Here is a 949,000-nt window from a genome sequence, read left to right as displayed (position 1 = left end):
ACATAGATTCATAGAGGTTTACAGAATGGAAACAGGCCCTTCGGCCCAACTTGTCCATGCCGCCCTTTTTTTAAACCCCTAAAATAATCCCAATTGCCCGCATTTGACCCATATCCCTCTATACCCATCGTACCCATGTAACTGTCGAAATGCTTTTTAAAAGATAAAATTGTACCCGCCTCTACTACTCCCTCTGGCAGCTTGTTCCACTAGACACACGGACAATCACTAAGAAAGATAACCAAGCAGATTAACACAGCCATTGACACACAAAAGAGAAATGAACTCATTGGCAACGTAAAAAGCGTGCGAGCTCCAGAGTAAACTTCCTGAACTGGAATTCCCTGGTGTGGTGTAAGTGCGGCAATATCGTGTTAGATATTCATTGCGATGGAACACGACATTTTAACAACAGGAGCAACCAGAAATCTATTTCTCATCAATGGTGATCATTGATTGACGACTCGACGTGACCCTTTTGCAGACTAAGCAATAATGGATGTATTTATTTTTACCGCCAAACATGTTCTGGATGCGTCCGTGTCCAGAATTTATTTACTGGTGTCACAACCAGGCTTACATTAATACTGCAAGTTACTGTAAAAATCCTCTCGTCGCCACATTCCGCCGTCCGTGTATCATAGAATCATAGAAACCCTACAGTGCAGAAAGAGGCCATTTGGCCCATCGAGTCTGCACCGAACATAATCTCACCCAAGCCCTACCCCCATATCTATCCACTAATCCCGCTAACCTCCGCATCTCAGGACACTAAGGGTAATTTTAGTATGGCCAATCAACCTAACACGCATATCTTTGGACTGTGGGAGGAAACCCACGCAGACACGAGGAGAATGTGCAAACTCCACACAAACAGTGACCCAAGCCGGGAATTGAACCCAGGTCCCTGGAGCTATGAAGCAGCAGTGCTAACCACTGTGCTACTGTGTTGCCCTGTGTGAAGTCCGTGTGAACACGACAGATTCCGCATCCATTCTCGAGGTTCTCTGTTCGGATGTTCGGGACACAGGAGGACAACACAAGAAGACTGTTTCAGGTGTAGGTGATTCATTCGCGTCTGTTATATTCCACACTCTGTGTGATGTTGTGGAGTAAATGTCTTTATCTTAGATATAATTCAGAAATAATGAGGAGATGCTTCATCAGACTTAAATTCGTTTTCTAAAATCGATATGAAATCAATTGCATAAATAAATATATGTTTACATTGAAAACTATATCGCGAAGCTAAATCCAATACTTCCTGCCATTGGGTAAGGGAAAGGTTGTTAAAGCAAATTGTACATGGATTCCGCAGAAACTCCTTCTTCAAATGGGGATTTTTCAATGAATTAAAAGGGAGAAAAATCAGCTTCATGGAATGAGAGGAGGAAATTGAAATTGGAACAAAGAACAGTTCAGCACAGGAACAGGCCTTTCGACCCACCAATCCCTCAACGACATGTTAATTGTTTAGCTCCTCATAAAATAATTCGCATAGATCTGATGGATTGATGAGCCTCTCATCGTTCTGTGCCATTGTCAACCATTTTCGATCATTCTTAGATTAATGCGTCTACAGCATTCCCAATGAATGTTGCAACATTTCAAGACAGTCCCCTTGGGCTACGGAGCAGCCAACATTTTCTGTGGTGTAGTGCTGATTGCACTTGCCTCACGCACGCAACGGCCCACGTTCGAAATCGAGCAGAAGCATTAGTGAAATTTGTTCATTAAGGTTGAGGGAAGTCTGTATAATTTCAGATTGTAGCTGAACATTATCCGAAACTCGATGTTACAGCCATGTTATATTTGCGCTCACCTCGGCCTCAAAAGCTTTCAGCAAAATCAGAAACCTTGTATTTTCATGACGCAATGAGAGGAAATAGATGTTCCTTTTTTAAAACCGTGCACATATTAGCAATATTTTCAGTCCACACCAGAATTTAATAGGTTTATAAATGCAGACTAACATAATTCATCACCAACTGAAACATGTCTAATCGTATTGTGTGCTTAAAAATACAGATACAAGTGATACTGTCACTGAACGAGAGGAAATGGAGCACATTTTCCCGAAGCATCTTTTGAAAATTGTTCTTCATAATAACGAAATAGGGAAAACCTCTCAGACAGAAGAGGAAATCGAGAATCAAAGCAGACCGTCTGGATCTCCTATAGATGAACGAGATTTAGGCGCCAGAATGTTTGTCACACAGAATAAAGAGGGATCAAGTATAACTAACAGATCATTCTTGAATCTCTTCCCTTTAAAGATATTTGATTTGGTTTAAAAGCTGATCATGGTCAAACTCAAGAAAGCACCATGGGATGTGTATTACCCGTGACTCGATTTATTTTGTTGGTCAATAATATTTGCAATTCAATGTTGTATATTTCAGACATATTCAATCCGCAATGAAGACATCTGTGTTAAATAAATTGATTGATATTAAATGTTGATTACCGAACAAATACTGGATATAACTGTTTGAAGTTAATCGATGGTATATGAGAATGACGCATCAATGATGGAGCAGAAATCATTGCTCCCTTACATATTTGTCCGATGAACGCTTTTAAATTTTGAAATTCGAGACAAGTTGAGACATCACGTTGAGAGTAACAGTTGTCTTCTTGCACTGAGGTAAATGGACTCTCAGTCCTAACCATTCGAATCTGCAGCAATAGAGCGGAGTTGTACAATGCAGTCAGACCGATTGTATATTCCAGAGATATTAAATTCAGAATTTGGACATACATATTGAATAACTGTATTGATATTAAAAATTGAATGAAGATCCAAGGTGGATTGGGCATGCTAAATTACCCTTTGGTTCGATTGAATAGCCATGCGAAAGGAGTAGCGTTGCGGGGGAAACGAGGGAAATGGCCTGGTTATGATGTCCTGGCGTCGCTGCTGATTCGTTCGATCGAATACCTTTTCTGCACTGATTCTATGATTGTATGAAAAAAATACTGAGTATAATTGGTTGAAATTATTCGCAGGAAGATAAGAATGAAGCATTGATGATTGAGCACAAATCAGTGCTTTCTTAGACATTTGCCGGACGAACTCTTTTTAATTTTGAAGAACAAGATAAGTTGAGATATCAGGTTGAAAGTCAGGGATGTGCTCTTGTATTAAGTGATATGGGCCCGCAATCATACCACTCAAACCTGCAGCAACATAGTGGAGTTAAACATTGTAGTCAGGCCCATTGAGGCCCCAATCCTATCACTTGTTTCTGCAGTGGAGTGGTTATCCCGTTCGCCTAAAACACAAAAAGTTCCTGGTCCGAAACAGGGAAGCAGCATTCGTTAAGCTTTCTCATGGAAGATGAGGGAAATCCTGTATGATTTCAGTTCGTTGCTGAACATTATCCGAATCTCGACATTACAACAATATTATCTTTGCTCTGACCTCAAACTCAAATGGTTTCTGCGAATAAGAAATGCTGATTTTTTCGACGCACTGACAGGAAAGAAACGTCTCTATTTTGAGAACGTGCACATAGTATCATCTTGTTCAGTGGACAACAGAATTTAATGGGTTCATAGGTGCAAACTAAAATAGCGAATCACCATCTGAAACATGTCTAATAGGAGTGTGTGCTCAACAAGACAGACACAAGTGATACTCGAAGTGAACTAGAGGAAATGGCACACATTTCCCAGAAGAATCTTTTTTTAAAAATTGTTCTTCATAACATGGAAATCGGAAAAAACACACAGACAGATGAAGAAATGGAGACTCAGTGCGGATCAACTAGACTTTCCTATAGGTGGCCGGAATTTATACGCCTGAATGTTTCACACTTATAATAAAAAAGGCTCAAGTATACCTCACCGATAATTCTTCAATCTCTTCCATTTAATTATAGTTGACTTTGTTTAAAAGCTGATGATGGCCAATCTCAAACAAACAACCATGGGATCTGTATTACCCGGTGACTCGACTCTTTTCGTTGGCCAGTTATGTTTGCAATTCAGTGATATTCAATTTCCGAGATATTCAATTCATAATGAAGTCATATGTGTTAAACAATGTATTGATATTAAATATTGAAACAAATACTGAGTACAATTGTAAAATGAGCTTTGACAAAATGTCATCTGGACTCGAAACGTCAGCTCTTTTCTCTCCTTACAGATGCTGCCAGACCTTGTGAGATTTTCCAGCATTTTCTCCTTTGGTTTCAGATTCCATCATCTGCAGTAATTTGCTTTCATTAATGAGCACAATTGGTTGAGATTATTCGAAGGAAGATGAAAATAATGCATTAATGAATGAGTGGAATTCATTGTTGCCTTAGATATTTGACAGGCGATCGCTTTAAAATTTTGAAGTTCAAGATAAGTTGAACAATCATATTGACAGTAACGGTTATCTTCCTGAAACAAGGGACATGGGCTCTCAGTCGAACCATTTGAAACTGCAGCAACACAGCACAGTTGAACATTGCAGAGAGGCGGATTTGCTATCATTGCTGTCACCTGTTTCTGTAGTGTAGTGGTTATCACATTCACCTCACACGCGAAAGGTTCCCAGTTCAAAACCGGGCAGAAACGTTCATTAAGCTTTCTAATTTAGGGTGAGGAAATCTGTATGATTTCAATATAAAGAACAAAGAAAATTACAGCATAGCAACCAGCCCTCCACGCATGCACCGACCATGCTAGGTTGACGCTTTCCGTGCCCGCTGGGCACCGCAGTGGTTGGGGTGCATTATTGACCCCAATAATCACATTTTAATTTGATGTTTTTAAGTTTCCTTTGTACTTTGATTTCTGTTCGGGCTGTTCCCCTCCTTTTTGGGGAGCTGCCCCTTTTACTTTGTCCTGATTTAATCTGAGTTTGTTGACTTGGTTTGGTTTGACCTAAAAAGAGGGCAACATCCTGGTAAATCTTTTCTTTACCCTCTCCAAAGCCTCCACATCCTTCTGGTAGTGTGGCGACCAAATTTAAATATTATATTCCAAATGCGGCCGAACCAACGTTCTGTACATCTGCAACATCAGACTCCAACCTTATACTCTATGCCCCGCCCTATAAAGGCAAGCATGCCATATGCCTTATTCACTACCTTCTCCACCTGTGACGTCACCTTCAAGGATCTGTGGACTTGCACACCCAGGTCCCTCTGCGTATCTACACCCTTTATGGTTCTGCCATTTATCGTATAGCTATAGAATGATGCATTAATGAAAGGCTAGAAATCATTGTTCCCTTAGATATTTGCCAGAAGAACGCTTTTAAATTTTGATGTTCAAAATAAGTTGAGCAATCAGATTGAAAGCAACGGTTATCTTCCTGAATTAAGAAGCATGGGCTCTCAGTCTGACCATTGGAACCTGCAGCTGTTGAACATTGCGGACAGTCCGATTTGCTGCAGTTTGCGTCCAGCTGTTTCTCCAGTGTAGTGGTTATTATGTTCGTCTGACACGCGGAAAGGTCCTGGTTCGAAACGGAGCAGAAACATTCATTAAGCTTTCTCATGTCGCGTGAAGGAAAATTGCATGATTTCAGTTCGTTTCTCAACATTATCTGAACCTCAATATTACAGGCATATTATTGTTGCTCTGACATCGGCCTCCAATGTTTTCTGTAAAATAAGAAATGCTGACTTTTTTTTGATGCACTGACAAGAATGAAACGTTTCTAATAGTAGCGTCTGCTCCAGAAGACTGACACAAGTTATATTGTAAGTGATCTATCAGAAATGGCGTTCATTTCCCAGACGATTCTTTTAAAAAATCGTTCTTCACAACAAAGAAATAGAAAAAAAAAACACTCAAACAGATGAGAGAATCGGGACTCAGTGCAGATCTTCTGGACCTTCCTATAAATGGCCGGAATTTATGCGCCTGAATATTTCACGCCCATAATAAAAAAAGGCTCAATTGTCACGAACAGTTAATTCTTGAATCACTTCCATTTAAAACGTAGTTGACTTTGTTTAAAAGCTGGTTATGATCAATCTCAAAATTGCGATCTGTATTACCCGGTGATTCGATTCGTTCTGTTGGTCAGTTATGTTTGCAATTCAGTGATATTCAATTCCAGAGATATTCAATTCATAATGAAGACATATGTGTTAAATAATGTATTGATACTAAATATTGAATAATAAAACAAATACTGAGTACAATTGCTCAATGAGCTTTCACAAAATGTCATCTGGACTCGAAAGGTCAGCCCTTTTCTCTCCTTACAGGAGCTGTCAGACATTGCGAGATTTTCGAGCATTTTCTCTTTTGGTTTCCGATTCCAGCATCCGCAGTAATTTACTTTTATTACTGATTACAATTTGTTGAGATCATTCGAAGGAAGATGAAAATGATGCATTAATGAATGGGCAGAAATCAATGCTCACTTAGATATTTGCCAAACGAAAGCTTTTAAATTTTGATGTTCAAGATAAATTCTGAAATCAGGTTAAAAGTACCGGTTTTCTTCTTGAATTCAGTGACATGGGCTCTCAGTCTATCCATTGGAACCTGGAGCAACGCAGCGCAGTTGGACATTGCAGACAGGCCGATTAGCTAAAATATGCTGTCAGCTGTTCATGTAATGTCATGGTTATCACGTTCGCCTCACACGTGAAAGATCCCCGGATCAAAACCCGGCAGAAGCACTTTCGGACCTTCCTTATTAAGGGAGTGCGAAGCCTGCATGGTTTACCTTCCTAGAATCATGCAGTGAAGAGGGAGGCCATTCGGCCCATCGAGACTGCATCGAACACAATCCCACCCAGGCCCTATCCCCATGACCCCATGTGTTTACCTACCTCGCCCCCTGGCACTAAGGGGAAATTTAGCATGGCCTATCCACCTCGCCTGCACATCTTTGGACTGTGGGAGGAAACCAGGACCCGGGGAACACGGGTAGAACGTGCAAACTCAACACAGACAGTGACCCAAGCCTTGAGTCGAACCCAGGTGTCTGTGAGGCCGCAGTGCTTACCAATGTGTCACTGTGCCGTCCCACTGTGCCACCATCATTGCTCACCATTATGTGAATCTCGATGTTACATCAACTCAAATGCTTTTCGGAAAATCGGATCTTACATTAATTCAATTGCCTTTCGGAAAATCAGAAATGCTGTTATTTAGGATGCAATGGCAGGAAATAAATGTTTGTATTGTTTGTACATATATTCGCAACTCGTTCAGTCCGCAACAAAATTTAATGCGTTTACCGGTGCAGACAAACAGATTTAATCACCATCTGAAACATGTCTACCAGTAGTGCGGGCTCATAAAGACAGACACTAGTGAAACTGTAACTGAGCTAGAGGAAATGGCACACATTGCTTCGAAGCTTGTTTTTAAAATTGTTCTTCCGAATAAAGAAATAGGAAAAACCACTCAGACAGATGAGGAAATCGAGGATCAGTGCGGAACTGCTGGGCCTCCTGTCGATGAAAGAGATTTAAGTGCCAGAATGTTTCACACACCGAATAAAGAAGGATCACGTATAACTAACAGATCATTCTTAAATCTCTTCCCTTGAAAGATATTTGCTTTTGTTTGAAAGCTGACTGTGGTCAATTTCAAAAAGTACCATGGGATGTGTATTTCCCAGTGACTCGCGCTCTTTTGTTGATTAGCCATGCTTGCAATTCAATGTTGTCTATTTCAGAGATATTCAATTCAGAATGAGGACATTTGTGTTAAATAAATGTATTGAAGTTAAAGGTTGAATCAAAAGAACCGGGAAGATACAATGTGATGGGATGGGATTTATTTTCTCCGCCCATTTGCATATCGGCAAATATTCACTTTCTGCAAAAAGATGCCATGATTTTCGGTAAGCGATCAGAGAGCGCCCTCCGTGGACAGTACAACAGCATTGGAAACAGACGGAATACCAAGAGCCCACAAATGTACACTCAGAGACATATCCAGTGCAGCTACAACATTGGACAAGAGGAATCATCCGCTCAACATCCACACTGTTGGCACCCCTTCGCGTTTTAAAGCTTTCAGTCAATTTGCCTCTTACTCTTCTGAACTCCCGTGGATACAAACCTGGCGTCAACATCCTTTCCTCATCAGATCACCCGCTCAGAGCTGGTGATGGTTTCGTAAAACTCCTCTGAATTTTTTCTCATGCATTAACATATTTCTTAAGATAAGGAGACAAGTAGTGTGCACAATATTTGATATATATCCAATGCCCTCGCCAATGCCCAATTTTCCGATCTATCCTTGTGTCGCCAGCAGATATAACATCCATATCTTCACTGCCTTCATCACTGCAGAAATCATCCCACTTTAATGCTTTTTGACAAATTCAGCCAGAATGTATTTGTTCAGATCAAATCGTTTTTCGTCAACTTGCTTGAGTTTAATGCTGAACAACAGAGATGGTTTGTGAGGGTATTTCTCTTAATGGGCGTCCAAAGGTCATGTGATATGGTGCTACATCACAGCTTGTGAGTAAATGTGGAGATCAGAGAATAAAATGGATAGGAGCAACACGGATAGGAAATTGGCTGAGTGCCAGGAAACAACTCATAGCTGTTTTTCGGACTGGAACAAAGTTTGCAGTGAAGGTGCCAGGAACAGGTTATATGACTCTTGATCTTCCCGGCATAGTAATGGCCGAGAGCTTGGTATGGAGGTCAGACTTTCAAAATCTGTGTATAATGCAAAACATGGAAACATTGCCAACCATCAGAAGACCGAGCAGAACTTCAGAACGAAAAAAAAACTAATTTGTGGAATTGTCCTGCAATTGGGAGATTTAATTGATTGCATGTAAAGTTACATGATTAGTTTTGTTAAGCAGAATGTGAAGAGACAAAGGGAAATGATGAAAACGCTATGAATGTGGCGGTAAGACGCCGAGGGACCTGAGTGAATATGTGCATAGATCATTCATGGTGGAAGATAGTTTGAAAGAGCGGAAAAGAAAATAGTTAACAGTCTTTGTTGGGGAAAAGAATACAGAAGCAAGGAAGTTATGCTAAATTTGTAAAAAGCACTGGAAAATAGTCAACTGAAAAATTGCGTCAAATTCTGGGCACCAAACGTAAGGAGAAATGTAAAGCCAATAGGCTGGATGCAGGGGAAAAAATACGAGATTAGTTCCAGAGATCAGAAACTTCAGTTCCGAAAATATATTGGTGAGGTTCGGACTGATTTCCTTGACAGGAAGTTGCTGATGTGATCCCATTGAGGCCTTCAAAATCCTGAGGGGTCTTGACAGAGTAGATAGAGAGGAATTGTTCAATAGCAGGTGGATTTTGTAACAGAGGGCGCGGGTTGAAGTTAATTGGTGAAAGAAGCATGGAGTCATAACGAAAAACATTTTCGGACAGTGACTGATTCAGACCTGCAATCTGCTGTTTCAGAGTATGGTTCAGGGAGCGCCAATTGATGGTTTCAAAATGGGATTGGATTATTGTCTGGAATTGAACAAAATGCTGGACTGTCGGGTATAGAGTGTTATTGGATGAATTGCTCCTTTAGAGGACCAGCACATACATGATGCTTCAAAATGGCCTTCTTCTCTCCTGTAAATAGTCTACCAGTGTGGAAAATGAAGTCAGTGGCAAAGTGGTAATATCACTGGGAGAGGATTTCTAAGGGGAGGCAATTTTCTCAAGGTATATGTTCAAATCTAACTGCAAAAGAACGTGGGTTTTAAAATGCAATTGCAATTTTGAATTTAAACCTCGTTCCGTAATTGCGGCCAATACAAGTAATATAACAGATCCTCAAATGCCCAGCAGAAAAGGAAACCATCCATCATTTCCCAGTTTGGCCCATAGCTGACTCAAGGCCCACACGTGTTTGGCGTTTACATGACTTCTGTGATGATCTAGGAAACCAATGAATTCAGAGTACTCGCGATTGCCAAATTATGCTGGCCTTGCCAGCTGTGTGTACACCCCATGAAAGAATAAGAAACAGCAACGAAAATCAGCATTTCATAACATCTGCAATAGCAAAGGATGTCCAGGAGATGGCAGTGAAACCGTGCTCTTTGGCACGACGCGAAACAGAACGTCTCAGTTATTGCTGCAATAGATGCAGTCTTTATCCATCCTAAACTAGACCCAGTTTATGTGACACAAAATCATATTTCTGATTACGTGACAATAATTCTCAATTGATTCTATACTCAGCAAAATCCTAGTTGTCACTATACCGCACCAAGCCTAATTTGATATTACATTGCTGGAATCTGCAACGTATAAAGAAACCTCGACTATACCTCAATCACTGCTGCACCAGTCCACCTCCCTGTTTATACCGAATAATATCCTGTCTCTAATTATTGTTCTATTTCATGACTCGTTTATTGCTCTAATGTCCCTGTCAAACCTTTTATCAATCTGAAGCCTTAGTTTGAAATTATTGCATCAGCTTTGTCTCAGTTTATATCATACAATGCCCAGAATCAGATTGAACAGTATTTGAACCGATTGAACAGGTGGAGTTTTATTGCGCTAGCTGCTGTGTCCTTTATTAATGCGCCAAACCATACCACTGTTCATTTTACACATTATCCTCTCTCAATTATTGCTTTACTCTTCATTGCCTCACTTTTTATTCCACTGGGTCACATCTCTGTTTATATCACACTAGATTATATCCCTTTATTCTAATAGCGTCCATGTGAGATTACATTACACTAGAACCTGTCTCAGTTTAAATTATAGTACACATTGTCTCTGCTTACATTGGAATAATCCTTGACTTTGTTACAGCTGCGTAATTCATGTTTCTGTCTATGTGAGAAAATATCACGCTGGTTAGTACTACGCTATACAAATTCCGGACAAATGTGAGGTAATGCATTTTGGAAGGTCTAATACAGATAGGAAATTTACAGTAAATGGCAGAACCCTTAGGAGTATTGATAGGCCAAAGGGATCTGGGTGTACAGGTACACAGGTCACTGCAAGTGGCAAGGCGGGTGGAAAAGGTAGTCAAGAAGGCATACGGCATGCTTGCCTTCATCGGCCGGTGTATTGAGTTTAAAAATTGGCAAGTCATGTTGACGCTTTATAGAATCTTAGTGAGGCCGCACTTGGAATGTACGGTCAATTCTGGTCGCCACACTACCAGAAGGATGTGGAGGCTCTGGAGAGGGTACAGAAAAGATTTACCAGGATGTTGCCTGGTACGGAGGGCATTAGCTATGAGGAGAGGTTGGAGAAACTTGGTTTGTTCTCACTGGAGCGACGGAGGTTGAGGGGAGACCTGATAGAAGTCTACAAGATTATAAGAGGCATGGACAGAGTAGATAGTCAGAAGCTTTTTCCCAGGGTGGACGAGTCAATTACTAGGGGGCATAGGTTATGGTGCGAGGGGCAAGTTTTAAAAGAGATGTACGAGGCAGATCTTTTACACAGAGAGTTGTGGGTGCCTGGAACTCGTTGCTGGGGAGGTAGTGGAAGCCGACACGGTAGTGACTTTTAAGGGGCGCCTAGGAAAGTACATGAATGAGATGGGAATAGAGGGATATGGTCTTCGGAAGCGTAGCGTGTTTTAGTTAAGTCGGGCAGATGGTCGGTGCAGGCTTGGAGGGGAAGTGCCTGTTCCTGTGCTGTAATTTTTCTTTGTTCTATACCCGCTCTCAGTAAGCACTGAACTGGACCCAGTCTACATTCATATTAGTACAAGTGCTGTATCAATAATTGATGCACTCGACACTGTCTCTGTATCACTGCACAAAACCCGTCCTTCGTTCATAATACAACAGATCGTATTAGATGGATTGGCTATGCAAAATTGCCTGTTATTGTCCATAGGGTATGTGGATTCGCCATGGTAAATGTATGGGGCGAACGGGGACAGGGCAGAGGGGAGGGCCTGGGTGGGATGCAAACTCGGTGAGCCAGATGGTCTTTTTCTGAACTCTAGGGATTCTATGGTTCTATGTCTAAGAATTATCATATCATACCTTGCTTAGACATTCGAGTGCTTATTTCTTTTAAATATTCTTTTCTCCAATTACCCCCTTTGGAGCAATGATTTCTTTCAGCAATTTCCCTTCAGTTTTCCAAGTGATAACCTTCAGTCCATCTCTGCCTTCCATGAGTGCATGAAAACACCAGACAGTTCATGTATTTCAACTGAAGAACATTTAATATGTAACTATTTATTGACAACCATTCTGCTGTGTGCTCTTGCACACAAAACGATTTCAATCTGACTATCTTGCTCCCAGCGTTGACTTATCTGTCATTAAAAATCTGTTGGAAAATGGATAAATCACATCTCGAATGACGAGGAGATTACTGGAAATTGATCCTCTTCGTGTCTCACTAAAGTTCCTGATTTTCGACTCAATTATGTGCTGATTTGTGAAAATGATGGCGGCAGGAGATAATTACACCTGTAATTCTCAGACTTCTTATACCTATTAATGCAAATGATTGAAACATCAGCTGCTCTCCAGAGATGGAGCAATATTTCTGTTTAACCGTTACATTCGCCAATTCCATGGTAACCATCCTAAATATGTTCTACTGTGTATAATCATAGAAATCATAGAAACCCTACAGTGCAGAAGGAGGCCATTCGGCCCATCGAGTCTGCACCGACCACAATCCCACCCAGGCCCTACCCCCACATATTTTACCCGCTAATCCCTTTAACCTACACATCCCAGGACTCTAAGGGGCAATTTTCTAACCTGGCCAATCATATAGGTATAGGTTGTACAATCTCGGTAACACGATGAATCAGGATCAGGTATATTATGAGGGTGGATATAAACAGTGATATTGCCTGGTGAACATGGATAGTAGCTGTTCAAGATGGCAGCTCATCATCACTTTGTCAGGGCAATTAGAGAAGGGCAACAGATGCCAGTGATGCCCACATCCCATAAATGATTAAAAATTATGCGGTAACAACAGAGACAGAATCTAATCTAATATAGACAGATATGCTGGCGCAATGATAACATAAACTGGCCGGGAGAGTCATGTAAATGAATGTATGAGATATATAGAATATGAGAGACAGAACATGATATAACATTTAAATAAACATTTTTTTCCGTGTGATCATTCTAGGAAAAAGTAAATTGTTCAATAACAACTGGCAGGTGTCAAACGTAGCAAAACCAGATATAGGTTCCAATTCACTGTTAACTGTTAAGGATTATTGCACTTTTCCGAAACAAGTTCGATCCAATGCTAATTTGTTCAAAGTGATGGCTTGTAAATAGAATTGAATAATTGAATTTCGGAATCGTTCCTGGCAAATGTCCACCTCCAACCCTCCCATACACGAATAAAAGTGTTCAAAACACTGGCAAGGAGATAGAGAGAGAGAGAGACACCGGGAGAGTTAGGAGAAAGAAAAACGGGGTGCTGACAGATAAAAGCTGAAGAACAAAAAATAAATAGCAGATGGAGAGAAAATGATCGAACAATGCAAGATAAGAGCTATCATTTCCTTTCTTCACGAAACCTGGGAGAGCTCAGTGACTGATCCACTGACCATCCAGTTATGTCCTGGAATGGAAACTCTGAACAGATCACAACAGACTCATTTGTAAATGTCACCACAATGTGATCTGTGTGTCTCTGCCCTGGCTCTGTGGACAGATATAGGCCGCACTGACAGATGTTCTCGTCAGATTGTGGCCCCTGGATTTATTTTCTGCTCAGAAGTGAAATGTGTGGTTTGGAACTGGCAGCAAGAATCAGGAAGTTATATTACCTGAGAATGAAACAAACGGGGCCAGTTTAATGTTATCACCGTGAACAGTCTTCCTGCCTGCGAGGGTGAACTCATTCTGAAAGCTTCAAGAACAGTCACAGAATTGCTGCCGGTCGCAGCATTACATTCACTTCGATTGCCATGTTAATGAATCAAGAAAATGATCATATTTGGGGTTTAGGTAGGTTAATTGAAAGGAAGATGGATTGAAGATTATCGCTGAGAGAAAAGAGGGAAAATTAAAGCAACATTTTTCCCCGCACAGGTGTTCTAAGATAGAAAGTTTAAGTGTGTTAGGTGTTGTGTGAGTGAAATCGAGGAGAGCGTATAAAAGAGTGAACTGGTCTGTTTCCGGCGCTGAATTTTCCTCTGTTGAGATTGTTGTGCTTCATCTTTTCAGTCACAAGTTGCCTTAAGCATGAAAGTTAAACATTTTTGAACGAGTAGCCAGATCCGGCTCATGGGTACCTGTGTAAGTGAGCTAAAGGAGGTTGAGAGAGAGAAGAGAGGTTTTCCGATTTAGGTATTGTCTGAGACAGAGAAAGAGAGGAGAGAAGTTCAATGAGTCATTTGAAAGATGCAATGCCTTGGCAGTGGAATGGCCAGCTGTATATCACATTCAAGAGCGTCCAGAGCAGTTCATTTACTTTAGGCATTGACTGAGGCAAAGAATGTGCAAGTAAATACTGAACAAATTACCATAAAATGCTTAAAACTAATTGCAATTATTTACATAGGAGTTATGACTGGTACCTCACATTGTTATGGGCATAGGGTCCATTTCGGCCTTGTGTAACTGTCTGTGTGGTTTTTGCAAATTGTGTGCGTGGGTTTCCGCCAAGTTTACCACTTTCCTCCTGCAGTCCAAAGATGTGCAGGTTAGGAGGAGTGGTCATGCTGAATTGTCCCTGAGCATTTGCAGTCCAACGTGGCATACGTTTATCGTATTCCTCAATTTCTTTTGAACAAGAGGATGTTACAAGATTCATCCCAAGCTTTCAAGAAATTATTGCACACAATACGAGAGCAACTAGATAGGATGTGCAACACCGAATATTTATTAACAAGATGAAATGCATACTTCCAGCCCCTTTCATCCACACGAATACGTTTCATTTCTTCAGTTAGTATCTATTTATTCAAAGTTAATTTATTAGTCACATGTCGGCTTGCATTAGCACTGCAATGAAGCGGCTCTGAGAATCCCCCAGTCGCCACACTCTGGCAGCTGTTCGGGTACACTGAGGGAGAATTTGACATTCCCAATGCACCTAACTAGCACAGCTTTGGAATGTGGAAGGAAACCGACACAGACGCAGGGAGAACGTACAAACTCCACACATATAGTGACCAAGCCAGGAATCGAACTCGAGTCCCCAGCACTGTGAGGCAGCAGTGCTAACCACTGCTCACCACTGCGCCATCCAGCTAGCTTGGTCTTCCTCTTTTTCCATCCATCAGACGCATTTTATAGAAAATTAGTAACTGAGGCAGTGCCTGCTATTTTATTCGGACCCAATGTAATGCAACGTGAGGTACGGGTGTACTCAGTAGTGCATGGCATACAACCTACCAAAAATAATATCTGAGATGGAACCTAATGTAACATATGTGGACTATTGACTGAGCAACAACAGCTCAGAAATGATTAATTGTAGCATATATCACGGCATGTCTTCATGTAATATAAAGGAAGCGGCATGTAATGTAATGTAAACAGATACAAGGTATATTGCAATAATGATTCAAATGAATCAAATGCAGTATATGAAGAGGCATGGCCTAGTGCATTACTGTATACGACTGCACCAAATGGGTTATTGCAGCGAACATCGTCAAGTACAGTACTAACTGAGACAGGGTTAATTGTAGCCCTTATAGATCAAGGCCCAGTCCGTTAATAAATTAAACTTCAGGTTGCGTTATATAGTGCAGAAAGAAAGATAAAACGAGATATGGTGGCGTACAGACATGACTGAGACAACTCCTGTGCAATAAAAAAAATTACATGGTGAAATGCAGTAATAACAGAAGGAGGGGCAGTGTAATAAAACTAAACTCAATATATAGTGAAATTTAAGCATATACATCGTCGTACCATAGTAAGCAAGAGAACAAAAATGGCCATTAATATGTTCCTCGGAATCATAGCCTAATTCAGTAATAACGATATGTGATCTAATGCTATGAATCCTGGAGGATGAACTGCAGTGTTGACTGAGGGAGGAGAGAGAGAGAGAGAGAGAGAGAGAGACAGATGGACAAATGCACTAATATCACTCCATTTATGATGAATGATCTGCTGAATGTTTCTGGCAGTTCATTTTTCAGATCCCATGCATCCGCAGTATCTTGTTTTTGAGCAAGGAGATATTTGAACAGATTACTAAAAGGACGATCAATACAGGGACAGTTTTATGCATTGATTTAGACGAGGAAAGTGAGATAAGGAGATTTAGGGAGGGAATAACAGAGCTTAGGGCCTGGGCAGATTAACACATCCCAAACTGAAAAATAATTTTGAAGATAAGAATGGAAATTGCAGAAAATATATATATTTAAATTCTATTCAAACATAACTTGTTCTGCGGCCATTTCGTTTTATTTCTCTCTGAAACATGAACAATTAACCATTGGTTAGAAAATTGGCCTGTGGGAGCCCATCTGGCGATATTGCGAGTACAAAATTCGGTCTCATACCGCCAGTGTATCAGTTGAATGCTATTAATAAAATACGACAGGCGAAACAATCTTTATCGCTAAAACCTGCAGCAAATTGACATAGTGCAACACAATCTACAACGAATAAAATGCATCATAACAGAGATTCCTAAATATATTGCAAAGAGCACTGCACTATTGTTCATATTGACCTGTCCCTCAATGCCAGTTTATCACTGAGAAATTGTTATAACGTTCACGCTAAATATTACCCACACAATAGCAGAGTGATTAGGCGTTTCTCACAGCTACTTATAAATATTAGCAAAAAATGAACCTACTGTTTCAAACAAGAATGATTGGTATCAGACAGGCACACCCACATATATCGTGATTGATAATATCTCGACAGGCAACATATTCATGGTCGCATGTTGGATTAACAGAGACAGGCTCTGATGTAATGTAAAGAGACAAATCCTGTGTAATATAAAAAGAGATGGGATCCGACGTAATATAATCCGATCTGTGGCCCACTGTAGGACTAATTGAAAGGACCTGATGGAGCATAAATAGAGAAATGGCTGAGTGTAGCATAACGAGAAAAACGACCGAATGTAGTATAAAGAGAGACAGGGTCCGCTGCCGTATCATTAAAGACTGGGTCTGGTACAACATAAATAGAAGCATGGACCAGTGTAATGTAATCAGAGGATTGATTCAGTTAATTAATAACCAATAAAGCAGGGTCTTCTACATACTGGCCCTATTGCCAATGGATAGCGTTTTCTTCCTAATGAGCAAAACATGCTCATTCATAACTTTGAACTTCTGTACTAAATCTCCCATAAACTGCTCAGTTCTAAAGGAAAGAAACGCAGCGTGCAGCTGTTCTGATAGTGCGGCTCACGCATGATGAACGTCAAGCTCCATACGACCTTCTGCCTCGCATGTTTCCCGATGTCATTTTAGGAATTGATGGAACTTTCACATGGATTCTCAGTAATCAATGGCATCGTGTCAGACTAAGATTCAAGGCTAAGAAAAGACTTGCTTCTGACAATTAAATGCATCAGTGAAATATTGGACACAGATCTCAGAGTTTAGACACACTGAGCTCAATGTTATGTCAAAACACAAAACTGTGATCGGTTAACAGTCTTATCCCAGTGGAATCAACATCATTTTTGAGTCAAATGGTAATGTGCTCAATTCCCACAACAGATACCTGAGCTCATGATACAACCTGTGACAAAGTGCTGAATGTTCAGTTGTTCCATTATTGGATGTGATGATATTTCAGTCCAAGGTGTAGCATAGCAATATTATTATTAAGCTTGTATTCCAGAAGCTTGAAGTAATGCTCTGCGGGCAAGGGTTCAAATTCCACCCCAGCAACTGGGGAATTTCAATTCAATTAATTGATTAAGCTGAATCAAACATCGTTGTCTAATTAATAACAATCATATTTCGGCAAAGTTCATCTTCTTCTCTGATGTATTTTAGGAGAGGAAATTTTACTTCTTACTTGTAAGACATATAAAATTGCCAGAAGAAGCAACAAGCCTGAGGGTTTGGAATGTTTTAAAATTCAACAAAAGAAGACGCAATGTGCGAGGGAGGAAAGAGAGAATGAAAGTATAATGGCAGGAAGCAGAGAAACTAATTGTACAAGCTTCTCTGAATATCTGAAGAGACAAAGATTAGGTAAGACAAATTAGGTAGCTTACAGTCAGAATCCAGGGAAATTATAATGGGGAACAAACAAATGTTGGATGAATAGAACACAAAGTTTGACTCCCAGAAATGTTAGGGAACCAAGAGCTAGTTGGCATTGAAGAACACCAGCGTTAGTAGCAAAATCATGCTGGGGAAATTAATGGGGTGAAATGCTGATAAATCACTAAGGCCTGAGAATCTACATCCCAGAGTATGAATGAAAATGGCCCTGAAAATATTGGGTGCATTGGTGTCATCCTCTAAAATTCTATACACTCTGGATCAGTTCCTATAGATTGGAGGGTGACAAATGAAATCCCAATATGTACAAAGGAAGGGAGAGTAAAAATGTTGAATTACAGCCTGACTTTAGCATAAGCGAAGATGTTAGAGACTGTTATCAAAGACACGATAGCAAAATATTTGGAACGCATTAACGGAATTTGATGAAGCCAGCATCGGCTTAAGGAAGATATGTCATTCTTAACAAACCTACTTGCGTTTTCTGAGGCTGTAAGTAAGAGAATAGTGAGGGGCGGGGGCGGGGGGGGGGGGGGGGGGATGGATGGAGGGAGGGGGGAGGGAACCAGGTTACATAGAACATAGAAACATAGAAAGAAATACAGTACAAACAGGCCCTTCGGCCCACAAGTTGCGCCGGTCATGCCGCTACCTACCTCGGCTTATATATAGGCTTATCTATAACCCTCAATCCTGTTAAGTCCCATGTACTCATCCAGAAGTCTCTTAACACACCCTATCGAATTTGCCTCCACCACCACTGATGGCAGCCGATTCCACTCGCCCACCACCCTCTGAGTGAAATACCTACCCCTGACATCTCCTCTGTACCTACTCCCCAGCACCTTAAACACGTGTCCTCTCGGAGCAGCCATTTCAGCCCTGGACAAAAGCCTCCGAGAATCCACCCGATCTATACCTCTCAACATCTTGTACACCTCTTTCAGGTCACCTCTCAGCCTTCATCTCTCCAAGGAGAAAAGACCGAGCTCCCTCAGCCTATCCTCATAAGGCATGCCAACCAATCCAGGCAACAGCCTTGTAAATCTTCTCTGCACCTTTTCAATCATTTCCACATCCCTCCTGTAATGTGGCGACTAGAACTGAGCACACTACTCCAAGTGGGGTCTGACGAGTGTCTTATAAAGCTGCATTATTATCTCCTGACTTCTAAACTCAATCCCTCGATTGATGAAGGCCAGCACACCATACGCCTTCTTAACCACCCCCTCTACCTGCGAGGCCAATTTAGGAGTCCTATGGACCTGGGCCCCAAGGTCCTTCTGATCCTCTACACTGCTAAGAGCCGTACACTTGACATTATACTCCGTCATCCCATTCGACATGCCAAAATGGACAACTACACATTTATCCTGTTTGAAGTCCACTTCTCTCCCCAGTCTTGCATCCTATCAATGTCACACTACAGCTTCTGACATGCGTCCAACCTATCCACAACACCACCAACCTTCGTGTCGTCGGCAAACTTACCAACCCATCCCTCCACTTCCTCATCCAGGTCATTTATGAAAATGACAGACAGCAAGGGTCCCAGAACAGATCCCTGGGGCACTCCACTGGTGACCGACCTCCATTCAGAAAATTACCCGTCTACAACCACTCTCTGCCTTCTGCAGGCAAGCCAGTTCTGAATCCACAAGGCAACAGCCCCTTGCATCCCATGCCCTCTCACTTTCTTGAGAAGTCTTGCATGGGGTACCTTATCGAACGCCTTGCTGAAGTCCATGTAAACCACATCTACCGCTTTTCCTTCGTCAATGTGTTTAGTCACATTTTCAAAGAACTCCACCAGTCTCGTAAGGCACGATTTGCCTTTGACAAGGCCGTGCTGACTACGTTTGAGCATACGAAACTTCTCTAAATGTTCATAAATCCTGTCCCCCAGGATCTTCTCCATCAACTTACCAACAACTGAGGTTAGACTCACCGGTCGGTAATTTCCTGGGCGATCCCTATTCCCTTCCTTGAATATAGGAAACACATCCGCAATCCTCCAATCCTCCAGAACCTCTCCCATCTCCATCGAAGACGCAAAGATCATCACCAGAGGCTCTGCAATCTCTTCCCTCACCTCCCACAGTAACCTGGGGTACATCCCATCCGGTCCCGGCGACTTATATATCTTGATGCTATTCAAAATTTCCAACACATCCTCTTTCTTAATGTCCACATACTCAATCTTTTCAGCCCACCTCAGTCCTGTAGTACAACCACCCAGGTCTTTTTCCACCGTGAATACCGAGGTAAAATATTCATTAAGCACCTCTGCTATTTCTTCCGGTTCTGTACAGACTATCTCACCTTCACCTTTTATAATTCCTATTCCATCACATCTCATCCTTTTACTCTTCACATATTTATAGAACGCCTTCGGGTTCTCCTTAATCTTACCTGCCAAGGCCTTCTCGTGACCCCTTCTGGCTCTCCTAATTCCTTTCGTTCCGACAAGCCGTCTACTCATCTAGATCCCTATCATCGCCTAGCGCTCTGAAGCTTTTGTACGCTTTCCTTTTCTTTCTCACTAGGTTCAGCGCAGCTTTCGTGCACCATGGTTCCCGTAACCTACCAACACCTCCCTCTCTCATCGGAACGTTGTCATGCAGAACTCGAGGCAAACATTCCTTGAAAATCTGCCACCTTACTTCAGTACTTTTCCTCGAGAATGCCTCCTTCCAATTTACGCATCTAATCTCCTGCCTGATGGTTTCATATTTCCCCTTACTCCAGATAAACACTTTCCTAGCTTGCCTGATCCTATCTCTTTCCAATGCTTGCGTAAAGGAGATAGAGTAATGATCACTATCCCCAAGATGCTCCCCCACTGAGAGATCCGACATCTTGTACTGGCTCAATAGCCAGTACCAGGTCGAGTACAGCCTCTCCTCTTGTAGGCTTATCCACATACTGTGTCAGGCAACCCTCCTGAACACACCTAACAAACCCTTCCCCATCCAAACCCCTTACTCTATGGATATTCCAATCGATGTTTGGGAAATTAAAGTCTCCCACCACGACAACCCTGTTATTCCTACATCTCTCCAGGATCTGTTCTCTATCTGCTCCTCAACATCTCTGTTACTATTGGGCGGCCTGTACAAAACACCCAGCAAAGTTATCGACCCCTTCCCGCTCCGAACTTCCACCCACAGAGACTCCGTAGACAATCCCTCCACGGCTTCCACATTCTCTGCAGCTCTGACACTATCCCTGATCAGCAGTGCCACTCCCCACCCCCCTCTTTTGCCTCCCTGTCTGTCCTTTCTGAAACATCTGAAACCCGGCACCTGAAGTATCCAGTCCTGTCCCTGTCCCCAAGTCTCCGTAATGGCCACCACATCACACTTCCAAGCATCGATCCACACTCTAAGCTCATCCACTTTATTCACTACACACCTGGCATTAAAATAGACATATCTCAAACCTTTGGTTTGAGCTCTCCCCTTCTCCATCACCCGTCTATTCTCCCTCTTATACTGTGTACAATCCTTCTCTATTTGCGGGCTAGCCTCCTCGCTCTCAGTCACCTCATCACGATTCCCTCCCCTCAACCTTTCTAGTTTAAAGTCTCCCCAGTAGCCTTAGCCAACCTTCCTGCCAGGATATTTGTCTCCCTAGGATTCAAGTGCCACCCGTCGTTTTTGTACAGGTCACACCTTCCCCTAAAGAGGTCCCAATGACCCAGGAAACTGAATCCCTGCCCCCCGCTCCAGTCCCTCAGCCACACATTCATCCTCCACCTCACCCCATTCCTGCTCTCACTCTCCCGCGGCACAGGCAGCAATCCTGAGATGACAACGTTTGCGTTCCTCCTTCCCAACTGTCTACCTAACTCCCTATATTCTCTTTTCATTACCCCTTCCGTCTTCCTACCTATGTCAGCGTGCATGTACGTGGTGCATTTGCACTTTCAGAAGACATTTGAGACGGTTCCTCGTAAAATATTAGTAGGTCAAATTAAAGCACGTGGGATAGGGAATAATGTATTGACATTTGTGTAGAATTCGTTGACAGATAAGAAACAGAGAATGGAAATACATGGGTCTTTTTCCGAGTGGCAGTCAGCGACTGGTGGGGTACTTCAGGATCGCAACTTATATTATTTGTTAGTCACATGTAGGCTTACGGTAACACTGCAATGAAGTTACTGTGAAAAACCCCGAGTCACCACACTCCAGCGCCTGTTCGGGTGCACTGAGGGAGAGGTTAGCATGGCCAATGTCCCTGAGCTGCACGTCCTTCGGATGTTGGAGGAAACCGGGCACCCAGAAGAAATCCACGTTAGCCCGGGGAGAATGTGCAGACTCCGTACAGAAAATGACCCAAGCTGGGAATCGAACCCGGTCCCCAACGCTGTGCCACCGTGTGATTTGGATAAGGAAATCAAATGTAAAATGTCCTAAGCGGCTGGCGATGCATGACTGTGAGCTATGAGGAGGATGCAGTGACTTGTGAGCTGAGAGGAGGATGCAAGGGTGTTCAATGTGATCTGGACAAGTTGTGTGAATGGGTGAACATGTGGCAGATGCAATACAACGTGGCTAAATGTACAGTTATATGCGTGTGTAAAGCACAAAACAATATATATTTGGAAGTGTGATGTACAAATTGATCTGGGTATCCTTTTACACCAAACAATGAAATCGTAGAGGTATGTACAGCAAGCAATTAGGAGGGCCTTCGTTGCAAGAAGATTTGAGTTCGGAATTAGTGAAGTCTTACTGCAGTAATGCCTGGTCTTCATCAGACCGCATCTGGAGTAATGCGTATAGATTTGATCTCCCGACCTATGAAAGGGTCTCTGGCGAGTGCAGCTGATACACGGATTGGTGGGACTGTCCTGTAAGGCGAAATTGCTTCCACCGGGCCTGTATTCACTTGACTGACCTGATGAAGGAGCAGCGCTCGGAAAGCTCGTGATTCCAAGTAAACATCTTGGACTTTAACCTGGCGTTGCGAGACTTCTTACTGTGCACACCCGAGTGCAACGCGAGCATCTCCACCTCATGTATTCACTCGAGTTCAGAAGGATGAGAGGAGATCTGATTGAAATACGTAAAATTGTGATTGCAACATTCAAAGCATAAAAAATGAGGGCGATGCAGTGGCACAGTGGCTAGCACGGCTGCCTCACAATGCCAGGGACCTGGGTTCGATTCCCACCTTAGGTCACTGTCTGTGCAGAGACTGCACCTTCTCCCCTTATCTGCGTGGGTTTCCTTCCGGTGCTCCGTTTTCCTCCCACAGTCCGAAAGACGTGCTGATTAGGTGCATTGGCCATGCTAAATATTCCCACAGCGTACCTGAACAGGCGCTGGAGTGTGGCCATCGGGCCTTTTCACAGTAAAGTCATTGCAGTGTATGTCTACTTGTGACATTGATAATCAATGAACTTACGAATAATTAAAGGAATTCTAACAGGGCTGGGCAGGCGAGATGAAGGAAGGACGTTTTCGCTGGTTACGTAGTATGAAACCAGGGATGCAGTCTCAAGACATAGGGGAGCCAAGTTAGGACAGAAATGAGGAAATATTTCTTCACTACAGAGACTAGTGAACATACGGAGCGCTTGAGCACTCAGGCTTTGGATGTCATGCCACTGAATAGATTCAAGAAATAAATCGATTTGTGAATAGATTTTAATGGTATCGGGGGTGTGAGCAGAATCCATTAATGTGACCTTGAGATAGGAAATAATCAATGATCATGAAGACTGGTGGATCAGGCTCGAATGGCCTCCTCCGGCTCCTAATTTCTATGTAACTAATGTTCAGTCAATGTTCTGAGGACCTGAGTTCAAATCGCCAGGGCAGATGGTGGAACTTGAAATCAATAAAAACTATCTGGAATTAAGAATCTATTGATGACTATGAGACCATTGTTGATAGTTGTAAAAACCCATCTTGTTTACTAATGTCCCTTTAGGGAACGAAATCTGCCGTTCTTACCTTGTTTGACCGACATGTGACTCCAGAGTCACAGCAATGTGGTTGACTCTCAACTGCCCTCTAAGGGCAACTGGAGATGGGCAACAAATGCTGGCCAGCCAGTAATGTGCAAGTCCCACGAATCAATAAAAAAAGCTATGTTTACCCTGTCTGTCCTACATGTGACTCCAGTTCCACAGTGATGAAGCTGACCCTTACGTGCCTCTGAAATTGACAAAACAGCCATTCAGTTGTTTCAAAGCTGCTGCAGAAAGTCAAACACAAATAAAACCGACCAGAGGGCAATTATTACAAAAAGGGAGTTCGCAACCGCCTTCTCAGTATGGGCAATTAATGCTGACTTTGTCAGTGATGCCCATATCCAGAGAATGAATAGAACAGTGCAAACTACTGCGAATTCCGGAAATCTAAAAGTAAAACAACAGAAAAGGCAGGTCAGTGGGCATTAGCAGGGGGTGAAACAGATTCTCATTTCACGCCGATGACAGAATGTAAATTCGATATAACAGGACTGTTCTGCCCAGTATCCTGGCCACCCATTCTTCAACTAAAATCACAAAATTACTGTTCATTTATCACATCTCGTTTGTGGGAGCTTGCTGTGCACCAAATCCTTGTTGTATGTCCAACATTACAGCAGTGAATAACTTCAGCGAAAATATATCAGTGAGTTTTAAATGGTTTGGGACGGCCTAACGTCAGGTAAAGCGTTATGAAAATGCAAGGCCTTTCCAAATGTTAATATTAAAAAATGCAAGAATTGATATGTTAAAAGCTCTGAGATTCATGCGATTATCGTCACTCCTCTGCCTGATGTTTTAACGTGTCTAGTTTTAGTAGATTAAATCATCAATCAAATTGACATTCAGTGGAATACCAGCCTTTTCAAACATGTTTTATTTATTCTGACATCAGAACTTTCAGAACAAATTCTTGATTAGCGGATATTTTTTTATTTGAATTAAATAGCGTCTGGTCGAATGGGTATTCACGAAGTTTCTATTGATGTTGAACCTGCTGTCAATATACTTAAAATAAACCGCTATGTTGAATTGAAACTAATGAATAAATGACGGTTTATCTGGTTTTGCTGCCATGAACATCTCATTGTAACCAGTGAGGTGTTTATGTAAATAAACACAGAAATAGAAATCCCAGATTAGATTTATTGATTGACAAAAACGCAACAAATATTACCCCATCAACACAGCACAGAAATAGAGACAAACATGCAAATCAGTCATTGGATTTCAGTTGTGATTGTTTTTTGGGCATATTTTTTCATCAGTTATATGCACAAAACAAGCTATGATTATCAATGTTCAAAATTAGGAAAGATTCCCTCTAATCACAAAATATAAGGACACGGCGATTTAATGTGCTTTATCTCTCTTTGTCTTTCTCCTCTCTGATTCTGTGTCTTGTTTTGTCTCTCCACGATGGATCATTGTCTTTACTCAACAACATCAAGTCAAACTCCAGCAAATGTATTCTCTCAGGTCTATTTTCGGGCCTCGAACTAAATGGATTTAATTCAATCTATAGAGGGAGCTTTTCTCCAATATGTATCTTGATCATTCCCTGTATCGAACCCGTTCTGTCCCAGCGTCCAATTGTTTCAATGGACAGTGTAGAGAGGTTTTTACTGTTTCTAAACAGTCTTCATTTGCTGGAAATGCTTGATTGACATAGTGTGGATGGAGTTTCACTTTTTATCAATCCAGTGCTACACCTGCTTGAGAGTGTTTAATGTTGCACTGTGGAGGGAGCTTTACATTCGGAGCCGAAACACATGCTACACCTGCCCTTGGAATATTTGAAGGGGAAATAGGCCGTGTCTCTGTATTGCACTCATCTGTGACATGTCTCTAGAACATAGAACATAGAACAGTGCAGCACAGAACAGGCCCTTCGGCCCACGATGTTGTGCCAAGCTTTATCTGAAACCAAGATCAAGCTATCCCACTTCCTATCATCCTGGTGTGCTCCATGTGCCTATCCAATAACCGCTTAAATGTTCCTAAAGTGTCTGACTCCACTATCACTGCAGGCAGTCCATTCCACACCCCAACCACTCTCTGCGTAAAGAACCTACCTCTGATATCCTTCCTATATCTCCCACCACGAACCCTATAGTTATGCTCCCTTGTAATAGCTCCATCCACCCGAGGAAATAGTCTTTGAACGTTGACTCTATCTATCCCCTTCATCATTTTATAAACCTCTATCAAGTCTCCCCTCAGCCTCCTCCGCTCCAGAGAGAACAGGCCTAGCTCCCTCAACCTTTCCTCATAAGACCTACCCTCCAAACCAGGCAGCATCCTGGTAAATCTCCTCTGCACTCTTTCCAGCGCTTCCACATCCTTCTTATAGTGAGGTGACCAGAACTGCACACAATATTCCAAATGTGGTCTCACCAACGTCCTGTACATTTTCAGCATAACCCCACGGCTCTTCAACTCCAACCCCCTGTTCATAAAAGCTAACACACTATAGGCCTTCTTCACAGCACTATCCACTTGAGTAGCAACCTTTAGAGATCTGTGGATATGGACCCCAAATCTCTCTGTTCCTCCAGTCTTCAGAACCCTACCTTTGACCCTGTAATCCACATTTAAATTAGACCTACCAAAATGAATCGCCTCACATTTATCAGTGTTAAACTCCATTTGCCATTTTTCAGCACAGCTATGCATCCTATCTCTGTCTGTTTGCAGCCTACAACAGCCCTCCACCTCATCCACGACTCCACCAATCTTGGTGTCATCAGCAAATTTACTGATCCACCTTTCAGCCCCCTCCTCTAAGTCATTAATAAAAATCACAAAGAGCAGAGGACCAAGCACTGATCCCTGTGGCACTCCGCTAGCAACCTGCCTCCAATCCGAAAATTTTCCATCCACCACCACCCTCTGTCTTCGATCAGACAGCCAGTTACCTATCCAATCGGCCAACTTTCCCTCTATCCCACACCTCCTCACTTTCATCATAAGCCGACCATGGGGGACCTTATCAAACGCCTTACTAAAATCCATGTATATGACATCAACTGCCCTACCTTCATCAACACACTTAGTTACCTCCTCAAAAAATTCTATCAAATTTGTGAGGCACGACTTGCCCTTCACGAATCCGTGCTGACTATCCCGGATTAATCCGCATCTTTCTAAATGGTCGTAAATCCCATCCCTCAGGACCTTTTCCATCAATTTACCAACCACCGAAGTAAGACTAACCGGTCTATAATTACCAGGGTCATTTCTATTCCCTTTCTTAAACAGAGGAACAACTTTCGCCATTCTCCAGTCCTCTGGCACCATCCCCGTGGACAGCGAGGACCCAAAGATCAAAGCCAAAGGCTCTGCAATCTCATCCCTTGCCTCCCAAAGAATCCTAGGATATATTTCATCAGGCCCAGGGGACTTATCGACCTTCAGTTTATTCAAAACTGCCAGGACATCCTCCCTCCGAACATTTATTTCCTCCAGCCTATTAGCCTGTAACACCTTCTCTTCCTCAAAAACATGGCCCCTCTCCTTGGTGAACACTGAAGAAAAGTATTCATTCATCACCTCGCCTATCTCTACTGACTCCATACACAAGTTCCCACGACTGTCCTTGACCGGCCCTAACCTCACCCTGGTCATTCTTTTATTCCTCACATAAGAGTAAAAAGCCTTGGGGTTTTCCTTGATCCGACCCGCCAAGGACTTCTCATGTCCCCTCCTTGCTCTCCTAAGCCCCTTTTTCAGCTCGTTCCTTGCTAACTTGTAACCTTCATTCGAGCCATCTGAACCTTGTTTCCTCATCCCTACATAAGCTTCCCTCTTCCTTTTCACAAGACATTCCACCTCTTTCGTGAACCATGGTTCCCTCACTCGGCCATTTCCTCCCTGCCTGACAGGGACATAGCTATCAAGGACACCCAGTATTTGTTCCTTGAAAAAGTTCCACTTTTCATTAGTGCCTTTCCCTGACAGTTTCTGTTCCCAACTTATGCCCCCTAATTCTTGCCTAATCGCATCATAATTACCTCTCCCCCCATTGTAAACCTTGCCCTGCTAATGTTAAATTAACTAATCCCTGTTTCGGTTTATATTAAAGAAGATTTTGTCTCTATTCACATTACACTAGACGTACTTTCTGTTTATAATAAACTAGATGCTGTCTCTGTTTATATTACACGTCACCATGTCTCTGTTCATATTGAGATCGACAATGACTCTGCTTTTAGTCATGTAGATCTGTCTATGTACTAAACTGGATGCACTTGACCATGTCCATGTTCATTTTATATTGGGCACGGACTCAGTTATTACTGCACTAGACAATGCGCAATAATGTGAAAAGTGGCTATGGGAACATGATTCTCTGCATCCTCCTACAGGTACAACTCTGATGGATGGAGACTAGTCTTGGGAACTGGAAAAGAAGAAGTGATATTTGAAAGCTCACTCTACTGATGCATTGAAAATAGATATCAAACCCTGCGCAGCATACACTGTCGATCCAATATTTTCCGTTTCAAGATCCTGCTGAATACAGATGTTTATAGCCCAGCATATTTATGCATCATATTATCTCTGTACCTCACAGAACCGTGGAGTAATGTTCATGGAGCCATAGTTCAGACAGAGGAATACTATAGTGCAGTAATAACAGTGACCTGGTCTCGCGAAATATAGACAGAGTCAGGATCAAATGTCATATAAACAGGGATTGGGTCTTGTGCATCATAAACTGAGCTCTGGTCAAGCGGAGTATTAACAGAGACAGAATCTATCTTAATATAAACAGAGGCCTGATGCAGTGAAATAGAAATGAGGTCGTGCCGAGTGCCTTGTGGGAAGTTAAAGGCGAAATACTGGCCTTACCAGAGACACCCACATCCCATGAAAGAAATATTTGAAAAATATGAATGACATCAACGAATACAAGAAACACTGAGATGGTGTCTGGTGCAATTTAACCAAATGCAGTTACTTGCGCGATATAAACTGACACATAGTGTCAATTACTGATACAGGCCTGAACCGATATTAACGGAGGCAGAGCTTAGCGCATTCGCAGTAATTACTGATACAGAATCTGGACTGACATAAACTGAGACAGAGTCCAGTGTGTTAGTGGTCATTACTGATGCAGTACCTAGACTGATAAAAACTGAGACAGAATTTAGTGTGTTATTAATGATTAGAGATACGATATTTAGACTGATATAAACTCAGAAAGAGTCTAGCGCGTTGGTAATAATTATTAATATGTGATCTAGACTGGTACACACTGAGATATGGACAATGCAGCAAATTAGAGGGATCACATGATGCAACAATAACAGAGGCAGGGCACAGTGTTGAATAAACAGATACATGCACTTGTGCAGCATTAACTAAAACAGTGTCGAGTTTATTAGATCTAATGAACCATTAGAGTAATGACAGTGACCGAAACTTGTGTAACGCAAGACGGATGTTGCTCCAGTATCGGAGTCACAGATAAAGGTTCTGATGCAGTAGGAATTCAGACACAGTCTCTTCCCAGATTAAAGATTTAAAGCTTATTTATTAGTGTCATAAGTCGGCTTTCATTCACAGTGCAATGAATTTACTGTGAAGAACCCGTGTGGTCACACTCCGGTGCCTGTTTGAGTACATCGAGGGAGAATTTAGCATGGCCAAAATGCACCAAGTCACCACCTCTTTCGGGCGGTGAGTGGAAACCGGAACACCCGGAGGAAACCCACGCAGACATAAGGATAACGTGCCGACTCCACACAGACATTCACCCAAGTTGGGAATTGAACCCGGGTCCCTGGCACTGTGCCACCGTGCCGCCCAGATTAACTGAAACATATTTCAGCACAGTCATAATTCAGAAACCATCGTGTAAACAGGCTTTGGCTTCACTTATGAACAACTGATAATGAGCCGAGTAGAGGAATAACAGAGACAGGACATGCTGTTAATGAGGCTGGGACATGGCCTGTTGCAATGCAAACAGACGTGGGGGCTAGTTGAACGTTCCAGAGATATGACCTGTTCAAAATCATTTAATGAGGTTTTGCTGTCACTGGTAACGTAGGATTTGTTGCCACTTCTATTTTTTTCTTTTGAGAATGTGCGAGTGAGCCCTCTTCTTAAATCATTGCATTCCATATGAGTAAGTACACATACAGTGCTGATGGGAAGGGAGTTGCAAGATTTTCATCCATTGACACTGAAAAAATAGTGATATAGATCCCAGTCAAGACGGTGTGGAGGTTTTATGGGCATTTGCAGATAATTGTATTCTCCTGCATCTGCTGCCCTTGCCATTTTAGTGTCAGAGTTAATGTGTTTGGAAGTTGCTACCAAAGGATTATGTTGCTGCTATACAAGTTGTATATGGTTCACACGGCTAGAGTTGTACATCTGTGATGCAGAGAGTGAATGTTTAAAGTGGTTGGTGGGGTGTTCTTCCAGCCGCCTGCTTTTTGCTGGGTTGTTTCGAGCTTTTTGGGTGTTGCTTCAGTACCACACGCCAGGCAAGTGGAGAATATTCAATCACAATCCTGACTTTTGCCTTTATATGATGGATAGGGTTTGGGAAGTCAGGAGGTGAGTTACTCCACGCACAATTCCCAGCCTCTGACCTGTTTTTGTCGCAATATTATTTATATGGCTGTCCCAGTTCAATTTTCCATCAATGGCAATTCCCAGAATGATGATAGTGGGGTTTCAGCTGTAGTCATTCAATTAATGGCAAGCGGAGATGATTGCAATCTCTCTTACTTGAAAGGGTCATTGCCTGTCATCTCGGTGGCGTGAATGTCACATGCCACTTCACAGCCAAAGCCTGAATGTTTTCGAAGTCTTTCTGCTTACGGACACGGACTGCCTCAGTATCTGAGAAGTTGTAAATGTGCTGAACATCGTGCAATCATCAGTGAACATCCCACTTCTGAGCTTGTATTGAAGCGTGAATATTAGGCCGAGGGCACTATCCTGAGGAGTTCCTTCAGCAAATACCCTGTGACTGAGATGATTGGCTTTCAACAGCCACAGCCATCTTCCTCTGTGCTCGGTTTGACTGAAGCCAGTGGAATGTTTTTTTCCCCGGATCCCCATTGACTGCAGCTTTGCTCGGGCTTCTTGATGCCACAATCGGTCAAGTGCTGTGTTGATGTCGAGGGCCGGCACTCTCACCTCACCTCATTAAAGCAGCTATTTCCACTAGATTTGGACTAAGCTTAAATGATTTCTGGAACTGAGTGCCCCTAGTGGGACCCAAACAGAGCATCATTGAGCAGATTACTATTATTTGTAGTTGTAGCAGTATTGATATTATTATATTATTATTATTTTTTAGATGATCCTTCATACTTACCATTACCTTGATCGAGTGAGGACGCATTGGGCGGTAATTGGTCGGGTTGGGTTTGTCCTGCCTTCAGAAACAGGTCACGTCTGCCAATTTTCACACTGTTGTGTATGTGACCGTGATGTAGCTATACTTGAATAGATTGGCTAAGGCTCAGCTAGCTCCAGAGCACAAACCGTTATTATTATTGCTGAAATATTGTCAGGATCCATAATCTTTGCAGTATCCAATGCTTTCAGCACAAGGTTAGGCCACAGATCAATCATGATCATATTGCATGGCGGAGCGGGCTCCAGGGGCTGAATGGTCTACTCCTGTTCCTATCCTCAATGTTATAGAAACATAGAAACATAGAAAACTACAGCACAAAACAGGCCCTTCGGCCCCACAAGTTGTACCGAACATATCCCTATCTTTTAGGCCTACCTGTAACCCTCCATCCTATTAAGTCCCATGTACACATCCAGGAATCTCTTAAAAGACCCTATTGAGTTTGCCTCCACCACCACTGACGGCAGCCGATTCCAATCGCCCACCACCCTCTGTGTGAAAAACTTACCCCTAACATTTCCCCTGTACCTACCCCCCAGCACCTTAAACCTGTGTCCTCTCGTAGCATGTTGAATGAATTGACCTCCTTGGAGACTGGCATCTGTGATGTTCGGGGCATCAGGGGAAGGCAGAGGTGGAACATCTTCTGCCTGAACATAGTAACAACTGTTTCAGTCTTGTTTCTTTTCCCTTTCGTTTGAGGCTCCTGCTGCAGTTACTTGTTTAAATGTCCATCACCATTCAGGACTGCATGTGGCAGAACTGCAAAGTTAGGGTCCAGTGTAGTATTTATTGAGGCAGTGCCTTCTTCATGTAATGTAAACCATCAAGATGCCAATTCCATCTGCTGGCAAAATTCTGTAATTACAGTTACTGTAAATATATCGCTGTCAGGTATGATTTATGATAGTAACATACAAAGAATTCACATTCATAAATGTAAGACCACATCCCCTTCTGCAGAAAGTGCCCAAATTTAAGGTGCAACGAATTATAGATTAGATGTCCATTGCTGAATAATGCAGGTTAAGTTGTGTCCCGCAGGAATCTGTCTTGAGGTCTCAATTATTTACAATATTCATCATGGCTTAGATAATGCCACAAAAAGTCAAAAAATCCAAATGAAAGATCAAGGTAGTTTTTAGAAGGCACAAAATTAAATTTAGTGGATGCCCAGAGAGATTTGGGACTTCAAGTGAATAGCTTCTTAAAATGCCAAGAACTGATGCAGAAAATAGTCAAGTAGGTCAACGGAATTTTGGCCTTTGTATCTAAAGGACTGGAGTATAGCGATGCAGATGTTATGCTGCAATTATGCAAAATCCTGGTTAGAGTCCACCTGGAGTACTGTGCACAGGTTTGGGCACCACACCTTTGGAAAGATTTTGGCTTTGGAGGGAGTTGAATGCAGGTTCACAAGAATTATATCTGGCCTTCAGGGGTTACGTTGCGAGGAGAAATTAGACAAATTGGGACTTTTTCTCTCGAATTCAGAAGGTTGAGGAGTGTTCTGACAAAAGTCTACAAAATATTTACAGGGTAGGATAGGGCGGGTAATTTTTTTCCACCAGTTGAAGGCTCTAGAATAAAGGGCCATATGAAGGCTCTAGAATAAAGGGCCATAATGGAAAAAAAAACAGGGCTAAGCCGTTCAGGAGAGTTGATAGAAAGTATTTCTACACCCAGAGAGTGGTGGACTTTAGGAACTCTCTTCCGCAAAGGCCAGTGGGTGCTGGTTCAATTATTAAATTTATGTCTGAGATCGATTTTTTTATTGAACAGGGATATCAAGGGATATGGGCCAAGGGCAGGTACATAGAGTTTGGCGACAGATCAGCGATGATCTTATGAATGGGGGGCGAGTTCGAGAAGGTGAATGACCTGCGTCTGCTTTTTTAATTCATTCTTGGGACATGGGCTTCGCTGGCTGGTCAACATTTATTCCCCATACCTAGTTGCCCTTGAGAAGGTTATGGTGAGTTGCCTTCTTGAATCGCTGCAGTACATGTTCTGTGGGTAGATCCACAATGCCGTTAGGGAGGAAATTTAAGGATTTTGACTCAGCGATTGTGAAGGAACGGCGACATATTTCCAAGTCAGGATGGTGAGTGGCTTGGAGGGGAAATTCTGCTCCTCTGTTCCTATGTTGCCAGGTCAGCATCAGAGCATAATGCCTCAATCCATGGTAATGTATGTTTGTTCATTTTGGTCAGAAGGAGGAATGCTGACCAGGGCGCTGTTGGAGACAATGGGACCTTTAATGTTCAGTTCAGCAAACATGGTCTTGAGGAAAATTTATTTGTTCTTCATTTCATCTGAAAGATAGTTGGGGTAATTGTCTTCTAAACCCCCCAGGAAGCAAAGATGGAGTCTTAAATTGAAGGAAAATGTTTGTGTGTGTGTGTGTGTGTGTGTGCGTGCGTTGTCTGAAAAACGTCATATTGTTTACAAATCAATTTCACAATGATAACCGACGTCCTTCCATTTAAAATAAAAAATAGACACAGAGTAAACACATCAATTTCAGAATGGTTTCTTTTTCAAATGTCACCTTTGTTGATGACTGAGAAGGACAATTTTTGAGAGGTTGGCTCTGTTACAAATGCTGCCCATGAAGCTACCAATTGTGGTTTTATGTTGTCGTTTTCTGTGTCATGAATGAGACCGAGGAGGTTTGATGGAGAGCGACTTTTTCCCAAGCATGGTAGTCCCTGCTCTGCTACCAGTGTTGAATGTCTTGATGAGATTGACGAAGGTAAAGATAAGTACATAGGGCATATGAAGCAGATATTTTCCAGAGTCAATCTTCCATTATAAACACAACATTGTGCTTCAGGATAATCCGGATCTTCAAACAGATGAATGTTTTCAGATGTGTCACTGGCAATGATGTACACATATCTATAGTTGTTGCAGTGTCCTCTGGCGCCATTTTTCCCCCGGTAGTGTTTGTGCTTTTGAATCATGCATCTCCTGTGGCGCGCATGCTATCTTCCATTAAGAAAGAGAAGATTATAAATGTTCATAAAGTTGGTATTTATTTTCACCAATTGCCATCCATTCACAAAGTTGCATAATTTTGTTCACCAGTTATCAACCATTCATAAACATTAATATATTTACGTTTTAATTTAAGGGATGTGATCGTTGCTGGCTAGGTCAACACTTGTTGCCTATCCCTAATTGCCCTTAGTAAGATGGTGGGGAGCTACCTTCGTGAATTGCTGCGAAGCCTGGGGCGTATGTACTCACACAGTGCTGTTACAGAGGGTGTTCCAGGATTTCAATCGAGCGACAGTGAAGGAAGGGCGATATTTTTCCAAGTCAGTTATATGACTGACTTGGAGTGAAATTTACAGGTGATATTCCCAGGTAACTCCTACCCCTGTTCTTCCAAATGGTAACAGTCCTGTGGTTGGAAGGTGTTGCATAATGAGTCTTGGTGAGTTCCTGAAGTGAAACTTGGAGATGGTGTATAATGCTGCTGTTGTTTGTCGGTGGTGGGGGGAGTGAGCATTTGCAAATGCTATGCCAGTCAAGCCGCCTGCTTTGTCCTGAATGCTATAAAGCTTCTTGAATGTTGTTTGAGCTGCACTCATTCGAGCAAGTGGAGAGAACTCTATTACACTCCTGAGTTGTTGTTTGTAGCTGGTGGACAGGTTTGGGGAGTCAGGAGGTGAGTTACTCACAGCAAGCTGACCTGAGATTCCAGCCGGAGCATTTAAACATCCAGTTAATTCAGCGATTAGCCAATGGTAACCCCGACGATGTTCATAGTGGGTGATTCAGTATCGTAACATCATTGAATGACAAGGAGCAATGGGTAGATTCTCTCTTTTTGGAGTTGGTCATTGCCTGGCGCTCGTATTACTAATAATCTCCAAATCACAAAAATAAATAAATAAATATTTCACAAATTATTTTCAGCATTTTATTTGGTACAAATATAGTTGCAGTTTATTTATTGTAGTTTATTGAGATTCAAATTTATTGAGGTCACTTTGGCCTTTCTGTCACCAAAGAATCAAATCTGTCCCAGAATTCAGCGGGAAGTCGAATCAAATCACACCGAGGATAATGAGCAGCTACCCAGCAGCCTCTGCGCTTTATTGACACGTAATCACCTCATCATCACACATAAACCCCTGATATATAACTGGAGTGTGTAACCATTTTTAAAGTGACTGTAGAACTGAAAGTGCCTGTATCTAATGTTACATATAATTTATAATATCTAATATGACGTTATAGAATCTTAAGATCCAGATTAATTATTCATAGAACAAAGAATCTACAGTGCAGAATGAGACCATTGGGCCCATCGAGTCTGGAGCGACCTCAATCCTACCCAGGCCCTGTTCACGTGAACCCTCATATTAACCCCACTAATGCCCCTGACACGAGGGTTAATTCAGCATGGCCAATCAACCTGAGCTGCAGATGTTCGGACTGCAGGAGGAAACTAGAGTACCCGGAGGAAATTCACACAGACCCGGAGAGAAACTGCAAACTCCACAAATACAGTGACCCGGGGACGGAATTGAACCCGGGTCCCTGGCGTTGTGAGGCAGTAGGGCTAACCAATATGACACCATGCCGCCCTTGCACACTTACACAGTACTGGGAAGTCATTTACCATTTGAGTCTGTCCAGTGAGTTTCACAATATTTCAATTGCCTCATTATTATTTTTAGCCTGTTACCTTCACTAATTTAGGTGATGATATGTTGAGTGATTTGTTGCACTCAAAAGGGCCACATGTTCCAAATATTACAATACTCCCCCCTCAACCTAATCCCTCTTTCCATCTTGGATTTGAAGATTTTGAAGACATCGGTGAGGCTACACTTGGAATGCTGTGTACAGTTCTGGTTACCCTATTATAGAACGGATATTATTAAACTAGAAAGAGTGCAGAAAGGTTTTACTAGAATGTTACGAGGGCTTGATTGTTTGAGTTGTAGGGAGAGTCTGGATAGACTGGGACCTTTTCTCCGGAGCGAAAGAGGCTTGGGGGGATCTTATAAATGTCTATAAAATAATGAGGTGCATAGATCAGCTCGATAGTCAATATATTTTCCCAATGGTAGAGAAGTCTAAAAGATGAGAGTGGAGAGATAGAAAATGGTTCAGAGGGGATATTGTTTCACACAGACTGTGGCAAGTGTCTGGAACAGGCTGCCAGAGGGAGTGGTAGAGGCGGGTACAATTTTGTCTTTTAAAAAGGGTTTCGACAGGTACATGGGTAGGATGGTTACAGAGGGATATGGGCCAAACGCGGGAAATTGGGACAAGCTTAGTGGTTAATAAAAAGGGCGGTATGGACAAGTAGGGCCGAAATGCTTGTGTCCATGCTCTCAACCTCTAAGATTCTATGACTCTATTCGCCATCAGCAGATGGAAAAAAAGTCAGACTGCTCTTAGTTCATTTGTTCCCGATAGCTTGGGGATTGAATTCACCGAGAAAATCTGGAAGGACTGAAGTTTGCAGCACAGCATAAAGGTCAAGCACAGCACTAAAGCAAAAGTTAAAGCTTACAAAGCGGCAAAGATTAGTGGGAAGCCAGAGGATTGGGACGCATTTAAAAGCGAGCAGAGGACAACTAAAAAAGCAACAAGGGGGGTGAAGATGAAATATGAGTGTAAGCCAGCCAGTAATATAAAATAAGACAGGGAGAGTTTTTTTCAATATAAAAAAAAAATAAGAAAGACGCAAAGATTGCCATTAGACCACTGAAAAATTAGACTGGAGAAGTAATAATAGGAAATAAAGCAATGGCAGAGGAACTGAACAGTTACTTTGCATCAGTCTTCAGAGTGCAAGACACCAGTGGAATGCCAGAGCTCCAGGAGAGTCCGGGGGCACAGGTGACTGTAGTGGCCATCACTAAGGAGAAGGTTCTGGGGAAATTGAAAGGTCTGAAGGTGGATAAATCACCTGGACCGGAAGGACTACACTGCAGGGTTCTAAAAGAGATAACTGAGGAAATTGTGGCGGCATTGGTGGTGGTCTTTCAGAAATCACTGGAGGCAGGGAATGTACCAGAGGACTGGAAAGTAGCGAATGCAACACCACTGTTTAAGAAGGGAGGGAGGCAGCAGACGAGGAATTATAGGCCGGTTAGCCTGACTTCCGTCATTGGCAAGACTTTAAATTCCATTATTAAAGATGAGATCGCAGAGTACATGGAAGTGCATCATAAAGTAGGAATGAGTCAGCACAGTTTTGTCAAGGGGAGGTAATATCTGACAAATCTGTTAGAGTTCTTTGAGGAGGTAACAAGGAAGTTAGATAAATGAGAGCCAGTGGACATGATTTATTTAGATTTCCAGAAGGCCTTCGACAAGGTGCCGAAAAGGAGACTGTTAAATAAGTTAAGTGCACATAGTGGTAAGGGGACGATCCTGGCATGCACAGAGGATTGGTTGATTGGCAGAAGGCAGAGAGTGGGGATAAAGGGGTCATTCTCAGGATGGCAGCCGGTGACTAGTGGTGTGCCTCAGGGGTCAGTGCTGGGACCACAACTTTTCACAGTATACATTAACGATTTGGAGGAAGGAACTGAAGGCACTGTTGCGACGTTTGCAGATGATACAAAGATATGTAGAGGGACAGGTAGTATTGAGGAAGCAGGGGGGGGGCTGCAGAAGGGCTTGGACAGGTTAGCAGAGTCGGCAGGATGTGGCAGCTGAAAAACAATTTGGAAAAGTGTGAGGTTATGCACTTGGAAGGAGGAATGGAGGCATAGATTATTTTCTAAATGGGAAAATGCTGAGGAAATCGAAAACACGAAGGAACTTGGGAGTCATTGTTCAAGATTCCCTTAAGGTTAAAGTGCAGTTTCAGGAAGGCAAATGCAATGTTAGCATTCATGTCGAGAGGGCTAGAATACAAGAGCAGGGTTGTAATTCTGAGGCTGTATAAGGCTGTGGTCAGACCCAGTTGGAGTATTGTGAGCAGTTTTGGGCCTCATATCTAAGGAAGGATGTGCTGGCCTTGGAGAGGGTCCAGTGGAGGTTCACACGAATGTTTCCTGGAATGAAGAGCTTGCTGTATGAGGAACGGTTGAGTCCTCTGGATATGTACTCGTTGGAGTTTTGAAGGATATGGGGGGATCTGATTGAAACTTTCAGGATACTGCGAGGCCTGGAAAGAGTGGGCTTGGAGAGCATGTTTCCACTGGTAGGAAAAACTAGAACCAGAGGGCACAACCTCAGACTAAAGGGACGATCCTTTAAAACAGAGATGAGGAGGAATTTATTCAGCCAGAGTGTGGTGAATCTGTGGATCTCTTGCCGGAGAAGGCTGTGGAGGCCAGGTCATTGGGTGTTTTTAAGACAAAGATAGATGGGTTTGTGATTTATAAGAGGATCAGTGGTTATGGGGAAAAGGCAAGAGAATGGGGATGAGAAAAATATCAGCCATGATTGAATGGCGGAGCATACTCGATGGACAGAGTGGCCTAATTCTGCTCCTACGTCTTACGTCTTATGGACTTATGGTCTTATATCCTGACACACTTGGAAGAAAGGACCTGCTTCGATTTTTGAAGTAGTAAATCACAAATATGCGAATGTAGAACAGCAAACTTTAGGACCAGCTGTCGTCCCATCCATCCGTCCACTCTCTGATTTCTCAAGCAAAACATTCAGGCATCCAACTATCGTTCATCCCTGCATCAACGCAAGCATTCCTTTATTTTTGGTTAGATGGTGGCATAATCTTAATGCCAGTGTACCAGTAATCCAGAAGCCCAGGCCAATAATGTGGAGACACGAGATTAAATCCGACCCTGGCAGCTGGTGTAATTTGAATTCAATCAATAAATCTGGAATACATACTGACAGCGACCAGATAAACCTCTCTGATTCCCCAGTGAAGGAAATCTGCCATCCCTACCTGGTCTCATCAGGATGTGACTGCAGACGGACAGCAATATAACTAACTGGGCAATGCCTTCTGAGATGCCCTAGCATACCACTCAGTTCAAGAGAAATTAGGCAAAGGGAATAAATGTTGGCCATTCCAGAGATTCTCACGTCCCATGGAAGAATAAAGTGAAAGAAAACACAAGCATACATGTTTATCTCGTATAAAATATATCACCTCTCTGAATCAATCTCATAATCTGCCGGTATTTGTTTTTATATCCATCCATCAATGTTTTGTTGTGTTGGAGAGATCATCATTGTTGCTAACAAGGTGCCGGAGAAGCTGAATACTTTCTTTTCCGAAGAAATGGGAAACATTCATAGATGTTTGCAACTTAAAAATAATTAAATTGCCTCCAGTACTGTTGCTGGGTAGATTTGTTTATAAATAGGCCCCATTGACAATGCTGAGAGTTTGAAGTTGGCTTGCAGCCAAGTGTTCAGTACTGAGGAAACAGGTTTTTGATTTACTGAACAAACACCCTCAGATGCTTCCTGTAAATATTTTTGGGTATTTGGCAGCAGCCTCGACAGTTGCCAAATACTGCGTAGGACAGATTAACGTGAATCTGTAAGGATAACATGGGACTTCGTCAGTTATACAATAAATGTTTTATTCCCAAAAGGAAGGCACATTTTAAATGGTTTTTCTTCTCAGCAAATATTTTAAATGAATGCACTTTTCATTATGTGATTAAAAAGTATCGGAAACTAGCCAATTGACTTGATGCTATTTCATTTGTATAGCTTCCAAAGAAATGTCCTTCCAACAATTAAAGCCTCTTTATGAACAACTTCATGAAGTGCAGGAAAAATATGTTGATGTCCCCAATCCCTCAGTCCAATGAGGTCAGTGTAAAGGCACAAAAATGAAAATAATTAAAAGTAAAAGAAAATCATATATCTACCTTGAACAGCGGGGATTCTGGAAAATTCTCAATGTTCTGCTCCTCATTAAAAACTTATACCTGATGTACAACGTGTTCTGTTGTCCAGCATAATCTGGTTTCGATTATTTAACAGTCCCTCTCATAACTGCCAATGAGTGAAGAAATGACCAGTTCATAACCTGGTTCAGTGAAAGATAAAATATTTATTCTTGTGATATTGTGCATTATGCCTCAAAGTCCTGATGTCCTGTGTTCCCAATACCAGCTGCTCGCCAATAAAATGAACTGTCATGACTTGGATGCTGAAGGAGAACTTTCCTGATTGCCGTGTCCGTTCTCATTCATTAGCTTCTTTGTCAAAAGTCAATGTCAATTTTATGTTTCTCTGTCAACTCAATGCTTAATTCTAAGTCAAGAAGTTTTCTTTCACCGTTAATTTTCACAGGGTTAAGGAGCTGTTGGGGAAATATAAGGTGTAACATTGTATCAGATAAGGAGTTTATTTTGTTAATTTATTCGTGGGCGGCACGGTGGCATAGTGGTTACCATTGCTGCTTCACAGCATCAGGGACCGTGGTTCAATTCCCGGAATGGGTCACTGTCTGTGTGTAGTCTGCACATTCTCCAATTGTCTGCCTGTTTCCTCCCATTGTCCAAAGATATGCCAATTAGGTTGTTTGGCGATGATGAATTGTCCCATAGAATCAAGTGAATTAGCAGGGATGGGAATAGGGCCTGGGGAAGAGCGTTGTCGGTGCGGGCCCGACATGCTCCTTCTGCACTGCAGGGATTCTATGGACATGGGTGCCGCTGGCTGATCAGCATTTATTGCCCACTCATTGTCGAGGGCAGTTGAGAGCTAAACACATTGCTGTGGCTCTGTAATCACATGTAGGTTAGATGAGGTAAGGACGGCATATTTCCTGCTCTAAAGGACATTAATGAACAAGATAGGTTTTTACACAATCGACAGTGATATCATGGTCATAAGTAGATTCTTAATTCCAGATGTTTTTACTGAATTTAAATTCCATCATCTGCCGTGGCGGGATTCGAAGCCGGGTCCTGAGAACATTAGTTGAGTTTGTGGATTAATTGTCTAGCGATAATAACGCGAGGCCACTGCTTCCCTTCTTCTTATATCCAGTCCCAAATTACAGTGATAGCTATCCACACCTGAAACACAATCATCCCAGCATTAAGTTACATAAATCGATAATAATTCTTCCAATGAATTATATTTCGCTGTAATGTGTGAGAGACACAGAATTATTGCAAATCAGACTGACGTCTTTACCCTGATAAGGTAATGTCATCTGTTTATGTCCATTCCCTTGTGAAGAGGTGCAGAAATAAAGGCACTTAATTAGTACACAGTGTAAATTATTGTTTCTTGCGCACTATACAGTCAGAGCTTAACGTATATAGGGAAGGAAGGGAGAGAGTGAATAATGTAAATTTTGCAGTCATAGCTGGGGTGTAGAGAAAGATGAACTTAATGCGACGGAGGTCCATTCAAACGTCTGATTGCAGCAGGAAATAAATTGCTTTTGAGTCGGTTTCTCCGTGTCCTCAGACTTTTGTACCTTGTTCCCGATGGGAAAAGGTGAGAGAGTATGTCCGAAGTGCGTGGCGTTTTATTTTCATAGGATTTTAGATATTTTTACAAGTGTCGAATCGGAGGTTGCGTTGAGTCAGCGAGAGGCAGAAACTGGGCGCCCCTGAAACTCTTTGAGACTGACCTGCAAAGCCAACGCGTTCAATGTTGGCAGTGACTGGATGGTCTGGGTCCGACAGGTCCCTGAACAGTGTTTACAGTGTCTTCTTCAGTACGATAGTCTTGGGTCAGCCTACAATTCCTCCGCCCCAGGATACAGAATCAATTTACTCCACCCGAAGACACTTCAAACAAAGTAAAGAGAAAATGCTGGAAAATCTCAGCAAGTCTGGCAGCATCTGTAAGTAGAGAGAAGAACTTACTTTTCGATTCCAGATGACCCTTTGTCAAAACATTCGAAATGTCGGCTATTTTCTCTCCTCAGATATTGCCAGGCCTGCTGAGATTTTCCAGCATTTTCTCTTTTGGTTTCAATTCCAGAATCCGTAGTAATTTGCTTTTATACTTTAAACGACATCGTCTCTTTGGAAATAACTGAAAACAGAAGATTCCTATCTTTACCCTGTCTGTTCTGCATAGACTCCAATTCCACTATGATGAAAATGACTCTTAGCCACTACTGAAATTGCCGGTCAGGCCAGTTAGTTGTATCAAAGCTGCTATGGAAAAACAAATAATAAAATCATCCAGAGGGCAGGTTTCAACAAGGTGGTTCACAACAGCCTTCTCAGCAGGGACAACTAAATGTTGGCTTTGTCAGTGATGCTCACATCCAGAGGATCAATAACAACAGTGTAAAGTGCTGCCGATTCTGGAAATCTAAAACTAAAGCAACACAAATGCTACTGAGCAGGTCAGTGTGCATAAGCAGATAGAGAACCAGATTCACATTTAAAATCGATGCCAGGATGCAAAATCTCATTGATATAATTCTAAAGAGCAAGGCTGTTCTCCCCAATATCCTACCTTAATACTGATTCTTCAAACAAAATCACAAATTTACTGGCAATTTATCACATCTCGGTTTGTGGGAGTTTGTTGTACGTACATTACCTGGTGTATTTGCAATATGATAGCAGTGACTAAATTCAGCAAAGGTACATTAGTGAGTTTTAAGGACTTTGGGACGACATGAAGTCCGGTAAAGCGTTTTATAAATGTAAGCTCTACCAAAATGAAAGTTGTAATACGTTGGAAGTGCTGAGAGATTAATGCGAATATATTCATTCCTCTGCTGATCATAGAAGCATAGAATCATAGAATCCAGTGCAGTGCAGTAGGAGGCCATTCGGTCCATCAAGTCTGCAGCTGCTCTCCAGCAGAGCATCCTATCCAGGCCCAGCCTTCACCGTTTCCCGACAACCTCACATATTCAGAGGCTAATGTCTCTAACCTACACATCGTTGGACACTAAGGGGCAATTTAGAATCGCCAATCCACCTTGGGCCTGGGAATGATGCCCTGCTGGACAGCTGGTGCAGACTTGATGAAGCGAATGGTCTCCTTCTGCACTGTAGGGATTCTGTGATTCTCCGTTGCTCATCCTTGGACTCAAAGGAGCAATTTATCATACCAATCCACCTAGCCCGTACATCCTTGGACTCTGGAAGGAAACCGGAGCACCGGAGGAAACTCACATGGACATGGTCGAATGTGAAAAACCACACACAGTCACCCAAGTTTGGAATCGAACCCGCTTCCCTGTCACTGTGAGGCAGCAATGCTACTTGTAACCACACTGGATTTTTTATTCTCCCCTCGTGTGAGTCTGATCACTAATTATGACAGGAATATTTCACACATCAGTTCTCTTTGTTTTAACTTGTCTAGTTGAAGCAATTTAGATCATCACTCAAATTAACATTCAATGGAATACCAGCCTGTTCACAGATACTTTATTTATTGTGACATCAGAACTTTCAGAACAAATTCTTAAATAGAATGTATTTATTCATTTAATTAAATAGCATCTGGTGTAATGTATGTTAAAAAATATTTCTATTCATTTTGAACCAACTGTTAATATTCTTAAAATAACCGCTATTTTGAGTTGAAACGAATGAATAAGTGACGGTTTATCTGTTTTTGCTGCCATGAACATTTCATTGTAAACAGTGAGGTGTTTATGTAAATAAACACAGAAATAGAAATCCCAGATTAGATTGTTGACTGACGAAAACACAACAAATATTTCCCCACCAACACAGCACAGAAATAGAGACAAACATGCAAATCGATCAACGGATTCCAGAAATGATTGTTTTTATACTTTAGTTATTCATCGATTATATGAGGAAAAAAAATCATGACAATATCTATGTTCAGAATTAGGAAATAATCCATCTGATCCCGAAATGTGATAACACGGCAAATGTGTTCGTGGAAACTCCCTGTGTTTCATCTCTCTCTCTCTGTCTTTCTCCTTCTGGTTCTGTGTCTTGTCTCTTCACGATAGTTCATCGTCTTCCCTCCACAACCTGAATTCAATGTTGCCCAATGTATTCTCTCAGCCAGAGTAGTAAGGAATGCAACGCAATGAATTGGAATCCATGAGGGAGATTTAATCTAAAAGATCTCTTGAGCATTCTATGATCTTGGGATATTTTATACATTTTCCTCTGTATCTAACCTGTGTTGTACCTCGTAACAAGGATTCGATGTGGCGGTACCAAAGAAATTTTCCCTGTATTTATCCCTGCCCTTGGACTGTTTGACTGGACATTGTAGAGGAATATTTAGTCTGCATCTAAACTCACGTAACTGCCCTTTGAATGTTTGATGTTACTTGTAAAGGGAGATTTAATCCGTATCTAATCTCTGCTGTACCTGACCTGGGTGTATTTTATGGACTGTGTCGAGGGATCTTCCCCCTCTACCGAACACCAATTCAAACTTGCCTCCCGATTCTCTGAAGGAAAAATGCAGAAGTGGTTTTACCTAGAAGAGAGTCCCTGGTCTGTATGCCTTCATTGTGTTTGAGCAGACTTTGTAGAGGGAGTTCCACTCTTTTTCTGGACAGTCTCCCTTTTCCAGGAATGTTTGATTTTGATAGTGAGAGGGGGGTTCACTTTGTATCAAAATCATGCTATTCCTGACTTGGGAGTGTTAAATTTGACAATGCATGGGGGAACTTTACAGCTAACCCCATGTTACTCTTGTCCTGTGAACTTTTGATGGGGCAGTAGGCCGTCTCTCCAAATTTCATGGAGATTGAACCAGCTTCTTTATTAGACAGTAAATTTACCCTGTGTCAGCTTCTATTATATAAGTTCATGCCTCGGTTTATGTTGCACTGGACCCTATCGCTACACATATTAAACGAGATGCTTTCTCTGACTATACTAAATTAGACCTTGTCCTTGTTTATATTATGCATCAACATGTTTCAGTTTATATCAAACTAGACGCTGTATCGGTTTGTATTAATTTAGACCTGTCTGTTTGTATTAAACTAGATGGAGTCTTATTTCTGCACTTGACCCTATCCACGTTTATATTGCATTGGACCTGGTCTCAGTTTTTACTGCACTGGACAATGCCAGGAATGAGGAAAGTTTTAGGGGGACACAATTCTCTGCATCCTCTTAAACAAGGAAAAGAAGCAGTGTTATCTGAAATCTACTTCTGCTGACTGCATTGAGAATGGTTACTAAGACCTGTATAGCATGCACTGTCAACACAGATCAAAGAACAAGAAAAGTTACTGCAGAGGAACAGGCCCTTCGGCACTGGGACCCCGCACCGACCAAATACTGTCGATCCAATACTGCCTGTTTCAGAATCCTGCCAGAGACCACTGTTTTTCATCCAACATAATATCTCTTCTTCTCGTAGAACCGCGGAGAAATGCAGACATCATTCAAATAGAGGCAACGTTAAGTACAGGCATAACACTAACACAGTCTAGTGAAATATGTACAGGGTCAGGATCAAATATTACTGAACCAGCGAGTATGGCTAGTGCAATATAAACTGATTTCTAGTCTAGCAGTGTATTAACAGAGACAGACTCTAATTTAACATAAACCCTGATCCAGCAAAATAGAAATGGGTTTCTTTCCGAGTGCCATGTGGGGATGGTCAAAGGCCAAATGCTGATCTTTTCAGTGACACCCACATCCCATGAAACAAACATTACAAATATATATGACAACGTCGAGGAATATAAAACTGAGACAGTGTCTAGTGCAGTTTTACTGGACATAGGAGCTTATACATATAAACTGAGACAGAGCCCGGTAATTAATGATACAGGACCTAAATGTCTTTAGAGTGAGACGGAGTCAAGTGCATTAGTAATAATTACTAATAGATACAGGACAGTGACAGATGTAAACTGAGACAGAGTCCAGTGTATTAGTAATGATTACTGATACAGCACCTAGACTGGTGTAAACTGAGACAGAGCCCAGTTTATTTGTAATAATTACTGGTACAGGGCCTAGACTGATACACACAGAGATACGGACAATGCAGCAATTAGGAGGTATTGCAAAATGCAATTATAGCTCAGACGTGATATAGTCTGAAATAAATAAATACATGGACTGGTGCAGCATTAACGCAAACAGGATCGAGTTGATCAAAATCTAATGAACTATTAGCAAAGTAACTGTGACAGAACCATGTGTCATGCATGAAGCAGTTGCTCCAGTTTAGTATGCATTGGCAAATGTTCTGAGGCAGTAAGAATTGAGACACGGCCTCTTGTCGGATCAGCAGAAGCATGGCTCAGTACAGCCATAACTTAGAAATTATAACATAAACAGGGCCTGTGTCTCATATACGAACACCTGATATTGAGCCAAGTGCAGGAAAAAAGCTTAGACATGACCTCCTGGAATGGGATCCAGGCGCAGCCTACTGTAATATAGACAGACGCAGAGGCTAGCTGAATATAGGCAGAGATATGGTATGTTTAAAATCGTTTCATGTGATTTTGATGTCACTGGGAAAGTCAGCTTTTGTTGTCAAACCATGAATTCCTTTGAGAATATGGCGGCAGGCTTTGGGAAGCTGGTGGGTGGGGTGTTCTTCGAGGCATCTACTTTGTCTAGAATGACATTGAGCTTTTGAGTGGCACAAGTCAGGCAAGTAGAGAATATTCAATCATTTGTGTCGGCACAGACTTGGTGGGCCGAAGGGCCTGTTCCTGTGCTTGACTGTTCTGTGATATTTGTTTATACTCCAGCCTTTTGCCTTGTAGATGATGGATAGGAGTTTGGAATTCAGGAGGTGCGTTGTTCACTGCAGAACTCCGAGCGTCTGACCTGCTCCTGTGGCCACATGATTTAAACGTCTGTCTTCGTTCAGATTTTCACGAATTATAATTCCCAGGATGTTGATAATGGGCGAATTCAGCGATGGGTTATGCAATTTAATGTCATGGGGGGTGGTTTGGAATCTCCCTCATTGGAGACTGTCATTGCCTGCCACTTGTGGTGCATGAATGTTCCTTGTCATTCATTATCCAAAGACTGAATGTTTTCTAAGTCTTACTGCATATGGACACAGACTGTGTCAGTAACTGAGGAGTCGCAACTGGTGCGGAACTTTGTGCAATCACCTGTGAAAATCCCACTTCTGAACTTTGATGAAGGCTGAAGCTTGGAGCGAGGTCACTAACCTGAAGAATTCCTGCAGCAATGCGTGTGACTGGCATGATTGACCATCAACAACCATCCTCCTTTGTGCTCAGCATGACTCAGGCAGTGGACTCTGTTCCCCCTGATTCCCATTGACTGCAGTTTCGCTCGGGCTCCTTGATGCCACAAACGGTCAGACGCTGTGTCCATGTCAAGGGCAGGCACTCTCTATTCACCTTTTTAATTTATGTTTTTAAATCTATATTTGGACTCTTTCCAAATCATTTCTGGAATCGAGTGCTCCGTGCGGGACCCAATTTGAGCATCTTGGTGTGTGTGTGTGTTATGTGAATTACATCGTGTTTTATACAAATTAATTCCACAATGATCACTTGCATCCTTCCATTTACACTACATGTAGGACACACAATAAACACATCCAATTCAGATTGGCTTCCTTTACATATGTCACCTTTTCTAATGATTGAGGAGGCCAATTTTTGAAAAGTTAGTTCTGCCACAAGTGCTGCCCATTAAGCTACCATTCGTCATTGTGTGTTATCGTTTTTGTATCATGAATGGATATTAGGAGCTTTGGTGTAGAGCCAGTTATCACCAAAATCCTGTATTCCTTGCCCTGCTGACGGTGTTGAATGACTTCGCGAGATTGGCCGAAGTACGTTAAAGATATGGACACATATGGAACATGGAGAAGTTGTTGGCTGGAGTAAATGTTCCAACACAGTCACTACACTGCACATCAGGAACACCCGGTCTGCAAGCAGATGATGTATTTCAAGCGTGACCCCAGCAAAGATCTTACCCGTGATGTTATGACTGAGATATGTTGGTAGTTGTAATAGTCTCTTCCATCGGTTTACTTTGCAAAAAGTGTGATAAATTTGAATCATGCCTGTCTTATGGAATGATGGGTGCCATGGTGGCACAGTGGTTAGCTCTGTTGCCTCACAGTGCCGGGGCCACTGGTTTGGTTCCGGCTTGGGTCAGTGTCTGTGCGGAGTCTGTACTTTCTCCCCGTTTATGCGTGGATTTCTTCTGGGTGGTCCAGTTTCCTGCACAGTCCGAAAAGGCATGCTGGTAATGTGTACTGGCCAGGCTAAATTCTCCCTCAGTGTACCCGAACAGAAGCTACAGTGTGGCGACTCAGGGATTTTACAGTGACTTCATTGCAGTGTTAATGTAAGCCTACTTGTGACATTAATAAATTAACTACAAACCTTAAATCTTCCAGCAAATAAGGAGAATGTCATAAATGTTCAGAAAGATAGTAATTATTTTCACCAATGACCGTCCATTCACAATTTAATAAATGCATTCACTAATTCTCATTCATTCACAAAGTTTAGTCTATTTAAAATTACTTGATGGAAGGTGGGCGACTGTCTAAGCTATAATTTAATAGAGTCAAAGTTTCGAGTCGGGATGACCCTTTTTTTTATTTGGGGGAAATTGAAGAGGGTGATGACATTGGGAAATGATGAGGTGGAAAGGGATTAGGATATAGTTAGCGATTGAGATGTTGATTAGGTTAGTTAGCATGGAGAAGTTGATGATTTTTGGGATCGGTATGTAAATTGATGAAACTTGTGTGTAGCTCGAAATAGTGCATATAATTAAACAGTATCTATTTGAACTATTCCCATTTCACAGGAAAGTTATGCAGCTTCTCTGACACCTTGTTAGAAACAATGATGATCTCTCCAACGCATCAGGAATACTCTGCCGAAGCGTCATCCAGACTCGAAACGTTGGCTCTATTCTGTCTCCACAGATGCTGTCAGACCTGCTGAGATTTTCCAGCATTTTCTGTTTGTTTCCAGTATTTCCTTCTATACAACTTTGCTTTCAATAATTTATTGATATTAACATTTATTGACACCTTTTTGTCACCAAGGATAAAATCTGTCCCAGAATTCAGTTGGAAATTGAATGAATACAGACCGAGGATCATGAGTAGCTACCCAGCAGTCTCTGCGCTTTAAACTCCTGAATCATAACTGGTGCGATGATTTCCAAAGTAATCATACAAATTAAACTACCTGCACCAAATATGATTTTACTGAATCTTTAAATCCCGATTCATTATTACACAGTTTTGGGAAATAATGTAACACTTGTAGTTATCCAGTGAGTTTCACAATTTCTCTGTTGCCACATTATTTATTTTACAGCCTGTGACCTTCATTTATTTGGGTGAGGGCATGGTGAGTGATTTGCTGCACATGTTTCAAATATTACAAACCTCCCTCCTCAGTCAAATCATGTTCCCTCTTTCGATCTTGGATATGAATATTCAGCATCAGCAGAGAAATGAACCATCCGTGCTGCAGGAAAATCCCCTCTTCATTTTCGTGAGGATCAGCTTGCTAACTCCCGAGAAACTAGGGTTGGATTTCTCCCAGAACTTCTGGAAGTATTGACGTTATTAGACTGACAGAAATGGGATAAAGGAGCTGTTTCAATTTATGGACCAGTCAAGTACAAGTATGGGAATGTAGAACAACATCTTCCAGTACCATTTAACAATGCATCTATCAATCCATTCACTGATTCCTCAATCAAAATATTCAGGCATCCAACTGTCATTCATCCAACTATCATTCATTCAACTGTCATTCATTCCTGCATCAAGACAGTCATTCATTTATTGTTTGTGCAGATGGTGACGTAATATTAATTTAATTGGCCCAGTGATCCAGAGGCCCAGGACAATGATGTGGGGACAGGGATTTAAATCGGAGCATTGCAGCTGGTGGAATTTGAATTCAATTAATAAATATGGAATACATTCTAATGGCCATGCTAAATTGCCCCTTAGTATCCAAAGATGTTCAGATTAGGTGGATTGGTCATGGTAAATGTGTGGGGCGATGGGGCATGGGTAGGGGAAAGGGTTTGGCTCAGATACTCTGTCAGAGATTCGGTGCAGACTCGATGGGCAATTTTTGAGAGGTTGATTCAACGGCAAGTGTTGCCCATGAAGCTATTAGTTGTGGTTGTATATTGTCGTTTTCTGTGTCATGAATGAGACCGAGGAATTTTTGTTGGAGAGCCTAGTTCCCCCAAATCTTGTAGTCTCTGCTCTGATGCTAGTGTCGAATGTCTTATTTAGATTCAGGAAGGTATGGTTATGATACGTATATCTTCCAACACAAACACAACACTGTGCTTCAGGTTAATCCCGGTCTTCAAGCAGATGAGTAACAAAATTGTCATCCTATCAAAGGCCTTTCCCATGATGCTATGATTGAGATACAGCTGCAGATGTTGCTGCCTCTTCTGTCGACCTTGTCTTCGGATAGTGTGATGCTTTTGAATTATGAGTCTCCTGTGGAACGGAACCTATCTTCTGGCAGAGAAAGAGGTCATAAATGTTCAGAAAGTTGGTATTTATTTTCACCAATTGCCATCCATTCACAAAGTTACACAATTTTGTTCATAAGTTATCATCCATTCATAAACATTAATCGTTTAAGTTTTAATTTAATGGATACGTGCGTCGCTGGCTCAGTCAGTATTTGTTGCCTATACCTAATTGCCCTTAGTGAGCTGGTGGTGAGCTACCTTCTTGAATTGCTGCAGAACCGGTGGTGCTGGTACCCACACTGTGCTGTTGCAGAGGGACGTCTAGGATTTCGATCCAGCGATAGTGAAGGAAGGACGATATATTTCCAAGTCAGGTATATGACTGACTTGGAGGGGAATTTATAGGTGATATTCCCTGGTAATTGTTACCCCTGTCCTTCCAGATGGTAGGTGTCGTGTGGTTGGAAGGTGTTGCGTAAGGAGTTTCGGTGAGTTTCGGAAGTGAAACTTGTAGATGGTACTTAATGCTGCTCTCTGTGGTGGAGGGACTGAGCATTTGCAAATGCTGTGCCAGTCCAGCCGGCTGCTTTGTCCTGAATGGTATGAAGATTCTTGAATACTGTTTGAGCTGCACTTACTCAAGCAAGTGGAGAGAACCCTTTTACTCTCCTGACTTGTGTCGTGTCGGTGGTGCACAGGTTTGGGGAGTCAGGAGGTGGGTTACTCACAGCAGGGTAACCTGATATTCTAGCCGGAGCATTTATATACCTAGTTAATGCAGCGATTATAATGCAGCAGATGGAGTATAACGTTGACAAGTGTGAGGTTATCCGCTTTGGAAGGAATAATAGTAAAATGGACTATTATTTATATGGTGAAAAATTACAACATGCTACTGTGCAGAGGGACCTGGGGGTCCTTGTGCATGAATCGCAAAAACTCAGTTTGCAGGTGCAGCAGGTGATCAAGAAGGCAAATGGAATGTTGGCCTTTATTGCGAAGGGGATGGAGTATAAAAGCAGGGAGGTCTTGCTGAAATTGTACAAGGTACTAGTGAGGCCGCAACTAGAGTACTGTGTGCAATTTTGGTCCCCTTATTTGCGGAAGGATATATTGGCTTTGGAGGGAGTACAGAGAAGGTTCACCAGGTTGATACCAGAGATGAGGGGTTAGCTTATGAGGAGAGATTGTGTAGATTGGGCCTGTACTCGTTGGAGTTTAGAAGGCTGAGGGGAGATCTTATAGAGACATATAAGATAATGAAGTGGCTAGACAGGGTAGAGGCAGAGAGATTCTTTCCACTTAGAAAGGAAACAAGAACTAGAGGACAGTCTCAAAATAAGGGGGAGTCAGTTTAGAACAGAGTTGAGGGGGAACTTCTTCTCTCAGAGGGTAGTGAATCTCTGGAATTCTCTGCCCATTGAAGCAGTGGAGGCTACCTCGTGTAATATGTTGAAGTCACAGGTAGATAGATCTCTGATCAATAAGGGAATTAAGGGTTATGGGGAGCGGGCGGGTAAGTGGAACTAAACCACTATCAGATCAGCCATGGTCTTATTGAATGGCGGGGCAGGCTCGAGGGGCTAGATGGCCTACTCCTGCTCCTATTTCTTATGTTCTTATGTTCTTATTAGCCAATGGTAACCCCGCCGATGTTTATAGTGGGTGATTCAGTATCATAATATCATTGAGTGACAAGGGGCAATGGGTAGGTTCTCCCTTTTTGGAGATGATCATTGCCTGGCGCCAATATTACCAATAATCTTCAATTCACAAAAATAAATTAATATTTCACCAATTATTGTCAGTATTTTATTTGATGCAAATATAATTGCAGTGAATGAAACTGCAGATTCAAATGTATTGAGATAACATTGGCCTTTCTGTCACGAAATAAACAAATCTGCCCCAGAATTCAGCGGGAAATTGAATTAAATCAGCCAAATAGTAGCAGCTACCCAGCAGCCTCTGCGCTTTATTAACAAGTAATGACCTCATCATCACACAGAAACTCCTGATATATAACTGGAGTGTGTGACCATTTTAAAAATGACTGTAGAACTGAAAGTATCTGTATCTAATGTGAATTAATAGACGCTTAAAATCCCGATTCATTTTTACAAAGTTCTGGCAAGTAATTTAAAACTTCAAGCTGTCCAGTGAGTTTCACAATATTGTAGTTGCCACATCGTTTATTTTTTAGCGTATTATCTTCACTAATTTGGGTGATGATCTGTTGAGTGATTTTGTTGCACGAGGAAGGCCACATGTTCCAAATATTACAATCTTCCCTCATCAACCTAATCATGTTCCCTCTTTCCATCTTGCATTTGGAGATTCACCATCAGCAGGGGGGGAAATCAGACTACTCTTAGTGACGTTCAATTCATTTGTTCCGCATATCCCTGGGATGGAATTCACCCAGAAAATCTGGAAGGATTAAAGGTTGTGGACTGACACAATTGTAATAAAGGGCCATCCTCGATTTTTGAAGTAGTAAAACACAAGTGTGCGTATGTGGAACAACAAATGTCAGGACCAGCTATCATCACATCCATCAGTCCATTCACTGATTCCTCGATGAAAACATTCAGGCATCCAACTATCGTTCATCCCTGCATCAACACAAGCATTTATTTATTTCTTGTGTCGATGGTGGCGTAATATTAATGCCAGTGGAGCAGTAATCCAGAGGCCCAGGCCAGTGATGTGTGAATGCGAGATTAAATCCGACCATGGCAGCTGGTGGAATTTGATTTCAATCAATAAATCTGGATTCATATTTGCAGCGACCAGATGAACCACTCTGATTCCCCAATCAAAGAAATCTGCCATCCCTACTTAGTCTCACCAGGGTGTGACTCCAGACGGACAGCAGTATGTGTAACTGGGCAATGCCTTCTGAAATGTCCTAACACACCACTCAGTTCAAAATAAATTAAGCACAGGAAACAAATGTTGGTCTTTCCAGAGACTCCCACGTCCCGTGGAAGAAAAAAGTGAAATAAAACACAAGCATACATGTTTATGTATTATAAAATGTATCACCTCTCTGAATCAACTCTCCCAATCTGCCTGTGTTTATTTTTATCCATCGTTCACAGTATTTTGTTGTGTTGGAGAGATCATCATTGTTGCTAACAAGGTGCCAGAGAAGCTGGAAACTTTCTTTTCCAAAGAAATGGGAAGCATTCATATAGGTTTACAACTTAAACAATAATTAACTTGCCTCCAGTACTGTTGCTGGGCAGATTTGTTTATAAATAGGCCCCATTGACAATGTTGAGAGTTTGAAGTTGGCTTGCAGCCAAGCGCTCAGTGCTGAGGAAACAGATCTTTGAGTTTCTGAACAAACACCCTCAGATGCTTCCTGTAAATATCTTCGGGTATTTGGCAGCAGGTTGGACTGCTGCCAAATACTGCGTGGGACAGATTAACGTGAATCTGTAAGAATAAAATGGGATTTAGCCAGTTATATAATAAATGTTTGATTCCCAAAAGAAAGACACGTTTTAAATGGTATTCTCAGCAAATATTTTAAATGAATGCACTGTTCATTATGTGATTAAACAGTATCGGAAACTAGTAAATTGGCTAGTTGCTATTTCATTTGTATAACTTGCAAATAAATGTCGTTCCAACAATTAAATCCACTTTGTGAGCAACTTCATGAAGTGCACGAAAGAGATTTTGATGTCCCCAATCCCTCAGTCCAACGAGATCAGTGTAATGGCCCAAAATTAAAATAATTAAAAGTAAAAGAAAGTCATATAACTGCCTTGAACAGCGCGGATTCCTGGAATATTCTCAGTGTTCTCCACCTCTTTAAAAAGACAACGTCAATTATACGTGATTGGCACCATGTTCTGTTGTGCAGCATAACCTGATTTCGATTATTTAACAGTCCCTCTCATAGCTGCCAATGAGTGAAGAAATGACCAGTTCATAACCTGGTTCAGTGGAAGATAAAACATTTACTCTTGTGATATTGTGCAAAATGCCGCAAAGTCCTGATATCCTGTGTTCCCACGACGAATGAATGTTAGACAGCGGTGGCCAATAAAATGAGCTGTAATGATTGAGATGCTGAAGGAGAACTTTCCTGATCGCCGTGTTGGTTCTGATTCATTAATTTCTCTGTCAAAATCGATTTCAATTTTATGTATCTCTGTCAACTCAATTAATTATAAGTCAACCAGGTTTCTTTCACTGTTAATTTTCACAGGGTTAAGGAGCTGTTGGGGAAATATGAGGTGTAACATTGTATCATATGAGGAGTTTCTTTTTTCAATTCATTCATGGACGGCACGGTGGCATAGTTGTTAGCACTGCTGCCGCACAACGCAAGGGACCCGGATTCAATTCCCGGTTTGGATCTGCGTGGAGTCTCTGTCTGTGTGGAGTCTGCACGTCCTCCAATTGTCTGCCTATTTACTCACACGGTCCGAAGATGTGCCGCTTAGGTTGATTGGCGATGATAAATTCTTCCATGATGCCAAGGGAATTAGCAGCGAATATACGTGGGGTGATGGGGATAGGGCCTGAGTGGGAATGTTGTCGGTGCAGGCCTAATGGGCCAAATGGCCTCCTTCTGCTCTGTAGGGATTCTATGGACATGGATGCCGCTGGATGGTCAGCATTTATTGCCCACTCCTTGTCCGAGGGCAGTTGAGAGCCAACCACATTGCTGTGGCTCTGGAATCACATGTAGGCCAGCCAGGTAAGGACTGCAGATTTCCTTCTCGAAAGGACATTACTGAAGACAATCGACAACGATATCATGGTCATAAGTAGATTCCGAAGTCCAGACGTTTTTACTGAATTTAAATTCCACCATCTGCCGTGGCGGGATTCGAAGCCAGATCCTGAGAACATTAGTTGAGTTTGTGGATTAATTGTATAGCGATAATAACACGAAGCCATTGCTTCCCTTTTTGCTTATATCCAGTCCCAAATTACACGGATAGCTATCCACACCTGAAATACAATCATCCCAGCATGTAGTTACATAAATCGATAATAATTCCTTTAATGAATTATTATTTTGCTGCAATGTGTTAGAGACACAGAATTATTGCAAATCTGACTGACGTCTTTACCCTGATAAGATAATGTCACCTTGTTTATGTCTATTCCCTTGTGAAGAGGTGCAGAAATGAAGGTATTTAATTTACAATGAAATTGTTTCTTTTATATAACAGATAATCAAATGCAATTTCACCCCTTGGACTTGCAGAGACATTACAATGGATCTCAATCTTACTGCCTCAGTATTAATCTGTTTCTGGAATGTTCCAGTGTCAGCAATCAATTCACCGGGAGTAATCCTCGGTATTTTTGATAAATTTTATTTGATTTCGTTTGATTTATTATTATCACACATATTACTACACAGTGAAAGTTATTGTTTCGTGTTCACTATATAGACAGAGCATACTGTACATAGGGAAGAAAGGGAGAGAGTATAGAATGTAATGTTACAGTCATAGCTAGGGAGTAGAAAAAGATCAACTGAATGCGAGGTTGGTCCATTCAAAAGTCTGAATGCAGCAGGAAAGAAACTGTTTTTGACTCGGTTTATAAATGTCCTCAAGCTTTTGCATCATCGCGATGGAAAAAGGCGAGAGAGTATGTCCGGGGTGCGTGGCGTTGTTTTTACATGTTTTTCTTTCATATTTGTAAAAGTGTCTAATCAGACATTGTGTTGGCTCAGCCAGAGGCAGAAACCGGGCGTCCCTGAGGCTCCCTGAGACTGACCTGGAAAGCCATCGCGTGGCTTTACCCATGGCAGCAACTGGGTGTCTGGGTCAGACAGGTCCCTGGACAGTGTTTGTAGTATCTTAGGAATGTAAGAACTAGGAGCTGAAGTAGGCCAACTGGCGCCTCGATCCTGCTCCGCCATTGAATAAGATCATGGCCTACCTTTTTGTGGACTCGGCTCCACTTATCAGCCTGCACACCATAACCCTTAATTACTTTACTGTTCAGAAATGTATTTTTCCTTGCCTTAAAAACATTCAATGAGGTAGCCTCCACTGCTTCACTGGGCAGGGAATTCCACAGATTCACAATCCTTTGTGTGAAGAATTTCCTCCTCAACTGAGTGCTAAATCTGCTCCTCCTTATTTTGAGGCTATGCCCTCTAGTTCTGGTTTCACCTGCCAGTGGAAACAACTTCCCCGCTTCTATCTTATTAATTCCCTTCCTAATCTTATATGCTTCTATAAGATTCTCCCGGCACTCTTCTGAATTCCAATGACTATATGTTCAAAATCTCTGAATTTCTTCATTTCCAGTTATTACATCCCCCTTGTCATCATCTAAAGGACCAATGTTTACTTTAGCCACTCTTTTTTTTTTGCTTTATATATTTGTAGAAACATTTGATACCTGTTTTTATATTCTAAGCTAGTTTACTTTCATCATCCATCTTACTTTTCCTTATAGCTTTGTTCGTGGCTTTCTGTTGACCTTTAAAGATTTCCAAATGCTCTATTTTCCCACTAATCTTTGCCACTTTGTATCTTGTGTAATGAATGTTCAAAAAGTTTCTATTAATTTTGAATCAACTGTTAATATTCTTAAAATAAACGCTATTTTGATTTGAAACAGATCAATAAGTGACGGTTTATGGTTTTGCTGCCATGAACATTTCATTGTAAACAGTGAGGTGTTTATGTAAATAAATACAGAAATAGAAATCCCAGATTAGATTGTTGACTGACAAAAACACAACAAATATTTCCCCACCAACACAGCACAGAAATAGAGTCAAACATGCAAATCAATCAACGGATTCCAGTAACGATTGTTTTTCAATATTATTGAAAGCTATGATTTTAAATTACATGAGGAAAAACGTCATGATGATATCTATGTCCAGAATTAGGAAAACATCCCACTGATCCCGAAATATAATGACACGGCAAATGTATTCATTGAAATTTCCTGTTTCATCTCTCTGTCTTTCTCCTGTCTGTTTCAGTGTCTGATCTCCCCACAATGGTTCGTCGCCTTCACTCCACAGCATGAAGTCAATGTCTACCCAATGTGTTCTCTCAGCCAGAGTTATAGACTTCTAAAATAATTTAACTCACTGAATTGGAATCTGTGAAAGAGCTTGACTCTAAAAGATGTCTTGAGCATTCTTTGATCTTGGTATATTTGATACATTTTCCTCTGTATCTAACCTCGGCTGTACCTGGTGATAAGGATTCAATGTGGCAGTACCAAAGGATCTGTCCCCATATTTAGCCGCTGCTGTCCCTGTCTTTGGAATATTTGCTCTGCATCTAAATTCACTGTACCTTCCTTTTGAATGTTTGATATGACTTTGTCAAGGAAGATTTAATCCGTATCTCATCTCTGCTGTACCTGACCTGGGTGTGTTTTATGGCACTATGTAGACAGCTCTTTTCCCTGTACCTAACACTAATTTAAATCTGCCTCCCGAATCTCTGAAGGAAGAGTGCAGAAGAGGTTTTACGTAGAAGAGAGTTACTGCTCTTTCTGCCTTCATTTTGTTTGAGCAGACTTTGTAGAGGGAGTTTCACTCTCTTTCGAGACAGTATACTGTTCTGGGAATGTTTGATTTGGATAGTATAGAGCGAGATTCACTTTGTATGTAACTCATGCTATTCCTGCCTTGGGAGGGTTTAATTTGGCAATAAACTTTGCATTCTTCAGCTAACACCACGTTACTCCTGTCCTGTAAGCTTTTGATGGGATAGTCGGCCGTCTCTACAAATTTCATGGGGTTGAACCAGTCTCTTTATATTACAGTAAATTTACCCTCTGTCAACTTATATTATGAAGCCATGCCTTTGTTGATTTTTCACTGGACCCTAACTATTTTTATATTGCACGTACAATATTATATTGCCTGTCTCTACTCATATGAAACTGGATGTTGTATCTGTTTATACTAAATTAGACGCTGTTATACGTTATATTATACGTTACCATGTTTCTGTTCATATTAAGCGAGACGTTGTCTCTGTTTATATTAATATAGACCTATCTCTATTTGCATTAAACTAGATGCAGTCTTATTTCTGCAATTGACCCTGTCCACGTTTATATTGTATTGGACATGGTCTCAGTTTTTAACTGCACTGGGCAATGCCAGTAATGAGGGAAGTGGTTGGGGGAATACAATTCTCTGCAAACTTTATGAGGTTTTGGGCACGGGAAAAGAAGAAGCGATATCTGAAATGTACTTCTGCTGACTGCATTGAAAATGGATACCAAGCCCGGTGTAGCATGCGTTGTCAATAAAGAACAAAAAAACAAAGAAAATCACCGCACAGGGAAAGGCCTATCGGCCCTCCAAGACTGCACCAACCAAATACTGTCGATCCAATACTGCCCGTTTCTGGATCCTGCCTGATAACAGTGTTTTTATCCCAACATATTATCTCTTCTTCTCGCAGAACCATGTAGTAATACAGACATAATTCAAACAGCTATAGTTAAGTGCAGGATTAACACTGACACAGTCTAGTGAAATGTATACAGGGTCGGTATCAAATATTACGTATCCAGAGAGAATGTCTCGTGCAATATAAACTGAATTTCGATCTAGCAGAGTATTAACAGAACCAGACTGTGTTTTAATATAAACAGGGGCCAGATCCAACAAAATAGAAATGAGTTAGTGCCGAGTGCCATGTGGGGATGGTCAAATGCCAAATTCCAATGACAGCCACATCGCATGAAAGAAACATTTTTAAAATGACATTGCCAAGGAAAAGAAAACTGAGACAGTGTCTAGCGCAGTTTTACTGATATAGGAGCTTATGCGACATGAACTGAGACAGCGCCGAGTAATTAATGATACTGGACCGAGATTTATATGAACTGCGATGGAGCCAAGTGCATTAGTAATAATTAATGATACAGGACTGAGACAGGTTTAAACTGAAACAAAGTCCAGTGTGTTAGTGATAATTACTGATATAGTACCTTGACTGATATAAACTTTGACAGAGCCCACTTCATTCGTAGTAGTTGTTGATAAAGGAACTAGACTGATGCACACTGAGATTCGGACAATGCAGCAATTAGGAGGTATTGCAAAGTACAATAAAACTGAGACAAGACATAGTCTTAAATAACCAAATACATGGACTGGTGCAGCATTAACTTAAAAAGGACTTGGATTATTAAAATCTAATGAACGACTCGCAAAATAACTGTGACAGAACCATGGGTAATGCATGAAGACAGTATTTCCAGTTTAGTACACAGAGATAAATGTTCTGAGGCAGTAAGAATTAAGACACGGCCTCTTGTCAGATTAGCAGAGACATGGCTAAGTGCAACCGTAACTTAGAAATTATAATATTAACAGGGCCTGTACATGAACAGCTGATATTGAGCCGAGTGCAGCAAAAAAACGTAGATAGGACCTCTTGGAATGTGATCCAGGCAGAACCTAGTGTAACACGGACAGAGTCAGAGGTGAGTTGAATATAAGCAGAGATATGAGATTTTTAACATTACTTCATGGGATTCTGACGTCACTGACAGTCAACTTTTGTTGCCAAATCATAATTTCCTTTGAGAATATGTTGGCAAGCTTTGGGAAGCTGGTGGGTGGGGTGTTCTTCGAGACAGCTACTTTCTCCAGAATGGCATTGAGCTTTTTGAGTGGCACAAGTTAGGCAAGTAGAGAATATTCAATCATTTATGTTGGAACAGACTTGGTGGGCAGAAGGGCCTGTTCATGTGCTGTACTGTTCTTTGTTCATATTCCTGCCTTTTGCCTGGTAGATGATGGATAGGGTTTGGAAATTCAGGAGGTGAGCTGTTCGCCGAAGAACTCCTGGCATCTGACCTGCTCTTGTAGCCACATGATTTAAATGCCTGTTCCAGTTCAGATTTTCACGAAGTATAATGCCCAGGATGTTGATAGTGAGGGATTCTGCGCTAGTAATGCTACTTAGTGTCAAGGGGAGATGGTTGGAATCTCCCTTACTGGAGAGGGTCATTGCCTGCCACTTGTGTGGCATTAATGTTACTTGTCACTCAATAGCCCAAGACTGAATGTTTTCTAAGTCTTGCTTCATATGGACACAGACTGTGTCAGTACCTGAGGAGTCGGGACTGGTGCTGAACTTTGTTCAATCATCAGTGAACATCCCACATATGAACTTTGATGATGGCTGAAGCTTGGGGCTTTGTCACTAACCTGAAGAGTTCCTGCAAAGCCGTGTGACTGAGAGGACTGACCATTAAGAACCACAACCATCTTCCTTTGTGTTCCAGCCAGTGGACTGTTTCCCCCTGATTCCCATTAACTGCAGTTTCGCTCGGGCTCCTTGATGCGACAAACGGTCAAATGTTGCGTCGATGTCAAGGGCACGCAACCTCTCTTCACCTTTTAATTTAAAATTTGTGTCTATATTTGGACTCATTTTAAATCATTTCTGGAGTCGAGTGATCCTGGCGGAACAAAAATTGGGCATCTTGGTTTGCGTGTGTTTTGTGAAATATATCATGTTTGACAGAAATTAATTTCAAAATGATCACTTGCATCCTTCCATTTACACTACATGATGGACACACAATAAACACATCCAATTCAGATTGGCTTCCTTGACATATGTCACCTTTTCTGATGATTGAAGAGGACAATTTTTGAAAGGTTAGTTCTGCCACAAGTGCTGCCCATTAAGCTACCATTTGTCATTGTGTGTTATCGTTTTTGTATCATGAATGGATACTTTGGTGTAGAGCCAGTTATCACCAAAATCCTATAGTCCTTGCCGTGCTGACGGCGTTGAATGTCTTAGCGAGATTGATCAAAGTACGTTAAAGATATGGACATATGGAACATGGAGAAGTTGTTGGCTGGAGTAAATCTTCCAACACAATCACTACACTGCACATCAGGAACACCCGGTCTGCAAGTAGATTATGTATTTCAAGTGTGACCCTAGCAAAGATCTTTCCCGTGATGCCATGACTGAGATATGTCTGTAGCTGGAGCAGTCTCTTCCATTGGCTTACTTTGCAAAAAGTGTGATGAATTTGAATCATGCATCTCTTGTGGAATGGTGGGTGCCAGGATGGCACAGTGGTTAGCTCTGTTGCCTCACATCGCTAGGGCCACAGGTTTGGTTCCCGGCTTGGGTCAGTGTCTGTGCGGTATCTGCACATTCTTCCCGTGTATGCGTGGATTTCCTCTGGGTGCTCCTCCCACAGTCCGAAAATGCATGCAGGTAGGGTGCACTGGCCAGGCTAAATTCTCCCTCGGTGTACCCGAACAGACGCCGCAACGTGGCGACTCGGGGATTTTCACAGTAACTTCATTGAAGTGTTAATGTAAGCCTACTTGTGACATTAATAAATAAACGTCAAACCTTAAATCTTCCAGCAGATAAGGAGAATGTCATAAATGTTCAGAAGAATAGTAATTATTTTCACCAACGACCATCCATTCACAATTTTTAAAAATGCATTCACCAGTTCTCATTCATTCATAAAGATTAGTATATTTAACATTACTTTATGGGAGGTGGGCGACACTTTCTAGGCCAGCATTTGTTCCCCATTGCTAATTGCATTCAGTAAAGTGGTGGTGACCTGCCTTGTTGAACCGCTGCAAAACCTGCAGAGTAGGTACTCCCATAGTGCTGTTCGGGAGGGTGCTCATGGATTCCGACCCAGCGACAGTATAGGAATGGTAACTTATGTTCAAGTGGGGTTGATGAGTGTCTTGGGGAGGGGGGGGGGCGGTATTTCCAGGCGGGGTTATTCCATTTCATCAATTATCATCAAGTCATACAGATAAACAATTATTTCACCAATTATATTCAGCATTTTGATAAAAGCAAACTACTACGGATTCTGGAAACTGAAACAAAAACAATAAATTCTGGAAAATCTCAACAGGTCTGACAGCATCTGGGGAGAGAGAATAGAGCCAACATTTTGAGTCAGGATGACCAATTTTTATTTGGAGGAAATTGAAGTGGATGATGAAATTGGGAAATGATACGGTTGGATAGGGATTAGGAAGTTTTTTTTAGAATATAGTTAGTGATTGAGGCGTTGATTAGGTTAGTTAGGATGGAGAAGTTGAATATGATATTTGGGATCGATATCTGAATTGGTGTAACTTGTGTGCGGGTCGACATAGTGTATATCATTAAACAGTAACTACTTAAACTATTCCCATCTCACAGGAAAGTGATGCAGCTTCTCTGACACCTTGTTAGAAACAATGATGATCTCTCCAACGCATCAGGAATACTCTGTCGAAGCGCCATCCAGACACGAAACGTTGGCTCCATTCTGTCTCCACAGAAGCTGTCAGACCTGCTGCGATTTTCCAGCATTTTCTGTTTGTTTTCAGTATTTCATTCTATACAACATACAATTGTAATTTGCTTCGTAGGATGTATTGATATTAACATTTATTGGCATCATGTTGGCCTTTTTGTCACCAAGGAATATAATCTGTCCCAGAATTCAGTGGGGAATGAAATTAATTCAGACCGTGCATAATGAACAGCGACCCAGCAGCCTCTGTTCTTCATTGACAAGTAATCACCTCATCATCACACAGAATGTCCTGATACATAGCTAGAGTGTGTGATGATTTTCAAAGTGATGATATAAATGAAACTACCTGTACCTCATATGAAGTTACTGAATCTTTAAATCCCGATTCAGTATTACACAGTTTTGGGAAGTAATGTAACAATTGTTATTGTCCAGTGAGTCTCACAATATTTCTGTTGGTACCTTATTTACTTTTCACCCTGTTACCTTCACTAATTTAGGTGAGGGCATGTTGAGTGATTTGCTGTACGTCAAAGAACCACATGTTTCAAATATTACAATCCTCCCTCCTCAACCTAATCATGTTCACTCTTTTTATCTTGGATATGAAGATTCAGCATCAGCAGAGAAATGAACCATCCGAGCGGCAGGAATATCTCGTCCTTCTCTTCGTGAGGATTAGCTTGCTAACTCCCGATAAACTCGGGATGGATTTCACCCAGAGACTCTGGAAGAGTTGAAGGTATTAGACTGACACAAATGGAATAAAGGAGCTGATTCAATTTATGAAATAATCAAGCACAAATATGGGAATGTAGAACAGGATTTTTCAATGCCATCTCGCAACACATCCATCAATCCATTCACTGATTCCTCAATCAAAATATTCAGGCATCCAACTGTGATTCATCCAACTATCATTCATTCAACTGTCATTAATTCCTGCATCAAGACAGTCATTCATTTATTGTTTGCGCAGATGGTGACGTAATATTAATTTAATTGGCCCAGTGACCCAGAGGCCCAGGACAATGATGGGACAGGGACAGGGATTTAAATCGGAGCATTGCAGCTGGTGGAATTTGAATTCAATTAATAAATATGGAATACATTCTAATGGCGACCATAGAACCCTCTCTGATCCCCCAATGAGGGAAATCTGCCATCGCTACCTGGACTCACAAGAATGTGACTCCAGACGGACACAAAATGGCTGACTCTTCAGAAGTGGCATAGAAAACCATTCAGTTCAAGGGCATTTGGGACAGGCATAATGTGCTCGTCGTTCCACCAACTCAAACATCTCATGGAACGAGATAGGGAAAGAATACACAAACATACAAGTTCATGTATTACAACATGTATCGTCTCCCTGAGTCATCTCTCAGTCTGCCTGTAATTCTTTCGATCCATCCATGACAATATCCTGATGTGCTGGAAAAATCATCATTGTTGCTAACAGGGTGTCAGAGAAGCTGCATAAATTGTCTTTCTTGAGAGATGGGTAAAATCCATATAGACTTACAACTTAAAACATTAAATTGCCTCCAGTACTGTTGCTGGGTAGATTTCTTTATAAATAGGGCTCATTGACAATGTGAAGGGTTTGAAGTTGGCTTGCAGCCAAGCGGTCAGTACTGAGGAAGCAGATCTACTGCACAAACACCCCCAGATGCTTCCTGTCAATAACTTTGAGCATTTGACAGCAGGCTGGATTGCTGCCAAATACTGTGTGGGACAGATTAGCGTGAACCTGAATGGACAAAATGGGATTCAGCCATTTGAACAGTAAATGTTTCATTCCCACAAGAAAGACACATTTTAAATAGTAATCATTCTAATCAAATATTTTCATTCAATGTCCTGTTCATTATGTGAGTAAATAGCATCGCAAAACAGTAAAGTGACCAGATGTTTTTTCATTTGTATAACTTCCAAGTAAATGTCATTCCAATAATTAAAGTCTGTTTATTAACCACTTCATGAAATGCGAGAGAGATGTTGATGGTTCCAATTCCCCAGTCAATTGAGATCAGAGCAATGGCAAAAATGCATCGAAATAATATTAAAAGAACATCATCAAACTGACATGAACAACAGGGATTCCTGGAATATTCTGAAAGTTTTGCACCCTATTTAAACAGCAGCGTCTCTTGTACCTGATTTACACCGTGTTCTATTGTACAGTATAATCAGATATCCATTATTGAAGAGTTCCAATCATAGCTGCCAATGAGCGGAGAAATGATCAGGTCATAACCTGATTCAATGGAAGATAAAACATTTATTCTTGTGATATTGTGCAATGTGCAGCAAAGACCTGATATCTTGTGTTCCCAATACCAGAGAATGTTCGACAGCCGGTGGCCAATAGAGTGAGCTGCAATGATTTGGATGCTGAAGGAGAACTTTAATGATCTCCGTGTCCGTTCATTCATTAACTTCTCTGTCAAAAGTCGATGTTAAATTTATGATTCTCTGTCAACTCACTATTTAATTATCAGGAGGGCGGGATTCTCAGTATTTTCAAAGGGCTGTCTTCGAGATTGGGGCAGTTTGACAAATATAAGGAGAAACATTGTATTGTGTGAGAGTTTCTTCTCATCTCCAAACCCAAAATGTCCAGTGATAGCCATCCGCACTGTAAATAGAATCACTTTGTTCATACTCCGCATTCAGTTACAGAAATCGACAACAATTCTTCTGATAAATGATGCTTTATTTTTGTAATGTGACAGAGACCCGGAATTGTTGCAACACAGACTGACGGTCTCCTTATTTTCCCAAAATGTTATTTCATCATTTTTAGATTTGTGTTCTTCTTGGGGGCGTGGTAATAAAAACACCATATTTACAATGGAATTAGATTTTTAAATAAAGAAATGATGAACTGCAATATCACCATCAGCAATTATGGAGACAATACATTGAACATATTCAGCCAAACAAATATCCCGACGCTGATAAAATGTCCATTTTAATATTAATCTATTGTAAATCTGGGAGTCCATTCTGTTGGGGTGTGGAAGGTGGGACCTGGATCCAGTCGCCGCCTCCAGCAGGGAATCAACAGGCGGCGCCTGGAAAGCCGCCCCCTTCTGCCGGGTATTTAAATGCCGCTCACTGGGACCGGAATCCAACAGTCCGGGAGCTGGTTTGTTCACTGAGTTCCTGACACAACCATTTCCCCCAAATCACCAGAAAGATGAGGTCGGCGATTTCTCTCAGTTTGTTGTTGAGTTTCTTATCCGGTAAGTAGTATTTTTTATTGTCCAATTCCTCACTGTCACTGTATCAAAATGTTAGTCTGTCTCTGGAATGTTCCAGAGTCAGCAATCATGTCACCAAAATTAATCCTTTGATCTATTTTTACAGGTGTCCAGTCGGAGGTTGTGTTGACTCAGCCAGAGGCAGAGACCGGGCGTCCCGGAGGCTCCCTGACACTGACCTGTAAAACCAGCGGCTTCGATCTTGGCAGCTACTACATGTACTGGATCCGACAGGTTCCCGGGCAGGGGCTGGAGTGGTTGCTTTACTACTACTCTTCATCTAGCAACGGCTACGCCCCAGCAATTAAGGATCGATTTACTGCGTCCAAAGACACTTCACGCAACATCTTCTCTTTGGAAATGACGAGGCTGAAGACCGAAGACACCGCCATCTATTACTGTGCAAGAGACCACAGCGAGAGGAACCAGGGTTGGACCCGGACAAGAACAGCTCGAGAGGGGATTCAACAACTTCCATCATAACCTGAAGGTCAGTGCTTGTTTTAAATGTAGTATTAACGACAGTGACCAGAACCAAAACACAAACTGCTTCTGACAAACCTAACTTAGTGAAAATTAAACATTAAACCAAGAAAACACACAGACATAACGGGCTGAGCTTTTCACTCTGTTTATATTTAGTGTTAACAGTTTCTGCAATTACACACCTGGATATAACTCTCGCTTTATTATTTCTGAGACTTGGAGGAGGTGTTTCTAGATTGTGTTTTGTAAACTGCTGCATAAATTGTAAATTACATCGAAATAATGGTCTATTTGAAGTACATATTGAGCGGCAGTACTGAACAGAGAGTGAGTGCAGTTTTTGTGCGAGTGTCTGTCACTGTGATACAGCAGTGGGGGGTCACAGTGCTGAGCACAGCGACATCCTCATACAAAAACCTCATGGAAAGAGATTGCTCAAATTGGTAATCAGTATCACGGCAGGATTTTCAAAGTAAACGCGGCTTCAGTGAAATAATGTGTGGAAGTAATATTAGTTTGTGAAAAGGTATAAAAATCTTCCCATAAAATCTATATTTACCGATCCGCTAAATCTACACAGAGAGTTTAAAAGCATTCCGATCCCCTTTATAAATACAATGACCAGGACAAGCTGAAATATCTCACTCATTCGCTCGTGGATGAGGCAGAATCAGATTTTTGAGACAGCAGTGAAATTAAACAGTTAGCAGTCGGGCACAGTATTTGTCATGCTGTGTCTCACTGTGATAACTGGGGTGGCACAGCAGCTACTGTCAATACAAAAACCCCTCAGCACTAATTGACCGAGACTGGGGCAGTGCTCTGTTTTCCAATCCAGCATTATTTACAGTGCTGTATTATTTATGTCCCAGCCCTACACAAATAGCGAGAATTAATATGGAAAATTTATGATAACTATTTAATTATCAGTTGGTGTTTTCAATAACTTGATCATGTGACCCTCTATGAAATATAAAACATTCAGGTTATTTATGTAGAGCGAACGGTATCCACCAGTACAATAATAATTTCATGAAAATTTGCTTTCCCTCTGGCTTGTGAATTTTTAAAATACTGATGGATTTCTGTCTATTTTGTGCAGAGATGGTTATTGTATGACCCAGCCTAGAGAATGTGACACTGTGACGACATGGGCTACTGGGGACAAGGGACCATGGTGACGGTGACTGCAGGTAAGAACCATGCATTTATTTAGGCAGTGTTTTATTTGAGTTTTTGTTTTATACTTTTTCTCGATTTTATTAATTCATTCGTTCAATGTAATGTGGTTTGGTTGATTCTGTGCTGAAAATCTTTACAATGTTTCATGTGATCCTGCTTAAAATGGGGGTTATAGAATTCTACTGTTAATTGACAAAAGGTGATACTGAGTGATTCAGTCTCTTGTTGTGATTTGGTGTGTATCTGCTGAGGACATTGTGTGGCTGGGTTACTTTAAATGCCTTCCTTTTGTTAAGCAGTTCGGCGTTTCTTCAATGTTTAATCTCGGTGACATCTAGTGGCTGCGAGTTGCACCATCTACTGCACAAGTGTTTGAAATCTAACCCAATATTAACAAAATGTGTTAAAGTTTCTGCTTTAATGTTGCAAACATGTTCCGCTTAATCACAATCTGGTTTTGTTATCTCATTGTTGTGCTCATTTTAATTATTAGTTGCTTTGGTGATGGTTAGATTGGCTGGATTTTAAATTGAGATTTTCTGCCAATGTGAAATTTGATTCTGTTGCAACTGTTTGTAGAATTGAGCTGCTTCTGCATGAACCGGGGTTCAGTCCCTCAGTGCTGCGTGTTTCTGGTGAGGAGGTTGTCTGTCTGGGTGACTTTGAATCAGTAAAATTTGTGAAATGGTTCGGAGATTCTGCATTGTTTACACTCGGTGACACTGAGCTGTTCCACACTGTGATTGAATACAAACAGTCTGCGGGTTTTAAACTACTTGACGCGTGCCTGCAGACAGAAATCAGGCAGGCTTTATTGTATTTGTATTTTTTTAAATCGTAGCTGATAATTGCAGGTTAAACCAAACCATGGTTTATGCCACTCGTCCAAAACATAGTTTGCCACTGCATTCATAATTTGGGATACATGCCATGTTTAACCTCGGTGGCATCTGACGGCTGCAGCTTTTACCCACCCAATATTTAAATATGTTTGAAATCTGTTTGAAATATGACCCAATATGAATAGAATGTGGTAAAATTTCAATATCAATTTGTTGGACATATTCCACCTCCTCGCAATGCTATTGCTCTTATTCCAAATTTCTGTTTAGTTCAATCATTGATATACTTGGTGACGAGCTGGTTTGCTGGATTGAATATTGAGATTTCCTTGCAATCATATTTTTGATTTTGTTGAATGGATAATTGAGTTGCGTCCCCGTGAAACGGATTCATTCCCTCATTGATGTGTTTTGGTGTGTTTCTGTTGAGGAGGTTCTGTTGTTGGGTCACTAAGAAGGTTTAAAATGTGTGAAATGTTTTGGTGTTTCTGCATTGCTTAAACTCGGTGGCACTGAGCGGTTACACGTTTTCTGGTTAAATACAAATAATCTATGAGTTTGAAAATCCTTGTAGGGAGAAAATAAGCAGGTTGTGAAAGAAATAAAATAAAGGTATTACAGCATTTTTATAAATTTTAACTAACTCTTAGAAATTAAAATAAATCATGTCTTACAACGCTCAATCGGACACTAAGTAGTTGCTGCAAAAACAAACTTCTCATTAACAAGTTTGATAGTAAAATTAATATAAATCAAACTGTTATTAATCGGTAACATAACTACATATTCACAAAAGATTATTTTCTATTAATATCATTTCGCGTTAATCGGCTTTAATAGTTCTGCTGTGTTTTGCATACAATTAACATGACCAAAAAAGTTTCTCGGCTGGAAATATTTTGTGATAATTCCAGAAACTATTTCCATGATAACATGCTGTTTCCACAGCAGCGCTCAGTTCAACAAGATACTTTGCATTAATTGTTATATCCCCGATGAAGTTCGCATTCACTTAAATCTGAGTTTTGGAGAATAATTGGCAATAAAACGCTATTTGGCAATTTTTGTGCCCGATTATTACATTGTTTCTGTGCAGGCGCAGCATTCCTTCCAAGTAATTTGTAGTTGGATGCAGAGATAATTAATCACTAATCTCATCTCAAAATTTGTGAAATGGTTTGGTGTTTATCAATTGTTTCTGTATTGTTTCAACTCGGTGATCCTGAGCGGTTACACTTTTTCTAGCTAAATGAAAAAAACAAACTGCGTTTAAACATCCTTGTCAGGATAAAACAAACTGGTATCGGAAAAAATAAAACAAATATATATTTGAGCATTTTATTCATGTTAACTGATGCTTGCAGATTAAAGTAAATCATGAATTACAATTCTTACTGCGTCACTGTATCTCTGTTAGGGACATTACACTACCCTGGATCGGTTATATCTGATGTGCACATTTTCAGAAAAAAAAATATTTTTTGCCTAGTTTTCGAGATTTGAGATAGACAGGGAGAAATAGTTAAAAGTCGAAGGGAATTTTGAAATGAATATCAGTTTAATTTAAAATAAGTTATTGATTTTTGTTGTTGTAGTTTGAAAATTGATCAATTAGAATCCCACAGTTTGAATAAATGTGACAGAGTGAACACAGTTTTCTGACAGGTGGAATTCGCTCACACTAAACAATTGTTCATATAATGGTGTTTGAATTGTCGTAAGGTGTCAACAGAAACTGGCTAGAGATTTACAATTTAATACTTGAAATTCAAATAATTAATTTTTTATAATATTATAATATTTTTATATTAGTAATATTTGCTCTGCATTTAATAATAACATCCTGTCTCCCATTACTGCTGAACATAGAATAGAATTATTGGATGAATAAATGACAGAATGGAAGAATTGATTCTATTTGAGCATTATGTTTAATTAGTATTAAATGTTATACTGAAGAAAAAGTCTCGACTTATTTTGTGCATCATGTTTCAGTGTTGCAGAGGATTTGAATCAATTGTCCTCATTGTGTTTTTCATTGTTTAATTCAGAACTTCTTAATTTAAACAATATGTTCAGTAATTAAATTATATGGATGGTCCAAATTATTAAATCTAGGAAGCAGCTTCATTGACCTCAAACTGCCAGGCCGTTACAGTGTATACAAATTCAGAAACATGCATTCTTAACACGTTTGCAGGTTATAATAAGGCATTTGGAGTAAAAGTGGAAATGAAAAAACATGACAATGTTATTCGATTGAAGCAAATGAATTACAGATGTCTGAATCTTTCCATTCAGTAATTTGAAGTTTATTGTTTAAGATTTAATTGGAACCTAATTACTTCACAATGTTCGAGGCAGGGAAAGTTTTGAATGATTGAAAATTGATTTTATTAGGGAGTACAAATCAGCTAACAGGAAAAGTAACCGGCAATTAACAAAACAAAATATAATATTGGTGCTAATTAATTCAAAACAAAATACCTTGAATAATGCACGGGCGTGCAAAGTATCATCCGTTTCAGAGAATGTTTAATTGTATCGAAAATGAATTCAGAAACAAAACCTTTCTTTCATCAGCTATGCTTAGCTCGATAAGGTGTTTTACCTCGAATATTTTGTTGATTACATTTAATTAAGAAATTAGATCGAATCAGGTAATGATTTTCAATGTAAATGTTTCTTGGTTTATTTAATCCTTACTGTGTCACTGTATCTCTGTCGGGGACATTGAACTGTCCTGAATCTGTTATTTTTGATTCCTAATTTTCAGCGAAATTACATTTTTACATAGTTTTCGAGAAGTGAGACAGACAGAGAGACATAATGAAAAATCGACAGGAGTTTTGAAATGAATATCAGTTTTATTTAAAAGAGGTTATTGATTTTCTGTTGTAAATTGATCATTGATCAATTAGAATCAAACAGTTTGAATTAAATTGACTGATTGATCATCCCTACCCGCTGGAAAATCGATTGTTGCACCGTTTGTGTCTGTTCTGTTTCTGCGCGCGTGGTCACCGTGTTGGGCCAGGAAACTGCCTGACTGGTTGTAAAACTGCTGGTTCCTTCTGCTGTATTTCAGGGAGTGAAATTTGATTTATTTCTTCAATAAACTGGTATCTGTGAGAAATGTGACAGTTTGACTTGATGTTTGGCTCGGCGTCTCAGAAATGAGATCCCTAAAGCATATTGTGACCATCAGAGAGAGCAGAAACGTCAGATTGTAGAGGGAGATTTGGATGATTTTTAACCAGTCATGTACCGGCCTTGGGAATGTTCGATGAGCAAATACAAAGTGAGATTTACTATATTATGCTCCGTAGTAAAGCAGTCCATGACCTGTTTGGTATGACAGTTGAAGGTTCAAATTCATTTGCATCTTATTTTTAATCTTCTAAAGCTATTTTAGAGTCATTTGCTCGGCCAGAAGCTTTAATCATCAATAATTGTTCCTTGAGAAAGTGTTGATATGAAGCATCCTTGAATAACTGCAATCAATATGCTGCAGGCATCCGCCGTGCTGTTAGGCGGAAGTTCCAGGATTTTGACCCAGAAGGAACTGAGGTATTGTTTCAAGTCAGGATGGTGTGTGTCTTGGAGGGGAGCTTGCAGGTGGTAGTGTTCATATGTGGCTGCTGCCCTTATCCTGTTAGGATATAAAGGCAACGGGTTTGGACAGTGTTTACTATGGAGCCTTGGTGAGTTGCTGCAGTGCGTCTTGTATATAATACACACTACTGTCACTGCTTGTTAGTGATGGAGAGAGAGAATAGGGTGAATGAGGGGGCGGATAATCCTGTGGGTGGCTTTGCCCTGGATTGTGTCAAATTTCTTGAGTTTTTACAGGTTTCCCTCATTGAGGAAAGAGGAAATTATTCAATTGCGACGAATTGCGAAAGATTTAAATGTTTTTCCAACCCTTGGCCCGCGCTCCGTATTGTGCTCACTTGTCACTCCCACTTACTGTGTGAATGGGTGAGTATGTGTGGAGTGAGTGTGTTTTCCAGACTGAATCAGCCAAATAGAAACTTATACACATCACACACTCTCACACACATAAATACTCTCATATTCTCTCACACATGCACACACACACACATACATACTCACACTTACTTTCTCTCTCATACGGTCTCTCTTACACACCCATACACATTCTCTCTCTCACGTTACTCATACACTCTCTCAATACAAATACATACATCGTCTCGCTCTCTCCATCAATCTCTCACATCCCCATACACAAAAGCGCTCACATCCCCACACACACACCCATTCTCTCTTATACACAGACACACACTCTCACATAAGCACAGTCTCACACTCTCGCGCACGCACTCTCACATGCACTCTCTCTCTTCCACTCTCTGTCACACACGCTCAAGCTGTCTCACATTTCTTCACATGCTCTCTCACAATTCCTCTTGCACACGCATCTCTCGCTCTCACACACACGCACATATTTCTATTTTTCTTGCGCACACTATCTCACACCTCTACATTCTTGCTCTCACACACTGGCTCTCTCACAATCACTCTCTCACAAACATAGAACATGCACACACTCTAACACACATTCTTACACACAGACACAGTCTCTCACATAAGCACAGTCTCGCGCACACATTCTCTCTCTCACACACACACATGCACTATCCCTCTCACATTCCCTCTTCCGTACACTCTCACTTCGTCTCACACACATTCCCATGCTCTCTCTCACTCATACGAACACTTGCACACGTATTCTCTCACACAGGCACATATTTCTCTCTCTTTCACACGCTCAGTCCCTTACACATTATCTCACACATGCACAACCTTGCTCTCAAACACTGTCTCTCACAAACACCCTCTCTTTCACACGCACACAATCTCTCACACAGTCTCTCCTTCTCTTACACACGAACACACATGTATATACAATGTATCTCTCTTTAAACACTCCACCTATCACAGACACATGTTCTCTCAACAGTCAATTCACTCACACACACTCACGCATCCACTCTGTCTAAGTTTCACACTTTTTCTCGCTCACACACACTCTCCCTGCCCCTCCACACACACACACACACACACACACACACACACTCACACACACACACACACACACACACACTCACACTCACACACACACATACACTCAAACACCCCACATTGCTTCTATCTCCCACACACATTGCACATATCTTTCTCACTCACACGCCATCCCATGCACACTTTCACACACTGATGAACATATTATTTTGCTTTCCAATAGGCACTCCCTCTCACACACACTGTCTTTCACATGAACACAACACTCTCCCACACACATACCCTCCCTCTCAGGCACACACACTCTCTTTCACAGACATCGTGTATCTCAAATAGACACACTCCCTTTCACATCAACATACACACAATCACACACAGAAGTACTCTTTCACACAGACTCCCCACACACACACTCTCCCCGCCCCTCCACACACATACATTTTCAAGAAGAGACACACTGTCACACACAAAGAATAATTCTTCAAACACACATTCTGTCTCACACACACACATTATCTCACACACCCTTTCTCTCACGCACTCTCCCCTCTTGCACGCACAGCCCACTGTCTCACACACGTGCAAACGCATTCTATCATACGCAGGCATCCTCACACACACATTCTCTCTCTCTCTCTCTCTCTCTCTCTCTCTATCTCTCTCGCTCTCTTTCGCTCTCTCTCTCTCTCACACACACACACACACACACACACACAGACACACACAGACACACACACTCTCTCTCTCTCTCTCTCTCTCTCTCTCACACACACACACTTTCGATCTCACATACGTCAGAGTGTCTGTCCTTGACACCATAGAGTACAATCATAGGATGCTACAGTGCAGAAGGAGGCCATTCAGCCCATCGAGTCTGCACCAACAGCAATCCCACCAAAGCCCTATCCCCATAACCACATGTATTTACCCTAACTAGTCCCCCTGACACTAAGGGGCAATTTAGCACGGCCAATCCACCGAACCCGCACATCTTTGGACTGTGGGAGGAAACAGGAGCACCCTAAGGAAACCCAAACAGACACGGGGGGAACTTGCAAACTCCACACAGACAGTGACCCAAGTCGGGAATCCAACTCTAAGGCAGCAGCGCTAATAACTGTGCCACCGTGCCACCGCCACCGCCCCCCCCCACCCCGATACCCCCCCCCCACCCCGATAGCCCCCCCCCCCCACCCCCACCCCCACCCCGGTAGCATTTGAATGAGGGTGGGATCAAGGGGCCCGAGTAAAACTAGTCAATAAGAATCGGCGGGAAATTCTTCTCTGTTTGGAGTCATACTTAGCACAAAGCAACATGGTATTGGTGGTTGGAGGTCAAACATCTAAGTTCAGATTTCACTGCAGGATTTCGGCAGGGGACTGTTCTGGGACCAACAATCTTCTACTGCTTCAACAGTGACAATACCCTCCAACATGAGGTCAGAAGTTGGAATTTCCATGTGTTACACCGGACACAAACACCCAAAAAATAAGAAGGGAATTGGCTGAGACCAGGGCCGCCTGGCTCCCCAATACTGGTGTAAACTTGGTGTTTGATTCCTGTGCGACCCATCCTAGTTTTGCTGTCAGCTTCCCTACAGCTCCCTCAGTCTGACTATTTGTTCACTGGTACGTGTTTCTTGAAGAAAGACACCGACATTAAAGCAGCTGCCCGGTGATTTACACATCCCTGTTACAGAAAGCTGATCAATGTGGAGAATCAGGAAAAGATCGATGGAGAGGAAGAGGTGGAGGTGGCCCACTGACTCTCTCACCCTCAACCACATTTACTCACTCACCCTCAATGTTTCATCCGCACTCAAAGAACTTGACTCACTCACCCTCACTTACCCACCTTCCCTCGCTCACACACTCTCATTCATTCATCCCCACTCACAAATCCCAACTCACTCATCCCAACTCACTCATCCCAACTCACTCACCCTTGCTCACTCATCCACCCTCACACATTCAATTTCACGCACTCAATCTCATACACTCAACTTCACACACTCAATCTCACGCACTCAACCTCAGAAACTCATTGATCCTCATTCACCCTGAGTCACTCAACCTCACACCCTCACACCCTCACTCACTCAAAATCACTCACACAGATTCGCTCTCTCACTCTCACCCATCCTCACTCACTCACCCTCATTCACTCACATTCACACCCTCATTCACTCACCAGCACTCACTCACTCACTCAGACTCACTCGCCCTCGCACACCCTCACTCACTCATCCTCATTCACTCACTGTCACTCAGTCACCCACACTCACACGCTATCACTCACTCAACCTCACTCACTAACCCTCAGTCACTCACTCAGAGCCTCAGTCACTCACCAACACTCATAGTCACCTTCGTTCACTCATCCCACTAACCCACTCTCACTCACCCAGTCTCACTCACTCAGCCCACTTACCCACTCTCACTTATCCAGTCTCACTCACTCTCACTCACCCTCACTCACCGCACTTACCCACCTTCACTCATCCAGTCTCAATCACTCTCACTCACTCACCACACTTACCCTCCCTCACTCATCCAGTCTCAATCTCTCTCACTCACCCTCACTCACTCACCGCACTTACCCTCCCTCACTCACCCAGACGCACCCCCACACACTCAAGCTCAATTACCCTCTCTCTCTCACGTACGCCACCTGACCCATTCAAACTCACTGAGACTCACGCACCTACATTCACTCACACACCCTCACATATTCACCATCACTCACGTTCACCCACCCTAACTCACAGATCCTCAATCACTCATCCTCAGTCAAACACCTTTACTCACTCACCTTCACTCATCCACCCATCCGCATTCATTCTCCCTCACACACTCTCACACACCACCCTCAATAACACACCCTGACTCACTCACTCTCTCACCCTCACTTACTAAGTCACATTCACTCCTCACCCTCATTCACTCGCTCTCACTTACCCACCTTCACTAACCTTCACGCATCCTCACTCACTCACCCTCATTCATTCTCTCTTACCGACACTCACTCACCCACCTTCACTCACACATTCAGCCACCTTCACTCACCCACCCTCTCTCACACACCCTCATTTACTCACGCTCTCTCACCCTCACCCACACTCACTCACTCACCCTCAATCACTCATCCTCACTGAAAGAACTTCACTCACTCACCCTCACTTACCCACCTTCCGTCACTCACACACCATCACTCATCCACTCTCACTCCTTCAATCACTCACCCTCACGCACTCACATTCTCTCACTCACACTCGCTAAACCTGTGTGTTGAGGTCTGCAACGAGAGAGAAGAAAGATCTCAAGCGGCAGTTTGGTGTTCAAATGTGGGAGCTGCCCTGCGAATGTGGAGAGCTGGGGGGAATCCCTGGGGGCTCAGGGCCAAGGACAATGGCAAAGAGCCGGGGAGAACAGGAGGCGTGCTAAAGGGCAGAGAGCCGGGGGGGAAGGGCAGAGAGCCTGGGGAATGGGCCCACAGCCGGGCAACAAGGCTGAGAGCCGGGAAAGGGCAGAGAGTCAGGAGAAAGCGCAGAGAGCCAGAAGAAAGGGCAGAGAGCTAATAGAAAGGGCAGGGAGCCAGGGAAAGGGCAGAGAACCAGGAGAAAGGACAGAGAGACCAGGGAAAGAGGAGAGAGCCAGGATAAAGGGCATGGAGGCCGGGAAAAGGACAGAGAGCCGAGGAAAAGGACAAGAGAGCCCAGAGGAAAGGGCAGAGAGTCAAGGGGAAAGGCAGGGAGTCAGGGGGAAAGGGCAGAGAGCCAGAGGAAAGGGTAGGGAGCTGAGGGAAAGGGCAGGGAGCCGGGGGAGAGGGGACAGAGTTGGAGGGAAGTGTAGAGAGCCAGGTGGAAGTGCAGAGAGCCGGGTGAAAGGGGAAAAGAGCCAGAGGGAATAGCAGAGAGCCAGAGGAAAGCGCAGAGAGTCGGGGAAAATGGGCAGAGAGTGGGTGATCGACGGGCGGAGTGAGGATGTGCAAAATAGAGCGAGCACCACAACCAGATCATCTGCAATCTCAGTGAATAATGGAGGAGACTTCAGGGCCCGAATGGCCAACTCTTGCTATTAATGTCTGACCCTTCAATTAGTCAATGTTGCAATTATTTGAATTTGTAATCACATTGAGAGTTTCCTGGTCATTCAGTAAGTATTCATTCCGAAGGTAGTTTTGAAGCAAAGTCACTAATCTTCGTTTTGTGGAGTGAGGGGCAGTGAGTTGGAGAGAGGAAGGGGCATCAGTTAGTTTGAACACAGGCAATAGCCAAAACTACAATGTGGATATGCCGACGCTAGGTTGGGGTGGGCACAGTAAGGAGTCTCACAACACCAGGTTGAACTCCAACAGGCTTATTTGCAATCGTGAGCTTTTGGAGCTCTTTCATCAGGCGAGTGGCTGATATGAATGAAGAGACAACTTCTTCATCACAAAGTGCTGTTGTTTGAGAAATAGGTAGTGCCTGAAGTAATGGAGAAACTCTTTACACTTCTCTGTTAATCCAGTGAATGGTATGTCATTACGATGACATCAAAATGTTTTTTCTCTTTCCAATCTGATAGAGGTCGAGACAGTGATGTGAGTTTCTCCAAAGATGGCGATTCCCAAATGATAGGAGTAACAGAAGCTCAAAGGTGTATGTAGGTCTTAATCGGGAAATATTACCTTAAGTTCATAATTCTAGTCAAATTGTGACGTTCAAACATAGAAAACAGAAGCAAGAGGAGGCTCTTCGGCCCTTTGACCCTGCTCCACCATTCACTTTGATTACGGCTCATCAATATCCTGAGCCCGCCTACTACCCATATCCACTGATCCCTTTAGCCCCAAGAGTTATACCTAATATAGAAACTTACTTGTATAAATATGTTTGATTAATTAATAAACGCAGGTAAGAGTCTAACTTGTTGAATCGACTATTCTTTCCCAGCGACACCGTCTCCGCCCACTCTCTACAGCCTCGTCTCTTCCTGTCAGCAACACAACTCCGCTGGCTCCATCACCTACGGCTGTTTGGCGATGGACTACTCTCCAGATGTCTCCAAACTGACCTGGAAGAAAAATGGGCAGCTGATCGCCACTGGATTTAAGACTTATCCATCAGTGAGAAACGCGAAGGGAACCTATACCCTGAGCAGCCAGTTAACCATCACCGAGTCAGAGGGAGAGTGCAGCAAAATCAAGTGTGAGGTTCGACACAGCAGCTCGGTCAAGAGCATTGGAATGCAATGTAAGTGTTGTGGAACTTGGGCAAGACAGGAACGCTCTGATTGAACTGTATAAGGCTTTAGTTATAACTGATCTGTAGCACTCTGAAAAATTGAATTATGCAAAATCCAGGTAAGTGCCTCCTGACTGAAAAGTTGCTCAGAACCAAAGAACAACAGAAATGTTACTGTGCAGCATGAGGCCATTTAGCCCATCATGTCTGTGCTGGCCAAAAGGGAGAACAAATAAACGAGCCTGACAAAGTAAGCCTATTTTCCAGCCCTTGCTCCGTAGCATTGCAGCTTAAAGCACTTGAGATGCAGACCCAGATGCCTTTTAAATGACCTTGCTCCCTGGTAATTGAGCCCTCCACTTGGGGAATGAATTATTTTTGCCTACGTCCCTTATTTTTGTTGTGAACCACAATTATGTCACGCCTCAGCCTCCTCTTTTCCTAAAGAGAACAAACCCTCCCTATCCAATCTCGCCTCATGGCGGGAATTTTCAGTCCCTGGCAACATTCTTGTAAACCTCATCTCTCTCCAGAGTCATTACGTTATTCCTGCAACGTGGTGACCAGAACTGTACACGTGGCCTAACTAGCGTTTTATGCAGCTCCATCATTGTATCACTGTTTTTGCATTCAATATCTCACATAATAGAGGAACTAATCCGATATGCTTTCTTGATCAACTTTTCCAGCTGCCCTACCATCTACAAGGACCTGTGGACGTGCTCTCTAAGGTCTTGCATTTCCTCAATCCCTCTTAACATTCCAGTTTATTGCCTTGCTTTGTTTTCCCTCCCCAAATGCATTGTGTGGCGCTTTTGACGGTTGAATTCCATTCGCCATTTCCCTGCCAATTCAACCAAACCATGGATATGATTCTCAAATCGGCAGCTATGGTGCTCAAATAAAAGAACTAATTTTAATTGATGTCAATTGAATCTTCAAGTAACGTCTGAACATTTGTTTGTTGAAGGCCCACGCATTCTCCCCCCAACCGTTATCCTCACCGTGAGTTCCAGTGAAGAAATCACCAGCAGAAAATTTGCAACCATCGTCTGTTCAATCATCGATTTCCAGCCAAAGTTAATGACGGTGAAGTGGCTGAAGAATGGACAACCCATGGATTCAGGAATTGTCACCTCTCCCGCCTGTGAAGTGAACGGGAACTTCTCGGCCAGCAGTCGGCTGACAGTCTCCGCTCAGGAATGGTTCAGCAAAGTAGTCTATACCTGCCAGGTCACTCATCAAGGATTCACCCAGAGTCAGAACATCAGCGGATCTCTGGGTAAGAGACTCAAACCGAGGATAAAATATACCATTCCGATGTTAATCGAAATTAGGGATCTATTAAAGTTAGTACAAAGATAGAACAACTTCTAATTTGCTGTCATGTGGTTTGCTGCATTAGGACAGTGCCCCATTCAGAATTTCATCACAACAGCAATTTTTGTTATTCCTTCATGAGATGTGCATTTATTTCCCATCCCTGAGGGCACTTAAGTGTCAACCACATTGCTGTGGATCTGGAGTCACATGCATGCCAGGCCAGATAAAGACAGCAGATTTACTTTTCTAAAGGGCATTCGTGAACCAGGTGGGTTTTTACAACAATGGCTTCATGATGATCATTTGACTTTTAATTATAGATTTTTACTAAATTCAAATTTCACCACCTGCAGTGGTGAGATCCGAATCTGTGTCCCCAGAGTCGTGCCCTGGGTTACAAGACAATTGGCAACACCACCATGCCACTGTCTCCCCTTGAAATAGTGTTCCCTTCAATTTTGAAGTAACACAGTAAGCGAGGTGGTCTTGATGTCAGCTTTTTCCTGAGACAGCTGGTAAGATTTGGAGAGAGAGTCGGTGTCGGACTGTTTCACAGGTCACAGCATAGGGGTAAAATATTGGGAAGTGTATCCACCCTACTTATAAACTAACTGCCAGTACTTGGATCCTGAGTTCAGGAATGGTATATTTGTTGGGGAATACTGCAATGTTGATTCATGAGAATGAAACCGCTGCTAAAATACTTGAACAAAAAGAGAATAATTTCACAGAGCAGGCTGGTTTTCCATCCTCCATAGAGGTTGAAAGGTGATAGTTAGAGGTTGATATATCGAAGGCAACTTCGTCTCCTTCAGGCTGAAGACTGCTGTCCTGCTTCTGAAGAGGGAACTAGGGTTGATTTTCATTTTTCATTCACAGATCCTCCCCAGTGCCCTGATACCACAGTGACGATACAGCCACCACCAATAGAACAGGTCTTACTGGAGGCGACCGTGACCTTAACCTGCATCATTTCTCATGCTCCTTATGGAGTCAATGTGTCCTGGATCCGAGACAGGAAGTATTTGAAATCAGAGATTGCCGAAAAGCCAGGAGCGAATCCTGACAGCGTGGTCAGCAACTTAAACATCTCGACACAAGCCTGGCTGAGTGCGGCTGTGTTTGACTGCGTGGTGAGCCATCAGGATCTGCCGACTCCTTTAAGAAAATCCATCCACAAGGAAACAGGTGAGCTGAGAAATTGAAGCAATAAATGCGTCACTGTGTCTATTTCCAGTGTCAGTGTACTGGTCAATATTCAGTATTCAGTGCATTAATGGTGTCCCCTGAGTGGAAACTCCACTAACTAAAAACTGGGGGTTGTAGATATTTTTACGGGGAAATTTGATGTGTTGATGAATGAAAAGTGAACTGAAGGCGATGTTATTGGGTTGAGATCGAATAACGAGGGAGGAGCCTGATGTGGAGCATAAAAACCAGAAAACCAAAAATAAAGCCGATCAGTTGGGCCGAATAGCCTGATTCTGTGCTGTAAAATTTCTGAAACTTCCCAGTCCAGCCCCCTGAGTTATTTGAGAAAATAATTGTGTTCACCTCTGCTCCAAACTGGAAGTCAAAAATGGAAACATTTAAAATCGAAATGAAGCACATTTTTCTTATATCTAGCCAGCAGTTTCATTGTCTCCAGAATTCTCCAGTTTATTGACATTTATTGTACATTTTCTGCAGATCCAAATCCGCGGGAACCGTTCGTCTCTGTCCTCTTGCCCTCGGCAGAAGAAGTCTCCGCTCAGAGATTCGTCTCCCTCAGCTGCTTAGTGAGACGTTTCTCCCCTCGAGAGATCTTCGTCAAGTGGACCGTCAACGACAAGCCGGTGAATCCTGGGAACTATAAGAACACCGAGGTGGTCGCGGAGAGCGGGAATAGCTCCTTCTTCATGTACAGTCTGTTATCCATTGCAGCAGAGGAATGGTCCAGCGGCGCTTCTTACTCCTGTGTGGTGGGACATGAAGCCATCCCCTTGAAGATCATCAACAGAACAGTTGACAAATCCAGCGGTAAACCCAGTTTTGTGAACATTTCCCTTGCACTGATGGACACCGTTAATTCATGTCAATGAGAATCACTCGGTTACATTAAAAACTTCAATAAAAAGAATAAAATCTTTTTCCTCCAACGATAAATGAAATACCCAATTGCTTAATTGATTGGTTTTCAATTTTACTTCCACTATGTATCTTTGGTTTGAGTCAGGTATTTTCACGTCTCGGGCCCAAGCCTTGTTGAACCAGTGCACCCAGCTCAGATACACCCTGGGTTAGAGACAGAGTAGAGCACATTCATTACAGGATTCTGCAAAATATCTTCACCGACTTTCCTCCCACTGAGGAGAAATCTGACAATTTCAACATTTCTGACAAACAAACACAATTTAGATCTCGGTGTTCCTGCTTCTCTCATTGTCCATGCCTTTACCATTGATGTCAGCTTTAAGCTGCTGCACCACACCCACTGAGAACTGAAGTGAGGGTCACACACAAACATGGAGCAACAATCCCCCCCATCAGAGAGAGGGGAGAGTGAAATTGTGAACATACCGGATTCCTACTCACCCAACAAAGAGAGGGGAGGAGCAGCAGCTAACCCATGTACCACCACTTCCTCAATGAAAAGAGGAGGAATGTCATTATTTAATCCACTCACCTCCACCTCGTCAGTGGTTAGAACCATCAGGCACATTGCTTCACCGGGTAGAGAGAGGGAAATTATGAGCTCACTCTCCTCCCTCTTCGCAAGTAACGTGTTTGGAAGGGACCAGCTCTCTACGAGAAGAACCCAGTTGCCAACAGTACAAATTAGCTTCTGGCTTATTTGCTGCAGAGTTTGAAGTATCATTATCCTAATCAATGTGATGCATATATACTTATGCAACATAATTTTAAAATGTTTCTGCACTCTTGTTCCTGTTAATCATGTCCTGGCATTGATTTCCCATAATGCAAATTGAAACAAATGGTTGAATCCTCCCCGGTTTTTACTGTTCTGTCCCTGATGTTTCTGAGATGCATCAATGAATGATTTCATTCGTTCTCCTGATATCTCCGTGCCACTCACATAAACTACATTCATACAGCAAAACATTGAAAATATGCTCCATTATTCGTATTGTTTGGATCATTTTCAGTTAATGATTGCGGTGAAACTTGGAGCAACAGCTAAAAAATACACACACTGACAATACTCCACAAAACTGTCACAATTATAAATACACACACTCACACACATACACACACACACATCGACACAAATGCACAACTACACACACAAATACACATACTCACACATATGCACACAAATACAGAAAGACACATGTAAATATACACACACAACGCATGCATATACCCCCACACACATACATATACAGAAATAGGGACAGGCACATTCAAATACAGACACAGAAACACACAAGTACACAACAGATACACTTTCACACACCATAGGTACACTCAATACTTGCACAGACGAACACACATGCAGAGAAACAAGAATGCACACACAAATGCACTCATGGGCAAAACATGCACAAACAAAAATACACACTTACACAAATACACCCACACAAAAATACACCCAGACACAAACACATCCGTACACAAATATACATAGGGACACACCCATTCTCTCTCTCTCTTTCTCTCTCTCACACACACACACACACACACACGCACACACGCACACACACACACACATAAGAACATAAGAACATAAGAAATAGGAGCAGGAGTAGGCCATCTGGCCCTTCGAGCCTGCCCCGCCATTCAACAAGATCATGGCTGATCTGACGCGAATCAGTTCCACTTACCCGCCTGCTCCGCATATCCCCTAATTCCCTTATCGATCAGAAAACTATCTACCCGTGATTTAAGCATATTCAACGAGGAAGCCTCCACCACTTCAATGGGCAGAGAATTCCAGAGATTCACTACCCTCTGAGAGAAGAAGTTCCCCCTCAACTCTGTTCTGAACCGGCCCCCCCTTATTTTGAGGCTGTGCCCTCTAGTTCTGGTTTCCCTTCTAAGTGGAAAGAATCTCGCCACCTCTACCCTATCCAGCCCCTTCATTATCTTATATGTCTCTATAAGATCACCCCTCATCCTTCTAAACTCACATACGAACACATAGACACGCGCTCTTGTACAAACAGACACTAAAACAACAACATACACATACATAATCAAATATGTACAAACGCACACATGTACACATGAAACACACAAGTACATACACATACACATACGTGAGTAGGTACAGACCCAAACACAAACACATACATGCATAGACACAATACAGACAGATACACACGCATGCAGACCCACATAAATACACAAGCACATACTTAGACTCAAATAAATACATATATTAGCACACGTTCACGCTGATAGGAATATAGATATAAAGACACACAATGTTATACACATTCACACACATATATGGAAATACATATAAACAAATCACCAGACTGCATACAGAAGAACAGACAGCAAAACATTTACACACAAACATGTAGACGCAAACATTAACATGTTCATAGAACAGAACACCATAGCACACATTACTACACATCGATACACAAATAAACATCAACGCACCGTTATAAAGAATGTCAACACGTGTATACATACACTGACATGTTAACAGGCGTGCACACAGACACATGGAGAAACAGACGCACACAGAAAGGGAAACAGTAAGTAGTCACCTGATGATGGGGCAACGCTCCGAAAGCTCGTGCAACCAAATAAACCTGTTGGACTTTAACCTGGTGTTGTGAGACTACTTACTGTGCCGACCCCAGTCCAACGCCGGCAACTCCACAGAAAGGGAAACAAACATTACTAGAGTGACAGAAATTAACACAGAGCAATAGGCATAAACACATGTGCACGCATTAAGAATGGCATTAATATATATTCATCGACTTCACATAATAATAGAGTCATATATACACAATGACAAAAGAATAAAATATGCGCACAGATGCAGACACACAACTACACAAATCAACAATCACAGGCAAATGAACGCGCACATTAACACTCATAATCACATATTAACTCAGAGCCAAAGATTAATGCAGAGCACGAGATGCTCATGCACACGCACACAAATGCAAAATCTTCAATACAAACGGTAGGCAAATGATGAAAGTACAATTTAAACGTGACTTTTTAATGGAGATATCCACAGATTTATTATCCCAATGTACAATGAACATATAAACACGCTGAGAAACTGAATTAAGCTCACGATCTACTAAATATTTCCACCATAAAGAAGCACAGATCGGAAATTACATCCCAACTCTTAAACAACAACATTCACAGTTTACAGATCAGTAACCATCTGTGAAAACAATCATTGATCAGTGAACGTTCCTCGATATCAGTGATAATACTCTTCAATAGGTGATAGTTCCGAATTGTCAAAAAATCAACTGATTTTCAAGAAAACATCTTCAGTGCTTTCTGACATGGACTGTCCAAGGAATGTCAATAAAGATCAGGTGTGAAAATAGTTACGGAGATCGGTTACTGAGTGCCCTGAGCTTAAGAGTAGGTATACATTGAAAATTAGGTTCAAGAATAAATGAACAGTTTAAAAAGGAGAACGGGGAAAAGAAAAATAACAATAAGATTACCTGGATAAACAAAGTAATCTAATTTCATATCCTGGTCTCCGTCCCCTAGACTCCACCGACCGCATCTGGATTGAAGACAATGAGGATGATAACAGTAACATCTGGACAACGGCTTCCACATTCATTGTCCTGTTCTTCCTGAGCATTTTCTACAGCACTGCGGTCACTCTGGTGAAGGTGAGATGATTGAATGCACTCACATATCAAACTGACAGAATGGATTTGAAAAATCTCTCAATGTTCCATTAAAAACTCTAACTTTAATATCCCGCATCATAAACAACTGCTTCATTATTGTATCTTTCTTTTACAGATCAAGTGATGGGTTGAATTTTGGAAGCTGCAGATTTCCCTCAGCTGATTATTATGATCTCCGTATGACAGAAATACAATATCTACTCTTGGTGACTCTATCAGTAAAATTCTCTCAGTTTATCATTTTGAATCTGTAACTGAGACAATCATAGACGGTATTTCAGTTTTCAGAGTGAAAAGCACGAGGCATTTTTTGTTATAATGTAATTGTGGTTAACAGTTTCCCCATAGTTTAAATATCATGTATAAATAAGAAACTTTTCTCATTCCTTATCCATATTTGTTAATTCCTCTTTCTATTAAGGTCCTGTTTTCTCTTTCTGGTGTATGTAACAGATGTACAAATATTGACGGATTCCCTGTGCATGTGTTGTGTTCTCAATGTGAAGCTCGATCGTTAAATTCACTTTTCTAACTTTAAAAAATAATGTCGCTGTAAAATATTCTCTGAATTTTTAAAATAAATATTGAATGAAAATTTAACCATCTCTGGCTTGGCTTAATTCCGTTTTCCAAAGCCCATCAACTCCGCCCCATATTCCATATTATACGGTTTCCCCTCTTTCCCAGACATGTCTGTTCCCCCAGTCCTCTGTTTGAACTCAAGGCCGTTCAGTGAAAGAGTCACTGCGCCACCCAGTGGCCAATCCGTATAAAGACACCTTCATCTCTGCCTTTTTATGATAAAATCCAGAGACAGAGCGAGTGAAGAATGAGAAGAACCTCGGTGATTTCACTCATAAACTGGTCTGTCACTGACCGAGTTTCAGGTAATTCTAAAAAGCAAAGGCTCTGTTTCATCAGAGGCCGATGCAGGACAGTGTGTGGCAGAAGATAGTTTCCTTTACACTGCCCCTTAAAAAAACTATCAGTGTCGCTGCAGCGTGGGTCAACAGTGTGAATCTCTCTATATTTCGTCCGATGGAATACTTACAAGGCAGACATGCCACAAGCTAGATAGAGAACACATACAGAGCAGAGGTGCAAACCATGAGGTGAAACCAAGAGACTGAGGTGCATTTCACATAAGCACATAATAGATTACAAATTTCCAAATTAAGGCGAGTGCTATGGGATAATTTGAGATGACCAATACTGTATTTAACTACAGACAATATAAAACTCACGTGGCAGATATCTCTGTGTAAGGACGGAACATTTATTTAAAACAAAAACAGAACTATCAGCTGCTTGGAGATGACCAAAAGGGTTAAGTCGCTCTGGAACCGAGCGGCAGGATCTTTCCGATGCATCTAACGTGTACCATCAATAACAGATCAATTATAGATTTTCGTACCGATCGTTCCGACCTCATATTAGTTTCAGAATCAATTACGTTCAGTAAACATACATCAATAATAATTCCTGACAAGTTGCTCAGCCAATCGCATTTGACAACATAGCATAATGATATCTCCTTCATCCATTTAAATCGGAGGCTGACTCATCTGGAATCAGTATCTGGGAGAATCAGGAAGGTGAGATAGAGTCATAGAGTCACAGAGGTATAAGCATGCAAACAGGCCCTTCGGCCCAACATGTCAATGCCGCCCTTTTTAACGACAAAGCTCGTCCTAATTGCCCGTGTTTGGCCCATTACCCTCGATAGCCATTTAACTCTCTATGCACTTTTGAAAAGACTGTCTGGCAGCTTGTTCCAGACACTCACCACCCTCTGTGTGAAAGAATTACCCCTCTGGACCCCTTTATATCTCTCCCCTCTCACCTTAATCTTATGCCCTCTAGTTTCAGACTCCCCTACCTTTGGGAAAATATATTTACTATCTAGCTGATCTGTGCCCCTCATTATTTTATAGACCTCTGTAAGATCACCACTCAGCCTCCTACGCTCCAGAAATAAAAAGCCCCAATCTATCCAACCACTCATTATAATTTAAACCATCAAGTCCTGGTAGCATCCGAGTAAATCTTTTCTGCACTCTTTCAAGATTAATAATACCCTTCCTATAATAGGGTGACCAGAACTGCACAAAGTATTCCAACTGTGGCCTTACCAATATTTTGTATTGTCTCCAGACAGAACAACCTCTGTCTGGAGACAATACACATCTCTTTAACCTGTGTTTAATGCTCCCTCCATCCACATTGTCTGTACCTTTAAGACCTGGCTGGCTGTAGGGATTCGCATTCTAATCAGTATTCTGCAACTTGATTTTGTGTCTCTTTGCACTGTTTGAGAGCACATTTCCACTCCATCTGACGAAGGAGCAGCGCTCCGAAAGCTTATGGTATTTGCTACCAAACAAACCTGTTGGACTTTAACCTGGTGTTGTGAGACTTCTTACTGTGTTCACCCCAGTCCAACGCCGGCATCTCCACATCATGACTTTATCTGCAACACAAACAAACTGTTTTACTCACAGATGTGGGACACAGGAAGAAGGTTCAGTCGGTGTGAAGCTCAACCTCCAATGTCACAAAGCCCACCCACTGATTGGCTGGAGTATAAGTGTCCTTCCGGTCTGTTTCTGAAGCCTCTGCACCCACTTCCCCGCCTCCCTGCAGCTCCAGCATCCACATTGCGCATGGGCCAGTCCAAATCCGCAGAGCGCATGCTCCACACGGAATCAGGTACTGCGCCTGCGCAAGCGGCTGCTGTTGTGACAATACGGCACATTCTCTCTCGCTGCGAATGCTGGGTAAGAGCACCGCCATAGGAAGGAAATAATTTCAACACAAAATTGTATTTTGTCATCCAATTACGGTCAGAACTAGAGGGTTAATATATAAAATTATTAAACCAATTGATACATCTCCCAATGTGCATGGTGGGATTGTTACTGGACGAGTATTCCAGAGACCCAGGGCCCTTTTAGAGTCTACCCCACTCTGTCGTAGGTTGCAACAAGATATAGTTGGGTTGGTCACATGGGCAGAACACTGGTAGATTTCGAAATATTTCACCGTTCCTTCACAGTCACTGGGTCAAAATCCTGGAATTCCCTCCCTAACCGCATTGTAGGTAAACCCACAGCACATATACTGCAGCAATTCAAGAAGGTAGCTCACCACCACCTTCTCAAGGGCAATGAGGGATGGCCAGCGAGCAACACCCATGTCCCACAAATTAATAAAAAAATATGCTATTTAACCTTGATAAGTGTGAAGTGATGCACTTTGGAAGAAGTAACAAGACAAAGAAATAATTAATGAATGGAAGGACACGAGGTAAAATCAGAGGAGCAGATGGATCTTGGGGTATTTATTCACTTAAGGTAGCAGAGCAGATGAATAGAATAAGAAGGCATATGAGACACTTGCTTTTATCAGTCGTGGCATACAGTATAAGAACAAAGAGATAATGTTGGAGCTGTACAGAATGTTGGTTAGGCCACAGCTGGAGTACTGTGCGCAGTTCTGGTCACCTCACTATAGGAACAAAGAACAAAGAACAATACAGCACAGGAACAGGCCCTTCGGCCCTCCAAGCCCGCGCCGCTCCCCGGTCCAGGATTGAATCCTGAATCCAGGATCCCCGCCCAATTTTCCAGCCTATCTACATACCAATATCCTATCCACCGAGCTGTCCCTCACAGATACGATGCTTTGTTCATTACAACCTATTAACTCACCCCCACCCCCCCATTCCAGACCATGTGATCTCCAGGGAGAGGCGAAAACCCAGAGTGAAAAACCCCAGGGCCAATATGGGGAAAAAAAAATCTGGGAAATTCCTCTCCGACCCCCTGAGGCGATCGAAACGAGTCCAGGAGATCACAATGGCCCCGATCGGAAAATGCTTCCCAACCATAGTCATTTCCACTTCCACGAACACCATATGAATTCCCTGCCCCCGAGACAGGTTCCCAACTATCCGCAGTCTCGCTCTGTACTGGCACCAGCAAGATGATCATAGAATGAAGCCTTGAAACGAGAAACAAGGAACAATTAGCCCGCGCCGCTCCCGGGTCCAAACTAGACCACTCTTTTGTATCTCTCCATTCCCACTCCGTTCATATAGCTGCCTAGATAAGTCTTAAACGTTCCCAGTGTGTCCGCCTCCACCACCTTGCCCGGCAACACATTCCAGGCCCCCACGATCCTCTGTGTGAAATATGTCCTTCTGATATCTGTGTTAAACCTCCCCCCCACAGGATGTGATTGCACTGGAGGGGGTACAGAGGAGATTCACCAGGATGTTGCCTGGGATGGAACATTTGAGCTATAAGGAGACTGGATTGGTTTGGAGTGTTTAGAGCAGAGAAGGCTGAGGGGGACATGACTGTGGTGAATAAGATTATGAAGGATATGGACCGGGTGAGTAGAACCCTTGGTTGAGGGGTCAATCATGAGGGGATGTAGTTTTAGGGGGCCAGGCAAGAGATTCAGAGGAGAGTTGAGAAAAATCAGAGGGTGGTGGGAATCTGTAATAAACTGCCTGGGAAGGTAGTGGAGGCTGGAAACTTAACAACCTTTAAAAAGTATTTGGATGAGCACTTGAAATATTATAGCATTCAGATAAGGATATGGGACAAGTGCTGGAAAATGGGATTAGCATGGGGCTTAGTGGTAGCTATTGTTGGTGCAGACTCCATGGGTCGAAGGGTGTTTTCTGCACTGTATGACTATGACTGTAACTCTCGCTCAGTCTCTTTCACTCGAACAGCCTCTGTCTGTGTCTCTATCTATTTCCCTCTTTTGGTCTTTGTTCTATTTGCTCACTGTCTTTGTGCAACTAAATTTCACTGGACTGATTCCTGAGATGAGGCGGTTGTCCTTGGAGGACATTCAGTGGGATGAGTCTGTCCTCTCTGAAATTCAGAATCATGAGAAGTGATAGAATTGAAAAGGGAGGGAAAAGGAAGGATCAGGAAAGCAGCAAACACTTGATGTTGTTCCAGGAAAAGTGGAGTCTGGTGGTGTGGATGTCAGGTTTTACACAGCACATGGTCAGCCTGTGGATTCACCCAGGATGAAGAATCTCTGAATGATTCTACTCAAATCACCCGGAGAGGAACCTTTGAGACAAACCACCTAAGAAGGAGCAGCACATAAAGATATCCAAACACAGAGATCCAAACACACTCTCTCTCCCTGTCTCTTACACAGATATGGGCAAACATAGACACACACCCACACCCAGACAGACATCTTCATTCATAGACACACACCCACACAGATAATTCCAGCCCTATCACGTGGAGAATACAGCCCATTCTGACTAATACTGGAGATGAAATAACAGTGTCTTTACAAACCACAATGTTTGAGAAATTCAAGTAACCATTACCCGTCAGGGACAGTGAGAGTTCTGATGACCCATTTCCACTCCTTTCTCTAAACTTGAGTCTATATTGAACAACATCTGGAACAGCAGCAATGACAAATCACGAACACTGAGCTGCCTGTTGTCAGCCTGGGTGAAGAGCCCTGCTGGGGGATAGTGTAAATTACAGAACAACATCCCTGGGGAATCAGTGTCTCTTGGTTCTGGAATTACAGAAGATGCTAATTCCCCTCACATTGATGGTCCAGTTAATGAAGAGAATTCTAAGACAGGTTTCAAGCATAAAGAATATAATGTTGTTTCGACTCTGTCATCCTGGCCTCATTCATTACTGCTCCAATGTCCTGGGAAATGTGCTGCACCACCTGTTCAGATGCTTTCGCTGTGGGACTGAGTTCAGACAATCATCTCCTCTCACTGTAAACCACAGACACTGTTCATCTTTTTCAAAATGTGGATTCGAATCCGGGTCCCCAGAACATTAGCTGGGTTTCTGGATTAATAGTCTATCGATAATACCATTAGGCATCGCCTCCCCCAAATGTGTTCCCTTTAGAACAAAGAAGCTGAAATGGAGATTTCATGGATCTGTTCAAGATGATCGGGGTGGGGACGGGTGGTTTGATAGAGCAGATCGGGAGAAACTGTTCCACTGATGCGGGTCAGTAACCAGAGGACTGGGATTGAAGATAATTAAAGAAAGACAGACTGGCATCAATATCGCACATTTCCCAACCAGCAGGAATCACAATGGGATCATTGTTATAATGAAGGCTGAATGGCCGAATGCTGCTCCTACGGCTTATGGTCTATTCCTTAGTTCCCTCGAAACGGGGATAATCCCAGCCTCCCAAATGAAGATGCAGTCATTCAAAAATTAAAACAAAGTTGATTTTTTATTTTATTTTTAACCCAGAATACCAATATCTAAATCTGCACTGGATATTGTTAACATCAGACCCCAATAAATATAGTTCAGTTCTGGATGTGATTAACAGCAAACTCCAATCTGGCTGGTGTGTCAGCACGTTGGATGACTGATTGAATCCTTTCCCACACTTGAAGCAGATGAATGGTTTCTCCCCAGTGTGAACTCGCTGGTTTACAGTGAGAGGAGATGATTGTCTGAACTCAGTCCCACAGTGAAAGCATCTGAACGGACTCGAGTGTGAACCCGTTGATGGGTCATCAAGTTCCCAAAACTTTTAAAGCACTTTCCACAGTCTGGGCATTTAAAAGGTCTCTCGTCAGTGTGAATTCGTTGATGGCAGATCAGGTTAGAAGAGTTAGCGAATTCCTTCCCACATTTGGAGCAGGTGAACGGGTTATCCTCAGTGTGAATCCGCTGGTGTGTCAACAGTTCGGTTGATGTAATGAATGCCTTCTCACACTCAGAGCAGGTGAATGGTCTCTCTCCAGAGTGAATTCGCTGGTGAATCAGAAGGTGAAACGACCGGCTGAATTTCTTCCCACACTCGGAGCAGGTGAATGGTCTCTCCCCAGTGTGAACTCGCTGGTGTGTCACCAGGTGGGTTGACTGAGTGAATCCCATTTTGCACTCGGAGCAGGTGAATGGTCTCTCTCCCGTATGAACTCGCTGGTGTGACACCAGGTGGGCTGACTGAGTGAATCCCACCTTGCACTCGGAGCAGGTGAATGGTCTCTCCCCAGTGTGAACTCGCTGGTGTCTCACCAGGTGGGACAACTGAGTGAATCCTTTCCCACACTCGGAGCAGGTGAACGGTCTCTCCCCAGTGTGACTCCGTCGATGAATTTCCAGCTCTGATGGGGAACTGAATCCCTTGCCACAATACTCACATTTCCACAATTTCTCCCCACCGTGACTGCATTTATGTTTTGACAGGCCAGATAAACGGCTGAATCCTCGTCCACACACGGAACACGTGTACAGTTTCTCCCCACTGTGAGCGGTGCTTTTTCCTTCCATGTTCAAAATCCAATGATACGCATATTACGATAAATTGGGCGACTCTGTCTGATCCTGATGTGATGTTTGGTTTCAGTTTTCTGACTGCAAATCCTCACCTTTGAATATGCTGTGAAATTGATTTAAAAAAGAAAAAAGAGAGTGAGAGAGAACCCACAAAAACACAAAGGCAGGTTGTGAAATTGAGCTGAATGAATCTGGTAATTTGTGGGGCCGGCACTGGGAAAAAGAGACCAAGAAAACTGATGGATTGTCATAAAAACCCAACTGGTTCACTAATGTCCTTCAGGGAAGGGAACCTTTGAGCCAGTCTGAACCGATACAAGACCAGAGCTTCAATGTGAAGAGGCAGCGGATGGGCAGGATTAAGAGATGTGGGAGGAAAAGAGGTGAAGGAAAGGATACATCTACAGCCAGATAGAAACTCCCAAACCTTCAACCTCCACCATTTAGAAAGACCAGGTTCACAGGTGAATGTGAACATCATCACCTCAAAGTCACACAGCATCGCGACTGGACTGAGATCCTGTCCTGGATTAGGAGAAGTTTCCTCCATTTACAGAGTGAGAAACATGAAACAATTGTCTTCAGTCCGTGCTACAAACTCCACCCCGTGGACACTGACACCATCCCACTCTGGTGCTGAAGCAGGCTGTTTACAACCAGGTTCAAATATTTATTTTCTAAATCTGACTTTGCAGGGTCGACAAGGCCGTTTCCCGTGCCAAGGCCTATGCCTGGTCTGCCCATTTCCATACCTTTTTAGTAACTTTGTACTAGTTGGGTATAACTGAGAGGCTTGCTGTGCCATATCAGAGGGAATTAAGATTCAACCACATTGCAGATCTGGAGATACATGTAGGCCGGACCAGGTGAAGATGGCAGATTTGTTTTTCCCTAAACAGCACTAGTGAACCCAATGGGCTTTTATGATAATCAATAATGGTTTTTTTGCTCATCATTAGCCTTTCAAATTCAAACTTGTATTGAATGTAAATTCCACCACCTGCCATGGCAGGATTTGAACCTCGGTTCCCAGAACATTACTCGGTGTCTCACCCCCCACCCCCGATGCCCTTCCAACCACACACCTGTTCCATCTCCAAGAATGGGTTTCCATCGGTGAGGGGGCTGGGACCTCACACTGCATACTTCTTTGAAAACATGTATTGATATCCTCATAGCTATTTCTAAAATTATTAAAATGGGAGAAATAGCTGAATCTGTGTGTGTTTCTGACCCCTGAACAAATGGAGCAATCTGGGAGACACAAAGAAACTCACACCTCATTCTCCCAGAGCGACATTTTGATTCTGGATCATGTGAAACACAATTGTTCTCTGTGATCTCTGCACTGTAAATCTTTCCTTTCTCTGTCCATCTTCTATATATGAATGCATCCATCATTATGAAGTGCTTCGAAAGGTTAGTCATGGCACAAATCAGTCCGGCCTCCCAGACTGCCTGGATCCACTACAGTTCACAACCGCCGCAACAGGTCCACAGCAGACACCATCTCCCTGGCCCTGCACTCAACCCGGGAACCGCCTGAATAACAAAGCACCTATTTCAGACTCCTATTTATTGACTACAGCTCAGCCTTCAACACCATTATTCCTACGAAACACATCCCCAAATTCCGTGGCCTGGCCTTAGCTCCTCTCTCTACGACTGGGTCCAAGACTTCCTAACACTCAGATCAGTAAGAATAGGCAACAACACCTCCTCCACGATCATCCTCAAAACCGGTACCCCACAAGGCTGTGTCCTCAACCCCCTACTATACTCCTTATACACCTATGACTGTGTGGCCAAATTCCCCCCCCAACTTGATTTTCATGATTGCTGATGACACCACCGCAGTGGGTCATTTCTCAAACAGTGATGAGACAGAGAACAGGAATGAGATAGAGAATCTGGTGAACTGGTGCAGCAACAATAATCTCTCCCTCAATGTCAACAAAATGAAGGAGATTGTCATCGACTTCAGGAAGCGTAGTGGGGAACATGCCCCTGTCTACATCAACAGGGATGAGGTAGAAATGGTCGAGAGCTTCGAGTTTCTCGGCGACCAGATACCAACAACCTGTCCTGGTCCCTCCATGCCAATGCTACAACTAAGAAAGCCCACCGATGTCTCTGCTTTCTCAGGAAGCTAAGGAAATTTGGCATGTCCGTTATGATTTTCACCAACTTTTATAGATACACCACAGAAAGCATTCTTTCTGGTTGTATCACAGCTTGGCGAGGCTCCTGCTCTATCCAAGAACGCAAGAAACTACAATGGGTCATAACCGAAGCCTCGTCCATCACGCAAACCAGCCTCCCAACCATTGACTCTGTCTACACTTACCGCGACCTCGGAAAAGCAGCCAGTATAATCAATGACCCCACACATCCCAGACATTCTCTCTTCCAACTTCTTCCGTCGGGAAAAAGATACAAAAGTCTGAGGTCCCGTACCAATCGATTCAAGAACAGCTTCTTCCCTGCTGCCATCAAACTTTTGAATGGGCCTACTTTCATTAAGTTTATCTTTCTCTACACCCTAGCTCTGACTGTAACACAACATTCTGCACTCTCTCCTTTCTTCCTCTATCTATGGTATGCAAGAAACAATACTTTTCACTTCATACTATTACATGGTGACACAGTGGTTAGCACTGCTGCCTCACAGCACTGGGGACCCAGATTCGATTCCCGGCTTGGCTCACTGTCTGTGTGGAGTTTGCATGTTCTCCCTGTGTCTGCGTGGGTTTCTTCCGGATGCTCTGGTTTCCTCCCACACTCCAAAGATGTGCAGGTGAGGTTAATTGGCCATGCTAAAATTCTCCCTCTGAACAGGTGCCAGAGCTTGGCGACGAGGGGATTTTCACAGCACCTTCATCGCAGTATGAATGTAAGTCTACTTGTGACTAATAAATAAACTTTGTGAGACAATAATAAATCAAATCAAATGGTGCAACATTGAGTTACCACATTTGGAGTGTCTGTGAGTAAACTAAAGTTAATTCTCACTTAGAGTCATAGAGGTTAACAGCATGGAAACAGGCCCTTCGGCCCAACTTGTCCATGCCACCCCTTTTTTAAAACCCCTAAGCTAGTCCCAATTGCCCGCATTTGGCCCATATCCCTCTATAGCCATCTTACCCATTTCCTTCCCTAAAGGACATTAGTGAACATACATACGGATGTATGAATTACGAGCAGGAGTAAGCCTTGAAGTATTGGGTAGTATGCCACTGCTTATAAAGGAGGAATCAAATCAAAAACATCTTTCTGGTCACAGACAGATGTGAGATGAGAAATCAATGTGGAATAAGTTACCTTCCACCCCTCCTGTATATAACATATCCCACTAACATGGCTCACCCTGGCCCTGTCTTAGTATTGTTTCTGAAAATTTCATGCATTCCCTCCTGACTTGACCGGACAGCCTCATCTATTCATTACCAACATGAGTTTCGCTAAATCCCTGTCTCAGCTGATGTTTCGAGAACTTTCATTCATTCCTTTATTTTCTTTAGACTTGACTGTCAGCGTCCCTCATTTAACCCATGAAAAACTTTGGTGTATATAAACCCCTGTCCTCTGCATCAAGTCCCACACACCCATCACCATGTCCTCACCATGGGGCTGCAGTGGTTAGCACTGCTGCCTCACAGTGCCAGGGACCTGGGTTCAATTCATGGCTTGGGTGACTGTGTGTGTGGAGTCTGCACATTCTCCCCATGTCTGCATGGGTTTCCTCCCACAGTCAGAAAGGCTTGCTGGTTAGGTGCATTGACCCGAACAAGTTCCGGAGTGTGACAACTAGGGGAATTTTACAGCAACTTGCAGTGTTAATGTAGGCTAAGCCTACTTGTGACAGTAATAAATAAACTTTAAAACACTGACCCACACAGGCTCCCGGTTAAACAACTCAATTTAAAACATTGCATCTTTGTTTGCAAATCCTTCCATGACATTATTGTTCCGTATTTCCAGCCACACAGATGTTTGAATCTTTTTCTACAGACACACTTACAATCAGGTTCTGATGAATGGAGTGACTCTGGCAGGTTTTGGTCTGATGTCTGGTTTGAGTTTCCCTTCAAATTTTGTCATCAAATTTCCTGTAAAAAATAGATCATCACTGTCAGTCAAGAATAGAAATTAAGCGAGAAACATTTCTCTTGGGTTGAGTTTTCTGTGTGTAAATCCTCCCCTTCTAACTCCCTGTAAAAGGAGTTTCCAAAGTCCATCCCTGTCAGTCCAGGAGAGAAATTCACAACATTCTCTCCTCCTGCTGGCAGGGAGCAGCGCGCATGCGCACTATTGCCCATCGCCCCGGGAAAGATGGGCTCCGTCAACTCGGGGCCTCCAACTCGGCATCTGTGGTCGCGGCCCCGAATGGTAGGAACGCGGCACTGAGCAGTTATTATTCGGGTTCTCCTGTCTCCACTGGGTGCTTATGAAGCCTCTCCATCCACCCCGCCGCCTGCATTACCCTCCAGAATAAGCCGTTTCCCTGGTAACCCGGAGCCGATATAACCGCCCTCCTGCTACTGCGGGAGCAACATACATTGCGCATGCACTTTGGATCTACAGTACGCATGCGCAAAGTCTGTTGTAAGGATAGATCATATTCTGATTCACTGTGAATGCTGGGTAAGATAGCCACCATTGAAGTATGTTATTGCATTAAAAAAATTATGTTTTGTGATTCAATTACAACTGAAGCCAAAGCACCAAGGTATAAAATGAAAATAACTAATACAGCAGCTAATGTCAACAGGCACCACAGTTCTGTCCTGAGTTTAATTAATAGCGGAACAAACGTCCACACCTGAAGATGAACTCCTTGGAATGTCAGCTGGTGTAACGAACTGATTGATTTACCATCCACCCCCTCTCCACACACACACACACACACACACACACACACGGACTTGACAAGAAGAATGAACTCATGGTTGATCAATTCCTTTGAACTTTTAAAGCTTGTATGTTAATAGGAGGGGAAACTGAATAAATCCATTTGCACACATAATGTACCTGAATGGTCTCTTTCTGGTGTGACTGTGCTGCTGTCAATAGGGTAACTGACCACTTACATTCCAGAACTGACATTCTGCTGGGTCAGCACTGCCCTGTTTCCAAGACCAACATTGAGGGGCGGCAGGGTGGCTAGCACTGCTGTCTCACAGCGCCAGGGACCCGGGTTCGATTCCCAGCTTGGGTCACGATCTGTGTGGAGTCTGTACATTCTCCCCGTATCTGCATGGGTTTCCTCCCACAATCCAAAGATGTGCGGGTTAGGTGGATTGGCTATGCTAAAAATTGCCAGGGGAACTAGCTAGGGTAAATGCATGGGGTTACGGGGATAGGGTCTGGGTGGGATTGTGGTCAGTGCAGACTCGATGGGCTGAATGGGCTTCTTCTGCTCTGTAGGGTTCTATGATCCTTGAAATGCTATGAAATCAACTGCATAATTGAATAGTTTTTCTTCCAAAATTTTTGGGAGAAAATTCCCACCTGACTGTTCATGTTATTGGGTCAAGAAACTTGTTAATTTTAAAAATGTCCATGAATACTGCAGAGGCTTCTGCAACTCTTCCGATATTGTTTTTTGTTAACTCAGATTTTTCAAAAAGAGAATTGAAAGGAGAAATATGCGTGTTTTTATGAAGGGGAACAATATTGGGACTAATTGCATAATTCTTTGAAAATAAGCTGGCATTGACATGATGTGTCTCCTCATGAGCTGTTATTTCACGATTGTTAGATCAATGTCTCTACAACATTCCAAAATATCCAGTCCGAATTCTATCTCCGCAAATCAAGGTCGTGAACTACAGCATGATTACACAGTTTGAAATACTCTGCAGTCCCTTTGAGATGCTGAGTACTCTAGCTGTGATCTAGTTAGTTTTTTTAATAGTTCCAGGATAACCGCTCTCTCACCTCCCATTGATTCAGCATAATGGAAGCTGGGAATTGAAACCTGTCAGCATTTGAAAGATATTCACAAATAGTTGGAGGATTTCTTACAGTTGGGATCTTTCTCTGTTCTGTCCACTCGAGGTGTTAGATAACAGACTTTCTCTTGTGAATATCCAGCTGGAGTATTGGGCCCTGATCTGTTTCCTTGTTCATCTTGTTGACTCTAAATATTGAATCTTGTGGTTTCAGACACCAGATAATCAAGCTCCCAACAATAGATTGTCTTTTACTGACTGTATTAACTACAGTGTATAGTTACCCCATTCAGAGAACAGGGAGAATGTTGGGGTAGACTCCTCCTGGTTCGAGTGTGTCGAAACTGTCAATGATTTTATTGTTTTCTGTGGATCCTCTACTGACGGGGAGTCAGATGTGGGATCAACATGGATATCCGTAGAACTGGCAGTTTATGATGTTGTTTTATAGTGCTCGGGGCGCGGGCGGGGGGTGAACTCTGCAGCCAAACTACCTTTGGTCTTCCTCTGCTGCTGTTCCACCTCTGGTCTTGCTCTGCCACACTCCACTTCTGATCCTCCTCTGGACACCTCAGATGTTCAGAGTTTGGTGATGATGGTCCTTAAAACTGAACCAAATTTCAGTGCTGCCTCCACCTGTGCCGGTCGCCACAGTGTTTTCTCCAGAGAGGTGGTCCGCAGTGCAGAAGTTTGTAAGGATATATTTTGTGTGTCATTTGTACTGACCACTTTGATGTTGTTTGCCCTGAGACAGTCCCCCATCGGGAAACTTGAATACATTGGACTTGGTCTCTTGAAATAAGTCATGAATATGGATTGTTAATAAACTCCTATCCTGCTTCTTGTGCTGTCCCCATAATAAGAGCCTGCCGACCTGAAAATGACACATCAATCCCTTCTCTTTGTCCTTTAACAACTCCTTTACCAATGCTAATATTTCACCCCCAATGACATGAGCCCTTATCCTGTGCAACAATCTTGTGTATGGCATCTTATGAAATGGCTTTTAGAAATTCAATCATACAACATTCCCTGGTTCCCCTTTATCTAACCTTTTAGTTACATCCTCAACAAATTCTACTAGATTTGTCAAGTTCTTTCATAAACCAATGTTGACTTTGTCCAATCATGTTCTACTTTTCTAATTGCATTTTTACCACTTCCTTCATGATAGATGCCAATATTTTCCTGATGACTGATGTCAGGCTAAATAGCCTGTCATTCCCTGTTTCCTTTCTCCGGCTTTTCTTATTATTGGGATTACATTTTCCACTTTCCAATCCATTGGTACCACTGCAGAATCTAGAGAATTTTGGAAAATCACTGGCAGTGCTTCGAGTATCAGTGCAGTCACCTCTTCCCAGATCCTGGAATGCAGACCGTATGATCCAGGGGATTTGTCAGCTTTCTATCCCAGTAACAGGAGATGAATTAGTCTCCTCTCATCTTGGAGAAATCAAGGAGTTGGGATAAAATGATGGAAACAAAAGTGATTCATTGGACACCAAACCCAATGTTCAGAAACTCAGAATTCAGTCAGATTGAACATAGTTCAGTCCTGGGTCTGATTTTTAAAATTCATTCGTGGCACATGGACGTCGCTGGCTGGGCAGCATTTATTGCCCAATTCCTATTTGCCTTGAGAAGGTGGAGCTGCGCTGCCTTCTTGAATCACTGCAGTCCACATGCTATGGATTCATAGAATCATAGAATTCCTACAATACAGAAGGCGGCCATTCGGCCCATCGTGTCTGTTCCGACAGCAATCCCACCCAGGCCCTATTCCCATAACCCTGCTAATCCCCTTGACACTAAGGGGTAATTTAGCATAGCCAATCCACCTATTGTGGGTTGACCCACAATGCCGTTCGGGAGGGAATTCCAGGGTTTTGACCCAGTGACTGCGAAGGAATGGCGATTATATTTCCAAGTCAGAATGGTGAGTGACTGGGAGGGGAACTTGCAGGTGGTGGTGTTCCCATGTATCTGCTGCCCTTGTCCTTCTAGATGGAAGTAGTCGTGGGTTTTGAAGGTGCTGTCGAAGGATCTTTGGTGAATTGCTGCAGTGCATCTTGTAGATAGTAAACACTGCTGCTACTGAGCATCAGTGGTGGAGAGAGTGGATGTTGGTAGATGTGGTGCCAATCAAGCGGGCTGCTTTGTCCTGGATGGTGTTGAGCTTCTTGAGTGTTGTTGGAGCTGCACCCATCCAGGCAAGTGGGGAGTATTCCATCGCGCTCCTGACTTGTGCCTTGTAGATGGTGGACAGACTTTGGGGAGTCAGGAGGTGAGTTACTCGCTTCTGACCTGCTCTTGTAGTCATTGTGTTTATGTGGCGAGTTTCTGGTCAATGGTAACCCCAAGGATGTTGACAGTGAGGAAATCAGTGATGGTAACACCATTGAATGTCAAGGGCCGGTAGTTAGAGTGTCTCTTATTGGTGACTAACAGCAGAATCCAACCCCTGTAGTCACTTGTGAATTTGCTGATGTCTCAGCAGGTGGGATGACTGAGTGAGTCCCTTCCCACACTCGGAGCAGGAGAACGGTCTCTCCCCAGTGTGAACCCGCTGGTGTCTCTGCAGGGTGGATGAACGACTAAATTTCTTCCCACACGTGGAGCAGCTGAACGGTCTCTCCCCAGTGTGAACCTGCTGGTGTGTCAGATGCTGGGATGACGTAGTGAATCCTTTCCCACACGTGGAACAGACAAATGGTTTCTCTCCACTGTGAACACGATTGTGTTCAGCAAGGTGGGATGAACAAGTGAATCCCTTCCCACACTCAGAGCATGTGAATGGTCTCTCTCCTGGGTGCACACGGAGATGTTCAGTGAAGTTGGATGAACACCTGAATCTCTTCCCACATTCAGAACAGGTGAACGGTCTTTCCCCCGTGTGCACTCGGAGGTGTTTTGAATGTTGCGATGAAGACGCAAATCTCTTCCCACACATGGAGCAGATGAACGGTCTCTCTCCTGTGTGAAGTCCCTGATGTTGAATTAAACACCCAGAGCTCCTAAAGCTTTTCCCACAGTCAAAGCATTTGAAAGGTTTCTCCTCAGTGTGAATTCGTTGGTGTGACACAAGGCTGGATGGCTGAGTGAATCCCTTCCCACAGTTGGAGCAGATGAACGGCCTCTCCCCAGTGTGACTGCGTCGATGAGTTTCTAGGTGGGATGGACAACTAAACCCCTTCCCACAGTCCCCACATTTCCACGGTTTCTCCATGGTGCCCTGGGGTTGGATGATCAGCTGAGGCCTCATCCACACACAGAACACATGTATCGTTTCTCCTCGCTGTGAATGGTGTGATTTTTTTTCAGGCTGTGTAACTGGTTAAACTCTTTCCACAGTCAGTTCACTGGAACACTCTCACTCGGGTGTGTCTGTGTCGGTGCTTTTCCAGTCACACTGATGTTTGAAATCTTTTCCCACAGATAGAACAGAAAAACATTTCTCCATCCATATTCAAAGGCCGAAGATATTCAGGTCCTGATGAATCGAGTGACTCTGTCAGATCTCAATGTGATGTTTGGTTTGGATTTCCTGTCTGAAAATTCTCCAGTGTGAATGCCCTGTAAAAGGACATTACACAAATGATTCACTGTAAGTACAGGCATAAATCCAAAACTGACAACTCTAGTTTCTTTGGAATATTTTTTCCTCTCTTGTTCTCCAAGTTGCTGACACAACTCACAAAGTAAATCACATTCCACAAACTGTCCCTCCTCCCAATGTGATTCACTGGATTTCAGTGCAATCTCCATCATTTCCTTTCTCCTCCCAGTTTTCTCCTTTCCTTTATTCTGCCTGGGTTCAATTCTCCAGCTGCTGAGTGAAGAATGAGAATAAAATCAATGAGTGAATAATTATCTCTCCGATCACTGGGACCATGAAGTCCCACCCACTCTCTACTCCCACACCAAGAAAGTTGTGCATGCGCTCTGCCAGTCATCAAACTAGGATGGTAACTGTTAACCTGGGCCTGTCCCCATAAAGCCCCAGCGCTGTAAACTCAGGAATTTGATATTCTTATTGCAAGTTCCATACATCACCTGTTTCTGAAGCTTCCCAGCCGACCCACAGCTCCAATTCCTCCCCTGCACCAAAATCTCCTCCTACTATCTGAGCCACCTGTTCCTCCTCAGTCCACCTCCACCAACCTCACTGAGCGTGCTCAGAGCACAGTGCCATCCCAGTTTGGTGCACTAGGCTCCTGGAGTTATTGACGGTGGACCTTCAGCATGCCTTTTGTCTCATGTCTTTTTGAAATCCAAGTACACAACACCCACTGGTCGCCCTTCATCTACCCGATGAGTCACAGCCTCAAAAAACCCAAAGAACCTTATCAAGCACAATTTTTCTTTTGTAATACCATGCTACTTGTTTGATCATACTCATATTTCCTAAGTGCATACGGAATTAAGTAAAAAAGTCTTACTACAATTTTACAGTGCAATGGTAAATCCTCACCTAGAGTAGTGTGTGCAATTTTGGTCTCCTTACCCAAGGAAGGCCATACCTCTTGTCCTAGCGGAAATCCATTTTGATATATACTTTTTCAAGCTCCTCCTTCCCTCCACTACCTCCCCGCCCAAGCACCAGTCTCTAACGTCTTCGCATGTTTTGCTTTGAGAGAACATTAACCTTTATTCGTTGATGAACACAGTCTGCAAACTGACCTTTACGCCACTATTAAGACTGCCTTAGTCTTTAACACTACCATTAGCACTTCCGTTGTCTTGTGTCCATGACATATTTGTTAAATCTCTCCTGATCTACTTTCACTGACCTTCTATTTTGCTCCACCCTCTCCAACAATATAACAGCCGTGACATTTCTACCTCTCTTCAGTCCTAAAATCCACTCATGATTCTCACCTTCTACAGACAGGGTCACTGCGCATGCGCATTGCTGCCACCAAGATGGCGGCCGTGTCCCGGGTCTGTCATTAAAAAAAGTCGTAGCGTCTCTTACTGACAACGTAGAACTGATAGCTTCTTATTTGGATTGTGAATCCTCCAGAAGGTGTTTATGAAACTTCCCAGTCCACTCACCGGCTCTGTTCCTCTCCTGTCCGGAGCTCATGTCTCCTCACAAACACCACGACACCGCCTCCATTCGCCTACACAGCGTCCACTCCACGCCTGCGCAGCGGGCACCATCAGTCAGACTACGACCCCGCCCCTCCTTCACTCCGATTGGTTGGAGGACCAGCCGCTCCCGCTCGGTCATCCAGCCCCGCCCACTCTCATTGTTCTGGAATCTCACTCTGCCGCTTCCGGCTTCAGCCCAGCAGCAACTTCAACCAAAGACCCAACTGGGAAAAGGTGAATATTTCCGCATGTTTAAAATCAGTAATGAAGTCATTAAATAGAAATTGATAAAAGCAAAATACTGCGGATGCTGGAATCTGAAACAAAAACACAAAATGCTGAAAATCTCAGCAGGTCTGACAGTATCTGTGTAGAGTGGAAAGACAGTAAGAAGTCTCACACCAGGTTAAAGTCCAACAGGTTTATTTGGCAGCAAAATCCACTAGCTTTCAGAGCGCTGCTCCTTCGTCAGGTAAGTGGGAGTTCTGTTCACAAACAGGGCATATAAAGACACAAACTCAATTTACAAAATAATGGTTGGAATGCGAATCTTTATAGGTAATCAAGTCTTCAAGGCCCAGGCAAGTCGTGGGGGTTACAGATAATGTGACAAGATCCCGATTGAGGCCGTCCTCATGTGTGCGGAACTTGGATATCAGTCTCTGTTCAGCACTGATAGCCAAGTTCCGCACACATGAGGACGGCCTCAATCGGGATCTTGGGTTCATGTCACATTATCTCTAACCCCCACGACTTACCTGGGCTTGCAAAATCTCACTAACTGTCCTGTCTGGAGATAATACACATCTCTTTAACCTGTGCTTAACGCTCTCTCCACTCTCATTGTCTGTACCTTTAAGACTTGATTAACTATAAAGATTCGCATTCCAACCATTATTTTGTAAATTGAGTTTGTGTCTTTATATGCCCTGTTTGTGAACAGAACTTCCACTTACCTGACGAAGGAGCAGCGCTCCGAAAGCCAGTGGATTTTGCTACCAAATAAACCTGTTGGACTTTAACCTGGTGTTGTGAGACTTCATAGAATCATAGAAACCCTACAGTGCAGAAGGAGGCCATTCGGCCCATCGAGTCTGCACCGACCACAATCCCACCCAGGCCCTACCCCTTTTTACTGTGTTTACCCCAGTCCAACGCCAGCATCTCCACACCAGAGAGAAAAGAGCCAACGTTTTGAGTCCAGATGACCCTTCGTTAAATTGTTGTGAGCTGCATTATTTGTTAGAATGAGAGTGACGGAGTGGGATTGATCCACAGCCAGTGTCACCAGTTTGAGGACAGGAGGGGAGAGAATCTGGAGAGAAGAAAAGAATCAGGAGAAGACTAGAAACTCAATCTGGAGCAATGAGCAGAGAGCGAAAAGCGTGTGTGGGGCACAGAATTGTTAGCTCTGAATTTCTGTCCTGTACTTACACTGATAACTTCTGTAAACTCCTTTTGCAGGGAGTTCGAGGGAGAGAAGTTCCAGATGGGAAAGTCAGAACAAACATCATGTCAAAATCTGACAGTCACTTGATTCATCAGGACCTGAATATCATCGACTTCTGAATGTGGAAGGAGAAATGTTTGTTCTATCTGTGGGGAAAGATTTTAAACGTCAGTGTGACTGAAAAAGCACTGAGACACACACTCACCTGAGTGAGAGTGTTCCAGTGAACTGACTGTGGAAAGAGCTTTAACCAGTTACACAGCCTGAAAAAACATCATACCATTCACAGTGCGGAGAAATGTACATGTGTTCTGTGTGAGGCTCCAACTGATCATCCAACCTGGAGAGACAAATTAATAATTGAATCACGGAGAAAGCGTGGACATATGGTGATTGTGGGATGGGATTAATTTTCCCTTTTAAACTGGGACATGATCAATGCAGTCACACTGGGGAGGGACCTTTCACCTTCTCCATGTGTGGAGATGGATTTACTCAGTTATCCAGTCTGTTGACACGCCAGCCAGTTCATACCCAGGAGAGGCCGTTCAGATGTTCCACATGTGGGAAGGACTCATATGACCTCCTGGCTCATGAGCAAGTTCACACTGAGGAGAGCGCATTCACCAGGCCTGTGTGTGGCAACGGATTCACTCAGTCATGCCAGCTCACTGAACATCAACATGTACACAGTGATCAGAGACTTTTTAAATGTTCTGACTGCGAGAAGAGCTTGAAAAGCAAGAAGTATCTGCAAATACACCAGCGACTTCACACTGGGAAAGAGACTGTTCATCTGCTCTGAGTGTGGGAAGAGATTTGTTCAGTCATTTGACTTGCTAATGCACCAGTGACGTCACACTGGGGTGAGGCCATTCACTTGCTGTGTGTGTGAAAAGGGATTCACTCAACCCCACCAGCGAGTTCACACTGAGGAGAGGCCATTTATTTGCTGTGTGTGTGGGAAGGGATTCACTCAGACATCCCACCTTGTGACACACCAGCGAGTTCACACTGGGAACAGACCATTCATCTGCTCTGAGTGTGGGAAGGGATTCACTCAGTCATACCAGCTTCTGTTGCACCAGCGAGTTCACATTGGAGAGAGGCCATTCACCTGCTCAGTGTGTGCTAATGAATTCATTCAGTCATCAGACAGTCTGGTGCACCAACAAGTTCATACTAAGGGGAGGCCATTCACCTGCTCCGTATGTGGGAAGGGATTCACTCAGTCATCCCATCTGCTGAGGCACCAGTGAGTTCACACTGGGGAGAGGCCGTTCACCTGCTCAATGTGTGGGAAGGGATTCAATCAGTCATCACACCCTGTGACACACCAGCAAGTTCACAAATGACTGCAAGAATTAGATTCTGCTTTTAATCATATTGAAGACTAAATGTGTGGGTTAATCTTGATGTGTGTAAGAAAGCCACTCTCTTCCATGGTTTAGAGCTCCTAGATATGGAACAGAAGCTCCTTTACAACTATGTTTAGAGTCAGGAAGAATGCTGGAAACATGATGTCAAATCAGAGATTGGTGTAAAACTGGGATCTGTTCCTGACTGAAAGTAAAATGGTAAGAAGTCTCACAACACCAGGTTAAAGACCAAATAAACCTGTTGGACTTTAACCTGGTGTTGTGAGACTTCTTACCATGTTCACCCCAGTCCAACGCCGGCATCTCCACATCAAAAGTAAAACGGCAGGTTTAACTTTACAGTCTGAAAATAGTGATAGAAACTGACTGTTGAAATCTGTCAACATTAGAAAACTATTTATAAATAATTTGAGGGTTCTTTACAGTTGGGATCTTTCTCTGTTCTGTCCACTCAGGGTATTAGATAACAGACTTTCTCCTTGAATATCCAGCTGGAGTATTTGGCCCTGATGTGTTTCTTTGTTCATCTTATTGACTCTAAATATTGAGCCTTGTGGTTTCAGACACCAGGTAATCAAATTCCCAACAACAGATTGTCTTTTATTGACTTTATTAACAGCACTGCAATAATACAGACAGAGTAATTCCTCACATGGTTCCAGTACTCAGTGAAGTACTTTTTTTAAATTCATTCATGGGATGTGGATGTCACTGACTTGGCCAGCATTTATTACCCACCCTAATTACCCTTGAACTGAGTAGTTTGCTGGGCCATTGCAGAGGGCATTTAAGAGTCAACCACATTGCTGTGGATCTGGAGTCAAAGATGTGCCAGACCAGGTAAGGACGGCAGATTTCCTTCCCTAAACACATTAGTGAACCAGATGGGGTTTTTTTACAACAATCGACAACAGTTTCCTGGTCATGAGACTTTTAACTCCAGATTTTTATTGAATTCAGATTTCACCACCTGCCGTGGTGGGATTCGAACCCTGGTCCCCAAAGTATTACCTGGGACTCTTGATTACTAGTCCAGCGACAATATCACTACGCCACTGCCTGCCTTTTATATGAAATTTATATGCATCTCCGAGCCTGTAATGGTGTATTGGTCTGTAATTTTAACAATCTAATTCAATATTCCTTCTGTAATATCCTGTCTACCACTTTCCTGTTACCTGATGAATTTGTTAATTGTTATTATCACTGGATTGTCACAGTTTCCATGTGTTTAACATGATTAGTTAGTCTGTACCTGAATTTTATGATTTTTTAATGCAAGTTACACAGCAATTCAGCCTATTGGCTGTGAGCCTGTTCCTTGAATGAAATATCATTCGACTTAAAATTTACCCAGTCTGGAGAACAGAGATAATACAGTGGATTCAGAACTCTCTCCTCCCCAGCTCTGATCGAACAAGCTGCAGTTACACTGGAGATATTTATGTTTAAATTGTTCACTACAGTTGTGATCTGACCCTGTTCAAACTGTAACCAGAATGATATCTGTGCATTGTTCTGAGTGTGAGCACAAGAACGTGTCACTGTCACAAACAGATACCATTTCCTTTGTTCACACCTCCACACAAATACCAGCCCTTTACACACTCCTTTTCTACACAACCACAGCAACATGAGCAAGGATGTGAGGCTCATTACTATTCATCCACATTTCATAACAGCAAAGGCTCCACAGTACAGGAGCACACTGACCGTATAAGAGCCTCATCAGCCTGCAGGCTCCTGTTAAATACAGAGCAGTACAGGAACACACTGACAGTGTAACACAGCCTCATAAGCCTGCAGGCTCCTGTTAAATACAGAGCAGTACAGGAACACACTGACAGTGTAACACAGCCTCATAAGCCTACAGGCTCCTGTTAAATACAGAGCAGTACAGCAGTACATCAGTGACAAAAACGGTTGATGAAGGAAGGGCCGTGGATGTCGTCTATATGGATTTCAGTAAGGCATTTGACAAAGTCCCACATGGCAGGTTGGTTAAGAAGGTTAAGGCTCATGGGATACAAGGAGAAGTGGCAAGATGGGTGGAGAACTGGCTTGGCCATAGGAGACAGAGGGTAGTGGTCGAAGGGTCTTTTTCCGGCTGGAGGTCTGTGACCAGTGGTGTTCCGCAGGGCTCTGTACTGGGACCTCTGCTATTTGTGATATATATAAATGATTTGGAAGAAGGTGTAACTGGTGTAATCAGCAAGTTTGCGGATGACATAAAGATGACTGGAATTGCGGATAGCGAAGAGCATTGTCGGGCAATACAGCAGGATATAGATAGGCTGGAAAATTGGGCGGAGAGGTGGCAGATGGAGTTTAATCCGGATAAATGCGAAGTGATGCATTTTGGAAGAAATAATGTAGGGAGGAGTTATACAATAAATGGCAGAGTCATCAGGAGTATAGAAACACAGAGGGACCTAGGTGTGCAAGTCCACAAATCCTTGAAGGTGGCAACACAGGTGGAGAAGGTGGTGAAGAAGGCATATGGTATGCTTGCCTTTATAGGACGGGGTATAGAGTATAAAAGCTGGAGTCTGATGATGCAGCTGTATAGAACGCTGGTTAGGCCACATTTGGAGTACTGCGTCCAGTTCTGGTCGCCGCACTACCAGAAGGACGTGGAGGCATTGGAGAGAGTGCAGAGAAAGTTTACCAGGATGTTGCCTGGTATGGAGGGTCTAAGCTATGAGGAGAGATTGGGTAGACTGGGGTTGTTCTCCTTGGAAAGACGGAGAATGAGGGGAGATCTAATAGAGGTATACAAGATTATGAAGGGTATAGATAGGGTGAACAGTGGGAAGCTTTTTCCCAGGTCGGAGGTGACGATCACGAGGGGTCATGGGCTCAAGGTGAGAGGGGCGAGGTATCACTCAGACATCAGAGGGACATTTTTTACACAGAGGGTGGTGGGGGCCTGGAATGCGCTGCCAAGTAGGGTGGTGGAGGCAGGCACGCTGACATCGTTTAAGACTTACCTGGATAGTCACATGAGCAGCCTGGGAATGGAGGGATACAAACGATTGGTCTAGTTGGACCAAGGAGCGGCACAGGCTTGGAGGGCCGAAGGGCCTGTTTCCTGTGCTGAACTGTTCTTTGTTGTTCTAGCAGCACACTGACAGTGTAAGAGTCTCATTAGTCTGCAGGCTACTGTTAAGTACAGAGCAGTACATCAGCACACTGACAGTTAACACTGTTTCAGAGGCCTGCAGGCTCTTGTTAAAAACAGAGAAGTGCAGGAACACACTGACAGTGTAACACAGTCTCATCAGCCTGCAGGCTCCTGTTAAATAGAGCTGCACAGGAACACACTGACAATGTAACACAGTCTCATCAGCCTGCAGGCTCCTGTTAAATACAGAGCGGCACAGGAACACACTGACCGTGTGACACTGACTCATCAGCCTGCAGGCTCCTGTTAAATACAGAGCGGCACAGGAACACACTGACAGTGTAACACAGTCTCATCAGCCTGCAGGCTCCTGTTAAATACAGAGCGGCACAGGAACACACTGACAGTGTAACACAGTCTCATCAGCCTGCAGGCTCCTGTTAAATACAGAGCGGCACAGGAACACACTGACCGTGTGACACTGACTCATCAGCCTGCAGGCTCCTGTTAAATTTGCTGAGACGATTTCAATTTAAACCAGGTTTGCAGGCATCATGTTCCATTCACACATCAAAGAAGAGAGAGATGTTTTGGGACAGGGGTGAAGTCCAAGCAGACTTGTTTTTGGCTTTTTTGATCACAGGACTGTGACCGATAACTTCCCTGGATCCCAGCGCCAGGAAAGACACTCTGGAAAATATGGGAGCTTAGAATTGTCCATGAGAATAACCAAAGGCGTGAGAACTGAAATAATCTAGAGTTCGAAATGAGAAAAGGCCCCAAAATGAAGCTGGTAGCAGGACATCAAGTCTCCTCTTCCATTGGAGAAATATTAACACAGCACTGCGCATTTCCATAAAAACTGACTTAGTGACATTTATCTAGAATATCAATAACTCCTAGAACAGGGTTGGAGTTTAACATGAGCAGAAACACACAATGGAAGTGATTGACAGAATCCCACCCTTGCACAGAAACTTACTGATGTCTCAATAGGTGTGGTGACTGAATAAGTCCCTTCCCACAGACAGAGCAGGTGAGCATCCACTCTTCAACACGAATGCATTGGTGTGTCTGCAACTCACTTTTCTCTCATTCGTAATGTTTAAAAAGTAATTTTTCAGTGTGAACATGTTGATGCAAACTGAGAGTGTCTAACCGAGTGAATTCCTTCCCACACTTGGAGCAAGGGAACGGCCTCTCCCCAGTGTGAACTCGCTGATGCCTCAGCAGAGTGGATGACTGAATGAATCCTTTCCCACACACTGAGCAGGTGAACGGCCTTTTTCCTGTGTGAGTCTGCTGGTGTCTCATCAGGGTGGCTGACTGAGTGAATCCCTTCCCACACACAGAGCAGATGAATGGCCTCTCTCCAGTGTGTGTGTGTTGGTGTTGTTTCAAGTGCTTTTTGCTCTTAAAGCTCTTCTCACAGTTGGAACATTTTAAATGTCTCTTATTGGAATGAGAGCGTTGGTGTGACTGCAGGTGTTGTGACTGAACAAAACCTTTTCCACACACACAGCAGATGAACGGTCTCTCTCCTGTGTGACTGCGACGATGAGTTTCGAGATGGGAAGGATAATTGAATCCCTTCCCACATTTCCAAGGTTTCTCCATAGTGCCAGTGTCCTTGTGTCTCTCCAGGTTGGATGATCAGTTGAAGTCTTGTCCACACACAGAACATATGTACAGTTTCTCCCAGCTGTGAATGGTGTGATGTTTTTTCAGGCTGTGTAACTGGTTTAAGCTTTTTCCACAGTCAGTTCACTGGAACACTCTCACTCGGGTGTGTGTGTGTCTCAGTGCTTTTCCAGTCACACTGATGTTTGAAATCTTCTCCTCCAGGCAGAACAGACAAACATTTCTCCTTCCACATTCAAAGTCTCAGGATATTCAGGTCCTAATAAATCGATACTCAGTCTGATTTTTATGTGATGTTTCCTCACCTCACCTGTAAAAGGAGTTAACAAAAATCGTCACAGTCAATCGAGATAGAAATTCAGTCCAAAGATGTGCGGGTTAGGTTGATTGGCCATGCAAAAAAAAAAATTGCCCTTCGTGTCCTGAGATGTGTAGTTTAGAGGGATTAGTGGGTAAATATGTAGGGATTTGGGGGTAGGGCCTGGGTGGGATTGTGGTCGGTGCAGACTCAATGGGCCGAATGGCCTCTTTCTGTACTGTAGGGTTTCTATGATTTCTATGAAATTCTGAACAGACAATTCTAGTTTCTCTGGAACTTTTTTTCCTCTCTCATTCCCCCAAATCTGTAAATCCCCGTCCCACACATTCTCCCTCCTCCCTGGGCTGAAATCCAAACCCATCTCACCATTTCTTTCCTCCACTCCCAGTTTTCTCCCTCCCTCTCCTCTGTCTGGGTTCAGTTCTCCAGCTCCTGTCTGCTGACTGACAGTAAAACCAATGGGTCTTATTGGAGGTGTTGGGGCCTCCAGCGGGTGTTTGTGAATCCTCCCCGCCCACCTCCCAGGGTTTCCTTCCTTCCCAGAGATCCGAGTCCTCATTGATTTGAGGCCAAAGTGTAACCTCTTATTTATTGTCCCCCTCCCCCATCCTCTGATGTGAACCATCCTCCAGTGGCTGAGCCAGGATGGGGCCGTTAACCTGGGCCTGTTCCCGGGAGGGAGGGAGGGAGAAACCCCGCAGCTGCAAACCAGGGAGCTGACAATGATTCTGAAGGGTTTGCGGATCCACAAAGTGTTTCCAAATCCTCCCCAGTGTCCAGCCGCCGGCTCCAGCGCTCCCCCCCCCCCCTGGGCCTGTCCCCGCAGTAAAGCCGGGGCCTGCGGCCTGGGCCAGAAGTTGGTGCCGCGGTTTCCATTCCGACCCTGTGCTCGCTGTCTCCTCCCGAACCTTCCCTGGTACCATGACTGACACTGAGCATGGTCAGAGTGCACACTGCGCCTGCGCACCTGCACTCACTGATAGAGGACATTCTACAGCGCGGGGGACGCTGGGTAAACCCGCCGGCATTGATGACTCAGGTTGATGATGGACAGTTTAAACATTCGTATTCGGTTCGAATTCCCAATGGAGAAGCGCATTACAAAATCAGTATTTATATCATATGGAAACCCCTAAACCTGAACCAACTTCCCTGATGGGCACAATTCACCCTCACCCGCGCCATATTTTCTTTGGAGTCCACAACTAAATCCACAACCTGGCAGGGGTGACCTCTTTTTAGATCAAACCAAATGAACAAACTCAAATTAAGTGAGGACAAAGTAAAAGGGACAGCTCCCCAAAAGGAGGGGGAAACAGCCCGAACAAAAATCAAAGTACAAATGAAACTTAAAGGCATCAAATTAAAATGTGATTATCAGGGTCAATAACACACCCCAACCCCTGCGGTGCCAACGGGCACGGGAGGCGTCAACCGCGCCTGTGGACACTGCATGCTCCCTCTCCAGGGACCTGGCAGGGGTGAAACCATGATCAAGCAGGTGGTTTGTCCAGGACGAGGCTATCCCATTGCACTCTGGGTGTGCTGATGCCTGTGATGTGCCCAAATATTCGATATTTGATTCCAAATTTTGTGGTAGTTCACACACAAAAAAAGAAAAAAAAGTTCATAACCTCCTTGCACTGTTTGTTGGAGTTGAGGAGACAGTGAGGAAGGAGATTGCTTCAAGATGAACTAACCCGTGTTTGGGATAGTAAAAACTCACCTTACAATGTGTTTAAATACAAAGCTTATTTACTTGACTTTTACCCAGAATATTAGCATTCATAAGTGGTCTGGAGTTTATTAACTTCAGCAGAAACAGACCATGATAAGCAATAATAAAACCAGAAAAGTGCTGGAAAAAAAACAGCGGTCTGACATTATCTGTTAATATTTCAAGTCCATTTGGCTCTTCAGAGTTCACCCAGAGTTCACGTTAACTCTGTTTCTCGCTCCATGGATGCTGCCAGACCTGTTGATTTTATTTTAGCATTTTCTGGTTTTATTTCAGCTTTCCAACAACTGTAGTATTTCTGCTTTTATTTTACAATCCCAATAAGCATTGTGCGCTCCTGGATGTGATTAACAGCAGAATTCAATCATTGTAGTTTCTTGTGAACTCGCTGGTGTCTCAGCTGAGTGGATGACAGAGTGAATCCATTCCCATACATGGTACAGGTGAATGATCTCTCCTTAGTGTGTGAGTGCTGGTGCACAGTTGGTTCGTCTGATATCTGAAGCCAGTCCATAATAAGATATTAAAAAGACTCAATGCAGCATGTTTAAAGAACAAAGAATAGTACTGCACAGGAACAGACCCTTCGGCCCTCCAAGCCTGCGCCAATCACATTGTCCTATCGAGACCAACTGCTTATATCTCTCTATTCCTCATTTGTTCATATGCCTATCAAGATAAGTTCTTAAGTGTGACTAACATAACTGCCTCAACCACCTCACTTGGCAATGCATTCCAGGCCCCCAACCTCTGTGTAAAAGAGTTCCTCCGCACATCTCCACTGAATCTTTTCCCCCCTTATCTTGAACTTGTGCCCCCTTGTAATTGTCATTTCTGCCCTGGGAAAAAGCTTCCAACTATTCACTCTATCTATACCACTCATAATTTTATAAACTTCTATCAAGTCGCCCTCTGTCTTTCCAAGTAGAACAATCCCAGTTTATTCAATCTTTCCTTATAGCTAATACCCTCCATACCAGATAACATCCTGGCAAACTTTTTCTGTACTCTCTCCAAAGCCTTCACGTCCTTCTGGTAGTGTGGTGACCAGAATTGGACACAGTATTCCAAATTTTTCCAGCTTATCTATATCCTGCTGTATTTTCTGACAATCTTCATCACTATCCGCAACTCCACCAAGCTTAGTATCATCTGCTGCAAACTTGCTAATCAGAGCATTTTCTTCCAAGTCATTTATATATATTACAAACTTCATTAACATCAAGATGACTAATTTGATTATCAAAAACATTAGCCTCTGAAGTTTATCAACAGAAACTCACCCCAATGAACACAGTTCAGTCATTGAGGTCACAGAGTCACAGAGGTTTACAGCATAGCCCTTCAGCCCAACTTGTCCATGCTGCCCCCTTTTTTTGAAACCACTAAGCTAGTCCCTATTGCCCATGTTTGGCCCAAATCCCTCTGTGTCCACAGAATCATAGAGGTTGACAGCATGGAAACAGGCCATTCGGCCCAACTTGTCCATGCTGCCCTTTTTTTAAACCCCGAAGCTAGTCCCAATTGCCCGCATTTGGCCCAGATCCCTCTGTACCCATTTTACCCATGTAACTGTCTAATCGCTTTTTAAAAGACAAAATTGTACCCGCCTCTACTAATACCTCTGGCAGCTTGTTCCAGACACTCACCGCCCTCTGTGTGAAAGAAACTGCCCCTCTGTACCCTTTTGTATCCCTCCACTCTCATCTTAAACCTGTGTGCTCTACTTTTAGACTCCCCTGTCTTTGGGAAAAGATATTGACTTTCTGCCTGATCTGTGCCCCTCATTATTTTATAGACCTCTATAAGATCACCCCTCAGCCTTCTACGCTCCAGAGAAAAAAGTCCCAGTCCATCAAGCCTCTCATTAGAACTCAACCCATCAAGTCCCGGTAGCATCCTAGTAAATCTCTTCTGCAGTCTTTCTAGTTTAATAATATCCTTTCTATAATAGAGTGACCAGAACTGTACACAGCATTCCAAGTGTGGCCTTACCAATGTCTTGTACAACTTCAACAGACGTCCCAACTCCTGCATTCAATGTTCTGACCAATGAAACCAGGCATGTTGAATGCCTTTTTCACCACTCTGTCCACCTGTGACTCCACTTTCAAGGAGCTATGAACATGTACCCCGAGATCTCTATGTTCCATAACTCTCCCCAATGCCCTACCATTAACTCAGTAAATCCTGCCCTGGTTCAATCTACCAAAATGCATCACCTCGCATTTGTCTAAATTAAACTGCATCTGCCATTCGTCAGCCCACTGGCCCAATTGATAAGATCCTGTTGCAATCGGAGATAACCTTCTTCACTGTCCACTATGCCACCAATCTTGGTGTCATCCGCAAACTTACTAACCAAGCCTCCTTATTTCTAATCCAAATCATTAATGTAAATGACAAGTAACAGTGGACCCAGCACCAATCCCTAAGGCACATCGCTGGTCACAGTTCTCCAGTTTGAACAACAACTTTCTACAACTACCCTCTGGCTTCTGTCATCAAGATGTGGAGATGCCGGCGTTGGACTGGGGTAAACACAGTAAGAGGTCTCACAACACCAGGTTAAAGTCCAACAGGTTTATTTGGTAGCACAAGCCACTAAAACTTTCGGAGCGCTGCCCCTTCATCAGGTGAGTGGGAGTTCTGTTCACAAACAGGACATAAAACGACACAAACTCAATTTACAAAATAAAGATTGAAATGCGAGTCTTTACAGGTAATCAAGTCTTAAAGGTACAGATAATGTGAGTGGAGAGAGGGTTAAGCACAGGTTAAAGAGATGTGTATTGTCTCCAGCCAGGACAAGAGATGTGTATTGTCTCCAGCCAGGACAGTTAGTGAGATGCTGCAAGCCCAGTCAAGTTGTGGGGATTACAGATAGTGTGCCATGAACCCAAGATCCCGGTTGAGGCCGTCCTGCTGTCTACCTGATACACTGCAGGAAAGGATGTCCCAAGGCATGATACATTGGGGAGACCAGGAAGACGCTACGACAATGGATGAATGAACACCGCTCGACAATCACCAGGCGGGGACATCCTGGACCAGGCAGCAGGAGGAGAGAATGTTGCGAATTTCTATCCTGGACTGACAGAGTTGGATTTTGGAAATTCCTTTTACAGGGGGCGAGATGAGGAAGATTTAACAGAGAAAACTCATACCAAGAGAAAAGAATTGTCTCGTTTGAATTTTTATCTGGGACTGATGGTGATTGCTTTTGTAAACTCACGGGCTACCGGAAGCAGAGGTCAGTTTTAAGGAGTGTTTTAATGAAGGAATGTAAGAGAGTGAGGGTTAGGGAGGAAATTCCAGAATTTGTGGTCTTGGCAGCTTCAGACGAGGCCACACAACATGGAGTAAATAAAATCAGGAATACTCAGGAAGTCAGAATTAGAGGAGTGTAGATATCTCAGAGGTAACAAAGGAATGGGTCAGTGTTTCAGCAGCAGATGAGCTGAGTCTGGGGTGGAGTCAGGAAATGTTACTGAGGTGGAATTCAGTCTTGAAGATGATGCAAAAATGTGTTTGGGAGCTTGTCTTGGGGTCAGATATCACACAATGGTTTGAACAATCTGCTTCAGACTCAAACAGTTATCAGGGAGAGGGATGGAGTCAGTGGCTCAAGAGTGGAGTTTGTAGCTGGGGCTGAAGACAGTAGCATCAGTCTTCCCAATATTGAAGTAGAGGAAATTTCTGCTCATCCATTACTTACTGTCAGAACTGTGTGCGCCTTGGAGGAGAACCCGGAGGTGATAGTGTTCACATACACTTGGTAACTGCTCCTTCTCGGACATGATGGTTGAGGGTTTGCGAGATTCTGTTAAAATCCTGGTTGATTTGTACAAATAGAAAATCACTCTCTTTCTCTTCTTCTGCTTCCAATCCTCTCTCCCTCTTCTCCCCTCATAGAGGTCATAATCTTGTCTCGGCTCAGATGGGGGTCAGCTTCCCTTCCCTGAAGGTTATTAATGAACCAGTTGGGTTATTAACAATCCAGCAGTTTCCATGCTCACTTTTTCCTCGTGCCAGCCCCAAAAATTGCCATATTTATTCAGCTCAATTTCACAACCTGCCTTTGTGTTTTGTGGATTCTCTCACTTTTTTTTCTGTTTTAAATTCACTTGACAGTGACAGGGTCTTAGAAGGGGTGGTTTTGCAACAGGGAAACCGGAAACCAAACATCATATCGGGATCTGACAAAGTTGCCCAAATTATTGGAACTGAATATCATCAAATTTTGAACATGGAAAGAAACAAATCACTGTTCATACTGGTGGGAAATCGTACATGTGTTCTGTGTGTGGACAATCTTCTGGCCTGTCGAGACACAAGCGTATTCACACTGGTGAGAAACTGTGGAAATGTGGGGACTGTGAGGAGGCATTTGGTTACCCGTCTGAGCTGGAAACTCAGTGACGCATTCACCTGCTTTATATGTGGGAAGGGATTCACTCGGTCATCAAACTTGCTGACGCACCAGCAAGTTCACACTGGAGAGAAGCTGTTCACCTGCTCCGTGTGTGATTCATCCAGCTGGCTGAAACACCAGCGAGTTCATACTGGGGAGAGACCATTCACCTGTTCTGAATGTGGGAGATAAAGCTCGGCCTTTCAGATAAAGCTCGGCACAACATCGTGGGCCGAAGGGCCTGTTCTGTGCTGTACTGTTCTATGTTCTATGTTCTATGTTCTAGGATTCACCCATTTATCCACCTTGCTGAGACACCAGCGAGTTCACATTGACGAGAGACCTTATAAATACCCGGAATGTGGGAAGTGCTATAAAGGTTCCTGGGAACTTACGTCCCCTCAAAGTGTTCACACTGAAGAGAGACTGTTCAGGTGCTCTCACTATGGGACTGGGTTCAGGCAATCATCTCAACTCTCTGTACACCAGTGTATTGACACTGGGGAGAGGCCATTCACCTGCTCTGAGTGTGGGAAGGGCTTTATGCAGTCATTCACCCATCTGAGACACCAGCGGGTTCACACTAAAGACAGACTTTTCAAATGTCCGGACTGTGGGAAGTGCTATAAAGGTTCTGAGGAACTGATGTCCCACCAACATCTTCACAATGATGAGAGACCATTCAGGTGCTCTCACTGCGGGACTGGGTTCAGACGATCATCACCCCTCACTGTCCACCAGCGCACTCACATGGGGAGAAACCATTCACCTGCTCCAAGTGTGGGAAGGGATTCATTCAGAAATCTCACTTGCTGAAACACCAACGAGTTCACAAGTAACTACATTGATTGGATTTTCCTGTTAATCTCATCCACGACAACCATCTTCAGTGGAGTCTGTTTCTGTTCATGTGAATAAACTCCAGGCCTGTTACAGTTGTTAATATTGTTGATCAAAGGAAAATAAATCAGTTTTGTCTGAAGCACACAGTGCGGTAAATCTTTTAAATTTCTCATTCATGTTAATTTCTTTGGAAGGGCTCTCCCTCTCCCCTGTCTCCTTCCATCCTCACCTCCAGTAACAAGTTTGAGGAGCTCATGGAGCTTCTTTGTCACTAAGATTGAAACAGTTTGATCAACTGCCTCTGCTGCTTTCCTTCCTTCCACTAGCCCACTGAGCCAGACTGTCTATAAAATTCCTCATCCAAGTCCTAACCCCATGTTTCTCCAGTTTCTATCCTATATCTCATTTATGCCCTCGCAGAGCACATACTGTCTTCTGTTGTATTGACCCTATTCCCACTAAACCACCTTTCCGTTTTAGCTGATACTGTTTGCAGCTCTCAATCTCTTTTAATCTCTTTTAATTCTGTCCCTCCTCCCTTCAAATTCACCACCATCACCCATCCTAAAAAATCAATCTGTGACCACACGTTCTCGCCAACAACCGCTCCATCTCATATCACTTTTCTCTCCAAAGTCCCTGAACTCAGAGTCCCTCTAGGATCTATCCAAGGCCCCTCCTATCTCTCATCTACATCCTGCCACTATGTGGCATCATTCAAAAGCACCGTGTTTGTTTTCACATGAACACTGGCAATGCCCAGTTCTATCATAGAGTCCCTGCAGTGCAGAAGGAGGTCATTTGGCCCATCGAGTCTGCACCAACTCTGAGAGAGCATTTTATCAAAATTCATTGATTGTGACAAGGCAAGTTGACAAAGCTGTTTTTTTAAAAAAGCTAATGGGGTCCTCAGTTTATGAATGGAGATATGGAGTGCAAAGCAGGGAGTTATCCTGAATCTTTATAAATTACTGATTACCCAGCAGTGAGGAAAATTGCTCAGGCACACCCTGTATACAAAAAGCAGGACGAATGCTACCCGGCCAATTATTGGTGCATTCAACCTCCCTTGATCATCAGTAAAGTGATGAAAGGGGATATCTGCTGTCAAGTGGCACTTGCTTCAGAAGAAACTACTCACTGATGGTCAGTTTGGGTTCTGCAAGGGTCACTGAGTTCCTGACCTCATTACAGCCTTGGTTCAAACATGGAGAAAAGAGCTGAACTGCGTCATAGAGGTGAAAGTACCTTATTGTATCAGCTGACGTTACTACTGGAAATGTCAGATTCCAGGATGGAAGATGGCTTGATAGATCCTCACTATTATTTTGTTTAGATAGCTGGATGAACAGTCAGAGACTTTTGATAAACTTTTATTAAACAAGAAAACATTAACTAGAATTAACTCTCCTTCACCCCAGCAATACCTTGACAGATATAAACAGATTTCTACCATTACACAAGTTACAAACTTTATCTTACACTCAAATATTCTCAGTAAGTTCACAGTCCATGCAAACCAATAGGTGAAATGTGGCCAGACACCCCACACTCTGAAACCAAGTGACAGATGTCACCGAATACAACTTCTCCGGATTTCTCATCATTTCCCCAGATGGTTGTCAAACTGTGAGCCGACTGATCTCACTGAAATTCTGTCTTCCACATGAGCATTTCCAATATCACACTCTCGAAGATCACACTTTGGAATCTTCTCCAATACAATTCTTTCTGTTGGATGCCTTCACCAAGGATCCACCGCCAGGATTTCAACTTCTTTCTGTATTCGTCTGGCCTCGGTCTCCATGTGCATTCAAGCTTCCAAACAATCTCTCAGGTACCCAACCACACTAACAGAACACACTTGCTTCACAGGCTAGATTAAGGTGTCAGCAACTTTTTGATCACCTCGGATCCCAAAAGGCCAATATACAGGAACAGCAAGTAATTAGGAAAGCTAATAGAATGTTATTGTTCATAGTGAGGGGAAATGATTACAAAAGTAAGGAGGTTATGCTCCAGTTGTACACACAATTGGTGAGACCACATCTGGAGTGTTGTGCACAGTATTGGTCTCCCTACTTAAGGAAAGATGTAAATATATTGGAAGCAGTTTTGAGAAGGTTTTCTAGACTAATACCAGGAATAGACAGGTTGTCTGATGAGGAAATGTTGGACAGGGTCAGCTTGTATCCACTAGAGTTTAGAAGAGTAAGAGGTGATTAGATCAAAACCTGAGGGTCTTGACAGGGTGGATGTGGAGGGAATGTTTTCTTTTAATGGAGAATCTAGAACTGGCAGGGGTGGAGCATATGTTTACAAATAAGAGTTTGCTCATCTATGACCAAGATTACTAATGTTTTCTCAAAGAGGGCTGTGAGTCTCTGGAACTCTTCCTCAAAAGACAGTGGAAGCATTGTCTTTGAATAAGTTAAAAGCACAGTCAAATAGATTCTTGATTAATGAGGGACTGAAAAGTTATTAGGAGTAGCCAGGACTGTGGGGTTGAGGCTAAAATCAGATCAGCCATGATCTCATTGAATTATGGAGCAGGTTGGAGGGACTGAGTAGCCTACTCCCAGTTCATTTGTTCATATGTTCTTATGTCTCTTTCCCTGGAAATCTCTCTCTCTTGGGAATGTGCATTACACAACTTTTCCATTCGCACTGATGATTGAAATCTTTTTGAACAGGGCATCAGTGTTCCTCTGACATTTGATCGCTGATGATAGTTGTGTCCAAATGAACCAAGATATTTCTGACTGAAAATCCTTCCATTCTAATCCCTTGTAAATAAAAACATCTATCAAAGCAATGAATGCAAGCACAGGATAGAAATTTGAAACTGATATTCTGGTTGTCACATAACATTCTCCTACCTTTCTGGAAAGCATTCTTTCTGGCTGTACCACAACCTGATATTGCTCCTGCTCTGTCCAAGACCACAAGAAACTACAAAGGGTCATGAATGACCCAATCCATTATGCAAATCAGTCTCCTATCTCTGTCTACATTTCCCACTGTCTTAGAAAAGCAGCCAGCATAATCAAGGACCCCATGCACCCTGGACATTCTTTCTTCCACCTTCTTCCATCGGGAAAGTGATATAAAGATCTGAGGACATGTACAACCAAATCAAGAACAGCTTCTTCACTGCGGCCACCAAACTTTTGAGTGGAACTACCTCACATTAATTTGATTTTTCTCTATATCCTAGCTATGACTGTAATACTACATTCTGCACTCTCCTCTTTCCTTCTCTTTGTCAGTAAAACGTACAAGAAACAATACTTCTCACTGTCTACTAATACATGTGACAATAATAAATCAAATTTCAAACTTTAAACACCTGCCTCCTCCCTATCAATTGTAAGCCTAATTCTTTTGACCATCCTCCTTATTTTTCCCCAGTTCTCCCCCAAGGACGCTGCTGACTCTGGGGTTCAGTTTCACATTGAGCGATTCCACTCCCCAATATGTCACCCAGGTGTCTAAATTTTTACACCTGAATTTTGCTAAGGCGGCGTCGCTATCAATTCCAGTGACTACCCAGATGTACATTATATCCGGATGGGGTCACTTCGCTTCCTCCCCATCCCATCCATCGCAGTCCCAGGTGTTTGGAGACTGGGCTCCGGCTGAGTAATGGCGGCCGCAGCTCCCACAATCCCCCGCGCTGGAGAAATCGCTCTATTCGCCGGGTGGGACTGCGCATGATTAACCCAGAGAAGTGCTGCGCATGTGCGTTTCCCATTGGCCAACAACTGAGAGCGACCCGGGGTCAAAGTGTCTCCCACTCACTTCCGCTGCACCACTGTCTTCATGAGGGGTATTGACCAATGGGAGGAATTGGAGGACCGGAAGGACACTGGTCCTCCAGCCAATCAGAGTGCGGGCTTTGTGACAATGCAGATTGCATTTGAGACGGACTGAAACCTCCTCCTGTCGTCAACATCTGTCAGTAAAACACTTTGTTTTCTTCTCTCCTTTTTTTTCTCATTCTGGGGTTAAATTGGGGACTTGCAGCAACTGAAGGGAAAGGAAGTGAATTCAGGGAGCTGCAGACTCTGGAAAGGTTGGCCCAGGTATCTCTCTCCCTCTTAAAGACATTGACATCCTTTGCTTCCTCAACTTGTCACATTTATTTGTCTGGTTAAGAGGATGGTCTCTTTCCTAATGTTCACAATTTAAAGGGATGATTTCCCGAGGAAATAGCTGAAATTTAAGGGGCAGTAAATTAATATAGGACAGAGATGTGTGCAGTCTTGTAATATGGTACAAATTAGATATATTATGCATGGTCCAGTAATAAAGTTCATTTTTTATTATTTTTAGTTTTGTTAATACTGTAACTAAGTAGTTTATTTTCAGTAATCGGGTTATTGTATCACACAAAGAGTCGATTCAGCAACTCAAGTCCATGCTAACTCTCTGTAGAGCAATCCAGTCAGTCCCATTCCCCCTTAAGTTCATAAGATATAGGAGCATAATTAGGCTATTTGGCCCATCGAGTCCACTCCGCCATTCAATCATGGCTGATATGCTCCTCATCCCGTCTGTATCCCTGTTCCCCTGCCAGTCTATTTTGACTGCCCATCTAATTTCATTTTGAAATATTGAATGTATCAAAATGCACCACCCTCATAGCCAAAAAATTGATATTCAAGAACGTTCACTGTTGAAATGTTCTATCTCATAGCCTTGCTGTACTTCTAATTATTAAACTGGTCCCCTATGTTACATACATTTTACTTCGCTAAGTATATTTAGGTATTTAGACTAGCAGCCTGCATGAAGATATCTCAGTGCTGGAGAAGAAGGACTGAGCATGGATTTGTTGATCAGCATGAATCAACACCTTCAGGAGAATTGGAAGGGTGTATTATACATACAGCAGAGTGAGGATACAGGGATAGGGTGTGGGATGGAGATGTACAGATCCAGAGGAACGAGAAAGGAAGAAATGTTCCACAGAAACTAGAATTGTCTATTCTGAATTTCTGTTTGATACTGACAGTGATGACTTTTGTAAACTCATTTTACAGGAAGTTATAAGGGGAAGATTTGCTGCCAGCAATCTCAAAACATGTTAAGGCTTAATAGAGTCACTCAAATTATCAGAACCTGAATATCGTCAGACTTTGAATCGAGAAGAAGAAATATTTATCTGTTTTTTCTGTCACATCAGTGTGACTGGAAAGGCACCAAGGAACACAGACCTGAGTGAGAGTGTCCAGTACACTGACTCTCAAAAGACCAGTGACACAGACTGCAAAAATATCACATCATTTACAGCGGGGACAGACAGTACACATGCTCTCTGTGTGGATGAGGATTTAACTGATTGTTAAACCTGGAAAGACACAAGGACATCCACACCATGGAGAAACCGGGGAAAGATGAGGATTGTGGTAAGGAATTCCGTATCCCGTCTGCACTGCAAACTCATCAACATATTCGCACTGGGGAGAGACTGTTCCCCTGCTCCAAGTGTGGGGAAGGAGACTGCTCCCCATCTGCCCTGAAGATTCATCAATGCAGCCACACTGGGGAGAGGCCCTTCATCTGCTCCGAGTGTGGGAAGGGTTTTCTCCAGGCAGCCGACCTGTGGAATCACCAAGCAGTTCACAGTAGGGAGAGGCCATACACCTGCTCTGAGTGTGGGAAGGGATTCACTCAGTTATCCCACCTGCTGACACACCAGCAAATTCACACTGGGGAGAAACCGTTCAACTGCTCTGAGTGTGGGAAGCAATTCAATCATTCATCTGAACTTTTGAATCACCAACAAATCCACACCGGAGAGCGACCATTCACCTGCTCCGACTGTGGAAAGGGTTTCACTCAGTCATCTCACCTGCAGATACACCAGCGAGCCCACACTAAGGAGAGGCTTTTCAACTGCTCTGAGTGTGGGAAGTGTTTTATTCAATTATCACACCTAGTGACTCACCAGGGAGTCCACAGGAGGGAGAGGCCGTTCCCCTGCTCCGAGTGTGGGAAGCATTTTATTCAGTTATCACACCTAGTGACACACAAAGGAACACACACAAGGGAGAGGCCATTCAGCTGCCCCGAATGTGGGAAACGTTTTATCCAATCGTCACACCTAATGTCACACCAGGGGGTTCACAGCAGGGAGAGGCCATTCGTCTGCTCCGAGTGTGGGAGGCGTTTTATTCAATCATCCCACCTAGTGTCACATCAGGAGGTTCACACCAGGGAGAGGCCATTCACCTGTTCCGAGTGTGGCAGGGGATTCATTCAGTTATCCGACCTGCAGAATCACCAGCAAGTTCACACCGGGGAGAGGCCGTTCACCTGCTCTGAGTGTGGGAAGGGATTCACTCGTTCAGCTCACCTGCAGGCACACCGACGTGTTCACACCAGGGAGAGACCATTCACCTGCTCTGAGTGTGGGAAAGGATTCGCTCTTTCGTCTTATCTGCAGAGTCACCAGCAAGTTCACACTGGAGAGAGGCCGTTTATCTGCTCTGAGTGTGGAAAGGGATTCATTCAGTCATCCCACCTGCAGACACACCAGCGAGTTCACAAGGATTCACAAAGGGATTCACTCAGTCATCCCACCTGCTGAGAGACCAGTAAGTTCACAAGTGATGACAGGGGTTGGGTTCTGCTGTTATTGCTGCTGTTAATCACATCCAGGACTGAACTATGTTCATTCTGACAATTGGTGAAGTGGGAGTGTTGGAGGGTTTCTTTCTGCTGGACTGGCCGGTCTCACAACTTTGTTTTCAGTGGGCTGATGCTCTTTGAGTTTGGGAGAGCACATTTCCACTGAAATGATTCGCAAACAAAAAAGCTGATGAATGTGCCAACTCGACACAGCCACCCAAGGCCGGAATCGAACCCGGTCCCTGGGGCTGTGAGCCAACTGGTCTAACCACTGTGCCACCCAGATCATGGACCCCTAGCAAAACTGGAATCAATGGATATCAAGGGGCAAACTCTCCGCTGGCTGGACTTATACTGGCAATTAGGAAGATGGTTGTGGTTGTGGAGGGTCAGTCATCTCAGCTCCAGGACATCAATGCAGGGATCTCTCACGGTAGTGTCCGAGGCCCAACCATCTTCAGCTGCTTCATCAATGACCTTCCCTCCATCATAATATCAGAAGTGGGGATATCCGCCAATGAATACACAATGTTCAGCACCACTTGTGACTCCTCAGATACTGAAGCAGTCCATGTCCAAATACAACAATATCCAGGCTTGGGCTGACAAGTGGCAAGTAACATTCATGCCACATAAGTCCGAGGCAATGACCACCTTCAATAGAAGAGAGTTTAACCATCACCCCTTGACATTCAAGGGTATTACCATCACTGAATCCCCCTTCCATTATCAACATCCTGGGGGGTTACATTGACCAGAAACTCATAGATACTGTGGCTACCAGAGCAGGTCAGAGACTGGCAGCCCTGAGGAGAGTAACTCACTTTCTGACTCCCCCAGCCAAAGCCCGTCCACCATCTACATGACACAAGTCAGGAATGTGATGGAATACTCTCCACTTGCCTGAATGAGTGCAGCTCCCAACAACACTCAAGAAGCTCAAAAACATCCAGGACAAAGCAGCCCCACTTGATCAACACACTAACCACAAACATTCACTCCCTCTACCACCGACGGACAGGAGCAACAGTGTGTACCATCTACAAAATGCACTGCAGGAACTCACCAAGACTCCTTAGGCAGCATCTTACAGACCCAGGAACATTACCATCTAGAAGGACAAGAGCAGCAGATCCATGAGAGTGTCACCACCTGGAAGTTCCTAAGTCACTCATGTCAGGAAAACAGAGGTAGTTTTAAGTGAATTATGTTTCTATTGTTAAATATTAGAAATAAAGTATAGATTTAAGTAAGTTTGATTTAGTGTTTCTGTGTAGGAAGAGTAGAACTTTGGTTGGATTCATGTTGAACAAAGGTATTTGCATGCGTGGGGGATAGGTTTCAATTGAAATTGTATTCCTGTTGTGCTGAGAGAGTTTATGGCGTGAAAAATAAACATGAAGTTGGAGAAATAATGCATCGTTGTATAGCAACCAGCAGCACCTTTAGGGTGAGAAGGTTTTTTGAGTGTAGTTTTAGTTGAATTTATAGCAGTTGGGGTAAGGAAACGAGAGGGTGAGCAGCTCTCAGCTCTACTAGAAGCAGGAAAGCCATACAATGGAGTAATGTGTCCGAAAGCAAGCTCCAGAGGAACTAAAGGACAGTTCGTTTGAGAAACCCGGGAATGGAAGGGAAGTGTCAGGAATATTTAAGTAAAAAAGTCTTTGGAACAGGATACTATTCATGGAAGTTAAACTCAGACCTGGGAAGAAAAGAACTGATGACGTTGGTGACAGAGAAGCCACATATCTGAAATAGTGGGAAGGTTTGATGTCCTTAAATCCAGTTTTTGAAGCAATTGTATTCTGTTAGGGACTGGTGATCTGAGTTTATGTAGAATTTTGGAAGCATGTTGCAATTCAAGGCAAAGAAATTCTGAGAGTTGAAAACCTGGAGGCAGCTTCTTGCTAAAAGAGTGGAGAGAAAGCTTTGTTTGAAAGGATAATTGGAAGACCTGGAAGTGAGAAAATTAGTTTGGAAGGAGATATTAACACGTGTCTTTTTGAGAGCGGAGTTTGGAAACACTCGTGACAATCATCTGGGGGGAAATTTGAGGAGAAATCCATAGACGATCGATTGAGTTGCATCTGCCACTTGGTTTCAGAGTGGGGGTTGTCTGATCACAGCTAACCTGTGGGTTTAAAGGAACCATGTGTTTACTGAGAACATTATAGCATAAGGAATTTTAAATCTGTGTTATCCTTGAAATCTGTATACATTTGTGAAGGAAAGTGAGAGTCAAGGAGTATTTTGTTATTGTCAAACTCTTCGTGTTTAATAAATATTTATTATTAAAAGCCAATTGGCAGTCCTGTGATTCTGTTCCTTTATGTTTTCTACAGAAAGTAAAAGTTGCGGTCTTTTGAGCCAGTGTTCCATCCGGGAATCATCCTGTCCAATTATAACATCAACTGGGATCGTAACACTCACCATCTTGACTTCAAAATATATCGCTGTTCCTTCGCTGTCACTGGGTCAAAATCCTGGAGCTTCCTCCCAAACAAGTGTGGGTGTACGTACATCACAGGGAATGCTGTGGTTCTAGAAGGTAGCTCAACACCACCTTCTCAAGGCCATTTAGAAATGGGCAATAAATGCTGACCTAGCCAGTGAGGCCCACCTTTTATTATTCAGGGCAGACTGTGGGCTTTGACCTCTGTAAACGAATAAAAAATAAGGTAATACCTGTTTTTAGCCGATTGAATTGGTTTTCAATGACAGCATTGTCTTCTCCCTTGTTCTTATGTCCTGGGCCTATTACACGGTTATACTTGAAGGAATAGAGCCAGCCTGACTCCACTGTGTTACCTCTGACACCGTTATCAATCCCCAAGCTGCTACAGACAAGTTCATTAGCTCAAACAAACACATCTTTCTCACAGTATGAGGCCAGTTTCCTGCACAATTTAATTCATTTTGCAGACATTGCTAATTCCAGCAAGGCTGCGACTTGACTACATTGACCAGCATGCTTTGCACATTGAACCCACAATGCAGTTCTTCAGATATCCTCGGTCTGGGTTCTTCATATCACCCTCGATATTCCATGTTACCACCATGAGAGACTCCACACACAGCGTTACCCACAACCCGTGAACACTGATTAATACAAAATAAATAAAGTTACAAACTGACTGTACATTAAAAAGGTCCATAATACATTGGTTTCCAATAGAGCCATTGTAATAAAAGCCAATGAAGTTATGCTGAAGCTTTATAAAGCACTGTTTAAACCACAATGGGAATATTGTGTTCATATCCAGACAGCACACTTTAGGAAGGATGGGATGGTCCTTGAGAAGGTGCGGAGGTTCACCAGAATGGTTCCAGCAATGAAGGATTTTAACTCCAAGGTCAGGTTCGAGAAGTTGGAGTTGTTCTCCCTGGAATGAAGGAGGCTAAGGGAAGATCTGATAGCGGTAAACACTATTATGACAGGTTTAGATCAAGTGGATACAGAAATTGGCCAGGATTGACAGAGACTGCTGGAGGCAAGGCTATTGGTTAATATAACTTTTTATTGCACCTTCTTCTAAATATGTACAGCACAAGGCTCAGCAAACAACCATCTCTCAGCAAACTCTTATCACCTGATCTTACATCACTGGGTAGAATATTTACAAATTTAACATTAACCCTTGACACTGCACCAAGTCTTCAGTCAGCCTCCTAACATCCCCTCAGTGCCAGTTGTCTGATTTATCAATTGATGTTTCTGAGATTCACCTTGGGACACTCTCCTACATTGAAGGTCTGATGTAAACAAAAGTAATTTTAAAAATCTCATTGTAACAGACTGAGGAAGTCAGGATTAAAACAATATCTGGGTAAATGGAGTTAGGTCACAGATCAGCCATGACCTCAGTGAATGAGAGAACAGGCTTGAGGGATAAATGACCTCCTCCTGTTCCTGGTACACTTGGACTCAGATACCAGCTGATGAATGGAAAGTGATGGGAGACCTGGGGAGAAGAGACTTCATCAGAAACCAGCACTGGAGCAGAGTTAGAGAGTGGGAGAATCCTGGGGAGAAACTACACAGGAACTGGAGTAGGTTGTTCAGCCCTTCCAGTCTGCTCTGTCATTCAGTTAGACTCTGGCTGATCAATCAGATTATCAAGATTTATTTGATTCTATTCTGTAGATTAAGCTGCAGCTCAGTTTTATGGGAAATTAACATCAGCAGAAACAAACTCCAACTATCACAATGGGAACATGTGAATTAGGAGCAGGAGAAGGCCACTCGGCCCCTCGAGCCTGCTCCACTATTCAATAGGATCCTGGCTGATGTGATTATAGCTTCAACTCCAGTTTCCTTCTTACCCCTCACACCCTTTGACTCTCTTGTTAATCAAGAATCTATTAAATTCAGACTTCAGAATATTCAGTGAGCCAGCCTCCACCACTCTCTGTGGAAGAGAATTCCACACTGTAACAACCCTCTGAGAGAAAAGGTTTCTCCTCATTTCAGTCTTAAATGGGAGACCGCTTATTTTTAAACTGCCTCTAGTTCTCCTCTCTCTACAATCAACATCCACTTTGTCAAGTCCCCTCTGAATTTTATATGTTTCAATCAGATCCTCTCTCATTCCTCTAAACCCCAATAGATACAGGCCAAACGTGTCCAACTTTTCCTCGTATGATAACTCCCTCATCCCAGGAATCAGTCAAGTAAACCTTCTCCGAACTACTTCTCACACAAGTCCTCTCTGAAGTAAGGAGACCAAAACTGTACACAGTACTCTTGATGTGGTCTCACCAATACCCTGAACAAATGCAGCAAAACATCCCTGCAATAAACAACAATTCATTTACCTTTCTAATCATTTGCTGTGTCCACACACTAACGTTTCCTGATTACAGTACCAGGACACCCAGATCCCTCTGTACCTGCAATCGCTCTCTTTAAATAATCAACTGCTTTTCCATCCTTCCTGTCCAAATGGACAAGTTCACATTATCCAAAAATCTTGTTCCAGCTACCAACTTTTTACCCACTCACTCACTATGTCGCTTTGCAGGCTTGTTATGGTCATTCACATCTCACTTTCCGACCTACCCTTTGTGTTATCAGCAAATTTTGATCCTGTCATCCACGTCATGAAAATAGTTTGTCAATAGTTGAGGCCCCAGCACTGATCCCTGTGGCACTCCACAAGCTACATCTTGCCATCCCAAAAATTACTCCTTTCTCCCTCCTCTCTGTTTCCCATTAGCTAATCAATCCTCTATCCATGCTAATACAAAGAACCGATGTGGATGGGATGCTAATATGTTATGCCTTATGCTACGAATTCTTATTTTGTGTGGTAAACTTTGATGTGTCAAATGCCTGCTGGAAATCTAAATACACCACATCCACAGGTTCCACTTTATCCACATTGCTTGTAACTTCCTCAAAGAAATCCAATAAATCAATTAAAGGTGATTTCCCTTGCACAAAACCATGTTGACTCTGCCTGATTGTACAGAGATTATCTATTTGTTCCACCCTCCCAGCCTCCTTAATAACAGAATGAACATGATTCAGTCCTGCATGGGGTTAGCAGCAACAGCAGAATCCAATCCCTGCAGTGACTTGTGAACTTGCTGGTGTCTCAGCAGATTGGCTGACCGAGCAAATCTCTTCCCACATACGGAGCAGGTGAACGATCTCTCTCCTGTGTGAACCTGCTGGTGTCTCAGCAGGTGGGATGACTGAGTGAACCTTTTCCCACACATGGAGCAGGTGAATGATCTCTCCCCAGTGTGAATTTGCTGGTGTCTCAGCAGGTCCTTCGTGCTTTTAAAACTTTTCTCACAGTCAGAACACTTAAAAGGTCTCTGATCAGTGTGGACCAGTTGATGTGCAATGAGCTGGGGTGGCTGAGTGAATCGTTTCCCACATGTGGAGCAAGCGAAGGGTTTCTCCCCAGTGTGAATTCGCTCGTGTATCAGAAGGTGGGGCGAATCAGTGAATCCCTTCCCACACACAGAGCAAATAAATGTCTTCTTCCCGGTGTGAACTCGCTGGTGTCTCAGACGGCGGGATGAATGGGTGAATCCCATCCCACACACCGAGCAGGTGAACGGTTTCTCCCCAGTGTGAACTCGCTGGTGTGTCACCAAATCCTGTTTACTTTTAAAGCTCTTCTCACAGTCAGAACACTGAAACGGTCTCTTATCAGAGTGAACTTGCTGGTGTGTTTGCAGCTGGGATAAACGTCCGAATCTCCTCTCACACACGGAGCAGGTGAATGGCTTCTCCCCAGTGTGAGTGCGCTGATGGACTTGTAAATCATTTTTACTTTTAAATCTCTTCTCACAGTCAGAACATTGAAATGGTCTCTGATCAGTGTGAACAAGTTGGTGTGTCAGAAGGTGGGATGACTGAGTGAATCCCTTCCCACACACTGAGCAGGTGAACGGTCTCACCGCCATGTGAGTGCGCTGGTGTCTCAGGAGGTCCTTTGTGCTTTTAAAGCTTTTCTCACAATCAGAACACTGAAACAGTCTCTGATCGGAGTGAACCTGCCGGTGAATCAGGAGGCTTGATAAAGCATGACATCTCCTCCCACATTCGAGGCAGGTGAATGGCCTCTCACCAGTGTGAACACGCCGGTGTGTATAGAGGCTGGATGAGTAAGCAAATCCTTTCCCACACTCAGAGCAGGTGAACGGCCTCTCTCCAGTGTGAATGCGATGATGAATATCCAATTCGGACGGGTAATTGAATCCCCTCCCACAGTCCACACATTTCAGTGGTTTCTCTGTGGTGCGGGTGTCCTCATGTGACTCCAGGTTGGATGATGAGTTGAAGCCTCGTTTACACAGAATGTGTGTCGGGTCACTACTCAGTTAGAATGATGTGATTATTTTTCAGACTTGTTAAACCACTTTCCACATTCAGCACATTGGAAACTCTCAGGTGTGTTTGTGTGTCTAGGTGCTTTTTCAGTCACACTGATGTTTGAAATCTTTGCCCGCAGACAGAATGAACATTTCTCCTTCTGTAGACAAAGGCTGATGATATTCAGTTTCTGATGAATCAAATCACTGAAACAGATCTTGATGTGAAGTTTGGTTTGAGTTTCACATCTGTAAATCCTGCTTCATAATACCCTGCAAAAACAGTTTACAAATACCATCACTGTCAGTGCAGGATAGAAATTCTGAACAGACAATTCATAGTTTCTCTGGAACATATTTTCCTCTCTTGTTCCCCCAAATCTATAAATCCCCGTCCCACACACTCTACCTCCTCCCCTGGACTGAAATCCAAACCCATCTCAACATCTCCACCATTTCTTCCCTCCACTCCCAGTTTTCCCCCTCCCTCTCCTCTGTCTGGGTTCAGTTCTTGATGTGGAAATCTCACTAACTGTCCTGGCTGGAGACAGTACACATCTCTTTAACCTGTGCTTAACCCTCTCTCCACTCACATTGTCTGTACCTTTAAGACTTGATTGCCTGTAAAGACTCACATTCCAACCATTATCTTGTAAATTGAGTTTGTGTCAATATATATGCCCCGTTTATGAACACAAGTCCGACTCACCTGATGAAGGAGCAGTGATCCGAAAGCGAGTGGCTTTTGCTACCAAATAAACCTGTTGGACTTTAACCTGGTGTTGTGAGACTTCTTACTGGGTTCAGTTCTTCAGCTCCTGTCTGCAGACTGACAATAAAACCAATGGCTCTTATTGGGGGTGTTGGGGCCTCCAGCGGGTGTTTGTGAATCCTCCCCGCCCACCTCCCAGGGTTTCCTTCCTTCCCAGAGATCAGAGTCCTCATTGATTTGAGGCCAAAGTGTAACCTCTTATTTATTGTCCCCCTCCCCCATCCTCTGATGTGAACCATCCTCCAGTGGCTGAGCCAGGATGGGGCCGTTAACCTGGGCCTGTTCCCGGGAGGGAGGGAGGGAGAAGCCCCGCAGCTGCAAACCAGGGAGCTGACAATGATTCTGAAGGGTTTGCGGATCCACAAAGTGTTTCCAAATCCTCCCAGCCACCGCCTAACGCTGACTCCGCTTCTCCGGGACAAACAAGCGCCAAGGACAGCAATGACACTGCGCATGCTCCACATCACAATGCCCGGGGACTGATTGACGGCAGCTCCGGACCAATAGGAAGAGGGGGCGGGACTGGCCGACCGAGCGGGAGCGGCTGGTCCTCCAACCAATCGGAGTGAACGAGGGGCGGGACTGGAGGACCGAGCGGGAGCGGCTGGTCCTCCAATCAATCAGAGTGAATGAGGGGCGGGACCTGAAGCATGCGCAGTGCGGGTAATGGCGACGGGTAGACGGGCGGTTTTAATTTGGAGGCGAGATCAATACTAGGTAGGGGGCGGCGTGCGGGGAATGATAAATGTGGCGAGTGGGTGGAGAGACTTTGTAAACATGTTGTTCAAACCCAGACCCCGGAAATGAACTTCCCGGTCCCCCCCTTTGTACCAAATGGAGCGGCAGCTTGTAGTGTTAGACCCGGGCTGACTGCCGCCATTGAGGCTGCATGTGGGAGGCCGGCAGGGATTGTGATCGGAGAGTGAAGCCCTGACGTCACAATGGAATGGGTGAGAGTGTGAGGTCACAATGGAATGGGTGAGGGTGTGACATCACAATGGAATGGGTGAGTGTGTGACGTCACAATGGAATGTGATCGGAGAGCGAAATTTCACTCTGAAGCTCATTGGACAACTTCCGCATTGTGACGCTACGATAGAACCCTGCCTGAATCAGCCAATAGAAATCACTGCGCTCCGCGGTGATGTCTCCGGGTTCCATGGTGCAGGCCCGGGCGTGCGGACCCGGGAGCCCCGCCCCCACCCATTGTTCCCCTCCCCCTACACCACATCGAGCCAAGGTTTCCAGGCAACCGGCTGACGGCTCTGGCCAGAGCGAGAAGCCGCTCGGTGATCTCCCCCTCCCCCCGCCCGGGACTGCAAAATGTGCGAGGGAGAGGGGAAGCTGTGCATATGCGGGGGAGAACCCACCCTCTGAATGAGAGAGGAAAGAATGTTCCATAGAAATTGTCTGTTCTGAATTTCTATCCTGTACTGACACTGATGACTTTTGGAAACTCATTTTCCAGGATATTGAAAGAGGAATCACAGGCTGAAATCTCAAACGTCACGTCTAGATCTGACAGAGTCATATTCCTTGGGACCTCAATATCATCGGACTTTGAATCCAGAAGGAGAAATGATTGTCCAGTCTGTCGATTTGAAAAGATTTGAAATGTCAGTGTGAGTGAAAAAGCGTCAACACACTGCCACACTCGAGTGAGTGTGTTCCAATGCACTGACTAAAGAGCTTTCACCAGTTACACAGTCTGAATAAATATCACACCATTCACAGCAGGTGGAGACTGTAATCTTGTTCTGTGTGTGGACGAAGTTTCAACTAATTGTCCACTCAAGAGTGAGGTAAGGACACCTGCACCATGGCGAAACCATGGAAATGTGCGGACTGTGGGAAGGGATACGGAACCCCATCAGAGCTGGAAGCTCATCGGCGCAGCCACACTGGGGAGAGGCCGTTCATCTGCTCTCAATGTGGGAAGGGATTCAGTCAGTTATCCAACCTGCAGAGACACCAGCGAGTTCACACTGGGGAGAGGCCGTTCACCTGCTCTCAATGTGGGGAGGGATTCACTCAGTCATCCCACCTGCAGAGACACCAGCGAGTTCACACTGGGGAGAGGCCCTTCACCTGCTCTCAGTGTGGGAAGGGATTCACTCGGATATCCAGCCTGCAGAGACACCAGCGAGTTCACACTGGAGAGAGGCCGTTCACTTGCTCTCAGTGTGAGAAGGAATTCACTTATTTATCCAGCCTGCAGACACACCAGCGAGTTCACACTGGGGAGAGGCCATTCACCTGCTCTCAGTGTGGGGAGGGATTCACTCGGTCATCCCGCCTGCAGTCACACCAGCGAGTTCACACTGGAGAGAGGCCGTTCACCTGTTCTCAATGTGGGGAGGGATTCACTCAGTCATCCCACCTGCAGAGACACCAGCGAGTTCACACTGGAGAGAGGCCGTTCACTTGCTCTCAGTGTGAGAAGGAATTCACTCATTTATCCAGCCTGCAGATACACCAGCGAGTTCACACTGGGGAGAGGCCGTTCACCTGCTCTCAGTGTGGGGATGGATTCACTCAGTCATCCCGCCTGCAGAGACACCAGCGAGTTCACACTGGAGAGAGGCCATTTACCTGCTCTCAGTGTGGTAAGAGGTTCACTCAGTTATCCAGCCTGCAGAGACACCAGCGAGTTCACACTGGGGAGAGGCCATTCACCTGCTCTCAGTGTGGGAAGGGATTCATTCAGTTATCCGAGCTGCGGACACACCAGCGAGTTCATACAGGGGAGAGGCCATTCACTTGCTCTCAGTGTGGGGAGGGATTCACTCGGTCATCCAGCCTGCTGACACACCAGCGAATTCACACTGGGGAGAGGCCGTTCACCTGCTCTCAGTGTGGGAAGGGATTCAATCAGTTATCCAACCTGCAGGCACACCAGCGAGTTCACACTGGGGAGAGGCCGTTCACCTGCTCTCAGTGTGGGAAGGGATTCACTCGGTCATCCGACCTGCGGGCACACCAGCGAGTTCACACTGGGGAGAAGCCCCCATTCACCTGCTCTCAGTGTGCGAAGGGATTCACTCGGTCATACCACCTGCAGAGACATCAGCGAGTTCACACTGGGGAGAGACCGTTCACCTGCTCTCAATGTGAGAAGGGATTCACTCTGTCATCCCACTTGCAGACACATCAGCGAGTTCACACCGGAGAGAGACCATTCACCTGCTCTCAGTGTGCGAAGGGATTCATTCAGTTATCCAGCCTGCAGAGACACCAGCGAGTTCACACTGGAGAGAGGCCGTTCACCTGCTCTCAGTGTGGGAAGGGATTCACTCAGTTATCCAGCCTGCAGACACACCAGCGAGTTCACACTGGGGAAAGGCCGTTCACCTGCTCTCAGTGTGGGAAGGGATTCACTCGGTCAACCCATCTGCGGACACACCAGCGGGTTCACACTGGAGAGAGACCGTTCACCTGCCCTCAGTGTGGGAAGGGATTCACTCGGTTATCCAGCCTGCAGACACACCAGCGAGTTCACACTGGGGAGAGACCATTCACCTGCTCTCAGTGTGGGAAGGGATTCACTCGGTCATCCGACCTGCGGACACACCAGCGGGTTCACACAGGGGAGAAACCATTCACCTGCTCTCAGTGTGGGCAGGGATTCACTCAGTCATCCAGCCTGCGGGCACACCAGCGAGTTCACACAGGGGAGAGGCCGTTCACCTGCTCTCAGTGTGGGAAGGGATTCACTCAGCTTTCCAACCTGCAAACACACCAGCGAGTTCACACTGGGGAGAGGCCGTTCACCTGCTCTCAGTGCGGGCAAGAATTCACTCAGTTATCCAACCTGCAGACGCACGAGCGAGTTCACACTGGGGAGAGGCCGTTCACCTGCTCTGTGTGTGGGAAGGGTTTCAGCGTTTCATCCCGGCTGCTGAGGCACCAGCAAGTTCACGAGTGATTCCAGAGGTTGGATTCTGCTGTTATTGTTCCTGCTCTCAATTACATCCAGGATTGCATTTTGTTCATTCTCACAGTTGGTCAATGGGAAGGGTCAGAGGGTTTCTTTGTGCTGGACTGGCTGGTCTCAGCCTCCAGTGGGTTGATGCTCTTTGAGTCTTTTTGCAAATACCTGGTTTCAAATGTCACAAGGATCACAGAGTGACAGGGTGTTAGGAAGTTTAGAGATATTTAGTCAGAAGAAAACAGAGGTTGGCAGTGCAAAGGTACCTTTCTGAATGGAGGGCTGTGACAAGTGACATTCCGCAGGGATCAGTGCTGGGACTTTTGCTGTTTGTAATATATATAAATGATTTGGAGGAAAATGTAACTGGTTTGATTGGTAAGTTTGTGGACGACACAAAGGTTGGTGGAATTGCGGATAGCGATGGGGAACGGCAAAGGATACAGCAGGATATAGAGCAGTTGGAGAATTGGGCGGAGAGATGGCAGATGAAGTTTACATCCGGACAAATGTGAGGTAATGCATTTTGGAAGGTCTAATACAGAATGGAAATATACAGTAAATGGCAGAACCCTTAAGAGCATTCATAGGCAGAGGGATCTCGGTGTACAGGTACACAGGTCATTGAAAGTGGTAATGCAGGTGGAGAAGGTAGTCAAGAAAGCATATGGCATGCTTGCCTTCATCGGCCGGGGCATTGAGTTTAAAAATTGGCAAGTCATGTTGCAGCTTTATAGAACCTTAGTTTGACCGCACTTGGAATCTAGTGTTCAATTCTGGTCACCACACTACCCGAAAAATGTGGAGGCTTTGGAGAGGGTACGGAAAATATTTATCAGGATGTTGCCTGGTGTGGAGGGCATTAGCTATGAGGAGAGTTTGGAGAAACCTGGTCTGTTCTCACTGGAATGACGGAGGTTGAGGGGAGACCTGATAGAAGTCTCCAAGATTATGAGGGGCATGGACAGAGTGGATAGTCAGAAGCTTTTTCCCAGAGTGGAAGAGTCAGTTACTGGGGGGCATAGGTTTAAGGTGCGAGGGGCAAGGTTTAAAGGAGATGTACAAGGCAGGTTTTTTACACAGAGGGTGGTGGGTGCCTGGAACTCGTTGCCGGGGAAGGTAGTGGAAGCAGATACGATAGTGACTTTTAAGATGTGTCTTGACAAATATATGAATAGCATAGGAATAGAGGGATATGGTCCCAGAAAGGTAGGGGGTTTTAGTTCAGACGGGCAGCATGGTTGCTGCAGGCTTGGAGGGCCAAAGGGCTTGTTTCTGTGCTGTAATTTTCTTTGTTCTTCGTTCTGTTTGGAACATCCCAAATGCCCATCCAATTTCCTTTTTAATTGTTTATTGTCTCCACTTCCTCCACCCTCATAGACAGCGAGTTTCAGGTCATTACCATTCACTGCATCAGAATATTCTTCCTCACATCTCCCCCCTCAATTCCCCCCCCACCCCACTGCCCCCCCCCCCCCCCCCCCAGCCCCCCACTCCCCCCTCCCTTGCATCTCTAACCCAAAACAAGAAATCTGTGTCCCCCCTCGTCCTTGTTCCATCAGCTAATGGGAACAGCTTTTCTTTGTCCACCTTATCTAAACCTGTCAGAATCTTGTCCCCCATCTATCAAATCTCCCCTCAACCTCCTTTGCTCCAAGGAAAACAACCCCAGCCTGACATTGACAATAAAGAACAAACTAACAGAATATGTTACTGTCTGAAATCAAATGGGAATGTTTAATTTCTGTTTGAAAGATATTGTGAATGTATTGTCCTGGACAATAAAGGAATTGGAATAACACACCTTGGGTGTGGTTGAATGGAATATATCAATCTGATATTCACCTACAGTCCAGTGAAAGTCTGGAATATGTAGCTGGAAGTCCCTTCCTAACAGCAATGTGGGTGTACGTACACCTCAGGCATTGCAGCAGTTCAGGAAGGCACCCTTGGGGTTGGGGTTGACCACGGCCAAGGCAGCTCCATACAGCCACATATTCTGTTATAATTGAAGGACTGCAGATTGAATGTGAGGCATTGTGGGACTGGACTATCTTGACCACATTCCTGTGACTGCCCGGAAACTCATGTGTCTATTTTAAAGCACAAAGAACAGTACAGCACAGGAACAGGCCCTTCGGCCCTCCAAGCCTGCGCTGATCATGTGTTCCCAACTAGACCATCCATTTGTATCCCTCTATTCCTAGTCGTTCATGTGGTTATCAAGATGAGTCTTAAATGTTTCTCGCGTGTCTGCCTCAACCACCTTGCTTGGTAGTGCACTCCAGGCCCCCACCACCCTCTGTGTAAAATACGTCCCCCGCATATCTGTATTGAACCTTGCCCCCCTTACCTTGAACTTGTGACCCCTTGTGTTTGTCATTGCTGACCTGGAAAAAAGCTTCCAACTGTTCACCCTATCTATGCCCTTCGTAATTTTGTAAACTTCTATTAGGTCGCCCCTCAACCTCCGTCTTTCCAGGGAGAACAACCCGAGTTTACTCAATCTCTCCTCATAGCTAATACCCTCCATACCAGGCAACATCCTGGTAAACCTTTTCTGTACTCTCTCCAAAGTCTCCGCGTCCTTCTGGTAGTGTGGTGACCAGAACTGGACACAGTATTCCAAATGCGGCCGAACCAACGTTCCATATAACTGCAACACCATGTGCCAACTTTTAGACCATAAGACCATAAGACATAGGAGCGGAAGTAAGGCCATTCGGCCCATCGAGTCCACTCCACCATTCAATCATGGTTGATTTCAACTCCATTTACCCGCTCTCTCCCCATAGCCCTTAATTCCTCGAGAAATCAAGAATTTATCAATTTCTGTCTTGAAGACGCTCAACGTCTCGGCCTCCACAGCCCTCTGTGGCAATGAATTCCACAGACCCACCACTCTCTGGCTGAAGAAATTTCTCCTCATCTCTGTTCTAAAGTGACTCCCTTTTATTCTAAGGCTGTGCCCCCGCGTCCTAGTCTCCCCTGTTAATGGAAACAACTTCCCTACGTCCATCCTATCTAAGCCGTTCATTATCTTGTAAGTTTCTATCAGATCTCCCCTCAACCTCCTAAACTCCAATGAATATAATCCCACGATCCTCAGACGTTTTATACTCTATGCCCCAATAAAGGCAAGCATGCCATATGCCTTCTTCACCACCTTTTCCACCTGTGCTGCCACCTTTAAGGATCGTGGACTTGCACACCCAGATCCCTCTGTGTGTCTATACTCCTGATGGTTCTGCCATTTATTGTATAGCTCCCCCCTGCATTAGATCTACCAAAATGCATCACTTCACATTTATTTGGATTAAATTCCATCTGCCATTTCTCCACCCAATTTTCCAGCCTATCTATATCCTGCTGTATTCTCTGACAATGTTCATCACAATCCACAACTCCAGCAATCTTTGTGTCGTCCGCAAACTTACTGATCACACCAGCTACATCTTCCTCCAAATCATTTATATATATCACAAACAGCAGAGGTCCCAGTACAGAGCCCTGTAGAACACCGCTAGTCACAGACCTCCAATCAGAAAAAGACCCCTCCACTGCTACCCTCTGTCTTCTATGGCTAAGCCAGTTCTGTACCCATCTAGCTGGTTCACCTTTGATCCCATGAGATTTAACCTTTTGCACCAGCCTTCCATGAGGGACGTTGTCAAACGCTTTACTAAAATCCATGTCGACGACATCCACGGCCCTTCCCTCGTCAGTCATTTTTGTCACCTCCTCAAAAAACTCAACCAAATTTATGAGGCATGACCTCCCTTGTACAAAACCATGTTGTCTATCGCTAATGAGATTATTCAGTTCTAAATGTGTATAGATCCTATCTCTAAGAATCTTCTCCAACAATTTCCCTACCACGGACATCAAGTTCACTGGCCTATAATTACCCGGGTTATCCTTGCTACCCTTCTTAAATAACGGGACCACATTTGCTATCCTCCAATCCTCTGGGACCTCACCTGTGTCCAATGAAGAAACAAAGATTTTTGTGAGAGGCCCAGCAATTTCATCTCTTGTCTCTCTCAGTAACTGGAAACTTGATAAGGTGCCCCATGCAAGGCTTATTGAGAAAGTGAGGGGGCATGGGATCCAAGGGGACATTGCTTTGTGGATCCAGAACTGGCTTGCCCACAGAAGGCAAAGAGTGGTTATAGACGGGTCATATTCTGCATGGAGGTCGGTCACCAGTGGAGTGCCCCAGGGATCTGTTCTGGGACCCTTACTCTTTGTGATTTTTATAAATGACCTGGATGAACAAAGAACAGTACAGCACAGGAAACAGGCCCTTCGGCCCTCCAAGCCTGTGCTGCTCCTTGGTCCAACTAGACCAATCGTTTGTATCCCTCCATTCCCAGGCTGCTCATGTGACTATCCAGGTAAGTCTTAAACGATGTCAGCGTGCCTGCCTCCACCACCCTACTTGGCAGCGCATTCCAGGCCCCCACCACCCTCTGTGTAAAAAACGTCCCTCTGATGTCTGAGTTATACTTCGCCCCTCTCAGCTTGAGCCCATGACCCCTCGTGATCGTCACCTCCGACCTGGGAAAAAGCTTCCCACTGTTCACCCTATCTATACCCTTCATAATCTTGTACACCTCTATTAGATCTCCCCTCATTCTCTGTCTTTCCAAGGAGAACAACCCCAGTCTACCCAATCTCTCCTCATAGCTAAGACCCTCCATACCAGGCAACATCCTGGTAAACCTTCTCTGCACTCTCTCCAATGCCTCCACGTCCTTCTGGTAGTGCGGCGTCCAGAACTGGACGCAGTACTCCAAATGTGGCCTAACCAGCGTTCTATACAGCTGCATCATCAGACTCCAGCTTTTATACTCTATACCCCGTCCTATAAAGGCAAGCATACCATATGCCTTCTTCACCACCTTCTCCACCTGTGTTGCCACCTTCAAGGATTTGTGGACTTGCACACCTAGGTCCCTCTGTGTTTCTATACTCCTGATGACTCTGCCATTTATTGTATAACTCCTCCCTACATTATTTCTTCCAAAATGCATCACTTCGCATTTATCCGGATTAAATTCCATCTGCCACCTCTCCGCCCAATTTTCCAGCCTATCTATATCCTGCTGTATTGCCCGACAATGCTCTTCGCTATCCGCAATTCCATGAGGAAGTGAAAGGATGGGTTGGCAAGTTTGCTGATGACACAAAGGTTGGAGGTGTTGTGGATAGTGTGGAGAGATGTCAGAAGGTGCAGCGAGACATTGATAGGATGCAAGACTGGGTGGAGAAGTGGCAGATGGAGTTCAACCCAGATAAGTGTGAGGTGGTTCATTTGGCAGGTCAAATAGGATGGCGGAATATAATATTAATGGTAGGACTCTTGGCAGAGTGGAAGATCAGAAAGATCTTGGGGTCAGAGTTCGTAAGACGCTCAAAGCAGCTGTGCAGGTTGAGGCTGTGGTTAAGAAGGCGGATGGTGTACTGGCCTTCATCAATCGAGGAATTGAGTTTAGGAGTCGTGAGATAATGTTGCAGCTATATAAGACCCTGGTCAGACCACACTTGGGGTACTGTGCTCAGTTCTGGTCGCCTCATTACAGAAGGATGTGGAAATCATAGAAAGGGTGCAGAGGAGATTTACAAGGATGTTGCCTGGATTAGGTGACATGCCTTATGAGGATAGGTTGAGTGAGCTCAGTCTTTTCTCCTTGGAGACATGAAGGATGAGGGGTGACCTGATAGAGGTGTATGAGATGTTGAGAGGTATTGATCGAGTGGATAGTCAGAGGCTTTTTCCCAGGGCTGAAATGGTTGCCACAAGAGGACACAGGTTTAAGGTGCTGGGGAGTAGGTACAGAGGAGATGTCAGGGGTAAGTTTTTCACTCAGAGGTTGGTGGGTGCGTGGAATGGGCTGCCAGCAACGGTGGTGGAGGCGGATTCGATTGGGTCTTTTAAGAGACTTTTAGATAAGTACATGGAACTTAGTAAGATAGAGGGTTATAGGTAAGCCTAGTAATCGCTAAGGTAGGGACATGTTCGGCACAACTTTGTGGGCTGAAGGGCTGGTATTGTGCTGTAGTTTTTCTGTGTTTCGATGGAAGTCCCTTCCTAACAGCACTGTGGGTGTACGTACACCTCAGGCATTGCAGCAGTTCAAGAAGGCACCCTTGGGGTTGGGGTTGACCATGGCCAAGGCAGCTACATACAGCCACATATTCTGTTATAATAGAACATAGAACATAGAACATAGAAAGCCACAGCACAAACAGGCCCTTCGGCCCACAAGTTGCGCCGATCACATTCCCACCTCTAGGCCTATCTATAGCCCTCAATCCCATTAAATCCCATGTACTCATCCAGAAGTCTCTTAAAAGACCCCAACGAGTTTGCCTCCACCACCACCGACGTCAGCCGATTCCACTCACCCACCACCCTCTGAGTGAAAAACTTACCCCTGACATCCCCCCTGTACCTACCCCCCAGCACCTTAAACCTGTGTCCTCTCGTAGCAACCATTTCAGCCCTTGGAAATAGCCTCTGAGAGTCCACCCTATCCAGACCCCTCAACATCTTGTAAACCTCTATCAGGTCACCTCTCATCCTTCGTCTCTCCAGGGAGAAGGACTGCAGATTGAATGTGAGGCATTGTGGGACTGGACTATCTTGACCATATTCCTGAGACTGCCTGGAAACTCATGTGTCTATTTTAGTTTATAATTGAGGATTTCTGGGAATAAGTTAAATGTGGAAATATTAAGCATAGCCTGGAGGAATTTGGAATAACTGAGAATTTTATCCCCAGATAAAGAACAAAGATTTTGCCGGTGTTTGGGTGTAACGTGTTTGGGGTTTTAAATCAACAAAGATGTTATAGAACATAGAACAGTACAGCACAGAACAGACCCTATAATGGAATATACCAATCTGATATCCACCGACAGTCGAGTGAAAGTCTGGAATATGTACAAAGAACAAAACAGCACAGGAACAGGCCCTTCGGCCCTCCAAGCCTGCACTGATCATGTATTCCTAACATACCATCCGTTTGTATCCCTCTATTCCCAGTCTGTTCATGTGGTTATCTAGATAAGTCTTAAATGATCCTAGCCTGTCTGCCTCAACCACCTTGCTTGGTAGTGCATTCCAGGCCCCCACCACCCTCTGTGTAAAATACGTCCCCCGCATATCTGTATTGAACCTTGCCCCCCTTACCTTGAACTTGTGACCCCTTGTGTTTGTCATTTCTGACCTGGGAAAAAGCTTCCAACTGTTCACCCTATCTATGCCCTTCGTAATGTTATAAACTTCTATTAGGTTGCCCCCTCAACCTCTTTCCAGAGAGAACAACCCTAGTTTACTCAATCTCTCCTCCTAGCTCATACCCTCCATACCAGGCAACATCCTGGTAAACTTTTTCTGTACTCTCTCCAAAGCCTCCACGTCCTTCTGGGAGTGTGGTGACCAGAACTGGACGCAGTATTCCAAATGCGGCCTAACCAACGTTCGATATAACTGCAACATCATGTGCCAACTTTTATACTCTATGCCCCATCCAATAAAAGCAAGCATGCCATATGCCTTCACCACTTTTTCCACCTGTGTGTTTCATTTGTTTTTTGTGGATGTTTGTAGATGTGTTTTATCATTGTTTTGGGCTACATTTGTTAAGGTTTATCTTTCTGGAGAATTAACCTTATCTTGAGTCTTTAATTAAAGGCATTTTTGGAAGTTTAAAAACAGGATCACAAGAACGCTTAAGTAATTAATTTTGGTCATTGTTGTTGTAAAGCATATGCTAAGTTTCTCTGTTTGTGTATGGATGATATTTGTAGGTTGAATGCTTCAAGCTTTGAGGTTTTCTGTCTGTGATTTAAATCAAACAGATTTTTAAAAAAGGAAGTGTGATCAATAAAACTTTTTTTGTTCAGAAGTTATGAACCTGGAGCCATATTTACTGGCCAGAGACAGGATTCCAGGATATTTTACTAAACATGTGGGAATTTTAATCCGGATACAATTCACCCATGTGAGAATGAGAGTTTTAATTTGTAATGGTTCTTTAAAATTTGACACATGTGAAATGATTCTGACCAATCCTGTGTTGGATTGATCTTGGGTTAAACTTCCTGTCAGGTCCAAAGATTTATTCCTGACGCAAGTCACACAAAGGAAAGGAAAATTCTGGAATTGGATACTGAAGAAAAGAGTTTAAAAAGAGAGATTATTAAATAGAAATGTTCCCAGATCATGTGGTCATTAGATTAAAACAAAGGAAGAGTGCTGACGTCCATTTGAGAACTTTTAATCCACCCCATTTCGAACTAAGGGAGTCTATGGACAAAGAAAGCCCAAGAAAGACCCCCCCAAGGGGGGTCTGGAAAGCATCATGATGGGGGCACCTGTCCATGAGATGCTCACAAAGCCCCATAATGCCCAGATACTAATTTTATTGAACCTATAATGTATGTAATCTATCACCATTCTGATTGGATTGTGTCCAGCCGGGATGGGCTGAGTAACTGGATAAGAATTGATGATATTCTTTGTTGGGTGGAGTTGCACATGGTCAGCCCCTGTGGCTTCTCTCCGCTGGCGGAACTCAATAAACTGATGGTCGATTGAATCAGGCACAACACACTGGGAAGAGATACAAAGTGCCCTCTCCACTGGAAGCTCATCGGCACAGCCACACTGGGGAGAGGCCGTTCACCTGCTGGGTCTGTGGGAAGGGATTCACTGATTCATCCACTCTGCAGAGACACCAGCAAGTTCACACTGGTGAGAGTGCATTCACCTGCTGTCAGTGTGGGAAGGGATTTACTCAGATATGAAGCCTGCAGACACACCAGCGAGTTCACACTGGGGAGAGACCATACAGCTGCTTTCAATGTGGGAAGGGATTCAGTAAGTCATTCAACCTACAGAAACACCAGCGAGTTCACACAGGAGAGAGGCCATTCAACTGCTCTGCATGTGGGAAAAGATTCACTCAGTTATCTCATCTGCTGAGACACCAGCGAGTTCACACCGGGGAGAGACCATTCACCTGTTCTCAGTGTAGGAAGGGACATTGTAATTCATCCACCCTGCTGAGACACCAGCGAGTTCACAAGTGAATATGGGAATGAGAGTCTGCTGTTGTTGTTTCTGCTCTCAATTACATCCAGGACTGCATTTTGTTCATTCTCACAGTTGGTCAATGGGGAGGGTCGGAGGGTTTCTTTCTGCTGGACTGGTCGGTCTCACAACTTTGCCTCCAGTGGGCTGATGCTCTTTGAGTCTTGTTGCAAATACCTGATTTCAAATTTCACAAGGATCACAGAGTGACAGGATGTTAGGAAGTTCAGAGATATTTAGTCAGCATTTATTTTTGAAATGCCCCAAATGCCCATCCAATTTCCTTTGTAATTGTTTATTGTCTCCACTTCCTCCACCCTCGTAGGCAGCGAGTTCCAGGTCATTACCATTCGCTGCATCAAAATAATCCCATCATAATTCCACCTCCCCCAATTGTAAACTTTGCCCTGCCGTATGGCCCTATCCCTCTCTATTGCAATAATGAAAGACACCGAATTGTGGTCACTATCTCCAAAGTGCTCTCCCACAACAAACCGAACACTTGGTACTGGGTAATGAAACGGGCCAAGTCCAATGTGGCCCCACCTCTTGTCGGCCTATCCACATATTGTGTCAGGAAACCCTCCTGCACACACTGTACAAAAACTGCCCCATCCGAACTATTTGACCTATAAAGGTTCCAATCAATATTTGGAAAGTTAAAGTCACCCATGACAACTACCTTGTGACCTCCACACCTATCCATAATCTGCTTTGCAATTTCTTCCTCCACATCTCTATTACTATTTGGGGGCCTATAGAAAACTCCTAACAACGTGACCGCTCCTTTCCTATTTCTAACTTCAGCCCATATTACCTCAGTAGACAGATTCCCCTCGAACTGCCTTGCAGCAGCTGTTAAACTATCCTTGATTAACAATGCTACTCCTCCACCTCTTTTACCACCTTCCCTACTCTTACTGAAACATCTATACCCTGGAACGTCCAACAACCATTCCTGTCCCTGTTCTAACCATGTCTCCGTAATGGCCACAACATCGTAGTCCCAAGTACCAATCCACACTCCAAGTTCACCTGCCTTATTCCGGATGCTCCTTGCATTGAAGTAGACACACTTCAACCCACCTTCCTGTCTGCCGGTACACTCCTGCGACCTTGATACCCTCCTCAGTACCTCACAACACTCAACACTGGCTTCTGGACTACAGCCCGTTTTCCCATTCCCATTTCAAAGTTTATTTTTAGAAAGGTAAAATTATGAATAACACTGATGACTTTCACTAACTCCATTGGGTGACCACCCCAAGTGGAAATGTGAATCTTCCTCGGGGTCCTGAACCAAAGGCGATTTCCCAAAATTCTGCCCCAGGGGCACTCAGTACCTCCACAACTAGAGTCCAACCTGCAAAGCCCAAGATCACTCACAAATCCCACTGAGCATTCTGACACAGCTCTCAGCTACAATACAGGCATAAATGTTATACTGTTAGTCAGAGCACAGAACATTGTTCAAAAATTCCTATCTTGCCGATGTAGGTTACTATTAAAACTTCACCCAAAGACTTGTCTGTATTCTAGAAACTGTTTGTTCCTCAAACAAGTAAACAACCTTGCTGATATTAGAACCTTGATGTGGAGCATTTGATGAACATGTGATTTTACTCTAATGCAGGAGTGTTACATCTATCACCCCTTTTACTAAATCTATTCATTCACTCTGGCATTTCCCCCCTTTTCCTCATTGGCTTAGCCCAAGGTAGCCAACTTCCATTCCCTTTACAATCTCCTTCCCACAACTAGTTTTTAGATATAATTGAAGCGGTATAATTGGATATAAAAGCAGTGATAACAAATAATTGCTGTATAAATTGCATAGATTCAAAAAGATTCTCAAGCTGTCCCTTAACCTGCTCCATCTTGTAATAATTCTTATTCAGTATTATTTCTCCCTCGCCTTTATTTGTCCCAGTCCAAAATTCCATTGACTTTAATTTGTTCTTCCAGTCAGTTTCTCTGGAGTCTGTGTCAGTGCCTTGATCATTTCAAAATGATGACTTACTCTTCAGGTCATATTAACCATTTCATGTCACGCTGTTAGTCAAGCAGCTGAGAAAGTCCCATTTGAATCATAGAATCATTACAGTGCAGAAGGAGGCCATTTGGCCCATCGTGTCTGCACCGACCACAATCCCATCCAGGCTCTATCCCCAAAACCCCATTTATTTACCCTGCTAGTCCGCCTGACACTAAGAAGCAATTTACGATGGCCAATCAACCGAACCTGCATATCTTTGGAGTGTGGGAGGAAACCGGAGCACCTGGAGGAAACCCACGCAGATACGGAGAGATTGTGCAAACTCCACACAGACAGTCACCCGAGGCCAGAATTGAACCCGGGTCCTTGGTGCTGTGACGAAGCACTGCTAACCATTGTGCCACCGTCCCACACTTCATTCTTCAATACAGCTGCACTGTGCACTCTCGGATGTTAGTTCATTCACAACTTACAAACCAATTCTGCAATCTCACATCAGTCTTCCAATTCCTCCTTTAATTCTCTGTTGGAGTCTCACATTCATAAGCCATCTTCACACATTTCCCTCCATGTTAAATGTTGTCTCTCATGTTGTTGTTATTAACCAGACATGTACTTTGTCTTGCTTGTTGTTATCTCTCTGTCCTCTCCCACAAATCCTTGTTGTGTATTTGTGAAAGGTTTATCAGGTCTATAGCGATGGTGCTGGGTATTTTCCCAATCATCATCCTGAATTCCACTCTCTTTCAAAGGATGCACCATCCAATAATTCTGCTGGAAACTTCAAAAGAAAGTCAAAAGCCGGAGTCAAAGGGGTTTTCCATCTCAACATATTTGCTTATTTCCCCCTGTACAATCCCAATGTCTCAGATGGTGGCCAGATTATAAAATTCAGTTCTCTCAAATAGTTCATGGACAAAGAAACAAACAAGGGGTGGCACGGTGGCTCGCACTGCTGCCTCACAGCACCAGGGATCTGGGTTTGATTCCCGGCTTGGGTCACTGTCTGTGTGGAGTTTGCACATTCTCCCCTTGTCTGCGTGGGTTTCCTCCGGTTTCCCCCCAAAGACTGAAAGACGTGCTGGTTAGGAGCATTGTCCTAAACAGGCGCCAGAATGTAGTGACTCGGGGAATTTCACAGTGACGTCATTGCAGTGAGCCTTATTTGTGACACTGATAAATAAACTTTAAATATCTCCAAGAAAAAGCTGTCACCTCATTTACCTCGTCTATACTTCCCCTTTACCAGAATGTTCCGTACCCGAATGTATGCATTCCTTTAAACTACACTTTCCGGAGTTCTGGAGAATCTTTTAAAACATGAAATATACTCATAGTATCTTTAAAAAGAAACCAAACATTTCACAGTAACTTCATTGCAGTGTTAATGTAAGTCTAGTTATGACACTAATAAATAAACCTTAAAAACTTTAAGAATATTTGAAGTCAAAGTTTATTCATTCGTCACAAGTCGGCTTACATTCACACTGCAATGAAGTTACTGCGAAAATCACTCAGTCGCCATTCTCCGGCGCCTACTCTGGCACATTGCGGGAGAATTTAGCATGGCCAATGCACCTAACCAGCACGTCTTTTCGACTCTGAGAGGAAACTGGAGCACCCGGAGGAAATCCACGCAGACACAGGGAGAACGTGCAGACTCCGCCCAGACAGTGACCCAAGTCAGGAATCGAACCAGGTCCCTGGCACTGTGAGGCAGCAGTGCGAACCATTGTGCCACCGTGCCGCCCCAAATCTGTGTTTGATTCCAGGCATTATCAACTTTGTTCTTTCCCTTAAACAACAGGTGATTTCCATTTTCAATGCTTGAAATAGCAACAATATCCTAAGCAGGCTTGGTGGTTTTCTGAAAAGTAAAGTCTTTTATTCTCTGCTTTAATTCTCAAAACTGTTGACTTCACTCAGAGCTGGAAAACATCATCACCTCTTTAAAAAACACAAACAATCCATCTGGCTCTGGCCAAGATCCCAGTGAGTTAATATGTCCAATCACAGGTTACATTAAAAAACAAAGGCTGTGTGGAGATTTATAAAAATCAGCTGTCTGCTGAAAGGGTTAACTTCTCTGTGGAACCGAGAGAGGCGGGGAGTGGGCAGAGGAAACTTGGCAATTGCATCAACTTACATAATTTAAAAAACTTCTCTCATGTTATTTTCTTCAATTTTGTTCAAACTTCATCTCTTTTATCTATCCTTTTTTGAACACCAATTTCAATTTTCAATATTTTCCACTTAATCAAAGTTGAAAGAAATACTTTGTGAAATGTGTTAACCGAATCTCAACAATTTTAACTCCGATGTTTTGAAAAGTTGGAACTGGTTTGCTGCCAAACTGCAGCCTTATCTTTGTGTTTTGGGAGCAAATTGGCCTTCACAATTCTAACCTTGAACAACTTAATTTCAAACCCAAATACATTCCTTTCACATTTTAGTGCAGTCTGAATTTATTTCAAACAGAAACACACGGCAGTTCAAATTAAATTAATTTTTATTCCCTTTCCAAACTAATTCTTCGAATCGATGATGCTTTCAAACAACACCCTGCTTCAACAACTATGACTCAAATGTACAGTATTCCTTCAACTGGGCAAACCAACTTGGAGTAAGCGTTGTGGATCATGACGGTGCAAAGGTCATGGCTAACCTCACACACCTGCATTCCCTTATCAGACAGGAGAGGCAGAGGAGAGGGAGGAGTGCTTTCAGTGATTCTTTTTTTTGGAGAAAACAACGACATCTTCTCACTGGTGACTGATTTGTGTCTCAGGTTGTTTGATGTTAGCTAAACACAGGGAGTGTTCTGTCTCAGGGAGGTGTCTCTTTGTGGCTGAGTTAACTTCCTCAAAGTCCCCATGGCATTTTCTAACTCTTCACTTGATCTGATATTTTCTGACTGTAAATCAATATCTTGTTCCAGAGTTTGGCCGAACAGCAGTAGATTTTTCTGAGCTCCACTCACCCTATCATCTGCCCCCTGTTCCCAATGTAACTGATTGTCCAGGTCAGACGTGCTCTCCTGCCAGCAATCAGCTCCATTCTGCAGCTTATCCACCAGTTCCCTCAACTCTTTATATTTTGTACTCAGCTGTGAGGCAACAGGTTTCCAATGTAACTGTAAATTAATTTATTCTGGACTTTTTCCAACTATTTCCTTTCTGAATCTCTTTAGAAAACCGATCAAGGACCCGCTCGAAATCTCCGTCACATTCTTCTCCACCTCCCAGGGTATCTTTTGCTCCTGATGCCCTTGACTCTGTTGTCAAACTGTCAGTCACATTGTAGCAGATGCCAAAGCCATTGCTGTATTTGCTTTTTTGAGGCAGCAGTGCGAACCACTGTGCCACTGGATGGAATGCTGGCCCAGTGGAGAGAAACATAGAAACTAGAAGCAGGAGTCGGCCATTCGGCCCTTCGAGCCTGCTCCACCATTCATCTTGATCATGGCTGATCATCGAATTCAATTTCCTGATTCCCCCCCCCCCCCCGCCTCCCATATCCCTTGATCCCTGTAGCCCCAAGAGCTATATCTCATGTCTTCTTGAAATCAGACAATGTTTTGGCCTCAACTATCGGGTGACATGGTGGCACAGTGGTTAGCACTGCCGCCTCAAAGCGCCAGGCATTTAATTCCAGCCTTGGGTGAGTGTCTGTGTGGAGTTTGCATGTTCTCCCTGTGTCTGCGTGAGCTTCCTCCGGGTGCTCCAGTTTCCTCCCACAGACCAAAGATGCCCAGGTTCAGTGGATTTGCAATATTGAATTCCCTCTTAGTATCCCAAGCTGTGTGGGTTAGATAGGTTAGCCATGGTAACTGTGTGAGATTACAGGGATAGGGCAGGGGAGAGGGCCTGGGTAAGGTGCTCTGTTAGAGAGATGGTGCAGACTGGATGGTCTGAATGGTCCCTTCTGCACTGGAGGTATTCTATGATTCAATGAACACAGGAATGGTCAGAATTATTTCACATGTCCCAAATTTTAAATAACCGTTACAATTAAAACTCTCTCATACTCACATGTGTGAGTTTGAATCCGGATTAAAATTCCCACAAGTTTAGCAAAGTTTCCTGGAATCATGTCTCCGGCCAGTAAATGTGGCTCCAGGTTCACAACTTTTGTGAAAAAAGCTTTATTAATTACACGTCCTTTATTTAAATCTGTTTGATTTAAATCACAGACAGAAAACCTGAAAGCTTGAAGCGTTCAACAAATATCATCCACACACAAACAGAGAAACATAGCATGTGCTTTACAACAATAACTGAAATTAATTCCTTAAGCGTTCTTGTGGTTCTGTTTCTAAACTTCCAGAAATGCCTTTAATTAAAGACTCAAGATAAGGTTAATTCCCCAGAAAGATAAACCTTAACAAATGTAGCCCAAAACAATGATAAAACACATCTGCAAATATCCACATAAAACAAACAAAACACACAGGTTCTCACAGCTCGTAAATTTCAAACAATGAATCCTCAGCATTCTCTCTCGCAGCTATAGCTTCGTAAAGCGACAGAGCACCACAAACGTTTCACAATATACGTTAATGATTTGGAAGATGGAACTGAAGGCACTGTTGCTAAGTTTGCAGATGATACAAAGATATGTAGAGGGACAGGTAGTATTGAGGGAGCAGGGGGGCTGCAGAAGGACTTTGATGGGCTCGGAGAGTGGGCAAAGTGGCAGCTGGAATACAATGTGGAAAAGTGTGAGATTATGCACTTGGGGAGGAGGAATGGAGGCATAGACTATTTTCTAAATAGGGAAATGCTTCGGAAATCAGAAGCACAAAGGCACTTGGGAGTCATTGTTCAAGATTCTCTTAAAGTTAACGTGCAGGTTTAGTTGGCAGTTCGGAAGGCAGATGCAATGTTAGCATTCATGTCAAGACGGTTAGAATACAAGAGCAGCAATGTACTTCTGAGACTGTATAAGGCTCTGGTCAGACCCCATTTGGAGTATTGTGAGCAGTTTTGAGCCCCACATCTAAGGAAGGATATGCTGGTCTTGGAAAGGATCTGGAGGAGCTTCACAAGAATGATCTCTGGAATGAAGAGCTTGTTGTCGTATGAAGAATGGTTGAGGACTCCGGGCCTGCACTCATTGGAGTTTAGAAGGATGAGGGGAGATCTTATTGAAACTTAGTAGGAAAAAACTAGAACTAGAGGGCACAACCTCAGGCTAAAGGGATGATCCTTTAAAACAGAGATGAGGAGGAGTTTCTTCAGTCAGAGAGTGGTGAATCTTTGGAACTCTTTGCCGCAGAAGGCTGTGAAGGTCAGTTCATTGAGTGTCTGTAAGACAGAGATAGATAGGTTCTTGATTAATAAGGGGATCAGGGGTTATGGGGAAAAGGCAGGAGAATGGGGATGAGAAAAATATCAGCCATGATTGAATAGCGGAGAAGACTCGATGGGTCTGGTGGCCTATTTCTGCTCCGATGTCTTATGGTCTAAGCTTACAACTCCTTGATTAAAATAAGACACAAGATCCTTCATTCCCCTTCATTATAACTTAAACTTTTTTTAGCCAACTTCCAAGGCCTGATTTTATAGGAAACATCTAATCTTTGTTGATTTAAAATCCCAAACATGTTGCCAGCTGCAAAATCTTTGTTCTTTATCTGGGGTTGAGGTGATAACACGATAAAATCCTCACAGTTATTCCAAATTCCTCCAGGCTCCGCTTAAAATTTACACATTTAACTGGTTCCCATAAATCCTCAATCAAAAACTAAAATAGACACATGAGTTTCCAGGTGATTTATAAAGAAATGAACTGTCTGCTGAAAGGGTTAACTTTTCTACAGAACCTAAAGGGGTCGGGAGTGAGCAGAAAAAACTTGGCACACAATTACTTCACCTCACATATGATGGGGGTTTTTCTCGGAGGCTAAGTATTGAGCTGAACCCAGTTAATACAAAGATTTGCAAAAGACAGTATACTGGTTAAAGGCATTACTTATTGAGAAAGGCAGCTGAGCAGTCCAATTCCGTTCTAAAGTTACAATACATTGGCCGTGTAGTTATACTATTTTGAAAGTTCATTTCACCCGCCCACTCTGTCACCCTAACTGGATGCTCCAATCATGTTCGTGCACAATATTTACCTTGGCCAATAACATCCTATCTTCTGGAAGAATGGGAATTCACTGGTCTGTAGAATCTGAAAGTTCCTGCCCACTGTTACTTTGCAACATTCACTTACGGAAGTCCATAGGGTTCAAAGGTTGCTTTCTAACTGACAGCACGGGCGGCACAGTGGTTAGCACTGCTGCCTCACAGCGCCAGGGACCTGAGTTCGATTCCCAGCTTGGGTCACTGTCTGTGTGGAGTTTGCACATTCTCCCCGTGTCTGCGTGGGTTTCCTCCGGGTGCTCAGGTTTTCTCCCACAATCCAAAGATGTGCCGGTTAAGTGGATCAGACATGCTAAATTGCCCCTTAGTGTCAGGCGGACTAGCTAGGGTAAATGGGGATAGGGCCTGGGTGGGATTCTGGTTGGTGCAGACTCGATGGGCCAAATGGCCTCCTTCTGCACTGTAGGATTCTGTGACTCTGTGATAACTTCTATTACATAGCTTATAGGGTTCAAAAGTTCCTTTCCACTGTCTGCTGAGCCATCCCTCATCAGTAAAAAATGAATAATTCTATTCATTCTAATGTCTGGGAAGTGGGTATTTTCTATAAATCATACTGATAAAAACTGTGTTCTGTGGCTTCACTGTTCTGAAAGAATGTGGCCTGTCTCACTCAGCTTTTATCCCATTATGCTTTAGGGCAGTCTGCAGTTTGGCCAAGGTATACATTTTAGTACAAAAAGTATATATTTAAATCTGAAATACATGTTTAAATTCTCTACCAGTGGTTATATGTGTCTCGATGCAGACAGTACCTTTGTATAATATAAATAAGGCATATTGTGGTCCTTATTCTACGTTAGTCTAAGTCAGTCCTGTTTCAATAGCCTTTATTAGTTTTTAATCTCAAGGTATTCTGAACCCCTCTAACAAAATAACTTTAAAAAACTTAAAGTTTATAATTAATCTCAAGTAAGCTTACATTAACACTGCAATGAAGTTCCTGTGAAAAATCCCCTCTCTAACAACAAAAGAAACTTGATTTTAAACTTCATCTATTAATTGTTTTGTTATATTCCTCAACCTATTTTAATTTGATCAGTTTTTTGTTAGGGATGGGTAATTTCTGTTCTTTATAAACTGGTTCACTCATTTTGTTAATTCTACATGGGCTCGGAGAATGAGAACCCAGACTCTATCATCCATATCCTTTTTCTCCTTTTGTCACCACTTTCTCTCTGTTTTGCGGGAGGGTCGTGGGGATTCCAATCAGACCGAATCATTTATTATAAAAGTAAAACAAAAACAGAAAATGCTGGAAAATCCCAGCAGATCTGACAGCATCTGTAGGGAGAGAATAGAGCCAACGTTTCAAGTCTGGATGACCCTTCATGAGAGCTCCTATGAAGTGTCACCTCGACTCAAAATGTTGGCGCTATTCTCAAATCATTTTATCGATAAGTTCCTTGCTCTTAGTTTCCAAAAGACAGGTAAGAAGTCTGTCCAGTCCCCACTCGAGCTCTGAATTTTTCACTGGCCATGCTTGGGTTGGATTATAACCATTAGAATCCACTCTTAGAGGTCCACTTTTCAGTCCAGTGCTACTTGGAGTGTACCGTCACTTCACCGACTACGGGTCACAAGTCCCTCACAGTTCTTATCACAAATTCATGATAAAATAATTTAAACATGCCTGAAAACACTTCTTAATTTCTTGGTCAGCTACCTACCCCCGTCTGTTGATTAGTCAGACCCCTTTTTTACAGATTCCAGGTATCTCAGTCGCTGAACACCAGCCGGTCCTGCAATAATCTCATAGAATCTCTACAGTGCAGAAGGAGGCCATTCGGCCCATCAAGTCTGCACCAACCACAATCCCACCGACCCTATCCCCATGCATTTACCCTCGCAAGACCCCCTGACACTAAGGGGCAATTTAGCATGGCCAATCCACCTAACCCGCATTTCTTTGTACTGTGGGAGGAAACCGGAGCACCCGGAGGAAACCTACACAGACACGGGGAGAATGTGCAAACTCCACACAGACAGTAACCCAAGCTGGGAATCGAACCCGGGTTCCTGGCGCTGTGAGGCAGCAGTGCGAACCACTGTGCCACATGCCGCCCCAGTTTAATTCTAACTCATTCTGAGTAAATATTCTCACCAGGTCCTCTGTTGGGGCCCTGCTGAGCAGCTTTAATGGTCCGTGATTGCAGAAACTGAGCAGTCACAGGAATGTGGTCAAGATAGTCCAGTCCCATAATGCCTCACATTCAATCTGCTGTCCTTCAATTATGACAGAATATGTGGCTGTATGTAGCTGCCTCGGCCACGATCAACCCCAACACTGCCTTCTTGAACTGCTATAATGCCTGAGGTGTAGGTACACTCACAGTGCTGTTAGGGTGGGATTTCCAGCTACACATTCCAGACTTTCACTAGACTGCAGGTGGATACCAGATTGATATATTCCATTCAACCACACCCAAGATGAGTTATTCCAATTCCTTTATTGTCCAGGACAATATATTCACAATATCTTTAAATCAGAAATTAAACATTCCCATTTGATTTCAGGTATTAACATATTCTGTTAGTTTGTTCTTTATTGTGGGATGTCAGGCTGAGGTTGTTCCCCTTGGAGCAAAGGAGGTTGAGGGGAGATTTGATAGAGGTGGACAAGATTCTGACAGGTTTAGATAAGGTGGACAAAGAAAAGCTGTTCCCATTAGCTGATGGGACAAGGATGAGGGGGACACAGATTTATGGTTTTGGGTCAGAGATGCAGGGAGGTCACCCTCCGACCCTCCCCATTGACCAACTGTGAGAATGAACAAAATGCAGTCCTGGATGTAATTGAGAGCAGAAACAATAACAGCAGAATCCAACCTCTGGAGTCACTCGTGAACTCGCTGGTGTCTCAACAGGTGGGATGACTGAGCGAATCCCTTCCCACACTGAGGGCAGGTGAATGGCCTCTCCCCAGTATGAATGTGCTCATGTGCCCGCAGGTTGGATGAACAAGCGAATCCCTTCCCACACTGAGAGCAGATGAATGGCCTCTCCCCAGTGTGAACTCGCTGGTGTATCCGCAGGTCAGATGACCGAGTGAATCCCTTCCCACACTGAGAGCAAGTGAATGGCTTCTCCCCAGTGTGAACTCGCTGGTGCCTCCGCAGGCTGGATAAATGACTGAATCCCTCCCCACACTGAAAACACGTGAACAGCCTCTCCCCAGTGTGAACTTGCTGGTGTGTCAGCAGGTTGAATGACTGAATGAATCCCTTCCCACACTGAGAACACGTGAACGGTCTCTCCCCAGTGTGAACTCGCTGGTGTCTCTGCAGGTTGAATGATTGAGTGAATCCCTCCCCACACTGAGAGCACATGAATGGTCTCTCCCCAGTGTGGTTGCGCCGATGAGCTTCCAGCTCATTTGGGTATCTGTATCTCTTCCCACAGTCCACGCATTTCCATGGTTTCTCCGTGGTGCAGGTGTCCTTGCCTCTCTCTTGTGTGGACAATCAGTTGAAGCCTCGTCCACACACAGAACACGGGTACAGTCTCTCCCCGCTGTGAATGGTGTGATATTTATTCAGGCTGTGTAACTGGTTAAAGCTCTTTAGTCAGTGCACTGGAACACCCTCACTCGAGTGTGACAGTGTGTTGGTGCTTTTCCAGTCACACTGATGTTTGAAATCTTTTCAAATCAACAGACTGGACAATCATTTCTCCTTCGAGATTCAAAGTCCGATGATATTGAGCTCCCAAGGAATAAGACTCTGTCAGATCTGACATGACGTCTGAGATTTCGGGCTGTGATTCCTCTTTCAATGTCCTGTGAAATTAGTTTACAAAAGTCATCAGTGTCAGTACAGGATAGAAAGTCAGAACAGGATTCTATTTAAAAATGAAAGTGGATGGGCACTTGAAGGAAATAAACTTTCAGGAGAATGGGGATATAGAGTGGGAATGGGACTGGAATGTTATACAGAGAGTCAGCATGGACTCGAGTTACCAAATGGATTCCTTCTGTGCTGTAATGACTTTATGACTGGAAATGTATAACATCGCTACAGCATTATATTACTGCAAGAAATAATAATAAATGTATTTTATTACAGAAACATAAATAATTTATCTAATCTGGGTACCATATAATAACACTAGACATATCTCTGTCCTCTATTAATTTACTGTCCCCTTAAATGTCAGCCATCTCCTGCCCTTTAATTGTGAACATTAGGAAAGAGACCATCCTTTTAGACAGAAAGAAGATTAACGTTTCAGGGTGGGCAGAATGAATTACAGGGAATAAAAATGTATCAGATTTTGTTGGTTAATATAAGCTCAGAAGTGGAAGGGAAATGATCTCCAGTGGAAGAGAAACAGTTCCTGAACATTGTAAGACTAAGCTGGTAACTCAGCAGTGAACAGAGTTGTGAAGTGGTAAAAACCTCATCAAGACATAGCTTGCGGAAATAATAGTTAAAATACACCCATTATTAGAGGCAGAGGAAGGTAGACAATGGCAGAGAGCTGATCAGGGAGGGCAGAGGTGAAACAGAGAAATGGATCGCCGTTTAAAAATTCATAAAAAGCATGGTTAGCAAGTTTGCAGACGATACTAAATTAGGAGGTATCGCTGATAGTGAAGAAGGTTATCAAAAATTACAGGGAGATCTTGATCAGTTGATCAGTTAGAGAAGTGGGCCGCTGATTGGCAAATGGATTTCAGTACAGATAATACAGAGTACAGGGGCACAACCTCAGGTTAAAGGGACGATCCTTTAAAACAGAGATAAGGAGGAATTTCTTCAGCCAGAGAGTGGTGAATTTGTGGAACTCTTTGCCGCAGAAGGCTGTGGAGGCCGGGTCATTGACTGTCTTTAAGACAGAGATATATAAGTTCTTGATTAATAAGGGGATCGGGGAGATGGGGAAAAGACAGGAGAATGGGGATGAGAAAAATATCAGACATGACTGAATGGTGGAGCAGACTCGATGGGACAAGTGGCCTAATTCTGCTCCTATGCCTTATGGTCTTAAGTGTGAGTGTTGCATTTTGGAAAGTCAAACCAGGGTAGGACTTGTACAGTGAATGGTAAGGCCCTGGGGAGTGTTGAGGAACAGAGGGACCCAGGAGTACAAGTACATAGTTGTTGGAAGTGGCGGCACAGGTAGACAGAGTGGTGAAGAAGGCATTTAGCACACTGGCCTTCATCAGTCAGGGCACTGAGTATAGGAGTTGGGACAGAATGTAGGAGAATGTAGGAGAACGTAGGAGAACGTAGGAGAATGTAGGAGAACGTAGGAGAATGTAGGAGAACGTAGGAGAATGGAGGAGAATGTAGGAGAATGTAGGAGAATGTAGGAGAACGTAGGAGAATGTAGGAGAATGTAGGAGAATGTAGGAGAATGTAGGAGAATGTAGGAGAATGTAGGAGAATGTAAGAGAATGTAGGAGAATGTAGGAGAATGTAAGAGAATGTAGGAGAATGTAGGAGAATGTAGGAGAATGTAGGAGAATGGAGGAGAATGTAAGAGAATGTAGGAGAATGTAAGAGAATGTAGGAGAATGGAGGAGAATGGAGGAGAATGGAGGAGAATGGAGGAGAATGTAGGAGAATGGAGGAGAATGTAGGAGAATGTAGGAGAATGTAGGAGAATGTAGGAGAATGTAGGAGAATGGAGGAGAATGTAGGAGAATGTAGGAGAATGTAGGAGAATGTAGGAGAATGTAAGAGAATGTAGGAGAATGGAGGAGAATGTAAGAGAATGGAGGAGAATGTAGGAGAATGTAGGAGAATGTAGGAGAATGTAGGAGAATGTAAGAGAATGTAGGAGAATGTAGGAGAATGTAAGAGAATGGAGGAGAATGTAGGAGAATGTAAGAGAATGTAGGAGAATGGAGGAGAATGTAAGAGAATGTAGGAGAATGGAGGAGAATGTAGGAGAATGTAGGAGAATGTAGGAGAATGTAGGAGAATGGAGGAGAATGTAAGAGAATGTAGGAGAATGGAGGAGAATGTAGGAGAATGTAGGAGAATGTAGGAGAATGTAGGAGAATGGAGGAGAATGTAGGAGAATGTAGGAGAATGTAAGAGAATGTAGGAGAATGTAGGAGAATGTAGGAGAATGGAGGAGAATGTAAGAGAATGTAGGAGAATGTAGGAGAATGGAGGAGAATGTAGGAGAATGTAAGAGAATGTAGGAGAATGGAGGAGAATGGAGGAGAATGTAGGAGAATGGAGGAGAATGTAGGAGAATGTAGGAGAATGTAGGAGAATGTAGGAGAATGTAGGAGAATGTAAGAGAATGTAGGAGAATGTAGGAGAATGTAAGAGAATGTAGGAGAATGGAGGAGAATGTAAGAGAATGTAGGAGAATGTAAGAGAATGTAGGAGAATGGAGGAGAATGTAAGAGAATGTAGGAGAATGTAAGAGAATGGAGGAGAATGTAGGAGAATGTAGGAGAATGTAGGAGAATGTAGGAGAATGGAGGAGAATGTAAGAGAATGTAGGAGAATGTAAGAGAATGTAGGAGAATGGAGGAGAATGTAAGAGAATGTAGGAGAATGGAGGAGAATGTAAGAGAATGTAGGAGAATGGAGGAGAATGTAGGAGAATGTAAGAGATGTAGGAGAATGTAGGAGAATGTAGGAGAATGGAGGAGAATGTAAGAGAATGTAGGAGAATGGAGGAGAATGGAGGAGAATGTAGGAGAATGTAGGAGAATGTAGGAGAATGTAGGAGAATGTAAGAGAATGTAGGAGAATGGAGGAGAATGTAAGAGAATGTAGGAGAATGTAGGAGAATGGAGGAGAATGTAGGAGAATGTAGGGAATGTAGGAGAATGTAGGAGAATGGAGGAGAATGGAGGAGAATGTAGAGAATGTAGGAGAATGTAGGAGAATGTAGGAGAATGTAAGAGAATGTAGGAGAATGTAGGAGAATGTAGGAGAATGGAGGAGAATGTAAGAGAATGTAGGAGAATGTAGGAGAATGGAGGAGAATGTAAGAGAATGTAGGAGAATGTAGGAGAATGTAGGAGAATGGAGGAGAATGTAGGAGAATGTAAGAGAATGTAGGAGAATGTAAGAGAATGTAGGAGAATGGAGGAGAATGTAGGAGAATGTAGGAGAATGTAGGAGAATGTAGGAGAATGTAGGAGAATGTAGGAGAATGTAGGAGAATGTAGGAGAATGTAGGAGAATGTAAGAGAATGTAGGAGAATGGAGGAGAATGTAAGAGAATGTAGGAGAATGTAGGAGATAAGAATGTAGGAGAATGTAGGAGAATGTAGGAGAATGTAGGAGAATGTAGGAGAATGGAGGAGAATGTAGGAGAATGTAGGAGAATGTAAGAGAATGTAGGAGAATGGAGGAGAATGTAAGAGAATGTAGGAGAATGTAGGAGAATGTAAGAGAATGTAGGAGAATGTAGGAGAATGGAGGAGAATGTAGGAGAATGTAGGAGAATGTAGGAGAATGGAGGAGAATGTAAGAGAATGTAGGAGAATGGAGGAGAATGTAGAGAATGTAAGAGAATGTAGGAGAATGTAGGAGAATGTAGGAGAAGTAGGAGAATGTAGGAGAATGTAAGAGAATGTAGGGGAATGGAGGAGATGGGAGGAGATGTAAGAGAATGTAGGAGAATGGAGGAGAATGTAAGAGAATGTAGGGTAGGAGAATGTAGGAGAATGTAGGAGAATGGAGGAGAATGGAGGAGAATGTAGGAGAATGGAGGAGAATGTAGGAGAATGTAGGAGAATGTAGGAGAATGTAGGAGAATGTAGGAGAATGTAAGAGAATGTAGGAGAATGGAGGAGAATGTAAGAGAATGTAGGAGAATGGAGGAGAATGTAAGAGAATGTAGGAGATGTAGGAGAATGTAGGAGAATGTAGGAGAATGGAGGAGAATGGAGGAGAATGGAGGAGAATGGAGGAGAATGGAGGAGAATGGAGGAGAATGTAGGAGAATGTAGGAGAATGTAGGAGAATGTAGGAGAATGTAAGAGAATGTAGGAGAATGGAGGAGAATGTAGGAGAATGTAGGAGAATGTAGGAGAATGGAGGAGAATGTAAGAGAATGTAGGAGAATGGAGGAGAATGTAAGAGAATGTAGGAGAATGTAGGAGAATGTAGGAGAATGTAGGAGAATGGAGGAGAATGGAGGAGAATGTAGGAGAATGGTGGAGAATGGAGGAGAATGTAGGAGAATGTAGGAGAATGTAGGAGAATGTAGGAGAATGTAGGAGAATGTAGGAGAATGGAGGAGAATGGAGGAGAATGTAGGAGAATGTAGGAGAATGTAGGAGAATGTAGGAGAATGTAAGAGAATGTAGGAGAATGGAGGAGAATGTAGGAGAATGTAAGAGAATGTAGGAGAATGGAGGAGAATGTAAGAGAATGTAGGAGAATGGAGGAGAATGGAGGAGAATGTAGGAGAATGTAGGAGAATGTAGGAGAATGTAGGAGAATGTAGGAGAATGGAGGAGAATGTAGAGAATGTAGGAGAATGGAGGAGAATGTAGGAGAATGGAGGAGAATGTAAGAGAATGTAGGAGAATGGAGGAGAATGTAGGAGAATGTAGGAGAATGTAGGAGAATGAGAGAATGTAGGAGACTGGAGGAGATGTAAGAGAATGTAGGAGAATGGAGGAGAATGTAAGAGAATGTAGGAGAATGGAGGAGATGTAGGAGAATGTAGGAGAATGTAGGAGAATGTAAGAGAATGTAGGAGAATGGAGGAGAATGGAGGAGAATGTAGGAGAATGTAGGAGAATGGAGGAGAATGTAGGAGAATGTAAGAGAATGTAGGAGAATGTAGGAGAATGTAGGAGAATGTAGGAGAATGTAGGAGAATGTAAGAGAATGTAGGAGAATGGAGGAGAATGTAGGAGAATGTAAGAGAATGTAGGAGAATGTAGGAGAATGTAAGAGAATGTAGGAGAATGTAGGAGAATGTAAGAGAATGTAGGAGAATGTAGGAGAATGTAGGAGAATGGAGGAGAATGTAGGAGAATGGAGGAGAATGTAGGAGAATGTAGGAGAATGTAGGAGAATGGAGGAGAATGTAAGAGAATGTAGGAGAATGTAGGAGAATGTAAGAGAATGTAGGAGAATGTAGGAGAATGGAGGAGAATGTAGGAGTAGGAGAATGTAGAATGAGGAGAATGGAGGAGAATGTAAGAGAATGTAGGAGAATGGAGGAGAATGTAGGAGAATGTAGGAGAATGGAGGAGAATGGAGGGGAATGTAGGAGAATGGAGGAGAATGGAGGAGAATGTAGGAGAACGTAGGAGAACGTAGGAGAATGTAGGAGAATGTAGGAGAATGGAGGAGAATGTAGGAGAATGTAGGAGAATGTAGGAGAATGTAGGAGAATGTAAGAGAATGTAAGAGAATGTAGGAGAATGTAGGAGAATGTAGGAGAATGTAGGAGAATGTAGGAGAATGTAGGAGAATGTAGGAGAATGTAGGAGAATGTAGGAGAATGTAGGAGAATGGAGGAGAATGTAGGAGAATGTAAGAGAATGTAGGAGAATGGAGGAGAATGGAGGAGAATGTAGGAGAATGTAGGAGAATGTAGGAGAATGTAGGAGAATGTAGGAGAATGGAGGAGAATGTAGGAGAATGTAGGAGAATGTCAGGCTTTGTTTTCCAAGAGGGTGGCGTTACAGAGAGTAGCATTTTCTTTAAAACATTGTAAAATGCAGATACAGTTTGAGAACAATATTCTGTTACACCAGTAGTAAAAAGTGGTCTTAAAAAGTCCCCCTCCCCAAATGCTGCACATTTAGACAGAGTAGCATAAGTTTCAGAGTCCAACATTTTATACTTCATTGCTTCTTTTACTGTGCAATTGTAATGCCACCCTCTTGGAAAACAAAGCCTGACAGGTGTGTCTGAATGCTGGCTGTGTGCCTCAGAAAGTTGTATATTTTAAAGTTCAGCGGGGACCCCCCCAGGGGATGAGACGTCACACCCCCTCTCCTCCCCTCCCCCCAGGGGATGAGATGTCACACCCCCTCTCCTCCCCTCCCCCCAGGGGATGAGACGTCACACCCCCTCTCCTCCCCTCCCCTCCCCCCAGGGGATGAGACGTCACACCCCCTCTCCTCCCCTCCCCTCCCCCCAGGGGATGAGACGTCACACTCCCTCTCCTCCTCCCACCCCCTCCTGCCCTGACCAGAGGATGACCTGGGTCAGAGAGCCGTTGCAGTCTCTGACTCTTGCTCTTTGGAGGCTGCTGCGGCGAATGCAGACTTTTAGTTTGCAGGTCGGTAAAAGCGTGGACGCGGGTCGGGCCAGAAGACGGTAAAGTGGGCTTTGGTGGTAGAGTTGGGCGTGCGGTTCATTAAGTCGATTTAAATGCATGCAAATACATTTAAATTGGCGGGCTGCCCGATTCAGGCACAGGCCGGGCCTGTGCCCGAATCGGGTGGTGGTAAAGTCACGCTCTGCTCGGAATCAGGCGCAGATCGAGGTACAGGCCCGATGCCCGACTTTACCGCAATTTCGCACTCGAAAACGGGCACGAAGTTTTGGTAAAATCCGGCCCATAGTCTTTTTGCCAGGGTTGGGGAATTAAAAACTAGAGGGCATAGGTTTAAGGTGAGGGGGAAAAGATTAAAAGGGACCTGAGGGGCAACTTCTTCATGCAGAAGGTGGTGTGTACATGGAATGAGCTGCCAGAGAAAGTGGTTGAGGCAGGTTCAAACATTTAAAAACCATAAGTACATCAATTGGAAAGGATTAGAGGGATATGAGCCAAACATGGGCAATTGGGACTAGCTGGGAGTGCACCATGGTTGGCATGGATCAGTTGGGCCCAAGGGCCTGTTTCCGTGCTGTATTGCTCTATGACTCTATGTATTGGCTGCGTCAGCATCTATTGCCCATAACTCATTGCCCTTGAACTGAGTGGTTTGCATTGCTGGGGGATGTGGTAATTCCCTTCTTTAAAGGACATTATTAAATTGGATGGATTTTTACAACAATTGTCATCAATGGACTTCTAATTCTAGATTTTTACTGAATTCAAATTTCAACATTTGCCACTGTCAGATTCAAACCCAGGGTTCACAGTGCATTGCCCTGGATCCCTGTATTACTAATCCAATGACACTGTCACTGCACCATTGCCTGCCCATCCATGGTAAAGGAGTCACAGTAGCCCGAGATCCATGGAATCAGAGCATGCTCTAAATTTAAATTAATGCTCACTCACACTCACCCCAAAACAATTTCACTGTTTTCAACGTTTTAAATCCGCTGGAGTCTACGTCTGCAAAGATCTGAGAGAGATTGGTGTCTGGGAAAAATGTTGCAATCTTCAAATCTTGTCCCTGTAAATGAGGAAAGTTATCGGTGTAATTCAAGGTTAGAAATTCAGGACAGACAAACATTTCTTTTGGTCTGAGTTTGCTGTGAGTAAATCCTCCCCTTCTAATCCCCTGTAAAAGGAGTTTCCAAAATCCATCAGCATTTGTCCAGAACAGAAATTCAAAACATTCTCTCCTATTGCTTGCACAGAATTACTTTAGTGGGACAAAATTGCAGTGGAGGCAGTTCAGAGAAGATCCAGTTGGTTGATTCCTGAAATGAGGAGTTTTATCTTCCAGGTTGAGCAGCTGGGGCCTGTACTCTTTGGAGTTTAGAAGACTGAGAAGTAATCTTATTGAAGCATCTGGGAATTTCAGGGTGGCATAATGGTTCGCACTGCTGCCTCACAGCACCAGGATCCCAAGTTCAATTCCAGCGTTGGGTCACGGTCTGTGTGGAGTTTGCACATTTTCCCCTTGTCTGTGAGTTTCCTCAGGGTGCTCCAGTTTCCTCCCACAGTCCAAAGATGTATGGATTAGGTGGATGAACCATGCTAAATTGACCCAAGTGTCAGGGGGATTAGCAGGGTAAATGCAGGGGGTTGTGGGGATGGGGCTGGGTGGGATTGTGGTTGGTACAAACTTGATGGGCCGAATGGCCTCCTTCTGCACTGTTGGGATTCTATGATTCATATGATATAAGGTGCTTGACAATGTAGATGCTGAGGATGTTTCCTTTGGTGTGGGAATCAAGTAAAAATAAAGGATTTAAGATTAAGATGAAGAGAGATCTTTTCTCTCAATGGGCTATTGATCTTTGGAACTCTGTCTTCACCAGTGAGGATTGGAGGCAAGTCATTGAATATATTCAAAGCTGAGGTTCTGATCCACAAGAAAGTCATGGGTATGGACGGGGTGGGGGTAGCAAAGTCATAGATTCATAGAGATTTGCAGCATGGAAAACAACCCTTCGGCCCAACTTGTCCATGCTGCCCTTTTTTTTTAAACCCTTAAGCTCATCCCAATTGCCCACATTTGGTCCATATCCCTCTATACCCATGTAACTATCTAAATGCTATTTAAAAGACTAAATTGTACCCGCCTCTACTACTACCTCTGGCAGCTTGTTCCAAATACTCACCACCCTATCTAATTGCAACGGGATCTTGATCAATTGGGCCAGTGGGCTGACGAATGGCAGATGGAGTTTAATTTAGACAAATGCGAGGTGATGCATTTTGGTAGATTGAACCAGGGCAGGACTTATTTAGTTAATGGTAGGGTGTTGGGGAGAGTTACAGAACAAAGAGATCTCGGGGTACATGTTCATAGCTCCTTGAAAGTGGAGCCACAGGTGGACAGAGTGGTGAAGAAAGCATTCGGCATACTTGGTTTCATCGGTCAGAACATTGAATACAGGTGTTGGAATGTCTTGTTGAAGTTGTACAAAACATTGGGAAAACCACACTTGGAATACTGTGTGCAATTCTGGTCACCCTATTATAGAAAGGATATTATTAAACTAAAAAGAGTGCAGCAAAGATTTACTAGGATGCTACTGGGACTTGATGGATTGAGTTATAAGGAGAGGTTGGATAGACTGGGACTTTTTTCTCTGGAGCGTAGGAAGCTGAGGGGTGATCTTGGAGAGGTCTATAAAATAATGAGGGGCATAGATCAGCTGGATAGTCAATATCTTTTCCCAAAGGTAGGGGAGTCTAAAATTAGAGGGCATAGGTTTAAATTGAGAGGGGAGAGATACACAGAGGGTGGTGAGTGTCTGGAACAAGCTGCCAGAGGTAGGAGTCGAGGCGTGTTCAATTTTGTCTTTTAAAAAGCATTTCGATAGTTACATGGGTATGATGGGTATAGAGGGATATGGGCCAAATGCAGGCAATTGGGATTTTTACAAATGTGCGGCATGGACAAGTTGGGCCGAAGGGCCTGTTTCCATGCTGTAAACCTCTCTGACTCTATGACCCTCTGTGTGAACAAATTGCACCTCTGGACACTTTTGTATCTCTCCCCTCTCACCTTAAACCTATGCCCTCTAGTTTTAGACTCCCCTACCTTTGGGAAAATATATTTACTATCGAGCTGATCTGTGCCCCTCAGTATTTTATAGACCTCTATAAGGTCACCCCTCAGTCTCCTATGCTCCAGAGAAAAAAAGTCCCAGTCTATCCAGCCTCTCCAAAGTAGACATGATCTTATTGAATGATGCAGCAGGCTCGATGGGCCGAATGACGGGCTCCCGTTCCGAATTCTTATGTTCTTGTTCCGATGGTCTTGGATAGTTGCGCATGCGCCCTGCAACATATTGTCCCTCTGAAGATAGTGGTTCTGAACCAGCCCCCTGAAACCACGCCCATTATGACCAGCCCGAGAGCATGCGCTCTCCTTCCCCGCTGGAACAAGATGGCGGCCGAAAACCGGGGAGCTGCAAACCCGGAACCCGCATGGTCTTATTCGGGCCTTGCGACCTGGAGCGGGTATTTGTGAAGCCTCCGCTCCCTCCCCACCCCGACTCCATTCCTCCCCCCGCCACACTGACTCTCACCCGCTGAAAAAAACGTCCGCCGCCCTCGCAGGGCTCCGAGCAAAGTGGCAGTACGCATGCTCCAGATACAGCACTGCACCTGCGCAATAGGCTGCTGTGGAATGAACAGGACACTTTGACACCCGCAGGGGCACCTGGGAATTAACGGCGCCATTGTCAATCAAAGACATAATAGAAAACTATCTTGTGCAATTGAGATTAATTAATTTTTAAAAATACATTCCTCTGAATTTGTGATGAATTGGCCTGTGTACTAAGCAGATATTAAGGTTCCATTTAAAATTAAAAGAAAAGATGCTGATAAAACGCAGCAGGATTGAGAGAGAACCCACAGAGGCAAGTTATGAATAGAGTTCAGACTGAAGCAACAATAAAAAAACGCACACGGGGGGGCCAGGAACTGAGTTCTGCATCCAACAGACAGCCTGAATCATGCCAGCTCCTAACTGTGTTTCTAAACTCGAACCTATAAAACAACACAGAAACAAAACTCTGTAGAGACTGTTTCTGGGACAAAGAAAATAAATACTGGAGATATTCATCAGGCCAGGCAGCCTGTGAGAGTCACAAACAGAATTGAGGATTCAGGTTGCTGACCTGCCCTCAGTCTGCAATTAAATATTTATAGTCAGTCACTGACTAATGGCGGTCACAATTCCCACAATGCTCGGCGCCTCAGAAACCCCTCCATTCAAAAGTTGTTCGCCGGAATTCACGAATCATCGAATCCATACAGTGCAGAAAGAGGCCATTCGATCCATCGAGTCTGTACTGCAACGGCAACAATATATTCTGCACCCTACTCTTTTCCTTTCCCCCTCTGTACTCTATCAATTTATTTTTTTTCTGAATAGCACGCAAGAAATAATACTTTTCACTGTATCCCAGAACATGCGACAATAATAAATCAAATTAGACACTACATATCTTGGACACTACATATCTTGGACACCAAGGGACAAATTTACCAAACCTGCACATCTTTGGGCGATGAGAAAAAAACCGGAGCACCCAGAGGAAATGCACACAGACAGAGGGAGATTGTGCAAACTCCACACATGAGGTGGAGATGCCAGTGCTGAACTGGGGTGAGCACAGTAAGAAGCCTCACAACACAAGGTTAAAGACCAACAGGTTTATTTGGAACCACAAGCTTTCAGAGCGCTGATGAAGGAGCAGTGCTCTGAAAGCTCGTGATTCCAAATAACCAAAAGAGAGAATGCTGGAAAATCTCAGCAGGTTTGGCAACATCTGTAAGTCATGATGTGGAGATGCCGGCGTTGGACTGGGGTAAACACAGTAAGAAGTTTAACAACACCAGGTTAAAGTCCAACAGGTTTATTTGGTAGCAAAAGCCACACAAGCTTTCGAGGCTCTGAGCCCCTTCTTCAGGTGAGTGAGTGAGAAGGGGCTCAGAGCCTCGAAAGCTTGTGTGGCTTTTGCTACCAAATAAACCTGTTGGACTTTAACCTGGTGTTGTTAAACTTCTTACAACATCTGTAAGGACAGAAAAGAGCTGACATTTCGAGTCCAGATGACTCTTTGTCAAAGCTTTGACAAAGGGTCATGTGGACTCGAAGCATCAGTTCTTTGCTCTCCTTACAGATCCTGCCATATCGGCTGAGATTTTCCAGCAATTTCTCTTTTGGTTTCAAATTTCAGCATCCGCAGTAATTTGCGTTGATTCCAAATAAACTTATTGGACTTTAACTTGGTGTTATGAGACTTCTTCCTGAGCAACCTCCACACAGACAGTCACCCACCGCTGGAATCGAACCCAGACTCAGTGAGGCAGCAGTGCTAACCACTGTGTCACAGTGAAGGTAGTTTGCCGCAAATTTCGGGTGACAACAATGGGCTGGATGTTGCTCAGAATGTGGAGCACTGCAGCAAAGTACAGAGAGACAGAGACAGAGCAGCAAACTGGACTGAGAAATGGAGTCTGCAGACTGGAACTGGCAGCATGAGGAGAGGTTATTTAGTCTAACACTCACAGCAATCTACAACCCACCCCCATTACCGAGACAGTGAGACAGAGATTACAAACACTCACCAACACAGCTCCACTGAAACGTCCCAGGAAAAAGAGGGAATCTGTGGCAGTTCCTGTCCTGAAATAGCCCCAGGACTGTCACTCAAACCCCCAACCCGGCCCAGTTCACAGCTCAGCCTCTCAGCTTGCAGCTTCCTGCACCTTGAACCAACCTTGCCCAGGTGTGGGAGGGTTTGTGGAACCACAGAGTGGGGGGAGGGGTGACCTCCTGCTGTGTCCCAAATAGTTTGTCCTTCCCCTCCCCCTTGGCGCTCTAAGCTCTCAATGTGGACAGATTGCTGGACTTTGCAGAGCCTCACTGAGCTGCGCCTGTCCCTTATCCTGGGTCACCCCCTCTCCCTGGGTTTAGTGTGTGTGAAATCGCTGCTTGTTTCCCTGCTGAACCTTCAGTTAAACACAAACAGAAAATGCTGGAGAACCTCAGCATTTCTGGCAGCACCTATGATCATCCAGACTGGAAACATTAATTCTGTTCTCTCACCACAGATGCAGTCAGATCCGCTGAGATTTCCAGCATTTTCTGTTTCAGATTCCAGCACCCGCAGTATTTTGCTTTTAACTTCGTTTAAACACGCATTCTGTGATGGCCATTGCTCCTTTCCAGAGCTTCCCAACTTCTGCTATTGTCCCTGACTCCCACATTAACTCTGTCATTCCTCCCCTTTACCCCGCTCACCCTGTCTAAAGTCAGGCTCAGAGTTTTACCGCCATCTCCCCCTCCCCCAGCTCCCACATCCCAACACCCGGAATCTCTAACCCAGCGGTTCCAGTTTGTCTGGTTTGAGTTCAGATTTGCCGCAGCACCGACAGGATTTCACTTCAAACCAGCCGGAACTGACTGCTCACAAATCCCTAAATGTTTCTCCAGCAGCCCGGGCTTGTTAATGTTGTTTAAAGTCAGTTTCAGTTACTCTCTTCAGTTTAAAAAACTTCTCCATTTAATTTAAGATATTATTCACACCAGACACAAATATAAAACAGTGAACATTATCCCCCCACCCTGACCCGAGCTGGAGTGTCCCGAGGAAGAGACATCTGTTCCGGGTGTAACAATTCTTCGACATTCTCTGTGACATAAAGCAGGAAACGCTGGAAATACTCAACAAGTCAGGCAGCCTCTGTGGAGAGAGAAACAGACTGAATGTGACCTGTCATCGGAACTGGGAAATATAATATTATTTCCCGCAACTAAAAGAGACACTTTACAGCCTTCAGAACAAAACTGAGCTCAACAATTTTACACCACAATCTCTGCCCCCATTGTGTTCTGTGTTTCGTTGTTGCTTTTTTCACCTCATTTCCCTCTTGTTTTCTTTACTTTGCATTCGGACTATTGCTAACCGGCTATTTACACCTCATCCAGAACATCTTTTGTGTCTTTACTTGTCCCATTAACACTCGTTTTGGTCTTGGGCTGTGAATCATGTTATCAGTTTGCAGATTTTTCATTTTGTTCTTCTCCACCTCCCTCTCTCCCTTCTTCACGGGTCTGGCTTTCCCTGTGTGGCTCCGGAGAACGAGCGGATTTAAGACGTCTGAAAGAGAGAGAATGAGATTTTTTTTTCTCTCAGAGGGTCTTTGGTCTGTGGAATTCTCTTCCCCAGAGAGCAGTGGAGAGAGAGAGTCATTGAATATTTTTAAGGCTGATTCATTGGATTCTTGAGAGGAGAGTGGAGTTTTGGCCACAGTCAGATCAGCCGGGATCTTATCTGGAGCAGAGCAGCCCAAACGTCTACTGCTGCTCTTGATTCATATGGATGTTTAACTGTGTTTTACTCTGTTTCTGCCTCCACACAAACTGCCGGGCCTGTTGACTCTTTGTGGCGTTGACTGTTTTATTTCAGATTTTAACACTCTAACCTCACGGTAAGCTATTGCAGAAGATACGGAGGCATGGGATTGAGGGTGATTTAGCGGTTTGGATCAGGAATTGGCTAGCTGTAAGAAGATTTTAAACTCTCTGGGAACTGTGCCCAGGGACACACACACACACACACACAGTTAATCCAGTTCTCCGGGATTACTGCTCTGTAACATATCACTGTGTAATCTAACAATTAATCCAGTTCCCCTGGATTACTGCTCTGTAACATATCACTGTGTAATCCAACAATTAATCCAGTTCTCCTGGATTTCTGCTCTGTAACATATCACTGTGTAATCCAACAATTAATCCAGTTCCCCTGGATTTCTGCTCTGTTACATATCACTGTGTAATCCAACAATTAATCCAGTTCCCCTGGATTTCTGCTCTGTTACATATCACTGTGTAATCCAACAATTAATCCAGTTCCCCTGGATTGCTGCTCTGTTACATATCACTGTGTAATCCAACAATTAATCCAGTTCCCCTGGATTTCTGCTCTGTTACATATCACTGTGTAATCCAACAATTAATCCAGTTCTCCTGGATTTCTGCTCTGTTACATATCACTGTGTAATCCAACAATTAATCCAGTTCCCCTGGATTGCTGCTCTGTTACATATCACTGTGTAATCCAACAATTAATCCAGTTCCCCTGGATTGCTGCTCTGTTACATATCACTGTGTAATCCAACAATTAATCCAGTTCTCCTGGATTTCTGCTCTGTTACATATCACTGTGTAATCCAACAATTAATCCAGTTCCCCTGGATTTCTGCTCTGTTACATTTCACTGTGTAACGGAACCCGCTCCTGCTGCAGTGAACACACAAATACAGCCAGGGAGCTCCCTCTTGTGGCGATGTCAGGTAAACGGCCTCTGCCTGGGAAATCACTGAATTCTCAGATTCCTGAAGGATCTTGTTGGAGGATTGTGCTGCTGTATTTATTTTATTCCTATTATTTTTATTTGAATATATTTTAATGCAGACGAATCTATTCTCATAACTGATATCAATCTCGGAAACAAATACAGACAAACTCATAGACACACAAATACTCAGAAAAATGCAGACACATACATATGATTCCAAGAATAAATTAGATATAGCTCTTGGGGCTAAAGGTATGGGAAGAAGGGGGATCAGAATATTGAATTCGATGATCAGCCATGATCAAAATGAATGGCGGAGCAGGCTCGAAGGGCCGAATGGCCTACTCCTGCTTCTAGTTTCTATCTTTCTATAATCTCACACAAACACACACACACGCACGCACAGATACACACTCATACATACTATCTCAGACACTCTCACAAACACAAAGACAGACTGAGACCATGAAGGGTTGATGTCAGTCTCACTCCAAATAATCTGCTGGGCAAATTAAAATAACAGAAGCAAATCTGAAATTCAATGTGTGAGTTTTGTTGTGAAATGAGATAATGTATAAATATATCCCCATAGCTCAGGGCGGGAGTGGAATTGATGATTTGTCTGCTGTCTGAACAAATATTAAATTGGAGAGATTATAAAGTTTGAATTGTAATATCTAATGGTGGAAAGTATCTGGGAGCAGAGTGGGTGTGATAAAGGCTGGAATACAAACTGGGGGAATGAGGGTGAAACTGCTGTGCAGAGTGAATGGTTCTTGTTGTAGGGAGGGATGGGAGGAGGGATAGAGAGAGGGTTGGGGGAATGACCTTCCAGAATGTCTTTCCCAGCCTTGAGATCCAGGGAAGTTTTCAGCATTAAAACAGAAAATGCTGACAATAAGAATCCACACTTTTCCAAGTACCAGTTGATTGCGCCCCAGATTATTGGTTTCATTTTTCTCCACCGCTGATGTTAAGATGATTGTTCTGTAATTTTTTGAACAGGGATGTTACATTTACAATCTCTCAGCCTTTTGGCACCACAACTCTATGAGAAGGATTGGAAGGTTGCGGTCAGAGCCTCCACAAGCTCCATGTGAAGGACAGTGTGTGTCAGAGTGCAGCAGTCCCTCAATGTCAGACTGCAGTGTCAGCCCAGATAATGTGCTCAGCTTGATGAGTATTTCCTGTTGTTATTGATGTGGATCATTCAGAAACAATGGACTCTGATGATGTCATCCAGTCCTGCTGCAATGATGTCATAGAGACTATTACATCACAGCGGAGCCTTAGTGGTGAAAACAGTTTTGTTCCAGACGGCAGCAAGTCCATTACTGATAGATCAGCAACTAGAATTACTGTGTCACAGAGCACAATATTAGGATGGATGGCCAAAACCTTGTTTGGAGAGACAGACCTTAACAAACACCTTTAATCTGGACAGTTAGGGAGGGAGTTTCAGAATCTCATATCCAGGCCTTGTTACATTCACTCAAAATATTTTACAGAAATTGATAAGTTATAATGATCAGGAAGGTTTGAAAAGCATTAATCTCTTCTCTTTGGAACAATGTTGACCCATTTTCTGTCTCAATCTGTTTCTCTTTGTCTCAGTTTACGAACTTCCATCCCATTCACTCTCACTGTCTCTTTCCCCATTTACTTTGCTCCCTCTATTCACTTGCTCTCTGTCTGTAATAATCACAGTGGCTGCCGGTGATTCTCTGGCTATAATCAGATAAGAAATTAATCCGAAGTGTGCAGTCCCACCCAGCTACACAACAATGGAGAGGCACTGGAGGAAGATGGTTTGGTCAATGGTGTCAATAACTGCAGACTGGCTGAGAAGGACAGTGACAGATAACTTACCTCAGTCATATTCACACAGTAATTTGAGACTTTGGTAAGAGCTGGTTTAATACTGTGCGAAAGACAAATGTAATCGGAGGGATTCACACAGGGAACTTCAGGACATATGGGCAGAGATTTGGGAGACGACAGGGATTTTGGAAGTTGTAATGAGAGATGGGCCGGAGGGGAACAAAGACACTGGGGTCAAGGATGAACTCGTGGGAGGAAGGGAAGCAACAGAGGCAGCTTTTTAAATTTCATCTATGGGACATGGATGTTGTTGCATGGCCAGCATTTATTGCAAGTTGCCCTTGAGAAGGTGGTGGTGAGCTGCCTTCTTGAACAACTGAGTGGCTTGCTCGGCCATTTTAGAGTCAACCACATTGCTGTGGCTCTGGAGTCCCATGTAGGCCAGAGCAGGCAAGGACGGCAGATTTCCTTCCCTAAAGGACATAATTAAACCAGATGGGTTTTTACGACAATTGTTTCACGGTCATCAGTAAATTCTTAATTCCAGATATGTTTTATTGAATTCAAATTTCACCATCTGCCCTGGTGGGATTCAAACCTGGTACCCAGAACATTAGCTGAGTTTCTGGATTAACCGTCTAGTGTTAATACCACTCGGCCATCACCTCCCCTCAATCTTAGTGACTGAAGTCGGGAATGGGTTAATGAACTTTGTCACACTTTAGCATTAAGACCCAAACTCTGTGATTTTGTTGAGAAGACTGCAGAGTTCATGTTTTTGTCAGAGTTCGGTGTTTTTCATGTCTGTACCAGATAAGAGGAACAGCTATTCTTGTTATTAAGAAATGCGATTAACCCAGCTCAAAATAAGCTAAACAGTCTCCATTTTTATGTACCTTTGTTTAACACGATGGAGTTGACATGTATGCCGTCTGTCTTTGAATCACCATAGATTCATATATATATTCATCATACGTTATTCATCTTATCCTGATATAAAGTATTATACAAACTTGTATGTAGATTAGTTAACTTGTTTGTGCAAAACCTGTGATGTTGTTTCAAGGATATAAATGACGAACAATCGTGGCCTTGGAGATCGAACAAACTACGCAGAGGAAGATACTGCTAATACAACAAGAATCTCACCATGAACAATGACAGACATCTTAGAGAATTGCAATGTAATGAGGGCGGGGCCCGGGACATATATAAATTCTGTTCTTACTTGTGTTCGATGAGAAGGCTGGGGGTACACTGTTAGGAACCTCACTTCTCCCACAATTGTGAAAATAAACACTGCATTTTGAACCACTAATAGTGTCAGAGGTTTTTTACCTACAACAGTGACAAAGAAGCTCCATGCGCTCCTCACACTTGTTGTTGGAGGTGAGGATGGAGAAGACAAAGGAGAGGGAGAGCCCTTCAAAAGGATCCAAAGTGAACATAGAACATAGAAAAGCTACAGCACAAACAGGCCCTTCGGCCCACAAGTTGTGCCGAACAATTTCCTTACCTTCTAGGCTCATCTATAACCCTCTTTCTTACTAACCTCCATGAACCTATCCAAAAGTTTCTTAAAAGACTCAATTGAATCCGCTTCCACCACCACTACCGGCAGCCGATTCCACGCACCCGCCACCCTCTGAGTGAAACACTTACCCCGAACATCTCCTCTGTACCTACTCCCCAGCACCCTAAACCTGTGGCCTCTCGTGACAACCATTTCAGCCCTGGGTAAAAGCATCTGAGAATCCATTCTATCAATACCCCTCAACATCTTATACACCTCTATCAGGTCACCTCTCATCCTTCGCCTCTCCAAGGAGAAAAGACCTAGCTCTCTCAACCTATCCTCAAAAGGCATACCACTTAATCCTGGCAACATCCTCGTAAATCTCCTCTGCACCCGTCCTATGGCTTCCACATCCTTTCTGTAATGAGGCGACCAGAACTGGGCACAGTACTCCAGTTGGGGTCTGACCAGGATCCTATACAGCTGCAGCATTATCTCCCGATTTCTAAACTCAATTCCTCTATTGATGAAGGCCAGTATTCCATACGTCTTCTTAACCACAGCCTCTACCTGTGACGCTGCTTTGAGCGTCCTATGAACCCGGACCCCAAGATCCCTCTGTTCTTCCACACTGCCAAGCGTCTTACCCTTAATATTATATTCTTCCATCCTATTCGACCGACCAAAATGACCCACCACTCACTCATCTGGGTTGAAGTCCATCTGCCATTTCTCTGCCCAGTCTTGCATCTTTTTCTATGTCTCGTTGCAACTGTTGACATCCCTCTACACTATCCGTAACATCTCCAACCTTTGTGTCATCAGCAAACTTGCCAACCCATCCTTCCACTTCCTCATCCAGGTCATTTATAAAAATCACAAAGAGCAAGGGTCCCAGAACAGATCTCTGGGGCACCCCACTGGTGACCGACCTCCACTCTGAAAAAGACCCATCTAGAACCACCCTTTGCCTTCTGTGAGCAAGCCAGTTCTGAATACACAAAGCAACATCACCTTGTATCCCTTGCCCCTTCACTTTCTCCATAAGCCTTGCATGGGGCACCTTATCAAACACCTTACTGAAATCCATATAAACCACATTTACCGCTCTTCCGCCATCTAAGTGTCTAGTCACATCTTCAAAAAACTCAATCAGACTCGTAAGGAATGATCTGCCTCGGACAAAGCCATGCTGGCTACTTCTGACCATACTATTCCTTTCCAAATGTTCATAAATCCTGCCTCTCAGGATCTTCTCCATCAACTTACCTACCACTGAGGTTAGACTCACCGGTCTATAATTTCCTGGGCAATTTCTTCTCCCTTTCTTGAATAACGGAACCACATCCGCCATCCTCCAATCCTCCGGAACCTCTCCCGTCTCCATTGATGACGCAAAGATCATCGCCAGAGGATCAGCAATCTCTTCCTCACCTCCCACAGTAACCTGGGGTACATCCCATCCGGTCCCGGCGATTTATCTAACTTAAGTGAGTTAGAGACATTAAATAGATGCAACACAGTGTGTTCAATATAAAAATAGTAATATGAAACTGATTTATTTGACCTTTATCCACAATATTAGCCCAAACAACTGGCTGGAATTTATTGACATCATCCAATAGACCCCAACGAACATAATCCTGGATGTCATTGACAGCAAAATTCAATCATTGTCATTGTTTGTGAGCTTGTTGGTGTCTCATCAATACAGAAAAATAAGCAAATCCCTTCCCACATTCAGCACATGTGAATGGCCTCTCCCCAGTGTGAACTCGCTGGTGCATCAGAAGTTTGGATGAGGAAGGGAATCCCTTCCCACACTCAGAGCAGATGAATGGTCTCCCCCCAGTTTGAACACACTGGTGTGTCAGAAGGACGGATGACTGAGTAAACCCTTTGCCACACTCAGGGCAGGTGAACAGCCTCTCCCCAGTGTGAATTTGCTGGTGTACAGTGAGATGAGATGATCGCTTGAATGCAGACCCACAGTGAGAGCATCTGAACGGTCTCTCATCAGTGTGAACAGGTTGATGCTGCATCAAGTCCTGGGAACTTTTAAAGTGTTTTCCACAGTCTGGACATGTAAAAGGTCTCTCATCAGTGTGAACTCGCTGGTGTGTCTGCAGTTTGTATTGCTGAGTAAATCCTTTCCCACACATGGAACAGGTGAATGGCCTCTCATTGCTGTGAACACGTTGATGGTGCATCAGTTCCCCAGAACATTTGTAACACTTCCCACAGTCTGAGCATTTAAATGGTCTCTCCTCAGTGTGAACTCGCTGGTGATTCAACAGGGTAGATGACTGAATGAATCCCTTCCCACACACAGAACAGGTGAACGGCCTTTCCCCAGTGTGAAGTCGCTGATGTGTCAGAAGGTAGGATTGACGAGTGAATCCCTTCCCACATTTGAAGCAGGTGAACGGTTTCTCCCCAGTGTGACTGAGCCAATGACTTTCCAGGCCAGACGGGGATTTGAATCCCTTCCCACAATCCCTGCATTTCCACGGTTTCTTCCTGGATTGACTGCATTTGTGTTTCAACAGGTCAGATGATTGGCTGAAGCCTCGTCCACACACAGAACACGTGTATGGATTTTCCCCACTGTGAACGGTGCTTGTTCCTTCCATGTTCAAAATCAAATGATATTCAGGTTATGATACATTGGAAAACTCCACCAGGTTGTGATGTGATGTTTCGTTTCAATTTCCCGACTGCAAATCCTGCTCTTCTAAAACCCTGTATAACTGTTTCAAAACAAAAAAAAAGGGAGTGAGAGAGAACTCATAAAAACACAGGCAGTTTGTGAAATTGAACTGAATTAATCTGGTCATTTGTACGTCCGTCACTGGGAAAAAGTGACAATGAAAACTGCTGGATTGTTGTAAAAATGCACCTTATTCACTGATATCCTTCGGAGAAGGGAACCTGCCACACGGTCTGGGTCTACAGAAGACTGTCTCCACTAATTTCAAAACTGTTCCTGAACACCAAGGTCTGGGTCATTTGTGTACATTAGGAAGAGCAGGGTGTTAACACCAGTTCCTGAGGAACTCCCAAACATCCATTAACCAATATTTCATGAGTTTCCTGTCCCGTGGACAATTTTGTGTCAATGTTGTTACTGTCCCTTTCATTCCACGAGTCATAACTTTGTTCCTAAGTCTGTTGTGCAGCAATTTATCTAATGCCTTTTGGAAGTCCATGTTCACCATATTAATAGCATTATCCTCAACACTGGTGTCTGTAACCTCATCAAAAAACAGGTTAAGCAGGTTAGTTCCCTTCACAAATCCATGCTGGCTTTCCTTATTAACCCACATTTACTCAGGTGACTATTAAATTTGTCCTCAATTATTGTTTCAGGAATTTTCCCGATCGCCAAGATTAAACTGACTATAGTTTCTGGGATTATCTTCACACCAGTTATTGGCCACCCACCTAATCTGCACATCTTTAGACTGTGGGAGGAAATATGGGGGAGGACATGCAAACTCCACACAATCACCCGAGGCTGGAATCGAACCTGGGTCTCTGGCGTTGTGTTGCAGTAATGCTTAACCACTGTGCCACCCCAGAAATCTGAAATCGTTCCCAACAGACAGAGCAGACAAACCTTTGACCTTTCACATTCAAAAGCTGATGATATTCAGATTCTAAAGAACGGGATGGCTGCCAGATGTGATGTGATCTTCGGTTTGAATTTTCCAATTGTCGTATTCTGTAAATCAAGATTACAAAACAAAAATCACTGTTAATCCAGGACAGAAATTTAGAAGAGATAAATATTTCTCTTGGGTTGAGTTTTCTGTGTGTAAATCCTCCCCTTCTCACTCCCTGTAAAAGGAGTTTCCAAAGTCCATCCCTGTCAGTCCAGGAGAGAAATTCACAACATTCTCTCCTCCTGCTGGCAGGGAGCAGCGCGCATGCGCACTCCTGCACATCGCCCCAAAGATGGTGGCCGTTAACCCGGGTTTGTTACCGAGCGGAGCGAAGCGGCGCGGAGCAGCTGTTGCCCCAGAGATACAGATGCGGGACCGTTAGCACCTTATGCTGCTTTCAGATCCATTACGAGTGCTTATGAAGCTTCTCCATCCACCCACCAGCTCTATCTCTCCGGCCACGCCGGAAACTCACCGTCTGTGAATCGGCCAAAGCTCATCCACACTGCGCATGTACTCAATATTCTGTGATTGACGGCAGCTCCGGACCAATAGGAAGAGGGGGTAGGGCTGGAGGACCGAGCGGAAGCGGCTGGTCCTCCAACCAATCGGAGTGAATGAGGGGCGGGGCTGGAGGACTGAGCGGGAGCGGTTGGTCCTCCAACCAATCGGAGTGAATGAAAGGCGGGGCTGAGCCCGGATCTCCCTCATTGGTTGAAACTCTGCATCATTGTGAAGGCTGCTTTGTGTCAAAGTCCAGGAGAAAACTGGACCTTTCTGTTTGTGGCTTTACTCACCTGAAGAAGGGGCTTGGAGCTCCGAAAGCTTGTGTGGCTTTTGCTACCAAATAAACCTGTTGGACTTTAACCTGGTGTGTTGTTAAACTTCTTACGGTGCGGAGCAAACAGATCAACATTTGTCACTGAGATGGGTTCATTCAACACAGACAGCAGGGATTAATTCAACAATTAAGCGCAGCAATTATTTATCTTTGAACTCATCCCTTGGAGAACAGAATTTCAATTTGAATGCACAATTTGATTTATTATTGTCACATGTATTAGTACAGTAAGAAGTGCTGCATTTGTACAGGGCATTGGTGAGGCCGCAGCTGGAATACTGTGTGCAGTATTGGTCCCCTTATTTGGGGAAGGATATATTGGCCTTGGAGGGAGTGCAGGGAAGGTTCACCAGGTTGATACCAGAGATGAGGAGTGTTGATTATGAGGAGAGACCGAGCAGATTGGGTTTGTATTCATTGGAATTTAGAAGGCCGAGGGGGGAATCTTATAGAGACCTATAAGATAATGAAGGGGCTGGATAGGGTAGAGGTGGAGAGATTCTTTCCACTTAGAAAGGAAACTAGAACTAGAGGGCACAGCCTCAAAATAAAGGGGCGTCAGTTTAGGACAGAGTTGAGGAGGAACTTCTTCTCTCAGAGGGTGGTGAATCTCTGGAATTCTCTGCCCACTGAAGTGGTGGAGGCTATCTTGTTGAATATGTTTAAATCACGGATAGATGGATTCCTGATCGGTAAGGGAATTAGAGGTTATAGGGATCAGGTGGGTAAGTGGAACTGATCCACTTCAGATCAGCCACGGTCTTATTGAATGGCGGGGCAGGCTCGAGGGGCTAGATGGCCTACTCCTGCTCCTATTTCTTATGTTCTTAAGTCTCACAACACCAGGTTAAAGTCCAACAGGTTTATTTGGTAGCAAAAGCCACAAGCTTTCGGAGCGCTGCTCCTTCATCAGGTAAGTGGGAGTTCTGTTCACAAACAGGGCATATAAAGACAGAAACTCAATTTACAAAATAATGGTTGGAATGCGAGTCTTTACAGGTAATCAAGTCTTAAAGGTACAGACAATGTGAGTGGAGAGGGGGTCAAGCACAGGTTAAAGAGATGTGTATTGTCTCCATCTTGTAAATTTTGGAAATTGAATTTGTGTCTTTATATGCCCTGTTTGTGAACAGAACTCCCACTTACCTGATGAAGGAGCAGCGCTCCGAAAGCTAGTGGCTTGGGCGACCAAATAAACCTGTTGGACTTTAACCTGGGTTTGTGAGACTTCTTACAGCGTGGAGCAAACAGCTCAACATTTGTCACTGAGATGTGGGAACATCAAACAATTCACAAACAATTCAAGAGCTAAATTAAAGGAATAACCGTGCAGACAGGTTAAAACAAGGGAGAGAGTCCCTGGTTTCAATTAATGAACTGACAGGAGGTTTAGGACAGGTTAGAGCGAAGCTTAATACTGTCATCAAAGAACAAAGAACAATACAGCACAGGAGCAGGCCCTTCGGCCCTCCAAGCCTGCACCGCTCATGTGCCCACTAGACCATTCTTTTGTATCCCTCTATTCCCAGTCTGTTCATGTGGTTATCTAGATAAGTCTTAAACAATCCCAGTGTGTCTGCCTCAATCACCTTGCTTGGCAGTGCATTCCAGGCCCCCACCACCCTCTGTGTAAAATACGTCCCCCTGACATCTGTGTTGAACCTTGCCGAACCTGTGCCCCTTTGTGTTCGTCACCTCTGACCTGGGAAAAAGCTTCCCACTGTTCACTCTATGCCCTTCATAATTTTATACACAATTTTATATTATTCAGGAACGACTGATTTCAAAGACAATCTCTTTGGGTGGTGGGGGGGGGGGGGGGGGGGAGAGGGAGAAGCGGGTGGAGGGAGAAGGGGGTGTATGAATTCAAAGTGGCTAAAAGATGCAAGGTTTCTACGTTGGACAATCACATTAAAATCTAACAGATGCGGGTGTGAAATGGTGTTAGCTGGGAAGAGCATGATCAGTTTATTGCACCAGGAAGCCTTAAAATCAGATTGATTTGTGTTTCACAACTGATTTTGGACAGCACGGTGGCACAGTGGTTAGCACTGCTGCCTCACAGCACCAGGGACATGGATTCAATTCTTGGCTTGGGTCACTATCGATGTAGAGTCTGCACATTCTCCCTGTGCGGGTTTTCTCTGGATGCTCTGGTTTTCTTGTGCTGGTTTGGTGCATTGGCTATGCTAAATTCTCCTTCAGTGTACCCGAATAGGTGCCGGAGTGTGGCGACTGGGGAATTTTCACTGTAACTTCATTGCAGTGTTAATGTAAGCCTACTTGTGACACGGATAAAAAAGAACTTTAAAACTAATATTCCTGCTGGATAGTCACATGAGAAAGTCTGTTATCTAACACCTCAAGTGCACAAAACAGAGAAAGATCCCAAATGTAAGAAACTGTCCAATCATTTGTAAATATATTTTATATGTTGACATTCTAACAGTCAGCTTCCATCACATTGAAGTCAATGGAAGGGGAGAAATGGTTAAAGGTTCCATATAGAAATGTAACTTGATGTGTTCAAGATTATGAGGGGCATGGACAGGGTGCAGAGGGAGCAGCTGTTCCCCTTAGTTGAACAGTCAGTTACGAGGGGACACAAGATAAAAGTGGGGGGTTGGAGGTTGAGAGGGGATTTGAGGAAAAACTTTACCCAGAGGGTGGTGACAGTCTGGAATGCACTGCCTGAGAGGGTGGTGGAGGCGGGATGCCTCACATCCTTCAAAAAGTACCTGGATGAGTACTTGGCACCACCATAACATTCATAACATGGGCCAAGTGCTGGCAAGTGGGATTAGGTGGGCAGGTCAGGGCCTTTCATGCATCAGTGCAGACTCGATGGGCCGAAGGGTCTCTTCTGCACTGTAGTAATCTGTGATTCTGTTACCATTACCTTACACTGGTAGATTCAGAAATGTTACACTAACATTTTGAAACTTAAACCTGCCATTTTACTCAGTCAGGAACAGATCCCAGTTTTACACCAATCTCTGATTTGACAGCCCGTTTCCATTATTCACTGTTGTTCTTCCTGACTCTAAAACACATTGTAAAGGAGTTTCTGTTCCGTGTCCAGGAGCTCAGAGTCATGGAAGAGAGCGGCTGGGACACATTTCTCACGCAACTCAGGATTAACCCACAGGGGACTTTGCTGTCAGTGAAGAGAGATGAGATAAAGATAAAGGGGGGGGGGGGGTGGAATGAACAAATTAATCCCTTCCCACAGTCCCCACATTTCCATGGTTTCCCCCCAGTGTGACTGTGCTTGTGCCTTGACAGGCCAGGTGACTGGCTGGATCCTTGTCCACTCACAGAACACGTGGCTTCTCTCCACTGTTAACCGTGCTTTCCCCTTCCATGTTCAAATTACAATAATATTCAGATTACAATTATTTAGGCAATAGCGTCAGATGCTGCTGCGATGATTTGTTTGAGTTTTTTGCCTTCCACCACTGAGCTTCTGAAGTCCTGTGAAAAAAATGTCCAAAGTTAAAGATTGATCAAAGACAAATATTTTTCTTGGTTTGGGTTTACGATGTGTAAATCCTCCCCCTCTAAGTCCATTTGAAAGGAGTTTCCAAAATCCATCACAGCGAGTCCAGGATAGAAACATTCCCTCACAGGGACAGTGATGATCGTTAACTGAAAAACATAAGAACTAGGAGCAGGAGTCGGCAATTCAGCCCCTCAAGCCTGCTCCGCCATTCAATCTGATCATGGCTGATCTCACCTCTGTCTCAATTCCACTTGGGAAAGTCCACCTGATGTTCCAGATAGATTGGAAGAAACAGATTTTATAATAACTAATTGGAAATGAGGGAAGGAAGCACAATATCTGTTACCAGGGAGATCAGTGTGAGCTGTACAAATAGAAAAGGTCAGATAACTGGATGGAGAATAAACACTGTGTTTGATTTTATTCAACAGGGACAAAATGTGGATGGTCACCATGTTCCTGGACTGTGTCCAGCCTGAAGTTCTGTTCCTGCCGTACGATCCTCCCCCAGATTGTCCTTTTTGAGCCCCAGACAGGTGATGTTAAACACTCAGGTGGGAAAGATAAAAATCTAAAACAATAGGTTCAAAACAAAGCTGGTTTATTGGACATATAACCAGAATATAAAACTTCAGTTAAATTATTTTCAGCAGAAGGAAACGCTAACTGTCAGAATGAACATGGTTCAGTTCTGGATGTGATTAACAGCAGAATCTAATCCCTGCAGTCATTTGTGAAGCCGCTGGTGTCTCACCAGGTGGGGTGACTGAGTGAATCCCTTCCCACACATGGAGCAGTTGAACAACTTCTCCCCAGTGTGAACTCGCTGGTGTCTCACCAGGTGGGATGAATGGATGAATGCTTTCCCACACTCAGAGCAGGTGAACGGCTTTTCCCCCGTGTGAACTCGCTGGTGTGCCAGCAGGTGGGCTGACTGACTGAATCTCTTCCCACAGTCAGAGCAGGTGAATGGCCTCTCTCCAGTATGAACTCGCTGGTGTATCCTGAGATCGGATGATTGAATGAATGCCTTCTCACACGTGGAGCAGGTGAATGGTCTTTCCTCATTGTGAGTGGTTTGGTGTCTCAGAAGGTCGGATGACCGAGTGAATCCCTTCCCGCACATGGAGCAGAGAAACGGTCTCTCCCCAGTGTGAGTGTGTCGATGATATTCCAGCCGAGATTGGTATTTGAATCCCTTCCCACAGTCCCCACATTTCCATGGTTTCTCCATGGTGCCAGTGTCATTGTCTCTCTCCAGGTTGGATGATCAGTTGAAGCCTCAACCACACATAAACCACGTGTACAGTTTCTCCTCGCTGCGAATGGTGTGATGTTTTTTTCAGGCTGTGTAATTGGTTAAAGCTCTTTCCACAGTCAGTTCACTGGAACACTCTCACTCGGGTGTGTGTGTGTCTCGGTGCTTTTCCAGTCACACTGATGTTTGAACAGAAAAGCATTTTTCCTTCCACATTGAACAGCCAATGATATTCAGGTCCTGATGAATTGTGTCACTCTGAAGATCTTAAAAATTATTTTTTTTCCTATCTGTAAATCCTCCTCTTCGAACATCCTGTGGAAACAGTTTATATGGAATTACACAGAATATACATAACAGAAACTGGCCATTTGGCCCAGTCAGTCTCTGCTGTTGTTGATACTCCACAAGCATCTCCTTCCATTCCACCTCCCTCAGCTCAGTCTTTCACTTTCTCATTCTATTCTTTTCCCTCTTATCCACTCATTTTGTTTCATTTTGAAAGGTTTTTTGCCACAACTATTTCCTGTAGTAGCGAGTTCCACATTGTAGCTGCTCTGATCAACACATTTCTCCTTATTTCCCCTATTGGATTTAGAACATAGAACATAGAACATAGAACATTACAGCGCAGAACAGGCCCTTCGGCCCACGATGTTGCACCGACCAGTTAAAAAAAAAACTGTGACCCTCCAACCTAAACCAATTTCCTTTCGTCCATGAACCTATCTACGGATCTCTTAAACGCCCCCAAACTAGGCGCATTTACTACTGATGCTGGCAGGGCATTCCAATCCCTCACCACCCTCTGGGTAAAGAACCTACCCCTGACATCGGTTCTATAACTACCCCCCCTCAATTTAAAGCCATGCCCCCTCGTGCTGGATTTCTCCATCAGAGGAAAAAGGCTATCACTATCCACCCTATCTAAACCTCTAATCATCTTATATGTTTCAATAAGATCCCCTCTTAGCCGCCGCCTTTCCAGCGAAAACAATCCCAAATCCCTCAGCCTCTCCTCATAGGATCTCCCCTCCATACCATACCATTTGTCTGTGACTATCTTACATTTCTGGCCCCTCATTTTGGATGATTCTACTTATTTATTTACTAGTGTCACAAGTAGGCTTACATTAACACTGCAATTAAGTTACTGTGAAAATCCCCGCCTCGCCACACTCTAACCACGGTTCGGATACACTGAGGGAGAAGTTAGCATGGCCAATGCACCTAACCAGCACGTCTTTTGGACTGTGGGAGGAAACCCACGGAGAATGTGCAGACTCCGAACAGGCAGTGCCCCAAGCTGGGAATTGAACCCAGGTCTCCGACGCTGTCAGGCAGCAGTGCTAACCACTGTGCCACCCATTCTCCCACACAAGGAAACATTCTATCCACATCTACAGTGTTCCCACATGGCAGACTGGGCAGAAACATCAAATCTCAAGAGATCCATGAGCAAGTTACATTTTGGATACAAAATTGCCTCAATAGCAGGAAATGCTAAAATGAGTATTTTTTGTGATGGAAGATGGTGACACAGTGGTAATATCACAGGACTAGAATCATAGAAAGAATCATAGAAACCCTACAGTGCAGAAGGAGGCCATTCGGCCCATCGAGTCTGCACCGACCACAATCCCACCCAGGCCCTACCCCCACATATTTACCCGCTAATCCCTCTAACTACACATCTCAGGGACAATTTTTAACCTGGCCAATCAACCTAACCCGCACATCTTTGGACTGTGGGAGGAAACCGGAGCACCCGGAGGAAACCCACGCAGACACGAGGAGAATGTGCAAACTCCACACAGACAGTGACCCGAGCCGGGAATCGAACCCGGGACCCTGGAGCTGTGAAGCAGCAGTGCTAACCACTGTGCTACCGTGCTAGTAATCCAAAGGCCCAGGCTAATATTCTGGGGACCCAGAAACCATCCGAAACCTCCATGGGCTGCTGTGGTTAGGGAAGACAGATTATCATCACCTTCTCAAAAGTATTCAGCAATGATAATAGATGCCAGTGACACCTGCATACTGTAGTAAATGAAAATGAAAAGAGCTGCAGCCTGTTTCCAGTAATTCAGTTTTATTAGTGTGCTAACATGACTAAAATATATGATCTAAGTCATACACGAGGTCATACAATTACTCACTGATAGGATTCACTTGGTCAGTTCCTATGTGATTGCAGGGGTTGGTTTCTGCAGTTCTTGCCACTGCTTTGTGAACTCTTGATTCTCCACCAATTCGCACTTTCCTTCTTTCTATGGAGGATCTGTGCACTTGGATTTTCATTTTATTTGGTTCCTAACTTCATTTATTTGCCTCGCCGCCCTAATCCCCACATCATAGCAGAAAAATTAATTTGGACAGTAGATGGTGGGTACTTTCCCCAGAGTTCTCCGCGGCGGTGGATGTCCCCTATCCAGGGCAGTGCGCAAACGCAATAGCGCTCTGTATTCGGAGCATGCGCAGCAATGGCCAACGGAGTGTTTGTTGTTCGTCGTATCTCCAAACGGGTAAGAATATGGTGACCGAGAGGGAGTGATATTGCCAACCGTGGAACGGGGAATGTTTCGAAACACGTGGTGAAAGCCTCAAACCCCAAATACTGACCTGAAGGTCCCGTGTCTGCAGCTCCGTGTCTGTTTCCCGGGACAAAGCCGTAGTTAACGGCCGCCATCTTGTTCCAACGGGGAATGGCGCGCATGCGTGCCCTCCTTGGTGACGCAATAGAGGGCGGGGCTTTAGTGTCTGTTTCCAATGAGGGTCCGAGTTCCCGCAGAGTCACAGGAACCAATAGAAAGTTTCAACGTTTATTTATTAGTGTCACAAGTCGGCTTACATTAACACTGCAATGAAGTTACTGTGAAAATCCCCTAGTCGCCACACTCCGGCGCTTGTTCGGGTACACTGAGGGAGAATTTAGCATGGCCAATACACCTAACCAGCACGTCTTTCAGACTGTGGGAGGAAACAGAAGCACCCGGAGGAAACCCATGCAGACACGGGGAGAACGTGCAAACTCCACACAGACAGTGACCCAAGCTGGGAAAGCACCCAGGGTCCCTGGCGCTGTGAGGCAACAGTGCTAACCACTGTGCTGCCCAGAGGAGTTTGTGGATCATTAACGTTTAAAGTTTATTTATTAGTGCCGCAAGTAGGGTAAATTAACACTGCAATGAAGTTACTGTAAAATCCCCCAGTCGCCACACACCGGCGCCTGTTCAGGTACACTGAGGGAAATCTGGGTGACCCTTTTGGCAAGTGGTGTGCCATAGGAATCACTGCTGGGAACTGAACTGTTTACAATATATAGAAATGACTTTGATGAAGGGATTGCAGCAATGATTGCCAAATTTGATAATCACACAAGATAGACCATAGAAGCATAAACCATAGAATACATACAGTGGAGAAGGAGTCCATTTGGCCCATAAGGTCTGCCCTGACTCTCCAAAAGAGCATCTTACCCGGGCCCACCACCAGCCCTATCCCTATAATGCCACACATTTCATCATGGTTAGACTATCTAACCTACACATCTTTGGACACTAAGCATGGCCAATGTACTATAAGCAGGAAAATAAGTCGTAAAGATGACATAAGGAGACTACAAAAATATACACATAGGATAAGTGAGTGGGCAAAAAACTGGTAAATGGAGTAGAATTGGGCAACTGTGAAATGTCCACTTTGGCAGGAAGAATAAAAGATAAACTTATCTAAATGGTGAGAGATTGCAGAGCTCTGAGGTGCAGAGAGACCTTTGTGTCCCAGTGCATGAATCACAGAAGGCTCTTATACAGGCAGGGCAAGTAATTAGGAAAGCTAATAGCATGTTACCATTTATTGTGAGGGAGTTGATTGCAAAAGTAGCAAGGTTGTGCTTCAGTTGTGCAGGGCATTGGTGAGACCACATTTAGAGTATTGTGTACAGTATTGGTTACCTTATTAAAGGAAGGATGTCAATATGTTGGAAGCAGTTCAGAGAAGGTTTAACAGACTAATAGCAGCAATGGGTGTATTGTCTTGTAAGGAAAGTTTGAACAGACTTGGCTTGTATCCACTGGAGTTTAGAATACCAAGAGGAGACTTGACTAAACCATTATAAGATCCTGAGGTGTCTTGACAAGGTGGTTGTGAAGAGGCTGTTTCCTTCTGCGAGAGAACTTAGAACTAGGGGTCACTGTTTAAAATAAGGGGTCGCCCGTTTAAAACAGAGGTCAGGAGAAATTCTTTCACTCAGAGGGTTGTGACTCTTTGAAACTCTCTTTCTGAAAAAGTAGTGGAAGCAGAATCTTTGAATATTTTTAAGGCAGAGGTGGTTAGATTCTTGGTAAGCAAGGGGGCGATAGATTATCAGAGGTAAGCATCTTGCAGATTTGAGGTTACTATCAAATCAGCCACAGTCTTAATAAATGGTGGAGGGGCTGAATGGCCTACCTCAGCTCCTTGTTCATGTGTTTGTAAAAAACATTCTGGTTTAGTTAAGAACATTCCCTTTCCTTTTGTGAGGACTTTGTTGCTGATTTTAGCGTATTTTAGTTTGATTGGATCACATATTTGGAAGAACAGAGGGTGGGAATGTTGCACAGAAACTAGATATTTCTGTTCTGAATTTCTATCCTGGACTGAGTGATACTGACACCATCAATTCTTTTTACAGGGGGTCAGTAGGAGATGATCTGAAGACAGAAAAACATTTCTTTGCGATCAGTCAGAGTCACTGAATTAATCAAGAGCTAAATATCATCGACCTTTCACTGTGAAAGGAGAAATGTTTCTCTGTTCTGCCTGTGGGGAAAGATTTCAAGCATCGATGTGACTGGGAAAGCACCGAGACACACACACATACACCCGAATGACTGTTCCAGTGAACTGAGTGTGGAAAGAGCTTTAACCAGTAACACAGCCTGAAAGAAAATCACACCATTTCCAGCGGGGAGAAAGCATACACGTATTCCATGTTTGGACGAGGCTTCAACTGATCATCCAATCTGGAGAGACACAAGGATACCGGCACCATGGATAAACCATGGAAATGTGGGGACTGTGGGAAGGGATTCAGTTACCCATCCCAGCTGGAAACCCATCGACGTGCTCACACTGGAGAGAGACCGTTCATCTGCTCCACATGTGGGAAGGGATTCACAAAGTCATCCAGCCTCGGGTCACACCAGAGAGTTCACAGTGACAAGAGACCATATACATGCTTTTACTGTGGGGATTGCTTTAAAACCTCTCCAGATCTAATCAAACACCAGCTTGTTCACACTGACAAGAGACCATTCAGCTGTCCTCACTGTGAAAAGAGATTCAGACAATCATCTCATCTTATTCAACACCAGCGAGTTCACACTGGGGAAAGAATGTTCAGGTGCTCTGTGTGTGGGAAGCAGTTCACTCAATCATCCAATCTCCAGACACACCAACACACTCATAGTGGGGAGAGGCCGTTCACCTGCTCAGAGTGTGGGAAGGGATTCAATCGGTCATCCAACCTGCTGAGACACCAGCGAGTTCATGTGTAACTGCAGGGGTTGAATGCTGTTGTTAATCCTTTTTTATTTCTCCTGTAACTGGACGGGAGTTTGATGCTCTTCACAGGGCAGGTGGTGTGCCAGAACTGCAGCATGTGAGAGTTTGTGCAAACCTGGACAATCATATCTGTGGCGAGTGTCTGCAGCTGGCGGAATCTGTGCTCAGGGTTATTGAGCTGGAGTCTGAGCTGCTGTCATGGTGGGGCATCAGAGAGGGAGAAAGTCACCTGCACACTTTCCTCCCCAAGGTTCAGGAGCTATTTACAGTTAATCAATGGTCAGGATATATCAGAATATGTAAAATAAATCAGTTTTAGTGTCCGTGTCTCACAGGAGCCAGTTACAATGACACAGTTTGAGGGAGAATCAGTTACAATTAATTAGAGTTTTTCGAGCACAGCTCATTCATATTCCTTACGGCTGTACCATCAAGTCCAGGATAAAGCTCCTAACTTCTTCATCCACATCCCTAATTACGGAAGTGTTTTTAGAGCAGAGGGTATGGGGACTTAATTTTCTGCATCATTCGACAGTTTGAAAAGTGAGGAACCATCCACGAGCTGCTGACTGACAGCACGGTAAATTACTGCGGGCTGAGAGACACAGAGACAGGAATCAGAGGGAACCATGTACAAAAATGGAACAAGCTGAATGGAGAAATGTGCTGTGCAGGGAGATATGCAGAGTTCCAGTATTTTATTGAAAATAGTGTCCAGACAATGTGTTCTCAAGACAGCTCCCATTGACTCCAGTTGGAGAAGTCAGATTCCATTCAATGCCCATGTATTTTCCTGCTCTATTTAATATGTCAAGATGGCTGGACTTGCGGATAGCGAAGAGCATTGTCGGGCAATACAGCAGGATATAGATAGGTGGAAAATTGGGCGGAGAGGTGGCAGATGGAGTTTAATCCGGATAAATGCGAAGTGATGCATTTTGGAAGAAATAATGTAGGGAGGAGTTATACAATAAATGGCAGAGTCATCAGGAGTATAGAAACACAGAGGGACCTAGGTGTGCAAGTCCACAAATCCTTGAAGGTGGCAACACAGGTGGAGAAGGTGGTGAAGAAGGCATATGGTATACTTGCCTTTATAGGACGGGGTATAGAGTATAAAAGCTGGAGTCTGATGATGCAGCTGTATAGAACGCTGGTTAGGCCACATTTGGAGTACTGCATCCAGTTCTGGTCGCCGCACTACCAGAAGGACGTGGAGGCGTTAGAGAGAGTGCAGAGAAGGTTTACCAGGATGTTGCCTGGTATGGAGGGTCTTAGCTATGAGGAGAGATTGGGTAAACTGGGGTTGTTCTCCCTGGAAAGACGGAGAATGAGGGGAGATCTAATAGAGGTGTACAAGATTATGAAGGGGATAGATAGGGTGAACGGTGGGAAGCTTTTTCCCAGATCAGAAGTGACGTTCACGAGGGGTCACGGGCTCAAGCTGAGAGGGGCGAAGTATAACTCAGATATTAGAGGGATGTTTTTTACACAGAGGGTGGTGGGGGCCTGGAATGCGCTGCCAAGTAGGGTGGTGGAGGCAGGCACGCTGACATCGTTTAAGACTTACCTGGATAGTCACATGAGCAGCCTGGGAATGGAGGGATACAAACGATTGGTCTAGTTGGACCAAGGAGCGGCACAGGCTTGGAGGGCCGAAGGGCCTGTTTCCTGTGCTGTACTGTTCTTTGTTCTCTTTGTTCTTTGTCAGTAACAGGATGACAAGACAAAATCTTCTCCTTGTATGTCCTCAGTAGAAGGTTCAGCCTGATTCGTCAGAGTGAGCAAAATAAACTGAACTCTTCATTTATATTCAACACCTGTATTCTTTCCATATGACAACTTATTTCAAATTAATTGAAGATCAAACTGTCTCTCATCAATGAGATGACTGTCATTATTTCATTGGCATCACTAGGTTACATCAGTGATATTGTGATTCTAATCAACCTTGGCACAGTGGTTAGCGTTACTGCCTCACAGCGCCAGGGACCTGGGTTTGATACCCAGCTTGGGTCACTGTCTGTGCGCAGTCTGCACGTTCTCCCCGTGTCTGCGTGGGTTTCCTCCGAGTGCGCCGGTTTCCTCCCACAGTCCGATAGATGTGCTGGTTAGGTGCATTGGCTATGCTAAATTCTCCCTCAGTGCACCCGAACAGGTGCCGGACTGTGAGTACTGGGGGATTTTCACAGTAACTTCATTGCAGTGTTAATCTAAGCCGACTTGTGACTAATATAAACTTGACTTTAACTAATACATGCAAATTGTCCACCCTTCAGTTCTCATACTTGGAGGAAGCCACAATGTTATATTGTTCTGTCCGTTGTAACTTGGTTGGAAGGATCAGCCCTTCGAGGCAGAATGTAAAATACTGCAGAAATGTGAAATAAAAACAGAAAATGATGGATAACATCAGCAGGTCTGGCAGTATCTGTGGAGAAACCCAGTAACATTGAATTGGTTTTGGTTGCAGAATGAGAAGGATAATCTGGTCCTTTAGGTTTTATTGATGTTTTATACGGTGTAAGACATTTTCGTGAGGGAATTAAGGAAGCAATATTATAAATCTCTGATATTGAGTGGTGTCCATCTTTGTGCGGGTCAGAGACGCTCCATTTGGCCGGAGAGTGGATCGAGTCGGAACCGATGTGCCCCTAATAAACATGGCGGAGTTGTGGGGGCGGGGCAATGGGCGGCGTAAACAGAGCTGAGGAGGTTGGGACCGCACATGCGCATTGCAGCGGGAGTGGTTTGTTGACGGAAGCGCGCGGGTTCTTCCTCGGATCGGAATCAGATTTGAAAAGGGGGGACGGTTAACGGTCGGCGGCGTTGTCATGGCTGCAGGGGCGGGGCTTGTCAACCGCGCGCGCTGGCACAAGTGGACCCTCGAGCTCAACCTGAGCGGTAGCAGCAGGTGCGGAGGCCGCGCGGGGAGCCGGGGGCTCGAGTAGGAGGCAAGCCGGGTCAGCCCGCCTCTCCCGAGGGGAGGCCACCGCACAATGACCCGGGGATGTGGAACCAACCCAAAACTTCCCAACCCGGGTTTTTCGCGCCTCTTTTACCCCTCACCGAGCATCTCAGCACAAAGCAGCCCCTCAAATCCCCCAGAAACCACTCAGACCCCACTTGGCATCTTTTCCCCAGGTCATGACCCTGAGATGCCCTTTTGGTTTCAGCCCCTCCACCTGATCAGGTGCCAACTGCGGTGGTGGTTGGAGGAACGATTGCTCGTTTCCAGGGCCGGGAGCTGAACTGGATCTCTCTCAATATCCCGCAGTGTTTGTTTTCGAGATACAATTTGGTACATCTGGTGATTTGTCGCTTTGTCCCTCAATGGAGGGCAAGCGGATTGGCACCCTGATTATCAATTGACACTAATCCACTTCTGCATCCCTCCATTCCCCTGGCAGTTTGGTACACGCAATGGCAGTGTGTGTCTGAGGTTTGCCCAAGCTTTAGTTCATGCTGACACTGTTGCCACCACATTGGGGTCCTCAACAGAGAGACTCCCTCTTGAAAGAAGGTCTTGAAAGGGTGACCAATTTGTGTTTTCTGTTTCTCATAGGAGCTGTGATCAACAGTGTGGCCAGAGAGACTCCATGTGTCCAGTCACATATTCGGACAAACAGCTACCGGACATCTGCGTCCAAGTAACAGACCGGATCCTGGTTGAGAAAGTAAGTTGGATTTGAATGTGTCTTTAGTGTGTGACTGACAACGTCTGGTTTGTCCATGATGGTGAAGTACCTTGGTGAACCACAGCAGCCTGTGTGATAAAGGGACTTGTTGTGTTAATCATCATCCTAACTTCCAGGCCCGGGTATAAGATCAGCATATGACCTCCCCAAACCGTCTCTCTTTACTGATACCCTGCTCACTTTCTGTTTTCAGCGCTGCTGGGACATTGCCTTGGGCCCATTGAAACAGCTGCCCATGAATCTGTTCACCATGTACATGGCTGGCAACACCATCTCCATCCTCCCTATCATGATGGTGTGCATGATGGCCTGGAGACCCATACAGGCCTTGATGTCCATGTCTGCAAGTGAGTACTATATTGAATCTGCAGCTCAGAAACAGCTCTGAACCGGCATCACTTGAATGCAGCTTAGAATAGAGTTCTGGGAGTTGGGTAATTAAGGGAGTTAGAGAAGGAAGGGAAAGAGGTGCTGTTTTGCTTTCTAACTTTCTCAGCCGTCAGGAAGTGATCTTACTCTTCTACAGGAGAAGAAGCTAGATTTTTGGTGAGGATCTGCTAAGTGACGAAGGTTTATTCTATTCTTAAGGATTAAAATAATACAGCAACTGGTGGTAAGGTTAATAAAATACTTAAAAACTAAAATACTTGAAAACAAAAATAAAATATGTAATTGGGTAAAATAATTGAACAGTTTATTCGCACACATTAAAGATGGGAGGACAGGTGATGTGTCACAGCTGCAGCGTGTGGGAGCTCCTGGCTGTCAGTTTGATCCAGGGCAACCATGTCTGCAGTAAGTGAAGTTCAAGCAGCTCTGGTTCAGAGTTTATGAGCTGGAGGCTGAACTACAGACACTGCAATGCATCAGGGAGGGGGAAGGTTACCTGGATTCTTTGTATCAGGGAGCAGTCACACCTCTTGGCCCAGGGTCTGCTGATTTGGTCAGTGGTCAGGAACAGGAGAGTGAGACAGATTAGGGAACTCACAGACAGGAGCCTTTACCATTGTCCAGCCAGTTTGAGGTATTTTCAGCTTGTTTGGATGAGTGGGAGCTGCAGGGTGGATGAACCAATTACCCATGGCACTGTGGTACAGGAAACCATTCTAGTGAGGGGAGCAAAAAGGAATGCAGTGATAATGGGGGACAGTATAGTCTCTGCAGCAAAGAATGTGAATCAAGGCAGCTGTGGTGCCTGTCTGGGGCCGGGGCTCAGGACATCTGATCAGGGCTGGAGAAGAACTTTCAGTGGAGAGGGGAAGCTTCCAGTTGTCCTCGTCAATGTAGGTATGAACAACAGAGATAAAGAAGGAGGTTTTCAGTGTCGATATGAGGACCTAAGCACTAAATTAAGAAGCAGAACCTCAATGGTTATAATCTCTGAATTATTACCTGAGCCACATGCTAATAGGTATAGGACAGACCAGATCGGAGGGATGAATGCGTGACTGAAAGGCTGCATTAAAGTTTATTTATTAGTGTCACAAGTAGGCTCACGTTAACACTGCAATGAAGTTACTGTGAGAATCCCCGAGTCGCCACACTCCAGTACGTGTTCGGGTTACACTGAGGGAGAATTTAGCGTGGCCAGTGCACCTAACCAGCACATCTTTCAGACTGGGAGAAAACCGGAGCACCCGGAGAAAACCCACACAGATACGGGGTGAACGTGCAAACTCTGCACAGATAGTGACCCAAGGGGCGGTACGGTGGCACAGTGGTTAGCACTGCTGCCTCACAGCGCCAGGGACCCAGGTTCAATTCCGGCGTCGAGTGACTGTGTGTGTGGAGTTTTCATGTTCTCTGTCTATCTCCGGGTCCTCCGGTTTCCTCCCACAGTTCAAAGATGTGCGGGTTAAATTGATTGGCTATGGTAAGTTCTCCCATAGTGTCAGGGGGACTAACAGAGTAAATACTTTGTGTTACAGGGATAGGGCCTGGGTGGGATTATGGTCGGTGCAGAAGTGATGGGCTGAATGGCCTCCTTCTGAATTGTAGGGATTCTAAGCCAGTATAGAACCGAGTCCCTGGTGTTGTGAGGCAGCAGTACGTGCCACTGTGCTGCCCTAACTGGTGTGGGAGGTGGGTTCTGGTTCATGGGACACTGACAGCAGTACTGGGTAAAGTGGATCTGTACCATTGGGACAGTCTACATCTGAACTGTGCTGGGGCCGGTGTTCTTGTGAACCCCATGATGAGGAAAATAGAGACGGTTTCAAACTAAATAGTGGAAAAGGAATCAAATTTGAGGCAAGGAATGAAATTTATATGAATGACTGGATGAAGGGATGTTTGGCAAATTTGCCGATGACACACAGATATATGGGAAAGTAAGTTGTGAAGAGGACATACAGAGAGTACAGAAAGATAGAAAGGTTAAGTGAGTGGGGAAATATCTGGCAAATGGAGTAGAATGTGGGCAAATGTGAGATTGTCCATTTCGGCAGGAAGAATGAAAAATAAGCATTTTGTCTAAATTTTGAGAGATTGCAGAGCTCAGAGATTCAGAGGGATTGAGTCATAGAGGTTTACAGCATGAAAACAGGCCCTTCGGCCCAACTTGTCCATGCCGCCCTTTCTTTTTTAAAACCCCGAACCTAATCCCAATTGCCCGCATTTGGCCCATATCCCTCTAAACCCATCGTACCCATGTAACTATCTAAATGCTTTTTAAAAGACAAAATTGTACCTGCCTCTGCTACTACCTCTGGCAGCTTGTTCCAGACACTCACCACCCTCTGTGTGAAAAAACTGCCCCTCTGGACACTTTTGTATCTCTCCCCTCTCACCTTAAACCTATGCCCTCCAGTTTTAGACTCCCCTACCTTTGGGAAAAGATATTGACTATCTAGTTGATCTGTGCCCCCTCATTATTTTATAGACCTCTAGAAGATCATACCTCAGCCTCCTACGCTCCAGAGAAAAACGTCCCAGTCTATCCAGCCTCTCCTTATAACTCAATCCATCAAGTCCCGGTAGCATCCTGGTAAATCTTTTCTGCACTCTTTCTAGTTTAATAATATCCTTTCTATAATAGGAACTGTACACAGTATTGCAAGTGCGGCCTTACCAATGTCTTGTAAAACTTCAACAAGACATTCCAACTCCTGTATTCAATGTTCTGACCAATGAAACCAAGCATGCTGAATGCCATCTTCACCACTCTGTCCACCTGTGACTCCACTTTCAAGGAGCTATGAACATGTGCCCCTAGATCTCTTTGTTCTGTAACTCTCCCCAACGCCCTACCATTAACTGAGTAAGTCCTGCCCTGGTTCAATCTACCAAAATGCATCACCTCGCATTTGTCTAAATTAAACTCCATCTGCTATTCGTCAGCCCACTGGCCCAATTGATCAAGATCTGGGTGTCTGAGTGCATAAATCACAAAAGGCTAATATGCAGGTACAGCAAGTAATTAGGAAAACTAATAGAATGTTATCATTCATTGTGATGGGAATTAAATACAGAACTAGGGAGGTTATGCTTCAGTTGTACAGGTCACTAGTGAGACCACATCTGGAGTACTGTGTGCAGTATTGGTCACCTTATTTAATCATAGAAATCATAGAAACCCTACAGTGCAGAAGGAGGCCATTCGGCCCATCGAGTCTGCACCAACCATAATCCCACCCAGGCCCTACCCCCACATATTTACCCGCTAATCCCTCTAACCTACACATCTCAGGACTCTAAGGGGCAATTTTCTTTTTAACCTGGCCAATCAACCTAACCCGCACATCTTTGGACTGTGGGAGGAAACCGGAGCACCGGGAGGAAACCCACGCAGACACGAGGAGAATGTGCAAACTCCACACAGACAGTGACCCAAGCCAGGAATTGAACCCAGGTCCCTGGAGCTGTGAAGCAGCAGTGCTAACCACTGTGCTACCGTGTCGCCCCTTGTGTTAAGGAAGTGTTCAAGTATGCTGGATATCAAGTATGCTGGAGACAGTTCAGAGACGGTTTACCAGACTAATACCTAAAATGGATGGGCTGTGTTATGAGGGAAGGCTCTCACATGTTCCTGAACTTCCTGCTTTTCCATTCTCGCTCTCAGTCTTTCGGGTCCTGGGGAATTCGAATCAGCACTGGCTGCAGCGTCTCATCTACTTCATCGGCAACCTGCTGGGGTTGGCCTTGGCCATCTACAAGTGCCAGGCAATGGGGCTGCTGCCCACACATGCCTCTGACTGGCTGGCATTCATCCAGCCGCCCCAGGTGAGATCCGCACTCTGTATGTGACGGGGAGCCAGGAAAATAGGAAGAGGAAACCATTCAGGGCTGTGGAGCCTGAGAGGTTGAATAGATTGGGCCCAATTCTTTTCATTCATTCGTGGGACATGGGCATCACTGGCTGGTCAGCATTTATTGTCCATCCCTAGTTGCTCTTGAAGGGCAGTTGACAGTCAACCACAGGAAATCTGCCGCCCTTACCTGGTCTGGCCTGCATGTGACTCCAGAGCCACAGCAACGTGGTTGACTCTCAACAGCCCTCGAGCAACTAGGGATGGGCAATAAATGCTGGCCAGTCAGAGACGCCCATATCCCACAATTGAACAAAAAGAAATGAGGGATGGGGGAAGAGTGCAGGGAAAGTGGGGATATCTTTGGGAATTGAGAGATAGGAGGAAGAGTGTGGGGAAAGTGGGGATATCTTTGGGAATTGAGGGATGAGGGAAGACTGCGGGGAAAGAGGGGAAATCTTTGGGAATTGAGGGATGGGGAGGAGTGCGGGGAAAGTGGAGATGAGGTTGATGATGAATAGTGGAGCAGGCGCGACAGAAGCTATTCCCACTCTGATTCTTACCACCTTCTCCTTTCACACAGAGAGTGGAGAACACAGGCGGGGGCCTGGTCCTGTGATGGTCCCACTCTCCTCCTATCGCTCCCTGAGACACGGCCCGAGGACGATCGACACCGGACACAACCTGCCGTCTGGCTAACCTGGGACCAGGCTTTCTGTAGGTAACATGCCCTCCCATCACTGCCCCCCACGCACACACAGACAGACACTGGCCAGTGTACCTGTGACCGATGTGGAATGGCTGGAGATATTGACAGCAGGGACTGTGTATTTTTTCACTGGGTATTCAGTTGTTTATCATGTTGACCCCCTTTGCTGAGCCTTGGATGAGAGGTCTGTTGGAGTTGACGATGGGACTGGAGGTTCCTGGATCAGTCATTCCAGGCTTATCCTGGTGCCTCTCATTCTCTCTCTCACCCAGGTCAGAAGGTCACAGAATTGTGTAACCTGTTCCTGAGATTCGAGCTGCTGTAACAGGTTCTCCCAGGGGTCCCTCAAACCGTCTCTGAAATTAAGTTGCCTGGCTGTGTGTTGCATCGTGCCTTGTGGGATCTTGCTGTGCAGTCACCATCTCTTCCCACAGAACGGCAGGGACTGCGCTGAGGGAGTGACCCATCGAAAAGAGGGAATGATTTAGCTCCCGTGCTTGTTCTGGGCTGTTCCAGAGCGCTCTGAATCAACACAGCAGCTTCCTGTTTCCGAAACACAGTCACTGCTGTTCACCTGGGAAACCCGGCAGGCACTGCACACAGCAGATCCCACAAACTGTCGGATAACCACCAAATGTTAGGCTGTTTGAAGGATAAAGATCGGCCATCGGAAACCAGCGGGAGCTCTCCTTCGCTCCATCCAGTAATGGTCGTGGGATTTCACTATCCACCTGACACAGCAGTGAGTGAGGAGGGGGGGAGCTTGGTTTCACTTCCTCAGCACTGACAGCTGGAGGCAGGTGATTGACAGTGTAGTGTGTGCAGCTGTCTGTGTGCCCACCTGGGCAGCATGGTGGCACGGTGGTTACCCTCACAGCGCCAGGGCCCTGGGTTCGATCCCAGCCTTGGATAAATCATAGAATCCCGACAGTGCAGAAAGAGACCAATCGGCCCACTGAGCCAGCACCAACAACAACCCCACCCAGGCCCTATCCCCATAACCCCACGTATTTACACTGATCATATCCCCAACACTAAGGGGCAATTTAGCACGGCCAATCCACCTCAATCACATGTCTTTGGAGTGTGGGTGGAAACCGGAGCAACTGGAGGAAACTCTCACAGACACGGGGAGAATGCACAAACTTCACACAACCTGAGGCTTGATTTGAACCCAGGTCCCTGGTGCTGTGAGGCAGCAGTGCTACCCATTGTGCCGCCCCTGTGTCTGTGTGGAGTTTGTATGTTCTCCCCATGTCTGCATGGGTTCCTCCAGGGGCTCTAGTTTCCTCCCAAACTCCAAAATGTGCTGGTTAGGTGGATTGACCATGCTAAATTGCTGCTTTATGTCACAAAATATGTAGATCAGGGTGATTAGTGGGGTAAATATATGGGGTAACAGGAATAGGGCCTGGGTAAGATGCTCTGTCAGAGAGTCAGTGCAGACTCAAAGGGCTGAATGGTCTCTTCTGTACTGTAGCAATCCTACGATTTTGTCTGTGAGCATGCACGCTTGTGTCTGAGTGTGTGTCTGTGTGGGTGTACATGCATTTCAGTTCATGTGTGTGTGTGTACCTGTGTGCGAGCACATACACACACACAAAACATGTATGTCTGCTTTCGCTTTATTTAATGATTGTGTTTGAGTCGTTCCTCTGTGTGTGTTTGTGGGGGGAGGGGGGTGAGGGGAGGGGTGTGCGGGGAGGTGGTCACTAATCCTCCCCCTCCCCATTCTGAGACCACACCCGAAGCAGGAGTGAACGGAAGAGGCCGGAGGCGAATCGATAACCTCGAGGTGAGTGAGGAAACAGTCAGTGTGAGTTTGATGCTGCTGTGAAGAATGTGTCATGTCTTTTCACTGATTCTGTAACTGTGGAAATAAAGAATTTCAGCAAAATGGGATAAAAGCAAATTACTGCGGATGCTGGAATCTGAAACCAAAAGAGAAAAAGGTTTGTCAGAGGGTCATCCAGACTCGAAACTTCAGCTCTTTTCTCTCCTGACAGATGCTGCCAGACCTGCTGAGGTTTTCCAGCGTTTTCTCTGTTGCTTTCAGCAAAACGGGGCCTCCATAAAATGACAGCAGACAAAACCGAGACTCAGATTTCACTAATTTCACCAGCTTAAAACTCTCTTGTTCCACTTTAAACTCTGCAACACTCTCGCCTTTTTCTCCCACAATATTCAGGCTTCAGTAACCCGAGCTGGTGGTTAAATAACCGTTCCCTATTTGCTGACTCATTTCACCATCACTCCTGTTCTTCCAGTACAATCCCGATCCCCACTTCCACTGCTGAAGAACACTAACAGACATCCCTCCCTCCATGTTCAACTCTTCAATGTTCACCTTTTCAGTTGGGTCGGGTTTCAATTGAGAATCATAGCACATCCCATTTCCATCTCCTCGTGGTGTCTGGGCCAGATCAGGTAAATTTTCCATTAAAAGGTCTGTTTAATCTTTCTCCCCAAAGTCCAGCATCTACAAGGCACAACTCTTGTGTACCGCGTTCGATTCCCGGCTTGGGTCACTGTCTGTGTGGAGTTTGCACATTCTCCTCGTGTCTGCGTGGGTTTCCTCCGGGTGCTCCGGTTTCCTCCCACAGTCCAAAGATGTGCGGGTTAGGTTGATTGGCCAGGTTAAAAATTGCCCCTGAGAGTCCTGAGATGCGTAGGTTAGTGGGATTAGCGGGTAAATATGTGGGGGTAGGGCCTGGGTGGGATTGTGGTCGGTGCAGACTCGATGGGCCGAATGGCCTCTTTCTGCACTGTAGGGTTTCTATGATTCTATGAATTGAATAAGCTCCAATTTTCTGAATTAGTGCAGCACCAACAACTCAGGAAGCTCAACACCATCCAAGACAAAGCAGCTTGATTGGCAATCCTTCGACAAACATCTACTCCCTCCAATACTGACTCACATGGCAGCTGGAGGTGTGTACCACCTACAAGATTCACTGCAAGCACTCACCAAGGCTTCTTTGACAGCATCTTGCAAACCCGCAACCTCCAGCACCTTGGAGAAGGGCAGCAAATGCATGGGAACATCATCACCTGCACGTTCCCCTCCAAGTCACTCACCATCTATACTCAGAGATTGATCACAATGTGAAATTCACTGCCACAGGAACTAGCTGGACAACTCATCGTTTAAAAAGAAAATGTGATGAGTACATGAGGGAAAGGAGATTAGAAAGATGAGCTGAAAGGCTGAAATGAGGGAGATGGCATGGGAGGTGTCTTGTGTGAAATATAAACACCAGCACAGACTAGTTAAACCGAACAATGTCTTTCTGGTCTGGATATTCATAGAATCCCTACAGTGTAGAAGGAGGCCATTCGGCCCATTGAGTCTGCACCCACCACAATCCCACCCAGGCCCTATCCCCATAACCTCATGCATTTATCCTAGCTAGCCCCCCTGACACTCAGGGCAATTTAGCATGGCCAATCCACCTAACATCTTTGGACTGTGGGAGGAAACCGGAGCAAACCCACGCAGACACGGGGAGAATGTGCAAACTCCACACAGACATTGACCCAAGCCATGATTTGAACCCAGGACCCTGGCACTGTGAGTCAGCAGTGCAAGCCACTGTGTCACCGTGTCGCCCAAGAATGAGAGAATTCTCTGTGATTCAATGTAATCTCTGACCGGTTCTTAATCAGTAAGTTCCACCATTTGCACTGCACCGGTCAGAGTATTACCTGATGCTGAGTAATCACACTGAGATTCTGTCATGTGTAAAATTACAAATTGCAACATTGTCATTGAAATTGGTGCACAGAAATTTTCATCAATCAGATCCACTCTCAAAAATGTTCTCCCAAACAACGCACTCTCTCAGATCTTTTCAGCAAGGATCCACTTCCAGGATTTCAATCTCTCCTTTCACTATTCTTCTGCCTCAGATTATCACATGCATTCAAGCTTCCACACAATCTCTCAGGTACCCAGCCATATCAACAGAACACTACTGTTTCACAGGTGGTACCAAAGTCCCAACCTTAGGATTACTTCAGAGTCCTGCTTTTTGCCAGCCAACTTCACCAGGTGTGTTGCCTTTAACTGGAAGCCTCTCTCTACCCCTTTCTTTAATTTCAGGGAACAGTATCTTGTTCAGATTCCCTTTGACTTCAGTTTTCCTCAGACTTTTTTCATTCCCTGGTTTCTAGAACTATCTGTTCTTCAACTTCTGGGACTTTCTTTCTTGCCCTTACTCCATTGTTCTGCCTAATGGTTCTGGCAGTTTCCTCTTCAGCTAACTCAAAAATTATTTCTGACCCAAAATGGCCACTGGTTGCCAAGTCTTTCCTTACCTCGTCTTTCCTTATGTGTGTTTTCACATTGTAAACTCTCTGAATACAATACAGGCACAGTTTGAAATGAAACCAAAACCCCATACATGCAAACACCTTTATTTAACATTAATCTATGAAACTATTAACCCTTCTGTACACAGAAACACCGAATTAAACTCACTTAAATGTATATCTTATTTCTAATATCCAACAATACAAATATAGGTTACTAAATTGACTGCTTGACAGAGAGAAACTAAAGAAAGATGAGTTTAGGGTTGGGCAAATTGTTAGACACAGTTTGACCCAATGGAAGCGAGGGAAACAGCAGAGGCAGCTGATCAGACTGTCTCAATCTTAGTGACAAAGGAGCTCCATGAGCTCCTCAGACTTGTTGTTGTCGGTGTGGATGGAGGAGAGAGGGAGAACCCTTCAAAAGGAACTAAAACAGAAAATGCTGGAACGGTAGGTTTTGCCTGTATGGCGCGCAAGAAACAATACTGTTCACTGTATCCCAATCCATGCGACAATAATAAATCAAACAAAAAATCAGATCAAAATAAGATACTGCAGATACTGGAAATCGAACCTCAAAACTGAGTGAATCTCTTCCCAAACTCAGAGCAGGTGAATAGCCTCTCCCCAGTGTGAACTCGCTGGTGGACAGTGAGTTGAAATGATTCCCTGAACCCCATCTCGCAGTAAAAGCAGCTGAATGCTCTCTCATCAGTGTGAACACGTTGATGAGGCATCACTTCTCCACAGCTTTTATCGCAGTTCTCACAGTCTGGGCATTTAAAAGGTCTCTCCCCAGTGTGAAGCGGGGGTGGTTGGAGGGTAGATTATTGAGTGAGTCCCTTCCAAAAGTGTCCTGGACCAGAACCCATAAATTATGTTCGGAAGCCAGATTAGATCCAAACAAATTTTTCTATTTTGGCATAAATGTGAGGATAGGATGCTTCACTCCAGGAGTAATTCCACTGACAAATTAGGAATCTTTCATGGTAAAACAAACTTTATTTAATGATAGCTTAAATATAATTCCAAAAAATGAAGCAGCTCAACTATTAACAGTTGAACAATATTTAAAAGTGAAAGGAAACAACTTTAATTTCTAATTTAGCACAATTTCAGTTCCAAATATGCAACATTCCTCCGAGATGTAGATCCCACTTCAATTACAGTTAGAAACCATAAATATACTTGCTATAATGAGTATAGACTGTCCTGAAGTTTCAGAGAGAAGACAAGTCTTAGAGCAGCTTGTAGAAACCCTCCATCTTCAAACAGCCCCCAGTGTGCTTCCAGCTCTGACGGGTAACTGAAACTCTCCTCACAGTCTGCACATTTTCATGGTTTCTCCCTAATTTTAAATCCAATTACAATAGTTAGTTGTGAATTCGCTGGTGCGTCAGAAGATTCGACGAGGTAACGTATCCCTTCCCACACTGCAAGCAGGTGAATGGCCTCTCCCCAGTGTGAACCCGCTGATGTATTGCTAGTTTAGACGACTGATTGAATCCCTTCTCACACACAGAGCAGGTGAATGGCCTCTCCTCTGTGTGGATTCGCTGGTGTATTGCTCGGTTGGATGAGTGATTGAATCCTTTCCCACACACAGAGCAGATGAATGGTTTCTCCCCAGTGTGAACTCGCTGGTGTGTCAGCAGAGTTGATGACCGACTGAATCCTTTCCCACACACAGAGCAGGTGAATGGCCTCTCCCCAGTGTGAATTCGCTGGTGTGTGAACAAGGTGGCTGACTGAGCAAATCCCTTTCCACACTGGGAACAGGTGAATGGCCTCTCCCCAGTGTGAACTCGCTGGTGTTTCAACAAAGTAGATGAGTCAGCAAATCCCTTCCCACACTGGGAGCAAGTGAATGGCCTCTCCTGAGTGTGAGTTCGCTGGTGTATCAGCAGAGTGGATGAGTGAGAAAATCCCTTCCCACATTCAGAGCAGGTGAACGGTTTCTCCCCAGTATGAACTCGCTGGTGTGTTGCTAGATTGGATGACTGATTGAATCCCTTCCCACATTGGGAGCAGGTAAACGGCCTCTCCTCAGCATGAGTCCTCTGGTGTATATGTAAGCTGGATAACTGAGTGAATCTCTTCCCACACTGAGAGCAGATGAATGGCCTCTCACCAGTGTGACTGCGTCGATGAGTTTCCAGCAGGGATGGGTAATTGAATTCCTTCCCACAATCCTCACACTTCCATCCCATCTCCCTGTTGTGACTGCAATTATGTTCCCAAAGGTCAGATGATTGGTTGAAGTCTTGTCCACAAACAGAACACATGTACAGTTTCTCTCCACTGTGAACGGTGCTTTTTTCTTCCAATTTCAAAATACAATGATATTCAGGTTACAGTAAATTGGCCGACTCATCAGGTTCTGATATCATGTTTTGTTTCAGTTTCTCAACTGCAAATCTTCTTCTTGTAAACCCCTGTGAAATTGATTTAAAACAGAAAAAAGTGAGTGTGAAAGAACCCACAAAAACACAAAGGTGGGTTGTGAAATTGAGCTGAATGAATCTGCTAATTTGTGGGTCTGCCGTGAGGAAAGGGTAACCAAGAAAGCTGCTGGATTGTCATACAAACCCAACTGGTTCACTGATATCCTTCAGGGAATGAACCCTGCCACACAGCCTGGGTCTACATAAGACTCTTTCGGCACTTTGGGAGGAGATAGAGAGAAGTAGGAGTGGCCGGGGTGAAGGCAAGGGATTTTATACATCTACAACTTGACAAGAACTTTGACAGAATCTCACAAACCCTCAACTCCACCAACTAGAAGGACCGAGATAGCAGATGGGTATAAACACCATCACCTCCGAGTTCCCCCAACTCACACCATCCTGACTTATCTGACTTCCAGTACTAAACAAACAGAAATTTCTTTCATATAAATACTGGGAAGACTGAACCCACTGTCTTCAGTCCCCTCTCCAAACTCCACTCGCTTGCCAACAACTCTATCCCTCTTCCTGGCAACATGTCAAAGAACATGTTGTTTGTCATCTATATCAATGATCTGGATGATAATGTGGTAAATTGGATCAGCAAGTTTGCTGATGATACAAAGATTGGAGGTGTAGTGGACAGTGAGGAAGGTTTTCAAAGCTTGCAGAGGGATTTGGACCAACTAGAAAAATGGGCTGAAAAATGGCAAATGGAATTTAACGCAGACAAGTGTGAGATATTGCACTTTGGAAGGACAAACCAAAGTAGAACGTACAGGGTAAATGGTAGGACTCAGAAGAGTGCAGTTGAACAGAGGGATCTGGGAATACAGGGACAGAATTCCCTAAAAGTGACATCACAGGTGGATAGGGTCGTAAAGAGTGCCTTTGTTACATTGGCCTTTATAAATCGGAGTATCAAGTATAAAAGTTGGAGTGTTATGGTAAGGTTATATAAGGCATTGGTGAGGCCAAATTTGGAGTATTGTGTACAGTTTTGGTCACCGAGTTACAGGAAGGATATAAATAAGGTTGAAAGAGTGCAGGGAAGGTTCACAAGGATGTTGCCGGGACTTGAGAAGCTGAGTTACAGAGAGAGATTGAATAGGTTGGGACTTTATTCCCTGGAGCGTAGAAGATTGAGGGGAGATTTGATAGAGGTGTATAAGATTTTGATGGGTATAGATAGAGTGAATGCAAGCAGGCTTTTTCCACTGAGGCTAGGGGAGTAAAAGACCAGAGGGCATGGGTTAAGGATGAAAGGAGAAAAGTTTAAAGGGAATATTAGGGGGGGCTTCTTCATGCAGAGAGTGGTGGGAGTGTGGAATGAGCTGCCGGATAAAGTGGTAAATGCGGGGTCACTTTTAACATTTAAGAAAAACTTGGACGGGTTCATGGATGAGAGGGGTGTGGAGGGATATGGTCCAAGTGCAGGTCAGTGGGACGAGGCAAAAAATGGTTCGGCACAGACAAGAAGGGCCAAAAGGCTTGTTTCTGAGCTGTAATTTTCTATGGTTCTAACAAAGAACAATACAGCACAGGAACAGGCCCTTTGGCCCTCCAAGCCCGTGCCGCTCCCTGGTCCAAACTAGACCATTCTTTTGTATCCCTCCATTCCCACTCCGTTCATATGGCTATCTAGATAAGTCTTAAACGTTCCCAGTGTGTCTGCCTCCACCACCTTGCCTGGCAGCGCATTCCAGGCCCCCACCACCCTCTGTGTAAATATGTCCTTCTGATATCTGTGTTGAACCTCCCCCCTTCACCTTGAACCTATGACCCCTCGTGAACGTCACCACCGACCTGGGGAAAAGCTTCTCACCGTTCACCCTATCTATGCCTTTCATAATTTTATACACCTCTATTAAGTCTCCCCTCATCCTCCGTCTTTCCAGGGAGAACAACCCCAGTTTACCCAATCTCTCCACATAACTAAGCCCCTCCATACCAGGCAACATCCTGGTAAACCTCCTCTGTACTCTCTCCAAAGCCTCCACATCCTTCTGGTAGTGTGGCGACCAGAACTGGATGCAGTATTCCAAATGTGGCCGAAGCAACGTTCTATACATCTGCAACATCAGACCCCAACTTTTATACTCTATGCCCCGTCCTATAAAGGCAAGCATGCCATATGCCTTCTTCACCACCTTCTCCACCTGTGACGTCACCTTCAAGGATCTGTGGACTTGCACACCCAGGTCCCTCTGCGTATCTACACCCTTTATGGTTCTGCCATTTATCGTATAGCTTCTCCCTACATTATTTCTACCAAAATGCATCACTTCGCATTTATCAGGATTGAACTCCATCTGCCATTTCTTTGCCCAAATTTCCAGCCTATCTATATCCTTCTGTAGCTTCTGACAATGCTCCTCTAAGGAGCGGCATGGTAGCACAGTGGTTAGCACTGCTGCTTCACAGCTCCAGGGTCCTGGGTTTGATTCCCGGCTCGGGTCACTGTCTGTGTGGAGTTTGCACATTCTCCTCGTGTCTGCGTGGGTTTCCTCCAGGTGCTCCGGTTTCCTCCCACAGTCCAACGGTGTGCGGGTTAGGTTGATTGGCCAGGTTAAAAATTTCCCCTTAGAGTCCTGAGATGCGTAGGTTAGCGAGTAAATATGTGGGGGTAGGTCCTGGGTGGGATTGTGGTCGGTGCAGACTTGATGGGCCGAATGGCCTCCTTCTGCACTGTAGGGTTTCTATGATTCCTCACTATCTGCAAGTCCTGCCAATTTTGTGTCGTCCGCAAACTTACTGTTCACCCCAGTTACACCTTCTTCCAGATCGTTTGTATAAATCACAAACATGTCTGACCTGAAACAAGCTGTTCACAACCCTGGTGAAATATTTCACCCCAAGATGAGCTTCCAGCCACACATCCACATCATCATCACTATTTCCACCTCAGTAACATCACCCGACTCCACCCCAGTCTCAGCTCATCTGGAATTCTCATCCATTCCATTGTGATGTGAAACTCAGGGGAATGGGAGTACAGAGAGGGAATGGGACTGACTGAATTGCTCCACAGAGGGTTGGCATGGATTTGAGTTGCCAAATGGATTCCTTCTATGTTGGAATGTCTCCATCAGTGGAAATAGGCAATGTTGACACAGTGCCTTTTATATGTCAAGACAAGAAATAGGGAATCATAAATAACACAGCACGTACCATATAACTACATTAAACATATCTCTGTCCCAGTGAATTTACTGTTCATTTAAACAGTCTTCTCCGCCTTTAATTGTGAGCATTAGGTAAGAGGTTATCTTGTTAGATAAATAAATGTGACAACCTGAGGGAGCCAAAAGATGTCAATATCTGAGAGAGAGAAAGAAAAAGATACCTGGGTCTCGTCCTGCTCCTAATTCCGATGTTCGTCTGTAATAGTTCCAGTCTGCAGCCTCCCTGAATTCACTTCCTCTCCCTTCAGTTGCTGCGAGTCCCCAATTTCCCCCAGAATGAGAAAAGAAATGGAAAGAGGGAAACATTGATTTCCTCCCAGATGTTCCCAGAGGAGGAAGTTTCACTCTGAAAATCATCAACAAACTTCCGCATTGTGATGTCAATGGAGGCCTGCCTATATCAGCCAATAGGAATCAGTCTGCACCGCAGTGACATCCTCGGGTTCCAGTGCGCAGGCCCGGGCGAGCGGACACGGGAGCCCCGCCCCCACCCATTGTTCCCCTCCCTCTGCACCTCCTCGAGCCAAGGTTTCCGGGCAACCGGCTGGCGGCTCCGGCCAGAGCGAGAAGCCGCTCGGTGATCTCCCCCTCCCCCCTCTCTCTACGGCGGCTGCTGCTCCAAAAAGAGATCGAGAGCGACCGCTGGCGGCAGCCGCACTGCGCCTGCTCCGGACAGCTCGGCTGAGCAGCGCTCTGTGCGCCTGCTCCGGACAGCTCGGCTCAGCAGCGCTCTCTGCGCCTGCGTGCTGGGCTGCCAGCTTCCCATCATTTTCTTCCAAGTCCCGCAGTTTGATTTGAAACAGAACAGCTTCTGTTTGTAGCTTCACCACAGACTCCAACTTCACCACAGACTCAAACTTCACCACAGACTCAAACTTCACCACAGACTCAAACTTCACACACAGACTCAAACTTCACCACAGACTCAAACTTCACACACAGACTCAAACTTCACCACAGACTCAAACTTCACCACAGACTCAAACTTCACCACAGACTCAAACTTCACCACAGACTCAAACTTCACACACAGACTCAAACTTCACCACAGACTCAAACTTCACCACAGACTCAAACTTCACCACAGACTCAAACTTCACCACAGACTCAAACTTCACACACAGACTCAAACTTCACCACAGACTCAAACGTCACACACAGACTCAAACTTCATCCTCTGGACAACAGCTGTGAGGAAAACACTTTATTTCTCCCCCTGGGAATTACAGAGAGTTGTGGGACTCTGTAACTGGAATTAGAGCCAAATATACTGAGGGGGAAATGTTTGTGATTTTGTGAAACCTGTTTTTATTGTCTGAGCTTTTTAAAGTGTAATTTATCTTGTGCATTCAAATAGTGTTTCTCTCTTTGCATGATTTAGTGATGCTGGTTTTAGATTGATTTGTAAAGTATTTTTTAAAATGTGAAACCTTGTCCTTCAGTATTCCATTGGAACTTTCTGGAAATTTGTTTACTTTTTAGATTAGTCACAACAGAGATATAGCTTGTGTTCATATATTTGGTATATTTATGTTTCGGTAATAAGATTCATTGTTTTATTCTTGTAATTATAGCATGTAGTTATGTTATATAGTTCCAGTCAAAGAGACATTACAATTCAAAAAGATTGCTTTTAAAATCTGGAGTAAATATAGTTTTCTCAAATGTCCTTCCCATCACCTATCTAATTAAGAAATGCAGCATTGTATACCACATGTTTTTAGTCCAGTTATATTCAGAATTATCTGTTCTGAATTTCTATCCAGCTCTGACGGTGATGACTTTTGTCAACTCCTTTTACAGGATAATGGAGGGAAGGATTTACTGATTGAAATCTCAAAGGAAACATCATGTGAAGAATTAACAGAATTGTTCTATTATTGGTACCAGAATATTATCGGCATTTGAGTCCAGGAGAAATGTTTCTCTCTTTTATCTGCTTGAAAAGATTTTAAACATTGGTGTAACACACACACACACACCAACCGCAACTAATCAGCAAACCTGGAGAGATACAAGGACACTGGCACCATGGAGAAACTGTGGAAATGTGGACATTGTGGGAAGGGATTCAGATTCCCCTCGGAGCTGGAAATTCATCGGCGCAGTCACACTGGGGAGAGACCATTCACCTGCACTAAGTGTGCAAAGGGATTTACTAATTCATCCGACTTAATGACACACCAGCGGGTTCACACAGGGGAGAGGCCGTTCATCTGTTCACAGTGTGGAAAGGGATTCTCTCGCTCCTCCAACCTCCGGATACACCAGCGAATTCACAGTGGGGAGAGGCCATTTACCTGCTCCAAGTGTGTGATGAGTTTCAGTCGGTTATCTCAGTTGCAGACACACCAGCGAGTTCACACTGGGGAGAGGCCATTCACCTGCTCTGAATGTGGAAAGGGATTCTCTCTCTCCTACAACCTACAGATACACCAGCGAGTTCACACCAGGGAGAGACCGTTCACCTGCTCTGAGTGTGGGAAAGCATTCACTACTTCATCTGACCTGCTGAGACATGAACGAGTTCACACAGGGGAGAGGCCATTCAGCTGTCCAGAGTGTGAGAAGAGATTTAATCGATTATCTCACTTGCAGACACACCAGTGAGTTCACAACAGGGAGAGGCTGTTCAGCTGAGTGAGAAAGCAATCATTGATTCATCCAACCTTCTGACACACCAGTGTCTTCATGCTGGGGAGAGGCCATTCACTGGGTCTGTGCAGGATGGCATTCACTCAGTTATCCAATCTGTTCAGATACCAGCGAGTTCACAAGTGATTACAGGGACTGGATTCTGCTGTTATTCCACATCCAGAACTGAACCATGTTCACTCTGACAGTTTTATTATTCATTCGTGGGACATGGGTGTCGCTGGCTGGTCAGCGTTTATTGCCCATCCCTAGTTTCTCTCGAGAGGGTAGTTGAGTGTCAGTCACATTGCTGTGGCTCTGGAATCACATGTCGGCCAAACCAGGTAAGGACGACAAATTTCCTTCCCTGAAGAACGCTGACAATCGACAACGGTTTCATGGTCATCAGTAGATTCTTAATTCCAGATATTTTTTAGTCAAATTCCACCATCTGTCGTGGTGGGATTCGAACCCATGTTCCCAGAACATTAGCTGAGTTTCTGGATTAATAGTCTAGCAATAATACCACTAGGCCATCGCCTCCCCGAAGTGGGACGGTCGGAGGGTTTCTTTCTGCTGGACTGACCGATCTCAGGATTTAGCTTCCAGTGGGCTGATGCTCTTTGAGCTGCTCCGCCATTCAATATGATCATGGCTGTTATTAATATGTACAGAAAATTGTAATATTCTAAATAGGATATTTAGATGGTGATACATTTTCATTTCTTCCTGAGGAAGAGGTTTGTGTCTGTCTAATCATTCCTGTTTTACAAATTAACTTTGAGCTTGAGAATTAGTTTTTTTAAAATCAAAAATCTGGGTTGAGAATCTGGTAAAAATACCCGAAGGGACTTTGCAATCACAAGATGTGGCCCATGTTGATTTAAGGAGTCAAAGCTGGAAGGATAAGAACTGTAAAAGGACAGCTGGACTCTTCCTCTTTGAGTCACAGTGAGACATTTCTAATTAAATACACAGAGGGAATTCCTTCAGTTTTGACATGTTCATTCAAGAAGATTGCAAGTAATTTGATTTAGAAAAAAACAGCCACGGGATATTTGATTATTGTAGATGCTGAAAATCACATTTTCTACTGTGAAAATCAGCTGGAAGTAGCACAATTAACACAAGATTTGGGACATTTAAACTCTTATTGAGAAGAGTACAGCAGCTAATGCTATAAAAAGGGGGCTGGGCTCAGCCTCTTTTAGCAGGAGACCTGGAGACATTGGCCGGAATTTTACTGGCCCGCCCGAGGCTCGTAAGATCGTGTCCGAGGACAATGGAGAATTCCGTTCTGTGAGCCTCGTCCGCCCAAATTTAGGGCGGGTGTGCTGGTAAAATGAGGACCATTGGGTCTGACACTTATCGTCCTGCCTTTGTTACAGAGGTGAACTCATCAGGCAGACCTCAGGGTTACATGTTTGGTTTTGAAATTACAAGTTAATTAATTTAAACATCTATTGGACATCCCAATTGGTCTCTGTTACCATGGGGATAAGTGATTCAGGGTTGAGCCTTGATTGGAATTCTGGGTGTTTCTCACAGAAAGCAGGCAGTCTGCAGTTAGCTTGGAAACCGTCAGCTGTGGGACCAGGAGCTGTGAACCAGCTGTGGGACCTGGAGCCAAGAGGGTCATTAGGAATCCGGGGTGTTCCCAATGTTTAAATCCCTCAGGAAGAAGGCAGTGAAGCCCATGCTTGAACTGAGGAGGCCACAGGTTTGAGGTCTTAAAGAAAAGTTGTTTAGTCGAAAGCTAATGGAAGGATCCCCATAAAATCTTGGAGAATAGCTGGAAAAGTGAGGAGAATTAAAGTGAATCTTGGAGAGCATTGACATTCCTTTGGGATGGTTCCAGGAACAGAAGTGAATGAACCTTCAAGAAGAAATTAGATATAGCTCTTGGGTCAAAAAGGGTCAAGAGATATGGGAGGCAGGGAGGGATCAGGATATTGAATTCGATGATCAGCCATGGTCACGATAAATGGTGGAGCAGGTTCAAAGGGCCAAATGACCTACTCCTGCCTCTAGTTTCTATGTTTCTATGTTATTAAATATAAGGGAACTCTTTTGTGTGTGTGTGTGTGTGCGCGCGCAGGGAGGAGGGGGGGATAAAAAGTACAAACAAAAGCTGAAAAATACTGCAAAAACTCAGTAGGTCTGACAGCATCTGTGGTGAGTGAAAATAGGATTCATGTTTTGAGTCCACGTGACTCTTCAGAGCTAAAGAGGGGTTGAAAAGTAGAACTGAGTTTACAGCATAAATCTTCACAAAATATAATTAATCATGCTGGTTTTTAATATTTCTTTTGTTTTATATGAAGTAAAGTTTGTTTTTGTTTAAAAACCTGGAATCTTCTGATGTAATTTTTTCAGTTAATCACTGGGTGTTTAAATTTCTCTTGAAACGTTAATGTTTCCAACCTGAATTGTAACAACTCACACAACAATATTTCAAAACAAATTGTAGAAGAAAAATATGATGTTCTTTATTTTGTACAAAGTATTACATTATAAGACACCGCTCTTCTAGGATCCACAATTTCTTCGCTCGAGCAATTATTTTAGTGAAACAATTCGATAATAAATGAATAAAAATTGTGCTAATTGTCATACCTTCAAAAGCAGGAGGGCGATTGCCCGGCACAGAGGGTAATTTGGGATTTCTCCCATAGACCAATTGACAGGGATTATACCCTCCAACCATCTGAAGTGAATTCTTTCCCTGAATCGTCCAGGCCAGTGCAGTTATCAACTTGCAGTTTGGCTGATCAGCTAAGATTTTCTGCAGCATTTCATCGATCACCGTGTGATTCCTTTCACAGAGTCCATCACTGAAAGGACTTTCAGCTGCCGTGTTCATGTTTTCACACACGTCTCCAAACTCATCATTAACAAATTCCCCTCCATTATCAGTCAGAAACCTAGCTGGTGCCCCAGGTCCAGTCCCTGTCCACTTCTCAATGACTTGTTCTAGAATCATCCTTTTGTCCTTACCATGTATTATTGGAGAAAGACTAAATTGGGTCACCATATCGATAAAGTGTAGAATGAAAATAATTCTGTCTTTGTCTCATACCTTTAGATGCACAGCAACTTCTTCATGAGCCAAGGGAAGGATGTAATGGCTTTGTCCGATACTTTGTACTAATCTGTTCTGAGTCTCGTATACTCTTCACCAACCAGCCTTGCATCTTGTAGCAGGATTTTTAATCTTTGTTAGATAGGACAAGCAAATTGTTTGTGCAGCTTTAAGACAATTTGTAATTTTTTTCTGATTCTCTTCACCTGATGCCATGAATCCTTCTCAAACCCTATGATTAGAAACATCAGGTTTTGTTAAGAGGATACGATAATGTCCTGATTGAGTAAACTGCAGATCACTGACTTTCCAAATAAAACAATCATACCTTGTTCCATGTCCAGTTGCATTTGTGCCTTTTTCATGGAAGATTCACTCAACATTAAACTGAGGAGGTTCACTGTCAGACACACCAGACTACACCAGGCCTGGAGTGCTGACTCCAGCTACTTTACATGGAATCAACACTCTCTTTAGTGGCTTCAATCTATTGATATCACCAACTGGAAACCTTTCATACTCCTTAACCTTGTGTCACTCTTCACCATGAGGTGAATCTGGGTAACATCTTCGATCTGATCCACACACTGTCGAGGTGCAGTCACTGTGGAATGGGATTATGAGGCAAGGTTAGACTGGAGTTTTGAAGAGTAAGAGGCAACTTGAATCAAACATATAAGATCCAGAGGGGTTTTGACAGGAGGTGGATGTGGAGGGCATGTTTCCTCTAGTAGGAGAATCTAGAATAAGGGGTTACTGTTTAAAATAAATGATCATTCATTTACGGCAGAGATGAGGAAAGTATTTTTTTCAGAGGGTTGTGAGTTTCTGGAACTCTTCCTCAAAAGTTGCTGTAAGAATCACCTTTGAATATCTTGAAGGCAGAGCTGGATATATTCTTGATTAACAAGGGGGTGAAAGGTTATGGGGTAAGTAACAGAACAGGTGACTGAGTCTGTGACTAACACACTCATCATTGGACCAAATTCCTTATGACATTCCAATTCCTTCAGAGTGATAACCATCATCATTGTGTTCAGCCTCAGAATTCTCTGTGTTGTGTCTCACTGCGAGTGTTTATCACACGATGATATTTTCATTCAGACCTGAAACACCTGTTAATAGTTCCCCAGTCTTTGCTGGGGTTCAATCGCGTATTAGTGCTGTTCCAATCCTGTCTTTTGTTGCGATATCCAGATGCACTAAAGATGCTTTCACCCTCACACAAAACTTGTCAAAATCCAATCATGCTTCATAGGCAACCAATACATCATCTATCTTGTAAATCTCAAAATGAACCCTAATCAAAGATTCAAACCTTCAGCGTCCAACTGATGGGTTTCCAGCTGTCAAAGTACTTGGCTTCCGATTTTCCTTTTGTTAGGAAGTGACAATGCCAAGGCCAGATCTTGTTTCCTCCTTGGTAAAGATATAACCCATGTCCACATCTCCACTTCATTCTTCCACTGGTCATGTGATTCAGACTCCGAGAACATTGGCAGTTAATCAGACCCTGACAATACCATGTTATAATGCTGATAGGGAATCCTACAGTGGAGGAGGCTAGGGAGGAAATTGCAGGTCTCCGAGCAGAGATATTTGAATCATCGACAGCCATAGGTGAGGTGCCTGAAGATTGGAGGATGGCAAATGTTGTGCCTTTGTTTAAAAAGGGTTGCAAGGAAAAGCCTGGGAACTATAGGCCAGTGAGCCTCACATCTGTAGTGGGTAAGTTGTTCGAAGGTATTCTGAGAGATAGGATCTACACGCATTTAAAGGGCAAGGACTGATTAGGGACAGTCAGCATAGCTTTGTGAGTGGAAAATCATCTCTCACAAATTTGATTGAGTTTTTTGAAAGAGTAACCAAGAAGGTAGATGAGAGTAGTGCAGTTGATGTTGTCTACATGGACTTTAGCAAGGCCTTTGACAAGGTACCGCATGGTAGGTTGTTGCATGAGGTTAAATCTCACGGGATCCAGGATGAGTTAGCCAAATGGATTCAAAATTGGCTTGATGACAGAAGGTGGTTGTAGAGGGTTGTTTTTCAAACTGGAGGCCTGTGACCAGTGGTCTGCCTCAGGGATCGGTGCTGTGTTCACTGTTATTTGTCATTTATATTAATGATTTGGATGAGAATTTAGTAGGCATGGTAGTAGTAAGTTTGCAGATTACACCAAGATTGGTGGCATAGTGGACAGTAAAGAAGGTTATCTCGGATTGCAACGGGATCTTGATCAATTGTACCAGTGGGCTGACAATTGGCAGATGGAGTTTAATTTATCTAAATGCGAGGTGATGCATTTTGGTCAATTGAACCAGGGCAAGACTTACTCAGTTAATGGTAGGACATTGGGGAGAGTTACAGAACAAAGAGATCTGGGGGTTCAGGTTCATAGCTCCTTAAAAGTGGAGTCACAGGTGGTGAAGAAGGCATTCGGCATGCTTGGTTCCATTGGTCAGAACATTGAATACAGGAGTTGAGACATCTCATTGAAGTTGTACAATAAGGCGACACTTGGAATACTGTGTACAGTTCTGGTCATCCCATCATAGAAAGAATATTAAACTAGAAAGAGTGCAGAAAACATTTACTAGGATGCTACCAGGACTTGATGGTTTGAGTTATAAGGAGAGGCTGGATAGACTGGGATGTTTTTCTCTGGAGTGTAGGCGGTTTAAGGGTGACCTATTGAGGTCTAAAAAATAATGAGGCGTAGATCAGTTAGATAATCAATATCTTTTCCCAAAGGTAGGGGAGAATTAACTAGAGAGTATGGGTTTAAGGTGAGAGGGGAGAGATACAAAAGGGTCCAGAGGGGCAGTTTTTTCAGAGGGTGGTGAGTGTCTGGAACAAGCTGCCAGAGGTAGTAGTAGAGGTGGGTACAATTCTGTCCTTAAAAAGCGTTGACAGTTACATGGATAAGATGGATATAGAGGGATATGGGCCAAACAAGGGCAATTGGGACCAGCTTAGGGGTTTAAAAAAAAAGAGCGGCATGGACAAGTTGGGCCAAAGGACCTGTTTTCATGCTGTAAACCTCTGACCCTAAGGAAGAAACAGGAGTCAATCTTTTACTTGGAATAGATTTATTTACAGAGTGAAGCATTACAGGTACATACTTCCTCAATGTGACAGTGTCTCTCTTTATTTGCACTCAATCATCCAATCAATGCCCTCCATCTTTATATATTTAATCTCAAATAATTTAGTTAACACCCAGAGTCAGAGCAGATAATAGGTCTAAGCTGAGTGATTGCCATAATGTCTCAACAGGGGTTGAATTATTCTTTTACTTCCACACTTAGTGCAAATAAATGGCCTCTCCAATATGAACTCTCTGGTGTCTCCACAGACTGGATGGCTCAGAGAATCCTTTCCCAAACTCAGAGCAGGCGGACGGTCTCTCCCCGGTGTGAACTCGCTGTTTCTGCAGAGCAGATAACAGTGAATCCCTTCCCACAGTCAGCACAACTGAACAGCCTCGACCCCAGTGTGACTGCATTGATGAGTTTTCAGTGCAGATGGGTAATTGAATCCCTTCCCACAATCCTCCCATTTCCACTGTTTCTCCATGGTGCCAGAGTCCTTGTGTCTCTCCAGGTTGAAGCCTCGTCCACACACAGAAAATGTCTACTGTTTCTGCCCACTCTGCACGTTGTGATGTTTTTTCAGGCTGTGTAACCAGTCTACAAAGCGTCAAATAGACTTGAGAAACCCAATGGATTCCTTCTGTGGGGTAATGACTCTGGAAAGATACAGCATAGCTACATGTAATATAATTTAAGTTTATTTATTAATGCAACAAGTAGGCATACATTTACACAGCAATGAAGTTACTGTGAAAATCCCTGAGTTGCCACACTTCGACGCCTGTTCGGGTACTCAGAGGGAGAATTTAGCATAGCCAATGTACCCAACCAGCATGTCTTTCCAACTGTGGGAGGAAACCAGAGCACCCAGAGGAACCCCACGCAGACACAGGGAGAATGTGCAGACTCCGCACAGGCAGTGACCCAACCCAGAAATTGAACCTAGGTCCCTGGCGCTATGAGGCAACAGTGCTAACCACTGTGCCACCATGCCGTCCCATAATATATTAAACTCGTAAAAATAGAAATGTGCTGAATTTAAAAACCATAAGAAATGGTCCGCCAGGAAACTGAATCACTCAGTCTCCACATTTGCAGTTTCTCCCTAACGTGATTGTGAACAGAGCTGTTTCCTTCCATGTACAAAATTATCTGCTGTTCAGGTTGTGATAAATTAATCTGATGTTTTGTGCAAGTTTCCTGACCCCAAAATCCTACTCTTCTCAGACCAACTTGAACATCTCTTGAAGAGTATACGGGGTGTAGGAGTAGAGTTAAGAGAGAAATCAGGAGGGCAAAAAGGGGGACACGAGATTGTTTTCACAGATAAGGGAAAGGAGAATCCAAAGAGCTTCTACAAATAGATAAAGGGCAAAAGAGTAACAAGGGAGAGAGTAGGGCCTCTTAAGGATCAACAAGGTCATCTAATTGTGGATCCACAAGAGATGGGCGAGATCCGAAATGAATATTTCTCATCAGTATTTACTGTTGAGAAAAGCATGGATGTTAGGTAACTTGGGGAAATAAATAGTGAAGTCTTGAGGACTGTACATATTACAGAGAAGGAGGTGCTGGAAGTCTTAAAGCGCATCAAGATAGATACATCCCCAGGACCTGATGAAGTGTATCCCAGGACATTGTGGGAGGCTAGGGAGGAAATTGCGGGTGCTCTAGCCGAGATATTTGAATCATCGAAAGTCACGGGTGAGGTGCCTGAAGATTGGAGAATGGCAAATGTTGTGCCTTTGTTTAAAAAGGGCTGCAGGGAAAAGCCTGGGAACTACAGGCCAGTGAGCCTCACATCTGTGGTGGGTAAATTGTTGGAAGGTATTTTGAGAGACAGGATCTACAGGCATTTAGAGATGCAAGGACGGATTAGGGAGTCAGCATGGCTTTGTGAATGGAAAATCATGTCTCCCAAATTTGATTGAGTTTTTTGAAGGGATAACCAAGAAGGTAGATGAGGATAACCAAGAAGGTAGACTTCCATAGTTAATGATAGGGTGTTGGGAAAGTTATAGAACAAAGAGATCGGGGGGGTACATGTTCATAGCTCCCTGAAAGTGGAGTCACAGGTGGACAGAGTGGTGAAGAAGGCATTCGGCATGCTTGATTTCATCGGTCAGAACATTGAATACAGGAGTTGAGATGTCTTGTTGAAGTTGTAAAAGACATTGGTCAGGCCACACTTGGAATACTGTGTGCAATTCTGGGCACCCTATTGTAGAAAGGATATTAAAAACTAGAAAGAGTGCAGAAAAGATTTACTAGGATGCTACCGGGACTTGATGGATCGAGGTATAAGGAGAGGCTGGATAGACTGGGAGTTTTTTCTCTGGAGTATAGGAGGTTGAGGGGTGATCTTACAGAGGTCTATAAAATAATGAGGGGCACAGATCAGCTAGATAGTCAATATCTTTTCCCAAAGGTAGGGTAGTCTAAAACTAGAGCGCATAGGTTTAAGGTGAGAGGGGAGAGATATAAAAGTGTCCAGAGGGGCAATTTTTTCACACAGAGGGTGGTGAGTGTCTGGAACAAGCTGCCAGAGATAGTAGTAGAGGCGGGTACAATTTTGTCTTTTAAAAAGCATTTAGATAGTTACATGGGTACGATGGATATAGAGGGATATGGGCCAAATGCGGGCAATTGGGATTAGAACATAGAAAAACTACAGCACAAACAGGCCCTTCGGCCCACAAGTTGCGCCGGTCGTGTCCCTACCTACCTAGGCTTATATATAGGCTTACCTATCACCCTCAATCCTATTAAGTCCCATGTACTCATCCAGAAGTCTCTTAAAAGACCCTATTGAGTTTGCCTCCACCACCCTGACGGCAGCCGATTCCACTACCCACCACCCTCTGAGTGAAAAACTTACCCCTGACATCTCCTCTGTACCTACTCCCCAGGACCTTAAACCTGTGTCCTCTCGTAGCAGCCATTTCAGCCCTGGGAAAAAGCCTCTGAGAATCCACCCGATCTATACCTCTCAACATCTTGTAAACCTCTATCAGGTCACCTCTCATCCTTCGTCTCTCCAAGGAGAAAAGACCGAGCTCCCTCAACCTATCCTCATAAGGCATGCCACCCAATCCAGGCAACATCCTTGTAAATCTCCTCTGCACCCTTTCTATGGCTTCCACATCCTTTCTGTAATGAGGCGACCAGAACTGGGCACAGTACTCCAGGTGGGGTCTGACCAGGGTCCTATACAGCTGCATCATTACCTCCCGACTCCTAAACTCAATCCCTCGATTGATGAAGGCCAGCACACCATACGCCTTCTTAACCACCTCCTCCACCTGCGAGGCCGATTTAAGAGTCCTATGGACCCGGACCCCAAGGTCCTTCTGATCCTCTACACTGCTAAGAGTCTTACCCCTGATATTATACTCCTTCATCCTGAGGAGTACTTATTGTGAAGGGGCACATCCACCAAGGTGCTCTCTATCACCCGAGCTTTCCCTTTCCTGGACGTTACCCACTTGTCTACCTTCCGTGGCCCTGGTGTGACCACCTGCTGATAGCTCCTGTCTATCGCCTCCTCATTTTCCCTAACCAGATGAAGATCCTCGAGCTGCAGTTCCAGTTCTCTAACACGGTCCCTTAGGAACCGCAGCTCGACACACCATCACAGATATGGACGTCCGGGAGGCCAGGAGCCTCCAGGACCTCCTACATCGTACATTGGGAACAACAGACTGGCCTCACACGCATAGTTTCCCTTCTTATTTCAAGGGACACAGAGAAACGTACTTAAGAATTAAACTTACCCCGCCTCGCCCTTAGCGCCAAAGCCCTTTCAGCTCTCACTCTACTCCCTGCTCACTCGGCTGCCCGCTAACGCCACTGCCCGCTGTATAGTGTGGCCTGCTTTTTAAACCTCCCGCGCCACAAAAAAAATTCAAATACCCTTCCCACAACACCCCGCGCGCGGCCTACTTCCGGTCTAGAGTTTAAAAGTTTAGAATAAATAAATAAATACACCAAGCCCACGAAAAAGTGATTTAAAAGCCGATCTCTTACCCCAGCACACCTGCAACAAATTGCTCCTCCTTGCCTCTCTCAGGATGAACAATTAGCTTATGGGTTTCCAAAAAAAAAAGGACGGCATGGACAAGTTGGGCCGAAGGGCCTGTTTCCATGCTTGTAAACCTCTATGACTCTATAACTACATTAACACCTAAACAGAGCTGGAGTTATTTTACAATTCAGCAGAAACAGACCCAAAGGAACATGGTTCAGTCTGAATATGATCAAGAGGAAAATCACAAAATCACAATAGTTCCTTGTGAATTCGCTGGTGTCTCAGAAGAGTGGATGAGGTAACGTATCCCTTCCCACACTGGGAGCAAGTGAACGGCCTCTCCTCTTCGTGAATTCGCTGGTGTATTGCTAGGTTCGATGAGTCAATGAATCTCTTCCCACACATAGAGCAAGTAAATGGCCTCTCTCCAGTGTGAATTCGCTGGTGTACTGTTAATTTGGATGACTGATTAAATCCCTTCCCACACTGGGAGCAAGTGAATGGCCTCTCCTCTTCATGAATTCGCCGGTGTATTGCTAGGTTGGACGAGTCAGCGAATCTCTTCTCACACCGGGAGCAGGTGAATGGCTTTTCGCCAGTGTGAACTCGCTGGTGTGTCAGTAGACTGGATGACCGACTGAATCCTTTCCCACACACAGAGCAGGTGAATGGCCTCGTCCCAGTGTGAATTTGCTGGTGTCTCAGCAGAGTGGATGAGTGAGCAAATCCCTTCCCACACTGGGAACAGATGAATGGCCTCTCCCCAGTGTGACTGCGTCGATGAGTTTCCAGCAGAGATGGGTAATTGAATTCCTTTCCACAGTCCCCACATTTCCATGCCATCTCCCTGTTGTGACTGCAATTATGTTCCCAAAGGCCAGATGATTGGTTGAAGCCTTCTCCACACACACAACACATGTACAGTTTCTCTCCACTGTGAATGGTGCTTTTTTCTTCCATGTTCAAAATCTGATGATTTTAAGATTTCAATAAATTGGGCAACTCCATCAGGTTCTGATATCATTCTCTTCTTCTGAAACCCTGTGAAATTGATTTAAAACAGAAAAAAGGGAGTGAGAGAACACCCAGAAAAACACAAAGGCAGGTTGTGAAATTGAGCTGAATGAACCTGGTAATTTGTGGGTCCTGCACGAGGAATAAGTGACTATAAAAACTGCTGGATTGTCATAAAAACACAATTGCCTCAATGTCCTTCAGGGAAGAAAACCTGCACCTAGTCTGGCTCTACACAAGACACTGGGCACTGTGGGAGGAGACAGAGAGAAATAGGAGAGGCCAGGGATGGAGAAGAGGAATTTTATGCATCTACATCTCGACAAGAATTTTGACAGAATATCCCAAGTCCTCAACCTCCACCATCAAGAAGGACCAGGGTAGCAGGTAGATGTGAACACCATCAGCTCCAAGTTCCCCTCCAACTCACACACCATCCTGACTTATCTGACTTCCAGGAATAAAAGATCAGAAATTTCTTCCATATTAAATACTGGGAAGTCTGAACCCATTGTCTTCCATCTCCACTACAAACTCCATCCCTCACCAGCAACTCTATCCCTCTTCCTGGCAACTGTGAGAGGCTGAACCAGGCTGTTCACAACCATGGTGAAATATTTCACTATAAGATGAGCTTTCAGCCACATATCCACATCATCATCAAAACCATCCTATTTCCACCTCAGTGACATTACCCGACTTGACCCCAGTCTCAGCTCATCTGGAACTCTCATCAATTCCATTGTGACGTGGAAACTCTTATCCATTACTTGTTAATTTGGATTTAACTGTCCTAATACAAGGGCAGCATGGTGGCACAGTGGTTAGCACTGCTGCCTCACAGCACCAGGGATCCAGACTCGATTCCCGGCTTGGGTCATTGTCTGTGCGAAGTCTGCATGCTCTCCCGTGTCTGCGTGGCTTTCCTCTGAGTGCTCCCACAGTCTGAAAGATGTGCTGCTTATGTGCATTGGCCATGCTAAATTCTCCCTCAGTGTACCCCAACAGGCGATGAGGGGATTTTCAAGTAACTTCATTGCAGTGTTAATGCAACCCTACTTGTGACACTGAGTCAACTTAAAACGTAAGAACAATCCCTGCCGTCCTGCTGCATTCAGCCTCCCTGTAATCTTGAGATGTCAATAACGCCACTGCCTGTGTGCTTAGTCACACCAAGAGGTATTCACCCTTCACCCCCGTGCTTGCTAACCCACAAAACCCTCCAGAATATGTATTTATCTAATTCCAGCCTGCATGAATATTTCTAATAATCACTTCACTGTTGGTGACTGTTCTTTCAGTTGCCTGGGCCCCAAGCTCTGGAATTTCCTCCTTAAACCATTCCTTCTAACTCACTTTCCTCCTTTAAGATGCTCCTTAAAATCTACCTCTTTAATCAATCTTTATATCATCTGCCCTAACATCTCCTTATGTGGCACAGTGTCAAATGTTGTTTTGTAACATTTCCATGAAATGTATTGGAATGATGCATTGTATCAAAAGTGTGATCTAAACACAAATTAGTGTCATTGACTTGGACATATAACACTGGGTAAATAACCTGTAACTCCGTACCCGATAGCATTGTGGGAGCACTTTCACCACACAGACTGTAGCAGTTCAAGAAGGTCAAACATCATCTTCCCCACAGGCAACTGGCAATACATTCATTTATCTATGGAGAAAGACACAACGTTAAAATTTCGCAGTATTTTGAATGAATAACAGGAAATAAAATGCTGTAGATTTGACTATCAATATAAGCTAAGAAGCAGAAGAGAAATGGACTAATGTGCCGAAAAAAACAATCCCTGACTACGAAAGAAACAGTGGGAAGATCAGTGAGTGCAGAATAGAAATCCCCCCCATTCTCTCCTCCTGCTCCAGGGTCAGTGAAGTGAGTTAAAGATGATTCTCATTAACAAACCCATTGCTGCATTTCCTTCCTGAAGCCACATTTGTCCACTGGGGCCTGGCCCCGGGAGAAAGCGCTGCAGCTGCCGTTGTGTTGGGTGTTGAGGCGGTGCCGCTAGTTCCTTATTGGGGGTGTTGAAGCCTCCACTGGGTGTGTGGAGCCTCCCCTCCCACCCACTGCCCCTAACGCTGCCTCCGCTTATCCGCCTGAAGATCAGACAAACAAGCGCCTGTCCCTGGACATGAACTGCACTGGCTCACGTCACAATGCGCATGCTCCACGTCACAATGCCTCATGAACTGATTGACGGCAATTCCGGACCAATGGAAAGAGGGGGCGGGGCTGGAGGACCGACCGGGAGCAGCTGGTCCTCCAACCAATCGGAGTGAATGAAGGGGCGGGACCTGTGACCGAGACATGCGCATTGCGGGGAATGGCGACAGAGAGAGGCTTTCTCGGCTCCACAATTGGTAAGAGGGTATTAAAGGTTCGCAGCGAGCAATGGATCTGGCGGGTGGGTGAAGAGGTTTTGCAAACGTGTTGTACAAACGCAAACCCCTAACAAAAACGTCTCAATTCCCTCTTTTTGTACCGAGCGGGGCTGCAGCTCCTCATGTTTGGCCCAGGTTAACGATCGCCATCTTTATTGAGGGCAATGTGCAGCAGACCGCATGCGCGGCTGCCATCTTTGTAGGGGGCAATATTGTCAATGAGTGGGAGGAGCTTGCTCCCCATTGTTCAGAACGGACACAACTTGTCCATCAAACATCAGCAATCCTCTGAGTCCCAACGGAAAGAAAGGGAAACAAATCCTGCTCTCCAGATCCCACTCCCTCATGGAACCTCCTGCTCCATGTATCTATAGATCTGCGGCTCAGTTCAGTCACATGAAGACCCATGGCAGAAACTCAGCACCGAGTAGACGCCCTCCTCGAATCGAGGGACTGCTGATGATGACAAGATGCAGTGTGCAATAGGGAATTGGTGTGGACATCCTGGACCAGGGAGCAGGAGAAGAGAGTGTTGTGAATTTCTATCCTGGACTGCCAGTGATGAATTTTGTAATCTTCTTTGCAGGGTATTCGAAGTGAATTTGCAGACAGAAAACTTCCAAACATCACATCAGAATCTTGTAGAATAACTCGATTCACCAGGACCTAGATAGGATCTCCGTTTTGGAGTAAGCATTGAGTTCCAGGTCATTACCACTCACTGTTTAATATTTCATTCTCATATCTGCTCTATAGATCTTGCTCAAAACCTTAAATCTGTGTCCTGTCATTCTTTTACATTCAGCTGATAGGAACAGCTTTTCCTCACTTACCTTGTCTACACCTATTATAATCTTGTACTCAAATCTACCCTCAATCTCCTTCACTCCAAGGCGAAGAACCCCACTTTCTCCAGCATAAAATTGTAACTATAATCCCTGATCCCTGAACCATTCTGGTAAATCTCTTCTGCACCCTCCTAAGGAGCCTCACATCCTCCATAATGTGTGGTGATCACTGGTTTGCGCAGACCCAGATGTTCTGTGTTCCTGTCTGTGACTCATCACACACCCACAATTGTGCGGTGACATCACCCCCGCTTCCTGGGGATTTCCTCAACTGGGAGATTTTTCTCTGACTCCAGTGTTTCTGATATCTTTTCAGCTACAGTCTCCAGGAGGAGATTTTAAAACAGAAAACAGTGAAAGTGTTTCACAATTGAGTATTTTTGACCATTGCTCTACAGTTTAGAGTTTTTGGTGCTGTGAGAGGTGCTGGTATCTGAGAGAGGTTCCATGTCTCTGAGGCTGGTCTGACTCCTTTACTGTGGATGTGAATCCATATCCATCCATGGCTCTGTTTCACCTCTGCCCTCCCTGATCACCTAGAATCCATAGAATCCTTACAGTGCAGAAGGAGACTGCACCGACCACAATCCCACCCAGGCCCTATTCCCGTAACCTCGCATATTTTCCCTGTTAATCCCCCTGACACTGATTGAGCATGACCAATCAACCTAACCCGTACATCTTTGGACTATGGGAGGAAACTGGAGCACCTGGAGGAAACCCACGCAGACACGGGGAGAATGTGCAAACTCCACACAGACAGTGATCAGAGGCCGGAATTGAACCCGGGTCTCTGGCAGTAGTGCTAACCACTGTGCCACCATGCTGCCCACCTCTCTGCCATTGTCTGACTTCCTCTGTGTGTTGGGTGTATTTTAGCTGTGTTTCGTATTTTACTGTTAATCTGCCTACTGTGTCTGAATGAGGTTCCCATAGCTGCCCGTTCTCTGACCATGTACTGCAGGCTTAACAGCTTTATCTTTCCACAGAATCTTTCACAGTCAGGAGTTGTTTTTCCCGTGCTATTGTCCACTTCTCTTCCATTTCTGAGTGTATTTGGACCATCAAGCTCTTCACCATTTTTATTCAATTTAATTATTTCCACACATACTGAAACGTTAACTGTGTTTCTCTCTCCACAGGTACTGCCTGGCCTGCTGAGTATTTCTGACATTTTCTCTTTTTATTTTAGATTTCCAGCAGCTGTAGTATTTTGCTATTATTTTATTGCGGATGTTGCTGACGAACCAGGTCCAGAAACACAGGCGCACCAATTCAGAGCCAGTTTGTAACAAAGTGGGTGTTGGTTGTAGAAGTTAGTCCCTGGTCTCCAGTGTAGGTCTTTTTTCATTGACTTCATTGTGCCTGCGCAAGATTTCAATGAAGGAAATTACTGTTCATCCAGTACTGAATGTCAGACAAGTCAGGGCAGTGTGTGAGTTGGAGGGGAACTTGAGGTGATGGTGTTCACATCTGTCTGTTATCCTTGACCCTTTAAGTTGTTGCTGCTGGAGTAGAAAATTCTAAAGATTCACAGCTCTTGAGTGAAGAAATTCCTCGGCATCTCAGTCCCATTTGGTCAGCCACTTTTTCTGAATGTGCCCCCATCCTCAGCCAGGGGCAACCTTTACTGACCATCTACCCTGTCAGGCTCCTGAAGAATTTTAAATTTCAACCAGATCATCTCTCATTCCGTTAACCTCCATTCATTATCAGAATGAATATTTGGGATCAGAGCGTTGCTCCTTCATCAGGTACGTTCAGACCACACACAGTGTGTCCATCGACATCAAATCCAGGGGCAGAGCTCAAACCACACAGTGTCTCCAGATTCATCAAATCCAGGTACAGAGCTCAGACCACACAGTGTAACAATGGACATCAAAGCCAGGGGCAGAGCTTCGACCACACACTGGGTTTGGTTTTGCCATTTTGATTCTAAGTACTGAATCTGGGAGTGATTCAGATCCTTGTAAACCTGTTCTCTGGCGACCCCATGCACACTCTGCCTGAAAAGAAAGCAGTGATTCCGAATCACGGTCTAGGAGTCTGTGGGTGGGGCTCATCGCGCCCGAAATCCTGCAGCTCTGATCGGCGTTTCCAACTGCGCATGCGCAGAAAAATGATAGAATGCTGCTCCCCTACCACATCGCGCCCGGGCTGGAGAATACCTCCCCCTGGCCCCCACAGACATTGCCCTTCCTCCACAGCATTACTGACCCCCTTATCTCCCCACTGCCTCCCCCCCCCCGCACCGCCACTCAGACCGATCACAACCCCCTCCCCTCCTTCCCCCTCCCCCCAACAATCTCTGGCAGAGAGTCAGCGGACGCCCCCTTCCCCCTCACTGATGTCAGGCAGAGAGATCCACCCTCCCCCTTGCAGGTATCAGGCAGGGTAATTCCCCCTCACTCCCACCCCCGGATCCTCCCGCACAAAGCTGCCATCTCCTCGACTCCGATGGCTGTGTGACACCTCCCTCTCTCACCCCTGTCCCCAATCACTGAGGCTCTGATCCACCCCCTGCCCTCCTCCCTATCAGCACACCTGCAAGTACTCACTTGCCTTCCCCTCAATGCTAACAAACTGCATGGAACTTGCTGGAATGTTCTGCCAAACTGCCTGCAGCTGATCTGCCCTAACGAGGGGCAGCTCCATTAAAAACCCAAGAATGGACAGGCAGGCAGGCAGTGCAGGAAGAAGATGAGCACACGACTGCTCCCCGATTTTCTGAGGGCGACTTGGGGAGACTGCTGGTGCAGCAGAGGCAAGGTGGGACACCCTCTTCACCCCAGGAGGATGCAGACCAAGGGGGGCTGATGGAAATGCAGCCCGGGATGAAGTCGCCGCCTTGGTCAGTTCCAGGGCACTGGCCCCCCCGAAACGGGAAGCAGTGCTGCAAAAAAGACAATGACCCCATCCGTGCTGCAAGGGTGAGGGGTGAACCCCATTCTGCATCTTCCCCATATGTCCCCAGATCCTCCCATCCCCAGCACCCTGCATGATTCCAGCTCCTGACCCCCAAGCACCTCCTTCCTATCCCCCCAATGAGCCCCACTGTGTTTGCCCTCTTAGGGCCACCACCTGACACTCTGCAGGAGTCACGCCACCATTTATTTCATGACTCCTTCTGTCTCCACAGAAGGAGACTGAGCACGACACACGTGAGAGGGCGAAGACAGGGGGTGGTGAGCCAGACCTCCGGGTCCTCACCCCCTTTGAGGAGTGGGCGCTGGAGCTCTCCAGAGAAGGGGAGGTGTGGGCTGTCAGTGACAGCATGGTTCGGCTGCCATCAAGACATGAGCACCTGTCATTCCTTCAGTCACTTCGGGGCAACTTCTCGGGGGCACGAGGTTCGGATGCAAGGGGCAAGGTTCAAAGGAGATGTACAAGGCATGTTTATTTGCACAGAGGGTAGTGTGTGCCTGGAACTCGCTGCTGGGGGAGATTGTGGATGCAGATACGATAGTGACCTTTAAAGGGCATCTCAACAGCTATGTGAATGGGATGGGAATAGAGGCATATGGTCCCAGGAAGGGTAGGGGGTTACAAATCAGATGGGCACTTGGTCGCTACAGGCTTGGAGGGCCGAAGGGCCTGTTCCTGTGATGTAATTTTCTTGGTTCTTTGTTCTATGTTCAATGGAGACATGTGACTCCTGTGTTTGGCATCCCGGATTCCTCTCCCTCCCTTGCATTGAGCCTTGTGTCCTGTGCTGCAGAGACAGAACTGGATGCCCTGGGGGATTCTGGACTACAGGCCCCGGTTACAGCTCCCGCCCTTCCTGGTCCAGGCAGCTCGGATCAGTTCTCGGAGGGTGTGGGTGAAGGGACTCTGAGGGTGACACTGTTTTGGCGTCAGCTGTCACCTCACAACTCACCATCCCAGATACTGACACGTCGTTGGGTGCAGTTAGTGGTGAGGCTTCTGGGTCACTCTCTGGTGCGCATGACACATCTGATAATGTACATCGGGTGGAGGAGGGAACTTCCGAGGCCTCTGGCAAGTGGGGGCCTGCCCGCGGCAAGGACTCAGCTGGCCCCAGGCTACATGCTGGTTCTCTGAGATCACTTCTCCCTCAGCTGCTGGAGATGCAGCAACAGAGCCAGGGGATGCAGGAGAGGCTGACGGCCACACTGGACTAACTGCGAGGCTGTTGGGAGGAGTCCCAAAGCTTTCAGGTGGACCAGCTATTGCCTGTCTTGTGTGATTCCCAGGCCAACACTGCAGTGAAAAACCTGGGGCAGGGGATCCTCACCATGAGTGGCAGGCTCCAAGCGATTCTGAGTCCCAGCAGGCCACAGCTGAGGGACTGAACAGGCTTCTCGAGATTCTGCAGCCCATGGCTGAGAGACCCGAGAGCTTGCAGGAGACCCAGCGGGACAGCACTGAGACACAGCGGGCTATGGCAGCAACCCTTGAGAACGTGGCCCAGTCTCAGAGGGCCACGGCTGAGAGCTTGCAGAGTGTGGCCCAGTCTCAGAGGGCACTTGCTGCGACCATTGAGAGATGGCCGCCGACTCGAGTGGCCATCGCAGAGGGGTCGATCACCATGGGTAGGACGCAGGTGGTCCTCCAGGACTGGCAGTGCCAGGTGACACCGTAGCTTCTGGAGCTCACTGCAGAAGCACCACTGTCCCATGGAGTGACCCGGGGCCAACAGGAACTCCAAGGGAGGAGGAAGGGCTCGAGCCCATGGCGGGGCCTTACAGCCAGGAGACTGTGGCAACACCGTCTGACTCCCCCCTTCCTGACACCGGGGAACTCAGGGACAGCGGGATGAAGAGGATGTCACGGAAACATCCCAGACACCTAGAAGTAGGCCAGGGCCTTCAACGTCCAGGGCCCCCTGAGGAAGTCCGCCATGGCAGCTGGCCCCCTCCACCTCTGATGTACAGTCTGGGGAGTCACTGAGACATCGTGGTCGGCCACGTACGGTTAGGGAGTTGTAGTTGGACTGAGATTGCACGGGCGAAGGGCTGCACTAGTTAAAAAGAAATGTCAGCACCTTAACGTTTTCTGTTCACAAGTTTTTTATGTTACAACAGCTTATCTAAACACCTTTATTGTAAATAAAAGTTTTTTTGCCACCCAACTGTGACTAATTGTCTCGATTATGATTTCTGTCCCATTGATGATCACCCGACGGATCCTCATGCTGATGTCAGTTGGGGAGGCCCCTCAATGCCATGTCCCTGAGAAAAGGAAGACATTGGTTTCACAGACCCCACGGGCGATTCCTCCCATAGCCCACCCCACTCCCCCCAGGGCCCTGTATGGGGGTTTCAGATCCCTTACCCACTACACAGACGTGGGCCCAGGTGCCAGTGTGCATGTGGAGCTCAGGTAGGAGTCAGACTAGTTTGCACCAGAGCATCATCATAATGGTGTTTAGCGAGTCGTCATCACCCTCCTGCCTGCCAAAAACCCCACTAACACAGAGTACCCAGACCCACCACTCTGGTGTGACAATGTGCAGGATATATAGAAGGTATTTTTGGCAGGGGAGGTGGGGGAGGGGGTGAGAATGGAACCCACAATCACCATCCCCTAGCGACTGAACCACCTGGTTATCAGGGCCTCCCTTGTTGCCCTCACATGCTTCATCTGAGCTGTCAGCCCTCCACCACCTGGCTGGTGTTCCAAGGTGTGCTCTTCTTCCTCCTCCTCCGGCTGCTCATCCTTCATGTCCTCTTTCTCCTCCAAGAGTTCACCTCGCTGCAGAGCCAGATTGTGCAGGGCACAGCACACCACCACTATGCGGGAGGAAATCAGGGGGCTGTACTGGAGGGCCCCTCCGGATTGGTCCAGGCACCGGAATCGCGTCTTGAGGAGCCCAATGCACCTTTCCACTATCGCGCGGGTGGCTCCATGGGCCTCATTATAGTGGATCTCTGCCTCAGACACAGGCCTCTGCACAGGCGTCATCAGCCATGTCTGAAGCGGGTAACCCATATCACCCAGGAGCCACCCCCGCAGCCTGGGCTCCTCCTCGAATGCCTCTGGGATGTCTGAGCTCCTGACGATGAAGCTGTCATGAACGCTGCCTGGATGTCTGGCACAGACGTGCATGATGGTCATGTTATGGTCACACACTAGCTGAACCTTCAGGGAGTGGAACCCCTTCCGATTAACAAATCTTTGTGGATTCTGTAGCGGGGCCTTGAGGGCGACGTGCGTGCAATCGATTACCCCCTGCACGTTCGGCATCCCCGCAATGGCAGCGAACCCTGCAGCCCGGGCTTCCTGATGGGCCTGGTACAGGTTAAATTTGATGTACTGCCCAGCCCAGGCATACAGGGCTTCAGTGACCTGCCTCACACAGGTGTGCACGGACGATTGGGAGATGCCACAGACATCTCCGCTAGGGGTCTGGAAAGAACCAGTCGCATAGAAGTTCAGAGTGGCCGTCAATTTGACAGCCACTGAGAGTGGGTGCCCCCCACTGCCTCGAGGTGCCAGGTCCTGCAACAGGTTGCACAGGTGTCGCATGGTCTCCTTTCGGAGCCGGAGACGGCGGCGGCACGTGGAGTCTGACATCTGCTCGAAAGACACTCGTGCACGGAACCGCCGGGGTCTCCGCTCCTTCCTTCTCCTACACCCCCCCTCTGGGTGAATGGCGGACACCTCCTCATTCTGGTGGTCGTCTCCCTTTGGTCCTGCAAGTGGTAAGGCCCGGGCCTCCTGTGCCCACAATTCATCCTCCTGCTCCTCTTCTTCAGCTCCAGCAGCAACCAAAAGAACAGCAAGATCGATTGGTTGCATTGCAAAATCCATCTCGTCACTCTGAAGGGGGTGGGGGGGGGGGCGGGGGGGGGGAGGTTGGGAGAAGAGGAACAAATATGGAAGTTATGCAACGCTGCTTGCCCCTAGCACATCCACAATCACAGCCCCCCCGCCCCCCAATTCCCCCAGCCACATGCTCTCCACAATCACAGTTCCCCCACCTCCAAATTCACCCAGCCACATGCTCCCCACAATCACTGCCCCCCTGCCCCCCCAATTTCCCCAGCCACATGCTCCCCACAATCACAGCCCCCCAATTTCCCCAGCCACATGCTCCCCACAATCACAGCCCCCCAATTCCCCCAGCGACATGCTTCCCACACTCACAGCCCCCCCAATTCCCCCAGCCACATGCTCCCCACAAACACAGCTCCTTGCAAAGTTGAGAGGCTGCAGCAGTGCAATTTGCAAGGGCTTTGTGCACATCCTTCAGCTGGAAGTGAGCTGACTGCACTAGGACCCAGCAGCACTGCAAGACCTGAGGTCAGTGCTGAGACCTGGGTCTGTGCTGTAAGACAAATATCGAAGACCCTGCAGAGCAACAGCCCCCACACCCCCCACACACTCGCAAAGCCGCCACCGACCCGGGACAGAAAATGGCCACAATACAGGACACCCATGAGAAGCAGAGAGCCGTTGGATGCCATGTACTTACCTCCTCACTAACCCTCACTGAGGGAGCGCCCGAATCGGACTTACATTGAGCATGTCTGGTTCGTGCTGATTCGGGATTGGTGAACGCGGTGGTAAAGGGGCAAGTTCTGGTAAAGTTGGGCAGGCAGCCCATTAATTCCATTTAAATGCATGCAAATGCATTGAAATCGCCATTGCGCCAGTTTCGGGCATTGGTAAAGGGGAAGTTGGCATGGATGCGGATCGTGGTATTCGCCTCACACCCAACTTTGCCACGTTTTGCGCCTGAAAACGGGCGCAATGCAATGGTAAAATCACGCCCTCAGTCTTTTTCCCAGGGTTGGGGAATCGAGAGAGAGGGCATAGGTTTAAGTTAAGAGATGAAAGAATTAATGGGAACCTGAGGAGCAACTTTTTTTTTACACAGAGGGTGGTATGTATGTGGAATGATCTGCCAGAGGAAGCGGTTGAGGCAGCGACATTGACAACATTTAAAAGGCATTTGGACACATACATGGATTGAAAAGGTTTAGAGAGATATGGGCCAAATGCAGGTAAATGGGATTAGCTTGAATGGGCATTTTGGTCAGCGTGGACCAGTTTGCGCCAATGGGCCTGTCTCCGTGCTGTAGATTCTGTGATTGGATAACCGACTGAATCCCTTCCCACACACTCCCCAGTGTGAACTCGCTGGTGAATCACACCAGTCCCAGAGCCATGAAACCTCTCACAGATAACAGAGCACAGCACTAAAAACTCTGAACGGCGGCACGGTGGCACAGTGGTTAGCACTGCTGCCTCACAGCACCAGGGACCCGGGTTCAATTCCAATCTCGGGTCACTGTCTGTGTGGAGTTTGCACATTCTCCCCATGTCTGCATGGGTTTCCTCCGGGTGCTCCGGTTTCCTCCCACAGTCTGAAAGACGTACTGGTTCGGTGCATTGATGCGAACAGGCGCCGGACTGTGGCGACGAGGGGAATTTCACAGTAACTTCATTGCAGTGTTAATGTAAGCCTTCCTTGTGACTAACAAATAAACTTTAAACTTCACTGAATTGTAGAAGAATGTTCAATAATACTCACCTCTGGAACAATTGCACTGTTTTTCAATTTTAAAACCCCCTACTGGAGCCTGCAGCTGGAAAGATATCAGAAGTACTGGAATCAGAGAATAATTGCAGTCATCAAATCTTCTAACTCCCTGTAAAAGGAGATTACAAGAGTCATTTGTCAACTGTGGTTAGAAATTATGAGAGAAGCATTTTTCTTTGTTTGAGATTGCTGTGTAAATCCTCCCCTTGCAACCCCCTGTAAAAAGAGTTATCAAAATCCATCAGTCAGTCCAGGGTAGAAATTTGTAACTTTCTCTCCTCCTGTTTCCTGTCATAGGATTATTTAAGATTACTTACAGTCTGAGGATTTGGGGTAGGCCATTTAGGATGGAGGTGAGGAGACATTTCGTCACCCAAAGAGTGGTGAGTCTGTGGAATTCATGACCACAGGAAGTAGTTGATGCCAAAACAGTGAATGTATTCAAGAGGCAGCTGATATAGCACTTGGGGCGAATGGGATCAAAGGTTATGAGGAAAAAGCAGGATTAGGCTGTTGAGTTGGATGATCAGCCATGATCGTGATGAATGGCGGATGAGGCCTCCTCCTGCTCCTATCTTCTATGTTTCTATGTATGATCAATATGTTTAACTGGGAGCAGATCAGACAAGTTTCACTTGGCTGATTCCAAGCACAAATGTGTTTGTTTTATGAAGAAAGTTTGGGTCGGGTGCATCTGTACTCATTAAATTTTAGATAAATGAGAGATGAACTTACTGAAGCATGTAAGATTGTGTGTGGGTGCTTGACAAGGTAAGTCCCAAAAGAACGTTTCTCCTCAACGGGGAATCTAGAACTGCAGGTTAATTTAAAAATAAGGTTCGAAGACAGAGATGAGGAGAAATTGCTTCTCTGAGGACCAATAGAGTGATAGAGGTTTACAGCATGGAAACAGGCCCTTCGGCCCAACTTGTCCATACCGCCCTTTTTTTTTAAACCTCTAAACTAATCCCAATTGCCCTCATTTTGCCCATATCCCTCGATATCCATCTTATCCATGTAACTATCTAAATGCTTTTCAAAAGACAAAATTGTATCCACCTCTACTACTACCTCTGGCAGCTTGTTCCAGACACTCACCACCCTCTGTGTGAAATAATTGCTCCTCTGGACATTTTTATATCTCTCCCCTCTCACCTTAAACCTATGCCCTCTAGTTTTCGACTCCCCTACTTTTGGGAAAAGATATTGACTATCTAGCTGATCTGTGCCTCCCATTATTTTTAGACCTCTTTCAGATCAGTCCAAAGATGTGCGGGTTAGGTTGATTGGCCATGCTAAAATTGCCCCTTAGTGTACTGAGATGCGTAGGTTAGAGGGATTAGCGGGTAAATATGTAGGGATATGGGGGTAGGGCCTGGGTGGGATTGTGGTCAGTGCAGACTCGATGGGCCCAATGACCTCTTTTTACACTGTAGGGTTTCTATGACTCTATGATAGATCACTCCTCAGCCTCCTACGCTCCAGAGAAAAAAATCCCACTCAATCCAGCCTCTCCATATAATCCAAACCATCAAGTTCCAGGAGCATCCTAGTAAATCTTTTCTGCACTCTTTTTAGTTTAATAATCTCCTTTCTATAATAGGGTGACCAGAACTGAACACAGTATTCCAAGTGGGGCCTTACCAATGTCTTGTACAACTTCAACAAGATGTCCCAACTCCTGTATTCAATGTTCTGACCAATGAAACCAAGCATGCCGAATGTCTTCTTCACCACTCTGTCCATCTGTGACTCCACTTTCAAGGAACTATGAACATGTACCCTTAGATCTCTTTGTTCTGTAACTCTCTCCAACACCCTACCATTAACTGAGTAAGTCCTGCCCTGGTTCAATCTACCAAAATGCATCACCTCAAGTTTGTCCAAATTAAACTCCATCTGCCATTGGTCAGCCCACTGGCCCAATTGATGAAGATCCCTGTGGAACAACAGCCTGTGGAATTCTCTCCCCCAGTGAGCAGTCAAGGCTGCTTCATTCAGTATATTCAAGAATGCGTTCTCCACCATTTCAACTGCAAGGGAGTCATGGGTTAGGGAAGTCGGCGCTGGAGGAAAAGACAATGATCAGATGAGACATGAGTTTAATGAATGGTAGAGCTGCCTCGGTGGGTCGAACCGCCTCCTCCTGCTCCTAATTCTGATTATCTTTTTCTTCTGTTATTCGGATGGCCACACATTCGCCCTGCAGCACCTTCCCCCCTCTGAAGGGAGCATCCATTAACCCGTCAGTCATCTCCTGGTCACCGGGACCCCGGAGCTCCACCCACTGCAGATGCTGGAATCTGAAACAAAATCAGAAAATGTTGGAAAATTTCAGCAGGTCGTTCAGCATCTGTGGGGAGAGAATAGAGCCAACGTTTCCAGTCTGGGTGACCCTTCGTCAGAGCTAAGGGCAAAGAAAATCAGAAAAGATTTATACGATGGGGTGGGGGAGGGGAGCTGTAAAAGGACAAAGAGAATGTATAAGAGGATAAAGATGGCTGAGAGAGGTGCTAAAAGTGTCCATTAAGGGATCAGAATGTGTGAATAACGGTACAGATGGTCCTGCCCTGAAGGGGGATTGGGGGGAGGAGGGGGGGGGGGGCAAGAAGGAGAGCAGGAATGGAGAAGTGGAAAATGGAAGAGAGAAAGAAGGATGATAAAAATGGATAAATGAGATGAAAAGAAGAAACAAAATAAAATAAATGGAAATGGGGTGTATGTGGAGGGGAGTGTTAATGCTCTGAAGTTAATGTTCAGTCCAGAAGGCTGTAAAGTGCCCAATCGGAAGATGAGGTGCTGTTCCACCACTTTGCGTTGGCGTTCACTGAAACATTGCAAAAGGCTAAGGATGGACATGTGGACAAGAGAGCAGGGTGGTGTTGAAGTGGCAAATGACAGGAAGGTCTGGGTCCTGCTTGTGAACAGACCAAAGGTATTCAGCAAAGTGGTCACCCAGCCTACTTTGGTCTCTTCGATGTAGAGTAGACCGCATTGACAGCAGCGAATGCAATAGACCAGACTGAAGGAGGTACATGTGAAGCGCTGCTTCACCTGAAAGGGGTGTTTAGAACCTGGGATGGTGAGCAGGGAGGAGGTAAAGGGGCAGGACCTAGGCTTCCTGTCATTTGCCACTTCAAAACACCACCCTGCCTTCCTGTCCACATGTCCATCCTTGGCCTTTTGCAATGTTCAAGTGAAGAGAGTCGTACAATGTTGGTCTGAGGAATCAGATGATCTCCTACGGGGCTGCTTAGAGTCAGTGGACTGGTCAGTGTTTAAAAACTCTGCGACCAGCCTGAACGAGTACGCCACTACGGTAACCGACTTCATTAGTAAGTGTGTAGAAGACTGTGTGCCAAAGAAGCAAATCTGTGTGTTCCCCAACCGGAAAACATGGATGAACAGGGATATCCACTGCTTGCTGAAGTCCAGGTCTGAGGCGTTCAAGTCAGGCAACACTGACCTATACAAGAAAGCCAGATGCGATCTAAGGAGATTTATCAAAGATGCCAAAAGACAATATTGGACCAAGCTAGAGTCGCAGGCTAGCCACACCGACCCCCGTCGACTATGGCAAGGTCTGCAAGCCGTAACAGGCTACAAGATAAAGGCATGTAAAACCGCTGGTTCCAAGCTCAGTGCATTCTACGCCCATTTTGAGCAAGAGGTCAGCGAGAGCATGCCCTCCACCCTGGAAGCCCTGGATGAACCTGGATCTGGGGTCACTTTTGCAGATGTCAGAGCAGCTTTCTTGAAGGTCAACCACGGAAAGCAACTGGCCCGGATGGGGTACCTGGACATGCACTCAGATCCTGCGTGGACCAGCTGGCGGGGGTATTCGCAGATATCTTCAACCTCTCTTTCCAACAATCTGAGGTCCCTATCTGCTTCAAGAAGACGGCCATCATCCCGATAACTAAGAAAAATCAAGCAGCGTACCTTAATGACTATCGTCCGGTGGCTCTGACATCGATCATTATGAAGTGCCTCGAAAGGTTAGTCATGGCACAAATCAATTCCAGCCTCCCAGACTACCTGGATCCACTACAGTTTGCCTACCGCCGCAACAGGTCCACAGCAGACGCCATTTCCCAGGCCCTGCACTCAACCCTGGAACACCGAGATTACAAGGACACTATGTCAGACTCCTATTTATTGACTATAGCTCAGCCTTCAACACTATTATTCCCACAAAACTCATCTCCAAACTCCGTGGCCTGGGTCTCAACATCTCCCTCTGTGACTGGATCCTGAACTTCCTAACTCACAGACCACAATCAGTAAGGATAGGCAACAACACCTCCTCCACGATCATCCTCAACACCGGTGCCCCACAAGGCTGTGTTCTCAACCCCCTACTATACTCCTTTTACACCAATGACTGTGCGACCAAATTCCCCTCCAATTCAATTTTCAAGTTTGCCAATGACACCAGCATAGTGGGTCAGATCTCAAACAATGACAAGGCAGAGTACAGGAATGAGATAGAGAATCTGGTGAACTGGATGAGGGCGTGGAAGGATGGATTAGTAAATTTGCGGATGACACTAAAGTTGGTGGAGTTGTAGACAGTGCGGAGGGAAGTGGCAGGTTACAGAGGGACATAGATAAGCTGCAGAGCTGGGCTGAGAGGTGGCAAATGGAGTTTAATGCGGAAAAATGTGAGGTGATTCACTTTGGAAGGAGTAACAGGAATACAGAGTACTGGGCTAATGGTAAGATACTTGGTAGTGTGGATGAACAGAAGGATCTGGGTGTCCATGTGCATAGATCCCTGAAAGTTGGCACCCAGGTTGATAGGGTTGTTAAGAAGGCGTACGGTGTGTTAGCTTTTATTGGTAGAGGGATTGAGTTTCGGAGCCAGGAGGTCATGCTGCAAATGTACAAAACTCTGGTGTGGCCACATTTGGAGTATTGCATACAGTTCTGGTCGCCGTATTATAGGAAAGATGTGGAAGTGTTGGAAAGGGTGCAGAGGAGATTTACCAGGATGTTGCCTGGTATGGTGGGAAAATCGTATGAGGAAAGGCTGAGGGGCTTGAGGTTGTTTGCGTTAGAGAGAAGGTTAAGAGGTGACTTAATAGAGGCATACAAGATGATCAGATGATTAGATAGGGTGGATAGTGAGAACCTTTTTCCTCGGATGGTGTTGGTTAGCACGAGGGGACATAGCTTTAAATTGAGGGGTGAGAGATATAGGACTGATGTTAGAGGTAAGTTCTTTACTCAGAGAGTAGTAAGGCCGTGGAATGCCCTGCCTGCAGCAGTGGTGGACTCGTCAACGTTGAGAGCGTTCAACTGGTTATTGGATAAACATATGGATGATATTGGAATCGTGTAGATTAGAGGGGCTTTAGATTGGTACCACTGGTCGGCGCAACATCGAGGGCCGAACGGCCTGTACTGCGCTGTAATGTTCTATGGTGCGGCAGCAATAATCTCTCCCTCAATGTCAACAAAATGAAGGAGATTGTCATCGACCTCAGGAAGCGTAAAGAAGAACATGCCCCTGTCTACATCAATGAGGACAAAGTAGAAAGGGTCGAGAGCTTCAGGTTTTTAGATGTCCAGATCACCAACAACCTGTCCTGGTCCCCCCATGCCGACACTAGTTAAGAAAGCTCACCAATGCCTCTACTTTCTCAGAAGACTAAGGAAATTTGGCATTTCAGCTATGACTCTCACCAACTTTTACAAATGCACCATAGAAAGCATTATTTCTGGTTGTATCACAGCTTGGTATGGCTCTTGCACTGCCCAAGACCGCAAGGATCTACAAAAGGTCGTAAATGTAGCCCAATCCGTCACGCGAACCAGCCTCCCATCCATTGACTCTGTCTGCACTTTGCGCTGCCTCAGCAAAGCAGCCAGCATAATTAAGGACCCCACACACCCCGGACATTCTCTCTTCTACTTTCTTCCTTCGGGAAAAAGATACAAAAGTCTGAGGTCATGTACCAACTGACTCAAGAACAGCTTTTTCCCTGCTGCTGTCAGACTTTTGTATGGACTTACCTTGCATTAAGTTGACCTTTCTCGACACCCTAGCTATGAATGTAACACTACATTCTGCACTGTCTCATTTCCTTCTCTATGAACGGTATGTTTTGTCTGGATAGCGCGAAAGAAACAATACTTTTCACCGTATGATAATACATGTGACAATAATAAATCAAATCAAAAACCCCAAAGCAAACTGTAAGGACAGCACCTTATCTTCCAATTGGGCACCTTACAATCTTCCGGACTGAACAGTGAGTCAACAACTTCAGAGCATGAACTCTCCCCTCCACCATCACCCCATTTCCATTAGTTTTATTTAATTTTGTTTCTTCTTTTAATCTTATTCATCCATTTACATCATCCTCCTTTCTCTCCTCCATTTTTCCACTTCTCCATTCCCGCTCTCCTTCTTGACCCTCTCCCCTCCAGGCCAACTGCCTTAACCATCTAAACCTCTGCTCTGCCATTCAAAACATTCTGATCTCTTAATGGACATTTTCTGCAACTTCTCTGCCGTCTTTATCCTCATTTCCATTCCCTTTGTCCCATTCCACTCCCCCTTCTCTTAGTATGAATCTTTTCTGATTCTCTTTGTCCTTAGCTCTGATGAAGGCTCATCCAGACTGGAAACATTGGCTCGATTCTCTCCCCACAGAAGCTGCCAGACCTGCTGAGATTTTCCAGCATTGTCTGGTTTAGCTCCGCCCACTGACCGCGCATGCGCCCTGCTCCCGGCGGAACAAAGATGGCGGCCGCGGCACTGGGCCTGATCCCGGATAAAATCCCCGCAGTTGCAAACCCGGGACCCGCAGGCTCTTGTTCGGGCCTTGCGGCCTCCAGCGGGTGTTTATGAAGCCTCCGCTCCCTCCCCACCCCGACTCCGGGCTCCATTCCTCCCTCCGCCCGATCGACTCACCCGCTGAAAAAATCATCTCCCGTACTCGCAGGGCTCTAAGCAAAGTGGCATTGCGCATATTCCAGATACAGCACCGCGCCTGCGCACTGGGGTCCTGTAGAGTGTATAGGGCACTTTCACACCCGCGGCGAATGCTGGGTAATAACGGCATCATTGAAACTTCAGTTAATATAAAGTAAAATTGTTAACATTTGAGATAAATTAACAAAATATTGTGAATTGGTGATCTGCTGTACTCCATTTCTGAAAGTTCTGCTGTGGATCCCACACAGAGATATCAAAGCTTTTACAGCTCTCACTCCTCCTTTGATGGTGCTGATTCTGGCTGGGTTCAATGGAACAGTCACTGGTTCCTCTCTCTGTCCCTGATATTGAATATTCACTCTTTTATAGAATAATACAGCAGAAGTAGAAACCATTTGGCCCATTATGCCTGTGCTGGCTCTCTGGCAGATCTAAGTTTAGTTTATTTATTCATTAATCATAAGTATGGCTTACATTAACACTGCAATGCAGTTACTGTGAAAATGCACTAGTCGCCACGCTCTGGCCTGTTCTCGTCAAAGCACCTAACCAGCACGTTTTTCAGACTGTGGGAGGAAACTGGAGTACCCGGAGGAAACCCACACAGACACGGGGAGAACGTGCAGACTCCACACAGGCAGTAACCCAAGCTGGGAATCAAACGCGGGTCCCTGGTGGTGTGAGGCAGCAGTGCTAACCACTGTGCCACCATGCCACCTCATCTATCTATCCAACAAATTCCACAGCCCTGCTGGCAGAGTCAGAACAATGTATATCTGCTGTAGTAATCTGAGACCTTAACATTATCAGTAGCTGAAGGTGAATCAGAACGTCGATCCATACCTGAAGCCGTGCCTCATCTGTGTCCAAACTAATCAGATCCTGCAAAATGTATTGTCCCAATTAACACATCCCATATTATTGATCTTACAGCAGCTTGATTATACAGGGCCACTCTCCACAATAAAATGAGACTGGTATATCCTCCTAATTACAGGGATGGTTACCTGGTGGATTGAAGCTTTCCCTGTTTGTGAAAATGATGCAGATGTTAAAGTCCTGTGGGAACATGTCTTTACCAGATGAGGCTTCCTGAAATGGATAAAGAGTGAAAACTGCTCTAATTTCACAGCAGAAATAATGTAACAGCTCTGCAGTCTTTGGAAAAGAAAAAAATCCAGAAACATAATTTTGAAAAAAAGTTGATTAATTTCATATTTATCCATAAGTAAAGCCCAGTTGTTAGGATTGTCATTGCTGTCAAAAACAAAAACAAACTCTCAGAATGAACATTGTTCAGTCCAACTGGATGGCATGGTGGCATAATGGTGAGCACTGCTGCATCACAGTGCCAAGGACCCAGATTCGATTCCCATCTTGGGCCACTGTCTTTGTGGAGTCTGCATGTTCTCCCCGTGTCTGTGTGGGTTTCCTCCCATATTCAGAAAGATTTGGTTTGATTTATTATTGTCATATGTATGCACATGCAGTGAAAAGTATTGTTTCTTGCATGCTATACAGACAAAACATATCGTTCATAGAGGAGGAAACAAGAGAGTGCAGAATGTAGAGTTACAGTCATAGCTTGGGTGTAGAGAAAGATCAACTTAATGCAAGGTAGGTCCCTTCAAAAGTCTGACAGCAGCAGGGAAGAAGCTGTTTTTGAGTTGGTTGGCACATGACCTCAGACTTTTGTATCTTTTTCCTGAAGGAAGAAGGTGGAAAAGAGATTGTCCGGGGTACGTGGGGTCCTTAATTATGCTGGCTGCTTTGCTGAGGCAGCTGTAAGTGTAGACAGAGTCAATGGATGGGAGGCTGGTTTGTGTGATGGATTGGGCTACATTCACAACCTTTTGTAGTTCCTTGCGGTCTTCGGCAGAGCAGGAGTCATACCAAGCTGTGCTACAACCAGAGAGAATATTCTCTATGGTGCATCTGTAAAAGTTGGTGAGAGTCGTAGCTGACATGCCAAATTTCCTTAGATGTGCTGGTTAGGTGCATTGGCCATGCCAAGTTCTCTCAAATTCAGTGTACTCAAACAGACACCGGAGTGTGGCAACTAGGGGATTTTCACATGTAACTTCATTGCAGTCTTAATGTAACCCTGCTTGTGACACTAATAAATAAACTTAAAAAAACAGCAGTAATGACAGTAGAAGCCAACCTTCGTAGTCACTTGTGATCTCACTGGTGCCTAACCAGGTTGAATGACTGAATGAAGCTCTTCCCACACTCAAAACAACTACTCCCCTGTGTGAGCTCACTGGTGTCTCAACAGGTTGGAAGGGCAAATCCTTTCCCACAAATGGAGCAGGTGAATGACATCACCCTTTTGTGAATGAGTTGATGTTTCAGCATTTCATGTCTGCTTTTAAAATTTTTACACATTTGGAACATTTTAAAGGACTATTTTCAGTGTTAAGAAATTAAATTTCAGTGAGACAGAATGACAGAGAGCGAATCCCTTCGCACACAGGGTTAGGGAATGTAATGCACTCCCTGAATGTGCGGTGCAGGCAGATTCAATTGAAGCAATCAAAGGGGAAATTAGACATTATCAGAATAGGAAGAATGTATAAGGATACAGGGAGAAGGCGGCAGAATGGAACGAGTTGAGTTACGCATTCTTAGAGTTGGTGCAGACACAATGGGCCAAATGACACCAAAACTCTTCAGTGATTCCGAAATCTTTAAAAGCCTAAAATGCTGCAATAAAACTCAGCAGGTTTGGCAGCATCTGTGCAGAGAGAGAAACAGAGTTAACATTTCAGGTCTGTGACCTCATCAGAACTGGGAAAAGTTAGGAATGTAACAGGTTTGGAGAAAGGGGCGGGTGGGACAGGGACTAAAGGAAGGTCTGTGTGAGGGTGGAAGACAGGAGAGATTGAATGAGAGAAAAGTGAATGCCCCAGAGCCAAAGGGAATGGTGATGGAGCGAGAAAAGAAACAAAGAAACAAAAGCTGTGGCTGGAGCAGGGGGGCTGCCGACTGAAAAAAGGAAAAGTGAAACAATCAAAGAAAAAGAAACAGAACGGGCTGAGAGTTTACTCACTGAAACTGTTGGACTGAATATTGAGTCCAGGAGGCTGTAAAGTGTGGAGGGGATGGGTGAGTGGGAGGATCTTCTGGACCTGATCTGGACCCTGGTTAGAACAGTAATCCGTAGATCCAGGATGGGTGGGGCTGAAGGGAAAGGCGGGGGGTCTCTCTGGCTGCCGGATGATCTTCTGTGGTCTTTTCTGTGCCCAGGTGGCCCTGGAGAAGGAGATTCTGTTGGGACTTTGTTCCTGATTTTGGTCTTTTAGTTTGATTGAACCACAAGTTTGGGGAAACGAGAGGAAAGAATGTTCCAGAGAAACTAGAACTGTCTGTTCTGAATTTCTATCCTGCACTGATAGTGACACTGGCACTGTCAACTCCTTTTACAGGGGATTAGAAGAGAAGAGTTTACTGAAAGAACATTAAAGCCAAACATCACATCAAAATCTGACAGAGTCACTCGATCCATCCGGACCTGAATATCACAGATTCATGGTGCAGAACGATGCTATTTGGCCCATCGTGTCTGCACCAACTCTCCAAATGAGCACTGTGGTTTAATGCCATTTTCCTGCCTTTTCCCCCATACCCCTTATTGGGGAACTTCACTAGCTATCCAGCTATCAAATTCTTCACTGCTCCGAGAGGTCAGATGAAGATTTTCAGAGTTTAAAAACAGGCCTTTATTCAAGCTGTAGCAGAGGAAACCTGTTCTACACACATGGCTTACAGACTCCCAGAACAAAGGAATACAATTGCAATGAGTAATTAACAAACAGCAGGAGAAAATGTACACTTATTTGAAGGTACTCAATGTCCAATCCCAAATAATAGTTAAGATTACTTCATGTGTTTCCCACAGTAGTCTTTAACTAATTACAGCAGCACTATGCTCCCCTAATTACAATATTCAATCATCAACAAGGCACATACACAGAGCTACATTATCAATAAACAGATGTCTATGGTTCTTGACTGTCTAGCGCCCTGAGTTGTGACTTATGACTTCTATCAAAACACACTGTAGTTATAGCCTACTTGTGGTGTATCAATATTATAGCCTACTTGTGGTGTATCAAAACTCCCTTGTCGATTGCTTTTGTACCCATTCCAGGTATTAGTCGAAAGATCTTCTCTGAACTTCTTCTTACACATTTACATCCTTTCATAAACAAGGAGATCAATAATACTCCAGATGTTGTCACCAGTGATCTGTATAAGTGAAGAATACCGTATCAAATGCCTTCTGGAAATCTAAGTACATTCACCTTTAGTTCCCCTTTATCTACAGCACATGTGACTTCAAAGAACTTAATAAATGGGTTGAATATGATTTCCCTTTCTCAAAACGATGTTGACTCTCCCTTATTGCCTGAATCACTGCCCTGCTAGAACATCTTTAATAATAGCTTCTTACGTTTTTCCTATGAAATTTTAACTAGCACGTTGTTTCCAGCTTTTTTCTTCTTTTTTGAATAATGGAGTTACATTTGCTACTTTCTAATTTAAAGGAAATTTCCCCAAATTCAGGAAATTTGGGACAATTAAAAACAAAGCGTCAACTATCTCACTGGCCATTTCTATCCCGCTTTAGCTGAATAACAGACATTTGGACTTGAAACGTTAACTCAGACCTGCTGAGTCTTTCCAGCACGTTCTGTTTTTATTTCAGATTTTCAGCATCCACAGCACTTTATTTTTATCGCATGGACCACTTTTAAAACCCCCAGATGAAGTCCATCTGGACCCAGGGATTTGTGTGGACACCCGATCGGCACAGAGAACAGCCCAGAACTCCCGACCTCAAGCAATCCAACAGCCTCAGCCTCCCAGCAGCGGGATTACAGGTGCGCGCCACAGCACCCGGCCAACGCAATCCTTGATTCAGCCGCCTTCAGTTCAAACAGCAGGAGGGCTCCACTGCAGACATCACTGCCAATATAATCGGCTGCTTCACTGACTCAACTGGTAATAATTTGAGGACGCTTCAACTTTGAATGCTCAAGTTAGTCGAATTGACAACGTAAATTCATTTGTGCGAATTATTCTTTGTATCATGGAACCTGTGTGAATATGTTCACTCAGTCCAGTCCTCAGCCCAGGTATCAGTGCCGTTGAAAATAAGGAGCCGTTTTCTTTGTTGGAATGGCACGCAGCAGCTCGGCTGTCTGCCCCTGAAATACACGCGTTTACTGCGCGCATCACAGCAGAGTGGAACAGAGACCTTTCCTTTTCCAGATCTCTGAATGTGACGCAGTGTTTTGCCAAGTGGTCGCTATGATACCAGAAGACCATGAGACATAGGAGCAGAATTTTGCCACTCGGCCCATCGAGTCTGCTCCGCCATTTAATCATGGCTGATATTTTTCTCATCCTCATTCTCCTGCCTTTTCCCCAAACCCCTGATCCCCTCATTAATCAAGAACATATCTATCCCTGCCTTAATGACACTCAATGATCTGGCCTCCACACCTTTCTGCGGCCAAGAGTTCCACAGATTCACCACACTCTGGCTGAAGAAATTCCTCCTCATACCTGTTTCAAATGATTGTCCCTTTAGCCTGAGGTTGTGCCCTCTGGTCCTAGTTTTTCCTACTAGTGGAAACATCAACACTGCACTCAGCGCTGGAACACGTAGATAACAAGGACACCGATGTCAGACTCCTATTTATTGACTACAGCTCAGTCTTCAACACTATTATTCCCACGAAACACATCCCCAAACTCCGTGGCCTGGGCCTCGGCACCTCGCTCTGTGATTGGATCCTGCACTTCCTAACTCACAGACCATAATCAGTAAGGATAGGCAACAACACCTCCACCACGATCATCCTCAACACGGGTGCCCCACAAGGCTGTGTTGTCAGCCCCTTACTATACTCCTTATGATACCAATGACTGTACGGCCAAATTCCCCTCCAATTTGATTTTCAAGTTTGCTGACGACACCACTGTAGTGGGTTGGATCTCAAACAATGATGAGACAGAGTACAGGAATGAGATAGAGAATCTGGTGAAATGGTGCGGCAACAATAATCTCTCCCTCAATGTCAACAAAACGAAGGAGATTGTCATCAACTTCAGGAAGTGTAAAGGAGAACATGCCCCTGCCTACATCATGATGTGGAGATGCCGGCGTTGGACTGGGGTGAACACAGTAAGAAGCCTCACAACACCAGGTTCAAGTCCAACAGGTTTATTTGGTATTTGCTTATGGTATTTGCTACCAAATAAACCTGTTGGAATTTAACCTGGCTTTGTGAGACTTTTTGCTGCCTACATCAACAGGAATGAAATAGAAAAGGTCGTGAGCTTCAGGTTTTTAGGTGTCCAGATCACCAACAACCTGTCCTGGTCCCCCCCATGCCGACACTATTGTTCAGAAAGAGCACCAATGCCTCTACTTTCTCAGAAGACTAAGGAAATTTGGAATGTCAGCTATGACTCTCACCAACTTTTATAGATGCACCATAGCAAGCATTCTTTCTAGTTGTATCACAGCTTGGTATGGCTCCTGCTCTGCCCAAGACCGCAAGAAACTACAAAAAATCGTGAATGTAGCCCAATCCATCACGCAAACCAGCCTCCCATCATTGACTCTGTCTGCACTTCCCACTGCCTCGGCAAAGCAGCCAGCATACCTAAGGACCCCATGTACCCCGGACATTCTCTCTTCCACCTTCTTCCTTCAAGAAAAAGTGTCAAACGTTGAACCGTCCTGTACCAACCGACTCAAGAACAGCTTCTTCCCTGCTGCTGTCAGACTTTTGAATGGACTTACCTTGCATTAAGTTGAACTTTCTCTGCACCCTAGCTATGACTGTAACACTACATTCTGCACTCTCTTGTTTTCCTTCTCCATGAATGGTGTGTTTTGTCTGTATAGCGTGCAAAAAACAATACTTTTCACTGTACGTTAATAGATGTGAGAATAATAAATCAAATCAAATCAAAATCAAAACGTCCTCTTCACGTCCACTCTATCCAGGCCTCGCAGTATCCTGCAGGTTTCCCCCTCTTCCTTCTAAACTCCAACGAGTACAGAGCCAGAGTCCTCACCCGTTCCTCATAAGACAAGCTCTTCATTCTGGGGATCATTCCTGTGAACCTCCTCTGGACCCTTTCCAAGGCCAGCACATCCTTCCTTAGATACGGGGCCCAAAACTGCTCACAATACTCCAAATGGGGTATTATGCAGCCTCAGAAATACATCCCTGCTATTGTATTCTAGCCCTCTCGACATGAATGCTAGCATTGCATTTGCCTGCCTGACTGCCGACTAAATCTGCATGTTAACCTTGAGAACAAGCACTCCCAAGCCCCTTTGTGTTTCTGATTTCCTAAGCATTTCCCCAGTTAGAACATAGTCTGTGCCTCCATTTCTCCTTCCAAAGTGCATAACCTCACACTTTTCCACATTATACTCCATCTGTCACATCTTTGCCCACTCTCCTAACCTGTTCAGGTCCTTCTGAAGCCCCCTGCTTCCTCAATACTACCTGTCCCTCTGCATATCTTTGTATCATCTGCAAACTTAGCAACAGTGCCTTCAGTTCCTTCTTCCAAAACGTTAATGTATATTGTGAAAAGTTGTGGTCCCAGCACCGACCCCTGAAGCACACCGCTAGTCAACGGCTGCCATCCTGAAAAGGACCCCTTTATCCCCACACTCTGCCTCCTGCCAATCAGCCAATCCTCTATCCATGCCAGGATCTTAAGCTTAGAACTATGTGCTCCTAACAGATTGAACAGTCTCCTATGCGGCACATTGCCAAAGGCCTTCTGGGAATTGAAATAAATCACGTCCACTGGTTCTCCTTCACCGAACTTCCTTGTCATCTCCTCACAGAATGCTAAGAGATTTGTCAGACATGACCACCCCTTGACCAAGCCATGCTGACTCAGTCCTATTTTATCATGCACTTCCAAGTATTCTGCAACCTCATCTTTCATAATTGACTCTATAATCTTGCCAATGACCGAAGCCAGGCTCACTGGCCTCTAATTTCACAGTTCCTGCAGCCGTCCCTTCTTAAACAGCGGTGTTACATTCGCTACTTTCCAGTCCTCTGTGATTCCTGAAAGATCACTGCCAATGCCTCCACAATTTCCTCAGTTATCTCTCTTAGAATCCTGGCGTGTAGTCCATCCAGTCCAGGTGATTTATCCACCTTTAGACCTTTCAGTTTCCCCAGAACCTTCTCCTTAGTGATGGCCACTGCAGCCACCTGTTCCCCTTGATTCTCCTGGAGCTCTGGCATCCCCCTGGTGTCTCCCACCGTGAGGACTGATGCAAAGTAACGATTCAGTCCATCTGCCATTTCTTTGTTTCCTATTGTTACTTCTCCAGCCTCATTGTATCGTGATCCAATGTCTATTTTTGCCTCTCTCTTATCAATTATACATTGAAAAAAACTCTTCCTATCTTCTTTTGTATTAGTGGCTACCTTGCAATCATATTTCATCTTTCCACCCCTTATTGCTTCTATAGTTGTCCTCTGCTCGCATTTTTAAAAATCCCAATCCTCCAGCTTCCCACTAATCCTCGCCACTTTGTATTCTTTTTCTTTTGCTTTTATCTTGTCCTTGACTTCCCTCGTCAGCCGTGGATGCCTCGGCCTCCCCTTGACATGTTTCCTCCTCCTTAGGATAGACTCAGTAGAGGGGACATTGAACAATGAAGGTCGGTGAATTGCCAAAGTGGGTTCGCGATCAACGCTGAAATTGAAATTACAATGAACATTTTGCTGTCTTTCTCTCTCTCCCTTTCTTTCTCTCCCACTCTCTCATTTACAGCATTAGATTAAGTCATGAGCGTCGAGGCTTTCGACGTTGACAGTGGAGGAATTGTCAGGAGGGAATGAATAAAGGAGAAGGAGATATGAGAGCCGAGAGGCAGCTTGAATGCTTGGTGGATGTGCTGGGAAGTATGTGCGCGATATGAGATGTGAGGAAGAGGTGAAGAGTTTCGCGCTCTCTTGTGGCCGTGGCTGCCATGATTTTGCAAGTTGAACATTTTAAAAGTGTAGTTCCTGCCGTGAGCAGCAGGGAGCGGTAAATGTGAGGTGGATATTGAGGAGGCAAAGAATGGGCAGTGAGTGAGGCAAGTGGGAATTGCAGAATGGTACTTGTGAGCGTGCAGAGCTGGTGGAGAGTTGGTTGGTCAAAAGTGTGTGTACATGTTTTGGTTTACTTGCGTAGATTGCTGTGGTGATAGCATTGGATGTGAGAGTGAATGAAAGGGGCAGCAGAGGGAGTGAGTGTGGAGGCAGCCAGAGAGGCATCGGGTTTGTCTGGGAATGGCAAAGAAGTTTGTTGGCTGTGATTGAAGGTGTGGAGAAAAGGATGCGTCTCGCTGTATTGGACAGGCTGCACTGCTGTTTCTATTCACAGGTGCTATCCCACAACTGAAAAGCACCGGGGATTTGACCTGCTCCGTTCCCGACCTGGGCCGGTTCACCCCTCCTTAGCACACCTGGTGCTCCCAGAGTCCTCTTGGAAAACAAACGCGGATACTGATCTTAGTGTGGACACCCGATCGGCACAGAGAACAACAGCCCAGAACTCCCGACCTCAAGCAATCCAGCAGCCTCAGTCTCCCAGCAGCGGAATTAAAGGGGTGCGCTACAGCACTCGACCAGCACCATCCTTGATTCCGCTGCCTTCAGTTCAAACAGCAGGAGGGCTCCACTGCAGACATCACTGCAAATATCCTAGGCTGCTTCACTGACTCAACTGGTAATCATTTGAGGACGCTTCAACTTTGAATGCTCAAGTTAGTCGAATTGACAACATAAATTCATTTGTGCGAATTATTCTTTGTATCATGGAACCTGTGTGAATATGTTGACTCAGTCCAGTCCTCAGCCCAGGTATCAGTGCCGTTGAAAATAAGGAGCCGTTTTCTCTGTTGGAATGGCACGCAGCAGCTCGGCTGTCTGCCCCTGAAATACGCACGTTTACTGCGCGCATCACAGCAGAGTGGGACAGAGACCTTTCCTTTTCCAGATCTCTGAATTTGACGCACTTTTTGCGAAGTGAAATCTATTAAGCGCAATGCTTGGTTTCTGCGCGTTCCCTCCGGTGCAGTCACCACCCCGGGTCTTATCTTTGAGAATAGACTCGGTCGAGGGGACATCGAACAATGGGGTGTCTGTGAATTGCCAATGTGGCTTGGCGATTAAACTGGAAATTACAATGAGCATTTTCCTGTCTCTCTTTCTCTCTCTCTCTTTCTTTCTCTCCCACTCTCTTATTTACAGCATTAGATCAAGTCCAAAGCCTCGAGACTTTCGATGTTGACAGTGGAGAATTTGCCAGAAGGGAATAAATAAACGAGAAGGAGTTATGAGAGCCGAGAGACAGATTGAATGTTTGGTGGTTGTGCTGGGAAGTGTGTGCGCGATATGAGTAGTGTGGAGGAGGTGAATAGGTTCGCGCTCTCTTGTGGCCGTGGCTGACATGATTGTGCAAGTTGAAGATTTTAAAAGTTCAGTTCCTGCCGTGAGCAGCAGGGGGCGGTAGAAGTGAGGTGGATATTGAGGAGGCAAAGAATGGGGAGAGTGAGGAAAGTGGGAATTGCAGAATGGTGCGTGTGAGCGTGCAGGGCTGGTGGAGAGTTGGTTGGTCAAAAGTGTGTGTACTTGGTTTTGGTGTCCTTGCGTAGTTTGCTGTGGTGATAGCATTGGATGTGAGAGTGAATGAAAGGGGCAGCAGAGGGAGTGAGTGTGGAGGCAGGCAGAGAGGCATCCGGTTTCTCTGCATTGATGGGAACGGCAAAACAGTTTGTTTGCTGCGATTGAAGGTGTGGAGAAAAGGAAGCGTCTCGCTGTATTGGTCAGGCGGCACTGCTGCTTCTATTCACAGGTGCTATCCCACTACTGAAGAGCACAGGGGATTTGACCTGCTCCGTTCCCGACCTGGGCCGGTTCACCCCTCCTTAGCACACCTGGTGCTCCCAGAGTCCTCTTGGAACACCATGCGGATACTGATCTTAGTGCGGACACCCGATCGGCACAGAGAACAACAGCCCAGAACTCCCGACCTCAAGCAATCCAGCAGCCTCAGCCTCCCAGCAGCGGGATTACAGGTGCGCGCCACAACACCCGGCAAACGCAATCCTTGATTCAGCCGCCTTCAGTTCAAACAGCAGCAAGAGCTCGAATGCAGACATCACTGCAAATATAATCGGCTGCTTCACTGACTCAACTGACCATAATTTGAGGAAGCTTCAACTTTGTGTGCTCAAGTTAGTCTAATTGACATCTTAAAATTCATTTGTGCGAATTTTTGTTTGTATTTATGGAACCTGTGTGAATATGTTCACTCAGTCCAGTCCTCAGCCCAGGTATCAGTGCCGTTGAAAATAAGGAGCCGTTTTCTCTGTTGGAATGGCACGCAGCAGCTCGACTGTTTGCCCCTGAAATACGCGTGTTTACTGCGCGCATCACAGCAGAGTGGAACAGCAACCTTTCCTTTTCCAGATCTCTGAATGTGACGCAGTTCTTTGCCAAGTGGAAGCTATGGTAACAGAAGACCATGAGACATAGAACATAGAAAAACTACAGCACAAACAGGCCCTTCGGCCCACAAGTTGCACCGGTCATGTCCCTACCAACCTAGGCCTATATATAGGCTTACCTATAACCCTCAATCCTATTAAGTCCCATGTACTCATCCAGGAGTCTCTTAAAAGACCCCATTGAGTTTGCCTCCACCACCACTGACGGCAGCCGATTCCACTCACCCACCACCCTCCGAGTGAAAAACTTACCCCTGACATTTCCTCTGAACCTCCTCCCCAGCACCTTCAACCTGTGTCCTCTCGTAGCAGCCATTTCAGCCCTGGGAAAAAGCCTCTGAGAATCCACCCGATCTATAGCTCTCAACATCTTCTACACCTCTATCAGGTCACCTCTCATCCTTCGTCTCTCCAAGGAGAAAAGACCGAGCTCCCTCAACCTATCATCATAAGGCATGCCCCCCAATCCAGGCAACATCCTTGTAAATCTTCTCTGCACTCTTTCAATAATTTCTACATCCTTCCTGTAATGAGGTGACCAGAACGGAGCACAATACTCTACGTGGCGTCTGACGAGGGTCTTATAAAGCTGCATCATTATCTCCCGACTCCTAAACTCAATCCCTCGATTGATGAAGGCCAGCACACCATACGCCTTCTTAACCACCTCCTCTACCTGTGAGGCCGATTTAAGAGTCCTATGGACCCGGACCCCAAGGTCCTTCTGATCCTCTGCACTGCTTACCCTTGATATTATACTCCTTCATCCCATTTGACCTGCCAAAATGTACCACTACACATTTATCCGCGTTCCAAAATGTCCCACTACACATTTATCCTGGTTATCTGTGTTGTTTAAGTTTTTATGTAAACTTTTATCGTGCCTGTATAATATTTCACTACTTTGTTTGGGTTCCTTCACAATTGAATTTCATAATGGACACATCACTGTGAAGAGGTCAGTCAGAATTATCAGCAAGGATTAATCAGCACTTTCTAATTGGAGATGTTAATCAGTGGAACCCCTCATACACAGATTTGCAGAAAAGATTAATTAATTTAGGACTGAAGTAAAGTTCGTAATTTTATTGTTAACTTTATGAACAGGTTCTTGTTGAGGATTCTTGAATTAAGGAGAAAGATCACAGAAGGTGCTTTTAAAAAGGAACATTGCAGCTCTGAAAATCAGTGACATCTCCAGAATATTAAACTCCAACCACGGTGGCACAGTGGTTAGCACTGCTACCTCTTATTACCAGCGATCCGGATTCGATTCCGGGCTTGGGTCATTGTGTGGAGTTTGCATGTTCTCCCCGTGCTTTGTAGATTTCTTCCAGGTGCCCCTGTTCCCTCCCACAGTCTGAAAGATGTGCTAGTTAGGTGCATTAACCCGAACAGGCACCGGAGTTTGGTGATTAGGGGCATTTCTCAGTAAGTTCATTGCAGTGTTAATGAAGCCTTGCTTGTGACTAATAATTTTTTTTAAAAAAAACTTTAAAGTTATAGGGATGATAACATCAGCAGAAACAAACCAGATATTGTCAGACTATCAATCCAGGCTGTGATTAAAAGCAGAATCCAATCCTTGCAGTCTATTATGAATTTGCTGGTGTCTCAGCAGGCTGGAAGACCTTGTGAATGCTTTTCCACACAAGGAGCAGGTGAAAGGCCTCTCCCCAGAGTGAGTGTGTCGGTGAGTCAGAAGGTTGGATGACTGCTTGAAACTCTTTCCACAGGTACTGCAGCTGAATGGATTCTCCTGAGTGTGAGTGCGGTGGTGGGACTGGAGGGTGAATAACCGAGTGAATCCCTTCCCACACACCGAGCAGGTGAATGGTCTCTCCCCAGTGTGAAGTTAGTTGCTGATGTCTCACCAGATCAAATGACTGGGAGAATTTCTTCCCACACATGGAGCAGCTGAATGGTCTCTCCCCGGTGTGAGTGTGTTGGTGAGCAGTCAGGGTGGATGACTGTCCAAAACTCTTTCCACAGGAGGTGCAGCTGAATGGTTTCTCCTCAATGTGAATTTGCTTGTGTGTCCAAAGGCCAGATGACCGAGTGAACCTCTCACCGCACACAGAGCAGGTGAGTGGCTTCTTCCCAGTGTGAATCCGCTGGTATGTAGCGAGGCTGGATGTGCTGTTGAACCTCTTCCCACAGTGAGTGCAGCTGAAGGGCCTCTCCTCAATGTGAATTCTCTGGTGTAACATCAGGTAGGTTGTCTTGGTAAATCCCTTCCCACACACACAACAGAGGAATGGTTTCTCCCCAGTGTGAATGTGTCGATGGATTTCCAGCTGGAATGAAGATTTGAATCCTTTACCACAGGCCCCACATTTCCAAGGTTTCTCCATGGTGCCAGTGTCCTTGTGTCTCTCCAGGTTAGAGGATCAGTTGAAGTCTCGTCCACACATAGAACAGGAGGTGCAGCTGAATGGCCTCTCCCCAGTGTGAACTCGCTGATGACTCACTAGACTGGATGACTGAGTGAATCCCTGTCCACAGACTGAACAGGTGAAAGGCTTCTCCCCAGTGTGAATTCGCTGGTGTTCTTCAAGGCTGTGTGAATACCTGAACCTCTTTTCACAGGACGTGCAGGTGAACGGCTTCTCCTCAGAGTGAATTCGCTGGTGTGTCACCAGGTTGGAGGACTTTGTGAATCCCTTCCCACACGGAGCAGGTGAATGGCCTCTCCCCAGTGTGAACCCGCTGATGTTGACTGAGATCGGATGAAGACCTGAAACTTTTTCCACAGTGAGTGCAGCTGAACAACTACTCCTCAGTGTGAATGCGCTGGTGTAACATGAGGCCGGTTGGCTGAGTAAATCCCTTTCCACACACGGAACAGGTGAATGGCCGCTCGCCAGTGTGAATGCATCGGTGATTGTCCAACAGGGATGGGTAATTGAATCCTTTCCCACAATCCTCACATTTCCAAGGTTTCTCCATGGTGCCGGTGTCCTTGTGTCTCTCCAGGTTGGATGATTAGTTGAAGCCTTGTCCACACACAGAACACGTGTATGGTTTCTCCTCGCTGTGAATGCTGCAATGTTTTATTAGGCTGTGCAACTGATTGAAGCTTTCTGCAGTCCGTTCACTGGAACACTCTCGGGGGTGTGTGTGTGTGTCGGTGCTTTTCCAGTCACACTGAAGTTTAAAATCTTTCCCTCAGACGGAACAAATGAACAATTCTCATTTAATCCTCAAAGGTGATGATATTCAGGTCCTGGTGAACCAGCTGACTGTCAGATGAAATTTGGCATGAATTTTGGTTTCCCATCTGTAATCCTCTTAATATTCTGTAAAAGGAGTTCACAAAAGTCATCACTGACAGTCCATTTTGAACAGACAATTCCAGTTTCTCCTGAACATTTTTTCCTCTCTCGTTCCCCCAAATCTGTAAATCTCGTCCCACACACTCTCCCTCCTCCCCGGGCTGAAATCCAAAGTAAGAGTTTTAACAACACCAGGAAATTTCCACTCCATCTTACGAAGGAGCAGCGCTCCGAAAGCTAATGGCATTTGCCACCAAATAAACCTGTTGGATTTTAACGTGGTGTTGTTAAAACTCTTACTGTGTTTACCCCAGTCCAACGCCGGCATCTCCACATCCTGAAATCCAAACCCATCTCCCCATTTCTTTCCTCCACTCCCAGTTTTCTCCCTCCCTCTCCTCTGTCTGGGTTCAGTTCTCCAGCTCCTGTCTGCAGACTGACAATAAAACCAATGGGTCTTATTGGGGGTGTTGGGGCCTCCAGCGGGTGTTTGTGAATCCTCCCCGCCCACCTCACAATGCCCCGGGGTGATTGACGGCAGGTCCGGACCAATAAAACATGGAGCGGTTGGTCCTCCAACCAATCGGAGGGGGGGGGGGGGGGCCGGGGTGGCGGCGGGAGGCCCGAGGCTTTCTCAGTGCGCATGCTCCGGGCCGCACAGGATCCCGATGGAGGGAATCTGGGCCTGTTCTGGGGAAAAGCCCGAGCTGATTTCCCCGGTTCACAACCCGCTCCCGAGCTTTGTATTCGGGGCTTGGGGCCTGACATCCACCGGCTGGCTCCATCCCCCCCTCATTCCCCACCGGCCGGCTCCATCCCCCCCTCATTCCCCACCCGCCGGCTCCGTCCCCCCCCTCATTCCCCACCTGCCGGCTCCATCCCCCCCTCATTCCCCACCCGCCGGCTCCATCCCCCCCTCATTCCCCACCCGCCGGCTCCATCCCCCCCTCATTCCCCACCTGCCGGCTCCATCCCCCCCTCATTCCCCACCCGCCGGCTCCATCCCCCCCTCATTCCCCACCCGCCGGCTCCATCCCCCCCCTCATTCCCCACCCGCCGGCTCCATCCCCCCCCTCATTCCCCACCCGCCGGCTCCATCCCCTCCCTCATTCCCCACCCGCCGGCTCCATCCCCCCCTCATTCCCCACCCGCCGGCTCCATCCCCCCCCTCATTCCCCACCCGCCGGCTCCATCCCCCCCCTCATTCCCCACCCGCCGGCTCCATCCCCTCCCTCATTCCCCACCCGCCGGCTCCATCCCCCCCTCATTCCCCACCCGCCGGCTCCATCCCCCCCTCATTCCCCACCCGCCGGCTCCATCCCTCCCTCATTACCCACCCGCCGGCTCCATCCCTCCCTCATTCCCCACCCGCCGGCTCCATCCCCCCCTCATTCCCCACCCGCCGGCTCCATCCCCCCCTCATTCCCCACCCGCCGGCTCCATCCCTCCCTCATTCCCCACCCGCCGGCTCCATCCCCCCCTCATTCCCCACCCGCCGGCTCCATCCCCCCCTCATTCCCCACCCGCCGGCTCCATCCCCCCCTCATTCCCCACCCGCCGGCTCCATCCCCCCCTCTTCCCCCACCGCCGGCTCCATCCCCCCCTCTTCCCCCACCGCCGGCTCCATCCCACCCTCATTCCCCACCCACCGGATCCATCCAAAGAACAAAGAACAATACAGCACAGGAACAGGCCCTTTGGCCCTCCAAGCCCATGCCGCTCCCTGGTCCAAACTAGACCATTCTTTTGTATCCCTCCATTCCCACCCACCGGCTCCGTCCCTCCCTCATTCCCCACCCGCCGGCTCCATCCCCCCCTCATTCCCCACCCGCCGGTTTCTGATGCGATGAGAATTTCCACCGCCTCAATCCTGAGCTCCCAGCAGCACTGCGCATGCTCCACATCACAATGCCCGGGCAGTGATTGACGGTAACTCTGGACCAATAGGATGAGGGGGCGGAGCTGGAGGACCGAGCGGGAGCAGCTGGTCCTCCGAACAGTGGTTACCGCTGCTGCCTCATGGCGCCAGGGACCCGGGTTCAATTCTGGCCTCGGCTGTGGAGTTTGCATGTTCTCCCCGAATTTAACGTGGGTTTCCTCCGGTTTCCTCCCACAGCTCAAACATGTACGGATTTCATGGATTGACCATGATGAATATGTGGGGTTGCGGAGATAGGACAGAGGAAATGGCCTGGGTGAATGCTGGTTCGGCGAGTCGGTGCAGACCAGATGGGCTGAAGGGCCTCTTTCTCCACTGTCGGGATTCTATGGTTCAATCGGAGTGAATGAGGGAAATATCGGAGCCCAGATTGACGGAGACTCTGCATCATTTTGAAAGCTGCTTTCTTTCAAACTCCACGAGAAAAATTGACCTTTTTGTTTGTGGCTTTAAGCAGATGATGGGAAAGGAAGGGATCTGGGAAGTAGCAGACACTTTATGTTGCTTTGGGAGAGTGGGACCTGTGTAGATGTCATGTTTCACACAACACACAGTCAGCTTGTGGTTTCAGCCTGAAGACAAATCTCCTAATTGTATAATTGAAATCAGTCAATGGAATTTTCAGGAAATTGTCTGCTTGGAGAGGAAGATTTATGTTACAGTAAATGAAAAGCAGAACAGACTGACACCTAAACACAGAGATCCACAAACACTCTCTCCCTCTGTCTCACATAGAAGCATCCTTTCCTCACATACAGATACAGGCACATGCGCGCAGCTATATTCCTCAATACTCACACGCTCACGTATACACCAACTCCCACACATAAACACACAAGGGATACTTCATGTCCTTTTGGGCAGACAACACCTGCCAACCTGACTAATTTTGGAGTTAAAGTGTTCATGTAAGGGCCAAAAATTGCAAGGGAATCAAGGAAAAAATGATGCTCCAAAGATGATGTTGTTTTGACCATTCAATTCCACCTCTTTATTTGAACCTTAAATCTATACTGAACCACGCTTGGTACAGATACAACAGCAAAACATTAACATTGAGTGATCATTGCCACCTATGCAGTGTATAGACTGAGGTGATCAATCATATATTTGCTGTCAGGCATGGAAATGTTTGTCTGAAAAATGTAAAGCCAGTGTGGTGGAAATCTGAGAAGTGATACATATCTTGATATATTTGGATACATGTTTGGATTTTGATCTCTGGAAATTGGGGAGTATTTGTGCAGAATTGTCCCTCATGAAATTAAATGAGTGTGGTAGAGTCCATGATGAGATGGACATGCAGAAGAGCAGAAGAAATGGACTTGAAGTCAAATGATCATTTCTCACAACTACAAGATTTATTGCAGTGATTAGTCAAGGCTCCTCCAATTGCACCTTCCAATCTTGTGAACTCTGAACCTAAAAGATCATGGACAGCAGGTGTGTATGAACTCCACCGCCTTCACGTTCCCCTCCAAATTGCACACCATCCTGACTTGGAATTATATTGCTATTATATTGCATTGCATCATTGTCACTGCATTGAAATCGTGGATCACCTCCCAAAGAGAAGTGGGGCGTGTACTGACACCATATGGACTGCAGCTGATCAAGAAGTTGGCTCACCACCATTTTGGAGTGTGGCTTTTGCCAGCCACACCCACATATCATGAAGTAAAAATCCATGTGTGCTAATCTTAACACCTTGTGAAGTAAACCTCAAAATTTCAAAATACCCCACTCATTGAGGGAAATATGCAAAGCTAATGTGTAAAAAGTAGCTGCATCTTGCTTGTTTCTGTACAGGATTTAGATATTACTATTTCCACAGCCTTCAGTAAAATCAATGGCATAAAATCAATTTCCGAAATAATTGAGATTCTAAGGGCAGCACAGTGGTTAGCACTACTGCCTCACAGCGCCAGTGACCCAGGTTTGATTCCTGGCTTGGGGCACTGTCTTTGCAGAATATGCCTGTTCTGCCAGTGTCTGTGTGTGTTTTCCTTCTTGGTGCTCTGGTTTCCTGCCACAGTCCAAAGACGTGCTGGTTGGGTGCATTGGCCATGCTAAATTCTCCCTCAGCGTACCTGAACAGATGCTGGAGTGTGGCGATGAGGGGATTTTCAAAGGAACTTCATTGCAGTGTTAATGTAAGCCCAGTTGTGACACTAATAAATAAAATAAATTGTGTTATGAGCCCCATTTGGAGATAGTATGCAATATATAATTTAATTCTGGGATAATTGCAGTCACTAACTTTCCTCTTGTAATTTTGGCAGATCATAGATGCTAAATCCTGTCACACTAATGGCCTAGTTATTGAAGGAAATTCTGAGACAGGCTACAAGGAGACAGAGCATAAAGTTGTTGTGACACTGTGATCCAATATTCCCCTCGCATTGACCATAGCTGCTCCAATGTGTTAGAACATTGCACTTTATCTAACAGTCACCGTTCACATTGTACATCTTCATAATTAATTGCAGTATTCCTGATATTCATGTGCTACTGAGATACCAGTGAGTTCACATATGACTGTAGGAGAGGGTTTCTGTTCTTATTTCTACCTTCAGGTGACTTTCGATTTCTGAACAATTCCAATTTCCTTCTCTGAATTGAGATAATGGTCTGTGCAATCAGGTCTCTATATGATATGTATCCTAGTTTTATTATTGGCCCTTCAGCCCCAGCTTGCACGCGATAACAACAAAGAAATCACGACAAACCATTTGTTCTATTCAATGGCAGGGCGTTTACCCAGCGTCCCAAGCGACGAGGAATGCCTCCGATCCAGGCAATCACGACCGCGCAGGCGCAGTAGTGACCGTGTTCTGAGCATGCGCAGAGGGAGTGCTGTGGAGTTGAAGTTGTTGTTTCTTGTCTCCGTGGCGGGTAAGGAAGCGGCGTGTCTGAGGGAGCGATGGGCGCAAAGGGAGGGCGGTAAGGTTTCATGAACACTTCGTGAATTCAAACCTCAAACACGAAGGTCCTGGGCCAGTCCCGGGTTTGTCCAGAGCCATTCTACTTCTGCAGAGACAAGCATGGATAAACGGCCGCCATCTTTCCTGGGGCGATGCGCAGTAATGCGCATGCGCGGTGCTCCCTGTCAGCAGGAGGAGAGAATGTTGTGATTTTCACAGAATCCCAACAGCGCAGAAAGAGGCCATTCGGCCCATCGAGTCTGCACCGACCACAATCCCACCCAGGCCCCATCCCCTTAACCCCATGCATTTACCCTAGCTAGTCCCCCTGACACGAAGTGGCAATTTAACATGGTCAATCCACCTAACCTGTGGGAGGAAACAGGAGCACCCGGAGGAAACCCATACAGATGTCTAGGAGGAAAATGTACAAACTCCACGCTGACAGTGACCCACGCCGGGAATCAAATCCATGTCCCTGCTGCTGTGAGGCAGCAGTGCCACCGTGCCACTCCCTCATTTAAAGGTCAGTGTTTTGTGCAGACCCAGACTGAGTGGCAGGTTCCTTTCCCTGAAGGACATTAATGTACCGGTTGCGTTTTTACAAAAATCCAGCAGCTTTCATGGTCACTTTTTCCTTCATGCTGTCCCCATAAATTACCAGATTTATTCAGCTCAATTTCACAACCTGCCTTTGTGTTTTTGTGGGTTATCTCTCACTCCCTTGTTTCTGTTTTAAATCAATTTCACAGGTTTTAGGAGGACTTGCAGTCAGGAAATTCAAACCATACATCACATCCGGACCTGGCAGTCGCACAACTTATCACAACGTGAATATCATCGGATTTTGAACATGGAAGAAAAAAGCACCATTCACAGCGGAGAGAAACCGTACGTGTGTTCTGTGTGTGGACGAGGCTTCAACCAATCATCTGACCTGTCGAAACACAAGCGCAGTCACACCAGGAAGAAACCGTGGAAATGTGAGGATTGTGGGAAGGGATTCAGATCCCCATCTCACCTTGAAAAGCATTGCCGCTGTCACACTGGGGAGAAGCCATTCACCTGCTCTGACTGTGGGAAGGGATTCATTCAGTTAACCAACTTGCTGAGACACCAGCGAGTTCACAGTGGGGAGAGGCCATTGGCCTCCTCTGAGTGTGCAATGAAACGCCAACAAGTTCACACCGGGGAGAAGCCATTCATCTGCTCCGAGTGTGGGAAGAGATTCTCAAGGTCGTCTAACCTGCTGATGCACCAGCGAGTTCACACTGAAGAGAAACCTTTTAAATGCTCAGACTGTGGGAAGTGCTATAAAAGTTCTGGGGAACTTTTGTCCCATCAACGTGTTCACACTGATGCGAGACCATTCAGGTGCTCTCACTGCGGGAGTGGGTTCAAGACATCCTCTGCCCTAACTAAACACCAACGCACTCACACTGATGAGAAACCTTTCAGATGCTCTCAGTGTGGCACTGCATTCAGACAATTGAGTAACCTGTCTGTACACCAGCGCACTCACACTGCGGAGAGGCCATTCACTTGCTCTCAGTGTGGGAAGGGTTCGCTCATTCATGTACCCTGCAGAGACACCAGCGAGTTCACACTCACGAGAAACCTTACATCTGCTCCAAATGTGGAAGAGGATTCACTCAGTTATCGACCCTGCTGAAACACCAGCAAGTTCACACTACTGAGAGACCATTTAAATGTCCAGACTGTGGGAAGAGCTATAAAAGTTCTGGGGAACTGATGCGCCATCAACGTGTTCACACTGATGAGAGACCGTTCAGGTGTTCTCACTGTAAGACTGGGTTCAAGACATCATCTGCCCTCACTTCACACCAGCGCACTCACACTGAGGAGAGACCGTTTAAATGCCCGGACTGTGGGAAATGCTATAAAAGTTCAGGGGAACTGATACGTCATCAACGTGTTCACACTGGGGAGAGACCGTTCAGGTGCTCTGACTGTGGGACTAGGTTCAGAGAATTATCTCATCTCACTGTGCACCGGCGCACTCACACTGGGGAGAGGCCATTCACCTGCTCTGTCTGTGGGAAGGGATTTGCTTCTTCATCCAATCTGCTGACACACCAGCGAGTTCATAAATGACAACAGTGATTGGATTTTGCCATTATTTACATCCAGAAATGAAGCATGTCGATTGGGCTCTGTTTCTGCTGATGTTCATAAACTCCATCTCAGCTGAGTTAATATTCCAGATAAATGTTAAATCAATCAGATTTGTGTTGAATCTTTTTAATATCTCGAACATAGATCAATTCCTACTGAAGGTCTCTCCCTTGCCCTTGTCTCCTCCATCCTCACCTCCAGCAACAAGCGAGGAGTTCATGGAGCTTCTTTGTCATTAAGCTTGAGACAATCTGATCAGCTGTTTCTGCTGCTTCCCTCCCTTCCACAAGCCCACCGGGCCAAACTGTCTTTACCGTGGTCAATCCACCCGACCTACTCATCTTTGGACTGTGGGAAACCGGAGCACCCGAAGGAAACCCACGCAGACATGGGAGAATGGACAAATTCGACAAAGACAGTCCCCTGAGGTCGGAATTGAACCGGGGTCGCTGGTGCTGTGAGGCAGCAGTGCTAACCACTGTGCCACCGTGCTGCCTACCTCATCTACTAACACCTCAATGAGTTCATGTGTCTTCAGGAGCTGCATTCTGCAGTTATTGCTGCTGTTAATCACATTCAAGACAAAATGTGTGGGATATTCCTGAGGTGTGTAAGAAATGTATCCCAACCACTCTCTTCCATGGTTCAGAGCTTTAGTGGTTAGCACTGCTGCCTCACAGCGCCAGGGACCCGGGTTCAATTTCCAGCTTGGGTCACTGTCTGTGTGGAGTTTGCACATTTTCCCCGTGTCTACGTGGGTTTCCTCCGGGTGCTCCGGTTTCCTCCCACAGTCCAAAGATGTGAGGGTTAGGTGAATTGGCCGTGATAAATTGCCCCTTAGTGTCGGGGCACTAGCCAAGATAAATTCATGGCGTTATGGGGATAGGGCCTGGGTGGGATTGTGGTCAGTGCAGATTCGATGGACCGAATGGCCTCCTTCTGCATTGTAGGATTCTAAGACATGGAACAAAGACTCCTTTACAACTGTGTTTTAGAGTTGGGAAGAACAGCGGTGAATGCTGGCAGTGTGCTGTTAAATCAACGATTGGTTTAAATCTGGGATCTGTTCCTGAAACAGCAGGTTTAAATTTCCAGACTGAAAATGACTGGTCAACATTTTGTGAAGATTATTTTTAATTCATTGCTTGTGGCTTATCCCTAACTGCCCTTGAACTGAGTGGCTTGCTTGCTGGACCATTCCAGAGTCAACCACATTGTGTGGACCTGGAGCCACATGAAAGACTTACAGATGCTGCCAGACCTGCTGAGTTTTTCCAGCATCCTCTGGTCTTATTCTGGAGTCGTATAAATTCCTTCCCTAAAGGGCATCAGTGAACATCGGTGAACCAAATGGGTTTGAACAGCAATGGGTTCATGGTCATCGCTAGACCTTTAATTCCAGATTTTCATTGAATTCAGATTTCACCATTTGCTGTGGTGTGATTGGAAGCTGGCTCCCCAGAGCATTACCCTCGGACTCTGGGTGACTAGCCCAGTGACAATACCACCACACCATCAGATTGAGAGCATTTGTGTGACAGTCCTGAGTCTACAACTTTCAGGCCTGTGTTAATATGTTTAAAATAAACCGTTTTAAAATAAATCAATTCAAGTCTACATTACATACTAGTTGAAGGAATTCACAGGAGCCTGGGACAATTATACAACAGACATGAGGAGCTGCAGTGTGTTTGCAGGAATGCCCTCTTTTATTGATGTGTGTGTGTGTTCTGACACCAGGATAACTAAAAATACACAAACCTGGAACATTCCCTGTCTCCATTCCCAACAGTTACTCTGGGATTGCTCCTTCTGTTCAGTGAGTTCAGGGGAATGCTGGCAGAGGGAATGGAGCCGGGAGAGAGGATCCCTGGGGTGATGCTCAGTGAGTTCAGGGGGATGGAGTCAGAGGGAATGGGGCAGGGGGGAAGGATCCCTGGGGGGATGTTCAGTGAGTTCAGGGGGATGGAGTCAGAGGGAATGGAGCAGGGGGGAAGGGTCCCTGGGGTGATGCTCAGTGAGTTCAGGGGGATGGAGTCAGAGGGAATGGAGCAGGGGGGAAGGATCCCTGGGGTGATGCTCAGTGAGTTCAGGGGGATGGAGTCAGAGGGAATGGAGCAGGGGGGAAGGGTCCCTGGGGTGATGCTCAGTGAGTTCAGGGGGATGGAGTCAGAGGGAATGGAGCAGGGGGGAAGGATCCCTGGGGTGATGTTCAGGGGGATGGAGCAGGGGGGAAGGATCCCTGGGGTGATGCTCAGTGAGTTCAGGGGGATGGAGTCAGAGGGAATGGAGCAGGGAGAGAGGATCCCTGGGGTGATGCTCAGTGAGTTCAGGGGGATGGAGTCAGAGGGAATGGAGCAGGGAGAGAGGGTCCCTGGGATGATGTTCAGGGGGATGGAGCAGGGAGGAAGGATCCCTGGGGTGATGCTCTGAGTTCAGGGGGATGGAGTCAGAGGGAATGGAGCCTATTGGGAACAATGAGTAATTGTAAAAGGAGTCAGAGTGTGAATTGGTACAAAGAGTAAAGCTTGAAGCAGAGAGTCAGTGTGTGTTCACCAGAAAGTGGAGCGTGTGCATGTCTAACAGACAGGGGGGAGAGAGGATGAATGAGGATGAAGACCCTGCCAGCTTTGACAAAGGGTCATCTGGACTCGAAACATCAGCTCTTTTCTCTCCTCACAGATGCTGCCAGACCTGCTGAGATTTTCCAGCATTTTCTCTTTTGGTTTCAGATTCCAGCATCTGCAACAATTTGCTTTTTATGTATGAAGAGAGCTGGGAGAGGTGTTAAAAGTGTCCATGAAGCGATCAGAATATGTGAATGGCAGAACAGTAGTACAGATGTTTAAGGCAGTTGCCCTGAATGTGGGTGGGTGGGGGGAGGGGGAGTGGTTAGGGGGTGGACAAGGCAGAAACAGTTGCGCTGAATGGCGGGTAGGGGTGGACAAGGCAGAAAGCAAGAATGGAGAACTGGAAACATGGAAGTGAGAAAGAAGGATGATAAAATGGATGAATAAGACAAAAAGAAGAATCAGAATTAAATGAAATAAATGGAGTGTAGGTGAAGGAGAGAGTTCACGCTGTGAATGTTGAATTCAATGTTCAGTCCTGTAAATGTTCAGGCTGTAAAGTGTCCAATTGGAAGATGAGGTGCTGTTCCACCAGTTTGCATCGGGGTTCACTAGAACATTGCAAGGACCGACATGTGGACAGGAGAGTAGGGTGGTGTGTTGAACTGACAGGAAGGTCTGGGTTTTGCTTGTGGATGGTGTTCAGCAAAACAGACACCCAGTCTGCATTTGGTCTCTCCAGTGTGGAGTCGACCACATTGGGAGCAGCGAATGCAATAGACCAGATTGAAGGAGATGTCTGTGAAACGCTGCTTCACCTGAAATGGTGTTTGGGACCTGGGACAGTGAGCAGGGAGGAGGTAAAAGGGTAGGTGTTGCACCTTCAACGATTGCATGGGAAGATGGGAAGGCTCCATGGACAGGGGGTGAGATGGTGGGTGTGATGGAGGAATGGACCAGGGTGTCCCAGAGAGAACGGTCCTTGTGAGTTCTTGCTGAGGAGGGTGGAGGTGGCGGGGGGGGGGGGGGGGGGGAGAAGGGGTGAGGGGAAGGTGTGATGAGTAGTGGCATCATGCTGGAGTTGGCAGAAATGGCAGAGGATGATCCTTTGAATGCGGAGGCTGGTGGGGTGAAAAGTGAGGACATGGGGAAGCCTATTCTGGTTCTGGGAGGGAGAGGAGGGGGTAACAGCAGTGGCCTGGGGAATGGGTCGGTCATGGTCAAGTGTCCTGTCAACCACAGTAGGTGAAAAACCACAATTGGCAAAAGAAAGACATGGGCAACACTATTTTGGAAAATGGCATTATCAGGACAGATGTGGCGGAGGTGAAGGAACTGAGAGAATGAGATGGAGTCCTTTAAGGATATGGGGTGTGAAGAACTGTAGTCAAGGTAGTTGTAGGTGTCGGTGTGCTTGTAATAGATACCAGTGATATTATCACCAGAAATTGACACAGTAAAGAGTCTCAGAACACCAGGTTAAAGTCCAACAGGTTTATTTGGTATCACGAGCTTTTGGGGCACTGCTCCTTCATCAGGTGAGTCACTCAGACCTTAACCTGGTGTTGTGAGACTTCTTACTGTACCTACGCCAGTCCAACGCCGGCATCTCCACATCATGACTACCAGAAATGGAGTCAGAAATGTCAAGGAGGGGGAAGAGAAGTCTCAGAGATGGACCATGTGAAGGTCCATCTCTGACAATTCACGAGCATGAACTCTCCCCTTCACCTTCACCCATTTCACCAATTTCCATTTATTTTAAAAGCAAAATATTGTTGATGCTGTAATCTGAAACAAAAACAGAAAATGCTGGAAAATCTCAGCAGATCTGACAGCATCTGTGGGGAGAGAATAGAGCCAATGTTTCAAGTCGAGATGACCCTTCGTCAGAGCTCTGTCACATCTGAAGTGACATGGGCTCTTAGTCTCGCCATGAAAACCAGCAGCAACACAGCAAAGCTGAACATTGCAGACAGGTCGATTGTAGGCCTGGCGCTGTTGGCAGTTTTTGTAATGTTGTGATTATCCCATTTGCCTAACACACGAAGGTTCAAAACCGGGCAGAAACATTAATGAAACTTTACCCGTTAGGGTGAGGGAAGTCTGCATGATTTCAGTTATTTGCTGAACATTATCCAAATCTCGATGTTACAGACATTGACCAGTATTTTACAGCATCGCTCTCGCAAGGCTCATAAAATCCCACCCGAGGCCAACGGTAAAATTCCAGCTATTATCTTTGCTCTGATCTCGGTACAAATGCTTTCAGGAAAATCAGGAATGCGATATTTTAAAACGCAACAAGGAAATAAATGTTTGCATTTTGACACCGTGCACATATTAGCAATTTGTTCAGTCCACAACAGAATTTGTAGGTGCAGACTAACATAGTTAATTACCACCTGAAACATGTCTAATAGTATTGTGTGCTCATAAAGACAGACTCAAAGGTGATACTGTAACTGAACTAGAGGAAATGACGCACATTGCGCAGAACAATCTTTTTTTAAAAATCGGTCTTCACAATAGAGAAATAGAAAAAAACACTTGGCAGATGAGGAAATCGAGAATCAGTGCGGATCTGCTGGACTCTCCTGTAGATAAATTCATAGAATCCCTACAGTGCAGAAGGAGGCCATTCGGCCCATCGAGTCTGCACCGACCACAATCCCACCCAGGCCCTACCCCCACATATTTACCCGCTAATCCCTCTAACCTACGCATCCCAGGACTCTAAGGGGCAATTTTTAACCTGGCCAATCAACCTAACCCACACATCTTTGGACTGTGGGAGGAAACCAGAGCACCCGGAGGAAACCCACGCAGACACGAGGAGAATGTGCAAACTCCACACAGACAGTGACCCGAGCCGGGAATCGAACCTGGGACCCTGGAGCTGTGAAGCAGCAGTGCTCACCACTGTGCTACCGTGCCGCCCATGGGATTTAAGTGCCAGAATGTTTCACACCCAGAATAAAGAAGGATCAAGTATAACTAACTGATCATTTCTAAATCTCTTCCCATTAAAGATATTTGATTTTGTTTAAAGACTGACTCAATCTCAAATAAGCACCATGGGATGTGTGTTACCCAGTGACTCGATCTGTATTGTTGGTCAGTCACATTTGCAATTCAATGTGATATAGTTCAGAGATATGCAATTCAGAATGATGACATCTATGTTAAATAAATGTATTGATATTAAATGTTGAATAATGAAACAAATACCGAGTAATATAGACTGAGAATGATGAATTTGGCACAGTGGTTAGCACTGCTGCTTCATGGTGTCAGGGACCCAGGTTCGATTCCAGCCTTGGGAAGGAAATCTGTGTGGCATCTGCATATTGTCCCCGTCTCTGTGTACGTTTCCTCAAATGTGCAGGTTAGGTGGATTGGCCATGCTGAATTGCCCCTTGGTGTCATGGGATTAGCAGTGCAAATATATAGGGTTATGCGGATAGGATCTGGTTGGGATTGTTGTCGGTGCAGACTCGATGGACTGACTGGCCTCTTTCTGCACTTTAGGGATTCTATAATTGAGCAGAAATAATTGCTCCTTTAGACATTTGCCAGACGGACACTTTTAAATTTTGAAGTTCAATATAAGTTGAGACATCAGGTTGAAAGTAAAAGTTGTCTTCTTGTATTAAGTGGCATGGGCTCTCAGTCTAACTATTGGAACCTGCAGTAACATAGCAGAGTTGAACATTGCCGACAGGCCGATTGGCTGCCCTGTGCTGTCAACAGCTTCTGCAGTGTAGTGGTTATCACATTTACCTAGCATGTGAAAGGTCCCCGTTCCGAAACCAGGCTAAAACTTGAATGGCAATGTTTCCTGTTCAGTTTGAAGGACGTTTGCAGAATTTCTTGCTGAATTCTATGTGAATCTGGTACCTGATAGGGTTATTTATTCGCTGGCTCTCTTGGCTCTATTCTCTCTCCACAGATGCTGTCACACCTGCTGGGATTTTCCAGCATTTCCTGTTTTTGTTTCAGATTCCAGCATCCACAGTTTTTTGCTTTTACTTATTCGCTCTGACTTGGGCCTCAAAATTCATTCAGGACAAAATACTGGATTCTCATGTGAAGAAAAGGATGGCGTATGGGAGGAAACTGGAGCACCCAGAAGAAACCCACATAGAACGTGCAAACTCTGCACAGACAATGATCCAAGGATGGGAATCAAACCCAGGTTCTTGACGCTGTGAGGCAGCAATGCTAACGACTGTGCCACACTGAAGGATCAGCCTGGTGGCAGCTTTACTCATGATATCCAGTTACATTAGAGGCAGAATAGAAAGGAAATAAAATTAAAATACTGCGGATGTTGGAATTGTGAAATTTAAACTGAAAATGCTGGACTGGCAGCATCTGTGGAGAAACCCATTACAATAGATATTTATGATTTTGATTGCTGATTGAGGAGGCAAGGTCCTTTAGGTTTTATTGACGTTTTATACTGTGTTACACGTTTTTTGAGGCGAAAAAAGCGATGTAAATACCTCTGAGGTTAAGTGACGTCCATCTTTGTGCGGGGCAGACGTGCTCCGTTTGACAAGGTGAAGTGTCGGAGCCGATGTGCCCCTAACAAAGATGGCTGCGATGTGGGGGCGGGGCAATGGGCTGAGGAGGTTGGGACCGCACATGCGCATTGCTGCGGTTGTGGTTTGTTGACGGAAGCGCGCGGCTTCTTCTTCGGATCGGAATCAGATTTGAAAGCGGTTAACTGTCGCCGGCGTTGCCATGGCAGCAGGGGCGGGGCTTGCCAACCGCGCGCGCTGGCACAAGTGGACCCTCGAGTTTAACCTGAGCGGCAGCAGCAGCTGCGGAGGCCGCGCGGGGAGCCGGGGGCTCGAGTAAGCGGCAAGCCGGGTCAGCCCGCCTCTCCCGAGGGGACGCCACCGCACACTGACCCGGGGATGTGGAACCAACCCAAAACTTCCCAACCCCGGGTTTTTCACGCGTCTTTTACCCCTCACCGAGCCCCTCAGCACAAAGCAGCCCCTCAAATCCCCCAGAAACCACTCAGACCCCACTTGGCATCTTTTCCCAGGTCATGACCCTGAGATGCCCTTTTGGTTTCAGCCCCTCCACCTGATCAGGTGCCAACTGCGGTGGTGGTTGGAGGAACGATTGCTGGTTTCCAGGGCCGGGTGCTGAACTGGATCTCTCTCAATGTCCCGCAGTGTTTGTTTTCAAGATACAATTTGGTACATGTGGTGATTTGTCGCTTTGTTCCTCAATGGAGGGCAAGTGGATTGGCACCCTGATTGACACTAATCCACTTCTGCAGCCCTCCATTCCCCTGGCAGTTTGGTACACGCAACGGCAGTGTGTGTCTGAGGTTTGCCCAAGCTTTAGTTCATGCTGGCACTATTGTCACCACGTTGGGGTCCTCAACAGAGAGACTCCCTCTTTAAACAAGGTCTTGAAAGGGTGACCAATTTGTGTTTTCTGTTTCTCACAGGAGCCGTGATCAACAGTGTGGCCAGAGAGACTCCATGTACCCAGTCGCATATTCGGACAAACAGCTACCGGACATCCGCGTCCAAGAAACAGACCGGATCCGAGTTGAGAAGGTAAGTTAGATTTGAATGTGTCTTTAGTGTGTGGCTGACAACGCCCCTGGTTTGTCCACAGTGGTGAAGTGCCTTGGTGAACCACAGCAGCCTGTTTGATAAAGGGACTTATTGAGTTAATTGTTACTTCCAGACCTGTGTATAAGATCAGCATATGGCCTCCCCAAACCGGCCCCCTTTACTGATACCCTGCTCACTTTCTGTTTTCATCACCTTGGGCCCATTGAAACAGCTGCCCATGAATCTGTTCATCATGTACATGGCTGGCAACACCATCTCCATCCTCCCTATCATGATGGTGTGCATGATGGCCTGGAGACCCATACAGGCCTTGATGTCCATGTCTGCAAGTGAGTATTGTATTGAATCTGCAGCTCAGAAACAGCTCTGAACTGGCATCACTTGAATGCAGCTTAGAACAGTGTGCTAAGAGTTGGGTGATTAAGGGACTTAGGGAAGGAAGGGAACGAGGTACCCTTTTGCTTTCTAATATTCTCAGCCTTTGGGAAGTGATCTTCCTCTTCTACAGGAGAAAGAGCGGCGAGCTATTTGCTGAGTATCTGCAAAGTGACTAAAGTTTATTCGATGTCTAAGGATCAAAATCGTATAGCAACTGCTGGTAAGGTTAATAAAATATATAAAATCAAAAGTAAAATACATCATTGGATAAAATAATTAAATACTTTTTTCGCACACATTAAAGATGGGAGGACAGGTGATGTGTCACAGCTGCAGCGTGTGGGAGCTCCTGGGTGTCAGTTTGATCGAGGGCAAACACATCTGCAGTAAGTGTTTGAAGTTCAAGCAGCTCCGGTTAGAGTTTATGAGCTGGAGGCTGAACTACAGACACTGCGATGCATCAGGGAGGGGGAACATTACCTGGATTCTTTACACCAGGAAGCAGTCACACCTCTTAGGACAGGACCTACTGATTTGGTCAGTGATCAGGGACAGGAGGATGACTGTGAGTGAGGCAGGTAAGGGGATTCAGGTGGCAGGAGCCTCAGCCTTCACAATTGTCCAACCGGATTGCAGTTTTTTCAGCTTGTTTATGCTGCAGGGTGGATGAGCAAACTGACCTTGGCACCGTGGTACAGGAAGCCATTCAAGTTGGAGGAGAAAAAGGGAATGTAGGGGTAGTATGGGATGGTGTAATCAGAGGGATTCACACTGTTCTCTGCAGCAAAGAGCATGAGTCCAGATGGCTGTGTTGGCTTGTGCCAGGGTTCAGGACATCTGCTCAGGTCTGAAGAGGAACTTACAGTATTGTGTCGGATCTGCAGCTCAAAAACAGCTGCACGGGGGAGGACCCAGTCATTGTGGTCCATGTAGGTACCAATGACACAGGCAGGACAAAGAAGGAGGTTTTACATGGCTAGTATGAGGACCTAGGTACCAAATTAAGAAGCAGGATCTCAAAGTTCATAATCTGGATAATTACCTTAACTACTTACTAATTGTCTTAGGACAAATCAGATCAGAGAGATGAATGAGTGACTCAAAGATTGGTGTGGGAGGTGGGTTCTGGTTCATGGGGCACTGACACCAGTACTGGGGAAAGCATTTTAAAACTAAATAGTAGACAGGGAAACAAATTTGGGGCAAGGAATCAAAGATTTATAGAAATGACTGGATGAAGGGCTGGTTGGCAAATTTGCCGATGACACAAAGATAGGTGGGAAAGTAAGTTGTGACGAGGACATACGGAGGGTTCAAAAAGACAGAAAGGTTAAGTGAGTGGGAAAATATCTGGTAAATGGAGTAGAATGTGGGCAAATGTGAAATTGTCCATTTCGGCAGGAAGAATGAAAAAGAAGCATTTTGTCTAAACGGTGAGAGATTGCAGAGCTCAGAGATTCAGAGGGATCTGGGTGTTCTAGTACATAAATCACAAAAGGCTAATATGCAAGTAAATCAGTAATTAGGAACACTAATAGAATGTTATCATTCATTGTGAAGGGAATTAAATACAGAACTAGGGAGGTTATGCTTCAGTTGTACAGGTCACTAGTGAGACCACGTCTGGAGTACTATGTACAGTATTGGTCACCTTGTTTAAGGAAGGGTGTAAGTGTGCTGGAGACAGTTCAGAGAAGTTTACCAGACCAATACCTGAAATAATGCGGTGATGCCGGCGTTGGACTGGGGTGGGCACAGTAAGAAGTCTCACAACACCAGGTTAAAGACCAACAGGTTTATTTGGAATTTGGAATCCTTCCGCACCTGACGAAGGAGCAGCGCTCCGAAAGCTCGTGATTCCAAATAAACCAATTGGACTTTAACCTGGTGTTGTGAGACTTCTTACAATGCCTGAAATTGATGGGTTGTGTTACGAGGCAAGGTTGGACAGGCTAGGAGTGTATCCGCTGGAGTTCAGAAGAGTAAATGGCGACTTGTTCCTGCAAGGCCTTGACAGGATGGAGGTAGAGAGGATGTTTCCTCTTGTGGGATAATCCAGAACTAGGGGTCACCGTTTTAAAAAATAAAGCATCACCCATTTAAAGTAGAGATGAGGAGAATTTTTCTCCAAGTGTCGTGAGTCTTTGGAACTCTCTCCCTGAAAAGGTGGTGGAAGAAGAGTGTTTGAATATTTTAAGCAAAGGTGGATAGATTCTTGGTAAGAAAGGAGGTGAAAGGTTATTGGAGGTCAGCAGGATGAAGATTTGAGGTTACGATCAGGTCAGAGAGTAAAGACCAGTTCTGCTCAATCTCTCCTCATTGCACAGTCCTGTCATCCCAGGAAGCAGTCTGGTGAACGTTTGTTACTCGTCCTCTGGGGCAATTCTCTGGGTAAGGAGACCCAAACTCTGCAGTGTTCCACATGTGGTTTCACCAAAACTGGATACAATTTCAGAAAGCTTTCCTCACTCGGAAACTGCATCCCTGGGGAATAAAGGCTAACAGACCATCTGCATCTCTCCTTAGGGATGCTGCCAGACCTGCTGAGATTTTCCAGCATTTTCTCTTTTGGTTCCTCATTCAAACAGACGCAGTAATTTGCTTTTATTTGGTTAGAAGTGGGGGATTTACACACAGAAAATTCAAATCAAGGAATGGTTTGTCTCTTCTGAATTTATGTCCTGGTTTAACAGTGATGATCTTTTTGGAAACTCTATTTACAGGATACAGCAATTGGAAATTGGAACATGGAAAACGTTTTGGGGCTGCACAGTGGTTAGCACTGCTGCCACAGAGCGCCAAAGACCAGGGTTCGATTCCAGCCGCGGGCGATTGTCTGTGTGGAGTTTGCACGTTCTCCGTGTCTGCATGGATTTCTTCCCGTGGTCCAAAGATGTGCAGGTTAGGTGGATTAGTCAATAACTGCTCAAAAGATAATCCCAGAAACTACAGGTCAGTCAGTTCAATGCTAGTGATAGGGAAGATTCCTGAAACAATAATTCAGGACATATTTACTAGTCACCTGAGTAAATGTGGGTTAAGAAGGACAGTGTTCAGAGGAAATGGTGTTTATCGAACCTGGTTAAATATTTTGATGAGGTCACAGATCCCGTTGTTGAGGATAATGCTGTTAATGTGGTGAACATGGACTTCCAAAAAGCATCAGATAAATTGCTGCACAGCAGACATCGGAGCACAGGTATGACTCGTGGAATAAAAGGGACAGCAGCAGCATTGACACAAAATTGTCTGGGGGACAGGAAACACACAAAATACTGGTTAATGGATGTTTGGGAGTTCCTCAGGAGCTGGTGTTAACACCCAGCTCTTCCTAATGTATACAAATGACCCAGACCTTGGTGTTCAGGGACAGTTTAGAAATTTGTGGACAGAATCTGTGTCGACCCAGACTGGGTGGCAGGTTTCCTTCCCGAAGGACATTAGTGAACCAGTTGGGTTTTTATGAGAATCCACCAGTTTTAATGGTCACTTTTCCCTGGAGCCGGCCCCGCAAATGACCAGATTCATTCAGCTCAATTTCACAAACTGCCTTTGTGTTTTTGTGGGTTCTCTCTCACTCCATTTTTTTCTGTTTTGAAACAGTTACACAGCATTTTAGAAGAGGAGGATTTGCAGTCGGGAAACTGAAACGAAACATCACATCACAATCTGGTGGAGTTTTCCAATTTATCGTAACTTGAATATCATTTGATTTTGAACATGGAAGGAACAAGCACCATTTACAATGGGGAGAAACCGTACACGTGCTCTCTGTGTGGACGAGGCTTCAGCCAATCATCTGACCTGTTGAAACACAAATGCAGTCAATCCAGGAAGAAACCGTGGAAATGCAGGGATTGTGGGAAGGGATTCAAATCCCCGTCTGGCCTGGAAAGTCATTGGCTCAGTCACACTGGGGAGAAAAAGTTCACCTGCTTCGAGTGTGGGAAGGGATTCACTCGTCAATCCTACCTTCTGACACATCAGCGACTTCACACTGGGGAAAGGCCGTTCACCTGTTCTGTGTGTGGGAAGGGATTTATTCAGTCATCCACCCTGTTGAATCACCAGCGAGTTCACACTGAGGAGAGACCATTTAAATGCTCAGACTGTGGGAAGTGTTACAAATGTTCTGGGGAACAGATGCGCCATCAACGTGTTCACAGCAATGAGAGGCCATTCACCTGTTCCGTGTGTGGGAAAGGATTTACTCAGCAATACAAACTGCAGACACACCAGCGAGTTCACGCTGATGAGAGACCTTTTACATGTCCAGACTGTGGAAAACGCTTTAAAAGTTCCCAGGACTTGATGCAGCATCAACCTGTTCACACTGATGAGAGACCGTTCAGATGCTCTCATTGTGGGTCTGCATTCAAACGATCATCTCATCTGACTGTCCACCAGCAAATTCACACTGGGGAGAGGCTGTTCACCTGCCCTGAGTGTAGCAAAGGGTTTACTCAGTCATCCGTCCTTCTGACACACCAGTGTGTTCAAACTGGGGGGAGACCATTCATCTGCTCTGAGTGTGGGAAGGGTTTCCCTTCCTCATCCAAACTTCTGATGCACCAGCGGGTTCACACTGGGGAGAGACCGTTCACCTGCTCTGTGTGTGGGAAGGGTTTCACTCAGTCATCGAACCTGCTGACACACCAGCGAGTTCACACTGGGGAGAGGCCATTCACATGTGCTGAATGTGGGAAGGGATTTGCTTATTTTTCTGTACTGATGAGACACCAACAAGCTCACAGACAACGACAATGATTGGATTTTGCTGTCAATGACATCCAGGATTATGTTCGTTGGGGTCTATTGGATGATGTCAATAAATTCCAGCCAGTTGTTTGGGCTAATATTGTGAATAAAGGCCAAATAAATCAGTTTCATATTACTATTTTTATATTGAACACACTGTGTTGCATCTATTTAATGTCTCTAACTCACTTAAGTGAGATAAATCGCCGGGACCGGATGGGATGTACCCCAGGTTACTGTGGGAGGTGAGGAAGAGATTGCTGATCCTCTGGCGATGATCTTTGCGTCATCAATGGAGACGGGAGAGGTTCCGGAGGATTGGAGGATGGTGGATGTGGTTCCGTTATTCAAGAAAGGGAGAAGAAATTGCCCAGGAAATTATAGACCGGTGAGTCTAACCTCAGTGGTAGGTAAGTTGATGGAGAAGATCCTGAGAGGCAGGATTTATGAACATTTGGAAAGGAATAGTATGATCAGAAGTAGCCAGCACGGCTTTGTCCGAGGCAGATCATTCCTTACGAGTCTGATTTAGTTTTTTGAAGATGTGACTAGACACTTAGACGGCGGAAGAGCGGTAAATGTGGTTTATATGGATTTCAGTAAGGTGTTTGATAAGGTGCCCCATGCAAGGCTTATGGAGAAAGTGAAGGGGCAAGGGATACAAGGTGATGTTGCTTTGTGTATTCAGAACTGGCTTGCTCACAGAAGGCAAAGGGTGGAGGTCGGTCACCAGTGGGGTGCCCCAGGGATCTGTTCTGGGACCCTTGCTCTTTGTGATTTTTATAAATGACCTGGATGAGGAAGTGGAAGAATGGGTTGGCAAGTTTGCTGATGACACAAAGGTTGGAGGTGTTATGGATAGTGTAGAGGGATGTCAGCAGTTGCAAAGAGACATAGATAAGATGCAAGACTGGGCAGAGAAATGGCAGATGGACTTCAACCCAGATAAGTGAGTGGTGGTTCATTTTGGTCGGTCGAATAGGATGGAAGAATATAATATTAAGGGTAAGATGCTTGGCAGTGTGGAAGAACAGAGGGATCTTGGGGTCCGGGTTCATAGGACGCTCAAAGCAGCGTCACAGGTAGAGACTGTGGTTAAGAAGGCGTATGGAATACTGGCCTTCATCAATAGAGGAATTGAGTTTAGAAATCGGGAGATAATGCTGCAGCTGTATAGGATCCTGGTCAGACCCCAACTGGAGTACTGTGCCCAGTTCTGGTCGCCTCATTACAGAAAGGATGTGGAAGCCATAGAACGGGTGCAGAGGAGATTTACGAGGATGTTGCCAGGATTAAGTGGTATGCCTTTTGAGGATAGGTTGAGAGAGCTAGGTCTTTTCTCCTTGGAGAGGCGAAGGATGAGAGGTGACCTGATAGAGGTGTATAAGATGTTGAGGGGTATTGATAGAATGGATTCTCAGATGCTTTTACCCAGGGCTGAAATGGTTGTCACGAGAGGCCACAGGTTTAGGGTGCTGGGGAGTAGGTACAGAGGAGATGTTCGGGGTAAGTGTTTCACTCAGAGGGTGGCGGGTGCGTGGAATCGGCTGCCGGTAGTGGTGGTGGAAGCGGATTCAATTGAGTCTTTTAAGAAACTTTTGGATAGGTTCATGGAGGTTAGTAAGAAAGAGGGTTATAGATGAGCCTAGAAGGTAAGGAAATTGTTCGGCACAACTTGTGGGCCGAAGGGCCTGTTTGTGCTGTAGCTTTTCTATGTTCTATGTTCACTTTGGATCCTTTTGAAGGGCTCTCCCTCTCCTTTGTCTTCTCCATCCTTACCTCCAACAACAAGTGTGAGGAGCGCATGGAGCTTCTTTGTCACTGTTGTAGGTAAAAAACCTCTGACACTATTAGTGGTTCAAAATGCAGTGTTTATTTTCACAATTGTGGGAGAAGTGAGGTTCCTAACAGTGGACCCCCAGCCTTCTCATCGAACACAAGTAAGAACAGAGTTTATATATGTCCCGGGGCCCCGCCCTCATTACATTGCAATTCTCTAAGATGTCTGTCATTGTTCATGGTGAGATTCTTGTTGCATCAGCAGTATCTTCCTCTGCGTAGTTTGTTCGATCTCCAAGGCCACGATTGTTCGTCATTTATATCCTTGAAACAACATCACAGGTTTTGCACAAATAAGTTAACTAATCTACATACAAGTTTGTATAATACTTTATATCAGGATAAGATGAATAACGTATGATGAATATATATATGAATCTATGGTGATTCAAAGACAGACGGCATACATGTCAACTCCATCGTGTTAAACAAAGGTACATAAAAATGGAGACTGTTTAGCTTATTTTGAGCTGGGCTAATCACATTTCTTAATAACAAGAATAGCTGTTCCTCTTATCTGGTACAGACATGAAAAACACCGAACTCTGACGAAAACATGAACTCTGCAGTCTTCTCAACAAAATCACAGAGTTTGGGTCTTAATGCTTAAGTGTGACAAAGTTCATTAACCCATTCCTGACTTCAGTCACTAAGGTTGAGGGGAGGTGATGGCCTAGTGGTATTAACACTAGACGGTTAATCCAGAAACTCAGCTAATGTTCTGGGTACCAGGTTTCAATCCCGCCAGGGCAGATGGTGAAATTTGAATTCAATAAAAAAATATCTGGAATTAAGAATTTACTGATGACCGTGAAACAATTGTCGTAAAAACCCATCTGGTTTAATGATGTCCTTTAGGGAAGGAAATCTGCCGTCCTTGCCTGCTCTGGCCTACATGGGACTGCAGAGCCACAGCAGTGTGGTTGACTCTAAAATGTCCGAGCAAGCCACTCAGTTGTTCAAGAAGGCAGCTCACCACCACCTTCTCAAGGGCAACTTGCAATAAATGCTGGCCATGCAACAACATCCATGTCCCACAGATGAAATAAAAAAAGCTGCCTCTGTTGCTTCCCTTCCTCCCACGAGCCCATCCTTGACCCCAGTGTCTTTGTTCCCCTCCTGCCCATCTCTCATTACAACTTCCAAAATCCCTGTCATCTCCCAAATCTCTGCCCATATGTCCTGAAATTCCCTGTGTGAATCCCTCTGATTACATTTGTCTTTCGCACAGTATTAAACCAGCTCTTACCAAAGTCTCAAATTACTGCGTGAATATGACTGAGGTAAGCTATCTGTCACTGTCCTTCTCAGCCAGTCTGCAGTTATTGACACCATTGACCAAACCATCTTCCTCCAGTGCCTCTCCATTGTTGTCCAGCTGGGTGGGACTGCACACTTCGGATTAATTTCTTATCTGATTATAGCCAGAGAATCACCGGCAGCCACTGTGATTATTACAGACAGAGAGCAAGTGAATAGAGGGAGCAAAGTAAATGGGGAAAAGAGACAGTGAGAGTGAATGGGATGGAAGTTCGTAAACTGAGACAAAGAGAAACAGATTGAGACAGAAAATGGGGTCAACATTGTTCCTAAGAGATGAGATTAATGCTTTTCAAACCTTCCTGATCATTATAACTTATCAATTTCTGTAAAATATTTTGAGTGAATGTAACAAGGCCTGGATATGAGATTCTGAAACTCCCTCCCTAACTGTCCAGATTAAAGGTGTTTGTTAAGGTCTGTCTCTCCAAACAAGGTTTTGACCATCCATCCTAATATTGTGCTCTGTGACCCAGTAATTCTAGTTGCTGATCTATCAGGAATGGACTTGCTGCCGTCTGGAACAAAACTGTTTTCACCACTAAGGCTCCGCTGTGATGTAATAGTCTCTATGACATCATCGCAGCAGGACTGGATGACATCATCAGTGTCCATTGTTTCTGAATGATCCACATCAATAACAACAGGAAATACTCATCAAGCTGAGCACATTATCTAGGCTGACACTGCAGTCTGACACTGAGGGACTGCTGCACTCTGACACACACTGTCCTTCACATGGAGCTTGTGGAGGCTCTGACCACAATCTTCCAATCCTCCTTATCGAGTAGTGGTGCCAAAAGGCTGAGAGATTGTAAATGTTACATCCCTGTTCAAAAAATTACAGAACAATCATCTTAACATCAGCGGTGGAGAAAAATGAAACCAATAATCTGGGGCGCAATCAACTGGTACTTGGAAAAGTGTGGATTCTTATTGTCAGCATTTTCTGTTTTAATATTGAAAACTTCCCTGGATCTCAAGGCTGGGAAAGACATTCTGGAAGGTCATCCCCCCAACCCTCTCTCTATCCCTCCTCACATCCCTCCCTACAACAAGAACCATTCACTCTGCACAGCAGTTTCACCCTCATTCCCCCAGTTTGTATTCCAGCCTTTACCACATCCACTCTGCTCCCAGATACTTCACACCATTAGATATTACAATTCAAACTTTATAATCTCTCCAATGTAATATTTGTTCATACAGCAGACAAATCATCAATTCCACTCCCACCCTGAGCTATGGGGATATATTTATACATTATCTCATTTCACAATAAAACTCACACACTGAATTTCAGATTTGCTGCAGTTATTTTAATTTGCCCAGCAGATTATTTAGAGTGAGATTGACATCAACCCTTCATGGTCTCAGTCTGTCTCTGTGTTTGTGAGAGTGTCTGAGATAGTGTGTGTGTCTGAGCGTGTGTATGCATGAGTGTGTATCTGTGCGTACGTGTGTGTGTGTTTGTGTGAGATTATAGAAAGATAGAAACTAGAAGCAGGAGTAGGCCATTCGGCTCTTCGAGCCTGCTCCGCCATTCATTTTGATCATGGCTGATCATCGAATTCAACATTCTGATCCCCCTTCTTCCCATACCTTTAGCCCCAAGAGCTATATCTAATTTATTCTTGGAATCATATGTATGTGTCTGCATTTTTCTGAGTATTTGTGTGTCTATGAGTTTGTCTGTATTTGTTTCCGAGATTGATATCAGTTATGAGAATAGATTCGTCTGCATTAAAATATATTCAAATAAAAATAATAGGAATAAGAAAAATACAGCAGCACAATCCTCCAACAAGATCCTTCAGTAATCTGAGACTTCAGTGATTTCCCAGGCAGAGGCCATTTACCTCACATCGCCACAAGAGGGAGCTCCCTCGCTGTGTTTGTGTGTTCACTGCAGCAGGAGCGGGTTCCATGACACAGTGAAATGTAACAGAGCAGAAATCCAGGGGAACTGGATTAATTGTTGGATTACACAGTGATATGTCACAGAGCAGGAATCCAGGAGAACTGGATTAATTGTTAGATTACACAGTGATATGTTACAGAGCAGTAATCCAGGGGAACTGGATTAATTGTTGGATTACACAGTGACATATTACAGAGCAGTAATCCAGGAGAACTGGATTAATTGTTAGATTACACAGTGATATTTTACAGAGCAGAAATCCAGGGGAACTGGATTAATTGTTAGATTACACAGTGATATGTTACAGAGCAGTAATCCAGGAGAACTGGATTAATTGTTGGATTACACAGTGATATGTTACAGAGCAGTAATCCAGGGAACTGGATTAATTGTTAGATTACACAGTGATATGTTACAGAGCAGAAATCCAGGGGAACTGGATTAATTGTTGGATTACACAGTGATATATTACAGAGCAGAAATTCAGGAGAACTGGATTAATTGTTGGATTACACAGTGATATGTAACAGAGCAGAAATCCAGGGGAACTGGATTAATTGTTAGATTACACAGTGATATGTTACAGAGCAGTAATCCAGGAGAACTGGATTAATTGTTAGATTACACAGTGATATGTTACAGAGCAGTAATCCAGGAGAACTGGATTAATTGTTGGATTACACAGTGATATGTAACAGAGCAGAAATCCAGGAGAACTGGATTAATTGTTAGATTACACAGTGATATGTTACAGAGCAGAAATCCAGGAGAACTTGATTCATTGTTGGATTACACAGTGATATGTAACAGAGCAGAAATCCAGGAGAACTGGATTAATTGTTAGATTACACAGTGATATGTTACAGAGCAGAAATCCAGGAGAACTTGATTCATTGTTGGATTACACAGTGATATGTAACAGAGCAGAAATCCAGGAGAACTGGATTAATTGTTAGATTACACAGTGATATGTTACAGAGCAGAAATCCAGGAGAACTTGATTCATTGTTGGATTACACAGTGATATGTAACAGAGCAGAAATCCAGGAGAACTGGATTAATTGTTGGATTACACAGTGATATGTTACAGAGCAGAAATCCAGGAGAACTTGATTCATTGTTGGATTACACAGTGATATGTAACAGAGCAGAAATCCAGGGAACTGGATTAATTGTTAGATTACACAGTGATATGTTACAGAGCAGCAATCCAGGAGAACTGGATTAATTGTTAGATTACACAGTGACATATTACAGAGCAGTAATCCAGGGGAACTGGATTAATTGTTAGATTACACAGTGATATGTTACAGAGCAGTAATCCAGGGAACTGGATTAATTGTTAGATTACACAGTGATATGTTACAGAGCAGAAATCCAGGGGAACTGGATTAATTGTTAGATTACACAGTGATATGTTACAGAGCAGTAATCCAGGGAACTGGATTAATTGTTAGATTACACAGTGATATGTTACAGAGCAGAAATCCAGGAGAACTGGATTAATTGTTGGATTACACAGTGATATGTTACAGAGCAGAAATCCAGGAGAACTGGATTAATTGTGTGTGTGTGTGTGTCCCTGGGCACAGTTCCCAGAGAGTTTAAAATCTTCTTACAGCTAGCCAATTCCTGATCCAAACCGCTAAATCACCCTCAATCCCATGCCTCCGTATATTCTGCAATAGCTTAACCGTGAGGTTAGAGTGTTAAAATCTGAAATAAAACAGTCAACGCCACAAAGAGTCAACAGGCCCGGCAGTTTGTGTGGAGGCAGAAACAGAGTGAAACACACAGTTAAACATCCATATGAATCAAGAGCAGCAGTAGACCTTTGGGCTGCTCTGCTCCAGATAAGATCCCAGCTGATCTGACTGTGACCAAAACTCCACTTTCCTCTCAAGAATTCAATGAATCAGCCTTAAAAATATTCAATGACTCTCTCTCCACTGCTCTCTGGGGAAGAGAATTCCACAGACCAAAGACCCTCTGAGAGAAAAAAAAATCTCATTCTCTCTCTTTCAGACGTCTTAAATCCGCTCGTTCTCCGGAGCCACACAGGGAAAGCCAGACCCGTGAAGAAGGGAGAGAGGGAGGTGGAGAAGAACAAAATGAAAAATCTGCAAACTGATAACATGATTCGCAGCCCAAGACCAAAACGAGTGTTAATGGGACAAGTAAAGACACAAAAGATTATCTGGATGAGGTGTAAATAGCCGGTTAGCAATAGTCCGAATGCAAAGTAAAGAAAACAAGAGGGAAATGAGGTGAAAAAAGCAACAACGAAACACAGAACACACTGGGGGCAGAGATTGTGGTGTAAAATTGTTGAGCTCAGTTTTGTTCTGAAGGCTGTAAAGTGTCTCTTTTAGTTGCTGGAAATAATATATTTCCCAGTTCCGATGACAGGTCACATTCAGTCTGTTTCTCTCTCCACAGAGGCTGCCTGACTTGTTGAGTATTTCCAGCGTTTCCTGCTTTATGTCACAGAGAATGTCGAAGAATTGTTACACCCGGAACAGATGTCTCTTCCTCGGGACACTCCAGCTCGGGTCAGGGTGGGGGGATAATGTTCACTGTTTTATATTTGTGTCTGGTGCGAATAATACCTTAAATTAAATGGAGAAGTTTTTTTAAACTGAAGAGAGTAACTGAAACTGACTTTAAACAACGTTAACAAGCCAGGGCTGCTGGAGAAACATTTTGGGATTTGTGAGCAGTCAGTTCCGGCTGGTTTGAAGTGAAATCCTGTCGGTGCTGCGGCAAATCTGAACTCAAACCAGATAAACTGGAACCGCTGGGTTAGAGATTCCGGGTGTTGGGATGTGGAGGCTGGGGGAGGGGGAGATGGCGGTAAGACTCTGAGCCTGAGTTTAGACAGGGTGAGCGGGGTAAAGGGGAGGAATGACAGAGTTAATGTGGGAGTCAGGGACAATAGCAGAAGGTGGGAAGCTCTGGAAAGGAGCAACCAGGGTAAAGGCCATCAAAGAATGCTTGTTTAAATGAAGATAAAAGCAAAATACTGCGGGTGCTGGAATCTGAAACAGAAAATGCTGGAAATCTCAGCGGATCTGACTGCATCTGTGGTGAGCGAATAGAGTTAATGCTTCCAGTCTGGATGATCATAGGTGCTGCCAGAAATGCTGAGGTTCTCCAGCATTTTCTGTTTGTGTTTAACTGAAGGTTCAGCAGGGAAACAAGCAGCGATTTCACACACACTAAACCCAGGGAGAGGGGGTGACCCAGGATAAGGGACAGGCGCAGCTCAGTGAGGCTCAGCAAAGTCCAGCAATCTGTCCACATTGAGAGCTTAGAGCGCCAAGGGGGAGGGGAAGGACAAACTATTTGGGACACAGCAGGAGGTCACCCCTCCCCCCATTCTGTGGTTCCACAGACCCTCCCACACCTGGGCAAGGTTGGCTCGAGGTGCAGGAAGCTGCAAGCTGAGAGGCTGAGCTGTGAACTGGGCCGGGTTGGGGGTTTGAGTGACAGTCCTGGGGTTATATCAGGACAGGAACTGCCACAGGTTCCCCCTTTTTCCTGGGACGTTTCAGTGGAGCTGTGTTGGTGAGTGTTTGTAATCTCTGTCTCACTGTCTCGGTAATGGGGGTGGGTTGTAGATTGCTGTGAGTGTTAGACTAAATAACCTCTCCTCATGCTGCCAGTTCCAGTCTGCAGACTCCATTTCTCAGTCCAGTTTGCTGCTCTGTCTCTGTCTCTCTGTACTTTGCTGCAGTGCTCCACATTCTGAGCAACATCCAGCCCATTGTTATCACCCGAAATTTGCTGCAAACTCCCTTCACTGTGACACAGTGGTTAGCACTGCTGCCTCACAACGCCAGGGTTCGACTCCAGCCGTGGGTGTGTGACTGTCTGTGTGGAGTTTACACAGTAAGAAGTCTCACAATATCAGGTTAAATTCCAATAAATTCATTTGGAATCAATGCAAATTACTGCGGATTCTGGAATCTGAAACCAAAAGAGAAAATGCTGGAAAATCTCAGCAGGTCTGGCAGCATCTGTAAAGAGAGAAAAGAACTGACATTTTGAGTCCAGATGACCGTTTGTCAAAGTTGCTCCTTCATCAGCACTCCAAAAGCTCGTGGTTCCAGATAACCTGGTGTTGTGAGACTTCTTACTGTGCCCACCCCAGTCCAACATCTCCACCTCAGGTGTGGAGTTTGCACAATCTCCCCCTGTCTGTGTGCATTTCCTCTGGGTGCTCTGGTTTCCTCTCACTGCCCAAAGATGTGCAGGTTCGGTGAATTGACCATGTTAAATTTGTCCCTTAGTGTCCCAAGATGTGTAGGGTCTAATTTGATTTGTTATTGTTGCGTGTTCTGGGATACAGTGAAAATTATTTCTTGCGTGTTATACAGAAAAAAGTCATAACTTGGTAAAGTACACAGGGGGAAAGGAACAGAGTCGGGTACAGAATATATTGTTGCGGTTGCAGGCAGGGTGAAGAAAAAGGTCAGGATGGGGAATAGCAGAGTAAGTGCGTGGGGTTACTGGGATAGGGGGTGAGCCTGGGAAAGATGCTCTCAGAGTCAGTACAGACTCGATGGGTAAAATGGCCTCTTTCTGCACTGGAAGGATTCTATGATTAGTGATTTACGGTGAGCAACTTTTGAATAGAGGGGTTTCTGGGGCGCAGAGCATTGTGGGAAATGCGACCGCCATTAGTCAGTGCGTGACTCTAGATGTTTCATTATAGACTGAGGGCAAGTCAGCAACCGGAGCCCTCAATTCTGTTTGTAACTCTCACAGGCTGCCTAGTCTGCTGAATATCTCGACGATACTCAGTTCCTGGCCTCCTGCGTGTTTTATTTATTGTTGCTTCGGTCTGGATTCTATTCATCACCTGTCTCTATGGGTTCACTCTCAATCCCCTTTTTTCTGTTTTAAATCAGTTTCACAGGGACTAGAAGGGGACGATTTGCAGTCAGGAAACTGAAAGTAAATATCATATCAGGAACTGCCAGAGTCGTCTAATTTATCATAACTGAATATCAGTGGATTTTGAACATGGAAGGAAAAAGCACTATTCCCAGTGGGGAGAAACCGTACACAGGTTCTGTGTGTGGACGAGGCTTCAGCCGATCCTCTGGCCTGTCAAAACGTAAGTGCAATCACTCCTTGGAAAAACTGTGGAAATGTGTGAACTGTGGGAAGGAATTTAATTACCCATCCCAGCTGGAAATTCATCGGCGCAGTCACACTGGGGAGAGGCCATTCACCTGCTCTGAGTGTGGGAAGGGATTCACTCAGTCATCCAATCTACTTGCTCATCAACGAGTTCACACTGGGGAGAGACCTTTTAAATGCTCAGACTGTGGGAAGTGCTTCAAAAGTTATTGGGAACTGATGTCCCACCAACGTGTTCACACTGATGAGAGACTGTTCAGGTGCTCTCACTGTGGGATTGGGTTCAAGCATTCACATAACCTCACTGTACACCAGCGAATTCACACTGGGGAGAGGCCATTCACCTGCTTCGAGTGTGGAAAGGGATTCACTCGGTCATCCCAACTAATGACACACCAGCGTATTCACACTGGGGAGAGACCTATTAAATGCTCTGACTGAGAAGTGCTCTAAAAGTTCTGATGAACTGACTTCCCATCAACGTGTTCACACTGATGAGAGACCATTCAGGTGCTCTCACTGTGGGACTGGGTTCAGGCGATCATATGACCTCATTCTACACCAGCGCACCCACACTGGGGAAAGGCCATTCACCTGCTCTGAATGTGGGAAGGGATTCATTCAGTCCTCCAGCCTGCTGAGACACAAGCGAGCTCACACTGGGGAAACGCCATTCACCTGCTCTGAGAGTGGGAAGAGATTCACTCAGTCATCCTACCTGCTGAGACACGAAAGAATTCACTAGTAACCATGGTGATTGGAATCTGCTGTTAATCCTATCCAGGACTGTAATATGTTCATTGCGTTTGTTTTTGTTGATGTTAATAAACTCCAGCCAGTTATACTGTTTAATATTCTGAATAAAAGTCAAATAAATTATCTTTGTGTTCAGTGCTGTGAATCTTTTTAATATCATCAGCACAACTGAATTCCTTTTGAGTTGCTCTCCCTTTGTCCCTCTTCCATCTTCACCTCCCCACAAGTGCTCATTGGGAATAAAACTCACAATCTTCTTTGTCACTAAGTTTGAGACAATCCAATCAGCTGTCTCTACTGCTTCCCTCCTTCCCCTAACCCACTGGAACAAACCTCCTCTAACGCTGCCCTTTGTCTGAGCTCTGAACTCTCATCTTTCTGCAGTTTCTCTCCTGCCTCCCCTCATCTCCTCTTAGAGCTCATCTTGTCCATGAGACCCATCTCCTGATCCCTCAATCCTATTCCCACTGAGCTACTGACAGCACAACTTCTCTACATCAGCTGATATTGTCAATATCTTCCTCTCCTTCAAATCCGATATCATCACCCACTTCTCAATAAAATATCTTTGACACATGCCCTTGTAAACTACCATCCCATCTCCCTTTCCTCTCTAAAGTCCTTGAATGTTTTACCTTCCACATATTGTAACTTGTTTTCCCTTTATCATTGTGTATAGTAAAGTTTATTTTGTTTGTGCAGAATCTGTGGAATCTTTTGCCTTTATTCACTTGTTAAGTGTCTTGAATCTCCACCGTTGTCAATTTTATACAAACTCACCCAAATCTAAAAACTATTTTGTGGGAATTGGGGGAATAGAACAGAAGATGGGTTTCTGCTGCTAAGTTACAATCCCAGCTGATGTTACTTCTGGGCAGGAAGGTCCCAGAATAAAACCCCGGCTCAATTGACCGTAACCTTTACCTTTTTGTTTTAGAAATGTGGATGAACAGAGTCACTGGACGGACAATGAGCTTTTAACAAAAACATCTTTTAAACATGAAAATATTGACAATAACACAAGACTCCTTCATTCCACACAATCACAGTGAGGGAGCTCCCTCTAGTGGCGAAGTGAGGTAAATGGCTTCTACCTGGGAGATCACTGAACCCTCAGGCTACTGAAGGATCATTTTCAAACATAGAAACGTAGGAGGATTGTGCTGCTATATTTTTCTTGTTCCTATTTTTTTATATTAACGCAGACGAATTTATTTAGAGAGTTGAAACTAACCTCAGAAATAGCAACAGGCGAGTTCGAAGACAAACACATTCACAGACATACACTCTCAGACAGACACAGGCAAACTCGCACACACAGACATGCAGACAAAAAAACACTCTGACTTCCACAAATACACACACACTCACAACACAGAGACACACTGAGACCAATTTCAGTCCAAATAATCTGCTGGGCATTAAAATAATGTGAGAAGTCTCACAACACCAGGTTAAAGTCCAACAGGTTTATTTAGTAGCACAAACTACTAGCTTTCGGAGCGCTGCCCCTTCATCAGGAAAGTGGGAGTTCTGTTCACAAACAGGGCTTATAAAGACACAAACTCAATTTACAAAATAATTTACATAATCCTGTTCATAAGAACAGGATATGGCGCTCGACTCAATGATCGACAGTTCTGACGCGCCACAGCGAAAAACCGCACCGACCTCCTCAGAAGACAAACACGGGACACGGTGGACAGAGTACCCTTCGTCGTCCAGTACTTCCCCGGAGCGGAGAAGCTACGACATCGTCTCCGGAGCCTTCAACATGTCATTGATGAAGACGAACATCTCACCTAGGCCGTCCCCACACCCCCACTTCTTGCCTTCAAACAACCGCACAATCTCAAACAGACGATTGTCTGCAGCAAACTACCCAGCCTTCAGGAGAACACTGACCACGACACCAAACAACCCTGCCACAGCAACTTCTGCACGACATGCCAGATCATCGACACGGATGCCATCATCTCACGTGAGAACACCATCCACCAGGTGCACAGTACATACACTTGCAACTCGGCCAATGTTGTCTACCTGATACGCTGCAGGAAAGGATGTCCCGAGGCATGGTACATCAGGGAAACCATGCAGACACTGTGACAACGGATGAATGAACACCGCTCGACAATCACCAGGCAAGAGTGTTCTCTTCCTGTTGGGGAACACTTCAGCGGTCACGGGCATTCGGCCTCTGATGTTCGGGTAAGCGTTCTCCAAGGCGGCCTTCAAGACACACGATAGTGCAGCGTCGCTGAGCAGAGACTGATAGCCAAGTTCCGCACACATGAGGACGGCCTCAACCGGCATCTTGGGTTCATGTCACACTCTCTGTAACCCCCACAACTTGCCTGGGCTTGCAAAATCTCACAAACTGTCCTGGCTGGAGACAATACACATCTCTTTAACCTGTGCTTAACCCTCTCTCCACTCATATTGTCTGTACCTTTAAGACTTGATTAGTTGTAAAGACTCGCATTCCAACCATTATTCTGTAAATTGAGTTGTGTCTTTATATGCTCTGTTTGTGAACAGAACTCCCACTTACCTGACGAAGGAGCAGCGCTCCGAAAGCTAGTGGCTTTTGCTACCAAATAATCCTGTTGGACTTTAACCTGGTGTTGTTAGACTTCTTACTGTGTTCACCCCAGTCCAACGCCGGCATCTCCACATCATCACTAAAATAATGACAGAAGCAAATTTGAAACTCAGTGCGTGGGTTTTATTGTGAAATGAGAAAATGTATTAATATATCCTCCAGCTCGGGTTGCTTTGGAATTGATGATTTCTCTGCTGTCTATAAGGTTACCAAACAAATATTAAATTGTAGAGATTGTGAAGTTTGAGTTGTAATATCTATTGGTCTAAAATATCTGGGAGCAGAGTGGATGTGATGAAGGCTGGAATACAGACTGGAGGAATGAGGATGAAACTGCTGTGCAGAGTGAATGGTTCTTGTTATCAGGAAGGATGGATGGAGAGAGGGAGGGATGGTGAGATGGATGGAAGGAGGGGTGGATGGAGGGAGAGGGATGGATGGAGGGAGGGCGAGATGGATGGAGGAAGGGATGGATAGGTGAATGTGAGAAGCTGAAGTTTACATTTGAAGAGGTTCTCAGAGTCTTTGAGCAGCTGAACAGCGAAAGCCTTTGGGCAGAGACTGTGCTACTGCTGTTTCCCCTCCAGTCCATCAGGGTTCGCTGTAACCCTCTCGGCTGCTGCTCCCCCTGGGTGTCACCTCTTGCCCGCTCTGCCCGGCTGCTGTTCCTTGGCGGATGGGGGATCGGAGAGGAATTGGAGAAAGAGGTGGAACAGTAGGGCGCATGCGTAGCCGCCATGTTTGTTAGGGGCAATGTTTTGAAATTCTTCCCAGTGACAGAATTTGAACAACTTGTCCATCAAAGTGCTTCACTCTTTCACTTCCAATTTCTTACTGATGAGCAGAACAACAAAATCAGGGCAGCGAAGATAATTTGTATTCATACTGTGTCTTTAACAAAATAAAATAGTCCCAGACATTTCACAAAATTGTTCCAGTTCTTTGAAAAAGGGTAGCACAGTGGTTAGCACTGCTGCCTCACAGCTCCAGTGACCCAGGTTCAACTCCAGCCTCGGGTGACTGTGTCTCCCCGTGTCTGCGTGGGTTTTCATCTGGGTGCTCCTGTTTCCTCTCACAGTCCAATGACGTGCAGGCTAGGTGGATTGGCCATGCTAAATTGCCCCTTAGTGCCCCAAGATGTGTAGGTTCGGGGAAGTAACAGGATATGTGGGGCTACGGGGATAGGACCTGGGTGCAGAGTCCAGACAAGTTGGCAGGTTTCTTTCCCTGAAGGACATGAGTGAATCAATTGAATCCAGCAGTTTTCATGGTCACTTTTTCCCAGTGCCGGCCCCACAAGTGACCAGATTCATTCAGCTCAATTTCACAACCTGTCTTTGTGCTTTTGTGGGTTCTCTCTCACTCCCTTTTTTCTGTTTTAAATCAATTTCACAGGGTTTTAGAAGGGGACGATTTGCAGTTGGGAAACTGAAACCAAACATCACATTAGGGAATGATACTGTCGGCTAATTTATCGTAACCTGAATATTGTCATATTTTAAACATGGAAGAAAAAAGCACCGTTCACAGCGGAGAGAAACCCTACTCGTGTTCTGTGTGTGGACAGGGATTCAATCGATCATCTGCCCTGTCAAAACATAAATGCAGTTATGATGGGGACAAGCTGTGGAAATGTGAGGACTGTGGGAAGGGATTCAATTATCCATCCCAGCTGGAAACTCATCGGCGTGGTCACACCGGGGAGAGGCCGTTCACCTGCTCGGACTGCGGGAAAGGATTCACTAAGTCATCCACCCTGCTGACACACCAGCACACACACTGGGCAGAGGCCATTCACTTGCTGTGTGTGTGGGATGGGATTCACTCAGTCACCCACGCTGTTAACACACCAGCGAATTCACACTAGGCAGAGACCATTCACCTGCTCCGAGTGTGGGAAAGGATTCATTAATTTATCCAACCTGACAACACATCAAAGAAGTCACACTGACGAGAGACCGTTTAAATGTCTGGACTGTGGGAAGAGTTATAAAACCTCTCAGGAACTTATGTACCATCAACAAGTTCACACTGACGAGAGACCGTTCAGGTGCTCTCACTGCGGAACTGGGTTCAGGCGATGATCTCATCTCACCGTTCACCAGCGCACTCACACGGGAGATAGACCATTCACCTGCTCTCGGTGTGGGAAGAGATTCACTCAATCATCAGCACTGCTCAGACACCAGCGAGTTCACACTGGGGAGAGGCTGTTCACCTGCAATGATTGTGGGAAGAGATTCACTCGGTCATCCAACCTGCTGACACACCAGTGAGTTCACACTGGGAAGAGACCATTTACGTGTTCTGTGTGTGCGATGGGATTTACTCAGTCATCCAATCTGCTGAGACACCAGCAAATTCACAGTTAACTCCAGAGATTGGATTGTGTTGTCAATCAGATTGAGAACTGAGCTATGTCCATTAGGGTCTGTTTCTGCTGATGTTAATAAACTTCAGTTCAGTTATAGAGACTAATATTCTGGACAAAAATCAAATATGTTGTCTTTGATTTAAACATGCTGTGTCGAGCCTTTCTAATATCTCTAACACAAGTTAGTTCCTTTTGAAGGACTCTCCCTTTCTCTTGTCTCCTCCAACCTCACCTCCAACAACAAAGTGTGAGGAGCTGATGAGTTTCTGTCACTAAGATTGAGACAATCTGATCAGCTGCTTCCTTCCCTTCCACTCACCCACTGGGCCAGACTGTCTGGAAAGCTCCTCTGTGTCCAAGCTCTGAACTCACATCTTTCTCCAGTCTCTCTCCTATTTCCCATCAAACCCTCTGATTGTTCATCTTGTCCATGGGACCTGCTTTCAACTCCCTTTTCTCTGAAATCTTTAACTCTGAACCCCAGAGTCCAGTGAATTTTGGTAAATTACCACTGGTGCATTTGCTATTTCTCCCACCAGCTCTTTTAGTACCCTGGGATGCATTCCACCAGGACCAGGAGACTTGTCTACCTTTCGCCCCATTAAACTGCCCACCACTACCCCTTTCGTGAGATTGATAGTTTCTAGGTTCTCACCTTCCATAGCCTTCCTGTCATCGATTTTTGGCATGTTATTTGTGTCTTCCACTGTGAAGACCGACACAAAATACCTGTTCAATGCCACAGACATTTTCTCATTTCCAGTTATTACATCCCCCTTCTCGTCCTCTAAAGGACAAATGTTTACTTCAGCCACACTTTTTCATTTTATATCTTTGTAGATTGGGGCGGTGGGGAGCGGGACTCCCTGATGGAACATCACCCAGCGATCTGTGAGGAAATGGAAGCCCCCCCCCCCCACGCCTCCCACAGATGTCACTCGTCAATGGGCCAAAACCTAAAGGCAGCAGGAGGAAGGCCACCAGACATCTCCAGGGCGTGCCTGCAACCCCCCTCGTGCCCTGTTAGCAGCACTTACCTCCTCACGCCAGTTCAAGGCTGCCACGCCAGGTTGCAACTTTTAAATACCTATTCTGATTCGTGCCAAAATTACATCATGCCAAAGAATTGGGAGACGCAGACGTGTGCGGAGATTGCCATGTGGACTCCGATAATAGCATGCAGAAGTATATAAACTCATGCTAAACAACGGCCCGCCGATTTTCAGCGGGTTCCCGGCGGCGCCATTTTTCTCTGGCTTGGAGATGCGCGCGGGTCGAAAAGAACTGCTGGGGAACCCACTAAATGGCCGACACGCGCATCTCCCAGCCCGACCCGCCAGAAAAGTGGCGGGCCGCAATGAAGAATCGCGGCCATAATGTCGAATATTTGTAACATCAATCGCAACATTAACCACGCACAAGAATACATTACGTTAAATATAAACATCCTATTTCTGTCAATAATAGTGTGTTTCCACAGCTGCTCGTTTCATTTGTTTTAATATAACAAAGAACTGAACACTGTTGTGAGTCTGAAACTCGTCCCAACATTAAACCCAAGCAACCTCTCACTACTCTCTGGTGGCCGCAGCATTTACAAAAAAAAAACAGATTTGTTCACCTCCCGGAATCAAGATTGCTTTCAACACTTACTGATTCTCCACCGTACAACAGTTTACATTGTTTTCTCTTTGTATTTTAGACGGCACCTTGGGGTGATGGTTCTGTTTTTCATAAGTAAAACGCTGCCACAATTACTAATTGTTTGTCCACCTGTCCCAGTACCACATCTTCCCCTTGGGCCATCATCGGCTTCATCATTTAGGGCTACCTGTCTTCCACTGAATTACTGACCTGCCCCTTTTTCATTCTGCCCTCTCGTCTTTAGCTGCCACTCCAAATGCTTAAAACCTGTTGCATCAACAACATTTTCCCCAGTTCTGATAAGCATAATCGTTTAAAATGTTCGCTCTATTTCTGTCTTCAAAGCTGCAGCCAGTCCATTTGAACAATTCCAGAATTGTGCTTTGACGTTTTAGACACTATTTAGCCTCTCCTGCTGTATTCCGGTTCATGTGACCACTGGGAATGAGGGAGGTCATGCGACAAATTTTGTATGAATAATCCGGAAATGTAGTAACTTCCTTTCCCAACGTTCCTCCAGACACCTCCTTAAACTATCTCAATGTCTACTCCTCTTCCATTCCAACAGGAAACTTATTTCACACATTTCACACTTTCCAGGATATATAAGATGGATGTCTCGATATTATCCGATAATTATTTTTCATACTTTAAACCCATCTCTCGGTGTAAGTCTCAACAATTCAATTTGGATTAAAATTGCAGGATATGATTTAAGACTGCAGCATCTGATATTGTTGTAGGCGCCATTCGGTGAGTTGGATCGGGTTGTGATTGAAGGAAATGTGTAATTTCTGTAGCGGGTCACAGTGGCTGGAATTTGTCTTGTTGAGGAATTTATTTCACAGAAAGAATGAAGGGATCACAGAGCTAGAAAGTGAGAGAAGTGTAATAATTTATCACAGACTGACACTGTGTTGGACAAGAGCGCTAGTTATCGAGTCTCACACAGTTTCCCTTTGACCCGCCTGCCCTGATCTCTGCTCGTGGAGACCTTGTTGTTCCGCTTCCATCATTGCCAACGGTTGGGTCAGCAGTGCTGTGGGTGGGGATCTGTATTTGCTGTGACAGAGGAGTTCATGGTCTGCAGTTACAGACAAGGGCGGAGACATTTGTGACCACTTCTTGCTTTTCCTATGACATCTCAGTGAGTACTTTCTCCCGGCTAAAAATCTATTCTCCCCCTTGGTTGCACTAAGCGGCACACTATTGTTTGTAGAATGGAAATAATGACGGTATTTGCGGGGTAAAGATGTTGCTAATATTTCCAGTAAGTAGTCTCACAACATCAGGGTAAAGTCCAGATATATCCCAGTACAACGCCGGCAACTCCACATCATGGCTAATATTTCCAACGTGTTTTGAATCTGAGTTTTAAACTCCCGCTTGTTTTATCTTTCACCATGGTGACATGTCCTTTAGATCTAATTCGTGGAGGTTGCCACCAGCTGCTACCCTCAGCAGTTAAGACGGAAGGAGACGCGGTTACTTTAAAATGAATCTCTAACAATACAAGGAGCGACTGTTAAGCATTAGACTGCTATTGGCAAGACTCTGAAATACAGCCAGAGTTTATTCTGATAAAACACCCGAGCGGTTCAGCATTCAAGCCAAAGACCATTTTTGGAACAACTCAACATCTTGACAAGAAATTTCACTTGAACAATCTCTGAGCTGTTACTGCTCCGTGAGACTTATAGTGATAAAAACAGTTAAATCTCGGAAAGAAAATCTCGCCTCTTTGTGCAATAGAAACTCTTGCAGCTGACGTCTGTTGTAGAACAGATCAATTGTGAATAACATTGATTCGTACAATCTGTTATTTGTTTGTGTTAGTTCACGATTTTAGCTTCCTTTGTCTTTGCTTGGTGAAAATTAGCCCGAGTCATCCACCTATTCTGAATTAGTTTCAGAAACTTTACAAGCATTCGCCACCAGGCGGCAGGAGGAGATTTGTTCAGTTGTTGGTTTGATGCTCGGGATTGGTTACAGATTGAGTGTTTTTAAAACATTTAATAAAAGTGAACGTTGCTATCAAGACCAGTATTTATTACCTACCACTAATTGTCCATGGAAAGATCTTGGTGAGCTGCCTTTCGCATTCCACGTAATGTGGCGACACTCGCAGTACTGTCAGGGAGGGGTTTCCATGATTTTGAGCTTCAGTGAAATGAACACAATATGTTAGGATATCGCATTGCTTGAAGGGGAACATATCGGTGCTGATGTTCCCATGCATCATCTGGTGGAAGTGATTGCGGGTTTGGGAGGTGCTGTCAATAAAGGTTCAACCTGTTTATTTAATGATATTAAATTCGGAAATCGGTGACGATGGACGCCTGTGTTTCTGACGGTTAAGCAATAAATTACAGGGAAAACGTTATTTTTATTGTATGTGTGTTGCGAATATTTCTGATGATCAACTAATCCAAGATCACTGAGTCAATGCGTGTCTCCTCACTCCCATTCAGCTCAAATCCATTAAACAGTCGCCTCCACATACAACCCCCTGCTATATAATTCATTAAAAACATTTGGTGCTTCTATTCCATTCATTGATGTAAGTTTTTTTAAAAGTCACAAGTAAGGCTTATGAAGTAACTGCGAAATTACCCTAATCGCCGCAGTCCGGTGCCTGTTCGGGTCAATGCCGCTAACAGCACGTCTTTCAGAATGTGGGAGGAAAAGGGAGCACTGGAGAAAATCCACCCAGACACATGGAGAATGTGCAAACTCCACACACTCAGTGACCGCAGCTGAGAATCGATCTCGGTTCCGGCTGCTGTGTAGCAGCGCTGCTAATCACTGTGCTACCGTGCCGCCCGGAACCGAAAGCGGAATGTAATGTAGTCAGAGAGCAGCTCCTCCAATTGGGGAATCCGGCTTTTGGACCAGAACAACCTTCACTGTTTTCTTTCTCTGTCTCCCCCTGACAGATTGAACCTGTGAAAGGACCGATCTTGGAGTATTTCCTCAGAAAATACTCAGCTTAGATTTGAACAGAAACCCTTTGTTCTTTTCGCCCCATTCCGATGGTAGGAATTAAATATCCAAGGAATTTGATATATTTGATTGAAGAGAAGACGCTTTAAGATGATTGAATGTCAACTGATGACTCAGCCGGCAATGAACCAATCAGCAGTGTCGTGCGTGTTACTCACCCTCTAAAGTCTTGAGTGAAACAACTTCAGCTTCAGCTCATTGCTGTTAACTGTGCCGGGAGGTGTCTGGAAAATGCCTCCTGTCACTTTGTGTTCAGTCCTCACAGCGACAGCTCTGTTAATCGGTAAGTTCCCAAGTTGCACAAACCTGTTTGACATCTTTAACATTAATACATAGCTAACAATGGATTGATCACAGAACCGTAAATTAATCCTACCCACATTGTCTCCACGCAGCCTGTGACAAACACTGCAATTTAAAACTGGGGGCAGTTTTCAGTTTTCCCTTCAAATTGCAGGAAATGCGTTTGGGAAACTGATCTCGATAGACGGCGCCAAATGTGCGTTCATGAAAAGTTTGCATATTCGATCCAAACCCCTTCCAGTGACAGATCCTGAGCTGTGGAAAATATTTTTCACTTTAGCGGCATCTATTTATTTACCGGGCTTTAATTCGGGTCAAAAAGCCAATACTGCCTGATAAACGTAGTTAATTGATATTGTTGGATTTGATGTCCCTCTGGACACTTGCAGGACATTGTCGAGGAGACTCTGTTACACAGACACCGGCTGCCGTCACAGTGAGTACAGGGAAGGATGTTCAGTTGTTCTGTAACTTTACAGCTACAACCAGCGACTATCCTAACATATTGTGGTACCGTCAGCATCCCGGCGGGTCGATGGAGTTTCTGCTGCAGAGATATACATACAGCGGGAGCACAGAGAGATTCCGAGGGGACCGTTTCTCTGCGGAGTTTGATTTTGTGAAGAGCACAATGAAGATATCTAAAACTGAGCTGACAGACTCCAGGGTGTATTCCTGTGCACTGAGACCCACATAGACGCAGAGCTGCGCTGAAGCTGTCTAAATACTCTTAGAATATCACTCAGCATGTAAACTTGGGTCGTTGAGTGAATAAGAATGAACTATCTATATGGCGCCTTCCTTGATGTACCACAGAGTGTTCACCATCACTGTTACAATGAGTAGAGAAGAGACGGCAGCCAATTTGATCCCCGGTTGATCCTTCAAACAGCAACATTTTAATGGATCGCTTGTTTCAGAACGTTTATTTTGGGTAGTAATTGACTCGAGCAATTCAACTGCTCTTCTTCACAATCGTGTCCTTGTGAACTATCACCTCCCTCTGAGAGGGGAGTCGGTGCCGTCCATTTAACATCTCATTCGGCACCCCGGACAATTCACCATTCCCCTAGGGCTGCACTGCCGCATCTGAATGGGTCCTGTAAGGAGAGTCTCTGTAGAGAGAGTGGAATTCTGAAAACATCTGCTCCAGAGACGATAGAGCTAACAACTGAACCTCACCTGGGGAGCGGCGTTTGTAGATTAGCGCTTGTACTGCTAATTTTGGATATTGCACCGCTTTAACAATCAATATATAGTTTATATTTACACATGAAGGTAGATTAGTGTAAACCTTTAATCGAGGTGACCAGGATCAGAACTGAGAGATAGATAGCAAGCAGCCGTTCAGTGCTTCGGTCACTTTCCATCAACGTCACCCAAGTATCTATTCAGGTTGTTTTTCCTGAAGCACTCCTGTGGAGAGGAAAGAATCTCGGAACAGACTGGATACCTAATACTTGGAATTCCTGAAAGTGGTGACTGCTCATCAACCCAATCATGGAAAAGCTGGATCGAAATTTAAAAAACGGAAATTTAAAAAAAACATTACTGGGCCCGGTGGAAACAGCCGGACAATAAATTTAACCCCTGGAACGAACTATTACTCGACAAGAGAAAGAAGAGTTTCTACTGGTCCAGCACCCTGGACATTTGAAAGCACTTTACACACTATGGAAATTGATCTCCAGTGTTGCCGCTGTAATGTTGTTAGAAACATTATTTATACAGAAGACACGGGGTCTTATGGGTCTCTGCCAGAAAGAGTTGTCACTTTGACCGTCAGAGTGGAGTGACAAGATTTGCGGGTCCCGTTGTTTTCTGGATACTTTGAGTTTGTGAGCAATAGTAACCGAAATATTTTTTCATACGAAGAGGGACTATTCCTCCCCTCATCTACTAGCCCTATCACTGTTCACCGGGATTTCAAATTAAGGTAGAATTAGCTCTGGTGGATATGTTCACTGCATTGCAATAGTAATAATACTTTCAGGAATAATGTGACATAATAATAATATTAAACGAACAGCCTTCAGTAATTTATGAATTCTGTGATTTTCCAGGAAATGGTCATTTACCTCAGATTGCCACCGGATGGAGCTGCCTCACCAAGTTTGTATGTTTGCTGCAACGATTACGGGAGCAATAGCATTGTGGATATGCTGCTGTCTAGTATTCTAGATGAACAAGCAGCTCTCCGAAATCACGCTATTCCTTATTATGTACTAGTTACATTATGAGATATTTATATCTTCTTCTGGAATTGTTCATTCAGTTGATTATTTTCTCAGAACAATGAACTGGACAGAAGAACATCAGAGAATAGGGAACAGGAGCTGGATTGGACCATATGATGGGGAAGGAAACTGCAGGGGACGGGCACAATTGAAATGTTCAAGGAACAGCTACTGCGTGTCCTTGATAGTATGTACCTGTCAGGCAGGGAGGAAGTGGTCGAGCGAGGGAACCGTGGTTTACTAAAAAAGTTGAATCTCTTGTGAAGAGGAAGAAGGAGACTTATGTAAAGATGAGACGTGAAGGCTCAGTTAGGGCGCTTGAGAGTTACAAGTTAGCCAGGAAGGACCTAAAGAGAGAGCTAAGAAGAGTCAGGAGGGGACATGATAAGTCTTTGGCAGGTAGGATCAAGGAAAACCCTAAAGCTTTCTATGGGTATATCAGGAATAAAAGAATGACTAGGATAAGATTAGGGCCAGTCAAGGACAGTAGTGGGAATTCCGAAGAGATAGGGGGGGTGCTAAATGAATATTTTCCGTCAGTATTCACACAGGAAAAAGACAATGTTGTCGAGGAGAATACTGAGATCTAGGCTATTTGACTAGACGGGGTTGAGGTTCATAAGGAGGAGGCGTTAGCAATTCTGGAAAGTGTGAAAATAGATAAGTCCCCTGGGCCGAATGGGATTTATCCTAGGATTCTCTGGGAGGCTAGGGAGGAGATTGCAGAGCCGTTGGCTTTGATCTTTATGTCGTCATTGTCTCCAGGAATAGTGCCAGAAGACTGGAGGATAGCAAATGTTGTCCCCTTGTTCAAGAAGGGGAGTAGAGACAACCCTGGTAATTATAGACCAGTGAGCCTTACTTCTGTTGTGGGCAAAGTTTTGGAAAGGATTATAAGAGATAGGATTAATAATCATCTGGAAATTAATAATTTGATTAGGGATAGTCAGCACGATTTTGGGAAGGGTAGGTCGTGCCTCACAAACCTTACTGAGTTCTTTGAGGAGGTGACCAAAGAGGTGGATGAGGGTAAAGCAGTTGATGTGGTGTATATGGATTTCAGTAAAGCGTTTGATAAGGTACCCCACGGTAAGCTATTGCAGAAAATACGGACGCATGGGATTGAGGGTGACTTAGCGGTTTGGATCAGAAATTGGCTAGCTGTAAGAAGACAGAGGGTGGTGGTTGATGGGAAATGTTCATCCTGGAGTTCAGTTATTAGTGGTGTACCGCAAGGATCTGGTTTGGGAGTTATGGGTTTACGGATACGGCTCCCGGCTTTGAACACCTCAGCGGGAATCACAACCTGAAATAAAGCACTTTTCACTTGTCAGTGAAAGGATAGAAGGTGACAGACAGCGCCGTGTATTACTGTGCACTGAGGCCCACAGTGAATGAGGATCCCGCGGGCCTCATACAAAAACTGGCACAGGTCGAAAATCAATGATTCATTGTCAGGGCAACACATGGGGTTGAAAATTCAGAGAGCATGCAACCATAGAGAAGGTGACAATACAGTCCCGTCTGAGGGTTTTCGCTCACTGAGGTCAATGATTGTCACTGTTGGGAAGTTTGACATTTTTACTCATATTACTACCAGATCAAGTCCAATCGTTCCCATATCACATTCACACAAATCTGCAAATCTCCCAAGTGAAAAACGTCATCAAGCTGTATTTTGAATGTTCCTAATCAGTTGACTGTCTGACAGATCACACATTTCAGAAGTGATCAAATATCAAAGGCAGACTCAGAGTTGCCACATGTTGAAGTTGCTGGGTTAAAAATATTGACTGACTGAAATCCATGCCTTCCCAGTGGAAGCTCATCTCAATGTGGAGCTGGGTGATTACTTTTCCCCAGTGTTCTTAAAACGGTATCTATTAATTATCCTCATGCACTGGGCGGCACTCAAAAACTGTGCATCAGAGGGATTTCAAATTATCTGCTTCAATTTTCACCTTAATTAGGGGGAAAGATCTACCTAAAAAAATACATTGACATTGAGTTCGAAGGCAAGCGAGTTAAACGGAGAAAGAATGACTGATATTGTGACAGAGAAGGTGAGAGTGAGAAAGACACACGCAGCCGGGGCTACAATTTGATTGGAGATCGCCAGCTGTACTTCCTCCTCAACTAAGAGTGATTGGTCCAAAGCTACCAGGTCCAAAGGTGATCCTCAGGGAGACTAGCCAATCGTAGCACTAAGAAACGCCCCCCCCTTTCCTATAATTGAAGCTGTCTCTGATCTGAGTTCGCTCTGTGATATAAGACTAGAAACAGCGACAAATGTTAAGCAGTGTCGCTGTTTACTGCCAATCAGGAACCATGTGTTCCCTGTGTGCTTTACTGATAATAATGGTCACATTGCCCGGTTAGTCTGAGCTCAAATCCTCAGTGTGTGTTTCACGGGTTATATTCACTCACAGATTTCTCACACATTCTATATGTTGTTACAGGAACCAATGGCCAAGATTCAGCTTCCCAGCAGCGCCTGAATTCACGGTTCAGGAAGGACAGGAGGGAATATTGAACTGCAACTACACTACAAAAAAAGTAATGCCAACTCTCTTCTGGTACATCCAGAATCCTGGTGAAGCTCCGAGATATTTACTGAAGAGTTACGGGAAGCGGCAGGGGGATAAGTCTCCCGATTTCCCGGACCGGTATTCTGCTGATTTGGACCAAGACAAGAAAACAGTTCCGTTAAATATCACCGGGGTCCGTGTGTCTGACTCTGCTGTGTATTACTGTGCGCTGAGCCCCGCACTGTTACAGAGGCACAGTCAGCCCGCACAAAAAAACAGCAAGGGCACTCTCGCCTCCTCTCACTGAATCAGATCTGTCAACTGGATTAGGGTTTTATAGTATGACCCAAATCATATAAAGACCAATTTGCCAGAATTTTTACGTTCTGTGCTGCACAATGTGTCGTTATACATCAAAGTCCTGTTTCTATCAGCGGTAAGTATTTTATTTTTCATTTTCAGCGAGCAGCTCTCTTAATGAGAAACTCCGGCCATGATAATAGAACCATTTTAACAATTACCCATCACCTCCAACTTAAATATTGACCCTGTTAATGAAGCCATATTGAGTTTAAAGCAACTCTTATCATTCTCTACACCACAGAGCAGTGATTGTGCAGTCTTTGGGTTTATTTCGAACTGATGATGATACATTTGTGGATTTTAAGAGTAAAATGGGACTTCGGGTAGTGCATGAAGATGGTGAGAGATAGACAGGTAGATAGTAGGAGCATTTTTGCAAGGCAAAGTGGCCACTGCTGGTCTTTCATCTACCCAGCTCACTGACGTCACAAACTGCGAGTTGATTGGATGAAATGTGGGACAATGGAGCAATGAACCGATTGGTTGTCACTTGTCGCTCTGTCAGGAATAGACCAATCAGGTTGCCAGGCCGAATGTCACTGCTCATCTTCTCAACTCTTACCTAAAACTATTGAGCTTTAACTCACTGAGTTCAGATCCAGCATCAGCTCTGTGAGCATTTTGGGTGATACCCTTTATTCATTCCTCACAGCTACTGGCCTCCTAACTTGTTAACTCCCAAGTTACTCAGTTTTCAACTTGTTAACGTTACTCATAGAAAGAATCATAGAAACCCTACAGTGCAGAAGGAGGCCATTCGGCCCATCGAGGCTGCACCGACCACAATCCCACCCAGGCCCTACCCCCACATATTTTACCCACTAATCCACGCATCCCAGGACTCTAAGGGGCAATTTTCTTTTAACCTGGCCAATCAACCTAACCCGCACATCTTTGGACTGTGGGAGGAAACCAGAGCACCTGGAGGAAACCCACACAGACATGAGGAGAATATGCAAACTCCACACAGACAGTGACCCGAGCCGGGAATCGAACCCGGGAGCTGTGAAGCAGCAGTGCTAACCACTGTGCTACCATGCCGCTCACAGAGTATTTTTACTTTTAACCATGTGTTTCCTGCATTTGCAATATATTCTGTTAACTTGATAATCTTGGCTGCAATAAAATGGCAACAAAATGTTCTCTATTTCTTCATTTCTGCAGGTGTTCATGCTGCAGACTCGGTCTCACAGGAGCCGGGTTACAGCGACACAGTTCGAAGGCGACTCTGTGATAATCAATTTCAGCTATTCCACCACTGCTGCTTTCTAATTATTACACCTGTACCGTCAGGATCGGGACAAAGCTCCCAGATTCTTGATCTATATTCCTTCTGCTGGGGATATTTTCCACTCCATCTGACGAAGGAGCAGCACGCTCCGAAAGCTTATGGTGTCTGCTACCAAATAAACCTGTTGGACTTTAACCTGGTTTGTGAGACTTCTTACGATATTTTCAGACCAGAGGGTGTGGGGCCTCGATTTTCTGCATTCCTCGACAGTTCAAAAAGTGAGGGGATTTTCACCATCCCTGAGCTGCGGTTGTCTGACAGCGCGGTGTATTACTGCGGACTGAGAGACAGAGTGACAAGAACCAGAGGGAGCTAGGTGGAAAAACACTGCCGCAATGTGACAGGGTGATTGGGATAGGGCAAAATGGAGGGAATTCTGTTCTTTCTAAACGTATCAGCAGAATGTGTTGGTTTCAAATAAATGTCAATAAGTTACAAGCCGAGAGTAACAGATTTGGGGAAGGTTCCATTTATTCCATTTATATCAAATATATTTTGGGCATAATTCATAGAAACCTAGAAACGTAGAAGATAGGAGCAGGAGGAGGCCATTGGGCCCTTCGAGCCTGCTCCGCCATTCATCACGATCATGGCTGATCATCCAACTCAATCGCCCAGTCCTGCTTTCTCCCCATAACCTTTGATCCCATTCGCCCCAAGTGCTTTATCCAGCCGCCTCTTGAATGCATTCAATGTTTTGGCATCAGCTACTTCCTGTGGTAATGAATTCCACAGGCTCACCACTCTTTGGGTGAAGAAATCTCTCCTCATCTCCGTCTTAAATGGTCTACCCTGAATCCTCGGACTGTGACCTCTGGTTTTGGATTTCCACACCATCGGGAAAATCCTCTCTGCATCTACCCTGTTTAGACCTGTTAGAATTTTATAAGTCTCTTTGAGAACCACCCCCCCCCCCCCTGCTTTCGTCTGAACTCCAGTGAAAACAATCCTGACGTCGTCAATCTCTCCTCTTACATCAGTCCCGCCATCCCCGGAATCAGCCTGGTAAACTTTTGTTGCACTCCCTCGAGAGCAAGAACATCCTTCCTCAGAAAGGGAGACCAAAACTGCACACAATACTCTAACCGTGGCCTCACCAAGGCCCTGTATAGTTGCAACAACATATCCCCGCTCCTGTACTCGAAACCTCTCGCAATGAAGGCCAACATACCAATTGCCTTCTTTTCTGCCTGATGCACCTGCATACTTACCTTCAGTGACTGGTGCACAAGGACACCCAGGTCCCGCTGCACACTCCCCTGTCCCAATTTACAGCCATTCAGATCATAATCTGAATTCAAATCTAATTCAAAATGTCTTAGAGAATTTAGACAAGTTTGTAAAATTTGCGATATAAACATGAGCATGGTCTAAGACCAGTAACAACCGACAACGTCTCTAATGGATTACACGGCAAATAAAGTTGAAGGAAGGAGACAGCGCCAGTATCATGTAAACAGGCACTGGATCCAGTGAAATATGAACAGATATGTGGGATCAGTGTAGTATTAGTTGAGACACTAGTTTGTGCCCTGTGAGAAGAAATACGGTCTGGACAGTTGTTAACCATCCTGCTGTAATCGAAACAAGGAGATTGTCTCATAAATGAATACAGGAAACATAGTTTAAGGTTACAATAGGAAATATAGAGCATAGAGTAAAGTTCAGTACAGCATTTACACCGAACAACGCAATATTTACTGACAAGATATTTTGGTGTAAGCTTTTGAATTTCTTGTAAAAATAATTCCTGAACAATCATGCTCTGAATGGAACTGAACATTACAGGTAGAAATTGTGAACTCTCCCACAAGGTGGCAGCAACGCTCAGAACCTACTGATATTGTAGCGGTCCGTTCGGTTAAAATTTCCACATCTCTGTAACAGTGGGGGACAATTAACACGTTTCATTTAATTATCAACATTTTGACCTGGCGTAAGCCTGTCTCCATTGCAGACTGATATTTTAAACAGTGTTATCTTACTTTCCGTTTACCCTATTTCACTGCATCGACAGAGCTAGTTTCAGGGAACCAACTGGAGTTTGTTTTGTCAATGGTGGGCAGCCAGTTTTGCAGCCACGACGTGAATGCAATAATCAGGCAGAAAGAATGTTCGGTTTGTACCGTTTCTGATGCTGTTTCTGCTGATTGTTCTCTGGGTCTTTGTGCACAGGAATATTTTCCAGTGTCAGTGTGTGACTGGCTGTTGTAAACAGTCCTCAGCAGACAGCAGCTGTGACCCAGAAACCTGCGGCAGTTTTTGTACGAGAATTTCACTCGTTCTCATCACTGTGAGACTCTGTGCACAGTAATAGACCGTGGTGTCAGACAACCGCAGCTCCGAGATTGTCAATCGGTACAACTTGTCTGACTGCTGGACTCTATCCGAAAACCGTGTCCGAGCGAAATCGGCCTTGAATTCATAACTGTCGCTCGGGTCCCGGCGGACGGCAAACTCGGGCTGTCTGCCTGGTACTGACGGTACCAGAATAAATAATCAGCATCGTCGGTAAAGATGCAGCTTAAAGTGACATATTTTCCCTCTGGCGGTGTGAGTGAGGATTCCCGCTGAGTAACAGAATCTCCATCGCTCTGATCTGGAACACACAGTTAAAAAAGTGCAAATAATCAACTGAACTGAAATGTGACAATTAGTGGTTAGTATCACATACAAAAAGTTGGAGTACAGACCTTAGAAAAATAAACTTTCTACAAAATTGATCTGTCTGTTTTAAATCCTAGAGAGCGTAATTCGCCTTACTTCGTCTCAATCTCTCAGAATTTCCATCCATTTCTTTCTGCATCATCACTTTATTTAGCTTCCCTTGTGGTAGTGATGTACAGAGTATAAACACACGCTGGGTATGGAGGCCTGTCCACAATGCCCTTTTGCATCTCTTTGAACCGTTGCATTTATCATAATCAATGATCCAGAAGTGAAAAGAACTCTGCAGCACTAACCTATTAACCACCTTTCAATCACATTTGAAGACCTCTGTCAGGCTGTCCCTCCAACCTCGCTTTGCGAGATCAAATAATCTCAGCCAGCACAATTATTGCTGATAGTTAGCTCATGCCAATTGCGGTATCACCTTCTTACAGATTTTTCCTCATTTTCTCCTGTGCCCTGGCATTATTTCCTAACACTCCTCATGTGGTCTGACCAAGTTTCGATACAAGTGATAAATAGACTATTTACTTTTAAAATCTAATTCTCTGAAATTAATCTTCATTTAAAAGTTTTAAATTTCTCACCGACACAGAAAGCTGCCCAGAGCACAACGAGAACGTGGATCTGCATTGCTGCTGCTGTCCCAGAAAGGTGCAGAACAGATAATTGTAAAAGAGCAAATGTCATCTGCTGCAGGACAACACAGACTCAGAGCAGCCACATTTCTGATGTCACTTCCTGCAGCATATCACACGGATGGAGCTGTGGGAGTTGCCCCTCACCACTCTGATGTTTCTTAACCAGGGCTACGTGTTTATATAGGGGAACGCAAACATTAATGCCATATCCCGCTCATCAGAGAATAAGATTTCTGAGTGTAGGCAGCTGGATCTCAAAGATATATAAGCGGGAAAATCAACGCAAGATTTTTGTGAGGCGCCTGATGAAGATTTCGTTTAGGATTGAATAATTTACTGACTCTAACAAAGTTGGTACGAAACTATTGGTCGGCAGAATGGAATGAAGATTAGCGACACTTGCTACAGAGAGGCAACGTTATGTAATTTTTCAATGTTGCTTTGTTACTGAGTTCAGTTCCTTGTAGTTAAATCCTACCTGTGAAAACACTGCCCAGACTGTCCTGTGCTGTTCTCACACTGACCCTTCTCACCTGTCCTGGTTTATTGGAGAGATTGCTGCCAATTTTTTATGTTTGTCATTGTTTGGATCCGCAGTCCAATGGAGAGGGGATTTATATTTCTACCCTGACAGAGAATTTCACATATTGCGAAGATATAGGGAACAGACTGTGGAAGTATCGCAGACCACTAATTATTATATCACTTCGGATTAAGTAGATGTTTCCCAGTAAAATGAACTCTCCTTAGTGCCCCGGCCTAACCCGGCTGCCGTATCCCAAACATTTTTATTTAACAAGTGCTGATGTAGTGATAAATATTCATTACCCAGTTCAATAGAGGAGTCGGTGCCGAAAATGATGGTTGAAGAGGGGATCATTTTACCACAAATTCCATCCTGTAAACAAACCAAGTCCTTATGTGTTCGGTACAAGTAGAACATGGGCATTTCTACAGTCTGTGTTTCAGCTCTGGGGAGGGACAGCAAAGCAGAACCCCGGCTTTACACAGCAATACGCTTCTATACTTAGTAAAGCAGCAGACATTAAAGAATTAATGATATAAAAAGCTCTCATATCCGCTACCGCTATTTCTGTGCCTTAAGCCCCAAATTGCTGCCGAGATACAGCGGATTCGGTACAAAATTGCACATCGAAATTTCCAGTTAATGTCACAAATATGCGCTCCCGCACTAACAAAGCAAGAGCGATAATTCAACCACCTCCGAAAAGCCCAAAGACCTGCAAAGGTCTATGAAGCAACATAGAAGAGCTAGTAAAATGGATTATGAAATGAAACTTGCAAAGCAGATCGAGATCAATAAGGAAATATTAGTTACATAAAGGGAAAGAAGGTGATCAGGAGTAATATTGGTCCGTTAGAGACTTAAAGTGGGGATATTGTTATTGATTGTGGGAAAAAGGGGATCCCTATTTGCTCTTGAGAATGTGGCGCTGAGCTGCTGACTTGAACAGCTGCTGTCCAAGTTACACAAATAGAAATGAAATGGGGAGGGACTCGGAGATTTGAGGAAATGGCACTGTTGAAACCAAGGAGAATCAATTAAATTTGCAAAAGTAAATCAAGTAAAATATTTCCAACATATCATTGATTATGCATTTATCATATATAACTTTAAAATGAGGGCAAAACTCAGTTTGAAATCAATGCCTTCATTGGTGAACAGTTAATCCTTAACCACTTTTATAATTTACAGTTACTGCAGTAAAGTAGCGTCCTGGTTTATAGACAATTGGCCTGTTCACACGTGACCCGAAAGAGAAGCAGCAGCGGATCAACAACCCACATCCTTACACCGGACGAGCAGAAACTGATTCCAGCCCATCAAACTGCAGAGAAACCGAGTGTCTGGAACTTTATCTGTTGCATCTTACATTAGCGGAATATTGAAGATGTTGATTCACTTCGTGCCCTTCTGCTGTGAGCTGTGCCCCGTATTCCTATTGACAATGCTTTTGTATCACACGGTGCAAATGAATCTATTCCTTGTCATTCTGGTGATGCTAACTTTTAAGTGCAGGATACTTATTCTATAACTTGTGAATCTGTATATTTATACTAATTTTGCTTCATTGTCTGAATGTTTTCATAGGTCGATGTCACTCGGACCAAGTTTCACAAACTCACACAGCGAAAACAGTCCAGAGCGGGGATTCGGCACAGATAAACTGCAGCTATGGCATGTCCAGTATTTATGGAATGTATTGGTACAGACAAAAAACCCGATCAGGGACGTAAGTGGATAATAAGCAGATTCTCGGATGGCAAAGAGAAAATGACTGATTCGAGTTGAAACTTTCCACTGCGGGTAAATTGGGTCAGTTGGTTACTGAAGACACGGAGAGCGTGGATCCTGCTGTGCATTAATGCCCACACTGAGAGGAAAAACGGCAGTCATTGTAGAAAAACCTCACACCTGTTTACAGTTGCTGCAGCGATCAAACAAATAGCAGACTGCCGGCAAGACATGTCAGAACGAGAGCAGGAAATGAAGCATGAGGTTGCCCTGGGCTTTGCAATTCCTGACAGCGACTTTGCTCAGACATATTGACAGTCAGGGCATAACCTATCCGATTGAAGAAACAGTCACTCAGTGAGAGTGGGCTTTCTGGTGAGGAAATCATTCAAATTCTTCAATTTAAGGATGACATTCCACTGTCTCGAATCAGACATTTGGTCTATGCCCAAATTCAGCAAGACCTGAACAGTACTTAGGTTTGGCCTGATAAGTGCAAACAACATTCACGTCCCACAAGTTCCAGGCATTGACCATCTCTAAAAAGAGAGGATCTAACCAACTTTCCTTGACATTCAGTGGCATTGCCATCGCTGAATCCACACCCGCCCCCCCCCACGCCCCCCCTCTCCACACCCCACCCCATCAACATCCTGGGAGTTGACTGAAAACTGAACTGGACCCAAGACCGTGGCTACCAGAGCAGGTCAAAGGTTAGGAATCCTGCGATGAGTAACTCGTCTTGTGACTCCCCAAAGCCTATCCACCATCTACAAAGTACAAGTCAGGAGTGTAAATGGAATGCTCCCTACTTACGTGGATCAGTGTCGCTCCAATAACTCAATAAACTCGACACGATACTGGACAAAGCAGTCCGCTTGATTGCTCACCATTCCGTAAACATCCATTCCTGCCACCACCGACGAACAGTGGCAGCCGTGTGCACCATCTACAAGAAACACTGCAGCAACTCAGCAAACCTTTTTCAGGCAGCACAATCCAAACACACGACCACTGCCATTTAGGAGGACAGGGGCAGCAGGCACATGGGAACATCACCACCTAGACGTTCCCTTCCAAGTTATTCCACATCCTTTCTTGGAAATATATCGCTGTTCCTTCACCGTCACTGGGTCAAACCCTGGAACTCCCTCACTAACAGCACAGTGGGTGTACCTGCACCTCAGGGACCGCAGAGCTTCAGGAAGGCAGCTCACCACCACACAATACACTCGACTATCTTCGTGTTGTTGGGTGAGTTTCTGTGTCCCAGAGTTATAATAACAGTCGTGTTGCTGGGTGAGTCTCTGTGGCGGCTATTCGACATCTCATTTGTTAAATACAAAGAACAAAGAACAAAGAACAATACAGCACAGGAACAGGCCCTTCGGCCCTCCAAGCCCGCGCCGCTCCCCGGTCCAGGATTGAATCCTGAATCCAGGATCCCCGCCCAATTTTCCAGCCTATCTACATACCAATATCCTATCCACCGAGCTGTCCCTCACAGCTACGATGCTTTGTTCATTACAACCTATTAACTCACCCCCACCCCCCCCCCCCATTCCAGACCATGTGATCTCCAGGGAGAGGCGAAAACCCAGAGTGAAAAACCCCAGGGCCAATATGGGGAAAAAAAATCTGGGAAATTCCTCTCCGACCCCCTGAGGCGATCGAAACGAGTCCAGGAGATCACAATGGCCCTGATCGGAAAATGCTTCCCAACCCTAGTCATTTCCACTTCCACGAACACCATATGAGTTCCCTGCCCCCGAGACAGGTTCCCAAATACGACAGTAGATTTTTATCCGTTCTGCATTTTTTTACAGGTGTCCGTGGGCTTATTTGAGCTAACAATTCAGAAAGAACAGCCTGCAAATTTCTGCCATATTAACTCCACTTCTAAGTGCATCCCTCAGCTGGTAGCGAGATACTCATTGTTTCTGTTTGCTACATAAATCGCGGCATGGAGATTAGCATCTAGTTTTCCCAAACCGCTCCACTGCCGATCTCAATCAGGATAAAATACCCGGTAAATAGACCTGACTGCATTCGCGCAGAAGGAAACTTAGTGGAGCTGTAAATACTCGCTGAGGTTTTTGAACGGTGTTTAGCTGTAATCTAACGCTGTGCCTCACTGCGCAGTAATAGACCGCCCCGTCCTCCACACTGAGGGCGCTTATATTGAGGTAACCATTCTGCTTAGACTTATCAGCAGCCGCCAGATGTCGTCCTGAAACTTCATCATCCTTCATTGCTAATATTTTAGAAATAATCCATGTCGGTGGTTGTGCCGGTTTCTGCTGATAGCATTGCATGCTGTACATACCCTTGTCTGTATAGTTACAATCTAACTGTACCGAACCTCCTTCTGATGCGGTTATTGTCACTGGTGACTGGATCGGCGCCACGTCCGCCTGTGAAGATAGAGGAATTAAATGTCAAGAGTTAATGTAAATGTGTTTGTATCTGCGATAGTTTGAGGAACCGATTCTACGCATCACATGGATATTTCAGATTGTTAATTAAGTTGCCATCAATCTGTTTATCTGGCTTGGTGAACGTTTTCCAGTACTTACTGTGCAAGAGCGTCGCCAGTATGAGCAGAAACATGTCTGATTGGATCCCTCTCAGTGAATCGGAACGGAATGAGTCAGAGATTGAGAAAGAGAGAACCCGGGCTTGGTTCAGCTGATTGCAGTGAGTGTGTGTGTGAAAGAGAGAGAGGGCGGGGTGGGGTGGGGGGGGGGGGGGGGGAGCGGGGGGGAGGAGTCCATCGTGACCTCACGAGCCTACCATCCATACAGGTTTAAGTTGTGACGCTGGGGTTTGAATTTGGCGCCGTCTTGTCGGCAAATGCTTTTTAATTGCACGCTCAGATTTTGCTGTTGAGTGGATTCAGGGTTTATAGAACACAGAACAGTACAGCACAGTACAGGCCCTTCGGCTCTCGATGTTGTGCCGAGCTTTATGTGAAACCAAGATCAAGCTATCCCACTCCCTATCATCCTGGTGTGCTCCATGTGCCTATCCAATAACCGCTTAAATGTTCCTCAAGTGTCTGACTCCACAATCACTGCAGGCAGTCCATTCCACACCCCAACCACTCTCTGAGTAAAGAACCTCCTCGGACATCCTTCCTATATCTCCACCATGAACCCTATAGTTATGCCCCCTTGTAATAGCTCCATCCACCCGAGGAAATACTCTTTGAACGTTCACTCTATCTATCCCCTTCATCATTTTATAAACCTCTATTAAGTCTCCCCTCAACCTCCTCCGCTCCAGAGAGAACAGCCCCAGCTCCCTCAACCTTTCCTCATAAGACCTACCCTCCAAACCAGGCAGCATCTTGGTAAATCTCCTTTGCACTCCTTCCAGCGCTTCCACATCCTTCTTATAGTGAGGTGACCAGAACTGCACACAATATTCCAAATGTGGTCTCACCAAGGTCCTGTACAGTTGCAGCATAACCCCACGGCTCTTAAACCCCAACCCTCTGTTAATAAAAGCTAACACACTATAGGCCTTCTTCATAGCTCTATCCACTTGAATGGCAACCTTCAATGATCTGTGGATATGGACCACAAGATCTCTCTGTTCCTCCACAGTCTTCAGAACCCTACCTTTGACCCTGTAATCCACATTTAAATTTGTCCTACCAAAATGAATCACCTCACATTTATCAGGGTTAAACTCCATCTGCCATTTTTCAGCCCAGCTTTGTATCCAAATGTTTGAACACAAAGTTGAGTCCTGAAGAATCACAGGTGGTAGAATGCTGCACTTTGTAGTGCCACGCCGCCGCCAGCAGAGGGAAGTGTCGGTCCGAATTCCAGACTCGCAACAGCGACTAGCAACCATATTTACAGACTCAGAGAATCATAGAATCCCAACAGTACAGAAGGAGGATATTCGGCCTATCGAGTCTGTACCGGTCACAATCCCACCCAGTATTCCCGTAACCACACACATCCACCGCGCTAATACCCCTGACACTAGGGTCAATTTAGCATGGCCAATGAACCAAAAGAAAAAAATGTAATTCAAAGGGCAAATGTCGAAACAGAAATAGCATATTAGCACTGATAGTAAACGTATGTTGCTTCACGAGATATGTTATGAGTTGTCAAAGCTGTTGGAATGCTGAAAATATTCACATTCATTGAACTTGGCACTCGGCATTGTTTGTGTCCTGCAGCGGGTAATATGTGTACTTTATTCACAAAAGCTCCCAGTGCCAAACAGTCGAGTTAGCAATATTGGGCGGATGTTTTCCTGGAGCTTTCAGTCCAGAAATGCGGACGTGCTGAGCTTTTTCAACAATGTCGGCTTTTACCAGAGGTATCTAAGCTGCTTTGGATACAAACAAATGAATTTTATGTCGATGAAAGGACCCAAAGTGTAGGCTCGTTGGTCTTGGGATATGATTCTCGCTTTGGATGTCTGAGGTCAAGTGTGCGAGAAATCCCGAAAGAGCCCTATGATGTTGTTTCCTATTGCCTAATTCACAGTTTTTGCTCATTTCTTTCCGGTGCAGCCGGCGGGATTGTTTCACATAGGATTTGGTTTGAGAACCTGAGCACAAACTGCAGAGAATCCATCAGCACAGCATGCTCGCTGGAAAAATATTTTCAAAAGGGTTGACTATGTAAGCGGACATTCATTTCGTCACCATTCACCTGTTCAGGGGACCCCATGATTGTCCGTTCTGGCAGCTGGCTGGATCTTTCTTTTTATTCATTAACGAGAATGTGGGTGTCACTGGCTCGACCGGCAATTATTACCCATCAGTAATTTCCCTTGAGAAGGTGGTGGTGAGTTGCCTTCATGAACCGCTGAAGTCTATGAGTGTAGGTATATCCATTGTGCTGTTGCACGGGGTGGGGTCCGGTGGGTGGGGTGGGGGGGGGGAGTGGGGTGGGGGGTGGGGAAGGTGGTTAGTTATTCCAGGACCTTGTCCCAGAGACCGAAAAGGAACAGCGATATATTTCCAAGTCAGGATGGTGATTGGCTTGGAAGAGAACTTCCAGGTGATAGCGGTCTTGGATTTAGAAACTGCTGCCCAAGGTGCCTTTGGTGAGCTCCTGCATCATCCACGTAAGTGGGGAGTATTCACTCACACTCTTGAATTGTGCCTTGCAGATGGTGGATAGATTTTGGGGAATCAGGTGAGTTACTCGCTGCAGGATACAAGTAGAAGGCATGTAAAATCGTCGGCTCCAACGCACTGATGAGCTCAATGCATTCTACGCCCGTTTTGAGCAAGAGGTCAGCAAGAGCATGCCCTCTACCCTGGAAGCTCTCGATGAACCTGTACCTGGGGTCACCATTGCAGATGTCAGAGCAGCCTTCTCGAAGGTCAACCCTTGGAAAGCGACTGGGGTACCCGGACGAGCACACAGATCCTGCGCGGATCAGCTGACGGAGGTATTCACAGACATCTTCAACCTCTCTTTCCAGTAATCTGAGGTCCCTATCTGCTTCAAGATAACGACCATCATCTCGGTACCTAAGAAAAAACAAGCAGTGTGTCTTAACGACTATCGGCCGGTGGCTCTGACATCCATCATTATGAAGTACTTCGAAAGGTTAGTCATGGCATGAACCAATTCCAGCCTCGTGGACTACCTGGATCCACTACAGTTTGCCTTTCGCCGCAACAGGTCCACAGCAGACGCCATCTGCCTGGCCCTGCACTCAACTCTGGAACACCTAGATAACAAGGACACCTATGATACACTCCGATTTATTGACCACAGCTCAGCCTTCAACACCATCGTTCCCACGAAAATCACCTCCAAACTCCGTGGCCTGGGCCTTGACACCTCTCTCTGCGATTGCATCCTGAACTTCCTAACTCATAGATCACAATCAGTAAGAATAGGCAACAACATCTCCTCCCCGATCACCCTCAACACAGGTGTTCCACAGCGCTGTGTTCTCAGCCCCCTACTATAACTCCGTATATACCTATGACTGTGTGGCCAAATTCCCCTTCTATACGATTTTCAAGTTTGCTGCCGACTCCACCGTCGCAGGTCGGATCTCAAACAATGATGAGACAGAGTTCAGGAATAAGAACATAAGAATAAGAACATAAGAACTAGGAGCAGGAGTAGGACATCAGGCCCCTCGAGCCTGCTCCGCCATTCAATAAGATCATGGCTGATCTTTTTGTGGACTCAGCTCCACTTACCCGCCCTCTCACCATAACCCTTAATTCCTTTACTGTTCAAAAATGTATCTATCCTTGCCTTAAAAACATTCAATGAGGTAGCCTCAAATGCTTCACTGGGTAGGGAATGCCACAGATTCACAACCCTTTATGTGAAGAGGTTCCTCCTCAACTCAGTCCTAAATCTGCTTCCGCTTATTTTGAGGATATTCCCCCCAGTTCTAGTTTCACCCGCCAGTGGAAACAACTTCCCTGCTTCTATTTTGTCTATTCTCTTCATAATCTTATATGTTTCTATAAGATCTCCCCTCATTCTTCTGAATTCCAATGAGTATCGCCCCAGTCTACTGAGATAGAGAATCTGGTGAACTGATGCGGCAACAATAATCTCTCCCTCAATGTCAACAAAACGAAGGAGATTGTCATCGACTTCAGGGAGCGTAAAGGAAAACATGCCCCTGTCTACATCAACGGGGACGAAGTAGAAAGGGTAGAGATTCAAGTTTTTATGTGTCCAGATCACCAACAACCTGTCCTGGGCCCCCCCATGCCGACACTATAGTTAAGAGAGCCCAGCAACGCCTCTACTTTCTCAGAAGACTAAGGAAATTTGGCCTGTCAGCTACGACTCTCACCAACGTTAACAGATGCACCATAGAAAGCATTCTTTCTGGTTGTAGCACAGCTTGGTATGGCTCCTGCTCTGCCCAAGACCGCAAGTAACTACAAAAGGTCGTTAATGTAGTTCAATCCAGCACGCAAACCAGTTTCCCATCCATTGACTCTGTCTACATTATCCGTAGCCTCAGCAAAGCAGCCAGCATCACAAAGAACACCACGGAGCCCGGACATTCTCTCTTCCACCTTCTACAAAACTCTGAGGTGGTGTACCATACGACTCAAGAACAGCTTCTTCCCTGCTGCTATCAGACTTTTGAATGGACTTGCCTTGCATTAAGTTGATCATTCTCTACATCCTAGCTATGACTGTAACACTACATTCTGCACCATCTCTTTTCCTTCTCTATGAAGGTATTTTTTGTCTCTATAACGCGCAAGAAACAATATTTTCACTGTATGTTAATGTATGTGACAATAATCTTCTTTCGATACTTGGTATTAATCCATTTATTTAATATATATGTCTTAATTCTGGAATGTGCAGTTGGTCTGTCTGCATTGTTCAACTCAGGTCGGTTGCTGCAGGTTCTCAGGGTTAGACTGAGAGTTAGGTGGATTGAGTTCAATATAACTCAATATAATAAAACAACCGTTGCTTTCAACCTGGTGTCTCAACTAATCCAGAATTTCAAAATTGAACATGACTGACCAACAAAAGGAATCGAGTCACTGGGTAATAGACATCCCATGGTGCTTCATTGAGATTGACCATAGTCATCTTTTAAACAAAATCAAACATCCTTCAAGGAAACAGATTGAAAAATGACCTGTTAGTTATACTTGATCCCTCTTTTTTCTATGTGTGAAACATTCTGGCGCTGAAATCTCGTTCATCTACAGTAGGCCCAGCAGGTCCGCACTGATCCACGATTGCCTCATCTGCCCGAGAGGTTTTTCCTAATTCTTTATCATGAAGAACAATTTTTTAAAAATACTTATGGAAATTGTGCGCCATTTCCTCTAGTTCACTTACAGTTTTACTTGTGTCTATGTCTTAGAGCACGCAATACCATTAGACATGTTTCAGATGGCGATTACATATGTTAGTCTGCATCTATAAATCCATTAAATACTGTTGTGGACTGAACGAGTTGCGAATGTGTACAAACATTTATTTCCTGACATTGCGTCCTAAAGTACAGCATTTCTGATATTCCTGAAAGCATTTGAAATGATGTTACATCGAGATTCGTGTAATGTTGCGTAATGAAATTAAATCATACAGACTTCGCACACGCTTAATGAGAAATGTCCAACAGCGCTCCTACCCAGTTTTGAGCCACAAACATTTCCGTGACTGTAACATTGAACAACCCTCTCTTCATATCCCCTCCCAGTTTCCTGGAGCCTTTGACCGCGGCCTGCTCACAGCTTATTTAAACAGAGTACGTTCCGAATCAGAGAAAACTTATTCACATTGAACAGATTTCGCAAAGTGGTGACTGTGATCTTTAAACCAACCCCAAGTAAATTTTCCCTCGTGCCCACTGAGCTTCAGAATGTTTCCTGGAGGCTGGTGTGGTTTCTGTCAGCACTAACAATCCAGATTTTTCTGATGATAATATACAGACCAGGATTACATTCCCCGCCCACCTCTTCCATCTCCCCCAGTCTCTGAAAGTGCGGCCGTTCCCCTATCAAGACACTGACTGTAGCCAGGTTCGGACGCTTTTCTTTCCATGTCAGCACCAGATCGCCACCAAGTGGTCTCACAGAACCAGAGTCACATAGGGAAGTGAGGCATGAACATCCCCAGGGTAGAGAACGGGGATTAGAACGGGTATCTTCAAATATGACTCTGTGCTGATCTGTTTGTCGGATTGAAATCGGCAGTTTGTTTGTGTCGTTGCTCCTGGGAACAGTTTCATTCGAGGTTGGCTTGGTTTCCTTTTGCTGTACATTGTGGCTACATCTACCGCGATTTTACACAAGCCACAACAGACAGGAGCTGCATTCTGTATTAATAGGCAGTTTTTGTACAGGGCTGAGCTTGTTTTCTGTCACTGTGAGTCTGAAAGCGCAGTAATATACGGCGGCGTCAGCCAGCTTCAGACCCGAGATGGTTAAACTGCTGAATTTATTCTCCGTCTGGAGCTCAACAGAGAAACGGATTTTGGCAAAATCGGCTTTGTCTTCAGCGCCGCTAGAGTATTTCGAAAGTATAAACTGAGGCTGTGAGTCCGGGTGCTGCCGGTACCAGTATAGATAATAGTAGCTCGCTTCAGTATCATATTTACAATTTAAATTCACCGCTTCTCCTTCTGTCCTAACATCTGAGGACGGCGACTGAGTGACAGAATCTCCATGAATCAGATCTGAAAAACAAATATAAAAATATCTGACCGGCGACTGTTGAAAATTTTGTTTTACACCATGTTTCAAAAATGTAAAAAAAAAATTTGAAATGTGTTTGGTCCACATTTACCTGTCAGAAATATTGCCCACACAACCCAGATGCTGAGCAGCCGCATTGTCTCTGTCCGCTCTGTCGAAGAGGAGTTGGGGATTTTGAAGACACCCGTTCTAAACCCCGCCCTCAGTAATCTGCTGTGAGTCTCAGGATGTTTTCACTTCGCTTTCTGACGTTCCCAGTGACATTGAGAATAGGCAGGCTGGTGAGCTGGCTGCCATTGGCTGACTGCCAATGATTGGAAACGCTCAGAGCCGGGTCACAGTCAGTGCCTTATGGGAGGAATATTTCAGTTTTACACAGCAGATGGTGACATTTAAACCCGATTCTGATCATTGTGACGGTCAAACTCAGGCTTGCTCCAAGATTTGGTTCATTCAGGATCAGTCCGTTTAAGCCTTACCATCGGGGGAGTGGATCAGCCATGACTGCGAGATTTCCCTCATGAAACACTGAGGCAATTATTGAATAATTATTGCATTTTATGTCGGAGTGGCTGATGGACTCACCACATTGCCAGCGTCCCTGCCGTTCGAAGAGAAACTCCCAATTCAAGGCTAAAGCGAGGATCTGTTGGTGAAGGAAGGAGCGGTTATGCAGCCGTTCAGGGGTCAGATAATCAGTTATGGAATCCTTCCCATTATAGTTCAAAGAAAGGAACATGTGTTTGTGACGATGCTTAAAAAATATACCTGCCGCTTTGGAGAAAAGGTACTGGCTGTCACTGTACATTCCGTGGAACGATCTTGAAGTATAAACATTTCCACTATTGTACGCAGGATTTCTCTCAATGGCATCTCTGTTTAAAATTATTAACTTCAGTCGGGTTACTTATCGTATATTCAATGTGCCACGACCATCGGAGTTTGGAATTTGTTTAAGAGATAATAATGTCAGCGCTTTCAGTAACTCGACAATCATGTGTTCAAAACACGAGAGCAAAGTTCAGGCAGCCGATTTACAGTCCCCCGAAGATAAGTAAAGCTTATCCTCATTACCTATAATTCAATACCAGCCGGCTAGGAAAACCTTTCAGCATCACTTCCATTCATAAAAGAAATGGAAATGGTTGAAATGATTACAGTGTAATAATTCAGAAAGCAGCTCTCAATGTGGGTTTTCATTCATATTTTCACGTCCTTTTCCACAACAGACACACCTTCTCTCACTCGCTCTGGCCTCTGACCAATATCAGGCTCCAATCCTTCTACATGCGGATGTTTTTGTAATTATTATTGACCACTTTTATCTTCTTCAAAACATTGAGGCAAATTGGGTTCAAGCATTTAAATTATCAGTGCATACAGTGCAGAAGGAGGCTATTTGGCCCATCAAGTCTGCACGCTCCGCAATCCCACTGAGGCCCTACCCCTATAATCCCATCTATTTATCCTACTAGTCCCACTAACACTAAGGGGCAATTTAGTATGGCCAATCAACCTAACTTTGGACTGTGGGAGGAAACCGGATCACCCAGACGAGAACGTGCAAATTCCACGCAGGCAGTGACCAGAGGCTCTGGCGCTGTGAGGCAGCAGTGCCACCGGGCCGCCCACTGGTGCCTATTCGGAGAAGTGTTCCGATTGCGATGGACAGAAGGGGAGAGAATCTTTGGTTATTTATTGGCGTCGCCTGACAGTTTCCTTTTGTGGCTCAGTGGAGATTTACTGGACGGATTTGAGATGCCGCGCAGAAAATTAGGTTCTGAATCGTTAAACTAAATATTGGACGAAAGTAAAGCGGAAACTGGAGGTGGGAAGGAACAGAGTGGGAAAATAAATTGAAAGGAACAAGGACAATTAACATGTAAACAATTAAGGCTCCACAGATGTACTTGTAGAGTCTATTTTTAATATGTTGCGAATTGAAATCGTAAAGTAACATAGTTCAACGAGTGGATTTCACGATCTATTGTTGTGCATTGTATTATTTGTAGGTTGAGAAAGATCCCTCTGGCTCTCACACCGCTGAGTGAGTTATTGCTGCTGTTCACCAGTGTGAGAGCGCCCTCTGCTGCGTAGTCACTGGGATTGTCGCTGTGGGATTTTTACTGGGACCCGCGACGTCTCTGGAGCAGTGTGGGTACTCATGGCACTGAAATACACAGCTGTGTCGGAGATCAGGACTTTACTAATCGTTAACTCGGTAATCTTGGTAGTTTTACTAAACTTTGATCTCAACATTTGGGCTTGCAGTTTGTTATCCCTCCAAAGTGATAAAGCATGAGCGAGATGGATACTCAGCGAGAGCCTGGTGTCCTCGTGCGTCAGTCGCTGAAAGTAAACGTACAGTTACAGCAGGCAGTGAAGAAGAAAAATGATATGCTAGCCTTCATAGCAAGAGCATTTGAGCATAGGAATAGGGATGTTTTGCTGCAATTCTATCGGGCATTTTTGGGGCCGCACCTGGAGTATTGTGTGTAGCTTTGACGTCCTTATACGAGAAAGGATATCCTTGCTATAGAGGGAGTGCAGAGAAGGTTTACCAGGCTGTTGCTTGGGATGTTAGGTTTGTCATTTCAGTAGAGAATAAATCAGTTAGAATCATATTCATTGGAGTTCAAAAGAGTGAGAGGAGATCTCATTGAAACTGATACAATTCTAAGAGGATTACAAAGACACATAGAAGCTAGAAGCAGGAATAAGCCATTCGGCCCATCGAGCCTGCTCCGCCATTCATTTTGATCATGGTTGATCACCAAACTTAATATGCTGATTCCCCCTTCCTCTCATACGCTTTGATCCCTTTAGTCCCAAGAGCTATACCTAATTTCTTCTTGAAATCAGAAAACGTTTTGGCCTCAAATACATTCTGTTGTGGTGAATTCTATACATTCACCACCTTCTGAGTGAAGAAATTTCTTCCCACCTCAGTTCTAACAGGCTTACCCTTTTTCCTCAAACTATGACCCCTAGTTCTGGACTCCCCCATCACTGGGAACATTCTTTCTGAATCTACCCTGCCTAACCCTGTTAGAATTTTATAAGTTTATATGAGATTCCCTCCCACTCTTCTAAACTCCAGTGAATACAATCCTAACCGATTTAGACTCTCTTCATATGATAAACTTGCCATCCCAGGAATCAGCCTGTTAAACCTTTGCTATGCTCCCTCTCTAGGATTCGACAGAATAGATTCCGAAAGAATTTTCCCGATGATGGGGGAGTCCTGAACTAAGTGTCGCAGTTTGAGGGTAAGGGTTAAACCTTTTGGGACTGAGGTGAGCAGAAGATTTCTTCACCCAGAGAGTGGTGAATGTATGGAATTCACTACCACAGGAAAGTAGTTGAGGCCAAAACGTTGTGTGATTTTATGAAGAAACGAGATGTCGCTCTTTAGGCTAAAGGAACCAAGGGATATAGATGGAGGGCAGGATCAGAATTTTGAATTTTATAATCAACTATGATCAAAATGAATGGCGGAACAGGTTAAAATGACTGAATGGCCTACACTTGCTTCTCGTTTCTCAGTGTCTATGCACTATGGAGGATCCGTGATGTGGAGATGCTGGCGTTGAATTTGTGTGGACACGTTAAGAAGTCTCACAACAGCAGGTTAAAGTCCAACAGGTGACTCGCCTGATGAGGGAACAGCGCTCTGAAAGCTCGTGATTCCAAATAAATCTGTTGGTCTTTAATCTGGTGCAGTGAGACTTCTTACCATGGAATATGTCAGTGTGTTGAATCCAACAGAACAAATAATCTCACTCATAAATTAGCACTCGTTTATTCTGAAACTATCCCCTCTGTCTCTGGACCCTCCCACGAGGGGAAACATCTTCTCAGCATTTAGACTCTCAAGACCTTCAAAAATCCTATGTTTCAATGAGGGCACATGATATTTTTCTAAATTCCAATGAGTAGTGTCCCAACCTGTTTAATCTTTCCTCATAAAACAATCCCTCCATACTCGGGATCAGCCTTGTGAACCTTCGCTGAACTACCTGCAATGAAATAATATATGTCTTTAAATAAGGGGACCAAAGCTGCTGACGGAACTCCAGATGTGGTCTCACCAAACCTTGTACAGCTGCAGCAAAACTTCCTTACTCTTATACTCCAACACCCTTGAAATAAAAATCAACATCCCATTATCCTTCTTGATTATTGCTGCACATGTCTGCTAACTTTCTGTGTTTCATGCACAAGTACCCCTAAGTCCCTTTGTGTGGCAGTGTTACCCAGTTTCCCTATTTGCATCGTACTCTGTTCGTTTGTTCTCCAATCCAAATTGAACACTTTCAGATTTCCCCGCATTAAATTTCATTTTCCAACTTTTCGACTACTTAGATAACCTATCAAAATCTCGATACCAACTGTTTGTATCCCTGTCGCAATTTGCCTTTCCACCTATTTTTGTGTCTGAAAATGTTTCTACAATATATTTGCTTCCTCCCTCCAAGTCAGTAACATTTATTGTAAACAGTTGTGATCCCAGTATTAATCCCTCTGGAACCCTACGGTTACACGTCGCCAAACTGAAAACCCTTTATCCTAAATTGCTGCTTCCTGCCATCAGCCAATTCTCTACCTACAAATATACTACCCCCAACATCATGGGCTCTTATGTTACGAGTTAACATTTTGTGAGGTAGCTTGTTGAACACCTTCTGGAAGTCCAAAAATAATACATCCCCTGGTCCCCTTCTATCCACTCTGGGAGGGACTTCTCGAAGAAATCTAATAAATTAGTCAGACATGATTTCCTTTTTCTTTTCATGAATTCATGCCTTTGGAATCCATTCCTACCTTGTGTGTGCATCAATGTGATTGTGTTCCCCGAGAGGGTAAGCACATTTTTGCCATCACCAAGTGCATTCACTGATTCGTATACCTCAATGGCAATTGGTACAGAGAATAACAACATGTTTGAAAGTTGCGAGAAAGATTGAGTGATTGGGCCTTTGTTGAGTGAATATTGCTTATTGACTCACTATCCGTAGTGACACAGAAGAGAATGATTGAAATTTTCCCTGATCAACATTTAAACAGACAGTGGAATCAGTCGTTCTGATGGTGGGTTCCAGTTCTATATCTGCAACCGCAGCATCAATTTCTATCAGCTACTGTAAACCCATATTTCTAATAGGTTGGAAAAGTACAGCAGCATGATCCAATGTATCTCGTTTTATTTTAAATGTATATTCATATGTCGATTTGTATGACAATTTACTGAATAACATCAAGACTGGCAAAGTTTGGACACTATTTCCCTGTTGCAGAAGGACACAAAGTGTTTCTACGTCGGGAATATAAGGAGAAACAGAAATAAGTTTTTTGTCTCGGGGTGCTCTCAAACCTCCACCCGTTCAGTTGGCAGCACACTCTTCTGAACGATTTTCCTACAGAAATAATGCAGCAGTTTAAACTCAGGGCTTTCGCTGCCTGGATCCAATTCAATTCCTAGTCTCGATGTTTTGCTAATTGTTATAATTCAAACTCAGTTACTGGTTTGAAAAGAGTCATGTTGGACTCAGAGCCTTAACTCTATGCCTTGCTCCTCATTTGTTGCAAGCCCTGCTGAGAACTTCCAGTACTTTCTGTTTTTATTCTGACATGAATCATAGGAGGAGGAGCAGACCACTCGGTCCATCGAGATTCTTCCTCCACTCAATACCATCATGACTGATCTTGGGCTGCAACTTAGTTTTTCCACCAGCTCCCCAGATCCCTGAATTCCCCAAGAGACGAGATACCTGTTTCCCAGAATTAAATGTGCTCGATGGTGGGGCATACTTAACTGTCAGGTATAGAGAATGTAAAAGATTCTCAGCCCTTTGAGTGAAGTAATCTTTCCTTATCATAGCCCTAAATGATCAGCCTCTTATCTGGGCCGCACTGGGTTAGATTCCCCGACCAGCAGAAAAAAAATCTCACAGCCTCCATCCTATCAAATCTAATCAGAGTTGTGTAGGTTTAATGAGATCGCCTCTTATTCTTCGAAACTCCGGAGAATTTCAGCACAATTTACTCAGCCTCTCATCAGAGGATAACTCCCTCACCCCAGGGAACAATCTGGTGAACCTTCTCTTTATAGTTTCCAATGCAAACATATTTTTTTTTTAATGTGACTATCATATTTGCACAGAATACTCAACATGTGGTCTCAACAAAACCCTGTGCAACTGCAGCAACACCTCGATATTCTTGGACTCCAGTCTGCCGGCAATAAAGGCCAAAATGTCATTTCCCTTCCAATTATCTGCTGCACCGACGTATTAACTTGATGCATTCCTTGTACAAACGCATCTATTCTATTCTCAGTATCATTTTCAGCTCTTCAAATACGTTCTGCTCTTTCTATTTTTACGAAGAAGAGAATATCTATTCGCTCTGCAAAATTGCACCTGATCTACCCTCCAGTTATCAAAGCCCTCTGTTTTGACCCCCCGTTGTCTGCCTCCACCCTAAAACTTAGATCAGCTGAAATTTACGTGCAGGCTCTAGCGAGATATTGAATTCGCGACCCCTGGTTTACAAGACCATTGCTTGGGGTCTGATGTTGCAGATGTATAGAACGTTGGTTCGGCCTCATCTGGAATACTGCGTCCAGTTCTGGTCGCCACACTACCAGAAGGACGTGGAGGCTTTGGAGAGAGTACAGAGGAGGTTTACCAGGATGTTACCTGGTATGGAGGGGCTTAGTTATGAGGAGAGATTGGGTAAACTGGGGTTGTTCTCCCTGGAAAGACGGAGGATGAGGGGAGACTTATTAGAGGTGTATAAAATTATGAAAGGCATAGATAGGTTGAACGGTGGGAAGCTTTTCCCCAGGTCGGTGGTGACGTTCACGAGGGGTCATAGGTTCAAGGTGAAGGGGGGGGAGGTTTAACACAGATATCAGACGGACATATTTTACACAGAGGGTGGTGGGGGCCTGGAATGCGCTGCCAGGCAAGGTGGTGGAGGCAGACACACTGGGAACGTTTAAGACTTATCTAGACAGCCATATGAACGGAGTGGGAATGGAGGGATACAAAAGAATTGTCTAGTTTGGACCAGGGAGCGGCGCGGGCTTGGAGGGCCGAAGGCCTGTTCCTGTGCTGTATTGTTCTTTGTTCTTTGTGTTCTTTGCTCTCGCCACTGAGCTACGGAGACAAATACTAGAAGCTGTCTGCATTATGTGTAGCATTATCAGTAGATTGGGAACAGGATGGTGTTTGAGGTCGGAGATTTTTGATGAATGTGGAAATGTCTGAAGTGGAGAGCAGGATGTTAAAAGACACAACTTGAAAGTGACATGATTTGACATGTATGCTGTGTGTGTGTATCTGACATGTATGTTGTGCGTGTCATGTGATTCTTCTTCAGAGTTTATCGTTAATGTTACATTTCTGACTTTTCCAGCTCCGATGCAAGTTCATCCAGCTGGAGGATTTAGATATTGCTCCCTTCACAGACCCTGTGAGGCGTGTTTTCATTAAATGAAGAATTGAGCAAGAAGTTATTCACTCCGTGAGTGGGAATTGAAATCGCCTCACGGCGCCGATCCTGATCACTAGACTCTCAGTGACGCTGATGTGAGAGATTTGCAATGAGTTGATCATCTCTGTACCCATTGCTTTATTTTCAATTACTTTCAATAAAAATAAGTCACAATGAGGAATGACGGGAAGTGTACATGACAGGATTTGAGCCTCAGTTAGAAAATCCCAATCCATCCCCTAAGCCGGGAGTGCAGTCTCAATGTTTGCAATCCTGTTACTTATATCAGCAGACAGCCTTTCACCCTGTGTTCCCGTTTGTATTCTCTATCGCAGCAACTCCAATCCTTCCCCAGTTTTGACCAAGGCTGATCTCAACGCGAAACTTCAGCTCTTCTCTCCTCACAGATGCTGCCAGGCTTGCTGAGATTTTTCAGCATTTTCCCTTTTTGTTTCCGATTCCAACATCAGCAATAATTTGCTCCACTCCTTCCACACACGCTCCTTTACATCAACAACTGTTTACCTTGGTCTGTTTCTTCTATTCCTGCCAAAAATGGCACGGCACAAATTCTTGCATTCATTCTGAACTGCTGGAATTCAGCTGCAGAGACCAAAACTTCAACCCACTCTGGCAGCGGCTGAACTCGAACTCAGAGCTGCATATACACTGGGCGTTAAACCACTGGTTTAAACTGCTCCACCACGCGACCACGTTAAACGTGCAGCCCTTTACGAAAAACGTTACTGAAATTCATTAGCAGCAAAGGAGCTGCGAATGCCCATCAGTTGGCTTGAGCCTGCTTTTTCACTTAATGAATTCGTCCTGAACTGTGTAACAAACAGAAATCACTTCCAGTCGGAAACAGTGAAGGACCAGCATCATTTAAATTGTCCTTAACCTTGTCTTGTTCCCAATATCCTGCCAGAAATTACATGAAAACCTCCTGTTGAATTTGCTCAGTCTTCACTTCAGGACACTAGGAAAGATTATGTTTTATATGTTCCACCAAGCAATAACAGACATTTGTTTTACGGCTTGGATGAGAGCAACAGATCTTCATTTCCTGACCTGTAATCTAAATAGCAGTGCAAGTGTCAAACTCTAACCACCAGACCAGCCTGTTATACAATTTTTCCTTATCCACGCGGCTTTTGTTATTTTAATTTTCGCGCCAGACCACATTCACCACAAGCAAGTCTCTTCTGCAAAATGGCACCTTCCATTTCCACCACAGTGATGTATTCAGTCAAGGACAACAAACAACAGGCACTCGACGCACAGTTATTGCTTTTGCTTCCGACGGTTCGAAACTGGACAGAAGCTTTTCCAAATATTTTCGTTGCAGAGTGAGGGAAAAGTTTAATAATTCAGTGTAAACGCTAAAATCTGACCAATTTACCACCCACATGTAACCTTACATCACCATCTCTATCGTCAGCGCTTTGCAGCCTATCAGTGTCTTTCTGCGACTATACTTGTTCTTGACCTGTTGCACATGTGACATTTCCACCAGTAATGCAGACTCGCAAAACTCACTCGACTGATAATAGTAGATCTGCTTTCGATCAGCTAGTAAATCAGGTAATTCTTTAATAGTTTGCTGAGAGCGATAAATAATCGTTTCCTGAGCGGGAATTGAAACCAAACAACACTGGGGAGTACTGAACACAACCCACTGGACTCCCAGGGTCACGGGTGAACTGTATTTTCAAAATGACTTACTATATATCCCTTAATATGTCCAGAATGGATGGAACATAAGTGACTGCTTCAGCTAATGACAACTCCGATTGTATTTGCTGGGATATGAAATCGACAGTGAGGTGAAATAGTCCCACAAGATGCTGAAGTGATCGGGGTACATAAACTTCTAAATAGGATTGAAAAGAGTAAACGCAGACGAAATGTTTCTTTTCTTATGGGGCGATCGAGAACAACAGGTCAAATGTGTAGGTTGAGATGCGGTAGATTTAAAACTGAGATGAGGAGGAACGACTTCTCGTAGAGGGTCGTGAATTTGTGGAATGCATTGCCCGTAACGCGGTGGATTCTGAATCTTTAAATGGTTTCAAGAAGGAGACAGATATATTCCTGATAATAAAAGAGATGAGGGGATATTGGAACAGGTAGGGAGGTGGATTTGAGACCAGGGAGAGATCAGTCATGAACTGATTGTATGACGGTTCAGGCTCGAACGCTGAATTTGCCACTTCTACTCCTGATTCTATCTTCCTAAGTGCAACTTTCAATTTTGCAAAACCCACCAACTCATCACTATGGCTCCAATGCAATCTGCGTACATTACATCCACAGGTTCCCCTTCATCCACAACATAACTGAGTCCATTAAATGACTTAGGAATGTCCCCATTCTGTGGTGTAATTACTTTAAAATTCTTTGTTTCCCTCATTTAATCTCTCCTCATTTACACCCGGCCAGATGCCTCCCCCCTTGTTATGCTGCTGGATAACACTTGTTTAAAACTTACTACATTTCTAACCATTCCCAGTGTTAATGAAATGTTATGGAGCTAAAATATGAGATTTGTTTTCCTGTGTACACAACCTGTCTGACTTTCTGAGTTTTTCCAGCATTTTCACCTTTCTCTGCAGAAGGCTGAGCAGCTTTGGATGGCAATGGAAATATCTTCATTGAACAACTTCGATGGACGAGGTGTATGTTTCGGGCCGAGGGTGTTAACATCCACAAACGTGCGAGCGATCTTGGGGTCACATGCCGGGCCAGAGCCCTCATTCAACTGTTGTTGCGTATTGGACAAATCATATGTTTTATAAATGTAATTTGCAAGTGCAAACGGTGGGATTGGTTTACATGGGATTTGGTTTGAGCACCTGGACACACAGTGCAGGTAATCTATCAACACAACATTCACACAAGAAAACCAAGACATTAAAGGGTTAACATGCTTGTGGCCATTCACTATATTTCTGGTCACCAGTTTAGAGGACCCCATGTTTGTTGGTTCAGACAGCTGGCTGTGTGTACATTGTTATCCATTCATGGGTTGTGGATGTGCACCCCACTCGCTATTTCTGTTTTTCATTGTCTCTATATGTCGCCCTCAGACTCTGTCAGTCTCTCTGACTGTGTTTTTATTACGTTGACGTCTTTTGCGCCTTGCTCTCTCCATTCGTACGCTGTCTGTATGTAACCGAGGTTCACTGGATTGATTTCTGCGTTTCTCCTGGGAGGAGAGAGATTTAATGTTCGCTCTGGAGTTTAGAATAATCAGAAGTGATCTTATTGAAAAGTCTGAAACTGGAAAACAGTTTGACAGTGTAAATGTTGAGAGGGAATGTTCCCCCGCCCCCCCCCCCCCCCCCCCGCTCAATTATTAAGAACCAAAAAAAAGGTGAATGATGTAAGAAGAGTTTGGAACATTTGAGAGAGGTGAAGCTAAGAATTGGAAGATGTGAATGATGTAATTGATGATTGAGAGGAATGGATAGGAACTTTGGGGATTCTGTCGGTCGATTAATTGCAAACTTTGAAGTCAGAACAAGCTGAGACACGAGATGGAAAAACCATATTTGTCTCCATGCATTTTAGGTTATTGAAAGCACTTTTGCCCATGTGCCCGGCTAGCTCAGTCGGTAGGGCATGAAATCCTTAATCTTAGGGTCGTGGGTTCGAGCCCCACGTTCAGCGACGTTGTTTGTAACCGGTTAATAACCGAACGCGCTCGCAATTGCGCCACGGAAACTGAGACAGCTGCAGCCCACATGGCATCCTAAATCAGGGTGTCAGCATGTTGGCTGCAAATTCGACGTCAATTCAATTTTCACCAAACCTGACGCAGAAGGGCCAAACGATGGCATCGTTTATAAATCTAAACATGCATATTTTCCTATTTTACCCCGCAGTGTTGCTGTGTGTCATGGTGAATCCCTTCTCCTAACATGGGAAAAGGGCCGTTTTAATAGAGCAGGGAGGGACAGACTGTTTCTACTGACAGTAACAGAGGACTGGGATTGAAGATCATGAAATGTTTGCATTTATATAGAACCTCTCCCGACAACCGCACGTAACAAAGCGCTTTCCAGTCAATTACGGGCAGTTTTAATTGAAAAAAAAATCAATTAAGCGCGGAAGGAGGCATTCGATTTGAATGCAGAAACGTCTTGACCTGTAGTCAAATGCTCTCCCCCGAAGCTACATTGCCTTAATACAAGCCCTCCGTTTTGTCGCTCCTTAGTGCTCTGTCTCGCGTGGTGTATGCTTATGTTTGCTCCTCTGTGTGCGTGACTGTGCTTACGCCAAGGGCGTGAACACGTTTTTTTAACATCACACATTCTATTCACTTACTTTATAAATCTTCATAATGAATGTACATAAGATGGCAAAGGCTTAAAGTTGCGAGATGAAATTGACGCGTTCCGTTATTTGTGAGTGGAGACAGCTTATTGACTGAGTTCCTGTACGTTCCATTGTGAAAGATGGTCAAACATTTTCTGTGATCAACATTTAACCAGACAGCGGATTCACTCGGTGTGACGGTGGGTTCCAGTTCTATATCTCTGATCACAGCATCAATTCATGTCACTTGCTGTGAACCAATATTTCTAATAGGTTGGATGCTCCAATATTTTTAATACGTTGGATGTTTAATCTAATTTACTTCATTTTATATTTCATTATTTCATCTCAGATCTATTTCCACCAGAGGCAAGTCTTTCTTTCAAAATGTTCTGTTTAGGTAGAACATAAGTTAGTTTTTCATTCAGTGACAACAACGATGACTTTTCGCTGCAGTATGAAAGCGGCAATGACGTGAAATAGTCGCACAAGCTGCTCATATGTTCCTCTCAATTCCCAAAATCCACCAACTTCATCACTGCAGTTCCTCTGTAATCGTTGTGCAGTACAACCACCGGTTACCTATTATCTGCAGCACACGTGACTGCTTCAAAGGTCTTGTGCATGATCTCATTCTGCGGTGCAAACATTCTGTAATACTCTGCTTTCCTGACGCTCAGGCCATGGACAACAAAGTACTTGCTCATTTATCTCTTTTGAATTGTACCCTATCAGGGCCCTTTCCTGTTGTTGTGTTTCCTAGCTCCTGGGTTTCACTTGTTTAAAACTTCCCACATTTCCAAACTTTACCAGCTTAAATGAAAGGTTGTGGAGGTGTAAGAAGAGAGTCCTTTCCCTGTGTGCACTTGCTGCCTGACTTCCTGAGTGTTTCCAGCGCTTCCAACTTTCACTGCAGCTGTCTGATCAGATTTGTGTGACAATATAATATCCGTATTTGAGCAGCTCTGTCAACAGCGGCTCGTTGGTCTAGGGGTATGATTCTCGCTTTGGGTGTTATGAGTCGCAAAACTGCGAGAGGTCCCGGGTTCAAATCCCGGACGAGCCCCGTTGTTGTTTGCGATGGCAAAGTCTTGTTCATTTCTTTACCGTGTGCTCTGGCAGGCGGGCGGTGGGATCCCGCCCGAGCGTTCCCCTGTCCGGGCGGAATTCCACATTGGCCCAAAGCCTCAACCCCCCTCCCCTGGGTGAGGTGCCCCACAGCCTGAGCCGCCTCGCGGAAATGCCCTCCGTGCCTTTTTCTACCGCGCGGAGGCGTTTCCTGTGCGGGCTGCTGCTGCACACCTTCCACTACCGCCTCCTCGCCTGTCGCCCGGCGGGCCTTGTGGCCGCCGGGCGGCGGAGGTCCCCGCTGGAGGTCCCTCTACGGAGGGATCTCCCCCAATTACGTCGGGGACCTGGGGTGGAGGGTGATGCATGCAGCAGTTCCGCACAACCGTAGGATTCACTGGTTCACGGGCTCCGAAGACTGCCCTTTCTGCGGCCTTGTGGAGTCCGTGGACCATGTCTATGTTGAGTGTCTTAGGCTGCACTCCCTTTATGTTTTCCTAAAGAACCTTTTATTGATGTTTTGTCTGCACTTCAGTCCCACGCTCCTGATCTACGGACACCCGGTGCGGAGAGGGGAGGGTCGGGATGGCGACCTCCTCGTGAACCTGCTCCTGGGCCTGGCGAAACGCGCCATTTACCGGTCCAGGCAGCGGGCGATCGAGGGGGCCGTCCATCCTGACTGTCTTCCCCTCTACCGCGGCTACGTTCACGACCAGGTGTCCCTGGAGAGGGAGCATGCGGTGTCCACGGGCGGGGTTGACGCCTTCCGCGCCCGCTGGGCACCGCAGCGGTTGGGGTGCATTATTGACCCTAATAATCACATTTTAATTTGATGTTTTTAAGTTTCCTTTGTACTTTGATTTCTGTTCGGGCTGTTCCCCTCCTTTTTGGGGAGCTGCCCCTTTTACTTTGTCCTGACTTAATTTGAGTTTGTTTATTTGGTTTGACCTAAAAAGAGGGCAAACATTCTGTAATACTCTGCTTTCCTGACGCTCAGGCCATGGACCACAAAGTACTTGCTCATTTATCTCTTTTGAATTGTCCCCAATCAGGGCCCTTTCCTGTTGTTGTGTTTCCTAGCTCCTGGTTTTCACTTGTTTAAACCTTCCTACATTTCCAAACTTTACCAGCTTAAATGAAAGGTTGTCGAGGTGTAAGAAGAGAGTCCTTTCCCTGTGCGCACTTGCTGCTTGACTTCCTGAGTGTTTCCAGCGCTTCCAACTTTCACTGCAGCTGTCTGATCAGATTTGTGTGACAATATAATATCCGTATTTGAGCAGCTCTGTCAACAGCGGCTCGTTGGTCTAGGGGTATGATTCTCGCTTCGGGTGTTGTGAGTCGCAAAACTGCGAGAGGTCCCGGGTTCAAATCCCGGACGAGCCCCGTTGTTGTTTGCGATGGCAAAGTCTTGTTCATTTCTTTACCGTGTACTCTGCTGGATGAGTTTACCTGCGGTTTCGTTTGAGAAACTGACAATGCAGGGGATCTAATTGCACAACGCACTCACAAGTAATTCAAGATGTTTTCAAAAGTTGACGCTTCTTTTGGACATTCTCTTTATCCCTAGTCAACGATTCAGAGGAGCCAATGCTTGTGGGTTCCGGCCGCTGGCTTTGTGTGCACTGTTATTCATTCATACGATGTGGTTGACTCCCCCACGCACTGTCTATCTTTGTTTCTGTGTATCGATCTGTCTTTTTCACTCTCTCAGACTCTCTCTGTACCTCTATCAACTTTCCATATTGTGCTCTTATTTCCCTCTCTTCTCTTGCTGTCTGTGTAACCAAGATTCACTGGATTGATTGCTGTGATGAGACAGTTGCCCTCGGAGGAGAGATTCATTGTAATTACCCTGTTCTCTCTAGAGTTTGGAATAATGAAAAGTGATCCCACTGAAAAGTCTGGAACGGCGAGACTGTTTGACAGTGTACATGCTGAGAGATTGTTTCCACCCACCACCCCCCCCCCCCCCGCCTCACCCCCTCGCCTCCCTACACCCCTCCACCGCACCCCGCCCCTCCCCCCCTACACCCCTCCTCCTTCCCCGCCTCTTGCTCGAGTCTGGAGTGTTTATAACTGGGCTCACAATATCCGGATAGTACGGCAACCATTTAGGACCGAGGTGAGGAGAGAATTCTTCACTCAGAGGCTTGTGAATGCTTGGAATTCTGTAACCCAACGGCCTGCGGATCCAGAACAAGTGAGGATATTGAATACTGAGAAGGATAATTTTTTTGAACTCAAAGGGAATTAAGGGATTCGGGATTTGTTGGCAAATTGGTGTTGAACGTGGGATCCACCGTGATCTTATTCCGTGGTGGAGGAGAGTCGAAGGGAAATATGACCCACTCCTTCTCCATCGATTCTGTCCACTAGCAACAGCAACCGTGACAGCATTCCTTTTCTACTGGTAAATTTGATCTTTGGTCCAAGGCACTGAACTGATGTTTTGTGGAGGTGTGGGATCGTATTCCGCTGTTTTTAATATTTCATTTGATTTATTTTAAATTTCATGAAATACTTTTGGTCGATCATGCCATGGCTCAGATTTAATGCAGCAGAAAGCATCTTATTCACTTGGGCAAAAGGAGCCAGCAGAGAGGATGTAAATACAAGTTGTTCGGTACAATTGGCAGGATTGTGGAATGGGATGGAAATTTAATCCTTATTTATCAAAGAGGCACAAGTACCACCTCTGTTTTCGAGTAGGAAGTAATTTCAGCTCCTCTTCATTCATGTGCTGCACGACAGCAATAGAGTTGCATTCACTGACCTGGAATTAAACCCAGGCCGCGGTAGTGAAAACTCCGAATCCTCCGAGTCCGAACCACTAGACCAGCAGGGAAGGTGTCTGCCTGCACTTTAACCTCACTCATTTATATTAAATTTGGACTTTATTTTCATTTCAGTTTTTGTTTTATACCTGTGATGGGCAAAATGCCATGTTTAGATGGAACATGAGTAATTCCTTCAGCCAGTGACATCACTGTTTGCTGTAACCTGGAACATGAAATCGACAGTGAGGTGAAATAGTCCCACAGGTTGCTCTTGTGTATCTTTCAGTTTCCAAAATCCACCAACCTCATCATTGTCGCTCCAATGAAACAAACAACGCAAACATAGCAGCCTTGTAATGAGGAACTGACACGCAATTAGTTTGAACTCCATTCTTTCCATCGCAGAATTTTGCCGTACTAAAAATACCATCCAAGTGAAAGTTTACCTTTCCCTCGTTCGACAGGAAGAAGTCTCACAACACCAGGTTAAAGTCCAACAGGCTTATGTGGAATCATGAGCATTCGGAGAGCTGCTCCTTCATCAGGAAAGTGTAGAGGCAGGTTTCACAAACACGGCATATATACACAAAGACACAATTGTAAGATAATGTTTGGAATGAGAGTCTTTTCCGGCAATCAAGTCTTTACAGGTACAGACAATGCAAGTGGCGAGAGGGATAATCACAAGTTATGGAGGTATGAATTGTCTCAAACCAGGACTGTTAGTAGGATTTTGCACTTCCACGCCAATCGGTTACATGTAGTGTGACATGAATCCAAGATCCCGGTTGAGGCCGTGCTCATGCATGCGGAACTTGGCAATCAGTTTCTGCTCGGTGATTCTGCGTTGTCATATGTCTTTAAGGCCACCTGGGAGACCGCTTTGCCGGATGTCCGAGGCTGAGTGCCCTTGACTGCTTAAATGTTCCCCGCAAGGAAGGGAACACTCCTGCCTGGTGACTGTTGCGCAGTGTCAGTTCAGCCGTTGTAGCATCTGCATGGATTCACCGATGTACGACGCCTCTGCACATCGTTTTCTACGTATGAGGTAGACAACGTTGGCCCAGTTGCATGAGTATGTACCGTGTACCTGGTGGAGAGAATTCTCATGTGTGATGATGGCCTCCATGTCAATGGTCCGGCATTGCAGAGATTGCCGTGGCAGAGTTGTTTGGTGTCGTGGTCGCTGTTCTCCTGAAGGGCGGGTAGTTTGCTGCTACCAATGGTCTGTTTGAGTTTGCGCGGTTTTTGAAGGCAAGTGGTGGGGATGTGGGGGTGGCCTCGGCGAGATGCTGATCTTCATCGATGACATGTTGAAGGCTCCGAAGAAGCTGTCATAATTTCTCCGCTCCGGGGAAGTACTGGACGACGAAGGGCACCCTGTCGGTCATGTCCTCTGTTTGCCTTCTGAGGAGGTCAGTGCGGTTTTTCGCTGAGGCGCGGCGGAACTGTCGATCAATGAGTCGAGCGTCACATCCCGTTGTTACGAGGAGATGCAGCTCATTCTATTGACCTTTGCCGACTTGCTGTGTTTTAACTTATAATAAAACCTGTATTGATAATAAAAACAGCAGACGTTGTAAGTTCTCAGTAGGTTTGTGCTCCTGTATCTCTGTTTAAGTCCTTGCATCGCTGTGTGTGTGCATCTATATCTTTGTGTGTGCCCCTTATTCTGTGCATTCCCCTGTATCTGTGTTTTCACCGCTATCTCTCTGTGTGTGCCCCTAAATCTGTGTATGCCCCTGAATTGGTGTACGCTCCACTACCTCTCTGTGTTTGTCCCTGTATCTGTGTGTGCACCACTGTGTGTGTGTGTGTGTGTGCCGCAGAGCTGCGTGTGCCCCTGGCTCTCTGTATGCCCCAGTATCTGTTTGTGTGCTTCTGTATCTCTGTTTGTGTGTGTGCCTCTCTATCTCTGAGTGTCCCTCAATCTGTGCGTCTCCCTGTATCTGTGTGAACCCTGGTATCTGTGTGAGTGTGCGTCCCTGTATCTACCTTCATGTGTGTCACTGTATGTGCGTGTTTGCCGCGGTATCTTTGTGTCTCTCCGTGTGTGTATGCCTGTATATGCGTGCACGCGCGTGTGTGTGTGTCTGTTTGTGTGTGTGTGTGTCCATGTATCTGTCTTTCTGTGTCCCCCTATTTGTATGTCTGTCCCTCTATCTGTGTGTGTGACCCTGTATCTGTGTGCGTGCCCCCATGTCTCTGCGTGTGCCCCTGTATCTGTGTCTGTGTGCCCATGTATCTAAATATGCGCATGTATCTGAATGTGCCCATGCAACTGTGTGTGCCCCAGTATCTGTGTGTCCCTGTAACTGTGTGTGTGAGCCCCTGTGTCTGTGAGGTTTTCAGTTTCTCTCTGTCTGTTCCCCTGTGTGTGAACGTGTGCTTTTGAGTATGTTTTTTAAGTTTGTGTCTATATATAAGTCTGTGTGTTTGTTTGGGTGAGAGAGTGTGTATATGGCAGCATGTGTTTATGAGAAAGTTTCTGAATGCGTAACTGTGCGTGTGTGAGTACATGTTTGTGTTGTGTGAGTGTCAGTGCGACATTGAGACATTGTAAAACAGAAACATACTTCAAATTTGAAAGAAAATAACATTAACCAAACTCTCCATTCTGGATGCTATCAGTTCCAGAAACAATTGAAGCAACATTGAGCCTCTGTGTTTATTGTGTGTTAGGGAATGGCCCAACAGTCTCATAAGAGTCAACACCGAAACTTTCTCTGATGAATATGTACGAAACTTGTTGAGGTATATAACTGGCAGGGCAAATCGGAACAAGAATGGAGGTTGAACATTTTCATTCCAACACAGATGGGTTTTTTTCTGCATCACGGTAACTTTTATAATGTAGGCCAAGAGCTTCAAAATGGGAAAACCTTATTTATCGAGCACGGATACAGTGTGAATAAAGGCTGTGAAGATACAAAATAATTTCAAGTTTGCCGACGACATCACTGTAGTGGGTTGGATCTCAAACAATGACGAGACAGAGTACAGGAATGAGATGAAGAACATGGTGAACTGTTCCGGCGACAATAATCTCTGCTTCAATGTCAATAAAACAATGGAGATTGTCATCGACTTCAGGAAGCGAAAAGGAGAACATGCCCCTGTCTACATCAACGGGGACGAAGTAGAAATGGTCGAAAGCTTCAAGTTTTTATGTATCCAGATCACCAACAACCTGTCCTTGTCCCCCCATGCCAACACGAAAGTTAAGAAAGCCCACCAACGCCTCTACTTTGTCAGAAGACTAAGGAAATTTGGCATGTCAGCAACGACTCTCACCAACTTTTACAGATGCACCATAGAAATCATTCTTTCTGGTTGTATCACAGCTTGGTATGGCTCCTGCTCTGCCTAAGGCCGCAAGAAACAACAATAAGGCATGAATAGAGCCCAATCCATCACGCAAACCAGTCTCCCATCCATTGACTGCCGCTGCCACGGCAAAGCAGCCAGCATAATTAAGGATCCCACGCACCCCGGACATTCTATCTTCCGCCTTCTTCCGCGGGAAAAATATACAAAAGTCTGAGGACACGTACCAACCGACTCAAGAACAGCTTCTTTCCTGCTGCCGTCTGACTTTTGAATGGACTTACTTTGCATTACGCTGATCTTTCACTCCACCCAAGCTATGACTGTAACATTACATTCTTCAATGTCTCGTTTCCTTCTCTATGAACGATATGCTTTGTCTTTTCCCTGTACTGTTCGCTGTATGTAATATACGTGACAAAAATAAATCAAATGCAATCAAAGAAATAAAATCTGCGCCTTAAAATGATTTCGTTTTCAATCTTCAAAGAATCATTGTGTAATTTAGTGGATTATATTGGAAACATTGACGTTTATTAGTGTCACAATTAGGCTTACATTAACATTGCAATGAAGTTACTGTGAACATTCTTTATAAGGATCTGTGTGTCTGTGTGAGTGTATGCGTGTGCGCATGTCTGTGTCTGTGTGTGTTTGTGACTCTGTATTTCTGTGAACGAGTGCGCGCCCCTGTATCTCTATGTGTGTATGTTTGCGCGTGTGGGCCCCTGTAAATGTCTTTGTGTATGTACGCGCTGCTGTAAATGTCTGTGTGCGCGTGCCCCTATAAGATTAAACCTTGAAAATGTCTGACAGTGAATTACAGAGGGAAGAAAAGTTTGCCCACTCCCATTTTGAATGTGATTTAACCTCTGATAACTGCATCGAATGCACGCATTGCAGTCTGAAATAACACCAACTTCAATGTCCAGACCATGTCTCCAAAGGATAATGAAGAACACAGTTCCTGTGCGGTGTCTGGTTATATAAAAGGGCGAATGCGCCAGCCGAGCTCCTTCTGTATACTCAAATCTCGGACAATATCGTTCAATAGTCACACTTCAGCAAAAGGTTCGCGGATGCAGCCATCCAGACACTGAACTTTGAAACTCACAAATCTGCAGTTGCTGTGCGGCGCCAGCAGATGGTGGTGTTGTATCACTTTAACGACAAGATAGCAAAACAGGTTTGAGGAGATTTTTAGGTTAAATTTATTTCCTTGTTTCCCCAGAAAGGAACCAACAAGTAAAGCAACGACATTAGTATCTGTGTCAGTGATATTCACAGGGAAATCTGGCCGAAGGATAATGAATTTAATACTGACATTGGCATTCATCTTCCCACGAATAAATATGCGCATTAACAGCTAATTATTTTATGACCTCTTTTATTGATTTAAAGTGATGTGTACTTTTCTCATCCAGACTTATTAAATAATAAAGTTTTATGATGCGGTGAGGTTTAAGGGACGGCAGGGCTGGCATCTCCATTTGTTGTTGGAGGTGTGTTGGAGTAGATGCAAAATGTCACAGTCACCAATCTCCCTCCCGCTTTGCCATGGGGATACTTCACTCTGGAGCTCATTTTGCCCAGGCCATGCTGAATATCAGCATTGAAATGATCCAAACCCAGTGCCTCTGGACGTAAATTCGATTATTTTCTATTTCTGCGCTTGCTGTTCATGGATTGATCAGAATAACAAAACAAAAACGGTCTCACTGTGCGTGTCTGACTGAGATGGGGTTTTGTACAGTACACCAGATAAACACACTGTTATGGTAAACTATATGATCACTGTTTAATAAACTTCACAATTCCAGTAAATGAAAATTTCACCACATTCTTCAGATCCGCTCTGAATTGCGTCTGGGTCATGGCATGAATGCATGTGTTGGTGCAGCAACTCTCGAGTTGAAGCATAAATCCCAGTTCCTGAACAAATAATGGCAAAATAACAGAAATAAATTCAACTTGTACAATCGCTGATTAAGGCAAAACAATAGGAACCCTGACCATAACAGGATAAAATTTCCCGACATCGCAAAGGGTAAGATGGTAGATTTTCTTCACTTCTCTATCTCTTGGCCATTTGAACTTTCCCCACTCTTTTGCGTCTGAGGTCTACGGAGAACCTTGCTCGACAATAAAATGTGTTTAACGGTTGAAATATTGCACAGCAGTTTCAGCAATAAAGGAACAGATGAGGTTTGGAGAAGAAGGCTGTGGAGGCCAGTTCATTGAGTGTCTTTAAGACAGAGAGATATAGGTTCTTAATTGATAAGGGGATCGGGGTTATGGGGAAAAGGCAGCAGAATGGGGATGAGAAAAAATATCAGCCATGATTGAATGGCGGAGCAGACTCGATGGGCCAAGTGGTCTAATGCTGCTCCTATGTCTTATGGTCTTCTGGTCTTTTGGCTAAAATATAATGCAGACTTTCAACTTCTACTCACGCTGGTGAAAACAATTAATCAGAATCTGCATAACAGAAGTAGAGATTATTGGAAAGTACACTATATCCTCAGACATATAGTACCAGAACGTGTTCTTTGCACTGAGCAGCACACTCACTGTTCCAATAACCACAACTGCCGTTTTCTCAGTGTAGTAGTTTATTTTCTGTTTCTGACAAGTAATGGCCACGAATCGATCAAAGGTGAAAGTGACAGTGAACAAGACAGAACAATCGGTGACTGCGTACAGCAGGACGGCATGGATGTTGCACACTTGAGTCTGATGCATGAAGATAAATTGATCATTAACTCTGATAGGAACTTGCCTCAATATGAGGTCGATGATGACGACCAGTACACACGCTGCTAACATGGAAATTAGGAACGTGTGACACATTTTGAAAGTCCACACCTTCCGCGAGACAGGATAAGAATCGTCGATAAGTTCACTGTAAGGAAGAGAGACACAATTAACTCATATTTCAGATTGAGAACGGGAGCAGCGGTCTGTCAGGATTCTGGGGAGCAGTTGAAGTATTTGTTTTCACATAATCCAGCCTCAGAATAATATGGATTCACTGGTTCCGCTGAGACCGAGTTCACAGTAGGAAAGCACCGCATTGATGTAGCAAGAAAGCAGATTCACCAACAGATCAGATCTCCACTTTCAAGCCTTCTCCATATTTGTATTTGGGAAACACAATGATGCCAATGGGTTTGGACCAAATGTCCCTGGTCCGGGTCACTCTGCTGTGACTCTGCTGTAGACTCTGCATTTGTAGATATTGCATCAGTTGATTTGGAATTGGCTGTGAATCACAGCACTGGAAATTATATATATATTTTTACTGAGGTCAGGACCCTTTAGATACTAAGGCAGGAACAGTGAAAGTGGCCGGTGGAGGTGGGGACGGAGTGGGTGGAGCGAGGAGATGGGGGGGGGGGGGGGGGGTGGGGGCGTGGTAGCGGGGAGGGGAGGGAGAGGGAAATAAAGAGCAACCAGGCGACAGTAGGGACAATGGCTGCTGAGAAGAGAGAGAATTTTTCCCACTGCATTAACACATAAGGAACATGACGTTTGCATATAATAACATTATTAACTGGATCTCATGGACAAGGTAATAAATATAGTGAAATTACACTCACCAGTCACACCAACGGAGTGGGTAGTAAATCCTTCAGACATCGTGACGTACCCAAATAATACGAAGTTCAAGTGGAATAATCCAGTACATGGTTCATCGACTCTGAGATTCAATGATCTCTGGTTGTACTGGAGACCACTCTTATTTTTAACACCGGTGGGCACAATGAAAGCATTGCCTATTTATGGAGTGAGTAAAGTCACCGGAGAAACAATTAAACTTTGTGCCTACACGATTATTCACAATCGCCGAACAAACAAGATGAATTCAGCTTTTCTTGCAAAATACATGTTTATTGAAAGTCCTTTGCAATCATAGAAAATGATCTGACTGAAGACAAACAAATTGGCCCAAGCAGTTTGGTGAAAAATAGGATTATTGATTAAGACTATGTTACTGAACTGACGTGAATTAAGACAGTAATGAATATTTCTATCTCATAATGTCAATCTACAATTTCAGAATTTCAATGAAACTGTAATAGTGAAATTGGTGCAGATTCGGGGAATAATGTTGATGCTTCTGCAAATAAAAGAGAGGTGTCAAAAGCAGGATGATTAGAAATATTACACTGCTGGTTTTCAGCAAGAAACAGGTCTTAATCCGATAAAACAACCATCTGCCCTTGTATTGTTCACAGATATTATTTTATGGAGATTAACCCGTGCAAGAGGTAAATCAGGTGTCCAACCTGCGTTCCGAAACACATGTAACATTTCCTGTACTTTTGATGATAAGTGAGGATGTGTCCTGTGCCCTTCACCCAACCTTACATCTTCCTCTGCATGCCGTGCTGCTTTCAGACTGTGTGGATGCAATTCCATCGATCTGCACGTTTTATCTTCTCGAAATATCTTTCACCTTCAATTCACTCTACTTAGTAATATTTAATTCCTTCTATTATTTTTGCTCGAATTTAAAACAAATGTCAGTCGAGCCTATTTATAAACCTGACAAAAAAGGACATTATCTTACACGAATTACACCCAATATTATTTATACATACCCATTCAGTTGCACAAAACTCTGGTGATAACTAGAAGAATGGAAAAGTAATGATGCCGAAACGGGCCATTCAGCCCATCATGCATACTCTGGATACAACGGAGACAAATGGAACTAGTGGCTCCGTCTAATCCCACATTCTATCATCTGCTCCGTGGCCTTGCAGGTTCAAGCCCTTCTGATAGTGAGCCCATATTAGAAATAACGTGTATACCTTTGGCTATCGATATATAAAGGGAAATGAAAATGTCTTTGAGACACTCCTGAGAAGGTTTACTAAACGATTTCCAGTAATGAGCGGGTTGTCTCATGGAGATGGTTGGAGAGAGTAGACATATACACACTGAAAGTTCGAATAGTAAGAGGCGGCTTAATGGAAGAGTTTAAGATCTTGAGGGATGTTGACATTGTGGATGTGCACAGAATGTTGCCATTTCGGAGAGAATCCAAAACCGGGTGAGAAAGTTTCAAAGAAGGGGTCGCTCATTAAAGACAATGATGTGGAATGTGTTGTCTCTCAGATCGTCGTATGAACAATCAAAATAGAAAGATACGTAGGACATTAAGCCCCTCAAGCCCGCTCCACCATTTCATAACTTAATTCTAACATCAAATTTGCAGTCCACCTACACCTGATCACCAATCACGTATGACTCAGCAAAAACTTATCCACATCTACCTTAAAAATAATGAAAGCTCTGTTGCCACCGATTATTGAGAAAGAGAGTTCCAAAGCATGAGGACCAACAATGCCATAAGGAATAGGGACAAGGGCAGGCCGCTCAGCCTTTCGAGCCTCTTCAGTCATTAATGCAATTGTATACGGTGTTAGTGAGACCACACCGTGAGTATTGTGTGCAGTTTTGGTGTCCTTATCTGGGGAAGGATTTCATTGCCCTACAGGGAGTACAGCGAACGTTTACCAGGCTTATATCTGGGATGACAGGTCTGTCACATGAGGAGGGACTAAGTCGGTTAGCATTACATTCATTCTAGTTTAGAAGAATAAGGGAGGAGTCATAGCAACGACAAAATTCTAACAGAGTTAGACAGGGTAGATTCAGAGAGAATGTTCCTAATGGTGGGGGAGGCCGGAAGTGGACTAGAATATCTCATCAGGTCTGAAGGCATTTTTGCAGAGAGACCATCAGAAAGACATGGGTGTGATGGAACTTGGGAAAATAAATAGCAATATCTTGAGGAGTTTAGGTTTTCCAGAGAAGGATATGCTGGAGTCTTAAAGCGCATCCCGGTAGATAAATCCTCAGCACCTGATGAAGTGTATCCTAGGACGTTGTAGGAGGCTAGGGAGGAAATTGTGTATCCACTAGCAGAGATATTTTAAACATCGATAGCAATAGGTGAGGTGCCCGAAGATTGGAGGGTGGCAAATGTTGTGTCTTTGTTTAAAAGCGAAAAGCCTGGGAACTACAGGCCGGTGAGCCTCACAGCTGTAGTTTTTTTACGTGTTCATGGGACATGGGCGTCGCTGGCTGGCCAGCATTTATTGCCCATCCCCAGTTGCCCGAAAGCAGTTGAGAGGCAATCACATTGCTGTGGCTCTGGAGTCACATATAGGCCAGACCGTGTAATGACAGCAAATGTCCTCCCCTAAAGAGCATTAGTGAACCAGATAAGTCTTTCCAACAATCAACAATAGTTTCATGGTCATCAGTAGATTCTTAATTCCAGAATTTTTTTATTGAATTCAAATTCCACCGGCTGTCATGACCGAGTTCGAACCCCGGTCCGCAGAACTTAGTTGAGTTTCTGGATTAATAGTCTAGCGTTAATACCACGAGGCTATCGCCCCCCTCCCCCTCACCCCGCCCCCCCCACCCCCGCCGCCCCGCCCAACTAAGTTGATCGAAGGAATTCTTACAGATCGGATCGACAGGCATTTGGAGAGTCAAAGACTGATTAGGGACAGTCAGCATCGCTTTGCGAGTGGAAAATCATGTCTCACAAATTTGATTGAGTTTTTTTTGAAGGGGTAACCAAGAAGGTAGATGAGGGCCGTGCCGTCGATGTTGTCTATATGAACTTTAGCAAGGCCTTTGACAAGGTACCGCATGGTAGGTTGTTGCATGAGATTAAAACTCACGGGATCCAGCTAGGTCGCCAAATTGATATAAAATTAACTTGATGACAGAACACAGAGGGTGGTGTAGAGGCTTGTTTTTCAAACTGGAAGGCTGTGAGCAGCGGTGTGCCATAGGGATCGATGTTGGGTCCACTGTCACTTGTCATTTATATTAATGATATGGATGAGAATTTAGGAGGCATGGTTAGTAAGTTTGCACATGACACCAAGAATGATGGCATAGTGCACAGTGAAGAACGTTATCTCAGATTTCAACGGGAACTTGATCAATTCAGCCAGTGGGCTGACGAATGGCAGATGGAGTTTAATTTAGATAAATGCGAGGTGATGCATTTTGGTAGATCGAACAAGGGCAGGACTTGCTCAGTTAATGGTAGGGCGTGGCGAGAGTTATAGAGCAAAGAGATCTGGGGGTACATGTTCATAGCTCATTGAAAGTGGTGTCACAGGTGGATAGGGTGGTGAATACGGCATTCGGTATGCTTGGTTTCATTGGTCAGAACAGTGAATACAGAAACTGGGACGTATTGTTGAAGTTGTGCAATCATTGGTAAGCCAAACTTGGAATACTGTGTACTGTTCTGGTCATTCTATTATAGAAAGGACATTATTAAACTAGAAAGAATGCAGAAACGATTTACTAGAATGCTCCGAGAACTTGATGGTTTGAGTTACAAGGAGTGGTTGGATAGACTGGGACTTTTTTCTCTGGAATGTAGGAGGCTCAGGACGATCTTATAAAGGTCTATGAAATACTGAGAGACATAGATCAGCTAGATAGTCAATATCATTTCCCAGTGGTAGGGGAGTCTAAAACTGGAAGGCATAGGTTTAAGATGAGAGCGGAGAGATACAAAAGGATCCAGAGGAGCATTCTTTTTTCACACTGAGGGTGGTGAGTGTCTGTAACAATCTACCAGAGATAGTAGTAGAGGCGGGTACAATTGTGTCTTTTAACAAGCGTTTAGAAAGTTACATGAGCAAGATTGCTATCGAGGGATATGGGCCAAACGCTGGCAATTGGGACTGGCTTGGTCGTTAAAAAAAGGTGGCATGGACAAGCCTGGCAGAAGGGCCTTTTTCCATGCTGTAAACCTGTGACTCTAAGACTCTTTGACTCTATGAGATTGGAGCCAACGTTTCGAAATCAACTTGTCAGAGGCTCAGAGCTCTGACGGCGGGTCATCAGGACTCGAAACGTTGTCTCTATTCTCTATCCACTGATACTGTTAAAACTGTTGACATTATCCAGCATTTTCTGTTTCTGTTTCAGTTTCCAGCATAAGCAATAATTTGTTTTATTAAGCAAAGGAGAGTGATAGGCTGCAACGCACTGACGATAGAGATGGTGTTGCAAAGTATATTTGGGTGGTAATGGGTCAGACTTTACCTTTTACACTGACACAAACATCGCCTCGATCTCGCTCCAAATCTCGGACTAAATGATAATCTTCGCATTGAATCTACTCAGTCCCATGAGGTCACAGGAGCTGAACACAAGTGAAGAAGGTGGATTTTGCAGTAATGGGTTGTAGGATGAAAGAAATATTGTGAAGGCAGCAGCAGTGGGGATGAAAATGAAACAATTATAGAAAGTTACAGTCGAGGAACAGCTTATTAGTCTTGGCATATTGCTTTGAAACAACAGTTGTGATTAGTTGATCAGGAATAAGAAAGAGACAAGTTGTTTCATACGAAATTCTATTTTCACAATTTGTCACCTGTCATTGAACCTGGGCCTTGGCGGTTAAAGCCTTGAATCTGAACCACGAGACCACCCGCTCTCCAGCATCACCTGCTCAATGTTTGCGTGTCTATCATTCCTTGTGTCAATTAATCCACCTTGCCTTGCTCTCTACCACAGACCTTCACTTTTGTTGTTTTTACCGAGTGACTCCTGACTTTGCAATCAGAAAATGCTGGAAATACTCAGCATATCAGTTGACATTTACCAAAAACACAAATTATGAAACGTTTCCCTGACTCTGTATTGAAAAGCATGCAGAAATATTGCTGTCCGGTTTCGAACCCTCAGAAAGAATGTAATAATTGAAGTGGCGAGTTTGTTGTATGTTGTCAATGGCTGAACATATCACTGGTATTGAAGCAGATTGTGTCATTTTTCAGGAGAATCCCTTTGGTTCAAGTGTGCTTTCAGCGAGCTTAACAATAACAAAAGGAGCGTGGATAAAGCAAATTTTAAAACATGCTGTAACTGCTGGTCTGATGGATAGAGTTTGACACTTTCACTGCTGTTTTGATTACAGGTCAGGATATGAAGATTTATTGCTCGTGTCCAAATCATGAAACACATTTCAGTTATTTCCCTGTAGAATGCAGGAATCCTGGTCTCGCCTCATGTCCTGCCCTTATTGAAGTGAAGACCCTGACCAAATTCAACAGGAAGTTTTCTTGTCATTTCTGGCGGGAGATTAGGAACCAGACGAGGTTAAGGACAGTTTAAATCGTAAAGGCCCTTCACTGAAGTTCATTGTGTTTCTGACTGGAGAAGAGTTCTCTTTGTTGCATGGATCACTTCTCTGATTAACTGACGGAACGGACTCGAAGTACCCAATGGTTCATACCAAATTCTTTGCCTCTGAGCTATTTCACTAGCAATACCGTTAAAATACCTGGTGATCGTTTGCACTTCCGTGATAGCGGGTCCGAGTGGTCTCAGACGTTGGGTTGAGGTTCCAGTCTTTGGGGAGGCGTGAATTCCAATTCAAACGCTGCTACAAGTGGTTTTAGTTCTGGACACTACGCTGGAGATTTTCAGCTGTGAAGAGGGGCGAAATACATTGGGGCTGATTTCGCCTGAGCATTGAATGCTGAGGGCCGACATGATTGAGTGTGCAAAATTTTGAGGGACATGGATTGGCAGATAGGAATAGTCGTTTCCCCATAGCAGAAGGGTGAACAACCAGGCGGCATAGATTTAAGGTATGGAGAAAGAGCTTCAGAGAGGATCAGAGGGTGATGGCAATCTGGAACCCACTGCCTGAAAGGTTGTTAGAGGCGAGAACACCAACACTAAGAACACTTAAGAACCATTTAGAAGAGCACTTTAAATGCCTCGATATCACAGGCAGCCACATTCGTCACACCTCTGGAGTACAGCTCTTTTGTCCATGTGTGACATTGGCAAACTTCCAGCAAATTGGGACCCGGCTTCAATTCCAGCCTTCGGTAATTGTGCGGCGTTTGCACGTTCTCCCCGTGTGTGCCTGAGTTTCCTGCCGGTGTTCAAGTTTCCTCCCACAGTGACCAGTTGTGCATGTTAGGTGGATTGGCCACGTATTTGCTGTAATTGCTTATAAATGATAGATTGGCTGTGTGACTATCTAGCAAAGTTTAGACAATGACATGAAATGAGGCAGTGGGAAAATAGATGATTATGGTCTAATTGCAAATCTCTCTTATGAGCTTTTCTAGTGGTCAGGATTAGGCGCCGTGCCCGGGATTTATTCCCAGTCACGGGGTGAACATTTTTTTGTTTAACTCATCATTAAATCAAATTAGGCCTCTGTGAAGCGAGATCGGTTCGAAGTCTGTCCCATTAAACACGGTGATAGTGCCACATAACACAATGGAGGCTATTCTCAATGCAAAGGTGGGACTTCATCTCCACACGGATTATGCAGTGATCACTCTTGCTGATACCGTCGTGGACAGTTGCATCTGCAGCCGGCAGATTGGTAAGGATGAGGTCAAGTATGTTGTTTCCTCTTGTTGGTTCCTTCACCAGCTGCTGTAGATCAAGTCTAACAGTTACATATTTTAGGACCCGACCAGCTCGATCAGTATTGCTGCTACTGAACCATTCTCGTTGGTGGACATTGAAATCCCCCATCCAGAGTACATTCTGCGCCCTTGCCACCCTCAGTGCTTCCTTCAAGTGTATTTCAACATGGAGGATCACTGATTCATGAGCCGAAGGAGGACGGTACCTGGTATCCAGTAAGAGGTTTCCTTCCACATGTTTAACCTGAAGCCATGAGACTACAGAGTCGATGTTAAGAATTCCCAGGGCAACTCACTCCCGATTGTATCCCACTGCGCTGCCATCTCTGCTAGGTGGCGGCACTGTGGTATACAGTCGCTAGGAGTTCGCTGGGGCATGAAATTTACACTGAGGCGAAATCGTCCCACAAGATGCTGAAGTGATCGAATTATATAAAATTTTAAGAGGGATTGATAGAGTAAACGTAGACAAAATGTTTCTTCTTATTGGGCAGTCGAGATCAAGAGGTCACAATTACACAAAAAAACAAAACACGATGAATGCTGGAATCTGTGCAAAAAACAGAAAATGCTTGGAAATCTCAACTGATCTGACAGCATCTGTGGGGAAGGAATAGAACCAACCTACTGTCACATGGATAGGTTGAGAGGCGGTAGATTTAAAACGGAGATGTTGGGGAACTACTTATTGCTCATGGTCGTCGATTTGTGGAACTCGCTGCTCCATTGAAGGGTGGAGTCTGAATCCTTAAAAAGGTTTAAAGAAGGAGACAGATATATTTCCAACACAAAATGAATTAACAGATAAGGGGCAGTGGATTTGAGACCAGGGAATGATCAGCCATGAACTGATTGAATGCTGGAGCAGGCTCGAGGCGCTGAATTTGCCCACTGCTGATCTTAATTCCTATGTTCCTAAGTGAAACTTTCAATCTTTAGAACCCACCAACCACATCAATGAGGCAGGTGTGCAACCTATCTGCCAAAATACTTGTTTTGGCAGATAAGGCAAAGGAGAATCCAAAGAGCTTCGACAAAGACAGAAAGGGCAAAAGAGTAGGAAGGGAGAGAGTAGGGCCTCTTAAGGATCAACAAGATCATCTATGTGCGGATCCACAAGAGATGGGTGGGATCCTAAATGAATATTTCTCATCAGTATTTGCTGTAGAGAAAAGCATGGATGTTCGGGAACTTCAGGAAATAAATTGTGATGTCTTGAGGAGTGTACATTTTACAGATAAGGAGGTGCTGGAAGTCTTAACGCGCATTGAGGCGGATAAATCCCGGGACCTGATGAAGTATATCCCAGGACATTGTGGGAGGCTAAGGAGGAAATTGAGGGTCCCCTAGCAGAGATATTCGAATCGCTGATAGTCGCAGGTGAGGTGCCTGAAGATTGGAGTGTGGTAAATGTTGTGCTTGTTTAAAAAGGGCTGCAGGGAAAAGCCTGGGAACTACAGGCCAGTGAGCCCCACATCTGTGATGGGTAAGTTGTTGGAAGGTATTTTAAGAGACAGGACCTACAGGCATTTTGAGACGGAATGACTTATTAGAGATAGTCAACGACTTGCCTGTGCTTGCAAAATCTCACTAACTGTCCTGGCTGGAGACAATACACATCTCTTTAACCTGTGCTTAACCCTCTCTCCACTCAAATTGTCTGTACCTTTAAGACCTGATTACCTGTAAAGACTCGCATTCCAACCATTGTTTTGTAAATTGAGTTTGTGTCTATATATGCCTTGTTTGTGAACACAACTCCCACTCACCTAATCAAGGGGCAGTGCTCCGAAAGCTTGTGGCTTGTGCTAACAAATAAACCTATTGGACTTTAACCTGGTGTTGTGAGACTTCGTACTGTGCTTACCCCAGCGGGCGGTGGTGGGGGTGGGGAGGAGGAGAACTGGGGGGAGTGGTGGAAACAATCCCTCAGCATGTACACTATCAAACAGTCTCGCCGTTGCAGACTTGTCAATGGGATCACTTTTTATTACAGAGAAAGGGATAACCACAATGAATCTCTCCTCCAAGGGCAACTGTCTCATCACAGCAATCAATCCATTGAACCTTCGTTACACAGACACTGCGAGAATAGAGGGAAATAAGAACACACGATGGAAAGTGGATAGAGGCACAGTGAGAGACCGAGAGAGTGAAAAATAATGAGGTCGTTCCACAGAAACAAAGAGAGACAGATATAGACAGTGCGTGGGGGAGTCAGCCACATCGTATGAATGAATAACAATGTACACAAAGCTAGCGGCCGGAACCCACAAGCATTGTGTCCTCTGAATTGTTGACGAGGGGTAAAGAGAATGTCCAAAAGAACAGAAAACTTTTGAAAACATCTTGAATTGCCTGTGAGTGCGTTGTGCTGTTAGATTCCTTGTGCTATCAGTTTCCCAAACGCAACCACTGGAAAACACATCCTGCCGTGTGCACAGCAAAGAAATGAACAAGACTTTGCCATTGCAATGGGGCTCGTCCGGGATTTGAACCCAGGACCTCTCGCAGCCTTGCACATCATAACACCCAAAGCGAGAATCATACCCCTAGACCAACGAGCCGCTGTTGCGGGAGTTGCTCAAATACGGATATTATATTGTCACACAAATCTGACCAGACAGCTGCACTGAAAGCTGGAAGCGCTGGAAAAACTCAGGACGTCAGGCAGCAAGTGCGCACAGGGAAAGGACTCTCTTCTTACACCTTCATAACCTTTCATTTTACCCTTTAAGCTTGTAAAGTTTGGAAATATAGGAAGTTTTAAACAAGTGAAATCCAGGAGCGAGGAAACATAACAACAGGAAAGGGCCCTGACCGGGTACAATTCAAGAGAGATAAATGAACAACTTGTTTACAGTCCATGGTCTGAGCGTGACGAAAGCAGAGTATCATACAACGTTTGCACCGCAGAATGAGACCATTCACAAAATCTTTGAAAAAGTCACGTGTGCTGTGGATAATAGGGAGCCAGTGGGTGTACTGTACAGCGATTTCACAGGAGCTGCAGTGATGAGGTTGGTGGATTTGGGAAATTGAGAGGAACACATGAGTAGCTTGTCTGACTATTTCGTCTCATTGCCGCTTTCATGCTGCAGCGAAAAGTAATCCTTGTTGCCATTGGATGAAGGACTAACTTGTGTTCTACCTGAACAGAACATTTTGAAAGAGAGACTTGCCTCTGGTGGAGATAGATCTGAGATGAAAATAATGAAATATAAAACGAAGTAAATTTGATTAAACATCCAACGTATTAGAAATATTGGGTCATCCAAACTATTAGAAATATTGGGTTGACAGTAAGTGGCATGAATTGATGCTGTGATCGCAGATATAGAACTGGAACCCACCATCACACCGGGTGAATCCGCTGTCTGTTTAAATGTTGATCAAAGAAAAATGTTAATCACCTTGCACAATGGAACGTACGGTAACTCAGTCAATAAGCACCCTCCACTCACAAATAACAGAAAGGGTCAATTTCATCTCACAACTTTAAACTTCTTGCTATGTTCCGTACATTTACCATGAAGTTTAATAAAGTAAGTGAATAGAGTTTGTGATGGTAAAAAAAATGTCCACGCCCATGAGGTACGTGAGCATAGTGACGGACACAGAGGAACAAACATAACCATAGACCACCGAGACAGAGGAATAAGGAGAGACAAAACGGAGGTTAGACATTAAGGGTATATAGCTTAGGGGTCGGGCATTTGACTGCAAGTCAAGACGCTTCTGCATTCAAATCGGATGCCTCCTTCCGCGCTTAATAGATTTTGTTTTCAATCTAAACTGCCCTTCATTGGCTGGAAAGCGCTTTGTGACGTCCACTGGACGGGAGAGGTTCTATATCAATGCAAACATTTCATGACCTTCAGTCCCAGTCCTCTGTTACTGAGCCCAATCAGTGGGAACAATCTGTCCCTCCCTGCTCTATCAAACGGCCCTTTTCCCATGTTAGGAGAAGGGATTAACCATTACACCACAACAACACTGTGGGGTAAAATAGTAAAACATACATGTTTAGATTTGTAAACGATGCCATCATTTGGTCTTTCTGTGTCAGGCTTGGTGAAAATTGAAATGGCACCGAATTTGCAGCCAACACTTTAACACTATGATTTAAGATGCCACGTGGGCTACAGATGTGTCAGTCTCTGTGGCGCAATTGACCAGCGCGTTCGGCTGTTAATTGAAAAGTTGGTGGTTCGAAAACATCCAAGGATGGCGCTTGCACTTTTTTTTCTCTCCATCTGCTTTCATTGTCTCTCGGTTTTTGAGTACCACTGACTCCTTAGGCAACACTAAAAAAAACTTATCGTGTGTTTCTGCCTCTACTGTTAGCCGACGTTAGTTTATTGAACATTTATCTCATATTATTTGTAACAATTTATATATTTCAAATATTATTAAACTCAATAACTGAACTCGAAACTTCAACCCATGTTTGACCTTGGTTTTCCATTTTCCTGCTTTCCAGCCAATGAAGGACAGTTTAGATTGAAAACAAAATCTATTAAGCGCGGAAAGAGGCATCCGATTTGAATGCAGAAACGTCTTGACTTGCAGTCAAATGCCCGACCCCTAAGCTATATTCCCTTAATATCAATGAGCTATACCCCCTCAGGGCATTTTTGTAATCAATCATGAAGTACAAACTAACATTTTGTTTGCTCTAATTCAGTTCATATGCAACAACGATCTAGAATCGGGGAAAATTAAAAGAAATGTTAATTTCAATTATGTTTCGACCTTATTTTAAATCGGGGAGCCTTTCGTATATGAAATGAACATGTTAACCCCTACAATCCAGAAGCTCTGCTCATGACCAATGTGACCGGCCTAGAATATCAAACAGTGCAGTCTGATTGCAATTTAAATCCTTGCTTTGTAGAATTATAATTCTGTGGAAAACCTTAGCCATGTGGCAGAGTCATTGATCTAACATAAGATTTAGAAAATAGCATTTGTCCCGAATTTTATCTTTCTCCATGACTGCAGTTGCAGAATATTATTGAAGCATTGGGGAATTGTAAATGCCACATGGCTGTGAGATAATGTGATTCCTTAATATTTAATAACACTGAGAGATGGGACAGCTGTTTTGCAAAGGTATTATCAGTTTTTATGAACACAATAATCAGTATACTTCAGGAACACAGGTGACAAATGGAAGTGTTTAGAATTTGATGCGTGTCCACAGATTCTGTCAAACCAGCTGAGAATTTCCACCATCTTATGCTTGTATTATAAATACAGGTTTTATCAGAACATAAAACACACTGCAAGACGGCAACGATAAATGAATTAGTCCCACAAGCTGTTCACGTGTAAATTTTAATTTCCGAAACCCACCAATCTCATCATTACTGATCCTGTGAAACTTACCTTGTAAAACACGGCAGGCATTCATCTCTCAAAGAACTGAAACGCCTCAAATGTGAACTCTCTGCTCTCAATCTCAGGACTTTGCAATTATAAAAACAGCATTCTAGTGAAAGTGTAACTCAGTCCTCACTCCACTGATCTTTGCCGACTTACTGTGTATTTCCCTCATTGAACTCATTTCAGGTTGGGACAGACAAATTCCTGATCTATTGGCAGCGCTTTGCAGCCTATCACTGTCCTTCACTATCTGTGTTTGTTCTTGAACTGTTGCCCATGTGACATTTCCAATTCGGACACAAATATAGATCTAACTCCACTGCTTCTGACAGAGCTGTTTTCGATCAGGAAACAACTCAGGTTTGTTAAATGGAATACCAAAAACTTTAAATCTTAGCATATTGAAGCCGATCAATGACCCTGAAAGCGCCAAATCCGAAGCACTGGACCATGAGGATTTCCTTCTCCTGGTTCTCCCATAGACTGAATACAGGAATTCCACAGTGCCAATTATTCACAGTCGCATTCTCCTTCCAGTCTTGTGCACGTTGTTCAGCTTTGAAATTATTCATCTTTTCACATTAGCTTCCAGTGTGATGAAAGCAGAGCAGTGATAAGCTGAAGGTTTTCAACAGATTTACCACAATAAGGTTTATAACAAACATTACTCTTTGAATGTGGTGAGCTGCAGTGACATTTAATGCAGTCGAAGGTAACTCACTCATTCTGACAGTTGGTACCAGCAATTGCAATGTAAGTATGATGTCGAGATACCGGCGTTGGACTGGGGTGGGCACAATAAGAAGTCTCACAGCATCATGTTAAAGTCCAACAGGTTCATTTGCTCCGATAATAAAATCAATTTGCTTTATTTTATCAGCGCCCGGAAAGCTCCTGACTCCAAATAGACCTGGTGTTGTAAGACTTCCTAATGTAAATATGAATTGTTGTGGGTAATTGACAGGATTGTGGAATGGGGCAGATTTTTCCTTCTTCCTGTTCAACCTGCCACAAGTATCTCTCCCGTTTTCGACCAGGAAGCAATATCCACTCTCCTTAATTCATGTGTTGCACGAGAGCAATGAATCATCATTCCCGACCCGCGAATCGAACCCAAACCATGGCAGTTAAAGCAGCGAATTCCATCGACTAGACCAACAGGGAAATTGAGGTGACCTGAGCATTATTGAGCAATTGTGGGCGTGTGTGTGTGTGTGTGATTTGGGAGAAAGGTCACGTGCTTTCGGGTAATCCCTGATGAATGAAGCCTCCGACCTCGTTATCGCTGAGCGTTTTGTGTTCTTGAGAAATCGTCCTCTGGAGCTGATGCAATGAGGCCAGGAGAGTAACTCACTGCACCGTCCGCAATGTGATTGCGGTGCGATTTGCTGAAAGCTGTTCATTTTATTAAAATAATCTTTTTGCGAATTGTAAATGAAATGCCCGTCAGTACCCGGTATGAATTCTCACAACACCAGGTTAAAGTGCAACAGGTTTGTTTGAAATCACGAGCTTTCGGAGCGCAGCTCCTTCATCACTCACGCTGAGGATTCACCACATTTTTCTGGCTTTGAATGAAAGCAATAGATATCTCGTCAATTCCCCTGTATCCTGAGTGTACGACACTGATTTCCACAGTACACTGCTTTAAATGTTTGTTTTCAATGTGAAATTAAGTATTTTGATTCCATGTGAAGGATTTAAACTTACACTCTTCCGGGAAGATTGTGACATAGTGGTAAAATCAGTGGAGCATGAATCCTGTGGCCCAGGCTCACAGGTCACGATCCCACCGCAGTCTAGAACTGAAACGGAAGTGAAAACTAGTCTCAGTAATGAAGCTTTGTTTTCTGATTGTCATGAAAACACATCTTGCAGAAGGAAATCTGTCATAAAGAACAAAGAACAAAGAACAGTACAGCACAGGAAACAGGCCCTTCGGCCCTCCAAGCCTGTGCCGCTCCTTGGTCCAACGAGACCAATCGTTGGACCAAGGGCGGCACGGTAGCACAGTGGTTAGCACTGCTGCTTCACAGCTCCAGGGTCCCAGGTTCGATTCCCGGCTCGGGTCACTGTCTGTGTGGAGTTTGCACATTCTCCTCGTGTCTGCGTGGGTTTCCTCCGGGTGCTTCGGTTTCCTCCCACAGTCCAAAGATGTGCTGGTTAGGTTGATTGGCTAGGTTAAAAATTGCCCCTTAGAATCCTGAGATGCGTAGGTTAGAGCGATTAGCGAGTAAAATATGTGGGGGTAGGGCCTGGGTGGGATTGTAGTCGGTGCAGACTCGATGGGCTGAATGGCCTCCTTCTGCACTGTAGGGTTTCCATGTTTGTATCCCTCCATTCCCAGGCTGCTCATGTGACTATCCAGGTAAGTCTTAAACGATGTCAGCGTGCCTGCCTCCACCACCCTACTTGGCAGCGCATTCCAGGCCCCCACCACCCTCTGTGTAAAAAACGTCCCTCTGATATCTGAGTTATACTTCGCCCCTCTCACCTTGAGCCCGTGACCCCTCGTGATCGTCGCCTCCGACCTGGGAAAAAGCTTCCCACTGTTCACCCTATCTATACCCTTCATAATCTTGTACACCTCTATTAGATCTCCCCTCATTCTCCGTCTTTGCAAGGAGAACAACCCCAGTCTCCCCAATATCTCCTCATAGCTAAGACCCTCCATACCAGGCAACATCCTGGTAAACCTTCTCTGCACTCTTTCTAACGCCTCCACGTCCTTCTGGTAGTGCGGCGACCAGAACTGGATGCAGTACTTCAAATGTGGCCTAACCAGCGTTCTATACAGCTGCATCATCAGACTCCAGCTTTTATACTCTATACCCCGTCCTATAAAGGCAAGCATACCATATGCCTTCTTCACCACCTTCTCCACCTGTGTTGCCACCTTCAAGGATTTGTGGACTTGCACACCTAGGTCCCTCTGTGTTTCTATACTCCTGATGACTCTGCCATTTATTGTATAACTCCTCCCTACATTATTTCTTCCAAAATGCATCACTTCGCATTTATCCGGATTAAACTCCATCTGCCACCTCTGCGCCCAATTTTCCAGCCTATCTATATCCTGCTGTATTGCCCGACAATGCTCTTCGCTATCTGCAATTCCAGCCATCTTCGTGTCATCAGCACACTTGCTGATTACACCAGTTACACCTTCTTCCAAATCATTTATATATATCACAAATAGCAGAGGTCCCAGTACAGAGCCCTGCGGAATACCACTGGTCACAGACCTCCAGCCGGAAAAAGACCCTTCGACCACTACCCTCTGTCTCCTATGTCCAAGCCAGTTCTCCACCCATCTAGCCACTTCTCCTTGTATCCCATGAGCCTTAACCTTCTTAACCAACCTGCCATGTGGGACTTTGTCAAATGCCTTACTGAAATCCATATAGACGACATCCACGGCCCTTCCTTCATCAACCGTTTTTGTCACTTCCTCAAAAAAGTCCACCAAATTTGTAAGGCACGACCTCCCTCTTACAAAACCATGCTGTCTGTCACTAATGAGATTGTTCCGTTCTAAATGCACATACATGCTGTCTCTAAGAATCCTCTCCAACAACTTCCCTACCACGGACGTCAAGCTCACCGGCCTATAATTTCCTGGGTTATCCCTGCTACCCTTCTTAAACAACGGGACCACATTCGCTATCCTCCAATCCTCAGGGACCTCACCCGTGTCCAAAGAAGCGACAAAGATTTCCGTCAGAGTCCCAGCAATTTCATCTCTCGTCTCCCTGAGCAGTCGAGGATAGATGCCATCAGGCCCTGGTGCTTTGTCAGTTTTAATGTTCCCTAAAAAACCTAACACTACCTCTCTCGTAATGGAGATTTTCTCTAACGGGTCAACACCTCCCTCCGAGACACTCCCAGTTAACGCGCCCCTCTCCGTCGTGAATACCGATGCAAAGTATTCATTTAGGATCTCCCCTATTCCCTTGGGTTCTAAGCATAATTCCCCTCCTTTGTCCCTGAGAGGTCCGATTTTCTCCCTGACAACTCTTTTGTTCCTAACGTATGAATAGAATGCCTTAGGATTCTCCTTCATCCTGCCTGCCAAGAACATCTCGTGACCTCTTTTTGCCCATCTAACTCCCCGTTTGAGTTCTTTCCTACTCTCTCTGTATTCCTCCAGAGCTCCATCTGTTTTCAGTTGCCTGGACTTAACGTACGCCTCCCTTTTCATTTTAATCAGATCCTCAATTTCCCTGGTTATCCACGGCTCTCGACCCTACCTTTCCTATCTTTCCTTTTTACAGGCACATGCCTATCCTGCAGCCTTATCAATAGTTCCTTAAAAGACTCCCACATGCCAGACGCGGACTTACCCTCGAACATCCTCTCCCAATCAACATCCACCAATTCCTGCCTCATCCGGCTATAGTTAGCCTTCCCCCAATTTAGCACCCTGCCCGTAGGACAGCACTCATCCTTGTCCATTACTATCCTAAAGTTAACATAGTTGTGGTCACTATTTGCCACATGTTCCCCTACCGAAACGTTGACGACCTGACCGGGCTCATTTCCCAGAACTAGGTCCAGTATAGCCCCCTCCCTAGTCGGGCTATCTACATACTGTTCCAAAGAACCTTCCAGTACGCATTTTACAAATTCCTCCCCGTCCGGACCCCCAGCTCTAAGCACTTTCCAGTCTGTGCCAGGGAAATTAAAGTCCCCCACTACAACAACCCTATTCTTTCTGCACCTATCCAGAATCTCCTGACATATCCTTTCCTCCACTTCCCGTGGGCTGTTGGGTGGTCTGTAGTACACCCCCAGCATAGTGACTGCACCCTTCCTGTTTCTGAGTTCCACCCACAGCGACTCAGTACATGACCCCTCTAAGTTGTCTACCCTCTGCACCGCGGTAGTATGCTCCTTAACTAATATCGCTACTCCCCCACCTTTTTTAGCCCCTCCTCTGTCTCGCCTAAAACACTTATACCCCGGAATATTCAGCTGCCAGTCCTGTCCTTCTTTTAACCAAGTTTCCGTCACCGCAACCACATCCAAATTCCGCACAAGCATTAAGGCCTTAAGTTCGTCTGTTTTACCCGTTACGCTCCTCGCATTGAAGCAGATGCACTCCAGACCTCCAGGCCCACTCAGGTCATCCTCCTCCAGAGTGCTCCTCTTCTTCGCTAGCCTTGCCCTGGCCCCCAGCTCAACCCCAGCCTCAGTATTTACTGACCTACTGTTTTGTTCCACACCCCCCTGCCACACTAGTTTAAATCCTGCCGAAACACTCTAGCAAAACTCCCAGCCAGGATATTTGCTCCCTTCCAGTTGAGGTGTAACCCATCCTTTCTGGACAGTTGCCATCCTGACTTGAAGATTTCCCAGTTATCTATGAATTTAAAACCCTCCCTCTTGCACCAGTCCTTTAGCCACGCGTTCAACTGTAGAATCTCCCTGTTCCGAGCCTCACTTGCACTAGACACCGGGAGCAATCCAAAGATTGCTACACTGGAGGTCTTACTTTTTAGCCTAGCACCCAACTCCCTGAATTTCTCTCGTATGACCCCCCTGCTCTTCCTACCTACATAATTTTCACCAATGTGTACAATCACATCCGTTTGACTACCTTCCTTTTTAAATATGCTTCCTACCCTCTCGGAGACATCCAGTACCCCGGCACCAGGGAGGCAGACTACCATCCTGGATTCTCGTTCAGTCCCACAGAAGCGACTGTCCGTGCCTCTAACCATTGCGTCCCCCACAACTATCGCTCTCCTAAACCCCTTCTTTCCCTTCCGGACCCCTGAGCCTGTCTCCGTGGAGGCGATCTGGTCCTCGTTGCTTACCCCTGGAGGGTCATCCCCCTCCACAGAATCCAAAACAATATACATATTTTGGAGGGGGACAACCACTGGGGATCCCTCCACAGACTGCTCACTCCCTTCCCTTCTCCCATCTGTTGCCCATCCCTTTCTTTTATGGGAGACTGCCACTGGGGTACTTTCTGGCACATCACCCTTCTGACTATTACCCCTCCTAACTGTGACCCACGTGTCTTCCTTCCGAGATCCTGGTGTCACTACCTGACTATAACTTTTATCTATTAATCTCTCATTTTCCCTAACTAAATTGAGTTCATCGAGCCTCAGCTCCAACTCCCTTACACGATCCTTCAGGACTTGCAGTTCCACACATCTGGCACAGATATGGACTTCCGGGAGGCAAGTTGTCTCCAGGAACTCCCACATCCCACACCGAATGCAGTATACTGGCCTCCCACTCATACCAGCCATGTCCTTTTTAGTTTTTGGGAGATAAAACAAAAAAGGGGGTGTAACAGAAGAAAAACAAACAACCTTCCTCGCCTTCGCCGAAGCCCTGTGAGCCAAAGCCCTTATAGCTCACACTCTGCTTCCCACACACTCCACTGCCCGCTCCCGACGCTGCCCGCTGTATACTGCAGCCTACCTTTTATACTTCACGCGCTTAAAAAACCCTTCCCAAACTCCTTAGCAGCCCACTTCCAGTTTTCACTTTAAACTTAAAATTCTACTGCAAAAGTAAAGGCCAAAAAAAAAAACACACACTGAGCTGACTAATTAAATAAAAAAACAATTCAATTAATCTCTCACCAGCACTGCTGCCTCCAATCACTCCCTCTCAGCTTGCTCCAGTGGAACAATGAGCCTTCTCCTTCATCCTTCTCCTTTCTGCCCTCCATGGGACTCCAGAGGAAAGGCAATGTGATTGACTCTTAACTGCCCTCTGAAATGGCCCAGCAAAATACTCAGTTCAGAGGGAAATAGGGATGGACAACAAATGCTGGCATTGACAATGAAATATATATTGCATGAGCAGCATTTTAAGAAATGATTAATTCTCATTTTGTTTCATTTCATGTCAAACAGGGTGACACATTCTGGTGTCTTAATATTTAAAACCTCAACCTTTCAACTGTTCAAACAGGTAAGATTCAGTCAGAGAAAAGTGAACCACTGTGATCGAAAACTAGGTTTTGTCGTTGCTGCGAATCCCACCTCAAAACAGAAAATGTTGGAAGCACTCATCGGCTTCAACAGCTTCTGTGGAGAGGGAAAGAGAGTGAATGATTCAGGTTGCTGACTTTTGACCCTAACTGGAAAAAAGTAGTGATTGAATGGTTTACAAACAAGTACACAGTCGAGTAAAATAGAGAGGGAGAGGAGGAAAGAACAAGCGGTCTTTTGATCGGTTGGAAGACTGGAGTGATTGAATTACAATGGAGGTGATTATTGTTCCCACTGACACAATCTCGCTGATCTGGGTTTAAATCTCATAATAAATAAGAACAAAACCTCTCGCTGAGTTCAGCGCTGAATTCCCCGCCTTCCAGTGAGCTGGAGGCAGTTTTCAGTCAGAAACCCACAACTGTGAGATAAACAACGCAGAAAGCAGAAAGACTCAGTTTGAGCGGTGACACTTCTGGAGGAACGGAGATCTGGAATTCACCCAAGAATGAGGGAAAGTTTAAAAATCAATGTCGCCCAACGTGGGGCTCGAACCCACGACCCTGAGATTAAGAGTCTCATGCTCTACCGACTGAGCTAGCCGGGCACATGCATTCAAATCATTTCCATAACCTAAAATGCATGGCGACAAATACGGTTTTTCCAACTGGTGTCTTCAGCTTGTTCTGATTTCAAACTTTACAATGAATCCACCGACAGAATCCCCAAATTTCCTATCCATTCCTCTGAATCATTAATTACATTATTCACATCTTCCAATTCTTAGCTTCACCTCTCCCAAATATTCCAAACTCCTCTTACATCATTCTCCTTATTTTTCTTTGTTCTTAATAATTTATCTCGGGGTGGAGGAAACTCAACACTTACACTGTCTAACTGTTTCCCAGTTTCAGACTTTTCAATAAGATCACCTCTGATTATTCTAAACTCCAGACCGAACAGACTCATCCCACTGATTCTCTCCTCGCAGGAGAAACGCAGAAATCAATCCAGTGAACCTCGGTTACACACAGACAGCGAAATAATGGACAGAGCAAGGAGCAAAATATGTCAACGTAATAAAAACATAGACAGAGAGTCTGAGGGAGATATATCGAGACAATTAAAAACAGAAATAGCGAGTGGGGTAGAAATCCACAACCCACGAATGAATAACAATAATCACGCAGCCAGCTGTCTCAACCAACAAATATGGGGTTCTCTAAACTGGTGAACAGAGTTAAAGTGAATGGCCATAAGCGTATTAACCATTTAATGTCTTGATTTTCTTGTGTGAGTGTTGTGTTGATAGATTGCCTGCACTGTGTGCTCAGGTTCTCAAACCAAACCCCACCGTTTGCACTGAAAATACATGTATAAATCCCATGACTTGTCCAATACGAAACAACAGCTGATTGAGGGATCGAGCCCGGCATGTGAACCCGAGATCGCTGATACGTTTGTAGATGTTTACTCGCCAGGTCTGAGTCATACCTCTCGTCCAACGAGCCGCTGCTGAGAGTGCTGTTCAATGAAAATATTTCCATTGACATCCAAAGCTGCTCAGACTTCTGCAGTGAAAGGTGAAAATGCTGGAAAAACTCAGAAAGCCAGACAGCTTGTGTGCACAGGAAAACAAATCTTATATTTTAGCTCCATAACCTTTCATTGGGAATAACTGGGAATTTTTAGAAATGTAGGAAGTTTTAAACAAGTGTTATCCAGCCGCATAACAAGAGGGTGTAAATCAGGAGAGATTAAATGAGGGAAACGAAGAATTTTAAAGTAATTACACCACAGAATGGGGCCATTCCTAAGTCCCTTAATGGACTCAGTTGTGGTGTGGATGAAGGGGAACCTGTGCATGTAATGTACATAGATAACATTGGAGCCAAAGTGATGAGTTGGTGGGTTTTGAAAATTGGAAGTTACACGTAGGAACATAGAATTAGGAGCAGAAGTGGGCAAATTCAGCGCTTCGAGCCTGAACCGTCATGCAATCAGTTCATGACTGATCTCTCCCTGTTCTCAAATCCACCTCCCTACCTGTTCCAATATCCCCTCATCCCTTTAATTATCAGGAATATGTCTGTCTCTTCCTCCAAATCATTTAATGATTCAGACTCAACCATGCTATGGGGCGATGCATTCCACAAATTCACGACCCTCAGTGAGAAGCAGTTCCTCCTCATCTCAGTTTTAAATCTATCACCTCTCAACCTATACATTTGACATGGTGTTCCCGATTGCGCATAAGAAAAAAGATTTTACTTTCTTCAATCCTATTTAGAATTTTATATACCACGATCACTTCAGCATCTTGTGGGAGTATTTCAACTCACTGTCAATTTCATGTCCCAGCAAGCACAATCGGTGTTGTCATTTGCTGAAGCAGTCACTTATGTTCCATCCAAACTGGACACATTCAGGGATATATGGTAAGTCATATTGAAAAACACAGTTCACCCGTGACTCTGGGAGTCCAGTGGGTTGTATTCAGTACTCCCCAGTGTTGTTTGTTTTCAATTCCCGCTCAGGAAACGATTATTTATAGCTCGCGGCAAACTATTAAAAAATAACCTGATTTACTATCTGATCGAAAGCAGATCTACTAATATCAGCCGAGTGAGTTTTGCAAGTCGACATCACAGCTGGAAATGTCACATGTGCAACAGGTCAAGAACGAACACAGTAGCAAGAAAGATGGTGATCGGCTGGAAAGCGCTGACAATAGAGATGGTGATGTAAGGTAACATTTGGATGGTAAAAAGGTCAGATTTTGGCGTACAAACTGAATTATTCAACTTTCCCCTCACTCTGCAACGAAAATATTTGGAAAAGGTTCTCTCCAGTTTTGAACAGTCGGAAGTGAAATTAATAACTGTAAGTCGAATGCCTGTTGTATGTTGTCACTGATTGAATGTATCACTGGGGTGGAAACAGAAAGTGCCATTTTGCAACAGAGACTTGCTTGTGGTGAATGTAGTCTGGCCTGGCGCGAAAAGCAAAGCAACACATGCAGTGTGTGTAAAGCAAGTTGTAAAACAGGCGAAAATCAGCTGGTCTGGTGGTTAGAGTTTGACACTTTCACTGCTGTTTGGATTGGTGGTCAGGTAATGGAGATTTGTTTCTCTCATCCAAACCGTAAAAACAAATGTCAGTTATTGCCTGGTGGAACATATAAAACACAATCTCGCCTCGTGTCCTGAAGTGAAGAGTGAGCAAATTCAACAGGAGGTTTTTTTTTGTCATTTCTGGCAGGATATTGGGAACCAGACAAGGTTAAGGGCAGTTTCAATGGTGCTGGTCCTTCACTGCAGCTCATTCTGTTTCTGACTGGATGTGATTCCTGCTTGTTACAGAGTTCAGGATAAATTGATTCAGTGAAGGAGCAGGCTCAAGCCAACTGATGGACTGTCGCAGCTCCTTTGCTGATAATTTCACTGGCGATACCAGTAAAGGACACAGTTGCAGGCGTGGTAACGTAGCCGAGTAATCTAAGGCAGTGGCTGAAAGTCCAGTTAAGATAGAGTTGTTGGTTCGACTGCAGCCACTGCCAGAATGGGCTTACGTTTTGGTCCCTGCAGTTGAAGTCCAGCATTTCAGATTGAATGCAATAATTTGTGCTGTGTCGTTCTTGCCATGAAGAAAGAGGAGCGACATACCAATGTAAACAGTTGTTGAGGTAAAGGAACGACTGCGGAAGGAGTGGAGCAAATTATCGTGGATTCTGGAATCGGAAACAAAAAGAGAAAATGCTGGAAAACCTCACCAGCATCTGTAAGGAGTGAAGAAAGCTGGCATTTCGAGTCCAGATGACCCTTTGTCAAAGCTGGGAGGAGTGGAGCTGCTCCGACAGAGAATACAAACGGGAACACCGGTTGAATGGTTGTCTGTCGAAATAAACAGCAGGATTGTAAACATTGAGACTGCAGGCCCGGCCCAGGGGATGTATTGGGATTTTCTAACTGAGGTTCAAATCCTGTCATGAGCGCTTCCCGTCATTCCTCATTGTGACTTTTTTTAAATTGAAAGTTATTGGAAATGAAGCAATGGGTGCAGAGATGATCAACTCCTGCAAAATTCTCACATCAGCGTCACTGAGGGTCCAGTGATCAGCGTCGGCGCCGTGACGCGTTTTGGATTCCCAGTCACGGAGTGAGTACATTTTTGTTCATTTCTTCATTTAATAAAAGCAGAGTCCGTGAAGTGAACAACAAGCTAAATCTTCCAGCTGGATGAACTTGTATCAGAGATGGAAAAATCAGAGATGCAATATTGACGATAAACTCTGAAGAAGAACCACATGACACACACAACATACATGTCAAGTACATACACAAAGACAAAACATGTGGTCATCTCTGGTACGCTACCGGTGCCACGTGATAGCGAGTTGAGGAACAGGGAGAGAGTGCACTTAAACATGTGGTTGCAGGGATGGTGCAGGACAGAAGGTTTCAGATACGTGGATAATTGGAACACGTTCTGGGGAAGGTGGGACCTCTACAAACAGGACGGGGTGCACCTGAACCAGAGGGGCACCAATATCCTGGGAGGGAAATTTGCTACGGCTCTTCAGGGGGATTTAAACTAATTTGTCAGGGGAGTGGGAAAAGGAGTTGTAGTCCAGAAGTCAGTGTTGAGGGTGGTGAGGTATTGGGGAAGGTATCAAGGTCAAGGGTGGGTACCGGTAGACAGGAAGATGGGTTGAAGTGTGTCTACTTCAATGCAAGGAGCATCCGGAACAAGGTGGATGAACTTGGGGCGTGGATTGCTACTTGGGACTACGATGTTGTGGCCATTACGGAGACGTGGGTAGAACAAGGACAGGAATGGTTGTTGGACGTTCCGGGGTATAGATGTTTCAGTAAGTGTAGGGAAGCTGGTAAAAGAGGTGGAGGAGTAGCATTGTTAATCAAGGATAGTTTAACGGCTGCGGAAAAGCACTTTGAGGGGGATATGCACACTGAGGTAATATGGGCTGCAGTTAGAAACAGGAAAGGAGCGGTCACGTTGCTAGGAGTTTACTATAGGCCCCCAAATAGTAATAGAGATGTGGAGGAAGAAATTGCTAAGCAGATTATGGATACGTGTGGGGGTCACAGGGTAGTTGTCATGGGGGACTTTAACTTTCCAAATATTGATTGGAACCTTTGTAGGTCAAATAGTTTGGATGGGGCACTTTTTGTGCAGTGTGTGCAGGAGGGTTTCCTGACACAATATGTGGATAGGCTGACAAGGGGTGAGGCCACATTGGATTTGGTACTGGGAAATGAACCGGGCCAAGTGTTAGATTTGGTTGTGGGAGAGAACTTTGGAGATAGTGACCACAATTCGGTGTCTTTTGTTATTGCAATGGAGAGGGATAGGGCCGGACGGCAGGGCAAGGCTTACAATTGGGGGAGAGGTAATTATGATGCGATTCGGCAAGAATTAGGGGGCATAAGATGGGAACAGAAACTGTCAGGGAAAGGCACTGATGAAAAGTGGAACTTTTTCAAGGAACAAATACTGGGTGTCCTTGATAGGTATGTCCCTGTCAGGCAGGGAGGAAATGGCCGAGTGAGGGAACCGTGGTTCACAAAAGAGGTGGAATGTCTTGTGAAAAGGAAGAGGGAAGCTTATGTAGGGATGAGGAAACAAGGTTCAGATGGCTCGACTGAGGGTTACAAGTTAGCAAGGAACGAGCTGAAAAAGGGGCTGAGGAGAGCTAGGAGGGGACATGAGAAGTCCTTGGCGGGTCGGATCAAGGAAAACCCCAAGGCTTTTTACTCTTATGTGAGGAATAAAAGAATGACCAGGGTGAGGTTAGGGCCGGTCAAGGACAGTGGTGGGAACTTGTGTATGGAATCAGTAGAGATAGGCGAGGTGATGAATGAATACTTTTCTTCAGTGTTCACCAAGGAGAGGGGCCATGTTTTTCAGGAAGAGAAGGTGTGACAGGCTAATAGGCTGGAGGAAATAGATGTTCGGAGGGAGGATGTATTGGCAGTTTTGAATGAACTGAAGGTCGATAAGTCCCCTGGGCCTGATGAAATGTATCCTAGGATTCTTTGGGAGGCGAGGGATGAGATTGCAGAGCCTTTGGCTTTGATCTTTGGGTCCTCGCTGTCCACGGGGATGGTGCCAGAGGACTGGAGAGTGGCAAATGTTGTTCCTCTGTTTAAGAAAGGGAATAGAAATGACCCTGGTAATTATAGACCGGTTAGTCTGACTTCGGTGGTTGGTAAATTGATGGAAAAGGTCCTTAGGGATGGGATTTACGACCATTTAGAAAGATGCGGATTAATCCGGGATAGTCAGCACGGATTTGTGAAGGGCAAATCGTGCCTCACAAATTTGATAGAATTTTTTGAGGAGGTAACTAGGTGTGTTGATGAAGGTAGGGCGGTTGATGTCATATACATGGATTTTAGTAAGGCGTTTGATAAGGTCCCCCATGGTCGGCTTATGATGAAAGTAAGGAGGTGTGGGATAGAGGGAAAGTTGGCCGATTGGATAGGTAACTGGCTGTCTGATCGAAGACAGAGGGTGGTGGTGGATGGAAAATTTTCGGACTGGAGGCAGGTTGCTAGCGGAGTGCCGCAGGGATCGGTGTTTGGTCCTCTGCTCTTTGTGATTTTTATTAATGACTTAGAGGAGGGGGCTGAAGGGTGGATCAGTAAATTTGCTGATGACACCAAGATTGGTGGAGTAGTGGATGAGGTGGAGGGGTGTTGTAGGCTGCAAAGAGACATAGATAGGATGCAAAGCTGGGCTGAAAAATGGCAAATGGAGTTTAACCCTGATAAATGTGAGGTGATTCATTTTGGTAGGACTAATTTAAATGTGGATTACAGGGTCAAAGGTAGGGTTCTGAAGACTGTGGAGGAACAGAGAGATCTTGGGGTCCATATCCACAGATCTCTAAAGGTTGCCACTCAAGTGGATAGAGCTGTGAAGAAGGCATATAGTGTGTTAGCTTTTATTAACAGGGGGTTGGAGTTTAAGAGTCGTGGGGTTATGCTGCAACTGTACAGGACCTTGGTGAGACCGCATTTGGAATATTGCGTGCAGTTCTGGTCACCTCACTATTAGAAGGATGTGGAAGCGCTGGAAAGAGTGCAGAGGAGATTTACCAGGATGCTGCCTGGTTTGGAGTTTCGGTCTTATGAGGAAAGGTTGAGGGAGCTGGGGCTGTTCTCTTTGGAGCGGAGGAGATTGAGGGGAGACTTAATAGAGGTTTATAAAATGATGAAGGGGATAGATCGAGTGAACGTTCAAAGACTATTTCCTCGGGTGGATGGAGCTATTACGAGGGGGCATAACTATAGGGTTCATGGTGGGAGATATAGGAAGGATATCAGAGGTAGGTTCTTCACGCAGAGAGTGGTTGGGGTGTGGAATGGACTGCCTGCAGTGATAGTGGAGTCAGACACTTTAGGAACATTTAAGCGGTTATTGGATAGGCACATGGAGCACACCAGGATGGTAGGGAGTGGGATAGCTTGATCTTGGTTTCAGATGAAGGTCGGCACAACATCGTGGGCCGAAGGGCCTGTTCTGTGCTGTACTGTTCTATGTTCTATGTTCTAATACACATGTCAAATCATGTCACTTTCAACTTCTATCTTTTAACTTCTGGCTCTCCACCTCAGACATTTCCACATTCATCAAAAATCTCCGTCCTCAAACCCGATCCTGGTCCTCGATCCACGGATAATGCTGCACTTTCTGGAAGCTTGTTGCAGCATTTGGTTCCATAGCTCAGTGGTTAGAGCACTGGTCTTGTAAACCAGGGGTCGCGAGTTCAATTCTCGCTGGAGCCTATGGGCGAAGTTTAGCTTATAGAAGCTGTCGGAAAGGGGAAGAAAGTTCGTAAAAATAGGGAGCTTTGATGAGTGGAGGCGCAGATCGGCTGTCGCTTGGGTAAGCGAATAGATATTTCCTTCTTCGTAAAAAAAATAGAAAGAGTGAGACATATTTGAAGAGCTGAAAAAGGTAAGTGTCGATATTGAGCAGAGAATAGATGCGTTTGTACAAGGAATGCATAAAGCTGGCATGTAGGTGCAGGCAATGATTGGAAGGAAAATTGCATTTTGGTGTTTATTGACGGCAGACTGGAGTCCAAGTATAATGAGGTGTTGCTGAAGTTGCACAGGGTTTTGTTGAGACCACATGTTGAATATTCTGTGCAGATATGATATTCACATTTAATAAAGGATATGTTTACGTTGGAAACGGTGCAGATAAGGTTCAGCAGATGATCCCTGGGATGATGGAGTTGTCGTATGATGAGAGGCTGAGTAAATTGGGCTGAAAATCTCTGGAGTTTGCATGAATGAGAGGCGATTTCATTAAACCTACACAAGTCTGATTGGGTTTGACAGGGTCGAGGCTGAGAGATTTCTTCTGCTCGTCGGGAAATCTAACCCACGGCAGTACAGTCTCAGGAAAATGGGCTGATCATTTCGGCCTAAGATAAGGCGAAATTACTTCACTGAAATGGTTGTGAATCTTTGAAATTCTTTATGCCAGACAGTTATGGATGCTCCATCATCGAATACATTCAAGGTTGGGACAGACAGGTTTCTGGCCTCTCGGGGAATTCAGGGATATGGGGAGCTGGTGAAAAACTGAGTTGTACCCCAAGATCAGCCATCACGGTACTGAATTTCGGGAACACGCTCAATGGACCGAGTGGTCTACTCCTGCTCCGATTTATTGTGTTCATGTGGATGATCAAGCTAATAATTCATGTTAAAATAAAAACAGAAAGTGCTGGAAGTTCTCAGCAGGTATTGCAGCAAATGTGAATCGGACAGAGAGTTAAGGTTCTGAGTCTAATATGGCTCTTTTTAAACTAGCAACTGAGTGTGAGTTACAACAATTAGCACAATACCGAGACTGGGAATTGAATTGAATCCAGGCAGTGAAAGCCCTGAATTTAAACTCCTGTATTATTTCTGCAGTAAACTTGTTCTGGAAACTTACCTGCCAATTGAAAGTGTGGAGGTTTGAGAGCACCCCGAGCCAAATGGACTCCCGCTATTCCTGTTTCTGCTTATATTCCCGACACAGATTTACTTTGTTCCCTTCTGTAACAGAGAAATATTGTCCAAACTTTGTCAGTCTTGCTGTTATTCAGTAGATTACCATACTGTTATGACACATAGGCTCATCCCCTTTATCTCACATCGTAATCTGGAAAAACTATTTGTGAAACTGCGAACTGTTTTTTATTAACGTTCAGAGGCTTATTAATGATAAAAATTCCTGTCACTCACTTTGAGTGAATAATCAACAAGCTAGTTTATTCAAATAACCAAGAACATTAAGTAAACAAGTAAAACATGTTAATTAAGGTACGGTTCGACTGAAATGCTGTTCAAATAATACTAGGAACATTCATTACCAATACTGTAATAACAGAATTTCAGTCACTCTCAGAGAAATTATACAAAGAGCCTCGATGGGATTCAGAAGATTTTGGAGTTCTGCAGTAGTTGTGCGGTCTGTAAGGTCTTTCTAACTCCGTATCCTTCAGTTAGATAGTTTTCTTAAGCGAATGTTAATCTGTCAGGGGTGGAGAACTGCTGCAGAGGCAAATGTTTTTTTGACTTGCTGCCCTGGCCTCTGGAGATGGTCACCCAAGATATTATCGAGCGATGGCTGTTCCTCTGGCCTTTTTTTACCTGATATGGAGATGCCGACGTTGGACTGGGGTAAACACACTGAGAGTTTTAACAACACCAGGTTAAAGTCCAACAGGTTTATTTGGGAGCAAATGCCATTAGCTTTCGGAGCGCTGCCCCTTCGTCAGATGGAGTGGATATCTGCTCGCAAACAAGGCACACAGAGACAGAAAATCAAGTGACAGAATACTGATTAGAATGCCAATCCTGACAGCCAACCAGGTCTTAAAGATACAGACAATGTGAGTGGAGGGAGCATTAGGCACAGGTTAAACAAATGTGTATTGTCTCCAGACAGGAGAGCCAGTGAGATTCTGCAAGTCCAGGAGGCAAGCTGTGGGGGTTACCGAAAGTGTGACATGAATCCAATATCCCGGTTGAAGCCGTCCTCTTGTGTGCGGAATTTGGCTATCCATTTCTGCTCAGCGACTCTGCGCTGTCGTGTGTCGTGAAGGCCGCCTTGGAGAACGCTTACCCGGAGATCAGAGGCTGAATGCCCGTGACCGCTGAAGTGCTCCCCCACAGGAAGAGAACAGTCTTGCCTGGTGATTGTCGAGCAGTGTTCATTCATCCGTTGTAGTAGCGTTTGCATGGTTTCCCCAATGTACCATGCCTCGGGACATCCTTTCCTGCAGCGTATCAGGTAGACAACGTTGACCGAGTTGCAAGAGTAGGTACTGTGTACCTGATAGATACTGTTCTCACGTGCGATGATGGCATCCGTGTCGATGATCCGGCACATCTTGCAGATGTTGCTGTGGCAGGGTTGTGTGGTGTCATGGTCACTGTTCTCCTGAAGGCTGGGTAGTTTGCTGCGGACAATAGACTGTTTGAGGTTGTGCGGTTGTTTGAAGGCAAGACGTGGGGGTGTGGGGATGGCCGTGGCGAGATGTTCGTCTTCATCAATGACATGTTGAAGGCTCCGGAGGAGATGCCGTAGCTTCTCCGCTCCGGGGAAGTACTGGACGACGAAGGGTACTCTGTCCACCGTGTCCCATGTTTGTCTTCTGAGGAGGTCGGTGCGGTTTTTCGTTGTGGCGCGTCGGAACTGTCGATCGATGAGTCGAGCGCCATATCCTGTTCTTATGAGGGCATCTTTCAGCGTCTGGAGGTGTCTGTTGCGATCCTCCTCATCAGAGCAGATCCTGTGTGTACGGAGGGCTTGTCCGTATGGGATGGCGGCACGGTAGCACAGTGGTTAGCACTGCTGCTTCACAGCTCCAGCGACCTGGGTTCGATTCCCGGCTTGGGTCACTGTCTGTGTGGAGTTTGCACATTCTCCTCGCGTCTGCGTGGGTTTCCTCCGGTGCTCCGGTTTCCTCCCACAGTCCAAAGATGTGCGGGTTATGTCGATTGGCCATGCTAAAAATTGCCCTTAGTGTCCTGAGATGCATAGGTTAGAGGGATTAGTGGGTAAATATGTAGGGATATGGGGGTAGGGCCTGGGTGGGATTGTGGTCGGTGCAGACTCGATGGGCCGAATGGCCTCTTTCTGTACTGTAGGGTTTCTTTCTATGATTAACGTGTTCAGGGTGGAAGCTGGAGAGTGGAGCATCGTGAGGTTATCTGTGGGCTTGCGGTACAGTGATTTGCTGAGGTGAGCGTCCTTAATGGAGATGCGTGTGTCCAAGAATGCAACCAATTCCGGAGAGTAGTCCATGGTGAGTCTGATGGTGGGATGGAACTTGTTGATGTCATCATATAGTTGTTTCAGTGATTGTTCACCACGAGTCCAAAGGAAGAAAATGTCATCGATGTATCTAGTGTATAGCATCGATTGAAGGCACTGTGCAGTGAAGTCGTCTTGGTCGAACCTGTGCATGAAGAGGTTGGCATATTGAGGTGCGAATTTGGCCCCCACGGCTGTTCGGTGTGTCTGGATGAAGAACTTGTTGTTGAAGGTGAAGACATTGTGGTCCAGGATGAAGCGGATGAGTTGTAAAATTGCATCTGGAAACTGGCAGTTTTCGGCGTTGAGTACTGAGGCCGTTGCAGCAATGCCATCATCGTGGGGGATGGTGGTGTAGAGTGCCGAGACATACATTGTGACGAGGAGTGCTCCTGGTTCAACTGCTCCATGTGTGTTGAGTTTCTGTAGGAAGACCGTCGTGTCGCGACAAAGCTGGGGGTTCTTTGTACCATGGGTTTCAGGATGCCTTCGACATAGCCAGAGAGGTTCTCGCACAGGGTCCCATTGCCCGATACGATGGGACGGCCGGGTGTTTTTACCTTGTGTATCTTTGGGAGGCAGTAGTGATCTCCAACGCGGGGAGTATGTGGGATGAGAGCACGGAGGGTGCTCTGAAGGCCCGGATCAAAGGTTTTGATCGGAGTGCTGAGTTGACGGGTGTCTTCTTTAGTCGGATCTGTGGGTAACTGTCTGTAGTGTTCCTCGTTGTTCAGTTGTCGGTACACCTCTTTGCAGTAATCCCTTCTGTTCAGTATGACGATGGCCTCTGAGTGCGGAATTGTCTCCTCAACTCAGTCCTAAATGGTTGACACACCATCCGGATAACGTGAGCCCAGTTCAAAGCGCTCCAGGCTCCAGCAAGAGGCGGGGGAGGAGTGGGGGTGGGGGGTGGAGGGGGTGTTGCGGGGTTGGGGGCTGGGGGAGAGGGGCGGTGGAAACAATCTCTCAGCATGTACACTGTCAAACAGTCTCACCTTTCCAGACTTTTCAATGGGATCACTTTTCATTATTCCATACCCCAGGGAGAACATGGTCACAGCAATGAATCTCTCCTCCAAGGGCAACTGCCTCATCACAACAATCAATCCAGTGAATCTTGGTTTCACAAACAGCGCGAGAATAGAGGGAAGTAAGAGCAAAGTATGGAAAGTTGATAGAGGCACAAAGAGAGACTGAGACAGTGAAAGAGACTGACGTCGATACACAGAAACAAAGAGACAGATATAGACAGTGAGTGGGGGAGTCAGCCACATCTAATGCATGAATAACAATGTAGACAAAGCCAGCGGCCGGAGTCCACAAGCATTGGGTCCTCTGAATCGTTGACTAGGGACAAAGAGAATGTTCAAAAGCATAGTCAACTTTTGAAAACATATCGAATTGCTTGAGAGGCAGTTTCCCAAACCGAACGGTGAGTAAACTCATCCTGCCCTGTCTACGGCAAAGAAATGAGCAAGACTTTGCCATTGCTAACAACAACGGGGCTTGTCTGGGATTTGAACCCAGGGCCTCTCGCAAACTGGCAAATCACAACACCCAAAGCGAGAATCATACCCCTAGACCAACGAGCCACTGCTGCAAGGTGGGCTCAAATACAGATATTATATTGCCATCCGAATCTGATCTGACAACTGCAGTGGAAGTTGGAAGCGCTGGAAAAACTCAGGAAGCCAGGCAGCATGTGCACACAGGGAAAGGAATCTCCTCTTACACCTGCATAACTTTTCTTTTCAACGGGTAAAGGTTGGAAATGTAGGAAGTTTTAAACAAGTGAAATCCAGGAGCTAGAAAACATAACAACAGGAAACAGCTCTGAGAAGGAACAATTCAGGAGAGATAAATGAACAAGTACTGTGTCGTCCATGGCCTGAGAGTGAGGAAAGCAGAGTATCACAGAATGTCTGCACCGCAGCATGAGACCATTCACAAGATATTTGAAGCAGTCGCGTGTCCTGTGGATAATAGGGAGCCGGTGGGTGTACTGTACAGTGATTACACAGGAGCTGCAGTGATGAGGTTGGTGGATTTTGGAAATTGAGAGGAACACATGAGCAGCTTGTGTGACTACTTCACCTCATTGCCGCTTTTATACGGCAGCGAAAAGTAATCGTTGTTGACACTGCATGAAGGACTAACTTATGTTCAACCTGAACAGAACACTTTGAAAGAGAGACTTGCCTCTGGTGGAAATAGATCTGAGATGGAAATAATGAAATATAAAATGAAGTAAATTAGATTAAACTTCCAACGTATTAGAAATATTGGGACGTCCAACCTATTAGAAATATTGGATTTACAGTAAGTGACGTGAACTGATGCTGTGATCGCAGATATGGAACTGGGACCACCATCACACCGAGTGAATCCGCTGTCTGTTTAAATGTTGATCAAAGAAAACTTTTAATCATCTTGCACAATGGAACATACGGGAACTCAGTCAAGAAGCACACTTCACTCACAAATAACAGAAAAGGTCAATTTCATCTCGCAACTTTCAGCCTATGGCCATCTTCTGTACATTTACCAAGAAGATTCATAAAGTAAGTGAATAGAGTTTGTGATGGTTAAAAAAAAACGCGTTCACACCCTTGGTGTACGTAAGCACAGTGACGCACACAGAGGAGCAAACATAAGTATAGACCACGCGAGACAGAGGACTAACGAGCGACAAAACGGGAGCTGAGCAGAAACGGAAGATAGCTTAGGGATAGAGCATTTGACTGCAAGTCACGACGTTTCTCCATTCAAATCGAATGCCTGCTTCCGCGCTTAATTGCTTTTTTTTCAATTAAAACTGCCCTTCATTGACTGGAAAGTGCTTTGTGACGTCTGCAGGTCGGGATAGGTTCTATATAAATGCAATTATTTCATGATCTTCATTCCAAGTCCTCTGTTTTTTGGGTTTAAACCCAGTTGTTGTGGGTTTAATCTCAGTTGTTTGGATTTAATCTCAGTTGTTTGGGTTTACTCTCCGTTATTTGGGTTTAATCTCAGTGGTTTGGGTTTAATATCAGTTGTTTGGATTTAATCTCAGTTGTTTGGATTTAATCTCAGTTGTTTGGATTTAATCTCAGTTGTTTGGGTTTAATCTCAGTTGTTTGGGTTTAATCTCAGTTGTTCGGGTTTAATCCCAGTTGTTGTGGATTTAATCTCAGTTGTTTGGATTTAATCTCAGTTGTTTGGGTTTAATCTCAGTTGTTTGGGTTTAATCTCAGTTGTTTGGGTTTAATCTCAGTTGTTTGGATGTAATATCAGTTGTTTGGGTTTAATCTCAGTTGTTTGGGTTTAATATCAGTTGTTTGGATTTAATCTCAGTTGTTTGGGTTTAATATCAGTTGTTTGGGTTTAATATCAGTTGTTCTGGGTTTAATCTCAGTTGTTTGGGTTTAATATCAGTTGTTTAGGTTTAATCTCAGTTGTTTTGGGTTTAATCTCAGTTGTTTGGGTTTAATATCAGTTGTTCTGGGTTTAATCTCAGTTGTTCTGGGTTTAATATCAGTTGTTTGGGTTTAATCTCAGTTGTTTGGGTTTAATCTCAGTTGTTTGGGTTTAATATCAGTTGTTAATATCAGGGATTTGTTCCCAGGAGCAGGCTGAGGGTAAGAGAGTGGGTTTTCTGACTTTAATTAATTATTTATTTTTTCAGTTAATTTTGGGTTTAAAATCGGAGGTTTTTTTCAAAACCGGAAGTCGGGCCAGGAGAGGCCTGGGGAAGTTTTTGGAGGGTTTAAAAGCGCACCAAAGTATACAGCGGGCAGCATCGTAGCGGGCAGCAGAGTGAGTGGGAAGTTGAGTGAGCTGTCAGGGCTTTGGCTCACAGGGCTTGGACGAGCAGGGATGAGTTTTTGTTTCCTTACACTCTTATTAACTTTTCACTGTCTTACTTGACATAAAGTGTCCAGTATGAGTGTGAAACCAATGTGTTGTTCCCAGTGTAGGATGTGGGAGGTCCTGGAGGCATCTGGCCTCCCGGACATCCACATCTGTGAGGGGTGTGTCGAGCTGCGGTTCCTGAGGGACCGTGTTAGGGAGCTGGAACTACAGCTCGAGGATCTTAGGCTGATGAGGGAGAATGAGGAGGTGATAGACAAGAGCTATCATCAGGTGGTCACACCAGGGCAACGGGAGGAGGCCAAGTGGGTGATGGCCAGGAAGGGTAAGGCTAGGGTGGTTGAGAGCACCCCAGTGGATTTGCCCCTGCACAACAAGTACTCCTGCTTGAGTACTGCTGGGGGGGACAGCCCGCCTGGGGGAAGCAGCAGTGGCCGTGTCTCCGCAGTGGAGTCCAGCCCTGTAACTCAGAGGGCTAAGGAAAAGAGGAGGAAGGCGGTATTAATCGGGGACTCGATGGTGAAGGGGACAGACAGGCGTTTCTGCGGAGGTAGGCGGGATTCTCGCATGGTGGTCTGCCTCCCTGGGGCCGGGATCCAGGATGTCGCTAGTCGCGTCCCGGAAATCCTGAGGTGGGAGGGAGAGGAGCCTGAGGTAGCGGTACATATTGGTACCGCTGATGTGGGTAGGAAGGGAGAAGGGGTCATGAAAAGGGAGTACAGGGAATTAGGGAGACAGCTGAGAAAGAGGAAAGCAAAGGTAGTAATCTCAGGATTACTGCCTGTGCCACGGGTAGGTGAGGGCAGGAATGGAGTGAGGTGGAGGATGAATGTGTGGCTGAGGGACTGGTGCAGGGGGCAGGGATTCAGGTTCCTGGACCATTGGGACCTCTTTAGGGGCAGGGGTGATCTGTATACAAAAACCGGGTGGAACTTGAATCACACGGGGACCAATATCCTGGCCGGTAGGTTGGCTAAGGTTACTGGGGAGAATTTAAACTAGATAGGTTGGGGGGAGGGGAGCTAGAAGAGTTGACTAGGATCAAGGAACTAATTGATGGGGTGGAGGATGCAGGGGTAAGGGGAATTACAAAATTAATGGTAGAGGAGAGGGTGCAAGTGAATGAAGGCGGTAATTTAGATAAGGGAGTAGAGGGAGAGGGTGTTCGCGACTCATCAAAGCGGGTCCAGATAAAAGCTGGAATAAGGACACTTTGCCTGAATGCACGAAGCATTCGGAACAAGGTAAATGAGTTGATGGTGCAAATCAGCACGAGTGGGTACGATCTAGTGGCCATTACAGAAACGTGGCTGAAAGGTGACCAGGACTGGGAGATGAATATCCAGGGGTATCAGGCGTTTAGGAAGAATAGACAGGAAGGAAAAGGTGGTGGGGTCGCGCTATTAATAAGAGATAATATCAGGGTAGTACTGAGGGATGACATAGGCTCTGAGGAACAAAACGTGGAATCATTATGGGTAGAGATGAGGAATAGTAGAGGGAGAAAGACACTAGTAGGTGTGGTATATAGGCCCCCAAATAATAATGTTGAGGTAGGGAGGGCTATAAACAAGCAGATAAGGGATGCGTGTAAAAACGGAACGGCAATAATCATGGGGGACTTCAACATGCACATTGACTGGCAGACTCAAGTCGGTAAGGGTGGAATGGAGGAAGAGTTCTTAGAATGCTGTCGGGATAGTTTCCTTGAACAGCATGTTACGGAACCGACGAGGGAACGAGCTATTTTGGATCTGGTATTGTGTAACGAGGTAGGTAGAATTAAGGATCTTATTGTGAAGGACCCTCTTGGGTCTAGTGACCACAATATGGTCGAATTTCTGATTCAGATGGAAGAGGAGAAAGTTTGGTCCCAAACCAGTGTCCTCTGTTTGAACAGAGGGAAATATGATAGGATGAGGGATGAATTGGCTAAGGTAGACTGGGAGAGCAGGCTGGCAGGTAGGATAGCTGAGGAACAGTGGAGGATTTTTAAGGAGATCCTTTTCAGTTCTCAGCAAAAATATATTCCAGCAAAAAACAAGGATTGTAAGAAAAGGGAGAACCAGCCGTGGATAACGAAGGAAATAAAGGAGAGTATTAAAATAAAAACAGCTGCGTACAGAGTGGCCAAAAATAGTGGAGAAACAAGTGATTGGGAAAAATTTAAGAAACAACAAAGAGAGACTAAGAAAGCGATAAAGAAAGGAAGGATAAACTATGAAGCTAGGCTAGCAATTAATATAAAAAATGATAGTAAAAGTTTTTATAAATATATAAAAAGGAATAGAGTGGCTAGAGTGAATGTTGGACCCTTGGAGGACGAGAGGGGGGAGTTAATAGTGGGAAATGAGGATATGGCTGAGTCTTTAAATAAGTTTTTTGTGTCGGTCTTCATGGTGGAGGACACAAATAGTTTGCCAAATATTAACGATAGAGGGTTGGCAGCAGGAGAAATACTTAATACAATTAATGTTACCAGAGAGGCAGTGCTGGGTAGACTAATGGGACTGAAGGTGGATAAGTCCCCGGGTCCGGATGGAATGCATCCCAGGGTATTGAAAGAAATGTCAGAGGTAATAGTGGATGCGTTAGTGATTATTTATCAAAACTCGTTGCATTCTGGGGTAGTGCCGGTTGATTGGAAAACGGCTAATGTTACGCCGCTGTTTAAAAAAGGAAGGAGACAAAAGGCGGGTAACGATAGGCCGGTCAGCTTAACGTCTGTAGTAGGGAAAATGCTGGAATCCATTATTAAAGAGGAGATAGCAGGGCATCTGGATAGAAATGGTTCGATCAATCAGACGCAGCATGGATTCATGAGGGGAAAGTCGTGCTTGACGAACATGTTGGATTTTTATGAAGATGTGACTAGGGCGGTTGATGGAGGAGAACCGGTGGATGCGGTGTTTTTGGATTTCCAAAAGGCATTTGATAAGGTGCCCCATAAAAGGCTACTGAAGAAGATTAGGGCACACGGAGTTGGGGGTAGTGTGTTAAAGTGGATTGGGGACTGGCTATCCGACAGGAAGCAAAGAGTCGGAATAAATGGGTGTTTTTCCGGTTGGAGGAAGGTAACTAGTGGCGTGCCGCAGGGATCGGTACTCGGGCCGCAACTATTTACCATTTATATAGACGATCTGGAGGAGGGGACGGAGTGTAGGGTAACGAAGTTTGCAGACGACACAAAGATAAGTGGAAAAGTGAATCGTGTGGAGGACGGAGAAGATCTGCAGAGAGATTTGGACAGGCTGAGTGAGTGGGCGAGGATATGGCAAATGGAGTATAACGTTGAGAAATGCGAGGTTATACACTTTGGAGGAAATAATAACAAATGGGATTACTATCTCAATGGAAACAAATTAAAACATGCTACCGTGCAAAGGACCTGGGGGTCCTTGTGCATGAGACGCAAAAGCCCAGTCTGCAGGTACAACAGGTGATCAAGAAGGCAAATGGGATGTTGGCCTATATTGCGAAGGGGATAGAATATAAAAGCAGGGACGTCTTGATGCACCTGTACAGGGCATTGGTGAGGCCGCAGCTGGAATACTGTGTGCAGTATTGGTCCCCTTATATGAGGAAGGATATATTGGCATTGGAGGGAGTGCAGAGAAGGTTCACCAGGTTGATACCGGAGATGAGGGGTTTGGATTATGAGGAGAGGCTGAGGAGATTGGGTTTGTACTCGTTGGAGTTTAGAAGGATGAGGGGGGATCTTATGGAGACTTATAAGATAATGCGGGGGCTGGATAGGGTGGAGGCGGAGAGATTCTTTCCACTTAGTAAGGAAGTTAAAACTAGAGGACACAGCCTCAAAATAAAGGGGGGTCGGTTTAAGACAGAGTTGAGGAGGAACTTCTTCTCCCAGAGGGTGGTGAATCTCTGGAATTCTCTGCCCACTGAGGTGGTGGAGGCTCCCTCGCTGAATATGTTTAAAGCGCGGATGGACGGATTCCTGATCGGTAAGGGAATTAAGGGTTATGGGGATCAGGCGGGTAAGTGGTACTGATCCACGTCAGATCAGCCATGATCTTATTGAATGGCGGGGCAGGCTCGAGGGGCTAGATGGCCTACTCCTGCTCCTATTTCTTATGTTCTTATGTTACTGAGCCCAGTCAGTGGGAACAGTCTGTCCCTCTCTGCTCTTTCAAACGGCCCTTTTCCATGTTAGGAGAAGGGATTAACCATTACACCACAACAACACTGCGGGGTAAAATAATAAAATATACATGTTTAGATTTGTAAACGATGCCATCATTTGGTCTTTCTGTGTCAGGTTTGGTGAAAATTGAATTGGCGTCTAACTTGCAGCCAACACGCTGTCACCCTGATTTAGGATGCCTTGTAGGGTCCAGTTGTGTCAGTCTCTGTGGCGCAATTGGTTAGCGCGTTCGGCTGTTAATCGAAAGGTTGATGGTTCGAGACCATCCAGGGACGGCGTTTTCAGTTTTTTTTCCACTCCATCTACTTTCATTGTCTCTCGGTTTTTGAGTGTCACTGAGTCCTTGGGCAACCCAAAAAAAAAAACTTATCGTGTGTTTCTGCCTCTACTGTTAGCCGACGTTAGTTTATTGAACATTTATCTCTGACATATTATTTGTAACAATTTATATATTTCAAAATTATTAAACTCAATAACTGAACTCGAAACTTTAACCTATGTTTGATCTTGGGTTTCCATTTTCCTGCCCATTCCTCTTCTTTCTCAGATAGATCAGGAATCTGTCTGTCCCAACCTGAAATGTGTTCAATGAGGGAAATACACAGCAAGTCGGCAAAGATCAGTGGAATGAGGACTGAGTTAAACTTTCACCAGAATGCTGCTTTTATAATTGAAAAGTCCTGAGATTGAGAGCAGAGAGTTCACATTTGAGGCGTTTCAGTTCTTTGAGAGATGAATGCCTGCCGTGTTTTACAAGGTACGTTTTCACAGGATCAGTAATGATGAGGTTGGTGGGTTTTGGAAATTGAAAGTTACACGTGAACAGCCTGTGGGACTATTTCATTTATCATTGCCGTCTTGCCGTTTTATGTTCTGATAAAACCTGTATTTATAATACAAGCATGAGATGGTGGAAATTCTCAGCAGGTTTGGCAGAATCTGTGGACACGCATCAAATTCCAAATACTTCCATGTGTCACCTGTGTTCCTGAAGTATACTGATCCTTGTGTTCAAAAAAACTGATGAAACCTTTTCAAAGCAGCTGTCCCATCTCTAAGTGTTATTAAATATTAAGGAATCACATTATCTCACAGCCATGTGGCATTTACACTTCCCCAATGCTTGAATAATATTCGGCAACTGCATTCATGGAGAAAGAGATAAAATTCGGGACAAATGTTATTTTCTGAACCTTATGTTAGATCAATGACTCTGCCACATGGCTAAGGTTTGCAACCGAATTATAATTCAACAAAACAAGGATTTAAATTGCAATCAGACTGCACTGTTTGATATTCTCGGCCGGTCACATTGGTCATCAGCAGAGTTTCTGGATTGTAGGAGTTAACATGTTCATTTCATATACGATGAGCTCCCCGATTCAAAATAAGGTCGGAACATTATCGAAATTAATATTTTTTTGAATTTTCCCCGATTCTTGATCGCTGTTGCATATGAACTGGATTGGAGCAGACAAAATGTTAATTTGTTCTTCGCCATTTATTGAAAAGAATACCCTCAGCAAAGTCGCCACTGGCATATTGTTGCTTTTCTGCTTCCACTGTCACACTCACGGTGCAGCTGATGCAGGCTGGATGGATTAGCCATGGCAAATGAGTGATGTTCCGGTTCGACAGTGGCAAAAGTGCCTCAGTAAGGTACTCTGGGCTTACATTTTCTGGTTAATGTTTCAGCCATTTCTGACTGAGGTATGGAGATATTTCTTCACTCAAAGGCTTGTGAATCTTTGGAATTATTTGACTTATTATTGTCACATATATTAGCATACAATAAAAAGTATTGTTTCTTGCGCGCTGTACAGACAAAGCATACCGTTCATAGAGAAGGAAACGAGAGAGTGCAGAGTGTAGTGTTACAGTCATAGCTGGGATGTAAGAAATTGAATTGAAGCATTGTGAGAGAGTTTAAAAGAGTTAGAATGACGTTTTAAAAGCAGAGAACGAGAGTAAAAGATATAGTTAGAAGGTATGCTGGGCACAGCTTGCAAGAGGTCGCCTCGCTCGGGTGCCATCTTGCATCAATTCTGGAGCTGCACAGAGGTCTGTGGATTTTCAATTCATGAAGACATTGAAGGTAGAGGTGGAAAGTTGTTAGAATCTAAGTGAATGAAGGGCTATCGGGATAAACTTGGAAATTGGGGTTGAGGCTGTGGATCTGCCTCGATTCAGTGGTGGAGGAGGCTCAATGGGTCATGTGACCCAATTCTACTCCATTGATTCTGTTCACTTGCAATACCAGATACGGCATCAACAGGTTCTACTGGTAGCATTGATGAGTTCAGGACAGTAATGATGTGGAGTTGCCGGCGTTGGACTGGGATAGGCACAGTAAGTAATCTCACAACACCAGGTTAAAGTCCAAAAGGTTTATTTGGCAGCACAAGCTTTCGGAGCACTGCCCTTTCATGACGTGAGTCACGTGCTACCAAATAAATCTGTTGGACTTTCACCTGGTGCTGTGAGACTCGTTCCAAGGCAGTCATATGAGTTGAAGCGTGTGATCGAATCTAATCACCGCTATATGTCCAGTTAATTAACTTTACGAAATATCTCTGTTATCACACGAATTCCATGCAACTCAAATGTAAATTATTGTTGGTAATTGACGGGTTTGTGGAACCAGTTTCCTTGAATCAGTGCATCGCAATGTTTCTGTGGTGTAGTCGTTGTCACATTCACGTTACACGTGAAAGATCCGCGGTTTAATCCCGGCAGAAATACTTTCATCATACAGAGAAAATGTTGGAAGATCTGAACTAACCTGACAGCATCTGTGGAGAAAGAATAGAGCCAACGTTTAAAGTCCGGATGACCCTTCGTCAGAGCTCCGGACTCGAAACGTTGGCTCTATTCTGTCTCTACAGATGCTGTCAGTCCTGCTAAGATTTTCCAGCAGTTTTCTATTTCTGTTTCAGGTTCCAGCATCCGCAATATTTTGCCTTCACAGAAAAAAAAATTCAAATGGTTTTAATTTCAGAGGGATTCGACTACTGGAATTATTTGCGTGTTTGTCACTAAATATGAACTGACCTGCTGAGTATTCCCAGTATTTTCTGATTGTAAAGTGAGGAATCACTCAGCGAAAGGATCAAAAGGAATCTCTGTGATAGAGAACAAGACAGAATGGATTACATGACACCAGGAATGGTGGACAAGGCAACATTGAACCAGTAATAGTGGAGCCTGGGTGGTCTAGTGGTTCAGAGTCAATGTTTCCACCGCTATGCCCCGGAATTGATGACAAACTGTTAACTAAACAGAGCACTTTGCTCAGCACGTACTGAATTTCTGGAGTTGAAAGTATCTGAACATAAAGGAAGAAGACATAATTTGTTTTAGTTGGTTATAAGATGTTGGAATGACTGTGTGACAATGTCAGTTGCGAAATTGACCTGAAATGAAGCGGTGGAGACAGAGATGGTTATCAACGAATTTCAAATCTCTGATATTAGCTTTCCTGGTGTCCCGTGGTCAGGTTTCGGCGCCATGTCTCGCGTTGGAGTCCCAGGCAAGTAATGAATAACTTATTATTTAACTCTTCATTAAATGAAAACACAGCTCACAGTGTCTGTTGAGGGAGAAAGAAGATTAATCTTCAGCAGATGAATTGTATCAGAGCTGGAAAAATCAGAGATGTAACAACAGCAATAAACTCTGAAGAAGAATGAGACGGCAGACATTTATCACAAAAGCAACTGACACACATGTCAAATTCTTCCTCTTTCAAGTCTCATCGATTAACTCCTTGTTCTCCACCTCGGATATTTCCACATCCATTAAATATCACCCACCTGAAAATTCAACCCCTTCTTCGCTCCACTGATGATGATACAGCAGCTCCGTACTGGGCGCAGGAATTGGCTCTGTAGCTCAGTGGTTGCAGCAGATCGGGTGTAAGGTTAGACAGTTTAAATTTTATTTATTAGTCCCACAATTAAGCTTACATTAAGACCGCAATGAAGTTTCTGTGACAATTCCCTCGTCGGCAGAACCGGCACCTTCTCGGGTAAATTGACAGCTAATTTAGCATGGCCAATGTACCTAACCACCACATCTTTCACTCTGTGGGAATAAGAAGGAGCACCCGCAGGAAACCCACGCAACACTGGGAAAGCATGCAGACTCTGCACAGACAGTAACCAATGACGGAAATCAAAACCGGGTCCCTGGCGCTGTGAGGCAGCAGTGCCACCATGTTGCCCAAAAAGATATTCTCTTGTTCATAAACGGAGAAAGAGCAGACAATGTTTGGAAAGATGACCTAGTTCTGTCTTAATTCATTAAAAATGGGCGTCGCTGGCTGGCCAGCATTTATTGCCCATCCTGGTTGCCCTAGGACAGTTTGGAGTCAACCACTTTGCTGCAGCTCTGGAATCAATGTCGGCCAGGCCGGATAAGGGACGGCAGATTTCCTTTCCTAAAGCACATTACCGAACTCCATGTTTATTTTTCCGACAATCGACAATGGTTTCATGGTCATCAGTAGATTCTTAATTCCAGATAGTTTTAATTGAATACAAATTGCACAACGTGCCGTGGCAGGATTCAAAAGCGGGGCCCCGTAAAATTGGATGAGTTTCTGGATAAATAATCTCGCGATAATACCACAAGGCCATCGTCCTTCCTAATATAAGCATTTATCTTGAGAGATTTGGGTGTGTTTGTCCAAGGAACGCAGGAAGATAGCGTGGTGGTGCAGCAAACAATAGGAAGGGAAATGACATTTTGGTCTTTATTGCCAACAGATTGCTGTATAAGAATAAAAACACCAACCTACATTTATACAGGGTTTTGTTGGGAGCAAGTGTGGAATATTCGGTGCAGTTCTGATATCCACAATGTTTTTTTCAGAAAAAGGCTACCCTTCCATTGGAGACGGTCCACTTGGTAGGTTCCTGTGATGAGAGAGTTCTCCTGAGATGTGAGGCTGTGTTAATTGGGCTGAAATTCCCTGGAGTTTGGAAGACTGAGAGGCAATCTTATTGAACCTACAGAATAATGAGAGATTGTTTCCCAGTCTCAGATGAGGACTCATCGGAGAACTGACACACAAACACATCCAGCCAAGACTCTAATTCTTAACTTTAATTGCATATTTGAAATGAATATATATTATACCATGTGATATGTATGATATGAATATTCATTAAATAAATAACGTTGACAACACCTGACAACAGTCGAGCGGCAACACTTGAGGAATATTTTTATTGTTGCCTCGGTTCACAAGCCGGAACTGCGCGACAATGAATGCTTATGGGGAAAATAAAAGTACAACCACCGCCTCTGGATGGTACTGAGCCACCAACCATTTGCTTAAAGTCGAACGCAATAACGAATTCCGCCACTGAGATGAAGACACGCTGTATTAGGGTGTCAGCGAGTGCTGTAAATATCCAACCCCAATTCTCTTTATAAAAACATAGTCGAGAACTACAACATGACCACATCGTTTACAATACTATGCAAGCCCCTTTGACAACTTCATTCCCCACAGTGTTGCAGCGATTTAGTGGTTTCCCGCTTCTCCCAACATGGGAAAGAGCCGTTTGATAGAGCAGAAAGGGACAAACTGTTTCCACTGACGATTGTCAGTAACCAAATAATAGGGATTGAAGGTAATTTATGAAAGACCGATTTGTATTTATGTAACGCTTTTCAGGGTTGGTGGACGTCACAATGCGCTTTGCAGCCAAAGAAAAACAGTCACAATTGAAACTAAGTTAACAATTAGACAAGGAAGGGGGCACTCGGATTTGAACCGAGGGCCGTTTGATCTGCAGTCAAACGCTCTACCACTGAGCTACGCCCCCTCAGCTGTAAACTAGTGCTCGGGATCGAGCATAGTCTTATTAAGTGGTGGAGGGGGATCCAGTGGTCAGACTGCATCCCGCTTTGTCTCAGAGTTTCTGAGCGAAGTCGGAGAGCTTAGCGTTTAAGTTAGCGAGATGCTTTCTTGTGATTTGGCTGAGATTTGGATCCAGGTCTAGGAGATGTTTGTGTCAATCTAATCGATACAATCTACCCCATTGTCATACAGATTTGACCTTGTATCCCCATCTCTATTGGCAGCGCTTTGCAGCCTATCACTGTCCTTCACTATCTGTGTTTGTTCTTGAACTGTTGCCCATGTAACATTTCCAATTCGGACAGAAATATAGATCTAACTCCACTGCTTCGGACAGAGCTGTTTTCAATCAGGAAGCAATTCAGGTTTGTGAAATAGATTAGCAAAAACTTTAAATCTTGGCATATCGAAGCCGACCTATGACCCTGAAAGCGCCAAATCCTAAGCACTGGACCACCAGGGTTTCATTCTCCTGGTTCTCCCATAGACTGGATACAGGAATATGCACAGTGCCAATTATTCACAGTCGCATTCTCCTTCCAGTCTTGTGCACGTTGTTCAGCTTTGAAATTATTCATCTTTTCACATCAGCTTCCAGTGTGATGAAAGCAGAGCAGTGATAAGCTGATGTTTTTCAACAGATTTACCACAATACGGTTTATAACAAACATTACTCTTTGAATGTGGTGAGCCACAGTGAAATTTAATGCAGTAGAAAGTAACTCACTCATTCTGACAGTAGGTGCCAGCAATTGCAATGTAAATATGATGTCGAGATACCGGGTTGGACTGGGGTGGGCACAATAATAAGTCTCACAGCACATTGTTAAAGTCCAACAGGTTCATTTGCTCCAATAATAAAATCAATTTGCTTTATTTTATCAGCGCCCCGAAAGCTCCTGACTCCAAATAGACCTGGTGTTGTAAGACTTCCTAATGTAAATATGAATTGTTGTGGGCAATTGACAGGATTGTGGAATGGGGCAGATTTTTCCTTCTTCCTGTTCAACCTGCCACAAGTATCGCTCCCGTTTTTGACCAGGAAGCAATACCCACTCTCCTTAATTCATCTGTTGCACGAGAGCAATGAATCATCATTCCCGACCCGCGAATCGAACCCAGACCATGGCAGTGAAAACAGCGAATTTTATCAACGAAACCAACACGGAAATTGAGGTGACCTGAGCATTATTGAGCAATTGTGTGCTTGTGTGTGCGTGCGTGATTTCGGAGAAAGGTCACGTGCTCCAGGGTAATCCTTGATGAATGAAGCCACCAACATCTTTTTCGCTGAGCTTTTTGTGTTCTTGAGAAATCGTCCTCTGGAGCTGATACAATGAGGCCAGGAGAGTAACTCACTGCACCGTCCGCAATGTGATTGCGGTGTGATTTGCTGAAAGCTGTTAATTTTATAAAAATAATCTTTTTGCGAATTGTAAATGAAATGCCCTTCAGTACCCGGTAAGAATTCGCACAACACCAGGTTAAAGTGCAACAGGTTTGTTTGAAATCACGAGCTTTCGGAGCGCAGCTCCTTCATCACTCACGCTGAGGATTCACCACATTTTTCTGTCTTTAAATGAAAGCAATAGATATCTCGTCAATTCCCCGGTATCCTGAGTGTAAGACACTGATTTCCACAGTACACTGCTTTAAATGATTGTGTTCAATGTGAAATTAGGTGGTTTGATTCCATGTGAAGGATTTAAACTTACACTCTTCCGGGAAGATGGTGACATAGTGGTAAAATCAGTGGAGTATGAATCCTGTGGCCCCGGCTCACAGGTCACGATCCCACCGCAGTCTAGAACTGAAACGGAAGTGAAAGCTAGTCTCAGTAATGAAGCTTTGTTTTCTGATTGTCATGAAAACACATCTTGCAGAAGGAAATCTGCCATCCTTCCCCTTTCTGCCCTCCATGGGACTCCAGAGGAAAGGCAATGTGATTGACTCTTAACTGCCCTCTGAAATGGCCCAGCAAAATACTCAGTTCAGTGGGAAATAGGGATTGACAACAAATGATGGCATTGACAACAAAATATATATTGCATTAGCAGCATTTTAAGAAATGATTAATTCTCATTTTGTTTCATTTCATGTGAAAGGGTGATATATTCCAGTGTCTTATTATTTAAAACCTCAGCCTTTCAACTTTTCAAACAGGTAAGATTCAGTCAGAGAAAAGTGAACCACTGTGATCCAAAACAAGGAATTTTAGTTGCTGCGAATCCCACCTCAAAACAGAAAATGTTGGAAGCACTCATCGGCTTCAACAGCTTCTGTGGAGAGGGTAAGAGCGTGAATGATTCAGGTTGCTGACCTTAACTGGAAGAAAATAGTGATTTAATCGTTGACAAACAAGGACAGAGTCAAGGAAAATAGAGAGGGAGAGGAGGAAAAAACAAGCGGTCGTTTGATCGGATGGAAGGCTGGAGTGATTGAATTACAATGGAGATGATTATTGTTTCCACTGACACAATCTCGCAGATCTGGGTTTAAATCTCATAATAAGTGAGAACAAAACCACTCGCTGAGTTCAGCGCTCAACTCCCCGCCTTCCAGTGAACTGGAGACAGTTTTCAGTCACAAATCCACAACTGTGAGAAAGGAGAAAGACTCAGTTTGAGCGGTGACACTTCTGGAAGGACGGAGATCTGGAATTCACCCAGGAAAGAGGCAAAGTTTAAAAAGCAATAACGCCCAACGTGGGGCTCGAACGAACGACCCTGAGATTAAGAGTCTCATGCTTTACCGACTGAGCTAGCCGGGAACATGTACTACACTGCTTTCCATAACCTAAAATGCATGGAGACAAATACGGTTTTTCCACCTGGTGTCTCAGCTTGTTCTGATTTCAAAGTTTACAATCAATCCACCGACAGAATCCCCAAAGTTCCTATCCATTCCTCTCAATTATTAATTACGTTATTCACATCTTCCAATTCTTAGCTTCACCTCTCCCAAATATTCCAAACTCCTCTTACATCATTCACCTTATTTTTCTTTGTTCTTAATAATTTAGCCAGGGGTGGAGGGAACTCAACATTTACACTGGCAAACTGTTTCCCAGTTACAGACTTTTCAATAAGATCACCTCTGATTATTCTAAACTCCAGACCGAACAGACTCATCCCACTGATTCTCTCCTCGCAGGAGAAACGCAGAAATCAATCCAGTGAAGCTCGGTTACACACAGACAGCGAAATAATGGACAGAGCAAGGAGCAAAAGATGTCAACGTAATAAAAACATAGTCAGAGAGTCTGAGGGAGATATATAGAGACAATGAAAAACAGAAATAGCGAGGGCGGTACTCATCCAGAACCCACGAATGAATAACAATAATCAGACAGTCAGCTGTCTCAACCAACAAACATGGGGTCCTCTAAACTGGTGAACAGAGATCAAGTGAGTGGCCACAAGCATATTAACCTTTTGATGTCTTGATTTTCTTGTGTGAGTGTTGTGTTGATAGATTGCCTGTACGATGTGCTCAGGTTCTCAAACCAAATCCCACGTAAACCAATCCCAACGTTTGCACTGAGAAAACCTATGACTTGTCCAATACGAAACAACAGCTGATTAAGGGATCGAGCCCGGCATGTGAACCCGAGGTCGCTCACACGTTTGTAGATGTTTACGCCCCAGGCCCGAGCCATACCTCTCGTCCAACGAGCCGCTGCTGCGGATGTTGTTCAATGAAAACATTTCCATTGACATCCAAAGCTGCTCAGACTTCTGCAGTGAAAGGTGAAAATGCTGGAAAAACTCAGAAAGCCAGACAGCTTCAGTGCACAGGAAAACAAATCTTATATTTTAGCTCCATAACCTTTCATTGGGAATAATTGGGAATTTTTAGAAATGTAGGAAGTTTTAAACAAGTGTTATCCAGCAGCATAGCAAGAGGTTTGAGGCCTCTGGCCGGGTGTAAATCAGGAGAGATTAAATGAGGGAAACAAAGAAATTTAAAGTAATTAAACCACAGATTGGGGCCATTCCTCAGTCCCTTACAGAACTCAGTTGTGTTGTGGATGAAGGGGAACCTGTGGATGTAATGTACGTAGATTACATTGGAGCCACAGTGATGAGTTGGTGGGTTTTGAAAATTGAAATTTACACGTAGGAACATAGAATTAGGAGCAGAAGTGGACAAATTCAGCGCTTCGAGCCTGAACCGTCATGCAATCAGTTCATGACTGATCTCTCCCTGTTCTCAAATCCACCTCCCTACCTGTTCCAATATCCCCTCATCCCTTTAATTATCAGGAATATATCTGTCTCTTCCTTGAAATCATTTAATGATTCAGACTCAACCGCGCTATAGGGCTATGCATTCCACAAATTCACGACCCTCAGTGAGAAGCAGTTCCTCCTCATCTCAGTTTTAAATCTACCACCTCTCAACCTATACATTTGACATGGTGTTCCCGATTGCGCATAAGAAAAATGATTTTACTTTCTTCAATCCTATTTAGAATTTTATATACCACGATCACTCCCGCATCTTGTGGGAGTATTTCACCTCACTGTCGATTTCATTTCCCAGCAAGCACAATCGGTGTTGTCATTCGCTGAAGCAGTCACTTATGTTCCATCCAAACTGGACACATTAAGGGATATATGGTAAGTCATTTTGAAAAACACAGTTCACCCGTGGCCCTGGGAGTCCAGTGGGTTGTATTCAGTACTCCCCAGTGTTGTTTGTTTTCAATTCCCGTTCAGAGAACGATTATTTTTAGCTCTCAGCGAACTATTAAAAAATAACCTGATTTACTATCTGATCGAAAGCAGATCTATTAATATGAGCCGAGTGAGTTTTGCAAGTCTACATCACAGCTGGAAATGTCACATGCGCAACAGGTCAAGAACAAACACAGTAGCAGAAAGATAGTGATAGGCTGCAAAGCGCTGACAATAGAGACGGTGATGTAAGGTAACATTTGGATGGTAAAAAGATCAGATTTTGGCGTTCACACTGAATTATTCAACTTTTCCCTCACGCTGCAATGGAAATATTTGGAAAAGGTTCTCTCTCGTTTCAAACAGTCGGAAGTGGAATTAATAATTGTAAGTGGAATGTCTGTTGTATGTTGTCACGAATTGAATGTATCACTGGGGTGGAAACAGAAGGTGCGATATTGCAACAGAGACTTGCTTGTGGTGAATGTAGTCTGGCCTGGCGCGAAAAATAAAGCAACACATGCAGTGTGTGTAAAGCAAGTTGTAAAACAGGCAACAAGCAGCTGATCTGTTGGTTAGAGTTTGACACTTTCACTGCTGTTTGGATTGGTGGTCAGGTAATGGAGATTTGTTGCTCTCATCCAAACCGTAAAAACAAGTGTCAGTTATTGCCTGGTGGAACATATAAAACACAATCTCGCCTCGTGTCCTGAAGTGAAGACTGAGCAAATTCAACAGGAGGTTTTTTTGTCATTTCTGGCACGATATTGGGAACCAGACAAGGTTAAGGGCAGTTTAAATGGTGCTGGTCCTTCACTGCAGCTCATTCTGTTTCTGACTGGATGTGATCCCTGCTTGTTACACAGTTCAGGATAAATTGATTCAGTGAAGGAGCAGGCTCAAGCCAACTGATGGACTGTTGCAGCTCCTTTGCTGCTAATTTCAATAACAATACCAGTAAAGGGCACAGCTGCATACGTGGTAACGGAGCTGAGTAATCTAAGCCCGTAGCTGAAGGTCCAGTCTCTACGGAGTTGTTGTGTTCGACTGCAGCCACTGCCAGAATGGGTTTGAGTTTTGGTCCCTGCAGTTGAAGTCCAGCATTTCAGATTGAATGCAAGAGTTTGTGCCATGTCGTTTTTGGCCTGAAGAAAGAGGAGCGACAGAGCAATGTAAACAGTTGTTGAGGTAAAGGAACGAGTGTGGAAGGACTGGAGCAAATTATCGTGGATTCTGGATTCGGAAACAAAAAGAGAAAATGCTGGAAAATCTCACCATGTCTGGCAGCATCTGTAAGGAGTGAAGAAAGCTGACATTTCGAGTCCAGATGACCCTTTGTCAAAGCTGGGAGGAGTGGAGCTGCTCCGATGGAGAATACAAACGGGAACACCGGTTGAATGGCTGTCTGTCGAATTAAACAGCAGGATTGCAAACATTGAGACTGCAGTCCCGGCCCAGGGGATGGATTGGGATTTTCTAACTGAGGTTCAAATCCTGTCATGTGCGCTTCCCGTCATTCCTCATTGTGACTTTTTTTTATTTGAAAGTTATCGGAAATGAAGCAATGGGTGCAGAGATGATCAACTCACTCCATATTTGTCACATCAGCGTCACTGAGTGTCTAGTGATCAGCGTCGGCGCCGTGACGCGGTTTCGATTCCCAGTCACGGAGTGAATAAATTTTTGTTCATTTCTTCATTCAATAAAAACAGCGTCCGTGAAGGTAACAACAAGCTAAATCTTCCAGCTGGATGAACTTGTATCAGAGCTGGAAAAATCAGAGGTGTAACATTAACGATAAACTCTGAAGAAGAACCACATGACACACACAACATACATGTCAAGTACATACACAATACACATGTCAAATCATGTCACTTTCAACTTCTGTCTTTTAACTTCCGGCTCTCCACCTCAGACATTTCCACATTCATCAAAAATCTCCGTCCTCAAACCCCATCCTGGTCCTCAATCCACGGATAATGCTGCACTTAGTGGCAGCTTCTGGCAGCATTTGGCTCCAGTGGTTAGAGCAGTGGTCTTGTAAACCAGGGGTCGCGAGTTCCATTCTCGCTGGAGCCTACGGGCAAAGTTTAGCTGATAGAAGCTGTAGGAAAGGGGAAGGGAGTCTAAAAGTCAAAGAAGAGCTAAATCGAGGTTCAGATCGGGTGTGATTTTGGAAAGCGAAAAGATATGTCCTTCTTCGTAAAAAAATCGAAAGAGCAGGACATATTTGAAGAGCTAAAAAAGGTTAGTGTCGATATTGAGAATAGATGCGTTTGTACAAGGAATGCATAAAGCTGGCATGTAGGTGCAGGCAATGATTGGAAGGAAACTTGCATTTTAGTCTTACTTGACGGCAGACTGGAGTCCAAGTATAACGAGGTGTTGCTGCAGTTGCACAGAGTTTTGTTGAGACCACATGTTGAATATTCTGTGCAGATATGATATTCACATTTAATAAAGGGTTTATTTGCATTGGAAACGGTGCAGATAAGGTTCAGCAGATGATCCCTGGGATGAGGGAGTTGTCGTATGATGAGAGGCTGAGTAAATTGGGCTGAAAGTCTCTGGAGTTTGGAAGAATGAGAGGCGATTTCATTAAACCTACACAAGTCTGATTGGGTTTGACAGGGTGGAGGCTGAGAGATTTCTTCTGCTTGTCGGGAAATCTAACCCACGGCAGTACAGTCTCAGGAAAATGGGCTGATCATTTCGGCCTATGATAAGGCGAAATTACTTCACTGAAATGGTTGTGAATCTTTGAAATTCCCAATGCCAGACAGTTATGGAAGCTCCATCATCGAATATATTTAAGGTTGGGATAGACAGGTTTCTGGCCTCTCGGGAATTCAGGGATATGGGGAGCTGGTGAAAAACTGAGTTGTACTCCAAGATCAGCCATAAGAAGCTATTTTATTCAAATAACCAAGAACTTTAAGGAAACAAGTAAAACATGTTAATTAAGGTACTGCCCTTCATTGACTGGAAAGTGCTTTGTGACGTCCGCTGGTCGGGATAGGTTCTATATAAATGCAAATATTTCATGATCTTCAATCCTCGTCCTCTGTTACTGAGCCCAGTCAGTGGGAACAGTCTGTCCCTCCCTGCTCTATCAAACGGTCGTTTTCCATGTTAGAAGGGATGAACCATTACACCACAACAACACTGTGGGGTAAAATAATAAAATATACATGTTTAGATTTGTAAACGATGCCATCATTTGGTCTTTCTGTGTCAGGTTTGGTGAAAATTGAATTGGCGTCTAACTTGCAGCCAACACGCTGTCACCCTGATTTAGGATGCCATGTAAGCGTCATTTTCGTCAGTCTCTGTGGCGCAATTGGTTAGCGCGTTCGGCTGTTAACTGAAAGGTTGATGGTTCGAGACCATCCAGGGACGGGGCTTTCACTTTTTTTTCCTCTCCATCTGCTTTCATTGTCTCTCGGTTTTTGAGTGTCACTGAGTCCTTGGGCAACACTAAAAAAAAACTTATCGTGTGTTTCTGCCTCTACTGTTAGCCGACGTTAGTTTATTGAACATTTATCTCCAACAGCTTATTTGTAACAATTTATATATTTCAAATATTATTAAACTCAATAACTGAACTCGAAACTTTAACCCATGTTTGATCTTGGGTTTCCATTTTCCTGCACACTCCCCTTCTTTCTCAGATTTCTCAGGAATCTGTCTGTCGCAACCTGAAATGTGTTCAATAAGGAAAATACACAGCAAGTCGGCAAAGATCAGTGGAATGAGGACTGAGTTAAACTTTCACCAGAATGCTGTTTTTATAATTGCAAAGTCCTGAGATTGAGAGCAGATAGTTCACATGGGAAAGGGCTGTTTGATAGAGCAGATAGGGACACACTGTTTCCACTGACGAGGGTCAGTAACCAAAGGATTGGGATTAAAGATAATTAATGAAAGACCGACTTGTATTTCTGTCGCGCCTTTCCCGGTTGCTGGACGTCACAAAGCGCTGTTCAGCCAATGGAAGACAGTTCCAATTGAAAAAAAAGTATCAGCTCGACAAGGAAGGAGGCATTCGGATTTGAACCGAGGACCTCTTGATCTGCAGTCAAATGCGCTACCGCTGAGCTACACCCCCTCAATCGCAAGCTGGTTCACGGGATCCAGCATATTCTTATTAAGTGTGGAGGGGGATCGAGTGGTCAGACTGCATCCCGCTTTGTCTCAGAGTTACTGGTTTCTGAGTGAAGTCGGAAAGCTTAGTGTTTAAGTTAGCGAGATGTTTTCTTGTGATTTGGCTGAGATTTGGATCCAGGTCGATGAGATATTTGTGTCAACCTAATCGATAAAATCTACCCCATTGTCATACAGATTTGTATCCCCATCTCTATTGGCAGCGCTTTGCAGCCTATCACGGCCTTTCACTATCTGTGTTTATTCTTAAACTGTTGCCCGTGTGACATTTCCAATTCAGACACAGAATTATAGATCTAACTGCACTGCTTCTGACAGAGCTGTTTTCGATCAGGAAGCAATTCAGGTTTGTTGAACGGATTATGAAAAACTTTAAATCTTAGCATATCGAAGCCGATCTATGACTCTGAAAGCGCCGAATCCTAACCACTGGAACACCAGAATTTCATCTTCCTGATTCTCCCAGAAACTGAGTACAGGATTATGCACAGTGCCAATTACTCACGGTTGCACTCACCTTCCAATCTTGTGCACGTTGTTCAGCTTTGAAATTGTTCATATTTTCACATTAGCTTCCAGTGTGATGAAAGCGGAGCTGTGATAAGCTGAATCGTTTCAACAGATTTACTGCAATAAGGTTTATAACAAACATTACTCTTTGAATGTGGTGAGCTGCAGTGAAATTTAATGCAGCAGAAGGTAGCTCACTCATTTTGACAGGAGGTGCCAGCAATTGCAATGTAAATATGATGTCGAGATACGGGCGTTGGACTGGGATGGGCAGAATAAGAAGACTCAGAGCATCATGTTAAAGTCCAACTGGTTCAATTGCTCCAATAATAAAATAAATTTGCTTTATTTTATCAGCGCCCCGAAAGCTCTTGATTCCAAATTGATCGCGTGTTGTGAGACTTCGTAATGTAAATATTAATTGTTGTGGGTAATTGACAGGATTGTGGATTGTGGCAAATTTGTCCTCCCTGCTGTTCAACCTGCCACAAGTATCGCTCCCGTTTTGAATCAGGAAGCAATACCCACTCTCCTTAATTCATGTGTTGCACGAGAGAATGAATCATCATTCCCTAACCGGGAATCGAACCCAGACCATGGCATTGAAGGCGGCGAATTCTAACGACGAGACCATCAAGGAAATTGAGGTGTCCTGAGCATTATTGAGCAAGTGTGCGTGTGCGTGCGGCTGGGTGCGTGCGTGCGTGTGTGGGTGGGTGCGTGCGGGTGGGCGGGCAGGCGGGTGTGTGCGTGCGTGCGTGCGTGTGTGGTTTAGGAGAAAGGTCTCGTGCTCTACGGTAATCCTTGATGAATGAAGCAAGTGTGCTTGCTGCTATCCCTCTTTGCATCAGCTCTTGTCTATCGAGTCTGTGTAACTACATCTTTATCGGTGAGCTTTTTGTGTTCTTGAGCAATCGTCCTCTGGAGCTGATGCAGACGGAGAGTAACTCACTGCACCGTCTGCAATGTGATTGCAGTGCGATTTGATGAAAGCTGTTAATTTTATAAAAATCATCTTTTTGCGAATTGTAAATCAAATGCCCTTCAGTGCCCGGTAAGAATTCTCACCAGCTAAAAGTGCAACAGGTTTATTTGGAATCTCTAGCTTTCGGATCGCAGCTCCTTCATCACTCACACTGAGGATTCACCACATTTTTCTGCCTTTGAATGAACGCAATCGATATCTCATCAATTCCCCGGTATCCTGAGTCTCTGACGCCGATTTCTACAGTACACTGCTTTAAATCTTTGTTTTCAATGTGAAATTAAGCGGTTTGTTCCATGTGAAGGATTTACACTTATACCCTTCGGGGATGATGGTGACGTAGTGGTAAAATCAGTGGAGCATGAATCCCGTGGCTCAGGCTCACAGGTCCCGATCCCACCACAGTCGAGAACTGAAACGGAAGTGAAAGTTAGTCTCAGTAATGCAGCTTGTTTTCTGATTGTCATGAAAACTCATCTGGACCTTTTGCAGAAGGAAATCTGCCATTCTTCCCCATTTCTGGTATCCATTGGACTCCAAACCCAAGGCAATGTGATTGACTCTTAACTGCCCTCTGAAATGGCCCAGCAAAATACGCAGTTCAGTGGGAAATAGGGGTGGACAACAAATGCTGGCATTGATAATGAAATATATATTGCATTCGCAGCATTTTATGAAATGATTAATTCTCATTTTGTTTCATTTCATGTGAAATAGGGTGACATATTCTGCTGTCTCATTATTTAAAACCTCAGCCCTTTAACTGTTCAAACAGGTAAGGTTCAGTCAGAGAAAAGTGATCCACTGTGATCCCAAACAAGATATTGTAGTTGCTGCAAATCCCACCTCAAAACAGAAAATGTTAGAAGCACACAACTTCTGTGGGGAGGGAAAGAGAGTGAATGATTCAGGTTGCTGATCTTTGACCCTCACTGGAAGAAATTGGTGATTTAATGGTTTACAAACACGTACAGAATCAAGGAAAATAGAGAGGGAGAGGAGGAAAGAACAGACGGTCTTTTGATCGGATGGAAGGCTGGAGTGATTGAATTACAATGGAGATGATTATTGTTCCCACTGACACAATCGCGCCGATCTGGGTTTGAATCTCACAATAAATGAGAACAAAACCTCTCGCTGAGTTCAGCGCTGAAGTCCCGCCTTCCAGTGAACTGCAGGCAGTTTTCAGTCACAAACCCACAACTCTGAGATAAACAACGCAGAAAGGAGAAAGACTCAGTTTGAGCGGTGATGCTTCTCGAGGAACAGAGATCGGGAATTCACCCAAGAATGGGGCAAAGTTCAAAACGATGACGCCCAACGTGGGGCTCGAACCCACGGAGCTGTGATTAAGAGTCTTATGCTCTACCGACTGAGCTCGCCAGGCACATGGATCAGGTTGGTTTCCATAACCTAAAATGCATGGAGACAAATATTGTTTTTCCAACTGGTGTCGATGCTTGCTCTGATTTCAAAGTTTACAATGAATCGACCTGCAGAATCCCCAAGGTTCCTATCCCTTCCTCTCAATCATCAATTACATCATTCACATCTTCCAATGCTCAGCTTCGCCTCTCCCAAACATTCCAAACTCCTCTTACAAAATTCACATTTTTTTGTTCATAATAAACTAGCCAGGGGTGGGGGGAACAGCCTCTCAGCATGTACACTGTCAAACTGTTTCCTACTTTCAGACTTTTCAATAAGATCACCTCTGATTATTCTAAACTCCAGAGCGAACAGATTCATCCCACTGAATCTCTCCTCCCAGGAGAAACGCAGAAATTAATTCAGTGAACCTCGGATGCACAGAGACAGCGAATGAATGAAGACAGCAAGGATCAAAATCGGTCAACGTAATAAAAACACAGTCAGAGACACTGACAGATTCCGAAGGAGATATATAGAGACAATGAAAAACAGAAATAGCGAGTGAGGTACACATCAACAACCCATGAATGAATAACAATATACACACAGCCAGCTGCCTGAACCAACAAACATGGGGTCCTCTAAACTGATGACCAGAGATCAAGTGAGTGGCCACAAGCATATTCACCTTTTAATGTCTTGATTTCCTTGTGTGGGTGTTGTGTTGATAGATTGCCTGCACTGTGTGCTCAGGTTCTCAAACCAAATCCCACGAAAACCAATCCCACCGTTTGCACTGCAAATGCATTTACAAAACCTTTGACTTGTCCAATACGAAACGACAGCTGATTGAGAACTCTCGCTCGGCCTTTGAACCCGGGATATCTCGCATGTTGGTGATGTTAACACCCTCAGCCCGAATCATACCCCTCGTCCAACGAGCCGCTGCTGGGGAAGTTGTTCAATGAAAATATTTCCATTGCCATTCAAAGCTGCACAGATTTCTGCAGTGAAAGGTGAAAATGCTCGAAAAAGTCAGAAAGTCAGACAGCTTGAGTACATAGGAAAACAAATCTCATATTTTAGCTCCATAATCTATGATTACTACGGGGCATGGTAAGAAATTAGGAGGTTTTAAACAAGTGTTATCCAGCAGCATAACAAGAGGGGAGACCTCTGGCCGGGTGTAAATCAGGAGAGCTTAAATGAGGGAAAAAAAGAATTTTAAAGTAATTACACCACAGAATGGGGCCATTCCCAAGTCATTTACAGGACGCAGTTGCGTTGTGGATGAAGGGGAACCTGTGGATGTAATGTACGTAGATTACATTGGAGCCACAGTGATGAATTGGTGGGTTTTGAAAATTGAAAGTTACACTTAGGAAATAGAATTAGGAGCAGAAGTGGGCAAATTCAGTGCTTCGAGCCTGAACCGTCATGCAATCAGTTCATGACTGATCTCTCCCTGTTCTCAAATCCACCTCCCTACCTGTTCCAATATCCCCTCGTCCCTGTTATTATTAGGAATATATCTGTCGCTTTCTTGAAATCATTTAATGATTCAGACTCCACCGCGCTATGGGGCAATGAATTCAACAAATTCACGACCCTCTGCGAGAAGCAGTTCCTCCTCATCTCAGTTTTAAATCTACCGCCTCTCAACCTACATATTTGACCTGTTGTTCTCCATTGCCCCATGAGAAGAAACATTTCGTCAACGTTCAATCTATCAATTATTTTAGAATTTTATATACCCCGATCACTTCAGCATGTTGTGGGACTATTTTACCTCACTGTCGAATTCATGTCCCAGCGAACTCAATCGGTGTTATCATTAGCTGAAGCAGTCCATGTTCCATCCAAACTGGACATATTAAGAGATGTATCGTAAGTCAATTTGAAAAACACATTTCACCCGTGACCCTGGATGTCCAGTGGGTTGTGTTCAGTACCAACCCAGTGTTGTTTGGTTTCAATTCCCGCTCAGGAAACGATTATATTTTGCTCTCGGCAAACTATTAAAAATAAAAGCAGATCTCCTAAAATCAACCGAGTGAGCTTTGCATGTCTACATCACAGCTGGAAAGGTCACATTTGCAACAGGTCAAGAACAAATATAGCAGCAGAAAGATAGTGATGCGCTGCAAAGCGCTGACGATAGAGATGGTGATGTAAGCTAACATCTGGATAGTAAATCGGTCAGATTTTAGCGTTCATACTGAATTATTAAACCTTTCCCTCACTCTGCAACGACAATATTTGAAAAGGTTTCTGTCCAGTTTTGAACCGTCGGAAGCGAAAGTAATAACTGTGCGTGGAATGCCTGTTGTCTGTTGTAATGGACTGAATATATCAATGTGGTGCAAACAGAAGGTGCCATTTTGCGGCAGAGTCTTGCTTGTGGTGAATGTGATCTGGCGCGAAAATTAAAATAACAAAAGCAGCGTGGATAAGAAAAAACTGTAAAATAGGTTGGTCTGATGTTTAGAGTTTGACACTTTCACTGCTTTTCAGATTACAGGTCAGGAAATGAAGATTTGTTGCTCTCATCCAAACCATAAAAACAAATGTCAGGTATTGCCTGGTGGAACATATAAAACACAATCTTTCCTCGTGTCCTGAGGTGAAGACTGAGCAAATTCAACAGGAGGTTTTCATGTCATATCTGGCAGGATATTGGGAATCAGACAAGGTTAAGGCAGTTTAAATGGTGCCGGTCCTTCACTGCAGCTGATTCTGTTTCTGACTGGATGTGATTTCTGTTTGTTCCACAGTTCAGGATGAATTGATTCAGTGAAGGAGCAGGCTCAAACCGACTGATGGCCTTTCTCAGCTCCTTTGCTGCTACTGAATTTCAGTAACGCTTTCAGTAAAGAGCAGGATCGTTACGGGGTAGCGTGGCGGAGCAGTTTAAACCCGTAGTTAGGTCCAGTTTCTGTATAAGCTGTGGGTTCAAATCCCGCCATTGCTCGAGTGGGCTTGAGTTTTGGTCCCTGCAGCTGAAATCCAGCAGTTCACATTGAATGCAGGAGTTTGTGCCGTGTCGTTTTTGGCAGGAAGAAAGCGGAGACACTGACCAATGTAAACAGTTGTTGAGGTAAAGAAGCGCATGTGGAAGGAGTGGAGCAAATTATTGTCGATGCTGGAATCGGAAACAAAACGGGAAAATGCTGGAAAATGTCAGCAAGTCTGGCAGCATCAGTTATGAGAGAAGAGAGCTGACGTTTCTAGTCCAGATCACCCTTTGTCAAGACTGGAAGGAATTGAGTTGCTCCGACAGAGAATACAAACGGGAACACAGGCTGAATGGCTGTCTGCTGATATAACCACAGGGTTGCAAACATTGAGACTGCAGTCCCGGCCCAGGGGTAGATTGGGATTTTCTAACTGAGGCTCAAATCCTGTCATGGACGCCTCCCGTCATTCCGTATTTTTAATGAAAGTTATTGGAAATGAAGCATTGGGTACAGAGATGATCAACTCATTGCAAATCTCTCACATCAGCGTCTCTGAGGGTCTAGTGACCAGAATCGGCGCCGTGACGTCGTTTCAATTCCCAGTCACAGAGTGAATAACTTTTTGTCCAATTCTTCATTTAATTAAAACCCGCCTCATAGCGTTTGTGAAGGGAGCAATATCTAAATCTTCCAGCTGGATGAACTTGCATCGGAGTTGGAAAAGTCAGAGATGCAAGTCCAGGATGCTACCGGGACTTGATGGATTAAGTTATAAGGAGAGGCTGGATAGACTGCGACTTTTTTCTCTGGAGCATAGGAGGCTGAGGGGTGATCTTATAGAGGTCTATAAAATAATGAGGGGCACAGATCAACTAGATAGTCAATATATTTTCCCAAAGGTAGGGGAGTCTAAAACTAGAGGGCATAGGTTTAAGGTGAAAGGGGAGAGATACAAAAGCCTCCAGTGGGCCAATTTTTTCATACAGAGGGTGGTGAGTGTCTGGAACAAGCTGCCAGATGCAGTAGGAGAGGCGGGTACAATTTTGTATTTTAAAAGGCATTTAGATGGTCACATGGGTACGATTGGTATCGAGGGATATGGGCCAAATGCGGGCAATTGGGATTAGGTTAGGGGTTTAAAAAAAAGGCGGCAAGGACAAGTTGGGCCGAAGGGTCTATTTCCATGCTGTAAACCTCTATGACTCTATGACTCTATGAATCCATGTAACACTAACGATAAACTCTGAAGAAGAATCACATAACAAGCACAACATACATGTCAGATACACACAGAGCACACATGTCAAATCATGTCATTTTCAAGTTGCCTCTTTTAATTTCCTGCTCTCCACCAAATCAAAATCTCCACCAGATTAAAAATCTCCGACCTCAATCCCTATGCTGCTCCTCAATCCACTGATAATACTACACGCAATGTATAAAACTTGCAGCGCTTGGCTCCGTAGCTGAGTGGATAGAGCCCTGGTCTTGGTCAACCAGGGATCGTGCCTTCAACTCTCGCTGTCGACCAAGCTTAGTTGATAGAAGCTGTGGGGTGGAATCCAACAGACTGCGAGATGAAACAGAGAGCTTTTCTGAGTGAAGGAGCAGATCAGGTGCAAACTTGAAAAACGAGAAGTTATTCTTCTTCATAAAAAAATAGAAAGAGCAGGATATATTTGATGAGTTGAAAATGTAAATGTTGATATTAAGAATAGAATAGATTCGTTGGTACAAGGAATGCATTCAGCTCGCATGTAGGTGCAGCAGGTAATTGGAAGTGGAATTACATTTTGGTCTTTATTGCCGGCAGACTGGAGTCCAAGAATAACGAGGTGTTTCTGCTGTTGCACAGGGCTGGTTGGGACCACATGTTGAATATTCTGTGCAGGTGTGATAGTCAAAGGGACGTGCTTGCATTGGAAACGGTAAAGAGAAGATTCACCAGATTGCTCCCTGGGGTGAGGGAGTTGTCCTGTGATGAAATTCTCTGGAGTTTAGAAGAATAAGAGGCGATCTCATTAAACCGACACAGCTCTGAGTAGGTTTGATGGGAGATTGTTTTTTTTCTGCTGGTCGGGGAATCTAACCCACTGTGGAACAGATAAGGGGCTGATCATTTCGGGCTAAGATAAGGAGAAATTACTTTACTCAAAGGGCTGAGAATCTTTGGCATTCTCTGTACCTGACAGTTATGTACGCCCCATCATCGAGTACATTTAAGGTTGGATGAACAAGTTTCTGGTCTCTTGGGGAATTCAGCGATAAGGGGAGATGGTGGAAAAACTGAGTTGTAGCCCAAGATCGATCAAGATGGTATTGAATAGCGGAACAATCCCGATGGACTGAGTGGTCTGCTTCTTCTCCTATTATTCATTTTATAATAAAAGCAGAAAGTGCTGTAAGTTCTCAACAGGGCTTGCAACAAATGTGGAGCAAGATATAGAATTAAGTTTCCGAGTCCAATATGACTCTTTGCAAACCAGTAACTGATTGCGAGTTACAGCAATTAGCACAGCATCGAGAATGGGAATTGAATTGGATCCAGGCAGTGAAACGCTGAATTTAAACTGCCGCAGGATTTCTGTTGGAAAATTGTTCAGGAAAGTTGCTGCCAACTGAAAGGGAGGAGGTTTGAGAGCATCCTGCGCCAAATAGAACCCCTCTAACAGACGAGATTGTTTGACAGTGTACACGCTGAGAGCTTGTTTCCACCGACCCTCTCCCCGCCCTGCCCCCAAATAGACCCCCTCTACCCCCTCATGCTGTTGTATATTTCCAATCGATTAGAAATATGGGATTCACAGTAACTGATAGAAATTGATGCTGTAGTTGTAGATATAGAACTGGAATGCAACATCACACCGAGTGAATCCACTGTCTGTTTAAATGTTGATCAGTGAAAATTTCAATCATCCTCTGCTGTGCAACACACGGCGACTGAGTCAATAAGCAATAGCCAGTCAAAAAAAGCCTGTACCAGTCAATCTTTCTCGCAACTTTCAAACATGTTGTTATTCTCTACCATTTGCCACTGACGTATATCAATAAGTGAACTCAGTTTGTGATGTTAAAAAATGTCTTCACCCCCTCTGGGAACTGAATCACATTGATGCACAGAGGAACACACACAGACACCGAGAGTCACAGAGGGCTGACAAGACACAAACACCCATAGATCAAGGATGTCACTAACTGGGTTCAGTTTTGTTCCATTTCTGGCTGGGGTTTTGGTGATTTCTAGCTGATGAACAGAAATGAAGGAATGCGAAGTGAAGCAGGAAAAACAGATGGGAATATTTGAAAGATTTTGATTCCATTGAAAGAATAATAATTCTGCAGTCATCGAAAGGAATGAATGCTGAGCAGCGCATTGGGTGAGGTTCAAATCTCCGTGAGAAAACAATAATTTCAAATCCACCGCCTGAGCCGCTTGGCCACCACTGCAACCGGTGTCAATGTGTTCGTGTTACTCATATTAAATCATTGAATAGTAACAGCAACAAAAGTTGCTGTCGAGAACCTTCTGTTCTAGAAGGTCACGCTGCACCTTTCATCCCTCCTTTTTCGTTCTTACAGAATGCCATTCGCTGAAAAGACAAACGAGCTGCACTTTTCGGCAGTGGTGGGATTTGAATCCACAGCAATTCAGATATTGAAACTTAAATTTAGTAATTAAGACCATGCGGCTCCGCTAACAGTCGAAGGTAACTATTGCTCAGAATAATACCGGCAATGGGTTAGAATATGATTGAGATTTTGGATAGAACATTTAGCCCCTCAAGCCCCTCACAATATTTTGGAATCACAGCCAAGCAGTTGTTTTCCAGCTGTTACATTTCCGACTTTTCCAGCTTTGATGAAAGATCCAGCTGGAAGATTAACTTTGTTTCTCTCTCCACGGACGCTGCCAGATCTGGTTTCATTCAATGCAGAATTCCTTTTCATGGTGTCAGTTCACACAGCAATACAAACGAGTTACCCTCTGGCTGGGGATTGAATCCAGTCCACAGTGATGAACGTGCCGAATCCAAACCACTCGACCAGCAGGGAAGCTGACAGTGACTTCCCCAATCAGCGGATCATCGTCATTTTAGCCATTCTCTTCCTCCTCTTCCGTCACACAATCGACGGGTTTCTCATTTAAAAAAATACTCAACTTATTTCCACATTTGTCACCTGCCATCGAGACCATGGCCGTGAAGACGTTGACTTTGCACCATTGGAACACCCGAGTTCCGCCATCACCAGCTCAATGTTGCCTTGTCTATCATTCCTTGTGTCAAATAATACATCCTCCCTCGTTTTCTGTGCCGAACCTTACCTTCTGCCCTTTTCAAGGAGTGACCCCTGACTTCACAACTAGAAAATGCAGGGGAAACCCATCAGACTCGTTAAAATTTGCAAATATATGAATAATATAACTTTTCCCTCAGTCTGCAGTGAAAATGATTTGGAAAACAAATTCTACCAGTTTCACGCCGTGGGAGGCGGACGCGATAACTGTCGTGGAATTATTCCTGTAATTGGCTGAACACTTCTCTGGTGTTGAAACGGAAGGTGCCATTTTGCAGGAGAAGTTTCTGGTGCAAGTGGTCTGGCGTGGAAACTAAAATAACAAAAGGATCGTGGGCAAAGCAAATTGTAAAACGCGCTGTAATCTGTTGGTCTGCTGGTTAGAGTTTGAAACTTTCACTGCTGTTTTGATTGCAGGTCAGGAAATGAAGATTTATTGCTCTCCTCCAATGCGTGAGAACAAATATCAGTTATTTCCCGGCAGAACGCACAAATCCCAGTCTCGCCTTGTGTCCTGTCCTTTCTCAAGTGAAGACCCTGAGAAAATTCAACAGGAAGCCATATTGTCCTTTCTGGGAGCTAAACGAGGTTAAGGACAGTTTAAAAGGAGCCGGCCCTTCACTGCAGCTCATTGGGTTCCTGACTGGAGATGATTTTTGTTTGCTACGCATTTCAGGATCATCTGATTCGGTTACGATTTAGTCAGGGCCCATCCCAACTCCACGGATTTTGATATATTTCAGTATTAATGCAATGAAATTACATGATTATCAAGTCTTTCCGTGTGGTAGCGTGGCCGAGCGGTCTAAGGCGCTGGGTTTAGGCTCCAGTCTCTCTCGAGGCGTGGGTTCGAATCCCAGCGCTGCCAGAGTTGACGGAAGTTTTTGTCCTTGGAGCTGAAGTCCAACAGCTCGGGTTGAACGCAGGAGTCTGAGCGGTGTCGTTTTTGACAGACGGCCTTGTAAGAACAGGATATTGCGCTTGACTCATGGATGGACAGTTCCGACACGCCACAGCAAAAAAGCGCACCGACCTCCTCAGAAGACAAGTACGGGACACAGCCCTCAGAGTGCCCTTCCTCCTCCAGTACGTCCCCAGAGTGCAGAAGCCAAGACGTCTTCGGAGTGGAGAAACTATGACATCTTCTTCGGAGCCTTCAGCGTACAATCGATGAAGACGAATATCGCGCGAAGGCCATCTCCACGCCCCCACTACTTGCCTTCAAAAAACAGAACAACCTCAAGCAGACCATTGTTCGCAGAAAACTACCCAGCCTGCAAGAGAACAGCGACCACGACACCACACAACCCTGCCACAGCAACCTCTGCAAGATGTGTTGGATCATCGACCCGGATGCCATCATCACACGTGAGAACAGAATCCACCAGGTAGACGATACATACACATGCAACTCGGCCAACGTTGTCTCCCTCATACGCTGCAGGAAAGGATATCCCGAAGCATGGTACATCGCCGAGACTATGCAGACGCTACGACAACAGAAGAAGTTCAAGATAAGTTGAGAAATCAGGTTGAAAGTAACAGATTTGTTCTTCTATTCAGTGGCGCACTGAGAGGAATGTTCGATTTTGACGCTGAGCACATATTCGCATCTCGTTCAGTCTACAACAAAATTAAATGAGTTGATAGATGCAGACTATTATGGTTAATCACCATCTGTAATATCTAACAGTAGTGTGTGCTCAGAAAGGCAGATACAAGTGATACTGTAAGTGAACTAGAGGAAGTGGCGCACATTTCACAGAATATCTATTTTTAAATCGTTTTTCATCACTGAGAAACAGGAAAAGCCACTCAGACAGATGAGGGAATCGAGACTCTGTGCGGATCGACTGGACTTTCCGGTAAAGGTCTGGAAGTTATGCGCCTAAATGTTTCACGCCCTTAAAAAAAAGGCTCAAGTGTCACGAACAGGTAATTCTTGATTTTTCTCCATTTAAATGGAGTTGACTTTGTTTAAAATCTGACGATATTCAACCTCAAAATTACGATCTGTATTACCCAGTGATTCGCTTCGTTCTGTTGGGCAGTTATGTTTGCAATTCAGTGATGTTCAATTTCTGAGATATACAATTCATAATAAGGAACAAAGAACAATACAGCACAGGAACAGGCCCTTCGGAGCTCCAAGCCCGCGCCGCTCCCTGGTGCAAACTAGACCATTCTTTTGTATCCCTCCATTCCCACTTCGTTCATGTGGCTCCCTCGATCAGTCTTAAACGTTCCCAGTGTGTCCGCCTCCAACGCCTTGCCCGGCAGGGCATTCCAGGCCCCCACCACCCTCTGTGTAAAATGCGCCCTTCTGATATCCGTGTTAAAACTCCACCCGCCCCCGCCCCTCACCTTGAACCTATGACCCCTCGTGAACGTCACCACCGACTTGGGAAAAAGCTTCCCACCGTTCACCATATCAATGCCTTTCATAATTTTATACACCTCTATTAAGTCACCCCTCATCCTCCGTCTTTCCAGTGAGAACAACCCCAGTTTACCCAATCTCTCCTCATAACTCAGCCCTTCCATACCAGGCAACATCCTGGTAAACCTCCTCTGCACTCTCTCTATAGCGTCCACGCCCTACTGGTCGTGTGGCGACAAGAAGTGGACGCAGTATTCCAAATGCGGCCGAATCAACGTTCTATACAACTGCAACATCAGATCCCAACTTTATGAAGACATAAGTGTTAAATAATGCACTGAAAGTAAATAGTGAAACAATTGTACAATGACCTTTGAAAAAGTTTCATCTGGACTCGAAACGTCCGCTCTTTTCACTCCTTACAGGCGCTGTCAGACATTGTGAGATTTTGCAGCATTGTCTGTTTTCTCATCCGCAGTAATTTGATTTCATTACTGAGTACAATTGACTGAGATTATTCGAAGAAAGATGAAAATGATGCATTAACGAATGGGCAGAAATCATTGCTCCCTTAGATATTTGCCAGAAGAACGATTTTGAATTTTGATGTTCAGGATAAGTCGCAGAATCAGATTGAAAGTAACGGTTATCTTCCTGAATTCAGTGACATGGGCTCTCAGTCTCACCATCGGAACCTGCAGCAACACAGCGTAGTTGAATATTGCAGAGAGGCAGATTTGCTGCGTTGTGCCTCAAGCTGTTTCTGTAGTGTAGTGGTTATCACGTTCGCCTTACACGCGGAAGGTCCCTGGTTCGAAACCAGGCAGAAGCATTCTTTAAGCTTCCTCATGTCATGTAAGAGAAAATTGTTTGATTGCATTTTGTTGCTCATCATGATCAGAGCCTCGATGTTAAAGGCATGTCATCATTACTCTGGCATCACCCTCAAATGCTTTCTGTGAAATAAGTAACGCTTTTTTTTTGACGCACTGACAGGAAAGTTCGATTTTGACACAGCACTTATTCGCATCTCGTTCAGTCGACAACAGAATTTAATGGGTTTATAGGTGCAGACTAATATGGTTAATCACCATCTGAAATATCTGATAGCAGTGTGTGCTCAAAAAGACAGATACAAGTGACACTGTAAGTGAACTAGAAGAAGAATCTTTTTTAAAATCATTTTTCATCACTGAGAAACAGGAAAAGCCACTCAGACAGATGAGGGAATCGAGACTCGGTGTGGATCTACTGGACTTTCCTGTAAAGGGCCGGAATTTATGAGCCTGAATGTTTCAAGCTCATAATAAAAAAGGCTCAAGGGTCACGAACAGATAATTCCTGATTCTCCTCCATTTAAATGGAGTTGACTTTGTTTAAAAGCTGACCATAATCAAGCTCAAATGTGCGATCTGTATTACCCGGTGATTCGCTTCGTTCTGTTGGTCAGTTATGTTTGCAATTCAGTGATGTTCAATTTCAGAGATATTCAATTCATAATGAAGTCATATGTGTTAAATAACGCATTGAGACTAAATAGTGAAACAAATACTGAGTACAATTGTACAATGAGCTTTGATAAAGGTTCATCTGGACTCGAAACGTCCGCCCTTTTCACTCCTTACAGGTGCTGCCAGACATTGTGAGATTTTGCAGCATTTTCTCTTTTGTCATCCGCAGTAATTTGCTTTTATTACTGAGTACAATTGATTGCGATTATTCGAAGAAAAATGAAGATGATGCATTAACGAATGGGCAGAAATCATTGCTCCCTTAGATATTTGCCAGAAGGACGGTTTTGAATTTTGATGTTCGGGATAAGTCGTACAATCAGATTGAACGTAACGGTTATCTTCCTGAATTCAGTGACATGGGCTCTCAGTCTCACCATCCCAACCTGCAGCATCACAGCGTAGTTGAACATTGCAGACAGGCAGATTTGCTCCAGTGCAATTACAGCTGTTTCTGTAGTGTAGTGGTTATCACATTCGCCTAACACGCGAAAGGTCCCTGGTTTGAAACCAGGCAGAAACACTCATTAAGCTTCCTCATGTCGCGTAAGGGAAAATTGATTGATTTTTGTTTGTTCCTCATCATTATACGAGCCGCGATGTTAACGGCATGTTATCATTGCTCTGACGTCACCCTCAATTGCTTTCTGTGAAATAAGAAACGCTTTTTTTTGACGCACTGACAGGAAAGTTCGATTTTGACACCGAACACTTATTCGCATCTCGTTCAGTCTACAACAGAATTTAATGGGTTTATAGGTGCACACTAATATGGTTAATCGCCATCTGAAATATCTGACAGTAGTGTGTGCTCAAAAAGACAGATACAAGTCATACTGTAAGTGAACTCGAGGAAATGGCGCACATTTCACAGAAGAATCTTTTTAAAATCGTTTTCATCACTGAGAAATAGGAAAAGCCACTCAGACAGATGAGGGAATCGAGACTCAGTGCGGATCTACTGGACTTTCCTGTAATCGGCCGGAATTTATGCGCCTGAATGTTTCACGCCCGTAATAAAAAAGGCTCAACTGTCACGAACAGATCATTCTTGATTCTCCTCCATTTAAATGCAGTTGACTTTGTTGAAAAGCTGACCAGAGTCAATCTCAAATTTGTGATCTGTATTTCCCGGTGATTCGCTTTGTCCTGTTGGTCAGTTATGTTTGCAATTCAGTGATGTTCAGTTTCAGAGATATTCAATTCATAATGAAGACATATGTGTTAAATAAGGCATGAATATTAAATATTGAAAGAAATACTGTGTACAATTGGACAATGAGCTTTGATAAAGTGCCATCTGGATTCGAAACATCCGCCCTTTTCACTCCTTACAGGTGCTGCCAGACATTGGGAGATTTTGCAGCATTTTCTCTTTTGTCATCCGCAGTAATTTGCTTTTATTACTGAGTACAATTGATTGAGATGATTCGAAGAAAAATGAAAATGATGCATTAACGAATGGGCAGACATCATTGCTCCCTTAGATATTTGCCAGAAGAACGGTTTTGAATTTTGATGTTCGGGATAAGTCGCACAATCAGATTGAAAGTGACGGTTATCTTCCTGAATTCAGTGACAATGGGCTCTCAGTCTAACCATCGGAACCTGCAGCAACACAGCGTAGTTGAACATTGCAGACAGGCAGATTTGCTCCACTGCTATTCAAGCTGTTTCTGTAGTGTAGTGGTTATCACGTTCGCCGATCACGCGAAAGGTCCCTGGTTCGAAACCAGGCAGAAACATTCATTAAGCTTCCTCATGTCGTGGAAGGGAAAATTGCTTGTTTTCAGTTCGTTGCTCATCATTATCCGAGCCTCGATGTGAAAGGCATGTTATCATTAAACTGTTTCTGTGGTGTCGTGGTTATCACATTCGCCTAACACGTGGAAAGTCACCGGTTCGAAACCAGGCCGAAACATAGGGTAGCACAGTGCATAGCAGTTAAGACTGCTGCCTCAAGGCGCCAGGGTCCCAGGTTCGATTCCCAGTTTGGATCACTGTCTGCGCGGAGTCTGCATCTTCTCCCCGTGTCTGCATGGGTTTCCTCCGGGTGCGCCGGTCTCCTCCCACAGTCTGAAAGACATGCTGGCATCACCCTCAAATGCTTTCTGTGAAATAAGAAACGGTTTTTTTGACGCACTGACAGGAAATCTCGATTTTGACACCAGCACTTATTCGCATCTCGTTCAGTCTACAACAGAATTTAATGGGTTTATAGGTGCAGACTAATATGGTTAATCAGCATCTGAAATATCTGACAGTAGTGTGTGCTCAAAAAGACAGATACAAGTCATACTGCAAGTGAACTAGAGGAAATGACGCACATTTCACACAAGATCTATTTTTAAATCGTTTTTCATCACTGAGAAACAGGAAAAGCCACTCAGACAGATGAGGGAATCGAGGCTCAGTGCGGATCTACTGGACTTTCCGGTAAAGGTCCGGAAGTTATGCGCCTAAATGTTTCAGGCCCATAATTAAAAAGGCTCAAGTGTCACGAACAGATAATTCTTGATTTTTCTCCATTTAAATGCAGTTGACTTTGTTTAAAAGCTGACGATAGTCAATCTCAAATTTGCGATCTGTATTTCCCGGTGATTCGATTCGTTCTGTTGGGCAGTTTTGTTTGCAATTCAATGATGTTCAATTTCAGAGATATTCAATTCATAATGAAGACATATATGTTAAATAACGCATTGATATTAAATATTGAAACAAATACTGTGTACAATTGTACAATAAGCTTTGATAAAGTGTCATCTGGACTCGAAACGTCCGCCCTTTTCACTCCTTACAGGTGCTGCCAGACATTGGGAGATTTTGCAGCATTTTCTCTTTTGTCATCCGCAGTAATTTGCTTTTATTACTGAGTACAATTGATTGAGATGATTCGAAGAAAGATGAAGATGATGCATTAACGAATGAGCAGAAATCATTGCTCCCTTAGATATTTGCCAGAAGGACGGTTTTGAATTTTGATGTTCGGGATAAGTCGTACAATCAGATTGAACGTAACGGTTATCTTCCTGAATTCAGTGACATGGGCTCTCAGTCTCACCATCCGAACCTGCAGCATCACAGCGCAGTTGAACATTGCAGACAGGCAGATTTGCTCCAGTGCAATTACAGCTGTTTCTGTAGTGTAGTAGTTATCACATTCGCCTCACACGCGAAAGGTCCCTGGTTCGAGACCAGGCCGAAACACTCATTGAGCTTCCTCATGTCGCGTAAGGGAAAATTGATTGATTTTTGTTTGTTCCTCATCATTATACGAGCCTCGATGTTAACGGCATGTTATCATTGCTCTGACGTCACCCTCAATTGCTTTCTGTGAAATAAGAAACGCTTTTTTTTGACGCACTGACAGGAAAGTTCGATTTTGACACCGAACACTTATTCGCATCTCGTTCAGTCTACAACAGAATTTAATGGGTTTATAGGTGCAGACTAATATGGTTAATCGCCATCTGAAATATCTGACAGTAGTGTGTGCTCAAAAAGACAGATACAAGTCATACTGTAAGTGAACTCGAGGAAATGGCGCACATTTCACAGAAGAATCTTTTTAAAATCGTTTTCATCACTGAGAAATAGGAAAAGCCACTCAGACAGATGAGGGAATCGAGACTCAGTGCGGATCTACTGGACTTTCCTGTAATCGGCCGGAATTTATGCGCCTGAATGTTTCACGCCCGTAATAAAAAAGGCTCAACTGTCACGAACAGATCATTCTTGATTCTCTTCCATTTAAATGCAGTTGACTTTGTTGAAAAGCTGACCAGAGTCAATCTCAAATTTGTGATCTGTATTTCCCGGTGATTCGCTTCGTTCTGTTGGTCAGTTATGTTTGCAATTCAGTGATGTTCAGTTTCAGAGATATTCAATTCATAATGAAGACATATGTGTTAAATAAGGCATGAATATTAAATATTGAAAGAAATACTGTGTACAATTGGACAATGAGCTTTGATAAAGTGCCATCTGGATTCGAAACATCCGCCCTTTTCACTCCTTACAGGTGCTGCCAGACATTGGGAGATTTTGCAGCATTTTCTCTTTTGTCATCCGCAGTAATTTGCTTTTATTACTGAGTACAATTGATTGAGATGATTCGAAGAAAAATGAAAATGATGCATTAACGAATGGGCAGAAATCATTGCTCCCTTAGATATTTGCCAGAAGAACGGTTTTGAATTTTGATGTTCGGGATAAGTCGCACAATCAGATTGAAAGTGACGGTTATCTTCCTGAATTCAGTGACAATGGGCTCTCAGTCTAACCATCGGAACCTGCAGCAACACAGCGTAGTTGAACATTGCAGACAGGCAGATTTGCTCCACTGCTATTCCAGCTGTTTCTGTAGTGTAGTGGTTATCACGTTCGCCTAACACGCGAAAGGTCCCTGGTTCGAAACCAGGCAGAAACATTCATTAAGCTTCCTCATGTCGTGGAAGGGAAAATTGCTTGTTTTCAGTTCGTTGCTCATCATTATCCGAGCCTCGATGTGAAAGGCATGTTATCATTAAGCTGTTTCTGTGGTGTCGTGGTTATCACATTCGCCTAACACGTGGAAAGTCACCGGTTCGAAACCAGGCAGAAACATAGGGTAGCACAGTGGCACAGCAGTTAAGACTGCTGCCTCAAGGCGCCAGGGTCCCAGGTTCGATTCCCAGTTTGGATCACTGTCTGCGCGGAGTCTGCATCTTCTCCCCGTGTCTGCATCTTCTCCCCGTGTCTGCATGGGTTTCCTCCGGGTGCGCCGGTCTCCTCCCACAGTCTGAAAGACATGCTGGCATCACCCTCAAATGCTTTCTGTGAAATAAGAAACGTTTTTTTTGACGCACTGACAGGAAATTTCGATTTTGACACCAGCACTTATTCGCATCTCGTTCAGTCTACAGCAGAATTTAATGGGTTTATAGGTGCAGACTAATATGGTTAATCAGCATCTGAAATATCTGACAGTAGTGTGTGCTCAAAAAGACAGATACAAGTCATACTGCAAGTGAACTAGAGGAAATGACGCACATTTCACACAAGATCTATTTTTAAATCGTTTTTCAACACTGAGAAACAGGAAAAGCCACTCAGACAGATGAGGGAATCGAGGCTCAGTGCGGATCTACTGGACTTTCCGGTAAAGGACCGGAAGTTATGCGCCTAAATGTTTCAGGCCCATAATTAAAAGGCTCAAGTGTCACGAACAGATAACTCTTGACTTTTCTCCATTTAAATGCAGTTGACTTTGTTTAAAAGCTGACGATAGTCAATCTCAAATTTGCGATCTGTATTTCCCGGTGATTCGATTCGTTCTGTTGGGCAGTTTTGTTTGCAATTCAGTGATGTTCAATTTCAGAGATATTCAATTCATAATGAAGACATATATGTTAAATAACGCATTGATATTAAATATTGAAACAAATACTGTGTACAATTGTACAATAAGCTTTGATAAAGTGTCATCTGGACTCGAAACGTCCGCCCTTTTCATTCCTTACAGGTGCTGCCAGACATTGGGAGATTTTGCAGCATTTTCTCTTTTCTCATCCGCAGTAATTTGCTTTTATTACTGAGTACAATTGATTGAGATGATTCGAAGAAAGATGAAGATGATGCATTAACGAATGAGCAGAAATCATTGCTCCCTTAGATATTTGCCAGAAGGACGGTTTTGAATTTTGATGATCGGGATAAGTCGTACAATCAGATTGAACGTAACGGTTATCTTCCTGAATTCAGTGACATGGGCTCTCAGTCTCACCATCCTAACCTGCAGCATCACAGCGTAGTTGAACATTGCAGACAGGCAGATTTGCTCCAGTGCAATTACAGCTGTTTCTGTAGTGTAGTGGTTATCACATTCGCCTAACACGCGAAAGGTCCCTGGTTTGAAACCAGGCAGAAACACTCATTGAGCTTCCTCATGTCGCGTAAGGGAAAATTGATTGATTTTTGTTTGTTCCTAATCATTATACGAGCCTCGATGTTAACGGCATGTTATCATTGCTCTGACGTCACCCTCAATTGCTTTCTGTGAAATAAGAAACGCTTTTTTTTGACGCACTGACAGGAAAGTTCGATTTTGACACCGAACACTTATTCGCATCTCGTTCAGTCTACAACAGAATTTAATGGGTTTATAGGTGCAGACTAATATGGTTAATCGCCATCTGAAATATCTGACAGTAGTGTGTGCTCAAAAAGACAGATACAAGTCATACTGTAAGTGAACTCGAGGAAATGGCGCACATTTCACAGAAGAATCTTTTTAAAATCGTTTTCATCACTGAGAAATAGGAAAAGCCACTCAGACAGATGAGGGAATCGAGACTCAGTGCGGATCTACTGGACTTTCCTGTAATCGGCCGGAATTTATGCGCCTGAATGTTTCACGCCCGTAATAAAAAAGGCTCAACTGTCACGAACAGATCATTCTTGATTCTCCTCCATTTAAATGCAGTTGACTTTGTTGAAAAGCTGACCAGAGTCAATCTCAAATTTGTGATCTGTATTTCCCGGTGATTCGCTTCGTTCTGTTGGGCAGTTTTGTTTGCAATTCAATGATGTTCAATTTCAGAGATATTCAATTCATAATGAAGACATATATGTTAAATAACGCATTGATATTAAATATTGAAACAAATACTGTGTACAATTGTACAATAAGCTTTGATAAAGTGTCATCTGGACTCGAAACGTCCGCCCTTTTCACTCCTTACAGGTGCTGCCAGACATTGGGAGGTTTTGCAGCATTTTCTCTTTTGTCATCCGCAGTAATTTGCTTTTATTACTGAGTACAATTGATTGAGATGATTCGAAGAAAGATGAAGATGATGCATTAACGAATGAGCAGAAATCATTGCTCCCTTAGATATTTGCCAGAAGGACGGTTTTGAATTTTGATGTTCGGGATAAGTCGTACAATCAGATTGAACGTAACGGTTATCTTCCTGAATTCAGTGACATGGGCTCTCAGTCTCACCATCCGAACCTGCAGCATCACAGCGCAGTTGAACATTGCAGACAGGCAGATTTGCTCCAGTGCAATTACAGCTGTTTCTGTAGTGTAGTAGTTATCACATTCGCCTCACACGCGAAAGGTCCCTGGTTCGAGACCAGGCCGAAACACTCATTGAGCTTCCTCATGTCGCGTAAGGGAAAATTGATTGATTTTTGTTTGTTCCTCATCATTATACGAGCCTCGATGTTAACGGCATGTTATCATTGCTCTGACGTCACCCTCAATTGCTTTCTGTGAAATAAGAAACGCTTTTTTTTGACGCACTGACAGGAAAGTTCGATTTTGACACCGAACACTTATTCGCATCTCGTTCAGTCTACAACAGAATTTAATGGGTTTATAGGTGCAGACTAATATGGTTAATCGCCATCTGAAATATCTGACAGTAGTGTGTGCTCAAAAAGACAGATGCAAGTCATACTGTAAGTGAACTCGAGGAAATGGCGCACATTTCACAGAAGAATCTTTTTAAAATCGTTTTCATCACTGAGAAATAGGAAAAGCCACTCAGACAGATGAGGGAATCGAGACTCAGTGCGGATCTACTGGACTTTCCTGTAATCGGCCGGAATTTATGCGCCTGAATGTTTCACGCCCGTAATAAAAAAGGCTCAACTGTCACGAACAGATCATTCTTGATTCTCTTCCATTTAAATGCAGTTGACTTTGTTGAAAAGCTGACCAGAGTCAATCTCAAATTTGTGATCTGTATTTCCCGGTGATTCGCTTCGTTCTGTTGGGCAGTTTTGTTTGCAATTCAATGATGTTCAATTTCAGAGATATTCAATTCATAATGAAGACATATATGTTAAATAACGCATTGATATTAAATATTGAAACAAATACTGTGTACAATTGTACAATAAGCTTTGATAAAGTGTCATCTGGACTCGAAACGTCCGCCCTTTTCACTCCTTACAGGTGCTGCCAGACATTGGGAGGTTTTGCAGCATTTTCTCTTTTGTCATCCGCAGTAATTTGCTTTTATTACTGAGTACAATTGATTGAGATGATTCGAAGAAAGATGAAGATGATGCATTAACGAATGAGCAGAAATCATTGCTCCCTTAGATATTTGCCAGAAGGACGGTTTTGAATTTTGATGTTCGGGATAAGTCGTACAATCAGATTGAACGTAACGGTTATCTTCCTGAATTCAGTGACATGGGCTCTCAGTCTCACCATCCGAACCTGCAGCATCACAGCGCAGTTGAACATTGCAGACAGGCAGATTTGCTCCAGTGCAATTACAGCTGTTTCTGTAGTGTAGTAGTTATCACATTCGCCTCACACGCGAAAGGTCCCTGGTTCGAGACCAGGCCGAAACACTCATTGAGCTTCCTCATGTCGCGTAAGGGAAAATTGATTGATTTTTGTTTGTTCCTCATCATTATACGAGCCTCGATGTTAACGGCATGTTATCATTGCTCTGACGTCACCCTCAATTGCTTTCTGTGAAATAAGAAACGCTTTTTTTTGACGCACTGACAGGAAAGTTCGATTTTGACACCGAACACTTATTCGCATCTCGTTCAGTCTACAACAGAATTTAATGGGTTTATAGGTGCAGACTAATATGGTTAATCGCCATCTGAAATATCTGACAGTAGTGTGTGCTCAAAAAGACAGATGCAAGTCATACTGTAAGTGAACTCGAGGAAATGGCGCACATTTCACAGAAGAATCTTTTTAAAATCGTTTTCATCACTGAGAAATAGGAAAAGCCACTCAGACAGATGAGGGAATCGAGACTCAGTGCGGATCTACTGGACTTTCCTGTAATCGGCCGGAATTTATGCGCCTGAATGTTTCACGCCCGTAATAAAAAAGGCTCAACTGTCACGAACAGATCATTCTTGATTCTCTTCCATTTAAATGCAGTTGACTTTGTTGAAAAGCTGACCAGAGTCAATCTCAAATTTGTGATCTGTATTTCCCGGTGATTCGCTTCGTTCTGTTGGTCAGTTATGTTTGCAATTCAGTGATGTTCAGTTTCAGAGATATTCAATTCATAATGAAGACATATGTGTTAAATAAGGCATGAATATTAAATATTGAAAGAAATACTGTGTACAATTGGACAATGAGCTTTGATAAAGTGCCATCTGGATTCGAAACATCCGCCCTTTTCACTCCTTACAGGTGCTGCCAGACATTGGGAGATTTTGCAGCATTTTCTCTTTTGTCATCCGCAGTAATTTGCTTTTATTACTGAGTACAATTGATTGAGATGATTCGAAGAAAAATGAAAATGATGCATTAACGAATGGGCAGAAATCATTGCTCCCTTAGATATTTGCCAGAAGAACGGTTTTGAATTTTGATGTTCGGGATAAGTCGCACAATCAGATTGAAAGTGACGGTTATCTTCCTGAATTCAGTGACAATGGGCTCTCAGTCTAACCATCGGAACCTGCAGCAACACAGCGTAGTTGAACATTGCAGACAGGCAGATTTGCTCCACTGCTATTCCAGCTGTTTCTGTAGTGTAGTGGTTATCACGTTCGCCTAACACGCGAAAGGTCCCTGGTTCGAAACCAGGCAGAAACATTCATTAAGCTTCCTCATGTCGTGGAAGGGAAAATTGCTTGTTTTCAGTTCGTTGCTCATCATTATCCGAGCCTCGATGTGAAAGGCATGTTATCATTAAGCTGTTTCTGTGGTGTCGTGGTTATCACATTCGCCTAACACGTGGAAAGTCACCGGTTCGAAACCAGGCAGAAACATAGGGTAGCACAGTGGCACAGCAGTTAAGACTGCTGCCTCAAGGCGCCAGGGTCCCAGGTTCGATTCCCAGTTTGGATCACTGTCTGCGCGGAGTCTGCATCTTCTCCCCGTGTCTGCATGGGTTTCCTCCGGGTGCGCCGGTCTCCTCCCACAGTCTGAAAGACATGCTGGCATCACCCTCAAATGCTTTCTGTGAAATAAGAAACGTTTTTTTTGACGCACTGACAGGAAATTTCGATTTTGACACCAGCACTTATTCGCATCTCGTTCAGTCTACAGCAGAATTTAATGGGTTTATAGGTGCAGACTAATATGGTTAATCAGCATCTGAAATATCTGACAGTAGTGTGTGCTCAAAAAGACAGATACAAGTCATACTGCAAGTGAACTAGAGGAAATGACGCACATTTCACACAAGATCTATTTTTAAATCGTTTTTCAACACTGAGAAACAGGAAAAGCCACTCAGACAGATGAGGGAATCGAGGCTCAGTGCGGATCTACTGGACTTTCCGGTAAAGGTCCGGAAGTTATGCGCCTAAATGTTTCAGGCCCATAATTAAAAGGCTCAAGTGTCACGAACAGATAACTCTTGACTTTTCTCCATTTAAATGCAGTTGACTTTGTTGAAAAGCTGACCAGAGTCAATCTCAAATTTGCGATCTGTATTTCCCGGTGATTCGATTCGTTCTGTTGGGCAGTTTTGTTTGCAATTCAGTGATGTTCAATTTCAGAGATATTCAATTCATAATGAAGACATATATGTTAAATAACGCATTGATATTAAATATTGAAACAAATACTGTGTACAATTGTACAATAAGCTTTGATAAAGTGTCATCTGGACTCGAAACGTCCGCCCTTTTCATTCCTTACAGGTGCTGCCAGACATTGGGAGATTTTGCAGCATTTTCTCTTTTCTCATCCGCAGTAATTTGCTTTTATTACTGAGTACAATTGATTGAGATGATTCGAAGAAAGATGAAGATGATGCATTAACGAATGAGCAGAAATCATTGCTCCCTTAGATATTTGCCAGAAGGACGGTTTTGAATTTTGATGATCGGGATAAGTCGTACAATCAGATTGAACGTAACGGTTATCTTCCTGAATTCAGTGACATGGGCTCTCAGTCTCACCATCCTAACCTGCAGCATCACAGCGTAGTTGAACATTGCAGACAGGCAGATTTGCTCCAGTGCAATTGCAGCTGTTTCTGTAGTGTAGTGGTTATCACATTCGCCTAACACGCGAAAGGTCCCTGGTTTGAAACCAGGCAGAAACACTCATTGAGCTTCCTCATGTCGCGTAAGGGAAAATTGATTGATTTTTGTTTGTTCCTAATCATTATACGAGCCTCGATGTTAACGGCATGTTATCATTGCTCTGACGTCACCCTCAATTGCTTTCTGTGAAATAAGAAACGCTTTTTTTTGACGCACTGACAGGAAAGTTCGATTTTGACACCGAACACTTATTCGCATCTCGTTCAGTCTACAACAGAATTTAATGGGTTTATAGGTGCAGACTAATATGGTTAATCGCCATCTGAAATATCTGACAGTAGTGTGTGCTCAAAAAGACAGATACAAGTCATACTGTAAGTGAACTCGAGGAAATGGCGCACATTTCACAGAAGAATCTTTTTAAAATCGTTTTCATCACTGAGAAATAGGAAAAGCCACTCAGACAGATGAGGGAATCGAGACTCAGTGCGGATCTACTGGACTTTCCTGTAATCGGCCGGAATTTATGCGCCTGAATGTTTCACGCCCGTAATAAAAAAGGCTCAACTGTCACGAACAGATCATTCTTGATTCTCCTCCATTTAAATGCAGTTGACTTTGTTGAAAAGCTGACCAGAGTCAATCTCAAATTTGTGATCTGTATTTCCCGGTGATTCGCTTCGTTCTGTTGGGCAGTTTTGTTTGCAATTCAATGATGTTCAATTTCAGAGATATTCAATTCATAATGAAGACATATATGTTAAATAACGCATTGATATTAAATATTGAAACAAATACTGTGTACAATTGTACAATGAGCTTTGATAAAGTGTCATCTGGACTCGAAACGTCCGCCCTTTTCACTCCTTACAGGTGCTGCCAGACATTGGGAGGTTTTGCAGCATTTTCTCTTTTGTCATCCGCAGTAATTTGCTTTTATTACTGAGTACAATTGATTGAGATGATTCGAAGAAAGATGAAGATGATGCATTAACGAATGAGCAGAAATCATTGCTCCCTTAGATATTTGCCAGAAGGACGGTTTTGAATTTTGATGTTCGGGATAAGTCGTACAATCAGATTGAACGTAACGGTTATCTTCCTGAATTCAGTGACATGGGCTCTCAGTCTCACCATCCGAACCTGCAGCATCACAGCGTAGTTGAACATTGCAGACAGGCAGATTTGCTCCAGTGCAATTACAGCTGTTTCTGTAGTGTAGTAGTTATCACATTCGCCTCACACGCGAAAGGTCCCTGGTTCGAGACCAGGCCGAAACACTCATTGAGCTTCCTCATGTCGCGTAAGGGAAAATTGATTGATTTTTGTTTGTTCCTCATCATTATACGAGCCTCGATGTTAACGGCATGTTATCATTGCTCTGACGTCACCCTCAATTGCTTTCTGTGAAATAAGAAACGCTTTTTTTTGACGCACTGACAGGAAAGTTCGATTTTGACACCGAACACTTATTCGCATCTCGTTCAGTCTACAACAGAATTTAATGGGTTTATAGGTGCAGACTAATATGGTTAATCGCCATCTGAAATATCTGACAGTAGTGTGTGCTCAAAAAGACAGATGCAAGTCATACTGTAAGTGAACTCGAGGAAATGGCGCACATTTCACAGAAGAATCTTTTTAAAATCGTTTTCATCACTGAGAAATAGGAAAAGCCACTCAGACAGATGAGGGAATCGAGACTCAGTGCGGATCTACTGGACTTTCCTGTAATCGGCCGGAATTTATGCGCCTGAATGTTTCACGCCCGTAATAAAAAAGGCTCAACTGTCACGAACAGATCATTCTTGATTCTCTTCCATTTAAATGCAGTTGACTTTGTTGAAAAGCTGACCAGAGTCAATCTCAAATTTGTGATCTGTATTTCCCGGTGATTCGCTTCGTTCTGTTGGTCAGTTATGTTTGCAATTCAGTGATGTTCAGTTTCAGAGATATTCAATTCATAATGAAGACATATGTGTTAAATAAGGCATGAATATTAAATATTGAAAGAAATACTGTGTACAATTGGACAATGAGCTTTGATAAAGTGCCATCTGGATTCGAAACATCCGCCCTTTTCACTCCTTACAGGTGCTGCCAGACATTGGGAGATTTTGCAGCATTTTCTCTTTTGTCATCCGCAGTAATTTGCTTTTATTACTGAGTACAATTGATTGAGATGATTCGAAGAAAAATGAAAATGATGCATTAACGAATGGGCAGAAATCATTGCTCCCTTAGATATTTGCCAGAAGAACGGTTTTGAATTTTGATGTTCGGGATAAGTCGCACAATCAGATTGAAAGTGACGGTTATCTTCCTGAATTCAGTGACAATGGGCTCTCAGTCTAACCATCGGAACCTGCAGCAACACAGCGTAGTTGAACATTGCAGACAGGCAGATTTGCTCCACTGCTATTCCAGCTGTTTCTGTAGTGTAGTGGTTATCACGTTCGCCTAACACGCGAAAGGTCCCTGGTTCGAAACCAGGCAGAAACATTCATTAAGCTTCCTCATGTCGTGGAAGGGAAAATTGCTTGTTTTCAGTTCGTTGCTCATCATTATCCGAGCCTCGATGTGAAAGGCATGTTATCATTAAGCTGTTTCTGTGGTGTCGTGGTTATCACATTCGCCTAACACGTGGAAAGTCACCGGTTCGAAACCAGGCAGAAACATAGGGTAGCACAGTGGCACAGCAGTTAAGACTGCTGCCTCAAGGCGCCAGGGTCCCAGGTTCGATTCCCAGTTTGGATCACTGTCTGCGCGGAGTCTGCATCTTCTCCCCGTGTCTGCATGGGTTTCCTCCGGGTGCGCCGGTCTCCTCCCACAGTCTGAAAGACATGCTGGCATCACCCTCAAATGCTTTCTGTGAAATAAGAAACGTTTTTTTTGACGCACTGACAGGAAATTTCGATTTTGACACCAGCACTTATTCGCATCTCGTTCAGTCTACAGCAGAATTTAATGGGTTTATAGGTGCAGACTAATATGGTTAATCAGCATCTGAAATATCTGACAGTAGTGTGTGCTCAAAAAGACAGATACAAGTCATACTGCAAGTGAACTAGAGGAAATGACGCACATTTCACACAAGATCTATTTTTAAATCGTTTTTCAACACTGAGAAACAGGAAAAGCCACTCAGACAGATGAGGGAATCGAGGCTCAGTGCGGATCTACTGGACTTTCCGGTAAAGGTCCGGAAGTTATGCGCCTAAATGTTTCAGGCCCATAATTAAAAGGCTCAAGTGTCACGAACAGATAACTCTTGACTTTTCTCCATTTAAATGCAGTTGACTTTGTTGAAAAGCTGACCAGAGTCAATCTCAAATTTGCGATCTGTATTTCCCGGTGATTCGATTCGTTCTGTTGGGCAGTTTTGTTTGCAATTCAGTGATGTTCAATTTCAGAGATATTCAATTCATAATGAAGACATATATGTTAAATAACGCATTGATATTAAATATTGAAACAAATACTGTGTACAATTGTACAATAAGCTTTGATAAAGTGTCATCTGGACTCGAAACGTCCGCCCTTTTCATTCCTTACAGGTGCTGCCAGACATTGGGAGATTTTGCAGCATTTTCTCTTTTCTCATCCGCAGTAATTTGCTTTTATTACTGAGTACAATTGATTGAGATGATTCGAAGAAAGATGAAGATGATGCATTAACGAATGAGCAGAAATCATTGCTCCCTTAGATATTTGCCAGAAGGACGGTTTTGAATTTTGATGATCGGGATAAGTCGTACAATCAGATTGAACGTAACGGTTATCTTCCTGAATTCAGTGACATGGGCTCTCAGTCTCACCATCCTAACCTGCAGCATCACAGCGTAGTTGAACATTGCAGACAGGCAGATTTGCTCCAGTGCAATTGCAGCTGTTTCTGTAGTGTAGTGGTTATCACATTCGCCTAACACGCGAAAGGTCCCTGGTTTGAAACCAGGCAGAAACACTCATTGAGCTTCCTCATGTCGCGTAAGGGAAAATTGATTGATTTTTGTTTGTTCCTAATCATTATACGAGCCTCGATGTTAACGGCATGTTATCATTGCTCTGACGTCACCCTCAATTGCTTTCTGTGAAATAAGAAACGCTTTTTTTTGACGCACTGACAGGAAAGTTCGATTTTGACACCGAACACTTATTCGCATCTCGTTCAGTCTACAACAGAATTTAATGGGTTTATAGGTGCACACTAATATGGTTAATCGCCATCTGAAATATCTGACAGTAGTGTGTGCTCAAAAAGACAGATACAAGTCATACTGTAAGTGAACTCGAGGAAATGGCGCACATTTCACAGAAGAATCTTTTTAAAATCGTTTTCATCACTGAGAAATAGGAAAAGCCACTCAGACAGATGAGGGAATCGAGACTCAGTGCGGATCTACTGGACTTTCCTGTAATCGGCCGGAATTTATGCGCCTGAATGTTTCACGCCCGTAATAAAAAAGGCTCAACTGTCACGAACAGATCATTCTTGATTCTCCTCCATTTAAATGCAGTTGACTTTGTTGAAAAGCTGACCAGAGTCAATCTCAAATTTGTGATCTGTATTTCCCGGTGATTCGCTTCGTTCTGTTGGGCAGTTTTGTTTGCAATTCAATGATGTTCAATTTCAGAGATATTCAATTCATAATGAAGACATATATGTTAAATAACGCATTGATATTAAATATTGAAACAAATACTGTGTACAATTGTACAATAAGCTTTGATAAAGTGTCATCTGGACTCGAAACGTCCGCCCTTTTCACTCCTTACATGTGCTGCCAGACATTGGGAGATTTTGCAGCATTTTCTCTTTTGTCATCCGCAGTAATTTGCTTTTATTACTGAGTACAATTGATTGAGATGATTCGAAGAAAGATGAAGATGATGCATTAACGAATGAGCAGAAATCATTGCTCCCTTAGATATTTGCCAGAAGGACGGTTTTGAATTTTGATGTTCGGGATAAGTCGTACAATCAGATTGAACGTAACGGTTATCTTCCTGAATTCAGTGACATGGGCTCTCAGTCTCACCATCCGAACCTGCAGCATCACAGCGTAGTTGAACATTGCAGACAGGCAGATTTGCTCCAGTGCAATTACAGCTGTTTCTGTAGTGTAGTAGTTATCACATTCGCCTCACACGCGAAAGGTCCCTGGTTCGAGACCAGGCCGAAACACTCATTGAGCTTCCTCATGTCGCGTAAGGGAAAATTGGTTGATTTTTGTTTGTTCCTCATCATTATACGAGCCTCGATGTTAACGGCATGTTATCATTGCTCTGACGTCACCCTCAATTGCTTTCTGTGAAATAAGAAACGCTTTTTTTTGACGCACTGACAGGAAAGTTCGATTTTGACACCGAACACTTATTCGCATCTCGTTCAGTCTACAACAGAATTTAATGGGTTTATAGGTGCAGACTAATATGGTTAATCGCCATCTGAAATATCTGACAGTAGTGTGTGCTCAAAAAGACAGATACAAGTCATACTGTAAGTGAACTCGAGGAAATGGCGCACATTTCACAGAAGAATCTTTTTAAAATCGTTTTCATCACTGAGAAATAGGAAAAGCCACTCAGACAGATGAGGGAATCGAGACTCAGTGCGGATCTACTGGACTTTCCTGTAATCGGCCGGAATTTATGCGCCTGAATGTTTCACGCCCGTAATAAAAAAGGCTCAACTGTCACGAACAGATCATTCTTGATTCTCTTCCATTTAAATGCAGTTGACTTTGTTGAAAAGCTGACCAGAGTCAATCTCAAATTTGTGATCTGTATTTCCCGGTGATTCGCTTCGTTCTGTTGGTCAGTTATGTTTGCAATTCAGTGATGTTCAGTTTCAGAGATATTCAATTCATAATGAAGACATATGTGTTAAATAAGGCATGAATATTAAATATTGAAAGAAATACTGTGTACAATTGGACAATGAGCTTTGATAAAGTGCCATCTGGATTCGAAACATCCGCCCTTTTCACTCCTTACAGGTGCTGCCAGACATTGGGAGATTTTGCAGCATTTTCTCTTTTGTCATCCGCAGTAATTTGCTTTTATTACTGAGTACAATTGATTGAGATGATTCGAAGAAAAATGAAAATGATGCATTAACGAATGGGCAGAAATCATTGCTCCCTTAGATATTTGCCAGAAGAACGGTTTTGAATTTTGATGTTCGGGATAAGTCGCACAATCAGATTGAAAGTGACGGTTATCTTCCTGAATTCAGTGACAATGGGCTCTCAGTCTAACCATCGGAACCTGCAGCAACACAGCGTAGTTGAACATTGCAGACAGGCAGATTTGCTCCACTGCTATTCAAGCTGTTTCTGTAGTGTAGTGGTTATCACGTTCGCCTAACACGCGAAAGGTCCCTGGTTCGAAACCAGGCAGAAACATTCATTAAGCTTCCTCATGTCGTGGAAGGGAAAATTGCTTGTTTTCAGTTCGTTGCTCATCATTATCCGATCCTCGATGTGAAAGGCATGTTATCATTAAACTGTTTCTGTGGTGTCGTGGTTATCACATTCGCCTAACAAGCGGAAAGTCGCCGGTTCGAAACCAGGCAGAAACATAGGGTAGCACAGTGGCATAGCAGTTAAGACTGCTGCCTCAAGGCGCCAGGGTCCCAGGTTCGGTTCCCGGTTTGGATCACTGTCTGCGCAGAGTCTGCATCTTCTCCCGTGCCTGCATGCGTTTCCTCCGGGTGCTCCGGTTTCCTCCCACAGTCTGAAAGACATGCTGGCATCACCCTCAAATGCTTTCTGTGGAATAAGAAACGCTTTTTTTGACGCACTGACAGGAAATTTCGATTTTGACACCGAGCACTTATTCGCGTCTCGTTCAGTCTACAGCAGAATTTAATGGGTTTATAGGTGCAGACTAATATGGTTAATCAGCATCTGAAATATCTGAACAGCAGTGTGTGCTCAAAAAGACAGATACAAGTCATACTGCAAGTGAACTAGAGGAAATGACGCACATTTCACACAAGATCTATTTTTAAATCGTTTTTCATCACTGAGAAACAGGAAAAGCCACTCAGACAGATGAGGGAATCGAGGCTCAGTGCGGATCTTTCCGGTAAAGGTCCGGAAGCTATGCGCCCAAATGTTTCACGCCCAGAATTAAAAAGGCTCAAGTGTCACGAATAGATCATTCTTGATTTTTCTCCATTTAAATGTCGTTGACTTTGTTTAAAAGCTGACGATAGTCAATCTCAAATTTGTGATCTGTATTACCCGGTGATTCGATTCGTTCTGTTGGTCAGTTATGTTTGCAATTCAGTGATGTTCAATTTCAGAGATATTCAATTCATAATGAAGACATATGTGTTAAATAGTGCATTGATACTAAATAGTGAAACAAATACTGAGTACAATTGTACAATAAGCTTTGATAAAGTGTCATCTGGACTCGAAACGTCCGCCCTTTTCACTCCTTACAGGTGCTGTCAGACATTGGGAGATTTTGCAGCATTTTCGCTTTTCTCATCCGCAGTAATTTGCTTTTATTACTGAGTACAATTGATTGAGATTATTCGAAGAAAGATGAAAATGATGCATTCACGAATGGGCAGAAATCATTGCTCACTTAGATATTTGCCAGAAGAACGATTTTGAATTTTGATGTTCGGGATAAGTCGCAGAATCAGATTGAAAGTAACGGTTATCTTCCTGAATTCAGTGACATGGGCTCTCTGCCTAACCATCGGAACCTGCAGCATCACAGCGTAGTTGAACATTGCAGACAGGCAGATTTGTTGCAGTGCGCTTCAAGCTGTTTCTGTAGTGTAGTGGTTATCACGGTCGCCTAACACCCGAAACGTCCCCGGTTCGAAACCAGGCAGAAACACTCATTAATCTTCCTCATGTCGTGGAAGGGAAAATTGCGAGTTTTCAGTTCGTTGCTCATCATTATCCGAGCCTCGATGTGAAAGGCATGTTATCATTACGTTGTTTCTGTGGTGTAGTGGTTATCACATTCGCCTAACACGCGGAAAGTCGCCGGTTCGAAACCAAGCAGGAACATATGGCGGCACAGCAGTTAAGACTGCTGCCTCAAGGCACCAGGGTCCCAGGTTTGATTCCCAGTTTGGATCACTGTCTGCCCGGAGTCTGCATCTTCTCCCCGTGCCTGCATTGGTTTCCTCCGGGTGCTCCGGTCTCCTCCCACAGTCTGAAAGACATGCTGGCACCACCCTTAAATGCTTTCTGTGAAATAAGAAACGCTTTTTTTGACGCACTGACAGGAAATCTCGATTTTGACACCAGCACATATTCGCATCTCGTTCAGTCTACAGCAGAATTTAATGGGTTTATAGGTGCAGACTAATATGGTTAATCAGCATCTGAAATATCTGACAGTAGTGTGTGCTCAAAAAGACAGATACAAGTCATACTGTAAGTGAACGAGAGGAAGTGGCGCACATTTCACAGAAGATCTATTTTTAAATCGTTTTTCATCACTGAGAAACAGGAAAAGCCAGTCAGACAGATGAGGGAATCGAGACTCAGTGCGGATCTACTGGACTTTCCTGTAAACATTGGGTTTCGTGAATTTTGTTGTTTCAACTGTGGATGTCGGCTCTGCAACGTTCACATTTGCATCACTTCCAGTGTTTTCCTCAGCTGAGATTCCAGACTCTGTTGTCTCAGTAGCAGAGGCACTGGGCTGTGGTTGTTTTGGACTTCGGTGATCACCTTGGGTTTGTCGATCCTTATCTGTTTCTGGAGTAAAGTAACTGTCAACGTTTGGTAATTTTTTGAGTTGCTCTTCAAGCTGGTGCTTTCTTTTTCTTTTCTGGTATCTGCTCTTAAATGTTCCCTTCATTGTAAACATTCTGAAATTTTGTGAGGCCCCTGCGGATTGTGAGGCCCTAAGCTGTAGCTTATTTAGCTTATGCCTAAATCCGGCACTGGGATCACCGTTACTCATCTCTGAAAATAGACAACAGACACGCAGCGTGTTAGAAGGAATAACAACAGCGGAATAATGTCCTAGAGATGGAAATGGGCAATGAATATGGTGATTGGCGGATTTCATTCAAAGGTTCAAAATGGCCGCCCTGTGATCAGGACAATATGTGGAGATGCCGGCGTTGGACTGGGGTAAACACAGTAAGAAGTTTAACAACACAAGGTTAAAGTCCAACAGGTTTATTTGGTAGCTTTTGTGGCTGAGAAAAGGTGTGGCTTTTGCTACCAAATAAACCTGTTGGACTTTAACCTGGTGTTGTTAAACTTATTATCAGGACAATAACCAGAGACAGACAGAGCTTCACCCCCATAGTTCCAGTCTGAACACCAGAAACAGAGGCAGTGATCACTGTCTGCATAAGACCTAGAAACGGAGAAGTTGAAACAGTCAGTGGACTGGTATGAGGTCGAAAGTGACTCCGTCTCTCCGCACATTTTTACATCTTCAAACAGTCGCTTCCTCGAGAAGGGAATCGTGATTTTTCATAAGTGATCAGAGAGCGCCCTCCCGTGGACAGCAATGCCGCATATTGGATACACACACGGTCACCTGCAAAGACTGACACATATCTAGATAATAGAATCATAGAATTTGTACAGAACAGAAAAATGCCATTCGGCCCACCGATCTGTACCGATCACAAGCCTCCCAGGCCCTATTCCCGTAACCTCATACATTTACTCCTCTAATCCTCCTGATACTACGGTCAATTTAGCATAGCCAATCAAACTAACCTGCACATCTTTGGACCGTGGGAGGAAACCGGAGCAGCCGAGGAAACCCACACAGACACGGGGAGAGCAGATACACACACGGCCACGTGCAAAGACCAACACGTGTAAGGATATATAACCATATAGATACATGCCCAGACACTGACATCAATTCTAACGTCCCTCGTTATAAATCCAGAATTATTCTGTAGATTTCTGACACATTAGTCTGAGTTGCTAACTATGAAAATACACGAATAACTCCAACTCCGTGTTCACTAGAAGCCTCGTATACCGCACAGAATCAACAAAAGCATAGACACAGGGACAAGTAAACACAGTGATCGATTCTCAAACTGACCGACTCAAACATAGACACACAGACAATCACTGAGGAAGATAAACAAACAGATTAACACAGCCACTGACACACTCAAGAGAAGTGCACTCATTGACAATCTCAAAAACCCACTAGCTCCAGAGTAACTTACTGAACTGGAATTCCCGAGGGTCATGTCAGTGCGGCAATATCGTGTTAGATATTCATTGCGATGGAACTGCCCATTTTAACAACAGGAACAGCCAGAAATCTATTTCTCATCAATGGTGATCATTAATTGATGACTCAACAGTGGACACTTTTGGAGAATAAGCAATAATGGATGTATTTATTTTAACAGCCAAACACATATCATGTTTAAAGTTTATTTATTAATGTCACAAGTAGGATTACATTAATACTGCAATGAAGTTACTGTGAAAATCCCCTAGTCACCATACTCCGCCGCCTGTTCGGGTACACTAAGGGAGAAATTTAGCATGGCAATGCACCTAACCAGCACGTCTTTCAGACTGTGGGAAGAAACTGGAGCAAATCCACACAGACACAGGAAGAACGTGCAAACTCCTCAGACCCAAGCCAGGAATCGAACCCGAATCCCTGGCGCTGTGAGGCAGCAGTGTGCCACTGTGCCACCGTGCCACCCCGTGTGAGGTCGCTGTAGGTAAGATAGATTCCCCACCCATTCTCGAGGTTGCCAGATCGGATGTTTGGGACACAGGAGGACAACACAAGGAGATTGCTTCAGGTATAGGTGATTAATTCTCCTCTGTTATATTCCACACTCTGTGGAAAGTTGTGGAGTTAATATCATATATAATTCAGAAATAATGAGGCGATGCTTTATCCGATTAAACCCGTTTTGTAAATTCCATTTGAAATCAATTGCATAAATAAATATATGCTTACGTTGAAAACTATATTGGGAAGCTATATCCAATACTTCATGCCATTGAGTCAGTGAAACGTTGTTACCTAAAGCAAACTGTACATGGATTCCACAGAAACGCCTTCTTCCAATGGGGATTGGACAATGACTTGAAAGGGAGAAAAATCAGCTTCATGGAATGAGAGGAGGAAATTGAAATGAGAACAAAGAACAGTGCAGCACAGGAACAGGCCCTTCGGCCCACCAAGCCCGCACCAACACGTCAGTTTGGTAACTCGTCATAAAATAACTGGCAGAGGCATGGTGGGTCGAAGGGCCTCTTATTGTTCTCTGCCATTGTCAACCATATTCAATCATTGCAACAATCTGAGGTCCCTATCTGCTTCAAGAAGACGCCCATCATCCCGGTACCTAAGAAAAATCAAGCAGCATGCCTTAATGACTATTGGCCGGTGGCTCTGACATCCATCATTATGAAGTGCTTTGAAAGGTGTGTCATGGCACGAATCAATTGCAGCCTCCCGGACTACCTGGATCCACTACAGTTGCCTATCGGCGCAACAGGTCCACAGCAGACGGCATTTCCCTGGCCTTGCACTCAACCCTGGATCACCTAGATAACAAGGACACAGTCCTATTTATTGACTATAGCTCAGCCTTCAACACTATTAAACCACGGAACTCATCTCCAAACTCCGTGACCTGGACCTCGGCACCTCCTCTGTGACTGGATCCTGAACTTCCTAACTCACAGACCATAATCTGTAAAGATAGGCAACAACACCTCCTCCACAATCATCCTCAACACCGGTGCCCCACAATGCTGTGTTCTCAGCCCCCTACTATACTCCTTATATACCTATGACTGTGTGGCCAAATTCCCCTCCAATTCGATTTTCAAGTTTGCTGACGATGCCACCGTAGTGGGTCAGATCTCAAACACTGATGAGAAAGAGTACAGGAATGAGGTAAAGAATCTGGTGAACTGGTGCAGCAACAATAATCTCTCCCTCAATGTCAACTAAATGAAGGAGATTGTCATCGACTTCAGGAAGCGTAAAGGAGAACATGTCCCTGTCTATATCAACAGGGACGAAGTAGAAAGGGTCGGGAGCTTCATGTTTTTAGGTGTCCGGATCACCAACTATCTGTCCTGGTCCCCCCATGACGACACTATAGTTAAGAAAGCCCACCAACACCTCCACGTCCTCAGAAGACGAAGGAAATTTTGCACGTCAGCTACGACTCTCACCAACTTTTACAGATGTACCATAGAAAGCATTCTTTCTGGTTGTATCACAGCTTGCTATGGCTCCTTCTCTGCCCAAGACTGCAAGGAACTACAAAAGGGCGTGATTGTGCCCAATCCATCACACAAACCAGCCTCCCATCCATTGACTCTGTCTATACTTCCCGCTGCCTGGGCAAAGCAGCCAGCATAATTAAGGACCCCACGTCCCCGGACATTCTCTCTTTCACCTTCTTCCTTCGGGAAAAAGATACAAAAGTCTGAGGTCACGTACCAACCGACTCAAGAATAGCTTCTTCCCTGCTGCTGTCAAACGTTGAATGGACTTACCTTGCGTTAAGTTGATCTTTCTCTACACCCTAGCTATGACTGTAACACTGCAAAGTGCACACTCTCACTTCCTTCTCTATGAACGGTATGTTTTGTCTGTATAGCGCGCAAGAAGCAATACTTTTCACTGTACGTTAATACATGTGACAATAATAAATCAAATCAAATCAAAATCATTCTTCGATCAATATGTCTACAGCAGTCCCAATGAGTGTTGCAACATTTCAAGAGAGTCCCATTGGGTCCTACAGACGCCAACAGTTTCTGTAGTGTAATGGTGGTTGCATTCGCCTCACACACGGAAAATCCCTCGTTCAAAACCATGCCGAAATATGATTAAAATTTGTTCATTAAGGGTGAGGGAAGTTTACATGATTGAAATTTGTTGCTGAACATTATCCGAAACTCAATATTAAAGCCATGTTATCTTTGCTCTGACCTCGGCCTCAAAATCTTTCAGCAAAATCAGAGATCTTGTATTTTTATGACGCAATGAGAGGAAATAGATGCTGCTGTTTTGACACCGTGGACATATCAGCAACTCATTCAGTCCACAACAGAATTTAATGGCTTTGTTGATGCAGACTAACAAAGTGAATCATCATCTGAACCATGTCGAATAGTATTGTGTGCTCAAAAAGGCAGACACAAGTGAAACTGTAACTGAACGAGAGGAAATGACGCACATTACGCGGAACCATTATTTAACATCGTTCTTCAGAGGAAACAAATAGGGAAAACCACTCAGACAGTTGAGGAAATCGAGAATCAGTGCGGATCTACTGGACTTTCCTGCAGCTGAACGGGATTTAGACACCTGAGTGTTTCACACACAGAATAAAGAGGGATCAAGTATAACTAACAAGTCATTCTTAAATCTATTCCCTTGAAAGATATTTGATTTTGTTTAAAAGCTGATAGTGGTCAATCTCAATTAAGCACCGTGACATGTGACTCGATTCATGTTTGCAATTCAATATTGTCTACTTCGGAGATATTTCATTCAGAATGAGGAGATATGTAATTAATAATAATATATTAATATTAAACATTGAACAACGAACAAATACTGGGTAGAACTGGTTGAAATTATTCGAAGGAAGATGAGAATGATGCATTAATGATTGAGCAGAAATCATTGCTTCCTTCGATATTTGCCGGACGACCGCTTTTAAAGGTTGAAGTTCAAGATAAGTTGAGAAATCAGGTTGAAAGAAACTGTTTTTGTCTTGTATTGAGTGACATGGGCTCTCAGTCGAACCATTCAAACCTGCGGCAACACAATGGTGTTGAACATTGTGGCCAGGCCAATTGGCGGCGCTATACTATCAGTTGTTTCTGTAGTGTAGTGGTTATCACGTTCGCCTCACACGCGAAAGGTCCCCGGTTCGAAACCGGGCAGAAACATTAATTATAGTTCTTCATTTCGCGTGAGGGAAGTTTTGCATGGTCGTTGTTGCTGAACATTATCCGATTCTCCATGTTGTAACCATGTTATCTTTGCTCTGAACTCGGCCACAAATGCTTTCAGCAAAATCAGAAATGCTGTGTTTTAAGACGCAATGAGGAAATAAATGTGTGTATTTTGACACTGTGCGCATATTAGCAACTTGTTCAGTCCATAACAGAATATAATGGTTTTACAAGTGCAGATTAACATAGTTAATCATCATCTGAAACATGTGTCATAGTCGTGTGTGCTCATAAAGACAGACACAAGTGAAACTGTAACTGAACGAGAGGAAATGGCGCACATTTCCTGGAAGCATATTTTTAAAATTGTTCTTCATTATAAAGAAATGGGGAAAAATCACTCAGGGAGATGAGTAAATCGAAACTCAGTGTAGATCTGCTGGACTTTTCTATAGATGAACGGGATTTAGGCGCCAGAATGTTTCACATGCAGAATAAAGAGGGATCAAGTATAACTAGCAAATCATTATTAAATCTTTTCCCTTTTAGGATGTTTGATATTGTTTAAAAGCTGACTGTCTCAAATAAGCACCATGGAATGTGTATTACCCAGTAACTCGATTTCTTTTATTGGTCAGTAATGTTTGCAATGCAATGTTGCATATTCCCGAGATATTCAACTCAGAATGAAGATGTATGTATTAAATACATGGATTCATACTTAATATTGAATAACGAAACAAATATTGAGTAACTCGCCAACGTTTCGAGTTTGGATGACCCTTCATCAGAGCTAAGGGCAAAGAAAATCAGACAAGATTTATATTATGAGGGTGGAAGGGGGGGGGGGTGCTGTAATTGGACAAGGGGAATGAAAAGGAGAATGCAGAAGGCTGAGAGAGGTGTGAAAAATGTTAATCAGAATGGTAGAGCAGAGGTACAGATGGTTTGCCCTGAATGGAGAGGGGGGTTGGTGGGGGAGAGGATGGGGGGGTTGGTGGGGGGGAGGAGGGGGGTTGGTGGGGCGGAGGGGGGGGAGGGGGCGGGTGTGGGCGAGAAGGAGAGCAGGGATGAAGAAGTTGAAAAATGGAAGTGAGAAAGAAATATGATAAAATGGATGAATGAGATGAAAAGAAGAAACAAAATAAAATACAATAAATGGAAATGGGGTGAAGCTGGAGGGGAGAATCATGCTCTGAAGTTGTTGAACTCAATGTTCAGTCTGGAAGGCTGTAAAGTGCCCAATCGGAAGATGAGGTTCTGTTCCTCCAATTTGCATTGGGGTTCACTAGAACATTGCAAAAGGCCAAGGACGGACATGTGGTCAGGAGAGCAGGGTGGTGTGTTGAAGTGGCAAGTGACAGGAAGGTCTGGGTCCTGCTTGCGGACGCACTGAAGGTTTTCAACAAAGTGGTCACCCAATTTGTGTTTGGTCTCTCTGATGTAGAGTAGACTGCATTGGGAGCAGTGAATTGAATAGACCAGATTGAAGAAGGTGCATGTGAAGCGCTGCCTCACTTGAAAGGGGTGTTTAGAACCCGGGAAGTGAATAGGGAGGAGCTAAAGCGGCAGGTGTTGCACCTTCTACGATGGCATGGGAAGGTGCCATGGGTAGAGGATAGGATGTTGGTTGGATGGAGGCATGAACCAGGGTATCCCAGAGAGAACGATCCTTGTGGAATGCTGGGAAGTGGGCGGGGGGCTGAGGGGAAGATGTGTTGGGTAGTGGCATCATGCTGGAATTGGCAGCAATGGCAGCGGATGATCCTTTGAATGCGGAGGCTGGTTGGGTGAAAAGTGAAGACAAGGGGAACCCTGTCCTGGTTCTGAGAGGGAGGGGAGGGAATGAGAGCAGTGGCTCGGGGGATGGGTGGACAGGGGCAAGAGCCCTGTCAACAACGTTGGGTGGAAAACCACAACTGGTGAAGAAGAAAGACATATCTGCAATGCTATTTAGGAAAGTGGTAAGATCAGAGCAGATGCAGCGGAGACGAAAGAATGAAGAGAATGGGATGGAGTCGTTTCAGGATGTGGGTGTGAAGAGCTGCAGTCACGATAGTTGTTGGAGTTGGTGGGCTTGTAATAGATACTGGTGGATAGTGTAACCATGAGAACCTGCGGCAACACAGCAGAGTTGAACCTTGCAGACAGGTCGATTGGCTGCACCTAACTGCTGGTAGTTTCTGTAGTGTAGTGGTTATCATGTTTGCCTAACGCGTAAGAAGTCTCTGGTTCAAAACCAGACAGAAACTTTATCATTTCAGGAAGTATGCATGATTTTGGTTATTTGCTGAACATTATCCAATTCTCAATGTTGTCGCCATGTTATCTTTGTTTTGACCTCGGTCTCAAATGCTTTCAGGAAAATCAGAAATGCTGCATTTTAAGATGTCATTGCAGGAAAGAAATGTTTGTATTTTGACACCGTGCATATATTAGCAACTTGTTCAATCCATGAAACATGTCTAATCGTAGTGTGTGCTCATAAAGACAGACACAAGTGATACTGTAACTGAACTAGAGGAAGTGGTGCACATTGCACAGAAACATCTTTTTAAAATCGTTTTCATAATAATATAGGGAAAACCATTCATGCTGTTGAGGGAATCGAGGCTCACTGCAGATCTACTGGACTTTCCGATAGATGAATGGGATTTAGGCGCCAGCATATTTCACACCCAGAATAAACTAACTGATCATTCTTAAATCTCTTCCCATTAAACATATTTGATTTTGTTGATAAACTGACTGTGGTCAATCTCAAATAAGCATGGGGTGTGCATTAACCAGTGACTCGATCTGTTTTGTTGGCCAGTCATAGTTGCAATTCAATGCTGCATATGTCAGAGATATTCAATTCAGAATGAGGACTTGCAGAATAAATAAATGTATTGATGTTAAATGTTGAATAATGAACAGGGGTTCATTATCAGTTTTTGTTTCAGATTCCAGCATCCACAGATTTTTGCTTTTATTTATTCGCTCTGACTTGAACCTCAAAATTTATTCAGAGCGATCGGAAATACTGAATTTTCATGAGAAGAAAAAGATGATGTGTGGGAGGAAACAGGAGCACCTGGAGAACGTGCGGACTCCACACAGTCACCCCAAGCCGAGAAACAAACCTGAGTCCCTGGTGCTGTAATGGCTGTCCACAGAGAGAATGTGGACAACCTGTGGTGATCCATTGTTGGTTGCCACCAGGAGTGCTGAGCCATGGTATGGCCAGTACTATGAGTCTGTAGATATGTTACTGTTGGGGTTAGGGTTGGGCTGTTCTACCTGTTAATATAGTCCTATGGTACACCCCAGTTGGCTCCGCCTCCTGGGAGAGGTATAAAGGTCACTGCTCTGCCTGGTGACCCTGTAGTCTGAGATTGTATATTGTATATAGTAGCTCTGTTATTGTTGGCAATAAAAGCCTTTATTTCCCGAGTACATCTTGCCTCCCGTGTGATATATCGCGCATCACAACCATTAGCAGTATTTTCCCCTGGTTTCATTCCCTCACCCTGCAGTATAAATATCTTCCACTTTCTATGTCTTTTTGCTTTGACAAAGGGTCATCTGGACTCAATATTGCAAATATCTCTGACATTAAGTGATGTCCATCGGGGCAAACGTGCTCCATTTGGCCAGAAGGTGAAGAGTCGGAACAGATGTGCCCCGAACAAAGATGACGACGATGTGGGGGCGGGGCTTTGGGCGGTGCACGCAGGGCGGTGCACGCAGAACGCTGAGGCGTTTGGGATCGCACATGCGCATTGCAGCGGGAGTGTTTTGTTGACGGAAGCGTGCGGCTTCTTCTCTTGATCTGAATCAGATTTGAAAGCGGGGGGCGGTTAACGGTCGGCGGCGTTGTCATGGCGGCAGGGGCGGGGCTTGTCCACGGCGCGCGCTGGCACAAGTGGACCCTCGAGCTTAACTTGAGCGGCAGCAGCAGGTGCGGAGGCCGCGCGGGAAGCCGGGGGCTCGAGTAGGAGGCAAGCCGGGTCAGCCCGTCTCTCCTGAGGGGAGGCCATCGCACACTGACCCGGGGATGTGGCACCAACCCAAAACTTCCCAACCCCGGGTTTTTCACGCCTCTTTTACCCCTCACCGAGCTCCTCAGCACAAAGCAGCCCCTCAAATCCCCCAGAAATCACTCAGACCCCACTTGGCATCTTTTCCCCAGGTCATGACCCTGAGATGCCCTTTTGGTTTCGGCCCCTCCACCTGATCAGGTGCCAACTGCGGTGGTGGTTGGAGGAACGATTGCTCGTTTCCAGGGCCGGGTGCTGAACTGGATCTCTCTCAATGTCCCGCAGTGTTTGTTTTCAAGATACAATTTGGTACATCTGGTGATTTGTCACTTTGTCCCTAAATGGAGGGCAAGCGGATTGGCACCCTGATTATCAATTGACACTAATCCACTTCTGCATCTCTCCATTCCCCTGGCAGTTCAATGGACACAACGGCAGTGTGTGTCCGAGGTTTGCCCAAGCTTTAGTTCATGCTGGCACTATTGCCACCACGTTGGGGTTCTCAACAGAGAGACTCCCTCTTTAAATAAGGTCTTGAAAGGGTGACCAATTTGTGTTTTCTGTTTCTCACAGGAGCCGTGATCAACAGTGTGGCCAGAGAGACTCCATGTACCCAGTCGCATATTCAGACAAACAGCTGCCAGACATCTGTGTCCAAGAAACAGACCGGATCCTGGTTGAGAAAGTAAGTTGGATTTGAATGTGTCTTTAGTGTGTGACTGACAACGCCCCTGGTTTGTCCACGGTGGTGAAGTACCTTGGTGAACCACAGCAGCCTGTGTGATAAAGGGTTAATCATCATGCTTACTTCAAGGCCTGGGTATAAGATCAGTATATGGCCTCCCCTAACCGGCCCCCTTTATTGATACCCTGCTCACTTTCTGTTTTTAGCGCTGCTGGGACATCGCCTTGGGCCCATTGAAACAGCTGCCCATGAATCTGTTCATCATATACATGGCTGGCAACACCATCTCCATCCTCCCTATCATGATGGTGTGCATGATGGCCTGGAGACCTATACAGGCCTTGATGTCCATGTCTGCAAGTGAGTATTGTATCGAATCTGCAGCTCAGAAACAGCTCTGAACCGGCATCACTTGAATGTAGCTTAGAATAGAGTTCTGGGAGTTGGGTAATTAAGGGAGTTAGAGAAGAAAGGGAAAGAGGTGCTGTTTTGCTTTCTAACTTTCTCAGCCGTCAGGAAGTGATCTTACTCTTCTACAGGAGAAGAAGCTAGATTTTTGGTGAGGATCTGCTAAGTGACTACGGTTTATTCTATTCTTAAGGATTAAAATAGTACAGCAACTGGTGGTAAGGTTAATAAAATACTTAAAAACTAAAATACTTGAAAACAAAAATAAAATATGTAATTAGGTAAAATAATTAAACAGTTTATTTGCACACATTAAAGATGTGTCACAGCTGCAGCATGTGGGAGCTCCTGGCTGTCAGTTTGATCCAGGGCAACCATGTCTGCAGTAAGTGAAGTTCAAGCAGCTCTGGTTCAGAGTTTATGAGCTGGAGGCTGAACTACAGACACTGCAATGCATCAGGGAGGGGGAAAGTTACCTGGATTCTTTGTATCAGGCAGCAGTCACACCTCTTGGCCCAGGGTCTGCTGATTTGGTCAGTGGTCAGGAACAGGAGAGTGAGGCAGATAAGGGAACTCACAGACAGGAGCCTTAGCCTTTAACATTGTCCAGCCAGTTTGAGGTATTTTCAGCTTGTTTGGATGAATGGGAGCTGCAGGATGGATGAACCAATTACCCATGGCACTGTGGTACAGGAAGCCATTCTAGTGAGGGGAGCAAAAAGGAATGCAGTGATAATGGGGGACAGTATAGTCAGAGGGATTGGCACATTCTCTGCAGCAAAGAATGTGAATCAAGGCAGCTGTGGTGCCTGTCTGGGGCCGGGGTTCAGGACATCTGATCAGGGCTGGAGAGGAACTTTCAGTGGGGAGGGGAAGGTTCCAGTTGTCGTCGTCAATGTAGGTATAAACAACAGAGATAAAGAAGGAGGTTTTCAGTGTCGATATGAGGACCTAAGCACTAAATTAAGAAGCAGAACCTCAATGGTTATAATCTCTGAATTATTACCTGAGCCACATGCTAATAGGTATAGGACAGATCAGATCGGAGGGATGAATGCGTGACTGAAAGGCTGCGTTAAAGTTTATTTATTAGTGTCACAAGTAGGCTTACGTTAACACTGCAATGAAGTTACTGTGAGAATCCCCGAGTCGCCACACTCCAGTACATGTTCGGGTACACTGAGGGAGAATTTAGCGTGGCCAGTGCACCTAACCAGCACGTCTTTCAGACTGGGAGAAAACCGGAGCACCCGGAGAAAACCCACACAGATACAGGGTGAACGTGCAAACTCTGCACAGATAGTGACCCAAGGGGTGGCACAGTGGTTAGCACTGCTGCCTCACAGCGGCAGGGACCCAGGTTCAATTCCAGCCTCGAGTGACCGTGTGTGTGGAGTTTTCATGTTCTCTGTCTGTCTGCGTGGTTTTCCTCCGGGTCCTCCGGTTTCCTCCCACAGTTCAAAGATGTGCGGGTTAAATTGATTGGCTATGGTTCGTTGTCCCATAGTGTCAGGGGGACTAACAGAGTAAATACGTTGTGTTACAGGGATAGGGCTGGGGTGGGATTATGGTCGGTGCAGAAGCGATGGGCTGAATGGCCTCCTTCTGAATTGTAGGGATTCTAAGCCAGTATAGAACCGAGTCCCTGGTGTTGTGCGGCAGCAGTACTAACCACTGTGCCGCCCTAACTGGTGTGGGAGGTGGGTTCTGGTTCATGGGACACTGACATCAGTACTGGGTAAAGTGGGATCTGTGCCATTGGGACAGTCAACACCTGAACTGTGCTGGGGCCGGTGTTCTTGCGAACCCCATGATGAGGAAAATAGAGACGGTTTTAAACTAAATAGTGGACAAGGAATCAAATTTGGGGCAAGGAATCAAATTTATATGAATGACTGGATGAAGGGATGTTTGGCAAATTTGCCGATGACACACAGATAGATGGAAAGTAAGTTGTGAAGCGGACATACAGAGAGTACAGAAAGATAGAAAGGTTAAGTGAGTGGGGAAATATCTGGTAAATGGAGTAGAATGTGGGCAAATTTGAAATTGTCCATTTCGGCAGGAAGAATGAAAAAGAAGCATTTTGTCTAAATTTTGAGAGATTGCAGAGCTCAGAGATTCAGAGAGATCGAGTCATAGAGGTTTACAGCATGGAAACAGGCCCTTCGACCCAACTTGTCCATGCCGCCCTTCCTTTTTTAAAATCCCGAACCTAATCCCAATTGCCCGCATTTGGCCCATATCTCTCTAAACCCATCGTACCCACGTAACTATCTAAATGCTTTTTTAAAGACAAAATTGTACTTGCCTCTGCTACTACCTCTGGCAGCTTGTTCCAGACATTCACCATCCTCTGTGTGAAAAAATTGCCTCTCTGGACACTTTTGTATCTCTCCCCTCTCACCTTAAACCTATGCCCTCTAGTTTTAGACTCCCCTACCTTTGGGAAAAGATATTGACTGTCCAGTTGATCTGTGCCCCCTCATTATTTTATAGACCTCTATAAGATCACACCTCAGCCTCCTACGCTCCAAAGAAAAACGTCCCAGTCTATCTATCCTCTCCTTTTAACTCAATCCATCAAGTCCCGGTAGCATCCTGGTAAATCTTTTCTGCACTCTTTCTAGTTTAATAATATCCTTTCTATAATAGGGTGACCAGAACTGCACACAGTATTGCAAGTGTGGCCTTACCAATGTCTTGTACAACTTCAACAAGACATTCGAACTCCTGTATTCAATGTTCTGACCAATGAAACCAAGCATGCCGAATGCCTTCTTCACCACTCTGTCCACCTGTGACTCCACTTTCAAGGAGCTATGAACATGTGCCCCTAGATCTCTTTGTTCTGTAACTCTCCCCAACGCCCTACCATTAACTGAGTAAGTCCTGCCCTGGTTCAATCTACCAAAATGCATCACCTCGCATTTGTCTAAATTAAATTCCATCTGCCATTCGTCAGCCCACTGGCCCAATTGATCAAGATCTGGGTGTCTGAGTGCATAAATCACAAAAGGCTAATATGCAGGTACAGCAAGTAATTAGGAAAACTAATAGAATGTTATCATTCATTGTGATGGGAATTAAATACAGAACTAGGGAGGTTATGCTTCAGTTGTACAGGTCACTAGTGAGACCACATCTGGAGTACTGTGTGCAGTATTGGTCACCTTATTTAAGGAAGTGTGCAAGTATGCTGGAGACAGTTCAGAGACGGTTTACCAGACGCTGATACCTAAAATGGATGTGTTGTGTTATGAGGAAAGGTTCTCACATGTTCCTGAACTTCCTGCTTTTCCATTCTCGCTCTCATTCTTTAGGGTCCTGGGGAATTCGAATCAGCACCGGCTGCAGCGTCTCATCTACTTCATCGGCAACCTGCTGGGGTTGGCCCTGGCCATCTACAAGTGCCAGGCAATGGGGCTGCTGCCCACACACGCCTCTGACTGGCTGGCATTCATCCAGCCGCCCCAGGTGAGATCCGCACTCTGTATGTGAGGGGGAGCCAGGAAAATAGGAAGAGGAAACCATTCAGGGCTGTGGAGCCTGAGAGGTTGAGTAGATTGGGCCCAATTCTTTTTATTCATTCGTGGGATATGGGCACCACTGGCTGGTCAGCATTTATTGTCCATCCCTCGTTGCTCTTGGAGGGCAGTTGAGAGTCAACCACAGGAAATCTGCCGCCCTTACCTGGTCTGGCCTACATGTGACTCCAGAGCTACAGCAACGTGGTTGACTCTCAACAGCCCTCGGGCAACTAGGAATGGGCAATAAATGCTGGCCAGTCAGAGACGGCCATATCCCACAATTGAACAAAAACAAATGAGGGATGGGGGAAGAGTGCAGGGAAAGTGGGGATGTCTTTGGGAATTGAGAGATAGGAGGAAGAGTGTGGGGAAAGTGGAGATATCTTTGGGAATTGAGGCATGGGGAGGAGTGCGGGGAAAGTGGGGATATCTTTGGGAATTGAAGAATGGGGAGGAGTGCGGGGAAAGTGGGGATATCTTTGGGAATTATGGGATGAGGGAAGACTGCAGGGAAAGTGGGGATATCTTTGGGAATTGAGGAGTGTGGGGAAAGTGGGGATATCTTTGGGAATTGAGGCATGGGGAGGAGTGCGGGGAAAGTGGAGGTGAGGTTGATGATGAATAGTGGAGCAGGCTCAACAGAAGCTATTCCCACTCTGATTCTTACCACCTTCTCCTTTCACACAGAGAGTGGAGAACACAGGCGGGGGCCTGGTCCTGTGATGGTCCCACTCTCCTGTCGCTCACTGAGACACGGCCCGAGGACGATCGACACCGGACACAACCTGCCGTCTGGCTAACCTGAGACCAGGCTTTCTGTAGGTAACATGCCCTCCCATCACTGCCCCCCACACACACACAGAGATAGACACTGGCCCGTGTACCTGTGACCGATGTGGAATGGCCGGAGATATTGACAGCAGGGACTGTGTATTTTTTCACTGGGGATTCAGTTGTTTATCATGTTGACCCCCTTTGCTGAGCCTCGGATAAGGGACCTGTTGGGGTTGACGATGGGACTGGAGGTTCCTGGATCAGTCATTCCCAGCTTATCCTGGTGCCTCTCATTCTCTCTCTCACCCAGGTCAGAAGGTCACAGGTTTGTGTAACCTGTTCCTGAGATTCGAGCTGCTGTAACAGGTTCTCCCAGGGGTCCCTCAAACCGTCTCTGAAATTAAGTTCCCTGGCTGTGTGTTGCATTGTGCCTTGTGGGATCTTGCTGTGCAGTCACCATCTCTTCCCACAGAACGGCAGGAGGGAACATCGAAAGGAGGGAATGATTTAGCTCCTGTGCTTGTTCTGGGCTGTTCCAGAGCGCTCTGAATCAACACAGCAGCTTCCTGTTTCCCAAACACAGTCACTGCTGTTCACCTGGGAAACCCGGCAGGCACTGCACACAGCAGATCCCACAAACTGTCAGATAACCACCAAATGTTAGGCTGTTTGAAGGATAAAGATCGACCCTCGGAAACCAGCGGGAGCTCTCCTTCGCTCCATCCAGTAATTGTCGTGGGATTTTACTATCCACCTGACACAGCAGTGAGTGAGGAGGGGGGGAGCTTGGTTTCACTTCCTCCGCACTGACAGCTGGAGGCAGGTGATTGACAGTGTAGTGTGTGCAGCTGTCTGTGTGCCCACCTGGGCAGCATGGTGGCACAGTGGTTAGCACTGCTGCCTCACAGCGCCAGGGCCCTGGGTTCGATTCCAGCCTTGGATAAATCATAGAATCCCGACAGTGCAGAAAGAGACCAATCGGCCCACCGAGCCTGCACCAACAACATCCCCACCCAGGCCCTATCCCCATAACCCCACGTATTTACACTGATCATATCCCCGACACTAAGGGGCAATTTAGCACGGCCAATCCACCTCAATCACACGTCTTTGGAGTGTGGGTGGAAACCGGAGCAACTGGAGGAAACTCTCAGAGACACGGGGAGAATGCACCAATTTCACACAACCTGAGGCTTGATTTGAACTCAGGTCCCTGGTGCTGTGAGGCAGCAGTGCTCCCCATTGTGCCGCCCCTGTGTCTGTGTGGAGTTTGCATGTTCTCCCCGTGTCTGCATGGGTTTCCTCCGGAGGCTCTGGTTTCCTCCCAAACTTCAATATGTGCTGGTTAGGTGGATTGACCATGCTAAATTGCTGCTTTATGTCACAAAATATGTAGATCAGAGTGATTAGTGGGGTAAATATATGGGGTTACGGGAATAGGGCCCGGGTAAGATGCTCTGTCAGAGAGTCAGTGCAGACTCAAAGGGCTGAATGGTCTCTTCTGCCCTGTAGGAATTCTACGACTTTGTCTGTGAGCAGGCACGCTTGTGTCTATGAGTGAGTGTGTGTCTATGTGGGTGTACACGCATTTCAGTTCATGTGTGTGTGTGTGTACCTGTGTGCGAGCACATACACGTTTGGTGTGTGCGTGCGTGTGTTCACTTTATTTAATGATTGTGTTTGAGTCGTTCCTCTTTGTGTGTGTTTGTGGGGGGAGGGGGGTGCGGGGAGGTGGTCACTAATCCGTCCCCTCCCCATTCTGAGACCACACCCGAAGCAGGAGTGAACGGAAGAGGCCGGAGGCGAATCGATAACCTCGAGGTGAGTGAGGAAACAGTCAGTGTGAGTTTGATGCTGCTGTGAAGAATGTGCAATGTCTTTTCACTGATTCTGTAACTGTGGAAATAAAGAGTTTCAGCAAAATGGGATAAAAGCAAATTACTGCAGATACTGGAATCTGAAACCAAAAGAGAAAAGGGTTTGACAAAGGGTCATCAACGTCAGCTCTTTTCTCTCCTGACAGATGCTGCCAGACCTGCTGAGATTTTCCAGCGTTTTCTCGATTGGTTTCAGCAAAACGGGGCCTCCATGAAATGACAGGAGACAAAACCGAGACTCAGATTTCACTGACTCCACCAGCTTAAAGCTCTCTTGTTCCACTTTAAACTCTGCAACACTCTCACCTTTTCTCTCCCACAATATTCAGGCTTCAGTAACCTGAGCTGGTGGTTAAATAACCGTTCCCTATTTGCTGACTCATTTCACCATCACTCCTGTTCTTCCAGCGCAATCCTGATCCCCACTTCCACTGCTGAAGAACACTAACAGACATCCCTCCCTCCGTGTTCGAGTCTTCAATGTTCACCTTTTCAGTTGGGTAGGGTTTCAATTGAGAATCATAACACATCCCATTTCCATCTCCTCGTGGTGTCTGGGCCAGATCAGGTGAATTTTCCACTAAAAGGTCTGTTTAATCCTTCTCCCCAAACTCCAGCATCTACAAGGCACAACTCTTGTGTCTAATTGAATAAGCTCCAATTTTCTGAATTAGTGCAGCTCCAACAACTCAGGAAGCTCAACACCATCCAAGACAAAGCAGCTTGATTGGCAATCCTTCTACAAACATCTACTCCCTCCAACATTGACTCACATGGCAGCTGGAGGTGTACCACCTACAAGATGCACTGCAAGCACTCACCAAGGCTTCTTTGACAGCATCTTGCAAACCCGCAACCTCGAGCACCTTGGAGAAGGGCAGCAAATGCATGGGAACATCATCACCTGCACGTTCCCCTCCAAGTCACTCACCATCTATACTCAGAGATTGATCACAATGTGAAATTCACTGCCACAGGAACTAGCTGGACAACTCATCATTTAAAAAGAAAATGTGATGAGTACGTGAGGGAAAGGAGATTAGAAAGATGAGCTGAAAGGCTGAAATGAGGGAGATGGAATGGGAGGTGTCTTGTATGAAATATAAACACCAGCACAGACTAGTTAAACCGAACAATGTCTTTCTGGTCTGGATATTCATAGAATCCCTATAGTGTCGAAGGAGGCCATTCGGCCCATTGAGTCTGCACCCACCACAATCCCACCCAGGCCCTTTCCCCATAACCTCGTGCATTTACCCTAGCTAGCCCCCCTGACACTCAGGGCAATTTAGCATGGCCAATCCACCTAACCCACACACCTTTGGACTGTGGAAGGAAACCGGAGCAAACCCATGCAGACACGGGGAGAATGTGCAAACTCCACACAGACAGTGACCCAAGCCGGGATTCGAACCTGGGACCCTGGCACTGTGAGTCAGCAGCGCTAACCACTGTGTCACCATGTCGCCCAAGAATGAGAGAATTCTCTGTGATTCAATGTAATCTCTGACCGGTTCTTGATCAGTAAGTTCCACCATTTGCACTGCACCGGTCAGAGTATAACCTGATGCTGAGTAATCACACTGAGATTCTGTCATGTGTAAAATTACAAATTACAACATTGTCATTGAAATTGGTGCACAGAAATTTTCATCAATCAGATCCACTCTCAAAAATGTTCTCCCAAACAACGCACTCTCTCAGATCTTTTCAGCAAGGATCCACTTCCAGGATTTCAATCTCTCCTTTCACTATTCTTCTGCCTCAGATTATCACATGCACTCAAGCTTCCACACAATCTCTCAGGTACCCAGCCATATCAACAGAACACCACTGTTTCACAGGTGGTACCAAAGTCCCAACCTTCGGATTACTTCAGAGTCTGGCTTTTTGCCAGCCAACTTCACCATGTGTGTTGCCTTTAACTGGAAGCCTCTCTCTCCCCCTTTCTTTAATTTCAGGGAACAGTATCTTGTTCAGATTCCCTTTGACTTCAGCTTTCCTCAGACTTTTTTCATTCCCTGGTTTCTAGAACTATCTGTTCTTCAACTTCTGGGACTTTCTTTCTTGCCCTTACTCCATTGTTCTGCCTAATGGTTCTGGCAGTTTCCTCTTCAGCTAACTCAAAAATTATTTCTGACCCAAAATGGCCACTGGTTGCCAAGTCTTTCCTTACCTAGTCTTTCCTTATGTGTGTTTTCACATTGTAAACTCTCTGAACACAATACAGGCACAGTTTGAAATGAAACCAAAACCCCATACATGCAAACACCTTTATTTAACATTAATCTATGAAAGTTTTAACCCTTCTGTACACAGAAACACCGAATTAAACTCACTTAAATGTATATCTTATTTCTAATATCCAACAATAAAAATATAGGTTACTAAATCGACTGCTTGACAGAGAGAAACTAAAGAAAGATGAGTTTAGGGTTGGGCAAATTGTTAGACACAGTTTGACCCAATGGAAGCGAGGGAAACAGCAGAGGCAGCTGATCAGACTGTCTCAATCTTAGTGACAAAGGAGCTCCATGAGCTCCTCAGACTTGCTGTTGTCGGTGAGGATGGAGGAGAGAGGGAGAACCCTTCAAAAGGAACTAAAACAGAAAATGCCGGGACGGTAGGTTTTGTCTGCAAAGCGCACAATAAACAATACTTTTCACTGTATCCCAATCCATGCAACAATAATAAATCAAACAAAAAATCAGATCAAAATAAGATACTGCAGATACTGGAAATCGAATCTCAAAACTGAGTGGATCTCTTCTCAAACTCAGAGCAGGTGAATAGCCTCTCCCCAGTGTGAACTCGCTGGTGTACAGGGAGTTGGAATGATTCCCTGAACCCTGTCTCACAGTAAAAGCAGCTGAATGGTCTCTCATCAATGTGAACACGTTGATGAGACATCAGTTCTCTACAGCTTTTATAGCAGTTCTCACAGTCTGGGCATTTAAAAGGTCTCTCCCCAGAGTGAAGCGGGGGTGGTTGGAGGGTAGATTATGGAGTGAATCCCTTCCAAAAGTGTCCTGGACCAGAACCCATAAATTATGTTAGGAAGCCAGATTAGATCCAAACAAATTTTTCTATTTTGGCATAAATGTGAGGATCGGATGCTTCACTCCAGGAGTAATTCCACTGACAAATTAGGAATCTTTCATGGTAAAACAAACTTTATTTAACAACAGCTTAAATATAATTCCAAAAAATGAAGCAGCTTAACTATTAACAGTTGAACAATATTTAAAAGTGAAAGGAAACAACTTTAATTTCTAATTTAGCACAATTTCAGTTCCAAATATGCAACATTCCTCAGAGATGTAGATCCCACTTCAATTACAGTTAGAAACCATAAATATACTTGCTATAATGAGTATAGACTGTCCTGAAGTTTCAGAGAGAAGACAAATCTTAGAGCAGCTTGTAGAAACCCTCCATCTTCAAACAGCCCCCGGTGCTTCCAGCTCTGACAGGTAACTGAAACTCTCCTCACAGTCTGCACATTTTCATGGTTTCTCCCTAATTTTAAATCCAATTACAATAGTTAGTTGTGAATTCGCTGGTGCGTCAGAAGATTCAACGAGGTAACGTATCCCTTCCCACACTGCAAGCAGGTGAATGGCCTCTCCCCAGTGTGAACCCGCTGATGTATTGCTAGTTTAGACGACTGATTGAATCCCTTCTCACACACAGAGCAGGTGAATGGTCTCTCCTCTGTGTGGATTCGCTGGTGTATTGCTAGGTTGGATGAGTGATTGAATCCTTTCCCGCACACAGAGCAGATGAATGGTTTCTCCCCAGTGTGAACTCGCTGGTGTGTCAGCAGAGTTGATGACCGACTGAATCCTTTCCCACACACAGAGCAGGTGAATGGCCTCTCCCCAGTGTGAATTCGCTGGTGTGTGAACAAGGTGGCTGACTGAGCAAATCCCTTTCCACACTGGGAACAGGTGAATGGCCTCTCCCCAGTGTGAACTCGCTGGTGTTTCAACAAAGTAGATGAGTCAGCAAATCCTTTCCCACACTGGGAGCAAGTGAATGGCCTCTCCTGAGTGTGAGTTCGCTGGTGTATCAGCAGAGTGGATGAGTGAGAAAATCCCTTCCCACATTCAGAGCAGGTGAACGGTTTCTCCCCGGTATGAACTCGCTGGTGTGTTGCTAGATTGGATGACTGATTGAATCCCTTCCCACATTGGGAGCAGGTAAACGGCCTCTCCTCAGCATGAGTCCTCTGGTGTATATGTAAGCTGGATAACTGAGTGAATCCCTTCCCACACTGAGAGCAGATGAATGGCCTCTCCCCAGTGTGACTGCGTCGATGAGTTTCCAGCAGGGATGGGTAATTGAATTCCTTCCCACAATCCTCACACTTCCATGCCATCTCCCTGTTGTGACTGCAATTATGTTCCCAAAGGCCAGATGATTGGTTGAAGTCTTGTCCACAAACAGAACATATGTACAGTTTCTCTCCACTGTGAACGGTGCTTTTTTCTTCCAATTTCAAAATACAATGATATTCAGGTTACAATAAATTGGCCGACTCATCAGGTTCTGATATCATGTTTTGTTTCAGTTTCTCAACTGCAAATCTTCTTCTTGTAAAACCCTGTGAAATTGATTTAAAACAGAAAAAAGTGAGTGAGAAAGAACCCACCACAAAAACACAAAGGTGGGTTGTGTAATTGAGCTGAATGAATCTGCTAATTTGTGGGGCTGCCGTGAGGAAAGGGTAACCAAGAAAGCTGCTGGATTGTCATACAAACCCAACTGGTTCACTGATATCCTTCAGGGAATGAAACCTGCCACACAGCCTGGGTCTACATAAGACTCTTTCGGCACTTTGGAAGGAGATAGAGAGAAGTAGGAGTGGCCGTGGTGAAGGCAAGGGATTTTATACATCTACAACTTGACAAGAACTTTGACAGAATCTCACAAACCCTCAACTCCACCAACGAGAAGGACCGAGATAGCAGATGGGTATAAACACCATCACCTCAGAGTTCCCCCAACTCACACACCATCCTGACTTATCTGACTTCCAGTACTAAACAAACAGAAATTTCTTTCATATAAATACTGGGAAGACTGAACCCACTGTCTTCAGTCCCCTCTCCAAACTCCACTCGCTTGCCAACAACTCTATCCCTCTTCCTGGCAACATGTCAAAGAACATGTTGTTTGTCATCTATATCAATGATCTGGATGATAATGTTGTAAATTGGATCAGCAAGTTTGCTGATGATACAAAGATTGGAGGTGTCGTGGACAGTGAGGAAGGTTTTCAAAGCTTGCAGAGGGATTTGGACCAACTAGAAAAATGGGCTGAAAAATGGCAAATGGAATTTAACGCAGACAAGTGTGAGATATTGCACTTTGGAAGGACAAACCAAAGTAGAACGTACAGGGTAAATGGTAGGACTCTGAAGAGTGCAGTTGAACAGAGGGATCTGGGAATACAGGTACAGAATTTCCTAAAAGTGACATCACAGGTGGATAGGGTCGTAAAGAGTGCCTTTGGTACATTGGCCTTTATAAATCGGAGTATCGAGTATAAAAGTTGGAGTGTTATGGTAAGGTTATATAAGGCATTGGTGAGGCCAAATTTGGAGTATTGTGTACAGTTTTGGTCATCGAGTTACAGGAAGGATATAAATAAGGTTGAAAGAGTGCAGAGAAGTTTCACAAGGATGTTGCCGGGACTTGAGAAGCTGAGTTACAGAGAGAGATTGAATAGGTTGGGACTTTATTCCCTGGAGCGTAGAAGATTGAGGGGAGATTTGATAGAGGTGTATAAGATTTTGATGGGTATAGATAGAGTGAATGCAAGCAAGCTTTTTCCACTGAGGCGAGGGGAGAAAAAGACCAGAGGGCATGGGTTAAGGATGAAAGGAGAAAAGTTTAAAGGGAATATTAGGGGGGGCTTCTTCATGCAGAGAGTGGTGGGAGTGTGGAATGAGCTGCCGGATAAAGTGGTAAATGTGGGGTCACTTTTAACATTTAAGAAAAACTTGGACGGGTTCATGGGTGAGAGGGGTGTGGAGGGATATGGTCCAAGTGCAGGTCAGTGGGACGAGGCAAAAAATGGTTCGGCACAGACTAGAAGGGCCAAAAGGCTTGTTTCTGAGCTGTAATTTTCTATGGTTCTAACAAAGAACAATACAGCACAGGAACAGGCCCTTCGGCCCTCCAAGCCTGTGCCGCTCCCTGGTCCAAACTAGACCATTCTTTTGTATCCCTCCATTCCCACTCCGTTCATATGACTATCTAGATAAGTCTTAAACGTTCCCAGTGTGTCTGCCTCCACCACCTTGCCTGGCCAGATATCCTTCTGATATCTGTGTTGAACCTCCCCCCCTTCACCTTGAACCTATGACCCCTCGTGAACGTCACCACCGACCTGGGGAAAAGCTTCTCACCGTTCACCCTATCTATGCCTTTCATAATTTTATACACCTCTATTAAGTCTCCCCTCATCCTCCGTCTTTCCAGGGAGAACAACCCCAGTTTACCCAATCTCTCCACATAACTAAGCCCCTCCATACAAGGCAACATCCTGGTAAACCTCCTCTGTACTCTCTCCAAAGCCTCCACGTCCTTCTGATAGTGTGGCGACCAGAACTGGATGCAGTATTCCAAATGTGGTCGAAGCAACATTCTATACATCTGCAACATCAGACCCCAACTTTTATACTCTATGCCCCGTCCTATAAAGGCAAGCATGCCATATGCCTTCTTCACCACCTTCTCCACCTGTGACGTCACCTTCAAGGATCTGTGGACTTGCACACCCAGGTCCCTCTGCGTATCTACACCCTTTATGGTTCTGCCATTTATCGTATAGCTTCTCCCTACATTATTTCTACCAAAATGCATCACTTCGCATTCATCAGGATTGAACTCCATCTGCCATTTCTTTGCCCAAATTTCCAGCCTATCTATATCCTTCTGTAGCTTCTGACAATGCTCCTCTAAGGAGCGGCATGGTAGCACAGTGGTTAGCACTGCTGCTTCACAGCTCTAGGGTCCTGGGTTCGATTCCCGGCTCGGGTCACTGTCTGTGTGGAGTTTGCACATTCTCCTCGTGTCTGCGTGGGTTTCCTCCGGGTGCTCCGGTTTCCTCCCACAGTCCAACGGTGTGCGGGTTAGGTTGATTGGCCAGGTTAAAAATTGCCCCTTAGAGTCCTGAGATGCGTAGGTTAGCGGGTAAATATGTGGGGGTAGGGCCTGGGTAGGATTGTGGTCGGTGCAGACTTGATGGGCCGAATGGCCTCCTTCTGCACTGTAGGGTTTCTATGATTCCTCACTATCTGTAAGTCCTGCCAATTTTGTGTCGTCCGCAAACTTACTGATCACCCCAGTTGCACCTTCTTCCAGATCGTTTATATAAATCACAAACATGTCTGACCTGAAACAGGCTGTTCACAACCCTGGTGAAATATTTCACCCCAAGATGAGCTTCCAGCCACACATCCACATCATCATCACTATTTCCACCTCAGTAACATCACCCGACTCCACCCCAGTCTCAGCTCATCTGGAATTCTCATCCATTCCATTGTGATGTGAAACTCATGGGAATGGGAGTACAGAGAGGGAATGGGACTGACTGAATTGCTCCACAGAGGGTTGGCATGGATTTGAGTTGCCAAATGGATTCCTTCTATGTTGGAATGTCTCCATCAGTGGAAATAGGCAATGTTGACACAGTGCCTTTTATATGTCAAGACAAGAAATAGGGAATCATAAATAACACAGCACGTACCATATAACTACATTAAACATATCTCTGTCCCAGTGAATTTACTGTTCATTTAAACAGTCTTCTCCGCCTTTAATTGTGAACATTAGGTAAGAGGTTATCTTGTTAGATAAATAAATGTGACAACCTGAGGGAGCCAAAAGATGTCAATATCTGAGAGAGAGAAAGAAAAAGATACCTGGGTCTCGTCCTGCTCCTAATTCCGATGTTCGTCTGTAATAGTTCCAGTCTGCAGCCTCCCTGAATTCACTTCCTCTCCCTTCAGTTGCTGCGAGTCCCCAATTTCCCCCAGAATGAGAAAAGAAATGGAAAGGGGGAAACATTGATTTCCTCCCTGATGTTGTCCAGAGGAGGAAGTTTCACTCTGAAGCTCATTGGACAACTTCCGCATTGTGATGTCAATGGAGGCCTGCCTATATCAGCCAATAGGAATCAGTCTGCACCGCAGTGACATCCTCGGGTTCCAGTGCGCAGGCCCGGGCGAGCGGACACGGGAGCCCCGCCCCCACCCATTGTTCCCCTCCCTCTGCACCTCCTCGAGCCAAGGTTTCCGGGCAACCGGCTGGCGGCTCCGGCCAGAGCGAGAAGCCGCTCGGTGATCTCCCCCTCCCCCCTCTCTCTACGGCGGCTGCTGCTCCAAAAAGAGATCGAGAGCGACCGCTGGCGGCAGCCGCACTGCGCCTGCTCCGGACAGCTCGGCTGAGCAGCGCTCTGTGCGCCTGCTCCGGCCAGCTCGGCTCAGCAGCGCTCTCTGCGCCTGCGTGCTGGGCTGCCAGCTTCCCATCATTTTCTTCCAAGTCCCGCAGTTTGATTTGAAACAGAACAGCTTCTGTTTGTAGCTTCACCACAGACTCCAACTTCACACACAGACTCAAACTTCACCACAGACTCAAACTTCACACACAGACTCAAACTTCACACACAGACTCAAACTTCACCACAGACTCAAACTTCACACACAGACTCAAACTTCACCACAGACTCAAACTTCACACACAGATTCAAACTTCACACACAGACTCAAACTTCACACACAGACTCAAACTTCACCACAGACTCAAACTTCACACACAGACTCAAACTTCACCACAGACTCAAACTTCACACACAGACTCAAACTTCACCACAGACTCAAACTTCACCACAGACTCAAACTTCACCACAGACTCAAACTTCACCACAGACTCAAACTTCACACACAGACTCAAACTTCACCACAGACTCAAACTTCACACACAGACTCAAACTTCATCCTCTATAGAACATAGAACATAGAACATTACAGCGCAGAACAGGCCCTTCGGCCCACGATGTTGCACCGACCAGTTAAAAAAAAACTGTGACCCTCCAACCTAAACCAATTTCTTTTCGTCTGGACAACAGCTGTGAGTAAAACACTTTCTTTCTCCCCCTGGGAATTACAGAGAGTTGTGGGACTCTGTAACTGGAATTAGAGCCAAATATACTGAGGGGGAAATGTTTGTGATTTTGTGAAACCTGTTTTTATTGTCTGAGCTTTTTAAAGTGTAATTTATCTTGTGCATTCAAATAGTGTTTCTCTCTTTGCATGATTTAGTGATGCTGGTTTTAGATTGATTTGTAAAGTATTTTTTAAAATGTGAAACCTTGTCCTTCAGTATTCCATTGGAACTTTCTGGAAATTTGTTTACTTTTTAGATTAGTCACAACAGAGATATAGCTTGTGTTCATATGTTTGGTATATTTATGTTTCGGTAATAAGATTCATTGTTTTATTCTTGTAATTATAGCATGTAGTTATGTTATATAGTTCCAGTCAAAGAGACATTACAATTCAAAAAGATTGCTTTTAAAATCTGGAGTAAATATAGTTTTCTCAAATCTCCTTCCCATCACCTATCTAATTAAGAAATGCAGCATTGTATACCACATGTTTTTAGTCCAGTTATATTCAGAATTATCTGTTCTGAATTTCTATCCAGCTCTGACGGTGATGACTTTTGTCAACTCCTTTTACAGGATAATGGAGGGAAGGATTTACTGATTGAAATCTCAAAGGAAACATCAAGTGAAGAATTAACAGAATTGTTCGATTATTGGTACCAGAATATTATCGGCATTTGAGTCCAGGAGAAATGTTTCTCTCTTTTATCTACTTGAAAAGATTTTAAACATTGGTGTAACACATACACACACACCAACCGCAACTAATCAGCAAACCTGGAGAGATACAAGGACACTGGCACCATGGAGAAACTGTGGAAATGTGGACATTGTGGGAAGGGATTCAGATTCCCCTCGGAGCTGGAAGTTCATCGGCGCAGTCACACTGGGGAGAGACCATTCACCTGCACTAAGTGTGCAAAGGGATTTACTAATTCATCCGACTTAATGACACACCAGCGGGTTCACACAGGGGAGAGGCCGTTCATCTGTTCACAGTGTGGAAAGGGATTCTCTCGCTCCTCCAACCTCCGGATACACCAGCGAATTCACAGTGGGGAGAGGCCATTTACCTGCTCCAAGTGTGTGATGAGTTTCAGTCGGTTATCTCAGTTGCAGACACACCAGCGAGTTCACACTGGGGAGAGGCCATTCACCTGCTCTGAATGTGGAAAGGGATTCTCTCTCTCCTACAACCTACAGATACACCAGCGAGTTCACACCAGGGAGAGACCGTTCACCTGCTCTGAGTGTGGGAAAGCATTCACTACTTCATCTGACCTGCTGAGACATGAACGAGTTCACACAGGGGAGAGGCCATTCAGCTGTCCAGAGTGTGAGAAGAGATTTAATCGATTATCTCACTTGCAGACACACCAGCGAGTTCACAGTAGGGAGAGGCTGTTCAGCTGAGTGAGAAAGCAATCATTGATTCATCCAACCTTATGACACACCAGTGTCTTCATGTTGGGGAGAGGCCGTTCACTGGGTCTGTGCAGGATGGCATTCACTCAGTTATCCAATCTGTTCAGATACCAGCGTGTTCACAAGTGATGACAGGGACTGGATTCTGCTGTTATTGCTGCTGTTATTCACATCCAGAACTGAACCATGTTCACTCTGACAGTTTTATTTTTATTCAGTGTGGGACATGGGTGTCGCTGGTCAGCATTTATTGCCCATCCCTAGTTTCTCTCGAGAGGACAGTTGAGTGTCAGTCACATTGCTGTGGCTCTGGAATCACATGTTGGCCAGACCAGGTAAGGATGACAAATTTCCTTCCCTCAAGAACGCTGACCATCGACAATGGTTTCATGGTCATCAGTAGATTCTTAATTCCAGATATTTTTTCGTCAAATTCCACCATCTGCCATGGTGGGATTCGAACCCATGTTCCCAGAACATTAGCTGAGTTTCTGGATTAATAGTCTAGCAATAATACCACTAGGCCATCGCCTCCCCAAAGTGGGACGGTCGGAGGGTTTCTTTCTGCTGGACTGACCAATCTCATGACTTTGCTTCCAGTGGGCTGATGCGCTTTGAGCTGCTCCGCCATTCAATATGATCATGGCTGTTATTAATATGTACAGAAAATTGTAATATTCTAAATAGGATATTTAGATGGTGATACATTTTCATTTCTTCCTGAGGAAGAGGTTTGTGTCTGTCTAATCATTCCTGTTTTACAAATTAACTTTGAGCTTGAGAATTAGTTTTTTTTAAATGAAAAATCTGGGTTGAGAATCTGGTAAAAACACCCTAAGAGACTTTGCAATCACAAGGTGTGGCCCATGTTGGTTTAAGGAGTCAAAGCTGGAAAGATAAGAACTGTAAAAGGACAGCTGGACTCTTCCTCTTTGAGTCACAGAGAGACATTTCTAATTAAATACACAGAGGGAATTCCCTCAGTTTTGACATGTTCATTCAAGAAGATTGCAAGTAATTTGATTTAGAAAAAACAGCCACGGGGTATTTGATTATTGTAGATGCTGAAAATCACATTTTCTACTGTGAAAATCAGCTGGAAGTAGCACAATTAACACAAGATTTGGGACATTTAAACTCTTATTGAGCAGAGTACAGCAGCTAATGCTGTAAAAAGGGGGCTGGGCTCAGCCTCTTTTAGCAGGAGACCTGGAGACATTGGCTGGAATTTTACCGGCACACCCGCCCGCCCGAGGCTCATAAGATCGCGCTTGAGGGCAATGGAGAATGCCGTTCTGCTAGCCTCGGCGTGCGTGCCGGTAAAATGAGGGCCATTGGGTCTGACACTTATCGTCCTGCCTTTGTTACAGAGGTGAACTCATCAGGCAGACCTCATGTTTGGTTTTGAAATTACAAGTTAATTAATTTAAATATCTATTGGACATCCCAATTGGTCTCTGTTACCATGGGGATAAGTGATTCTGGATGGAGCTTGGTTGGAATTCTGGGTGTCTCTCACAGAAACCAGGCAGTCTGCAGTTAGCTTGGAAACTGTCAGCTGTGGGACCAGGAGCTGTGAACCAGCTATGGGAGCAGGAGCCAAGAGGGTCATTAGGAATCAGGGGTGTTCCCAATGTTTAAATCCCTCAGGAAGAAGGCAATGAAGCCCATGCTTGAACTGAGGAGGCCACAGTTTTGAGGTCTTAAAGGAAAGTTATTCAGTCGAAAGCTAATGGAAGGACCCCATAAAATCTTGGAGAATAGCTGGAAAAGTGAGGAGAATTAAAGTGACTCTTGGAGAGCTTTGACATTCCTTTGGGATGGTTCCAGGAACAGAAGTGAATGAACCTTCAAGAAGAAATTAGATATAGCTCTTGGGGCTAAAAGGGTCAAGAGATATGGGAGGCAGGGAGGGATCAGGATATTGAATTCGATGATCAGCCATGGTCACAATAAATGGTGGAGCAGGTTCAAAGGGCCAAATGACCTATTCCTGCCTCTAGTTTCTATATTGTTAAATAGAAGGGAACTCTTGTGTGTGCGTGTGTGTGCGCGTGTCGGGAGGAGGGGGATAAAAAGTACAAACAAAAGCTGAAAAATACTGCAAAAACTCAGTAGATCTGACAGCATCTGTGGTGAGTGAAAATAGAGTTCATGTTTTGAGTCCACGTGACTCTTCAGAGCTAAAGAGGGGTCGAAAAGTAGAACTGAGTTTACAGCATAAATCTTCACAAAATATAATTGATCATGCTGGTTTTTAATATTTTTTTGTTTTATATAAAGTAAAGTTTGTTTTTGTTTAAAATCCTGGAATCTTCTGTTGTAATTTTTCCAGTTAATCGCTGGGTGTTTAAATTTCTCTTGAAATGTTAATGTTTCCAACCCGAATTATAACAACTCACACAGCAATATTTCAAAACAAATCGTAGAAGAAAAATATGATGGTCTTTATTTTGTACAAAGTATTACATTATAAGACACCGCTCTTCTAGGATCCACAATTTCTTAGCTCGAGCAATTATTTTAATGAATTCGATAATAAATGAATAAAAATTGTGCTAAATGTCGTCCCTTCGAAAGCAGGTTTATCGCCCAGCACAGAGGGTAATTTGTGATTTCTCCCAGACCAATTGACAGGAAATATACCCTCCAACCATCTGAAGTGAATTCTTTCCCTGAACCGTCCAGGCCAGTGCAGTTATCAACTTGCAGTTTGGCTGATCAGCTAAGATTTTCTGCAGCATTTCATCAATCACTGCGTGATTCCATTCACAGAGTCCATCACTGAAAGGACTTTCAGCTGCCGTGTTCCTGACCAGAATGTTCATGTTTTCACACACGTCTCAAAACTCATCATTAACAAATTCCCCTCCATTATCAGCCAGAAACGTAGCTGGTGCCCCAGGTCCAGTCCCTGTCCACTTCTCAATGACTTGTTCTAGAATCATCCTTTTGTCCTTACCATGTATGATTGGAGAAAGACTAAATTGGGTTGCCATATCGATAAAGTGTAGAATGAAAATATTTCTGTCTTTGTCTCATACCTTTAGATGCACAGCAACTTCTTCATGAGCCAAGGGAAGGATGTAATGGCATTGTCCGATACTTTGTACTAATCTGTTCTGAGTCTCGTATACTCTTCATCAACTAGCCCTGCATCTTGTAGCAGGATTTTAAATCTTTGTGAGATAGGACGAGCAAATTGTTTTTTTGTTTTCACCTGATGCCATGAATCCTTCTCAAACCCTATGATTAGAAATATCAGGTTTTGTTAAGAGGATACGATAATGTCCTGATTGAGTAAACTGCAGATCACTGACTTTCCAAATAAAACAATCATACCTTGTTCCATGTCCAGTTGCATTTGTGCCTTTTTCATGGAAAGTTCACTCAACATTAAACTGAGCAGGTTCACTGTCAGACACACCAGACTACACCAGGCCTGGAGTGCTGACTCCAGCTACTTTACATGGAATCAACACTCTCTTTAGTGGCTTCAATCTGTTGATATCACCAACTGGAAACCTTTCATACTCCTTAACCTTGTGTAGCTCTTCACCAAGAGGTGAATCTGAGTAACATCTTCAATCTGATCCACACACTGTCGAGGTGCAGCCACTGTGGAATGGGCTTATGAGGCAAGGTTAGACTGGAGTTTTGAAGAGTAAGAGGCAACTTGATTGAAACATATAAGATCCAGAGGGGCTTTGACAGGGGGATGGATGTGGAGGGCATGTTTCCTCCAGTAGGAGAATCTAGAATAAGGGGTTACTGTTTAAAATAAATGATCATTCATTTACGGCAGAGATGAGGAAAGTATTTTTTTCAGAGGGTTGTGAGTTTCTGGAACTCTTCCTCAAAAGTTGCTGTAAGAATCACCTTTGAATATCTTGAAGGCAGAGCTGGATATATTCTTGATTAACAAGGGGGTGAAAGGTTATGGGGTAAGTAACAGAACAGGTGACTGAGTCTGTGACTAACACACTCAACACTGGACCAAACTCCTTATGACATTCCAATTCCTTCAGAGTGATAACCATCATCGTTGTGTTCAGCCTCAGAATTCTCTGTGTTGTGTCTCACTGTGAAAGTTTATCACACGATGATGTTTTCATTCAGACCTGAAACACCTATTAATAGTTCCCCAGTCATTGCTGGGGTTCAATCACCTGTTAGTGCTGTTCCAACCCTGTCTTTTGTTGCGATATCCAGACGCACTAAAGATGCTTTCACCCTCACACGAAACCTGTCAAAATCCAATCATGCTTCATAGGCAACCAATAGATCATCTATCTTGTAAATCTCAAAATGAACCCTAATAAAAGATTCAAAACCTTCAGCGCCCAACTGATGGGTTTTCAGCTCTCAAAGTACTTGGCTTCCGATTTTCCTTTTGTTAGGAAGTGACAATGCCAAGGCCAGATCTTGTTTCCTCCTTGGTAAAGATATAACCCATGTCCACATCTCCACTTCATTCTTCCACTGGTCATGTGGTTCAGACTCCGAGAACATTGGCAGTTAATCAGACCCTGACAATTCCATGTTATAATGCTGATAGGGAATCCTACAGTGGAGGAGGCTAGGGAGGAAATTGCAGGTCTCCGAGCAGAGATATTTGAATCATCGACAGCCACAGGTGAGGTGCCTGAAGATTGGAGGATGGCAAATGTTGTGCCTTTGTTTAAAAAGGGTTGCAAGGAAAAGCCTGGGAACTACAGGCCAGTGAGCCTCACATCTGTAGTGGGTAAGTTGTTCGAAGGTATTCTGAGAGACAGGATCTACAGGCATTTAAAGGGCAAGGACTGATTAGGGACAGTCGGCATAGCTTTGTGAGTGGAAAATCATCTCTCACAAATTTGATTGAGTTTTTTGAAAGAGTAACCAAGAAGGTAGATGAGGGCAGTGCAGTTGATGTTGTCGACATGGACTTTAGCAAAGCCTTTGACAAGGTACCGCATGGTAGGTTGTTGCATGAGGTTAAATCTCACGGGATCCAGGGTGAGTTAGCCAAATGGATTCAAATTTGGCTTGGTGACAGAAGGTGGTTGTAGAGGGTTGTTTTTCAAACTGGAGGCCTGTGACCAGTGGTCTGCCTCAGGGATCGGTGCTGTGTTCACTGTTATTTGTCATTTATATTAATGATTTGGATGAGAATTTAGTAGGCATGGTAGTAGTAAGTTTGCAGATTACACCAAGATTGGTGGCATAGTGGACAGTAAAGAAGGTTATCTCGGATTGCAACGGGATCTTGATCAATTGGGCCAGTGGGCTGACAATTGGCAGATGGAGTTTAATTTATCTAAATGCGAGGTGATGCATTTTGGTCAATCGAACCAGGGCAAGACTTACTCAGTTAATGGTAGGACATTGGGGAGAGTTATAGAACAAAGAGATCTGGGGGTTCAGGTTCATAGCTCCTTAAAAGTGGAGTCACAGGTGGTGAAGAAGGCATTCGGCATGCTTGGTTCCATTGGTCAGAACATTGAATACAGGAGTTGAGACATCTTATTGAAGTTGTACAATAAGGCGACACTTGGAATACTGTGTACAGTTCTGGTCATCCCATCATAGAAAGAATATTAAACTAGAAAGAGTGCAGAAAACATTTACTAGGATGCTACCAGGACTTGATGGTTTGAGTTATAAGGAGAGGCTGGATAGACTGGGATGTTTTTCTCTGGAGTGTAGGCCGTTTAAGGGTGACCTATTGAGGTCTAAAAAATAATGAGGCGTAGATCAGTTAGATAATCAATATCTTTTCCCAAAGGTAGGGGAGAATAAACTAGAGAGTATGGGTTTAAGGTGAGAGGGGAGAGATACAAAATGGTCCAGAGGGGCAGTTTTTTCAGAGGGTGGTGAGTGTCTGGAACAAGCTGCCAGAGGTAGTAGTAGAGGTGGGTACAATTCTGTCCTTAAAAAGCGTTGACAGTTACATGGATAAGATGGATATAGAGGGATATGGGCCAAACAAGGGCAATTGGGACCAGCTTAGGGGTTAAAAAAAAAGAGCGGCATGGACAAGTTGGGCCAAAGGACCTGTTTTCATGCTGTAAACCTCTGACCCTAAGGAAGAAACAGGAGTCAATCTTTACTTGGAATAGATTTATTTACAGAGTGAAGCATTACAGGTACATACTTCCTCAATGTGACAGTGTCTCTCTTTATTTGCACTCAATCATCCAATCAATGCCCTCCATCTTCATATATTTAATCTCAAATAATTTAGTTAACACCCAGAGTCAGAGCAGATAATAGGTCTAAGCTCAGTGATTGCCATAATGTCTCAACAGGGGTTGAATTATTCTTTTACTTCCATACTTAGTGCAAATAAATGGCCTCTCCAATATGAACTCTCTGGTGTCTCCACAGACTGGATGGCTCAGAGAATCCTTTCCCAAACTCAGAGCAGGTGGACAGTCTCTCCCCGGTGTGAACTCGCTGTTTCTGCAGAGCAGATAACAGTGAATCCCTTCCCACAGTCAGCACTACTGAACAGCCTCTACCCCAGTGTGACTGCATTGATGAGTTTTCAATGCAGATGGGTAATTGAATCCCTTCCCACAGTCCTCCCATTTCCATGGTTTCTCCATGGTGCCAGGAGTCCCTGTGTCTCTCCAGGTTGAAGCCTCGTCCACACACAGAAAATGTCTACTGTTTCTGCCCACTCTGCACGTTGTGATGTTTTTTCAGGCCGTGTAATTAGTCTACAAAGAGTCAAATAGACTTGAGAAACCCAATGGATTCCTTCTGTGGGGTAATGACTCTGGAAAGATACAGCATAGCTACATGTAATATAATTTAAGTTTATTTATTAATGCGGCAAGTAGGCATACATTTACACAGCAATGAAGTTACTGTGAAAATCCCTGAGTTGCCACACTTCGACGCCTGTTCGGGTACTCAGAGGGAGAATTTAGCATAGCCAACGTACCCAACCAGCATGTCTTTTCAACTGTGGGAGGAAACCAGAGCACCCGGAGGAACCCCACGCAGACACAGGGAGAATGTGCAGACTCCGCACAGGCAGTGACCCAACCCAGAAATTGAACCTAGGTCCCTGGCGCTGTGAGGCAACAGTGCTAACCACTGTGCTACCCTGCCGTCCCATAATATATTAAACTCGTAAAAATAGAAATGTGCTGAATTTAAAAAACCATAAGAAATGGTCCGGCAGGAAACTGAATCACTGTCTCCACATTTGCAGTTTCTCCCTAATGTGATTGTGAACAGAGCTGTTTCCTTCCATGTACAAAATTCTCTGCTGTTCAGGTTGTGATAAATTAATCTGATGTTTTGTGCAAGTTTCCTGACCCCAAAATCCTACTCTTCTCAGACCAACTTGAACATCTCTTGAAGAGTATACGGGGTGTAGGAGTAGAGTTAAGAGAGAGATCAGGAGGGCAAAAAGGGGACACGAGATTGTTTTCGCAGATAAGGGAAAGGAAAATCCAAAGAGCTTCTACAAATACATAAAGGGCAAAAGAGTAACAAGGGAGAGAGTAGGGCCTCTTAAGGATCAACAAGGTCATCTAATTGTGGATCCACAAGAGATGGGTGAGATCCTAAATGAATATTTCTCATCAGTATTTACTGTTGAGAAAAGCATGGATGTTAGGGAACTTGGGGGAATAAATAGTGATGTCTTGAGGACTGTACATATTACAGAGAAGGAGGTGCTGGAAGTCTAAAAGCACATCAAGATAGATACATCCCCAAGACCTGATGAAGTGTATCCCAGGACATTGAGGGAGGCTAGGGAGGAAATTGCGGGTGCTCTAGCCGAGATATTTGAATCATCGAAAGTCACGGGTGAGGTGCCTGAAGATTGGAGAGTGGCAAATGTTGTGCCTTTGTGTAAAAAGGGCTGCAGGGAAAAGCCTGGGAACTACAAGCCAGTGAGCCTCACATCTGTGGTGGGTAAATTGTTGGAAGGTATTTTGATCTACAGGCATTTAGAGACGCAAGGACGGATTAGGGAGTCAGCATGGCTTTGTGAGTGGAAAATCATGTCTCCCAAATTTGATTGAGTTTTTTGAAGGGATAACCAAGAAGGTAGATGAGGATAACCAAGAAGGTAGACTTACTTAGTTAATGATAGGGTGTTGGGAAAGTTATAGAACAAAGAGATCGGGGGGTACATGTTCATAGCTCCCTGAAAGTGGAGTCACAGGTGGACAGAGTGGTGAAGAAGGCATTCGGCATGCTTGACTTCATCGGTCAGAACATTGAATTCAGGAGTTGAGATGTCTTGTTGAAGTTGTACAAGACATTGGTAAGGCCACACTTGGAATACTGTGTGCAATTCTGGGCACCCTATTATAGAAAGGATATTAAAAACGAGAAAGAGTGCAGAAAAGATTTACTAGGATGCTACCGGGACTTGCTGGATCGAGGTATAAGGAGAGGCTGGATAGACTGGGAGTTTTTTCTCTGGAGTATAGGAGGTTGAGGGGTGATCTTACAGAGGTCTATAAAATAATGAGGGGCACAGATCAGCTAGACAGTCAATATCTTTTCCCAAAGGTAGGGTAGTCTAAAACTAGAGGGCACTGGTTTAAGGTGAGAGGGGAGAGATACAAAAGGATCCAGAGGGGCAATTTTTTCACACAGAGGGTGGTGAGTGTCTGGAACAAGCTGCCAGAGATAGTAGTAGAGGCGGGTACAATTTTGTCTTTTAAAAAGCATTTAGATAGTTACATGGGTACGATGGGTATAGAGGGATATGGGCCAAATGCGGGCAATTGGGATTAGAACATAGAAAAACTACAGCACAAACAGGCCCTTCAGCCCACAAGTTGCGCCGGTCATGTCCCTACCTACCTAGGCTTATATATAGGCTTACCTATAACCCTCAATCCTACTAAGTCCCATGTACTCATCCAGAAGTCTCTTAAAAGACCCTATCGAGTTTGCCTCCACCACCACTGACGGCAGCCGATTCCACTACCCACCACCCTCTGAGTGAAAAACTTACCCCTGACATCTCCTCTGTACCTACTCCCCAGCACCTTAAACCTGTGTCCTCTCATAGGAACCATTTCAGCCCTGGGAAAAAGCCTCCGAGAATCCACCCGATCCATAATTCTCAACATCTTGTAAACCTCTATCAGGTCACCTCTCATCCTTCGTCTCTCCAAGGAGAAAAGACCGAGCTCCCTCAACCTATCCTCATAAGGCATGCCACCCAATCCAGGCAACATCCTTGTAAATCTCCTCTGCACCCTTTCTATGGCTTCCACATCCTTTCTGTAATGAGGCGACCAGAACTGGGCACAGTACTCCAGGTGGGGTCTGACCAGGGTCCTATACAGCTGCATCATTACCTCCCGAATCCTAAACTCAATCCCTCGATTGATGAAGGCCAGCACACCATACGCCTTCTTAACCACCTCCTCCACCTGCAAGGCCGATTTAAGAGTCCTATGGACCCGGACCCCAAGGTCCTTCTGATCCTCTACACTGCTAAGAGTCTTACCCCTGATATTGTACTCCTTCATCCTGAGGAGTACTTATTGTGAAGGGGCACATCCACCAAGGTGCTCTCTATCACCCGAGCTTTCCCCTTCCTGGACGTTACCCGCTTGTCTGCCTTCCGTGGCCCTGGTGTGACCACCTGCTGATAGCTCCTGTCTATCGCCTCCTCATTTTCCCTAACCTGACGAAGATCCTCGAGCTGCAGTTCCAGTTCTCTAACACGGTCCCTTAGGAACCGCAGCTCGACATACCATCACAGATATGGACGTCCGGGAGGCCAGGAGCCTCCAGGACCTCCCACATTGTACATTGGGAACAACAGACTGGCCTCACACGCATAGTTTCCCTTCTTATTTCAAGGGACACAGAGAAACGTACTTAAGAATTAAACTTACACTGCCTCGCCCTTTCCGTCTAAGCCCTTAGAGCCAAAGCCCTTTCAGCTCTCACTCTACTCCCTGCTCACTCCACTGCCCACTAACGCCGCTGCCCGCTGTATAGTGTGGCCTGCTTTTTAAACCTCCCGCGCCACAAAAAAAAATTCAAACACCCTTCCCACAACACCCCGCGTGCGGCCTACTTCCGGTCTAGAGTTTAAAAGTTTAGAATAAATAAATAAATACAACAAGCCCGCGAAAAAGTGATTTAAAAGTCGATCTCTTACCCCAGCACTCCTGCAATAAATCGCTCCTCCTTGCCTCTCTCAGGATGAACAATTAGCTTACGGGTTTCCAAAAAAAAAAAGGACGGCATGGACAAGTTGGGCCGAAGGGCCTGTTTCCATGCTGTAAACCTCTATGACTCTATAACTACATTAACACCTAAACAGAGCTGGAGTTATTTTACAATTCAGCAGAAACAGACCCAAAGGAACATGGTTCAGTCTGAATATGATCAACAGGAAAATACAATCACAATAGTTCCTTGTGAATTTGCTGGTGTCTCAGAAGAGTGGATGAGGTAACGTATCCCTTCCCACACTGGGAGCAAGTGAACGGCCTCTCCTCTTCGTGAATTCGCTGGTGTATTGCTAGGTTCGATGAGTCAATGAATCTCTTCCCACACATAGAGCAAGTAAATGGCCTCTCTCCAGTGTGAATTCGCTGGTGTACTGTTAATTTGGATGACTGATTAAATCCCTTCCCACACTGGGAGCAAATGAATGGCCTCTCCTCTTCATGAATTCGCCGGTGTATTGCTAGGTTGGACGAGTCTGCGAATCTCTTCTCACACCGGGAGCAGGTGAATGGCTTTTTGCCAGTGTGAAATCGCTGGTGTGTCAGTAGACTGGATGACCGACTGAATCCTTTCCCACACACAGAGCAGGTGAATGGCCTCGTCCCAGTGTGAATTTGCTGGTGTCTCAGCAGAGTGGATGAGTGAGCAAATCCCTTCCCACACTGGGAACAGATGAATGGCCTCTCCCCAGTATGACTGCGTCGATGAGTTTCCAGCAGGGATGGGTAATTGAATTCCTTTCCACAGTCCCCACATTTCCATGCCATCTCCCTGTTGTGACTGCAATTATGTTCCCAAAGGCCAGATGATTGGTTGAAGCCTTCTCCACACACAGAACACGTGTACAGTTTCTCTCCACTGTGAATGGTGCTTTTTTCTTCCATGTTCAAAATCTGATGATTTTAAGATTTCAATAAATTGGGCAACTCCATCAGGTTCTGATATCATTCTCTTCTTCTGAAACCCTGTGAAATTGATTTAAAACAGAAAAAAGGGAGTGAGAGAACACCCAGAAAAACACAAAGGCAGGTTGTGAAATTGAGCTGAATGAACCTGGTAATTTGTGGGTCCTGCACGAGGAATAAGTGACTATAAAAACTGCTGGATTGTCATAAAAACACAATTGCCTCAATGTCTTTCAGGGAAGAAAACCTGCACCTAGTCTGGCTCTACACAAGACACTGGGCACTGTGGGAGGAGACAGAGAGAAATAGGAGAGGCCAGGGATGGAGAAGAGGAATTTTATGCATCTACATCTCGACAAGAATTTTGACAGAATATCCCAAGTCCTCAACCTCCACCATCAAGAAGGACCAGGGTAGCAGGTAGATGTGAACACCATCAGCTCCAAGTTCCCCTCCAACTCACACACCATCCTGACTTATCTAACTTCCAGGAATAAAAGATCAGAAATTTCTTCCATATTAAATACTGGGAAGTCTGAACCCATTGTCTTCCATCCCCACTACAAACTCCATCCCTCACCAGCAACTCTATCCCTCTTCCTGGCAACTGTGAGAGGCTGAACCAGGCTGTTCACAACCATGGTGAAATATTTCACTATAAGATGAGCTTTCAGCCACATATCCACATCATCATCAAAACCATCCTATTTCCACCTCAGTGACATGACCCGACTCGACCCCAGTCTCAGCTCATCTGGAACTCTCATCAATTCCATTGTGACGTGGAAACTCTTATCCATGCCTTTGTTAATTTGGATTTAACTGTCCTAATACAAGGGCAGCATGGTAGCACAGTGGTTAGCACTGCTGCCTCACAGCACCAGGGATCCAGATTCGATTCCCGGCTTGGGTCATTGTCTGTGCGAAGTCTGCATGCTCTCCCGTGTCTGCGTGGCTTTCCTCTGAGTGCTCCCACAGTCTGAAAGATGTGCTGCTTATGTGCATTGGCCATGCTAAATTCTCCCTCAGTGTACCCCAACAGGCGATGAGGGGATTTTCAAGTAACTTCATTGCAGTGTTAATGCAACCCTACTTGTGACACTGAGTAAACTTAAAACGTAAGAACAATCCCTGCCGTCCTGCTGCATTCAGCCTCCCTGTAATCTTGAGATGTCAATAACGCCACTGCCTGTGTGCTTAGTCACACCAAGAGGTATTCACCCTTCACCCCTGTGCTTGCTAACCCACAAAACCCTCCAGAATATGTATTTATCTAATTCCAGCCTTCATGAATATTTCTAATAATCACTTCACTGTTGGTGACTGTTCTTTCAGTTGCCTGGGCCCCAAGCTCTGGAATTTCCTCCTTCAACCATTCCTTCTAACTCACTTTCCTCCTTTAAGATGCTTCTTAAAATCTACCTCTTTAATTAATCAATCTTTATATCATCTGCCCTAACATCTCCTTATGTGGCTCAGTGTCAAATGTTGTTTTGTAACATTTCCATGAAATGTATTGGAATGATGCATTGTATCAAAAGTGTGATCTGAACACAAATTAGTGTCATTGACTTGGACATATAACACTGGGTAAATAACCTGTAACTCCATACCCGATAGCATTGTGGGAGCACTTTCACCACACGGACTGCAGCGGTTCAAGAAGGTCAAATATCATCTTCCCCACAGGCAACTGGCAATACATTCATTTATCTATGGAGAAAGACACAACGTTAAAATTTCACAGTATTTTGAATGAATAACAGGAAATAAAATGCTGTAGATTTGACTATCAATATAAGCTAAGAAGCAGAGGAGAAATTGACTAATGTGCAGAAAAAAACAATTCCTGACTACGAAAGAAACAGTGGGAAGATCAGTGAGTGCAGGATAGAAATTCCCCCCATTCTCTCCTCCTGCTCCAGGGTCAGTAAAGTGAGTTAAAGATGATTCTCATTAACAAACCCATTGCTGCATTTCCTTCCTGAAGCCACATTTGTCCACTGGGGCCTGGCCCCGGGAGGAAGCGCTGCAGCTGCCGTTGTGTTGGGTGTTGAGGCGGTGCCGCTAGTTCCTTATTGGGGGTGTTGAAGCCTCCACTGGGTGTGTGGAGCCTCCCCTCCCACCCACTGCCCCTAACGCTGCCTCCGCTTATCCGCCTCCTTCCCGCCTGACGATCAGACAAACAAGCGCCTGTCCCTGGACATGAGCCGCACTGCGCATGCTCCACGTCACAATGTCCCATGAACTGATTGATGGCAATTCCGGACCAATGGAAAAAGGGGGTGGGGCTGGAGGACCGACCGGGAGCGGCTGGTCCTCCAACCAATCGGAGTGAACGAAGGGGCGGGACCGAGCTGTCACTGAGACATGCGCATTGCGGGTAATGGCGACAGAGAGAGGCTTTCTCGGCTCCACAATTGGTAAGAGGGTATTAAAGGTTCGCAGCGAGCAATGGATCTAGCGGGTGGGTGAAGAGGTTTTGCAAACGTGTTGTACAAACGCAAACCCCGAACAAGAACGTTTCAATTTCCTCTTTTTGTACCGAGCGGGGCTGCAGCTCCTCATGTTTGGCCCAGGTTAACGATCGCTATCTTTATTGAGGGCAATGTGCAGCAGACCGCATGCGCGGCTGCCATCTTTGTAGGGGGCAATATTGTCAATGAGTGGGAGGAGCTTGCTCCCCATTGTTCAGAACGGACACAACTTGTCCATCAAACATCAGCAACCCTCTGAGTCCCAACGGAAAGAAAGGGAAACAAATCCTGCTCTCCAGATCCCACTCCCTCATGGAACCTCCTGCTCCATGTATCTATAGATCTGCGGCTCAGTTCAGTCACATGAAGACCCATGGCAGAAACTCAGCACCCTGAGGAGACGCCCTCCTCGAATCGAGGGACTGCTGATGATGACAAGATGCAATGTGCAATAGGGAATTGGTGTGGACATCCTGGACCAGGGAGCAGGAGAAGAGAGTGTTGTGAATTTCTATCCTGGACTGCCAGTGATGAATTTTGTAATCTTCTTTGCAGGGTATTAGAAGTGAATTTGCAGACAGAAAACTTCCAAACATCACATCAGAATTTTGTAGAATAACTGATTCACCAGGACCTAGATAGGATCTCCGTTTTAGAGTCAGCATTGAGTTCCAGGTCATTACCACTCACTGTTTAAAATTTCATTCTCATATCTGCTCTATAGATCTTGCTCAAAACCTTAAATCTGTGTCCTGTCATTCTGATAGGAACAGCTTTTCCTCACTTACCTTGTCTACACCTATTATAATCTTGTACTCAAATCTACCCTCAATCTCCTTCACTCCAAGGAGAAGAACCCCACTTTCTCCAGCGTAAAATTGTAACTATAATCCCTGATCCCTGAACCATTCTGGTAAATCTCTTCTGCACCCTCCTAAGGAGCCTCACATCCTCCATAATGTGTGGTGATCACTGGTTTGCGCACATCCAGATGTTCTGTGTTCCTGTCTGTGACTCATCACACACCCACAATTGTGCGGTGACATCACCCCCGCTTCCTGGGGATTTCCTCAACTGGGAGATTTTTCTCTGACTCCAGTGTTTCTGATATCTTTTCAGCTGCAGTCTCCAGGAGGAGATTTTAAAACAGAAAACAGTGAAAGTGTTTCACAATTGAGTATTTTTGACCATTGCTCTACACTTTAGAGTTTTTGGTGCTGTGAGAGGTGCTGGTATCTGAGAGAGGTTCCATGTCTCTGGGGCTGGTCTGACTCCTTTACTGTGGATGTGAATCCATATCCATCCATGGCTCTGTTTCACCTCTGCCCTCCCTGATCACCGAGAATCCATAGAATCCTTACAGTGCAGAAGGAGACTGCACCGACCACAATCCCACCCAGGCCCTATTCCCGTAACCTCGCATATTTTCCCTGTTAATCCCCCTGACACTGATTGAGCATGACCAATCAACCTAACCCGTACATCTTTGGACTATGGGAGGAAACTGGAGCACCTGGAGGAAACCCACGCAGACACGGGGAGAATGTGCAAACTCCACACAGACAGTGACCAGAGGCCGGAATTGAACCCGGGTCTCTGGCAGTAGTGCTAACCACTGTGCCACCATGCTGCCCACCTCTCTGCCATTGTCTGACTTCCTCTGTGTGTTGGGTGTATTTTAGCTGTGTTTAGTATTTTACTGTTAATCTGCCTACTGTGTCTGAATGAGGTTCCCATAGCTGCCCGTTCTCTGACCATGTACTGCTGGCTTAACAGCTTTATCATAGAATAGAATCATAGAATCCCTACAGTGCAGAAGGAGGCCATTTGGCCCATCGAGTCTGCACCTACCACAATCCAACCCAGGCCCTATTCCCGTAACCCCACATATTTACCCTGCTAATCACTCTGACACTAAGGGTCAATTTAGCATGGCCAATCAACCTAACCCGCACATCTTTGGACTGTGGGAGGAAACCGGAGCACCCGGAGGAAACCCACGCAGACACGAGGAGAATGTGCAAACTCCGCACAGACAGTGACCCAAGCCGGGAATTGAACCCAGGTCCCTGGCGCTGTGAGGCAGCAGTGCTAACCATTGTGCCACCCATTGTGCCACCGTGCCAATCTTTATCTTTCCACAGAATCTTTCACAGTCAGGAGTTGTTTTTCCCGTGCTATTGTCCACTTCTCTTCCATTTCTGAGTGTATTTGGACCATCAAGCTCTTCACCATTTTTATTCAATTTAATTATTTCCACACATACTGAAACGTTAACTGTGTTTCTCTCTCCACAGGTACTGCCTGGCCTGCTGAGTATTTCTGACATTTTCTCTTTTTATTTTAGATTTCCAGCAGCTGTAGTATTTTGCTATTATTTTATTGCGGATGTTGCTGACGAACCAGATCCAGAAACACAGGCGCACCAATTAAGAGCCAGTTTGTAACAAAGTGGGTGTTGGTTGTAGAAGTTAGTCCCTGGTCTCCAGTGTAGGTCTTTTTTCATTGACTTCATTGTGCCTGCGCAAGATTTCAATGAAGGAAATTACTGTTCATCCAGTACTGAATGTCAGACAAGTCAGGGCAGTGTGTGAGTTGGAGGGGAACTTGGAGGTGATTGTGTTCACATCTGTCTGTTATCCTTGACCCTTTAAGTTGTTGCTGCTGAGAACTGAACATCCACACTCTCTGGAGTAGAAAATTCTAAAGATTCACAGCTCTTGAGTGAAGAAATTCCTCGGCATCTCAGTCCCATTTGGTCAGCCACTTTTTCTGAATGTGCCCCCATCCTCATTCTATATTCCCCAGCCAGGGGCAACCTTTACTGACCATCTACCCTGTCAGGCTCCTGAAGAATTTTAAATTTCAACCAGATCATCTCTCATTCCGTTAACCTCCATTCATTATCAGAATGAATGTTTGGAATCAGAGCGTTGCTCCTTCATCAGGTATGTTCAGACCACACACACTGTCTCCATCGACATCAAATCCAGGGGCAGAGCTCAAACCACACAGTGTCTCCATCGACATCAAATCCAGGGGCAGAGCTCAGACCACACAGTGTGTCCATCGACATCAAATCCAGGTACAGAGCTCAGACCACACAGTGTCTCCATCGACATCAAATCCAGGGACAGAGCTCAGACCACACAGTGTGTCCATCGACCTCAAATCCAGGGAAATAGATCAGACCACACACAGTGTCTCCAGAGACATCAAATCCAGGGAAATAGATCAGACCGCACACAGTGTCTCCATCGACATCAAATCCAGGTACAGAGCTCAGACCACACAGTGTAACAATGGACATCAAAGCCAGGGGCAGAGCTTCGACCACACACTGGGTTTGGTTTTGCCATTTTGATTCTAAATACTGAATCTGGGAGTGATTCAGATCCTTGTAAACCTGTTCTCTGGTGCCCCCATGCACACTCTGCCTGAAAAGAAAGCAGTGATTCCAAATCACGGTGTCGGAGTCTGTGGGTGGGGCTCATCGCGCCCAAAATCCTGCAGCTCTGATCGGCGTTTCCAACTGCGCATGCGCAGAAAAATGATAGAATGCTGCTCCCCTACCACATCGCGCCCGGGCTGGAGAATACCTCCCCCTGGTCCCCACAGACATTGCCCTTCCTCCACAGCATTACTGACCCCCTTATCTCCCCACCGCCTCCCCCCCCCCCACCGCCACTCAGACCGATCACAACCCCCTCCCCTCCTTCCCCCTCCCCCCCTTCCCCCCAACAATCTCTGGCAGAGAGTCAGCGGACGCCCCCTTCCCCCTCACTAATGTCAGGCAGAGAGATCCACCCTCCCCCCTGCAGGTATCAGGCAGGGTAATTCCCCCTCACTCCCACCCCCGGATCCTCCCGCACAAAGCTGCCATCTCCTCGACTCCGATGGCTGTGTGACACCTCCCTCTCTCACCCCTGTCCCCAATCACTGAGGCACTGATCCACCCCCTGCCCTCCTCCCCATCAGCACACCTGCAAGTGCTCACTTGCCTTCCCCTCAATGCTAACAAACTGCATGGAACTTGCTGGAATGTTCTGCCAAACTGCTGCAGCTGATCTGCCCTAACGAGAGGCAGCTCCATTAAAAACCCAAGAATGGACAGGCAGGCAGGCAGTGCAGGAAGAAGATGAGCACACGACCGTTCCCCGATTTTCTGAGGGCGACTTGGGGAGACTGCTGGTGCAGCAGAGGCAAGGTGGGACACCCTCTTCACCCCAGGAGGATGCAGACCAAGGGGGGCTGATGGAAATGCAGCCCGGGAGGAAGTCGCCGCCTTGGTCAGTTCCAGGGCACTGCCCCCCCCCCTCGAACTGGGAAGGAGTGCCGCAAAAAAGACAATGACCTCATCCGTGCAGCAAGGGTGAGGGGTGAACCCCATTCTGCATCTTCCCCATATGTCCCCAGATCCTCCCATTCCCAGCACCCTGCATGCTTCCAGCTCCTGACACCCAAGCACCTCCTTACTATCCCCCCAATGAGCCCCGCTGTGTTTGCCCTCTAAGGGCCACCACCTGATACTCTGCAGGAGTCACGACACCATTTATTTCATGACTCCTTCTGTCTCCACAGAAGGAGACTGAGCACGACACACGTGAGAGAGCGAAGACAGGGGGTGGTGAGTCAGACCTCCGGGTCCTCACCCCCTTTGAGGAGTGGGCGCTGGAGCTCTCCAGAGAAGGGGAGGTGTGGGCTGTCAGTGACAGCATGGTTCGGCTGCCATCAAGACATGAGCACCTGTCATTCCTTCAGTCACTTCGGGGCAACTTCTCGGGGGCACGAGGTTCGGATGCAAGGGGCAAGGTTCAAAGGAGATGTACGAGGCATGTTTATTTGCACAGAGGGTAGTGTGTGCCTGGAACTCGCTGCTGGGGGAGATTGTGGATGCAGATACGATAGTGACCTTTAAAGGGCATCTCAACAGCTATGTGAATGGGATGGGAATAGAGGCATATGGTCCCAGGAAGGGTAGGGGGTTACAAATCAGATGGGCACTTGGTCGCTACAGGCTTGGAGGGCCGAAGGGCCTGTTCCTGTGATGTAATTTTCTTGGTTCTTTGTTCTATGTTCAATGGAGACATGTGACTCCTGTGTTTGGCATCCCGGATTCCTCTCCCTCCCTTGCATTGAGCCTTGTGTCCTGTGCTGCAGAGACAGAACTGGATGCCCTGGGGGATTCTGGACTACAGGCCCCGGTTACAGCTCCCGCCCTTCCTGGTCCAGGCAGCTCGGATCAGTTCTCGGAGGGTGTGGGTGAAGGGACTCTGAGGGTGACACTGTTTTGGCGTCAGCTGTCACCTCACAACTCACCATCCCAGATACTGACACGTCGTTGGGTGCAGTTAGTGGTGAGGCTTCTGGGTCACTATCTGGTGCGCATGACACATCTGATAATGTACATCGGGTGGAGGAGGGAACTTCCGAGGCCTCTGGCAAGTGGGGGCCTGCCCGCGGCAAGGACTCAGCTGGCCCCAGGCTACATGCTGGTTCTCTGAGATCACTTCTCCCTCAGCTGCTGGAGATGCAGCAACAGGAGCCAGGGGATGCAGGAGAGGCTGACGGCCACACTGGACTAACTGCGAGGCTGTTGGGAGGAGTCCCAAAGCTTTCAGGTGGACCAGCTATTGCCTGTCTTGTGTGATTCCCAGGCCAACTCTGCAGTGAAAAACCTGGGGCAGGGGATCCTCACCATGAGTGGCAGGCTCCAAGCGATTCTGAGTCCCAGCAGACCACAGCTGAGGGACTGAACAGGCTTCTCGAGATTCTGCAGCCCATGGCTGAGAGACCCGAGAGCTTGCAGGAGACCCAGCGGGACAGCACTGAGACACAGCGGGCTATAGCAGCAATCCTTGAGAACGTGGCCCAGTCTCAGAGGGCCACGGCTGAGATCTTGCAGAGTGTGGCCCAGTCTCAGAGGGCACTTGCTGCGACCATTGAGAGATGGCCGCCGACTCGAGTGGCCATCGCAGAGGGGTCGATCACCATGGGTAGGACGCAGGTGGTCCTCGAGGACTGGCAGTGCCAGGTGACACCGTAGCTTCTGGAGCTCACTGCAGAAGCACCACTGTCCCATGGAGTGACCCGGGGCCAACAGGAACTCCAAGGGAGGAGGAAGGGCTCGAGCCCATGGCGGGGCCTTACAGCCAGGAGACTGTGGCAACACCGTCTGACTCCCCCCTTCCTGACACCGGGGAACTCAGGGACAGCGGGATGAAGAGGATGTCACGGAAACATCCCAGACACCTAGAAGTAGGCCAGGGCCTTCAACGTCCAGGTCCCCCTGAGGAAGTCCGCCATGGCAGCTGGCCCCCTCCACCTCTGATGTACAGTCTGGGGAGTCACTGAGACATCGTGGTCGGCCACGTACGGTTAGGGAGTTGTAGTTGGACTGAGATTGCACGGGCGAAGGGCTGCACTAGTTAAAAAGAAATGTCAGCACCTTAACGTTTTCTGTTCACAAGTTTTTTATGTTACAACAGCTTATCTAAACACCTTTATTGTAAATAAAAGTTTTTTTGCCACCCAACTGTGACTAATTGTCTCGATTATGATTTCTGTCCCATTGATGATCACCCGACGGATCCTCATGCTGATGTCAGTTGGGGAGGCCCCTCAATGCCATGTCCCTGAGAAAAGGAAGACATTGGTTTCACAGACCCCACGGGCGATTCCTCCCATAGCCCACCCCACTCCCCCCAGGGCCCTGTATGGGGGTTTCAGATCCCTTACCCACTACACAGACGTGGGCCCAGGTGCCAGTGTGCATGTGGAGCTCAGGTAGGAGTCAGACTAGTTTGCACCAGAGCATCATCATAATGGTGTTTAGCGAGTCGTCATCACCCTCCTGCCTGTCAAAAACCCCACTAACACAGAGTACCCAGACCCACCACTCTGGTGTGACAATGTGCAGGATATATAGAAGGTATTTTTGGCAGGGGAGGTGGGGGAGGGGGTGAGAATGGAACCCACAATCACCATCCCCTACGACTGAACCACCTGGTTATCAGGGCCTCCCTTGCTGCCCTCACATGCTTCATCTGAGCTGTCAGCCCTCCACCACCTGGCTGGTGTTCCAAGGTGTGCTCTTCTTCCTCCTCCTCCGGCTGCTCATCCTTCATGTCCTCTTTCTCCTCCAAGAGTTCACCTCGCTGCAGAGCCAGATTGTGCAGGGCACAGCACACCACCACTATGCGGGAGGAGATCAGGGGGCTGTACTGGAGGGCCCCTCCGGATTGGTCCAGGCACCGGAATCGCGTCTTGAGGAGCCCAATGCACCTTTCCACTATCGCGCGGGTGGCTCCATGGGCCTCATTATAGTGGATCTCTGCCTCAGACACAGGCCTCTGCACAGGCGTCATCAGCCATGTCTGAAGCGGGTAACCCATATCACCCAGGAGCCACCCCCGCAGCCTGGGCTCTTCCTCGAATGCCTCTGGGATGTCTGAGCTCCTGACGATGAAGCTGTCATGAACGCTGCCTGGATGTCTGGCACAGACGTGCATGATGGTCATGTTATGGTCACACACTAGCTGAACCTTCAGGGAGTGGAACCCCTTCCGATTAACAAATCTTTGTGGATTCTGTAGCGGGGCCTTGAGGGCGACGTGCGTGCAATCGATTACCCCCTGCACGTTCGGCATCCCCGCAATGGCAGCGAACCCTGCAGCCCGGGCTTCCTGATGGGCCTGGTACAGGTTAAATTTGATGTACTGCCCAGCCCAGGCATACAGGGCTTCAGTGACCTGCCTCACACAGGTGTGCACGGACGATTGGGAGATGCCACAGACATCTCTGCTAGGGGTCTGGAAAGAACCAGTCGCATAGAAGTTCAGAGTGGCCGTCAATTTGACAGCCACTGAGAGTGGGTGCCCCCCACTGCCTCGAGGTGCCAGGTCCTGCAACAGGTTGCACAGGTGTCGCACGGTCTCCTTTCGGAGCCGGAGACGGCGGCGGCACGTGGAGTCTGACATCTGCTCGAAAGACACTCGTGCACGGAACCGCCGGGGTCTCCGCTCCTTCCTTCTCCTACACCCCCCCTCTGGGTGAATGGCGGACACCTCCTCATTCTGGTGGTCGTCTCCCTTTGGTCCTGCAAGTGGTAAGGCCCGGGCCTCCTGTGCCCGCAATTCATCCTCCTGCTCCTCTTCTTCAGCTCCAGCAGCAACCAAAAGAACAGCAAGATCGATTGGTTGCATTGCAAAATCCATCTCGTCACTCTAAAGGGGGTGGGGGGGGGGGCGGGGGGGTGGGGGGGGGGGGGGGGGGAGGTTGGGAGAAGAGGAACAAATATGGAAGTTATGCAACGCTGCTTGCCCCTAGCACATCCACAATCACAGCCCCCCCGCCCCCCAATTCCCCCAGCCACATGCTCTCCACAATCACAGTTCCCCCACCTCCAAATTCACCCAGCCACATGCTCCCCACAATCACTGCCCCCCTGCCCCCCCAATTTCCCCAGCCACATGCTCCCCACAATCACAGCCCCCCAATTTCCCCAGCCACATGCTCCCCACAATCACAGCTCCTCAATTCCCCCAGTCACATGCTCCCCACAAACACAGCTCCTTGCAAAGTTGAGAGGCTGCAGCAGTGCAATTTGCAAGGGCTTTGTGCACATCCTTCAGCTGGAAGTGAGCTGACTGCACTAGGACCCAGCAGCACTGCAAGACCTGAGGTCAGTGCTGAGACCTGGGTCTGTGCTGTAAGACAAATATCGAAGACCCTGCAGAGCAACAGCCCCCACACCCCCCACACACTCGCAAAGCCGCCACCGACCCGGGACAGAAAATGGCCACAATACAGGACACCCATGAGAAGCAGAGAGCCGTTGGATGCCATGTACTTACCTCCTCACTAACCCTCACTGAGGGAGCGCCCGAATCGGACTTACATTGAGCATGTCTGGTTCGTGCTGATTCGGGATTGGTGAACGCGGTGGTAAAGGGGCAAGTTCTGGTAAAGTTGGGCAGGCAGCCCATTAATTCCATTTAAATGCATGCAAATGCATTGAAATCGCCATTGCGCCAGTTTCGGGCATTGGTAAAGGGGAAGTTGGCATGGACGCGGATCGTGGTATTCGCCTCACACCCAACTTTGCCACGTTTTGCGCCTGAAAACGGGCGCAATGCAATGGTAAAATCACGCCCTCAGTCTTTTTCCCAGGGTTGGGGAATCGAGAGAGAGGGCATAGGTTTAAGTTAAGAGATGAAAGAATTAATGGGAACCTGAGGAGCAACTTTTTTTTTACACAGAGGGTGGTACGTATGTGGAATGATCTGCCAGAGGAAGCGGTTGAGGCAGCGACATTGACAACATTTAAAAGGCATTTGGACACATACATGGATTGAAAAGGTTTAGAGAGATATGGGCCAAATGCAGGTAAATGGGATTAGCTTGAATGGGCATTTTGGTCAGCGTGGACCAGTTTGCGCCAATGGGCCTGTCTCCGTGCTGTAGATTCTGTGATTGGATAACCGACTGAATCCCTTCCCACACACTCCCCAGTGTGAACTCGCTGGTGAATCACACCAGTCCCAGAGCCATGAAACCTCTCACAGATAACAGAGCACAGCACTAAAAACTCTGAACGGCGGCACGGTGGCACAGTGGTTAGCACTGCTGCCTCACAGCACCAGGGACCCGGGTTCAATTCCAATCTCGGGTCACTGTCTGTGTGGAGTTTGCACATTCTCCTCATGTCTGCATGGGTTTCCTCCGGGTGCTCCGGTTTCCTCCCACAGTCTGAAAGACGTACTGGTTCGGTGCATTGATGCGAACAGGCGCCGGACTGTGGCGACGAGGGGAATTTCACAGTAACTTCATTGCAGTGTTAATGTAAGCCTTCCTTGTGACTAACAAATAAACTTTAAACTTCACTGAATTGTAGAAGAATGTTCAATAATACTCACCTCTGGAACAATTGCACTGTTTTTCAATTTTAAAACCCCCTACTGGAGCCTGCAGCTGGAAAGATATCAGAAGTACTGGAATCAGAGAATAATTGCAGTCATCAAATCTTCTAACTCCCTGTAAAAGGAGATTACAAGAGTCATTTGTCAACTGTGGTTAGAAATTATGAGAGAAGCATTTTTCTTTGTTTGAGATTGCTGTGTAAATCCTCCCCTTGCAACCCCCTGTAAAAAGAGTTATCAAAATCCATCAGTCAGTCCAGGGTAGAAATTTGTAACTTTCTCTCCTCCTGTTTCCTGTCATAGGATTATTTAAGATTACTTACAGTCTGAGGATTTGGGGTAGGCCATTTAGGATGGAGGTGAGGAGACATTTCGTCACCCAAAGAGTGGTGAGTCTGTGGAATTCATGACCACAGGAAGTAGTTGATGCCAAAACAGTGAATGTATTCAAGAGGCAGCTGATATAGCACTTGGGGCGAATGGGATCAAAGGTTATGAGGAAAAAGCAGGATTAGGCTGTTGAGTTGGATGATCAGCCATGATCATGATGAATGGCGGATGAGGCCTCCTCCTGCTCCTATCTTCTATGTTTCTATGTATGATCAATATGTTTAACTGGGAGCAGATCAGACAAGTTTCACTTGGCTGATTCCAAGCACAAATGTGTTTGTTTTATGAAGAAAGTTTGGGTCGGGTGCATCTGTACTCATTAAATTTTAGATAAATGAGAGATGAACTTACTGAAGCGTGTAAGATTGTGTGTGGGTGCTTGACAAGGTAAGTCCCAAAAGAACGTTTCTCCTCAACGGGGAATCTAGAACTGCAGGTTAATTTAAAAATAAGGTTCGAAGACAGAGATGAGGAGAAATTGCTTCTCTGAGGACCAATAGAGTGATAGAGGTTTACAGCATGGAAACAGGCCCTTCGGCCCAACTTGTCCATACCGCCCTTTTTTTTTAAACCTCTAAACTAATCCCAATTGCCCTCATTTTGCCCATATCCCTCGATATCCATCTTATCCATGTAACTATCTAAATGCTTTTCAAAAGACAAAATTGTATCCACCTCTACTACTACCTCTGGCAGCTTGTTCCAGACACTCACCACCCTCTGTGTGAAATAATTGCTCCTCTGGACATTTTTATATCTCTCCCCTCTCACCTTAAACCTATGCCCTCTAGTTTTCGACTCCCCTACTTTTGGGAAAAGATATTGACTATCTAGCTGATCTGTGCCTCCCATTATTTTTAGACCTCTATCAGATCAGTCCAAAGATGTGCGGGTTAGGTTGATTGGCCATGCTAAAATTGCCTCTTAGTGTACTGAGATGCGTAGGTTAGAGGGATTAGCGGGTAAATATGTAGGGATATGGGGGTAGGGCCTGGGTGGGATTGTGGTCAGTGCAGACTCGATGGGCCCAATGACCTCTTTCTACACTGTAGGGTTTCTATGACTCTATGATAGATCACCCCTCAGCCTCCTACGCTCCAGAGAAAAAAATCCCACTCAATCCAGCCTCTCCATATAATCCAAACCATCAAGTTCCAGGAGCATCCTAGTAAATCTTTTCTGCACTCTTTTTAGTTTAATAATCTCCTTTCTATAATAGGGTGACCAGAACTGAACACAGTATTCCAAGTGTGGCCTTACCATTGTCTTGTACAACTTCAACAAGATGTCCCAACTCCTGTATTCAATGTTCTGACCAATGAAACCAAGCATGCCGAATGTCTTCTTCACCACTCTGTCCATCTGTGACTCCACTTTCAAGGAACTATGAACATGTACCCTTAGATCTCTTTGTTCTGTAACTCTCTCCAACACCCTACCATTAACTGAGTAAGTCCTGCCCTGGTTCAATCTACCAAAATGCATCACCTCAAGTTTGTCCAAATTAAACTCCATCTGCCATTGGTCAGCCCACTGGCCCAATTGATGAAGATCCCTGTGGAACAACAGCCTGTGGAATTCTCTCCCCCAGTGAGCAGTCAAGGCTGCTTCATTCAGTATATTCAAGAATGCGTTCTCCACCATTTCAACTGCAAGGCAGTCATGGGTTAGGGAAGTCGGCACTGGAGGAAAAGACAATGATCAGATGAGACATGAGTTTAATGAATGGTAGAGCTGTCTCGGTGGGTCGAACCGCCTCCTCCTGCTCCTAATTCTGATTATCTTTTTCTTCTGTTATTCGGATGGCCACACATTCGCCCTGCAGCACCTTCCCCCCTCTGAAGGGAGCATCCATTAACCCGTCAGTCATCTCCTGGTCACCGGGACCCCGGAGCTCCACCCACTGCAGATGCTGGAATCTGAAACAAAATCAGAAAATGTTGGAAAATTTCAGCAGGTCGTTCAGCATCTGTGGGGAGAGAATAGAGCCAACGTTTCCAGTCTGGGTGACCCTTCGTCAGAGCTAAGGGCAAAGAAAATCAGAAAAGATTTATACGATGGGGTGGGGGAGGGGAGCTGTAAAAGGACAAAGAGAATGTATAAGAGGATAAAGATGGCTGAGAGAGGTGCTAAAAGTGTCCATTAAGGGATCAGAATGTGTGAATAACGGTACAGATGGTCCTGCCCTGAAGGGGGATTGGGGGGAGGGGGGGGGCAAGAAGGAGAGCAGGAATGGAGAAGTGGAAAATGGAAGAGAGAAAGAAGGATGATAAAAATGGATAAATGAGATGAAAAGAAGAAACAAAATAAAATAAATGGAAATGGGGTGTATGTGGAGGGGAGTGTTAATGCTCTGAAGTTAATGTTCAGTCCAGAAGGCTGTAAAGTGCCCAATCGGAAGATGAGGTGCTGTTCCACCACTTTGCGTTGGCGTTCACTGAAACATTGCAAAAGGCTAAGGATGGACATGTGGACAAGAGAGCAGGGTGGTGTTGAAGTGGCAAATGACAGGAAGGTCTGGGTCCTGCTTGTGAACAGACCAAAGGTATTCAGCAAAGTGGTCACCCAGCCTACTTTGGTCTCTCCGATGTAGAGTAGACCGCATTGACAGCAGCGAATGCAATAGACCAGACTGAAGGAGGTACATGTGAAGCGCTGCTTCACCTGAAAGGGGTGTTTAGAACCTGGGATGGTGAGCAGGGAGGAGGTAAAGGGGCAGGACCTAGGCTTCCTGTCATTTGCCACTTCAAAACACCACCCTGCCTTCCTGTCCACATGTCCATCCTTGGCCTTTTGCAATGTTCAAGTGAAGAGAGTCGTACAATGTTGGTCTGAGGAATCAGATGATCTCCTACGGGGCTGCTTAGAGTCAGTGGACTGGTCAGTGTTTAAAAACTCTGCGACCAGCCTGAACGAGTACGCCACTACGGTAACCGACTTCATTAGTAAGTGTGTAGAAGACTGTGTGCCAAAGAAGCAAATCTGTGTGTTCCCCAACCGGAAAACATGGATGAACAGGGATATCCACTGCTTGCTGAAGTCCAGGTCTGAGGCGTTCAAGTCAGGCAACACTGACCTATACAAGAAAGCCAGATGCGATCTAAGGAGATCCATCAAAGATGCCAAAAGACAATATTGGACCAAGCTAGAGTCGCAGGCTAGCCACACCGACCCCCGTCGACTATGGCAAGGTCTACAAGCCGTAACAGGCTACAAGATAAAGGCATGTAAAACCGCTGGTTCCAAGCTCAGTGCATTCTACGCCCATTTTGAGCAAGAGGTCAGCAAGAGCATGCCCTCCACCCTGGAAGCCCTGGATGAACCTGGATCTGGGGTCACTTTTGCAGATGTCAGAGCAGCTTTCTTGAAGGTCAACCGCGGAAAGCAACTGGCCCGGATGGGGTACCTGGACATGCACTCAGATCCTGCGTGGACCAGCTGGCGGGGGTATTCGCAGATATCTTCAACCTCTCTTTACAACAATCTGAGGTCCCTATCTGCTTCAAGAAGACGGCCATCATCCCGATAACTAAGAAAAATCAAGCAGCGTACCTTAATGACTATCGTCCGGTGGCTCTGACATCGATCATTATGAAGTGCTTCGAAAGGTTAGTCATGGCACAAATCAATTCCAGCCTCCCAGACTACCTGGATCCACTACAGTTTGCCTACCGCCGCAACAGGTCCACAGCAGACGCCATTTCCCAGGCCCTGCACTCAACCCTGGAACACCGAGATTACAAGGACACTATGTCAGACTCCTATTTATTGACTATAGCTCAGCCTTCAACACTATTATTCCCACGAAACTCATCTCCAAACTCCGTGGCCTGGGTCTCAACATCTCCCTCTGTGACTGGATCCTGAACTTCCTAACTCACAGACCACAATCAGTAAGGATAGGCAACAACACCTCCTCCACGATCATCCTCAACACCGGTGCCCCACAAGGCTGTGTTCTCAACCCCCTACTATACTCCTTTTACACCAATGACTGTGCGACCAAATTCCCCTCCAATTCGATTTTCAAGTTTGCCAATGACACCAGCATAGTGGGTCAGATCTCAAACAATGACAAGGCAGAGTACAGGAATGAGATAGAGAATCTGGTGAACTGGATGAGGGCGTGGAAGGATGGATTAGTAAATTTGCGGATGACACTAAAGTTGGTGGAGTTGTAGACAGTGCGGAGGGAAGTGGCAGGTTACAGAGGGACATAGATAAGCTGCAGAGCTGGGCTGAGAGGTGGCAAATGGAGTTTAATGCGGAAAAATGTGAGGTGATTCACTTTGGAAGGAGTAACAGGAATACAGAGTACTGGGCTAATGGTAAGATACTTGGTAGTGTGGATGAACAGAAGGATCTGGGTGTCCATGTGCATAGATCCCTGAAAGTTGGCACCCAGGTTGATAGGGTTGTTAAGAAGGCGTACGGTGTGTTAGCTTTTATTGGTAGAGGGATTGAGTTTCGGAGCCAGGAGGTCATGCTGCAAATGTACAAAACTCTGGTGTGGCCACATTTGGAGTATTGCATACAGTTCTGGTCGCCGTATTATAGGAAAGATGTGGAAGTGTTGGAAAGGGTGCAGAGGAGATTTACCAGGATGTTGCCTGGTATGGTGGGAAAATCGTATGAGGAAAGGCTGAGGGGCTTGAGGTTGTTTGCGTTAGAGAGAAGGTTAAGAGGTGACTTAATAGAGGCATACAAGATGATCAGATGATTAGATAGGGTGGATAGTGAGAACCTTTTTCCTCGGATGGTGTTGGTTAGCACGAGGGGACATAGCTTTAAATTGAGGGGTGAGAGATATAGGACTGATGTTAGAGGTAAGTTCTTTACTCAGAGAGTAGTAAGGCCGTGGAATGCCCTGCCTGCAGCAGTGGTGGACTCGTCAACGTTGAGAGCGTTCAACTGGTTATTGGATAAACATATGGATGATATTGGAATCGTGTAGATTAGAGGGGCTTTAGATTGGTACCACTGGTCGGCGCAACATCGAGGGCCGAACGGCCTGTACTGCGCTGTAATGTTCTATGTTCTATGGTGCGGCAGCAATAATCTCTCCCTCAATGTCAACAAAATGAAGGAGATTGTCATCGACCTCAGGAAGCGTAAAGAAGAACATGCCCCTGTCTACATCAATGAGGACAAAGTAGAAAGGGTCGAGAGCTTCAGGTTTTTAGATGTCCAGATCACCAACAACCTGTCCTGGTCCCCCCATGCCGACACTAGTTAAGAAAGCTCACCAATGCCTCTACTTTCTCAGAAGACTAAGGAAATTTGGCATTTCAGCTATGACTCTCACCAACTTTTACAGATGCACCATAGAAAGCATTCTTTCTGGTTGTATCACAGCTTGGTATGGCTCTTGCACTGCCCAAGACCGCAAGGATCTACAAAAGGTCGTAAATGTAGCCCAATCCGTCACGCGAACCAGCCTCTCATCCATTGACTCTGTCTGCACTTTGCGCTGCCTCAGCAAAGCAGCCAGCATAATTAAGGACCCCACACACCCCGGACATTCTCTCTTCTACCTTCTTCCTTCGGGAAAAAGATACAAAAGTCTGAGGTCATGTACCAACTGACTCAAGAACAGCTTTTTCCCTGCTGCTGTCAGACTTTTGTATGGACCTACCTTGCATTAAGTTGACCTTTCTCGACACCCCAGCTATGAACGTAACACTACTTTCTGCACTGTTTCATTTCCTTCTCTATGAACGGTATGTTTTGTCTGGATAGCGCGAAAGAAACAATACTTTTCACCGTATGATAATACATGTGACAATAATAAATCAAATCAAAAACCCCAAAGCAAACTGTAAGGACAGCACCTTATCTTCCAATTGGGCACCTTACAATCTTCCGGACTGAACAGTGAGTCAACAACTTCAGAGCATGAACTCTCCCCTCCACCATCACCCCATTTCCATTAGTTTTATTTAATTTTGTTTCTTCTTTTAATCTTATTCATCCATTTACATCATCCTCCTTTCTCTCCTCAATTTTTCCACTTCTCCATTCCCGCTCTCCTTCTTGACCCTCTCCCCTCCAGGCCAACTGCCTTAACCATCTAAACCTCTGCTCTGCCATTCAAAACATTCTGATCTCTTAATGGACATTTTCTGCAACTTCTCTGCCGTCTTTATCCTCATTTCCATTCCCTTTGTCCCATTCCACTCCCCCTTCTCTTAGTATGAATCTTTTCTGATTCTCTTTGTCCTTAGCTCTGATGAAGGCTCATCCAGACTGGAAACATTGGCTCGATTCTCTCCCCACAGAAGCTGCCAGACCTGCTGAGATTTTCCAGCATTGTCTGGTTTAGCTCCGCCCACTGACCGCGCATGCGCCCTGCTCCCGGCGGAACAAAGATGGCGGCCACGGCACTGGGCCTGATCCCGGATAAAATCCCCGCAGTTGCAAACCCGGGACCCGCAGGCTCTTGTTCGGGCCTTGCGGCCTCCAGCGGGTGTTTATGAAGCCTCCGCTCCCTCCCCACCCCGACTCCGGGCTCCATTCCTCCCTCCGCCCGATCGACTCACCCGCTGAAAAAATCATCTCCCGGACTCGCAGGGCTCTAAGCAAAATGGCATTGCGCATGTTCCAGATACAGCACCGCGCCTGCGCACTGGGGTCCTGTAGAGTGTATAGGGCACTTTCACACCCGCAGCGAATGCTGGGTAATAACGGCATCATTGAAACTTCAGTTAATACAAAGTAAAATTGTTAACATTTGAGATAAATTAACAAAATATTGTGAATTGGTGATCTGCTGTACTCCATTTCTGAAAGTTCTGCTGTGGATCCCACACAGAGATATCAAAGCTTTTACAGCTCTCACTCCTCCTTTGATGGTGCTGATTCTGGCTGGGTTCAATGGAACAGTCACTGGTTCCTCTCTCTGTCCCTGATATTGAATATTCACTCTTTTATAGAATAATACAGCAGAAGTAGAAACCATTTGGCCCATTATGCCTGTGCTGGCTCTCTGGCAGATCTAAGTTTAGTTTATTTATTCATTAATCATAAGTATGGCTTACATTAACACTGCAATGCAGTTACTGTGAAAATGCACTAGTCGCCACGCTCTGGCCTGTTCTCGTCAAAGCACCTAACCAGCACGTTTTTCAGACTGGGAGGAAACTGGAGTACCCGGAGGAAACCCACACAGACACGGGGAGAACGTGCAGACTCCACACAGGCAGTAACCCAAGCTGGGAATCAAACGCGGGTCCCTGGTGGTGTGAGGCAGCAGTGCTAACCACTGTGCCACCTTGCCACCTCATCTATCTGTCCAACAAATTCCACAGCCCTGCTGGCAGAGTCAGAACAATGTATATCTGCTGTAGTAATCTGAGACCTTAACATTATCAGTAGCTGAAGGTGAATCAGAACGTCGATCCATACCTGGAGCCGTGCCTCATCTGTGTCCAAACTAATCAGATCCTGCAAAATGTATTGTCCCAATTAACACATCCCATATTATTGATCTTACAGCAGCTTGATTATACAGGGCCACTCTCCACAATAAAATGAGACTGGTATATCCTCCTAATTACAGGGATGGTTACCTGGTGGATTGAAGCTTTCCCTGTTTGTGAAAATGATGCAGATGTTAAAGTCCTGTGGGAACATGTCTTTACCAGATGAGGCTTCCTGAAATGGATAAAGAGTGAAAACTGCTCTAATTTCACAGCAGAAATAATGTAACAGCTCTGCAGTCTTTGGAAAAGAAAAAATCCAGAAACATAATTTTGAAAAAAAGTTGATTAATTTCATATTTATCCATAAGTAAAGCCCAGTTGAGTTAGGATTGTCATTGCTGTCAAAAACAAAAACAAACTCTCAGAATGAACATTGTTAGGGCAAGTTTAGGGCCAGTTATAGATGGCAGAGGGAAGTTATGTGTGGAACCGGAGGAGATTGGTGAAGCATTGAACCAATATTTCTCTTCGGTGTTCACGCAAGGGGACATGAATATAGCTGAGGAGGACACTGGGTTGCAGGGGAGTAGAATAGACAGTATTACAGTTGATAAGGAGGATGTGCAGAATATTCTGGAGGGTCTGAAAATAGATAAATCCCCTGGTCCGGATGGGATTTATCCAAGGATTCTCTGGGAGGCAAGAGAAGTGATTGCAGAGCCTCTGGCTCTGATCTTCAGGTCGTCGTTGGCCTCTGGTATAGTACCAGAAGATTGGAGGTTAGCGAATGTTGTCCCATTGTTTAAGAAGGGGAACAGAGACTTCCCCGGGAATTATAGACCGGTGAGTCTCACTTCTGTTGTCGGCAAGATGTTGGAAAAAATTATAAGGGATAGGATTTATAGTTATTTGGAGAGTAATGAATTGATAGGTGATAGTCAGCATGGTTTTGTGGCAGGTAGGTCGTGCCTTACTAACCTTATTGAGTTTTTTGAGAAAGTGACCAAGGAGGTGGATGGGGGCAAGGCAGTGGACGTGGTATATATGGATTTTAGTAAGGCGTTTGATAAGGTTCACCATGGTAGGCTTCTACAGAAAATGCAGATGTATGGGATTGGGGGTGATCTAGGAAATTGGATCAGGAATTGGCTAGCGGATAGGAAACAGAGGGTGGTGGTTGATAGTAAATATTCATCATGGAGTGCGGTTACAAGTGGTGTACCTCAGGGATCTGTTTTGGGGCCACTGCTGTTTGTAATATTTATTAATGATCTGGATGAGGGTATAGTTGGGTGGATTAGCAAATTTGCTGATGACACCAAAGTCGGTGGTGTGGTAGACAGTGAGGAAGGGTGTCGTAGTTTGCAGGAAGACTTAGACAGGTTGCAAAGTTGGGCCGAGAGGTGGCGGATGGAGTTTAATGCGGAGAAGTGTGAGGTAATTCACTTTGGTAGGAATAACAGATGTGTTGAGTATAGGGCTAACGGGAGGACTTTGAATAGTGTGGAGGAGCAGAGGGATCTAGGTGTATGTGTGCATAGATCCCTGAAAGTTGGGAATCAAGTAGATAAGGTTGTTAAGAAGGCATATGGTGTCTTGGCGTTTATTGGTAGGGGGATTGAATTTAGGAGTCGTAGCGTTATGTTGCAACTGTACACAACTCTGGTGCGGCCGCACTTGGAGTACTGTGTGCAGTTCTGGTCCCCACATTACAGGAAGGATGTGGAGGCTTTGGAGAGGGTGCAGAGGAGGTTTACCAGGATGTTGCCTGGTATGGAGGGGAAATCCTATGAGGAGAGGCTGAGGGATTTGGGATTGTTTTCGCTGGAAAGGCGGCGGCTAAGAGGGGATCTTATTGAAACATATAAGATGATTAGAGGTTTAGATAGGGTGGATAGTGATAGCCTTTTTCCTCTGATGGAGAAATCCAGCACGAGGGGGCATGGCTTTAAATTGAGGGGGGGTAGTTATAGAACCAATGTCAGGGGTAGGTTCTTTACCCAGAGGGTGGTGAGGGATTGGAATGCCCTGCCAGCATCAGTTGTAAATGCGCCTAGTTTGGGGGCGTTTAAGAGATCCGTAGATAGGTTCATGGACGAAAAGAAATTGGTTTAGGTTGGAGGGTCACAGTTTTTTTTTTTAACTGGTCGGTGCAACATCGTGGGCCGAAGGGCCTGTTCTGCGCTGTAATGTTCTATGTTCTATGTTCTATGTTCAGTCCAACTGGATGGCATGGTGGCATAATGGTGAGCACTGCTGCATCACAGTGCCAAGGACCCAGATTCGATTCCCAGCTTGGGCCACTGTCTTTGTGGAGTCTGCATGTTCTCCCCGTGTCTGTGTGGGTTTCCTCCCATATTCAGAAAGATTTGGTTTGATTTATTATTGTCATATGTATGCACATGCAGTGAAAAGTATTGTTTCTTGCATGCTATACAGACAAAACATATCGTTCATAGAGGAGGAAACAAGAGAGTGCAGAATGTAGAGTTACAGTCATAGCTTGGGTGTAGAGAAAGATCAACTTAATGCAAGGTAGGTCCCTTCAAAAGTCTGACAGCAGCAGGGAAGAAGCTGTTTTTGAGTTGGTTGGCACATGACCTCAGACTTTTGTATCTTTTTCCTGAAGGAAGAAGGTGGAAAAGAGATTGTCCGGGGTACGTGGGGTCCTTAATTATGCTGGCTGCTTTGCTGAGGCAGCTGGAAGTGTAGACAGAGTCAATGGATGGGTGGCTGGTTTGTGTAATGGATTGGGCTACTTTCACAACCTTTTGTAGTTCCTTGCGGTCTTCGGCAGAGCAGGAGTCATACCAAGCTGTGCTACAACCAGAGAGAATATTCTCTATGGTGCATCTGTAAAAGTTGGTGAGAATCGTAGCTGACATGCCAAATTTCCTTAGATGTGCTGGTTAGGTGCATTGGCCATGCCAAGTTCTCTCAAATTCAGTGTACTCAAACAGACACCGGAGTGTGGCAACTAGGGGATTTTCACATGTAACTTCATTGCAGTCTTAATGTAACCCTGCTTGTGACACTAATAAATAAACTTAAAAAAACAGCAGTAATGACAGTAGAAGCCAACCTTCGTAGTCACTTGTGATCTCACTGGTGCCTAACCAGGTTGAATGACTGAATGAAGCTCTTCCCACACTCAAAACAACTACTCCCCTGTGTGAGCTCACTGGTGTCTCAACAGGTTGGAAGGGTAAATCCTTTCCCACAAATGGAGCAGGTGAATGACATCACCCTTTTGTGAATGAGTTGATGTTTCAGCATTTCATGTCTGCTTTTAAAATGTTTACACATTTGGAACATTTTAAAGGACTATTTTCAGTGTTAAGAAATTAAATTTCAGTGAGACAGAATGACAGAGCGAATCCCTTTCCACACAGGGTTAGGGATGGTAATGCACTCCCTGAATGTGCGGTGCAGGCAGATTCAATTGAAGCAATCAAAGGGGAAATTAGACATTATCAGAATAGGAAGAATGTATAAGGATACAGGGAGAAGGCGGCAGAATGGAACGAGTTGAGTTACGCATTCTTAGAGTTGGTGCAGACACAATGGGCCAAATGACACCAAAACTCTTCAGTGATTCCGAAATCTTTAAAAGCCTAAAATGCTGCAATAAAACTCAGCAGGTTTGGCAGCATCTGTGCAGAGAGAGAAACAGAGTTAACATTTCAGGTCTGTGACCTCATCAGAACTGGGAAAAGTTAGGAATGTAACAGGTTTGGAGAAAGGGGCGGGTGGGACAGGGACTAAAGGAAGGTCTGTGTGAAGGTGGAAGACAGGAGAGATTGAATGAGAGAAAAGTGAATGCCCCAGAGCCAAAGGGAATGGTGATGGAGCGAGAAAAGAAACAAAGAAACAAAAGCTGTGGCTGGAGCAGGGGGGCTGCCGACTGAAAAAAGGAAAAGTGAAACAATCAAAGAAAAAGAAACAGAACGGGCTGAGAGTTTACTCACTGAAACTGTTGGACTGAATATTGAGTCCAGGAGGCTGTAAAGTGTGGAGGGGATGGGTGAGTGGGAGGATCTTCTGGACCTGATCTGGACCCTGGTTAGAACAGTAATCCGTAGATCCAGGATGGGTGGGGCTGAAGGGAAAGGCGGGGGGTCTCTCTGGCTGCCGGATGATCTTCTGTGGTCTTTTCTGTGGCCAGGTGGCCCTGGAGAAGGAGATTCTGTTGGGACTTTGTTCCTGATTTTGGTCTTTTAGTTTGATTGAACCACAAGTTTGGGGAAACGAGAGGAAAGAATGTTCCAGAGAAACTAGAACTGTCTGTTCTGAATTTCTATCCTGCACTGATAGTGACACTGACACTGTCAACTCCTTTTACAGGGGATTAGAAGAGAAGGGTTTACTGAAAGAACATTAAAGCCAAACATCACATCAAAATGTGACAGAGTCACTCGATCCATCAGGACCTGAATATCACAGATTCATGGTGCAGAACGATGCTATTTGGCCCATCGTGTCTGCACCAACTCTCCAAATGAGCACTGTGGTTTAGTGCCATTTTCCTGCCTTTTGCCCATACCCCTTGTTGGGGAACTTCACTAGCTATCCAGCTATCAAATTCTTCACTGCCCCGAGAGGTCAGATGAAGATTTTCAGAGTTTAAAAACAGGCCTTTATTCAAGCTGTAGCAGAGGAAACCTGTTCTACACACATGGCTTACAGACTCCCAGAACAAAGGAATACAATTGCAATGAGTAACTAACAAACAGCAGGAGAAAATGTACACTTATTTGAAGAATCCCAAATAATAGTTAAGATTACTTCATGTGTTTCCCACAGTAGTCTTTAACTAATTACAGCAGCACTATGCTCCCCTAATTACAATATTCAATCATCAACAAGGCACATACACAGAGCTACATTATCAATAAACAGATGTCTATGGTTCTTGACTGTCTAGCGCCCTGAGTTGTGACTTATGACTTCTATCAAAACACACTGCAGTCCTACGCTGTTACCTGAAAGCAGTGACGTTGTAGTTATAGCCTACTTGTGGTGTATCAAAACTCCCTTGTCGATTGCTTTTGTACCCATTCCAGGTATTAGTCGAAAGATCTTCTCTGAACTTCTTCTTACACATTTACATCCTTTCATAAACAAGGAGATCAATAATACTCCAGATGTTGTCACCAGTGATCTGTATAAGTGAAGAATACCGTATCAAATGCCTTCTGGAAATCTAAGTACATTCACCTTTAGTTCCCCTTTATCCACAGCACGTGTGACTTCAAAGAACTTAATAAATGGGTTGAATATGATTTCCCTTTCTCAAAACTATGTTGACTCTCCCTTATTGCCTGAATCACTGCCCTGCTATAACATCTTTAATAATAGCTTCTTACATTTTCCTATGAAATTTTAACTAGCATGTTGTTTCCAGCTTTTTTCTTCTTTTTTGAATAATGGAGTTACATTTGCTACTTTCTAATTTAAAGGAAATTTCCCCAAATTCAGGAAATTTGGGACAATTAAAAACAAAGCATCAACTATCTCACTGGCCATTTCTATCCCGCTTTAGCTGAATAACAGACATTTGGACTTGAAACGTTAACTCAGACCTGCTGAGTCTTTCCAGCACGCTCTGTTTTTATTTCAGATTTTCAGCATCCTCGGTACTTTATTTTTATCGCATGGACCACTTTTAAAACCCCCAGATGAAGTCCATCTGGACCCAGGGATTTGTGTGGACACCCGATCGGCACAGAGAACAGCCCAGAACTCGCGATCTCAAGCAATCCAGCAGCCTCAGCCTCCCAGTAGCGGGATTACAGGTGCGCGCCACAGCACCCGGCAAACGCAATCCTTGATTCAGCCGCCTTCAGTTCAAACAGCAGGAGGGCTCCACTGCAGACATCACTGCAAATATAATCGGCTGCTTCACTGACTCAACTGGTAATAATTTGAGGACGCTTCAACTTTGAATGCTCAAGTTAGTCGAATTGACAACGTAAATTCATTTGTGCGAATTATTCTTTGTATCATGGAACCTGTGTGAATATGTTCACTCAGTCCAGTCCTCAGCCCAGGTATCAGTGCCGTTGAAAATAAGGAGCCGTTTTCTCTGTTGGAATGGCACGCAGCAGCTCGGCTGTCTGCCCCTGAAATTCGCACGTTTACTGCGCGCATCACAGCAGAGTGGAACAGAGACCTTTCCTTTTCCAGATCTCTGAATGTGACGCACTTTTTGCCAAGTGAAATCTATTAAGCGCAATGCTTGGTTACTGCGCGTTCCCTCCGGGGCAGTCACCACCCCGGGGCTTATCTTTGAGAATAGACTCGGTCGAGGGGACATCGAACAATGGGGTGTCTGTGAATTGCCAAAGTGGCTTGGCGATCATCGCTGAAACTGGAAATTACAATGAACTGTCTTTCTCTCTCTCTTTCTTTCTCTCCCACTCTCTCATTTACAGCATTAGATTAAGTCAAAAGCGTCTAGACTTTCGATGTTGACAGTGGAGAAATTGTCAGAAGGGAATGAATAAACGAGAAGGAGTTATGAGAGCCGAGAGACAGGTTGAATGTTTGGTGGATGTGCTGGGAAGTGTGTGCGCGATATGAGTAGTGTGGAGGAGGTGAATAGGTTCGCGCTCTCTTGTGGCCGTGGCTGACATGATTGTGCAAGTTGAAGATTTTTAAAGTGCAGTTCCTGCCGTGAGCCCCAGGGGGCGGTAAATGTGAGGTGGATATTGAGGAGGCAAAGAATGGGGAGAGTGAGGAAAGTGGGAATTGCAGAATGGTGCGTGTGAGCGTGCAGGACAGGTGGAGAGTTGGTTGGTCAAAAGTGTGTGTACTTGTTTTTGGTTTACTTGCGTAGTTTGCTGTGGTGATAGCATTGGATGTGAGAGTGAATGAAAGGGGCAGCAGAGGGAGTGAGTGTGGAGGCAGGAGAGAGGCATCGGGTTTCTCTGCATTGATGGGAACGGCAAAATAGTTTGTTTGCTGCGATTGAAGGTGTGGAGAAAAGGATGCGTCTCGCTGTATTGGTCAGGCGGCATTGCTGTTACTATTCACAGGTGCTATCCCACTGTCGAAGAGCACAGGGGATTTGACCTGCTCCGTTCCCGACCTGGGCCGGTTCACCCCTCCTTAGCACACCTGGTGCTCCCAGAGTCCTCTTGGAACACCATGCGGATACTGATCTTAGTGCGGACACGCGATCGGCACAGAGAACAACAGCCCAGAACTCCCGACCTCAAGCAATCCAGCAGCCTCAGCCTCCCAGCAGCGGGATTACAGGTGCGCGCCACAGCACCCGGCAAACGGAATCCTTGATTCAGCCGCCTTCAGTTCAAACAGCAGCAAGAGCTCGAATGCAGACATCACTGCAAATATAATAGGCTGCTTCACCGACTCAACTGACCATAATTTGAGGAAGCTTCAACTTTGTGTGCTCAAGTTAGTCTAATTGACATCTTAAAATTCATTTGTGCGAATTTTTGTTTGTATTCATGGAACCTGTGTGAATATGTTCACTCAGTCCAGTCCTCAGCCCAGGGATCAGTGCCGTTGAAAATAAGGAGCCGTTTTCCCTGTTGGAATGGCACGCAGCAGCTCGGCTGTCTGCCCCTGAAATACACGCGTTTACTGCGCGCATCACAGCAGAGTGGAACAGAGACCTTTCCTTTTCCAGATCTCTGAATGTGACGCAGTGTTTTGCCAAGTGGAAGCTATGATACCAGAAGACCATGAGACATAGAACATAGATAAACTACAGCACAAACAAGCCCTTCGGCCCACAAGTTGCGCCGGTCATGTCCCTACCTACCTCGGCCTATATATAGGCTTACCTATAACCCTCAATCCTATTAAGTCCCATGTACTCATCCAGGAGTCTCTTAAAAGACCCTAACGAGTTTGCCTCCACCACCATTGACGGCAGCCGATTCCACTCACCCACCACCCTCCGAGTGAAAAACTTACCACTAACATCTCCCCTGTACCTACACTCCAGCACCTTAAACCTGTGTCCTCTTGTAGCAGCCATTTCAGCCCTGGGAAAAAGCCTCTGAGAATCCACCCGATCCATACCTCTCAACATCTTGTACACCTCTATCACGTCACCTCTCATCCTTCGTCTCTCCAAGGAGAAAAGACCGAGCTCCCTCAACCTATCCTGATAAGGCATGCCACCCAATCCAGGCAACATCCTTGTAAATCTTCTCTGCACTCTTTCAATAATTTCTACATCCTTCCTGTAATGAGGCGACCAGAACGGAGCACAATACTCTACGTGGCGTCTGACGAGGGTCTTATAAAGCTGCATCATTATCTCCCGACTCCTAAACTCAATCCCTCGATTGATGAAGGCCAGCACACCATACGCCTTCTTAACCACCTCCTCTACCTGTGAGGCCGATTTAAGAGTCCGATGGACCTGGACCCCAAGGTCCTTCTGATCCTCTGCACTGCTTACCCTTGATATTATACTCCTTCATCCCATTTGACCTGCCAAAATGTACCACTACACATTTATCCGGGTTCCAAAATGTCCCACTACACATTTATCTGGGTTATCTGTGTTGTTTAAGTTTTTATGTAAACTTTTATCGTGCCTGTATAATATTTCACTCCTTTGTTTAGGTTCCTTCACAATTGAATTTCATAATGGACACATCACTGTGAAGAGGTCAGTCAGAATTATCAGCAAGGATTAATCAGCACTTTCTAATTGGAGATGTTAATCAGTGGAACCTCTCACACACAGATTTGCAGAAAAGATTAATTAATTTAGGACTGAAGTAAAGTTCGTAATTTTATTGTTAACTTTATGAACAGGTTCTTGTTGAGGATTCTTGAATTAAGGAGAAAGATCACAGAAGGTGCTTTTAAAAAGGAACATTGCAGCTCTGAAAATCAGTGACATCTCCAGAATATTAAACTCCAGCCAGGGGCCGTACGGTGGTACAGTGGTTAGCACTGCTACCTCTTATTACCAGCGATCCGGGTTCGATTCCGGGCTTGGGTCATTGTGTGGAGTTTGCATGTTCTCCCCGTGCTTTGTAGATTTCTTCCAGGTGCCCCTGTTCCCTCCCACAGTCTGAAAGATGTGCTAGTTAGGTGCATTAACCCGAACAGGCACCGGAGTTTGGTGATTAGGGGCATTTCTCAGTAAGTTCATTGCAGTGTTAATGAAGCCTTGCTTGTGACTAATAATTTTTTTTAAAAAAAACTTTAAAGTTATAGGGATGATAACATCAGCAGAAACAAACCAGATATTGTCAGACTATCAATCCAGGCTGTGATTAAAAGCAGAATCCAATCCTTGCAGTCTATTATGAATTTGCTGGTGTCTCAGCTTGTGAATGCTTTTCCACACAAGGAGCAGGTGAAAGGCCTCTCCCCAGAGGAGTGCGTCGGTGAGTCAGAAGGTTGGATGACTGCTTGAAACTCTTTCCACAGGTACTGCAGCTGAATGGATTCTCCTGAGTGTGAGTGCGGTGGTGGGACTGGAGGGTGAATAACCGAGTGAATCCCTTCCCACACACCGAGCAGGTGAATGGTCTCTCCCCAGTGTGAAGTTAGTTGCTGATGTCTCACCAGATCAAATGACTGGGAGAATTTCTTCCCACACATGGAGCAGCTGAATGGTCTCTCCCCGGTGTGAGTGCGTTGGTGAGCAGTCAGGGTGGATGACTGTCCAAAACTCTTTCCACAGGAGGTGCAGCTGAATGGTTTCTCCTCAGTGTGAGTGCGTTGGTGAGCAGTCAGTTTGGATGACTGTCCAAAACTCTTTCCACAGGAGGTGCAGCTGAATGGTTTCTCCTCAATGTGAATTTGCTTGTGTGTCCAAAGGCCAGATGACCGAGTGAATCTCTCACTGCACACAGAGCAGGTGAATGGCTTCTTCCCAGTGTGAATCCACTGGTATGTAGCGAGGCTGGATGTGCTGTTGAACCTCTTCCCACAGTGAGTGCAGCTGAAGGGCCTCTCCTCAATGTGAATTCTCTGGTGTAACATCAGGTAGGTTGTCTTGGTAAATCCCTTCCCACACACACAACAGAGGAATGGTTTCTCCCCAGTGTGAATGTATCGATGGATTTCCAGCTGGAATGAAGATTTGAATCCTTTACCACAGGCCCCACATTTCCAAGGTTTCTCCATGGTGCCAGTGTCCTTGTGTCTCTCCAGGTTAGAGGGTCAGTTGAAGTCTCGTCCACACATAGAACAGGAGGTGCAGCTGAATGGCCTCTCCCCAGTGTGAACTCGCTGATGACTCACTAGACTGGATGACTGAGTGAATCCCTGTCCACAGACTGAACAGGTGAAAGGCCTCTCCCCAGTGTGAATTCGCTGGTGTTCTTCAAGGTTGTGTGAATACCTGAACCTCTTTTCACAGGACGTGCAGCTGAACGGCTTCTCCTCAGAGTGAATTCACTGGTGTGTCACCAGGTTGGAGGACTTTGTGAATCCCTTCCCACATGGAGCAGGTGAATGGCCTCTCCCCAGTGTGAACCCGCTGATGTTGACTGAGATCGGATGAAGACCTGAAACTTTTTCCACAGTGAGTGCAGCTGAACAACTACTCCTCAGTGTGAATGCGCTGGTGTAACATGACGCCGGTTGGCTGAGTAAATCCCTTTCCACACACACAACAGGTGAATGGCCGCTCGCCAGTGTGAATGCGTCGGTGATTGTCCAACAGGGATGGGTAATTGAATCCTTTCCCACAATCCTCACATTTCCAAGGTTTCTCCATGGTGCCGGTGTCCTTGTGTCTCTCCAGGTTGGATGATTAGTTGAAGCCTTGTCCACACACAGAACACGTGTATGGTTTCTCCTCGCTGTGAATGCTGCAATGTTTTATTAGGCTGTGCAACTGATTGAAGCTTTCTGCAGTCCGTTCACTGGAACACTCTCGGGGGTGTGTGTGTGTGTCGGTGCTTTTCCAGTCACACTGAAGTTTAAAATCTTTCCCTCAGACAGAACAAACGAACAATTCTCATTTAATCCTCAAAGGTGATGATATTCAGGTCCTGGTGAACCAGCTGACTGTCAGATGAAATTTGGCATGAATTTTGGTTTCCCATCTGTAATCCTCTTAATATTCTGTAAAAGGAGTTCACAAAAGTCATCACTGACAGTCCATTTTGAACAGACAATTCCAGTTTCTCCTGAACATTTTTTCCTCTCTCGTTCCCCCAAATCTGTAAATCTCGTCCCACACACTCTCCCTCCTCCCCGGGCTGAAATCCAAAGTAAGACTTTTAACAACACCAGGAAATTTCCACTCCATCTTACGAAGGAGCAGCGCTCCGAAAGCTAATGGCATTTGCCACCAAATAAACCTGTTGGATTTTAACGTGGTGTTGTTAAAACTCTTACTGTGTTTACCCCAGTCCAACGCCGGCATCTCCACATCCTGAAATCCAAACCCATCTCCCCATTTCTTTCCTCCACTCCCAGTTTTCTCCCTCCCTCTCCTCTGTCTGGGTTCAGTTCTCCAGCTCCTGTCTGCAGACTGACAATAAAACCAATGGGTCTTATTGGGGGTGTTGGGGCCTCCAGCGGGTGTTTGTGAATCCTCCCCGCCCACCTCACAATGCCCCGGGGTGATTGACGGCAGGTCCGGACCAATAAAACAGGGAGCGGTTGGTCCTCCAACCAATCGGAGGGGGGGGGGGGGGCCGGGGTGGCGGCGGGAGGCCCGAGGCTTTCTCAGTGCGCATGCTCCGGGCCGCACAGGATCCCGATGGAGGGAATCTGGGCCTGTTCTGGGGAAAAGCCCGAGCTGATTTCCCCGGTTCACAACCCGCTCCCGAGCTTTGTATTCGGGGCTTGGGGCCTGACATCCACCGGCCGGCTCCATCCCCCCCTCATTCCCCACCTGCCGGCTCCATCCCCCCCTCATTCCCCACCCGCCGGCTCCATCCCCCCCTCATTCCCCACCCGCCGGCTCCGTCCCCCCCCTCATTCCCCACCCGCCGGCTCTGTCCCTCCCTCATTCCCCACCCGCCGGCTCCATCCCCCCCTCATTCCCCACCCGCCGGCTCCATCCCCCCCCTCATTCCCCACCCGCCGGCTCCATCCCCTCCCTCATTCCCCACCCGCCAGCTCCATCCCCCCCTCATTCCCCACCCGCCGGCTCCATCCCCCCTTCATTCCCCACCCGCCGGCTCCATCCCTCCCTCATTCCCCACCCGCCGGCTCCATCCCTCCCTCATTCCCCACCCGCCGGCTCCATCCCCCCCATTCCCCACTCGCCGGCTCCATCCCCCCCTCATTCCCCACCCGCCGGCTCCATCCCCCCCTCATTCCCCACCCGCCGGCTCCATCCCCCCTCATTCCCCACCCGCCGGCTCCATCCCCCCCTCTTCCCCCACCGCCGGCTCCATCCCCCCCTCTTCCCCCACCGCCGGCTCCATCCCACCCTCATTCCCCACCCACCGGATCCATCCAAAGAACAAAGAACAATACAGCACAGGAACAGGCCCTTTGGCCCTCCAAGCCCATGCCGCTCCCTGGTCCAAACTAGACCATTCTTTTGTATCCCTCCATTCCCACCCACCGGCTCCGTCCCTCCCTCATTCCCCACCCGCCGGCTCCATCCCCCCCTCATTCCCCACCCGCCGGTTTCTGATGCAATGAGAATTTCCAGCGCCTCAATCCTGAGCTCCCAGCGGCACTGCGCATGCTCCACATCACAATGCCCGGGCAGTGATTGACGGTAACTCTGGACCAATAGGATGAGGGGGCGGAGCTGGAGGACCGAGCGGGAGCAGCTGGTCCTCCGAACAGTGGTTACCGTTGCTGCCTCATGGCGCCAGGGACCCGGGTTCAATTCTGGCCTCGGGTGTGGAGTTTGCATGTTCTCCCCGAATTTAACGTGGGTTTCCTCCGGTTTCCTCCCACAGCTCAAACATGTACGGATTTCATGGATTGACCATGATGAATATGTGGGGTTGCGGAGATAGGACAGAGGAAACGGCCTGGGTGAATGCTGGTTCGGCGAGTCGGTGCAGACCAGATGGGCTGAAGGGCCTCTTTCTCCACTGTCGGGATTCTATGGTTCAATCGGAGTGAATGAGGGAAATATCTGAGCCCAGATTGGCGGAGACTCTGCATCATTATGAAAGCTGCTTTCTTTCAAACTCCACGAGAAAAATGGACCTTTTTGTTTGTGGTTTTAAGCAGATGATGGGAAAGGAAGGGATCTGGGAAGTAGCAGACACTTTATGTTGCTTTGGGAGAGTGGGACCTGTGTAGATGTCATGTTTCACACAACACAGTCAGCTTGTGGTTTCAGCCTGAAGACAAATCTCCTAATTGTATAATTGAAATCAGTCAATGGAATTTTCAGGAAATTGTCTGCTTGGAGAGGAAGATTTATGTTACAGTAAATGAAAAGCAGAACAGACTGACACCTAAACACAGAGATCCACAAACACTCTCTCCCTCTGTCTCACATAGAAGCATCCTTTCCTCACATACAGATACAGGCACATGCGCACAGCTATATTCTGCAATACTCACACACACTCACGTATACACCATCTCCCACACATAAACACACAAGGGATACTTCATGTCCTTTTGGGCAGACAACACCTGCCAACCTGACTAATTTTGGAGTTAAAGTGTTCATGTAAGGGCCAAAAATTGCAAGGGAATCAAGGAAAAAATGATGCTCCAAAGATGATGTTGTTTTGACCATTCAATTCCACCTCTTTATTTGAACCTTAAATCTATACTGAACCACGCTTGGTACAGAGACAACAGCAAAACATTAACATTGAGTGATCATTGCCACCTATGCAGTGTATAGACTGAGGTGATCAATCATATATTTGCTGTCAGGCATGGAAATGTTTGTCTGAAAAATGTAATGCCAGTGTGGTGGAAATCTGAGAAGTGATACATATCTTGATATATTTGGATACATGTTTGGATTTTGATCTCTGGAAATTGGGGAGTATTTGTGCAGAATTGTCCCTCATGAAATTAAATGAGTGTGGTAGAGTCCATGATGAGATGGACATGCAGAAGAGCAGAAGAAATGGACTTGAAGTCAAATGATCATTTCTCACAACTACAAGATTTATTGCAGTGATTAGTCAAGGCTCCTCCAATTGCACCTTCCAATCTTGTGAACTCTGAACCTAAAAGATCATGGACAGCAGGTGTGTATGAACTCCACCGCCTTCACGTTCCCCTCCAAATTGCACACCACCCTGACTTGGAATTATATTGCTATTATATTGCATTGCATCATTGTCACTGCATTGAAATCATGGATCACCTCCCAAAGAGAAGTGCGGCATGTACTGACACCATATGGACTGCAGCTGATCAAGAAGTTGGCTCACCACCATTTTGGAGTGTGGCTTTTGCCAGCCACACCCACATATCATTAAGTAAAAATCCATGTGTGCTAATCTTAACACCTTGTGAAGTAAACCTCAAAATTTCAAAATACCCCACTCATTGAGGGAAATATGCAAAGCTAATGTGTAGAAAGTAGCTGCATCTTGCTTGTTTCTGTACAGGATTTAGATTTCACTATTTCCACAGCCTTCAGTAAAATCAATGGCATAAAATCAATTTCCGAAATAATTGAGATTCTAAGGGCAGCACAGTGGTTAGCACTACTGCCTCACAGCGCCAGTGACCCAGCTTTGATTCCTGGCTTGGGGCACTGTCTTTGCAGAATATGCCTGTTCTGCCAGTGTCTGTGTGTGTTTTCCTTCTTGGTGCTCTGGTTTCCTGCCACAGTCCAAAGACGTGCTGGTTGGGTGCATTGGCCAAGCTAAATTCTCCCTCAGCGTACCTGAACAGATGCTGGAGTGTGGCGATGAGGGGATTTTCACAGGAACTTCATTGCAGTGTTAATGTAAGCCCAGTTGTGACACTAATAAATAAAATAAATTGTGTTATGAGCCCCATTTGGAGATAGTATGCAATATATAATTTAATTCTGGGATAATTGCAGTCACTAACTTTCCTCTTGTAATTTTGGCAGATCATAGATGCTAAATCCTGTCACACTAATGGCCTAGTTATTGAAGGAAATTCTGAGACAGGCTACAAGGAGACAGAGCATAATGTTGTTGTGACACTGTGATCCAATATTCTCCTAGCATTGATCATAGCTGCTCCAATGTGTTAGAACATTGCACTTTATCTAACAGTCACCGTTCACATTGTACATCTTCATAATTAATTGCACTATTCCTGATATTCATGTGCTACTGAGATACCAGTGAATTCACAGGTGACTGTAGGAGAGGGTTTCTGCTCTTATTTCTACCTTCAGGTGACTTTTGATGTCTGAACAATTCCAATTTCCTTCTCTGAATTGAGATAATGGTCTGTGCAATCAGGTCTCTATATGATATGTATCCTAGTTTTATTATTGGCCCTTCAGCCCCAGCTTGCACGCGATAACAACAAAGAAATCACGACAAACCATTTGTTCTATTCAATGGCGGGGTATTTACCCAGCGTCCCAAGCGACGAGGAATGCCTCCTATCCGGGCAATCACGACCGCGCAGGCGCAGTAGTGACCGTGTTCTGAGCATGCGCAGAGGGAGTGCTGGGGAGTCGAAGTTGTTGTTTCTTGTCTCCGCGGCGGGTAAGGAAGCGGCGTGTCTGAGGGAGCGATGGGCGCAAAGGGAGGGCGGTAAGGTTTCATGAACACTTCGTGAATTCAAACCCCAAACACGAAGATCCTGGGCCAGTCCCGGGTTTGTCCAGAGCCATTCTGCTTCTGCAGAGACAAGCATGGATAAACGGCCGCCATCTTTAATGGGGCGATGCGCAGTAATGCGCATGCGCGGTGCTCCCTGTCAGCAGGAGGAGAGAAGGTTGTGATTTTCATTGAATCCCAACAGCGCAGAAAGAGGCCATTCGGCCCATCGAGTCTGCACCGACCACAATCCCACCCAGGCCCCATCCCCTTAACCCCATGCATTTACCCTAGCTAGTCCCCCTGACATAAAGGGGCAATTTAACATGGCCAATCCACCTAACCTGTGGGAGGAAACAGGAGCACCCGGAGGAAACCCATACAGACAGGAGGAGAATGTACAAATTCCACACTGACAGTGACCCAAGCCGGGAATCGAATCCATGTCCCTGCTGCTGTGAGGCAGCAGTGCCTGCCACCGTCCCACCCCCTCATTTCGAGGTTAGTGCTTTGTGCAGATCCAGACTGAGTGGCAGGTTCCTTTCCCTGAAGGGCATTAATGTAGTGGTTGGGATTTTACACAAATCCAGCTGCTTTCATGGTCACATTTTCCTTTGTGCTGTCCCCATAAATTACCAGATTTATTCAGCTCAATTTCACAACCTGCCTTTGTGTTTTTGTGGGTTATCTCTCACTCCCTTGTTTCTGTTTTAAATCAATTTCACAGGTTTTAGGAGGACTTGCAGTCAGGAAATTCAAACCATACATCACATCCGGATCTGGCAGTCGCACAACTTATCACAACGTGAATATCATTGGATTTTGAACATGGAAGAAAAAAGCACCATTCACAGTGGAGAGAAACCGTACGTGTGTTCTGTGTGTGGACGAGGCTTCAACCAATCATCTGACCTGTTGAGACACAAGCGCAGTCACACCCGGAAGAAACCGTGGAAATGTGAGGATTGTGGGAAGGGATTCAGATCCCCATCTCACCTTGAAAAGCATTGCCGCTGTCACACTGGGGAGAAGCCATTCACCTGCTCTGACTGTGGGAAGGGATTCATTCAGTTAACCAACCTGCAAAGACACCAGCGAGTTCACAGTGGGGAGAGGCCAATGACCTCCTCTGAGTGTGCAATGAAACGCCAACAAGTTCACACCGGGGAGAAGCCATTCATCTGCTCCGAGTGTGGGAAGAGATTCTCAAGGTCCTCTAACCTGCTGATGCACCAGCGAGTTCACACTGAAGAGAAACCTTTTAAATGCTCTGACTGTGGGAAGTGCTATAAAAGTTCTGGGGAACTTTTGTCCCATCAACGTGTTCACACCGATGCGAGACCATTCAGGTGCTCTCACTGCGGGAGTGGGTTCAAGACATCCTCTGCCCTAACTAAACACCAACGCACTCACACTGATGAGAGACCTTTCAGATGCTCTCAGTGTGGCATTGCATTCAGGCAAATGAGTAACCTGTCTGAACACCAGCGCACTCACACTGGGGAGAGGCCATTCACTTGCTCTCAGTGTGGGAAGGGATTCGCTCATTCATCTACCCTGCAGAGACACCAGCGAGTTCACACTCACGAGAAACCTTACATCTGCTCCAAATGTGGAAGACGATTCACTCAGTTATCGACCCTGCTGAAACACCAGCAAGTTCACACTACTGAGAGACCATTTAAATGTCCAGACTGTGGGAAGAGCTATAAAAGTTCTGGGGAACTGATGCGCCATCAACGTGTTCACACTGATGAGAGACCGTTCAGGTGTTCTCACTGTGAGACTGGGTTCAAGACATCATCTGCCCTCACTTCACACCAGCGCACCCACACTGAGGAGAGACCGTTTAAATGCCCAGACTGTGGGAAATGCTATAAAAGTTCAGGGGAACTGGTACGTCATCAACGTGTTCACACTGGGGAGAGACCTTTTAAATGCCCAGACTGTAGGAAACGTTTTAAAAGTTCCAGTAATCTGGTGTCCCATCAACGCATTCACACTCGGGAGAGACCGTTCAGGTGCTCTGACTGTGGGACTAGGTTCAGAGAATTATCTCATCTCACTGTGCACCGGCGCACTCACACTGGGGAGAGGCCATTCACCTGCTCTGTGTGTGGGAAGGGATTTGCTTCTTCATCCAATCTGCTGACACACCAGCGAGTTCATAAATGACGACAGTGATTGGATTTTGCCATTATTTACATCCAGAAATGAAGCATGTTGATTGGGCTCTGTTTCTGCTGATGTTCATAAACTCCATCTCAGCTGAGTTAATATTCCAGATAAATGTTAAATCAATCAGATTTGTGTTGAATCCTTTTAATATCTCGAACATAGGTCAATTCCTACTGAAGGTCTCTCCCTCACCCTTGTCTCCTCCATCCTCACCTCCAGCAACAAGCGAGGAGCTCATGGAGCTTCTTTGTCATTAAGCTTGAGACAATCTGATCAGCTGTTTCTGCTGCTTCCCTCCCTTCTACAAGGCCACCGGGCCAAACTGTCTTTACCGTGGTCAATCCACCCGACCTGCTCATCTTTGGACTGTGGGAAACCGGAGCACCCGAAGGAAACCCACGCAGACATGGGAGAATGGACAAATTCGACAAAGACAGTCCCCTGAGGTCGGAATTGAACCCTGGTCGCTGGTGCTGTGAGGCAGCAGTGCTAACCACTGTGCCACCGTGCTGCCTACCTCATCTACTGACACCTCAATGAGTTCATGTGTCTTCAGGAGCTGCATTCTGCAGTTATTGCTGCTGTTAATCACATTCAAGACAAAATGTGTGGGATATTCCTGAGGTGTGTAAGAAATGTATCCCAACCACTCTCTTCCATGGTTCAGAACTCCTCAACACGGGCGGCACTGTGGCACAGTGGTTGGAATGCTGCCTCACAGCGCCAGGGACCTGGGTTCAATTTCCAGCTTGGGTCACTGTCTGTGTGGAGTTTGCACATTATCCCCGTGTCTACGTGGGTTTCCTCCGGGTGCTCCGGTTTCCTCCCACAGTCCAAAGATGTGAGGGTTAGGTGAATTGGCCATGCTAAATTGCCCCTTAGTGTCGGGGCACTAGCTAAGATAAATTCATGGCGTTATGGGGATAGGGCCTGGGTGGGATTGTGGTCAGTGCAGATTCGATGGACCGAATGGCCTCCTTCTGCATTGTAGTATTCTAAGACATGGAACAAAGATTCCTTTACAACTGTGTTTAGAGTTGGGAAGAACAGCGGTGAATGCTGGCAGTGTGCTGTTAAATCAAAGATTGGTTTAAATCTGGGATCTGTTCCTGAAAAAGCAGGTTTAAATTTGCAGACTGAAAATGACTGGTCAACATTTTGTGAAGATTATTTTTAATTCATTGCTTGTGGCCTATCCCTAACTGCCCTTGAACTGAGCAGCTTGCTTGCTGGACCATTCCAGAGTCAACCACATCGTGTGGACCTGGAGTCACATGAAAGACTTACAGATGCTGCCAGACCTGCTGAGATTTTCCAGCATCCTCTGGTCTTATCCTGGAGTCGTATAAATTCCTTCCCTAAAGGGCATCAGTGATCATCGGTGAACCAAATGGGTTTGAACAGCAATGGGTTCATGGTCATCGCTAGACCTTTAATTACAGACTTTTATTGACTTCAGATTTCACCATTTGCTGTGGTGTGATTGGAAGCTGGCTCCCCCGAGCATTACCCTCGGACTCTGGGCTCCCAGCCCAGTGACAATACCACCACACCATCAGATTGAGAGCATTTGTGTGACAGTCCTGAGTCTACAACTTTCAGACCGGTGTTAATATGTTTAAAATAAACCGTTTTAAAATAAATCAATTCAACTCTACATTACATACTAGTTGAAGGAATTCACAGGAGCCTGGGACAATTATACAACAGACATGAGGAGCTGCAGTGTGTTTGCAGGAATGCCCTGTTTTATTGATGTGTGTGTGTTCTGACACCAGGATAACTAAAAATACACAAACCTAGAACATTCCCTGACTCCATTCCCAACGGTTTCTCTGGGATTACTCCTTCTGTTCAGTGAGTTCAGGGGAATGCTCACAGAGGGAATGGAGCAGGGAGCGAGGATCCCTGGGATGATGTTCAGTGAGTTCAGGGGGATGGAGTCAGAGGGAATGGAGCAAGGAGTGAGGATCCCTGGGGGGATGGAGTCAGGGGGATGGAGCAGGGAGAGAGGGTCCCTGGGATGATGTTCAGGGGGATGGAGCAGGGAGGGAGGATCCCTGGGGTGATGCTCAGTGAGTTCAGGGGGATGGAGTCAGAGGGAATGGAGCAGGGAGAGAGGGTCCCTGGGGTGATGCTCAGTGAGTTCAGGGGGATGGAGTCAGAGGGAATGGAGCAGGGAGAGAGGGTCCCTGGGGTGATGCTCTGAGTTCAGGGGGATGGAGTCAGAGGGAATGGAGCAGGGAGAGAGGGTCCCTGGGGTGATGCTCAGTGAGTTCAGGGGGATGGAGTCAGAGGGAATGGAGCAGGGAGGAAGGATCCCTGGGGGGATGTTCAGGGGAATGGAGCAGGGAGAGAGGGTCCATGGGGTGATGCTCAGTGAGTTCAGGGGGATGGAGTCAGAGGGAATGGAGCAGGGAGGGAGGATCCCTGGGGTGATGTTCAGGGGGATGGAGCAGGGGGGAAGGAGCCCTGGGGTGATGCTCTGAGTTCAGGGGGATGGAGTCAGAGGGAATGGAGCAGGGAGACAGGAGCCCTGGGGTGATGCTCTGAGTTCAGGGGGATGGAGTCAGGGGGAATGGAGCAGGGAGGGAGGATCCCTGGGGTGATGTTCAGGGGGATGGAGCAGGGGGGAAGGAGCCCTGGGGTGATGCTCTGAGTTCAGGGGGATGGAGTCAGAGGGAATGGAGCAGGGAGGAAGGATCCCTGGGGTGATGCTCAGTGAGTTCAGGGGGATGGAGTCAGAGGGAATGGAGCAGTGAGGAAGGATCCCTGGGGTGATGCTCAGTGAGTTCAGGGGGATGGAGTCAGAGGGAATGGAGCAGGGAGAGAGGGTCCCTGGGGTGATGCTCTGAGTTCAGGGGGATGGAGTCAGAGGGAATGGAGCAGGGAGAGAGGGTCCCTGGGGTGATGCTCAGTGAGTTCAGGGGGATGGAGCAGGGAGAGAGGGTCCCTGGGATGATGTTCAGGGGGATGGAGCAGGGGGGAAGGATCCCTGGGGTGATGCTCAGTGAGTTCAGGGGGATGGAGTCAGACGGAATGGAGCAGGGAGGAAGGATCCCTGGGGTGATGCTCAGTGAGTTCAGGGGGATGGAGTCAGGAGGAATGGAGCAGGGGGGAAGGATCCCTGGGGTGATGTTCAGGGGGATGGAGCAGGGGGGAAGGATCCCTGGGGTGATGCTCTGAGTTCAGGGGGATGGAGTCAGAGGGAATGGAGCAGTGAGAGAGGATCCCTGGGGTGATGCTCAGTGAGTTCAGGGGGATGGAGTCAGAGGGAATGGAGCAGTGAGAGAGGATCCCTGGGGGGATGCTCAGTGAGTTCAGGGGGATGGTGTCAGAGGGAATGGAGCAGGGAGGGAGGATCCCTGGGGTGATGCTCTGAGTTCAGGGGGATGGAGTCAGAGGGAATGGAGCAGGGAGAGAGGATCCCTGCGGTGATGTTCAGGGGGATGGAGCAGGGAGGAAGGATCCCTGGGATGATGTTCAGAGGGAATGGAGCAGGGTGAGAGGATCCCTGGGGGGATGCTCAGTGAGTTCAGGGGGATGGAGTCAGGGGGAATGGAGCAGGGAGAGAGGGTCCCTGGGGGGATGCTCTGAGTTCAGGGGGATGGAGTCAGAGGGAATGGAGCCTATTGGGAAGAATGAGTAATTGTAAAAGGAGTCAGAGTGTGAATTGGTACAAAGAGTAAAGCTTGAAGCAGAGAGTCAGTGTGTGTTCACCAGAAAGTGGAGCGTGTGCATGTCTAACAGACAGGGGGGAGAGAGGATGAATGAGGGTGAAGACCTTGCCTTCTTTGACAAAGGGTCATCTGGACTCGAAACGTCAGCTCTTTTCTCTCCTCACAGATGCTGCCAGACCTGCTGAGATTTTCTAGCATTTTCTCTTTTGGTTTCAGATTCCAGCATCCGCAATAATTTGCTTTTTATGTATGAAGAGAGCTGAGAGAGGTGTTAAAAGTGTCCATGAAGCGATCAGAATATGTGAATGGCAGAACAGTGGTACAGATGTTTAAGGCAGTTGCCCTGAATGTGGGGGGGCGGTGGGGGTGGACAAGGCAGAAACAGTTGCCCTGAATGGGGGGTGGGGGTGGACAAGGCAGAAAGCAAGAATGGAGAACTGGAAATATGGAAGTGAGAAAGAAGGATGATAAAATGGATGAATAAGACAAAAAGAAGAATCAGAATTAAATGAAATAAATGGAAATGGAGTGTAGGTGGAGGGGAGAGTTCACGCTGTGAATGTTGAATTCAATATTGAGTCCAGAAGGCTGTAAAGTGTCCAATTGGAAGATGAGGTGCTGTTCCACCAGTTTGCATTGGGGTTCACTAGAACATTGCAAGGACCAACATGTGGACAGGAGAGTAGGGTGGTGTGTTGAACTGACAGGAAGGTCTGGGTTTTGCTTGTGGATGGTGTTCAGCAAAACAGACAACCAGTCTGCATTTGGTCTCTCCAGTGTGGAGTCGACCACATTGGGAGCAGCGAATGCAATAGACCAGATTGAAGGAGATGTCTGAAACGCTGCTTCACCTGAAATGGTGTTTGGGACCTGGGACAGTGAGCAGGGAGGAGGTAAAAGGGTAGGTGTTGCACCTTCAACCATTGCATGGGAAGGCTCCATGGACAGGGGGTGAGATGGTGGGTGTGATGGAGGAATGGACCAGGGTGTCCCAGAGAGAACGGTCCTTGTGAGTTCTTGCTGAGGAGGGTGGAGGTGGCGGGAGGGGGGGGGGGGGGGGGTGGGGGGGGGGAGAAGGGGGGGTGGGGGGGGGAGAAGGGGTGAGGGGAAGGTGTGATGAGTAGTGGCATCATGCTGGAGTTGGCAGAAATGGCAGAGGATGATCCTTTGAATGCGGAGGCTGGTGGGGTGAAAAGTGAGGACACGGGGAAGCCTATTCTGGTTCTGGGAGGGAGAGGAGGGGGTGACAGCAGTGGCTGGGGAATGGGTCGGTCATGGTCAAGTGCCCTGTCAACCACAGTAGGTGAAAAACCACAATTGGCGAAAGAAAGACATGGGCAACACTATTTTGGAAAATGGCATTATCAGGACAGATGTGGCGGAGGTGAAGGAACTGAGAGAATGAGATGGAGTCCTTTCAGGATATGGGGTGTGAAGAACTGTAGTCAAGGTAGTTGTAGGTGTCGGTGTGCTTGTAATAGATACCAGTGATATTATCACCAGAAATTGACACAGTAAAGAGTCTCAGAACACCAGGTTAAAGTCCAACAGGTTTATTTGATATCACGAGCTTTCGGGGCACTGCTCCTTCATCAGGTGAGTCACTCAGACCTTAACCTGGTGTTGTGAGACTTCTTACTGTACCTACGCCAGTCCAACGCCGGCATCTCCACATCATGACTACCAGAAATGGAGTCAGAAATGTCAAGGAGGGGGAAGAGAAGTCTCAGAGATGGACCATGTGAAGGTCCATCTCTGACAATTCACGAGCATGAACTCTCCCCTCCACCTTCACCCATTTCACCAATTTCCATTTATTTTAAAAGCAAAATATTGTTGATGCTGTAATCTGAAACAAAAACAGAAAATGCTGGAAAACCTCAGCAGATCTGACAGCATCTGTGGGGAGAGAATAGAGCCAATGTTTCAAGTCGAGATGACCCTTCGTCAGAGCTCTGTCACATCTGAAGTGACATGGGCTCTTAGTCTCGCCATGAAAACCAGCAGCAACAGAGCAAAATTGAACATTGCAGACAGGTCGATTGTAGGCCTGGCGCTGTTGGCAGTTTTTGTAATGTTGTGATTATCCCATTTGCCTAACACACGAAGGTTCAAAACTGGGCAGAAACATGAATGAAACTTTACCATTTAGGGTGAGGGAAATCTGCATGATTTCAGTTATTTGCTGAACATTATCCAAATCTCGATGTTACAGACATATTGGCCAGTATTTTACAGCATCGCTCTGGTAAGGCTCATAAAATCCCACCCGAGGCCAATGGTAAAATTCCAGCTATTATCTTTGCTCTGACCTCGGTACAAATGCTTTCAGGAAAATCAGGAATGCGATATTTTAAAACGCAACAAGGAAATAAATGTTTGCATTTTGACACCGTGCACATATTAGCAATTTGTTCAGTCCACAACAGAATTTGTAGGTGTAGACTAACATAGTTAATTACCACCTGAAACATGTCTAATAGTATTGCGTGCTCATAAAGACAGACACTAAAGTGATACTGTAACTGAACTAGAGGAAATGACGCACATTGCGCAAAACAATCTTTTTTTAAAAATCGGTCTTCATAATAGAGAAATAGAAAAAAACACTTGGCAGATGAGGAAATCGAGAATCAGTGCGGATCCGCTGGACTCTTCTGTAGACAAATGGGATTTAAGTGCCAGAATGTTTCACACCCAGAATAAAGAGGGATCAAGTATAACTAACTGATTATTTCTAACTCTCTTCCCATTAAAGATATTTGATTTTGTTTCTAGACTGACCGTGGTCAATCTCAAATAAGCACCATGGGATGTGTGTTACCCAGTGACTCCATCTGTTTTGTTCGTCAGTCACATTTGCAATTCAATGTGATATAGTGCAGAGATATGCAATTCAGAATGAGGACATCTGTGTTCAATAAATGTATTGATATTAAATGTTGAATAACGAAACAAATACCGAGTAATATAGACTGAGAATGATGAATTTGGCACAGTGGTTAGCACTGCTGCTTCATGGTGTCAAGGACCCAGGTTTGATTCCAGCCTTGGGAAGGAAATCTGTGTGGTGTCTGCGCATTGTCCCCATCTCTGTGTAGGTTTCCTAAAATGTGCAGGTTAGGTGGATTGGCCATGCTGAATTGCCCCTTGGTGTCATGGGATTAGCAGTGCAAATATATAGGGTTATGGGGATAGGATCTGCTTGGGATTGTTGTGTGCAGACTCGATGGGCTGAATGGCCTCTTTCTGCACTTTAGAGATTCTATAATTGAGCAGAAATCATTGCTCCCTAAGACATTTGCCAGATGGGCACTTTTAAATTTTGAAGTTCAATATAAGGTGAGACATCAGGTTGAAAGTAACAGTTGTCTTCTTGTATTAAGTGGCATGGGCTCTCAGTCTAACCATTGGAACCTGCAGTAACATAGCAGAGTTGAACATTGCCGACAGGCCGATTGGCTGCCCTGTGCTGTCAACAGCTTCTGTAGTGTAGTGGTTATCACGTTTACCTAACATGTGAAAGGTCCCCTCCAAAACCAGGCTGAAACTGGTTTCAGGGCGGCACGGTAGCACAGTGGTTAGCACTGCTGCTTCACAGCTCCAGGGTCCCGGGTTCAATTCCAGGCTCGGGTCACTGTCTGTGTGGAGTTTGCACATTCTCCTCGTGTCTGCGTGAGTTTCCTCGGGTGCTCCAGTTTCCTCCCACAGTCCAAAGATGTGTGGATTAGGTTGATTGGCCAGGTTAAAAAAATTGCCCCTTCGAGCCCTGGGATGTGTAGGTTAGAGGGGTTAGTGGGTAAAATATGTGGGGGTAGGGCCTGGGTGGGATTGTGGTCGGTGCAGACTCGATGGGCCGAATGGCCTCCTTCTGCACTGTAGGGTTTCTATGATTTCTATGAAACTTGAATGGCAATGTTTCCCGTTCAGTTTGAAGGACGTTTGCAGAATTTCTTGCTGAATTCTATGTGAATCTGGTATCTTATAGGGTTATTTATTCGCTGGCTCTCTTGGCTATATTCTCTCTCCACAGATGCTGTCACACCTGCTGGGATTTTCCAGCATTTCCTGTTTTTGTTTCAGATTCCAGCATCCGCAGTTTTTTGCTTTTATTTATTCACTCTGACTTGGGCCTCAAAATTCATTCAGGACGAAATACTGAATTCTCATGTGAAGAAAAGGATGGCGTATGGGAGGAAACTGGAGCACCCAGAGGAAACCCACACAGAACGTGCAAACTCTGCACAGACAGTGACGCAAGGATGGGAATTGATCCCAGGTTGTTGACGCTGTGAGGCAGCAATGCCAATGACTGTGCCACACTGACTTTAACCTGGTGTTGTGAGACTTCTTACCACACTGAAGGATCAGCCTGGTGGTAGCTTTACTCATGATATCCAGTTGCATTAGAGACAGAATAGAAAGGAGATAAAATTAAAATACTGCGGATGTTGGAATTGTGAAATTTAAACTGAAAATGCTGGACTGGCAGCATCTATGGAGAAACCTATTACAATAGATATTTATGATTTTGATTGCTGATTGAGGAGGCAAGGTCCTTTAGGTTTTATTGACGTTTTATACTGTGTTACACGTTTTTTGAGGCGAAAAAAGCGATGTAAATATCTCTAAGGTTAAGTGATGTCCATCTTTGTGCGGGGCAGACGTGCTCCGTTTGGACAGAAGGTGAAGTGTCGGAGCTGATGCGTCCCTAACAAAGATGGCTGCGATGTGGGGGCGGGGGCAATGGGCGGAGGAGGTTGGGACCGCACATGCGCATTGCTGCGGTTGTGGTTTGTTGACGGAAGCGCGCGGCTTCTTCTTCGGATCGGAATCAGATTTTAAAGGAGGAACGTTTAACTGTCGCTGGCGTTGCCATGGCAGCAGGGGCGGGGCTTGCCAACCTCGCGCGCTGGCACAAGTGGACCCTCGAGCTTAACCTGAGCGGCAGCAGCAGCTGCGGAGGCCGCGCGGGGAGCCGGGGGCTCGAGTAGACGGCAAGCCGGGTCAGCCCGCCTCTCCCGAGGGGACGCCACCGCACACTGACCCGGGGATGTGGCACCAACCCAAAACTTCCCAACCCCGGGTTTTTCACGCGTCTTTTACCCCTCACCGAGCCCCTCAGCACAAAACAGCCCTTCAAATCCCCCAGAAATCACTCAGACCCCACGGCATCTTTTCCCCAGGTCATGACCCTGAGATGCCCTTTTGGTTTCAGCCCCTCCACCTGATCAGGTGCCAACTGCGGTGGTGGTTGGAGGAACGATTGCTCGTTTCCAGGGCCGGGAGCTGAACTGGATCTCTCTCAATGTCCCACAGTTTGTTTTCAAGATACAATTTGGTATATTAGGTGATTTGTCACTTTGTCCCTCAATGGAGGGTAAGTGGATTGGCACCCTGATTATCAATTGACACTAATCCACTTCTGCAGCCCTCCATTCCCGTGGCAGTTCAGTGGACACAATGGCAATGTGTGTCTGAGGTTTGCCCAAGCTTTAGTTCGTGCTGGCAGCATTGCCACCACGTTGGGGTCCTCAACAGAGAGACTCCCTCTTTAAAGAAGGTCTTGAAAGGGTGACCAATTTGTGTTTTCTGTTTCTCACAGGAGCCGTGATCAACAGTGTGGCCAGGGCCACTCCACGTGCCCAATCGCATATTCGGACAAACAGCTACCGGACATCTGCGTCCAAGAAACAGACTGGATCCTGGTCGAGAAAGTAAGTTAGATTTGAATGTGTCCTTGGTGGGTAGCAGGCAATGCCTGGGTTTGTCCATGGTGGTGAAGTGCCTTGCTGAACCACAGCAGCCTGTTTGGTAAAGGGACTTATTGAGTTAATTGTTACTTCCAGGCCTGGGTATAAGATCAGCATATGGCCTCCCCTAACCGGCCCCCTTGACTGATACCCTGCTCGCTTTCTGTTTCAGCGCTGCTGGGACATCGCCTTGGGCCCATTGAAACAGCTGCCCATGAATCTGTTCATCATGTACATGGCTGGCAACACCATCTCCATTCTCCCCATCATGATGTGTGCATGATGGCCTGGAGACCCATACAGGCACTGATGTCCATGTCTGCAAGTGAGTATTGTATTGAATCTGTAGCTCAGAAACAGCTCTGAACCGGCATCACTTGAATGCAGCTTAGAACAGAGTGCTAAGAGTTGGGTAATTAAGGGACTTAGGGAACGAGGTACCCTTTTGCTTTCTAATATTCTCAGCCTTTGGGAAGTGATCTTCCTCTTCTACAGGAGAAAGAGCGGCGAGCTATTTGCTGAGTATCTGCAAAGTGACTCAAGTTTATTCTATGTCTAAGGATCAAAATCGTACAGCAACTGCTGGTAATCAAAATCGTATAGCAGCTGCTGGTAAGGTTAATAAAATATATAAAATCAAAAGTAAAATACATCATTGGATAAAATAATTAAATACTTTTTTCGCACACATTAAAGATGGGAGGACAGGTGATGCGTCACAGCTGCAACGTGTGGGAGCTCCTGGGTGTCAGTTTGATCCAGGGCAAACACATCTGCAGTAAGTGTTTGAAGTTCAAGCAGCTCTGGTTAGAGTTTATGAGCTGGAGGCTGAACTACAGACACTGCGATGCATCAGGGAGGGGGAACATTACCTGGATTCTTTACACCAGGAAGCAGTCACACCTCTTAGGACAGGACCTGCTGATTTGGTCAGTGATCAGGGACAGGAGGATGACTGTGAGTGAGGCAGGTAAGGGGATTCAGGTGGCAGGAGCCTCAGCCTTCACAATTGTCCAACCGGATTGCAGTTTTTTCAGCTTGTTTGTGCTGCAGGGTGGATGAGCAAACTGACCTTGGCACCGTGGTACAGGAAGCCATTCAAGTTGGAGGAGAAAAAGGGAATGTGGGGGTAGTATGGGATGGTGTAGTCAGAGGGATTCACACTGTTCTCTGCAGCAAAGAGCATGAGTCCAGATGGCTGTGTTGCCTTGTGCCAGGGTTCAGGACATCTGCTCAGGGCTGAAGAGGAACTTACAGTATTGTGTCGGATCTGCAGCTCAAAAACAGCTGCACGGGGGAGGACCCAGTCATTGTGGTCCATGTAGGTACCAATGACACAGGCAGGACAAAGAAGGAGGTTTTACATGGCTAGTATGAGGACCTAGGTACCAAATTAAGAAGCAGGATCTCAAAGTTCATAATCTGGATAATTACCTTAACTACTTCCTAATTGTCTTAGGACAAATCAGATCAGAGAGATGAATGAGTGACTCAAAGATTGGTGTGGGAGGTGGGTTCTGGTTCATGGGGCACTGACACCAGTACTGGGGAAAGCATTTTAAAACTAAGTAGTAGACAGGGAAACAAATTTGGGGCAAGGAATCAAAGATTTATAGAAATGACTGGATGAAGGGCTGGTTGGCAAATTTGCCGATGACACAAAGATAGGTGGGAAAGTAAGTTGTGACGAGGACATACGGAGGGTTCAAAAAGACAGAAAGGTTAAGTGAGTGGGAAAATATCTGGTAAATGGAGTAGAATGTGGGCAAATGTGAAATTGTCCATTTCGGCAGGAAGAATGAAAAAGAAGCATTTTGTCTAAACGGTGAGAGATTACAGAGCTCAGAGATTCAGAGGGATCTGGGTGTTCTAGTACATAAATCACAAAAGGCTAATATGCAGGTAAATCAGTAATTAGGAACACTAATAGAATGTTATCATTCATTGTGAAGGGAATTAAATACAGAACTAGGGAGGTTATGCTTCAGTTGTACAGGTCACTAGTGAGGCCACATCTGGAGTACTGTGTACAGTATTGGTCACCTTGTTTAAGGAAGGGTGTAAGTGTGCTGGGGACAGTTCAGAGAAGTTTACCAGACCAATACCTGAAATGATGTGGTGATGCCGGCGTTGGACTGGGGTGGGCACAGTAAGAAGTCTCACAACACCAGGTTAAAGTCCAACAGGTTTATTTGGAATTTGGAATCCTTCCGCACCTGAGGAAGGAGCAGCGCTCCAAAAGCTCATAATTCCAAATAAACCTATTGGACTTTAACCTGGTGTTGTGAGACTTCTTACAATGCCTGAAATTGATGGGTTGTGTTACGAGGCAAGGTTGGACAGCTAGGAGTGTATCCGCTGGAGTTCAGAAGAGTAAATGGCGACTTGTTCCTGCAAGGCCTTGACAGGATGGAGGTAGAGAGGATGTTTCCTCGTGTGGGATAATCTAGAACTAGGGGTCACCGTTTTAAAAAATAAAGCGTCACCCATTTAAAGTAGAGATGAGGAGAATTTTTCTCCAAGTGTCGTGAGTCTTTGGAACTCTCTCCCTGAAAAGGTGGTGGAAGAAGAGTGTTTGAATATTTTAAGCAAAGGTGGATAGATTCTTGGTAAGAAAGGAGGTGAAAGGTTATTGGAGGTCAGCAGGATGAAGATTTGAGGTTACGATCAGGTCAGAGAGTAAAGACCAATTCTGCTCAATCGCTCCTCATTGCACAGTCCTGTCATCCCAGGAAGCAGTCTGGTGAACGTTTGTTACTCGTCCTCTGGGGCAATTCTCTGGGTAAGGAGACCCAAACTCTGCAGTGTTCCAGATGTGGTTTCACCAAAACTGGATACAATTTCAGAAAGATTTCCTCACTCGGAAACTGTATCCCTGGGGAATAAAGACTAACAGACCATCTGCATCTCTCCTTACAGATGCTGCCAGACCTGCTGAGATTTTCCAGCATTTTCTCTTTTGGTTCCTCATTCAAACAGACGCAGTAATTTGCTTTTATTTGGTTAGAAGTGGGGGATTTACACACAGAATATTCAAATCAAGGGACGGTTTGTCTCTTCTGAATTTATGTCCTGGTTTAACGGTGATGATCTTTGTGGGAACTCTATTTACAGGATACAGCAATTGGAAATTGAACATGGAAAATGTTTTGGGACTGCACAGTGGTTAGCACTGCTGCCACAGAGCGCCAAAGACCCGGGTTCGATTCCAGCCGCGGGCGATTGTCTGTGTGGAGTTTGCACGTTCTCCGTGTCTGCATGGATTTCTTCCCGTGGTCCAAAGATGTGCAGGTTAGGTGGATTAGTCAATAACTGCTCAAAAGATAATCCCAGAAACTACAGGTCAGTCAGTTCAATGCTAGTGACAGGGAAGATTCCTGAAACAATAATTCAGGACATATTTACTAGTCACCTGAGTAAATGTGGGTGAAGAAGGACAGTGTTCAGAGGAGATGGTGTTTATCGAACCTGGTTAAATATTTTGATGAGGTCACAGATCCCGTTGTTGAGGATAATGCTGTTAATGTGGTGAACATGGACTTCCAAAAAGCATCAGATAAATTGCCGCACAGCAGACATCGGAGCACAGGTATGACTCGCGGAATAAAAGGGACAGTTGGAGCATTGACACAAAATTGTCTGGGGGACAGGAAATACACAAAATACTGGTTAATGGATGTTTGGGAGTTCCTCAGGAGCTGGTGTTAACACCCTGCTCTTCCTAATGTATACAAATGACCCAGACCTTGGTGTTCAGGGACAGTTTAGAAATTTGTGGACAGAATCTGTGTCGACCCAGACTGGTTGGCAGGTTTCCTTCCCGAAGGACATTAGTGAACCAGTTGGGTTTTTATGAGAATCCACCAGTTTTAATGGTCACTTTTCCCTGGAGCCGGCCCCACAAATGACCAGATTCATTCAGCTCAATTTCACAAACTGCCTTTGTGTTTTTGTGGGTTCTCTCTCACCCCATCTTTTTCTGTTTTGAAACAGTTACACAGCATTTTAGAAGAGGAGGATTTGCAGTCGGGAAACTGAAACGAAACATCACACAGAATCTGGTGGAAGTTTTCCAATTTATCGTAACCTGAATATCATTTGATTTTGAACATGGAAGGAACAAGCACCGTTCACAGTGGGGAGAAACCGTACACGTGCTCTGTGTGTGGACGAGGCTTCAGCCAATCATCTGACCTGTTAAAACACAAATGCAGTCAATCCGGGAAGAAACCGTGGAAATGCGGGGATTGTGGGAAGGGATTCAAATCCCTGTCTGGCCTGGAATGTCATTGGCTCAGTCACACTGGGGAGAAACCGTTCACCTGCTTCAAGTGTGGGAAGGGATTCACTCGTCAATCCTACCTTCTGATACATCAGCGACTTCACACTGGGGAAAGGCCGTTCACCTGTTCTGTGTGTGGGAAGGGTTTCACTCAGTCATCGAACCTGCTGACACACCGAGTTCACACTGGGGAGAGGCCATTCACATGTGCTGAATGTGGGAAGGGATTTGCTTATTTTTCTGTACTGATGAGACACCCACAAGCTCACAAGCAACGACAATGATTGGATTTTGCTGTCAATGACGTCCAGGATGATGTTCGTTGGGCTCTGTTGGATGATGTCAATAAATTCCAACCAGTTGTTTGGGCTAATATTGTGGATAAAGGTCAAATAAATCAGTTTTATATTACTATTTTTATATTGAACACACTGTGTTGCATCCATTTAATGTCTCTAACTCCATTTGGATCCTTTTGAAGGGCTCTCCCTCTCCCCTGTCTTCGCCATCCTCACCTCCAACAACAAGTGTGAGGAGCGCATGGAGCTTCTTTGTCACTAAGATTGAGGGGAGGTGATGGCCTAGTGGTATTAACACTAGACGATTAATCCAGAAACTCAGCTAATGTTCTGGGTACCAGGTTTCAATCCCACCACGCCAGATGGTGAAATCTGAATTCAATAAAAAAATATCTGGAATTAAGAATTTACTGATGACCGTGAAACAATTGTCGTAAAAACCCATCTGGTTTAATGATGTCCTTTCGGGAAGGAAATCTGCTGTCCTTGCCTGGTCTGGCCTACATGGGACTCCAGAGCCACAGCAATGTGGTTGACTCTAAAATGGCCGAGCAAGCCACTCAGTTGTTCAAGAAGGCAGCTCACCACCACCTTCTCAAGGGCAACTTGCAATAAATGCTGGCCATGCAACAACATCCATGTCCCACAGATGAAATTAAAAAAGCTGCCTCTATTGCTTCCCTTCCTCCCACGAGCCCATCCTTGACCCCAGTGTCTTTGTTCCCCTCCTGCCCATCTCTCATTATGACTTCCAAAATCCCTGTCATCTCCCAAATCTCTGCCCATATGTCCTGAAATTCCCTGTGTGAATCCCTCCGATGACATTTGTCTTTCGCACAGTATTAAACCAGCTCTTACCAAAGTCTCAAATTACTGTGTGAATATGACTGAGGTAAGTTATCTGTCACTGTCCTTCTCAGCCAGTCTGCAGTTATTGACACCATTGACCAAACCATCTTCCTCCAGTGCCTCTCCATTGTTGTCCAGCTGGGTGGGACTGCACACTTCGGATTAATTTCTTTTCTGATTATAGTCAGAGAATCACCGGCAGTCATTGTGATTATTACAGACAGAGAACAAGTGAATAGAGGGAGCAAAGTAAATGGGGAAAGAGACAGTGAGAGTGAATGGGATGGAAGTTCGTAAACTGAGACAAAGAGAATCAGATTGAGACAGAAAATGGGGTCAACATTGTTCCAAAGAGAAGAGATTAATACTTTTCAAACCTTCCTGATCATTATAACATCAATTTCTGTAAAATATTTTGAGTGAATGGAACAAGGCCTGGATATGAGATTCTGAAACTCCCTCCCTAACTGTCCAGATTAAAGGTGTTTGTTAAGGTCTGTCTCTCCAAACAAGGTTTTGGCCATCCATCCTAATATTGTGCTCTGTGACCCAGTAATTCTAGTTGCTGATCTATCAGTAATGGACTTGCTGCCGTCTGGAACAAAACTGTTTTCACCACTAAGTCTCCGCTGTGATGTAATAGTCTCTATGACATCATCGCAGCAGGACTGGATGACATCATCAGAGTCCATTGTTTCTGAATGATCCACATCAATAACAACAGGAAATACTCATCAAGCTGAGCACATTATCTAGGCTGACACTGCAGTCTGACACTGAGGGACTGCTGCACTCTGACATAAACTGTCCTTCACATGGAGCTTGTGGAGGCTCTGGCCACAATCTTCCAATCCTTCTCATAGAGTTGTGGTGCCAAAAGGCTGAGAGATTGGAAATGTTACATCCCTGTTCAAAAAATTACAGAACAATCATCTTAACATCAGCGGTGGAGAAAAATGAAACCAATAATCTGGGGCACAATCAACTGGTACTTGGAAAAGTGTGGATTCTTATTGTCAGCATTTTCTGTTTTAATGCTGAAAACTTCCCTGGATCTCAAGGCTGGGAAAGACATTCTGGAAGGTCATCCCCCCCCATTCCTCTCTCTATCCCTCCTCCCATCCCTCCCTACAACAAGAACCATTCACTCTGCACCGCAGTTTCACCCTCATTCCCCCAGTTTGTATTCCAGCCTTTACCACACCCACTCTGCTCCCAGATACTTCACACCATTAGATATTACAATTCAAACTTTATAATCTCTACAATTTAATATTTGTTCAGACAGCAGACAAATCATCAATTCCACTCCCACCCTGAGCTATGGGGATATCTTTATACATTATCTCATTTCACAATAAAACTCACACACTGAATTTCAGATTTGCTTCTGTTGTTTTAATTTGCCCAGCAGATTATTTGGAGTGAGACTGACATCAACCCTTCATGGTCTCAGTCTGTCTCTGTGTTTGTGAGAGTGTCTGAGATAGTGTGTGTGTCTGAGCGTGTGTATGTATGAGTGTGTATCTGTGTGTGCTGTGTGTGTGTTTGTGTGAGATTATAGAAAGATAGAAACTAGAAGCAGGAGGAAGCCATTCGGCCCTTCGAGCCTGCTCCGCCATTCATTTTGATCATGGCTGATCATCGAATTCAATATTCTGATCCCCCTTCTTCCCACACCTTTAGCCCCAAGAGCTATATCTAATTTATTCTTGGAATCATATGTATGTGTCTGCATTTTTCTGAGTATTTGTGTGTCTATGAGTTTGTCTGTATTTGTTTCCGAGATTGATATCAGTTATGAGAATAGATTCGTCTGCATTAAAATATATTAAAATAAGAATAGTAGGAATAAGAAAAATACAGCAGCACAATCCTCCAACAGGATCCTTCAGTAATCTGAGAATTCAGTGATTTCCCAGGCAGAGGCCATTTACCTCACATCGCCACAAGAGGGAGCTCCCTCGCTGTGTTTGTGTGTTCACTGCAGCAGGAGCGGGTTCCATTACACAGTGAAATGTAACAGAGCAGTAATCCAGGGGAACTGGATTAATTGTTGGATTACACAGTGATATGTAACAGAGCAGAAATCCAGGAGAACTGGATTAATTGTTGGATTACACAGTGATATGTAACAGAGCAGAAATCCAGGAGAACTGGATTAATTGTTGGATTACACAGTGATATGTAACAGAGCAGAAATCCAGGGGAACTGGATTAATTGTTGGATTACACAGTGATATGTAACAGAGCAGAAATCCAGGGGAACTGGATTAATTGTTGGATTACACAGTGATATGTAACAGAGCAGAAATCCAGGGGAACTGGATTAATTGTTGGATTACACAGTGAAATGTAACAGAGCAGAAATCCAGGGGAACTGGATTAATTGTTGGATTACACAGTGATATGTAACAGAGCAGAAATCCAGGGGAACTGGATTAATTGTTGGATTACACAGTGATATGTAACAGAGCAGTAATCCAGGGGAACTGGATTAATTGTTAGATTACACAGTGATATGTAACAGAGCAGTAATCCAGGGGAACTGGATTAATTGTTGGATTACACAGTGATATGTTACAGAGCAGAAATCCAGGGGAACTGGATTAATTGTTGGATTACACAGTGATATGTTACAGAGCAGAAATCCAGGGGAACTGGATTAATTGTTGGATTACACAGTGATATGTAACAGAGCAGTAATCCAGGGGAACTGGATTAATTGTTAGATTACACAGTGATATGTTACAGAGCAGTAATCCAGGGGAACTGGATTAATTGTTAGATTACACAGTGATATGTTACAGAGCAGTAATCCAGGGGAACTGGATTAATTGTTAGATTACACAGTGATATGTTACAGAGCAGAAATCCAGGGGAACTGGATTAATTGTTAGATTACACAGTGATATGTTACAGAGCAGTAATCCAGGGGAACTGGATTAATTGTTGGATTACACAGTGATATGTTACAGAGCAGAAATCCAGGGGAACTGGATTAATTGTTGGATTACACAGTGATATGTTACAGAGCAGAAATCCAGGGGAACTGGATTAATTGTTGGATTACACAGTGATATGTTACAGAGCAGAAATCCAGGGGAACTGGATTAATTGTTGGATTACACAGTGATATGTTACAGAGCAGAAATCCAGGGGAACTGGATTAATTGTTGGATTACACAGTGATATGTAACAGAGCAGTAATCCAGGGGAACTGGATTAATTGTTGGATTACACAGTGACGTATTAAAGAGCAGTAATCCAGGAGAACTGGATTAATTGTTAGATTACACAGTGATATGTTACAGAGCAGTAATCCAGGGGAACTGGATTAATTGTTGGATTACACAGTGATATTTTACAGAGCAGAAATCCAGGGGAACTGGATTAATTGTTAGATTACACAGTGATATGTTACAGAGCAGTAATCCAGGGGAACTGGATTAATTGTTGGATTACACAGTGATATGTTACAGAGCAGAAATCCAGGGGAACTGGATTAATTGTTAGATTACACAGTGACGTATTAAAGAGCAGTAATCCAGGGGAACGGGATTAATTGTTGGATTACACAGTGACGTATTAAAGAGCAGTAATCCAGGGGAACTGGATTAATTGTTGGATTACACAGTGACGTATTAAAGAGCAGTAATCCAGGGGAACTGGATTAATTGTTAGATTACACAGTGATATTTTACAGAGCAGAAATCCAGGGGAACTGGATTAATTGTTAGATTACACAGTGATATGTTACAGAGCAGTAATCCAGGAGAACTGGATTAATTGTTGGATTACACAGTGATATGTTACAGAGCAGTAATCCAGGGGAACTGGATTAATTGTTAGATTACACAGTGATATGTTACAGAGCAGTAATCCAGGGAACTGGATTAATTGTTAGATTACACAGTGATATGTAACAGAGCAGAAATCCAGGGGAACTGGATTAATTGTTGGATTACACAGTGATATGTTACAGAGCAGAAATCCAGGGGAACTGGATTAATTGTTAGATTACACAGTGATATGTTACAGAGCAGTAATCCAGGAGAACTGGATTAATTGTTAGATTACACAGTGATATGTAACAGAGCAGAAATCCAGGGGAACTGGATTAATTGTTAGATTACACAGTGATATGTTACAGAGCAGTAATCCAGGAGAACTGGATTAATTGTTGGATTACACAGTGATATGTTACAGAGCAGTAATCCAGGGAACTGGATTAATTGTTAGATTACACAGTGATATGTTACAGAGCAGTAATCCAGGGAACTGGATTAATTGTTAGATTACACAGTGATATGTTACAGAGCAGAAATCCAGGGGAACTGGATTAATTGTTGGATTACACAGTGATATGTTACAGAGCAGTAATCCAGGGAACTGGATTAATTGTTAGATTACACAGTGATATGTTACAGAGCAGTAATCCAGGGAACTGGATTAATTGTTGGATTACACAGTGATATGTTACAGAGCAGTAATCCAGGGAACTGGATTAATTGTTAGATTACACAGTGATATGTTACAGAGCAGAAATCCAGGGGAACTGGATTAATTGTTGGATTACACAGTGATATATTACAGAGCAGAAATCCAGGAGAACTGGATTAATTGTTGGATTACACAGTGATATATTACAGAGCAGAAATCCAGGAGAACTGGATTAATTGTTGGATTACACAGTGATATGTAACAGAGCAGAAATCCAGGGGAACTGGATTAATTGTTGGATTACACAGTGATATGTAACAGAGCAGAAATCCAGGGGAACTGGATTAATTGTTGGATTACACAGTGATATGTAACAGAGCAGAAATCCAGGGGAACTGGATTAATTGTTGGATTACACAGTGAAATGTAACAGAGCAGAAATCCAGGGGAACTGGATTAATTGTTGGATTACACAGTGATATGTAACAGAGCAGAAATCCAGGGGAACTGGATTAATTGTTGGATTACACAGTGATATGTAACAGAGCAGTAATCCAGGGGAACTGGATTAATTGTTAGATTACACAGTGATATGTAACAGAGCAGTAATCCAGGGGAACTGGATTAATTGTTGGATTACACAGTGATATGTTACAGAGCAGAAATCCAGGGGAACTGGATTAATTGTTGGATTACACAGTGATATGTTACAGAGCAGAAATCCAGGGGAACTGGATTAATTGTTGGATTACACAGTGATATGTAACAGAGCAGTAATCCAGGGGAACTGGATTAATTGTTAGATTACACAGTGATATGTTACAGAGCAGTAATCCAGGGGAACTGGATTAATTGTTAGATTACACAGTGATATGTTACAGAGCAGTAATCCAGGGGAACTGGATTAATTGTTAGATTACACAGTGATATGTTACAGAGCAGAAATCCAGGGGAACTGGATTAATTGTTAGATTACACAGTGATATGTTACAGAGCAGTAATCCAGGGGAACTGGATTAATTGTTGGATTACACAGTGATATGTTACAGAGCAGAAATCCAGGGGAACTGGATTAATTGTTGGATTACACAGTGATATGTTACAGAGCAGAAATCCAGGGGAACTGGATTAATTGTTGGATTACACAGTGATATGTTACAGAGCAGAAATCCAGGGGAACTGGATTAATTGTTGGATTACACAGTGATATGTTACAGAGCAGAAATCCAGGGGAACTGGATTAATTGTTGGATTACACAGTGATATGTAACAGAGCAGTAATCCAGGGGAACTGGATTAATTGTTGGATTACACAGTGACGTATTAAAGAGCAGTAATCCAGGAGAACTGGATTAATTGTTAGATTACACAGTGATATGTTACAGAGCAGTAATCCAGGGGAACTGGATTAATTGTTGGATTACACAGTGATATTTTACAGAGCAGAAATCCAGGGGAACTGGATTAATTGTTAGATTACACAGTGATATGTTACAGAGCAGTAATCCAGGGAACTGGATTAATTGTTGGATTACACAGTGATATGTTACAGAGCAGTAATCCAGGGAACTGGATTAATTGTTAGATTACACAGTGATATGTTACAGAGCAGAAATCCAGGGGAACTGGATTAATTGTTGGATTACACAGTGATATATTACAGAGCAGAAATCCAGGAGAACTGGATTAATTGTTGGATTACACAGTGATATGTAACAGAGCAGAAATCCAGGAGAACTGGATTAATTGTTAGATTACACAGTGATATGTTACAGAGCAGAAATCCAGGGGAACTGGATTAATTGTTGGATTACACAGTGATATGTTACAGAGCAGTAATCCAGGAGAACTGGATTAATTGTTAGATTACACAGTGATATGTTACAGAGCAGAAATCCAGGGGAACTGGATTAATTGTTGGATTACACAGTGATATGTTACAGAGCAGTAATCCAGGAGAACTGGAGTAATTGTTGGATTACACAGTGATATGTTACAGAGCAGTAATCCAGGAGAACTGGATTCATTGTTGGATTACACAGTGATATGTTACAGAGCAGTAATCCAGGAGAACTGGATTCATTGTTGGATTACACAGTGATATGTTACAGAGCAGTAATCCAGGGGAACTGGATTAATTGTTGGATTACACAGTGATATGTAACAGAGCAGAAATCCAGGAGAACTGGATTAATTGTTGGATTACACAGTGATATGTTACAGAGCAGTAATCCAGGGGAACTGGATTAATTGTTAGATTACACAGTGATATGTTACAGAGCAGCAATCCAGGAGAACTGGATTAATTGTTAGATTACACAGTGACATATTACAGAGCAGAAATCCAGGGGAACTGGATTAATTGTTAGATTACACAGTGATATGTCACAGAGCAGCAATCCAGGAGAACTGGATTAATTGTTAGATTACACAGTGACATATTACAGAGCAGCAATCCAGGGGAACTGGATTAATTGTTAGATTACACAGTGATATGTTACAGAGCAGCAATCCAGGAGAACTGGATTAATTGTTAGATTACACAGTGACATATTACAGAGCAGAAATCCAGGGGAACTGGATTAATTGTTAGATTACACAGTGATATGTCACAGAGCAGCAATCCAGGAGAACTGGATTAATTGTTAGATTACACAGTGATATGTCACAGAGCAGCAATCCTGGAGAACTGGATTAATTGTTAGATTACACAGTGACATATTACAGAGCAGTAATCCAGGGGAACTGGAGTAATTGTTAGATTACACAGTGATATGTTACAGAGCAGAAATCCCGGAGAACTGGATTAATTGTGTGTGTGTGTGTGTGTGTGTGTCCCTGGGCACAGTTCCCAGAGAGTTTAAAATCTTCTTACAGCTAGCCAATTCCTGATCCAAACCGCTAAATCACCCTCAATCCCATGCCTCCGTATCTTCTGCAATAGCTTAACCGTGAGGTTAGAGTGTTAAAATCTGAAATAAAACAGTCAACGCCACAAAGAGTCAACAGGCCCGGCAGTTTGTGTGGAGGCAGAAACAGAGTGAAACACACAGTTAAACATCCATATGAATCAAGAGCAGCAGTAGACCTTTGGGCTGCTCTGCTCCAGATAAGATCCCAGCTGATCTGACTGTGACCAAAACTCCACTTTCCTCTCAAGAATTCAATGAATCAGCCTTAAAAATATTCAATGACTCTCTCTCCACTGCTCTCTGGAGAAGAGAATTCCACAGACCAAAGACCCTCTGAGAGAAAAAAAAATCTCATTCTCTCTCTTTCAGACGTCTTAAATCCGCTCGTTCTCCGGAGCCACACAGGGAAAGCCAGACCCGTGAAGAAGGGAGAGAGGGAGGTGGAGAAGAACAAAATGAAAAATCTGCAAACTGATAACATGATTCACAGCCCAAGACCAAAACGAGTGTTAATGGGACAAGTAAAGACACAAAAGATGATCTGGATGAGGTGTAAATAGTCCGAATGCAAAGTAAAGAAAACAAGAGGGAAATGAGGTGAAAAAAGCAACAACGAAACACAGAACACAATGGGGGCAGAGATTGTGGTGTAAAATTGTTGAGCTCAGTTTTGTTCTGAAGGCTGTAAAGTGTCTCTTTTAGTTGCGGGAAATATTATATTTCCCAGTTCCGATGACAGGTCACATTCAGTCTGTTTCTCTCTCCACAGAGGCTGCCTGACTTGTTGAGTATTTCCAGCGTTTCCTGCTTTATGTCACAGAGAATGTCGAAGAATTGTAACACCCGGAACAGATGTCTCTTCCTCGGGACACTCCAGCTCGGGTCAGGGTGGGGGGATAATGTTCACTGTTTTAGATTTGTGTCTGGTGCGAGTAATACCTTAAATTAAATGGAGAAGTTTTTTAAACTGAAGAGAGTAACTGAAACTGACTTTAAACAACATTAACAAGCCCGGGCTGCTGGAGAAACATTTAGGGATTTGTGAGCAGTCAGTTCCGGCTGGTTTGAAGTGAAATCCTGTCGGTGCTGCGGCAAATCTGAACTCAAACCAGACAAACTGGAACCGCTGGGTTAGAGATTCCGGGTGTTGGGATGTGGAGGCTGGGGGAGGGGGAGATGGCGGCAAAACTCTGAGCCTGACTTCAGACAGGGTGAGCGGGGTAAAGGGGAGGAATGACAGAGTTAATGTGGGAGTCAGGGACAATAGCAGAAGGTGGGAAGCTCTGGAAAGGAGCAATGGGGGTAAAGGCCATCACAGAATGCTTGTTTAAATGAAGATAAAAGCAAAATACTGCGGGTGCTGGAATCTGAAACAGGAAATGCTGGAAATCTCAGCGGATCTGACTGCATCTGTGGAGAGAGAACAGAATTAATGTTTCCAGTCTGGATGGTCATAGGTGCTGCCAGAAATGCTGAGGTTCTCCAGCATTTTCTGTTTGTGTTTAACTGAAGGTTCAGCAGGGAAACAAGCAGCGATTTCACACACACTAAACCCAGGGGGAGGGGGTGACCCAGGATAAGGGACAGGCGCAGCTCAGTGAGGCTCTGCAAAGTCCAGCAATCTGTCCACATTGAGAGCTTAGAGCGCCAAGGGGGAGGGGAAGGACAAACTATTTGGGACACAGCAGGAGGTCACCCCTCCCCCCACTCTGTGGTTCCACAACCCCTCCCACACCTGGGCAAGGTTGGCTCAAGGTGCAGGAAGCTGCAAGCTGAGAGGCTGAGCTGTGAACTGGGCCGGGTTAGGGGTTTGAGTGACAGTCCTGGGGCTATTTCAGGACAGGAACTGCCACAGATTCCCTCTTTTTCCTGGGACGTTTCACTGGAGCTGTGTTGGTGAGTGTTTGTAATCTCTGTCTCACTGTCTCGGTAATGGGGGTGGGTTGTAGATTGCTGTGAGTGTTAGACTAAAATAACCTCGCCTCATGCTGCCAGTTCCAGTCTGCAGACTCCATTTCTCAGTCCAGTCTGCTGCTCTGTCTCTGTCTGTCTGTACTTTGCTGCAGTGCTCCACATTCTGAGCAACATCCAGCCCATTGTTGTCACCCGAAATTTGCGGCAAACTACCTTCACTGTGACACAGCGGTTAGCACTGCTGCCTCACTGAGTCTGGGTTCGATTCCAGCGGTGGGTGACTGTCTGTGTGGAGGTTGCTCAGGAAGAAGTCTCATAACACCAAGTTAAAGTCCAATAAGTTTATTTGGAATCAAAGCAAATTACTGCGGATGCTGAAATTTGAAACCAAAAGAGAAATTGCTGGAAAATCTCAGCCGATATGGCAGGATCTGTAAGGAGAGAAAAGAACTGATGCTTCGAGTCCACATGACTCTTTATCAAAGCTTTGACAAAGAGTCATCTGGACTCGAAATGTCAGCTCTTTTCTGTCCTTACAGATGTTGCCAAACCTGCTGAGATTTTCCAGCATTCTCTCTTTTGGTTATTTGGAATCACGAGCTTTCAGAGCACTGCTCCTTCATCAGCGCTCTGAAAGCTTGTGGTTCCAAATAAACCTGTTGGTCTTTAACCTTGTGTTGTGAGGCTTCTTACTGTGCTCACCCCAGTTCAGCACTGGCATCTCCACCTCATGTGTGGAGTTTGCACAATCTCCCTCTGTCTGTGTGCATTTCCTCTGGGTGCTCCGGTTTTTTCTCATAGCCCAAAGATGTGCAGGGTTGGTAAATTTGTCCCTTGGTGTCCAAGATATGTAGTGTCTAATTTGATTTATTATTGTCGCATGTTCTGGGATACAGTGAAAAGTATTATTTCTTGCGTGCTATTCAGAAAAAAAATAAATTGAAAGAGTACAGAGGGGGAAAGGAAAAGAGTAGGGTGCAGAATATATTGTTGCCGTTGCAGTACAGACTCGATGGATCGAATGGCCTCTTTCTGCACTGTATGGATTCGATGATTCGTGAATTCCGGCGAACAACTTTTGAATGGAGGGGTTTCTGAGGCGCCGAGCATTGTGGGAATTGTGACCACCATTAGTCAGTGACTGACTATAAATATTTAATTGCAGACTGAGGGCAGGTCAGCAACCTGAATCCTCAATTCTGTTTGTGACTCTCACAGGCTGCCTGGCCTGATGAATATCTCCAGTATTTATTTTCTTTGTCCCAGAAACAGTCTCTACAGAGTTTTGTTTCTGTGTTATTGTTTTATAGTTTCGAGCTTAGAAACACAGTTAGGAGCTGGCATGATTCAGGCTGTCTGTTGGATGCAGAACTCAGTTCCTGGCCCCCCGTGTGCGTTTTTTTATTGTTGCTTCAGTCTGAACTCTATTCATAACTTGCCTCTGTGGGTTCTCTCTCAATCCTGCTGCGTTTTATCAGCATCTTTTCTTTTAATTTTAAATGGAACCTTAATATCTGCTTAGTACACAGGCCAATTCATCACAAATTCAGAGGAATGTATTTTTAAAAATTAATTAATCTCAATTGCACAAGATAGTTTTCTATTATGTCTTTGATTGACAATGGCGCCGTTAATTCCCAGGTGCCCCTGCAGGTGTCAAAGTGTCCTGTTCATTCCACAGCAGCCTATTGCGCAGGTGCAGTGCTGTATCTGGAGCATGCGTACTGCCACTTTGCTCGGAGCCCTGCGAGGGCGGCGGACGTTTTTTTCAGCGGGTGAGAGTCAGTGTGGCGGGGGGAGGAATGGAGTCGGGGTGGGGAGGGAGCGGAGGCTTCACAAATACCCGCTCCAGGTCGCAAGGCCCGAATAAGACCATGCGGGTTCCTGGTTTGCAGCTCCCCGGTTTTCGGCCGCCATCTTGTTCCAGCGGGGAAGGAGAGCGCATGCTCTCGGGCTGGTCATAATGGGCGTGGTTTCAGGGGGCTGGTTCAGAACCACGATCTTCAGAGGGACAATATGTTGCAGGGCGCATGCGCAACTATCCAAGACCATCGGAACAAGAACAGAAGAATTCGGAACGGGAGCCAGTCATTCGGCCCATCGAGCCTGCTGCATCATTCAATAAGATCATGTCTACTTTGGAGAGGCTGGATAGACTGGGACTTTTTTTCTCTGGAGCATAGGAGACTGAGGGGTGACCTTATAGAGGTCTATAAAATACTGAGGGGCACAGATCAGCTCGATAGTAAATATATTTTCCCAAAGGTAGGTTTAAGGTGAGAGGGGAGAGATACAAAAGTGTCCAGAGGTGCAATTTGTTCACACAGAGGGTCATAGAGTCAGAGAGGTTTACAGCATGGAAACAGGCCCTTCGGCCCAACTTGTCCATGCCGCACATTTGTAAAAATCCCAATTCCCCGCATTTGGCCCATATCCCTCTCTACCCATCATACCCATGTAACTATCAAAATGCTTTTAAAAGACAAAATTGAACACGCCTCGACTCCTACCTCTGGCAGCTTGTTCCAGACACTCACCACCCTCTGTGTGAAAACATTGCCCCTCTGGACACTTTGTATCTCTCCCCTCTCAATTTAAACCTATGCCCTCTAATTTTAGACTCCCCTACCTTTGGGAAAATATATTGACTATCCAGCTGATCTATGCCCCTCATTATTTTATAGACCTCTCCAAGATCACCCCTCAGCTTCCTACGCTCCAGAGAAAAAAGTCCCAGTCTATCCAACCTCTCCTTATAACTCAATCCATCAAGTCCCAGTAGCATCCTAGTAAATCTTTGCTGCACTCGTTTTAGTTTAATAATATCCTTTCTATAATAGGGTGACCAGAATTGCACACAGTATTCCAAGTGTGGTTTTCCCAATGTTTTGTACAACTTCAACAAGACATTCCAACACCTGTATTCAATGTTCTGACCGATGAAACCAAGTATGCCGAATGCTTTCTTCACCACTCTGTCCACCTGTGGCTCCACTTTCAAGGAGCTATGAACATGTACCCCTAGATCTCTTTGTTCTGTAACTCTCCCCAACACCCTACCATTAACTAAATAAGTCCTGCCCTGGTTCAATCTACCAAAATGCATCACCTCGCATTTGTCTAAATTAAACTCCATCTGCCATTCGTCAGCCCACTGGCCCAATTGATCAAGATCCCGTTGCAATTAGATAGGGTGGTGAGTATTTGGAACAAGCTGCCAGAGGTAGTAGTAGAGGCGGGTACAATTTAGTCTTTTAAATAGCATTTAGATAGTTACATGGGTATAGAGGGATATGGACCAAATGTGGGCAATTGGGATGAGCTTAAGGGTTTAAAAAAAAAGGGCAGCATGGACAAGTTGGGCCGAAGGGTCGTTTTCCATGCTGCAAATCTCTATGAATCTATGACGTTGCTACCCCCACCCCGTCCATACCCATGACTTTCTTGTGGATCAGAATCATAGAATAGAATCCTAGAATCCCTACAGTGCAGAGGGAGGCCATTCGGCCCATCGAGTCTGCACCGACCACAATCCCACCCAGGCCCTACCCCCACATATTTTACCCGCTAATCCCTCTAACCTACGCATCCCAGGACTCTAAGGGGCAATTTTTTTAACCTGGCCAATCAACCTAACCCGCACATCTTTGGACTGTGGGAGGAAACCGGAGCACCCGGAGGAAACCCACGCAGACACGAGGAGAATGTGCAAACTCCACACAGACAGTGACCCGAGCCGGGAATCGAACCCAGGACCCTGGAGCTGTGAAGCAGCAGTGCTAACCACTGTGCTACCGTGCCGCCCAGAACCTCAGCTTTGAATATATTCAATGACCTGCCTCCAATCCTCACTGGTGAAGACAGAGTTCCAAAGATCAATAGCCCATTGAGAGAAAAGATCTCTCTTCATCTTAATCTTAAATCCTTTATTTTTACTTGATTCCCACACCAAAGGAAACATCCTCAGCATCTACATTGTCAAGCACCTTATATCATATGAATCATAGAATCCCAACAGTGCAGAAGGAGGCCATTCGGCCCATCAAGTTTGTACCAACCACAATCCCACCCAGCCCCATCCCCACAACCCCCTGCATTTACCCTGCTAACCCCCCTGACACTTGGGTCAATTTAGCATGGTTCATCCACCTAATCCATACATCTTTGGACTGTGGGAGGAAACTGGAGCACCCTGAGGAAACTCACAGACAAGGGGAAAATGTGCAAACTCCACACAGACAGTGACCCAACGCTGGAATTGAACTTGGGATCCTGGTGCTGTGAGGCAGCAGTGCGAACCATTATGCCACCCTGAAATTCCCAGATGCTTCAATAAGATTACTTCTCAGTCTTCTTAACTCCAAAGAGTACAGGCCCCAGCTGCTCAACCTGGAAGATAAAACTCCTCATTTCAGGAATCAACCAACTGGATCTTCTCTGAACTGCCTCCACTGCAATTTTGTCCCACTAAAGTAATTCTGTGCAAGCAATAGGAGAGAATGTTTTGAATTTCTGTTCTGGACAAATGCTGATGGACTTTGGAAACTCCTTTTACAGGGGATTAGAAGGGGAGGATTTACTCACAGCAAACTCCGATCAAAAGAAATGTTTGTCTGTCCTGAATTTCTAACCTTGAATTACACCGATAACTTTCCTCATTTACAGGGACAAGATTTGAAGATTGCAACATTTTCCCCAGACACCAATCTCTCTCAGATCTTTGCAGACGTAGACTCCAGCGGATTTAAAACGTTGAAAACAGTGAAATTGTTTTGGGGTGAGTGTGAGTGAGCATTAATTTAAATTTAGAGCATGCTCTGATTCCATGGATCTCAGGCTATTGTGACTCCTTTACCATGGATGGGGAGGCAATGGTGCAGTGACAGTGTCATTGGATTAGTAATACAGGGATCCAGGGCAATGCACTGTGAACCCTGGGTTTGAATCTGACAGTGGCAAATGTTGAAATTTGAATTCAACTGATTGTCCACCAAAGAGAGAGGCAAGGACACTGCACCATGGAGAAACCATGGAAATGTGGGGCCTGTGGGAAGAGATACAGATACCCATCAGAACTGGAAGTTCATTGGCGCAGTCACACTGGAGAGAGGCCATTCACCTGCTCTCAATGTGGGAAGGGATTCAGTCAGTTATCCGAGCTGCGGACACACCAGCGAGTTCACACTGGGGAGAGGCCGTTCACCTGCTCTCAGTGTGGGAAGGGATTCACTCATTCATCCAACCTGCGGGCACACCAGCGAGTTCACACTGGGGAGAGACCATTCACCTGCTCTCAGTGTGGGAAGGGATTCACTCATTCATCCAACCTGCGGGCACACCAGCGAGTTCACACTGGGGAGAGGCCGTTCACCTGCTCTCAGTGTGGGAAGGGATTCAGTGAATCTTCCCGCATGAGGAGACACCAGCGAGTTCACACTGGGGAGAGACCATTCACCTGCTCTCAGTGTGGGAAGGGATTCACTCAATTATCCCACCTGCGGACACACCAGCGAGTTCACACTGGGGAGAAGCCTTTAACATGCTCTCAGTGTGGGAAGGGATTCAGTCAGTTGTCCACCCTGCAGACACACCAGCGAGTTCACACTGGGGAGAGACCATTCACCTGCTCTCAGTGTGGGAAGGGATTCAGTCAGTTGTCCAACCTGCGGAAGCACCAGCGAGTTCACACTGGGGAGAGGCCGTTCCCCTGCTCTCAGTGTGGGAAGGGATTCATAGTTTCATCCCAGCTGCTGAAACACCAACAAGTTCATGAGTGATTCGAGGGGTTGGATTCTGCTGTTATTGTTTCTGCTCTCAATTACATCCAGGACTGCATTTTGTTCATTCTCACAGTTGGTCAATGGGGAGGGTCGGAGGGTTTCTTTCTGCTGGACTGGCCGGTCTCATGACTTTGTCTCCAGTGGGCTGATGCTCTTTGAGTCTTGTTGCAAATACATGGTTTCAAATTTCACAAGGATCACCGAGTGACAGGGTGTTAGGAAGTTCAGAGATAATTAGTAAGGATTTCTGTTTGGAACCCCCCCAGATGCCCATCCAATTTCCTTTGAAATTGTTTATTATCTCTACTTCCACCACCCTCGTCGGCAGCGAGTTCCAGGTCATCACCATTCGCTGCATCAAATTATTCTTCCTCACATCCCCCCCTGTATCTCTGACTCAAAACTTTAAATCTGTGTCCCCCTCATCCTTGTCCCATCAGCCAATGGGAACAGCTTTTCTTTGTCCACCTTATCTAAACCTATCAGAATCTTGTCAGGAATGTGTAGCTGGAAATCCCTCCCTAACAGCACTGTGGGTGTACTTACACCTCAGGCATTGTAGCAGTTCAGGAAGGCAGTGTTGGGGTTGATCGTGGCCGAGGCAGCTACATACAGCCACATATTCTGTTATAATTGAAGGACTGCAGATTGAATGTGAGGCATTATGGGACTGGACTATCTTAACCACATTCCTGTGACTGCTCAATTTCTGCAATCACGGACCATTAAAGCTGCTTAGCAAAACTCCGAAAGAGGACCTTGTGAGAATATTTACACAGAATGAGTGAGGATTAAACTTATTCCATAAGTTTGGGCAGCATGGTCGCACAGTGGTTAGCACTGCTGCCTCACAGCGCCAGGGACCCGGGTTCGATTCCTGGCTTGGGTCACTGTCTGTGTGGAGTTTGCACATTCTCCCCGTGTCCCCGTTTCCTCCGAGTGCCCCGGTTTCCTCCCAAAGCCCAAAGATGTGCGGGTTAGGTGGATTGGCCTCGGGAGTCAGGGGGACTAGCTAGGACAAATGCATGGGCGATAGGGCCTGTGTGTGAATGTGGTCGGTGCAGACTCGATGGGCCAAATGGCCTCCTTCTGCACAATAGGATTCTATGAATCTATGAATAACCAGCTGATATTCAGTGGCTGAGATATCCGAATCTGTAAAAAGGGGGTCTGACCAATCAACAAACGGTGGTAAGTAGATTAAGAAGCATTCTCAGGCATTGCTTAAATTATTTTATCATACATTTGTGATAAGAACTGTGAAGGTCTTGTGACCCGTAGTCGGAGAAGTGACGGTACACTCCAAGTGGCACTGGACTGAAAAGTGGATCTCTAAGAGTGGATTCTAATGGTTATAATCCAACCCAAGCATGGCCAATGAAAAATCCAGAGCTCGAGTGAGCACCAGACAGATTTCTTACCTGTCTTTTGGAAACTAAGAACAAGAAACTTATCGATAAAATGATTTGAGAATAGAGCCAACATTTTGAGTCGAGATGACACTTCATAGGAGCTCTCATGAAGGGTCATCCAGACTCGAAACGTTGGCTCTATTCTCTCTCTACAGATGCTGTCAGATCTGCTGGGATTTTCCAGCATTTTCTGTTTTTGTTTTACTTTTATAATGAATGATTAGTCTGATTGGAATCCCCACGATCCTCCTGCAAAACAGAGAGAAAGTGGTGGCAAAAGGAGAAAAAGGATAAGGATGATAAAGTCTGGGTTCTGATTCTCCGAGCCCATGTAGAATTAACAAAATGAGTGAACCAGTTTATAAAGAATAGAAATTACCCATCCCTAACAAAAACTGATCAAATTAAAATAGGTTGAGAACATGACAAAAAAATTAATAGATGAAGTTTAAAATCAAGTTTCTTTTGTTGTTAGAGAGGGGATTTTTCACAGTAACTTCATTGCAGTGTCAATGTAAGCTTACTTGAGACGAATTATAAACTTTAAGTTTTTTAAAGTTATTTTGTTTGAGGGGTTCAGAATAGGCTATTGAAACAGGGTGGACTGACTTAGACTAACGTAGAATAAGGACCACAACATGCCTTATTTATATTATACAAAGGTACTGTCTGCATAGAGACACATATAACCACTGGTAGAGAATTTAAACATGTATTTCAAATTTAAATATGTACTTTTTGTACTAAAATGTATACCTTGGCCAAACTGCAGACTGCCCGAAAGCATAATGGGATAAAAGCTGAGTGAGACAGGCCACATTCTGTCAGAAGAGTGAAGCCACAGAGCACAGTTTTTATCAGTATGAGTTATAAAAGTAAACGCTTCCCAGACACTAGAATGAATGGAATTATTCATTTTTTACTGATAAGGGATGGCTCAGCAGACAGTGGAAAGGAACTTTTGAACCATATAACCTATGTAATAGAAGTTGCTGAGAGTCAGTTAGAAAGCACCCTATGGACCTATGTAAGTGAAAGTTGCAAAGTAACAGTGGGCAGGAACTTTCAGATTCTACAGACCAATGAATTTCCATTCTTCCAGAAGATAGGATGTTATTGGCCAAGGTAAATATTGTACACGAACACGATTGGAGCATCCAGTTAGGATGACAGAGTGGGCGGGTGAAATGAACTTTCAAAATAGTATAACTACGCGGCCAATGTATTGTAACTTTAGAAAGGAGTTGGACTGCCCAGCTGCCTTTCTCAATAAGTAATGCCTTTAACCAGTATACTGTCTTTTGCAAATCTTTGTATTAACTGGGTTCAGCTCAATACTTAGCCTCCGAGAAAAACCCCCATCATATGTAAAGTGAAGTAATTGTGGGCCAAGTTTTTTCTGCTCACTCCCGACCCCTTTAGGTTCTGTAGAAAAGTTAACCCTTTCAGCAGACAGTTCATTTCTTTGTAAATCACCTGGAAACTCATGTGTCTATTTTAGTTTTTGATTGAGGATTTATGGGAACCAGTTAAATGTGGAAATTTTAAGCGGAGCCTGGAGGAATTTGGAAGAACTGTGAGGATTTTATCGTGTTGTCACCTCAACCCCAGATAAAGAACAAAGATTTTGCAGCTGGCAACATGTTTGGGATTTTAAATCAACAAAGACTTGATGTTTCCTATAAAATCAGGCCTTGGAAGTTGGCTAAAAAAAAGTTTAAGTTGTAATGAAGGGGAATGAAGGATCTTGTATCTTATTTTAATCAAGGAGTTGTGAGCTTAGACCATAAGACATTGGAGCAGAAATAGGCCACTCAGCCCATCGAGTCTTCTCTGCTATTCAATCATGGCTGATATTTTTCTCATCCCCATTCTCCTGCCTTTTCCCCATAACCCCTAATCCCCTTATTAATCAAGAACCTATCTATCTCTGTCTTATAGACACTCAATGAACTGACCTTCACAGCCTTCTGCGGCAAAGAGTTCGAAAGATTCACCACTCTCTGACTGGGCGGCACGGTAGCACAGTGGTTAGCACTGCTGCTTCACAGCTCCAGGGTCCTGGGTTCGATTCCCGGCTCGGGTCACTGTCTGTGTGGAGTTTGCACATTCTCCTCGTGTCTGCGTGGGTTTCCTCCGGGTGCTCCGGTTTCCTCCCACAGTCCAAAGATGTGCGTGTTAGGTTGATTGGCTAGGTTAAAAATTGCCCCTCAGAGTCCTGGGATGCATAGGTTAGAGGGATTAGCAGGTAAATATGTGGGGGTAGGGCCTGGGTGGGATTATGGTCGGTGCAGACTCGATGGGCCGAATGGCCTCCTTCTGCACTGTAGGGTTTCTATGAAGAAATTCCTCCTCATCGCTGTTTTAAAGGATCATCCCTTTAGCCTCAGGTTGTGCACTCTGGTTCTAGTTTTTCCTACTAAGTTTCAATAAGATCCCAACTCATCCTTCTAAACTCCAATGAGTACAGACCCAGAGTCCTCAACCATTCTTCATACGACAAGCTCTTCATTCCAGAGATCATTCTTGTGAAGCTCCTCCAGACCCTTTCCAAGAGCAGCATATCCTTCCTTAGATGTGGGGCTCAAAACTGCTCACAACACTCCAAGTGGGGTCTGACCAGAGCCTTATACAGTCTAAGAAGTACATTGTTGCTCTTGTATTCTAACCCTCTTGACATGAATGCTAACATTGCATCTGCCTTCCGAACTGCCAACTAAACCTGCACGTTAACTTTAAGAGAATCTTGAACAATGACTCCCAAGTCCCTTTGTGCTTCTGATTGCCGAAGCATTTCCCCATTTAGAAAATAGTCTATGCCTCCATTCCGCCTCCCCAAGTGCTTAATCTCACACTTTTCCACATTGTATTCCATCTGCCACTTCTTTGCCACTTCATGTTGTTTTGTTTCTTAAAGACTTGATTAGTTGTAAGTATTCGCATTCCAACCATTATTCATGTAAATTGAGTTTGTGTCTTTATATGCTCTGTTTGTGAACAGAATTCCCACTCACCTGAAGAAGGGGCTTGCAGCTCTGAAAGCTTGTGTGGCTTTTGCTACCAAATAAACCTGTTGGACTTTAACCTGGTGTTGTTAAACTTCTTACTGTGTTAACCTATCTAACCCACACAGCTTGGGAGACAAAGAGGGAATTCAACATTGCAAATCCACTGAACCTGGGCATCTTTGGTCTGTGGGTGGAAACTGGAGCACCTGGAGGAAGCCCACGCAGACACAGGGAGAACATGCGAACTCCACACAGACATTCACCCAAGGCTGGAATTAAATGGGTCCCTGGCGCTGTGAGGCAGCAGTGCTAACCACTGTGCCACCATGTCACCCTATAGTTGAGGCCAAAACATTGTCTGATTTCAAGAAGATATGAGATATACTCTTGGGGCTAACGGGATCAAGGGATATGGGAGGCGGGTGGGGGGGGTGGTGGAATCAGGAAATTGAATTCGATGATCAGCCATGATGAAGATGAATGGTGGAGCAGGCTCAAGGGGCCGAATGGCCTTCTCCTGCTTCTAGTTTCTATGTATCTCTCCACTGTGCCAGCATTCCATCCAGTGGCACAGTGGTTAGCACTGCTGCCTCAAAAAAGCAAATACAACAATGGCTTTGGCATCTGCTACAATGTGACTGACAGTTTGACAACGGAGTCAAGGGCATCAGGAGCAAAAGATACCCTGGGAGGTGGAGAAGAATGTGATGGAGATTACGAGCGGGTCCTTGATCGGTTTTCTAAAGAGATTCAGAAAGGAAATAGCGAGTTGGAAAAAGTCCAGAATAAATTAATTTCCAGTTACATTGGAAACCTGTTGCCTCACAGCTGAGTACAAAATATAAAGAGTTGAGGGAACTGGTGGATAAGCTGCAGAATGGAGCTGATTGCTGGCAGGAGAGCACGTCTGACCTGGACAATCAGTTACATTGGGAACAGGGGGCAGATGATAGGGTGAGTGGAGCTCAGAAAAATCTACTGCTGTTCGGCCAAACTCTGGAACAAGATATTGATTTACAGTCAGAAAATATCAGATCAAGTGAAGAGTTAGAAAATGCCGCGGGGACTTTGAGGAAGTTAATTCAGCCACAAAGTGACACCTCCCCTGAAGCAGACCACTCCCTGTGTTTAGCTAACATCAAACAACCTGAGACACAAATCAGTCACCAGTGAGTAAATGTAGTTGTTTTCTCCAAAAAAAGAATCACTGAAAGCACTCCCCCCTCTCCTCTGCCTCTCCTGTGTGATAAGGGAATGCAGGTGTGTGTGATTAGCCATGACTTCTGCACCATCATGATCCACAACGCTTACTCCAAGTTGGTTTGCCCAGTTGAAGGAATGCTGTACATTTGAGTCATAATTGTTGAAGCAGGGTGTTGTTTGAAAGCATCACAGATTCGAAGAATTAGTTTGGAAAGGGAATAAAAATTAATTTAATTTGAACTGCCGTGTGTTTCTGTTTGAAATAAATTCAGACTGTACTAAAATGTGAAAGGAATGTATTTGGGTTTGAAATTAAGTTGTTCAAGGTTAGAATTGTGAAGGCCAATTTGCTCCCAAAACACAAAGATCAGGCTGCAGTTTGGCAGCAAACCAGTTCCAACTTTCTTAAACATCTGAGTTAAAATTGTTGAGATTCGGTTAACAACATATTTCACAAAGTATTTCTTTCAACTTTGATTAAGTGGAAAATATTGAAAGTTGAAATTGGTGTTCAAAAAAGGATCGATAAAAGAGATGAAATTGGAACAAAATTGAAGAAAATAACACGAGAGAAGTTTTTTAAATTATGTAAGTTGATGCAATTGCCAAGTTTCCTCTGCCCACTCCCCGCCTCTCTCGGTTCCACAGAGAAGTTAACACTTTCAGCAGACAGTTGATTGTTATAAATCTCCACACAGCCTTTGTTTTTTAATGTAACCTATACTTGGACATATTAACTCACTGAGATCTTGGCCAGAGCCAGATGGATTGTTTGTGTTTTTTAAACAGGTGATGATGGTTTCCAGCTCTGAGTGAAGTCAACAGTTTTGAGAATTAAAGCAGAGAATAAAAGACTTTACTTTTCAGAAAACCACCAAGCCTGCTTAGGATACTGGAATTGATAAACATCTGATGTGAGTTGCTATTTCAAGCATTGAAAATGGAAATCACCTGTTGTTTAAGGGAAAGAACAAAGTTGATAATGCCTGGAATCAAACACAAATTTGGGGCAGCACTGTGGCACAATGGTTCTCATGGCTGTCTCACAGTAAGAAGTCTCACAACACCAGGTTAAAGTCCAACAGGTTTATTTGGTAGCAAATAGGCCAGGGACCCGGTTCGATTCCTGACTTGGGTCACTGTCTGGGCGGAGTCTGCACGTTCTCCCTGTGTCTGCGTGGATTTCCTCCGGGTGCTCCAGTTTCCTCCCACAGTCAAAAAGACGTGCTAGTTAGGTGCATTGGCTAGGCTAAATTCTCCCGCAGTGTGCCAGAGCAGGCGCCGGAGTGTGGCGACTAAGGGATTTTCGCAGTAACTTCATTGCAGTGTGAATGTAAGCCTACTTGTGACTAATGAATAAACTTTGACTTCAAATATTCTTAAAGTTTTTAAAGTTTATTTATTAGTGTCACAACTAGACTTGCATTAACACTGCAATGAAGTTACTGTGAAATGTTCGGTTTCTTTTTAAAGATATTATGAGCATATTTCATGTTTTAAAAGATTCTCCAGAACTCCGGAAAGTGCAGTTTAAAGGAATGCATACATTCGGGTATGGAACATTCTGGTAAAGGGGAAGTATAGACGAGGTAAATGAGGTGACAGCTTTTTCTTGGAGATATTTAAAGTTTATTTATTAGTGTCACAAGTAAGGCTTATTGCAATGACGTCACTGTGAAATTCCCCTAGTCACCACATTCCGGCGCCTGTTTGGGACAATGCACCTAACCAGCATGTCTTTCAGTCTGTGGGAGGAAACCGGAGTACCCGGAGGAAACCGACGCAGACACGGGGAGAATGTGCAAACTCCGCACAGACAGTGACCCAAGTCGGGAATCAAACCCAGATCCCTGGTGCTGTGAGGCAGCAGTGCGAGCCACCGTGCCACCCCTTGTTTGTTTCTTTGTCCATGAACTATTTGAGAGAACTGAATTTTATAATCTGGCCGCCATCTGAGACGTTGGGATTGTACAGGGGGAAATAAGCAAATACGTTGAGATGGAAAACCCCTTTGACCCCGGCTTTTGACTTTCTTTTGAAGTTTCCAGCAGAATTATTGGATGGTGCATCCTTTGAAAGAGAGTGGAATTCAGGATGATGATTGGTAAAATACCCAGCACCATCGCTATAGACCTGATAAACCTTTCACAAATACACAACAAGGATTTGTGGGAGAGGACAGAGAGATAACAACAAGCAAGACAAAGTACATGTCTGGTTAATAACAACAACATGAGAGACAACATTTAACATGGAGGGAAATGTGTGAAGATGGCTTATGAATGTGAGACTCCAACAGAGAATTAAAGAAGGAATTGGAACACTGATGTGAGATTGCAGAATTGGTTTGTAAGTTGTGAATGAACTAATATGCGAGAGTGCACAGTGCAGCTGTATTGAAGAATGAAGTGTGGCACGGTGGCACAATGGTTAGCAGTGCTTCGTCATAGCGCCCAAGGACCCGGGTTCAATTCTGGCCTCGGGTCACTGTCTGTGTGGAGTTTGCACAATCTCTCCGTATCTGCGTGGGTTTCCTCCAGGTGCTCCGGTTTCCTCCCACACTCCAAAGATATGCAGGTTAGGTTGATTGGCCATAGTAAATTGCTTCTGAGCGTCAGGCGAACTAGCAGGGTAAATAAATGGGGTTTTGGGGATAGAGCCTGGATGGGATTGTGGGCTGTGCAGACACGATGGGCCAAATGGCCTCCTTCTGCACTGTAATGATTCTATGATTCAAATGGGACTTTCTCAGCTGCTTGACTAACAGCGTGACATGAAATGGTTAATATGACCTGAAGAGTAAGAAATCATTTTGAAATGATCAAGGCACTGACACAGACTCCAGAGAAACTGACTGGAAGAACAAATTAAAGTAAATGGAATTTTGGACTGGGACAAATGAAGGCGCGGGAGAAATAATACTGAATAAGAATTATTACAAGATGGAGCAGGTTAAGGGACAGCTTGAGAATTGTTTTGAATCTATGCAATTTATACAGCAATTATATGTTATCACTGCTTTTATATCCAATTATACCATTTCAATTATGTCTGAAAATTAGTTGTGAGAAGGAGATTGTAAAGGGAATGGAAGTTGGCTACCTTGGGCTAAGCCAATGAGGAAAAGGGGGAAAATGCCAGAGTGAATGAATAGATTTAGTAAAAGGGGTGATGGATGTAACACCCCTGCATTAGAGTAAAATCACATGTTAATCAAATGCTCCACATCAAGGTTCTAATATCAGCAAGGTTGTTTACTTGTTTGAGGAACAAACAGTTTCTGGATTACAGACAAGTCTTTGGGTGAAGTTTTAATAATAAACCTACATAGGCAAAATAGGAATTTTTGAACAATGTTCTGTGCTCTGACTAACAGTATAACATTTATAGCTGTATTGGAGCTGGGAGCTGTGTTAGAATGCTCAGTGGGATTTGTGAGTGATCTTGGGCTTTGCAGGTTGGACTCTAGTTGTGGAGGTACTGAGTGCCCCTGGGGCAGGATTTTGGGAAATCGCCTTTGGTTCAGGACCCCGAGGAAGATTCACATTTCTACTTGGGGTGGTCACTCAATGGAGTTAGTGAAAGTCATTATTGTTATTCATAATTTTACCTTTCTAAAAATAAACTTTGAAATGGGAATGGGAAAATGAGCTGTAGTCCAGAAGCCAGTGTTGAGTGTTGTGAGGTACTGAGGAGGGTATCAAGGTTGCAGGAGTGTACCGGCAGACAGGAAGGTGGGTTGAAGTGTGTCTACTTCAATGCAAGGAGCATCTGGAATAAGGCAGGTGAACTTGGAGTGTGGATTGGTACTTGGGACTACAATGTTGTGGCCATTACGGAGACATGGTTAGAACAGGGACAGGAATGGTTGTTGGAAGTTCTGGGGTATAGATGTTTCAGTAAGAGTAGGGAAGGTGGTAAAAGAGGTGGAGGAGTAGCATTATTAATCAAGGATAGTTTAACGGCTGCAGAAAGACAGTTCGAGGGGGATCTGCCTACTGAGGTAATATGGGCTGAAGTTAGAAATAGGAAAGGAGCGGTCACGTTGTTAGGAGTTTTCTATAGGCCCCCAAATAGTAATAGAGATGTGGAGGAAGAAATTGCAAAGCAGATTATGGATAGGTGTGGAGGTCACAAGGTAGTTGTCATGGGTGACTTTAACTTTCCAAATATTGATTGGAACCTTTATAGGTCAAATAGTTCGGATGGGGCAGTTTTTGTACAGTGTGTGCAGGAGGGTTTCCTGACACAATATGTGGATAGGCCGACAAGAGGTGGGGCCACATTGGACTTGGCCCGTTTCATTACCCAGTACCAAGTGTTCGGTTTGTTTGTGGGAGAGCACTTTGGAGATAGTGACCACAATTCGGTGTCTTTCGTTATTGCAATGGAGAGGGATAGGGCCGTACGGCAGGGCAAGGTTTACAATTGGGGGAGGTGGAATTATGATGGGATTATTTTGATGCAGCGAATGGTAATGACCTGGAACTCGCTGCCTACGAGGGTGGAGGAAGTGGAGACAATAAACAATTACAAAGGAAATTGGATGAGCGTTTGGGGCATTTCAAAAATAAATGCTGACTAAATATCTCTGAACTTCCTCACACCCGGTCACTCTGTCATTCTTGTGAAATTTGAAATCAGGTATTTGCAACAAGACTCAAAGAGCATCAGCCCACTGGAGGCAAAGTTGTGAGACCGGCCAGTCCAGCAGAAAGAAACCCTCCGACCCTCCCCAATGACCAACTGTGAGACTGAACAAAATGCAGTCCTGGATGTAATTGAGAGCAGAAACAATAACAGCAGACTCTCATCCCCATATTCACTTCTGAACTCGCTGGTGTCTCAGCAGATTCGATAACTGAGTGAATCTTTTCCCACATGCAGAGCAGTTGAATGGCCGCTCTCCTGTGTGAACTCGCTGGTGTTTCTGTAGGTTGGATGACTTACTGAATCCCTTCCCACATTGAAAGCAGCTGTATGGTCTCTCCCCTGTGTGATCTCGCTGGTGTGTCTGCAGGCTTCATATCCGAGTAAATCCCTTCCCACACTGACAGCAGGTGAATGCACTCTCACCAGTGTGAACTTGCTGGTGTCTCTGCAGAGTGGATGAATCAGTGAATCCCTTCCCACACACCCAGCAGGCGAACGGCCTCTCCCCAGTGTGGCTGTGCCGATGAGCTTCCAGTGGAGAGGGCACTTTGTATCTCTTCCCAGTGTGTTGTGCCTGATTCAATCGACAAACAGTTTATTGAGTTACGCCAGCGGGGAGAAGCCACAGGGGCTGACCATGTGTAACTCCACCCAACAAAGAATATCATCAATTCTTATCCAGCTACTCAGCCCATCCCGGCTGGACACAATCCAATCAGAATGGTGATAGATTACATACATTATAGGTTCAATAAAATTAGTATCTGGGCATTATGGGGCTTTGTGATCATCTCATGGACAGGTGCCCCATCATGCTTTCCAGACCCCCCTTGGGGGGGGGTCTTTCTTGGGCTTTCTTTGTACATCGACTCCCTTAGTTAGAAATGGGGCGGATTAAAAGTTCTCAAATGGACGTCAGCACCCTTCCTTTGTTTTAATCGAATGACCACATGGTCTGGGAATCATTTCTATTTAATACTCTCTCTTTTTAAACTCTTTTCTTCAGTATCCAATTCCAGAATTTTCCTTTCCTTTGTGTGACTTGTGTCAGGAATAAATCTTTGGACCTGACAGGAAGTTTAACCCAAGATCAATCCAACACAGGATTGGTCAGAATCATTTCACATGTGTCAAATTTTAAAGAACCATTACAAATTAAAACTCTCATTCTCACATGGGTGAATTGTATCCGGATTAAAATTTCCAGATGTTTAGTAAAATATCCTGGAATCCTGTCTCTGGCCAGTAAATATGGCTCCAGGTTCATAACTTCTGAACAAAAAAAGTTTTATTGATCACACTTCCTTTTTTAAAAATCTGTTTGATTTAAATCACAGACAGAAAACCTCAAAGCTTGAAGCATTCAACCTACAAATATCATCCATACACAAACAGAGAAACTTAGCATATGCTTTACAACAACAATGACCAAAATTAATTACTTAAGCGTTCTTGTGATCCTGTTTTTAAACTTCCAAAAATGCCTTTAATTAAAGACTCAAGACAAGGTTAATTCCCCAGAAAGATAAACCTGAACAAATGTAGCCCAAAACAATGATAAAACACATCTACAAACATCCACAAAAAACAAATGAAACACACAGGTGGAAAAAGTGGTGAAGGCATATGGCATGCTTGCTTTTATTGGATGGGGCATAGAGTATAAAAGTTGGCACATGATGTTGCAGTTATATCGAACGTTGGTTAGGCCGCATTTGGAATACTGCGTCCAGTTCTGGTCACCACACTACCAGAGGACGTGGAGGCTTTGGAGAGAGTGCAGAAAAGGTTTACCAGGATGTTGCCTGGTATGGAGGGTATTAGCTATGAGGAGAGATTGAGTAAACTAGGGTTGTTCTCTCTGGAAAGAGGTTGAGGGGGCAACCTAATAGAAGTTTATAACATTACGAAGGGCATAGATAGGGTGAACAGTTGGAAGCTTTTTCCCAGGTCAGAAATGACAAACACAAGGGGTCACAAGTTCAAGGTAAGGGGGGCAAGGTTCAATACAGATATGCGGGGGACGTATTTTACACAGAGGGTGGTGGGGGCCTGGAATGCACTGCCAAGCAAGGTGGTTGAGGCAGACACGCTAGGATCATTTAAGACTTATCTAGATAACCACATGAACAGACTGGGAATAGAGGGATACAAACGGATGGTATGTTAGGAACACATGATCGGTGCAGACTTGGAGGGCCGAAGGGCCTGTTCCTGTGCTGTATTGTTCTTTGTACATATTCCAGACTTTCACTCGACTGTCGGTGGATATCAGATTGGTATATTCCATTATAGGGTCTGTTCTGTGCTGTACTGTTCTATGTTCTATAACATCTTTGTTGATTTAAAACCCCAAACACGTTACACCCAAACACCGGCAAAATCTTTGTTCTTTATCTGGGGATAAAATTCTCAGTTATTCCAAATTCCTCCAGGCTATGCTTAATATTTCCACATTTAACTTATTCCCAGAAATCCTCAATTATAAACTAAAATAGACACATGAGTTTCCGGGAAGTCTCAGGAATATGGTCAAGATAGTCCAGTCCCACAATGCCTCACATTCAATCTGCAGTCCTTCAATTATAACAGAATATGTGGCTGTATGTAGCTGCCTTGGCCATGGTCAACCCCAACCCCAAGGGTGCCTTCTTGAACTGCTGCAATGCCTGAGGTGTACGTACACCCACAGTGCTGTTAGGAAGGGACTTCCATCGAAACACAGAAAAACTACAGCACAATACCAGCCCTTCAGCCCACAAAGTTGTGCCGAACATGTCCCTACCTTAGCGATTACTAGGCTTACCTATAACCCTCTATCTTACTAAGTTCCATGTACTTATCTAAAAGTCTCTTAAAAGACCCAATCGAATCCGCCTCCACCACCGTTGCTGGCAGCCCATTCCACGCACCCACCAACCTCTGAGTGAAAAACTTACCCCTGACATCTCCTCTGTACCTACTCCCCAGCACCTTAAACCTGTGTGGTCTTGTGGCAACCATTTCAGCCCTGGGAAAAAGCCTCTGACTATCCACTTGATCAATACCTCTCAACATCTTATACACCTCTATCAGGTCACCCCTCATCCTTCATGTCTCCAAGGAGAAAAGACTGAGCTCACTCAACCTATCCTCATAAGGCATGTCACCTAATCCAGGCAACATCCTTGTAAATCTCCTCTGCACCCTTTCTATGATTTCCACATCCTTCTGTAATGAGGCGACCAGAACTGAGCACAGTACCCCAAGTGTGGTCTGACCAGGGTCTTATATAGCTGCAACATTATCTCACGACTCCTAAACTCAATTCCTCGATTGATGAAGGCCAGTACACCATCCACCTTCTTAACCACAGCCTCAACCTGCACAGCTGCTTTGAGCGTCTTACGAACTCTGACCCCAAGATCTTTCTGATCTTCCACTCTGCCAAGAGTCCTACCATTAATATTATATTCCGCCATCCTATTTGACCTGCCAAATGAACCACCTCACACTTATCTGGGTTGAACTCCATCTGCCACTTCTCCACCCAGTCTTGCATCCTATCAATGTCTCGCTGCACCTTCTGACATCTCTCCACACTATCCACAACACCTCCAACCTTTGTGTCATCAGCAAACTTGCCAACCCATCCTTTCACTTCCTCATGGAATTGCGGATAGCGAAGAGCATTGTCGGGCAATACAGCAGGATATAGATAGGCTGGAAAATTGGGCGGAGAGGTGGCAGATGGAATTTAATCCGGATAAATGCGAAGTGATGCATTTTGGAAGAAATAATGTAGGGAGGAGTTATACAATAAATGGCAGAGTCATCAGGAGTATAGAAACACAGAGGGACCTAGGTGTGCAAGTCCACAAATCCTTGAAGGTGGCAACACAGGTGGAGAAGGTGGTGAAGAAGGCATATGGTATGCTTGCCTTTATAGGACGGGGTATAGAGTATAAAAGCTGGAGTCTGATGATGCAGCTGTATAGAACGCTGGTTAGGCCACATTTGGAGTACTGCGTCCAGTTCTGGACGCCGCACTACCAGAAGGACGTGGAGGCATTGGAGAGAGTGCAGAGAAGGTTTACCAGGATGTTGCCTGGTATGGAGGGTCTTAGCTATGAGGAGAGATTGGGTAGACTGGGGTTGTTCTCCTTGGAAAGACAGAGAATGAGGGGAGATCTAATAGAGGTGTACAAGATTATGAAGGGTATAGATAGGGTGAACAGTGGGAAGCTTTTTCCCAGGTCGGAGGTGACGATCACGAGGGGTCATGGGCTCAAGCTGAGAGGGGCGAAGTATAACTCAGACATCAGAGGGACGTTTTTTACACAGAGGGTGGTGGGGGCCTGGAATGCGCTGCCAAGTAGGGTGGTGGAGGCAGGCACGCTGACATCGTTTAAGACTTACCTGGATAGTCACATGAGCAGCCTGGGAATGGAGGGATACAAACGATTGGTCTAGTTGGACCAAGGAGCAGCACAGGCTTGGAGGGCCGAAGGGCCTGTTTCCTGTGCTGTACTGTTCTTTGTTCATCCAGGTCATTTATAAAAATCACAAAGAGTAAGGGTCCCAGAACAGATCCCTGGGGCACTCCACTGGTGACCGACCTCCATGCAGAATATGACCCGTCTATAACCACTCTTTGCCTTCTGTGGGCAAGCCAGTTCTGGATCCACAAAGCAATGTCCCCTTGGATCCCATGCCCCCTCACTTTCTCAATAAGCCTTGCATGGGGCACCTTATCAAGTTTCCAGTTACTGAGAGAGACAAGAGATGAAATTGCTGGGCCTCTCACAAAAATCTTTGTTTCTTCATTGGACACAGGTGAGGTCCCAGAGGATTGGAGGATAGCAAATGTGGTCCCGTTATTTAAGAAGGGTAGCAAGGATAACCCGGGTAATTATAGGCCAGTGAACTTGATGTCCGTGGTAGGGAAATTGTTGGAGAAGATTCTTAGAGATAGGATCTATACACATTTAGAACTGAATAATCTCATTAGCGATAGACAACATGGTTTTGTACAAGGGAGGTCATGCCTCATAAATTTGGTTGAGTTTTTTGAGGTGGTGACAAAAATGACTGACGAGGGAAGGGCCGTGGATGTCGTCGACATGGATTTTAGTAAAGCGTTTGACAACGTCCCTCATGGAAGGCTGGTGCAAAAGGTTAAATCTCATGGGATCAAAGGTGAACCAGCTAGATGGGTACAGAACTGGCTTAGCCATAGAAGACAGAGGGTAGCAGTGGAGGGGTCTTTTTCTGATTGGAGGTCTGTGACTAGTGGTGTTCCGCAGGGCTCTGTACTGGGACCTCTGCTGTTTGTGATATATATAAATGATTTGGAGGAAGATGTAGCTGGTGTGATCAGTAAGTTTGCGGACGACACAAAGATTGCTGGAGTTGTGGATTGTGATGAACATTGTCAGAGAATACAGCAGGATATAGATAGGCTGGAAAATTGGGTGGAGAAATGGCAGATGGAATTTAATCCAAATAAATGTGAAGTGATGCATTTTGGTAGATCTAATGCAGGGGGGAGCTATACAATAAATGGCAGAACCATCAGGAGTATAGACACACAGAGGGATCTGGGTGTGCAAGTCCACGATCCTTAAAGGTGGCAGCACAGGTGGAAAAGGTGGTGAAGAAGGCATATGGCATGCTTGCCTTTATTGGGGCATAGAGTATAAAAGTTGGCACATGGTGTTGCAGTTATATGGAACGTTGGTTCGGCCGCATTTGGAATACTGTGTCCAGTTCTGGTCACCACACTACCAGAAGGACGCGGAGACTTTGGAGAGAGTGCAGAAAAGGTTTACCTGGATGTTGCCTGGTATGGAGGGTATTAGCTATGAGGAGAGATTGAGTAAACTCGGGTTGTTCTCCCTGGAAAGACGGAGGTTGAGGGGCGACCTAATAGAAGTTTACAAAATTACGAAGGGCATAGATAGGGTGAACAGTTGGAAGCTTTTTTCCAGGTCAGCAATGACAAACACAAGGGGTCACAAGTTCAAGGTAAGGGGGGCAAGGTTCAATACAGATATGCGGGGGACGTATTTTACACAGAGGGTGGTGGGGGCCTGGAGTGCACTACCAAGCAAGGTGGTTGAGGCAGACACGCGAGAAACATTTAAGACTCATCTTGATAACCACATGAACGACTAGGAATAGAGGGATACAAATGGATGGTCTAGTTAGGAACACATGATCAGCGCAGGCTTGGAGGGCCGAAGGGCCTGTTCCTGTGCTGTACTGTTCTTTGTGCTTTAAAATAGACACATGAGTTTCCGGGCAGTCACAGGAATGTGGTCAAGATAGTCCAGTCCCATAATGCCTCACATTCAATCTGCAGTCCTTCAATTATAACAGAATATGTGGCTGTATGGAGCTGCCTTGGCCGTGGTCAACCCCAACCCCAAGGGTGCCTTCCTGAACTGCTGCAATGCCTGAGGTGTACGTACACCCACATTGCTGTTAGGAAGGGACTTCCAGCTACATATTCCAGACTTTCACTGGACTGTAGGTGAATATCAGATTGATATATTCCATTCAACCACACCCAAGGTGTGTTATTCCAATTCCTTTATTGTCCAGGACAATACATTCACAATATCTTTCAAACAGAAATTAAACATTCCCATTTGATTTCAGACAGTAACATATTCTGTTAGTTTGTTCTTTATTGTCAATGTCAGGCTGGGGTTGTTTTCCTTGGAGCAAAGGAGGTTGAGGGGAGATTTGATAGATGGGGGACAAGATTCTGACAGGTTTAGATAAGGTGGACAAAGAAAAGCTGTTCCCATTAGCTGATGGAACAAGGACGAGGGGGGACACAGATTTCTTGTTTTGGGTTAGAGATGCAAGGGAGGGGGGAGTGGGGGGCTGGGGGGGGGGGGGGGGGGGGCAGTGGGGTGGGGGGGGAATTGAGGGGGGAGATGTGAGGAAGAATATTCTGATGCAGTGAATGGTAATGACCTGAAACTCGCTGTCTATGAGGGTGGAGGAAGTGGAGACAATAAACAATTAAAAAGGAAATTGGATGGGCATTTGGGATGTTCCAAACTGAACGAAGAACAAAGAAAATTACAGCACAGAAACAAGCCCTTTGGCCCTCCAAGCCTGCAGCAACCATGCTGCCCGTCTGAACTAAAACCCCCTACCTTTCCGGGACCATATCCCTCTATTCCTATGCTATTCATATATTTGTCAAGACACATCTTAAAAGTCACTATCGTATCTGCTTCCACTACCTCCCCCGGCAACAAGTTCCAGGCACCCACCACCCTCTGTGTAAAAAACCTGCCTTGTACATCTCCTTTAAACCTTGCCCCTCGCACCTTAAACCTATGCCCCCCAGTAACTGACTCTTCCACTCTGGGAAAAAGCTTCTGACTATCCACTCTGTCCATGCCCCTCATAATCTTGGAGACTTCTATCAGGTCTCCCCTCAACCTCCGTCGTTCCAGTGAGAACAGACCAGGTTTCTCCAAACTCTCCTCATAGCTAATGCCCTCCACACCAGGCAACATCCTAATAAATATTTTCCGTACCCTCTCCAAAGCCTCCACATTCTTCGGGTAGTGTGGTGACCAGAATTGAACACTAGATTCCAAGTGCGGTCCAACTAAGGTTCTATAAAGCTGCAACATGACTTGCCAATTTTTAAACTCAATGCCCCGGCCGATGAAGGCAAGCATGCCATATGCTTTCTTGACTACCTTCTCCACCTGCATTACCACTTTCAATGACCTGTGTACCTGTACACCGAGATCCCTCTGCCTATGAATGCTCTTAAGGGTTCTGCCATTTACTGTATATTTCCATTCTGTATTAGACCTTCCAAAATGCATTACCTCACATTTGTCCGGATTAAACTTCATCTGCCATCTCTCCGCCCAATTCTCCAACTGCTCTATATCCTGCTGTATCCTTTGCTGTTCCCCATCGCTATCCGCAATTCCACCAACCTTTGTGTCGTCCACAAACTTACCAATCAAACCAGTTACATTTTCCTCCAGATCATTTATATATATTACAAACAGCAAAAGTCCCAGCACTGATCCCTGCGGAATGTCACTTGTCACAGCCCTCCATTCAGAAAGGTACCTTTGCACTGCCAACCTCTGTTTTCTTCTGACTAAATATCTCTAAACTTCCTAACACCCTGTCACTCTGTGATCCTTGTGACATTTGAAACCAGGTATTTGCAAAAAGACTCAAAGAGCATTAACCCACTGGAGGCTGAGACCAGCCAGTCCAGCACAAAGAAACCCTCTGACCCTTCCCATTGACCAACTGTGAGAATGAACAAAATGCAATCCTGGATGTAATTGAGAGCAGGAACAATAACAGCAGAATCCAACCTCTGGAATCACTCGTGAACTTGCTGGTGCCTCAGCAGCCGGGATGAAACGCTGAAACCCTTCCCACACACAGAGCAGGTGAACGGCCTCTCCCCAGTGTGAACTCGCTCGTGCGTCTGCAGGTTGGATAACTGAGTGAATTCTTGCCCGCACTGAGAGCAGGTGAACGGCCTCTCCCCAGTGTGAACTCGCTGGTGTGTTTGCAGGTTGGAAAGCTGAGTGAATCCCTTCCCACACTGAGAGCAGGTGAACGGCCTCTCCCCTGTGTGAACTCGCTGGTGTGCCCGCAGGTTGGATAACTGAGTGAATCCCTGCCCACACTGAGAGCAGGTGAATGGTTTCTCCCCTGTGTGAACCCGCTGGTGTGTCCGCAGGTCGGATGACCGAGTGAATCCCTTCCCACACTGAGAGCAGGTGAATGGTCTCTCCCCAGTGTGAACTCGCTGGTGTGTCTGCAGGCTGGATAACCGAGTGAATCCCTTCCCACACTGAGGGCAGGTGAACGGTCTCTCTCCAGTGTGAACTCGCTGGTGTGTCCGCAGATGGGTTGACCGAGTGAATCCCTTCCCACACTGAGAGCAGGTGAACGGCCTTTCCCCAGTGTGAACTCGCTGGTGTGTCTGCAGGCTGGATAACTGAGTGAATCCCTTCCCACACTGAGAGCAGGTGAACGGCCTCTCTCCAGTGTGAACTCGCTGGTGTCTCTGCAGGCTGGATAACTGAATGAATCCCTTCGCACACTGAGAGCAGGTGAATGGTCTCTCCCCAGTGTGAACTCGCTGATGTGTCTGCAAGTGGGATGACAGAGTGAATCCCTTCTCACATTGAGAGCAGGTGAACGGTCTCTCCCCAGTGTGAACTCGCTGATGTCTCTGCAGGTGGGATGACCGAGTGAATCCCTTCCCACACTGAGAGCAGGTGAATGGGGGCTTCTCCCCAGTGTGAACTCGCTGGTGTGCCCGCAGGTCGGATGACCGAGTGAATCCCTTCCCACACTGAGAGCAGGTGAACGGCCTCTCCCCAGTGTGAACTCGCTGGTGTGCCTGCAGGTTGGATAACTGATTGAATCCCTTCCCACACTGAGAGCAGGTGAACGGCCTCTCCCCAGTGTGAATTCGCTGGTGTGTCAGCAGGCTGGATGACCGAGTGAATCCCTCCCCACACTGAGAGCAAGTGAATGGCCTCTCCCCTGTATGAACTCGCTGGTGTGTCCGCAGCTCGGATAACTGAATGAATCCCTTCCCACACTGAGAGCAGGTGAATGGCCTCTCCCCAGTGTGAACTCGCTGGTGTCTCTGCAGGCTGGATAACTGAGTGAACCTCTTACCACACTGAGAGCAGGTAAATGGCCTCTCTCCAGTGTGAACTCGCTGGTGTCTCTGCAGGCGGGATGACTGAGTGAATCCATCCCCACACTGAGAGCAGGTGAACGGCCTTTCCCCAGTGTGAACTCGCTGGTGTATCTGCAGGCTGGATAAATGAGTGAATTCCTTCTCACACTGAGAGCAAGTGAACGGCCTCTCTCCAGTGTGAACTCGCTGGTGTGTCTGCAGGTGGGATGACTGAGTGAATCCCTCCCCACATTGAGAACAGGTGAACGGCCTCTCTCCAGTGTGAACTCGCTGGTGTGACTGCAGGCGGGATGACCGAGTGAATCCCTCCCCACACTGAGAGCAGGTGAACGGCCTCTCCCCAGTGTGAACTCGCTGGTGTGTCTGCAGGCTGGATAAATAAGTGAATTCCTTCTCACACTGAGAGCAAGTGAACGGCCTCTCTCCAGTGTGAACTCGCTGGTGTCTCTGCAGGCTGGATATCCGAGTGAATCCCTTCCCACACTGAGAGCAGGTGAAGGGCCTCTCCCCAGTGTGAACTCGCTGGTGTCTCTGCAGGTGGGATGACTGAGTGAATCCCTCCCCACATTGAGAGCAGGTGAACGGCCTCTCCCCAGTGTGAACTCGCTGGTGTCTCTGCAGGTTGGATAACTGACTGAATCCCTTCCCACATTGAGAGCAGATGAACGGCCTCTCCCCAGTGTGGCTGCGCCGATGAGCTTCCAGCTCTGATGGGGTTCCGTATCCCTTCCCGCAGTCCGCACATTTCCATGGTTTCGCCATGGTGCAGGTGTCCTTACCTCACTCTTGAGTGGACAATTAGTTGAAACTTCGTCCACACACAGAACAAGATTACAGTCTCCACCTGCTGTGAATGGTGTGATATTTATTCAGACTGTGTAACTGGTGAAAGCTCTTTAGTCAGTGCATTGGAACACACTCACTCGAGTGTGGCAGTGTGTTGACGCTTTTTCACTCACACTGACATTTCAAATCTTTTCAAATCGACAGACTGGACAATCATTTCTCCTTCTGGATTCAAAGTCCGATGATATTGAGGTCCCAAGGAATATGACTCTGTCAGATCTAGACGTGACGTTTGAGATTTCAGCCTGTGATTCCTCTTTCAATATCCTGGAAAATGAGTTTCCAAAAGTCATCAGTGTCAGTACAGGATAGAAATTCAGAACAATTTCTATGGAACATTCTTTCCTCTCTCATTCAGAGGGTGGGTTCTCCCCCGCATATGCACAGCTTCCCCTCTCCCTCGCACATTTTGCAGTCCCGGGCGGGGGGAGGGGGAGATCACCGAGCGGCTTCTCGCTCTGGCCAGAGCCGTCAGCCGGTTGCCTGGAAACCTTGGCTCGATGTGGTGTAGGGGGAGGGGAACAATGGGTGGGGGCGGGGCTCCCGGGTCCGCGCGCCCGGGCCTGCACCATGGAACCCGGAGACATCACCGCGGAGCACAGTGATTCCTATTGGCTGATTCAGGCAGGGTTCTATCGTAGCGTCACAATGCGGAAGTTGTCCAATGAGCTTCAGAGTGAAATTTCGCTCTCCGATCACATTCCATTGTGACGTCACACTCTCACCCATTCCATTGTGACGTCACACCCTCACCTATTCCATTGTGACCTCACACTATCACCCATTCCATTGTGACGTCAGGGCTTCACTCTCCGATCACAATCCCTGCCGGCCTCCCACATGCAGCCTCAATGGCGGCAGTCAGCCCGGGTCTAACACTACAAGCTGCCGCTCCATTTGGTACAAAGGGGGGTACCGGGAAGTTCATTTCCGGGGTCTGGGTTTGAACAACATGTTTACAAAGTCTCTCCACCCACTCGCCACATTTATCATTCCCCGCGCGCCGCCCCCTACCTAGTATTGATCTCGCCTCCAAATTAAAACCGCCCGTCTACCCGTCGCCATTACCCGCACTGCGCATGCTTCAGGTCCCGCCTCTCATTCACTCCGATTGGTTGGAGGACCAGCCGCTCCCGCTCGGTCCTCCAGCCCCGCCCCTCATTCACTCTGATTGATTGGAGGACCAGCCGCTCCCGCTCGGTCCTCCAGCCCCGCCCCTCATTCACTCCGATTGGTTGGAGGACCAGCCGCTCCCGCTCGGTCGGCCAGTCCCGCCCCCTCTTCCTATTGGTCCGGAGCTGCCGTCAATCAGTCCCGGGGCATTGTGATGTGGAGCATGCGCAGTGTCATTGCTGTCCTTGGCGCTTGTTTGTCCCGGAGAAGCGGAGTCAGCGTTAGGCGGTGGCTGGGAGGATTTGGAAACACTTTGTGGATCCGCAAACCCTTCAGAATCATTGTCAGCTCCCTGGTTTGCAGCTGCGGGGCTTCTCCCTCCCTCCCTCCCGGGAACAGGCCCAGGTTAACGGCCCCATCCTGGCTCAGCCACTGGAGGATGGTTCACATCAGAGGATGGGGGAGGGGGACAATAAATAAGAGGTTACACTTTGGCCTCAAATCAATGAGGACTCTGATCTCTGGGAAGGAAGGAAACCCTGGGAGGTGGGCGGGGAGGATTCACAAACACCCGCTGGAGGCCCCAACACCCCCAATAAGAGCCATTGGTTTTATTGTCAGTCTGCAGACAGCAGCTGGAGAACTGAACCCAATAAGAAGTCTCACAACGCCAGGTTAAAGACCAACAGGTTTATTTGGTAGCAAAAGCCACTCGCTTTCGGATCACTGCTCCTTCATCAGGTGAGTCGGACTTGTGTTCATAAACGGGGCATATATATTGACACAAACTCAATTTACAAGATAATGGTTGGAATGTGAGTCTTTACAGGCAATCAAGTCTTAAAGGTACAGACAATGTGAGTGGAGAGAGGGTTAAGCACAGGTTAAAGAGATGTGTACTGTCTCCAGCCAGGACAGTTAGTGAGATTTCCACATCAAGAACTGAACCCAGACAGAGGAGAGGGAGGGGGAAAACTGGGAGTGGAGGGAAGAAATGGTGGAGATGTTGAGATGGGTTTGGATTTCAGTCCAGGGGAGGAGGTAGAGTGTGTGGGACGGGGATTTATAGATTTGGGGGAACAAGAGAGGAAAATATGTTCCAGAGAAACTATGAATTGTCTGTTCAGAATTTCTATCCTGCACTGACAGTGATGGTATTTGTAAACTGTTTTTGCAGGGTATTATGAAGCAGGATTTACAGATGTGAAACTCAAACCAAACTTCACATCAAGATCTGTTTCAGTGATTTGATTCATCAGAAACTGAATATCATCAGCCTTTGTCTACAGAAGGAGAAATGTTCATTCTGTCTGCGGGCAAAGATTTCAAACATCAGTGTGACTGAAAAAGCACCTAGACACACAAACACACCTGAGAGTTTCCAATGTGCTGAATGTGGAAAGTGGTTTAACAAGTCTGAAAAATAATCACATCATTCTAACTGAGTAGTGACCCGACACACATTCTGTGTAAACGAGGCTTCAACTCATCATCCAACCTGGAGTCACACGAGGACACCCGCACCACAGAGAAACCACTGAAATGTGTGGACTGTGGGAGGGGATTCAATTACCCGTCCGAATTGGATATTCATCGTCGCATTCACACTGGAGAGAGGCCGTTCACCTGCTCTGAGTGTGGGAAAGGATTTGCTTACTCATCCAGCCTCTATACACACCTGCGTGTTCACACTGGTGAGAGGCCGTTCACCTGCCTCGAATGTGGGAGGAGATGTCATGCTTTATCAAGCCTCCTGATTCACCGGCAGGTTCACTCCGATCAGAGACTGTTTCAATGTTCTGATTGTGAGAAAAGCTTTAAAAGCACAAAGGACCTCCTGAGACACCAGCGCACTCACATGGCGGTGAGACCATTCACCTGCTCAGTGTGTGGGAAGGGATTCACTCAGTCATCCCACCTTCTGACACACCAACTTGTTCACACTGATCAGAGACCATTTCAATGTCCTGACTGTGAGAAGAGATTTAAAAGTAAAAATGATTTACAAGTCCATCAGCGCACTCACACTGGGGAGAAGCCGTTCACCTGCTCCGTGTGTGAGGAGGAGATTCGGACGTTTATCCCAGCTGCAAACACACCAGCGAGTTCACTCTGATAAGAGACCATTTCAGTGTTCTGACTGTGAGAAGAGCTTTAAAAGTAAACAGGATTTGGTGACACACCAGCGAGTTCACACTGGGGAGAAACCGTTCGCCTGCTCGGTGTGTGGGCTGGGATTCACCCATTCATCCCACTGTCTGAGACACCAGCGAGTTCACACCGGGGAGAAGACATTTATTTGCTGTGTGTGTGGGAAGGGATTCACTGATTCACCCCACCTTCTGATACACGAGCGAATTCACACTGGGGAGAAACCCTTCGCTTGCTCCACATGTGGGAAACGATTCACTCAGCCACCCCAGCTCATTGCACATCAACTAGTCCACACTGATCAGAGACCTTTTAAGTGTTCTGACTGTGAGAAAAGCTTTAAAAGCACTAAGGACCTGCTGAGACACCAGCAAATTCACACTGGAGAGAGATCATTCACCTGCTCCATGTGTGGGAAAAGGTTCACTCAGTCATCCCACCTGCTGAGACACCAGCAGGTTCACACAGGAGAGAGATCGTTCACCTGCTCCGTATGTGGGAAGAGATTTGCTCGGTCAGCCAATCTACTGAGACACCTGCAAGTTCACAAGTCACTGCAGGGATTGGATTCTGCTGTTGCTGCTCACCCCATGCAGGACTGAATCATGTTCATTTATTTATTTATCTATCTGTTATTGAAGTAATTAATAAGTAATCCCATGCAGGACTGAATCATGTTCATTTATTTATCTATCTATTATTTAAGTAATTAGTAAATAAGTAATCCCATGCAGGACTGAATCATGTTCATTCTGTTATTAAGGAGACTGGGTTGGGACACAGATAATCTCTGTGCAATCAGGCAGAGTCAACATGGTTTTGTGCAAGGGAAATCATGTTAATTGATTTATTGGATTTCTTTGAGGAAGTAACAAGCAATGTGGATAAAGTGGAACCTGTGGATGTGGTGTATTTAGATTTCCAGAAGGCATTTGACAAGGTGCCACATCAAAGTTCACCACACTAAATAAGAATTTGTAGCATAAGGCATAACATATTAGCATCCCATCCACTTTGATTCTTTATATTAGCATGGATAGAGGATTGATGAGCTAATAGGAAACAGGAGGGAGAAATGAGTCATTTTTGGGATGGCAAAATGTAGCCTGTGGAGTGCCACAGGGACCAGTGCTGGGCCCTCAACTATTGACAAACTATTTTCATGATGTGGATGACAGGATCAAAATTTGTTGATAACACAAAGGTAGGTAGGAAAGTGAGATGTGAATGACCATAACAAGCCTGTAAAGTAATATAGATAGGGTCAGTGAGTGGGTAAAAGGTTGGCAGCTGGAACAAGATTTTTGGATAATGTGAACTTGTCCATTTGGACAGGAAGGATGGAAAAGCAGTTGATTATTTAAAGCGAGCGATTGCAGAACTTTGAGGTACAGAGGGATCTGGGTGTCCTGGTACTGTAATCAGGAAACGTTAGTGTGTGGACACAGCAAATGATTAGAAAGGTAAATGAATTGTTGTTTATTGCAGGGATGTTTTGCTATATTTGTTCAGGGTATTGGTGAGACCACATCTAGAGCACGGTGTACAGTTTTGGTCTCCTTACTTAAGAGAGGACTTGTGTGAGAAGTAGTTCAGAGAAGGTTTACTTGACTGATTCCTGGGATGAGGGAGTTATCATACGAGGAAAAGTTGGACATGTTCGGCCTGTATCTATTGGTGTTTAGAAGAATGAGAGAGGATCTGATTGAAACATATAAAATTCAGAGGGGACTTGACAGAGTGGATGTTGATTGTCGAGAGAGGAGAACTAGAGGCACAGTTTAAAAATAAGGGGTCTCCCATTTAAGACTGGGATGAGGAGAAACCTTTTCTCTCAGAGGGTTGTTACAGTGTGGAATTCTCTTCCACAGAGAGTGGTGGAGGCTGGCTCACTGAATATTCTGAAGTCTGAATTTAATAGATTCTTGATTGACAAGAGAGTCAAAGGGTGTGAGGGGTAAGAAGGAAAGTGGAGTTGAAGCTACAATCACATCAGCCGGGATCCTATTGAATGGTGGAGCAGGCTCGAGGGGCCGAGTGGCCTTCTCCTGCTCCTAATTCACATGTTCCCATTGTGATAGTTGGAGTTTGTTTCTGCTGATGTTAATTTCCCAAAAGACTGAGCTGCAGCTTAATCTACAGAATAGAATCAAATAAATCTTGATGATAAACTAATTGACCAGCCAGGGTCTAACTGAATGACAGAGCAGACTGGAAGGGCTGAACAACCTGCTCCAGTTCCTGTGTAGTTTCTCCCCAGGATTCTCCCACTCTCTAACTCTGCTCCAGTGCTGGTTTCTGATGAAGTCTCTTCTCCCCAGGTCTCCCATCACTTTCCATTCATCAGCTGGTGTCTGAGTCCAAGTTTACCAGGAACAGGAGGAGGTCATTTATCCCTCAAGCCTGTTCTCTCATTCACTGAGGTCATGGCTGATCTGTGACCTAACTCCATTTACCCAGATATTGTTTTAATCCTGACTTCCTCAGTCTGTTACAATGAGATTTTAAAAATAACTTTTGTTTACATCAGACCTTCAATGTAGGAGAGTGTCCCAAGGTGAATCTCAGAAACATCAATTGATAAATCAGACAACTGGCACTGAGGGGATGTTAGGAGGCTGACTGAAGACTTGGCGCAGTGTAAAGGGTTAATGTTAAATTTGTAAATATTCTACCCAGTGATGTAAGATCAGATGATAAGAGGATGCTGAGAGATGGTTGTCTGCTGAGCCTTGTGCTGTACATATTTAGAAGAAGGTGCAATAAAAAGTTATATTAACCAATAGCCTTGCCTCCAGCAGTCTCTGTCAATCGTGGCCAATTTCTGTATCCACTTGATCTAAACCTGTCATAATAGTGTTCACCTCTATCAGATCTTCCCTTAGCCTCCTTCATTCCAGGGAGAACAACTCCAACTTCTCGAACCTGACCTTGGAGTTAAAATCCTTCATTGCTGGAACCATTCTGGTGAACCTCCGCACCTTCTCAAGGACCATCCCATCCTTCCTAAAGCGTGCTGTCTGGATATGAACACAATATTCCCATTGTGGTTTAAACAGTGCTTCATAAAGCTTCAGCATAACTTCATTGGCTTTTATTACAATGGCTCTGTTGGAAACCAATGTATTATGGACCTTTTTAATGTGCAGTCAGTTTGTAACTTTATTTATTTTATATTAATCAGTGTAGACGGGTTGTGGTGTAACGCTGTGTGTGGAGTCTCTCATGGTGGTAACATGGAATATCGAGGGTGATAGAAGAACCCAGACTGAGCATATCTGAAGAACTGCACTGAACTGCATTGTGGGTTCAATGTGCAAAGCATGCTGGTCAATGTAGTCAAGCCGCAGCCTTGCTGGAATTAGCAATGTCTGCAAAATGAATTAAATTGTGCAGGAAGCTGGCCTCACACTGTGAGAAAGATGTGTTTATTTGAGCTAATGAACTTGTCTGTAGCAGCTTGGGGATTGATAACGGTGTCAGAGGTAACACAGTGGAGTCAGGCTGGCTCTATTCCTTCAAGTATAACCGTGTAATAGGCCCAGGACATAAGAACAAGGGAGAAGACAATGCTGTCATTGAAAACCAATTCAATCGGCTAAAAACAGGTATTACCTTATTTTTTATTCGTTTACAGAGGTCAAAGCCCACAGTCTGCCCTGAATAATAAAAGGTGGGCCTCACTGGCTAGGTCAGCATTTATTGCCCATTTCTAAATGGCCTTGAGAAGGTGGTGTTGAGCTGCCTTCTAGAACCACAGCATTCCCAGTGGTGTAGGTACACCCACACTTGTTTGGGAGGAAGCTCCAGGATTTTGACCCAGTGACAGCGAAGGAACAGCGATATATTTTGAAGTCAAGATGGTGAGTGTTACGATCCCAGTTGATGTTATAATTGGACAGGATGATTCCCGGATGGAACACTGGCTCAAAAGACCGCAACTTTTACTTTTTTAAGAAAACATAAAGGAACAGAATCACAGGACTGCCAATTAGCTTTTAATAATAAATATTTATTAAACACGAAGAGTTTGACAATAACAAAATACTCCTTGACTCTCACTTTCCTTCACAAATGTATACAGATTTCAAGGATAACACAGATTTAAAATTCCTTATGCTATCATGTTCTCAGTAAACACATGGTTCCTTTAAACCCACAGGTTCACTGTGATCAGACAACCCCCACTCTGAAACCAAGTGGCAGATGCAACTCAATCGATCCTCTATGGATTTCTCCTCAAATTTCCCCCCAGATGATTGTCACGAGTGTTTCCAAACTCCGCTCTCAAAAAGACACGTGTTAATATCTCCTTCCAAACTAATTTTCTCACTTCCAGGTCTTCCAATTATCCTTTCAAACAAAGCTTTCTCTCCACTCTTTTAGCAAGAAGCTGCCTCCAGGTTTTCAACTCTCAGAATTTCTTTGCCTTGAATTGCAACATGCTTCCAAAATTCTACATAAACTCAGATCACCAGTCCCTAACAGAATACAATTGCTTCAAAAACTGGATTTAAGGACATCAAACCTTCCCACTATTTCAGATATGTGGCTTCTCTGTCACCAACGTCATCAGTTCTTTTCTTCCCAGGTCTGAGTTTAACTTCCATGAATAGTATCCTGTTCCAAAGACTTTTTTACTTAAATATTCCTGACACTTCCCTTCCATTCCCGGGTTTCTCAAACGAACTGTCCTTTAGTTCCTCTGGAGCTTGCTTTTGGACACATTACTCCATTGTATGGCTTTCCTGCCTCTAGTAGAGCTGAGAGCTGCTCACCCTCTCGTTTCCTTACCCCAACTGCTATAAATTCAACTAAAACTACACTCAAAAAACCTTCTCACCCTAAAGGTGCTGCTGGTTGCTATACAACAATGCATTATTTCTCCAACTTCATGTTTATTTTTCACGCCATAAACTCTCTCAGCACAACAGGAATACAATTTGAATTGAAACCTATCCCCCACGCATGCAAATACCTTTGTTCATCATGAATCCAACCAAAGTTCTACTCTTCCTACACAGAAACACTAAATCAAACTTACTTAAATCTATACTTTATTTCTAATATTTAACAATAGAAACATCACTTAAAACTATCTCTGTTTTCCTGACATGAGTGACTTAGAGAGGAACTTCCAGGTGGTGACACTCTCATGGATCTGCTGCTCTTGTCCTTCTAGATGGTAATGTTCCTGGGTCTGTAAGATGCTGCCTAAGGAGTCTTGGTGAGTTCCTGCAGTGCATTTTGTAGATGGTACACACTGTTGCTATTGTCCGTCAGTGGTAGAGGGAGTGAATGTTTGTGGTTAGTGTGTTGATCAAGTGGGGCTGCTTTGTCCTGGATGGTTTTGAGCTTCTTGAGTGTTGTTGGGAGCTGCACTCATTCAGGCAAGTGGAGAGTATTGCATCACATTCCTGACTTGTGTCATGTAGATGGTGGATGGGCTTTGGGTGGGGGAGTCAGAAGGTGAGTTACTCTCCTCAGGGCTGCCAGTCTGTGACCTGTTCTGGTAGCCACAGTGTCTATGAGTTTCTGGTCAATGTAACCCCGCAGGATGTTGATAATGGAAGGGGGATTCAGTGATGGTAATGCCCTTGAATGTCAAGGGGTGATGGTTAGATCTTCTCCTGTTGGAGATGGTCATTGCCTCGGACTTATGTGGCATGAATGTTACTTGCCACTTGTCAGCCCAAGCCTGGATATTGTTGTATTTGGACATGGACTGCTTCAGTATCTGAGGAGTCACAAATGGTGCTGAACATTGTGTATTCATTGGCGGACATCCCCACTTCTGACCTTATGATGGAGGGAAGGTCAGTGATGAAGCAGCTGAAGATGGTTGGGCCTCGGACACGACCCTGAGAGATCCCTGCATTGATGTCCTGGAGCTGAGATGACTGACCCTCCACAACCACAACCATCTTCCTAATTGCCAGTATAAGTCCAACCAGCAGAGAGTTTGCCCCTTGATATCCATTGATTCCAGTTTTGCCAGGGGTCCATGATATGGGTGGCACAGTGGTTAGACCAGTTGGCTCACAGCCCCAGGGACCGGGTTCGATTCCGGCCTTGGGTGGCTGTGTCGAGTTGGCACATTCATCAGCTTTTTTTTGTGGATCATTTCAGTGGAAATGTGCTCTCCCAAACTCAAAGAGCATCAGTCCACTGAAAACAAAGTTGTGAGACCGGCCAGTCCAGCAGAAAGAAACCCTCCAACCCTCCCACTTCACCAACTGTCAGAATGAACATAGTTCAGTCCTGGATGTGATTAACAGCAGCAATACCAGCAGAATCCAACCCCTGTCATCACTTGTGAACTTACTGGTGTCTCAGCAGGTGGGATGACTGAGTGAATCCCTTTGTGAATCCTTGTGAACTCGTTGGTGTGTCTGCAGGTGAGATGACTGAATGAATCCCTTTCCACACTCAGAGCAGATAAACGGCCTCTCTCCAGTGTGAACTTGCTGGTGACTCTGCAGATAAGACGAAAGAGCGAATCCTTTCCCACACTCAGAGCAGGTGAATGGTCTCTCCCTGGTGTGAACACGTCGGTGTGCCTGCAGGTTAGCTGAACGAGTAAATCCCTTCCCACACTCAGAGCAGGTGAACGGCCTCTCCCCGGTGTGAACTTGCTGGTGATTCTGCAGGTCAGATAACTGAATGAATCCCCTGCCACACTCAGAGCAGGTGAATGGCCTCTCCCTGGTGTGAACCTCCTGGTGTGACAGAAGGTGGGATGATTGAATAAAACGCCTCCCACACTCGGAGCAGACGAATGGCCTCTCCCTGCTGTGAACTCCCTGGTGTGACATTAGGTGTGACGATTGGATAAAACGTTTCCCACATTCGGGGCAGCTGAATGGCCTCTCCCTTGTGTGGGTTCCTTTGTGTGTCACTAGATGTGATAACTGAATAAAACGCTTCCCACACTCGGAGCAGGGGAACGGCCTCTCCCTCCTGTGGACTCCCTGGTGAGTCACTAGGTGTGATAATTGAATAAAACACTTCCCGCACTCAGAGCAGTTGAAAGGCCTCTCCTTAGTGTGGGCTCGCTGGTGTATCTGCAGGTGAGATGACTGAGTGAAACCCTTTCCACAGTCGGAGCAGGTGAATGGTCGCTCTCCGGTGTGGATTTGTTGGTGATTCAAAAGTTCAGATGAATGATTGAATTGCTTCCCACACTCAGAGCAGTTGAACGGTTTTTCCCCAGTGTGAACTTGCTGGTGTGTCAGCAGGTGGGATAACTGAGTGAATCCCTTCCCACACTCAGAGCAGGTGTACAGCCTCTCCCTACTGTGAACTGCTTGGTGATTCCACAGGTCGGCTGCCTGGAGAAAACCCTTCCCACACTCAGAGCAGATGAAGGGCCTCTCCCCAGTGTGGCTGCATTGATGAATCTTCAGGGCAGATGGGGAGCAGTCTCCTTCCCCACACTTGATGCAGGGGAACAGTCTCTCCCCAGTGTGAATATGTTGATGAGTTTGCAGTACAGACAGGATACGGAATTCCTTACCACAATCCTCATCTTTCCCCGATTTCTCCATGGTGTGGATGTCCTTGTGTCTTTCCAGGTTTAACAATCAGTTAAATCCTCATCCACACAGAGAGCATGTGCACTGTCTGTCCCCGCTGTAAATGATGTGATATTTTTGCAGTCTGTGTAACTGGTCTTTTGACAGTCAGTGTACTGGACACTCTCACTCAGCTCTGTGTTCCTTGGTGCCTTTCCAGTCACACTGATGTGACAGAAAAAACAGATAAATATTTCTTCTTCTAGATTCAAGGTCTGATGATATTCAGGTTCTGATCATTTGAGTGACTCTATTAAGCCTTAACATGTTTTGAGATTGCTGGCAGCAAATCTTCCCCTTATAACTTCCTGTAAAATGAGTTTACAAAAGTCATCACTGTCAGTATCAAACAGAAATTCAGAATAGACAATTCTAGTTTCTGTGGAACATTTTTTCCTTTCTCATTCCTCTGAATCTGTACATCTCCATCCCACACCCTATCCCTGTCTCCTCACTCTGCTGTATGTATAATACACCCTTCCAATTCTCCTGAAGGTGTTGATTCATGCTGATCAACAAATCCATGCTCACTGCTTCTTCTCCAGCACTGAGATATCTTCATGCAGGCTGCTAGTCTAAATACCTAAATATACTTAGCGAAGTAAAATGTATGTAACATAGGGGACCAGTTTAATAATTAGAAGTACAGCAAGGCTATGAGATAGAACATTATTTCGACAGTGAACGTTCTTGAATATCAATTGTTTGGCTATGAGGGTGGTGCATTTTGATACATTCAATATTTCAAAATGAAATTAGATGGCAGTCAAAATAGACTGGCAGGGGAACAGGGATACAGACGGGATGAGGAGCATATCAGCCATGATTGAATGGCGGAGTGGACTCAATGGGCCAAATAGCCTAATTATGCTCCTCTATCTTACGAACTTAAGGGGGAATGGGACTGACTGGATTGCTCGACAGAGAGTTAGCATGGACTTGAGTTGCTGAATGGACTCCTTGTGTGATACGATAACCCGATTACTGAAAATAAACTACTTAGTTACAGTATTAACAAAACTAAAAATAATAAAAAATGAACTTTATTACTGGACCATGCATAATATATCTAATTTGTACCATATTACAAGACTGCACACATCTCTGTCCTATATTAATTTACTGCCCTTTAAATTTCAGCTATTTCCTCGGGAAATCATCCCTTTAAATTGTGAACATTAGGAAAGAGACCATCCTCTTAACCAGACAAATAAATGTGACAAGTTGAGGAAGCAAAGGATGGCAATGTCTTTAAGAGGGAGAGAGATACCTGGGCCAACCTTTCCAGAGTCTGCAGCTCCCTGAATTCACTTCCTTTCCCTTCAGTTGCTGCAAGTCCCCAATTTAACCCCAGAATGAGAAGAAAAAGGAGAGAAGAAAACAAAGTGTTTTACTGACAGATGTTGACGACAGGAGGAGGTTTCAGTCTGTCTGAAATCCAATCTGCATTGTCACAAAGCCCGCACTCTGATTGGCTGGAGGACCAGTATCCTTCCGGTCCTCCAATTCCTTCCATTGGTCAATACCCCTCATGAAGACAGTGGTGCAGCGGAAGTGAGTCGAAGACACTTTGACCCCGGGTCGCTCTCAGTTATTGGCCAATGGGAAACGCTATCCCCCGCACATGCGCAGAACTTCTCTGGGTTAATCATGCGCAGTCCCACCCGGCGAATAGAGCGATTTCTCCAGCGCGGGGGATTGTGGGAGCTGCGGCCGCCATTACTCGGCCGGAGCCCAGTCTCCAAACACCTGGGACTGCGATGGATGGGATGGGATGGGGAGGAGGCGAAGTGACCCCATCCGGATATAATGTACATCTGGGTAGTCACTGGAATTGATAGCGACGCCACCTTAGCAAAATTCAGGTGGAAAAATTTAGACACCTGGGTGACATATTGGGGAGTGGAATAGCTCAATGTGAAACTGAACCCCAGAGTCAGCAGCTTCCTTGGGGGAGAACTGGGGAAAAATAAGGAGGATGGTCAAAAGAATTAGGCTTACAATTGGTAGGGAGGAGGCAGATGCTTAAAGTTTGAAATTTGATTAGATTTGATTTGTCACATGTATTAGTAGACAGTGAGAAGTATTGTTTCTTGTACGTTTTACTGACAAAGAGAAGGAAAGAGGAGGGTGCAGAATGGAGTATTACAGTCATAGCTAGGATATAGAGAAAGATCAAATTAATGTGAGGTAGTTCCACTCAAAAGTTTGATGGCCGCAGGGAAGAAGCTGTTCTTGATTTGGTTGTCCATGTCCTCAGACCTTTATATCTTTTTCCCGATGGAAGGAGGTGGAAGAAAGAATGTCCAGGGTGCATGGGGTCCTTGATTATGCTGGCTGCTTTTCTAAGACAGTGGGAAATGTAGACAGAGTCAATGGATACGAGGCTGGTTTACCTGATGGATTGGGTCATTCATGACCCTTTGTAGTTTCTTGTGGTCTTGGACAGAGCAGGAGCAACATCAAGTTGTGATACAACCAGAAAGAATGCTTTCCAGAAAGGGAGGAGAATGTTAAGTGACAACCAGAATATCAGTTTCAAATTTCTATCCTGTGCTTACATTGATTGCTTTGATAGATGTTTTTATTTACAAGGGATTAGAATGGAAGGATTTTCAGTCAGAAACATCTTGATTCATTTGGACACGACTATCATCAGCGATCAAATGTCAGAGGAACACTGATGCCCTGTTCAAAAAGATTCCAATCATCAGTGCGAATGGAAAAGTTGTGTGATGCACATTCCCAAGAGAGAGAGATAGATTTCCAGGGAAAGAGACATAAGAATATATGAACAAATGAACTATGAGCAGGCCACTCAGGCTGTTTCAGTGCTCAGCGCCGACAGCTACCAGTTTCCAGATGCAATTTTACAACTCATCCGCTTCATCCTGGACCACAATGTCTTCACCTTCAACAACCAGTTCTTCATCCAGACAAGCAGAACAGCCATGGGGACCAAAATCGCACCTCAATATGCCAACATCTTCATGCACAGGTTCGAACAAGACATCTTCACCGCACAGGACCTTCAACCGATGCTATACACTAGATACATCGATGACATTTTCTTCCTTTGGACTCATGGTGAACAATCACTGAAACAACTATATGATGACATCAACAAATTCCATCCCACCATCAGACTCACCATGGACTCCTCTCCGGAATCGGTTGCATTCTTGGACACACAAATCTCCGTTAAGGACGGTCACCTCAGCACCTCACTATACCGCAAGCCCATGGATAACCTCACGATGCTCCACTTCTCCAGCTTCCACCCTAAACACGTTAAAGAAGCCATCCCCTACGGACAACCCCTTCGTATACACAGGATCTGCTCGGATGAGGAGGATCGCAACAGACACCTCCAGACACTGAAAGATGCCCTCATAAGAACAGGATATGGTGCTCGACTCATCGATCGACAGTTCCAACGTGCCACAACGAAAAACCGCACCCACCTCCTCAGAAGACAAACACGGGACAGGTGGACAGAGTACCCTTCGTCGTCCAGTACTTCCCCGGAGCGGAGAAGCTACGGCATCTCCTCTGGAGCCTTCAACATGTCATTGATGAAGATGAACATCTCACCAAGGCCATCCCCACACCCCCACTTCTTGCCTTCAAACTACTGCACAACCTCAAACAGACCATTGTCTGCAGCAAACTAGCCAGCCTTCAGGAGAACAGTGACCACGACACCACACAACCCTGCCATAGCAACCTCTGCAAGACGTGCCGGATCATCGACACGGATGCCATCATCTCATGTGAGAACACCATCCACCAGGTACACGGTACATACTCTTGCAACTCGGCCAACGTTATCTACCTGATACGCTGCAGGAAAGGATGTCCCGAGGCATGGTACATTGGGGAGACCATGCAGACACTGCGACAACGGATGAATGAACACCATTCAACAATCACCAGGCAAGACTGTTCTCTTCCTGTTGGGGAGCACTTCAGCGGTCACGGGCATTCGGCCTCTGATATGCGGGTAAGCGTTCTCCAAAGCGGCCTTCACGACACACGATGGCGCAGAGTCGCTGAGCAGAGACTGATAGCCAAGTTCCGCACACATGAGGATGGCCTCAAATGGGATCTTGGGTTCATGTCACACTATCTGTTATCCCCACAACTTGCCCGGACCTGCAGAGTCTCACTGGCTATCCTGTCTGGAGACAATGCACATCTCTTTAACCTGCCTTAATGCTCTCTCCACTCACATTGTTTGTATCTTAAAGTCTTGATTAACTGTAAGTATTCGCATTCCAACCATTATTCATGTAAATTGAGTTTGTGTCTTTATATGCCCTGTTTGTGAACAGAATTCCCACTCACCTGAAGAAGGGGCTTAAGGCTCCGAAAGCTTGTGGCTTTTGCTACCAAATAAACCTGTTGGACTTTAACCTGATGTTGTTAAACTTCTTACTGTCACTAATAACCTTCAGGGAAGGGAAGCTGACACCCATCTGAGCCTACACAAGATTATGATCTCTATTGGGGGAGAAGAGGGTGAGAGGATTGGAAGCAGAAGAAGAGAGGGGGATTTTCTATTTGTACAAATCAACCAGGATTTTAACAGAATCTCGCAAACCCTCAACCATCATCTCTGAGAAGGAGCAAGTGTATGTGAACCCAATCACCTCCGGGTTCTCCTCCAAGGCGCATACAGTTCTGACAGTAAGTAATGGATGAGCAGAAATTTCCTCTACTTCTATATTGGGAAGACTGATGCTACTGTCTTCAGCCCCAGCTACAAACTCCACTCTTGAACCACTGACTCCATCCCTCTGCCTGATAACTGTTTGAGTCTGAAGCAGATTGTTCAAACCATTGTGTGATATCTGACCCTAAGACAAGCTCCTAACCACATTTTTCCATCATCTTCAAGACTGAATTCCACCTCAGTAACATTTCCTGACTCCACCCCAGACTCAGCTCATCTGCTGCTGAAACACTGACCCATTCCTTTGTTACCTCCGAGATATCTACACTTCTCTAATTCTGACTTCCTGAGTATTCCTGATTTTATTTACTCCATGTTGTGTGGCCTCACCTGAAGCTGCTAAGACCACAAATTCTGGAATTTCCTCCCTAACCTTCTCTATCCTACATTCCTTCATTAAAACACTCCTTAAAACTGACCTCTGCTTCCGGTAGCCCATGAGTTTACAAAAGCAATCACCATCAGTCCCAGATAAAAATTCAGAAGAGACAATTTTTTCCCTTGGTATGAGTTTTCTCTGTTAAATCTTCCTCATTTAGCCCCCTGTGAAATGAGTTTCCAAAATACATCTCTGTCAGTCCAGGATAGAAATTCACAACATTCTCTCCTCCTGCTGCCTGGTCCAGGATCTCCCCGCTAACTCCCTGTTGCATTTTGCCCTCATCATCGTCAGCAGCCCCTCGATTTGAGGATGATGTCTATCATCATAGAATCCCTACAGTGCAGACCCATCAAGTCTGCACTGACTCTCTCACAGAGTACCTTACCAGGCCCTCTTGCCCACCCTAACCACAAACATAGCTAAACCCCTTACCTACAAATCTTGTGGTCGGTACAAACGGCCTCCTTCTGTACTGTGGGATTCTAATGATTCTCTATGAGTATTTGGAAAAAGAGGGAATGCGAGGCAAAACACCTGAAAAATGTGTGCAAGTGAGGCCTGAGATGACACGGGTGGATAATATCAGAATGTGGACCGGTCTCTCGATGGGACAGGCAGTGAGAGCAGCTGAGAAATCAGTGGAGAAAGATTGTTCAGAGTGCGGCCAACCCTCAGAACGAGGACGGATGAACGACAAGACACCTGTAGTGAGAGGAAAAAGACTATTTACTATCCAGGATAAAATTAATACACCACATCTGCTTCTGTGGATCATTTCAGAGGAAATGTGCTCTCCCAGGCTCACAGAACATCAGCCCACTGGAAGTCACGAGACCGGCCAGTCCTGCTGAGCAAAACCCTCCGACCCTCCCACTTCACCAACTGTCAGAATGAACATGGTTCAGTCCTGGATGTGATTAACAGCAGAATCCAAGCTCTGTGATCACTTGTGAACCCGTTGGTGTCTCAGCAGGTGGGATGACTGAATGAATCCCTTCCCACACACGGAGCAGGTGAATGGTTTCTGCCCAGAGTGAACTCGCTGGTGTTTCAGCAGGTTCGAAGATTGAGTGAATCCCTTCCCACAGTCACGGCAGGTGAACGGCCTCTCCCCAGAGTGAACTCGCTGGTGTGTCAGCAGGGTGGATGAGTGAGTAAATCTCTTCTCACACTCTGAGCAGGTGAACGGCCTCTCTCCCGTGTGAACTCTCTGGTGTCTCAGTAGGTGGGACGAATCACGGAATCCCTTCCCGCACTCAAAGCAAGTGAACGGCTTCAGCCCAGAGTGAACCCGCTGGTGTTTCTGCAGGTTTGAAGACTGAGCGAATCCCTTCCCACACTGGGAGCATCTGAATGGTCTCTCTCCGCTGTGAACCCGCTGGTGTGTCAGCAGGGTGGATAAATCACTGAATCCCTTCTCACACTCTGAGCAGGTGAACGGCCGCTCCCCAGTGTGAACTCGCCAGTGTGTCAGCAGGGTGGAGGAGTCTTTAAATCCCTTCCCACAGTCAGAGCAAATGAACGGCCTCTCCCCAGTGTGAACTCGCTGGTGTCTCAGCAGAAGGGATGGATTAGTGAATTCCTTCCCACATTGAGAGCAGGTGAATGGCCTCTCTCGACTGTGAACCTGTTGGTGTGTCAGCAGTGTGGACGACTGAGCAAATCCCTTCCCACACTTGGAGCAGATGAATGGTCTCTCCCCAGTGTGACTGCGTCGATGAGTTTCCAGCTCAGACGGGGACCTGAATCCCTTCTCACAGTCCCCACATTTCCACGGTTTCTCCATGGTGCGGGTGTCCTTGTGACTCTCCAGGTTAAACAATCAGTTAAATCTCACACAGAACACGTGTACAGTTTCTCCCCGCTGTGAATGCTGTGATGTATTTTCAGGCTGTGTAACTGGTTAAAGCTCTTTCCACACTCAGTGCACTGGAACACTCTCACTCGGGTGTGCGTGTGTCTCGGTGCTTTTCCAGTCACAATGATGTTAGAATTGCCGATGGTTTCACATCCGAGTGAATTGAGTGAATCAGATCTTGACGTGATGTTTGTTTTGAGATTTCTCTCTCAAAATTCTCCCCTTCTAATATCCTGTAAAAGGAGTTCACAAAAGTCACCACTATTAGTGTAGGATAAAAATTCAGAACAGACAGTTTTAGTTTCTCTGGAACAATCTGTCCTCTCATTCCCCCAAAGCTGTAAATCTGTCTATTTTTCCTCCATTCTCAGTCTGCTTGTACCTCCTGAAGATGCTAATTCATGTTGATTGACAGATCAATACATAATGCTTCCTGTCCTCAACACAGAGACCATAACATCATGGAAAGTAGGAGGAATAGACCATTCGGACCATTGAGCCTGCTGTTCCATTCAATAAGATGATGGTTGATCCGATTGTGCCCTTAACTCCACGTTCCCGCCTGTCGGCCATAACTCTTGTGGATAACAGTCTGCCTAACTCAGCCTGATGCAGCCTCCACTGCTCCCTGGGGAAAATAATTCCAAAGACCCCCTGAGGGAAGAAATTTCTCCTCATCTCCATTAGAAATGAGAAACCCTTTATATTTGGCATTCTGCCCATGTGGGGAAATAACCTCTCTTCATCTGTCAAGCTACCTTGGGCAGCACGGTGGCACAGTGGTTAACACTGCTGCCTCACAGCGCCAGGGATCCGGGTTCAATTCCCGGCTTGGGTCACTGTCTGTGCAGAGTCTGCACATTCTCCCCGTGTCTGTGTGAGTTTCTTCCAGATGCTCCGGTTTCCTCCCACAGTCCAAAAGACGTGCTGGTTAGGTGCACTGGCCAAACTAAATTCTCCCTCAGTGTACCCAAACAGGCACTGGAGTGTGGCGACTAGGGGATTTTCACAGTCACTTCTTTGCAGTGTTAACGTAAGCCTACTTGTGGCACTAATAAATAAAATTTAAACTTAAAAAGATTACCCCTCATTCTTCTAAACTCCAATGAGTACAGGCTCAACCGTTCCCAATAACACAACACCTTCCCAGGTATTAGACTGGTGATCCAGTATAACATGGGAAAATGTGAACTTGTCCACTCAGACAGAAAGAACAGAAAAAGCAGCAACTTATTTAAATGAATTGCAGAACAAAGAACAATACAGCACAGGAACAGGCCCTTCGGCCCTCCAAGCCTGCACCGATCATGTGTTCCTAACTAGACCATCCGTTTGTATCCCTCTATTCCCAGTCTGTTCATGTGGTTATCTAGATAAGTCTTAAATGATCCTAGCGTGTCTGCCTCAACCACCTTGCTTGGTAGTGCATTCCAGGCTCCCACCACCCTCTGTGTAAAAAACTTTCCCATACTTATCTGTATTGAACCTTGCCCCCCTTACCTTGAACTTGTGACCCCTTGTGTTTGTCATTTCTGACCTGGGAAAAAGCTTCCAACTGTTCACCCTATCTATGCCCTTCATAATTTTATAAACTTCTATTAGGCCGCCCCTCAACCTCCGTCTTTCCAGGGAGAACAACCCTAGTTTACTCAATCTCTCCTCATAGCTAATACCCTCCATACCAGGCAACATCCTGGTAAACCTTTTCTGCACTCTCTCCAAAGCCTCCACGTCCTTCTGGTAGTGTGGCGACCAGATCTGGACGCAGTATTCCAAATGTGGCCTAACCAACGTTCTATATAACTGCAACATCATATGCTAACTTTTATACTCTATGCCCTGTCCAATAAAGGCAAGCATGCCACATGCCTTCTTCACCACCTTTTCCACCTGTGCTGCCACCTCTAAGGATCTGTGGACTTGCACACCCAGATCCCTCTGTGTGTCTGTACTCCTGATGGTTCTACCATTTATTGTATAGCTCCCCCCTGCATTAGATCTACCAAAATGCATCACTTCACATTTATCTGGATTAAATTCCATCTGCCATTTCTCCGCCCAATTTTCCAGCCTATCTATATCCGGCTGTATTCTCTGACAATGTTCATCACTATCCGCAACTCCAGCAATCTTTGTGTCATCCGCAAACTTACTAATCAGACCAGCTACATCTTCTTCCAAATCATTTATATATATCACAAACAGAACTCTGAGGTACAGAGCAATCTGGGTGCCTTGGCAGGTGAATCACAAGTTGGTTTCCAGGTGCAGGGTTAATACTCAGGTCCATGAACTCCACCACCGTGCACCCCACAAACTTTGTCACCCTCATCAGCGATACTATCCTCCTCCCTGACCACAGTCTGAACCAGACCAATTGCAATCTTCCTTTCCTATTTGACCTTGAGCTGAGCTATTGGCGACATATCCTCACCGTCTCTAATATTACTGTTTCCACCTCTAAGACAATTAGATCCATCCTGCCTCAGTTCATTTGCTGCTGAACTTCTCATCTTGCCTTTGTTACTTTCAGATTTGACTTTTCCAACGCTCTTCTGACTGATCCCCATCTTCCATTCTCCATAAACTTACCCTCCTCCAGAACTCTCTGGATGGTTGGCAGTTTAGTGGGAAAGAGTGAATAGAACGGAAGGTGGGTTTCATGGACAAGATTAGCTCTTGAAGGGACAAGGGGAGATGGAGAGAAACTAAAGAAAGAAGTCAGTTTAAGGCCTGGGCTGGGCAGATCTTCAGAACAATTTTGAACTTCCGGGGTAGTGGAAGGGAGGAAAGCAGCAGAGGCAGCTGATCAGATTGTTAGTGACAATGGGGCAGCACAGAGGCAGAGTGGTAGCATTGCTGCCTCACAGCGCCAGAGACCCAGTTTCACTTCCAGACCAGGTGGGCAGTTTGCACGTTCTCCTTAAGTCTGTGTGGGTTTCCTCCGGGTGCTCTGCTTTCCTCCCACAGTCCAAAGATGTGCAGGTTAGGTGGCTTGGCCACGCTAAATTGCCCCTTAGTGTCTAAAGATATGTGGGTTGGGTGTATTGGCCATGATGGATGCATGGGGATAGGGCCGAGGTAATATGCTCTGTTGGAGAGTTGGTGCAGACTCAATGGGCCGAATGGCCTCCTTCCACATTGCAGGGATTCTATGATTCCATGAGCTCCTCACACTCGTTGCTTTGGCAAGAATGGAGGAGACTGGGGATACCGAGGATGTTTTAAAAAGAGCTAACTTTTAAAATTTTAAAATTATTAACCACACTGGCTGTTCCAACACAAAGCTGATTTATTTGACTTTTATCCAGAATATTAACACATATGATAGGGATTGAGTTTATCAACATCAGCAGAAACAGAGAACAAAGGTATTTTTTAAGACAAATGATAGAAAAATATCAGGAAGGTCAATGCATTAAGAAGATTGGATTAAGTAAAAGCAAATTACTGTGGATGCTTGAAATCTGAAATAAAACAGAAAATTTGGGAAAAACTCAGCAGGTTTGGCAGCATCTGTGGAAAGAGAAACAGAGTTAACATTTCAAGTCTGTACAGATCAGGTAAGAATGGCAGATTTCCCTCCCTCAAGGACACTAATGAACCAAAGATCCAATTTCTGGACTGTCCAGTTGAGATTAGGGAAGGGGATCAGAGTGAAGGTGTAAAGATTATGGGTGAAGACTTGAAGAATATGAGTAGCTTCAAGTTCCTGGGGTCAGTGATGGGAGGAGATGGAAATTTGGAAATGAAGAAACAGATTAGCTCTGGCTGGAGTGATTGGAAGATGTGCAGTGGAATATTCTGTGATAGAAAATGATCACTGAACTTGAAAAGAAAGAATCTACAATCACAGAAAGTAGTTGAGGCCAAAACATTGTGTGATTTCAAGAAGAAATGAGATATAGCTCTTGGGACTAAAGGGATCAGGATATTGAATTCGATGATCAGCCATGATCATAATGAATGGCGCAGCAGGATCAAAGGGCCGAATAGCCTACTCCTGCTTCTAGTTTTTATCTTTCTATGTGGTGGAGAAGAGATTGAAATGGTCTGGACACCTGTTATGGAGAGTGAGGGAGGAAATGTGGTGAGGGGAGTGATGGACATGGGACTGTCAGGAAGAAGGAGAGGAGGAATGTCTAAGACCAGATGGAAAGATGTGGTGGACAGAGACAGAAATACGATGGGATTGGGAGAGGAATGGTGACTGACAGGAGGAGATGGTGAAGCAGCTTTGTGGTGATTCCAAGTACAATGGGAAGAGGAGGAAGAAAAACACCCAGATCCCAGTGAACATGGATGTGGTTAACAGCAAAACCAAACCGTGGTAGTTACTCGTGAACTGGCTGGTGTCTCAGCAGATTGGATAACTCAATGAATCCTTTCCCCACACTAGGAACAGGTGAATGGCCTCTCCCCAGTGTGAATTCGCTGGTGCCTCTGCAGGTTGGCTGACTGAGTGAATCCCTTCCCACATTTAGGGCAGGTGAATGGCCTTTCTCCAGTGTGTGCGCGCTGGTGTTTCAGCAGGGTGGATAAATCAGTGAATTCCTTCCCGCACTCGGAGCAGGTGAACGGTCTCTCCCCGGTGTGAACTCGCTGGTGAACAGTCAGGTTTGTTGATCTCCTGAACCCAGTCCCGCAGTCAGTGCACTTGAACGGTCTCTCGTCCGTGTGAACGCGTTGTTGGGACATCAGTTGGCTGGAACTTTTATAGCACTTCCCACAGTCTGGACATTTAAAAAGGTCTCTCGTCAGTGTGAACACGCTGGTGTATCAGCAAGTCAGATGGCCGAGTGAATCCCTTCCCACACTCGGAGCAGGTGAATGGCTTCTCCCCAGTGTGAGTCAGTTTGTGTAAATGCAGGCTGCCGGACTGAGTGAATCCCTTCCCACACTCGGAGCAGTTGAACGGTCTCTCCCCAGTGTGAACCTGCCGGTGAACCAAGGGGTTGGATAATTGAATGAATCCCTTCCCACACTCAGAGCACACAAATGGTCTCTCTCCAGAGTGAACTCACTGGTGCGTCTGTAGGTGGGATGACCGAGTGAAACCCTTCCCACACATGGAACAGGGGAATGGCTTCTCCCCAGTGTGAGTCAGTTTGTGTAAATGCAGGCTGCCGGACTGAGTGAATCCCTTCCCACACTCGGAGCAGTTGAACGGTCTCTCCCCAGTGTGAACCTGCCGGTGAACCAAGGGGTTGGATAATTGAATGAATCCCTTCCCACACTCAGAGCACACAAATGGTCTCTCTCCAGAGTGAACTCACTGGTGCGTCTGTAGGTGGGATGACCGAGTGAAACCCTTCCCACACATGGAACAGGTGAATGGCTTTTCCCCAGTGTGATCACGTTGGTGTGTCAGCAGGTGGGATGACTGAGTGAATCTCTTCCCACACTGAGAGCAGGGGAATGGCCTCTCCCCAGTGTGAACACGCCGGTGATTCAGCAAGGTTGCCGACCGAGTGAATCCCTTCCCACACTCGGGGCAGGTGAACGGTCTCTCCCCACTATGAAGTCGCTGGTGATTCTGCAGGGCAGATGAATGAGTGAATTCCTTCCCACAGTCCCCACATTTCCACACCTTCTCCCTGTTGTGACTGCGCTTGTGTCTCGACAGGCCAGCTGACTGGCTGAAGCCTCGCCCACACACAGAACACACGGACAGTTTCTCTCCACTGTCAACGGTGCTTTTTCCTTCCATGTTCAAAATCCGATGAAATTCAGGTTATGATAAATTAGGTGATCCCGTCAGATTTTGATGTGATGTTTGATTTCAGTTTCCTGACTGCAAATCCTCCCCTTCTAAAGCCCTGTGACATTGATTTAAAACAGAAAAAAGGACGTGAGAGAGAACCCACAAAAACACAAAGGCAGATTGTGAAATTGAGCTGAATGAATCTGGTAATTTGTGGGGCCGGCACTGGGAAAAAGTGGCCATGAAAACTGCTGGATTGTCACAAAAATCAGACAGGTTCAATAATATCCTTCAGGGAAGGGAACCTGCCGCCTGTTCTGTGCCTTCACAAGACTCTGGACACAATGGGTGAAGAGAGATAGAGAGTGATATATATACACATAATATATACATACACACGAGAGAGATTGCCCCAATACAAACTTCACTCCCTAACCGCACTATCGTTCCCCCAGCAACTATCTGAAGTGAAATTAATTTCACAACATCACTGCCATCCTTTACCCAAAACTGAGCTTCCGACCCTGTACCTCTAGACTTAACCACCCCATCTCTGAAATCTCCTCCATCACACAACCCCGTGAGATATCTGTACTGATCTAATTGTGGCACCATGAGTGTTCCATATTTCAATCACACCAACACTGTGAAAAAGTGTGTGTAACTGGAAAACACAGATCAACATCCACAACCAACACCCGCCCCGATACAAGTTATTCTTAATTGGTCAATCGCTGCTTCAAGGCTCGGTTCTGGGACAAACGCCTGCAACAAAATAATAGCAAAATACTGTGGTTGCTGAAAATCTGAAATAAAAAGAGCAAATACTGAAAATACTTAACTTGTTAGCTAGTAACTGTGGCAAGAGAACAGAGTTAAAATATCTGAGTGTGCAGAATCAATATGGATATACAATCAGGATCAAGCGTAGGCCATTCAGCCCCTCAAGCCTGCTCCACCATTTAATAAGATCATGGCTAATCTGATAGTAACTTCAAATCTTAAATTCCAGGGAATTATGGTGCAGATTTGATGTTTAATATCAGCCAATGAGCAAAAGAGAAATGATCTCTAGTGCAGGAAAAAGAATTCCTGACCATTGGAAGATAAAGATGGTAACAGAAGCACATAGCTGAGGGATGGGAAAAGGTGAAAGCTTCATTTAGACACAGTTGCAAGAAAATAACAGTAAAATACCAAACACGGTTAAAATAAATCTACTACTAGAAAAATAGAGAGTTAAACAATGACAGAGGTAATCAGAGAGGGCAGAGGTGAAACAGAGCAATGGATGGATATGGATTCAGATCCAAAGGAAAGGAGTCAGACCAGCCTGAGAGGTAGAACAGAGCACAAATAACAGAGCATAGCACTAAAAGCACTGGATTGTAGATGAATGCTCAATAATACTCACTTCTGGAACTATTTGAAAACCTCCTGCTGCAGCTGGAAAGATATCAGAAGCATTGGAATCAGAGAAATCACAGACTTCAAATCTTCCAACTCCCTGTAAAAGGAGATTACAAGAGTCATGTGTCAACTGTGGTTAGAAAATAAGAGATAAACATTTTTCTTGGTTTGCGATTGCTCCCCTTTTAACCCCCTGTAAAAGGGTGCAGGATTATGTAAAATGGGATATGCTTACATTGGAAGTAATTCAGACAAGGTTCACTGAGCTGATTCCAGGCACAAAGTGTTTTTTTTAAATGAGGAAACATTGGGTAGGGTGTATATATACTCATTAGATTTTAGATAAATGTTGTAACTGAAGCATATAAGATTCTGTGGGTGCTTGACAGGATAAGCGCTGAAAGGATGTTTCCCCTCAGAGGGAAATGTGGAACTGCAGAGACAGTTTAAAAGGAAGGGTTGAAGACAGAGATGAGGAGAAATCGATTCGCTCAGAGGTCCAGTAGCCTGTGCAATTCTCTCCTTCAGTGAGCAATGGAAGCTGGCTCATTGGGTATATGATGTGGAGATGCCAGCGTTGGACTGGGGTAAACACAGTAAGAAGTTTAACAACACCAGGTTAAAGTCCAACAGGTTTATTTGGTAGCAACGTTGTCTACCTGATACGCTGCAAGAAAGGATGTCCCGAGGCATGGTACATTGGGGAAACTATGCAGACGCTGCGACAACGGATGAATGAACACCGCTCGACAATCACCAGGCAAGACTGTTCTCTTCCTGTTGGGGAGCACTTCAGCGGTCACGGGCATTCGGCCTCTGATATTCGGGTAAGCGTTCTCCAAGGCGGCCTTCGCGACACACGACAGCGCAGAGTCGCTGAGCAGAAACTGATAGCCAAGTTCCGCACACACAAGGACAGCCTCAACCGGGATATTGGGTTTATGTCACACTATTTGTAACTCCCACAGTTGCGTGGACCTGCAGAGTTTCACTGGCTGTCTTGTCTGGAGACAATACACATCTTTTTAGCCTGTCTTGATGCTCTCTCCACTCCCATTGTTTTGTTTCTTAAAGACTGGATTAGTTGTAAGTATTCGCATTCCAACCATTATTCATGTAAATTGAGTCTGTGTCTTTATAAGTTCTGTTTGTGAACAGAATTCCCACTCACCTGAAGAAGGGGCTCAGAGCCTCGAAAGCTTGTGTGGCTTTTGCTACCAAATAAACCTGTTGGACTTTAACCTGGTGTTGTTAAACTTCTTACTGTCATTGGGTAGACACAGTAAGCGTTTTAACAACACCAGGTTACGCTGTGTTTACCCCAGTATGCACCATTTTTACCGACAAGGGAGTGGTGGGTTGGGGAGGTTGGGGCTGGAGGAACATTGAGTGAAGGCAATGATCAGATGAAGCACTGAATGGCAGAGCAGCCTCGATGGGTGGAATGGCCTGACACATGCGCACTGATTCACATTCCCACCTACAGAAGGGCGGCAGTCGGCCCAGGCCCAACACTACCAGCTGCGGCTCCATTTGGTACAAAGGGGGGGACCGGGATGTTCTTTCCCGGGATTTGAACAACATGTTTCCGAAGCCTCTCCAACCGCCACATTCACCGCGCGCCGCTCTCCACCTCCTATTGACCCGGGATCCGTCTGTCGCCATTACCCGCACTGCGCATGCCCGAGACTTTGCCCCTCATTCACTCTGATTGGTTGGAGGACCAGCCGGTCCCGCTCGGTCCTCCAGCCCCGCCCCTCATTCAGTCTGAATGGTTGGAGGACCCGCCGCTCCCGCTCGGTCCTCCAGGTCCGCCCCTCATTCACTCTGATTGGTCCGGAGCTGCCTTCAATCTGTTCCCGGGCCCAGCGAGCTGGAGCATGCGCAGTGTCGATTCTGGATGGGGTCAGTTTGGTTGGAAACTGGCAACGGGTCAGATTCAGAAACGAGGTGAGCGGAATACACTGGAGCCGGCGGGTAGTGTGGGAGGCTAAATAAATAGAAGGTGTAGGCCCAGAACCGCCAACGAAAATCCATCGGCCTTCCATTTGCCACACGGGAGCCGTCGTTTTTTTTGTTCCGCTGTTGAAGGCTCGGGTTAGCGCCGCCATCTTTATAGGGGGCAACATTCTGCAATGCGCATGCGCCATCTTGTTCATGGGCCATGTACTGCAGTGCGCAGGCGCGGCCATTGTGGCTGACCTCTGGGGAGGATTCATAGAATCATAGAAACCCTACAGTACAGAAAGAGGCCATTCGGCCCATCGAGTCTGCACCAACCACAATCCCACCCAGGCCCCACCCCCATATCCCTACATATTTTACCCGCTAATCCCTTTAATCTACGCATCCCAGGACACTAAGGGGCAATTTTTTTTTTTTAGCATGGCCAATCAACCTAACCCGCACATCTTTGGACTGTGGGAGGAAACCAGAGCACCTGGAGGAAACCCACGCAGACACGAGGAGAATGTACAAACTCTACACAGACAGTGACCCGAGCCGGGAATCGAACCCAGGTCCCTGGAGCTGTGAAGCAGCAGTGCTAACCACTGTGCTACCGTGCCGCCCTCTGACCTGCTCTTGTCGTAAGAAGTCTCACAACACCAGGTTAAAGTCCAACAGGTTTATTTGGTAGCAAAAGCCACTCGCTTTCGGAGCTCTGCTCCTTCATCAGGTGAGTGCGAGTTCTGTTCACAAACTTTCGGAGTGATGAAAGCTCGTGATTCCAAATAAACCTGTTGGACTTTAACCTGATCTCTATTTGTGTGAGGTGTGACTGAACTAGTGCAGAGGTTTTGCCCTGATTCCCATTAACCTCAATTTAGATAGGATTCCTCGTGTTGACCTCTTTTATCCATGTTTAGATCAAGGCTGTAGTGAGTTTAGGAGCTGAGTGGCTCTGGTGGAACCCAAACTGAGCTTCAGGGAGCAAATTATTATTTTGTAAGTACCATTTGATTGCACTGTCTAGAATCCTTTCCATCACTTTGCTGATGATCAAAATCCTGTAACTCTCTTCCTAACAGCACTGTGTAGCTGCACCACATGGACTGCAGCAGTTCAAGAAGGCAGCTCACCACTCCTTTCTTGAGGGCAATTAGCAATAAATGTCGGCTTAATCAGCAACGCCCAGATCCCACAGAGGAACTTTTAAAAATTAGGAAAGGTAAAACAATGTTATGGTTTTGTGAGGGGAATTGAATACATAACAAAAAGAACTGATGTGGCTGCACTTGGCCAGGCTGGATTTGTCCTGCTTTCTGTGGACGGCCCAAACCTGGGCAATTTTTGACATTATTAGGTAGGTGTCAATACTCCAACAGCACATTAGGAAGTGAAACCTTGTCCATTTTGGAGTTGTCTGACATCACTCTGGGTCTTTGGATTACTCGTCCAGTGACAATATCACAATGCCACCATCTCCCCATAAGGTTATTGGTCTCTATGGGGAGGTAACAATAGAGATATCTCCAGTGTTGTTTTATAGTACACATTAGATATAATAATCATGTTTCAGTTATAGAATATATTTATTATTTCCATTCTTGTAATCTAGTACTGTAACTATGTTACATATTTCCAGTCTGTGACAGCACAGATCAGAAGGAATCTGGTTTAAAATTTGAGTCTCTGTCAACTCTCTGCATTCCAATCCACTCAGTCCCATTCCGTCCTCTTTATCCCCTTACTGTGCATGTCATTTTCCTTCGAGTGTCCACCCGATATCGTTTTGAAACTTTGTCTTCTCTTTAACCATCCTCCGAGACATTCCAGATTTTGACCACTCGCTGTCAAGATAAAATTCTTCCTCCCATTCCCCCTTCCCACCTCTCTCTAATTAAGAAATGCAGTATTTATACCACATGTTTTTAGTCCAGTTATATGACCACAGAAACTAGAAATGTCTGTGCTGAATGTTAATCCTGTACTGACAGAGACAACCTTTGTAAATTCCTTTTACAGAATATCAGAAGGTGAGGATTTGCAGACAGAATTCTCAAACCAAATGTCAGGTGAAGAATGGCCAGAATTGCTCGATCGTCAGGACCTGAATATCATTGGCCTTTGAATCGAGAAGGAGAATGTTTCTCTGTTCTGTCTGCTACAGAAAATTTTAAATGTCAGTGTGACTTGAAAAGCACGAAACACACATGCAAATGAGAGCGTTCCAGTGCACTGACTGAGGAAAGAGCTTTGACCAGTTAGATAATCTAAAGAAACATTACAGGAGAGAAAGACCATATCTGTGCTGAAGGTGTGGACACCTCAGCTGATCAACAAACCTGGAGGAACACAAGGACGCCTGCACCATGGAGAAACCGTGGAAATGCGGGGACTGTGGGAAAGGATTCAGATCCCCATCCGAGCGGAAATTCATCGACGCAGTCACACTGGGGAGAGACCGTTCACCTGCTCCAAGTGTGGGAAGGGATTCACTAATTCATCTGATCTGCACACACACCAGCGAGTTCACACAGGAGAGAGGCCCTTCACCTGCACTGTGTGTGGGAAAGGATTCTCTCGCTCCTCCAACCTGTTAGAACACCAGAAAATTCACACTGGAAACAAGCCATTCACCTGTTCTGTTTGTGGAAAGGGATTCTCGTGGTCCTCCCACCTCCTGGTACACCAGCGAGTTCACACTGGGGAGAGGCCGTTCACCTGCTCTGTGTGTGGAAAGGGGTTCACTCGGTTATCCCACCTGCGTACACACCAGCGAATCCACACTGGGGAGAGGCCGTTCCCCTGCTCTGAATGTGGGAGGGGACTCACTCGGTTATCCATCCTGAAGACACATCAGCGAGTTCACAAGTGATTGCAGGGGGTGGGTTGTGCTGTTATTGCTGCTGTTAATCACAGTAAGAAGTCTCACAACACCAGGTTAAAGTTTGGACTTTAACCTGGTGTTGTGAGACTTCTCACTGTGCTTACCCCAGTCCAATGCCGGCATCTCCACATCATGTTAATCATAACCAGGACTGAACCATGTTCATTCTGACAGTTGGTGAAATGGGAGGGTTGGAGGGTTTCTTTCTGCTGGAGCCTCCCAACCTTCCTAAAGAGCAGTAACCTGAGCTGGGCTCAGTGTTCTGTTGTGGCCTCACCAGAGCTTTAGAAACTATCAGAATAACCTCCCTGCTTTTGTTACAATTCCTCAATTTCTGAAGCCCAAGATCCCAGATTTTCCAAACAGGAACATCAAACAGTTTTGCCAGAAAATAAAATGCATTTTAACAACATTCTTGAAATGGCAGAAGAAGATTTTGACCAGTGAAGGAACGAGTTGTTGACACAAACAGAAGCCATTTTGACCTTGCTCTCTCCAAAAGAGAATCCAGAATGTTTGAGTCTGGGAAATGAAATTAAAAATGAAGCTGCAGCTATAACTGAGCCAGAAGAAGACATTTCAATGTGGAATTGACTGGAATATTCTCTCTGGATTTAAACAATGGAGAAACTGCAAACGTGAAAGAAAATAAAGTTCAAAATGTGAACTCTGTACAGACTGTTTTCAAAATAGAACTTGAAAATTCACAAATGAACAGCAATGAAGACTCTCCTTTTGCAGGAGGAACTTTGGACTATAATTATTGTAAGAAGAAAAGTTTCAGAAAAGACTGCAAGCAGTAATTTCCATCTTCAGTGGGCTGAATTCCTGGACATGGAACCCAGCAGTGTGCTGTTACCAAGCTGGACTTGTGAATGTGAAGTGGACAGTGTGCTGAGTATAAAGAAACTCTTGGGGTGAGGTAAAAAAATGGAACTAGATTTATATCATAAATCTTTATCGACTGTACTATTCAATTTGTAGTGTTGTCTTTTTAAATTTTATTTAAACATACAGTAAAGTTTGTTTTTGTTTAACAATGTGGAATCTTGTGATGTAATTCTTTCAGTTAATCACTGGGTGTTCGAATTTCTCTGCAAACGTTAACAGTCCTGACCGGGATCGCAAAAATTCACACAGTGTTTCAAAACAAATCAAAGAAAAAGATGTTTATTCTCCTTCAGTACAAACGTTACACATGAAGAAACCCTCTTCTGGTATCTCCAATAATTTGTTGCTTCGAGCAATTCTTTTCATGGAACAATCAGATAATTGATGACTGAAAATGGAACTAATTGTATCCCTTTAAAGCAGGAGGGCGATCGCCCGGCACAGAGGGGAATTAGGGATTTCTCCCATAGACCAATTGACAGGGATTCTACCCTCCAACCACCTGAAGTGAATTCTTTACATGAATCATCCGTGCCAGTGCAGTTATCAACTTGCAGTTTGGCTGATCAGAAAATGCTTTGTTGCTGATTTTCCTTGTGTTAGGAAGTGACAGTGCCAAGGCCAGATCTTGTTTCCTCCTTGATCGGGATGTAACCCGTGTCCACGTCGCCACTTCATTCTTCCACTGGTTGTATGGTTCAGACTCCGAGAGCATCAGCAGGTAATCAGACCCTGACAATTCCCACTGCCTTTCAGTCATTTCTCACAAAAGCTGCTGGGATTGGAAGCTTCTGTCTGAAATATACTTTCTTTTAGTTTCCAACCTTCACCATTAGACAAGCATTTTCTGTTACCATGTTATAATCCTGACAGCCTTGGGGTGGAGTCAATCTTTATTTGGTCTAGATTTGTTCACAGAATCAAACATTACAAGTTCAACTCTGACTCCAAGCTATATTAGTGAGTCCCACTTTTTACCTGCTCATTATAACTATCTAATCAGTGCCCTCCATCTGAATAAACTTAACCTCTATTGATATAATTAACAGCCACAGTCAGAGCATCCAAAAGGTCACTAATCGGTGTGCCTGCCATGGTGCCTCAGCAGCTTGGGTGAACGAGCGAATCCTTTCCCACACACTGAGCAGGTGAATGGTCTCAGTTTGGAAACGAAGGGAAAATAAAATTTCAGGCAGAAGCTTCCAATCTGGTAGGTTTTATGAGAAATCGCTGAAAGTGAGTGGGAATTATCAGGGTCTCTCCCCAGTGTGAATTCCCTGATGTTTCAGTCGGTCAGATGATGTTCTAAACCTCTTTGCACAGTGAGAGTGCCTGAACGGGGTCTCCTCAGTGTGAATGCGCTGGTCGACCCTCAGGTAGGCTAAGGTTTTAAAGCAGCTCCCACAGTCAGAGCATTGAACAGGTTTCTTATTGGGGGAGGAGCCTCAGTATTCCAACAGACTGGATGATTGACTGAGTCACTTCCCACACACACATCAGATGAATGGCCTTTCCCCAGTGTGTAATCGTTTGGGTCTCAGCAGACTCGATAATTGAGTGAATCCCTTCCCACACTCGGAGCAGATGAATGGCCTCGGCCCAGTATGAATGCGTTGGTTTGTCAGTGGGAGGGATGAGTGAGTGAATCCCTTCCCACGCTCTGAGCAGGGGAACAGTCCCTCACCCGTGTGAAATCGCTGGTGGTTCTGCAGTGTAGATGACTGAGTGAATCCATTTCCACACACACAACAGGTGAATGGTCTCTCCCCATTGTGAACCCGCTGGTGTGTCAGCAGGGCAGACGAATCGCTGAATTTCTTCCCACACTCAGAGCAGGTGAATGGCCTCTCCCTGATGTGAAGTCGCTGGTGATTTCTCAGGGTGGATGAATCACGAAATCCCCTTCCAAACTCAGAGCAGGTGAACGGTGTCTCCACAGTGAGGCTGCATCGAAGGGTTTCCAGCTTCTAGGGACAATTGAATCCCTTCCCACAGTCCCTACATTTCCATGGTCTGAGTGTCTTTGTACACCTCCAGGTTCAGATGAAGGTTTGACCCCACAGTTAACACATACATGGTCTCTCTCCTCACTGTGAATCCTTCAATCTTTTCCAGGCTGCGTAACTGGTTAAAGCTCTTTCCACAGTCAGTTCACTGGAATACTCTCACTCGAGTGTATGTGTCTCAGTGATTTTCCAGTCACACTGATGTTTAAACAGTTTGAAGGGACAGACAAACATTTTCCATTCTAGTTTCAAATGCCGATGGTATTCAGATCCTGAATAATTGGGTGACTGTCAGATCCTAACGTCATATTTGTTGAGATTTGTGATTGTAAATTCTCCCCTTCTAATAGCCTGTGAAAGAAATTCACAAAAATCATTGCTGCCAGTCCAGGATAAAAACTCAGAACAGACAATTCTAGTTTCCGTGGAACATTCTTTCCTCTCATTCTTGAAAATTTGTAAATCTCCATCCCAAACACTCTCCCTCCATTCTCACTTTGCTGGACCTGAAATAGACATTGTCCTGAGGGTGCTGATTCATCCTAATCGACAGATCCGTGCTGACTGTTTCATGTACAGGACACATATTCCTGAAATCTTCACACAGGCTTGTGTCTAAGCAGATAAAAAAATTGCATATTTAGTGGACTAAAAATGTATGCAATATTCAGCACTCTATTACATGATTAGAGATACAGATGGGTGCGGAAGAACTTGACTTGGGGAGCAACCAATCATGTTCTGGAACTCACTGACGATGAGAGTGGTGGAAGTGGAGACGACCAGTGATTTCAAAATAAAATTGGTCGGGCACTTGAAGGAATGAAACGGACGGGGGAACCGGGATATCGAGGGAAAATGGCACTGAGTGGATTCCCCGACAGAGACTTGGCCGGGACTCAAGCTGCTGAATTGATTTATCTTGTGCTCTGCTGACTCTTTGACTGGAAAATATACAGTGTAGTTACAATACTATTCTGGAATTAAACAAAATCAACTGTAATACAAATCCATAAATAACATACCTAATATGCACCATATAGTAAGAAGTCTCACAACACCAGGTTAAAGTCCAACAGGTTTATTAGGAATCACAAGCTTTCACAGCGCTGCCCCTTCATCAGGTGAGAAGGAGCAGCGCGCTGAAAGCTCATGATTCCAAATAAACCTGTTGGATTTTAACCAGGTGTTGTGAGACTTCTTACTGTGCCCACCCCAGTCCAACACCGGCATCTCCACATCTTATGCACCATATAACAACACCAGACATATCAATGTTGTTATATGGTGCATAAGATGTGGAGATGCCGGTGTTGGACTGGGGTGGGCACACAGGAGATGATTGTGGGCACACAGGAATCCTGAGAGACAGGATTTATGATCATCTAGAGAAGTTTAGTATGATCAAAAGTAGTCAGCACGGCTTTGTCAGGGGCAGGTCGTGCCTTACGAGCCTGGTTGAGTTCTTTGAAAATGTGACCAAGCACATTGACGAAGGAAGAGCGGTGGATGTGGTCTATATGGACTTCAGCAAAGCGTTCGATAAGGTCCCCCATGCAAGACTTCTTGAGAAAGTGAGAGGGCATGGGATCCAAGGGGCTGTTGCCTTGTGGATCCAGAACTGGCTTGCCTGCAGAAGGCAGAGAGTGGCTGTGGAGGGGTCTTTCTCTGCATGGAGGTCAGTGACCAGTGGAGTGCCCCAGGGATCTGTTCTGGGACCCTTGCTGTTTGTCATTTTCATAAATGACCTGGATGAGGAAGTGGAGGGATGGGTTGGTAAGTTTGCTGACGACACCAAGGTAGGTGGTGTTGTGGATAGTTTGGAGGGATGTCAGAAGTTGCAGCGAGACATAGATAGAATGCAAGACTGGGCGGAGAAGTGGCAGATGGACTTCAACCCGGATAAGTGTGTAGTGATCCATTTTGGCAGATCCAATGGGATGGAGCAGCAGTATAAAATGAAGGGTACCATTCTTAGCAGTGTAGAGGATCAGAAGGACCTTGGGGTCCGGGTCCATAGGACTCTTAAATCGGCCTCGCAGGTGGAGGATGCGGTCAAGAAGGCGTATGGCGTACTAGCCTTCATTAATCGAGGGATTGAGTTTAGGAGTCGGGAGATAATGCTGCAGCTTTATAGGACCCTGGTTAGACCCCACTTGGAGTACTGCGCGCAGTTCTGGTCACCTCATTACAGGAAAGATGTTGAAGCCATTGAAAGGGTGCAGAGGAGATTTACAAGGATGTTGCCTGGATTGGGGGGCATGCCTTATGAGGATAGGTTGAGGGAGCTTGGTCTCTTCTCCCTGGAGAGACGAAGGATGAGAGGTGACCTGATAGAGGTTTACAAGATGTTGAGGGGTCTGGATAGGGTGGACTCTCAGAGGCTATTTCCAAGGGCTGAAATGGTTGCTACGAGAGGACACAGGTTTAAGGTGCTGGGGGGTAGGTACAGGGGGGATGTCAGGGGTAAGTTTTTCACTCAGAGGGTGGTGGGTGAGTGGAATCGGCTGACGTCGGTGGTGGTGGAGGCAAACTCGTTGGGGTCTTTTAAGAGACTTCTGGATGAGTACATGGGATTTAATGGGATTGAGGGCTATAGATAGGCCTAGAGGTGGGGATGTGATCGGCGCAACTTGTGGGCCGAAGGGCCTGTTTGTGCTGTGGCTTTCTATGTTCTATGTTCTATGTTCTATGTTACGATCCTCATGGTCACCTTATAATAAACACATTCCCACAAATCCCAATAGAATAAACTGAAAGACAATGTTTCATTTTAAAAATTAATCTAAAATTAACATCACTGAATCATGCATTAAGAAACAGTATTTGAATAGACAAGATAAATTACACTTTAAAAAGCTCAGACAATAAAAACAGGTTCCACAAAATCACATTTTCCCCCTCAGTATATTTAGCTCTAATTCCAGTTCCAGAGAATTTCTCTGTCTCTGTATTTCCCAGGGGGAGAAAGAAAGTGTTTTCCTCACAGATGTTGCCCAGAGGAAGAGGTTTGAGTCTGTGGTGAAGTTTGAGTCTGTGTGTGAAGTTTGAGTCTGTGGTGAAGTTTGAGTCTGTGTGTGAAGTTTGAGTCTGTGTGTGAAGTTTGAGTCTGTGTGTGAAGTTTGAGTCTGTGTGTGAAGTTTGAGTCTGTGTGTGAAGTTTGAGTCTATGTGTGAAGTTTGAGTCTGTGGTGAAGTTTGAGTCTGTGTGTGAAGTTTGAGTCTATGTGTGAAGTTTGAGTCTGTGGTGAAGTTTGAGTCTGTGTGTGAAGTTTGAGTCTGTGGTGAAGCTACAAACAGAAGCTGTTCTGTTTCAAACCAAACTGCGGGACTTGGAAGAATTTGATGGGAAGAGATTTTGCAAAGTCCCCTCCCCCACTCCCTCAGCTGGCAGCCCAGCACGCAGGCGCAGAGAGCGCTGCTGAACCGAGCTGTCCGGAGCAGGCGCAGAGAGCGCTGCTGCGCCGACCTGTCCGGAGCAGGCGCAGAGAGCGCTGCTGGGCCGAGCTGTCCGGAGCAGGCGCAGAGAGCGCTGCTGAGACCAGCTGTCCGGAGCAGGCGCAGTGCGGCTGCCGCCAGCGGTCGTTCTCGATCTCTTTTTGGAGCAGCAGCCGCAGAGAGAGAGGGGGGAGGGGGAGATCACCGAGCGGCTTCTCGCTCTGGCCGGAGCCGCCAGCCGGTTGCCTGGAAACCGTGGCTGGAGGAGATGCAGGGGGAGGGGGAACAATGGGCGGGGGCGGGGCTCCCGGGTCCGCGAGCCGGGCCTGCGCCATGGAACCCCGACGCGGCCCTGCGGAGCCGAGTAATTCCTATTGGCTGATTCAGGCAGCGCTTTATTGTGACGTCTCAATGCGGAAGTTGGCCACTGAGCTTCAGATTAAAGCTTCCACTTGGATTTGAAAAGACTTCGGCCATCAGTGAGTGGAAAAGCAGCAACACACTGCCACACCCCAGTGAGTGTGTTCCAGTGCACTGACTAAAGAGCTTTAACCAGTTACACAGCCTGAATAAATATCACACCATTCACAGCGGGGAGAGACTGTACCCGTGTTCTGTGTGTGGATAAGGCTTCAACTGATTGGTCACCCAAGGGAGAGGCAAGGACACCTGCACCATGGAGAAACCATGGAAATGTGCGGACTGTGGGAAGGGATACAGAGCCCCCTCTCTGCTGGATGCTCATCGGCGTAGCCACACTGGGGAGAGGCCATTCATCTGCTCTCAGTGTGGGGAGGGATTCGCTCTGTTGCCCAGTCTGCAGTCACACCAGCGAGTTCACACTGGAGAGAGACCATTCACCTGCTCTCAGTGTGGAAAGGGATTCACTGTGTTATCCACTTTGCAGAGACACCAGCGAATTCACACTGGGGAGAGGCCGTTCACCTGCTCTCGGTGTAGGAAGGGATTCAACCAGTTATCCAATCTATGGACACACATGCGAATTCATACTGGGGAGAGGCCATTCATCTGCTCTCGTTGTGGGAAGAGATTCACTCAGTCATCCGACCTGCGGACACATCAGCACATTCACACCGGGGAGAGGCCATTCACCTGCTCTCAGTGTGGGAAGAGATTCACTCGGTCATCCGACCTGCGGACACACCAGCACGTTCACACCGGGGAGAGGCCATTCACCTGCTCTCAGTGTGGGAAGAGATTCACTCGGTCATCCGAGCTGCGGGCACACCAGCGAGTTCACACTGGGGAGAGGATGTTCACCTGCTCTCAGTGTGGGAAGAGATTCATTTGGTCATCCGACCTGCGGAGACACCAGCGAGTTCACACTGGGGAGAGGCCATTCACCTGCTCTCAGTGTGGGAAGGGTTTCAGTCAGTTATCCACCCAGCAGAAACACCAGCAAATTCACACTGGAGAGAGGCTGTTCACCTGCTCTCAGTGTGGGAAGAGATTCACTCAGTCATCCCACCTGCGGAGACACCAGCAAGTTCACACTGGGGAGAGGCCATTTACTTGCTCTCAGTGTAGGAAGGGTTTCAGTCAGTTATCCAACCTGCAGAGACACCAGCGAATTCACATGGGGAGAGACCATTCACCTGCTCTCAGTGTGGGACGGAATTCACTCAGTTGTCCCACCTGTTGAGAGACATCAGTGAAGTTACACTGGGGAGAAACTGTCCACCTGCTCAGTGTATAAAAAGGGTTCAGAATTTCATCACAGCTGCTGAGGCACCAACAAGTGCACAGGGGTTGGATTCTGCTGTTATTGTTTCTGCTCTCAGTTACATCCAGGACTGCATTTTGTTCATTCTCACAGTTAGTCAATGGGGAGGGTCGGAGGGTTTCTTTCTGCTGGACTGGCCGGTCTCACAACTTTGCCTCCAGTGAGCTGATGTTCTTTGAGTCTTGTTGCGAATACCCTGTTTTAAATTTCACAAGGATCACAGAGTGACAGGGTGTTAGGAAGTTCAGAGATATTTAGTCAGCATTTCTGTTTGAAACTCCCCCAGATGCCCATCCAATTTCCTTTCTAATTGTTTATTGTCTCCATTTCCTCCATCCTCCTCGGCAGCGAGTTCCAGGTCATTACCATTCGCTGCATCAAAATATTCTTCCTCACATCCCTCCCTACATCTCTGACCTGAAACTTTAAATCTGTGTCCCCCTCGTCCATGTCCCATCAGCTAATGGGAACAGCTTTTCTTTGTCCACCTTATCTGCACCTGTCAGAATCTTGTCCACCTCTATCAAATCTCCCCTCAACCTCCTTTACTCCAAGAGGAACAACCCCAGCCTGACATTAACAATAAAGAACAAACTAACAGAATATGTTAAGACCTGAAACCAAATGGGAATGTTTAATTCCTGTTTTAAAGATATTGTGAATATCTTGTCCTGGACAATAAAGGAATTGGAATAACTCACCTTGGGTGTGGTTGAATGGAATATGTCAATCTGGTATCCACCTACAGTCCAGTGAAAGTCTGGAATGTGTAGCTGGAAATCCCTCCCTAACAGCACTGTGGGTGTACGTACACCTCAGGCATTGTAACAGTTCAGGAAGGCAGTTGTGGGGTTGACCACGGCCGAGGCAGCTACATACAGCCACATATTCTGTTATAATTGAAGGACTGCAGATTGAATGTGAGGCATTATGGGACTGGACTATCTTGACCACATTCCTGTGACTGCTCAGTTTCTGCAATCACAGACCATTAAAGCTGCTGAGCACAGCCCCAACAGAGGACCTGGTGTGAATATTTACTCAGAATGAGTTAGAATGAATCTTATTCCAGGACCGGCTGATTTTGAGCGGCTGAGATACCCGAATCTGTGAAGAGGACGTCTGACCAATCAACAAACAGTGGGAGATAGTTGGTTAAGAAGTTAAAAAGCGTTCTCAGGCATTGTTTAAATTATTTTATCCCAAATTTGTGATAAGAACTGTGAGGGACATGTGACCCGTTAGTCGGTGAAGTAACGGTATACTCCAAATAGCACTGGACTGAAAAGCAGACCTCTGAGAGTAGATTCTAATGGTTATAAACTGACTCAAGCATGGCCAGTGAAAAAATCAGAGCTCGAGTGGGGACTGGACAAGTCTCTTACCTGCTGTTTGGAAACTAAGAACAAGAAACTTATCGATAAAATTATTAGAGAATAGAGCCAACATTTCGAGTCTGGAAGACACTTCATAACAGCTCTTATGAAGGGTCATCCATACCTGAAACATTGGCTCTATTCTGTCCCCACAGAAGCTGTCAGACCTGCTGACATTTTCCAGCATTTTCTGCTTTTGTTTCAGATTCCAGCATCCGCAGTATTTAACTTTTATGATAAAATGATTAGTTCTGATTGGAATCCCCACGACCCTCCCGCAAAACAGAGGGAGTGGTGGCAAAGGGAGAAAAAGGATAAGGATGATAAAGTCTGGGTTCTGATTCTCCGAATTCATGGAGAATCAACAAAATGAGTGAAGCAGTTTATAAAGAACAGAAGTTACCCATCCCTAACAAAACTGATCAAATAAAAACAATTAGGTTGTGGAATATAACAAAAAAATTAAGAGATGAAGTTTACAATCGAGTTTGTTTTGATTTTTATACTTGTGTAAAGTGGTATTATTGTGGGCCAATTTTTTTCTGCTCACTCCCCATCCCTTCAGGTTCTGTAGAAAAGTTAACCCTTTCAGCAGACAGTTCATTTCTTTTCAAATCATCTGAAAACTCGTGTCTATTTTAGTTTATAATTGAAGATTTATGGGAATTGGCTAAGATGGTCTTTTGACATTTTTAAAGTATAAAAAAGTGATCTTGAGAAGGCAATTTGGTAGAGAGAGGTGGAGGGAGATATGTTTACAGAGAGGTGTGGAGAGCTGTTGGTTTTACAAGTTATCCATGTTTTTGGAGCGGTCACTTCATGTCCTGGTCTGAGAGGGATGGAGAGAAGTCTGTTCAATTGTTAAAGTTAAACTTTCTCGATTAACTGTTAATCGATACTTTGCCTTTTATCGTTCTGACTTGTTACATTTTTAATGATTAATTAACTTTCTGAATTCACCATTTAAAGTGTTCTGTCTTGCCACATGGTTAAGACACTGGAACCTGGTGTGATTTACGATTAGGGAGGTTTTTGTAAACAAGAGAACCCCCATAAATCTTAGTACAAATAAATCAAAGTTCTTACAAATGGAATGTTATCCTTTATTACGAGAGAAATTGAACATTGGAGTAAAGATGTTCTGCTTCAGTTATACAGGGCGTTGCTGAAACTGCATCTTGAATACTGGGTGCAGCTTTGACTCCGATTTAAGAAATGATACAAATGCATTGAGAGTGGTTCAGAGGAGGTTTAATAGATTGCTTCCCAATTCTTGACCCTTACAGGATAAAGTTTGTCCGATTTTCCTTGTCTTCACCTCTGACAAAGAGTAATCCTGACTCAAAATGTTGTCTCTATTCTCTCTTTACAGATGATGTCAGACTTGCTGAGATTGTCCAGCATTTTCTGTTTTTGTTTCAGATTCCAGCAACAGCAGAATTTTGCCTTTACACCAACTGATGTTGGATAAGGGCATCAAAAATATCGGGTGTGGAACGAGAATGTGGAACGCAACTGTTATGGTGAAATTAAAATGATGGACACAAAATGGTTACCTGGCACACAAAATGGACTCTGGGAAGGGACATTAAAAGGCACTGGCTTTGGGCACAGACAGTTACACAAAGAGTTAAAACCTGCAGTATCTGAATTGCTGCAGGAAGCTGGTCAGACCTGGAGCACTTTAAGACTTGAGATAAGAGCAGACCCAGAACAATGAGTTTGATAATAAGATCCGCCACTGATGGGGACATAAATACATAAATGTATATATCGAAACCAGTCATTGATAGAGGACATAACTGCATAAATGTATTCATTCTATGTATAATGATGTGTTAACTGTCCATGTCCGTACCTGTCTGCTTGTAACAATGTGTTAATTGTCGATGTCCGTATCTGCCTACTCAACTTGTAACGATGTATTAACGGCTAATGTCCATACTATCTATTGTCTAAAAGGTATAAAGATGCTCAACTACCATTGTGTAGTTGAGAAGGTCGCTGCCAAGTACTGCGGAGTACCAGTGCTTTCTCCCAAAGCTTTGTCCGAAATAAAACTGTTTTGTTCAACCTCCAAGTCTGACTCCGAAGTGGTAAATTTCCCACAACACAACACAAACAGATCAGCCATGATCTAAATAAATGGGGGAGCAGACTCAAAGGCCCAAATGGCCAACTTCTGCTCCTATGTCAAATGTTGGTCACAAATTCCTGAGGATTGTGAAACAAGGCTGGAAGATTCGCCTTGCTTGTGTTCGTGGGAAAATGTCCAGGAGAACCATCACTGTGAAGGACAGTTCTGGGATTAAAAGGTTGCCAGATGGGAAAAGGAAAACAATGGAAATAAACTCTTGGGGAGTGAAAAATCACCTTGGACTCATTCTTGGAGAATTGAGTGTGAACATTCCAAGGTGGAATAAAATATAACCATTGAGTGGGACATTTGATGGTGTTAAGAGGAAAAGGGCAAAGTTCAATTTTACAGTTTAAGGGTTATGTTCCCGACAAAGAAGTGTTTCGTCATTGTTGCTTCCAGTTTGTTGGAGTAGAAGTCATAAAACTTGGAAGTTTTGTCCTGTGATTCTTCAATTTACTCATTGAGTTTAGAATTCATTTCTTTAAATTATTGATCATTACAGAGATCCTAATAATTCATTCAAAGCCCTGTGTTTTGACTTCCCATTTGAGCCTGTGGCACCTTTCTGTCTCTCTATTGCTCTTGTCAATGACAGCCAGGCGACGGAGCTGAGGGCTGAATTTAGCTGTGAATAATGAGGCCTGCGCCCCAGTTGGAAAACTGCAATGTATGTTGCAGTAATCAAGAGACAGGAAGGTGCTGGAGGACTGAGTGAGAAATGGGCCTCCAATCAATTGTTATATCGGTCACTCAGGGCTAAAGAGAAACCCGTCTCTTTAAATACATATACAGGGAAGAGGCTGCAATGAAATCTGCCCCTTTTAACATGCACAAAAGCTGGAGGATGAGATTGACAGGCTGCAGGAGGAGTCCATTCAGCCCATCGTCCTCCTGCTATCTCTTTGAAAGGACTCTTTGATTCATCCAACTGCACGGTTCTTTCCCCAAATTCTTCCCACTCAAGTCTTAACCCTTTGGAGGCAAACTATTGAATCTGCTTTCAGGCAGATCAGAACAACTCACTGTGTCAAAAAATAAAATCTCATCTCCCCCTCTGGCTCCTTTGCCAATTACCTTAGAGGGACTCACTTTCTGTTAAAGAGCCTGCCAACCCCTCTCACCCACTTTCCCTAAAGTGCATCAATCTCAGGAAAAGTCCAGAAAAATCAAATATTTTTACTGATAAAAGTCTATTAATGAAACAGAACATGGTTAAAACAAACAGAAAATGACTTGAGGATCAAAGACAACCAGAGTAAAAGGATGTTCACAATGTTCTGGACACAAATTGTTTCTCTTTAATTCATCTGTAGCCTGTTCCCTGCCCTCTTTGTGGAACACCTCCGCTCAGTCCACAAGCATGACCCTGACCTTCCGCTTGCCATTAGAATTCACCACCTTGCTCTCACACTCACATTTCTGTCCTCGGCCTGCTGCAATGTTCCGGAGAAGCCCAACACAAGCTGGACAAACAGCCCCTCATCTTCCGATGAGGCACTTTACAGCCTTCTGGACTCAACATTGAGTTCAACAACTTCACACCCTGAACTCTCTCCTCCATTTTGATTTGTTGTTTTTTGCCGAGTGCCAGTCTACACCTTGTTTTCATGTTTTTTGCTTCCAGACAGAGCTGTCCTTTATTCTGCCATTAACACTTACTCTGGACCAATGCTTTGTTTCTTTACCACAACCATTACCTCTCCCTTTGCCTTGGGTTCCGGGATATTTTTGTCATTTAATCTCACCCACCCTCTAACCAATCCCTGACTTTCCCTTTTATAGAACATAGAACATAGAAAGTCACAGCACAAACAGGCCCTTCGGCCCACAAGTTGCGCCGATCACATCCCCACCTCTAGGCCTATCTATAGCCCTCAATCCCATTAAATCCCATGTACTCATCCAGAAGTCTCTTAAAAGACCCCAACGAGTTTGCCTCCACCACCACCGACGTCAGCCGATTCCACTCACCCACCACCCTCTGAGTGAAAAACTTACCCCTGACATCCCCCCTGTACCTACCCCCCAGCACCTTAAACCTGTGTCCTCTCGTAGCAACCATTTCAGCCCTTGGAAATAGCCTCTGAGAGTCCACCCTATCCAGACCCCTCAACATCTTGTGAACCTCTATCAGGTCACCTCTCATCCTTCGTCTCTCCAGGGAGAAGAGACCAAGCTCCCTCAACCTATCCTCATAAGGCATGCCCCCCAATCCAGGCAACATCCTTGTAAATCTCCTCTGCACCCTTTCAATGGCTTCAACATCTTTTGTTCTCCCTGCTCCTCCCCCCTTTCTCAGCAGCATCAAACCCATCACATTTCTCCCTCTCTTTCGTTCTGAAGTAGAGTTACATTGGATGTGAAACATTATCTCTGTTTCTCTCTCCACAGATGCTGCCAGACCTGCTGCGTTTTTCCAGTTCTTTCTGTATTTATTTTTGATCTACCTGTAGTGGTAGGAAAAACACTATTTACTATCCAGGATAAAATAAATGTCCTCCATCAGCTTTTGTGGATCATTTCAGTGGAATTGTGCTCTCCCAGGCTCAAAGAGCATCAGCCCATTGGAAGCAAAGTCGTGAGACCGGCCAGTCCAGCAGAAAGAAACCCTCCGACCCTCCCACTTCACCAAGTGTCAGAATGAACATGGTTCAGTCCTGGATGTGGTTAACAGCAGCAATAACAGCAGAATCCAACTCCTGTCATCACTTGTGAACTCGCTGGTGTCTCTGCAGGGATGTTGACTGAGTGAATCCCTTTCCACATACAGAGCAGGTGAATGGTCTCTCCCCAGTGTGAACTCGAACGTGTACCTGCAGTCTGGATAACTGAGTGAATCCCTTCCCACAGTGAGAGCAGGTAAACAGCCCCTCCCCAGTGTGAACCCGCTGGTGTGTCAGCAGGCTGGATGCCCGGGTGAATCCCTTTCCACACACACAGCAGATAAATGGCCTCTCCCCAATGTGAGTTCGCTGGTGTTCCCGCAGGTTGAATGAATCAGTGAATCCCTTCCCACACACAGAGCAGGTGAATGGTTTCTCCCCAGTGTGAATTCGCTGGTGTCTCTGCAGGTGGGATGATGTTCTAAACCTCTTTGTGCAGTGAGAGCAGCTGAACGGCCTCTCCTCGGTGTGAATGTGCTGGTGGTCCCTCAGATCCTGAGACCTTTTGAATTCACTCCCACAGTCGGAGCATTTAAAGGGTCTCTCACTGGTGTGAACTCGCTGGTGTTCCTGCAGGTTGGATGTTGATCTAAATCTCTTTGAGCATTGAGAGCAGCTGAACGGTTTCTCCTCAGTGTGAATTCGCTCGTGTCTCAGCAGTTCCTGCGCCCTTTTGAAGCTGCTCCCACAGTCGAAGCATTTAAAGGGTCTCTCATTAGTGTGAGTGACTTTGTGGTTCAACAACTTGGAGAAATAAGTGAATCCCATGCCACACACAGAGCAGGTGAATGGCCACTCCTCAGTGTGAATACGTCGATGAATTTCCAGCCGAGATGGGAATCTGAATCCCTTCCCACAGTCCCCACATTTCCATGGATTCTCCATGGTGCGGGTGTCCTTGTGACTCTCCAGGTTAAACAATCAGTTAAACCTCACACAGAACACAGGTACAGTCTCTGCCCACTGTGAATGCTGTGATGTATTTTCAGGCTATATAACTGGTTAAAGCTCTTTCCACAGTCAGTGCACTGGAACACTCTCACTCGGGTGTGTGTGCGTTGGTGCTTTTCCAGTCACACTGACGTTTAACGCCTTCTGAAGCAGACAGAACAGAGAAACATTTCTCCTTCTAGATGCAAAGGCCGATGGTATTCAGGTCCAGATGAATTGAGCGACTGTCAAATCTTGACGTGGCGTATGGTTTGGGATTCTGTCAATGGATCCTAACCTTCTGATATCCTATAAAAAGAGTTTGCAGCAGACATCACAGTCACTACGGGATCAAAATTCAGAACAGATAATTCTAGTTTCGATAGAACATTCTTTCCCCACTCATTCCCCTAAATCTGTAAGTTGGTTAAGATATGGGGGTAGTGATTAGTCATGCTCCTGAACTTGCTGCCTGTGAGGGTAGTCAAGCAGAGATGATCAGTAATTTCTCAATGAGATTGGATGGGTGCTTCAGGGTTACAGAATGGGACCCTCTCCAGACTGACAGAATTGCTCGACAGAGAGTCAGCAGGGCCTTGAATTGTCCAATGGACTCCCCCTGTGCTGTGATGGCTCTGACTGGAAATATATAACGTAGCTACAGTACTACATTACAAGACAAGAAATAATAATAAATGTACTTTATTATAGAACCATCCAATATTTATCACATAACCACACTGTCATAATTCTGTCCTCAGAGTTTTAAAGCACAGCAAGAGGCCCTTTGGCCCATCGTATTTGTGCTAGCTCTCAAGCACCAATCTGTTCTAATCCCACCTTTCACCACTTGGTCAGTAGCAGCCTTATATGTTATGACATTTCAAGTACTTATCTAAATGCTTCTTAATGTTGAGCGTTCCCACCTCTCTCACCCTTTCCGGCAGTGAGTTCCCGATTCCCACCACCCTCTGGGTGAAAATCTTTTCCCTCAAATCCCCTCTAAATTTCCTGCCCCTCACTTAAATCTATGTCTCTGGATATTGACCCAGTTACTCAAGGTCAGTGAATGGAGGGTTCATATTTTTGTACATCTCAATCAGGCCCCCCCTCAGCCTTCTCTGCTTTAGGGAGACCAATTCGAGCCTCACCAGCCTCTCTTCATGACTGACACGTTCCAGCCCAGGCAGCATCCTGGTGAATCTCCTCTGCACCTTCTCCAGTGCAATCACATCCTTCCTAAAGTGTGGCGACCCGAACTGCAGACAGTACTCCAGCATTTTATACACTCAATCAAAACCTGCCTGCTGTAATATTTGATGCTTTGGCTAAAAAAGACAAGTATCCCATATCCCTTCTTAACCACTTTATCAATCTGTCCTGCTGTCTTCAGGGTCCTATGGACATGCACCCCAAGGTCCCTCTGGTCCTCTGTACTTCCTGACGGCCTATTGTTCATTATCTGTTCCCTTGCCTTGTTCGTTCTTCCAAAATGCATCACCTCAGACATTTCAGGGTTAAATTACATTTGCCACTATTCTGCCCACCTAACCAGCTCGTCCACATCATCCTGTAATCTAAGGCTTTCCTCCTCGCTATTTACCACATCACTAATTTTTGGACCATCAGCAAACTTACTGATCGAACCCCCACATTCATATCCACAGGAAGCTCCACGCGGCCATTGACACAGGGCACGGACTCTGATTGGCTGGAGGACCATCGCCCATCCGGTCCTCCAAGCGTTGCCATTGGTCAATCTGCCGCATGTAGACAATGAGGGGGCGGAGCCTGAGCCCACGTGGGGGTGGGCGGGGCTTTGACCGCCAGCTGCGCTGAGCTGGTGTCCAATCCGCAGTGTTTTGCTTCTGTAACCAGTGATATTGCTGCCGATGGGACACTGTGTGCTGGGAACGCCCCTCTGAGTCATTGTGACGGCGCAATGGAGCCCTGCCTGAATCAGCCAATAGCGAAGGAAATTCGACATGTCAACTATGACTCTAACCAATTTTTACAGGGACACTACAAGGGGTGTGAATGTGGCCCAGTCCATCACGCAAATCAGCCATTGACACTGTCTACATTTCCTATTGCCTCAGAAAAGCAGCCAGCATAATCAAGGACCCCACTTATCCTGGACATTCTCTTTTCTATCTTCTTCCATCGGGAAAAAGAGACAAAAGTCTGAGGTCACAAACCAACCGACTCAAGAACAGCTTCTTCCCTGCTGCTGTCAGACTTTTACAAACAAAGAACAAAGAAAATTACAGCACAGGAACAGGCCCTTCGACCTTTCAAGCCTGCACCGACTATGCTGCCTGACTGAACTAAAACCCCCTACCCTTCCGGGAACCATATCCCTCCATTCCCATCCTATTCATGTATTTGTCAAGATGCCTCTTAAAAGTCACTGTCATATCTGCTTCCACTACCTTCCCTGGCAGCAAGTTCCCGGCACCCACTATTCTCTGTATAAAAAAACTTGCCTCGTACATCTCCTTTAAACCTTGCCCCTCACACCTTAAACCTGTGCCCCCTAGTAAGTGACTCTTCAACCCTGGGAAAAAGCTTCTGATTATCCACTCTGTCCATGCCCCTCATAATCTTGTAGACTTCTATCAGGTCGCCCCTCAATCTCCGTTGTTCCAGTGAGAACAAACCAAGTTTCTCCAACCTCTCTTCATAACTAATGCCCTTCATACCAGGCAACATCCTGGTAAATCTTTTCTGTACCCTCTCCAAAGCCTCCTCCTTTTGAATGGACCGACCTCATATTAAGCTGATCTTTCTCTTCACCCTTTCTGTAACTGTAACACTATATTCTGCACTCTCTCCTTTCCTACTCCCCTATGTACTCTATGAACAGTATGATTTATCTGTATACCGCGCAAGAAACAATACTTTTCACTGTATCCCAATACATGTGACAATAAATCAAATCAAACCCATTGCTGCATTTCCTTCCTGAAGCCACATTTGTCCAGTGGGGCCTGTCCCCGGGAGAAAGCGCTGCAGCTGCCGTTGTGTTGGGTGTTGAGGCGGTGCCGCTAGTTCCTTATTGGGGGTGTTGAAGCCTCCACTGGGTGTGTGGAGCCTCCCCTCCCACCCACTGCCCCTAACGCTGCCTCCGCTTATCCGCCTCCTCCCCGCCTGACGATCAGACAAACAAGCGCCTGTCCCTGGACATGAGCCGCACTGCGCATGCTCAACGTCACAATGCCCAGGGACTGATTGACGGCAGCTCCGGACCAATAGAGAAAGGGGGCGGGGCTGGAGGACCGAGCGGGAGCGGCTGGTCCTCCAACCAGGGTGAATAGAGTGAAGCATGCGCAGTGTGGGTAATGGCGGCGGACGGACGGTTTTAACTCGAATCCGAGATCAGTTCAAGGTAAAGGAGAGCGATGAATGTGGTGGGTGGGTGGAGAGGCTTCGTAAACATGTTGTTCAAACTCAAACTTCGGGAAAATAACTTCCCGGGCGTCCTGTTAGTACCAAATTGGAGGCGCAACTTGTCGTGTTGGGCCTGGACTGACGGCCGTCAATCTGTCGGTGGCAATGTGTGTCAGTGCGCATGTGCGGCCGGCATCTTTGTAAGGGGCAATGTGCAGCAGGGTGCAGGTGCGATCGCCATGTTTGTAGGGGGCGCAGGAGTGTCCACCTTTGTGATGTATGGGACCTGAACCCACTGCAGTCCATGTTGTGCAAGTACATCCACCCTGCTGGTAGGGAGGAAATTCCAGCATTTTGACCCAGCGACTGCGAAGGAACGGCGATATATTTCCAAGATGTGGAGATGCCGGTGTTGGATTGGGGTAAACACAGTAAGAAGTCTCACAACACCAGGTTAAAGTCCAACAGATTTATTTGGGAGCATAAGCCACTAGGTTTCAGAGCGCTGCTTTTTCATCACGTAAGTGGGAGTTCTGTTCACAAACAGGGCATATAAAGACACAAACTCAATTTACAAAATAATGGTTGGAATACGAGTCTTTACAGGTAATCAAGTCTTTAAAGGTACAGACAATGTGAGTGGAGAAAGGGTTAAGCACAGGTTCAAGAAATGTGTATTGTCTCCAGACAGGACAGTTAGTGAGATTTTGCAAGCCCTGGCAAGTCGTGGGGGTTACAGATAGTGTGACATGAACCCAAGATCCCGGTTGAGGCCGTCCTCGTGTGCGGAACCTGGCTATCAGTTTCTGCTCAGCGACTCTGCGTTGTCGTGTGTCGTGAAGGCCACCTTGGAGAACGCAGAGACTGATAGCCAAGTTCCGCACACATGAGGACAGCCTCACTAACTGTCCTGGCTGGAGACGATACATATCTCTTTAACCTGCGCTTAACGCTCCCTCCACTTGCATTGTCTGTACCTTTAAGACTTGATTACCTGTAAAGACTCGCATTCCAACCATGATTTTGTAAATTTAGTTTGTGTCTTTATATGCCCTGTTTGTGAACTGAAATCCCATTCACCTGACGAAGGAGCAGCTCTCCGAAAGCTAGTGGCTTTTGCTACCAAATAAACCTGTTAGACTTTAAACTGGTGTTGTGAGACTTCTTATTGTGTTTAGCCGAGTCCAACACCGGCATCTCCACATCATTCTCGGTGTAAACAGGAGGGGATGTGTTTGGAGACAGAATGTTCCAGTTTTCACCCTGACATTCCCAGTATGAATAAGATGCTAGACCAAATGGGGATGTTTTAAGACATCATTTCATTGCCTGGTCACTAACCTCCTTGAGCTCAGCTCATTCTGGGCTAGGAGTGTTTGATGGGGTGGTGTAGAGGGAGTTTATGAAAACTGTGCCTACTCTCTGGCGCTGTTTGGGGACAGGATATCCCAATTCTCCATCTTTAAAAGGTCAAAGAGAGGACCTGCTGGATTAAATGGTGTTGCTTTATGACATAATTTAATCGCCTGGTAACTAACCTCCTGGAACCCAGCTCGTTATGGGCTGGGAGTGTTTGGTGGGGCAATGCAGATGGAGTTTTTCTTATCTAAAGTGTTCCTCCTCTCTGACACTGTTTGATGTGGCACATAATGGGAGTTTTCCTTTGTACCTAGCTTGGGTAGTGCTTCCCCGGGAGTTTTTCACAGGATGATTTGGAGAGAACTTTCCTCTGTACCTTAGATGGGTTGTACATACCTTAGGAGTGTTTGATGGGAAAGTGTAGAGGGAGCCTTGCACTGTCCCTCAAGTGTTGCAATTACCCTGCATGATTTCTACTTCACAACATGTGCATTAAATTTTGATTTGATTTATTGTCAAATGTATTGGGATACGCTGAAAAGTATTGTTTCTGGCACGCTATACAGACAAAGCATACCTTTCATGGAGTACATGGGGAGAAGGAAAGGATAGGGTGCAGGTACAGGTAGGGTGAAGAGAAAGATCAGCTTAATATATGATAGGACCATTCAAACATGACAGTCGGAAGAAGTTGTTCTTGAGTCGTTTGGTACATGTTTTCAGACCATAGAACCATAGAACATTAAAGCACAGAAACAGGCCTTTTGCCCCTTCTTGGCTGTGCTGAACCATTTTTTTGCCTCGTCCCACTGACATGCACTTGGACCATATCCCTCCACACCCCTCTCATTCATGAACCCGTCCAAGTTTTTCTTAAATGTTAAAAGCATTCACCACTTTATCCGGCAGCTCATTCCAGACTCCCATCACTCTCTGCGTGAAGAAGCCCCCCCAATATTCCCTTTAAACTTTTCTCCTTTCACCCTTAACCCATGCCCTCTGGTCTTTTTCTCCCCTAGCCTCAGTGGAAAAAGCCTGCTTGCATTCACTCTATCTATACCCATCAAAATCTTATACACCTCTATCAAATCTCCCCTCATTCTTCTACATTCCAGGGAATAAAGTCCTAACCTATTCAACTTTTCTCTGTAACTCAGTTTCTCAAGTCCTGGGAACATCCTTTTAAACCTTCTCTGCACTCTTTCAACCTTATTAATATCCTTCCTGTAATTAGGTGACCAAAACTGCACACAATACTCTAAATCCGGCCTCACCAATGTCTTATACAACCTCACCATAACACTCCAACTCTCATACTCGATACTTTGATTTATAAAGGCCAATGTACCAAAAGCACTCTTTATGACCCTATCTACCTGTGACGCCACTTTTAGGAAATTATGTATCTGTATTCCCAGATCCCTCTGTTCTACTGCACTCTTCAGTGCCGACCATTTACCTTGTATGTTCTACCTTGGTTTGTCCTTCCAAAGTGCAATACCTCACACTTGGTCTGGCCAACATGTGACTCCAAAGCCACAACAATGTGGTTGACTCTCAACTGCCCTCCAATGGCAACTAGGGATGGGTAATAAATGCTGGCCAGCCAGCAACATCCATGTCCCATAAATGAATAAAAAGAATTCAATTGAACAGCCTGGTGGGCTGAATTTCTAACTATTTCTTACGATCTGTCAGGAACATGAAATGGTGAGTGTCGATCAGCATTAATTAGCACCTTCAGGAGAATTGGGTAGTGTATATTAAAGTTTAAAGTTTATTTAATAGTCACAAGTAAGGCTTATATTAACACTGCAATGAAGTTAGTGTGAAATTCCCCTAGTTGTCACACTCCGGCACCTGTTCGGGTCAATGCACCTAACCAGCACGTCTTTCAGAATGAGGGAGGAAACTCATGCAGACACGGGGAGAATGTGCAAACTCCACACAGACAGTGACCCAAGCCGGAAATCGAACCCGGGTCCCTGGCACTGTGAGGCAGCAGTGCTAACCACTGTGCCACTGTGCCGCAGAATGCTAAATGGAATGAGAGAGAGAGTGTATGTGTGAGGGGCGTGGGTGGAGATTTAAAGAATGTTCCATAGAAACTACAATTGTCTGTTTTGAATTTCTATCATGTGCTGACAGTGATGATTTTATTGGAAGGAGAGGTTTGGAAAATGGAAATCTCAAAAGAGTCACTTGATTCATAAGGACGTGAAAATCATCAGCCTTTTTAACATCAGTGTGAGTGGAAAAGCACTGAGATTCTCACACCCGTATCAGAGTGTTCCAGTGCACTGATTGTGGAGAGACACAAGGACTCCGACACCATGGAGAAACCATGGAAATGTGGAGACTGTGGGAAGGGATTCAGAGCCCCATCTGAGGTGGAATCTCATCGACGCAGTCACACCGGGGAGAGACCGTTCATATGCTCCACTTGTGGGAAGGGATTCAATCATTCATCGAATCTGCTGAGACACCAGCGAATTCACACTGAGGAGAGGCTAGTCACCTGCTCACAGTGTGGGAAGGGATTCATAGATTCATCCACCCTGGCGGAGGGGGGGGGGGGGGGGGGAGCAGGGGGGGAAAGAGAAAGATTGAGAGAGAGAGAAAGATTGAGAGAGAAAGAATCCAACCCCTGTAATCGCTTGTGAAATTGTTGGTGTCTCTGCAGGTTGGATGACCGATTGAATCCCTTCCCACACACAGAGCAGGTGAATGGTCTCTCCCCGGTGTGAACTCGCTGCTGTCTCCGCCGTGTGGATGACCTCCTAAACCTCTTTGAGCAGTGAGAGCAGCTAAACGGTCTCTCGTCAGTGTGAATGGGTTGGTGGACCATCAGTTCCCCAGAGCTTTTGAAGCCACTCTCACAGTCAGAGCATTTAAAGGGTCTGTCTTGGGTGTGAGTGACCTTGTGGCTCAACAGATTGTTCAACCGAGTGAATCCCTTCCCACACACAGAGCAGGTGAATGGCCTCTCCCCGGTGTGAACTTGCTGGTGGGTCAACAGATTGTTCAACCGAGAGAATCCTTTCCCACAGTCAGAGCAGGTGAACGGCCTCTCCCCGGTGTGAATGCGCTAGTGGGTCAGCAGATTGTTTAACCAAGAGAATCCTTTCCCACACACAGAGCAGGTGAACGGTCTCGCCCCAGTGTGAACTCCCTGGTGTGTTTGTAAATGGGATAACTGAGTGAATCCCTTCCCACACACAGAGCAGGTGAATGGTCTCTCCCCAGTGTGAACTCCCTGGTGTGTTTGTAAATGGGATAACTGAGTGAATCCCTTCCCACACACAGAGCAGGTGAATGGTCTCTCTCCAGTGTGACTGCGCCGATGAGTTTCCAGTGCAGATGGGAACCTGAATCCTTTCCCACAGTCCCCACATTTACACAATTTCTCCATGGTGCGGGTGTCCTTGTGACTCTCCAGGCTTGACAATCAGTTCAGTTACAACATAACATGGGTGCGGTCTCTCTGCTGCAATGTATTTTCAGGCTGTTTAACTGGTTAAAGTTCTTTCCACAGTCACTCAGGTGTGTGCATGTTTCAGTGTGTGTGTGTCTCGGTGCTTTTCCAGTCACACTGTTTAAAATCTCCTGAAGCAGACAGAGCAGAGAAACATTTCCATTCTAGATTCAAAGGTCGATGATATTCAGGTCCCAATGAACTGAGTGACTATGTTAGATTTTGATGTGAAGTTTGGTTTCATATTCGTCTTTAAATTTTCTGATATCCTGCAAAAGGAATTTACAAAAGTCATCAGTGTCAGTACAGGATAGAAATTCAGAACAGACAATTCTAGTTTCTATGGAACATTCTTTTCTCTCTCATTCCTCAAAGCTGTAAATCTCCATCCCACACACTCTCCCTCCATTCTCACTCTGCTGTATCTAATATTCACCCTCCCAATTCTCCTGAAGGTGCTGATTGAGGCTGATTGACAGATCCATGCTCACTGCTTCCTGTCCTGGACACAGAGAGAGCTGGAAATTTCCATGCAGGCTGCCAGACAGATAACTGTCTACATTACTGGAGTAAAAATGTGTGGAATATACAGACCAAATTCACTTCATTCCCTTCAGTTGCTGCAAGTCCCCAATTTTCCCCAGAATGAGGAAAGAAATGGAAAGGGGGAAACATTGATTTCCTCCCAGATGTTGCCCAGAGGAGGAAGTTTCACTCTGAAGCTCATTGGACAACTTCTGCATTGTGACGTCACGATAGAGTCCTGCCTGAATCAGCCAATAGGAATCACTGTGCTCCGTGTTGATGTCTCCAGGTTCCAGTGCGCAGGCCCGGGCGCGCGGACCCGGGAGCCCCGCCCCCACCCATTGTTCCCCTCCCCCTACACCACATCGAGCCAAGGTTTCCAGGCAACCGGCTGGCGGTTCCGGCCAGAGCGAGAAGCCGCTCGGTGATCGCACCCCCCCCCCCGCCCCCCCCAGCCCGGGACTGCAAATGTACGAGGGAGAGGGGAAGCTGCGCATGTGCGGGGGAGAACCCACCCTCTGAGCTTCATGTTGAGGTGTTGACCAATGGGAAGAGTTGGAGGACCGGAAGGACTCTGGTCTTCCAGCCAATCAGAGCGCTTTGTGTGAATGAAGATTGATCTTTAGACAGACTCAAACCTCCTCCTGTCGCCAACATCTGTGAGTGGGAAAGATTGGATTGTCCAGCCAGTCCACCATATTGGCCGTTCGCTTTGCGTGTTGGCCAGTATAGTGTGCTCCAGGCAGGGGGCGGGCAGAGGATAAGGAGTTCAAGGCGGGCTTAATGCGCGCCTTGCGGTGAGCTTTTGGAAATGTGGCCGCTGGGAGGAGCGTCTTGGTCGGCGTGAAGTTTCTGTTTCAAGTGCTTGGGTTCGTGACTTGTGCAAGAACTTTTTGTTTCGGCTGGGGCTTGTTGAATGCTGCTCTCGCTGGGATTCCTGTGCCTTGAAAGGTGTGGCCCAGGTAGATGCAATCTCGGAAGACCCAAGCCAGGGAGGAGCCATTTGGGAACTATGGTTTCGGAAGGTTCAGCCGCGGAAGGTGTGACCCCAGACGGTGCAGCCCCAGTGGGTGTGATTTTGGAAGTTCTGGCCCGGAGTGGTGGACTTTGGAGGACTGTAGTTGAGCGTTGTCGACTTCGGACGGTGGAATGTTGATGGGCGAAGCTCTGGAAGGCGATGCCTCCGAAATGTTTCACAATTGTATGGTTGTTCATGGATTGTTTGTTATTGTAATATGTGGTTTTCCTGTTATGATAGTTGGTGGTTTGTTCCGGCCCCCGTCTATTTTCTTGCGTTATTTGTGGCCTGGGGGGCATCCCCCCCTGGATAAAGTCACCCCCGGGGGGTGTGACATCCACTTGGGGAAAGTTCTGGGTGGTGAAGCCCCGGATATAGTAACACCAGAGGGATTTTGTTCTCCGGGAGAAAAATTGGGAAGGCAGGCCCGAGCTGAGTACCCTGGAGAGACTCTCCCACCGCCCCGGCTGAAATTCCGGAAGGGATTCCGGATTGAGTAGGTTCGGGGTGGTTTCCCCATTTCCCCCCTCCGGCTGAACATCCGTAAGGTGTAACCCCCGGACCTGAGTACCTCTGGAGGGTTGCATCCCCCGGCAGGTGGACAAACCCAGGGGACGGTGCCCTTATGCTTCAGTGTTTATTTTTTGTTGTGTACAGTTGTAGTGTTGTGTTAATGTTTGTAGATTTGTAGATTATGATTTGTAAATGGAGGTGTATTTTGAGGGCAATGCCCTGGAAAACTGTAATTGATGATGAACCCTTCCGAAATGGAAGGTAGTAATTGATAAATGGATGGTGTTAGCCATCGGTAATGTATTTTTCAGGTTTGTTCTTTGTTCATTTGTAATTGTTTTGTAATATCGTGTTTGTACTAACCAACGGAAAATCTTTGCATTGTTTGTGGCCTGGGGGGTATCCCCCCCCCCCTCTCCCCCTGGATAGAGTGACCCCCGGGGGGTGTGTCATCCAGTTGGGGAAAGTGTCCGGGGCACCCAGAGGGGTAACACCGGGGGGGTTTTGTTCTCCGGGAGAAAAATTGGGAAGGCAGGCCAAATTGAGTATCCCGGAGAGCTTTTCCCACCGCCCCAGCCGAAAATCCGGAAGGCAGTCCGGATTGAGTAGGTTCGGGGTGGTTTTCCTGTCCCCCCGCCTCTAGTCGAACATCCGTCAGGTGGAACCCCCGGACCTGAGTACCTCTGGAGGGTTGCATCCCCCGGTAGGGGAAAAATCCAGGGGACGGTGCCCTTATGCTTCAGTGTTTATTTTTTTTGTTGTGTACAGTTGTAGTGTTATGTTAATGTTTGTAGATTTGTAGATTATGATTTGTAAATGGAGGTGTATTTTGAGGGCAATGCCCTGGAAAACTGTAATTGACGATGAACCCTTCCGAAATGGAAGGTAGTAACTGATAAATGGATGGCGTTAGCCATTGGTAATGTATTTTTTTCACATTTGTTCTTTGTGTATTTGTAACTGTTTTGCATTAACGTATTTGTAATAAACAAAAAGAAACCAACATCTGTGAGTGGGAAAGATTGGATTGTCCAGCCAGTCCACCATATTGGCCGTTCGCTTTGCGTGTTGGCCAGTATAGTGTGCTCCAGGCAGGGGGCGGGCAGAGGATAAGGAGTTCAAGGCGGGCTTAATGCGCGCCTTGCGGTGAGCTTTTGGAAATGTGGCCGCTGGGAGGAGCGTCTTGGTCGGCGTGAAGTTTCTGTTTCAAGTGCTTGGGTTCGTGACTTGTGCAAGAACTTTTTGTTTCGGCTGGGGCTTGTTGAATGCTGCTCTCGCTGGGATTCCTGTGCCTTGAAAGGCGTGGCCCAGGTAGATGCAATCTCGGAAGACCCAAGCCAGGGAGGAGCCATTTGGGAACTATGGTTTCGGAAGGTTCAGCCGCGGAAGGTGTGACCCCAGACGGTGCAGCCCCAGTGGGTGTGATTTTGGAAGTTCTGGCCCGGAGTGGTGGACTTTGGAGGACTGTAGTTGAGCGTTGTCGACTTCGGACGGTGGAATGTTGATGGGCGAAGCTCTGGAAGGCGATGCCTCCGAAATGTTTCACAATTGTATGGTTGTTCATGGATTGTTTGTTATTGTAGTATGTGGTTTTCCTGTTATGATAGTTGGTGGTTTGTTCTGGCCCCCGTCTATTTTCTTGCGTTATTTGTGGCCTGGGGGGCATCCCCCCCTGGATAAAGTCACCCCCGGGGGGTGTGACATCCACTTGGGGAAAGTTCTGGGTGGTGAAGCCCCGGACATAGTAACACCAGAGGGATTTTTATTCTCCGGGAGAAAAATTGGGAAGGCAGGCCCGAACTGAGTACCCTGGAGAGACTCTCCCACCGCCCCGGCTGAAATTCCGGAAGGCAGTCCGGATTGAGTAGGCGGGGTGGTTTCCCCCATTTCCCCCCTCCGGCTGAACATCCGTAAGGTGTAACCCCCGGATATGAGTACCACTGGAGGGTTGCATCCCCCGGCAGGTGGACAAATCCAGGGGACGGTGCCCTTATGCTTCAGTGTTTATTTTTTTGTTGTGTACAGTTGTAGTGTTGTTAATGTTTGTAGATTTGTAGATTATGATTTGTAAATGGAGGTGTATTTTGAGGGCAATGCCCTGGAAAACTGTAATTGACGATGAACCCTTCCGAAATGGAAGGTAGTAATTGATAAATGGATGGTGTTAGCCATCGGTAATGTATTTTTCATGGATTGTTTGTTATTGTAATATGTGGTTATCCTGTTATGGTAGTTGGTGGTTTGTTCTGGCCCCCGTCTATTTTCTTGCGTTATTTGTGGCCTGGGGGGCATCCCCCCCTGGATAAAGTCACCCCCGGGGGGTGTGACATCCACTTGGGGAAAGTTCTGGGTGGTGAAGCCCCGGACATAGTAACACCAGAGGGATTTTTATTCTCCGGGAGAAAAATTGGGAAGGCAGGCCCGAACTGAGTACCCTGGAGAGACTCTCCCACCGCCCCGGCTGAAATTCCGGAAGGGATTCCGGATTGAGTTGGCAGGGTGGTTTCCCCCATTTCCCCCCTCCGGCTGAACATCCGTAAGGTGTAACCCCCGGATATGAGTACCACTGGAGGGTTGCATCCCCCGGCAGGTGGACAAACCCAGGGGACGGTGCCCTTATGCTTCAGTGTTTATTTTTTGTTGTGTACAGTTGTAGTGTTGTGTTAATGTTTGTAGATTTGTAGATTATGATTTGTAAATGGAGGTGTATTTTGAGGGCAATGCCCTGGAAAACTGTAATTGACGATGAACCCTTCCGAAATGGAAGGTAGTAACTGATAAATGGATGGCGTTAGCCATTGGTAATGTATTTTTTTCACATTTGTTCTTTGTGTATTTGTAATTGTTTTGTATTAACGTATTTGTAATAAACAAAAAGAAGCCAACATCTGTGAGTGGGAAAGATTGGATTGTCCAGCCAGTCCACCATATTGGCCGTTCGCTTTGCGTGTTGGCCAGTATAGTGTGCTCCAGGCAGGGGGCGGGCAGGCAGAGGATAAGGAGTTCAAGGCGGGCTTAATGCGCGCCTTGCGGTGAGCTTTTGGAAATGTGGCCGCTGGGAGGAACGCCTTTGTCGGCGTGAAGTTTCTGTTTCAAGTGCTTGGGTTCGTGACTTGTGCAAGAACTTTTTGTTTCGGCTGGGGCTTGTTGAATGCTGCTCTCGCTGGGATTCCTGTGCCTTGAAAGGCGTGGCCCAGGTAGATGCAATCTCGGAAGACCCAAGCCAGGGAGGAGCCATTTGGGAACTATGGTTTCGGAAGGTTCAGCCGCGGAAGGTGTGACCCCAGACGGTGCAGCCCCAGTGGGTGTGATTTTGGAAGATCTGGCCCGGAGTGGTGGACTTTGGAGGACTGTAGTTGAGCGTTGTCGACTTCGGACGGTGGAATGTTGATGGGCGAAGCTCTGGAAGGCGATGCCTCCGAAATGTTTCACAATTGTATGGTTGTTCATGGATTGTTTGTTATTGTAATATGTGGTTTTCCTGTTATGATAGTTGGTGGTTTGTTCCGGCCCCCGTCTATTTTCTTGCGTTATTTGTGGCCTGGGGGGCATCCCCCCCTGGATAAAGTCACCCCCGGGGGGTGTGACATCCACTTGGGGAAAGTTCTGGGTGGTGAAGCCCCGGATATAGTAACACCAGAGGGATTTTGTTCTCCGGGAGAAAAATTGGGAAGGCAGGCCCGAGCTGAGTACCCTGGAGAGACTCTCCCACCGCCCCGGCTGAAATTCCGGAAGGGATTCCGGATTGAGTAGGTTCGGGGTGGTTTCCCCATTTCCCCCCTCCGGCTGAACATCCGTAAGGTGTAACCCCCGGACCTGAGTACCTCTGGAGGGTTGCATCCCCCGGCAGGTGGACAAACCCAGGGGACGGTGCCCTTATGCTTCAGTGTTTATTTTTTGTTGTGTACAGTTGTAGTGTTGTGTTAATGTTTGTAGATTTGTAGATTATGATTTGTAAATGGAGGTGTATTTTGAGGGCAATGCCCTGGAAAACTGTAATTGATGATGAACCCTTCCGAAATGGAAGGTAGTAATTGATAAATGGATGGTGTTAGCCATCGGTAATGTATTTTTCAGGTTTGTTCTTTGTTCATTTGTAATTGTTTTGTAATATCGTGTTTGTACTAACCAACGGAAAATCTTTGCATTGTTTGTGGCCTGGGGGGTATCCCCCCCCCCTCCCCCCCTGGATAGAGTGACCCCCGGGGGGTGTGTCATCCAGTTGGGGAAAGTGTCCGGGGCACCCAGAGGGGTAACACCGGGGGGGTTTTGTTCTCCGGGAGAAAAATTGGGAAGGCAGGCCGAATTGAGTATCCCGGAGAGCTTTTCCCACCGCCCCAGCCGAAAATCCGGAAGGCAGTCCGGATTGAGTAGGTTCGGGGTGGTTTTCCTGTCCCCCCGCCTCTAGTCGAACATCCGTCAGGTGGAACCCCCGGACCTGAGTACCTCTGGAGGGTTGCATCCCCCGGCAGGGGAAAAATCCAGGGGACGGTGCCCTTATGCTTCAGTGTTTATTTTTTTTTGTTGTGTACAGTTGTAGTGTTATGTTAATGTTTGTAGATTTGTAGATTATGATTTGTAAATGGAGGTGTATTTTGAGGGCAATGCCCTGGAAAACTGTAATTGACGATGAACCCTTCCGAAATGGAAGGTAGTAACTGATAAATGGATGGCGTTAGCCATTGGTAATGTATTTTTTTCACATTTGTTCTTTGTGTATTTGTAACTGTTTTGCATTAACGTATTTGTAATAAACAAAAAGAAACCAACATCTGTGAGTGGGAAAGATTGGATTGTCCAGCCAGTCCACCATATTGGCCGTTCGCTTTGCGTGTTGGCCAGTATAGTGTGCTCCAGGCAGGGGGCGGGCAGAGGATAAGGAGTTCAAGGCGGGCTTAATGCGCGCCTTGCGGTGAGCTTTTGGAAATGTGGCCGCTGGGAGGAACGCCTTGGTCGGCGTGAAGTTTCTGTTTCAAGTGCTTGGGTTCGTGACTTGTGCAAGAACTTTTTGTTTCGGCTGGGGCTTGTTGAATGCTGCTCTCGCTGGGATTCCTGTGCCTTGAAAGGCGTGGCCCAGGTGGATGCAATCTCGGAGGGCCCAAGCCAGGGAGGAGCCATTTGGGAACTATGGTTTCGGAAGGTTCAGCCGCGGAGGGTGTGACCCCAGACGGTGCAGCCCCAGTGGGTGTGATTTTGGAAGTTCTGGCCCGGAGTGGTGGACTTTGGAGGACTGTAGTTGAGCGTTGTCGACTTCGGACGGTGGAATGTTGATGGGCGAAGCTCTGGAAGGCGATGCCTCCGAAATGTTTCACAATTGTATGGTTGTTCATGGATTGTTTGTTATTGTAATATGTGGTTTTCCTGTTATGATAGTTGGTGGTTTGTTCCGGCCCCCGTCTATTTTCTTGCGTTATTTGTGGCCTGGGGGGCATCCCCCCCTGGATAAAGTCACCCCCGGGGGGTGTGACATCCACTTGGGGAAAGTTCTGGGTGGTGAAGCCCCGGATATAGTAACACCAGAGGGATTTTATTCTCCGGGAGAAAAATTGGGAAGGCAGGCCCGAACTGAGTACCCTGGAGAGACTCTCCCACCGCCCCGGCTGAAATTCCGGAAGGGATTCCGGATTGAGGAGGCGGGGTGGTTTCCCCCATTTCCCCCCTCCGGCTGAACATCCGTAAGGTGTAACCCCCGGATATGAGTACCACTGGAGGGTTGCATCCCCCGGCAGGTGGACAAACCCAGGGGACGGTGCCCTTATGCTTCAGTGTTTATTTTTTGTTGTGTACAGTTGTAGTGTTGTGTTAATGTTTGTAGATTTGTAGATTATGATTTGTAAATGGAGGTGTATTTTGAGGGCAATGCCCTGGAAAACTGTAATTGACGATGAACCCTTCCGAAATGGAAGGTAGTAATTGATAAATGGATGGTGTTAGCCATCGGTAATGTATTTTTCAGATTTGTTCTTTGTTCATTTGTATTTGTTTTGTAATATCGTGTTTGTACTAACCAACGGAAAATCTTTGCATTGTTTGTGGCCTGGGGGGTATCCCCCCCCCCCGGATAGAGTGACCCCCGGGGGGTGTGACATCCAGTTGGGGAAAGTGTCCGGGGCACCCAGAGGGGTAACACCGGGGGGGTTTTGTTCTCCGGGAGAAAAATTGGGAAGGCAGGCCGAATTGAGTATCCCGGAGAGCTTTTCCCACCGCCCCAGCCGAAAATCCGGAAGGCAGTCCGGATTGAGTAGGTTCGGGGTGGTTTTCCTGTCCCCCCGCCTCCAGTCAAACATCCGTCAGGTGGAACCCCCGGACCTGAGTACCTCTGGAGGGTTGCATCCCCCGGCGGGGGAAAAACCCGGGAGGCGGTGCCCTGGAGGGCGGCGGATATGCTGCAATGTTTATTCTTGTTGTGTTGTACTAATGTTTGTCACTTTGTAGATTATGATTTGTAATTGGAGGTGTATTGAGAGGGCAATGCCCTGGAAAACTATGACCGTTAGTGAACCCTTCCGAAATGGAAGGTAGTAACTGATAAATGGATGGCGTTAGCCATTGGTAATGTATTTTTTCACATTTGTTCTTTGTGTATTTGTAACTGTTTTGCATTAACGTATTTGTAATAAACAAAAAGAAACCAACATCTGTGAGTGGGAAAGATTGGATTGTCCAGCCAGTCCACCATATTGGCCGTTCGCTTTGCGTGTTGGCCAGTATAGTGTGCTCCAGGCAGGGGGCGGGCAGAGGATAAGGAGTTCAAGGCGGGCTTAATGCGCGCCTTGCGGTGAGCTTTTGGAAATGTGGCCGCTGGGAGGAACGCCTTGGTCGGCGTGAAGTTTCTGTTTCAAGTGCTTGGGTTCGTGACTTGTGCAAGAACTTTTTGTTTCGGCTGGGGCTTGTTGAATGCTGCTCTCGCTGGGATTCCTGTGCCTTGAAAGGCGTGGCCCAGGTGGATGCAATCTCGGAGGGCCCAAGCCAGGGAGGAGCCATTTGGGAACTATGGTTTCGGAAGGTTCAGCCGCGGAGGGTGTGACCCCAGACGGTGCAGCCCCAGTGGGTGTGATTTTGGAAGTTCTGGCCCGGAGTGGTGGACTTTGGAGGACTGTAGTTGAGCGTTGTCGACTTCGGACGGTGGAATGTTGATGGGCGAAGCTCTGGAAGACGATGCCTCCGAAATGTTTCACAATTGTATGGTTGTTCATGGATTGTTTGTTATTGTAATATGTGGTTTTCATGTTATGATAGTTGGTGGTTCCGGCCCCCGTCTATTTTCTTGCGTTATTGTGGCCTGGGGGGCATCCCCCCCTGGATAAAGTCACCCCCGGGGGGTGTGACATCCACTTGGGGAAAGTTCCGGGTGGTGAAGCCCCGGACATAGTAACACCAGAGGGATTTTATTCTCCGGGAGAAAAATTGGGAAGGCAGGCCCGAACTGAGTACCCTGGAGAGACTCTCCCACCGCCCCGGCTGAAATTCCGGAAGGGATTCCGGATTGAGTAGGCGGGGTGGTTTCCCCATTTCCCCCCTCGGGCTGAACATCCGTAAGGTGTAACCCCCGGATATGAGTACCACTGGAGGGTTGCATCCCCCGGCAGGTGGACAAACCCAGGGAACGGTGCCCTTATGCTTCAGTGTTTATTTTTTGTTTGTGTACAGTTGTAGTGTTGTGTTAATGTTTGTAGATTTGTAGATTATGATTTGTAAATGGAGGTGTATTTTGAGGGCAATGCCCTGGAAAACTGTAATTGACGATGAACCCTTCCGAAATGGAAGGTAGTAATTGATAAATGGATGGTGTTAGCCATCGGTAATGTATTTTTCATGGATTGTTTGTTATTGTAATATGTGGTTTTCCTGTTATGGTAGTTGGTGGTTTGTTCCGGCCCCCGTCTATTTTCTTGCGTTATTTGTGGCCTGGGGGGCATCCCCCCCTGGATAAAGTCACCCCCGGGGGGTGTGACATCCACTTGGGGAAAGTTCTGGGTGGTGAAGCCCCGGATATAGTAACACCAGAGGGATTTTTATTCTCCGGGAGAAAAATTGGGAAGGCAGGCCTGAACTGAGTACCCTGGAGAGACTCTCCCACCGCCCCGGCTGAAATTCCGGAAGGGATTCCGGATTGAGTAGGCGGGGTGGTTTCCCCCATTTCCCCCCTCCGGCTGAACATCCGTAAGGTGTAACCCCCGGATATGAGTACCACTGGAGGGTTGCATCCCCCGGCAGGTGGACAAACCCAGGGGACGGTGCCCTTATGCTTCAGTGTTTATTCTTTGTTGTGTACAGTTGTAGTGTTGTGTTAATATTTGTAGGTTTGTAGATTATGATTTGTAAATGGAGGTGTATTTTGAGGGCAATGCCCTGGAAAACTGTAATTGACGATGAACCCTTCCGAAATGGAAGGTAGTAACTGATAAATCGATGGCGTTAGCCATTGGTAATGTATTTTTTCACATTTGTTCTTTGTGTATTTGTAATTGTTTTGTATTAACGTATTTGTAATAAACAAAAAGAAACCAACATCTGTGAGTGGGAAAGATTGGATTGTCCAGCCAGTCCACCATATTGGCCGTTCGCTTTGCGTGTTGGCCAGTATAGTGTGCTCCAGGCAGGGGGCGGGCAGAGGATAAGGAGTTCAAGGCGGGCTTAATGCGTGCCTTGCGGTGAGCTTTTGGAAATGTGGCCGCTGGGAGGAACGCCTTGGTCGGCGTGAAGTTTCTGTTTCAAGTGCTTGGGTTCGTGACTTGTGCGGGAACGTTTTGTTTCGGCTGGGGCTTGTTGAATGCTGCTCTCGCTGGGATTCCTGTGCCTTGAAAGGCGTGGCCCAGGTAGATGCAATCTCGGAAGACCCAAGCCAGGGAGGAGCCATTTGGGAACTATGGTTTCGGAAGGTTCAGCCGCGGAAGGTGTGACCCCAGACGGTGCAGCCCCAGTGGGTGTGATTTTGGAAGATCTGGCCCGGAGTGGTGGACTTTGGAGGACTGTAGTTGAGCGTTGTCGACTTCGGACGGTGGAATGTTGATGGGCGAAGCTCTGGAAGGCGATGCCTCCGAAATGTTTCACAATTGTATGGTTGTTCATGGATTGTTTGTTATTGTAATATGTGGTTTTCCTGTTATGGTAGTTGGTGGTTTGTTCTGGCCCCCGTCTATTTTCTTGCGTTATTTGTGGCCTGGGGGGCATCCCCCCCTGGATAAAGTCACCCCCGGGGGGTGTGACATCCACTTGGGGAAAGTTCTGGGTGGTGAAGCCCCGGACATAGTAACACCAGAGGGATTTTTATTCTCTGGGAGAAAAATTGGGAAGGCAGGCCCGAACTGAGTACCCTGGAGAGACTCTCCCACCGCCCCGGCTGAAATTCCGGAAGGGATTCCGGATTGAGTAGGTTCGGGGTGGTTTCCCCATTTCCCCCCTCCGGCTGAACATCCGTAAGGTGTAACCCCCGGATATGAGTACCACTGGAGGGTTGCATCCCCCGGCAGGTGGACAAACCCAGGGGACGGTGCCCTTATGCTTCAGTGTTTATTTTTTGTTGTGTACAGTTGTAGTGTTGTGTTAATGTTTGTAGATTTGTAGATTATGATTTGTAAATGGAGGTGTATTTTGAGGGCAATGCCCTGGAAAACTGTAATTGATGATGAACCCTTCCGAAATGGAAGGTAGTAATTGATAAATGGATGGTGTTAGCCATCGGTAATGTATTTTTCAGATTTGTTCTTTGTTCATTTGTAATTGTTTTGTAATATCGTGTTTGTACTAACCAACGGAAAATCTTTGCATTGTTTGTGGCCTGGGGGGTATCCCCCTCCCCCCCGGATAGAGTGACCCCCGGGGGGTGTGACATCCAGTTGGGGAAAGTGTCCGGGGCACCCAGAGGGGTAACACCGGGGGTGTTTTGTTCTCCGGGAGAAAAATTGGGAAGGCAGGCCGAATTGAGTATCCCGGAGAGCCTTTCCCACCGCCCCAGCCGAAAATCCGGAAGGCAGTCCGGATTGAGTAGGTTCGGGGTGGTTTTCCTGTCCCCCCGCCTCCAGTCAAACATCCGTCAGGTGGAACCCCCGGACCTGAGTACCTCTGGAGGGTTGCATCCCCCGGCGGGGGAAAAACCCGGGAGGCGGTGCCCTGGAGGGCGGCGGATATGCTGCAATGTTTATTCTTGTTGTGTTGTACTAATGTTTGTCACTTTGTAGATTATGATTTGTAATTGGAGGTGTATTGAGAGGGCAATGCCCTGGAAAACTATGACCGTTAGTGAACCCTTCCGAAATGGAAGGTAGTAACTGATAAATGGATGGCGTTAGCCATTGGTAATGTATTTTTTCACATTTGTTCTTTGTGTATTTGTAACTGTTTTGCATTAACGTATTTGTAATAAACAAAAAGAAACCAACATCTGTGAGTGGGAAAGATTGGATTGTCCAGCCAGTCCACCATATTGGCCGTTCGCTTTGCGTGTTGGCCAGTATAGTGTGCTCCAGGCAGGGGGCGGGCAGAGGATAAGGAGTTCAAGGCGGGCTTAATGCGCGCCTTGCGGTGAGCTTTTGGAAATGTGGCCGCTGGGAGGAACGCCTTGGTCGGCGTGAAGTTTCTGTTTCAAGTGCTTGGGTTCGTGACTTGTGCAAGAACTTTTTGTTTCGGCTGGGGCTTGTTGAATGCTGCTCTCGCTGGGATTCCTGTGCCTTGAAAGGCGTGGCCCAGGTGGATGCAATCTCGGAGGGCCCAAGCCAGGGAGGAGCCATTTGGGAACTATGGTTTCGGAAGGTTCAGCCGCGGAGGGTGTGACCCCAGACGGTGCAGCCCCAGTGGGTGTGATTTTGGAAGTTCTGGCCCGGAGTGGTGGACTTTGGAGGACTGTAGTTGAGCGTTGTCGACTTCGGACGGTGGAATGTTGATGGGCGAAGCTCTGGAAGACGATGCCTCCGAAATGTTTCACAATTGTATGGTTGTTCATGGATTGTTTGTTATTGTAATATGTGGTTTTCATGTTATGATAGTTGGTGGTTCCGGCCCCCGTCTATTTTCTTGCGTTATTGTGGCCTGGGGGGCATCCCCCCCTGGATAAAGTCACCCCCGGGGGGTGTGACATCCACTTGGGGAAAGTTCCGGGTGGTGAAGCCCCGGACATAGTAACACCAGAGGGATTTTATTCTCCGGGAGAAAAATTGGGAAGGCAGGCCCGAACTGAGTACCCTGGAGAGACTCTCCCACCGCCCCGGCTGAAATTCCGGAAGGGATTCCGGATTGAGTAGGCGGGGTGGTTTCCCCATTTCCCCCCTCGGGCTGAACATCCGTAAGGTGTAACCCCCGGATATGAGTACCACTGGAGGGTTGCATCCCCCGGCAGGTGGACAAACCCAGGGAACGGTGCCCTTATGCTTCAGTGTTTATTTTTTGTTTGTGTACAGTTGTAGTGTTGTGTTAATGTTTGTAGATTTGTAGATTATGATTTGTAAATGGAGGTGTATTTTGAGGGCAATGCCCTGGAAAACTGTAATTGACGATGAACCCTTCCGAAATGGAAGGTAGTAATTGATAAATGGATGGTGTTAGCCATCGGTAATGTATTTTTCATGGATTGTTTGTTATTGTAATATGTGGTTTTCCTGTTATGGTAGTTGGTGGTTTGTTCCGGCCCCCGTCTATTTTCTTGCGTTATTTGTGGCCTGGGGGGCATCCCCCCCTGGATAAAGTCACCCCCGGGGGGTGTGACATCCACTTGGGGAAAGTTCTGGGTGGTGAAGCCCCGGATATAGTAACACCAGAGGGATTTTTATTCTCCGGGAGAAAAATTGGGAAGGCAGGCCTGAACTGAGTACCCTGGAGAGACTCTCCCACCGCCCCGGCTGAAATTCCGGAAGGGATTCCGGATTGAGTAGGCGGGGTGGTTTCCCCCATTTCCCCCCTCCGGCTGAACATCCGTAAGGTGTAACCCCCGGATATGAGTACCACTGGAGGGTTGCATCCCCCGGCAGGTGGACAAACCCAGGGGACGGTGCCCTTATGCTTCAGTGTTTATTCTTTGTTGTGTACAGTTGTAGTGTTGTGTTAATATTTGTAGGTTTGTAGATTATGATTTGTAAATGGAGGTGTATTTTGAGGGCAATGCCCTGGAAAACTGTAATTGACGATGAACCCTTCCGAAATGGAAGGTAGTAACTGATAAATCGATGGCGTTAGCCATTGGTAATGTATTTTTTCACATTTGTTCTTTGTGTATTTGTAATTGTTTTGTATTAACGTATTTGTAATAAACAAAAAGAAACCAACATCTGTGAGTGGGAAAGATTGGATTGTCCAGCCAGTCCACCATATTGGCCGTTCGCTTTGCGTGTTGGCCAGTATAGTGTGCTCCAGGCAGGGGGCGGGCAGAGGATAAGGAGTTCAAGGCGGGCTTAATGCGTGCCTTGCGGTGAGCTTTTGGAAATGTGGCCGCTGGGAGGAACGCCTTGGTCGGCGTGAAGTTTCTGTTTCAAGTGCTTGGGTTCGTGACTTGTGCGGGAACGTTTTGTTTCGGCTGGGGCTTGTTGAATGCTGCTCTCGCTGGGATTCCTGTGCCTTGAAAGGCGTGGCCCAGGTAGATGCAATCTCGGAAGACCCAAGCCAGGGAGGAGCCATTTGGGAACTATGGTTTCGGAAGGTTCAGCCGCGGAAGGTGTGACCCCAGACGGTGCAGCCCCAGTGGGTGTGATTTTGGAAGATCTGGCCCGGAGTGGTGGACTTTGGAGGACTGTAGTTGAGCGTTGTCGACTTCGGACGGTGGAATGTTGATGGGCGAAGCTCTGGAAGGCGATGCCTCCGAAATGTTTCACAATTGTATGGTTGTTCATGGATTGTTTGTTATTGTAATATGTGGTTTTCCTGTTATGATAGTTGGTGGTTTGTTCTGGCCCCCGTCTATTTTCTTGCGTTATTTGTGACCTGGGGGGCATCCCCCCCTGGATAAAGTCACCCCCGGGGGGTGTGACATCCACTTGGGGAAAGTTCTGGGTGGTGAAGCCCCGGACATAGTAACACCAGAGGGATTTTTATTCTCTGGGAGAAAAATTGGGAAGGCAGGCCCGAACTGAGTACCCTGGAGAGACTCTCCCACCGCCCCGGCTGAAATTCCGGAAGGGATTCCGGATTGAGTAGGTTCGGGGTGGTTTCCCCATTTCCCCCCTCCGGCTGAACATCCGTAAGGTGTAACCCCCGGATATGAGTACCACTGGAGGGTTGCATCCCCCGGCAGGTGGACAAACCCAGGGGACGGTGCCCTTATGCTTCAGTGTTTATTTTTTGTTGTGTACAGTTGTAGTGTTGTGTTAATGTTTGTAGATTTGTAGATTATGATTTGTAAATGGAGGTGTATTTTGAGGGCAATGCCCTGGAAAACTGTAATTGATGATGAACCCTTCCGAAATGGAAGGTAGTAATTGATAAATGGATGGTGTTAGCCATCGGTAATGTATTTTTCAGATTTGTTCTTTGTTCATTTGTAATTGTTTTGTAATATCGTGTTTGTACTAACCAACGGAAAATCTTTGCATTGTTTGTGGCCTGGGGGGTATCCCCCTCCCCCCCGGATAGAGTGACCCCCGGGGGGTGTGACATCCAGTTGGGGAAAGTGTCCGGGGCACCCAGAGGGGTAACACCGGGGGTGTTTTGTTCTCCGGGAGAAAAATTGGGAAGGCAGGCCGAATTGAGTATCCCGGAGAGCCTTTCCCACCGCCCCAGCCGAAAATCCGGAAGGCAGTCCGGATTGACTAGGTTCGGGGTGGTTTTCCTGTCCCCCCGCCTCCAGTCGAACATCCGTCAGGTGGAACCCCCGGACCTGAGTACCTCTGGAGGGTTGCATCCCCCGGCGGGGGAAAAACCCGGGAGGCGGTGCCATGGAGGGCGGTGGATATGCTGCAATGTTTATTCTTGTTGTGTTGTACTAATGTTTGTCACTTTGTAGATTATGATTTGTAATTGGAGGTGTATTGAGAGGGCAATGCCCTGGAAAACTATGACCGTTAGTGAACCCTTCCGAAATGGAAGGTAGTAACTGATAAATGGATGGCGTTAGCCATTGGTAATGTATTTTTTCACATTTGTTCTTTGTGTATTTGTAACTGTTTTGCATTAACGTATTTGTAATAAACAAAAAGAAACCAACATCTGTGAGTGGGAAAGATTGGATTGTCCAGCCAGTCCACCATATTGGCCGTTCGCTTTGCGTGTTGGCCAGTATAGTGTGCTCCAGGCAGGGGGCGGGCAGAGGATAAGGAGTTCAAGGCGGGCTTAATGCGCGCCTTGCGGTGAGCTTTTGGAAATGTGGCCGCTGGGAGGAACGCCTTGGTCGGCGTGAAGTTTCTGTTTCAAGTGCTTGGGTTCGTGACTTGTGCAAGAACTTTTTGTTTCGGCTGGGGCTTGTTGAATGCTGCTCTCGCTGGGATTCCTGTGCCTTGAAAGGCGTGGCCCAGGTGGATGCAATCTCGGAGGGCCCAAGCCAGGGAGGAGCCATTTGGGAACTATGGTTTCGGAAGGTTCAGCCGCGGAGGGTGTGACCCCAGACGGTGCAGCCCCAGTGGGTGTGATTTTGGAAGTTCTGGCCCGGAGTGGTGGACTTTGGAGGACTGTAGTTGAGCGTTGTCGACTTCGGACGGTGGAATGTTGATGGGCGAAGCTCTGGAAGACGATGCCTCCGAAATGTTTCACAATTGTATGGTTGTTCATGGATTGTTTGTTATTGTAATATGTGGTTTTCATGTTATGATAGTTGGTGGTTCCGGCCCCCGTCTATTTTCTTGCGTTATTGTGGCCTGGGGGGCATCCCCCCCTGGATAAAGTCACCCCCGGGGGGTGTGACATCCACTTGGGGAAAGTTCCGGGTGGTGAAGCCCCGGACATAGTAACACCAGAGGGATTTTATTCTCCGGGAGAAAAATTGGGAAGGCAGGCCCGAACTGAGTACCCTGGAGAGACTCTCCCACCGCCCCGGCTGAAATTCCGGAAGGGATTCCGGATTGAGTAGGCGGGGTGGTTTCCCCATTTCCCCCCTCGGGCTGAACATCCGTAAGGTGTAACCCCCGGATATGAGTACCACTGGAGGGTTGCATCCCCCGGCAGGTGGACAAACCCAGGGAACGGTGCCCTTATGCTTCAGTGTTTATTTTTTGTTTGTGTACAGTTGTAGTGTTGTGTTAATGTTTGTAGATTTGTAGATTATGATTTGTAAATGGAGGTGTATTTTGAGGGCAATGCCCTGGAAAACTGTAATTGACGATGAACCCTTCCGAAATGGAAGGTAGTAATTGATAAATGGATGGTGTTAGCCATCGGTAATGTATTTTTCATGGATTGTTTGTTATTGTAATATGTGGTTTTCCTGTTATGGTAGTTGGTGGTTTGTTCCGGCCCCCGTCTATTTTCTTGCGTTATTTGTGGCCTGGGGGGCATCCCCCCCTGGATAAAGTCACCCCCGGGGGGTGTGACATCCACTTGGGGAAAGTTCTGGGTGGTGAAGCCCCGGATATAGTAACACCAGAGGGATTTTTATTCTCCGGGAGAAAAATTGGGAAGGCAGGCCTGAACTGAGTACCCTGGAGAGACTCTCCCACCGCCCCGGCTGAAATTCCGGAAGGGATTCCGGATTGAGTAGGCGGGGTGGTTTCCCCCATTTCCCCCCTCCGGCTGAACATCCGTAAGGTGTAACCCCCGGATATGAGTACCACTGGAGGGTTGCATCCCCCGGCAGGTGGACAAACCCAGGGGACGGTGCCCTTATGCTTCAGTGTTTATTCTTTGTTGTGTACAGTTGTAGTGTTGTGTTAATATTTGTAGGTTTGTAGATTATGATTTGTAAATGGAGGTGTATTTTGAGGGCAATGCCCTGGAAAACTGTAATTGACGATGAACCCTTCCGAAATGGAAGGTAGTAACTGATAAATCGATGGCGTTAGCCATTGGTAATGTATTTTTTCACATTTGTTCTTTGTGTATTTGTAATTGTTTTGTATTAACGTATTTGTAATAAACAAAAAGAAACCAACATCTGTGAGTGGGAAAGATTGGATTGTCCAGCCAGTCCACCATATTGGCCGTTCGCTTTGCGTGTTGGCCAGTATAGTGTGCTCCAGGCAGGGGGCGGGCAGAGGATAAGGAGTTCAAGGCGGGCTTAATGCGTGCCTTGCGGTGAGCTTTTGGAAATGTGGCCGCTGGGAGGAACGCCTTGGTCGGCGTGAAGTTTCTGTTTCAAGTGCTTGGGTTCGTGACTTGTGCGGGAACGTTTTGTTTCGGCTGGGGCTTGTTGAATGCTGCTCTCGCTGGGATTCCTGTGCCTTGAAAGGCGTGGCCCAGGTAGATGCAATCTCGGAAGACCCAAGCCAGGGAGGAGCCATTTGGGAACTATGGTTTCGGAAGGTTCAGCCGCGGAAGGTGTGACCCCAGACGGTGCAGCCCCAGTGGGTGTGATTTTGGAAGATCTGGCCCGGAGTGGTGGACTTTGGAGGACTGTAGTTGAGCGTTGTCGACTTCGGACGGTGGAATGTTGATGGGCGAAGCTCTGGAAGGCGATGCCTCCGAAATGTTTCACAATTGTATGGTTGTTCATGGATTGTTTGTTATTGTAATATGTGGTTTTCCTGTTATGGTAGTTGGTGGTTTGTTCTGGCCCCCGTCTATTTTCTTGCGTTATTTGTGACCTGGGGGGCATCCCCCCCTGGATAAAGTCACCCCCGGGGGGTGTGACATCCACTTGGGGAAAGTTCTGGGTGGTGAAGCCCCGGACATAGTAACACCAGAGGGATTTTTATTCTCTGGGAGAAAAATTGGGAAGGCAGGCCCGAACTGAGTACCCTGGAGAGACTCTCCCACCGCCCCGGCTGAAATTCCGGAAGGGATTCCGGATTGAGTAGGTTCGGGGTGGTTTCCCCATTTCCCCCCTCCGGCTGAACATCCGTAAGGTGTAACCCCCGGATATGAGTACCACTGGAGGGTTGCATCCCCCGGCAGGTGGACAAACCCAGGGGACGGTGCCCTTATGCTTCAGTGTTTATTTTTTGTTGTGTACAGTTGTAGTGTTGTGTTAATGTTTGTAGATTTGTAGATTATGATTTGTAAATGGAGGTGTATTTTGAGGGCAATGCCCTGGAAAACTGTAATTGATGATGAACCCTTCCGAAATGGAAGGTAGTAATTGATAAATGGATGGTGTTAGCCATCGGTAATGTATTTTTCAGATTTGTTCTTTGTTCATTTGTAATTGTTTTGTAATATCGTGTTTGTACTAACCAACGGAAAATCTTTGCATTGTTTGTGGCCTGGGGGGTATCCCCCTCCCCCCCGGATAGAGTGACCCCCGGGGGGTGTGACATCCAGTTGGGGAAAGTGTCCGGGGCACCCAGAGGGGTAACACCGGGGGTGTTTTGTTCTCCGGGAGAAAAATTGGGAAGGCAGGCCGAATTGAGTATCCCGGAGAGCCTTTCCCACCGCCCCAGCCGAAAATCCGGAAGGCAGTCCGGATTGACTAGGTTCGGGGTGGTTTTCCTGTCCCCCCGCCTCCAGTCGAACATCCGTCAGGTGGAACCCCCGGACCTGAGTACCTCTGGAGGGTTGCATCCCCCGGCGGGGGAAAAACCCGGGAGGCGGTGCCATGGAGGGCGGTGGATATGCTGCAATGTTTATTCTTGTTGTGTTGTACTAATGTTTGTCACTTTGTAGATTATGATTTGTAATTGGAGGTGTATTGAGAGGGCAATGCCCTGGAAAACTATGACCGTTAGTGAACCCTTCCGAAATGGAAGGTAGTAACTGATAAATGGATGGCGTTAGCCATTGGTAATGTATTTTTTCACATTTGTTCTTTGTGTATTTGTAACTGTTTTGCATTAACGTATTTGTAATAAACAAAAAGAAACCAACATCTGTGAGTGGGAAAGATTGGATTGTCCAGCCAGTCCACCATATTGGCCGTTCGCTTTGCGTGTTGGCCAGTATAGTGTGCTCCAGGCAGGGGGCGGGCAGAGGATAAGGAGTTCAAGGCGGGCTTAATGCGCGCCTTGCGGTGAGCTTTTGGAAATGTGGCCGCTGGGAGGAACGCCTTGGTCGGCGTGAAGTTTCTGTTTCAAGTGCTTGGGTTCGTGACTTGTGCAAGAACTTTTTGTTTCGGCTGGGGCTTGTTGAATGCTGCTCTCGCTGGGATTCCTGTGCCTTGAAAGGCGTGGCCCAGGTGGATGCAATCTCGGAGGGCCCAAGCCAGGGAGGAGCCATTTGGGAACTATGGTTTCGGAAGGTTCAGCCGCGGAGGGTGTGACCCCAGACGGTGCAGCCCCAGTGGGTGTGATTTTGGAAGTTCTGGCCCGGAGTGGTGGACTTTGGAGGACTGTAGTTGAGCGTTGTCGACTTCGGACGGTGGAATGTTGATGGGCGAAGCTCTGGAAGACGATGCCTCCGAAATGTTTCACAATTGTATGGTTGTTCATGGATTGTTTGTTATTGTAATATGTGGTTTTCATGTTATGATAGTTGGTGGTTCCGGCCCCCGTCTATTTTCTTGCGTTATTGTGGCCTGGGGGGCATCCCCCCCTGGATAAAGTCACCCCCGGGGGGTGTGACATCCACTTGGGGAAAGTTCCGGGTGGTGAAGCCCCGGACATAGTAACACCAGAGGGATTTTATTCTCCGGGAGAAAAATTGGGAAGGCAGGCCCGAACTGAGTACCCTGGAGAGACTCTCCCACCGCCCCGGCTGAAATTCCGGAAGGGATTCCGGATTGAGTAGGCGGGGTGGTTTCCCCATTTCCCCCCTCGGGCTGAACATCCGTAAGGTGTAACCCCCGGATATGAGTACCACTGGAGGGTTGCATCCCCCGGCAGGTGGACAAACCCAGGGAACGGTGCCCTTATGCTTCAGTGTTTATTTTTTGTTTGTGTACAGTTGTAGTGTTGTGTTAATGTTTGTAGATTTGTAGATTATGATTTGTAAATGGAGGTGTATTTTGAGGGCAATGCCCTGGAAAACTGTAATTGACGATGAACCCTTCCGAAATGGAAGGTAGTAATTGATAAATGGATGGTGTTAGCCATCGGTAATGTATTTTTCATGGATTGTTTGTTATTGTAATATGTGGTTTTCCTGTTATGGTAGTTGGTGGTTTGTTCCGGCCCCCGTCTATTTTCTTGCGTTATTTGTGGCCTGGGGGGCATCCCCCCCTGGATAAAGTCACCCCCGGGGGGTGTGACATCCACTTGGGGAAAGTTCTGGGTGGTGAAGCCCCGGATATAGTAACACCAGAGGGATTTTTATTCTCCGGGAGAAAAATTGGGAAGGCAGGCCTGAACTGAGTACCCTGGAGAGACTCTCCCACCGCCCCGGCTGAAATTCCGGAAGGGATTCCGGATTGAGTAGGCGGGGTGGTTTCCCCCATTTCCCCCCTCCGGCTGAACATCCGTAAGGTGTAACCCCCGGATATGAGTACCACTGGAGGGTTGCATCCCCCGGCAGGTGGACAAACCCAGGGGACGGTGCCCTTATGCTTCAGTGTTTATTCTTTGTTGTGTACAGTTGTAGTGTTGTGTTAATATTTGTAGGTTTGTAGATTATGATTTGTAAATGGAGGTGTATTTTGAGGGCAATGCCCTGGAAAACTGTAATTGACGATGAACCCTTCCGAAATGGAAGGTAGTAACTGATAAATGGATGGCGTTAGCCATTGGTAATGTATTTTTTCACATTTGTTCTTTGTGTATTTGTAATTGTTTTGTATTAACGTATTTGTAATAAACAAAAAGAAACCAACATCTGTGAGTGGGAAAGATTGGATTGTCCAGCCAGTCCACCATATTGGCCGTTCGCTTTGCGTGTTGGCCAGTATAGTGTGCTCCAGGCAGGGGGCGGGCAGAGGATAAGGAGTTCAAGGCGGGCTTAATGCGTGCCTTGCGGTGAGCTTTTGGAAATGTGGCCGCTGGGAGGAACGCCTTGGTCGGCGTGAAGTTTCTGTTTCAAGTGCTTGGGTTCGTGACTTGTGCGGGAACGTTTTGTTTCGGCTGGGGCTTGTTGAATGCTGCTCTCGCTGGGATTCCTGTGCCTTGAAAGGCGTGGCCCAGGTAGATGCAATCTCGGAAGACCCAAGCCAGGGAGGAGCCATTTGGGAACTATGGTTTCGGAAGGTTCAGCCGCGGAAGGTGTGACCCCAGACGGTGCAGCCCCAGTGGGTGTGATTTTGGAAGATCTGGCCCGGAGTGGTGGACTTTGGAGGACTGTAGTTGAGCGTTGTCGACTTCGGACGGTGGAATGTTGATGGGCGAAGCTCTGGAAGGCGATGCCTCCGAAATGTTTCACAATTGTATGGTTGTTCATGGATTGTTTGTTATTGTAATATGTGGTTTTCCTGTTATGATAGTTGGTGGTTTGTTCCGGCCCCCGTCTATTTTCTTGCGTTATTTGTGGCCTGGGGGGCATCCCCCCCTGGATAAAGTCACCCCCGGGGGGTGTGACATCCACTTGGGGAAAGTTCTGGGTGGTGAAGCCCCGGACATAGTAACACCAGAGGGATTTTTATTCTCTGGGAGAAAAATTGGGAAGGCAGGCCCGAACTGAGTACCCTGGAGAGACTCTCCCACCGCCCCGGCTGAAATTCCGGAAGGGATTCCGGATTGAGTAGGCGGGGTGGTTTCCCCATTTCCCCCCTCCGGCTGAACATCCGTAAGGTGTAACCCCCGGATATGAGTACCACTGGAGGGTTGCATCCCCCGGCAGGTGGACAAACCCAGGGGACGGTGCCCTTATGCTTCAGTGTTTATTTTTTTGTTGTGTACAGTTGTAGTGTTGTTAATGTTTGTAGATTTGTAGATTATGATTTGTAAATGGAGGTGTATTTTGAGGGCAATGCCCTGGAAAACTGTAATTGACGATGAACCCTTCCGAAATGGAAGGTAGTAACTGATAAATGGATGGCGTTAGCCATTGGTAATGTATTTTTTCACATTTGTTCTTTATGTATTTGTAATTGTTTTGTATTAACGTATTTGTAATAAACAAAAAGAAACCAACATCTGTGAGTAAAACACTTTCTTTTCTCCCCCTTTCCATTTCTTTTCTCATTCTGGGGGAAATTGGGGACTTGCAGCAACTGAAGGGAAAGGAAGTGAGTCCAGGGAGCGGCAGACTCTGGAAAGGTTGGCCCAGGTCTCTCTCTCTCTTAAACCAGAAAATGATCCATTTCTGCCCACTGTTTGCTGTTAGCCAATCTTCTATCCACGCCAATATGTTCCCCCCGCAGCATGAATTTTTATTTGCTGCAATAACCTTTGATGTGGCACCTCATCAAATGTCTTCTGGAAATCTAAGTACAGCGCATGCACCAGTTTCCCTTTATCCAATTCCCGATGGGGAATTTTAGAAAATTGAACAACACACCAACTATCTCACTCTGTTAAGACCCGAGAATGAAGCCCAGCAGGACCCGAGGACTCATCAGCCCACAGCTCCAACAGTTTGCTGAGGACCACTTCCCTGGGAATTGTGCTTTTTCAGAGTTCATCCCACACTTCTGTTTTCTGATTTCCAGCTGTCTCTGAGTTTTAACTGTATCCTCTATTGTGAACACCGAGGCAAAATACTTGTTCAATTCATCTCCCAGCTCCTTATTTTTCATTATCAATTCCTGGACTCACTTTCTGTTAGACAGTTAAGAAATGAGGTGGAGCAAGTGACTGAAGTGTCAGTCAGGGAGCACTATTGGGAGCACCAATAGTTTCAAAATAGTTCTGGAAAAAGATAGGACAGGGCCACTTTTGTGGGCATTAGGCAGGATCTAGCAGATGTCGATTAGGTGAGTTTGTTTGAAGGGAAAGGAATGACTGGCAAATGGAAGGTTTTAAAAGTGTGATATCAAGAGTCCAGGGGCAGTATATTCCTGTTAAGATGCAGGGAAAGAATGGTAAATTTAGGGATCTCTGGCAGACAAGGGACATTGAGGCTCTGGTCAGGTAAAAGAAGGAAGCATACATTGGGTTTAGGCAATCGGGGACAAGTGAATCACTCTGACTATAAAAAGTGTAAGAAAATACTGAAGAGGGAAATCAGGAGGACAAAAAGAGGGTCTGATATGGATCTGGCAGGTAAGATTAAAGAAAATTCCAAGAGGTTCTATAGCTATATTAAGAGTAAAAGGGTGGCTAGAGAGAGAATAGATCCCCTTAAAAATCAGTCTGGCCATCTGTGTGTGGAGCCACAGGAGATGGGTGAGATTTTTAATGAATACTTCTCTCTGTGTTTACTGCGGAGAGCACCATGGGTGCTAAAGAAATAAGGGAAACAAGTGGTGATGTCTTGGGCACACGCATGTTACTTGGGAGGAGGTATCTGCAGCCTTATAAAAGCAAATTACTGCGGATGCTGGAATCTGAAACCAAGAGAGAAAATGCTGGAAAATCTCAGCAGGTCTGGCAGCATCTGTAAGGAGAGAAAAGAGCTGATGTTTCTTGTCTCGATGACCCTTTGTCAAAGCTCTGAAACATCAGTTCTTTTCTCTCCATACAGATGCTGCCAGACCTGCTGAGAATGGGGAGAGAGTGTGTGGGATGGAGATTTCCAGCTTTTGGGGAATGAGAGAGGAAAGAATGTTCCATAGAAATTGTCTGTTCTGAATTTCTATCCTGTACTGACACTGATGACTTTTGTAAACTCATTTTACAGGATATTGAAAGAGGAATCACAGGCTGAAATCTCAAACGTCACGTCTCGATCTGACAGAGTCATATTCCTTGGGACTTCAATATCATCAGACTTTGAATCCAGAAGGAGAAATGATTGTCCAGTTTGTCAATTTGAAAAGATTTGAAATGTCAGTGTGAGTGAAAAAGCATCAACACACTGCCACACTCGAGTGAGAGTGTTCCAATGCACTGACTAAAGAGCTTTAACCAGTTACACAGTCTGAACAAATATCACAACATTCACAGCGGGTAGAGACTGTAATCTTGTTCTGTGTGTGGACGAAGTTTCAACTAATTGTCCACCCAAGAGAGAGGCAAAGACACCTGCACCATGGAGAAACCATGGAAATGTGCGGACTGTGGGAAGGGATACAGAGCCCCATGTCTGCTGGAAGCTCATCGGCGCAGCCACACTGGGGAGAAGGTGTTCATCTGCTCTCGGTGTGAGAAGGGATTTAATCAGTTCTCCAGCTTACGGATTCACCAACGAGTTCACACTGGGGAGAGACCGTTCACCTGCTCTCAATGTGGGAAGGGATTCACTCAGTCATCCCACCTGCAGTCACACCAGCGAGTTCACACTGGAGAGAGGCCATACACCTGCTCTCAGTGTGGGAAGGGTTTCAGCGTTTCATCCCGGCTGCTGAGACACCAGCAAGTTCACAAGTGATTCCAGGGGTTGGATTCTGCTGTTATTGTTTCTGCTCTCCGTTGCATCCAGGATTGCATTTTGTTCATTCTCACAGTTGGTCAATGGGAAGGGTCAGAGGGTTTCTTTGTGCTGGACTGGCTGGTCTCAGCCTCCAGTGGGCTGATGCTCTTTGAGTCTTTTTGCGAATACCTGGTTTCAAATGTGACAAGGATCACAGAGTGACAGGGTGTGAGGAAGTTTAGAGATATTTAGAGGAAAACAGAGGTTGGCATTGCAAAGGTACATTTCTGAATGGAGGGCTGTGACAAGTGACATTCCTCAGGGATCAGTGCTGGGACTTTTGCTGTTTGTAACATATATATAAATGATTTGGAGGAAAATGTAACTGGTTTGATTGGTAAGTTTGTGGACGACACAAAGGTTGGTGGAATTGTGGATAGCGATGGGGACCGGCAGAGGATACAGCAGGATATAGATCAGTTGGAGACTTGGGCGGAGAGATGGCAGATGGAGTTTAATTCAGACAAATGTGAGGTAATGCATTTTGGAAGGTCTAATACAGATGGGAAATATACAGTTATCGGCAGAACCCTTAAGAGTATTCATAGGCAGAGGGATCTGGGTGTACAGGTACACAGGTCCATTGAAAGTGGCAATGAAGATGGAGAAGATAATCAAGAAGGCATACGGCATTCTTGCCTTCATCGGCCGGGGCATTGAGTTTAAAAATTGGCAAGTCAGGTTGCAGCTTTATGGAACCTTAGTTCGGCCGCACTTGGAATCTCGTGTTCAATTCCGGTCACCACACTACCAGAAGGATGTGGAGGCTTTGGAGAGGGTACGGAAAATATTTATCAGGATGTTGCCTGGTGTGGAGGGCATTAGCTATGAGGAGAGGTTGGAGAAACTTGGTTTGTTCTCACTGGAGTGACGGAGGTTGAGGGGGGGTGACCTGATAGAAGTCTACAAGATTATGAGGGGCATGGACAGAGTGGATAATCAGAAGCTTTTTCCCAGGTTGGAAGAGTCAATTACGAGGGGCATAGGTTTAAGGTGCGAGGGGCAAGGTTTAAAGGAGATGTACAAGGCAGGTCTTTTTACACAGAGGGTGGTGGGTGCCTGGAACTCGTTGCCGGGGGAGGTAGTGGAAGCAGATACGATAGTGACTTTTAAGATGTGTCTTGACAAATATATGAATAGCATAGGAATAGAGGGATATGGTCCCCGGAAAGGTAGGGGGTTTTAGTTCAGACGGGCAGCATGGTTGCTATGGGCTTGGAGGGCCAAAGGACTTGTTTCTGTGCTGTAATTTTCTTTGTTCTTCATTCTGTTTGGAACATCCCAAATGCCCATCCAATTTCCTTTTTAATTGTTTATTGTCTCCACTTCCTCCACCCTCGTAGGCAGCGAGTTTCAGGTCATTACCATTCGCTGCATCAGAATATTCTTCCTCACATCTATCCCCCCCCCCACCCCCTCCCAACCCCACTCCTCCCCTTGCATCTCTGACCCAAAACAAGAAATCTGTGACCCCCCTCGTCCTTGTCCCATCAGCTAATGGGAACAGCTTTTCTTTGTCCACTTTATCTAAACCTGTCAGAATCTTGTCCACCTCTATCAAATCTTCCCTCAACTTCCTTTGCTCCAAGGAAAACAACCCCAGCCTGACATCGACAATAAAGAACAAACTAACAGAATATGTTCCCCCTTTCCATTTCTTTTCTCATTCTGGGGGAAATTGGGGACTTGCAGCAACTGAAGGGAAAGGAAGTGAATCCAGTCTGTATATTCCACACATTTTTAGTCCAGTCATATGGACATTTATCTGTCTGGCAGCCTGCATTGAGATTTTCAGCTGTGTGTGTCCAGGACAGGAAGCAGTGAGCATGGATCTGTCAATCAGCCTCAATCAGCACCTTCAGGAGAATTGGGAGGGTGAATATTAGATACAGCAGAGGGAGAATGGAGGGAGAGTGTGTGGGATGGAGATTTACAGCTTTTGGGGAATCAGAGAGGAAAGAATGCTCCATAGAAACGAGAATTGTCTGTTCTGAATTTCTATCCTGTATTGAAATGATGAATTTTGTTAACTCCTTTTACAGGATATCAGAAGGTGAGGATTTTACAGACAGAAATCTCGAATCAAACATCACGTCAACATCTGACAAACTCACTCAATTCATCGGGACCTGAATGCTATCGGCCTTTGAACCCAGAAGGGGAAATGTTTCTCTGTTCTGCCTGCTTTAGCAGTCTTTAAACATCAGTGTGACTGGAACAGGACTGACACACACACACACACACACACACACACACACACAATCAACTGAGATTTTCCCGTGGATTGACTGTGGAAAGAGCCTCCCAGTTACAGAGCCGTAAACAATATTGCACCATCACAGCAGGGCACTATAATCTTGTTCTGTGTGAGACTTCAACTGATGGTCAAACCTGGAGCAACACAAGGACACCTGCAACATGGAGAAACCGTGGAAATGTGGGGACTGTGGGAAGGGTTGCAAAACCCCCTCTGAGCTGCAAACCCATCGACGTATTCACACTGGAGAGAAGCCGCACACCTGTTCTGTGTGTGGGAAGGGATTCACTCGGTTATATCATCTGCAGCGACATCGGCTGGTTCACACTGGAGAAAGAGCGTTCATCTGCTTTGAGTCTGGGAACGGATTCGCTCATTTACCCGATCTGCAGAGACACCAGCGCGTTCACACTGGGGAGAGACCATTCATCTGCTTGGTGTGTGGGAAAGGATTTATGCAGTTATCCAATCTGTCAAAACACAAAGTCACTCACAGCAATGAGAAACCCTTTAAATGCTCTGACTGTGGAAGTGGTTTCAAAAGCTCTCGGGAACTGATGATCCACCAGCGGATTCACACTGGGGAGAGACCGTTCAGCTGCTCTCACTGCACAAAGACATTTAGAACGTTATCTCACCTGCGGGAGCACCAGCGGGTTCACACCAGGGAGAGACCGTTCACCTGCTCTGTGTGTGGGAAGAGATTCACTCATTCATCCAGCCTGCTGAGTCACAATCTCACTCACACCCAGGAGAGACCCTTTCAATGCTCTGACTGTGGAAGTAGTTTCAAATGTTCTGGGGATCTGATGATCCACCAGCGCACTCACACTGGGGACAGACCATTCAGCTGCTCTCACTGCACAAAGAGATTTAGAACGTCATCCAACCTGCGGGAACACCAGCGAGTTCACACTGGGGAGAGACCGTTCACCTGTTGTGTGTGTGGGAAGGGATTCACTCAGTTATCCAGCCTGCAGACACACCAGCGAGTTCACACTGGGGGGAGGCCGTTCACCTGCTCTGTGTGTGGGAAGGGATTCACTCAGTCATCCAGCCTGCGGAGACACCAGCGAGTTCACACTGGGGAGAGACCGTTCACCTGCTGTGTGTGTGGGAAGGGATTCACTCAGTTATCCAGCCTGCAGACACACCAGCGAGTTCACACTGGGGGGAGGCCGTTCACCTGCTGTGTCTGTGGGAAAGGATTCACTCAGTCATCCAGCCTGCGGAGACACCAGCGAGCTCACAAGTGATGACAGGAGTTGGATTCTGCTGTTATTGCTGCTGTTAATCACATCCAGGACTGAACCATGTTCATTCTGACAGTTGGTGAAGTGGGAGGGTCGAAGGATTTCTTTTTGTTGGACTGGCCGGTCTCACAACTTTGCTTCCAGTGGGCTGATGCTCTTTGAGCCTGGGAGAGCACATTTCCACTGAAATGATCCACAAAAGCTGATGAAGGACATTTATTTTATCCTGGATAGTAAATAGTGTTTTTCCCCCCACTACAGGTAAATCTAAAATAAATGAAGAACTGGAAAAATGCAGCAGCTCTGGCAGCATCTGTGGAGAGAGAAACAGAGTTAACATTTCACACTACTGGATGGGAGTCAATCTAGTAAACCTCCTCTGAACTGCTTCCATGGTATTTATAAAATGGGGCAGCACGGTGGCACAGTGGTTAGCACTGCTGCCTCACAGCGCCACGGACCCAGGTTCAATTCCTGGGTCCCTGGTCCGATTCACTGTCTGTGTGGAGTTTGTACGTTCTCCCCGTGTCTGTGTGGGTTTCCTGCGGGTGCTCCTGTTTCCTCCCACAGTCCAAAGATGTGCGGGTTAGGTTGATTGGCTATGCTAAAATTGACCCTTGTGTCAGGGGGATTAGCAGGGTAAATGTGTGGGGTTATGGGAATAGGGTCTGGGTGGGATGCTGTTTGGTACAGACTCGATGGGCAGAACGGCCTCCGTCTGTACTGCAGGGATCCTACGATCCTTTGTTTAATTGGAGACAAAACTGCACCCAGTGTTCAAGATGCAGTTTCAGCAACGCCCTGTATAACTGAAGCATAATATCTACTTCTGTGTTCAATTTCTCTCAGAATAAAGGATAGCATTCCATTTGTGAGAATGTTGATTTATTTGAACTAAGACTTATGGAGTTCTCTTGTTTACAATAACTCCATAACTGTAAATCACACCAGGTTCCAGTGACTTAACCATGTGGCTAGAAAGAATACTTTAAACAGTGATTCAGTAAGTTTATTAACCATTAAAAATGTAACAAGTCAAAGATAAAAAAGGAAAGTATCGATTCATAGTAAAAGGAGAAACTTTAGCTTTAACAATTGAACATATGAACTTCTGAAAGGTTATGGGGAGAAGCAGGAACATGGGGATGAGAAGCATATCAGCCTTGATCGAATGACGGAGCAGACTCGATGGGCCGACTGGCCTAATTCTGCTCCTATATCTTATGAATAGACTTCTCTCCATCCTTGTCAGACCAGGACATGAAGTGATGGCTCCGAAAACATGGATAACTTGTAAAATCAACAGCTCCCAACACCTCTCGGTAGGGCACAGTGGTTTGCGCTGCTGCCTCACAGCGCCAGGGCCTGGGTTTGACTCCCAGCTTGGGTCACAGTCTGCACATTCTCCCCGTGTCTGTGTGGGTTTCCTCCGGGTGCTCTGGTTTCCTCCCACAGCCCGAAAGACCTGCTGGTTAGGTGCACTGGCCGTGCTAAATTCTCCCTCAGTGTACCCGAACAGGCACCTGAGTGTGGTAACTTGGGATTTTCAGAGTGACTTCATTGCAGTGTTAATGTAAGCTGACTTGTGACACTAATAAATGAAGTTCCTGGGAAAATCCCCGAGTCACCGCACTCTGGCATCTGTTTGGGTACACTGAGGGAGAATTTAGCATGGTCAATGCACCTAACCAGCACATCTTTCGGACTGTGGGAGGAAACCAGAGCTCCCGGAAGAAAACCAGGCAGACACAGGAACAACGTGCAAAGTCCACAGAGTCACCCAAGCCGGGAATCAAACCCAGGTCCCTGGCGCTGAGGCAGCAGAGCTAACCAGTGTGCCACCGGGCCACCCTAACAAGTCTTGTTATGTTTTTTCTATTATGTTGGCATCAGAAGGCAATATCTTATAATTCCCACACATTTTAACCATTCTTATGTTTATAATTCTAAAAGTTAAGAACTTTTGTGTTCAAATTTACATTTCCAGCCTAACATCTGTATTAATGAATCATTTATTCTTTAATTGTCTTCCAATTCAAGCTGTCCATTTAACTAATCTCCTGCTTTACAATTGTGGGAACTTCAGTCCACAAATAAGGTAGTCAAATGCATTGTTAAAAGCAGGATGTTCTTTATATAAATAAATAACAACGTTTAAAAATCATTGGCAAACAAAAGGAAACAGGAGCATTGGAACCAGCCTGGACTTGCAGACTGAAACCCCGCCCAAAGCCTGCACGTGCTCAGAAGGGAGAAAGGTTGAGAAGAACACTCTGTAACACTTCTCCTCCCCTTAAATTCCAATCCCCCATCAGGACAGAAATACAACAAAGTAATGTCTTTAACAATACGGAAGTCTGTCAGGAGCTTTGTGGTTGCATTGCGACCTGTACAATACCACTGGTAAATCTTGTAATGGTGTTTCTGGAATGGGAGATGAAGAGGTAGTTTGAGAATCTGTACATGAACATTCCTCTTCCACTCCCACAGCAGAGTCAACTGGCAAAGCTGGAACCATTTCCTGGTGAACATCCACAGCAGCATGATCCTCTGCCATGTTCTCAGTAATGGTTGCTGACTCTGAAACTGTTCCTGACTCGGGGTCACACCGCAAGCGAATATGGTCTTGGTGTCTGCGAACAACTCTTCCGTTTTACAGTCTCACCACCCAAGATACTGGACCACTTTGGTTTAAAATTTGATTACTCCCAAATTTTCTGATGTAAACCTGATCACCCGGTTTGAACTGCCTCTTTGGCGCGGTAGTCCTGTCCCTCCTTCTGCTTCTCTTGTCTCCTGCTCACTTTTGCTCTGAGATCTGGATGAAGCAGATCCGAATGAGACTTCAACCTTCTACCTAAAAATTCCGCAGGAGAGAGTCCGGTTGTGGATTGTGGTGTGATGCGAAACTGGAACAAAAATCTTGAGAGCTTTGTTCTTAAAGTATCGCCTGCCATTCTTTTCAATCCTTCCTTCAGAGTTTGAACAGCTCTTTCTGTGAGACCATTTGTACAGTAAGAGTTTTAACAACACCAGGTTAAAGTCTAACAGGTTTATTTGTTAACAAATGCCACTAGCATTTAACCTGGTGTTGTTAAACTCTTACTGTGTTTACCCCAGTCCCAACGCCGGCATCTCCACATCATGAAGACCATTTGTAGCCAGATGAAACGGTGCAGTACGCACATGGCGTAGACCATTCCTTTACAGGAATTCCTGAAACACCTCACTTGTTAACAGAGTGTCGTTATCTGAAACAAGCCAATTTGGTAACCCAGGGCTTGTGAAAATTTGACAGAGCTTCTCTATTGCCACAGGAGCTGGAATATTACTCATGATCTGTGCTTCCAATCATTGCAAATGCGCATCTACAACAACCAAACACGTGATTCATGAAAGGTCCTCCAAAGTCCATATATAGTCTGGACCACGGCCTATCAGGCCACTCCCGAGGATGAAGTGGTAATGTACCCAGTGTGTTGTGCCTGATTCAATCGACAAACAGTTTATTGAGTTACGCCAGCGGGGAGAAGCCACAGGGGCTGACCATGTGTAACTCCACCCAACAAAGAATATCATCAATTCTTATCCAGTTACGCAGCCCATCCCGGCTGGACACAATCCAATCAGAATGGTGATAGATTACATCAATTATATATCGGTCCAATGAAATTAGTATCTGGGCATTATGGGGTTTTGTGATCATCTCATGAACAGATAGGTGCCCCCATCATGATGTTTTACAGACCCCCTTATCTACTATCCATGGGCTTTCTTTGGTACATAGACTCCCTTGGTTTGAAAAGGGGTGGATTAAAAGTTCTCAAATGGACATCAGCATCTTCCTTTGTTTTAATCTAATGACCACACGGGCTGGGAATCATTTCTATTTCATAATCTCACATTTTAAACTTTTTCCTTCAGTATTCAATCCTAGAATTTTCCTTTTCATTGTGTCAATTGCATCAGGAATAAATATTTGTACCTGACAGGAAGTTTAACCCAAGGTCAGTCCAACACAGGATTGGTCAGAATCATTTCACATCTCCCAAATTTTAAATAACCATTACAAATTAAAACCCTCATTCTCACGTGGGTGAATTGTATCCGGATTAAAATTCCTGCATGTTTAGGAAAATATCCTGGAATCCTGTCTCTGGCCATTAATAATGTGAAAAAAAGCTTTATTAATTCCACTTTTTAAAAAAATCTGTTTGATTTAAATCACAGACAAAAAACCTCAAAGCTTGAAGGGATTCACAAATATCATACATACACAAGCAGAGAAACTTAGCATGTTCTTTACAACAACAATAACCAGAAGCATTAAGCATTTTTGTGATTCTGTTTTTAAACTTCCAGAAATGCCTTTAATTAAAGACACAAGGTGAGGTTAATTCCCCAGAAAGATGAACCTTAACAAATGTAGCCCAAAACAATGATAAAACACATCTACAAACATCCACACAAAACAAACGAAACACACAGATTCTCACAGCTCGTAAATTTCAAACAATGAATCCTCAGCATTCTCTCTCGCAGCTGGAGCTTCTTAAAGTGACAGAGCACTACAAGCTCACAACTCCTTGATTAAAATAAGATACTAGATCCTTCATTCTAACAACCTTTTTTAAGCCAACTTCCTGGGCCTGATTTTATAGGCAACATCGAGTCTTTGTTGCTTTAAAATCCCAAACACGTTACCACCTGCAAAATCTTTGTTCTTTATCTGGGGTTGAGGTGACAACACGATAAAATTCTCACAGTTATTCCAAATTCCTCCAGGCTTAAAATTTCCACATTTAACTGGTTCCTATAAATCCTCAATTATAAAATAAAATAGACGCATAAAATCTCAGCAGTCGAGAAAACTCGAAATGTTAGCTCGATTCTCTCTCCACAGATGCTGTCAGATCTGCCGAGATTTTCCACCATTTTCTGTTTTTGTTTCAGATTCCAGCATCTTTTTGTGTCATCTTTTACCTGAGTTATCCCAATTCCTTTATTGTCCAGGACAATATATTCTCAATATCTTTAAAACAGAAACTAAACATTTCATTTCAGGTATTAAAATATTCTGTTAGTTTGTTCTTTATTGTCGATGTCAGGCTGGAGTTGTTCCCTTGGAGCAAAGGAGGTTGAGGGGAGATTTGATAGAGGTGGACAAGATTCTGACAGGTTTAGATAAGGTGGACAAAGAAAAGCTGTCCCATTAGCTGATAGGACAAGGACGAGGGGGACACAGATTTAAGGTTTTGGGTCAGAGATGCAGGAGAGGATGTGAGGGAGAATATTTTGATGCAGCGAATGGTGATGACCTGGAACTCGCTGCCTACGAGGGTGGAGGAAATGGAGCCAATAAACAATTACAAAGGAAATTGGATGGGCATCTGGGGGAGTTTCAAACAGAAATGCTGACTAAATATCTCTGAACTTCCTCACACCCTGTCACTCTGTGATCCTAGTGAAATTTGAAACCAGGTATTCGAAACAAGACTCAAAGAGCATCAGCTCACTGGAGACAAAGTTGTGAGACCGGCCAGTCCAGCAGAAAGAAACCCTCCGACCCTCCCCATTGACCAACTGTGAGAATGAACAAAATGCAGTCCTGGATGTAATTGAGAGCAGAAACAATAACAGCAGAATCCAACCCCTGGAATCACTCGTGAACTTGTTGGTGTTTCAGCAGCTGGGATGAAACTCTAAATCCTTTCCTACACTGGGAGCAGGTGAATGGCCTTACCCCAGTGTGAATGCGCTGGTGTCTCTGCAGGCCGGATGAGTCAGTGAATCCCTTCTCACACTGAGAGCAAATGAACGACCTCTCCCCAGTGTGAACTCGCTGGTGTGTTTGCAGGCTGGACAATTGAGTGAATCCCTTCCCACACTGAGAGCAGGTGAATGGCCTCTCCCCAGTGTGAACTCGCTGATGTGACCGCAGGTATGATAACCGAGTGAAACCCTTCCCACATGCAGAGCAGGTGAATGGCCTCTTCCCAGAGTGAACTCGCTGGTGTGTCTGCAGGGTGGATGAATGACTGAATCCTTTCCCACACTGAGAACAGGTGAATGGCCTCTCCCCAGTGTGAACACGCTGATGTGACCGCAGGTATGATAACCGAGTGAAACCCTTCCCACATGCAGAGCAGGTGAACAGCCTCTCCCCAGTGTGAACTCGCTGGTGTGTCCTCAGGTTGGATGACCATTTAAATCACTTTGTGCAGTGAGAGCAACTAAACGGCCTCTCCTCAGTGTGAATGCGCTGGTGGGACACCAGTTCACCAGAGCTTTTGAATCCACTCCCACAATCAGAGCATTTAAAGGGGCTCTTCTTGGTATGAGTCACTTTGTGATTCAGCAGGTTGGATAACTGAGTGAATCCCTTCCCACACACAGAGCAGGTGAACGGCCTCTCCCCAGTGTGACTGCGTCGATGAATTTCCAAATCAGATGGAGCTTTGAATCGCTTCTCACAGTCCCCACATTTCCACGGTTTCTCCATGGTGCGGGTGCCCTTGGGATTGTCCAGGTTAAACAGTCAGTTAAATCTCACACAGAACACGGGTACAGTCTCTCCCCGCTGTGAATGTCACCAGTTAAAGCTCTTTCCACACTCAGTGCACTGGAACACTCTCACTCAGGTGTGTGTGTGTCTCGGTGCTTTTCCAGTCACACTGATGTTTAAAGTCTTCTAAAGCAGGCAGAGCAGAGAAACATTTCTCCTTCTAGATTCAAAGGTCGATGATATTGAGGTCCCAATGAATTGAGTGACTCTGTCAGATGTGACGTTTGTTTCAAAATTTCATTCTGTAAATCCTCACCTTCTGATAACCTGTAAACGAGTTTTAAAAAGTCAGTGTCAGTACAGGGTAGAAATTCAGAACAGACAATTCTAGTTCCTATGGAACATTTTTCCTCTCTCATTCTCCAAAAGCTGTGAATCTCCATCCCACACACTCTCCCTCCATTCTCACTCTGCTGTAACTAATATTCACCCTTCCAATTCTGCTGAAGGTGCTGATTGAGGCTGATTGACAGATCCATGCTCACTGCTTCCTTCCTGGACATAGTAAGAAGTTTAACAACACCAGGTTAAAGTCCAACAGGTTTATTTGGTAGCAAAAGCCACAAGCTTTCGGAGCGCTGCCCCTTCATCAGGTGACTGGGAGTTCTGTTCACAAACAGGGCATATAAAGACACAAAGTCAATTTACAAAATAATGGTTGGAATGCGAGTCTTTACAGGTAATCAAGTCTTAAAGGTACAGACAAAGTGAGCAGAGAGAGCATTAAGCACAGGTTAAAGAGATGTGTATTGTCTCCAGCCAGGACAGTTAGTGAGATTTTGCAAGCCCAGGCAAGTCGTGGGGGTTACAGATCGTGTGATATGAACCCAAGATCCCGGTTGAGGCCGTCCTCATGTGTGCGGAACTTGGCTATCAATTTCTGCTTAGCGACTCTGCGTTGTCGTGTGTCGTGAAGGCCTCCATGCAGGATGTCAGCCTAACAGAAGTATCACTATATTCCTCAACTAAAAATGTTTTAAATGGACTGTTTCAGTGAGTGAAGATACAGGGGGGTTGTGACTGATGATGATATTGAACTTGCTGCCAACGTGGGTGATCATAGAGTTTTACCGCATGGAAAGAGGCCCTTTGGCCCATCGTGTTTGCGCCGGCCATCAAGCACCATTCTATTCTAATCCCATTTTCCACATTTGGTGCATAAGCTTGTACGCCATGGCATTTAAAGAGCTTATCTAAATTCTTCTTAAATGTTGTGAAGGTTCCCACCTCTACCACCGTTTCAAGCAGTGAATTCCAGATTCCCACAACCCTCTGGGTGAAAACATGTTTCCTCACATCTCCTATAAACTTCCTGCCCCTGAGCTTTAATCCATGCCCCTGGTTATTGACCCCTCGACTGAAGAGAAAAGTTCCTTCCTATCCCCCCTATCTGTGCCCCTCAGAATTGTATACACCTCAATCAGGTCCCCCTCACCCTTCCCTGCTCCAAGAAAAACAACGCCAGCCTATCCAGTTTCTCTTGATAGCTGAAACACTCCAGCCCAGCCAACACCCTGGGGAGTTTCCTCTGCACCTTCTCCAGTGCAATTACATCCTTCCTATAGTGTTGCGACCAGAACTGCACACAGTACTCCAGCTGTGGCCTATCCAGTGTTTTATACAGCTCCATCATAACCTCCCTGCCCTTATATTCAATGCCTCGGTAATAAAGGCAAGTATCCCATGTGCCTTCTGAACCACATTGTGTCCCTGTCCTGCTGTCTTTGGAGATCTATGACATGCACACCAAGGTCCCTCTGATCCTCTGTACTTCCTCGGATCTGACCATTTATTGTGCATTACCTTGTTAGTCTTCCCAAAATGCATTACCTCAAACTTTTCAGGTCTGAATTCATTTTGCCACTGTTCTGCCCATCTAATTTAAGTTTTAAAGTTCATTTATTAGTGTCACAAGTAGGCTAACATTAACACTGCAATGAAGTCACTGTGAACATCTGTTCGGATACACTGAGGGAGAATTTAGCATGGCCAATGCACCTAACCTAAAGCACGTCTTTTGTATTGTGGGAGGAAACCGGAGAATCCAGAGGAAACCAAGCAGACATGGGAAGAAAGAGAGAGAGTGACACAAACCGGGAATCAAACCCAGGTCTCTGGTTGTGTGATGCAGCAGTGCCACCGTGCTGCCCCGTCGATATCATCCTGTAATCTAAGGCTTTGCTCTTTGATATTTACCACATCACCAATTTTGTCCCATCTGTAAACCTACTGATCATACCTCCTACATTCACATCCAGATCATTAACTTACACTAAAAACAAGGGACCCAGCGCTAATCCTGCGGAACACGACTGGACACAGACAGCTCATCAGAAAAACAGCATTCGACCATCCCCCTCTGACTCCTGCCACTTTTGCATCCAGTTTAGCAAATTACCCTGGATCCCATGGGACCTTCTTCATCAGCCTCCCATGCGGGACCTTGTCAAAAGCCTTACTGAAGTCCATGTAGAGTACATCAAATGCACTCTCCTCATCTACACACCTCCTCGAAAAGTTCAACCAAATTTGTAAGACATGATCTTCCTTTGCCAAAATCATGTTGACTATCCTTGATTAATCCTTACTCCCCAAGTGGAAAGTAATCTCTCCCTCAGAATTTTTTGCAATACTTTCCCTATTGCTGAAGTTGGACTCACTGGCCTGTACTTTGCTGTTTTTTCCCCGACTTCCCTTCTTGACTAATGGTACCATATCAGCTGTCCTCCATTCCCCTGGCACCTCTCCTGTTGTGGAGATGCCGGCATTGGACTGGGGTAAACACAGTAAGGAGTCTAACAACACCAGGTTAAAGTCAGAGATCTCCCACTCACCCGACGAAAGAGCAGCGCTCCGAAAGCTAGTGGCGTTTGCTACCAAATAAACCTGGAGGACTTTAACCTGGTGTTAGACTCCTTACTGTACCTCTCCTGTGGCCAGAGAAGATTTGAAAATTATTGTCAGAGTCGCTGCAATCTCCTCCCTTGCCTCCCACAGCAGCCTAGGATATATCTCATCTGGAGTAAGGGGTTTATACAATTTTAGGCCCCGTTGAAACTGTTAATACCTCCCTCTCAATGGTAAGTTGTTGAAGCCTCTCTCTGCTTTCTATATGACTCACCTGATGAAGGTGCAGCGCTCCAAAAGCTCATGATTCCAAATAACCCTGTTGGACTTTACCCTGGTGTTGTGAGACTTCTTACTGTGCTTTCTATACCAACATCACCCTCCCCCATAGTGAATACAGATGCAAAGTATTCATTTAAAACCTTACCAATGTCTCCCAGCTCCTCATACAAATTACCACATTGCTCCCTAATGGACCCTATTCTTTCCCTGGTCCCTTCACATGATGAAAGAACACCTATGGATTTCCTCCCAGATGTTGCACAGAGAAGGAGGTTTTGGTCTGAAGCTCATCGGCCAACTTCCTGGGGGGTAAATTTGCTAAGGCCATGCAGGGAGGTTTAAACTGATTCGGGGGGGGGGAGGGATCCTGACTAGTGGGGCTGAAAGTGAGGGATGCATGGATGGGGACTGCAATGCACGGCATTGCAGAGGTGGGGTGGAGCAGGGTTTGAAATGTGTATACTTCAATGCCAGGAGTATTCGCAATAAAGTGGGTGAACTTGCAGCGTGGATCAGTACCTGGGACTTCGATGTTGTGGCTATTTCAGAGACATGGATAGAGCAGGGGCAGGAATGGATGCTGCAGGTCCCGGGGTTCAAATGTTTTAGTCGAAGTAGGGAAGGAGGTAGAAGAGGGGGAGGGGTAGCATTATTGGTCAGAGATTGTATCACAGTGTCAGAGAGGAGGTTTGATGAGGACTTATCTGTTGAGGTAGTATGGGCGGAGATTAGAAATAGGAGAGGAGAGGTCACCCTGTTGGGAGTCTTTTATAGACCTCCTAAAAGTTCTAGAGAGGTTGAGGAAAGGATTGCGGAGTCAATCCTGCTTAGGAGTGAAAGTAATAGGGCAATTGTTATGGGGGATTTTAACTTGACTAATATTGACTGGAATTGTTATAGCTCTAGCTCGTTAGAGGGGTCAGTTTTTGTTCAAAGCGTGCAGGAAGGTTTTTTGACTCAGTATGTAGACAGGCCAACTAGAGGTGAGGCTATATTGGATCTGGTGCTGGGAAATGAGCCAGACCAGGTGCTAGACTTGGAAGTTGGTGTGCATTTTGGTGATAGTGACCACAATTCGGTTACGTTCACCTTAGTGATGGAAAGGGATAGGCATGAACCTCGGGCCAGTGGTTTTAGCTGGGGGAAGGGTAATTATGAGGCTATTAGGAGAGAATTAGGAAACATAGGTTGGACTAGGAGATTACAGGGACTGGGAACGTCCGACATGTGGAGTTTTTTCAAGGAGCAGCTACTGCGAGTCTGTGATAGGTATGTCCCTGTCAGGCAAGGAGGAATTGGTAGGGCTAGGGAACCGTGGTGCACCAAAAAAGTTTCTTTGTTGGTTAAAAAGAAAAAGGAGGCTTATGTTCGGATGAGACGTGAGCACTCGGGTAGTGCACTAGAAAGCTTTAGATTGGCTAAGAGGGAGTTGAAGAGCGAGCTTAGAAGGGCTAAAAGGGGACATGAGAAGACTTTGGCGGATAGGGTTAAAGAGAATCCTAAGGCGTTCTATAGGTATGTCAAGAACAGAAGGTTGGTTAGGACAAGTTTAGGGCCAGTTATAGATGGCAGAGGGAAGTTATGTGTGGAACCGGAGGAGATTGGTGAAGCATTGAACCAATATTTCTCTTCGGTGTTCACGCAAGGGGACATGAATATAGCTGAGGAGGACACTGGGTTGCAGGGGAGTAGAATAGACAGTATTACAGTTGATAAGGAGGATGTGCAGGATATTCTGGAGGGTCTGAAAATAGATAAATCCCCTGGTCCGGATGGGATTTATCCAAGGATTCTCTGGGAGGCAAGAGAAGTGATTGCAGAGCCTCTGGCTCTGATCTTCAGGTCGTCGTTGGCCTCTGGTATAGTACCAGAAGATTGGAGGTTAGCGAATGTTGTCCCATTGTTTAAGAAGGGGAACAGAGACTTCCCCGGGAATTATAGACCGGTGAGTCTCACTTCTGTTGTCGGCAAGATGTTGGAAAAAATTATAAGGGATAGGATTTATAGTTATTTGGAGAGTAATGAATTGATAGGTGATAGTCAGCATGGTTTTGTGGCAGGTAGGTCGTGCCTTACTAACCTTATTGAGTTTTTTGAGAAAGTGACCAAGGAGGTGGATGGGGGCAAGGCAGTGGACGTGGTATATATGGATTTTAGTAAGGCGTTTGATAAGGTTCACCATGGTAGGCTTCTGCAGAAAATGCAGATGTATGGGATTGGGGGTGATCTAGGAAATTGGATCAGGAATTGGCTAGCGGATAGGAAACAGAGGGTGGTGGTTGATAGTAAATATTCATCATGGAGTGCGGTTACAAGTGGTGTACCTCAGGGATCTGTTTTGGGGCCACTGCTGTTTGTAATATTTATTAATGATCTGGATGAGGGTATAGTTGGGTGGATTAGCAAATTTGCTGATGACACCAAAGTCGGTGGTGTGGTAGACAGTGAGGAAGGGTGTCGTAGTTTGCAGGAAGACTTAGACAGGTTGCAAAGTTGGGCCGAGAGGTGGCGGATGGAGTTTAATGCGGAGAAGTGTGAGGTAATTCACTTTGGTAGGAATAACAGATGTGTTGAGTATAGGGCTAACGGGAGGACTTTGAATAGTGTGGAGGAGCAGAGGGATCTAGGTGTATGTGTGCATAGATCCCTGAAAGTTGGGAATCAAGTAGATAAGGTTGTTAAGAAGGCATATGGTGTCTTGGCGTTTATTGGTAGGGGGATTGAATTTAGGAGTCGTAGCGTTATGTTGCAACTGTACACAACTCTGGTGCGGCCGCACTTGGAGTACTGTGTGCAGTTCTGGTCCCCACATTACAGGAAGGATGTGGAGGCTTTGGAGAGGGTGCAGAGGAGGTTTACCAGGATGTTGCCTGGTATGGAGGGGAGATCCTATGAGGAGAGGCTGAGGGATTTGGGATTGTTTTCGCTGGAAAGGCGGCGGCTAAGAGGGGATCTTATTGAAACATATAAGATGATTAGAGGTTTAGATAGGGTGGATAGTGATAGCCTTTTTCCTCTGATGGAGAAATCCAGCACGAGGGGGCATGGCTTTAAATTGAGGGGGGGTAGTTATAGAACCGATGTCAGGGGTAGGTTCTTTACCCAGAGGGTGGTGAGGGATTGGAATGCCCTGCCAGCATCAGTTGTAAATGCGCCTAGTTTGGGGGCGTTTAAGAGATCCGTAGATAGGTTCATGGACGAAAAGAAATTGGTTTAGGTTGGAGGGTCACAGTTTTTTTTTTTAACTGGTCGGTGCAACATCATGGGCCGAAGGGCCTGTTCTGCGCTGTAATGTTCTGTGTTCTGTAACTTGATTTCTGTGTCTGTGCACTGTTTGAGAGCAGATATCCACTCCATCGGACAAAGGAGCAGTGCTCCGAAAGCTTATGGTATTTGCTACCAAATAAACCTGTTGGACTTTAACCTGGTGTTGTGAGACTTCTTACTATGAATAAGTAACACAGTGGAACAGCGGGGTAAATATGTGGGGTTACGGGGATAGGGCCTAGGTAAGATGCTCTGTTGGAGAGTCGGTGCAGACTCGATGGGCCCTGTACCCTTGTGCATTTACCCTGCTAACCCCCCTAACCTACACATCTTTGGACGCTAACGGATAATTTAACATGGCCAATCCACCTGACCTGCACATCTTTGGAATGTAGGAGGAAACGGAAGCACCCAGGGGAAACTCAGACACAGGGAGAACGTACACAGAAACCCACTGCTGTCAGGCAGCAGTGTTAACCACTGTTCCACCGTGCAGCCCTTCATCTGCTGCTGAATCCCACATCCACACATTACCGCCAGACTTGACAATTTCAACACATTCCTGACTGGTCTCCCGCATTCTGTAATTTTGAGATAATCCAAAATGTCCTCATGTCTTGCAGACGCTTCCTCCATCTCCACAATCCCCTCTTCTAATTCTGGACGTCTGTGCAGCCCCTTTGCAATTCCTGCAGCATTGCTGGCCTGCGGACTAATGTATGGTTCAATTCCCATTCCAGCTGAGGTCGGTGTCGGAGCTGTCTCCTCACCCTGCCCAAGAGTGGATGGTAACGGCAGCCTGCTACTGACACAAACTGCCAGGAAAACAGCTCTGGATGACACATCAGCAGACATTTGGGGTTCCAAATGCTTGAAAACTGTTAACCTGTGTGAAATTGTGGTGTATTCCAGACTAATTTAAATATAGGATCAGTGTCATTGCTTATTTAGTCACTGCTATAAACAGCGGAATTTTCACTTTGTAAACCTCAGCTTGAAGGAATAAAGTGAATGAATTGGGATATTAACTTTTACCATTATCCATCTGAAGCCAATGGACTCCTTTTTCCCCGTCCTGATGTGACACTGAATCTTCTTAGGTTTGAAGAAGAAACTTAACCTTAGAGCACTGGGTGGTACAGTGTGGCTTTTGCTACCAAATAAACCTGTTGGACTTTAACCTGGTGTTGTTAAACTTCTTACTGTGGTACAGTGGCACAGTGGTTAGCACTGCTGCCTCACAGCGCCAGGGATTTGGATTCGATTCCCGGCTTGGGTCACTGTGTGGAGTTTCCCCATGTCTGTGGATTTCCTCCGGGTGCTCCGGTTTCCTCCCACAGTCCAAAAGATGTGCTGGTTAGGGTGCATTGGCCAAGCTGAATTCTCCCTCAGTGTTACCCGAACAGGTGCCGGAGTGTGGCGACCAGGGGATTTTCACAGAAACTTCATTACAGTGTGAATGTAAACCTACTTGTGACTCATAAATAAACTTTACTGTTGGCCTCAGTACCCGAGACCTGGCAGGATGGCAAGAATGGCCCGGGGCTCCAGTGAGGTGTACTGGAGGGGCCGGAGTGGGCAAGAGGTGACATTGGGAGGAGCAGCAGCTGGGAGGCCTACAGCGACCTCTGGTGGACAGGAGGGGAAACAGCAGCAGTGCAGTCTGCGCAAAAGCTTCCCCAGTTCAGCTGATCAGAGAGACTGGGAACCTCTTCAAATGTAAACTTCAGCTTCTCACATTCACCCCCATTCATCCCTCTCTCCCTCCATCCACCTCACTCTCCCTCCCTTCTCCATCCCTCCCTCTCACCATCCATCCCTTTCTCCCTCCTCCCATCCCTGTAAGTTTCAGGGCAATCCTCCATATTTTAAAAGGACTCAGGAGAAACCTGACAGTTTAAAAGTGATGTGGAGATGCCGGCGTTGGACTGGGGTGAACACAGTAAGAAGTCTCACAACACCAGGTTCAAGTCCAACAGGTTTATTTGGTAGCAAATACCATAAGCTTTCGGAGCGCTGCTCCTTCATCAGATGGAGTGGAAATGTGCTCTCAAACAGTGCACAGAGACACAAAATCAAGTTACAGAATACTGATTAGAATGCGAATCCCTACAACCAGCCAGGTCTTACAGGTACAGACAATGTGGGTGGAGGGAGCATTAAACACAGGTTAAAGAGATGTGTATTGTCTCCAGACAGAACAGCTAGTGAGATTCTGCAAGTCGAGGGGGCAAGCTGTGGGGGTTACTGATAATGTGACATAAATCCAACATCCCGGTTTAGGCCGTCCTCATGTGTGCGGAACTTGGCTATCAGTTTCTGCTCACCGACTCTGCGCTGTCGTGTGTCGTGAAGGCTGAGAACGCTTACCTGAAGATCCAAGACTGAATGCCCGTGACGGCTGAAGTGCTCCCCAACAGGAAGAGAACAGTCTTGCCTGGTGATTGTCGAGCGGTGTTCATTCATCCGTTGTCGTAGCAGTTTAAAAGTGGCCAACTCTGGCTGTTGGCTGATAAAAACCTCCCAGAAGGTTCGGCAGGACAAACATAACCTGTCGGTGGACTGTGCTAAGAGAAAAAAAGGTGTGAGCCCCCTGAATATGCAAGTGGCCAAAAAGGCAGACACACCAGTGATCGAATCATCAGAAGGACAAAGGACAGTAAACAGACCAGCAGGGAGTCCATGGCCACAGAAATCGGCCCATCCACAGAAGACATTGAAATAACGACCCACGGGGGGTCAAGGCAGTTCCAGCCTTTTGTGTGTGGACTTGACTAAATTAAACTGAAACTGCCGGTGATTGAAAGCCCCATTGTCCTTGAAAATCACCTATTGGGACAGGGAAGGTGTTTTTGTTAAATTGAGCTCAGAGTCAAACAAGCAGAACCGAGCTCTCTTCCAGAATCGCAAGCAGGGACACAGACAAGCAGGACCAAGCTCTCTTCCAGAATCGCAAGCAGTGACACAGACAAGCAGGACCAAGCTCTCTTCCAGAATCGCAAGCAGGGACACAGACAAGCAGAACCAAGCTCTCTTCCAGAATCGCAAGCAGGGACACAGACAAGCAGGACCAAGCTCTCTTCCAGAATCGCAAGCAGGGACACAGACAAGCAGGACCAAGCTCTCTTCCAGAATCGCAAGCAGTGACACAGACAAGCAGGACCAAGCTCTCTTCCAGAATCGCAAGCAGGGACACAGACAAGCAGAACCAAGCTCTCTTCCAGAATCACAAGCAGGGACACAGACAAGCAGGACCAAGCTCTCTTCCAGAATCGCAAGCAGTGACACAGACAAGCAGGACCGAGCTCTCTTCCAGAATCGCAAGCAGGGACACAGACAAGCAGGACCAAGCTCTCTTCCAGAATCGCAAGCAGGGACACAGACAAGCAGAACCAAGCTCTCTTCCAGAATCGCAAGCAGTGACACAGACAAGCAGGACCAAGCTCTCTTCCAGAATCGCAAGCAGGGACACAGACAAGCAGAACCAAGCTCTCTTCCAGAATCACAAGCAGGGACACAGACAAGCCGGACCAAGCTCTCTTCCAGAATCGCAAGCAGTGACACAGACAAGCAGGACCGAGCTCTCTTCCAGAATCGCAAGCAGGGACACAGACAAGCAGGACCAAGCTCTCTTCCAGAATCGCAAGCAGGGACACAGACAAGCAGAACCAAGCTCTCTTCCAGAATCGCAAGCAGTGACACAGACAAGCAGGACCAAGCTCTCTTCCAGAATCACAAGCTGAGAAGCAGACCAGCAGGACCAAGCTCTCTTCAGTTTCGACCCTGCACTAAGACATTTGAGCCGACCACAAAGGAACCCCTTTTAGAATTGTGAGTATCCCAGCCAACCTTGCGAAGCTCCTGAGGATAGGATAGAGGTTGAGGCAAGGGGAGGGGTGGTGTATTGTAATTTTAAAGTTCAGTAATACATTGTACCCATTAGCATTTCTCCCATAGTGTAGCATAAAGTATAAGTTTTATTCATGTGTGGTGGGGTATTGAAGAGGTTGATTTTATTGTTAAATAAATCACTGTAAGTTTTGAAACTCATTTGGAGTCCGTCTTGCCTCTTGTTCTCTCATCAGCGCACTCTGACGAGGTCACAGTTTCAATATCCCTTACCATAAATCCGGAGTCTAGAACCGAGGGTGATCTGAGCGATTTGAACCCACTCACTCAAGGGAGACTGCTGGTCAGGAGATAAAGAACAGAGTCTCTCTGTTCTCTCTCTTGGAGACCTACACGAGTGGAGTGGGTGCAGGGTGGCCGTTGTCCCACTGACAATGGAGAGAATCATGCAGGCCTTGGTGGTGGTTTTGGGATGGCTGTGTGATATAAGTATCAGGTTACTGGTCAGGTATAAACGGTGAGCCTGGTTCAGCGCTCTCTCCTGTGGAGTTGCCCCAGTGCAGCATTCCCCGGCCTTTGAAATTTCAAGGCCTGTAAGAGAGAGACACTCACAGCTATCGGCAGACCCTCAAACATCGGCCTGTAAGTGGAGTAACAAGGAAGACCCCGCTACATCCCTCCCTCCAATAAGAACCATTCACTGAGCACAGCAGTTTCACCCTCATTCCCACAGTCTGTATTCCAGCCTTTATCACATCCACTCTGCTCCCAGATATTTTACACCATTAGATATTACAATTCAAACTTTATAATCTCTACAATTTACTATTTGTTCAAGGAGATGAGGGCGGCATGGTGGCACAGCGGTTAGCACGACTGCCTCACAGCACCAGGGACCTGAGTTCAATTCCTGGCTTGGGTCATTGTCTGTGCAGAGTCTGCATATTCTCCCTGTGTCTGCGTGGGTTTCCTCCGCGTGCTCCGGTTTCCTCCCACAGTCCAAAGATGTGCTGCTTAGGCTGACTGGCCATGCAAAATTGACCCTAGTGTCAGGAGGATTAACAGGTTAAATATGTGGAGTTACGGGGATAGGGCCTGGGTGGGATTGTGGTTGGTGCAGACTCGATGGGCTGAATGGCCTCCTTCTGCACTGTAAGATTCTACGATTCTATGAGTTCACAAAATTAAAGTTAAAAGTTAAATTTATTTATTAGTCACAAGTAAGGCTTTCATTAACACTGCAATGAAGTTACTGTGAAATTCCCCTCGTCGCCACACTCCAGCACCTGTTTGGGTCAATGCACCTAAACAGCGCATCTTTCAGATGGTGGGAGGAAACCGGAGCACCTGGAGGGAACCCACACAGACACGGGGAGAACGTGCAGACTCCGCACTGACAGTGACCCAAGCTGGGAATTGAACCTGGGTCCCTGGCACTGTGAGGCAGCAGTGCAGACAGACAGTCAAGAAATCATCAATTCCACTCCCACCCGGAGCGATGGGGATATATTTAGAGTAACAGTTTTAACAACACCAGGTTAAATTCCAACAGGTTTATTTGATAGCAAATACCATTAGCTTTTGGAGCGCTGCTCCTTCGTCAGATGGAGTGGAAATCTGCTCTCAAACAGGGCACAGAGACACAAAATCAAGTTACAGAATACTGATTAGAATGCAAATCTCTACAGCCAACCAGTTCTTAAAGATACAGACAATGTGAGTGGAGGGAGCATTAAGCACAGGTTAAAGAGATGTGTATTGTCTCCAGACAGGACAGCCAGCAAGTCCAGGAGGCAAGCTGTGGGGGTTACTGATAGTGTGACATAAAGCCAACATCCCGGCTTAGGCCGTCCTCATGTGTGCGAAACTTGGCTATCAGTTTCTGCTCAGCGACTCTGCGCTGTCGTGTGTCGTGAAGGCCGCCTTGGAGAATGCTTACCCAAAGATCAGAGGCTGAATGCCCATGATGCACTTCAGCGGTCACGGGCATTTGTCAGGAGAGAAAAATGCTGACGTTTCGAGTCCAGATGACCCTTTGTCAAAGACTGACCTCTGAAGAATTGAGAGAGGGAGGTGGAGAAGAACAAAATGAAAGATCTGCAAACTGATAAAATGTTTCACGGCCCAAGACCAAAACGAGTGGTAATGGGACAAGTAAAGACACAAAAGATGTTCTGGATAAGGTGTGAATAGCCGGTGAGCGATAGTCTGAATGTAAAGTGAACAAAAGGGAAATGAGGTGAAAAAAGCAGCAACGAAACACAGATCACAATGGGGGCAGAGATTGTGGTGTAAAATTGTTGAGCTCAGTTTTGTTCTGAAGGCTGTAAAGTGTCTCTTTCAGTTGCGAGAAATAATAATATATTTCCCAGTTCCGATGACAGGTCACATTCAGTCTGTTCCTCTCTCCACAGAGGCTGCCTGACTTGTTGAGTATTTCCAGCCAAAAGAGAAAACGCTGGAAAATCTCAGCAGGTCTGGCAGCATCTGTAAGGAGACAAAAAGAGCTGAGGTTTCGAGTCCAAGTGACCCTTTTGACAAAAGCAGCAATTTGCTGTGAACTGGGCCGGGTTGAGGTTTTGAGTGACAATCCTGGGGCGATATCAGGACAGGAACAGCCACAGATTCCCCCTTTTCCCTGGGACATTTCACTGGAGCTGCGTTGGTGAGTGTTTGTAATCTCTGTCTCACTGTCTCGGTAATGGGGGCAATTTCCAGCGTTTTCCGTTTGATGTCAACCAGAGAATGTGTAAGAATTGTCACACCCGAAACAGATGTCTCTTACTCAGGACACCCCAGCTCGGGTCTCGTTGGGGGGGCGGGGGGAGTTGGGGGCGGGCGGGGGGGGGGGGGGGGCGGGGGGCGCGGAGCGGTGGGTAACGTTCACAATTTTGTGTTTGTGTCTGCTGCGAATAATACTTTGGATTAAACGGAGAAGTTTTTTTAAACTGAGAGTAACTGCATTTGGGCGCTGACTTTAAACAACATTAACAAGCCAGGGCTGCTGGAGAAACATTTAGGGATTTGTGAGCAGTCAGTTCCGGCTGGTTTGAAGTGAAATCCTGTCGGTGCTGCGGCAAATCTGAACTCAAACCAGACAAACTGGAACCGCTGGGTTAGAGATTCCGGGTGTTGGGATGTGGAGGCTGGGGGAGGGGGAGATGGCGCTAAAACTCTGAGCCTGAGTTTCGAGCGGGATGTGAGCGGGATAAAGGGAAGGAATGACAATTAATGTGGGAGTCAGGGACAATAGCAGAAGGTGGGAAGCTCTGGAAAGGAGCAATGGGGGTAAAGGCCGTCAAAGAATGCTTGTTTAAATGAAGATAAAAGCAAAATACTGCGGATGCTGGAATCTGAAACAGAAACAGAAAATGCTGGAAAATCTCAGCAGGTCTGACAGCATCTGTGGAGAGAGAATGGAGTTAATGCTTCCAGTCTGGATGATCACAGATGCGATCAGACCTGCTGAGGTTTTCCAGCACTTTCTGTTTTTGATTAACTGAAGGTTCAGCAGGGAAAGAAGCAGCGAACTGAACACACTGAACCCAGGGGGAGGGGGTGACCCAGGATAAGCTCAGTGAGGCTCTGCAATGTCCATCAACACATCCACATTCAGACCTTAGAGAGCCAAGGGGGAGGGGAAGGAGAAACTATTTGGGGCACAGCAGGAGGTCACCCCTCCCCCCACTCTGTGGTTCCACATCCCTCCCACACCTGGACAGGGTTGGCTCAAGGTGCAGGAAGCTGCAAGCTGAGAGGCTGAGCTGTGAACTGGGCGGGGTTGGGGGTTTGAGTGACAGTCCTGGGGCTATTTCAGGACAGGAACTGCCACAGATTCCCTCTTTTTCCTGGGACGTTTCAGTGGAGCTGTGTTGGTGAGTGTTTGTAATCTCTGTCTCACTGTCTCGGTAATGGGGGTGGGTTGTAGATTGCTGTGAGTGTTAGACTAAATAACCTCTCCTCATGCTGCCAGTTCCAGTCTGCAGACTCCATTTCTCAGTCCAGTTTGCTGCTCTGTCTCTCTGTACTTTGCTGCCGTGCTCCACATTCTGAGCAACATCCAGCCCATTGTTATCACCCGAAATTTGCGGCAAACTCCCTTCACTGTGACACAGTGGTTCGCACTGCTGCCTCACTGAGTCTGGGTTCGATTCCAGCGGTGGGTGACTGTCTCTGTGGAGTTTGCACAGTAAGAAGTCTCATAACACCAGGTTAAAGTCCAATAAGTTTATTTGGAATCAAAGCAAATTGCTGCGGATACTGGAATTTGAAAGTATGTTCTGTGGAACATTGTTTCCTCACTTGTTCCTGTAAAGCAGTAAATCCTCATCCTGAACACTTTCCCTCCTCCCTGTCCTGCAACCAACTCCCACATTAACCAACCATCTCATATTTCAATGGATTGTCCCATGACTCCAGTGTGCCAGGCTGCATGGTGTATGGGTACTGTTTCACCCATAAGATGGATCTGTGCAGCACCCTCTTCCAACTGTTCTGGCTGCCAACCAGCCCGTGCCCACCCACACAGTTCCAGCAGCACCGCACACAATACTGCTCACCTGCTCCGACAGACTCATGAAGGATGTCCTTTTATTTTCTCTGAGAGAGTTGGTCAGCCTGGCAAACCCAGTGTGAAATATCTTCACAAATCTTTTCTCCCACCCTCTATTCTGGCTGGGTTCAGTTCTCTTTTGTACAGAGTGAAAATAAAATCAATTATTTTCTCTCCTGGTCACTGCAGGGAGCTGCAGCTTCTTACTGGGGGTGTTGGGGCCTCCAGCGGGTGTTTGTGAATCCTCCCCGCCCACCTCCCAGGGTTTCCTTCCTTCCCAGAGATCAGAGTCCTCATTGATTTGAGGCCAAAGTGTAACCTCTTATTTATTGTCCCCCTCCCCCATCCTCTGATGTGAACCATCCTCCAGTGGCTGAGCCAGGATGGGGCCGTTAACCTGGGTCTGTTCCCGGGAGGGAGGGAGGGAGAAGCCCCGCAGCTGCAAACCAGGGAGCTGACAATGATTCTGAAGGGTTTGCGGATCCACAAAGTGTTTCCAAATCCTCCCAGCCACCGCCTAACGCTGACTCCGCTTCTCCGGGACAAACAAGCGCCAAGGACAGCAATGACACTGCGCATGCTCCATATCACAATGCCCGGGGACTGATTGACGGCAGCTCCGGACCAATAGGAAGAGGGGGCGGGGCTGGAGGACCGAGCGGGAGCTGCTGGTCCTCCAACCAATCGGAGTGAATGAGGGGCGGGACCTGAAGCATGCGCAGTGCGGGTAATGGCGACGGACTGACGGACGGTTTTAATTTGGAAGCGAGATCAATACGAGGTAGAGGGCGGCGTGCGGGGAATGATAAATGTGGCGGGTGGGTGGAGAGGCTTTCTCAACATGTTGTTCAAACCCAAACCCCGGAAATGAACTTCCCGGTCCCCGCCTTTGTACCAAATGGAGCTGCAGCTTGTAGTGTTAGACCCGGGCTGACTGCCGCCATTGAGGCTGCATGTGGGAGGCCGGCAGGGATTGTGATCGGAGAGTGAAGCCCTGACGTCACAATGGAATGGGTGAGAGTGTGACATCACAATGGAATGTGTGAGGGTGTGATGTCACAATGGAATGGGTCGGAGTGTGAGGTCACAATGGAATGGGAAAAGATATTGACTATCCCGCTGATCTATGCCCCTCATTATTTTATAGACCGCTATAAGGTCACTACAAAGCCTCCTACGCTCCAGAGAAAAAAGTCGCAGTCTATCCAGCCTTATAACTCAAACCATCAAGTCCCGGTAGCATCCTAGTAAATCTTTTCTGCATGTTTTCTTGTTTAATAATATCCTTTCTATAATAGGATGACCAGAACTGCACACAGTATTCCAAGTGTGGCCTTACCAATGTCTTTTACACCTCCAACAAGACGTCCCAACTCCTGTATTCAATGTTCTGACCAATGAAATCAAGCATGCTGAATGCCTTCTTCACCATTCTATCCGCCTGTGACTCCATTTTCAAGGAGCTATGAACCTGTACTCCTGGATCTCTTTATTCTATTACTCTCTTCAATGTCCCACCATTAACTGAGTAAGTCCTGCCCTGGTTCGATCCACCAAAATGCATCACCTTGCATTTATCTAAATTTAACTCCATCTACCATTCATCAGCCCACTGGCCCAACTGATCAGGATCCTGTTGCAATCCTAGTAACCTTCACTGTCCATTTTGCCACCAATCTTGGTGTCATCTGCAAAATTAATAACAATGCCTCCTATATTCCCATCCAAATCATTAATATAAATGGCAAATAACAGAGGACCCAGCACCGATCTGTGAGGCACACTGCTGGTCACAAGCCTCCAGTTTGAAAAACAACCCTCCACAACCACCCTCTATCTTCTGTCATCAAGCCCATTTTGTATCCATTTGGCTACCGTACCCTGGCTCCTGTGAGATTTAACCTTATGCTACAACCTACCATGTGGTACCTTGTCAAAGGCTTTGCTAACGTCCATGTAGACAACATCAACTGCACTGCCCTCATCTACCTTCTTGGTTACCCCTTCAAAAATATAATATCAAGGGTAAGACTCTTAGCAGTGTAGAGGATCAGAAGGACCTTGGGGTCCGGTTCCTTAGGACTCTTAAATCAGCCTCGCAGGTAGAGGAGGTGGTTAAGAAGGCATATGGTGTGCTGGCCTTCATCAATCGAGGGATTGAGTTTAGGAGTTGGGAGATAATGATGCAGCTTTATAAGACCCTCGTCAGACCCTACTTGGAGGACGGTGCTCAGTTCTGGTCGCCTCATTACAGGAGGGATGTGGAAATGATTGAAAGGGTGCGGAGAAGATTTACAAGGATGTTGCCTGGATTGGTTGGCATGCCTTATGAGGATAGGTTGAGGGAGCTCGGTCTTTTCTCCTTGGAGAGGCGAAGGATGAGAGGTGACGTGATGGAGGTGTACAAGATGTTGAGAGGTATAGATCGGGTGGATTCTCGGAGGCTTTTTCCCAGGGCTGAAATGGCTGCTACGAGAGGACACAGGTTTAAGATTCTGGGGAGTAGGTACAGAGGAGATGTCAGGGGTAAGTTTTTCACTCAGAGGGTGGTGGGTAGTGGAATCGGCTGCCGTCAGTGGTGGTGCAGGCAAACTCAATACGGTCTTTTAAGAGACTTCTGGATGAGTACATGGAACTTAATAGGATTGAGGGTGATAGGTAAGCCTATATATAAGCCTAGGTAGGTAGGGACATGACCGGCGCAACTTGTGGGCCGAAGGGCCTGTTTGTGCGGTATTTTTTTCTATGTTCGAAAAAACTCAAATCAAATTTGTGAGACATGATTTTCCACTCACAAAGCCATGCTGTCCCGAATCAGTCCTTGCGTCTCTAAATGCCTGTAGATCCTGTCTCTCAAAATACCTTCGAGCAACTCAGCCACTGCAGATGTGAGGCTCACCCACCGGCCTGTAGTTCCCAGACTTTTCCCTGCAGCCCTTCTTAAACAAAGGCACAACATTTGCCACCGTCCAATCTTCAGGCACCTCACCTGTGACTATCGATGATTCAAATATCTATGCTCGGAGATCCGCAATTTCCTCTCTAGCCTCCCACAATGTCCTGGGATACACTTCAGCAGGTCCCCGGGATTTATCTACCTTGATGCACTTTAAGACTTCCAGCACCTCCTTCTCTGTTATATGTACACTCCTCAAGACATCAGTATTTATTTCCTCAAGTTCCCTAACATCCATGCTTTTCTCAACAAAGGATTTCTCAAAGGATTGTGAATGAAGCCCAGTCCATTGCGCAAACCTGCCTCCCATCCATTGACTCTGTGTACACATCCGGCTGCCTCGGAAAAGCAGCCAGCATAATCAACCCTCGCACCCCGGACATTCACTCTTCCACCTATTTCCTTTGGGAAATGAAACAAAAGTCTGAGCTCACGTACCAACCAACTCAAGAACAGCTTCTTTCCTGTTGCCGTCAGACTTTTGATTGGACCTATCTCGCACTAAGTTAATCTTTCTGTCCACCTTAGCTATGACTGTAACACTAAGAACATAAGAAATAGGAGCAGGAGTAGGCCATCTGGCCCTTCGAGCCTGCCCCGCCATTCAACAAGATCATGGCTGATCTGAAGCGAATCAGTTCCACTTACCCGCCTGCTCCCCATAACTCCTAATTCCCTTACCGATCAGAAAACTATCTACCCGTGATTTAAACATATTCAACGAGGAAGCCTCCACCACTTCAATGGGCAGAGAATTCCAGAGATTCACTACATCCTGCACTCTCTCCTTTCCTTCTCTATGAACTGTATGCCTTGTCTTGATAGTGTGCAAGAAACAATTCTTTTCACTGTATACTAGTACATGTGACAATATTAAATCTAATCAAGTGCATCCTCTGATCTTGTGGAAGGGTGGGGAAGAAATTGCAGAGGCTCTTGCAGAGATATTTGCTTCATCCCTTTCCACTGGTGAAGTTCTGGAAGACTAGAGTGTGGCTAATGTTGTTCCGTTGTTTAAGAAGGGTTGCAAAGAGAAGCCTGGTAATTACAGGCCGGTGAACCTGACAACAGTGGCGGGTAAGTTACTGGAGAGGATTCTGGCCAACCTTTGGATAATCAAGGTCCGGTTAGGGATAGTTGTCAGAGATCCTGGGTACCAGCAACTTTAGGCATTCTTAGTCGACTTGAGTACAAACAGCACTGGACACCAGGCATAATCCAATGTGGGGCCTTTAATAACTTGTGCACAAGGAGAAACCCTGTGCAGCTGTCCCGCAAGTGGTTCTGATGTTACAGAAAAATAACTTGGCAATAATAGTCAATTACAGCAAATCAGAAACCAGGAATGTTTCTAATCCTTCATTGACGGACATATTCGCCAATTAAATCCGAGCTTTTCACCCTTTCGCATTCAAAATTGACTTCTGCAAATCTTTTATTTGCATAGCATATCCCCAGATCTCGCCTTTGGTATTTGTTATGGAGAAATCTGGTCTTGCTCACCCTCTGGTGAAGGCCGAAAAGCAGAATGTTATGGGGCCTACGTAGGTGAAGATTAGCCTGTTCATGCTGAAATAGCAGACACTGACTCCTTTGAAGGTCTGCAAGCCGATAAACATTTTCACTCGCTGTTAAAGAAAAGGCAGGAAACTTTAATCTGAGCATTTCCATATAGTCAGCACTGCTTCATGCATGTGTTAGAGTGGGCCAAGGCTGAGGCAGCTGTCGTATATATATTTATAGAGAGAGAATAGACCAACGTTTCGAGTCTGGATGACCCTTTGTCAGAGCTCTGATGAAGGGTCATCCAGACTTTAAATGTTGGCTCTATTCTCTCTCCACAGATGCTGTCAGACCTGCTGACATTTTCCAGCATTTTCTGTTTTTGTTTCAGATTCCAGCATCCGCAATATTTTGCTTTTATCTGTATTTATATATCCAAATGTGCTATGTTAACAAAATGGACCGTTACTAACCGTAATATAAAGCATCATGTGATTTAGCTGACTTGACCATATTCCTATAGTTATTCAGTCATTAAAGACACAGTCATGGAGCATTAAACTTGCCGCGCAGGGCCCCTTGTATCAGCACACAGGCAGCTGCTTTGTGAGACTGCGAGCAGAACAGACAAGTCAGAGATAAGAGTGTCCTGAGAAGAGAGATTCATTGTGAAGGCTCAGGGATGGTTGGTAAGATGTAAGAATTCTATGGTTCTCATGAACATTCTTTCCTCTCATTCCCCAAATGCTGTGAATCTCCATCCCACACACTCTCCCTCCATTCTCACTCTGCTGTATCTAATATTCACCCTCCCAATTCTCCTGAAGGTGCTGATTGAGGCTGATTGACAGATCCATGCTCACTGCTTCCTCTCCACCACACACAAATCATAAGAAACAGGAGCTGCAGTTGGCCATTCAGCCCATCGAACTGCCTCAACCATTCATTGAGAATTGGCTGATCTACCGCAGCATCATTTCCCACGCTATCCCCCAGATAGAGAGAGAATAGAGCCAATGTTTGGAGTCTCGAGAGAGGAAAGAATGTTCCATAGAAACTAGAATTGCGTGTTCTGAATTTCCATCCTGCACTGACACTGATGACCTCTGTAAACTTGTTTTATAGGATACTGAAAGAGGAATCACAGGCTGAAATCTTAAACGTCACATCTAGATCTGACAGAGTCACATTCCTTGGGACCTGAATATCATCGGCCTTTGAATCGAGGAGAAATGGTTGTCCGGTCTGATGACTTGAAAAGATTTCAAACATCAGTGACTGGAAAAGTGCCAACACACTGCCAGACTGGAGTGAGTGTGTTCCAGTGCATTGAGCTTGAACCAGTTACACAGCCTGAATAAATATCACACCATTCACAGCGGTGGGGGAGGGGCGGGGGACTGTTCTGTGTGTGGACGAGTCTTCAACTGAAGAGAGAGGAAAGGACACCTGCACCATGGAGAAACCATGGAAATGTGGGGACTGTGGGAAAAGATACAAAGTCCCATCCCTGCTGGAAGCTCATCGGCGCAGCCACACTGGGGAGAGACCATTTACTTGCTCTCAGTGTGGGGAGGGATTCACTCGGGTATCCCATCTGCAGAGACACCAGCGAGTTCACACTGGGGAGAAACCGTTCACCTGCTCTCAGTGTGAGAAGGGATTCACTGATTTATCCACCCTGCGGACGCACCAGCGGGTTCACACTGGGGAGAGGCCGTTCACCTGCTCTCAGTGTGAGAAGGGGTTCAGTCAATTATCTAACCTGCAGACACACCAGCGAGTTCACACTGGGGAGAGGCCGTTCACTTGCTCTCAGTGTGAGAAGGGATTCACTGATTTATCCACCCTGCGGACGCACCAGCGAGTTCACACTGGGGAGAGGCCGTTCACCTGCTCTCAGTGTGAGAAGGGGTTCAGTCAATTATCTAACCTGCAGAGACACCAGCGAGTTCACACTGGGGAGACACCGTTCACCTGCTCTCAGTGTGGGAAGGGATTCACTCGGTCATCCAGCCTGCAGGCACACCAGCGAGTTCACACTGGGGAGAAGCCGTTCACCTGCTCTCAGTGTGAGAAGGGATTCACTGATATTTCCACCCTGCGGAAACACCAGCGAGTTCACACTGGGGAGAGGCCGTTCACCTGCTCTCAGTGTGAGAAAGGGTTCAGTCAATTAGCTAACCTGCAGAGACACCAGCGAGTTCACACTGGGGAGAGACCTTTCACCTGCTCTCAGTGTGGGAAGGGATTCACTGATTTATCCACTCTGCGGAGACACCAGCGAGTTCACACTGGGGAGTGGCCATTCACCTGCTCTATATGTGGGAAGGGGTTCAGTCAGTTAGCTAAGCTGGAGGCGCACCAGCGAGTTCACACTGGGGAGAGACCATTCACCTGCTCTCAGTGTGGGAAGGGATTCACTGATTTATTCACCCTGCGGTGTCACCAGCGAGTTCACACTGGGGACTGGCCGTTCACCTGCTCTCAGTGTGAGAAGGGATTCAGTCAGTTATCCAACCTGCGGATACACCAGCGAGTTCACACTGGGGAGAGGCCGTTCACCTGCTCTCAGTGTAGGAAGGGATTCATAGTTTCATCCCAGCTGCTGAAACACCAGCGAGTTCACGAGTGATTCCAGGGGTTGGATTCTGCTGTTATTCTTTCTGCTCTCAATTACATCCAGGACTGCATTTTGTTCATTCTCACAGTTGGTCAATGGGGAGGGTCGGAGGGTTTCTTTCTGCTGGACTGGCCGGTCTCATGTCTTTGCCTCTAGTGGGCTGATGCTCTTTGAGTCTTGTTGCGAATACCTGGTTTCAGATTTCACACGGATCACAGAGTGACCGGGTGTTAGGAAGTTAAGAGTCACTATTTCTGTTTGAAACTCCCCCAGATGCCCATCCAATTTCCTTTGTAATTGTTTATTGTCTCCACTTCCTCGACCCTCGTAGGCAGCGAGTTCCAGGTCATTACCATTCACTGCATCAAAATATTCTTCCTCACATCCCGCCTTCCTCTCTGACCCAAAACCATAAACCTGTGTCCCTCTCATCCTTGTCCCGTCAGCTAATGGGAACAGCTTTTCTTTGTCCACCTTATCTAAACCTGTCAGAATCTTGTCCACCTCTATCAAATCTCCCCTCAACCTCCTTTGCTCCAAGGAGAACAACCCCAGCCTGTCATTGACAATAAAGAACAAACAAACAGAATATGTTAATACCTGAAATCAAATGGGAATGTTTAATTTCTGATTTAAAGAAATCATGAATATATTGTCACGTACAATAAAGGGATTTGAATAACTCAGCTTGGGTGCAGTTGAATGAAATGTACCAATCTCGTATCCACCCACAGTCTAGAGGAAGTATGGAATGTGTAGCTGGAAATCCCTCCCTAACAGCACTGTGGGTGTACTTACACCTTCGGCATCATAGCAGTTCAGGAAGGCAGTGTTGGCGCTGATCGTGGCTGAGGCAGCTACAGACAGCCACATATCCTGTTATAACTGAAGGACTGCAGATTAAATGCGAGGCATTGTGGGACATGACTATCTTGACCACATTCCTGTGACTGCTCAGTTTCTGCAATCATGAACCATTAAAGCTGCTTAGCAGGGCTCTGAAAGAGGACCTGGTGAGAATATTTACTCATAATGAGTTAGAATTAAACTTATCCCAGGACCGGCTGGTGTTCAGTGGCTGAGATTCCTGAATGTGTAAAAAGGGGGTCTGATCAATCAACAAACAGTGATAGGTAGTTAGTTAAGAAGCGTTCTCATGCATTATTTGAATTATTTTATCATAAATTTGTGATCAGAACTGTGAGGGACTTGTAACCCAATAGTTGTTGAATTGACGGTAAACTCCAAGTAGCACTGGACTGAAAAGGGGGTCTGACCAAGAAGTGAAGTGATCTCAAGGCATTGTTTAAATTACATCATCATTGGCCAACTTCCCCTTTGTGACGTCACAGTGGAGCCATCCTTGAATCAGCCAATAGGAATCACTCTGCTCCGCGGTGACGCCCCGGGTTCCAGTGAGCAGGCCCGGGCGCGCGGACCCGGGAGCCCCGCCCCCACCCATTGTTCCCCTCCCCCTGCACCACATCGAGCCAAGGTTTCCAGGCAACCGGCTGACGGCTCCGGCCAGAGCGAGAAGCCGCTCGGTGATCTCCCCCTCCCCCCGGCCCGGGACTGCGCATGTCCAAGGGAGGGGGAAGCTGCGAATTGCAGGGCAGATCCCACCCCCTGACCTTCTGAGGTGTTGATTAATAGGAAGAGTTGGAGGACCGGAAGGACACTGGTCCTCCAGCTGATCAGAGCGCGGGCTTTGCGTGAATGAAGATTGAGCTTCAGACAGACTGAAACTTCCTCCTGTCTCCAACATCAGAGAGGTTGTTTCTGCAGTGAAGTGGTTGTCACATTTGCCTGACACGCGAAAGGTCCCCGGGTCAGAACCGGGCAGAAATGTTAATTTGGTCATTCCAGCATCTGAAAGTGGGAAGGGGAAGGAAGATGAGCTGTTGCCTGCCTGCCTGTCGTCTGGCCTGCCTGTCGTCTGGCCTGCCTGCCTGTCGTCTGGCCTGCCTGCCTGCCTGTTTTCTGGCCGGCCTGCCTGCTGTCTGGCCTGCCTGCCGACCTGTTGTCTGGCCTGCCTGCCTGCCGTCTGGCCTACCTGCCTGCCGTCCGTCCGTCCACTGGAGGGTGCTCTCTCCCTGGAGGGAGAGAGGACACGGAGTGACTTTCTTTTTACTTTCCATCTTTGGGAGGGAGGACTGCACGTTTCAACATCTAGGGACTGAGTGGTTGGGCTGGTGCCCTCATCATCAGAAGGTCGGTGCCTGAAAGGGATGGGGGGGGGCGGGGGGGTGGTGAAGTAAATTCAGACTGTTTTTTCCATCTGCAGTGGGGGGGGAGGGGGGCGGGGTGGTGAAGACACCCCGGACTTGAACTGTTTGCGCCCGAAAGGGCTGGAGGAGTAAAGTCCCCCACCCACTGCTGCTGCCCCCAACACTGACACCCCCTCCCCTCTTTCCCCCTGACTGGGGCACCGGCCCCCCTCCGTGCCTTGTCCCTCGTCCTCCCTCCTGCTCCTCCGACCTCCTCTCTCCTCTCTCGCTCCGGGGAGAGAGCACCTAAACCCCCATCCACCTACCCTCCCCTCCCTTATTTTTCCCTCCTTATGTACACCCTGCCGTGCATCTGGGCAGTCTCGGGGTGGGAATAGCACTCCCTTGATTACTATGGAGGCATCGCCAGCGTCGCCGGTGGCAGAGCCTTCTCGGCCCACCTATGCGGGCGTGGCGTCTACCAGAGCCCCCGCCGCTCCCAAGGCCCTGCCACCTTTTTTGTTGCTCACGCGGCAGCTCGGGGTTAAGTGCTACGCCCACCCCGACATGTCCATCGAGGCCTGTGTCAAGGCAATGGCTGGAGTTGTCGGCCCCTGAGCCATTGTCGCGGCCTCTAAGATGTACGGCCGGGCCGTATTCTTTTTGAAGGCCGAGCGGGCAGTCCACCTCGCCCTGGAGAGGGGGCTCACGGTGGGCGGGACGTTCCTGGCGGTGGACCCTTTGGAGACCACCGCCCATAAGATCGTAATATCAAACGTCCCGCCTTTCCTACCGAGTGAGCTCCTCCTCCCCCACCTCCATCCACTGGGGGAGGTCAGGTCCGGGATGGTGCCGATCCCGCTTGACCTTTGCGACCCCTCCCTCCGCCATGTCTACTCCTTTTTGTCCATTTCTCCATTTGTCTGCCTGACCCGGGAGGAGGTCCTGGAGGGAGGGTTTAGTATCCGTTCCACCCAGCCGATTACAACCCGGAGTTCTTTTTCAGTATGCCGGGGGACTGGGGCAACTCCCCAATGTTTGTGTCCCCGTGCGGCGGTGGTGAGGAAATGGTCCACTCGTCCTCTCCGTCCCGGCCTTGGACGCTGGACATCCCCGACCTTAATCCGGAGGTTGTACCGGACCTGGGGGGTGTCCAAGCGTCTGGGGCAGAGCGGGGGACTGAGTCGCCGCCGCACGCGGGCCTGCAAACCGGGGAAGGTGAGCCCGGGGGGAACCCCTCCTCCGCCGATCCTGGGGGTGGGATCAGGGAGGGGTTGGGGCGAGTTGGCGCCTCCGTGCCGCCCGCCGTACGTCCTGCGGCGGGGGACTCGGAGTCGAGGGGTGACTGCCCTGAGGAGGTCAGCGGCTCGGTGGTGGGCACGAGGGCACTTTTGGAGTCTGCCCAGAGCGAGGCGGGGGACTCCCTCGTGCCCCCCACCGAGTCGTCCCTCGTGCGGTTCTTCTGGGACAATCGACTGCACTGGGTCCCTGCTGCGGTTCTGCATCTCCCGCTTGAGGAGGGCGGACAAGGTCTGGTGTGCCTCCGCACTCAGATAGCGACCTTCCGCCTCCAGGCCCTGCAGAGGTACCTTTACGTTGAGCCCCCTCCACAGTGGTGTGCCATGGCGACGTATTTCTTCCACCAGTGGCACAACCTCAATTATGACGTGCAGCTCCTGCATATCGAACTGGGGCGTGCTTCGACCGCCCTGCAGGAGTTGCCCGTCTTTTACCAGGACCTCCTCACTGTCTGGAACACGGTCGCCTCGCGATGCTGCTCCCCAACCCCCACCCCACCCCCCCCACCCCACCCGCACCTCCCCCAACCCCCCCACCCCACCCCCAACACCCCCCACCCCCCCGCCCCCACACCCCCACCCACCCCAACCCCCTCCCAACCCCCCCACCCCCACCCCCCTACCCCAACCACCCCCCCCACCCCCCCACCTCAACTACCCCCAGCCCCGCCCCCCCACCACCCCACCCTACCCCCCCACCCCCCTCCCCACCCCCCTCCCCACCCCAACCACCCACCCCCCCACCCACCCCCACCCCCTCCCCCCCCACAACCGTAGGATTCACTGGTTCACGGGCTCCGAAGACTGCCCTTTCTGCGGCCTTGTGGAGTCCGTGGACCATGTCTATGTTGTGTGTCTTCGGCTGCACTCCCTTTATGTTTTCCTAAAGAACCTTTTATTGATGTTCTGTTTGCACTTCAGCCCCTCACTCCTGATCTATGGACACCCGGTGCGGAGAGGGTCGGGTCGGGATGGCGACCTCCTCGTGAACCTGCTCCTGGGCCTGGCGAAACACGCCATTTACCGGTCCAGGCTGCGGGCGATCGAGGGGGCCGTCCATCCTGACTGTCTGCCCCTCTTCCGCGGCTACGTTCGTGGCCAGGTGTCCCTGGAGAGGGAGCATGCGGTGTCCACGGGCACAGTTGACGCCTTCCGCGCCCGCTGGGCACCGCAGGGGTTGGTGTGCGTTATCGACCCTGATAATCACATTTTAATTTGATGTCTTTAAGTTTCCTTTGTACTTTGATTTCTGTTCGGGCTGTTCCCCTCCTTTTGGGGAGCTGCCCCTTTTACTTTGTCCTGACTTAATTTGAGTTTGTTTATTTGGTTTGACCTAAAAAGAGGGCAACATCTGTGAGTAAAAGACTTTCTTTTCTCTCCCTTTCCATTTCTTTTCTCATTCTGGGGGAAATTGGGGACTTGCAGCAACTGAAGGGAAAGGAAGTGAATCCAGGGAGGCTGCAGACTCTGGAAAGATTGGCCCAGGTCTGTCTGTCTCTCTTTTTTAAAGACATTGACATCCTTTGCTCCCTCAGCTTGACTCATTTATTTGTCTGGATGAAGCATGGTCTCTTTGCTAATGTTCACAATTAAAGGGATGTTTTCTCCAGGAGATGGCTGACATTTAAGGGCACACTAAATTAATGTTGTGCTCATTCATGACCTAGACACGTCAGACCTATGATCAATAGAATCATAGAATCCTGCAGTGCAGAGGGAGGCCATTTGGCCCATCGAATCTGCACTGACACACAAACACATTGACAGACACTGGGAAACTCACAAACATATCTCCAGATATACATAATCTCAAACACATTCACAGACATGCAGACGAAAAAATATTCAGACTTACACAAACACATGCACAGACATACACATTATCACACACACTCTCACAAACACGGAGACTGAGACCATGAAGGGTTGATGTTAATGTCAATCTAATATCCACCTGCTGGACACTAAAATAATAACAGAAGCAAATCTGAGGCTCAGTGTGTGGGTTTTACTATGAAATGAGATAATGTATAAATATATCCCCTATTGCTCAGGCTGGGAGTGGAATTGATGATTTATCTGCTGTCTGTGATCACCTTGAACAAATATTAAATTGTAGAGATTATAAAGTTTGAATTGTAATATCTAATGGTGTAAAGTATCTGGGAGCAGAGTGGATGTGATGAAGGCTGGAATACAGACTGGAGGAATGAAGATGAAACTGCTGTGCAGAGTGAATGGTTCTTGTTTTAGGGAGGGATGGATGGAGAGAGAGAGGAAGTTGTTATTGTGTTACTGTTGGGCTAGGGTGTTGTTGTTATGGGGGTTGTACTATGTTGTTGGGATAGGGTGTTTACCTGTCCTAAGTGTTATCATGGCACACTCCAGTGGGGTCCCGCCTCCGGTGGCAGGGTATAAGACCCCCTGCTCCGGCAGGACCCCTTCAGTCTGAACGGGTGAATTTGTGTTAGTAGTTTCATTGTTAATGTATTAAAGCCTTCAGTTCTAAAGCCTTGTTTCCGGGTGCTCATTGAGGTGCATCAATTTAATACATTAACTGAGAATATGGAACAGATCCTAAAACCGGATCGTCTGACACTGGACCCACGTGCGGTCGGTGCAGCTAACACGTTCGAACATTGGTGGAAGTGCTTCGAGGACTACCTGGCAGCCTCGGTAGCTATCACTACAGACAGTGATAGACTCCAGGTCCTCCACGCAAGGGTAAGCGACACGATTTACCTAGCCATTCGTGCAGCTTCCACTTACCAGGGTGCCGTCGAGCTCCTAAAGAATAGGTACATTACGCCACCCAACGAGATTCACGCTCGTTATCTCCTCGCTACACGACGTCGGCAGTCGGGCGAGACCATAGAAGACTACGCCAATGAACTCCTGCAGCTTGCCAGGGGTTGCGACTGTAAGGATGTCTCCGCCGAGCAGTACATGCAAGACCTCGCCCGAGACGCGTTCGTAGCAGGGGTAGGGTCCTCGTACATCAGACTTAAATTATTAGAAAAGGGGAAACTCAACTTGACCCAGGCAATGGGGATGGCCGTGAGGTTGGAGGCGGCGTCGAAGAGCTTGGCGCTGTACCCCGAGGACCACGTGCAGTCAACGTGGTTGGAGCAAGCTCTGCTCCCTCCTCGCCCCGCGAACCCGCGCTCCCAGATTGATTCGACGACGGCGGCAGCTCCAGGTGGCCAGCGATGCTATTTTTGCGGTGGGGCTAAGCATCCACGGCAGCAGTGTCCGGCAAGAACGGCAATCTGCAGCCAGTGCGGTAAAAAAGGCCACTACAGCAAAGTCTGCAGGTCCAAACCTAAAAACGGCAGTGCAGCTTGTAACCCTCCAGAACGGAGACCATCTCTTTCGGCGCTGCAGTACCCACGAGGTCCGACCACGTGCGATCTCAGGACGGCGCCATCGTGGCAGACAGAGGAGGAGGAAGACCACCAGGAGTCGCTGCGCTTGGAGCCCTCGGCCACATGCGATTCATGGGGGCGGCCATCATGGTCCACGACGACTAGGAGCGACCAGCAGGGGTCCTCCGCATCCACATCGGCAGCATGCAGCAGCGACCAGCAGGGGTCCTCAGCATCCACATCGGCAGCATGCAGTGACGCCCAGGGGCCAACGGTGGCGTCGATCTCTCTGGATCAGACCAGGCATTACAGACTGGAACATTCCATGATGGAGGTAAAGGTTAGTGGCAGAACTGTGAATTGTCTGTTTGACAGTGGGAGCACCGAAAGTTTCATACACCCTGAAACTGCTAAAAGGTGTGGACTCCGGGTTCTCCCTGCCAAACAGACAATTTCCATGGCATCACAGTCCCGGTCTGTACCGATCCAAGGACGATGTATGGTAACTCTTGAGGTACAGGGCACAGTTTACGAGCAATACAGGCTCCTTGTGCTACCTCACCTTTGCGCGCCAATTCTCCTCGGACTAAACTTTATGGTCCACATGAAGAGTGTGATCCTACAGTACGGTGGGCCACTCCCTTCACTGGCAGTAGGGAACCAGCCGCAGCCTCCAAATTGCCCAAAGCGCCCCGCGTGCAATCTATCCACCCTGAAGATCACGACACCATCCCTTTTTAAAAATCTGGTACCTGGCTGCAAGCCCATCGCTACTAAAAGTAGGCGTTACAGCGCTGAGGACCGGATCTTTATTAGATCTGAGGTTCAGCGGCTCCTCAAGGAAGGGATCATACAGGCCAGTGCTAGTCCGTGGAGAGCGCAGGTCGTGGTAGTCAAAAGCGGGAACAAACCTCGGATGGTCATCGACTATAGTCAGACCATTAATAGATACACGCAGCTGGATGCGTATCCTCTCCCGCGCATTTCTGATACGGTAAATCAGATTGCGCAGTACCGAGTGTTTTCTACCATAGACCTTAAGTCCGCCTACCATCAACTCCCCATCCGCCCAGAGGACCGACAATATACGGCTTTTGAGGCGGATGGTCGTCTATACCAATTCCTCAGGGTTCCATTTGGTGTCACCAATGGGGTCTCGGTCTTCCAGCGTGCTATGGACCGAATGGTGGACCAGAACGGGTTGCGGGCTACCTTCCCGTACCTGGATAACGTCACCATCTGCGGCCATGACCAGCAGGACCACGACACGAATCTCCAACACTTTCTACGCACTGCATCTCGCCTGAATCTGACCTATAACAGGGAGAAGTGCGTATTCCGTACGCATAGGTTAGCCATCCTCGGATACGTGGTGGAAAACGGGGTCATTGGCCCTGATCCAGACCGTATGCGCCCACTCACTGAACTTCCCTTGCCCGCTAGCACGAAAGCACTGAGGAGATGCCTCGGGTTCTTTTCGTATTATGCACAGTGGGTCCCCAACTACGCGGACAAAGCTCGTCCGCTCATTAAGTCCACGACCTTCCCACTTACGCCGGAGGCCCAATTGGCCTTCAAGGTTTTGAAAAGCGACATCTCGAAAGCCACGATGCACGCGGTGGATGAATCCATCCCTTTCCAGGTGGAGAGTGATGCATCGGACTTCGCCCTAGCCGCCACACTAAACCAGGCAGGCAGGCCCGTCGCGTTTTTTTCCCGCACCCTTCAAGGCCCAGAGATTCGGCACTCAGCGGTGGAAAAGGAGGCTCAGGCCATTGTGGAGGCAGTCAGACACTGGCGCCATTACCTGGCAGGTAAGCGGTTCACCCTGATCACGGATCAACGATCCGTGGCGTTTATGTTCAGTAACACGCAGAGGGGCAAGATCAAGAACGATAAGATCTTGCGGTGGAGAATTGAGCTCTCCACCTATAATTACGATATTATGTATCGTCCAGGGAAGCTCAATGAGCCCACGGATGCCCTCTCGCGCGGAACATGCGCCATCATGCAGGAGGACCGCTTGAAGGCTCTCCACAATGATCTGTGTCATCCTGGAGTCACCAGACTCTACCACTTCATAAAAGCCCGCAACCTACCCTACTCGGTGGAGGAGGTCAGGTCAGTTACTAGAAGTTGTCGGATTTGCGCAGAATGCAAACCACACTTTTATCGACCAGACCGGGCACATTTGGTCAAGGCCACTCGCCCTTTTGAGAGGCTGAGTGTAGATTTTAAGGGCCCCCTTCCCTCAACGGATCGGAATGTCTATTTTCTTAACATAATAGACGAATTTTCCCGGTTTCCGTTTGTTTTCCCCTGTGCGGACACGTCGACTGCCACCGTCATCAAGGCATTCAGTGAGCTTTTTACCCTGTTCGGGTACCCCTGCTATATTCATAGCGACAGGGGCTCGTCGTTCATGAGCAACGACTTGAGGCAATTCCTGCTCTCATTCGGAATTGCCTCTAGTAGAACCACGAGCTACAACCCTAGGGGTAACGGACAGGTGGAAAGGGAGAATGCTACAGTCTGGAAGGCTGTCCTACTGGCACTGAAATCCAAGGGCCTTCCAGTCTCCCGGTGGCAGGAGGTCCTTCCAACTGCGCTCCATTCTATCCGCTCCCTCCTGTGTACGGCAACCAATGCTACTCCCCACGAGAGGATGTTCTCATTCCCTCGGAAGTCGTCCTCGGGGACCTCATTGCCAGCCTGGTTGACGTACCCAGGACCCGTCCTTCTGCGGCGCCATGTGAGGGCTCGCAAGTCCGACCCCTTGGTCGAACCGGTCCAACTCCTCCACGCCAACCCTCAGTATGCCTATGTGGCATATCCTGACGGGCGAGAGGACACTGTCTCCATTAGAGACCTGGCGCCCGCAGGGGACGTAGCAACTCCTGTCGCTCCTATTCCCCCAGTCACAGATCCACTACTCCTCATTACTTCCCCAGACGTGGCGCGGTCAGCACCGGGACCAGTGCATAACACTTTTACTCCCATGTACAGCTTGTCTGAGACTCGGAGATCGGCGCCACCATCATCACCACCACCACCACCACCAAACGTTCCAGGATCCCCTACACCATCGCCTCATCAGGGCCGGCCGGCCCGGGAGTCTTTGAGGGGACAGCCAGATGTTGCTTTGAGAGAGCCACCGCAAGCACCTGCTCCGGTTTCGCAACCGGTGTTGAGAAGATCGCAGCGTCGGTGTGGTCCTCCAGACCGTCTGGACTTGTGAATCCTGTTATTTTTTTTGTCATTGTCTGTTTTCATCCACCCCGCCACCTTTGGTTCCTAAAGGAGGGGTGAATGTGGTGAACCATCGTTGGTTCACCACTGGGGTTGTTATTGTGTTACTGTTGGGCTAGGGTGTTGTTGTTATGGGGGTTGTACTATGTTGTTGGGATAGGGTGTTTACCTGTCCTAAGTGTTATCATGGCACACTCCAGTGGGGTCCCGCCTCCGGTGGCAGGGTATAAGACCCCCTGCTCCGGCAGGACCCCTTCAGTCTGAACGGGTGAATTTGTGTTAGTAGTTTCATTGTTAATGTATTAAAGCCTTCAGTTCTAAAGCCTTGTTTCCGGGTGCTCATTGAGGTGCATCAAAGTGTGAGGTGGATTGTGGGAGAGATGGATGGATGGGGCTGAATGTGAGAAGCTGAAGTTTACATTTGAAGAGGTTACCAGTGTCTCTGAGCAGCTGAACTGGGGAAGCTTTTGGCCAGACTGTGCTGCTGCTGCTGCTGCAGTTTCCCCTCCTGGCCACGAAGGATCGCTGTAACTCTACCGGCCATTGCTGTTTCCACTGTCACCTCTTGCCCGCTCCAGCCCGCCCGCAGCTCATACAGGAACTCACTGACCAGGAGCGGAGTGGAATTGGAGATGATCAATGATTCCAAAATGAAACTGGATGGATGATTGAAATTGATTTGAAGGAAATCAAATTGCAGGGGAATTGGAATCTAGAAGGGGAATAGGATTGACAGGATTGCTCTACAGAGAGTCGTCATGGACTCGAGTTGCCAACTCGACCTCTAACTATTGCAGAACACGCTGTAGGAATGAAAGAAAACAGATGCTCACAGGGTTGTAAAAGGATAGAACTGAGTCTAAAACACCAATATGTTTTCATGGTCGTACATTTAAAATCAGATTATTGGAGATTAAAACTAAACCAATGGCATTGCTAAAGATGGCTGGTGTTTCTCCTGCGAAGGTTGCAGCAAAGGAGGGAGCTTGTCAGAAATCAGTACCTTCTAATGTATTTATGATGGGTGAAAATAGAGACATGAGGGATTATGAAGGAATTGTAAATTCCACCTTGTCCTATACAGTAAATAACACATTTTTCTTCTCTTTAGTTCTGAAAGAGTCACACAGATTTGAAACATTATCTCTATTTTCTTCCTACAGTTGTTGCCAAACCTGCAGTTTTTCCAGCATTCTCTGTTTTTGTTTCAGAATCCATCATCCACAGAATTTTGCTTTTATGAAGCATTTATATTTGAAGGGGAAATCACTCCATTTTTGTCCAAGAGCCGAGAAAGATTGTTATCCTGTGAGATACTGCCTCAGTTCAGAGTTTATTGTTGGGAAAAGATTTAGACTTTTCCAAAAGTTCTCTGAAACAAAATGTATTGATTTTGAGACATTGATTGGAAGTGTCTGTCTATCCCATTGTGTAGATTTTTTTTAAAAATTCATTTATCAGATGTGTGCATCACTGGCTGCACCAGCATTTATTTCCCATCCCTAATTGCCCTCCGTTTCAGAGGACATCTAAGAGTCAACCACATTTCTGTGGCTCTGGAGTTGCATGTGGACCAAACCAGGTAAGGATGGCAGATTTCCTTCCCGAAAGGACATTACTGAACCAGATGGAGTTTTTCCGATAATCGACAATGGTTTCATGGTCATCAGTAGATTCTTAATTCTACATTTTTTTATTGCATTCAAATTTCACCAGCTGCTGTGATGGGAAGTGTGTGTGACATTCAGGAGAGTGAACTTAAACTACACTTTGGTCATTGATTTGAATTGTGTGTCTATCTCATTTGTGTAGAGTTAAAACTACAATTTGGGTATTGATGGAGTCCAGAACTAGGGGTCATAGATTGAGGATAAGGGGTAAAACTTTTACACCTTTTTGAGGTGAGGAGAAATTTCTTTACCTAGAAGGTGGTGAATGTGTGGAATTCATCATCACAAAATATAGTTGAGGCCAAAATGTTGTCTGATTTCAAGAAGAAATCAGATATAGCTCTTGGGGCTAAAGGGATCAAGGGATATGGGGGGAAGGGGATCAGGATATTGAGTTTGATGATCAACCATGAGCAAAATGAATGGCGGAGCAGGCTCGAAGGGTTGAATGGCCTACTCCTGCTTCTAGTTTCTATGTTTCTAAATGTGTGTCTATCATTGTGCAGTGTAAATTTAAACTACGCTTTAATAAAGGGGACAGTTATCGGCTTACTGATTAGAGATTTTATAGTGGGGAATTATATAGTCGGTGATATTGTTTTTCATGTTCTGAAACCATGTTCACGGTTCAGAAGATGTTCCTGTGAGTAAAACAATCCCTCATCTATTTGTGCTCCAGTGAAGCAACAAATTTCTTCACCCAGAGGTGCCTCTACTTTCTCAGAAGACGAAGGAAACTTGACATGTCAGCTACGACTCTCACCAACGTTTACAGATGCACCATAGAAAGCATTCTTTCTGGTTGTATCACAGCTTGGTATGGCTCCTACTCTGCCCAAGACCGCAAGAACTACAAAGGGGGTTGTGAATGAAACACAGTCCATCACGCAAACCAGCCTCCCATCCATTGAGTGTCAACACTTCCCGCTGCCTCGGAAAAGCAATCTGCATAATTAAGGACCCCACGCACCCCGGACATTCTCTCTCCCACCTTCTTCTGTCAGAAAAAGATACAAAAGTCTGAGGTCCCATACCAACCGACTCAAGAACAGCCTCTTTCCTGCTGCCATCAGACTTTTGAATGGACCTACCTCACACTAAGTTGATCTTTTGCTACACTCTAGCTATGACTGTAACACTACATTTTGCACACACTCCTTTCCTTCTCTATGAATGGTATGCCTTGTCTGTATTGTGCACAAGAAACAATACTTTTCACTGTATATTAGTACATGTGACAATAATAAATCAAATCAAACTAACATGAGTAAAGATATTGATATCCACCCTGGTAATGGACAATGCAGAGGCAGGAAAAGTGCTGGAAACATTTCAAGATAAAAGTCCACCACCAGAGGAAATAAGACCTCAAATAGTGAATGACAATTGACACTGAGTAGCTGCTATTGCTGAGACAGAACAAGAAATAACAACAACAGGAGTTCAGAGAAATGGACAAATTATTTTTTTAAAAAATATTTAAACCCCCCCCAATGATTGGAATGAGTAGTTTGTGAGTGATGAGGAAGATTCAAAATGTTAGAAAACAAAATGAAAGTCCAGAATGAAGAAGCTTCGACATCGCTGGAAAGAAATTAAATAAAACTCAATCTGAATTAGATCAGGAGAAACTCCAGGATTATGAAATGTTCAAAGAACAAACAGGAGCAGCAAACCATTTTGCTTAAACATCAGAAGTATTTGAATGACATTCTGGAAATGGCTGAAGAAAATTTGGACCAATGACCTACAGCAGATTAGCGTGTGGAATGAGAACAAAAGTCTGAGCATTTATAGACAGGGGCTGGTAAATGAAAGTTTTACCTTGGAGAATAACTGGAGCTGAGGAGAATTCTCCCAAGGGACAGTGGTATGTTTATTGTGGTCTAGACAGAAATAAATAACTTCCAGATTGTGCCTTGTGAGAGAATCTGGGCATGTAAAAAGTAAACCTGAACACATCACACACAGTTATAAATAATAGTGTTAAATTAAAAGAAAACAAAATAGTATTATATACAATAAAGTTCATTTTGGTAAAAAGAATTGTGTAGCTTTGTTGGTTTAAAGAAGGTATTCAGCTTTCTTTAATGAGGAAGTGACAATGCCAAGGCCGGACCTTGTTTCCTCCTTGGTCGAAATGTAACCCCTGTCCACATCTCCACTTCATTCTTCCACTGGTCTTATGGTTCAGACTCCGAGAACATCGGTGGGAAATCAGACCCTGACAATTCCCACTCAATTTCAGCCATCCTCACAAAAGCTGCTGGGATTGTAATCTTCTGCCTGAAATTTTATTTTTCTTGAGTTTCCAACATTCAGCAAGAATTCTGTGACCATCTATTATTCCTGACAGTCTTATGGTGAAGGAAGAAACTGGAGCCAATCTTTACTTGGAATAGATTTATTCAGAGTGAAACATTACAGGTGTATACTTCCTAACTCCACTACTTGTCACTCTCTCTTTATATGTGGTCGCTCAATTGATGCGATTAACAGCCACAGCGCATCGAATCACTGTAACTGCCTTGGTGTCTCAGCAGTTTGGATGAACAAGTGAATCCCTGCCCACACACACAGCAGGTGAATGAATCTCTGCGTTATGAAATCGTTGGTGTCTCAGTAAATTGGATAAATCATTGAATCCTTTCTCACACACGGAGCAGGTGAACGGTCTCTCCCCATTGTGAACTCGTTGGTGTGTCTGTAGGTGGGATGACTGAGTGAATCCTTTCCCACACTGAGAGCAGGTGAATGGCTTCTCCCCAGTGTGAACTCGTTGGTGTCTCTGCAGGTTGGATGAATCACTGAACCCCTTCCCACAGTCAGAACAGGTGAATGGCTTCTCCCTGGTGTGAACTCTCTGATGTCTCAGCAGATCGTATGACATTCTAAAGCACTTTGTGCAGTGAGAGCAGCTGAACGGTCTCTCCTCAGTGTCCAGCAGCACAGATTGTATGAAGCAACTCCCACAGTCAGAGCATTTAAAATGTGTCTCATTGGTGTGGGTGCCTCGTTGTCCCAGCAGACTGTCAGACTGACTGAATCCCTTCCTACACACGGAGCAGGTGAATGGCGTCTCCCTGGTGTGAATGCGTCGATGTCTCACCAGACTTGATGACTGAGTGAATCCCCTTCCACAGTCAGAGCAGCTGAACGGCCTCTCCCCGGTGTGAATGCGCTGGTGTGTCAGCAGGAGGGATGAGTGAGCGAATCCCTTCCCACAGTCAGAACAGGTGAACAGCCCCTCACCGGTGTGAAAGCTCTCGTGATTCCTCAAAGCAGATGCCCGTGTGAATCCTTTCCCACACTGAGAGCAGGTGAATGGTCTCTCCCCAGTGTGAACTCGCTGGTGTATCAGCAGGTTGGATGAATCACTGAAGCCTTTCCCACATTCAGAGCAGGTGAACGGCCTCTCCCCGGTGTGAACTCTCTGGTGTCTGTGCAGGGTGGATGAATCAATGAATCCTTTCCCACACATCGAGCAGGTGAATGGCCTTTCTCCGCTGTGACTGCGTTGATGAGTTTCCAGTTCACAGGGAGCACGGAATCCTTTCCCACAAACCTCACATTTCCAGGGTTTCTCCATGGTGCTGGTGTCCTTGTTGTTTCTCCTGGTTTGATGATCAGTTGAAGCCTCGTCCACACACACAGAACACGTGTACAGCTTCTCTCCACTCTGAACGGTATGATGTTTTTACATGTGATGCAACTCAGTGCTTTTCCAGTCACACTGACGATTGACATCTTTTCCACAGACAAACATTTCTACTTCCACATTCAAAGGTTGAAGAATAATCGAGTGACTCAAGTCAAGATGTTTGTCCTGAGTTTTGCATCTGCAAACTTTTCCCTTGTCATACCTGTAAAGAGAGTTTACAAAATTAAGCAGTCAGTCCGGGATAGAAATTCTGAACAGACAATTCTAGTTTCTAAGGAATATTCTTTCCTCCCTCAATCCTCAAAATCTGCTAATCTCCACACCACACAGCCTCCCTCTATCCCCACTCTGCTGTACGTAATTCTACACCTTTGCAATTCTGCTGATGGACAGATCTCTGTTAACGGCTTCCTGTCTTGGACTCAGAGATAGTAAGAAATAGGAACAGAAGCAGGCCATTCACCCCATCAAGCCTACTCTGTCACTCAATATGATTAAGGTGAAAGGTGTCCCCCCCCACCCCTTGTCTTGCCTTTTCACAACACCAGCGGCCACAATCAAAGGATAGATTCCCTGCAGTCAGAAGAAGGCCATTTGGCCGATCGAGCCTGCACCAACAACAATCCCACTCAGGTCCTATCCCCGAAACCCCACATATTTACCCTGCTAATCCCTCTAACATACACATCCCGGGACACTAAGGGGCATTTTGACATGGCTAATCCACCTAATCTGCACATCTTTGGACCATGGGAGGAAACCAGAGCACCTGGAGGAAACCCACACAGACAAGGGGAGAATGTGCAAACTCTGCACAGACAGTGACCAAGCTGGGAATTGAACACAGGTCCCTGGAGCTGTGAGGCAGTCGTGCTAACCATGTGATCATTTCTGCCAATTCTAGCATGCTACCATCATGAAACACATCCGCTCACCACCCCAATCAGCATTCTGCAGAGACCGTTTCCTCCATGATACCCGGTCCACTCCTCCATCACCCTCAACCCCTCATCCCACTTTACATGCCCACGCATTCGCAAAAGGTGCAATAGTACATCCTCCTTGTCCAACACTCCTAACACTCCCTTCAGGTGAAGCAGCATTTCATTTGTATCTCCTTCAATTTAGTCCACTGCATTACTTATTAGGACTTATTAGGGAGAGTCAACATGGCTTTGTGCGTGGTAGGTCATGTTTGACCAATCTATTAGAGTTTTTCGAGGAGGTTACCAGGAAGGTGGATGAAGGGAAGGCGGTGGATGTTGTCTACCTGGATTTCAGCAAGGCCTTTGACAAGGTCCCTCATGGGAGGTTAGTTAGGAAGGTTCAGTCGCTAGGTATACACGGGGAGGTAGTAAATTGGATAAGACACTGGCTCAATGGAAGAAGCCAGAGAGTGGTTGTGGAGGATTGCTTCTCTGAGTGGAGGCCTGTGACTAGTGGTGTGCCGCAGGGATCGGTGTTGGGTCCATTGTTGTTTGTCATCTATATCAATGATCTGGATGATAATGTGGTAAATTGGATCAGCAAGTTTGCTGATGATACAAAGATTGGAGGTGTAGTGGACAGTGAGGAAGGTTTTCAAAGCTTGCAGAGGGATTTGGACCAACGAGAAAAATGGGCTGAAAAATGGCAAATGGAATTTAACGCAGACAAGTGTGAGATATTGCACTTTGGAAGGACAAACCAAAGAAGAACGTACAGGGTAAATGGTAGGACTCTGAAGAGTGCAGTTGGACAGAGGGATCTGGGAATACAGGTACAGAATTCCCTAAAAGTGACGTCACAGGTGGATAGGGTCGTAAAGAGTGCCTTTGGTACATTGGCCTTTATAAATCGGAGTATCGAGTATAAAAGTTGGAGTGTTATGGTAAGTTTATATAAGGCATTGGTGAGGCAGAATTTAGAGTATTGTGTGCAGTTTTGGTCACCTAGTTACAGGAAGGATGTAAATAAGATTGAAAGAGTGCAGAGAAGGTTCACAAGGATGTTGTCGGGACTTGAGAAGCTGAGTTACAGAGAGAGATTGAATAGGTTGGGACTTTATTCCCTGGAGCGTAGAAGATTGAGGGGAGATTTGGTAGAGGTGTATAAGATTTTGATGGGTATAGATAGAGTGAATGCAAGCAGGCTTTTTCCGCTGAGGCTCGGGGAGAAAAAAACCAGAGGGCATGGGTTAAGGTGAAAGGAGAAAAGTTTAAAGGGAATATTAGGGGGGGCTTCTTCACGCAGAGAGTGGTGGGAGTGTGGAATGAGCTGCCGGATAAAGTGGTAAATGCGGGGTCACTTTTAACATTTAAGAAAAACTTGGACGGGTTCATGGATGAGAGGGGTGTGGAGGGATATGGTCCAAGTGCAGGTCAGTGGGACTAGGCATAAAATGGTTCGGCACAGACAAGAAGGGCCAAAAGGCCTGTTTCTGAGCTGTAATTTTCTATGGTTCTATTACAATACCGTCTCCTCTATGCTGGGGAGACTAAACGCAGACTGAGTTACTGCTTTGCAGAACACCTTTGCTCAGTCCACAAGCATGACATTCGCTTTCCAGTCACTTGCCATTTCAACTCAGCATCTTGCTCTCATGCCCACATCTCTGTCCTTGGCCTGTTGCAATGCCCCAGTGTCGCCCAATGCAATCTGGAGGAACAACACCCCATCTTCCGATTGGGCACATTACAGCCTTTTGGACTCAACATTAAGTTCAGCATCTTTAGACTGTGAATATTCCCCTGCATGCAATAAACACAACTGAGGCCCACGCCCTGTGAAATAATAAATAAATAACAAATTCCTGCAATTGGAGATAAACATGTCCCTGGGAGGGGGCGGGGCTGACCTGGAATTCCAGGCTCACGCTGCGCATGCGCACTACTTCTCATTGCCCATAATAAAGATGGCGGCCGCGCATGCGCTATGTTATATCCCCTCCGTTTCAAGATGGCGGCCGTTACCCTTGAACCGCGAACGCGGCCCGCTGCGTGCAAACGCGGGACCGGGAGCTTTCTATTCGGGATTCGGAGCCTCTATCATATACTTCTGAAGCTTCCAACCCACACACCGGCTCTATCGCACCCCGCTTACTCGGCGATTTCTAAATTTGAGTTGCTCCGAATTGCAACGCAACAACCACTTCCAGTATCCGGACTGCGCATGCTCCACATCACAATGCCCAGGCAGTGATTGATGGCAGCTCCGGCCCAATAGGAAGAGGGGGCGGGGCTGGAGGACCGAGCGGGAGCGGCTGGTCCTCCAACCAATCGGAGTGAACGAGGGGCGGGGCTGAGCCCGGATCTCCCTCATTGGCTGAAACTCTGCATCATTGTGAAAGTTACCGGCATCTCCACATCATGTCCCCCTTCTCCAATCAGCTTGGCTCATGTAGATCAGGCCCAGGACAGGGTGGTTTGGTCGCTCGCCCTGTCTTGTCAGCCTGGATCTGAAGTGTCTCAACTTGTTGAGACTCTGAATTGGATTTGATTTGATTGAATTGGAAAAGTATTAAAAAAAAGTCCAGGAGAAAACTGGACCTTTCTGTTTGTGGTTTCAAACAGATGGAGCCCTGTGGGTGTAGGGGCAAACACATCAACATTTGTCACTGAAACAAAAACAGAAAATGCTGGAAAATCTCAGGTGGTCTGTGGAGAGAGAATAGAGCCAACGTTTCGAGTCTGGATGACCCTTTGTCAGAGCGAAGAACAAAACATTTTGTTACTGAAATGTGGGAACATGAGGGAAAAAAACACAACTAATTCAAGGGCTGATTTAAAGTAACAACGTACCTTTAAGACTTGATTACCTGTAAAGCCTCGCATTCCAACCATCATTTTGTAAATTGAGTTTGTGTCTTTATATGCCCTGTTTGTGAACACAACTCCCACTCACCTGACGAAGGAGCAGACCTCCGAAAGCTTGTGTGGCTTTTGCTACCAAATAAACCTGTTGGACTTTAACCTGGTGTTGTGAGACTTCCTAAAGTAACAGCAGACAGGGAATCTCATCATTAGAACAAGGACTGATTTCAGTAATTGAACTGCAAGAAGGGTTAAGAAAAGTTAAAGTTTATTTATTAGTCACAAGTAAGGCTTACATTAACACTGCAATGAAGTTACTGTGAAATTCCCCTAATCGCCACACTCTGGTGCCTGTTTGGGTACACTGAGGGAGAATTTAGCATTGCCAATGCACCAAACCAGCATGTCTTTCAGACTGTGGGAGGAAACTGGAGCACTCGGAGGAAACCCACAAAGAACGTGCAAACTCCATAGAGACAGTGACCCAAGCTGGGGATTGAACCTGGGTTCCTGGTGCTGTGAAGTAGCATCGCTAACCGCTGTGCCACCATGCCGCCCATAAAGACAGGTTAGACAGAAGGTTAATACTGTCATCGTTCAGAACAACAGACTATAAAGGAACAAGTGAGCTTAAAGCCAATCTTTCTCATTCTGTGTGGAGGGGGTGTGCTGAACCAGTTTTAATGGGGTTTTATATTTGTTTATACAATGTGGGCATTGCTGGCTCGACCAGCATCGATTATCCAATCCAAATTATTCTTGAGAAGGTGGTTGAGGCTGCCTTCTTGAACTGCAGAGTTGAAGTTACCGTCAGATCAGCCGTGATCTAATTAAATGGGCCATGGGCTGAATGATCTACTCCTGCTCCTATGTTTATGTTTGCTGTTAGTCCATGTAGTGTAGGTACATCCAAAGTGCTGTGAGGAAGGGATTTCCAGGATTTTTGATCAGCAACAGTGAAAGGACAGCAACATGATTCCAAGTCAGGATCGTTTAAGTCTTGGGTGCCATTGTTTTTCGGTGAAGGGTCTGTTCCTCTGCTGTACTGTTCTTTGTTCTTTAGATAACTTGCAGTTGTCCATGTTACCAATTATCTGCTGCCCTTGTTCTCTAGGTGGGACAGTTTGTAGGATTGGAAGGTAAAGGTCGCAGTGTTGGAAGGTGCTGTTGAAAGTTAAATTATATTAGTTTCCTCATATTAAAAAATGGAACTCAGGTGAGGATATGGTGGGGAGATCGAGATCAGAGAGGCAGTATTTCAGAATTTATCACTGTGATAGCAGCAATCCCATTGCTATCTGTTGGCAAGACTGATGGAAATATTTAAAGTGAAGACCATTGGAGGATGAGGTACAATGGAATTTGTGAACTATCTGAGGATAATGGTGAGGGGAAAGGAAGGGATCAGGAAAGCAGCAGACACGTTGTTCCAGGAGAAGTGGGGTCTGGTTGTGTATATGTCAGGTTTTACACAGCACACAGTGGTTTCACTCTGGATGGAGAATCTCTGAATCACTCAAATCACTCAATTGGAAACTCAGAGACCTATCATTGTCTGCTTGGATGAAGGTTTGTGTTGCAACTGATGAGAAGCAGCCTCACTCAGACACCCACACACACAGAGACACATACTCTCTCTCTCACACATACACACACGCGCACACACACACATATACACACATCCTCATGCACAGAAACTAACACATGCAGCCATCCTCCCACCCACCCACCCACACGCTGTACCAACTGAATTAAGAACTGCTTCTTCCCTGCTATCAGACTTTTGAATGGACCAACATTGATCTTATTCTACACCCTAGCTATGACTGTAACACTATATTCTGCACCCTATTCTTCTCCCCGATGTACTTTATGGATGGTATGTTTTGTCTGTATAGCGCACAAGAAACAATAATATTCACTGTATCCCAATACATGTGACAATCGTAAATCAAATCAAATCAAATCCTCTCACATGAAACAGGGCCTGTGCCATTGGGTGGACAACACCAGCTAACCTGACTAAAAGTGAGGATAAAGTATTGTTGTCTGTAAGGGCTAAAGAAATACACTTGGCTCCCTTGTAGATCTGTGCCATGAAGTTCAAGACTCCTTCATGAATCATCCTCTTGACCTCTCGCCTGTCAACCCCCCATGAGAATCTTATACGTTTCAGAAAGTTCACCGCTTATTCTTCTAAACTTAATGAGTATAGGTGCAACCCTTCCCCAAAAGACAACGAGTTGGATTCTCCGGCCACGCTGGCCCCAAAACCGGAGAATCCCCCCCGAGGTCAAAGGACCTTTGTGTGGTCCACCCCCCGGCCTGCTACGATTCCTGTGGTGGGCGGGATGGGAGAATTCTCCCCTACACCTTCACAACCTTTCCTCAAAAGACAACACCTTCATCTTAGGAATGGGCCTGGTGAACTTTCTCTGAACTTTCCAATGAAAGCATGTCATTCCATAAGTAGGGAGACCAGAACCGTACACAGTATTCCAGCTGCTATGTCAGCAATGTCCTGTGTAGGTGCAGCAAGTTCCCTTTTTCAAACTCCACCCCCTTGCAGTAAAGTCCAACACTCCATTTGCTGCCTTCTTTACTTGCTCTACCTTCATCCTATTTTTTCACGATTCATGTACAAGGTCACCCAGATTCCTCTCTACGGCAGTATTCTTCAGTTTCTGTACATTTATAAATTGTTTGCTTCTCTATTCTTCCTGCCAAAGTGGAAAAGCTCCCACTTTCCCGCACTATACTCCATCTGCCATTTTTCTGTCCATTTAGGTAACTTATCTGTGTCCCTTACAGATTTTTTGTAATAACCTCACAACTTGCTTTTTTACCTATCTTTGTATCATCAATTCTGGCTTCATCCAAGTCATTGATCAAGGTGGCTGTTTTTCTCTCTCTCAGTTGTGGGTGATATTTGTCTCTATTCTCCTGGAAACTGAATGAATCTTGTTCCAAACTGGGTTCAATATCAGACATTTCAGGGAGTCAGGAATCATTCGCCCCTGAACCTACACTGGTAAAACCCCAGACAGTTCCTCAGTAAGGGTTTTTCTGGTTCCTCACCATATATTAGTCAGGATACTGAAACCCAGCTTTTTTACAGTCCACTCCTGGAGGCCCCACTCCCTGAGCCGACAACATTCAGCAGTGTCAGTGCTGAAGTTTCACAGTGGGAGTGATTCCCAGAGTAACTGTCAATCAGATCACCATTGATGTCCAGGTTTGTGTATTTTTAGTTGTCCTGATGTCTAACACACACACATCAATAAAACAGGGAATTCCTGCAAACAAACTGCAGCTTCTTCTCTATCTGGAGATCCAATGTTTGTTGAATAATTGTCCCAGCGGTTAACAGGCTCCTGTGAACTCATCCAACTCGTATTTTAATACTGACTTTAACAAATATATTTTAAATAGGTTTATTTTAAATGAGTTAAAACCAGCCTTAAAATGGTAGATATAGTATAATAACTATAGTACTTTTCAGACTGGAAACTTTAACCTGCTGTTTCACTTTGATTTAGGAGCAGATCCCAGTTTTACACCAATCTCTGATTCATGTATCCAGCATTCACCGTCATTCTAAAAGCAGAAGTTGCTGCAAAATCTCAGTAAGTCTGACAGTATCTGTAAAGACAGGAACAGTTAATGTTTCCAGTTGAATGTGACTCTTCTTCACTGTCAAAACATTAGCTCTGTTTCTCTCTCCAGAGATGCTGTCAGACCTGCTGAGTTTTTACAGCACTTCTTGTTTTTATTTACGAGTTCAGGACTCAGACAAGACAATCCACAATACAAATCTTACAACTGGGCCAGGGTTTATTAACATCAGCAGAAACAGACACCAATGAAAATGGTTGGGACCTCGATGTGATTAACAGCAAAATTCAGTCCTTGCAGTCACTCGTGAACATGATGGTGTTTCAGCAGGTGAGGTGACTGAGTGAATCCCTTCCCACACACGGAGCAGGTGAATGGCCTGTCCCCAGTGTGAATTCGCTGGTGCTTTATCAGGTTGGATGATTGACTGAATCCCTTGCCACAATCAGAGCAGGTGAATTGTCTCTCCCCAGTGTGAACTCGCTGGTGTCTCAGCAAGGTGGATGAATCAATAAATCCCTTCCCACAACTGGAGCAAGTGAATGGCCTCTCTCCAGTGTGACTTGGCTGGTGTTTTAGCAGGTTGAATGACTGAGTAAATCCCTTCCCACACTCGGAGCAGATAAATGGCCTCTCCCTATTATGAATTCTCTGGTGTTTCAGCAGGTCGGATGAATCAGTGAATCCCTTCCCACAATCAGAGCATCCTCCCCATTGACCAACTGTGAGAATGAACAAAATGCAGTCCTGGATGTAATTGAGAACAGAAACAATAACAGCAGAATCCAACCCCTGGAATCACTTGTGAACTTGTTGGTGTCTCAGCAGCCGGGATGAAACTCTGAATCCCTTCCCACACTGAGAGCAGGTGAACGGCTTCTCTCCAGTGTGAACTCGCTGGTGTGTCTGCAGGCTGGATGACCGAGTGAATCCCTTCCCACACTTAGAACACGTGAACGGCCTCTCCCCAGTGTGAACTCGCTGGTGTGTCTGCAGGCTGGATGACTGAGTGAATCCCTTCCCACACTGAGAGCAGGTGAACGGCCTCTCCCCAGTGTGAACTCGCTGGTGCCTCCGCAGGTGGGATGAAGAAGTGAATCCCGCCCCACACTGAGAGCAGGTGAATGGCCTCTCCCCAGAGTGAACTCGCTGGTGTGTCTGCAGGTTGAATGACTGAGTGAATCCCTTCCCACACTGAGAGCACGTGAATGGCCTCTCCCCAGTGTGGCTGCGCCGATGAGTTTCCAGCTGAGATGGGGCTCTGTATCTCTTCCCACAGTCCGCACATTTCCATGGTTTCTCCATGGTGCAGGTGTCCTTGCCTCTCGGTTGGGTGGACAATCAGTTGAAGCCTTGTCCAGACACAGAACACGGGTACAGTCTCTCCCTGCTGTGAATGGTGTGATATTTATTCAGGCTGTGTAACTGGTTAAAGCTCTTTAGTCAGTGCACTGGAAGACTCTCACTCTAGTCTGGCAATGTGTTGGTGCTTTTCCAGTCACACTGATGTTTGAAATCTTTTCAAATCAACAGACTGGACAACAATTTCTGCTTCTGGATTCAAAGGACGATGATATTCAGCTCCCAAGGAATATGACTCTGTCAGATCTAGACGTGACGTTTGAGATTTCAGTCTGTGATTCCTCTTTCAATATCCTGTAAAACAAGTTTACAAAAGTCATCAGTGTCAGTACAGGATAGAAATTCAGAATAGACAATTCTAGTTTCTATGGAGCATTCTTTCCTCTCCCAATCCTCAAATGCTGTGAATCTCCATCCCACACACTCTCCCTCCATTCTCACTCTGCTGTATCTAATATTCACCCTCCCAATTCTCCTGAAGGTGCTGATTGAGGCTGATTGACAGATCCATGCTCACTGCTTCCTGTCCTGGACACAGAGACCATAACAACTAGGAGTTGCAGTCGGCCATTTGGTCCATCGAGCCTTTTAAACTATTCAATGAGATAATTCGTTCATCTACCTCAGCATCATTCTCCCCACACTAAACCCATGTCCCTTGATATCTTCAATATCTAGAAACCAATCAATCTCTCTCTTGAAAGTAGTTGATGACTGAGGTTTCACTGTCCTCAGGGGTTGAGATTCCAAAGCTTTACCACATCCTTGAGTGAAGAAATCCACCCACATCTTAGCTTTTGCTCCATCTTCTTGTCTGTTCCCCATAACCCTTGACACCCTTGTCAGTCAAAGATCTGTCTAACTGGAATATATTCAATGATCCTCAGCCTCCACTGGTCCCTGTGGAAGAGAAATCCAAAAGACTAACAACCCTCTGAGGGAAGAGACGTCTGGAAATATATGACGTAGCTACAGTTCCATATTACAAGATATTCAGATCCCAAGGAATATGACTCTGTCCAGATGTGACGGTTGAGAGTTTTGCCTGTGATTCCTCGTTCAAAATCCTGTGAAATGAGTTTGCAAAAGTCATCAAAGAACAAGAACAAAGAACAATACAGCACAGGAACAGGCCCTTCGGCCCTCCAAGCCCGCGCCGCTCCCCGGTCCAGGATTGAATCCTGAATCCAGGATCCCCGCCCAATTTTCCAGCCTATCTACATACCAATATCCTATCCACCGAGCTGTCCCTCACAGCTATGATGCTTTGTTCATTACAACCTATTAACTCACCCCCACCCCCCCATTCCAGACCATGTGATCTCCAGGGAGAGGCGAAAACCCAGAGTGAAAAACCCCAGGGCCAATATGGGGAAATAAAATCTGGGAAATTCCTCTCCGACCCCCTGAGGCGATCGAAACGAGTCCAGGAGATCACAATGGCCCCGATCGGAAAATGCTTCCCAACCCTAGTCATTTCCATTTCCACGAACACCATATGAATTCCCTGCCCCCGAGACAGGTTCCCAACTATCCGCAGTCTCGCTCTGTACTGGCACCAGCAAGATGATCATAGAATGAAGCCTTGAAACGAGAAACAAGGAACAATTAGCCCGCGCCGCTCCCTGGTCCAAACTAGACCACTCTTTTGTATCCCTCCATTCCCACTCCGTTCATATAGCTGTCTAGATAAGTCTTAAACGTTCCCAGTGTGTCCGCCTCCACCACCTTGCCCGGCAACACATTCCAGGCCCCCACGACCCTCTGTGTGAAATATGTCCATCACAGTTAGTATAGGATTGAAATTCAGAGCAGACAATTTCTAGTTTCTATGGAACATTCTTTCCTATTTCATTCCCAAAAAGTTGTAAATCTCCATCCATATCTATGGATTCTATTTAAAAATGAAAGTGGATGGGCACTTGAAGGAAATAAACTTTCAGGAGAATGGGGATATAGAGTGGGAATGGGACTGGAATGTTATACAGAGAGTCAGCATGGACTCGAGTTACCAAATGGATTCCTTCTGTGCTGTAATGACTTTATGACTGGAAATGTATAACATCGCTACAGTATTATATTACAATGCAAGAAATAATAATAAATATATTTTATTACAGAAACATAAATAATATATCTAATCTGGGTACCATATAATAACACTAGACATATCTCTGTCCTATATTAATTTACTGTCCCCTTAAATGTCAGCCATCTCCTGCCCTTTAATTGTGAACATTTGGAAAGAGACCGTCCTTTTAGACAGAAAGAAGATTTACGTTTCAGGGTGGGCAGAATGAATTACAGGGAATAAAAATTTATCAGATTTTGTTGGTCAATATAAGCTCAGAAGTGGAAGGGAAATGATCTCCAGTGGAAGAGAAACAATTCCTGAACATTGTAAGACTAAGCTGGTAAATCAGCAGTGAATAGAGTTGTGAAGTGGTAAAAACCTCATCAAGACATAGCTTGCGGAAATAATAGTTAAAATCCACCCATTATTAGAGGCAGAGGAAGGTAGACAATGGCAGAGAGCTGATCAGGGAGGGCAGAGGTGAAACAGAGAAATGGATGGCCGTTTAAAAATCCATAAAAAGCATGGTTAGCAAGTTTGCAGACGATACTAAATTAGGAGGTATCACTGATAACAAAGAGGGTTATGAAAAATTACAGGGGGATCTTGATCAGTTAGGGAAGTGGGTCGATGATTGGCAAATGGATTTCAGTACAGATAATACAGAGTACAGAGGCACAACCTCAGGCTAAAGGACGATCCTTTAAAACAGAGATAAGGAGGGATTTCTTCAGCCAGAGAGTGGTGAATTTGTGGAACTCTTTGCCGCAGAAGGCTATGGAGGCCGGGTCATTGACTGTCTTTAAGACAGAGATATATAGGTTCTTGATAAATAAGGGGAGCAGGGGTTCTGGGAAAAAGGCAGGAGAATGGGGATGAGAAAAATATCAGACATGACTGAATGGCGGAGCAGACTCGATGGGCCGAGTGGCCTAATTCTGCTCCTATGTCTTCTGGTCTTAAGTGTGAGTGTTGCATTTTGGAAAGTCAAACCAGGGTAGGACTTGTACAGTGAATGGTAAGGCCCTGGGGAGTGTTGAGGAACAGAGGAACCCAGGAGTACAAGTATATAGTTTGTTGAAAGTGGCGTCACAGGTAGACAGAGTGGTGAAGAAGGCATTTAGCACACTGGCCTTCATCAGTCAGGGCACTGAGTACAGGAGTTGGGACATTATGTTATAGTTGTATGAGTCGTTGGTGAGGCCGCACTTGGAGTATTGTGGACAGTTTTTGTAACCCTGTTATAGGAAAGACATTCATAAACTGGAAAGAGTGAAAAGAAGATTTATGAGGATGTTGCCGGGACTAATGGGCCTGAGTGATCGCGAGAGGTTGGACAGGCGAGGGCTTTATTCCTGCGAACGTAGGAGAATGTAGGAGAATGTAGGAGAATGTGGGAGAATGTAAGGCTTTGTTTTCCAAGAGGGTGGCATTACAGAGAGTAGCATTTTCTTTAAAACATTGTGAAATGCAGATACAGTTTGAGAACAATATTCTGTTACACCAGTAATAAAAAATGATCTTAAAAAGTCCCCCTCCCCAAATGCTGCACATTTAGACATAGTAGCATAAGCTTCAGAGTCCAACATTTTATACTTCATTGCTTCTTTTACTGTGCAATTGTAATGCCACCCTCTTGGAAAACAAAGCCTGACAGGTGTGTCTGAATGCTGGCTGTGTGCCTCAGAAAGTTGTATATTTTTAAGTACAGCGGGGACCCCCCCCAGGGGATGATCGGTCATACCCCCTCTCCTCCCCTCCCCAGGGGATGAGACGACACACCCCCTCTCCTCCCCTCCCCAGGGGATGAGACGTCACGCCCCCTCGCCCCCACCAGGGGATGAGACGTCACACCCCCTCTCCTCCTCTCCCCCCCAGCGGATGAGACGTCACACCCCCTCTCCTCCCCTCCCCCGGGGGATGAGACGTCACACTCCCACTCCTCCTCCCACCCCCCTCCCGCCCCGACCAGAGGATGACCTGGGTCAGAGAGCCGTTGCAGTCTCTGACCCCTGCTCTTTGGAGGCTGCCGCGGCGAATGCAGACTTTTATTTTGCAGGTAGGTAAAAGCGTGGACGCGGGTCGGGCCAGAAGACAGTAAAGTGGGATTTGACGGTAGAGTTGGGCGCGTGGTTCATTAAGTCGATTTAAATGCATGCAAATGCATTTAAATCGGCGGGCTGCCCGATTCAGGCGTGGGCCCTGGTGTTGGTAAAGCCGCGATCTGCTCGGAATCGGGCGCAGATCGTGGTATAGGCCCGATGCCCAACTTTACCGCGATTTCGCACTTGAAAACAGGCACGAATTTTTGGTAAAATCCGGCCCATAGTCTTTTTCCCAGGGTTGGGGAATTGAAAACTGGAGGGCATAGGTTTAAGGTGAGAGGGAAAAGATTAAAAGGGACCTGAGGGGCAACTTCTTCATGCAGAGGGTGGTGCGTACATGGAATGAGCTGCCAGAGAAAGTGGTTGAGGCAGGTTCAATAGCAACATTTAAAAATCATTTGGATAAGTCCATGGATTGGAAAAGATTAGAGGGATATGAGCCAAACATGGGCAATTGGGACTAGCTGGGAGGGCACCATGGTTGGCATGGATCAGTTGGGCCCAAGGGCCTGTTTCCATGCTGTATTGCTCTATGACTCTATGTGCTGGCTGCGTCAGCATCTATTGCCCATAACTCATTGCCCTTGAACTGAGTGGCTTGCATTGCTGGGGGATGTGGTAATTTCCTTCTTTAAAGGACATTATTAAATCAGATGGATTTTCATGACAATTGTCATCAATGGACTTCTAATTCTAGATTTTTACTGAACTCAAATTTCAACATCTGCAGTTGTGGGATTCGATCCCAGGGTTCTCAGTGCATTGCCCTGGATCCCTGTATTACTAATCCAATGACATTATCACTGCACCATTGCCTCCCCATCCATGGCAAAGGAGTCAGCCTGAGATCCATGGAATCAGAGAATGCACTAAATTTAAATTAATGCCCAGTAACACTCACCCCAAAGTAATTTCATTGTTTTCAAATTTTAAATCTCCTGCTGGAGTCTGCAGCTGCAAAGATCTGAGAGATTGGTGTCCAGGAAAAATGTTGCAGTCTTCAAATCTTCTCCCTGTAAAGAAGAAGGCCTATAGTGTGTTAGCTTTTATTAACAGGGGGTTGGAGTTTAAGAGCCGTGGGGTTATGCTGCAACTGTACAGGACCTTGGTGAGACCACATTTGGAATATTGTGTGCAGTTCTGGTCACCTCACTATAAGAAGGATGTGGAAGCACTGGAAAGAGTGCATAGGAGATTTACCAGGATGCTGCCTGGTTTGGAGGGTAGGTCTTATGAGGAAAGGTTGAGGGAGCTAGGGCTGTTCTCTCTGGAGCGGAGGAGGCTGAGCGGAGACTTAATAGAGGTTTATAAAATGATGAAGGGGATAGATAGAGTGAACGTTCAAAGACTATTTCCTCGGGTGGATGGAGCTATTACAAGGGGGCATAACTATAGGGTTCGTGGTGGGAGATATAGAAAGGATATCAGAGGTAGGTTCTTTACGCAGAGAGTGGTTGGGGTGTGGAATGGACTGCCTGCAGTGATAGTGGAGTCAGACACTTTAGGAACATTTAAGCGGTTATTGGATAGGCACATGGAGCACACCAGGATGATAGGGAGTGGGATAGCTTGATCTTGGTTTCAGATAAAGCTCGGCACAACATCGTGGGCCAAATGGCCTGTTCTGTGCTGTACTGTTCCATGTTCTATGTTCTAAATGACAAAAGTTATAGGTGTAATTCAAGGTTAGAAATTCAGGACAGAATTTATTTTGGTCTGAGTTTGCTGTGTGTAAATCTTTCCCTTCTAACCCCCTGTAAAAGGAGTTTCCAAAATCCATCAGCATCTGTCCAGGACAGAAATTCAAAACATTCTCTCCTCTTATCTGGCACAGAATTACTTTAGCTGGGACAAAATTGCAGTGGAGGCATTTTGAGGAAGATCCAGTTGGTTGATTCCTGAAATGAGGAGTTTTGTCTTTGAGGATGAGCAGCTTGGGCCTGCACTCATTGGAGTTTAAAAGACTGAGAAGTTATTGCTACATCTGGGAATTTAAGGGCGGCACAGTGGTTAGCACCGCTGCCTCACAGTACTAGGGTCCCAGGTTCAATGTCTGTGTGGAGTTTGCACATTTTCTGTGCATGTCTGTGTGGGTTTCGTCCAGGTGCTCCCGTTTCCTCCCACAGTCCAAAGATGTGTGGGTTAGGTGGATTGGCCATGATAAATTGACCCTAGTGTCAAATGCATGGGGTTGTGGGGATGGGGCCTGGGTGGGATTGTGGTCAGTATGCTCAATGGGCCAAATGGACTCTTTCTGCACTGTAGGGATTCTATGATATCATATGATATAAGGTGCTTGACAAGGTAGATGCTGAGAGGATGTTTCCTCTGGTGTGGAAATCAAGTAAAAAAACGGATCTCAAATTTAAGATGAAGAGAGATCTTTTCTCTCAGCGGGTTGTTGATCTTTGGAACTCTGTCTTCACCAGTGAGGATTGGAGGCAGGTCATTGAATATCATAGAAACCCATAGAAACCATAGAAACCCTACAGTGCAGAAGGAGGCCATTCGGCCCATCGAGTCTGCACCAACCACAATCCCACCCCCCACCCCCACATATTTACCCACTAATCCCTCTAACCTACGCATCTCAGGACTCTAAGGGGCAATTTTTAACCTGGCCAATCAACCTAACCCGCACATCTTTGGACTATTTGAATATATTCAAAGCTGAGGTTTTGATCCACAAGAGAGTCAAGGGTATGGACGGGGTGGGGAGCAAAGTCGACATGATCTTATTGAATGATGCAGCAGGCTCGATGGGCCGAATGACTGGCTCCTGTTCTTGGATAGCTGCGCATGCGCCCTGCTACCTATTGTCCCTCTGAAGAGAGAGGTTCTGAACCAGCCCCTGAAACCACGCCCATTGTGACCCGCCACAGACAGCAGCGCATGCGCTCTCCTTCCCCGCTGAAACAAGATGGCGGCAGACAACCGGGACCTGTTCCCGGGATAAACGCTTGGGAGCTGGAAGCCCGGGACCTGCAGGGTCTTATTAGGGCCGTGCGGCCTACAGCGGATGTTTGTGAAACCATAGCTCCCTCCCTCCCCCGACTCCCGGCTCCATTTCTCCCGCAGCCCCACAGACTCACCTGGGGATAAAAGCGTCTCCCGCACTCGCACGGATGCGGTCAAAGTAACACTGCGCACGCGCGAGACATAGCACTGAACCTCCGCAATAGGCTCCTGTGGAATGAATAGGACACTTTCACACCCGCAAGGGCACCTGGGAACTAATGCCGTCATTGTCAAAGACAATAATGCGAAATTATCTTGTTCAATGAAGATCAATTAATTTTTAAAAATGCATTCCTCGGAATTTGAACGCTGCCATTCTCTACTTCTAAAATTGATTTAAACCAGTGCTCTCCTGTGGGAATACCCCGAGTTTTTAAAACTTTTCCCACTGGTTTCCCTCTCTCTGCTCCCCTGAAGGTGCTCACACTGGTTGGGTAAATCCCAGAGATTGGTTTCTTTCACTTTCTTTCTCCTGATGCTGAATATTCTGTTTTATGGAATGATACATCACAGATGGAAACCATTTGGCTGATCCTGCCCAGTCGGCCTGTCTTTAAGATCTATCCAATTAATCCCACAGCCCTCCTGGCAGAGTGAGAACAATGTATATATACTGCAGCAAAAGAGGAGATGAATGGAAAATGTTTTCCAGTTGCATACCTCTCAGATACACACACCACTAGAATGATAAATTGGCCTGTGTACTAAGCAGATATTATGATTCCACTTAAAATTAAAACAGAAGGTGCTGGAAAAATGCAGCAGTCACCGGGGCCGAGTTTATGGTCAAACTGATGGTGCTGAGCTGCCATTCAAAAATAACCAGCAATCCAACAAGCCACTCAAAACATTGAATCAAACAAAATTGATCAAAGATTGAGCCAAAATATTCTGTTTTCCAACATGGTGCTATCATGTTTTGTGATTGTTTTAATGTTCTCACAATTACCTGGTGTTCATAGAATCCCTACAGTACAGAAGGAGACCATTCGGCCCATCGAGTCTGTACCGACAACAATCCCACCCTATCCCCATAACCCCAAATATTTACCCTGCTAATCGGCTCAAATTAGCATAGCCAATCAACCTAACCTGCACATCTTTGGACTGTGGGAGGAAACCGGAGGAAACCCACGCAAACACAGGGAGAACGTGCAAACTCCACACAGACAGTGACCCAAGCCGGGAATCGAACCTGGGACCCTGGCGCTGTGAGGCAGCAGTGCTAACCACTGTGCTACCGTGCCGCCCAGGGTTTCCGGGTTTATTTTATACTCACGCCAACCCATCGCTGTCCATGAAGCACATTACCCCCACTCTGATTCTCCATCCCATCAGAGACAACTCAGTCACTGACTGGAAATTAGGGCTTTTAATGACAGCTCTGACAACCGAGAATGCACCGTAGGCAGAATCAACCCTAGCTAACAAACCCCAGACAGTGAACATTATCTCCCAGACCCGAATATAAAACAGTGAACATTATCCCCCAGACCCGAATATAAAACAGTGAACATTATCCCCCAGACCTGAATATAAAGCAGTGAACATTATCCCCCAGACCCGAATATAAAACAGTGAACATTATCTCCCAGACCCGAATATAAAGCAGTGAACATTATCCCCCTCCAGACCCGAATATAAAACAGTGAACATTATCCCCCAGACCCAAATATAAAACAACATTATTACCCCAGAGCCAAATATAAAACAGTGAACATTATCCCCCAGACCCAAATATAAAACAGTGAACATTATCCCCCAGACCCGAATATAAAACAGTGAACATTATCCCCCAGACCCAAATATAAAACAATGAACATTATCCCCCAGACCCAAATATAAAACAGTGAACATTATCCCCCAGACCCAAATATAAAACAATGAACATTATCCCCCAGACCGGAATATAAAACAGTGAACATTATCCCCCAGACCCGAATATAAAACAGTGAACATTGTCCCCCAGACCCGAATATAAAAGTGAACATTACCCCCCCGCCAGACCCGAATATAAAACAGTGAACATTATCCCCCAGAACCAAATATAAAACAATGAACATTACCCCCCCGCCAGACCCGAATATAAAACAGTGAACATTATCCCCCAGAACCAAATAAAGAACAGTGAACATTATCTCCCCCCCCCCACTTGAATACAAAATTGTCCTGATGGATTCAGAAAACATTATCACAATATTCCAAATGTGTTTTTTCCAGGAATAGATTCAGCGGCTGCATCACTGGAGGCCAGAGATACTCTCCTCAAACTCAGCTCACGTGAGGAATCCCTCCAATGAGGCTCAGGAATGCTGCAACCAGAGTCACGTGACCACCGAGTGTGTAACTGAACAAACTACTGCAACGTTGAAGATGTGTTTCAGTGTGAAATGATTTGCTTAACCTGTTGCTTCAGATTAGAGAGAAAATGTCCCTTTCTGGAGTAATGTGACCTTGACCCAGGCACTTTTCAGATCTGAAAGTGATGGCCTTTAGCACAATCACAAGGCTGCACAATACAGAGGGAACACTAATCTGTTTCATTCTGCGACGATGTCGTGGTTACACGAGTAATACTTTCCACTAATTAGCTGCCAGCACCAAAAAGGCATTCAGCCTCCCACACAAATGAGCAAGGCTGGGTTTGGATATCTTTGCCAGTGCAGTGCCGGGTACTAGGCTGTACATCCCAGTGAGTGGCTGATAGTATAAAACAGCATGTTCCTTGATTTGTCAGAATAGGTAGTGATTTGTTTTCAGCAGGAAACACTCACAAAACCAAAAATACAATGTTTACTGTGATTACAGATTGGGCAGCACTTGCTGGACAATCCTGAGTGTGCCAATAGCTACACTCATAATCAATTGAAGATAATCAGTCGAGTTCACAATACAGCTCAGTTATAGTTGTGAGTAGCAACTTACATTTATACGCAGCGATCCTTTCCCTGCAAACAAAAGGAGAATTTTCAAGCCTTGCACCTTTTTTGAATTTCCCAGAAGCTTGAGAAACCTACAGTCTTCTATTGATTTCTCCATGGTGATGCTTCAAGTCAATGACAGTCCACCAATTGTGATCATTTGAAATTTGGCATTCTTCTGTTTGTCCTGATGAGTGCATGATGAAGAGATTCAGCAACAGGTCTCTCTTTTCAGCAATATTCAAGTTCAGTACTAACAAGTATCTGTGCATTGTTTTATGTTCCTTGATAATTAAATGTGATTGGGGAAGTGTCACTGTGAATAATGTGCAAGTCAGTAAGAATTGTCAGCATTTTCTAATTGGAAATATTAAGCAGTGGAACCTTTCAGACACTGAATTGTACAGTTTGCACCAAACATCAATTTAAGATTTCAGGAAAAGTTCATAAACTTATGAGAAACAAGTTCCTGTTCAGAGTTCCTGAATTTTAAAAAAATCACAGATGGTGCTTTTAAAAAGGGACACAACAGCCCTGAAAATCAGTGACATCTCAGAATATTAAACTTCAGCCAGTTGTAGGGATCGTTAATGTCAGCAGAAACAAACCAAATATTGTCAGACGATCAATCCTGGATGTGATTAACAGCTGCAGTAACTGCAAAATCCTACTCCTGCAGGCAATTGTGAACTTGCAGATGTGTCAGCAAGTGGGATGACCGAGTGTATCCCTTCCCACACACAGAGCAGGTGAATGGCCTCTCCCCAGTGTGGGTGAGCTCATGTAAATGCAGGCTGCCCGACTGAGTGAATCCCTTCCCACACACGGAGCAAGTGAATGGTCTCTTCCCAGTGTGAGTGCGTTGATGTGCAGTGAGGATTGATAACTGCCTGTATGTGCAAATAAATGGCTTCTCCTCAGTGTGAATTTGCTGATGTGACAGGAGGCCGGATGAATTGGTGAATTCCCTCCCACACGTGGAACAGGTGAACGGCCTTTCCCCAGTGTGAACTCGCTTGGGTGCACTGAGATTGGATGAAGACCTGAACCTCTTTCCACAGGAAGTGCAGCTGAACGGTCTCTCCTCTGTGTGAACACGCTGGTGTGACAGCAGGTTAGATGACAGAGTGAATCTCTTACCACACACAGAACAGGTGAATGGCTTCTCTCCTGTGTGAATTCGCTGGTGTGACCAAAGACCGGATGGCCCAGCAAACTCCTTCCCACACAAGGAGCAGGTGAACGATCTCTCCCCAGTGTGAACTCGCTGATGTGCACTGAGGTTAGATGAACATGAGAACCCCTTTCCACAGGTGGAGCAGCTGAACGGCCTCTCCTCAGTGGGAATTCGCTGGTGTAACAGCAGGTGGGATGAGGTAGTGAATCCTTTCCCACACACAGAACAGATGAATGGCCTCTCTCCAGTGTGACTGTGTCTATGGTTTTCCAGCAAGTAGGGATAATTGAATCCTTTACCACAATCATCACATTTCCATGGTTTCTCCATTTTCTCAGCCCCAATGTGACCGTATCGATGGGTTTCCAACCGGGATGGATAATTGAACCCTTTACCACAATCCTAACATTTCCACGGTTTGTCCATGGTGCTGGTGTCCTTCTGTCTCTCCAGGTTGGTTGATTAGTTGAAGCCTCATCCACATACAGACCATGTGTATGGTTTCTCCCCACTGTGAATGGTGTGGTGTTTTTCAGGCTGTGTAACTGGTTAAAGCTCCATTCACAGTCAGTTCACTGGAGCACTCTCACTTGGGTGTGTGTGTCTCAGTTCTTTTTCTGTCACATTGAATTTTGAAAATTTCTTCCACTGACAAAACGGAACTATTTCTCCCTCCACTGTCAAAAGCAATCATAAGCAATCACTGTCAAAAGCAGGTCATGATGAATCGAATGTCTGTGAATCCTCCTCTTCTAGTTCCATAAGACCATAAGACCATAAGGCATAGGAGCGGAAGTAAGGCCATTCGGCCCATCGAGTCCACTCCACCATTCAATCATGGTTGATTTCTACTCCATTTACCCGCTCTCTCCCCATAGCCCTTAATTCCTCGAGAAATCAAGAATTTATCAATTTCTGTCTTGAAGACGCTCAACGTCTCGGCCTCCACAGCCCTCTGTGGCAATGAATTCCACAGACCCACCACTCTCTGGCTGAAGAAATTTCTCCTCATCTCTGTTCTAAAGTGACTCCCTTTTATTCTAAGGCTGTGCCCCCGCGTCCTAGTCTCCCCTGTTAATGGAAACAACTTCCCTACGTCCATCCTATCTAAGCCGTTCATTATCTTGTAAGTTTCTATCAGATCTCCCCTCAACCTCCTAAACTCCAATGAATATAATCCCACGATCCTCAGACGTTCATCCTGCAAAAAGAGTTTTAAAAAACTACTTCAGAACTGACAATTTCAGTTTCCGCGAAACATTTCTCCATCTTATTTATCTTGAGCTGTGATCCCCATCCCACACACTCTCTCTTGTCCCTGAGCTGAAATCAAACTCATTGCCCCATCTCCACTCTGAGCTCAGCTCCCTCTCCCTCCAGCTGGATTCAGTCCTCCAGACCATGTGCAGATTGAGAGTACAATCAAGGAGTCAATTATTTTCCTTCCAAGTCAGGGGACGTGCAGCCCCACTGACTCTGTTGTTACCACAATGGGCACATGTGCTCTGCTCACCAATGAAACACCACCGTGACCATTAACATGGGCCTGTTCCGAGGAAAGGCTCCATTTTATTTGTGCCACAACAGCAGGGGAATTACCTCCTGCACAGGCACAAAGGTATCATCAGTCACAGAAAATAATTGCAGCTGGTGTCTCAAACCTCATTTTACCATTTGCTCCCAGACATTCTCAATTCAATTTTGAAATGCAAACTGAAATCTGGCATTATGTGGTAAATTAAAAACACATTCTAATGGTCATTTTCAGAATTACTATTCCCGAGAACTAATTCCCAAGTCAGTAAATTAAAATTCTCATCAGCAATGTAGGCGGCACAGTGGTTCGCACTGCTGCCTCACAGCTCCAGGGACCTGGGTTCGATTCCCAACTTGGGTCACTGTCTGTGTGGAGTCTGCCCGTTCTTCCCATGTCGGCGTGCGTTTTCTCCAGATGCTCCGGTTTCCTCCCATCGTCCAAAGATGTGCCAGTTAGGTGCATTGGCTATGCTAAATTGCCTCTTCGTGTCCTGGGATGAGTAGGTGAGAGGGATTAGCAGGTTACATATGTGGGGTTACGGGAACAGGGCCGAGGTGGGATTGTTGTTGGTGCAGACTCGATGGGCCGAATAACCTCCTTCAGCACTGTAGGGATTCTATGAAATACTTTGGGAGAATTGCTATTTTAATGGGTATTTTCACAAATGCTATAAAATGATTTTTCAAAACAAATTAATATTTTCTTCAACAGATGATGAATAAATAAAAATTATTTAATAAAACAACCACTCACTGTGGGGTTCAGGATTCTAACTCGGGGTTTCTGAGCTCCAGGAACCACTAACTGAACCAGCCAGGAATTGTCTCCACAAAACTTCCCCAACTCCCTCCCGGGAAAAAGCTGCAAACCCGGGAGCTGCAGCTTTTTACTGGGGGTGTTGGGGCCTCCAGCGGGTGTTTGTGAATCCTCCCCGCCCACCTCCCAGGGTTTCCTTCCTTCCCAGAGATCAGAGTCCTCATTGATTTGAGGCCAAAGTGTAACCTCTTATTTATTGTCCCCCTCCCCCATCCTCTGATGTGAACCATCCTCCAGTGGCTGAGCCAGGATGGGGCCGTTAACCTGGGCCTGTTCCCGGGAGGGAGGGAGGGAGAAGCCCCGCAGCTGCAAACCAGGGAGCTGACAATGATTCTGAAGGGTTTGCGGATCCACAAAGTGTTTCCAAATCCTCGCAGCCACCGCCTAACGCTGACTCCGCTTCTCCGGGACAAACAAGCGCCAAGGACAGCAATGACACTGCGCATGCTCCACATCACAATGCCCGGGGACTGATTGACGGCAGCTCCGGACCAATAGGAAAAGGGGGCGGGGCTGGAGGACTGAGCGGGAGCGGCTGGTCCTCCAACCAATCAGAGTGAATGAGGGGCGGGACCTGAAGCATGCGCAGTGCGGGTAATGGCGACGGACAGACGGATGGTTTTAACTGGGAAGCGAGATCAATACGAGGTAGAGGGCGGCGCGCGGGGAATGATAAATGTGGCGGGTGGGTGGAGAGACTTTGTAAACATGTTGTTCAAACCCAAACCGCGGAAATGAAATTCCCGGTCCCCCCCTTTGTACCAAACGGAGCGGCAGCTTGTAGTGTTAGACCCGGGCTGACTGCCGCCATTGAGGCTGCATGTGGGAGGCCGGCAGGGATTGTGATCGGAGAGTGAAGCCCTGACGTCACAATGGAATGGGTGAGAATGTGACGTCACAATGGAATGGGTGAGAGTGTGACGTCACAATGGAATGGGTGAGAGTGTGAGGTCACAATGGAATGGGTGAGGGTTCCAGATGAGCTGAGACTGGGCTGGAGTTGGGCGATGACACTGACATGTGGCCCGGTGGCACAGTGGTTAGTGCAGCTGCCTAACAGCGCCAGGGACCTGGGTTCAATTCCAGCCTCGGGTCGCTGTCTGTGCAGAGTTTCTACATTCTCCCCGTGTCTGTGTGGGTTTCCTCCGGGTGTTCCGGTTTCCTTCCACAGTCCAAAGATGTGCCGGTTAGACGGATTGGCCATGATAAATTGCCACTTGGTATTAGGGGGATTAACAGGTAAATATGCGGATAGGGCCTGGATGGGATTGTTGTCGGTGCAGGCTCGATGGGCTGAATGGCCTCCTTCTACACTGTATTTTATTATTCATTATTATTAATTAATTACTATTCTGATTTCCAGCTGTTTCTGAGTTTTAACTGTATCCTCTATTGTGAACACCGAGGCAAAATACTTGTTCAATTCATCTCCCAGCCCCTTATTTTTCATTATCAATTCCTGGACTCACTTTCTATTAGACAGTTAAGAAATGAGGTAGAGCAAGTGACTGAAGTGTCAGTCAGGGAGCACTATTGGGAGCACCAATAGTTTCAAAATAGTTCTGGAAAAAGATAGGACAGGTCCACAGGTCAAGCCCTAAACTGGAGCAGGGCCACTTTTGTGGGCATTAGGCAGGATCTAGCAGATGTCGATTAGGTGAGTTTGTTTGAAGGGAAAGGAATGACTGGCAAATGGGAGGTTTTAAAAGTGTGATATCAAGAGTCCAAGGGCAGTATATTCCTGTTAAGATGAAGGGAAAGAATGGTAAATTTAGGGTTCTCTGGCAGACAAGGGACATTGAGGCTCTGGTCAGGTAAAAGAAGGAAGCATACATTGGGTTTAGGCAATTGGGGACAAGTGAATCACTCTGACTATGAAAAGTGTAAGAAAATACTGAAGAGAGAAATCAGGAGGACAAAAAGAGGGTATGATATGGATCTGGCAGGTAAGATTAAAGAAAATTCCAAGAGGTTCTATAGCTATATTAAGAGTAAAAGGGTGGCTAGAGAGAGAATAGGTCCCCTTAAAAATCAGTATGGCCATCTGTGTGTGGAGCCACAGGAGATGGGTGAGATTTTTAATGAATACTTCTCCTCTGTGTTGACTGCGGAGAGCACCATGGGTGCTAAAGAAATAAGGGAAACAAGTGGTGATGTCTTGGGCACACGCACGTTACTTGGGAGGTGGTATCTGCAGCCTTATAAAAGCAAATTACTGCGGATGCTGGAATCTGAAACCAAGAGAGAAAATGCTGGAAAATCTCAGCAGGTCCAGCAGCATCTGTAAGGAGAGAAAAGAGCTGATGTTTCTTGTCTCGATGACCCTTTGTCAAAGCTCTGAAACATCAGTTCTTTTCTCTCCATACAGATGCTGCCAGACCTGCTGAGAATGGGGAGAGAGTGTGTGGGATGGAGATTTACAGCTTTTGGGGAATGAGAGAGGAAAGAATGTTCCATAGAAATTGTCTGTTCTGAATTTCTATTCTGTACTGACACTGATGACTTTTGGAAACTCATTTTACAGGATATTGAAAGAGGAATCACAGGCTGAAATCTCAAACTTCACGTCTCGATCAGACAGAGTCATATTCCTTGGGACCTCAATATCATCGGACTTTGAATCCAGAAGGAGAAATGATTGTCCAGTCTGTCAATTTGAAAAGATTTGAAATGTCAGTGAGTGAAAAAGCATCAACACACTGCCACACTCGAGTGAGAGTGTTCCAATGCACTGACTAAAGAGCTTTAACCAGTTACACAGTCTGAATAAATATCACACCATTCACAGCGGGTAGAGACTGTAATCTTGTTCTGTGTGTGGACGAAGTTTCAACTAATTGTCCACCCAAGAGAGAGGCAAGGATACCTGCACCATGGAGAAACCATGGAAATGTGTGGACTGTGGGAAGGGATACAGATACCCATCCCTGCTGGAAGATCATCGGCGCAGCCACACTGGGGAGAAGCCGTTCACCTGCCCTCAGTGTGGGAAGGGATTTACTCGGGTATCCAACCTGCAATCACACCAGCTACGTCACACTGGGGAGAGGCCATTCATCTGCTCTCAGTGTGGGGAGGGATTCACTCGGTCATCCAACCTGCAGTCACACCAGCGAGTTCACACTGGGAAGAGGCCATTCACCTGTTCTCAATGTGGGCAGGGATTCATTCAGTCATCCAGCCTCCTGACACATCAGCGAGTTCACACTGGGGAGAGGCCATTCACCTGCTCTCAGTGTGGGAAGGGATTCACTCGATCATCCCACCTGCAGAGACACCAGCGAGTTCACACTGGGGAGAGGCCGTTCACTTGCTCTCAGTGTGGGGAGGGATTCACTCGGTTATTCAGCCTGCAGAGACACCAACGAGTTCACACTGGGGAGAGGCCATTCAACTGTTCTCAGTGTGGGAAGGGATTCACAAACTCATCCAACCTGCGGACGCACGAACGAGTTCACACTGGGGAGACACCGTTCATCTGCTCTCAGTGTGGGCAAGAATTCACTCAGTCAGCCGACCTGCAGAGACACCAGCTACGTCACACAGGGGAGAGGCCGTTCACCTGCTCTCAGTGTGGGAAGGGATTCATTCGTTCATCCCACCTGCGGATACACCAGCGAGTTCACACTGGGGAGAGACCATTCATCTGCTCTCAGTGTGGGAAGGGATTTACGAACTCATCTGACCTGCAGACACACCAGCGAGTTCACACAGGGGAGAGGCCATTCACCTGCTCTCAGTGTGGAAAGCGTTTCAGAGTTTCATCGGAGCTACTGAGACACCAGCAAGTTCACGAGTGATGACAGTGGTTGGATTCTGCTGTTATTGTTTCTGCTCTCAGTTGCATCCAGGCTTGCATTTTGTTCATTCTCACAGTTGATCAATGGGAAGGGTCAGAGGGTTTCTTTGTGCTGGACTGGCTGGTCTCAGCCTCCAGTGGGCTGATGCTCTTTGAGTCTTTTTGTGAATACCTGGTTTCAAATGTCACAAGGATCACAGAGTGACAGGGTGTTAGGAAGTTTAGAGATATTTAGTCAGAAGAAAACAGAGGTTGGCAGTGCAAAGGTACCTTTCTGAATGGAGGGCTGTGACAAGTGACGTTCCTCAGGGATCAGTGCTGGGTCTTTTGCTGTTTGTAATATATGTAAATGATTTGGAGGAAAATGTAACTGGTTTTATTGGTAAGTTTGTGGACGACACAAAGGTTAGTGGAATTGCGGATAGCGATGGGGACCGGCAGAGGATACAGCAGGACATAGATCAGTTGGAGACTTGGGCGAAGAGATGGCAGATTAAGTTTAATCTGGACAAATGTGAGGTAATGCATTTTGGAAGGTCTAATACAGATGGGATATGTACAGTAAATGGCAGAACCCTTAAGAGTATTGATAGGCAGAAGGATCCAGGTGTACAGGTACACAGGTCATTGAAAGTGGCAATGCAGGTGGGAAAGATAGTCAAGAAGGCATACGGCATGCTTGCCTTCATCGGCCGGGGCATTGAGTTTAAAAATTGGCAAGTCATGTTGCAGCTTTATAGAACCTTAGTTAAACCGCACTTGGAATCTAGTGTTCAATTCTGGTCACGACACTACCAGAAGGATGTGGAGGCTTTGGAGAGGGTACGGAAAATATTTATCAGGATGTTGCCTGGTGTGGAGGGCATTAGCTATGAGGAGAAGTTGGAGAAACTTGGTTTGTTCTCACTGGAACAACGGAGGTTGAGGAGGGCAACCTGATAGAAGTCTACAAGATTATGAGGGGCATGGACAGAGTGGATAATCAGAAGCTTTTTCCCAGGGTGGAAGAGTCAATTACTAGGGGCATAGGTTTAAGGTGTGAGGGGCAAGGTTTAAAGGAGATGTACGAGGCAGGTTCTTTACACAGAGGGTGGTGGGTGCCTGGAACTCGTTGCCGGGGAAGGTAGTGGAAGCAGATACGATAGTGACTTTAAGATGTGTCTTGACAAATATATGAATAGCATAGGAATAGAGGGATATGGTCCCCGGAAAGGTAGGGGTTTTTAGTTCAGACGGGCAGCATGGTTGCTACAGGCTTGGAGGGCCAAAGGGCTTGTTTCTGTGCTGTAATTTTATAGAGAATAGAATAGAATCCCTCCAGTACAGAAGGAGACCATTCGGCCCATCGAGCCTGTTCCGACCACAATCCCACCCAGGCCCTACTCCCGTAAACTCACATTTACCCTGCTAATCCCCCTGACACTCGGATCAATTTAGTATGGCCAATCAACCTAACCTGCACATCTTTGAACATTTATTGGTGAAACTAACAATGCAATAACACGAAGGGCCGATAGTTAACAGTGCTATAAAACAGGTGGATGTGATCATCAACTGAGCCCAATTCCCTAAACCTTTCTCATATAGACTTTCACCCGTGCCCTCCTGGCGACCCCACAACATCTCCATCTCCCGTGGTCCAGCGCCACATCAACGCATCCCCCCAGGATGCACATCAGAACTGGAGGCAGCCAGCTGCACTCCGCACCCATTTGCCTGTGATGTCCCTGGCAGGCGTCTACTGGAGAGCTGGGACCTAGAGGGGTCCAGCCGTCTTCCTGGTGATATGGATGTATCCTTGCCTTGCCGTTCACCCTGCTGCTCTTGAGATGCACCGGTGTCAGGAAAGGGGGAGTCGGAAAGCCCTGCATCCCATCGGCTGGAATCCCCCGGGTGGAAGGACCCAGCACCGTCCCCAGGCCCCCCTCCTCCCTCGAGGCGCCAATGGACCCCGGGTCACTCCATGGGACGGTGAAGCTGACTCGGGGGAGGGAGTGGTGATTGGGAAATTCTGCAGCGGTGCTGATTGAGGAGGGGGTTAGCGGGGGGGGGAGCTGGTGATCGGGGAAACTCTGCAGGGGTGGCGATCGGGGAGGGGGCGAGAGGGGGAACTCTGCAGGGATGCTGACTGGGGGGAGGGGTTGGTGATTTGAGGGAAACGCTACAGATGAGGAGATTGGTGGGGTGATTTCTGTGGGGAGGGGGGGATGTCCACTGAAGATGGAAACTGGGAGGATGGAGCGCCTGCACAATGACACCCCTCCAGATCAGCAGCTGGCTTCCCCAGCAAGTTTAGGTTCCTCCCCTTCCTCCTGCAGTGAGGATTATATTGTGACTGTTTTTGACTAAGTGCCACAAGATTGTGTTTTTTAATCTGCCCAAGAAACGAGTTTGAAACTTTTCTCACTCATTCAGCACTTCGACTTTTTTTCATGAAATTCCACCCGATGTCTTTTGGTTCTAAACCAATGGAAACAGACATGCATTTTATCAAAACCTCTCAAAAGTTTGAATATCTCTATTAAATCTTTCCTTAACCTTTCCTGCTCTATAGAGTGCAATTCCAGCTTCTCTAATCTCTCCATATGGATTATCCTTCCTGAGGTCCCTAGTATCACAGATGCCCATCTTCAGCCAATTCGATTCACTTCAAGGGATATCAATAAGCAGCTGAAGGCGATGGATAAGGAAAAATCCAAACTGGCCAACTGCCATCCAATGTCTCTCGTCTCGATCATCAGCAAAATGATGGAAGATGTTGTTGCCAACGGTGCGATCAAGCAGCATTTATACAGCAATAACCTGCTCACTGATGCTCATTTTGGGTTCCACCGAGGACCACTCACCTCCTGCCTCATTTACAGCCTTTGTCCAAACATGGACAAAAGAGTTGAACTGGGTGATGTTGGAGTGATTGCCATTGACATCAAGGCAGCATTTGACTGTGCGTGGCATCAAGCAACCCGATTAACATTGAAGTCAATGGGAATCAGGGGGAAACTCTCCACCGGCGAGAGCCACATCCCGCACAGAGGAGGATGATCGCGGTTGTTGGAGGCCAATCATCTCAGCCCCAGGGTAGTGTCCGAGGCCCATCCATCCTCAGTTGCTCCACCAATGACCTTCCCCCCATCATAAAGTCGAAAGCGGAGCTGTTCATTGATAATTGCAGTCCTCATGACTGAGAATGATACCAGGGATGAGGATTTTGTTTTATTCTTTCAGGGGATGTGAATGTGGCTGCAAGGCCAACATTCATTGCGCATCACTGATTGCCCTTGTGAAGAAAGTGAGCCACTTTCTTGAATCGCTGCAATCCATCTGGTGTAGGTATACCCACAACGCTGTTGGGGAGTTCCAGGAATTTGATGCAGTGACAGAGAAGGAATGGTGATTGATTTTCAAGTCAGAATGGTATGTGATGTGGAGTACAATTTGCAGATGGTGGCATTCCCAAACTCTGGCTGCACTTGTTTTTCAAGTGGTAGAAGTTAGGGTTTGGAACATGCTGTGAAAACAGCCTTGGTGATTTCTTGCAGTGCATCTAATATGTGGGATACACTGCCACCATTGTGGGCTAATGGTGGAGAGTGAATGTTTAAGGTGGTATTTGAGATGCTGATCAGGCGGGCTACTTTGTCCTGGATAGGATCTACAAAATTGTTGCAGATACACTCATCCAGGTAGGGAATATTCCACCTTACTCCTGATTTATACCTTGTGAATCATGGCAAGCCTTTGGGGAGTCATTAAGTGAGTAACCTGCCACAAAGCTCCCAACCTCTGATCTGCTTTTGTAACCACAGTATTTAAATGACTGGTCAATGGTAACCCCAAAGTTATTGCTGGTGGGACATTCACTGATGGTAATGCCATTGAATATCAAGGGAAGATGGTTAGATTTTCTTGCTGGAAATAGATATTTCCTGATAATTATGTGGTGTCAATATGAATTGACAATCAGCTCCAACCTGAATGTTGTCCTGGTCCTGCGCTGCATGCGGGCAGCTTCAGTATTCAGAGTTGTGAATGGTCATATACACTGCAATCATCAGTGAACATCCCCGTTTCCCACCCTACGGTGGGGAGACGGTAATTAATGAAGCCGCTGAAAATGATTAGGCCCAGGAGACATGAGTAACAACAAAATATATTTATATAGCGCCTTAAAGTAATAAAACATCCAAGGAGCATTGTAAAATAAAGTATGACATTGAGCCACAAAGAAGATATTAGGTTAGATGACCAAACGTTTGGTCAAAGTGGTAGATTTTAAGGGGTGTCTTAAAGGAGTAAAGCGAGGTGGAGAGTTGGAGACGTGTCGGGATGATATTCCAGAGGTTGGAGCCTAAGCAACTGAAGGTAGAGCTTGCAATGGTGAAGCAAGGGCAGGGACAAACTAAAGACCAGAATTAGAGCAGTGTAATATATTGAGGGTTGTGGGGCTTATCGGAGATTATAGATATTGGGACAGGCAAGGTCATGGAGTGATTTGAAACCAAGGATGAGAATTTTAATATTAAGTTGTTGCTTTACTGGGTGGATCATCCTGCACAAGGGTGATAGTGGAATAACACTTAATGTGAGTTTAAACATGGCCAGCAGAGTTTTCGATGAACCCTGCAGTGACCCTTGCAGTGATGACTGACCTCCAACAACCACAGCCATCCTCGCCTGTACCTGGTATATCCCCAACCGGCGGAGAGTTCCCCCCCGAATCCCACCGATTCCAACCCTGTGCAGGTCCCTTTCTGCCACACTCAGTCAAATGATGTCTTGATGGATTTTCTTTGTTCTTTTTTGTTTTGTTTTTTTTGTTTAAAGAAAACAAAATTTTCTTTGCTCTTTGTTCTGTTTGGAACATCCCAAATGCCCATCCAATTTCCTTTGTAATTGTTTATTGTCTCCACTTCCTCCACCCTCGTAGGCAGCGAGTTTCAGGTCATTACCATTCGCTGCATCAGAATATTCTTCCTCACATCTCCCCTCCCCTTGCATCTCTGACCCAAAACAAGAAATCTGTGTCCCCCTCATCCTTGTCCCATCAGCTAATGGGAACAGCTTTTCTTTGTCCACCTTATCTAAACCTGTCAGAATCTTGTCCACCTCTATCAAATCTCCCCTCAACCTCCTTTGCTCCAAGGAGAACAACCCAGCCAGACATTGACAATAAAGAACAAACGAACAGAATATGTTCCTGTCTGAAATCAAATGGGAATGTTTAATTTCTGTTTTAAAGATATTGTGAATATATTGTCCTGGACAATAAAGGAATCAGCTATAACTGAGCAAGAAGAAGTCGGTTTCAATGTGGAATTGAGTGGAATATTCTCTCTGGATTTAAACAATGGAGGAACTACAAACATGAAAGAAAATAAATTTCAAAATGTGAACTCTGTACAGACTGTTTTCAAAATAGAACTTGAAAATTCACAAATGAACAGCAGTGAAGACTCTCCTTTTGCAGGAGGAACTTTGGACTATAATTATTGTAAAAAGAAAAGTTTCAGAAAAGACTGCAAGCAGTAATTTCCATCTTCAGTGGACTGAATTCCTGGACATGGAACCCAGCAGTGTGCTGTTACCAAGCTGGACTTGTGACTGTGAAGTGGACAATGGGGGGATTATTATGTCTGTTGCAGGTTATAAGATAGATCAACACAGGAAAACAATGGATTTAGGAACAGGAGGAGGCCATGTGGCCCTTCGAGCCTGCTCCACCATTCAATAAGATCATGGCTGTTGTTAAGATATACAGCATGTTGTATATTGTAATATTCTAAATGGGATATTATGAAGGTGATACATTTCCATTTTTTCCTGTTTTTGTTACAGAAATCTAATTTCATAATTCCTATGTTTTAGAAATAAGAATTAGTTGCAAGAATTGCTTTTAAAAAATGGAAAACCTGGGTTGAGAATCTGACAAAAACACCCTCAGGGAATTCGCAGTCACAAAGCATGGCCCATGTTGGTTTAAGAAGTCAAAACTCGAGAGGTAAGAACTGTAAAAGGTCAGCTGGGTCTTTTAGCTGGAGACATTGGGTCTGACAATTATTGGACTGTTTTTGATCGGTGAATTCTTCATGCAGAGCTCAGGGAAAAAGGGTTTAGTTTTGAAGCTAAGTATCTGTCAGATATTCCACCTGGTCTCTGTTACCATGGGGATATGTGATTCAGGGTGGAGCCTTGGTTAGAATTAGACCAGAAGATATAGGAGCAGAATTAGGCTATTCGGCCCATCGAATCTGCTGTGCCATTCGATCATGGCTGATAAATCTCAATCCCAGTCTCCTGCCTTTTCCCCGTAACCTTTTGAGTCCTTTCCAATCAATGACCTGGTTCCAGCGGACAGTCTGCAGTTAGCTTGGAAGCCACCAGTTGTGGGACCAGGAGCTGTGAACCAGCTGTGGAATGAGAAGCCCAGAGGACCATTAGAAACCAGGGGTGTTTCCAACATTTAAATCCCTCAGCAAGAATGCAGTGAAGCCCATGTTTGGACTGAGGAGTCCACAGTTTGAGAAGGAAAATTAGAGGCTTGTTTAATGAAAAGATAATGGATGGATTCCCATAAACTCTTGGAGCTTGGAGAATATCTGGAGTACTGGGGAGAATTAAAGTGAATTGTGGAGAGCTTTGACATACCTTTGGGATGGTCCTAGGAACAGAAGTGAATGAACCTTCAAGATATTGTTAAGTATAAAGAAACTCTTGGGTTGAGGAAAAAAAAAGAACTAGGTTTATATCATAAATCTTTATTGACTGTAGTATTCAATTTGTAGTGTTGTCTTTTTAAATTTTATTTAAACATACAGTAAAGTTTGTTTTTGTTTAAAAATGTGGAATCTTGTGATGTAATTCTTTCAGTTAATCACTGGGTGTTCGAATTTCTCTGCAAACGTTAACAATCCTGACCGGGATCGCAAAAATTCACACAAACAGTGTTTCAAAACAAATCGAAGAGAAAGATGTTTTTTCTTCTTCAACACAAACGTTACACATGAAGAAACCCTCTTCTGGTATCTCCAATAATTTGTTGCTTCGAGCAATTCTTTTCATGGAACAATCAGATAATTGATGACTGAAAATGGAACTAATTGTATCCCTTTAAAGCAGGAGGGCGATCGCCCGGCACAGAGGGGAATCTGGGATTTCTCCCATAGACCAATTGACAGGGATTCTACCCTCCAACCACCTGAAGTGAATTCTTTACATGAATCATCCGTGCCAGTGCAGTTATCAACTTGCAGTTTGGCTGATCAGAAAATGCTTTGTTGCTGATTTTTCTTGTGTTAGGAAGTGACAATGCCAAGACCAGATCTTGTTTCCTCCTTGATCGGGATGTAACCCGTGTCCACGTCGCCACTTCATGCTTCCACTGGTTGTATGGTTCAGACTCCGAGAGCATCAGCAGGTAATCAGACCCTGACAATTCCCACTGCCTTTCAGTCATTTCTCACAAAAGCTGCTGGGATTGGAAGCTTCTGTCTGAAATATACTTTCTTTTAGTTTCCAACCTTCACCATTAGACAAGCATTTTCTGTGACCATGTTATAATCCTGTCAGCCTTGGGGTGGAGTCAATCTTTATTTGGTATAGATTTGTTCACAGAATCAAACATTACAGGTTCAACTCTGACTCCAAGTTATATTAGTGAGTCCCACTTTTTACCCGCTCATTATAACTATCTAATCAGTGCCCTCCATCTGAATAAACTTAACCTCTATTGGTATAATTAACAGCCACAGTCAGAGCATCCAAAAGGTCACGAATGGGTGTGCCTGCCATGGTGTCTCAGCAGCTTGGGTGAACAAGTGAATCCTTTCCCACACACTGAGCAGGTGAATGGTCTCAGTTTGGAAACTAAGGGAAAATAAAATTTCAGGCAGAAGCTTCCAATCTGGTAGGTTTTATGAGAAATCGCTGAAAGTGAGTGGGAATTATCAGGGTCTCTCCCCAGTGTGAATTCCCTGATGTTTCAGTAGGTCAGATGATGTTCTAAACCTCTTTGCACAGTGAGAGCGCCTGAACGGGGTCTCCTCAGTGTGAATGCGCTGGTCGACCCTCAGGTAGGCTCAGGTTTTAAAGCAGCTCCCACAGTCAGAGCATTGAACAGGTTTCTTATTGGGGGAGGAGCCTCAGTATTCCAGCAGACTGGATGATTGACTGAGTCACTTCCCACACACATCAGATGAATGGTCTTTCCCCAGTGTGTAATCGTTTGTGTCTCAGCAGACTAGATAATTGAGTGAATCCCTTCCCACACTCGGAGCAGATGAATGGCCTCGGCCCAGTGTGAATGTGTTGGTTTGTCAGCGGGAGGGATGAGTGAGTGAATCCCTGCCCACGCTCTGAGCAGGGGAACAGTCCCTCACCCGTGTGAAATCGCTGGTGGTTCTGCAGGGTAGATGACTGAGTGAATCCCTTTCCACACACACAACAGGTGAATGGTCTCTCCCCATTGTGAACCCGCTGGTGTGTCAGCAGGGCAGACGAATCGCTGAATTTCTTCCCACACTCAGAGCAGGTGAATGGCCTCTCCCTGATGTGAAGTCGCTGGTGATTCCTCAGGGTGGATGAATCACGAAATCCCCTTCCAAACTCAGAGCGGGTGAACGGTGTCTCCACAGTGTGGCTGCATCGAAGGGTTTCCAGCTTCGAGGGACAATTGAATCCCTTCCCACAGTCCCTACATTTCTATGGTCTGAGTGTCTTTGTACATCTCCAGGTTCAGATGAAGGTTTGACCCCACAGTTCACACATACATGGTCTCTCCTCACTGTGAATCCTTCGATCTTTTCCAGGCTGTGTAACTGGTAAAGCTCTTTCCACAGTCAGTTCACTGGAATACTCTCACTCGAGTGAATGTGTCTCAGTGATTTTCCAGTCACACTGATGTTTAAACAGTTTGAAGGAACAGACAAACATTTCCCATTCTAGTTTCAAATGCCGATGGTATTCAGATCCTGAATAATTGGGTGACTCTGTCAGATCCTAACGTCATGTTTGTTGAGATTTGTGTCTGTAAATTCTCCCCTTCTAATAGCCTGTGAAAGAAATTCACAAAAATCATTGCTGTCAGTCCAGGATAAAAACTCAGAACAGACAATTCTAGTTTCTGTGGAACATTCTTTCCTCTCATTCTTGAAAATTTGTAAATCTCCATCTCAAACACTCTCCCTCCATTCTCACTTTGCTGGACCTGAAATAGACATTGTCCTGAGGGTGCTGATTCATCCTAATCGACAGACCCGTGCTGACTGTTTCATGTACAGGACACATATTCCTGAAATCTTCACACAGGCTTGTGTCTAAGCATATAAAAAATGAGCATATAAAAAATTCGCATATTTAGTGTACTAAAAATGTAAGCAATATTCAGAACTCTTATTACATGATTAGAGATACAGATGGGTGCGGAAGAACTTGACTTGGGGAGCAAGCAATCATGTTCTGGAACTCACTGACGATGAGAGTGATGGAAGTGGAGACGACCAGTGATTTCAAAATAAAATTGGTCGGGCACTTGAAGGAATTAAACGTGCTGGGGAACAGGGATATCGAGGAAAAATGGCACTGAGTGGATTCCCTGACAGAGACTTGGCACGGACTCAAGCTGCTGAATTGATTTAACTTGTGCTCTGATGACTCTTTGACTGGAAAATATACAGTGTAGTTACAATACTATTCTGGAATTAAACAACATCAACTGTAATACAAATCCATAAATAACATACCCATTATGCACCATATAGTAAGAAGTCTCACAACACCACGTTAAAGTCCAACAGGTTTATTTGGAATCACAAGCTTTCACAGCACTGCCCCTTCATCAGGTGAGAAGGAGCAGCGCTCTGAAAGCTCGTAATTCCAAATAAACCCGTTGGATTTTAACCAGGTGTTGTGAGACTTCTTACTGTGCCCACCCCAGTCCAACACTGGCATCTCCACATCATATGCACCATATAACAACACCAGACATATCAATGTTGTTACGATCCTCATGGTCACCTTATAATAAACACATTCCCACAAATCCCAATGGAATAAACTGAAAGACAATGTTTCATTTTTAAACATTTTTACTTTAAAAATTAATCTAAAATTGTCACTGAATCATGCATGAAGAAACAGTATTTGAATAGACAAGATAAATTACACTTTAAAAAGCTCAGACAATAAAAACAGGTTCCACAAAATCACAAACATTTCCCCCTCAGTATATTTAGCTCTAATTCCAGTTCCAGAGTCCCACAACTCTCCGTATTTCCCAGGGGGAGAAAGAAAGAGTTTTCCTCACAGATGTTGTCCAGAGGATGAAGTTGGAGTCTGTGTGTGAAGTTTGAGTCTGTGTGTGAAGTTTGAGTCTGTGTGTGAAGTTTGAGTCTGTGGTGAAGTTTGAGTCTGTGGTGAAGTTTGAGTCTGTGGTGAAGTTTGAGTCTGTGTGTGAAGTTTGAGTCTGTGGTAAAGTTTGAGTCTGGTGAAGTTTGAGTCTGTGTGTGAAGTTTGAGTCTGTGGTGAAGTTTGAGTCTGTGTGTGAAGTTTGAGTCTGTGGTGAAGTTTGAGTCTGTGTGTGAAGTTTGAGTCTGTGGTGAAGTTTGAGTCTGTGTGTGAAGTTTGAGTCTGTGTGAAGTTTGAGTCTGTGGTGAAGTTTGAGTCTGTGTGTGAAGTTTGAGACTGTGTGTGAAGTTTGAGTCTGTGGTGAAGTTTGAGTCTGTGTGTGAAGTTTGAGTCTGTGGTGAAGTTTGAGTCTGTGGTGAAGTTTGAGTCTGTGTGAAGTTTGAGTCTGTGGTGAAGTTTGAGTCTGTGTGTGAAGTTTGAGTCTGTGTGAAGTTTGAGTCTGTGGTGAAGTTTGAGTCTGTGTGAAGTTTGAGTCTGTGGTGAAGTTTGAGTCTGTGGTGAAGTTTGAGTCTGTGTGTGAAGTTTGAGTCTGTGTGTGAAGTTTGAGTCTGTGGTGAAGTTTGAGTCTGTGTGTGAAGTTTGAGTCTGTGTGTGAAGTTTGAGTCTGTGGTGAAGTTTGAGTCTGTGTGTGAAGTTTGAGTCTGTGTGTGAAGTTTGAGTCTGTGTGTGAAGTTTGAGTCTGTGTGTGAAGTTTGAGTCTGTGTGTGAAGTTTGGGTCTGTGTGTGAAGTTTTGAGTCTGTGTGAAGCTACAAACAGAAGCTGTTCTGTTTCAAATCCAACTGCGGGACTTGGAAGAAAATGATGGGAAGAGATTTTGCAAAGTCCCCTCCCCCACTCCCTCAGCGGGCAGCCCAGCACGCAGGCGCAGAGAGCGCTGCTGAGCCGAGCTGTCCGGAGCAGGCGCAGAGAGCGCAGCTGAGCCGAGCTGTCCGGAGCAGGCGCAGAGAGCGCTGCTGAGCCGAGCTGTCCGGAGCAGGCGCAGTGCGGCTGCCGCCAGCGGTCGCTCTCGGGTCTCTTTTTGGAGCAGCAGCCGCCGTGGAGAGAGGGGGGAGGGGGAGATCACCGAGCGGCTTCTCGCTCTGGCCGGAGCCGCCAGCCGGTTGCCTGGAAACCTTGGCTGGATCTGGTACAGGGGGAAGGGAACAATGGGTGGGGGCGGGGCTCCCGTGGACGTTCGCCCGGGTCTGCGCACTGGAACCACAGGACGTCACATGGGAACAGACTTATTCCTATTGGCTAATTCAGGCTAAGTTCCATTTTGCCGTCACAATGCGGAAGTTGGTCAATGATTGAAACTTCCGCCTCTGGGCAACATCTGTGAGGAAATCAATGTTTCCCCCTTTCCATTTCTTTTCTCATTCTGGGGAAATTGGGGACTTGCAGCAACTGAAGGGTAAGGAAGTGAATCCAGTCTGTATATTCCACACATTGTTAGTCCAGTTATATGGGCATATATCTGTCTGGCAGCCTGCATGGAGATTTTCAGCTCTCTGTGTCCAGGACAGGAAGCAGTGAGCATGGATCTGTCAATCAGCCTCAATCAGCACCTTCAGGAGAATTGGGAGGGTAAATATTAGATACAGCAGAGTGAGAATGGAGGGAGAGTGTGTGGGATGGAGATTTACAGCTTTTGGGGATTGAGAGAGAAAGAATGTTCCATAGAAACTGGAATTGTCTGTTCTGAATTTCGATCCTGTACTGACACTGATGACTTGTGTCAACTTGTTTTGCAGGATATTGAAAGAGGAATCACAGGCTGAAATCTCGAACGTCACGTCTAGATCTGGCAGAGTCATATTCCTTGGGACCTGAATATCATCGGCCATTGAATCTGGAAGATTTGAAAAGATTTCAAACATTAGTGTGACTGGAAAAGCACCAACACACTTCCACATTCAAGTGAGAGTGTTCCAGTGCACTGACTGAAGAGCTTTAACCAGTTACACAGCCTGAATAAATATCACACCATTCACAGCGGGGAGAGACTGTACCCGTGTTCTGTGTGTGGACAAGGCTTCAACTGATTGGCCACCCAAGGGAGAGGCAAGGACACCTGCACCATGGAGAAACCATGGAAATGTGCAGACTGTGGGAAGAGATACAGATACCCCTCTCTGCTGGATGCTCATCGGCGCAACCACACTGGGGAGAGGCCATTCATCTGCTCTGAGTGTGGGGAGGGATTCATTCGGTTCCCCCACCTGCAGACACACAAGCGAGTTCACACTGGAGAGAGACCGTTCACCTGCTCTCAATGTGGAAAGGGATTCACTGTGTCATCCACTTTGCAGAGACACCAGCGAATTCACACTGGGGAGAGGCCGTTCACCTGCCCTCAGTGTGGGAAGGGATTCAACCAGTTATCCAATCTATGGACACACCAGCGAATTCACACTGGGGCGAGGCCATTCACCTGCTCTCAGTGTGGAAAGGGATTCACTCGGTTATCCGACCTGCAGACACATCAACGCGTTCATACTGGGGAGAGGCCGTACACCTGCTCTCAGTGTGGAAAGGGATTCACCGTGTCATCCACTTTGCAGAGACACCAGCGAATTCACACTGGGGAGAGACCATTCACCTGCTCTCAGTGTGGGAAGAGATTCGCTCGGTCATCCGACCTGCGGACACATCAGCGCATTCACAGCGGGGAGAGGCCGTTCACCTGCTCTCAGTGTGGGAAGGAATTCACTCGGTCATCCGTCCTGCGGACACATCAGCGCATTCACAGCGGGGAGAGGCCGTTTACCTGCTCTCAGTGTGGGAAGGGTTTCGCTCGTTCATCCAACCTGCAGAGACACCAGCGACTTCACATGGGGAGAGGCCATTCACCTGCTCTCAGTGTGGGAAGGAATTCACTCAGTTATCCCACCTGCTGAGACATCAGTGAGGTTACACTGGGGAGAAACCGTCCACCTGCTCAGTGTATAAAAAGGGTTCAGAATTTCATCACAGCTGCTGAGGCACCAACAAGTTCACAGGGGTTGGATTCTGCTGTTATTGTTTCTGCTCTCAATTACATCCAGGACTGCATTTTGTTCATTCTCACAGTTAGTCAATGGGGAGGGTCGGAGGGTTTCTTTCTGCTGGACTGGCCGGTCTCACAACTTTGCCTCCAGTGAGCTGATGTTCTTTGAGTCTTGTTGCGAATACCTTGTTTTAAATTTCACAAGGATCACAGAGTGACCGGGTGTGAGGAAGTTCAGAGATATTTAGTCAGCATTTCTGTTTGAAACTCCCCCAGATGCCCATCCAATTTCCTTTGTAATTGTTTATTGTCTCCACTTCCTCCATCCTCGTCGGCAGCGAGTTCCAGGTCATTACCATTCACTGCATCAAAATATTCTTCCTCACATCCCTCCCTACATCTCTGACCTGAAACTTTAAATCTGTGTCCCCCTCGTCCTTGTCTCATCAGCTAATGGGAACAGCTTTTCTTTGTCCACCTTATCTGAACCTGTCAGAATCTTGTCCACCTCTATCAAATCTCCCCTCAATCTCCTTTGCTCCAAGAGGAACAACCCCAGCCTGACATCGACAATAAAGAACAAACTAACAGAATATGTTAAGACCTGAAACCAAATGGGAATGTTTAATTCCTGTTTTAAAGATATTGTGAATATCTTGTCCTGGACAATAAAGGAATTGGAATAACTCACCTTGGGAGTGGTTGAATGGAATATGTCAATCTGGTATCCACCTACAGTCCAGTGAAAGTCTGGAATGTGTAGCTGGAAATCCCTCCCTAACAGCACTGTGGGTGTACCTACACCTCAGGCATTATAACAGTTCAAGAAGGCAGTGTTGGGGTTGACCACGGCCGAGGCAGCTACATACAGACACATATTCTGTTATAATTGAAGGACAGCAGATTGAATGTGAGGCATTCTGGGACTGGACTATCTTGACCACATTCCTGTGACTGCTCAGTTTCTGCAATCACGGACCATTAAAGCTGCTTAGCAGGGCCCCAACAGAGGAGCTGGTGAGAATATTTACTCAGAATGACTTAGAATTAAACTGGGGCGGCATGTGGCACAGTGGTTAGCACTGCTGCCTCACAGCGCCAGGGACCCGAGTTCAATTCCCAGCTTGGGCCACTGTCTGTGTGGAGTTTGCACATTCTCCCCATGTCTGTGTAGGTTTCCTCCGGGTGCTCCGGTTTCCTTCCACACTCCAAAGAAGTGCAGGTTAGGTGGATTGGCCATGCTAAATTGCCCCTTCGTGTCAGGGGGACTAGCTGGGGTAAATGCATGGGGATAGGGTCGGTGGGATTGTGGTTGGTGCAGACTTGATGGGCCGAATGGCCTCCTTCTGCACTGTAGAGATTCTATGAGATTATTGCAGGACCGGCTGGTGTTCAGCAGCTGAGATCCTGGAATCTGTGAAAAAGGGGTCTGACTAATGAACAAACGGGGGTAGGAAGCTGACTAAGAGGTGAAGAAGCGTTTTCAGGCATGTTTAAATTATTTTATCATAAATTTGTGATAAGAACTGTGAGGGACTTGTGACCTGATAGTCGGTGAAGTGACGGTACACTCCAAGTAGCACTGGACTGAAAAGCAGATCTCTGAGAGTAGATTCTAATGGTTATAGTCCTACCCAAGCATGGCCAGCGAAAAATCAGAGGTCAAGTGGGGACCGGACAGGTCTCTTCCTGCCATTTGGAAACTAAGAACAAGAAACTTATAGATTAAACTGATTAGAGAATAGAGCCAACCTTTCGAGTCTGGATGACACTTCATAAGAGCTCTTATAAAGGGACATCCAGACTCGAAACATTGGCTCTATTCTCTCTCCACAGATACTGTCAGACCTGCGGAGATTTTCCAGCATTTTCTGTTTTCTTTCAGATTCCAGTATCCGCAGTATTTCACTTTTATGATAAAATGATTAGTTCTGATTGGAATCCCCGCAAAACAGAGGGAGTGGTGGCAAAGGGAGAAAAAGGATAAGGATGATAAAGTCTGGGTTCTGATTCTCGAGCTGATGTAGAGTAAACAGAATGAGTGAATCAGTTTATAAAGAATAGAAGTTACCATCCCTATCAAAAACTGATCAAATTAAGTAGGTTGAGGAATAGAACAAAAAAATTAATGGATGAAATTTAAAATGATTTGTTTTGTTTTAAACTTGTGTAAAGTGATGTAATTGTGTGCCAAGTTTTTGCTGCTCACTCCCCACCCCTTTAGGTTCTGTAGAAAAGTTAACTCTTTCAGCAGACAGTTCATTTGTTTTTAAATCGCCCGGAAACTCGTGTCTATTTTAGTTTATAATTGAAGATTTATGGGAATGGGCTAAGATGGGCTTTTTAACATTTTTAAAGTATAAAAAAGTGGTCTTGAGAAGGCAATTTGGTCGAGAAAGGTGGAGGGAGAGATGTTTACAGAGAGGTGTGGAGAGCTGTTGGTTTTACAAGTTATCAATGTTTTTGGAGTGGTCACTTCATGTCCTGGTCTGAGAGAGATGGAGAGAAGTCTGTTCAATTGTTAAAGTTAAACTTTCTCTATTCACTGTTAATCGACACTCCGTTTTTTATCTTTCTGACTTGTTAAATTTTTAATGATTAATAAACTTTCTGAATTCACCATTTAAAGTATTCTTTCTTGCCATATGGTTAAGTCACTGGAACCTGGTGTGATTTACGATTGGGGAGGTTATTGTAAACAAGAGAACCCCCATAAATCTTAGTTCAAATAAATCAAAGTTCTGACAAATGGAATGTTATCCTTTATTATTCCGGACAAATGTGAGGTAATGTATTTTGGAAGGTCTAATACAGATCGGAAATATACAGTAAATGGCAGAACCCTTCTGTGTATTGATAGGCAAAGGGATCTGGGTTTACAGCTACACAGGTCACTGAAAGTGGCAATGCAGGTGGAGAAGGTAGTCAAGAAGGCATACGGCATGCGTGCCTTCATCGGCCGGGGTATTGAGTTTTAAAATTGGCAAGTCATGTTTCAGCTTTATAGAAGCTTAGTTAGAATAGAGTGTTCAATTCTGGTCGCCATACCACCAGAAGGATGTGGAGGCTTTGGAGAGGATACAGAAAGGATTTACCAGGATGTTGCCTGGTATGGAGGGCATTAGCTATGAGGAGTGGTTGGAGCAACTTAATTTGTTCTCACTGGCGACGGAGGTTGAGGGGAGACCTGATAGAAGTCTCCAAGATTATGAGGGCATGGACAGAGCTTATCATAGAATCCCTACAGTGCAGAAAGAGGCCATTTGGCCCATCGAGTCTGCACCAACCACAATCCCACCCAGGCCCTACCCCCTTATCCCTACATATTTACCCACTAATCCCTCTAACCTACGCATCTCAGAACTCTAAGGGGCAATTTTTAGCATGGCCAATCAACCTAACCCGCACATCTTTGGACTGTGGGAGGAAACCGGAGCACCCGGAGGAAACCCACGCAGACACGAGGAGAACGTGCAAACTCCACACAGACAGTGACCCAAACCGGGAGTCGAACCCAGATCCCTGGAGCTGTGAAGCAGCAGTGCTAACCACTGTGCTACCGTGCCGCCCTAAGAGCGGATAGTCAGAAGCTTTTTCCCAGGGTGGAATAGTCAATTACCAGGGGGCATAGGTTTAAGATGCGAGGTGGAAGATTTAAAGGAGATGTACAAGGCACATTTTTTACAGAGAGAATAGTGAGTGCCTGGAACTCGTTGTCGGGGGAGGTAGTGGAAGCGGATACGGTAGTGACTTTTAAGGGGCGTCTTGACAAGGACATGATTAGGATGGGAATAGAGGGATATGGTCTCCGGAAGGGTAGGGGGTTTTAGTTCAGTCGGGGCAGCATGGTCGGTGCAGGCTTGGAGGGCCGAAGGGCCTGTTCCTGTGCTGTAATTCTCTTTGTTCTTTGTTCTATTACGAGAGAAATTGAACATAGAAGTAAAGATGTTCTGCTTCAGTTATACAGGGCGTTGCTGAAACTGCATCTTGAACACTGGGTGCAGCTTTGTCTCTTATTTAAGAAATGATACAAATGCATTGAAAGTGGTTCAGAGGAGGTTTAATCGATTGCTTCCCAATTCTTGACCCTCACAGGATAAATTTTGTCCGATTTTTCTTGTCTTCATCTCTGACAAAGAGTCATCCTGACTCAAGATGTTGTCTCTATTCTCTCTTTACAGATGCTGTCAGACTTGCTGAGATTGTCCAGCATTTTCTGTTTTTGTTTCAGATTCCAAAAACTGCAGAACATCAGTCATTAGGAAGTGACACCACACGTCCTTTTATTACAAAGAAGCAGACACACAAATTACCTTGTGCTGCCTTGTTTTCTCAGTGGAAAAGCTTTGAACTTACTACAGCAGCAGAGAAAAGCAATGAAGAAAAGGATGTTGCTGCAAGTGACTGAGATCCTGGATTAACTCAGTTAGGAGTTAATGGGAAGTGATATCAGCAAGGTGACCGGGGCAGCACGGTGACACAGTGGTTCGCACTGCTGCCACACAGTGCCAGGAACCCGGGTTCAATTCCGGCCTTGAGCAACTGTGTGGAGTCTGTACATTCTCCCCGTGTCTGCGTGGGTTTTCGTCAGGTGCTCCGGTTTCTTCCCACACTCCAAAGATGTGCAGGTTAGATTGAATGGCTGTGTTAAATTGCCTCTTAGTGTCAGGGGAATTAGTTGGGTAAATACGTGGGGTTGCGGGGGTAGGTCCTGGGTGGGATTGTGGTCAGTGCAGACTCAATGGGCCAAATGGCCTCCTTCTGCACTGTAGGGATTCTATGAGTTCATAGGAAGTGACATCAGCAAGATGACCAATATCCTTCAGGGACCAATCAAACATTAATCATGCACCATTTTATCAATCAGGGATTGATCATGTGCTGCTGAGGCCAATCAGAACCACAGGAGACGAGTGACAAAGCTGAATGAGCGAATACCGCATAGAGATAGTTGTGAGCGAGGGTTGATGAGTGACAATTTTCCGGAGCTCGGTGCGCAACACAACACAACATGAAGTAAGAAGATAGACTTTGGTCAACAGAACAGCCGACAGCCACAGTCAACCAGAAGCCGAGAGCTGGTGTTCCAGAGTGAGTGGACTGATCCACTGTGTTTAAATATTGTGATTTTATACTTATTACAATTAATAAATTCTGTGACAACATTCTTGTACCTGGAACAGTCCGTAACTAGTCAGGAGCTGCAGATTCCTTTCACAACTTATTCCAATGGGTAACTGACTTGACTGTTACAATTGAGATTGGAGCCAAACCCAGATCTTACAATAGGATAGAATTTCACATTCTGTTTGAAGGGGAGAAATGTGGGTCTAAAACCAGTGTTTTGAATCTAAATAAATGGTCTGAAAGCAGAGCTGGCGAAGCCATACAAAGTAAGGGATATTATATTTTTTCATCTTTGATTTGTTTTGAAATATTTTCTGTGAATATCGTTATAATCCTAGTTGGGGCCGTTAATGTTTGAAGAAAAATTCAAATAGCCAGTGATTAACTGAAAGAATAATGTCATAAGAATCTTTAAACAAAAACATACTTTAATATATATATAAAACAAAAGAAAATTAAAAACCAACACTACAAACTTAACACTGTCGGTTAAAAAGACTTATGTTAGAAACAGTTCTACGTTTTAACTTCTACCCAAAATTTCCCTGATACTTAATGTCTTGAAGGTTCATTCACTTCTGTTCCTGTGAACATATGGAAGGTACGTCAAAGCTCACCAGAATTCACTTTAATCCTCCTCAGTGTTCCAGCGATTCTCCAAGCTTTTATGAGGTCCTTCCATTCGCTTCCCACTAAACAACCCTTCAACTATCCTCTATGATCTCAAAACTGTGGACTCCTCAAAGCCTGAGCTTCACTGTCTTCTTGCTGAGGGATTTAAACATGAGGAACAGCCCTGGTTCCTCATGGCCCTCCAGCCTTCCAGTCCCACAGCTGGTTCACAGCTCCCGGTCCCACAGCTCCTGCTCCCACAGCTGGTTCACAGCTCCTGGTCCCACAGCTGGTTCACAGCTCCCGATCCCACAGCTGGTTCACAGCTCCCGGTCCCACAGCTCCTGGTCCTACAGCTGGTTCACAGCTCCTGGTCCTACAGCTGGTTCACAGCTCCTGGTCCCACAGCTGGTTCACAGCTCCTGGATCCACAGCTGACAGCTTCCAGGCTAACTGCAGACTGCCTGCTTTCTGTGAAAGGTCAAAGCCTTTCTCTTTTCTCCTTTCCGTTTAACTAAGGGTCTGTGGAATATTCCATTCAGGGGGAGGTGGTGGGAATGTCTCTGGCCGAGTAATGCAGAGACCCAGCAAAGGATCTGGGGACAGGCAGCCGGTGGGATTTGAATTCAGTGAATCAATCTGGAATTATATAAAGTTAGTCTCAGTAACAGTGACCATAAAACTGTCAGGGATTGTTGTAAAAACCCATCCGGTTCACCCTATTAATACCCCCTATTAGGGAAGGAAATCTGCCATCCTTACCCGGTCTGGCCTACATGTGAATCCAGACCCACACAGCGATGTGGGTGAATCTTAACTGTCCCTCTGAAATGTCCGAGCAAGTCACTCCATTCAGGGACAATTAGGAGCTGAGCAACGTGTGCTGGGGCTTTGCGAGCAGTGTCCACATCCCAGGAAAGAATAAAGAATATTCCACGGAAAGCGATGGGTGATTTGAAATGAATTGAAAGGTCAGGAGGTGCTCGTATCGTCCAGAGCTGCTTTTCAATGGATCCTCCTGTTTAAAATAAAAACACATCAGTGTGCCCCTTTCCCAGACACAATTGACCTTGGAATATCACAATGCTGTTTTTAAACATTCCTTTGTTAAAGAATCAGACATTTAGAATTGTGAAACACAGAAATTAAATGTTCCGTTTTTCCTGGGATCCTCCTGTGCCTGGCACCGGTGTCCTGAACAAGGTGATTAACATTCTCTGGGTTAAAGGTTCCTCCTGGTTCTTGCTGTCTGTTGTGTCCTTTGTCACAGTCGGTACCAGGACATTTCTATTGAAAGGTTGTTAAGAAATTCCAGTGAATTCCAGCCCCTTGTGTAACGTTCCATTTGGTGTGTGTCAGATTCAGAGATGTCCACGTGTGTGTGAAAAGGGTTCTGGGTAAGGGTTTTAACCCTTCTTTCCCCGTTAGTAACAATGAGCCCTTTATTCAATTCTAAAGTATAAAGTCCTCATTAGATATCAATTCTACCTGTTATCTACATTTCACCAACCAGTCTATATTTTCATCACAGGACTGCAGTGGGAGCACCATCAACATCTTACTGACTTGATTGATTTTATCGAGGAGGTGACAAAGGTGATCGATGAGGGTAGAGCAGTGGATGTTGTGTACATGGATTTTAGTCAGGCTTTCGACAAGGTCCCTCATGGTCGGCTCATCCAGAAGATTAAGATGCATGGGATTCACGGTGACTTGGCCGCTTGGATTCAGAATTGACTTGCCCATAGAAGTCAGAGAGTAGTGGTGGAGGGTGTTTTTCTGGCTGGAAGTCCATGACTAGTGGTGTTCTGCAGGGATCCGTACTGGGACCTGCGCTATTTGTGATCTATATAAATGACTTTGATGAAAATGTGGATGGGTGGGTTAGTAAGCTGGCAGATGTCACAAAACTAGATGGAGTTGTAGATAATGTAGAAGGTTGTGAAAGGTTACAGTGGGATGTAGATCAGCTGCAGATATGAGCGGAGAAATGGCAGATGGATTTTAATCCGGGCAAGTGTGAGGTGCTGCACTTTGGGAGATCAAATATTAAGGATAAGTATACAGTTAATGTACAGGGGGATCTTGGGGTTCAAGTCCATAGCTTCCTGAAATTAGCCACACAAATATTTAGTCGGTAAAGAAGGCATTTCTTTATGGTCTAGTTTGGACCAGGGAGCGGCGCGGGCTAATTGTTCCTGGTTTCTCGTTTCAAGGCTTCATTCTATGATCATCTTGCTGGTGCCAGTACAGAGTGAGACTGCGGATAGTTGGGAACCTGTCTCGGGGGCAGGGAATTCATATGGTGTTCGTGGAAGTGGAAATGACTAGGGTTGGGAAGCATTTTCCGATCGGGGCCATTGTGATCTCCTGGACTCGTTTCGATCGCCTCAGGGGGTCGGAGAGGAATTTCCCAGATTTTTTTTCCCCATATTGGCCCTGGGGTTTTTCACTCTGGGTTTTTGCCTCTCCCTGGAGATCACATGGTCTGGAATGGGGGGGGTGGGGGTAAGTTAATAGGTTGTAATGAACAAAGCATCGTAGCTGTGAGGGACAGCTCGGTGGATAGGATATTGGTATGTAGATAGGCTGGAAAATTGGGCGGGGATCCTGGATTCAGGATTCAATCCTGGACCGGGGAGCGGCGCGGGCTTGGAGGGCCGAAGGGCCTGTTCCTGTGCTGTATTGTTCTTTGTTCTTTGTTCATATGGCATGCTTGCCTTTATTGAGTACAAGAGTCAGCATGCCATGTTGCAGCTTTATAAAAGTTGTTTGGGCCGCACTTAGAATGTTGCGTTCAATTCTGGTCGCCACATTACAGAAAGGATGCAGAGGCTTTGATGAGGGTGCAGAAGAGGTTTCCCAGGATGCTGCCTGGATTGGAGGGTGTGAGCGACTGACAAACGAGGGTTGTTTTCTCGATAGCGGTGGAGGGTGAGGGGAGACCTGATAGCAGTCTATAAAATGAGAGACATAGAATCTTTTCCCTCAGAATTGATATGTCTAATACCAGGGAGCATGCACTTAAGGTGAGACGGGGAAAGTTCAAAGGAGATGTGAGAGGTAAGTTTTTTTACACAGAGAGTGGTAGGTGTCTGGAATGCGCTGCTAGGAGTGGTGGTGGAGGCAGATACGATAGGGGCGTTTAAGGGGGTTTTAAATAAGCACATGAATATGCAAGGAATAGAGGAGTATGGACCAAGGGCAGGCAGAAAGGAATAGTTTAATTTGGCATCATGTTCGACACAACATGGTGGGCTGAAGCGTCTGTTCCTGTGCTGTACTGTTCTACGTTCTATTTGTGATCTCCATTTAGAAAAAGGAAATAGAGGCACTGGAGAAGGGGCAAGAAAGATTCACAAGAATAATCCCAGAACTGTCATCACTTGTGAACTCACTGGTGTTTCACCAAGTTTGCTGACTGAGTGAATCCCTTCCCAGTCAGAGCAGGTGACCAGCCTCTGCCTGGTGTGAACTCACTGGTGGGACATTAGTTCCCGAGAGCTTTTGAAGCCACGCCCACATTTAAAGGGTCTCTCCTGGGTGTGATGATGTTGTGTTTGGGCAGGCTGGATAACCGAGTAAATCCTTTCGCACACACCGAGCAGGTGAATGGTTTCTCCCCGGTGTGAACTCACTGGTGTTTCAGCAGTGTTGATGATATTCTAAACCTCCCTGAACAGTGAGAGCAGCTGAACGGCCTCTCCCTGGTGTGAATGTGCTCGGGGATCATCAGTTCCTGAGAGCTTTTGAAGCCGGCCTCTCAGGCAGAGCATTTAAAGGGGCTCTCCTTGGGGTGAGTGGCTTTGTGTTTCTGCAGGCTGGATGACTGAGTGAATCCCTTCCCACACACAGAGCAGGGGAATGGTCTCTCCCCAGTGTGAACTCGCTGATGTTCCCACAGGCTGGATGACCTTTTAAACCTCTTTGTGCAGTGAGAGCAGCTGAACGGTCTCTCCTCAGTGTGAATGCGCTGGTGGGACACCAGGTCCTGAGAGCTTTTGAATCCGCTCCCACAGTCAGAGCATTTAAACGGTCTCTCATTAGTGTGAGTGACTTTGTGTCTGCGCAGGTGGGATGAAGTAGTGAATCCCTTCCCACACACCGAGCAGGTGAATGGTCTCTCCCCGGTGTGAACTCGATGGTGTTTCAGCAGGTTGTATGATGTTCTAAATCTCTTTGTGCAGAGAGAGCAGCTGAACGGTCTCTCCTCAGTGTGAATGCGCTGGTGGGACATCAGATCCTGAGAGCTTTTGAAGCCATTCCCACAGTCAGAGCATTTAAATGGTCGCTCACTGGTGTGAGTGGCTTTGTGTTTCTGCAAGCTGCATGACTGAGTGAATCCCTTCTCACACACAGAGCAGGTGAATGGCCTCTCCCCGGTGTGAACTCGCTGGTGAATCTGCAGATTGGATGAAGTTCTAAATCTCATTGAGCAGTGAGAGCAGCTGAACGGTCTCTCCTCAGTGTGAATGCGCTGGTGGGACACCAGATCCTGAGAGCTTTTGAATCCGCTCCCACAGTCAGAGCATTTAAACGGTCTCTCATTGGTGTGAGTGAGATTGTGTCTGCACAGGTTTGATGAATGAGTGAATCCCTTCCCACACACCGAGCAGGTGAATGGTCTCTCCCCGGTGTGAACTCGTTGGTGTCTCCGCAGGTCGGATGAAGTTCTAAACTTCTTTGTGCAGTGAGAGCAGCTGAACGGTCTCTCCTCAGTGTGAATGCGCTGGTGAATCATCAGTTCCCGAGAACTTTTGAAACCACTCCCACAGTCAGAGCATTTAAATGGTCTCTCATTGGTGTGAGAGAGATTGTGTTTCTGCAGGCTGGATAACTGAGCGAATCCCTTCCCACACACAGAGCAGGTGAACGGCCTCTCCCCAGTGTGAACTCCCTGGTGTGTTTGTAAATGGGATGACTGAGTGAATCCCTTCCCGCACACAGAGCAGGTGAATGGTCTCTCCCCAGTGTGAACTCGCTGGTGTATCTTCAGGTTGGATGAAGTTCTAAATCTCTTTGTGCAGTGAGAGCAGCTGAACGGTCTCTCCTCAATGTGAGCGCGCTGGTGGGACAGCAGTTCCCCAGAGCTTTTGAAACCGCTCCCACAGTCAGAGCATTTAAATGGTCTCCAATTGGTGTGAGTGAGATTGTGTTTCTGCAGGCTGGATAACTGACTGAATCCCTTCCCACACACACAGCAGGTGAATGGCCTCTCCCCAGTGTGAACTCGTTGGTGTCTCTGCAGATTAGGTAAGTCAGTGAATCCCTTCCCACACACAGAGCAGGTGAACGGCCTCTCCCCAGTGTGACTGCGTTGATGAATTTCCAGTAGAGATGGGAACCTGAATCCCTTCCCACATTTCCCACATTTCCACGGTTTCTCCATGGTTCGGGTGTCCTTGTGACTCTCCAGGTTAAACAATCAGTTAAATCTCACACAGAACACGGGTACAGTCTCTCCCCTGTGAATGCTGCGATGTATTTTCAGGCTGTGTAACTGGTTAAAGCTCTTTCCACACTCAGTGCACTGGAACACTCTCACTCGGGTGTGTGTATCTCAGTGCATTCCTAGTCACAGCGATGTTTACAATCTTTTGAAGCCAAGAGGCCAAACAAACATTTCTCCTGCTAGCTTCAAAAGCCGATGATATTCAGGTCCCAAGAAATCAAGTCACTCTGTCAGATCTCGATGTGATGTTGGAGATTTCTGTCTGATTTCTCCTTGTCTAATATCCTGTAAGTCAATTTAGAAAAAAAGAAATCGCAATTCAGAATATGATCGAAATTCAAATCTACATTTCTAGTTTATGGAGCATTCATTAAAGACACAGTCATGGAGCATTAAACTTGCCCAGCAGGGCCTCCCGTATCAGCACACAGGCAGCTGCTTTGTGAGACTGCCAGCAGTACGGACAAGTCAGAGATAAGGGTGTCCTCAGAAGTGGGATTCATTGTGAAAGCTCAGGGACGGTTGATAAGATGCAGCAATTCTGTGATTCTAATGAACGTTCTTTCCTCTCCCATTCCCCAAAAGACGTGAGCCTCCATCCCACACACTCTCCCTCCATTCTCACTCTGCTGTATCTAATATTCACCCTCCCAATTCTCCTGAAGGTGCTGATTGAGGCTGATTGACAGATCCATGCTCACTGCTTCCTGTCCAGCACAGAAATCAGAACAAATAGGAGCTGCAGTCAGCATTCGGCCCATCGAGTCTGCTCAACCATTCATTCAGATTATTGGTTGATCTACCTCTGCATTATTTTCCCCACACTGTCCCCCATATCCATCGATATCTTCAATATCTAGAAACCTATCAATCCCTCTCTTGAAAATTCTTGATGACTGAGGCTCTATAGTCCTCTGGGGTAGAGAATCCAAAACATCACCACATCCTTGAGTGAAGAAATCCTTCCTCATCTGAGCTTTCTCTCCATTTTCCAGCCTGTTCCCAATAATTATTGACTCCCTTGTCATTCAAAAACTGTCTAACTCATCCTTGAATACATTCAATCCCTCCACTGGTCCCTATGGAAGAGAAATCTTGATACTAACAATTCTCTGAGGGAAGAGATTGTTGGAAATATATAATATAGCTGTCGTCCAAAATTACACAGCCAGATATAATAAGTGTATTTTATTACAGAGCTATAAATAATATATCTAATCTGTACCATATAACAGGGAAGCGGAGAGCCTCGTGGTATTATCGCTAGACTATTAATCCAGAAATTTAGCTGATGTTCTGGGGACCCAGGTTTGAATCCTGCCACGGCAGATGGTGGAATTTGAATTTAAAAACAAAATCTAGAACTAAGAATCGACTGATGACCATGAAATCATTGTTGATTGACCAGAAAAACCCATTTGGTTCATTAATGTGCTTTAGGGAAGGAAATCTGCCGTCCTTACCCAGTCTGGCCTACATGTGACTCCAGAGCCACAGCAATGTGGTTGACTCTCAACCATCCTCCGAAATGGCCCAGCGAGCCATTCAGTTCAAGGGCAATTAGGGATGGGCAATAAATGCTGGCCCAGCCGGCAATGCCCGTGTCCCAAGGATGAATTAAAAACAACATCAGACGTGTCTCTGTCCGATATTAGTTTACTGTCCCCTTTAATATATATCAGAAATTAGATGGGCACATGAAGGAAATAAAGTTGCAGGGGAACGGGAATATAGAAAGGGAATGGGACTGACTGGATTGTTCTACAGAGAGTCGGCATGGATTCGAGTTACTGAATGGACTCCTTCTGCGCTGTAATGACTCGATGAGTGGAAATATATAACATAGTTTCAGTGTTACATTACAAGATGAGAAATAATAATAAATGTACTTTGTTACAGAACCATAAATAATATACCAAATCTACAATATAACAACACTAGGCATATCTCTGTCCTATATTAATTTATTGTTCTTTTAAATGTCAGCCATCTCCTCAGGAAACCAGCCCTTTAATTGTGAACATTAGGAAAGGGACTTTTTAGCCAGACAAATCAATGTGTCAAGCTGAGGGAGCAAAGGATCTCAATGTCTTTAAGAGAAATTGCAGTGTTAATATAAGCCTTACTTGAGACTAATAAATAAACTTTAAACTTTAGGGGCGGCACGGTAGCACAGTGGTTAGCACTGCTGCTTCACAGCTCCAGGGTCCCGGGTTCGATTCCCGGCTCGGGTCACTGTCTATGTGGAGTTTGCACATTCTCCTCGTGTCTGCGTGGGTTTCCTCCGGGTGCTCCGGTTTCCTCCCACAGTCCAAAGATGTGCGGGTTAGGTTGATTGGCCAGGTTAAAAATTGCCCCTTAGAGTTCTGAGATGCGTGGATTAGCGGGTAAATATGTGGGGGTAGGGCCTGGGTGGGATTGTGGTCGGTGCAGACTCGATGGGCCGAATGGCCTCCTTCTGCACTGTAGGGTTTCTATGAGTTCTATAATATAAACTACCCAATTCTCCTGAAGGTGCTAATTAATGCTGATCGACACTCACCATTTCATGTTCCTGACAGATCATAAGAAATAGTTAGAAATTCAGCCCACCAAGCTGTTCAATTGAATTTTTTTTATTCATTCATGGGACATGGATGTTGCTGGCTGGCCAGCATTTATTACCCATCCCTAGTAGCCCTTGGAGGGCAGTTGAGAGTCAACCACATTGTGGTGGCTTTGGAGTCACATGAAGGCCAGACCAGTTAAGGATGGCAGATTTCATTCCCTGAAGGACATTCGTGAACCAGATAGGTTTTTCCGACAATCGAAAGGGTTTCATGGTCATCAGGAATTTCTTAATTCCAGATATTTTTAATTGAATTCAAATTCCACCAGCTGCTGTGGGGTGGGATTGTTGTCGGTGCAGACTCGATGGGCTGAATGGCCTCCTTCTGTACTGTAGGGTTTCTATGATTCTATGGCAGGATTCAAACCCGGGTCCCCAGAACATTAGCTGAGTTTCTGAATTAATAGTCCAGCAATAATACCACAAGGCCATCGTCTCCCCATCAAGATCATGGCTGATCTGATTGTGATCTTAACTCCACTTTTCTTCCTGTCACCCTTGACTCCCTTTTCAATCAGAATTCTCTGTATTTTGAGTATATTTAATGATGCAGCCTCCACTGCTCTCTGGGGAAGAGAATTGCAAAGACTAACGGCCCTCTGAGGGAAGACATTTCTCCTCATCGCCATCAGAAATGGGGGACCCTTTATTTTGACAATCTGCCGACTAATTCTAGAATCCCCAACATTGGAAACATCCTCTCTTCATCTATACTAATCACTACCTCACAATCTGATGTCAATACTATGATCACCTCTAAACTCCAGTCAATACAGGCCCAAACTTTCCTCACAAAACAATCCCTTCATCCCAGGTATCAGCCTGCAGATCCTTCTCTGAACTGACAATGACAGAGAGGTGATCAGGGAGGGCAGAGCTGAAACAAAGCAATGGATGGACATGGATTCAGATCCACAGTAACGGAGTCACACCAGCCCCAGAGACGTGGAACCAGAGTACAGATAACAGAGCACAGGACGAAAATTCAAAATTATAGGTAAATGTTCAATAATACTCACCTCTGAAACAATTTCACTATTTTCTCATTTAAAACCTGCGGCTGGAAAGATGTCAGAAGCACTGGAATCAGAGAAAAATTGCAATCTTCAAATGTTCCAACTCGCTGCAAAAGGAGATTACAAGAGTCATGTGTCAATTGTGGCTTGAAATTAAGAAATACACATTTTTGGGGGGCTTGAGATTGCTGTAAAAATCCTCTTCTTCTAACCATCTGTAAAAGGAGATTCCAAAATCACAGAATCTCTGCAGTGCAGAAGGAGGCCTTTTAGCCCATCGAGTCTGCACCAAGTTTCTAACAGATCACCTTTACTCAGGCCCTATACCTGAAACCTGATGTACGTACATCACTAATCCTTTCCTTCCCCCTCATCTTGGGACACAAAGGGACAATTTAGCATAGTCGATCAACCCACTCTTTGGAGTGTGGGAGGAAACCAGAGCACCCAGAGGAAACCCACACAGACAGAGGGAGAATGTGCAAACTCCATACAGACAATCACCCGAGGCTGGAATTGAACCGGGTCTCTGGCGCTATGAGACAGAAGTGCTAACCACTGTGTCACCCCCAACAGTCATTTGTCCGCCCTGAATATAAATCCATAACATTCTCCCCTCCTGTTTTCTAGCATAAGATTACTTAAGATGGAATATACTTACATTGGAAGCTATTCAGACAAGGTTCATGAGCTGATTTCGGGCATGAAGAGGTCTGTTTTATGAGGAAAGGTTCGGCAGGGTGCATCTGTGCTCATTGGATTTTAGATAAATGAGATGTGATTGTTGGAGTGAAATTAAGACTGTGACCGTTGAAAGTTAATGCGTACGTGACTACAGGACCGGCTGCACCCAGCACTTATCCTGTGGTTAACAAAGATCATTCTGTTGCTGACTAAATAACGAACTAACCTTTGAGCTACAGCTTGTTATTGTATAAAAAATACGGAACAGACAAAAAAAACCAGACCGCGAGGTCCAGATGGTCAGCTTAGCTTAAGATAAAGCGGAACCGAAACTTGTGGGCTTTTGTTAACGGTTGTTTTTGAAGGAATGTGATTGGAGGTCAATTATTGCGAGGGGAGCCCAATTGGCTAAGTACAGGTAAGCACCCAAAGCTAATGACGAAGTAACCGCTAATGTCTGTATGATTAAAGTGTATAAAAGACGGCGAGCCGTCGCTGCAAATTGAGAAGGTGAAAGGCAGCATCCATTAACCCGGCCTGTCAGTCAATGACTCAAACATTGTCTCTCCTGGTCACCCAAATCCTGAAGCTCCGCCCACTGGCCGCGCATGCGCTCTGCTCCCCGCTAAACAAAGATGGCGGCCGCGGCACTGGGCCTGATCCCGGATAAAATCCACGGAGCTGCAAACCCGGGACCGGAAGGCTCTTATTCAGACCTTGCGGCCTACAGCAGATGTTTGTGAAGCCTCTGTTTCCTCCCCACCCCGACTCCCGGCTCCATTCCTCCCTCCGCCCCACCGATTCTCACCCCTTGAAATAAGCGTCTCCAGCACTCGCAGGGCTCCGAGCAAAGTGACACTGCGCATGCGCCAGATACAGCACTGCGCTTGCGCACCGGGCTCCTGTGCAGTGAATAGGGCACTGTCACACCCGCAGCGAATGCTGGGTAATAACCGCCATTGAAACCTCATGCAATTAATTCATAATAACGTTGTAAGCATTTGAGGTAAATTAATGAAATATTGAGAATTGGTACATTGCTGTGCTCCATTTCTCAAAGTTCTGCTGCAGGACCATGCAATGGTTTCAAAGCTTTTATACCGTTTCCCCTCTCACTCCTCCTTTTATGGTGCTGATTCTGGCTGGGTTCAAACGCACAGTCACTGGTTCTTCTCTCTCTCCCTGATACTGAATATTCACTGTTTTAGAGAATGATACAGCATAAATAGAAACCATTTGGCCCATTATGTCTCTGCTGGCTCTCTGGAAGATCTATCCAATTAATTCCACAGCCCAGCTCGTCGAGTCAGAACAATGCATATCTGTTGTAGTAATCTGAGACCTTAATGGAAAAGGGTTTCCACAGTTAAGCATACCAGGTGGCTGGTAGAATGTAATTAAATGTTTCTGCAGATCCCATATACTGCAGTGACATTATCCTAAAGGGCCAAGGGAGTATTCCAGTGTGTAAACCGGAGTACTACAGGGCACAACCTCAGGCTAAAGGGACGATCCTTTAAAACAGAGATTAGGAGGAATTTCTTCAGCCAGAGAGTGGTGAATCTGTTGGAACTCTTTGCCACAGAAGACTGATGTGACTGTGCAATATTTCACTTCTTTGTTTCGCTTCCTTTCATCATTTAATTTCATAATGGACACGGCACTGTGAAGAAGTCAGTAAGAATTGTCAGCAAGGATTAATCAGCACTTTTTAATTGGAGATGTTAATCAGTGGAACATTTCAGACACTGAATTGTACATTTTGTATCAAAGATCAATTTAGGACTGAATTTGAAAACTTCATAACTTTTCTTGCAACTAAACTGCTGAGGGTTCTTGAATTGAGGAGAAAGATCACAGATGGCGATTTTAAAAAGGGACAAAACAGCCCAAAAATCGTGACATCTCCAGATTCTAGCTAGTTATCGGATTGTTAACATCAGCAGAATCAAACCAGATATTGTCAGACTATCGATCCTGAATGTTTTTAACAGCAGCAAACAGTCACTTGTGAATTTGCTGGTGTCTCAACAGACGTTGTGACTGAGTGAACCCCTCCCCACACAATGAGCAGGTGAACGGCCTCCCCCCGGTGTGAACTCGCCGATGTGACAGCAGTTGGGATGACCAAGGGAATCCCTTCCCACACACGGAGCAGGTGAACGGCTTCTCCCCAGTGTGAGTGTGTTGGTGTTTATTGAGGTCGGTTGACTGCCTGAAACTCTCTCCACAGGTGGTGCACCTGAATGGATCCTCCTTCGTGTGCATTCGGTGGTGTGACTGGATAGCGAATATCTGAGTGAATCCCATCCCACACACAAAGCAAATGAATGGTTTGGCACCCGTGTGAATCCGCTGGTGTTCAGTGAGAAGGGATGAAGTCTGGAATTTCTCTCCACAGGTTGTGCAGCTGAATGGCTTCTTCACAGCGTGAACCCGCTGGTGTAACCGAAGGGCAGCTGACTGAGTGAATCTCCTCTCACACACGGAACAGCTGAATGGCTTCTCCCCAGTGTGAACGCGTCGATGGATTTCCAGCCGGGATGAAGAATTGTATCCTTTACCACAGTCCTCACATTTCCACGATTTCTCCATGGTGCCAGTTTCCTTGTCCCTCTCCAGGTTGCAGAATCAGTTGAACACACACAGAGTACGTGTAGTTACTCCCCGCTGCGAGCGGTCTGATGTTTTTACAGGCTGTTTAACGATTTAAAGATCTTTCACGGTTAGTGCTCTGCAGCACTCTCATTCCAGGATGTGTTTTGATGCTTTTCCTGTCACACTGATGTTTGAAATGGTCTCACAGACAAACATTGCTCCTTCCAAATTCAAACACTGATGATATTGGCTGTGGTGAACTGAGTGATTCTGTCAGATCATTCTGTGATGTTCAGTTTGAGCTTACTGTCCATAAATCCACACACTCTAATTTCCTGGAAAAAGGAGTTTACAAAATTTATAAATAGAGAAATTCTGAACAGAATTACATTTTTCATGATACATCTGTCTTTATTTGTGCCTTGAAAACAGTGACTCCTCATCCCACACACTCTTCCCAGGCTAACTGTCTGTCCCATATTTAACAGGATTAATCTGTATTTGAGTCCACTGTCCCAGGCTTTCTCATTGCATACAACCCCATCCCTCACTGTTTCCATGTTCCCACAACTCTGGCAGACGCCACTTCCACACAGCCTGACCTCAGTTCTGGCAAGACCCATCCACCATTCATTTGGACTCCAGGGCAGGCTGTACCATAATTTTCACCATGAGAGTTGATCAGCCTGCTAAATCCATCACACCATCTTCACAATTCCTTTCCTTACTTGCAGATTCCACCCCCTCCCTCTGGGGTGGCACAGTGTTTAGCACTGCTGCCTCACAGCGCCAGGGACCCAGGTTTGATTCCTGGCTTGGGTCACTCTCTGTATGGAGTCTGCATGTTCTCCCCATGTCTGCGTGGGTTTCCTCCGGGTGCTCCAGTTTCCTCCCACAGTCCAAAGATGTGCCTCCAATCCATTGACTCTGCTACACTTCCTGCTGCCTCGGCAAAGCAGCCAGCATAATTAAGGACCTCATGCATCCCGGACATTCTCTCTTCCATCTTTATCGGTCGGGAAAAAGATACAGAAGTCTGAGGTCACGTACCAACCGACTCAAGAACAACTTCTTCCCTGCTGTTGTCGGACTTTTGAATGGACTTACCTTGCATTAAGTTGATTTTTCTCTACACCCTAGCTGTAACTGTAACACTACATTCTGCACCCTCTCATTTCCTTCTCTATGAACGGTATGTTTTGTCTGTATAGTGCGCAAGAAACAATACTTTTCACTGTATGATAATACACGTGACAATAATAAATCAAATCAAAGAATGGTGAATGGGTCTTGCCAGAACTGAGGTCAGGCTGTGTGAGGCTGTCTTCTCCCAGAGTTGTGGGAACATACAAACAGTGAGGGATGGGGTTGTGGTCGGTGCAGACTCACTGGGCCGAATGGTCTCCTTCTGCACTGTAGGGATTCGATGATTTATTGTCCCCCTCCCCCATCCTCTGATGTGAATCATCCTCCAGTGGCTGAGCCAGGATGGGGCCGTTAACCTGGGCCTGTTCCCGGGAGGGAGGGAGGGAGAAGCCCCGCAGCTGCAAACCAGGGAGCTGACAATAATTCTGAAGGGTTTGTTCCAGCTCACAATGCCCAGGGGCTGATTGACGGCAGCTCGGACCAATAGGAAGAGGAGGCGGGGCCGGATGACCGAGCGGGAGACGCTGGTCCTCCAACCAATCAGATTCAATCGGGATCTGGAATGAGCCTGGAACTCCCTCTGTCTGCGCACGCGCTCCGCCGCAAGCTGTGCCCGTCTCAAGATGGCGGCCGTTCACCCGGGCCTGTCTGAGGGTAAAGCCCGAGCAGCTGTCATCCGTTTAAATACCGAATCCGAGCTTCGTATGAGGACTTGGGGCCTATACAGCATGTCTTATGAAGCCTCCAAACCAACCCACCCACCGGCTCCGTCTCTCGTTCCTGATTTATCCGGCGGTATCTCCCGGGCTGATAATTCCCACAACCGCCTCAATCCTCAACTGTGAGCGGCAATGCGCATGCTCCAGATCACAATGGGGGTCCGCACTCAGCCCCGCCCCTCATTCACTCCCATTGGCTGGAGGACCAGGCTCTCCCGTACGGTCCTGCAGCCCCTCCCCTCATTCACTCCGATTGGCTGGAGGACCAGGCTGTCCCGCCCCGTCCACCAGCCCCGCCCCTCATTCACTCCCATTGGCTGGTGGACCAGACTGTCCCCCTCGGTCCTCCAGTCCCGCCCTTCATTCACTCCTATTGGCTGGAGGACCAGGCTGTCCCGCTTGGTCCTCCCGCCCCGCCCCTTATTCACTCCGATTGGCTGGAGGACCAGGCTGTCCCGCTCAGTCCTCCAGCCCCGCCCCTCATTCACTCCGATTGTCTGGTCACTGGAGATAAATCAGCAGGGGAAACAAAACAGGATTTTAACCTCCTGAAGCCAATTCAAGTCTGAGATGAAGAGGAATTTCTTCTCTCAGGGCGTTGTGAGTCTTTGGAATTCCTTGCCAGAGAGAGCTATGGGAGCAAAATCCTTGTGGTATATTTAAGGCTGAGTTAGATTTTTGATCAATAAGGGAATCAGGGGTTATGGGGAAAGGGCAGGAAAGTGGATGTGAGGAATGTTGGGTCAGCCATGATCCTATTGAATGCTGGAGCAGGCCTGAGGGGCCGATCTGCCTTCTCCTGTTCTTATTTCTTTTTGTCTTAATCATAGAATCCTACGTACAGAAGGAGGCCATTCGGCCCATCGAGTCTTCACTGACCACATTCCCACCTAGGTCCTATCCCCATAACCCCATGCATTTACCCTAGTAGTCCCCTGATACTAAGGGGCAATTTAGCATGGCCAATCCACCTAACCCGCACATCTTTGTAGTGTGGGAGGAAACCGGAGCGCCCAGAGGAAACCCACACGGAGAGAATGTGCAAATGACACATAGACAGTTACCCAAGCTGGGAATTGAATCCAGGTCCCTGGCGCTGAGGCAGCCGTGCTAACCACTGTGCCACCCGAGGATTCTGAGGTCAATTATAGCATGCGTGTTGATGTCTACCTGTCATGTGTCAAATTTTTCCGCACAGTCATAGGTGTATCAGGAGTATAGTAGGGGGCTGAGAACACAGCCTTGTGGGGCACTAATGTTGAGGATGATCATGGAGTAGGTGTTGTTGCCTATCCTTGCTGATTGTGGTCTATGAATTAGGAAGTTCAGGATCCAGTCAGAGAAGGAGGTGCCAAGGCCCAGGCCATGGAGTTTGGAGAGGAGTTTCTTGGGAATAATAGTGTTGAAAGCTGAGCTGTAGTCAATAAATAGGAGCCTGACATAGGTGTCCTTGTTATCTAGGTGTTCCAGGGTTGAGTGCAGGGCCAGGGAAATGGCGTCTGCTGTGGACCTGTTGCAGTGGTAGGCAAACTGTAGTGGATCCAGGTAGTCCGGGAGGCTGGAATTGACTTGTGCCATGACTAACCTTTCGAAGCACTTCATAATGATGGATGTCAGAGCCACCGCCGATAGTCATTAAGGCATGCTGCTTGATTTTTCTTAGGTACCGGGATGATGGTCATCTTCTTGAAGCAGATAGGGACCTCAGATTCTTGTAAAGAGAGGTTGAAGATGTCTGTGAATACCTCTGCCAGCTAATCCGCGCAGGATCTGAGTGCATTTCCAGGTACCCCATCTGGGTCAGTTGCTTTCCGTGGGTTGACCTTCAACAAAGCTGCTCTGACATCTGAAGTGGTGACCCCAGATACAGGTTCATCCAGGGCTTCCAGGGTGGAGGGCATGCTCTTGCTGACCACTTTCTCAAAACGGGCGTAGAATGCATTGAGCTCATCAGGGAGGGGTGCGTTGGAGCTGGCAATTTTATATGCCTTCATCTTGTAGCCTGTTATGTCTTGCAGACCTTGCCATAATTGGGGTCGGTGTGGCTTGCCTGGGACTCTAGCTTGGTCTGGTATTGTCTTTTGGCATCTTTCGATTGTATCTGGCTTTCTTGTGTAGGTCAATGTCCACCTTCCACCTTCTTCTGTCGGGAAAAAGATATAAAATCTTGAAGTCACATACCAACCAACTCAAGAACATCTTCTTCTCTGCTGCCATCAGATTTTTGAATGGACTTACGTCGCACTAAGTTGATCTTTCTCTACACCCTAGCTATGACTGTAACACTACATTCTGCACTCTCTCCTTTCCTTCTCCATGAATGTTATGCTTTGTCTGTATAGCACGCAAGAAACAATACTTTTCACTGTATATATTTGACAATAATAAATCCAATCAAATCAAAACAAATTTGGATGTGAATGTACAATGCATGGTTAGTAAGTTTGTGGATGATACTAAGTTAGGAGTATTATTGATAACGAAGATGTACAATGTCAATGGCACCTGCTAGGTATTGTGCAATACATCTAATCCTATCAGATTAGAGCAGCAAGGATTAGGGCCAAGGGAATATTGGACTGCAGAGTTACAATAACATTAGATTTTTTTTCTCCTTCTAACCTGTCTTAGAATTTCCTTCAATAACGAGACGATCAATATTTCCTTCAACAACTAGATGATCAATATGAGAGGATGAGCATTTCTGTAATTACAAAAGGAAAATTAGTGGCTGCAATTATCCTGAGATATTCTGCATTGTCTACTATCTCCAAATGGGCCTGATAACATAGGGTGGGAACGGAATGTTTAATGTTAGTGTTTGTTGTTGTTTCTGTGCTGAATGTAAGATTCTGTTTCAGAGAAGAAGGTCGAATATTGGATGGTCAAGACTGCTCGTTGTCCTTGGAGGGTCATTTTTCCCGAAATTTCTTGAACTTTGTGGCTTTATCCCGAATATTAGACAGGTGGGTGAGCGTTGTCCGCCCCAAAGGACAGTAAGTGTCCCGTGTGTATATTTGTGTGTGAGTAAGTGTATCCATGTGTGTATCATGGAGTAAATCTGCGTATATCCTCTGTGCATGTACCTGTTGATATACGTGGGTTTCTGTGCGTTGAGAAGATGTCCGTTTGTGTGTGACTGCGGGAGAGAATGTGTGGGCCTCTGTGTTTAGCTGTGTGCTGCTTTTCATTAACTGTACTACAAGCCTTCCTCTCCAAACAAACAATGTGGTTCCTGAGAATTCCATGGAGTGATTTGAATGATGCAATTCGGAGATTCTCCATCCAGGGTGAAACCACAGGCTGCCCGTGTGCTGTGTAAAACTTGACATTGCAGAGGTCCTATTTCTCCCAGAATAACCTGGTGTCTGCTGCTTTCCAGATCCCTTCCTTTCCGCTCATCTGTTTGAAGCCACAAACAGAAAGGTCCAGTTTTCTCCTGGAGTTTGACACAAAGCAGCTTTCACAATGATGCAGAGTTTCAGCCAATGAGGGAGATCCGGGCTCAGCCCCGCCTCTCATTCACTCTGATTGGTTGGAGGACCAGCCGCTCCCGCTCGGTCCTCCAGCCCCGCCCCCTCTTCCTATTGGTCCGGAGCTGCCGTCAATCAGTGCCCGGGCATTGTGATGTGGAGCATGCGCAGTGTCATTGCTGGCCTTGGTGCTTGTTTGTCCCGGAGAAGCGGAGTCAGCGTTAGGCGGTGGCTGGGAGGATTTGGAAACACTTTGTGGATCCGCAAACCCTTCAGAATCATTGTCAGCTCCCTGGTTTGCAGCTGCGGGGCTTCTCCCTCCCTCCCTCCCGGGAACAGGCCCAGGTTAACGGCCCCATCCTGGCTCAGCCACTGGAGGATGGTTCACATCAGAGGATGGGGGAGGGGGACAATAAATAAGAGGTTACACTTTGGCCTCAAATCAATGAGGACTCTGATCTCTGGGAAGGAAGGAAACCCTGGGAGGTGGGCGGGGAGGATTCACAAACACCCGCTGGAGGCCCCAACACCCCCAATAAGACCCATTGGTTTTATTGTCAGTCTGCAGACAGGAGCTGGAGAACTGAACCCAGTAAGAAGTTTAACAACACCAGGTTAAAGTACAACAGGTTTATTTGGTCGCAAAAGCCACAAGCTTTCGGAGCGCTGCTCCTTCATCAGGTGAGTGGGAATTCTGTTCACAAACAGGGCATATAAAGACACAAACTCAATTTACAGAATAATGGTTGGAATGCGAATACTTACAGCTCATCAAGTCTTAAAACCACATCATGAACTGAACCCAGACAGAGGAGAGGGAGGGAGAAAACTGGGAGTGGAGGAAAGAAATGGTGGAGATGGGTTTGGATTTCAGCCCAGGGAGGAGGGAGAGTGTGTGGGACGGGGATTTACAGATTTGGGGGAACAAGAGAGGAAAAAATGTTCCAGAGAAACTGGAATTGTTCAGAATTTTTATCCAGTTCTGACAGTGATGACTTTTCTAAACTTTTTTACAGGATATTCGAAGTGAAGGAACGGCAGTCGGAAAACTCAAACCGGACATCACATCTGACAAAGTTATTCAGTTCCTTAGGAGCTGAATATCATCGGCCTTTGAATGTGGAAGGAGAAATATTTGTCTGTTCTGCCTGTGGGCAAAGAAATTTAACATCAGTGTGACCGGAAAAGTATCGGGACAAACCCACACCCGAGTGAGAGTGTTCCAGCGAACTGACTGTGGAAAGATCTTTAAACAGTTACACAGCCTGAAGAAACATAACACTTTTCACAGCAGGGTGAAACTATCTGTATGTTGTGTGTGTGGACCAGGCTTTAACTGATCATCCAACTTGGAGAAGCACAAGGACACCAGCACCATGGAGAAACCGTGGGAATGTGTGGATTGTGGGAAGGGATTCGGTTTCCCATCACAATTGGAAGTTCATCGGCGCAGTCACACTGGGGAGAGACCGTTCACCTGCTCCGTCTGTGGGAAGGGATTCACCCATTCATACAATCTTCTGACTCACCAACGGGTTCACACTGGGGAGAGGCCGTTCACCTGCCCTGTGTGTGGGAAGGGATTCACTCGCTCATCCCACATTGTGACACACCAACTTGTTCACACTGATGAGAAACTGTTTACATGTTCTGACTGTGAGAAGAGTTTTAAATGCAAAAAAGATCTGCTGACACACCAACGAATTCACACTGGGGAGAGACCGTTCACCTGCTCTGTGTGTGGGAAAGGATTCATTCAGTCATCCCACTTGCAGACACATCAACTTGTTCACTCTGATAACAAACTTTTTAATTGTTCTGACTGTGCGAAGAGCTTTAAAAACAAAAAGGATCTGCTGACGCACCAATATACTCACACTGGGGAGAGGCCATTCACCTGCTGTGTGTGTGGGAAGGGATTCAGCTGCCCATCTGCCCTACTGAACCACCAGAGAATTCACACTGGGGAGAGGCCCTTGTGGGGGTAGGGCCTGGGTGGGATTGTGGTCGGTGCAGAGTCGATGGGCCGAATGGCCTCCTTCTGCACTGTAGGGTTTCTATGATTTCTATGACCTGCTCAGACTGTGGGAAGGGATTTATTAATTCATCCAACCTTCTGATACACCAGCAGTTCCATACAGGGGATCGACCGTTCACCTGCTCTGAATGTGGGAAGGGATTCACCCATTCATACAACCTTCTGACACACCAGCAGGTTCACAGTGAGGAGAGGCCATTCACTTGCTCCGTGTGTGGGAAGGGATTCACCCGTTCATACAACCTTCTGACACACCAGCAGGTTCACAGTGAGGAAAGGCCATTCACTTGCTCCGTTTGTGGGAAGGGATTCACTCGTTCATCCAACTTATTGAATCACCAGCGAGTTCACACTGGGGAAAGGCCGTTCACCTGCTCCACGTGTGGGAAGGGATTCAGTCAGTCATCCAACGTGCTGACACATCAGAGAGTTCACAGTGGGGAGAGGCCATTTACCTGCTCTGTTTGTGGGAAGGGATTTTCTCATTTATCTTATCTTCTGAAACACCAGCGAGTTCACACTGGGGAGAGGCCGTTCACCTGTAATGTCTGTGGAAAGGGATTTATTCAGTCATCCCACCTGCTAACACACCGGCGAGTTCACAAGGGACTGCAAGGTTTGGATTCTACACTTATCGATGCTGTTAATCATATCCAGGTCTGAATCATCTTCACTCTGACTTTTTTCTTCTGTTGAGGTTTGATATTCTGAATAAATGTGAAATAGACATTTGATTGAATCATTGTTGTAGATTTTTGTCTTTTCCATTTGAGTGTTTAACGTCACCAGGCTGGAGCTCAGAAAGGGCAATCTGAGGGAGGATCATACAGTAGCAACAGAACTTCATTCTTGACCCAGTCCTTCAGGGTCACGCTGAGAGGGACAAACAGCACTTTGGTCTTTTTCGTCACTTTCCACTGACAGCAAAGTCCCCGTGTGGGTGAATCCTGAGGTGTGAAAAAAATGTGTCCCAGTCGCTCTTTTCCATGGTTCCGAGCTCCTAGACACGGAAAAGAAGCTCCTTTACAACTGTGTTTAGAGTCAGGAAGAACAATGGTGAATGCTGGAAACGTGCTGTCAAAGATTGGTGTAAAACTGGGATCTATTCCTGACTGAGAGTGAAACGGCAGGTTTAGGTTTCCAGACTAAAAATGCAAAAAAGTCTAAAACATTTTAATGTGTGTGTGTGTCAGTCCTGGTTTATTGAACAGAAACTGGCTTAAAATAAATTGGTTGAAGTCTGCATCAAAGTAGCAGCTGGAGAAGTTCAAAGGAGCCTGTTAACTGCTGGGACAATTAGACAACAATTTGATTCCCAGATAGAGAAGGAGCTGCAGTGTGTGTCCAAGAATTCTCAGTTTTGTTGTGTGCTTCCCATACACTATCCTTTTAAATAAACCTCACTCCTATCAGCCTTTAACCATTATGAACAGAACAGAGAGAAGCTGAGCAGCACCAGAGCCCTGACTGATCATTTAAGAATGAGTGATGTGTTCAGCTGAAGTTTCCTGTTGGTAGTTTTCTGGGTGATCTCCTTATTTTGATCATCCTCAGTGACCCCTGGGTGTGAACCTGCTCTCCTCTCTTTCAGACATTCACTCACTTAACATCTCCTCTCTCTCAGAAACTCAATCACTCAACATCTCTCATCTCTCTCACACTCACTGAACGTCTCTCTCTCTCTCCAGGCATTCACTCACACTTACCTCACCTTCCACCTCTCTTACACTCTAACCTCGCTCCTCTCTCATTTTCACTTAACCTCTCTCCTCTCAGAAACTGTCTTCGTCACTTAATGTCTCTCTATCTTTCTTTCAAACACTCACTCATTTAACCTTCCTATTTCAGATCTGCTTATACTTGTTCATTGTTTTCTCTCTCTCATTACCTCTCTCTGAAAAAGCACAAACACACTTCATCTCTCTTCGCTGCCTGAGAAAACATGTAATTGATGGAGATTCAATCCTCTCTGTTTCTCTCTCCCACTGCCTCTGACAGGCCCTGACTCACTTTAAATCTCCTCTTTTCTAATAACCCTCTTTGGGAAAACTCATTTGTTCTCTAATTCCTCCTCATTTCTCCCACTGATGACCCTCAGTCCATCTCCCAATTCAGTGAATGTGTTAAAAATCCATAATAATCTCCTTTCTTTATTGTTTAAAATGGGAATGGAGCTGAATGTAATGCTGAGACCGGCAGCAATCTGTGTGGTTGTTCTTGATGCTGTCAGAGTGAGTTCACCCTCACAGGAAGGAAGACTGTTCATGGTGATAACATCAAACTGACACCGGCTGTTTCACTCTCAGGTAACACAACTTCCTGTTTCTCTGCTGCCGGTTCCAAACCTCACATCTCAGTTCTGAGCAGAAAATAAATCCAGGGACAACAATCTGGTGAGAACATCTGTCAATGCGGCCTATATCTGTCCACAGAGTCAGGGCAGAGTCACAAAGGTCACATTGTGGTGACATTTACAAATGAGCCAGTTATTTCTGTTCAGAGTTTCCATTCGCAGATATAACCAGCTGTGTCTGTGGATCAGTTACTGAATCATAGAAACCCTACAGTGCAGAAAGAGGCCATTTGGCCCATCGAGTCTGTACCGACCACAATCCCACCCAGGCCCTACCCCCATATCCCTCCATATTTTTACCCGCTAATCCCTCTAACCTACACATCTCAGAAAACTAAGGGGCAAATTTAGCATGGCCAATCAGCCTAACCCACACATCTTTGGACTGTGGGAGGAAACTGGAGCACCCGGAGGAAACCCACGCAGACACGAGGAGAATGTGCAAACTCCACACAGACAGTGACCCGAGCCGGAATCGAACCCAGGTCCCTGGAGCTGTGAAGCAGCAGTGCTAACCACTGTGCTACTGTGCCGCCCACTGAGTTCCCTCTGCTCTGACGTGGAGATGCCGACTCTGCTCCCCATAGCTGGGAACTGATAGCCTGCTCCCTTATATTCTATATCATTCTCTCTGTATTGCTTGTTTCCTCTGTTTCTCAGCTTTTATCTTTGACCGCCTCATCTTCCTGCTTTTTAAAATCTTTCTCAATTTTTCTCTCAGTCTTTCTGTCTCTCCCTCTGTACCTCTCTCAGGCTCTGTGTGTTCCTATTTGATCAAGATGTTCAAAATCATGAAGAGTTTCTGATTGATTATAGAGGGATAAACAGGGAGAAAAGCAGAAAAACCCGGCAGGTCCGGCGGCATCTGTTCAGAGAGTTAACATTTTGAGTCCATTTATTCTTCAGGGCAGGAAAAACATGGGTTATCCATCTTAGATCAGGGAATGTGATGGGGAGATTTAATAGAGGTGTTTAAAATGACAAATGATTAATGATAGTATCAATGGAGAGAAATTATCTCCCAGGAGCAGGAGGGTCTGTCGATGGAGAGAATCGATTTCCTTGGTGCAGGAAGGTCTGTAAGCAGAGGATACAGAGATTTAATTTAATTGACAACAGAATTGGAGGGGGTGATAAGGAGAATGTTTTACACAATAACTTCATATGATCTGGAATGCACAAACTGACAGGTGCTAGAAACAGGTTTACTAGTAACTTTCAAAGGGAATTGGATAAATACTTGCAGAAGGTAAATTGGCAGAGTTATGGAGAATGGGATTAATTGGACAGTTCACTCATCTTTGTGACATTCTGAATGTTTCTCTCCTCAGGTTTTAATATTTGATCTTTTCGATTATAATGTGTCTCAAACAGAAGATTAAAATATTGTGTTTGATGAGCTGTCAGATCTCTTTCCTGTGTGTCTGTGTAACTTGAGAACTGGAGATAACCATGAGGAGGAACTGATTATTTTCAGTTCCTCGAACAGATACACCTCAGATATCAGAAATCCCTGGAGTTCCCCATGTCCTCATTATTCTCGCCTCGAGTATAACAGCTCTCAGTCAGGCCGAATCAGTCACATGTATCTGTCATGATGTTTCCACTTGTATTTTATCACTCACCTCCCAGTAACACTCACCATAACACAGACACCTTAAAATATCATTGTTCCCTTACACTTTGTCCTCCTATTATAATCAAATGTTTGTTGGGCCTCTTGTCTCCCTTAATGTCAGATTACCTGCAGTTAAAATGACCTCAGAGACACTGAAACCGACCTTTGTGATTATTATACCAGACTCCAATCAGCCCCAGGAGCTGCAGTTGTAAAATACAGTAAGAGTTTTAACAACACCAGGTTAAAGTCCAACAGGTTTATTTGGTAGCAAATACCATTATCTTTCGGAGTGCTGCTCCTTCGTCAGCGCTCCGAAAGCTAATGGTATTTGCTACCAAATAAACCTGTTGGACTTTAACCTGGTGTTGTTAAAACTCTTATTGTGTTCACCCCAGTCCAACGCCAGCATCTCCACATCATGACAACCATCGACGTTGTAAAATACAGCAGAATTGGAATAACAGACAGGTTATTGTTTGATACTGACAGTGGCAGAGTAACACACACCGGAATCTAAATACATTATATCAATAGACCATGACTCACTCACACTATCAAATGAAACCTAAACTTTGGTTATGGTGCACTAGATACTGACTGTATTACCATTACATTGGATCTAATGCTGTGTTCGCTAACATACTGCAACGTGACTCTTATTATTTGAACAAACATTGTATTTGTTGCACTCAGAGTAAGTCAGTGCTTTGCTGTGTTGTCTCTGTGCCCCATCTCCACTCTGATTGTATTGGAGTCTGTGTGTGTCATTGTTACACTCAGAGTAAGTCAGTGCTTTGCTGTGTTGTCTCTGTGCTCCATCCCCACTCTGATTGTATTGGAGCCTGTGTGTGTCATTGTTACACTCAGAGTAAGTCAGTGCTTTGCTGTGTTGTCTCTGTGCTCCATCCCCACTCTGATTGTATTGGAGCCTGTGTGTGTCATTGTTACACTCAGAGTAAGTCAGTGCTTTGCTGTGTTGTCTCTGTGCTCCATCCCCACTCTGATTGTATTGGAGCCTGTGTGTGTCATTGTTACACTCAGAGTAAGTCAGTGCTTTGCTGTGTTGTCTCTGTGCTCCATCCCCACTCTGATTGTATTGGAGCCTGTGTGTGTCATTGTTACACTGAGACTCTGTCACTGTGATTATTGGACAAGCAGCAAGTCACCGTCACAATGCCCGGCTGATTGACGGCAACGCGGGCCAATGGGAAGAGGGGGCAGTGCAACCAATAGGAGCGAACGAGGGGCGGGGCCAACTTTAACTCGAGCATGCGCAGTGTGAGTAATGGCGATGGAAAACGGCTTTTGTTTTGGGCTCGGAAATCTGTTCGAGGTGATTGGCGGTACGGAGAGAGCAATGGATCGCCCGGGTGGGTGGAAACGCTACGTAAGCATGTTGTGTAAGCCGCAAACCGCGGAAGAGAGCTTCCCGGACCCAGTTTGTACCGAGCGGGGCTGCAGCTCCTCGTGTTCGTCCCGGGTTAACGTTCGCCATCTTTATTGGGGGCAATATGGAGCAGTGCGCACGTGCGGCCGCCATGTTTGTAGAGGGCAATGTTGTCAATGAGTGGGAGGCGCTTGTTCCCCAGTGTTCAGAATGGAGACAACTTGTCCATCAAACTGCATCAACCCTCTGAGTCCCAATGTCTTATTGATGAGACAGAGCGGTGACAGAGAAGGAAAAAGAAAGGGAAATAAAAACAGAAAATGCTGGAAAATCTCTGCAGATCTGACAGCATAGAACATAGAACATTACAGCGCAGTACAGGCCCTTCAGCCCTCAATGTTGCGCCGACCTGTGAAACCAATCCAAAGCCCCTCTCATCTACACTATTCCAATACCATCCATATGTTTATCCCCAATGACCATTTAAATGCCCTTAATGTTGGTGAGTCCACTACTGCTGTAGGCAGGGCATTCCACGCCCTTACTACTCTCTGAGTGAAGAACCTACCTCTGACATCTGTCCTATATCTATCACCCCTCAATTTAAAGCTATGTCCCCTCGTGCTAGCTATCACCATCCGAGGAAAATGGCTCTCACTGTCCACCCTATCTAATCCTCTGATCATCTTGTACGCCTCTATTAAGTCACCTCTTAACCTTCTTCTCTCTAACGAAAAATTACACTGTAGATAAGTAAGCCCCACCAACTTTCCCAGAAGACTAAGGAAATTTGGCATGTCCGCTACGACTCTCACCAACCTTTACGGCTCCCGGGTCAAGGTCAGGGTAGGAGGATAAACATTCTCTCCACCTCTGTGTCTTTTTCTACCGCGCGGAGGCGTTTCCTGTGCGGGCTGCTGCTGCACACCTTCCACTGCCGCCTCCTCGCCTGTCGCGCAGATACACCTTGGCGGGCCTTGTTTCCGTAGAGGTCCCTCTATGGAGGGATTGCCCCAATTACATCGGGGACCTGGGGTGAAGGGTGATGCATGCAGCAGTTCCGCACAACCGTAGGATTCACTGGTTCACGGGCTATGAAGCTTGCCCCTTCTGTGGCCTTGTGGAGTCCGTGGACCATGTCTATGTTTTGTGTCTTAGGTTGCACTCTCTTTTTGTTGGGGTCGGGATGGCGACCTCCTCGTGAACCTGCTCCTGGGATTGGCGAAATGCGCCATTTACCGGTCCAGGCACCGGGCGATCGAGGGGGCCGTCCATCCTGACTGTCTTCCCCTCTACCGCAGCTACGTTCGCGGCTGGGTGTCCCTGGAGAGGCGGCATGCGGTGTCCACGGGCGCGGTTGACGCCTTCCGTGCCCGTTGGGCACTGCATGGGTTGGGGTGCATTATTGACCCTAATAATCACATTTTAATTTGATGTTTTTAAGTTTCCTTTGTACTTTGATTTCTGTTCAGGCTGTTCCTCCTCCTTTTGGGGAGCTGCCCCTTTTACTTTGTCCTGATTTAACTTGAGTTTGTTTATTTGTTTTGACCTAAAAGAGGGCAACATCTGTGAGTAAAACACTTTCTTTTCTCCCCCTTTCCATTTCTTTTCTCATTCTGGGGGAAATTGGGGACTTGCAACAACTGAAGGGAAAGGAAGTGAATCCAGGGAGGCTGCAGACTCTGGAAAGGTTGGCCCAGGTCTCCCTCTCTCTCTCTCTGGAAGACATTGATATAGAAACATAGAAGATAGGAGGAGGCCATTTGGCCCTTTGAGCCTGCTCCGCCATTCATTACGATCATGGCTGATCATCCAACTGAGTAGCCTAATCCTGCTTTTTCCCCATAACCTGTGATCCCATTCGCCCCAAGTGCTATATCCAGCCGCCTCTTGAATACATTCAATGTTTTGGCACCAACTACTTCCTGTGGTAATAAATTCCACAGGGTGACCACTCTTTGGGTGAAGAAATGTCTCCTCACCTCCGTCCTAAATGGTCTGCCCTGAATCCTCAGACTGTGACCCCCGGTTCTGGACTCCATCGGGAACATCCTCCCTGCATCTATCCTGTCTCGACCTGTTAGAATTTTATAAGTCTCTTTGAGATTCCCCCCTCATTCATCTGAACTCCAATGAAAACAATCCTAACCTCGTCAATCTCTCCTCATACATCAGTCCCGTGATTCCCTGAATCAGCCTGGTGAACATCCTTTGCTTCCTCAACTTGACACATTTATTTGTCTGTCTAAAAGGATGGTCTTTTTCCTAATGTTCACAATTAAAGGGCAGCTTTCCCCAGGAGATGGATGGCATTTAAGGGGACAGTATGTTAATATAGGACAGAGATCTGTCTGGTGTTATTATATGGTACCCAGATTAGATATATTATTTATGTTTCTGTAATAAAATACATTAATTATTATTTCTTGCATTACAATATAATGCTGTAGCAATGTTATACATTTCCAGTCATAAAGTCATTACAGCACAGAAGGAATCCATTCGGTAACTCGAGTCCATGCTGACTCTCTGTATAATATTCCAGTCCCATTCCCCCTCTATATCCCCATTCTCCTGAAAGTTTATTTCCTTCAAGTGCCCATCCACTTTCATTTTTAAATAGAATCCATAGATATGGATGGAGATTTACAACTTTTTGGGAATGAAGTAGGAAAGAATGTTCCATAGAAACTAGAATTGTCTGCTCTGAATTTCTATCCTATACGACTGTGATGACTTTTGCAAACTCATTTCACAGGATTTTGAACGAGGAATCACAGGCAAAACTCTCAACCGTCACATCTAGACAGAGTCATATTCCTTGGGATCTGAATATCTTGTAATATGGAACTGTAGCTACGTTATATATTTCCAGACATCTCTTCCCTCAGGGGGTTGTTAGTCTTTCGGATTTCTCTTCCACAGGGACCAGTGGAGGCAGAGGATCATTGAATATATTCCAGTTAGACAGATCTTTGACTGACAAGGGTGTCAAGGGTTATGGGGAACAGGCAAGAAGATGGAGCAAAAGCTAAGATGTGGGGGGATTTCTTCACTCAAGGATCTGGTGAAGATTTGGAATTCTCAACCCCTGAGGACAGTGAAACCTCAGTCATCAACTATTTTCAAGAGTTAGATTGATTGGTTTCTAGATATTGAAGATATCAAGGGATATGGGTTTAGTGTGGGGAGAATGATGCTGAGGTAGATGAACGAATTATCTCATTGAATAGTTTAAAAGACTCGATGGGCCAAATGGCCGACTGCAGCTCCTATTTGTTATGGTCTCTGTGTCCAGGACAGGAAGCAGTGAGCATGGATCTGTCAATCAGCCTCAATCAGCACCTTCAGGAGAATTGGGAGGGTGAATATTCGATACAGCAGAGTGAGAATGGAGGGAGAGTGTGTGGGATGGAGATTCACAGCTTTTGGGGAATGAGAGAGGAAAGAATGTTCCATAGAAACTAGAATTGTCTGTTCTGAATTTCTATCCTGTACTGACACTGATGACTTTTGTAAACTCGTTTTATAGGATATTGAAAGAGGAATCACAGGCCGAAATCTCAAACATCACGTCGAGATCTGACAGAGTCATATTCCTTGGGAGCTGAATATCATCGGACTTTGAATCTAGAAGGAGAAATGATTGTCCAGTCTGTTGATTTGAAAAGATTTCAAACATCAGTGTGACTGGAAAAGCACCAACACACTGCCACACTCGAGTGAGAGTGTTCCAGCGCACTGACTAAAGAGCTTTAACCAGTCACACAGCCTGAATAAATATCACACCATTCACAGCAGGGAGAGACTGTACACGTGTTGTGTGTGTGGACGAGGCTTCAACTGATTGTCCACCCAAGAGAGCAGCAAGGACACCTGCACCATGGAGAAACCGTCGAAATGTGGGGACTGTGGGAGGAGGTACAGATCCCCATCTCTGCTGGAAGCTCATCGGCGCAGCCACATTGGGGAGAGGCCATTTACCTGCTCTCAGTGTGGGAAGGGATTCACTCGGTCATTCAACCTGCAGTCACATCAGCACGTTCACACTGGGGAGAGACCATTCACATGCTCTCAGTGTGGGAAGGGATTCACTCACTCATCCCACCTGCGGAGACACCAGCGAGTTCACACTGGGGAGAGGCCATTCACCTGCTCTCAGTGTGGGAAGGGATTCACTCAGTCATCCCACCTACAGATACACCAGCGAGTTCACACTGGGGAGAGGCCATTCACCTGCTCACAATGTGGGGAGGGATTCACTCAATCATCCCAGCTGCAGATACATCAGCGAGTTCACACTGGGGAGAGGCCATTCACCTGCTCTCAGTGTGGGAAGGGATTCACTCAGTCATCCAGCCTGCAGACACACCAGCGAGTTCACACTGGGGAGAGACCGTTCACCTGCTCTCAGTGTGGGAAGGGATTTACCCGATTATCCAACCTGCGGACACACCAGCGAGTTCACACTGGGGAGAGGCCATTCACCTGCTCTCAGTGTGGGAAGGGTTTCACTCAGTCATTCAACCTGCGGGCACACCAGCGAGTTCACACTGGAGAGAGGCCATTCACCTGCTCTCAGTGTGGGAAGGGATTCACTCTGTCATCCCACCTGCGGAGACACCAGCGAGTTCACACTGGGGAGAGGCCATTCACCTGCTCTCAGTGTGGGAAGGGATTCACTCAGTCATCCCACCTGCAGATACACCAGCGAGTTCACACTGGGGAGAGACCATTCACCTGCTCTCAATGTGGGGAGGGATTCACTCAGTCATCCCAGCTGCAGATACATCAGCGAGTTCACACTGGGGAGAGGCCATTCACCTGCTCTCAGTGTGGGAAGGGATTCATTCAGTCATCCAGCCTGCGGACACACCAGCGAGTTCACACTGGGGAGAGACCGTTCACCTTCCCTCAGTGTGGGAAGGGATTTCCTCGATTATCCAGCCTGCAGATACACCAACGAGTTCACACTGGGGAGAGGCCATTCACCTGCTGTCAGTGTGGGAAGGGATTCTGTGATTCATCCAGGCTGCTGAGGCACCAGCAAGTTCACACTGGGGAGAGGCCGTTCACCTGCTCTCTGTGTGGGAAGGGATTCACTCGGTCCTCCCACCTGCGGATACACCAGCGAGTTCATACTTGGGAGAGACCATTCAGCTGCTCTGTGTGTGAGAAAAGATTCAGTCTTTCATCCCACCTGCTGAGACACCAACAAGTTCACGAGTGATTCCAGGGTTTGGATTCTGCTGTTCTTGTTTCTGCTCTCAATTACACCCAGGACTGCATTTTGTTCATTCTCACAGTTGGTCAATGGGGAGGGTCGGAGGGTTTCTTTCTGCTGGACTGGCCGGTCTCATGACTTTGCCTCCAGTGGGCTGATGCTCTTTGAGTCTTGTTGCGAATACCCGGTTTCAAATTTCATACGGATCACAGAGTGACAGGATGTTGGGAAGTTAAGAGTCGCTATTTTTGTTTGAAACTCCCCCAAATGCCCATCCAATTTCCTTTGTAATTGTTTATTGTCTCCACTTCCTCCACCCTCGTAGGCAGCGAGTTCCAGGTCATTACCATTCGCTGCATCAAAATATTCTTCCTCACATCCCCCCCCTGCATCTCTGACCCAAAACCTTAAATCAATGTCCCCCTCATCCTTGTCCCTTCAGCGAATGGGAACAGCTTTTCTTTGTCCACCTTATCTAAACCTTTCAGAATCTTGTCCACCTCTATCAAATCTCCCTTCAACGTACTTTGCTCCAAGGGGAACAACCCCAGCCTGACATCGACAATAAAGAACAAACTAACAGAATATGTTCGTACCTGAAATCAAATGGGAATGTTTAATTTCTGTTTTAAAGATATTGTGAATATATTGTCCTGGACAATAAGGGAATTGGAATAACTCACCTTGGGTGTGGTTGAATGGAATAGCTCAATCTGGTATCCACCTACAGTCTCGTGAAAGTCTGGAATGTGTAGCTGGAAATCCCTCCCTAACCGCACTGTGGGTGTACTAACACCTCAGGCATTGTAGCAGTTCAGGAAGGCAGTGTTGGGGTTGACCATGGCCGAGGCAGCTACATACAGCCACATATTCTGTTATAATTGAAGGACAGCAGATTGAATGTGAGGCATTGTGGGACTGGACTATCTTAACCACATTCCTGTGACTGCTCAGTTTCTGCAATCACAGAACATTAAAGCTGCTCAGCAGGGCCCCAACAGAGGACCTGGTGAGAATATTTACTCAGAATGAGTTAGAATTAAACTGGGGCGGCACAGTGGTCAGCACTGCTGCCTCACAGCGCCAGGAACCCGGGTTCAATTCCCAGCTTGGGTCACTGTCTGTGTGGAGTTTGCACATTCTCCCCGTGTCTGTGTAGGTTTCCTCCGGTTGCTCCGGTTTCCTCCCACAGTACAAAGAAATGCGGGTTAGGTGGATTGGCCATGCTAAATTGCCCCTTAGTGTCAGGGGGACTAGCTAGGGTAAATGAATGGGGTTATGGGGATAGGGTTGGTGGGATTGTGGTTGGTGCGGACTTGATGGGCCGAATGGCCTCCTTCTGCACTGTAGAGATTCTATGAGATTATTGCGGGACCAGCTGGTGTTCAGCAGCTGAGATCCTGGAATCTGTAAAAAAGGGGCTGACTAATCAATAAACAGTGATAGGTAGCTAAGAAGTGAAGCGTTTTCAGGCATGTTTATATTATTTTATCATAAATTTGTGATAAGAACTGTGAAGGTCTTGTGACCCGGTAGTCGGTGAAGTGACGGTACACTCCAAGTAGCACTGGACTGAAAAGTGGACCTCTAAGAGTGGATTCTAATGGTTATAATCCAACCCAAGCATGGCCAGTGACAAATCAGAGCTCGAGTGGGCACCAGACAGATTTCTTACCTGTCTTTTGGAAACTAAGAACAAGAAACTTATCGATAAAATGATTTGAGAATAAAGCCAACATTTTGAGTCGAGATGACACTTCATAGGAGCTCTCATGAAGGGTCATCCAGACTTGAAACGTTGGCTCTATTCTCTCCCTACAGATGCTGTCCGATCTGCTGGGATTTTCCAGCATTTTCTGTTTTTGTTTTACTTTTATAATAAATGATTCGGTCTGATTGGAATCCCCACGATCCTCCTGCAAGACAGAGAGAAAGTGGTGACAAAAGGAGAAAAAGGATATGGATGATAGAGTCTGGGTTCTGATTCTCCGAGCCCGTGTAGAATTAACAAAATGAGTGAACCAGTTTATAAAGAACAGAAATTACCCATCCCTAACAAAAACTGATCAAATTAAAATAGGTTGAGGAATATAACAAAAAAATTAATAGATGAAGTTTAAAATCAAGTTTCTTTTGTTGTTAGAGAGCGGATTTTTCACAGTAACTTCATTGCAGTGTTAATGTAAGCTTACTTGAGACTAATTATAAACTTTAAGTTTTTTAAAGTTATTTTGTCAGAGGGGTTCAGAATACCTTGAGATTAAAAACTAATAAAGGCTATTGAAACAGGGTGGACTGACTTAGACTAACGTAGAATAAGGACGACAACGTGCCTTATTTATATTATACAAAGGTACTGTCTGCATAGAGACACATATAACCACTGGTAGAGAATTTAAACATGTATTTCAGATTTAAATATGTACTTTTTGTACTAAAATGTATACCTTGGCCAAACTGCAGACTGCCCTAAAGCATAATGGGATAAAAGCTGAGTGAGACAGTCCACGTTCTGTCAGAACAGTGAACAGTGAAACCACAGAGCACAGTTTTTATCAGTATGAGTTATAAGGGATGGCTCAGCAGACAGTGGAAAGGAACTTTTGAACCCTATAACCTATGTAATAGAAGTTGCTGAGAGTCAGTTAGAAAGCAACCTTTGAACCCTATGGACCTACGTAAGTGAAAGTTGCAAAGTAACAGTGGGCAGGAACTTCCAGATTCTGCAGACCAATGAATTCCCATTCTTCCAGAAGATTGGATATTATTGGCCAAGGTAAATATTGTGCACGAACATGATTGGAGCATCCAGTTAGGATGACAGAGTGGGTGGGTGAAATGAACTTTCAAAATAGTATAACTACACGGCCAATGTATTGTAACTTTAGAAAGGAGTTGGACTGCCCAGCTGCCTTTCTCCCAGCGCGTGTTGGTCAATAAAGAATGTCTTTAACCAGTATACTGTCTTTTGCAAATCTTTGTATTAACTGGGTTCAGCTCAATACTTCGCCTCCGAGAAAAACCCCCATCATATGTAAAGTGAAGTAATTGTGGGCCAAGTTTTTTCTGCTCACTCCCGACCCCTTTAGGTTCTGTAGAAAAGTTAACCCTTTCAGCAGACGGTTCATTTCTTTGTAAATCACCTGGAAACTCACGTGTCTATTTTAGTTTTTGATTGAGGATTTATGGGAACCAGTTAAATGTGTAAATTTTATGTGGAGCCTGGAGGAATTTGGAACAACTGTGAGGATTTTATCATGTTGTCACCTCAACCCCAGATAAAGAACAAAGATTTTGCAGCTGGCAACATGTTTGGGATTTTAAATCAACAAAGACTTGGTGTTTCCTATAAAATCAGGCCTTGGAAGTTGGCTAAAAAAAAGTTCAAGTTATAATGAAGGGGAATGAAGGATCTTGTGTCTTATTTTAATCAAGGAGTTGTGAGCTTAGACCATAAGACATAGGAGCAGAAATAGGCCACCAGACCCATCGAGTCTTCTCCGCTATTCAATCATGGCTGATATTTTTCTCATCCCCATTCTCCTGCCTTTTCCCCATAACCCCTGATCCCGTTATTAATCAAGAACCTATCTATCTCTGTCTTACAGACACTCAATGACCCGGCCCCCCACAGCCTTCTGCGGCAAAGAGTTCCACAGATTCACCACTCTCTGGCTGAAGAAATTCCTCCTCATCTCTGTTTTAAAGGATCATCCCTTTAGCCTGAGGTTGTACCCTCTGGTTCTAGTTTTTCCTACCAGTGGAAACATCCTCTCCACGTCCACTCTATCCAGGCCTCGCAGTATCCTGTAAGTTTTAATAAGGTACCCCCTCATCCTTCTAAACTCCAATGAGTACAGGCCCAGAGCCCTCAACCGTTCCTCATACGACCAGCTCTTCATTCCAGGGATCATTCTTGTGAACCTTCTCCGGACCCTTTCTAAGACCAGAATATCCTTCCTTAGATGTGCGGCCCAAAACTGCTCCGAATACTCCAAATGTGTCTGACCAGAGCCTCATACTGTCTCAGGAGTACATCCCTGCTGTTGTATTCTAGCCCTCTTGACATGAATGATAACATTGCATTTGCCTTCCTAACTGCCAACTAAACCTGCACATTAGCCTTAAGAGAATCTTGATCAATGACTCCCAAGTCCCTTTGTGCTTCTGATTTCCGAAGCATTTCCCCATTTAGGAAATAGTCTATGCCTCCATTCCTCCTACCCAAGTGCATAATCTCACACTTTTCCACATTGTACTCCATCTGCCACTTCTTTGCCCACTCTCCTAGCCCATCAAAGTCCTTCTGCAGCCCCCCTGCTCCTTCAATACTACCTGTCCCTCTACATATCTTTGTATCATCTGCAAACTTAGCAACAGTGCCTTCAGTTCCATCTTCCAAATCATTAATGTATATTGTGAAACGTTTGTAGTGCTCTGTCGCTTTAAGAAGCTATCACTGCGAGAGAGAATGCTGAGGATTCCTTTGAAATTTACGAGCTGTGAGAATCTGTGTGTTTTGTTTGTTTTATGTGGATGTTTGCAGATGTGTTTTATCATTGTTTTGGGCTACATTTGTTACGGTTTATCTTTCTGGAGAATTAACCTTCTCTTGAGTCTTTAATTAAAGGCATTTCTGGAAGTTTAGAAACAGAACCACAAGAACGCTTAAGGAATTAATTTCAGTTATTGTTGTAAAGCACATGCTAAGTTTCTCTGTTTGTGTGGATGATATTTGTGGGTTGAATGCTTCAAGCTTTGAGGTTTTCTGTCTGTGATTTAAATCAAACAGATTTAAATAAAGGACGTGTAATTAATGAAGCTTTTTTTCACAAAAGTTGTGAACCTAGAACCACATTCACTGGCCAGAGACATGATTCCAGGATACTGTGCTAAACTTGTGGGAATTTTAATCCGGATTCAAACTCACACATGTGAGAATGAGAGAGTTTTAATTGTAATGGTTATTTAAAATTTGGGACATGTGAAATAATTCTGACCATTCCTGTGTTCATTGAATCATAGAATCCCTCCAGTGCAGAAGGGACCATTCGGCCCATCAAGTCTGCACCGAGTCTCTAACAGAGCACCTTACCCAGGCCCTCTCTCCCTGTAACTTACACATTTACCATGGCTAACCTATCTAATCTGCACATCTTGGGACACTAAGAGGGAAATTAGCATTGCAAATCCACCTAACCCGCACATCTTTGGTCTGTTGGAGGAAACCGGAGCACCCGGAGGAAACCCACGCAAACATGGGGAGAACATGGAAAGTCCACATGGACACTCACCCAAGGCTGGAATTAAATGGGTCCCTGGCGCTGTGAGGCAGCTGCGCTGACCACTGTGCCACCATGCCACCCTATAGTTGAGGCCAAAACATTATCTGATTTCAAGAAGATATGAAATATAGCTCTTGGGGATAAAGGAATCAAGGGATATGGAAGGAAAGTGGGAATCAGGAAATTGAATTCAATGATCAGCCATGATCAAGATGAATGGTGGAGCAGGCTCGAAGGGCTGAATGGCCTACTCCTGCTTCTAGTTTCTATGTTTCTCTACACTGGGCCAGCATTCCATCCAGTGACACAGTGGTTCGCACTGCTGCCTCAAAAAAACAAATACAACAATGGCTTTGGCATCTGCTACAATGTGACTGACAGTTTGACAACGGAGTCAAGGGCACCAGGAGCAAAAGATACCCTGGGAGGTGGAGAAGAATGTGACGGAGATTACGAGCGGGTCCTTGATAGGTTTTCTAAAGAGATTCAGAAAGGAAACAGCGAGTTGGAAAAAGTCCAGAATAAATTAATTTACAGTTACATTGGAAACCTGTTGCCTCACAGCTGAGTACAAAATATAAAGAGTTGAGGGAACTGGTGGATAAGCTGCAGAATGGAGCTGATTGCTGGCAGGAGAGCACGTCTGACCTGGACAATCAGTTACATTGGGAACAGGGGGCAGATGATAGGGTGAGTGGAGCTCAGAAAAATCTACTGCTGTTCGGCCAAACTCTGGAACAAGATATCAATTTACAGTCAGAAAATATCAGATCAAGTGAAGAGTTAGAAAATGCCGTGGGGACTTTGAGGAAGTTAATTCAGCCACAAAGTGACACCTCTCCTGAAGCAGACCAATCCCCGTGTTTAGCTGAAATCAAACAACCTGAGACACAAATCAGTCACCAGTGAGCAGATGTAGTTGTTTTCTCCAAAAAAAGAATCACTGAAAGCACTCCTCCCTCTCCTCTGCCTCTCCTGTGTGATAAAGGAATGCAGGTGTGCGAGGTTAGCCATGACCTTTCCACCGTCATGATCCACAACGCTTACTCCAAGTTGGTTTGCCCAGTTGAAGGAATACCGTACATTTGAGTCATAATTGTTGAAGCAGGGTGTTGTTTGCAAGCATCACAGATTCAAAGAATTAGTTTGGAAAGGGAATAAAAATTAATTTAATTTGAACTGCCGTGTGTTTCTGTTTGAAATAAACTCAGACTGTACTAAAATGTGAAAGGAATGTATTTGGGTTTGAAATTAAGTTGTTGAAGGTTAGAATTGTGAAGGACAATTTGCTCCCAAAACACAAAGATAAGGCTGCAGTTTGGCAGCAATCCAATTTCAACTTTCCAAAACATCTGAGTTTAAATTGTTGAGATTCGGTTAACAACACATTTCACAAAGTATTTCTTTCGACTTTGATTAAGTAGCAACTATTGAAAATTGAAATTGGTGTTCAAAAAAGGATCGATAAAAGAGATGAAATTTGAACAAAATTGAAGACAATGACATGAGAGAAGTTTTTAAAATTATGTAAGTTGATGCAATTGCCAAGTTTCCTCTGCCCACTCCCCGCCTCTCTCGGTTTTCAGCAGACAGTTGATTTTTACAAATCTCCACACAGCCTTTGTTTTTTAATGTAACCTGTGATTGGACACATTAACTCACTGGGATCTTGGCCAGAGCCAGATGGATTGTTTGTGTTTTTTTAAACAGGTGATGATGTTTTCCAGCTCTGAGTGAAGTCAACAGTTTTGAGAATTAAAGCAGAGAATAAAAGACTTTACCTTTCAGAAAGCCAACAAGCCTGCTTTTGAGATTGGAATTGATAAATATCTGACATGAGTTGCTATTTCAAGCATTTAAAAAGGAAATTACCTGGTGTTTAAGGGAAAGAACAAAGTTGATAATGCCTGGAATCAAACAGAAATGTTTGCTTTCTGTTATAAGATATTATAAGAATATTTAATGATTTATTTAACTCTAAAGATTCTCGAGAACTCCTGAAAGTGTAGTTTAAAGGAATCCATACATTTGGGTGTTTATGAAGATTTGAGTGAAAGGGAAGTCTCGATGAGATGAATGAGGTGACAGTTTTCTCTTGGAGATACTTGTTTCTTGTCTATGAATTATTTGAGAGAACTGAATTTGATAATCTGGCCACCATCTGAGACATTGGGACTGTACAGGAGGAAACAAGCAAAGACATAAACCTGACTTTGGATTTTCTTCTGAAGATTCTGACAGAATTATTGAATGGTGCTTCCTTTGTAAGACAGTGGCATCCAGGATGATGAAACTATTTGGTAAAATACACAGCACAATCCCAAAAGACCTGATGAACCTTCCACAAATGCAAAACAATGATTTGTGGGAGAGGGCAGAGAGATGCCAACAAGCAGGACAAAAGAACGCACTCTGGTTTAAAAGAAAATGAGTGACAACATTTAACAGGGAGGGAAATGAGTGAAGATGGCTTATGAAGGTGAGATTCCAACAGAGAATTAAAGAAGGAATTGGAACACCGATGTGAGATTGCAGAAGTGGTTTGTAAATTGGGAATTAACTAACATCCGAGAGTACACGGTGCAGCTGCACTGAAAAATGAAGGGCAGTCTGGTGTCACAGTGGTTAGCACTACTCCCTTACAGCGCCAAGGACCCAATTCCAGCCTCGGATGACTGCCTGTATAGAGTTTGCACATTCTCCTTGTGTCTGCGTGGGTTTCCTTTAGGTGCTCCGGTTTCTTGCCTTCATCCAAAGATGTGCGGGTTATGTTGATTGGCCATAGTAAATTATGCCTTATTGCCAGCTGGACTAGCAGGGTAAATAAGTGGGGTTATGGGGATATGGCCTGGATGGGATTGTGGTCTGTGCAGACTCGATGGGCCACCTTCTGCACTGTAATGATTCTATGATTAAATGGGACTTTCTCAGCTACTTGACTAAATGACATGAAATGGTTAATATGGTCTGAAGAGTAAGAAATCACTTTGAAATGATAAAGGCACTGACACATACTCCATACAGAAACTGACTGTGAGAACAAATTAAATGGAATTTTCGATTAGGTCAAATGAAGGGGAGGGAGAAATAATACATAATCAGAATTAATTACAAGATGGATACAGGTGAAGGGACAGCTTGAGAATGTTTTTAAGTCTATGCAATTTGTATAGTAATTATATGTTATCACTGCTTTTATATCCAATTATACCGCTTCAATTATATCTAAAAATTAGTTATGAGAAGAAAATTGTAAAGGGAAAGGAAATTGGCTACCTTGGACAAGGCCAATGAACAAAAGGAGGAAATGCCAGAGTGAATGAATAGATTCAGTAAAAGGGGTGATAGATGTAACACCCCTGCATTCGAGTAAAATCACATGTTAATCAAATGCTCCACATCAAGGTTCTAATATCAGCAATGTTGTTTACTTGTTTGAGGAACAAACAGTTTCTAGATTACAGACAAACATTGGGTGAAGTTTTAATGATAAACCTATATCGGCAAGATAGGAATTTTAGAACAATGTTTTGTGTTCTGAGTAACAGTACAGCATTGATATCTGTACTGCAGCTGAGAGCTGTGTCAGAATGCTCAGTGGGATTGGTGAGTGAACTTGGGCTTTGCAGCTTGGACTCTGGTTGTGGAGGTACTGAGTGCCCCGGGGCAGGATTTTGGGAAATCGCCTTTGGATCAGGAACCTGAGGAAAATTCATATTTCTACAGGGGTGGCCACCCATTTGAAGTGATAAAAGTCGCTTGTGTAGTTCATCATTGTACCTTTTTAAAAAATAAATTTCAACTCATTTGCTATTTCAAAGGCTTTTCTTGAAGGTTAAGTCCCTTTCAAATTAAAGCATTCAGAGCGTCAATATGGAACTGAGTTACCATGCTGTTGTAACCAAATCAAATTGAGTCTAAACATTAATAGTATATCCCTTTGAAACTGACAGAAGAGCTCTATTAAAGTTCAAAAAAGATTCACAAGGATGTTAGCAGAGCTGTGTGTGTTTAAGTCACAGGATAGATTGAACAGGCTGGGGATAATTTCTCCAGGAAAGAGAAGGCTGAAGACTGACCTGATAGGGACTTTAATGGGTGTGATAGGGTTGATATCATCAAGTTATCACTGTGATTACAGGATAGAAATCCAGAACTGACAAATCTCGTTCTCACAGAAAATCGTTCTTCATCTCAAATTATAAATCTCTGTCCCCACACATTCCCTCCTTCCTAAAGTAAAGTTTATTTATTAGTCAAAAGCAAGGTTTACATTAAGACTGCAATGAAGTTACTGTGAAATTCCCCGAGTCGCCACATTCCAGTGCCTGTTGGGGTCAATGCACCTACCAGCATGTCTTTCAGACTGTGGGAGGAAAGCGGAGTAACGGGGGAAATCCACACAGACCTATTGATTGTAACATTAAGTCATCCTACTATGCTACTCTTGCCTTTTCTCCAATTTTCCTCCCCTGAAGGTGCTGACTCTCGACTTCAGTCTCATACTCACCGATTGCCCTCCCCAATATGTCACCCAGTTCTCTAAATCATTCCACCTAAAGTTAACAACCTGTTTTGCGATAAGGTGACGTTCCAATCCAATCCAGTGATACCCCATGTGTACTTTGTAAAAGGGCGGGGTCACTGCGCCCCACTTTCCATTCCAGTCCCAGGGTTTTGGAGACTGCGGTCCGGATGCGTAATGGCGGCTGCACCTCCCACACTCCATCGCGCTGCCGAAAGCGCTCTATCCGTCGCGCGGCGGGCGGCCCGGGACTGCGCATGTCCAAGGGAGAGGAGAAGCTACGCATGTGCGGAGGAGAGCCTGCCCCCTGACCTTCATGTTGAGGTGTTGGCCAATGGAAAAAGCTGGAGGACCGGAAGGACACTGCTCCTCCAGCCAATCAGCGCGCGGGCTTTGTGTGAATGAAGATGGAGTTTCAGAAACACTAAAACTCCCTCCTGTGAGTAAAACACTTTATTTTCTCCCCCTTTCTATTTATTTTCTCATTCTGGGGGAAACTGGGGAGTTGCAGCAAATGAAGGGACAGTAAGTGAATCCAGTCTGTATATTCCACACATTGTTAGTCCAGTCAGATAGACATATATCTGTCTGGCCGCCTGCATGGAGATTTCCAGCTCTCTGTGTCCAGGACAGGAAGCAGTGAGCATGGGTCTGTCAATCAGCCCCTTCAGGAGAATTGGGAGGGTGAATATTAGATACAGCAGAGTGAGAATGGAGGGAGAGTGAGATTCACAGGTTTTGGGGAATGAGAGAGGAAAGAATGTTCCATAGAAACTAGAATTGTCTGTTCTGAATTTCTAATCTGCACTGATAGTGATGACTTTTGTAAATTCATTTTACAGGATGTCAAAGTGAGGATTTACAGACGGAAGTCAAGTCAAAGATCAGGCAGAGCCAACAATTCATTGGGACCCGAATATCATTGGCCTTTGAATCGAGAAGGAGAAATCTTTCTCTGTTCTGTTTGTTTCAGAAGTTTTTCTTTAACATAAATGTGACTGGAAAAGGACCAAGACACAGAGACACCCGAGTGAGAGTGTTCCAGTGCACTGAGTGTGGAAAGAGCTTCAACCAGTCACACAGCTTGAAAATACATCGCAGCATTCACAGCGGGGAGAGACTGTACCCGTGTTCTGTGTGAGATTTAACTGATTGTTTAACCTGGAGATTCACAAGGACACTCGAACCATGGAGAAACCGTGGAAATGTGGGGACTGTGGGAAAGGATTTATATCTCCATCTCAGCTGGAAATACACTGGCGCAGTCATACTGGGGAGAGACCATTCACCTGCTCTGTTTGTGGAAAGGGATTTGCTCAGTTAATTGTTCTGCAGAGACACCAGCGAGTGCACACTGGGGAGAGGCCGTTCACATGCTCTGCGTGTGGTAAGGGATTCACTCAGTTATCCAATCTGTGGAGACACCAGCAATTTCACACTGGGGAGAGACCTTTCACCTGCTCTGTGTGTGGGAAGGGATTCACTCAGTTAATTGATTTGCAGAGCCACCAGCGAGTTCACACTGGGGAGAGGCCATTCACTTGCTCTGTGTGTGGGAAAAGATTCAGTGCGTCATCAAGCCTGCGGAGACACCAGCGTGTTCACAGTGCGGGAAGGCCATTCACCTGTGCTCAGTGTGGGAAGGGATTCACTCAGTTAATTGATCTGCAGAGCCATCAGCGAGTTCACACCGGGGAGAGGACATTCACCTGCTCTCAGTGTGGGAAGGGATTCATTCAGTTGCCCGGCCTGTTGAAACACAATGTCACTCACACCCAGGAGAGACCCTTTAAATGCTCTGACTGTGGGAGGGATTTCAAAAGCTCTCGGGAACTGTTGGTGCACCAGCGAATTCACACTGAGGAGAGACCATTCAGCTGCTATCACTGCACAAAGACATTTAAAAGGTCATCCCACTTGCTGGAACACCAGCGGACTCACACTGGGGAGAAACCATTCAGTTGCTCTCAGTGTGGGAAGGGATTTAGTTCATCATCCAACCTGCAGAAACACCAGCGAGTTCACACGGGGGAGAGACCATTCACCTGCACTGTGTGTGGGAAGGGATTCACTCAGTCATCCCAACTGCAGACACACCAGCGAGTTCACACGGGGGAGAGACCATTCACCTGCGCTGTGTGTGGGAAGGGATTCAGTCAGTCATCCCATCTGCAGACACACCAGCGAGTTCAGCAGTCATGCAGAACAGAAGAGGACCTTCGTCCCATTGAATCTGCACTGACAAAACTGTACTAAATTGACACTAATCCCACTTTCCAGCACTTGGGCCATATATTTTGACATTTCAAGTGCTCATCCATGTGCTTTTTAAAAAGCTGTGGAGTTTCCTGCCAGGAAACTCCCAGACCGTGTATTCCAGACTCCCACCATCTTTGGAGTGAAAACATTTTGCCTCAAATCCCCTCTAAACCTCCTGCCCCTCACCTTAAAATGATGCCCCCTTGTTCCTGACCCTTCAACAAAGGAGAACAGGTGCTTCCTATCCACCCTGTCCATACCTCTCATAATCTTATACATTTCAATCAGGTCCCCCCTCAGTCTCCTCTGCTCTAAAGAAAACAATCTGAGCCTATCGAGACTCTCCTTATAACTCAACTGCTCCATCCCAGGCAACATCCTGGTGAATCTCCTCTCCACCCCCTCGAGAGCAATCACATCCTTCCTGTAGTGAGGTGACCGGAACTGCACACAATATGAGTGAAAACTGGTCAAGCAGGGCTGTGTCATCACACCAACGCAATAAATGCTGGCAATACCCATAAAAAAATAAGTACTAAGTCTTAATTGAGTTGCAATTAATGAATCAATAATGAATCAGTAGTTATTGTAAAAGATTGAGTTTTATTTGCTGTAAGAGTTTAATTGCTGTGTATGTAAAGATTTTGCAATGAGGATAAATGTACTGACGAGAGACCTTCAAGATCAGATTAGCCTCAACATTTGAAACTGTGAGAATAAGGGATTGTATAGAATCAGATAAAGGGACAGCATGAACCAGTTCTATTGTATTCCTGTCTAAGATAATGAGAGAAAGTGGTGTCAGTAATTGAGGATCCAATTCAATTAATCTGGTGACCAAATTGACCAATTGTCATGTTGCAACAGGCCCAACTCTGACGTGAGGTAATGGTCACCTTGTGGATAAAAGTAGAGGTTCCGAAGGTCTTCCTTGCGAGCCAAATACTGAAAACTCCCGAGGCTGAGTTCCAAGGAAATTACTGTCAAAGAAGGAGCCAGAGAGGGTTAAGCTTCTACGGACTGATCACCCACATGAAGCTGTAAAAGTCAATGTTTTAAAGTTGTTCAGTGAACCTTTTTCATTGAATAAACTTTTTAAATTTACTATCCAGAGAATTCTGCCTTTGCCTGAATTGGTGAAAGTCTTGTGTGAACCAAAGTGAATTTATTCAATGGTAAGTTGGGAGTGGCTGAAATCAACTCAATTCCAGATAACAAGATCAGAGAACAGAAATCTTCAATTTCAACACTTGCATTTCTATAGCGCCTTTCACAACCACAGGATGTCCCAAAATGCTTTCCAGCCAATGAAATACTTTTAAAGTGTAATCCCTGTTGTAATGTAGGAAATGCCACAGCCAATTTACACACAGCAAGATCCCACAAACAGCAATGGGAAAATGAGCAGATGATGTGATGTTGATTGAGGGATAAATATTGGCCAGGACACTGGGGATAATTCCCCTGCTCTTCTTCCAAATAGTGGCTGTGGGATCTTTTACATCCACCTGAGGGGCTGACAGGGCCTCAGTTTAACATCTTATTTGAAAGAAGGCTGTTCTGACAGTGTAGCGCTCCCTCAGTGCGGCGCTCCCTCAGTGCGGCGCTCCCTCAGTGCGGCGCTCCCTCAGTGCGGCGCTCCCTCAGTGCGGCGCTCCCTCAGTGCGGCGCTCCCACAGTGCGGCGCTCCCTCAGTGCGGCGCTCCCTCAGTGCGGCGCTCCCTCAGTGCGGCGCTCCCTCAGTGCGGCGCTCCCTCAGTGCGGCGCTCCCTCAGTGCGGCGCTCCCTGAGTGCGGCGCTCCCTCAGTGCGGCGCTCCCTCAGTGCGGCGCTCCCTCAGTGCGGCGCTCCCTCAGTGCGGCGCTCCCTCAGTGCGGCGCTCCCTCAGTGCGGCGCTCCCTCCGTGCGGCGCTCCCTCCGTGCGGCGCTCCCTCCGTGCGGCGCTCCCTCAGTGCGGCGCTCCCTCAGTGCGGCGCTCCCTCAGTGCGGCGCTCCCTCAGTGCGGCGCTCCCTCAGTGCGGCGCTCCCTCAGTGCGGCGCTCCCTCAGTGCGGCGCTCCCTCAGTGCGGCGCTCCCACAGTGCGGCGCTCCCTCAGTGCGGCGCTCCCTCAGTGCGGCGCTCCCTCAGTGCGGCGCTCCCTCAGTGCGGCGGTCCCTGAGTGCGGCGCTCCCTGAGTGCGGCGCTCCCTCAGTGCGGCGCTCCCTCAGTGCGGCGCTCCCTCAGTGCGGCGCTCCCTCAGTGCGGCGCTCCCTCTGTGCGGCGCTCCCTCTGTGCGGCGCTCCCTCAGTGCGGCGCTCCCTCAGTGCGGCGCTCCCACAGTTCAGCGCTCCCTCTGTGCTGCGCTCCCTCAGTGCGGCGCCCCCTCAGTGCGGCGCCCCCTCAGTGCGGCGCTCCCTCAGTGCGGCGCTCCCTCAGTGCGGCGCTCCCTCAGTGCGGCGCTCCCTCAGTGCAGTACTCCCTCAGTGCAGCGCTCCCTCAGTGCAGCGCTCCCTCAGTGCAGCGCTCCCTCCGTTCAACGCTCCTCAGTACGGCGCTCCCTCAGTGCGGCGCTCCCTGAGTGCGGCGCTCCCTGAGTGCGGCGCTCCCTGAGTGCGGCGCTCCCTCAGTGCGGCGCTCCCTCAGTGCGGCGCTCCCTCAGTGCGGCGCTCCCTCAGTGCGGCGCTCCCTCAGTGCGGCGCTCCCTCTGTGCGGCGCTCCCTCTGTGCGGCGCTCCCTCAGTGCGGCGCTCCCTCAGTGCGGCGCTCCCACAGTTCAGCGCTCCCTCTGTGCTGCGCTCCCTCAGTGCGGCGCCCCCTCAGTGCGGCGCCCCCTCAGTGCGGCGCTCCCTCAGTGCAGCGCTCCCTCAGTGCGGCGCTCCCTCAGTGCGGCGCTCCCTCAGTGCAGTACTCCCTCAGTGCAGCGCTCCCTCAGTGCAGCGCTCCCTCAGTGCAGCGCTCCCTCCGTTCAACGCTCCTCAGTACGGCGCTCCCTCAGTGCGGCGCTCCCTCAGTGCGGCGCTCCCTCAGTGCGGCGCTCCCTCCGTTCAACGCTACTCAGTACGGCGCCCCCTCAGTGCGGCGCCCCCTCAGTGCGGCGCTCCCTCAGTGCGGCGCTCCCTCAGTGCGGCGCTCCCTCAGTGCGGCGCTCCCTCAGTGCAGTACTCCCTCAGTGCAGCGCTCCCTCAGTGCAGCGCTCCCTCAGTGCAGCGCTCCCTCCGTTCAACGCTCCTCAGTACGGCGGTCCCTCAGTGCGGCGCTCCCTCAGTGCGGCGCTCCCTCAGTGCGGCGCTCCCTCCGTTCAACGCTCCTCAGTACGGCGCTCCCTCAGTGCGGCGCTCCCTCAGTGCGGCGCTCCCTCAGTGCGGCGCTCCCTCAGTGCAGCGCTCCCTCAGTGCAGCGCTCCCTCAGTGCAGCGCTCCCTCAGTGCAGTGCTCCCTCAGGGCAGCGCTCCCTCAGTGCAGCGCTCCCTCAGTGCCGCGCTCCCTCAGTGCGGCGCCCTCTCAGTGCGGCGCCCCCTCAGTGCGGCGCTCCCTCAGTGTGGCGCTCCCTCAGTGCAGCGCTCCCTCAGTGCAGCGCTCCCTCAGTGCGGCGCCCCCTCAGTGCGGCGCCCCCTCAGTGCGGCGCTCCCTCAGTGCGGCGCTCCCTCAGTGCGGCGCTCCCTCAGTGCAGCGCTCCCTCAGTGCAGCGCTCCCTCAGTGCAGCGCTCCCTCCGTTCAACGCTCCTCAGTACGGCGCTCCCTCAGTGCGGCGCTCCCTCAGTGCGGCGCTCCCTCAGTGCGGCGCTCCCTCAGTGCGGCGCTCCCTGAGTGCGGCGCTCCCTGAGTGCGGCGCTCCCTGAGTGCGGCGCTCCCTGAGTGCGGCGCTCCCTGAGTGCGGCGCTCCCTCAGTGCGGCGCTCCCTCAGTGCGGCGCTCCCTCAGTGCGGCGCTCCCTCCATGCGGCGCTCCCTCAGTGCGGCGCTCCCTCAGGGCAGCGCTCCCTCAGTGCAGCGCTCCCTCAGTGGCGCGCTCCCTCAGTGCGGCGCCCTCTCAGTGCGGCGCCCCCTCAGTGCGGCGCTCCCTCAGTGTGGCGCTCCCTCAGTGCAGCGCTCCCTCAGTGCGGCGCTCCCTCAGTGCGGCGCCCCCTCAGTGCGGCGCCCCCTCAGTGCGGCGCTCCCTCAGTGCGGCGCTCCCTCAGTGCGGCGCTCCCTCAGTGCAGCGCTCCCTCAGTGCAGCGCTCCCTCAGTGCAGCGCTCCCTCCGTTCAACGCTCCTCAGTACGGCGCTCCCTCAGTGCGGCGCTCCCTCAGTGCGGCGCTCCCTCAGTGCGGCGCTCCCTCAGTGCGGCGCTCCCTGAGTGCGGTGCTCCCTGAGTGCGGCGCTCCCTGAGTGCGGCGCTCCCTGAGTGCGGCGCTCCCTGAGTGCGGCGCTCCCTCAGTGCGGCGCTCCCTCAGTGCGGCGCTCCCTCAGTGCGGCGCTCCCTCCATGCGGCGCTCCCTCAGTGCGGCGCTCCCTCAGTGCGGCGCTCCCTCAGTGCGGCGCTCCCTCAGTGCGGCGCTCCCTGAGTGCGGCGCTCCCTGAGTGCGGCGCTCCCACAGTGCGGCGTTCCCTCAGTGCGACGCTCCCTGAGTGCGGCGCTCCCTGAGTGCGGCGCTCCCTGAGTGCGGCGCTCCCGGAGTGCGGCGCTCCCGGAGTGCGGCGCTCCCGGAGTGCGGCGCTCCCGGAGTGCGGCGCTCCCGGAGTGCGGCGCTCCCTCAGTGCGGCGCTCCCTCAGTGCGGCGCTCCCTCAGTGCGGCGCTCCCTCAGTGCGGCGCTCCCTCAGTGCGGCGCTCCCACAGTTCAGCGCTCCCTCTGTGCTGCGCTCCCTCAGTGCAGCGCCCCCTCAGTGCGGCGCCCCCTCAGTGCGGCGCTCCCTCAGTGCGGCGCTCCCTCAGTGCGGCGCTCCCTCAGTGCGGCGCTCCCTCAGTGCAGTACTCCCTCAGTGCAGCGCTCCCTCAGTGCAGCGCTCCCTCAGTGCAGCGCTCCCTCCGTTCAACGCTCCTCAGTACGGCGCTCCCTCAGTGCGGCGCTCCCTGAGTGCGGCGCTCCCTGAGTGCGGCGCTCCCTGAGTGCGGCGCTCCCTCAGTGCGGCGCTCCCTCAGTGCGGCGCTCCCTCAGTGCGGCGCTCCCTCAGTGCGGCGCTCCCTCTGTGCGGCGCTCCCTCTGTGCGGCGCTCCCTCAGTGCGGCGCTCCCTCAGTGCGGCGCTCCCACAGTTCAGCGCTCCCTCTGTGCTGCGCTCCCTCAGTGCGGCGCCCCCTCAGTGCGGCGCCCCCTCAGTGCGGCGCTCCCTCAGTGCAGCGCTCCCTCAGTGCGGCGCTCCCTCAGTGCGGCGCTCCCTCAGTGCGGCGCTCCCTCAGTGCAGTACTCCCTCAGTGCAGCGCTCCCTCAGTGCAGCGCTCCCTCAGTGCAGCGCTCCCTCCGTTCAACGCTCCTCAGTACGGCGCTCCCTCAGTGCGGCGCTCCCTCAGTGCGGCGCTCCCTCAGTGCGGCGCTCCCTCCGTTCAACGCTACTCAGTACGGCGCCCCCTCAGTGCGGCGCCCCCTCAGTGCGGCGCTCCCTCAGTGCGGCGCTCCCTCAGTGCGGCGCTCCCTCAGTGCGGCGCTCCCTCAGTGCAGTACTCCCTCAGTGCAGCGCTCCCTCAGTGCAGCGCTCCCTCAGTGCAGCGCTCCCTCCGTTCAACGCTCCTCAGTACGGCGGTCCCTCAGTGCGGCGCTCCCTCAGTGCGGCGCTCCCTCAGTGCGGCGCTCCCTCCGTTCAACGCTCCTCAGTACGGCGCTCCCTCAGTGCGGCGCTCCCTCAGTGCGGCGCTCCCTCAGTGCGGCGCTCCCTCAGTGCAGCGCTCCCTCAGTGCAGCGCTCCCTCAGTGCAGCGCTCCCTCAGTGCAGTGCTCCCTCAGGGCAGCGCTCCCTCAGTGCAGCGCTCCCTCAGTGCCGCGCTCCCTCAGTGCGGCGCCCTCTCAGTGCGGCGCCCCCTCAGTGCGGCGCTCCCTCAGTGTGGCGCTCCCTCAGTGCGGCGCTCCCTCAGTGCGGCGCTCCCTCAGTGCGGCGCCCCCTCAGTGCGGCGCCCCCTCAGTGCGGCGCTCCCTCAGTGCGGCGCTCCCTCAGTGCGGCGCTCCCTCAGTGCAGCACTCCCTCAGTGCAGCGCTCCCTCAGTGCAGCGCTCCCTCCGTTCAACGCTCCTCAGTACGGCGCTCCCTCAGTGCGGCGCTCCCTCAGTGCGGCGCTCCCTCAGTGCGGCGCTCCCTCAGTGCGGCGCTCCCTGAGTGCGGCGCTCCCTGAGTGCGGCGCTCCCTGAGTGCGGCGCTCCCTGAGTGCGGCGCTCCCTCAGTGCGGCGCTCCCTCAGTGCGGCGCTCCCTCAGTGCGGCGCTCCCTCAGTGCGGCGCTCCCTCCGTGCGGCGCTCCCTCAGTGCGGCGCTCCCTCAGTGCGGCGCTCCCTCAGTGCGGCGCTCCCTCAGTGCGGCGCTCCCTGAGTGCGGCGCTCCCTCAGTGCGGCGCTCCCACAGTGCGGCGTTCCCTCAGTGCGACGCTCCCTGAGTGCGGCGCTCCCTGAGTGCGGCGCTCCCTGAGTGCGGCGCTCCCGGAGTGCGGCGCTCCCGGAGTGCGGCGCTCCCGGAGTGCGGCGCTCCCGGAGTGCGGCGCTCCCGGAGTGCGGCGCTCCCGGAGTGCGGCGCTCCCGGAGTGCGGCGCTCCCTCAGTGCGGCGCTCCCTCAGTGCGGCGCTCCCTCAGTGCGGCGCTCCCTCAGTGCGGCGCTCCCTCAGTGCGGCGCTCCCACAGTTCAGCGCTCCCTCTGTGCTGCGCTCCCTCAGTGCAGCGCCCCCTCAGTGCGGCGCCCCCTCAGTGCGGCGCCCCCTCAGTGCGGCGCTCCCTCAGTGCGGCGCTCCCTCAGTGCGGCGCTCCCTCAGTGCGGCGCTCCCTCAGTGCAGTACTCCCTCAGTGCAGCGCTCCCTCAGTGCAGCGCTCCCTCAGTGCAGCGCTCCCTCCGTTCAACGCTCCTCAGTACAGCGCTCCCTCAGTGCGGCGCTCCCTCAGTGCGGCGCTCCCTCAGTGCAGCGCTCCCTCAGTGCAGCGCTCCCTCAGTGCAGCGCTCCCTCAGTGCAGCGCTCCCTCAGTGCAGCGCTCCCTCAGTGCAGCGCTCCCTCAGTGCCGCGCTCCCTCAGTGCGGCGCCCCCTCAGTGCGGCGCCCCCTCAGTGCGGCGCCCCCTCAGTGCGGCGCTCCCTCAGTGCGGCGCTCCCTCAGTGCGGCGCTCCCTCAGTGCAGTACTCCCTCAGTGCAGCGCTCCCTCAGTGCAGCGCTCCCTCAGTGCAGCGCTCCCTCCGTTCAACGCTCCTCAGTACGGCGCTCCCTCAGTGCGGCGCTCCCTCAGTGCGGCGCTCCCTCAGTGCGGCGCTCCCTCCGTTCAACGCTACTCAGTACGGCGCCCCCTCAGTGCGGCGCCCCCTCAGTGCGGCGCTCCCTCAGTGCGGCGCTCCCTCAGTGCGGCGCTCCCTCAGTGCGGCGCTCCCTCAGTGCAGTACTCCCTCAGTGCAGCGCTCCCTCAGTGCAGCGCTCCCTCAGTGCAGCGCTCCCTCCGTTCAACGCTCCTCAGTACGGCGGTCCCTCAGTGCGGCGCTCCCTCAGTGCGGCGCTCCCTCAGTGCGGCGCTCCCTCCGTTCAACGCTCCTCAGTACGGCGCTCCCTCTGTGCGGCGCTCCCTCAGTGCGGCGCTCCCTCAGTGCGGCGCTCCCTCAGTGCAGCGCTCCCTCAGTGCAGCGCTCCCTCAGTGCAGCGCTCCCTCAGTGCAGTGCTCCCTCAGGGCAGCGCTCCCTCAGTGCAGCGCTCCCTCAGTGCCGCGCTCCCTCAGTGCAGCGCCCTCTCAGTGCGGCGCCCCCTCAGTGCGGCGCTCCCTCAGTGTGGCGCTCCCTCAGTGCAGCGCTCCCTCAGTGCCGCGCTCCCTCAGTGCGGCGCCCCCTCAGTGCGGCGCCCCCTCAGTGCGGCGCTCCCTCAGTGCGGCGCTCCCTCAGTGCGGCGCTCCCTCAGTGCAGCGCTCCCTCAGTGCAGCGCTCCCTCAGTGCAGCGCTCCCTCCGTTCAACGCTCCTCAGTACGGCGCTCCCTCAGTGCGGCGCTCCCTCAGTGCGGCGCTCCCTCAGTGCGGCGCTCCCTCAGTGCGGCGCTCCCTCAGTGCGGCGCTCCCTCAGTGCGGCGCTCCCTGAGTGCGGCGCTCCCTGAGTGCGGCGCTCCCTGAGTGCGGCGCTCCCTGAGTGCGGCGCTCCCTGAGTGCGGCGCTCCCTGAGTGCGGCGCTCCCTGAGTGCGGCGCTCCCTCAGTGCGGCGCTCCCTCAGTGCGGCGCTCCCTCCATGCGGCGCTCCCTCCATGCGGCGCTCCCTCAGTGCGGCGCTCCCTGAGTGCGGCGCTCCCTCAGTGCGGCGCTCCCACAGTGCGGCGTTCCCTCAGTGCGGCGCTCCCTGAGTGCGGCGCTCCCTGAGTGCGGCGCTCCCTGAGTGCGGCGCTCCCGGAGTGCGGCGCTCCCGGAGTGCGGCGCTCCCGGAGTGCGGCGCTCCCGGAGTGCGGCGCTCCCTCAGTGCGGCGCTCCCTCAGTGCGGCGCTCCCTCAGTGCGGCGCTCCCTCAGTGCGGCGCTCCCTCAGTGCGGCGCTCCCACAGTTCAGCGCTCCCTCTGTGCTGCGCTCCCTCAGTGCAGCGCCCCCTCAGTGCGGCGCCCCCTCAGTGCGGCGCCCCCTCAGTGCGGCGCTCCCTCAGTGCGGCGCTCCCTCAGTGCGGCGCTCCCTCAGTGCGGCGCTCCCTCAGTGCAGTACTCCCTCAGTGCAGCGCTCCCTCAGTGCAGCGCTCCCTCCGTTCAACGCTCCTCAGTACAGCGCTCCCTCAGTGCGGCGCTCCCTCAGTGCGGCGCTCCCTCAGTGCGGCGCTCCCTCAGTGCGGCGCTCCCTCAGTGCAGCGCTCCCTCAGTGCAGCGCTCCCTCAGTGCAGCGCTCCCTCAGTGCAGCGCTCCCTCAGTGCAGCGCTCCCTCAGTGCCGCGTTCCCTCAGTGCGGCGCCCCCTCAGTGCGGCGCCCCCTCAGTGCGGCGCCCCCTCAGTGCGGCGCTCCCTCAGTGCGGCGCTCCCTCAGTGCGGCGCTCCCTCAGTGCAGTACTCCCTCAGTGCAGCGCTCCCTCAGTGCAGCGCTCCCTCAGTGCAGCGCTCCCTCAGTGCCGCGCTCCCTCAGTGCCGCTTCCCTCAGTGCAGTGCTCCCTCAGTGCAGCGCTCCCTCAGTGCAGCGCTCCCTCAGTGCAGCGCTCCCTCAGTGCAGCGCTCCCTCAGTGCTGGATGAGGAATGTTGGATTTGATTTTTGCCTCAGGTCCCTGGACTGGGATTTGAACCTAGAACCTTCTGACTCAAAGGTGAGAATTGTACCCATTGAACCACGGCTGACATTATAGACAATACGAAGTTAGAAAGGGAAAGTTACCCTTTAAAAACCCCCAGCCTTTGCTTCCAGTGTCTAAACCTAATAATAAAAACTTCAGTATAAATAACATGGATTTGATGACAAATGTTGAAGTGTTGGTTTAGAGCCACAAGTTTCAACTTCCCATTTGAGCCTCGGGCACCATTCTGTCTCCCGACTTCTCGTGTCAATGACAGCCAGGCGGTGGAGCTGAGGGCTGAATTTAGCTGAGAATAACAGGGCCTGTGTCCCATTTGAGAAACTGCCCTGGGCGTCGCACTAATAGAGAGACAGGAAGGTGCTGGAGGACTGAGTGGGAAATGGGCCTCCAACCAATTGTTATATCAGTCACTCAGAGCTAAAGAGAAACCTGTCTCTTTAAATACATAAACAGGGAAGAGGCTGCACTGAAATCTGTCCCTTTTAACCTGCACAGAAGTTGGAGGATGAGATTGACAGGAGTCCATTCAGCCCATCATACCCATGCTATCTCTTTGAAAGGACTGATTCATCCAACTGCTCTGTTCTTTCCCCACAGCCCTGAAAATTCTTCCCTTTCAAGTCTTTACCCTTTGGAAAGATTCTATTGAATCTGTTTTCAGGCAGATCAGAACAACTCGCTGTGTCAAAAAATAAAATAAAATCTCATCTCCCCCTCTGGCTCCTTTGCCAATTACCTTAGAGGGACTCACTTTCTGTTAAAGAGCCTGCCAACCCCTCTCACCCACTTTCCCTAAAGTGCATCAATCTCATCAGGGAAAATCCAGAAAAATCAAATATTTTTCCTGATAAAAGTTTATTAATGAAACAGAACATGGTTAAAACAAACAGAAAATGACTTGAAGATCAAAGACAACCAGAGTAAAAGGATGTTCACAATGTTCTGGACACAAATGGTTTCTCTTTAATTCATCTGTTGCCTGTTCCCTGACCTCTTTGTGGAACACCTCCGCTCAGTCCACAAGCATGACCCTGACCTTCCGCTTGCCATTAGAATTCACCACCTTGCTCTCACACTCACATTTCTGTCCTCGACCTGCTGCAATGTTCCGGAGAAGCCCAACACAAGCTGGACAAACAGCCCCTCATCTTCCGATGAGGCACTTTACAGCCTTCTGGACTCAACATTGAGTTCAACAACTTCACACCCTGAACTCTCTCCTCCATTTTGATTTGTTTCTTTTTGCTGAGTGCCAGTCTGTATCTTGTCTTCATGGTTTTTTTTGCTTCCAGACAGAGCTGTCCTTTATTCTGCCATTAACACTTATTTTGGACCAATGATTTGTTTCTTTTGTACAACCTTCCCCTCTCCATTTCATCTTGCCCGCACTCTCACCAATCCCTGACTTTCCATTTTGCTCTGACCATTATTCGGTGACTAATTTGAATTCTTTCCAACATTCCAGTTTAATGTGACAAGAAGAACAGGAGTCAACCCTTAATTCTCTTCACAACCTTCCTTTATTGAACATTTTAGGTGCCAACTCAAACTTAAAAGGTTGCAACACTTCAGCTCTCGACTGAACATTAATTATTTAACTGAAAATAGACGCTACCCGTAAACACGAAGTCCGTTCCCGATGTGGAATCTGTCCTTTTGGTCCCGTATTGTCTGGAGACAATACACATCTCTTTAACCTGTGCTTAATGCTCCTCCACTCACATTGTCTGTATCTTTAAGATCTGGTTGGCTGTAGGGATTCGCATTCTAATCAGTATTCTGTAACTTGATTTTGTGTCTCTGTGCCCTGTTTGAGAGCAGATTTCCACTCCATCTGACGAAGGAGCAGCGCTCCGAAAGCTAATGGTATTTGCTACCAAATAAACCTGTTGGACTTTAACCTGGTGTTGTTAAAACTCTTACTGTGTTTACCCCAGTCCAATGCCGGCATCTCCACATCATGACTTTTGGTCCCTGACAATGTTCTTCAGGGCACGTCGTCTTCTTCTGGTGGTTGATCTCTCGGGTTATCACTGCAGACAAAGAGCTGCACGTCTTTTATCGACAAATTGTTTCAACTTTCCAGACGATTCGATGGCACCCAGCCAATGGTGTAACCAGAAACTGATCACGTGGCATACACAGCCAGCGAAATTACTTGTAAATGACACCATTATGTTTGGTTTGATCGCGTGTAGCTCACATCTCTTCCATAAAACTTGGTGCCATCATGTCTACCTCAAAGTAAACAACTTCCCACATTTGAGGTCTCTCATGGCAGACTGGTGCAGAACAAAGAACAAAGAACAATACAGCACAGGAACAGGCCCTTTGGCCCTCCCAGCCCGTGCCGCTCCCTGGTCCAAACTAGACCATTCTTTTGTATCCCTCCATTCCCACTCCGTTCATATGGCTATCTGGATAAGTCTTAAACGTTCCCAGAGTGTCCACCTCCACCACCTTGCCTGGCAGCGCATTCCAGGCCCCCACCACCCTCTGTGTAAAATATGTCCTTCTGATATCTGTGTTAAACCTTCCCCCCCTCACCTTGAACCTATGACCCCTCGTGAACGTCACCACCGATCTGGGAAAAAGCTTCCCACCGTTCACCCTATCTATGCCTTTCATAATTTTATACACCTCTATTAGGTCACCCCACATCCTCCGACTTTCCAGTGAGAACAACCCCAGTTTACCCAATCTCTCCTCATGACTAAGCCCTTCCATACCAGGCAACATCCTGGTAAACCTCCTCTGCACTCTCTCTAAAGCCTCCACGTCCTTCTGGTAGTGTGGCGACCAGAACTGGATGCATTATTCCAAATGCGGCCAAACCAACGTTCTATACATCTGCAACATCAGACCCCAACTTTTATATTCTATGCCCCATCCTATAAAGGCAAGCATGCCATATGCCTTCTTCACTACCTTCTCCACCTGTGATGTCACCTTCAAGGATCTGTGGACTTGCACAGGGGTGGGTGGGGTCACATGGGATCAGAGGTGAGCTGGCAAGGTAGATACAAAACTGGCTCTGTCAAAGAAGACAGAGGGTAGCAGTGGAAGGGTGTGTTTCTGAATGGAGGGCTGTGACAAGTGGTGTTCCACAGGGATCAGTGCTGGAACCTTTGCTGTTTGTGATATATATAAATGATTTGGAGGAAAATGTAACTGGATTGATTAGTAAGGTTGCAGATGACACAAAAGTTGGTGGATTTGCAGATAGCAATGAGGACCATCAGAGGATACAGCAGGATATAGATCAGTTGGAGACTTGGGCGGAGAGATGGCAGATGGAGTTTAATCTGGACAAATGTGAGGTAATGCATTTTGAAAGGTCTAATACAGATAGGAAATATACAGTAAATGGCAGAACCTTTAAGAGTATTAATAGGCAAAGGGATCTGGGTACACAGGTCACTGAAAGTGGCAATGCAGGTGGAAAAGGTAGTCAAGAAGGCATACGGCATGCTTGCCTTCATCGGCCAGGGTATTGAGTTTAAAAATTGGCAAGTCATGTTGCAGCTTTATAGAACCATAGGTAGGCCGCACTTAGAATATAGTGTTCAATTCTGGTCACCACACTACCAGAAAGATATGGAGGCTTTGGAGAGGGTAGAAAAAAGATTTACCAGGATGTTGCCTGGTGTGGAGGGCATTAGCTATGAGGAGAGGTTGGAGAAACTTGGTTTGTTCTCACTGGAGCGATGGAGGTTGAGGGGAGACCTGATGGAAGTCTACAAGATTATGAGAAGCATGGACAGAGTGGATAGTCAGAAGCTTAGGGGGCATAGGTTTAAGGTGTGAGGGGCAAGATTTAAAGGAGATGTACGAGGCAAGTTTTTTTACACAGAGTAGTGGGTGCCTGGAACTCGTTGCCGGGGGAGGTAGTGGAAGCGGATATGGTCGTGACTTTTAAGAGGCGACTTGACAAGTACATGACTAGGATGGGAATAGAGGGAGATGATCCCCGGAAGAGCTGGGGGTTTCAGTTCAGTTGGGCAGTCTGGTCGGTGCAGGCTTGGAGGGCCGAAGGGCCTGTTCCTGTGCTGTAATTTTCTTCGTTCTTTGTTCATTTTGTCAACACAGAAAGCTTCAGGTCACAGTTCCAGACCAGGTCATCACTCACAGTAACTCTGCAGCCTGCATCTGTTTTTAATTATAAGTTGACCAAAAATCCCAGCATGCCTAATTCTTAGTCACCGTTGCTTTTAAAAGCTAATATTGCCATTACGGAAGTCAAAAATTATTGTTGTAGTGGATCTTTGACCAAGTACACGACTCTCCCCCTTTCCCACTTACTTCAAACCCATTACATTTCTCCCTCTCTTTAGTTCTGAAGTAGAGTTACATTGGACGTGAAACATTAACTCTGTTTCTCTCTCCACAGATGCTGCCAGACCTGCTGTGTTTTTCCTGTTCTTTGTGTTTATTTCAGATCTACTTGTAGTGGTAGGAAAAGCACTATTTACTATCCAGGATAAAATAAATGTCCTTGATCAGCTTTTGTGGATCATTTCAGTGGCAATGTGCTCTCCCAGGCTCTAAGAGCATCAGCCCACTGGAAGCAAAGTCGTGAGACCGGCCAGACCAGCAGAAAGAATCTCTCCGACCCTCCCACTTCACCAATAGCAGAATCCAACCCCTGTAATCACTTGTGAACTTGCTGGTGTCTCTGCAGGTTGGATGATCGATTGCATCTCTTCCCACACTGAGAGCAGGTGAACGGTCTCTCCCCGGTGTGAACTTGCTGGTGTCTCCGCAGTGTGGATGACCTCCTAAACCTCTTTGAGCAGTGAGAGCAGCTAAATGGTCTCTCGTCAGTGTGAATGGGTTGGTGGACCATCAGTTCCCGAGAGCTTTTGAAGCCACTCCCACAGTCAGAGCATTTAAAGGGTCTCTCCTGGGTGTGAGTGACCTTGTGACTCAACAGGTTGGGCAACTGAGTGAACCCCTTCCCACACACAGAGCAGGTGTACGGTCTCTCTCTGGTGTGAACCCGTTGGTGGGTCAACAGATTGTTCAACCGAGTGAATCCTTTCCCACAGTCAGAGCAGGTGAACGGCTTCTCCCCGGTGTGAATGCGCTGGTGGGTCAGCAGATTGTTTAACCGAGAGAATCCTTTCCCACACACAGAGCAGGTGAATGGTCTCTCCCCGGTGTGAATTTGCTGGTGTACTTGCAGGTTGTATGATGTTTTAAATCTCTTTGTGCAGTGAGAGCAGCTGAACGGTCTCTCCTCAGTGTGAATGCGCTGGTGGGACACCAGATCTCCAGAGCATTTGAAACCACTCCCACAGTCAGAGCATTTAAAGGGTCTCTCATTAGTGTGAGTGAGATTGTGTTTCAGCAGGTTGGATAACTGACTGAATCCCTTCCCACACACAGAGCAGGTGAATGGCCTCTCCCCACTGTGAACTCCCTGGTGTGTTTGTAAATGGGATAATTGAGTGAATCCCTTCCCACACACACAGCAGGTGAATGGTCTCTCTCCAGTGTGACTGCGCCGATGAGTTTCCAGTGCAGATGGGAACCTGAATCCTTTCCCACAGTCCCCACATTTACACAATTTCTCCATTGTGCGGGTGTCCTTGTGACTCTCCAGGCTTGACAATCAGTTCAGTCACAACATAACATGGGTGCGGTCTCTCTGCTGCAATGTATTTTCAGGCTGTCTGACTGGTTAAAGTTCTTTCCACAGTCATTGCATGTTTCAGTGTGTGTGTGTCTCGGTGCTTTTCCAGTCACACTGATGTTTAAAATCTCCTGAAGCAGACAGAGCAGAGAAACATTTCCATTCTAGATTCAAAGGTCGATGATATTCAGGTCCCAATGAACTGAGTGACTATGTTAGCTTTTGATGTGAAGATTGGTTTGATATTCGTCTTTAAATCTTCACCTTCTGATATCCTGCAAAAGGAATTTATAAAAGTCATCAATGTCAGCACAGGATAGAAATTCAGAACAGACAATTCTAGTTTCTATAGAACATTCTTTCCTCTCTCATTCCCCAAAAGCTGTAAATCTCCATCCCACACACTCTCCCTCCATTCTCACTCTGCTGTATCTAATATTCACCCTCCCAATTCTCCTGAAGGTGCTGATTGAGGCTGATTGACAGATCCATGCTCACTGCTTCCTGTCCTGGACACAGAGAGCTGAAAATGTACCTGCAGGCTGCCAGACAGATAAATGTCTACATTAGTGGACGAATAATGTGTGGAAGAAACCGGCTGGATTCACTTCCTTTCCCTTCAGTTGCTGCAAGTCCCCAATTTTCCCCAGAATGAGAAAAGAAATGGAAAGGGGGAAACATTGATTTCCTCCCAGATGTTGCCCAGAGGAAGTTTCACTCTGAAAATCATTGGACAACTTCCGCATTGAGACGTCACAATCAGCCATTAGGAATTACTCGGCTCCGCAGTGACGTCTCCGCCTTCCAGTGCGCAGGCCCGGGCGCGCCCCCACCTGTTCACCCTCCTTCCTCTGCACCTCATCGAGCCGAGGTTTCCAGGCAACCGGCTGACGGCTCCGGCCAGAGCGAGAAGCCGCTCGGTGATCTCCCCCGCCCCACCAGGGACTGCGCATGTCCAAAGGGAGAGGGGAGCCTGCGCATGTGCGGGGCTGTGCCCACCCTCCCTGCAGGTTGACCAATGGTAAGAGTCGGAGGACCGGAAGGACTCTGGTCCTCCAGCCAATTAGAGCGCGGGCTTTGTGTGAATGAGGATTGCGCTTCAGAAAACCTAAAACTTGCTCCTGTCAACAACATCTGTGAGTAAAATGTTCTCCTTCTTTCCATTTCTTATTATTTCTTGTTGTGTAATATATTACTGCAGCTACATTATATATTTCCAGTTATAAACTCATTGCAGCACAGAAGGAGCTAATTGAGTAACTCGAGTCATGGAATCCCTACAAAGCAGAAAGAGGCCTGTTGGCCCATGAAGTCTGCACTGACTCTCCAACAGAGCATTCTTCCCAACCTTCTCCCAGTAGTATGACGGATTTATCCTGCTAATCCCCCCAACCCACACACCCTGGGACACGAAATGGCAATTGAGCATGGCCAATCAACCTAACCTGTCCATTTTATAAACAGTGAGAAGTCTCACAATACCACGTTAAAGTCCAACAGGTTTATTTGATAGCACGAGCTTTCGGAGCGCTGCTCCTTCATCAGGTGAATGGCCACTCACCTGATGAACCTGGTGTTGTGTGCCCACCCCAGTCCAATGCCGACATCTCCATGTCATCTTATAACTGCAGATTGATTCTCTGTAGAATCCTGTTCTATCTTTCTATCAACATTCCTCTGCAAGTTGTATTTCCTTCAAGTACCCACCCAATTTCATTTTGAAATGATTGAACATCTTCTGTTCCACCATCCTCATAGGCAGTGAGTTCTAGATCATGTGCTCTCCCTACCTCAATATAAATCTTCCTCAAATCCCTGCTCGATCACTACTCAAGTAATGTCCTGTATATTACACTTTTATCCAGTATTATAGACATCTGTCTGGCAGCCTGCATGGAGATTTTCAGCTCCCTGTGTCCAGGACAGGAAGCCATGAGCATGGATCTGTCAATCAGTCTGAATCAGTACCTTCAGGAGAATTGGGAGGGTGAATATTAGATACAGCAGAGTGAGAATGGAGGGAGAGTGTCAGGGATGGAGATTCACAGCTTTTGAAGAATGAGAGAGGAAAGAATGTTCCATAGAAACTAGAATTGTCTGTTCTGAATTTCTATTCTGTGCTGACACTGATGACTTTTGTAAATTCCTTTCACAGGATATCAGAAGGTGAGAATTTACAGACAGAAATCTCAAACCAAACGTCACATCAACATCTGACAGAGTCACTCAATTCATTGGGACCTCAATATCATCGACCTTTGAAGCTAGAAGAAATGTTTCTCTGTTCTGTCTGCTTAAGGAGATTTTAAGCATCAGTGTGACTGGATAAGTGACACACACACACCCGAGTGAGAGTGTTCCAGTGCACTGAGTGTGGAAAGAGCTTTAACCAGTTACACAGCCTGAAAATACATCGCAGCATTCACAGCGGGAGAGACTGTACTCGTGTTCTGTGTGAGATTTAACTGATTGTTTAACCTGAAGAGTCACAAGGACACCCGCACCATGGAGAAACCGTGGAAATGTGGGGACTGTGGGAAAGGATTCAGTTTTCCATCTATGCTGGAGATTCATCGGCGCAGTCACACTGGGGAGAGGCCGTTCACCTGCTCTGTGTGTGGGAAGGGATACACTCAGATAATTGATTTACAGAGACACCAGCGAGTTCACACTGGGGAGAGGCCATTTACTTGCTCTGAGTGTGGGAAAGGATTCACTCGGTTGTCCAGTCTGCAGAGACACCATCGATTTCACACTGGGGAGAGACCTTTCATCTGCTCTGTGTGTGGGAAGGGATTCACTCAGTTAATTGATTTGCAGAGCCATCAGCGAGTTCACACTGGGGAGAGGCCGTTCACTTGCTCTGTGTGTGGGAAAGGATTCAGTGTGGCATCAGGCCTGCGGAGACACCAGTTAGTTCACACTGGGGAGAGGCCGTTCACGTGCTCTGTGTGTGGGAAAGGATTCAGTCAGTTGCCCTACTTGTTGAGGCACAATGTCACTCACACCCAAGAGAGACCCTTTAAATGCTCTGACTGTGGGAGGGATTTCAAAAGCTCTCAGCTAATGATGTCCCACCAGCGCATTCACACTGAGGAGAGACCTTTCAGCTGCTCTCACTGCACAAAGAGGTTTAGATCATCATCTGCCCTGCGGACACACCAGCGAGTTCACACTGGGGAGAGGCCGTTCACCTGCACCGTGTGTGGGAAGGGATTCACTCAGTCATCCCGACTGCAGAAACACCAGCGAGTTCACAAGTCATAGAGTCATACAGTACAGAAGAGGCCTTTCAGCCCATCGAGTCTGCACTGACAAAACTATACTAAATTTGCACTAGTCCATTTTCCAGCACTTGGCTGATGGTGTTTGAACTGTCAAAACATTCAAGTGCCCATCCATGTGCTTCTTAAAGGTTGTGAGTTTTCCCGCCTCTACTACCCTCCCAGACAGTGAATTCCAGACTCCCACCACCCTCTGAGTGAAAACATTTTTCCTCAAATCCCCCAAAACCTCCTGCCCCTCACCTTAAAATGATGCCCCCTCGTTATTGACCCTTCAACTAAGGGGAACAGCTGCTTCCTGTCCACCCTGTCCATACCCCTCACAATCTTATACACCTCAATCATGACCCCCCTCAGCCTTCTCTGCTCTCAAGAAAACAATCCAAGTCTATCTAATCTCTCTTTATAGCTCGGCTGCTCCATCCCAGGCAACATCCTGGTGAACCTCCTCTGAACCCCCTCCAGTGCAATCACATCCTTCCTATGGTGAGGCGATCAGAATGAGTACAAACTGGGGTCAAGCAGGGCTGCGTCATCGCACCAACATTCATCCCCACCTTCCCCGCAGCAACACTCCACCCCAGCACCATGAAGCTCCCCACTGCAGTCGAGCTAACTGACTGGACCAGTGGGAAACTTTCAATCTCCGACCCCTCCAGGCCAGAAACAAGACCAGCCCAGCCTCAGTCATCGGGCTGCGGGATGCAGACTCCGGGGGTGGGTGGGCGGGGGGAATTTTGGCCTAGTGGTATTATCACTAGACTATTAAGCCATAAACTCAGCTGATACTTTGGGGACCCCGGGTTTGAATCCCGCCACGTCAGATGGTGGAATTTGAATTCAATAAAAAAAATTAAGAATCTACTGAGGACCATGAAACCATTGTCGATTTTCGGAAAAACCCATCTGGTTCACTAATGTCCTTTAGGGAAGGAAATCTATTGTTCTAACCTGGTCTGGCCTACATGTAACTCCAGGAGCCACAGCAATATGGTTAACTCTCAACTGCCCTCAGGTAACTAGGGATGGGCAATAAATGTTATGATGTGGAGATGCCGGTGTTGGACTGGGATAAACACAGGAGTCTATCAACACCAGGTTAAAGTCCAACAGGTTTATTTGGTAGCAAACGCCACTAGCTTTCGGAGAGCTGCTCCTTCGTCAGGTGAGTGGGAGATCTGCTCATACACAGCAAACAGGGCATATAAAGACACAAACTCAATTTACCAAATAATAGTTGGAATGCAAGTCTTTACAGCTAATCAAGTCTTAAAGGTACAAACAATGTGAGTAGAGGGAGCATTAGCACAGGTTAAAGAGATGTGTATGGTCTCCAGACAGGACAGCCAGTGAGACTTTGCAAGTCGAGGCAAGTTGTGCGAGTTACAGATAGTGTGACATGAACCCAAGATCCCGGTTGAGGCCGTCTTCATATGTGCGGAACCTCACGATGCTCCACTTCTCCAGCTTCCACCCTAAACACGTTAAAGAAGCCATCCCCTACGGACAAGCCCTCCGAATACACAGGATCTGCTCGGATGAGGAGGATCGCAACAGACACCTCCAGACGCTGAAAGATGCCCTCATAAGAACAGGATATGGTGCTCGACTCATCGATCGACAGTTCCGGACACACCACAGCGAAAAACCGCACCGACCTCCTCAGAAGACAAACACGGGACATGGTGGACAGAGTACCCTTCGTCGTCCAATACTTCCCCGGAGTGGAGAAGCTACGGCATCTCCTCTGGAGCCTTCAACATGTCATTGATGAAGACGAACATCTCACCAAGGCCATCCCCACACCCCCACTTCTTGCCTTCAAACAACCGCACAACCTCAAACAGACCATTGTCCGCAGCAAACTACCCAGCCTTCAGGAGAACTGTGACCACGACACCACACAACCCTGCCACAGCAACCTCTGCAAGATGTGCCGGATCATCGACACGGATGCTATCATCTCACGTGAGAACACCATCCACCAGGTACACGGTACATAATCTTGCAACTCGGCCAGCGTTGTCTACCTGATACGCTGCAGGAAAGGATGTCCCGAGGCATGGTACATTGGGGAAATCATGCAGACGCTATGACAACGGATGAATGAACACCGCTCGACAATCACCAGGCAAGAGTGTTCTCTTCCTGTTGAGGAACATTTCAGCGGTCACGGGCATTCGGTCTCTGGTATTTGGGTAAGCGTTCTCCAAGGCGGCCTTCACGACAGCGCAGAGTCGCTGAGCAGAGACTGATAGCCAGGTTCCGCATACATGAGGACGGCCTCAACCAGGATCTTGGGTTCATGTCACACTATCTGTAACTCCCACAACTTGCCTGGACTTACAAAGTCTCACTGGCTGTCCTGTCTGGAGACAACACACATCTCTTCATCCCTCCACTCACATTGTCTGCACCTTTAAGACTTAATTAGCTGTAAAGACTCGCATTCCAATCATTATTCTGTAAATTGAGTTTGTGTCTTTATATGCCCTGTTTGCTGTGTATGAGCAGGTCTCCCACTCACCTGACGAAGGAGCAGCACTCTGAAAGCTAGTGGTGTTTGCTACCAAATAAACCTGTTGGACTTTAACCTGGTGTTGTTAGACTCCTTACAATAAATGTTGGCCAGCCAGCAACACCATGTCCCACAAATTAATGAAACAAATGTCTGTCTGATCTACAAACTATCATCGACATGTTCACTGAGGCAGATGAGAGAATGGGCCTCTGACTAAACATCCGGGAAACAAAGGTTCTTTCACAGCCCAATACAATTCCCCTCATGACCATCAAGATCCACGGTGAGCCCCACACCTCGGGAGCATCCTGTCGGCATCGGCAGGCATCGGCGATGAAATCCAGCATCGACTCCAATGCGCCAGTGCAGGCTTCGGACGCCTGAGGAACAGAGTTCAAAGCCCGAGACCTCAAATCCAGCACCAAGCTCATGGTTTGCAGAGCAGCCGTGGTCCCTGCCCTCCTGTATCCATCAGAAACATGGACAATGTACAGAACACACCTCAAATCTCTGGAGAGATGTCACCAATGTTGCCTCCGCAAAATCCTGCAAATCTACTGGCAGGATAGGCGTATCAATGTGAGTGTCCTCTCCCAGGCCAATATCCCCAGTATCGAGGCACTGGTCACACTCAACCAGCCACGATGGGCGGGCCACATTGTACACAAGCCCCAGACAAGACTCCTGAAACAAGTGCTGTACTCCGAGCTCCACAATGACAAGCTGTTGGAGAAAATTCCGAATAGATTCGAGAAATTTTAAACCATTCGGCATCTCAGACACTAACAGAACCACCAGCATTGAGTTAAATGACTAAATCAGACACAGAAGCGAACAAGGGAACAGTCTACACACACGAACGTAGTAAAAGATTTAAACAATTAATTCTGATTTAAACATGAATTTTCTGATTTTAAAATGTATGTTAGCTGTATTTTTAAAAGCAATTGTAAACTTTAGCCAAAGGCAGGCTGCTGCAAGGCATGATGGTACAGGGATATTTACAGACAGGCTACATTCTTCGGAACAATGAAGCCACAGAATGTGACAACCTTGATCAGCGAAGTTTCTAACAGAAAGGTTCTCAAGGCAGCTTCAAGAATAGGGTTGATTCACACTGTTCAGATAAGACAGTGTCTTCTCAGACATGAGAACGTGCATTTGTCTGGTTTGGCCAGTGGCGGAGTAAGAGCCGGTGGGAACATTAACTTTGACCTTTGTAGCTAAGCGTCTGGCGTTGCTAAGCAATAGGGGGATGAAGTGTCTGGATTCTACTGACCATTAAATCCCATTGTGTCAGAGGATAAAATGCAATTGGCTAAAGTATATGACGTGTAATTAAGGATTTATTTGTATAGAAAATGATTTGTTCACACCTAATGAAAGGCAGGAGAATTTCTAATGAAGAATGTATAATTGATCCAGCCGAAGCATTGTACGTCAGAGTTATTGGAGAGATAAGGATGCTTCTCTTCTAGAGAGGCATTTCACTGTCCAATAATTTCTCCCTTCGATTGTTGGTCTGATAAAAGATGTGTCTTTAAACTGGGACACTGGCTTTCATGAGTCTTTGTATTGTCTGAAGTTTTTGGCGATACCTGGTCTCCAGTGGTAATGTACCCAGTGTGTTTTGGGGAATGAACTCAGAAGAATCATTCAACATTCAAGCCTGATTCTATTGACAAACAATTTATTGAGTTACGCCAGCGGGGAGAAGCCACAGGGGCTGACCATGTGTAACTCCACCCAACAAAGAATATCATCAATTCATATCCAGTTACTCAGCCCATCCCAGCTGGACACAATCCAATCAGAATGGTGATAGATTACATACATTATATATCGGTCCAATGAAATTAGTATCTGGGCATCATGGGGCTTTGTGATCAGCTCATAAACAGATTGGTGCCCCCATCATGATGTTTTCCAGACCACCTTAGCTTGGGCTTTCTTTGTACATAGAATCCCTTAGTTTGAAAAGGGGTGGACTAAAAGTTCTCAAATGGACGTCAGCACCCTTCCTTTGTTTTAATCTAATGACCACACGGTCTGGGAAACATTTCTATTGAATAAGCTCTCCTTTTAAACTCTCTTCTTCAGTATCCAATTCCAGAATTTCCCTTTTCATTGCGTCAGGAATAAATCTTTCGACCTTACATAAGAACTAGGAGCAGGAGTAGGCCATCTGGCCCCTCAAGTCTGCTGCGCCATTCAATAAGATCATGGCTGATCATTTCGTGGACTCAGCTTCATTTACCCGCCCGCTCACCATAACCCTTAATTCCTTTACTGTTCAAGAATTTATCTATCCTTGCCTTAAAAACATTCAACAAGCACTGGCAGGGAATGCCACAAAAGGCGCCGGAGTGTGGCAACTCGGGGAATTTCACAGTAACTTCACTGTAGTGTTAATGTAAGCCTTATTTGTGATTAATAAATAATAAATAAACAAACTTTGGATGAAGAAGTTCCTCCTCAATTCAGTCCTAAATCTGCTCCCCATTATTTTGAGGCGATGCCCCCCAGTTTGAGTTTCACCTGCCAGTGGAAACAACCTCCCTGCTTCCAATCGATTCCCATAATTTTATATGTACTATATTTCATAATTTTATATGTTTCTACAAGAGCTCCTCTCATTCTTCTGAATTCCAGTGAGTATAGTCCCAGTCCACTCAGTCTCTCCTCATAAGCCAACCCTCTCAACTCTGACAGGAAGTTTAACCAAAGATCAATCCAGTACAGGATTGGTCAGAATCATTTCACATGTCTCAAATTGTAACTAAGCATGACAAATTAAAACTCTCATTCTTAAATGTGTGAATTGTATCCGGATTAAAATTCCCACATGTTTAGTAAAATATCCTGGAATCAGGTCTCTGGCCATTAAATATGGCTCCATGGTCATAGAGTTTGAAAAAAAATCTTTATTAATTACACTTCGTTTTTAAAATTTGTTTGATTTAAATCACAGACAGAAATCCTCAAAGCTTGAAGCTTTCAACCACAAATATCATCCACACACAAGCAGAGAAACCTTAGCATGTGCTTTACAACAACAATGACCAAATTAATTCCCAAAGCGTTCTTGTGTTCCTGTTTTTAAACTTCCAGAAATACCTTTAATTAAAGACTCAAAATAAGATTAAATCCCCAGAAAGATAAACCTGAACAAATGTAGCCCAAAACAATGATAAAACACATCTACAAACATCCACATAAAACAAACAAAACACACAGATTCTCACGGCTCGTAAATTTCAAACAATGAATCCTCAGCATTCTCTCTCTCTCGCAGCTATAGCTTCTTAAAGCGACAGAGCACGACAAGCTCACAACTCCTCAATTAAAATAAGATACAAGGTGCTTAATTCTCCTCTATTATAACTCAAACTTGTTTTTGTTCCATCGAATGGTAGGATTAGAACCATTAGAATCTACTCTCAGAGATCCGCTTTTCAGTCCAGTGCTACTTAGAGTATACCGTCACTTCACCGACTATCAGGTCACAAGTCCCTCACAAATTTATGATAAAATAATTGATATGATGCCTGAGAACGCTTCTTAACTTCTGAACCAACTACCGACTGCTGTTTGATGATTGGTCAGATCCCCTTTTTACAGATTCGGGAATCTCAGCCGCTGACCACCAGCCAATCCTGGAATAAGTTTAATTCTAACTCATTCTGAGTAAATATTCTCACCAGGTCCTCTGTCTGGGCCCTGCTAAGCAGCTTTAATGGTCCATGATTGCAGAAACTGAGCAGTCACAGGAATGTGGTCAAGATAGTCCAGTCCCATAATGCCTCACATTCAATCAGCAGTCCTTCAATTATAACAGAATATGTGGCTGTATGTAGCTGCCTCGGCCATGGTCAACCCCAACACTGCCTTCCTGAACTGCTACAATGCCTGAGGTGTAAGTACACCCACAGTGCTGTTAGGGAGGGATTTCCAGCTACACATTCCAGACTTTCACTAGAATGTAGGTGGTTGCCAGATCGATATATTCCATTCAACACACCTAAGGTGAGTTATCCCAATTCCGTTATTGTCCAGGACAATATATTCACAATATCTTTAAAACAGAAATTAAACATACCCATTTGATTTCAGGTATTAAGATATTCTGTTAGCTTGTTCCTTATATTGTTGATGTCAGGTTGGGGTTGTTCCCCTTCGAGCAAAGGAGGTTGAGGGGAGATTTGATAGAGGTGGACAAGATTCTGACAGGTTTAGATAAGGTGGACAAAGAAAAGCTGTTCCCATTAGCTGATGGGACAAGGATGAGGGGATTTATGGTTTTGGGCCAGAGATGCAGGGGGGGATGTGAGGAAGAATATTTTGATGCAGCGAATGGTAATGACCTGGAACTCGCTGCCTAGGAGGGGTGAGGAAGTGGAGACAATAAATAATTTCAAAGGAAATTGGATGGGCATTTGGGGTGTTTCAAACAAAAATGCTGACTAAATATCTCTTAACTTCATATCATCATATCACCTGTCACTCTGTGATCCTTGTGAAAGTTGAAACCAGGTATTCGCAACAAGGCTCAAAGAGCATCAGCCCACTGGAGGCAAAGTTGTGAGACCGGCCAGTCCAGCAGAAAGAAACCCTCCGACCCTCCCAAATGACCAACTGAGAGAATGAACAAAATGCAGTCCTGGGTATAATTGAGAGCAGAAACAATAACAGCAGAATCCAACCCCTGGAATCACTCGTGAACTTGCTGGTGTCTGTGCAGGGTGGGTAAAACACTGAATCCCTTCCCACACTCAGAGCAGGTGAATGGCCTCTCCCCAGTATGAATGTGCTGGTGTTTCAGCAGAGTAGATGAAACACGAAATCCCTTCCCACATACTGAGCAGGTAAATGGCCTCTCCCCAGTGTGAACTCACTGGTGTCTCCGCAGAGTGCTGGAATCACTGAATCCTGTTCCACACACAGAGCAAGTGAACGGTCTCTCCCCAGTGTGAACTCGCTGGTGCCTCTGCAGACTGGATGAATGAGTGAATCCCTTCCCACACTGAGAGCAGGTGAATGGTCTTTCCCTGGTGTGAACTCGCTGGTGGGTCTGCAGGTTCGATAACTGAGTAAATCCCTTCCCACACTGAACGCAGGTGAACGGCCTCTCCCCCGTGTGGCTGCGCCGATGGGCTTCTAGCTCTGATGGTGACCTCCATCCCTTCCCACAGTCCCCACATTTCCATGGTTTTTCCATCTTTTAGGTCTCCTTGAATCTCTGCAGGTCAGTCAACCAGTTGAAGCCTTTTCAACACACAGAACACAGTCGCTCCTCACTGTGAATGCTGCAATGTATTTTCAGGCTGTGTAACTGGTTAAAGCTCTTTCCAGTCAGTGCACTGGAACACCCTCACTTGGGGGTCAGTGTGTCAGTGCTTTTCCAGTCGCACTGATGTTCAAAATCTTCTGAAGCTGATAAATATTTCTCCCCTTAGTTTCAAATGCTGACGATATTCAGGTCCCAAGGAATCAAGTGATTCTGTCAGATCTAGACGTGACCCAGCCGAGAGTTCTCTCTGAGATTCCTCCTCTTCTGATATCCTGTGAAACATTTTTGTAAAAACATCAGTCAGTACAGGATAGAAATTCAGAACAGAGAATTCTAGTTTCTATGGAACATTCTTTCCTCTCTCATTCCCCAAAAGCTGTGAATCTCCATCCCATTCATTCTCCCCTTATTCTCACTCTGCTGTATCTAATATTTACCCTCCCAATTCTCCTGAAGGTGCTGATTCAGACTGATTGACAGATCCATGCTCACTGCTTCCTGTCCTGGACAGTAATAAGTCTCACAACACCAGGTTAAAGTCCAACAGGTTTATTTGGTAGCACAAGCCACAAGCTTCCAGAGCGCTGCCCCTTCATCAGTTGAGTGCACTGGAACACTCACCTGATGAAGGGGCAGCGCTCCGAAAGCTTGTGGCTCGTGCTACCAAATAAACCCGCTGGACTTTAACCTGGTGTTGTGAGACTTCTTACTGTGTTCACCCCAGTCCAACGCCGGCATCTCCACATCCTGTCCTGGACACAGAGAGCTGAAAATTTCCATGCAGGCTCCCAGACTAAAAATGCTGAAATAAACAGACTGGATTCAATACCTTTCCCTTCAGTTGCTGCGAGTCCCCAATTTCCCCCAGAATGAGAAAAGAAATGGAAAGGGGGAAACATTGATTTCCTCCCAGAGGAGGACGTTTCACTCGGAAGCTCATTGGACAACTTCCGTGTTGTGACGTCACAACAGAGCCCTTCCTGAATCAGCCAGTAGGAATCGCTGCGCTCCGCGGTGACGTCTCCGGGTTCCAGTGCGCAGGCCCGGGCGCGCGGACCCGGGAGCCCCGCCTCCACCCATCGTTCCCCTCCCCCTGAACCTCCTCCAGCCAAGGTTTCCAGGCAACCGGCTGACGGCTCCGACCAGAGAGAGAAGCAGCTCGGTGATCTCCCCCTCCTCCCGGCCCGGGACTGCGCATGTCCAAGGACAAAGGGAAGCTGCGCATGTGCGAAGGAGAGCCCACCCCCTGAACTGCATGCTTGAAGTCATGACCAATGAAGAGATTGGAGGACCGGAAGGACTCTGGTCCTCCAGCCAATCAGAGCGCGGGCTTTGTGTGAATGAAGATTGAGCTTCAGAAAACCTAAAACTTCTTCCTGTCGGTAACATCTGTGGGTAAAACACTTTCTTTTCTCCCCCTTTCCATTCCTTATTATTTCTAGTTGTGTAATATATTACTGTTGCTACATTATATATTTCCAGTCATAAACTCATTGCCGCACAGAAGGAGTCTATTGAGTAACTCGAGTCACAGAATCCTGACAGTGCAGAAAGAGGCCTTTCAGCCCATGAAGTCTGCACTGACTCTCCAACAGAGCATTCTTCCCAGGCCCTCTCCCAGTAGTACGACGGATTTAACCTGCTCATCCCCCCCAACCCACACATCCTGGGACACTAAGTGGCAATTGAGCATGGCCAATCAACTTAACCTGTCCATCTTATAAACAGTAAGAAGTCTCACAATACCAGGTTAAAGTCCAACAGGTTTATTTGATCGCACGAGCTTTCGGAGCACTGCTCCTTCATCAGGTGAATGGCCACTCACCTGATGAACCTGGTGTTGTGTGCCCACCCCAGTCCAACGCCGACATCTCCACGTTATCTTAAAGACTGCAGATTGATTCTCTGTAGAATCCTGTTCTATCTCTCTATCAACATTCCTCTGCAAGTTTTATTTCCTTCAAGTACCCATCCAATTTCATTTTGAAATGATTGAATCTTCTGTTCCACCATCCTCATAGGCAGCGAGTTCTAGATCACGTGCTCTCCCTACCTAAACATAAATCTTCCTCAAATCCCTGCTCTACCACTACTCAAGTAATGTCCTGTATGTTACACTTTTATCCAGTATTATAGACATCTGTCTGGCAGCCTGCATGGAGATTTCCAGCTCTCTCTGTGTCCAGGACAGGAAGCAGTGAGCATGGATCTGTCAATCAGCCTCAATCAGCACCTTCAGGAGAATTGGGAGGGTGAATATTAGATACAGCAGAGTGAGAATGGAGGGAGAGTGTATGGGATGGAGATTTACAGCTTTGAGGAATGAGAGAGAAAAGAATGTTCCATAGAAACTAGAATTGTCTGTTCTGAATTTCTATCCTGTACTGACTGTGATGACTTTTGTAATCTCCTTTTGCAGGATATCAGAAGGTGGGGATTTATAGACAGAAATCTCGAATCAAACGTCACATAAACATCTGACAGACATTTGATTGATTGGGACCCGAATATCATTGGCCTTTCAATCTTGAAGGAGAAATCTTTTAATGTTCTGTCTGCGTCAGAATTTTTTTTAACATAAATGTGACTGGAAATACACCAAGACACAGACACACCCGAGTGAGAGTGTTCCAGTGCACTGAGTGTGGAAAGAGCTTTAACCAGTTACACAGCCTGAAAATACATCGCAGTATTCACAGCAGGGAGAGACTGTACCCGTGTTCTGTGTGAGATTTAATTGACTGTTTAACCAGGAGGGTGACAAAGACACCTGCACCATGGAGAAACCGTGGAAATGTGGGGACTGTGGGAAGGCATGTCAGTGCCCATCTGAGCTGGAAACCCATCGACGCAGCCACACCGGGGAGAGACCATTCACCTGTCCTGAGTGTAGGAAGTGTTTCACTCAGTCAAGCAATCTGCTGAGACACAAGCGAGTTCACACCGGGGAGAAACCGTACACTTGCTGTGTGTGTGGGAAGGGATTCACACATTCGTCCACCCTGCAGGATCACCAGCGGGTTCACACCGGGGAGAAGCCTGTCACCTGCTCCAAGTGTGGGAAGGGATTCAGTCGGTTATCAAACCTGCAGGAACACCAGCGAGTTCACACTGGGGAGAAACCATTCACCTGCCATGTGTGTGGGAAGGAATTCACTCATTCATCCACACTGCAGGAACACCAGCGAGCTCACAGCGGAGAGAGGCAATTTATCTGCTCCATGTGTGGGAAAGGATTCGGTAAAACATCCACCCTTCTCACACACCAGCGAGTTCACACTGGAGAGAGGCCATTCACCTGCTCTGTGTGTGGGAAGGGATTCACTCAGTTATCCAGCCTGCAGAGACACCAGCGAATTCACAAGTGATGATGGGGTTGGATTCTGCTGTTAATTACATCCAGGACTGAACCATGTTCATTCTGACAGTTGGTGAAGTGGGAGGGTTGGCGGGTTTCTTTCTGCTGGACTGGCCGGTCTCATGGCTTTGCTTCCAATGGGCTGATACTCTTTGAGCGAGGGCACATTTCACTGAAATGATCCACAAAAGCTGATGAAGGACATTTATTTAATCCTGGATAGTAAATAGTGTTTTTCCTACCACTACAGGCAGATCTAAAATAAATACATTAGTCTCTGTTCCAGTGAGTCTACAGCACAGGGCCGGGCCAGTCGGCTCAATTGGTCTGTGTCAGTATTTATGCTCCACATGAGCCTCCACCCACCCCTCTTCATCTCCCCCATCAGCATATCCTTCTATTCCTCTCTCCCTCATGTATGTATCCAGCTTCCCCTTCAACGTATCCATGCTGTTCACCTCAACCACTGGCTGTGGTGGTGAGTTCCACATTCTCACCACTCGCTGGGTCAAGAGGTTTCTCTGATATCACTGCTGGATCATTGAGAAAAGGAAAAATAGAAGCTTGGAAAGTGGAAAATGAAAAAGATAGATGAGGAAAAATGTAAACGCGAAGGTGTTGTTGTAGTCCAAACCTGTGTGTTTTAACCTCTACTAGCGAATAAAGACACAAAGTCGACATTTGGTACTTAAACACAATTTCCTTTATTCTGTAGCTACTTAAAAAGTCATAAATACTTGCGTTATGAAGGGGAGGCTGATCCCCTCTCTGAGAACTAACACCTAACCACTCAAAGAGGAGTACCTCGCTCTATAATCTGTTGCCTTGGTAACAGTGCTGCTTGGCCTTTCGATACAAATGTTTCAATTTGGGCTCTCTATATGTACTTGCATTTTTTTTTAACTCTCTAAGCACAGAAAAAGCACCACCTTTTTCAGGGGGCCACGCATTGCTTTCTCCCCCAGCATTTTACAATTGTATTAACACCAAACTCTAACATCCTACTTTTCAATCTACAATTACTATACTCAACTTTGCAACACTTGCAATGCATAAACCAAATATTCATTATCTGTTACTTTACTTAACTTGAGGTTAATTTCCACTTGCAATTAAAACCGACGAAGGTTTTGAGGCATGGTATCAGCCTTTCTTTTCTTCCCAAGTGTTGTCATCTTCCTGTGAGCTTTGTGCCCCAGCTTCTTCACAATACCCTCTGAACTTGTGTTAGCATTCTTATATCCCAAAGGTTCCTTGGCAACCGGCCAGTGAATTGATGAGAAACCAAGTTGGGTATTTACCCAGCCCAGAAGCTCTGGACCATCCAGACCCCATCATGGTTAGGCCTTAAGTTTAAAGTTAAAGTTTATTTATTAGTGTCACAAGTAGGCTTACATTAACACTGCAGTGAAGTTACTGTGAAAATCCTCGAGTCGCCACACTCCGATGCCTGTTTGGAGACACTGTGGAAGAATTTAGCACAGCCAATTCACTTAACCAGCAAGTCTTTTGGACTGTGGGAGGAAACCGAAGCACCCAGAGGAAACCCATGCAGACACAGGGAGAACGTACAGACTCTGTACAGACAGTGACCCAAACCGGGAATTGAACCCGTGTCCCTGGCGCTGTGAGGCACCAGTGGAAATCACTATGCTACCGTGCCGCCCTGCATGTAGGTTACATTCCAATTGCCCAAGGAACACTGGTTGAAAAAGCCTGTAAACAACTTCTTGGGTGGCACAATGGTTAGCACTGGTGCCTCACGGTGCCAGGGACCCGAGTTCAATTCCCGGCTCGAGTCACTGTCTGGAGTCTTTTGCATCTCACCCATGACACGCACAAACCACGTCCTTTTCATGTTTTGAATGGTCAATTGTGAAAAGTGGATTTAGACCGCAGTCCTGCTGTTGTGTCCTGTTGTAGTTCCAGCACTGACAGGCACACATAATTCAATGTTTGATGTTATTAACCCTTCGGGTCACTTTGAGGTCTTGCTCCTTTTGGCTGAGAATGTTAAATTCGAGACTCTGCAGACACTTTTGCTGCTTCTGTACTGTGCATCTCTGGGGTGGATACATCAGGGCGGCACAGTGGTTAGCACTGCCGCCTCACACCAGGGACCCGGGTTCGATTCCTGGCTTCGGTCACTGTCTGTGCGAAGTCTGAACGTTCGCTCCCCTATGTCTGCGTGTGTTTCTTCCAGGTGCTTTGGTTTCCTCCCACAGTCCAAAAGACGTGCTGGTTAGCTGTCATTGGCCGTGCGATATTCTCCCTCAGTGTACCCAAATAGATGCCAGAGTGTGGCGACTAGGGGATTTTCACAGTAGCTTCATTGCAGTGTTAATGTAAACCTATCTGTGACACTAATCAATAAAAAAATAGTGTGCAACTAGAGGTTTTGAAAAATGAAGCTATCTTTTCATTTTGTTGGTTCATTTTATAAAGGGGAAGGTGTGACAATCCTGTGCCTTGAAGAAATGTATTTATAATCACGTTTTTTGTTCGAGGTACATTTAAAATTCAGTATGTTGACATGGTGCCATGTAATATTGCTTAAATTGGAACTAATAGAGATAGATTAGCAATTAAGAATTGCATCTTGTCATTTTTAAATATTTAAATTGTTAAAGTTAATCTAATTCATTTGTTACAGCAAAACTGTATTGTTAAATAAAGTTTGTTCTGATAAAACTTTCTTTGTGTGTCAATAGAAACACCTTATCCCCACACGAATGCCAAAAAATGTTGTGTGGGCTATTTAGCATTGGCCATGCTAAACATTCTCCCTCAGTGTACCCGAGCAGGCACCTGAGTGTGCTGACTAGGGGATTTTCACAGTAAGTTCATTTCAGTGTTAACTTAAGAATTGTTCATCGGAACAAGCTGAGAGAAGGATTGATTTGTGGTGGGAGAGTGAAGGTAAGCGACTGGCTAATTTTTAGTTTTTCGTGGGGTTTGTTTTTTGTTAAGAAAGTTACTTTAAAAGTAAAGTGGAAGTGGGCCACGTGGTGAGCTGGGAAGGGTTTTTTTAGCGCGTGAAGTTTAAAAGGCACTATCCAGCGGGCAGCGTCGTTAGCGGGCAGCGGAGTGAGCAGGTAGCAGAGTGAGAGCGAAAGGGCTTTGGCTCATCGGGCTCAGGAGGAAATGGGCGAGGCAGGTAGGATTATTTCTTAGTTTGTAATAACTTAAACTAGGTAACTGTGATGGAGGGTCATGTGATGTGTTGTTCCTGCATGATGTGGAAGCTGGTGGACCCCACTGTGGTTCCCAGTGAGCATGTCTGCAGCAAGTGTTGGTTGCTTGAGGTACTCCGGCTCAGGGTTGATGAGCTGGAGTCTGAGCTTCGGACACTGCGACATATCAGGGAGGGGGAGAGTTACCTGGACGCTGTGTTTCAGGAGGCAGTCACACCCCTTAGACTAACTAATTCAGCCGGGGGTCAGGGACAAGAGGGTGTGGCTGCGAGTGAGGCAGGAAGTGGGATCCAGAAGGTAGAGTTGCAAGAGCCTCAGTCCCTGAATCTGTGCAACAAGTTTGAGATTCTTGCTCCCAGTGTGGACGGGAACGGGGACTGCAAGTAGGATGAGCAAACTGCCCACGACACCGTGGTACAGGGAGCCGTTCAGGTGGAAGAAGAAAAAAGAAATGTAGTGGTAATTGGGGATAGTGTAGTTAGGGGTATTGACACTGTTCTCTGTGACCAGGATCGAGAATCCCGAAGGTTGTGTTGCCTGCCTGGTGCTCGGGTCCAGGATATCTCATCTGGGCTGCAGAGGAACTTGGAGTGGGAGGGTAAGAATCCAGTTGTAGTGGTCCACGTAGGTGCCAACGATATAGGCAGAACAGGAACAGAGATTCTGCAGAGGGAGTATGAAAAGCTAGGAGCCAAATTAAAAAGCAGAACCAACAAGGTGGTAATCTCTGGATTACTACCTGAGCCACGAGCGAATTGGCGTAGGGTCAATAAGATTAAGGAGGTAAATGGGTGGCTCAAAGATTGGTGTGGGAGGAATGGGTTTGAATTCATGGGACATTGGCACCAGTATTGGGGAAGATGGGACCTGTTCAGATGGGATGGTCTTCGTCTGAATCGTGCTGGGATCAGAGTCCTGGCGAATTGTATAACCAGGGCTGTAAATAGGGCTTTAAACTGAATAGTGAGGTGGGGGGGGGGGGGGGGGGGGGTGGGGGGGAGGGTTCAGGGGCATGGGGAATTACAAAATCAAAGGTAAAGGAGAGGGTACGAGTGCAGGTTAATGATGAGGACATTCACCTAGTTAAAGGAGTCAAGGGCTCAGGCAGAGTAAAAAAGGTGACAAACACAAGAAGAGAGGTGGTTAACGCAGTGCAAGGAGATGGTCTGGGGATGGATAACCAGTTTGCGACAGGTAGGGACAGAGCGTGCAATCAAAAGAATGCACTAACAAATCGGGTCCATAGAAAGGCTAGCATAAAGACACTTTACCTGAATGCACGTAGCATTCGAAACAAAGTGAATGAGTTGATGGCACAAATCAGTACAAATGGGTATGATCTAGTGGCCATTACAGAAACGTGGTTGCAGGGTGACCAGGACTGGGAACTGAATATCCAGGGGTATCAGACATTTCGGAAGGATAGACAGGAAGGAAAAGGAGGTGGGGTAGCTCTGTTAATTAAAGATAACATCAGGGCGGTAGTGAGAGACGATATAGGCTCTAAGGAGCAGAATGTGGAATCGTTGTGGATGGAGATAAGGAATAGTAAGGGGAGAAAGTCACCGGTGGGCGTGGTCTATAGGCCCCCAAATAATAACTTTGAGGTGGGTCGGGCTATAAACAAGCAAATAATGGATGCGTGCAAAAACGGAACAGCAATAATCATGGGGGATTTTAACCTGCATATTGATTGGTTGACTCAAGTCGGACACGGTGGACTTGAGGAAGAGTTCTTAGAATGCTGTCGGGATAGTTTCCTCGAACAGTATGTTACAGAACCTACGAGGGAGCGAGTTATCTTGGATCTGGTCCTGTGTAATGAGACCGGTAAAATTAATGATCTTCTTGTGAGAGATCTTCTTGGAATGAGTGATCACAATATGGTTGAATTTCTAATACAAATGGAGGGAGAGAAAATAGGGTCCCAAACCAGTGTCCTCTGCTTGAACACAGGGGAGTACAATAGGATGAGGGCAGAATTGGCTAATGTAGACTGGGAGCGCAGACTAGTTGGTAGGACAGCTGAGCAACAGTGGTGGATTTTTAAGGAGATTTTTCTCAGTACTCAGCAAAAATATATTCCTGTGATAAAGGGGAAATATGAAGACATAAGGCAGCAAATTAGAGGAGTAAATTGGAAGGAGGGATTCTCGGGGAAATCTACTGAAGAGAGGTGGCAGTTTTTCAAGGAATGTCTGTCTAGGGTTCTAAAGGACAATGTTCCGAGCAGACAGGGAGGAGTTGGTAGGTTAAAGGAACCGTGGTGCACGAAAGCTGTGTGGGACCTAGTCGAGAAGAAAGGAAGCGTACAAAAGGCTCAGAGAGCTTGGTGAAGATAGGGATTTAGAAGAGTATACGGCTTGTAGGAAGGGACTAAAGAAGGAAATTTGGAGAGCCAGAAGGGGTCACGAGAAAGCCTTGGCAAGTAGAATTAAGGAAAACCCTAAGGCGTTCTATAAATATGTGAAGAGTAAAAGGATGAGACGTGAAGGAATAGGGCCTATAAAAGGTGAAGGCGGGAAAATCAGTACGGAACCAGTAGAAATGGCAGAGGTGCTTAATGAGTATTTTGCCTCGGTTTTCACAGAGGAGAAGGACATGGGTGGATGTACTGTGGGCTTGCGGTGGACTGAAAAGATTGAGTATGTGGACTTTACTAAAGAGGTTGTGCTGGAATCTTTGAATGGCATCAAGATAGATCAGTCGCCGGGTCCGCATGAGATGTACCCCAGGTTACTGTGGGAGGTGAGGGAAGAGATTGCAGAGCCTCTGGCGATGATCTTTGCGTCGTCGATGGAGACGGGAGAGGTGCCGGAGGATTGCGGATGTGGTTCCTATTTTCAAGAAGGGGAATAGGGATAGCCCAGGAAATTACCAACCGGTGAGTCTAACCTCAGTGGTTGGTAAGCTGATGGAGAAGATCCTGAGGGACAAGATTTATGAGCATTTAGAGAGGTTTAGTTTGCTCAAGAATACTCAGCATGGCTTTGTCACAGGCAGATCGTGCCTTACGAGCCTGGTGGAGTTCTTCGAAAATGTGACTAAACACATTGACGAAGGGAAAGCGGTAGATGTGGTTTATATGGATTTTAGCAAGGCGTTTGATAAGGTCCCCCATGCAAGGCTTCTCGAAAAAGTGAGAGGGCATGGGATCCAAGGGGCTGCTGCCCTGTGGATCCAGAACTGGCTTGCCCAAAGGAGGCAAGATGGAGGTATAGATGGGTCTTTTTCTAAATGGAGGTTGGTCACCAGTGGTGTGCCCCAGGGATCTGTTCTCGGACCCTTGCTGTTTGTCATTTTCATAAATGACCTGGATGAGGAATTGGAGGGATGGGTTGGTAAGTTTGCCGACGACACGAAGGTTGGTGGGGTTGTGGATAGTCTGGAGGGATGTCAGAAGTTACAGAGGGATATAGATAGGATGCAAGTCTGGGCGGAGAAGTGGCAGATGGACTTCAACCCAGATAAATGCGTAGTGGTCCATTTTGGCAGGTCAAATGGGGTGAAGGAGTACAATATAAAGGGAAAGACTCTTAGTACTGTAGAGGATCAGAAGGACCTTGGGGTCCGGGTCCATAGGGCTCTAAAATCGGCCCCACAAGTAGAGGAGGTGGTTAAGAAGGCGTATGGTGTGCTGGCCTTTATCAATCGAGGGATTGAGTTTCGGAGTCCGGGGATAATGATGCAGCCATATAAGACTCTCGTCTGACCCCACTTGGAGTATTGTGCTCAGTTCTGGTTGCCTCATTACAGGAAGGATGTGGAAAAGATTGAAAGGGTGCAGAGGCGATTTACAGGGATGTTGCCTGGATTGAGTGGCATGCCTTATGAGGATAGGCTGAGGGAGCTCGGTCTTTTCTCCTTGGAGAGACGTAGGATGAGGGGAGACCTAATAGAGGTATATAAGATGTTGAGAGGCATAGATCGGGTGGACTCTCAGAGGCTTTTTCCCAGGGTGGAAATGGCTGCTACGAGAGGACACAGGTTTAAGGTGCTGGGGTGTAGGTGCAGGGGAGATGTTAGGGGGAAGTTTATCACATGGAGGGTGGTGGGCGAATGGAATTGGCTGCCGTCAGTGGTGGTGGAGGCAAAGTCAGTAGGGTCTTTTAAGAGACTCCTGGATGAGTACATGGGACTTAATAGGATGGAGGGTTATAGGTAGGTCTAGAAGGTAGGGATATGTTCGGCACAACTTGTGGGGCCGAAGGGCCTGTTTTGTGCTGTAGTTTTCTATGTTTCTATGTTAAAGAAGGAATGTAAGAAAAGGGATAACCAGCCGTGGATAACTAAGGAAATAAAGGAGAGTATTAAATTAAAAACCGATGCGTACAGAGTGGCCAAAACTAGTGGGGGATTAGAAGGTTGGGAAAGCTTTAAAAAACAACAGAGAACTACTAAGAAAGCGAGAAAGAAAGGAAAGATAGATTATGAAACTAAACTAGCACAAAATATAAAAACTGACAGCAAAAGTTTTTACAAATGTATAAAAAGGAAAAGAGTAGCTAAAGTAAATGTTGGACCCTTAGAAGCCGAGAAGGGGGATTTAATAATGGGGAATGAGGAAATGGCCAAGGCCTTAAACAAGTTTTTTGTGTCGGTCTTCACGGTAGAGGACACAAATAGCTTTCCGAAAATTGACGGTTGTGGGACTATAGGGGGTGAGGTCCTTAAAACGATTACTATTATTAAAGAGGTAGTGCTTGGTTGGCTAATGGGACTAAAGGTAGACAAGTCCCCGGGCCCGGATGGAATGCATCCCAGGGTCCTGATAGAAATGGCAGAAGTAATAGCAGATGCGTTGGTTGTAATTTATCAAAATTCACTGGGGTCTCTGGGGAAGTGCCGGCTGATTGGAAAACAGCTAATGTGATGCCACTGTTTAAAAAAGGAGGTAGACAAAAGGCGGGTAACTACAGCCCGGTTAGCTTAACATCCGTAGTTGGGAAATTGCTGGAATCCATCATTAAACATTTCTAAAACAAAAAGGTAAAAGTTATGGTCAATTGAGCCAGGATTTTATTCTGGGACCTTCCTGCCCAGAAGTAACATCAGCTGGGATTGTAACTTAGCAGCAGAAACCCATCTTCTGTTCTATTCCCCCAATTCCCACAAAATAGTTTTTAGATTTGGGTGAGTTTGTATAAAATTGACAACGGTGGAGATTCAAGACACTTAACAAGTGAATAAAGGCAAAAGATTCCACAGATTCTGCACAAACAAAATAAACTTTACTATACACAATGATAAAGGGAAAACAAGTTACAATATATGGAAGGTAAAACATTCAAGGACTTTAGAGAGGAAAGGGAGATGGGATGGTAGTTTACGAGGGCATGGGTCAAAGATATTTTAATGAGAAGTGGGTGATGATATCGGATTTGAAGGAGAGGGAGATATGGAGAAGTTGTGCTGTCAGAAGGACAGTGGGAATAGGATTGAGGGATCAAGAGATGGGTCTCATGGGCAAGATGAGTTCTAAGAGGACATGAGGGGAGGCAGGAGAGAAACTGCAGAGAGATGAGAGTTCAGAGCTCAGATAAAGGGGAGCGTTAGAGGTGGTTTGGCCCAGTGGGTTAGCGGAAGGAGGGAAGCAGGAGAGGCAGCTGATTGGATTGTCTCAAACTTAGTGACAAAAAAGATTGTGAGTTTTATTCCCAATGAGCACTTGCGGGGAAGTGAAGCTGGGAGAGGGACAAAGGGAGAGCAACTCAAAAGGAATTCAGTTGTGCTGATGATATTAAAAAGATTCACAGTACTGAACACAAAGATAATTTATTTGACTTTTATTCAGAATATTAAACCGTATAACTGGCTGGAGTTCATTAACATCAACAAAAACAAACGCAATGAACATATTACAGTCCTGGATAGGATTAACAGCAGATTCCAATCACTGTGGTTACTCGTGAATTCTTTGGTGTCTAAGCAGGTAGGATGACTGAGTGAATCTCTTCCCACTCTCAGAGCAGGTGAATGGCCTCTCCCCAGTGTGAGCTCGCTTGTGTCTCAGCAGGGTGGAGGACTGAATGAATCCCTTTCCACACTCGGAGCAGGTGAATGGCCTTTCCCCAGTGTGGGTGCGCTGGTGTAGAATGAGATCATATGATCGCCTGAACCCAGTCCCACAGTGAGAGCACCTGAACGGTCTCTCATCAGTGTGAACACATTGATGGGAAGTCAGTTCACCAGAACTTTTATAGCACTTCTCGCAGTCTGAGCATTTAAAAGGTCTCTCCCCGGTGTGAATACGCTGGTGTGTCAATAGGTGGGATGACCAAGTGAATCCCTTCCCACAGTAGGAGCAGCTGAATGGCCTTTCCCCTGTGTGAACTCGCTGGTGTTGCAGCAGGCGGGATGACCGAGTGAATCCCTTCCCACACTCGGAGCAGGTGAATGGCCTTCCCCCAGTGTGGATGCGCTGGTGTGGAATGAGGTCATATGATCGCTTGAACCCAGCCCCGCAGTGAGAGCACCTGAACGGTCTCTCATCAGTGTGAACACGTTGATGGGACATCAGTTCATCAGAACTTTTATAGCACTTCCCACAGTCAGAGCATTTAAAAGGTCTCTCCCCAGTGTGAACTCGCTGGTGTGTCAATAGTTGGGATGACCGAGTGAATCCCTTTCCACACTCGGAGCAGGTGAATGGTCTCTCCCCAGTGTGAATTCGCTGGTGTACAGTAAGGTTATGTGAATGCTGGAACCCAATCCCACAGTGGGAGCACCTGAATGGTCTCTCATCAGTGTGAACACGTTGATGGGACATCAGTTCCCAAGAACTTTTGAAGCACTTCCCACAGTCTGAGCATTTAAAAGGTCTCTCATCAGTGTGAACTCGCTGATGAGTAAGTAGGTGGGATGACTGAGTGAAACCCTTCCCACACTCAGAGCAGGTAAACGGTCTCTCCCCAGTGTGACTACGCTGATGAGTTTCCAGCTGGGATGGGTAATTAAATTCCTTCCCACAGTCCACACATTTCCACAGTTTTTCCAAGGAGTGGCTGCACTTACGTTTTGACAGGCCAGAGGATCGGCTGAAGCCTCGTCCACACACAGAACCCGTGTACAGTTTCTCTCCACTGTGAATAGTGCTTTTTCCTTCCATGTTCCAAATCCACTGATATTCAGTTATGATAAATTAGATGACTCTGGCAGTTCCTGATATGATATTTACTTTCAGTTTCCTGACTGCAAATCGTCCCCTTCTCGTCCCTGTGAAACTGATTTAAAACAGAAAAAGAGGGATTCAGAGAAAACCCATAGAGACAGGTGATGAATAGAGTCCAGACCAAAGCAACAATTTTTTTAAAAACACGCAGGAGGCCAGTAAATGAGGATCGTCGAGATATTCAGCAGACTAGGCGGCCTGTGAGAGTTACAAACATTATTGAGGGCTCAGATTGCTGACTTGCCCTCAGTCTATAATGAAACATCTAGAGTCACGCACTGACTAATGGCGGTCATATTTCCCACAATGCTCTGCGCCCCAGAAACCCCTCTATTCAAAAGTTGCTCACCGTAATTCACTAATCATAGAATCCTTACAGTGCAGAAAGAGGCCATTTTACCCATCGAGTCTGTACTGACTCTGAGAGCATCTTTCCCAGGCTCACCCCCTATCCCAGTAACCCCACGCACTTACCCTGCTAATCCCCATCCTGACCTTTTTCTTCACCCTGCCTGCAACCACAACAATATATTCTGTACCCGACTCTATTCCTTTCCCCCATGTACTTTATCAAGTTATGGGGGGTTTTTTCTGTATAACACGCAAGAAATAATTTTCACTGTATCCCAGAACATGCAACAATAATAAATCAAATTAGACCCTACACATCTTGGGACGCTAAGGGACAAATTTAACATGGTCAATTCACCGAACCTGCACATCTTTGGGCAGTGAGAGGAAACCAGAGCACCCAGAGGAAATGCACACAGACAGGGGGAGATTGTGCAAACTCCACACCTGAGGTGGCGATGTTGGACTGGGGTGGGCACAGTAAGAAGTCTCACAACACCAGGTTATTTGGAACCACGAGCTTTTGGAGAGCTGATGAAGGAGCAGCTTTGACAAACGGTCACCTGGACTCAAAATGTCAGTTCTTTTCTCTCCTTACAGATGCTGCCAGACCTGCTGAGATTTTCCAGCATTTTCTCTTTTGGTTTCAGATTCCAGCATCCGCAGTAATTTGCATTGATTCCAAATAACTTATTGGACTTTAACCTGATATTGTGAGACTACTTACTGTGCAAACTCCACACAGTCACACACCCACGGCTGGAGTCGAACCCAGACTCAGTGAGGCAGCAGTGCTAACCGCTGTGCCACAGTGAAGGGAGTTTGCCGCAAATTTCGGGTGATAACAATGGGCTGGATGTTGCTCAGAATGTGGAGCACTGCAGCAAAGTACAGAGAGACAGAGACAGAGCAGCAAACTGGACTGAGAAATGGAGTCTGCAGACTGGAACTGGCAGCATGAGGAGAGGTTATTTAGTCTAACACTCACAGCAATCTACAACCCACCCCCATTACCGAGACAGTGAGACAGAGATTACAAACACTCACCAAAACAGCTCCACTGAAACGTCCCAGGAAAAAGGGGGAATCTGTGGCAGTTCCTGTCCTGATATAGCCCCAGGACTGTCACTCAAACCCCCAACCCGGCCCAGTTCACAGCTCAGCCTCTCAGCTTGCAGCTTCCTGCACCTTGAGCCAACCCTGCCCAGGTGTGGGAGGGTCTGTGGAACCACAGAGTGGGGGGAGGGGTGACCTCCTGCTGTGCCCCAAATAGTTTCTCCTTCCCTCCCCTTTGGCGCTCTCAGCTCTCAATGTGGGTGTGTTGATGGACATTGCAGAGCCTCACTGAGCTGCGCCTGTCCCTTATCCTGGGTCACCCCCTCCCCCTGGGTTCAGTGTGTTCAGTTCGCTGCTTCTTTCCCTGCTGAACCTTCAGTTAATTAAAAACAGAAAGTCATGCAAAACCTCAGCAGGTCTGATCACATCTGTGATCATCCAGACTGGAAGCATTAACTCCATTCTCTCTCCACAGATGCTGTCAGACCTGCTGAGATTTTCCAGCATTTTCTGTTTCAGATTCCAGCATCCGCAGTATTTTGCTTTTATCTTCATTTAAACAAACATTCTTTGATGGCCTTTACCCTCCGTGCTCCTTTCCAGAGCTTCCCACCTTCTGCTATTGTCCCTGACTCCCACATTAACTCTGTCATTCCTTCCCTTTACCCCGCTCACCCTGTCTAAAGTCAGGCTCAGAGTTTTACCGCCATCTCCCCCTCCCCCAGCCTCCACATCCCAACACCCGGAATCTCTAACCCAGCGGTTCCAGTTTGTCTGGTTTGAGTTCAGATTTGCCGCAGCACCGACAGGATTTCACTTCAAACCAGCCGGAACTGACTGCTCACAAATCCCTAAATGTTTCTCCAGCAGCCCGGGCTTGTTAATGTTGTTTAAAGTCAGCGCCCAAATGCAGTTACTCTCCTCAGTTTAAAAAACTTCTCCGTTTAATCCAAAGTATTATTCACACCAGACACAAATATAAAACAGTGAACATTATCCCCCCACCCAGACCCGAGCTGGAGTGTCCCGAGGAAGAGACATCTGTTCCGGGTGTGACAATTCTTACACATTCTCTGTGACATGAAGTAGAAAACGCTGGAAATACTCAACAAGTCAGGCAGCCTCTGTGGAGAGAGGAACAGACTGAATGTGACCTGTCATCGGAACTGGGAAATATATTATTATTTCTCGCAACTGAAAGAGACACTTTACAGCCTTCAGAACAAAACTGAGTCCAACAATTTTACACCACAATCTCTGCCCCCATTGTGTTCTGTGTTTCGTTGTTGCTTTTTTCACCTCATTTCCCTCTTGTTTACTTTGCATTCAGACTATTGCTCACCGGCTATTCACACCTCATCCAGAACATCTTTTGTGTTTTTACTTGTCCCATTAACACTCGTTTTGGTCTTGGGCCGTGAAACATTTTGTCAGTTTGCAGATTTTTTATTTTGTTCTTCTCCACCTCCCTCTCTCCTTTCTTCACGGGTCTGGTTTTCCCTGTGTGGCTCCGGAGAACGAGCTGGATTTAAGACGTCTGAGACAGAGAGAATGAGATTTTTTTTTCTCTCAGAGGGCATTTGGAATTCTCTTCTCCAGAGAGCAGTGGAGTCAGAGTCATTGAATATTTTTAAGGCTGATTCATTGGATTCTTGATTGACAAGAGAGTCAGAGGGTTTAGGGGGAGAGAGGAAAGTGGAGTTTTGGCCATAGTCAGAATAGCCGGGATCTTATCTGGAGCAGAGCAGCCCAAAGGTCTACTGCTGCTCCTGATTCATATGGATGTTTAGCTGTGTCTTTCACTCTGTTTCTGCCTCCACAGTTGACTGTTTTATTTCAGATTTTAACACTCTGTAATATTTCACTGTGTAATCCTACAATTAATCCAGTTCCCCTGGATTTCTGCTCTGTAACATATCACTGTGAAATCCAACAATTAATCCAGTTCCCCTGGATTCCTGCTCTGTAACATATCACTGTGAAATCTAACAATTAATCCAGTTCCCCTGGATTTCTGCTCTGTAACATATCACTGTGAAATCCAACAATTAATCCAGTTCCCCTGGATTTCTGCTCTGTAACATATCACTGTGTAATCCTACAATTAATCCAGTTCCCCTGGATTTCTGCTCTGTAACATATCACTGTGTAATCCTACAATTAATCCAGTTCCCCTGGATTTCTGCTCTGTAACATATCACTGTGTAATCCAACAATTAATCCAGTTCCCCTGGATTTCTGCTCTGTAACATATCACTGTGTAATCCTACAATTAATCCAGTTCCCCTGGATTTCTGCTCTGTAACATATCACTGTGAAATCCAACAATTAATCCAGTTCCCCTGGATTTCTGCTCTGTTACATATCACTGTGTAATCTAACAATTAATCCAGTTCCCCTGGATTTCTGCTCTGTAACATATCACTGTGTAATCCAACAATTAATCCAGTTCTCCTGGATTACTGCTCTGTAACATATCACTGTGTAATCTAACAATTAATCCAGTTCCCCTGGATTTCTGCTCTGTTACATATCACTGTGTAATCTAACAATTAATCCAGTTCCCCTGGATTCCTGCTCTGTTACATTTCACTGTGTAATGGAATCCGTTCCTGCTGCAGTGAACATACAAACACAGCGAGGGAGCTCCCTCTTGTGGCGGTGTGAGGTAAACGGCCTCTGCCTGGGAAATCACTGAATTCTCAGATTACTGAAGGATCTTGTTGGAGGATTGTGCTTCTGTATTTTTCTTACTCCTATTATTCTTATTTGAATATATTTTAATGCAGACGAATCTATTCTCATAACTGATATCAATCTCGGAAACAAATACAGACAAACTCATAGACACACAAATACTCAGAAAAATGGAGACACATACATATGATTTCAAGAATAAATTAGATATAGCTCTTGGGGCTAAAGGTATGGGAGGAAGGGGGATCAGAATATTGAATTCGATGATCAGCCATGATCAAAATGAATGGCGGAGCAGGCTCGAAAGGCCGAATGGCCTACTCCTGCTTCTAGTTTCTATCTTTCTATAATCTCACACAAACACACACACACACACACACAGACATACATACACACGCTCAGACACATACTATCTCAGACACTCTCACAAACACAGAGACAGACTGAGACCATGAGGGTTGATGTCAGTCTCACTCCAAATAATTTGCTGGGCAAATTAAAATAACAGAAGCAAATCTGAATCTGAAATTCAGTGTGAGTTTTATTGTGAAATGAGATAATGTATAAATATATCCCCATAGCTCAGGGCGGGAGGGGAATTGATGATTTGTCTGCTGTCTGAACAAATATTAAATTGTAGAGATTATAAAGTTTGAATTGTAATATCTAATGGTGTAAAGTATCTGGGAGCAGAATGGGTGTGATAAAGGCTGGAATACAAACTGGGGGAATGAGGGTGAAACTGTGGTGCAGAGTGAATGGTTCTTGTTGTAGGGAGGGATGGGAGGAGGGATAGAGAGAGGGTTGGAGGGTGACCTTCCAGAATGTCTTTTCCAGCCTTGAGATCCTGGGAAGTTTTCAGTATTAAAACAGAAAATGCTGACAATAAGTATCCACACTTTTCCAAGAACCAGTTGATTGTGCCCCAGATTATTGGTTTCATTTTTCTCCACCACTGATGTTAAGATGATTGTTCTGTAATTGTTTGAACAGGGATGTAACATTTCCAATCTCTCAGCCTTTTGGCACCACAACTCTATGAGAAGGATTGGAAAATTGCGGCCAGAGCCTCCACAAGCTCCATGTGAAGGACAGTGTGTCAGAGTGCAGCAGTCCCTCAATGTCAGACTGCAGTGTCAGCCTAGATAATGTGCTCAGCTTGATGAGTATTTCCTGTTGTTATTGATGTGGATCATTCAGAAACAATGGACTCTGATGATGTCATCCAATCCTGCTGTGATGATGTCATAGAGACTATTACATCACAGTGGAGCCTTAGTGGTGAAAACAGTTTTGTTCCAGACGGCAGCAAGTCCATTACTGATAGATCAGCAACTAGAAATACTGGGTCACAGAGCACAATATTAGGATGGATGGTCAAAACCTTGTTTGGAGAGACAGACCTTAACAAACACCTTTAATCTGGACAGTTAGGGAGGGAGTTTCAGAATCTCATATCCAGGCCTTGTTACATTCACTCAAAATATTTTACAGAAATTTATAAGTTATAATGATCAGGAAAGGTTTGAAAAGCATTAATCTCTTCTCTTTGGAACAACGTTGACCCCATTTTCTGCCTCAATCTGTTTCTCTTCGTCTCAGTTTACGAACTTCCATCTCATTCACTCTCACAGTCTCTTTTCCCCATTAATTTTGCTCCCTCTATTCACTTGCTCTCTGTCTGTAATAATCACAATGGCTGCCGGTGATTCTCTGACTAGAATCAGATAAGAAATTAATCCGAAGTGTGCAGTCCCACCCAGCTGGACAATAATGGAGAGGCACTGAAGGAAGATGGTTTGGTCAATGGTGTCAATAACTGCAGACTGGCTGAGAAGGACAGTGACAGATAACTTACCTCAGTCATATTCACACAGTAATTTGAGACTTTGGTAAGAGCTGGTTTAATACTGTGCGAAAGACAAATGTAATCGGAGGGATTCAGACAGGGAATTTCAGGACGTATGGGCAGAGATTTGGGAGACGACAGGAATTTTGGAGAGGAAGTTGTGGTGAGAGATGGGCAGGAGGTGAACAAAGTAGTCAAGGGGTCAAGGATGAGCTGGTGGAAGGAAGGGAAGCAGCAGAGGTAGCTGTTTTAAATTCATTTGTTCAGCGTCACTGGCTGGTTAGCATTTATTGCCCTAGTTGCCCTTGAGAAGGTGATGAGCTGCCTTCTTGAACAACTGAATGGTTTGCTCGGCCATTTTAGAGTCAACCACATTGCTGTGGATCTGGAGTCACATCAGATCAGGCAAGGACGGCAGATTTCCTTCCCTAAAGAACATAATTGAACCAGATGGGTTTTTACAACAATCAACAATGGTCATCAGTAAATTCTTAATTCCAGATACTTTTTATTGAATTCAAATTCACCATTTAGAAACATAGAAAACTACAGCACAAAACAGGCCCTTCGGCCCCACAAGTTGTGCCGAACATATCCCTACCTTCTAGACCTACCTATAACCCTCCATCCTATTAAGTCCCATGTACTCATCCAGGAGTCTCTTAAAAGACCCTATTGAGTTTGCCTCCACCACTGACGGCAGCCGATTCCACTTGCCCACCACCCTCTGTGTGAAAAACTTCCCCCTAACATCTCCCCTGTACCTACCCCCCCAGCACCTGAAACCTGTGTCCTCTCGTAGCAGACATTTCCACCCTGGGAAAAGGCCTCTGAGAGTCCACCCGATCTATGCCTCTCAACATCTTATATACCTCTATCAGGTCTCCTCTCATCCTATGTCTCTCCAAGGAGAAAAGACCAAGCTCCCCCAGCCTATCCTCATAAGGCATGCCACTCAATCCAGGCAACATCCTTGTAAATCGCCTCTGCACCCTTTCAATCTTTTCCACATCCTTCCTGTAATGAGGCAACCAGAACTGAGCACAGTACTCCAAGTGGGGTCTGACGAGGATCTTATATAGCTGCATCATTATCCCCGGACTCCTAAACTCAATCCCTCGATTGATAAAGGCCAGCACACCATATGCCTTCTTAACCACCTCCTCCATCTGGGGGCCGATTTTAGAGTCCTATGGACCCGGACCCCAAGGTCCTTCTGATCCTCTACAGTACTAAGAGTCTTTCCCTTTATATTGTACTCCTTCATCCCATTTGACCTGCCAAAATGGACCACTTCGCATTTATCTGGATTGAAGTCCATCTGCCACTTCTCTGCCCAGTCTTGCATCCTATCAATGTCCCTCTGTAATTTCTGACATCCCTCCAGACTATCCACAACCCCACCAACCTTTGCCGTGGCGGGATTCAAACCTGGGTACCCAGAACATTAGCTGAGTTTCTGGATGAATTGTCGAGTGATAACACCGCCAGGCCCTCACCTCCCATCAATATTAGTAACAGAGTGCGCTCCTTACACTTGTTGGAGGTGAGCATGGCGACGACAGGGGAGAGGGAGAGCCCTTCAAAAATATCCAAATGGAGTTAGAGACATTAAATAGATGCAACGCAGTGTGTTCAACATAAAAATGGTAATATAAAACTGATTTATTTGACCTTTATCCACAATATTAGCCCAAACAACTGGCTGGAATTTATTGACATCATCCAATAGACCCCAATGAACATCATCCTGGACGTCACTGACAGCAAAATCCAATCATTGTCGTTGTTTGTGAGCTTGTTGGTGTCTCATCAGTACAGAAAAATAAGCAAATCCCTTCCCACATTCAGCACATTTGAATGGCCTCTCCCCAGTGTGAACTCGCTGGTGTGTCAGCAGGATCGATGACTGAGTGAAACCCTTCCCACACACAGAGCAGGTGAACGGTCTCTCCCCAGTGTGAACGTGCTGGTGTGTCAGAAGTTAGGATGAGGAAGGGAATCCCTTCCCACACTCAGAGCAGGTGAACGGTCTCTCCCCAGTGTGAATGTGCTGGTGCATCAGAAGTTTGGATGAGGAAGGGAATCCCTTCCCACACTCAGAGCAGATGAATGGTCTCCCCCCAGTTTGAACACACTGGCGTGTCAGAAGGACGGATGACTGAGTAAATCCCTTTCCACACTCAGGGCAGGTGAACAGCCTCTCCCCAGTGTGAATTTGCTGGTGCACAGTCAGGTGAGACGATCGCTTGAATGCAGACCCACAGTGAAAGCATCTGAACGGTCTCTCATCAGTGTGAACAGGTTGATGCTGCATCAAGTCCTGGGAACTTTTAAAGCGTTTTCCACAGTCTGGACATGTAAAAGGTCTCTCATCAGTGTGAACTCGCTGGTGTGTCTGCAGTTTGTATTGCTGAGTAAATCCTTTCCCACACATGGAACAGGTGAATGGCCTCTCATTGCTGTGAACACGTTGATGGCGCATCAGTTCCCCAGAACATTTGTAACACTTCCCACAGTCTGAGCATTTAAATGGTCTCTCCTCAGTGTGAACTCGCTGGTGATTCAACAGGGTGGATGGCTGAATGAATCCCTTCCCACACACAGAACAGGTGAACGGCCTTGCCCCAGTGTGAAGTCGCTGATGTATCAGAAGGTAGGATTGACGAGTGAATCCATTCCCACATTCGAAGCAGGTGAACAGTTTCTCCCCAGTGTGACTGAGCCAATGACATTCCAGGCCAGACGGGGATTTGAATCCCTTCCCACAATCCCTGCATTTCCACGGTTTCCTGGATTGACTGCATTTGTGTTTCAACAGGTCAGATGATTGGCTGAAGCCTCGTACACACACAGAACACGTGTATGTTTTCTCCCCACTGTGAACGGTGCTTGTTCCTTCCATGTTCAAAATCAAATGATATTCAGGTTACGATAAATTGGAAAACTCCACCAGGTTCTGATGTGATGTTTCGTTTCAATTTCCCGACTGCAAATCCTGCTCTTCTAAAACCCTGTATAACTGTTTCAAAACAGAAAAAAGGGAGTGAGAGAGAACTCATAAAAACACAGGCAGTTTGTGAAATTGAGCTGAATTAATCTGGTCATTTGTACGTCCGTCACTGGGAAAAAGTGACAATGAAAACTGCTGGATTGTTGTAAAAACGCAACTTATTCACTGATATCCTTCGGGGAAGGGAACCTGCCACACAGTCTGGGTCTACAGAAGGCTGTCTCCACTAATTTCAAAACTGTTCCTGAACACCAAGGTCTGGGTCATTTGTATACATTAGGAAGAGTAGGGTGTTAACACCAGCTCCTGAGAACTCCCAAACATCCATTAACCAATATTTCATGTGTTTCCTGTCCCGTGGACAATTTTGTGTCAATGTTGTTACTGTCCCTTTCATTCCACGAGTCATAACTTTGTTCCTAAGTCTGTCGTGCAGCAATTTATCTAATGCCTTTTGGAAGTCCATGTTCACCATATTAATAGCATTATCCTCAACACTGGTGTCTGTAACCTCATCAAAAAACTTAAGCAGGTTAGTTCCCTTCACAAATCCATGCTGGCTTTCCTTATTAACCCACATTTACTCAGGTGACTATTAAATTTGTCCTCAATTATTGTTTCAGGAATTTTCCCTGTCACCAAGATTAAACTGACTGACCTATAGTTTCTGGGATTATCTTTGCACCAGTTATTGGCCACCCACCTAATCTGCACATCTTTAGACTGTGGGAGGAAATATGGGGGAGGACATGCAAACTCCACACAATCACCCGAGGCTGGAAGCGAACCTGGGTCTCTGGCTTGGTGTTGCAGTAGTGCTTCAGTGGTTCCCAAACTTTTTTCACTGGCACTTTCGGAATAAAAATTTGCTCGTGCCACACCAAATTTTTATTGATAAGGAATACATTCAAAAACAAAAAAAACAACTCCTAGCAGTGCTTGATTCATAACATAGAACACAACTACTTTATAATATGATCATGGGACATCCAGAAAGTATAAAACAATCACTTTGGAAAAATATCCAATCCATGTTTAAATTTTTCTTTGATTGTCCTTGAATCTTCCCGCCACACTTGCCATCCTCTCTTGCCGCACCAGTGTGGCGCACCGCACCGCACCCTTGGGGAACCACTGGCTTAACCACTGTGCCACCCCAAAAATCTGAAATCTTTCCCGACAGACAGAACAGACAAACCTTTGACTTTTCACATTCAAAAGCTGACAATATTCAGATTCTAAAGAACGGAATGGCTGCCAGATGTGATGTGATCTTCAGTTTGAATTTTCCAATTGTCATATTCTGTAAATAGAGATTACAAAAAAAACACTGTTAATCCAGGACAGAAATTCAGAAGAGATAAATATTTCTCTTGGGTTGAGTTTTCTGTGTGTAAATCCTCCCCTTCTAACTCCCTGTAAAAGGAGTTTCCAAAGTCCATCCCTGTCAGTCCCGGAGAGAAATTCACAACATTCTCTCCTCCTGCTGACAGGGAGCAGCGCGCATGCGCACGGCTGCACATCGCCCCAGAAAAGATGGTGGCCGTTAACCCGGGTTTGTTACCGAGCGAAGCGGCGCGGAGCAGCTGTTGCCGCAGAGATACAGGTGCGGAACCGTTAGCACCTTATGCTGCTTTCAGATCCATTACGAATGCCTCTGAAGCTTCTCCATCCACCCGCCAGCTCTATCTCTCCGGCCACGCCGCAAACTCACCGTCTGTGAATCGGCCAAAGCTCATCCACACTGCGCATATTCCCCATACTGTGATTGACGGGAGCTCCGGACCAATAGGAAGAGGGGGCAGGGCTGGAGGACCGAGCGGGAGCGGCTGGTCCTCCAACCAATCGGAGTGAATGAGGGGCGGGGCTGGAGGACTGAGCGGGAGCGGTTGGTCCTCCAACCAATCGGAGTGAATGAAAGGCGGGGCTGAGCCCGGATCTCCCTCATTGGTTGAAACTCTGCATCATTGTGAAAGCTGCTTTGTGTCAAACTCCAGGAGGAAACTGGACCTTTCTGTTTGTGGCTTTACTCACCTGAAGAAGGGGCTTGGAGCTCCGAAAGCTTGTGTGGCTTTTGCTACCAAATAAACCTGTTGGACTTTAACCTGGTGTTGTTAAACCTCTTACGGTGCGGAGCAAACAGATCAACATTTCTCACTGAGATGGGTTCATTCAACACAGACAGCAGGGATTAATTCAAGAATTAAGCGCAGTAATTATTTATCTTTGAACTCATCCCTTGGAGAACAGAATTTCAATTTGAATGCACAATTTGATTTATTATTGTCACATGTATTAGTACAGTAAGAAATGCTGCATCTGTACAGGGCATTGGTGAGGCCGCAGCTGGAATACTGTGTGCAGTATTGGTCCCCTTATTTGGGGAAGGATATATTGGCCTTGGAGGGAGTGCAGGGAAGGTTCACCAGGTTGATACCAGAGATGAGGGGTGTTGATTATGAGGAGAGACTGAGCAGATTGGGTTTGTATTCGTTGGAATTTAGAAGGCTGAGGGGGGATCTTATAGAGACCTATAAGATAATGAAGGGGCTGGATAGGGTAGAGGTGGAGAGATTCTTTCCACTTAGAAAGGAAACTAGAACTAGAGGGCACAGCCTCAAAATAAAGGGGCGTCAGTTTAGGACAGAGTTGAGGAGGAACTTCTTCTCTCAGAGGGTGGTGAATCTCTGGAATTCTCTGCCCACTGAAGTGGTGAAGGCTACCTCATTGAATATGTTTAAATCACGGATAGATGGATTCCTGATCGGTAAGGGAATTAGAGGTTATAGGGATCAGGCGGGTAAGTGGAACTGATCCACTTCAGATCAGCCATGGTCTTATTGAATGGCGGGGCAGGCTCGAGGGGCTAGATGGCCTACTTCTGCTCCTATTTCTTATGTTCTTATGCTCTTAAGTCTCACAACACCAGGTTAAAGTCCAACAGGTTTATTTGGCAGCAAAAGCCACTAGCTTTCGGAGCGCTGCTCCTTCATCAGGTAAGTGGGAGTTCTGTTCACAAACAGGGCATATAAAGACAGAAACTCAATTTACAAAATAATGGTTGGAATGCGAGTCTTTAAGGTAATCAAGTCTTAAAGGTACAGACAATGTGAGTGGAGAGAGGGCCAAGCACAGGTTAAAGAGATGTGTATTGTCTCCAGCTTGTAAATTTTGTAAATTGAGTTTGTGTCTTTATATGCCCTGTTTGTGAACAGAACTCCCACTTACCCGATGAAGGAGCAATGCTCCAAAAGCTAGTGGCTTGTGCGACCAAATAAACCTGTTGGACTTTAACCTGGTGTTGTGAGACTTCTTACAGCGTGGAGCAAACAGCTCAACATTTGTCACTGAGATGTGGGAACATCAAACAATTCACAAACAATTCAAGAGCTAAATTAAAGGAATAACCGTGCAGACAGGTTAAAACAAGGGAGAGAATCCCTGGTTTCAATTAATGAACTGACAGGAGGTTTAGGACAGGTTAGAGAGAAGCTTAATACTGTCATCAAAGAACAAAGATCAATACAGCACAGGAACAGGCCCTTCGGCCCTCCAAGCCTGCGCCGCTCATGTGCCCACTAGACCATTCTTTTGTATCAGTCTGTTCATGTGGTTATCTAGATAAGTCTTAAACGATCCCAGCGTGTCCACCTCAATCACCTTGCTTGGTAGTGCATTCCAGGCCCCCACCATCCTCTGTGTAAAATACGTCCCCCTGACATCTGTGTTGAACCTTGCCCCCCTCACCTTGAACCCGTGACCCTTTGTGTTCGTCACCTCTGACCTGGGAAAAAGCTTCCCACTGTTCACTCTGTCTATGCCCTTCATAATTTTATACACAATTTTATATCGTTCAGGAACGACTGATTTCAAAGACAATCTCTTTGGGTGGGGTGGGGGGTGGCGGGGGGGAGGTGGTGGAGGGAGAAGGGGGTGCATGAATTCAAAGTGGCTAAAAGATGCAAGGTTTCGACGTTGGACAATCACATTAAAATCCAACAGATGCGGGTGTGAAATGGTGTTAGCTGGGAAGAGTTTGATCAGTTTATTGCACCAGGAAGCCTTAAAATCAGATTGATTTGTGTTTCACAACTGATTTTGGACGGGACGGTGGCACAGTAGTTAGCACTGCTGCCTCACAGCACCAGGAACATGGGTTCAATTCTTGGCTTGGGTCACTATCTATGTAGAGTCTGCACATTCTCCCTGTGCCTGTATGGGTTTTCTCTGGATGCTCTGGTTTTCTTGTGCTGGTTAGGTGCATTGGCTATGCTAAATTCTCCTTCAGTGTACCCGAATAGGTGCCGGAGTGTGGCGACTGGGGAATTTTCACTGTAACTTCATTGCAGTGTTAATGTAAGCCTACTTGTGACACTAATAAAAAAGAGCTCTAAAACTAATATTCCTGCTGGATAGTCACATGAGAAAGTCTGTTATCTAACACCTCAAGTGCACAAAACAGAGAAAGTTCCCAAATGTAAGAAACTGTGCAATCATTTGTAAATATATTTTATATGTTGACATTCTAACAGTCAGCTTCCATCACATTGAAGTCAATGGAAGGGGAGAAATGGTTAAAGGTTCCATATAGAAATGTAACTTGATGTGTTCAAGATTATGAGGGGCATGGACAGGGTGCAGAGGAAGCAGCTGTTCCCCTTAGTTGAACAGTCAGTTACAAAGGGACACAAGATAAAAGTGGGGGGTTGGAGGTTTAGGAGGGATTTGAGGAAAAACTTTACCCAGAGGGTGGTGACAGTCTGGAATGCACTGCCTGAGAGGGTGGTGGAGGCGGGATGCCTCACATCCTTCAAAAAGTACCTGTATGAGTACCTGGCCATAACATTCATAACATGTGCCAAGTGCTGGCAAGTGGGATTAGGTGGGCAGGTCAGGGCCTTTCATGCATCAGTGCAGACTCGATGGGCCAAAGGGCCTCTTCTGCATTGTAGTAATCTGTGATTCTGTTACCATTACCTGACATTGGTAGATTCACAAATGTTACACTAACATTTTGAAACTTAAACCTGCCATTTTCCTCAGTCAGGAACAGATCCCAGTTTTACACCAATCTCTGATTTGACAGCCCGTTTCCATTATTCACTGTTCTTCTTCCTGACTCTAAAACACATTGTAAAGGAGTTTCTGTTCCGTGTCCAGGAGCTCAGAGTCATGGAAGAGAGCGGCTGGACACATTTCTCACGCACCTCAGGATTAACCCACAAGCTGTCAGTGAAGAGAGATGAGATAAAGATAAAATGGGGGGTGAGCCCACTTGTGCTTCAGCCGGGGGGGGGGAGGGGGGGGGTGGAATGAACAAATGAATCACTTCCCACAGTCCCCACATTTCCATGGTTTCCCTCCAGCTTGACTGTGCTTTTATCTTGTGTCCCCTGGTAACTGACTATTTAACTCAGAGGAACAGCTGCTCCCTCTGCACCCTGTCCATGCCCCTCATTTCTTCAGCCAGAGAGTGGTCAATCTGTGGAACTCTTTACCGCAGAAGGCTGTGGAGGCCAAGTCATTGAGTGTCTTTAAGACAGAGATAAATAGATTCTTGATTAACAAGGGGATCAGGGGTTATGGGGAAAAGGCAGGAGAATGGGGATTAGAAAAGTTTCAACCATGATTGAATGGCAGAGCAGACTTGATGGGCTGAGTGGCCTAATTCTGCTCCTATGTCTTATGGTCTTATAGAAAGACCAAAGTGTTGTTTGTCCCTCTCAGTGTGACCTTGAAGGACTGTGTCCAGGCTGAGGTTCTCTTCCTGCCATATGATCCTCCCCCAGATTATCCTTTCTGAACTCCAGCCTTGTGTTGTTAAACACTCAGGTGGGAAAGATAAAAATACACAACAGGTTTAAACAAAGCTCAGTTACTTGACAGTCTCCATTCCAGTTATAGGGATTATTAATATCAGCAGGAACAAATTCCAACTGTCAGAATGAACATGGTTCAGTCCCGGATGTGATTAACAGCAGCAATTACAGCAGAATCCCTGACTCAGTGACAAAGAAGCTCCATGATTCCTCATACTTGCTGTTGAGGTGACGATGGAGGAGTGGGGAGCTCTTCAAAAGGAAATAACCTGTGTTAGAGAAATTATAAACATTCATCAAACCGTATTTTACACATCGCCGGTTTATTTGACTTTTAACCCACAACATAAGCTGTACAACTGTGCTGGGGCTGATTAACATCAGCAGAAACAGGTGCCAATGAGAACGGTTCAGTCCTGCGTGTGATTAACAGCAAATCCAGTCACTCATGAACTCGCTGGTGTTTCAGCAGCTGAGATAACGGAGTAAATTCCTTCCCACACACAGAGCAGGTTAACGGTCTCTCCCCAGTGTGAACCTCGCTGGGTGTTTCAGCAGGGTAAATGACTGAGTGAATCCCTTCCCACACTCAGAACAGATAAACAGCCTCTCCCCAGTGTGAATTTGCTGGTGTTTCAGCAGGTTGGATGAATCAGTGAATCCTTTTCCACACTCAGAGCAGGTAAAAGCTCTCTCCCCAGTGTGAACTCGCTGGTGATTCAGCAGGATAGATGAGCGAGTGAATTCCTTCCCACACTCAGGGCATGTGAATGGCCTCTCCCCAGTGTGAACACACTGGTGTGTCAACAAGATGGATGAGGTAGTAAATCCCTTCGCACACTTATGGCAGGAAGACGGCCTCTCCCCAGTGTGGGTCCACTTCTGTTTCAGCATGGGCGGGAGAATGAACAAATGAATCCCTTCCCACAGTCCCCACATTTCCATGGTTTCCCCCAGCTTGACTGTGCTTGTGTCTTGACAGGCCAGGTGACTGGTTGAATCCTTGTCCACTCACAGAACACGTGTACGGTTTCTCTCCACTGTTAACCGTGCTTTCCCCTTCCATGTTCAAATTACAATAATATTCAGATTACAATTATTTAGGCGATAGCGTCAGATGCTGCTGTGATGTTTTGTTTGAGTTTTTTGCCTTCCACCACTGAGCTTCTGAAGTCCTGTGAAAAAAATGTCCAAAGTTAAAGATTGATCAAAGACAAATATTTTTCTTAGTTTAGGTTTACGATGTGTAAATCCTCCCCCTCTAAGTCCATTTGAAAGGAGTTTCCAAAATCCATCACAGCGAGTCCAGGATAGAAATTCACAACATTCCCTCACAGGGACAGTGATGATCGTTAACTGAAAAACATAAGAACTAGGAACAGGAGTCGGCGATTCAGCCCCTCAAGCCTGCTCCGCCATTCAATCTGATCATGGCTGATCTCACCTCTGTCTCAATTCCACTTGGGGAGGTCCACCTGATGTTCCAGATAGATTGGAAGAAACAGATTTTATAATAACTAATTGGAAATGAGGGAAGGAAGCACAATATCTGTTACCAGGGAGATCAGTGTAAGCTGGACTAATAGAAAACGTCAGATAACTGGATGGAGAATAAACGCTGTGTTCGATTTTATTCAACGGGGACAAAATGTGGATGGTCACCGTGTTCCTGGACTGTGTCCAGCCTGAAGTTCTGTTCCTGCCGTACGATCCTCCCCCAGATTGTCCTTTTTGAGCCCCAGACAGGTGATGTTAAACACTTGGGTGGGAAAGATAAAAATCTAAAACAATAGGTTCAAAACAAAGCTGGTTTATTGGACATATAACCAGAATATAAAACTTCAGTTAAATTATTTTCAGCAGAAGGAAACACTAACTGTCAGAATGAACATGGTTCAGTTCTGGATGTGATTAACAGTAGAATCCAATCCCTGCAGTCATTTGTGAAGCCGCTGGTGTCTCACCAGGTGGGGTGACTGAGTGAATCCCTTCCCACACATGGAGCAGTTAAACAACTTCTCCCCAGTGTGAACTCGCTGGTGTCTCAGCAGGTGGGATGAATGGATGAATGCTTTCCCACACTCAGAGCAGGTGAACGGCTTTTCCCCAGTGTGAACTCGCTGGTGTGCCAGCAGGTGGGCTGACTGACTGAATCCCTTCCCACACTCAGAGCAGGTGAATGGCCTCTCTCCAGTGTGAACTCGCTGGTGTATCCTGAGATTGGATGATTGAATGAATGCCTTCTCACACGTGGAGCAGGTGAATGGTCTTTCCTCATTGTGAGTGGTTTGGTGTCTCAGAAGGTCGGATGACCGAGTGAATCCCTTCCCGCACATGGAGCAAAGGAACGGTCTCTCCCCAGTGTGAGTGTGTCGATGATATTCGAGCCGAGATTGGTATTTGAATCCCTTCCCACAGTCTCCACATTTCCATGGTTTCTCCATGGTGCCAGTGTCATTGTCTCTCTCCAGGTTGGATGATCAGTTGAAGCCTCAACCACACATAGAACACGTGTACAGTTTCTCCTCGCTGCGAATGGGGTGATGTTTTTTTCAGGCTCTTTCCACAGTCAGCTCACTGGAACACTCTCACTCGGATGTGTGTGTGTCTCAGTGCTTTTCCAGTCACACCGAGGTTTGAACAGAAAAGCATTTTTCCTTCCACATTGAACAGCCGATGATATTCAGGTCCTGATGAATTGTGTCACTCTGAAGATCTTAAAAATTATTTTTTTTCCTATCTGTAAATCCTCCTCTTCGAACATCCTGTGGAAACAGTTTATATAGAATTACACAGAATATATAGAACAGAAACTGGCCATTTGGCCCAGTCAGTCTCTGCTGTTGTTGATACTCCACAAGCATCTCCTTCCATTCCACCTCCCTCAGCTCAGTCTTTCACTTTCGTGCTCTATTCTTTTCCCTCTTATCCACTCATCTCGTTTCATTTTGAAAGGTTTTTTGCCACAACTATTTCCTGTAGTAGTGAGTTCCACATTGTAGCTGCTCTGATAAACACATTTCTCCTTATTTCCCCTATTGGATTTGTCTGTGACTATCTTACATTTCTGGCCCCTCATTTTGGATGATTCTACTTATTTATTTATTAGTGTCACAAGTAGGCTTACATTAACACTGCAATTAAGTTACTGTGAAAAGCCCCGCGTCGCCACACTCTAACCACGGTTCGGATACACTGAGGGAGAAGTTAGCATGGCCAATGCACCTAATCAGCACGTCTTTCGGACTGTGGGAGGAAACCCATGGAGAACGTGCAGACTCCGAACAGGCAGTGACCCAAGCCGGGAATTGAACCCAGGTCTCTGGCGCTGTCAGGCAGCAGTGCTAACCACTGTGCCACCCATTCTCCCACACAAGGAAACATTCTATCCACATCGACAGTGTTCCCACATGGCAGACTGGGCAGAAACACCACATCTCAAGAGATCCACGAGCAAGTTACATTTTGGATACAAAATTGCCTCAATAGCAGGAAATGCTAAAATGGGTATTTTTTGTGATGGAAGATGATGACACAGTGGTAATATCACAGGACTAGTAATCCAAAGGCCCAGGCTAATATTCTGGGGACCCAGAAACCATCCGAAACCTCCATGGGCTGCTGTGGTTAGGGAAGACAGATTGTCATCACCTTCTCAAAAGTATTCAGCAATGATAATAAATGTCAGTGACACCTGCATTCTGTAATATATGAAAATGAAAAGAGCTGCAGCCTGTTTCCAGTAATTCAGTTTTATTAGTGTGCTAACATGACTAAAATATATGATCTAAGTCATACACGAGGTCATACAATTACTCACTGATAGGATTCACTTGGTCAGTTCCTATGTGATTGCAGGGGTAGGTTTCTGCAGTTTTTGCCACTGCTTTGTGAACTCTTGATTCTCCACCAATTCGCACTTTCCTTCTTTCTATGGAGGATCTGTGCACTTGGATTTACATATTATTTGGTTCCTAACTTCATTTATTTGCCCCGCCGCCCTAATCCCTACATCATAGCAGAAAAATTAATTTGGACAGTAGATGGTGGGTACTTTACCCAGAGTTCTCCGCGGCGGTGGATGTCCCCTATCCAGGGCAGTGCGCAAACGCAATAACGCTCTGTATTCGGAGCATGCGCAGCAATGGCCACGGAGTGTTCGTTGTCAATCGTATCTCCAAACGGGTAAGAATATGGTGACCCAGAGGGAGTGATAGTGCCAACCGTGGAACGGGGAATGTTTCGAAACACGTGGTGAAAGCCTCAAACCTAAAATACTGACCTGAAGGTCCCGTGTCTGCAGCTCCCTGTCTGTTTCCCGGGACAAAGCCGGAGTGAACAGCCGCCATCTTGTTCCAACGGGGAATGGCGCGCATGCGTGCCCCCTTGGTGACGCAATAGAGGGCGGGGCTTCAGTGTCTGTTTCCAATGAGGTCCGAGTTCCCGCAGAGTCACAGGAACCAATATAAAGTTTTAACGTTTATTTATTAGTGTCACAAGTAGGATTACATTAACACTGCAATGAAGTTACTGTGAAAATCCTCCAGTCGCCACACTCCGGCGCTTGTTCGGTTACACTGAGGGAGAATTTAGCATGGCCAATACACCTAACCAGCACGTCTTTCGGACTGTGGGAGGAAACAGAAGCACCCAGAGGAAACCCACGCAGACACGGGGAGAACGTGCAAACTCCACACAGACAGTGACCCAAGCTGGGAAAGCACCCGGGGTCCCTGGCGCTGTGAGGCAACAGTGCTAACCACTGTGCTGCCCAGAGGAGTTTGTGGATCATTAATGTTTAAAGTTTATTTATTAGTGCCGCAAGTAGGGTAAATTAACACTGCAATGAAGTTACTGTGAAAATCCCCTAGTCGCCACACACCGGTACCTGTTCAGGTACACTGAGGGAAATCTGGGTGGCCCTTTTGGCAAGTGGTGTGCCACAGGAATCACTGCTGGGAACTGAACTGTTTACAATATATAGAAATGACTTTGATGAAGGAATTGCAGCAATGATTGCCAAATTTGATGATCACACAAGATAAGCCATAGAAGCATTGAATCCGTACAGTGGAGAAGGAGGCCATTTGGCCCATAAGGTCTGCCCTGACTCTCCAAAAGAGCACCTTACCCAGGCCCACCACCAGCCCTATCCCTATAATGCCACACATTTCATCATGGTTAGTCTACCTAACCTACACATCTTTGGACACTAAGCATGGCCAATCTACTATAAGCAGGAAAATAAGTCGTAAAGATGACATAAGGAGACTACAAAAATATACACATCGGATAAGTGAGTGGGCAAAAAACTGGTAAATGGAGTAGAATTGGGCAACTGTGAAATGTCCACTTTGGCAGGAAGAATAAAAGATAAACTTATCTAAATGGTGAGAGATTGCAGAGCTCTGAGGTGCAGAGAGACCTTTGTGTCACAGTGCATGAATCACAGAAGGCTCTTATACAAGCAGGGCAAGTAATTAGGAAAGCTAATAGCATGTTACCATTTATTGTGAGGGAGTTGATTGCAAAAGTAACCAGGTTATGCTTCAGTTGTGCAGGGCATTGGTGAGACCACATTTAGAATATTGTGTACAGTGTTGGTTACCTTATTAAAGGAAGGATGTCAATATGTTGGAAGCAGTTCAGAGAAGGTTTAACAGACTAATAGCAGCAATGGGTGTATTGTCTTGTAAGGAAAGGTTGAACAGACTTGGCTTGTATCCACTGGAGTTTAGAATACCAAGGGGAGACTTGACTAAACCATTATAAGATCCTGAGGTGTCTTGACAAGGTGGTTGTGAAGAGGCTGTTTCCTTCTGCGAGAGAACTTAGAACTAGGGGTCACTGTTTAAAAATAAGGAGTCGTCCGTTTAAACCAGAGGTCAGGAGAAATTCTTTCACTCAGAGGGTTGTGAGTCTTTAAAAATCTCTTTCTGAAAAAGTAGTGGAAGCAGAATCTTTGAATATTTTTAAGGCAGAGGTGGATAGATTCTTGGTAAGCAAGGGGGTGATAGATTATCAGAGGTAAGCATCTTGCAGATTTGAGGTTACCATCAAATCAGCCACAGTCTCAATAAATGGTGGAGGGGCTGAATGGCCTACTTCAGCTCCTTGTTCATGTGTTTGTAAAAAACATTCTGGTTTAGTTAAGAACATTCCCTTTCCTTTTGTGAGGACTTTGTTGCTGCTTTTAGCTTATTTTAGTTTAATTGGATCACATATTTGGAAGAACAGAGGGTGGGAATGTTGCACAGAAACTAGATATTTCTGTTCTGAATTTCTATCCTGGACTGAGTGACACTGACACCATCAATTCTTTTTACAGGGAGTTAGTAGGAGATGATCTGAAGACAGAAAAACATTTCTTTGCGATCAGTCAGAGTCACTGAATTAATCAAGAGCTAAATATCATCAACCTTTCACTGTGGAAGGAGAAATGTTTCTCTGTTCTGCCTGTGGGGAAAGAGTTCAAGCATCAGTGTGACTGGAAAAGCACCGAGATACACACACACACGAATGAGAGTGTTCCAGTGAACTGACTGTGGAAAGAGCTTTAACCAGTTACACAGCCTGAAAGAAAATCATACCATTCCCAGCGGGGAGAAACCATACACGTATTCCATGTTTGGACGAGGCTTCAACTGATCATCCAATCTGGAGAGACACAAGGATACCGGCACCATGGATAAACCATGGAAATGTGGGGACTGTGGGAAGGGATTCAGTTACCCATCCCAGCTGGAAACCCATCGACGTGCTCACACTGGAGAGAGACCGTTCATCTGCTCCACATGTGGGAAGGGATTCACAAAGTCATCCAGCCTAGGGTCACACCAGAGAGTTCACAGTGACAAGAGACCATATAAATGCTTTTACTGTGGGGATTGCTTTAAAACCTCTCCAGATCTAGTGAAACACCAGCTTGTTCACACTGACAAGAGACCATTCAGCTGTCCTCACTGTGAAAAGAGATTCAGACAATCATCTCATCTTATTCAACACCAACGAGTTCACAATGGGGAAAGAATGTTCAGGTGCTCTGTGTGTGGGAAGCAGTTCACTCAATCATCCAATCTCCAGACACACCAACACACTCATAGTGGGGAGAGGCCGTTCACCTGCTCAGAGTGTGGGAAGGGATTCAATCGGTCATCCAACCTGCTGAGACATCAGCGAATTCATGTGTAACTGCAGGGGTTGAATGCTGTTGTTAATCCTTTTTTTATTTCTCCTGTAACTGGACCGGAGTTTGATGTTCTTCACAGGGCAGGTGGTGTGCCAGAACTGCAGCATGTGAGAGTTTGTGCAAACCTGGACAATCATATCTGTGGCGAGTGTCTGCAGCTGGCGGAATCTGTGCTCAGGGTTATTGAGCTGGAGTCTGAGCTGCTGAAATTGTGGGGCATCAGAGAGGGAGAAAGTCACCTGCACACTTTCCTCCCCAAGGTTCAGGAGCTATTTACAGTTAATCAATGGTCAGGATATATCAGAATATGTAAAATAAATCAGTTTTAGTGTCCGTGTCTCACAGGAGCCAGTTACAATGACACAGTGTGAGGGAGATTCAGTTACCATTAATTAGAGTTTTTTGAGCACAGCTCATTCATATTCCTTAGGGCTGTACCATCAAGTCCAGGATAAAGCTCCTAACTTCTTCATCCGCATCCCTAATTATGGAAGTGTTTTTAGAGCAGAGGGTGTGGGGACTTAATTTTCTGCATCATTCGACAGTTTGAAAAGTGAGGAACCATCCACGAGCTGCTGTCTGACAGCACGGTAAATTACTGCGGGCTGAGAGACACAGAGACAGGAATCAGAGGGAACCATGTACAAAAATGGAACAAGCTGAATGGAGAAATGTGCTGTGCAGGGAGATATGCAGAGTTCCAGTATTTTACTGAAAATAGTGTCCAGACAATGTTCTCAAGACAGCTCCCATTGACTCCAGTTGGAGAAGTCAGATTCCATTCAATGCCCATGTATTTTCCTGCTCTATTTGATATGTCAGTAACAGGATGACAAGACAAAATCTTCTCCTTGTATGTCCTCAGTAGAAGGTTCAGCCTGATTCGTGAGAGTGAGCAAAATAAACTGAACTCTTCATTTATATTCAACACCTGTATTCTTTCCGTTTGCTGACTTATTTCAAATTAATTGAATATCAAACTGTGTCTCGTCAATGAGATCACTGCCATTATTTCATTGGCATCACTAGGTTACATCAGTGATATTGTGATTCTAATCAACCTTGGTACAGTGGTGAGCGCTACTGCCTCACAGCGCCAGGGACTTGGGTTTGATACCCAGCTTGTGTTACTGTTTGTGCGCAGTCTGCATGTTCTCCCCGTGTCTGCATGGGTTTCCTCCGAGTGCTCTGGTTTCCTCCCACAGTCCGATAGACATGCTGGTTAGGGTGCATTGGCTATGTTAAATTCTCCCTCAGTGCACCCGAACAGGTGCCGGACTGTGAGTACTGGGGGATTTTCACAGTAACTTCATTGCAGTGTTAATCTAAGCCGACTTGTGACTAATATAAACTTTACTTGAACTAATACATGCAAATTGTCCACCCTTCAGTTCTCATACTTGGAGGAAGCCACAATGTTATATTGTTCTGTCCGTTGTAACTTGGTTGAAGGATCAACCCTTCGAGGCAGAATGTAAAATACTGCAGAAATGTGAAATAAAAACAGAAAATGATGGATAACATCAGCAGGTCTGGCAGTATCTGTGGAGAAACCCATTAACATTGGATTGGTTTTGGTTGCAGAATGAGAAGGATAATCTGGTCCTTTAGGTTTTATTGATGTTTTATACGGTGTAAGACATTTTCGTGAGGGAATTAAGGAAGCAACATTATAAATCTCTGATATTGAGTGGTGTCCATCTTTGTGCGGGTCAGAGGCTCTCTATTTAGCCGGAGAGTGAATCGAGTCGGAGCCGATGTGCCCCTAATAAACATGGCGGAGTTGTGGGGGCGGGGCAATGGGCGGCGTAAGAAGAGCTGAAGAGGTTGCGACCGCACATACGCATTGCAGCGGGAGTGGTTTGTTGACGGAAGCGCGCGGGTTCTTCCCCGGATCGGAATCAGATTTGAAAAGGGGGGACGGTTAACGGTCGGCGGCGTTGTCATGGCGGCAGGGGCGGGGCTTGTCAACGACGCGCGCTGGCACAAGTGGACCTTCGAGCTTAACCTGAGTGGCAGCAGCAGGTGCGGAGGCCGCGCGGGAAGCCGGGGGCTCGAGTAGGAGGCAAGCCGGGTCAGCCCGTCTCTCCTGAGGGGAGGCCACCGCACACTGACCCGGGGATGTGGACCAACCCAAAACTTCCTAACCCCGGATTTTTCACGCCTCTTTTACCCCTCACCCAGCTCCTCAGCACAAAGCAGCCCCTCAAATCCTCCAGAAATCACTCAGACCCCACTTGGCATCATTTCCCCAGGTCATGACCCTGAGATGCCCTTTTGGTTTCAGCCCCTCCACCTGATCAGGTGCCAACTGCGGTGGTGGTTGGGGGAACGATTGCTCGTTTCCAGGGCCGGGTGCTGAACTGGATCTCTCTCAATGTCCCGCAGTGTTTGTTTTCAAGATACAATTTGGTACATCTGGTGATTTGTCACTTTGTCCCTCAATGGAGGGCAAGTGGATTGGCACCCTGATTGACAATAATCCACTTCTGCAGCCCTCCGTTCCCCTGGCACTTTGGTATACGCAATGGCAGTGTGTGTCTGATGTTTGCCCAAGCTTTAGTTCATGCTGGCACGATTGCCACCACGTTAGGGTCCTCAACAGAGAGACTCCCTCTTTAAAGAAGGTCTTGAAAGGGTGACCAATTTGTGTTTTCTGTTTCTCACAGGAGCTGTGATTAACATTGTGGCCAGAGAGACTCCATGTACCCAGTCGCATATTCAGACAAACAGCTACCGGACATCTGCGTCCAAGAAACAGACCGGATCCTGGTTGAGAAAGTAAGTTGGATTTGAATGTGTCTTTAGTGTGTGGCTGACAACGCCCCTGGTTTGTCCATGGTGGTGAAGTACCTTGGTGAACCACAGCAGCCTGCGTGATAAAGGGACTTGTTGTGTTAATCATCATCCTAACTTCCAGGCCCGGGTATAAGATCAGTATATGGCCTCCCCTAACCGGCCCCCTTCACTGATACCCTGCTCACTTTCTGTTTTCAGCGCTGCTGGGACATTGCCTTGGGCCCATTGAAACAGCTGCCCATGAATCTGTTCACCATGTACATGGCTGGCAACACCATCTCCATCCTCCCTATCATGATGGTGTGCATGATGGCCTCGAGACCCATACAGGCCTTGATGTCCATGTCTGCAAGTGAGTACTATATTGAATCTGCAGCTCAGAAACAGCTCTGAACTGGCATCACTTGAGTGCAGCTTAGAATAGAGTGCTGAGAGTTGGGTAATTAAGGGAGTTAGGGAAGGAAGGGAAAGAGGTGCCCTTTTGCTTTCTAATATTCTCAGCCTTCAGGAAGTGATCTTACTCTTCCACAGGAGAAGAAGCTAGATTTTTGGTGAGTATCTGCTAAGTGACTACGGTTTATTCTATGCTTAAAGATTAAAACAGTACAGCAACTGGTGGTAAGATTAATAAAATACTTAAAAACTAAAATACTTAAAACAAAAACAAAATATGTAATTGGATAAAATAATTAAATAGTTTATTCGCACACATTAAAGATGTGTCACAGCTGCAGCGTGTGGGAGCTCGTGGCTGTCAGTTTGATCCAGGGCAAACATGTCTGCAGTAAGTGAAATTCGAGCAGCTCTGGTTCAGAGTTTATGAGCTGGAGGCTGAACTACAGACACTGCAATGCATCAGGGAGGGGGAAGGTTACCTGGATTCTTTGTATCAGGGAGCAGTCACACCTCTTGGCACAGGGTCTGCTGATTTGGTCAGTGGTCAGGAACTGGAGAGTGACTGAGTGAGACAGATAAGGGAACTCACAGACAGGAGCCTTAGCCTTTACCATTGTCCAGCCAGTTTGAGGTATTTTCAGCTTGTTTGGATGAATGGGAGCTGCAGGATGGATGAGCCAATTGACCATGGCACTGTGGTAAGGAAACCATTCTGGTGAGGGAAGTGAAAAGGAATGCAGTGATAATGGGGGACAGTACAGTCAAAGGGATTGGCACATTCTCTGCAGCAAAGAATGTGAATCAAGGCAGCTGTGGTGCCTGTCTGGGGCCGGGGTTCAGGACATCTGATCAGGGCTGGAGAGGAACTTGCATTGGGGAGGGGAAGTTTTCAGTTGTCATCGTCAATGTAGGTACAAACAACAGAGACAAAGAAGGAGGTTTTCGGTGTCGATGTGAGGACTTGGGCACCAGAAGCAGAACCTCAATGGTTATAATCTCTGAATTATTACCTGAGTGCCCGCTAATAGGTATAGGACAGATTAGATCGGAGGGATGAATGCATGACTGAAAGGCTGCTTTAAAGTTTATTTATTAGTGTCACAAGTAGGCTAACTTTAACACTGCAATGAAGTTACTGTGAGAATCCCCTAGTCGCCACATTCCGGTGCGTGCTCGGGTACACTGAGGGAGAATTTAGCATGGCCAATGCACCTAACCAGCACATCTTTCAGACTGTGGGAGAAAACCCACACAGATACGGGGTGAAAGTGCAAACTCTGCACAGATAGTGACCCAAGGGGCGGCACGGTGGCACAGTGGTTAGCACTGCTGCCTCACAGCGCCAGGGACCCAGGTTCAATTCCGGCCTCGAGTGTGTGTGGAGTTTACATGTTCTCTCTCTATCTGCGTGGGTTTCCTCCGGTTTCCTCCCACAGTCCAAAGATGTGCGGGTTAAATTGATTGGCTATGGTAAGTTGTCTCATAGTGTCAGGGGGACTAACAGAGTAAATATGTGGTGTTACAGCGATAGGGCCTGGGTGGGATTATAGTTGGTGCAGAAGCGATGGGCTGAATGGCCTCCTTCAGAACTGTAGGGATTCTAAGCCAGTATAGAACCCGAGTCTCTAGTGTTGTGAGGCAGCAGTACTAACCACTGTGCCACCCTAACTGGTGTGGGAGGTGGGTTCTGGTTGATGGGACACTGACACCAGTACTGGGTAAAGTGGGATCTGTACCATTGGGACAATCTACACCTGAACTGTGCTGGGGCTGGTGTTCTTGCGAACCCCATAATGAGGAAAATAGAGACGGTTTTAAACTAAATAGTGGAAAAGGAATCAAATTTAGGGCAAGGAATGAAATTTATATGAATGACTGGATGAAAGGATGTTTGGCAAATTTGCCGATAACGCACAGATAGGTGGGAAAGTAAGTTGTGAAGCGGACATACAGAGAGTACAGAAAGACAGAAAGGTTAAGTGAGTGGGGAAATATCTGGTAAATGGAGTAGAATTTGGGCAAATATGAAATTGTCCATTTCAGCAGGAAGAATGAAAAAGAAGCATTTTGTCTCAATGGTGAGAGATTGCAGAGCTTTGAGAATCAGAGGGATTGAGTCAGAGAGTCATAAAGGTTTACAGCAGGGAAACAGGCCCTTCGGCCCAACTTGTCCTTGCCGCCCTTTCTTTTTTAAAACCCCTAAGCTAATCCCAATTGCCCGCATTTGGCCCATATCCCTCTAAACCCATCGTACCCATGTAACTGTCTAAATGCTTTTTAAAAGACAAAATTGTACCTGCCCCTACTACTACCTCTGGCAGCTTGTTCCAGACACTCACCACCCTCTGTGTGAAACAATTGCCCCTCTGGACACTTTTGTATCTCTCCCCTCTCACCTTAACCTATGCCCTCTAGTTTTAGACTCCCCTACCTTTGGGAAAAGGTATTGACTATCTAGTTGATCTGTGCCCCTCATTATTTTATAGACCTCTCTAAGATCACTGCTCAGCTTCCTACGCTCGAGAGAAAAACGTCCCAGTCTATCCAGCCTCTCCTTATAACTCAATCCATCAAGTCCCGGTAGCATCCTAGTAAATCTTTTCTGCACTCTTTCCAGTTTAATAATATCCTTTCTATAATAGGGTGACCAGAATTGCACACAGTATTCCAAGTGTGGCCTTACCAATGTCTTGGACAACTTCAACAAGACATTCCAACTCCTGTATTCAATGTTCTGACCGATGAAACCAAGCATGCCGAATGCCTTCTTCACCACTCTGTCCACCTGTGACTCCACTTTCAAGGAGCTATGAACATGTGCCCCTAGATCTCTTTGTTCTGTAACTCTCCCCAACGCCCTACCATTAACTGAGTAAGTCCTGCCCTGGTTCAATCTACAAAATGCATCACCTCGCATTTGTCTAAATTAAACTCCATCTGCCATTCGTCAGCCCACTGGCCCAATTGATCAAGATCTGGGTGTCCGAGTGCATAAATCACAAAAGGCTAATATGCAGGTACAGCAAGTAATTAGGAAAACTAATAGAATGTTATCATTCATTGTGATGGGAATTAAATACAGAACTAGGGAGGTTATGCTTCAGTTGTACAGGTCACTAGTGAGACCACATCTGGAGTACTGTGTGCAATATTGGTCACCTTATTTAAGGAAGTGTGCAAGTATGCTGGAGACAGTTCAGAGACGGTTTACCAGACACTGATACCTAAAATGGATGGGCTGTGTTATGAGGAAAGATTCTCACATGTTCCTGAACTTCCTGCTTTTCCATTCTCGCTCTCAGTCTTTAGGGTCCTGGGGAATTCGAATCAGCACTGGCTGCAGCGTCTCATCTACTTCATCGGCAACCTGCTGGGGTTGGCCTTGGCCATCTACAAGTGCCAGGCAATGGGGCTGCTGCCCACACACGCCTCTGACTGGCTGGCATTCATCCAGCCGCAACAGGTGAGATCCGTACTTTGTATGTGAGGGGGAGCCAGGAAAATAGGAAGAGGAAACCATTCAGGGCTGTGGAGCCTGAGAGGTTGAGTAGATTGGGCCCAATTCTTTTTATTCATTCGTGGGACATGGGCATCTCTGGCTGTAAGAAGTTTAACAACACCAGGTTAAAGTCCAACAGGTTTATTTGGTAGCAAAAGCCACACAAGCTTTCGAGGCTCTGAGCCCCTTCTTCAGGTGAGTGGGAATTCTGTTCACAAACAGAACTTATAAGACACAGACTCAATTTACATGAATAATGGTTGGAATGCGAATACTTACAACTAATCCAGTCTTTAAGAAACAAAACAATGGGAGTGGAGAGAGCATCAAGACAGGCTAAAAAGATGTGTATTGTCTCCAGACAAGACAGCCAGTGAAACTCTGCAGGTCCACGCAACTGTGGGAGTTACAAATAGTGTGACATAGGACGGCCTCAACCGGGATATTGGGTTTATGTCACACTATTTCACATAAATATTTCTGCTTTTTTCCTCCTGAGTCTTTATCATGCGATCCTAGAATCAGAATTTATGTCACACTATTTGTGGGGGGGAGGGGAGGGGAGGGGGGAGGGGGAGGGGAGGGGGAGGGGAGGGGGGGGGGAGGGGAGGGGGGGGAGGGGAGGGGGGAGGGGGGGAGGGGGGAGGGGGAGGGGAGGGGGAGGGGGAGGGGAGGGGGGGGGGAGGGGGGAGGGAGGGGGGAGGGGGGAGGGGGGGGGAGGGGAGGGGGGAGGGGAGGGGGGAGGGGGAGGGGAGGGGGGGGGGAGGGGGGAGGGAGGGGGGAGGGGGAGGGGAGGGGGAGGGGAGGGGGGAGGGAGGGGAGGGGGGAGGGGGGGGGGGGAGGGGGGAGGGGGGGGGAGGGGAGGGGGGGGGAGGGGAGGGGAGGGGGGAGGGGGGGGGGGGGAGGGGGGGGAGGGGAGGGGGGGGGGGAGGGGAAGGGGGAGGGGAGGGGAGGGGGGGGGGGGGAGGGGGAGGGGAGGGGGAGGGGAGGGGAGGGGGGAGGGGGGGGGAGGGGAGGGGGGGAGGGGAGGGGAGGGGGGGGGGAGGGGAGGGGAGGGGAGGGGGGGGTGAGGGGAGGGGGGAGGGGGGGGGGGAGGGGAGGGGGGGGTGAGGGGAGGGGAGGGGGGGTGAGGGGAGGGGGGGTGAGGGGAGGGGGGGTGAGGGGAGGGGGGGGGTGAGGGGGGGGTGAGGGAGGGGAGGGGGGGTGAGGGGAGGGGAGGGGGGGTGGGGGAGGGGAGGGGGGGGGGAGGGGAGGGGGGGGTGAGGGGAGGGGGGTGAGGGGAGGGGGGGTGAGGGGAGGGGAGGGGGGTGAGGGGAGGGGAGGGGGGGTGAGGGGAGGGGAGGGGAGGGGGGGTGAGGGGAGGGGAGGGGGGTGAGGGGAGGGGAGGGGGGTGAGGGGAGGGGAGGGGGGTGAGGGGAGGTGGTCACTAATCCTCCCCCTCCCCATTCTGAGACCACACCCGAAGCAGGAGTGAACGGAAGAGGCCGGAGGTGAATCGATAACCTCGAGGTGAGTGAGGAAACAGTCAGTGTGAGTTTGATGCTGCTGTGAAGAATGTGTCATGTCTTTTCACTGATTCTGTAACTGTGGAAATAAAGAGTTTCAGCAAAATGGGATAAAAGCAAATTACTGCGGATGCTGGAATCTGAAACCAAAAGAGAAAAAGGTTTGTCAAAGGGTCATCCAGACTCGAAACATCAGCTCTTTTCTCTCCTGACAGATGCTGCTAGACCTGCTGAGATTTTCCAGTGTTTTCTCTATTGCTTTCAGCAAAACGGGGCCTCTGTAAAATGACAGCAGACAAAACCGAGACTCAGATTTCACTGACTCCACCAGCTTAAAACTCTCCTGTTCCACTTTAAACTCTGCAGCACTCTCACCTTTTCTCTCCCACAATATTCAGGCTTCAGTAACCCGAGCTGGTGGTTAAATAACCGTTCCCTATTTGCTGACTCATTTCACCATCACTCCTATTCTTCCAGCGCAATCCCAATCCCCACTTCCACTGCTGAAGAACACTAACAGACATCCCTCCCTCCGTGTTCAACTCTTCAATGTTCACCTTTTCAGTTGGGTAGGGTTTCAATTGAGAATCATAGCACATCCCATTTCCACCTCCTCGTGGTGTCTGGACCAGATCAGGTGAATTTTCCACTAAAAGCTCTGTTTAATCCTTCTCCCCAAAGTCCAGCATCTACAAGGCACAACTCTTGTGTCCAATTGAATAAGCTCCAATTTTCTGACTTAGTGCAGCTCCAACAACTCAGGAAGCTCAACACCATCCAAGACAAAGCAGCTTGATTGGCAATCCTCCGACAAACATCTACTCCCTCCAACACTGACTCACATGGCAGCTGTGTGTACCACCTACAAGATGCACTGCAAGCACTCACCAAGGCTTCTTTGACAGCATGTTGCAAACCCGCAACCTCTAGCCCCTTGGAGAAGGGCAGCAAATGCCTGGGAACATCATCACCTGCACGTTCCCCTCCAAGTCACTCACCATCTATACTCAGAGATTGATCACAATGTGAAATTCACTGCCACAGGAACTAGCTGGACAACTCATAGTTTAAAAAGGAAATGTGATGAGTACATGAGGGAAAGGAGATTAGAAAGATGAGCTGAAAGGCTGAAATGAGGGAGATAGAATGGGAGGTGTCTTGTGTGAAATATAAACCCCAGCACAGACTAGTTAAAACGAACAATGTCTTTCTGGTCTGGATATTCATAGAATCCCTACAGTGCAGAAGGAGGCCATTCGGCCCATTGAGTCTGCACCCACCACAATCCCACCCAGGCCCTCTCCCCATAACCTCGTGCATTTACCCTAGCTAGCCCCCCTGACACTCAGGACAATTTAGCATGGCCAATCCACCTAACCCACACATCTTTGGACTGTGGAAGGAAACCGGAGCAAACCCATGCAGACACGGGGAGAATGTGCAAACTCCACACAGACAGTGACCCAAGCCGGGATTCGAACCCGGGACCCTGGCATTGTGAGTCAGCAGTGCTAACCACTGTGTCACCGTGTCGCCCAAGAATGAGAGAATTCTCTGTGATTCAATGTAATCTCTGACCGGTTCTTGATCAGTAAGTTCCACCATTTGCACTGCACCGGTCAGAGTATAACCTGATGCTGAGTAATCACACTGAGATTCTGTCATGTGTAAAATTACAAATTGCAACATTGTCATTGAAATTGGTGCACAGAAATTTTCATCAATCAGATCCACTCTCAAAAATGTTCTCCCAAACAACGCACTCTCTCAGATCTTTTCAGCAAGGATCCACTTCCAGGATTTCAATCTCTCCTTTCACTATTCTTCTGCCTCAGATTATCACATGCACTCAAGCTTCCACACAATCTCTCAGGTACCCAGCCATATCAACAGAACACCACTGTTTCACAGGTAGTACCAAAGTCCCAACCTTAGGATTACTTCAGATTCTGGCTTTTTGCCAGCCAACTTCACCAGGTGTGTTGCCTTGAACTGGAAGCCTCTCTCTACCCCTTTCTTTAACTTCAGGGAACAGTATCTTGTTCAGATTCCCTTTGACTTCAGTTTTCCTCAGACTTTTTTCATTCCCTGGTTTCTGGAACTATCTGTTCTTCAACTTCTGGGACTTTCTTTCTTGCCCTTACTCCATTGTTCTGCCTAATGGTTCTGGCAGTTTCCTCTTCAGCTAACTCAAAAATTATTTCTGACCCAAAATGGCCACTGGTTGCCAAGTCTTTCCTTACCTCGTCTTTCCTTATGTGTGTTTTCACATTGTAAACTCTCTGAATACAATACAGGCACAGTTCGAAATGAAACCAAAACCCCATACATGCAAACACCTTTATTTAACATTAATCTATGAAAGTTTTAACCCTTCTGTATACAGAAACACCGAATTAAACTCACTTAAATGTATATCTTATTTCTAATATCCAACAATAAAAATATAGGTTACTAAATCGACTGCTTGACAGAGAGAAACTAAAGAAAGATGAGTTTAGGGTTGGGCAAATTGTTAGACACAGTTTGACCCAATGGAAGCGAGGGAAACAGCAGAGGCAGCTGATCAGACTGTCTCAATCTTAGTGACAAAGGAGCTCCATGAGCTCCTCAGACTTGCTGTTGTAGGTGAGGATGGAGGAGAGAGGGAGGATCCTTCAAAAGGAACTAAAACAGAAAATGCTGGAACGGTATGTGTTGTCTGCAAAGCGCACAATAAACAATACTTTTCACTGGATCCCAATCCATGCGACAATAATAAATCAAACAAAAAATCAGATCAAAATAAGATACTGCAGATACTGGAAATCGAACCTCAAAACTGAGTGGATCTCTTCCCAAACTCAGAGCAGGTGAATAGCCTCTCCCCAGTGTGAACTCGCTGGTGTACAGGGATTCCCTGAACCACGTCTCACAGTAAAAGCAGCTGAATGGTCTCTCATCAGTGTGAACACGTTGATGAGACATCAGTTCTCTACAGCTTTTATAGCAGTTCTCACAGTCTTGGCATTTAAAAGGTCTCTCCCCAGTGTGAAGCGGGGGTGGTTGGAGGGTAGATTATGGAGTGAATCCCTTCCAAAAGTGTCCTGGACCAGAACCCATAAATTATGTTCGGAAGCCAGATTAGATCCAAACAAAGTTTTCTATTTTGGCATAAATGTGAGGATAGGATGCTTCACTCCAGGAGTAATTCCACTGACAAATTAGGAATCTTTCATGGTAAAACAAACTTTATTTAACAACAGCTTAAATATAATTCCAAAAAATGAAGCAGCTTAACTATTAACAGTTGAACAATATTTAAAAGTGAAAGGAAACAACTTTAATTTCTAATTTAGCACAATTTCAGTTCCAAATATGCAACATTCCTCAGAGATGTAGATCCCACTTCAATTACAGTTAGAAACCATAAATATACTTGCTATAATGAGTATAGACTGTCCTGAAGTTTCAGAGAGAAGACAAGTCTTAGAGCAGCTTGTAGAAACCCTCCATCTTCAAACAGCCCCCGGTGTGCTTCCAGCTCTGACAGGTAACTGAAACTCTCCTCACAGTCTGCACATTTTCATGGTTTCTCCCTAATTTGAAATCCAATCACAACTTGTGAATTCGCTGGTGCGTCAGAAGATTCGATGAGGTAACGTATCCCTTCCCACACTGCAAGCAGGTGAATGGCCTCTCCCCAGTGTGAACCCGCTGATGTATTGCTAGTTTAGACGTCTGATTGAATCCCTTCTCACACACAGAGCAGATGAATGGCCTCTCCTCTGTGTGGATTCGCTGGTGTATTGCTAGGTTGGATGAGTGATTGAATCCTTTCCCACACACAGAGCAGATGAATGGTTTCTCCCCAGTGTGAACTCGCTGGTGTGTCAGCAGAGTTGATGACCGACTGAATCCTTTCCCACACACAGAGCAGGTGAATGGCCTCTCCCCAGTGTGAATTCGCTGGTGTGTGAACAAGGTGGCTGACTGAGCAAATCCCTTTCCACACTGGGAACAGGTGAATGGCCTCTCCCCAGTGTGAACTCGCTGGTGTTTCAATAAAGTAGATGAGTCAGCAAATCCCTTCCCACACTGGGAGCAAGTGAATGGCCTCTCCTGAGTGTGAGTTCGCTGGTGTATCAGCAGAGTGGATGAGTGAGAAAATCTCTTCCCACATTCAGAGCAGGTGAACGGTTTCACCCCAGTGTGAACACGCTGGTGTATTGCTAGGTTGGATGACTGATTGAATCCCTTCCCACATTGGGAGCAGGTAAACGGCCTCTCCTCAGCATGAGTCCTCTGGTGTATATGTAAGCTGGATAACTGAGTGAATCCCTTCCCACACTGAGAGCAAGTGAATGGCCTCTCCCCAGTGTGACTGCGTCGATGAGTTTCCAGCAGGGATGGGTAATTGAATTCCTTCCCACAATCCTCACACTTCCATGCCATCTCCCTGTTGTGACTGCAATTATGTTTCCAAAGGCCAGATGATTGGTTGAAGTCTTATCCACAAACAGAACACATGTACAGTTTCTCTCCACTGTGAACGGTGCTTTTTTCTTCCAATTTCAAAATACAATGATATTCAGGTTACAGTAAATTGGCCGACTCATCAGATTCTGATATCATGTTTTGTTTCAGTTTCTCAACTGCAAATCTTCTTCTTGTAAACCCTGTGAAATTGATTTAAAACAGAAAAAAGTGAGTGAGAAAGAACCCACAAAAACACAAAGGTGGGTTGTGGAATTGAGCTGAATGCATCTGCTAATTTGTGGGGCCGCGGTGAGGAAAGGGTAACCAAGAAAGCTGCTGGATTGTCATACAAACCCAGCTGGTTCACTGATATCCTTCAGGGAATGAAACCTGCCAGAAGGTCTGGGTCTACACAAGACTTTGGGAGGAGATAGAGAGAAGTAGGAGTGGCCGGGGTGAAGGCAAGGGATTTTATACATCTACAACTTGACAAGAACTTTGACAGAATCTCACAAACCCTCAACTCCACCAACTCGAAGGACCAAGATAGCAGATGGATATAAACACCATCACCTCCGAGTTCCTCCAACCCACACACCATCCTGACTTATCTGACTTCCAGTACTAAACGAACAGAAATTTATTTCATATAAATACTGGGAAGACTGAACCCACTGTCTTCAGTCCCCTCTCCAAACTCCACTCCCTCGCCAACAACTCTATCCCTCTTCCTGGCAACATGTCTGACCTGAACCAGGCTGTTCACAATCCTGGTGAAATATTTCACCCAAAGATGAGCTTCCAGCCACATATCCAGATCATCATCACTATTTCCATCTCAGTGACATCGCCCGACTCCACCCCAGTCTCAGCTCATCTGGAATTCTCATCCATTCCATTGTGATGTGAAACTCAGGGGAATGGGAATATAGAGGGGGAATGGGACTGGCTGAATTGCTCCAAAGAGGGTTGGCATGGATTTGAGTTGCCAAATGGATTCCTTCTATGTTGTAATGTCTCCATCAGTGGAAATAGGTAACGTTGACACAGTGCCTTTTATATATCAAGACAAGAAATAGGGAATCATAAATAACATAGCACGTACCATATAACTACATTAAACATATCTCTGTCCCAAGCGAATTTACTGTTCATTTAAACTGCCTTCTCCTGGGAAAACTCCCCCTTTAATTGTGAACATTAGGTAAGAGGCTATCCTATTAGCCAGATAAATAGGTGCGACATCCTGAGGGAGTCAAAAGATGTCAATATCTTTGAGAGAGAAAGAAAAATATACCTGGGTCTCGTCCTGCTCCTAATGCCCGATGTTCGTCTGTAATAGTTCCAGTCTGCAGCCTCCCTAAATTCACTTCCTCTCCCTTCAGTTGCTGCAAGTGCCCAATTTCCCCCAGAATGAGAAAAGAAATGGAAAGGGGGAAACATTGATTTCCTCCCAGATGTTGTCCAGAGGAGGAAGTTTCACTCTGAAAATCATCAACAAACTTTTGCATTGTGACGTCAATGGAGGCCTGCCTATATCAGCCAATAGGAATCAGTCTGCACCGCAGTGACATCCTCGGGTTCCAGTGCGCAGGCCTGGGCGCGCGGACACGGGAGTCCCGCCCCCACCCCACCTATTGTTCCCCTCCCTCTGCACCTCCTCGAGCCAAGGTTTCCGGGCAACCGGCTGGCGGCTCCGGCCAGAGCGAGAAGCCGCTCGGTGATCTCCCCCTCCCCCCTCTCTCTACGGCGGCTGCTGCTCCAAAAAGAGATCGAGAGCGACCGCTGGCGGCAGCCGCACTGCGCCTGCTCCGGACAGCTCGGCTCAGCAGCGCTCTCTGCGCCTGCGTGCTGGGCTGCCAGCTGAGGGAGTGGGGGAGGGGACTTTGCAAAATCTCTTCCCATCATTTTCTTCCAAGTCCCGCAGTTTGATTTGAAACAGAACAGCTTCTGTTTGTAGCTTCACCACAGACTCCAACTTCACACACAGACTCAAACTTCACACACAGACTCAAACTTCACACACAGACTCAAACTTCACCACAGACTCAAACTTCACCACAGACTCAAACTTCACCACAGACGCAAACTTCACACACAGACTCAAACTTCACACACAGACTCAAACTTCACCACAGACTCAAACTTCACCACAGACTCAAACTTCACCACAGACTCCAACTTCACCACAGACTCAAACTTCACACACAGACTAAAACTTCACCACAGACTCAAACTTCATCCTCTGGACAACATCTGTGAGGAAAACACTTTCTTTCTCCCCCTGGGAATTACAGAGAGTTGTGGGACTCTGGAACTGGAATTAGAGCTAAATATACTGAGGGGGAAATGTTTGTGATTTTGTGGAACCTGTTTTTATTGTCTGAGCTTTTTAAAGTGTAATTTATCTTGTGCATTCAAATAATGTTTCTTTGCATGATTTAGTGATGCTGGTTTTAAATTGATTTGTAAAGTATTTTTTAAAATGTGAAACCTTGTCCTTCAGTATTCCATTGGAACTTTCTGAAATTTGTTTACTTTTTAGATTAGTAACAACAGAGATATATCTTGTGTTCATATATTTGGTATATTTATGTTTCGGTAATAAGATTCATTGTTTTATTCTTGTAATACAGCATGTCGTTACGTTATATAGTTCCAGTCAAAGAGACATTACAATTCAGAAAGATTGCTTTTAAAATCTGGAGTAAATATAGTTTTCTCAAATCTCCTTCCTATCACCTCTCTAATTAAGAAATGCGGCACTGTATACCACATGTTTTTAGTCCAGTTATATTCAAAATTATCTGTTCTGAATTTCTATCCAGTACTGACGGTGATGACTTTTATCAATTCCTTTTACAGGATAATGGAGGGGAGGATTGACAGATTGAAATCTCAAAGGAAACATCAAGTGAAGAATTAACAGAATTGTTCGATTATTGGGACCAGGATATCATCGGCATTTGAGTCCAGGAGAAATGTTTCTCTCTTCTATCTGCTTCAAAAGATCTTAAACATTGGTGTAACACACACACACACACACACACCAACCGCAACTGATCAGCAAACCTGGAGAGATACAAGGACACTGGCACCATGGAGAAAATGTGGACACTGTGGAAAGGGATTCAGATTCCCGTCGGAGCTGGAAATTCATCGGCGCAGTCACACTGGGGAGAGACCATTCACCTGCACTAAGTGTGCAAAGGGATTTACGAATTCATCCGATGTAATGACACACCAGCGAGTTCACACAGGGGAGAGGCCGTTCATCTGTTTGCAGTGTGGAAAGGGATTCTCTCGCTCCTCCAACCTCCGGATACACCAGCGAATTCACAGTGGGGAGAGGCCATTTACCTGCTCCAAGTGTGTGATGAGTTTCAGTCGGTTATCAGTTGCAGACACACCAGCGAGTTCACACTGGGGAGAGGCCATTCACCTGCTCTGAATGTGGAAAGAGATTCTCTCTCTCCTACAACCTACAGATACACCAGCGAGTTCACACCAGGGAGAGACCGTTCACCTGCTCTGAGTGTGGGAAAGCTTTCGCTACTCCATCTGACCTGCTGAGACACGAGCGAGTTCACACAGGGGAGAGGCCATTCAGCTGTCTCGAGTGTGAGATGAGATTTAATCGATTATCTCACTTGCAAACACACTAGCGAGTTCACAACAGGGAGAGGCTGTTCAGCTGAATGAGAAAGCATTCATTGATTCATCCAACCTTCTGACACACCAGTGTCTTCATGCTGGGGAGAGGCCATTCACTGGGTCTGTGCAGGATGGTATTCACTCAGTTATCCAATCTGTTCAGATACCAGTGAGCTCACAAATGATTACAGGGACTGGATTCTGCTGTTATTGCTGCTGTTATTCACATCCAGAACTGAACCATGTTCACTCTGACAGTTTTATGTTTATTCAGTGTGGGACATGGGTGTCGCTGGTCAGCATTTATTGCCCATCCCTAGTTGCTCTCGAGAGGGTAGTTGAGTGTCAGTCACATTGCTGTGGCTCTGGAGTCACATGTCGGCCAAACTAGGTGAGGACGACAAATTTCCTTCCCTAAAGAACGTTAATGAACCAGATGGGTTTTTCCGACAATCAACAGCGGTTTCATGGTCATCAGTAGATTCTCAATTCCAGATGTTTTTTATTGAGGTCAAATTCCACCATCTGCCGTGGTGGGATTCGAACCCATGTCCCCAGAACATTAGCTGAGTTTCTGGATTAATAGTCTAGCGATTGTTCCACCAGGCCATCGCCTCCCCAAAGTGGGACGGTCGGACGGTTTCTTTCTGCGGGACTGACCAGTCTCAGGATTTAGCTTCCAGTGGGCTGAAGCTCTTTGAGCTGCTCCGCCATTCAATATGATCATGGCTGTTATTAATATGTACAGCAAATTGTAATCTTCTAAATAGGATATTCAGATGGTGATACATTTTCATTTCTTCCTGAGGAAGAGGTTTGTGTCTATCTAATCTTTCCTGTTTTACAAATTAACTTTGAGCTTGAGAATTAGTTTTTAAAAAATGAAAAATCTGGGTTGAGAATCTGGTAAAAACACCCTAAGAGAATTCGCAATCACAAGGTGTGGCCCATGTTGATTTGAGGAGTCACAGCTGGAAGGATAAGAACTGTAAAAGGGCAGCTGGACTCTTCCTCTTTGAGTCACAGTGAGACATTTCTAATTAAATACACAGAGGGAATTCCCTCAGTTTTGACATGTTCATTCAAAAAGATTGCAAGTAATTTGATATCGAAAAAAACAGCCACGGGGTATTTGATTATTGTAGATGCTGAAAATCACATTTTCTACTGTGAAAATCAGCTGGAAGTAGCACAATTAACGCAAGATTTGGGACATTTAAGCTCTTATTGAGCAGAGTACAGCAGCTAATGCTGTAAAAAGGGGGCTGGGCTCAGCCTCTTTTAGCAGGAGACCTGGAGACATTGGCCGGAATTTTACCGGCCTGCCCGAGGCTCGTAGGATGGTGCCCGAGGGCAATGGAGAATTCCATTCTGTGAGCCTTGTCCACCTGAATTTGGGGCGGGCGTGCCGGTAAAATCAGGGCCATTGGGTCTGACACTTATCGTCCTGCCTTTGTTACAGAGGTGAACTCATCAGGCAGACCTCAGGGTCACATGTTTGGTTTTGAAATTGCAAGTTAATTATTTTAAACATCTATTGGACATCCCAATTGGTCTCTGTTACCATGGGGATAAGTGATTCAGGGTCGAGCCTTGATTGGAATTCTGGGTGTTTCTCACAGAAAGCAGGCAGTCTGCAGTTAGCTTGGAAACCGTCAACTGTGGGACCAGGAGCTGTGAACCAGCTATGGGAGCAGGAGCCGAGAGGGTCATAAGGAATCAGGGGTGTTCCCAATGTTTAAATCCCTCAGGGAGAAGGCAGTGAAGCCCATGCTTGAACTGGGGAGGCCACAGTTTTGAGGTCTTAAAGGAAAGTTACTTATTTGAAAGCTAATGGAAGGATCCCCATAAAACCTTGGAGAATAGCTGAAAAAGTGAGGAGAATTGAAGTGAATCTTGGAGAGCTTTGACATTCCTTTGGGATGGTTCCAGGAACAGAAGTGAATGAACCTTGAAGAAGAAATTAGATAAAACTCTTGGGTCTAAAAGGGTCAAGGGATATGGGAGACAGGGGGGGATCAGGATACTGAATTCGATGATCAGCCATGGTCACGATAAATGGAGCAGGTTCAAAGGGCCAAATGACCTATTCCTGCCTCTAGTTTCTATGTTTGTAAATTGTTAAATATAAGGGAACTTGTGCGTGTGCGTGCGCGCGCGCAGGGAGGAGGGTAAAAACTACAAACAAAAGCTGAAAAATACTGCAAAAACTCAGGTCTGACAGCATCTGTGGTGAGTGAAAATAGGATTCATGTTTTGAGTCCACGTGACGCTTCGGAGCTAAAGAGGGGTCGAAAATTAGAACTGAGTTTACAGCATAAATCTTCACAAAATATAATTGGTCATGCTGATTATTAATATTTCTATTTTATATGAAGGAAAGTTTGTTTTTGATTAAAAACCTGGAATCTTCTGATGTAATTTTTCCAGTTAATCGCTGGGTGTTTACATTTCTCTTGAAACGTTAATGTTTCCAACCCAAATTGTAACAACTCACACAACAATATTTCAAAACAAATCGTAGAAGAAATGTATGATGGTCTTTATTTTGTACAAAGTATTACATTATAAGACACCGCTCTTCTCGGATCCACAATTTCTTAGCTCGAACAATTATTTTAGTGAAACAATTCGATAATAAATGAATAAAAATTGTACTAATTGTCGTCCCTTCGAAAGCAGGTTTATCACCCGGCACAGAGGGTAATTTGGGATTTCTCCCAAACCAATTAACAGGGATTATACTCTCCAACCACCTGAAGTGAATTCTTTACATGAACCGTCCAGGCCAGTGCAGGTATCAACTTGCAGTTTGGCTGATCAGCTGAGATTTTCTGCAGCATTTCATCGATCACCGTGTGATTCCTTTCACAGAGACCATCACTGAAAGGACTTTCAGCTGCCGTGTTCCTGACCAGAATGTTCATGTTTTAACACACGTCTCCAAACTCATCATTAACAAATTCCCCTCCATTATCAGTCAGAAACCTAGCTGGTGCTCCAGGTCCAGTCCCTGTCCACTTCTCAGTGACTTGTTCTAGAATCACCCTTTTGTCCTTACCATGTATTATTGGAGAAAGACTAAGTTGGGTTACCATATCGATAAAATGTAGAATTAAAATAATTCTGTCTTTGTCTCATACCTTTAGATGCACAGCAACTTCTTCATGAGCCAAGGGAAGGATGTAATCGCTTTGTCCGATACTTTGTACTAATCTGTTCTGAGTCTCGTATACTCTTCACCAACCAGCCCTGCATCTTGTCGCAGGATTTTTAATCTTTGTTCGATAGGACGAGCAAATTGTTTGTGCAGCTTTAAGACAATTTGTAATTTTTTTCTGATTCTCTTCGCCTGATGTCACGAATCCTTCTCAAACCCTATGATTAGAAACATCAGGTTTTGTTAAGAGGATACGATAATGTCCTGATTGAGTAAACTGCAGATCTACTGACTTTCCAAATAAAACAATCATTCCTTGTTCCATGTCCAGTTGCATTTGTGCCTTTTTCATGAAAGGTTCACTCAACATTAAACTGAGCAGGTTCACTGTCAGACACACCAGACTACACCAGTCCTGGAGTGCTGACTCCAGCTACTTTACATGGAATCAACACTCTCTTTAGTGGCTTCAATCTATTGATATCACCAACTGGAAACCTTTCATACTCCTTAGCCTTGTGTCACTCTTCACCATGAGGTGAATCTTGGTAACATCTTCAATCTGATCCACACACTGTTGAGGTGCAGCCACTGTGGAATGAGGCAAGGTTAGACAGGTGAGGGTTTTGTCCCCTGGAGTTTAGAACAGTAAGAGGCAACTTAACTGAAACATATAAGATCCTGAGGCATTTTGACAGGGTGGATGTGGAGGGCATGTTTCCTCTAGTAGGAGAATCCAGAACAAGGGGTAACTGTTTAAAATAAGTTCATTTAAAGCAGAGATGAGGAAACTTTTTTTTCCCCAGAGCGTTGACAGTTCCTGGAACTCTTCCTCAAAAGTTGCTGTAAGAATCACCATTGAATATTTTGAAGGCAGAGCGAGATAGATTCTTGATTAACAAGGGAGTGAAAGGTTAACGGGGTAAGTGGGAATGTGGGGTTGAGGTTACAATCAGATCAGCCATTATCTTACTGAACGACAGAGCAGACTCGAGGGGCTGAGTGGCCAGTGCTTGCTCCCAACTCATATACTTGAATGTATCAAACACAGAACAGGTGACTGAGTCTGTGACTAACACACTCATCACTGGACCAAATTCCTTCTGATATTCCAATTCCTTCAGAGTGATAACCATCATCATTGTGTTCAGCCTCAGAATTCTCTGTGTTGTGTCTCACTGTGAAAGTTTATCACACGATGATGTTTTCATTCAGACCTGAAACACCTGTTAATAGTTCCCCAGTCATTGCTGGGGTTCAATCACCTATTAGTGCTGTTCCAATCCTGTCTTTTGTTGCGATATCCAGACACACTAAAGATGCTTTCACCCTCACACGAAACCTGTCAAAGTCCAATTATGCTTCACAGGCAACCAATAGATCATCTATCTTGTAAATCTCAATGAATCTTTATAAAAGATTCAAACCTTCATCAGTATCCAACTGATGGACATCCAGCTCACAAAATACTTTGCTTCTGATCTTTTTGTCAAGAAGTGACAGTGCCAAGGCCAGACCTTGTTTTCTCCTTGGTCGGGAATGTAACCTGGGGTAGCACGGTAGCACAGTGGTTAGCACTGCTGCTTCACAGCTCCAGGGACCTGGGTTCGATTCCCGGCTCGGGTCACTGTCTGTGTGGAGTTTGCACATTCTCCTCGTGTCTGCGTGCGTTTCCTCCGGGTTCTCTGGTTTCCTCCCACAGTCCAAAGATGTGCGGGTTAGGTTAATTGGCCATGCTAAAATTGCCCCTTAGTGTCCCGAGATGTGTAGGTTAGAGGGATTAGTGGATAAATATGTAGGGACAAGGGGGTAGGGCCTGGGTGGGATTGTGGTCGGTGCAAACTCGATGGGCCAAATGGCCTCTTTCTGCACTGTAGGGTTTCTATGATTGAACCCGTGTCCACATCTCCACCTCATTCTTACATTGATCGGATGGTTCAGACTTCAAGAACATCAGCGGGGAATCAGACCCTGACAATTCCCACTGGCTTTCAACCATTTCTCACAAAAACTGCTGGGATTGTAAGCTCCTGCCTGAAATATACTTTCCTTTAGTTTTTAAAATTCACCATGAGACAAACATTCCCTGTTACCATGTTATAATCCTGACAGCATTATGGTGAAGGAAGAAACTGAAGCTAACCTTTATTTGGAATAGATTTATTTGCAGAGTAAAACATTACAAGTACATACCTCCCAACTCCACTCTGTGACAGTGTCTCTTTATTTGCACTCGTCCAATCAATGCCCTCCATTTGTATATATTTAATCTCAAATAATTTAGTTAACACCCAGAGTTGGAGCAGATAATGGGTCTAATCTGAGTGATTGCCATAATGTCTCAACAGGGGTTGAATCATTCTTTTGCTCCCACACTGAGTGCCAGTAAATGGCCTCTCACCTAGATGAACTCTCTGGTTTCTCCACAGATGATGACTCAGTGAATCCTTTCCCAAACTCAGAGCAGGTGAATGGTCTCTCTCCAGTGTGAACTTGCTGTTTCTGCAGAGCAGATGACTGAGTGAATCCCTTCCCACAGTCAGCACGACTGAACAGCCTCTACCCCAGTGTGACTGCATTGATGAGTTTTCAGTGCAGATGGGTAATTGAATCCCTTCCCACAATCCTCCCATTTCCACAGTTTCTCTGTGGTGCCAGAGTCCTTGTGTCTCTCCAGGTTGAAGCTTCGTCCACATACAGAACGTGTCTACAGTTTCTCCCCACGCTGCATGTTGTGGTGTTTTTTTCAGGCCGTGTAACTCGTCTACAAAGAGTCAAATAGGTTTGAGAAACCCAATGCATTCCTTCTGAGCTGTAATGACTCTGACTGGAAAGATACAGCGTAGCTACATGTAATATAGTTTAAGTTTATTGATTAGTGTCACAAGTAGGCTTACATTAACACAGCAATGAAGTTACTGAAAATCCCCGAGTTGCCACACTCCGGTGCCTATTCAGATACACAGAGGGAGAATTTAGCATGGCCGATGCACCGAACCAGCATGTCTTTCCGACTGGGAGGAAACTGGAGCACCGGAGGAAACCCATGCAGACACGGGGAGAATGTGCAAACTCCACACAGACAGTGACCCAAGCCAGGAATCAAACCCGAGTCCTTGGCGCTGTGAGGCAGCAGTGCTCACCATAATATGATAGTAAACTAATAAAAATAGAAATGTGTTGAATTAGAAAACCATAAAAAATGGTCCACCAATCACTTCAGTCTCCACAGTTGCATGGCTTCTCCCTAATGTGATTGAGAACGGAGTTGTTTCCTTCCATGTACAAAATTCTCTGCTGTTCAGATAATCTGATGCTTTGTGCAAGTTTCCTGACCCCAAATCCTCCTCTTCTCAAACCAACTATATTAACACTGAAACAGAGCTGAAGTTATTTTTCAATTCAGCAGAAACAGACCCAAAGGAACATGGTTTAGTTTGAATATGCTCAACAGGAAAATACAATCACAATAGTTCCTTGTGAATTCACTGGTGTCTCAGAAGAGTGGATGAGGTAACATATCCCTTCCCACACCGGGAGCAAGTGAATGGCCTCTCCCCTTTGTGAATTCGCTGGTGTATTGCTAGGCTGGATGAATCAATGAATCTCTTGCCACACACACAGTAGGTAAAAGGCCTCTCTCCAGTGTGAACTCGCTGGTGTACAACTAGTTTGGATGACGATTAAATCCCTTTCCACTCTGGGAGCAGGTGAATGGCCTCTCCTCTTTGTGAGTTCGCCAGTGTATTGCTGGGTTGGATGAGTCAGCGAATCTCTTCTCACACTGGGTGCAGGTGGGATGAACAAGTGAATCCCTTCCCACAATGAGAGCAGGTGAATGGCCTCTCCCCAGTGTGAACTCGCTGGTGTGCCCGCAGGTTGGATACCCAAGTGAATCCCTTCCCACACTGAGAGCAGGTGAACGGTCTCTCCCCAGTGTGAACTCGCTCGTGTACCTGCAGGTTGGATGAACAAGTGAATCCCTTCCCACACTGAGAACAGGTGAATGGTCTCTCCCCCGTGTGAACTCGCTGGTGCCTCCGCAGGTGGGATGAACAAATGAATCCCTTCCCACACTGAGAACAGGTGAATGGCCTCTCCCCAGTGTGAATTCGCTGGTGTGTCTGCAGGCTGGATGACTGAATGAATCCCTCCCCACACTGAGAGCAGGTGAATGGCCTCTCCCCAGTGTGAACTCGCTGATGCATCCGCAGGTGGGATGAACAAGTGAATCCCTTCCCACATTGAGAGCAGCTGAATGGTCTCTCCCCAGTGTGAACTCGCTGGTGTGACTGCAGGTAGGATGATTGAGTGAATCCCTTCCCACACTGAGAGCAGGTGAATGGTCTCTCCCCAGTGTGAACTCGCTGATGTCTCTGCAGGCTGGATGACAGAGTGAATCCCTCCCCGCACTGAGAGCAGGTGAACGGTCTCTCCCCAGTGTGAACTCGCTGGTGTGACTGCAGGTTGGATGATCGAGTGAATCCCTTCCCACACTGAGAGCAGGTGAATGGTCTCTCCCCAGTGTGAACTCGCTGATGTCTCTGCAGGGTGGATGACTCAGTGAATCCCTTCCCACACTGAGAGCAGGTGAATGGCCTCTCCCCAGTGTGGCTGCGCCGATGAGCTTCCAGCAGAGATGGGGCTCTGTATCCCTTCCCACAGTCCCCACATTTCCATGGTTTCTCCATGGTGCAGGTGTCCTTGCCGTTCTCTTGGGTGGACAATCAGTTGAAGCCTCGTCCACACACAGAACACGAGTACAGTCTCTCCCCGCTGTGAATGGTGTGATATTTATTCAGGCTGTGTAACTGGTTAAAGCTCTTTAGTCCATGCACTGGAACACTCTCACTTGAGTGTGGCAGCGTGTTGGTGCTTTTCCAGTCACACTGATGTTTGGAATCTTTTCAAATCAACAGACTGGACAATAATTTCTCCTTCTAGATTCAAAGGCCGATGATATTCAGCTCCCAAGGAATATGACTCTGTCAGATCTAGACGTGACGTTTGAGATTTCGGCCTGTGATTCCTCTTTCAGTATCCTGTGAAACAAGTTTACAAAAGTCATCAGTGTCAGTACAGGATGGAAATTCAGAACAGACAATTCTAGTTTCTATGGAACATTCTTTCCTATTTCAGTCCCAAAACATTGTGAATCTCCATCCCACACACTCTCCCTCCATTCTCACTCTGCTGTATCTAATATTCACCCTCCCAATTCTCCTGAAGGTGCTGATTGAGGCTGATTGACAGATCCATGCTCACTGCTTCCTGTCCTGGACACAGAGACCATAACAAATAGGAGCTGCAGTCGGCCATTTGGTCCATCGAGCCTTTTAAACTATTCAATGAGATAATTCGTTCATCTACCTCGGCATCATTCTCCCCACACTAAACCCATATCCCTTGATATCCTCAATATCTAGAAACCAATCAATCTCTCTCTTGAAAATAGTTGATGACTGAGGCTTCACTGTCCTCAGGGGTTGAGAATTCCAAATCTTTACCACATCCTTGGGTGAAGAAATCCCCCCACGTATTAGCTTCTGCTCCATCTTCTTGTCTGTTCCCCATAACCCTTGTCAGTCAAAGATCTGTCTAACTGGGATATATTCAATGATCCTCAGCCTCCACTGGTCCCTGTGGAAGAGAAATCCAAAAGACTAACAACCCTCTGAGGGAAGAGACGTCTGGAAATATATAACGTAGCTACAGTTCCATATTACAAGATATTCAGATCCCAAGGAATATGACTCTTTCTAGATGTGGCGGTTGAGATTTTTGCCTGTGATTCCTCGTTCAAAATCCTGTGAAATGAGTTTGCAAAAGTCATCACAGTCAGTATAGGATAGAAATTCAGAGCAGACAATTCTAGTTTCTCTGGAACATTCTTTCCTATTTCATTCCCAAAAAGTTGTAAATCTCCATCCATATCTATGGATTCTATTTACAAATGAAAGTGGATGAGCACTTGAAGGAAATAAACTTGCAGGAGAATGGGGATATCGAGTGGGAATGGGACTGGAATGTTATACAGAGAGTCAGCCTGGACTCGAGTTACCAAATGGATTCCTTCTGTGCTGTAATGACTTTATGACTGGAAGTGTATAACATCGCTGCAGCATTATATTACAATGCATGAAATAATAATAAATGTATTTTATTACAGAAGCATAAAGAATGTATCTAATCTGAGTACCATATAATAACACTAGACATATCTCTGTCCTATATTAATTTACTGTACGCCTGAATGTCAGCCATCTCCTGGGGAAAGCTGCCCTTTAATGTGAACATGAGGAAAAAGACCATCCTTTTCGACAGACAAATAAATGTGTCAAGCTGAGGGAGCAAAGGATGTTTACCAGGCTGATTCAGGGAATCGCGGGACTGATGTATGAGGAGAGACTGACTCGGTTAGGATTGTTTTCGTTGGAGTTCAAATGAATGAGGGGGGAATCTCAAAGAGACTGATAAAATTCTAACAGGTCGAGACAGGATAGATGCAGGGAGGATGTTCCCGATGGAGTCCAGAACTGGGGGTCACAGTCTGAGGATTCAGGGCAGACCATTTAGGACGGAGGTGAGTAGACATTTCTTCACCCAAAGAGTGGTGAGCCTGTCGAATTTATTACCACAGGAAGTAGTTGGTGCCAAAACATTGAATGTATTCAAGAGGTGGCTGGATATAGCACTTGGGGCGAATGGGATCACAGGTTACGGGGAAAAAGCAGGATTAGGCTATTGAGTTGGGTGATCAGCCATGATTGTAATGAATGGCGGAGCAGGCTCGAAGGGCCAAATGGCCTCCTCCTGCTCCTATCTTCTATGTTTCTATATCAATGTCTTTAAGAGAGAGAGAGACCTGGGCCAACCTTCCCAGAGTCTGCAACCTCCCTGGATTCACTTCCTTTCCCTTCAGTTGCTGCAAGTCCCCAATTTCCCGCAGAATGAGAAGAGAAACTCACAGATGTTGGCCTCCTTTAGGTCAAACTCACAGATGTGAACGACAGGAGAAAGTTTGACTCTCTCTGAATCTCCATCTTCAATCACACAAGGCCCGCGCTCTCAATGGCTGGAGGACCAGAGTCCTTCCGGTCCTCCAAATCTTCCTATTGGCCAGAGCTGGTAAGGGGCCGTGAATCAAAGGTGCGCATGTGCGAGTTTGGGGGGAATGCGCATGTGCGGGTGTGGGGCGGGGCCCGGGACAAAGTCGGCGCACTGACCATTGTCTGTCCGGCTCTTCCAGCCTTTCCCATTGGACAACAGCTCAGCGCGGCTGGAGGACAAAGTCCCGCCCACCCCCACGTGGGGCTCCGCCCCTCATTGTCTGTCAACGGGGTTTGACCAATGGAAACTCCGGAGGACCAGAGGTTCTCTGGTCCTCCAGCCAATCAGAGCTCCCCATTGCCTGAATGCGGAAGTGGACAATAAGACCATAAGACATAGGAGCGGAAGTAAGGCCATTCGGCCCATCGCGTCCACTCCACCATTCAATCATGGTTGATTTCGAGCTTGTTCAGCTGCTCATTCCTGCCCAGCGAAGCTGCTGCCGCTCTCTCTCTCTGAATGAAGATTGAGCTTCAGACACAGACTCAAGGAAGTGAAAAGAATCAGCCAATGCCTACGACCATACTAGTCTGAAAACGCCTGATCTCGGAAGCTAAGCAGACTCAGGCCTGGTTAGTAGTTGAATGGAAGACCTCCTGGGAATACCAGGTGTAGTAGACTTTAGGGTGGCATGGTGGCACAGTGGTTAGCACTGCTGCCTCACAACGTCAGGGACTCGGGTTCGATTCCTGGTTTGGGTCACTGTCTGTGTGGAGTTTGCATGTTCTCCCCATGTCTGCGTGGGTTTCCTCCGGGTACTCCGGTTTCCTCCCACAGTCCAAAAGATGTGTGGGTCAGGTGGATTGGCCATGTTAAATTGACCCTTTGTGCCAGGGGGACAAGTTAGGTTAAATGCACAGGGGTACGGGGATAGGGCCTGGGTGGGATTGTGGTTGGTGCAGACTCGATGGGCCGAATGGCCTCCTTCTACACTATAGGATTGTATGATTCTATGAAGTGAATCCAGAGAGGGTGCAGACTCTGGAAAGGTTGGCCCAGCTCTCTCTCTCTCCCTCTCTTAAAGACATTGACATTCTTTGCTCCCTCAGCTTGACACATTGATTTGTCTGGTTAAGAGGATGTTCTCTTTCCTAATGTTCAGAATTAAAGGGCTGCTTTCCCCAGGAGATGGCTGACATTTAAGGGGACAGTAAGTTAATATAGGACAGAGATATATCTCGTGATTTTTTTTGTCACAGATTCGATAAATTATTTATGGTTCTGCAATGAAGTAATTTATTCTTATTTATATTCTTGTAATATTGTACTGTACCTATGTTATATACTTCCAGTTATAGAGTCATTCCAGCAAAGGGGTCCTTTCAGCCACACAAGTCCGTCCTGACTCTTGGTAAAAGTCTCTTAGTTCTGGAAGCAGTGAGCATGGATCTGTCAATCAGCCTCAATCAGCACCTTCAGGGGAATTGGGAGGGTGAATATTAGATACAGCAGAGTGAGAATGGAGGGAGAGTGTGTGGGATGGAGATTCACAGCTTTTGGGGAATGAGAGAGGAAAGAATGTTCCATAGAAACTAGAATTGTCTGTTCTGAATTTCTATCTTGTACTGACAGTGGTGAATTTTGTAAACTCCTTTTACAGGATATCCGAAGGTGAAGATTTGCAGGCAGAAATGTCAAACCAAATGTCACACTAAGATCTCACAAATTCACTCTATTTATCGGAACCTGAATATCATCAGTCTTTCAATTTAGAAGGAGAAATTTTTGTCTGTTCTGTCTTTTTCAGGAGATCTTAAATATCAGTGTGCCTGGAAAAGCACTGAAACACACACACACCTGAGTGAGCGTGTTCCAGTGCACGGACTGTGGAAAGAGCTTTAACACAGTTGAACAAACATTGCACCATTCACATCAGGGAGAGAAATTAATTGTGTTCTGTGTGTGGACGAGCCTCAGTAGATCGTGAAACCAGCAGAGTCACAAGGACACCCGCACCATGGAGAAACAGTGGAAATGTGGGACTGTGAGAAGGGATTCAATTACCCATCAAAGCTGGAAACGCATCGACGCAGAAACACTGGGGAGAGGCCATTCACCTGCTCTCAGTGTGGGAAGGGATTTAGCCAATTCTCCCTTCTGCTTACACACCAGCGAGTTCACACCGGGGAGAGGCCGTTCGCCTGTTCTGAGTGTGGGAAGGGATTTAGTGATTTATCCACACTGCTGAGACATCAGCGAATTCACAATGGGGAGAGTCCATTCACCTGCTCTGACTGTGGGAAGGGATTCATTCAATCATCCCGTCTGCTGGCACACCAGCGAGTTCACACTGGGGAGAAGCCATTCACCTGCCCTGTTTGTGGAAAAATTTTCAGTAATTCATCCACGCTACTGACGCACCAGCGAGTTCACACTGGAGACAGACCGTTCAATTGCTCTGACTGTGGAAAGGGATTCATTCAGTCATCCCACTTGCTGACACACCAGCGGGTCCACACAGGGGAAAAGCCATTCACCTGCTCTGAGTGTGGGAGAGGATTCAGTGATTCATCAAACCTGCTGACACACCAGCAAGTTCACACTGAGAAGAAACCATTCAACTGCTGTGTGTGTGGAACGGGATTCAAACATTCAGCAACCGTGATGAAACACCAGCGAGTTCACACCAGGGAGAGGCCGTTCACCTGCTCCATGTGTGGGAAGGGATTCACATTGTTATGCAACTTGCAGAGACATGTGATGGGTTTGATGCTGGTGAGAAAGGGGGGAGGGTCAGGTAGAACAAAGAGAAAGTCAGGGATTGGTTAGAGGGCGGGTGGAGATTAAATGACAAAAATGTCCCGGAACCCAAGGCAAAGGGAGAGGTAATGGTTGTAATAAAGAAACAATAAGAAGTTTTAACAACAGCAGGTTAAAGTCCAAGAGGAACCTGGTGTTGTTAAAACTCTTACTGTGTTTACCCCAGTCCAACGCCGACATCTCCACATCGTAAAGAAACAAAGCATTGGCCCAGAGTAAGTGTGAATGGTAGAATAAAGGACAGCTCTGTCTGGAAGCAAAAAAACATGAAAACAAGATGCAAACTGACACTCAGCAAATAAAAAACAAATCCAAATGGAGGAGAGAGTTCAGGGTGTGAAGTTGTTGAACTCAACGTTGAGTCCAGAAGGCTGTAAAGTGCCTCATCGGAAGATGAGGGGCTGTTTGTCCAGCTTGTGTTGGGCTTCTCCGGAACATTGCAGCAGGCCGAGGACAGAAATGTGAGCGTGAGAGCAAGGTGGTGAATTCTAATGGCAAGCGGAAGGTCAGGGTCATGCTTGTGGACTGAGCGGAGGTGTTCCACAAAGAGGGCAAGGAACAGGCTACAGATGAATTAAAGAGAACCCATTTGTGTCCAGAACATTGTGAACATCCTTTTACTCTGGTTGTCTTTGATCCTTACAAATGCTGCTAGAACTGCTGAGATTTTCCAGCATTTTCTCTCTTGGTTTCAGATTCCAGCATCCGCAGTAATTTGCTTTTATAAGGCTGCAGATACCTCCTCCCAAGTAACATGCGTGTGCCCAAGACATCATCACTTGTTTCCCTTATTTCTTTAGCACCCATGGTGCTCTCCGCAGTAAACACAGAGGAGAAGTATTCATTAAAAATCTCACCCATCTCCTGTGGCTCCACACACAGATGGCCATACTGATTTTTAAGGGGATCTATTCTCTCTCTAGCCACCCTTTTACTCTTAATATAGCTATAGAACCTCTTGGAATTTTCTTTAATCTTACCTGCCAGATCCATATCATACCCTCTTTTTGTCCTCCTGATTTCCCTCCTCAGTATTTTCTTACACTTTTTATAGTCAGAGTGATTCACTTGTCCCCGATTTCCTAAACCCAATGTATGCTTCCTTCTTTTACCTGACCAGAGCCTCAATGTCCCTTGTCTGCCAGAGATCCTTAAATTTACCATTATTTCCCTTCACCTTAACAGGAATATACTGCCCCTGGACTCTTGATATCACACTTTTAAAACCTCCCATTTGCCAGTCATTCCTTTCCCTTCAAACAAACTCACCGAATCGACATCTGCTCGATCCTGCCTAATGCCCACAAAAGTGGCCCTGCTCCAGTTTAGGGCCTTGACCTGTGGACCTGTCCTATTTTTTTCCAGAACTATTTTGAAACTATTGGTGCTCCCAATAGTGCTCCCTGACTGACACTTCAGTCACTTGCTCCACCTCGTTTCTTAACTGTCTAATAGAAAGTGAGTCCAGGAATTGATGATGAAAAATAAGGAGCTGGGAGATGAATTGAACAAGTATTTTGCCTCGGTGTTCACAATAGAGGATACAGTTAAAACTCAGAAACAGCTGGAAATCAGAAAACAGAAGTGTGGGATGAACTCTGAAAAAGCACAATTCCCAGGGAAGTGGTCCTCAGCAAACTGTTGGAGCTGTGGGCTGATGAGTCCTCGGGTCCTGCTGGCCTTCATTCTCGGGTCCTGCTGGGCTTCATTCTCGGGTCCTGCTGGGCTTCATTCTCGGGTCCTGCTGGCCTTCATTCTCGGGTCCTGCTGGGCTTCATTCTCGGGTCCTGCTGGGCTTCATTCTCGGGTCTTAACAGAGGGAGATAGTTGATGTTGTTCAATTTTCTTAACCGTCCGTCGCCATTACCCGCACTGCGCATGCTTCAGGTCCCGCCCCTCATTCACTCCGATTGGTTGGAGGACCAGCCGCTCCCGCTCGGTCATCCAGCCCCGCCCCCTCTTCCTATTGGCCCGGAGCTGCCGTCAATCAGTCCCGGGGCATTGTGATGTGGAGCATGCGCAGTGTCATTGCTGTCCTTGGCGCTTGTTTGTCCCGGAGAAGCGGAGTCAGCGTTAGGCGGTGGCTGGGAGGATTTGGAAACACTTTGTGGATCCGCAAACCCTTCAGAATCATTGTCAGCTCCCTGGTTTGCAGCTGCGGGGCTTCTCCCTCCCTCCCTCCCTCCCGGGAACAGGCCCAGGTTAACGGCCCCATCCTGGCTCAGCCACTGGAGGATGGTTCACATCAGAGGATGGGGGAGGGGGACAATAAATAAGAGGTTACACTTTGACCTCAAATCAATGAGGACTCCGATCTCTGGGAAGAACATAGAACAGTGCAGCACAGAACAGGCCCTTCGGCCCACGATGTTGTGCCGAGCTTTATCTGAAACCAAGATCAAGCTATCCCACTCCCTATCATCCTGGTGTGCTCCATGTGCCTATCCAATAACCGCTTAAATGTTTCTAAAGTGTCTGACTCCACTATCACTGCAGGCAGTCCATTCCACACCCCAACCACTCTCTGCGTAAAGAACCTACCTCTGATATCCGTCCTGTATCTCCCACCACGAACCCTATAGTTATACCCCCTTGTAATAGCTCCATCCACCCGAGGAAATAGTCTTTGAACGTTCACTCTATCTATCCCCTTCATCATTTTATACACCTCTTAAGTCTCCCCTCAGCCTCCTCTGCTCCAGAGAGAACAGCCCTAGCTCCCTCAACCTTTCCTCATATGACCTACCCTCCAAACCAGGCAGCATCCTGGTAAATCTCCTCTGCACTCTTTCCAGCGCTTCCACATCCTTCTTATAGTGAGGTGACCAGAACTGCACACAATATTCCAAATGTGGTCTCACCAAGGTCCTGTACAGTTGCAGCATAACCCCACAGCTCTTAAACTCCAACCCCCTCTTAATAAAAGCTAACACACTATAGGCCTTCTTCACAGCTCTATCCACTTGACTGGTAACCTTTAGAGATCTGTGGATATGGACCCCAAGATCTCTCTGTTCCTCCACAGTCTTCAGAACCCTACCTTTGACCCTGTAATCCACATTTAAATTTGTCCTACCAAAATGAATCACCTCACATTTATCAGGGTTAAACTCCATTTGCCCTGGGAGGTGGGCGGGGAGGATTCACAATCACCCGCTGGAGGTCCCAACACCCCCAGTAAAAAGCTGCAGCTCCCTGCAGTGACCGGGAAAGAAAATAATTGATTTTATTTTCACTCTGTACAAAAGAGAACTGAACCCAGCCAGAATAGAGGGTGGGAGAAAAGATTTGTGAAGATATTTCACACTGGGTTTGCCAGGCTGACCAACTCTCTCTGAGAAAATGAAAGGACATCCTTCATGAGTCTGTCGGAGCAGGTGAGCAGTATTGTGTGCGGTGCTGCTGGAACTGCGAGGGTGGGCACGGGCTGGTTGGCAGCCAGAACAGTTGGAAGAGGGTGCTGCACACATCCATCTTATGGGTGAAACAGCGCCCATACGCCATGCAGCCTGGCACACTGGAGTCATGGGACAATCCATTGAAATATGAGATGGTTGGTCAGTGTGGGAGTTGGTTGCAGGACAGGGAGGAGGGAAAGTGTTCAGGATGAGGATTTACTGCTTTACAGGAACAAGTGAGGAAACGATGTTCCACAGAACATAGTTTCAAATTCCAGCATCCGCAGTAATTTGCTTTGATTCCAAATAAACTTATTGGACTTTAACCTGGTGTTCTGAGACTTCTTACTGTGCAAACTCCACAGAGACAGTCACCCACCGCTGGAATCGAACCCAGACTCAGTGAGGCAGCAGTGCGAACCACTGTGCCACAGTGAAGGGAGTTTGCCGCAAATTTCGGGTGATAACAATGGGCTGGATGTTGCTCAGAATGTGGAGCACTGCAGCAAAGTACAGAGAGACAGAGACAGAGCAGCAAACTGGACTGAGAAATGGAGTCTGCAGACTGGAACTGGCAGCATGAGGAGAGGTTATTTAGTCTAACACTCACAGCAATCTACAACCCACCCCCATTACCGAGACAGTGAGACAGAGATTACAAACACTCACCAACACAGCTCCACAGAAACGTCCCAGGAAAAAGAGGGAATCTGTGGCGGTTCCTGTCCTGAAATAGCCCCAGGACTGTCACTCAAACCCCCAACCCCGCCCAGTTCACAGCTCAGCCTCTCAGCTTGCAGCTTCCTGCACCTTGAGCCAACCCTGTCCAGGTGTGGGAGGGATGTGGAACCACAGAGTGGGGGGGAGGGGTGACCTCCTGCTGTGCCCCAGATAGTTTCTCCTTCCCCTCCCCCTTGACGCTCTAAGGTCTGAATGTGGATGTGTTGATGGACATTGCAGAGCCTCACGGAGCTGCGCCTGTCCCTTATCCTGGGTCACCCCCTCCCCCTGGGTCCAGTGTGTTCAGTTCGCTGCTTCTTTCCCTGCTGAACCTTCAGTTAATCAAAAACAGAAAGTGCTGGAAAACCTCAGCAGGTCTGATCGCATCTGTGATCATCCAGACTGGAAGCATTAACTCTATTCTCTCTCCACAGATGCTGTCAGACCTGCTGAGATTTCCAGCATTTTCTGTTTCAGATTCCAGCACCCGCAGTATTTTGCTTTTATCTTCATTTAAACAAGCATTCTTTGATGGCCTTTACCCTCCGTGCTCCTTTCCAGAGCTTCCCACCTTCTGCTATTGTCCCTGACTCCCACATTAACTGTCATTCCTTCCCTTTATCCCGCTCACATCCCGCTCGAAACTCAGGCTCAGAGTTTTACCGCCATCTCCCCCTCCCCCAGCCTCCACATCCCAACACCCGGAATCTCTAACCCAGCGGTTCCAGTTTGTCTGGTTTGAGTTCAGATTTGCCGCAGCACCGACAGGATTTCACTTCAAACCAGCCGGAATTCACTGCTCACAAATCCCTAAATGTTTCTCCAGCAGCCCGGGCTTGTTAATGTTGTTTAAAGTCAGCGCCCAAATGCAGTTACTCTCCTCAGTTTAAAAAACTTCTCCGTTTAATCCAAAGTATTATTCGCACCAGACATAAACACAAAATTGTGAACGTTACCCCCCCGCCCCCAACTCCCCCCGCCCCAACTCCCCCCGCCCCCCCCCCCTCCTCCCCCGCCCCCCCCCCCCTCCTCCCCCCGCCCCCCCAACCAGACCCGAGCTGGGGTGTCCTGAGTAAGAGACCTCTGTTTCGGGTGTGACAATTCTTACACATTCTCTGGTTGACATCAAACGGGAAATGCTGGAAATTGCCCCCATTACCGAGACAGTGAGACAGAGATTACAAACACTCACCAACACAGCTCCAGTGAAATGTCCCAGGGAAAAGGGGGAATCTGTGGCTGTTCCTGTCCTGATATCGCCCCAGGACTGTCACTCAAACCCCCAACCCGGCCCAGTTCACAGCAAATTGCTGCTTTTGTCAAAAGGGTCACTTGGACTCGAAACCACAGCTCTTTTTGTCTCCTTACAGATGCTGCCAGACCTGCTGAGATTTTCCAGCGTTTTCTCTTTTGGCTGGAAATACTCAACAAGTCAGGCAGCCTCTGTGGAGAGAGAAACAGACTGAATGTGACCTGTCATCGGAACTGGGAAATATAATATTATTTCTCGCAACTGAAAGAGACACTTTACAGCCTTCAGAACAAAACTGAGCTCAACAATTTTACACCACAATTTCTGCCCCCATTGTGTTCTGTGTTTCGTTGCTGCTTTTTTCACCTCATTTCCCTCTTGTTTTCTTTACTTTACATTCAGACTATCGCTCACCGGCTATTCACACCTCATCCAGAACATCTTTTGTGTCTTTACTTGTCCCAGTACCACTCGCTTTGGTCTTGGGCCGTGAAACATTTTGTCAGTTTGCAGATCTTTCATTTTGTTCTTCTCCACCTCCCTCTCTCAATTCTTCAGAGGTCAGTCTTTGACAAAGGGTCATCTGGACTTGAAACGTCAGCACTTTTCTCTCTTGACAAATGCCCGTGACCGCTGAAGTGCGTCATGGGCATTCAGCCTCTGATCTTTGGGTAAGCATTCTCCAAGGCGGCCTTCACGACACACGACGGCGCAGAGTCGCTGAGCAGAAACTGATAGCCAAGTTTCGCACACATGAGGACGGCCTAAACCGGGATGTTGGCTTTATGTCACACTGTCAGTAACCCCCACAGCTTGCCTCCTGGACTTGCTGGCTGTCCTGTCTGGAGACAATACACATCTCTTTAACCTGTGCTTAATGCTCCCTCCACTCACATTGTCTGTATGATTAAGAACTGGTTGGCTGTTGAGATTTGCATTCTAATCAGTATTCTGTAACTTGATTTTGTGTCTCTGTGCCCTGTTTGAGAGCAGATTTCCACTCCATCTGACGAAGGAGCAGCGCTCCAAAAGCTAATGGTATTTGCTACCAAATAAACCTGTTGGACTTTAACCTGGTGTTGTTAAAACTGTTACTCTAAGTATATCCCCATAGCTCCGGGTGGGAGTGGAATTGATGATTTCTTGACTGTCTGTCTGCACTGCTGCCTCACAGTGCCAGGGACCCGGGTTCAATTCCCAGCTTGGGTCACTGTCTGTATGGAGTCTGCACGTTCTCCCCGTGTCTGTGTGGGTTCCCTCCGGGTGCTCCAGTTTCCTCCCACCGTCTGAAAGATGCGCTATTTAGGTGCATTGACCCAAACAGGTGCTGGAGTGTGGCGACGAGGGGAATTTCACAGTAACTTCATTGCAGTGTTAATGTAAGCCTTACTTGTGACTAATAAATAAATTTAACTTTTAACTTTAATTTTGTGAACTCATAGAATCGTAGAATCTTACAGTGCAGAAGAAGGCTATTCAGCCCATCGAATCTGCACCAACCACAATCCCACCCAGGCCCTAACCCGGAACACCACATATTTAACCTGCTAATCCTCCTAACACTGGGGTCAATTTTGCATGGCCAGTCAACCTAAGCAGCACATCTTTGGACTGTGGGAGGAAACCGGAGCACCCGGAGGAAACCCACGCAGACACAGGGAGAATGTGCAGACTCCGCACAGACAGTGACCTAAGCCAGGAAATGAACTCAGGTCCCTGGTGCTGTGAGACAGTAGTGCTAACCGCTGTGCCACCATGCCGCCCTCATCTCCTTGAACAAATAGTAAATTGTAGAGATTATAAAGTTTGAATTGTAATATCTAATGGTGTAAAGTATCTGGGAGCAGAGTGGATGTGATAAAGGCTGGAATACAGACTGTGGGAATGAGGCTGAAACTGCTGTGCTCAGTGAGTGGTTCTTATTGGAGGGAGGGATGTAGCGGGATCTTCCTTGTTACTCCACTTACAGGCCGATGTTTGAGGGTCTGCCGATAGCTGTGAGTGTCTCTCTCTTACAGGCCTTGAAATTTCAAAGGCTGGGGAATGCTGCACTGGGGCAACTCCACAGGAGAGAGCGCTGAACCAGGCTCACTGTTTATACCTGACCGGTAACCTGATACTTATATCACACAGTCATCCCAAAACCACCACCAAGGCCTGAGTGATTCTCTCCATTGTCAGTGGGACAACGGCCACCCTGCACCCACTCCACTCGTGTAGGTCTCCAAGAGAGAGAACAGAGAGACTCTGTTCTTTATCTCCTGACCAGCAGTCTCCCTTGAGTGAGTGGGTTCGAATCGCTCAGATCACCCTCGGTTCCAGACTCCGGATTTATGGTAAGGGATATTGAAGCTGTGACCTCGTCAGAGTGCACTGATGAGAGAACAAGAGGCAAGACGGACTCCAAATGAGTTTCAAAATTTACAGTGATTTATTTAATAATAAAATCAACCTCTTCAATACCCCACCACACAGGAATAAAACTTATACTTTATACTACACTATGGGAGAAATGCTAATGGGTACAACGTATTACTGAACTTTAAAATTACAATACACCACCCCTCCCCTTGCCTCAACCTCTATCCTATCCTCGGGAGCTTCGCAAGTTTGGCTGGGATACTCACAATTCTAAAAGGGGTTCCTTTGTGGTCGGCTCAAATGTCTTAGTGCAGGGTCGAAACTGAAGAGAGCTTGGTCCTGCTGGTCTGCTTCTCAGCTTGCGATTCTGGAAGAGAGCTTGGTCCTGCTTGTCTGTGTCCCTGCTTGCGATTCTGGAAGAGAGCTTGGTCCTGCTTGTCTGTGTCCCTGCTTGCGATTCTGGAAGAGAGCTTGGTCCTGCTTGTCTGTGTCACTGCTTGCGATTCTGGAAGAGAGCTTGGTTCTGCTTGTCTGTGTCCCTGCTTGCGATTCTGGAAGAGAGCTTGGTCCTGCTTGTCTGTGTCCCTGCTTGCGATTCTGGAAGAGAGCTTGGTTCTGCTTGTCTGTGTCCCTGCTTGCGATTCTGGAAGAGAGCTTGGTCCTGCTTGTCTGTGTCCCTGCTTGTGATTCTGGAAGAGAGCTTGGTCCTGCTTGTCTGTGTCCCTGCTTGTGATTCTGGAAGAGAGCTTGGTCCTGCTTGTCTGTGTCCCTGCTTGTGATTCTGGAAGAGAGCTTGGTCCTGCTTGTCTGTGTCCCTGCTTGTGATTCTGGAAGAGAGCTCGGTTCTGCTTGTTTGACTCTGAGCTCAATTTAACAAAAACACCTTCCCTGTCCCAATAGGTGATTTTCAAGGACAATGGGGCTTTCAATCACCGGCAGCTTCAGTTTAATTTAGTCAAGTCCACACACAAAAGGCTGGAACTGCCTTGACCCCCCGTGGGTCGTTATTTCAATGTCTTCTGTGGATGGGCCGATTTCTGTGGCCATGGACTCCCTGCTGGTCTGTTTACTGTCCTTTGTCCTTCTGATGATTCGATCACTGGTGTGTCTGCCTTTTTGGCCACTTGCATATTCAGGGGGCTCACACCTTTTTTTCTCTTAGCACAGTCCACCGACAGGTTATGTTTGTCCTGCCGAACCTTCTGGGAGGTTTTTATCAGCCAACAGCCAGAGTTGGCCACTTTTAAACTGCTACGACAACGGATGAATGAACACCGCTCGACAATCACCAGGCAAGACTGTTCTCTTCCTGTTGGGGAGCACTTCAGCCGTCACGGGCATTCAGTCTTGGATCTTCAGGTAAGCGTTCTCAGCCTTCACGACACACGACAGCGCAGAGTCGCTGAGCAGAAACTGATAGCCAAGTTCCGCACACATGAGGACGGCCTAAACCGGGATGTTGGATTTATGTCACATTATCAGTAACCCCCACAGCTTGCCCCCTCGACTTGCAGAATCTCACTAGCTGTTCTGTCTGGAGACAATACACATCTCTTTAACCTGTGTTTAATGCTCCCTCCACCCACATTGTCTGTACCTGTAAGACCTGGCTGGTTGTAGGGATTCGCATTCTAATCAGTATTCTGTAACTTGATTCTGTGTCTCTGTGCACTGTTTGAGAGCACATTTCCACTCCATCTGATGAAGGAGCAGCGCTCCGAAAGCTTATGGTATTTGCTACCAAATAAACCTGTTGGACTTGAACCTGGTGTTGTGAGACTTCTTACTGTGTTCACCCCAGTCCAACGCCGGCATCTCCACATCACTTTTAAACTGTCAGGTTTCTCCTGAGTCCTTTTAAAATATGGAGGATTGCCCTGAAACTTACAGGGATGGGAGGAGGGAGAAAGGGATGGATGGTGAGAGGGAGGGATGGAGAAGGGAGGGAGAGTGAGGTGGATGGGGGGAGAGAGGGATGAATGGGGGTGAATGTGAGAAGCTGAAGTTTACATTTGAAGAGGTTCCCAGTCACTCTGATCAGCTGAACTGGGGAAGCTTTTGCGCAGACTGCACTGCTGCTGTTTCCCCTCCTGTCCACCAGGGGTCGCTGTAGGCCTCCCAGCTGCTGCTCCTCCCAGTGTCACCTCTTGCCCACTCCGGCCCCTCCAGTACACCTCACTGGAGCCCCAGGCCATTCTTGCCATCCTGCCAGGTCTCGGGTACTGAGGCCAATAGTAAAGTTTATTTATGTGTCACAAGAAGGTTTACATTCACACTGTAATGAAGTTTCTGTGAAAATCCCCGAGTCGCCACACTCCGGCACCTGTTCGGGTACATTGAGGGAGAATTCAGCATGGCCAATGCACCCTAACCAGCACATCTTTTGGACTGTGGGGGGAAACCGGAGCACCCGGAGGAGACCCACGCAGACACGGGGAAAATGTGTAAACTCCACACAGTGACCCAAGCTGGGAATCAAATCCAAATCCCTGGCGCTGTGAGGCAGCAGTGCGAACCACTGGGTCACTGTACCACCCAGTGCTCTAAGGTTAAGTTTCTTCTTCAAACCTAAGAAGATCCAGTGTCACATCAGGACGGGGAAAAGGAGACCATTGGCTTCAGATGGATAATGGTAAAAGTTAATATCCCAATTTATTCACTTTATTCCTTCAAGCTGAGGTTTACAAAGTGAGAATTCCGCTGTTTATAGCAGTGACTAAATAAGCAATGACACTCATCCTATATTTAAATTAGTCTGGAATACACCTCAATTTCACACAGGTTAACATTTTTCAAGCATTTGGAACCCCAAATGTCTGCTGATGTGTCATCCAGAGCTGTTTTCCTGGCAGTTTGTGTCAGTAGCAGGCTGCTGTTACCATCCACTCTTGGGCAGGGTGAGGAGACAGCTCCGACACCGACCTCAGCTGGAATGGGAATTGAACCATACATTAGTCCGCATTCCAGCAATGCTGCAGGAATTGCAAAGGGGCTGCACAGAGGTCCAGAATTAGAAGAGGGGGTTGTGGAGATGGAGGAAGCGTCTGCAAGACATGGGGACATTTTGGATTATCTCAAAATTACAGAATGTGGGAGACCAGTCAGGAATGTGTTGAAATTGTCAAGTCTGGCAGTAATGTGTGGATGTGGGATTCAGCAGCAGATGAAGGGCTGCACGGTGGAACAGTGGTTGTCACTGCTGCCTGACAGCAGTGGGTTTCTGTGTACGTTCTCCCTGTGTCTGAGTTTCCTCTGGGTGCTTCCGTTTCCTCCTACATTCCAAAGATGTGCAGGTTCGGTGGATTGGCCATGTCAAATTATCCGTTAGCGTCCAAAGATGTGTAGGTTAGGGGGGGTTAGCAGGGTAAATGCACAAGGGTACAGGGCCCATCGAGTCTGCACTGACTCTCCAACAGAGCATCTTACCTAGGCCCTATCCCCGTAGCCCCACATATTTATCCCGCTATTCCACTGTGTTACTTGTTCATTACAATAGGGACCAGAGTCTGAGGTTATCAATGGGTGAGTTTACTCCAATAGTAATTCTTTCGACATCTGACAAGTTTACAGCGATTAACATCCTGCCTATCAAATAGCTCCAGCCTACATATGAGAGGACCAACATTCAGAGCTTTCAAATCCTTATCCTGAAGTTACAAAACAGACTTTAGTCATCGGCCTGCTGATACATCGGCACATTCACACAGGGGTGGATTGGACTGTGACCTGTTTATTATTCATCTTTGTTCAAAACAGTTTCTGAGTGATTTAAATTTAAAACAAGGTCTGCATGCGTGAAGATTTATTGACACATGAATGAGAGATGCTGTGGGGCATTCTACAAGTCCAACAGGGTTGATTTACATCAGAAAAACTCCAACTATCAGTATAAACATAATTTAGTTGGGATGTAATTAACAGCAGCAATAACAGCAGAATCACACCCCTGTGATCACTGGTGAACTCGCTGGTGTCTCACCAGGTTGTATGACTGGATGAATCTCTTTCCACACTTTGAACAAGTGAACGGCTTCTCCTCACTGTGAACTTGTTGGTTTCTCAGCAGAATGGATGACCGGGTGAATCTTTCCCACACTCAGTGCAGGTGAACGGTTTGTCCTCAGAGTGATTTCGCTGGTGTGCGAGCAGAAGTTTTCTGCTTTTAAAGCTCTTCTCACAGTCAGAACATCTGAACGGTCTCTCATTTGTGTGAACAAGTTGGTGTGAAGTGAGAGAGGATAAACAAGTGAATCTCTTCCCACACACAGGGCAGGTGAACGGCCTCTCCCCAGTGTGAATTCGCTGGTGTACAGTGAGGTCGCCTGATCGCCTGAAGCCAGTCCCGCAGTGAGAACACATGAATGGTCTCTCGTCAGAGTGAACACGTTGATGGTGACGCAGTTCCTCAGAACTTTTATAGCCCTTCCCGCAGTCTGGACATTTAAACGGTCTCTCTTCACTGTGAACTCGTTGGTGTTTCTGCAGGTTGGATGATCGGTTAAACCCCTTCCCACAGTCAGAGCAGGTGAATGGCCTCTCTCCAGTGTGAACGCGCTCATGTGCCACAAGGTGGAATGATGTCCTGAACCCCTTCTGGCAGTGGGAGCAGCTGAACGGTGTGGAACCGGTGTGAATGTACTGGTGCTCCCGCAGTGTGCGTGGAGTTTTAAAACTCTTTCCACACTCAGTGCATTTAAACTCTCTCCTGTCGGTGTGAACTTGCTGGTGTCTCTGCAGGGCAGAGAAATCTGTGAATCCCTTCCCACACACGGAGCAGGTGAATGGCCTCTCCCCTGTGTGAATGTGTCGCTGTATCAGCAGGGCCGATGACTGAGTAAATCCTTTTCCACATTCAGAGCAGGTGAACTGCCTCTCCCTGCTGTGAATGCGCTGGTGAATCAACAGGCCAGCTGTCTGAGTGAATCCCTTCCCACACACAGGGCAGCTAAAAGGTCTCTCTCCAGTGTGAGTGCGTTGGTGATTTTTCAGGTCAACTGGATAATTGAATCCTTTCCCACAGTCTCCACATTTATACGGTCTCTCCCTGGTGTGACTGCGCTTGTGACTCTACAGGCCAGATGATCGATTGAAGCCTTGTCCACACACAGAACACGTGTACGGTTTCTCCTCTCTGTGAACGGTGCTTTTTCCTTCCATGTTCAAAGGCCGATGATGTTTAGATCCTGATGAATCAAAGCTCTGTCTGATCTTGATGTGATCCTTGATTTACAGTTTTCTGTAATTCCTCACCTTCTAATCCCCTGAAAAATGAATTGAAAACAGAAAGAGGGAAACATGAGAGACAAGCCATAAATATACAAAGACAAAATGTGAAATTGAGTTGAACTAATCTGGTAAATTGTGGGATTGGGACTAGGAAATACTGGATATGAAAGCTGCTGGATTGTGACAAAGCCTCAAACTGTTTACCAGTGCACTGAGGGAAAGGAACCCTCCACCTCTTCAGAGCCAACAACAAGAATCCAGCCTTTATGCGTGAAGAGGGAGAGGTCGGGAGGAGGGTGACGGAGAGAGACTTTATACATCAGCAACTCAACCAGGATTTTGGCAGAATCTCCTAAACCCACAATCTTCCCCACCTGGAAGTACCAGAGCAGCTGCGACATGGGAAAACCACACAACTCCCTGACTTGGACAAATATCACTGTCCCTTCAACGTGACTGGGTTAAAATTCTAATACTCTTGCATTGTGGGAGCACCTACGGACTGCAGAGGTTCAAGAAGAAGGCCAACTATCACCATCACAAAGGACAATTGGTGATTGGTAACATATGATAGTAATAGTCTGTGATAGTAATTCATGATGTGGAGATGCCGGCGTTGGACTGGGGTAAACACAGTAAGAAGTTTAACAACACCAGGTTAAAGTCCAACAGGTTTATTTGGTAGCAAAAGCCACACAAGCTTTCGGAGCTCTTAGCCCCTTCTTCAGGTGAGTGGGAATTCTGTTCACAAACAGAGCTTATAAAGACACAGACTCAATTTACATGAATAATGGTTGGAATGCAAATACTTACAACTAATCAAGTCTTTAAGAGACGAAACAATGTGAGTGGAGAGAGCATCAAGACAGGCTAAAAAGATGTGTATTGTCTCCAGACAAGACAGCCAGTGAAACTCTGCAGGTCCACGCAACTGTGGGAGTTACAAATAGTGTGACATTTTATAGTAATAAAATTCATTACAGTTATTATAGTAATTCATTACAGATACCTGGGTCTTGTCAGTAATGTCCACTTCCAAAGAATTTTTTGTTTATTTGCAAATCTGTATGAAACCTGCAAGTTCATACGTTCACAAGATATAGGAGCAGAATTAGGCCATTCGGCCCCTTGAGTCCGCTCCGCCATTCAATCATGGCTGATATGCTTCTCATCCCCATTTTCCTGCCTTCTCCCATAACCTTTCAACCCATAACCAATTAAAAATCTGTCCAACTCCTCCTTAAATTACTCATTGCCCAGCATCCACCGCACTTTGGGGTAGCAAATTCCACAGATGAAAGGAAAACAAGGAAACAAAACCAATGACCGCTGCAATCCAGGAGGACAAGGACAGTGGACAGATGGGAAAGCCATCACCTGGAAGTCCCCTTCCAAACCACTCAGCATCTTGACTTGGAAATATGTCACTGTTCCTTCACTGTCATTGGATCAAAATCCTGGAATTCCCTCCCTAATAACACTGTGGATGTACCTACGCCACATAGACTGCAGCGATTCAAGAAGGCAGCTCACCACCACCTTTTCAAGGGCAATTAAGGATGGGCAATAAATGCTAGTCTAGCCAACGACTAGAATCAATTGAACAATTTTAAAAATGACTTGGAATATCCATGAGAAAACAATCCTGACAGTTACTCAAATAAATACTTCACTCAGTCACACCAGCTTCTGAGTTTATATTTGACTGAAGTGGTTGGATTTTGTTGTTGTTTGTGGAAAACTTTGGGGAATTTGCCCAGTCCATTACACAAACTAGCCTCCCATCCATTGTCTCCATCTACACTTCCCGCTGCCTCGGAAAAGCAGCCAACATAATCGAGAATGTCACACACCCCGGACATACTCTCTTCAACCTTCTTCTGCCAAGAAAAAGGTACAAAAGTCTGAGATCATGTACCAACCGATTCAAGAACACCTTCTTCCCTGCTGCCATCAGACTTTTGAATAGACCTACTTCTTATTAATTTGATCTTCCTCTACAGCCCAACTGTGACTGTAATACTACATTCTGCACTCTCTCCTTTCCTTCCCTATGTACAGTATGCTTTGTCTGTATAGTGCACAAGGAATAATGTTTTTCACTGTGCACTAATATATGTGACAATAATAAATCAAATCAAATAAGAACCCCACACACTCCAAATGTGCGGGTTAGGTTGATTGGCCAGGTTAAAAATTGTCCCTTAGAGTCCTGGGATGCGTAGGTTAGAGGGATTAGCGGGTAAAATATGTGGGGGTAGGGCCTGGGTGGGATTGTGGTCGGTGCAGACTCGATGGGCCGAATGGCCTCCTTCTGCACTGTAGGGTTTCTATGTTTCCAGACATACTCTCTTCCACCTTCTTCCATTGGGAAAAAGGATACAAAAGTCTGAGATCAGGTACCAACTGACTCAAAAACAGCTTACTCCCTACTGCCATCAGAATTTTGAATGGAGCTGCCTTATATTAAGTTGATCTTTTGCTACACCCTAGATATGACTGTAACACTGCATTCTGCACCCTTTTCTTTCCTTCTCTCCTATCTGCTCTATGAATGGAATGCTTTGTCTGTACAGTGCACAAGAAATAATAATTTTCACTGTAAACCATAACATGTGACAATAAATCAAAATTATCCACCAGTTCCCACTTCTGTTCTTTCTGATGAATGAAGGATCTGTGCACAGCTTTTCCGACCCTCCTCCCAATCTCCACATCACAGCAAAAAGATCACCAGTCAACAATAACGACTTTCAATGACGGAGGGTTTACCCAGCATTCGCCGCGGTGGTGAATGTCCCCTATGGGGCGGCACGGTAGCACAGTGGTTAGCACTGCTGCTTCACAGCTCCAGGGTCCCGGGTTCAATTCCCAGCTCGGGTCACTGTCTGTGTGGAGTTTGCACATTCTCCTCGTGTCTGCGTGGGTTTCCTCCGGGTGCTCCGGTTTCCTCCCACAGTCCAAAGATGTGCGGGTTAGGTTGATTGGCCAGGTTAAAAATTGCCCCTTAGAGTCCTGGGATGCGTAGGTTAGAGGGATTAGCGGGTAAATATGTGGGGATAGGGCCTGGGTGGGATTGTGGTCGGTGCAGACTCGATGGGCCGAATGGCCTCCTTCTGCACTGTAGGGTTTCTATGATTTCTATTTACACCTGAGGAAGGCACCGCGCAGGCGCAGAATTACCAGATCTGGCGCATGCGCACCGTCAGTTATGGCGATGGGGTGAGTCTCTCTTTTTGTCTCTTTGCCACGGGGAAGGCAGCGGAAACTCTGAGGGAGCGATGGAGCCGGCTCTGGATAGGGAGAGTTTCTAAACACCTGGTGGACGCCTCAAACCCCGATTGAGACTCTGTGCTTCCGTGTTTGCAGCTCCGGATCTTTTTCCGCCCGGAGGCCCAAGTCCAGGTTAACGGCCGCCATCTTGGATCAGCGAGAGGCGCATGCGCCAGGGTCTTCGTTGCGCAATAGTAAGGGCGGGGCTGAGATTTTACAGTTCCCACCGGGTCCTAGTTTCCAGCACATTAGAGTTAACATTGATCTTTCGTGTCAGAAGTAGGTTTACATTGACAGGATAATGAATCTGTAGAGAAAGATCAATTCGTGTCAGAAGTAGGTTTATATTGACACGACAATGAAGTTACTGTGAAAATCCCCTCGTCGCCACACTCCGGCGCCTGTTCGGGTCCACTGAGAGAGAATTTAGCATGGCCAGTGCACCTAACCAGCACATCTTTCGGACTGTGGGAGGAAACCTGAGCACCTGAAGGAAAGCCACACAGACACAGGGATAATCTGCAAACTCTACACAGACAGTGACCCAATCCGGGAACTGAAGCCAGGTCTAACCACTGTGTCACTGTGCCTCCCAGCAAACTGGGCAACAGGTGTCTAAACAGTTTCACCCGCTCCCAGCCTGCAGCTGATGTTTGCAGGAGTCCATGAACCATGTACATATTCAGTGTGAGAGGTTGCAGTCCCTGAAGGAGCTGCTTCTCCACTTTTAGTTACACTTCTATTCTGCCCCATGCTCCTAATCATTGGCTTCCCATGTGGAGGAGGCTTGGGAGGTCAGAGGACCTTTTCCTGGACCTGCTCTCTTGGGGCTGGTTAAAACAGTGATTTGTAGATCAGCATGGGGTAACTAGGTTGTTGGCCTCTCTCCCACGGTCTTGTCCATGCTCGTGTGGTCCTGGAGAAGAAGCGTGCAGTGTCGACTGCAACACTCGATATCTTCCACAACTCAGGGTACAGAGTGTCTCATAGACACTGGAAACAAAGTTCTGGTTTAGTTGAGATGGAAGTTTGATTGGACCACAAGATTGCGGAAACAAGAGAGAAAAGAATATTCCATGGAAATGAGAATTGTCTGTTATGACTTTTTATCCTGTGCTGACAATGATACTGACTCTGCCAATGTCTTTTACAAGGTCCACGAGGGCGATGAATTACAGATTGGAAACTGAAACCAAACATCACATCAAGATCTGATAGAGTCACTCAATTCATCAGAACCTGAATATCATTGACCTTTAAATGTGGAAGGAGAAATGTTTCTCTGTTTTGGCGGTGAGGAAAGATTTCAAACATCAGTGTGACTGGAAAAGCACCGAGACACACACACACCCGAGTGAGAGTGTTCCAGTGAACTGACTGTGGAAAGAGCTTTAACCGGTTACACAGCCTGATTTTAAAAAAGTGTCATTATTCACAGCAGAGAGCCAAAGGATGAGAAGATCTTGGAGCAGAATTAGGCCATTGGGCCCATTGAGTCTGCTCCACTATTCACTGATCTGATATAATCCTGAACTCCACTTTCCAGCCTTATCCCCATGACCCTTGATTCCCTTACTGAGAAATAATACACAAGTTCTTTGTGTGGACAAGGCTTGAACAGATTGTTTAACCTAGAGAGACACAAGGACACCTACACTATGGAGAAACCATGGAAATGTGGGGACTGTGGGAAGGGATTCAGTTACCCATCGCTGCTGGAAATACATCGCCGCAGTCACACTGGGGAGAGACCATTCACCTGCTCCGTATGCGGGAAGGGATTCATTCAGTCATCCCACCTGCTGACCCACCAGCAAGTTCACATTGAAGAGAGGCTTTTTAGCCACTCTGACAGTGATAACAACTCTAAAAGCTCTGAGGACCTGGTCAAGCACCAGATTGTTCACATTGCGAGACAGTTCAGTTGCTCTCATTGTGGGAAGCTGTTTAAACGATCACAGAACCTCATTGAACACGAACGCACTCACACTGGGGAGAGGCCATTCATCTGCTGTGTGTGTGGGAAGGGATTCACACGATCATCCCACCTCGCTACACACCGACTGGTTCACACTGATAACAGACCTTTCAAATGTACTGAATGTGAGAAGAGTTATAAAACCACAAGTGATCTGCTGATACACCAGCGAGTTCACAATGAGGAGAGGCCATTCAGATGTACAGTGTGTGGGAAGGGATTCACTCTGTTATCCAGCCTCCAGAAACACCAGCGAGTTCACACTGGGAAGAGGTCATTCACCTGCTCCTTGTGTGGAAAAGGATTCATTTATTTAACCAGCCTCAGATCACACCAACTTGTTCACTCGGATAAGAAACCTTTCAGATGTTCTGAATGTGAGAAGAGCTTTAAGACCTCAAGTATTCTGCTGAAACACCAGCAAGTTCACACTGGGGAGAGACCGTTCACCTGCTCTGACTGTGGAGAGGGATTCACTTGCTCATCCAACATGCGAACACACCAGCACATTCACACCGGGGAGAAACCGTTCACTTGCTCTGAGTGCAGAATGGGATTTTCTCACTCATCCCACCTGCTGAGACATCAACACACTCACAATGAAGAGAGACCGTTCACCTTCTCTGAGTGTGAGATGGGATTCACTCAGTCAACCCACCTTCTAACACACCAGCAAATTGACAAGTGTCTGGAGGAATTGGATTCTGCTGTTATTGCTGCTGTTAATCACATCCAGGATTGAACAATGTTCATTCTGACAGTTGGGGTGTGTTTTCGCTGATGTTTGTGATTGCTATAACTGGGCTGGAGTTTATTACTCCGGATAAATGTCAAATTAACTAATATTGTTTAAGACACAAAGCTGGGACCTTCATTTCTCCAGGACAAGAAAAGATTAATCAATGTCTTGTTACTAATTGCTGCATTTTTGTGGCCTTTTCTCCTTTCTAACTCTGGATTATTTCAGTTTTCATACCTTGTTACTCTCCTGGACAAGTCCCAGCTCCCCACACCTTCCAGAGTGCTTTTCCTGGCCTTGGAATCCATGGAAGGCATCAGTAACACATCCGCGATCACCAAACACAAATCACAGTTGTTTGCACTGATCCACTTCTTTCCCCAGTCATTGAGGACGGTGATGTTTGTGGAGCTTTCTCTTGTCCACCACCATTCACGACTGGATGTGGGGGGACTGCAGCTTTGATCTGATCCGTTGTTTGTGGGATCGCTTGGCCCTGCCTGGAACATGCTGCTTCTGCTGTTTAGCATGCTTATAGTCCCATGTTACAGAGTCACCAGGTTGGAATCTCAGTTTTAGGGTGCCCAGTGCTGCTCCTGACTTGTTCTCCTACACTCCATCTTGAACTAGGGAAGGTGATGACTGGTGGTATTATTGCTGAACTATTAATCCAGAAACTCAGCTAATGATTTGGGGACCGGGCTTCGAATCCTGCCACATCAGTTGGTGGAATTTGAATTCAATAAAACAAATCTGGAATTAAGAATTTATTGATGACCATAAAACCATTGTTGATTATCGTAAAAAACCCATCAGGTTCACTAATGCCCTTTAGTGAAGGAAATCTGCTATCCTTACCCGGTCTGGCCTACATGTGACTCCCTCTGAAATGACCTCGCAAGTCACTCAGTTCAAGGGCAACAAGGACTGGGCCATAAATGCTGGCCATCCAGCAATACCCATTTCCCACGAATGAATAAAAAAGAATTTCAAGTTGAGGACTCCCAGGATGACTCACTTGCACTGTACACCTCTGTGCTGCTCCCCCTACTCAGGTCTGAACTGCTGGTAGGACAGTACATTTTGGCAGGAAGAATAAAAGGGAAGCAGATTATCTAAATGGTGAGAGATTGTAGAGCTCTGAGATGCAGAGGGATCTGGGTGTTCTAGAGATTGATTAAACTGGGATTGTTCTCCCTGGAAAGATGGAGGCTGAGGTGCGACCTGATAGACGTTTATAAAATTATGAGGGGCATGGATAGGGTGAACACTTGGGAGCTTTTTCCCAGGGCAGAAATGACAATTACAAGGCGGCACAAGTTCAAGATAAGGGGGAAAGGTTCAGTGGAGATGTGCGGGGAAGGTTTTTACACAGAGGGTGGTGGGGGCCTGGAATGCGCTGCCAAGTGAGGTGGTTGAGGCAGATACGTTAGTGACATTTAAGATTTATCTTGATAGACACATGAACAGACGGGGAATAGAGGGATATAAGTGGTTGGTCTCGATAGGACAATGTGATCAGCGTTGGCCGAAGGGCCTGTTCCTGTTCTTTGCATGAATCACAAAAAGCTCGTAAGCAGGAAAAGCAAGTAATTAGGAAAGCTCTCATTTGTGAGGGGAATTGATTACACAAATATGGAGGTTATGCTTCAGTTATCCAGAGCACCAGTGAGACCACATCTGGAGTACGGTGTACAGTATTGGTCATCCTGTTTAAGCAAGGATGTAAATACATTGGAAGCAGTCAATTGACCAGACTAATGCCAGAAATGTGTGGATTATGGGTAAAGCTTGGACAGGCTAGGTTTGTGTCTGCTGGAGTTTAGAAGAGTAAGATAAATTTGATCGAAACATAGAAGATCCTGAAGGGTCTTGACAGGTTGATGTGGAGAGGATGTTTCCTCTTGTGTGAGAATCGAGAGCTAGGGGTCCCTGTTTAAAAATAAGGGTTCGCACATTTAAAACGGAGATGAGGTGAAATATTTTCTTTCAGAGGGTCGTGAACCTCTGGAACGCTCTTCTGAAAAGGCGGTGGAAGCAAAATCTTTGAATATTTTTAAGGCAGATGTAGATAGATTCTTGGCAAGCAAGTGGGTGATAGATTATTGGGGGTCGGCAGGATGCAGATTTAAGGTTACTATCAGATCAGCCCTGATCTGATTAAATGGTGGAGCAGACTCAAGGGGCCAAATAGCCGAATCCTGCTCCTTGTTCCTGTGAGACATTGGCAGTAAGATATGATTCAAAGTATGACTGTGTCAGCCTGTTGCTTGACTGGACTGTTTGACTGTAGGAACGGTCATGTTTAATAGTTTGTAGCTTAGTTATGTGTAATGATCAAGTAATTGAAGCTTATTAATCAATTAACCTGATACGATATTCTGCTTAATTATAATATATTCGTATCATGTAACTGGCTTTGTCTGTAACTGCATCCTTATTTGACAAGTGAAATACATCACATGACCCGAGGCCGGTGTAAAGCTACACTTTTATACTTTAATTACAGAGTCCTGTGGATCCCATCAACTCTGGATGAGCTAAGGTCTGGAACTGTTAACTCCTCAGCCATTGATAATAACAGTTATACTTGAATTAGAGGCCATATTGTGTGAAGAAACCAGCTGTGAAGTTTCAAACCTTCAGCACTGTCGTAAATTAGTTTAAACTTTTAACTTGTAATATCTTAAAAGAAGCAATCACTTTCCTTCACACTATATAACCATCATTGGTTTGAAAAATTAAAGGTTTCAGTTTAATTTTCGTAGCGCAGTAGTTATTCTGACTCATTAGTGTTGAACATTTATCAATTGAATGTATCATGCTGTATTTATGTGTTTCTTGCTATCTCACCTTTTACACACTGATTTGATGCCCACATTCTTTGGATTTCAGATCTGAAGTAACTTTGTAATTTCTGTATTAGTTTAAGGCTGTGTGTCACTTTGTGTCCTTTTAATTAACTGTGTTCCAAGCTCTGGCAACCACTACAAAAACCAGCAAGCACTTTCTTTAACCAAAATATACTGAGAGTCACCTGCCCCAATGAGAACTCTACAGGATTCCTACACATCAATTAGACATTTTGGTCCAAATGTTAACCATTGGGATTTGACACCATAAATTTACTTATTTCAAATAAGTGACAAAGAAGATATCTTCACGCCCCCCATTATCTCAGTACAAAGCCATAAAATTTAATGAAATGACAGGAAAGGTTATAACGTGGGGCAGACTCCGAAAGTAACTGATACATTAGAGGGCCAGTCGGGAGATTGCAGGAAATGGTCAGTAGATGACCATCACCATGAAGAAACCAATCAGAAACTGATTACACACCACCGACATCCATCAGGGACTGATCATGGTGAACCAGAGTTCAGGAACACCATTGATCGTGCACAGGGGCTGTGTCTAGAAAGGGTTAATAACCATCAGCTTTCAGCTGCCAAGTTCACAGCTCAGAGAAGCTGAGCAGGAAGAAGGTAGACAACAATCAACAGGACAAGAGACAGTGCTGCAGTCGGCTGGAAGTTGTGCGCCAGCGTTACAAAGTGAACTGACTGCTTCCACTGCCTTTATTAAGTTTTGCATTTTGTACTTATGTGATTAACTTAGTAAATTCTGTAAAGCTTGGAACAATATTTGTACTAAGTTTGGTCCTGTAGCTAGTTAAAAATGAAAGTCCCTTTTAAATCAGATCTCCCAACTGAGTCCAACAATTATAATTGACGTTAAGTCTTATATTTAAGTTGAGGTGAATCCAGGTCTTACAGAAAATCTCTGCTAAATTTGGCACAAGCCCCCAGCTGTTAGCCAGGAAATCTTTGCAGGATTGTCTTGGGAACAGTGTGCTGTTGTCATTTCTGGAACCTCGGTCAATGTGGGCTGATCTGTGTAGTTTTTTCATTGACTTTTCTGTAGCAATTTGTCACAACTGAATGGCTTGCTCAGGATAGAGAGCTCTGAATCTATGATATTATCTCTGTTCTCCAGAACAAGTAACTATATTCTGTCTATTATTGCAGTGCTGTTAATAAAGTCAGTAAAAGACAATCTGTTGTTGGGAGTTTGATTATCTGACGTCTGAAACCACAAGATTCAATATTTAGAGTCAACAATATAAACAAGGAAACACATTGGGCCCAATACTCCAGCTGGATATTCACAGGGTGAAGTCTGTTATCTAACACCTCGAGAGGACAGAACAGAGAAAGATCCCAAAATGTAAGAAATCCTCCAATTATTTGTGAATATCTTTCAAATGCTGACAGGTTCCAACTCCCAGTTTCCATTACATTGAATCAATGAAAGATGGAATATAGACAGTTGGACTGAAAGCAGTGCGGGGCCCACTTGTACTGAGACACCAAGTCCAAGGACCATTTACACAGAAACACAAAATCCAGGGACCACTTCCACCGAGACACCAAATCCAGGGGAGCATTTGCACTTTGAAGTTGATTTATCGGGTAGAGGTTGTTTGCAATAAATCCCCAATTTTCAATTAAGATTTATCTATCTCGCCAGAATGAACATTTTAATTGGTAAAATCAGAAGATTTATTAACCATTAAAAGGTTAAAAAGTTAGAAAGATAAAAAACAAAGTTCGAATGAACAGTAATTGGCAGAAAGGAGAAAGCTTATCCTTCACAATGAAACAGACTTCTCAAAACTTTCCTCGGTTGATCAGCCAAAGACGTAAAATGATAATCAGACAAGGTGGATAACATGTTAACAGAATGGCGACTCAAAACCTTTATTTTTACCCCCTCAACTCTCATTTGCTCAAATTAGCCTCAGTGTTGAACTATATTTGAGTAACTTCACTGTCTGATTGGCCCCTGACACCTACTGGCATCTCCTGATGTCTGAGTACAATAAATTAGACAACTTGAGTAAGGTCCCATTCATTCCCCAACTTAACGTAACTTGTCAAAGCCATAAATGTTTTGTGAGCTCTACCTTATCTTTCTAGATTGACTGGAAAACATAATTTGACAGTTCTCATGATTTATGACCAGTGTACTTAAAATCATATTGTTTATAATAATAAACAATTACAGCCTTTGTGTTACAGGTTATATTACCAGTCTGACAAGTACAACTATTGTTTAATTGCTTATTCTTCAATTGTCTCAGAATTAAGGCTCTTCACTTCACTAATATGAGGATGTTAAACCAAGGGCCCCACCTGCTCTGTCAGGCGGAGATGAAAGATCACATGGCTTCTATTTGGAAGGAGGGCAGGGAGCTCACCCTGGTGAGACCAGTATTACCCCTCTCCCAATCTCACTGCAAACAGATCACTGCTCATTGCCACATTGCTGTTTGTGGAGGCTGACTGTACACAGAGATGTCCTGAGGTTGTGAAAGGTGCTATATGAATGCAAGTTCTATCAGCTCCAGCCCAGTTACTGTAGTTAGCAGCAACATCATCAACACTTCCCCAGTGTCGTGATGAACAAGGTTCAGTCCTGAATCTGATTAACAACAGCAGAATCAGAGCAGAGCCGTCAATAGTGAACTCTCTGGTGTTTCACCAAGTTGGATGATCGATTAAATCTCTTCCTACACATGGAGCAAGTGAAGGGTTTCTCCCCAGTGTGAACTCGCTGGTGTGTCAGCAGCGCAGATGATTCGGTAAATCTCTTCCCGCACTCGGAGCAGGTGAACGGCCTCTCCCCAGTGTGAATGCGTGGTGAGTCAGCAGATGGGATGATCGTGCGAATCCCTTTCCACACTTAGAACAGGTGAATGGCCTCACCTCAGTGTGAATTTGTTGATGCGTCAGCAGGTTGGAGGACTGACTGAATCCCTTCCCACACTTGGAGCAGATGAACGGCTTCTCCCCAGTGTGAGTGCGCTGGTGTACAGTGAGGTGAGATGATCGCCTGAACCCAGTACTGCAGTGAGAGCACTTGAACGGTCTCTCCTCAGTGTGAACACATTGATGGTACTGCAGATCCCCAGAACCTTTGAAATACTTCTCACACTCTGGACATTTGAAAGGTCTCTTGTCAGTGTGAACTCGTTGGTGTGTCTGAAGGTGGGGAGATGTCCTGAACCTCTTCCCACACAGTGAGCAGCTGAACGGTGTGTACCCAGTGTGAATGCGCTGGTGCTCCCTCAGTGCGTGTGGGTTTTTAAAGCTCTTCTCACAGTCGGAGCATTGAAACTCTCTCTTGTCTTCGTGAACCTGCCGGTGTTTCAGCAGGTGGGATGAGAGAGTGAATCCTTTCCCACACACACAACAGGTGAACGGCCTCTCCCCGGTGTGAAGTCGCTGGTGTCTCTGAAGGCAAATTAATTGAATGAATCGCTTCCCACAATTGGAGCAGATGAATGGTCTCTCCCCGGTGTGTCTGCGTCGATGAGTTTCCAGCTCAGACGGGGATCTGAATCCCCTCCTACATTCCCCACATTTCCATGGTTTCTCCCTGGCGTGAGCGGTGCTTTTTGCTTCCATTTTCAAAGGCCGATGATATTCAAGTCCTGATGAATCGAATGACTCTGGCAGATTGTGATGTGGTGATTGGTTTGACTTTCCTGCCTGCGAACCTTTCCAATACTCTGTGAAATTGATTCAAAACAGAAAAAAGGGAGTGAGAGAGAACCCACAAAAACACAAAGGCAGGTTGTGAAATGGAGTTGAATGAATCTGGTCATTTTTGGGGCCGGCACAAGGAAAATGTGATCATGAAAGCTGCTAAATTGTTATAAAAAAACCAACTGATTCACTAATATCCTTTCACATAGTCTGGATCTCGAGAGAAGAGAGACAGAGAACTGGGAGCAGAATGAGTGAAGGTGATGGATTGTATATGTCTAAAACTCTGCCAGAACCTTGAGAGAATTTCCCCAATCTCAGCCTCTGGCACCTCAAAGAGATAGGGTAGCAAGTGTATGTGAACAGCAGCAACTCCAAGTTCCCATTCAGGTCACACACCATCCTGACTTCACAGAAATCACAGAATCCCTACAGTGCAGAAAGAGGCCATTTGGCCCATCGAGTCTGCACCGACCACAATCCCACCCAGGCCCTGCCCCCATATCCCTACATATTTACCTGCTAATCCCTCGAATCTATGCATCTCAGGACACTAAGGGGCAATTTTAGCATGGCCAATCAACCTAACCCACACATCTTTGGACTGTGGGAGGAAACCGGAGCACCCGGAGGAAACCCACACAGACACAAGGAGAATGTGCAAACTCCACACAGACAGTGACCCAAGCCGGGAATTGAACCCAGGTCCCTGGAGCTGTGAAGCAGCAGTGCTAACCACTGTGCTACCGTGCCGCCCTTGTCTGACATCCAGCACTGGATTAACAAAAATTTCCTCTATTTAAATAGTGAGAAGATGAAGACCCGACTACAAACTCTACTCCATACCCACTGACTCCATCCCTCTCCCTGACAACAGTCTGAGGCTGAACCAGACTGTTTGCAACCATGGAAAATCATTTCACTAAAATAAAAGCAAAAACTGAAATAAAAACAGAAGATGCTGCATAAACTCAGCAGGTCTGGCAGCATCTGTGGAGAAAGAAACAGAGTTAATGTTCTGAGTCCCTATAACTCTTCTTCAGAGCTGCCAGCTGAGTTTCTGACCATTTATCTCTGCCACCTCCAAGAATGAGTTTCTATCTCATAGAAACCCTACAGTGCCGAAGGAGGCCATTCAGCCCATCAAGTCTGCACTGACACCAATCCCACCTCGGCCCCATCCCCGTAACCCCACATATTTACCCCACTAATCCCTCGAACCTATGCACCCCAGGACGCTAAAGGGCAATTTAGCATGGAAAATCAACCTAATCCACACCTCTGGACTGTGGGAGGAAACCGGAGCACCCGGAGGAAACCCATGCAGACACAGGGAGAATGTGCAAATTTCACACAGACAGTCACCCAAGCTGGGAACTGAACCCAGGTCCCTAGAGCTGTGAGGCAACGGCGCTCACCACTGTGCCACCGTGCCGCCCTAAATCTATATCTCATCACTCGACTTGGTCCAAATACATGTTCCTGAAACTCTTGTTCATTCATTTATAACCTCTAGACTTGACAATTTTTCACATCCTGACCACCCTCCATTCAACCTGTGATAAACTAGAGTTTATCCAAATCTCTGCACTGAATCTCAATGACTCACTGACTTACACAGGCTCCCGTTTGAGCAGCAACTCAGTTAAAAATTCTCATCTTTCTTTTCAAATCCCTCCATGACATTGCTTTTCCCAATTTCCAGTCACACACATATTTGAATCTTTTCCACAGACATACGTTCATTTAGGTTTTGATGAATACAGTGACTGGCAGATTTTGTTCTACTGACTCCATCTACATTTCCCACTGCCTCAGAAAAGCAGCCAGCATAATCAAGGCCCCCAAATACCTGGACATACTCTCTTCCACCTTCTTCTGTCAGGAAAAAGTTACAAAAAGTCAGATCATGTACCAACTGGCTCAAGAACAGCTTTTTCCCTGCTGCCATCAGATTTTAAATGGGATATTAAGTTGATCTTTCTCTACACTGTTGTGACAACTGTAACACTACGTTCTGCACCCTCTCCTTTCCTTCTCCCTATGTACTCTATGAACGGTATGTTTTGCTCATATAGCACAAGAAAAAATAGTTTCCACTGTATCCCAGTACATGTGACAATAATAAATCCAATTAAATCAAAATCATGCCATGTTGCGCATTGCCAGTTGCTGTAATCTGTTCCTCGATTTGAGGATGATGTCTACTCAGCGTTGAGAGTTTCTGCCACGGGTCTTCATGAGACTGAAATGAACCGCAGATCTTTGGACATACGGGGCAGGACCTCTGAATAGAACAAAGAACAAAGAACAATACAGCACAGGAACAGGCCCTTCGGCCCTCCAAGCCCGCCAAGCCCGCGCCGCTCCCCGGTCCAGGATTGAATCCTGAATCCAGGATCCCCGCCCAATTTTCCAGCCTATCTACATACCAATATCCTATCCACCGAGCTGTCCCTCACAGCTACGATGCTTTGTTCATTACAACCTATTAACTTACCCCCACCCCCCCATTCCAGACCATGTGATCTCCAGGGAGAGGCGAAAACCCAGAGTGAAAAACCCCAGGGCCAATATGGGGAAAAAAAAAAATCTGGGAAATTCCTCTCCGACCCCCTGAGGCGATCGAAACGAGTCCAGGAGATCACAATGGCCCTGATCGGAAAATGCTTCCCAACCCGTCATTTCCACTTCCACGAACACCATATGAATTCCCTGCCCCCGAGACAGGTTCGCAACTATCCGCAGTCTCGCTCTGTACTGGCACCAGCAAGATGATCATAGAATGAAGCCTTGAAACGAGAAACAAGGAACAATTAGCCCGCGCCGCTCCATGGTCCAAACTAGACCACTCTTTTGTATCCCTCCATTCCCACTCCGTTCATATAGCTGTCTAGATAAGTTTTAAACGTATAGCACAGTAGCACAGTGGTTAGCACTGCTGCTTTACAGCGCCAGGGACCCGGGTTCAATTCCCAGCTTGGGTCAATGTCTGTGTGGAGATTGCACGTTCTCCCCGCATCTCCGTGGGTTTCCCCTAGGTGCTCCAGTTTCCTCCCACATTCTGAAAGACGTGCTGGTTAGGGTGCATTAACCTGAACAGGTGTCAGAGTGTGGCGACAAGGGGAATTTCACAGTACCTTCATTGCAGTGTTAATATAAGTCTTGCTTGTGACTAATGGATAAGCATTAAAATTTAAAATAGTTAGTGGGATCCGGAGAGCAGAATTTGCTTCCTTTCCATGTTATGTTGCCACTTTGCCTGATCAGTTAAACATCTGGCTCTGTGTAAACCCGGGTCAGAGGGTTGATGGACAAGTTGTCTCCATTCTGAACAATGGGGAACAAGCTCCTCCCACTCATTGACACCTTTGCCCCTTACAAAAATGGCGGAACGCATGAGCACTGCATTGCCCCCAATAAAGATGGTGGCCGTTAACCCGAGCCGAACATTGGACTTTGCGGCCCCGCTCGGCGCGAAACAGAAAGTCCTTTTTTGGAAGTTGGACCTGAACAACATGTTTACAAACACTCTTCACCCACCCGCCAGATCCACCGTCCCCGCGTTCCGCAATTTTCCTTGTACCGTTTGTGGATTCGAATAAAAACCGTCTGTCTGTCGCCATTACTGCGCTACTGCGCGTGCTTAAGATCCCGCCCCTCATTCACTCCGATTGGTTGGAGGACCATTCGCTCCTGCTCGGTCCTCCAGGCCCGCCCCCTTTGTCTATTGGCCCAGAGCTGCCGTCAATCAGTCCCCGGGCATTGTGACGTTGAGCATGCGCAATGCGGCTCATGTCCAGGGACAGGCGCTTGTTTGTCTGATCTTCAGGCGGGGAGGAGGCGGATAAGCGGAGGCAGCGTTAGGGGCAGTGGGTGGGAGGGGAGGCTCCACACACCCAGTGGAGGCTTCAACACCCCCAATAAGGAACTAGCGGCACCGCCTCAACACCCAACACAACGGCAGCTGCAGCGCTTTCTCCCGGGGCCAGGCCCTAGTGGACAAATGTGGCTTCAGGAAGGAAATGCAGCAATGGGTTTGTTAATGAGAATCATCTTTAACTCACTTTACTGACCCTGGAGCAGGAGGAGAGAATGGGGGGGATTTCTATCCTGCACTCACACTGATGGATTTGTTTTTTTGTGGGTTCTCTCTCATTCCCTTTTTCCTGTTTTAAATCAAGTTCACAGGTTTTCAGAAGAGGATTTGCAGCTGGGAAACTGAAACCGAATATCACATCAGAATCTGATGGAGCTGGCACCAATTTATCAGAACCTGAATGTCATAGTATTTTGAACATGGAAGAAAATTGCACTGTTCACAGTTGAGAGACACTGTACGCATGTTCTGTGTGTCGACAAGACTTCAATCACTCATCGGGCTTTTTGGACTGTTATTGCAGTCACAAACGGATGATGGCATGGAAATGTGGGGACTGTGGGAAGGGATTTGATTTTCCATCACAGCTGGAAACTCATCGACGCAGCCACACTGGGGAGAAGCCATTCACCTGCTCCCGGTGTGGGAAGGGATTCGCTACCTCATCCCAGCTGCTGAAACACCAACGAATTCACACTGGAGAGAGACCGTTCACCTGCTCTGTGTGTGGGAAGGGATTCAATCAGTCATCCAACCTAGCAATACACCAGCGAATTCACACTGAGGAGAGGCCATTCACCTGCTCTGTGTGTGGGAAGGGATTCAATCAATCATCCAAACTAGCATTACACGAGCGAATTCACACTGGGGAGAAGCCGTTCACCTGCTCTCAGTGTGGGAAGGGATTCACTCACTCAGCCAATCTGCTGAAACACCAGCGAGTTCACACTGGGGAGAGACCGTTCACCTGCTCCCAGTGTGGGAAGGGATTTACTCACTCATCTCACCTTCGGAAACACCAGCGGATTCACACTGGGGAGAGGCCGTTCACCTGCTCTGTGTGTGGGAAAGGATTCAAGCAGTCATCCACGCTGATAAATCATGAACGGGTTCATACTGGGGAAAGGCCGTTCACTTGTTCCCAGTGTGGGAAGGGATTCATTACCTCATCCAGGCTGCTGAGACACCAGCGAATTCACAAGTAACTATTGTGATTGGATTTTGCTGTCATCCATATTCAGACTGAACCATGTTCATTTGGATCTTTTTCTGCAGAATTGAAAAATAGCTCCAGCTCTGTTAATAGGTGTTAACATAATTGGTCTTAGAAGAGGTGGATTAGGGGTCAGGAAATTCACACAAAACATCAGATTAGGATTGGATGGAGTCGCACAATTTATCATAACCAGAAAAGCAGAGAATTTTGAACATGAAAGGACACCACTGTTCACAATCACAATCGAGGGGGGCGGCGATGGCCTCATGGTATTATCGCTAGACTATTAATCCAGAAATTCAGCTAATGTTCTGGGGACCTGGGTTCAAATCCAAGGCAGATGGTGGAATTTGAATTCAATTAGAAAAATCTGGAACTATGAATCTACTGATGACCTTGAAACCATTGCTGATTGTTGAAAAAGTTGTCGGGGAGATTTCCTTCTGTAATGTCCTGGTCTGGCCTACATGTGACTCCAGGTCCGCAGCAATGTAGTTGACTCTCAACTGCCCTCGGGCAACTAGGGATAGGCGATAAATGCTGGCCAGCCAACGACACCCATATCCCATGAATGAATAAAAAAAGTTACATTGGGGAGAAACCATGGAAATGTGGAGACTGAGTGTAGTGGGGCTAAATTAGGCTAATAGCAAACAATGTTTGAGAACTTTAACACAATACTGACTTAAGAGTGAATGATCTTAAAGCACTGACGAGAGCTGTCATTATAAAAGACAGCTTTAACTGAATAACAAGTATTCCTCATTTAAAACATGTGTTTTGAATTATAACATGGATGCAGTTTGCTTTTAGAATACGTTTTGTGAAACTTCAGCCAACGGCAAGATACAGCAGAGTTTGATGGGATGAGTTAGACGGAGCCTGCATTCTGTAGGACAATGGTTTTACTGAGTGCAGCCAGTCACAGTCTCTCTCTCTCTCTCTCACGCACTCGCAGTCTCTCAGCCACATCTGTGAGTAAAACACTTTCTTTTATCCCCCTTTCCATTTCTTTTCTCATTCTGGGGGAAATTGGGGACTTGCAGCAACTGGAATGAAAGGAAGTGAATCCAGGGAGGCTGCAGACTCTGGAAAGGTTGGCCCAGGTCTCTCTCTCTCTGAAAGACATTGACATCCTTTGCTCCCTCAGCTTGACACATTTATTTGTCTGGCTAAAAGGATGGTCTGTTTCCTAATGTTCATGATTAAAGGGTTGGTTTCCCCAGGAAATGGCTGACATTGAAGGGGACAAAGTAATAAGGTATGACAGGTATGTGTATTTTTGGTGTAATCTGGTGTAAATTTATGATTCTTTGTGGGACACTAATTTTATGTAGCACAGAGTTATGTCTAGTTTTGCTTTTAGGTACCTATTAGATATATTTATGGTTCTGTGATAGATTTCATTTATTGTTATTTCAAGTTTGTAATATAGCACTGTAGTGACAAACCTTTCCAGTCATTGATCCATTACAGCACAGAATATGTCCATTCGAGTCCATGCTGACCCTCTGTAGAGCAATCCAGTCAGTCCCATTCTCCCTCTGTTCCCCTGTATCTCACAAGATTATTTCCTCCAATTGTCCAGCCAGTTCAGTTGAAATCTTGGATCATCTCTAATTCCACCTTCCTCAGAAGCAGTGAGTTTGTGTTTGTGAACACTCAGCACCTTAATGAAGTTCTTAATGACCTGGTCGTGAATCTTTTTTGATTTGATTTTGTTTATTATTGTCACATGTATTAGTATACAGTGAGAAGTATTGCTTCTTGAGCACTATACAGACAAAGCATACCATTTATAGAGAAGGAAATGAGAGAGTGTAGTGTTACAGTCATAGCTAGGGTTGAGAGAAAGGTCAACTTAATGCAAGGTAGGTCCATTCAAAAGTCTAATGACAGCAGGGAAGAAGCTGTTCTTGAGTCAGTTGGTACGTGACCTCACACTTTTGTAACTTTTTCCCGACGGAAGTAGGTGGAAGAGAGAATGTCCGGGATGCGTGGGGTCTTTAATTATGCTGGCTGCTTTGCTGAGGCGGCAGGAAGTGTAGACAGAGTTAATGGATGGGAGACTGGGTTGCGTGATGGATTGGGCTACATTCCCGACCTCTCTGATCAAGTCCTCTCTGACAATCTCTGATCAAGTAATGCAGCAGTGTTTATTAAACATATGTTTTCCTCCAGAATCTGTACCTCTGTGTTTGTATTTAGTCTAGCAGTCTGCATCAAAGTTTTTAGTTCTCCAGCTCAGGAAGCAGTGAGCATGGGTCTGTCAGTCAGGAACAATCAGCATCTTCACAAGAATTGGGAGGGTATATATGAGGTACAGCAGTTTGAGGGTAGAGATAATGTATGAGATTGAGATTCACAGCTTTTGGTGAACAAGTCCAGAAAGAATGTGCAACTAAAAATGAAATTGTGAATTCTGAATTTTGTTCCTGTACTGACAGGGATTACTTTTGTAAATTCCTTTTACAGGTTTTGAGAAGGAGAAGATTTGCAGACAGAAATCTCAAAACCAAATGTCACATCATGACCTGACACATTCACTCAATTCAAAGGGACCTGAATATCATTGGTCTTTCAGTCTAGAATTGAATTGAAGTATGTACAGATGGAGGGCATTGATTGGATCATTATATGAGTGTGTATGAAGAAAGCGTGGATAAAGAAATGTCTGCTTCAGAAGGTTCTAATGATGTGGAGATGCCGGCGTTGGACTGGGGTAAACACAGTAAGAAGTTTAACAACAGCAGGTTAAAGTCCAACAGGTTTATTTGGTAGCAAAAGCCACACAAGCTTTCGGAGCTCCAAGCCCCTTCTTCAGGTGAGTCACCGCAGTCACACCAGGAAGAGGCTGTTCACCTGCGCTGAGTGTGGGAAGGGATTCACACGGTCATCTCATTTGCTGACACACCAGCGAGTTCACACTGGGGAGGGGCCATTCACCTGATCCGTGTGTGGGAAGGGATTCATTCAGTCATCCAACCTGCTGACACACCAGTGAGTTCACAACAGGGAGATGCCATTCACCTGCTCCTTGGGAAAGATTCACTGAATCATCCAGTCAGCTGAAATACCAATGTGGTCACACTGGTGAGAGGCCACTGACCTGCTCTGTGTGGGAAGGGATTCGCTCAGTTATCCAACTTGCTGATGCACCAATGTATTCATACTGGAGAGAGACCATTAATGTGTTGTGTGTGTGAGAAGAGATTCATTGATTCATCCAATCTGCTGTGACACCAGCAAGTCCACATTGAGGAGAGGCCATTCCCCTGCTTTGAGTTCAGGGAAAGTTTAAATCAGTCATCCAACTTGCTGACACACCAGCAAGTTCACACCGATTAGAGACCTTTTCTTTTTAATCATAGAATCCCTACATTGCAGAAGGAGGTCACTTGGCCCATCGAGTTTGCACCGACCACAATGCCACCCAGGCTCCACTCCCATAACCCTACATATTTACCCTGCTAATCTCCTGACATAAAGGGGCAATTTAGCATGGCCAATCAACCTAACCCGCACATCTTTGGAATGTGGGAGGAAACCAGAGCACCCAGAATAAACCCACGCAAACATGGGGACAATGTGCAAACTCCACACAGACAGTGACCCGAGGCCAGAATTGAACCCGGGTCCCTGCCCTGACTATGGGCGTTAATTGTATCAATTCTGTTTAAATATGTAGATAGAGGGCATTGATTGGATAATTATAGGAGTGTGTATGAAGAAAGTATGTATAAAGAGTTAGGAGTTAATTATATTCCAAGTAAAGATTAGCTCCAATTTCTTCCTTCACTATAAGACTGTTGGGATTATAACATGGTAACAGGGAATGTTTGTCTAATGGTGAAGTTTGGAAAATAAAGGAAAGTATATTTCAGACAGAAGCTTACAATCCCAGCAGCTTTTGTGAGAAATGACTGAAAGGCAGTGGGAATTGTCAGGGTCTGATTACCTGCTGATGCTCTCGGAGCCTGAACCATACAACCAGTGGAAGAATGAAGTGGCGATGTGGACACGGGTTACATCCCGATCAAGGAGGAAACAAGATCGGGCCTTGGCATTGTCACTTCCTAACACAAGGAAAATCAGAAGCAAAGTATTTTTTGAGCTGGATGTCCATCAGTGGGCTACTGATCAAGGTTTGGATCTTTTATTAGGTTTCATTGATGTGATTTACAAGAAAGATGATCCGATGGGTGCCTATGAAACATGGTCAGACTTTGTGGCACCAGCTCAGTTTCTGAATGATGAGTTTTGAGACGTGTGTGAACACATGAACATTCTGGTCAGGAACACAGCAGCTGAAAGATGGACTCTGTGAAAGGAATCACTCGGTGATCGATGAAATGCTGCAGAAAATCTGAGCTGATCAGCCAAACTGCAAGTTGATAACTGCACCGGCCTGGACGATTCGTGTAAAGAATTCACTTCAGATGGTTGGAGAGTATAATCCCTGTTAATTGGTCTGTGGGAAAAATTCCAAATGACCCTCTGTGCTGGGGATAGCCCTCCTGATTCAGAAGGGATGACAATTAGTACAATTTTTATTCATTTATTGTCTGATTGTTTCAGTAGTGCTCGAGCTAAGAAATTACTGTAGATCCTAGAAGAGGAGTGCCTTATAATGTAATACTTTGTACAAAATAAAGACCATATTTTTCAAATAGTTTTGAAATATTGTGTGTGTTGTTATAATTCGGGTTGAGAATATTAACGTTCAATGAGAAATCCAAACACCCATCACAAGATTCCAGGCTTTTAAACAAAATCAAACTTTCCATATTCCAGCTATTCTCCAGACTCCAAGATTTCATGAGGATCCTTCTATTAGCTTTCGGCCAAATAACTCTCCAACTTTCCTTTGAGATTTCAGAATTGACTCAAAACATGGACTCCTCAATCCAAGCATGGACTTTACTGCCTTCTTGCTGAGGGCTTTAAACATTGAGAACATCCCTGGTTCCTTATGACCTTCTCGGCTCCGGCTCCCACAGCTGGTTCACAGCTCCCGGTCCCACAGCTGGTTCACAGCTCCCACTCCCACAGCTGGTTCACAGCTCCCGGTCCCACAGCTGGTTCACAGCTCCTGTTCCCACAGCTGGTTCACAGCTCCCGGTCCCACAGCTGGTTCACAACTCCCACTCCCACAGCTGGTGCACAGCTCCTGTTCCCACAGCTGGTTCACAGCTCCTGTTCCCACAGCTGGTTCACAGCTCCCGGTCCCACAGCTGGTTCACAGCTCCCGCTCCCACAGCTGGTTCACAGCTCCCACTCCCACAGCTGGTTCACAGCTCCTGTTCCCACAGCTGGTTCACAGCTCCCGGTCCCACAGCTGGTTCACAGCTCCTGTTCCCACAGCTGGTTCACAGCTCCCACAGCTGGTTCACAGCTCCTGCTCCCACAGCGGTTTCACAGCTCCTGCTCCCACAGCTCCTGTTCCCACAGCTGGTTCACAGCTCCCGCTCCCACAGCGGTTTCACAGCTCCCGGTCCCACAGCTGGTTCACAGCTCCCGATCCCACAGCTGGCTCGCGGCTCACAGCTCCCGCTCCCACAGCTGGTTCACAGCTCCTGCTCCCACACAGCTGGTTCACAGCTCCTGCTCCCACAGCTGGTTCACAGCTCCTGCTCCCACAGCTGGTTCACAGCTCCCGTTCCGACAGCTGGTTCACAGCTCCCGGTCCCACAGCTGGCTCGCGGCTCACAGCTCCCGCTCCCACAGCTGGTTCACAGCTCCTGCTCCCACACAGCTGGTTCACAGCTCCTGCTCCCACAGCTGGTTCACAGCTCCTGCTCCCACAGCTGGTTCACAGCTCCCGCTCCCACAGCTCCTGCTCCCACAGCTCCTGCTCCCACAGCTGGTTCACAGCTCCCGCTCCCACAGCTGGCTCGCGGCTCACAGCTCCCGCTCCCACAGCTAGTTCACAGCTTCTGGTCCCACAGCTGACGGTTTGCAAGCTCACTGCAGACTGCCTGGTTTCTGTGAGAACCACCCAGAATTCCAACCAAGGTTCCACTCTGAATCACTTATCTCCATGGTAACGGAGACCAGTTAGCATATCCAATAGATGTTTAAATTAATTAACTTGTAGTTTCAAAACAAAACATGTAACCCTGAGTCTGCTAGAAGAAGTCACCTCACTAATAAAGACAGGACATTAAGTGTTAGATCCAATGTCTCCAGATCTCCAGCTGAAGAGGCTGAGCCCAGCCCCCTTTTTACAGCATTAGTTGCTACATTCTGGTCAGTGAAGATCTAAATGTCCCAAATCTTGCATTAATTGTGCTACTTCCAGCTGCTTTTCACAATCCAGAAATTTGATTTTCAGTATCCACAATAATCAAATAACCCATGGTTGTTTTTTCTGAATCAAATTATTTGCAATCTTTTTGAATGAACATGTCAAAACTTAGGGAATTCCCTCTGTATATTTAATTAGAAATGTCTCACTGTGACTCAGAGAGGAACAGTCCAGCTGCCCTTTTACAGTTCTTACCCTTCCAGTTTTGACTTTTTAAACAAACATGGGCCACGCCTTGAGACTGCGAATTCCCTCAGGTGTTTTTGTCAGATTCTCAACCCAGGTTTTTCATTTATCTTTCGTTAAAAAATACTAATTCTCAAACTAAAAATTTATTTCTAAAACAGGAATGATTAGACAGACACAAACCTCTTCCTCAGGAAGAAATGAAAATGTATCACCATCTGAATATCCTATTTAGAATATTACAATTTGCTGTACATATTAATAACAGCCATGATCATATTGAATGGCGGAGCAGCTCAAAGAGCATCAGCCCACTGGAAGCAAAGTCATGAGACCGGTCAGTCCAGCAGAAAGAAACCCTCTGATGGTCCCACTTTGGGGAGGCGATGGCCTAGTGGTACTATCACTAGACTATTAATCCAGAAACTCAGCTAAAGTTCTGGGCACCCAGGTTCAAATCCCACCATGAGAGATGGTGGAATTTGACTTCAATAAAAAATATCTAGAATTAAGAATCTACTGATGACCATGAAACTATTGTCGATTGTCAGAAAAAAAACCATCTGGTTCACTAATGTCCTTTAGGGAAGGAAATCTGCCATTCTTACCTGGTCTGGCCGACGATGACTCCAGAGCCACAGCAATGTGACTGACACTCAACTGCCCTCTCGAGAGAAACTAGGGATGGGCAATAAACGCTGACCAGCGACACCCATGTCCCACACTGAATAAAAATAAAACTGTCAGAGTGAACATGGTTCAGTTCTGGATGTGAATAACAGCAGCAATAACAGCAGAATCCAGTCCCTGTAATCACTTGTGAACTCGCTGGTATCTGAACAGATTGGATAACTGAGTGAATGCCATCCTGCACAGACCCAGTGAATGGCCTCTCCCCAGCATGAAGACACTGGTGTGTCAGAAGGTTGGATGAATCAATGATTGCTTTCTCACTCAGTTGAACAGCCTCTCCCTGTTGTGAACTCGCTGGTGTGTCTGCAAGTGAGATAATCGATTAAATCTCATCTCACACTCGAGACAGCTGAATGGCCTCTCCCCTGTGTGAACTCGCTCGTGTCTCAGCAGGTCAGATGAAGTAGCGAATGCTTTCCCACTCAGAGCAGATGAACGGTCTCTCCCTCGTGTATCTGTACGTTGTAAGAGAGAGAGAATCCCTTTCCACACTCAGAGCAGGTGAATGGCCTCTCCCCAGTGTGAACTCGCTGGTGCGTCTGCAACTGAGATAACCGACTGAAACTCATTTCACACTCAGAGCAGGTAAATGGCCTCTCCCCACTGTGAATTCGCTGGTGTATCCGGAAATTGGAGGACCAAGAGCACCCCTTCCCACACTCTAAGCAGGTGAACGGCCTCTCCCCTGTGTGAACTCACTGATGTGTCATTAAGTCGGATGAATTAGTAAATCCCTATGCACACTTAGTGGAAGTGAACAGTCCCTCCCCAGTGTGAATTTCCAGCTCCGATGGGAATCTGAATCACTTTCCACAGTCTCCACAGTTTTTCCATGGTGTGAGTGTCCTTGTGTCTCTCTAGGTTGCTGAGTTGTCCACACAGAGACTTTGTGTACGGTCTCTCCTTTGTAAACGGTGATGTTCTTTCAGGCTGTATAATGTCTATCTGCGTGTGTCTCGTTGCTTTTCCAGTCACACCAATGTTCAAAATCTTATGAAGCAGATAGAAGAGAGAAACATTTCTCCTGGATTCAAATGCCGATGATATTCTGGTCCCAATAATCAAACAATTATTCTTGATATTTGCTTTGAGATTTCAATCTGTAAATCCTCCTCCTCTGTTATTCTGCAAAGAGGTTTACAAAAATCATCACTGTCAGTACAGGATAGAAATTCAGGATGGACAAGTCTCATTTCTGTGGTCATATAACTGGACTAAAAATGTGTGGTAGACAGTATAGCATTTCTTAATGAGACAGGTGGTGGGAGGGGGATTTGAGAAACCTTTATTTAGACAGCAAGAGGTCGGTAAGGATGGTGGAAGTGAAGGTGAATGCGTTCAAAATAAGATCAAATGGACAATGAGGAAGTTAATATGCAGGGTTAAGGGGATAGAGAGGGTGAATGGGACTGAGTGAATTTCTCCAAAAAACAGTTGACATGGAGTCAAGATTTCAAATTGATTCCTTCTGAACTGGAATGTCACTTTGACTGGAAATGTATAACAAAGCTACATATGCAGGGCAGCACGGTAGCACAGTGGTTAGCACTGTGGCCTCACAGCTCCAGGGACCCGGGTTTGATTCCTGGTTTGGGTCACTGTCTGTGTGGAGTTTGCACATTCTCCACGTGTCTGCGTGGGTTTCCTCCGTGTGCTCCGGTTTACCCCCACACTCCAGAGATGTACGGGTTAGGTTGATTGGCCATGCTAAATTGACCCTAGTTTCAGGGGCATTTGCAGGGTAAATATTTGGGGTGACGGGGATAGGGCTTGGGTGGGATTGTTGTCAGTGCAGGCTCGATGGGCTGAATGGCATCCTTCTGTACTGTAGGGATTCTGTGATTTTATATTATATAACAAGAATAAAACTAACAATACATGAATCTTATTACTGAAACAAAAATATACCGAGATGTACCTTCTATCAACAGAAGACATATGTCTGTCGTTATTAACCTAAAAAGTAAACATATTTCCAGAAAAGTCCAATGGAATATTGAAGGACACCGTTTCACATTTAAAAAACTTTTACTTTAGAAATTTATCTAAAATCAGCTTCACTAAATCATGCAAAGAGAGAAACGGTATTTGAATAGACAAGATAAATTACACTTTAAAAACTCAGACAATAAAAACAGGTTCCACAAAATCACAAACATTTCCCCCTCAGCATATTTGGCTCTAATTCCAGTTCCAGAGAATTTCTCTGTCTCTGTATTTCCCAGGGGGAGAAAGAAAGTGTTTTCCTCACAGATGTTGTCCAGAGGATGAAGTTTGAGTCTGTGTGTGAAGTTTGAGTCTGTGTGTGAAGTTTGAGTCTGTGTGTGAAGTTTGAGTCTGTGTGAAGTTTGAGTCTGTGTGTGAAGTTTGAGTCTGTGTGTGAAGTTTGAGTCTGTGTGTGAAGTTTGAGTCTGTGTGAAGTTTGAGTCTGTGTGTGAAGTTTGAGTCTGTGTGTGAAGTTGGAGTCTGTGTGTGAAGTTTGAGTCTGTGGTGAAGTTTGAGTCTGTGTGAAGTTTGAGTCTGTGGTGAAGTTTGAGTCTGTGGTGAAGTTTGAGTCTGTGGTGAAGTTTGAGTCTGTGGTGAAGTTGGAGTCTGTGTGTGAAGTTTGAGTCTGTGTGTGAAGTTGGAGTCTGTGTGTGAAGTTGGAGTCTGTGTGTGAAGTTTGAGTATGTGGTGAAGCTACAAACAGAAGCTGTTCTGTTTCAAATCAAACTGCGGGACTTGGAAGAAAATGATGGGAAGAGATTTTGCAAAGTCCCCTCCCCCACTCCCTCAGCTGGCAGCCCAGCACGCAGGCGCAGAGAGCGCTGCTGAGCCGAGCTGTCCGGAGCAGGCGCAGAGAGCGCTGCTGAGCCGAGCTGTCCGGAGCAGGCGCAGAGAGCGCTGCTGAGCCGAGCTGTCCGGAGCAGGCGCAGAGAGCGCTGCTGAGCCGAGCTGTCCGGAGCAGGCGGAGAGAGCGCTGCTGAGCCGAGCTGTCCGGAGCAGGCGCAGTGCGGCTGCCGCCAGCGGTCGCTCTCGATCTCTTTTTGGAGCAGCAGCCGCCGTAGAGAGAGGGGGGAGGGGGAGATCACCGAGCGGCTTCTCGCTGTGGCCGGAGCCGCCAGCCGGTTGCCTGGAAACCTTGGCTCGAGGAGGAGTCGGGGAGGGGAACAATGGGTGGGGGCGGGGCTCCCGGGTCCGCGCGCCCGGGCCTGCGCACTGGAACCCAGAGACGTCACCGCGGAGCAGAGTGATTCCTATTGGCTGATTCAGGCAGGGCTCGATCGTGGTGTCACAATGCGGAAGTTGGCCAATGAGCTTCAGAGTGAAACTTCCTCCTCTGTGTTTCTCCCTTTCCATTTCTTTTCTCATTCTGGGGGAAATTGCTGATTTGCAGAAACTGAAGGGTAAGGAAGTGAATCCAGTCTGTATATTCTATACATTTTTGGTTCAGTCGTTTAGACATATATCTGTCTGGCAGCCTGCATGGAGATTTTCAGCTCTCTGTGTCCAGGGCAGGAAGCAGTGAGCATGGATCTGTCAATCAGCCTCAATCAGCACCTTCAGGAGAATTGGGAGGGTGAATATTAGATACAGCAGAGTGAGAATGGAGGGAGAGTGTGTGGGATGGAGATTTACAGCTTTTGGGGAATAAGCGAGGAAAGAATGCGTTATAGAAACTAAAATGATGTGTTCTGAATTTCTATCTTATACTAACTGTGATGTCTGTTGTAAATTTATATTACAGGCTATCAAGAGGTGAGGATTTACAGTCAAAAATCTCAAGCCAAACGTCATGTCAAGAACTGACAAAGTCACTCAATTTGATAGAACCTGAATATCATCTACCTTTGAATCTCTGTTCTGTCATCTTCAAAAGATTTTAAGCATGAGTGAGAGTGGAAAAGCACTGAAACATGCCCACACCCAAGTGAGCGCATTCCAGTGTAATGACTGTGGAAAGAGCTTTAACCAGTTACACAGCCTGAAAATACATTGCAGCATTCACAGCGGGTAGAGACTGAACATGTGTTCTGTGTGAGATTCAACTGATTGTTGAACCTGGAGAGTTACAAGGACATCAGCACCATGGAGAAACCGTGGAAATGTGGAGACTGTGGGAAGGGATTCATATCCCCATCTCAGCTGGAAATTCATCAACGCAGTCACACTGGGGAGAGGCCATTCACCTGCTTTGTGTGTGGGAAGCGATTCACTCACTTACCTAATCTGCAGAGACACCAACGAGTTCACACAGGGGAGAGGCCATTCAGGTGCTCTGACTGTGGGAAGGGATTCGCTCATTTATCCAGCCTATGTGCACACAAAGTCACTCACACCCAGGAGAGACCCTTTAAATGCTCCAACTGTGGGAACAGCTTCAAACTCGCTGGAGATCTGAAGTCCCACCAGCGCAGTCACACTGAGGAGAGACCGTTCAGCTGCTCTCACTGCACAAAGAGGTTTAGAAATTCATCCGACCTGCTAACGCACCAGCGAGTTCACACCGGGGAGAAACCGTTCACCTGCTCTGTGTGTGGGAAGGGATTCATTCATTCATCCCACCTGCTGAGACACAAGTTCACTCACACCAATGTGAGACCCTTTAAATGTTCTGACTGTGGGAGTGGCTTCAAAAGCTCTCGGGAACTGATAATCCACCAGCGCATTCACACTGAGGAGAGACCGTTCAGCTGCTCTGTCTGCACAAAGAGATTTAGAATGTCATACAACCTGCGGAAACACCAGGCAGTTCACACCGGGGAGAGGCCATTCACCTGCTCCGGGTGTGGGAAGGGATACATTCAGTTATCCAGCCTGCTGAGACACAATGTCACTCACACGCAGGATAGATCCTTTAAATGTTCTGACTGTGGAAGTGGCTTCGAAAGCTCTGGAGAACTGGTGTCCCACCAGCGCATTCACACTGAGGAGAGACCGTTCAGCTGCTCTCACTGCTCAAAGAGATTTAAAACATCGTTTACACTGCGGGTACACCAGCGAGTTCACACAGGGGAGAGGCCATTCACCTGCTGTGTGTGTGGGAATGCATTCACTCAGTTATCCCACCTACAGAGACACCAGCGAGTTCACAAGTGATGACAGGGGTTGGATTCTGCTGTTATTGCTGCTGTTAGTCACATCCAGGACTGAACCATGTTCATTCTGACAGTTGGTGAAGTGGGAGGGTCGGAGGGTTTCTTTCTGCTGGACTGGCCGGTCTCACAACTTTGCCTCCAGTGGGCTGATGCTCTTTGAACCTGGGAGAGCACATTTCCACTGAAATGATCCACAAAACTAATGAAGGACATTTATTTTACCCTTGATCATAAATAGTGTTTTTTCCTACGACTACTGGTCAATCTAAAATAAATACAGAAAAAACTAGAAAATCACAGCCAGTCTGGTAGCATCTCTGGAGAGAGAAACAGAGATAACCTTTTATGTCCAATGTAACTCTACTTGAGAACGAAAGCGAGGGAGAAATGTGATGGGTTTGATGCTGGTGAGAAAGAGGGGAGGGGCAGGTAGAACAAAAGGGAAAGTCAGGGATTGGTTAGAGGGTGGGTGAGATTAAATGACAAAAATATGCTGGAACAAAAGGCAAAGGGAGAGGTAATGGTTGTGGTAAAGAAACAAATCATTGGTCCAGAGTAAGTGTTAATGGCAGAATAAATGACAGCTCTGTCTGGAAGCAAAAAAACATGAAAACAAGATACAGACTGGCACTCAGCAAAAAAACCCATCAAAATGGAGGAGAGAGTTCAGGGTGTGAAGTTGTTGAATTCGATGTTGAGTCCAGAAGGCTGTAAAGTGCCTCATCGGAAGATGAGGGGCTGTTTGTCCAGCTTGTGTTGGGCTTCTCCGGAACATTGCAGCAGGCCGAGGACAGAAATGTGAGTGTGAGAGCAAGGTGATGAATTCTAATGGCAAGCAAGTGGAAGGTCAGGGTGATGCTTGTGGACTGAGCGGAGGTGTTCCACAAAGAGGGCAGGGAACAGGCTACAGATGAATTAAAGAGAAACCATTTGTGTCCAGAACATTGTGAACATCCTTTTACTCTGGTTGTCTTTGATCCTCAAGTCATTTTCTGTTTGTTTTAACCATGTTCTGTTTCATTAATAAACTTTTATCAGTAAAAATATTTGATTTTTCTGGATTTTTTTCTGATTATATTGATGCACTTTAGGGAAAGTGGGTGAGAGGGGTTGGCAGGCTCTTTAACAGAAAGTGATCCCTCTAAGGTAATTGGCAAAGGAGCCAGAGGGGGAGATGAGATTATATTTTATATTTTTGACACAGCGAGGTGTTCTGATCTGCCTGAAAGCAGATTCAATAGAATCTTTCCAAACGTTAAAGACTTGAAAGGGAAGAATTTGCAGGCTGTGGGGAAAGAACAGAGCAGTTGGATGAATCAGAGTCCTTTCAAAGAGATAGCAGAGGCACAATGGGCTGAATGGACTCCTCCTGCAGCCTGTCAATCTCAGCCTCCTGCTTCTGTGCAGGTTAGAAGGGCAGATTTCATTGCAGCCTCTTCCCTGTTTATGTATTTAAAGAGACGGGTTTCTCTTTAGCTCTGAGTGACCGATATAACAATTGGTTGGAGGCCCATTTCCCACTCAGTCCTCCAGCACCTTCCTGTCTCTCTATTAGTGCGACACCCATGGCAGTTTCCCAACTGGGGCGTAGGCCCCATTATTCTCAGCTAAATTCAGCCCTCAGCTCCGTCGCCTGGCTGTCATTAACACGAGCAATAGAGAGACAGAAAGGTACCCCAGGCTCAAATGGGAATCGAAACTTGTGGCTTTAAATGAACTGTTAGAATTTCTGTGACATTCAATAATTTAAAAAGTGAATTTAAACCCAGTGAATAAATTAAAGAGTCACATGACAAAACTTCAAGTTTTTTGACATTTATTCCAACAAACTGGAAGCAACAATGACTAAATACTGTTCTTTGTAGGGAACATTGCCCTTAAACTGTAAAATTGAACTTTGCCCTTTTACTCTTAACACAATCAAATATCCCACTCAACGGTTATATTTTACTCTGTCTCCAAAATTTTCCAAAAACCAGTCCAAAGTGATTCTTCACTCCCCGAGTGTTTATTTCCTTTTCCAGTCTGGCAACCTTTAATCCCAGAACTGTCCTTCACAGTGATGGTTCTCCTGGACATTTTCCCACTAACACAAGCAAGGCGAATCTTCCAGCCTTGTTACACAAATCTCAGGAATTTGTGACCAACATTCAACATCAGAGCAGAAGTAGCCATTTGGCCCTTTGAGTCTGCTCCACCATTTATTTAGATCATGGCTGATCTTTTTGTGTTGAGTTCCACATTCTCGTTCTACACCCAATACTTTTGATGTCCTTATCCAAAAGAATTGGTATGAAGGCAAAATTCTGCTGTTGCTGGAATCTGAAACAGACACAGGAAATGCTGGACAATCTCAGCAAGTCTGACAGCATCTGTAAAGAGAGAATGGAGGCAACATTTGGAGTCAGGATGACCCTTTATCAGAGCTGAAAACAAAGAAAATCAGACAAAATTCATCCCGTGAGGGTCAAGAATTGGGAAGCAATCTATTAAACCTCCTCTGAACCACTTTCAATGCATTTGTATCATTTCTTAAATAGGAGACAAAGCTACACCCAGTGTTCAAGATGCAGTCTCAGCAATGCCCTGTATAACTGAAGCAGAACATCTTTACTTCTATGTTCAATTTCTTTCGTAATAAAGGATAACATTCCATTTGTAAGAACTTTGATTTATGTGAATGAAGATTTATGAGGGTTCTCTTGTTTACAATAACCTCCCCAATCGTAAATCACACCAGGTTCCAGTGACTTAACCATGTGGCAAGAAAGAAAGCAAGCTTTAAATGGTGAAATCAGAAAGTTTGTTAACCATTAAAAATGTAACAAGTCAGAAAGATAAAAAGCAAAGTGTCGATTAACAGTTAATAGAGAAAGTTTAACTTTAACAATTGAACAGACTTCTCTCCATCCCTCAGACCAGGACATGACGTGACGGCTCCGAAAACGTGGATAACTTGTAAAACCAACAGCTCTCCACACCTCTCTGTAAACATATCTCCCTCCACCTCTCTCTACCAAGTTGGCTTCTCAAGACCACTTTTTTATACTTTAAAAATGCTGAAAGCCCATCTTAGCCAATTCCCATAAATCTTCAATTATGAACTAAAATAGACACGAGTTTTCGGGTGATTTAAAAACAAATGAACTGTCTGCTGAAAGGGTTAACTTTTCTACAGAACCGAAAGGGGTGGAGAGTGAGCAGCAAAAACTTGGCACACAATTACATCACTTTACACAACCATAGAACCATAGAAAATTACAGCTCAGAAACAGGCCTTTTGGCCCTTCTTGTCTGTGCCGAACCATTTTTTGCCTAGTCCCACTGACCTGCACTTGGACCATATCCCTCCACACCCCTCTCATCCATGAGCCCGTCCAAGTTTTTCTTGAATGTTAAAAGTTAAATGTTAAATTTACCACTTTATCCGGCAGCTCATTCCACACTGCCACCACTCTCTGCGGGAAGAAGCCCCCCCCTAATATTCCCTTTAAACTTTTCTTTCACCCTTAACCCATGCCCTCTGGTTTTTTTCTCCCCGAGCCTCAGCGGAAAAAGCCTGCTTGCATTCACTCTATCTATACCCGTCAAAATCTTATACACCTCTATCAAATCTCCCCTCAATCTTCTACGCTCCAGGGAATAAAGTCCCAACCCATTCAATCTCTTTCTGTAACTCAGCTTCTCAAGTCCCGGCAACATCCTTGTGAACCTTCTCTGCACTCTTTCAACCTTCTTTACATCCTTCCTGTAACTAGGTGACCAAAACTGTACACAATACTCCAAATTCGGCCGCACCAATGCCTTGTATAACCTTACCATAACACTCCAACTTTTATACTCGATACTCCGATTTATAAAGGCCAATGTACCAAAGGCACTCTTTACGACCCTATCCACCCTTGACGTCACTTTTAGGGAATTCTGTACCTGTATTCCCAGATCCCTCTGTTCAACTGCACTCTTCAGAGTCCTACCACTTACCCTGTACGTTCTACTTTGGTTTGTCCTTCCAATGTGCAATATCTCACACTTGTCTGCGTTAAATTCCATTTGCCATTTTTCAGCCCATTTTTCTAGTTGGTCCAAATCCCTCTGCAAGCTTTGAAAACCTTCCTCACTGTCCACTACACCTCCAATCTTTGTATCATCAGCAAACTTGCTGATCCAATTTACCACATTATCATCCAGATCATTGATATAGATGACAAACAACAATGGACCCAACACCGATCCCTGCGGCACACCACTAGTCACAGGCCTCCACTCAGAGAAGCAATTCTCCACAACCACTCTCTGGCTTCTTCCATTGAGCCGGCATCTCCACATCACGTTCTTCCATTGAGCCAGTGTCTAATCCAATTTACTACCTCCCCATGTATACCACGCGACTGAACCTTCCTAACTAACCTCCCATGAGGGACCTTGTCAAAGGCCTTGCTGAAATCCAGGTAGACAACATCCACCGCCTTCCCTTCATCCACTTTCCTGGTAACCTCCTCGAAAAACTCTAATAGATTGGTCAAACATGACCTACCACGCACAAAGCCATGTTGACTCTCCCTAATAAGTCCCTGTCTATCCAAATATTTGTAGATCCTATCCCTTATCACACCTTCCAATAATTTGCCCACCGACGTCAAACCTACTGGCCTATAATTTCCCGGATTTCTTTTGGAACCTTTTTTAAACAACGGAACAACATGAGCCACCCTCCAATCATCCGGCACCTCCCCCGTGAATACTGACATTTTAAATATGTCTGCCAGGGCCCCTGCAAGTTCAACACTAGCTTCCCTCAAGGTCCGTGGGAATACCCTGACCGGTCCTGGGGATTTATCCACTCTGATTTGCCTCAAGACAGCAAGCACTTCCTCCCCTTTAATCTGTTAAAGGTTCCATGACCTCCCTACCAGTTTGCCCTATTTCCGTAGACTACATGTCCGTTTCCTCAGTAAATACGGATGCAAAAAAACCATTTAGTATCTCCCCCATCTCTTTTGGTTCCATACACAGTCTACCACTCTGGTCTTCAAGAGGACCAATTTTATCCCTATCCTTTTGCTCCTAACATACCTATAGAAGCTCTTTGGATTTCCTTCACTCTGTCTGCCAAAGCAACCTCATGTCTTCTTTTAGCCCTCCTGATTTCCCTCTTAAGTAGCTTCTTGCACTTTTTATACTCCTCGAGCATCTGATGTGTTCCTTGCTGCCTGTACATTTCATACAACTCTCTCTTCCTCTTAATCAGTGTTACAATCTCCCTCGAGAACCAAGGTTCCTTATTCCTATTTACTTTGCCTTTAATCCTGACAGGAACATACAAACTCTGCACTCTCAAAATTTCTCCTTTGAAGGTCTCCCACTTTCCATTTACATCCTTACCAGAGAACAGCCTGTGCCAATCCACACTTCCCAGATCCCTTCTCATTTATCAAATTTGGCCTTTTTCCAGTTCAGAGCTTCAACCCGAGGACCAGATCTATCCTTATCCACGATCAGGTTGAAACTAATGGCATTATGATCACTGGATCCAAAGTGTTCCCTCACACTCACATCCATCACCTGCTCTAACTCATTTCCCAATAGGAGATCCAATATCGCATCCTCTCTAGTTGGCACCTCTATATACTGATGCAGAAAATTCTCCTGAACACATTTTACAAACTCTACCCCGTCTAAACCTTTAACAGTATGCGAGTCCCTTCTTACAAGTTTAAAAAACTTCCCTAAGAACAAAACAAACTTGATGTTAAACTGCATCCATTAATTTTTTTGTTCTATTCATCAACCTAATTATTTTAATTTGATCAGTTATTGTGAGGGATGATTAACTTCTGTTCTTTATAAACTGGTTCACTCATTTTGTTAATTCTACATGGGCTCGAGAATCAGAACCCAGACTTTATCATCCTTATTTTTTCTCCCTTTGCCACCACTCCCTCTGTTTTGCGGGAGGGTCGTGGGGATTCCAATCAGAACTAATCAAATTATCATAAAAGTAAAATACTGCGGATGCTGGAATCTGAAACGAAAACAGAAAATGCTGGAAGATCTCAGCAGGTCTGACAGCATCTTTGGAGAGAGAATAGAGCCAATGTTTTGAGTCTGGATGAGCTTCTTACAAAGTGTCATCCAGAATCGAAACGTTGTTTCTATTCTCTAATCATTTTATCGATAAGCTTCTTGTTCTTAGTTTCCAAATGGCCGGTAAGAGACCTGTCCGGTCCCCACTCGAGCTCTGGTTTTTCACTGGCCATGCGTGGATAGGATTATAACTGTTAGAATCTACTCTCAGAGATCTGCTTTTCAGACCAGTGCGACTTGGAGAATACCATCACTTCACCAAATATCGGGTCACAAGTCCCTCACAGTTCTTATCACAAATTGACGATAGGTTAAGCAATGCCTCAGAACGCTTTTTAACTTCTTAACCAACTACCTACCACTGTTTGTTGATTGGTCGGACCCCTTTTTTACAGATTCAGGTCTCTCAGCCGCTGAACACCAGCCGGTCCTGGAATAAGTTTAATTCTAACTCATTCTGAGTCAATATTCTCACCAGGTCCTCTGTTGGGGCCCTGCTAAGCAGCTTTAATGGTCCATGATTGCAGAAACTGAGAAGTTACAGGAATGTGGTCAAGATAGTCCAGTCCCATTATGCCTCACATTCAATCTGCTGTCCTTCAATTATAACAGAATATGTGGCTGTATGTAGCTGCCTCGGCCATTGTCAACCCCAACACTGCCTTCCTGAACTGCTTCAATGCCTGAGGTGTAAGTACACCCACAGTGCTGTTAGAGAGGGAGAATGTAGATGGATACCAGATTGATATATTCCATTCAACCACACCCAAGGTGAGTTATTCCAATTCCTTTATTGTCCAGGACAATATATTCACAATATTTTTAAAACAGAAATTAAACATTCCCATTTGATTTCAGGTAGTAACATATTCTGTTAGTTTGTTCTTTATTGTCAATGTCAGGCTGGGGTTGTTCCCCTTGGAGCAAAGGAGGTTGAGGGGAGATTTGATAGAGGTGGACAAGATTCTGACAGGTTTAGATAAGGTGGACAAAGAAAAGCTGTTCCCATTAGCTGATGGGACAAGGATGAGGGGGAGACAGATTTAAGGTTTTGGATCAGAGATGCAGTTGAGGGGGGGGGGTGATGTGAGGAAGAATATTTTGATGCAGCGAATGGTAATGACCTGGAACTCGCTGCCTACGAGGGTGGAGGAAGTGGAGACAATAAACAATTACAAAGGAAATTGGATGGACGTTTAGGGGGTTTCAAACAGAAATGCTGCCTAAATATCTCTGAACTTCCTCACACCCTGTCACTCTGTGATCTGTGTGAAATTTGAAACCAGGTATTCGCAACAAGACTCAAGGAGCATCAGCCCACTGGAGGCAAAGTTGTGAGACCGACCAGTCCAACAGAAAGAAACCCTCCGACCCTCCCCATTGACCAACTGTGAGAATGAACAAAATGCAGTCCTGGGTGTAATTGAGAGCAGAAACAGTAACAGCAGAATCCAACCTCTGGAATCACTCGTGAACTTGTTGGTGTCTCAGCAGGTGGGATGAAACTCTGAATCTCTTCCCACACACAGAGCAGGTGAATGGCCTCTCCCCAGTGTGAACTCGCTGGTGTGTGCAGAGGTTTGAGAGGTCAGTGAATCCCTTCCCACACTGAGTGCACATAAATGGTTTCTCCCCAGTGTGAACTCGCTCGTGTGTCCGCAGACTGGATAACTGAGTGAATCCATTCCCACACTGAGAGCAGGTAAATGGTCTCTCCCCAGTGTGAACTCGCTGGTGTCTTCGCAGGCCTGATGAATTACTGAATCCCTTCCCACACTGAGAACAAGTGAATGGTCTGTCCCCAGTGTGAACTCGCTGGTGAGTCCGCAGGTTGGATGACTGAGTGAATCCCTGCCCACACTGAGAGCAGGTGAACGGTCTCTCCCCAGTGTGAACTCGCTGGTGTCTTTGCTGGCCGGATGAATCACTGAATCCCTCCCCACACTGAGAGCAGGTGAACGGCCTCTCCCCCGTATGGCTGCGCCAATGCGCTTCGAGCTCAGATGGGTATCCGTATCTTTTCCCACAGTCCGCACACTTCCATGGTTTCTCCATGGTGCAGGTGTCCTTGCCGCTCTCTTGGGTGGACAATTAGTTGAAACTTTGTCCACACACACAACACGGGTACAGTCTCTCCCCGCTGTGAATGGTGTGATATTTATTCAGGCTGTGTGACTGGTTAAAGCTCTTTAGTCAGTGCACTGGAACACTCTCACTCGAGTGTGGCAGTGTGTTGCTGCTTTTCCAGTCACACTGATGTTTGAAATCTTTTCAAATCAACAGACCGGACAATCATTTCTCCTTCTAGATTCAAAGTCCGATGATATTCAGCTCCCAAGGAATATGACTGTCAGATCTAGACGTGACGTTTGAGATTTCAGCCTGTGATTCCTCTTTCAATATCCTGTAAAATGAGTTTACAAAAGTCATCAGTGTCAGTACAGGATAGAAATTCAGAACAGACAATTTCTATGGAACATTCTTTCCTCTCTCATTCCCCAGAAGCTGTAAATCTCCATTCCACACACTCTCTCCCCATTCTCAGCAGGTCTGGCAGCATCTGTATGGAGAGAAAAGAACTGATGTTTCAGAGCTTTGACAAAGGGTCATCGAGACAAGAAACATCAGCTCTTTTCTCTCCTTACAGATGCTGCCAGACCTGCTGAGATTTTCCAGCATTTTCTCTCTTGGTTTCAGATTCCAGCATCCGCAGTAATTTGCTTTTATAAGGCTGCAGATACCTCCTCCCAAGTAACATGTGTGTGCCCAAGACATCACCACTTGTTTCCCTTATTTCTTTAGCACCCATGGTGCTCTCCGCAGTAAACACAGAGGAGAAGTATTCATTAAAAATCTCACCCATCTCCTGTGTCTCCACACACAGATGGCCATACTGATTTTTAAGGGGATCTATTCTCTCTCTAGCCACCCTTTTACTCTTAATATAGCTATAGAACCTCTTGGAATTTTCTTTAATCTTTAAACCCAATGTATGCTTCCTTCTTTTACCTGACCAGAGCCTCAATGTCCCTTGTCTGCCAGAGATCCCTAAATTTACCATTCTTTCCCTGCATCTTAACAGGAATATACTGCCCTGGATTCTTGATATCACACTTTTAAAACCTTCCATTTGCCAGTCATTCCTTTCCCTTCAAACAAACTCACCTAATCAACATCTGCTCGATCCTGCCTAATGCCCACAAAAGTGGCCCTGCTCATCCATCCTCTGGATTACCTCTTCGGAAAACAATAAAAGATTTGTCAGACATGACTTCCCGTGCACAAAGCGGTGCTGACTATCCCTAATCACACCGTCAGAATCCAAATGTTGGTAGATTCTGTCCTTCACAATCCCCTCCAGTAACTTACCCACCACTGATGTCAGACTACCGGCCTATAATTCCCAGGCTTCTCTTTGCTACGCTTCTTAAACAACAGAACAACATTAACATGTTCTATTCTTCCAGAACTTCACCAGGAGAAAGAGATGAAACAAATATCTCTGCAAGGGGCTCTGTAATTCCTTCCTGAGCCTCCCACAAGATCTGAAGATATAATTGATCAGACCCAGGGGATTTATCCACCTTAATGCACTTTAAGGCTGCAGATACCTCCTCCCGAGTAATATGCATGTGGTCCAAGACATCACAGCTTCTTTCTCTTATTTCTTCAGCATCCATCATGTTCTCCTCAGGAAACACCAAGGAGAAATATTCATTAAAAATCGCACCCATCTCCTGTGACTCCATCCTCAGATAGCCATGCTGATTTTTAAGGGGACCTATTCTCTCTCTCTCTAGCCACCCTTTTACTCTTAATATCGCGATAGAACCTCTTGGGATTTTCATAGAATCCATACAGTGCAGAAAGAGGCCATTTGGCCCATCGAATCTGCACCGACCACAATCCCACCCAGGCCCTACCCCCATATCCCGACATATTTACCCGCTAATTCCTCTAACCTACGCATCTCAGGACACTAAGGGGCAATTTTAGCATGGCCAATCAACCTAACCCACACATCTTTGGACTGTGTTAAAGTTAAATTTTCTTTAACTTTACCTGCCAGATCCATATCATACCCTCTTAAGTGTTCTCTTACACTTTTAAGAGACATCGAGTGATTCACTTGTCCCCGATTGTCTAAACCCAATGTCTGCTTCCTTCTTTTACCTGACCAGAGCCTCAATGTCCCATGTCAGCCAGGGATCCCTAAATTTACCATTCTTTCCCTTCATCCTGACAGGAATATACTGCCCCTGGACTCTTTATCACACTCTTAAAACCTCCCATTTGCCAGTCATTCCTTTCCCTTCAAACAAACTCACCTAATCGACATCTGCTAGATCCTGCCTAATGCCCACAAAAGTGGCCCTGCTCCAGTTTAGGGCCTTGATCTGTGGACCTGTCCTATCTTTTTCCTGAACTATTTTGAAACTGTTGGTGCTCCCAATAGTGCTCCCTGACTGACACTTCAGTCACTTGCTCTACCTCATTTCTTAACTGTTTAATAGAAAGTGAGTCCAGGAATTGATAATGAAAAATAAGGAGCTGGGAGATGAATTGAACAAGTATTTTGCCTCGGTGTTCACAATAGAGGATACAGTTAAAACTCAGAAACAACTGGAAATCAGAAAACAGGAGTGTGGGATGAACTCTGAAAAAGCACAATTCCCAGGGAAGTGGTCCTCAGCAAACTGTTGGAGCTGTGGGCTGATGAGTCCTCGGGTCCTGCTGGGCTTCATTCTCGGGTCTTAACAGAGTGAGATAGTTGATGTGTCGGTCAATTTTCTAAAATTCCCCATCGGGAATTGGATAAAGGGAAACCAGTGGATGCGCTGTACTTAGATTTCCAGAAGACATTTGATGAGGTGCCACATCAAAGGTTATTGCAGCAAATAAAAATTCATGCTGCGGGGATGACATATTGGCGTGGATAGAAGATTGGCAAACAGCAAACAGTGGGCAGAAATGGATCATTTTCTGGTTTAAGAGAGAGAGAGAGACCTGGGCCAACCTTTCCAGAGTCTGCACCCTCCCTGGATTCACTTCCTTTCCCTTCAGTTGCTGCAAGTCCCCAATTTCCCCCAGAATGAGAAAAGAAATGGAAAGGGGGAGAAAAGAAAGTGTTTCACTCACAGATATTAGCGACAGGAGGAAGTTTCAGTCAGTCTGAAGATCAATCTTCATTCACACAAAGCCTGCGCTCAGATTGGCCGGAAGACCAGAATCCTTCCGGTCCTCCAACTCTTCCCATTGGTCAACACCTCAGCATGAAGATCAGAGGGTGGGTTCTCCCCCGCACATGCGCAGCTTTCCCTCTCCCCCGCACATGCGCAGTCCCGGGCCAGGGGGAAGGGGAGATCACCGAGCAGCTTCTCGTTCTGGCCGGAGCCATCAGCCGGTTGCCTGGAAACCTTGACTCAAGGAGGTGTCAGGGGAGGGGGAACAATGGGTGGGGGCGGGGCTCCCGGGTCCGCGCGTCCGGGCCTGCGCACTGGAACCCGGAGACATCACCGCGGAGCAGAGTGACTCCTGTTGGCTGATTCAGGCAGGGCTCTATTGTGACGTCACAATGTGGATGTGGTCCAATGAGCTTCAGAGTGAAACTTCCTCCTCTGGACAACATCTGGGAGGAAATCAATGTTTCCCCCTTTCCATTTCTTTTCTCATTCTGGGGGAAATTGGGGACTTGCAGCAACTGAAGGGAATGAAGTGAATTCGGTCTGTATATTCCACACATTTTTACTCCACTAATGTAGACATTGATCTGTCTGGCCGCCTGCATGGAAAGTTTCAGCACTCTGCGTCCAGGGCAGGAAGCAGTGAGCATGGATCTGTCAATCACATATGAGGACGGCCTCAACTGGGATCTTGGGTTCATGTCACACGATCTGTAACCCCCACGACTTGCCTGGGCTTGCAAAATCTCACTAACTGTCCTGGCTGGAGACAATACACATCTATTTAACCTGTGCTTAACCCTCTCTCCACTCACATTGTCTGTACCTTTAAGATTTGATTACCTGTAAAGACTCGCATTCCAACCATTATTTTGTAAATTGAGTTTGTGTCTTTGTGCCCTGTTTGTGAACAGAACTCCCACTCACCTGATGAAGGAGCAGCGCTCCGAAAGGCTTGTGCTACCAAATAAACCTGTTGGACTTTAACCTGGTGTTGTGAGACTTCTTTCCGTGCTTACCCCAGTTCAACGCCGGCATCTCCACACTCTGAGTGGAAACAGAGGGAAGTAGGAGGCCAGAAGTGAGGAGAGAGATTTTATACATCTACAACTCAACAGGAACTTTGACAGAATTTCCAAACCCTGTGAACACCATCAGCTCCAAGTTCCTCTCCAACCCACACACCATCCGGACTTGTCTGACATCCAGTACTGAAAGAACAGAAATTTATTTCATATCAATACTGGGAAGACTGAACCCATTGTGTTCAGTCCCCACTACAAACTCCACTCCCTCGCCAACAACTTTATCTCTCCTCCTGGCAACTGTCTGAGGCTGAACCAGGCTGTTCACAACCAGGGTGAAATAGTTCATCCCAAGATGAGCTTCCAGCCACGTCCACATCATCATCAAGACCACCTTCATTCAAAGAAGTAATTAATTTATAAGAATGAATAATAAAATACAGTGTAGAAGGAGGCCATTCAGCCCATCGAGCCTGCACCGACAACAATCCCATCCAGGCCTTATCCACATATTTACCTGTTAATCCCCCTGATACCAAGTGGCAATTTATGATGGCCAATCCGTCTAACCAGCACATCTTTGGACTGTGGAAGGAAACCGGAACACCCGGAGGAAACCCACACAGACACGGGGAGAATGTAGAAACTCTGCACAGACAGCGACCCGAGGCTGGAATTGAACCCGGGTCCCTGGTGCTGTTAAGCAGCTGCACTAACCACTGTGCCACCGGGCCACATGTCAGTGCCATCGCCCGACTCCAGCCCAGTCTCAGCTCATCTGGAACCCTCACCCATTCCATTCTGACGTCACACCCACACCCATTCCATTGTGACGTCACACCCTCACCCATTCCATTGTGATGTCACACCCTCACCCATTCCATTGTGACGTCACACCTTCACCCATTCCATGATAATTGTGAGGTGATTCATTTTGGTAGGACTAATTTAAATGTGGATTACAGGGTCAAAGGTAGGGTTCTGAAGACTGTGGAGGAACAGAGAGATCTTGGGGTCCATATCCACAGATCTCTAAAGGTTGCCACTCAAGTTGATAGAGCTGTGAAGAAGGCCTATAGTGTGTTAGCTTTTATTAACAGGGGGTTGGAGCTTAAGAGCCGTAGGGTTATGCTGCAACTGTACAGAACCTTGGTGAGACCACATTTGGAATATTGTGTGCAGTTCTGGTCAGCTCACTATAAGAAGGATGTGGAAGCGCTGGAAAGAGTGCAGAGGAGATTTACCAGGATGCTGCCTGGTTTGGAGGGTAGGTCTTATGAGGAAAGGTTGAGGGAGGTGGGGCTGTTCTCTCTGGAGCGGAGGAGGCTGAGGGGGGACTTAATAGAGGTTTATAAAATGATGAAGGGGATAGATAGAGTGAACGTTCAAAGACTATTTCCTCGGGTGGATGGAGCTATTACAAGGGGGCATAACTATAGGGTTCGTGGTGGGAGATATAGGAAGGATATCAGAGGTAGGTTCTTTACGCAGAGAGTGGTTGTGGTGTGGAATGGACTGCCTGCAGTGATAGTGGAGTCAGACACTTTAGGAACATTTAAGCGGTTATTGGATAGACACATGGAGCACACCAGGATGATAGGGAGTGGGATAGCTTGATCTTGGTTTCAGATAAAGCTCGGCACAACATCGTGGGCCGAAGGGCCTGTTCTGTGCTGTACTGTTCTATGTCTATGTATTCCATTGTTTTTCTATGTTCTCTATGTTCTAAAATCAAGTTACAGAATACAATCCTGCTGATGCCAAGGGTTAATTTAATTTATCATGGCCAATCCGTCTAACCTGCAGATCTTTGGACTGTGGGAGGAAACCGGAGCACCTGGAGAAAACCCACACAGACACAGGGAGAATGTGCAAATTCCTCACAGCGACCCGAGGCTGGAATTGAACCCGGGTCCCTGGCGCTGTTAGGCAGCTGCACTAACCACTGTGCCACCGGGCCACATGTCAGTGCCATTGCCCGACTCCAGCCCAGTCTCAGCTCATCTGGAACCCTCACCCCTTCCATTGTGACGTCACACCCTCACCCATTGAGATGGGTTTGGATTTCAGCCCAGGGAGGAGGGAGAGTGTGTGGTACAGGGATTTACAGATTTTGGGGAACAAGAGAGGAAAAAATGTCCCAGAGAAACTAGAATTGTCTGTTCAGAATTTCTATCCCGGACTGACGCTGATGACTTTTCCAAATTTTTTTTACAGGATATTGGAAGTGGAGGATTGGCAGACAGAAAACTCAAACCGAACATCATGACTCGCAAAGTCATTTTGTTCATTCGGAGCTGAATATCATTGGTCTTTGAATATGGGAGGAGAAATGTTTGACTCTTCTGTCTGTCGGCAAAGATTTTAAACATCAGTGTGACCGAAAAAGCAGTGAAACAAACACACACCCGATTGAGAGTGTTCCAGTGAACTGACTGTGGAAAGAGCTTTAACCAGTCCACAGTCTGAAAGAACATCACACAGTTCACAGCAGGGTGAAACTACATGTATGTTGTGTGTGTGGACGAGGTTTCAACTGATCATCCAACCTGGAGAAACAAGGGCACCAGCACCATGGAGAAACCGTGGAAATGTGTGGAGTGCGGGAAAGGATTCGGTTTCCCATCACAACTGGAAGTTCATTGGTGCAGTCACACTGGGGAGAGACCGTTCACCTGCTCCGTCTGTGGGAAGGGATTCACCCATTCATACAACCTTCTGACTCACCAACGGGTTCACACTGGGGAGAGGCTGTTCACCTGCCCTGTGTGTGGGAAGGGATTCACTCGCTCATCCCACATTGTGACACACCAACTTGTTCACACTGATGAGAGACTGTTTCCATGTTCTGACTGAGAAGAGTTTTAAATGCAAAAAAGATCTGCTGACACACCAACGAATTCACACTGGGGAGAGACCGTTCACCTGCTCTGTGTGTGGGAAAGGATTCATTCAGTCATCCCACCTGCAGACACATCAACTTGTTCACTCTGACAACAAACTTTTTAATTGTTCTGACTGTGAGAAGGGCTTTAAAAACAAAAAGGATCTGCTGACGCACCAATATACTCACACTGGGGAGAGGCCATTCACCTGCTGTGTGTGGGGGAAGGGATTCAGCCGCCCATCTGCCCAACTGAACCACCAGAGAATTCACACTGGGGAGAGGCCCTTCACCTGCTCAGACTGTGGGAAGGGATTCATTAATTCATCCAACCTTCTGATACACCAGCAGCTCCATACAGGGGATCGACCGTTCACCTGCTCTGAATGTGGGAAGGGATTCACCCGTTCATACAACCTTCTGACACACCAGCAGGTTCACAGTGAGGAGAGGCCATTCACTTGCTCCGTATGTGGGAAGGGATTCACTCTTTCACCCAACCTATTGAACCACCAGTGAGTTCACACTGGGGAGAGGCCGTTCACCTGTAACGTCTGTGGAAAGGGATTTATTCAGTCATCTAATGGTGGCACGGTAGCACAGTGGTTAGCACTGCTGCTTCACAGCTCCAGGGTCCCGGGTTCGATTCCCGGCTCGGGTCACTGTCTGTGTGGAGTTTGCACGTTCTCCCTGTGTCTGCGTGGGTTTCCTCCGGGTGCTCCGGTTTCCTCTCACAGTCCAAAGATGTGCGGGTTAGGTTGATTGGCCAGGTTAAAAAAATTGCCCCTGAGATGCGTAGGTTAGTGGGATTAGCAGGTAAATATGTGGGGGTAGGGCCTGGTTGGGATTGTGGTCGGTGCAGACTCGATGGGCTGAATGGCCTCCTTCTGCACTGTAGGGTTTCTATGATTTCTATGATTTCTAACCTGCTAACACACCAGCAAGTTCACAAACGACTGCAAGGTTTGGATTCTACACTTATCGATGCTGTTAATCATATCCAGGTCTGAATCATCTTCACTCTGACTTTTTTCTTCTGTTGAGGTTTGATATTCTGAATAAATGTGAAATAGACATTTGATTGAATCATTGTTGTAGATTTTTGTCTTTTCCATTTGAGTGTTTAACGTCACCAGGCTGGAGCTCAGAAAGGGCAATCTGAGGGAGGATCATACAGTAGGAACAGAACTTCATTCTTGACACAGTCCTTCAGGGTCACGCTGAGAGGGACAAACAGCACTTTGGTCTTTTTCGTCACTTTTCACTGACAGCAAAGTCCCCGTGTGGGTGAATCCTGAGGTGTGTAAGAAATGTGTCCCAGTCGTTCTTTTCCATGGTTCAGAGCTCCTAGACCCGGAACAGAAGCTCCTTTACAACTGTGTTTAGAGTCAGGAAGAACAACGGTGAATGCTGGAAACGTGCTGTCAAAGATTGGTGTAAAACTGGGATCTATTCCTGACTGAGAGTGAAACGGCAGGTTTAGGTTTCCAGACTAAAAATGAAAAAAAGTGTAAAACATTTTAATGTGTGTGTGTGTCAGTCCTGGTTTATTGAACAGAAACTGGCTTCAAATAAATTGGTTGAAGTCTGCATTAAAGGAGGAGCTGGAGACGTTCAAAGGAGCCTGTTAACTGCTGGGGCAATGAGACAACAATTTGATTCCCAGATAGAGAAGGAGCTGCAGTGTGTGTCCAAGAATTCTCAGTTTTGTTGATGTGTGCTTCCCATACACTATCGTTTCAAATAAACCTCACTCCTATCAGCCTTTAACCATTATAAACAGAACAGAGAGAAGCTGAGCAGCATCAGAGCCCTGACTGATCATTTAAGAATGAGTGATGTGTTCAGCTGAAGTTTCCTGTTGGTAGTTTTCTGGGTGATCTCCTTATTTTGATCATTCTCAGTGACCCCTGGGTGTGAACCTCCTCTCCTCTCTTTTAGACAATCACTCACTCAACATCTCCTCTCTCTCAGAAACTCAATCGCTCAACATCTCTCTCACACTCACTGAACGTCTCTCTCTCTCTCTCTCTCCAGGCATTCACTCACACCTCACCTTCCATCTCTCTTACATTCTAACCTCGTTCCTCTCTCACATTTACTTAACCTCTCTCCTCTCAGATACTGTGTTCATCACTTAATGTCTCTCTATCTTTCTTTCAAACACTCACTCATTTAACCTTCCTATTTCAGATCTGCTCAAACTTTTCTCTCTCTCACTACCTCTCTCTGAAAAAGCACAAACAAACTTCATCTCTCTTCGCTGTCTGAGAAAACATCTAATTAATGGAGATTCAATCCTCTTTGTTTCTCTCTCCCACTGCCTCTGACAGGCCCTGACTCACTTTAAATCTCCTCTTTTCTAATAACCCTCTTTGGGAAAATTGATTTGTTCTCTAATTCCTCCTCATTTCTCCCAGTGATGACCCTCAGTCCATCTCCCAATTCAGTGAATGTGTTAAAAATCCAAATAATCTCCTTTCTTTATTGTTTAAAATGGGAATGGAGGTGAATGTAATGCTGAGACCAGTAGCAATCTGTGTGGTTGTTCTTGATGCTGTCAGAGTGAGTTCACCCTCACAGGCAGGAAGACTGTTCACGGTGATAACATCAAACTGACGCCGGCTGTTTCATTCTCAGGTAACACAACTTCCTGTTTCTCTGCTGCCGGCTCCAAACCTCACATCTCACTTCTGAGCAGAAAATAAATCCAGGGACCACAATCTGGTGAGAACATCTGTCAATGCGGCCTTTATTTGGACACAGAGTCAGAGCAGAGTCTCACAGGTCACATTGTGGTGACATTTACAAATGAACCAGTTATTTCTGTTCAGAGTTTCCATTCGCAGATAAAACCAGCTGTGTCTGTGGATCAGTTACTGAGTTCCCTCTGTTCCCTGTAGCTGGGAACTGATAGCCTGCTCCCTTATATTTTATATCATTCTCTCTGTATTGCTTGTTTCCTCTATTTCTCAGCTTTTATCTTTGACCTTCCTCATCTTTCTGCTTTTTAAAATCTTCCTCAATTTTTCTCTCAGCCTTTCCGTCTCTCTCTTCCTCTGTAACTTTCTCAGGCTCTGTGTGTTCCTATTTAATCGACATGTTCAAAATCATGAAGAGTTTCTGATTGATTATAGAAGGAAAAACAGGGAGAGAAGCAGAAAAACCCAGCAGATCCGGCGGCATCTGTTGAGAGAGAAACAGTTAACATTTTGAGTCCATATAATTCTTCAGGGCAGGAAAAACATGGGTTATCCATCTTAGATTAGGGAATGTGATGGGGCGATTTAATAGAGATGTTTCAAATGACAAATGATTTATGATAGTTTCTCTCCATTGACACTATCTCCCAGGAGCAGGAAGTCTGTCGATGGTGAGAATCTATTTCCCAGGTGCAGGAGGGTCTGTAAGCAGAGGATACAGAGATTTAATATAATTGACAACAGAACTGGAGGGGGTGATAAGGAAAATTTTTTACACAATAACTGGATATGATCTGGAATGCACAAACTGACAGGTGCTAGAAGCAGGTTTAATAGCAACTTTCAAAGGGAATTGGATAAATACTTGCAGAAGGTAAATTGGCAGAGTTATGGTCAATGGGATTAATTGGACAGTTCACTCATCTTTGTGACATTCTGAATGTTTCTCTCCTGAGGTTTTAATGTTTGATCTTTTCAGTCACAATGTGTCTCAAACAGAAGATTAAACCATTGGGTTTGATGAGCCTTCAGATCTGTTTCCTGTGTGTAACTTGAGAATTGCAGATAACCATGAGAAGGAACTGATTATTTTCAGTTCCTCGAACAGATACACCTCAGATATCAGAAATCCCTGGAGTTCCCCATGTCCTCATTATTCTCCCCTTGAGTATAACAGCTCTCAGTCAGGCCGAGTCAGTCGCATGTGCCTCTGTCATGATGTTTCGACTTGTATTTTATCACTCACCTCCCAGTGACACTCACCATAACACAGACACCTTAAAATATCATTGTTCCCTTACACTTTGTCCTCCTATTATAATCAAATGTTTGTTGGGCCTCTTGTCTCCCTTAATGTCAGATTATCTGCAGTTAAAATGACCTCAGAGACACTGAAACCGACCTCAGTGATTATTATACCAGACTCCAATCAGCCCCAGGAGCTGCAGTTGTAAAATACAGCAGAATTGGAATAACAGACAGGTTATTGTTTGATACTGACAGTGGCAGAGTAACACACACCGGAATCTAAATACATTATATCAATGGACCATGACTCACTCACACTATCAAATGAAACCTAAACTTTGGTTATGGTGCACTAGATACTGACTGTATTACCATTACATTGGATCTAATGCTGTGTTCACTAACATACTGCAACGTGACTCTTATTATTTGAACAAACATTGTATCTGTTACACTCAGAGTAAGTCAGTGCTTTGCTGTGTTGTCTCTGTGCTCCATCCCCACTCTGATTGTATTGGAGCCTGTGTGTGTCATTGTTACACTCAGAGTAAGTCAGTGCTTTGCTGTGTTGTCTCTGTGCTCCATCCCCACTCTGAGTGTATTGGAGCCTGTGTGTGTCATTGTTACACTGAGACTCTGTCACTGTGATTATTGGACAAACAGCAAGTTACCGTCACAATGCCCAGCTGATTGACGGCAGCGCGGACCAATAGGAAGAGGGGGCAGTACTGGAGGCCCGATCTGGAGCGGTCGGTCCTCCAACCAATAGAAGTGAATGAGGGGCGGGGCCAGCTTTGACTTGAGCATGCGCAGTGTGAGTAATGGCAATGGAGGCGGCTTTTGTTTTGGGCTCGGAAATCTGTTCGAGGTGATTGGCGGTACGGAGAGAGCAATGGATCGCCCAGGTGGGTGGAAACGCTGCGTAAGCATGTTGTGTAAGCCGCAAACCGCGGAAGAGAGCTTCCCGGACCCAGTTTGTACCGAGCAGGACTGCAGCTCCTCATGTTCGTTAACGTTCGCCATCTTTATTGGGGGCAATATGCAGCAGTGCGCACGTGCGGCCGCCATGTTTGTAGAGGGCAATGTTGTCAATCAGTGGGAGGCGCTTGTTCCCCAGTGTTCAGAATGGAGACAACTTGTCCATCAAACTGCATCAACCCTCTGAGTCCCAATGTCTTATTGATGAGGCAGAGCAGTGACAGAGAAGGAAAAAGAAAGGGAAAGTAAAACAGAAAATGCTGGAAAATCTCAGCAGATTTGATAGCATAGAACATAGAATGTTACAGCGCGGTACAGGCCCTTCAGCCCTCGATGTTGCGCCGACCTGTGAAACCAATCTAAAGCCCCTCTAATCTACACTATTCCAATACCATCCATATGTTTATCCAATGACCATTTAAATGCCCTTAATGTTGGCGAGTCCACTACTGCTGCAGGCAGGGAATTCCACACCCTTACTACTCTCTGAGTAAAGAACCTACCTCTGACATCTGTCCTATATCTATCACCCCTCAATTTAAAGCTATGTCCCCTCGTGCTAGCTATCACCATCCGAGGAAAAAGGCTCTCACTGTCCACCCTATCTAATCCTCTGATCATCTTGTACGCCTCTATTAAGTCACCTCTTAACCTTCTTCTCTCGAATGAAAAATTACACCATCGATAAGTAAGCCCCACCAACGCCTCTACTTTCTCAGAAGACTAAGGAAATTCGGCATGTCCGCTACGACTCTCACCAACCTTTACGGCTCCCGAGTCAAGGTCAGGGTCGGAGGATAAACATTCTCTCCACCTCCGGCACCACCCCCGCGCCCCCCCCCTCCCCCCGTCCCCGCACGCCCCCAAAGGTCTGCACTCACTGGGGAGTGAGAATAGAACCAACGTTTCGAGACTGGACGACCCATAGTCAGAGTGTACACGCGTAAACAGAGCATGTAAACTTCAACACCCTCCACGTACCCTTGTACACCTCTATCAATCTACTTTGCTCCAAGGAGAACAACCCCAAGTTATCCAGCCTAACATTGTAACTATAATTCCTCATCCCTGGAACCATTTTGATAAATCTCCTCTGCACCCTGTCAAGGAGCCTCGCATCCTCCATAATGTGTGGTGTTCACTGGTTTGCACAGACCCAGGTATTCTGTGTTCCTGTCTGTGATCTCATCACATACTTACAATTGCACAGTGACACCACCCCCACTCCCTGGGGATTTCCTCAACTGGGAGATTTTTCTCTGATGCCAATGCTTCTGATATCTTTCCAGCTGCAGGCTCCAGCAGGAGATTTTAATATTAAAATCAGTTAAATTGTTTCAGAGGTGAGTGTTTGTGACCATTCACAGGCACGGGTTCTCGTCATAAACCAGCTGGTCGCCTCCATGCTGTGGTACCGGCTGGTCCCTTTGACCCCTCCCCCTGGCTTTGTCACCGATATCCAGAAAACCCTCCTGCGGTTCTTCTGGGGCAATCGACTGCACTGGGTCCCTGCTGCGGTTCTGCATCTCCCGCTTGAGGAGGGCGGACAAGGTCTGGTGTGCCTCCGCACTCAGATAGCGACCTTCCGCCTCCAGGCCCTGCAGAGGTACCTTTACGTTGAGCCCCCTCCACAATGATGTGCCATGGCGACGTATTTCTTCCGCCACTGGCACGGCCTCAATTATGACGTGCAGCTCCTGCATATCGAACTGGGGCGTGCTTCAACCGCCCTGCAGGAGTTGCCCGTCTTTTACCAGGACCTCCTCACTGTCTGGAACAAGGTCGCCTCGCGACGCAGCTCTCCCCCGTCAGGAGTAGCGGCTCTTGTGCGAGAGCCGCTGCTCAGGAATCCGCTCCTCCAGCCGTATAACTTCAGGTGGCTGGCGGAGAGGAGGGCTGTGGACGCCGGGGTGACCAGAATCGGGGACGTGCTCGATGGCGGAGGGGCGGGCTGGATGAGCCCCCACGTGCTGGCTGAGCGCGCGGGGACGTCCGTCCGGCACGCGGCCAAAGCCATCCTAGACCTTAGGACGGTCGTGCTCGGCCCCAAAAGTGCACGCAAACTTGAGGCGGCGCAGGCGTGCGGTGGGATCCCGCCCGAGCGTTCCCCTGTTCGGGCGGAATTCCACATTGGCCCAAAACTTCAACCCTCCTCCTCGGGTCAGGTGCCCCACAGCCTGAGCCGTCTCGCGGAAATGTCCTCCGTGCCTTTTTCTACCGCGCGGAGGCGTTTCCTGTGCGGGCTGCTGCTGCACACCTTCCACTATCGCCTGTCGCCCGGATACACCTTGGCGGGCCTTGTTTCCGTAGAGGTCCCTCTATGGAGAGATTGCCCCAATTACATCGGGGACCTGGGGTGAAGGGTGATGCATGCAGCAGTTCCGCACAACCGTAGGATTCACTGGTTCACGGGCTATGAAGCTTGCCCTTTCTGTGGCCTTGTGAAGTCCGTGGACCATGTCTATGTTTGGTGTCTTAGGTTGCACTCTCTTTTTGTTGGGGTCGGGATGGCGACCTCCTCGTGAACCTGCTCCTGGGCCTGGCGAAACGCGCCATTTACCGGTCCAGGCAGCGGGCGATCCAAGGGGTCGTCCATCCTGACTGTCTTCCCCTCTACCGCACCTACCTTCGCGGCCAGGTGTCCCTGGAGAGGGAGCATGCGGTGTCCACGGGCGCGGTTGACGCCTTCCGTGCCCGTTGGGCACTGCAGAGGTTGGGGTGCGTTATTGACCCTAATAATCACATTTTAATTTGATGTTTTTAAGTTTCCTTTGTACTTTGATTTTGTTCGGGCTGTTCCCCCTCCTTTTGGGGAGCTGCCCCTTTTACTTTGTCCTGATTTAACTTGAGTTTGTTTATTTGTTTTGACCTAAAAGAGGCCAACATCTGTGAGTAAAACACTTTCTTTTCTCATTCTGGGGGAAATTGGGGACTTGCAGCAACTGAAGGGAAAAGAAGTGAATCCAGGGAAGCTGCAGACTCTGTGAAGATTGGCCCAGGTCTCTCTCTCTCTCTTAAAGACATTGATATAGAAACATAGAAGATAGGAGCAGGAGGAGGCCATTTGGCCCTTCGAGCCTGCTCCGCCATTCTTTACAATCATGGCTGATCATCCAACTCAGTAGTCTCATCCTGCTTTTTCCCCATAACCTGTGATCCCATTCACCCCAAGTGCTTTATCCAGCCGCCTCTTGAATACATTCAATGTTTTGGCACCAACTACTTCCTGTGGTAATAAATTCCACAGGGTGACCACTCTTTGGGTGAAGAAATGTCTCCTCACCTCTGTCCTAAATGGTCTGCCCTGAATCCTCAGACTGTGACCCCCGGTTCTGGACTCCATCGGGAACATCCTCCCTGCATCTATCCTGTCTCGACCTGTTAGAATTTTATCAGTCTCTATGAGATTCCCCCCTCATTCATCTGAACTCCAACGAAAACAATCCTAACCTCGTCAATCTCTCCTCATACATCAGTCCCGCGATTCCCTGAATCAGCCTGGTGAACATCCTTTGCTCCCTCAGCTTGACACATTTATTTGTCTGTCTAAAAGGATGGTCTTTTTCCTCATGTTCACATTAAAGGGCAGCTTTCCCCAGGAGATGGCTGACATTTAAGGGGACAGTAAATTAACATAGGACAGAGATATGTCTAGTGTTGTTATAAGGTACCCAGATTAGATATATTATTTATGTTTCTGTAATAAAATATATTTATTATTATTTCTTGCATTGTAATATAATGCTGCAGCGATGTTATACATTTCCAGTCATAAAGTCATTACAGCACAGAAGGAATCCATTTGGTAACTCGAGTCCATGCTGACTCTCTGTATAACATTCCAGTCCCATTCCCCCTCTATATCCCCATTCTCCTGAAAGTTTATTTCCTTCAAGTGCCCATCCACTTTCATTTTTAAATAGAATCCATAGATATGGATGGAGATTTACAACTTTTTGGGAATGAAATAGGAACGAATGTTCCATAGAAACTAGAATTGTCTGCTCTGAATTTCTATCCTATTCTGACTGTGATGACTTTTGCAAACTCATTTCATAGGATATTGAACAAGGAATCACAGGCAAAAATCTCAACCGTCACATCTAGACAGAGTCATATTCCTTGGGATCTGAATATCTTGTAATCTGGAACTGTAGCTACGTTATATATTTCCAGACATCTCTTCCCTCAGAGGGTTGTTAGTCTTTTGGATTTCTCTTCCACAGGGACCAGTGGAGGCTGAGGATCATTGAATATATTCCAGTTAGACAGATCTTTGACTGACAATGGTGTCAAGAGTTATGGGGAACAGACAAGAAGATGGAGCAAAAGCTAATATGTGAGGGGATTTCTTCACTCAAGGATGTGGAAAAGATTTGGAATTCTCAACCCCTGAGGACAGTGAAGCCTCGGTCATCAACTATTTTCAAGAGAGATATTGATTGGTTTCTAGATATTGCAGATATCAAGGGATATGGGTTTAGTGTGGGGAGAATGATGCTGAGGTAGATGAACGAATTATCTCATTGAATAGTTTAAAAGGCTCGATGGACCAAATGGCCGACTGCAGCTCCTATTTGTTATGGTCTGTGTGTCCAGGACAGGAAGCAGTGAGCATGGATCTGTCAATCAGCCTCAATCAGCACCTTCAGGAGAATTGGGAGGGTGAATATTAGATACAGCAGAGTGAGAATGGAGGGAGAGTGTGTGGAATGGAGATTTACAGCTTTTTGGGACTGAAATAGGAAAGAATGTTCCATAGAAATTGTCTGTTCTGAATTTCTATCCTGTACTGACACTGATGACTTTTGTAAACTCATTTTACAGGATATTGAAAGAGGAATCACAGACCGAAATCTCAAACGTCACATCTAGATCTGACAGAGTCATATTCCTTGGGAGCTGAATATCATCGGCCTTTGAATCTAGAAGGAGAAATGGTTGTCCAGTCTGTTGATTTGAAAAGATTTCAAACATCAGTGTGACTGGAAAAGCACCAACACACTGCCACACTCAAGTGAGAGTCTTCCAGTGCACGGACTAAAGAGCTTTAACCAGTTACACAGCCTGAATAAATATCACACCATTCACAGTGGGGAGAGACTGTACCCGTGTTCTGTGTGTGGACGAGGCTTCAACTGATTGTCCACCCAAGAGAACGGCAAGGACACCTGCACCATGGAGAAACCATGGAAATGTGCGGATTGTGGGAAGAGATACAGAGCCCCATCTCAGCTGGAAGCTCATCGGCGCAGCCACACTGGGGAGAGGCCGTTCACCTGCTCTCAGTGTGGGGAGGGATTCACTCAGTCATCCGACCTGCAGAGACACCAGCGAGTTCACACTGGGGAGAGACCGTTCACCTGCTCTCAGTGCGGGGAGGGATTCACTCTGTCATCCAGCCTGCAGAGACATCAGCGAGTTCACACTGGGGAGAGACCATTCACCTGCTCTCAGTGTGGGAAGGGATTCACTCGATCATCCTACCTGCAGTCACACCAGCGAGTTCACACTGGGGAGAGGCCATTCACCTGCTCTCAGTGTGGGAAGGGATTCACTTGTTCATCCAGCCTGCGGATGCATCAGCGAGTTCACACTGGGGAGAGGCCGTTCACCTGCTCTCAGTGTGGGGAGGGATTCATTCAGTCATCCAGCCTGCAGACACACCAGCGAATTCACACGGGGGAGAGGCCATTCAGCTGCTCTCAGTGTGGGAAGGGATTCACTCGGGTATCCAACCTGCGGGTACACCAGCGAGTTCACACTGGGGAGAGACCATTCACCTGCTCTCAGTGTGGGAAGGGATTCACTTGGGTATCCAACCTGCGGGCACACCAGCGAGTTCACACTGGGGAGAGACCATTCACCTGATCTCAGTGTGGGAAGGGATTCACTTGTTCATCCCATCTGCAAAGGCACCAGTGAGTTCACCGGGGAGAGACCATTCACTTGCTCTCAGTGTGGAAGGGATTCACTCAGTTATCCAGTCTGCAGACACATGAGCGAGTTCACACTGGGGAGAAACCATTTACGTGCTCTGTTTGGGAAGAGATTCACTGACCTCTCGAACTTGTGCACACACCAGCGAGTTCACACTGGGGAGAGACCGTTCACCTGCTCTCACTGTGGGAAGGGATTCAGCGTGAAAGATTGCTTTGAAAATCCTCCACTATTCGTCAATTGTCCCACCAGAAAGTTTTTGTCCCAGTCTACCTTAGCCAACTCCTCCTTCATCCCTTTTATTGTCTCCTTAGTTTAAGTACAAGACACTGGTTTTGGATTTTACCTTCTCACGCTCCATCTGTATTTTAAATTCAACCAAGGAAGGAATTCAATTACCCATCCCTGCTGGAAACTCATCGACGCAGTCACACTGGGGAGAGGCCATTCATCTGTTCCCAGTGTGGGAAGGGATTTGCTCACCCATCCACTCTGCTGAGACACCAGCAAATTCACACTGGGACGAGGCCATTCAACTGCTCTTGTGTAGGAAGGGATTCAGTTGGTCATCCAGTCTCCTGACACACCAGCGAGTTCACACCGCGGAGAAGCCATTCACCTGCTCCCAGTGTGAGAAGAGATTCGCTGACTCGTCCAACCTAGCTGTACACTAGCGAACTCACAAAGAGGAGAGGCCATTCACCTGCTCCCAGTGTGGAAAGGGATTTAATCGTCATCCAAACTAGCAGTACACCAGCGAGTTCACACTGGAGAGAGGCCTTTTACCTACTGTGTGTGTGGCAAGAGATTCATTGACTCATCCAGCCTAGCAATACACCAGCGAATTCACAAAGGGGAGAGGCCATTCACTTGCTCCCGGTGTGGAAAGGGATATGTTACCTCATCCACTCTTCTGAGACACCAGCGAATTCACAAGGAACTATTGTGATTGTATTTTCCTGTTGAGCATATTCAAACTAAACCATGTTCCTTTGGGTCTGTTTCTGCTGAATTGAAAAATAACTTCAGCTCTGTTTAGGTGTTCATATAGTTGGTCTGAGAAGAGGAGGATTTGGGGTCAGGAAACTTGTACAAAGCATCAGATTATCTGAACAGCAGAGAATTTTGTACATGGAAGGAAACAACTCCGTTCTCAATCACATTAGGGAGAAGCCATGCAACTGTGGAGACTGAAGTGATTGGTGGACCATTTTTTATGGTTTTCTAATTCAGCACATTTCTATTTTTATTAGTTTACTATCATATTATGGTGAGCACTGCTGCCTCACAGCGCCAAGGACTCGGGTTTGATTCCTGGCTTGGGTCACTGTCTGTGTGGAGTTTGCACATTCTCCCCGTGTCTGCATGGGTTTCCTCCGGTGCTCCAGTTTCCTCCCAGTCGGAAAGACATGCTGGTTCGGTGCATCGGCCATGCTAAATTCTCCCTCTGTGTATCTGAATAGGCACCGGAGTGTGGCAACTCGGGGATTTTCAGTAACTTCATTGCTGTGTTAATGTAAGCCTACTTGTGACACTAATCAATAAACTTAAACTATATTACATGTAGCTACGCTGTATCTTTCCAGTCAGAGTCATTACAGCTCAGAAGGAATGCATTGGGTTTCTCAAACCTATTTGACTCTTTGTAGACGAGTTACACGGCCTGAAAAAAACACCACAACATGCAGCGTGGGGAGAAACTGTAGACACGTTCTGTATGTGGACGAAGCTTCAACCTGGAGAGACACAAGGACTCTGGCACCATGGAGAAACTGTGAAAATGGGAGGATTGTGGGAAGGGATTCAATTACCCATCTGCACTGAAAACTCATCAATGCAGTCACACTGGGGGAGAGGCTGTTCAGTCGTGCTGACTGTGGGAAGGGATTCACTCAGTCATCTGCTCTGCAGAAACAGCAAGTTCACACTGGAGAGAGACCATTCACCTGCTCTGAGCTTGGGAAAGGATTCACTGAGTCATCATCTGTGGAGAAACCAGAGAGTTCATCTAGGTGAGAGGCCATTTACTGGCACTCAGTGTGGGAGCAAAAGAATGATTCAACCCCTGTTGAGACATTATGGCAATCACTCAGATTAGACCCATTATCTGCTCCAACTCTGGGTGTTAACTAAATTATTTGAGATTAAATATATACAAATGGAGGGCATTGATTGGACGAGTGCAAATAAAGAGACACTGTCACAGAGTGGAGTTGGGAGGTATGTACTTGTAATGTTTTACTCTGCAAATAAATCTATTCCAAATAAAGGTTAGCTTCAGTTTCTTCCTTCACCATAATGCTGTCAGGATTATAACATGGTAACAGGGAATGTTTGTCTCATGGTGAATTTTAAAAACTAAAGGAAAGTATATTTCAGGCAGGAGCTTACAATCCCAGCAGTTTTTGTGAGAAATGGTTGAAAGCCAGTGGGAATTGTCAGGGTCTGATTCCCCGCTGATGTTCTTGAAGTCTGAACCATCCGATCAATGTAAGAATGAGGTGGAGATGTGGACACGGGTTCAATCATAGAATCAATCATAGAAACCCTACAGTGCAGAAAGAGGCCATTTGGCCCATCGAGTCTGCACCGACCACAATCCCACCCAGGCCCTACCCCCTTGTCCCTACATATTTATCCACTAATCCCTCTAACCTACACATCTCGGGACACTAAGGGGCAATTTTAGCATGGCCAATCAACCTAACCCGCACATCTTTGGACTGTGGGAGGAAACCAGAGAACCCGGAGGAAACGCACGCAGACACGAGGAGAATGTGCAAACTCCACACAGACAGTGACCCGAGCCGGGAATCGAACCCAGGTCCCTGGAGCTGTGAAGCAGCAGTGCTAACCACTGTGCTACCGTGCTACCCCAGGTTACATTCCCGACCAAGGAGAAAACAAGGTCTGGCCTTGGCACTGTCACTTCTTGACAAAAAGATCAGAAGCAAAGTATTTTGTGAGCTGGATGTCCATCAGTTGGATACTGATGAAGGTTTGAATCTTTTATAAAGATTCATTGAGATTTACAAGATAGATGATCTATTGGTTGCCTGTGAAGCATAATTGGACTTTGACAGGTTTCGTGTGAGGGTGAAAGCATCTTTAGTGTGTCTGGATATCGCAACAAAAGACAGGATTGGAACAGCACTAATAGGTGATTGAACCCCAGCAATGACTGGGGAACTATTAACAGGTGTTTCAGGTCTGAATGAAAACATCATCGTGTGATAAACTTTCGCAGTGAGACACAACACAGAGAATTCTGAGGCTGAACACAATGATGATGGTTATCACTCTGAAGGAATTGGAATATCAGAAGGAATTTGGTCCAGTGATGAGTGTGTTAGTCACAGACTCAGTCACCTGTTCTGTGTTTGATACATTCAAGTATATGAGTTAGGAGCAAGCACTGGCCACTCAGCCCCTCGAGTCTGCTCTGTCGTTCAGTAAGATAATGGCTGATCTGATTGTAACCTCAACCCCACATTCCCACTTACCCCGTTAACCTTTCACTCCCTTGTTAATCAAGAATCTATCTCGCTCTGCCTTCAAAATATTCAATGGTGATTCTTACAGCAACTTTTGAGGAAGAGTTCCAGGAACTGTCAACGCTCTGGGGAAAAAAAAGTTTCCTCATCTCTGCTTTAAATGAACTTATTTTAAACAGTTACCCCTTGTTCTGGATTCTCCTACTAGAGGAAACATGCCCTCCACATCCACCCTGTCAAAATGCCTCAGGATCTTATATGTTTCAGTTAAGTTGCCTCTTACTGTTCTAAACTCCAGGGGACAAAACCCTCACCTGTCTAACCTTGCCTCATTCCACAGTGGCTGCACCTCAACAGTGTGTGGATCAGATTGAAGATGTTACCAAGATTCACCTCATGGTGAAGAGTGACACAAGGTTAAGGAGTATGAAAGGTTTCCAGTTGGTGATATCAATAGATTGAAGCCACTAAAGAGAGTGTTGATTCCATGTAAAGTAGCTGGAGTCAGCACTCCAGGACTGGTGTAGTCTGGTGTGTCTGACAGTGAACCTGCTCAGTTTAATGTTGAGTGAACCTTTCATGAAAAAGGCACAAATGCAACTGGACATGGAACAAGGAATGATTGTTTTATTTGGAAAGTCAGTAGATCTGCAGTTTACTCAATCAGGACATTATCGTATCCTCTTAACAAAACCTGATGTTTCTAATCATAGGGTTTGAGAAGGATTCGTGACATCAGGCGAAGAGAATCAGAAAAAAATTACAAATTGTCTTAAAGCTGCACAAACAATTTGCTCGTCCTATCGAACAAAGATTAAAAATCCTGCTACAAGATGCAGGGCTGGTTGATGAAGAGTATACGAGACTCAGAACAGATTAGTACAAAGTATCGGACAAAGCGATTACATCCTTCCCTTGGCTCATGAAGAAGTTGCTGTGCATCTAAAGGTATGAGACAAAGACAGAAATATTTTAATTCTACACTTTATCGATATGGTGACCCAACTTAGTCTTTCTCCAATAATACATGGTAAGGACAAAAGGGTGATTCTAGAACAAGTCACTGAGAAGTGGACAGGGACTGGACCTGGGGCACCAGCTAGGTTTCTGACTGATAATGGAGGGGAATTTGTTAATGATGAGTTTGGAGACGTGTGTAAAAACATGAACATTCTGGTCATGAACACGGCAGCTGAAAGTCCTTTCAGTGATGGTCTCTGTGAAAGGAATCACACGGTGATCGATGAAATGCTGCAGAAAATCTCAGCTGATCAGCCAAACTGCAAGTTGATACCTGCACTGGCCTGGACGGTTCATGTAAAGAATTCACTTCAGGTGGTTGGAGAGTATAATCCCTGTTAATTGGTTTGGGAGAAATCCCAAATTACCCTCTGTGCCGGGTGATAAACCTGCTTTCGAAGGGACGACAATTAGTACAATTTTTATTCATTTATTATCGAATTGTTTCACTAAAATAATTGTTCGAGCTAAGAAATTGTGGATCCGAGAAGAGCGGTGTCTTATAATGTAATACTTTGTACAAAATAAAGACCATCATACATTTCTTCTACGATTTGTTTTGAAATATTGTTGTGTGAGTTGTTACAATTTGGGTTGGAAACATTAACGTTTCAAGAGAAATGTAAACACCCAGCGATTAACTGGAAAAATTACATCAGAAGATTCCAGGTTTTTAATCAAAAACAAACTTTCCTTCATATAAAATAGAAATATTAATAATCAGCATGACCAATTATATTTTGTGAAGATTTATGCTGTAAACTCAGTTCTAATTTTCGACCCCTCTTTAGCTCCGAAGCGTCACGTGGACTCAAAACATGAATCCTATTTTCACTCACCACAGATGCTGTCAGACCTGAGTTTTTGCAGTATTTTTCAGCTTTTGTTTGTAGTTTTTACCCTCCTCCCTGCGCGCGCGCACGCACACGCACAAGTTCCCTTATATTTAACAATTTACAAACATAGAAACTAGAGGCAGGAATAGGTCATTTGGCCCTTTGAACCTGCTCCACCATTTATCGTGACCATGGCTGATCATCGAATTCAGTATCCTGATCCCCCCCCTGTCTCCCATATCCCTTGACCCTTTTAGACCCAAGAGTTTTATCTAGTTTCTTCTTCAAGGTTCATTCACTTCTGTTCCTGGAACCATCCCAAAGGAATGTCAAAGCTCTCCAAGATTCACTTCAATTCTCCTCACTTTTTCAGCTATTCTCCAAGGTTTTATGGGGATCCTTCCATTAGCTTTCAAATAAGTAACTTTCCTTTAAGACCTCAAAACTGTGGCCTCCCCAGTTCAAGCATGGGCTTCACTGCCTTCTCCCTGAGGGATTTAAACATTGGGAACACCCCTGATTCCTTATGACCCTCTCGGCTCCTGCTCCCATAGCTGGTTCACAGCTCCTGGTCCCACAGTTGACGGTTTCCAAGCTAACTGCAGACTGCCTGCTTTCTGTGAGAAACACCCAGAATTCCAATCAAGGCTCGACCCTGAATCACTTATCCCCATGGTAACAGAGACCAATTGGGATGTCCAATAGATGTTTAAAATAATTAACTTGCAATTTCAAAACCAAACATGTGACCCTGAGGTCTGCCTGATGAGTTCACCTCTGTAACAAAGGCAGGACGATAAGTGTCAGACCCAATGGCCCTGATTTTACCGGCACGCCCGCCCCAAATTCAGGTGGACAAGGCTCACAGAATGGAATTCTCCATTGCCCTCGGGCACCATTCTACGAGCCTCGGGCAGGCCGGTAAAATTCCGGCCAATGTCTCCAGGTCTCCTGCTAAAAGAGGCTGAGCCCAGCCCCCTTTTTACAGCATTAGCTGCTGTACTCTGCTCAATAAGAGCTTAAATGTCCCAAATCTTGCGTTAATTGTGCTACTTCCAGCTGATTTTCACAGTAGAAAATGTGATTTTCAGCATCTACAATAATCAAATACCCCGTGGCTGTTTTTTTCTAAATCAAATTACTTGCAATCTTTTTGAATGAACATGTCAAAACTGAGGGAATTCCCTCTGTGTATTTAATTAGAAATGTCTCACTGTGACTCAAAGAGGAAGAGTCCAGCTGCCCTTTTACAGTTTTTATCCTTCCAGCTGTGACTCCTCAAATCAACATGGGCCACACCTTGTGATTGCGAATTCTCTTAGGGTGTTTTTACCAGATTCTCAACCCAGATTTTTCATTTTTTAAAAACTAATTCTCAAGCTCAAAGTTAATTTGTAAAACAGGAAAGATTAGATAGACACAAACCTCTTCCTCAGGAAGAAATGAAAATGTATCACCATCTGAATATCCTATTTAGAAGATTACAATTTGCTGTACATATTAATAACAGCCATGATCACATTGAATGGCGGAGCAGCTCAAAGAGCATCAGCCCACTGGAAGCTAAATCCTGAGACTGGTCAGTCCCGCAGAAAGAAACCGTCCGACCGTCCCACTTTGGGGAGGCGATGGCCTGGTGGAACAATCGCTAGACTATTAATCCAGAAACTCAGCTAATGTTCTGGGGACATGTGTTCGAATCCCACCACGGCAGATGGTGGAATTTGACCTCAATAAAAAACATCTGGAATTGAGAATCTACTGATGACCATGAAACCGCTGTTGATTGTCGGAAAAACCCATCTGGTTCATTAACGTTCTTTAGGGAAGGAAATTTGTCATCCTCACCTAGTTTGGCCGACATGTGACTCCAGAGCCACAGCAATGTGACTGTCACTCAACTGCCCTCTCGAGAGAAACTAGGGATGGGCAATAAATGCTGACCAGCGACACCCATGTCCCACACTGAATAAAAATAAAACTGTCAGAGTGAACATGGTTCAGTTCTGGATGTGAATAACAGCAGCAATAACAGCAGAATCCAGTCCCTGTCATCACTTGTGAGCTCACTGGTATCTGAACAGATTGGATAACTGAGTGAATACCATCCTGCACAGACCCAGTGAATGGCCTCTCCCCAGCATGAAGACACTGGTGTGTCAGAAGGTCGGATGAATCAATGAATGCTTTCTCATTCAGCTGAACAGCCTCTCCCTTTTGTGAACTTGCTGGTGTGTCTGCAAGTGAGATAATCGATTAAATCTCATCTCACACTCGAGACAGCTGAATGGCCTCTCCCCTGTGTGAACTCGCTCGTGTCTCAGCAGGTCAGATGAAGTAGCGAAAGCTTTCCCACACTCAGAGCAGGTGAACGGTCTCTCCCTGGTGTGAACTCGCTGGTGTATCTGTCGGTTGTAGGAGAGAGAGAATCTCTTTCCACATTCAGAGCAGGTGAATGGCCTCTCCCCAGTGTGAACTCGCTGGTGTGTCTGCAACTGAGATAACCGACTGAAACTCATCACACACTTGGAGCAGGTAAATGGCCTCTCCCCACTGTGAATTCGCTGGTGTATCCGGAGGTTGGAGGAGCGAGAGAATCCCTTTCCACACTGCAAACAGATGAACGGCCTCTCCCCTGTGTGAACTCGCTGGTGTGTCATTACATCGGATGAATTCGTAAATCCCTTTGCACACTTAGTGCAGGTGAATGGTCTCTCCCCAGTGTGACTGCGCCGATGAATTTCCAGCTCCGACGGGAATCTGAATCCCTTTCCACAGTGTCCACATTTCCACAGTTTCTCCATGGTGCCAGTGTCCTTGTATCTCTCCAGGTTTGCTGATCAGTTGCGGTTGGTGTGTGTGTGTGTGTGTGTGTGTTACACCAATGTTTAAAATCTTTTGAAGCAGATAGAAGAGAGAAACATTTCTCCTGGACTCAAATGCCGATGATATCCTGGTCCCAATAATCGAACAATTCTGTTAATTCTTCACTTGATGTTTCCTTTGAGATTTCAATCTGTCAATCCTCCCCTCCATTATCCTGTAAAAGGAATTGATAAAAGTCATCACCGTCAGTACTGGATAGAAATTCAGAACAGATAATTTTGAATATAACTGGACTAAAAACATGTGGTATACAGTGCCGCATTTCTTAATTAGAGAGGTGATAGGAAGGAGATTTGAGAAAACTATATTTACTCCAGATTTTAAAAGCAATCTTTCTGAATTGTAATGTCTCTTTGACTGGAACTATATAACGTAACGACATGCTGTATTACAAGAATAAAACAATGAATCTTATTACCGAAACATAAATATACCAAATATATGAACACAAGATATATCTCTGTTGTGACTAATCTAAAAAGTAAACAAATTTCAGAAAGTTCCAATGGAATACTGAAGGACAAGGTTTCACATTTTAAAAAATACTTTACAAATCAATTTAAAACCAGCATCACTAAATCATGCAAAGAAACATTATTTGAATGCACAAGATAAATTACACTTTAAAAAGCTCAGACAATAAAAACAGGTTCCACAAAATCACAAACATTTCCCCCTCAGTATATTTAGCTCTAATTCCAGTTCCAGAGTCCCACAACTCTCTGTAATTCCCAGGGGGAAAAAGAAAGTGTTTTCCTCACAGATGTTGTCCAGAGGATGAAGTTTGAGTCTGTGGTGAAGTTTTAGTCTGTGTGTGAAGTTTGAGTCTGTGTGTGAAGTTGGAGTCTGTGGTGAAGCTACAAACAGAAGCTGTTCTGTTTCAAATCAAACTGCGGGACTTGGAAGAAAATGATGGGAAGAGATTTTGCAAAGTCCCCTCCCCCACTCCCTCAGCTGGCAGCCCAGCACGCAGGCGCAGAGAGCGCTGCTGAGCCGAGCTGTCCGGAGCAGGCGCAGTGCGGCTGCCGCCAGCGGTCGCTCTCGATCTCTTTTTGGAGCAGCAGCCGCCGGAGAGAGAGGGGGGAGGGGGAGATCACCGAGCGGCTTCTCGCTCTGGCCGGAGCCGCCAGCCGGTTGCCCGGAAACCTTGGCTCGAGGAGGTGCAGAGGGAGGGGGAACAATCGGTGGGGTGGGGGCGGGACTCCCGTGTCCGCGCGCCCAGGCCTGCGCACTGGAACCCGAGGATGTCACTGCGGTGCAGACTGATTCCTATTGGCTGATATAGGCAGGCCTCCATTGACGTCACAATGCAAAAGTTTGTTGATGATTTTCAGAGTGAAACTTCCTCCTCTGGACAACATCTGGGAGGAAATCAATGTTTCCCCCTTTCCATTTCTTTTCTCATTCTGGGGGAAATTGGGCACTTGCAGCAACTGAAGGGAGAGGAAGTGAATTTAGGGAGGCTGCAGACTGGAACTATTACAGACGAACATCGGGCATTAGGAGCAGGACGAGACCCAGGTATATTTTTCTTTCTCTCTCAAAGATATTGACATCTTTTGACTCCCTCAGGATGTCGCACCTATTTATCTGGCTAATAGGATAGCCTCTTACCTAATGTTCACAATTAAAGGGGGAGTTTTCCCAGGAGAAGGCAGTTTAAATGAACAGTAAATTCGCTTGGGACAGAGATATGTTTAATGTAGTTATATGGTACGTGCTATGTTATTTATGATTCCCTATTTCTTGTCTTGATATATAAAAGGCACTGTGTCAACGTTACCTATTTCCACTGATGGAGACATTACAACATAGAAGGAATCCATTTGGCAACTCAAATCCATGCCAACCCTCTTTGGAGCAATTCAGCCAGTCCCATTCCCCCTCTATATTCCCATTCCCCTGAGTTTCACATCACAATGGAATGGATGAGAATTCCAGATGAGCTGAGACTGGGGTGGAGTCGGGCGATGTCACTGAGATGGAAATAGTGATGATGATCTGGATATGTGGCTGGAAGCTCATCTTTGGGTGAAATATTTCACCAGGATTGTGAACAGCCTGGTTCAGGTCAGACATGTTGCCAGGAAGAGGGATAGAGTTGTTGGCGAGGGAGTGGAGTTTGGAGAGGGGACTGAAGACAGTGGGTTCAGTCTTCCCAGTATTTATATGAAATAAATTTCTGTTCGTTTAGTACTGGAAGTCAGATAAGTCAGGATGGTGTGTGGGTTGGAGGAACTCGGAGGTGATGGTGTTTATATCCATCTGCTATCTTGGTCCTTCGAGTTGGTGGAGTTGAGGGTTTGTGAGATTCTGTCAAAGTTCTTGTCAAGTTGTAGATGTATAAAATCCCTTGCCTTCACCCCGGCCACTCCTACTTCTCTCTATCTCCTCCCAAAGTCTTGTGTAGACCCAGACCTTCTGGCAGGTTTCATTCCCTGAAGGATATCAGTGAACCAGCTGGGTTTGTATGACAATCCAGCAGCTTTCTTGGTTACCCTTTCCTCACCGCGGCCCCACAAATTAGCAGATGCATTCAGCTCAATTCCACAACCCACCTTTGTGTTTTTGTGGGTTCTTTCTCACTCACTTTTTTCTGTTTTAAATCAATTTCACAGGGTTTACAAGAAGAAGATTTGCAGTTGAGAAACTGAAACAAAACATGATATCAGAATCTGATGAGTCGGCCAATTTACTGTAACCTGAATATCATTGTATTTTGAAATTGGAAGAAAAAAGCACCGTTCACAGTGGAGAGAAACTGTACATGTGTTCTGTTTGTGGATAAGACTTCAACCAATCATCTGGCCTTTGGAAACATAATTGCAGTCACAACAGGGAGATGGCATGGAAGTGTGAGGATTGTGGGAAGGAATTCAATTACCCATCCCTGCTGGAAACTCATCGACGCAGTCACACTGGGGAGAGGCCATTCACCTGCTCTCAGTGTGGGAAGGGATTCACTCAGTTATCCAGCTTACATATACACCAGAGGACTCATGCTGAGGAGAGGCCGTTTACCTGCTCCCAATGTGGGAAGGGATTCAATCAGTCATCAAACCTAGCAATACACCAGCGTGTTCACACTGGGGTGAAACCGTTCACCTGCTCTGAATGTGGGAAGAGATTTTCTCACTCATCCACTCTGCTGATACACCAGCGAACTCACACTCAGGAGAGGCCATTCACTTGCTCCCAGTGTGGGAAGGGATTTGCTGACTCATCTACTTTGTTGAAACACCAGCGAGTTCACACTGGGGAGAGGCCATTCACCTGTTCCCAGTGTGGAAAGGGATTTGCTCAGTCAGCCACCTTGTTCACACACCAGCGAATTCACACTGGGGAGAGGCCATTCACCTGCTCTGTGTGTGGGAAAGGATTCAGTCGGTCATCAACTCTGCTGACACACCAGCGAGTTCACACTGGGGAGAAACCATTCATCTGCTCTGTGTGTGGGAAAGGATTCAATCACTCATCCAACCGAGCAATACACCAGCGAATCCACACAGAGAGGCCATTCATCTGCTCTGTGTGTGAGAAGGGATTCAATCAGACGTCTAAACTAGCAATACATCAGCGGGTTCACACTGGGGAGAGGCCATTCACCTGCTTGCAGTGTGGGAAGGGATACGTTACCTCATCGAATCTTCTGACGCACCAGCGAATTCACAAGTTGTGATTGGATTTCAAATTAGGGAGAAACCATGAAAATGTGCAGACTGTGAGGAGAGTTTCAGTTACCTGTCAGAGCTGGAAGCACACCGGGGGCTGTTTGAAGATGGAGGGTTTCTACAAGCTGCTCTAAGACTTGTCTTCTCTCTGAAACTTCAGGACAGTCTATACTCATTATAGCAAGTATATTTATGGTTTCTAACTGTAATTGAAGTGGGATCTACATCTCTGAGGAATGTTGCATATTTGGAACTGAAATTGTGCTAAATTAGAAATTAAAGTTGTTTCCTTTCACTTTTAAATATTGTTCAACTGTTAATAGTTAAGCTGCTTCATTTTTTGGAATTATATTTAAGCTGTTGTTAAATAAAGTTTGTTTTACCATGAAAGATTCCTAATTTGTCAGTGGAATTACTCCTGGAGTGAAGCATCCTATCCTCACATTTATGCCAAAATAGAAAACTTTGTTTGGATCTAATCTGGCTTCCGAACATAATTTATGGGTTCTGGTCCAGGACACTTTTGGAAGGGATTCACTCCATAATCTACCCTCCAACCACCCCCGCTTCACACTGGGGAGAGACCTTTTAAATGCCCAGACTGTGAGAACTGCTATAAAAGCTGTAGAGAACTGATGTCTCATCAACGTGTTCACACTGATGAGAGACCATTCAGCTGCTTTTACTGTGAGACGTGGTTCAGGGAATCCCTGTACACCAGCGAGTTCACACTGGGGAGAGGCTATTCACCTGCTCTGAGTTTGGGAAGAGATCCACTCAGTTTTGAGGTTCGATTTCCAGTATCTGCAGTATCTTATTTTGATCTGATTTTTTGTTTGATTTATTATTGTCGCATGGATTGGGATCCAGTGAAAAGTATTGTTTATTGTGCGCTTTGCAGACAACACATACCGTTCCAGCATTTTCTGTTTTAGTTCCTTTTGAAGGATCCTCCCTCTCTCCTCCATCCTCACCTACAACAGCAAGTCTGAGGAGCTCATGGAGCTCCTTTGTCACTAAGATTGAGACAGTCTGATCAGCTGCCTCTGCTGTTTCCCTCGCTTCCATTGGGTCAAACTGTGTCTAACAATTTGCCCAACCCTAAACTCATCTTTCTTTAGTTTCTCTCTGTCAAGCAGTCGATTTAGTAACCTATATTTTTATTGTTGGATATTAGAAATAAGATATACATTTAAGTGAGTTTAATTCGGTGTTTCTGTATACAGAAGGGTTAAAACTTTCATAGATTAATGTTAAATAAAGGTGTTTGCATGTATGGGGTTTTGGTTTCATTTCAAACTGTGCCTGTATTGTATTCAGAGAGTTTACAATGTGAAAACACACATAAGGAAAGACGAGGTAAGGAAAGACTTGGCAACCAGTGGCCATTTTGGGTCAGAAATAATTTTTGAGTTAGCTGAAGAGGAAACTGCCAGAACCATTAGGCAGAACAATGGAGTAAGGGCAAGAAAGAAAGTCCCAGAAGTTGAAGAACAGATAGTTCCAGAAACCAGGGAATGAAAAAAGTCTGAGGAAAACTGAAGTCAAAGGGAATCTGAACAAGATACTGTTCCCTGAAGTTAAAGAAAGGGGTAGAGAGAGGCTTCCAGTTCAAGGCAACACACCTGGTGAAGTTGGCTGGCAAAAAGCCAGAATCTGAAGTAATCCTAAGGTTGGGACTTTGGTACTACCTGTGAAACAGTGGTGTTCTGTTGATATGGCTGGGTACCTGAGAGATTGTGTGGAAGCTTGAGTGCATGTGATAATCTGAGGCAGAAGAATAGTGAAAGGAGAGATTGAAATCCTGGAAGTGGATCCTTGCTGAAAAGATCTGAGAGAGTGCGTTGTTTGGGAGAACATTTTTGAGAGTGGATCTGATTGATGAAAATTTCTGTGCACCAATTTCAATGACAATGTTGCAATTTGTAATTTTACACATGACAGAATCTCAGTGTGATTACTCAGCATCAGGTTATACTCTGACCGGTGCAGTGCAAATGGTGGAACTTACTGATCAAGAACCGGTCAGATATTACATTGAATCACAGAGAATTCTCTCATTCTTGGGCGACACGGTGACACAGTGGTTAGCACTGCTGACTCACAATGCCAGGGTCCCGGGTTCGAATCCCGGCTTGGGTCACTGTCTGTGTGGAGTTTGCACATTCTCCCCGTGTCTGCATGGGTTTGCTCCGGTTTCCTTCCACAGTCCAAAGATGTGTGGGTTAGGTGGATTGGCCATGCTAAATTGTCCTGAGTGTCAGGGGGGCTAGCTAGGGTAAATGCACGAGGTTATGGGGAGAGGGCCTGGGTGGGATTGTGGTGGGTGCAGACTCAATGGGCCGAATGGCCTCCTTCTGCACTGTAGGGATTCTATGAATATCCAGACCAGAAAGACATTGTTCGTTTTAACTAGTCTGTGCTGGGGTTTATATTTCACACAAGACACCTCCCATTCCATCTCCCTCATTTCAGCCTTTCAGCTCATCTTTCTAATCTCCTTTCCCTCATGTACTCATCACATTTCCTTTTTAAACTATGAGTTGTCCAGCTAGTTCCTGTGGCAGTGAATTTCACATTGTAATCAATCTCTGAGTATAGATGGTGAGTGACTTGGAGGAGAACGTGCAGGTGATGATGTTCCCAGGCATTTGCTGCCCTTCTCCAAGGGGCTAGAGGTTGCGGGTTTGCAACATGCTGTCAAAGAAGCCTTGGTGAGTGCTTGCAGTGCATCTTGTAGGTGGTACACACAGCTGCCATGTGAGTCAGTGTTGGAGGGAGTAGATGTTTGTAGGAGGATTGCCAATCAAGCTGCTTTGTCTTGGATGGTGTTGAGCTTCCTGAGTTGTTGGAGCTGCACTAAGTCAGAAAATTGGAGCTTATTCAATTGGACACAAGAGTTGTGCCTTGTAGATGCTGGAGTTTGGGGAGAAGGATTAAACAGAGCTTTTAGTGGAAAATTCACCTGATCTGGTCCAGACACCACGAGGAGGTGGAAATGGGATGTGCTATGATTCTCAATTGAAACCCTACCCAACTGAAAAGGTGAACATTGAAGAGTTGAACACGGAGGGAGGGATGTCTGTTAGTGTTCTTCAGCAGTGGAAGTGGGGATTGGGATTGCGCTGGAAGAATAGGAGTGATGGTGAAATGAGTCAGCAAATAGGGAATGGTTATTTAACCACCAGCTCGGGTTACTGAAGCCTGAATATTGTGGGAGAGAAAAGGTGAGAGTGCTGCAGAGTTTAAAGTGGAACAGGAGAGTTTTAAGCTGGTGGAGTCAGTGAAATCTGAGTCTCGGTTTTGTCTGCTGTCATTTTACAGAGGCCCCGTTTTGCTGAAAGCAATAGAGAAAACACTGGAAAATCTCAGCAGGTCTAGCAGCATCTGTCAGGAGAGAAAAGAGCTGATGTTTCGAGTCTGGATGACCCTTTGACAAACCTTTTTCTCTTTTGGTTTCAGATTCCAGCATCCGCAGTAATTTGCTTTTATCCCATTTTGCTGAAACTCTTTATTTCCACAGTTACAGAATCAGTGAAAAGACATGACACATTCTTCACAGCAGCATCAAACTCACACTGACTGTTTCCTCACTCACCTCGAGGTTATCGATTCACCTCCGGCCTCTTCCGTTCACTCCTGCTTCGGGTGTGGTCTCAGAATGGGGAGGGGGAGGATTAGTGACCACCTCCCCTCACCCCCCTCCCCTCCCCTCACCCCCCCTCCCCTCCCCTCACCCCCCTCCCCTCCCCTCCCCTCCCCTCCCCTCACCCCCCTCCCCTCCCCTCACCCCCCTCCCCTCACCCCCCCCTCCCCTCCCCCCCCCTCCCCTCCCCTCACCCCCCCTCCCCTCCCCTCACCCCCCCTCCCCTCACCCCCCCTCCCCTCCCCTCACCCCCCCCTCACCCCCCCCTCCCCTCACCCCCCCCTCCCCTCACCCCCCCCTCCCCTCACCCCCCCTCCCCTCACCCCCCCCTCCCCTCACCCCCCCCTCCCCTCACCCCCCCCTCCCCTCACCCCCCCCTCCCCTCACCCCCCCCCTCCCCTCACCCCCCCCCTCCCCCTCACCCCCCCCTCCCCTCACCCCCCCCCTCCCTCACCCCCCCCCTCCCCTCACCCCCCCCCTCTCACCCCCCCCCCCTCCCCTCACCCCCCCCTCCCCTCACCCCCCCCTCCCCTCACCCCCCCCTCCCCTCACCCCCCCCTCCCCTCACCCCCCCTCCCCTCCCCTCCCCTCCCCTCCCCCTCCCCTCCCCTCCCCCCCCCCTCCCCTCCCCTCCCCCCCCCTCCCCTCCCCTCCCCCCCCCCTCCCCTCCCCCCCCCCTCCCCTCCCCCTCCCCTCCCCCCCCCCTCCCCTCCCCTCACCCCCCCCCTCCCCTCCCCTCACCCCCCCCCCCCTCCCCTCACCCCCCCCTCCCCTCCCCCCCCCCTCCCCTCCCCTCCCCTCACCCCCCCCTCCCCTCCCCTCACCCCCCCCTCCCCTCACCCCCCCCTCCCCTCCCCTCACCCCCCCCTCCCCTCCCCTCACCCCCTCCCCTCCCCTCACCCCCCCCCCTCCCCTCCCCTCACCCCCCCCTCCCCTCCCCTCACCCCCCCCTCCCCTCCCCTCACCCCCCCCTCCCCTCCCCTCCCCTCACCCCCCCCTCACCCCCCCCTCCCCTCCCCTCACCCCCCCCTCCCCTCACCTCACCCCCCACTCCCCTCCCCTCACCCCCCACTCCCCTCCCCTCACCCCCCACTCCCCTCCCCTCACCCCCCCCCTCCCCTCACCCCCCCCCTCCCCTCACCCCCCCCTCCCCTCACCCCCCCCTCCCTCCCCTCACCCCCCCCTCCCCTCCCCTCACCCCCCCCCCTCCCCTCACCCCCCCCTCCCTCCCCTCACCCCCCCCTCCCCTCCCCTCACCCCCCCCTCCCCTCCCCTCACCCCCCCCTCCCCTCCCCTCACCCCCCCCTCCCCTCCCCTCCCCCCCCTCCCCTCCCCTCCCCCCCCCCTCCCCTCCCCTCCACCCCCCCCCCTCCCCTCACCCCCCCCCCTCCCCTCACACCCCCCCCCTCCCCTCACACCCCCCCTCCCCTCCCCTCACACCCCCCCCTCCCCTCACACCCCCCCCCTCCCCTCACACCCCCCCCTCCCCTCACACCCCCCCCCTCCCCTCACACCCCCCCCCTCCCCTCACACCCCCCCCTCCCCTCACACCCCCCCCCTCCCCTCACACCCCCCCCCTCCCCTCACACCCCCCCCTCCCCTCACACCCCCCCCCTCCCCTCACACCCCCCCCCTCCCCTCACACCCCCCCCCTCCCCTCACACCCCCCCCCTCCCCTCACACCCCCCCCCTCCCCTCACACCCCCCCCTCCCCTCACACCCCCCCCTCCCCTCACACCCCCCCCCTCCCCTCACACCCCCCCCCTCCCCTCACACCCCCCCCCTCCCCTCACACCCCCCCCTCCCCTCACACCCCCCCCCTCCCCTCACACCCCCCCCCCCCTCACCCCCCCCCTCACCCCCCCCCCCTCCCCTCACCCCCCCCCCTCCCCTCACCCCCCCCCCTCCCCTCACCCCCCCCCTCCCCTCAACCCCCCCCCTCCCCTCAACCCCCCCCCCTCCCCTCAACCCCCCCCTCCCCTCACCCCCCCCCCTCCCCTCACCCCCCCCCCTCCCCTCACCCCCCCCCCTCCCCTCACCCCCCCCCTCCCCTCACCCCCCCCCTCCCCTCACCCCCCCCTCCCCTCAACCCCCCCCTCCCCTCTTGGGAGGAAACCAGAGCCTCTGGAGGAAACCCACGCAGACACGGGGAGAACATGCAAACTCCACACAGACACGGGCGGCACAATGGGTAGCACTGCTGCCTCACAGCACCAGGGACCTGGGTTCAAATCAAGCCTCAGGTTGTGTGAAGTTTGTGCATTCTCCCCGTGTCTGTGAGGGTTTCCTCCAGTTGCTCCGGTTTCCACCCACACTCCAAAGACGTGTGATTGAGGTGGATTGGCCGTGCTAAATTGCCCCTTAGTGTTGGGGATATGATCAGTGTAAATACGTGGGGTTATGGGGATAGGGCCTGGGTGGGGTTGTTGTTGGTGCAGGCTCTGTGGGCCGATTGGTCTCTTTCTGCACTGTCGGGATTCTATGATTTATCCGAGGCTGGAATCGAACCCAGGGCGCTGGCACTGTGAGGCTAACCACCGTGCCACCATGCTGCCCAGGTGGGCACACAGACAGCTGCACACACTACACTGTCAATCACCTGCCTCCAGCTGTCAGTGCTGAGGAAGTGAAACCAAGCTTCCCCCCTCCTCACTCACTGCTGTGTCAGGTGGACAGTAAAATCCCACGGCCACTACTGGATGGAGCGAAGGAAAGCTCCCGCTGGTTTCCGAGAGTCGATCTTTATCCTTCAAACAGCCTAACATTTGGTGGTTATCCGACAGTTTGTGGGATCTGCTGTGTGCAGTGCCTGCCGGGTTTCCCAGGTGAACAGCAGTGACTGTGTTTCAGAAACAGGAAGCTGCTGTGTTGATTCAGAGTGCTCTGGAACAGCCCAGAACGAGCACAGGAGCTAAAT

The 949,000-nt window shown here is 45.8% G+C and overlaps 32 protein-coding genes, 1 long non-coding RNA gene, 27 other non-coding genes, 4 pseudogenes and 1 gene segment (V, D, J or C); 42 read left to right on the top strand and 23 right to left on the bottom strand.

The window, feature by feature from the left end:
- Positions 1-4,499: 4,499 nt before the first annotated feature.
- trnav-cac (transfer RNA valine (anticodon CAC)) lies at positions 4,500-4,572 on the top strand. Its single transcript has one exon. It is a non-coding gene; the product is annotated as a tRNA-Val (tRNA).
- Positions 4,573-66,253: 61,681 nt separating this feature from the next.
- LOC144484988 (Ig heavy chain V region pseudogene) lies at positions 66,254-66,867 on the top strand (annotated as a pseudogene). Its single transcript, XR_013496128.1, has 2 exons — positions 66,254-66,366; positions 66,491-66,867. The product of XR_013496128.1 is annotated as an Ig heavy chain V region pseudogene (transcript).
- A 1,110-nt stretch (positions 66,868-67,977) lies between these two features.
- Positions 67,978-86,947, top strand: LOC144484991 (Ig heavy chain C region, membrane-bound form-like). The segment is given in 7 exon segments: positions 67,978-68,063; positions 78,878-79,177; positions 80,139-80,450; positions 81,371-81,679; positions 82,181-82,510; positions 86,201-86,328; positions 86,465-86,947. Coding segments are annotated over 7 exon segments (1,431 nt in total).
- Positions 86,948-92,653: 5,706 nt separating this feature from the next.
- On the bottom strand, positions 92,654-135,024 carry LOC144484987 (uncharacterized). The gene is given in 8 exon segments (XM_078203313.1): positions 92,654-93,311; positions 93,393-93,467; positions 102,075-102,815; positions 111,804-112,283; positions 131,901-132,254; positions 132,489-132,672; positions 132,841-133,092; positions 134,888-135,024. Coding segments are annotated over 8 exon segments (2,718 nt in total). The 3' UTR covers positions 92,654-92,816.
- A 579-nt stretch (positions 135,025-135,603) lies between these two features.
- Positions 135,604-138,619, top strand: LOC144484990 (uncharacterized). The gene has a single exon (XM_078203314.1). It carries the CDS (start codon positions 135,683-135,685, stop codon positions 137,786-137,788), a length of 2,106 nt encoding a protein of 701 aa, XP_078059440.1. The 5' UTR covers positions 135,604-135,682; the 3' UTR covers positions 137,789-138,619.
- Positions 138,620-178,525: 39,906 nt separating this feature from the next.
- LOC144485010 (uncharacterized) lies at positions 178,526-181,168 on the bottom strand. The gene is made up of 3 exons (XM_078203341.1): positions 181,137-181,168; positions 180,616-180,720; positions 178,526-179,746 (listed from the first exon to the last, which is right to left on the bottom strand). Exon 3 carries the CDS (start codon positions 179,627-179,629, stop codon positions 178,673-178,675), a length of 957 nt encoding a protein of 318 aa, XP_078059467.1. The 5' UTR covers positions 179,630-179,746; positions 180,616-180,720; positions 181,137-181,168; the 3' UTR covers positions 178,526-178,672.
- Positions 181,169-182,336: 1,168 nt separating this feature from the next.
- Positions 182,337-747,794, top strand: LOC144484979 (uncharacterized). The gene is made up of 2 exons (XM_078203305.1): positions 182,337-182,415; positions 746,823-747,794. The coding sequence occupies exon 2, from the start codon at positions 747,183-747,185 to the stop codon at positions 747,792-747,794; it is 612 nt and encodes a 203-aa protein (XP_078059431.1). The 5' UTR covers positions 182,337-182,415; positions 746,823-747,182.
- On the bottom strand, positions 184,844-188,962 carry LOC144485007 (uncharacterized). Of its 2 annotated transcripts, XM_078203338.1 has the most exons (3): positions 188,885-188,962; positions 185,843-186,577; positions 184,844-184,976 (listed from the first exon to the last, which is right to left on the bottom strand). In XM_078203338.1, the coding sequence occupies exons 2-3, from the start codon at positions 186,236-186,238 to the stop codon at positions 184,902-184,904; spliced, it is 471 nt and encodes a 156-aa protein (XP_078059464.1). In that variant the 5' UTR covers positions 186,239-186,577; positions 188,885-188,962; the 3' UTR covers positions 184,844-184,901. The 2 variants fall into 2 exon arrangements, with proteins under 2 accessions (XP_078059464.1, XP_078059463.1); XM_078203337.1 differs by lacking the exon at positions 184,844-184,976 and having other exon boundaries at positions 185,589-186,577.
- LOC144485006 (ER membrane protein complex subunit 4-like) lies at positions 194,627-200,618 on the top strand. Of its 2 annotated transcripts, none has more exons than XM_078203334.1 (5): positions 194,627-194,723; positions 195,375-195,486; positions 195,701-195,854; positions 199,568-199,728; positions 200,338-200,618. In XM_078203334.1, exons 1-5 carry the CDS (start codon positions 194,644-194,646, stop codon positions 200,371-200,373), a joined length of 543 nt encoding a protein of 180 aa, XP_078059460.1. In that variant the 5' UTR covers positions 194,627-194,643; the 3' UTR covers positions 200,374-200,618. The 2 variants fall into 2 exon arrangements, with proteins under 2 accessions (XP_078059460.1, XP_078059461.1); XM_078203335.1 differs by having other exon boundaries at positions 194,644-194,723; positions 195,378-195,486.
- Positions 205,763-210,770, bottom strand: LOC144484994 (uncharacterized). The gene is made up of 2 exons (XM_078203317.1): positions 210,571-210,770; positions 205,763-207,212 (listed from the first exon to the last, which is right to left on the bottom strand). The coding sequence occupies exon 2, from the start codon at positions 207,060-207,062 to the stop codon at positions 206,151-206,153; it is 912 nt and encodes a 303-aa protein (XP_078059443.1). The 5' UTR covers positions 207,063-207,212; positions 210,571-210,770; the 3' UTR covers positions 205,763-206,150.
- LOC144485001 (uncharacterized) lies at positions 223,372-226,289 on the bottom strand. Its single transcript, XM_078203325.1, has 3 exons — positions 226,186-226,289; positions 225,834-225,933; positions 223,372-224,285 (listed from the first exon to the last, which is right to left on the bottom strand). Exon 3 carries the CDS (start codon positions 224,202-224,204, stop codon positions 223,494-223,496), a length of 711 nt encoding a protein of 236 aa, XP_078059451.1. The 5' UTR covers positions 224,205-224,285; positions 225,834-225,933; positions 226,186-226,289; the 3' UTR covers positions 223,372-223,493.
- LOC144484998 (uncharacterized) lies at positions 262,591-265,205 on the top strand. The gene is made up of 2 exons (XM_078203321.1): positions 262,591-262,639; positions 263,421-265,205. Exon 2 carries the CDS (start codon positions 263,522-263,524, stop codon positions 264,338-264,340), a length of 819 nt encoding a protein of 272 aa, XP_078059447.1. The 5' UTR covers positions 262,591-262,639; positions 263,421-263,521; the 3' UTR covers positions 264,341-265,205.
- Positions 272,970-289,089, top strand: LOC144484986 (uncharacterized). The gene is made up of 5 exons (XM_078203312.1): positions 272,970-273,578; positions 276,082-278,111; positions 285,222-285,373; positions 288,408-288,718; positions 288,882-289,089. Exons 2-5 carry the CDS (start codon positions 277,079-277,081, stop codon positions 289,087-289,089), a joined length of 1,704 nt encoding a protein of 567 aa, XP_078059438.1. The 5' UTR covers positions 272,970-273,578; positions 276,082-277,078.
- trnap-ugg (transfer RNA proline (anticodon UGG)) lies at positions 333,003-333,092 on the top strand. Its single transcript is given in 2 exon segments — positions 333,003-333,038; positions 333,057-333,092. It is a non-coding gene; the product is annotated as a tRNA-Pro (tRNA).
- Positions 334,388-334,477, top strand: trnap-cgg (transfer RNA proline (anticodon CGG)). Its single transcript is given in 2 exon segments — positions 334,388-334,423; positions 334,442-334,477. It is a non-coding gene; the product is annotated as a tRNA-Pro (tRNA).
- trnap-ugg (transfer RNA proline (anticodon UGG)) lies at positions 352,127-352,216 on the bottom strand. Its single transcript is given in 2 exon segments — positions 352,127-352,162; positions 352,181-352,216. It is a non-coding gene; the product is annotated as a tRNA-Pro (tRNA).
- Positions 362,531-362,603, bottom strand: trnak-cuu (transfer RNA lysine (anticodon CUU)). The gene has a single exon. It is a non-coding gene; the product is annotated as a tRNA-Lys (tRNA).
- On the top strand, positions 369,735-369,807 carry trnat-ugu (transfer RNA threonine (anticodon UGU)). Its single transcript has one exon. It is a non-coding gene; the product is annotated as a tRNA-Thr (tRNA).
- Positions 381,561-381,634, top strand: trnan-guu (transfer RNA asparagine (anticodon GUU)). The gene has a single exon. It is a non-coding gene; the product is annotated as a tRNA-Asn (tRNA).
- trnac-gca (transfer RNA cysteine (anticodon GCA)) lies at positions 387,122-387,193 on the bottom strand. Its single transcript has one exon. It is a non-coding gene; the product is annotated as a tRNA-Cys (tRNA).
- trnan-guu (transfer RNA asparagine (anticodon GUU)) lies at positions 395,236-395,309 on the top strand. Its single transcript has one exon. It is a non-coding gene; the product is annotated as a tRNA-Asn (tRNA).
- trnac-gca (transfer RNA cysteine (anticodon GCA)) lies at positions 395,947-396,018 on the bottom strand. Its single transcript has one exon. It is a non-coding gene; the product is annotated as a tRNA-Cys (tRNA).
- On the top strand, positions 406,980-407,061 carry trnal-uag (transfer RNA leucine (anticodon UAG)). The gene has a single exon. It is a non-coding gene; the product is annotated as a tRNA-Leu (tRNA).
- On the top strand, positions 409,333-409,405 carry trnav-uac (transfer RNA valine (anticodon UAC)). Its single transcript has one exon. It is a non-coding gene; the product is annotated as a tRNA-Val (tRNA).
- Positions 410,535-410,607, top strand: trnav-aac (transfer RNA valine (anticodon AAC)). The gene has a single exon. It is a non-coding gene; the product is annotated as a tRNA-Val (tRNA).
- On the top strand, positions 411,757-411,829 carry trnad-auc (transfer RNA aspartic acid (anticodon AUC)). Its single transcript has one exon. It is a non-coding gene; the product is annotated as a tRNA-Asp (tRNA).
- Positions 413,219-413,291, top strand: trnav-cac (transfer RNA valine (anticodon CAC)). Its single transcript has one exon. It is a non-coding gene; the product is annotated as a tRNA-Val (tRNA).
- Positions 414,441-414,513, top strand: trnav-aac (transfer RNA valine (anticodon AAC)). Its single transcript has one exon. It is a non-coding gene; the product is annotated as a tRNA-Val (tRNA).
- On the top strand, positions 415,922-415,994 carry trnav-aac (transfer RNA valine (anticodon AAC)). The gene has a single exon. It is a non-coding gene; the product is annotated as a tRNA-Val (tRNA).
- Positions 417,143-417,215, top strand: trnav-cac (transfer RNA valine (anticodon CAC)). The gene has a single exon. It is a non-coding gene; the product is annotated as a tRNA-Val (tRNA).
- trnav-cac (transfer RNA valine (anticodon CAC)) lies at positions 418,364-418,436 on the top strand. Its single transcript has one exon. It is a non-coding gene; the product is annotated as a tRNA-Val (tRNA).
- trnav-aac (transfer RNA valine (anticodon AAC)) lies at positions 419,586-419,658 on the top strand. Its single transcript has one exon. It is a non-coding gene; the product is annotated as a tRNA-Val (tRNA).
- Positions 421,048-421,120, top strand: trnav-aac (transfer RNA valine (anticodon AAC)). The gene has a single exon. It is a non-coding gene; the product is annotated as a tRNA-Val (tRNA).
- Positions 422,269-422,341, top strand: trnav-cac (transfer RNA valine (anticodon CAC)). The gene has a single exon. It is a non-coding gene; the product is annotated as a tRNA-Val (tRNA).
- On the top strand, positions 423,491-423,563 carry trnav-aac (transfer RNA valine (anticodon AAC)). The gene has a single exon. It is a non-coding gene; the product is annotated as a tRNA-Val (tRNA).
- On the top strand, positions 424,953-425,025 carry trnav-aac (transfer RNA valine (anticodon AAC)). The gene has a single exon. It is a non-coding gene; the product is annotated as a tRNA-Val (tRNA).
- Positions 426,174-426,246, top strand: trnav-cac (transfer RNA valine (anticodon CAC)). The gene has a single exon. It is a non-coding gene; the product is annotated as a tRNA-Val (tRNA).
- trnav-aac (transfer RNA valine (anticodon AAC)) lies at positions 427,396-427,468 on the top strand. Its single transcript has one exon. It is a non-coding gene; the product is annotated as a tRNA-Val (tRNA).
- trnav-cac (transfer RNA valine (anticodon CAC)) lies at positions 434,905-434,977 on the top strand. Its single transcript has one exon. It is a non-coding gene; the product is annotated as a tRNA-Val (tRNA).
- Positions 438,743-445,067, top strand: LOC144485003 (ER membrane protein complex subunit 4-like). The gene is made up of 5 exons (XM_078203330.1): positions 438,743-438,926; positions 439,579-439,690; positions 439,897-440,050; positions 443,422-443,575; positions 444,316-445,067. The coding sequence occupies exons 1-5, from the start codon at positions 438,847-438,849 to the stop codon at positions 444,431-444,433; spliced, it is 618 nt and encodes a 205-aa protein (XP_078059456.1). The 5' UTR covers positions 438,743-438,846; the 3' UTR covers positions 444,434-445,067.
- Positions 449,435-454,356, bottom strand: LOC144484996 (uncharacterized). The gene is made up of 2 exons (XM_078203319.1): positions 454,217-454,356; positions 449,435-450,885 (listed from the first exon to the last, which is right to left on the bottom strand). Exon 2 carries the CDS (start codon positions 450,658-450,660, stop codon positions 449,824-449,826), a length of 837 nt encoding a protein of 278 aa, XP_078059445.1. The 5' UTR covers positions 450,661-450,885; positions 454,217-454,356; the 3' UTR covers positions 449,435-449,823.
- On the top strand, positions 453,857-536,004 carry LOC144484985 (uncharacterized). Its single transcript, XM_078203311.1, has 9 exons — positions 453,857-453,862; positions 456,301-456,868; positions 503,576-503,803; positions 504,585-504,962; positions 505,014-506,031; positions 515,321-515,432; positions 519,600-519,929; positions 522,403-522,407; positions 535,263-536,004. Exons 1-9 carry the CDS (start codon positions 453,857-453,859, stop codon positions 535,942-535,944), a joined length of 3,327 nt encoding a protein of 1,108 aa, XP_078059437.1. The 3' UTR covers positions 535,945-536,004.
- Positions 462,620-737,235, bottom strand: LOC144484999 (uncharacterized). Of its 2 annotated transcripts, XM_078203322.1 has the most exons (3): positions 469,968-470,235; positions 469,616-469,715; positions 462,620-468,062 (listed from the first exon to the last, which is right to left on the bottom strand). In XM_078203322.1, the coding sequence occupies exon 3, from the start codon at positions 467,979-467,981 to the stop codon at positions 467,271-467,273; it is 711 nt and encodes a 236-aa protein (XP_078059448.1). In that variant the 5' UTR covers positions 467,982-468,062; positions 469,616-469,715; positions 469,968-470,235; the 3' UTR covers positions 462,620-467,270. The 2 variants fall into 2 exon arrangements, with proteins under 2 accessions (XP_078059448.1, XP_078059450.1); XM_078203324.1 differs by lacking the exons at positions 469,616-469,715; positions 469,968-470,235 and adding an exon at positions 737,190-737,235.
- LOC144485002 (uncharacterized) lies at positions 534,920-932,792 on the top strand. Of its 3 annotated transcripts, none has more exons than XM_078203329.1 (2): positions 534,920-534,944; positions 929,418-930,910. In XM_078203329.1, exon 2 carries the CDS (start codon positions 929,769-929,771, stop codon positions 930,459-930,461), a length of 693 nt encoding a protein of 230 aa, XP_078059455.1. In that variant the 5' UTR covers positions 534,920-534,944; positions 929,418-929,768; the 3' UTR covers positions 930,462-930,910. The 3 variants fall into 3 exon arrangements, with proteins under 3 accessions (XP_078059455.1, XP_078059453.1, XP_078059452.1); XM_078203327.1 differs by lacking the exon at positions 534,920-534,944 and adding an exon at positions 835,411-835,435; XM_078203326.1 differs by lacking the exon at positions 534,920-534,944 and adding an exon at positions 924,418-924,517 and having other exon boundaries at positions 929,418-932,792.
- LOC144484984 (uncharacterized) lies at positions 554,514-574,537 on the bottom strand. The gene is made up of 4 exons (XM_078203310.1): positions 573,678-574,537; positions 566,389-567,335; positions 562,970-563,055; positions 554,514-556,628 (listed from the first exon to the last, which is right to left on the bottom strand). Exons 1-4 carry the CDS (start codon positions 574,514-574,516, stop codon positions 554,586-554,588), a joined length of 3,915 nt encoding a protein of 1,304 aa, XP_078059436.1. The 5' UTR covers positions 574,517-574,537; the 3' UTR covers positions 554,514-554,585.
- On the bottom strand, positions 579,330-580,298 carry LOC144484983 (uncharacterized; annotated as a pseudogene).
- Positions 600,771-647,284, bottom strand: LOC144484982 (uncharacterized). Its single transcript, XM_078203308.1, has 3 exons — positions 647,261-647,284; positions 644,636-644,902; positions 600,771-601,420 (listed from the first exon to the last, which is right to left on the bottom strand). Exons 1-3 carry the CDS (start codon positions 647,282-647,284, stop codon positions 600,833-600,835), a joined length of 879 nt encoding a protein of 292 aa, XP_078059434.1. The 3' UTR covers positions 600,771-600,832.
- LOC144484972 (uncharacterized) lies at positions 638,197-644,590 on the top strand. Its single transcript, XM_078203298.1, has 2 exons — positions 638,197-638,799; positions 644,579-644,590. The coding sequence occupies exons 1-2, from the start codon at positions 638,197-638,199 to the stop codon at positions 644,588-644,590; spliced, it is 615 nt and encodes a 204-aa protein (XP_078059424.1).
- LOC144484981 (uncharacterized) lies at positions 666,169-685,966 on the top strand. Its single transcript, XM_078203307.1, has 2 exons — positions 666,169-667,000; positions 685,724-685,966. Exons 1-2 carry the CDS (start codon positions 666,170-666,172, stop codon positions 685,964-685,966), a joined length of 1,074 nt encoding a protein of 357 aa, XP_078059433.1. The 5' UTR covers position 666,169.
- On the top strand, positions 720,670-724,989 carry LOC144484997 (uncharacterized). The gene is made up of 2 exons (XM_078203320.1): positions 720,670-720,796; positions 721,137-724,989. The coding sequence occupies exon 2, from the start codon at positions 721,464-721,466 to the stop codon at positions 722,280-722,282; it is 819 nt and encodes a 272-aa protein (XP_078059446.1). The 5' UTR covers positions 720,670-720,796; positions 721,137-721,463; the 3' UTR covers positions 722,283-724,989.
- LOC144484980 (uncharacterized) lies at positions 727,880-738,736 on the bottom strand. The gene is made up of 6 exons (XM_078203306.1): positions 738,679-738,736; positions 737,848-737,855; positions 737,190-737,293; positions 732,949-733,239; positions 732,346-732,864; positions 727,880-727,883 (listed from the first exon to the last, which is right to left on the bottom strand). The coding sequence occupies exons 1-6, from the start codon at positions 738,734-738,736 to the stop codon at positions 727,880-727,882; spliced, it is 984 nt and encodes a 327-aa protein (XP_078059432.1).
- On the bottom strand, positions 739,500-742,464 carry LOC144485005 (uncharacterized). 2 transcript variants are annotated; one of them, XM_078203333.1, is made up of 2 exons: positions 742,373-742,464; positions 739,500-740,803 (listed from the first exon to the last, which is right to left on the bottom strand). In XM_078203333.1, the coding sequence occupies exon 2, from the start codon at positions 740,463-740,465 to the stop codon at positions 739,875-739,877; it is 591 nt and encodes a 196-aa protein (XP_078059459.1). In that variant the 5' UTR covers positions 740,466-740,803; positions 742,373-742,464; the 3' UTR covers positions 739,500-739,874. The 2 variants fall into 2 exon arrangements, with proteins under 2 accessions (XP_078059459.1, XP_078059458.1); XM_078203332.1 differs by having other exon boundaries at positions 742,377-742,464.
- Positions 747,875-789,107, top strand: LOC144484978 (uncharacterized). Its single transcript, XM_078203304.1, has 4 exons — positions 747,875-748,495; positions 757,161-758,423; positions 769,911-770,342; positions 788,746-789,107. The coding sequence occupies exons 1-4, from the start codon at positions 747,875-747,877 to the stop codon at positions 788,830-788,832; spliced, it is 2,403 nt and encodes an 800-aa protein (XP_078059430.1). The 3' UTR covers positions 788,833-789,107.
- LOC144484971 (uncharacterized) lies at positions 784,509-785,324 on the bottom strand (the record flags this gene model as incomplete). The annotated part of the gene is made up of 2 exons (XM_078203297.1): positions 784,509-784,632; positions 784,801-785,324. Coding segments are annotated over 2 exons (648 nt in total), but the record flags the coding sequence as incomplete, so codon positions are not given.
- Positions 809,103-829,481, bottom strand: LOC144484992 (uncharacterized; annotated as a pseudogene).
- Positions 829,221-833,210, top strand: LOC144485008 (uncharacterized). The gene is made up of 2 exons (XM_078203339.1): positions 829,221-829,280; positions 831,424-833,210. The coding sequence occupies exon 2, from the start codon at positions 831,780-831,782 to the stop codon at positions 832,284-832,286; it is 507 nt and encodes a 168-aa protein (XP_078059465.1). The 5' UTR covers positions 829,221-829,280; positions 831,424-831,779; the 3' UTR covers positions 832,287-833,210.
- LOC144484977 (ER membrane protein complex subunit 4-like) lies at positions 834,988-840,819 on the top strand. Its single transcript, XM_078203302.1, has 4 exons — positions 834,988-835,065; positions 835,282-835,435; positions 838,782-838,958; positions 840,749-840,819. Exons 1-4 carry the CDS (start codon positions 834,988-834,990, stop codon positions 840,817-840,819), a joined length of 480 nt encoding a protein of 159 aa, XP_078059428.1.
- On the bottom strand, positions 842,810-863,491 carry LOC144484976 (uncharacterized). Its single transcript, XM_078203301.1, has 3 exons — positions 862,895-863,491; positions 855,568-856,797; positions 842,810-844,971 (listed from the first exon to the last, which is right to left on the bottom strand). Exons 2-3 carry the CDS (start codon positions 856,444-856,446, stop codon positions 844,078-844,080), a joined length of 1,773 nt encoding a protein of 590 aa, XP_078059427.1. The 5' UTR covers positions 856,447-856,797; positions 862,895-863,491; the 3' UTR covers positions 842,810-844,077.
- LOC144484975 (uncharacterized) lies at positions 858,827-896,483 on the top strand. The gene is made up of 6 exons (XM_078203300.1): positions 858,827-858,883; positions 861,017-861,480; positions 877,952-878,049; positions 879,467-880,417; positions 891,685-892,149; positions 896,383-896,483. The coding sequence occupies exons 1-6, from the start codon at positions 858,827-858,829 to the stop codon at positions 896,481-896,483; spliced, it is 2,136 nt and encodes a 711-aa protein (XP_078059426.1).
- On the top strand, positions 859,378-859,486 carry LOC144485011 (5S ribosomal RNA; annotated as a pseudogene).
- On the bottom strand, positions 871,976-878,027 carry LOC144485009 (uncharacterized). 6 transcript variants are annotated; one of them, XR_013496132.1, is made up of 3 exons: positions 877,766-878,025; positions 875,396-875,513; positions 871,992-874,617 (listed from the first exon to the last, which is right to left on the bottom strand). It is a non-coding gene; the product is annotated as an uncharacterized LOC144485009 (long non-coding RNA). The 6 variants fall into 6 exon arrangements; XR_013496131.1 differs by having other exon boundaries at positions 877,786-878,025; XR_013496134.1 differs by having other exon boundaries at positions 877,901-878,008.
- LOC144484993 (uncharacterized) lies at positions 882,866-890,795 on the bottom strand. The gene is made up of 3 exons (XM_078203316.1): positions 890,710-890,795; positions 885,110-887,146; positions 882,866-882,923 (listed from the first exon to the last, which is right to left on the bottom strand). The coding sequence occupies exons 1-2, from the start codon at positions 890,786-890,788 to the stop codon at positions 886,197-886,199; spliced, it is 1,029 nt and encodes a 342-aa protein (XP_078059442.1). The 5' UTR covers positions 890,789-890,795; the 3' UTR covers positions 882,866-882,923; positions 885,110-886,196.
- LOC144484973 (uncharacterized) lies at positions 899,667-914,319 on the bottom strand. The gene is made up of 3 exons (XM_078203299.1): positions 914,182-914,319; positions 912,077-912,607; positions 899,667-899,708 (listed from the first exon to the last, which is right to left on the bottom strand). The coding sequence occupies exons 1-3, from the start codon at positions 914,317-914,319 to the stop codon at positions 899,667-899,669; spliced, it is 711 nt and encodes a 236-aa protein (XP_078059425.1).
- Positions 932,793-938,069: 5,277 nt separating the features above from the next.
- On the bottom strand, positions 938,070-941,527 carry LOC144485004 (uncharacterized). Its single transcript, XM_078203331.1, has 2 exons — positions 941,325-941,527; positions 938,070-938,920 (listed from the first exon to the last, which is right to left on the bottom strand). The coding sequence occupies exon 2, from the start codon at positions 938,682-938,684 to the stop codon at positions 938,076-938,078; it is 609 nt and encodes a 202-aa protein (XP_078059457.1). The 5' UTR covers positions 938,685-938,920; positions 941,325-941,527; the 3' UTR covers positions 938,070-938,075.
- Positions 939,821-942,827, top strand: LOC144484995 (uncharacterized). The gene is made up of 2 exons (XM_078203318.1): positions 939,821-940,287; positions 941,385-942,827. The coding sequence occupies exon 2, from the start codon at positions 941,609-941,611 to the stop codon at positions 942,443-942,445; it is 837 nt and encodes a 278-aa protein (XP_078059444.1). The 5' UTR covers positions 939,821-940,287; positions 941,385-941,608; the 3' UTR covers positions 942,446-942,827.
- The last annotated feature ends 6,173 nt before the right edge of the window (positions 942,828-949,000 follow it).

Source organism: Mustelus asterias, unplaced genomic scaffold, assembly GCF_964213995.1.
Source record: "Mustelus asterias unplaced genomic scaffold, sMusAst1.hap1.1 HAP1_SCAFFOLD_150, whole genome shotgun sequence".
NCBI classification, from domain to species: Eukaryota; Metazoa; Chordata; class Chondrichthyes; order Carcharhiniformes; family Triakidae; genus Mustelus; species Mustelus asterias.
Note: the sequence above shows the minus strand (reverse complement) of the source record. Positions and strands in the feature narration are given on the sequence as shown.

What these genes read in the sequence shown, in the direction of transcription:
- LOC144484984 (XM_078203310.1), bottom strand. Translation starts at nt 574,516, where the DNA reads ATGGAGAAACCGTGGAAATGTGGGGACTGTGAGAAGGGATTCAGGTCC. An exon ending in AGACACCAACGGGTTCACAA is followed by an intron (nt 567,336 to 573,677) that starts GTGATCACAGAG and finishes AGCAGTTCACAG; the next exon opens with TAGGGAGAGGCTGTACACCT. An exon ending in TTCACAAAGGGATTCACTCA is followed by an intron (nt 563,056 to 566,388) that starts GTCATCCCACCT and finishes ATATCCAGACAG; the next exon opens with CACGCTTTAGGAAGGATGGG.
- LOC144484973 (XM_078203299.1), bottom strand. Translation starts at nt 914,319, where the DNA reads ATGGAGTCACAGGAGATGGGTGCGATTTTTAATGAATATTTCTCCTTG. An exon ending in TGCATATTACTCGGGAGGAG is followed by an intron (nt 912,608 to 914,181) that starts GTATCTGCAGCC and finishes AAACCATGGAAG; the next exon opens with TGTGCGGACTGTGGGAAAAG. An exon ending in TGTGTGGGAAGAGATTCAGA is followed by an intron (nt 899,709 to 912,076) that starts GTTTCATCCCAC and finishes TCTCACTTGCAG; the next exon opens with ACACACCAGCGAGTTCACAA.
- LOC144484993 (XM_078203316.1), bottom strand. Translation starts at nt 890,788, where the DNA reads ATGAGGGGCGGGATCTTAAGCACGCGCAGTAGCGCAGTAATGGCGACA. An exon ending in TTTATTCGAATCCACAAACG is followed by an intron (nt 887,147 to 890,709) that starts GTACAAGGAAAA and finishes TCAATTTCACAG; the next exon opens with AGTATTGGAAAGGTTCGCAG.
- LOC144484981 (XM_078203307.1), top strand. Translation starts at nt 666,170, where the DNA reads ATGGAGAAACCATGGAAATGTGGGGACTGTGGGAAAAGATACAAAGTC. An exon ending in CTCTGCGGAGACACCAGCGA is followed by an intron (nt 667,001 to 685,723) that starts GTTCACACTGGG and finishes CTCCGTTTCAAG; the next exon opens with ATGGCGGCCGTTACCCTTGA.
- LOC144484998 (XM_078203321.1), top strand. Translation starts at nt 263,522, where the DNA reads ATGGAAGAAAAAAGCACCATTCACAGCGGAGAGAAACCGTACGTGTGT.
- LOC144484979 (XM_078203305.1), top strand. Translation starts at nt 747,183, where the DNA reads ATGGAGAAACCGTGGGAATGTGTGGATTGTGGGAAGGGATTCGGTTTC.
- LOC144485007 (XM_078203337.1), bottom strand. Translation starts at nt 186,238, where the DNA reads ATGGAGAAACCATGGAAATGTGGGGACTGTGGGAAGGGATTCAAATAC.
- LOC144485006 (XM_078203334.1), top strand. Translation starts at nt 194,644, where the DNA reads ATGGCTGCAGGGGCGGGGCTTGTCAACCGCGCGCGCTGGCACAAGTGG. An exon ending in AACCTGAGCGGTAGCAGCAG is followed by an intron (nt 194,724 to 195,374) that starts GTGCGGAGGCCG and finishes TGTTTCTCATAG; the next exon opens with GAGCTGTGATCAACAGTGTG. An exon ending in CATTCATCCAGCCGCCCCAG is followed by an intron (nt 199,729 to 200,337) that starts GTGAGATCCGCA and finishes CCTTTCACACAG; the next exon opens with AGAGTGGAGAACACAGGCGG.
- LOC144484978 (XM_078203304.1), top strand. Translation starts at nt 747,875, where the DNA reads ATGACCTGCTCAGACTGTGGGAAGGGATTTATTAATTCATCCAACCTT. An exon ending in ACCTGCTGAGACACCAACAA is followed by an intron (nt 758,424 to 769,910) that starts GTTCACGAGTGA and finishes ATTGATCTGCAG; the next exon opens with AGCCATCAGCGAGTTCACAC. An exon ending in AACTGCAGACACACCAGCGA is followed by an intron (nt 770,343 to 788,745) that starts GTTCACACGGGG and finishes AACACCAGCGAG; the next exon opens with TTCACAAGTCATAGAGTCAT.
- LOC144484985 (XM_078203311.1), top strand. An exon ending in AAGACACCAGCGAGTTCACA is followed by an intron (nt 504,963 to 505,013) that starts GTGGGGAGAGGC and finishes AACGCCAACAAG; the next exon opens with TTCACACCGGGGAGAAGCCA. An exon ending in ACTGGATCCTGGTCGAGAAA is followed by an intron (nt 515,433 to 519,599) that starts GTAAGTTAGATT and finishes ACAAGCACCGTT; the next exon opens with CACAGTGGGGAGAAACCGTA.
- LOC144485001 (XM_078203325.1), bottom strand. Translation starts at nt 224,204, where the DNA reads ATGGAAGAAAAAAGCACCATTCACAGTGGAGAGAAACTGTACATGTGT.
- LOC144484986 (XM_078203312.1), top strand. Translation starts at nt 277,079, where the DNA reads ATGGAAGGAACAAGCACCATTTACAATGGGGAGAAACCGTACACGTGC. An exon ending in GAGACACCAACAAGCTCACA is followed by an intron (nt 278,112 to 285,221) that starts GACAACGACAAT and finishes TCTCTCTTTCAG; the next exon opens with ACGTCTTAAATCCGCTCGTT. An exon ending in TGTGGAAAGGGATTCACTCG is followed by an intron (nt 288,719 to 288,881) that starts GTCATCCCAACT and finishes GACTGGGTTCAG; the next exon opens with GCGATCATATGACCTCATTC.
- LOC144484996 (XM_078203319.1), bottom strand. Translation starts at nt 450,660, where the DNA reads ATGGCATGGAAGTGTGAGGATTGTGGGAAGGAATTCAATTACCCATCC.
- LOC144484995 (XM_078203318.1), top strand. Translation starts at nt 941,609, where the DNA reads ATGGCATGGAAGTGTGAGGATTGTGGGAAGGAATTCAATTACCCATCC.
- LOC144485003 (XM_078203330.1), top strand. Translation starts at nt 438,847, where the DNA reads ATGGCGGCAGGGGCGGGGCTTGTCCACGGCGCGCGCTGGCACAAGTGG. An exon ending in ACCGGATCCTGGTTGAGAAA is followed by an intron (nt 439,691 to 439,896) that starts GTAAGTTGGATT and finishes TTCTGTTTTTAG; the next exon opens with CGCTGCTGGGACATCGCCTT. An exon ending in CATTCATCCAGCCGCCCCAG is followed by an intron (nt 443,576 to 444,315) that starts GTGAGATCCGCA and finishes CCTTTCACACAG; the next exon opens with AGAGTGGAGAACACAGGCGG.
- LOC144484977 (XM_078203302.1), top strand. Translation starts at nt 834,988, where the DNA reads ATGTACCCAGTCGCATATTCAGACAAACAGCTACCGGACATCTGCGTC. An exon ending in ACCGGATCCTGGTTGAGAAA is followed by an intron (nt 835,066 to 835,281) that starts GTAAGTTGGATT and finishes TTCTGTTTTCAG; the next exon opens with CGCTGCTGGGACATTGCCTT. An exon ending in ACAGGTGAGATCCGTACTTT is followed by an intron (nt 838,959 to 840,748) that starts GTATGTGAGGGG and finishes TATTGCTTTCAG; the next exon opens with CAAAACGGGGCCTCTGTAAA.
- LOC144485010 (XM_078203341.1), bottom strand. Translation starts at nt 179,629, where the DNA reads ATGGAAGGAACAAGCACCGTTCACAGTGGGGAAAATCCATACACGTGT.
- LOC144484999 (XM_078203324.1), bottom strand. Translation starts at nt 467,981, where the DNA reads ATGGAAGAAAAAAGCACCATTCACAGTGGAGAGAAACTGTACACGTGT.
- LOC144484997 (XM_078203320.1), top strand. Translation starts at nt 721,464, where the DNA reads ATGGAGAAACCATGGAAATGTGCAGACTGTGGGAAGAGATACAGATAC.
- LOC144484975 (XM_078203300.1), top strand. Translation starts at nt 858,827, where the DNA reads ATGGCTGGAGGACCAGAGTCCTTCCGGTCCTCCAAATCTTCCTATTGG. An exon ending in AGGGTCTTCGTTGCGCAATA is followed by an intron (nt 878,050 to 879,466) that starts GTAAGGGCGGGG and finishes TGTGTGGACAAG; the next exon opens with GCTTGAACAGATTGTTTAAC. An exon ending in GCCGTTCACTTGTTCCCAGT is followed by an intron (nt 892,150 to 896,382) that starts GTGGGAAGGGAT and finishes ATCTTTTATTAG; the next exon opens with GTTTCATTGATGTGATTTAC.
- LOC144484994 (XM_078203317.1), bottom strand. Translation starts at nt 207,062, where the DNA reads ATGTGTTCTGTTTGTGGACAAGACTTCAACCAATCATCTGACCTTTGG.
- LOC144484976 (XM_078203301.1), bottom strand. Translation starts at nt 856,446, where the DNA reads ATGGAGAAACCATGGAAATGTGGGGACTGTGGGAAGGGATACAGAGCC. An exon ending in GCTCTCATTGTGGGAAGGGA is followed by an intron (nt 844,972 to 855,567) that starts TTCACTTGTTCA and finishes GTTTGTGGATAA; the next exon opens with GACTTCAACCAATCATCTGG.
- LOC144484972 (XM_078203298.1), top strand. Translation starts at nt 638,197, where the DNA reads ATGATCCACCAGCGGATTCACACTGGGGAGAGACCGTTCAGCTGCTCT.
- LOC144484982 (XM_078203308.1), bottom strand. Translation starts at nt 647,284, where the DNA reads ATGCATTTTGGGAAGACTAACAAG. An exon ending in ATTTTGGGAAGACTAACAAG is followed by an intron (nt 644,903 to 647,260) that starts GTAATGCACAAT and finishes CAGACACACCAG; the next exon opens with CGAGTTCACTCTGGGAAGAG. An exon ending in ACCAGCGCATTCACACTGGG is followed by an intron (nt 601,421 to 644,635) that starts GTAAGGCCATTC and finishes ATTCACACTGAG; the next exon opens with GAGAAACCGTTCAGCTGCTC.
- LOC144484990 (XM_078203314.1), top strand. Translation starts at nt 135,683, where the DNA reads ATGGCGAAACCATGGAAATGTGCGGACTGTGGGAAGGGATACGGAACC.
- LOC144485002 (XM_078203326.1), top strand. Translation starts at nt 929,769, where the DNA reads ATGGAGAAACCATGGAAATGTGCGGATTGTGGGAAGAGATACAGAGCC.
- LOC144485008 (XM_078203339.1), top strand. Translation starts at nt 831,780, where the DNA reads ATGGATAAACCATGGAAATGTGGGGACTGTGGGAAGGGATTCAGTTAC.
- LOC144485004 (XM_078203331.1), bottom strand. Translation starts at nt 938,684, where the DNA reads ATGGAGAAACTGTGGAAATGTGGACACTGTGGAAAGGGATTCAGATTC.
- LOC144485005 (XM_078203333.1), bottom strand. Translation starts at nt 740,465, where the DNA reads ATGGAGAAATCGTGGAAATGTGAGGACTGTGGTAAAGGATACAATTCT.
- LOC144484980 (XM_078203306.1), bottom strand. Translation starts at nt 738,736, where the DNA reads ATGCGCAGTGTCACTTTGCTCGGAGCCCTGCGAGTGCTGGAGACGCTT. An exon ending in ATAGTGAAATTGTTTCAGAG is followed by an intron (nt 733,240 to 737,189) that starts GTGAGTATTATT and finishes CACCAATTGGAG; the next exon opens with ACCATTTAAATGCTCTGACT. An exon ending in TGTGGGAAGGGATTCGCTCA is followed by an intron (nt 732,865 to 732,948) that starts GTTATCCAGCCT and finishes TGGTTTCAAAAG; the next exon opens with TTCTCGGGAACTGATGATTC.